Here is a 964,830-nt window from a genome sequence, read left to right as displayed (position 1 = left end):
CAGTTCACATTTCAAGATAATTATTTCACCATTTTTGGAGTCTATTCGCATTTTGGGGGCAGTTCATATTTCATGAGGATCAATTCAAATTTCAAAGTAGTCACTTTGTATGTTTACATTCGTATTTTTGTTGACTATTTCACATTTATAAGAGTCAGTTCGCATTTTAATAGACATCGTGTCCGTCCTTACCTTATTACGTTATTACTTGACAAGTATAAAGAATACTTTAGATTATACTGTTATACAAAGATAAAGTATATCAATATAGTAGTCCATATAACATGAAAATTGAAACACATCCACTTGAGACGTCTGATAACACTAATTGTACGATATTGAATTAATATAACTGGAGGATACAAATTTCAAAAATTTCAGAATTCCAAAAATTCAATACCTAGAAACTTTAAAATTCAAAAATTTTCTAAAATCTTAGAATTTGAAAAAGGTATCTAAATTTTAAAATTTAAAAAACATAAACTCTCTTATAATTTTAAAATTTCTAAAACTTTTAAAGACCCAAAATTCTTAACACATCAGAATTTCAAAATTGCAAAACCTGTAAATTCTAAAATTCCAAATTTCCAACATCTTAGTATTTCAAAATTCTAAAGCTCCAAAACTTGAAGCTCTCAAATTTCTTAAATTCAGAATCCCAACATTTCAAAACTTCTAAAACCGAAAATTTCAAACTTTCAAAATCCTAAATTTAAAAAATTCCAAAGTACCAAAATTCCAAAATCGCAAAGTCCTAGTTTCTCAAAATTCCAAAATTCGGAATTCTAAAATTTCGAATTCTCTAAATTTAAAAAATTCCTAAGTATCAATATAGTAGTCCACATAACATAAAAATTGAAATTGAGACAACTTGAGACACTTGAGACAACTGATAACACTAATTGTACGATATTGAATTGATACAATTGGTAGAGTATTCCTAAGTGATATTCAGGATTACTTAGCTAATTAGTATGCTCGATGGCATTATGGCCATTTCCTCCTGTTGTACCTGAAATATCTTCTTTCTTCGAACACGGTAGTGATGTCTAGATTTCCTTCAGGTTACATCTTTAAAATTTCAATCGTTATTCGATATCTTTCAATTTATAGGTTTTCTCCATTTCAATTTCTGTGACCTTAGAAGAAAGAATAATACATTTCGTAAAAGTAGAAAGTTTTACGAAATGTGTTATTGTTATTAACGAAGGAAACGGAATTCTATTGATACTACGATTAATAAGTTTATGGTTCCATTAGTAGTTTATCTTAGCAAAGTGTGCTAATCACCGAAACGTATTTTTAAAACCAGTTTACATCTAACTTACGTACAAAATTATAATTAATTTTGTAATTAAAATTAAATGTTATGTGGTATGAAAAATAAAGATTTTTGTAGTTATTTTGTTTAACATATTGTCTACAAATTTTTAATCGTTTTTTGTATTAATTATAATTATTAGATAGTATTGTAATGTTTTAATGATACAATATTATAAAAATGTTTTACAATTTTAAAAGATATAAAATTATAAAATTAGTGGTATTATATAAAATACTGATAAAATTGATTTACAATTAATTTTAGAACTAATGTTATAATATTGTTATAATGTTACAATATGCTATATTACAATGTTTTTAATTAAACAATTGAATGTTCTCTGACGTCAACGCATTGTTGTTTTTCGGATTTCGATAATTTTTCAGAAAAAGGTACATAAGTTATAAGCACTTCCTTTGTATCTACCGATCATATCTAATTAATCTACAGATTTTTAATTATATTTATGGAACGATTATCGTAGTAACAAAAAGTCGCTTAATTTTATCATCACCTTCACTGCTAATTGAAAAAGGTCATCAATGAAAAATGAACTGAATCCGTTATGCAGCTATCGTTATTTTTACACTGTACATTGTACATTGTACATTTTGAACATTGTATATTTACCGAGAGTCATTAAGTGCCTCTAAATTTAGTGAATAATAGGTGAACGATTAGTATCATTCCAGACGTATTATTCCATTTTCAGAATAAACACTACTATCTCTAAACTCCGTTATACCTGATAAATTGCCTATATTTGTCATTCTCACTATCATCCATATTTATCAAGAAAGCACTAACAAGGTTTTCTATTTATTTAAGTATCTGTCATAATTTCTGTCATACCACGATTATACATTTTCGAAGCGGTAAAATCGACAAGAGGATGAATCCGCAGGAAAAAATAAAGCAAAAATACGGAATCAAATTTTTGTAATATATTGCTTGATTTTTTGAAAAACTGAGTTTAAACAGTTTCGAAATGTTTATAAAAGAAATTGTTCATGACATAAAATGATTAATGCAAGTTTACAGTACTTTACATTATTATTACATAGTACTTTGACGATTAATGAATGTTATTAAACAAATAAATCTAAAATAATCTGTGATTCTTCATAACATTGAAGTAGACACTATTCAGTCAGTCATAAGAAATAATAAATCTAATAAACTAATAAACCTACTTTAGCGACATTAATAGTTACATCTGTTATTTTATAATATTCGTTTACTGTACAATTAAGAAACAATTTATTGATTTTATTATTTTACACTGTGAACAACGCAAAATAGTCCCTAAAAATGCTAACATAACCTCCAAAATGTAAACTGAACCCTAAAATTGCAGATTGGACCCAAAAAATAAAACTGACCCTCTAAAATGCAAACTAGTCTTCGAATGTGTGAACTAGATCCCAAGACGTGTTAAATTAACCCTCGGAATGCAAGATAGTCCCTAAAAATGCCAACTTAACATTGAAAATGCAAAATTGCACTCTAAAATGGCGAACTGGACCCCAAAAAAATTAAAACTAGCACTTTAAAATGCATATTGACTTCCAACAATGTAAACTGTCCCCCTAGAATTCGAATCAGTCCTCCAAAATGTATACTCCCTTCAGTTAAAGTGAAGTGGGGTAAGTTCGTAAACGGGGTAAGTGCGTATACAGGCTACTTTTATTACAATATGAGCAAAATTCTCCATTTAGTATGTTTGTTTCCTCGTTTTGTTTCACTATATCCCCTTTTATATTTCAGCTAGGAGTACTCGTTTGCAGTATAGAGTACTTGCGTAATGCAGTAAAAAGCATTTTGTAGCAGATTTGTTAATAATTCTGCTCTTGTCCCATTGCACTTGAAATAAAGTTTCAAAGTATTTAACTTCAAGTTACGCTCTTACCCCATTTTCGGGGAAAGTGCAAAGTAGTTGACATTTTAAACAATTTCCTATCAAAATCAAAATGTACAAGGAAAATCAAGGTCCTAGTTAATATTAATTAAACAGTAGAAATTGTGCAAAGTGTTCGATATCGACAGCTTTAAGTATTTACATAGTAGATTGGAAATACTTACGTTTAAATATCAACTTCACAAAAACCAGTCTGCACTTACCTCACTTCACCTTATATACAATTAAAATTTAATCACATATCTTTTATTTAGTCTTCCTTTTCTAAAAGATTTATGCTCATTTCATTGTATAAAGGGTAACAATATCTAAGTTTCTTCGCATAAATCAATTTTCAAATTTACTATGTAATTCTAGTCTACATATAATTTTAAACTTTCAACTTTTACAATTTTTCGTAAATAATAAGGAAATTAATGGGGTACTTTTATTCGTTCATTAAATAAATATTAAACCACACTTCAAAAATGTCCCTAATTCTCTCATTTCTATATTTCTACTAAAACTTTTAGTCTCCGTAAAATTTCATTTTGTCAACCATTACCATAAATAATAAGAAATCGAGGTGTTTTTGTATAAAAATTTATTATTACAATAAAAAAGAAATCTATATATTTTTTTACATTTCAAATATGTCTCCATTTCAGAAATATCTCTAATTCTTTCCCTTTTAAATAAAATAACGCTTTCGGCTACGGTCATTGATCGACAAAATGGCGGAGCAGCAATTTCCCGCCAAAAAGAAACATAAGATTACTGTCGAAAAAGTACGCAAAGTATTTGAGTTTTTCAAGTACCACCGAGTATATCATTGATTATTCATCTCCCCTCTTTCTGTGACCCCCACTAGTGTTTTCAAGCTCCCCACCATGATATTTGTCGATCACACTATAGATAAAGCTGAGATTTAAAGAGGTGGCCAGTTTATCAACCGACCAGAGAGACCATGAGGTACTACCTGTTCACCTCGAGCTCTACGCTCGCCGTTTTCTTCGTGTTCCACACCGCCTTGGTAAGTTCTTTTGTTTCTTTTTTTTGACACATTAAAGCCGGTTCTCCAATCATAGTTTTAGACAGAAATAAAAAAAGTGATGGAACCTGGAGTTCTAATTGACACACGAAAGGTGTAACTTTCCTACGAAGCTTCGACAATAACAAATAAAGAAATGTTTTAAATTAACGACAAAATAAAAATTTTCTGGAATTTTATATATATTTTGAATTAAGTATATTTGTAAAATAATTTACGATATATTTTTTAGGATATTTATAAAATATTTTGTAAGGTATGTGCAAAATGGTTTTCAATGAAGTAAGTGACAGATCTATGTATAAAGTGAGGTGACATTCGAAATGTAAAAGACGAGTATTGTGATAGTTTTCATAGATTTGAAATTTTTTATGGGTTTATTTATTTGCAAGAATCTGATCATTCTTAATTACTCACTTGTTTACTGTTTTAAAACAAAATTCTTATATTTCTAAACTTTAACATCTTACAGTTCAAACACTGTATTTAAAAATTGTAGATTCTAGAATTTTTAATTTTAGTATCCTAATGCTCCAAAATTTGAGGGCTACGATTTAAAATTTTAGTTTTTAAATTTTGAAACTTCAGCGTGCCAAAATCTCAAACTCCTATAATTCAAAATTTCTAAATTTTTCAAAATTGCAAAATTCTAAAACCCCAAAATGCCTGAGTATCAGAATTGCAGAAGCCAGAATTTCAAATTTCCAGAATTCTAAAATTCGAATCACTAAAATTTTAAAATCATAAATTCTCAAATTTCAAAAATTTCAGAATCCCAAAAATTCAATACCTCTAAATTATAAAATTCCAAATTTAACAAATTCTTTGAATTTGAAAATTCCAAAATACTTAAATTTTGAAACTCCAACAACATAAACTTTTAAAGTTTCAAAACTTCTAAAACTTGCAAAGTCCCAAAATTCGTAAATCAGAATTTCAAAATTGCAAAACCTGTAAATTCTAAAATTCAAAATTTGCAACGTCCTAGAATTTCAAAATTCTAAAGCTCCAAAACTTGAAGCTCTCAAATTTCTTAAATTCAGAATCCTAACATTTCAAAATTTCTAAAACTTAAAATTTTCAACTTCCAAAACCCTAAAGTTTAAAAATTCCAAAACCGTCAAATTTTAGATTCTGAAAAATTTTTAAGACTCGCAAAGTCCCAAACTTTCTAAAACACCAAAATTTCTCAAAATAGTTTTCCAATACGCAAAAAAGTGTTATTCATACAATTGTTATTCACGTAAAAACTGTAATAGTACACTACAATTAAAAAATTGGTCTTATCCTTATAAAAATAACACCTCAATAATTGCAACAAAAAAGTCACGTAGCAAGTTTCAGTGATCAAAACTGAACTACTTTGTTTTAAATGTTGTATACATGTGAATTTATAAAATTCTTATAAACCAAAGATTAATGTTTTTATTATTTTGCTACATCGATAAATTCCGTACATTTGACGATACTGTCCGAAAAGAAGCGAATCCGGTTTTCAAACATGTTTCTGACGGACGTATGTACATTTTAAACCTGTTCGTCGGTTATTCATATTATTTCTGTTGTTGCGAAAGTCGTGAAGGATATTAAAAAAAAACGTGAATTTCCTATCAAAACATTTGAAGTTTTAATATAAGTTTTAAAATTTAGTAAACAAGCGTGTTTGATTTTTATTTCATGGGATTTGATCAACCTTGAACGATTGAACTCTACAAATTACAATATTCTATGTTCGCACTGACTACTTTCACCATAAACTCTCATCGTCAGTGAAACTTGATAACATTTCAGTATTTCCTTTACAGTACATTATGTACTGTGTACTGAGTCAATTATAACCCACATACGCGAAACGCGTATTTCAGGATTAAAAAAACACTCTTTTTTATAAAAAGAAAGAAATTTCTGTTTATTTTTACTAAAATAAAATTCCTCAATTTTAGAATAATTAAAAATTCATAGAACATAAACGAAATAGTATTCTAAAATTAAATTGATTGTATTGTCCTTTTTATGAATAATAATTTCATTTTTCTGTTTATTTTTATTAAAATAAAGTTCGTCAAGTTTAGAGTATTTAAAAACTCATAGAACACAAACGAAATAGTATTTTAAAATTAAATTAATTATATTGCCTTTTTTATAAAAAATAATGTTATTCTTCTGTTTATTTTTATTAAAATAAAATTCGTCAATTTTGGAGTAATTAAAAATTCATAGAACATAAACGAAATAATATTCTAAAATTAAATGCTTTTTTATAAAAAAAATTTTATTTTTCTGCTCATTTTTATTAAAATAAAGTTCGTCAATTTTAAAATAATACAAAATTCATAGAACATAAATGAAATTATAATCTAAAATTAAATTAATTGCAATATATTTTTAATAAAAAAAATTTGATTTATCTGTTCATTTTTATTAACACAAAATTTTAGAATAATTCAAAATTCATAAAATATAAATGAAATAATATTCTCGAATTAAATTAATTATATTGCACTTGAATATTGCAATTCAAATTGTATAAAATATTGTAAAATTCTATTGAGTTGATCAAAGTACTCCTCGAATGTTAAACATACCAACAAAAATTTTTTTTAAATCTTCACTTGTAAAATATCATATGAAAAGAATGTCCAAAGAAATGGTAAAATATTTTCGTGTATTATCAATTAATAAAAATCCGTGAAATAATCAGAAATCCGTGTCACCGATTGTCAATACGATAAATGAAACGCGCAAATTGTGACACGTTCGTTTAAAAATTATCAAAGTTTTGAATACGCATGGTTGGATGAATCGCTCCAGGATGAAAGACGCGATAATGTGAAACGCAATTAGATAATGTTATTCTAGAACCGGCACATGGTCATGGTATTCTTGATAATTGTGCAGGTGGCTGGTGCTGGACTATCAAACAACGTGGTAAATGTAGGAGTATACTATGAATCACTATGTCCTGACAGCATACGATTCATCAAGAATGGATTGGTACCAACCTACAACGCCCTGGGCAGCAACTTGGATGTTACGTTGGTTCCTTATGGAAAAGCTTCGGTGAGTTCACTTCAGTTTGTATTTTTAGCTTGTTCTCCACTCGAATCAAACCTCTTCAGATAGTTTTTGTTATTGTGAAGACTCTTTAGAGTACTTGTGTCACAATCAAATTAATGATAAGTGTATTTCTAACTTATGTGTGTACACACAATATGATACAATAAAAATAGAAATAAATATAGCAAAGTGTATACGTACATACATACGAGCTGTTTATGAACAACATGGGGCAAGTCCATTTCTTGTTATTGCGAGATACTTGGAAGAGTTGGAATTTAAATGAATTTAAACATATTGGTACGCACTAATACGTATTTTTATGTATTTTCTTTTGTCAGACAAGTTTAAGTCAGATGAGATGTTATTAAGATTTTTAACTTTGAAAATTCTTAAATTTCTAAATTGCCAAGTTTCGAAGTTTTCAAATTTTAAATCTCCAAATTTCCAAATATCCAAATTTCCAAATTTCCAAATTTCCAAATTTCCAAATTTCCAAATTTCCAAATTTCCAAATTTCCAAATTTCCAAATTTCCAAATTTCCAAATATCCAAATTTCCAAATATCCAAATATCCAAATTTCCAAATTTCCAAATTTCCAAATATCCAAATTTCCAAATATCCAAATTTCCAAATATCCAAATATCCAAATTTCCAAATTTCCAAATTTCCAAATATCCAAATTTCCAAATATCCAAATTTCCAAATATCCAAATTTCCAAATTTCCAAATATCCAAATATCCAAATTTCCAAATATCCAAATTTCCAAATATCCAAATTTCCAAATATCCAAATTTCCAAATATCCAAATTTCCAAATATCCAAATTTCCAAATATCCAAATTTCCAAATATCCAAATTTCCAAATATCCAAATTTCCAAATATCCAAATTTCCAAATATCCAAATTTCCAAATTTCCAAATATCCAAATTTCCAAATATCCAAATATCCAAATTTCCAAATATCCAAATTTCCAAATTTTCAAATATCAAAATATCCAAATTTCCAAATTTCCAAATATCAAAATTTCTAAATTTCCAAAATCCCAAATTCCCAAATTCCCAAATTCCCAAATTCCCAAATTCCCAAATTCTCAAATTTCCAAATTCCTGAACTCTTGAATTTTCAAATTCCCAAACTTCTAAACTCCCGAATTCCCAAACTCTCAAATTTCCAATTACCTAAATTTCTAAACGCTGAAAATCAAAAATTCCCAAATTTCCAATTACCTAAATTACCAACGCTGAAATTAAAAAATTCTCAAATTTCCAATCAGCTAAATTACCAACGCTGAAATTTCCAATTACCTAAAGTACCAGCGCTGAAATTTCCAAATTCTCAAACTCTGATATAGCTAATCTACTTTTTTTATACAAAGAACATAATTTTATATTACCAAAATTACTTGGTCTTCTTCCTCATAATAATAAATCAAGAATTTTAAATTCAGCATGTCGTTTCATCTAAGTTCTGTAAAACATTTCGTATGCTGCATAATAAAAATAATAAAATTTCTTGGAAATGACAAATTGTATTGAAGTGGCGTTATTACACAGAAAAGTGTAAGACGATAACGAAAAATGAAAGAACAGAACTAAAAATAATATCGGGATTTAATAACCATCAGAATACAACCGTAATGAATAAATTATTTATTACAGTTGTTTTCGCAACCAATTCAAAACGATCACTATTCGCGCTCGCTTCAAAAATAACCGTACAACCGTATCGATGTCTAATCGATGTATATAATCGATATACTGTCATGCTCAGATTTTACATTCATTATACGGTGTCAAAAATGAAAAGTGCACAATCATATTAATATCTAAAGAAATGTTTACAAAAGTATTTTTATTTACTTATTATTGCCTGACAGTTTCGTTTTCAGATACATCGCAGTTATAAGTTTCTTTGAAATAATTCTCCACCACATTTCATTTAATAAAATAAACCACGGTTCGTAATTAATTTTCAAATAACTGTGAAATTGTTGTAGGGTTTTGTGCACCGATGCTGAAAGCGATGAAGGGTTTCATGTCGACTTTGTCGAGTATTTATTAGAAACTGAACTAGAAGTTGCAAGCTGATAATAGAGGCAATGATACCTAGACCTTGCTCATATTGAAGTTATGCCACCAATATTATACAATTTTCAGTATATTACAGTATTTTTCGTGTAACTACAATTTACAATAGCTAAATACCAGAATATATTCAGCTAAAAATAATTTCAATCTAAGAATTTACACTGCTTTCAAAATAATCTTTCCAATACCATTAATCACCCAAACAGATTATAGATTACAGATAAAAACGTCATATCTACTGTTATATTATTCTTTTAAAACATGGACATCCCCACTTTAAAATAAAGATCTCGGATACACATACATATACAAATTTCATTGTTTAATACAAGCAGTTTACTGACATCTACAAGTTTAGTTGCATCTACTCTAAATATAAACATGATCTATCTAATGTATAATGCAAAAGAAATTGTACTATATGTTTTCAATCTTAAAGCGACTTGAAAGGATTAAATAACAAGAGTTTTCCAAATGATAACAGTTGATTTTAATGAAATATAGCATGTAGTTTTCGAACACATTTTTGATCCACTTTTTTTTATTGGTCATCATTTATATTAAGGGGGGTGAAAACAGTCCTTGAATTTGGAGATGGAAGACGTATTTTTCTCAATATCTTGAAATCTTTTTATAATGTAAACAATTGTATATACAAACTTTCTGTCTTGTAGTGGAAAATTTAACTGCAAAAATGTTTTTCCTATTTATTTATAGGTTGTGATAAGAAGTAATTTTATTATTCTTTTTTCTTGATTTTCATGCATAAAGCATGATATTACTTTGGTCTAATTTTATTTATTTGAATTATAGGCTAATATAAAGTATATAGTTTTTTCAAACATAAGTTTGTAAATAAATTTTAATTTTAATTTTAAAGTTTGTAGATAAAATTATGCAGGGAAAGTTATTTTATATTTGAATCACATTGCAAATTACAGATTGCAAAATTTTATAGTAAATATTGATATTTGTGATGTATTCGATGTTTACAGTTTTTATTGACATTTGCAGCTTATCTCTTAATACTGTATTTAATAGTATAAATAGAATTAATAGTGTACTGTATGACATTATGTTATGCTAACTTAAATTTTATTAATATGCTGCGCTATAATATATAAATTAATAAATAAATAAATTGTGTATAAATTATACAAAAATAGCATCATATTTTACGCAGGAAAACAAAAAAATGTAATTTCTATTATAATCTTTAATTGAATAGATATTTCATTTTTGATATTTTGTTTTTTTAAAAATCAAAAAGATTTCATACATAATATTTTTGTTTACAAAAATTTTTCACGATATTAAGAAAAATGTTCTCCATCCCCAATTTGGAGAACTGTCCTCATTCTGTACATACAAATGATTGATGGTAACATTTGACATTTAAGTTTAATCCTTAGGTAATTGTCTACCAGTTCGATGTTTAACAGTTTAACTTAATAATATTCGAGATATTTTAATTAGTTTATCTAGACCTTTACAATCGTTGGTAATTTCTCATATTCACTAATGCCAATTTTGAGGTTAGGAAGTAAAAAAAAAATTAGGAATCGCACCGCAATATTTCACATACTGTTCTGAAGAGAACAAGAAAATTACAGAACTCAATGCAAAACCTTGTAGAAAAATAATTGTTATACTTCGTAATTAACGTCTTAACGAATATCTAAAAATTTATTTTTGCACCGTCAATAATTTTTTATTTCATTTTAAACGAAGAGACGTATCTCCATTGTGATTACCGTGTGGAAGATAATTTTCAAGGTTTACGTTTCAATATTTGTCGAGTTTCATACTTCATTACCTAATAGTTCGATGTTGATTTGTGCAGTTTATTTCATATTTTTAACAGATATCTACGAATCCTTTTAATTGAAAAATAGTTTCATCAACTTCAATTTTAAATTCAGGATATAACATAGAATATCCAAAAACTTCTACAATCCAGTAACAATACATGTATATTCCAAATATTTTTTTAAATACACAATATACATATAATACATATACATTCCATACATAATACATATATATGTAAATACAATATATGTATATTCCAAATATATTTTATACAATATATGTATATTTCAAATATTTTCATTGTCAAAGAAAATAAAAGACTTAACACGTAATCCTTGTTTCACAGCACAAGTTAAATGCCGGAGAGTGGCAATTCAATTGTCAGCACGGTCCAGAAGAATGCCAAGGGAACATGGCCCAAGCTTGTGGTCTGCACGCGATCCAAAACAAGGAACCAGCTGAAAAAGTTCAGCAGTTGAGTGTGGCTCTTGTCGGTTGTGTAATGTCATCAAGACATCCAGCGTCGTCCGTGCCGCAGGTACTTAATTATTTGTCTTTCTCTTTGAAATGTGGAACTAACCAGCTGAACATCCTGGACTCGGTCTAGTAATTATTGGTCACAGGAGCCGCGTTTCCCCTAGGCAGGGAAATGCATTTCTTGCGTAAACTCGAGGCTGAAAGATAGCTATCTGTTAATTGATATTTGTGGCTATATATGGTGTCACGTTACATCACTACGCGTTGTATAACGCGTTATAAGTATTATTATGCGTTATGTAGACTTGTATTGGGACGCGTTGTATAGCTTCATTAGGGTGGTTCAAAAAAATTGTTTTTCTTTTTCCTCTTCTTTTGACAAGTTGAAAAGATCTTTACAAATTTTAGAGTTCGCTCAAATAATTCAAATTATGATAGTTAATTATGTCATTAATACTATAATGTGTTGTATCAGTTTACATGATACGCACATATGTTGCACATATCACCTTGTATGATGCATATATGATGTATTACCTTATGTGGAACATATATGATATGTTGCACACATCACCTTGTACGATATCTATATGATGTATTTACTTTTTGTGGTACCTATATGATGTATTATCATATCTAATACATATGTGACATGTTATACGTATCACCTTGTACGATACTTACATGATGTATTTACTTATATGGTACCTGTATGATGTATTATCATATGTAATACATATGTGACATGTTGCACATATCACCTTGTACGATACATATATGATGTATTACCTTATGTGGTACATATATGATACTTTATACACATCACCATAATACGATATCTATATGATGTATTTACCTTATGTGGTATCTATATGATGTATTACCTTATGTGGTACATATGTTATATGTTATATCACCATATACGACACCTGTATAATATATTGTATTACCTTATGTAATACATATATGATATGTTGTATCATATCACATGTCGTATTTATACAATACCTATATTCTATAATGCATTTCCTTATATGGCGACTTATATTATATTTTGAAAAGAATCGCGTTATATCGTCATAATCTTACATCCCCTTCTATCAAAATGTTTATGTATTATTCTTTACAAATGTACCAATTGTTTTAGTGTGCCGAGAGTGTGGGACTGAACGAGCAGGCAAAGACCAGCATCGAGCAGTGCCTTAATAGCCCATTGTCCAAAGAGTTGTTGGCTGCAAACGGCGATAAAACTGATGCCTTGAACCCTCGTCTCTCTTTCGTTCCAACGATCACCATCAACGGAGTAAGTAAATTACCTTGAAACATCCTATCACATAAATCGCCAAGAATTTACTCATTCATCTTTTCTTTTCCTTCAGGTTACCTCGCAAGAAATCCAGAACAAAGCGTTGAGTAACTTCCAGAAATTAATTTGTGACACGTTACCAGCTAACTCCAATTCCAAATGCGCTTAAGAATTGAATCACGATATTTTGTTTAGATGTAAAATAAAAATTTCAAGAACACTGCCACGAGTGGATGTTAAAAGTGTTTCATATAACTTGTAATATACGAATTTTGATAAACAATAAAAAAAAATGGACATTGAGAATAAAGAGAATTTAGTTCGAAAAGTGGATTACAACCTGGGTAAACGAATATCAAATACCGTGCGTGTCTGATAAGTTGGCAATTGAAACGTGAATATTTGGTCAAGTTATTAGACACGTACGGTGTTCGTGATGATAATCAAAATCGTTGTATTTAATCGTTAATATATACAAGCGGCTATGTACAAAAATATATCTGATTCCATCTGTGTATAAAAATCAAGTATAAAACGATGGGAATAAGTCTTTGGCAGTAGTATAAACCTCTGTATAACACGATGAATATGGTTCATCTTATAAGAGTAGCGATAAAAATACATTTTCTGAAAACGTGTATCTATAACATTTGAATAAACATTGTGTTGTACAGGGGCCTATGATATAGCAGCGTGTAGCCACGAGATCCTTTAGAGTTTAGGGTTTTTGACTTTCTTCTTGAAATTCGTCTTAACCGTCGATGAACACGGTGTCGTTCAGGTTGCTCAATTCGAGAAACTGTTGCTCGATGTCGGAACCCAGCTCGTTGAAATCGGGAACCTCGTCTTCAACATGGTATACTGAAAAATAACATTTGTACGTCGTGAATATATTTGGATTCTAAATAATTTGGAGAATTTTACATTTAGAAAATTGAGGATCTGGAATTTTTTAAATATTTCGGTGTTTTGCGAATTTAGGAGTTTGAAAATTTCGAGATTTAAGGGTTTGGCAATTATGAAGTTGGAGAGACTTAGGCATTTAGGGATTTGGGAATTTGGGAATTTGGGGATTTGGGGGAATAGTGAATTTGAAGTTTTGGGAAATAAGAAGAATAGCGAATATGATGATTTGTGGTTTAGTAATTAAGAAATGTGGAATTGCGAGTTTATGGAGCTAGAAGTTTATGAAATTGGGAGTTTCGGCAATTTAAGAAGCTGAGAATTTACAGAACTGGAAATTTAGAGAATTATGAAATTGAGGAAGTGGCAATTTAGGGTATTAGGAATTTAGGGTATTGGGAATTTAGGGAATTAGGAATTTAGGGAATTGAGAATTTAGGGTATTGGGAATTTAGGGAATTGGCAGATTAGGGAATTGGGAATTTAGGGAATTGGGAATTTAGGGTATTGGAAATTTAGGGAATTGGAAACTTGCAGAATTGAAAATTTACGGAATTGGAAATTTGTGGAATTGAAAATTTAGGGAATTAGAAATTTGTGAAATTGGGAATTTATGGAATTGGAAATTTAGGGAATTAGGAATTTATGAAATTGAAAATTTACGGAATTGGAAATTTGTGGAATTGAAAATTTAGGGAATTAGAAATTTGTGAAATTGGGAATTTATGGAATTGGAAATTTAGGGAATTAGGAATTTATGAAATTGGAAATTTATGGAATTGAGAATTTAGGGAATTTGGAATTTAGGGAATTGGAAACTTGAAGAATTGAAAATTTACGGAATTGGAAATTTGTGAAATTGGGAATTTATGGAATTGGGAATTTGAGGAATTGGGAACTTATGGAACTGGGAATTTATGAAATTGGGGATTTAGGGATTTGGGAATTTATGGAATTGAAAATCTATGAAATTGGGAATTTAGAGAATTGGAAATTTATGAAATTGAGAATATAGGGAATTAGGAACTTATGGAACTGGGAATTTACGGAACTAGAAATTTAGGGAATTTGAAAATTGAGGAATTGGGAATTTATGGAATTAAAAATTTCAGGAATTAGAATTTTGCGGAATTGGAAATTTAGGGAATTAGAAACTTGAAGAATAGAAAATTAAGGAAGTTGTGAATTTAGAAAATTCGGGAAAAACTTTATAGAAATTGGAAATTTAAAGAACCAGAATGTAGAGATTTGTGAATTTAAGGAAGTAATAATATTATGATTAAAATTTAGTAATTTAAGAATTTAGAAAAATTCTTAATTAGAAAATTAAGAATGTAGGGAATTGGAAATTTCGAGGAATACGGAAATCTAAGAAATTGTAAATATCAAATTCCAAAGAACCAATTATTTATACCTACGTAAACTTGAACATTTAAAAATGTTGGAATTGAGAAACATATGAAGTTGCAAACCAAAATACTTCGAAATACAAAAAATGAAGAAACTTGATAATTCGAGAATTTTGATAATCATTCAAGTCCTGACATATGTATACAATCGTATAAATTTCAAATTCTCGAATGGAGAAATCCCCTAGGTAGTACTATCCTACAACTGCCTTGCATATCCACTCGCAACGCATTCTCCAAACGTTATCGTAGATAAGCTACCACACGCGGAAATAAAAAGAAGTGTACGCGCCATTATCTGATAAAACAGTAATTGATGACACGGTATTTCGGTCGAAATAAAAATCGCAGCCGCGATGGTTGGAATTTAAAAGGGCACGCGTGTGTCGCACGTGGCAAGTGTGTCGTCTGTTTTGGCGCGTGCGTACGTGCGTGTGCTCCAGCGAAAAAACCATGGAATATTATTTTAAGACTCGGTGTGGGGTAAACGCGTAAAGCGGTGAACCTCCTCTGAGATTAAGTATGGTGGACCTAGCGTACTGTCATCATCATCGGCTTCGTTACCATTCACCGGGACAGAAAAAGGCAGCGCACGCGCGGACCCTGTACAATAACCATTTCTACGGGGTGAACTTCTTTCTTTATTTTCTTTTTTAATTCTATTTAACACTATTTCTACCACTTTTGTGTATATCTATTTCGATCAAAAGGTGTCTTTTGACATTTTGTCAAAGTTTTGCATGTCACATTGAATACAAATAATTGCCGAAACTTGGGATTTCAAATTATCAAATGTAGATAATTATCAAATGTAGATGTTGAGGAATATATTTATTGATATATTGATGCGTTTTTATTAGAAATTATTTAATAAGGTTACAGAATTGGTAATGAATTGAATTTTAAATTTGAAAGTTTCAGAATTTAGAGAATATTGAACATATATGTATATTTAGAGAATTGGGTAATTTAATAATTATTAATTCAAAAATCAAGGAGTTGATTTAATTTCTTAGGTAATTGGTAATTTGTGAATAGAGTTATTAAAAATTTGAAACTCTAGAAGTTTGGAAAATTTAAGAATATGAAAAAATATACAACTTTCAAAAATGATAAAATTTATAAATATAAAGAATAGTAAATTCAAAAGTTAGATAAATTAGTTGTAACAAAATATAACAATTTTTTCCCTGGATATAAACAAAATCCAGTAGCCTATCCCCACTGCCTTATACCTCCATATCTACATCCTTAATATTACATTTAATAAATTTAACAAATATTTAATAGTATTAATAATGAATTTATCTGTATACTCCATATCTACCAACTTAACATTACATTTGATAAACTTAACAAATATTTGACAGTATTAACAATAAATGTATCGGTCTATTAAACAGTAAATTTAATAATAAATTTACATGTGACCGTCCATAACCAAAAACCGCTTCCATGCAATATGTTACTGAATACGTTAATTACATTTTACTGATCTGTTTTCTTACCTGTGCCGTCCACGTGCGTGCTGACATCATCGATGAGAAAACGCTTGACAGACTCGATAGGCACATACTCCTGAGTACTGTCAAGGTTCATGGAAATCCTATCGACCTGACACAGATTCGTTTGGAACAGGTCCGCGTCCTCGTCCGCGTAAGACTCCGAAGTCTTATACGTCCGGTAATTCGATTCCCCGTGATATGGCAGCGGCGTTTGAGCTTGCTGATGTTTCGTCGCCGTGGAAATCGGATCTTGTCTCGAATTATTGGATACGACGGTTACTTTGCTCTCGGACGTTAACGAGAGATTAGATAGAGTCGTCGTTGGCTCTGTGTGATTTTTCACGTGCTTTCGTAGGCTCGACGGATCCGTGTATCGTTTGCCGCAACCGCTTACTTGGCATGCGTATGGTTTCTAGAAATATGGATGAACATTTGGTTAGGTTGAAAAATGGGTATTGATACTTGGATAGAAGTGTGGATGCATGTTTGGATGAAAAGTGCATCTGGGAGAAAGTATGCATGGACATTAGAAGGAAATTGTGGATGTATATTTGAATAAAAATACATTGGTATTTCTCCAAGTACCTATTTGGAGAAAACTGTACTCTGACATTTAAATGAAAATGGACGGACGCTGGAATTAATATGTAGATATACATTTGGACAAAAATATGAGTAGAGACTTATTTGGATTAAGATGATCACAGATTGTGGATGTACATTAAGATGAAAATGTGGATGCACATTTGGATAAAAACGTGAATACCTATTTGGATTAAGATCATCACAGATTGTGGATGTAAATTAAGACGAAAATCTGGATACACATTTGGACAAAAAAAAGAGTACCTATTTAGTTCAAGATGTTCACAGACATAACAGTGAACACACGTGATGAACACACATGAACATGTGAACACACATTAGAATAAAATGTGCATAAATTTATATAAAATTATATACAGACGTTACAGTGAAAATATGGACAGACATTAGGATCAAAACATGGACGCTCCGACGCAATTGCATTTGAGTGAATTCTGTGTATAACGCGTGTCCGGTACATAGATAATCGAACATAATGGGTATCCTATTAGTTCTTTATTAAAATTGCATTAAAGGTGTACACACCGTATCGTAATGTGTCCTCTGATGTTTCGCACGATCGCTGCTGTTGCTAAACGCTTTCGTACAACCGCGATGCTGACAGGCGTAGGGTCGTTCTCCCGTATGCGATCTCTGATGGATTTTCAGGTTTTCCAATCGGGAGAATGCTTTCTTGCATCCCGTAAACTGTAATAAACCAAAATGATCTTTTGAGTTTATTTTGAAGTATTATTCAAAAATAAGCCACAAGATGAGCTCTGATACCGAAATATGTTCAATAAAATATAGCAGATGACGCAACAGATGCGTCCTAGAGGCACATAGGTGTATAGGGATAAAAGGATATAGAAATACACGGTATAGGTGTATAAGTGTATACGGATAGAGGGACATAGGTATATAGGTATTGAAAGATATAGGTGTATAGGTTTGCAGAGATAAAAGTAAGGTGAAGTGGGGCAAGTGCGTATACAGGCTATTTTTATTACAATACGAGCGAAATTTCTCCATTTCGTATGTTTTTTTCCTTGTTTTGTTTCACTATATCCCCTTTTATATTTCAGCTAAGAGTACTTGTTTGCAGTATAGAGTACTTGCATAATGCAGTAAAAAGCATTTTATAGCAGATTTGTTAATAATTCTGCTCTTGCCCCATTGCACATGAAATAAAGTTTCAAAGTATTTAACTTCAGGTTACGCTCTTACCCCATTTTCGGGGAGAGTACAGAGTAGTTGACATTTTAAACAATTTCTGATTAACATCAAAATGTACAAGGAAAATTAAGGTCCTAGTTAATATTAATTAAATAGTAGTAATTGTGCAAAGCGTTCGATATTGACAGCCTTAAGTATTTACATAGTAGACTGGAAATACTTATGTTTAAATACCAACTTTACAAAAGCCAGTCTTCACTTCACCTTATATAGGTATATAGGGATAGAGAGATATAAGTATTATACATATATGTAAATCAAGGGATGTAGAGATCTAGCTCTAAGTATAGGTATATGTGGGATATAGGCATATAAGGATCTAAATATTTAGGGATCCAGGAGCATAGAGATCTACATACTTGAAAATCTATAGATACAGAGATCTAAAAGCAGAAGTACCTAAGTATTTCAAAATCTAACACAAATTTAGAAACACAGGTACTAAATATTTGTGGATCTAAGTATCTACAAATACAAATACATACATTCTACTGCACTCACTTCTACAATATACTACTTCCATTTCATTAATTTATTCCACCCCGTATAAACACGAATTTTCATTTAAAAATTGATAGGCTAACGTCAATTTAAACTACACCACTATAATTGATGTAGTTACTGTAATTAACTATAATTGAACTACAGTAATTAAAAAAATTGATAGGTCCAGTTTCAAATGGACCCAAAATAAACTAGATCGGAGATATCTCATGTACATACCGGGCACTTGTTCGGTTTTTCGCCACTGTGCACCCTCATGTGGATCAACAGCTTGTATCTGGCATTGAACGGTCTGGCACGCGGACATCCTTGCCAAAGGCACGCGAACTCGTCCTGACCGCTTACAGGATTCGGGAATCCGTCGGTGTCCTTGTCCTTATCCTTGTCTCTGTCCCTCTGGATCCGTCTGCCGTGTCCGTGCGCGTTCGACGACGAGGACTCCACGTGTCGTCTCTCGATGTGCCGCACTAAACCCTCTTGCTCGGCGAAGGCGCAGCCGCAATCTATCCATCGGCACTGATACGTAGACGTTAAATTGTCGTCCGTCGTTGAACAGTCTGAAGAAACAGGAGTGACGACGAACGTTTCAGACGCGTGTACAGGTGCGAGCAGATCTGATTTCTTTAGAGAAAATATGGTAGCCGGGAAAGAGAAGCGATTGTGCTCGTTGATTTCTTGGGATTTTTGAGGACTTGAAAACTTTGAGATGAGATGAAAATTTGGGAGAATGGAAATTTGCAGATTTGGGGATTTAAGAATTCAGTGGTATGGGAATGGGATCTACGGATATGGGAATATAGGGATTTGGGAATCTCCGTATATGGGAATATAGGGATTTGAGAAACCACAAATATGGAGATACAGGGATTTGAGAAACCACGAATATGGGAATACAGGAATTTGAAAACGTATGGATATGGGAATACAGGGATTTGAGAATCTACGGATATGGGAATATAGGGATTTGAGAATCTACGGATATGAAGATACAGGGATTTGACGACCTAAGAATTTGGGGATACGGGAATTTGTGAAATTAAAAATACAGGAGATATAAGTATTTTGAAGTTCAGAGATTTGGGAACAAGGAATATATGGATTTAAGCACATGGTGGCATAGGAATTTAGGGATGTAAGTATTTTGGAATATAAGGATATTAGAATATATGGATTTGGGGGTTTAGAAATTTGGGGTCTTGGGAATTTGTGAATCAAGGAATTTGGAATATAAGTATTTCGAGACTTTGGAATTTGGGGGTCTTGAGATATAGCAGTTTAGGAATTTGGGGATCTAGGAATTAAGAAAGAATTGGGGAATCTGGAAATCTAAGAATAGGGGAATCCAGGAATCGAGAAATTTAAGAATCTAGGAATATGAGAATCTAGAAATATGGAAATCTAGAAACACAAGAATTCATGGATCTATATGAAATAGGAAATCAAAAATTTTTTTAATTATTACTGAAATAACGTCTGAGAATATAGAGGTTTGATGATTATGATATATGAAAATCTAGGGATATGAGAATTTAAAAATTCGGGAACCTAGAAATTTAAGTAAAATAATTTCAGATTTCACATATTTAGAAATTTACAAATTTAAGAATTTGTGTATTTGAAAATTACAAAATTTACAAATTTAAAAACGTAAACATTTTTAAATTAAAAAATTTAAGAATTTAATTTATTCCTGTGTTTTATATCAGTAAACGGAATCAATTATTCATTCCTAATATATTTTATTTATTTCTTTCCTAATATATTTTGAAAAATATTTTTAATTTTCTATGGGTGATAATCAAACAAACATTTATATAAACAATTTTATTCGCATAAAATGCTGCATCAAATGTCTCATAAACATTCAAAAATAGTCTATATTGATGTTTCGTAAAGTACATATTATTTCTTTTGAGACACCCTGTATAAATAGAGTCAGTCTTGTTAGGAGAGGTTTGGCAAGCGATACTTGAAGTCTACTCTAGTGTTTGGTCGTTTCATAAATATGGATGTTTGTTTAGAACACTTCTTAAACAACGTTGCTCCTTGTTTAGATACTTGTAACTAGTAGGTGTAACGGAAGTGGTGATTGAAGTGGCACGTTTGGGGATGCTGAGGAATTCTGTTGAATATGCTTTATGGTGCAAGGAGAGGTTATATATATTTTTGAATCTGAGACTGAACTTGGGAATTTGCGATTTTGGCGAGTTTGAAATTTGTAAATTTATCAATTTAGAAAGTCAGAAGTTTCGTAATTTAGGAATTTGAAAATTTAAAAATTTGGTAATTTAAGAATTCAAAAATTTAAGAATACAGAGATTTAGAAACTCGGATGTTTAGGAATTCGGAAATTCAGAAATTTAGAAATGTAGGAATACAGAAATTTAAGAATTCGAAAATTTAGGAATTTGATAATTTAAAAACTCAAAGATTTAGGAATTCAGAAATCTAGGAATTCAGAAATTCAGAAATTCGGAAATTTAGAAATTTAGAAATGTAGAAACTCGAGAATTTAGAAATTCGAAAATTCAGAAATTTGTAAACTTGAAAATTTAGAAACTTGAAGTTTTCAAAATTTTTAAATTTCGAAAATTGAAAATTAAGAAAATTTAAAAAAGTCTATACTAATTTTTTATCTCCATAAAAATCTTCACAGATTTAAAAAAACATTCCAACAAACCCCAATAAAAAACAAGAAACTTGAAATTGATCCGTTCAGTAGCTTTAGTATCGAATCAACATCATACAAGATAATCCTTCTACCATAAACTAAACTTCGAACTCACCATAAGCTTTCCCTTTCACGTCCTCAGCTTTTCCGAGGGGCACGCGCCTATCGGTCAGTAGGAGTCCCTCGTTCCTCGGTAGAACAATCTGATTCCCAAATCCCTCGTTCAAAACGTCATTAGCATAATTCATTCCCGAAACTGCGGATTGTTGCCCAGAAACCAGATGTCCAACCGCGTAGGGTCCATTTAAATTCGCGAAGGGATCCTGTAGCTCTTCAAGGTAGCTGGAGGACGGCGAAGAAGGTGAATCGTTGCACAACAACGACGTGGGATCGCCTCTGATCCAACTGAGATCAAATTCGTCCGTTGCTGCTTGCATGGTGCCTGTGAATCCTTGGTCCTCCGATTGGTTGTGCAGAACTAACGGTAATGACACGGACGCGTCATCCTGGTACTCCTGGTAGCCTTGGTATTCCGTGTAAACAGGATTGCTGAAGGTCCTCGAGAAGGAGAATGCTGAACCGACTGGAGGTAACCTTTGAGAATTGTCAGTGTCTTGGTTGTGAATGATCCATGTTGGAGTGGTTGCTTCGCTTCCGGTGCTTCCTGGAGACCTGTCTGTTGGCGGATACTGTTGACATGGGTACTGGAACTAAAGATGTGATCATTGGTTGATGTGTTATTGATAGTCCAAGTATCGGTAAAATTACGTGAAGGGGTGTTGATTTTGGCTGAAGTTAGGTGGAACGTATATTTTGCATTTTGAGTTTGTGTTACAAATTATATATTATAAAAATACGTTATTGAGATATTAATTGGATAATGGGAAAGGTGTTGAAATTTTTTGAGGCGTTGAAATGGAATGCAATATTTTTTAAAGTGAGCTTAAAATTATATATTAAAAAATAAATATTATTGATATTTAACAGTAAGGTGAAGTGGGGTAAGTTCGTAAGCGGGGCAAGTGCGTATACAGGCTATTTTTATTACAATATGAGCAAAATTTCTACATTTAATATGTTTGTTTCCTCGTTTTGTTTCACTATATCCCCTTTTATATTTCAGCTAGGAGTACTTGTTTGCAGTATAGAGTACTTGCGTAATGCAGTAAAAAGCATTTTGTAGCAGATTTGTTAATAATTCTACTCTTGCCCCATTGCACATGAAATAAAGTTTCAAAGTATTTAACTTCAGGTTACGCTCTTACCCCATTTTCGGGGAGAGTGCAGAGTAGTTGACATTTTAAACAATTTCTTATTAACATCAAAATGTACAAGGAAAATTAAGGTCCTAGTTAATATTAATTAAATAGTAGTAATTGTGCAAAGCGTTCGATATCGACAGCGTTAGGTATTTACATAGCAGACTGAAAATGCTTACGTTTAAATATCAACTTTACAAAAACCAGTCTGCACTTACCCCACTTTACCTTATGTGAATAATAAAGGAAGAGGTGTTAAGCTCGAGTGAGATAGAATGTAATACATATTAAACTTGTATGTTGCATATTAGATATTTAAAGGAATAAATGTTTTTTATAGATTATTGATCTGCATTATGCATTTGTATTATGCATTTATGTGTTGCAAATTATTTGTATATTATACATATTATATAACATACATTAGGAGAGTTTAAATTGGCTCGAGGAGCATTATGTCAATTCAAACTTTATTGATGCAATTTTATAATGAATATTAAATTATACTGTAACGATCATTATTTTTTTATTATAATTTATGATTTATGATTATTGCAGTACTTATAGTGGTAATTTGAAAATTTGAGAATTTTGAATTATTGAAATCTGAGTCTTTCGACATTTTTGAGTTTTATACTCTAGGAATATGGAAATTTGACAACATTATACGATTACATTTGTTATTAAATTATGAAATAATCATATATATGCAGTATAATTATAGATAGGAGTATGATTACAATCACAATATATCGTAATAATATTATTGGTGTATTAAAATATTGTTAAGAATTCGATATTGTCAACATTTAAATTCTACAATCATATATATATGTAATATAATTGTAATGAGTCAAAATCACGATTATAATTGTGCTACGACAATTTTATTGAATATTTGAATGATAATATTCGATAATATCGATAATATCATTAAAAAGAATGGAGACAGTGATTGAAGTATACACATATACACGGTGTCGTATTTTTACTACTAAATTTTATCAACATAAAAATGAAAAAAGAATGTTATATCAGTATAAGATTTCAAACGCTTCATTAAAAAGTTATTAGAAAAAATATGAAAGTCGACAATTACTCGTAGATAAAATGGTGTCGATGGAAAAAATTATCTATTATCATATATTTCTTAGAATCTTTCAATAAAACATTTAAGAACTTATATTTATATAACCTTTTTTTATCATTTTTATTAATAAAACATTCTAATTGAATTTTACGTTCAAACTAGGACACATTGTATGTGCCAACAAAAACAAAACAAAGTCATTTTGTTAAAACGTTTTAATAAAGTGTTTAAACCCTTATGTTAATATAACATCTTATTTTTTTATATGGAATATATAGGTAAAAACTGTGACACCCTATGAATGATAATAAATACCCCAAAGATAACATTATAATAAGATCTATCTATTACAATATAAGATCTATACGATCTTACATCAATATATCATCAATATACATAATATCATAAGCGTACCTCCAGCTGGAACACGGTGGTGAGTTGCTCCCAATCAGGACTGGAGTTATTCGCCAAAAAGGGAGAGGTGACATTATCCGGATGAGATGTGACCCAACAAGGTTGCTGACCGACACCATTTATCGGCGCCAAATGCAAACTGTTGAAATCCTCTTGTTTGATGACCTTGGAACAGGCTCGTTGCACGTCCTCCTCGTTTCTGTTCACATGGTAATCTTCGAGGTGCATCGCGACACCGTCTGCAAATCGACCAAAGACATTTACTAGAAATTTATGGACCTTCAGTTGTTGCAAGCATGGAAAATCACGATGTTTGTAAATCGAAGAAGATTGGATACGATGTTGTAACGATGGGTCACGAGACATTCGCACTGATAGTGCTAAAAGTGTCTTCGTATCTTGCGGAAGACATGTGAAAGTTGATGTACAATTTACAGGACACGCGATGTGTTAGAAATGCACGAAAAGAGGTTAGAATCTCTCGTCATATTTTGCACTGGAACAACATTAATGTGCCTAACACTGTTTAAGATTTCACGATGCAGAAGAAATACTTATACTTTAGCAGCAAGTTCTCCAGCTCGAAGAACACACTGATATCGACGTGTCGGGATTATGAAAGTAGTCTAAGGCAAAAGTCCAAAAGAATTGAACTTTCCACGTATGTTACACAGATTAATATTATGAGCCAATTTTTTAATTCATAATCTAAATTAATAATTAAAGGTAATTGATCAAAATCCAAAAATCGTTATAATAATAACCTTGATTAGTGGAAGGTTCAATTCTATAAAAATTTTGACCCCTTTCATGATCACCGGCAAACATCAATAGCCACAACCCAATTCACTATACCCGACTCTACCACCGCTTACAATTAACCATTCCGATAATCTATCGAGGATGCACAGTGTATCAGAAACACGATTGGACTTCATCACTGTACACTTACAAGAATAGTCGGCGTCACAGGTCTCTCAAACAAGAACACGTACGAAATCTTATCGTTATTCTTCAGACTCGGCAGGGTCCAAGGTCGTGTTAATCGCGAAGAGGAAGCAGGGACGTTTCGTGATGCAACGCGAGTGACCCCGAGGAGATAATCCACTGTCGAACCAGCCGCACACCCGTTCCCGTATCTATGAGACGACTATCAGCCAGGACAAGACATCGCACCGTTTTTCCATCAGACAACGCTAACTTGTAGAAATCCCCTCCACCCTCGAACCCTACGTCTTCGGGAGCAAGGGAAGAAGAGTTGAAGAAGGGTACGCGCCGCCCACTCGCGTGGCCCTGCCTCGAGGAACAGAGACACACGCTCTTCGTGGCACTTGTGCATCGCTGCACTTGCCACGATGTCGTTGTTCTTCAACATCGTTTCTTCCTCCTCAAGATCGTCTTCTTCTTCTTCGGGACAGAGTCAGGGTGGCACATCTGCGCGCGCGTCTGTCGTCCCCCTTTTTCGTGCTCCTCCTTTCGCGTTACTTTGCCCTCGCGTTTTTTCACGCGGGCATAGATTCCTGGAACGATTATGCGCTGGATTGTTGCGGGGCTGACGAACCGATAGATTGCGTCATTTGTTGTTTCACGCGAGGATGTTGCTGGAGTTCGTTGCTGAGCTGTGGATGATTATAAGGATTTGTTGGGGATACTTGTTAACTTGAAACAAGGATTAGAGTCTATGAGGAGGATCAGAAAGGTGGGTCTATTAAGGGGATGTGAAAAATTAGCACTCTTGAAAATAGGATTTTGGAACTTTGGGATTTTGGGGGTTTTGAGAGTAGGAAATTTCTGAACGACTTTGAGACGTTTGGAACCTTTGGAGTTTAGGGACTGTAAAATTTTAGCATTTTGAGACTTTAAGTCTCAAGGATTATGGAACTTTGATATTTTAAAAGTTTCGGACTTAAATATTATGGAGCTTTGGTATTTTAAGAATTTGAGACTGAGATGTTAGAATTTTTTAACTTTGGGATTTTGGGGGTTTTGAGAGTAGGAAGTTTCTGAATCTTGAGACTTTGAGACGTTTGGAACTTGGAACTTTTGAAGTTTAAGGACTGCAAAATTTGAGCATTTCAAGACTTTGGGTCTTAAAGATTATAAAATTTTGATATTTTAAAATTTTGAGATTTTAGTATTATGGAGCTTTAGTGTTTTAAGAATTTGAGACTGAGACGTTAGAATTTTTGAACTTTGGGATTCTGGGACTTAGGAAATTTGGAATTTTAAAATCTCAGGACTTCAAAAATTATACGATTTTGAGACTTTGAAATGTTGGAATTCTAGGATTATGAGACATAGGCTTGGAATTAACAAATTTTTTGATTTTGGGAATTATGTATTATGGAATTCTGCGATTTTAGGATACTGGATCTTTGGAACGTTGGAATTTTGAGTCTTAGAAACTTCAGAATTTTGGAACTTTGTGATCTTAGAGTTTTGATACTTTGTGATTTAAATTTTTTTATAACTTTTGAGTCTTTTGAACTTTAGAATTTCAGGAATTTAATATTCCAGAACTTTGTAAATTTTGGAACTTCGAAATTTCGAGAGTTTGCAGCATTTGAACATTTGCAACTTTAGAATTTAAAAATCTTGAAATATTTTAAATTTGGGACTTTAAAATTAAAAAATTTTGTAACCTTGTAACTTTGTGACTCTTGAATCTTGAAATGCTGGAACTTCGCAATTTTGGAACTTTTAGACTTCACAATTGCAAAACTTTGATATTTCGAACTTCATCACTTAGATATGTTAGAATTTGGGAATCATTTAAATTGTTCTAAGATTGATAAAGCGATAAACTGTACTTTTTATTATTTACTCCATTTTATGTCGCTAAAAAATTCTTGTATTAAATCTGATATAAAAATCAATCGAATATTTATCGATTCGGAAAAATATGAAGGATTTTTGTTTATGTCCTTTCGAAGTCATTAAGGTTAAGACAAAAGGTCACATCACTCACAGGATGTTTCTGTAGTACCGCGAAAAGTGTCCAACAATGGCGGACCAACCCTTAGTAATGGAGGTCGAAAATTCCACAAATAAGTCATAACACTTAATAATACTTATTTCTCATTAATTATTTAATTTAACATTTCATTAATTTGCAAATAAAGCACTTACAATAATGTACTCCATCAAACATGAATGAATAGAAGATTCAATTTCTTACACCTTTTCAAAATATTGCAAATTTATATTATTATCAAATTTGCGTATTACAAATATACAATTTTCAAATTAAAAAATATCTGTATACCATTGTCGCTTTACAAAAGTTACAAAATTTTTTTTATAGCTAAAAAACTTTGAAATGAAGAACCAATTCGTCTTGACAGATCCTACCACCCTACGCTAATTTAATAGAATAATGATATACACGTAACACGTACAAATCACAAGGGTTAAATTAAGCAATCAATTTGTAATTTGATGCCGATAGACGATAGGTGGTCATCGGCGAGTCTCTTTGAAAGTTGGTAGGAATATTCCAAGTCGAGGTGCAGCGATAGATAAAAACCGAGAAAGAGAGAAAGAGAGAGAGAGGTGGGGGTGCATAGGACGATCTTTCGTCGGTCGAACCCCGAGAATCGGGTGCAGGGACAAAAAACGTAAAACCAGCTGCCGCACACGCGTCACTTATTAACAACAGCTTCTTCGCAAGCACACATGAGGGCAAGTCGTTCACTCCTTCCTCCTATTACAGCCTACTATTATTTCACCGACCTCCAAGCTCTCCCTCCTTTCGCTGCCCCTCGAACTTTCACGCGAATATACTTGATATTGTGCCGGTAATCACGAAAGTGGTGTAAATCGACATTTAATTGCACTTTTCGTTTATTTTGCATTACATGGATTTTACTATCTTTAAGAATCTTTGGAAAAAGGAAACTGAGCGACACTACACTGTTTACTACTTGCCAATATTTTTAAATACATTGCGAATGGTTTTAAACAAATTAGTATTCGTTGTTCATTACTTATCTGATGTCTTTAATCTTATATTATATATTTATCTGATATTCTAATCTTATGTCATGTATTTAAATTTCAACCTCATAATTTTTATTTATCCAATTTAGGTATAAAAATAACTCTGAGTTCGAAAAATAAATTAAAATCGAACGAATATAAAGTCAATTAATAAAAATAAGAAAAATGAAGTTACCCTCGCAGGCTAATCCTCTCCTGTCGGTCGATTAAACGTTCCTTAAGATACCACTTTTTTTCGCTGCCCTTTCTCCTTCATTCTCTGTCTGTTATTGCATCCGTATGGGGTGTACGATCGAAATCCTTTTTCCAGTATATTTATTTTAATGGCAGTCGTACACATGCGGTGACTATGGTACGAACGGAGTTGACAGGTGCCCGGGCAAAAAAGCGTGGTCGAGAGCGGGCATAGTATGTATAATGTAAGCATAGAGGGCTGGCACGCCACATGTGCCACTCTATCACTTATCTACCCGTAATATGACGTATAACCCGACCATAAGATGCAACTGTGAACACGTGAGTGTGCTCGCGTGACTGCACCAGTTGAGATGCACACGCGCGTATATGTATGTAAATGCATCTAAGTATACGAGGTTTTAAGTAGATGGATACGGACATGCACTTTGTGTATGTACGCATGGAAGAAACGAACGGCCGACTTTCGAAGATAATACAAGAATCGTACTGAAATTATCGCAATGCGTTGCGCATTATTTGGTCGATAAACGGAACATATCGTTCATGGTAATTGCATTAGGATATAAAACAACACAACGGGTGGTATGTAACACATATCAAGCGGTAATATAAGGTGAGATGTGTATCACATATCAAGTGGTGACATAAGGTGTGATATGTAACACATATCAGTTGACAATATAAAAGAAGGTATGCATATCAGCAATATAGCAGATGATATGGAACAAGATGGCGATATAAAGCGTATTCTATACCGCAACGCGTGGTAATATAATGCGTGACAATGACAAATGATAATGTGTCACGTGGCAATATAACGCGTGAGAATACAGTGCGTGGCAACATAACGAATGGCAAGGCGCCACGAGACAACACAGCTTGTAATTTATAGTGTAGCAATACAATGTGAGGTAATATAATAAATGATAAAGCGCCGTGTGCAAATACAGCGCGTGGTAATGTAACGTGTGGCTACATAACATGTGATCATACAACGCATAACTACATGGCACGTGACATGCAACGCGTAGGAGTGCAATGTATGACAAGTGGTAATATGACATCAAGTAATATTGTTAAGTTTTTTATTTAAATTCCCATAATAATATATAACAAATTATTTAGTAATACATTATTTACAATACATTAATGATTCCTTGACAGCCAATGTAAATTACACTGTCGAATCGAAAATAAAGCGCTGGTCTGCGATGATAAACTGCGTTCGAGGAATGTATATTTTCGGATAAGGGGTGTTTAAAACGTCGAAACAGTGGCGGTTAATTTGTGTTTGGAGTTGTATAGCGGTACAAGTGGATAGAGAAGCGTATTGGAAATAGTGCGAGACACATCGCGTACGTACGTGTCGGCGTTCAGCATTCGGTCAAGCGACGTAAAAATAGAAAGACGTGCGCTCTGCATGTGACTTCGTATAATTAGGTACCGAACCCGAGAGCTGTGGCGTTGTATATCCCATACGTTAGTTAGGAAGCTAGCACATTAGAGCTTGACACGGGTCCCAACGATTTTTTTTTGTAACCACGTTGACGAATCGGTTATAAAATATTATATAATATCTGTCGGAATGCAGCGTGACGACCGAGAACATCGTGTCGGGTACAAATGATTTATTGCTCTTTCATGCTCGACTTAATAAAAAATATTTGTAACACTTGTACATTGATCAATATAGAAGTATTCAACGACGTATCACAACGGGAAGACAGATTTTTTGCTCAGAGGTTAGCGATTGACGCTAACCGTATGTAGCGGTTAAATTAAAATTATAGGTCTCGTTTCGTAATGAAAACGAGTTGGACGTTAACGAGTAATTCGTACTGATATTAACTGCACTTTCATTTTCTACTATGGGAAAATGCTGTATACGACCGCTGCTCCAAGCGATTGTTAAACAAATCACACTGGATTTATCATTACACTTTTGATAGAAATTCATGCAATTCGGAACTTCGCCTGGGAATCCTTTAATAAGGCAACCTGGTTTTAGTTCGATCACCCTTGACAGATTTCCCAACTTGGTTTTAACTAATGCAATCCAGGGGCTGTCCTATATAATTAGAAAATCGATGAGAATTTTAAATTCGACATGTTAGGTTATCGGATCGAAGCATGATGTAGATAAACTATACCTGAAACAATATAGCGAGATATTTTCCCGTAGGATCCCATTCCATCGCGACTATTCTGCCACCGACTGAAACGTAATCGTCGTCCGAAGAGAAATTGACTTTTGCTAAGTCTATCAAAGGCACGGCCATTTGTACTTCGTCGAAAGACGTTTTCTTAACGTCGAAAATGTTCTTTTGTAAAGGTAACGAGAAAATCGTAGTAGGATCTTCAGTTGAAGCGAATAAGAGGGTCAAATTAGGCCCGAAACATGCAACTGCTACACGACCACTAGGTACTGTCCATTTATCTACATGCCATGGTGTTGCAACTCCAGTATTCCAAATTCTATAAAGCAGCAAAGTTAGAAAAAAAAAGACATGAAAATATGCATAAAAGAAAACAAGATATACCTAAATATGTTTCTACACGTAGCAGAAAATAAATGGGATCCACAGGTTGACCAGCGTGTGAAGCATATACCACCACCTCCTACTCGCCTCAACGGAACACCTTCCTTCCTGGATGTATCCCAGACAATCATACTTGTGTCTGCGGGTGAGCATGATACCAGCAAATCACCCTGCGGATGCCATGTAACATTTGTTACAGGCGCATGATTGCGATGTTTTAGAAACACTGCATGACTAAGAGAATTACTGGCTGCTCCTAATTCTATTGTCCAAACTAAAACACCTCCATGACATGCTACTGCCAATTCCTTTCCAGCAAGTGGTCTCCAGCTTACACAACAAACTGACTTTTGAGCACTGTGCCTCAGTATTGGTACTACTGGTATTCCTTGAGAGAATATACGCATACGATCATCTCTCGTGACAACTGCTAGTCTTGGACAATGTGGGTGCCAAGAAATACATCTGATCTAAAAATTAATGTTAAAATGCAAATTTATAAGTAATATATATTTATATTATGTATATTATATTATTTACATTTATGTCTTACAAGAGATGCTTCCCAATCCCGTGTATGGACTACATCTACAACCGATCCAGATCCAGAAATAGGTAAAATTTCTCGTTGATATAACCCTTTATCTAATAAATCTAATCCCTGTTTAAGCCTGTAATTAAAAACACCTAATTATCTATCCAAAATTAAATGCAATTTGCATAACATGTTCTTAAACAAATGAGGGTATGGACCAATTAAAACACATAAAATGAAACATTTTATATAATGTGAATAATTAGGCTAAATTATCCACAGTTCTTCGAGTGCTATTAAAAAATGAAAGTAAATATATAAGTGTATAAAAATGACTGTGACAATTGAAACATGTTTTAACTTAAACATACCCATGTAAGATTAGAAACAATTCACATATGTTTCATTCAGGTTAGATATAAAAGGAAACTTATCAGATTAAATAAGACTCATTTTATGTCAATTAAAAACCTTGTAGCTATCCAATGTATGACCGTCGTAACTTCTTGAGGTTCTGCGGATGCAGCAACATAGATAGCTTCAATTAATCCTTTCTCTCTCCATATGCTGGCAAGTTTCTTAAAGATACTATCATGAACAGGTAAAAATAAATCATCGGCGCAAACTGTTCGTGCCGTTTCTCGCGTAGCAAGAATATCTGGGGCAATTGAAACTTCTGGATATTCTCGTATATATTTGGCAAATGGTTGCAACTCATCTTGTAGCTTCTCATAATTGCAATAGTGCAAAGTATTTCCTATGAATCCAACAGCAGCTGGCTCATCGAATGAAGGGGCATCGAAATCTTGCAGTGACAATATTTTCAACATGATTAACTGTTCTGCCTAACCTATAACAGCACACTATGAAACAATAAAAGATATCATACATCCGAACAAATATGACTTAACAAACATATAACAAATAATAATTTTTACAAAAACATTATTTCAATAATTATTAGTGTGAAAAAGTATTCAAAATTTTCCGCAATAGTAACTGCATACCTCGCACAACTGAAGCCGGATAAAATGGCTACTGACAGTTTACATCAGTTGCTATGGTAACAACCAATCTCTATGCAGTATTATCACGCTACTGCGCATGCGTCGTGTGTCTGCCATTCAAAATATTTTACTCTCAAAGAGACACTTTAAATTAATGTCATTAATACAAACTCGCATGACATTCGATATTTTTGCGTTTATATGTCGCAATAGAGTTTAAGGAATAAAAAGAAGTTTATTTTCAGAGATGGAGATTTTCCGAAGTTATGAAATATAGGACTAAGAAATTGAACCTACGGCGGGACACGTCGAATGTGACAGAGACAGAGGTAGGGGATCGGCTTGAGCAGGGTGGGGACCAAAATGGAGGGGTGAGGTGGGGACAGCAGCAGTATGCGGTCGCTATTCGTGCGGCGTGGATTACGTATTAGAGTTGTCTTCTGCTACGAGCAGGCCTCGTAACGTCGGTTCATTTCGTTCTGAAAGCTATTTATCTCGCGACGAACAGCAACACGGCGCACGGTTGATAAAATGCTACCGCGAAGATAGTGGCAACGATCTGTCACGATGAACATGATTTCGGTGGAGCTTTCGTTCTAGAAAGTCGGCCGAGATCGCTGGGCAGACGAGAGACAGAAGGGAGGAGGACCAGCTCGGTCTTCACGAGAGATGGGCAAGAAGGGTTCTAAGCGGAAAACTCGATGGAGAACTCTCAGCATCGGTGGTGAGCTTCATTAATAAATTAAAAATCCCCTAATGGTAGTTGCAGCTGCATTTACCCGCTCGCATGCTCGTGACTAGTCGTTGATCTATTACCAGAAATAAACGTCGTAGACGTAGATCAGGTATTGCCATTTTGCCGTCTACGAAGTATCGAACGTAGTCAGTTTACAACCCCGAATTGTCCCCGAACAATCACGATTCAAAGAAACACTTCACGCCGGGCCTCGACATTGTCGTTTTCGCCCGGTAACCGAGAAAAAAAGCACCGCGTACCCGTGTCACGGATAAACAAGGGCACGAGATGATTGTCGCATAGATGAACGAGGTTACTGTGAGCCGTTTCATCCGGTGACACCGCGAGGCGGAATTTCGTCGTTCTGTCTAGGACCGTTTTCCAGTCGAGCCATCGATCCGTGGCACCCTCCATGATTTTCCTTCCCTCGTCGAAATGTGTCTAGCTAAAGCAACCGCTCTACACGCGACCTTACCTATGTCTAGGCTGTTCCTCGCGGAAAGCCTGTCTCTCGGCCGGTGTATCTCGCTCGTCGATGACCCGTTTTACTATTACGCTTTCATCTATACCCGTCCTAGTGACATATCTAGTACAAACTCGGACGCGAAAATTGCACGATTTATTCCGTACTTCCGCATGCTTTCTTATAACCCTTGTCTCGATCGCTTTCTGTACAACGTTTCACGTTTGCCGTCGCGAAGCTTCCAAAGAGAAATGTATATTCTCTCTTCGTGTCATTTTCTATGCATGTACAAAGTTTATGTGCCGAGTTCTCGAAAGATACGTTACGAAGATAAAGAAATGTGAAGGGTTGGAAAATTCAGTTTGGTTAGTACATAGATTACCGACCGTGTGCTGTCGAAGAAGGGTGCAAGATGGTGGTATTTGGTACTGTAGTGTTAGCCACTGTAAGACAGCATTTCTTTTTGTTCCATTTTATTAAATTGATAAATGCAAAAGAACTCTAGAAAGATGTAATTCGTAATTTGCACGTCCATACTTATTTTTGTACCGTGTGTTGAAACACGTGCGCGTTTCCTGTCGTTGTTTCGTGAATGTGTTATATCGTCCATCAGGCTCGTAAACACAACTCTGTTTTGTTTATAACACGACTTGTAGAATTTATTTATCTGGATCTGAAGTGTCATACGCGGTCAACGTCATAATACACGCGTGACATTAGGTTAGTAGCAAGCTCGACACATTTAATTACTAAATCTAATGTAACTGTATATTTTTAGATTTGTACATGCACTTTATTTTGAGAGGTTCTAGCATTATTATGTGACGTATTGGTGTTTATCAGTCTAGTTCACGTTATCGTCGTCTGATAAGGTTAGGAGGGTTCACGCTTGCCAACTACATTAGATGCTATATGTTTAACTGAGAGTTTCTACCCTTAATTTTACTTTTCGAGAACATTCAATATTTTTCTCTGTATTGTTGCCGCTTTCAGTCACATTTTTTATAAACTTTTAAATTTGTAAATTAGATAATTTTCATTGGTTTACTCTACTAATAAATAATATAGTTGAGAGACAATTTTGATATTTCAGAATTATCGAAATAATTTTTATTATTGTTATGGAGTTAGAATATTTGAATGTTTGAATTTTGGGTCCTTAGAAGTTTCAGATTTTAGGAATATTAAAATTTTAGGATTTTATAATGAATTCAGATTTTGAGACATCCATTATCATGAAAATAATTTTAACCTCTAAAAATTAATAGGTTATTATATGTAAAAAAGAGTAGTTCATATAAAACGTATCGAAAATGTCATCGAAGTGATTTTGAAAACTCGTCTATACGTCATGTAAAAATACGATTGTTTCGCGCGTTTGTGATGCAGTAGTTTAATAAGAAAAGGTGGTTTGTGCTTTTTCCTATTTGTGGGGAACATAGCGGAACGGATTAAATATTCTCCTGGCAATGGCAATTTATTTCGAAAATTGGAAACATACCGGGTAGAATTGCGCAACGGTGTTTTCCACGCGTGAGGTAGGTAAAACGAAGGTTATGTACATGTGCACGTTCGCGATAAAAATTCTCGCACCTTGGACGTTTCAAAAAGATATCTCCATTTGCTACGTTATAATTAAGGTTTGAACGTCGTAACTCGTGGAATTAATGTTTTGTTTTACGGTTGAAACGCTGCCAATTATTCTACCCTTTACAATGATTACATTCGTATACAGTTTTACGCGTTGCGAGTGTAAGAAATTCGGCGCATGCGCAGTGCGTGAAAATATATCGAAACTGTTACATGATGAATGAGCAGGTTGGAAATAATTAACAATTTTTTATTATTCTGATATTGTTAGCGACATTACGCTGAAAGCTTATGTTAATACAAATTCACGTGGTTTCATTTACTTACATTTTTCGAAGCATTCGTAATAGCGAAATAGAAAATATAAGTTTGTTTTATTTTGAAAGTTACAGCGTTCGTTGCATCATAGAATAATTTTTCCGATACATCGATACTCATCAGTCACTGAATAATTAATTATACCATACTTTCATGGGATTAATATTTTGTAACAGCTGCCATCTAATTAGTGAATAGTAATTCGATTGGCAGCTATCGAAATAATAAATCGAAACTGTGTATTGAATAGCCGTCAAATAGTGCGCGCGAAATTCAAATTTGATCTTGCTCCAGATCGAGTAACTCGTAGTTTCGATCTTATAATTGTGACAACCGTTCGATATAAAAGTATGACATAAATATGAAATAAATATTAACCGTGCATATAATACAGTTACTTATAGATTGATCCATATGAACTAGTTTATCTAGTACAATTATGATGCAGAAATTGTGAATAATTGTTTAGTGAAGAGGTTGAATGCTTTCATAAATCCTCTCAAGTATTTAATTTTTAATCGAAGTAAATATGAATAATCATTCGTCCAATATATCTGTTGTATTTTCCATTACAGAAACAATAAAAATCTTCGTTTTACAAAAATATAGTGTATGGCAGATATGACGATTTAAGATAGATTTTTGAAATATTTTTTCTTGAAAACTGAGCTTTTGATAGCAAAAATTTTATCTACACTTGATTAACTTTTTCATGTGGAATTTTTCTGTGTTCAATTCGAGACATCCCGTATCGGTTAAATGGTTTGTTCAGACGATTCCGTTAGACGATGGAAAGGGGGGAGGGAAACCAAGTCGCTGTCCCCCACAAAAATGTACGTCGGCCAAGAATTCAGGATCTGCAACCCTTGACATTCACGGTCTTTCTCTCGTGGGGGTCAAAGATCTTCGGCGAAAACGAAAGAGAGCTATGGCGGAGTTGAAAGAGAGAGGGGTTGGAACCGAGCGAATCAATAGGAACAGCCGTTGCGCCTCGATCGCGATGCTGTTCGAACTTGGGAACGAATCCTATTATGTTGAAAAAAGATGAAAACGATGTTGTTACAAGGGTACTTTAGTTCCGGACGAATGTCTTCGAAAATAATACGATTATTCCGCGGTAAAATGCAAACACCCTAGTAATATATCTTGATGATAAAAGTGTTTTGACAAGTTGGGTTGAATCGATAACGGCAGGGTAACGTATGGAATTGTATTACGTGGCAATGTATTGTGTGTGGCGATGTAACGAGTGGAAATACAATGCATAATAATGCATTGCGTGGCAATATAGCGCGTGGGAATACAGTGTATAATTGCGTGGCACCACGTGGCAGTAGAATTCATGGTAATATAGCACGTGGTAATTTTATACGTGGCAATATAGCACGTGGTAATTTTATACGTGGCAATATAGCGCGTGGTAATTGTATATGTTAGCGTCAACGTATTTTGGAGGGTCGTTGAGGGCAATTAGCCTGTGCTATTTTGCCTTTGAACGATTTATGATAGGGATGGACTATGTGAGGTCTATGCGAGAGGTTGTTTATGAGAGTCTAAGTGAGGCGACAGATGATGGCTATTGACTTGGAGTCAAGTGGTCATCAGATGTCGCAGGACTGTGTTCTTTGTCAGTTTGTTATTGCTTTGCCTAAATGTATAGGAACGTTGTTCCTAAAGGATCTGGCCACGGAGTGGGGAAGGCATCCTTGCCTTTGGTAAGAGGACTGAGTTTGACCTCTCAGCACTTACCCCAGAACCTTGAGTTGAATCGGTCTTTGCCTTTGCCTTTTTGCCTAGCAGAATATTTTTATAGTGCTTTCGATTTCTAACATCAGAAGTGGGATTACGTGACGCCGCCCGGATACAGTGAATTGCGATTATTCAGTGTATCGTTGTTGTTGTGCGTGTGTATTTCTTTGTGACACTTAAAACATTAATTGTATTTTACAATGGAATCGGGTGCGCCGCTATCTTCCCTTGACGAGCTCGTTCGTCAGGTGTTGTTGAAGATCGGAGAGAGTGTTGCATCGTGTTCCGCGACCTCCGGGAATTCGACTGCTCCTACACAGACTGGAGTTATTCCTGAATTTAGTGGTAGTGACATTGGGGAGGATGCGAACAGTTGGTGCAAGGTAGTGGAGGAGATTACAAAGGCTTGTTCGACCCAAGTGCGTTTGAATTTGGCGACGCATGCGTTAAGGGGGCCCGCGAAATCGTGGTATCACGACTGGAAGGGTCAGCCACGCACGTGGGAGAAATTTAGTGAAGATTTGTGTTCGGTCTTTGTAACGAGAAAAAACTTACATGAAAGACTGTCTCGCGCCGTGGCGTATAACAGTGATTCCGCAAAGACGTACGCCGAATATGCGCGTACGAAACTGTTCTACCTGGAACAAACTCGTGTCGCGTTCCAGACGGGAGAATTGATTGAGCTCATTATAGGAGCCGTGACGGATCAGACCATTCGGCAATCATTGTTAAATGGTCAGTATAAAACCACAGCCGAGTTAATAGTGGGCTTAACACAGTTTGTGAAGCCTACCACGGAGAAGGAAGCATCAGAGGATCGTCGCAAGGAGCAAGCTGATAAGCAGCAACGGGGCAAGAAGCGCTGCTATTCATGTGATGAAGTGGGGCATATTCAAGTTAATTGCCCAAAAAAAGCGGAAGCTGGAACAGAAAGAGAAACCAGGGAAGCGCCTGACGTGCACCTTTTGCTCGAAGAAGGGGCACGAAGAATCAAATTGTTGGGCGAAACAGCGCGCACCATCTCAGCCAGGACGTAAGAGGGCTGAAGCAAATATTTGCAGTCTGGCAGATTGTAAGACTACGCCAGTGTTGATACAAGGAGTGTTGGTGCCTTCATTATTGGACACAGGAGCAGATTGCTCCCTAATTAAGGAGAGTGTGGCACGGAAGGCGAACTGTAAGGTTATGCCGAGTGCAACAATAGTGCGTGGTTTGGGTAACGTGAGTGTGACGACATTGGGGCGTACCACGGTTATCCTACAAGCGGAAGATGCATCCGTTGAATTGGACTTTCTGGTGGTGGCTGACGAAGATTTGGCCTATGACGCAATTGTGGGGAGGAACGTCCTGGAAGGCGGAAACCTGAGGTTGGTGACCAGCGCGGAGGGAACCAGATTGCAGCGCGTTGACGAAACATCTTCGCCGGAGAAAAGGACCGTGGGCCAATGCTACGTTGTTGGCAGTGGAAATTCTGATGAACGGAGCGTCCTGGAGTCGCTGATAGGAAAGTATCAGCACATGATAGCTCCTACGGATTCTTCTCGATGCGTAACGACCGGGGAGATGAAAATTAATACGAAGTCCGACCAGGTAATAAATTACCACCCGTACCGTCTGTCCCTCGCGGAGCGAGAAAAGGTATGTGCTATTGTTACTGATTTACTTAGTAAGAATATAATTCGTGAAAGCACTTCTTCGTTCGCGAGTCCGATTATTTTGGTTAAGAAGAAGAACGGTAGCGACCGCATGTGTGTCGACTATCGCGCTTTGAATAGGATAACGGTTAAGGATCGTTACCCCTTACCGTTGATTGAGGATCAACTTGATCGGTTGGGTAAAGGAAAATATTTTACTACTTTAGATATGGAATCTGGCTTTCATCAGATTCCGATAGCCAGTGATTCCATTGAGAAGACCGCGTTTGTGACTCCGGATGGTCATTATGAATATCTTAGGATGCCATTTGGGTTATCGAATGCACCGGCCGTGTTTCAAAGGGCTATAAATAGGGCATTAGGACCGTTAAGAAACTCAGTAGCTTTAGTTTACATGGATGATATTTTAATTCCTTCAGAGACAATTGAGGAAGGTTTGCAAAAATTAGATCTCGTTCTGAAGGCTTTGTCGGAAGCTGGTTTTACTTTGAATCTGGCGAAATGTAAATTTTTTGAGACTACGGTAGAGTATTTGGGTAGGGAAGTTTCTGCCGACGGAATTCGACCTGGCAAGGGGAAATTGAAAGCGCTGCTTGAGGCACCTGTCCCCACGAACGTGCGTCAGGTTCGACAGTTTATGGGCCTGGCGAGTTATTTTCGCAAATTCGTCCCGGAATTTGCTTCGCGTGCCTCGCCCATTACAAAACTGTTGCGAAGGGATCAATCGTGGCAGTGGGGTCAGGAGCAGGAGAGCGCTCGACAGTATATTTTATCGAATCTTAGCTCGCAACCTTTGTTAGTCGTTTTTGATCCGGTTCGCGAGACGGAACTCCACACTGACGCTAGTTCAATTGGTTACGGGGCCATATTGTTTCAGCGTGTGAATGGAGATTTACGGGTAGTCTCTTATTTTAGTCGTCGGACAACTCCGGAAGAGTCACGGTATCACTCTTATGAATTGGAAACGTTAGCCATAGTTAATGCCCTTAAATATTTTCGCGTGTATTTGTTGGGGATTAAGTTTAAAATCGTTACTGACTGTAACGCCATTAAAGCCACCAGTACAAAAAAGGATTTGTTGCCTCGTATTGCCCGGTGGTGGGTTTACCTTCAGGATTTTACTTTTGATTTAGAGTATCGTAAGGGAAAGTATGTTGAACACGTAGACTTTTTAAGTAGGAATCCGCCGGTAGACCGTCAGGTAAATGTCATTTGTGAAGGGTCGTGGTTAGAGTTAGCGCAGGCTAAAGATCCGGAGACCCAGGATATAATAAACCGAGTCCGCAATAAAGAATCGATTAGTAGTGATTATGTTATTAGGCAAAATATCCTATGTAGGAAAATATTAAAGGATAATGGGCGGACGATTTATAGGAATTATGTACCGAAGGGGAGTCGGTTTGGATTGTTGCGTTTGTACCATGACGAAAATTGTCATGTAGGGTTCGATAAAACGTATGACCGTATCGCACAAAGGTATTGGTTCCCGCGTGCACGGAGTTTTGTAAAGAAATATTTAGAACATTGTATAACGTGTGTTGTTGCGAAGAAACATAGTGGGCCGAAGCAGGGGTTATTGCATTCGATACCTAAATCGGCGATTCCGTTTGACACCATACATGGTGATTGTGTAGGACCATTTCCCGAATCGCGGGATGGTTATAAACATATATTGATAATTGTTGATAGTTTTACGAAGTACGTTCAACTGATCGCATTAAAGTCCTTGAGTGGCCCGGAAACATTGCAGGTTTTTCGTGATCGGCTAACTCTTTTCGGTACACCGCGACGGGTGGTCCTTGATCGTGCGACGAATTTTACTTATAAGCCGCTTCAACAGCTATTTTGTAGACATGGGGTAGAATTACATTTAATTGCTACCGGGGCACCGCGAGCGAATGGACAGGCGGAACGGTATGTGGCTACTGTGACGAATCTGCTTACGGTTGAAGCAGCAAATTCGACAGAATGGCCGAACAAAATTCCGAAAATTCAGTTGTCTTTAAATACGACTGTACAGAGTTCGACCGGGTTTTCACCTATGCGATTGTTATTGGGGATCGAGCGTAGTGCAGGTAGTGCAGCAGCGGCCGAAAGAGAACTTCCGGAAACGGGAGAGCGGATCGACATCGTCGCAGATAGAGCTCTCGCGGCGGAACGATTAGTTAAGAATGCTGAATTGCAGGATAGGCGCTTTAATAAACATCGTAGGGATACTGTTGATTATAAAGAGGGTGATACGGTATTTGTGCGCCCTGCGGATACTCGTCGGGCTAAGCTAGATGTAAAATTTATAGGACCTTTTAAAATAGTTCGGGTATTAGAAAAGGACAGATTTGAAATTGTCGGGAAAAGCGGTAAATCGCAGGTAGCGCCGAAAGACCGGTTGCGGTTGTGGAAAGGCGAATGGTCAGGTGATAATGATTTAGTTTCGGACGATGAACCGTGTTAGCGGTTTAATTTAAAAATAATATTTTAGAGTTAGGTTAGCTACATTCTGTATAAAATTTAAAAAAAAAGAAAAAACATAGTATTTTAGTATTAATTTATGTAATCTTTAGTTTATTTTTCTCATTATTTTCTTATGTTAATTGGTATTTATTAGTGTTTTAGAATTTTCGGTATAATAAATTATATTAAAGGAATAGATTTTTGTTAGTTTTGTATTTCCTTATTTGTTTAGTTGCCTAAACATTTAGATTATAGTTAGGCAAGAAGGCTAGGTATTTGATGAATGTTTATGAGAAAGATTAATTGGTTGTTGCAATTCTATGTGGTGCTAGTTGAGTGCCAGGTTGAGATGGAATGTTGACTGATTGGGTCAATAGTTTTATATGAGTGTACGGAGGAAAAGATTATGGTATGAATTGGGCTATGGGGACACGTGGTGTCTGCCAGCAAAAGTTGAATGTGGGATACGCATCTTGTGGACGGTATCGTTTGTTTGCGCGGTATTCGCCAGTTTGTGAATACCGTGGCTGCCGGATGATACTGTGAGTGTCATCTGGAGGTGACGCACTTGCGGGTGTAGTCATCGTGGAAATAACGTATGAAAGGCGACAATGTCGTGTACGGAATAGAGTAACGTTATGTATTCGAAGGAACCTCTATCATTGGGTGACATTAAGGTCATGGATTTGGTATGTTGCCTTGCGAAAGACGACGTTTGAAAGGTACACGAATTGCGCGGAATAGAGGACGTTATGTTGGTAAAGTGTGGCGGTAACTGCAGCAGGGTACAGGTAAAGTACGGAGCTGTGGAGGTTACGACGCCGGGAAACACTTGGTGTGGAAGCGTTTGGTCTTAGCAAGGGCAGGGCACGTGAGAGGTGCGGAGCCAAGGGCTATGTGACCTGGAGACGCTGATGTTGAGAGATTTGATAATCCATGATTGTTATTGCAGTATTGTGTTTGTATTCTTTGTGTGGATGCTTCCCGAGAGCGTGAAGCAGATCAGGTTGGCCGTGTTAGCGTCAACGTATTTTGGAGGGTCGTTGAGGGCAATTAGCCTGTGCTATTTTGCCTTTGAACGATTTATGATAGGGATGGACTATGTGAGGTCTATGCGAGAGGTTGTTTATGAGAGTCTAAGTGAGGCGACAGATGATGGCTATTGACTTGGAGTCAAGTGGTCATCAGATGTCGCAGGACTGTGTTCTTTGTCAGTTTGTTATTGCTTTGCCTAAATGTATAGGAACGTTGTTCCTAAAGGATCTGGCCACGGAGTGGGGAAGGCATCCTTGCCTTTGGTAAGAGGACTGAGTTTGACCTCTCAGCACTTACCCCAGAACCTTGAGTTGAATCGGTCTTTGCCTTTGCCTTTTTGCCTAGCAGAATATTTTTATAGTGCTTTCGATTTCTAACATATACATGGCAATATAGTACGTGGTAATTTTATACGTGGCAATATAGCGCGTGGTAATTTTATACGTGGCAATATAGCGCGTGGTAATTTTATACGTGGCAATATAGCGCGTGGTAATTTTATACGTGGCAATATAGCGTGTGGTAATTTTGTATGTGGCTATACAATGCATGGCAATATAGTGTGCGGTAATATATTACTTGGAAATGAAGTGCGTGACAATATGATATATGGCAATATAGCGAATAGTAATATAATTTGTAGTGATTCAGCTTGTGACAATATAATACATGACAATATACAGCGTAGCAATATAACGTATAGTAATGTAAGGCGTGGCAATACAACGCATGACAATATAAGGCGTGGCAATACAACACGTGGTTCAACTTCAACGCAATTAATTTTAAAATGCAATAAACTATGTGTGAATTCAATATTTTGAATATTTAAATATTATTTCGCGTTAAATGTATTTGATTTTTTAAATTCTTTTATAAATTGAATCGTATCAATATCGTTTTGCTCTCTAAGCCTTATAAATCAGTTTAGTATGTTATTGATACGATATGGATTTGATAAATGGTTTAAGCTTGAATGAGATTAATCAAGCATTGAAAAATCCTTGATAAAACATTGATAACGTAATGTTCAATTGGAAGCATGAATGAACCTGCAAGTATATAGGAATTCAGTAGTTCAATCAGAATTTTTATGGAAAGTACATTTTTATTTGATCATGGTGTTTCTTGCCGTTCCCCATAACTAGCGTCAATAATTGACTCGTACTACTGATTCGGGAAGAATACGCCCGTTTCTTCTACTTAATTTCAGAATATTATTCATCTGTATAATAATATCAATTTTTTAAACATTCTATTTTAAAATATCCACGATTCAATATTTAAATATTATATTTTTGTACTATTTTTTTTTCTTTTTGTTAAACAGAAACATCTGTTATTTCGCGTTTTTGACATCTTTTTTTTTACATAGAAATTTTAAAAATTGCGTTACGTGATCTCACGTGTATTGTAAGTCAATACATAAAATCAAGTTCACTGTCTACACAACCAAACAAAGAAATACCTAGACGTGACAAAAATTACACGTTTCAAAATTTGAACATGAATTTCGACCACCATTAATCAGTCATGAACTTTTGGTATGCGTAAGGATGGTTGTGCTAAGTATAACATTGACAAAGCAGCCGGAATGAGGATGAATATGCGTGAACACTGAACACACGTGCGTTTAAAGTTGGGCCACACTGTTGGTTACGTAACCGTCGAGTCTCGCTTTACACTTCGCTATCGATTCTCGAAAGCCAGACGAATAAGCGCGGATGTGCTGGAAACAGTAATAAGCCTTTTTTTTTTTAATTTGTACACGTCCAGTCGTAAAACTGATAATATAGCGGTAGCTGATTGTTAGTGTAAGTTTGCTCGTTAGTGGTTCGCGTTTTAAGAATAGCGATAGAGCGTTGAGTTACAGCGGTAATGTAAGAAAATTAGGATCTATAACGGACGAAGAATGTTCATGCTTTAGCATTAGTTTAGCATGTAGAGTTTTCAAATTTATTAATATATAGATTTCCAGATTATCGATTTTGTAGATTTAAAAATTTGTAGATGTTACAGATTTTTATGTTTATAAATTTTTTATTTTACAGATTTATAAATTTATACACTTATAATTTACAAATGTATACGTTGATTAATTTATAAATTTATATATTGACCAACTTGCAAATTTATAATATTGGTTAATTTACAAATGTATACATTGGTTAATTTGCAAATTTATGTATTGATTATTTTACAGATTTACATATTGATTAATTTTCAAATATACACATTAATTTGTAAATTTATATATTAATTAATTTGTAAATTTACATACTGAGTAATCAACAAATGTACACATTGATTAATTTGCAAATTTATGTATTGATTATATTACAAATTCGTTAATTTGAAAAGTTTCGAATTTTGAACATCAACTGTATCAAAGTAACTTCAACTGACACTTTGAGTACCGGTACTTTAGATTAAAGCGCACTCCAAATATCGATACTCAAAATAGGAAACGATGCTCAAGATCAAACACTCGTAATATCAATCATATATCGATTTTAGAGCATTAAATAACGGTACTCGACCATTATTCAATCTCAAGCATTAAACATCATATGTAATATTCCGCGTTAATAATTCTTTTCTGGAATCAACTTCCAGGTTCCTTTCCGTACACGTAATCACGCGAACGATGACCGTAATCGTGTTTTCACTGAAATCGACAAACATACAAGCAGTCATGGTATTCGATAAACATTTGAAGACATACGTCACGTGACGATAAAGATGTTATGTCACAAATGCATTCTTTGCAGCAAAGTTGATTTCAAGATTTTTAATTGACACTTTTATACGCATTCCATTATTAGAATTAACTAATGCTATGCAATTGTAAAATAGGATCATTGACCGTAATAAAAGGGAGATGTATTTTAACTGTATGAAATCAAATTTTCGTTTAAGTCGAAATAAATTATTGGCAGTATAAAGTGAATTTTTAGATGTTCTTACAATCTTTATAAAAAAAAAAAATGTTGAAATTTATTGCGGAACGGTGAGCATAATGTTATTACAACTTTAAAATAAAATTATCGGTAATACAGAAATACATTTTTTTTCATGCTAAGACGTTCATTACGAACATTAACAGTTATAATAATTATTTCAACATTACAACGTTTAATAATTATTTCAACATTACAAGGTTTAATAATTATTTTAACATTACAAATTATTAACTTATTTCAGTTAATAATAATTATTTCTCTATAAAGTTTTCTATGATTACTCCTCCACGAAATTCTATAATTTTTTTATTTTTTAAGAATGATAGTGAAAATGAAATTTTGCAATTCAGTTTCCAATTTTTTATATTATTTCTTAACCTTAAAATTAGTATCGAGATACCCTTTTGACAAATTACCCATACACAGATTTGGAGAACTAGATAAGTATACTCACTAAAAGGTCTCATATATTATAAAGTTAAACAACCCACTTAACATCAAACTGTTGGGTAATTACCTAAGTACAAAACAAATGTCTAGACGTAAACCTAGATATTTATTATCTCACATATGACGGCAAATTTCATTATTATGTCAGTCCAAAAAGAACAAAAAATTTCGACAATTTCCTGTCCAGGACTTCACTACCCTGGCATAGGCAATCTACCATTATAATATAATACTTCCATAAAAAACAAATGGTTTTTCTCAAAAAGATTTACGTTCTATTTTGTCAAGTTTCATACTCAATGATCCAACGCTTGTCTAAAGTAAAAACTGGAAACTAAGAACCATGACCAGTCTGTTCTACAAGCTTTCCGTACCGTCTACTTTGCTAAGAGTAGAACGTGATTGGACGATCCGATCACGTGGGTAACCCTTCGTTGCCGGCGCCACTGCACCTCTCCCTGACCAAGTTTCTCGCAAACTCACTTCTCGTAGTTTACAATTGTTCCGAAATTTCTTGATCAATTTAATTCGTTGTTCACTCCGTCACACAACGCAATTGTGCACATTCTTTAGTTTCCAGTCTTGCTCTCCTTTACTCTGGTGCGTCTATGGCAGCATAGACAAACTACCATTAAGATGGTAAAAGCGTACACATAATATAGATTCATATTTCTGTGCAAAATCAATAATCTTCATATGAGAGTTCAACTTAAGCTTAAATAAAAAAAAAAAATAATCTTCATCTGTCTTTGTTAAGTGTTATACATATTGTATTTACCAAATTTTGTACTTAATAACTCTTTTTGAAGATTCAGTCTGTTATAAAAGACTGTTAGCAACAATAAGGAGAAATAAAGGAATATAAATATATCAGAATTAGAAAATGCTTTACATGAAAATATGTTTATGTGAAAAAATTGATGTCTAAATGCTTTATGTGAAAAAATTTAAGTCCGATGTGTTTTTGAAAAATGCTACTTCCGTACGTACGAATATTATTCGCACAAATTTGCGATCTTATAAAAATATAGAAGCGTAATTTGGATTATGTTAGTCTGGGAGGCGTTGTTCCTGCGTTAGCGTCGCACGTGGTGCAGATCGTAGACCTTCTCGACGTTCCCGCGGATTACGTAACAAGCTTGGGGAGCCACGAGTAATAAAGCGTGGCTTTGCATGCGTTACGTGTGACTGCTCGAATAGAAGTGTCAGTGTAACGCGTGTGTTCGTAAATACGTTTACGGATGTTTCGTTGTGTGGAAAGATTTAATACGACGACTGGCTAGAGCGTCTCTTATCGTGACGACTCCATTTCATTTTGGCTAGGCAGGTGAATGGATAAGGTGTTCGTTCAAGAAATAGATTTCTTTCAGAATATAATGTAGTATAGTAAGAAAACGATGTAAGTGGAGAAAATTGATGGTACGGAATTAAATGTTCCAAATTGTAGCTCTTGAAATTTAGCGATGTGTATTAAAATATCAAACTATGAGATTTTCAGATTTACGAATTTTTATATTTTAGATTTCGTAAATTTAGATATTTCTCATTTTCTCGTGTACAAAATTCCAATTTTTCAATATTTAAATTTTCTTGAGATTCTTGGATGTATTTGTACCTAAATTCCTATATTTCTGAATTCTTATATTCCAAGGTCTCTATATGCATACTTTCCTACATCTCTAGTTCTTTATATCCCTAGTTTCCTAAATCCCTAATTCCCTGTATCCCCATTTCCGAATATCCCTCGTTCTCTATATCTCTAGTTCCCTATATTTCTAGATCCCTGTATCCCTAGTTTCTTACATCCCCAACACTTCGTATTACTACTTGTCTTCTAATGCTTAGTTTCCAAGTTATCCCTAGTTCCCTATTTCTCTAATTATCGCTAGTTCCTTAATAGCCATAGATACCTAGATATCCCTAGATTCTTAGATGTCCCTAGATCCCTAGATATCCCTGATCCCTAGTTCCCTAGATATCTTTAGCTTTCTAGATTCCCAAATATCCCTAGATCTGTAGATATGCTTAGTTCTTTAGATCCCTAAATATCCTTAGATTCCTAGATATCCCTAGATCCCTAAATATCTTTGATCTCTAGTTCCCTAATTAGCCATAAATACCTAGATATTCCTAGTTCCATAAATGTCTCTAGACCCTTAGTTCCCTACTTTGCCATAAATACATAGATATTCCTAGTTCCCTAGATATCCCTAGACCCTTAATTTTCTAATTATTCCTGGTTTCCCCGTTATCCCTAGTTCCTGATATCCCTAGATTCCAAAAGCCTTTGGTCATTCTTAGGTTTCTAGATTTCTATGTCCGTAAATCACTAGTGTTATAATCATCAATCGAGTAATTGCAGTTGTAATTAAACTTGATCGTTGAGCTCCACTGTCTTCTGCGACAGAAATATGTTTACGCGATAGAGAGTCGAATGACGAAACGAGCGTGCAATGTTTCCACGAGTATTGCGATAACTTGGCAAAAATGCGACGCGATGCGAAACAGAAAAATCGGTTCGTCCACCCCGCACGGGATTCCCTGTTCGCGTGTCGCTTGAAAAGTTAAGTATAAACGTCTCGTGACGGCCGAATCATTCGAAAGCGGAAAGGTCGAGCATGTGATGTGGGCCTCGTGGTCACTCACTTGCTATTCATAACTTGAACTCGAGGTGGCTCGTTCCGCGCGCAGTTTTCGAACGCATTGCGTCGCGACGCGTCGCGTTGCGTCGGTTCACACATGTCATTGCGCTCGGATACGCGGCGCATTCCCACGTGCAACCATTTTAACCTTTTCCAACGGTTCGCACCTTCCTTTCCTGTACGGTCGCAATCAAATTTGCGGTTTTGCAAGAACGTATTCGAACGCATTAAAAATTATGTCGTCCTTGTCAGTAGGTTTATTCAATTTATGGGCTGGCGCTTTAATTTTCTTCCGCGCGAAGAACATTACATTCTAGGGAATATTTTTTTAATATGAAGAAATAATTAGGGTATATTTTACGTATAATATAGATATATTTTCATTGCGAAAATGGAGGACATGAGAAAGTATATTTTTCTATTAAAAAAAGATAAAAAAGTTAGGGTGTATTTTTTTATTAAAACAGCTGATATAATTTTTTATTAAAAAGGATATTTTTTTATTAAAAAATAAAAAGAAGTTGAGGGTACATTTTTGTTACAAAAAATAGGGTATATCTTTTTATTGAAAGAAAAAGGTATATTTTTTTGTGAAAAGTGGTACATCTTTTTTAATAAAAATCAGTGTGAAGTAATATAGATGCCTGCTATAAATGGTTGAATATAATATGGCTTTGGCAATATTATATAACATCATTTTCAGGTAAGAATGTTGTTCAAGTTCGAAAAAGATATGTATAGTATACAGTGAGCTGCTCTAAATGTTTGCAAGTGTCAACTTAGTTTTGCGAAATCTTGCGTTGAAAATATTCCTATGAATAATGATTCATGCTCTAGAAGCGTGGTTATAGATGGTCAGTCACGATTAAACGAAGATGTCCGACAATAATTCTTACACATTGGGAAAACAATTTATATATTATATAACAAAATTTTAGTTATTTAATTAGTAACATGTTATTCAGAAACGATGAAACTTTTTGACCAATACGATTTTATTCGTAAAATTTTTATCAGTTTAATTTAATTTAATTTAGTTTAGTTTAGTTTAATTTTAATTGAATTATTTTTAAACAAAAATTAAAAATATTTCAAAACAAGTTTTGAACGAAGAATAAAAATTGTGTAAATAGGAACATTTGTGGGTGAAACTAAAAATACAGAAAAGAAAATTAAAAGAAATCTCGGCAAAGAGCAACTTCGAGAGAAGTAAAGTAAACTACGGACGATGTGATGGTCGACTATTATTTTGCAAAACCGAGTGTATTGTACTTGCGTTACGTGACTATAGACAGAGCGTACGCTACTTACATACGTGATTACTTTTTTCACTCTTGCACGCAACCGCAAATTACCGCACGAGTTACATACGCTTGTCTCGTTGATTTTCAACGGAGAACGTAAAATTGCTTTCGTAGAGTTAATGTGTGAGATAAAAGGAATCGTACATTTGCAAACATCAAGGGCGGTAATTACTTTTTATGAGTTTTATTGTTTACAGAATGTTATCTACATCTGATGATTTTATCAGAAATTTGTTTTATGGCTTTTTTCTCAATTTCAATCGTTGCTGAGTAGTTGGAGCTGTGTACATACCAAAACAAATTTACTGTATGAAACATAATTTACGAAAAAAAGGTTAATGAAATATGAGCTATTCATCTTTGTGATTATAATGTCCGTATAAATTTAAAAAATGATTTCAAAGCAAAACTGCGGATATAGGAACGATTTATTTTCGTGGCTATAATTATTGAATTTTAATTTAATTTTAGTTTATCGATTTTTAATTCAGTTTTAATTTATTGTGTTTTAAATAAATTTTACTTTATTGAACTTTAATTAAATGTTGGTTTATCGAATTTTAATTAAATGTTGGTTTATCGAATTTTAATTACATTTTGGTATATTGAATTTTAATTAAATTTCAATTTATACAATTTTAATGTACTTTTGACTTATTGAATTAGAAATTTAAAAATTAAAATTTCTACTTTTAAATTTATTTTTTATTTTAAGATTCAATTCTTGACTTTTCAGTTGAACTTTGTTATTTTTTAAAAAAGATGTGAACAGTTTATTTTTGTAATTACAACATTTATATAGAGTTATATCTGTGTAAAATGTTTCTAAGTGATTGTAAGATTCAATGTGTTATTTCAACAACTTCGCGTGGCTTGTCTAATTGCTGAATAATTAGCAGTTTTAAAGTGAACAGTGAATCCTGTATTATCAGCAAGTTAATATCTAAAAGTAGCGTAATTTCTGTCAAATGTATAATTTGTTTATAATGATAGTTTATTAAACATATTCATAAAGCAAATAAATAAGTAATAAAGCAATTATATATGTATCATAGAACAAAATTTTGTAATTTTTCGTACTTAAGTTCTTAACTTCGAAAATTTCCGAATTATTAAATTTCTAAACTTAAAAATCTGAAACTCGAATAATTTGGAAATACGAAAATCGAAAGTTCCTATACTTATCTCTAAAAATTTCTAAATTCCCAAATCGTACAGTTTGGAAACTTAAAAGTATTTTTGTTCTAAATCAAGTTAACTCACATACTAATTTAAGGTTTATACAAAAATTATCTCTTGAATGATTACATTTAATCCGACATAAACTAACCTAATTGGGTAACTTTACTCTTAACGATCACATTGGGGTATGGAACGACCGCAGTCAATTTAGTTTCAATTTTAGCCACTTCATATCCTGATAATTTGAACGAATACCTTTTTGGAAACACCGGTATTTTTACTATTATATTTCTAGCGTGTTCAGTTAAAATTATTGCTCTTTATAGCAAAATTGAAAAAAGTTTGGAATTTTTCTGTGAAAACCATCATTTTAAAATTTTTTCGCGTCTCTGAATTTTTTTTTCGTATTTGAAATTCTTGAATTTATATTTAAATCTAAATTTACTGAAATCAGCTATGAAATATGTTAAAACATCTTTCAATGATTATTTATAATTTCTTTCGAGTTAACATATTGAGTAGATTATTTGTAAGAAACATTTTTAGTGGCTAGGGTCTTAAACGTCCGCCAGGTGTGTTATTCTGACGAAGTGTGACTATTAAGAGTTGATCTAACCTAACCTACCACAATCTTAATGCAACTTAACCTAACCTAATCTGACTGTAACGTAATTCAAAGCTAGCCTAAAACAAAAACGTTCAAACAACGACAAAACTAGCCTAACCTAACCTACTCTAATCTTATTACAACTCAATCTAACCTAATCTGACTGTAACATAATTTAAAACTAACTTAAAATGCTCAAACAACAAAACATCTGAATTGAAATTATAATCTGACCTAATCTTAATTCAGTTCACTCCTAACCTAATTCTAACCCAACGTAACTGTGATCTAGCATAAAGCTCGAACGTCGAAGCGATAGAAGAGCAATATCTGAATTGAAATTAGACGTCGGAGCTATGCAAACAGAAAAGTACAAAAGGATAGCGTGGATAGAGCGCAAGCTCAGCGACGCTACATTTGGCAAATTGTCAAAGGTTCTTTAACCTTTCGGGGCAAGGTAGCGAAAATCGTGAAAATATCCCATCTGAGTTATAGAGCAGTGTAATATTCTTTGCAAATTTTAACAAAAAAAATGTAATGAGAGGTAAATGGATACGAATATAGCAGTATTTGAATCTGTGGAGGCATTAGGATTTGGACATATAGAGGTAAGGTGAAGCGGGGCAAGTGCGTATACAAGCTATTTTTATTACAATGCGTACGAAATTTCTCCATTTCGTATGTTTGTTTCCTTGTTTTGTTTCATTATATCCCTTTTTATATTTCAGCTAAGAGTACTTGTTTGCAGTATAGAGTACTTGCATAATGCAGTGAAAAGCATTTTATAGCAGATTTGTTAATAACTCTGCTCTTGCCCCATTGCATATGAAATAAAGTTTCAAAGTATTTAACTTCAAGTTACGCTCTTCCCTATTTTCGGGGAAAGTACAGAGTAGTTGACATTTTAAACAATTTCCTATTAAAATCAAAATGTACAAGGAAAATTAAGGTCCTAGTTAATATTAATTAAATAGTAGTAATTGTGCAAAGCGTTCGATATCGACAGCGTTAAGTATTTACATAGCAGACTGGAAATACTTACGTTCAAATACCAACTTTATAAAAACCAGTCTGCACTTACCCCACTTCACCTTAGTTGGATACTTTGATATGGGAGTATGAGGATACTTGCATATTTTGATATAGGAATTTAGTATAGGAATGTAGTATAGGAATCTAGTAGTATAGGTTTGTCGGAGTGTGGTAATATAGGGATTTAGGGATCTGGTGATCTAGGAATTTAGGAATATCGAGGTTTAAGTTAATAGGAATGTAGAAATGCAGAGATGTAGAGATCTATGAATATACAAATTTAGGAATATAATAATATTGAGATTTAGAGATCTAGAGATATAGGAATCTAGGGATGTCGCTATTTCGGAATCTAGAAATTTCGGGATGTAGGAATCCAGAAATATTGATGATGTGGAAATTAGTAATATCGAGGTTTAGGGTAATAGGGATGTGAAGATTTCGGAATTTTGAGATCTACGAATATATGAATTCAGGAATATAGTAATATTGAGAGTTAGAGATCTTCAGATGTAGGAATCTAGGGATATCGGTACTCCGGGATCTAGAGATTTCGGGATGTAGGAATCCAGGAATATCGGTGATGTGGAAATTAGTAATATCGAGGTTTAGGGTAATAGGGATGTGGAGATTTCGAAATTTTGAGATCTACGAATACACGAATTCAGGAATACTGACACTTAGAGATCTAGAGATGTAGGAATCTAGGGATATCTGTATTTCGGGATCTACAGATGTACGAACGTAGGAATCCCGAGATATCGATATTTTGGGATCCAGAAATACATGAATTTAGAAATGTAAGAATATTGAAAATTAGAGATCTAGAGATAGAGATTTAGGGACCTACAGATGAATCTAGAGATATAGAAATATAGGAACACACAAATATAGTGTTAGGGTTACAAAATTATAAATAAAAATATAACAACTCACGATGATTAGTTACTTGTTGATTAAAGTTATCAGTACTTATATTTTAAACATATTTGTGTAACGGTATTCAACGTGCTAAATGGTTTGGAATTCCATACCATGGATATTGAATGTGTTGAGTACCGATATCCTAAATGTTGTTATACTGATACTGTTACTATGTTACTATACTACCATGTTCCTGTAGTACCTATCATTAATGGCGCCTCGTAGCTAAAATTAGTAGGGAAGTCTACAATGTTTTTGCCTTTATTTTAAAATTGTGTGAAGTAGCATGTATGCAACATGCATACATTAATATATGTATAAAACATGTATTAAACAAAAATTTATTGAGAAACTTGATAAAATCCTAAGAGAACAAAATCACACATTTCTCAATTAATATATCGATAATATCAAGTGGAAATACAGGGTGCTGCGTACACGCGAGCTGCCACTGCTGGCTATTCTACGATTCTACTACACTGTTGCACCACTATTATACTGTTACATCAGTGTTGTATTATTCTACTGATTTTCTTATGCACTATTATCCTCTTGTCGCAATACAGAAATGCACTAGCATACGAGTAGCGTACTATTTTAACTAATCCACAGTACTATTATGGCATCATATTATGTTATTATACAGGGTGTCCCAGTTTTTCCGGCCATTTGCCGGCATGTTCTGCACGAAAAAGCAAGAAAAAAATGTTAAATGAACATTTGCTCTCAAGTGTTTTATTAGTGTTATAACTAATAATACAAAATTATAATGAACTGGCATTTCGCCGACACAGTGTACAAACGTATTATATCTCCATTTCTGTTTACATAAACTTGCCTACTTGCTCACGTAGTATCCACATTATTTATTAACGTTTCATTAACGAGTTAACATTTCAAAATAACGTCCGTTATTACAAATACGTTCGTTGTGTTGACAAAGTGTTACTTTTTATTATAATTTTGTATTATTTATTATAACTCCTTAATAAAACATTGAAGAGCATATGCTCATATAATATTTTTTCTTACTTTTACATATAGAACACGCTGGCAAAGTTTGGCCGGAAAAAACTGGGACACCCTGTATATTACTATCGTTTATTATTATATCACCACAGTAGAGTATCGCCAAATCGTACAACGCGCCAGAAATATTGCGACTATTGTTTTCATATAAGGCAATTCTTTATACAACGCGGCAACGGTGGATAAAATTGACAAATCTAAATTTTTGTAAATATTTTTAGTTATTGAAGTATTTTGTTGTATGTCATTTTATGTTATTCAATGTACGTTTGTTGTACATATACCGGCAATGGAGTATATGTTTACTATTGTAAAATTTTTGTTAATTTATTGACGTACAATTTCTAATTTTGTAAATCAGTTTCATTCACCTAATTCCCTATATCATTTGCTCTGTATTATCACTTGATCTCTATTATCTTAGTAACCTTCGTTCTAAACTTACGTTTATGTTTTTATGATACTTTGAAGTTTATCGAAATGCAGACCCTAATTTTGTAAATTAGTTTCATAGATATCTCATTCCTCAGACTCTCAAATCCCTAGATCGCTAGATCCCTTCATCACATACAGTCCGTGACCGTCGAAGGACCACGTACGAAAATTTTAATGGCTATAATATTATCTCATACATGGAAAACTGTCTTAAGCCATGCAAAATTATTACTGAATACGTTGATAACGATATATACACAGCAATTTGTTATTATCGTGATAATAAATTGTGTGGGTGACGAGCGATTGAGAGCCGTGCGAGCGTTTACGTTAGACTCGAGTATCGATAACGCGTGAGGTAAAATTTGGAAAGTGCCATAGAAAATGTCTGCAGCCTAAAAAACTAGTTTACAACTCTCCAGCTATATTATTTGAGTTGAAAAGAATTACAGATATTTGGAAAAATAATGAAGATATAAAGCATATGATCAGTGTATACAGAGCATATTTAATACAAGCTGTGACCAGCTTAACAATTAGATTTATTTGTTTAATTCTCAAAATAATGAAAAGATGTATTTATCATCTTACGTGCCGTGAACAAATTTTTGTTATAAATACTTCGAATCTGTCTGAATTCAATTTTTGTTTGAAAATGAAGTGACACATGAAAAAATTGCGTTCTATATTTTTGCCTTATTTTTTCATGTAAATTCACCCCTTTTCCGGTCGTATCATTTCGAAAATATTCTGTATGGATGTACAGAATAGGAATACATAGAATCTGTATCTACATATATAGAACATTGTTAGTAAGTTTAAATTCCGAGGAATGCTTAAATACTAATGTTAATACTAGAATGTTGTTAATAGAAATACACTAATATTATTTTATTGTGATATGGAGAAATATAAGTGGACGTGTTTATTTAATTTAAGAACTTCTTAAATTTATAAACTTAATATGCAGGACAGGATTTATTGGGAAATTATGAATTTAGGAATGCATACCATTAAATTTCTGAAAAATTAAAAATTTGCAAATTCTCAAATGTGAAATATTTAAATTTTCAAATTTCTGAATTTTCAAATTTTTTGATGCCTAAATTGTCAGATATGCAAATTTTCAAAGTGCTAAATTCATTAATTTCAAAAATCACAAATTCTGAAATTTCCAAATCTTAAAATTTCAAAAATTCTGTTAAGTTCACAAACTCCCAAATTCCCAAAATTCTAAAATTCTCAAATTCCTAAATTTCCAAATTCCAAATTCAGAACTTTCAAGTTCTAAATTTCTAACTTTCCAAATTTCCAAATTCCAAATTAAAAATTTTCAAACCTAAATTTTCAAATTTTCTAATTCCAAATTATCAAATTCCAATTTGCCAAATCTCCAAATTTCGAAATTCTTAAATTCTCAAGTTCCCAAAGTTCCAAATTCCCGGATTCTAGATTCCCACAAATCTCCAAATCTCGAATTTCTAAATTTCCAATTTACATATCTCCAGAATCGAAATTTCCAAATTCTAAATTATCACATCTCTAAATTACCAAATTTGTGAATTTCGAAAACTTCAAGTCCCCAAATCCCGAAATTTCTAAATTCCCTAAGTCCCAAAGTTCAAAATTCCTACATTCCCAAATCCCGAAATTCTCAAGTTTCAAAATTCTTAAATTCTTAAATTCTTAAATTCTTAAATTCTTAAATTCTTAAATTCTTAAATTCGTAAATTCGTAAATTCGAAAAATTCTCAAATTGGCAAATTCAAAAATTCAAAAATTCAAAAATTCTCAAATTCCCAATTTCCCTACATACTATAGTAATATACAATTATCGTACCACATAAACATACTACTATCATGCTATATATTAACGTGCCACTACCGTCTTATAGTAACATACTATCATACCACACTATTACATTACTAATCAAATCTTGAGTTCACACGTTATCTATAATAAAACAAGTAATTTATGACCCAAGACTTCATAATTGAACTCTATAGATACCGAGACCGTTTAAGTGCTATTATCCTAAATACCTCGATTATCCTAAATGTCGTAAAAATGTTAAACATTAAATTCTCCAGTATCTTAACCACATGAAAGATATGCAAAGTATGAAATACGTAGTTCGATTGCGAGCAACTTTAATTACCAGTGATATGCAGAGTGTAACATAGTCCGATCACGAGCCACTCTATTCACTCTGCATAAATTTGCAATATTTTATTCGATTACACCTTCGATTAATCTTTAATCGAGGATTTTCATTCCGGTATGCGATTTCTCGGAAGCGCGTTACATGAACGCGAAAGTGATTCACGGAAGAGTCGTCTATGAAATTAATAATGGTTGCATTTTTATCATCTTTTTTCTTTGCTGACGGTGTTACGTTCACCTGTCGTACATAACCTTTTTTCGTTTTACGCGTTTGCAATAATCTTCGCGAGATCTTTCCTTATTTGGGTTTGTAATACGTTTAAATTCGTGCACGAAGACTTCCTTTGAATTTCTAAAAAGAACGAGAAGTTGCCATCGAGAAACAGGATGGGCATAAATGTTTGAAAAATGAAAGGAAACGACAAAAATAGAACTAATGGTAAACCGGTTTCAAGCAATAGTTGTATCAGTAATTTAAATGAAATCGCGTTGAACATTTTTTATTAAAATTTTTTGTGAGAAAATACTGTATTAGCAAATTAAACGACTTTCTTATTATCAAATTTTCCAGTGGGAAATTAATAAGATTTTTTATTAGAAAAATAACAAATATTTTATTTGCAAATTGAACAAAAATTTAATTTAGAGATTAAGAGAAATTTTATTGAAGAATTGAAAACCAATTTTTATTAGAAAATCTAGGTTCTGTTAGAAAATTTTAAGAAATTTGTGACAAGATTTTTGTACTAGGAAATTATTTTATAAAACTTATTATCATGTAATTTGATTGCAATTGTAATTAATGTAATTGCAATTACTATAATTACACTTTTTGTTACAGTAATTAACGTAATTACACTTTCCGTAATTAATTATTAATCACACGTATAGCACCCGGTTCAAGAATCTATACAAATTTTTACTCGAATACATAGTACTTGTATTAAATAAAATTTCTTGATGCAAACTTGGTATTCTAATCGATTTGGAATACATTTATATGAATGAATCGAACCGTGTTCAGGGTGCATATTTTGATTTTTCGTGGTAGCTAAGTCGTTAATGGATCCATTCATACCTGGCTCTGATACATTAATCGTTCACGAGGAGAAATTCGAACAGGCCAGAAAATCATGCTGCTATTTTCGGTGGCAGGCATCGCCGAAATATTTCTAAACCGTGCTCAATGAACTCAATGGACCAACCCTTCCGTTGGCAGATGTACAGGACAACGACAGAACACTGCCAACTAATTTCGCGCAATCGTTCAGCTCTCGATTTCTCCAACAATGAATAACGCATTGGATAATAATTATCACCTGTCATTGTCTAGCTAAGTAACAAACCTCCTAACACGTTTAAACCTTGACGATCATACCGGGGTATGAAACAACCCTAGCCAAATTAGCTTCAGTTTTAGCTACTTTATATCTTGACAATCTGAATACCTTTTTTGAAACACCGGTATTTTTACTTTTGTATCTCAAGAGTTTTCAACTAAAATTTTAGTTCTTTATATTAAAATCAAAAAACCTTTTGAATTTTTCTATGAAAGCTTAAAATTTGTTCATGTTTCCTAATTTTTTGGTCATATTTAGCATTTAAATTTACTGAAGTCAGCTATGAAATATGTTAATACAATTTTAAAAGATTATTTATATTTTTCTTTAAGATAAAATAACGAGTAGCTTCTTTGTAAAAAACATTTTTAGTGATTGGAATCTTAAACGTCCCAGAATGCTGCTAGGAAGTATTTTGAATATTAGTAAAGTCTCCTGTATCTTCATAATTTCTTAAATTTAATAGATGTGTTCTGTAAATTCAACACATTGAATACCAGTATTCGATTCATAAATATTATCAATCATAAGTTATCAATTTTTATGTAATCTCTTATGACGGAAAAAACTCAAGATTGTGTAGGGCACCATTTATTGCACTGACACATAGTAAAGCTTGTCCCTTAAAATCAAAATTCTTGAAATTATCTGAGGGGCGAATCGTTGGCTCTCTCCCTCTTGTTTGACAACAGTGAATTGACTGCATCCATTACTTGTATAACCTAAAAATTATTTACTTTATCTTTAGAAAAATGAGAAGGTGACGGAAATGCTTCGGCAACAGTGAATAAAAGAAATCAGCCACTATATATGTACATACCTTGAGCTACTTAAACCTATCAAATACAACCGATTTCATATCGGGTTGAAACTACCGGAATGCCATCGAGAAAAGCGAGAAGAGCACGTCACATTTTAAATTCCTACAATTTAAAACAGAACAATTAAAATTAAAATTGAATAATTTAAAAAACAGAACTCTAAAAGTTCTGAATTTTTCTTTAGTAATATTACTCACCTTCCATATGAATACCGGTATTCTCTATTTTTAAATTTCCTTAAATTTTGAACAGTAGATTAACAAGTTTAATCGAATAATATAAAAATAGGAAATGTACTAAAAGAACATATTAATATTAATTTTGTAAACTACCAGTTAAAAAATTGGAAGTGCAAAGTGGAATATTCACACTCTGAATACCGGCATTTATTTTTATCACGCTTAATATCGTTCAACGTTGAAGAATGCTACAGTTCTCTCAGTGGCATTTTTCCCTAAAAATATATCTAACGCACAAGTTGAGTGATACAAAGGGTAACGGTACGTTTCATTTGACAATGTCCGTTCGCCATTTTGAACTTCAGATATATTACTCTTCCGTTTGAAGAATATGCGCCAACAGCTATAATGGTTAACCAGAAAATAGGTACATCAAGCTTACTTTATCTACCACGTAGAAAGACTTGATTTATATGACCAACTGTGAGATATTTAATCGTAACAAAGAGTCACAATGTTTGGCATCTATGATTAGAAGTCATACAAATTCTCGTATCTTCGCTGAATCAACAGTAGCTGTATTTCCCCACTTTTTATTGTAAATTTACAACTTTTTTGTTGCTTTAAATTTGTGATGAACTCAGATTTCGAAATTTGGTAATTCTAGTGAGATTTTGTGACATAGAATTGTTATAAGACGACACTTGTGGTATATCAAATTCAAGCTTAAAGTACAAGGAAAATGGCGGTACATACTAATCACTATTGTTTTTAATACAAAATGTCTGGTAGCTAGTTATAGCAAACAATGACTAATTTCAATATACGTAATGTTTACACGAGATTTTATGACATAAAACTTTTGTAAAATGACACCTATGATATATCAAATTAAAACTTAAAAATTAAGGAAAATTATTGCATAAGCGGCTTTCCAAATTTTCTACTTACAAAATAATCAATTCATTGAAGCAAACAATAATAAAAATAAAGAAAAACATCACTTTTAAATATAATAATCTCTACCTTTAAAAATATAATAAAATAATCTTAACTTTTATTTCTGCCTCATATAATCTTAAAACAGTTGATTTTCCTGTAAATATTTTATCACATAATTTACTAACAAACGCAAAGTGAAAATATCTTTTACTTAATTTAATAAATATAGAATATTTTCTGATTCAGTTTCATATATATGTTACCGTGAAAGACCGAAATCTGGAGAATGTCGACTTTCACCGGTGAATGTCAGTGTTGCATTTAGTTTTAGCAGAAACCACTTCAGAAAGTATTTTAGAGTACTTTTCTTGCGAAAAATAAAAACAATTGTCTTCTCGTTTACCCGCAATTAATGCATTTAACTTTTCAAGAAAAAGATCACGATTTACTGCAGTATCCATTCAGTATAAATTACGGTATTGGAAAAAAAAATTAAGAAAACGTTGCTCCCATCATCAAAGCTTGCATAAGATTGACAAAGCTGACTGACTCCCAGCAGAACACAGGATTTGGCGGGAGAGAGTCAGTCGCTTCTTCGTCGGCTCCTCTCTTTTGGACCTTCACCAGAGCATATCTGTGATTGTCGACATACACCGGTGAGGGTCCGAATGTACAAGAATATAATAAAATATTCGATCTTTCACCGACGTATTTGGTATGTGTTGACATTCACCGGTGAAAGTCGAAATTCTCCAATTTCGGTCGTTCACGGTAACATATATCTTCTATGTGTTCTTCAAAAAAAGAACACATTTTCACGTGTGATTTGTGACATCGTTAACGTTTCATAAGCTTAATGATCACTATTATTGGTCGCTAGATTTGAAATCCAAAACTGAGCACACTAGCCGACAAATAATGAGCCGCCACTTAATACGCCGATAGGAACGCCCGTCGCACGCATTATTCACGCACACGCCGTGCACTTCACACTCCTTGTCATAGAAACTAAAGATGCATTTGCACTAGGCAAGTACTGCAGACATGTTCAAATAAGTACAGTAACCATTCAATATAAACGAAGATGTTATTTACGATATACTCACAACATTTTGGACATAAAAAGTTATTTCCACCACTTGGGAGAAGAAGCATCGAAACATCCAGAAGCTTCCTCGTCGAGAAATGTAACGTGATCCAGGTTCTCATATATCCGTGGGACAATACATATGCAAATATAAAACCTGTTTACTTTTGATCTTTTCATTATCAAACTTTTACCAATAGATTTTGCTGATTCAATTGAGACCAAACACGATATAATTTAAACTATATTTACTGGTTTAATTGACGATAAGTTTTAAACGCAGAGAAGAATAGCAAGTGAAAAAGAGCCGCTGCGTGGCAGTCGGCGAAGGTCGAAAGCCTGTTCAATTGTTTACAGTGCTAATATGTTGCTAACTTTTTTATTTTGAGCCCTTCTTTCAACTAGTTTGTGATAGTTTCCCGATTAAAATGAGACCAAATATAACACAATTCAAAAGATATTTATTTGTAATAACTTCAAGTCCTCAACGTAAACAAAGCACCAATTATAAATTAATATGTTCAAAATTACGTTGTGTTTTGTCTCATTTTAATCAAGAAAATGTCGCAAATGTGTTGGCAAAAGTTTCGTAACGAAAAGTAAAAAAGAGAAAAGTTTTATTCTTGCAGTAGGATTGTCCTATCAATGTTACTCTTTATGTTCAATAGTTCGGCATTGTCTCTATTGGCTGTTTGTTTCTATGTTCAACAAACTTGAATCAATCGAACTACACAATACAAGCGAAACTTCAAACAGGAAATATTCCCTTATATCGAGACTTTATTGTAATCTCTATCATCCTTTTCGACCACATTTCGACATTTCATCCAGAGAACTACGATTTCGACTGTCAGACATATCACGTGATTACACGAATAGCGCCGAAGGGAAACGAAGTTACCCGATGTGTCATTACTCTTCCGTTTACCGCGAATTCTACTTCAGTGAAGCGTCAATGTAATCGAAACGCTTGAAATTACAAGTAAGTGTTCCAAATTACGTTATATGTGGTATCATTTTAATCAAGAAAATATTACAAATATGTTGGAAAGAATTTCATAACGAAAAAGTCAAAAATAAAAGTTTTATTCTTATATTAGAATTATTCCAACAGAGTTCTTGTTTGTTTACGTTCAGTTCGGACACTGTTCTTTTCTACGTTCCGCAAACTTCAATCAGAGGACCTGTACGACATAAGCAAGCAACGGACATGTTGTTTTACTAGCTGTCTTCTTATATTTAACAAAATATTAATCAATGTACTATAAACAGTACATTTATAGTAGATCTATAAATATCGATCGATAGATTTGTTTATATCGTATAATTACTGTAACACAAGAGTGTAGGAAATAGCTTGGCAGGTTATGTGTGAAAGCTTCTTAAATACGCGTTATTGCTGTTAGTCGGCAGATAATATGCCGATTCCTGGAAGAGTCGTCTCTCGCACCCCTACAGCGGCATATTATCTGTCGGCTAGTGTACTATGATCCTTTCATTACACGCACCGACCAGTAGTCGAACGATGTCAAAACATGTTTTTTCTCACCCATATGGAAGCATGTTAGATCAAATTACTTTCTGTGGCCACATCGTTTTCACGTTTCCCAAAACAGAGTGCTATCCACGGTGTCGAATGTCCTCAGGGTGTTTCATGGTTATTTGTTATTTCAGTCGAACTCCTTGAATATTTTCTGAGAAAATGGACCCCAGAAAAAGTTATCCTGATCGCAGGATCATAGACCTTTTGTTAGATCAACATAGGGAGACATTGAATGTTGTGAGAAACATAGCCTGGTGCGATTTACAAATTTCTACATTTATACAATTAGGAATTTGAACATTTTTTTTCAATTTTTTTTAGTAATTTGCACACATCTCAGGTATCACTATTCATTAATTTGATCAATTAGAAATATAGAAATTAAAGAATTTACAGTGATGAAACACAGAAATACTGAACTTTCAAATTTGTTACCGATTTCTAAATTTAAAAAAATTTGGTATTTTTGGAATTTTCAAAACTAATTTTCGATTTCCCGTGAACTTGAAAAGTGATTATTTTTTTATCAAAGAAGTAGTTGGCGTTGCATGTTTCAGTGAAACTAATAATCACAGGTCAGGAAGGGTTAATTAAAGCTGGTCTACCGTCGAGTTTCCGGGCTCCAAGAATAAATAACCAAATCGATAATGTATCTCGACGAGCGGCGCTCGGCTCAATCGATTCCTTTGCATGTGAAAAATTAAAGAAGATGGACGAGTTTCTCATACAGTTAATGCAAAGAAACATTCCACGGTTCTGATCGAAATAACACATATTTTTGAGGTCGCTGCAATTTCTGCCTATAACATACTTTTCTTACTTTTTTCCTTCTTTAAAAATAACATTCGTGTTGATGATATTTTAGATAAGTTGTTACTGTTTTGTTGGGTATGTTATAACTCATTGTGAGTCGTGGTATTTAAGAATTAATTTCAGGTATGATAGATTTATAACGGAAACAGCTAAACGTTTCAGAATTTGAAATATGGATAATAGTGGATTTTAATATTTTGAAATTTGTAAAGAGTATTTGAAAAATTGTTGTGCATTTTCTTTAAGAAATTTGAGAATTTTCTAAACTTGAGCATTTTCTCATATACAAGTCCCCAAATTCTAAAATTTGTTAATTATCAAAGCTTTTAAATTCTAGTATTCTCAAATTTTTATATTTCTATATTCGTAACTTGTAGTTCCTAAATCTCTTAATTTTCAAATTTCAAAATCGACCAGTTTTTAGATATTTAAATCCCTATATTTGTAAATTCTATAATCACCAAAGAATTCTAGAATTACTAAATTTTGTAATTTCTCAATGTGTAGAATCAAAAATTCCCTAGTCCTTAAATTGCCAAATTTCTTATTCTCAAAAATCCCAAATTCACTAATTTCCAAACCACCAAATTATAAAATTTTTAATACAAACCTCCTAATTTTCAAATTTCCTAGTTCTAGGATTTCAAAATTTTAATTTCTAAATTCGAAAATTACCAAATGTTCACATTATTAACTGTCTATATTTCCAAATTCCCTAGTATCCAAATTATTGAGACCCCAAATCACTAAATTTTGCAAATCCTATATTTCTAAATTTCTAAATCCTTTAGTCCCTAAATTTTTTATCTATTAAAATTCTAATATCAAAATTCCCTAAACTTCGAATTACAAAATTCCCTAGTTCCTATATTCCCAAATTTTCTGGTTGTAATATTCTCAGCTTGACTAGCCCCTACATTGAAATTCCCTAGTTTCTATATTTCCAAATTTCCTGGTTGTAATATTGTCTAATTCACTAGCCCCTACACTGAAATTCCCTAGTTTCTATATTCCGAAATTTCCTGGTTGTAATATTCTCAGCTTCACTAGTCTCTACATCGAAATTCCCTAGTTTCTATATTTCCAAATTTTCTGGTTGTAATATTCTTAAAGTCACTACGCCCTGCATTGTCACAAATCCTTAGTTCTGATATACCCAAATTCTCTGGTTTTAATATTCTCAAATTCACTAGTTCCTACATTATCACAATTCCCTAGTTCCCAAATTATCTAGTCACCATATTCTCAATCTTCTATATTTTTAAATTTCCGTATTCACCAGTTCCTAAATTTGCAAAGTTCTGAGAATCCCCTAGCCTCAAAATTCCCTAGTCGCCGATCCCCAAAATTCCCTAGTTTCTAAATTTTCAAATTGACTGGTCCCTAAATTTCCCATCACCAAATTTTTATATTTTCAAATTTCTTTATTGCCAAATTCCCCAGTCTCTAAATCACCAAACTTTCACGTTTCTAAATTACTAAATCAATCAATTTTTAAGTTTCCAAATTTCTACTAGCTTCAAAATTTCCCTTAGTCCTCGAATTCTAAAATCACCTAATGCCTAAATTCTGAAATTCGCCATTTCCTAAATGTCCACATAAATTTTGAAATTCTAAATTCTTATATCCTCCAATTCACTAGTTTCCAAATTTTGTAATTCTATATTTCTAAGAATCTGAGTCCACCAGTCCTCCATTTCCCAAATTCCCAGAGTCCTAAATTTCGTAATTATCTTCAAATTGTTCTGTTTTGCAAAAGCCAATTCAATGAACTGAAAACAAGAGCTGCGATACAATGTAGTACTTTGTTACGGCTAACACATATCAATCGTGTTGCACATTTGCAACAGAGTAGCCAGCGAAGAAGGTTGACTTGGCAAGGTGTTCGTGCGACAATCGTGCCGAAGGTGTCACGAATTCGAATCTAGTTACCTAGCCGACAAGCAAAGAGAGAGAAAGAGATACGCGAGGCGAATGTTTTCGTTAATGTTGCTAGGTGGTTCTATAATGGTCCTACGTTCCAAATCACTTATGTCTGCTCGTTCTATCTGCCAGCCACCCTTATAAGATCATCTAAAGCCGCGGGGACTACGACCGACTACGGAGTTCCGTGCTTCGTTTTCATCGATTTTGCCGACACGCGAGGATGCGGCCAAGTCTTCTTGGACCTTTACACTTACCACTTTCTTCGATATTCTGTTATGGAAAATATTGCTAGGGAAAGGGTTGAACTTTAATTTACAATGTATGAAGAAGAAAAAAATTTGATGCGGCTAATGTGATGTTTTTTAGGAGGATAAAATATTTTGTTAGTATAGTTAGTATAGTGTTTAGGCAGAGTTAGTATAGTGTACAGTCAGATATGCGTAATCAGAGGATATTTCAATATGTGCATATATATATCATTAGTAGGATTACGTATATTGCATAATTGGAGCAAGATTTTGTATGTGTATATCTAAATTTCGTATGTGTATTCGTCTAAGAATTCGTATGTGTATAATAAGATATGCATAGAAGATTTTCAGGCGTGATGTATATGTTATATATCGTCAGAAAGATTACATATGTATAATCAGGGTGAGGGTATGTATATATAGTTTTTATACTTTGGGGGTTCTTATAATCATATAAGTGCTGCTTGTGACGAGAGCGGAGCAACTGCGTTTTCTAATTTAGATTTTTGAATGTTACAAAGTTTCAAAGTTTTGGTGTTTTAGAAATCCAAAAATTTGATTTTTCAAAATTCTCGACGGTCCCAAAATCACAACTCACGATACCAGAATTTTGAGAAAGAAAAACTAAAAATTTCAAAATACGCAAGTCCCAAAATTACAGTGTTTTCTAATACAATATTATGAAAGTCCAAAAATCTAAAAATTTGAAAGTTTCTCGGTTTAAAAACTTTTAAGTCCCAAAATTCGAACACTTCATAATTCTTAAGTCATTTTTAAATTCCAAAACTTGTAAGTTCTAAAATTAAACAATTTCTAAAAATGTATAGGTTCCAAAATCCCAAACTCGGTAATTTGTATGGCCCAAATCTCAAACGCCTAAAATTCTAAAATTTCAAAATGCATAGGTCCCAAAATCTCTGGAACTCAAAATGTAGAATTCCAAAGTTTCAAAAGGCCATAATTCGTAAATTCTAAAATCCCAAATTTAAACAATTCGAAGGGCCCAAAATTTTATAATTCGTAAATCCCAAAGTTCTGTAATTTATAAGCCCCAAAATTCCACAATTCATGTTCCAAAGTTGTAAATTTCAAAATTAGAAAGTCTCAAAATTTCGTTATTCATTACACCTAAAATTCTATAATTCATAAGTCCCAAAATCTAAAAATTTCAAAATTCTATAATTCATAAGTCTTATATCCAAAATTCCCAAAGACAAAAATTTTGAAAGTTCAAAAATTTCATAATTTCCAAAATTCTAACATTCATAAGTCCCATAATTCTAGTATTCATAAAACCCAAAATCGCAAAATTTCATAATTTGTAAGTCATAAAATGCCAAACTTAACAAGTTTCAACCTTTTTAGATTCCAAAATGTATCTTCAAAATTCGAGAGGCCCAAAATTACAGAATTCATAAGTCCCAAAATCGCAAAGTTCACGATTAAAAAGTCACAAAATTCCGTGATTCATAAAACCTAAAACTCTATAATTCACAAGTCCCAAAACCCTAAAGATTCAAAAGTCCATAATTTGTAAGTCCCAAAATCCCCACCTTAAAGTTCATAATTTGTAAGTCCCAAAATCCCAGCCTTAAAGTTCATAACTTGTAAGTCCCAAAGTTCAAAAATTGAAAAGTCCCAAAATTCTATAAAATAAGGACCTATCTAATAAGTTTAATTATTCCTAATTTGATGAAGAATATTAACTACCCTTGAAATGAAAGATGTAGCACTTCACGTATCGCGAAATATAAATTATTTCTTGAAGTCTATTTGTGCAGTTACCAGTATAATTTTCACTGTGTGTATAGCAACGTCGTGATAACGATTCAGAAGCCTGGAGTGTGATTTACGTTTTGCTACAAAAAAGTTTCTAATCTGCGTATGAAACTCATTGACTTAGACTATTTGCTGATTACGAAAAGCAAAAAAACGAAAACGAATATCAAATATAGCTCAAGGTTCTGTCTTGACTACATGCGTGCGTTTTTCATTGGTTTTTTATCTGTTTTCATGGTTTGTTCGATTTTCAGTTGATCTCACTAGTTATTGAGAAAAGAGGGGTTCCTCGCGTGCTAATATTTTGAGAAATCTTTTAAGTTTTCGTTTTTGACATTTATGGAATTATCTGCTGTGAATTTTCTTCGTGTCTGGGAAATTTTTTATTTTCTGATATAACATATACAAAATAAATAATTTCAGTAAATTATTATGTTTTGAACATTTTAATAAATAGTTCATTATATATTATTATATTAGTTAATTATGATAGATGCTTATTTAACACATTAACACTACTAGTAATTATTAATAAATATTCAAATTGTCGAGTAAAATATAATTTTTATATGCAATCATTTTTTTAAATATTATATAATATTTTATCTTTATTTTATCTTGTTGATAAGGAAACTGGGGATCAATAATGTTTGGTTGTTGCAGATAAGAGTAAGGTGTGCCTATAAAAAAGTGTCTTAAAACATTGTATAGTATTTAATATATTATTAATATATTCAAGCTGTACGATTCACAGATCATTGGGTATCCATAAATAACTGATCTATAAAATTAGTGTTGAAAATTCCCTTTACAAAAGAAGGCATTAAATATTATAAAGTATTTTTATAATTACTGATAATTATTTTTTATTAATTTAAGTTTAGTTTAATTTAAGTTTAAGTTTAAGTTTAATTAATTCAATTAATTTATTTTTTAAATAAATTTTTAATTATATTTAATTATTATAATATATTAAATTATATTATTCTAATATCATATTAAATTATTTTAATAATTTTATTAAATTATTTGAATATCTCATAACATTCTACTTGTTGTTGCAGTTATACTTTAATAGAACATGTAGCCTTACATTTGTATATTTAGAACACGATTAGAATATAATTTCTATAGCTATATTTAGAGTACATTTTAATAGGACATGTACGCAAAAAATAATATTTTAACAGATCAATATTGTTCCCAAACTGTCATTATTCTTTAAAAAAACAAAATCACTAGATCCTACGCGGAAGTGACCATACAGAAAATATTCCGGCATTATGACCGTGATCAATTATTTCAAAATCAAATTCAGATCAAATTATTTCTCAAAAAAGAAATCGCAAAGAGTACAAAATCGTTAGATTTACTTTAGTCCAATTAATTTAAAAATAGCCATGAAATCACTAGATCACCGTACCTCTCTGACATAACGACCCTAACCTCAATCTTCCCGAAGAAAGCACGAAATGACTAGACGAAATTCATTCTAACGAAGACATGAAATACTTGGCTCACAAGATGCGTAACCTCTTCGGATAATTACTAACATTCTCATTGTTAGCAATAACGATTCACATGAGCACTCGCAGGTCGTCTGTCATGTCGTTTCTGGTGACAATCGTATTTAACAATGGCGTTAATCCCAGACGGAATATCGAGCTCTTCTGGTCCCGTACCGTTTTACGTAACGTGCCCACGCATCCAAATGTTCCGAATGGAACGCCATTTTATCTATATTTATCGAGCTTATCTTTCCAACGTGCAATATCGGGTAGCTGTCCATCGTTGAACGCATTCGGAACTACGCGGTTCTTATAATATAAGACGATCTTCGTAACATGAAACTAAACGCAGCTTCCCTTCATCTACACACACCGTATTTTAATTTTATTTGTCGTAGTGTATGGAATTTATTGTTTTCCTTTGATCCTTTCGATATTTCCGTCCCTAAGATTAACATTCGCTTATTATAGGCTTTAGTAAAGGGAGAGACTTGTTGAAATTTGTCATTTTAGGATTTTGGACTTTTGATCTTTTTGAAATTTTGGGATTTTGGACTTTTGACGTTTTCGAAATTTTGGGATTTTGGACTTTTGACGTTTTTGAAATTTTAGGATATGTTCTTAAATCTTAGGGGGTTGTGACCTTGCACTTTTTAGCTTTTGGGAAGCTTGGGGCTTTTAACTATTCAAGATGTTAGAATTTTGAAGTGTTAATGTTTTGATAACTGTGGCGAGGATTTGGGAATTTTGAAAATTTGGGAGTTTAGAATTTTTTGAGTTTGGGACTTAGGACATTTGGAGCTCTGGATTTTAGAATTTTGTCACGTTGGAACTTAGGGATTTTGGCACTTTGTGCCTTGTAGACTTAGGAGTTTTAGGATTTTATTTTGTGGACTCAGGAATTTTGGGATTTTAGAAGCTTCTAATTTTGGAACATGTAAGTTTTAAAGCTTTGTGATTTTAGGACTCATGAATTTTGGGACTTATGAAGTTGTAGCTTTGTGATTTTGGAACTTAATAACTTTCGAATTTTAGAATATTGTAATATTCAATATTTAGGATTTTGCAATATTAGTTGTCGGAATTAGGGAGTTTTAAACTTTGCTATTTTTGGATTTAGAAGTTATGGAAATTTGAAATTTTGATATCGTAATATTTAGGAACACTAATTTTATTTTTATGATATTGCAATATTCATGTCTTAAGATTTTATGTAAAGACCTTTGGATTTTGAAATTTGATATTATGAAAGTGTTGAATTTTTATGCACTGAAGCTTTGAATTTTTAAACCTTAAAATTTTTAAATATCTGATAATGTAAAAAATAAAATACTTCAAGTTTAAATTACCAACCAAAATTGACGAATAATATAAAAATCAAATATAACTCCAATTACTAAAATATTAACACTAATCCTCTCAGTATATAATGTGCACTTCATTTGAAATTAAAAATGAAGTTAAAAAATAAATAAACAAACGACGAAACATAAATTAGTACACACATTTATTCTGTATCTTAATGAAAATCAATGCTGATTTCAAGGAATGTACTTTAACAAAATGTGTATCTTATAATAAGAAAGCTATTTAGCGGTCATTTGACCGATTTGGTAGTTTTAGTGTTAATAATATGCAATTATAACTTGTTTACAAATGCATAACGTTTCAGAATCATATTGTGTTCTCACGAGAAGGTATAAGAAAGGGTGAAATAATTCTGTCATTATTACAAAGCGTGAAACCTTAATTCGCTAAATACTTGATCAAACAAAACCAAAATACCCAAGATTACAGTTGCGTAGTTTAAGCGATCAGAAACGATTCAATAGACAGTTTAATGGATCGTGTTGAAAAAATAACGTGGTCTCGTCTACTGAAACCGAAATCGTCGATTAAAATTTCATGGAGCTTAAGAGAAGGGACGTCGTTGGCCAATATAGTTGACGTAATGTGAAAGAGGGTGAAAGAGGGTGAAAGGGGATTGAATGCGTATACGAAAAGGAAAGTGCGACTGCGCGAACGAACGATCGGCCAGCGAGCAAACTCACCAACGCGTACAATGCACTTCCAATAATTTCCAATATTTTCAGACATATTATTACCGAAACGAGATTTTTATTCGAGAATAAACTGTTCGACACGAGCAAAATATTCTTAAATACTGTTATTTAATAGTCTTACTATTTAGTAAATATTTAATATTTAATATTAAAATAAATATCCAAAATATTAATATTAATTTAATTAAATATTAAGAATATTTAATATTAAATATTAAATATTAAACTTAACTTAAATATGGTAGTTGTATTAAATCTAAATTAAACCCTAATTATCAGTCGAATAGAAATACTTAATATTAAATATTAAAAATATTAAAAATATTAAAATATTAAATATTTCTTTTCGAATGATAATTAGGGATTAATTTAGATTTAATACAATTACCATATGTAAGTTAAATTTAATACAATTCACATATAGTGTAGTACAATCATCATGTTTAGTTTAATTTTAATACAGTTTACATTTAGTTTAATACAGTGACCATATTTAGTTTAACTCAATTGCCATGTTTCATTTACGTTTAATGCAACTATCACATTTATTTTAAGTTTAACACAATTACTATATTTAGATTAAGTTTAATACAGTTTGCTATATTTAATATAAGTCTATTGTAACCACCACATTTAGATTAAGTGTAATTCAATTTTTACATTTAGGTTATGCTTAATATAACCGCCATATTTAGTTTAGGTGACATACAACTAGCACATTTAGTTCAAATTTAATACATTTATATGTAATTTAAGTTTAATACAACTACCATATTTACTTTAAATTTAATACAATGTAAAGTAAATATTTTTCAACAAAATCTACAATGCTGTTAATGAGACGTTTAAACACAGTGAAACAAACAATGATCAATAATTATAGAAATACTTTCGATAATCGTTAAATAATTAATGATAAATAATAATGATAATTAAGTAAGAATTTTAACAAATTTCATGAATTTTTCACTGTACCGTCATTTTACTCTTTTAGTATACTATTATGTTTTCGTGGAACCTGTTAAATGTTACACCATTAATGATACTAGAAGATAGTGATACTAACACACCACTCACTGGTCAGATTTCAAATATTTAATTAGCTAATATTTAATCTACTTATCGACGTATGTCGATATAGTAGTTTGATAAAATTGTTTACAGATGGGAAAAGGGTGATTAAAGTGTTTGTGCAACAAATTATTTTTCCTCTCGAAGTTTTTAAATCTCTGCTGTGATTGGATGGAATATACGCGTTAATTAAGTTCGGATAATTAAAAATCCATAAACGACGCTGTTTGTTTTGCATTGAAATTTTTAGTCTGGTGTTTATGCATTGAAATTATGTTGTTTTATTGTTATTTATTATTAATCACTTGGTTTTAGTATTTTGTGGCTTGAGAGAGGAGATTAAATAATATATAGATTCACGGATGTTATACTATTAATTTACTATTTTATTATATTATAGTACTACTATTGCGTTAATTTTGATGTAGGATAGTATTATATATTATATTTTTGAAACTTTAATATTTTTTATTTTGCTACTTTTTTATTTTATTTTTATATTATAGTATCATTCTACTATTTGATTATACTATTATAGTAGTACTATAGTACTGCTTTTCCATTATTTTATTATACTGTTATGGTAGGCGCTACTCAACTATTTAAATAGGTCATTGCAAGTATAATATTATATCAATACATAATTATACTACTATTCTACTATTATACCATTGTAGTGTTTCACTATATTGTACTGCTACTTGAGTATTCTATTATTTTATTACAATTATATTTCAATTTATGTGTATCATTTTACTGCTATTCTACTATTCTGTTATTTTACTATATTATTATATTATTCTTTTACTATTTCACTCTACTATTATTTTACTATACTTTACTATTCTATTATGTCACAATTATATTGCTATTCCATTGTATCATTTTATTACTATAATATCATTCTATTATTTAATTATTTTATTTTTTAACTATACTATTGTCGTTTTACTGTTTCACTATACTATTACATACGTAATTATGCTGTACAGTTATGCTACTATTTCACTACATCCCTTGTGCTATTATTTCCGTACACGACTATTTTAGTATGTTAATATTTCACTACTATTTTATTGCACCACAACTATACTACTATACAATTAATTCTACTATGTAACTATGCTACTGTTTTCTTGTACTAGTTCACTACTATTGTACTATTCCGTTATACAACTATACGCGCGTTCTACTATTTTATTGTGCCACTATCCTACTATATTACTATATTATTAATACTATCATGTAACTATACTACTCTTCCACTGTATCATTATAATACTATTGTAGTGTTTCTCTATACTATTATTTTTCTGTTCTACTATTTTGCTGTGTCACTCTCCTACTATATTACTATATAATTGATTCTACTCTGCAACTATAGTGCTGTGGAACTATAGTACTACTTCATCATTTATACTGTTATTGCACTGTACCATTATACTACTATATTCCTTTTTTACTATTTTATTGTACCACTGTCGTACTATACTAGTATACAATTAATTCTACTATGTAACTATACTACTCTTCCACTGTATCATTATAATACTATTGTAGTGTTTCTCTATACTACTATATGTATTTCTATTCTACTATTTTGCTAATCACTCTCCTACTATATTACTATATAATTGATTCTACTCTACAACTATACTACTATGGAAGTATAGTACTTCTTCATCATTTATACTGTTGGTACACTGTACCATGATACTACTATTTTATTGTTCCGCTATACTATTATATTTTTGTTCTACTTTCTTACTGCGTCACAATGTTCTACTATATTACTATATAATTAATTCTACTCTGCAACTATACTACTACTTTATCACTTATACTCTTATTATATTGTTTTACTATACTACTATATTTCTGTTTCACTATCCTACTATATTATTATGTAATTAATACTAATCTGCATCTATACTACTACTTCATCATTTTATATTGTTATTTTACTGTTTCATTATACTATTACACTTCCACGCTACCGTTTTACTTTGTCCCTATGTTATCATATTACTATATAGTTAATTGTACTATATAATTATTCTACTGATGCTCTACAACATTGCACTACTATTGTAGTATTCTTCTATACTTCTGTCTTTCTGTTTATCTATTCCACTATTCAATTATACTACTTATATTTCTGTTCTATCTTACTGTACCACAATCTTACTATATTACTGTACAAATAAACAGTGGAACTATGCAACTATACTAGTTCCACTGTACCATTATACTACTATATAATAATTATACATTTATATAATAAGTATATATTGTAATAATTATCAAAAATACAGTGGTACAATTAACAATACACCAACAAAAATATAGTAATTCCTTACAAAACAATTGTCATTCCCAAGATGCTGCAACACCATTCAGTTTTAAAAACGAATTAACTAGCCATTTATCCACGCTATTTCTACAACTCAATTTCACTGATGGACTCATTAAAGCGAGAAATGGCTTGGCAATGGATACTGCTCCATAGCATTCATCGGAACAATTGAACATTCTTCCCTTCGAAAAAGGAAGAGTGAAAAAATACGATCAATTATCGGTCGATAAAACATGAAAAATAGAGTCGGTCGGAATCTGTTGCCGGGTGCAGCTTCGAATTTGTGTCTACGACCCAGTATCGTATCGTCGATAAAAATGGAAATGCGACTGCGCACGCGAATTTCTCTTTGTTACGTTGCGGTATTTTCATTTCCAATCGAATAAAATATCGTTGCAAGCAAACGATGAAAAATAAGTATCGCGTAAATTTTTTTATATTTTGTGTGGAAATGTGCTTTTATTGATGAAATCATGTTTTTTGTTTCTTTTTTCAGCGATGAATTCAGATTTTTGGGGATTTCGGGATATAGGAGTTGAAATTTTGGGAAGTTTGGGATATGGATTTTGGAATTTTGGGATATGGGATTGCACGTTCTAGGGAATTATGGCTATGGGATTAGAAATGTGGGGAACTTTAAGATATGGAATTTGGAATTTTGGGAATTTTAGTATACGAGATTTCAAATTCTGGGGAATTATGGTTATGGGATTAGAAATGTGGGGAACTTTAAGATATGGAATTTGGAATTTTGGGAATTTTGGAATACGGGATTTCAAATTTTGGGGAATTACAGTAATGGGATTAGAAATTTGGAGAACTTTAAAATATGGAATTTTGGGAATTTTGGGATATGGAATTTGGAATTTGGAATTTTGGGAATTTTGGGATATGGGATTTCAAATTCTAGGGAATTACGGTAATGGGATTAAAAATTTGAGGAACTTTAAGATATGGAATTTGGAATTTTGGGAATTTTAGTATACGGGATTTCAAATTCTGGAGAATTACGATTATGAGATTAGAAATTTGGGGAATTGTAGGAATTCTGGGATATGCGATTTCAAATTTTAGGATATGAGATTTCAAATGCTGGGAAATTCCGGATATGGTGTTTGAAATTTGTGGGATTTTTGAATATTGAATTTGAAATTTTGGGGATTTTGATAATTTTAGGTTTTGCAGTGTCTGGAATTTCTGGGATTACGGGACACGAACATTTGAACAAATTTGCAACTTTTTAATGTCTAAATTTTAAGATTTTAAAAATTCTGTAATATTGGAATTTTGAAATTTTGGTACTTTAGAATTTTGTGGCCGGTAATTGTAATTTGGGAATTTTAGAGTCTCGAAACTTTCAAATTTGAAGTGTATAATTAGTATTGGTTTTAGAATTTTTTTTTAATTTCACGTCTTCAAAATTTTTTAATTTCTGAGATTTTGAAATTTTAGAATTATGGAAATTTGGAATTTAAGACCTTTAATTCAGACTTAGGGATTTAAAAATTTATGGAACTTTTGGAAAACATGTTCGAAATTTGGAAATTTGCGGATTTTGTAATTTTAGAATTTTGAGACCTTGCAGCCTTGTGATTTTAGAATTTTTATAACTTTGGAATTATGAATTATTGTGATTCTAAAAGTTGGAGATATTGTAATTTTGTAATTTAAGAATTTCGAAATTTTTGAATTTTTGAATTTTTTGAATTGTAAAGTATGAGAATTAAACTATCTGATAATTTTGCAAATGTGCAAATTTGTAACTTGGAAGTTTGAAATTCTACTAAGAATTTATGAAGGGTTTAATTGTACAATTATACTGAATGTGCTTATTAAAGAACGATAATCGATACTCTGAGCTGCTTTCTTGTATTATAGCTCTTAATGAAATTGTCGTAATAAGCTACACTAAGTCTAATTAATTATCTACAATAGACCTACATGAGAATTCTCTATAGGCCGCGATGTAACCACTTTGCATGCAATAGTTGTACATCAATTATAGATATGTATATGTACATACATATGATGATTTATGAGATTACATACTGGTGAACATAATTAGCTTCTATAAAGAAAATGGTGACATAAATTTGAAAGAAAATTAGAAAATTTGTGTATCTGTGAATTTGGGAAATTAAAGAATTTGAAAATTGAAAAGTTGGGAATTTGGGGATTTGAAAATTTGGAAAATTAAGAACTTTTGATTTTTTGAAAATTGAGAAATTAAAAATTTGAAAATTTGATATTTCTAAAATTCTTAAAGTTTAGAAACTTAGAAATTTATAAAATCAAGAATTTCTGGATCTACTGATGGGGGAATTAAAGAATTTGAAAATTTAAAACGAAAAAGTTGAAATTAGAATACACCTGTGAGTCACCAACGATTTATCACATATGTATAAAACGAGGTATGGGAATAGAATAAGATGGAATTCCTTTATCGAACATTTAAGACAAACTGCTTTTCAGTCTCCCCAATTTTCTACCGCGAAAAAATCGTTTATTAAAGCTATTGAAATGGTGGTGTAAAACGAAGTGAGTACTCGTTGAATCGCAAGGGTAGAGACTCGTTGACATCGAAGTTTCACTGTAACATTATAATCGAATAACGTACCCGCAGGGATAACGTTAAACGGATTATTGTTCTTTTACCTCGTTAAATCTTGACCGAAGGCACGCGGCTTACCTTTATTTTATAGAGTACTGCAACACTAATTACACCTAACACCTTCTTTATATTTTTTCATAAATTAAACATATATCATTTATTTCTTTGCTATCATAATTTGCATAGACCATCTTAATTCTTATATATGATATATTGATAACTTGTTTCGTATTGTACGTAATATTTATAATTATTATTTGTGTTATTATTGTCCATATAAAAGTGGCAATATAACGAGAGTGTACTGGAATTACAGTTATATTAGATGGTAAATAGAGATTAAATTTTGTTCATTGAAATTTACTTAGGTTGCTATTGTACGTGAAGGTTTATGTGAAAATGGCAATATAGCAAGAGTCTACTATGATTACAGTTGTATTACACGATAAAGAGAGATTGAATTTTATTGATTGTGAAATTTACTTAAGTTTCTATTGTACATGAAGGTTTATGGAAATACGGCAATATAGCAAGAGTTTACTGTAATTACTCTTGTTTTAAGCGGTAGAGAAGAATCGAGTTATATTAGTTGACATTCATTTAGTTTTCTATTGCGTATGAAGGTTTATTTAAAAATGGCAATATAATGAGAGTCTCTTATAAATATTGTATTAGACGACAGAGAGCAATTAAATTATATTAGTGTTTAAAGTGTAACATAACTAAAGTTTGTTATATTTCTACTGTGCGCAAGTGACTATATGAAAATGGCAATATAGGAAGAGTCTACTCTAATTGCAGTTGTATTAAATGATAAAGAGAAACTAAATTTTATTAGTTGAAATTTACTTATTTTTATCGTTCATAAACATTTGTGAAAAAGTGGCAATATACCTAGAGTCTCTTGTGATTACAGTTATTTTAAATACTGAAGAGGAACTAAATTTCATTAGGTGAAATTTACTTACGTTTCGATCTTGTGTAAAGATTGTAGCACAAATTAATAACATAAATTGTAGTTACATTAAACAGTAGAAAAAAAATTGATTTTATTAATAGAATTATAGTTTACGTTCCTGTCGTTCATGAACGTCTTTATATAAACGGCGATATATCGAGAGTCTGATATAATTGCAGTTGTAATAAATGGTAAAGAGGAACTGAATTTTATTAATCAAAATTTACTTATGTTTCGTTTATGTAAAAATTTATATAAAAATCTAGAGTCAGAATAATGTCAATATGCCGAGATAAAATCGAGAGAAATTTGATTTTACTGCTTAAACAGTACCAACATCAATATTTCACGAACACGTGATTGCTATAGATATTTAATCGATTCCGAGACCATTTCACATGAATAAAACACACATATACGGTTAGTTACGGAATAAAACATCATACGTACGGCTTTTAAGGGATAAGCTGGTGTCTGGCACAATCATTAATTCTGCTAGCAACTGGCGAACAAGCACCTGCCATTAATTATCACGGAAAGTCGCACGTTCCTCTTCTGCTAGGAAAATAATTATACGGTTAAGGGGTTGAAGATGAACCGTGACACTTGAGCCACCCTGTACATTCAGCCTCGGTCATAGACACGGGCCGAGCAAACTTGCCTGGCGACAAGACTCACAGGCTTGCGCAGATCTGCAAACAGGAAATAGAAGCATCGGGTTGGAATCACGCATGCGACGGGGGTGTTGGCCGAGTTAGGGGGTGGTGGGGGTTAAGGAGACGGCCACGTGACCGGAGAAAGGGTTGAGACGTGCATAATAGTAAGAATTACTGGGTAGGATGATCTGAAGGATAAGGAACGTGAACCCGAGGGTAAATAGCGAGGCAAAATTAAAAGATGAATGATTTTCAAGAAATGGAGAATTATTTTATAGTCATTTTTAACCACGTGTTATTCATTTTTTTTATAATGATTATTATAAAATACTGTTGCGAATTATAAATAGGCTCATTAATAATTTTTAGTGTATACTTTTTGAAGAAATTTTTGAACTTGAACTGCATTTAATTGCAATGTTATTGATCACTGATTTGTGTATTGATTTTATATATTATTTATATGGTACAAGTTCAAGGTATTTACTTAAATAGAATAAGGAAAATGCGAATTTGTGGAGTAGTGAAATATTGAAAAGTGGATAGTACAGTAATAATGTAATAAATATTATTGCAGCGTAATGAAATAATCAAATAATGTAATAGTATTATAATGGAATAGTGCAACAGTTCAATAATAAAATGTTATAAATAGGAAAATTGATCAGAGTGCTACAAATATGGAAATGTACAAAAATTAAACATTTGTAAATTTAAAATTTCTATACTATTTTTAAATTTGTACGTTAAAAAAAAAACTTAAAAATGTGCAAAGTTAGAAATTTAGGAATTTACAAATTACCACATTATCAAGTTCCGAAATGTCTGAATTAAAAAATTGAATTGGAAAATTGAAAATCTGAATGTTTGAATATTTTGGAAGCATAAAAATGTGAAGATTGAACAATTAAAAATTTGATGGTTGGCTATTTTTTAAATTGCGAAGTCATCGCAGCACGAAGTTAAAATTTGACAACTCAAAACCTTCAATGTCTACAAATCTAAGATTTTCACAGAGCAGCACTGGTAGAAATAAACATGTATTTCTGTTGGAATAAAGTAAAGTCAAGAATTTATAAATGAAAATCCAAAATGCATAATATAATCCAAAAAATACGTGTGAACCTATATAAATTTAACAGGAATTAAACAAATCTGTAAAAATGAAAAATTAAAAAACTAGAAGTAGGAGTGTTTATAATACTGAGACTGTAAAATAAAATCATAGAGGCAACAGTATGATAGAATAAAGAATAAGATACGAGTATAAATAAATTAAAAAAGCAAAGGAAAAGGAAGTATACAACAAAATTATGAGAGTAAAATTGAGAAACAAGAAGAAAAAATGGGAAGAACACGAAGAGCATGAAGATAGATCAGAAAGATTAAAGTATGATAAAAAATGAATAAGACACGAAACAAGATAAAAGTGTGAGGAAGAAAGTGAAAAAAACTGTAAAAGTAGAACTTAAGAAACTAGAAATAAAACTGGAAAGAACACGAAGGGGAGGAAATAAAATCACAGAGGCAAAAGCATGATAGGAGAAGAACAAGATACGACTGTGAATGAGTTACGAATGCAGAGTAAAAGTAAAAATTAAGTACAACTGTAAAAGTAAAAATCAAGAAAATCGAAACAGAAACGGGAAGAACAAAGGAGATGAAATTAGTTTGAAAAGAAAAGAGTTCGGTAGAAAGAATAAGATATCGGTATAAATGAGTTAAAAGTGAGAAAGAAGGAAAAAGTAAACAAAACTGTAAAAGTAAAACTTGAGACACTGGAAACTAAACTGGAAAGAACACGAAGGGGGTGAAGTAAAATCAGAATTACAAAAATGTAATAGGAAAAAATAAGATACGAGTTATAAACGTAAAAGAAAACAAAAAATTGCATAAAATAGTGAAAGTAAAAATTAAGGAATAGAAACAGAAATGGGAAAAATACATAGGGGATGAAATAAAATCAAACAAGCAAAAGTATAAGGAAACATAGCAAGTTACGAGTTATGAATGAGTTGTAAATGTAAAAGAGGAGAAAAAATTGAATGAAACTGCGAAAGTAAAAGTTAAGAAACTACAAGTAAAAATGAAAAAACCACAAAGGGGATGAAATAAGATCAGAAAGAGTGGCAGAGAAAAAATAAGATACAAGTATAAATAAGTTATAAATGCAACGGAAAAGAAAAACTTGAATAAAATTGTAAAAGTAAAAATGAAGAAATAGAAACAGAAAGGCGAAAGCTACAGAGGAATGAAATAAGCTCAGAGTGGTAGGAAAAAAATAAGATACGAGTATAAATGAGTTATAAATGCAAAGGAAAATAAAACTGTGAAAGTAAAAATCAAGGAACAAAAGCAGAAAAGAGAAAGCCACAAAGGAATGAAATAAGATTAGAAAGAGTACAGTAAGAAAAAAATAAGAGCATAAATGAGTTACAGATATGAGGGAAAAGGAAGAACTGAAAAATGGAAAGAAAAATGAACAGGAAGTGGAGGTGTAAGTAGGAGGGGGTGGTAAGCGCGCGCAGGAGGGTGGACAGGGGTTCAAAATCGTTCGATACGCACAGTCGCAGGAAAATCGAAGGCAAACGCCAGTGTATCGTTCAGCAGCGCGGCATTCACTTCCGTTTCCTCCATTTTGCTTTGCTCTTCGTTCGAAGAACACGCGAAACCATGCTGCTGGACGTCGGTTGAACCACCTCTTTCGCGTAGTGTCATCATTTTAATCATCGTTCAAACTTTCGCTACAATGATTACAATTACGATTGATATTACGTGAATCATTTTTTTATGATTCTCCAATACTTGAATCCATTTGAACGTTCGAAGAAGGTAAGCGGGCAGTTGCTGTCAGTGTTTTTAAAGAAAGTTGTAAGATGTGGCGGCTGATTTCAACGCTCGATGATGCGCACACGACTTTCTCGCTCGTGGTCGACAGGGGTGCGATTCATATCGTTCCTGTTTATTCCAAAAACATCCCGCGTAAGGGTTTGTTAGGTTATCTTACTGAGGTTCTGGAAAACGCGTTCCTTTCGTTCATTCCATTTTTTGGCCTACACCAACATTTCAAATTCATGGGGGTAAGAAATTGACTAAAAATTAATTAATAAATTAGGAATTAATCCATAGTGTCACAATACCCTCCCACATGTGACGCATTCATGTTTCAAATTTTACTCGTATTTTTAATACATTTCAATTTGGAGTTTAAGTTTAATTATAATTTGCATAGGATTGTTGAGTATAAAATTGACATATTTCATGTTTCTTCTGTGTTTTAATATTGTAACTGTGAGTAGTTCCGTCTGACACACCTGACAAATACATCGTAAGGCAAGTGTTAAAATTAAATGATAAATTTAAACATTAAGGTTGTTATAATATGGTGTAGGGATTGTAATAGAACATTGCAACGTGTTAAGTTAAATAAATTAAGTAACTAATATTAATTAGTAAATTTGAGCGGAAAAAATGTTATGACACGAACGTAGGATTTATGTTAAAATGTTGCAACGTGTTAAGTTAAATAAATTAGGAAGTATAATAAATTAAGTACATAAAATTAATTAATAAATTTGAGCATCAAAAATGTTATGACACTAACATAGGATTTACGCTAAAAGCTTGCAACGTGTTACATTAAATAAATAAATTAAATATGTAAAATTGATTAATAAACTAAAAATTGATTACAGTGCAGGATTTATAATGAAAAACTCAATGTGTTCAATTTATTACATAAAATTAACTAATAACTTAACAATGAAAATTGTTGTAACATGGTTGTGTAAGGTCTATTATAAAAAAATACAAAATTTGAAAGTAACTGAATAAAATTAACTAATAAATTGAGCATCAAAATTGTGATAACATTAATGTAGAATTTATCCTAAAACATTGCTCCATTCAGTTAATCCGATTAAATAAATAAAATTATTTAATAAATTGAGTATAACAATTGTTATAACATTAACGTAAAGTTTACAGTAAAAACTTGCTACTGTTAAAACCTGTTAAATTATCAAAATAAAATTGACTAATAGATCAAGGATCGAAATCAAGTGTTAAATTAAAAAACAGAATACACTCATAAATTAACCCTTTGCGCTCTCAGTCACCATTTTATTTCAACTAATAAATAAAGAATAAAAATTTACTAATAAATTAAATTTGGATTTACAGATTACTAAATTAACAGTAAACTTCTGTGACTTTGTTAATTTTGTTTGTTCAAATTTTCTACGTTAAAACTATCCAAAGTCTCTCCAAATAAAAACTCGATGTAAAAAATATAAAAAGAAGTAACTTGACATTGTTTATACATGTCGAAATTATGTTTTAACCTAAATTATACAAGAAATAAGAAATCCGCTGTATAATTACTTAAAAAAGTTTGTAATACCTGCGATGCTTCAAATACCAGCATGGAAAAATTGCGCACGTACTTTAATTAAAAGATTGCGTTCAGAGTGTAATACATAATTCAAATAAAAGATATCTTCTCGTATTAAAATGTAAAAACACGTTTTCCTTTCAGAGTCACTCACAAGCCTTAAAGAATTTATTCTGCGAAATTGAACGAATTAATCGTAGAATCATAGGCAGGTTTAGTATAATTTGATTATGTTTGTAATTTAAAAACATACCCTCTTTGTAGAGCAGAATTCAAGGCAGGCTAGATTTCATAAAAACGTAAAGAAATTGACATTTTATGTTCAATTTGTATAGATAGCTATTTGCAAATCATCGTGCTTGTTAGATATTCATTATTCATTATTCTAGGCCGTTTCCGACAGACTTTGAATTCTTTTGCAAGGATATTATGGCAGGTCAAGTTATAATGGTAATTTTGCTTAAGGACACTCAAATAAATTCGCGGTAACATCAAATATTACGTAATTTAATATTTTCTTCCGCAATTGTCATTTTTTAACACGGAATTGCAAAGAAACGAGTAAATTAGAACACAAAGGGAATTAAGAATTTGTTAATCTGAAGAAAATGTGAAAAATTGGTTATGTTTTTCGAATATGTGCAAATATTGTAAAAATAGAAATTTAGTGTGCCTGAAAGATGAATTTTGGAACTAGGGAATTTTGGAGTTTGGACACTTAGACATTTTCAAACTAGGGAAATTGAGAAACTGGAGGTTCTAAAATTATGAAACTAGCAAATTTAAAAATTTGAAAGTTCAGAAATTTTTGGAAGTTTGAAAACTTGAAGAGTTGAAAATTTGGATTTGACAAAATGAAAAAATTTCAGAACTTGAAAATATGGAAATTTTTTAACTAGAGACTGTGAGAAGTTGTAGATTTTTGAACTAGGGATTTTGAGAAGTTGGAAATTTTTGAACTAGGGATTTTGACAAGATGGAAAATTTTGAACTAGGGATTTTGACAAGATGGAACTTTTTGATCTAGGGATTTTGACAAGTTGGAAATTTTTGATCTAGGGATTTTGAGAAGTTGGAAAATTTTAAACTAGGGATTTTGACAAGATGAAAAATTTTGAACTAAGGATTTTGACAAGATGGAAATTTTTGATCTAGGGATTTTGAGAAGTCAGAAATTTTTGATCTAGGGATTTTGAGAAGTTGGAAAATTTTGAACTAGGGATTTTGACAAGATGAAAAATTTTGAACTAAGGATTTTGACAAGATGGAAATTTTTGATCTAGGGATTTTGAGAAGTTGGAAAATTTTGAATTAGGAATTTTGACAAATTTGAATTTTTCAACTAGGGATTTTGACAAGTTTGAAACTTTTGAACTAGGAATTTTAAGAAGTCAGAAATTTTTTATCTAGGGATTTTGAGAATTTGGAAGATCGAAAGTTTCGAAACTAGGGAATGTAAGAATTTATAAATCTAAAAATGTGTAAAATAGAAATTTGGAGATTGACTATTCAAAAATTTTGAAATTCAGGACTTTCATGACTTAAAGATCTTCAAAGTGAAGAAGTTTAAAATTGAAGGGCCTCGAAATTGAGACTACCAAAAATTCCAAGGAAGATTTAGTATCTGTTTAAGAAAGAGGTTTGTCGTCGTCTCGAGACAAACAGTAGATGTTGAAATTAATCAGGAAACCGGAGGCATCGAGCACGTGAAGTGATGAGGTACCGGTGTCATTCATCATCCGTCTCGTGAGATGGAGGCGAAACGTGTTCAGCGCGCGATTGCATCATGTAACGCAAAGTCGGGAAACCTGACAAGAAATGTGTCAGGAAAGTCTGACGCTAAATGGAGCCTTGGTGGAAATGTAGAGCACCGCCTATGGTACAGAACGCTGACCCAGGTAACCCTCGAAACGTCATTATCTGAATCGATGTGTGGTCGAAACTAATTCGCGTTCTGCCGCGCGATATTCTTATCCCTCCAAGAGTTAGACTATCGTTCTAACTGTTAGAACGATAGCGTAACAGAACGATAACGGCCTGTTACGTAACTCAGAACGAGCACGTTCTCTTCCGTAACTCGTTATCTTCGCTATGAGCCATACACTTAACGTGTTCGTTACTGATGACGCACCTTGTACGTCTGTGAATATTTGTGGAACTCCCGATAGGGGTCGCACTTTGTGCGTCTTATAGATATTTCTGAAATTTAAAGAAAAACCTCCTGAGTCTTTTAGCAAATATTTAGGAACACACTGCATCTTACGTCTATTTACGAAATTTTAGTCAAGACGCAATCTGTGTCTTATGTACATTTATGAGATTTCAGTAGGAGACGCATGTCATGCGTGTTATGAATATTTATAGGAATTTATTAAGACACGCATCTAATGCGTCTTATGAGTATTTCTGATATTTCAGTAATAAGCGCATCTAGTGTCTTAGGAATATTTATGAGATTTCAGTAAGGAACTCACTTTCTGCGTCTTATGTATATTTATAAAAATTTAATAATATCATGCCTTGGTTATTTGCCTCATGGTTATTTGTGAAATTTCAGCAGGGACGCATTATTTGCATCTTATGATAGTCGTACGATTTCAATAGTAATTCGTATATGTTATTAATAGAATTTAATAGAATTACAAGTAGTTTATGGAATTATTTGCACACTTTAACAAGATATAAAATTATTTTCATTTTTCAACGCATCTTACGTTACTTTTGGTTATCTTCAGTACAGGCCTACTTTGTTTCTTGGATTTAATTAGAGGCACACTTAGTACGTATATGTAGAATGTAACTAAAAATACGCCTTATGCATCGTACAGAATTTAACTATAATCGTCATATAAAATTTAACTGAAAAAACATCTTGCACATCGCATATTTTAACTTGAGACGCACCGTGTGCGTCATGCAGAATATTGGAACCGCAACAGGTGCGTCATAAATTATTCGATACAATTGACAACACCATCTACCTCACCTTTTGTATGGTAATAGTAAACCCAATGGATGCATTTTATGCGATATTGTACTGTATTATAAACGACGCAGCTGGTGCGTCTTATATGATCCAGTATCGTTGACAGTGCACCAGATGCATTCTACTGTATTCATACAATACAGTTGTCAACACATCAGGTAATTGTATAATTCAATTGACAACTTAGCTGATACACACGTGATATACAGTCATAGCATTGAATACAATTGCTTGTGCACCGGATATGTTCTATTGTAACTACGATGCAATCGATGACGCACCATGTGCGTCCTGTATATGATAACTGTGGGTGGGTGATGCACTTTATGCGTTTCATAGGTAATGCTGTTTATGACGCACGATGTGCGTTTTGTGTTTATTATTCTCCTGAGCTACTCAGGTAATATTCTTATGGGGCATCTATTGCGTTCTGCACATAGTCAATGACATATCGTATGTGTTGTTTATATACGTTGTCAATGACACACTGTGTACGCTCTATATATGTACTGTTAATGACACACTGTGTGCGCTCTATATATGTACTGTTAATGACGCTCCTTGTGCGTTCTGTATATGTACTGTTAATGACGCACCGTATGCGTTATTTATATACATTATCAATGACACTGGGTGCGCTCTATATATGTGCTGTCAATGACGCACCGTGTGCGTTCTGTACACATATTGTCAATGACGCACCGTATGCGTTCTTCATATACATTGTCATTGACACACTGTGTGCAATCTGCATATGTGCTGATAATGACGCACCGTATGCGTTATTTATATATATTGTCAATGACGCACCGTGTGCGTCCTGTATATACATATATTGCCAACGACGCACCGTGTGCGTTCTGTATATATATTGCCGATGTATTGTATGTAATATTTATAATTATTATTTATATTATTATTGTCCATATAATAGTGGCAATATAGCGGGAGTGTACTGGAATTACAGTTATATTATATAGTAAAAAGAGATTAAATTTTATTCATTGAAATTTACTTAGGTTGCTATTGTATATGAAGGTTTATGTGAAAATGGCAATATAGCAAGAGTCTACTATAATTACAGTTGTATTACACGATAAAGAGAGATTGAATTTTATTGATTGTGAAATTTACTTAAGTTTCTATTGTACATGAAGGTTTATGGAAATACGGCAATATAGCAAGAGTTTACTGTAATTACGCTTGTTTTAGGCGGTAGAGAAGAATCGAGTTATATTAGTTGACATTCATTTAGTTTTCTATTGCATATGAAGGTTTATTTAAAAACGGCAATATAACGAGAGTCTCTTATAAATATTTTATTAGACGACAGAGAGCAATTAAATTATATTAGTGTTTAAAGTGTAACATAACTAAAGTTTGTTATATTTCTACTGTGCGCAAGTGACTATATGAAAATGGCAATATAGGAAGAGTCTACTCTAATTGCAGTTGTATTAAATGATAAAGAGAAACTAAATTTTATTAGTTGAAATTTAATTATTTCTATCGTTCATAGACATTTGTGAAAAAAATGGCAATATATCAAGAGTCTGTTGTAATTACAGTTATATTAAATACTAAAGAGGAACTAAATTTCATTTGGTGAAATTTACTTACGTTTCTATCATGCGTCAAAATCCATGTAAAAATCAATATCAAATCAAAAATAAAAATCAATACGTATGATGTGCGTTTTGTATTATATATTGCCAACGACACACCGCGTGCGTCTTGTACAATTCGAATCAAAAACACACCGTATGTATATTACAAACATTAAACTTTTGTATTGAACATTTCTTGCATGAATTTTTTTTATAAAATTTGAGATTAGCTTAAAAGATTTGTTACTTGTACTATTTCCTTTTTAACGGCCTCCCGAATAAAAACGTTAAATATTGGCAAAAAAATCTTGAAATGCATATTCCGTTATTTGATTCCTTTTGTAATAGTCAAATATCATTTCCGTCTGTAATCGATTAAAACTTAAAATTAGAACTTAAGGTTAGAATTTAAAGTGGAATTTTTGAATCGTAAAACTAAAGGAAAATAGTGTTTCTGTAGTATAGTAGGAACAAAGATATTAGAACGTAGGGGATCAATGAAACTCGCTGATATACCGGTATGTGCCAGATATAATCGCACATAAACTCTGCAAGCGACCATAACTCGCTGGTATACTAAATGAGAATCTAGAGCGAGCATACACTCGGTGTTGGTAGCGTGTTAAGCGTGCAAGAAGAGCGACCCGATGCGGTCGAGAAGGGACTAAGGGAAAATTGTTTAATATGCACGTACGGGGAGTCAACATCCAGGGGGATTTTATTCAATGACGATGGAGAATCGTCTGCGAAGAAATTGTTGTGTCACGATAGATTCTGGGTCAATGAGTAGATTGAGTAGTGCTTTGATAAACACGCTGGTGGAATCTGGACTGGAGACTAAGGTGAAGGTTGTGGAGAACAAGAAACGTGCAGGACATTTTTTGGTACATGTCGACATACATTCGGGATGCATACGATTATCGCATATGTAAATTATTCGATTATTATGGAAATTCTCACTTCTTGTGAAATTCGAGTATATGCGTGATTGTATGTTGTTTAAAAGGGTTATCATTTGTATGATTTATTTTTGGCTTCTTCGGATTGAAAATTAAAAAGAAAATGTGAAAATGGGAAAATTTTGAAATTTAGAATTTCTGTATTTCTAAACTTTCTAATTTTCTAGTTTTCCAAATTACACTAACAAGATTTAAAAATTTCAAATTTTTCAAATTTCGAATTTCAAGTTTAGGTATTTTGGATTTACGAGGTCACAGAGTTAAGGAATATAAAATTTCTAATTTTCTAGTTTTCTAAATTGTGTTGAAAATATAGGAATTAAAAATTTTTAGTTTTCCAAATTTATCAAATTTCAAATTTTCAAATTTAGATAATTTGGATTTACAATTTTATTGTTGGAAATTTAGACATTTTTAAATTTAGAATTTTTACATTTTTAAATTTTGTAATTCACTTAAAAACATAGGAGTTTCAAATTTTCTAAATTTCAAATTTTGAAGTTTAGATGTTTTGAATTTACAATTCTAAAAATTGAGATATTTTTAAATTTAGAATTATTAATTTCTAAACTTTCTGGTTTTCTAATTTTCTAAAGCCTGCTTTCAAAAATATAGGAATTTACAATTTTAAAAATTCTGAAATTCAAAATCTTTGAAATTTGAAAATTTGATAACTTAAATAGTGTATTTGATAACGTACAATAGTGAACCAGTCTCATAGAAATTTTGCTAAAATAAAATGGAAATAAGAATTTGACTAAAAATAAGTTCCGTGATATTATTGATCATGATTCACTTTGTCGGCGGTATAAAAGCGGTATAAAAAATTCTTTTGAAATACTGATATTAAGGTTCATAGATGGTTATCTTTCGTTTCATAATGTGTTTTCAACATATTAGAACCTAGAGAATTATTATCGCACAATGAATAGTAATACTTAACACGTAGAGGAGAAAAAAGTAACCTTTGAACCGGTTCTATACTCTATGGATCTATAGTTATGATAGCTAGAAAATATTTACTGTAATTTAATGAATAGAAAATTTTTCGTGTTACAAGCAAAGATACTATAAATTGCTACTTTGTTTTAGAAAATGAACTAATCATCATTTATTTACATCTTTATTGTCATAAAATCAATATAAATTATTTTCATTTGGTTCAATAATTAATTTTTGTATTTTAAAATATTTGTTGATATTGCATATCAAAATTATATTCTGGAGTACTTTTCATGTTTATTGTATTAAGTTCTGAATAATGATTTAATGTAATTCCCCTCTTCCTAATTTACTTACTAATAAAATTTAATTAATATAATATAAATATTTCTTCTAATTCCACTAAAACATCTTTTGCAATTACTAATCATTTAATTAACTTTTGCATTCATTGAACTAGTTTAAGTTAGTTACTAGTTATTTAAATTTACTAGTTATTTTACTAAATTTTACTAAATCACTAGACAATTACTAAATTACTAAAAAATAACTGAATTACTAGTAAATAACTTAAACTAAAATTACATTTCAAAATATTACATAATTTATTGAATTATTAACAAAACCCACCAAAGAAATGAGTAGTAACACAAAGTCATTTCAAAGCCGCAGTCAAATTAAAAATAGATCGTTTATAACAATGTATTTTTACGAACAAACAATAGAACACAATGCAAAATAACAACATCGTAGATGGCCAAACGACGGTTCATATTCGCAAAACAATTTTTGGCAGGCTCATAGACTTTCGACACTTGGCTGATCGATTCTAAACTCTCTTTTGCAACTTTATTTGCACGGATATCGGTTCGCTTGTCCGTTCGATAATTGACCTATTTGCTCGATTCTGGTGCGTGTACTTCGAACAATCGTGTTACTCTCAACAGCATTTTCTTCGTTGGTACTTTTAAACAGTGCCACACATCGATAACTCACGATATCGGCCATTTTATTGCTTCATATATCGCTGCTCGCTTCGATCGGACCCTTTTTTTCTCTTTCGTTTCTATCATTATTCTTGCTGCTTTGTTCACGTGATAATAGTCACTGTATCTATCCTTTTTTGCCACGTTACATATAAGATAACAAAGATATACATAGATGACGAATATTTTCATATAAATCTGTCACATATATTATTAAGGATTTATGCATGTAAGGTGAAGTTTGGTAAGTTCGTAAACGGGGCAAGTGCGTAAACAGGCTATTCTTATTACAATATGAGCGAAATTTCTCCATTTAGTATGTTTGTTTCCTTGTTTTGTTTCACTATATCCCCTTCTATATTTCAGCTAAGAGTACTTGTTTGCAGTATAGATTACTTGTATAAATATAAAAAGCATTTTATAGCAGATTTGTTAATAATTCTGTTCTTGCCCCATTGCACATGAAATAAAGTTTCAATGTATTTAACTTCAAGTTACGCTCTTACCCCATTTTCGGGGAAAGTGCAGAGTAGTTGACATTTTAAACAATTTCCTATCAAAATCAAAATGTATAAGGAAAATTAAGGTCCTAGTTAATATTAATTAAATAGTAGTAATTGTGCAAAGCGTTCGATATCGACAGCGTTAAGTACTTACATAGCAGACTGAAAATACTTACGTTTAAATACTAACTTTACAAAAATTAGTCGGCACTTACCCCACTTCACCTTATCCAGATGAAAATGCAATATTATCGTAATAACTTGTATTAACTGTTTGAAACAATGGCTAATAAATCAGGAGTTCAAAGTCACATATATTGTTATGAATTTGTCTAGTTGAAGATACTCGTAGCAACTGTTTGGAACGGTGGCAAATAAATCGTTTAGAGTCCAAAAACATAATTTTACAGGAGGAACATCTAGTTAGCTCTTTCACTTTCAAACTTTACAAAATCAAAATGGTATCTCCAGAAAGTTTTAAACTACACATTTCTTCATGATAACATGTTTGTAGTCGAAACGTACGACTTCTGTGATCGTAAATCTGTTAACATGAAAAGTGAATTTTTGGTGTTAACGTTGTCTGACTTCACCCTTGAAGTATAACAAAGTATTGTAAATATTGAAATATTCGGTGAGATTTGTTAGAAATAGAATGACTACGTGATCAACTTTTCAACCACTTCTATTTGGCAGTCAATTTATTGAACTGTGTAGAAAGCTTTCGCTTGTGGCAAATTTTGACTCTGTGGGATTTCGATGTTATGGGACTGAAATTATGTTCAATTGTTAGGTTTCATCATTTTAAATGTGTTCAAAAAAAATTTGCTACTCTCAATCTCTAAACAATATACAGTGTAAAAAAGTTTTATGAAAATTTGAACTCAAAAATTTTTATTTAAAAGATCCTACAAAGCAATTTAAAAGTTTACAAAATAAAATTAAAAATACAATTTTGTAACAATTTTTTGATTTATTTAATAGTATTTATTTATCAATAACTCTTTATATTAACCAGTTGTAGGTATTTTGTCGAATTTGTAATTTAAATGTATTTTCATGTATTTAATTTAAGTCCTACAGTTTTTTCAGCAAAATAACTTTTATTATATTATGGATATTCGTTTTAGTATTGCACTACTTGTAATAAATATTGCAGCTGTTACTTTTTAGTTAAAACATTTATTAAAATCTTCTATCAATGCTACTCTGCCCTATCAACAACTTGCAAACTTTTCAATATTTCTTCACAATTCTTCTAACTTTCGTTTAAAATCCATAAATCAGAAATCAAATCGAGGAAATCATGTAGGATTTCCAATTGTTCAAATAAAATTAATGACCTTTTTCTCACAAAGTCATTAAGATCTTTCGTAGACAATGAATGAAAATTTCGCAGCAAGTAATATCAAAACTTTGAAGAATCGTCGAATAAGTTCATAATTTTCAAACACTTTAATTAATTCACCTTACTATTTATCGATTTCTCAACCTTATAAATATGGTTAAATCAGCTGATTGACATTACTGTGAGACTTAATACCAACATCTAATTTTGTGCAATTTTATCGTAACATCTGTAATCGCTTAAATTACAGTTAAAAGTCGATACGATAAAAAATCAATATACCAATAGAAAATTGCTTTGAACCCTCTTAAATTTAAATTTTGCAGCTCAAACCTTAACAAGATTTTTTTATGCCATATACCAAATTTTTAGAAGGTGAGAGAGAAAAAGAAATTTTGAAGACACCCTAATCCTTATCTAAAATAAGGTTAGATTACAGTCGAATTACACGGTTACAATAGCCGTGTTTACATCGAACCAGGCAGTTGCATTCGCCGCTAAAGAGAAACGGAAACAGCTCGATCCCGCGTTTTCTCTCGTTGTGTGCGTCACTGATTATTAAAGATCGCGGTTAGCTCGAGCAGTGGGCAGAAATTAGTGTCATTTAGTGATGGTGCCATAATTGCGTCGCGTTCAGCCATTATTGTTACGTTCGTGACCTTTCTGTATTCCTAGATGCTTTAGATATCCGACTTCCGGTCATCGATTTTCGTTTCTTCTTCGCTCGATGTGAACACTGTCTTCTTTACAGTGTTACATTATCGAAAAGACCAACTGAAAATTTATTTTGCCTCGTTATGAAATCTAGTTTCTTTTATTATTAGGTTTCGGTTTAAAAATACTCTTTTGAATAGTCGATGGATGTTACGTAACCAGGGCCGTATTTACGCTTCTGGGGACCCTAGGTATAACAGTATTACAAGATTTCAGAATGTAGTTGATTTTTATTCATTTAATTTATAAAAATTTCACTTATAAATTATAACAGAAAATATATACATATTTAACTTGATAAATATTAATAGAAAACACTGTATCGTGATTTTGATAAAATAAAAATAACACGGTGGACATTAAAATTAAAGTTTTTATTTAAAATTGTATTAAAATTGAATTATTTTAAATTTAGGTTAATCGTTTTTTTCAGTAGTTTCATTCGTTATTACTATTGAGGCTCAGAAATGGAATATCCAGGAGGTAAAAAGTAGCACTTTCGACACCTGTTCTTCTTCGTTTTCCATCGCAGCCAAAAAACTACTGAAGCAGCCCGGGATATTTACAATGTATACGGAGAAGGTGTCATAGGTGAGTCGATAGCACGGAAATGGTTTGCAAAATTCAAAAATGGCGATTTTAACGTCGAAAGCCCGCCCCGCAGCGGAAGACCTTCTGAGTTCGACGAAGAGCGTCTCCGAGCACTTGTGAAGCAGAATGGTCCCCAAACTAGTCGTGAATTGGTCGAAAAAATGAACTGTGACCACAAAACTATTCCCAATCATCTCCATTCAATGGGATTTGTCGAAAAATTGAGAGCCTGCGTGCCTCACGATGTGAACGCTACGAACTTATCGTCCAACCTTAGGTTGAATTTTGCAAACCATTTCCGTGCTGTCGATTCACTTATGACACCTTCTCCGTATACATTGCAAATATCCCGGGCTGTTTCAGCAGCTTTTTGGCCGCGATGGAAAGCGAAGAAGAGCAGGTGTCGAAAATGCTGCTTTTTACCTCCTGGATATTCCATTTCTGAGCCTCAATAGTAATAACGAATGAATCTACTGAAAAAAACGATTAACACAGTTTTGTAGAGCAGAAAGAGCTCTATCGAATGAATATTATAACCTCTTGCAAATTGCAAAATGTCGCTGTAAAAAAAAGAAAATTTCAAAACGCTACGAACTTATTCCCCAACCTAATATCTACAATAATTAAATACATAAATGTATTTAACAATTATTTAACAGGTATATTAGTGACCTTGACAGTCACTTTGAAAACTGAACGCATGCGCAGTCGATAACAGAAACACGTGCGCTGTAAAGTTTATACAATATGCCCATTAAAATAAAGTATTATAACTTACCTGCGCATAAGTATTATGTATAGTTAATGATTATGCATATATTTTACATCCAAGGATATTACAAAAATTTTTCTTTAAAGAAATGTTATAATTTGTTTCCAAATTATTTCGCAACCTATATTCTTTACATTATAAAAGTAATACTTAAATTGTCTTAATTGTCTTAATTTAAATCGCAGAAGTATTTTATTTTTGCAACTGTAAATAAAATAGGATATTTTACTTTTGTAACTTTAAATAAAAATAAGCATTTTATTTAAAAAAAATAAATAAAAGTGAATATTTCATTATTTGCAACTGCAAATAAAATAAAATATTTTACTTTTGTAACTTTAAATAAAAATAGGTTTATTATTTCCAACTTTAATTAAAACTAAGTGTATTATTTCTAACTTTAAATAAAAATAAGCGTTTTGTTATTTGCAACTGTTAATAAAACTAAATATTTTATTTTTGCAGTTTTAAATAAAGATATGTATTTTATTTGCAACCATAAACGAAACGAAATATTTTATTTCTTGCAACTATAAATTTATTTTCATATCATCGTAAGAAAAAAGTACCCCGATGATCTGATCATAGATACGGTCCTGTGTGCGACTTCGAGAATGCGTTTACAATATTTGAAGAACTGTTCCATTCTATATGTAAGAAACTGTCAGTTATTCTAATTCAGTTTTTGTGCGTTAATGCAAAATAGGAGACACGACCTACTTTCACGGTGTAAGGATATTGCTATTTCATAATTTCTGACTACAGTTCAAAGTAAAGCCAGCTGCTTCGGTGCTAATCAAATTTGAAGGTTCAACGCACCAGAGCCAATAAGGGTATTTTAAGTTACAAATGGAAAGCACTTGAAACACATTACTGTGTTCAGTCACACACAGTGTTACAAATTGTTTCCATTGTTTATACAATAATATTTATTTTAAAACACAGAAATAATTATTATACTTTGTTTAGTTCTAGGTAAATTACATTATTAACTTTATTTTATTAATTTATATTATGCAATTTGTTATTAACTATTACAATTATTAAATTGTTTAATTATCTATAATAAACAGATCTTGATGAGTATATTGTATATAATAAATAATTTAATATATCGTGTACAATAAATAATTTAAAGTTCAATTATTATTTATAACAAATATATCCATAATAAATAAAAACCATAAACTGAATAGGTAACAGAATTATTCTGCACCAGTAACATTTCTTTAAATTTAATTTACCATTTAACATTTTCTAATCTACCTAAACTTTTTAAAAAAATGAGTTTCTTCATAAAATGGCCGATGATTCCCCAGTGATATTTAGTTTATCATTAAAGAACCAATAATAAATACTCTAAGAAATTATTACTATGAACAAAGTTGCAATAGCACACCGATCAGTTGGTCATCGTAAACAATTCGTTTTATGCGAATATAATACGTGGAACAAACAAACAGTTCATACTTTCGAACTCACTCAATTGCCAAGTAGGTTACAATAAAACCGGAGACTAGGGTTACATAAAACCTAGCATGTATGTTTATCCGTATTATTGAAAAAAAACATGGGATTATTGACCTCGGTGTACCAGTTGCATCTCCGTTAAAATTGTGTGCTATTGAATCACTTCTTATTTACAGTCGTTGGAGGGTTGAAATGTTGGTATAGTTATTTATAAAATATTTAAAAATTATTATTGATATAGATATGTATTTATTATTATCGGAGTTGACATTCAAAAATCATTAACGATTAATTAAATGTTGAGGATTAAGAGACATCAAGGACTTTCTTTTATTTCATTTTGCAGTATATTGTATTTGATTCTTAGTTTAACTATAAGATTGAAAAATTGGTACTTTTTATAGAAATAACAGATTATATTTTAAAATAATATTGTAATATTATGGTAAAAAATAATACACGATATTTAAAGAAGATATTATAATATCAATTATAGTAGAGTAACAATTACCATGTATTACTACATCTTGCATTTAACGTGCATTATAATTACCACGCGTTATATTACGATACATTGTAATTTCTACGCGTTGTATTTTCACACACTGTAATTACTATTTATTATATTTTCTGTACGTTTTATAATAACGTGTTGTCGTCACGCGTTACATTTAACACGCATTGCAATTACCAGGCGCTGCGTTTATGACACGTATTTACCACAAGTTACAACTACCACACATTGCAACTGTCATACGTTGCAATTACTACGCGTTGCAACTACCATGCGTTGTATTTACCATAAGCTGCAACTACCACGCGTTACAATTACCACGCGTTGCAAGTACCACGCGTTGCAAGTACCACGCGTTGCAAGTACCACGCGTTGCAAGTACCACGCATTGCAATTGTCATACATTGCAATTACCACGCGTTGCAACTACCACGCGTTACAACTACCATGCGTTGTATATACCGCAAGCTGCAACTACCATGCGTCGCAACTGTCATACGTTGCAATTACTACGCATTGCAACTACCATGCGTTGTATTTACCATAAGCTGCAACTACCACGCGTTACAATTACCACGCGTTGCAAGTACCACGCATTGTAATTGTCACACATTACAATTACCACGCGTTGCAACTACTACGCGTTACAACTACCATGCGTTGTATATACCGCAAGCTGCAACTATCATGCGTCGCAATTGTCATACATTGCAATTACCACGCGTTGCAACTACCACGCATTGTACTTACCACAAGCTGTAACTACCACGTGTTGTATTTACTTCGTGTTGGATTAACCACGCGTTGCATTTACCACGCATTATAATTACGCGCGTTGCATTTACCACGCGTTGTAATTTCCATACATTGTATTGCCACGTATTATGAAAACTATATTTTCACATTGTGCTACTCACTGTATTTGTTACACATTTTACGACAAAGCGTTATATACCGCGCTGCAGTTATTACGCGTTGTACTGCAGCTCATAATTATCAAACAATTGCATTACCACGTGCTATCGCCACGCGTTACATAGTCAGTTCTCAAATACCCACAGTTATGACTTTACGCGTTATAACCTCATAAATTTTACCACCATATTTTGCATTGTGTGACCAAATCATCTCAACGAATTATATCTCCACATATGACACGATCACATATACAAATTTTGATCATATATCAAAACACTTTAAGTATCTTCATATCCATGTCTTCTCCCAAACCTATGAACTTGCAAATGTGTATTATCTTTTCCCGTTCCTACCAAATTAAAATCAAATCGTATTTTGTCCTTGATCGCTAATCACGTTACACAATATATTACAAACTTCCACATTCGACATGCTTAATCGTACACACAAGTATCTATTTTGAAACATCTATCTTCCCGAACCTGTGAACTCACAAATGCTTATTATCGTTTCCTGTTCCAATTAAATCGTATTTATCCACGTTTCACGTTGCGAAACTTTAATTAGCTACACGATAAGAATCTTATGCATAGGTAGATAGGTTCATGTCATTGGTAGACATTCTTCAAAATAATGATATCTGGTATGTTCCTCAAAATGGTGTATTCACCTTAAAGCTGCGAAAGTTAGGTCCTTAGTCAGGTTTTCTTCCAGCTGAATCAAAATAAAATCGTATTTTGTCCATAATCACTAATAATGTTATGCAATCTAAATTGTCTATAAGATCTCGTTCAAAGATCTTCTGATTTATGTTTGTATATGTTTATATGGTTCATGACCTTCGTTGATATTCTTCAAAATATTGAACGAACCCAGTATGTCCTTCAAAATGGTGTTCATCTTAAAGCTGCGCAAGTTAGCTCATTAATCAGGTTCTGTTCCAACTAATATTTAGTATTTTGTCCATAATCACTAATTACGAAACCTTAATTGGGCTACAAGATAAGAATCTTCTTCAAAGATTTGGTACGTGTCATTGATAGATATCCGTCAAAATAATGAACGACAGTATGTCCCCCAAAACGGTGTATTCACCTCAAAAGCTGCGCAAGCTAGCTCATTAATCATGTCTCTGATTGAATGAACCAAAAGCCGCAGATTTTCGGCGACATGGTTCGTAACATCGATGGCCAACGTCGGTCGGTGGTCCTCGGCCGTTTTCTATTCTAATTCCGAAGCTATTCTAGTCCACGTACGCCGGCCAATGGGCTACGTCCGCCAGTAAAGCGTTCTCTTCTCCTCGCCGTACCCCTCTGCACCCCGTTCCTCGTGTCAACCGCAGTCGTTCTCGAGGCATCGCGTGCACCAGATTACTCAGCTAGCCTCATCCTCCTTTTATTTGGCGCGTTTATCAGCCGCGTTAAGTTTCAAACCTGAAACCGATAACACCGCTGGACACCTGGTTGTTACGCGAGGTGTGCGCATTGTCGTAAACAATCGGGGAGATCCCCGATCGCCGGAGAGCAAGCTTGGAAACGGAAGAGTGTGCACAGTTGCGTTGTGTAACAGGGTGAACGACGAATTAAATCGATCAACAAATTTCCGAACGATCGTGGACTACGAGGAGTGAGTTTGCGAGGAGCCTGGTCAGGGAGAGATGCAGTGGCGCCGACAGCGAAGGGTTACCCACGTGATCGGATCGTCCAATCACGTTCTACTATTAGCGAGGTACCAAGACGGTACGGAAAGCTTGTAGAACAGACTGGTCATGGTTCTTAGCTTCCGGTTCTTACTTTAGACAAACGTTGGATCATTAAGTATGAAACTTGACAAAATAGAATGTATATCTTTTTGAGAAAAACCATTTGTTTTTTATGGAAGTACAGCGGTAGTTTGCCCATGCCATAGATGTCCAGAGTAGTGAAGTCCTGGACAGGGAATCAAAGAATTTTCTCGTTAAAAAATTGTACAAAAGGGTACTATGGTTGTCAGTGGGTGCCGAGTCTGAATATGATGGACAATGAAAAGTTTCCAAATTCGACCCCTGTAGTTTTGCCATATTCGTACGTTACGACGTCGACCGTTGTCTAGCGTCACTTCACGTCAGGATTGTGTGTTGTTTTCAAATCATTTGCACATTGCGGTTTTGCGGATTCATCAGACATAGAATTGACCCTGTCTTTTCACTGCAGTATCCATGTTCATAAATAGCACGAATTTTCAAATTCTATCAAATGGATTAACCGTTAAAATCAATAAATTACAGGTATGGCAAAAATCTTTCAAACTGACCTAACGTGACAATATTTGGCGCCCAATGATACTTTTATGAAAGTTTGAGTTTTAACATTTGTCAAGTTTCATAGTTAATGATCAAATAGATTTTTTGTTTGGTTCTGTAGAACTGTATAGCAGCTTATAGAAGTTAGTGGTGCTTGGATCGTTTCATTAATTTCTGAGTAGCGTAATTATGGATTGACTGGAACATTTACACCGAGGTGTATGATTTTTTATTTTGTCAATTTACTTTTATAAGAATCAAGCTAGAACTAATAAAATGGTGATATGTATTCTATAATTAAAAAATTTATGGTACCAAAAAATTGATGACACTATTGGAAAACTGTCATTAAAAAAAAAAGAAGATATTAAAAGAATGAACAATACTATAAAAAAAATTCGTTCATAACAGTGGCTTTTATTAGCGATAAAATTAAAAGTTGATCGAAGAAATTGATGATATAAAAGAACCGATAACATTGTAAAAACCTAATGAAATTATAAAAAATTATAACCGTGTCTGTCGGTGATTAAACAAAATTGCTAAAATTGGCAATATTAAAAAAGGTAGGGAGATTGATGAAGTGATCCGATAGAATATAATAGAATGAGTCAATAGCGCACACGCTTACAGCTATGACCAGTCACGTTTTTTTCAATAGAGTATAGAGAATGAACATCGTAGAGATAGGCCGTATTCTAATGCATTTAAATATAGGAGAGGATTATGTTTTAAAAATCTGCACGTTAATCAGCCGCAGTGTGATCTAAATTGATGCGGTTTCAACTGGATTTACGCACATTAGGAAATAGTAGCGGCTTTAGTGCACTAGTATGTTTCTTTAGGGGAATAGAACCGGTAACGAGTAGATAGCTTATTTAACCCTTTGACGAACATCTGCTTATCATGCGAGAACCTTATTTTTTGAAGGTTTTTTACGGTTATCAAATAGTGATATGATATTAGTAAAATGATGCTGTTTGAATTTATTTTATGGTATACTTGAATATTCGAATGTGGAATATTGTAGACTCGTATATTGTTATGCAGCGTTGTGCATTTGTAGATTTAGTTGGATTACTGATTGTTGAAAGTGACATACGCTGCAATTATTATGCATTTTATTACTAGGTGTTGTGAATATCATGCATTGTGATGACCAAGTGTTTTAAAAACCACGTGATGTATTTGCCACACGCCTCAGGTATCACACGCTTCATTTAACACACGCACCATGTATCATACACTACGTTTATCACACGCATCATTTACCACGCTTTGATGTACCACACACTGCAATTTACCAAGCTTTGCACTTACACATACTGCAATTACCACGCGCTACAGTTACCACGCCTTGCAACTACCACGCGCTGCAATTACTACGTGATGTAATTACCACGCGCTGCAGTTACCACGCGCTGCAACTACCACGTGCTGTAATTACCACGCGCTGCAATTACCACGTGCTGTAATTACCACGCGCTGCAACTACTACGCGCTGCAACTACTACGCGCTGCAATTACCACGTGCTGCAATTACCACGTGCTGTAATTACCACGCGCTGCAATTACCACGCGCTGCAACTACCACGCGCTGCAATTACCACGTGCTGTAATTACCACGCACTGCAACTACCACGCGCTGTAATTACCACGTGCTGCGACTACCACGCGCTGCAATTACCACGCGCTACAGTTACCACGCCATGCAACTACCACGCCATGCAACTACCACGCGCTGCAATTACCACGTGCTGTAATTACCACGCGCTGCAGTTACCACGCTTTGCAACTACCACGCGCTGCAAGTACCACGTGCTGTAATTACCACGCGCTGCAATTACCACGTGCTGTAATTACCACGCGTTGCAACTACCACGCGCTGCAATTACCACGCGCTGACACTACCACGCGCTGCACTTACCACGCACTGCAACTACCACGCGCTGCACTTACCACGTGCTGTAATTACCACGCGCTGCAACTACCACGCTCTGTAATTATCACGTGTTAAGTTTTCTATGTGTTGTATTTACAGTATGCTACAACTACCACGCGTGGTATTTATTATACGCAGCAATTACCAAATGTTGCATTTACCGCACGCTGCATTTACTACGCGTTGCATTTATTACGCACTGAAATTGTAACGTATTGCATTTACCACGCATTGGCTTTACTATGTGTGGTTTTTGCTATGTATTACAATTACCACGTGTGGTATTTGTTACACGTTGCAAATACCGCACGTTGTAATTACCACGAACTACAAATACCACGCGCTGCAATTATTGCACGTTGCATTTACTGCAAGCTACAATCACCACGCGTTGCAATTACTACGCGTTGTGTTTACTACGTGTTGTTTTTACTATACGCTGCAATTACCAGGCATGGTATTTTACACGCTGCAATTACCGCACGTTGCATTCACCACGAGCTACAATTACAACGCGCTGTATTTACTACGCGTTATATTTACCGCACGTTGTATTTTACCACGCGTTATAATTGCAATGTTTACCACATACTGAAATTACCACACATTATACGTGCTACATATTACAGTAATCACGCGTCGTTATTGCTACTTGTTGGAATTAGTACGTTTTCATTTACCACGCAGTATATTTATACTATATTGTTCAGTTACCACTTGTATTTATCACGCACTTCAATTACTCTCAGATTCGTTTACTAAGGATCGTATTTACTACGTGCTGCAATTACCACGTTATGTTTATTATGTGCTACATTTGCAACGCGCAATTTCGTCACATTGTAATTGCTATGTCTTGTAACTTTCGCACGTTGTTATTACTAAGTGCTGCAATTACTATGCGTGGCATTTACTAGACACTGCACGTGTTACAGTTACCACGTGTTGTAATTCCTGTGCATTGTATCTACTTCGAGTTGCAATTACCACACGTTGCATTTACCACATGTTACAATTACCACGCGTTGTATTCCTGTGCATTGCATTTATTACACGCTGCAATTACCACTCGTTGCATTTACCACGTGTTTTATTCCTGTAAATTACATTTACCACGCGCAGCAATTACCACACGTTGCATTTACCACGCGCAGCAATTACCACGCGCTGCATTTACTACGCATTACAATTACCACGCGTTGCATTTACTACGTATTACAATTACCTCGCGCTGCATTTACTACATATTACAATTACCACGTGCTGCATTCAGTACGTATTACAATTTCCTCGCGCTGCATTTATTACGTATTACAATTACCACGCGTTGTATTCCTGTGCATTGCATTTACTACACGCTGCAATTACCACCCGTTGCATTTACCACGTGTTGTATTGCTGTACATTGCATTTACCCCTCGTTGCATTTACCACGCGCCGCAATTACACGTTGTATTTACTACGAGTTACAATTACCACGCGTTGTATTCCTGTGCATTGCATTTACCACACGTTGCATTTACCACGCGCCGTAAATACACGTTGCATTTACCACGAGTTACAATTACCACGCGTTGTATTTCTGTGCATTGCATTTAAAATACGTTGCATTTACCACGCGCCGCAATTACACGTTGCATTTACCACGCATTGTATTCCTGTGCATTGCATTTCCTACGCGCTGCAATTGCAACACGTCATAATCATCATCCACTGCATTCACTACGCGCTGTATTTACCTCGCATCGTAATGATCATCCGCTGCATTTACTACGCACAGCATTAACCAAGTATAGCTACTACTTAATCCTTAATTTTTCATCCATTGCAGTTACCGCGCTGTTTCTGTAACTTCATCTCTTATAACGATTGATTGATTGATTGATATTAATCATTGGCCCAATGTTACAAAGATAGTGTACCTCACATTTACTTGTAACTTCATTTATTATATCTATAAAAATTTCAAATTTCTTTAAAGCGTGCAATGAAACTTTTCCTATTATATGTGCTATGCACGTCAAGCAAATTGAAAGTTGTAAAGAATGTTGACCCTACCGTTTTGCATGCCAACTTTCCGGAAACTACTTACAATATTTACTTTCTTGAAAGTTCATGTTAACACTTACTTAACACATATCTTAGTAGTATTAACTGTGTACTTTATATACATAATATAATTATCGTATTATTTATGTCTTTACATGTTTGTTAACACTTCATCTTTATTTTAAATAATAATTAAAATTTTTTTGGAAGACGGATATTTATCTGTGATAATATTGAAGAAAAAGAATATTATGTTAATTTTTGTATAGTACAAATTTAACCCTTACCATCTTAGTAAAATAATAGTTAGCAATTTAGTTATTTAATTATTGTAGTTTTGTTTGATTCTTTTTATAAAATATCTTGTGTACATGTCCCGGAAAAATGTGAGTGTCACTTATGAAACAGTTATGTTATTCGATAATAAATTGAATTTTCATCGTTACTTTCGAGTCGTCAAAGGGTTAACAGCACGTAACAGCTGTTCGAGTATGTACACATTCATAATCATGGTGTTATCAAATGAACATATCAACTCTCTCGATGAATTTATCTGATCAGCGTCATTGATCATGTAATAATGGACATAAATAATGTACTTCCAATGACCGCATGCTTCCTCGTCGTTCAACACGTGACCAATGTAAACATCACGTTATATGACTAATGAACAAGTTTATGCAATTGAATCAGTATCGCCATTCGGGTATCTCAAAAATTTCTTTTTCACTCTCACCTTCTAAAAATTTGATATATAGCATAAAAAAATCTTTTTAAGGTTTGAGCTGCAAAATTTAAATTTAAGAGGGTTCAAAGCAATTTTCCGTCGGTATATTGATTTTTTATCGTATCGACTTTTAACTGTAATTTAAGCGATTTCAAATGTTACGATAAAATTGCACAAAATTAGATGTTGGTATTAAGTCTCACAGTAATGTCAATCAGCTGATTTAACCATATTTATATAGTTGAGAAATCGATAAATAGTAAAGTGAATTAATTAAAGTGTTTGAAAATTATGAACTTATTCGACGATTCTTCAAAGTTTTGATATTACTTGCTGCGAAATTTTCATTCATTGTCTACGAAAGATCTTAATGACTTTGTGAGAAAAAGGTCATTAATTTTATTTGAACAATTGGAAATCCTACATGATTTCCTCGATTTGCTTTCTGATTTATGGATTTTAAACGAAAGTTGGAAGAATTGTCAAGAAATATTGAAAAGTTTGCAAGTTGTTGATAGGGCAGAGTAGTATTGATAGAAGATTTTAATAAATGTTTTAACTAAAAAGTAACAACTGCAATATTTATTACAAGTAGTGCAATACTAAAACGAATATCCATAATATAATAAAAGTTGTTTTGCTGAAAAAACTGTAGAACTTAAATTAAGTACATGAAAATACTTTTAAATTATAAATTCGACAAAATACCTACAACTGGTTAATATAAAGAGTTATTGATAAATAAATAGTATTAAATAAATCAAAAAATTGTTACAAAATTGTATTTTTAATTTTATTTTGTAAACTTTTAAATTGCTTTAAGGGGCCTCCTAAATTTAAATTTTGTACGCTCAAGCTTTGTTAAAATTTCTTTACACAATTATCTTTTTAGAAACAGAATGAAAAAAAATTTTTTCTATCACCTAATCTTCATTCTAATCGAGGAATGTCGGAGGAGATTTTTTTCGACACCGTGTGAACCTTATCATCACACATAGTTCGTGACTTACGATAGTGATTCGAAGGGTTTAATTTATAGATAGCGGTGCACTCGGATGACAAAATTCCTGTGTAAGTTGATTCGTGTTGGTATTGTAATCAAACAGTGGTCTTCCATTCGTTGAATCCATTTTATTTTACGTGTTGATAAATTAAATTGAGTTTGTACAACAAATTGAAAACGTCCGGGAGCAATAAAAATATGAATGTACTAATCATTTAGATAGATGGTTATCTTTCTATTCTTCATCTTTTCTGGATTTGAAAATGCCTCGGGACAAAGGATTGCTTTCTTATTTACACGCTAAATATTTCCACTTCTACGTTAACGTTTTACTTCCTGGTCATGTTTAATTATACTCTTTATTTTGTCAAATGTTTAATGACCCTCGCACTCAATTTTTACTGTTGATAAATAACAACTCTACAACCCAGTTTACAATTTTAACTCTTTTGAAATTATTATTAATTCTCTAGTACTAATTTGTTTATTATTTCTCTATTACTAACGTCTTTTCCACTATGTTTATACATCATATAACACCATAGATTTAACTCAAAAATACCTAATAATAAACTAAACAATGAACTTGAATTTCGTGTGCAAAAAATTAAACTTCATAAAAATAAAATAATTGGCAATAAACCGACATTTATCTAGATTTGGTCAGTTGTCTTAATTGCTTGTCAAAAATGTGTTTAAACCTAAAAACAGGTCTTCAGAGTCTCACATGGATGTACTCTGTTCAATTATAAGAATGACCGATCAGCAATGTCTTATATCACAGAAACAACTCTTCAGAATTTTCTGAAGTCATAATGGCTGTCATAAAAATAGTTGATGAACAATGTGCTAAAGTCCAAAATCAGTTCCTGGGAATTTCCTTGTATCTCACAGAGATGTACCTCTGTTCAGTTATAAAAATGTCTGATCAACACTGTGTTATAAATCTTCAGAATTTCCTCGTGTATCACATAGACATACATTTATTCAATTCCGAAAATGATTGATCAGTATATTGAATTACAAACGCAAATCTTCAGAATTCCCTCCTGTCTTACATGGATGTACCTCTGTTCAATTATAAAAATGGCCAATCAATGCGTTAAATCATAGAAACAAATCCTCAGAATTTCCTCGTGTCTCACATAGATATACATCTCTTTAGTTCAGAAAATGATCGATCAGTATTAAATTACAAAAGCAAATCTTCAGAATTTCCTCCTGTCTCGCGTGTTATTAAAATAGCAGACGTAATACGTTAAAACCCAGAAGCATCTCTCTAGAATTTCCCCGTGCCCCACACAGATGCCTCCGTTCATTTATAAAAATAACCGATCATCCTCTCAAAACGCAGAAGCATCTCACATGGACGTAATTGTGTTTGCAGCTCCACCCGGCGAGGAGGATGAAGAAGAAGGATTGCGAAACGGGTTCGTGAAGGGTCAAGAAAATGACAGCGGGACACACAGTTTCAGTCGAAATGGACAGGGTGGTTACAAGGGTCATAGAAGCGGGCTCGACGATACCGGAACACGATCGCACAAGGACGACTCGTCCGGATCACCGTTGCAACCGAAGATCATCTTCAACGAGGACGAATATACGAGGATCACGACTCCTCGACAGGATATGCTATTCAAGAAGGGCTACCTGTCGAAGAAGAAACCATGGGCTGGTAACGCAAACACCAGCGCTACTTCGTCGACCACCGAGAGCCAATCCGCGTCTCATTCCACCGCAGGTAGAGGTATAGGTAGAAACGTGATGAAAATTTCATCGAATTTCTCACTATTTATCGTCCACGTGCCTTCGTCCGTCCGTGTGTGCCCCGATTGATGGCATCTCGTACCCTGGCAGCTTGGAGTTCCTCTCAACAATGTATGTGCGATAGTCGCTCTGTTTGCGTCGTTGACAGCAGACTTTAGATGTAACTTTGATGGGAACTGTATTTGGTAACGTTAAAGTAAACGTTGCTGTACTGTAGACAACCCAGGAGTTGGCGCATAGGAGGTTGGCCTAGTACTATGGAAGTCCATAGGAGGCTGGCTGTACTATGGAAGTCCACAGCCCTTATCGGTAGGAATAGAAAAATGGACACGTAGACTCGCACGTATTTTCGATGGTACAAACTCGATCGGTCAAAAACAAGAATTGAACCAAAGAACAAGGACAGTCGAATAAGAATTCGTAACATTACTAATGGTTATCTTGAACTTCATAGTGGGACTTGTTCTAGGGGGTAGGCGGTGCAAGTGGCTTCTTTTACTTTGGCTGTTCGGCTAGCTATGGTAGGGAGTCTAGGAAAAGTAAAGGAAAGGGAGAACATTTCGTCCGGGGGCCTGCTAGTGGACTCATCAGTAAGGCGTTCTAGCAGGCCCTTGCCTTAGACGCGGGGATGTAAGGAAGAGATGGACAGCAACTATATATATGAATAAGAAGGCTCTTGGAGTACTAGCGAGAAAGTCTAGGTCTCGATTCTATGTGCCGTCTAGTGGCGATGAGCTTGAGAGTAAAACCGCCACATTTACTTTGAGTTAACCTACGGGCTAATTCTGCGTTGTCTACCGTATGTGGATGTACTGTAGACAACCCAGGAGTTAGCGCATAGGAGGTTGGCCCAGTAGTGAGGCTGTACTATGAAAACCCTCATCGGTCAGAATAGACACCTAGACTCTCACGTACTTTCGATGATACAAACTCGATCAGTCAAAAACAAGAATTGAATCAAAGAACAAGGACAATCGGATAAGAATTCGTAACATTACTAGTGGTTATCTTGAACGTCATAGTGGTGAAGACGGTGCAAGTGGCTTCTTTTGCTTTGGGTCAACTTACGGGCTAATTCTGGTTTGTTTACTGTATGTGATTGTACTGTAGACAATCCAGAAGTTGGGGCGTAGGAGGCTGACCCACGTTTGGGAAGAGTCACAGCCCCAATTGGTCAGAGTAGATAAATAGAGACCTAAATTCATATATTGACTCGAGCTGTTGCGCACAGTTAGGTCAAAAACAGTCGACAAATGTATATAAATATCGAGAGTGAGTAAAATAGTGTGAATTGCATTATGTACTTGTCACTGTTATTATTCTTGTTTGCTGAAATGTCATATTGCAAGCGGTGGAGATAGGCGGACTGAGTGAGTTTTTTCTCTGTCTTCTATGCGCCAGCTTTTGGGATGCCTACAGTATATGTATTCATCTTAGGATGCAAGAATTACTTTAGATATTAGAAGATTTGCGAATTTTGGAATTTGCATCTGTTGAAGTTTTAGAAGATGGAAATTTGAGAATTTTGGAAATTCGAAAAGTTGGAAGTTTCGAGATTTGGGAAACTATTTAAGTTTGAGAAATTGAAATATATGAATTTGGGAATTTTTTTATTCAGAAGTTCTGAACTTAGAAAATTTGAAAGTTTAGACTCTTTGGATTTTAGAAATTACGAATTGAAGAATTTTTACATTTGAAAGCACTTTGAAAGTTACAAAATTTGGAGCTTAAATTTCTTAAAAATAGGGAATATTATAAGGGAAAAGCTTTAAGGAATTATAGGGAAAAATAGAGTATTTGGAAATTTGGAAGCTTTTACATTTAGGAACTTCAAATTCTGAGAATTTTTTAATTTTGAAGTTCGTAAATTAGTAAATTTAGGTATTTCGGAGAAATGGGTATTTTCAAATTTGAGAAATTTAAAAAATTTAAGAAATTAAAAAATTGTGAATTTAAAACATTCTAAAACTTGGATTATTTAAATTCATGAATTTTATAACTTATGTTTTAAAATTAAAAACACTTGAAACTTAAAATTTTTTAATTGAAAAATTTAAACACTTAGATAATTTAAAAATATGAAAATTTGGAATTTTATGTTTTTGAAAAGTAGGAAATCTGGAAATTTAGGACAGTGGAAAATTTGAAAATGTTAAACCTTCAGAAATTAGAAAATTGACAAAAGATACGAGGAAAACTTCAGTTTTTCAGGTTTAGCAATTTGTGTTCTTTAAAATATTGAAATTTGATAACTAAAAAATCTAAAAATTTGAAAACTTGAAAATATCCAAATTTTGTAATGTGAGAGTGTCAAAACTTAGTAACTTGAAAATATGAAAGTTTGAGTATTTAAAAATTGTTCACTTCAAAGTATAAAACTTAAGAATATCAGAATTTGTGAATTAAAAAATTCCAAAATTTCCAAACGAAAAAATTCAACAATTATCCATAACTGTTACAAAGTAACATCTGGCAAGGTATTCGATTATCTAATTGGTCCACGTAGTTACTCGGCAAAAGTAGCGGTTCCACTGTCACATCTAATCACCGACACTCCTAAATCTAAACTTACTTGGCTTCGATGCATTGTAAATGTCGTTGTACTCGAGCTGTGTATACTTGTGTTCTTGGCATAACTTAACCCAATTTGTCGTTTCAGATGGCAGCGAAACGACGGAGGATCAACAGCTGTTGGACAGAGACTACAGCACCGGTAAATACCCGCCGATGATGAAACCTGAGGCGCAGTTAGGCTATGGAACATTTTATGACCACGCTAGTGGTTACTATTACGAGTACCCTGTAATGTTGGTTGGTCCTGCGCCAGTTCCTGCACAGGTTGCACCCAGTGTCCTCACGGCTGTTCCCTGTGCACCAGTGCCACTGAGGCCGATCGAGTGGATCAATCCTATTTTTGTGCCTAAACTGAACGGGCAACCTTACTATATGATGGATTATGAGGTATCAATGCTTCAAATCACCTTTAGGTGTTTTCAAACTTTTGTGGCAAGTTTTGTGTTCACATTGTATTTCTTCAAAATGTGAAGTATCAGCTCCAAGATAGGTGTTTCAATTCTTTATGAGAAATTTTATGTTTAAACTTTACTTATTCATAATTTGAATAGGTTACATTATGTTCAATTTTGCTCATTCTCAGTGTAGGCGTTTTATCTGTTTTTCAAAGATTTTATAATCAATATTTATTCAAAATTTTGCTAACTTACAGTAGGACCAATATTCTTCAGTTTCAAGATAGGTGTTTCAACTCTTTATGAGAAATTTTATGTTTAAACTTTACTTATTCATAATTTGGTTGGGTTACATTAGGTTCAGTTTTGCTCATTTGCAATATAGGTGTTTTATCTGTTTGTCAAAGATTTTATAATCAATATTTATTCAAAATTTTTCTAACTTACAGTAGGACCAATATTCTTCAGTTTCAAGATAGGTGTTTCAACTCTTTATGAGAAATTTTATGTTTAAACTTTACTTATTCATAATTTGGTTGGGTTACATTAGGTTCAGTTTTGCTCATTTGCAATATAGGTGTTTTATCTCTTTGTCAAACATTTTATAATCAACTTTATTTATTCAAAATTTTGCTAACTTACAGTAGGACCAATATCAGTTTCAAGATAGGTGTTTTAACTGTTTGTCAAAAATTTTGTATTCAAGCTTTAATTATTTAAAATTTGGTTGACTTACATTTGGTTCAGCGTTGCTGATTTCATGAATTAATTATTATTAATCATTTTAGAACATTATCTATAAATTTGAAGTCCTAAAAATGAAATCTGCACATTTGATCCTACATACTTAAATCACTACTGCTATTTACTTCAACAATATCTTAACAATATTGTAGGTGCATTAAAGTATCGTTAACTCATACTGTCAAAATTTATCAACAAGATTGTCAGCAGTCACACCTCTAATAAGTGCTCTAAACGCCAAAGCGTCAGTCGAACTGTATTTGAAGTTCCAAATACCCATTAAAGTTGTCAGAACCAAATAGCTCAAAATTAAGAGCGTCCTAAATACCTATAGATCACAAAACTGTCACAATATAGTTTTCCAATCTATCAAAGTAGCGTGACATCATAATTGTCTGAAAATAAACGTGGGCATGTTGATTGTAGGCCAACCAATGCGCGGAGACAGCGGTGGTGTCAGAAGAGCAAGAGAGCACGATGCTACCAGTGGAGACCTCCAACGGAGTTTATAACGAGAGCTGTACCGGAAGTGTCAGTTGCAATGGCAGCGTCGTTGGTGAGACTGAAGAGCAGACAACGGATGCAAACGCATTGGAGGATGAACAACCGGTTGACGAGCAAAATGAGGAGCAGTTGGAGGAAACTCACGCGAACGAGCAACACGTGGAAGAACAACAACTGGAGAATGGATTGAACGATGGCCCATATATGGAGCCGTTGTTGATGCAACAACCGGTCTACGTTTCTCATATGACGCTTCCTCAACCGTACATGTATCCCGGCCACTACATGTTCGGCCCTCCTTTGATCAACGTGAATGGTTAGTTGATTAGATTAAAGGTGGCTCGACCTTTAATCTCTGTCCGATGCCAGTGGATTCTCGAAAGTTATATATCTTTGCTCCCTTGCTATCTCGCATGATTCTAGAGGCCTATCTCTCGTAGCTTGCGTTCTGTTCACGGACAGATGGACGGAACAACGGACGATCACAAGCGAAGGTTGTTTTCTTGTGGCTAAGAGAATCTACGCACTTCGGGGAGGGAACGATGCATCGATACCGTTGCGCTTTTGTTTATATGTAATACTTCTATACATGGTTCTTGTGACGTATTACCTGATAGAACATTTTTGTTTCTTAGAGGCTTGGAAGGTTTGGTGGTGGATGTTATGGGAATTTTCATGAGGGTTTGAGGAGGAATTTTGGTGGTGTTGCATGTAACATTTTAAATGTCCAAATTCTTAAATTCCAGACTAATCAAATTACGAAGTTTCTAAATTTTTAAATATGACAATGCTGCAAATTTTCAAATTTGAAATTTCTGCGTTTTCAAATCGCTGAAGTACCAGATTCCTAAATTTGAAAATTTGAAATGTCCGCGCATCTGTATGCGCAGTAAAGGATGCGCAGTACCAGCGCATGAATTCTTACGATTATATTGTACCGAAAGTTGAACTGTTTTTTGGAGTATTTTTCAAGCATAAAAACAACAAACGATGCATTGTATGCTGCATTCGAATACTCCTTCCCCGCACTGCGATAGTTAAAACGTTAGTACGTTTGATTGTACCTGTTTCTAATGTTAAAACGAGAACAGTGTCGGTTGGATGCGCGGCCAGGAGAAAGGGATATAGCCAGATTCATGACTGCTGTCCCGTCCATCGGCATCATTGCTGTTTTATTACCGCCGTGCCTCTACCACATTCAAGGTAAAAGGTAATAATTCGCAAAGAGAGTTGCTTCTCTTTAGATACGATCGCAGAAAAACCGGGAGGTTATTGTTGATACTGTCTTTTTAATTTGATAGTACTATAAGTAGGGCATTTTAGCGCTCTACTTTTGTGGATCATCACGGATTATTATGTTCTGGATTATATTAAATTGGTAGATACCTATATAGACTATATTAGGTTACTAGATTGTGAAACAATTTGATGAAACAATACCATGCAGTAATATTTGTGATATATTCACTTGAAGTTTGATTTGCTGAAAATACATATATCCTTCATCTGAACTGATTAGTTATCACAAAATGATCTCATAGAGTGTACAATACATAAATCAAATTGTTTCATACTTTTCTTCTTACCAGACCACAAATATTCAACATGCAACAACTGAATACAATAATCATTTAATGAGGCACAATTTCTGTTTCATATTCTTTAAAATGAATAAAAATTAAACTCTGTCATATAATGTTATAGATCAAGGGCTCATGTATAATATACAAGGAATATGCATGATCCAATGTTATATTATTTAACAAAATTAAGAAATGGCATGTGATAGACAAATTTAAGATAGTTATATTGACACTGTCAAAGTCAGAAATTGGAATATTAGTAAATATGACAAACAACTTAATGTCAGTAAAAGATTTTAATTGTAAGCAACATAATTTTTAATATTGTGTGATACAAAATAGGTAAAATAAGTACACTGAAAATAAGTACTTCTCATATTAATTATTAGGTACAATCTATTAATGAAGAATGCGCTTCTAATGGCAATGCTATACTTCTCAAGTTGTACCATGAATCATCTTCATTATTTCTGAAACTGGTCATATAATATGCTTCTATAATTAAAGAGTAGAAATAAAGTTATAAGTATCAGCAAAGAAAATAAATTTTTGTTTACTTATCAGCAGCAATATATCAAAACTAGTTAATTATAAAAACTGTGAATAACTACAGTATAAAAGTTCAAAATAACGTTTTCAAATTATAATAAAAAATGTATCTTTAACAAATACTTTTACTATGCTATGTTAAATGTATTTAATTTTAAATGCAAATTTTTTGCGACTTAAGTGCACTGAGTCATTCTAAAATTTCATAAATATTCATTAATGTTATTGTTATATGTTATTATTTTAATAGTATATACTATTTACATCCAGATAAAAACAAAGATTTTATAATAGTGTGTTTGTAATTTAACTATCTTAAATGTTGTTAGAGTCAAAATGTGCCTACAATGTATAACAGTGTTCAGTAAACGCGTTTCAACGTTAGAAAATGTCCATGAGGACATCAATCATTGGCCAAGGGACGTTTCGCCACCGAAAGCCATACAACAAATAAAAATAGACTGGGGAAAGCCTCCGTTGTGCTGAGCTTGGACAGCATTGCTTCGCTTTGCGTCACCCGCCACGAAAATAGTTGACTCGTACCACTGCGTGTTCCCGGGTTGATCCGGCGATCGTACCTGAAGTCAACAACACTCTACCCCACGCTCTGTGTATGTGTGTGACTTTCTCTGCATACGTTGTCTAATTCTCGAACGAAAAATCATTGTTCACCATTTTAATTGTTCATCGATCGACGGCACGTTGCACAGGAAACAGGTCGGTGTGTTCACCTGGTGGTCCATTGACTCATGAAACGTTTCACGAGGATATCGCTCTTGTGTGCCATCATCGACATTTGAACGCGTGACGGGCGTCGAAAGTGGCTTTGGCAAAGCTCTGTCTCGAATAGAAACTGGTTTTAAAATAGCTCCGTTGCGTGGAGCTCGTAGAACAAGAAAATAAAGAAAAGAGGAAGAGCCAAGTTCAGTATTCGCACCCGTCTTCGACCTGGCCTTACAGCCCGGTTGAATACGATGAATATACGTGTTTGTCGCGTCGACACGCTCGTATTAAATCGTAGTATACGTTGTTGAATAGATTACTAACGATCGATGTTTCTGTTGTCCAAGGTGTCACGATACAGGGTGGACCCATGATCAGAACCATGGACGTCGGACCTATGTCGACGGCCTCTGCAAAACGAAGGAAGAAAAAAAACAGAAGGAAGCAGAGAAGATTTGCTACGGTAATTATTAATTTAGTGTGGGTGGATTACGTAAGTTTCAGTTGATTGGAAATATAATAGTGTTAAAAAATTAGGTTAGGGTTTGAGTCTGAAGAATCTAAGACGCCCAATTTTTCATACGTTGAATTTTTATATAATATTTTTTAATTCAGAAGAAAATAGAGGTGGTCATGCAGTCTGATGGTAGAAATTTCGTAATTTGATATTTAGTAATGAAGTTTAATAATTTGGAAAGTTGTACTTCTAAATTTTTAATTGACAATCCTACATTTTCAAAAGACCAAAATTAAAAATTTTCAGATTCTTAAATTTTTAACTTTGTACCTGTTCTTCATGTAATTCTGAAATAATTTAAAAAATCTGAAACGCAGGGTAACACGGAGGGTAATACGGACGAGGAGGAAGGAGAATACAGCTCCGAATGTGATACCGGTCTATCGTCTTCCCGTCTATCTTGGACAGCGTGTTCAACCTCGACCACGACCACGACAACGACCAGCAGCGCCGGCATTAATCGGCCATTGAATCCCGAATGCCAGGAGTTCAAGTTGCGACAAGTTGACGAACCCGATACCTCGTTATCAGCTATTCCAACGTCCACGCCGACTTCCGACGAGAACTCGACCAATCAATCTAGCACGTTGTCGTCCAACGCGAATATTGCCGACAACGAGAATAACGAGGTATGTAACGGTGTCGTCTGCGACGATAACCAGAAGGACGACAAGCTAGCCGTGAACTTCGATGAAGCTGCGTCGTCGTCGTCGTCGTTGGAGAAGAGTCAATCGACGTCTCCTGATGCGACCAACCCGACTAACGAAGCGAATAGACTGACGAACCACCTCTTCGAGGAGGAAGAGGCAACGTGTTCAACGAACAAGGTTGGCCCAGAGGCGACCTTGGAGGTAGAGAAACTGCCAAACACTAATGATAACGAAGCAGCGAACGACGCATCGAGCGACAACGATGAACGACCGAGTAACGAGATGAACGGTGTTGAGGAACAGACCCTGGTGAATGGGAAGATAGACTCCGATTCGAACAACGAAGATACACCGAGTATGGCAACGGTACCGAAGCCGTCGTCGCCTTGTAATGATGAACGGGTACGCTCTAGGTCCATCACACCCAAGACAGCTCCGCTGGAGAACGGAGGAATCCATGAAGAGAACCGTGCATCCTTATCGAGCAGCAAATCCTTAACTACCAGCTTGCCAAAGCGAAAGTACAACGCGAAGGGTACAAAATTCGTTAGAGAGCCAACGCCTGGTCCAGATCTGGACAGTACAGAGCCAGAGACTGACACGAAGCTCGTGGTTAATGATCTGAACCAGAGTTTAGAGAATTTGGAGAATTTGTCGAAACCAGACTCCATGTTCGAGCGTTGCAATGACAAGTTGGAGGATGATCAAGCGTCGAAGGAGCTTGCCATGGAGAAGGTGTGCAATCACCTGAGCAAAGAGGATCCGATAGAAGCATCGAATGAGGACTCCGGCTTCGAAAGTCAGACCCGGTTGTCCGATTATCCAATTACGGATGCGGTGACGGAATGGCTTCGCAGAGCAAACTCGCCGGACATTTTCATCACGTCGAACGTATCGGGAGATAGCGAAACGGAGGACGAGGACGACGTTGACGAAGAGCCGCCAAAAAACTTGCAAGGCAACCCCATGCCTGCACTATCTGCTAATGGTGGCGTCGCGGACAATGCATCATTGTCGCGCACCACCAGCTGCAGTGAATTCGCAAGGATCAGCAACGTGAAAAGTCAGGAACAGCCGGAGGCGACCAACGCCGGTAGCTCAAGGAAGAAGAGGGACGCGAAGAAAAGGTCCGGGGAACGACGGCGGGTCAGACACATGGACGGCAGGTTGAACCACGAGGTGGTGTCATCGTCGGATTCGTGTGGACACCTGGATGACCCGGTAAGACGGAAGAACAATCCGAGACAGCAGGATACCGTTGGCGATGTTTGCGAATTTACTGACAAAGATAGCGTTGCGGGCATGAGGGTTGCTTCAAACTCTCGGATGGACTCGAAGAGGGTCAACGTAAGGCGAACGAAAAGACAAGGGAGATCCGGTCGGGATCTCACGAGCACTATCGACACGAAGACTCGTCGCGCGGACGAGAACGACGACGAAGGAATCGTCGAGGATACGATGAACGTGAGGACCTTTGAGAAAGGAGAGATCGTCGTCTCGGAGGAGGGCAAGTTGTTGACGACCTCCGCATATGAGCCCACCTTGCTTAACGGTAACGATGCGTGTAAGAGCGAAACGAGAAATGTGGAGGAACGGAAGAGGTTGAGCAGCGGCGAAGAAGAGAATTGTAGCGGGATAATGTCCTTAGACAGCATAGAGGAGCCTGATGTGTTAGAATGTTGGGAGACGGAGACGATTGAACCTGTGATAACCCCGAAAAAGATGTTGCAATGCGAGGGGGTACTGTGCGAGGGCGAAGCTGCGGAGGACGACAGCATCGAAGTGGAGCAGGTCAACATCGACTACGTGCAGAAATATTATAGATTAGCACGGGAGAGTGTCGCTAGCGTGGAGGAGGAAACTGATGGCTGTAAGGTGAACGTAGAATTATCAGCATCCTCGAAAACAGTGCCAAATATGTCTGAGCAGATGGTCGAAATTCCAACGCAAAATGGGAATCTCGTCGACGGAAACAAGAACGTACCCATCGACGAGGCTTTCGAGGTATATGAAAGCTGTTACACCGGAAAAACTCCGATCTTGCCGATGGATTCGAAAGTTTTCAAGCCGCGAACACTGTACGGTCAAGATGGCGAACATCCTATACCATGCAGAGCTGTCTGTTGTAACATTCAATGATTTATGGCCGTTATCGGGAGTCTCGCTATGCGTACTTCTCCACAGGGACTGTTTCCGAAACACAGTACTGATGTCAAGGCCGTCCTTTTCCTAAATACCATAAGCCTCTGACGTTGTACTCTACCTTGCTGATGATTGATCTGCTGATGGACGTACATTAACCATTCGTTATCGTCACGTTCTTTATTGCATTACACGAGAATATTCAATGGACGAGAGAGAACCCTGTGGATGATCGATGTATGGATGCAAGCTGTTGAAACTTAGGGGCATGCTCAAAGGGCAGCGAATAATATAGCAAAAGCCTACGTATTGCTATTCATTTTTGTAAATAGCTTTAAGAGGTCGCTCGCAAATCGTGTTTCATGGAAACTTCGTTGAAAATTTACATATGCATTCAAGCATATATATATACATATATGCGGATATTTTTGACATTATCGTCAATGTTACTTGGTGCACATATTCTTTCATTCAACTTCTTTTTCTTGGTTCTCCAAATACAGTGATGGGCTACACATTTACCCTCAAAGCAGAAGAACTGCTTTATAGGCTTTAATTAATAATTATTTTCACAATTTATATATTAAAAATATCCTAATTCTAAACTTCTATATTCCCAAACTTTTGAATTTCTAAATTTGTAAATTTGAGAATTTGTGATCTTGAAAATTTCTAAATTCTCAAATTTGAGAATTTATACTTCTGAAAACAAATTTTGCAAATTTTTAAAAATAAATATCTCTGTTTGAAAAGTTGAAATTTGTAATTTGAGAATTTGTAATATTGAAAGATTATGAATTTGAAAATTTGTACATTTTTGAAGTAATGAATTTGAGCGCCTGTGATTCTGAAAATATCTAATCCTGCAAATTTGAAAGTTAAAAGATATTTTAAATTAATGTTGTGTTCATTTAATAATTAAAATACATTGGCCCATGCGCAAGGATAATTCGTCGGGCACATGATATGCCCATCACTGTCGTAAACTGTAAAAGATGAAAGTTTCATCTGAGTGTATTTTTTAAAATGAATCGAGCTTATCAAGATTCATGAAATCAGTTTTTTGAATTCTTCTTATTGTACGTATTATATAAACATTAGATTGACAATTAAACTCGCGACCTTTTCGCCTCAAAATTACTGTAATCAAATTCCATCAGAAAAATTTAAAAATAACAGATCAGAGATTAAAGATTATTAATCCACATATTGTTTACAATCGCTAAAAATTTTGGTTAACAATTCTGTGAAAAAGAGGGTCACGAATTTATTTGTCAATGTAATAAATGGATCATAAAGTCTGAACTCTGCGAGACTCAGAGTACAAACAAAAGAGAAAAACACTTGAAGCATACACTGTCGTTTCCGTTGTTCTCGCACTAATATTTTATAAGTACTGAACACGAATTAACATCAAGTTGACTAAGACATATTTTTTACAAAACTTATCTAGAACGTAAATTTTAAAGTACGAAAACGAAAAAAAAAGAAGAATACTAGCGTCGTTCATCACGTACCACGTTAGATGGCCTTTCATTTTAGGGGACTTTCGATTGCTTTTACGCAAAATAAAACGTAAATGTTGCAAACCATAACGTGCACTCGTCGTTTTAAAATTTGTAAACGGAGAGAAACAGTTGAAGATTCAATAACCGAGCTACATTTTAGAGATGAGATAATACGTTTGGCTAGAATGCAGAAGAGTAGTTTGTTGAAGATGAAAACAGATTGGTAAGAAAGTGAACTATATAACTTGTAGCTGTTATGAGCTAACCTAAGATGTACATAGAAGAAAGTTACAAAAAGAAAAAGAAAAAAGTTGCTATGGGTTTTATTGAAATGAGCAGAAGAGGAGCATTGTTGTTTTGTAATAGATGTTTGAACTCGAAATAGGAGGACACATTTCACTCATACATATTAATGTGTACAACGTATTGAAGTTGCACTTGTTACAACATAGTTCACGCTTTAGTTCAGTTGTGTCAAGTAGATGGAATACCTAAGGTTGCATATAAGTTGATTGATAGATGTGGTTCATGAAAAAGTCATACATATAAATATATATATGTACCCCATATCATAAGATGCGAAACATACCTCAATGATACCTGTATATATATAATAAAAACTACCAATCATCAGTAACATCAATTATAATAATGATAATATTAATATTAATGATAATAATAATGTTAATAATAATAATAATAAAACTATTATCACAACAGCGATATAGGCACAATCGTTCCTCCGAAGCTTTAGATTCCCTAGGCATCATTTGACATAATACAATATACAAGGATGATATCCATATACGAAATAGAAATTCATTGACATCCAATTACATACATTAAAGATAAATATATTGCCATATTAAATACGTGTTGCATCAATTGTGTGCCTTATTCTGCGGCTGACATTTTTGTAACCATTTCAAAGCATTCTTCTCTCGATAAAAATGGAATGAAGTAAATGAGCTATCGGGTGATTCGCCAATAATTGACATTTGTTAAATTAAAAAAAGAGAACGACGACGACAATGTGGGAGCGATTGAGTTTTCATGAAGATGATGGTTTTATCAGGGCATGCATACCAAGACAAAAATACATTGATCTTTTTTTTCATACGTCAACTAACATGTTCATTAAGTGTTTACAAAACTGATGTGCATACATTCATACGCATATAAGCATTAACATTGCATCTTACACGAGTCATGTTATCATATAATTATATTTTAGTTGAATTAAAGTAAATGTGTAAGGAATAAGTGTATTTGAATTTTGTTGTGTTTTTGCTTAAAAAATATGAATAAAATGTTTCAATTAATTTCATGTGTTTCTAATTTGCCACCAGGTTATAGTTTAATCAAGAATTATGAAACTTCAGGATGTAAATAACATGAAAAATTTACGATATTTTGTATGACAGTTGATATTATAATAATAATAATTGGCTATAAGTTTCATTAATAATTGTATAATAATAATTAAAATAATTTTAATAATAATTATTAAAATAATTATAATAATTATAATTATTATTAATTATTAAAATAATTATTATTACCTTATTAAATATTCGTTGATAAATGTATTTTCTCCTATACATGTTTTTTTATCGATGTTCAATTTTTATCTCAAAAGTGTTATAATATTTGAATTAAAAACATTGTATGAAATATAAACCATCAATATGGAAATTTCATAAAAAACAATAAAAATACACTCCTAATGTATGGGTGTGTCTTTTTACAGATTTAAAAATAAAAATTTTAAATTTCAAAAGTTTTCCAGCAAAACTCACGCGCATGCGCTGTAGATTAACCGCCTAAAGGTTGATTAGCAGCAGCGCCACCAAGTTCACTGTTATATATCGAATACAAGATGGCCGTCAGACAGTGGTGCCATTGTTCGCCCACAAAAGGAAGTTTATTTAATTATTATCAGATGAGGACAGAGGTGCAAGAACCACTACAAAGAATTGGAAACTAAAGAAAGAAGAAACTAAGGTATACGTCGGTAATTAAATCAAGAAAGACACATTCATTTTTCATCATGTATGTCATTCTTACTTTATAGGGAGATTTCTATAGAAGTTTAACAATTTCAAAGTCTTAAATCTTACTAATTTTAAAATTGAGAAATTTAAATGTTTTAGAACTGCAAATATTTAAATTTAAAAGTCCTATACTTTCAATTTCGATTATATTAAACACTACCTAATTAAAATTAAACATTCGTTTATGTAAAACCTGTTTTAAAATCGATAAAAATATTTGTACGTTCCAAATGATAAATATAAAAAAGTGTACACATAAGTCTTTCACAAACAATTATTTAATAAAAAAATTTTCAATTTCAAAAGTTTCGCTCCAAAGCTTGTGCGCATGCGCGGATTGTGAGCCGCCCAAAAGTCGATCGACAGCGGCGCCGCCAGTTCACTTCGATATGTCGAACTCAAGATGGCCGCCGAACATAGAGTGGTGCCACCGTTCGCCTGTAAAATGAAGTTCAACCATTTAACCAGACGAGGACAGAGCTGGAGGAACCGCTAAAAAGAATGAAGGCTAGAGAAAGAGGGGAACAAGGCAGTTACCATTAAAACGACAAAGAGGGAAATATCGAGCTCGCGTCGTGGCTACGAGACAGTGTTACATAGATGGACACGCGCAGGTCACACGACGAAAAGTGAGGAGTGTGTGCGTTCGCAGCGAGTATCTCGCTCTCTCGTACCGTGACGGTAACGGAGGTGGTGCGAGAGTGAAAGACGAAGAAGCGAGCGAGCGAGTGAGGGCGAGCGCGAGTCGGGCCAGCGAGCGTGGAACGGTGTAGAACGAGCGACCGAGCGTGTGGTGGTGGTGGTGACGACTGGTGCCGTGGACGGACGGTCGGTCGGCGGTCGGGCCGTGGTGTGTGAAGAAGTGAAAAATTCGCAAGTGGTGTGCTGGGTTGGTGAGCTGGCTGGTTAGTGGTGATATATCGGCTCGCGCCACGGACAGTGTCGGGGATTTTTGCTCATCTTGGGGCCTGTTGCCGAGACGTCGAGGGACGACGCGTGGAACCGAGGAAAAGAGACCGCGTTTAGAGCAATGTCTGACCGGGAAAGCCTGGACGATCAGCCGCAAAGTAAGAACGAGCATCCTCCGTATACCAGTGTACCCCTGTTAAAATCGAATCTCCGGCTGCGCGTTCGCAAACGTGTGTCCGACCCGACATCTTTCCGTGTCCGTGGCAGCCGTGTGCTGCGCCTCCGATTACCAGGACCGTCTTTTTTGCGAGCAAAACGCGACGACCTCCGTCGCGGTTGATCCGCGCCGTTACTCCGCGCACGGTCCGTGGCCACCGCGGGCTCGCACACGTCCGATCGTTCCTTTCGAGCCTCGTGGCGTTCTGTCAACCGCCGAAAAGAATCGCTATTTTTCAACGATACCCAGGATCCAAGATGGCCGGCCGCGTATCGGCCGAGAGACAAGCCCTGTCCTCTTTCTTCCTTCGACTCGCTCGTTCGTTCTCTCTCTCTCTCCCATTGCTATCTGTCCTTCTGTCTCCTTCTTTCTTCCCCTTTCGGCTCCCTCTTTAACCCCCGTGCCTCCTTAGTTCTCTCTCTTTTTTTTTTCGAGCCCTCTCTTTCGCGATTTGAATTTTTCTCTGCACGCACACGGCGCGGTGCTAAATATCGCTAACCTCTCAACGCCGTGCATCGCGATGCCGGTTCTACCAGCTGTTCCCTTCGAAAGTCATGGCCCGTCGGGGATGCGTTGTCAGTTCCGTGTGACAGGCACCCTGACCGCGCTCGACCAGACAACCGGAATAGTCCCGGGTGAACACGCGTGATGTAACTCTCCTGTCCACCTATCTGGCACGCACGCATGCGACACGACGACGCGCGAAAACACACGAACGCTGTTCGACGGCCGCGCACACGCGAAACGAACAAGGAACCACGTCTGGCCACGATTCGCGTAAATTTCACACGTGCCATAGGCGATCCCCACCACAACTACGGACTGGCTCTTGGCCTCGAAACGGAACGGCCGCGACGTGTATCTACTGGCAATCGGAGTACATAATTCGATTATTGTTTAAAAGATACTGATGCCCATGGATCTGTTGGTCGACGATGAATTAGACGACATTCGTGCACAGGGTGTGTGCTACGGTACTAACGAGTCGCTAACGAATTTTTTCACTTAAAAATTTGGAAACACACTTTTCAAAATTGGAAACTATTTAAATATTTTGGTATTCAGGAATTGTTGAATTTGGGAATATGGAAAGTGGAAATACGAGAACTTGAGAATTTAAAATTTAGAAATGTAGAAATTTGAATATCTGGGGATATTCAAATCTAGGGATTTGTACATCTGGAGATTAAATTTAAGAATTCAAGGATGTATGGTTTTATAAATCTAGAGATTTCAGGATCTGTGATCTTATAACTTTAGGAATTGCAAAATCTAGGAATATGGGAATCTAGGGATTCGGTGAAATATTTAGGGGATTTGGTGAATATATAGGAATCCAGAAATTTGAATACATATGAATCTAGTGACTTAGAATTCTAGTGATATCAAAATATAGGGATTTAGGTCTTTAGGAAATTCAGAATTTAGAAATGTTTTATTCTGAAAATTTGCAAATATAGAAAATTTTGGGATTTCAAAATTTTTAAATTAAAGAGTTCGTACATTTTTTCATTACAAAAAATTATGAATTTATAAAACAGTGATTTAAAAAATTTTTTTAAATTTAACATTTTTTTTACACTTTTTAAATGTTAGTGATCTTGCAATTTTAAAAAATATTTAATTTCAATTTTATAAATTAAAAAATTTTTAAATTTATTGTTTTACAAGTTTGGAAGAATAAAAGTTTTAAAATTATTTAATTTCATATTTCGTGCACTGATTTAGAAAATGTGCTATGTCGATATCGATTCTGATAATCGCAAAATTATATCGGAACATAATCGTCACACGTCGTGTATTGCATTCGCCAAAGCCTGAATAAATATTGATTAGAGAATAAAAGTATTTTTTATGAGAACAGAGGATCGATCGGTACGTAATTGGAAATGCATACGATATTTCGTACAAGTGTTCTCATAAGTGGCAATTGAAATCGAAGATACGCTTCGAGGTTTCAACAGAAACGAATACTGTATATAAATTCAATCGATGTAATGTACTTGATAACGCGAGAAAATTATGTAATGCCTTTCAAGGACACATAAAAAATGGCGGTACAAAAGTTTGCCAATAGTTTAGAAGTATTAAAATAATTTAGATACGTCTAATTGTCAACTTTCTTTATTTCCACATTTTATATTCTTCTAATTTTCAACTTTCTAATTTTTATGCTTTCCAATTAATTTTTTAATTTTCAAATTAAACGAATTTTGAATTTTTCAAAATTTCGTTTGCTTATATACTACATTCCAATTTCAAATTTTTCGTATTCGGAAATTTTCATTATACATTAATGACTTTTGTCGTTACTTGGAAGAAAGAATATAACTTTCTAGTATTATTTCTTTCGTGGTTCAAGTGTGCAAAATTTCGACATAATCGGTTAGGTTAGAAATTCTGAAAGAATATTCGTCTGCTCTGCTTGCAAGTAATTACAGATAATCGAGCTACATATATCTACCGTTACCGTTCACCGACCAAAAATTAATTAATGAACATATGTTGGTAGAAAAAAATTATTGACTTTGGCAACACTATCCCGTCGGTATAATTCGTAAATCATGAATAACACGCGATTCTTCGAGGTCAACTTCATTACCATAATCTATAACTGCTTTTGGATCCCAAGGTATAGGATTTCAAAATGTTATATCCAACTGCTATAGTACTCTGTATTGCCTTGATGCTCTACAAATTTAGTTAGGTTATGTTCACTGTATCTTTCATTGTGATAGGTTAACGAAGACTCATGAATAATGCTCGTTCGACTTGCTTCTATAGAAATTTTAATATAAAGCTAGGTTACGATTAAAACGCTATCTAGTGTAAGTTTTCTGATTCTAAGAGCGGGAAATACTTGTAATACCTATGGTTGATAACTGGCACGAAAAGCCCCTGTATGATTATTTCTTTATTCAATCGATAATTAATATTCTAATATTTGATTATTTTTTTCAGGATATGGAAATACAGGCGGTATGGACGCTGGAGGACCCGATTTCGATCCCAGTGAGTATACTAAATGCAAAAGAGAAAATTCTAGAAATTATAAGTGCTTGTGGTATACTCGTCTGCTACCTGTTTCGAAAACAATCCGGTTAACATTGATGCTTTATATTTAGTTTACGTTTATGTAATTTTGGCACGAGCAGAACAATATTCCGCAAAAATTATGTAAAAAGGTTGTTCGATATTTCGCTTGACAATATTGACCTCGGTTTTATCGAGCGATACCAGAAGACCAGGGTCATAAATCGCAATGTGGATTTGAATGTAAAGATAAACATTAATCTAACCCGTCTTCTATTTTAACGTTTACTTAAAAAGGCTGCCTTGTTAAGTTTCTACAATATGGTACAGAAATACCGAATTCATGAATTTAAGCACAGGGATTATGTTGTTTTAATTATCAAATGCTAATCCATTAACATGCAATTGCGTGTGCCTTTATGACTTTAAAGTAATTAAAATAATTGGTACTATATTGCTACCATATACTACACTGTATTATTTATAAAACTATGTTTTATTATACTATTGTATTATAAAATAATTTCCTATTATAATTTAAATAATTTATCAAATTTCAATCTGACCTAATTCTGGCGTAGTCTTAACCTAACCTTGACCTTACCTAACCTTTACTTAACTTTAATCTGATTAAGTCTAGGAAATTAACCTTAAACTAGCTCTAATCCAGCCTAATCTTTGTTCAACCTTAGTTGATGTAACCTAACCTCAACTAAATTAACATTAATCCAACCCTAAATTATCTTAAGATTAGTGTTATAATATTAACCTTAAGCTAATCATAACCTAACTTTCCCTTATTAATCTTAATCTGACCTAATCTTAAGTTAATCATAATCTAACTTTCCCTTATTAATCTTAATCTGACCTAACCTTAAATAACTTACCTAACTTAATCTAAACTAACCTAACCCAATTTAATCTTGTTCTGACCTAACCCTGTTTAAGTAACCCTAAACTAACCATAATCTAATTTAACCTTAACCTAACTATAATCTAGTAAATTTTATTAATTGAAAAAGCGACGAGTAACTTCCATTCTCTACATTAAAATTCATCTTGGGGAATTTCACCATTTCGCCAGTGTATATACGTACGTGGTAGCAGTACGTTTATAACTAAGACATATAGTTAAATATAACAAATATTAATATAAGTTACCTAACCTAACATAGTTCATTGAACGATCTTGCTAATCCGTGTAAATCCACACTTTTTTATCCACGTTCACAAAGCTGGATGGTAGTTAATTACATTTAAAACAACCACTTCCATATTTTAATATACTGAAAGCAAAATCCTCTGTGGGTTGAATTGTGGGTGCTGACAGCGCAGATGTCTTTATGCAGTCTATAGTCACGGCAGGCACACAGGATAGCTGACAATAAAATATCATCCGGTTATCAATGTGTTAAGTTAAATATACTGCCAACCTCGCAACGGGACTTCCCAAAAGCTATGCACAATTCACAATTTTATGCTTGTTTCGTTACCAACAGAAACAGCTTGAACACGAATCAGGACACGAGTAAATGTATCTCGTAATAAAGAAGATTTTAGAAGGAATTAGTTGTAGGATAGTATATTGTATACTTTTTTGGTCATTGTAAGTGGTGGTACGACTGTAGCAGCAGGACGAGGAAGAAGAGTAGGGAACCGTACTAGCGCAGTCAGCTGGTCATGACGTCACGCGATCATGTCGTGGATGGGTGGTGGGGGGCTCGACAGTGTCACGTGGTCGAGCTGTGAAGTCACGTGGCGCGCGTGGTCCGTGAACGCAGAAGCCGGTGCTACGCGTGCGCTGATTGGTTCACACGATTTCACCACCATGATGTGCGCATTCCATCGGCATGACGGCGGGCTCCATGAATGACCGGCACGTCATTCGTGTACGATTTCGCGTTCGACGGCACATCGCGGTTCTTTCGTCCAGTTTTCTCGTTCGAGGAACAATGTTTTGCGTGGACCCGTGTTTTACTGTACGACATCGAGTGCGAGCGATCGCGATCACGGTGCTGTCGACCAATCGGAGAAACGCGATGTGTCATCGAGATATGACTGCACTACACTGACCGTCTTTTCTGTTGCAACGCGCTCGCCGTCGTGTCATCATAGCTGCACCGATTTTTCGACATGTTCTCATTTCGCGATCTTTGTGCGTGAAAGTTCCCAATGGTACTACAGCAGTGGTGGGTATTCGCGTATTTTATATGGTGTCGTGAAGGTTATGACACGTAATGTACACTCGTGGGCAATGTGACCACCTTTCGTTAGGACGAGATGGGGGAGGGTGGACCACCTACCACTTGTTTCCATTTTTGAGGGATTGGACATAAACTAGTGAATTTTCATATTTAGGATTTTCTAAGCTTGTAATTTTCAAAATTTCTATATTCTTTATGTTTATTATTGAATTTTACAAATTTACAAATGGTCAAACTTAGAAATTCCAGAAGTTGTTAAGTTTTTAGAAATTTAAAATTTTTAAATTGTCAAATTTAAAAATTATTTCTGAATCGCTCAATTCCTGGGTTCTCAAATTACTAGATTGTTCAAATTCCCAGACTTTATATTATCAAACTAAATTTTCTCTTGATAACTAAATTACCTAATTTTCAAATTTCCTAGGACCTCAGATTCTTCAAATTACCCAGACAATGAAATTAGCCCCTTTAAAAATTCCCTAGATTCCCAAATTACTTAATATTTTAAATTCTCTTGATATTCAAATTGCAAATTTTTATTTCTCAGGTTTCTTAACAACCAAAATTTTTTAAATTTGGTAATTCGTGCCAGAAATAAACAAGTGATGGTGATTTGATCCCCTACGTCATCATTATTCCTAGGAAATAGTACAATACTTGCGAGTGTACGTCATACTTTCAACAATGTCAAAAATGAAAATTTGATTTTATCAAAATAATTATTTCCAATGTTATAACAGTTGAAATAGTAAAACTATTTGCATATATATATTAAAATAATATAATATTAATATCAATATTTATTTTGCTATAATAATATAATATTTAATTTAATTGAATTCTGTTTCTTAATTAAATAATTATAAATTTTTTCCATTGTAATAATTGTTTATTATTATAATAATAATTAATACTGAATATGCAATGTTTGCATAAACTTATCGCTTGCTTTATCTACGTCCGTCCTTATTTTATGTAAAGTTTGAACTGATTTATATTTCAATATTTTTTCTAAAATTGTAAACATGTTGTTCAGTGACTTTTTTCAATTTTTATTATCTACAGTTTTACGAATCATCTAATTTCTAAAAAATAAATTTCCAAAATAAAGTTTTTAAATCTTCAATATTATTTTTGGATCTAATTTGACCCATTTGATTTTTTGTGATTTGAACTTTCCACTTTCTTTCATTTTCATTTTTGACACTCAGAACACTTGTAACGTTTGGGACACATATTGTGTAAAATAAAAGATACGTGTCTACCAACCGCTGACTGGTACGGTGAGATTTCGTTCGCGGTACCTTTCGACGCCGTTTGGAAATCCCGCTTTAATCTTTTAGCGGTAAAGCCAGCTTGAAGTCCATTGCACCGTGAAGATAGCGCGAGTCGGTGATCGGTCGAGCCACTAACGAGTCACTCGTGCGATCAATCGCACGAAATCTGTTGTTAATTTTTTTTCCTCCTCGCGAACGAAGTCGTGACAGTGCCTTATTTTATCGCCGAACGTGGATTAATCCTCGAGTGAACAGCTGTTACAAAATGAGTGGTACATATTACGAAAAGTGAACGAAATGAAAGTTTCTTTGAAGTTTGAACTGCGGTGATGGGCGCTGTTTGTCACTTGATCGAAGTGTTTCATGAGAACTGTGCTTTCAGTGATGTTTCATAGGTTTTGGACGGATTTTCAATCGGGCTCGAACAAAAGTTTAGATGTGTAAACGATTTCTGTGACAAGTATCGTGTACGAGTTAATTAACACAATGGGAGAAATCGTAAAAATTTCGCAAGGTGACGATCAACAAAATGCGGTGAACGGCTGGGGTGACACTATGGGCAAAATACAGTACTGGTGTCCTGAAGGTAGCTGTTATTCCGTATTCCTGGTAGTTACTTTATGAAATCCTAGACTATTAAAATGTTATTTCAAGCAAAATTTTTTTTTACGTCAATCTTATCAATATTCATCGTTCATTGTCTTTAGTTAAACTTTAGTGATAAACGCTCAAATTAGAATTATGAATTCACATCGGGATAATATATCACACACTTGTAAAAATAAAAAATTGAAAATGAAATTTAAATATTTATCTTATTGCATATAAGCAAGTATTTCAAAAAACGGTTAACATTGATTCATGTTAACACTGCTTGTCAATCATTACTATTTTAAGGCGCAATCTAAGCACGATTCAAATACTGCAAACTGATTTCCATTTCATCATAACAGAGTGTAAAAGCATCCCTAGGATGGTCTAGGTAGCTTGTATGATGCAAGACCTGAAAATAAGTTTCGTTGGCATTTTGTAAAATGGATGGAAAAGAAAAAAGTTTCTAGGGGCCATGCATCGAGTGATAGTTACGTTACTGAAATACTTGTGTGATGATTCAGTAACGGCGGTAAATGTAAGAACTTGGGATTAAAAATAGCAGATCTGGACGAAATGGAAAACCACCCTAGTCTTTCACCTTCTAAAAATATCGTATATAACACGTGGTACAAATTGATATAGAACAATTAGAAAATAATATATGCAACTTCTCGGTCTTGTTCTTTATCGGCCAGCATGTCTCTCACGGAGATAATTTACCGACCGTGAGAAACGGACGAACGCGAAATTCGCAGAAATCCATTGGCGCTTTCGTCACTGTTCTAACGAATAAATTAACGAAACCGAAGATTTGGAAATAACGTTTCACACTCCGAATATTTGCACTAGTTTTTCCTACCGTGTTGACGCAAAAAGAAACGCAATTTGAATTCCGAACGAATTAGAAGATCGAGTATAGAAATCAGGTCCGATCTAACCTCACATTCGCTTTGACTCGCGGTGCATTTGCAATCCGGCCCTAATTAACGTTCTCTACGTCAATGAGTTTGCTCCTCGATCCTGCTTGTATGTTATTACGACGTTTTACATCGAGAGTCGTTAGACTTTGAACAGTTAGAATGATCGGGCGAGCCGATAAACATGCAGTCCAGTACTGTCAAGGACTCAACACGGTTTTGTAGTTGCACGTGCTTTCTTTCCTAGGGAATTTTGCGAGAAACAGTAGTCAGTTGAATGGAAGTTTACTTTGATTAGCGAGGTTACGCTTAACATTTATGGAACCTGTCTAAATTAATTGATAGATTTCTTATTTTCAATTACGAAAATTATTAAGAAACTTTTGCCAAAATAAATATTTGTCGTATGAGCGTACTATCCATTTATTCATTTTTATACTTCAGTTTCAATTTATGTAAATGGTCATTAAACGTCCATAAATCTAGGCTTATTCACCTTATTTTTGCTGGTAAATAAAATCTTAATAGGAGGACAAATTTCTCACAATATACTTTCCATCGTATTTTCTTATTTTAATAGAAAATAATATAATTTTCTATTGATAATAAAAATAATAATGGAGAAATAGAAAAAGATATTAATAAAATATCTAGATAATATAGGACCTAGAAAATAATATTAATAAAAATACTAAAATTGATTATTATTAGATATAATTAGTAACATAATATTAGAAACAGATCATCTAAGAATATAGAAATATTTAGGGATTTCATATGCATCTAGAAATATTAGAGATTTTGGATATATGGAGAATATGAAAGGTTATAGGGTTTTATAGAAATACCTATAGAAATATTGGAGATAAAAATACCTAGAAATATAAAAATCTAGAAATATTAGATATGAAATATCGCATGAATTTAGATAAATAACTAGGAATTTAAGAATATATGTAAAGAGATACATAAAGATTTGAGGATCGAAAAATCTGAAAATACAAATTAATAAATAAATCTAAGAAATAAAAATTAAAAAATTATACAAATATACATATAATAAATATGTTATACCATTGTGTTTAATAACTGCATAACCATTTTTTATCACATAGATATTTTCCAAGAATTATAGAGAAATTAACGTTCCGTTTTTTGTACAATACTTAAGCATGTTTCGCGTTAGCGATAGCAAGTTTAGCGGCTTTAGTTACGTACTGACTCAGCGAGGAAAAAAATTCTTTTGAATGTGACTTTCCTCGATCGTAACGAAACTAATTAGTCATTCTTCCGTTTCGATGTCGATAACCATTTTGCGTAAATATTGTTTGAACTCGGACGAATATTTTTGATTTAGCAGTAACGTTGCATCATCAGACGATAGCTAAAGTTTTTTTAAATTTCCCGCTCTCTGATATTTCTTATCTCTATATATAAATTAATGTAGCTCATTATGAATGATGCAGAATTTTGTTAATTGAAGGGAAATCGTTTTGAAAATTGATTTAAAGATAGCTTGGTACATCTGCATATTTTTTATTGCTTCTTAACGTATTTCACAGTTTATTCATTTAACGTCGGTTTACGAGCACTTATGAGAAATTTCACCGTTTTATGACAGGAAACAGCTATGAAAGGTGACCTCCTGATCTCGTGATCTTAAATAAATTTTATAATGTTCCGGTATCAACTCAAATTTCATTTGACACATATTTTTTCTATATGCATGTTTTGCTTGGTCGTGATAAACGATATGCTCAGATAAGCATATCTTTCGATTCGAGGGTGAAATAACACGAGTTAATTTTATTATAATTAAATCTCATAATTTTACGTTTCGAAATTTTTTACAATAGTCAAGAAAAATATTTTTAACTTCAATACATTGGTATCAATCACGATAGATGAAAAATAAATAAAAGTTTATCGAAAGCCCTTTTTTATTTATTATTACATGTAGGCTATTTTTCTGTTACATTGGATTTAAGCAAATACTAATTTGTATAAGATTATGGACACTTTCTTCATACGACGCACATGGTGCGTCATCAAATATTGCATTCTAAAAAAATTAACTATAAAATAAAAAGTGAAAAGTATATCTGTCACTAATGTTAATATTATCTGTAATAATATTTTAATGTTTTCCAAATGAAAAAAAATAAGTTTAGAAGCATTAATAAATAAGTGCAGTGCACTTCAACTTACACTTAAAAGGTTATATAAGTTTCATAATGAGATATCGAACGAGTAATAAAAATTACATGAAGATATTCTTACCGTTTGGTTCACGTTCAAATGTAATTGCAACAATTTGTATAACAGAAACGTTAATAAATTTCTTTTATTACGAGCATTTTACACATGTTTGAGCAGGAGTTAAGTAGACCGCGAACACGAACAGAAATGCATTTAGTAGTAGGGACTCGAATCGGCGGTGCATCGTTGAAGAACCTTTACCTCGTTTCTAACGGTACAAAAATTCAACGAGCTCGTGTTCATCATGAATCATGCATGCTCGCGATGTATTCATAGCGTACGTCGGTCTATCTTCGACAATCGCTGATGCGTGATGTGTGAAACGAGTTTGAACAGCTGTAGGTAGATCAAAAGATGCAGCTATCGGCGTGTTTAACACATTTCATTCATTCTTAACCTTTAACCATGCAAAATTGCACTTTTTTTAATTACTACAAACAGTATTTCAAATGTTAAAAATATACTTCTCATATTAGATTTTCAATACTTATAGAAACCACCCTAAGGTTTCAAAATTGTTTGTAGAAATCAGCTAGCGGTTCTAACATTGTCATATTCAAGTAAAGTACTTTTTCAAAAGTGGCAAACAGTGAAAATATAGTTTTCAAGGAGATTGTCCACTCTCATGAAAACCGCCATAAGGTTCCAAAATTGGTTATAAAAACCACCCATAGGTTTCAACATTGTAATATACAAGTCAAGTATTTTTTCAAAAATGCCAAACAATGAAAATATAGATTTCAAGGAATATTATTCACTCTCATGAAAACCACCTTAAGGTTCAAAATCGTTCATGAGAATCGCACAGAGATTCCAAATTATAAGTCTGAAGTTCATCTGCTTCTTTCAACTGGCAAGTGATGAAAATTTAACTTTCTATTCAGAGTTTTTAAGGGAAATTGTCAACTCATAAAAATTGCCCTAAGGTTCAAAATGAAACCTAGATACTCTTCAGAGGTTCCAAATTTTAAAATTGAAGGAAAGATGCTTCTTTCATAGTGACGAGCGATGAAAATTTAATTTTCTATTCAGAACTTTCAAGAAAGATTGTCAACTCTCATGAAAATTACCTTGAAGTTTAAAATTACTTACAGAAATTGCCCAAAAACTTAAAGATTGTAACAATACAGAAATTACATTGTTTTATTCAATTTCCAAGTGGAAAAAATATAATTTTGTAGTTTGAGTATTCAAGGAAGAATGACATCGTTCATAGAAACCAACCAAAAGATTAAAAATCGTAAAATGAAAGTTAAATTGCTCGATCGTCTTTGTCAAAAGTTCATTTAAATCTACGGCCGACACAAATTAACTCTTTCGTTCCGTGTCTTCAAGAGGGACTTACGGCATTCATAGAAACCGCCCGCAGGTTTCAGACTCGTAGCAAGATTAAAGTAAAATATCTCAATCGCATCTTTCAAGAGGTCATTCGAATGTACAACCGGTGAAAACACACTCTACCCCGGACTTCCAAGAACCGCTCGCAGCATTCATGGAATCCGCCCAAAGGTTCCAAAAGGCCAGAGTTAAACTGTTCGACCCTAAAGCTGCTTTAAACGTGCGGGTGACAAAAATACACTCCTCCAACCCGAGTTTCCAACGCTCGCAGCGTTCAGAGAAACGCTCCTTAAGCCTCGAAGGTAGGGGGCCGAGATGAACGCGTTCGAAACCGAATTTAGGTAACCGATTCATGGTGCAACTGGCAAACGAGAAGATGAGGAACAATGGTGGACGTGTGCGTGTGCGGTTAGAGAGCGGTGTGGAGGGCTGGGGTTGACGCGTCGACGCGCACAGGCGTCGAAGGCAGAGCGGCCGTCGTCGGGCGGCCGTTCATGGAAACGAAGCAATCTGGTGGGGGATAACGGAAGTATGCAGTTCGTATTGAGGCAGGTCGGTGCAGCGCCACGAGTCGCGCTCCAGGCGCAGAGATCAATGCACCCACCCTCTTCGTGTCTCGTCTTCGACGTCCACGTTGAGTCCGCGAGCATCGGGATGCGAGCCACAGGATCGCGAGAGCCCTCCACCTGGGCCACGTAGATCAACAAAAATGGGAGAGTACTGTTTAATAAAACACGTGCAAAGAAATATATTCCAGTAAGAAGCCTGCAGGATGAACCTGAAGACGCTGTCGACCCCACGGTGAAGTGCTGAGCTCGGGGCATTAAGGGTGCTTTCACACCGTAAATCTTAGTTGTAGAAGACCTGAATCTGCTAATATGCGGGTTGGATATATTAGACGCGTGAGAAAACACATGCGAGGTCAGTGAGGCAAGTGATTAAGGAGTCTAGCAGGATGAACTTGAAGATACCTACCCCTGGGAGCCCAGCAACTGGCCATTGAGGATACCTCCACACTAGTTACGTACTTGGAGGCCTGGATTTAATAACATATTTTGAGGGGAGAGATAAGAATGTTAACCAAGAATCATTCGGGCCACAGCTCTGGGAATCTGGCGTCAGGGTTCCACCGATGAGTCCAGCGCCTGGAATGATAAATGGTGACCTAGTAGAGACTGGGAGTGGAGGGTGGAGTTGATCCGAAAGGTAGCCGAAGAATGGACGGTCAGGAGACGTAGGGACGCAGCTCGAAGAGGAGGAGGACCAACCTAACTGTAGCCGATGGACACGGTATGATGATCAGGTTGTACCCAGGTGCAAGACATCTGTATGGTCAGGGTAACCTGGAGAACGATGTCGAGGAGGTACCTAACCTGATCATGCAGAGTCCATCGAGGAAACGGAAGACGGTCTGCGCCGGTGCTGAGAGTTTAAAGAGACTGTTATGAGAGGAGCAAAGGGAGTGCGTAACGAGGACGTGTATCGACGGGAACAGAGGCCCTTTCTTCCCGGAGTGTTCTCGACCCTGTCCCAATTTCCAGCCAGCCTCCACAAAGCGGAGGACGAGATGTCACGGATTAATGGATCCGCAGCGATCGGAGAACATGAGCTTGTGAAGAGGATGAGATGTGGATGGGTCCAGAGATAGAGGAATGACGAGTAGAGCAATAGGTTCAACTGTATGAACTGTCGTTACGTGTAGGCAGAATGTTCAAGAGCAGGATCTTCCAGGGCGATCTCAGCCCTGTCCCCATTCCGGGCAGCCTGCAACAGTCCAGTACGTAACAATGAAGGATTCCCCTTACAATCGATACACGCACGTTTCGTACAGGCTATCGATCCCTCAGGTTCTTCCTGGGTTTATGAAGATGTGTTTGGTTATGTTTTTTTTTTTTTTCAAATTGCAATTTTTGTATTTCATTCATTTTGAATTGGAATACATCAAATTGAAATCGACTTGGGTTCTTTGATGTGGATTAAAGTAGAATTGATAGTTTGGCGGTTGTAGGTTTTAGAATCAAATTGGATTTCAATTGGAAATCAATTGATTTTGATTTCTGTTTGGTGTTTTTATTGATCATTGTTAGTCTTTGGAAAGATTGATATATTTTATTTAGGTATTTGGAAGTTTAAGAAGTTTGCAAACTTTTAAATAATATTTAATAATTAATAAATAATTTGATTTTAAATATTTAAATACTTAAATCATAAAATTTCCAATTTTCTAAATTTTCAAATACTTTCCGAAATTTACCAATTTCTAAATCGCTAAATTACCAAATATTTAAAATTTTCAAATTTTTCAATTTTTAGATCTTTGAATTTACAAATTCACAAATTATAAAATTGTGTAAAATCCGAATCCTTAAATTTTCTAATTTTCAAAATCCCTAAATTCTCAAACTTGTAAATGCTCAACTTTCCGTATATCCAAATCCCGGTATTCTCAAATCTGGAAATTCACCAATCAGAAAACCAACAAATTAAGGGGCTTTTCCTATATCGCCGTTTTCTCCATAAGACCGTGCTCCTACCGTGTTCACCAACGAACTACTCCTTTATAACGATATCAATTAAATTTGAATTAATCTATGATATCAATTTTCTCCTTATTGCAACACGATTCAATTATAATATATTAACTATCAAAGTCACAGTAATCAGATTTACAGGCAATATTGTACATTATATTAATAGACTTACAATTATTTTCAAGTATTAAAATTGTTTTAGAAAATTTGATTTTTCACTCAAACGCTATAAAATTTTTCATTATCAATTACCCACCTGATATTAACTATTTCCATACAGTAATTTTATTTTTACTTAAAATAAACTACTTTATTTTTAAATTGTGCTCAATATTTCCTCTTATTTTTTTTTCAATCATACTTAGTATTTTTTCTTCGCATTATTTTTCAATATTAGTCAAGTTTTTTTTTAAATTTATTTTTCAATCGTATATATATTACATAATATTGGATATATATTTTCAAGTAGGCCAAGATATGAAATTTTCAATGTTCAGATTATTTGTAAACCCTTTAAATTTCATCTTTTTGCCAGAAAGAACAGCTTTATGTAAAAAAAGCATCTATAGATGTGCCGAATATACCATGAATAATTACACTTTTATTCCACTAATTTCGTATACTTTTGTTGCCGTGATTTTACGACTCTCATAAATCACCGTTTTTTGCGGGGTGTTTTACAGCACAGTTGGGACTGAAGTTGTTCGCATACAAATACTATCATTTAATTGCTCCTCCTTTCTGTTTCTTAAATAACAATAAACAATATATAAAATAAAATTTCACATTGACGGGGTTAAATATGACCCCACAAAGTTTTGTCACTTAACCGTTTAACCCACAAAATACCATTAAAATAGCAGATAAATGATATTAAAATAGTAAAAAATATAAACGATAGTAAAATCTTGTAAACGATATCGAACGCGTTCGTTATATTGCATACTCTCTCTCATCCCTGATCCCGATAACTGTGCACAGTTGAATCTGTAATTTCAACTGCGGATGAAAAAAAAGAGGAAAATGAAGACGTTGTAGTGGATGGAAGGTTAAGACGAGGCTGATAACGCGAAAAACTAGGTGTATCCGGGTGGAGTGGGATACCAAAGAGGTCGTTGACCTGTTTGGTGCAGCTGTTATTGATCGGCGGACGAGGACTAGCAACATTGCTTCGCCGTTTCGTCGTTGAACGCTCGTTCTCGTCCTTTGCCCGCAGGATCCGTCTATATTTTCTGCCGGGGAATCGTCTTCGTCGAACAGACGGCCAGGTTTCACCCTCGTCCTCGTCGTATTTCACCACCTCGACCCAGAAACGTAGCTCGAGGAGGGAATCCGGCAAAGAGCGTGGCGCTAGCTGACCCAATAAACACTGGGTGACCTCTTTCCTGACTCCCCTCCTTCCCCACCGCCTCCCCTCACCGCTGTTCTTCCCCTTCGACGGCCGTAAAACTGCCATGGCCGTAGGAATATTTCCAGAAACTCGTTTTTCAACGGATACCACTTATACGCTTCGAAAAAGTTGGAAGTAGATGAACGAAACCGAGATGGATTTTCCTTCGAATAAATTTCTACCTCTCTTTTTTGCTAGGAAATTTTCTTCTGCCTGGCGAATTTCGGAATTATTTTGCTTAATTTACAAATTAGATTAATTTGCAAACAATTCCGTGAAGTTTACTTAAGAAAAAATGGTTGTTTCATAATATTTACACTTTCGGGTGTGTCATGTTACACGTTGCTTACTGTTTGGTGTATCACACATCGAAGGGAGAAATTTGTTTTTGAAATGTTTGATATGTAATACACAGTTATGACTGTGTTGTAGTTCTACTACACTGAAAAAATATTCCAAGCCACCTTATGAATTATTTATTATTATGAAATGTAGTAGGGTAAAATTGCATAATCAGATTGAAAGTTTGAATGTCATGAATATACTTTTTGATACTACGGGTTATAGCTGTCTTATTAACACGTTAAAATCCAGTCTTGTAATATTACTCTTCTCTGGGAATAATATTACCTATTTCAGAACCGTCTTGAAGTTGAATCTTTTCATAAAGCTGAACAAATAAATCGTTCGAAGCAACTTTATGGCTTACGTTTAAGAAAATTTGTTTCATCATTCACACTTTCAAACCCAACTGTGTAATATTACCCATCATCGCTTCTATAAAATGTGTAATATCGCACAGTTAAATTACAATGGCAGTGTTAAATTACAGTCTTTCGTTTAAAAGAGAATCATTAGAAACAGTTTTACAATGTTGTACTTAAGGCAATGCACTTTTTTATGTTGATTAACGCTTTCAAACTCAGCTATGTAGTATCAAACATTTCGTTTGCCTGGAGTATGTAATGTTATATAGCTGAGTCTGAATTAGGTTATCTTCCGATTGAATTGATAATATAGACCTTTCAAAGTAATTATGTAAAAGATTGTATCATTAACGCGATATAATTAATTTTTTTTCAGGCCAGCAGAGTCAGCAGGGTGAACAGGAGTTGGCGACGAAGATGTTGCAGATTCAGAGCAAAAGATTCTATCTGGATGTAAAACAGAACAGACGTGGAAGGTTTATCAAAGTAGCCGAGGTATTTTATTCGAATTTTCATCGACTTCCGATTCGTGACGCGAATCAGGAATTGCGTTCAACAAGAGAAAGAAAAAGGAAAAGAAGAATCTTCTTTTTTGATTGTGTAGATTGGTGCGGACGGGAGGAGAAGTCAAATTTACCTGGCGCTCAGTACAGCATCCGAGTTCCGGAACTACCTTTCGACGTTTAGTGACTTTTACGCATCCCTAGGTAAACCACAATCTTCACATATGAAACCGGATTTTATCGAGATTCGATAGTTGCCGCTAGGGAGAATTCATAAGTTATTCAAATTCATGGACCAGAAGTTTCCTAACTAAGCTATGAATTATAACTAGTCCATGAAACGCTAACTGGTGAACATTTCGCATCGTCACGTGTCATATAGTCAGTTTTATTGTCAAGCATTGTGCAAGTGCATTATATCGTCATGCGTTGCTCTAAATCCACGCGTTATATTGCCATATGTTATATTACGCATAATATTGCGACGCGTTATATCGCCACACAATATATTGCAACGCATTGTATTTCCGCACGTTGAATTTTCTCGTATTATACTACCATTATATTGCCATATGTTATATTACCACGCATAGCATTGTGATGGGGTATATCGCCACACGATATATTGCAACGCATTGTATTTCCACGTACATATTGAATTTTCTCGCATTATACGACCACGCGTTATATTGTCATATGTTATATTACCACGCATAATATTGCGTCGCGTTATATCGCCACACGATATATTGCAACGCATTGTATTTCCACGTATTGAATTTTCTCGCATTATACTACCACCCGTTATATTGCCATATGTTATATTACCACGCATAATATTGCGTCGCGTTATATCGCCACACGATATATTGCAACGTATTGTATTTCGACGTGTTGAATTTTCTCACATACCACACGTTATATTGCATCATGTTGTGTTGCTATGTATACTATTACTACACATATTTCCATGTGTGATAATGTACTATATTTCACGCGTTTTGCTTCCACATGTTATATTGCTATGCATTTTATTTCCACGTGTTTTATCACCTCACATTATTTTACTGCACGTTTCATTTTCACTCGCTATATTGCCACGTGTTATATTTTACAGGTTTCGTTTCCACATATTATATTGCCATGCATTGTGCTTTCACGTGTTTTATCACTTCGCGTTATTTTACTACATATTTCATTTCCACTCGTTATATTGCCACGTGTTATATTTTATAGGTTTCGCTTCCATATATTATATTGCCATGCATTGCATTCCCATGCGTTTTATCGCCTCGTGTTATTTTACTACACATTGTATTTCCACTCATTATATTGCCACGCGTTAAATTGCAAAGTGTGGTATAATGAAGCGTTATATTTCCACGCGTGGTATTATAATTATTATAATTGTCACCACACACTGTCAAACTAAATGTGATACAGGCATGCATATTATCACTTGTATAGTCCTCGCATTGTATAGCCACGAGTTATATAGCTCTCACATTACATACCTCTTGTGTTCTGTAGCAACAAATTAAATAGTTTTCACATTATAATTATATAACTTTCGTTATATTGCAACAAATTATATTCCCCTTGCATTCCATAGCAACAAATTATATAGTCCTCGCATTATATAACCACTACTTAAATGGCTCGTGTATTATATTACAACAAATTATATACCTCTTGCGTTTTATAGTAACGAGTTATTGTAGTCCTTGCGGTATATAAGCACGCTTAAACAATTTTCTTATTATATAGCAGTGCTTTGTATTATCCTATTCGTATTTATTAACCTACTTATAAACATGTACATAATGTTTAATTTACCATAAAACCTAATGAGAAATATTTAAAATATCCATTCCTATTCGACCCACTGATCCTACAGGTCCACCAAGCTCGGAGAACGTACCAGACGATGGGAAACTGAAATCAGAAGTGATGACCAAGGATAACAGGCGGTATTATTTGGACCTGAAGGAAAATACTCGCGGCCGTTTCCTGCGGGTGAGTCGCCCCTGTATGTACCAGCCAATGCATATGCTTTCTACGTTAATTGATCAAATGAATCAATCTCGGATATCTCCCTTGAAATGAAAGGATTACGAAGGGTAAACAGTTCTTAGAACAGTTTGCAAAAGCAAGATATCGCCCAAACAGTTGTCTCTATATTTAAACTGCTTTAATAACGTTTTACAACGGGAGAGGTAGTTGTGATAATAATTAATACTTGTTCCGTAGGTGTCGCAGACGATCACAAGAGGAGGACCCAGGTCGCAGATCGCGATACCGGCACAGGGTATGATAGAATTTCGTGACGCGTTGACAGACCTCCTTGAAGAGTACGGTACGGACGATGGCGGTTTCAAGGGTGACTTACCAGAGGGACGATACATGCGCGTGGATAGCAAGAATTTCTATTTTGATATCGGCCAGAATAACCGTGGTATCTACATGAGAATTTCCGAGGTGCGTACAGTCGCAGGCTAAAAATACGGGGTGTCTCTTAACCCTTTTAGCTTAGGCACGGTTCAACTGAAAGCTGTGTATGGGACTCTAATCGCTAACTGAACATATCTCAAATTTTATGCCGTCTATTATTTATTATTATTGTACTTTTGAAAAATATTCATCCTTGCATTTTTGAATTATATAAGTTTGCATATCACTCTCAAAACAATTTACATCCAATCACAACCTCTTTAACCCTTAACGAACGAGCGCATTTTTCTAAAACTATGACCAGTAGGTCGACGGATTTTTAAGAAATTAAGTGCTTCATTTCCAGAACAGATATGTCCATACAAAAGATCACTAAAGTGAAAATTTCAGAAAAATAATAGGAATTGAAATAAACAAATAGATGCGTGTATGTAATGTATAGATTTGTATACATTTCCTAAAATATCACGTCATGCCGCGTGTATGGCGGCATTCGATTTGTTTAGAATATTTACAATGTCGCGAGTATGGCGGCATTCGTTCGTTAAGGGTTAAGAATATTAATCCGTATGTTTATATTTAAGCATAAGCTTTTCAGGAATATTGCTATATACAGGGTGTTACTTGTAACGCTACTCACGATTTTTCTCCCACTTGCAGCCACCTTACGAACAAATGTTTACGACAATATTTGCAGGGTGTGAAGTGCACAATAGATATTAGTAAAGCAAATTTTTAAAACAGTTTGTTCTCTTGGCAAAGTTAAGGTCACCTTGGGTTTTTTAAATAGGAACATACATTTTTTTTTATTCGTAGCTTTAAAGGACATCGAGACGAATTCAAAACATATATTACATGATATTTTTATTAACATATTACTCGATTTACAGAATGTAAAGCCAAGGAGACCTTGACTTTGCCAAGAAAACAAACTGTTTTAAAAATTTGCTTTACTAATATCTATTGTGCACTTCATGCCCTGCTAATATTGTCTTAAACATTTTTCGTAAGGTGGCTACAAGTGGGAGAAAAATCGTGAGTAGCTTTACAGGTAACATCCTGTATACACTTTTTAAGTCATCAATTTGTCTTAACCTCGTCAAAGACATATGTGTGAACATCTAGCTCAACCTCAATTAGGAATACTGATGCATATACGTACATTCAGTTTCTTTTTTAATTCAATATTTTGTATCAACATTCTTTAAGTACACTGATACGTTTGTGTACATTTACTGTCTTTTTTAATTCAATATTTAGCCTCGATTTCTTTAAGAGTACGAGTACATGTACATACGTGTAATTTGTTTAAATTTAACAACTGATAACTTCTTGTGTAGATACTATCTTATATTCTTGAATATTTATTAATGCTATCAGTTTAAAATAAGTAAAATATAATAACATGAAGTAGTATGTTATGGTGACCTTGAAAAAGAAAGAGTAGCATAACATAACATTCAAAACAGTTAAAAACTTATAGCAGAATTAAAATTGAGTCAGCTTACAATTTGCTTACAATTTTACAATTTAAACATAATATAATATATGTAGTGTATAATTGTTCACACCTATAAATTAAATTACTATAACCATATCATATTCCCTTATTTAATTGTACCTATAATTTAAATTAGGTATCCTTAATTAAAATTATGTTAAATTGAAAAAAATTTTAATGTAGTTTTGATGAGAGAGTCCTGATAAAAGAGTGCAAGAAGTTTTTAATATATCACAGTTTTGTCAAGTGTTAAAGCATAGTACAAACAAGAGGATGTTTTTGCAGGTGAAGACGCACTTCAGAACAGCTATCACCGTACCCGAGAAATCCTGGGCGCGTTTCCGTGACATATTCGCGGACTACTGTGAAAGAATGCGAGAAAGAGGTGCCGGTAGCAGCGTGGGGATGAACAGCGGTGGCGGTGGAAATGTCTTACCGGAGGGAAGGGGCTCGGTGGTGGCACAGGTACCATCACCATCGACCTCACAACAGCCTAACCCCAATCCAAATTTAGACTCTCCCTTAATGAAGTGAAAAAGGCTTTAACTTAACTCGAACATTGGAATTATAACCGTAACTCGTTTTCAAGTCATTAAGCGAAACTAAACAAAACAAAAAAAAGATAAGGAACTTGTCAGAGTCTATGCCATCGTCATCGCCATTTTCATCGACATCGACATCGACATCGACATCGACATCGTCATCGTCATTGTCACCGTCACACCGTCACCGTCATCGTTATCGCCACCGTCACTATCACCGTCACTCGTCGTCGTTAACTGAAAATGAAACAAATCTAAGAGATACACACACACCAACAACTCGCCTGGAACGAGGTTCTATGTTATCGCGGAGAGATCGCAACCGAATGTTGAGCGTTGATTCGTGATCGCGGAAAGATTCGTTTAGGAAAAATCAGCCGGTGACACACGCGATATCCATCATCCGTCGCGGTTCGCTCTGATCATGTCGACCACACGACGATAGAAAAATATAGGGGTTAAACGATGATGAACAGCGGGAAGGAGGATAGATGATGTGTGTGTGTGTGCGCGCGAAAAAGAAACGAGTCTGTCGCTCGCACGGCTAAACAGAGAAAAGACGCGGCGACGGAATCGTGAATTATATAGAATTATTGCGCGATGTCTATTTAGGTGGATACGAGTTGCCATCGATTAACGTTATAAGTACTACCGTTCATTTCCCTCAACCTGTTCCCGTGTCTGTCGCATGGACACGATTCTGTTCGTTTGTTTTGTCGCTTTCGAAATTCTTGTAAGACCGTCTCTCGAGCCGCTTCGTTATTTCTCTAATCAACGCATTTGGGGGGGTAGGTGGGAAGGAGGAGGAAACGTGGAAGAAAAAGAAATATATGATCGTCGATAGGAAATGAACTGTAGTGGAAATCACGTTACAATTGAATTTGATCGTTCAGAATTTATGAATAAATGAATAGTTGTTATATTAACGATTATATCGCCTGGGTGGTCGCGTCATTTAGAGAACAGAAATCCCGCTATCCACTTGTTGCCGACTTTGAACCAAAAGGTAAACGAGAGCGCGCGACGTGAAACAGTGAGTTTTAGAGATTTTCTGAATGACGCCGACGAAACGAATCTCGTTTTTTAATCACCTGTGGTACGCGAGAAATTATCAAGGTCGCGTGGACCATTCTCCGCGCGACGTCCATCGCGTTATCTCTTTTCGTCGACGGTTGAGTCGTCGGTCGTTTAGCGAACGACGAATCGCAGTCTAGATCGCGACACCGTACACACTCGTTTACAAAACTGAACGACGTCTCTATTAAATGAAAAAAAAGTAATTATGAAAATAATATATAACATATAGACAAGAGAGTATGAGAGAGTATGAGAGAGAGAGTGCGTGTGCGTGCGTGCGTGCGTGTGCGTATGAATGTAAGATAAAAAAAATTCTAGCCGAATACGAATCCCTATAATATGTATATTGTACGAAGTTAATTATGTTACGTTTTGTTTCATCGATTCGTACGAAAAATGCGCATTCAGACGCAACATACGCGTGGATGTCCAGATTATAGAGACGCAAGTACAGAGGATATAAGTACAGAGATCATGTACATACACACACATTACATCACAAATTATTGTACACACATACACATAGATACCGGTTGCATTGAACACATATACATAGACACGTTACAAGATACATACAAAGATATTCCATCACGAAAGACGAACGGTACAAGAGACGGTGTGCACGCGTACGTGGATTACGTTACGTTTGAGTGACGGCCGAGTTCTAACACAATTGCATATTAGGTATGTATTATACGAATGCATATTAGATATTTATATAGAATCTATATAACTGTATAATTGTAACAAAATGCCAATGTCCATGGACCCAGGCAACTGTGCATCGCCCGGCAACGCTGTGATCAATCGAATTGAAGGTGTTGCGGGCCTGCAGTCGCTTAGGTCCGGTCTCTTTGGACGCGGGAAGGGAGATTGAAAGATAAAAAAAGAGGTAACCACGAGACAAACAAAGAAAACAAGGAAAAAAATGAAAAGTTAAAAATGAAATGAAAAAAAAGATATATATATATATATAAATCGAATGGAAGTGAAAAGGCAAATAATAAATAATTTCAATGACGAACGACCGGATGAGTCGGAGGAGAATATAACGCGAGTCAAGTTATTTCTCAGTGGAAATGGAAAATCTTAATACGCTTTGATTCTGCAACGCTGTGCTAATATCAACAAATGATAAATGAAAATGAAAAACGATAAAAAACCAAAAAAAAAAGAGAGAAGAAAGAAGATAATAAAAAATGATATTCTATCCGTTTTCTTGCGTTTCTTCGAATCGAAACGACGATTAAACCGTGAAAAAAAGAAAAAAATAATAATAAATCTAACTGTTTCGCGCTGGTGCGAAACAATCGTGTGAAGGCAGAGGGCGGAGGCGGCATAGATGCATTAAATAAAACGCATAAAGTGCTATTTAATTAAAATAAAAGAATAATAAATAAAGAAATAAAAATGGGGAACGCGTATCAACCGATTTCGTGCGCGATCGGCGACGCGTTTATGTTCGAAGAGATGAGTAAAATTTTATTTATTTTTTAGCAATGAACCTATTATCTATTTCGAATAAGAATATTTCTTTGATTGCATTTCCTTCGAGAGAAAAGAGAAAAAAATGATAAATCGACAATTTCGGCTGGTCTGAATTTACTTAGCACGTAGGTTTTTGATGATATAAATGGAAATATAAATCACAATTAACAAAATCGAGTACGCACGAAACAAGCGGGTCAATTCACCACACGAAGAATCCCGATCCTCTTCAATTTCAAATTCTCGGTAGCGTAACTAGGATCTTTGTCTGGGCGTGGATTAAGTTTATACTATTTTGGGATCTTTAATAATGACAAAAGTGACTTTTGAAAATTTCAAAATTGGATATTTAGAAATTTAGGAATATTCGGATTGGAGAATTTGAAAATTTGGACAATTTAGTAATTCAACAAATTAGAAATTTGGATTTTACAATTCGGGGTTATTGCGATTTGAAAATTGTCTAACTTTGCAAATTTATTCGAAAATTCTGTGGTGTTGAGATTTAGAAATTTGGGATTTGAAAATTTAGAAATTTGGAAATGCTAATTGCAGATTTGGGAATTTAAGAATTAGAAAATTTAGAAATATAGTAACATAAAAATTAAAAAGTTTGTAAGTTTGATAACTCTCGAACTTGAAGATATACAGTCTCTAACCTAGTCACGTCTGAAATTAAAATTTTATCAATGACCCAACAAATTGTTTTTAATGATTGTACTCTCGTGTTCCAACACGTAGCAAATTATTATTACGAAAAAAAAGATATCTAAGATAAGTAGCTAAAAAAGAAAACGGCAACAGCATTGTTTCTTTAAATACATTTGTTTTTAAACACTTGTTCTAAATATTTGGCTGAGTTGAAGGAGGGTCGGTGAACCTGCAATCTGTGCACAAGTGTATAAAAGAAAAATAAAGAAATGAAATATTTGTCCAAACTGAGCGTTCTGATGAAAACGTCGAAGAAAAAGGCATAGAGAAAAATCGTTCTACTGGTGGGAGATGGTATGACATTGTGATCTATACAAAATTACAAATTACAAAGCATCAACAAGTAGTAGATATTTAGGATATTAAACAAAAAACAAAATACACACACGTACACCTACGGTTGAGACCCTAGACACATCGATGTCTAAACTGCAACACACATATATCCAAATACACATTATTAAAAAAATGAGGACGACGACTACAGCGTACCTAACTAGTAAAGAAAGAAGAAGAAAAATGGTGAAGAAACGGAGAGGAACAAGATGGGACAAGAATCGAAACTGAAGGAAACAGAAGAAATCGTCTGACGAGTATTTAAGAAAAAAAAAAGAATAAGGAGAAGAAAGAAGCCAGGAGGGAATCGAAGGGAGAATGCGATGAAAGATGAAGAAAACACGAGATATGCTCCTGCCACGCAGCGAGTCCTTAGACAGCTTTAAGATAATAATTATAAATGAATAAATAATAATTATTATTATTAAATAATTAACGATAAACTTTCTATATGTTGAATCGTGTCTAGTGAGAGAATTACTATTGAAGTAAAAATGCAAAACGACAAAAACAAAAAAAGAAGTAACGTCTACTATCGCCACACACACGGATTATAACAACAAATACACACACACATACACACACATACAGACACACACAGTTTATAACGACCATATTAGTTGTCTATCGAATGTTCTTATTTTTTTTTTAATTTTTTCAATATAGCGAAGAAGAAAAGCGATGGTGATTGTTAGAGAATAGCTTGGTGTTTCGTTTGCTGTTTTAAACAAAACATTTAAAAAAAAAACATTTTTGAGCGGGTCGGTGATATCGGCGAACCTTTTTTTCTTTTTTCGTCAAGGTCGGAGTACGATGGAGGGAGAACGAGAGAGAGAAAAAAAGAAAAGGTAGCTGAAAATCTACACCTACGTTTTACATTTGGTGGGGCTTTTTGACCACTACTGTTATCATTATCACTGCTATTATCACGTAGGGTTTCCATACCAGAGCCGTGTTTCGCAAGCTGTTAAATAACGCGTGTAGAACCAATGATGATATGTCCTGTTAACTAAATATACAATAATCAATCTCCCGTAGGAGAAAGAGAGAGAGAGAGCGCGTATATGTGCGTGTGTGCAAGTGCGCGCGTGTGTGTGTAATGCGTGCGTTCGTGTATGTTGTGTGCATATGACGTTTCGATTAATTAACTACACTTCCCGCTAGTGTAGCTCTGTTCGTCTATGGCGAGACGTTTAGATAATTTAACCATTTTTATCGTGCCGACGTTTTTCTCGCATTAAAATAAGATGTTTTTTTCTCCGCCGCTTGCGACAGGAGAAATTAAACGACGCCACGGTATGAAAACCCTGCGCACGCTGCGATTATTCTTATTATTATTATTATTAATATTATTATTATGATTATATTGTCATTATACTTATTATTACGATTATCCTCTTTATTATTATTATTATATTAATACTATTAGTACCATTTATTGCGAGAGAATACTATCAGTTGTGTCCTAACTGAGCGATCATACAGGACCGGCCTCGAGCGGGCTGATTTTTATTTTGTTTTATTATTTTTTAATTTTAAATATATATTGGCAGTGATGGGCAAATTGAACGTTGGAGACTGGGGTGTATTCAAGGCTTATGTGACAAAGAAAGTAGGAAGTCTAAACGTGTAATTTTATAATTGTTTGGAAATTTGGTAATCGACATCAAACTTTGGTTAGAAATTTGAATATCGGCAAATATCATGTTCTGAAAACTTTTTAATTAAAAATTTCCACGTTTATAAATTGAAGGGTATTTCCATTTTATAAATTTGAAAATTTAAAAATTTATAAGCTAAGATAACAAACTTTTTAATTTGCAAAGTTTGGAAATATAGAAATTTCCATATTTTTAAATTCACTAACTTTTCAACTCTCGAATTTACAAATAATTCCCAAATCTGAGTTCAATAATTTTTAAGTCCCTAATTTACAAACACTTAAGCTACCAGATACTGAAATTTCCAAATCTCTAAATGATCAAATCCCTAAATTTCTGAATCTCCAATTTAACAAATTTTCTCCAACTTCAAATTAAAAAATTTCCAAATTTTCAGATCTCAAAGTTCTGAAATTCCTCGCACCTACACTTTCTAAATCGATTGCCAATGCCCACAAATGCTTCCCACGTGCACGTCCACGCGCCCTCGCAGGCACATTTGCCCATCACCGTCTTCTATCGTCGACCGAACTTTTTCTTTCTTAACACGTTCGCTACCAGATTTTCAATTTCTCCCTTTATCGAAATAAAAATCAAACTCTGCCACTTACAATGTTGCATATATTTACAAAGACATTGGTCTATGATGGACAAATTTCCAAAATGGACGCTGGTAGCGAGCGCGTTAATCACGTTTCAGCTTCCTAAAGCCAACCATTTCATCCTCCTTCGCGCGTTACTTTTTCTTTCTGTTGCTTTCTCGATTGGCCCCCTCAGGTCTGGCGTGTGAACAAAATGTACGTGAAAAAGCGAACGAAATGGCCGACGTGAGGAACACGAAAGGGATGACCCGAACGGCGCCAATTTTAAAATTCCGATCGACGACGTTAGATACATTTTTTCCTTAGTTTCTCACGATACCGTTCTCTGTTTTTCTTTCTTCTTCCTTTAGATCGAGGGAAAAAGAAAGAAACACGGGGAAAAAATATCAAGTTTTTAGCATGACGTTTTCTTTTCTTCCTCTTAGCGCGCTCTCGCGTGTGTGCATGCGTGCGTGTATGTGTTCATGTGCGTGTATACTCGAGATAACCGACGATGCGAGCTATCTCTTCGCAGAAGAGAAAGATTAAAACAAAAGTAACAGCGTTTATATCGATTGAGGGGATGATGCACCCCTGAAATTATGTCGCAGACCAATTTTTAACGACCACGAGGCTACGTGTCATTGTTTAACGTTGTACTTGGCGTTCAAGCGCTACCTACCACCGGACGATCGCATCCCTTTGGGATACTAAATTTTTGAAGATTCTGTGAATCATCAAATGTTCTGTTGAATCTTTCGCAATCGATGTGTTATTGCACGCGGTTTAGGCTTCCCTTGCTTAAATGGAGGGTAAAAGAGGAAACGGTCCTTGACCCTTGTTTGTTGCTTTTCTTGATAATATTCTTTATTTCCCAAATTTGGAAGTTTGAAAATTAAGTGTTAGTTACGTCATTTCGATGTTTGCAAATGACATTATCAACTTTCTATCTTTGAAAGAACGGTGATTTCTCTGTTTGGAGATCCATTTTAAAATTCGATAACTTCTAAACATGAAAGTCACTGAACAGTTTCTAAATTATTAAATTTGAAAACTTAGGGTCCTCTTATACCACCATTTTAGGGAAGCTTAAAATGCTCGCCGCTGTACACTGATCAAAAATATTTTCTCCTTCAATACATTATTGTTATTTAAATATGTAAAATGCCAGCTAGCAATATTTATTTGCTAACCTTCCATTGTTTTCAATTCGAAATTGATGTTCAAAACCGAAACACAATTATATCAATTTTTTTTATTATAAATCTCATCGAAAATTACAAGATTTATTTATTTTGTTAAATACACCATCAGAGTGGTAAAATAATAATTAATCGTAAAATGCAGATAGTCTTATCTCCCAGAGGGCCCACAATATTATGTTATAATATTATATAAAATATAATATTATCTAATGTGATATAATGTCATACTAGATAATATAATATTGTACAACATAAATTTATATTTTATAATAAATAAGAACAACATCAAATTATATAACTAATTTAATTTAAAATCTTGTATACAATCTGTATTTGCATATTTTCGACTATAACTCGTACAATGTACATAATTTACTTCAAATTCATATCGAAGCACAAAAATATGTAACACATAAGGTCCCTAGAAAATCCTTTATAATCGAACATTTTCAAAAATGAGTTAATATTTTTGAACAGTGATGCACATATTTCTAAGGTTAGTCTGCATCCTTTTAGAAATTTTATTGAAAATTGTCAGTCTTGAATCGTTTGTAAAGTTGCTGGCCAACTGACGCAGAAAAAGTTTCATTGTTCAAACGAACACCTCTAGAATATTTAATATAGGTTTGAAATTTTATTCACGCGATGTTTAAAATATAATCACTGCCTGAAATGTCACGGCCTTCGTCCGCAGAGAGTTAAATATTTCGGCACAAACGAGCCAAACATTTCTTGTTGGACTCGGTTATAAATATGTTTACGAGTACCGCGATTTGTGCCTTTTAATCGTCTTTATATTTCATTGTCTTCTATAAGCTTTCGTTTAGTCAACTTTGTAAATAGTCGTAAGAAATAATAGGTAGACTATATTCTGGGTTGGATGGAATTCGTCCTGAGTGATAGCACAGTGATGGGCAGATCATCTGCCCGCGGAGCTGATCGCGAGCTGCACGGTGCGTACAGCAAACCATTGGCGATTTCAAACTTTTAGATTTACAGATTTGGTCATTTGATAATTTATAAATTTTAAGTTTTCCAGATATTCTCGAATTTAAAAATATGGAAACCAAATTTTCAAATTTAGAGATTTAGTTATTTGAAGAATTGGAAATTTAGAAATATAAAGAGGTTAACTCAAAAGTATCAAATCTGTGAATTTGCAAATTTTTTAATAAAAAGTGCACCTGCCTATAGTTCCCCATCACTGGGATCATGTTGCATTCTAGAATGCTATAGCACTCTGCGACCAGTCAAAAAAAGAAATTGAACGAACAATATTTGTTTCTTTTACTTTTTCCTAAATAGGAAGTGTTTATTTTCACGGTGCATCATCTCCGGTATTGGTAAAACGTGAGAAACGTAACTCTAGGAACGTTAAACAGCTCTTGAACGTTATTTATTTCGAGGATCGATATCAGCATAATATTATTGTTATACATATATATATGAAAAAAAAGAAGCTAATCGAGTCAAGTTTTCGAAATGTTACGAGCACGAGGATAATCCGCCGGATATATGGTTCATACTAATTATTTCTTCGAATCAACGTTTTTTCGCCATAGTTTGTAATATTTTAATATATTAACTATTAAAAGGGAAAAGCGAGGAATGTAGGGCGAAAGATCGTGTACCGTGGTTGCAGTAACGTGTATTACGTATACACGATCGATAAATGATCATGAGCGATCACTGGTAATGATCTTCCGCCTCCGTTGTGAAACACGATGCAATGTTGCTAGGAAACAAACGACAAAGGAGAGGAATAAAAATGAAAACGAACCACTGAGGTACACGTATGAACACGCGTGCTGTAAACGCGCGTGGTCGTGTACATGTCGTTGATTGTATAATTAGAAGACAAGAAAATCGTAAAAAAAAAATAATAATTACAAAAGTATAAGGGGAAAGAGCGCGAGAGTGTGAGAAAGAGAGAGAGTGAGAGCGAGAGAGAAAGAAAAATAATGATAAAAGAAATCGACATTCATTTTAAGCATGACACAACTGTCCGTCTATTTGACTTGTGTGTTCGATGAAAGAAAATGAAAAAACGATAAAAAAAGAAACGAAAGCAAAGAAAAAAGTGAAAACACGACAGAGAGAAATAGAAACAGTACTACTACGGCTCACAACATGTTTGAAAACGAAATCATTGAACAACAAGAAAGAAGGAAAGAAAGAAAGAAAAAAAAAAGAAAAAAATGATTCATCGCCTCGATGTTAAATGTAACACGTTTTACAAGGTAACAGAGCATTTCATTTTATAACATTTCTACTGTCTATACTTTTACCCGGACAATGTTATCACCAAAAGTGGACGAAAGAAGTTAATCGATCCAGAAAACTCATCACCCAACCACCCCCCTACCCTCACACTTCTCCCCTTTCCGTTTGATAGCAAGTATTTAGCGCACCCGAAATGCATACGTGTTCGGGACACGTAATTTACGTACATACTGCGAAACGCTTGTTTCGACGAGAATTCTCGGCTACGTTTGCGAAACACGAAAATTATTGTGCAGCATTTAAATTTTAGTTAGAATGTTCTGTAACTGAAGTGAAACGAGAATCTTCTTATAACAAAATACACTTTATTCTGGTATTAAAATGAGATGAGCGAGAAGAAAGAAACTATAGGATAATACCCCCTATAGAGTCATCACTTTCGATTTTATTTCCACGATAGAACCGTAGAGTTTTTGTTTTCAGGGCTTCCCAAAATTTCATCACCTTTCGAAATAATAGCTTTTCGACTGTGAAGGAAAATTGTACCTTAACCGTGATTTAAATTTATTTTATATGCAAGAAATAATACAATTGTACTTTGAGGGATGCAGAATCTAGTGTTCCGCTAGGTACTCCTTTTTCTATCCTGGATCCCTCTAGTTAAATGAAAAAATATTGCCTCAATATTTGTTGAGCCTTAATTTGTTATTGCCTCAAAATATTGCCTCAGTAGTTAACACTTTTAGTTGTCGACTCATACTTTGGGAATCCCTGGCTTAAATAGTTTAGCGTAGACCATTTTGTTTGAAATTTAACCTGTGAAATTTCCATTTACCTTTAGTACACGAAAGTAGTCCTATTTGTCGTACATAACAGCGAATTTGCATAATCATTGTTTTACCTGGAAACAATTTCATCTGGTTCTCAAACAACTGAATTTTAAATCCTTGAAAATATTATTTCTTAAGCAGGAAGATGAACGTTGACGCTAACGTGTCCCACAAGATAAGTTCTTTTTCGTTTTTCACCAGCGGTGCAATACATGGAGCAGCGTTTATTCGACGTTTACCTTCGATATTCTAAAAGAGAATTATTTTGATGATCTTGCCGATACATAGAGATCGTTTTTAAACGTCCGCGCGAGTTGGGTTAGGAAAAATAAACGTTTTATATCTTTAAAATGTACCACGACAAAAATGTGTGTGCATACTATCTGCATAAACATATAAGAATTAAATGTTGGTCTTAAACAATTTTAATTTTGTTTTGTTAAAGAAAAAAGGTGAAAGACTTTGTCAATAATATTTAATACCTACTTTCTGATCGTATCGTTTGTGTACAGGGTGTTCCATATAAGGGGATACGATTATAGCTATTTTCAAAAATATTCCAAATATTTTCGTTTATTTTATTTTTATGGGAAGCTATAGCCAATCCTGATTACACGGATCACCCTATAAAGCGACTATAGAGTTCCTGGAAGAGAAAAGAATATCATCTTAAGTAAGATTGTATCAATTTTGAATATTTCCCGCCATAAAATTACACTTCAAATCTGTACTTCTTCCCGGTACTCTGTTGCTTCTTTTTTTTTAAGTGATCTTTAAGGTATAGCATTCATCTGCGCGCGAGAAAATCCTACACTTACATTATGACTTCGACAGGTAACGCAGAAAGTCGGTGGCATAAAAAACAAAACGGAAAAGCGGCAGGCCGACCAACGACAACGCGAATCCTTGAAACGACGCAAATCCTTGCCACGCCAAACGGAACCTTCCTCGATTAATCCTGACAAATCCATGCCCGCTCCTGCTATACAAGTCCCGACGACCACCACTACCGATATTCCGATGTCTTCTGGCTCTGCTGTAACGTCAAGTGCAAGCAAAAGCGCGATGTCTGAGGAGAATATTTCTAGCGGTTCAACAACATCGCAAGAAATTCAAGGAATCCCGCGTTTAGAAACGGTGCAGGTGTAATACTGCGCTGGTGTTCTGCACACCCGCGCATGCGCAGTTACGAAGCGCGGGTAATTCGCGCAAAATTATGCGATTTATTTCAGTTCACCGCGCAGTCATCGGGGTGTATAGTTTAATTTGTTCCTTTGTGTACCGAATCGTTTAGTGAATAATTTAGTTTCCTTCTTGAGACGGATAACATTCAACTCTTACGGGAATAGTTTGCTTGTTGATTATTGAAAAGTTTAGTTTCAAACGGACGCGAGTTTCGTGTTGACGAATGGTGCGTGCGCGCGTGTTTTCTTCATCCTTTTCACATGAAGGTATTCTAATCTTTCCTTTCACGATAAAATTATTGCTTCATAAATATCCTTTTACGGAAATTTTGACGGAATAAAAGTAACTGTGCAATTTCGATTATGTTTTTTGAAATGTTATCACGTATATGAATGAATTTGAATTTAGACGCCATTTTAAAATTCTGAATTGTAATTCAATAGGGTAAATATTTAAATAACAGAAAAAGCTCATAAGTAAATAATTTAAAATTTGAATAGCAATATAGTTTAATTGGTAAATCGGATAACGCACCATTTTTTACACAATTTGAAAATGAAGAAACGTTATGTCAATCTTGTTAAGTAGAGAAAGAAATATTAAATAACTTGAATTTCTGTTCTTTTTTTCTCGTTTGTTTTAGTAGAGATGGATTGGTATCGTTAAATAGTTTGCTTGTTTTTGAACGAAATAATAGTGATAAGTTTTGCAAAAAATAGTGTCTGGTTATTGATTGGATTTCACCTTAACTTTGCGTACTAAAAGAGAAAGATAAACAGGGAATAAAAACACCCATTGTATGCGAATAATAAGTTAATTATTACATTCTGTTCAAAACCATTAAATTTATATTATGCACTTAAATAATAATTTAATAAAGATCTTTTCTTTTGATACTATAATTTTCATATCTTAATTTCAATACATTACTTTTTATTACCATTTTTCAGATATATAAATACATTTTTCAGTTATTTATCATAAATTATACTTAAAAACATGAAACTAACATGTTGATACAATTATTTCTGATATACATTAACTTATCACATGTACAAAGTTTTATCAATTATTATGTAAGTTTAAAAGTTGCTCTCCAAATAATTTTAACCATTGGGGAAAATGTAAAAGTAAAATTATTGCGCTATGTTTATCCTCAAAATAAATATTTCCCAATATTCTTAAAGTTGAACTTTTCGAATCAGTCGTATGATATTCAGGTTGTATCTGCAGTAACATTATAGTGGACTGTAAATTTCTTGGATATAGATCTAGAATGTCTTGGCTTTTACAGCGATCTTTGATACGGCTCAAAACTGATTGTATAAAAGTTATAACTGTAGGAGCATTATCTAATTGTATAAATAATTCTTTTAAGAAAGCACATACCAACAAAAAAATACATGAAGATTTGCTGACCCATTCATACAGTTGATCCAACAAAGTGACACTCTCTGAATGATTCACATCATCTTTATTTATATCTATACATGATGACATGAAATCATTTAATAATGGTTGTTCTATTAATTTACATCTTTGAGAATTAAATATACTTTCTATTGTTGAGAGATCAAGATTCAAGTTAGAATCTTTTCGCACTGCATAACATAACAAATAATCACTTTGATCACAGGGTTCCAATTCTACGAGTTTTAGAAGTAATTTTTCCAAATGACACTTATAATACGAATTTGTGGATGTTAAGCACATTAAAGCACTAGTGAGTGATACTAAATCATTCCTTGAATCACATGTATCTAAGACATCATCTGTTATATATTTTTCTAACAAATTTTGGAGGAATGTTATTGTTTGTTTTTGATCTGTGAATAGTCTAAAATTTTGGAGAGCTTCATTAATTCTGCACCAGTCTCTTAAAGCACTCTGAAATAAAATTAAATAATCAAGTACAGTAAATTTTATGTAGGCTATTAATTATAAAAGTACATACAATTACATGAAGACGGACAGTATAACGTTGATATGCTTCCTTTGAAACTTTGTAAGAGAGTAATTTTGTTAATGATACACACACTGCATCAAATATATCATTACATGTTGGTAAAAACTTCTGATCTTGTACTAATTTTTGAAAATCCTTTGACTTTTCAAAATCTTTTGTGACACTCTCACAACTGCACAATATTGCTTTTAAAATCCTTACATCCATCCCCTAATATCATAAAATAATTATTATAATAATAAAAACCATTAAAAGTATAAAGGTCGATTATCAAATAATATTAACTTTATTAAAATGTTAAAAATTTTGGATCATATTTACTTAGGTTATAATGTTAATTGATGAAAATACAATTTGTTGTGCTTATCTCTATTAATTGTATATATACATATCATAGTTCTGATATTAAAAAATATAAAAATTATAATAACAGCTAAGTATATTATGAGTTACTTTCATCTTAATAAACAAACACATGTGGTCAAAATCATGACATGAATTATAAAATCAGACTTTATTACCAAAGATCTCATGTGTATATTCAATAAATGATTAATTTACTATAACATCAGTTTATAACAGCTGCTATATAAAAACATTGGAGACATTAATTTATGAACATTGAAATATGTATTTACATATGATACTGTGTATAAAACATAATAGGATATATTTCAGAGAGATTACTGAAAATAAATAATTCAGGAATATTAAAAAACAGTTGTAACATATAATAATACAGTAATGGAACGAATAGTAAACAAAAATTACATGTACAATATAGAATTACAATCACTACATTATTGGTTTAAAAATGCACCATCACAAAATTCTTCAAACAAATACAGTAATGTGTTGAAAATCATGCAAAATACAATTTATAAAAATGATGTATCAGATGTTATAAGAAATAACATTCAAGACTATACAAAGTAAGAAAAGTAAAGTCAAATTTTGCCATTATTAAAATAATACAAAATTAATTTTTTCTCACTATGTAGCATTTCTCGGAGATCACAATTTAATTTTTATAACAGAGAGATTTTAAGAAACGTTTTTGAACATTGGAAAATGTATGTTATTCACAAATTACATGCAAGGAGAGCCATGTTTAAAGCAAGTTATTTTTACAATAAAAAATTACGAAAAATGATTTTAAATACATTATCAAAAAATGTATTGCTAAAATGGCAACATATTGTTTTTCCTACCAATAAATACTCTAATGAAGTTGTTTCTCCTACAAATTATATAAAGCTAGAAACATATTATAATAATGCTTTATTAAAACGATATTTTATATTCTGGGTTAATTATACTTCAATCAGAAATAAAAAGAAACTACTATTAGAGAAAGCTGTTACATTTTATAATTCACGCTGTTTGAAGAAGTGTATTTTCATTTGGAAAATTTATGTAATGCAACAAAGGCAAAAAAAGACAATGCAAAATAAAGTATGTATGATACTTAGTATTAAACATGTATTTCATATTTGGATAATAATTATTTGCTTCTTAATTTATAAAATTTTAATGTAGGTACTTAAATTTTATGCAAAAGGTATTTTACAAAAATATATGACAGCTTGGATCAGCATCTGTGAATTCACATTACTAAAAAATAAAATAGAAAATGTAGTCACATTTTATAATAACAAATTAGTATTAAAATATTTTTATACTTGGAAAAAATATTACAAAGTTAAATTACAAAAGTTGTATGTAGAAAAATATGTTCAAACATATTACAGAAAAAAATTATTGGGACAGTATCTAAAACAATTTATTATGGTATGATTTTTATAAAATGAATTTATATATGATATTTATATTTAATTCTGTTATATTTTATTTCTTTTTTAATAGTATGTAAATGAATCTATTACTGATAAAATGGCACAAGAAAGGGCCACAATATTTTATAATTCTAAACTAATGAAAAAAGCATTTGCAGCATGGCAATATTGGTACAATAAAAAAGTGGATAATGCTACAAAAATATATCAAATTAGAAGTATATTTGAAGATAAACAAAAACTTCAAATATTGACTAATTGGCGTTTATATATTTTTAACAAAAAATGCAAAAGAAGAAAAATGTTTATGTCACAAAACTTCTATAACAAAAATTTGACAATTAAAGTAGTAAGAAAACTTCATAGCTATACTGTTTATAAAAAAGAGAAACGAATTAAATTATTTTATGTAAATGATAAGAGTAGACATATTATTCAAAAACTGCAATACTTGTACATAGATAAATGGAAGAAAGCACTGTATGGTGCTGTGCAAGAAAAACAAAAATTAAATCAAGCTATTAACTTTTGGGAATTAATCGTAACCCGTAAATACTTATTTTATTGGAAAGAATTTTCTCAACAGTATAAAATGAAAACACTTCGTAAACAGAACTTATATGCAATAGCTGCAGATTTTTTGGTAAAAAGATTTATGCTACATTGGTACTCTAAACTGAAAGATGCTCTAGTTGTACATAAAAAAGAGACTCTAGTAATTGCCATGATAGAACATAAAATTATGGGGAAGTGTTTGCTATCATGGAAAGAATATGTTGCAAAGAAAATAAAAATGAAAAATTGTATTGAAGAGGCGAAAGAAATTCATAAAGAATTCCTACTCCGTGAAGGGCTGAAAAAAATTTTGAGAAATTCCCTTCATAACATCGATGATCAATATGATATGCAATTAGAAAATGCAATAATAAGATCATATACAAATTTTGAAATTCTAAAAGAATACTTTAACAAATGGTATTCTTTAATATATCCAAAGAATAAATCAAAATTCTTATACAAAATTATAGAGAACAATTCTTCTCAGCTTATAGAACTCCCAATTTCGACTGATCTTGAAAATACCAGTTTAATTTTACCGGACTATATGAAGAAAAGCGTTAGAATTATGTATACAAAATAGCAGTATATTTACTTATACAAATTATTTATTGTACCTATATTCTTTATATACAAGTTATTATTTAAAGATAATCTCAGTTTGTATAGTACAATTATATTAAAAATATCAGCTGCATTATAGTAACAAATGAATAATGTAAGGAAGCTTGTTATTGATTAGAAATATTGAAATTGAAATGTATTTAATCAAATTTTCAAATTATAATTTTGTAAAACGCTAATATAGCGATTATGAGTTTATTACAAATTATTTAAATATAATTTTGACTACGAAAAATGAATATTAAAATTCGCGTAGGAGAGCTTATTCCATAAGTTATTTCTTTCTTTTTAACTTTTTTAATTCATTTTGCTGTGTAGCAGCTTCGCCAAAAATTTCTCTCACTTTACGTTTACGTTCATCGTCACTCTTAATCTGTTCCTTTATTTTAAGTTTTGCTAAGAAAGCTCTGTCTCTTCGTATTTCGCGCATAGCACCTTTCATTTCTTTCTTGTATTTATGTAATAATTTTTCTCGTTCTGCTTTCTCTTTGGACATAGTTCTTGGTTTCTTGCCATCGTATCTGTAAATATATATACTAATTAATATGCAACATATCAATAAAAATGAAACATTATCTAAAATGATTACATACACTGTTTCAATTCGGGGTTCATATAATCTTAATGGTTTTGGTTTTTTCTTTTCAATCACAATATATTCTAATTTCTTATTTTTCAATGCATTCAAGTCTTCCTGTAAGTTTTCAACAGATTTTCTCACAGTTTGTGGATACTTGTCAAAGGTGTTCGGTTTAAGTAACTTAATGACTGGTTCAAATATTGAATACACAGCTTCAAGTTCTTCAAGCTGATTTTTAAATTCGTGCAATAAATTTACAGCCGTTAAAAGAGCTCGTATCTTGAACTCATTGTCTAATTCTCCAGCTATTAAATCACTTGCTTTCATGGACGTGATATTCAGGTCAATATCTAAATCATTTTGATCATCATAAAGTATTAACAAGTTACTAAAATCTCCAACGGTTTTAAATGGTGGTATCATTTTTATCCCTTGAATTAAGTGCTTTGGCGTAGATACATATATTATTCCACGCAAGAAATTGATCACAGATGGTGCAAATCTTTTGCTTAGTACAGTATACTGCAAATATAATTGATATATTATACTGTAACTTCATATATCACATTGCATAAGAATACTATTATATTATTACCTCTAAAATAAGAGTACATATAAAAAGACCTTTCGAGATATCCACTTTGTTTTTAACACGACATCTGAACAGTATTTGAGACATAAATATTAAACAAGGAGTAGTTACACCATGTCTAAAGTCAGATGTTGGAAACATCAAAGAAACTAATTTGAAAAAAATAAGCTGAAATAAAAAAATGTTTATTTTATAGTTATTATATGAATTATATTGTGTAACTATAAATAAAATTACCGTATCTAAATCAGGATATCTCTTTTTGTTTTTTTCGAATTCTTCATGCTTCTCTTTAATTATTGCCTGTATAATATTTTTAGTATTTTGTGGATTTACATGTGCAAGATCATACAAAAATGGGGACAATCTGGAAGAAATAGAGATCATTATCTTTATCTTATGAAAGAGTAATAATAAAGATTGTAGTCTATGTATTACCTATCAATAATTTGAAAACACTTGATCACACTTTCAACATTATCCTCAATAGCAATGTCATTTAAATGTTGTAATAAAAATAAAAATAAATTTGATAACTTTTCTTTGTTCTTATTGTCTAAAGACCAATGATTGCATTTAATAATACGTTCTACAATAAGTGACTGATACTCAGCATTATGATTCTGTAATAATTTTTGTAATTCTTCAAAGGTTTCAGGCATTTTGTAAGTATAAGGTAATTCTTTCCTTGCATTTTCCATAATTTCTTTCCTCTTAAGAAGATCATTTCTAATTTCTTGATCTCTAGTTTTGGTATCCAGTTTGAGAACTCCTGTATCATTTTTTGACTTTGGACTTAATTTTTCTTTTGGAATAGCAATAGTATCTTTCATTTGTAATTCATTTTCATCTTCACTAGAAGATTCTGATTCTTTTAAATCTGATAAATTGTCTTCATCAGAGCTTTGAAATTTTTCTACATTTGAATTTTCATCTAATTCACTTTCAGCAGAATTATTAGTCCTTGCTTCTTTCTGAGTAGTGCCATTTATTTCAACAGCATGTGACTGTTCATTTTCATCATCATTTATTACTTCTTCTGTGTTATTATTTGACAGTGAATCATCAGTATTGTCACTATCATTATTATCATTATCATCATTATTGTCATCATTATCATCTTCAGTATCACTAATATCACTACCATCTTCATTACTTAATTTTTTTTCTGTATTCTTGATTGAATTGGCTTCATTATCCATTATTTCATCATCTACAGTTTCTAGTACAAAGCCATCATCAAGATCATCTGCAGACTTGTGTTTAATTTCATTATTTGAGTTGTTTACAAATCCTTTCATTCTTGCTAAACGATCTAATTCTAGAGCTTCCAACCTCTCTTTTTCCTCTTTTATTATTTCTTCTTCAGACTTTAATTTATCAGATGGCATACCTTTGGCCTCAAATTTCAATTGACGTACAGCTATGTCATAATCATCAGCTTTGGTTTTCTCAGCTGGTTCTTCAATAGCTTTGTTAGCTGTCGATATAATTGGAAGAAGATCTCTCCATTCAGAATCAAGTTTGTCTGTTAAGTCAACAGTTTGTTCACGTATTTTCTGTTTTTCAGCTTTTCTTTTCTTCGATTCAGCTATAAGTTCATCTATGATATCTTTTCTAGATTTCTGAGAGCCTGATTTTGATAAAACACCACCACCAAAATGAGCTTCTTCAACAAATTTATCATGTAATTTCCCAGTTCTGTTTTCATCCTCACTAAACTCATCATCACTTTTTGGATCATCAAATTTTTCAATTTCCTCTAAGGTTTGTCCTCTGTGCGTTAATATTTCTTCATCATTTAAATTATAGATACTCTTTTTTTTATGAGCTCTCATGCGTTCTGCTGCAAATCTGGCAATGGCCTTATCTTCTTCATTCATGTTAACATTTTTTTCACCTATACGCTTATCTAAAAACAGATTAGCTTTGTTCTTTAATTTATATTCTTGAAGAAGTGTCCCTTTACGCTTATTTATTGCTTTTGCACGTGAAATTCCTGGAAGTCCTTTATCCGCTTTACTCTTTTTTCCCAAAACATTTTGTTTGTCTTTGTTTATGTGAACTTCAAATGGATTTAAACTTTTTTTATTTTGTTGATTACGCTTTTGCTGAGAAATCTCTGATAACTTCTTCTTTGCTTTAACCATTTTGAATTTCAATTTTTATAACACTAAACGTTATGATACATGGATCAAATTTTAATATTAAAAATTATTACTTGTTCTGATAATTTATGTTATTGTGGAATAAATTGTCATCATAATTATATTAATAGTAATTCTTAATGTACGTCTTCTATTAATGTTTTTATTTTATAGTAAAAATTGATTTGGCTTAATCCATAACCTACTCTTAAAGAAAATGGATACCAAACATAAATCTTAAAAAACAAATATACTCTTATATCATGTTAAGTTACATTAAATCGTCTCATATAGTAGAATTAATGAATACTATTTTTTTTGTTTGAAAAATTTTTCTTATTTATTCGATCTTTTACCGCTGCCCACGTGTATTTATGTATTTTGTTTATTGTTATCAATACTGACGGTAACTGCATTTATACAACTGATCAGAATTACTCACAGAGAAGGTACAGAATAGATCAGTCATGTTATGGGATTTCTTGTTTCATAGTTAACTTACGGGGATAGCATACGACTCATTGGTTGTTTGATAAGTAGCCAATACCTAAAAAGTTTTACCTCTGCCGCTCCAAATTCGAGTGCACTCGAAAGCAAATCTGGTTTCCCTAGGGAAAATGGCGTCCTAAGCGTAAATACATTTTCGAAATTGAAATTTTCATAACTAAATGTTCATTTTTAAAAGTAATCTGTTTTATTACACATATTACACTTGAAAAAGATGATTCTAAAAATTATATCAGCATGTTAATTACTTTATTTGTATATAAAAATTATGTAAGCTAACATTCCTTCATAATTGTATTTTACGTGCAAATTCATTTAGTCTTATTTGCTTCATTTACTAATAGAACAATAATTTATTGCAAAGTAATTAATTATCTTACTTACTCTTACATCAACTTTAAAATTTTTAATTTACGCGAGCACTGTCTGAAACATAGCGCTAGTGTCATTTATAAATAAGATAAAATTCTATAATTTTAAAAATTGCATTTTACTGACCAATGCTTAATCATTTGGCGGTAAAAAGAGGGAACTAAATTTGAAACAATTTATCTAAAAAAATATTGACTTTTTTCACTTACTGTGCTATAATACCTTCCAAATCGTAATGTAAAATAACTTGGGAATGTTTTATAAATGTTGACAAGTCAAAAAGATAATTAATTACGAAAATTGAGTTCACGATTTAGTTTTATTAATTCCTGCTTTGCAGGTAATTCTTTCAGGTGTAACAATGTCTCATCTAAATCATTTAAGGCCCAAACCAAATCTAACGGGATATTTTCCCGTTTATCAAATTGTTACAACCAGATAAAGTTTTTACATTATTTAGTCCATGGATACACACATCTCTCCGTATGTAATTTACCATGATATAGCAAAGAACTTGCATCGCATATGCGCTTTATAAGAATTTTCGTGAAGAAACAAAGTACATGTCAGAGTAATTCGCTAAAAAAAAGTAATTGTCGGTATAATCTAATAAAATTAAAGTAGACCTCGGGATAATCCGATAAAAATAAAATGAAAGTTAAGATAACGCGATAAAAATAAAATAAAAGTCGGGATAACTTGATAAAGTTAAAGTCGAGATAATCCGATAAAAATATACAGATAAAATAGTAATTTGTTAAATGCAATATAAATACTCAGCAATCAGAAAACACAATTATAATCGTGCATTTAAATAAAATATACAATCAAATATAAAATAATACAATAAAATGACGCAATACAATAAAATAAAATATAAAATACTAGGTCTGTTTGATTACGCGCTCCGCTCCAATGTTGAGCGAGCGAGTAAATTTCACGCTAAAGCAAAAATAGTCAACCGTGTCATCCGGTTGAATTGGTTGAGTGGTGCAAGAGAAAAGCGTGGACAAAAAAGTTGAAAGGTCAAGTACATAAGCGCGAGCAAATTCAATTTTGCACTAAAGTCTACGAGGATATGGTTTTTCGGTAATAATTCTTCCGTGGCATGCGCTGTCGGCGCGTAGGTGGAATATACACGACAATGAGTATGCAAAATCGTTACTCACTTTCTGAGCACAGTTTATGAACTTTTATGATTAAAAAGTGGCCAGCAATGCATTATTTACATGGTTCGATCATAAAAGTTCATAAATAATGTTCGGGTAACGAGTAATTAATTATTTTGTGTCAGTATTGCGATACGTACATGAGCCGCCTATGTCAATTCTACTGCACATGCAAAGTGCAATATTTCGGCACTTTCTCGACGTAGTATGGTTCCTGAGGCATTTAGAAACAAATTTCTATTAGGGTTTGATGCATATAGATGCCTAATAAAGCCAGGAAATCAATTTTTGTCGAATTAGGTCCAAAACGGTACATGTGGCGCCATCTAGCGGCGAGCGGCGGAACCACGAAAAAACTAAAATTTCGATTTTCTCCGAAACTAGGCAATTTTACATATTTCTGAGGGTCAGAAATTGTTTTGTGACCTCTCTACAACCTGTATATTGCCACAAGAACCTCCTCAGAGCGCTAGAAAAGAAAATTAGAAAAAAGGTCAAAACATGGACTAAAAAATTAGCGTCCATCTAGCGGTGAAAGTTGGAACTACAAAAATTTAAAAATGCGATTTCCTCGAATATTAGCGAACTTTGAGTACTTATGAGGCTCAGAAGGTGTTATGTGACCGCATTAGAAGCAAAATAAAGCAATAAAGGTTTCCTGAAAGCTTTAATAAAGAAAATAAGAAAAATGTCATTTTATGGTGGACATTTGTGGCGCCATCTAGCGGCGAAACTGCGAACTAAACTGAAAAACCGTATATCCGAACACGCGTTTAGGGGCCAAATAAAAATTGATTTTCTGAACCTAATAGGCAAAAGAATGCATAACTAATTAAACAAAACTTGCTTTAAAATGTCTAAGGTATCATACTACGTCGTCAAAGTTCCGAAATATTAAATTTTATATTTTTCCTTAACGCGTGTTCGTATATACGGTTTTTCAGTTTAGTTCGCACTTTCGCCGCTAGATGGCGTCACAAATTTTCTCCATAAAATGACATTTTTTTTATTTTCTTTATTAGAGCTTTCAGGAAACCTTTATTGCTTTATTTTGCTTCTAATGCGGTCACATAACACCTTCTGAGCCTCACAAGTACTCAAAGTTCGCTAATATTCGAGGAAATCGCATTTTTAAATTTTTGTAGTTCCAACTTTCACCGCTAGATGGACGCCAATTTTTTAGTCCATGTTTTGACCTTTTTTCTAATTTTCTTTCCTAGCGCTCTGAGGAGGTTGTTGTGGCAATATACAGGTTGTAGAGAGGTCACAAAACAATTTCTGACCCTCAGAAATATGTAAAATTGTCTAGTTTCGGAGAAAATCGAAATTTTAGTTTTTCGTAGTTCCACCGCCCGCCGCTAGATGACGCTACCTATACCGTTTTTATGGCGTACTTGCTCAGTGGGAGAGAATAAATTAGACTGTTTTACGATTATCCGAAGACTTTTTATTCGACACCTCTGTACACGACGCGTGTTCGTTTTATTCTATTGTTTTTTCCCGACTTTCGAGAAGGTTGGGGGCGCACCGTCTTTTACCAAGTTTACCAACTACTATATACAAAACTTACAAACTAATGACTATAAGGAAAACTTAACCTAACTAAAACTAGATGGAGCGACTGTACATTTCTGGGCGACTCTGGTCGCTACATTTTGGACCGAATTCGACAAAAATTGATTTTCTGGCTTTATTAGGCATCAAAACGTATCAAACCCTAATAGAAATTTGTTTCTAAATGCCTCAGGAACTATACTACGTCGAGAAAGTGCCGAAATATTCATTTTTTCATTTTCCTTATATGCGTGTTCGGACCCTCACTTTTTAGGATCAGTTTTTTCGGTGATTCTTCGTTCGTGGCAAGTCCGATTAAAATTTTGTTTTTCTATGTCCATCTGGATGTACATACGCATGTGCATGCAAAATTTGACGAGAATTGGTTGAGTGGTGCAAAAGAAAAACGCGGACAAAGAAGTTGCAAAGTCAAGTATAAGAGCTTCGCTCGCTCGCTCAAAAATTCCAAAAGTAAAAAATAATTATCGTAATATTTTGAGAAAAAATAAAAAAATGAACTATTTGTTTAAAATAAAAGTCACGCAGAATTGAAATTAACTTTTATTTAATTATTATATTATTAAAAGTATAAGAAGAATAAAGATAATAATAACAATTATAAACATATATTAATATAATAAAAACAGATAAAAGTATAAACCTCTGCAAGTTAGATAACAAAAATAATTTGTATATATGTTATGGCCAATGGGATTTAATAAGCTGTGCAAGATTTTCTACCATAAAATTTCTATCATAAGACCAATACCAGATAATGCGATTTTCAAATGACTGAATGAAGTTTTCTTTTGTTGCAATTAATCTATGCGGGGCAGACTTATTTTCTTCTACTTTAGAATTACAAAAATTATTTTTCAAGAAAATTACACTACGTAATACAAAATAGGGTTTATTGTTGTCAAAGCTGTTGCAATCTAAAGATGCTGTTTGAAATTCATATACCATCTCCATTCGATTGTTAATTCTACATGGTTTAACTTGCAATGTTTCACGAATGTTTGGACCTATTGGAAGTAATTCCTTAATACGCACACGAGCATATCTACTTCCATCTGGTTTCCATAAAGCTTCACAAAATTGTTTTATGAGTTCATACCTATTAAAAGTTGTATATCGTATAAAAAGGAATTAATTTTAAGATTAAATTTATAATATTCATTTAATTACCTGTCTTTCAAACATTTATGACCAATATTTTCACCTCCCAAAATGACAGCATCTATAATATGTAATGCTAGTACTTGCTGCTGATCTTGATATTCCTTTGTTATTTCTTGTACTATTTCAGCATATACAAGTGTATCTGGTGGTAATTCTACATTGATATCATCAACTTCTGTCCAAATGCCATCTACTAAATAATATACATTATTTCTTCCCATGCCCATGTAAAATGTGGGACCTGCCATTGCTTCAGTGGAAATCCCAGTACTACAGGGCACACAGAACCAATCACATGGTTCATTTAATATTGTATCTTGAATATTTTCTGTTGTTAATCTTTTTGCTGGAACTGATGTAAGTTTAGTATCATATCCAAGAAGGGACAATTTATTTGTAGGCTTTATAAACGTTCTTATATATGTTCTTCTATTGTGATCAGGTAGTTCCCAATATTTCAAACACTCCTTACGTACAAAATCTTGTTTTGGTTCAACAAAAGAAGGGTTTCTATAAAATGCAGCTAGTTTACGTAAAGCTATTATTTGTTTTCTTCCTATTAAATTATTAGATGCACAAAGGTACTCTACAAAATGTTTGTCATTCTCTAATTCTTCAGGCGATACCAACTGTAAAACATCAACATCATTGTTATTTTTCTCTTGCAAAAGCAAATTATTAACATGTTCAAGATATTTTATAACATCATGTACTCTAGGCCGTTTACTTTTACATATCAAAAATCGCTCTGAATTTGCTGGTCGAGAAGAATTTGGTTTTAAAATACAAATTTCTTCAAAGCAAAGATACATTAGATATATTAAGCCTGCACTAAAAGGTGTAAAAAGGTCAAATATGTTTGTGACAAAATGTCCTCCCTCTCTTACAACCATCAAAGCTACTAGACACTGACAAAGATATATTTGTTTCAGAAAAATCTCTTGTAAACTTTCTTGACCCTCTTCAATTTCAAATGCACCATCAGACATCATGAAATGTACTCCCTTACCATGGGTATGAGTCATTATAAGATTTCTGAAAGCTTTTTGATTACTGGGATCAAAAATATCACCATCACCTTTTGGTCCATAATATGGATGAAATGTTTCGCAAGGACCAGCTTGAAATTTATTTAATTCAAAGTCATCTATATTTTTTAAAGTAAGACCAAATCCTTTTGCATGCCATTTCTTTCTCCACAGAACGTATTCACTGAAACCACCTGGGCCAGCACATACATCTGCAAAATATAGCAACTCATTGTTCTTCAAACCTGCAGGTTTGGTAAACATAAAGTTACATGCTTTATCCATATTTGCCATTTTAACAGCAGAACGATTTAAAAAGAATGCATTGCGGATTGTTTCAAAGGTATTACAGCGTGTCCGTACATGACGTATGTCATCATGTATTTTGTACAATGTTGATTTTATATGTAAAATATTTCTAAGCATATTCTCATCACAAAATTGAGTTTCGTCTTCTATAACAAGCTTTTTAGGTCCCTTCTGCAGCCAAAGCATCATACTGTTTAATGATGGCAAAGAATTATTTGGGCTTTTGATCCATTTCATATCTTGTTCAATTTTTATTTCTTCTTCTATAGAATCCCATTTCCTTGCTACAGCTTCAAGTTCTGGAATTTGTAGTGGCACATATTGCACTGGTGCATGTCTTGATGGATTCCCTTGTCCATCTCTTGGTCCTGGTGCATGGCTTGAAAAACGATGTCCAGACCTTCTCCAACTTTGTGAATTTTTATTCTATACATCAGAAGTATATTTAGTTTTTTGTATTCCAATTATTATCTTTAAAATCTCTACTTACTCTCCAATTTATCATTTCTAATACTCTAAATACACCTTAATCTGCTGCGTAGTACGTAATATAAACGATTTAAATATGCTTTTTTAAAAGTTTTTTCAAGTTGAATTGATCCAGCACTACAGAAAAACTAAATAATATTTAATTTAATTAGTTCTTTCTACAATTCAGACAACTGGCAATTATATTAAATCGTTATCGAAAATGATAAAGTTTTTTGCGTCTTGAATGTATGGGCGGGGAATCCTTCAAACGTCCTCCATTGTTTCATTATCCCCGATAAGTGTATAAGTACTTAATGTATAACGCTTAGCGCTTAACAACTACAAAAATGAAGGTTTCACAGACTTTTAAAATAATAATAATTACTTAAGAGAGTGAATATAATGTTCCAATTTATTAATAAGACACTTATAACGAAAAGTAGATGAAACGACATGAAACAAGAGCCTAACAAGATATAAGAATTTCAAATTTTCCGATCATTGTTTTTTTAATTATGGCGCCAGAAAAGAGGACGCGTACTCCCTCTCGTAGTAGATGGCGCTAGAATCGAAAGAATTGTGATGTGTATTTTAAATAAACAATTTAATTTTTATACTTTTTATCTTCTTTTAATTATTTACAATAGTTTCATTAACTTTCAAATACAAATTTTAAACATTACATTCAAATTTCAAATGGTGTAATTAATGGAAAAGTTTAAAGTCTAATTTTCAGACGCGCACTGATAAGCAGGGCAGCCAGCATTCCAGGGGCACCAATTCACATCACACCTCCTAAAAATCGCAAATGGACGCAACAAAATTTGTATTTGTAGTGGTATTATGTATGATAAATTACAGATTATGCATACATAGACTAAGTTTCCATCGAGGGTTCAAATCGGGTCAGAGTCGGGTTAGAGTCGGGTTTGAGTCGCGGGTTGGAGTTGCGGCAGGGTTGAACATTACCAACTGCACAAAGTCAACTACCATATTCTGACATGTAAAGCTGAGCAATATTAATTTTACAATATCAAAATAACATACAAAAATTATTTCTCAGATTACAAGATCACCGATAAAAAGTAATAATAACCTCTTCTACACCGATTAATACAGCACGTGATACACAATGCAATTTGGATTTGTTATGTTGGCAACACGAACTCGACTCTTGTCGTTTCCACCGAACCCAATTGAACGCTACCCTAAAATTTTGTAGGGTAGAATTCAACTAAACCTTTGGTGTTTCCCCCGTAAAAGCGCTCACCCCAACCCGACTCTAACTCGACTCTGACCCGATTTGAACCCTCGATGGAAACATAGTCATAGATGCAATCAAAATTTAAAGATGGGAGAAACAAAAAAGTAGTCATACTTTCCCAAAATTTTTTATGTTAGTTTCAGTAAGATATATATTTGTGACGTCCTCGAATCTGCAGACATAAAGTCAACGCCTGTTTCATATTTGCAGAGAAAGTCAATTTGCAATTAATTGTTATAAATTCATAGCAAAATTCTTTTATTGTAAAATATGATATATTTTTAATAAATAATCAGAGACAAAAATTTATAGCGAAAACATTTAAAAATATTTATTGTCAAACTTTTCCATTAATTACACCATTTGAAATTTGAATGTAATGTTTAAAATTTGTATTTGAAAGTTAATGAAACTATTGTAAATAATTAAAAGAAGATAAAAAGTATAAAAATTAAATTGTTTATTTGAAATACACATCACAATTCTTTCGATTCTAGCGCCATCTACTACGAGAAGGAGTAGGAGCTGATACCGCGTCCTCTTTTCTCGCGCCATAATTCAAAAAACAATGATCGGAAAATTTGAAATTCTTATATCTTGTTAGACTCTTGTTTCATGTCATTTCATCTACTTTTCGTTATAAGTGTCTTATTAATAAATTGGAACATTATATTCACTCTCTTAAGTAATTATTATTATTTTAAAAGTCTGTGAAACCTTCATTTTTGTAGTTGTTAAGCGCTAAGCGTTATACATTAAGTACTTATACACTTATCGGGGATAATGAAACAATGGAGGACGTTTGAAGGATTCCCCGCCCATACATTCAAGACGCAAAAAACTTTATCATTTTCGATAACGATTTAATATAATTGCCAGTTGTCTGAATTGTAGAAAGGACTAATTAAATTAAATATTATTTAGTTTTTCTGTAGTGCTGGATCAATTCAACTTGAAAAAACTTTTAAAAAAGCATATTTAAATCGTTTATATTACGTACTACGCAGCAGATTAAGGTGTATTTAGAGTATTAGAAATGATAAATTGGAGAGTAAGTAGAGATTTTAAAGATAATAATTGTAATACAAAAAACTAAATATACTTCTGATGTATAGAATAAAAATTCACAAAGTTGGAGAAGGTCTGGACATCGTTTTCCAAGCCATGCACCAGGACCAAGAGATGGACAAGGGAATCCATCAAGACATGCACCAGTGCAATATGTGCCACTACAAATTCCAGAACTTGAAGCTGTAGCAAGGAAATGGGATTCTATAGAAGAAGAAATAAAAATTGAACAAGATATGAAATGGATCAAAAGCCCAAATAATTCTTTGCCATCATTAAACAGTATGATGCTTTGGCTGCAGAAGGGACCTAAAAAGCTTGTTATAGAAGACGAAACTCAATTTTGTGATGAGAATATGCTTAGAAATATTTTACATTTAAAATCAACATTGTACAAAATACATGATGACATATGTCATGTATGGACACGCTGTAATACTTTTGAAACAATCCGCAATGCATTCTTTTTAAATCGTTCTGCTGTTAAAATGGCAAATATGGATAAAGCATGTAACTTTATGTTTACCAAACCTGCAGGTTTGAAGAACAATGAGTTGCTATATTTTGCAGATGTATGTGCTGGCCCAGGTGGTTTCAGTGAATACGTTCTGTGGAGAAAGAAATGGCATGCAAAAGGATTTGGTCTTACTTTAAAAAATATAGATGACTTTGAATTAAATAAATTTCAAGCTGGTCCTTGCGAAACATTTCATCCATATTATGGACCAAAAGGTGATGGTGATATTTTTGATCCCAGTAATCAAAAAGCTTTCAGAAATCTTATAATGACTCATACCCATGGTAAGGGAGTACATTTCATGATGTCTGATGGTGCATTTGAAATTGAAGAGGGTCAAAAAAGTTTACAAGAGATTTTTCTAAAACAAATATATCTCTGTCAGTGTCTAGTAGCTTTGATGGTTGTAAGAGAGGGAGGACATTTTGTCACAAACATATTTGACCTTTTTACACCTTTTAGTGCAGGCTTAACATATCTAATGTATCTTTGCTTTGAAGAAATTTGTATTTTAAAACCAAATTCTTCTCGACCAGCAAATTCAGAGCGATTTTTGATATGTAAAAGTAAACGGCCTAGAGTACATGATGTTATAAAATATCTTGAACATGTTAATAATTTGCTTTTGCAAGAGAAAAATAACAATGATGTTGATGTTTTACAGTTGGTATCGCCTGAAGAATTAGAGAATGACAAACATTTTGTAGAGTACCTTTGTGCATCTAATAATTTAATAGGAAGAAAACAAATAATAGCTTTACGTAAACTAGCTGCATTTTATAGAAACCCTTCTTTTGTTGAACCAAAACAAGATTTTGTACGTAAGGAGTGTTTGAAATATTGGGAACTACCTGATCACAATAGAAGAACATATATAAGAACGTTTATAAAGCCTACAAATAAATTGTCCCTTCTTGGATATGATACTAAACTTACATCAGTTCCAGCAAAAAGATTAACAACAGAAAATATTCAAGATACAATATTAAATGAACCATGTGATTGGTTCTGTGTGCCCTGTAGTACTGGGATTTCCACTAAAGCAATGGCAGTGCCCACATTTTACATGGGCATGGGAAGAAATAATGTATATTATTTAGTAGATGGCATTTGGATAGAAGTTGATCATATCAATGTAGAATTACCACCAGATACACTTGTATATGCTGAAATAGTACAAGAAATAACAAAGGAATATCAGCAGCAAGTACTAGCATTACATATTATAGATGCTGTCATTTTGGGAGGTGAAAATATTGGTCATAAATGTTTGAAAGACAGGTAATTAAATGAATATTATAAATTTAATCTTAAAATTAATTCCTTTTTATACGATATACAACTTTTAATAGGTATGAACTCATAAAACAATTTTGTGAAGCTTTATGGAAACCAAATGGAAGTAGATATGCTCGTGTGCGTATTAAGGAATTACTTCCAATAGGTCCAAACATTCGTGAAACATTGCAAGTTAAACCATGTAGAATTAACAATCGAATGGAGATGGTATATGAATTTCAAACAGCATCTTTAGATTGCAACAGCTTTGACAACAATAAACTCTATTTTGTATTACGTAGTGTAATTTTCTTGAAAAATAATTTTTGTAATTCTAAAGTAGAAGAAAATAAGTCTGCCCCACATAGATTAATTGCAATAAAAGAAAACTTCATTCAGTCATTTGAAAATCGCATTATCTGGTATTGGTCTTATGATAGAAATTTGATGGTAGAAAATCTTGCACAGCTTATTAAATCCCATTGGCCTGTGTCTGCATAAAATGATTTTGAAATATTGAAATGCCAAATTAAATATAACATTTTTTATTTAATAATTTTTAATCAGGATATTAATTCCTACAATACATGAATTATTTTTGTTATCTAACTTGCAGAGGTTTATACTTTTATCTGTTTTTATTATATTAATATATGTTTATAATTGTTATTATTATCTTTATTCTTCTTATACTTTTAATAATATAATAATTAAATAAAAGTTAATTTCAATTCTGCGTGACTTTTATTTTAAACAAATAGTTCATTTTTTTATTTTTTCTCAATATATTACGATAATTATTTTTTACTTTTGGAATTTTTGAGCGAGCGAGCGAAGCTCTTATACTTGACTTTGCAACTTCTTTGTCCGCGTTTTTCTTTTGCACCACTCAACCAATTCTCGTCAAATTTTGCATGCACATGCGTATGTACATCCAGATGGACATAGAAAAACAAAATTTTAATCGGACTTGCCACGAACGAATAATCACCGAAAAAACTGATCCTAAAAAGTGAGGGTCCGAACACGCATATAAGGAAAATGAAAAAATGAATATTTCGGCACTTTCTCGACGTACTATGGTTCCTGAGGCATTTAGAAACAAATTTCTATTAGGGTTTGATGCGTTTTGATGCCTAATAAAGCCAGAAAATCAATTTTTGTCGAATTCGGTCCAAAATGTAGCGACCAGTCGCCCAGATGTGGTGATCATCAGAGTCATCGTCGATCAAGAAGAATTTCATTTTCAAGCCATCGATAAAGAAGATTTCTATTTATATTTGACATTCAATTTTATTGTTCAATTGTATATTTTAAAAAGAAAAACGCTCGTTATTCATTCCTTGACCATATCTGAATTCAAAAGCACATATTTAAATTCAATCCAAAATTAATTTCAGTAAATCAGTTATTTCTGAAAAGTTATTGCTTATTGACTATTTTAAATATAGAAAAACAAATTCTATATTTTCGTAACCGAAATCAAACATCAACCTGGGGTCTGTTTCGTTCGGGTTCCGGCGTACGATACATTTTGAAAATTTCTGATATTGATTATAACTTCTCATGTTACATTTGATCACGTCGGGGTATCTGTAACGAACGTTTTTCATTTTAAAATACAACCAAACATAAATAAAATTGAATATCAAGTACAAAGAAAATTAATTTTATCAACGGCTTGAAAATAGTACTCCTCTTGACCGACGACAACTCTGATGATCACCACAGTTCAATTCAATTAATATAGTTGATATGGTTAGCTCAACTGACCATAATATGAATCGAATTACATTGGAGTGCAAGACCAATTCGAATTGTTTTGACTTTACTAAAGTATTATCAATTTTTAACCATTCTTAGGCTAATCCTAATTAGCCTATAGATTTTGTAGCGACCAGAGTCGCCACATAAATTGTATAGATGCGCCATCTAGTTTTAGTTAGGTTAAGTTTTCCTTTTAATCGCTAGTTTGTAAGTTTCATATACAGGGTGTTCGGCTACTGGTGGGCATAATTTTAGTGGGTGGTAGCTGGAGTGATTCTGAACAACTTTTTCCTTTACCAAAATGCTGATTAAAGCTTAGTTTTTGAATTATTAATGAAAAACACTGACCAATGAGAACGCGTATAGACCAGTCGCGCGACAGCGTGAGCGACAGCTTCGAATATGACGGCCGATCGTCGTCGTGAACAAATGTATCGATACTGTCGGTATAACGTCGAAATAACGTCGGTATAATAGAAAGCTGTTAGATGAAAGTTACATTGAATAATGAATAGTTTGTCATTTTCTTATGAGTTATTTATAATAATTATTTCTGTAATATATATTTTTCAAACATATTTTGTAGAGTAATCATTTTAGTATACATATAGTTTGTAATCGACACAAGGTCCACGACCTAACCACACACACACACACACACGTGTAACTTGTGTCGATAATTCACTGCCTATTTGTCGATCGCCAAACATCTTAAAAGTAAACCGTGTCCACCTACCATAACCCATGCGAGTAGCATCTAAGCACACGTATAAGTTTAGAGCATAAAAATGAACACGGCCAACAATATTTTGACCTACCAGTTTTCTTCATGTGTGCTGAAAATCCTGAGCTAAGAAACGTGATTAGTAACATGCTAATAAAGTGTCTTTCAATAAAAATTGACTCTAAATTCTAAATTTTCAGAATGGAAAATGGAAGAACACTTTGCAAAAATCTAAGTATCGATTGTTTCATTTTTAACAGATTTGTGATATCAAAGTAAATATACTAAATGATTAAAAACATTCATAATTAACTTTCATATCAAAATCTGTTTTTCGCGAAACTTTCTTGTACATATGTGTATTTAAAAAGAATTCGCGACACGTAAAAATTGAAAGTGACTTATAATTGAACTAGCACGAAATCGGAGGGTCATCCGACTTTAATGTACTAATTTTAATTTGATTCGTAAAGAAGTTAAGTTAACACAAGAAAATGTACAAGAAGATGTACAAGAAGCCCTGACCTGATCTAATAAATAAAGTAAACAGTTTGTACGAATTTTACACGATCGTACAGTCGTGGTCACTATGCTCGCTCAAAAATAAAAATACAACCAGTTCCCGTGCTGTTTCGGACCATTCGTCCTACGACATGATGGGAACCGGAGGAATCGTAAAGCATGCGACTCACCGATCGCTGACTTGCATCACTGCGATCGTTTTACCGGTGAAGCATCAGAGATCTACGATTGATTGGCTGCATTTGTGCTGCTTTGAACAGGTTTGGACCAATTTGGATTGGTTTGGTAACGTCTGGATATGCCAGTTTGTCCGTTGGGTTGGCAGCGTGACCTTCTGTAATCATAACAGGACAACAATTTAGTAACTGTCTATCAATTTGCATTTTGAGTAACGTAATTTTTTAAACTCATACAGTTAATAAATAAGTTTTTGTAACTTTGAAGAGCATGCATGTAACTACGTACAACTACATTACAAAAACCGGTAATAAATTTGCAAACGTGTATCAGAACGTATAGTCATTCAGTAAAACATAAAATATTCGAAAAAGTATGTGAAAGCACTTGCAAAATTACTGTATGGCACATGTTAAAACGTTTGCGAATTTATACCAAAATATGTAGATAACTACACACCAAAACACCAGTACAAGCATGCCAAAACATTTAAATAACCATTCCATAATAAACACTAAAACACCAGTAACAGTTTGTTAAAACATTTAAATAACCACTCTACATAATATACTAAAACGCCAGTAATAATATGTCAAAACACTTAAATAACCACTCCATAAAATATACTAAAACACTAGTAACAATATGTCAAAACACTAAAATAACCGCTCTACATAATACACTAAAACACCAATAACAGTTTGTCGAAACACTAAAATGACCAGTCCACAAAACACAATAAAACACCACTAAAAATATGGCAAAACACTTAAATAATCGCACCATAAAACACACTAATATATCCGTATACACATGCACAATCACTTGAGGGAAGGCACTGTTAAAGTCTATGACACTTGTAGGGTTGGGTTCTAGAAAATGGGGTACCCTCCGATTTAACTGATTTATATATCAAAAGAAAGCCCTTGACTTGGCGATTTTAACGGTGGTCATCCCACCCCTTAACTCCCACCCCTCTGCCCCCTAGAAGCCAAAAACTGAAACGGTTCAAAAAGTGATTTTTCCCCATATCTCAGCGAGTTTATTATTTCCATCCCTTTTTTTTTTATAATCAGATTTGGTTAGGTTATATCGTTTGGGTCGGGGGTGCAGGGGGAGGGGTGTAGACCCTCCCCCGCCAATACGTTTAGATTTTGAACTGTATTTATATTTCTTGCCTGGTGAGTGTGAATGCTTGGTCTGCGCCCCACCGCAGCCGAACCTGCCAATCGAGCCAAAGCGTCGAAAACGTGCAATATACACTTTCAATTATATTAGGTTAGGTTAGGTTAGGCAGGTTAGGTAGGTTAGGTAGGTTAGGTTAGGTAAGGTAAGGTAAGGTTAGGTTAGGTTAGGTTAGGTTAGGTCGGTTAGGTAGGTTAGGTTAGGTTCGGTTTTTTACGGTTAGATTCACCTAACGTATAAAAAAAAGGGATAGAAATGATAAACTCGCTGAGATATGTGGAAAAATCACTTTTTGGAACGTTTCAGTTTTTGGCTTCTAGGGGGCAGAGGGGTGGGAGTTAAGGGGTGGGATGACCACCGTTGAAATCGCCAAGTCAAGGGCTTTCTTTTGATATATAAATCAGTTAAATCGGAGGGTACCCCATTTTCTTGAACTTAACCATTCGATGTATTGAAATTCATGTTTCTTTTTTAACTCTCGCCAGTTTTTTTTAAATATATGTAAACACGTTCTGTTTATTGTTTCAGATAACAAATATCTACCAGTACTTTGAATTTTAATTTCAAACATTAAGAGTGGTGCAAAATCGGTTCCAATTGAAATGATAAATCTGGAATTCTTCTTTACCTAAAGATGTAATTTCGGTACAAAGTGGACTGCGTCGGTAAGTGTTAATTTTGACTGTTCTTCGAAAAACCGTAATGCTCTAAATAACGTTAAATTTTGTAAATAAAATTTTCTTTTTAAGGAAGGAAATATCTGTGAAAACGATCTTTGGCGACTCGAAATAATTTTTTGCCATTTCGTATCTTATCGACGATCGATTATTCTCAAAATGATGCTGCGAATTAAACACGTAAGTATGTAGGTAACAGTGTATCTCTAACGTAACCTAGACGATGAATAAACAATTACTATCGATTTAATAAACTCCTGCCAAACTTCACCTTCTGAAAGCGAATTCAATCAAGAGTATTCTTATTCAAATTTAAAAAACATATCGTTCTACACCATGACCGACCTAGCAAAGAATTTATTAAGCCAGTATTACGGTTTAGGTGCGGAATCGGATAAAAGATTCCTGTCAATTCACCAGAGTGTCGATAATATAAAACGCGATGAAGAGAAACAGGTTTCCGATCAGATTTCTTCAACAACGAACGAGGAAAATGTCTCTGACGAAGAATCTGAGGTAAAATGAATTTTCCTTGCTTTTGTACCTTTTATAAAATATAAAATCATTAACTAATTTCTTTAAATTTATAGAAAGACATCGATGAGTATCGAAAGTTCAGTATTGTAGACGAACTGCATAATTCCGAAATTTTCGACGATTTAGAGGACACGTACGAGCTCAATGAAGAGCTTGATAACTTTGATATCGATTTTGGACCGAACATCATGTGCGATTTTACTGAAAATACACGATCCTCTACTGCGCATGAGCAATCATCAAACGCTATTAAGGAAACGGTTGAATATTCGGGTGAATGATAATAGAATTGCAATACTAATTTTCAATGATCGATAAACGAGTCGTTTACTTTGAAAGTGGAGCAAATGAATTTTTCGTTATTGCTAGATATTTAAGGGTTTCGATATATTTGAAAATGCTGATAAGCACTAATAGACGTTGTTGTAATTTATGTTGTTAACGTAGGTTTACTTTCCAATAGTATTTAAAGTGCCGGTCAAAAAATAAAAGTTTTATTATATACAAATTGCCTCACTTTCAAAATTAATGAATTAACGTAATCATTTATTGAACAGATAAAGTATTGTATAATTTTATATAAATATTAACTTACTTGATAAAAGGTAAAAGTAAAGAAAACAGAAAATATAATATAATAAAAAAGATTCGCTTTATTAACAATTTCAGTGAAATGACATTTTGTTAATAATTGTTCATTACTTTATATGCATTTTTTGAATTTTATTTAGGGTTTAACATTTTAAAATAATCATTTTATAAAATATATTAAATTTTACTTACTGTTATCTTCACTTTTAAAGTGGTCTTGTCACGTTTTTTAAATAAGTAGCTTATTAATAGACTGTTTGTATTACAGAGATAAACGATTCAAAGAATACAAACGAAAATGATATGAGTCTGACATTTGTCGAGGACGGTTTTCCGGACAGCGCGTCGGATGCTTCTTCCACAGCATTGAAAAAGTCTCAGAAATCTTCGAAAATTAATACAAATATACCAGCAGTATCTAAAAAAGAACCAACTTGTAATGAAACATTCGCAGATTACTCCAGCACCGAGTTAAAACAATTTCCAACCGAAATATTCAATAAATTTCCATACATTCGGGTATTTTACCTTTCCAAGTAATCTTGTTAAAATATTAAAATTCGTGAGACCTATTTATCTGAATCGAATAATTACTCTTTCCATTTTTGTTCATAGATGTTGTACCTTGCGGATAATGAATTAATCGAACTTCCGGATGATATTTTCACGTCTTTGAGATATCTTGAATGGCTCGACGTGAGAAACAATAAGCTTTCTTCTTTATCAGCTACGATCAAGTTCCATGCATGTTTGGAAACCATTTTACTTCAAAAAAATGAAATACAGAGTCTGCCATTGGAACTCTGTAAGTTTCAATTTAAGACCAAGTATTCATATTAGGGTTAAAAAGTATGACAGAAGACATATTGCTAGGGACGAGACAATTTTTTAAATTAACTAAAAAATTACCTTTTTTATGTTACCAAATTATGCTGGTAATATAACAAGAATTTACTGCGATTAAATATAGCTATATAAATTCTTGAAAATAAAATATACTTCCACATATATGTATGGTGATAACTCAAGGATATTTGTTTATGTGGAAATAGGAATTAAGGTGATAATAAATTGATATGTTTTTTTTTTAATTAGTGATCTATCACTTCTTACTGTTAATACTTGTGATAACTCCATATAATAAATTGATTGATTTTATTTTCTCAAATCAGTGATCGAAGAATCACTTCTTATCGTTAATTCTTTTGATAATTGTACATAATAATCGTGATATAATTCTTTCAGCTACAGGCTGCAATTTTGATTCATGTTCTGTTATAAAATAAATTAAGTCTCTAAAACGAGTCTGGTGACCAGCCAAAAACTGTTAATCTCGTAATGTTTCAGGCACTTTGCCAAAGCTGAAAACCCTTCAGGTAGCACAGAATCCACTTATCACGCCTCCGCAAGATATCGTGGCTTCAGGTTGTTCGGCTATTTTGGAGTTTTTACGAATCGAATGGAACGACGCCCACCCTGAAAAGCGAGTGGAGTTCAAGGAAAGTGAGTGGCTGCTTTTTTGTGTCCACGATAATGTATCTGGGAACACTTAATTATGTCTTATTAATTTTCAAGCAACGTTATATACTTTATTTTTTAACACTTTACATATTTACATCATTTAACATTGTAATTTAAAGAGTTTGGTAATATTGAATTTTGATTATAATGTATATTTTAGTGTTACAAACGTGTCTGAATAATTTATCACACTCTTCAAAAAATAACTGAAATTAAGTAATTTGCAACAAATATAAAATTATATATAATTTAATAATTTAGTATTAGTACTTCAACATTTCAGTACTTTTTAAAATAATTAAATTTAAATGAACTGAAACAAGTATAATAGTAGTTATAATAATTTAATATTAATACTTCAATATTTCAGTATTTTCTAAAATAACTAAAATTAAATAAACTGAAAAATAATACTGGTTATAATAATTTAATCTTAGTACTTTTTAAAATAATGAAAATTAAATGAACCGATATAAATATAACATTAATTACAATAAGTACATAATTTAATATTAGAACGTCATTTCAATGCTTCTATTTAATTGTTACAATGTTCTATAACACAGAGTACTATATTTTATAATACAGAGATGACTAAAATTGTTTTCTATTATTTTTCAGATAAAATCGAGCCAAAGCTGTCGACGATCCTTTGCTATCAGTCTCCTCGAAGGGGTAAAAAGAAAACTTTGCCACTAAAAAGTGCAGTACGTAACAGAAACCCTTCCACCACAGAGAGACGTAAATCTTACAAGCCTAGTAGCAGGTACTACAACGAAAAAACATTTTCAACCGATGATTCAACGTTAGGTGATTTGTGTGCCTCAAAATTGAATGACACATCGATTAATAAAAATCTGAAATATATACACGAACGAACGAAACGTTCTTTACCGTATTTAAAAAATTTAAAAAGTAAAATTGATATTCCAATGAACAATGAAATCGAAGAAGTTAGCACTAAAGTTTTGCGTTTGATGGGTCCCTCCCCGAGATCTCTTTATGTACGAAAAAATATAAAAATTTTGAAAACCTATCAAAAACCGACAAAAAAAGAATGTAGGAACATTTGTAAGTTTGATCAAATCGACTCTATGAAAACAGAAAATAAATTTTTGTCTAGAGAGAATAAAAAATATACGAAATGTCAGAATAATGTAGGGAGCATTGATTATGTATTTGATATTATTACGAGAGATGGAAAAAGATTTAAATTGAATTCAATGAAATTAAACGACTCAAACTGGATATTATCTTGTTTGGAGAATTATGTAGGCATAAAGAAGTAGTGAAATTATTTGTGAACTTAAGTAGTTTAATTTTTTGTAATAGAGATTGTTAGGATATCTAACCTCACATTTCTAAAGGATTTTCCGAAAGTTGTATTTAGCAATCCCATACTTTTAAGCATGCCTCCCAAAAACTATACATTATCAGAATCTATAAAAGCTGTACAGCAAAAGATTCTATAAATTAGAATTATTATAAATTGCAAAAACATTTTATAATTAATTAAATTTCTTTCACCCTGTAATTTAGATGCGAAAATAAAGGTGCAAATATTCCATTGGAGTATCGTTTGCTTTGGTTTTCCAAGCTGAAAGAATTATTCGCTAAACAAACGTCAATATTACAAAAAGTAAAGTAAGAAATTTTTACTTTTTTTTTTACAAATTATATAAAATACATTCATATAAATAATAATATAAATAACATAAATAATTAGGGATGAAAATGCTTTAAAACAATGGAGACGAGATAAAAGAAGTTTCAGTAGATCCATGGAAAAAGCTATGAAAAGAAATGAAGGTATATTAGCAAAATTTTTAATTATTACGTTTGACTGTTACATCATTAAATAAATTTTAAATAAACAGATGATATTCCTTTTGGATTTGATATGGAAGATTATGCATCTATATTCAAATATAATTTAAAACCGGTGAGTCATTATTTCCGACTTTATGTATTCTTGTATTTTTAATTTAATCGAATTAATTAAAATTGTAGGATAATCATGGATCAAAAATAAAAAAGAAACAGAAATTTGTTCCATCAACGTGAGTAAAGAAATTGTAACAATTTGTATTAAAAAAAATTGTATGATATTCAATTCAATTGAAAAATTAATACTTTGCAGGGATATTAACAGAAAAGTGAATGAAATATTAAAATCATTAAATGAACTTCAAGTTAAAGACACAGACACAACGCCAAGAACTAGACAAAATTTGTTCAAAAAAGAAATAGAAAAGGTATACAGCACTTTGTTTTTGTATAAAAAAGGATATAGTACGTTTTGTATATCGCCTTTTCTTCGAAATTCCAGATATTACAATTTCAAAATGAAATCCAGAACTTGCAGAAATATAACGACGTCGCAACAGTATCGTTAAAAAATTAAATCAATTGTAAGGATATTACAAATATCATGTTCCATTACAATCGTTTCAAGTTCAATTACACCAGATGTATCAGTCTTGGCATATTTATTTAAATAAATCAGTAGTAATCACATATCGCTTCACAGTGCTAATTACACATATATTACTTACAAATGCACGACGAGACAACTGGAAATATTGTTATACTTTTAATCATTTAAAAAAGATCAAAAAGAGAAATTACGTATTAAAAAGTTACATTTTTTAAATTATTTCATGGGAACTTCTATAAATATGTATTGATATATTTCGGGCGATAAAAATAAATAAATATATAATAATGAAATGACTTTGTAAAAAAGAAGAATTAAAAGCGATGATTACAAAACATGTTTTTTTTCCAGCTTTCCCGTCAGACGCAATTTCGTCACATCAATTCAGTCGTCGTGAAAATCAACAGCGAGTATAAAAATTCTACAAAGTGCCGATCCGAATTAAAATAGATCTCGATTACAGATACAGACGATTTTCACGACGCTCGAATTTCCTTTTTGTACATGAAATCACATCGAATCCTAGCACGACACTCTGGCTCCTGATTAAGATTAAAAATCACACCTCACTTCGTGATACAACTGTTTTGTGGTAGTACTAATTAATAGCAATTATAAGGCAGATATCTAAGATCTTCATATTTATTTTCTTTCCTTTCGTATATGCGTGTATGTTCAGGTGTATGTATGTGTACGTTTTTATCTTATCATTATTTACTTTCTATCTCAGCTCTGTACATTTGATACATCGACGTGCAAAAGACGGTACGAACAACTAACGATAGTAACGACCTAATTGTTGCTACATGTTACACATTTCTTTTCTTACAATCTGTCCTTTCAGAACATAATTTTGCACGCTGACACGCTTGATAAAAATAAACAATCGTATAAAACGCAATTTAATGCCTGTCATCGCAACAAATCATTAGAAATATTTATCTCTGTTGAATAGTACGTAATAATGTTAACGAAATAAGCAAATGCTCCATAAGCATATTACATTTCACTGCATTACATACACGCTTCTATTTGGGTGTATCGTAGGCTTCTCTTGGTTAACACATTAACAGCTGTCGAACATTCAAACTGAATATAAAAAAAGATATAAAATTTAAAGTACATATTACATATGTCTTCCTTTTAAATAAGGGAAACCTACTTTGCACGTGATCGTACATACGACGGAAGAGCCAATTAAGCATTGTTAATAATACCGATATTTGTGTTAAGAACAATATTAGTTGGGGACGATACATTAAACATAAAAAGGCCTTATAATAGGCGTATTAAATATCAGTTATATACATATTCAAAGTGAAAATTTTGCTACTGGGCAGTAAAGTACCTATGGAATAGGTAATTATCATAAAAAGCGAACCTGGAGTTAAAACTATAACTTGCTCGTTTGTTTTTCCTTTCCATAAATTCAGAAAACATTTTGGACGAACAGATTTTTCATTGTTCGCACGTGTTTCGATAAGAAAATATCATTCAGTGGTTTAAAAAGCTTCAATAATTAATTGAACACACATACTGGTATTTTTTCCTCGTACATCATTCAACGTGTTTATGTACATACATTTTCATGTTAAGAAAACTTCCTATTTAAGATACAAGCATACCGGATATACTAAAATCCCATAGCGTTGAACACACAAACATAAATATTCATAAAATTAACAGATTCTTTTTTTCTCTGTTTCGTTTTTGTTTTAGCTCTGTTAAACCTTACTATTGCACATTGTACATTATTTTTTCACACTCTCTCCGCTTAACGATGTAGATATCACTGTAACTTAACTCGTACCGTATATACACTGTATGCACGCATATATCGTTAAACACATTTGGGTGATACTATATGATATAAGAAGGCAGATATCTTATAGGTCAGCTTCTCAGAACGGAAGTTAGTCTTAAAGATAGTATAATGTAAAGTCTGCCTATACATTTTTTCTCTCCTTCCCACTGAAAGGTCGAGAATCTACCTTGAGTCCATTGTACGAGAATGTACAATGGACGGAAAGCTTTCTGATCTTTCTTTTTTAAGAAATAATCGTACTCCTATGCCATTTGAACTTGATTCTTAGGCCACAGAAGCCTTCTTCGAAGATGGTCCGAGTAAATACACTTTGTTCACAAATATCACTGGCGTACTCACTCTTTGTTAGAAACTTCTGCACATAGTTTTGATACCAGGATACTCCTCGTGCGCTGGATTCAAATCGACAAAACCTAATTTACTATAAAACTCGTGGGACTCTTTATCAATACTTGGCATCGTAGTATGTACACCGAAGGAACCTGAGAAAATGATTAAAAATTTAAATCATTTACTTTCCGGAATAACAATTTGAAAATCATGCAAAAAGATATATACCATTTGCTCTTAAAGCCGCAAGAATACAAGTAATTAATCTTTTAGGGACCGACTGGTCTGTAACACTTGGCAACACTGCACAGAAAAGCTTTGATGGATGTTGCCTGCACAATTGTTCAGACACATCCGGAACGAATGAATGGAAATATCGTATGGCATCCTGCAAATGAGTTTCAGAAGTTAGCACATTATAAATGTAAAATTAAATAATTCAAAATACCTGAACATTCTGTGGTAGATCATTTATATTGTCATCTAGCGGATATTTCATCCGCAACTCGGGTATCCAAGAAACCGCTAATTTCTGATTATAAGATTTGATATTTAAGGCAGCTAATGCGTAACCTACTACACCACTCTCATCTTCAACAACCATACACAGTTCTGGACTCAACGTTAGAAAACCTCCAACTAACCTGTAATTAAATATTTAAGGTTGACAATTGATTAGTTGAATAAAATATTTATATTTTATATGAATATTCTTCTTTTACCTATCTGCTACTGCAGATGACCCCATACAGCCACAAATTTTATTACAAACAGTGTACACTGCATGTTCATCGCTTGTTAAGTAAGGCCTAATCGTATAGATTTTACTGGTGGGCACTTCTGGTGCTTTGTAAACAAATAAATCATTACCACTGTCCACTGGAATTAACCTCTGTAAAATATAATTTCATATTGATTTCAATTCAGCAAGAAAAGAAGATATTGCATGTAAACGCACCTGTAGATCAGCTGTAAGACCTCCACGGAATACCCACGGCTCTTGTTCTCCACTCATAAAAGTTTCTTTCCAACCATTCGAGAACCCTATCCCAAAACATATTATATGACCTTAATAAAAAATGAAATACGAAATGTGTACGCGCGATTATGCAATTTATAATTTATGAAATGGCCCCCACTGCTTTGAACACTAGTTCAGCTTAAATTTGTAACATGCATAAGTACACTTCGACCGATGGTGCTTTAATTATCTTTATCTCGCTCGATTACTAGATTTCATGTATTGTTCACTAAGTTGAAAAATCGTATTACGAGATAAAGAAATCCATCGATCGAAACAACTACGGTGCATCATTTTATCAACGAATAAAACCATATCTGAACTGATCACTTGTACGTGTATTGAACAATTTCTAAATAAAAGAAAATCAAAATACTGGAAAAAGTGTTTTGTTAAGTAGAGTGATGAATTTGTAAAGACAGAGCAATAATACTGAACCAATTACGGTAAAAATAAAGTAATAACCAAAATTAATTTAAAAAAAATGTTGCACCAAAGTTCGCGCATTGAATTCTAAGATAGTGGAAAGGATGATGGGATTGATGGAATGGTAATCCAGTTTGCCAAAATGCGCCTGAAATAAAACTGCTATTACTCCTGCAAAGAATACAGTTTCTGGAACTAAAAGAAATTAGTACAGGCAAGTTGGCAAAAGGAGGATGTATTACTGGTCATTCACACTTTGCAAAAGATGCTTTTAATAAACAAATTCCAGCAAACTTCCTTTGTGCCACTAATTAATTGTAGAATGTAATGAAACATGGAAGATACAACTTTTGTTAGTTGTGCTTGACCAGCATAATATTTAGGATAAGCGCTTCACATTTTAGAAGATTGTCCTAACTTTGCCAATTTTGTAAAAACTATTGATGGACTTACTTTGTGTGCAAAAATTGTTCTGGAAAAGGTTCATCCAATTCACTTACATTTTCAAACAAGGAGTAAAGCATTCATACATGAATACTTAAATGAAACATACAAATAAATTTCATGGAATAAAATCAAAATGAGAACATATTTAGAAATATTGTATAACAGTGTAATATCTAAACATGTGTTTTGTTAGAATTTTTGCAAAATGAAAAAGTATGTCCATCGCATATCAAATTGTATTAAACACTAAAAATATCTGTGTTGAATACACATTGATCCGTCAAGACATCAGAACGCTGCTTCTACGCGCAAATCTCTTGCTTATATTCATTATAATAGTTCTACGCAAAGCTTCAAACTCAAAATTATACAATCATTATCACTAGTTTGAAGCTTTGTTAGTCGCGCGCTTTTTGTTGGATTACTCAGACTGGTGAATCGCATACATGTGTAGCTTCCCTGGGTAAACGTTGTCATCGTCGACGGGAATCTGCCAAACGCTATCAACAAGACAGAAAACACAGAAATGCACGTTAGTCAGTGAATATTGAAGCTGTATTGTTCCTCATACACTTATATTGCTGGCAAAAATTATTCGCTGCAACATTTATCTTCTCACTTTCCAATGTTACATTTGCCTGTATCATCATAATAATCATACAATAATTGTAAACTTTGGATGCAACGAATAGATTTCTGCCAAACATTGTCTGTGAAAGAAAGTCAACCAATATGTTAATAGCTGGCACAAGGTTATTCAAAACATGATATTTGTTCAGGTCCACATAGATGCTGTTAAATACTTTCCCAGAAAGTGTCTGCTATGAAAAATTCGTTCGCCAACTATTTGCGCCGGAACGCCACGTCAATTCTCTTTATTCACATTGTGTAAATTACTTAAATTTAGCACATGTATATAAATATATCAACATTATGTGCCAGAAAAAAACAGTCTATTGTTTGAAAACAAAAGATGAGAAATGCTGTGACGTTCTTTATTCACTACTAGAATTATAAATAGGAAGCCGTTAGTCGACAAATAAGAAAATCATTTTCTAAAAAACGGTACATGTTAAAAAATAAAGTTACACTGATTAATTCAATCAGCGGATTGACTGATTGTGTTTTAATTCTGTGCAATTGTATAAAGCAATTGTGATTTGTACTTTCAAGAATAATGTATTTGTAATTGCATTTGTCAAAGAGTAGATTTAACTCATTCTAATTCAGACTCACGGCGACCCTACTTGTTTGTTTTCGCGCGCCATATAGTACATTTGGTTCTAAAGCGCAGAAACAAATGTACATATTTCATAGATATGCGATTTATGAAATATCTTAATTCCATTTATTACTGATGCATGTTCATATATTAGTAATTAAACAATGATTGCAGCATTTAAACTAACAATATTAATTGTTGCTAGTTACTTTAAACTGACAATTTTGTTTTACTTAGAGCTTTACATGTTTTTAAAGTACTTATAAAATATTTATTAGTGATTTATAATAAAATACATGTTTGATTTGTATATATATAATTGCATATATAATGAATATACAATTAAGTTAATGAATTTAATTGATTTAACAAAACATCAGTAAATTTTGGAATCAGCACTTTGTTTTTTAAATGTTGTATAATTATATGTCATTTTACAAGGAAGTGTATGTAGTGTAATATATAATATTCACTACAAGATTTTAAAAAAATGCTGTCCGAGTTTATTTCAGTGTATTGACACTTGTTCAAATTTTGAAGATTATAAATTTTCGTTAGTTGCGGACATTATATTTTAATTTGTAAAACATTTTAAATTAAAAAACACATCTTTCTTGTAAAAAGACAGAATCAGTGGATTAAAAAAACATATAGAATATTACACTTACCAATACTCGAGACACTTTTGTTCTGAAATATAATTATATGCAATAAATTATAGAACTTTTGAGAAAAATCGATAACAGCACTCATCTGTAGCACAACAAATACAACTTTCTACTGATCATGATAACAGAGAAATTAAATAAAAAATAAAAATCAGTAATATTTTTGAATGTTCTATGTAGTACAGTAACATGAATCATTGTAACGCGATCATTGTACCAGCATACTAGCATCTTGAATGAACTTTCTTTATATATTTTACATTACTATTTTTACTTTTACTTTAATACTGTGATTGATGTGATGACCCAAATGTTTTTGATACTATTCTCTATTTCATTTACAGCCATCTTTTTCAATAAACATATTTGATTTATGTAAGCAAAATGTAACTTACCCAACCATTTCACATAACTGTTTAAGAGAGACACGACTCCTCTCATGTCCCATACATATGAATACAGATCATATAACAACTCACGATTGTTACAATATGTAAGTCGCTGAAATAGTCTATTTACAGCGTTACACATTTCGTTTAACTTAGCCGCTCGCGCATGCCATTCCTCAATCTGAAGTTTTGAACAAGTTAAGATTTGTATGGGCAATTTATTTGTAATACAGTAGAATCTCGCTATATGATATTGAAAGGAATTATAGAAATGAAAAATACAAATTTTTGTATTCTAACATCGTTTATCTGGGCATATAGCGAGATTCCATTGCACGCGAGAAAAAATGTGACATACGTCCGATTGAGACGTAGTTTCATCCTCTTTCGCTTTCCTCATAACAACATGGGCGTTGCTTTTTAACCAGTTAAACTCTTGCAATAGTTGAATACCTTGACCGCCATGTTCGAACGGTAAATAAAAAAGATCACATAACAAAGATAAGTCTTCTTGCGTCAACCGCTTATCAACATCGGGCGATTCTTGATCACCATTATCGCCACTATCGTGATTTTCACTGTCGTTTTCAACGATCATTTGAGTACCATTTATTGCAGGGGAAGTACCATCCACTTCCACTTGCATGCTACCAGATGCGTCGCTACATGTCTGGAAAAATCAAGGATTATGCATATTTCACAAATCCTATTGATATAGGTAAAAGAACTTACAGAATTATTCTCTACCATAGCGTCATCTTCTGTTTGAATTTTCACTGCATGGGCTGGAGAGTTGTTGGGAGTCGTGTTACAATCCATAGGTTCCATAGACGATAAAGCATTGGAACTTGCCACATTCTCCTCGGTAGATGAAATTGATGGAATAATGGGTTCGCTAACAACAGTCGTATCGGATACCAAAGAATTCATGACAGGACCAGAAGGAGGCTGTACATAATTGTCAGCAGTGGTTACAGTTGAGCAAACTTCAGCCAATGCTTGTAGGTGATTAGAATTAGTTACTGGTGCAGGAGTCGCAGGAACAGTAGTCGTCGTTGTCGCCGTAAGACTCATGCATGTATTCACAGAAGGAATTATCGGAATTGGTACCGTTGGTGCCACACATGGTTGTGGTTTCGCTATAACGCCCCATACATTCCGCTTTTTGCTGAATTCCAGTAACCAATCGTTGATGGCATTTTTTAAAGCGTGCCGCGGATGATATATGTTTGGAGACATCGTTAAAGGTATATCTTCACCAAGCACTCCATCTTCTGTTTCAGTTTCTAGTTTTATGTCAGCAGATACAGTATCATCTGTAAATCATATGATAATGAGGTTAAGTAATATAATTAATACAAATGGAATGAAAAATAAATACTAACTCAAACTTAAATCTCTTTTTCCATCAATATTACATCTGCTCCACTGAGCTAAAGTGTGAATTGCTATAAAATTTGCTCCATATTCACAGTTGGGATTTGTTAAAACTCCTCTCAATTTGGGAATCAAGTCAGGAGATCGACCAGAATATGGGCCTAAAAATACTCTTTTTTGATCATAATCATTAGCATGCAAATTATCCCATATAACTGGTGGCCTCCTTAGAACCTCCGTAATCTCTTCAATGGATTCAACAGTCAAAAGTCTTGATATTACTTTGGGACCAGTCCACATTATATCAATTTCTTGAGCTAATTTACTTCCGAGTGTATTAAGATATTCTGAAGATGCTACATTTGGCATTGCCCGAGTTGCACAATATTGCGTCGGGCATAAAAGGAATCGTGGTTGACCAAGGTGTTGAAAGATATCATTTGTTACAGAAACCTATTAACATATTATTTAAATTAATTATGCATAAAATATTTAATAGCTGTAACAATATTTCACAGTTACGTACTTGTGCATGAGCAAAAGATTGAAATACTTCTTTATCAGCTTCGCTCATTTCTGGTTCAATATCATCAAACAATAATGCAAATGCGGTGCAACCAAATTGGCTAACTTGTTCCAGTTTCCTTTTTAATATGGTAACTTCTTTTGAACTTGAGTAAGTAATATCCAAGCCAGGAGATAACGCATAATAGAATGTAATACCACAGTCCCTAGCAGCTGTTATCAATCCAGTTAAATGTTCTGCTTCTTCTACTGTGTACAAATCTCTCCAATACGCACGATGCTTATAATCATCTTTCGGTGCATATAAATACGAATCCATTCCCCATTTTTTTAATCTGAAAATTATTTAACAGAACAATTTGAAATAACATTTTCAATATTGCATCTGCATTTACTTAGAAATACTTACTTTTGAAACAAATCCTTCCTTTGTTCGGTGGTCCAAGGCCGTCCATAAAAACCTGCAATAACAAAATACCAGCTATTAAAATGAATAATGCGCGTGAACTATTATGCATTTCAATCGTTCCCCCTCCTACGCAAAGTGATTGTTAACGATGACCAAATACGTATATTTCGTATCGCAAGACAACCGTTTATGTACCTTCGACGACGCCACAGATGAAATTCCCATTTTTCGTATTCAAATTTGCGGCCCCATTCGTCTCCGCCATTGCGGATCACAGGAGGCACGTTTGTTTAGTATGGAAGTACAAAAATGGCTAAAGGAGTTGCCAAGTGCAAAATGCTGCCGTTTCTTGAAAGAATGTAGAAAGAGACGCGCAACTGCTGTCTTTCTAGCAGCACAATTCAATTGCGTAGCCGTCACGACAGCATTACTTATTTTCTGGAGAGAAAAAAATTTACTCGGAACCCGTGTACCTCCGAAGGAACAAAAACCCTGTCTCCTATGTATCTGACAACTGCACCCGCTGTCCTGATCGATACTGAACGATTTTTCGATCCATCGACTGTAGGCAGAACGATTAACGGAACTCCGACTGGATAGTGGCGACATCTGAAACTTGAATTCATAGGGACTTAGAAACATAGGGGCTACTGTATCCTTGTGGAGGAGAAGTTATCGCTAGACGGGATGACAAAATAAGTCGATATCCAGTTGGTGCAATCCAAATTAGAAATTTGTGAGTTTTTTATTTTTATATTCCTAAATTTAAAGATTACAAATTTGGGATTATAATGGTTTGAAATTTTTTTTGTGATTTTTCATGGTTTGCTGTTTTACATTAATCAATTAAACATAATGTAATTATTTTATACTGTAGGTTTCTAGAACACCTCCGAGGGATAAGAAAATAAATTTACGATTATTTAGTAAAGTTAGTCTTGAAATGTGCCATGGATTTTCAAAATTCGCGGGAATTCTGATATTCTTAAATTTCGAGATATTTTCGAGAATTCAACTCGATTCGATTGGACCCGACTCGTCCCGAGTGTCAGCTTCTATCGCATCTTCTGTGATCATTTAAATAGTAATTGAATTTATTAAGTGTTTAAGCTCATTCTAGTATTTAAATGTAAGTAGATAATATATAATGAGTTTATGTAACAAATAATTTAACTGATCCTTTATTTGATAGCTTCATCATTTTATATTCGAATTCAAAATATCTACTTCTGTACTCTTGTGTCAGAATTCGACTGCTGCGTTTGAAATTCAAAGAGTAAATTGTAGGTACATAAAATTAAGCTATTTATGTAACATATTTATCAGATAGTAGAAAATGAAAATCAAGTTATGTACATGCATTGAATAATTCGTTACTGTTAATTATAGGCGGAAAATTTGAACGAGAATGAGTCATAATTTGTCAACGAAAGTCCCAGCATGCACTGCAAGATGTCGTAACGTATACTTTACCTGATAGCAATCGACTATTACGAAGATCTTGTAATTTCAAAATTAGCAATCATGTAAATTTTTGACTAAGGTATATAAATTATTTAAAATATTACATTTTACTTATAACCTCATTATTGTTTGCGAGTTATATTTTTTTCACATAAAAGTAGAAGCAACGACTTTATTTGAATTTTTATTTTCATTAAAATAGTTTCGAAAGTAGCTTACGTTTCTAATAATGTATATAACTGCTATTAAGCAAAATTTCTGCTTATTCTAATTAATGGATATAAGCCTAATGGTACCAACGTAGCAATATATAAGTATTGAAACTAAAGTTAAGAGGCTACGAGTAAAATTCGTTCTATATATTCACCGTGCTATTATCAGCGGCATCGATTAAACGTATTCAATGTATACATGATTTCGGTATCATATAACCTCAGTGTTAGTCCGTGCCGCAGGAAACGCCACATAAAGCATAGTCTTGTTATACTCGTTTGCACACGCAACTAACTTTTAACCATACGTTTCATTCTGTTGCAAACTACAGAAATTATGTTTATTTTTTAATCATACACGATTACGTATTTCATTACAAAAAACAATAAATGTTCAAACATTAGAAATAAAAGATATTTATTGTTTTTTGCAATTAAAATTTTGTGTTCTTCTTTACCAAATGTTGCAAATTAGCTACATTATATAAATTTTATAATATAGTAAATAATTTCACATATGTATTATATATTAGATTCAGTTAAAATAATAATTAAAACATGTTAAATATTTATTTTATTTATTATAAAATGAAAAGGGAAGGATTAGATCAAGTAAATAAATGATTAAATTTTTCAGTGCAATTATTTCCTTTTATATATTTTTATAAGTATAATACTTTTGAAATCAAAATTCTGATTTGAATATTACCTGCATTGTATACTATATTTTAATTTAAAGCACAGTATAAAAGTATAAAATATTTACTTCATTCATTTATTTAACATATAACTTAAAAATTATTAATAAGTAACAAAAACTAAGATTACAGTTACATATTTTGTAAGTCTCTATTTATTTATTCCACCTATACAATTACGTATTCAGAACGTACAAAACTTTTGCATGTAAAATACGGCTTTATGTACAAAGAAAGTGAAAAGATAATTTTTTTAGGTATCCGATAAACTCGAATCATGGAGGGATCGCAAGTGCGGTATTGGGCATTCGGAGAATTCCACTCCCGAAAAATTGTCAGGCAGGAGAGAACGATACAATTTCGTCGAAAAAACGCAAGTTTGGTTCACACATGCGCATTCCATTGGAATCGAAGGGTCGACGGATTTGCCGCGAGCGACCGTAGACGGCGCGGCGATCGAGTCAGGAAAGAGGGGTGCGAATTTTTTTATTTATCCGTAATGGTGGGGGTGTCGAAGGGGCGGGTATGGCCCGTGGTTGTAACGACGGAGCCGTATCAGTGTGAGGCCGGCTATCAGCCGCCTAACATCGAGGTCGGGGTTACGCTTGCACACGTAACACGGCTGCCGCAGGCACCCACACACACACATTTGCGTCACCCGTGCACGGATCCTCGCGATTCTCTTCGTCGTAGCTTAGACGAGCACAGAGATCTGCGAACTGTTCACGTGGGGAATCCTTTCTGGCCGTCGACGGGTGGGCAGCCTTTCTCCATGCAGTATGCGTCGTAATCGATAAGGACGGGAGCGGGGCGCGTGTATGGGATCGTCTTAAAGGAAACGTCGCGCCCTTCGAGTATGTCGAAATGAATGAAATCCGAGAGGGAGAGAGAGCGAGAGAGAGAGAAAGTAAAAAAAAGAGGGAGCAAAACGATGCGTGAGGTGAGGTTGTGCGTGAGAGGGAGAGAAAGAGGAACGTGCGTGTCGAGGTTAAGGGAGAACGAAAAGGGCGGCTGGGGGTGTTGAAGGGTGGCGACGAAAACGCGCGTGTGATTAACGGAAAGAAACGAAGAAAGGATATCTTTCGTAACGAGTCTCTTTTCGTTTGACAGTCGCAGGATCGGCGGTGCCACGTCAAACCGGTCCCTGAAGAGTGGAGTGCCGACACAGAGTGAACCGTAGACGAGACGGCGAAGGAGCTGGTGGTGTCGTCGGGTAAGGAGACTGCAAAACGTAAACGGGTCACGCGAGCCGTGTTATCAGTGTCCCGTGCACCGTGGGAAATATCGGGATACATTGGCGGTGAGTGCAGCATCGAGAGTAATTAAGCAGCCGCGGGATCAGCTCGGTAATAATGGCTGGTCGCGATTGACTGAGAGGGAAATTGTGTCCGCGCGACCACTGGTGTACACTGGCTACATCTATCCAAGGAGGACGTCGAGGGAAGAAGGGAGAAAGGCAGGGCCGTGGGTGAAAAGCGGCAGGATCGCAATCGAAGGGAATCAGATGTCGTTAGCGGCCGTTGGAACCCAGAACGGAGTATACCGTTGACGACGGAGTGGCGGTCGCGTGAGACACGGCAGCAACGTAGCCGACAAGTCGTCATTCGAACGTCGATGGGATTGCGGGGAATACGAGTGGACCGAGTCGAAGAGCGTCAGCGACGAGCAAACGGATACAACTCGAGGCAGTCAGATGATTTTCGATCGATTAATGGTCGCACGGTATCGAGACCATCGCGCCATCGAGCTTCGTTACGTGCGTAGACTGCCATGCCGTCGAACAGCAGTCGGAGATGCTCACCAAGGTCCAGCGATGACGATACTTAGCTGAGACGTGTCAACTTCTGACAGGATCAGGAGAGAACAACGGTCGCCACGACATCTGGATCTTTCAAACGATGCTTCTCTATTTCGTCGAGCGAAGGAGACAGAGTACACGGTGATCAGCAGTGGCTAGACAGAGAGAAAAAGAGAGAGAGAGAGAAGGTGACGAGGACGTAAGACACGGAAAGAGAGGATGGCTCGTCGATGCTCGTGTGTGACTCGACTGAACGCGAACAATCCTTTCGTCTCGACGAAACGAAGGACCCAGCAAGTACACGAGACGAAACACGAGAATGCGACTCGTTTCCCGCGACCGTTAATCGTATCTCGGTTCTGAGAGACTTGCTGGACGTTTTTATGTGCCCTCGACCGAGCGGCGACGAGGGAGAGGATTCGGCACATTGCTCGTCGGCCGCACGTGCGCATTGATGGTCGATAGTGAAACTCCTTTCACATCCACCTAGACGCGGATATAAATCCTGTGCTTTCTCGGCGTGAATTTTTTCCGTCGAACAGGCGGGAAATAGACAGCACGCGAGAACACGCGCAATCCGTCCCAGAACGAGTGTAACGAGAGCGGTGCGTGGAGTCGTTCGAGTCGAACAGCCAACCGTGGTGTTCAAAGAAGAGCAATCGGGGTGACTAGTTGTACCAATCCTGTGCAACGTGTCGAGAGAAAGAGAGGGAGAGAGAGAACCAGAAGAAGAGGAGAGGAGAGCATGCCTGGTATACGAGGCGGTGTGATCGTTTCGAGTCGAGCAACAGCAGCAGCACATGCTACGGAGATCCGTATCAATTCGCGACTGTGATTTATAAGCTTAAGGTTTAAACAAATATTAAGAGAAGCAGCTCTGAAGAAGAAGGACTCAGAAACAAAAAGGCAGGAAGTTCGGAAGAGAATATATAAATAAATAATTAACACGCAAGATAGAAAACTAAATCGTCCATTGTGATACTAAGATATATTAACCAGGATTAAGGTGAACACGTGCGCTCAAGGAGATGGGTGTGAATGAAAGGGGGCGCGACACAGAGTGTACCAGATTGAAATGCGAGTGTAATTAATGGAAACGATGGTCGATCGCGGGGCATGCGTCGCATCTACAAACTGTGATACACCGATAACCACAACGGGAAGAGTCTGATGTTTGATCACTCACGTCGAATCGCGTGTACCAACCTGCTGACCAATTCAGTGACATGAATCACCGGTTTGAAAACGCATTACCGGCCAGATCGTGATTCTGCTTCAGCAGGTACGTGTCTTGCTCTTCTTCAGCTATTCTTTGGCGTAACTAGGTAGGCAGACTTGATTACCCTTGGTGGATGTAACGTGTCTGAGGATATCAGGAGTGGCGATCTAACGTATAGCTGTAGAACGCGTCGCGATATTACGGCTGGTAACATATGATAAACTCACGGGTACCCATACAACGCGTGGCGAACTAACATGAGGCGGTCTAACAAGTAATTATGTAACGTGTGGTAGTCTAACGCGTGGGTGCACAACATGTAATGCTCTAATGCGGCTATATTATAAGTCGTGGCAATCTAACGAGTGATTTAACGCGTAGCGAGATAATATGTTTGATGAATTAACGGGGGTGAAATAATGTATAACTTTACAACACGTGGTGATTTAGTGCGTGACAAATAACACAGCTATATAACGTGTTGTGCTTTAATACGAGACCTAACTTGTGGCAATATAATGCATAACCACAAATCCTAGTTACGCCAATATTTGAGTTGTAGCATTAAACAGGGATTCAAATATTTAATTAAGTTTCTAATGTAATTTATCACCAATTAACAATTAAAGTTTAATTCGAATTTCCTCGAATTTGGAATTAAATTGCAACTGTTATTTGTATGGTTTTCTAATTGAAAGTAAAGTTGAAGATTGACAAATGATCAATAGTTACTTTTAATCGGATTTTTTAAATTAACAATTAACTTTCAACCATTATTAGAAACTTCTAATTAGGTATTTAAAATTGAGTTTTCCAAGTGGGTTAAAGCGAAGATGCGAATTAATGAAACATTAATAGCATTCTATAAAAATTTCAGTTTAATTTATAATTAATATCCTACTGATAATTACGAAATGAAATGATAATCAATAGCAGCAAAAGATTAAAATAAACTTTTATCTATAAACAAAAAGTTCTATGTAACGATTGGAATTTAATTATTAATTAAGGAGATCCTTGATTAAAATTACCTTCTAATCTCTAATAATAAAATTTCAATTCCTAATTATAAAGATTTCTAATTATCAATTACAGTTTAATTCATGATTGAACAATCTTCAATTATCGACTATAGAATCCTCTAGATAACAATTATATTTAAACCGATCATCGATAAAAGTTCAAGTACAGATTATAACTTCATTGTGTAATAGTTAAATTAAAAATATCGAAGGCTCGTTATTAAATATCGTGTTTGAAAGTTGCTCCATGTACAATATTTGCACGTCCTTGACTTTGTTTCCCTGTTATCATTGCAAACAAGGCACGCAGCTAGGAAAATGTCCCCACGACATTCGTATCGTGATACGTTCTGATGAACACGATAAAAAACACGTGTACACACTAAGTGTCGCTTGGAAATCACGCGAAACTCGCGCAGCACGAGATTCACTGAACGGCTGTACACTCGGGTGCAACCTAGGCTCCCTTTATATGACATATACGTAAACTTGACATTTTCAATTTTTGTACTTCCGAAATTTCCAAATTCACAACTTCTCAAAATTTTTCAATTATACCATTTCTCAATATTTCCCAAATTTTAATTTCTTGAATTTCTAGATGTTTAAATAGTTAGAGTTACAAATATAGAAGTCTAGGAGATTTCAGAATACAGAATTTTGCGAACTTAAAGATTTGGGGACATCGAAGTTTGTGGATCTAGGGATTCGAAGCATAGGAATTTGTCGACGTAGAAATTTAAAGAATTTCAGGTGTTTGCGTAACATAAAACTAGAACCCCATATTCACAAGACTCAAAATTAGGTCTTCGAATTCCTACTTCCAAAATTTCTAGATTTTCCAATTTTTTCGTTCTCGATTTCCTATATGTACAAATTTGTAGACGGTAAAGTCTCTAGATTTCTAAGGTCGAAAATTCTGCAAATACATGTGATTCGAATTATTACTTCTTCAAATTTGTACGTCTTCGAATTTCTATGTTTTTGAATTCCTAGATTCATAAATTCCTGTGTCTTGAAATTCCTAGATCGTTAAGACCCTAGAGTTTCAAATTCGAAATTTTCCAAAACTCAAGTTCCCGATATACCTATGACACCAAATTCCTCTGTTCTGAAAGTTCTAGCACCTTCGAATTTCTAATTTTGCAAATTCCTATGTTTCCAAATTCGTAGATTCTGAAATTCCTAGATCTCTAAATCTGAAAGTCTCTAAATCTAAATTTCTTCAAACAATAACCTATGACTTCGAATTCCCCTGCTTTCAAATTCCTACATTTCCAAATTTCAACACCCCTGAATTTCAAAATCCATAAATTCCTATGTCTTTAAACTTTTAGATCTTCAAGTTCCTGGATTCCCAAATCTGAAAGTTTCCAGATATTATGCTCCAGAAATACTTCAAATTCTGTAAATTTCTACGTCCACAAATTTCTACGTTCCCGAATCCCTAGATTTACAAACTTCTATGTCCCCACATCTTCAAGTTCGGAAAATTATGTACTCTACAATCTTCTAGACTGTCAAATTCCTAGGTCTCCAAATCTGAAAATCCCTAAATGTCATGTTCCACAAATACCTGAAATTCTCTAAATTTCTACGTCGACAAATTCCTATGTCTTCAAATCCCTAGATCCACAAACTTCCATGTCCCCAAATCTTTAAATTCACAAAATTGTGTATTCTGAAATCTTCTAGATTGTCAAATCCCTAGATCCCTAACTCTTCCTATTCCTACAAAATCCCTAAATTCCTATAGCCATAAATTTCTATATCTTTAAATTTCTGCGTCCTTGAATGTTTAGATCTACAAACGTCTATGTCCCTAACTCTTCAGGTCCACAAAATTGTGTAATAAAAAATTCTTACTCTGCCAAATCCCTAGATTCGTCTATCCTCAGATTGTCTTAGACCTAGATTCAGTAATACTGAAAATTTCAAAGTATCAAATGTGTGTACACCCAAATGCACCCCCAAATTTAAAAATTTCCAAAAATGACTAAATGTCGAGTGATTTTCGGTGACTGCATTATCCTCGTGGCAGCCGGATTTGCTCTTGACTGTACTTCTTTCGAAATATCGATTCAACCGATTCTCAGCAATTGCATACATGCGACGTTAAACGGTCGTTTAAATTCTTTACAGTCTCGAGTTTGCACGTTTTATAATTCCGCAATTACAGTCTGCTTCGTATCGAATTAAATTCAATATTCTTCTTGTTTAATTCATTTGTTTCTTCTTCGTAATCTTACGACCATTTATTCACTCCACATTTCTTATTAGTTACTATCATGAAAGCACACCTTCACAACGTGACGCATGTTACTATTTCAAATGTGACAAATCTAAATCGTATTTGCATGAAGATCGAGTTTTGCGATCGATGTCAATTGTAATTTGTATAACTGAAGATACCTAGTTTGTATAACTAAAATATGAATAACATTTCAATGTTCTTTATTTCTTTTAATATTGCAGTAATTATTATGTAGCTTTGATTGACGGAGCTATTTGTAGGTTAACCTTGCTCTATGACTTGTCAGGTGCGTCAGTCAGAACTAACTAATCACAGCTACAATATTAACCCTTTCAAATAAAAATTTTTGAGTCCTTTAAATATTCTTGCATTCAATATTATTGAATTCAAATTCAAATTAAGAATCTTGGTTCAAAAGATATCTAGTTCTTAAATAATCTAGGTAAAGAAATAGATAAATATCTGAAATAAAAAAAATATCTAGATTCATTCTTCAGTTAGAATAATCTTGCAAAACAGAGGAAGAATCTAGCCATAGACTTAGATATCTTTGGTAGACTAAATTGTTTGAACTACTTACTCTGCTCGTGACTGTTATGGGTTACACTTTCAATGAATTAAAATAGACAAAGAAAGTTGAAATGTTATGTCCATTTGCTATTAGTCAAATTATTTATCAATATAAAGGGTGTCCCACAATCAGTGTAGGTCCCTGAAATGGGGGGTAGCTGACGTGATTCTGAATAAGATTTCCCTTTGCAAAAATGGGGTTCAAAGCTTCGTTTTTGAATTATTATGGAAAAACACGGACCAATCAGAGCGGGAGGACTACGCATGCGAAGACGCGAGAGCGACAGCTCCGAGCCTAGCGTTTGATTACTACGCGTTAGATTACCACACGTTGCATTAGTACGCGCAGAATTACCATGCGTTGGTTAACTACGCGTTAGATTTCCACGCGTTAGATTCCTACACGCAGAATTACTATGCGTTGTATTACTACGCATTGGATTACTACGCGTTGATTATCCACGCGCTGGATTACTACGCGTTGGATATTCACACGCAGAGTTACTACGCGTTGGATCACTACGCATTGGATTACCACACGTTGCATTACTAAGCGTAGAATTATCACGCATTGCATTACTGCGCGTTGGTTTACCACGCGTTAGATTCTTACGCGTAGAATTACCACGCGTTGTATTACAACGCATTGAATATCCACGTGCTGGATTACTACGCGTTGGATATTCACACGCAGGGTTACTACGCGTTGGATCACTACGCATTGGATTACCACACGTTGCATTACTAAGCGTAGAATTACCACGCATTGCACTACTACGCGTTGGATTACCACGCGTTGGATAACTACGCGTTAGCCGAAGCTGTCGCCCTCGTGTCTGCGCATGCGTAATCCTCGCGCTCTGATTGGTCCGTGTTTTTCCTTAATAATTCAAAAACGAAGCTTCAAACCCTATTTTCGCATAGGGAAATCTTATTCAGAATCGCGTCAGCTACCCCCCATTTCAGGGACTTACATTAATTGTGAGACACCCTGTATATTATAGTCAATATAATCATTGGCTATGCAAATTAAAATTAGACTTAAACTACAAATTGAGACGTATTAAAAATTGGAGTAAAATCATAGCTGAAGTGCGTCACAAGTGAAACTTATCAAAATAGTACAAGAGGTTGAGGGATTAATTTACGTTATATGACACAATTTTATGTTATATTTATATTATAAATTTTATTATGTTTTATTATATTTTATATTATAACAGTTATCCGCATAAAAATTTCTAAGCTGTCGCGTGCGCGCGGAAGAAATAAATATTGGATACACGGTGAAATAAAAATTCATCTAAATCCGTTAATTTTCTACAGCCAGATTTCAATTTGCAGATTGTTTTAATATTGAACGGAATGGTTTAAAAAATATTCGAACAATTCTTTAACGTGTATTAAACATATTAAACGTATGTATTAAACGCTGATGGTTTTTGCGAGAAAAACAAGCGATTTTTCGCGATACACCCCTGGCAGGTGGTAACCATTCATGTAATGAAGTTTGAGGAGAAAGAATTCGTAGAGACAACTTAATTTGTAGAGTCGACTTCCGGCAAGGGAAACATCCGGGTTGGAAACTGTTTCAGTAATTCGATTGATCGATTCTTTCCTTGTGTGGTAGAATTTTTACGTAATAAGGGAATACTATTGTGGTTTAACATGGTTTATTTGTTGCATTCCGTTTTCAACGTTTGTTAGGATCAATTCTTTGGGTTTTATTCAATTTTCATTGGTACATTTCACAATTCTACTGGTCAATTATTTAATTATCCTACTAGATTTTTATGTTATATTTTTGTACGGATATCTTACTATTTTGTTGATTTTGTAGAAATGAATTACTATTTTATTATTTTACTGTTCTACTATTTTAATATGATATTAGACTACTAATTTACTGTTTCACGGTTTCGTTATACTGTTATAGTATTATTTTACTAGTTTTCTACTTTGCTATTTTGGTATTTTGCTATTTTACTAGTTTGTTATTTCACTGTTCCACTATATATACTACTTCACTATTTCACTGTTTTACTATTTTACTGTTTACTTGTTTCACTATTGTAGTATTTTAGTATCTTAGTAGTTTAATATTTTACTAGCTTACTGCTTTGTTACTTAACTATTTTACTAGTTTGCTATTCTAATATTTGACTAGTTTGTCATTTTACTATTTCACTATATTACTGTTTCATTATTTCACTATTTTCCTGTTTCACTATTGTAGTATTTCAGTATGTTAGTAGTTTAGTATTATACTATATTACTATTGTCTTACTATTTTACTGCTTTACTATTTTATGATTTTACTACTTAACTATTTTACTATTCTACTATCTTATTATCTTACTATCTTACTATTTTACTATTTTACTATTTTACTATTTTACTATCTTACTATCTTACTATTTTACTATTCTACTATTTTACTATTTTACGATTTTACGATTTTACGATTTTACGATTTTACTATTATACTATTGTACTATTTTAGTATTTGACTACTTAACTATTATTTCAATATTACAATATTATCCTTATTGTATTACTATTTCAATTTTCTACTATGCTACTCTACTATTATATAACTTTCCATTACATACTTATATTAACATTTCATTATATTACTATTTTACTAGGCCATTCTATTACTATACTACAATTTCTCCATACTTCTGCCATTTTATTATTCGCCGACTTCACTATCTAACTATACTATTACTTGCCTATTCTATTATTTCATTATTCCGACATTTCATTACATTACTTTACTATTACATTATTATCCTACTATTGCACTGTGCTATATTATTTTCATACAACTGTTCCACTATTCTACTGATCTTATAATACAACTATACAACAATTCTATTATTATATTGTAGGATTTGAGAATTTGGATATTGAGAAATTTAGAATTTTGGAAATGTAGGAATTTGAAAATTTGAGAACTTACAATTAGAACATATCGAAATTTGCAAAACAAAAAATATAAAATAAGAAAATATCATTATCTATAACCAAAAAATGATATACATATACGATTCCAAAGTTACCAAATTTCATTTATCAATATTCAAATTTTTCATTTCAAAAACGCGGGTACCATAATTTATGGTTAATATCTGGATGGGTTTCACGACACATGAAATCTCGAAATCCCTTGAAAGACGGGAATGTTTGGAGTTTCGGGAATTCAAAAGTTTGTACATTCGTCTTGATTTGAAACTTTCGGAACCCAGATAAGAAATCTTACAAAATCAATAAAGAATCATTCGCAGCGTTCTCCAAAACTCCAAAAATCTAAAACTCCAAAATTCCTAATATCCCAAATTCCAAAAATTCCAAATTTCCAATGTCCCAAATTTCCAATATCCCAAATTTCCAAATTTCCAAATTCCCAATATTCCAAATTTCCAAAATTCCAAAGTTCCAAAGTTCCAAAGTTCCAAAATTCTAAAATTCTAAAATTCAAAAATTCCCAATATTCCAAAATTCCAAATTTCCAAATTATCAAATTTCCAAATTTCCAAATTTCCAAATTTCCAAATTTCCAAATTATCAAATTACCAAATTTCTAAATTTCCAAAATTCCAAATTTCTAAATACTGAAGTACTCAAATATTCACTACCTCTTGTTCACCGTAAGGGTAACCTCGTTCCACGCAGAGAAAATAAGATTTCTCGAAGATCGATCTCCCACTTAATTATTTACATCTCTCACTATCTTATCACTTGCTACATTCTCTGGTTTCCTTACGTTGTCATATGTGACACCATGATCTCGACCTATCCTAATAACCCTTTGACTGTGAAAGGCATATGCGCCTTCACTTGTCTATCATACACGAAAGGGTATACATATATACCCTCACGTGTTTATCAACGTGTACGAAATGTGTACACATACAATTATAAATTTCTCTTGGTATAATAAGTTCGCTGTTTTATGAAGCTAATATACCACAGAATTTATCGTCTATGAACAACTGAATATCGGTAAGTGTTTCAGTATCTTGCAATCTCGATAAATATACCGATGTATGACTGACATGCGAATATCGAGTTACATATTGAGAGTTTCATACGAAAGTGCAGTCAAAGGGTTAATTGTTTGGAAACTAGTAAATATAACTATAACAAGCATGCGCAATTGGTAACAATAGCAATTTGCGATAGGACCCGGGCTGGTCCTTGTGCGAGGTCACTCAGAATACATAATTTGACAAGTTAATAAGCTTTCAAAATTAATAAATAGTATAACTTTGCAAATTAGCAACATAACTTTCTAAATTAATGTATAATACAACTTGATAAATTGAATAAACTTTGTTGCGAAAAATGCCCAGAAATCCACTAAAGAGTAACAATGATTAATAAGTAACATAACTTGATAAACGAAATGATTTTTCTTGCGAAAAATGTCGAAAAATCCATTGCAGAGCAACTGCAAGTAATAAGTAATATAACTTGATAAATTAAATAATTTTCATTATGAAAAATTACTAGAAATTCACTAAAGAGTAGCTACGACTAACAAGTAACATAACCCGCTAAATAAACTAAATTTCATAGTAAAAAATTATCAGAAATCCACTAAAAAGTACTAATGATTTCAGTGAACCAGAAGCCACCAACGCAGCCGAATCCACAGCGATCCAGAAGTAGGATCCAGAACACAGTTGTCAGCACCCATGCAGAAGGTATCCTACAGACGAGATTAGGCGATCATAAAGCCAGCAGAGAAAAGCTGGTGAAGGTGAAGCGTTCGCGAGGCCAGGAGAGAGAGAGAGAGAGCGAGAGAGAGAGCGTAGAGAAGCGTTGTAAGAGCAGTCACCAGGCAGCGTGTACCACCCCCTGGGCACGGGGGGTGGGACAGAAAGACCGTCAGCGTGGGTGCCGGTGCTACAGGGGCGCGCCTGGCCCGTCGGCTCGCCCGCAGATTAGCCCGCCGATTAGCGGCTAGCTCGGGCCCGTTTCGTCGTAGCGGCCTGGCGACCTCCGGGGGCCTCACGTCGGCGGCGGTGGCCGTGGCGGCCACGGGGGAGCAATCCGCTCCCCCAACAGCTACGCCACGCCATACCACGCCGAACGGAAGTGCGAACGGATCTACATCGAGCTCGAATCGAAAGAACAGAGCCATGTCCATGAGGAGCCTTCATCGACGCGTCTCGCACCCGTGAGTCGCTTTTTCTTTCCTTTGTATTTTTGCTTCGCTATATTTTGCTTATGCGGTTCATGCTTGCGTAGAGGAGGTCTAAATATGGGCGACCACCCGAGAGTTGGCGAGTGATTGAGATGTAGAAGGTTCCAATTGGCAGAGGTGGCGCGATGGGTGTGCATTTCTCCCTGCACGTTCGGAGAGTTGATACGTCTACGTTTCTGGGACACCTGTTTGCACAGGGCCCAGCTGGAGTAAGCATGGCAGGACCTCGCAGTATGTAGCCTACCATGTAGGCTATTACTATTAATATGCTACCATGACTATTTTGCGAGGTACTGCCATACCTACTCTAGCTGACAGCCGGCTATATTCTACGAGGTCCACTAGAATTAACATGGTAGGCTATATTTTGTGGGGTCCTGTAATTTGTCAGAACAGAAGCGCACGCCTAGACTGACATATTGTCGATAGGAATAATTGTCCTGAGCTATCATGCAATTAGGTCAAAGATAAGGTCGGTAAATGTCTCAATGTGTGAGATATGGTAAATTGTGTAATGTAGTTGTCAGTGTTATTATTTATACGCCAGTACGTCACAGTGGAAGTGTTCAAGGGTGGACCGAGTGGATCTCCGTGCCAGTGGAACCTTCTTATCAGCCGATTCTCGGGTTGTCGCCTGCTTTTTGTATACGTTGTACTGTTGACAATCTGAGAGTATGCGAGTGATTACGATGTAGAAGGGATATTGTACAATTACCATAGTTACAATAGAAAACGCTTAGCCTCACATGTATTTTTGACGGTAGACACCAATTAGGCCAAATAAGTTAGTAAATGTCTCGAGAATTAAATAGTGCGAATGATTATTGTTATTATTCTTATTTGCTTATACGGCACATTGAAACGCTGAAATGTTCTGAGTGCACCCAATGGATCTTCTTACCTCTGGGACCATTGCGCCAGCAACTCTCGGGTTGTCGACAGTCTTATACGTTGTAGTTACATTTGTTTTTATTAATTTGAGCTTTCGGCTGTAAGTTATGGCCCATATTCGTAGTATGTATTATGAATTTATAAATTGTCTAAATGACAAGGGATACATTCCCAATGACTTTGATCTTAACATGCACTGTTAAGTTTCTGAATAACTTCTCCCTATAATAATCGTCTCATTTATTAAAAGATTTGTACATAATTTAACAACAAAAAACTTGACAATTCTTTAAGTAGTTTAGCAATTGGAGCGGTGGTACATGTGAATTTATAAAGCTGAATTTCAATTATTTTGAATTTTAGGTGTAATCCATTTGCATGTCGAAAACAAAAGTATTAGTATTACACAAAAATATAATGAAAAATAACATGTGAACATGCGGCGCAAACTATATAAACATGCGATGAAAGTACCGCATAAATACGAAATAAAAAGTTGTATAAACACGGAATAAAAAGTGTTATATAACATCTGATGAAAAGTACCATATAAATATACAATGAAAAATGCTACGTAAAAATGAAAAATAATATTTCAAAAAAATATAACGAACAAATATATTTTCATGTCGTTATAAAATGAATTATGTCGTAGATTATCCTCGACTTTAATTTTGCGAAAGAGTAAATTTATTCGAACGGGAAACTCGTTTCTTGCAAATAGAATTCAACGAAAAGATAATATTATCTTTCTTCTATTTTTCTATATACGCGATGTGTACGTTGCATGTATCACATAGATTGTCGGCAGATAGAAGGTGAGAGGTGCAAAGGGATGGTGAAATTCGGTTGCTGGAGACATTTGTCAACGGCAACGCAGGGGGTCGATTTCAGGGGTGGAGACGACTCTGTAAATATTGTAACTAGTGTGCCACCGTTGCTAACGTTGATGTGCTTAGTTTATCGATTGACCGAATAGAAATTTTCTTTTTAATCGCCGGATGACATTTTTCATTTCTAATTGAAGTGCTCTAAAATATAAGCTATCATTTTTGTACTACGACATATTGCAAAGCCTGTTGAATATTTTCAAGGTGTAACGCTTTGATATTGGAGTTATAATGTGAAATTATAATAAGTTGAGAAGCAATTGAGGAGGTCAACATTGAAATAGTTTACCACAAACTATGTATTTAAAATTCAAGTAAAAATTGCTATTCATTCATTTTTAATAATGTTCATGGGGGTTGCTCTGAAGATAATCTGAGGGGAAAGTAGAAATGCAAATTTTCAGATAAAAAAATTCATATGTTATATATTCATCTGTTAAAAGGTTCATATGTTACATGTTCATATATGACATGTTCATATGTTACATGTTCATATGTAACATGTTCGTATGTTACATACACATATGTTATATGTTCATATATGTTCATAATGTATTACATGCTGATATGTTGCATGTTCATATGTTACATGTTCATACATTACAAAATAAAATTAAATGCTGATAGTTAATTTGCAATAATAGTAACAAGTGTATGTCTTTTGCAAAATCTACAAAAGTACAAATACTGTATACCTAGATATAAAATCATTTCGACCATAACTTCCTTTATTCCAATACTTTCATTTTGTTGAATTATAGTATTACTGAATATACGGTATTTTAACGAATATAGTATTATTGAATGCAGTATTTTGTTGAATGTAAAATGTGTGAATATAAAGCAGAATGTATCCAGAATTCAGAGTACTGATATCCTGATATCTTAACCAAAAAGCGGTCTAAATGCTAGATAATCCACGGAATTAGGTGCGAAGCCCATATTTAGACCATTTTCTCAGAGATGCTTAAAGCAATTTTGTCGGCGTACAGTCAAAATCTACTGTTCGGCGATTCTATAATTTGAAACTTTGCAAGCGTAGACAAAATAGAAAATTAAAAACTTGTACTATTTACAGACTGAAAATTACAAATTTAGAAATTTAGAAAATTTAATAATATTAATATTTACATATACAGCATTCTTATAATGAACAAATTGTTAGCAACGATAAACAACGTACCACAATCCCCTCAAAAAATAAAAAATATAAAATTGCACAAGAATTCTAGTTCACGTTTAAACCAGAGAGACTACGATCTCTAACTAGCATTTTTAGGGATGAAAACCACAAATCATCTCGTTCGAGGTCGAACATTTGTTGACGTTTTGAATTGATCGATTCGACAGAGCAATTGTCTGGTAAAAATCCGGATTCGAATAGCAGTCCCGGCAATCCGATCGGTGGTTTCTTTTTTTTCTATAGATTGAAGACAGGGAAATGGTAGAGGAGAGATTTGAATGGTTTAACGCCGTCTAATTTCCTGTATTCGAACTTTTCCTGCAAGCAAAACCCCGGAGGCTTTTGTAAACGAGATTTCTGGAGTTAAGGTTGTTAAGCGCTCCCGTCTGCAAATTATTCCGTTATGAAACTGTTTTGTCATTGTGTTTGCAACGAAATGTATTTCTGCAGTTTTATAGACGTAGATGCGTATTTTGCAGAACTAAACCCAGAACAATTAATTGTGTCACAAATTATTATGGCTGAAGTTGAGAAAAATTTTACTGAAGTTTGTTGAAGTGGAAGTCAATTATTAGATTTTTAAGAAATTTTTTTTAGGAAGCATTTAACAGTTATTAAATGTAGTAGTTGTAAAGCTGTAATTAGAACAATTAAAAATAATACATTTCAGTAATTAAAAATAATAATTTTTAGTTGTTAATGATAAAGATAATTTTCTATTACTTATGATAATTTTTAATGATCAAACCAATCAGAAATATTAACGTTTAATTGTCGGTAATAATAATAGAGATGTCGTTTATAATAGTAATTAATAATTGAAATAATTAAAAATTTGCAATGTTAATTTACAGTTGTCTTTAATGATGAGAGATTAAATTATTTTTAATAGTTAGTCATTAATAATCAGTATATAAAATGTTAATTTTTAATTTTTAATGGTAAGAAAATTAAATTACTTAGAATACTTATCAATAAAATTAAATATACTAACAATGTAACAATTAAATATATTAATTTTTAAGTGTCACTAATTATAATAAAAGTACCAATTATATCAAGTATCACATCAAGTCAATAATAAGTAATAATTAGTCTAATTAAAAAATTAAAGAAGTTAATTTTGTCTCTGCAATAAAGAACTAAATTATTCATAATGGTTATTGATAATCAGAACTATAAAAAATGTTAATACTTAAATGTCAATAATGATAATAAAAAGTCAATGATTTATAATAGTTTTGATAATCAGAACAATTACAAATATTAATATTTAATTATTGTGATTATTAATAACTATTATAAATAATTACAATATTTCTGTCATTAGTGGCAATTAGAAATGAATATTTTTAATTGTTCTGTTAATTAACATCAATTACAAACGAGAATAAAGTTGTTATTATTAGTAATGATTAATTTTACTATTATCTATAGGAAAATGAGCTATAGCTGTTTTTAATCAATATAAACTATTGAAATTTAATTATCAATGATTACCAATGATTATCAATGATTTAACAAAAAATCAAGATATTATAATTAATAAAATTTCTTTTGTAACACTAATGCCGCCCGACATAAATTACATTTACGATTTAACGAATAATTGAAAACGTCGCAGTGTTATCAGTAAACGTATGGGTGTATTAAAGTTTTACTCGAATTAAACAATTTGCAGCTTAGAAGGAGTTTTAAAATGATGTACGCATCGGAAGTTATAGGGTTATACAGTTTCCGGTGCGTTGCAGTCTGGCATGTTTGACTATACGCTTACTAGTTTCCCTTACTACTCCTCGCTCTAGTAGTATAGGTCAGCCATATCTGGTTATATTCCATCGTAACTTTTGATACGCGCGTTAATTTTCATACAGCCATCGGATAAAGTTATCTGAGTTAACAGGAATGTTACACAACATGGTAAATCGATTTGTAACTGTTATTTACTGCGTTAGGTATTCTTTTTACGTTTTTGTTTCACAGTTTGATTGCTACCATTTTTGTACGCAAATATGTCAGTACTTTCTTTTTAATGTTCGACGTTCAGAACGTTGCAGCGATTTTATTGCCTCGTGACTTTACTAAATTTATATTTCTAAATTCCTAAATGCCAAAATTGAGAAAGGGAGTAATAAAATTATCTCAAAATTGATGTAAATACAGGGTAGCTCACCACATTTTGCCATCTAGATTGGTGTCATTATTATTAATCATAGCAAACAATGTTTTAGATGAAGTTGAGTGGTTTTGAGGAGGGCATATGCTGGTGATTTTTTATGATTTTAATGATTTTTTCACATAAATAGATTAATACCTTTTTGTAAAGAATATGGAGGAGTATCAGCTGCTGCAATAAAAAATATATGATTCCATTTAAGAAAACATTAATGACCTTCATATGTCCTTTACACGTCCACCTCCAAAAGAAATATATACCACCAGGATATGCCCCCCCCCCCCCCCCCAAAACCATTTAACTTCATCTAAAACATTGTTTGCTATGAGTACTAATAATGACGCAAATCTAGGTGGCAAAATGTGGTGAGCCACCTCGTATATTTGATTTTCGACAAACTCGAATTAAAAATTGTACTTAAATTTTTTATTGTGTCATTCAACTAATAACTATTTCATTTTTAATTGCAACATCAGTGACATAAGCAATTACAATTATATGATTACAAATCGGAGAACTCAATAATTTCAACTTCATTTTGAAGCGGAACGTCAATAAATTATTGAACACAATTTAATTTTCAATTATAACATCATTCAATAAATAGTCGCAATCAAACAATTAAATTAAATTAAAACATCAACCAATTGATAATTCCAGTTTAATTCCCAATTAAAATATTATTTAGCAAATAACCCACTCCAAAAATGTAACCTCAATTAAATAATCATTATAATTACAATCAATTATCATTTAAGTGATATAAAAAAATATCAATAAAAAACATCGAGTAATAATTAAAAATTTCGTAATCTTTTCACCGAAGTCCTTTCAAGGAATTTATTTAGAAAAATTCCGCTCGAAGCCTTTTAGGAACGATTCTCTGAATGCCGGTTTCTCTCCGTATTGTGTATTATGCCTGTTAGAGACGAGTCGAGTTCTCCATTCATGGAAATTTCGTTTTATTCAAGGGACGGCGTTATCGCACATCTTTCAAGGCACTTCTAATGCCGTTTGCCATTATACGTTCTCGATCCCATCCGTAGATGCTAGCTAGCACGTAGTTGTGACGTTCAACCCTTTGACGCCCGAGAAACTGACGATTATTCGAATTGGGAGCCGGTAACGAAAGCGGAACTTGAATTCGAAGTTTAATTTTGGCTCGAAAGGAGCTTCGTACAGGATCGATCTACTGTTTCTTTCATCTGTCCTACGTAAATGCTCCGCCCAAAAATAATGGAGATACCATTCATGAATCTGCAGAGCTGCATAGTTTGCTTTTGGATTTACTGGTTCTATTCTTCCGTGTTTGCAATTTGGGATGTTATAGTTTAGAATTTTAGGTGGTAAGTTGATTTTAAATGATTAGGATTTTCAATTCGAGGGTTAAGTTTTTTACTGTATTATTATTGTAAAGTGATGTTTTTTAGAGATGAGGTATCAGGGTTCCAGATTCAAGGATTGACTTTTCTGATTAGATGACGCAAAAGCCACATTAACACTTCAAGGGACATATGTATAACTGTGATCGATTCAAACAAATTTTATACAATTTGATGCATTTTTGGAGATGATAGAATTTGGATCGTTTTTCAAAAACGATCACTGAGGGTCGGTTTTAGAAATTTCTGTGCCACGTGCAAATTAACCTACTAACTACAAAATTTTTATTTTAATTTTATAAAATTCTCAGATTTCTAAATTTTTAAGACTTGCGAATTTACAATCTTGAACTTTCTAAATTTAAAAATTTTTAATTTTTGTAAATTTCTAACCTTCTAAATTCCTAAATATCCAAATTTTTAAATCTCTAAATTGTCGAACAATTAAATCTCTAAATCTCTAAGTCTATAAATCTATAAATAAATCTGAAAGTCTGAAAGCCTAAAAGCTGGAAGCCAGAAAGCCTAAAAATTTGAGTCTGAAAATCTGAAAGTCTGAAAGCCTGAAAGTCTGAAAGTCTGAATGTCTGAATGTCTGAAAATCTGAAAATCTGAAAGTCTGAAAGTCTCAACGTTTCAAAACCTCTATATCTCTAAAGTTTTACATTTCTAAATCTAAAAATCTAAAAATCTAAAAATCTAAAAATCTAAAAATCTAAAAATCTAAAAATCTAAAAATCTAAAAATCTAAAAGTCTTGAAATCTCTAAGTCTCGAAATGTATAAATAAATCTTTAAATTCCTAAGTCTATAAATGTCTAAATTCCGCAAATGTATCGAAACCTTTCACCACCTGCAGAGTCAGCCCTGTAAAAAGACGACGCAAGGGATGTGATTAAGCATTGAACGTTTCTTTATATAGAAAAACTTCCGTTTATGTCGAGAACAATCGATTTGACGAAGAAAGAACTTCGAATAACAGAATCGCCCTCAAGTTTTTATCAGCATGAATGAGGTCCGTTTTACCACGCACTAGTGATTGTAATCATTTATTTTCATAGATCATCAATTTTTACTATTTCTATCACGCGGTTTGGAATTGATAAAATTCCTTCCACATTATAACGAGTCAAAATCATAGTTGATGTACGTCTTGAATACTTTTTAGATGCATTTACTATTGCAAATTCTTATTAAGTTATAAACGGTAGGGACAAAGTGTGGCACAATTGTGAATAATAGCGTTTTATGAACAAACACATTTTAAAATGTGTCAAATAATATTTTTCCTATTTAAAATGGTCGAAAATAGTATTTTGGTCGTGATTTGATATTATGAAAATTTCTTTGTTTTCGAAGGTACTTTCTTTGATAAATTTAATTTGTGAAATAAATCAATTCACTGAATTAACATAAACTGTATCAGCTGGACATTTTATGTAACATGTTGTAGGTATTTATTTCGGTATCATCCAAAATTCCGATATCCATAATCACCCGACAACTAAAGTTTTGCCAGGTAAAATTCTGACAGCTAAAGTCTTAGCAGGTAAAATCCCGACAGCTTAAAATCCAGGCAACCTAAAATCCCGACAATTTAAAACCCGGACAACCTAGAATTTCGACACCTATAATCGAGTTAGCTAAAATCCTGTTAGATAAAACCCAGGCAACCTAAAATCCCGACAATTTAAAAGCCCGGCAAAATAAAATTCCGGCAACCTAAAATCTCGATAGCTGAAATTCCGACACCTCGATAGCTGAGTTTTGACAGTTAAAATCCCAACAGCTCAAATTCCCGACAACCTAAAATTTTGACACTTATCATCCCGTTAGCTGAAATCCCGTCAGATAAAATCCCGACAACCTAAAAGCCCGGTAAAATAAAATTCCGGCAACCTAAAATCTCGACAGGTGAAATTCCAACACCCTATAGTTTCGACAATTAAAATCCCAAAAGTTCGAATTCCCAACAACCCAAAATTTCGACACCTATCATCCCTTTAGCTAAAATCTCGACAGCTATAATCCTGAATATACTGTTTTAACTGAGTATAGACTATTTTAATAGAAAATTCGGTCTTTATGTAAAATTTAGGTTTGTCACATTTGAACTGAAACGCGTGTTACGAATCTGATTCGATGTCATAAGCCAAATTAAGTTATCAAAATATTATAACACTGATCTAAGTAAAATAAGTTTGCAGAAAAGAATAAATACGTCTCCAAATATTGAAGCGAGTAGAATAGTAAAGTGTGTGAGCAGATAAAGTAGGATAAATCTGTGTTTATTCGAGCCAGTAGAACAGGAGTTTATATAGACAGACGAGGAACACGTTACGATACATCGGTTTACATTGAAACGAGTAGAACAGACACGTACGTACATGACCAACCAATGGCCAAACATAACATCATGATTACAATGTAAATTTACGTGAACATGTGCGAGTAGAACAAGATCGTGTATGGTCAGGCAAGGAACAAATGGGTTCGATACCCATTGAAACAAGTAGAATGAGGATATACCCTCACACATTCAACGAATAAGAATCTTGCAATGTGAATCGAGATGAAATATCTTGTGGTAGAATCGGGATGAAAAATAAGTCCGTGTATTTTTGTGTTAGTATTGTGTTCAAACGAGAAACAGATAAGAAACATAAATCGTATTGAACGGAGTAGAATAGGAATGTGTATTGCAAGCGATCAAACATGTTTCGATTGCAACACATATGTGTTCATGTAGAATCGTAGACAAGGATAGACAGTTTAAATCAATACATTGTGAAACAAGTAGAATCATCGGATGATGAACAAACATAATCCAGTATTGTAATGTGAATACATTGTTTGATGGAGCAAGGCCGTATGTGATAAGAAATAAATAAGCTGTGTGAGTTACCGAGTATTGAAGCGACACAATAGTAACATGGTTAGGTGATGAATGATAACAACTTGGGTATAACATAAACCCGGTAATATCTGTGTAAGTAGAATACTGCTGTATGAAGTCAGACGGGGAACAAATAGTAGATATCAATATTATGTATGTTGTTAGGAGTAGAACAGGAATATGAATGGACAATGACCAGTATTCACACACGTGTTTGTGTAAGTAAAATAATATAGTACATGACTGGAATATGGTATATGATTAGAGAAGTAAAGTATGGCTAGTTTAAATTAATATTTGAATGGGGAACGTAGGTTGATGGTTAAACATGCTGTTTTTACTGTAATATAAATGAAAAAATCCTGATGCAAGTAGAGTAACATTGTATATGATCAGACAAGGAAGAAACGACTAGTGTAAATCATATGTTAGGATAAGTAGAATAGGAACGTATGTGATCAGACAATGACTAAACGTGCTATTACGACAATAAACTGATGGAAGTAGAATAACATCGTATATGATCAAACAAGGAAGAAATGGCTACTGTATATCAATATATGTTCAGACAAGTAGATAAGGAACGTATGTAATCAGACAATGACTAAACATACTATTACAGTAAATAAAAGTAAATTAAATGTAACAATTCTGATGCAAAAATAACATTGTACATGCTTCGAGAATCGTTAAGCACATTGATTTGACTATAACATAAATTTGAAAATTTGTATACAAGTAGAATAATATACACGATCAGACAAGAAACAAGTAGTTAATTTAAATCATTATGTTGAAGTAAGTAGAATATAAACGTGTATAATAACATACAGTGTTTCAAAACTTTTAATTACTCCATGAAGAATTAATTAATTAAACTGTGATCGATAGCGAAGTATCGTTAATTAAGAAATGAATAGTAATTATTATTTGAATAATTTTCTAATTGAAAGTTTAATTCTTAAATCTTGTCTCACAAATCAAATTAATACAAACAAATTTTAATATTAATACTACGAGTTAATTTTAATAAATGACCTTTTCAATTAACGATTTTAAGTTGTTAATTAGGACTTCATCACATTATAAATGAAAATTTAATTTGTAATTAAATCGCATCTAATTAAAGGTTTTTAGTTGTACGATATTTAATTAGAAAACAATTTCCATTCTTAATTAGACGCGATTGAATTAAAAATTAAATATTTATTCTTATTCAGAGTTTTCAATTAACGTTCGAAATTGTTTATTGAAAATGTCACAAATTAAAATTAACTGTCTTGAATTTGATAGGTGAGGATAAAAAATTAATTTTTAATTTTCGATTTGAAAATGATTAAATTAACAATTACAGTTCCATTCTCCATTAAGAAGTATTTAATGACAGATTACATTTCTATCGATTGATACTAAATGGTGTAATTAGCGATTGACCACTAATCGTTAATTGAAAGGACTCCGACTAAAATTCGGTTTTAATTTTTAATTCATCAAATTTAAATAAGGTACTAAACAATATTTAACTCAAAAAGTGCCACTCAATTAAAAATTATTGTTCACTTTTTATTAAGAGATAACTATCGATTACAATTTAATCGATTATCAATGAACTAATTATCAAATTAATTTATGAAACTGTATTAAAAAAGTATACACCAATTTCCAATAAAGAAATTATTTAATCAAGAATTACACTTTAATTCTGAATTAGGAAGTGTTTAATTATCGATTACAATTTAATCTCATCTAAATATACAATTTTAGATTTGAGTAATTAAATAATATTAATCGTAAATTGATCTTCGACTAAAATTTTTAATTTGAAATTCGTCAAATTCGAATAAAAAATTAAACTTCATTTAATGTAAAAAATCACGTAATTAACATTAATTTAAATTACTGTTCAATTCTGAATCAAGAAGTACTTAATTATTGTTCACAATCGAATCGATTAATAGAGTAATAAACGAAAATTAATCATAACAGAGTAATAAACATTCAAACATTAATCATCAATTCTTCGTCAATCATTCTCTAAATTTCACGAACTTAATCTTCAATTTTCAACCAAAAAGAAATCATCCACCCATTCAATACCAAAAACGTTCAATCACAAAATCATGCAATAAAAACAAGTCATTCAATGAAATTACAATTGAATTTTTAATTAAAGAACATTCTCTAAAAAATGACTGTTAATTAGTCGTCAATCAAACGAAGGCTTTAATTAATTCTTTGAAAGCCCGTTCAAAAAAGGTTCTCCAACAATGAGCCGGCTGTTCCGCAGAAAATATCAGATGACCGCGATAGATTTCGAGAAAACTGGCTGTCACCCAGATTCAATGCGGGGGTGAGGGGTTCCGGGGGTGGTATAAGGGCGCATCAATTAATTCTGCTGGTACGGGAAAGAGCAATTGTGCCCGGTATTGACTTCTTTCACGGCTGACACGTCGCAGTTAGATCCCCTAATTGTTTCGACCGGGTCGCTCGCTTCATCGGTTTGTTTCGCGTCGTACAAAGGCGGCGACGGTAACGTGCGAGCAACTTTGTTGACGCAAGAGGGACACGTTTGTTTTCCAGCGGCTGATAAACGCGCGGAGCCTATTTTGCGCGCGGCGTGCTTTTTTTAGAGCAGCCCTGAGAAACGCGTGCAGCCAACAATGCGCACGGACCCCGGAAAAAAGGGGGTGACACGAGCGAACGGGACGTGTAAAGGGAAGCAGTGAACGACCGCGGAGGGAAAAGAAGAAAAATGAAGCGAATATTTAATCTCGCGTTGCCGGTTCTATTCAAGAGAATCACGGCAATTCAACGGCCATGCGGACGCGTTAACCGACGCCGGGCTTTTACGACGTCATTTTTTTTCAACGACGAACGCGTGACAATCGCGCAGAAGCAACGACGGGAATAATCGAGTTATGTAACGCGACAATCGAGTCATTTCGATCGGGGGACAGCGAGAATAAGTTGACTCGTGTTCGAACGATTTTGGAGTCGTTTCGAGAGATTTGATATTTGTTTCTTTGATTTGGAGAGGTTTGCATAATTTTTTATACTGGGAGTGAATGGGTAGAAATTTGAGTTTGATTATTCGAGAATTTGGAAAGATGAGAGTTTAGAGTTTTAAATTTTGAAATTAAATGTTGTGCATTTTTGGGAATTTTTACATTTGAGATTACGGTCTGTTGAATAATTGAGAATATAGAAATTTGAGATTTTTAGCTTTTGCAAATTTGAACATTTAGAAATGAGAGGTTTTGATTTTTTTCAAATTTAGAGTTTTGATATTTCGGTCTTCTGCAAAGAGAACTTGGAACTCTGCGATTTTGATCTTTTTCAAGAATTTGTAAATTTGAGATTTTTATATAGTACAAATTTTATAATTAGGAAATTTGAAACATTGATCTTTTGCAAATTTGAGATCTTGATACTAATTAGTTACTTCGCTGATTGGCAAATGTTTTTCATGTCACGGTTCAGTCCCATATTTTCATCAAGGGTTACTGGAACTTGTATAGTAATCGCTCAATAAATATACGCTTTGTAAATACTTGAGAACATTATTTGATCTTCTGCAAACTAGAAAATTGAAATTTCTGTATATCTGCAAAGTTGGTGTATCAAAAATATGAAATTCAAAAATGTGTGCATTTGGATTTCATTTACGGTAAGAAGACATATTCGCTTAACAATTGCTATTATTTTAATAGGAATAGTAAATGTAACTTTCTTAGATACACTTCAGCTACATTGATATTTTTAATTTCATTGAAACGCAACTCTTAAATATCTCGATATAAACATAAATGAACTTAGGTCACTTTGAAAATAGATACCTGAAATATTTGGTCAGGAAATACACCAAAAAGCATGTTTCGAACAAATAGCGGTATAACTTCGACGATTTGAGCGAATTTCGCGTGCAATTTCCGCGAATCGATTCCCGTCGAGTTGTATTGAAAAACTAGGAGAAAAATTATATATAAAACATCGGTGACGGGCGTCGCAATTTCGTGGCGTAATTCATTCGAATAATTTTCCGCCTGTTCTGCAGAGCACGACGGATTAATAACAACGCGGCCGTTAAGCAAGGGCTGAATGAAAAGCAGAGATTACAATGAAACGTCTCCCTGGAATCAAAAGGCGTCCAGAACAAACGCGATCTTGCAGCTATTAATTCTGCGTTTATCGTCGAGCACTGTAATCCACGCAGTTCGTTCGTTAAACGTAATGTTAGTTAATTAGCGCGTTCCGTTTCCTCGCGCCGACGACGTATTGTATTAAGAAGAAATAGCAGAAATTCGTGTGTACATTCTCTCGTATACAATGCTTTTAAGAATTTTAGATTACTGTTTTTAATATACAATGTCACGAACTCACTTGTTTATTTCAAACAATACGAAATGTTATTTACAAAAGTAGGGCTTAAGAAACTGCACAATGCGATATAAGTGTTCTTGTAAGTAGAGAAGATCGTGGAACAAAAGTGAATTTTTACAAAAATTAATTTTTATTTAATGTTTGCAAAGAATAACAAGAAACAAAGTGTATAGTATTAAGTACATTTTAAGTTTGCAAGAAAATTTAAACAATTATGATATTATTTTGATACAGACATTTCCGTGTATATTTGGTTTTGCCGTACAATTTATTTTCAAAGAAACATTTCATACTTTTATGTGTTTAATATTTTGTCCCTGAAATGGGAGGTAGCTGACGCGATTTTGAATAAGATTTCCCTTTGCAAAAATGAGTTTTGAAGCTTCGTTTTTGAATTATTAAGGAAAAACATGGACGAATCAGAGCGCGAGGACTACGCATGCGCAGACGCGAGAGCGACAGCTTCGAGCCTAGTGGCTGAGCGCACGTAATCTCGCGCTCTGCTTGCTACGCGTTACATTGCCGTATGTTGCATTAGTACGCGTAGAATTACCACGTGTTGTATTACTCCGCGTTGGTTAACTACGCGTTAGATTTCCACGCGTTAGATTCCGGAGCGTAGAATTACCACGCGTTGTATTACTACGCATTGAATATCCACGCGCTGGATTACTACGCGTTGGATATTCACACGCAGGATTTCTACACGTTGGATTACTACGCGTTGGATATTCACACGCAGGGTTTCTACACGTTGGATTACTACGCGTTGGATTACTACGCGTTGGATTACTACGCGTTGGATTACTACGCGTTGGATATTCACACGCAGGGTTTCTACACGTTGGATTACTACGCGTTGGATTACAATGCATTGGATTACCACACGTTGCATTACTAAGCGTGGAATTACCACGCATTGCATTACTACGCGTTGGATTACCACGCGTTGGATAACTACGCGTTATCCGAAGCTGTCGTTCTCGTGTCTGCGCATGCGTAATCCTCGCGCTCTGATTGGTCCGTTTTTTCCTTAATAATTCAAAAACCAAGCTTCAAACCCCATTTTTGCAAAGGGAAATCTTATTCAGAATCACGTCAGCAACATTTCAGGGCCTACACTAACTGTGAGACACCCTGTATTATCAACATGCAATGAATTTTGTTCTAAAATCTGTTCATAAGTACACCAGTTCATCGTACTCTCCATTCGGTATAATAGACCTACATACTTCGTAATGCAACCCCATATCATTTCTTGTTACTCTATATGCAAACATTAACCCCTTACACTACTAGTGTCACACACGTGACGCACACCACACTTGGAATGTGATAAATGAGATTCGTATTTTCATTCCAATTGAATTTTGTGTACCAAGTATTGTTAAAGGCAAAACCTTCCTAACATTTTAATATTCTTTAGTTAACGTCGTAGCAATAAGTAGCTGTGAATGATGTAACTGTCTAGAAAATTAAGGGGTTAAATAAAAATGTTTTTTCAAAAATATCGTATGCGTTTGCTCCTCACTATACGTAGTCTTCGTAAAGTACCTAGATTCGCACGTGCAATTTTATCGCGAGGTATACGCGGTTCAGAAGTTTGGCAGCGTTAATGGAGCAGCTCGACGCGGATTTGACGCGTCATTTAACGCAAGGATATTTGCATAGTTGCGATAAAGCGTTTCAAACGACGAACAAAGAGTCCGCGATGACACTCGCAAGTGTGAATCCAGCCTGGGGCTACAATTTCGTTCCACGATTGGGAAACGGCGGTGTTTTCAAGCTGCTACGAAAATCGGAGCGTCGATAAAAAGGGAGCTGCCGAGGAGAAGCGTCGCCGCCTTTTTCGACGATTACGTAACCGTGTCGTTCGCCAAAACGCGTGCTCGATCGATTTCCACGAAGGAAGAACGATTCCGTGGATTTCCTGGTACTTCGATCGGTCCCGTTCGACAGAGACGTTCACCGTATTTTATCGCGAGAATTAATCGACGTCGTTAAAACACCGCGCGAATTGCACGTTCGACCAGGCACTCGCAACCTGTTAATCATTATTCCCCGGTTGTTACACCGAGTCACGTCCTTTTAGCTGCTGGTAATTGACTTTGGTTAACGGTTAATGGCGATTAAAGTTTACTGCGGACCTGATCGCTGAATTTTCTCGCGGTTTCGCTCGCGTCATGCGACGTTCGAACCTCATTTGTTACTTCATTAAAACGGGAAAGTTGCTTTCGCATCTGGCAAGCAGCGAGTTCGATGAGGTTTAGAGGTTTCCTTGCTGTTGAAGGATCGATTTTGCTGGAAATTATTGATTAATGTGTCAGGATACGAGAATTGCGTGGATTACTGAAACTTGGGCGGTGATCGCTCGATAAGTAGGCGCTTGATAAATATTTGAGAACATTTTTTTTCACCTGCACTTATTCTAATTAGTTACTTCACAAATGTTTTTGATGTCATTGTTCAGTCCCATATTTTTCGTCAACGGTTATTGGAACTTGTATGATAATTGCTCGATAAATACACGCTTTGTAAATACTTGAGGACATTTTCTTTCGTACACCTGCACTCATTCTACTCAATTATTTTACTGACTAGCAAATAGAATGCATTTGATGTCACTGCTAAGTCCCATATGTTTCATCATGGGTTATTAAAACTTGTATGGGGATCACTTGATAAATAGGCGCTCGATAAATATTTGAGAACGTTATTTTCTTTCATACACTTGCACTTATTCTAATTAGTTACTTCACTGATTAGCAAATGTTTTTCATGTCACGGTTCAATCCCATATTTTTCGTCAAGTGTTACTGGTACTTGTATGGTAATCGCTCGATAAATACACGCTTAGTAAATACTTGAGGACATTTTCTTTCATATACCTGCACTTACTATAATCAGTTACTTCAACGATTGGCAAATAGAAGGTATTGGATGTAACGGTTAAGTCCCATATTTTTCGTCTTCCGTTACTGAAACTTGTGTGGGAATTACTCGATAAATGCACGCTTGATAAATACTTGACATCATCCTTCCTTCTCAGACATTTAGTGGATTCATTCTAATCAGTTGCTTCACTAATTTAATGAACGAAATATGTTTAGTCTCAATAAACATATTTTTTATCACGGATTGCTGAAATTTATACGGGGATCGTTCGATAAATACACGTTTAGTAAATAATTTGAGAATGTTAGTTCCTTTCATATATAGCACTTATTCTAATCAGTTGCTTTATTAATTTGTGAACAAAATATATTTAATGCCACGGTTAAATCTCACATTTCTCATTACGAGTATATGAAAGTTATACTGTGATCATTTGATAAATACATGCTTGGTAAATATTTAAGAACATTTCTCCCTCTCTCACACCATGTGCTGGTTCTAGTTAATCGTTTCATTGATTAACGAATAGAATATGTTTAGTGTCACAGTTAAATTCTATATTTCTCATCATAGACTACTAAAACTTCAGTGATCGCTCAATAAATACATGCTTGATAATTAAGTGAGAATGTCTCTTTTTCTTTTTCACACGAACACTTATTGTAACCAGTTGCTTCACTGATTAATGAACAAAATTCACGTAGTGTCACCATGAAGTCATATATTTTTCATCACGAATTATTAAAACCTGATGGTGATAGCTTAATAAATATCTGCTTGATAAATATCTACTTGATAAATACCGGAAAATATTTTTCTCTTTCGCACACGTGCACTCATTTTAATCAATTGCCTGAATGATCAGTGAGTAGAATACATTTGGTGTCACAGTTAAATTTTATATATTTAATTATGCGTTTCTGAAACTTATACGGTGACCGTTTGATAAATGCACACTTGATAAATACTCGAGATCATTCCTCACAGAGATATACACTCATTCTCCAAAATACACGTGAAATTAAAGTTTTGTAGTACTTCTCCAATTTTTATTCCCACAAAATCTGTCCTAAAACCACCTACAGTGTCAGATCCACTACTTCTGTGCAACATTTCGTGAAAAAATTCAGTAGTTCACACGCAACGACACAACATAAATAAAATTTGTCAGATTTATATTTATAAGATTATACAAACGATGTCAGCCTCAGGGAGTTTTCTGGCTGCGTACACATTTATTGGCGAGATTCAAGTATCTTTTAGTAATCTTTCTCCCATTTTCGGGCTGGCGATTTCGCGCAATAACTCGCAGAAATGATTACACAGCTAGTGTATACTCGACGAATTTGCATAATCCGCTCGTAATTTACATAATGTCAATATATATATACATCGGTGATTAATTTACGTAGGTTGAAATGGATGGACGAACGGAGAGCTTGTAAAATTCGTGTTTCTGCTCTTGGCGTTGACAAATCACGTTTAGCTTTTGTCATATCCTTCGTTTTGCGAATTGTATAATTACGTTGTACCTTGTCAAACTAGTTGGAAGTTACATCTAACACGGTGCAATTTTTACTTCGCATCTTGTTTGAACAAATTTGGGTAAACTGTTATAACTTGATTTTCACGGAACTGCACATGGTGGTGTGCGGTATTGAAAATATTTGCAGTTTTATTTCATTCATGCGAACAGTCGAAGACGTGAAGTTCTTATGTTTGCGGAATTGTAACTTTGTGGATTTTTGAAATTTTGGATTTGTAATTTTTTGAATTTTTAAACTTGTAAATTTTTAAATTTGTAATATTTTAAATTTATAAATTGATAAGGTTCCATTCCTTTATATTCAAATTCTTAACGTTCTGAATTTCTGAATTTCTACAATACAAAACTTGTAAAATTCTAAAAACTTCAAATTCCAAAAATTAAAAATTCTCAAATTCCAAAATTTTGAAATTCTAAAATTCTTGAATTCTCAAATCCACATATTTTCAAATGCTCAAACTCTAAAACTCTAAAACTCGAGAAGTCCAAAGCTCCAAAGCTCCAAAGCTCCAAAACTTTAAAACTTGAAAATTCCAAAACTCCAAAACTCGAGAAGCCGAAAGCATCAAAGCTCCAAAGCTTCATAGCTCCAAAGTTCTAAATCTTCAAAGCTCCAAAACTCTAAAACTTGGAAATTCGAAAACTCCAAAATTCAAAAATTCCAAAACTCCAAAACTCGAGAAGTCCAAAGCTCCAAAGCTCTAAAGCTCTAAAGCTCCAAAACTTTAAAATTTAAAAATTCCAAAACTCCAAAACTCGAGAAGCCCAAAGCATCAAAGCTCCGAAGCTCCGAAGCTCCAAAGCTCCATAGCTCCAAAGCTCCAAAACTTCAAAGCTCCAAAACTCTAAACCTTGGAAATTCCAAAACTTGAAAACTCAAGTAGTCCAAAGCTCCAAAGCTCCAAAGCTCCACAGCTCTAAAACTCTAAAACACTAAAACTCTAAATCTCTAAATCTCTAAATCTCTAAATCTCTAAATCTCTAAATCTCTAAATCTCTAAATCTCTAAATCTCTAAAACTCTAAAACTCTAAAACTCTAAAACTCTAAAATTCCAAAACTCCAAAATTCTATCATCAAAAAATTCCAAAACTAAACTTCTTAATTTCTAAATTTCTAAGCTCCTGCTTTCCACAATTTATAAATTCGAGTTTGAGGACCACCATTAACACGAGTCTGAGTAGCAGTACCCCATTTCGCTAACGTTAACAACACTACTGGTCTACTTTCCGCAATTTTCATAAAAGGAGTATACCTATGTACATTTATTTTCCCTTCTTACCCAGGCGCAAAAGAAAATAAGAAAGAAAGAAAAAGTAAACGAACCACGACTGCTTCCTTTGTTTCGAAACCTTCTGATTGCGCCACGGTAAGCTATGCAATTTTTCGACGATAACTCGTTCTTATTTAATGAAACTCGACGAAAAAATAGAACTGAATTTTCTGCCGCAGAATTTTAAAGCATTTACCTGTGAACGAACACTCATCCTCTACTGAGCTCGATAATTGCAAAATATGCCCGCGTGTGTTTGCAAATATCAGCTTACCGTGTATCAACGAAGTTTTTTCAGGGAATAAAATGTTTTAATATCAACAAATATTCGTGGAAAAATTTGTTATAATAATTCGATTGGAGTTCGGGAATAAATATAAGCAAATGTTGTTTGGGATATGATATTACTGACTATTTAATTTGAGATATCGATATTTTTTCTTTAGTGGAAATAATTATTTTTGATTCTTGAACGTATGTGTATTATTATATTATAATTGTGAATATTTCAAATTTTCAAGCTTAAAATTTTGTAATTCTCCCATATTCAAATATTTAAGTTTAAAAATTCAAAAATTATCGAGTTTTTGTAATTTGCAAATTTAAAATCTTGAAAATTTGGTAATTAGAGGTTTCAAAATTTTGAAGCTTAGAAATTTAAAAATTGGAAAATGTATACATTTAGAATTTGAAAATTTTTAAATTAACAAAATGTAAAATTTTTATTATTCAATTTCACATTCCAAAAAATTCAAAAAGTTCAAGTACCAAATTCGAGAAAGTTCTAAAATCTCAAATTTCAAAAAACTCAAATTTCAAAAATCTTAAATTTCAAAAAACTCAAATTTCAGAAATCTTAAATTTCAAAAAACTCAGATTTCAAAAAACTAATTTCAAAAATCTCAAATTTCAAAAAACTCAAATTTCAAAAATCTCAAATTTCAAAAATCTCAAATTTCAAAAATCTTAAATTTCAAAAATCTCAAATTTCAAAAATCTCAAATTTCAAAAATCTTAAATTTCAAAAAACTCAAATTTCAAAAACTCAAATTTCAAATATTTCAAATTTTAGATTTCAAAAATTTTAAACTACAAAAGCTTCGAATTTCGCATTCCAAATTTCAAATTTCTAAAATTTACAAAATTTTTAAAATTGAATTCAAAAATATGAAATTTTCAAAACTTAAAAATGTGTGTTGAATAAAATTACAGTAACGTCAAGTTTTCTAAGATATATCCTTATCTTAATTCATTCAACATTCTGTCTGCAAGTAAACGTTAACAGTATATTTGTAAAAAGTTATGCATAAGCTTGTGATGGTATTTCAAAGCCATCAGAATTTTCCCATTACGAGATCGTTCTCTCATTAACCGGTGTTCCATCAAAGTGGGTGGGATCTTGAAAAATAAATCGTACCCCGGCGTAGAAGCGAAACGATGTTTAATTGCTCGTCAGTCGAGCTCGCGGTAAATAAACCAACGTTTAAAACACTTCGTAACGTTGGATTCTCAATTTCATTTGCAGTATATTCCTACCTTTCATGCGTGTGTATTTCAACATTCGTACAATCGTTCACCGATTCGATCTACAATTAGAGCGTGACATTTATTTCTTCTGAAATCGGTTTTACTATATTATCAAACTGGAACCTTTTATCTGTGGGTCCAATATTCTATATTCGTGAACTTTCAAGCATTCAAATTTATAGATTTTATGTTCGGTTGGTTAGTGAGTAAATGAGAAATAAGTATTTTTTGTAACTGAATGTTAAATAATTTAGTAATTTTTATTTAGTCAACATTTCTTTAATAACAACAATTACAGCTTGAGGTTGGTTACAAATATTAAAGTACAAAATATCGACGTAGTATAAATTTAAATTTTTGCAAGGTTTAAAAATTCAAGAATTTTGAAAATTAGAATCTGTCGATAAAAAAGGGTGGTTTTACAACTCATTGCAACACCAAACGCTGAGCTAACTAAATAATATCTAATAAAAATGTAACTATTGTATATGCATTAAGCTATTAAAACACACTCGTACCTTATATACTTCATACACAAACTTCTATAGTTATTACCTTAATTGTTATACGTATACACTACTAGTATGTACTACTAGTCACTACTAGCCACATATGCACTACTACGTGTACTACTAATCCCTGTACTACCTTTAGTACTTTTAACTTTTTGTTCATATACTACTTTGAGTACCTTCACCTTTCATTTTATATGTTACTAGTTTATATACTACCTTTAGCACACTTATTTAGTTTATATACTAGTTTATATACTACCTTCAGTATCTTAACATTTAGCTCATATACTACCTTCAGTACCTTTACCATTTAGTTCATATTCTACCTTGAGTACCTTCACCTTTCATTTTATATGCTACTATATACTAGTTTATATACTACCTTTAGTACCCTTATTTAGTTTACATACTAGTTTATATACTACCTTCAGTACCTTAACATTTAGCTCATATACTATCTTCAGTACCTTTACCATTTAGTTCATATTCTACCTTGAGTACCTTCACCTTTCATTTTATATGCTACTATATACTAGTTTATATACTACCTTTAGTACCCTTATTTAGTTTACATACTAGTTCATATACTACCTTCAGTACCTTTACCATTTAGCTCATATACTACCTTCAGTAACTTTACCATTTAGTTCATATTCTACCTTGAGTACCTTCACCTTTCATTTTATATGCTACTATATACTAGTTTATATACTACCTTTAGTACCCTTATTTAGTTTACATACTAGTTCAAATACTACCTTCAGTACCTTTACCATTTAGCTCATATACTACCTTCAGTACCTTTACCATTTAGTTCATATTCTACCTTGAGTACCTTCACCTTTCATTTTATATGCTACTAGTTTATATACTACCTTTAGTACCCTTATTTAGTTTACATACTAGTTCATATACTACCTTCAGTACCTTTACCATTTAGTTCATATACTACTTTCAGTACCTTCACCTTTCAGTCTACAACCCACGCAATTACAACCCCAACTGCAATTTCCACAATCATCAAACGTCAGAACCTGTTCCGTTTACGATCCAAGAAAAGTCACTAGATTCCATGTCGCATACATTAAAATCAGTGTTTACGATTTCGTAGAAACGCAGTTGGAGCGTTAATCGGTCGTACAGGTTCATGGCGAACCCCATAAACACGGAAGGTCGACTAGAAACTAGGGAAACGTTATTGCGGCGGTTTGTACTCTCTTCTAATACGTGCATATAACGTTTGCATGCATGTCAATAAAGGAGAGAGGTCCGTCCAGGACGTTCGAGGGTGGCGTAAGTGGCGGTTGCGTTTCGGAATCTAAGATAACAAGATAGAAACGGCGGAGGTGTATGGTAGGCGTTACACAGACTCGACCAGGGAGCAATCAATAACTGACCCATATTGTAGTCCTCGTTCTAACTCGCTCTTCTTCTATCTTCCATCCGTCCTTCTCCTCTCTTCCTTCCTTCTTTGCAAACCCTGCTCCCTCTCTCTCTCGCCCACCCCCTCCTACCCCTCTCTTTAGCCTGTTTTCTCGTCAGGGTCGACGGAGCAAATTTTTATCGAGTGTGGACTTCATTTGTGAACTTGAGAATTTGGACGTTTGGGAATCTCGAGATTTTCGGATTTTTGTACTTGTAATCTGGAGATGTTTTGTTTTGTTAATCTGGAGATTTAGGGATTTGAGAATGTGGAGGGGTTGTTAGGGAGTTTGGAAATTTAGGAAGTTTACAGTTTGGGGTTTCCGAGTTTAGGGATGTAGTTTGGTGATTTGACAGGTTGGAGATCTGAGAATTAGAGATTTGGGGATTTGATGGTTTGGTGGTTTGAAGATTTGGGAATTTGGGAGTTTTAGAACTTGGAGATTTAATATTTGGTAAATTGATAGTTTGGACACTTGGAATGGTTTGGTGATTTGACAGGTTGGAGATCTGAGAATTAGAGATTTAGGGATTTGATGATTTGGTGGTTTGAAGATTTGGGATTTTAGGAATTTGGGACTTTTAGAATTTGGAAATTTAATATTTGTTAAATTGATAGTTTGGATATTTGGAAATCTAGAAATTTAGAAATTTAGAAATTTAGAAATTTTAGAATTTTGAGGTTTCTGGGTTTGAGGATGTAGTTTGGCAATTTGACTGTTTGGAGATCTGGAGAATTAGAAATTTAGAGATTTGACAGAGAATTTTAGGAATTTTTGAGTATGGGAGATTGGTGCCTTGATAATTTGAAAATTGGAAAATTTTAGGTTTTGGAAATCTAAAAATATATTGGTGGCTTAGATATTTGAGAATTTAGAAATCTACGACTTTTTGGAGGCATGAACATTTTTAATCTGAAAATTTGAATATAGAAATCCAGGAATCTTTGGTAATTTGGAGATTTAGAAATTTAAGAATATTGAAACTTGTGAGTTGCAAAAATTGAGGATTCAATAAATTGCTAACTTGATAATTTGGAGATTTGGAAATCCAGGAATTTGTTATCTTAGTAGTTTGAACAAAATATTTGGTAATTTAAGAATTTTTAAATTTGAGAGTTTCAGAATTTGAAGATTCAATGTTTGGAAAATTGACAGGTTAGAGATTCAGATATATGGAGATTGTGAAATCTAAAAGTTTGATTTAAAATTATAACATTTCGCAATGTTTAAATTTCAGAATTACACAATTTGAGAATTTGAGGATTTAGTAATTTAGTAACTTCACGGCCTAGAGATTATAAGATAAAAAAATTTAAGAATTCTAAGAATTTGAGAATTTGAACAATTTAGTAACTTAAAAGTTTGACAAAAAGTCATTAATTTCGTTTAAACAGTTCAAATTACCACGTTATTTCCTGGATTTACATCCTGCTTTATGGATTCCAAACGAGAGTTATAAGAATTGTCAAATTGACAAGTTAGCAAGTTAGTTTGAGAAGTTAGCAAGTTGTTAATAAATAGTAATTAATTTCTTATCTTACATAATAAACAATACTAGTTGCACCGCTAAAAACATGTAATATTATAAATACAATAGTTACAACGTACTCCTATTTTCGGTTACTTCACTACACCACGTTCTTAGCGCATTTTCGCGAACGATTTTTCTCGGTTGTTAAGCACCGTGTCGTCCTTGAAAGGAGTTCCACGAATTAAGAACACACCCTGTATGGATCGCGAAATCCGTGTACCACATATAACAATCCAATACCATCAGCGGCAAGATGGGGTGGTTCCACCCCTCCATTACGAAATCCTTCCTTTTTGTTTCCTCACGAGCAGCCTAAAACTCGTGTTTCCCTTCGCTCGTCGATACCGTACTCATATATTATTCTTCTGATAGTATATTTTCACGTATAATCGTTATTCTCGTCCAGCAGATTCCCGAGAAAACTGTCTGCACGTTCAGAAAGTCGTCGGATCAAAGGCTTCCTGCCCATATTTCCTCGAGGTCCGATCAGAATTTCCGGCTGGTAACCAGAGTGAGATGATCGTTATAACATTTCGGGTTTCCACTGTCTTTACTTTTTTATTATACTCGCACGGATTTTATATGCTGTTCAGAAATCTTGATTTATGACGTTTCGCCAAAAAATTGTAAATTGTTTGTTATATCGAGGGACTTGAAGTTTTGGGCATTAGTAGTTTAATATTTTTTATTTTTAACCACAGAATAAGTCACTTTTTAACTCTCTTAAAATGAGTCATCCTATATGTCAAATGAATATTTGAAATTTTATGTTAATTATTATTGACAGGATTTAGTATTCAAAAAATGAATAGTTTAATAATAAGATAAATGTACTGCAATAAAACAATTTGTACGCGATTTCAAGAAACAGCTGCAACGAACTAGGTTGGTTCATTTATCAAGCGGACGTTTAGCAAGCGTTCATCATTGAATCATCACAATTTTTCTTATTTTTAACCATAAAGCACGTCGTAATCTTTTAACTTCATAAAACTGAACTATTATGCACAACTCAAATATTTGAAATTCTGTATTAATCATATGTTATTAATCGGCAGGTTTAGTATTCAAAAAATGAATAGTTTAATAATAAGATAAATGTACTGCAATCAAATAATTTCTGCGCGATTTCAAGAAGCAGCTGCAACGAATTAGCATGATTCATTTATCAAGCGGTCATTTGGCAAGCGTTCAGTATTGAATCATCGCAAGTTTCCTTATTTTTAACCATAGAATACGCTGTGACCCTTTTGCTACATAAAAGTGAATCATTCTGCACAACGCGATTATTTCATAATAATTTTATAATATTGTATATTACCAACTAGTAAATGTGTGAAAAATATTGGTAGTCTAATAACAGTATAATTATAGCCAATAAAATAATTTCTACGCGATTTCAAGGAGCAGCTGCAACGAATTAGCAAGGTTCATTTATCAAGCGGTCGTTTGGCAAGCGTTCAACATTGAATTATCGTAGCTTTTTTATTTTTAACCGAACCATACATCATGACCTTTTGACTCACTAAAAATGAATCACCCTGTAATCAAATAGTTGGAACTTTATATTAATTATATATTATTAACCGGTGAATTTAGTGTTGAAAATACGAATAGTTTAATAATAAGATAAATATATTGCTATAAAATAATTTCTGCGCGATTTCAAGGAACAGCTGCAACAAACTAGCAAGGTTCATCTACCAAGCAGTCGTTTGGCAAGCATTCAACATTGAATCATCGCAATGTTTTTTATTTTTAACCATAGAATACGTGACCTTTTAACTTCATAAAAATGAACCATTCCGTACAAATCAAATATTTGAAATTTTGTATTAATTATATATTATTGACTGTAAGTGTGAAAAGTATAGTCTGTCTGATAGTAACATAAATATATCAATGAAATATAGTCACTGGCCATAGAATTAGGACCACGTACAAAAATTTCACTTTTATGGCTATAACGTGTCATATATGGAAAATTGTCTTCGGCCTTGCAAAATTATTATTAAATACGTTGATAATACGTTGATTATTATTAAATACGTTGATTTACACCCAGCAATTTATTACTATTGTGATAAATTGTATGGGTGATGAGTGATTAAGGGTCGTTCGAGCGTTTACATTAGGCTCGAGTATCGATAGCTCGTCAGGTAAAATTTAGTGATTCCATAGAAAATGTTTGGCGCCTACAAGACTAGTTTACAACTCTCCATCCACATTATCCGAGTTGGAAAGAATTGCAGATATTTGGGAAAATAATTAAGATGTAAAGCATATGATCAATTGTATACAGAGCAGGGTACAAACTGTATCCAGAGCAAAGGGTGGAAATACAAGATGTCAACATCTGTTAATAATGTTATGTACACTAGTATTGTACCATGTTAGTAGCTATTAAATTATATAATTACAATTTGAACAGATCTTTTAATTTTATAAAAAATATAAGAAATGATGAAATAGTCATTATTCGATGGCCAGGTACTGTAATATCTACACGATTCCAAGAAGCACCTGCAACGAATTAGCAAGGTTCATCTATCAAGCATTTGGCATGCGTTCAATGTTGAATTATTCGCGTCAGGTAACTGTAGGGATAGGAACACGGTTGGTAGAGCAATAGCGGGATCAGCTTTATTAAACAAGCTACGATTTTGCTAATTGTACAAGCTCGATCCCGATCAGAATCATCGACCCAGATCTGATCGGTTTTGGCAGTGTCGCCTAAATAGAGGCAGCCAAAGGCGTTTTTCGAGTATGCCTGAAAGCCAAGCAGTCCGAACGGTGGCGAAAGGGTGGTCGAAGAAGTGCTAGAATGGTTCATATCTCAGCAATCTCTGTCGAGGTTCGCTGTCTAGCAGCCCTCGAGGACTCTACAATCTCTAATATTGCGTTTTAACCCATATGCAGAGGCCGACTGGTGAACAACGTCCAATTTCCGCTCAGATGAAACGCGTGGTCGTCGGATATTTGCCTGTTGTTTATTAATTAGTTTGTCGAAGACTCTACACGTGGTGTCCGATTAGAAACAATCGGGGGAAACTGAGTAGTCGTAAAAACAATTCAGGGTAGGTGTCATAAAAGCAATTCAGGGTTGGGGTCGTAAAAACAAGTCAGGGGAGGTGTCGTAAAAACAATTCGAGGTAGGTGTCGTAAAAACAGTTCAGGGTAGGTGTCACAACGTTACGTTTCGGGTAACTCGTTAATTATTCAGGAAAAGATTTTTCAAAGAGGGGTGATGCAATTTTTAGCGAGTCCTAAGTTTTCTTGAATGTGTTCTTCTATTTTTACTTGGATTTGGATGAAGTTAATTTTATGTTAAGAAAGTAATTAAAGAAGAACCATACTCTTTCTGAGTATACTGTACTTACACGCCCTGTACTTTTGAATTAATATTTTATTTCATATCAATTATTTTCAAATTAATATTTTTTATGATAACCTTATACAAAATAAATTTCATCAACTATTCACAACGCTGTATCAGATAATATTTCTAAATAGCTTCTGTAAAATTGTGCTAAATTTTAAACAATATTTTCTCAATATTAGACACCTTAGTATTTTATTCTCAGCTCAGTTCAAACAGTGAAACTAACAAGATTCGTTGATAGTAATAAACAACCACCGCTTGAACAAAGACTAGCAATCTCACACTACCTCCCCTAATATTTTTTATTACAAAATTTCATACTTCATCCAAATTCGAAAAGCAATATTGGGCATTCCGTTTAAAAAATTGAAGGTGACTTTTATATCTCGGTAAAAAGGCAAACTAACAACAAAGCAATTACATCGCTGTGTGCACCCCTGGAAACCGTGCAACTTTTGTTTGAAAACTTTTTTTCTACAGTGAACGATTTTCGAGTTATTTGATGTCCTCGTGTTACGAGGCTCACCCTGTATTTGGTAAAAAAAAATACATGACTCGATTCTGTATGGTACTGTATGGTACACGATAAATTCTATATAACTAACCTGACGACGTTGCTAACTAATTTTCATCGCTTCTACAATATTCGTGCAATGACGAAAATTTAAAAAAAAATTCGTGAAAAATTTCGTAAGCAACTTTAACATAGTCAATTTTGAAAATTACTGAGATAAGGTAATAAATTGACAGATTCCAGTATTCATATTGCTAAGTCAAGAAAAATGTTCAAATTCGTATTTTAGTGATTTGTCAGTGTTACTTTAAACGTATGAACATGTATGATAAGGTCGCTTGTCATAAAAATATTACGGAGGAAAGAAACCGGAGCCAGAATAATTTATTAAAAGCTGTGGAGGTAGATAAGAAAAACTGTGCATTCGTAAGATATCCAATTGTTTGGGATATTCTACTCCACGAAAAGAAATTAAAACGAGGGTATACATTTACTGTAGCAAATGAAAAGATAGTGGATGTTAGTTCTCTTACAATAACTTGAAAGGAAGGTTTTTGCAGTTTTTTCGTCCCTATAGTAACACGTTACTTACGATCCAACCACGTTTCCCGAAACAGAAGTCTAACCTACAATATAATGATAATGTATAACGATTTATTGAAATTAACTGTAAGAACTTATAAGTTATCTAGGAATGGCGAGTAACTTAATACGAATAGTTTAACTATGAATATTAACAAGAAAGTCGAAATGGTAGAAATTAACTGCGTGACCTGAATTACAAATTCAGTTCAACCATCGTATGGCTCAGCGTCAAATGAAACAAACCAGATATGCAACTTGTCTAAAAACGTTTGTGGAAGCGTTGAAAGGGTATTACTTTTATCATGTTACCACTTTTTTGCTCTCTACATAAAGTATTTAAGATATAATTCTATAATTTGTAATCAATTTTAAAAAGTAATAAAATTTGTTCTTAATTAAAGTTTGCATAACTATTTTATGAAGACAGGTGGAATTAGCTAAAATAATTTTAGTCATATGACTTTTTTTCAACAGTAAAATTTTTTTAAGAATGTAAAATTTTAATACTAACTATACTTAAAGCTATTAAATGCATATTTTATGCAGCTCACAGGTTTGGTATTTTGAAAGGATGTAATGCGTTTCGGCTTAATGCGTAGTAATTTCGCGCGTTATAATCTAACACACGGCAATATAACGCGAGGAAGTTTAACATGCTGAAATCTTAACTTAAAGTAGTCTAACACGTGATTATTCGATCTGTGGTAATTTCACTGTAGTAATTTAACTCGCGGCGATATAACGCGAGGAAGTTTAACATGCTGAAATCATAACTTAAAGTAATCTAACATACGATTATTCGATCCGTGGTAATTTCAACATAATAATTTAACTTGCGGCGATATAACGCGAGGAAATTTAACACGCTGAAATCATAACTTAAAGTAATCTAACATATGGTCATTCGATCCATGGTAATTTCGCTATAGTAATTTAACTCGCGGCGATATAACGCGAGGAAATTTAACACGCTGAAATCTCATCTTAAGAAAGCATGTACTACTTGAAAATATTACATCATATTGTAATGGATAATCACTTGTCGTTTATTTTCAGTTCATCAGTCATTTCTCATTCTTTTTGATACTTTTTGAGAAAATTTTGTTTGCCTTGTCCAAATATCTAAATTACTTCGGTAATTAATACTTTATCTATCTTCAGCTAATAATTGATGAACTAGAAATTTGATCATTCTTGCAGAAGATTGAATTTGAAAAACTGACTCTCAAATATCTAGAAATTTGAGAATAAAGGAATTCTGGGATTTGGTAGTTTTGACAATTTGGAAATTTAAAATTTGAAAATTAACAATGTAAAAATGAAAAAATTAACGATGTAAAAATTAGAAAATTAACAATATAGTAATTTAAAATTGAACAATTTGAAAACATGAAAAGTGAAATTTTCATAAACGCAAAAGTTGCAAATTAGGAAATTAAGTACTCGTAAATAAAAGATAATGTGTGTGAATTTATAAATGTAGAATCGTATTCAAAATTTTTGTAGCTGGATCTAATGAATACAGTTTCTTCTAATCGTACTGCGGCCATGAAATATAACCAAAAAGTCACTGATCATTGTTGTTGTTGTGTTGGTAGGAGTCGGAGTATTGTCGGGGCTTCCGGGCGATCAGACTATGAGCATCGCAGACTATGAGCAATAGGGTACATTCACTCTTTTTTCTGCAATTTCTTTTTCCCTTCTATTATTCTTTATATGCCTGGACTTTTTCTTCTTACTGTTACTGACTGATAATCTTCTTGTACGGTCTTGTTTAGCGAACAGATTACGTTTACTCTACATGTTATTTCACCATGTTTTGTTCTATCTTTTAGTTAATAATATACAAGTTGTTTTGTAAGAATACCAACTAACTTTGCTAATACGTTTATAATTTTGCGATTATATAAGTGGCGATAGAATTAAGGGCGATTTAACGTGTGGTAATCTAACAGATGAAGATTTTTTACGGGAGGTGACTTAATGCATGGCGATTTAACGCGTGGTGATTTAATGCGTAATTTTAACGCAATAGAAATTCAACGCATGTTAATTTAATGCGCGACGATATAACGAATGGTAATATAACGGGTGATGATATAACACAATATAATTTAACACGTAATGTAATTCTCACCCAACGGTGACGATTTAATGGCGATTTAAATTGTGACTACGAAACGGGAAGTAACTTAACGCGTTAAAATTTTATTAATGGTAATCTAACGCGTCTCGGCTTAATATGTAGTAATTTCGCGCGTTATAATCTAACACGCGGCGATATAACGCGAGGAAATTTAACATGCTGAAATCTTAACTTCGGGTAATTTAACGCATGACTATTCAATCCGTGGTAATTTCAACATAATAATTTAACTTGCGGCGATATAACGCGAGGAAATTTAACACGCTGAAATATTAATTTAAGGTAATCTAACGCGTGACTATTCAATCCGTGGTAATTTCAACATAATAATTTAACTCGCGGCGATATAACGCGAGGAAATTTAACACGCTGAAATCTCAACTTAAGGTAATCTATCACGTGACTTTTCGATCCGTGGTAATTTTGCTGTAATAATTTAGCTCGCGGTGATATAACGCGAGGAAATGTAACGCGCTAAAATTTTAACTTAAGATAATTTAACGTATGACCGTTCAATGCGTGGTAATTTCGGACTTGATAATTTAATTTGCAGCAATATAACACGAGGGAAATTAATGCGTCGAAATTTAATGTGTGATAATGTAACGTGTGGCTATTTAACGCGTGGTAATTTTGCACATGGTATTCTGATATTCGGTCATATAACGTGAAGTAATTTAACACTTGCAGTTTAACGCGTGGCAATATAACGAGAAGGAAGTCCACGCGTTAAAATATAACAGATAACAATTTTGCATTTGGTAATCTAATTCTTGGCGATATAACGCGAGATAAATTGACACCCATTCAACATATAGTAATCTAATGCGTGTCTATTTAATACGAGGTCATTTCGCGCTTGGCAATTTAACATGTGGTGTTTTAATGCGAGGTAATTTAATGCGCTGAATTCGACACATAATTTAACGTGCTACGATTCAATGCTGTGTAACTTCACGGCGATATAACACGAGATAGTACGAAATAACGGAATATAACGCGTGGCAATGTAATACGTGGTAATTTTACGTACGGATATCTAAAGCGTGGCGATTTAATTTGCATTAATTTATGCGTAGCAATTCAACGCGTAATAAAGTATAAAAGTGAATTTTTTGTTCAACACCGAGAAATATGTTAGCAAAGTTTGTCGGCTTCGTCACGGAACACCTTATATATTTTCATATTATTATTTCCGTTGAAAAAGCAAACATTCGAGTTTTCATTTCCGTCACTTTCCACTTACCTATTTCGCATGCATCAACTTTCTCTCGTCTCGTGTTCATCGATCTTATCATTGTTCACTATTTTCAATTAATAATTATGTCTAACGTTCACACCGTCTTATCTCATAGTGGCTAGAATGATGATTATCTTGTAAAAGGCACATTATTCATTTATTATTTCTCTATTTATACTTGCATGTGTCAGAGGAAGCAATATATTGTACTACGATGGTTCATTGTATTTCTTGTTCATTCGATTTCTTATTATCATTCAAACCTTGAATCATGATCACCTAGGGAAGGTAAGTTTCAATGATATTCTCGTTATCGTTTCCGTTAGCAGCACTTCTAAATAAGCATTTTTCATTTCTTTATCTATGTTATTGGCTTGTTCATTTCCACTATATTACCATCATTTTCTTCAAAAATTCCACGGCATTTTTCTTGTATTACGATTTTTATCTCGTAATTTTCTTCGTTTATAACATTTTCAAAGTACATATTCGCATATATCTACTATTTGCCATCATAAGAATGTTTTTTGATTGCTTTAGAAAGTTTATTGAACTTTCTGCTGCCGGAGCAATGATTACATAAATGATATATAGTAAATATTTCAGTAGTATTACAGTAGCTTTAATAATCAAATATTTTATTTAACAGGATGTTTTAATTAATTATGCAGGATATGCGCATTTTAATTAATAATTATATGGGGAAGTATTTATGTCATACAGCATTGTAATAGTGTAATGCTATTATGTATATGAGTATAATGCTATGTAATGCAGTATAATGAGTATGATACCGTATGATACATGTATTCAGTAATTAATGATCTTAAAATGTATGGGAAAATTGATACGTTCCTCTTATAGCGCCTTGGAATTTAGAAATTTCAACGTAAGGATTTGTGGTTGTCGAGGTGGGGAAACTTGAAAATTTGGGGATTCAAAGATACTAAAATTTGTGAAGTTAAAAATAAGAAAATTTAGAATTTTATACTTTAGGCAATTTGAGACTGAAAATTTCACAATTTGTATTTTGGGAATTTCAATATATGGGAATTTTCAATATGAGAATTTGAAAATTTTACAATTTGTATTTTGGAAATTTCAATATATGGGAATTTTCAATTTGAGAATTTGAAAATTTTGCAATTTGTATTTTGGGAGTTTCAATATATGGGAATTTGCAATATGAGAATTTGAAAATTTTGCAATTTGTATTTTGGGAGTTTCAATATATGGGAATTTTCAATTTGAGACTTTGAAAATTTTACAATTTGTATTTTGGGAGTTTCAATATATGGGAGTTTGCAATTTGAGAATTTGAAAATTTTACAAATTGTATTTTGGAATTTCAATATATGGGAATTTTCAATTTGAGAATTTGAAAATTTTACAAATTGTATTTTGGGAATTTCAATATATGGGAATTTTCAATATGAGAATTTGAAAATTTTGCAATTTGTATTTTGGGAGTTTCAATATATGGGAATTTGCAATATGAGAATTTGAAAATTTTGCAATTTGTATTTTGGGAGTTTCAATATATGGGAGTTTGCAATTTGAGAATTTGAAAATTTTTCAATTTGTATTTTTGGAATTTCAATATATGGGAGTTTGCAATTTGAGAATTTGAAAATTTTACAAATTGTATTTTAGGAATTTCAACATATAGGAATTTACAATTTAAAAATTCAAAAATTTTGAAATTAGAGAACTTGAAAATATGTAGAATTTACAAATTTGAAATTTGAGAATTTAAAAATTTGGAAACTTAAGGTTTGAAATTTGAAAATTTAAAAATTCAATAATTTTTAATTTAAGGATTTGAATAAATAAACATTTGAAACGTGAATTTAAAAATTTGAGAACTTAAAAAAATTGTGTACGCGGCACCCTAATACTCTCAAACACGTCGTTTACACGAAAACTTTCACTCCTCTTAATTCCACGAATTTTAACTCTCCAACTCCTAACTTCAAAAAAAACTAAAGTCTCCATTCTCAAAGAGTAACATTGCTTTGAACATCCTCAATTGCCTGTACTTCCACGTTCACCCCTCCGTAGAGAGAAAAAAAATCAGCCAATAACTTCTGAAATAAGCCCGAAGGTCCATTGTTCTCGCGATTTGCTCTGTCGCGCGGACGCGATTCGGCGAAATCGTTCACAAAGCGCCTCGCATCGATGCTATCTGCAACAACAAAAAAAAAAAAGAAAAAAAGAGAAGAGCAGAAAGAGGTTGGAGGAAAGAGGCGTCAAACAGTCGAGTACAGAGCGAAACAATAGGCTCGTTCGTTTTGCAGTTTCGTGCACTCTAAAGCGCCCGTTGAGCCTTCGTTTATGCGGAAACGTTCTCTTTATTCATCGCGTCGAGCAGGAGAAAGACAGAGGGATGGTCTCAGGCCAACACGTGCATCTTGTATTTCTTCGCGACGATGAACACCAAGACGCATTCTATCGCGGTCTGATGATGATTAACCCCTTTGTGACGATACACAAAACACCGAGGACAAAGTGTCTCGACCGAAGCGAACTGTTTCGCCGAGCGAAATTCGCACCATTTTCGGGCCTCGGGATTGCAGTTGAACCAAGAACACCCTCGGGGCTGTGGAGTATTTTTGGAAGCGTCCGTTTTCTGACGGACGGATTGACGGCCAGAAATGTAGGGTGGCTTTAACGGAGGATATCTGTTGTAACGGTGGAAATTGGACAGGAATCTGGGGATAGAAGCGCCGATTGAATATTACCATCCGCGTGGACAGCGTGGGATTGTTTTCCCTTCGATTTTCGGGATAATTGTTGCTTTGATAATTGGGAATACGATTGATTGTGAACTTGTCGGAGTATCTTTTCCTTGTGAATTTTAGTGGGACGTTTTTTAATCGCTTTTGCAGGATATAATAGGAAAAATATATCTGATCTTAAAAATAGTGTGATCGTTCGATGAACGCTCGATTAGACAGGATGTTTGTTGCATGTTGAGTTCTTCAAGTTTTATTAAAGTTTGATTACCATACTATAATATCCAACTAAAGTGTTATCTTGCTATACTATTATTTTAATATGTAGCTATTAAATATGCAGTTACAATTGAGAATACGATTGATTTCTGTTAAAAAGAAACGTTAATAAAAAGAATAATTACGTATCAACGATAGGTGTCTGAACCAATCGGAACGATTCGGCAATCTTCGATAATTTACGGCGCCCGTGTCGGTTCGCAACGGTTGTCACGTGGTGAGAAGAATAGATATGGAAGGCGACGCTAAAGACGTGTAGTGTAAATAGTTAATAAATTATTATATTAGAAAAAAAAGTGGTAGTGTTTATTTAGAAATTACAATAGTTGTGAACTGGTTGGTATTACTTTGTGACGAATTTTAAAAGGACCTTCTTTAATCGTTTCTTCATGATTTCATATTATTATGTCTAATAGGAATATGTATATCTGATCTTGAAAATGAAATGTCGTTCGATGGAAGCCCGATTATGGACACGGTATTTGATATTTGTCGAGGTATTTAAATTGAAGTAGTATTCAATTTTTATTATTAAATTATAATACTAAATTATTATACTATATTATTATGCTGCTTCATAGATATCTTACTATCTCACTAATTCTATAATATATACTATTTTATTATTTTAATACTTTACATTACTACACTACTATTCTATTATTTTAGAATTTTGTCAAACTTCTATGCTGTTAATTTGACATTTTACTATTCTACAACATACCTATGCTATATTGTATTCTATGACAATACTGTTATCCCATATGAAACTGGAACATTCTATACATATTTACATACTATACAAGGTGACTCAACAGTTCAAAGTCATTTTCCACTTTTATTACAACTTTTTAATGAAGTGTTTAATACTCTATACATATTAATAACACATCTTTCTCTTATTTTTGTACATACATAGAATATAGTAAAGTTTGACAATAAAATACTGAGACATCCTACAGATTTCACTGCAAAGGTTACCTTGATGCAAATACGGTGTACTTACATGGTATACGCATATTTATTACGGAGTATTACATAGGTACGTACTTATATTGGTATATACAGATTTATTTGTATCTATGTATATATTGGTATAAACATATTTATACTAATATAAGTATACAGTATGTATTAGCAGATACATAGTAATTTGTATTTATTATTTGTATGCATATTCTAGGTATTCACATTTATTTGTATGTATATGCAGGATGTTTGGTAATGTCAAAAACCATGAGGTTTGCATAAAGGTATATACAGTAAAATATGTATCCCATGACCTTCTTTGCAAATTTTCAATCGACCTACCAAACACCCTGCATAATATACGTACACATATTATAAAGTATATATGAAAGACTAACAATGTGTGACTGATCCGACATTTTTTGCTAATATTAGGCTTATGTCAAGAAAGAAATAGGTTAACGCAATCGATACACGTGTTAGGTGATCGATCCCGCAAGAATCGCGTTCCGTATCGATTCCACGACGGCCACGGCGCCCGTTCGTCTCGTCTCGAATCGAATCGAATCGAATCGAATCACGAGGCTCCTTCGCGCAACTAATGAAATCCCGGTGATTAAACGCGGCACCGATTCCGCTTGCTTACTCCTGAACTTCCTGAACCGAAAGTTCCCGATGGAAACGATATCCTTGGTCGGAACGAGCCGTGTACGTTCCCTCGACGTTCTCGTAATTACGCTTAAACAAAATTGTTGGCCGTCTTCCTTTTTTTTCCCACCGGGGACGGAATAAATTGAAAAACTTTCACGAACGATCTTCCTTCTGGATAATTTGCCGATTTTCGGTGATCGATTTCGTTTGCTGCCGATTTTCGAAGATCGATTTAAGAGATACAAACTTTTTGAAAAGTATTTTTGAATTCTATAAACTGATTGTATCATTTAGTTTATTGTATCGATATACAATTGTGATTCAATTTATATTACATAAATATAAAAATATAAAATGAAATATCGATGTGAAAATTTGATTTATTGGATTTATATAAAAATACAAGTTAATTCGTTATATCAATATAAAAGTTTAATTTAACGATTTGTATCAATATAAAAATATAATTTAATAAATTAATTTTCTATCTCAATTGCATAATACAATTTACTTAAAAATGACAAAATACTTGTATCTTATGAAGGTACTTAATTTATATTATTTCAATGCTTAAAATATTAAATTTAAATATTACAAAATATGTTTAATAGAAATGCTATAAAAAGTATTAAATAAAAATATAAGAAACATTAAATAGAAATATAAGAAATATTAAACAGAAGTATTGTAAAGAATATTAAATAAAAATATTATAAAAAAATTAAGTAAAAGTATATTAAAAAATATTAAATATTAAATTAAAATAAAGTAAGACTCGAAACCTTCGTACACTTTATTGTAATTTTCATTTTTAAATGACCAGTTACAAATGTTGGATTAAGACAAATACAACAGTCAAGTTTGGGAAAACTCGAAACAAAATTCTATACATTTAGAAAAATATTGACGTGTCATTTTGTGTCCGAGTGAAATAAATGTTGCCCTTGAACGAAAGCCAAATACTTGAAAATTTTCTAAGCAGAAGAAAAAAGAAATCTGAAGGTTTCGAGTAAATGTTTCTTGAAGATCAAGGACTGCTCTGAAATTCGTGGAATTTAAGAAATAATAGCACGATAGGGGTTTCTCAGAACAAATTGTTTACTGTTATCCTTGACCTCATTGATTTTCCAAATAGATGGCTTTAAATTCCGCGATGAAGAATTTCGTTCTACGGGTTAATGTGCAGTGTCTGGTCTGGCGAAATGAAAGCATCTGCATGTAATTTTGTTTCTTTAAGCTTCGTAATTTCACAAAAACTCTGATTCTGATATAATTAAGTTTGTTCAAAAAGTTCTATAAAAAAATGTACGAAAATACTTGTTAGAAAATAGCCGGAAAATGTTTACATTATATTTTTACTTTTAATATACAGGGTGGCTCACCACATTTTGCCATCTAGATTTGCGTCATTATTATTACTCATAGCAAACAATGTTTCAGATGAAGTTGAATGGTTTTGAGAGGGGCATATGCTGGTGGTATATTTTTTTTGTAGGTGGACGTGTAAAGAACATATGAAGGTCATCAATGTTTTTTTAAATGGAATTATATATTTTTTATTGCATCAGCTGATACTCCTTCATATTCTTTACAAAAAAGTATTAATCTCTTTATGTGAAAAAATCATTAAAATCATAAAAAATCACCAGCATATGCCCTCCTCAAAACCACTCAACTTCATCTAAAACATTGTTTGCTATGAGTAATAATAATGACGCAAATCTAGATGGCAAAATGTGGTGAGTGACCCTGTATAATAATACCTAGGATCTAGGAATATATGAATGTGCCAATCTCCTGATTTACAAGTTCATTAATCAGCAACTGATTTTACAAAGTATTTCATCACTATATCGAAGGGAATAAAGAAACAGAAACGTATCAAAGCTTTGTCCTTAATGATCGCTAATAAATACAATCTGACTATATTTCAATCCGCATACGGTAATTAAATCTCCGGCGATGATAATTAATATCTGATTTTGAGGAGAGCTTCTGTCATTCGACGTGATAGGCGTTAAATAATAATGTAGCTGTTTAATTGATAATCCGTGTTGATTAATTGAACGTTTTTAAATAATCGTGGTTTGTTATTTAAACGTATTACGTTTCACAAAACATTTGTACTTTCACTTGCTTTTATTGACAAAATGGTATATATTATCCTTCGAATAAAATTATAAAACAAAATAAAAATATTAACGTGTGGTCTCGTTATATTGCCAAAAATATAACTCCAAAAAATATCGTGTTAAATATGTTGAGACAGAAATTTTTCTGTCGATCAAAGTTCTTTAAATTTGTACTAATTTTTCTTTTATAAGTAATCGATCATCCTCAATTTATCATCGTGGAGAATATACGATGAATTTTTATAGGAACACATAGCACATATTTGAAATTCTTTTTATAGGAAGCTCATAGATTTAACAATCGACGGTCGTTCTTTTCAGAGACGCGAGCAAACTTCTCGACAATATGGCAAATGTTTCCTGATCGTGTGTAGCCAGCTTTATGGAGAACCGTATAACAAAAGTGACGTGTATCGATTGATCATCCATTAACCTTTGCCACTCCTCAATAATTTATCTGAGTCTTTAGTTTACTTCTTATCTTTCCTTTACATTGACAGATTGAGCCGAGTCAAAGCGACGCTTGTGTCATTATATGATAATGACAGAGTGTCTTGACAAAAAAATAATGATATATCTGTTTTTCTTTGCGAAAGAGTAGTACCTAACTGTACTCGGGAAATTAGATCGGAGTGCTGATTAAACTTGACGATTATTAAATTATACGGTGCTGCACAAAATTAAAAAAAATTGTAGTAAAGATTTTGCTAATTCAAACTTTAATAAAATTTTGCTGAACATTTGATGAATGATCGACATTTTATATAATAAAATATAATACAATATATTAAATACGATACATTACAATATATAATAAAATATAATAAAATATATTAAATGTAATATAACATATACTAAAAATCCGAATAAAATAATTAACTAGCAAAATTTTGTATAACATATAGTTTTGAACAGTTTAGAAAAAAACTATGTTAAACGAAATATAATATGTAATAAAATATTGAAATAAAATAATTAACTACTAAAATTTTGTATAACACATAATTTTGGACAGATTATTGTACGAATCGAGTTTCAAAAATGGCGCCATTGCACAATACATCGGTGCGCATGCGCAGAACGCAGTCAGAGAAAAGTCTGCACAAACTACTAGTTTCATCGATATTTAAATAATACATAATTAATATAGTGCAAATCTAACGTTGAATACTATTCCTAAATTAAAAATACATTTTCTGATTCATATCAAAAGTAATTAATTTCAAAAAATGATAATTTCTGTATTATTTAACAGAATTATCATTGACGCAAAATTACTTCGTGCCATTTTAGATGTATTTTTCCGCGTAACAGATACGTCAAATTGAAACGACGACTTCTTTTTCGTCCATAACTTGAAGGAGCCAAAAAGTTGGACGAATTATCTTTGAAAACACTCGTACAGTGTTGGCAATTGGAAGCAGCCAAAGCGGCGAGCAACAAAGGCCCAGCGACAATGGAGGCCTCTCGTTAAGCGTCGTTTAAGTGGCTCGTAATGCGAGTGTCGGAGCACCCTCGCGAACAGAAAAAGAAAAACACCCTCTTCCGCTTTATTCCAAGCGGTTATCGCGAGCTTCGAGCTTCGCGAATCCGTCTGCCAACCCTTTCAATTCCTCCACGCTAACTTTCTATCGCTTTCGATGCAGATTATTTCCTGTAACGTATTTTAAAACGTAGCTTGAATAAAACATCGAAGAAAATTCATGTATTACTATCCGTGAAAATTGAAAACTTCCCCTATATTGATTTCCAGTTACTTGTTTCTGATTTTCAACCGAAAAGACGGACGGGAAATTTTCGATAAACTTTCGGTTACAGGCTGTTTCATTTTTGTGTCCAACAGACTATAAAAAAATGTTACATGAATTTTTAATTTCATAAACAAATATATGTATAATATGGTAATTGTCGCGAGTATAGGTGAAGTAAATGAATAAGTGCTCGCAACAGAATGTTTACAAGAGAAGAGGTTTTAATAAGTACTATTGAAACTATGTGAAATATGCGATGTTACAGAAACGGAGGCTCGACTGATAATCTTTCTTTTTGGCGCCTTTCCGCAGTATATGTATATTAACTTTTTGGAGAAGGCATAACTTCTTACACAGTAGAGGGTGGAGTTATTTTCCTCGCTGAGACCTCCCATTTTCGGCGGGGGAAAAAGTATTATAAATAATAATTTGTTAACCGAAAGTGTCCTTCCGGCCCGTGCTGACCATGTGGCCTAATGAACTATTCAGCTATGCATGTCCAAAAAACATAAAATAATTTCGCCGACTTACAGATTTTAGGGTAGGCTTAACTGCCTACACCTAAACATCTGTAAACGGTCAATGCTAATTTCTACCAACGCAACGCTGCGAACCATGTGCCGCTACAGAAATGTTCTATAACTATTTTCTTAATAGATTTTCAAACATGAATAGTGACAAGTTTTATAATTTTGTACTGAAACATTGATGACTCCCTATTTATGTAAAGTTTTTCTGTAATATTTGAAGAAATAGTAAAATAGTAAAATAGTGAAATGGTAAAATGGTAAAATGGTAAAATGGTAAAATAATAAAATAGTGAAATGGTAAAATGGTAAAATAGTGAAATGGTAAAATGGTAAAATAGTGAAATAGTAAAATAGTAAAATAGTACAGTAGTAAAATAGTAAAATAGTGAAATGGTAAAAAGGTAAAATAATAAAATAATAAAATAATAAATTAGTAAAATATTAAAATACTGAAATAGTAAAATAGTGACATAGTAGAATAGTAAAATAATGAAATGGTAAAATGATAAAATAGTAAAATAGTGAAATGGTAAAATGGTGAAATAGTGAAATAAGTAAAATAGTAAAATAGTACAGTAGTACAGTAGTAAAATAGTAAAGTGGTAAAATGGTCAAATGGTCAAATGGTAAAATATTAAAACATTAAAACAGTAAATTAATAAAATACTTAAATAGTAAAATAATAAAATTATAAAATATTAAAACAGTAAAATAATAGAATACAAAATTAATAAAATAGTAAAATAATAAACCAATAAAAAAGCTAATATCTAGTCCACTAAATCTGAAACACCCCGTAGATCTATTTACTTACAGTGTGACAGAAATGGCCGCAAAGGAAGTAGAGTTTGAATATATTTAAATGGAGCGGGCAAGAAAATGTGCTACAATGAAGTCTCTAAATCTGGCAATAAGTTTTGTGGAACTTACAACCACCTAGTTTGCGCTTTGCTTTAAAAGAGTTGGAACCTGCTACTATTTATTGTACGTTTCAGGAGAAAAAATATGGTTGGACATTTCTGTACTGTTTATCTTCTTTCGCGAACAGATAAGAGATTTATACATTTAAATGCAACGTTTCTGAAGTTTTTTTCTAGCGAGAGTAAGTGTAGATGGATTGTTGGACACTTTATTTAAATGTCAGTAAAAGGCAAGGTGAATTAGTTAACATCTATTGAGGATTTAGAAATTTTCATTGATATTTAGGTATTTTGATATTATTTGTATATTCGTGAATTTAAAAATTTGGGAAGTTCAGAAGATTAATAGTTTGAAACTTGGGGAGTTAGTATTTCAAGGATTTGGATTGCAAGGATTTAGAAATTTGGTAACGCGATAATTTGGAAATTTAGATGATTGGTGATTTAAAAATTTTGAGATTTGACAATTTGATAATTTAGAAATTCGGTGATTTCGAATATGAAAATTTGGAGTTTGTAATTTTGAGATAGTTACCCATCTGAAAAGTTGAATATTTGGAAATTTTTGAATGTGAGAATTTGTATATCTAGAAACTTTTTAAATTTAGGAATTCGGGAACTTTTTATATTTTTTAATTTGAAAATTTGGTATCTTAAGAATTTATGAAAAACTTTTGTATTTCTGAACTTTCAAAGTATGCAAATTTTTGTACTTGAAGATTCGAAAATTTAAGAATATGGCTATTAAATACCCAAGAACACTATCAAATACCCTTTCTAATTTCTCGTGTTTGGAAACATTTAAATCTCTCATATAAGATATATCTTCTATCTCATAGACAAAGTACACTATGTCACATTTTGTTCCTTATTTCCACATAAATAATTAAAATGAGGTAATATATTTGCAAATTTCTTCTCCAGCCATGAAACTTCATTGAAATCAATGCATATTCGGTACAGTTCCCTCGAGAAATAATATTAAGTAAACATTATCCCTGTTCTCAATTTCTACACAGTTTGCCAAAATGAAAAGATTTAATGTCACTCTATACTTTATTAAAAGAATTTCATGAAAGTGGGTATACAATATTTATATCCACTACAATTATATTTGTTTATGTGTCAAATGATTATTTTCCGTTACTTTCACTTCGCTAAAAAACTTACATTGCAAATTTCAAAATTTATTTAATAAAAATCTTTGCAATTTCTTAATTTATTTATTTTATATTAATTACATTTTTCGCCTAATTTAATAAATTAGATAAAGTTAAGAATAGGAATGTTTATGACTTATTTAATACTAAACCAATGTGTAATGCATACATAAATTAAAAATTAACATAGAAAAATAAATAAACATTATGATACAAATTAATCCAGATTTGAAGAAAAGCATTTTAAGTTTTTAAATTCTAAAGCATCTTTAAAATAGTAATTTAAGTAGGAATCTTGTTAACCAATCACTTTTCTGATTTGATGGTTTTAATGATAAAGTAGAAAAGAATAATTCTGACAGCGAAAATTAAAAATTTCTAATTGCATACCAAAAGGATAAATATGACTGAGTAATTCTAAAATCCATTCAAAATCAAAGAAAAACTAGAGTTAATTGTTCACATTTCATTGTATTAAAATAATATTTTATAATTATACAATACCCATGTGAGATTATTAAATATAAAAGTCGATTAAGCCATTAAGTTAATTTAAAAAGTTTTTAGTGAGGTATACTTTCAAACAATCAGCTACCTCTCACAAAAATTATTTGTCATAAATGCCTTATTTAATGACTGGTTTAAAAAATTACATTGATGATTAAATAAAGTATATCATACAATTAAAAAAGTTTAATAAAACTGGTGTGTTAAAATAAAAATCTACAATTAGGAATAAAAATATTCCACTAAATTTTAAGAGTAAAATTAATTTTTTAAGTACATTATTTTAAAAGTATTCTTATGTTCTTTGTTTAAGAATTATATTGAAATATAAACCTTTACATTTGCAATACGTATGTTACATCAGGGGCAGTGTAGTACTCACCAATAATGGAAATATTAAACCCAATATAATTTTCATTAGTAATTTTCTCGTGAACATGCACATTACAATCGAGAATTATTTATACACTCAGAAAAGTGGAGCAACCAATATTCGGTAATCAAAATTTCATTCAGATATGCTGATATATGAACCCTTCATCGTATTCTGTTCCAAACATAATTATAAAATAATATACTGAAATTATTGTATTTTGTTAAATATAAATAAATATCAAATTTATTAAAATAATTATTAAGAACATCTTTTATGTTTTACAATTACAATTTTTATTATGCCTGTCAAAAATGTTACAAATTCGGTGTTATTCTTTGTTCTTTAAATAAATTTATTATAACTATTTATAGTAAAACATTTTTTGCTATAAAAATATTGAAGAAAATAGTAGAATATTTTTTGCTATGAAAGTATTAAAATAGACAGTATACTATTTTTGCCATAAATTATTAAAATAACCAATAGAACTAACAGAATATATTTTGCAATATTGTTCACGCGAATAGTAAAATCTTCACCATACAAATTTTTCAATTTTTACCATTACAACCTCTATTATTTTCTCAGTAGTGTTCCTCATAAAAGTTTAAAAACTCCCTTTCAAAATAAAGAAAATCACAAATAATAAATAAGTACTATATTCATATAACATTCCTAATAAATTTTGTAATTTACAAAAGAAAGCTTGCGACTCGTTATAGTGTTAATGAAAATGGACTTGTTGCGAGGTCTCATGACTTTGCGTCAAGGGCCTTAGAAAGTATGAAAATAGCCCTGTCAATCCCTGTATCATCTGCAATGGTTATTAGTCTTGTTCGGTAAAATAACAAAAGCCAAATGAAACAGCCTGAGTTCCGGAAGTATGAGGCCGATTGTTGACAGTGGTCGTGGCGACAATGGAAATTACCAGCACGAAACGAGTGTCTTTCGCGTCTTTCGCCTTTAAATTGCTTGCGGTGTGCTCGACCGGCCGTGCATGACTAGGCGGGATGCTCTTTTTTTCAGGCTGGTACAAAAGCTCTCCACTCTCGAGTCTTCTATGCTTGCTTCTTGTCTTTGTTTCTTTTTCTCTTCAAGTACGCGAACAATACAGACGCGTGCACACTCGAGACGGCTGCGGTTTCGTTTGATAAGCTTCAATTTCTCCTCCAAACTCGAGCTTCCTGTCTGGCAATCGGTCTTGCAACCGCAGAAATACGACATAAGCGAATCTCTCGGGTCTGAACTTTAGTTTACGTCGCGTAGTCACTACGTTGGTTGAAATTCGTCAGAGTGTAGAAAATGTCCGAACTGAACGTAAACAAACAATAACATATCGGCGGGATGATCTTAATGCAGGAATAAAACGTTTCTATTTCTGACTTTTTGTTATCGAACTTTTACCACACATTTGTGACATTTTCCTCATTAAAATGAGACCACATATGATGTAATTTGACACATATGTATTTGTAATTTGAAGATTGAAAGTTTCGATTGAAACTTTAGTGTAATAAGATTTACCGTAAACGGGCGAATAATGACAAGTCGGGTATCTTCGTTTGTCTTCGGTGCGGTTCGGGTAACCACGTGACACGTCTGACAGTCGAAAACATAGTCTTTATGGTTTTATGACTTCGAGAACTTTAATAAGTTATTACAAGTAAATATATCCTGAATTACGTCGTATTCGGTTTCATTTTAACTAGGAAAATGTTACAGATATGTCGAGTAAGGTTGTATAAGAAAAGAACTGAAAATAAAACAGTTAACAACACATTAACAGTGTAAACAAAACAATATGATTTTCATCTTCGCCGACTGACACAATCCGTGCCTGTTTTCACGTATTATCTTCCTCTGCCTTAAAAACTCATCAATTAAACCAAGTAAGTGTAGTCTAAATTATATCGTGTTTGGACTCGTTTTAATCAGAAAAATATAAAAAATGTATCTATAAAAGTTTGGCTACAGAAAGATCAAAAATAAAAAAGTTTTATACTTGCATTGGTATTGTTTCACGGATATACCGGAGCCCGTATTATGTTACTCATCTCGGCGAGCTAATTTCATGGCGTCTCAACTTTACTGTAGCCATACCTGTCAAATTTATTTGTATCGTTTAAAAAAATGTTGCCATATCTTGTCAAATTTACCTTACCGTTTAAAAATGTATACTTAAAAAAACATGTACTAATAACGATCAAATACATCGATCATACACGCCTTCCCGAAATATTTTTAACGACTTTTCCGGACGTTGAAAAATTCCTTGGAACGTGCATTCCGTTTTTGCGTTTCTCGGGACAAAAAGAGCAAAAAAGTGCCGGTCCTCGGTCAACCAGAAAGAAAAGCAGGAGCATCGAAGCGTGCTGGAGCGTCGGACGATTAATGTGGAAAGAATCGCGGGTAAATTGTTGCTCGAGAACAAGATCAGGGTGAATAGAAACGAAACGAGACGGTACGTCGCTTTTTCTCACTGTTTTACCCGGCATTCTCTTTTCCATCGTGGCTCTCGTTAGCGATGCAAGATGCATTTTCATTCACCCTTCAGACGCTGCGAACTTTTGTCGCCCCTTTTGTCGAGCCTTGCAAGTGCTATTGTACTTGAATTCAAGAAATTCCTCGACACAGACGCGAGTCAACAGCAAAATAGGCTCATTAATCACGGACGTGTTCGTGTATCTTTTATGACACGTGGATGGTTTAGGTTGGACACGTGGAAGTTCTTTCGTGTTTGCTGAAATCGAACTATTAGGTCATTATCAAACGTAAACATCATTTCTTTTTGAGAAATACATTTAGGTATATTTTTATATTACCCGCTTTTGATGTTCCAATGGGAGTTTATGAGGAATATGAAATGTAAGGAATGTATCGTAATTCGTAAAGTAATATACAATGTATTGTAGGTAATGTAACATAATTCATGAGGTAATATACAATGTAATATGCGAGGTTCAACGGAATTTTTTGACGAAGCGATAGTCTTTTGTTTTATTTAACGTGTGCAATACTGGGCGCGTACCCGAGGTAGAAGTTGTTTGTAAGACGCCGCGACGAAAAGACGTTCGAATATCATCCAGCATTATATTAAACCATATTTATATTAAACTTGTACTAAATTTACATTAAACTTATATTAAAACCTATAGAAATATAATGAAACTACCAGCTAATCACATTTATTGGTTTTTGGTTTTGTTTTTTGTTATTACAAAAAAAAAATGATTACAAAATTTTGTTTTTGTACTCTTGTATCTGACATATTTTGTTGGGATAAAGAAGTTGTATATGTCAGTTGGTGCTTCAGTATTTACTTGTTTAATAAATAATAATAAATTTACTTTTTTACTTTTTCCATTTTATTTTTAATTTGAAAGTACTATTCTCATATATTAAAGATATAATTTAAATTAAATTAAGTATTAACCAAGCAACAAAAAGAAAGCTAATAAAACTGATGATAGAAGAAATAAATTATGTCTAAAATTTGTAGACCGTATTGACTGCTAGATAAATACCCGTTTAACAGAAAAGCCTGCCACCACAGCCCCTACATCAGGCATTTATCAAGCGACTATTATACAATTTCAGGCATAGACAATGATTAAAAAGATATTGAACGCTAAATTTTCCACAACTAATTTACTGTAACTATTACATGTAAAAATATTATACTAAATTGTTAAAATCTCCATGGATCAATTTCAATTTCTGTTTTTAATAAAACAATTATGTTCGTAGATTGAAGATAGTGCACTGTGGTTGGTTTCATATTCGATACTGTTAATAAAAGGCATTTTCAACGCATGTTCATCAGGAACCAGCAAAATTGAAAAGCATTACTCAACGCGTACAAACTCAGAAATTTTGTCACATTTTTTAGTAAAACACGGTTGTAGAATATTTATCTTTTAAAAAGCAATATAAGCAATATAAGCAATATAAGCAATTTACAATATAAAGTTAACATTTATGAAAGTAAAATTTATAGATATTTTAAATTTTTGGGACATTTTTCAAATATAATATTTCTTTAAATGTAATAGTTGTATTAAGAATCAGAATGTGTTAAGAGAATTTAATTATACACACATGAAATGTATATTTTGAAGTTGTAAAGAAAATCCTGGACACCTGACACGTGTGTTCAAGTGGACGAACAAAAGGACTCAAGATTTTCAGCTTCCTCCTATTTTAAGTAACGAAGAAAGTTTTAAAAAGAAAGTTTGGCCATTCTGCAGTCCACCAACGTTTTAAGTAACGAGGGCGCTTTAAACTATTCCACTTTAATTCGTCAGAACTTCAAATAAAGCACACATTTCTGGACCAGTCGCTTCTGTTTCCAATTGTGAATCTAAGAATCGTCAATTTAAGATCGCGTTTTAAAGGACTTTTAAATAATTTTAAGTTAGAGGCCAATAATTATAACAGGAGTTGACGATTTACTGATTGGGTGGGTCTTCGAATTTTCAAGATAAATTATGTTAAAATTAAGAAATGGGAGGAAAGAAGTGAAGTTGCAGAATTGGGGATTTGGGAATTTGGGAATGTGGTAGTTTAGGGACTTAAGGATTCGTGAATTTTGTAGATTGAGAATTTTTGTATTTAGAAATTTGGATATTTAGAGATGCAATGGTTTGCAAATTTGAGGATTTGGGAATTTGGGAATTTGGGAATTTGGGAATTTGGGGATTTAGGGATTTAGGGATTTAAAAATTTAGAAATTAGAGAACTTAAGGATTCGTAAATTTTGTCATTTGAAAATTTTAATAACTATAAATTTGCAAATTTGGAGATTTATTGGTGTGAAAATTTGGAAATTTAGAGACCTAAAAATTAAAAAATATAGAGATTTGGAAATTTGACAATTTAGGGATTTAAGGATGCCTACATTTTGCAATTCTAGATTTCTTAATTTGAAAATTAAAAATGTTCAAACCTTCAAATTTCCATATCCTTATTTTCAATTTTAAATTTCCAAATTGTCAAATTCTGAAATTCTGAAATTCTAAAATTCTAGAACTCAAAAATCCTCAAATTCTCGAATTTTCAAATTCCAAAATATTGAAGGTCACAAATTCTAAAATTCTCAATTATTCGAGTACTCAAATTCTCAGATTCTTTAATAAATCATAAATTCTGAAATTTCCCAAATTTTGACCTTTTCAAACGTCCAAAACGGTCATGTTACAAAATTATTTAATCCTCAAATTCCAAAATTAAAAAAATTCCAATTTATCAAATTTCTAAATCTCTAAATGTTCATTCTGTCTATTTAATATTGTAAATAAAAAATAATTGTAGATCAACGACACATAAAATAATTGGTTTTTCTTTTATAATATCGCTATACTTGCATTAAAGTCTTGAATGTTTATTATTAATTACAGGTATTGTTATTAAAAACTAATATATTATAACAAAATTCACTATACCTCATATTATAAGAATGATACACATAAAGTATTATATTTCAAAAATAATATATACAATGTTTTTTATTTCGCAAATAATGTAATACAATTAATAATGTGTGCAATACATTATATTCCAAAAATGATATACGTAATTAATAACACAATACATATTAATAATTAATATATAAATAATTGTATACAAAGTACCATACTTAAAAACAATATCTGCAATTATTACTATATACAATTCTGAACACCGTAAAAATAACATGTACAACAGTTTGCAATGTAAGAACAATCTACCCAATACTTCACATCGTAAAAATAATACGTACACATACAACACGTTCCAACATAAGAACAATATCCACAACACATAACGTCATAAAACTACATTACCTCGTAAAAACAATATACCATAAAATTCCAACAAAAATCCCTGTTCTATCCCGTCGTTGAACGTTATAAAATATCGAACATTTTATTCGAGTATAATAATTTGCCTAGCCACTGTACGTTTTCATCCGAGTAGAAATAATTGGCTGGCAGAAAGCAGCCGCCAAAATCATGAATAAACCGTTGGCTGAAAACAAGAAGCTTGTACAGAACCCCGTATATTACAGGCTGAACTCTCGTTCTCTGTTTGTGCAATGGAGCTTCGCCCTGTTACAGGTTACACACAGAGTATGGTGGCTCAGAGTATGGTTCAATGGGCAATAAGTTCACTCGATGCTTCTACCATGCTTGTTTGTGTACGTCCGTGTGCAGCCGGTACACGTGTATGGATAATGATGATCTGATTAACGTGCACGCTCCTTTTATTTCAAATAAACCGTCGGAAAACAAAACGAACAACCGAATCGACGGATTCGAGTGGCTAATCGTCGAGAGACCGTTCAGATACGACAGCTGAAAGAATGGCCAGCTAACGCGTTCGGGTTGACGATGCGTGCGATCATTTCTATTGTACTTCCATCACTTTTATTTCGACGTTTAATATGCTGCTGGATTTTTCGATTATCGAACGATGGGTTTGATGGATTGATGAGGGGCTATGTTAATGCATGTAATATAGGTATTTTGGAGGGTAGGGGTTTTTTAGTTGGGGGCAATGCACGATTTATTTTGATAAAAGAAATGTAGAGGGAGGGAAGGAGGACTATTTTTTAATTTCCACAGAATTTGGGGATTTTATATCTGATTTTTTTATTTGTTTGTGAAATTTAGAAATTTGGGGATTTGTAAATATGAACATTTAGAAATTTAAGAATTTGTGAATGTAGGATTGTAATTTATATGTATGGAAATTTTATAATTTCTTGATTTATGAACAGTGAAATTTAGAAATTTGGGGATTTGTAAATATGAACATTTAGAAATTTAAGAATTTGTGAATGTAAGATTGTCATTTATAAGTATGGAAATTTTATAATTTTTCATTTTATGAATATTGAAATTTAGGAATTTAATAATTTACTAGTATAATTTTATAATTTACAAACACAAACATTTAGAAATTTAGTGGTTTGTATATTTGATGTTATGATTTATTTATATAGAAAATTTTAATTTTTTAATTTATGAATACTGAAATTTGGAAATGTAATAATTTACAAATATAATTCTGTAATTTACTAGTTTATAAATATAGAAATATGCAGGTTTGGATATTTGCAAAAGTAATAGACTGATTTACAAGTTTTAGAAATTTTCAGATTTTCTAATTTTCAAATACAGAATTGTAGAAATTTGGTGATTAGTAAATTTAATTTTCTGATTTATTAATATTGAAGTTTTTAATTTTTTGATTTATGAACATTGAAATTTAGAAATTTGGTCATTTGTAAACATGAGAATTTAAAAATTTGATCATTTCAAAATATGGTTGTTTAATTAAGAAATAAAAATTTGATAATTTTTCAATATATAAACATTAAAATGCAGAAGTTTAATAACTTTCAAATGTAATTTTATAAGTTACAAATATTGGAATTTTCTAATTTTCAAATTTACGAATATAGAACCTTAATGAATTTAATAATTCACAATTGAAATATTCTAATATACAAGCACAGAAATCTATGAATTCGATATTTTGCAAATCTTATTTTCTAATTTACAAATACTGAAATTTTTTAATTTTATAATTTACAAATACAGAAAGAAGATAGTGAAATTTGGAAATTAGAAAAATAGTGAACTTGCAAATTTGGGGATTTGGAAATGAAGAAATTAAAAAATCTAAGAATTTGAAAATTTTGAAAACGTGGAGGCTTAAGAATTTGGAATTTATGGATTTAGGAATTTAGAAATTAGGGAGTTTACGAATTTGAGGATTTAATGATTTAAGGAATTTAGGAATTTGGGGATTTGGTGATTTAGGAATTCAAGGATTTGGGGATTCGGGAGATTAAAAGTTAAACAATTTGGTATTCCATTGATAAATTTACAGAATTACAAAGTTGAAAATTTGAGAAATTGGGAATCTGGGAATTTGAGAATTTGAGAATGTGAGAATTTGACAATTTGACAATTTGACAACTTGTCAATTTGGCAATTCGACAATTTAGCAACCTGGAATTTGACAATTTGAAAATTTGAGGGTTTAAAATTTGACAATATGACAATCTGACTATTTGATAATTTGGTAATGTAAATATATAATAATTTAAAACCTTAAAAAATCGACACTACACAAATAAAAAATGAGTAATTTACAAACTAAAACATTCAAAAATTCAAAGATTTCCATTTTCGAAAGTTCAGAAATGAAACTTATAAGTTCAAAAAATGCAAGTATTGAAAAGTTAAGAACCATTTAATTTCCAAATTTACACCCTGTAAATCCAAACAATTCCAAATCCAACAAACAGTTCTAAATTGACAATTCCAAAACCTTAAATTTTTCCAACCCCAAAATATTCGAACTGCTAAATCGATAACCCATAATTGGCCCCTAGCTTCCCACCTCCGCTCCGCACGTCGTCCCCATCTTAAACACGTATCACAAACTCACGTTCCAATAATCCATCACACACCATCACCCCCAGGAACCACTTCCAAAAAACATCCCTCCCTAAACGCCGATTGGCCTCCACCCTCCGATGCAGTCCTCAAACGTTTCCCTGTATCCACAATCGTGGCAGCATCCCACAACTTAACTGGGTAGCATATCGCGATATATAGAGAGGGTTGGTTCTCGATTGTGCTCGAAGCCGAAGGCGGTCGGCATATTTATATTTCAGAATTTTCATTGTGAATCGGTTTCTGGGCCACGAGATACGAAACGTGTTGCGGGGTGGTTGTCGAGGGGGGTGCATGTTCAGTCCGTTCTATTGAAAACCGGCCGTGGACGGCCGTGAGTAGTACTGTCGTTCGATAAACGGCGTCTTTCGGTTCAAAGATAAGAATCTCGGATTCGAGGTCAGCCAAGCAGTCCTCGAGGCCTCCTTTGGCCATCGGCAAATTTCGAAAGGGCGCTCGACCTCGTACGAGGTGGCAACCGGGGGCTAAAAGAGGGGCTGGCTGATTCGCGAGGGTGGACGAGCCTCTAAACGCGCCCCTCTTTCTGCTGTACGTTCCTGTCTCACCGATCGAGATGAATCGGTACGAGAGGCCTGCGATCACAAAGGACAATATCTAATATCGAGGGGTTGTGTCGTGTATTGTAAGATATTTTTTTTAATATGGACAAGACGGTTGTTCGCGGACGGTCAACTGTGAAAGGGATGCTCGATACGTTGCGGAAGGTCAAGCGCCCTCCGGGACAGACAATGAACACCCTCCTGGACATACGGGACCCGAAGTATTCGGTTACAGTTGAGCGAGAGGTGTCAAATCGGTATTCCTCTTGAAAAAATACAGCGGAGAGTGTATAGATCGATCGCCCTGTTTTAGGGACTAAATTTTACAGTTTAGGGATTTGGGGATACAGCGATTTGGAAATACTGGGATTTGGGAATATTGGGATTTGGGAATATTGGGATTTGGGAATATTGGGATTTGGGAATATTGGGATTTGGGAATATTGGGATTTGGGAATATTGGGATTTGGGAATATTGGGATTTGGGAATATTGGGATTTGGGAATATTGGGATTTGGGAATATTGGGATTTGGGAATATTGGGATTTGGGAATATTGGGATTTGGGAATATTGGGATTTGGGAATATTGGGATTTGGGAATATTGGGATTTGGGAATATTGGGATTTGGGAATATTGGGATTTGGGAATATTGGGATTTGGGAATATTGGGATTTGGGAATATTGGGATTTGGGAATACTGGGATTTGGGAATACTGGGATTTGGGAATACTGGGATTTGGGAATATTGGGATTTGGGAATATTGGGATTTGGGAATATTGGGATTTGGGAGTATGAGGATTTGGGAATATGGGGATATGGGAATATTGGGATTTGAAGATATAGGGATTTTGGAATGTAGAGACTTAGAAATATGGGAATTTTGGGATCTCGGGATTTTGGAATTTAGAAACTTAGAAATATGTGGATTTTGGTGGTTGTAGAGATTTACAGATCTTAGAATTCGAGGATCTAGGTATTTACTGGTTTAGGAATTTGTGAACGTAGGAAATTTGGAATATAGGGATTTCATAATCTAAGTATTTCAGGATCTATGAATTTGTAAATAGAGTGAATTCGGGGTATGGGGATTTTGAGACATAGAGATGTTGGAATATAAGTAATTTTGAATGTAGAAATTTTGAGATATAGAAACTTAAAAATTTTGGAATTTTGGAATTTTAGAATTTTGAAATTTGTAAATTCGTAATTTTAAAAATATGAAATTTTACTTTTTCATGTATTTAAATATTAAAAAGCTTAGAAATGTAGAAAGTTATTTACTTAGAAATGTAGAAATTTGAAACTGTGAATTACCAATTATAAAAATTCTTAAATATAGAAATTAAATATTCGTATTATTGTATGTAACAATTAAAAGCTTCTTTATTTGTCGAATAAAAAATTCCAAAGTTTGAATATTTAAAAACTAGCATATCAAGAAATATGAAAATATAAAAATGTGAAGTTAGCTATCCGCGAATGACCGCAACCTTATGGTACTTGCACATCCGCGCACCACACCCTTACGAGCAAAGTTGCCCACCACCCTCCAACCAATTAAAATTCTCACAAACCGCAACCACGTAAAATTCTATCATTATTCTTCCACCATCCTTACCACGTTCTTACTTTCATTTAAATTTCTAACATTTCCATTTTTATTGCCAATCAGATTATCGATAACTGTTTTTTATTCATTATTGCTGTGTTATAAATCTTTTATAAAACAAATATCATATTTGATGTATTACATATCATATATGATATTAATATTTGTATATCATATATCATTAGGGTGACTCGACTACAATTTTTTTTTCGTTCTCACCCTCCAAAAAAATTGGTGTAGTGTAAATCCTCTCACAGTTAAAAAATTTAAAATGGTCTTTCACAGCAATTTAAAAATTTACGAAATAAAATTAAAAATAACATCTTTTAACTGTTTTTTTATTTTTTTAAAGCTATTTGTTTATCAATAGTTATTCTTCATATTAAGTCATTATAGGTATTCTATCAAGTTTTCAATTTAAATATATGTTTTTCTGTATTTAATTTAAGTCTAATTTTGCTAGAATGAGGGTAAGAAAATTATTTTTAATCCACCCTAATATATTGTATAATGTACATTATATTATACGTAACTGTAGGTATTCTATTAGTTTATAATTTAAATATATTTTCATAAATTTAATTTAAGTCGTACAGTTTTGCTACAGGACAAAAGAAAAATTATTTTTAATCCACCCCTAATAATGTATGTTATAAATGTTTTTTCGTGTGAATAAAAGAGCATCGTCATCTTACAAAATACACGCCAAAACTCTCGAACCGTTCTGTTATTCGAGGACAACATATTTACCGCAGAATTCACCCCCTTAAAGTCCATCACGACAAATAAATCACCCGAATTCCATATCAAAGCCCAGTTTCGAATGCACTGGCTCGGCGAACTCTATTTTCGTGGTGGTAAGGGGTGGTCAACATCGTGGTTCAGAAACGGGGATGAAAACATTTCGTTGGCAAGATGCAACCCCATCTGGGGCCTATGGTGCCACGACACGGTCGATACGGAGCCAACAGGGGGTGGACACCCCTCAAATGTATGCGTTTGTTCATCGAAACACGTGGACAATGCATGGAATCTCTAGTTTAAATGGAAATGAGAAGTACACGGGAAACTTTTGTTGTTAAGAATTTTGTTGTTGATTCAAGCTTGAATTAATTTTGCTGGGGGATGAACTACCCCTTTTTTGTCGGAGTTTCAAAACAACTTCGATTCGGTATACATTTTTTCAAGTGCATAAATTAATATGACGATACGTAATCTTTCAATTAAATTCAAATTTAATTTCAATTCTAAACTCCACAATTTAATTGTTTTAATCTTATAATAATTTACAAAATCTTTAAATATTATTTTTCTAATAACAGAAACTAATACAGAACATTTAAATATTGTTTTAAATAATATTTTTCCATTATTTAATTTTTTCACTACCCATTTTAAAATTGTTACTATACATATCATCAATTCAAACTTCCTTTTAAAATATTTAATAGAACAGAATTGATTTGAATATTTAATAAAACTTAATAGACTGTAAATATTTAATAGGATTTCATAGAATTTCATAGATTAGGAGTATTTAATAGAATTTAACACATCATTAGTAGAATTTAATAGCTAATGTGTATTTAATAGAATTTAATAGATTATCAATATTTGATCCGATCAATAGATGATAAATACGCGATAGAATTCGATAGACCGTGAATGTTTAATAGAATTTAATAGATTTCGAATTTATACATCAGTGATCAATAATCAAGCGTGCCAACGTGAAACTTTGCTTTCAAAAAAATTTGTCCGAGTCGTTGAAGTGCAGCCTTGAATTCAGAGCAGAATAATGACGAAAGATTGTCGAAAAAATGTAGGACAGAAGAAAGGTAAGCTATAAACTTGTTCGGCGATGTTTGTTGGCAAGAAATTTTCACAAATCACCGTTTCCGGCGATAAGCGCCTTAAAAAAGAAAAGGAAAGGCTGGCGTAGTCGGAAAAAGCTTTACACGGTAGAGAAACGTTTTGGAACATCCCGTTATAATTTTCAGTTCGCTGATAAGCTTTAAAACGGTGGCGAACTTTGCTCCAAATAAACTTTATTTCATCTACCGGACGGGTTATTTTTAATCTGGCAGCGAACTGTAGTTTCGTAGGAAAAATTCGGAGTGGCACGTGATATTTCGGAAATTTCAAGGGAAAATTCAGTGGCTCGTGTCACGTCTTGAAGAAATTTGGCTTGTCTGATCTGTCCCGGGAGGAAACGTTACAAAATCCATGGGAAGAAATTCAATTGTATCGCGTTATGAAATGTCAGCGAAAAATGCGAATTTCGAGTAACAAATATCGAATTTATTCCTGTAATTTCAGATAAATTTCAAATACTTGGCTTTCGTCCAAGATGATAACGCGAGGACGTATTGCTACAATTTTTCGAATGAAATTCAGACTCGAGTGAAAACGATGTGCGATTCGAGTATTTGAGCGAAATTCGAATTAAATTTAGTTGAATTCAAATTAAGTTGAATTTAGTTTAAATAAAATTTGAACGATGTTTGAATTTAGCTGCAATTTAAGTTGAATGCAATTTAAGTAAAAAAATGTCTGTCAAGTATAATCCAAACAAGCTTTTGAGTGCATTGCGAATGCATTTTGAGTATAAGTCGAACATGACACAAGTGAGAATTGATTCTAATAATAGTGTCATTCGAATACAATTATGAATACAGATATGTATGTAATTATGAACGCAGTTTAAACATAATTTAGGTTGTAGTTCCGATTGAATTCAATATCCGTGCAAATCGAGACAAATTAAAATGTAATTAAATGCAATTCAAATAAGATTGTAACACATTTTGAATGCAAGAGTAATCAAAATTTGAGTACACTACTAATTCGACTGCGATTAAAAATGTATTTCAAGAATAATTTAAAGACAATTGTCATCGAATTCAATTCAAGTGCAATTAAAATGGAATTAAATAGCAATTCTGAAACAATTTAAGTGTTATCCAATCGAAACTTGGATGTCAGTCGATTTCGCAATCTAAAGATTGAAGATTTAACAATATTGAAATCTAGGAAATTTGGTCATCTAGGGATTTCGGGTATCTGGTAATTTGGTGATCTAGGGATTTCGGGTTCTGGCAATTTCGGGATCTAGGGATTTCTGGATATAAGGATTTCTGGATCTAGGGGGTTTGAAATCTAGGGATTTCTGGATCTAGGGTCTTCCGAATCTAGGGATCTATGAATCTAGAGATTTCTGGATCTAAGGATTTATGAATCTAGGGATTTTTGGAACTAGGGATTTGTGGGTCCAGGAATTTTTGGAACTAGGGAATTCTGGATCTAGGGATTTTTGGAACTAGGAATTTCTGGATTTAGGGATTTCTGGATCTAGGAATTTCTGTATCTAGAGATTTTTTAATCGAGGGATTTCGAGATCTAGGGATTTTTGGATCCACGGATATTTGGAACTAGATATTTGAAGATCTAGGAATTTCTGGATATAGGAATTTCCGAATCTAGGGATATTGGAATATAGGGGTTTTATAATCTATCGGTTTCAGGAAGTAGGAATTTTCGAATTTACGTACATCTAGATCTAGTGATTTCAGGATCTAGGAATTTGGAGATGGGGTGATTTTGTGATGTAGAGATTTCGAAATATAACCCTGTTGAGAATGTTTGTATTTCCAAAATAAAGATATTTCGAGATTTAGGTATTAAAAAATTTTAGCAGTTCCGATTATTTTCGAATAAAGTCGTTCGACTTTATTTGGCAAATTTGATGTCGAGATACCCACGTATGTATGTCTCACGTCCAACATTCTTTCTCTTCAACTCGGTCTCGAGTGCTTAATTCATTTGCCCGCTCAACGTCCAACGTTTCTGCGGCGTAACAACTTCTTTGGCTGAATGCAAATCTTAGCTCGACGGCTAATGAATTATTTAAGCGATCTTTCTCGCGTTTCTTGCAACGCATCGTCCTGTATCTGGACGCGTCCCTTAACGAATAACCCGGCAAATTTACACTTCGCTCGTCGGCCAACTTCTTTTCACGATGAATGTCGCAAGAAAACGCTTGAATCGAGATTCTAACCGCTAAACGAAGGAATTCCATTTAATCTTGCGCTTTTCAGACCGTCAATTCATTACGTTTCACAAAAAAATTAGCCTTGGATCATAGTGTACCTTACGAGGAAAACCTTTTTGTTGTTAAGGGACGTTCACGAAAATTGTGCCTTTTCATTCGACTGTAATTGAGGAATTAAGTTGAATTATAATACTATTACGCAGAAAAATGCCGGGTAAATTTATGATTTGAAAACTTTTTATTTTTGAGAAATTTTAATTTTTAATTTTCGGATTTTTAGATTTCTAGATTTCTAGATTTTCAAGCTTTTAAATTATTAAATTATCAAATTATCAAAATATCAAATTACCAAGTTATGAAGTCAAAAAATTTCCAAATTACTAAATTATCAAATTACCAGTTTAACAAATTATCAATTTACTAAATGTCAAAGTTCTGAATTATCGACTTATTTTTCGAAATGATCAACTTTCTATATTCTCAAATTCCCAAATTATCAATTCATCAATTTACCAAATCACCAATTTATCAGAACCCCAGTTCACCAGTTCATCAATTCATCAATTCATCAGTTCATCAATTTACCAATTCATGAATCCATCAATTCATCGATTCGTCAAATCACCAATTCACCAATTCGCCAATTCATCAATTCGTCAATTCGTCAATTCATCAATTCACCAATTCACCAATTCATCAATCCATCAATTCGTCAATGCGCCAATTCATCAATTCGTCAAATCACCAATTCATCAATTTACCAAATCATCAATTCATCAGTTCATCAATTTACCAATTCATGAATCCATCAGTTCATCAATTCGTTAAATCACCAATTCGTCAATTCATCAATTCGTCAATTCGTCAATTCGTCAATTCGTCAAATCATCAATTCATCAATTCACCAATTCATCAATCCATCAATTCGTCAATGCGCCAATTCATCAATTCGTCAAATCACCAATTCATCAATTTACCAAATCATCAATTCATCAATTCACCAATTCACCAATTCACCAAGTCACCAATTCATCAATTCGTCGAATCACCAATTCACCAATTCGCCATTTCACCAAGTCCCCAATTCACCTATTCACCAATTCATCAATTTCTAAAATTCCTAAATTACCAAATTATTATATGACCAAGCGTCTAAATTTCTAAATCTTCAAATTCAAATTCCAAAATTTCAAATTCTCAAATTTACGGTTTACTATTCGTTCATAAATTGTTCAAGTTTCCAATTTCTTGACCTCCAAAATTTCCAAGTTCTTACATTCTCAAACTCATGAAATTTCAAACTTTTAAAACTCTCGTACTCCCAGATTTCAACATTTCCACATTCCCATATACACAAATCAAAAAGCAAAAATTTTCCATATTTTCTGAACAAAATTTTTCCATTATATACACAATCAATCAATCGAAACTGTAATTTATTCAACAATTTCCTAAAACTGATTTTAAGAAGTAGCTCACTTTCATTCTCGTCGAATCTCAGGCAAATTTACGTGCACGATACTCGCGAGAACAGAAATCTTTTCGAACCTCCTGCGGTCTGATCGAGCCGCGACAAATTTGTTATAAAAATGTTTGACGTCGAAGTAAAGCTCTTTGAAAACGTCTCGATTGCGTTGCTTTTCACTCTGGCGAACGTTTCTCTAAGGTTTCTTTCGGCTCGCCTTTGAGACGGTCACAATAAGCACCATGTGCACCAAACGAATCAATAACTCGACTCGGATCCACGCTGGCGTGTTTTCAAGAAACGGTGTTCCTCGTCAAAATCAAATTCCCCGTTTCAAAATCTCCCGTCCTTCAAATTTTTATTCCTCTTTTGTCAAAGGAGACACGCGTGCAATTAATATTTTCATGGCTATCTTAACACGCCATAGGATCACATCTATGGCGTGTTTTCAAGAATATTACAGTTTTGGAGACTGTTAAACGACGCAGGGAGTTTCATATCGCTTGAGGTCCTTATGCTCATAAGTGGATTGTAGAATAATAGTATAACTGATGTCTTCACTTACTTTTAACGATGTTCCAAACTGAACTATGTATACATAGATGTACATGTATGTATGTTCCGAACAACGCGTATTCGATGCTCCGAACCCCATGTCTACTTCGTGTCTGTCCGATTGCTTATTGCAAGATTGCTGTGTTTCTTTACTTTCTCACCTGTTTCTAGGTGAATTTTGTCACGAGATAACAGAGTTCTCAAACATAATTGCGTACTCATTCAGCTAATTGATAATTATGCTTATGTCCTCACTTTCTTAATGTATTCAACATTCTACAAGATTTAATGTATTCATTATTCTACAAGATTTAATGCATTCAATATTCTACAAGATTTAATGTATTTAATATTTTACAAGATTTAATGTATTCAATATCCTACTTGATATTACTGATCAACATTCCACAAGTTATTAATGAACGATTCAATTTCGTTTTTATTACGTATGTTACAGGATGAGTAGTTGTGAATTTAAGACATTGTGGACTTCGTATTGCTTGAAGTCCTTATATTTATGGAGTGTAGATTAATTGTATAACTGATATGTTTCTACTTATTTTTAACAATAATTAAGAAATCTGATGTTCTGAAGCAACGTGTCTATGTATCCAATGTTTCTCGTATCCATTTCGTGTCTGTTCAATTACTTATTGCAATATTGCTGTGTTTCTTTACTTTCTCACCTTTTTCTAACCTGGTACAGGCAAAGAAACGCAAAAATTCGACTAAATACTGGCAAGACTAGCACCAGTTACTGGCATAATGTAGACGTGCCCTAAGAGGTAGTCTGGAACTGCTGACAATTTTATGGATACGAACCACTTTGACCTGGGCCACGTAGGTCCTCAGAGGAGCAATATTCAGCGACGATTAAACGTAGGACGCTTCATATAGTTTGAAGTCGATATTCATAAGTGGATAATTGTATAACCGATATGTTTCTACTTATTTTTAACGATGTTCAAACTGAACGACTGTTTATCCGATGTTCCGGAGCGAATGTTATGTGTAGAATGTTCCGAAGTGAACCGTCCATTTCGTGACTATCTGTTCAATTGCTTATTTCACAAGATGGAGGTGTGTGTAATTTTTACGAGCAAGGCTGAGTTCCTGATTTCTATTGGGTACACAAATTGGGGAAATGGAAATCCGAGTGACTGCGGTGATATTCTCCGAAAACCACGTAATAGCAAGCTTAGAAGGAAACTGTAGTTAACTCTATTAACAAGGAAAGGCACGCAAGTGTCCCCCTCCGATTTTGATGAAACTTCGTACGTTTGTTAAGCAGGCAAAAATAAGGGACACGTATTTTTTTTATCGGCTGAGACGCGGATTTAAGGGGTGAAACGACCCCTTTTGGCTATCTCGAAAACCACACGAGATACATTAAAACTTCTAATAGAAAAGTTGTATGGCTTTTTGCGTATAATAAGAGGATGTTAACGAATTTTGTAAAATGTAATTTATTTATAACAAAAAAATTTTTCATAATCTTATTTTACAATTTATTCAAATTTGTATAATGACAAAAAGTATAGAGAATTTTATTACAAATCCATTGGTATATATATACGATATTGCCTCCTACAATGCCTCAGATTTTTATTATAAACATTACGCGCTCGCGCTCGCCGACGCCCCGCACGATGCTAAACCGGAACAAGTCGGACGATATTACACTATCAGTCAACGCTATTTATAAGCATAAATGAGAAACAATTATATTTGCGTTATAAATAACATTTATTGTTAAAATACATAGGTATTCTATATGTAATTTTATTAGGTAACGAATAGTTTGAAAAAGTTAGGGAACATAATCACGGCAATGGTGGTATTGCTCGAAGATATGATTGGAATGGCTTTCGACGCCATGCACATGAAATAATTGCTACGTCACTACATATGTGGCATAATGATTCATTATGTAATGCATAGCAAAATTCTACGGGATTTTCAAAAAAATATACGTGTCCCTTATTTTTGCCTGCTTAACAAACGTACGAAGTTTCGTCAAAATCGGAGGGGGACACTTGCGTGCCTTTCCTTGTAAGATCAAGAGTTCGGCCAGATGAGAATAATAGTAAACTAACTCGATAGAATGTAATGAGTCCTGAGGTGTTATTGATGCTACGGAATCTATCGATTTGAAGCTAGTGTACCGCAGAAACTGAAAACGGTATATTATTGCATCGATAGAAAGCAGGATCGAGGTCTGATCTTCTCGGCGTGGTACTTTATTCTGACAATAAAACCTAACAGGTGTTTCTCGTAAAAATCAAGTTCTCCGATCTGTCTGATACGATCTTTCACACCATTTCTACAAATTTTAATTGCTATTATTTCATAACAATTTTAGATCAAGATTTCGTTCCTAAAATTTGAGAATTAATTTATCGTGATTTTAATGACGAAAATAATTTTTTATGTGGAATAAGTATGTTTCTTTCTTATTAATATTATTTTTAAGTGTTTAAAATGGAAGGATTAATTTATTGCAATAATGAGGAAAAGTAATTTTTTATTGTAATCAAATTTTGCATTACAATTTATTTATGTACATAGACTATTTATTTATTTACACAGAACTCGTATGTTTCTTTTCTAATTTTTTGTTATTATTATTTTTGAGTGTTTCAAACTGAATCTGTTTGTAAAATTGAAGAACTAACTTTTTTTTAATAATAATAAAGAAGTATATTATGTTATACAGTATTTTATTATGGATAAAGTTTCGAAAAGCGCAAAACAACGATCGCACTGAAATTTTAACCAAGCATCACTCGTAATTAGGGAAGAAAGTCCCGGCCAGAATTTTTAGCAACAAAGCCTAGTTTGTTCCTACTCCTACCCCGCTCAAAGCCCTCCGTCCCCACAGTTTTTATTAAATATCTCCGAAAATATTGATTTTAGAGAAAAAATTTTTTAACAAAAAATGAAGCTCTTAAAAAGTTCTACAAGAAACGTCCTATACACTTTTTACATAAACCTATTATTTTGGCTATGATGAAGAGAAAAGGTATTTTTTTCAAAAAAATGTTCAAAGTTTCTGTTAGGTATCTTGGAAAAAATTAACGTAAAAAAGGTGTAGACAAGGTATAGACAATACGTAGAATAGAACATATACACAGACACGGGATAGTGCAAGGTGGTCTTTACAATTCCCTTTCACACCCACGCTAATAGAAGTGTTCTGAGTAGAAGTCAATTTGACCCCCGCCGAGTTATTTTAGCTCATAACAGCCACAATAATAGGTTTACGTCAAAAGTGTATATAATATTTTCTATAGAGCTTTTTACAAGCCTCATTTTTTGTTTGAAACTTTTTTCTCTAAAATCAATATTTTCGGATATATTTAGTAAGAATGTAAAAAACTTTGAAAGGGGCTGATAAGAAAACGTTGCTTTGTCGCCAAAAATCCTTTCAAGGACTTTCTTTTCTGATCAAGAGTGAGCTTTGGTTATTATTTCAGCGTGATCAATGATTTGCGTTTCTCGGATTTGTACCCGAATATATGACTTGTTACTTTTCTTACTATTATATTATTAATATTTCTTGCTAACTATTTTTAATATTATTTATAAATTTTCAAAACAGAATTCGTTTTTAAAATTAAAGAAATACGACATAAAGTTAAAATTAGACCCGACGTTCAAATAAGAGCTGTTATAAGTTGAATGTAAGAATAAATTCTTTTATTTCGAACTACAAAAGGGAAATACAGAAAAATCAGTCAAGAAAAACGTTACACGTACTTTCGCTGTATTTTTATATATTTTGCAACGCTTTCTCGCAATGCGTTAAGCGATATTCAGCTTCCGTTGCTCTTTTAAATCCACTCAATTTATTTTCATGAATAATCTTTAACCCTCGAGGCAATAAAATTGATATCTGCTTTAAACGCTTGATCGAGGCGAAAAACAAAATGTAAACAGGCCACATTACAGGCTTGGAAAAGAAGATATCAATTTCCGCTGCTTGCGAAGTCGCTTCTGAATGTGTATCTCTTCGAAATGAGTGAGAAATTCACGTGAGATGGTCGAAAATTGTTGAAACAATAATAATTAGGACAGATTAGAAAAAACGTAGACGGAAAATTACAGATAGAAGAGTAATAATAAACTGAAGGAATTTATATTTTGGATATTTGCGAATAAGGAAATTTTTGTGGAAGTGGAAATTTTCAAAATGAATATTTGAAGAGTTTGAATATTGCAAAATATACATTAATATTTTATATTTGATATTTTTAATATTTTACTAAAAATTAGTATTTACAAAATTTGCAATATTTGCAAAATTTGCAACACTTACAAAATTTGCAACATTTACAATATTTGCAACACTTAGAATCTTTGCAACATGTACAATATTTGCAACATTTGCAACGTTTGCAACATTTGCAATATTAACAGTTGTTTAAATATTTACAATTATTACAATATTTAGAATGTTTAAAACATTAGTTTTGATAATATACTACTTTGAATATAAAAAAAATTTTTTAATTTCATAATAATATGAAAGATTGCTTAACAAGAAGATTTGTAATTTGAAAATTTAATTTATCTTGAGAATTGTATATCTAATACATCTAAATTTATAGTACCTCAAGAAGCTTAAAACCTTAAAAACTCCTAAATTCAGAAATTCGATACTTACAAAATTCGTAAAGCTTAATATCGAAAAACCCAGAACTCAAGAAAACCAATAACATAGCACATTAAAAGTATACATCTTGAAATCCTACCATTAATCCCGTAACACTTCATCGAGATCGCAACATCGAATAAAGAACGTGAATTTCTCGTTCATTTTGAAATTCTACAACTTTAAAGAATCACTATCCGGTTCTCTCGAAGTTGTACTAAATTTCGTCTCTCGTCGTAAGCTGCAGAATCTATGTTTACGTAGACGGTGGGGAATTAATCGTGATTTTTTCTTTCCCTTTTGTACAGTTGCCATGGAATTGAGAACCAACATGCCGCGAAACACGAAAAGCGCCCGTCACAGAAGCTCGAAACCTCCTGGCCATTTTCCTTGTAAGTCCAACAAAATTACTTTGAAAGTTGCTTGCTCGACGGTTTCTTGAGCCAAGTAGTAGTTCGCCATCGTTTTGCTGCGAGACTTAATTGTTGAATCAAGTTATTGAGCGACCGCTAGCTAAGGCGAAATCTTCCGTGGGTCATCGGTGACCCACGAGACCAAAATGCTGAATACGTCTGTAATGTTCTTACAGAAATTTGTAAGAAATCCACTCTTATTAAAATTAATACTAGATTTACGGTATACATCAAAATTGATCTGAGATTTATTTTTAATTATTAGTTTATAGACCAGGTGCCTTGGATGTTAATTTGAAAAATTGACAAATTGTCAAGATTTTAAATTTAGTTTAGGTGGAAGACGTAGACATTTTAAAGTCGACCAAACGATTCAACGTGTCGGACACTATCAAAAACGATTATTGTTGATTTCACGATGACTTAATGGCGACCAAGTATTGTCAACGATGAGTTATAGAGTTTTTAACGTGCCTTCAGTCGATTCTATGTGTTAAAAATTACCGAAAACGATACCAAAACACGGTTTATATTGATTCGACGACGATTGACGTCGATAACAACATATTCCTGTCAGATCGCCGCCAAAATCTGTACAGTAAACTTAGGGTGTGAGTCTGCCTTTAAAATTTCAAGTGAAAGAACCAAAATGGCGGCCCGCGGTACAGAGAAACATATGAACAAATGCAGATCGAGTCCCAGGAACCTCGCTGCATTTAACAAATATTATAAATTCGAGGTTTACGGTGCTACAATTATTTTGACGTTGAGATATCCTATCAAGGACTACATTCTGAACAATTTTTCTTTATACATACATTAGTCGTTTATTCTTAGTTTTCGAGATATTTGCAAAAATATATTTGGTACATGTGGAGTTTAGGATCCCTCCAGTGGCCTTGACCTTAGAGTATGTTGTCAAGGTTAGATCGAGTCATCTCCAGAGCTTCATTACGTTTGGTAAAAATTATTGAGAAGCTTTCATCAAGATGTTAACCTTCATCGAGATGAAGGAACATTGTGTTAGTTGGTTTACGTATTATTAATTATTTAGTTATTTTTATGATTTATGATAGTTTGATATATATGACATAATATTTATGACATAATTTATAATTTAATTTGTAATTTAATTTATAATTTAATTTATAATTTAATTCATAATTTAATTTATAATTTAATTTATAATTTAATTTATAATTTAATTTATATGTATATTATAATTTACACAATTTCATAAGGTGATTTTCTTGAAATCTTCTTGAAATAATATTGATTGCAATGACTAATTACCATGTACATTAATTTTGTCGTTTGTTTATTTATTTTTCAATATCGTTATTATTTTAACACTAAAACTACCAAACCAAATGACCAGTTCACAAGTAATTTATTTTAAATTATAAAGTTTGTTAAAATATTTTTCTTGAAATCTACGTTAAGTAACATTGAGATGAGGCATTGATGTGTGTATCCAATTAAATTTAATCATTTCTTTATTTATTTTCCTGTTTTATTTTCAATTTTAAATTATATGTATGTACATTGTAAGTTGTTATGATTAGTTCTAAAATTAAATGTAAACTATATGTTGGTGATGTTTATTTATTTCAATTTTCAGTTTCATTATTAGTTTCATATTAAATGTAAATTATAAGCTACTAGTGTTTCCTTATTTTTCAATTTCATTACTAGCTTCAAATTAAATGTAAATTATAAGCTAGTAACGTTTCTTTATTTTTCAATTTCATTACTAGTTTCAAAATAAATGTAAATTATAAGGTAATAGAGTTTCTTTATTTTTCAGTTTCATTACTAGTTTCAAATTAAATTTAAATCACACATTGATACTACGTATTTATTTTTCAATTTCACTAGTTTTAAATCAAGAGTAAACCATACACTAACATGTTTAATGCTAACAAAACAAATTTTCAATAAACTTTACAATACTAAAAAATTCGTTTCAACAGATCCGCAACATTACTACCCTCATTCAAATAAACAGATCGCATGTCGAACATGTTAATCGAATTTCAAGGGAACCGAAAATCGCTCGGTATGCAGGGAATTCATTCTTTTTCGTTTAGAAACGATAAAATTTCGAATAACACGCATCAGCGATCATCTAATAGAGTATTTCCGTTGCATATCGTTCGGCAGACGCCATTTTTACGGTCAATATTTCCCCGCGACTAGATGTCACCCGTTACTTGGCCACCCTCTTGCACCCCTTGCAGCTTGTGCCACCCTCCGCATGATAGCGCCACTGGCATGTTTCCAATTTCCACATAGGCTCTTTGTTCGTTGCATTCTATCGTCGCTTTCTTGCTCCCGTTCCCGGCCAGGGCTGAATTTATTCATCGCCGACATTTTCACTGGCACAGAAACGTTCCGGGTTTGATGCACGGAATACCACGGAGATTGATGGAAAGTAAAAGTACCAGTAATGGGGTCACTAAGCGACAGAACGACCCGTTACCATGAGAAACGTTGAATCGGTAACGCGTGCTTTGTTACGTAACTTTCGCCAACAATTTTTACATCCTGGAATTTCGCGTTTGGAAGTTTTACCATCTTCGTTCTTAACACTGGATTTATGTTTGATGATTTTTAAATTGAAATTAAAGGGGGGTAAATAAATAATGAATGAGCTATGCAACTTTTATCTTCATGAAAGTTGACATATCTGACAAAATCTTGTTAATAATTTTTGGAACTGAAAATGTGGAATGTAATATTAGTCATTTTTACGAGTTTTATGAATCTAGTGTTAATTAACCGTGAAAAATCACAATTTATCGAATTCGTTAGTAATAATTTATGGATACTTTAATTATCCTTTTATGAGTTTTATAAGTTTCTAATGTGAACTATCAGATTTCTTATTTTTCAAGTGTTTACGTAGGTGACTTTTTGAAATTTTCGAATATGAATATGGATAAATATTTTTAAACTTTCGAGATTTTACGTTTTCCAATTTTTATGATTTTAAGTTGTGAAATATTGAAGATTTTTAATCATAGAGTTTCTACGTTCTTAAATACACCTGTAAATTCTCAAACTTTTGAATGAATTGTAAATTTCAATACATTATGATTAATCATTATTTTTAATTAAAAATTTCTATTCTTTACGATTAATTAGTGATTTTAAATGAAAACTTCAATTGCAGATGATTAATTATTATTTTTAATTGATAAGTTTGGTTTGTTATGATTAATTACTGCTTTTAATTGAAAATTTGAGTTCGATTTTATTTTGTACTATTTTGAACTAGTAATTTTAATTCGTTATGATTAATTGCTAGTTTTATTTACAAATTTTCATTGCTTGTTATTAATTATTAATCTTAACTGAAAATTTCAATTCGAAATTATTAATTACTAATTATAATTGATAAGTTTTGTTCATTATGATTAATTACTGCTTTCAATTGAAATGATTAGTTCAATATGTTTAATTATTAACGTTAATTCGAAAATTTCGATTCATTGTGTTTATTGATGAATGTTAATTGGTAATTTTAATTCTTTATAATTTATTGCTACTTTTAATTAATAATTTCAATTTCTTATATTTAGTTGATAGTTTTATTTGCAAATTTTAGTTAGATATGATTAATTGCTATTTTTAACTGATTTTTTCAATTCGTCATGGTTAATAGCTAATTTCAATTCAAAATTTGAACTCATTATAACTGATCAACCGATAACTTGAATTAATTATTAATGAAAAAATATATCGTTAATAGTCTCTTAAATTTCCAGAGTTTTAAGTTCTAAAAACAGTTGAATAACTTTTCAGAGAAAACTTCAATTTATTACGATTTATTTGAATCTTTTAGTATTTTGAATTTAAATATGGTATACAAACAAATCTTTCCGCCACTTTCTTCAACTTTCTCCCGGTATCATAAATCACGAATTAAATGGAATGTTGTGAATGAACTTTTCGAGATTCTTCGTTACGAAAGCGTAGCTTGAATGTGCTTTTGATGAGGTGGGCGTAGACGATCTTTTATGGAATTTTTTTTTACCATCCAACGTAACTGCTTCCGGTGTATTTGCTCCTGGCAGTCTTATTTCAACGACGTCGTACTATTTTTATGGAAAATTTTACGACAGAAATCGCCTCACTCATATTTAACGGCGATTTCTGCTTTTTAAAGAATAGAAATCATTATACTTTTCATGACCACGGCCTTAAATATGAATTAATGCCTTCAGGTGTACTTAATCTCTCTCTTTATTCTTAAAAATCTACATAAGCTTCTAGTTACCCTTAACTATTCTACATTATTTATTTCTTTAATTAAATCTTGACTGGGAGTCATTTTGTTATAGTGAATGCATGATAGCATCCACGGTTATTTAAAAAAATTTTTTAAAAACTAAAAATGTTTTATAAGAAATATGTAGATTGAAAATGTTTCGTAAAAAATTTTGTAGATTAAAAATATTTAATAAGAAACGTATTAAAAATATTAATTAATAAACTTATACTAACTTTACTTAAATTAAATTATTTATACTAAAAATGTTTTACAATAAATTTATATACATTGAAAACGTTTAACAAGAAATTTATTAATTAAAAGAAAAAATAAAAGGGTATATTGTGAATTAAATTTTTGATTTTATAATCTGTAATAATTGAACGATATTTATTTATGTAACAAAATTGTAGAGATCTAATAAACCTTGCTACATTAATTGAAAATTAATGTAACAATACTTTCGATTAAAAGGAACTGCTTGAAGGAACTATTAATAAAAATAAAACAAGTTCTTACTTGTTGTTGTATATGAGATTGATTTATTTATATAAACAAATAAAATACTGAATTTTATTGAATAAATTTATTAATATCGTTGAGTGACCAGGTCTTAATACTTCATCGTTGTGTCACCACGATGACACGTCGGCCATTGCATCCAATTCATATAGATGCATAAATGTTACGCAAAGAAAGAAGAAACTCTTACGAAATTGATGATGCAACAGATATTATTGGGGAAATTCTGCATTTAGGAAATTAAAACCAATACTGAGCATTCTAACAAATATTTACAAGTCAAATTCTTTCACAGAAAATTGCGTGTTGTACTGTATTGCGAGCATATCACAAAAAGAATGTATTTTGTCACTTATGTATGCATCACTAAAAGCATCTATAAATTATTTCTAGAAGTATTCGAAGAGTTACGAATTATTGAAACAATTGTTTGAGTTTTTAAAAATTGTTCAAGCAATTATTTATGCAGTTAGAAATTGTTCAAACAATTATTTACTCAGTTACAAACTATTCAGTCAATTACTCAGACAGTTAGAAATTATTCAATTAATTACTTAGACAGTTAAAAACTATTCAAACAATTATTCAAACAGTTAAAAATTATTCAGACAATTATTTGAACGGTTAAAAATTATTCAAATAAGTATTTAAACAACTGATGTTTAGACAATCAGATACTGATCGACTTAAAATTATTTAAACAACTATTTAGGCAATTAAAAATTACTCAAACAATTAATTAGACAATTAAGAATTACCCAAACAATTACTCAGATCTTTACAAAGTATTCAAATGACTATTTAGACATTTAATATTTATACAAATAACTATTATTATGAATAAATATTATTTAAATAGGTATACAGAGAATTTAGAACTGCATATACAATTGTTTAAACAACTAAAATGTACTAGACAATTATTAAGATCACAAAAAGTTACTCAGACAATAATGTTATTAAAAATGTTATTAAATATTATTACAATAATAAATAAATATTACAGTGACTATTAATATTATGACTATTAATTATTTGGGAAATCAATAGTTATACAAATAGCTATTATTATGATTAAGAATTATTCAAACAGATATTTAGACAATTTAGAATTACTTAAATAGTTATTTAGACAATTAAAAATTACTCAAATAATTATTTGGACCATTAAAAATGACTCAATTAAATATTTAGACGACTAAAAGTTATTTAACTATTTAGAAAAATGAAAATTACTCAATTATTTATTTACATCATTAACAACTTACCTAAAACAATTTATTGTACAATTTGCATTAAGTTAATTATTCCATAAATTAAATTAATCAATTTGCATTTGCAACTATTAATTATTCAAACAATTTAATTTACAATTATCTTATCATCTCACCAATTACATATTATTTTAAACACATTTAACCAATCATAATTGCAATTTTTTACTATATCTTCTCAAAAATCAAACTTAATAAAATTGATCAACTTTAACAAAATTGATAAGAATGACCAATTCTTTCAAAATTGATAGAATCATCCAACATCGCTCGAAGCATCTGTAAAACTTCACCGATATTTCATTTTCTGTTCCGATTAAAAAATACGAAAGCAATTTTCTGCATTCTAGAGCTTTGCTCTCGATTTTGATCGACGCTCAAATTTTCCGATACGCCATTTTTCAAACGTCAACTCTTCGAATTCCAACGATTTCAAAGTGCTCGTCAATATGAAATTTCCACCAAGTGTTTCTGTCCTGTTTCCAATTGCAAGTGATCTCTCTGAATTCAAAAACTGAAACTTTTTGCGTTAACAATTTGTAAAAATAGTCTCCAGCGATCGAAAGTGCTCGTCAATGTGAAATTTTCACCAAGAGATTTTGTCCCCTTTCCAGTCTCAAGTGTTCGCCTCTCTGAAAACAAAAATTCAAACTTTTCACGTTAGCAGTTTGTAAAAATCGGGAGTATCGTTCCAAAAAAGCGCACATCACACTAAAATGATAACCAAAGTTTATCCTTGATTGAAAAAAAAAAGTTTCTGAAAGAATTTTTGGCTACAAAGTCTCGTTTGCTTCTTCAGCCACTCCTAAAGACTTCTTTTGACAGTTTCTATTAAATCTTATTAAATTGGATTATTAAATCCAAAAGAAAGATAATAAAAAATAAGTTACACTTTAAAACTATAAGTACATAGGTTAGTTTTGAGGATTCGTTGTAAAAGAATTTTATGAACATTCCAGAAACAAGGTTTAAGGAAATTAAAAATTAAACTTACAATTTATTTATGATTTCATTTTCTCCCGTTAAGAATATTAACGTTTCTTTTAAACAATATTATAATAAATACTTTTAGACAATATTATGCACTGTTAGAAATACATCTTAAGGCGCACATAAATTAATTAATTGGATTGGTACTAGGAGGCGTTGTAGTGTCTTCCTTTAGCTTACGATTCCCTTTCTCAGTTAGTACGTTTATTTGTAATCCATCTCTCGTGCGTGACACGTGAACTTTCAAGCTTTATTTATTTCTCTATACCTCTGCACATCCAATAAAAATATTGTGTTTGTTAATATTATTAAGATTAAGGTGAAAATAATCCGACAAGAAGAAATATGATAACAAGAAGTTAGTTCGAATAACGCTAGTGTAAAAGACGCGTGACTTCTCGAAAGCGCGGGAACATGACGCAATGAACAAAACGAAGTTTGTCACTATAGGAGTGCGGTGGTGGTACAACCGTGGATAAACGAATAAATAAAGGCTCTTTCACAGACAATAATAATATAGACTAACTGAAAATCATTGTTTGTATTGAGGCATAAAAGAGTCTATGGCTCTTGATACATTTTCTGTATTGGAAGAAAAATAAAAACCTGTCAATTACATATATGCGTAGTTTAACACGTCGACTGCAACGCTTAAGCAGTTGACAATTTTATTAGGTAATATTTTTTTTTCTAACAAATCTCACGAAGTATTTTTGCAATACTTTATTATTTATTATTCATACTTTCAAATAGTTAATACGAATATTTCCATTTAGGTTAATGGACAAATTCTTAATAACACAGATGATAGATTCCTATTGAAATTTAAGCGTCACTCATGTGGATATGACGTAGCAGTATAAACGTTATTCGTGAAAAGTATGCTTTCTACCGACTAGAATCGAATTCCTGAAACAGTGCGAAAAATCAGCGTGACAGAAAACGTGATTTACGAGTGATTCAAAAGTAGCATCTCTGCTCGAAAGTGCTTGAGGCACGACGCTTTTGAATCCCGAAGAAGCAGGTGTCCTTTTTCGCTCCCGTATTCAAACCCGAATAATAATCGCTGCTTCTCGATACATTGTTCCATAGGTTGGTCTAAAATGCCACCAGCATTGTTCCCTAAATACACACTCGCGCTGGGGTTTTAATCGAGCGAGCAAGAAGTCAAGGATCCAGCTCGCCGGATAAATTTTGATAGTCCTTGAATTATCGTGGGCGTGCTTGACCTTAACATTGATTGGTCGATATCTTAAAATAGCGACGCCGGGTATCTGATAACGGGGTTTATTTATAAATCTGACTCAACACTTTCGTGGTGTTGCACTTACTTCGCGCCGAAACCGCGATCGAAAATATCTTTTGATTCGCGCGATTTCGTAAATTGAAAGAACGTAAGCTTCGATAAATTTTGAGTACTTTTAACACTAGATTTCCGGATTAAAGTTTTACGTTAGATTTACGGACGGGACCAGGTGTTTTTCGATAGAAATTGAAGCAGAAAAATAAATAAGCGGTTACATAAACTAGCTTATATATTGATTTTTTCTGTAATTCTGACTGGTTTTGCAAATCTTGTGTTTGAACCTAACTTAATCTGACACAAAAACGAATGGCGATTAAGAATTATATTTGAGTTGCAAATTGAAAGAATTTGATAGAAAATTTAGATTTAAATATTTTTTTATTTTATTAACTTTATTATAATTTTATAACTTATAATTTTACTACACTATTGTAATTTGACAATATTAATTTACAAATTATCATTTAAGACTATGTCAATTGAATATTTAATTAAATACACTATAGTATGTATTAAATACATTATAGTATATATTTAATTACTTAAATATATGTCACAACGTATAATTAAATGTTATAATATTACAATACTATGATGTTATGGTTTTTACAAAACAATTAACAGTATAGTCATTTTATTATATTTGTGTATATTGCATTCTTTACAATAGAATATAATGTATAAACTGCAATATTATTACAGTGTTATAATATTAGTAATTGCGATAATATATTAATTTAATATAATTTAACTTTGATTTAAATTTAAAATTTAAATTAATTAGCTTTACTACAATTTTATAATTTATAATTTCATTCCAATATTGTTAACATTATTTTACAATGTACCATTTAAGTCTACATTAATTAATTAAATGTGTAATTAAATATACTGTAATATTTACTTAATTAATTAGAATTAATAATTTTTATCAATTAGTTACAAAATTCAGTTAACTGCTTTAATATTACAATATTATAACATTGTATCTTTATTAAACTATAATATTGTATCTTTTACAATACAATATTGTATTTCTGTTATATTATAATATCACATATTTTACAGTACAATATGAAACTTTCATCATATCATAATATTGTATTTTTCACAATGCAATATTGTCTCTTTATTACCTTTATGTCTACTGTATTTTATAACATGCCTTCTGAAATTCAATACTACGTACAAATGACAATATCGTTACAATATCACATTGCAATATTAGTACCACTTAACACAATTACAGAACAATATCACTCATCCGTAAACTCGTGAATAAAATACCCAAACAAGTTACACAACTATATCGAGTTTCCTGTATCAACCCTCTCATCTACAATTACACAATATCCCTTGAAATCGAGAGTGACCACTAAAGAAAGCGATATTTACCGGCAAATATTCAGAATGTCGATTGCGTCTGGTCGAGCAGAATCTTCTTCGCCTACTGTCAAGTAGCCCCTCGTCTCCATTGACTCGAATAACAAAGGGGACAAAGAAAAGACAACAACCATCGACTTTCTTGTTCCAATTATACGAGCCTACACGTTTCTCCGTCGAGCCATTCATCGTGAATGCAGTAATTTTCCAAGGACAAGTATTTGCATGGAAAATGCACGATTGATCCGGGAACGAACAAATTATCTGATACAAATATCCGTTTGTTTGTTCTCCCCCTCCTCCTTTCCCTTTCTTTATTGTTTTTTCTATCCCCTTTTTTTCTGCTACGCTCGTAGACAAATCGATAAATCAATAGAAATGTACTGCACCCAGCTGGCCGACTCGATTACGCGAACAACGAGGAAATAGTGAACGAAATTGGGGTGAATTTTGATCGACGGTTCAAGTATGTTGTGTGGGTGTAATAATTAGATTTACATCGGAGCGAGCGAATGGAAAAATATTGTAAAGGGATTAGTTCCATGGTCGGGAAATTTTTAGCGGCGGATTTAAGGAGGGTGGAAAGGGATATTTATTTTGGGATAGGGAATTCGATATTTTGGGATCTAGGAAGTTTAATTTTTTTAGAGTTTTTAGTTCTCAGATATTTGAGTTGTGAACCTTTCGGAAGGTAGGTTTGGGGAGTTTGTGGTTTTCAAATTACTGAATTTTGAGGTCTAGGGACTTTTGATTTTTTGGGGTTGAGACTATCGGGATATTTAGAAATGTAATAGTTTAGGGACTTTTGAATTTCGGACATTTTATTTTAGTTATTTTAGAATCCTGGTCTGTTTGAATCTAGGGAAATTTAAGACTTATAAATTCTTGACTTGGTCATTTTACAATTTTGAATCTTGGAATTTATAAATTGTAGAGTTTAAGGATTTTAGAATTTTTGGAGACTTGAACACCTGCACGTTATAATTTTTGAAATTCGAGATATAGCTTTTTAAATTTATAATTTTTAAATATTTAAATCTACGGGCCTCTGAATTTTGGAGATTTGGGGTATTTGAACCTAGAGAAATTTGAATTTTATGAACTCCTGACTTGCTCATTTTAAAATTTCCAATTTTGGAATTTTCAAAATGTAGAATCTAAGGATTTTAGAATTTTATAAACTTAGTCCTTTCAGAATTATAGGATTTAGGAATCTAGGAACATTTGAACTCTTAAAATGTTAGGTTTGGCCACCTCAGTGAATTTATGACTTCAGAAACTTAAAATTTGAGAATCTAGGGATATTAGAATTTCAAGGGTTAGTCACTATGGTTAGCACATTGGACTTTTTGAAATTTGACAATTTATAATTTTGATATCTAGGGACCTTTTCATAAATATTTTTATGTCTAGGGACCTTTCCATTTAAAATATTTAAACCTAGGATCTTTTGTGTTCTAGGAATTTCCAATTTTGTTATTTCAGAGTTTGGAGACTTTGGAATTTTGGGATTTTAGAATCTGGGGGTATTAGAATTTTGGGTTTGGTGACTTTCAAATATTGTCGTATTGGAATTTTTTACAAATTAGAAATTTTTAAATCTAAATACTTTAGAATCTTTTTAATTTGAAATTTTTTTAATCCTTTAATTTTTAATCTTCTTAATCTTTTATTTTAAGATTTGGTAATTTCAGAACTTCAGAACCTACAGATTTTGACATTTTGAAATTTTAGAATCAGCCTCTAGGGATTTTAGAATGTTAAAACTTCAACTCTAGGGACTACAAGAATAAGATTACACTGTTCCAATATTTTAAAATCCTAAATTCCCTAGATTCGTACTACCAAAATTCTGAAAACCCTAGTTTCCCAAAATTCAAAATCTCAAATATACAAAGTTTCCTAAATTCCTAAAATTCTATTATCCAGAAGTCTAAGACCTCCAAAACTAAAGTCTCTAAATTCCATAGTACAAATATCCTAAAATCCCTAGCATATCCCTAGCAAGTCAAAGTACCAGTAGCATATAAACAAACCACATTAAAACAATCATACAAAATATATGACAATACTCTTCATATACAAAGTGATCCAGATTTTTACTGATAAATTTCATCAACATATTTGTCGATATAAAAAAAGAATTTTATATTAAAATAGAACTTCAAATTCTTTATTAAAAAGTTATAACAAAAGTACGAAACAACGGACTGTTTTGTTCGATATCGCATACAGTGTTCCAATTTTATCTGCATAACTTCACACATTCTATAAATAAAAATAAGAAAAAAGTTTGTACGTACACAAGCTTCTGAATGTATCATTAAAAGTTATCAAAAAAAATATGAAACTCGACAATTCTTCATATATAACATCAAAGAAGAAAATCGTCCATTACTTCGTATATTCGTCACGATCTTTTGATAAAACATTTAAGAGCCCATATTCATAGAACATTCTTTATCGTTTTTATTTATAGCTGGTAAACTTTAACAAAATTGTGAAACAGTGAAATACAAGGCAGAAGTCATTGTGTACTTTTGTATTGTGTTATATCTTTGTAATAAAATGTTTAAAACATTAATATAACATCTTAGAATACATCGGTAAAAAAGTAGGACACTCTGAGGCAATTTTTGTGTAGAAAAATATCAAATCATTCTTTAACGCTAAAATTAACAAAATATTAAAATTAAAGTTAAATGGCCGTTTCTCAAGTTTCAAACTACAAGTTACACACTTAAGCTTTTTTTGAAATCTGCGTTGATCAAGGCTAATTAATGATTTTATGTTCAGTCGTTTATTTACTTCTCATCTTCGATTTTAAATCAAGTGCGTCGGAAGGTCGATTTACGTCGGTAGGTTTAGTTAATGTGTGTCGAAACGTAGTGTCATTAAATTTGTGATCAAGGACCTCGACCTTCCGCCATCGTCGCTCCCTCTGCCATCTTTACCGAGCCCGCGTCGGGAAAGAAGGGCACTAGGGTAAAATCGAGGGTCGAACAGGGACAGAGTGTGCGCAGTCGCGCAACCCGCTCGATGTCGAAGCGCACAACAGTCACCTAGAAGAGCGACGAGTTTTCGCCGCGTGTACACGTACACACAATCATCATCAACCGTGTTCACGTCAACCAGTGACAACTAGCAATAGTGCTGAACAAACGGTGGTCAATTAAGCAAGCATTCATATCGCGTCGTATCCTTGCTCTTCATGGCCGTCAGATCGCCGACAGATACCGGGAGACTGTGCGGGGACGAAACTGCGAGCGTGCAGATTTCCGAGACATGAAGCGGAAACCGCGCGAGTACCGGTCGCCTTTCGATTTTCCGCGAGGAATCCTCGCCAACTTCCGCGAACGGCCGCCTCCTCGAAGCTTCCGATCGATCCCTCGAATATGACCTTCGGGTCACGTGTGACCCGAACCGACACGCAAGTCTCCGACACGACCAGCTCCGACTCGCAACGCCGACTGGATGGACATCGATCACGGGCCAACTTTTCGACGCTGTGATGCGGGATTTCATCTTCCGGTTCCCGAGCTGAACGACACTGCCACGGGATCGAAACAGGGAACGCATTTTATCAACGAACTGTGAACCGTTCATTCATTCCGAAACACTTAATACAAAGAGCTCCGGTGTCATTTGGCTGTAATCCTCTTGCTACATTCTTAATTAGCTGCTAATTCCCGGTCACGTAAACAGTGATCTGTGATTGCAAGAAGTCTGATCGCAAAGGACGTTATCAGTGTTCAGACAGTTAGAAAGTGTTAGTCGGACAGTGATCTGTGATGCATACGCGACACAAAGGTGTTCCATCATCCTCGCTCAATTATTCGCAGATGTCTCAAGCAGAGCTTACCAGCTGGTTTCCAACCAGAGGGCTTTTGTATTTACTTAGTAGCGATTAGTCCGCGCGTTTTTCGAGGCCAGGGCAGGAGATCGATATCGGACAGCTTCGTTTGGAAAACATCCTTGAACGGGTCCGACGTTCAAGGACCTCCCGTCGAATCCAGGTCGATTCGTGGTCCTCGCGTCGGTAAACTCCGTCCATGGACGAAGGAGGAAAATTGGCCATGCTGATCGTTGGCTACGACAGGGTTCATCGGGAATGTCAGCGGCTCGTTTCAGCGCGCATGTCCAGTGCCTTGACTACCAACCGGACTGCACCTTGGCCGACCCCTCGGAAAGCCAGGGCGCGAAAGGGGTGCGCGTATCAGCGTGTCGTCGTGTGTTCGCAATAAGGTAGCCTTGGCTCGCTGTCACTCGCGGTCGAGTCGTGGACAGTTGAAGTGAAGTGACCGGGTAACATAATCGGAGATGAAGAACACGTAAACACAGACAGATATTTTTGCTACGTCCTTTCTAGCGTTCGACACGTGCTCGTCCATGATAACAATCCATCCAGACAGAGACTGACCCCGATCATTTAGGTGTCCAGATATTCACGAAGATTCGCCGTCCACCACGTTTAAACATGTCGTTCCGTCATATATTGAGGAAGTGCATCGACAAAACCCGTCAAATAATAGGGCACGCGTTGAAGAGGTGAACCCCTGTGAGTTTCGGGGTAGCATGTCAGGTAGCAGCAGGTGATCGTTCGCGATTTGGAGAACAGAGCCGAGGATAGTCGAGGATGACCAAGTACGGATTGGCGAGGCTGGCCCTGTGGAGGCCACGACGATCGGTCACCTCGCAGCCCGTTAATCATCAGGAGAACAACCCTCTGATGTACGCCGATAACAGCTTGTTGTTGTATGTTGTTTGAGAACGAACACTGTTGCGCAAATGTATATCGCTGCTGGCTTCTAATGGTGAAACGTGACCGGCCGCCGCGTGCTTTTGGTGTTCACCGATCTTTTCACACACGGATCCAGTTGTATATCAGTTGTTGGTTCTTTAATAAAGCAGCCCTCCGATATTTCGGTTTTCCGTTGTCGCTTGATTCTGCTTGCACACACCCGCACCAGAGCTGGACGAAATTTACAAATGTTTCGTTTTATAGGGGATGTTATTGTTGCGCAAATCGTTTTTTTGAGAAATTGAGAAATTTCAGGAAGCTTTACGAGCTGGAATTTGTATTTGTAATGTTGCTTTTGAACGTTGGCAAATTGGAAAAATTATTATGAATGCTAGGGAAGAACTTGGTAGCTTTCGCTTTATACAAGGCTGATTATAAATTTGTAATAAATTAATTATTGTACATTATTTATTCTTAGAGAAAATTGATAAATTTTAATAATTGTAAATATGATTATTAGTGGAAATGACAATCTGATAAGGTTCTGGTTTATTACTATAAGATAAAGTTTGTATACAGTTTTGAGGTAATTAACGTTATTTTTTTAATTGATAAAGTACAATTATTGTTATTATTATGAAAATTAGTGAAATGGATTATTTGGATAGTTTGACGGATATTGTATAATACATTATTTTTTTAAGGTGAATTTTAGATATAGACATTATTATTAAGAAAATTAGGGAAATTCTAGGGACAATCTGCTGAAGTTTCTGATTTGTTAATGAATAAAGTATGTACAATTTTAGGGCAACTAATATTATATATTATTTATTTTTTAATTGGTAATTTGAAATAGTTAGATATTATTATTATTAAGAGAATTAAAATAGTTATACGAACAATTTGAGAGGAATTATTTAAATGATAATACATGGCAAGGTTTTTAATAAGTGAGGTAATCGATACATACTATTTTATTAAGGAAAATTGATAAATTTACACAATAATCGTTATTGAGTAATTGCCACATAGTAATTGTTACTGAGAAAATTAGAGAAATGTATTTTGAAGACAATCTGTTCAGGTTTCTTGTTTTTGATAATTTATTCTGGTTTTTAAGATAAAGTTTCTGTACAAGTCTGAGGTAGATAATATTACGAACTAGTAAGTTAAAATAATTATTGATATTATTATTTAGATAATTGTAATTATAAATTATGCCACAATGTATGACAAGGTTTGTATTAAATATTGGGGTGATGTATGTCATATTTTAGGAAAATGACGAATTAAAATAATTATTGAGAAAATTATGGATATAAATTTTGGATATAATTTGAGATTTGTAGGTTAATACTTGACAAAATCAAGTTTGTATTCAATTTTAGGGTAGTTAACGTTGTATATTATTATTCTTTAAACTGGCAAATTTGAGTAATTATGAATATTATTATTAATCAAAGAATTAAAAGGACGAATATCAAGAACAATTTTAAAAGGTTGTGTGTTAATAACTAGATAAAATTTCTATCAAATTTAAAAATAATTAATGTTGCATACTTTTTAAGAAAATTAGAAAACAAAATGGAAAATAGTTTCCGAAATAATTTGGCGAATTTCATTAAATAAATTTGTTATTAAATAAGCATCGTTATAGAAATATACTAATATAAAGTTTGGTGCCTTCTTCTTCGGTAAAAATATAATCCGAAAACTTTTACTAAATTATTTGTAAATTGATGCTCGTATAATTTTAAATCAAAACATACTTACTGAAACGAGAATTAACTATTATTAACTTTACTAATTACTATTTTTATTATATGAAATAAAATTCTTATAAAAGTCAATAAATCAAAAATATCTTTTATACATTTAATATCTATTTTAAGTTACAGATATTTATACATTTATAATTATAATTATAGATAATTATAAAACTGACTTAAATTAATAATAATTTATAATTTAATAATTATAGATAATTACAGAAATTCAGAAGCACTAAATTAATCAATCAAAAACACTATTTTTAATTATCTGTTTTACTAAAACCTAACCTGAACAACTGACCTAACACGTAACACACATTGAACACTTAACCTGAACAACTAACCTAACCTAACCAAAATGTTACACATACTACATTCATGCCAATCACAATACAACAATATAAACATCACAAATCTTCCGAAAATCGCAATAATTTAATTTCAAGTGTAATAAAAATGATGTAACTAGCTACATTGTTTCGTTCAGCTCTGTTACCCCTGGAACATCCCTCTCCCCATTATGTACATACGTACACGTACCTAAATTGCGCTTTGTTTGTCGCTTTGTCTGTGTGCAGGGAAATCTGGGGGAAAACGATGGGCACATAAAAGATCACGCATGTAGCGATATAAAATATTATGCAAATTTTGAAAATTTTCAATTTTATGTCCCCGAAAACATGAACTTTGATATTTTACTGGAAAAGATTTTATCGATACAAAACCTGCTCGATATGTACATAAAAATGAAATATATTTTGCACAGTCCCCTTCAATTAACACCTCAGGTAATGAACTTGAAATGTAGGATTTTTTGACTCACTGTATATACAATTTTTGAAATGGTATTGAAAATTTGTAAAAATATAATGAAAATTGAAATGTGAAAATATATGGTTTCTTTTTGTAGAAATATAGAAGCTATTGTAGAATATTTTTTATTATTTTTGTATAATATATTATTTTGTTTTTGTACAATATTTTTGTAGAAATTTATGGAACATCAGAAATTATGATAAATAGGAAAAAATGAACTTTTTGAAAAAATGAGGATACAATTTTTTGTTGTTTGCAAGAATGTTCGGTTAAATGTCTGAAATATGATAAGGAATTCTACTTGTTTTAGACTAATTACAGAAAAACTGCGAGTTTATGGAATTTATGTCGCAGTTTCCCTTTGATCCACGTGAACTTAGAAGGAATATTCATGAAGCATAAAACCCACAGACAATAAGTAAATGATCAAGGAGAAATAAATCATCAATGATTTATGCGAAAACAATATCAAGCAAAAATGATTCTTAAGTTCTACAGAAACTCAAATGAAACGGATTAATAAATTGAAAATGAAAGTTATTAAATATTCGTAAAACTGCACATCAATGAACAAACAGATGGATTCATTATTAACACTAGAATTGACAGTTAAGAGGAAACTATTTTTACCAAAACTAGACAAAATGTCTTGAAGATGTACATGATAATAAAATATTTTTTGATTCATTACTATTTAAAAAACAATTTTATGTTATGGAATTACAATTAATAACTATAATATAATTAGACCTGTTTATCAATGAGTAAACTGATGGATTTATTACTAATACTAGAATTAACAGTTAGGAGGAAGCTGTTTCTACCAAAACCAGTCAAAATGTATTTATAACAAAATACGTAATAAATATAATAATTGCACCCTTTTTATATTTTTTTCCACTGCTTTGCAGCAGATTCATTTTAATGCTTTCACTTTCATCTTCAGAACCTGAAACACAACCACTTTCACACAAAATTCTAAATATTTTCTAATTCATTTTCCCAGGACTTCTGAATATCTTATAATCTCATTATCACTATAAAGTTCAATTTCATTTTCTTCTAATTCACTTCGTGCTGATATTCGCCATCTTTGATATCAGACCATTCCTTCATATTCCTTCCTTTTTACGATTCAGGTATTTTCAATCGTTTTGGCATCATATTGTTCACTCTTTGCAACAATTCACAGATTTTCCATTGTTTCGCCAATATATTGTTCACTCTTTGCAACAATTCAGAGATTTTCAATTATTCTGCCATTATATTATTCATTTTTTATAACAGTACAACGATTTCCAATCATTTTGCCATTATATTATTCATTTTTTATAAGAGTACAACGATTTTCAATCGTTCCGCAATTTTTAAAGCATTTTATCGTTTTATAAAAGGTTCAGATCCTATTCGAATGACTGTATTATACAAAATGGCCTGGTGGAACAACATCGATATTACATTACATCGCGGCCATGTTCTGGCGCCAAATAAGGACGTTGTAATAAAATTTCATAAGAAAACATCGATAAATCTGTCTGAATATCTAATAAACGATTTCGGGTTGGGTAAACAGTTTATAGTTACTTTTCCACTTTGAAAAATAAAATAAAAATAGTGAATTAACCCCTTAACCTACAATTTTGTAGCTATTTACAGTTTACTAATTATTACTACAGCAATTATATTTCTACATTTTAATACAATTTTCATACACAGAAATCTATGAATTATTATTTTTATATAAATTTTCATATTTACACATTTAATCTTCCTAAATCGAAGATAAAATTCTCCTTGCGATTATACCATAGTTAGTAACACGTCCCGTTGCCAAAACGAATAAACTTGTTTTTGACGTACACTTTACAATGTTTCGGTAGTAACAAAATCATAATAAGCAAGAAAAAAAATATAATAAACACAGTATAGATACCATTAACCACTTAACCTACGAGTTTTTCGGCAGTTGTGTCAGTCAGAGCTACCTAATTATTACTACAGTGTCAAGATAAATAAAGAACGTTGAAACGTTAGGTATATTTTGTATTTAACGATCTTCAATTATACAAATTATAAATGATATCGAACTCACAACTCGATCGTCATGCAAATACGATTTAGGTTTGTCACGTTTGAATTGTAACGTGTGTCACGTGTCTAACTCAACATTGCAAGCCAAAGTTAACCCATTCACTGCCAAAGAAATTTAAGGCGCTTTCCCTGGTCGCTATGATTTTAATTTAAGGAACATAGATTTTCACAGAATATAATATTTAGTTGCAAATATAGTACTAAAGTAGATTTACAAGAATAAAAAAAGAACATTAGAAATATCTCGTAATTGGCAGTGAATGGGTTAAGGTTCCATATTTAACTCTACGATAAATTTTTAAACAATTCTTTGTTTCTCAGTGAAGATACCAAGCGACTCTTAAACAGAATGTTCCAGAACAGAGAAGTCCCAATTAAACAGAATGTTTAGCGTTGGCCGCATGCACCCTACGCGGCACAAAACGTAAAAGGAAACATTTCGTAACAATTCACTGTTCACTGTTATTATTATTTATTAAGAAAAAGACGTTGAGGTTTGAAACCTATAGGCCTGTTATGTAGGAATAATGTTTACATTATATCGAGTAACATACGCGTACACATTTGACTGGTTAAAACATTACACATATTAAATGCAAGCTTAGGTTAACACTTTGATCGTCATGTCATCCATATGCGGGTAGCACTTCCATTACTATGCACCTACCACCTTATTAAAAATTCTTTTTTAATTTCTCTTGCCTAATTGAAAATACTCATATTATCTGCTCGTAACTATGAAAAATAAATGTAACAAGGCATTATACAAATATTTGGTAAGAATTGTTAAAAGTGAAAATACTAACCTAACGCAATATTCAGTTGCTTCACTGTGGTAGTCCATGTGTTAATGTGGTTCAAAAATGACTGATATGACAAGTAGCCGGGATACAAAATTGTTTCGATTCCGAGTAAATGCAACGAGAGAATTTATTATATTACATCTTCAATTATTCCTGCAAAAGTCATTGGATCATTGCAGTGATTACATCGCAATCACTAGAATTGTGATTGTAATAAATTAAGAATTTTAGAGAAGAATTTTGAAATTGTAAAACGCCATTTTGGTGTGATGATTCTAATATTCAAAATTTGTGTAGTAAAAAGTTTCTGTAGGATTATACCCCAGTTTGGACTTTTGTCGCATCGAGAATTGTTACTGACGCATCTGACCGTGAACTTGAAGAAAATGGAAACTGCCACCATTTTGTAACGCGTCGAAGAAATCACGCGCTCGATCGATTCGGTGAATAATCTATAAAATCGAGAGACACTGTAAAGTGGATGTACGCGATATGCCATAATTATGTTATAGTCGAAGACCTCGGCTATCGAAGGACGTTTTCATGAGTCACTTTTTTCATTTATACGTCTTTTGCGGATGACGGGCGTATATTATTTTTAGGATAATCGTGGAAAGCTTCCTTCTGTCCTTTGCTACCTGTCTTTCGCGTCTTTGCGGACGTCACTTGCTTGTACCATTTCGATTAGGTTTAAAATGAGAAGGAAAGAAATTGAGAACTACAAAAATATCGCAAAGTAACAGGTTCTACCAATAACTTTACTCGGAGAGAAAGTTTTATACTGTTATCGATTCATATTTTGCAAGATGAAATGATATTTGATGGAATGAAATTATATTTACAAAAAATAGATTGTATACTTCATTAAATTAAGTTCAAAAATTCTTAAAATTCTTTCATATAAAGTTACATTTTTTTTTACATAAAATTATATGTTTTATTAAATATACTAAATTAACCAAACAAAAAAATTAATGTAAAATTTACTGCTGAATGAAAAATTTACAAACTCAAAAATGATAAAATAAAAAAAGTATGCTGAATATTGTTTCAAGTATAATAATTAAGTATATATGAAGTTTATTTGAATAATTATTTATTAATGCAGAATTAATAGTAATTAAATTCAATTATTAAAATGGTAACATTTACTATTATTATATTTTTGGCTAAATTGTTATATTATATATTTAATGATAAATATATACATACATATACATGTACATACACATACACATACACATATGTATACATATACATACACATACACATATGTATACACATACATACACATATTACAATAAAATATTTTTACCAATTTTATTTAAGTGTGTGTTGAATATGAACAAGAAATTCAAAAACATGAAAAAAATGATGGTTTTCATAGAAAAATACAAAACTTTTTTCAATTTTAATGTAAAGAGCTAAAATTTTAGCTAAATACTCTTGAGATACAACAGTAAAAATACCGGTATATCAAAAAAATATTTATTCAGATTTTCAGAATGTAAAGCAACTAAAATTGAAAATAAAATGCCTGAGCTTCCATCACATCCCATGTCACCATTAAGGATTAATAATAATTACTTTCAACATCAATTATTTCACTTTCAATACTCATATAATTACCCAATTTATCCATAAACCAAACGAGAAAATTGTAGGAATAAAGAAAAAAAAAGAAGAGAAAGAAAAGAAATCAGAAACATCGATCAGGGAACAATAGTAGTAGGCTAAGTGAGCAGCTGATACGAATCACTATTTATACGCTTCACGCCATACTATAGACGGTGTTCGCGAAGTTCCATGGAGAGTGCATGATTAATCGAGTAACTGACCTTTGCGGTTATATTAACACTGCGTACAGTTGTTGCGTATCCATCGGGTTTTCAAAGTTACGTAAACGGAAATAGAAACGCTTGCTGGACCGATGTATCCGCCACCATTTTCACTCGCGACATTTTCTTTTTATCGAGGTCATTTTATTTACTAGGGGAAATTGAAAAATTCTGATAGAAATAGGTTGAACAGTATATTTGCTACCTTTAATTTCTTTTTTCGGTATTTTTTATGTGTAAACATTTTAAAATTACACATTTCTTAGAAATGAAATCTTTTTAATTTTCTATTTTGAATTTTTTGATTTTAGTTGTTCTTTGTAATATGGAAATTAGGTTGGGTAGTTGGAAATTTAGACATTTTTAATATTGGTTTTATAAATATTCGACATTGAGTTATTTTAATTTTGAAATTTTCAGTTTTTTAAATTTTTAGATTTTTAGATTTTCAAGTCTTTAAATTAAAAAATTTCTAAATTGCGAATTTTCGATTTTCCAAATATCTAAATTTCTAAATTGCGAATTTTCGATTTTCCAAATATCTAAATTTCTAAATTTTCAAATTAAAAAATTTTCAAACTCTCACACTTCCAAAATTTTAATTTTCCAAAATTCCAATTTCAAGATTTTCAAACTTTCAAATTTGCACATATCCAAATTTCCAAATTTTCAGTGTTTTTAAATACCAATTTTTAGATTTTCAAATCTTCAAATTTGTAAATTTCCAAATTTTTAATTTTCCAAATTCCAATTTTTTTAGATTTTCAAACTTTCAAATTTGCACATATCCAAATTTCCAAATTTTCAGTTTTTTTAAATCCCAATTTTTAGATTTTCAAATCTTCAAATTTGTAAATTTCCAAATTTTTAATTTTTCAAAATTCCAATTTTTAGATTTTCAAACTTTCAAATTTGCAAATATCCAAATTTCTACATTTTGAATTTTCTAAAATTCCAATTTTTAGACTTTCAAATCTCCAAATTTGTAAATTTCCAAATTTTAAATTTTCTAAAATTCCAATTTTTTAGATTTTTAAACTTTCTAATTTGCAAATATCCAAATTTCCAAATTTTCAATTTTTTTAAATCCCAATTTTTAGATTTTCAAATCTTCAAATTTGTAAATTTCCAAATTTACAATTACAATTTTTAATTTTCTAAAATTCCAGTTTTCAGATTTTCAAATTTTCAAATTTGCAAATTTGCAATATAATAATCTTGACAATATGAACATCAGAAAATGTACAGTTGTCACTCGAAAACACAAGAAAACTTTCCGTTTTCTATTTAAGGAACTCAGAACTTCCTTACTCATCAATATCCCCTATTTTAAACTAAGAAAACGCAGTTAACTGCAGTATTTTCTATTATTAATAACGGAAAATATAGAGACGTAGAGATTTCGAGATTTGTGGGTATAGGTACTTAAATATTTTGGTATAATAACCAAGGTATAATGTTAACATACACCTACGTAAAAAAGCACACATGGTTCGATTTTATGTATAGAAACACTATAGGTAAAAGGAAATATGCTTCGTAATGAGAATTGATTCGGTGAAAGATTTAGAAACTTTTCCTCGAACTGTCGTACATAAGACAATTTTGTTTATATCGTTCAGCACACATGGGAAGGCATATGTACTTTGCTTTTCCCACTGTTATATCAGTCCAAGTTCTTATGTCACGCGATTCGTTATTAGCTTCTTTCCCCTAGCTTTGTATATGTGTTAGCGCTTTCAACAGGAAGAAGTTGAGCGAAAGAATTTTTCAATTGTGCTCGTTCGATACTTTCACTGTACGTATTTTATTTTTGCTTTCGTTACTTTTATCGCTTTCGGAACTTTAATTACACGATGTAATACGGTATAATTGATGCTCCCAAAGGTGTCCGTGTTCTATTAATACCACGATTCAATATTAATTCTAATACTTCAGTCTCCGTATTTAAAAACTTACGGAAGCAACAATTATTGTCTTCTGACGTATATGTACGTCGTCGTTAATAAAGTATTATATTGATATATTATGCTCTTTGTGAAACTATTTTAATGCGTAATGCATATTTTATTGTAATTAGTAGTCGATTACGGTTGACGTATATATACGTCATTTACAGTTGATGGCTTGGATCAGTATATGTTCTTAATTCGATATTAATTCAATGTCCTAATCATTAGCCTCATTAAGGAATCTACGATACAGAATCGATTATACCCGACGTATATATACGTCATTTGCAGTTGATGGGTTGAATCAGTATATATGCTCTTAATTCAATATTAATTCAATGTTCTAATCATTAGGATCATTAAGGATTCTATGATTGAGAATCAATTATACCCGACGTATATATACGACGTTGATTACTATAGCGTGCAATCAGTCTGTACGTGCTCTACAATGACTCATTACCAATTAAACCTTGAATGAGCAAATAAATGATACATTAAAATTAATTATTTCTATAATTAACGATTAATTGACGACGTATATGTACGACACGTTCAAATGAAAGTCTTGAACAGTCTGTATAAACTGCATTATGATTCAAGATCAATTTAACATTGTAGTAAGTTAAATGTACAACAATTTCTACGATCAATGATTATTTCTCGTTGACGTATATATACGACGACAAAAATGGAAGCTTCTTATCGGTCTGTATAGATCGTATTATAAACAGTATCAATTGAACAATGGAGTTTATTAATTATATAATAATTTCTGCAGTCAACGACTAATTTTCGGCGACGTATATATACGGTATTTAAAATAGAAACTACTTATCGATCCGTATACACTTTAGTATGATCCAATGTCAATTTAGCAGTATACTGAATTAAGTACACCAGAATTTTTAGTATCAACGTTTAATTTTCATCGACGTATATATACGACTAATAAAATTATAGTACTCGTAGTCATGACTCAACATTGGTTAAAAATTTCAGCAAATAAACAATATAATTTTTGTGTTTGACGATTGATTTTTGCCGACGTATATATACGACGAACAAAATTATAGTTTCTTAATTATGAATTAATAATAGTTAAAAATTTCTACAAGTAAACTATATAATTTCTGCAATTGACGATTGATTTCCGCCGACGTATATATACGACGAACAAAATTATAGTCTTTTAATTATGAATTAGTATTAATTTAACATTTCAACAAGTAAACTATATAATTTATGCAATTTACGATACATTTTCACCGACGTATATATACGTCACCAACAATTAATTCTGCTTTCCATCACATTAATATTAATACAACACTAAGTACACAATGATTACCACTTATGCACCGTATATACACGTTGCGAACAGCGAAGTGGTTCTTATACGCTAGTTCCGTCCAGTTCTTTAAAACGGAAGTAATATTTTCTCCCTCCCTGCCAAATATCCCTAGCGACTCGTGTGTCAGGGTTTTCGTGTCTATTTGTTCGACTTTGCCCTTTTTCCTGGTTTGTGTGTCGCGGGTTCGCGACCGTGCTATGCTTTCGTCCGTATTGATCTGGTTTTACCCCGCATTCCACGACCCCCACGCCACCCTCTGCACCCTTCAACCCTCCTCGAATACGTGTATGCATACCTGTGCAACCACCCGTCCCTTCCATTTTAATAATTTCCACGAGTTCCGAAAAATGCTGATCAAAAAACAGTTTGACCGAAATGACTGTGATTGATGGCACCGGACGTTCGGAACTGATGCTCTCAAGATTAATGATCTGATTACTTTTTTTTTGTACACTGGGTAAATCGGGTCAAAGTTGTTGGCAAAATATATTGTTATCGAATTATTTAAAAATATACTGTTATTGTAGAACGATGTACATAACTGCACCCTTGAGGACGCAGAACGTGACGTGTTAGGCACACGCGGTTATTGATGGGTCATTTCCTCGTTCTGAACATTTCTTTATTTACTGATCTTACAATTAGGTTTGAAAATAACTTTTGTGTCTCTTTTTAGAGCGTCGAATTTTGTGGATTTTGAAATTGGATGTTTAAATTATAGAACGAGTTTATTCGGAGCTTTGACTTTTTAAATGTGACGTTTTTGATGTTTCAAAATTTGTAATTTGGATGATTTGAAATTTTGGAATTTATAAATTTTATATTCTCAGTTTGGAAATTAGTAACTTTAACAACTTGAAATTTTTAGTATTCAAATTTGAAAATTTGTAACTTTAAGGATTTGAAATTTCTAAATTTCTAAATTAAAAAAATTATGAATTTGATATTTTCAAATTTGAAATTTTTGGTATTCAAATTTTCAAACTCATAAATTTGTAACTTTGACGATTTGAAATTTTGAAATTTCTAAATTTAAAAAATTATAAATTTGATATTTTCAAATTTGAAATTTTATAATTTTGACAATTGGAAATTTTTGGTATTAAAATTTTCAAAATTATAAATTTGATATTTTCAAATTTGAAAATTTGTAATTTTTTGTCAGGTTTAATTTCAGTGGAATAAAAGAGCACATAACCATGTTTAAAGTTTATAATATAAAGAGATAATACAAAAGATAACGAATACAAACTAATGTAATGATATAAAAGAAAAACTATTTATGCTACTACCGCACATCTTCGTTCTCTAACGATCGCAACGGAAGTGGAAGGAACTGTAGAAAAGTGTAGCCAAAAATCGACATGCATCGAACTTACGAAACTAAAGGTCCCTACATTTACTCTGTTGCCAATCTGATAACTAAATGGACGAACAACTTTCTTCATTTTTACAATTTGAAATTTTTTAATTTTTATTCAAAATTAATTGAGTTGAGACTTAACTATTGACTAGAATTTAATATTTTGATTGTTTATAACATTTAAAAATGGCAAAACTTATAAATTCTCAATATTTCAAATTTTGAAATTTCCAAATTCAAAAATGCTATAGAAGCACTTAATTATCAGTCATAAATTGATCATTCAATTATACATTGGATAATTACAAATTGCGAAATCCTGCCGCAAGAATAATTTAATTTCAATTAAATTTAATTTAATTCAATTAAAATTACAATTTAATTTAATTCAGTTTAAATTACAATTTAAATAAAATAAACAACACAGAAAATCATTATTTTGAATAGTAAAATCCCTTTATTTTTCAATGTAAACAATGACCACAATTACAATAATCTCTTTAAAATATCAATTACAAATTTCCGAATCGTAATCGTTCGTAATCGTTCAAAACAAAAGAATGAGAATGTTCAATCTTCTTCTTCTTCTTCTTCTTCATAACTGCGTGGTCATTGGCGACGGCTGTTACACGACACGATGCAAGAATAATCCTCGACAAATCGTCCACTTCAATTAATTAATATCAGCAAATAAATATTGAATTAGGTCTCCCGGCTGTTGATGTCACTGTCTTTCACTAAAATTAACAAAGCAATCCTCTCGTGTAGACAATCAAAATTTCAATTTACTGTACCTCAATAATTAAACCTGTAATTAAAAAGACAATTACGCTTAACGGCACAGTTTTATCGAGCACGATTTCAACGCAACCCGATACAAGAATTATTTCTGCGAAGCACAACAACGTTGCTTGCGAATGAAACAGTGGCAACGATCGTGTTTATTTTATTTCCTAATGAACGACAAAATTGATCTGCGAATCGTGTCAAGGGGGAATTGGTGCGTGTTAAGATACGATGAACGAGCTTTCGTGGCAGTGACTGGAAATTCGAAAATTGTTATCTAGTTCGAGAACTCCTGACAAACAGGGAAGGAGAAAGAATAAGTAGTATCAATGTCAACCCATAAGTTGGCGCGTGAAGAGGCCTAGGTGTTCAGAAGAGCATTAATTGGTCAAAATTCTGTTTAAATTTTCAAATTTCTAATAGGCAAATTTGTATGTTTTTGAATATCTACATTTTTCAATTTCTAAAAGATACATTTCTAAACTTCTGAATATCTGAATTCGTCACTTCAAAAAGGTAAATTTCTGGTTTTTCTAAATATCGAAATTTTCAAATTTCCATAAAGAGAAGTTTCTGCTTTTCTAAATATCCATCTTCTCAAATTTCTATTTTCTAAATATCCAACTTCTCAAGTTTCCATGAGCTCAAATTTCTGTTTTCTAAATATCCAGCTTCTCAAGTTTCCCTCAGCTCAAATTTCTATTTTCTAAATATTGAACTTCTCAAGTTTCCATCAGATCAAATTTCTATATTCTAAATATGCAACTTCTTAAGTTTCCATCAGCTTAAATTTCTACCTTTCTAAATATCTAATTTCTCAAATTTCCCTCAGCTGAAATTTCTACTTTTCTAAATATCCAACTTTTCAAGTTTCCATCAGCTCAAATTTTTATTTTCTAAATATACAAATTATTAAATTTCCATAAATCCAAATTTCTGTTTTTTTAAATATCTAAATTTTCAGTTTTCCAACAGTTTAAACTTCTATTTTCTAAATATCCAACTTCTCAAGTTTCCATGAGCTCAAATTTCTGTTTTCTAAATATCCAGCTTCTCAAGTTTCCCTCAGCTCAAATTTCTATTTTCTAAATATTGAACTTCTCAAGTTTCCATCAGATCAAATTTCTATATTCTAAATATGCAACTTCTTAAGTTTCCATCAGCTTAAATTTCTACTTTTCTAAATATCTAATTTCTCAAGTTTCCCTCAGCTGAAATTTCTACTTTTCTAAATATCCAACTTTTCAAGTTTCCATCAGCTCAAATTTTTATTTTCTAAATATACAAATTATTAAATTTCCATAAATCCAAATTTCTGTTTTTTTAAATATCTAAATTTTCAGTTTTCCAACAGTTTAAACTTCTATTTTCTAAATATCCAACTTCTCAAATTTTCAACATTTCTAATTATGCAAACATCTAAATTTCAACTTCAACATTTCTAAACCCCCAAATGCCACATTCCCACGTATTGATGCCATCCCACAAATTAGCGCCTGAAAAGGTCCAGGTGTTTAGAAGAGCTACGATTGGTCAGAAAAGAAAAATGTGTGCCTAGACTTACACGCAGTTTAGTACTATTGGTTCTCTTTCGCTATTCGGTAGTAATATTACTGGCGAACCACTTGTTACTATGTTTGTAACAGCGTGTTTTAATTAGTTTAGAAACTCTTCGTAAACAATAAAATTTGCAAAATTGAGAAATTTAGTAATTTAGAAAATTATAAATTGAGACTTTGGTAGTCACATTGAGAAATTTGATAGAAACTATTTGCTACAATGTGAATTAATGATCTTAGAGATTTGAGAAATTAATCATTTGAAAATTTAACAGAAGCGGAATTTTATAAAACTAGAAACTTGTAAATCTACAAAATTAAGAATTATAGAGCTCTATAATTTTTACTCTTCTTACAACCTCAGGAACTTATATCATAAGTTAAGCAAGATCATTTGATTAACAATACAATTAGCAATTTTATTTCCAATATTGAAATTTAAGAATACAAATATTTGCGAAACTCAAATCTTGACAATTTAATAACTTAAAGATTCTAAACTTTTAGAACCTAAAACCTTAGTGTATTTTAACCCAATTTACTGCTTGCTCATACAAATTGTAAGATCATGAAAACCCTTATTTGATATATAAACAACTTGATATCACATGAACTTAAACCTCCAAAACTCGAAACCTCGAGTAATTAAAACTATGCTTATCTCAAAGCGTCACATAAATCTCTTAAGCCCCAGAACTTCTTTTATCCAAGTTATCTCCACAGGTAAAATTATTTTCGTGATTCGATATCGTAAAGAAACAATTCCCTGATACCATAAATTCGTGCGCCGGTCACGGTAGTCTCGTTCTATAGAAACTACCCACTTTCCCCCTTTTGTTTTAACTTTTTCTTTCCGGAGGAAAGGCACTCGGGATACGTCATGGTTCGTGTAACTTTCACCCTTTCGTGATCTCTACTTAAGTCTTACGTGACCCGCGATATTAATCACTGGTCTCAGGGCTAAGGTCACGTATTGAGCTCACCGGAAGTTGTAGACCGGAAAACGGTTTCGTGCCGATGGCGCGTATCACGCGTGCGTTTACGTGATTGCGTGTCCCCTCGCGTGAATTCCCGAGGTCAACTTCGCCAACTATGTTGCTTCGACTAAACTTCGTTTGGGAGAACCATTTATTCGAACTTCCTTTGTATAATTAGGTAGTTTTCGATGAATGTAGTACATGAATACTAGTATACTGTAAATGTACATGTAAGTATAGTGTAACGAAGTACAACAATGTTGAGAATCAGGATTAGGAGTCAGATTGGCAAGTAAAATTTACTTTGAATTTTGAGTAGATTTCTGCCAAATTTAGATGAAACTTCAACTAAATGATTTAACAAATGTTAGCTAGCGATGGTACTCAAAAAATGTAATCATGGCGTCCTGTAAAAGACTGCATGACAGGAAGAGGACATTTTGCAATGAATTTGCATTTCGACTGTGCGAATATTTGTGGCGACAATTTCGTCGCCGAAATAATATTGATCTAATGGCATTTCTAATGGACACACAATATGTATTTTACTAAATAATAAAATTCACCTAGTTACGTTAAAATAGCTATACAGTACTCAAAGTTACTTTAACAACATATAAATTTTGAACTAATGGATTTCGATATTTAAAATCCGTATATTTTATTTATATTTATTGAATACTAGTTTGTGCAAAATAAGTTGAAAAAATAATATCCAAAGATGAAGTTTAACGTATTTTTATTTTTGTCGATGGTTTGGTCCTTGAAATCAATCACCGTTCACCGTAACTGATCGCGTAGAGTGTAGAGGACGGAAGAGCGATCAGTTAACGCGACTCTACTATGTATAGGTAACTTTAAAATTTCCAACATTGTAGTTTACTATATATAGTTAATTCATTGTAAAATCTCGGAAATTCTTCTATCTTGAAGTCTTTAAAATTCCAGATTTCTATAACCCTATATCTTCAAATATAATATATTTATACATATATGAGGTCTGTCCCAAAAGTATCGGACCTTCCTTCATATTTCGCTGCTGGTGTTATCCTGCGTCATCAGGCTGGTGGCATCCTTCGAAGTAGTCCCCATTTGATTGTAGAATACTCTGCCAACGACCTTTCACTTATGGAAATAGTCCTGGAACTCGTTTTTCGGAATAGCCTTTAGAGCGTTTGTCGTATTAGTTTCGACCGTTTCTTTATCGTCGAATCGGTGTTCTTTCAGTAGCATTTTCAATCTTGGAAACAACCAAAAATCGCAGGAAGCTACATCAGGACTGTACGGAGGCTGACGGAGCTGTGTGACTTTGTGCTTCGTCAAATATTGCTGCACAAGATTCGATCCATGCGCTGGCGTGTTATCGTAATGAAGAAGCCAATCACCGCTTGACCAAAACTGAGGCCAAAACTAGTTTTCGGTATTCCAAGATCACATTCTAGTTCTCGCACAGTCAATCGACGATCTTCGTTGATCGCAAGTCGCACACGTTCGATATTATTAGGTGTTGTTGTCGTGAAAGGCCGCCCAGAGCGTGGGTTACTATCAACAGATGTGTGGCCATCTTTGAACCGCTTATACCACTCTTTGATTTGTTTGTTGCTCATACACTCGTCCCCAAATGCCTTCTTCATCATATCGATGGTTTCCGCACAACTCTTTTCGAGTTTTAAGCAAAATTTGATGCAAATTCGTTGCTCCGATCTTTCCCTCATTTTCCACAATAGCAAAATGCGGCGAACGTAAAAAACGTTTCGTAAACAAATGCACGTTGCATGTGAACTAAGGCATCTCGACGAAAACTGCGATATCGTGGGAGTTCGTAAAGCTTTGCAGTTGATACTCATACCCGGCAAATGACGCTAAAATTGCCAGGAGCGAAGAAATTAAAGAAGGTTGGATACTTTTGGGAGAGACCTCGTATGTGTAGATAGTATATGTATGTAGACAAAGTTGGATGACTCTCTTCCAAAACTATTTCAGTATTTTCGAACATCACTTCTTTAAGCTAATTTAAGATGATTGGAAATTTTGATACTATTTCTCAGGTGAAAATTTTCACAAAATTTCAAATTTCAAGATGCAAAGTTAATTCTACTGTGACTAATTGCGTGACTCAAGTACAAAAAGACCGACGTCTGCTTGATATATTAGCGCATGTAGCAAATGAAAAAATCCATTATACTTCGTAATTCCTTTTGATAAGAAAATGAAATGTGTCCTAACGCATGAAATGTGCGTTTCAAGGCCTGAAATGTAAATTTCAAGGTCATGTGTGTATTTTCGTAGTTGAAGAAAGTGTAGATACATAAATGAGTACGTGCCATCTACTGGCAGAAACGACATAACTTTTTAATTAATTCAAAGCATAAGTTTTTAACTAACCCACTGCGTTATTTGATCGATATATCGATACGTTTAATTAGAAATTGTATACGTCAGTTACCAAATTATTTAGTCATTTGATTAATATACTAATATATATTTACCTGTATATGGCAATCAATTACTTCATGTTACATGAACAACATACTAATACACGTTCTATAACGGTTGTATCAAATTATTTCCAGATATTAGATAAACATTCCAACGCATATGTTAACTAGAATAGTATACCAACGTGAATTATCAAATTACTTCAACTTGCATAACATGCTATTATAGCATCATAGTACAATTTAGATAACTTTGGTAAAAATATTCGAGCATACAAACCCCTCATAAATCATCGGTCAGAAAAGAAGAAATTAAAGTTTGGAAATCCACAAAACTCTATTTGGTTTAAATAGTTTATTGCGTGACTAACAGAAAACTTAATTTAGGAAATTATTTTTAGAATCCAGTTTTGTCACAGCTTACAACTAGTAAGCATTAGAAATGATCACCGTTTATTACGCTAGCTCTGCCTTTATTTGTGTATGGTTCTTCATGCGGACTTGAGAAGTCAATACCAATCTTTGACAAACAATCAAGTATTTGTAAATTGACCGCCCATGATATCATCATCGATAAATGGAAAGGAGAGTTAGAAAAATAACGCAAGATAGTAATGAATTTATAAATTTGCAAGGATGCCTGGACTTCACATAGAATTCACAAATATTTTTATCGTCCGACTTCTCTCTTCGTTACTCTCAAAATTCACTAAATTCACAAACTAATGTATCGTCCTTATGTTTTTTCAATGGTTTTATGGGGAACAAATACCCGTTTGTTAGAAAAACTTAACGACCGTTGTCGGCTAGCGTCAGCTCTATTTGGCCCTGTTACCTTCCTGGCCGCGACACTTCAATTTTCGTTTTCACCTATATTTATAATGGGGCTATCAAAGGTGACTACGGACATCGTCACGTTGACCTTAAATTTCATCATTCTCTCTTGACCAGAACAAATTAAAAAAGATCTGAATTTAACAAGCGTTCAGTAAGCACATTCAACACCACATGCCGCTATTCAAACACATTCAAAGTTGAACATTGTTCCGATTATTACATTGTTATTGTATTGTTCTTACTATTAAAATAAATAAGATTAACAGTTTTTCGTGCAGTAATTTTAGTATTCATCTACTTGCGTGTAATATTCACTGCACATTAATTAAATGACTGCAGCGTGGCATATGTGAAAGTTTCCTTCAAATATCAAATAAAATTTTTCTCATGTCAAATACATGTTAATACATATGTTTAACAAGAATGGTATACCAATGTTATTTACAAAATTGTTTTCAGTTATTTGATCAGTATACCAATACGTATTTATTTAGAGTCATATACCAACATAAGTTATCAAACTACTTCCACTTCTTTAACACTTTGTCATGTCGACCATATATGTATACATATACAGGGTGTTCAAGAAAAACCATTTTATATTTATATGGTATATAGCACATACCGAGTAAAAAAGTGTTAGTAAACATAGGTTAAAATGTCAACTGTTTTTGAGATAGACACATTTTTGTCCGCAAGTATCTTAATTGATTTACTTGCTCCCATGCGATGTTTATTTTAGTGTTTATACACTGCGTTCTGAATCTTCTTATTCAAGTGTCAGTAGATTTCATTGAGAATCAATCAGTTGTGTACCGGCAATTGTAGATAAAAAAATAATCTTTTGTAAACATGGAAAATTCAGTAATAAGTAAATCTTGATACAAAATAGACAGCTTACAAAAATGTTTATTCTTTGGTTGACCTCTTAAGCTATGTTTACTAAAGCTGTTTTAATCAGTACAGTGTGTCCTATACATATATCATATAGACATTGAATGATTTTTTTAACACCCTGTATATGTATATTAAAAACTTATATTTCTATACAAATCTAGCATCTATATTTTTAAAAATTTTTACCAACTTGTTTCCTAACTAAAAATGCTCTAATTAATTACATGTTATATAAATATAACACGATATTATGTAAATATTTAATAAGATTTATTAGACTTTAAAATACTGTCTATGGCAATTTTCAACTGCTTCAGATTGGTAGTCAAAGTATTAATCGATGTACCAATATTTAGCTAAAATCGTGTATCAATATAGGTTACAAAGTTCTTTTTCTGAAACGAAACATTGAAAAGGAACAGCTGTTCAAAGCCAGCTCTGTCTCCATGGATGCGTTCCAAGTTATCAGTCATCAATTAGGGGTCGGATGAAACCGGATTAAAATATTGCATGATAACGTCTGGCATACGGTGTTCAGAAAATGGGTAAAGTATGTACAAGGTAGTAGATGCAAATTTATTATTTTGAGAATTGGGAAGGTTGGGAATTCTGGAATTTGGGAATTTGGGAATTTGGGAATTTGAGAATTTTTAAATTTGCGAATTTGGGAATTCTGGAATTTGAGAATTTTTAAATTTGGGAATTTAGGAATTTGGGAATTTGGGGAATTTGGGAATTTGGGAATTTGGGAACTTGAGAATTTTTAAATTTGAGAATTTGGGAATTCTGGAATTTGAGAATTTTGAAATTTGGGAATTCTGGAATTTGGGAATTTGGGAATCTGGGAATCTGGGAATTTGAGAATTTGAGAATTTGGGAAGTTGGGAATTATTCTGGAATTTGGGAATTTGGGAATTCTGAAATTTGGGAAGTTGGGAATTCTGGAATTTGTGAATTCTGGAATTTGAGAATTTTGAAATTTGGGAATTCTGGAATTTGGGAATTTGGGAATCTAGGAATTTGGGAATTTGAGAATTTGGGAATTCTGGAATTTGAGAATTTTGAAATTTAGGAATTCTGGAATCTGGGAATCTGGGAATTCTGGAATTTAGGAATTTGGGAAGTTGGGAATTATTCTGGAATTTGGGAATTTGAGAATTTTGAAATTTGGGAATTCTGGAATTTAGGAATTTGGGAATTCTGGAATTTAGGAATTTGGGAATTTGGGAAGTTGGGAATTCTGGAATTTGGGAATTTGGGAATTTGGGAATTTGGGAACTTGGGAATTTGGGAATTTGGGAATTTGAGAATTTTTAAATTTGAGAATTTGGGAATTCTGGAATTTGAGAATTTTGAAATTTGGGAATTCTGGAATTTGGGAATTTGGCAATCTGGGAATCTGGGAATTTGAGAATTTGAGAATTTGGGAAGTTGGGAATTATTCTGGAATTTGGGAATTTGGGAATTCTGAAATTTGGGAAGTTGGGAATTCTGGAATTTGTGAATTCTGGAATTTGAGAATTTTGAAATTTGGGAATTCTGGAATTTGGGAATTTGGGAATCTAGGAATTTGGGAATTTGAGAATTTGGGAATTCTGGAATTTGAGAATTTTGAAATTTAGGAATTCTGGAATCTGGGAATCTGGGAATTCTGGAATTTAGGAATTTGGGAAGTTGGGAATTATTCTGGAATTTGGGAATTTGAGAATTTTGAAATTTGGGAATTCTGGAATTTAGGAATTTGGGAATTCTGGAATTTAGGAATTTGGGAATTTGGGAAGTTGGGAATTCTGGAATTTGGGAATTTGGGAATTTGGGAATTTGGGAACTTGGGAATTTGGGAATTTGGGAATTTGAGAATTTTTAAATTTGAGAATTTGGGAATTCTGGAATTTGAGAATTTTGAAATTTGGGAATTCTGGAATTTGGGAATTTGGCAATCTGGGAATCTGGGAATCTGGGAATTTGAGAATTTGAGAATTTGAGAATTTGAGAATTTGGGAAGTTGGGAATTATTCTGGAATTTGGGAATTTGGGAATTCTGGAATTTGAGAATTTTGAAATTTGGGAATTCTGGAATTTAGGAATTTGGGAATTTGGGAAGTTGGGAATTCTGGAATTTGGGAATTTGGGAATTCTGGAATTTGGGAATTTGGGAATTTGGGAATTTGGGAACTTGGGAATTTGGGAATTTGGGAATTTGAGAATTTTTAAATTTGAGAATTTGGGAATTCTGGAATTTGAGAATTTTGAAATTTGGGAATTCTGGAATTTGGGAATTTGGCAATCTGGGAATCTGGGAATCTGGGAATTTGAGAATTTGAGAATTTGAGAATTTGGGAAGTTGGGAATTATTCTGGAATTTGGGAATTTGGGAATTCTGGAATTTGAGAATTTTGAAATTTGGGAATTCTGGAATTTAGGAATTTGGGAATTTGGGAAGTTGGGAATTCTGGAATTTGGGAATTTGGGAATTCTGGAATTTAAGAATTTTGAAATTTGGGAATTCGGGAATCCGGGAATCTAGGAATTTGGGAATTTGAAAATTTGGAAATTTGGAAATTTAGGAATTCTGGAATTTGGGAATTTAAGACTTTGAGACTTTAATACTTTGATATTTCTGAAACTTTAAAACTTTGAAACTTAGTATCTTTGATTCCTTGAAACTTTGAAACTCAGAAACATTGATTCTTTGAAACTTTGAGACTTTGAGCTTTGGGAATATGAGAATTCATATCCATAATACGTTACACATCTGGTACCTCAAAAATTTTAAACGTAAAGAATCTAAAAGTATGGAAATTCGAAACCTTCCCCGTCTCCATGAATGCGTTCCAAGTAATCAGTCATCACTTAGATATCGAATGAAACCGGATTAAAATATTACATGATAACGTCTAGCATTCTGTGTACCGAAAATGGGTAAAGTATGTCCAAGGTAGGAACCGCAGCGACCGCTTAATTGAAAAATTGAGTCGCCAAGGGTGGAAAAAGCGCGGTGGTTATGCGATCCACTGACCCAAATCGCATGCCACCAGATATATCCAGGTGAATAGAACACATATCCAGATTTGCAGTAGGCAGAAGTCCAATCGATAACCTGCTGGATTTTATAGGCTCGTGTGTCGTTGTATAAACCCGCCACGGTCCCCCCTACCCTAACTTGTCGCTGATATAAATCCTATTCTTACGTAATGGCCGCCCATCATTTCCATCAGCGAGGAACTGTTCACGGAGGAATACGTTAATATGACTGGGATGGAAGGGATTCAAAAAATATCGGGAAACTTTCTCGGTGAACTCTGTTCGGCTAGGGACTTTCGACTAACTGCTTTGCGAATCGCTTGCAAGCGGTTTGAATCAACGATTAGGTTGGCCATTTTTATATTGAGCGTTAGTACACATTTTTGTCGAAGTATTTTCGTTCCAATAATAATTAATATCAATTAATAACAAATTTATTAATTTATTTAATATTTAATACAAGTTTATCAATTTATTTAACATTTAATACAAATTTATCAATTTATTTAACATTTAATACAAATTTATAAATTTATTTAACATTTAATACAGATTTATAAATTGTTATTTATTATTAATGGTTAAGTAAGATGATATGAAAAATTTTTCATGAATATATGTAATTAACGAATTTTATGTAGTTAACATATTTCAAGTAATTTTTCAAATTTAAGCTTCATAATAAAATTAATAACACATGATTGTAATTAATTATAGATATTAAATGAAAAAAATTTTAAACTTAATTGCAGGTTTAAAGTAAAAATTAATATGAATATAATTATAGATTATATAAATAAAATAATTATATACAAATAAAAATAATTATAACGTTTGAATAAAAATTATCATAAACATAATTAAAAATTTCGAATGAAAACAATTGTAGATATGATTATACATTTAAAATAAAAATGATAACAGAATGATAGACTTAATTATCGATTTCAAGTAAAAATTATAAATATTTAATAAAAATGATTGCAAACATGAGTTTATAAATAAAAAGGATTGCAAACATAATAGATCTCAAATAAAAACAATTAATCATTTTTGTTTTAACGAATATACACTTTATATTTATTTGATTGGACATATTTCCTTATTTAACGTCCTCTATTTTCGATATCTGTCCGCTTGCGGTCGATACATTCACACCCGGACAGATATCACACCTCATATCCTTCAGGAAAAGTTTTTCCAATAAGATATACATTACGAAAGTTATTGGAGCGACAGAAAAGCAATCGCGAAGTATAATTGGAAACTTTTCGCCTAATTTGTTTTGTGCTTCGCTATTGCTTATGCATACATACATGTATAGTCTTTTACCCCTTGGAGAATCCAACTCGCAATGTCGTTTTTGTTTCATTGAACAAAACTGCGCATACGTAACTTTTCTACTAAAGAAACAACAATGATGGCTTTTTCGAAATTATACCCAGGTGCTTACGGGCTATATGGGACAAGGCGCATCTTTAGAATGATTAGAAAAGAATCATAATGGATTTATAATGAATTTTCAGAATTTTTACGAACTTTTAGAATTTTTGGAATTTTTGGAATTTTTAGAATTTTTGGAATTTTCGGAATTTTGAGAATTTTAAGAATTTTAAGAATTTTAAGAATTTTAAGAATTTCACGAATTTTAGAAACTACAAATTTTAAGAATTTTAGGAATTTTAAAAATTGAAGAATTTCCAGTAATTTTGTAAATTATAGAGCTTTTAGAAATTTTAAGAATGTATAAGGATATTGAGAATTTTGAGAATTCTAAAAATTTTATGAATCTTGTGATTTTTCGTGATTCTAGGGATTTTAGGAATTATAAGATTTTAAAATTTCTAGGAACTTTAGGACTTTTGAGAAGTTTGAGAATTTTGAAAATTTTGAGAATTTTGAGAATTTTGAACATTTAGAAAATTGGTAAATTTTGAAAGTTTTAGTAATAATAATATAAAGATAATATATCTTAATAATATAAAGATACAATTATATAGCTACATTTTAATACAATTTTCATACACAGAAATCTATGAATTTCATATTTACACATTTAATCTTCCTAAATCGAAGATAAAATTCTCCTTGCGACCATACCACAATTAGTAACACTTTCCATTGCAAAAATGGATAAACTTGTTTTTGACGTACACTTTACAATGTTTCGGTAGTAACAAAATCATAATAAGCAAGAAAAAAAATATAATAAACGCAGTATAGATACCATTAACCACTTAACCTACGAGTTTTTTTGACAGTTGTGTCAGTCAGAGCTACCTAATTATTACTACAGTGCCAAAATAAATAAAGAATGTTGAAACGTTAAGTATATTTTGTATTTAACGATCTTCAATTATACAAATTATAAATGATATCGAACTCACAACTCGATCGTCATGCAAATACGATTTAGGTTTGTCACGTTTGAATTGTAACGTGTGTCACGTGTCTAACTCAACATTGCAAGCCAAAGTTAACCCATTCACTGCCAAAGAAATTTAAGGCGCTTTCCCTGGTCGCTATGATTTTAATTTAAGGAACATAGATTTTCACAGAATATAATATTTAGTTGCAAATATAGTATTAAAGTAGATTTACAAGAATAAAAAAAGAACATTAGAAATATCTCGTAATTGGCAGTGAATGGGTTAAGGTTCCATATTTAACTCTACGATAAATTTTTAAACAATTCTTTGTTCCTCAGTGAAGATACCAAGCGACTCTTAAACAGTATGTTCCAGAACAGAGGAGTCCCAATTAAACAGAATGTTTAGCGTGGGCCGCATGCACCCTACGCGGCACAAAACGTAAAAGGAAACATTTCGTAACAATTCACTGTTCACTGTTATTATTATTTATTAAGAAAAAGACGTTGAGTTTTGAAACCCATAGGCCTGTTGTGTAGGAATAATGTTTACATTATATCGAGTAACATACGCATACACATTTGATTGGTTAAAACATTACATATATTAAATGCAAGTTTAGGTTAACACTTTGATCGTCATGTCATCCATATGCGGGTAGCACTTCAATTACTATGCACCTACCACCTTATTACAAATTCTTTTTTAATTTCTCTTGCCTAATTGAAAATACTCATATTATCTGCTCGTAACTATGAAAAATAAATGTAACAAGGCATTATACAAATATTTGGTAAGAATTGTTAAAAGTGAAAATACTAACCTAACGCAATATTCAGTTGCTTCACTGTGGTAGTCCATGTGTTAATGTGGTTTAATTATAAAATAATTATATTTAATTATAAAATAATATGGTTAATTATAAAACGTAGTGAAAACGCACAAAACAATAAAAACAAGTGTCTTGAGCTATGTTCGACTTATGAACACAGTAAGTAATCAGATGGTAAAACAGGAAGCTTCTTCTGCTGCCCTCTGCGGAGCAATTCTCGTTTTCGTTTCAGCTGCTTTCCTTCGTCGATACTGGTTTATTAACGGAGCAGCATTTAAAACGAAGAATCGATTTCCGGGATCAGAAACCCGTTCGTACAAATCGTTTCCCGGAAGACATTTATCTTCGTCACTGAACCAAACAATATTTGCGATTTTTTTTTATTTATTTTTTTCGTCGAGTGCGAATTATGCACACGATTATGTATCTTCCTGCAATTACAGGAACGTACCGTATGCGTAGACGATAAAACAGGATTTCCGTATCGAATAAACGAGTTTTTCTTTTCCGTCAATCAACATGTTCTTCGTAGCCATTTTTTTTAATTCTTTATTAAATTATTCCATTCCGGAAGAAAATCAATTGAGATATCTCATTATGTAACGAAATTTATAATTCCTTCGTATGATAAATGAGCAATATTCAACAACTTTTAATAAATGAATTTTAAAATTGTTTTGTGACTGATTAAATTTTTGATTCGTGACTATTAATGATTTTTATATTGTATATCAATTTTTGGGTGTATGTTTTGTGACACTACGTATATTTATTTTTCAATGTTTTATAATTGTTATAGTTTTAAATATTTTAAAATTCCTATTAAACTAATAATTTTAAGTTACTAATAATTTTTAATGTCGAATTACTACTATGGTACTAATTTTAAATTACTACAAAACCACTAATTTCAAAATACTAATAGTAGTAAATAATATTGAATTATTACTATGTTACTAATTCCAAATTTCTAATAGTGGCAAATAATTTTAAATTACTACTGAACTATTCTATATAAATTTATACTAAACTTATCAGTGAGTTCTTCGTGCATGACTTAATGTCCATTTTCTAGCTAGTTCGAGACGTTAATTATCCGATGACGAATCAGTGAAATGAAGATATCCGTTTCTCGCTAAAAAGAATGAAAAAGAAGGAGAATTAGTTCATTTGCGTACGCGTGCATTCTTCTTGAAAAAGTCAATTAGTGACATTCGACCAGACGAAACGATATATCCCGGTTGAAACATAAGATGTTCACGGGATCATTTAATCCTAATTAACCATTGAATAAGATGCTATTTAAGCAAATTGAGCTTCGCTTAGTGTTACTGGGAATTTTCGCGAGAATTGCTTCTTTTAATTGACCACCAGCGGATAAATAGAGACTGCAGATTGAAAACTCGCCATTTCTTTATGCGTCACGTGACATGTTGAGTAACGCGTGGGTCAACGAGGGTTGCTACTTTAAATAAGTGATCGTAGAATTGGGGGATTATGGGAATTTTGGTATTTGTGATTTAGGGAAAATGAAAAGTTGGAGATGTTAGTGTTTGAAAGTGCAAGAATTTAGGGAGGTGAGAGGTTGGGGATTTGAGGTTTTAAAAATATGGGGAATTGAGTATTTGGAATGTTAGTTTGGTGCTTTGGACATTGGGAAGGTTGGGAATTGGAAAATTTGAGAATTTGAGAGTTTGAGAACTTGAAAACTTTAGTATTTGTGAATTTGAGAATTTGTGATTTAATGATTTTGGGAGTTTGAGAATTTGCGAATTTGTAAACTCGAGAAAATTTTAATTTTATGAGGATAGGAATTTGAGAACTTGAGGATTTATGAATTCGAGAATTTTTAAATTTATAAATTTGTGAATTTGAGTAATTATGAATTTGTGAATTTTAATGTCTAACCTTTATTATTTTTTACTTGATACTAATTTTAAGTAGATATCTAGGTACCAAACGCCAATTTATTATCATAACCTTAAGGTAATTTATTATCATAACCTTAAAAATAGAAAAGTGATTTACTATTATAACCTTAAAAACAGTAAGGTACTTTTGTATCATTACCTGCATGAAAAGAATATTAATTTACTACCAGTATCAAAACAATTCTGTTTCCTTCGCATCCCTAAATCTTCCGCATGTCCTCCCACGACAATCATAAAGTGTCTCAATTAAATTCTTATTTTAACACCAACAGTATTAAATTATTATTGTGTCATTCTTTTCCGCGGTGTAGATAAAATGTAATCGAGAAAATTTCTAATGAAATTCCATTTAATGTTAGCCCATTTCCCGTTAAATTGTTCGGTGACGGCAAAATGTTCAATCAAGAACCGTCTTGTAGTCAATTTTGTGGTGCGCCGTTTAATAAAATTCTATAATAAACCAGTCGTTAATTCAATGTCATTTTACGATATAAATAGCCATCAAAGTGCTAGTAATCGTTTGAGCGCGAACATTATTCATACTTTTTGTTCTGTCGAGAAAAACAAATTGGAGACATTTCAGCCGCTTATTTCGAAAGCGCGGCAAATTCAGTTTTTGTTAGCGCGAGATATTTAAGTTTGCATTTCAATCAGTTTTAAAATATACTAATAGACTATTTTAGTCTATTGTAATAATAGTTCTTTTTTATGGTGTTAAAAGAGTAGGAAGTTAAGGGAGTTTTATAAGAGTAAGATATTAGGGAAGCGAGAATTTTGAAAATGGCGTCAATTTATATTTAAGGAATGTATTGTGGAGTTGGCTTATACAGGATGACTCACCACATTTTGCCATCTAAATTTGCGTCATTATTATTACTTATAGCAAACAATGTTTTAGATGAAGTTGAATGGGTTTGAGGGGAGCATATGCTGGTGATATATTATTTTTTGTAGGTGGACATGTAAAGGACATATGAAGGTCATTAATGTTTTTTTAAATGGAATCATATTTTTTATTGCATCAGCTGATACTCCCTCATATTCTTTACAAAAAAGTATTAATCTATTTATGTGAAAAAATCACTAGTTTAGGAGATATTTTAATTTTAATGTCTATTTACAGAAAAGGTTCAATGTAGCGACTATTTACATCAGAACACTTTCTGAATCGAGAAATTAATGACTTACTAACATTCCGTAGTGTATAATCTTTCTGCATGTGTAGCACTTTTCCCAGCTTCAAAATAAACTGGTAGCATGTCTACTTTTTCTTCTTTAGAATACTTCATTATGAAGTGATAATTCACCGTATCGTCGTATTCATCGTATTAGAGACGTAATAGAGACTAAACACTGTTACTGTGTAACAAAAAAATAACAAAAACTCACAATTCGTTTGGTGACACGTGACCTCTCAAAGCATGTAGAAAAACATTTGCTGTTAGGGCAATTCATAATATTGACCAGAAAGTCACGATTTCCTAACAAGTTAGAATTAAAATATCTCCTAAACTAATGATTTTTTCACATAAATAGATTAATACTTTTTTGCAAAGAATATGAAGGCATATCAGCTGATGCAATAAAAAATATATGATTCCATTTAAAAAAGCATTAATGACCTTCATATGTCCTTTACACGTCCACCTACAAAAAAATATACCACTAGCATATGCCCCTCTTAAAATCATCCAACTTCATCTGAAATATTGTTTGCTATGAGTAATAATAATGGCGCAAATCTAGATGGCAAAATGTGGTGAGCCACCCTGTATATGTTTTGTATGGCCTAAACGCCATCTTGTGATAAAAAGGAGTAAATAAAGTGAAGTAATCCTTCAACAATGAATTTGCTCTATTTTCAAAATACCATATTAAGTTTTATCTGTTGTTATCATTATTTAAACTCTTTTCAAAAATGCACTTTCTCCGCTTTCAAAACGAACGACTCATTTGATGGATATAGATTGATATGTTTTTTTTTTGTTTATCAATACATTTTGCATTAATTCGCTGTTATGGTAATTAGAGAAGTAATTAACGCGCGTGATATTCAGCGGCTTAAGTCGGTACGGAAACCGAACGATCTGGTTAGAAGATAATGGAAGTGATAAAAAACTAAATTATGTCGGCGTAAATGTTTACGTACTCAAATAGAAAGAACGAATTATGGGGGTCGCGTTTGTTGAGATTGCGTACACGTGTTTTGCGTTCAAAACGTTTGTAGTATTATTATGCGTACTCGAAAGTTACAGTTGTTTTAATGAATGTTGACAGTGTGATTATTTGAGTATTAAAATTATCGTGTTTTGGAATTTTTTATTGGGGTAATTGAGAAGTTAGGTATTTTAGAATTCGAGGATTTAGGAATATAAGAGTTTTGGAATGTAGGGATATAGGAGGTTATGGATTTTGGAAATTGAAGATGTACGAATGTAGGAGTTTAAGGATTTTGAAATTTGGGGATCTGGGAATTTGAGAATTTAAGGTTTTACTGTTTGAGGATTTATAAATTCGAGAGTTTTAGTATTCAAGGATTTAGGGATTCAAGAATTTGGACATGTGGGATATGTAAAATATGCAAGGTATTTTGGATATTTAGGACTTATCAATTTTGGGATTTAAAAATATAGAAATTGAAGAATTAAAAATATGGGAATTTAGGAATTTAGTAATTCAGGAATTCAAGAATTTAGAAATTTAGAAATTCAGGAATTTAGTAATTTAGGAATTTGGGAATTTAGAAATTTAGAAATTCAGGAACTTAAAAATTTAGAAATCCAAGAATTTGAGAATTATGGAATTTGGAAACTTGTAAATTTTAAAACTCCCAATTATAAAACTATTACATCTGACAAACTCAAAAACTAAAAAATGTAAAATTTCTAAAAATAAAAAATTGCACTATTTCTCATTCCTAAATCTCAAATTCCCAAATGCTCCGTTTCTATACCCCTAAATCCCCCATCCTTCTATACTAAAATTTTCCAAATTTCGGATCACGTGGAACACGGACATACAGTTCCGATCCCCAGCATACTATATCCCGCAAAAAAAAACCGCAGTGTGATGGATGAACGAAGCAACGCGTTGAAAGAGATAGCCATGTATCTGTATTCGTGTGGAAGAATAAAGACATTCGATGGTCGATTCAGCGATGTAAATCGAGGGGAATCGTCCTTCGAAAGTTTCTGTAAGCTTGGTCCATTCGTTATCATCGCGATCGGAAATATGTCACTGGCAACATGATGTGTCATCAATTTATTATTTACCAAACGTCGTTAACTACGTGGTAGGCATATCGATTCCATTCTATCGCGTCATGAAAATTAATCATTGCCACCTACGATCGATTCTTTCGGTACATTGCCTCCGATTTCGTCTCACTTTCCGTTTCCGCGATTATTAACCTATTAATTACTTGCTATTTTGATTCACAATTATTCACGATATGTGTAGATTTTAGGAAAAAGTTATTGATACATGGAAATTGTGATTTTTAGAGGTTCTGATATTTGTTAGACACTGATGTTTTAGCTTTTCATTTTCAAGTTTTTTTCAGAATTTAATCTTAGTTTTTAGATTTTAGTTTTGTAAATTTTCAAACTTATGTTTTGTTAATTTTCAAATTTAAATTTTGGAAATTCTCTAATTTAAGTTTCGATAATTTTCAAGCTTAAGTTTTGTAAATTTTCAAACATAAATTTTGTGAATTTTCAAACTTAAGTTTTGTTCATTTATAAACTTTGTGAATTTTCAAACTTAAGTTTTGTTAATAATCAAATTTAAGTTTTGCAAATTTTCAAATGTAAATTTTGTGAATTTTCAATCTTAAGTTCCATAAATTTTTAGACTTTTGCATTTTCAATTCTCAGAAATTGTTAACTCCTACGTTTCTTAATTCTTAAATTGATCTGTTTCCCAATTTACAAACTAATTCATAAATTTTTATTTTCCATTTATAAATTATCAAATTATACCACATCCAAACTTTCAAATACCAACATTTCTAAACATTCTAATTTAAAAATCTCAAATTCCTAAATTTAAATGTCTACATTCTCAAATTATCTAATTTCTATGTCTTTTACTTTTTACATTACAAATTTCCAAATTGTTCTATTCTTAAACTTTTAAATTCCAAAATTCTCACATTCCTACATCCTCAAATTCTTAAATCTTTATAGTTGCAAATTTCTGAAATGCGAAATTCGAAAATTTGAAATGTCAACAATCGCAAACTTGAAAGTTTTAAATACTTCCCAAATTCAATTTTTCTGAATGTGACTATCTCTTAATCAAAACCAATAAATGGCGAGCCTTTCGCTTACTCATCATTTTCCCTATGACAGTCAATAGTGCTTCAAGTCTACCTTAAAATACAGTTAACCAGTTAACTGTGGCGATCTTTTTGCTAAGCGCACACCAGTAACACGTCACTCAATAAGTCCACGGTCTGACATATATATGGCGACACTGGTAACAGACCCACGTTATTTTCGAATAATACTAACCTTCAAACAGTACGTGTCAAAATTTCAGGGTATTCTGACCAATAGTTTAGAAGTTACAGTTATTTTAGTACCCCCAGTTTCGTAATTTTGAAGACAATGGATAGAAAGGAATTTCGTGTGTTGATTAAACACTGTTTTTTAATCGGAAAAAATACTGTTGAAGCCAAAAAGTGACTTCATAAGCATTATAGGGACTCTGCACCAGGGAAATCAACTATCATTGACTGGTATGCTCAATTTAAACGCGGTCATACAAGCGCCGATGATGCTGAACGCGCTGGTTGCCCAAAATCAGCAGTTGTTCCGGAAAACATAAAAAATGTCCACAAAATAATTTTAAAAGACCGTAAACTTAAGTTGCGTGAGATAGTTGATGCCTTGAAGATATCAGAAGGTAGTGTCTTCACAATTTTGCATGAAAATTTGGGCATGTGCAAATTGCTTTCAAAGTGAGTGCCGCGTTTGCTGTTTCACGAAGGCAATGCGCCGTCACAAGTCAATGAACACGATGGTTCAATTGAATGAATTACGTTTTGAATTGTTTCCCCACACACCGTACTCCCCAGATTTGGACCCCAGCGACTACTGGCTCTTTGCAAATATGAAAAAAATGCTCTAGGAAAAGAAATTTGGCTCAAATGAAGAAGTGATTGCGGAAACTGAAGCTTATTTTGGGGGCAAAGACAAATCGTTTAATATAAAGGGAATTGAAAAGTTAAAGGAGCGTTGGAATCAATGTATCACACTGGAAGGAATGTATATTGATGATTAAAGTGGAATTTCTAAAAAAAAATTTGTTTTTCTCAGTTAGACTGGAGACTTATTGAGTGACGTGTTATGTGTCGCGATAATCAAGCGATGACGAGTTAGCTCTCAAGAATTTATGAATCCATCTCAAATCATTTACATTTTATATTTGTTTATTTCATTTCGTGTTGACCTCTAAACATTTTTAACATATTACAATTTACGAATATAATTTAGTTTTCGCCAAAATTATAATTTAAATATCAAATTGTAACAAAATTTTACACATGACGGGTATAGTCGTCATGACACAAAATTCTGCCACATCTCCGTGACGAATATAGTCGTCAAACACACTTAACTAGTTAATTAGGTAACTAGTTTAGCTATGTATAATAACATCAAAGAAAGTTATATATATGTAAATGTAGATTTACTCGGCAGTAATGTGACATATGTCAAATTCACAGGATTCCGCAGACTTAGCGTAAAGTTACCTAACGCGAATTCCCAGCTTATCGTTATGGCTTTTAAAAGTCGCGTGTTGTTTTATTTCATAATCTAAAGTACTCTCGGAAAACTGTTGAAGCAAAATTTACTGGTTCAATAATTTCTAATTTTGCAATAACTCTATTTTTTTCATGAACGCAAAGATGTATACAAAAAAGCAAATGCTCTTTTCTTTAACCAGTTAAGTGTGTTTGACGACTATATCCGTCATGGAGATGTGGCAGAATTTTGTGTCATGACGACTATACCCGTCATGCGTAAAATTTTGTTACAATTTTATATTTAAATTGTAATTTTGGCGAAAAATAAATTACATACGTAAATTGTAGTATGTTTCAAATGTTTAGAGGTCAACACGAAATGAAATAAACAAATAAAAAGTGTAAATGATTTGAGATAGATTCATGAATTCTTGAGCGCTAACTCGTCATCGCTTGATTATCGCGACACACACGGGTGCACGTTTTGCAAAAAGATCGCCACAGTTAACTGATTAAATAAAATTACATATTTTTTTTCCTCATATCAACTCTGCGAATATTCTACGTAAAAAAGTATTGAGGTACAATGATTGAAAACAATATTTCATGCGATATCTCCGATTTTGCGATATAACAAGAGTCTATTATTATAACTAAACAAATATATGTACATATGTAAAATTATTATGTATGTTTTATTCATGTGTGTTTATTATAATGATAGGATTTCGTAATATTGCTACAGTCGATACAGATTTATTCTATGTACGTAATACGATATAATGTATAGATTTAATGTATGTAATGTGCTATACATAATATTACAACATTAGAGAGGATATATTCATAGTATCCTAAAATTATTTCTAACCGATCCATCTTTCTTGGAAGATACACACTTGCACGTGATGTATGCATTGTAACCAATTACTTATGACAAACTTTCTGATGGATGGTAAGATAAGGTGAAAATTTTGGGAACTGAACATTTATTAGATTAGGGGCTTGAAAATTTGGGGTTTAGAAGTTTGGATATTTAAAAATTTGAGAATTTGAGAATTTGAGAGCTTGAGAGCTTGAGAAATTGAGAATTTAGGAATTTGAGAATTTAGGAATTTGAGAATTTAGGAATTTGAGAATTTAGGAATTTGAGAATTTAGGAATTTGAGAATTTAGGAATTTGAGAATTTAGAAATTTGAGAATTTAGAAATTTGAGAATTTAGGAATTTGAGAATTTAGGAATTTGAGAATTTAGGAATTTGAGAATTTAGGAATTTGAGAATTTGAGAATTTGAATATTTGAAAATTTGAGAATTTGAGAATTTGAGAATTTGAGAATTTGAGAATTTGAAAATTTGAGAATTTGAGAATTTGAGAATTTGAAAATTTGAGAATCTGTGAATTTGAGAATTTGAGCATCTGAGAATCTGAGAATTTGAGAATTTAAGAATTTGATAATGATTTTGGAATTTGAAAATTTAAAAATTTGTACATTTAGGTATTCTGAAGTTTTGAAATTAGAACATATGGAAATGTTGGCTATTACAATAATAATTTAGGAATTTAGATTCTATTTTAGCTTTTTATTAAGATTTTTGAGACTTGGAAATTGTGGAATTTACTGATTTAAGCACATAATAATTTAAGGATTTAAGAATTTTAGAATTTTGGAGTTTTGGAAGTTTTCAGTTTTGGAATTTTGGAATTTGAAAATTTAGAAATTCTCAAATTGTCAAATTTAAATATTTGAGAATTCTCAGATGCTCCAATTTATATATTTAATCCCTAAAATCAAATACAGATGGAAAATGCTTCCTCCTTCACAGTATAATTCATATTCAAAGTAGGCCTATGTGACACTTGATAATCCATATAAATGGAGGGTGTTCCTGTTTCCTACCGCCGTACTTTACTAATATATTTCATATGCAGAAATAAGAAAAAAGTGTTATATAAATATGGAGTTTTAAATGCTTTATTAAAAAGTTATAACAAATGTATAAAATGACAACAAGGATTGTTCTGTTTTTCGATATCACACACAAAGTGTCCCAGTAGAAGTTAATACTGTGATAAAATATTAGAATTGCAAGATAGAAGTATAATTGTATTGTTGGATTAGGACAATTGTGAGGTTTTAGGAGATGGTAGAATTCCTTTTTTTATAGTTGTATTGTCGATTTAGTGGAATAGGGGAATAATTCAGTAAAAGTAACAGTATACTGCAATATTGATATAGTGGTACAGTAGTATAGTAGTATAGCGGCATAGTAGTATAGTAGTATAGTAGCATAGTGGTATAGTAGTATAGTGATATACCAGTATAGTAGAATAATTGTATAGTGATATAGCAGTATAGTAGAATAATTGTATAGTGCTATAATGGCATAGTAGTATAGTAGTCTAATAGTATGACAATATAATAGTACAACAGTATATGAATATAGTAGTAGTAGTACTAGAATAGTAGTATAGTGGTATCATAATATAATGAAACAACGTAGTAATCAAATATTATAATAAAATGATCGAATAATTTTATGGTTGCATAGTAAAATTAGAGAAACAGAAGAATAGTAGAATAATTGCATAATAGTATAAGGAAGAAGTGAACTATTTAAAAAATGGAGTGTTAAAATGAATATAGTAAAATTATTGAAATATTAGGACAGTACATAACAACTGTATATTATAACAGTAGTATTGTGAATATAATGAAATAGAGTAATTAGGGTAATAAAGTGGCGGAATTGTTAGATAGTATTATCTATTATTAATAGTAACAATTATTATACTAATATACTACACTAATTTGTTAACAGAAACAATATTATAGTAAAATAGTGATGTATCAGGATAGCATTATACATGTAGAGCTATAATGAAATGTAACACTACACAGAACTAGTAAAAACCTCGGATATTCTATATTAATACAGAAATTTTTTAATTTAGGTGATTGAGGAGTAAGGAATTCAAGAATTCAAAAATTGGAACATTCAGAAATGCAAGAATTTGAAATTTAAGAAAATTGAAGAAAAAAGAATTAAAGAATTTGAGACTCCAAGAATTTAAGAATTTAGAGTTAGGATTTGGAATTTTAGAATTAAAAAATTTAAAAAGTTTGAAATTTTAGAATTTGAGAATGTAGTATATTTAGGATATCTAGAAGTACCACAATAACAGTATACCCAAACACCACACGAGAGAGATAAAGTAACAATACAGCACTAAGTAAACAGCGGTAAAAATCTCGCGCACTCTGTACATACATAAACCCACTATTTATATCTGTTTCATTACAAGAATACAGTGTCATTCACGCGAACACACTATTTCGAACACTACTTGTACACTATTTTGAACCTGATTCCACGATTTTGCCCCACTGTGCGTCCACCCTTTGCCCCCTCCCTGTTCTGCCAGCAGGCGCAATTCGAACCGTTCTGCTCCCGCAGCCTCTGTCGGAGAAACTGTTCGTTCGGCCGTGCAGTTTAGTCAGTCAGCACAAGCCACACAGTCAGCAGTGGCAGTAGTCACTCCTGCACGATCAGCTGGTGGCGGTGGGTGCCCGAGCACAGCCCACATCGCAACACGTGTGCGTTTTCATTCGAACCGATCTGATTTCATTTTGTCGCGTCGCGAGTCTTCACACCTTCAAGTGTCTTCGAGTGGTGCACGACTTCCGGTTACGGTCTTCCTGGGTGTTTGGTGTCGCTGACCGGCTCGCGTGTGAACGTGCTGTGAACGGGTGCAACTCAGTGCGTCCTTTCGAAACGGGACGTTTTTGGCCGCGAACGGAAACTATGAAGCTGAACTGACCCTACGAACCTGTGGATAGAAATTTGCCGACAGAGTGAAACCGACACCGCGAGAACGATCTTAGGGCTCGTACACGATCGACGGAGTAAGTTTACATTGACGTTCGAGAAACTTTCACGCGTTTTTGCCGACGGAACGACGCGTTTAGATTGACGAATGTTCAGGATTCCATCGTTCGGTGATTATGGAGTAGGTTGCATCCTTGAGCGGCGGTTTTCGTGCTCTTGTGGGTTTCGAGATTTTCTAGGTTGATTGTAGGGAAATTCGTTGATTGGGGATTTGAAGGTTTGATCTTTGGACTGTTACAGATTTGTATTGCTGAACATTTGTAGTGAAATGTTACAAGTTCAAGGTTTGATGTTTGGAATGTTACAAGGTTTTAATGTTTGGCATAACTGATATTAAATGGTGAAAATTTATGGTTTGGACTATTATATTTTGAATGTAAAAAATTTACTGTTTGGAATATTGCAATATTTTAATCTTGAAGATTTAATATATTACTGACATTAAATGGTGAAAATTTAAGGTTTGGGCTATTCTATATTTTGAATGTCAAAAATTTATTGTTAGGAATATTGCAAATTTTTGATGTTGTAGATTTAATGTTTCAACTATTATATATTTTGAATGTCAAAAATTTATTGTTAGGAATATTGCAAATTTTTGATGTTAAAGATTTAATGTTTGGAATATTGCTGACATTGAATGGTGAAAATTTAATGTTTAAACTATTATATATTTTGAATGTAAAAAATTTATTATTTGGAATATTGCAAATTTTTGATGTTGAAGATTTAATGTTCTATTTGGTATTTGAAAGTTTGGAATTTGGAAATTTGAAAATCATGTACTATTAAATTTTTATAATTATGTATTTTTGAATTTATAGGTTGTTAAGTTCCTAAATTTGTACATTTGAAAACTGTTCAAATATTCTGAAGTGCCTTATGTGGAGATTGGAAAGTTTAAAAAATCACACATATGAAAATTTCAAATTTTCTGATGTTTATGTTTCTAAATCCTTAAATTTCTAAGTTAGGAAATCTGATATTCATAAATTTCTAAGTTTGGAAATATGATATTATTAAATTTCTAAATTTGAAAATGTAATATTCAAGGATTTTTAAATATCTAAATACTAAGATTTGTATATTATTAAATGTATAAATGTGAAATAGCAAACCTACAAATTTCTAAATTACCATAGTTCAAAATTTGAAAATTCATAGTGTGAAAACTTGGAAACTTAAAATCTCTAGATTTCAAAATTTCAAATTTGACAGTTTGAAAACCTGATAATCTAAAATTTCTATATTTCTAAATTAAGAAACTTTCTAATATAAAAATTTCATAACATAATATTTTTACATTTTTCAATTTTTAAATTTTTCCATTCTGATTTGTCCAAACTGACCAAATATGTGAATTTGTGAATTTATGAATTTATAAATTTGTGAATTTGTATATTTATGAATTTAAAAATTTATGAATCAGCCGACTCATAAATCTAAGTTTGTAATTTGGTAAATTTATGAATTCATAAGTAGTAAATTTGTCAATTCATGAATTTGTCAATTCATGAATTTACAAATTTGCAAATTCGCAAACATGTAAACTTTGTTTCAAAATGTCAAAATATCTAAATTTCCAAATTTCCTGTTTTGCAAAGAGCAAGAATTTTAAAATAATTCTAATCTTTCAAGATTAATTCTAATCTTGAAATTCATACACTGAATATTAGAAAATATTATTTGACAGTTTAATCCACAAACACAAAAACTATTGTTTCTGTACAATGACCTCAATGATAATTTATATACTTTCTCTCCATACGATCATTCATGAAAATATTTGTACATTTCACGAAAAGGCAATTTTAATTAAACCGAATAAGAACTTCGTGTAATATTTATTTAACATATTCATTTATAAACGTACGAAGCAATGTTACGGGGCATATTAATATTTTATTCTCTTTGCCTCTGAAACAGCTTTTAATCTTCCTCGCACTGAATACATTAATTCCGTGCTGGAATTTAATGGAATTTTTTGTTATTTCTCTTTCAAAGCACTTTTGAAGTTTTCATGGTTTATTATGGTTACATTTTTTTGAATTGTCCCATGTATGCTTTATAGCAAGTGCTGTGCATTTGTAGACACTGAAGTACATTCTTCAGTGTAAAAATTTAAAAATTGCAATTTTTTTATATTTTTACTTACATAAATTTTTGCACTTTTGAATTTCTGAATTATTTAATTTACATAGCTTTTCTAATTGTCAAATTTAAATAGTTTTTCTAATTGTATGGTTTAGATAGTTTTCCTAATTGTCTAATTTAGAAAATTGGTAAATCTGATTTTTTATCCTAATTTTACAAATTTTTAGAATTTTTGAATTTGAACTTTTCTGGATTTAAAATTTGTTCCTTTCTGAGTTCAAAAACTCCAAATTTGGGAATTTGATATTACTTGATTTTTCATTGTTGCATTTTAAGCAGTCAAATTTGGGAAATTGGAAATTTAAATATTTAAAACTGAGTATTTTTTAATTTTTGAGTATATAAATTCTAAAATTACTAAGTTTTCATATTTCTAAATTTTCATATTTAAAAATTTGAATTTCCTTGATTTTTGGATTGCTAAATTTTTGTTGTCCAAATTCTTCATTTCATAAATTTATGAATTTGGTATTTCTAGATTTCCATATTTCTATCATCCTCATTGTCGAATATATAAATTTGTAAACTTAAGAATTTATAAATTTGAAAATTAAAAATTTGCAGATTCCTAAATTTCTATTATCAAAATTTTCAAATATGTAAATTTGTAAATTCACAAATATGAAAATGAAGTATTTTTTGATTTCTAAACTTCCAAATACATGTCTCAATTTATAAACTTGTCGATTGTTAAATTTGACATCTTCATAGATCCTCAAAATATCTTTTTTATGACCATTTATAAAGTCTTGTATTGATAACATTGACACCTGTATGACACATACAAGATGTGAGTCACGTTTCAAAACAAAAAATAAATACCGTAAACGTACAAAATATGTATACCATAAATATTCCTTACCTAACAAAAGAAATTAATTTTAACTATATAGAAAAAACACACACAATAAATATAAAAATAAAAATTTTGTTTTTCACTGAAAAAAATTGCCTACCTAAATTAATTTTAAATTAAAAACCATTAATTTCAAATTTTGCATTGCCAAATCAACTACTCATTTCGTTTAATGCTTTAATTACATCTCATTGTTTCCAATATAATAAACAGCGCCGTGCTGAATAAAAATACTCCGCAAAGCTTGTTTTATTCCTTGAAAACCTCGTCCAAAAAAATATTTTTGTGTGAGTTCTATCATGTTATCGGTTGTGACACTCTGTATACATTCGACAAATATAAACCGGAGGAAAATATTGATTTTATCGCAATATCGAAAGAAACAGCTCGCAATAGATGCAAACACGATGTACGTTTTACCATAATATATGTAAATAAACCGATATAAATAGTTACATGACTGAGGCAATAAAATTAGAAACTGTAGAGCATTAAAATTAGTGCTGTTTCCTGAATTTTGATTAGTAGAATCTTCATTAATATTATCACAGGTCTTATCGTTATAAATTATTCATAGTCCTGTCTTCGGAATTCGTGATACCTCCAATGACCCCTGTTTCCATCGATTTTCTTCGACTCGTTTGCCTACTTTCTAATCACGTCTGTCGAAAGCAAAAAACGCGGAGAAAAAGTCATTAATATAATATGTGTACCGGGTGTCTCGAAACAATCTGTCGAAAGAGTTGTTCAAAGTTTAATTAGTGACCCACGAATATGTCAGAGATAAATGAGACAAAATATTTTCTTTTCAACGATTCGTGAAAAGGAAGGTATTAATGACACGGAAGAACCGTGGGTCATTTGTGATAAGCGCGTTACGTCATAATAAGTTAACACATAATTACAACAGAATCTGCAGTATCTGATAATAGTAATTTCAGTAAAAGCGACAAATTTTCTGTAGGTCGTTAGTAACCCAAGATACGAGTGACTATCGCGTGCAGGCGTGTAATTAACAGCTACTTTCAATCATTAACGGCTAATGACATGTAGAGAGTATTAATGATAAGCTGTGACATTGTGCTATTAAAATTAGAACTGTTATCGAATTTCTTTGGTGGTCACTTTCTCGGAAGTTGTGTGCGATCTTAATTAACGCTTAAATGGAATAGTTAATGATCGGGATAATGTAGTTAGCTGATAATGAGTGTAAACTGGAGATCATGGTGGGATGTTACCAGAATTACTCCGTGGGTTGTTCTCTTCAAGTAAGGTGCTTTTAATTAACAGAAATTAAATTGTTAATTGTTCAGATAATGTACATAAGAGTCAATATGTATATATACACACAACTAATGTAAATTCATGATTTAAATTGTTATAACATTGCTCTGTGGGTCATTCTTCTTAAATGTGCATATCATTTTAATTAACACAAAAATTACATTATTAATGGTTAAAATAATGTGCATAGGGGATAGTAACTATAAGTACTACGTCACTGTAAATTCATGTTTACAATTGTCATGAAATTACTCCGTGGGTCATTCTTCTTAAATGTGCATATAATTTTAATTTATACGAAAATTACATTATTAATGGTTAAAATAATGTGCATAGGGGATAGTAACTATAAGTACTACGTCACTGTAAATTCATGTTTACAATTGTCATGAAATTACTCCGTGGGTCATTCTTCTTAAATGTGCATATCATTTTAATTAACACAAAAATTACATTATTAATGGTTAAAATAATGTGCATTGGGGATAGTAACTATAAGTACTACGTCACTGTAAATTCATGTTTACAATTGTCATGAAATTACTCCGTGGGTCATTCTTCTTAAATGTGCATATCATTTTAATTAACACAAAAATTACATTAGTAATGGTTAAAATAATGTGCATAGAGGAGAGTAACTATGAATACTATGTCGGTGTAATAACATGATTATAACTGTTATCAAATTACTCCGTGGGTCATTCTTCTTATATGTGCATATCATTTTAATTAACACAGAAATAACATTATTAATGGTTAACATAATGTGCATAGAAGAGAGTAACTATAAATACTATATCACTGTAATAGCATGATTACGATTGTCATCAAATTACGTGGGTCATTTTTCTAAAATGTGCATGTCATTTTGATTAACACAGAAATAACATTATTAATGGTTAAAATAATGTGCTTAGGTGATAGTAACTATAAATACTATGTTATTGTAAAATCACGATCTAAGTTTCCAGCAATTAACTCCGTGGGTCACTCTTCTGAAATGTTTATATTAATGTATATCTGTTTTGTATTGAAAAAGGTGTATAAAATATACAGGATGTTAATAATAAATGACAGCGCATAATGAAAACAAGTTTTCGCCAAAATCCTTCGTGAGTCACTTTACTAAAACGTATGTAATTTATAATACACACACTCATAATTAATATCTAGTTTATATAACTAATGATCAAATAAATATATAGAACTATACAAAATATAGAACACAGTAATACCAATTATAAGTATTAGAAGAGTTATCAGATTTCTCCGTGGGTCATTTTGTCAAATTGTGAATATCAAAATTAATACTCAACTAAAATGTTCAGTGACCAAATAAACATGTGTTATGTCGATAACTATAAATAGCATACAAATACAAATTGAAATTATTACGAAATTCCTCCGAGGGTCACTAGATCAAACAATGAATACTACAAGTAACACTTTTTATTGAAGTGTTCAATGAGCAAATAATGATACGATAGTTTAACAACAATAACTAACATACTAGTAAAAATTTGTATTGTCATAAAATTCCTCTGTGGGTCACTCTACTAATCTGAATATACTTCAGTTAATCACGAACTGAAGTAGTCAATGGCCAAATAATAACAACATAGTTTAGGATAGTTTAACAACAACAATAACTATCATAGTCGCAAAAAATTGAATTGTTATAAAATTCCTCTGTGGCTCACTCTATTAACTGCATGTATTCACAATGAATAACTAACTGAAGTGGTCAACGACCAATTAATCATACAATACGCTAACAATAACTGCAAGCAGCAAACCAATTAAAATTTGAATTATTATCAAATACCTCCGTGGGTCACCGAAATCGATAACGCGTGAAAATTGTTATAAAATTCCTGCGTAGGTCACTCTATTAATTTGAATGCATTCACAATTAATCCCGAACTGAAGTAGTCAATGCCCAAATAATCATATGATAATTTAACAACAAGAATAACTATCATACTAATAAAAATTTGAATTATTATGAACTTCCTTCGTGGATCAATCTGCTAATCTGAATGCATTTACAACTAATCACAAACTGAAGTAGTTAATGACCAAATAATCATATGATAATTTCAAAACAACAATAACTGTCATACTTGTGAAGATTTGAACAGTTACCTAATTCCACCGTGGGTCACTCTATTACTCTGAATACATTCACAGTTAATAACTAACTACAGCGGTCAAAGACCAAATAACCACACGTTAACAATAATGGCAAGCAGCAAGCCATTTAAAATTTGAATTATTATCAAATACCTCCGTGGGTCACTGAAGTCGATAACGCGTGAAAATTGTTATAAAATTCCTGCGTAAGTCACTCTATTACTCTGAATACATTCACAGTTAATAACTAACTACAGTGGTCAAAGACCAAATAACCACACGTTAACAATAATAGCAAGCAACAAGCCAATTAAAATTTGAATTATTATCAAATACCTCCGTGGGTCACCAAAGTCGATAACGCGTGAAAATTGTCAAATAGCTACTTCAGATAACCAGGAATACACAAAGCAACAGTAATTGCAAACAGACGTTTGCAGAGGATCCAATATCATTTCCAGTGATTTCGCGTAATTTGAAAATGGCTGACTGGTGACTGGACGCGTTAATGGCGTCCCATTTCGCGCCAATTAAAACCGACACCACCGCTTTGAACGCACAAAGGAAACTACGGAGAAACAGATCGAAACGATCGATCCATACATTTTCCTCGTTCAATGAAGTTTACTTTCAATTAAAAATAATCACGCTCGTTTTCGTCCGTGAAACTAAATGCATGCCCATTCGACCGGTTGACGAATAAATTCGATGAATGTCATCCGCCGACTCAATTGCCGGGCAAATTGGTCATAGTCGGACCACGATGAATTTATTCTCCGTTCAAAAAAGAAAGAAAAAAGAGATCGAACCATGAAACGCTGACTTGCTCGCGTTTCCCTTGTCGCTTTTTCTGTAACGTTGCTAGACAAGATACATGCTGCGGATGTACACCCACCCGTACCATTCGTGAGGATTTACGGGAAATTAAAATGGCTGGATAGTCCTGATTTATAATTTAGGCTCTTAATTCAAAGCGAGACAAATTGAACTTTAACTATCGATCGGTGGCGCCCAGGTTTTTCTAATCGAATGTATCGATTGGTCAGAGGTTCTCTTTTATGTGTGATGTCAATGTTATTTTAAAACGATGAGATATGGTACTTGGTTCTTTTAAATTTTAGGATGAAATGTCAATTATTAATTTAGTCGATTTTCGAATTATTAAGTTCATTGATTTATAGATCATTAATTTGTTTCTAGATTTAGAGAGGTTCAGCGAGGTCCGTGCACTCTGCAATTACTAAAATTCTCAGTCTCAAAATGTTTAAAATTAAAAGATTCAAGACTTTACAATATTTTATATTCTCAAGTTTTTTAATCTTCAAATTTGTAAGTAGTTAAGTACTTAAGTTTCCAAGAATCCAGATCTTCAAAATCATAAATCTTTTAATTTTCAAAACCCTATATATCCAAATTCTAAATTTTTTAATTCATAAATTCATAAATCTTCAAATCTTAAAATCCTCAAATTCCCTAATTCCTAAATCCAAGAACCCCTGAATTTCTAAATCTCTAAATCCCAAAATTTCCAAGTCACTAAATCTCTAAATCTCAGAACTTAAAAATCCCAGAATCCCCAAGTCCTAAAAACCTCAAATACCACAATCTTCAAATTCCACAACCCTAAATCCAAGAATCTCTAAATTCCAAAACTCCTAAATTCCTAAATTTTCAAGTCCCTAATTTTATAAATCCCTAAATCTCCAAATTTCTAATTTTCCAAATCCCTAGCTCTCCAAATTCCACAACCCCAAATCCAACAATCCCCAAATTCCAAAACCCCTAAATCTTTAAGGTTTCAAATCCCTAATTTTAGAAATCCTTAAATCTCCAACTCCCAAATTGTCCATATCTCTAAATCTGCAAATTTCTAAATATCCAAATCTCCAAGTCTTCTAATTCTCCAAATTCCTAAATCTCCAAATCCCAAAATGTCCAAACCTCTAAATCTGCAAAATTTTAAATAAACAAATTCCTAAGTATCCAGATCCCCAAATCTCCGAATCTCAAAAACCTCAAATTCCAAAACCCTAAATCTCCCCATCCGTAAATCTCCAAATCTTGTACCCTAAAATTTCGAACCTTCCCAAACATCATTTCAAAAATGAAAACTACCAAAATCAATTCCCTAAATGTCCTAAACATCCCTAATCCTTAAATTTCCTAAATATCCCCTATTCCCAGAATATCAAGGCCTCGCACTAGGTCTAGGTCACAATCTGCCCGACTACCCTCGTTCCATCATTAAGTTATTGCGATTTTGGTTGGGTAAACAGTAAATCAAGTTTTGTGTGGAGGTTCCTTTTTCGTTTGCGATGTTTGCAGTTCGATGTTGGACACCCTGAAAGGATATATCGAGGGGTTCTTGGAAGTTGAAGAAGATTGAATGCCTCTGAAATAGAGTGCAGCGTCGACGGAGTAAATGAAACTGCCTGTTCACGAGTGATGGGGAAAGTTTTGTCCCATATAACACGATAACGCGGAGTGGATAGTATGAATGAATTTACGATTATGGTAGCGGAGAGTTCGTTGTTTAGCCGATGACATCATCCAATGACAGTTGGTGACAGACTTTCGTTGAATCCGTTATTTGTTCAAATGTAGAAAAATCGGACCGTGAAATTGAATTTGTTCGGCTTATCAATTTCTGTTATCTTCTGCATTTATCTGCTGTCGTTAGGTATCGATTTAAAGAATGTTAAAATTAGAACATTAGGTTTTTTAATTATTTTAGTGGAATGAATTTTATCATTTTTAAAATGTGGTTAAAATAAATTCTGTTAATTTTATTAAAATTAAGAGATATAATTTTGATTCTGTTGTTGTTGATTTTCAGAACGGTGTGAATAAGTATAATGCTGTGGTTTATGTTTGTAAAAATATTTGTCACAGATGCATTTGAATGAAATGACAATAAAGATACCTTATGTAACTTTGTGTTAAAATTTTGCAAGTATCTCAAATCACTGATTTTCTGCTTAAAAACAAAGAAAAAGTACTGTATAGTATTATATTTATTGCATAAATAGCTAAATATGACGTCTTGCATAATTCACAATTTGAATTTCCCGCCAAAACGGTGTTTTCATAACTGACGTCCCTGTTTACTGTAATAATTAATTTATTATATGTTAAAATAATCGTTCACAGCTCTGAAACCATCAAGTTCTTTCTTATTACGTCATAGAGCAGTAAAGATGAATATTTATTTTACAATTTAGATTAAAAAGAATTTTTCAATAAAATATAGATAAAGATATTCTACGACATTTTATATTAAGAAGTTAAATTGGATACTTTAAATTATGATATTTTTAGTTTAAAGACAAGAAACGATACTACTATATTTTTCATATAATTTTCCACTATATTTTTCATATAAACAGTGAAATATGACATTTTACACAATTCTCAATTCAAATTTGCCGCCAAAACAGTAGCCAAAGCTTACCTATAAGCTTACCCCTATAACAATTCATTTGTTACACATTAAAACAATCGTATACAGTTCCATCTCTTAATACTCAGCATTGTTTGACTAAATTATCAAAAATCTCATTTCAAACATTATCCAAAAGGAATTTATCATTGAACGGATTAAGCGTGGGAGAAACTTGAAATCGAGGCATTTAACTCTTTATAATTTATAATGATCTAGTTAGTGGACGAGGAACTTACCAATTCAAATATTAACCAAGCTTACGATTCCAATCACAAATATTGGCGATGACACGACAAAGTTTGCGACAGTGTAACGATAAGATTAAAATCGAGGCAATTTGAATCGATCGAAATGGCGCCAAGCGTGCGCGCGCACGCGCCTCGTCCGCTCGCGCGACACGCGTTTCGTTTCATCAAGTTCAATCCGGATTTAATTGGAACACCGCTTGCAATTTATCCCCGCGAGCTGCTCGCCAATCTCGCCGTGTTACCTTTTGCTTCTTGCGGGCAATGTTCATTATTCGTTTCAATTAAAACGTCTCAACGTAATTGCGCGGTTGACGAGAATTTTCCGCAAGTAGAAAATCATTTAGATCGTGGGGATTCACCGCATCGACAGGGGAAACCCTCAAGGCGGGAATTTTAAAAGCACCTATCGGTTTTTGTTGCGCTGCAGCGTATTCTCTTCCTTCGATGTCAATTTAACTGATTGTAGCGTTACCCTGGAGTGATTTTTATGCTGTTTTCGATATGTATAGATTCTTTAACAGTTAAAGTTGATATAAACTTCATCTAATATAAAATGTTTAGAAATAGAAAAAATGTGTAAAATGTAAATATAGGGACATAGTAAATTGGGAAACGAGAAAATGAGAAATTTTGTGAGAAAAAAGTTAGAAGTTGGGAATATTTGAAATTAAGAAACAGAAAATTCAAGAATATGAAAATAAGAGAATAGCAAAATAGTAAAATAAAAACATGAATAGGGCAATGGAAAATTAAAAATTGAAATATATTGCGGTAGAAAATCAGTGAAGTGGACAATGTAGAAAGAAGAATAAAAATGTGGAAAATATGAAGAAATGAATATAGTACAGTGGAAAGCATGGAAATAGGAAAATTGAAAATAAAAAATTGAAATCATGGTAGGAAATTAATGGACCGGGAAATAAAGAAACAGGAAAATAAGAAGTTGGGAAATATGAAAATATTAAAATAGTAAAGTGGAAAACGTGAAAACAAGAAAATTTAAAATTAAATTTTGAAATATATCACGATACGAAATTAACGAACCGGGAAATATAGAAATTGCCAAATAAGCAGTGTGCAAATATGAAAATAAAAAGATGGAAAATATAGAAATATGAAAGTAATAAAATGAAAAACATGGAAATAGGAAAGTGGAACATTTAAAATTGAAATACAACATAGTAAGAAATTAACTAACCGAGAAATATAGAAACTGGAAAATAAAGAGCGTCGAAATATGAAAATGAAAAGATGGAAAAGTGAGAAATGCAGAATTATAAAAACCGGAAACAGAAAAAATTGATGAATGCAATAAAGATACGATATCGTACAAATCGGAAGTGAGAGTGGAGAAATATATTCCGCTCCATTAAATTTGTTATTTTACATTCGAATCGATAATTGCGGTTGACAACAGCGTTTATCCTCCAGTATATTGCTTAATTTTCAAGAGTAACGAATTCAACAATTAAATAGCGAATTAACTTGCGTAATTTGTATTATAATCAGCTAACTTTGACGTCAAACGCAAAAAACATTCACTAACCTGCAATTAAGCTGCGCGCAAATGGAAATGGAAATTTTATTCGAATTCGTTGCATGAAGAATTTAATTAATTTTTTCCTTTCCATCTCTCTCTTTCTCAAAATTTATGGACCTGGATATGGACAAAAAATTGAGGATCGGTAATTGACTGATTATCTACGTAAAAATAATAATAAATGGGATGGATAAAAACTAATATGTTAATATAACTAGTTAATTATCCGCTATACCATAAAATTTCCTTAAGAAATTATACATACATATACAGGGTGGCTCACCACATTTTGCCATCTAGATTTGCGTCATAATTATTACTCATAGCAAACAATGTTTCAGATGAAGTTGAATGATTTTGAGAGGCGCATATGCTGATGGTATATTTTTTTTTTTAAGTGGACATGTAAAGGACATATGAAGGTCATTGATGTTTTTTTTAAATGAAATCATATATTTTTTATCAGCTGATACTCTTTCATATTCTTCACAAAAAAGTATTAATCTATTTATTGTGTGCTGTGAGTAATAATAATGACGTAAATCTATATGGCAAAATGTGGTGAGCCACCCTGCACAGAGCTTTTTAAGGAATTTATTGAATGAATACAACTTGCATTTTTCACATTTCACTTTCATTAAAAAAACTTTAAGTTTAAATATTTTCATTCGGTTTTAGGTTTGAAGGTGAATTCAAGGTAAAAAATCCTTGAATTCATCTTTTTATACATTATACTGTGATTTAAAATGAAAAGATACATTTATCGTCGAAAAAGCCAAGACCACCCTTTTATTTTAACGAATTTTAAAATGTATTTTTATTTTTGTTTTATATCATAAAAGATCGAATTGTATCCAACCGCATCCGTCGAGCTTCAAAATACACGGATTATTTTAGAATCTGGTTTTTGTTAATTCTGTATACACATGGCGTTTTTGAATGGTACAAAAAAAGGGAGAATTTGCATGAAACAATAAGGCAGAAATACAATTTTTCATATGTCACATTTTCGGCAAAACTGAGTTTGAACAGTTTCGAAGTACTTATAAATAAATTTGTTCACGACAAATAAAATGATAGATGCAACTTTTCATTACTCTGAGAATTAATGAATATTATCAAACAAATAAGTCTAATCATGAATACTACTAAAGTTCGTTATCATTCTTCGTAGCATTATTGATGTATATACTAATGTTCAAGGTGATAAGGTGACACATAAATAACAAACCTAATTAAGTAGCATAAAGTAATAAACCTATTTTAGCAATATTAATAATTATATCTACTGATTTATATTTCTTTTGTGTTTGTCGTAGAATTAAGAAATTTGTTGATTTTATCATTTCATACTGTAAGAAAAAAATTTTAAAAATACTTCAAAAATGTTCAAATTCAATTTTTTTGAAAATAAAGCCATATACGACAAAATTTTGCTTCATATTTTTTACTTATATTCCTGCGCTGGCTTGTCCATTGTTCGATCGTTCCATTTCGAAAACGACCTGTATATTTAATTAAAGTTGTTCAATTACGCCCCTAAAAACAGAAACGAAATGATATTCATAAAACTCAGTGTTTAATTTGCTCGGAAACGAACAAAACGTGTATTTAGCGAAATGTTGGCCGTCAAACGAATAAATAGAAATTAATTTTAATACCAGACGTTTAATGCACGTTGAATAAAATCAATAACGTTTGTTTCGATTCTTTTCTGTTGACCTGTATGATGTAATTGGGAAATGGAAATTTGGGAATTTGATAATATAGGGATTTGAAAATTTGAAAATGCAGAAAGTTGAATCCTTCCCGTGCCATTTATTTATCAGATGCGTCAGTCAAGACTTACTATTCAGGACTGCAACATTAAAACGAACAAAGAAAATTAAAATGTTCTAAGTATTTTATATTCAGGAATCCTTGATAACGCAACTTATTGTTGGACCTAAACTTCAAGTTGAAGAGTATTCAAAATTTGAGTAAGGTTTGTCACATTCGAGCTGTAAGTGCGTCGCGAGTGAGACTCGTCAAAGCACGGGAAGAGGTTAAGGAGACTTCTGAAAAATTGAGAACTTTAGAGTTTAGATATACAAATTTTGGAAATTTTTAAATGGAAAAGTTGAAAAATTGAAGAACTGGGAAATCGAAGAATTGAGAAATTGAAGAATTGAGAAATTGACGAATTGAGAAATCGAAGAATTGAAGAATTGAGAAATTGAAGAATTGAGAAATTGACGGATTAAGAAATTGAAGAACTGGGAAATCGAAGAATTGAAGAATTGAAGAATTGAGAAATTGAACAATTGAGAAATTGAAGAACTGAGAAATTGAAGAATTGAAAAATTGATCCACAGAGAAATTGAAAAATTGAAGTATTAAAAAATTTTGAAAATGAAATATTTAGAAATTTGGAGATTTTAATAGAACATGCAGGTGTCGTATATTCTATAGAATGGTGATTTAAAAATTTTGAAATTTCTGAATTTTGAAATGCAGCAATTTAGTAATTTACTGATTTATTAATTTAAGAATTTAGGAATGTAAAAATTTGGAAATTTGGGAAATTAAAAATTAGAATAATTGATAATTGGGTAAACTGGCAAATGGAACAATTAGATAATTGGAAATTTGGGAAATTAAATAATTAAAAATTGCAACATTTAGAACAATGGAAAATTATACGATTGAAAAATGAAAGAATTGAAAATAACAACATTTAGGACAATGGAAAATTGTGCAATTGAAAAATTAATCAGTTGATAAATGGAAAAATGATAAAAATAGAAAAATTGGAAAAGTGAGAAATAAGAAAATTGAAAATGGACAAATCAGAAAATGGAAAAATTGAAAATTAAAAAAATTAAGAAGTAGGAAGAACAGAAAATTGTAAAATTGGAATGGAAAATTAAAAGTTTGAAACTGGAGGTTGGAAAATGTAGTAATTCACAATTAATACAACTAAGGAAATGTATAATTCATAGAATTAAAATTAGTCAGTTTAGGCATCTACAAAATTCAAAAGTAAAATTCACAGCAGATCAGCTGATAATCTGGCTACCGATGGTACCATTAATCATATTAAAAATTGATATCAACTGCGAAAGCATCGAATAGCATCCCTCATTATAGATCGAGTCGAGTGTAAAGAATTTCAGATAGCACTGATATCATTAAACATCCAGTTATAATATCCGAACTCCGTAAGAAATTTTTCTTTCATTTCACAGAAATACGCCGCGTTAACTCTCGACCTTTTATCTCGCTCGATAATTCAATCTGCTAACCATGATCTCCTTTGCGATTTTCGAGGATCGTTCAAAGAACGAATCTTGTGACGCTTTTAGTTACTTGCTTTTAATAATCTCTGATGAATTTCTGCGAATGCAAATACAATTAAATATTCCGTCTCAGAGAGAACAAATACATGCATAAGCTTCCTCCTTTAATGTCCATTTTTAATGGAAAAATTTTATGAATTATTATTATTTTTATGTACTATTTTTAATTTAATAGCAATTATTATTAAATAATATTTAATAATTAATATTATATATTTAATATTAAATTATATTATTAAATTAAATATATTTGATATTAAATGATATTTAATAATAATTAAATATGTATTATTTAATTATAATATATTTATTATTTTTATTATTAATCTCCACAACAATAATTTACAAGTTAAATTAAAACACACCAAAATTGGAATTAAATGACATCAAGATATATACAAACTAAAATTAAATTAAATCAGAACTAAAGTGTATGAAAACTAAATTTAACTTAATGAGAATCGGAACACATTAAAATAAAAATTAAATTAAACTACAATTAAAGTGCAAATGAACTGAAATTAATTGAACAAAAATTAAATTAAATGAAATGAAAATTAATTGAACAAGAATTAAATTATATGAAATGAAAATTAAAACACAAAAATTATAATGAAATTAAATCAACATAAAAGTATGTGAAAATATTTGTATACACAGAATTAATAAAGCACCCCCTTTTTCTTGTTTTGTACCAGGAATAGATGTGTTTACTGTGTCAGTAAATGTATGCTAATTAAACGTAGCCGCATACTTCAATTATCATTAATTTAAATGTCAATGATTCGATCGAGTAGATATTCATCTTCAAACAGATATCATTCATCGTCAATAGTAGTTCGTGTTATTTGTTGACAGAGATGAGATACTCGCTAGTAATTTAACAAATTAATTGAAGTAAACTGTACATGATGTGTTCAATAGTGTGACAGTATATTTTTGTGATTAATAAATCATACGTGACGACGCAATGAATAAAGAAACAAAAAAACGCCGGTATGTCAGTATATGTTGACAGCAAAAACTCTCACAGTGGCGGAAAAAGTAAATTTGTTGCCTGTTGGGAAAGTGCGCATGTTTCAAAGTGCACATGCGCAGAAGGAATATTCCAGTGGGCCCTTTTCGACCTGCGCGCGCAGTCTCGCTACGTGACAGTCCATCCACGAGACAAGCTGTAAAGCACTCACGTATTTAGTTTTATGTTATTAGTAATACATTATACACTTAGTATTGGAAATGGGTGAAAAATAACAGTACCTCTTTAGTTTCTCTTAAACTACTTAATTTATGATTCGGAAGGATGTCTTGACTCTTTTAAAACTACACAAGAAGTAAAGCGTCGCATAAATCCCCGAAAATCTCCACTTGTAAAGAGAAACCTTACGCCGTAACCTTAAACCTTACACATTTATTACTATGACGTTCGATGATATTCTCAGGCCCTCAGAGCTGATGGTGCCAGTACAGTGTTCTTATCCAGACAACAGACAGTGTTTCTCATCGTCCAATTCAACTTTGCTAACAATAATTTATTAATAATCGAACAGTTAGTACAAATACCTTGCATCGTTTATTACTCGTGCCCCTAACATTCACCGAATTCAATTATGCCTACCTTCGGCGGTAATAAACGTCCGAAAGGGTGAAAATAGTGAGTGGTATGAAGATAGAAAAGAAGATGGGTCTTAATAAGGTAGTCTGTTAAGCAAGCGTTCATTTTTAATTGGAGCGCTGACATTGGAACTAACACATGTGCGATGCATTCAGCTGCCATCAGCACGTATCCGTGTCGCGTACAGGTTGTTTCATTAACTATGTTCATTTTAGACAAAAGATTCTACCATTTATGTCACGCCCCTCTAAGCATTTGTGTCACCAGGGATTATGATATCTTGCGGGTAGAAAGGCATTTTCAAAATGCAATGTGTTGCATTCAAAATGCAATGTGTACTCTGCGAGAGAAAACAAAATTTTTAGGTTACGATGTACTTTATTTTTTGGATGGAGGGATTGTAGATTTGGTTTTGTGTTTGGGAAATTTAGAGATTTAGGGAGTGGAGGAATTTTAGGGATTTTGGGACTTTGGAAACTTGGAAATTGAGGGATTTGAGGATCTGGGGATTTGGGGATTTGGGGATTTGGGAATTGGGAAATTTGGAAATTGGAGAATTTAGGAATTTGGGAATTGGGGATTTGGGGATTTGGGGATTTGGGGATTTGGGAATTGGGAAATTTGGAAATTGGAGAATTTAGGAATTTGGGAATTGGGGAATTGGGGAATTGGAGAATTGGGGAATTGGGGAATTAGGGAATAGGGGAATTAAGCAATTTGGGAATTGTCGAATTTGGGAATTTGCGAATTTAGGTAATTAGAAGTTTAGGAATTTAGAAAATGCGAAATTACAGAATTGGGGAATTAGGAAATTTGGAAATTGGAGAATTTAGGAATTTGGGAATTGGGGAATTGGGGAATTGGAGAATTGGGGAATTGGGGAATTGGGAAATTGGGGAATTAGGGAATTAAGGAATTAAGGAATTTGAGAATTGTCGAAATTGGGAATTTAGAAATTTGGAAATTTGGGAATTTAGGTAATTGATAGTTTGGGAATTTGGAAATTGGGGAATTGGGGAATTGGGGAATTGGGGAATTGGGGAATTGGGAAATTGGGGAATTTGTGGATTTGGAGATTTCAAAGTTTGGAGGTTTGGGAATTTAGGAATTTGAAAATGTCGAAATTTAGAAATTTCGGGATTTAGGGTTTTAAAATGTACAAGTTCAGAAATTTGAAAACTTGGAGATTTAACATTTTTTGAGAGATTTACAAATTTTGAAATTTGGAAATGTGGAATTTTAGGGATTTAGGGATTCAGGAATGTAGAAATTTAGAAATCAGATAATTTAGAGATTTGAAAATTTGGAGATTTAGAAAGGTGGAAATTTTTTAATTTGGAAACTTTATAATTTGAAAATCTGAAAGTTTTGAAATTTAACAATTTAAAAATTTGGAAATTTGGGGATATAATGTAGAGATTTAGTAACTTGACGGAAATTTGAAAATTTCCAAATATAAATATAAAAAGTTAAGAATTTACAAATTTGCAAATTTAATAATTTAGAAGTTTGAAAATTTATCAATTTTGCTATATGAAAATGTAAAAATTTAATATTCATTAAAATGTATATCCTAAATTTTAAGAGTATGAATCAAAATTTTGAAAAGATTAATTTGCAATCACAAAAAGCTTATCTCAATGAATTGATTATAACACCACAAATAGATAATATAATAAATAATAATATTTGAAGTAGAACAAAATACGTTCATCCATATTTTCTTGTAATAAATAGTTCCTCCTTTTATTAGAAGTTACTTGTAACACTCGTTTCTGTATATTTTTCAATTATATTTTGTAGAGTAGTTTTAGTAAACATATACCCATTTTCACCTTCTTAATATTGTAAAACTGTTGCATACACTTCAAAAGGCAATATTAATAACATACAGAAAATTGACGGCAAATAGATTTCTAATAACTAGAAATTTACACGAAATTAAATTTATTCGATTTAAATTTCCCGCGCGTCCATAGCTATACCTAACCTAACCTATATAAAGGGACATTTTGCGCATATTAAAGAACGCACTGTCGCTCTGTACTCTTTCACGAAAGTCTTAAGTTCCACGCGTCGTGCGAAATGTTTATTTTATTTTCTAAATTAAACTCTGTTTCATTTCGCTTAACCGCGTCAGTGTTTTATAATACTCCCCACCGACTCTAACAAAAACATAAAATACTAAGAAAAATAGTAAAAAACTTGTAGAGAGATCATTTGACCGTTTTAGTATTCAATCATATCGATTTCGTGTTCCGAAAAACAGGAACTTATTACGTATTCGTTCGGGTGTTTATGACAGCCATATATCCAGCGGCAAGGAATTTTATCTACGGAACTATTCAAAATTATGTGTGTCTCGTTCGAATTCTTCGTACACGTTGCTTTCATCGACTATCCTTGACCCGAACACAACGCAGTCAAGCATATAGGCTGTTTCATCTTTGTTACGTGTTTCTTACAAACGTATTCATAATTCAAGTACACGTTTCTTTTCTTCTTTTGCGGATATTTTTCATACTGTACCGAAGAAACTCTGTATATGTATTTAAACAGATTTTATATTCCGGAGATCTTAATTTAAATTTACGTTTCTCGGTTTCAGAAATTCTGGTTAAAATCTTTGTTTGTTTTAAAAGATATGATCGTATTTTTAGGTGAAAAATTGTTAATAAAATAAATGTGTTATTAATAAAATATTGTGTATAATTGCAAAGTTTTATATTTTATGTAAAGCAAAATGAAAGATTAATTTTGAAGTCTTCTTTTGGGGACTAAGAAGTTATTTATATTTATATTTTTACAAAAATCTTATTTATTAGGCGCGATATGTTTTCTAACCTCAAAATGTTGATTTTCTATGATAGATTCAAAACATCTCTAAAAGTATTACTTCGGTATACAGTATTGTGAAGTATTATACTGAAATGTTCTAACCTCAAAATCTGAAAATAATCATGTTTTAAAAATTCAATAACCAGTGAATTACAAAGTTACTGAATTTTTACAAAAATTACTGAATTTGTAAGTTTCTTAATTCTTAAATTACTTAATTTTGATAATTCTTAAATTTTCAAAGTTCTGAATTCCTATTTCCTAATTTCCCACGTTTTCTGATCCTCAAATTCTTAAATTCCCAAATTTTTTAATTTTGCAACTGCAATTTTCTATTTTTTTAAACTGCTAATTTTCCAAATTCCTAAATTCTCAAATTGTCAATTTCATAATCATAAAATTCATACAATCAATAAACATAATTTATAAAGTTACAAAATTTTTCGCGTCATTTTGAATCACGTGACGCAACCTATAGTTCGTAAAATAATTAAAGACCCTGAAAAAAAATTAAATTTCATAAAAAAAAGTTGCAAGTCCTTGTGTGAATCATTGCAGTAAAAGCGAAATCACATAAAAGAAATTACATTACAAATTTTTCTCCTCAAATTCCTAAATTTCCAAATGTTCCTATTTTCCTAAGTCACCAAAATCTCTTTTCAAATTTTCAAATTCTCAATTTCTAAACTCCCAAACTTCCAAATTCCCCAAAATCACTCTATCGTATCCTACGCAACAATATCAGTCAGTAAAGTTATACCAGCCGGGTCCATCGCAGATAAAACTACTTAGTCAACCGGTTTCATCTTACTATCGCCCGAAAATTTTTCAAGTTCCTCACGTTCCAAGCTCCGATCGTTATTTCCGATCAATCCTACACACTTTTCCCATTTCCCTAAAACTTTCAACCTTAATACCACGCAAGGAATCCGCTTGACGAAAGTGTTTTCTAACTTTGTCCTCTTCGCGGCTTTGGTTCGCGTTCCAGACTCGAGGAAACTGTTATTCCGATGTTCGCAGGCTATCATTATCGACATTTATTTAAAGTTTTCGCGTTTAAACGGCTTGACGATACGTTAACTACCGTTACCATAGGTGTTAAGTGCGATACTGTCTTCTCATATTCGGAAAACTGACCGTCTAAATTGGGGCTATGGGCTGGCGAGAAATTTAAATTGAACGAATTTGATTTCGTGTTAACTTATGATAAGTACAAGTTTGTTTCTCATAAATTTTTGGTATGGTACTGATATTGCTTTTTGTAGTATTTACGTTGATTTTACAATACTAAAAAGTTGAAATAGAAGGGTATATATTAAGATAATTACTCTTTAGGAATTTGGGAATTGGGGAATTTGGAAGTTTAGAAAAATGAAAATTGGGGAATTTGGAAATTTGAGAATTTAGGTAATTGAAAATTTGGAAATTTGGGAATTAAGGAGTGGAGAATTAGGGAATCGGGGCATTTGGGATTTGGGGAATTTGGGAATTGGGGAATTAGGAAAGCGGGGATTTAGGGAATCGGGGAATTGGTGAATTAGGGAATTGGGGAAATTGGAGAATTAAGGAATCGGGGAATTTGGGAATTGGCGAATTGGAGAATTAGGGAATCGGGGAATTTGGGATTTGGGGAATTTGGGATTTGGGGAATTTGGGATTTGGGGAATTTGGGATTTGGGGAATTTGGGACTTGGGGAATTTGGGATTTGGGGAATTTGGGAATCGGGGAATTTGGGATTGGGGGAATTTGGGATTGGGGGAATTTGGGATTGGGGGAATTTGGGATTGGGGGAATTTGGGATTGGGGGAATTTGGGATTGGGGGAATTTGGGATTTGGGGAATTTGGGATTTGGGGAATTTGGGATTTGGGGAATTTGGGATTTGGGGAATTTGGGATTTGGGGAATTTGGGATTTGGGGAATTTGGGATTTGGGGAATTTGGGATTTGGGGAATTTGGGATTTGGGGAATTTGGGATTTGGAGAATTTGGGATTTGGGGAATTTGGCAATTGGGGAATTAGGGAATCGGAGAATTTGGGATTTGGGGAATTTGGGATTTGGGGAATTTGGGATTTGGGGAATTTGGGATTTGGGGAATTTGGGATTTGGGGAATTTGGGAATTAGGGAATTGGGGAATTAAGAAATCGGGGATTTGCTGAATTGGGGAATCGGGGGACTTGGGGAATTTGGGAATTGGGGAATTAGGGAATCGGAGAATTGGTAAATTGGGGAATCGGGGGATTTGAGGAATTTGTGGAATTTTGGAAATTTAGGTAATTAGAAATCTGCGAATTCGGGAATTTCGGAATAGGAGAATTTGGGTACTTAGAAATTTAGGAATTTAGAAAGTTAGAAATTGTTGAATATAACAATTTATGAATTTAGATTTTCATGAATTTAGCAACATGAAAATTTTATTATTAACAAACTTGCACACTATGTATATTTTTCAGTATACCATGTCGAAATCCTATACCCTTTCATTTTACACTGCTATATAAGTTCGTTTTGTTACTCCGTCCCTCTCTAAAAGTACATGTCTTTGACGTAGTGTCACCCCTAGTTATAGCTACTCTGTGCCATTACGTGACGTAATAATTTCAGCTCTAATACGGAATATTTGTCGCCCACGCGAAGCTACGTGTAAACAGAATGCCAGCAACGGGTTCATTTGTTACCCGATTGTAGGTTGCAGGGATGGTAACATGTTTAACCCTTTGAATACTCGGCACAGTTCAGTACATATACGGACCACTATTATACGGAGAATAATTCATGTTACTTGCCCGATGTTGTACGAGATCATTTTACGTTTTTTATATTTTTATTGGAATTATGGTAATGTGGCAAGATTCGTGTAGCTGTTTTTTGTTTTTTGGGATTTGTACTTTTAGTGGTACGTTAGGGTTAGTTTAGTGTTAATTTCAAAATCTGACATTTTAAATACCGAAATTAATAAATTGATAAATTCCTCAATTTCTAAATTTTTTATTAAAAAATTTAATTTCTAAATTCCCAATTTCCAAATTCCCCAATTCACAAATTCCCAATTCCCTAATTCTTAAATTCCCCAAATACCAAATCCCAAATTCCCCAATTCTCAAATTCACAAATTTCCAAAGTTCCAAATTCCCCAATTCACAAATTCCCCAATTCCTAAATTCTCCAAATACCAAATACCAAATCCCAAATTCCCAAATTCCCAAATTCCCAAATTCTCCAATTCCCAAATTTTCAAATTCTCAAATTCCCAAACTTCCAAATTTTCAAATTCCTAAATTCTCCAATTTCCAAATTCCCAAATTCCCAAATTCCTCAATTCTCAAATTCCCAAATTCCCAAATTCCCCAATTCCCAAATTCCCCAATTCCCAAATTTCCAAATCCCAGATTCCCAAATTCCCAAATTCCTAAATTTCTAAATTCTCCAATTCCCAAATTTTCAAATTCTCAAATTTCTAAATTCTCCAATTCCCAAATTTTCAAATTCTCAAATTCCTAAATTCTCCAATTTCCAAATTCCCAAATTCCTCAATTCTTTAATTCCCAAATTCCCCAATTCCCAAATTTCCAAATCCCTAAATTCCCAAATTTCACAAATTTTTCAATTTCGGAATTCTTCAATTCCAAAATTCCTAAATTCCTAAAATACGAAATTTCTAAATTTCTGAATTCTTGGATTTTAACATTCCCAAATTCGAAAATTTCTAAATTCACATATTCCTAAATTCCAACATTCCTAAATCCCCAACTACCTAAGTTCTTATATCCCTCAACTTCTAAATTTCCATATTTCTAAATATTTATTTTTAGACTTCAGTTACTTCTGAATAATATTTACAAACTTTGAAACATATCAAATTCGTGAACACATGCAATGGGTCTTTGGGATTAAAAATATTTACACAGCAAGCAAATATTTGTAAAAGAGAATTTCGAAACTGAAAACTGTATTTGCCCTCTGAAGAAAATATTTTCCCTCACTAAAAGTTATATCTTGGAAAATTCTTTTTTATTCCTTTGCCATTGCTATGATTATTGATTTTAAGTATTAATTGAAAAATCTGGTAAAATTACTTCTTTCAATCTGGTAGAATATTTTTCTTATTTGAAATAAATTTTACTTTAAGCAACAAAAATTTTGAAATAGTTATTAAAATTATAATAATAAATTTGTTATTTAAATTTTAACATATTAATGTGTAAAATAAATGTTGTTTATAATTATACATTATATCAATATATTATTTAGTACAAACTGGACAAATTTTATTTTAATAGATATCAATAACTGTAATTACAGATGGTTGTTAAAATTGTTACAAAAATTATCAATATTTATTTTTGATTTTGCAATGATTATTGATACCTCTAATATATTCCATTGAAAAAAGTTTTATTCTTTCAAAATAAGTATGTGTTACTACTTCTTAAAGTATAATGATAAATGATAACCTGAAATACAGTACCTGTATATGTACAAAAAATAATCTCGCAATATATATTTTATTACTAATTACTGGTAATACAAGCACATATTGAATATACATATACATATTACTAACATAATTACAATATTTTGATGATTTGATTAGCTAGTGGAAGGGCTAGGAAACATAAAGGAGAGGGAAAAAGGTGCGTTTCCGGCTAGGATCTGGCTAGTAAACCCGTCGGTAGGGCAGTTTAGCAGGCCCTTGACTTAAACGCGGGGACGTATGGAAAGGACGTATGCAGGAGATGGACAGAAACTATTTGTATGAATAGGAAAGCTCATTGAGTACTAGCGAGAAAGTTAAGTCTCGGTCTTACGCGCCGCCTAGTGGCGATGAGCGTAGACGTGAAACCGCCACAATATTTATGCAACACAATAAAAAATAATATAAATAATTTGTTACATTTGTATAACAAAATATATAACATATCTATCTATTGTTATAACACATCAAAAATTAATTTACATAAAATTTCTAAATATACTATTATTAGATTTCAAGGAAAATTTGCTTCTCTCACAGTATTATCATAATATGTATTATCCAATAAATGACCCGTCAATACAGTTTCGTAATTATTAATAAATAAAAATACTTAAATAAAAAAGAAATATATATCAACACAATAGTATAGTATACTAATAATATACCCTGTATAATATATAAATGTTGTACTTTCTTAATTGATACAATTTTTAATTAATAATTAACTACGAATATGTTGATTAAAAGAAACTAGATATTATTCAATTATAAAAGGGATTTCAAGACCAACTCTGACGATAATGTACAAGAATCTCTCATTTTCTACGTCTTTCATTTGATTTGATTTTTTTATATTCGCAACCATAATCGCATACGATAGAAATTAGGTATGAGGATTAGCCATGAAGGAATTCCGATTAATAGAGGTAATCCGACCACAGGATATTTCCCGCGGGAATTTCCCGAGATATTTCTCTATCGTTTAATTTACTCTTAGAGGAAATGTGAAACTGATGTGATAGTATTAGAACGTTACTATAATTTCAGAGATTTTACACATTTACTGTTGCAGTGAAAAGCGTACGTATATAGTCAGACATACATTATAATACAAATTATTAAGAATGTGAAAATGAATTTTTTATTGACTCAGTATCAAATTCGATAATTGTTAACTATTAACTTGATATCAAATTTGTTAATTGTTTACTTTTAAGTTCATATCAAAATTTTGTAATTATTTGTTACGAGTAGAGCATCGCATATGTATGTTAATTATGTGTTATCAGCTCAGTATCAAATTCGTTAATTATTTACTATTTATTCAGTATCAAATTTATTAATTTTTTGCTATCAACTAAATATCGAATTTGTTAATTACTTGTTACTAATACAGTATCAAATTTTATAGTTGTTCTTATCATCTCAATATCAAATTTATTAATTATTTGTTACAAACTTAATATCCCACTTTGTTGATTAATAGTTACCAAATCAATGTCCAACTTTATTGATTACTTGTTACTAATTTACTCTCCAATTTTATTAATTATTTGTTACCAACTCAACATCAAATTTTGTTGACTAATTGTTCCCAATTTAATATCCATTTTTGTTAATCATTTGTTGAAAATATATTCAAGATTGTTGATTACTCATTACCAACTTAATATTCAATTTTGTTAAATAATTGTTGCCAGTTTAATATCTAATTTCATTGATTAATTCTTATTACCTCAATGTCCAATTTTTGTTATTATTTCTTATCAATTCGATATTCAATTTTTTAATTATTTCTCACCAAGTATTAAATTAATACAAAATTTGTTAATTACTCTCTTTTAACTCAATATGTAATTTCTTAATTATAATCTTCTGATTCAGTACTGAATTATTTAATGCCTTATCTAATATCAAAGTTATTTGTTATCGACGTAATAAGAATGTTTCCTCCAGTAATTATATAACATTAGATAATTCATTTGATGGAATCTCTTCATTACACATAGCAAGAGTTAAATATAACTCAAATGGCGCAGCATTATGTTAATTCTACAATTATAACTATCATCACGTAGAAAATGATTGCATTTCGTGACTTCGCAATTAATTCCACTTGATTTACAAACATTCTTTCATTCCTGTTCTACATTTATCATTCAACAATTTTTCCGGTTCTTTACAACCTTATGATTGGGATTATGGATAATTGCTGTAATTATGATACTCAGTTATAAGTGATTGTTTTATCAGTTGTAATTATAAATAATAGATTATTGTTTTTCCATCGATTATTATGAATATAGATGATCCTTTTTCTATTGATCATTATAAATATAGATGATCGTTTTTCTGTCGATCATTATAAGTATAAATAACTGCATTTTTAATTAGGATTATGAACATGAATTATTGCTTTTTGAGTCATGATTTATGTGGATGATTGTTTTTTTGTCAGTGATATTACAAATATGGACGGTTAGTGTCTCATTTATTGTTACAATTATAATTGAACTTTTCTGCAATTCTGATTGCGAATATGGATAATTATTTTTGCAACAATATTTTTCACATAAAATTCTTAAATTCTTAATGTATTAGCATGTTATTATAGGCTCAATAATAAATCAATAATAGACTTAATTATGACTATAAACATGGGTGATTGTCCTCCCAATTATACATAGAGTCCTTGACTATAGAATTAGAACTACGTATAAAAATTTACTTTAAGCATGATTATAAACATCAATGATTGTTTCTCCAATTGAAATTATAAATATGAATAATTCTTCTCGCAATGATAATTAGAATTATAGTTGATGCTTTAATCATGACTGAAAATATAGCTCATTGTTTTTTCAATTTCACTATGCATGTGATTCGATGGTTCTACCAATTATGATAATAAACATGGATTATTATTCTTCCAATTATGATTGTAACAATGAAAACACTTTTCTAAAAATTCAATGTATTTGTTATATTTATATTGTCTTTCATCGAATTGGATTTTACTAGCATTTAATGCACGTAAATACAAAAAATTAGAAAGTTGAAATAAAATTAAATTTTATGAAATTGTTACGCGCCGGAGGGGTCACATCCGCGTGGCTGGGGGCTGTATTTTGGTAAAGGAAGTGTTACTAACAAGGGACATTACCCAATCGCCAATCGCCGATTTTGATGCGCTTTGAGTATGATATAGAACGCAAAAAAATATTTGACACGTATTTTTTTTTATCGGCCATCGTTCATGCTGAAGGGGTGAAAATGGCCCCCAAAGTTGGGGTTGCAAAACATATTTTCTCGAATATCTCTGGAACTATTAGGCCTAGACAAAAAATTAAAAGTGCAAATTTTTCTGTTTTAGGAGGCCAATAATATGGCCTAAGTGGATTTTTGAAAAATTTATTTGTTTAAAAAATATGTTAAAAATTAACATTATTTTGCAAATTTTTTAAATAAAACTTTGTACTATTTTGATCAAATTTTACACATGTAAACTATAGGTCAAAAGACAAAATACGGATAAATTGGAATTTTTAATTTCCCTTGTGGAAAAAATATTATTGTCGTTGAAGTTATACGTACATTTTATACCTTCCGTTCGGTGCACAATTGATTTTTATACGTAATATTCTGGAAATTGTATTATATTACATTTTTTACACTAACTTATTTAAAAAAAAGAATTTGAAGGTCCAAAGGTGCCTGTAAAATAATATGCCGTTTAAGTCAGATATCGCATTTGATCCGCGTTATGGGCGCGTACTGGTGGCAGTATTCGACGCACGGAGGATCTTAACGCGTAAATTGTACTTGTGCGAAGTGTAATATCTTCACAATGATGTAGAATACGTGCAATTAAAGGAATTACACCTGTTGATTAAGAATTTTTTCACGATTGTAAAATATATATTATTAGGTTGGGTAACTTTGAAAATACCACTTTTTTAATAATTTTTTAATTTTTTTAAATTTTTATAAGAAATATCATATCCAAATAAAACTTTGACAGTTTTAAGTATTAAAAAATCGATACTGGATTAATACAACCTTCTGATGTATGTGGTTATAGAACATGGAAAAATTTCGCGCATTAAATATTAAATCTTTTGCCTGCGCTAGATTTACAAATTAACGTACGGGCATGAGACATAATTATCAAAATGTGTCCTTTAATTCATAATCAATTGTCCGCACCTAGGTATAAAAAACTGTTTAAGTACGCATGGTTACAGTATGGTTGCATCAGTAGTAGATTGGAACATTTTGATAATCCCGTTACGTTTACTATCGTTTATAATACATTAGAAATTCATTTCAAAATAAAACACATAATTTTGAAAATTATAAAAAGACTATAATTTCAGTGTTACTATATATCTTACAATCATAAAGCAATTCTTGATCAACAGATGTAATTCCTTTAATTGCACGTATTCTACATCATTATGAAGATATTACACTTCGCACAAGTACAATTTACGCGTTAAGATCCTCCGTGCGTCGAATACTGCCACCAGTACGCGCCCATAACGCGGATCAAATGCGATATCTGACTCAAACGGCATATTTTTTTACAGGCACCTTCGGACCTTCAAATTCTTTTTTTTAAATAAGTTAGTGTAAAAAATGTAATATAATACAATTTCCAGAATATTACGTATAAAAATCAATTGTGCACCGAACGGAAGGTATAAAATGTACGTATAACTTCAACGACAATAATATTTTTTCCACAAGGGAAATTAAAAATTCCAATTTATCCGTATTTTGTCTTTTGACCTATAGTTTACATGTGTAAAATTTGATCAAAATAGTACAAAGTTTTATTTAAAAAATTTGCAAAATAATGTTAATTTTTAACATATTTTTTAAACAAATAAATTTTTCAAAAATCCACTTAGGCCATATTATTGGCCTCCTAAAACAGAAAAATTTGCACTTTTAATTTTTTGTCTAGGCCTAATAGTTCCAGAGATATTCGAGAAAATATGTTTTGCAACCCCAACTTTGGGGGCCATTTTCACCCCTTCAGCATGAACGATGGCCGATAAAAAAAAATACGTGTCAAATATTTTTTTGCGTTCTATATCATACTCAAAGCGCATCAAAATCGGCGATTGGCGATTGGGTAATGTCCCTTGTAAGCTAACTCAGGTTTGTTAGTCAACATGAGTGCCAAAGGAAAGTAGACGCAGGGACGAACCGACGTATGGCTAACGCTGGGAGCCCCAGGAGGTTGGTTATGGTGAACGAACCGACGTATGGCTAACGCCGGGTGTCACAGGAAAGGTCAAGACGCGAGGACGAACCGACGTATGGCTAACGCCGCGCCGGGAGCCTCAGGAAATGATATGTGAACGAACCGACGTATGGCTAACGCCGGGTGTCACAGGAAATGTTAGTATTTGTCCTCGTAACAAAGATATGCCAGTATACCTCGAGCGGCTAAGATATATCGACTAGTGGGTTGTTGAGATTTTGGTTATAATTAACAAAAGGCAAAATTACGTTTGACATAAATGATTAAAAATATATTCTCCCAACACCGGTATTACAAATGTTCTAGTGTATTTGTCGGTTAAAGTGATATTATAAGAATTGATCTTGATTTGACTTTAAATTGAGTTTGAATAGTTTCGACTCCGACAAAGCGAGAATCTAATCCTGCCTAGTTTTAACGAAAAACAAGTGAAACGGGAACCCAAAAGTACTTTGCTCAAAATCTTGCTCAAAATGACTTTGTTTTAATTCGACGTGAATGACTCTAACTAAACTCCGACAGAGGTTCCTCGTTAGTCCACGTTCGAGAATTAACTGGGTCCACGGACAGAGGTTCCACGTTAGACGACGTTCACGAATTAAATGGGTCCGATGCGTCTTCTTCACAACCCTTTTTATATTCCAAAAATGGGTAGAAAACGAGTAGAGGTGGGAACGAATCAACGCGACGTTTTCGTCTAACGAATTTTCATCGCGTTGGTCTGAAGACGTTAGATATTCCCGAGCGAAGCCTAATAAGGAAACCCTGGTAACTGGGAAAGCTAGGCAAGACTAAACTCCCTCTTTGCGGTGATCTTCGACTGTGCTCGAATATCCAACTCCAAAGAATAAAAATCATCGGCGTACGTAACAAAATAATATTGTTCTTCTTTTTTGCATTTTCATTCAATGAATTACATTGAAAATTTCCATGACCATGTAGCGATTAAATTATTTTGGAAATTTTTAGTGACAAATTGAAGAAAGTTTGCTAATTTTCAGTGGCAAATTCAAAGTAAATTGTTTTCTAAATTTTTATTGATCAAATGTAAGTTGAATTATTTCAAAGATTCTCATTGTCAAATACAAGTTAAATTATTTAAAAAATTACCATTAGGACATACAAGTTAAATTATTTAAAAAATTACCATTAGTACATACAACTTAAATTATTTCAAAAATTCCCATTAGTACATGCAAGTTAAATTATTTAAAAAATTACCATTAGAACATACAAGTTAAATTATTTAAAAAATCCCTTATTTAAAAATACCAAATTAAATGAAATTATTTGAAAATTTCTAGTATCAAATTCAACTAAAATTATTCTGCATAAAAATAAAGAAAAAAGTAACGTTTTTCCTGCGAATTAGAAACATTAGTCTTACACAACAATGTAACAGATATGTGATCTTGATTGATTATGTGTAAATTATGCAACATTACATAATCTTTTCTAGTTCTCGATTAGTGTTCTATAAATAGCGTTGATAATATAACGACTAGTATATTATTCATCTTTATCTACACGATATAATGCTTAAACACATGACTCATATTTATGTTTATAGTTCATGCAGAAATTATAGAAACTGACGAAATGTGTTTCATAACTTTAATTTTTTGTTGTGATTTAAAGTAAAAAGATACGATAATAACATAATCATTATTTTGAAGAAAATCTTACTTTTTTTTATAAATGTTTTATTTTTGACATATTGTATGTAACTAATAATGACATAATAGTTTAAATAATACCTATTGTATTAGTAGCTTAATAATTATTAGAATATAAAATAATAGTTAAAGTAATAGCTATTATTATTTTCTTTTAGTTACTATTTTAATTATTATTTTAAGTGATCATTTTGTACTATCACATTTTGTCAAATAAATCAATCACATATTTAAACGGCAAACATAAATCTGTATGTACAAAAACTATAAAATGTAAGGATAGCTATACTTCACACAGAGGTTGGTTTAACAAATAATACCATCAAATAATCATAACAAGATAGTTTAACAAATAATATTATCGTCAGATTTCTCTCTTCGCGTTCTCTAAAAAGGTTTTTCACATAATCTTAGTCCTCAGGCTTTCCCGAAGGTTTTATGGGGAACGCATTTTCGGGATAAACAAACTCGTCGGTATTGCGGGCTTGGAAACTATCAACTAATTGTAAGTGTCCTAGTTTCGAAATACTTTGAGGGACTCCTCAATTTATGTGGCCCTAAATCAATTCAGGCCATTGTCCGCTAGCTTTTACAAAAAGCAACCTATTATTTATCAAAATGTAATTTATGAACAAAACGCACAAAAATCTATGAAATCTAAAATTTAAAAAAAGGTATGAATATTTATAAAACAGCGTTATTGTCATTGACTTCCAATATAATTCTTTTTCACAAAAAATAATTACAATTTTTTAAAAAATTACACTTATGCTCTTTATCATAATCACACAATGTTTGGTATCATTTTCAGTTGCAATCATTTATTTTACATTCCCATAAAAATTTCACAAGTTAGCAATGTTATGGTGGTACAATATTCATTAGTAATATTGTTATCAATATTTATTAATGTATTTACTAATATATTCATTAACTAGTAATATTGATTTGGAATATTATGTAGTGTCTAATTAATATTTATATAACGATGTTAATAATTATTAACATTATCATAATATGATACAGAATATGTCATATAATATACGTAATATAACGTAATGTATACATTGATATATGTATAATGTAATATGGAATATTTCTTTTTAAAGCATTATTGTATAAAAATATTATTTATATTTTTAATTGTATAAAAATATAAACAGTATTGTATAAAATTATATAAAAATATAAATAATGTTTTTGCACAAACTTATATAATAATACTTTAAAAAGAAATATTCTATATTACATTATACAAAAAATGATTATATAATACAAGTTTTTAATTTGATTTAGTTTAATTTAATTCTTAATTTCTTTTTAAAGAAATGCAATATAATATTATTACATAATATCACATATAATTATATTTTTTAGAAATTCTTCTAAACACAATTTTTTCTAAACACTCTAATTTTCCTCTTTCCTAAACGAAATTCGATCGCATTTATTTCGCTATCGCCAATTCACTACAAATTTTAATTTAGAAACGCGTAATTAAAATCAAGCAAGGACGAGTATATGTCAAACACAGGTCAAATACTCGTACGAAAAATTTTGTCAAAAAAAAGTAGACAAAAAATGCTCACATTTTTATTTAACAACAAATTACTAAATCGTCAACCGCACCGAAATTTTTGGTGCGGTTCTATTTCACTATTTCATTCTTACCCCTTTGCACTCCTTAATTTCTATTACCTATCAACTCCTTCATTTACAAAATAGATCAAAAAAGGGGTTCTCAGTAAAATGTATTGTAACAGTGTGGAGCATATATGACAAATATATTTTTCATTTATTATAAATCTATAAATTTATATAAATAAAAAGGAATCTTTAATTGTGTTGCTAAGCGCAAAACTCGAGAACGGCTGGACTAATTCGACTCATTTTTTTTCACATATTCGTTCAAGTCCGAAGAATGTTTTTACGGAGAGAAAAGTTGGAAAAATCACTTGGAAAACATGAAAATCTAACTTTCCTTTTTTCATACAAAGTATTATTAGGCTATATAGTAGAAAAAAGGTTTGAGTCCAAAAGCTTTGACAGAACGACGTCTGTCGGGTCAGCTAGTAGTAAATAAATGAAAAAATACAATTCAATCAATCTATTTATCTGAATTATTCATAAGATCCAAGAGAAATATGATGTCGAGCTACACTCGATATAAGAGTGCAAGGGGTTAATTACAAAAAAATTGTCAAGAAGAGAAGAAAGGGAAAGGTACTCTAAGATAACGCAGCTTCCGGTCTCATTAAAATATTAATGACTTTATCAATGAGTTTAATTAAACCTGTCAAATTATAAATGGTTTCCTATAGCATTCTCTGTGTGAATCTAATTATCGGACCCAGCTGGTAATTAATTCGATCAATAATTCCGTTCGTGATTCGTGAAGCGCGACGGAATGCTCGCGAATTATGCTCGTCGTTTCGGTCGGATTCAATAAAATCAGCGTCGCGAAATCGATCTGATTTTACGCTCGCTTACGAACTTGCTTGAACTGGTGGAATATTGGAAAATATAGGGGAAAAAATAGATAAAAAGAGGGGGAAGTGAGGAGAGGAAAGTAGAAGAGGGAGTAGGAGAGAGAAGAGAAATTGAGAGATAAAGAGAAAGACGAGAAAGAGAGGGAGTGAAACTTAACACTAAAACTACCAAATCGGTCAAATAACTGCTTCACAAGTTTCTTACTATAAAATACACATTTTGTCAAAGTACATTCCTTGAAATCAACATTGATTTTCATCAAGATAAAGAATATATGTGTGTACTAATTTATGTTTCATCGTTTGTTTATTTATTTTTTAACTTCAAATTAAGTACACATTATATGTCGGTAAGTTTAGTGTTAAGAGAGTGAGAATTAAGAGAGAGAAGCGAAATACAGAGAGTGAGAAGAGTTAATGAGGAAAGACAGATAACGAGAAAGAGACAGGAAAAAGGGATAACGAGAAAGAAGAGAAAGAGAGAGTGTGAGAAGAGAGAGGGAGAAAGTGTAAGAAGATAGAAAGTGGGGAGACAAATAAAGGAAGAGAGACAGGAAGAAAAGATAAAGTGAGAGTATGAGAAGAGAGAATGAGGAGAGACAGATAAAAGAAGAGAGAGAGAGGAAGAAAAGTTAAAGAGAGAGAAAAGAAAGAGAGAGTATGAGAAGAGAGAAAAAGGGAAGACAGATAAAGGGAGAAAGAGAGGAAGACGAAATAAAGAGAGAACGGGAGAGAAAGGAGAGACTGTGTGAGAAGAGTGAGAGATAGACAGAGAAGAAAGAGAGAAGGAGTGAAAAGAGAGAAAAAAGAGAGAGTGTCTGAGAAGAGAGGGAGAGAGTAAGAAAAGAGAGAGACGAAGAGAGACAGAGAGAGAAAAGAGAGTGTGTGAGAAGAGAGGGAGAGAGTAGAAAAAAGAAGAGACGAAGAGAGACAGGGAGAGAGAGAGGTAAAGATAGAATGAGAAAGAAAAAAAGAGAAAAGATAAAGATAAAAATAAATGCAAAGAGAAAGATTAAGAGAAAGAGAGAAAAGACAGAGAGAAATTAAGAGAGAGAGAGAGAGAGAGAAAAGAGAGAGAAAAAACTTAAGAGAAAGAGAGAATAGAGAGAGAGCGAAATTAAGAGAAAGAGAAAAAAGGAAGAGAGAGAAGAAAAAGAGAGAACTTAAGAGAATGAGAGAAAAGAAAGAGAGGGAGATAAAGATGAAGAGATAGAAGACAGATAAAAAGAAAAAGAAAAAACTAGAAAAAAGAGAAAGGAGAGAGAGAGACGGTTTAATCCATGGCTTGTCGATGCGTCGAACAATCTCTTAAAAGAGCGTCAGATTTAATCCGAAAAGAGGCACGAGCAAGAAAAGCCGACAATCTGGCTGTGGATCGATGGGAATTAATTAAAGTCGATTTTTCTGGCACGGATTGGGCCATAAAGTAACGTGCAAACCTTATTTTTCTCTGATATTTGTCGATAAAATCGATCGGAGTAAGATAAATGTATCCATTAGCCACCGCTATGAGAGTGAGCATTGTTACCTTCGTTTTGATGAAAATGATACACACACACACACATTCATCGAATTATGTAAAATATCTTCTTGCGTTCGCTATATTAGAAAATGCGTCAATAAAGAAATTAGAAAATGAGCAAAATGGAAAATTAGCAAAATGGATAATGTTAAATTAGAAATTAGAAGAAAAATTATCATATTATGATAATTATGATATTACAATATCACAAAATCATAAAATAGGAAAGTAAGATATTAGGAAACGTTGAGATTAGGAAATTGAGATATTGAAATATTAGGAAATTAAGAAATTATGCGATTATGAGATTAGGAATTTATGAAATTAAAAAAGTGGGAAATTAGGGAGTCAGGCAATTAGAAACTTAAAATATTGAAAAATTAGTATATTAGAAAAATTGATAATGAGAAAATTAGAACACTACAAAATTAAGAAATTACGAAGTTAGAAAATTAAGATATTCCGAAAATAGGAAATTAGAAATTTAGGGATTTACGTTATTAAAACAATGAAAAGTTCAGAAATTAGGAATTGAGAAATTTGGAAATTAAACAATTAGAATATTAGAAAATTCAACAATTAAGAAATTATAATATTAGGAAATTAGGGAAATACTAAATTACGAAATTAGCAAATGAGGTAATAAGGAAATTATGAAGTTTAGGAAATTAGAAAATTTGGTAATTAAGAAGTAGGCAATTAGGAAGATAGGGAATTGGAAAATGATATAAATATGAAATTAAAAAATTAGGAAATTAGGGAATCAGGAAATTGGGAAATTAGGTAATTAGGAAATTAGGAAATCAGGAAATTAGGAAATTAGGAAATTAGGACGATACAGAAATTAGAAATATAGAAAATTAGGAAATTAGGAAATTGGAGAATTAGGAAATTAGGAAATTGTGAAATCAGGAAATTAGAAAGTTGTTGAAGCGAGGAATTAAAAAATTAGGAAATTAAGAAATTGGAAAATTGGAAAGTGAAAATTACAAAATTGAGGCATTACTTAAAATACATAAATGTTTAAAAATGAAAAAATCTGAAAATATGGTAATTCGATAATGTGAAAGAAAAGAAGCAGTCACAAAGTATCTCTCAGAGATTAGTACATGATCCCCAAGAACGTCCGTAGGTGTCATAACACAAATGCCTTCCACTCGAAAGTTTGAAACTTCTTAAAAATCATCTTCTCTGCTAAAAGCACTTGAAACTCGGGTCACACGCGATTCAAGTTAATTCCAGTCTTCGCTGGGCCATCATCCTCTCCATTCGAGCTCGTTTCGAAGGAAGCTCGCAGAATCCCGAGCAATTGGTCGTTGACACATTTTCTGGATAAATTTTAAAGCCGGCCAACCGGACGATTGACCTCGGTATTTATCGTGTCGCGTATTTTTGCATCGAACTTATTCGCAAAAATTTTACGTAATTCCGCTCCTGTTCAATGGCGAAACAGCGTTACGCAAGACAGATCGCGAATTTCGTCACGTACCGAGGAAGAATCTCGTTTTTTTGTCCTCGATGATCAATTCCTCGTTCGACTCGTTTATGCAAAATAATCGATTAACGGCGGTTCCTCGAGCGAGACCTTGGCACATGTACGTGCACCTGTAGAATCCACTTCGACCTGCATAATAATTCGCGACCTATTTCCAGTCTGTTTTGTTCCCGAATGTGATTCGATTTTTAGGTGAAATCGGGCTTGGGTGAAAGAAGCACATTTTATTATTTAAGACTCTTATTTCTCTTTGCTTCTGTTCCTTTTTTGAAATTGTTGAAAATGATTTATTTTCTAAATAAATGCAGTTATCGTAATTAAACAAATATAAAACATAATTTTGTTGTCTATTTACCAAAAATTAATTTTAATTTTTAATTTGAGAAACTTGAGTTTCAAGTGAAACTTTAATTTTTAGTTGAAGTACCATTCGACTAATTACAATTGATATTCGATAACAGAGAAAAGCTTTTAATTATCGATTATAATGTGGACTAATTGAAAATTTCGAAACCTTGATACATATATGCTTCTGAGTATACTTGGAATAATTTCAAAAAGCATGTCGATGTCTATATTAATCCTCATAATTCTTGATACTCATTTGCCAGTGGCGATCATACCAGACGTCAATCATTTCCTCGCGATTAACTGGTAAAAAGCGCAACTATTCGCTTGAATCAACATCTGCGAACATATACAGATGCTTGATTCACGTGGAATTCTTTTGTCCTCGTATCACGTGCAAAATACGCGAGAACGAGCAGTTTTCCAGGAACATCAAGCAAGGAATGTCAAATGATATACGCATATTTCAACAAAAAACAAAAGAGAAAAGAAAGAAAAATGAAGTAGTAAAACAATTATATTCTCAGTAATTATTGTATGACATATTAACACGTTGCGATAAGAATTCAATTATCTTGAGGTTGTTATAGTAAAGTAGCCTTTCGTTTTATTGGTACGCGTTGGAATCACTATGTATTATATTACCAACCATTGATACAAATACGTGTTTTATCGCCGTGCGTTAAATTACCACGCTTTAAGTCAGCATAAGATAAAATTAATGCGTGTCAAATTACCACACGTTGTATAATCACGAGTTGTACATTCTCGCGTTATATTGCCACATGTAAAATCACCACGCGTTAAATTATCACACGGTGTATATCCACACGTTAAATCACCACGCTTTATATATCCATGTGTTAAATTACCGCACATTGTGTACCCTCGCGTTATATTGCCATTTGTAAAATCACTACGCGTTAAATTAGCACATATTTTATATCCACGCGTTATATTACCACACGCTGTATATCTATACGTTAACACTCGTTAAATTACGAGGCGTTGTATATCCTTGCATTAATTTACCACATGTTGTACCACTACACGTTATATCGCCATGTGTTAATGTCACTATGCATTCTGTTATTACACATTAATACTTTTTCGTGTCATATAATTTAGTATTACGTATACTCTACGAATAACTTACTTTAACAAGTTAAAATGTAAATTCTTCGCGAACACGTTAAGATATAATTAAATCGTAATTAACCTCTTCAAGGTTACACATGCATACATTGATTTCCTTTTTAAACTCAACAATACACGAATACAATTTCTTGGTAAAGAATAAAATATAATTATCCAAAATACGTTTCTAAACCTTAATTTAAAATTTCACCCAACGTTAAGAAGATTATTTCCGAGGTTAGGATAAGCATCGTCACACAACTCGCACGTTTACTACAAATGGAAATTCCATGAGGAAAAAGTTGTGCATTCGTTGAATACCGAACAACGATTGTTTAGTGAACTTCTACGAGACGCATAATCGGAACGTGGTATTGTTTAACATTAATTAACTTGCGGCAAAATCGAGATTAGTCGCGCGATGACAGTGAAAGCTGGTTAGTTCGATAATTGATTCGGTAACCTCGTCAAAGTTGATTCAAAGCCACCTGCATAGAGTTAAACCTGCATCGAGTCGCATTGTGTGAGATCATACTAAATGATTACTAAACTCTCTATGTACTGCATTTTAGTTTCAGTTCGACAACAGATCACGAACTGTTCGACGACTTTTTTGACGAGTTTTGACTCAGATTGTTTCTAGATACAATGACTAAATTTACGTTTAAAGTTCGCGAATGATCGCAGCGTTATGAAAAACCGTGTCCATAAACCTAGTGTTAAGACCTCTATAACGGAAATAAGCTGTGTCTTAGTAGTCTGACAGTTATGACACTCGGTTCATTGGAAACCGAGGCAGTTCGTCTAGTCGTAAAAATGTCGAAGTGGAAGAAGAAGAGGAAAGTTGACGAACGTTGTCGGGTAAAATCGCCCGCGTAAAATCGTCGTCGCGGAAACGAGTGCTACGATGGTGTCGTATTCGAGTTGCCCTCTCGAGCTTTTGATCTGGAGCTCGTGCTGGAACGTCACCTGGAACAGCCCCGGTGTGCTCTCTCTTCGGGCAAATTGGAAACGTAGCAATCGAAAGCGAACCTTGACACCTTTCCACCGCCTATCTCTATCTTTCTCTGTCACGCCCCTGCCACTGTCACTGTGGTCGTTTTTCGAGAGGCAGCGCACTCGACACCGGGAATATATGTTCCTATACCTATACGTACGTATATGTACGCGGTGGGACCGAAAAGTTTAACTTTTTGGTGAAATTTATTCGGTGATGTTTTTGTATACAGTATGTTTCACTCTTCTAGGGAATATATGGGGATATATATTAAGGGATAATATAGGGAATACATATCAAGTAGGAAGAGATGACTCTCTTAAAGATTTTTGAAATTTGGAAATCTAGGAATTTGCGCATAGGAATAGAAATTTAGTGCACAGGAACATGTGATATGGAAGTATGGGGGTTTGAAGGTCTAAAGAGTTTGAGAGATGGAAATTTGGACATTGAAAAATTTGAAGTCTTAGGAATTTGATGATATTGAAATTTGAGGAGCCAGGAATTTTGGGTCTTGAGATTTGTCGATTTAGGAATATGGAAATATAGAAATTTGATGGTTTAAAAATGTGATGTAGGAATTCAGAAATATAGATATTTTGAATCTAGAGATTTGGTAACTTAGAAATTTGGAGACATAGGTACTTGCAAATTTTAGAATTTGTGGACCTAGGGAAATGGAAATTTAGGAATTTGGAAATCTAGTGTTTTCGGAACCTAGGGGTATGGAAACTTAGGAATTTTGGAATCTAGTGTTTTGGGAACTTAGGGGTATGGAAATTTAGGAATTTAGGGATCTAGTGTTTTGGAAACGTAAAAAATAGAAATTTATGATTCTAAGAGTTTAGAGGTCTAGAAATATGAAAATCTAGGGATTCAGATATATAGAAATGTAGAAATCTAGGGATACAGAAATAGTCCATTTTCAGGACATAGATACTTGGGAATTTTAGAATTTATGAATCTAACAATATTAAAATCTAGAGATTTTACAGTTTATTTTAAGAATCTAGAAATTTGGAGATCTAAGAACTCAGAAATAGAGAAATTGTTAAATTTAGGAATTTCAGAAATTGAAACTGTTAATATTTGAAAACTCAAAAATTTACAATTATCAAGTATAATAGTATTCGAGTGTACATAAAATATATATCCCTATAGCTGCCATTTTCTTTAATTAACTTAATTGGAAGAAGTAGCTTGAAAAATGATGAATATTAAATTTTATTTCGTATAAAATCTTGATACATATGTAGTTACATTTAGTACTTGAAAGTAATTGCTAAAATATAAAAGTTTATTTTAAACGCCGTAAATGTGAAAGCAAAACTTGATACTGAAGTTACGCTTAAGCAAGAGTTTTAATTTACTTATTTTAATTAGAACTATTGCCTGAAATGTATTTTTAAGATCAGTACAATTTTTAATAATATTATATTTGTAATAACAACATTCATTCTTAAATTATAGTTATTATTGATAACAATACCACAGAATAAGTTGATTTGTCCATAATATTGCTGTGAATTCTTGGGTCAAGAAAATCGCATGTGCGTTAAATCACGGCTTAATTGACAATTTTCTTTCTTTTCTTCGCCGTCACGCGATATCATACAATATTGTCTATTGTATAGGTTCTTAAACCATGGTCAGCGAAACAATTTTTACATTAACATTACATACCCCAGCTTTTCGCCTTCATTCAAATAACTCGTTTAACACAAGAACTACCGATATTAAATACTCGTTTACCGAAGAATAAGAAATAAAATGAAAAGGGAAATAAATAAATACTGAAGCATCAAGTAACATATAGAACTAGTTTTTACCTCGACAAAATATGGCAGACATTTCCCTAAAGTCACGACAATAAAATTTTGTAATATAAAATGAGAAATCTGGAACCTTTTGACTGGTTGGTAGTTCTAGTATTAATAAAAATCCTACATGGTCAAGACTTTTTATATTGGTTGTTACTTAACTAATTATTAACATAACTAAATAATAATCGGAAACAATTTAATTATGGGGTGGGATCCGTAAGAAAATTTTATTTAATAGGGTGTTCACGGATAACATAAGTTTAAGAACCCCTTATCTATCGTATAGAAGTGCATAAAAGCTATTACATATTGAAATTTATTAATCAATTTTAAATTCATAATAATGAACCAGCAGTTACACGATCACAATCGAAAGCATTTAGTCGCAATTAAATGAACTGACAGTTATCGAGCGGTAATTAATAGGACTGGCGTTTATATGGTTACAGTTAAAGGGTTGGTAATTATCGGGCGGTAATCAATGGAACTCAAGTTTGAAGATAACACTATTATAGACATTGCAGAGTTTTTCAATATTATTATAATTATTAATTAATCATTTACTTTCGAAGTGTGAAACTTCTTTATTTTATAAAATAATTATAACTTTATATAATATACAGCAAAAAGGACTTTCTACGTTAAGAAAATAATTTTCTAGATTTTAAAAACTTGAAGTGTCTAAATAAAGACGCCATTAAGAAATTGGGAAATTTGAAAATATATAAATTTGCAAATTTGGGAAATTAGAGGTTTTTAAGTTTGAGTTTCCAAATTAAGAATTTGATAAATGAGAAATTTGAAGTTATAAATATAATTTTGTGTTTGAAAATTCAAAACTTGCAAAATGAAAAATCTTGATAATTTAACAGTTACAAAACGGTAGCTAGTGGTAGCATTTATATGACTGTCATTAAAGAGGCGGTTATCGAACAGCAGTAATAGGGACATTGAAAACTTGTCTAATAATTTGATTTATATTTCTAATAATTTGAATTTCCATATTTTACAAAACAAATTTAATTTTGTATAATATATGTAAAAAAACAATTTTATACATTAAAAAAACTTTAAATTATTTCATAAAGTTATTAAATTATTATATGAAGTCACCCGTCAAGAAACTAGAAAAACTCTGAAAGATACAAGAAATATAATCCAGAAATTAATGAATCTGTAGAAATAAAAATTCTGAAATCCAAATTTGAAAAATAGAAATGTTAACATTTGTGTATTTTATAAACCAGGAATTTTGAAATTTAACATCAGAAGTATCAACGTTAAATGAATATTCATATTTAAGTAGAAAATAAAGTGAAAATAAAGTGAAATAAAGTAACAGTAAGATTTGAGAGACATTTTATTATTTTATTTTTATTATACCATTCTTAATTTAAATAAAATATGACATACATTTTATATTGTGGAAAAATAAAATTTTATAATTTTATATTTTCCATAAAGTGGAAAAATAAATAAGTAAACAGTAAAATGTTAAATTCTTAGTTAACATGTTAATTCAAATATTGGTTACACATATATGTAATACAACCAATCTCTACAAAATTTGAGAGACATTATTTTATTCTTAATATACCATTCTTAATTTAAATAAAATATGACATATATTTTATTATCCTTAATCTCAACAAAACATGGCCGACATTCATCAAAAGCACATAAACAAAATTTTCTGATACAAAAAAAGGAAACCTGAAACCAGCCATGTTGGTGTACAGTTCGTGTTAAAAATTCTCGAGTTTACGACGGAAGCCTGCGCAGCATCCGTGAGTTGATGAAAATAAATAAAAATTTGTGTATTTTTTATAGCCACCGTGTATGTAGAATACCGTGTATGTTGTTCTCCTCGGTCGACCGCATCAGCCAGTAGGGAAGTTTCTTAAAATAGATTCTAGTGCCGACCGGAGGTTGCATCCGCGTGCATGTACACCCTCGGATTGTACACAAGAAGAAGAGGCTGCCACTCGAGAGAGAGAAAGAGTGGGCGAATGTAGATGAATGTGTTCGTTGTGTTCCCGAGGCACGCGAGTCCCCGTTCAACTCCGGGGTACTCGTCTCCCGTTTAAGTGTAACAATCGTTTTTCTCTGTCCCAGGGTCGAGCAAGTTTTCTTTTCATCGGCTCTTTGATGTTCTTCTCTCGTTTCGCAATGCGAATGCACCGACTGCATTCACGACTGGACCGACTGCAATTTTTCTACAGCTGAATACAGTAAAGATTCGATACAAGCGAAAATGATTTATACGACGTAAGCGAAAATAATTATCCCCGCCGAGGAAAGACTCAAACGCTCGTTCACTGAGAAATATAACGTGATTCTACGTAGAGTATATTTGAGATAGTACTAATGTCAATATAAAACTTTGTTATTTTTCTGTTTTTTGTTATCAAACTATTACCAATAGATTTCTCACATTTTTCTTGTTAAAATGACACCAAATTTTCACTAATTTGCACTGTTTTCGATTACGACTAACAGATGTATCACGTGGTTAGTCGATTACCGCTGAAGAAAAACGAAGTTAACCGACGTGTAACTCGTCCGTTTACCGCGAATCTTCTTACTGTAAAATCTCGATATAAACGAAACGTTTGAAATTACAAATAAATATGTTCAAAATTACGTTGTGTTTGGTCTCATTTTAATCAGGAAAATTGCACCAACAATATGTTACTGTTTACGTTCGGCTTAATTACTTTTTTATGTTCAGCAAATATCAATGTACAACTACACAGTATAAGCGAAAATTTCGAACCGAGTGATTCTGCTTATATCGAATATTTACTGTATTATTCAAATTCGAATATCGTATCACTTGAATATTATTTTTAATTACAAATTGAATTGTTAGAGTAATGTATGATTAATTAATATATCTACATTTTCAATTTTCCAAATTATATTACATTTATAAATTTTCAAATTTTTCAATTTCTCAAATAGTTTTTAAATGTCTAAACATAGACATTTCTAAATAATTCAGTTTCTTAAATTCTAAATTTCTTAATTCTCAATTCCTCAAATCCTCAATCTCCTCAATCTTCCAACTTCCAAATTTCCAAACTGCCAATCTCCTCAACTTTTAAACACCCTATTTCTAAATTTTTCCCTGCAAAACCCAAGAAAGCCTTAGGCTCGAATGAAAATTGAAAAGTGTCGAGCAAAATCTCCATCCACGTATAATGAAGAATATCGGTGTGAAGTACGTCGTAGGTGTTCGCCCAGGTTATTTACCATACCCTCGACTCCCTCTGATCGCTTTCAAGTAATCCAGTTTGGCAAACTCCAAATTTTTTTAATAATCTCAATTCTGAATGTATAAATTTTCAAACTGTCATTGTCCAAATATATAAATTTCCAACATTTTAAATTGCCAACCTCCTCAACCTTTAAACTTCCAAATCATAAAGTTGTCAGTAACTTCAACTTCTAAACTTCCAAATCTCTAACTTGTCAATCTGCAAATAGATAAATTTCCGAATTGCCAATCTCTTCAGTTCCTAAACTTCTAAGTTCCTTAAATTCTCAATCACCAAATGTATAAGTTTCCAAATTGTCAATCTCTTCAACCCCTAAACTTCTAAATCTCCAAATTCCAGATCTCCTCAATCTCTAAACTTCCAAATCCCTAAATTGCTAATCTCAACCCCTAACCTTCCAAATTTCTCAAATTCTCAACCTCTCATCTCCAACCACCCTATTCCCAAATACCTGAATTCTGCAAAACAAGCCTAAGGCAGACGTGAAAATTGAAAAGTGTCGAGCGACGTCTCGTATAATAAAGAGTGCCGGTGTGTGTCGTAGGTGTTCAGGTTATTTACCGTCCCCTCGACCCCCTCCGGCCCCTTTCACGTGTCCCAGTCCTCTTGTGTCCGTGGTGTTTCGTCTCCCTGACCCGTCCACGTCGCTTTTTCTCGAGGCAGTCGAGAGAACGTGCGAACGCAGCCTCGCAGACAAGGTGAGACAGCCACTCGTCGCTATTTTTTCCAACCCACTCCCTGCACTTCTCCCTTCGGGTTGCATTGTTCCCGACCCGGTATCGGCGCTTGTTAATTGGCAGAAGGATAATTAGCGTTCGATTAGGCCGGGTCGCGTGGCTCGCTTCAATAGAGTAAGGATCATCACAATGGCTCGCGAGTGTTCTCTCGTTCTCGATAGGGCGGTTGTAACGTGCTTCCGATTCGATGGAAACTGGGTCGACGGTTTTTTCCCCGAACAAATCGTACGCTTCTTTCTTTAATAACGCGTTGCTCTTTTATGGGATTTTGGGACGCGTTGGTTATTCAAAGGCAAATGATCGCGATGGACGATGCGTTAATCATCAACTCTGGTGACTGGATACTCCGAGTATTATTTCTGGGAGTATTTAAAGCTTCTGGTAAAAAATTGATAATGATCAATTATTTATCTTATCTCCAACTACTTATCTTATAGTATACAGGGTGGCTCACCACATTTTGCCATCTAGATTTGCGTCATTATTATCACTCATAGCAAACAATGTTTTAGATGAAGTTGAGTGGTTTTGAGAAGGGCATATGCTGGTGATTTTTTATGATTTTAATGATTTTTTCACATAAATAGATTAATCTTTTTTTGTAAAGAATATGGAGTATCAGCTGATGCAATAAAAAATATATGATTCCATTTAAAAAAGCATTAATGACCTTCATATGTCCTTTACACGTCTACCTACAAAAAATAATATACCACCAGCATATGCTTCTCTCAAACCCATTCAACTTCATCTAAAACATTGTTTGCTATGAGTAATAATAATTACGCAAATTTAGATGGCAAAATGTAATGAGCCACCCTGTATAGGCGATTAGAACTTGAGAAAGTTTCAAATCTAGGGATTTAGAAATTTCTACAATATAAAATAATCCTACAAAATAGTAGAATATAGAGGTATCTAGAGATTTCATAAACTAAAAATTTAGTAGAGGTGTAAAGTCCTATAATAATATGTGAATCATGAAAAATCGTAACAGTGAATATTTTCAACAAATTATACACAGTACACCAACAAAATGATTAAAAATTACATAGAAGAGAAGTTCGATTTCAATTCATTATGCATAAATAAAGTATATCGAAGTTGCGATTATTTCACTTTCGTGTTAGATTACGAAATAATAGCCGGTAACATTCTGCGTAAAATCGCCGGTCAACAATGTGTTAAGTAATGTGGGGTCACGGATGACCCACGCGACACAGAATCCACCTAACCTTCCTTGTTCACGAAGGGAAAAGAATCTTGTTTCCACGCATGCGACGAGTCGTTTAGCAAGCATCGCGGGCAACTCGATGAACCGGACTTAATTTCACTTTCATTGAATGCGAGGAAACCTCGCGTTGCGGATAAATTTGCAAATTAATTCTATTGGCTGTGCGCGCCGCGGGATGAATATGGCCTCGCGCATTTATTGAACCGCGGGCACGATCGTTCCGTCGCGGAATATCCGCGAAAATAGTCGCGTTTCTATCGAGCTCCACCTGGATTAATTATTACGCAGCTTGTCCTCTATGCAAATTTCCGACTTATTGCCGGAATTGTTCCTCTCCTTTTCTTCCACGAACAACAAACTGGAAATAACTTTTGGCATATATACTCTAGGAAGGAAAATGTCAACGAATACGAACTCGAATTGCAGTCGATACAACACTGTAACACATGTTACATTCGGTAACATACGAAATGTAGAAGCGGATTCGTTATGCGATATACGAGTCTGTGTATCATAGAAACTGTAAATTACTAGGTATCAAGGTACCAAGATCTTGACATTGATAGACTTCCGGAAGTCCAGAATTTTTCTAGAACCCAGTCCAGAACACAGATTTTTAGACTGTTAGATTCTTACTTCGCAAAATCACTTCGTAGTAGAATTCCTATATTGAAAAATATTTACTTATCTAGAATCTTAGGAATATGTATTCCTAAATCCCTCTATTATATCTAGTGATATTATATCACTAGAGTCTCATATCGATATAACCATATGTTCCTAGATCCATAAATCTCTATATTCTTAGATTCCAATACATGTGAACCAACATATCCCTTATTCTCAATTTCCTATACCTCTATAGTCTCGAAATATCCTTGCCCCGATATCCCTAGACATCGATATTTAGAACACCGAGATCCCTAAATCGAAAAATTGCTAAATTCAAAAATTGCTTTCACCGAAAATATCTACATCAAAAATCCCTGGACAAAAAGCTTTAAATTAAGAAGTCCATAGAAGAAATTAATAACTAGAAAGATCACTACATCGAAAATGCCTAGAAGAAGAACCTGGGTATCAAAATTCAGACACGAAAATCCCTAGATTCCAAAATTCCTGGATTCCAAAATCCCTTGATCCCTAAATCCCAAAATCCCTAGATTGCAAAATCCCCAGATCCCAAAATCCCTAGATCGCAAAATCCCCAAATCCCAAAATCCCTAGATTTAAAAATCCCTAGATCTCAACATCCCTAGATCTCAACATCCCTAGATCTCAACATCCCTAGATCCCAATATTTCTAGATCTCAAAATCCCTAGATCCGAAAATCCCTAGAGTTAAAGTCTAGAACTCAAATTTGCTCGATCCTAAACTAGCTGAATGTAAAAATTCCTAAATGTAAAAATCCCCTAATCTCGTATTTGAATATCCCTAGATCCGAATAATTTAGATACTAATATCCCTAGATTTCAATAAACTCAGAATAGATTTAATCACAAGAATCTTGGAACAATACTTAGTATTCGTAATAATTTGAAAAATCGTACTAATTACATTTCATAATTTACTATCTGAATTTATTATTAAAATCTAATATTTGATTGAACGCGATCGAATCAAGATTAATTTTTAAAATGTTAATCGAAGTTCATATCAATAGAGTTTCAATTTGTAATCGATCCGAGTTCGAACTAATAATCAAGTTTTAAATCGTTAATCGAGTAAAATTACAATTAACGATGCAAAGTGAATTATTCATTCATCACCGCTCGCAATTAAAATTACCTATTAATTCTTAACTCAACAAGTCCAAACAAAAAGTTAAACTGCAACTTTAAATTGTAAATTATGCGCCGATTCTTAATTAAGAAATATTAAGTCATCGATTGCCGCATAACCACGTAACCGTCACGGAAGTGATTAAAATTTTTGAGCGCCTGTTTCGTACTCCAGTCACGAATCGCGAAGTATTTCTTCCCAGAACCTCTTCAATGTTCTCTCATAAATTTCTTAACATATCGAGAGGATTGTGTAAGAAGATAAACATGTGACGAAGCAACAACAAGTAGCGTTCAGCTTTCAATAATAATTGAAACCGTGTCCTTGTTCATCTCGAAACGTTCGCCACAAGACAGTAATGGTCGCGTTCGCAAGAGGTAAACGAGATTTGTATTCCGAAAGCTTCGCACCAGTCCCTTGATTTAGTACTAATAAATATTCATTGGCGTACTTGAAACTGACCTCAGAAAATTGAACGGCATTATTGTGTGTATACTCTTTGAAGATTAACCGCGATTATTCGTTGGCAGCTGTGTACAAACCGCTTTATTAAACCTCTTAAACACCATCCCAGTCAACAGACAGTTTACTGAAGCGCGATACAGTAGACTCTCGTTATATTACCACCGTCGCGGCTGTACCAACGTTTTTCAACTATCAGATTTCTTATTTTTCAAGTCGGTACTTAGATAACTTCTGAAAGTGTCCAAATATAATTGGCAAATATTTTACAAATTCTGAATTTAATCACTTTTTTATTTTTGTGGTTTGTAATTATACTATTTCATGATCTTTTAATCATAAGGTTTTTAGGTTTGTCCATTTTTAATTACACTTGCAAATTTTTGGAATTTTTTAGTTCATTAGTAAAGATTTAAAAGTTTCTAAATTTTCAAGTATCTAGGTACTTAAATTTACTATTTAAATTTGAGTTTGCAAGTTTTATTATTTGAAGGTGGTTTATCAAAAATTGGTTTCTAAAAATTATTAAATTCTACAGTTTATACATTTTTAAATATAATTTTATAATTTTGGAATTTTTAAAATAAATTTTAATAATGCTACATTCTAAATTCTCAAATTTAGAACTTGACATTTTAAAATCTTAATGTCTCATATTTTGTGAATTTACAAATTTTTTAATTCTAAAATTTTTAAATTAAAAATTTTTGATACTAAGATATTTAAACATATTTTTTAGCAATACAAATATACATGGAACAAAACATAACTCAACTGTTACTATACTTTTATTTATATTTAATAACAAAAGTAGTTAAATTAGGTTAGGTTAAATGATTCTTCAAAAAAGTAAACTCATAGTATATCTATAATATTTGTAGTTAAAAAATGTTTTAATTATTCATAATACTTATTAGTAAGAAAAACTATTTCATTATGTAATGACGCCAATTTTACCATAACCTTGAAAGTGTTATGCCAGATGTGTGATCCACGCATATTTTGAAAAAAATTGCAATAAAATTCCGGTAGCCAAACGATGAAGGAAGCTGTTAAAATATTTACAATTTCTTCTATATTTAGACAGTATGAAATTATAATTAAATACGTTCCGAAAGAGTGAAATATTTTACTTTCAAATCAAATAATATAAATCTACATTTATGATAGAAAAAGTATTAAATTAATTCAAGAATTAATTTATTCAAAACTTAATATGAAGCTATTCAAATGGTTCATTTAATTAAACAGTATTCATGGCATGTCTAAGTCACTAATACTGTCCAAATATTAAATGTTTATTAAGTCACTTATTTTAAAGTTTCATAAAAAAAATTGAGACAGAAATATTTTGTGGAATGAAAATATTTTCTTTACGTATGGAACTTTTCATTGGCAACTTATAATGCAATGTGGGTTTTAACGGCTTTTACTGCTGCACAAACATCTTTCTGTATGTTATCTTTTTCTTTTCCTACGATACTCTGAAGAATTTATAATGCAAGGAAATTTTAGGTTATGTTGATATTTTGACAAGTTTAAGAATAAACGGAATTACATTTTTGTATAGTTATTATTAACATAAATGCATTGAATACAAAACATACTTTAATACAATAAATATTAACAATGTAATAAATTCAGTGAGACTGATTCATTTAATAATGCAGTGTCACATAAAATCGCGTCAGTGTCGATAACGTTTAATGAGTGGCACATGTCACGCTATTACGTACTAGCAAAAAACAAGATACTTAATTTCAATATTTAAACAAAATTAAGAAGAAATAAGTGTAGTAACTGTACTAAAGTTTCTACGATTACTACAATCACATATATTAGCTTCGGAAGTCTTTATTTATAACTCTTAAAAAGGAATGTTAAACAAGTACCTGCATGTATACCATAGAATGTGTACGGTCGTTCTGAACGATTCGGCAACGTTCGGTAATTTACGGCACGCGAACTGTCTCCCGCGATTTACATTTACTGTTTATATAAATATGAAGTGTATATGGTTGTATAAAGTATATTAGGTGTGTATTAGAAACGTTTTACAAATAAAGAGTTTATTATAAAGAACGACAAAGCGATCTTTCGTCTACAATAATTAAAAATTACAATAACTGCCGACTTTTACGATCGCGTTTTGATACGTCATGTTAACATATCGCGCCCTCTCGATGGCATCCTTTGACATGTACTAACTAATATATTTCGGTTACCGACTTCCAGTACTATATTATGATAATATTAAATTCTCTATTGCTTAATAAATTTAAAACAACTTATTTAAAAAAAACTGATATGCCGTGTAACAATATAATAATTACGACTGTAAAGGTTAAGTTGAGTGACAACTCAAGAGTTTAACAAAAGTATTTGATTCATTATGAAACGACGGTAAAAATGTTGAACTTCAGAGTATCATAAATAATATTTTCACGTGATATAATTTATTATTCTATAATTCAATATTTATACCTATGTAACGTTACATTGTGCTATTACATTTTGATTAGCTTACTTCATTTCGAAATAAGTAGAAACATTATTAACAAAATTTCGACTTAATTGTTAATTACCAGAACTCATTCAACCATTACATTTATCTTATTATCCGAGAAGAGGAACTGTAAAGCACATTTGCACTTCGATATTACTTTCCCCGGAGACAGAGAGTGAAGGAGAAAAATTGGAAACAGAAGGTTACAGTATCGTGGATGGCAGATATTTATCTGTTATTGCGATCAGAGGAGAGGGTAACTGTAAGAAGAAATCGTTCTCTGTAAAACGAGCTGTCGATAGCAGAGACCCGAGGTCGTTATGCCACGTTTCTTGTACTTGGATCTCCCTCTTGTGATATGCTTCCTTATCGATAAGATCCTCTTCTTGTTCATTACTTTCCGACGACTGTGTCTGAAACGTTCGGGGAAAAAACCTCGAGGAAGCTTCAACCTTTCCAACAATCAAAGAGTAATGTGAAGCCCTTCCAATGCATCTAAGCTTGCTCGGTACTTGTGAAATTGGATATTCAACATTTCATTACATTGTGATCTTCATGTTCTTTTTTTTAGTGAAGAACTAATGATACATTTTGAGAATTTTATTGTATACACATGTTTATTATGTTTGAACATTTAATGAATTTTTGGGAACAAATTTTCATGTCTGCAAACTTCGGAATTTGCAAATAATGTAATTCTTCATTTTTTTAATTTTCTAATACACTGCAAATTTCTAAGTGTTTAAAACCTTGAATTCTTAAATTTCCAAATTGCAACTTTCTACATTTTTAAATAGCGAAATTTTCAAATTTTTATATTTGTGAAATTTAGGAATTTCCAAATTTTCAAATCTCTGAGTTTTTGAAATTTATAAGCCCTACCCTCTAAATATTTAAATTACTAATTATTTAAATTTGATAAATTCTGAAATTTTTAAATTACCAAAACTACAAATTCCAAAATTCTCAAATCCCTAAATTTTCAAATATCTAAGCTCCCAATTTCCAAATTAATAAATTCTAAAATTCCAAATTCTCAAAATCATAAAATGTCCAAATCCTTATATCCCAAAATCTACAAAATCAACAATCATGAAATCCAAAAATTCAAGAATCCCAAAATCCAAAAAGTCGAAAATTTCAAAATCCAGAAAACTCAAAAACTAAAAATTCCAAAAACCCAAAATTCAAAAAGTAAAAAATTTCAAAATCCAGAAAACTCAAAAACCAAAACACCTAAAATTCAAAAAGTCAAAAATTTCAAAACACAGAAAACTCAAGAACTAAAAATTCCAAAGTTAAAAACCTCAAAATCCAGGAACTCAAAAACTAAAAATTCCAAAATCCAAAAAGTCAAAAATTTTTAAATCCAGAAAACTCAAAAAACAAAAATCCAAAAAACCTAAAATTCAAAAAGCCCAAAATCGCAAAATCCAAAAACCAAAATACCAAAAATTCAAGAAACCAAAAATTTCTAAAATCATAAAAATTCAGTCTTCAAATTTCTATCTTTAAAAAGTGTAAAAATTCCACTACCACTACACGTATTAACCGCACATAAAATTTTTTACTACATACTTCACATAGTTTTTAATATCTATATTCAGGTTTAAAACACAAAATATGGCAACCGCAGTGTACATTCTAAAAATTCAATTCACTGATTGACAATAGTACTTCCTTACATCGGCAAAGTTTATATTTAATTTTAGATAATATTGGTTTTATTTGACAGCATGAAGAATTGATTCGCTGTTAAAATTACCTTGCTAGATCTCATTTAATCGATCCAGTAGATACAAAAATACGCTTCTAAACTTGAATCGCTTAGGCTATTTGTGTAAATTATATCCCGGTCGTTGTCAGTTTTCATTTGCAGTGAAATATCAGTAACCATGGGTAGAAATAACTTTGGTATACTGTAAATAAATCTTAACGCTCGTTGTAACATTATATGTACACTGCACCTCATATAGTACACTGTATTTATATATTACATTGCATTAGATACATATATTAAAACTGTATCTACTGTGGCAATATGGCGAAAGTCTATCAGTATAACAAAATACCTGCATATAAAATATGAATAATAATTTTACATATGTGCGTACCTTTGTTTGGTTATAAATAAATCCATATTCTTATTTAAAACTTAGCAATAGGACTGCAAGTTGCTAATACACAAGAAAAACTTTATTGTAAAAGAGAATTTATTCAAACACGCGTTAAAAGAATAGACGCTATTACAAAAAGGAGTGAAAGATTCGGAGACGTTCGGCAGAAGCCGAAGAAGCCCGAATGCTGCCGATTTGCACCGAACTAGCGCGATCTACATACATACGGCTCGTCGTTACATTTAACTACATCTCCAATAATCTAAATATCACGAAATTGTTCTGTGAGATTTGTTGAAAACAAAACTAACTACGTAACGAAATGTCCCAGTACCTCAGTGTGGCAACGTTAGAAAAGTCGTCGACAAAGGAACAATGTTATATCTTAATTGTAATCAGTATACATATCGCGGTTTGAACGTTCGAATAGCCACCCTTGAAAACTGGCTAACGCGACTCGTTTGCAAAATCGTCCTCGAGGCGCGTTCCACTTCTTAATCTTTCCATCTCGAATGAAATCGTCCTTGCGATTCTGGACACCCGTTTATCGCCTCGTTTTATCGCCCTCGACAAATTGTTCCCTCTTACCAGATTCATCCTTTAACTGTATCGCCGTCGCTCGAATTAATCGGAAGATTCCGTTCCCTGATGTCTTTGCTTAATTACTTATTAAACGCTGACGAGATGGCCCGCGTTCAGCGCCGGATTAAGACCTTCAGGGACCCCACACGCTTAAAATATTTAAAGCTCATTTTATACAAGATGTTCCTTTTAATGGGATACTCGTGTACTTAGAGTAATTTGATAAAAAGTGTTTTTTAACAGAAATTAAATTATTGATAGTAATTGTTGGTAACAATAAATAGCACGATAGTAGTATTTTTTTTTAAGGCTATGGTTATATGAATTATTATTTGCTATTAAAAATTATATTATTATTTATTGCTATAAACAATATTTACTATTAATTATTATTGATCATATTATTTGTTATTATTTATCATTTCTGCCAATTATTAATTTATTTTCATAAAATTAATATTAATATACATAATACATAAAACAATATGTATAGTAACAATGTTAGTATTTATTAATAATAATTTTTTGATATAAACATTTTGATATTAAAAAATTTCAGAATCTTAGAATTTAAAAGTACAAGAATCTGAAATTTCTAAAATTCCAAAGTTGCAAAATTCCAAATTTGAAAATCTAATCAAAACTTTCGTATCTGTCAATCTATGACATAATCCTACCGTTGTTTACAAACAACGTCGGTTCTAAATCTTCCGATAATCCCCGATATCTGAAAAACAAGTCAATCACGCGTTGTTCTTCGAATAGTGTACATAAAGTTGTCACGTTTACCGATTATCTATACACTTACTATTTACATATTCATTTATTCCGGCACTTTAAGTTAAATAAATTACAATAAATTATCATTCATAATTTTTTCTTAATAAATATCCGTTTAAATCCGTTGCTGTACAAAAGAATTTTGAATAAGTTATAAAAAATAATAAGTCGAAATATGTGTAAATACATTTTTTTTAGTTTGCATAAATATGTGAGGTAATAATTATTACAAGTTAAATTAAAAAGCTTCGAATTCTAAAAATACTTAATTGATTTAAGTAAAGCGTTTAGTAACTGAAAATAGCGAAGATCTTATCAATAAATAATTGATACTAATTTACAACCATATATCAAGCACATCAATTTAATTATTTAATGATTTTTAAACATATTTCCATAAAATGTTAATTAGTTTCTCCTCTAAAATTTATATTCTTTTAGTTACGTCAGTATCGACGTAAACCAGAGATTTTTTAAATGTTCGCAAGAAAAAATAAAAAAGAAATATATTCGGTATTATAACCAGGAAGGATAATTTAATCAAATTTGAGCTATCTGCGTCCGTAAGAGGACACAGAATGTTATCTAAAAATATCGTTAATAAACACCAACTCACCAACACCCGCATTGGAAATGCACCCTAATACCATCACAGAACGTCCTCCGTGTTTTGAAGTAGGTTTCAGATTACAATATTTTAGTACAATATTTTTTCCAAACCCAAAAATACAATACTTATAGCGAAAATAACATCCTTTTACCAATCTTGAGACTTTGCAACAAATTCTCCGGCGAAAATTAGTCTTTTTTCCGATTTATGTTATTAAGGTACAATTTTCTTGCTCTTCAACCATTATACCCATTCTTTTGCATTATTCTCATTATTCTAAGTTTCAGATTTTCTTTCCACTCTCAGGATAAACCATTAAAGCTAATTGCACAGCACTACAATGCGCACACTACATACTGCGCATGCGCATGATATAAACATATAACTCTTAATATTGTTTGCTACTGTACTTTTCTTCCTTACTAACTATGCTATTTTTCAACAAGTTTTGCCTTCCTCTCAATAACAAATTACAAGTCTCTCATCAAACCTGGTATTTTTTCTTTTCCGTCGCATATTTTTTTAGTTACGTTTCGAAACACAACCTTCTATTGAAGCAGAATTATACTCTACACGTTTGTATATCTTATCGCATAGTTCAAATGGCTTCTAAGTATTACTAGCTTGTAGAAAATGTACTAGTGTTCGAACATAAATGAAACATGAAAATACATTTTGTTTACTTAAATATGATAACAAAAGAAAGTTGTATTTTCAGTCTACAATGATGGTGTATTTTTCTGTAAAATAAGTAACATAATATCCCACTTAACTTCTCTTATGCAAAATAATAAATGCAAAAATAGTATTATATCTCGAAATTAATGTAACTTTTTATAGAACATTTTTTTCTTATTTCAGCACATAAACTAACATGTGGCCATTAACCCTTAACGGTCACCACGCTTCATCAGAATAACATCCCTAGCACATTGGAACCTTTAAGACCCCAGTCACTAAAAATGTTTCTTACAAAGAAGCTACTCATTATTTTAACCAGAAAAAAATTATAAATAACTTTTGCAAGTTGTTTTAACATATTTGACAGGCGATTTCAATAAATATAAACGCTGAATATAACAAAAAATTTGAAACAATGACAATTTTCACAGAAAAATTCAAAACTTCTTTCCATTTCAAGAGCTAAAATTTTAGTTGAACCCTCTCGAAATATAATGATAAAAATGTAATTTAAATGATAATGAAATTTATTCAGATTTTCGGATTATAAAGTGACTACAATTAAAGCTAAATTCTCTGCGGTCGTTTCATACCCCAGTGTGACTATTAAAGTTTAAATCCTAATGCACCTTACAGTGACCCTCTATAAATCGATGTAACTGTTGAATTGTTATTGCAAATAATAATTAAGCAATTTGTTAATAAAAATTCTAAGGAAATAATCGATTGTGATTGCAGGGAGGGCGAGGGTGGCGGAGGTGGCGGCCGTTCTGTGACGAACGCTGGGGGGGGTGGAGGAGGAGGAGGTGGCGGTCGAAGGGCACCAAGTTTACGTTTGGTGAACGGAAGGGCAACTACAGGGGTCAGTTTGCACACCAGCAGCACAGAATCCGTTCGTTCACCCCATCACCACCTCGGCCAGCAGCAGGCCGGCAACAACAATAACAATAACAACAACAACAACAACAGCAACCATAATAATAATAATAACAACAATAATAACTGCCACGCCGGTAATAACCCCGCCGCGAACAATCATCCACGGCTTAACAAAGATGACAGCATCAAGATCAGCATCGAGAACACGAACACTTGCACGGACAGCCTCGTCACTGCTCTAGACGACGAGACATTGCTCATCACCGATTTCGTAGCCGATCAAGGTAAGTTCTTTTCTTATTACTCTTATGTACTATGTACTATGTACTATGTACTATGTACTGTGTACTGTGTATTGTGTACTATGTACTATGCACTGTGTACTGTGTACTATGAACTATGTACTATGTACTATGTACTATGTACTAGGTACTATGTACTATGTACTAGATACTAGGTACTATATATTAGTATTCTTATATTCTACTAATTTCTTATTACTATTATATACTCAAATCAACTGCTACTTCTAAGTGAATCTCCAGTTTTGATTAACCCTTGCCTAGGGTGACTCAGGTTTACCATTCAGCTTAATACAACAATTTGATATAAATATTTTTAACTAAATCTATAGTATATATATGATGTATAAATATATCAAAACATAGTGGAAAAGACAATTAATAATATATGGAAGTAGTAATCTTTCAGAAATTCAGCAAAAGTTTTGACTAACAAGTTTTAAAGTTGATTTTTGGCAACAGGAAAAATACCTCCGAGTACAGGGGGTTAAATCTATGTCGGGACTTTTGAACGTTGATAAATTATAGCAAAAGAGCAATTATAGGAATTAATATCAAAAGAGTTTTTCTATGAAAAATGTAGGAACTGGGAGGAAAGGAAGTATCTGTTTGTAGAACTATCAGTTTTGGGGACTTATGGAGGTCTATGAATTTTGGGCCTTGGAGAAATGAGTATTTAGAGATCTGCTACAGATTTAGAGACATGATATTTATGAACCAAGAAATTTGGAGTATAGGAATTTGGAAATATAGGTACTTCAAGGATTTAAAAATTTGTGAATTTAGGGATTTGGGAGTTTAGAAATTTAGGAATCTCGGAAAATTGAAATATATGAATCTAGAAATTTTGGGATTTACAAATTTGAAGATTTAGGGCTTTGATGACATAGGACTTTGGGGCATAGGAATTTGAAAATTTAGTAATATGGAAATTTAAGAATTTGAGGATCTACAATTTGGAAGATATATTTTGAGTATATCTCTACATTTGGAGACTTTGAAAATTTGAGAATTAGAGAATTTGAAAATTTGGAAATTTGGCAAATTAAGAACTTTAAGATTTGGAGATTCGAAAATCGGTAAATCTAGAAATTTGGAAATTTGAAAAATTGGAAGCTTAAAAAATTGAAAAATTGAAAAATTGAAAAATTGAAAAATTGGAAACTTGGAAATTAGAAATTTGAAAATTTGAAAATTTGAAAATTTGAAAATTTGAAAATTTGAAAATTTGAAAATTTGAAAAATTGAAAAATTGGAAACTTGGAAATTAGAAATTTGAAAATTTGAAAATTTGAAAATTTGAAAAATTGAAAAATTGGAAACTTGGAAATTAGAAATTTGCAAATTTGAAAATTTTAAACAAGTAGAAGATTTTACTTGACAACAATTTCATCCACAAAAAGTATCATCCATAAAAATAAGAAACATAACCGCTATTCCACATATCTGATTTTGATACCATACTCAGAACATTACCCAAATCGGTCAGTGCGTTGATCATATTTCGCAGAAGACAGCTTCAATATTTTGATGAGAAGTTTAGAGTGGTTCCAGTGAAACATACTCCTCCAGTTTCGTCGGCGGGCATTGAGTTACAATTTGAATCTTCCCCGGAAATTTAATTGCACAGCTTGCGACAGATACCGTTCACATTTTCACGCGAGATTTGCGACGTGTCCGCTCGGAAAAGCTGGAAACATTTGTCAGACTGTTGCGCCATTCACAAAAAGTGATTTAATAGCGGTATGAGCAAGCTTCGCGTCAATTAGCTTAATGCTCGTTCCGTTACTGCTTTTAATCTCTTTCTGTCCTCTTTTTAAACTGCGAATAAAAGTTGAGCAAAACGTGTGTAGCCCGTGTTTGACCAGAACCGGTTATTCGCTCGAATTTCCATACGTTTTTATTTATACTGTTACATCCTAGTTTCCCAATTTTGAATATAAATCGGGAAGAATAGCACACTCTGCTGGCAATAAATATTTGCTCTTCGGCCAAGCTTTTTTCCGCCCAGAATTTGTTATATTTATGTTTCTGTACCGTCGATTTTAATCTGTTTTTATGCAAATATCCGGGAGATATAAAATCTGTAATATCGACGGGCATAAAATCTGTGTGTACACATTTTATTTATTTTTTGAATTATTCTTGAAACTGTTTCGGACATGAGATCTATTAATGGATAGGAGGTGTGAAGAATTCACAAGAAATGTAGACAAGCAAAAGGTAAAGGTAATTGCATTAATGGCCCGTATTATTACACCCACGTTTCGTCCACTTACGTATCAAGCTCGTTTAGTGTAACACAGAATTACACCCACACGTGTGGATCCAAACACGCCACGAATTATTGCCAAGTATCTTTTGTGATGTGTCATCGATGTAGTTTAACCTTTTCCTTTTTTTGCCACGTCTGTTCCGCTGTGTTCTCTAGGTGATTACATCAGTGAAATTAAAAGAATTAAGGTAGAGAATAGTTCAATTATATGCTGTTGGTAGATGTTGGACGATGAGGTAATAAGGCGAACATAACATTGAACTTGAACGGTCTTCCAGTTTCAACTTCTATCTTTGTTTCCATAGAGTTTTAATCAATAGTTGCTATATAGTTAGCTTTTATTAGTTGTGAATGGTGATATAAGGAGAGTTTATGGTATTAGCGATTTGGGGATGTTGTAAAAAATAATTTTGGTGGTAGGATTTGAGGTATTAGGTTGCATTGTCGTTAAATTATTATTACTATTACTAGTGTTACTGCTACTATTGCTACTATTATTACTACTACTATCGCTACTACTACTATTACTGCAACTGCTGCTGTTACTGTTACTGTTACTACTACTTGTCACTATTATTACTATTACTACTACTATTACTGCTATTACTGCTATCATTACTACTATTATTGCTACTACTATTACTACTATTACTATTGCTGCAACTCCTGCTACTACTGTTACTATTACTGCTACTATTACTACTATTACTATTATTTGTCACTATTGTTACTATTACTACTATTAATACTACCATTACTACTATTATTGCTATTATTATTACTACTATTACTATTGTTCTATTATTTCTATTACTGCCACTATTACTATTTTTATTGCAACTCCTGCTACTACTGTTACTATTACTGCTACTATTACTACTATTACTATTATTTGTCACTATTGTTACTATTACTACTATCAATACTACCATTATTACTATTATTGCTACTATTATTACTACTGTTACTATTGTTCTATTATTTCTGCCGCTATTACTATTTTTATTGCAATTGCTGCTGCTACTGTTACTATTACCACTATAACGGCTATTATTACTATTTTCCTTATTACTGGTACTACTACTATTACTACTACTAGTAACAACAACATTGTTATTATTTAGTGTTCTAGGTTTTGTATATTGGATATTACGTTGCAGTACTGTTATGTTGTTAGTGCTGTTACTATTGCTATTGCTATTGCTGTTGCTATTATTATTACTATTACTATTAGTATTATTACTCTTAGTATTGCTTTTACTATTACTATTGCTATCGTTATTGTTTACATTATTGCTATTGTTATTGTTATTGCCATTATTATTTTTATTGCCTTTACTACTGCTACTATAGTTATTATTATTACTATTGCTTATTGCTATTGCTATTGCTATTGCTATTGCTACATTTGTTACTATAGCTGTTGCTGCAACTGTTGCTATTATTATTAGTATTAGTGTTACTACTTTTAGACTTCAGAGTTTCTTCTACTATTACTGTTGCTGTCGTTACTGCTTATGTTATTGCCATGGTTATTGTTATTGTAATTGCTATCATTATTATTAGTATTGTTGTCACTGTTTTTATTGCTATAGTTGTTGCTATAGCTGTTGCTATTATTATTACTTATTACTAGTAGTATTATTACTCTTAGTATTGCTTTTACAATTACTACTGCTAACGTTATTGTATTTAATTGCTTATGTCATTGTTATCGTCATTGATATTACTTGTTATTGCTATTGTTATTGTTATCATTAATAGTATTGCTTCTGTTGTTATTGCTATTACTATTACTGTTATTATTGCTCCAGCTATTACTATTACTAATGTGACTATTATTGCTGTTATTGTTTTTATAGCTATTGCTATTATTATTACTATTACAACTACTATTACTACTCCTGCTACTATTATTATTACTGTTACTATTACTGTTGCTGATATTGCTACTATTGCTACTGCCACTACTATCATTGGTATGTTGCATATAGGCACTGTCGAACTGCACCCGATTTCTTCGTTAATATTAACTAGCTTTTGAAGGAACATAGTATAAAATATTTTCCCCTGTTCTTTTAAGATTTTCTCAAGTTCCTGAATGAATTTTCTTTTTATACATAATTATTTTCTTTTATACAATTTTGCAATAAAAGCTGAACATTTTTTGGACAGCACCCTACAATAATTTTAGCTACAAGCTGTCTTTGACAGTTACTATTATCAATAATTATTGATCTCTAACGTAAGAAATGATTAGAAACGTTGATCATTCCAATTAAATAAATAATTAGAAACATTGTTTACTACAATTTAATAAATACTTTTTATACAAACTATAATTTGAGTATTTCGGCGTGAAAATGCAAACAAAGGGATTTGAATGTAGCGCACGCGTTCGCGTGAAAATATAGAGCAACGCGATGGAGCTCGTTTATCCGCCGACAAATACTCGTAACGAGCCCATTATCGGTCGTCGCAATATTGAAAAGTAATCAGACGTGGCTTGCCATTCAGTCCACGTGTTTACGAGCACGTGACAGCTAGTTACAGCGCAAAGAAGTAAAGTTCTTTCGATGATAATCAACACCTAACATTGTACTCCATCATTTCCTGTTTTGGAGTGTAATCATTGTATATATTTATTCAACAGTTTTTTTTGCATTCTTGGTAGATACCTGCATTAATTTATTCTCTAATTATGTATTTTTGGAATATATTTTCTCTGAGAGATTTCCGTATGTCGACTGCGGTAGTTTAATAACATAATTTACTGTATATGGAATTGTGAAATACGTGTCCTTATGGTAGCAGGAAATTTAGTAACAATAAATAATTTAGTAACAATAAAAATTTAATAGCAGTAATCATAATTACTTCAGTAACTGAATGACATTATTTATCATGCTTAGATTTTGATAATAAATATGCTGGTGGTAATAGGAAATATTGTAACGTTACTAATAATATTATTAATAATAATTATTGACGTTTGTGAATGATAAATTAATATTAATATTATTAATTGTTGTTAGTACTAGAAAACAGTACAATAGCAGTATAGTAATAGCATTAATTTTAATAATATAGAAACTATTAATTATTAACAATAAACTAATCCTAAATACTATTATTACATAGTACTAATACTAAACCGTTAGTATTATAAATGTTAATAATCCTAAATATTTAGAATCACTATACAACAAGGTGTTCGGCTACTGGTGGGCATAATTTCAAGGGGTGGTAGCTGAGATGATACTGAACAACTTTTTCCTTTACCGAAATGTTGACTGAAGCTTAGTTTTTGAGTTATTAACGAAAAACACTGACCAATCAGAGCGCGAGAATAGCGCGCGCCCGGACACGATAGTGACAGCTTCGAGCCTGACGGCTGAGCGTGATCGTGAACAAGCATGAAATGGGCTATTATTAATTTCCATTTCCGCTAATATTATTACTAGTAATATCAAGTACTGGTACAGTAACAACATAGAAATATTACTGTTAACTGTGGTAATATAAATAATTAATTGCTTTTAATAATAATATCAATTACTAACACACTGTAGTAATTTTAACTATTGATTACATTATTATTATTAATAATAATAATGATTACATTACCATTATTAATAATACTAAATATCTAATAATAATAGCAATATCATAATCTGATAGTTATAATATTTTTAATAGCTGTAGTAATATCAAATTTCTATTATTATTATTATTATTAATTGTACTATATCATTACTTATCAGCAATAGCAAATATCACTATTAATACTGTTACTAGTAATAGTATTCACAAAGTTAAATAATTTAATTTTTAAGCAGTGAAATTCAGTAATAAGTGTTATTACTATTGTTCACATCAGTAGTAAACACTACCAGAGTTGTGGTATAGTAATATTATAACTTTATAATAGTATATTATCATAACATACTATCATTAAGTATAATATTATTAATACAGCATAATGCACTATCATTAAATAATAATAATACAAAAATTACTATTATTCCTATTCATAAGATACTATTACTATTTACTAATAAAATACCATCACTATTTATAGTAACAAAGTAATATTACCAATACCATCATACTATGGAAAACTTAACCTTCCGCATTTTACAACTGATTAGCAGCAAAACAAACTTTTAAACCGATTATACATTGAAATGAACATTTGACGCGATTAGTGTTATTAGAGGCTGCATAATGTGCGAACCAATGATTTTCCTTGGTTACATACGCAAATCAGTGGAACGATCACGGCAGTCAATTAAATCATTAAAACGTGTATCTGTGAACAGCTATGATAATGTTCCATTGAATATGACAATTTTTAAACGCGAAAACGTCAGCGAATAAAAATCACGTGAATCATCGAATTTTTTTTTCGCGGACATTTGTTTCATAAGAGACGATTAACATTACTCGTTTGCACGGTTGAATTTACTGCCATTAAAAAATGATTTGTTTTACTCACGATTTCGATAAATGTTCCATCAACGGAGATTATGAACCTGTCCGCAACATTTTCCTGTTATTCAAACGAGACACGATTAAACGAAATCTGACATAACCAGGAGGTGCAATAAAAGGCGACAGTCCGTGCATTTTTAATATTCCGCAAACTGTTCCTTTCACTGGTTAGGTTAGGTATGGCTACGGACACGCAGGAAATTTAAATCGAACAAATTTAATTTCGTGGCAACTTCTAGTTATTAGAAATCTATTTATCGTCAATTTTCTGTATGTTATTAATATTGCCTTTCGAAGTATATGCAACAATTGTACAATATTAAGAAGGTGAAAATAGGTATATGCATACTAAAATTACTCTACAAAATATATTTGAAGAATATACAGAAACAAGTGTTACAAGTAACTTATAATAAAAGGAGGAACTATTTATTACAAGAAAATATGGATGAACGTATTTTGTTCTACTTCAAATATTATTATTTATTATATTATCTACTTGTGGTGTTATAATCAATTCATTGAGATAAGCTTTTTGTGATTGCAAATTAATCTTTTCAAAATTTTGATTCATACTCTTAAAATTTAGGATATACAACTTAATGAATATTAAATTTTTACATTTTCCAATAGCAAAATTGATAAATTTTCAAACTTCTAAATTATTAAATTTACAAATTTACAAATTTTCTGTCAATTTGGCGCGCGGAAAATTTAAATTATGCGAATATAATTTCCTGTCAATCTCTAATCATTAGAAATCTATTTCTCGTAAATTTTTTGTATATTATTAATAGTGTCTTTTCAAGTATTTACATCAATTTTACGACATTGAAAAATTAGAGAAAGAAGGTATTAAAATGATTACTCTGTAAAATATATTTGAAGATTATACAGAAACGAGTATTACAATTAACTTATAAAGAAATGAGGGACTATTTATTATAAGAAAATATGAATGAATGTGTTATAGAAAGGAATAAAATATTTACCAATATTTATTACAAATTATAAATAAATAACAAAGTATTTCTTGTAAATAAGTTACAGATAAATTACAGATGAATGGCAGGTATAAAACATTGCTTCTTTCTCAGTATTATCTTTTATACCTATTCTTTGATTAAATATTGTAAATACTATTTCAAGAAAAGACCTTCAAATTTTTTATTTTAAATTATAGAAAATATTTTGAAAATTATTTTTTTAAATATTTGATCTTTTGTTTTATTCCAAATATGCATCTAGGATAATTATATTTGTATTATCTACTCTAACTTATTTTTAGTATTTTACATGCGTATTTTCCTCGTTAATAAAATGAATTACTCATTTTTGCTGAATGTAAAGAAAAAACTCGAAAGAGGAAAATGTGTATTTAACGCGAAGAAATATTTAACATTTTTCCGAGAAAATCGTGGGAAATTGTTTATTTATCGACGTAAACAGATTTCTGTAATCAATTCTTAGATATACGTAGCACGGTCCTGTTTTAACTAACAAACGTTCTCAGCATTTTTCGCCGTCAAAGAGGAACGTAAATCTCGAATAAAGAACGTGAATCATTCGGTTATCGTCTGTGTATCAAACGCAACAATGAATATACGTAACTAGAGATTATTAAAGCTTGGGTTAATTAAATGTTACGCAGGAAAAGAATAGTGTTCGAGCGTAGTAAACGAGACGTATCTTTGTCGATTCCTTCTTGCACATGATACTTTGTTTATCGACGAATTAATTGTACCAATATTCGATTTTTAAAACAGTAGCCGAGAGTTTGTAATATTAGAGACCTGGGTGTGAATACTTTGACTATGTTCAACTTGATTTATTACAAAACACATTTCTGAATTTTTTAATTTCTTAACTTTTAAAATTTTTAAGTTTTTAATTATTTACAGAGGAAATTTTCAGTCGTCCAAATTTTCAAATGTTTCCTAATTTTTCTAATTTTCTAATTATCTAAATTTTCTCATTTTTCTGATTTTATCAATTTTTCTAATTTTTCTAATTTCTTCAATCTTTCTAATTTTCTAATTTGTAAAACTTCTAATTTTCAAATCTCCAAAATTTCAAGTTTACCAGTTCTCTAATTTTCAAATTTCCAAATTTCTAAATTTCCAAATACTCAAATGTGGAAATTCTCAGTCACAAATTCTCAAATTTCCAAATTCTTAGCTTTCCAGATTCTCAAATTTCCATATTCTCAATGTCCCCAAATCTCAAATTTCCAAATTCTCAGTTTTCCAAATTCTTAAAGTCCCAAATTCTCAAGTTTCCACATTTCCAAATTCTCAAATTTCCAAATGCTCAAATTTGTAAATTCGCAAATTGCCAAATTATCAAAATTCAAAATACTCAAATTTCCAAATTCTCGAATCTCCAAATTTTCAAATCCCCAAATTCTCAAATTTACAAAATCTCAAGTACACAATTTTCCAAATCTTTCAAATTTTCTAATCAATATTAATGTATATTAACGTCAAAATATAAGAAAATAATACTATATAAATATGCTGTCATATATACTTTATTTAAAAATTATAAAAAAAATAATACCAAACACAATACATATACAGTACACAGTGGTTCCTTATAACGATCTAAATATCTGCATCAAGGGTGATAATAAGACATATATTTAATACGCAATTTAAATGAGATGAAAGGAAGAGAATGTTATAAAGAACATTTTTGTGCCAAGGTCATTTTTTTGGGGCGTTCAAGATCTTCGATGTATTTATACATAAAAGTTTTTTGCACTATGACATAAACTATACATTTGATTTTAAGTTTGAGAGTCAGAGGTGACTTCAAGGTAATAGCATTGTTCGTTTCTGAATATATTTGAATATCATCAATCGATGATAAATTGCAATTGATTTTGTATATATTCGAATATATTGAGTGTGATTCAACGGCTATGAATAATAGCTATATTATGCTAGGGGAAAAAATATAAAGATGTGCATACAATAAAATTAGTCACATAGAAAACCCTGATGAAATGAGCTAAATAGAAAATTTCATTTGCAACATATTCGTACTTTGATATCGTTTAAATTTTTTACAAATATAAATTGTTATTATAATATATAATATTACAATTTTTATTATACTTCATTAACGTTAAAACGTACATTATAATAGCAATATTTCACTTTATTATAACTTCCTTTTTTAAGTTTTACATTATTAGCTTATTATTATATTAAAATATTACTATTACTAATTACAATTGAAAAAGTACTTAGCAGGCTATTTTTAGGCACACCACACTTCATATTTTCAAACCCAAAGAAATAAAAATGATAAATTACTAAAATTATAAAAATTATAAATTACTGTCTTCCTGCATTAAATACCGCATTCAGCAACATAATTATTTTCACCACAGATTTCTTACAGATAAAAATATCACACTAAATTTTATCTATTGTCAGTATCTTCATTTTTCTCAAAGATGGACTCGTCCTACTTTCAAAATAAACGACTCATAACAATCTTAACAATCAATATAGTTTTTTTTTTAAATAAATTCATACTTATCAATATTCACGATAAAAATAGTTTTAAACACTTGGTAAGCTATAAATTTCACTCAATGCACGTGTCAATAAATATTCTCACTTGTCTCTTACACAGTTCACGCATAAATAGCCCGTACTGGCGCTCCTGACGCTGATTTAGCCGATAAGAACCGAACGCATCCGAAGATAGCCGATACGCTACTTTCCAATCTTAGGGGTTTCTTCGCCTAAAATAGCACGCTATGACAATTTACATATCTTGTACTTTTCACTCTCGTCGGAAAAGTTGACTTAATCCGAATACCTAACACTACTTCTAATTACTTCCGGAAATATTAACTGTCAACGCTGTAAACGCGGCGCAAATCGGTGGTATTGCGAAGTATAATCGAAGCAGTGCACGCCGATATCGGTGGTGGTCGCCATGCGAAATATCGCGCGCGATAATTCGGTCGTACTGGAGGGAAGGTCAAGGTTGACAGTGGTAGATTGTCGCGGTTATTTGCATGTATCCGCGGCCGGTAAATAATCGAAAGCAAAAGAGAAACACGGGAGGGAGGGCCGTCGGCGTGGCCGGTGCTGTCGGCTCCACAATAAAACCGGTCACTGTTTCTCTCTCTTCTCTTCGTGTTCCTCTTCCGTTGGGGCTGGCTTTCGCCTGCCTTCTTTTTACCCGGTGTGTTCACCTCGTCATTAGTCAACCTCTACACCGGGGACTAGTTACAAGGCATCGGTTCCTGCAGGCTGATTCTATGCGTTCTTTCTCGCGGGCGATGACCGACAATCCGACGCGTGCCACCAAACTGAATGAGCTGACGACGCCGTTGTTGAGAAAACTGAGACAACCGACGGACGCGAAGCCGAAAGGTTGTCAAAAGTTTATCTCGAGCTGGCCGGAATTGTCGCACGCTTGTAGAACATTCAAGCACGGTGAGTCCTACAGTTGATCGCTGGTGACGGATTTGATGAGGTGCTGTGAAAGTGTTTGGAGATCAGTACTCCTGATACGGTGGTTTAGTGCTTGGTGTTCGTGTTTTGGTTAATTTATGTGATTAACGTGAGTGAATTTTTTTTTTTTTGTTACCGTGAAGGATTTTTAAAAATTTGGAAGTGTGGTGAACTAGATGTTTGGTGGTGTAGAAATTTGGGGATTTTGAAATTTGTTAAGGTAATTTAGGGATTTGGAAATTTGGTAATGTACTAATTTGTGAAATAGGAAATTTGTTAATATACTAATTTGTGGAATAGGAAATTTGTTAATATACTAATTTGTGGAATAGGAAATTTGTTAATATACTAATTTGTGGAATAGGAAATTTGTTAAAATACTAATTTGTGGAATAGGAAATTTATTAATATAACAATTTTGAAATTTGGTGATATAGAAGTGTGTAAAATTAAAAATTTGAAATTTGGAACTCTGCAATTCTTGAAACTTAAAAAATTAGTAATTTGAATATTTGAACATTTTTGAATTTATTAAAACGACTGTCGATTTTCAAATTTTGGTATTTGAAGAAAAATTTATTTTGGACATTTAAAGGATTAAACTACATTTTGTAAAGTACAATAAATAATAGTAGTAAGTTCATTTGTTTAACGAAAGTTTTGTTATAATAAAAGAACAGAATAATATTTGATACAAGAACGTTGTAGTTTTTTGATAATACTTCATAGTTATGTGATATTTTACACGGTAGGTTTTTGGGAAATTTAATCCGTATGCGCTATTGGATTCCTATGATGTTTGTTTGAGTTTGGAAGCTTCTGTAAGTATTGTATCAGTTTTGAGAAACCTGATAACCTTGATGTTACACATCTGTTGAATCACTACGGACAAGAATCCTATGTTGTAGATTCTGGGAGGAAACAAAAAACTGTGATTGTATTTATTTCTCTAGAAAATATATTTTTTACCACATTTCCGCTGTGGTTTAGTGTTTCCAATTTGGCGCCAAAATTCAGCATTGAGTTAGGTTATATTATATTACTATTAACTTTGTTGATTTACTTTCTGAGTGAGGTTAGATTAAAGTCAGAATTAAATTACATTTTCAATATTATTAATATTAATATTAATTTTATACTGAAATATAAATTTGGCATTAAATGTGGGATAATGAATACAAATGTTCTGATATTTGATTAGCTAAAAAATTTAATATAAGAATTGTAAAGTATTCATATTTTTATTATACAGATCGAATATTTTGTTGTTATGAAGATATTAATACTTTGCAATACTTAATATTGGATTTTTAAACTTGTGTTTCAAAATATAAACTTTGTATTCATTATCACCATTTGGCGCCATATTTGAGTATTAATATTAAATTAATTTTAATCAATAATATATTAATATTAAGTTAATATCTTTACTATAATGTTCTAATATTTTATAAAGACATTAATAGTTTACAATGCTCATATGGTATTTTTAAACTAGATAAATGTAGAGCATATACTTTGTGTTGATTATACTCCATTTGGCGCCAAATTTGAATATGCTGTAATCAAGTTCATTCATCTGTTTAAATATACTTTAAAATAATAAATGTAATAATCTTCTGAAATATAAAAATGCAAAAATGATATATTTACAAAAGTCAACAAGATTTATTATATCAGTATTTATTATTATATCAGATTTATTCATTGTTTTATGTAAACAATTAAAAACTGTGGATTCATGTAAATAATTTAAAACTGCAGTAAGCAATTTAAAACTATGCATTCATGTAAATAATTAAAAATTATAGATCATGTACATAATTAAAAACTGTACAATCACATAAATAATTAAAAACTGTAGATATATGTAAATAATTAAAAAGTATAAATTATGTAAATAATTAAAAACTACAAATTCATGTAAATAATTAAAAACTACAAATTCATGTAAATAATTAAGAACTACAAATTCATGTAAATAATTAAGAACTACAAAATTCATGTAAATAATTAAAAACTACAAACTCGTGTAAATAACTTAAAATTATAGATGCATGTAAATAACACCTACCAGCAAGAGCTATTTGTGTTCAAATATTAAAAACAATTTTCCCGTAAATCGAAGGCTCATAATTCATCGTTAACTCTGTTTTCGAAGTTTACGAACTTCTACTTACTTGGTTCCGCAATAATTAATATGCGTTAGAAGCTCGCTGCAAAGCTCTCAACGCGCAGATTAAAACAAATGTACTAGGAAGTAGTATATCGTTCGGCATAAAAGTAATTCGCTCCACATGATCGTCCCACATGAAAACTGTTCCCGTAAGAAGTTATCCTTCTCTCGAATAACTGTATTTAATCGAGTCGAACGGTTGTTCGAGGTTTTTACGTTTCTCGTATGTGCATGTTGCGTTTGGGAAGCTGTAAAGAGAAATCAGAATAAATTCGCGTGCCGGAACCACCATGAAAGTAATTTAGCTGCGCAAATGTTGAGTGCGGCACGTTTCTGCGAGTAAAGGATGCAAAGTGTCGATTAACCCACGATCGTTTTGTTTTAATAGAGAAAACGGGATCTTGGCAACCTCATTTCAAAATTAACCTAGATTTATGGCCGTTATCGTAATACAAATTGAAGATTAATTAACGACCTGTTTATTAAACTGTTTGCAAAGCGCGGCCACTTGAATCGCGTTTGATGAATTGAATGGACGAAAATGTTCGAAGGTTGAATTCGCGAACAGGATGGTCACTTTTGGTTTATTCAACGAAGATGGATGGACGTGTCATGCTGTGCAAACTTGCCTTTATCAGTTTGACGCAACGGTTAATGACGTCTGGGTAAACATTGCGTGGGGTAAGCTTTCTCTTAAGGATTCATCCTTGCACGAGAGAATTAGGGACATTTTGTATATTGTTCTTTGTGTAACGGTGAACGAAAGGATCGTAAAGTGATTAAGTCTTTTTGGAGTATGGTACGTTAGGCGGTTAGGATTGAGGAATTTAAGATATTTGTCTGGTAAATTAGATGAAGTTTGTGTAGTAGTTTGGATTTATGTATTTAGGATTTCGAAATTTTAGGTCTTTGGAAATTTGGATTGCGAGATTTTTTTAGAACTTTATTTTTGGGTGCTGGAATTTTGATTCAAACTTTTGATTATTGAAGCTTTGGGTGGTTGTTTGGAACTGATAGCTATTTGGATTTTTGGGAATTTGAAGATTTAGAAGCTTGACGTTATAGGATTTTGGAACTTTGAGACGGTAGAAATTTGAAATTTTTGAAAATTGAGAGCTTGGAATTTTTGGATTTTGGATTTTTGGTGGCTTTGAGTATTTTGATTTGGGATTTTGAGACTTCAGAATTTTTCAAATTTGATACTTTAAGAGTACAGAGTTAGGTTTGTGATGGGAGTTTATAATTTTGGAAATTCAGGACTTTCAAATATTTAGAAAATGGAAGAGGAAAATTTGAGAATTTGAAAATTAAAAAATTTAGATATGTCAACCTTTGCAAATTTGAACATTTCAAACTTTAAATATTTCAAAAGTACAAAATTTTTCATTTTGCACATTAAAAATTTGGGTATTTAACAGCATGATAATTTGTTAACTTGAAATTTAAGAAATCAGGTAATATAAATGATATTATATACAAAATTTAAAAACAATAATTAATTACAATTTTAACAAAAGCGCTCCCTTCTTACTTGAATCATTATGAAACAAGTTTAACACTAAGTTTACAGAAAGTGTTAAAATGATCTATCTTAGATTCCTTATTTTAAATCACAGAAATTACTAAAATATTTTACCGACATGTATGTTAAATTTTATTGAGATGGCGTATAAATGTATAAATTATTTTATATTTCATCCTTGTATATTTATCATTATACCTTAGTTATCTAAAAGGAACTTATAATTATATCTATAAAGCTAATACGTGTTGCTACTATCAAAACAATACTAATGCAAATATAAAACTTTGTCATTTTCGAGTCTTTCGTTATCAAATTTTTACTAATAGATTGTTCACATTTTTCTGATTAAAATGAGACTAAACATGTTATAATTTGAACTGTATTTTCTAGTTTAATTGACGATAATAAGCTTCGAATGCGGGAGAAGATAAGTGAAATAAAAAGTCAGCGAATATCAAATCATTCTATATTGTTTACAATGGTAATGCGTTACTAACTTTATTTTTAATTTCTTTAATATAACCTTTCCTAATATATTTCTAACGTTTTCCTAATTAATATAACACAAATGTGACTTAATTTCGAAAATATTTGTAACAACTTGTCGAAGAAAACTTCTCGAAGCCATAAAGCCATTGAGGTTTACGTTTTCGACAGTTAGACGTACCACGTGATTATCTGAATAGCACCGAAGAAAAACGAAGTTACCCGACATGTCGTTACTCGTCCGTTTACCGCGCATCTTATTACAGTAAAACCTTGATATAAACAAAACACTTGAAATTACAAGTAAATATTTTCGGAATTACGTCGCGTTTGGTCTCATTTTAATCAGGAAAATGTCACACATATATTAGTAAGTGTTTCATAATCAAAAATAAAGATGAAAGAGTTTTATTCTTGCATTAAATGTAATTCACTGATGTGTTACTGTCTGTTTTTGTTCGGACGTTGTCTTCACTTTTTACGTTCAGCCAGCTTGAATCACTGTAGGACTTACACGATATTAGTGAAAGTTCAGACATAAAAGATTCGTGTATATTGAATATTCATTTAATCGGAACATAGCGCTTTATAAAATGATTTATCTGCTAAGATTGTTAATATAGATTTAATATAAGTTTAGTATAAGTATTAGGACGATTTAACAATGGTGTTCGGTATAACACGTCGTATTTTACAATTGATTTGCAAACGTCTATTCGTCTTCACGTCTCGTAAGCTTCTCCCGAGGGTACGTGTGCAGGATCGCACGCGTCCAAAATAAAAAACGCTAACATTCGACATCTCGAATGTTCGATGCCTCGAATCATTGAAACATTCCGTCGCACATCACAAAATACATTGTATATTAACGTCGTCACGAAATACATTCCCTGCATTAACGAGTGTTATCATTTTTCTGTTTCAGGCAACGAGATGAATTACAAGGGCAGCGGGAAGGTCCACTTCGGAGTGGACGATGTGTCCCTTTATGGGACGCCGAAGGAGGAGCCGGGCCCGGGTCTCCCGGGCCAGGAGGTTAAGCAGAGCTTCTTGAAGAACCAGCTTCAGGCCCTGTTCCAACCAACGGACAACAAGCTGGCCATGAAGCTGTTCGGCAGCAAGAAGGCTCTGATGAAGGAACGGATCAGACAGAAGGCTGCAGGTCACTGGGTCATCCATCCTTGCTCCAGTTTTCGGTGAGTCCTTTCGCAGATATCAAACTATTTCGCCTTGACAGGCGATATCGATCGCTTTAATTCTCTAAGTCGATAGATTCCAGCTATGTTAGACCCTTTGAACCCCTTTATGGTCTTAGGAGACCATCCGTTTATTACTCTTTTTTAAACGGGTTTTGTCCTGATAACGAAGAGCTCGTGGTCTTGATAGGTTATGGTCTTTTATCGTGGAATCTTCAAAGGATTCGATATAAATTCCTTCCTTACTCGACCTTTTAATTATTTCAGCAAGTATGACGCTGCAAGTATTAGGAGCGGAGTTATTAGATCGGGATTATTAGACTAGGACTGTTCATTTTAGGAGGATTCAGATATTTCTTTAAACATGAAACTTGAATAGAATATTTTGAACAAAATATTTTTTTAGTAAACGGAGATCCCTGACATCAAATTTACTAAGTTTATTGTTTGAAATTTTATTTAGTGAGATGAAAGTCGTTAGAGCGCGTTCAAATTTCGCGCCAAACGGGGTATCAGGAATGTCAAATAATGTCAAAGCTTATTTCTATATTTTTCAAGCTTAATCATCTATTATAAGTATTGTAAAGTATTAATATACTGTTATGATAATCTAACTTCAATTGATAAGGAATAAATAAAAAAAACTGAAGAAGATTACAAATATACAGAATATTTTTCCAAACTATCAGCGATACGTTTTACCAAAAAGGAAATCACGAAAAAATTTCCGACGAAATTATGCTCGTGTGGGTTCAGCTTTTCAACGGAGACCAAAATCGAAGTACATCTCGAGAAGAGGATTAATTTGCGTGAAGAACTAGTTGCTGATGTTAATTGAAAGCAATGCCTCGAACGAGACGATCGCTAACGAACAGCAAGATTTTCGAGGATCGTCGTACACGTAGACCACTCCTGTCTGTCCTAATTACCAATTAAAACGTCTAATTAAAGTACCTTACGCGGTAGAACAGAGCCGAATCGAACGAAATGTTGCATCGAAAGGTTTCTTCTTCATTATCCCGACTGCGCGGTGATCGGCTTTGACCCAGTTCGCAATCTTGCCCCCAGTAAAACAATCGATGATAAAATCTGGCTAGATTGAATATCTTACTGCTCCATAAACACGATCGTCAGCAGAAATGTATTGGATGTTTTCAGATTCCTGCTGTGTAGGTGTTATTCGAAAAGGAAAACAGATCTCGTGTATGCAAATATGACACCGTAGTACCGCATGTTTTATAAAACGTAATGTATCTCTATGTTTTTTAAAACGTACGTTACTTTGGAATTTGCGGATTTGGTTAATTGAAATTTGCGAATTTCAGCATATGGACATTGCGACATTTTTGACGGTATTTAAGAATTTGGGGAATTTAAGAAATTACGAATTTTGGAAGTTTAGTAATTTGGGAATCTCAGAACTGGAGAATTCAGGAATTTGAAGAATACTGATGTTGAAATTTGAAATCTAGGGAATTTCATAATTTTAAATGTAAAGAAATTTATAATGTGAAATCTAAGAAATTTTAGAATGTGCAATCTAGAGAATTTTAGAATTTAAAATCTAGAGAGTTTTATAATATGAAATCTAGGGAATATTAGAGTTTGATATCTAAAAAGTTTTATAATTTGAAATGTAGGGGAATTAATAATTTTAAATCTAGGGAATTTTAGAACTTGAAATCTACAGAATTTTAGAACTCTAAATATAGGGAATTTGAAGGCCTGAAATCTAGAGAATTATAGAACTTGAAATCTAGGGAATTTTAAGACTTGAAATCTAGGGAATGTTAGAACTTGAAATCTAGGGAATTTTAGAACTTGAAATCTAGGGAATTTTAGAATTTGAAATTTAAGGAATTTTAGAACTTGAAATCTAGGGTATTTTAGAATTTGAAATCTAGGGATATTTATTTCTTATGAGTTTTTAATTTCATATCTAAAAAAATTCTAGCATATTATACCTAGGATATTTCAGAATATGGAATCTAGGGAACTTTGAAAGCTTGTAAAATTTGATATCTAGGGAATTTGAGAATCATTCGCAGAAGTTTGGCATTAAAATTCTGACGAATTTATGGTATTTGTAATCTAGGGAATTTATAACATCGAGTTCTAGGGAGTTTGGAAATTCTAATGTTTCTATACTTAAACATTTATAAATATATAACGTTGTAGATTTTAAAATTTGTTTTTCTGAAAATTGGAATATCTGGGAATATAGGGATGTGGAAATTTGTAATTTTGGGAATTTATAGTTTTGAAAATTTAAATGTTTAGAAATTCAATAATTTAATTATTTGATAATTCAGAAATTCATCAATTTAAAATCTTGGACACTGAAATTTTGAAATATAGCAAGCTAAAAATTTATTAATCGAAAAAATTCAAACTTCATAACTTCGTATACACAAAAATGTGAAAAGTTATTATCCATTTTTTGATTCGCCAATACCTAACCACAAAAACGACATTTCCCCTCGTTCCGAGGTTTGATTAAAAACTGTCCAATCAATCTCTCTATTTTATTATGCAGCTTCATTCGAATTTTATGCAAACGCATTGTTGATCGAAAATTTGAAGTCGAGAGGTCCATCGAGCGTTGCTCGTAGCTTGAAATTGCTGATATTACCATCGCTCCATAACCATTCGCGAAACAAGCGATCCATGCGTTTGTCGTGCCAATTGCCCGAAGTTGTACGAGACCCTGACATTCAGAATCTTGCTTAATTACTGATAATATTGCCCACTGTATCCCAACTTCCGCTGAAATTTTCATCCGGTCGACTCTTAACGATCCTCGTTCGTTATCTTTCGGGGGCCAGCGAATGCCAAAACGTTGGAAATCTTTCAATTATGCAGCCTCTCAACAGAATTACTTCAAGATCCCTTTAGAAGAGCAAATATAAAATAATACTTGTGGTCCTTTTGGACATGGTAATTTTTTATGGCAATTTTAATTTAGGTATTGTCAGTTACGATATTTAACCGAATAAATCTCTGTCGTCGATCAGAGTAATGATAAAAATCTATCGTTATAAATATAACAGTCCTCGCATGTGAAGTTTAGCTATTTTTAGCGAAACCTTTAAACGAGCATCCAGCATCTGATTCTTGAGGGATCAGAGGTCATTTTCATAGTTGGAATCGGCGTCCCGTAAATACGATTCGTTTCCTGGATGCAATCAGAATAGATCAGATAGCCTCGTTGATCACTAGGGGGGAATCCGATAATTGGGTTGAATTTAGAGACGTTCAGATTCGACGAAGATTCCGTGAAGTAGGAAATACAGTAGACCCTCGTTATATTGCCAGCGACTAGACAGTAATGTAACGTCTAACATTCGTTAAACAATGGATATACAAGAAGGAAACTACTTACATATTTAAACTTTCGAAAATTTAATTTCAAAATGTAAGAATTTGGAAAATTAGGAATTTTGAAATTTAAAAATTCCAGAATTTTGAATTTGATAATTCCAGAATTTTGAATTTGATAATTTTTGGCAATTTCGAAATTTTTAATTTTCAGAATTTGGAAATTTTAAAATGTGAGAATTTACCAGTTTGAGAAATTATTAATTTAGGAATTTAGAAATTTGGAATTTCATGAATTTTTAAATTCAGTAATTTTAAGAACCTTATGACTTTTAGAATTTGGAAATTTGTGAATTTAGATTGTAAAATTTGTATCTTCATTCTACTATTTTCTTACGTGAATTCTTCTATAAACATTAAATTTGAATTTTCCCGCCACCTGACGTAACCCTTTACAAATCAATATAGCGGAACATTACGTTAACTTGAGTATCACTGGTATAAACTATGAACTATAGCGTGGAAATGTTTCTTGTACACTATCCAATCGAACAAATCAATGAAATCGTAAGAATGTCTATAATTAATGAACTTAATCGATAAACCTAATTGCAGCTGAACTACTCACGTTTATGATTGTCTTAGCTCGACCTTTTCCAGCGAGAAGAGCACACGAGAAACGGAAACAGAGTCTTCTTTAATGAGTCGTGGCTCGAATTGTAGATCCCGACGAGTTGTTTGCGAAACGTCTTAAAGCTGCCACTTTTTAAGAATAGCTAGGTACTGCTTTTCAAGAAATGAGGTTGAAACGCTAGTATGACGAGGTAGGTAAAACTTCGGCATGCTAACGTTTAGAACGTTGTATATTATTTCTAAATACAGTTACTCGCATTAATATTCGGATACGGTACTACGTTTGTTTTGCATAAGGGTTAATTTGCATATCATATTACTTATTTTACAGGGAAATGAATTATTCATTGTAAATTAAAAATACATCAGTATTTTGGCATAATATTTAGTTCAGCAAGTCGTTTTTACCAGTGTTGTGCTTTCACGTATGTCAATTATCCTTTACCGCACATGATAACAAATATAAAAATACTGTCCGAATATTATAATAGTCTTAATATAAGCGAATCTTTAGGGTCGGAACTTTCATTCGTATCGTATAGTTCTTATACTGATTGAAGTTAGTCAAATGTAGAAGATCGAGTGAAGAAAACGTGCGAATTGAACGTAAATAAATAGTAACATATCGATGAGACAATTCTAATATTAGAATAACTTTTTTGCTATGAAACTTTTACTAACATATTTGTGACATTTTCTCAATTAAAATGAGACCAAACATGACATAATTTTGACATATTTAACTGTAATTTTAAGCGAATCGTTTACATCGAAACTACTAAAACAATATTTGCGATAAACGAACGAGTAATGACGCATCGGTTAACTTCGTTTTTCTTCGGTGCTATTCGGATAATCACGTGATACGTCTAACTGTCGAAATCGTGGGCTTCTATGGCTAAACTGTCAAAATGTGGTCTAAAAATGGTAGAGGTTATAGTAAGATCCCTGTGAACAATTAATTATTTAATTATATGTGTATTTCACACATACAATATAGTATTTTTTATTTAACGGCTGAACTATATTGGTAGCTTAAAAAGTGTTTTCTTATTGCTCTACAAGAAATCGTGCAAGGTATTCTGTAATAATTTATTTAACCTAAATTATCACAATTTTTCTTATCGGTTTTTTATTATAAATGCTATATTATATATAAAATTAATGTATTTATAAATCGACGGTCGGAATAATTATAATTTAAATTAACAAAATAATAAAGTAAAGTTATTACTAACACGGATTTCTTCTACTTTAAATAATTACGAAGGTTTTTATTAAGAAACGAAACAGGTACTTTTAATACAACTTTCTTCATTACAGATTCATAAAAAAATTAAATGAATTTCAGGAGTAGGAAAAAAGTTTGAGAAACTTTGAATAAGTTCGATATCTCATTAACGTTCGATCGTCCTTCACATTTTTATAATCTGGCGACGAATAAAATGAACTACACTTAAGTTCCGCGTGGAAGTTTCATTCGAAACGTTCGGTGATATTCGTCGAATCAAAACTAATTACCAGTTAATGTCGTCGTAAAAATATTTTAATCCAAATTCAATCGGAATCAGAATAATTGAATTTTATTTATCAATCTCTTAAATATCGGACAAGTTTTAATTTCGAGGTTTTTTAATTTTCCTAATGGCTGGTAAAATGGAACGAAATAAATTCACGGGTCCGTCGAAAGCATCTTTGCCGGAAGTCTTTATCCGTTTTTTTTTTCGAGCTTCCTCGACTACTTTGTAAGCTCGTATTCTCATCTCGATTGACTGCAAAAGAAAAGGGAAGATTATACAAGGAAGAAAAACATTTGCTTCTTCTTTTCGAGAGTACTGTAATACTTTTAACAGTTACAGTTAATGTTTCACGACGTCGACCAAAAGTTTTTTTGCCTTATCTGCTCACTTACTGAAATTGTGTCCATCATCTTCGTTTCTTAATTCAATCGTTTTCACGCGTCGGGTAAACGTTCTCATAAAATCCTTTGAAGCTTCATATTTGACCCATATAGGTATATTGCAAATTTTATACTTACATGTTTTTACTTCTAGAATAAATTGAAAAATAAATTTGTTTACAACAGAAAATTGCATAAACGTTAAAACCCATTGTTGGATCTGAAATTTACAAATTTTTTAAATCTGAAAATTTTCAAATTTTTAAAACTCAATTTTCATTTAGTGATTTTTATGAACAGTTATATTTGATAACTTAGGTTATGAAAATAGTAAAAAATACTTGCAAGGTTTTAAGGTTTTAACCAAGACGTTTTAATAAAATAAACAATGCTCTAATGAGGTCACTAATACTTGATCGATGTCAAAAATTGTGACGATCAAGAAATCTTTTTACCGCGCAGCAACGAGCTTTCCAGCAAAGATAAAGTCGACGAAGCAATTAAGCTCGAATGGGAGAATTTGCGAGTATTCGATGCGTCGACTGAAGTAGATGAACGGAGGCATGTGTGCACGCGTTCAACGGAATTGCACAACCGAGCCAGGGTCGGGAATGATAGAATAGCCACGAGACGTCTTAATTGACCCGAGGGAATGCGTGAATATGAGCTTAGAGAGATACGATGTACACTGTCTTGCGCGAAACATCGGCAGACTAATGACGCCTGTCGTCGAGACGTCTAATCATTGAATGCAAACTCTCCAGATGTTTGCTTCCTTCCCTTATCGGGCTCGCGACACGAACTTGGATGCTGCAATTATTATCCTAATGTGACAATGAAACAACGTTATTTTTAACCGACTTTCTATATCAGTTGCAAGGAGAGTGCAAGGACTTGGAATTGTTGATACTGGTAAATTTAAATGCGACGTTTGTGAAAATAACACTGTAGGGACTAATTATCGGAAGTCCTTTTTTTAAACATTTATATTTGTAGGCTGCTTGTTATGATGATTATACCGCAGTTTTAATAGGAGAAAATATCAAATATCAACTAAGTTGTTATCTCGAGTACTGAAATAATATGCTGTTAATGAGGGTACGATTCTTCGCAGATGAAACGTATTCGCTTTCCGCAATTTTACTACGTTTACGTTTCTCTATATAATCTCATATTTCTCTTCGTTTAGCAATTTGCTGAATCTTAAAAAGATAGAGTACCAAAAAAAATTTTAGCATATAAAATCACGTGAATTTGAAAATGTGAAATCTAGGAAATTTGAGAATTCGTAATTTGGAAAGTTTGATTACTTTCCATCTAGGGAATTTGAGAATTTAAAATCTAAGAAATGTGAGAATTTGAGCATTTAATATATAGGGAATATGAGAACCCAAAAGATATGCAATCTGAAAATTCGAAATCTGGGGAATTTGAGATCTAGGAAATTTAGGAATTGGGAATCTAAGGAATTTGAGATCTAGGAAATTTAGGAATTCGGAATCTAGGGAATTTGAGATCTAGGAAATTTAGGAATGGGAAATCTAGGGAATTTGAGATCTAGGAAATTTAGGAATTGGGAATCTAGGGACTTTCAGGTCTAAGGAATTTAGGAATTCGCAATCTAGGGAATTTGAGATCTAGGAAATTTAGGAATTCGGAATCTAGGGAATTTGAAATCTAGGAAATTTGGGAATTCGCAATCTAGGGAATTTCAGAATTTGAAGACTAGGAGAATATAAAAAATTGAAATTTATGCAATTTCAGAATTCAAACTCTAGGGATTTTGAGAATTCGAAATCTCGACAACTCGCAATCTAGGGAATTTATAATTTTTCATCTAGGGAATTTGTAAATTTAAAATTAATGAATTTAAAAAGTGTAAATATAGGACATCTGATTATTCAAAATCTAGGGAATTTAAGTATCTCACATCTGGGGAATTTGAGAATTCTAAATCTTGGGAATTTTACTTATAATAAATTTGGGAATTACGCATGTAGAAAATTTGAAATCTAGGAAATTTCAGAATTCAAGACCTAGGAGAATCTAGGGAATTTGAGAACTTGACATCTAGGGAATTTGAAAATTCGACTTTTGAGGCATTTGAGAATTCGGAACATTGAAAATTAAAAAAGTAGAATTTTAAGGAATTTAAAAATTGTAAACCTAGAAAACGTGAGAATTCGCAATCTAGGGAATTTAATAATTCGAAATTTAATAAATTTTGTATCCGGAGAATTTGAAAGTTCTGAATGTAATAATTTATTTGAAGAAGCGGAGTATTAAGACGGATTTCGAGCAAGATATTTAGTTTCATATAATATTTCAGCTCTCACGGTATTTTCATGGCTCGCACCATAAACGAGTATCGTATCGCATTTTTTACTGTTACTGAACGTAGTAATAAAAGTAGCGCACAATATCTTTCACAATAACTTCTGCGATGTTGCTTTCGGTATTACCGAGCTTCGGTACTGACAGTGAGATAGCGGCCAATATTTAAAGTTTAACAACAATTTTAGAAACATGTTCCGCCATAAACAAAACCACGTTGACCACTATTTTCTAATACAAGATTACTCGTTTGAGAGTATCTCGATAACTATTAATTAAATACCCTATCTCTTCAGTTACTTTTTTCTAAAGCAAAATTTCATGCTTTATGCAAATCCAAGAAAAATCGTGCATTCCATTTAAAAACATGGAGATGACCTTCGTCTTTCGATAAAAAGCACGGTAACAAGAAATCGATTACAACACTGTAAATACATGCAAATGCCCATGAAAAGCGTGCTTTTGTTTTGCGATGAATGATTTATGAGTTACTCGAAATTCTAGATTTACGAGACACCCTGTATTACTTTAAATCTATAGTGCGGCTAAAAATAGTAGCTGTAATTATTGTTATCACTAGTAATAATTGTTATTGTTGGGAATAATATTTATAATATTGTATAATATTATACAATAGTAATACTGTTGTTGGTAGTAATAAATATTAATAATAGTAATAAAAATATACCATAAAATTTATTATTAGTAGAATAGTACATTTATTAATACATTAGTGATAAATTTATTAAAATTTACAATTATTAACAAGTTGAAAAAATATGTTATACTAACATTATATTACTAGAATAACAATAATGAATATAATTAATAAATTTTTTATAAATATAGTAAAATAATAATTTCATTAGACGTAACCTACAAACAAATAGATAGTATAGCATTAATTCTGACAACACATTGAAACAGAAATGCGAATGATGGTTGCAAGCATTCTCTGCAAAGAGAGAAAGAAGAGCATACACGAGACACGTGCGATCCGCTGAACAACGTGCCCACAGTGACACAGTAGCCTCTCTAGCTTAATCGGATGATTATTCTGAGATCATTCTTACAGCTGATGCTAGCACGGCACGATTTTAACTGCCATTATACCGTACACACCATTCAATCTGCCTTCTCTGCATCGTTCTCCCTACAGTCCTTCTTAAATGTTTCTCGAATCCTAAACAAGCCTTGAATCATCTCAATTATGATTATTTTAATTTGGTACATTTTGAAATTTGAAAATGTTTAAGTGCATGTAGTTTTGTTTTTCAATTTTACTGGAGCTTGTACTTTTATATTTTCAAATATTTTTATTTTCAGATTCTTAGATTCTCAAATTATCAAATGTTGAAATTGTCAAATGTTTAGAGTGTTAAACGTTTAAATTGTCAAATTTTTAGATTCTCAAACTGACAAATCCTCAATTTTTCAATTTTTCATACTCTTAACTTTGCATCTTCTCAAGTTCTCAGTTTTTCAATTTCTCAATTTTATAATTTTACACTTTGCTAATTTCTTAAATCTTCAAATTCCCTAATAGTCAAATTTTCAAGTTCCTAAATGTTTAATTTTTTAATTTTTTAATTTCTTATATTTTCAAATTTTTCAATTTATGTATTGATAAATTTCCATATATCCAAATCACATAATTTCCAAACTCTTAATTTCTCAATTTCTTAATTTCATAATATCACGATTTCCAAACTGCCACATCCATCATTATCACTGTCACCTTTATTAACACTAAATCATATAATGCATACTTTAAAACTGAAGTTGTAAAATAAGCAGACAAAGAAACATGAATATCTTAGCTTAAAATCGACACAGATTTCAAGGAAACGTAACAAATTTTGTAGCTTCAAGCAGCTTGTAAAATGGCTACTTGACCGGTTTGGTAGTTTAACCGAACATAAATTGACTATATTCGTACATAAACCCAGTATCGATCTACACCTCACAGTACAACAATGAATACAAAATTATCGTTTCAAGCCTCGAGTTGCTACTTCTCGAGAACAAAAAAAAAGTCTTGGAGTACAAAGGGTTAACCCAGTGCACCCTCTCCAGGGGGTTAACTGCAAATTGTTATTATCGAGGCGCGTGCAATGAAGCTGGAAAGCGGAGTGTTGCTTGTTCCTAACTGCACGGCCATTTTACTCGCGGCCTATCGAGTTTTATTCGGCGATCAATTAAGAAAAAACGCTTAAAGGGAACGGTGCCGTTCCGTTAATGCCTTCGTCTGTTTCGGCTATCGTTGTTGTTCGCGTTCGGAATTATAATTACCGCGAAATTGTTTTCTGCCTCCTGGGGCTACATTAGAACGCTGAAAATGCCAGCCTCGAATTTCAGCTCCTTTCAAGCCATTAAGTTACCTCTTGTTATAAATTCTTTCCATCATGACAATTAACCGATGGCTGCAATCATGAAATTTATAATTGATTGCTAGTCCACTTTTTGTTTTGCAAGATACATAAGGATTTGCATTTTAATGAATTTAAAAATATTGCATCAATTTTTTATATTTTGTACTGTGAGATAATGTTTGTAGATAATTTTGTACTGTTAGATTGTATGTTTATTATCCAATAGTGTTTAAAGTGTTGGTTAAAAAAAATAAACATTTTATTATACACTAGTGAACTTATATCATTGTCAAAATAAACATCTTTTAAAATATTAGGAAATTTCAGTTATGTCCATTAAAATTGTTTACGAATAAAAATGTATATTCTATTCCTAGCATTATCTTCACTTTCTTCATTTCTAAAATAAATGACTCGGTGAATGGCTAAACTCTAGTTTAAAAACTGTAATAATCTAATTCATGTTAAATCTAAACTATGATAGTTTATTTCTTTGGTCCAATTAATATTAAACCTACTAACGCATAAAACATATGTTACTTAAAATTAAAATAAAATAGAAAAATGAATAAACAAATGATAAAAAATAATATACACATTAATTCATATCGATATTAATATAGATTTCAACAAAAGCACCTTAATAAATTTTGTAAATTAAAAAGATAATTTGTGATCAGGTAAAATAACTAGTTTTGTTGTTTTAGCGTTAAATGTTATTTTCATGTAACTCCCTGTATTAAGGTGATCTTCATTTATTCTTTGTAATCAACTATATTCTACATTTATTCTTTGTAATCAACTACATTCTTTATTTATTCTTTGTAGTAAACTATATTCCACTGTTATAGAATTTGTGAAATGCCTGAATAAACAATTCCTATACAAAATTTTATGTAAAATATCTATGCACAATATGGCTATTTTTATATATCATTACTCATCACATCAGGATAAACACTGGAAAAAACCTATCAATAGGTTAGGTTAATTAGAGCATATATACAAAAACATATTCCTAAATCCTTGGATGATAATTATCCACAATTATCCTCAGCTATGTTCAATTGTCATAAGAAAGATATAAATCATCCATTTATAACGTTAATATGAATTTAACAATCGCACAATGATTTAACATGCAACTGTAAGTTAGCATGTAACCTAACAAATATAACAAACATACTCTCGGCGTTGTAAACATAATTTTCTCTATAATAATAAGAGAAGGAAATAGAAAATACTAGTCTTGTATATTTGCTAGATATTAACAGTGACACTTTACTCAGTAATATGTCATAAATCATAAAAGTTTTTTGCACGTGATTTTTACACTTTCTCCACTGCACCTTTTTCTCTTCATGCGTACCAACCTAAACATTTGTACCAACGTAATAGTAGCCATCATAAGAAAGTCATTATTCCTATAACGGAAATATTGAGAATACAAGATAGATAGATGATCATACGAAAGAAGTTTGTTAAACCTTGAGGATAACTATGGAGTCCAGCAGTGACACCAAGTGCGATGACACTCAGCTGCCAGTCTAAACTTAGTAGACGTGATCGGAAACCAGCTGGCAGTTGAAAATTGCAGAGGCCTTGTTCGGTTCTGTCCTATCATTAGGTAGTTTGCAAATTTAAACAATGGTTTCCTACCGCTAACACGAACCGCCGGTATGTGGCACGGTCAGACCGGGTTATGCAATGGCTGGCCACGTGACGGCGCTGATTGAAGCCGATGCTGCTCGACGAGAAATCGTTGAACGTCATAAAATTCATCGAAAGAGCTGTAGATATTTCACTTTTTACTCCAGAACAATTTGTTGAATAGGCACAGGTAAAATATGTCCGTAAACGAGTATTTATATAGTGATCCTGTTAACTGTTAAACGGGGAATCACTGAGATGACAGCTTCAGTTTATTTAATTCTTTTTAATTCTAATTTTCTTTCGGGTACATTTTGTTATAATTTGTTTTGTGGAAATTGGATATGTTTTTTAGGCGTCATGCGATGCAGTCTTCTTGCGTCAACATTTTACATAGGGAAAATTGTCATAATTTTTGAAAGTTGCTAATTTGCTGGACATTGTAGTTCAGAAACAGTCATGGCCGCCCTCGGTTTTTGGTCACAGATTTATAAAAATATAAAAACGTGGAAGTTTTCAAGGAATTTAATGCTGACCTTGAATATTGTATATTCAAAATGAAGATTTAAGACTACCTTTAGAACCAATTACTTTTGGTAATTAATATAGTGTTTAATTTTTTACCAAAAATTAATATTTATTTCCTTTTTTCAACTACTCAGTGCACTTATTAGTGCACTTTTGTGTATCTTGGGTTACTACAAAAGAATTTAAGTATTGGGTTACAAAAATGAATTTAAAGCATCTGCTAAATTAAAAAAAGTACAAATAATAAAATAAGATCAAATAAGATCTTTAAAATATTTGTTTAATTAAATTAAACTTAAAAGAATAAAGTGAAATAAAATAAAATATTTGTTCAAATGAAATAAATGAGGAAAAAAGTGAGGAGGATAAAGTATTTACTAAAGTATTTATTAAACTAAATAGAATAAGGTAAAATTAAATATAGCATTGGTTAAATTGAATAAAGTATTTGTTTATTTAAATTATATAGGTTGATTTCGCGAAAGTTTGATTAAATAAATTCGTACGATTAAGTTAATTGGATCTAGCCACCAGAAATGGGAAAAATAAACGAAGTATATCAATGAACTCAGCCAGGGAAAGACGATCGATCGCGTAAACTTTGCTGATCCGACTTTAATGGCCACGCAAACTTGAAACGTTTCTGGATTACTTCCTGGCCGAGTCAGCGACTCTGGTTGCAGAATAATTCGACGAAATGTTTGCTGATCTTATTAAGTGACTACAAATGAAAGGTGATCGAACCGATTTCTGCCAAATGTGCAAAATATTTAGTTATTTTTAAATTACATACCTTTTACGAAACACATATTACAATTATAGTTACAGTTACAGTTACAATTATAATTACAGCTACAATTACAATTATAATTACAGACACAGTTACAATTAACGTTATAATTAAAATTATAGTTACAATTACAATTACAATTATATTCACAATTTTTTTAACAATTATAATTACAATCAAAATTGCAGAGTGTAAATCAGTGAACACTCAAGATTTCATTTTGGATGATACCAAGATTTAATTTTGCGTTACATATTTTTGGCGCAAATTCAGTTAACCTTCTCAGGAAATTATAAAAATTTATTTAACAAATAAAATACGCTTTCTTGTTTTCATAAATTTAGAATTTTTGTGTAAACAATGGATCTATAATTATAATTTTTATAGGTAGTAATAGGTGATTTACAAATATTAAAATAACTATATATTTACTTATTTATTCAAAAAGTAAGTTACAGAAATATTTCTAATTACGTGAAGATTTTTGGAGAACTTTTTATTGTTTTTTTTTTTTTATTATTTTCTGAGAAGTTACCGGTGTAAATTTAATGTTTTAAAAAAATACTTTGAAGGGATAATTTTTTCATAAATCATTCTATATCCTAATGATCTTTATCATACTAATTATGTAATTATAAGTTTTACAATATTTGTAAAAAAAGTGAGAAAATATTGGAAAACAAATAGTTCTAGAAAAGAAATAAAATGCACGGTTCTTTTGAAGTATTCTCATAATGGTACATGTACCGTGCACGTTGCATGGAAAGGGTATAGTAATCATAAATTTGGCCCAACATCAAACGGAAACAATTTTCAAGTGTCTATTGAAGAAGGGTTCAAAGCTCTATAATATACGATTCTAAAATTTATTTTTAACGATGGTGCTCAGATATCTCTTTTAGCATTCCATTTTTTGTTTCGCCTTTTTTTTTGTAATATTCTCATTTGTATTAATATCTTGTATGTAATATTCTCTTTTTTTATTTAGATAAGTATTTCTGTTTCATATTATACATATTTATTATATTGAATCATAGTCATATGTGTTGACGAATAAATATAATTAATATATTAGTATATTATGTTAAATATATGTTACATATATTGATGAATAATTAAAGTACAAAATATGTAATCATATCTAAATTTATTAATTACATGTATATATGTGATTAATCATATTTAATCACATTTATTCATACGTATTTTATATTCTGTACTTTTTTAACACACTTAAATATTTTTATTTAAAATTTATGCAATTATATTATTTGTATACTGGCCAAAAAACATAATGTCCATTTGCACATTTTTAATATTAATATCAAATATAAAAATTACATCAAGAATATTAGACGTTGACAATGGCCATTTTGAATATTTACAATCTTAAGATGTGCACTATAATATCTACATAACCTCTATTCATTTTGTATATTAAACTGTATAGCAATGAAACATGTATACATTTTATTGAGTTTATATGTTTAAAGTATAAAACTTTATTTTATAAAATTAACTTCTTTTTAAAAGAACGTAGAATTGAAAAGAACTGTAATTAAAAGCGTAGAATTGAAAACGTAACTTCGTTTTTAAAAGAAGAAGCTTCTATTTAAACCATTTTAGGAGTTAAAGTGGTACCTAAATCTTCAACACGATTCATTCTGGCCCTCTCAGAAATTTAATCGTCAACTGCTCTGAGATTTAGGGTGTCCCTGTGTTTTATACTGTCTCTTAATAGACCTAATAAATAGGATTATCTTTTTGCTCTCATAAAATGCAGTGGCGATCATCCTATTTTCTTTCCTCACAGACCATTTTCGACCACAGATATTACAAAATAATATTACGAGATTATTAATAATAAACATGAAATTATTACTTACAAATATTATGAAATGACTAATTATAAATATGAAGTTATATCATGAAATTATTATTAGGTTGGAGAATAAGTTCGTAACATTTTGACATTTTCTTTTTTTTGCGGCGACATTTTGCAATTTGCAAGAGGTTATAATATTCACTCGATAGAGCTCTTTCTGCTCTACAAAACTGTGTTAATCGTTTTTTTCAGTAGATTTATTCGTCATTACTATTGAGGCTCAGAAATGGAATATCAAGAAAGTAAAAAGCAGCATTTTCGAAACCTGCTCTTCTTCGCTTTCCATCGCGGCCAAAAAGTTGTGAAAAGTTGCTGAAACAGGCCGAGATATTTGCAATGTATACGGAGAAGGTGTCATAGGTGAGTCGACAGCACGGAAATGGTTTGCAAAATTCAACCTAAGGTTGGGCAAGAAGTTCGTAGCATTCACTTCGTGAGGCACCCAGGCTCCCAATTTTTCGACAACTCTCATTGAATGAAGATGATTGAGAATAGTTTTGTGGTCACAGTTCATTTTTTCGACCAATTCACGACTAGTTTGAAGACCATCTTGCTTCACAAGTGCTCGGAAACGCTTTTCGTCGAACTCAGAAGGTCTTCCGCTGCGGGGCGGGTTTTCGACGTTAAAATCGCCATTTTTAAATTTTGCAAACCATTTCCGTGCTGTCGACTCACCTATGACACCTTCTCCGTATACATTGCAAATATCTCGGGCTGCTTCAGCAGCTTTTTGGCCGCGATGGACAGCGAAGAAGAAGAGGTGTCGAAAGTGCTAATTTTCACCTCCTGGATATTCCATTTCTGAGCCTCAATAGTAATAACGAATGAAACTACTGAAAAAAACAATTAACACAGTTTTGTAGAGCAGAAAGAGCTCTATCGAATGAATATTATAACCCCTTGCAAATTACAAAATGTCGCTGTAAAAAAAAGAAAATGTCAAAACGCTACGAACTTATTTCCCAACCTAATATTTATAAAAATGATGAGATTATATTACTACAAGATTTAAATATAAATATGAAGAAATTATATCATGAAATTATTAATTATAAATATTACAAAATTATATATATCATTTGTTTTTAATAAAAATCAATGGATGCACGAATATTTATTATGTCATATTGTAATAGCCTGCGTATAAGTTATCTGATGGAACAAATTATATATAGAGTATCCAATAAAGTGTATACGCACTTTATTATCATAATGAACTTAAATTGAGTTCGGTTAAATTGATATTATGTTGGCTGCCTTGAAGCTGCAATCGTTTAAAATAATCTCCACGTTATATCACAAAGGATTGTATCCATTAACAAATTAAATTATATTGCTAATTATATCTCTGTTATTATTTTTAACTTTCTGTTGAAAATAAATGAATATTAATATTTTTAATATTAAAGGTTACGTGTTTTGTTTATTTAATAAGTAAATGTTAATAGTGTCAGTAAAATAAATAAATTTCATTGATGTTAATAATTATATTAAATAAATTATGATAATAAATAAATAATTAAATATCAATAATGTTGATAAACGAATGTTTACATGTTAATAATATCAGTAAATGAATGAACGTCCATAATGTCAATAAGTAAATAAATTTATAAATGTCACCGTCAATAAATAATTGAATAAACGTCAATACTGTCAATATATAAATAAATATTGACACTGAACATACCTGTGTATAATGCACATATAATTTAAAATAAAAAATTAACATAGAAAAAAAGCGAGAAACAATATTCCAACAGCTTGTACAACAAATATTACCTACGAATCAGAAGTATTAAGCAAATCAAATTTTGCGCGAAATTCAAAAATTTGAAAGCTTGAAATTAAGAAAACGAATTTATAAAGGGAATTTATATATTTACAAATTTGAGAATTTGATAATTTATGAGATCAAGGGATTGAAAATTTAAGAATTTGCAGATTTCGAAATTTTACAAATCAAATTTCGCGCGGAATTCCAAAATTTGAAAGCTCGAAAACTTTGAAATTTAGAAAACGTAGGAACTTATAAACATAAAAATTTGAGGATTTAATAATTTAAGAATTTATAAATTTATGAGTTCAAGGGCTTGAAAATTCAAGAATTCAAAAATTTCAAAATTTTACAAATCAAATTTCGCGTGAAATTCAAAAATGCAGAAGTTTGAAAACTTAGAAATTTATAAATTTACAAATATAAGTATTTGATAATTTAAGAATTTATAAATTTATGAGATCAAGGGCTTGAAAATTTAAGAATTTGAAGATTTCAAAATTTTACAAATCAAATTTCGCGCGGAATTTAAAAACGTGGAAGTTTGAAAACTTCCAAGTTTAACAGATTCAGATATTCAGAAATTTATAAATTTATGAGCTTGAAAATTTACGAAATTTACAAATTCAAGTGTTTAACTATTTGGAAATATTACAAATCAAATTCTGCAATATAAATTGCGCGGGAAATTTTAAAGCGACCAATCTTAAAACCCCGAAATTTAAAAAAATTTGCAATTGTATAAATTCAATAATTCAAAAATTTTTTAATTTAAGGATCTGCAAACGTCATAAATCAAATTTCGCGGTAGGAGTCCATTGAAGAATGGCGAGATTGACCTAACCTCGTTGTCTATTTCGGAGCCCGTTACGGACGAAAAAGCGTAGCGCCGAAGCCATAAATTGAAAGGAAGGTACTGTAACTGTAACCAATGGTGTCGTGTTTAACGAGCACCCAGAGTGTCTCGCGGATCTATCGCTTGAAAGTAATGAATAATGAATTCAAAGAAGCGTCGGGCAACGAGGACGTGAGAGTCCATGGTACAACAGCCACAGAACCGCCTCGAACTGGCTCGTTCTCGAACGATTATGCGCGCTGATCTCGATCCTCTCGACAAGATTGTAACTCTTTTTTCTTTTTTCTCGCGTATTGTTTTGCCTACGTCCAGTGGCCACTCGATGTATCTCGAGTACATCCGATTTTATTTCGAGACCTCGTGCATCAATCATGACGGAAAAGATCCTTGGAATTGTAAGTTACCGGCTGAATTCAGTCGTAACTGGATAATCTTTGATACATTGATGTTTTTCAAGATACAATCGTGACAGCTCCCTTGTAGTGCATAATTAACGTTGAGTTTAATGGAGAATTATTTTCATGTGAGTTGGTAGTGATATTATTAACACTGTTATACATTTATATAAAAATTTTTGAAGAATTTAGATATTTTGTTCTGTTGAGGTTACTTTGTACTATGGCACATCATGAATGTTCATATTTTTATTTCTGTTATTACTTTGTAGTGCATAATTAGCGTTGAGTTTAATGGAGAGTTATTTTTATGTGGATTGATAGTGATATTAATATTTATATTGGGTTGCTCGGAAAATAATTTCGTTTTTTTTTTCTTAAAGTGAATAAATATTTTATTCTATTATATATTGTTAATTCTGGTCCAATAAACTTTACCATCTTTCTGACAGTAGCATAATTCCACGTTCATAAAATTTTTGTTCCTTGTTGGTAAAAAATTGATGCAAGTGAATTTTCACCTCCTCGTTTGAAGTGAAGGTTTTACCGTTTAAAAAATTTTGTAGTGATCAGAATAAATAATAATAACCAGTTTTGGCACTGTCGTTCTGTTAATACGTCTTCTCTATACATATCTGACAATTTTTTTCTTGCTTGAACAGCATTTTTACCTTTACGATAGTAAGAAAGTAAAATATGCCGAAAATGCTGCTTTTCTCTTTCCATATTTGATGGGGCACCAACCAAAGACTACTGCGTAGAATCAATGGAAATTGTTCACAAAAAAGCCCTGCTATATCAGTTGTTAAAATGTATAATGATTTGCGGTTTAAGTGTGAAGATAGCTGTAAAAAGATACAATTAAATCCTCTGTCGAGAAAAAACGAAATTACTTACCGAACAACCTAATACATTTATATAAAAATTTTTAAAGAATTTATGTACTTTATTCGTATTTTTATTTCTGTTATTACTTTTGTTAATGAAAGTCCGGTACTAGAGGGATTTCTGTCCAAGTAATAAAACACAGGTTTTGGTCAATTTTCAGTACAGTAAATGAATTGTACTGAAAGCAGCTTTTTCATGTCGTCATTTGGTGCAACAACAGCTGCTGTGCACTTCTGACTGGGTTGCAGAATCCAGTAAATTTTTCTTTAATTATGTTTTGTTGACATTTTTTTATAGCTTCTTGATATACATACAAATAATTAATTGTTTTTTAAGTTATAGTTTCTTAAAGCTATGCAAGATAAAAAAATTTTTTAAACTGAATTAATAAAATTTTATTCAAATCATTTGTAACTTTTCTTCCATGAGCAATATTGCAAATTTGAACTTTAATATATTATATAATAGACATATATGGATCTAATTATTTACAGTGGATATGAGAATCTAGGAATTTAGAAAACTATAAATTTAGTAACTTGAAGATCTAGAGATGTGATGGACCAGAAAATTGGAAACACTGAAATCTGTGGATCTAGGGAATTCGAGATGTGGCAATTTATGGATCCGTGGAACTGAGGACGTAGAAATTTATGAATCTAGGGAATTAGAGATATAGAAATATAAGGATTTGGGGAATTGTAGAGGCAAACATTTGGGAATCTGGGGATTTCTAGTGAGTATGGGACTCTAGGGATTTAAGGATCTAGAAATACGGGACCATTTCATTTGGTAAATGTAGGGATTGGTGGCTTAGAAAATTAGGAATATAGGAAATTATCAATTCAGAAAAGTTGCAAGATCGAAATTCAGGAATTTAGGGAATTTGAGACAAGGAAACTGGAGACCTAGGAAATTCCAAGCATGGAAATTTGAGGATCTAAGGGACTTTTATATGTAGGTATTCTTGAATCTAGAACTTTGGAAATCTAGAAAATTGAGATTTGTGAAATTTAGGAATACCTAGGTATTTGAGTATTTAGTAAATTAGGAATTTAGGGATTTAACTATTTCAACATTTGAGAATCTGGGGATTTTTTAATGTAAGTATTTAGGGATCTAGTAATTTAAAAGTCTAGCAATTTGGAAAGCTGAAGACAGGTTTGGAAAGTTGATAATTTTAAAATTTAGAAAATATAGGGAATTAGAAACAAATTTGTGTATTTGAAAATTCAGGAATTTGAGAATTTACAAGCAATAAAATTCAAAGTCCAAAAATTTGAGGAACTCAGAAATTGGAAATTGAAGAATTGAAGATTGAACAATTAAAAAATTTAAAAATTGGAGATTGAACAATTTAAGAATTGAAGATTGAAGAAGTAAAAATTTAAGAACTGAGGATTGCAGAATTGGAAAATTAAAATATTGTATTTAGAAATTGAAAGATTGCAAAATTAAAAAGTTGAAAAACCGAATAATTGGAAAATTAAAGAATGCAAAATTTAAAAATCGAAAAATTCCAAAATTGCAACGTGGCATAAAAATTAGAAGATTGCAGAATAAAAAGATTGCAAAATTGGAAAACTGAATAATTGGAAGCCTGAAAAATTGAAGAATTAAAAAATGATAAAATTACAAAATTAAAAAATGGAAAGTCCGAGGACCAAAACAATTTTCCAGTTTGCAATTAAAAAAATAGTCCAGTTCATATATATAATCGAAAGTAATCTTCCGTACACAATATCACATCCGCGTGCCAAGCAGAAAATCGTAATCAGCGGGCAGCCATCGAGAAAAACAGAGTGGCGAAGCAATCGGGCGACATCCGGTACACCATTAACTCCGATCCACGTCCAGCAGAATCCGGCGCAGCCGTGAGATGGCTGTTAATCTTGAACTAATAAAATATTTGAACCCACTCCTGTTCCGTGTAGCCGTCACACGGCCATGGCCCACTAACACAAAATTGTGCCGCACCAACACTTACCCGCCATCTCGCCGTTTACACGTGTGACACGTGCGCTCGCGTGAGACACTCCCTGGAGATTACCTGGTGAAGGTGATTCCAGAAGGCGGTAGATCGACTTGGAAATGTCGATCGCAGAGTGACCTTGCCTGCAGAGGTTCCTGCCTCTGTTGCTACTCGACCAATCGATTCTTTTTTTATATTTCACGTACCTTTTTCGATAACATCCAGAACCAATTCTCTCATACACTTTATGGGTTTCGAAATTGGATATTCTGAGATATGTAACTTGTAGACTTCCGGTATTGCCGTCGGGGAACATTATTGCAATTGATGTATAACGTACTGGGTTGCATGGATGGATATTCTGTTTTATATCGCGATGAAAGTGTGGATAAAGTAGAACATGAAGTGTTACAACACGTGGCAATATAAGGCATGAATATGCAACATGTTGCGGAGGTGTGACGATAATGCAAAGATGTATAATATGTTGAAAAAGAGAACGTAAAAATTTTACACAGTGGAATTCAACGTGTTTTAATTCAGAGCGCAATTCTACCCAGTGGAAATCAACGTGTTATTTATCGCGTTGAAATTCTTATGTGTTGCAATATAACGTATGGTAATACAACGCTAACGATTACAACGCGTAGGAGGATAATGTATTGGAATTCAGTGTGTAGTGATTCAATGCGTTGAAATGCAATACACGCCAGTAGAACGCATAGGAATTTAATGAGTTGGGATGAAACGTGTAGGAATTCAGAGCGCTGGAATGCAACGCGTAGGAATTCAAAACGCTGCAATGAAACACGTGGAAATGCAGCATATAGGAATTCAAACCGCTGGAATGCAACGCGTAGGAATTCAAAACGCTGCAATGAAACACATGGGAATGCAGTATATAGGAATTCAAAGTGCTGGAATGCAACGCGTAGGAATTCAATTTGGAGGAACACAGTGCGTAAGAATTTAACGCATAGGAATTCAATGTACAGGAATACAGTGCGTACGAATTTAACGCATAGGAATCCAATTCGTGGCAATTTAACGCGTAGGAATTCAACGCTTAGGAATACAACGCGAAGAAATTCGACGTGTAGGAATTCAACACGTTGGAATTCCTAGCGCAGGAATTCAACGTATTAGAATTCGACGCATAAAAAGTCGAAAGGTAGGGCTGCGACGTATTGGAATTCAGCATGTACGAATTCGATGTTTAGGAATTCAACGTGTAGGAATCCGATGTTTAGGAATTCAACGCATATGAATTCGTCGCATAAGACTTCGGCTTATAAGAATGCAATACACGGAAATGCAACGCAAAGGAATTCAATGCACAGGAACTCTATTTGTAGGAATTCAACATATTGGAATTCGCTCTGTAGGAATTTAACTTGTTACAATACAACGCATAGTAATTCGACTCATTACAATACAACGTGTAAGAATTCAGCTTATTGTAATTCAATGCGTTGATATTCCACGCAAAGGAACACAACACGAAGAAACTCGATGCGTAGCTATTTAACATAATGGAATTCCCTATGTTAGCATTCAACTTATTACAACACAACGCGTAGGAATTCGCCGCGTAGGAATTCAACTTGTTGAAACACAACGCGTTGGAATTCGCCGCGCAGGAATTCAATTTGTTGGAACACAACGTATTGAATTCCGATGGATAGAAACTCATTGCGTTGAAATGCATCGTGTAGGAATTCAGTGCGTTGAAATGCTACGCAAAGAAACTCAACGCACAAGTATTTTCCATATAGGAATTCGCTTTGTAGGAATACAACGTGTTAGAATTCATGGCATAGGAATTCAACTTGTTGGAACACAATGCAATGTATTTCGATGCATAGAAACTCAACACGTAGGAATTCAATATGTACAAATTCAATGCATTGAAACGCTACGTAAGGGAATTCAGTGTGAAGAAACTCAACGCGTAAGTATTTAACGTACTGGAATTCGCTACGTTGGGATTCAACTTGCTGGAATTCACCGCGTAGGTATTCGACTTGTTAGAATACAACGCGTGGAAATTCGACTTGTTGGAACACAACGCGTTGAAATTCGACTTGTTAGACTACCACGCGTAGAAATTCAATTTTTTGGAACGCAATGCGTTGAAATTCAATTTCTCAGAATATAACACATCATTCAATAAGTCCCCGGTCTGACACATATATGGCGACACTGGTGACAGACCCACGTTATTTTCGAAGAATACTAACGTTCAAACAGTACGTGTCAAAATTTAATGCTATTCTGACCGATAGTTTAGAAGTTACAATCATTTTAGTACTCCCAATTTCGTAATTTTGAAGGCAATGGATAGAAAGGAATTTCGTGTGTTGATTAAACACTGCTTTTTAATCGGAAAAAATACTGTTGAGGCCAAAAAGTGACATGATAAGCATTGTAGGGACTCTGTACCAGGGAAACCGACTATCATTGACTAGTATGCTGAATTTAAACGCGGTCGTACAAGCATCGATGATGCTGAACGCTTTGGTTGCCCAAAATCAACAGTTGTTCCGGAAAACATAAAAAATGTCCAGAAAATAATTTTAAAAGACCGTAAACTTAAGTTGCGTGAGATAGCTGATGCCTTGAAGATATCAGAAGGTAGTGTCTTCACAATTTTGCATGAAAATTTGGGCATGTGCAAATTGCTTTCAAAGTGGGTGCCGCGTTTGCTGTTTCACGAAGACAATGCGCCGTGTCACAAGTCGATAAACACGATTGTTCAATTGAATGAATTGCGTTTTGAATTGTTTCCCCACACACCGTACTCCTCAGATTTGGACCCCAGCGATTACTGGCTCTTTGTAGATATGAAAAAAATGCTCCAGGGAAAGAAATTTGGCTCAAATGACGAAGTGATTGCGGAAACTAAGGCTTATTTTGGGGGCAAAGACAAATCGTTTAATATAAAGGGACTTGAAAAGTTAGAGGAGCGTTTGAATCAATGTATCACACTGGAAGGAACGTATATTGATGATTAAAGTGGAATTTCTAAAAAAAAATTTGTTTTCCTTAGTTAGACCGGAGACTTATTGAGTGATGTGTTAATGCGTGGGAATTCAATTTGTTGGAACACAACACGTTGAAATACGACTTGTTAGAATACAAGGCGTGGAAATTCAACTACTTGTTAGAATACAAAACGTAAGAATTCAATTTGTTGGAACGCAATGCGTTGAAATTCGACTTCTTAGAATATAATGCGTGGGAATTCAACTTGTTGGAACACAACGCGTTGAAATACGACTTCTTAGAATACAACGCGTAGAAATTCAACTTGTTGAAACACAATGCGTTGCAATTCGACTTGTTAGACTACAACGCGTAAGAATTCAACTTGTTGGAACACAACGCGTTGGAATTCGACTTGTTAGACTACAACATGTAAGAATTCGGTTTATTGGAACATAACGCGTTCGAATTCGACTTGTTAGAATGCAACATGTAAGAATTCAGCTTATTGGAATTCAGTGCGGTTAAATTCAACATAGAAGTCAACACGTAAGAACTCAATGCAAAGGAATTGAACGTTTAAGAAAATATGTAAGAATTTATCGCAAGAAACGCAATACCCACAAATACAACACTCTGCAATACGAAGTATGATAATATATGTAGTACACGAGAATGTAGCCACTAATGTGCATAGAGGTTCACACAAGCGTGGCAATATATCCAGAGACTTGTCTCAGAAGATTATAAAGCTATTCTGTCGTACAAGAATAGAGAATCCTCTTAAGTTTAAACAAACATCTCGTATAATCTCTTCGCAACATGCTCAGCTACAAGATTAAATATGTCAGACCATCTCTCGATTTAACTGCTATGCAGTTGTAAATGATTAATTATATTGTTAAATTAACCGATCATTAATTATGATGGAAATTATAATTGATTATTAAATGTTTTTGTAATTAAAAATTAAAGTTCAATTTTAAATTTTAAATTATAGAATATTAAAAATTAATTTTAATTGTTAACTTATCAATTGACGATTAATGTTCGATAAGAAATTGAAATTTTAGAGATAAACTGACAACCTATTTAGAAATTATAATTAAACGTTAAAAGTAATTTTTATTTGAGCAAAATTGATTTCGAAAATAATTTTCTATCAGACGTGATTGAGTTGAAAATTAAATTTTTATTCTTTGCGAAAAGGAAGCGCAATTAACAACTGAAAAATTGAATTTTTAATTCAATCGTGTTTGATAGAAGATTGAAATTTATTTCAGAATTCATTTTCGCACAAGGTAGTAATTCATTTTAGTATTCAATTAAATATGTCCAATTAGATGCTAATTAATTAGTTAAAATTAACTAGCAATTTCATTTGACGAATGAAAATTAAAAATTCATTTTAATATTTAAGTACAATTTTTCAACAAGTTGCCAGTCAATTTAGATAATTAAGTAATTAGTCAACGTTAACAGTCTTTAATTTAACGAGAAGTAAAAATTAATCTTAATATTTAATAATACTCAAAAGTTAATTTAGTTAATTAGTAAAGTAATAAAAATTAACTTTGAATGTTTAATTCAACGGCTACGAATAGAAACCCGAACTACACTCTCCAATAAAAATAATTGACAATTACACATCAATTCTTAATTACGGATAATTGAATAATCGATTACAATATAATTAATTCTGACTGGATAACCAGAAATTTTTGAACCATTGCGACACAGATTGCTGACGCTGGAAACCGACTGTGTAGTAAGATCGATAACGACTCCGGGGCTGCTGGTCTGCTTGATTAGACTAAATTAAGCGCAACGTGTCAACATTACACATAAATAGCGACGTGTAACCGGCGAAGGTATCACGGGACAGGGCTACATGTCGATTGCAATTTCAAATTTATGCTAAGAGAGCCTCGAAGCCCCCGTGAAACACCATGCATGCCCAATGCTCTCCAACGGGGTACGTTGCTTTTGTGATGCAACGTATCCCTTGAGGCATTTCATATTCCCTCGTTTCTTTTCCGTTTTGTGTTTTAGGGTCAGGTCGATCCGCGTACACTTTGTTCGATCAAAGAGAAGGTATAACAAGAGGCGATAGTTTAACAAACTACTTTTAGAGACAATAATACACACAGGGTGGCTCACCACATTTTGCCATCTAGATTGGCGTCATTATTATTAGTCACAGCAAACAATATTTTAGATGAAGATGAGTGAAAATGATTTTTTCACATAAATAGATTAATACTTTTTTGTAAAGAATATGAAGGAGTATCAGCTAATGCAGTAAAAAATATATGATTCCGTGCAAAAAAACATTAATGACCTTCATATGTCCTTTACATGTCCACCTACAAAAAAAAATATACCACCAGCATATGCGCCTCTCAAAATCATTCAACTTCATCTGAAACATTGTTCGCTATGAGTGATAATAATGACGCAAATCTAGATGGCAAAATGTGGTGAGCCACCCTGTGTACACTTCTTGTATGTTCTTCAAATATATTTTGTAGAGTAATTTTAGTATATGCCTGTTTTTCAACTTTGCGATGTTGTAAAATCAGTATAAACACTCCGAAAGGCAATATTAGTAATATATAGAAAATTTACGACAAATAGATTTCAAATTATTAAAAGTTGACTTAAAGTCGATTTAAATTTCCCGCGCTTCTATAGAAGCAATACGAAGGGATTTTGCTGTCCAATGGCCTGTCACCTCTTGTATCTACTTTTTGGTTCGACCTTAAATACTTTATTTCTGCGTTTTTGTATGTTACGTTTTTGTTTCGTGCCCGGTAAGCTTATCGAGATAACGTATTTTTGTGCGCGTTAAACTTAATGCTGTTGCAGTTTGTTTTTATCACCGGGAACAAGTAAATCTAGAACGGCAAAGCTGTGGATGCGATTTATGAGGTAACGCGGATAAAAATGTAGGTTTTTCTGCGGAGATTTGCCGGGATTTATGCGAACTGGGGATTTAAAGGGACCATTCTACGCGGCAAATGTAATCGAAGCGGGAAATGAAATTTCTGCCGTTATTTTATTAAAAATGATAATATTTACAGTGGAATTTTTTTTAAATCAACGACACGTTTATAAGTCGTGCATATACCTTGATTTTATATTTTTTATATGTGTTTTTAATTCAGTTCATTTTCTGTTCATTTTAATTTTTATTTTAAATTAAAATGAAAGTTAAATTAGAAATTAAGTATTGTTTGTCAATTGAAGAAAATTGAATTATAGTTAAACATTACTTATTAATTAGTTTTTAATTAAGTTACAAAACCGTAAATAATTGTAACTCATACAATACATGTGATTGAATTAAATTGTGTATGGTTATACAATAGTTTTTAAATTATTTACACAATATAATATTAATTTATTATTAATTATTAATTTAATATTAATTACTAATTATGTATGTGTTACTGCAGAATATGATCTGCAATATATCCAAATGGCGAGCAAATAAGATGTCGAATTTTGTATGAATACTAACCAGTTAAAAAAAAAAGATAAGATTTCTCGTTAGTCATAGTTAGTCGATCACTTAAAAAATAAGGTAGAACAGTAAAATCAAAATTTTCCAGGTTTGCCTGTAACTTTCAACAAGATGATTTATTGCGCTGAATTTATTATCTCTGCCATTGACAGATTCATATTTCTCAAGCCATATTGATTAATGAGTGTTCGTTTTTTGTATTCCGTAAAATTTCTATGCTATTAAATATTGAACCATCAGTTTACTTCCCTTACAACTGCAACAAAGCAGAATTTAATTAACTGAAATGGTAAATGCTTCTTCAATTGATTATTCAGCGAGCTGAAAATTTATTAGAGGTTTAATTAGGTGTACACAACTTTGTTATGTTAACGACATTATGGTAAAGATACAGAGTTTATTAACATGTTAACAAATTATATTAAAACAATAACAAATTTATATTGATCTTTAAATTATATTGATTTTTGACATAATAAAATTGCATTAAATTATGATATAATAAAGATTTATTAATTATCAATTTATATTAATATTTATATTAAAGTGATAATAAAATTAATATTAATCTTTAAAATTCATTCCTTCATATTCTTTACAAAAGAGTATTAATCTATTTATGTGAAAAAATCATTAGTTTAGGAGATATTTTAATTCTAACTTGTTAGGAAATCGTGACTTTCTGATCAATATTATGAATTGCCCTAACTGAACAGCAAATGTTTTTCTACACGCTTTGAGAGGACACGTGTCACCAAACGAATTGTGAGTTTTTGTTTTTTTTGTTACGCAGTAACAGTGAAATTTAGTCCCTGTTACGTTTCTAATACGGTGAATACGACGATACGGTGAATTATCACTTCATAATGAAGTATTCTAAAGAAGAAAAGATAGGCATGTTATCAGTTTATTTTGAAGCTGGGAAAAGTGCTACACACGCAGAAAGATTATGCACTACGAAATGTTAGTAAGTCATTAATTTCTCGATTCAGAAAGTGTTCTGATGCAAGTGGTCGCCACATTGCACCTTTTCTGTAAATAGACATTAAAATTAAGATATCTCCTAAACTAATGATTTTTTCACATAAATAGATTAATACTTTTTTGTAAAGAATACGAAGGAGTATCAGCTGATGCAATAAAAAATATATGATTCCATTTAAAAAAACATTAATGACCTTCATATGTCATTTACACGTCCACTTACAAAAAGAATATACCACCAGCATATGCCCTTCTCAAAACCATTCAACTTCATCTGAAACATTGTTTGCTATGAGTGATAATAATGACGCAATTCTAGACGGCAAAATGTGGTGAGCCACACTGTATATTATACATTAATACAAGTGTGTATGTGAGTGCGTGTAAAATATAATAATGTTATTAATATTATATATACATGTACATATATGAATGTTACTATAACATAAACTAACATTAACAATATTATCATATTTTTCACACACTTATAAAATTGCATGCTGCTTAATGAGTAGTGTGCATAAACACGTGTTTTGTGTAACAGTATTTTCAATACATGTTTGCCTGCCGTGGCACGAACAGCTTTCGAAATATGGTATATTGCTATCGAACAATGAAGTTATTTGAGTAGGTGGTTCTTTCGTCGTGTTTTCACCAGTGTATTTGATGTTTGCGAAATAAATTTCAGGTATCTGACAGGTCGATGTTCCGGGAAATTCGAAGGGAATAAACATGTATAATAGATGTCGTTGCGTAATTATTTTCTATCACCGCCTCGAATTTTCTCTTTTTATTCGCTTCATAACTGTTGCATTAAAAATTCAGAACTAATTTTTCAGTTTCACATCTACGTTTTCCGTTGTGGGACATTACTTTAATAAGTGATGATAGAATTTTATTAATGAAATTAAAAATTTTTTAATTTAGAAAGTTAGGTACGTATAAATTTTTAAACTTAGAAATTTAGAAATTTTTAAAATTACAAATTTTTATGTTTATGAATTCTTTAGTTTTAAAATAAAAAAATTTTCAAATTTGATAATATAAAAATTTACATATGAAAATTTTTTTTATAAATTTTTTATTTCAAATTATGATCGTAGTTTTTTAAGTAGTATTAAAAATTTATTAATTTAGGAGTTTACAAGTTTTCAAATTAAAAAATTTTTGAGCCATCAAAACCTGGAGTTCTTAAAAATTTGAATGCTTAAAAATGTGCAAATTTACTAATTTAATAATTTGGTACTTTTTAATTTAGTAGTTTCTTAATTTTTTAATTCTCTAATTTGCTAATTTATTAAGTTAGTAATCCAGCCATTCAGTAATTTACTAATTTAGTAATTTAGTAATTCAGCAATTTAGTAACTTAGTAATTTACTACTTAATAAATTTATTAATTTATTAATTTGGTAATTTACTAAATTATAGATTTTCAAATTTAAAAATTGACAAAATCACAAATCTATAAATACAAACATTTGCAAATTAACAACTTCCCAAATTGACATTTAAAAACTTCATAAAATCACAAATTTTAAAATAATTTAACAACTTCACATTTATTCAAACTTACAAAATTTACAAAATCCCAATTTTGCAAATTCTCAAATACCTTTCCTATCAACTTATGAAATTCTCAAAAATTGAAAAAGTAAATAACAGAAATGTGCATTCAAATCTATCACAGTTTAACACAAGCGATTCGCAGTACCAAACACATTTAATTAAATGCCTGAATTCTCGAGCCAATCACCGTCCCTCCAAATTCCGTCGACAGAAAATTTCCTCCTTCCTTGTTCTCAATAATAATTCTAGTGAATTAAATTCGTAGCCAGCAGTGACCGCCACGGCAATCAGCCCATTAATTATCGTCGTCTAAATTGTCCACGATTGCAGGTTTCATTCACAAACGGCGACAAACGAACGCGTCGTGCGTGGTGGCGGACAACAATCGTTCCGCCTGTTTTTTTCCTTCCTTTTTTAAACGTCAGTGTAATTAAACGTGGCCCACGCCGTGTACCACAGGACGAACAGGTCCAGCAATTAAGACGAGCTTAATTAATTAATTCGTCTCTGTTCTTGCGTTAATTCCCGAGGCGCGAAACCGCGATGACCCTGACCTACCGCCTACTCTGTTCGTCTTCTTCTGATGCTTTTTTTCCCGCGGTTTCACCACGAATGCTTTGTGAATCCTTCTTCAGGATTCCAGAGTGCGGTTTCGCTGTCTGCGGTTCATGTGTGGCAGTGAGAACAAGTGGATAGGGGGTTTGAGGTCGAGGGATACGTGCAGCTTCAAATGAAATTATGGAAACCAAAACACGACCGTACCGCTCTGGAGAAACGTGATTTAAGAGGATTTAGAGAGATACGAGTCGTGGGCGCTTCTTTGGGACCGTTTTATACTCGGAGGAGAATTAGGTGATGACGGTCTTACGTGGACGTTCAAGAGGTCTGGTGACTGTGACGTACTCTAGGGTGCAACGTAGGATTTGGTTAGGTAGATTATATAAGGGGATTTGACTATTTCTCGTTTGAGGAATTTGTAGATTTTTTATATGGTTTTTGAATTTTTGTATTTATTAATTTTATCATTTTTCAAGGTTTATGTATTACAAATCTCACAATTTCTCCCTTTTATATTTTTCCATTTTAATATTTTACAATTCTCGCATTTATTAATCTTCACATTTTTTTTAAGGATTTAGAAATTTAGGAATTTTAGAACTTGAGGATTTGTGAATTTGAGAATTTAAACTTTTGAAAATTTAAGAATTTGAGAATTTGAGAAATTGCAAATTTGAGGATTTGTGAATTTAAGAATCTGAAAATTTGAAAATTTGAGTATTTGAGAATTTGAGGAATTATGAATTTGAGAATTTAAAAATTTAAAAATCTGAGAATTTGAGAAATTGGGAAATTGTGAATTTGAGAAACTGAGAATTTAAGGATTTGTGAATTTTAGAATTTAAAAATTTAAAAATTTGAGAATTTGAGAAATTAAGAAATTGAGAAATTGGGAAATTGAGAATTTAAGAACTTAAAAATTTTTAAATTTGAGAATTTGAGGAATTGTGAATTTGAGCATTTAAAAATTTAAAAATTTGAGAATTTGAGGATTTGTGAATTTAAGAATCTGAAAATTTGAGTATTTGAGGAATTGTGAATTTCAGAAATTAAAACTGAAAATTTGAGAATTTGAGGAATTGTGAATTTAAGAATTTGAGAAATTGAGAAATTGTGAATTTGAGGATTTGTGAATTTGAGGATTTGTGAATTTGAGAAACTGAGAATTTAAGGATTTGTGAATTTTAGAATTTAAAAATTTAAAAATTTTAAAATTTGAGAATTTGAGAAATTGAGAAATTGAGAAATTGGGAAATTGTGAATTTGGCATTTTGAGGATTTGTGAATTTGAGAATTTGAGGAATTGTGAATTTGAGAATGAAAAAATTTGAGAATTTGAAAAGTTGAGAAATTGAGAATTTGAGAATTGAGATATTGAGAAATTGAGAAACTAAGATTTTATGACTTTGAGAATTTGAGAACTGAGAAATCAAGAATTTGAAAATTGGGATATTGCGAAATTGAGGAATCGAGAAATTGAAAATTTATGATTTTGAAAATTTTTAAATTTGAGAATTTAAAAATTTGACAAATCCCGATATCTGAAAATCTGAAACTGAAATTTAAATTCGAAAATTCATGAATCTGAAAAAACTGAAGTTCAGAAAACTATACTAAAGCATTTCACGTAATTTGAAATTATAGAATAGGTGCGAACAACAGTGACAAGATTTAAAATCAGATACGTTTACAATTATACCACATTCAATATCAAACAATTATTATCATTGCTTATATACTTTGTAGCATGCGATTTTTTCAGACTTGATATACATTTTTCTCACAATTAGTTGCTTATCTCGAACGAAAATTACAGATACGTTTACTTCGCATATACGGGATTATTATCGCGCTATATTTCGTGGAAATCCATGAGAACCAGATCAGAATCTTCCCTTGTTAGTTTGTCCACGTTTCTATATAATTATACTCAATTTTAATATATTTATACTTCATCCATCAATGCAAATTCAATGTATAACTTTTTTCTTTTGAAAATTTGTTAGATATTTTATTTTAAGTTGTAATTAAAAATAAATCAAATAAATATTTTTTATTATGTTAAGTACTAGGGTGGCTCTTTTTTTTCTATGAACTTTTGATAAAAATAGTTATTAATATATTAGAATTAACATATTAGTTATTAATATATTACAATTTGCATAAATTATAATTAAGAATCAAAATAAATTTTTACTTAATAAAATTTGATCGAAAAATAAACTTAACACTTTAACTAAGGTGGAGTGGGGTAAGTGCAAGACTGGTTTTTGTAAAGTTGGTATTTAAATGTAAGTATTTTCAATCTGCTATGTAAATACTTAACGCAGTCGATATCGAACGCTTTGCACAATTACTACTATTTAATTAATATTAATTAGGACCTTAATTTTCCTTGTACATTTTGATTTTGATAGAAAATTGTTTAAAATGTCAACGACTCTGCACTTTCCCCGAAAATAGGGTAAGAGCGTAACTTGAAGTTAAATACTTTGAAACTTTATTTCATGTGCAATGGGGCAAAAGCAGAATTATTAACAAATCTGCTACAAAATGCTTTTTACTGCATTATGCAAGTACTCTAAACTGCAAACAAGTACTCTTAGCTGAAATATAGAAAGGGATATAGTGAAACCAAACAAGGAAACAAACATACTAAATGGAGAAATTTCGCTCATATTGTAATAAAAGTAGCCTGTATACGCACTTGCCCCGTTTACGAACTTACCCCACTTCACCTTATACTTAATACTAATATCTAATTTTGTGCAATTTTATCGTAACATCTGCAATCGTTTAAATTGTAGTTAAAAGTCGATATGATAAGAAATCAATACGTCGATAGAAATTTACTTTGAGCGACCGCTTTTTAAATTTTTGAGCTCGAACTTTGCAAAGATTTGCAAATAAACTTTGTAAATTATTGTACACCGTCTACTAAGTTTGTAGAGGGTGAGAGTGAAGAAGAATAGTTAAAAGTCGATATGATGAAAAATCAATACGTCGATAGAAATTTACTTTGAGCGACCTCTTTTTAAATTTTTGAGCTCGAACTTTGCAAATATTTGCAAATGAACTTTGCAAATTATTTTTCATCGTATACTAAATTTTTAGAAAGTGAGAGTTAAAAAGAAATAATTTTGAGCCACTCTAATATATTACTACCCTCATATTTTTAAGTACACATTTCAAAAGCAGCGCAATATCAAAGATTCAATGCGAAGAAATTCTGAAAGGAGTAAAAGATTGGTCGAATTAGATTGCCTTTGATCTTTTAATTCTTAGCTCTCGGAATGTTCTCTTTCGGAATATTCTTGGACAAAAAGTGTCCGATGTAAAATAGAGCTTCTACCGAGACAATGGACGTTTTTGAATAGGAAAAAATTCGACGTAATATAAAAACTTGCAAGCACTGTGAATCTCCAGTCCTTTTTTTAAAGAGGAACTGAAGCACGAGTTCTGATGAAAATTTGTTTAGTCCTTTGCCAGATATGGAACATTCTAACTTCTTTTTCTGCGATTACTTTGAAGATTTCAAAATTTCTTTGTCGGATTTTAATTTTAATAAAATACCAAATTTTAATTCTTTTGAAAAGACAATTTCTGCGTAAAATGTTCGATGGTTGTAGACCAATGGAGAGTTTTAATTAGAATTTGAAGGTAAGACAGTTTTTGAGACGGTGACGTATTTAGTGAAAATGGAGGTCACTCGGAAAAGTTTTCATAAATCCTTTTTTTACTAGACATTTATTTTAGTTCTGTTAAGTAGCTTTTAAGTAATTAATAAGCAATTATTAAGTAATAATAAGGTAACAATTTTTAAGTAATTATTATTAAGTTTTAAGTATTTATTAATGTATTAATATATACAAACATATTTGGACTTCATGAAAATTTTCATATTTTAATTAATTTCAAACTTTTTCATTCACAAATGTAGGTTCTTATTTTATCTGAAAGTAGAGATATTATTCTTTCGGATAACTTATTTATTTTATAATAGTATATGTTATTTATTTAGTTATAATGTAGTTACAATGTACATATTCAATTACAATAACTCCACATACATATACTCTATCATATGTGTGCGTATATGAGAGAGTATATTTACACGCTCCATATGTTATATGGACATACAATATGGATTTGGGGCTATAGTGATTTGGGGATATAGGGATTTGGGGGTATAGAGATTTGGGGATATAGGGATTTGGGGGTATAGAGATTTGGGGATATAGGGATTTGGGGGTATAGAGATTTGGGGATATAGTGATTTGGAGTGTGACGTCGTGCGACGACGTTTGATCTAGTTGCTTAAGGACTATTTGTCTAAGGATTATTATTATTATTAAGTACATATATATATATATATTGCGTTTCTGACATAATTAGTTGTAAGACACAGTCCCGTGTGCGTTATAAATAAGATAGCATAAGTTTCACATTCCTTTACTCCTAGGTCCTCAAGTTCATCCTTTATCTTAACCTAAACATCCTGCTATGTACATTCCTATCTAATTCCGCGAACCTTTATTTACATTACGCAATCTCCAGACAATAACAGATCATAACTAATCTCTCTTTATCTCCTCTTCTGACACCACCGAGCAATATAAAAAGCCCAGTTCGAGTAGCCTCGCGAGCAGTAGCAGTCCGACTAGTCACAGGGTTCGATCCCCTCGTGCTGGACTCTGCTAGTTCCCATCCTAATTCCACCCATTTCCTACCAACTCCAAACGACGCGTTTCATTTATATTATAATTCTAAGTTCATTTGTATCAGTTTATATTCCGACATCATCTTTAGTATTGAATATATTTTATATTTAGTTATATTCGCCTTTAATCATTTCCTATAAACCCGAGATGTCTTTAAGAGCTTTTGATTATTTAAAATACGTATACTCGATTACGCTGGATCTGGTACATGCAAATACACACAAAAAAAGGTTCTTGTCAGAGCCATATGATGTGCAAAATCTGTCCAGCAACCTCTCCGAGATACATATCGGGTAATGCTAATGCCGGCGGTATATGCCATAAATGCAAGGGTTTATTTAAAGTTCTGTATCTTTGTGGAAAAAAATGGTAGAGGTTATTTACATACTGGTAATTAAAGATGAAGGTTTGGACTTTATGCTGCTGTAAACAGTATCACAAAAAAAAAAAATATGGCAAGTCCATGCATTTCGTCAAACTTTGTAATTTTCAATATTGCAAACATGACCTCACATTTACGGTGTTATTGTGGTAGGGATGCATCAAATCTAAAATCAGACTACAGGGTCTTAAAGTAGAGATCTCAAGCTTTAATTTAAAAAGAAGAGCATAAATTTGCAATGATTTTTCGCGGAGTTATCATCAATCAAATTTGGTCAATTTTTGCCTAAAATTTTTCTGTGCCATATTTCTTCTGACCAGTGTATAAGGATTTGGGAATGTAGGGATTTGGGGATGTAGGGATTTAGAAGTATAGGAATTTGGGCATACTAGGATTTCAGTATATAGAAATTTGGAGATACAGGGATTTGGACAGTTTAGAACTTGGAAATCTAGGAATTTGATAACTTTAGAATTTGGCAGGTAGGACGATGGCAATATAGGTAAAATCTAAAAATTCAAACATTCAGGAATTTTGGAACGAGATTGGAGGAATTAAAAATTCGAAAATTTGAACATTTGTAAACACCAAAGCTTGAGAACTTGAAAATTAAAAAATTTAAAAATATGAAATTTCTTCATTTAAAAAATTGCCAATCTGTCACGTGCATCTTCATTAACCAATCAGCCATTTCATTTCACCACCTGCCATTTCTTCATAAGGAGTTTATCACATTAAAACCAGATAACTGGTTAAAAAGAAGTGTACGTTCCACCAAAGTTTTAACGACACTCGAATCTGATCTGAAAGTCTACACACTATTTCACTTAAACGTCTGAAATTAACAGATTAAATCTGAGGATTAATTAAGTGTATCCACCGTTGATAATTGGAACTTTATTACGTCTTTAATGTTAGATAACAGCAACGATATATCCGTTCAACATGCTTCGTTTCCTCAGGAACTCTCAGAGGAACGTTTGAAAATTGGAGAGATCTCTTCGTGTCTTCTGCTCTCTAAGAACATTCGTAAAGTGTCTAGCTAATGAGCACGACGTGATACGTTTGATCGTCCGCTACGCGCTATAACGACTCAATTAATTATTCTCAAGTAGCGCTGATCGTCGGTTCTGCGTATTCAAGCGTTTCATGGGCACTTCGCACGTATTTTAACTCTTATCAATATACTCTATCTACGCAGGGTGTTTTTGGAGTGGTACAAAAAGGGGTGAATTTACATGAAAAATTCAGGCAAAATTTATGGAAAATATTCTAGTTTTTTCATAATTGAATGTGTAGAGTTATTTCTGTATTCATAAATCTTCATGTTCTTTAATTCGTGTATTTGTAAATTTCAAGGTCATTAAATTCTAATTTTTCAAGTTTGAAATTCTTTAAATTCTTATGGTCCTAAATACTGAGATCCACAAATGTCTATATTACTAAACCGCTACATCTCCAAATTCCTATACTTCCAAATCCCTATATTTCCAAATCTCTATATCCCCAAGTCCCTATATCCCAAATTTCTATATCCCCAAATTCCTACGTCCCAAATTTCTACATCCCCAAATTCCTGCGTCCGCAATTTCTACATTCCCAAATCCCTACAACCCACATTTCTACATCCCTAAATCCCTGTGTCCCCAAATCCCTACGTCCCAAATTTCTACATTCCCAAATTCCCATGTCCCAAATTTCTACATCCCCAAATTCCTATATCCCCAAATCCCTACGTCCCAAATTTCTACATCCCCAAATTCCTACGTCTCCAAATTTCTACATTCCCAAATTCCTATGTCCTTAAATCCCTGTAGCCCCAATTTGCTATATCTCCAAATCCCTATATGCTCAAATTCTCTATACCTCCAAATTCCTTTACTTCAAAATCCCTATATCCCAAATTCCAAAGTCATCAATTCTTATTCCCTAAATTTCAAAGTTCCCCAATTCCAATACCACCAAGCTTCGAAATCTCGAATCCCTAGAATTTAGAATCCCTCAAAATTCCAAATTCCGCAAATCCCTGTATCCGTAAATCTCCAATTCCCGAATTCTCAGATTTTCATAGCCCTAAGTCTCCCACTGGCTCTCCCAGATTATCCATGCTTGTATGCGTCTATATGCGTCTCTCCCTCTCATTTCGCGCATACCCAAGCGTCGATCACGCCGCGGCGATTGTTATGACCCGTTTGACCACGTGATTCACCTCAGACTTAACAGCGAATAAGGTTTCTATGTCGTCTCACTGGACACAGACGCTAACTCAACGTTTGCTTAAATTTTCCTTCGAGGTTATATACACAATGTACCCTTCTTTTATTTTTTCTTGAAAACTTTTAAAGAATTGCGTTCTGCTCGACTTCAATGTTGACACAACTAAAAAATATGTATTTTGTAGAAGAAACCTTTTTAAGAAACATCTTAAGTTTAAGAAAGTTTCAAAATCTAGGTGGAATTCCATAAATATTAACTGGTAATTTGATATGTTTGATATATGACCGTACAGAAATTGTTTCAATTATTTATTAATGAGATCTTTGTTTTACATCAGTTACCAAATGCTCTAGATCAGTTTTGTATAGTTTACTTTATTTATGTACAAAGTTTGTTATGAATCTACATATAATATAGTAATAATACAATATGTTACCTTATATGAAGTATGTGCAATACGAATATCAAGTTTGAAAGCTTTCATAAATATCAAGTTTTGTTTATAAAGTAGGGTTAGAATTGTTGCATTCCATAGATATGTTTGAAGATTATGACTTATCTCGATATATGACCCACACTCTTTTACAACGGTATCCGGATATATGACCATAGAGTATAGAGGACTGTGTATGGCCATATATCCGCAGAGATTTCGGACAATTGACCAATGTTTGAACTGTTAGCTTAGTTATTAAAAAGTTGCCCAAAAAACCAAACTGCATAAATATTCCTAATATTAAATGGAAACTTATTAAAATAGTACCTAATTAATTAAATGGAAATCTTGATCGATAATAATCCTCACACCTTGTAAGAACAATAAGTAATCGAATATCTCCTCAAAAAACAAAACTTATTAAAATAGTACCTAATTAATTAAATGGAAATCTTGATCGATAATAATCCTCACACCTTGTAAGAACAATAAGTAATCGAATATCTCCTCAAAAAACAAAATTTATTACCTAATACTCAATTTAGCTTAGATTTGTAAATCTACGAGTCCTTAAAAGTTGTTAATAGTTCGTGCAACATAGTTGCCGAGATTTGGACTATTTTCTATCATCTTCTTTTGCATCGTGCTATAAAACTGCACGCACGCGGCCGTGCTTCTGGTTATGTCAGCATCCTCTGCCAGACAATGGACGACCCCGCGGTATTGTTCGGCAAGCCTGTGTACACCGGTCGTGTGTACGGCTACTATTTCATGCTGATTCTTACTAATCGATGTAATCGCATGTATGTACATACGTGTATGCGCCACGGTCACTTCCACGTGCACCAACTGTACACTGTCGTTCATAAGTTTCGGTTCGACGCGTACGCAGCGTTATCGTGAACCTTTTAATTTCATTTTCAAGCAACACGAAAGATAGGGGGTTCTTAACCTGATGCATATGCATACAGCATTGTTCACATAGATTAGAATTCTATATAAATCGATGTAGTTACGTGTCTATTCGTATTAGTCGTTCCTGTTGAAGTAGATTTACGCAGAACTTTCTTTTTGGGCACGAAAATTATCTTTGACGCTTGATTACGTCTGCGGAATCCGCCATGTTGAATAGAGATAGTGCGCATGCGCGTGACGTGTATGGCGCATGCGCGTTAGGATATACGCCATATTTCTTTCGAGTAAATGTTCTTTGAGTAGATATTCTAATTTTAATAGTATTTGAAATTGAAACAATTAATTGCAGTTTCTATCTATTGCATCTATTACAGTTTTTTAATATTTCAAACAATTTAACGTAATTATATTAAGAAATATTGTGAACCATTTATAATTTATAAGAACAATATGATTGATTGATTGATTGATTGATTTTATATAGGCCTCGATTGCTATGATCATTGGCCCAAAGAACAATATGAATGAACTTGTGAATCAGAAATTTTTTAAGTCAATTTCCAATTTCTAAAATCTGACTCGTCATTATAATATAAGCTTCAGAAATTTGAATTTCTCAAAAGTATTAATAATTCCAGTTATTCGAAGTCCAATTATAAAACCTTGATTATCAAAAAAATATTTTCACTGCTGCACGAACGACTTCGTTAAAAATTCCACCAGGTGTTTTTCTACAGTGTTGCTTTTTCACATAACAGAAATAATTCACGTGACTGCGTCACCGCTCGAAGAATCCTATCAATTATCTTCATTAAAAATAAATCATTTCAATCGACGGCTCACTGAAACCATCAAAGTATCATACCAGAATACCTGTAAGAAACGTCGGATCAACGAATAATTCCAGAAACCTTATCTGACAAGATGATCAACGAGCTAAGGGAAATTAATCAAAGAAGAATGTGAATTGTTTCAAAGATCTGTTTAACGAGTTGGTAACTTATGCATGAAAGTGTCGGTATTCTATTTTCGGATTTACATACTATTCCACGAAGCTTAAATTCTTCTTTTAATACGTGCACTTATACAGATTAAATTGCTCTCTTAACGCGCGTACAGTATCGTGCAAAAATTGCAGTGTACTTCTTTTTTTCTACGTTTACTCTGCTTCACGATTCTGAACTTCATATACTCATGTTTATTATGTACATTATATGTTATATTGCACAGATTTTTCATTTATACATCTATTAAATATTAAAATCACAAAATAGAAATCTAGGAATATGGTAATCTGTAGATGCAGAAATACATGTATGAATCTAGGGAAATTTCTCTTTTCTAACTCTCGAATGATAAAGTTGGGTCAACAGTCACTTATATACATTAAATACATGTCGCTTGAACAATTTTACTTACGTACATTTTTTTATGCAAAATCTCCATACACAAAAATACTATAATTAAAACAATTATATCAGTATTTTTAAAATATTTTAAGGAATAATCTAAAGCAAAAATTAAATTGGAAAGAAGTCAAAATTATACTGAAATTATTATAACGACGTCAAATTTGAAGTTATTATTCTTACATTCAGAAAATTGGTATTCCGTTCATCAGTTGAACAATTATTTTGCAAGGTGTTCACGGTTTCACGCTCGCGAAATTTCGTAACTTGTGTTTCATCAAAAACCGATTACCCACCAGATTCAGGCCACTTTATTTTTCAACGACGTCGCTGAAATCAATTCAGCTTAAGTAGGTATCTATGTACAAGAAGCTGGCGAAGCATCGAGCATCCTGAAATATTGAGCAACCAGTCCCTGTTAATCCCGAAGACGTTGATTAATCCTAGCAGAATCCTGGAACAAGTTAAATTGCAGTCAAAGGTCAGGATCTAAGTGATTGACATAATTCGAAATCGAATGTACAAAAAGACATAACGAACTACGGAAACTTCAATTGTGTACAGTTCACGCTCGTTATATTGCCACATGGACTTCGAAAGGCAAGGAAAATTTTTTAAATTAACGCGTATCCATAGACTCTCGTTATATTGCCGCCGACAATTCGAAAGGCAAGGAAAATTTTTTAAATTGACGCGTATACAGTAGACTCTCATTATATTGCCACAGACAATTCGAAAGGCAAGGAAAATTTTTTAAATTAACGCGTATGCAGTAGACTTTCATTATATTGCCACAGACAATTCGAAAGGCAAAGAAAATTTTTTAAATTGATGCGTATGCAATGGACTCTCATTACATTGTCATGAATATGATGAAAACGAAAGGAAATTATTGAAATTCTCAACATATAGTATACTCGTCTTATATTGCCATAAACAAACCGTAATGATCAATTTTTTAAATCTGTATGCACTAGATTTTCGTTACATTGCCACAAATATAACGTGAAGAAAGGAGAATTCCTGAAATTCTGATCATATGGTGCACTCTTATTATATTACCACAAACAAGGTGAAATGCGTGGAAAATTTTTGAAATCTCTATTTATATAATAGATTTTTATTATAAGGCCACAAATATGACAGAAGGAAGGAGAAACTTATGAAATTCTTAACACATAGTAAAGTTTTATTATATTGCCACAGATAAGACAGGAAGAGTAGAAAATTCTTAAAATTTGCAATATGTAGTAAGTTCTCATTATATTGGCACCATCAGGACTATGGGAAATTCTTGAAACTTGCGATATACATGTAGAAAACTCTTGTTATATTGCCACTAATAGGACTTTACATGCAAACAGCTCTTATAGTTTTCAATATACAGTAAACTTTCGTTATATTGCCACTAACAGGACTGAGAATAAAATTTTTGAATTTTGTAATCTAGAGAAAACTCTCATTATATTGCCACTAACGAGACATCATATGCCAACAGTTCTTTCAGTTTTCACCATACAGTAAACATTTGTTATATGGTCACCAATAGGACTGTGGGAGTCAAATGTTTAAAATTCGCGACATTATAGAAAACTCTCGTTATATTGCCACTGCCGGAACTGAAAAGGCTAAAAATTCTTTAAATTTGCAATATATAACAAACACTCGTTATACTGTTATATAACGAGTACAGGAGTAGACAATTTTTAGAATTCATGCTGTAAAATATTCTCTCGCTATATTGCCAGAAGACTATAAAGGCTATATGACCTCTTGCGATACAGTGGTTGGTCAAATTATACTTAAATAAAGTTCCAGATTTTACAACTTTAACCAATGGAGCAGAACAGTTATTTTTGTTATAACCTTGCAGTATATTGTTACAATATAATATATTGTATATTTTGTTACAACGCGTTATTTTTTAATAAGAATACACGCAATTAAAAGTAAAAATAAAACACCTGAACATAAGTCGAACATTATACTATACAAGAAAGTACAATTATTTAACATTTCGTCACCCCACCCTTTTACAATCCTAAACACAAAGAATCCGGCACCTACCGCGTACCGCGTCGTTTAAATCGAAGTCAAGATTTTCGCCCAACCACCAACACAGGCCCGAAACATAGAATACTTACACTTATATTCACACTCGCATGTTATTCCAGAATACATATATCAAGTACCAATAACATTGTTAACCTAATTAAACTCGCGTCTATCTCATATTCTTAAAAAGAAATCTTTCGAGTATATTAATTTGGCCATCCATCCTACTTGAAGAAATAGATGCTCCAGAATTCTCCAAGTTTCGAATGTATTATACGTTTTTTCGAGGAGGAGCATCATTTCCGTGAATTATTATACGTAAGGGAAACCAGAGGGACAGTATGCCATTTCATCGGTCGATTTCTCGATTCCTGTTGCATAATGGGACCTGAAGAAGTGGTCAATTAGACGGCAAGAGGATTCTGTACATACCAATCAGTGTCGGGAGGATTAGCTGATAGCTCTGAATACATTGCCTACCGGTCTCTAATGACTGCTCTCGTTCAATGGACTTGAACGAGGCTTCAAAGTGCGAGTTTTCTTCCACGAAGTGGACATAATGGAGATAAACAGGTGTCAAATTAATCGAAACTTTTGTTCAACGAAATTCGAAACTGATTAACAAAAACACCCTGATCTAAAATAATTCACTTTTCTACAAAGACACGTTCGCAAATTGCATTCGCATCAATTTACTGTTCTAAAATACTAAATTGAGTGAAATATCACAGGACAAATAATCCTCAAACTTTTGATTTAATATTGACTTGTACTGAGTTTTTTATTATTAATTTTTTAATGAAAGTAATAGTAAAAATACAATTTTAGCCAACATAAATTATTACATAAATTGTTATAAGAATTGTAAATTTATAATATAAATAATAACATAAATTGTAAATTGTGTATATTTTTTATTTAAAGTATTAAGTGTTAATACAATATTTAATTGCCTGTCACTAATTTTTGAAATAAGGATTGAAATGAAATTTCGCTTGAAGTACGACTAACGGTCAAAACAGAATAAATGATTTTCATGTTAATGTAGTGGTTGCATATTCAAACGGTCCAAAAATAAAAGAAGCGGATTTTTACGGCGAACTGTTGTACAGTATTCCATGAAACTGGGAAAGGTTTTACTCCGCTGATTGAGAATGCATAATACAACAGCAGTCACGAAATCGCGCGAAACTCTGGCCCCGAATTGCACTTTCTTAAATATACATAAACGGATGCTGCCACGGTTGGAACGGAGAATAATTGCCTGCATCGTGAATCTATACTGCAACTGCATTATTTTCCTGTTCGTTGTTTTCAGTTTTCAATTATACTACGGTAAATTGGAAATGTACGTTTCGTACACAATTCTGTTACGATATCAATTTTCGAACCTGTATCACTAAATTCTTTTTCATTTTTCATGTTCAAAACTGACTATAAAATGGATATTTTTATTTTACTTTCATTATAGTATTTTTTTTTTATTTATATTATGTAATTTGTATTTATTATTTTACATTGTTATTTTACATATTTATTTTACATTATTATTTTACATTATTATTTTGCACTATTATTTTACATTATTATTTTATACTATTATTTTACATTATTATTTTACATTACTATTTTACATTATTATTTTAAAATACTATTGCACGATTATTTTCATATAAGAACATGTCGGTTGCATTGATCGTGTCCTAACACGCAAGGTGGTATGTATTTTGTTTACTTGTTCTTTCTCGAACACGAACAGCGTCTTTTTTCAGCGAAGAGTGTAAAACGTGACCTGAGAGTCTGAGAACATTCGGTGAGCTATGTCGGACTTGTACCATTGTGTATTACAGTAAAGATTCGACATAACGTGATTTGGGTTGGAGTATATTCGCGAGACAATACTACTGCAAATATAAAACTTTCTTATTTTTAATTTTTTGGTTATCAAACTTTTACCAGTAGATGGTTCCCATTTTTCTGATTAAAATGACACCAAACACGATATAATTCGGACTATATTTACTAGTTTAATTGATGATAATAAGTTTCAAATGCGGAGGAAGCTAATAAGTGAGAAAAGAGACTGCAACTATGGAAAACAAAGATCGAAATCATTTTGTATTGTTTACGTTGGTAAATGCGCTACTAACTTGTTTATTTTTAATCCTTTAATATAAATTTACCCAACAGATTTGAGATATTTTTCTATTTAAAATGATATAAAACACGATATAACTTGGACTGTATTTATTTGTAATAACTTGTTAAAGAAAAGTTTTCGGAGTCGTAAAGCCATACATTACGATTTCAACTGTTAGACGTATCACGTGGTCATCCGAATAGCACCGAAGAGAAACGAAGTTACCCGAAGTGTCATTCCCATCCGTTTACAGCGAATCTTATTACAGTAAAACCTCGATATAAACAAAATGCTTAAAATTACAAGTAAATATGTTGCGAATTATGTGGTGTTTGGCCTCATTTTAATTAGGAAAATGTCACAGATATGTAGGTACAAGTATTATATCAAAACAAGTTATTCTTGCATTAGGATTGTCCCATGGATATATTACTGTTCGTTTATGTTCGATTTGGACGTTTTTTTCGCTCGTTTTTCTTCTTTGCTCAGAAATGCATTAACCAATATAGGACCTGTACGATATAAGTGAAAGTTCAGACCCGAGAGATTTGCTTATATCGAATGTTTACTGTGTTAAAAAACTGGAAATGACTGTGTCAATTTTGTGTTACTTCAAGTGTGTTAACAGAATCTCTTTAATAACTTTAATAACTAAATAAACTATTTAATAACTCACTTTTCCTTTCATATAACAAATCCTTTTCTTTTACATTAAATACGTTGTTTTCCCTACAAATTCTACACTATTTTTATTATATTATTTCACTCATATTTATTATTTTATATTATAGAATATGATTAGTTTATATTACCAGAATGATAAATGCATAAATCAGTATCATTCTGAAACGTGTAACAATTCACACTCAAGTCTGAAACTGTATATTAATTTAAACTTTGTAAACCATAGGAAGTTCTCCTTGACACAAACGTTATATTATATTTTTGTATTCTTTCCAGACTCTCTAAAAATCTTGAATCCTCTTCCAAACTTCCAAAATTAAATAACCCACGAAAGCATAAATACCATTTAAATCTTCAACTCTATCAGCACCAGCTCTATACTTTACTTCTTGAACTTTTCAAACTTCAAGTCTCAAGACCTCTAACAAATTCGATCCCGGGATAACAGACGCATAGATCACCGCCACGCTGAAATGTGTAATATTACACACCCGGGTCTGAAAGTGTTATATTTGAATTCAAACCTGCAAACTCACAGTAGAGCTTCCGCAAGGAATCCTAAATCTTGTTCCGAATCTTCAAGATCGAATAACTCACAGGAGAGTATAAAACATGTTCAAATCTGGGTCAAACATTTGTCCACCCTCTATCTGTATTTCACATGCCGTAGAACGTTCTCGTTATACTTCAATCGTAAACAATGTGTCCCAAATCGAGCATCGTCTCGATGGACAATCGAATAGACGAGTTTGCAACTTGATCGCAACTGTATCGAAGAAGTTTCTACAATAGATTTATTCGTGTTCGAACGCGTGGAAATTAATTCTCTATGTTCTTGCATTCGTGGAAAAACTTCGTTCTGATAAAATTGCGTGATTTAATAACAACGCCGACGCGTATGGTTAAACGAATTTAAAAGAAGGTGGGAAAATGTTGCGGGGAAAGTTTTGATGTACGACCTCCTTACCTGCTGAATTGTCCGTGGCAAATGAAGATGAATGAGGTGACCCGAGAAAACATGATACTGAAAATGCTTATCTCTAGCGGGGACATCGTTATGAACCTCTTCTAAAGTTGCGAAAATTTTATCAAGATATTCCGGAAGATTTTGGTGAAAAGAACAGTGTTTACTAATTACGTGTGACGTAAAAACGTAAACTTGTAGGTATTGATGAGTAGCGTAGTCTTGGTTTATTACCATAGACGGTAATATGCTTTTGAAATTGGCAATATAGCAAGAGGACAATGCATATAATATTAAGTGTTGAAAATTTAAAAAATTTTAATTAAATTTAAATTAAGATAAATTTTATAATTTATAGTAATTTTATAACAAATTTAATAATATACACTATGTTCAAATTTATAAAATTTAAAATAATTTGAATGATATATACTGCATTTAAATTTACTATAAATTAAAAAATTTAGTATAATTTATTATAAATTTATTATAAACTATATTTAAATTTGAACAAATTTTATAAAACACTACAGCATAATTTATAATAAATTAATATTTACTGTGTTTAAAGTTTTATTAATTTTAATATGTAGCATGTTGCAATTTAAATAAATTTAATAGTATATACTATGTTTAAATTTATAATAAAATTAATATCTATTGTATTTAAAATTTTGCTGATTTTAATGATATATCACAAGTTTAAATGTTATGCCATAATTTCCATAAAAAATAATGAGTCAATGAATTTCTCAATAAAATATCAAAAATCTCATCTTGATCCAACTTCGTATAAAGCAACAATTTCGCAGAACCGCAATAAATTCATTCTCAGGTTAACTGAGATATAAACAGCAAATGATAACACAGCTATCGAGAAACACTTGAGAAATCGAAGAAATTAACTCAACACTGAACAGACATACAAGAATAGCAGTGTTAAAGCTGTGCAAGCTCGAAATTAAGTTGGAAAACGCTTTTAAATGGTCTCAAATTCACGGAGAGTTACCCAGGAGGCCTGCTCGTTAAAACAGATCCTCGTGCAAAAATCCAAGCATAAATCTCGACTCTGAGGGATATGGTTATCACCAGGGTATAATCTCTCGTTGCTTCTAGGTCACTGTCTAGTGGGACGTATAGGGTTTTTCAAAAAAGAGGAAATTTAACCACGCTGTTCTTGACGGTTATCTTAACGAACATTTTCATTCAAGGTTTCAAATAAATAATTACCTCCTTAATTTAATGGAGTATCAAAGAACAATTAACGTGGAACTTGCAATCAAATTTCTTTTAATTAACGATTAAATTAAATTGCTATTAAGTTATAGTGTTTAATAAGGATTAGATTATAATTATGAATTTATTAAATGACAATTATGAATAACGATTAAGTTATAATCATGAATGACAATTAAATTACAGATGTTAATCGAATGATGTTCTAATCAAAAATTGAATGTACAAATTGAAAATTAAAGTTCAATTTTTAATTAAAAGTTGTCAAATTGAAAGTTCAATCAATTCAATCAGTTCAATCAATTCAATCAATTCAATCAATTCAATCAATTCAATCAATTCAATCAATTCAATCAATTCAATCAATTCAATCAATTCAATCAATTCAATCAATTCAATCAATTCAATCAATTCAATCAATTCAATCAATTCAATCAATTCAATCAATTCAATCAATTCAATCAATTCAATCAATTCAATCAATTCAATCAATTCAATCAATTCAATCAATTCAATCAATTCAATCAATTCAATCAATTCAATCAATTCAATCAATTCAATCAATTCAATCAATTCAATCAATTCAATCAATTCAATCAATTCAATCAATTCAATCAATCAATTCATTAACCCATTACATCTCATAAAAACAGTTAATTGAAATTACTTAATTAATTCAATTATTAATACTTAATCGAAAATAATTGAAAGAATTGACAATGAAAAAAATGAATGAAGCGCATGAAATGATGACATTTGAAATATGATTGTTAACTTTTCCGCTTTTGTCATAATTGAATAGTAATAGCAATGCATTTAATATTTCAGATTTATACTAAAAATATAAAACCGAATGGGGAACAGTAAATGCGGTGGCGTTCGGTTTTCTGGTTCGATAGGTGAATCATTTTTAGCTCTTTATTTATGGTCCAGAAGCACCGGCTTAATTTTAGGCTCAGTAAATATTTAAAGTGCCGTTGCTGTGGTTTTATGCTCGATTTAATTCAAACGTTTTCATTCGTCCATTTCCTGTACATCTGAATGACGGATGAACACGTTGCGATATCTCTTTAAACTTTCTTTATCAGTCAATAAATTTCTCTTCAACAATCTGGCAATGATTTTAATGATCATTATATTGATCTGCTATTTTTGAACACTGTGGGGGTTTTGGAGATCTAACTTATTACGTTTCAATCGTTTAAAACTACAACATTTCAGAATTTTTACGTTTTATAAGTGTAAAATTTTCAAATATTAAAATTTCAAAATTCCAATGTTCTAAAATTTCTCAAAATCCAAAATTCTGAAATTCCGAAACTCTCAAACTTCAAATTTCTCAAATTTCAAAACTTTCAAATTCCAAAATTCTGAAATTCCAAAACTCTCAAATTCCAAAATTCTGAAATTGCAAAACTCTCAAATTTCAAATTTCTCAAATTCCAAAATTCTGAAATTCCAAAACTCTCAAATTCCAAAATTCAAAAATTAAAATATTCTCAATAACTCAAATGAAACCACTGAAGCTCCAAATTCTCCAAAATCCTAAAATTCCCAAATTTCCAAAAATACCAAAAATACCTAAAGTTATAAAATTCTAAAAATTTTTAATTTCTATTAGATTTAATAATTTTATTATATTTTCGAAAGTCGCGAGATCACGTTCCAAATTCGAAATTTGATTAAACGAAAACGTCGCGATAAAATCGAGCATAAAAATGCGGCAAGTTCCCGAAAACTTCCGCTCTCGTATCCTAAAGCATCCGCAAAAATCTCAACTCAATTTTCTGCGCAAACACGCTGGAACTCGAGCGATTCCGCTCGGCAAGTACAACGGTTTCCGCTCTCTTAGCGGCGAAAGTGTATCCTCAGGAAAAAAAGAGAAAAGAGGAAAAAGGAAACGGAAGGAGTTCGCTGAAAGCGAGCCAAGAAGATGAAGAAGGAAGAAGAGGAAAATCGATGACAGAACGAAGAGCAATTTCTGGAAGGTCTGCTTTAATCGGTTCGATTCGAAGCGGAGCGGGTAACATTGGCCCACTTCGGCGAGTAATAAACGTTGCTACATCACGGCAATAAATGCGCTCATAGCTTGAAGCTGCTACCAGCTTCGAAGTTGCTCGAAAACCGTGACAGAGAGCTTCTCTGACGACTACGCACCGATGAACTCGAGCTTTTGCGGCAGCACCTTCAAAACGGAAGTCTCAAGTAGATTTACCCTCGTTTATGTCTCTCCCCTTTTGACTTTCCCTTCGTGAAATTTCAAGCTGTAAGATTTTTCGGTTCGGGAGGGTATTGCGTGAACATAACCCTCTTTGTTTTTATATTAAGCTAAATTTTCAATTTAAGATTCTTTAAATAATTAATTCGTAGGGTGTGAACAATACTGTTGAGATTTTGACATAAATTTTTTCTTCTTTAATATAATAATTTATTTACACGACACAACTTTACTGATCCTTTCGAATTTAACCTAATTGCTACATGTCGACCGTTACGGACCGCCAACCGACTCACATACCGTAAATTGTCGAAGATTGCCGAATTGTTCCGATTGGCTTGTCACGTCCATTGGAGACATGTAATTGCCCTTTTTTAATGTTCCTTTTAACAATTCATCGTACTTCTAATTATCAAAGGAGTATAATAAGATAGTATAATACTTGAATATTACAGTATAATATTTAATTTGAAGAACTCTAATATTTAATAAAACTTGAAGAACTCAAACATACCTCAACGTATGTCAAATACCGTATCTCTTGATTAAGGAATGTTCCATTAAAATTCACAAGGAAATAATTCACAAGTTTTTGATTGTTGGGATCTCAAAATGAACTTCATGCTTCTAATATAACAATTTATTAGCTATTTACACGACACGTTTGTATTCTTCGTCTTATAAAATTCTAACCACCACGTGCCATCGTCGCGGACCGGCAACCGGCTCGTACGTCGTAAATTATCGAAGGTTGCCGAATTGTTCCGATTGATTGGACGCGTTCTACTGGAAACGTGCGGTTGTCTTTTTTAACATACCTTTTTAACAAATTATATAAAACAAATTTGACATATTGATATAAATCAGCTCAAAGAATATAAAACTAATTTTCAGGCGTTTTTTTAATATATCTTTCATCTTAAAGAAATTGTTTTATTATGGAAAAATGTGAACGTTAATAATTCAAAAATGTGAAACTAATTTATCATGTTCGCAGATAGGAAATTCGATTTGGTATACTGCCAATAAAATGTGCTATATTGTTCCATATGTCAGTTACTGCAAGCTTTTATTCGCCCACATTTGAATATGTACGATTATTTGAAAAAATCGGTCGTATCAATATTACCCATAAATTTTCTAAGAGATTAATGTCAGTGGAACATGCACACCAGTCTAATATTGAAATGTTATTTTCGGCACATCAGATTGAATGCGCAGATTTATGAACGAAAATTAAATTTTCAGGAAAACTAAGTTTAAATTTAATTTAGAAAATTACAAACTTAGCTAATTCAACGTAAAAGTAAATTTTCTTTGCTTTTTTTTAATATTCAAATTAAATATTTTTTAAATATTTTTTAAATATCTAAATATTTAAATATTTTTATTATTTTTTGTACAAAAGAGCTTTACAGTTTGAAATTAAAAATTAGTAAATCAAATCAAGTTCTCAATTAAAAATCAAATTTCCAATTATTAATTAAAAATAGCTACTCAAAATTAGAATACAGTAGAGGTCAGTTAGTCTTTAATTGTTTAAATTAAATTTAAACTTAATTTTTGACTAAAAATAAGTCATTGAAATTATATTTTAAGAAATTATAATTTACTAATTAACTAAATCTCGTGCGAACAAAAATTAATTTTAATTTTTAGCAATAATGTTTACAATATTATTTCTTGTTAATGAGAATTTAATTGTGTATTTAGATTTGTGTGACTTGTAACTTGATTTCTTGCTATGGAAGTGAAGATTAATTTGTCTGGGTTTATTTTCTGTTACAGATTCTACTGGGACCTCTGTATGCTCCTCCTGCTGGTAGCAAATCTGATAATTCTGCCAGTCGCCATTAGTTTTTTCAATGACGACCTAAGCACTAGGTGGATAGCCTTCAACTGCCTTTCCGACACGATATTCCTCATAGACATTGTCGTCAACTTCAGGACAGGTGAGTTTGTAGCAATGTTTTTAAGGTTTAAATGAAATATGGTTCGTTGAAAAAACCATTGTAATTTTGTAATCATTGTTTCATATTTTGTACAGGTTGTCTCAAAGTATACTTATTCTTTAACTGATTACTAAATATATAGAGATGTTTATTAACACATTTACAGGTCTAATAGTATAAATTAATAGAAGGTAATTATTAAATAGATTAATCTTTTCAGTATGTTGTTTACATATTTTTGGCATACTTTTTTACTATAGTATGAAACAATGATTGTAGGATTTTAGAAATTAATTTTAAGGAAGTTTTTGGCAAATTTTTGGATTAGAAATTTTAGGATAGAAATTCATTATATTATAAATAGGGGTTTATCAAATTGAAAAGACAAGGGTTGATTAAATTTCATATAGAAATTCATCACATTTTAAAGTTAGAAATTTGTCAAATTTGAAATAGGGTTTTGTTAAATTGTTGGGGTAAAAATTTGTTAAATTTAAAATAGGGATTAGTTAAAACTAAAACAAAAATTTGATAAATTTCTAAAAATAAAAGGTTGTTGAATTTATTATACAATAAGTTCATCAAATTTTAACAATTGTGTTAAATATATGATAGAGATTTACCAAATTTTAAGACTAAAAATCTGATAAGTTAGAAATAGCAATTTCCTAAATTTTTAGAATATAAATTTGTTAAAATTGAAATAAATATTTAATAAATTCTAAGTATAGAATTTTATTAAAAATACACAACAAAAAAAATGAAAAATTAGAACTTCCTAAATAGAACTTGTAATACTTATAAGGATAAAAAGTAAAGACTGAAATAATTTACAAAGTGTTAAAACATAAAAATATCGAGTTAACAATTTGTTTACAGTAATTTATAGTAATTTAAAGCAGTTTGCAGTAATTTATTCAAAACAAAAAGCAGCAATAAACTTAAATGCATTAAAAGTAAATTGAATAAAAAATTAGACATTTATATGCGACGATAAAAACTTCTGCATCGTTTCTGATTCCATTTCCCCAAACATAAGTTTATATTATTAATCCGAATCGTCAACGAAACGGAGAAAACATCTTTTTATACCCCGGAATCGAATATCTGGTTGAATGGCTCATCTCAACTTCGATAAAGCTTTAAACGAGAGTAAGTATACAAACTTGAATGGAAATGGGAAAGTTTGCTGGGTTAAATCGAGTCGTTCTTATTATATGATTCTTCTACTTTGCCGCCATTGGATTACTATCTTTTCCCGTCGTCACGATACTTCTTAAACGACGAAAAGTTCGACAATCGTGCAAAAGTACACTCTGAACGCAGAAATTAAATTCGTAGCCACTTATAAAAGTATAAATTAGTTAGTGAAACATTTTGCAAATGTATCTCGGATTAAAACTGTTGACTAAATCGAGATGAAAGAAGAATATGGATAACATTACTATAATTATTAAAAATATGTTCAAATGGTTAATTTTATATATAGAAAAAAGATTGTATTTTAAAAAAATAATTTTATATTTGTAAAAATACATAAAATATGAAACAAAATATTTAATATTTTTATAATTTTATAATAAGGAAAGCATGTTCACATAAAAACATAAGTTAATCATTAATATTAACATAATTATTAATATTAAATAAGAAGCACATTGAATAATATACATATTAATACAAAAATTAAACAGAATTTTGAAATAAATACATATAATAAACTTTAAATTAATAAAAGATAATATTGAAACTATTATTACACACGCAGTATTATTATTAGACAATATTAGAAAGTTAAATTTAAAGAACAACGAAAATTTTCATAGAATAATAAGATATCAGTTTTAGGGGACATTGAAAAGTGGGCAAATTGGGTATAAATTACCGACCGTAATTAGCAGAATATATAGTCAAAGTTTTATGTAAACCCCTGTAACAGATAACAGTATCCCCTTTAATGTCAATCATTAGAACTTCTTTCTTTTGAAACTCTACCCAAGTCTTCTCGTGTGAACGACGTTGACGGTATCTCAAAGGCGGTTGCAGCTCAAAGCCTTTTGCAACAACGTTATCTAATCGGAGCGAGTAGAAGACGATGAAAAGTGGAAAATTTCGAAACTGAAACACGTTTTAGGAACAACATTGATTTTGCGATCAAAAATCACTTTATTATTGAAAATCATTCTTTTGATCTTACACGATTAATTTTAAATATTTTTTAATTTAGAGACACTTCTAGTTCAGACTTTGGTATAATCTGAAACAGTTTGTTACGTTTGAGATATTTACGGTTGTTAATTTTGAGATATGGAAATTTTTTAAACATTGAACTAAAAAATTTTATTTTCAAGAACCATCGTCTGTGTAAAAATTATTTCCACAATTATACAGGGAAATGCCTGCATATGCCTCCCTCAAAACCATTCAACTTCATCTAAAACAGTGTTTGCTATGAGTAATAATAATGACGCAAATTTAGATGGCAAAATGTGGTGAGCCACCCTGTATATTAGATTATTAGAAATCTACATTTTGAGACCCAGAAATTTGTTGAATGCAAAAATTTCATTTTCGCGAAGATACCATCGCTCCAGAACCTCCAAGTTTCTCACCCTTTTTTACGGAACAGTTTTCTCAAATATTCGAAGATGGCTGCCGGAATCGAGATCCGTCGTTAGCATACAAATATTTCTTCGTGGATCGACTTCTGTCGCAGCCGGACATGTTCGGGTGTTAGTATTCAGCCGATGGAACGCAATATTGGTCGACGGCCGATAATCTGGATCGAGAATTCGCAACAATCGCGAATTCGACACGGACCACGTACACGGTTTAACGCGTACAATGGCTTTCATCGCGACACGGCACGTGACCCAAATTTCGACAAGAACGCGTTTCAAATTAATCCCACAGGCAATAACGAAACGTCTAAGCTGCCACTTCATACTGCCTATTGAATTGTTATTGCTACATTTGTACCGTTTCGTCGTCAACCCGATTCACCGGCTGCGAAATAATTTACGGTGAATAATTAACACGTTCGTAACGATGTGCCGAAACTAGGGCCGCGCGTTACAGTAAAACGAGACAATACGGAAGCATAACTGTTTCCTCTTTGTAGCTCGGTAAATATTGGTTCGCGTACAGTGGCGGGCTGAATTGTTGTACTCGAGAGATTCCTTTTTAAGAATATGAGACAGACGCGAGTTTAATTAGGTTAACAATGTTATTGGTACTTGATATATTCTGGAATAACATGCGAGTATGGATATAAGTGTAAGTTGAGCATTCTATGTTTCGGCCCTGTGTTAGTGGTTGGGCGAAAATCTTGACTTCGATTTAAGCGACGTTGTATGCGGTAGGTGCTAGATTCTTTGTAATTAGGATTGTAAAAGGGCGGAGTGACGAAATATTAAATAATTGTACTTCCTTGTGGAATATAGTGTTCGAGTGTTTTATTTTTACTTTTAATTACGTGTATTCTTATTAAAAAATAACGCGTTGTAACAAATTATACAATATATTATATTGTAACGATATACTGCAACGTTATAACAAAAATATGTTTCATCGGTTAAAGTTGTGAAATCTGGAACTTTATTTGAGTATAATTTGACCAACCACCGTATCGCATGCGGTCATACAGCCTTTACAATCTTCTGGCAATATAGCAAGAGAATATTATATATCATATATTCCAAAAATTGTTTACTCCTGTACTCGTTATATAGCAGTATAACGAGTGTTTGTTATATATTGCAAATTTAAAGAATTTTTAGCCTTTTTAGTTCCGGCAGTGGCGATATAACGGGAGTTTTCTATAGTGTCCCGAATTTCTAAAATTTGACTCTCACAGTTTCAGTGGTGACCATATAACAAATATTTACTGTATGTTGAAAACTGAAAGAACTGTTGGCATATAAAGTCATATTAGTGGCAATATAATTAGAGTTTTCTGTACATGTCGAATTTCAAAAATTATAGTCCCACAGGCCTGTTAGCAGCAATATAACGGAAGTTTACTGTTTGCTAAAAACTTAAAACTTAAAGAAAGTTTCATTAGTGGCAATATAACGAGAGTTTTCTATACAGCATCGATTTAAAAAATTTTACTCCTACAGTCTTGTTAGTGGGAACTTTTTTTATAAAGTTTACTGCATGTTAACAATTTTAAGAACAATTTGCATATAAAGGCAATATAAAGAGAGTTTTCTATATATCGCAAAATTCAAAAATTTTATTGCCACAGTTCCGTTGTTGGTAATATAACAAAAATTTACTGTATACTGAAAACTTTAAGATCTGTTCACTCATATAGTCCCATTAGTGGCAATATAACGAAAGTTACTGTATGCGGAGAACATCAAGAACTGCATGCTCCTACAGTTCTGTTAGTGGCAATATAACGAGAGTATAGCGTCTGCCTGCAAGTTACAATAATTTCCCATTGGTATTATGTCGTCGATAGCAATATAACAAGAGTTTAGTGCATACTACGAATTCCATGAATTTCTGACTGCTTATAGGTGGAAATGTAATAAAAGTCCATTATATATGATAAATTTCACGAATTGTTTGCTCATACAGGTATTACAGCAATATAACGAGAGTTTACTATATATCGTAAACTCTAAGAATTGTTTGCTCTAACATTCTCTTCAGCAGCAATATAGCGAGTATATTGTATTTGCAAATTTCAAAAATTTTCTGATGTTATAACTTCGTTGGTGGCAATATAAGAAGGGTCTAATATAACAAACCTTAAGAATTGTCCGTTTCTACAATACCGTTGGTACCGATATAACGAAAGTCGATTGTGCTCTAGGAATTTTGAGAACTGTCCTACCGTTTTGACGTTGATAATATAATAACAATTTACTGAATACTGTGAATTCCAAAAATCGTTCCTATTGTGCACTTAATTATTCATTTCTTAAAATCTGTTATTAAAATTGAAATTAAGATTTATTAATAAAATTTCGAATTTTAATAATATAAAGTAATACTATCATAAAAATTTCTTAGCTTTATTATCATTAACACTAGTTAATGAATAGACGATATAGTAAAATTAAGTCAAGAAATTTAATGAAAGAGAAATTATAATTTGTTTTTTCTGTACTTCTTCAGGTATAATGCAGCAGGATAACGCCGAGCAAGTGATCCTGGACCCGAAGTTAATCGCGAAACACTACCTCAGGACTTGGTTCTTTCTCGACCTCATTTCCTCCATACCACTAGACTACATTTTCCTCATATTTAATCAAGTAAGTGTACTGTTTAATCAATTGTCTTATACAGGCATCTCTCAGATAACACGGTTAATTGGTTCCGTGTTATTCGAAACCAGGTTTTTCCTGTAACGTGGTTCTTTTCTTCAATAAACTTAATTATATCGGACATTGTTTACTCAGTAATCCTGCAGTAATATTCGCGACATCGTGCAATTTGCATTCCGTGTTATTCGAGAGTTGTCACAAGTTTTAATCATGCTATTCGAGACTTCGTGCAATTCAACTGCCATGTTATTCAAGGGATGCCTGAATAAGATACTTGCCTTTTATTTTCGTTCTTTAATTATACTCGTGACACAATAATTTAGAGTATTATAATAAAATAAATTTCTACATTTTATAGTGAAATCTAGGAGTGAAAGATCCAGGAGTATAGAACTCTGGAATTTTAGACTTGAGATAGAATTAAAACTTTCCGAAATCTTACAATGAATTAACTATATATAGTAAACTAAAAATTTTGAGATCTTAAAATTACTTATACATAGTAGAGTCGCGTTAACTGATCGCTGTTCCGTTCTCTACGCGATCAGTTACGGTGAACGGTGATTGATTTCGAGGAGCAAACCATCGACAAAAGTAAATATACGTTAAACTTCATCTTTGGATACTATTTTTTCAACTTATTTTGCACAGTCTAGTATTCAATAAATACAAATAAAATATAAGAATTTTAAATTCAATTTTAAATTCAAATTTAAATTCGAAATTCATTAGTTCAAAAGTTATATGTTGTTAAAATAACTTTGAGTACTGTATAGCCATTTTAATGTAGTAACTACGTGAATTTTATTATTTAGTAAAATACATATTGTGCGTCCATTAGAAATGCCATTAGATCAATATTATTTCGGCACAAATATCGACTGTCGCACAGTCGAAGTGCAAATTCATTGCAAAACGTCCTCTTCCTGTCATCCAGTCCTTTGCAGGACGCCATGATTACATTTTTTGAGTACGTCGTTAGCTAACATTTGTTAAATCATTTAGTTAAAGTTTCATGTAAATTTGGCAGTAATCTAATCGAAATTCAAAGTAAATTATGCTTGCCTATACTTTACTGTGTATAACGCTCAGTATTTAGCCTTCTGCATTGAGTTCTGTGTAACTTTCGACATAGCCCGTATGAATTTCACTAGCAATATTAATGTGTTTCATTATAACTGGTATAATAGACGTCACACGGTTCTCAATTACAATCATACGACAGTTGCTCACGTTAATGTCGATCATTCCCAACAATGTCTACTTTTCTGACACCGCATCTACCTTTCGCTTTGTCAATCTTTACTCGTGTAAAAATATGAACTGATTTGTGAAACATTTTCAATACTATTTAGCCTAATCAATACTATTATTTTTCTATACTTAAATTGTGTATCTGAACAGCTGATAGAAACTGGTTGACGGAATAGGTGATTGGAGAACCAGTCTGAGACTCCTAATCCCGATACTTAGAATTGTTGTATGTCTACATTTATTGAATACTATTTAATTATAAAGAAGTTTGAGAAAATGGTGTTCTAAGATAGAGTTAACTTCTGTAGACTGAGTTACAATGTTTCTTCAAACAACGTGTAGCACATGTGATCAGTGTAGCTCAAGAGTATAATTGTACTGCGTTACACCATAAACATATACATATTCCAAACTGTGAATACAATATTCATTGATTATTACACGATGTTTTTTCGTTTTAGTCAGTGATTCGCTCTTCGAAATCATTTTCACAAACTAAAGAACGTACGCTCGCTTACCGAGGGATTTCATCGATCATTTAACGCGGCGCACTTTCGCAAACAGTTGGTGAACGAAAATTTCTTTCTTCTCAACTAATAATGCAAAATTTATCAGTTTCAGGACTTTAGCGAGTCCTTCCAGATCCTGCATGCTGGCCGTGCTCTAAGGATCCTCAGGCTTGCGAAACTGTTGTCGCTCGTTAGGTTACTACGGTTGTCAAGACTGGTGCGGTATGTCTCGCAATGGGAAGAGGTCTATGTGAGTGTTTACAACAATTTCTTATACAAGCACCCCTTTTTTTCATTTATTTCGGTATACGTGTGTATATATATACATTATATATTTCTCTTTATATATATATATACACACATACATATATATATATCTTTTTTTTTCATTATAATATACCCACAGTTCGTGTGATCCTTGTACAAAGAGAAAGAAAACCAAGCGTCTCGTCGTCGTTTTGTTTGTCAGTTTCAAAAACTGACCGACTTTGTTTTTCTTTTGTCCTTGACGCCTCTTTTTTTGGCAGCCGCTGTCTGGTCCGTACAGCTTTGCGTTGCCGTTCAGTTTTTCGCAATGTTCCCACGGGAAACGGTTCTGTTCTGTCAATTTTTGGAACTGTCTGCAATTTACAGGACTCCTTCGAGTTAGTCGTGTGCTCGCCGGGACGCTTTAACACGTTCAGCCCGGCGGACAAACTTTGGGCCGCAATTTAAACTTCCAGGCTTCCGTTAGGGTCCTTATCTTCTTGTCTTACCGATCGGACTTCATGTTCGATAGATCTCGTCGACCGATCCGTGCTGAACGTGTTAAGGGAGAGAATCGAAGGGGACATCCATGCAAATCCTGACGAGTTTTTTTGACTCGACCGATTCAAACTAGGTACATAGGTTCGGGAAAGGACCAGCTGACCCATAATGACAGCCTGTTCGCGTCGATGGTGCATCCCATCACGGACAAGTCCCCCATAGAGCTTCCACAAGTCAGTATCGTCGAGAGAACACCGGTGAATCTCGATCGTAGTATAATTTTCTCGAATTCATGACGTTTCTCAACCAACAACAGTCTCTCCCCGTGTGAAGATCGAATCCCCTTTTTTCTCTATCGCTGCGGTGAATCCCATGGATGGCGAATTTGTTAGACCACACACAGATATATAAATATATATTATATATATATATATTATACACACATGTACACAGACGTACGTCCTCGCTTATGCTCAATTATTGTACATTTTTATTAACGGATACAGCGTCCTCGTGGCTCTACTCAATCCTGACTGTTCCAGCTTTTCTTTACAGAGATACTACTCCAAACCTTCTATTCGTGCGTGTGTGTGTGTGTTTTTTCTCTATCTATCTGTTTCTTTCTCTAACGCGATTACCCACTCGTGCTACACCTAAACGATCCCTCGAAGGTGGCGATGGGTGATTTTTGGACTTAGGTACTGTCGGAACCCACGGGTGTTTTACGTTCAGGTAAATCCTGATCAATTTAAGGAAGCTGTAGTTATTGTGTATTGAAGGTTTTGATAGTTGAGTTTTGGACATAACGAAAGTTTGTGCCGAGTTTTTTCACGTAGTTGTAGTGCAGTTTTTTTAATTAGTTATTCATAGGATTTTTGCACTAGATTATCGAGGGTTAATCTTACGCAAGGGGTTAAGGTGACTTTTTAGACAAATAAGAAGGTGTTTTGAATGATTAGTATTGCTCGAATTTTAGATACTTTTTGTAGATTTTTTTGTGAAATATTTGAGACATTTTGACCCCTTCGGTAGGTGTAGTATTAAAGTAGTTTATGCCTGAAAGGTAATGAATTTAGAGTAGACTAAAATACTTAGAGACATTCGTATTAGTGAATTAACACAATTTGAATTGACGAAGAAGGTTATTAAACAGTTACAGTCGATTTGATATATGTATAATACACTCTTACGTTATGTAAATTCTGCCGTATAAAATTGGAAATTGTAATAAATATATTAAATTCACATAAGAACGCATTTGAACGCAAATATTCGGTGTGATATAATGATAGGATTAAAACAGTAATTTTATTGGAGATAAAATATAGTAATTCATGTGGATTAGTAAGGATTAAGTTTTCAGTGATTTAATTTCATATTTTATATTACCAATATAATTTAGAATTTTCTTATTTCAATCTAATTTGCATTGCATAAACTTCTTATAAAATTAAAAATTATAGTAATACATGTAACAAAATTTTGTGTTGATTTCTTAATATAAATTTCTATTTTAATATCTTTAATTAATTTCTTAATTTTTTAATTACAATTTAGAGTTTTTTATTTTAGCTTGATTAGAGAAATAAAATCTGAAAATTATTGTATAATAAAACACATGTAATGTAATAAATTATTTTAAATAAACTTTTTAGTATGTTTCACTTTGAAATTTTTAATTATTAATAATTGTAATAGGGGGTTAATTTTTTTTATTTGTCAAAAGAAAAATAGTTAAAACTTAACAAATTTTCTTATACTTTAAAAATGGAGATTATTCAATTTTATTTGAATAATTTATAAAAGAATTTTATGATTAATTATAACAATAAATATAAATATATTAATTATTATATTCATAACAAATATAATTTATTATAGATTAATTTTTTAGTTTAATACTTCAATCCAATACTTTGAATTATTTGTATAATTTGAACAATTAACAATTTTTTTTTAGTGCAATTTAGAAAATTCTGTATTTTATAAAAATGAAAATTATTTAATAATTTATAAGAGAATTCTATGATTCATTATTAGAGTAATAATAATTGTAAAAATTTGATAAATCATTATAGATTAATTCTTAATTTAATATTATAATTTTATAATTTTAATTAATCATGTAATTTGAACAATTAACAATTTCTTTTAACTCAATTTACCAAATTTTGTATATTACTTGTACTTTATTTTATAAAAATGATAATTATTCAATTTGTCAGAGTAATTTATAACTAACAAAATTTTATGAGTTTTTGAAGATTAATATTTTAATATTTCAGTATTTCTGGATTTCAGTGTTTTTGCATTTTAATATTTTAATACCTTTGTATTTGAGTATTTTAGTATTTAAATATTTAAATATTTCAGTATTTTATTATTTTTGTATTTTAATATTTTAATATGTTAATATTTTATTATTCCAACATTTCAGTATTTTATTATTTTTGTATTTTAATATTTTAAAATGTTAGTATGTTAATATTCCAATATTTCAGTATTTTAACACTTATTATTTCAATATTTCAAAATATTAATATTTCAATATTTAATCATCTTAATATTCAATACTTACCATTCAAACTTAAATTTTTTAACTATCATCACATTTTACCAGCACTTCAAAATTTATTTTAACTCACCTTAAATTCTTGCATTCTCAAAAAATTACAACGTAACCAAATTCGATAATTCTAAAATTAATTTTCTAACGCAATATTCCAATTTAACAACGGTATAATTTCAATAACGTTCAAAATTCCAACTCTCCAAAAAATCGTTTACATATGCCTTACAAAATCATATCGATTTCCATCTATAAATTAACACATCATTTCACCTTCGACCAAAAATTTTGCAGAAATTAAGAAATTCTCCCAATATCTCAAAGAACGATCAAAACCTTCTCTCACGATACCAAAACTAGGAAGAAGCACCTCTCATCGCCACCTGTTCGGTCGTTTGATCGTCCCGAGGCAACCATCTGATCGAATCCTCTTTCTATTTCTTTCCGTTTTGTTTTCTTTCATTTCGAACACAAGTGGCATGAAGTCGAGCCTTAACACGTGCACGAAACGATGAATTTTCGAGCCGTGCATCGTCGACTACGTTCCGCAGAATTTTCTCGAGTTCCCCACCGGTCGATAGGTGTTCTCGTGAATGAGGGTACACCGGTCTCGTTAGCGATAGGTAAGTAGATCTACTCAAGCGGAAGTCCTCTTGGCTCGATCTTCCGTCTACTATGTCATTTTCAATCGATTGTCTCGAGCATGTAGGACATTTTCGAATTTCGACGAAAATTTTCCGAAAATCTTTCTTATAGGGCAGACCTTATTCCGCATTTTCATCGAAATCGTACATTGATTAGAGAAAGTTAATGCATTACGTATAAAATTTGATATTAATTTTTAGAACGACAAAATTTATAGTATAGTTAAGTAATTCAAATTATTAATGCAATTTAAAATTTACTAAGTGTTATTAATTTTTAGAACGACAAAATTTATAGTATAGTTAAATAATTGAAATTATTAATGAAGTTTAAAATTGTTAAAAATTATTTGAGCAATTAATAGAATATTTGAAAAATAGTAGAAAAGTTATTGGAGTAATTAAGAATGATTGAATAGTTACTAGATAATTAATAGAGTGAAAATAATTGGTAGGTGATTGAGATAATTGATAGAATTCCTGAAAATAATTTATAGGTGATTAAAATAATAATAGAGTAACTACAAATAATTAGAATTAACAGTATAATTAAATTGAAAATTGAAAACAAATTAAAAAATAATTAAAAATAATTGAAGAATTATTATGATGATAATTAAGAGAATAATATTGAAAATAATTGAAAAACTTTGATGTATAATTAATAGAATGAAAAACAATGATTATGTATTTATTTGTAGTAATGTACAATATTTTTCACAGCTAATTAAATAAAGAAGTGTAATTTTTTTTTTGGAGTTTTTTTTCATTAAATCATGCTATTAGGTTGTTGCAACTAAAATGGCCGACTTGTTCACTAAACTTCCGACATCAAAATATTATTTATTAAAATTACTAAAAAAATAATTATAAAGTTATTCAAATATTAGTTATTAATAATATTATAATTACTACGTTATTAAAGTATTATTAGTCAATAATATTGCAATTAAAACAATATTTATTAATAATAATACAATCACTAAATTGCTGAAGTATTATTAGGTAGTAACATGACAATTAAATTATTAATTGTCATTAAACTTGAATTAAATTATTAAAGTATTATTAATTAATAACATGACAATTACTAAATTATTACTAATTATTACTAATTATTACAATTACTAAGTATTATTTATTAATAACATTACAATAACCAAGTCATTAAAATTTATTTAAATTTAAAATTTATTAGTTTAATTTAGTTCTACCTTAACAGCATTTTCATTAGAAATCACCTTAATATTTGCTCAAACTCTGTTATCGCACAAACTGATTGAATTTCGAATCACTTTACTTTCATTTTGATTCATTGTTTATAGTAATTAACAACTACTTTCGCATTCAGAATATTAACGAAACGTTTACACAGTTACTTTCATTGAACTGCATTTCGCAATGCATTTCTGCCATGAAATTATAATTTATTTCGTATATTATGCGATAATTATCGTTTCAACTGCAGGGCGAGTTTCGCTTTGACACACTGTTTATTTCCATGAACAGTCAGACAATTTGTATTAAGAATATTCAATGCAGAGTTAGTACAGTCATTTTCAACTGCTTTTGAGTCATGAAGCTGTAATTGACCTTTCATGTATAAACACAACATGAATTTCTCTCTGGTATTGTTTGTTACGAACAATAATCAGCCATTTTGTGTTAAGAGTATTAACGATACGTTTACATAACTATTTTTAGTGTATTTCAAGCTTTAAATTGATGTATCATAAGTGGTATTTTATGATACTTTTATGTCATGAAATTATAATTGATGTTACTCATGTCGAAATTAATATTTGAAAATTATGTAGATTTCATTGTGATGCATTGTTTCAAATAATAGTCACTTTATATAATAAATACAAATGAAAGCTTTAGGTAGTTATTTTTAGTATATTTCAAGCTTTAAATTAACGTAGCATTAGTACAATTTCGCAATATTTTTATGTCATGAAATTTACTTTGTAAATATAGAAATTAATATTTGACAAATATACAATTTACAATAATACATTGTTTACCGCAATCAACCAATAGTCACTTTTATAAAAAAATACAAACAGAACCTTTAGATAGTTCGTAGTACGTCAAGCTTTAAATTGATTTAGTATAAGTGCTACTTTGGAACACTTATGTCATGAAATCGTGATAGATTTTAATGGTCACGAATTTCACTGCGATGCATTAGTTATCAATTGCACAATTTCTGTCAAATATATTACTAAAACGTTATACATTTTCATAAAACTATTATTAAATTACTGTCACAGAAAACATGGCGGACCACAAATATTTCTAATTCAAATTCACCCTGAAAATTCGCCAAAGAAACTTGTAGGAAACAATAAAAATATTGTATGAGTGTTAAAAATACTGCTACTACTCTCATTATTATTATTAATAGACATTTTTTATTTTCAATAAGTGATTTCTCGTTTGTTACTTAAAATAAACTTTGAGGCGATAAAGTACGCGCATGTCGGCCATTTGTGTTAGTTCACACATTGGCCGCTAGTGTCGCATCAAATTCCGAATCAATGAAAGACTGATTGCTAAACGATTATTAATCTTTAAATTTAATCAATAAATAATGATTAATCATATTCCATTATTATTAAAAAATAAAATTAAATATTTTAATTTAAGCCACTTGACAGCAACAACCTAATAGAAAATGAAACGAATGTAAAATTGATTTACAAAGTACATCGTACTGGTGTGTTAAGGACGCAAAGAAAAATAGCGAAGGATCTAGCCGAGAAACTTCTGAGAATACCTGGTGTCATACTATAAATAAGAATCTTCCCATTTTTTTAATTTTCTGTCAGTTTGATCGTGTCTTGCCTCTAGTGTGGCGCAGCGAACAGACCAACGAATCAATCAAGCTTTTCGTCCGATCGAGATATGAATTTTAGTTGTTTAAACGTTGAGAGAACGCCTTGTTGCCTCCCTCTGCTTTATTTTCTCCTCTATTTTCTGTTCTGTTCGGCGAGCCAGATTCGCCAAGGCGAGCGATCGAGCGGTCTCTTCTTTTTATTTTCGCCTGCGGAAAGGGTCCACGTTCGTTGCGAAATTAATCGATACGATCTCATCGCATTTTCTTTATTTTTGACAAGGTTCAAGGGTCTCCGTTTTTAACTTTTTGCGGTCAAATTTGCAAAGTATATTAGAAATAGGTCAATGAATAGGGGTTACTTGCATTTTGTTACTGTGTAATTGAATACTATAATTGGATATTAATTTGACGGAAAAAAAGCAAATTTAAATAATAAGTGAAATGAATTTTTTTTTTAATTAAAAATTAAATGTGAAATAATGGAGAAAGAAAATGGAATGACTTTAAATAATTTTATCAGTAATGTGACAATTTAATGTAATTGAATAATTAAAACAAAATGTGAAATAATTTTAAACATTATGATTTTATGAATAATACGATAATTAAACGTAATCAACAAAGCATAATTATATAATTAATATAAATATGTAGAACAATGTCAAATGCTGCAATTCTATTAATAATATGATAATTAAATATAATTAAATTATACAAATATTATGTACTAAAAAATTAACATTATTATTAATAATTATATTAAATATTAAACTTAATGGAGGTTTCTAGCACTTCAATTGTAAAAAAAGAAGAAATTAAAAATCCCAGATTTCGGTGTGAGTGTAATAATGATTAACAGAAACAAATATTATAATTTATAAATTAATAAGGGACTATCCCTTATATATTAATAATTATATTATATATTGATTATAATTATATTATATTACATATAATAATATATATTAATAATTATAACTATATCATTCATAAGTGCAATATTTGTTGACAAAAAAAATTTGCAAACTAACGGAGAGTGTTCTTACAAATTATAATTGCAATGTTATTTATTGACAAAAAGTTTTAATTTGCAAAATTATAGAGAGCACCCTTAAAAATTATAACTATAATATTATTCGTTGTATGCATATAACATTAATAATAATATTGAAATATTATTTGCTTATCAAAAATTGTAATTTCCAAACAGAGCATATATTTAAAAATTATAGCTACAATATTATTTACTGTCAGAAAGTTTTAATTCACAATTTGAACATTAAGCAGGAGATTATTATTTTATAGAAATTATCAATTTGAAAATTAGCAGATATCCACAATAATTATAGTTATAATACCTTTCGTTATATTATTTGTTGATAAAAAATTTAAATTTACAAATTAACAAAGTATCTCTATAATTATAATATCCTTCGTTATATAATTAAAATATTATTTCTTGATAAAAAATAAAAATTTGCAAATTAACAAAGTGTCCCACTAATCATAACATCCTTCATTATATAATTCTAATATTATTCATTGATGAAAAATTAAAATTTGCAAATTAACAAAGTATCCCACCAATTTTAATATCCTTCGTCATATAATTATAATATTATTCATTGATAAAAAATTTTTATTTGCCAAATTATCCCACCAATATAACCATAATATAACAGACAGAAAATTAAAAATTGCAATTTAACCAAAAGTATTCCAATGATCATAAACCTAATAATAATTAACCTAGTATAATTAATTTAAAAAAAAAACAATTAATACACTTACAATAAAACCAATAGCTCGTGAAATCGAATTGATAACAATCGCCATCTAACAGATTAAAATCAGTTGGGTTTGAAGATGCAGTTGATACTAAAGGAGATCCTTGAACGTCACCATCGATTTGTCAGAAAATCGAGGAGATAAGCGAGCAATAATTAGTTCAATTAACGCCGTTCATACTGTCAGCGTATTGAGACCATGACCGTGGAATGTCTTCAGTCGACTCGGCTGAATCGATTCACTTTAACGAACACGATTGCAGGGTTAACGACAGCCATAATGATCCTAACTGTTATACCGAGTTCTTGAGTACGGACGCTTATGATCAGGTTCTAAGCGAAGGAGACGTTCATAATTGCTCAAGTGTATGATTAAACAACGCAGGACTGTTGTATTGCGGATAGATCGGAAAACTTCAAAAGTAACTAGAATATAATTAGTACTTGAACGAATAGACCCTTTGCAATCCATATAACGCTGTTATTAATCGAACTTCGTCGAATTTCTTAACCTGTGATTTACTGACAATTTACTAGAAGTTACTAGATCGTAAACGAAAAAGAAACTAAAAAGTTCGTTTCGAGAACGAAAAATTGTGGACTGCAAAGGAGTGAAATTAGTTTTGTTTAATACGTTTGCTGCTGTCGTTGAAACATTGTCGACGGGTGATCACTTTCCTAGGGAAAATAATAATATGGGAAAAGTACCTGACGATCACATTTCACTGTTCGCTGTTCGAGTGTAAAAACATTGAGAATTGTGTAAATAATGCACGATGAGTGCATATAATGGTGGGGTCTTCCCTAGGAAAAAATTATGGGTCGTGTTCTAGGGAAAATGGCAACGTGGGAAAAGTACCTGACAATCACGTTTCATTATTCGCTGTTCGAGTATAAAAACATTGAGAATTGCGTAAGTAATGTGCGATAAGTATAGATGATGGTGGGGTCTTCCCTAGGGAAAAATTACTAAAAATTACTTCCGTAGGGTCCTTTCATAGGGAAAATGGCAATATGGGAAAAGTATCCGATGATCACATTTCACTGTTCGCTGTTCGAGTATAAAAACATTGAGAATTGTACAAATAATTTACGATAAGTGTAAATGGTGGTGGGGTCTTCCCTAGGAGAAAATTGCAGATTGTTTCCTAGGAAAAATGACAAATCTTTCATGTAAAAAATATAGAGTAATAAGTAGGTTTCTAAAAAAATTTCATTCTAAGAAAATTGGTGAATCGCTTGGAGTTTCCTGGGGAAATTATAAAGTGGAGTTCTTATCTAGCGAGAATGAATGGTAGATCTTTCTTAAATGGAATAAGAAATGTAAAACCTTCTAGAGGGGAATAGTAACTAGTATAATCAACTTTAGGGGAAATAAGTGATTATGCTCTTCCTAAGGAAAATAAAAAATAGGAATCCTTTCATAGGGAGAATGGTGGACGACAGAATTTTCACTAAGGAAATTGACAAATGAGGGAATCTTCTCTAGGGGAAATAAGTAATTTGATAATCCCTAGAAAAAATTGAAAGCAGCAAGGCGTCTATAGGAAAATGAAGAAATAGTAGCTTCCTTAGGAAATATGTTAATGGAATCTTCTCTAAGGATAATATAAACTATTAGAGTCTTTATTAGGAGAAGTAGTAAGTGATCAGGCATTTCTCGGGAAAAATGAATCGTAAAAGGTTCATTCTCAAGGAAAGTAGAAGTAGTTTTCCTTCTCTAAGGAAAAGAACTAGTAGGCCGTTCAGGGAAAACAACTAGCAGGTCCTTTCCTAGAAAAAATAAGAAGTTATCGATCTCCATAAAAGAATGAAATAAAACTAATGTTTTTGCTGCAGAAGACATAAAATCGTGTTTGTTTCCCTAGAACAGCTAAAATTATTCGTCACAAATTAAGCATAGTACGTGGTATTTCTCGAATGTTGTAGCTTCTGTTGGCACCTTCTTTCCCTCTATCGTCATTTTCCTCAGGAACGAAATTTTCCCTAGGGATTTTACCATCATACCTCCATATTACATTATCTATCTATAAAACGTGATCTTCTTTAGAGAATTGAACGATGTAAGAAGAGAACCTTGTATTTGACCTCACCATTAAAATGAACAATACTTACACTTAGCAGCAATATAGCCACTATATTTCGAGGGTTTAGAGTCCATGTTAATTCCAAAAACTGCTTGCGTTAATGATAGCTGTACGAGCACAAAAGTCGTATTTTTCAGCAACAAAAATATTATTATAACAAAATAGTTTAAAAGTTTTTGGAAATAACTGTGAAATAATCTAGTCTGTGAAATTTATTACTAACAATAAGAACGCTAACTGGACATAGCGTCATCCAAACTTATTGTTTTTGGAGTAAACGCTGTTCTAAAACGTCCATACTCAACTTGTGACTCGCACAGTCTTTGTTATAACATTACAAACATTTTTTTTTTCTTTAATAAATCAACACTTAACATTTTTGTTTTAATAATCCCCTGACCCATGCAAAATAGATGTTATATGAGCCGTTTATTTTGAAAGTGGTCTAAATCCATTTATGTTTCAATTGAGATATTTAAGAATTTGGTTTCAATATAATTAAAAATTGGAAGTTAATATATCACGTTCCTGAAATGTCGCTAAGAGAGTTACATTTACAAATTCTATGAAAGTAGTAACAATTATTAATTGAATATGTTCCTTCTTACCGAGAATAGACGTAAACCACTTTTAAAATTAACAACTAGATTTGTCATCAAAGAAATAACCCAAGTCCATTCAATATAATTTAAAATGCTTCAAATTGAAAAAACAATATTCAGTTCCTTTTATATTTCATTACAATACTTGAAAAACATTTATGCGATTCAGGAAATCTAACTATAGAAATTACATGACAATTTATTGCTGGTCTACATTTCGTGTATTTGGAAGAGATTTGAAGTCATGGAGCTTTCATGGTATATCGTATTAATACTAATTAATTATTACATTAACTAAATAATTGTAATTACCATCATCACTGCGGACATTTGAAAATCCGTAGTTTCTAACATCATCAATAGATTGAACTTCAGCTACATTCAGAATCAATTTTTCAACTATCAAAATAACTGCAAAAATTGATATGTCCAAAATTAACGTATATTCTAAATGTACTTAATCGCAAAATATTTTTCATGACAGTTCACATCAAACTACCACAGTTAACCCCTTGCAGTATTTTGACGAGCCAGACTCGCACTTACGGTTCATATGTGACATATCTTGTTTGAATATTTAATACATTTCAATTTGAAGTACAAATCTAATTAAAATTTGTAGAGTCAAAGACTGTTGGATACAAAATAGTCACAACATTTTGACTTTCTTTAATGATTTTATTACTATTGTAGTTAATAGTTACTTCTGACTAACGCACCTGACAAATTAATCATACGGTAAGGGGTTCATACGGACGTTTGATGGTCACTTATATTTAAATTTGAAGTAAAGTAGAAAAATAAATAAATTGGGGATATGTGAACTGTCTGATACATTCTTTAGTTTGACAAAAGTTGACATTTTTTCATAAAAAATTTTGTCATTTAAAATAAGAGATCTGTGATCCGTCATTTCAACGGGTTTTGTAAATCTACTGTTAACCAGTTAAGTGTGTTTGACGACTATATCCGTCATGGAGATGTGGCAAAATTTTGTCTCATGACGTATACCCGTCATGCGTAAAATTTTGTTACAATTTGATATTTAAATTATAATTTTTGCGAAAAATAAATTACATTCGTAAATTGTAATATGTTTAAAATGTTTAGAGGTCAACACGAAAGGAAATAAACAAATAAAAAGTGTAAATGATTTGAGATGGATTCATAAATTCTTGAGAGCTAACTCGTTATCGCTTGATTATCGCGACACACACTAATGCGCGCTTTGCAAAAAGATCGCCAAAGTTAACTGGTTAATAACAAACAAATGGACTTAGGTTACGTTCAAAATAAACGACTAATATGACCTAAGGAAAAAAGGTTGAGTATGTACACTCTAAATCCACGATCTGGCGTCGGCAATGTGACAATCGATGTCACCTAGAAGTTTGAATGACGAGAGACGGCGTGTATGTGCGTGTCTGATCAACAAAAGAGTCGAAATTGGTTGGTAACGATAGGTCTCTCGGGCTTTTCGATTGGCAGCGAACGTTTTAAACAAGGTTATTCAGCAGGAGTCCACAATCAAACGGTTCGATGTCATCTCGCTGTTCAGGACTCGCGAAAGCGTGTTCCAAATAGTCGATACATTCGTTCCCGGTTGAACGAGAAAGGCAATCGATATTTAATTCTATGAACCCGTCCTGTGATATATTTATATGAGAATCGCCCGAACCGGTCAACGTTCCAGGATGGCAAAAGGCGTTTCCGCGAAAACGACGTGGGCGTTTGATAATACACGAAAACACTCGGGGGTTTATTTGGATTTATAGTTGGTCCAGTTTGATACACTCGGGAGAATAACTAGAGATTTAGGATTTAGGAGCTGATTTACGGTGGTCCAATCACGAAGGAATATTCGTGGATCGTTCAAATGCTGTTCGATGAAGTTTAACTTTTTTAGATTTTGACGATTAATTTATATTTTTGTTTAACTTGGTCTCGTCAATAATTAGACGTGCGGATGTAGTTGTTTCATGGAGACGTTATTTGGTATTTGATGATGCTCTTTATTTTATGTATGTGATCTATTCTTAATTTACAATTGCAAAATTTACAATATTTGTACAATTTATAATAAGTATAGAATTTACAATAATTGTAGAATGTATAACAACTGCAAAATTTACAGTAATTATGGAATTTATAATAATTGTAAAATTCTTAAGAATTGCAAATTTTATAAGAACTACAAAACTTACAAAAATTGTAAAATTTTCAGCAATTGTAGAATTCACAATTGTAGGATTTACAGTAATTGTAGAATTCACAACAATTTTAAAATTTGCAACACTTGTAAAATTTACGTCAATCACATAGAATTTTTGAACGTCTATATGTGAACATAATTTTGTAGACGAAAATCAATATATATATATATATATATTTAATGAATAAATATTAATGTAATTTAATAAATCAATAATTACTGTTTAACATTAATATCAAACCATTTGATATTGTCAAATTATTTGAGTTTGCTTTAATATGACATTTGATATTTGATATCGATCGGTTTAATGTTCTTTCACACATATGGGTGATTTTGAGTGTTATTTTAAATAAATATTGATTTTTATACAGAAGTCAGCATTCGAACAATACACGAATTTTACTCTGACCCATTTGTTAGACGTAACAATTAATCATTTTTTATTAGGAACGAAGGGTTTCTGTACTCATTCTCCCATTGTGCTTCAGATTTAAGTGATATTTTCTGAATTTATGTAAACGCCATTTTGTATATTTATAAAGGCGCCATTTTGTGTATCTATATAGGCGCCATTTTATGAATTCATACAAATGCCATTTTATAAATTTATTAGTGGTACTTTTAAAAAGTATGTAAATACCATTTTGCTAATTATAAATTTATATAAATGTCATGTTCTGAATTTATATAAATTTCATTCTATAAATTTAGAAAGTGTCATTTTACAAATGTACGCCATTTCGTTAATTTATTAGATGCCATTTTGTGAATTTGTAAAGTGCCATTTTGTAAATTTATAAGATGCTATTTTGTGAATTTGTGAAGTGTCATTTTATGAATTTATAAAGTGTCATTCTCTAAATTTATATAAATTTATCACTTTCCAAATTTAACTGCCATTTTAATTGATAGGCTAATTATATCAGACTTGGTATTTCTAATCAACAATCACCTAAGGTTAATCAATCACTAATCATCTAGTGTCCTTGGACCAACATTTGATCCATAAAACATCTTCATATTTAATACCCGCAAATCTAACAATGTCGCTATACACATTCATCTAATACATTTCAAGTGCTGAACATTTCGTGACTGGACCCCTAGAACGATTTATTGAGGGAACATCGCGACCCCTTATTTACTGATCTGACGTCACGAGTTTATTTAATCCATGACAAAAATAATGGCACACCACATTTTGGTGCAGCCTCAGTCACTCTTTCAAAACATGAAAAACTGTTAGTGTTTAATACTATTCTTTTATTCTAATCAATCTGCGGTAACGAAGAAAGTATTTTTAAAAAGAGTACGTTAAAAATATTTTCAAAATTCTGTCCGGATTTCTAGTATTTTCGATACTAAACTTTTATTCGAAACATATATTACTCGTATTTTACGACTGTTAGGCTCTTGAGGTTAGGTGTCTAAAATGGCTGCAATCGAACGTTATTCTTGTCTCGTGGCTGTTTAACCTTTTCGCTGTGATGGATATCGCTAAGAAAATTTCGAATTTGACTCGAGTCCAAACGATAATCAAACCTAGAAACGCGTGTCCACAGCGAAAAGATAAAGGCTATGTAGTTCGGATGACTAAGGATTCGCGATGTTTCCGTGTAGGTTAAGCAGTTAGGTCCTCCGACACAAAGACACAAAGAACAACAATAAAACAAGGAAGTAGCAGGCGTATTGCGAGAACACGTTTCCGAATGGGTTTGCAGATCCCCCTTTATCAACAGCCGGAGAGACACTACGAGCGTCGGGCGACACCGCCCCAACCAGACCGAACCAGCAAGGTGTGCCTGCCTAGTAACCCCGAAACCAAGGCCAAATGCCCTTTCTTGATTCAAGCGTTCGTTAATTTAAAACTTAATGTTTCTACGTATAAATATAATTACATATATATACGCTAGATCATTATACATATACATATATATTATATATAATGTTTTTTGTTACGGTTACTGATTATCGTTACATACCTGTTTATTATGATCGATTGATTATCGTTGTCGTTTGGTTTGGAAGTTTCCTCTAGAGAACGTGCATAGTGTTGCCGTGTACCCTTTTTGTTCTGTTAAATCTTCAATAAAAAAAGATAAAACGGGACACTTTTGACACGCCATACCAAGACCCCACTTCTGGACCTGTCTCAGAGAGCCAGGTTAGGATCAAGAGCTTCGATTGATTTTCGTGTACAGTTGGGTGCAACGTAGGTTTCTTTTTGGTTAATAGTGTAGGAAATGTATTGTAGGAACATTTGATATGACGGAGGAACATAGGGAGGATCTAGGACAGGCATGGGCATTCAATCACTCAAAGACACACGCGTTGTATTATTACGTGATATAATCGTCATGTGTTCTAATCGCTGTGCGTTAGATCTTCACTATCCGTAATTAACGGACGTTAAAATCGTCGTGTAACATTGACTGATACTAGATCACAATGCGTTCAAATTACCGTGCGTTAGGATCACCGTTTCATAGAATCGTCACGTATTACCATAGTACATATTACCACATGTCGGAATCAACGCGCGTTAGGATTGTAGCGCGCGAAGTAACGCATTAAAGTCGACCCGTCATAATCACCACGTAATAGTATCATGCGTCAATATTATCACACGTCAGAATATCGTACGATAGAATCGTACGTCACGTGCGTTCGGCACGTTGGAATCACCGTGTGTTAGAATCGTCATATGTTAAATTTTACATTCGATTCATCGAGTATTAATATCACCACACATCAGAATCGTGCGTTAGAATCACCGGACGTTGGAATTTCCATGCGTCGTTATAGTTATAGATTCACCGTGCGTTATAGTTATCACGTGTACGAATCACCATACGCGTCGAAGTTACTGCACGTTAGAATCACAGGTGTTGGAATCATCGCGCGTTAAAACTGTGCGTTAAAATCAGTACTCGTTGTAATTATCACACTCTCACAATTATTATACGCTATAATTATCGCAGGTTTATCAGGTACTTATCGTACGTTGTAATTGTCGCGTGATATACTTGCGCTGCGTTGTAATCGTCTCATTCCCTACGTACGTTATATCTGACGCACATTGTATTCGACGTACGTTACATTTGACGCACGTTGTACGCGACGTGCGTTACATTTGACGCACATCATATTCGCCGTGCGTTATATTTGACGCACGTTATATTCGACGTACGTTGCATTTGACGCACGTTATATTCGACGTGCGTTTCGTTTGACACACGTTATATTCGACGTGTGTTACATTTGACGCACGTTATATTCGACGTGCGTTATATTTGACGCACGTTATATTCGACGTGCGTTATATTTGACGCACGTTATATTCGACGTGCGTTCCATTTGACGCACGTTATATTCGACGCGCCTTATAATCGTCAAACATTATAATCGCTACATGTTATTTTTTTCGTAACTTATAGTTGTCATCCGCTGTTATGATCACCCATTATAATCACCGCACGTCACGTTCACCGCACGTTATATTCTTTGAACGTATCTATCATCACCCTTTCATTTCATGGTTACAAATATCGCAACCACACATTCTATCGTTTACGTTGATTCAGAAAGCTTTTCGACGAAGTAAATACATTTATTACCACCTGCAAAACTTTTCCGTTTCTATAACCTTATTAATGCAATAGGAGTCATAAAACAAAATTGTACTATAACAAGTTATCTGCTGCCCATGCCTGGCCCAGAGATAGCCGAATATGCAACTCCTTATCCTGGCACATGAAAACGCGAATAAATAAATAAATCCTAGTGTTGTCCGTACACGTGCTCATAACATATGAACAATCTTTTATGGAATCAGTCATAATTTTACGTCCACAGTACCCAGTAGACGAATAACACTCGAATGCTTGACTCCACATACCCTACAAGATTATTAATTTTCAAAGTGTCATTAAAGAATGGCTGAGGGAAGCCTAAGCTGCTCGCGACTGTACACTCGGTTTCGTTTGATCCTTTTCCTTTGTCTCTGGTTTCTTAACACGTTCGCTACCAGCATCAATACAGACCACGTATCAGAAGCACATAAAACAGTCCCACGGTACCGAACCTGTTAGAGATCGATGTTGTTGCACGACATGGTATAGAGTTGTGACTGAACGAATGACATAGAGGTTAGACTCTTTTGTTCTGTGTGTGTCTTGCATCGTGCGAGTTACGTGACATGCTCGATATTCATAGCATAGATCTCTATTGGTAACGATGTTGGAGAGTCATGTTAGCAGAGGTCCTCGGACTCTAGTCAAAAAGACGTTGTCTCACGAAACGAAGCTCTTGATCCAGCTTACCGTCCTGGCTACACATGGATCATTAATGTCCGTGTCACGCCGCATCTCGATCCATGTGAAGGTTCTTGGGAACGATTTGGTATGATACGCTGTCATGTGTTTTGTCGAGAGTCCTCGTTCAGCTGTTAGGTATTACACGAGTTCTGTTTAGCGTGTAGCCATGGGGTCGTGTCGAATACCGCGGTGTCCTTCGTTCCCGATGGTCACCGTTTTAGGTTCACCTGGCTGGACACGGTGCGCATGTATATCGACCATGTGGATCAATAACCGACCTTGTTTCATCCCGATACCAGTTCTACATTCAAGGCAGATATGACCCATCGACGTTGACGATGGCGATCACCATGGGTTCAGTCGCGGTGGCCAGTCGAGAACGGGGAAGCTGAAATTTCATGAAGCGAAATGTTAATGGAAGAAGGTATTCGACACGACTGGTTGCTCCGCAGACGAGAAAGTTGGTTGAACTGACTGCGTAGGTCTGCCTGTGAGTGTTAGGTGTATATATTAACCCTATTTGCCCGAAGTATTATCTTGTTTTGTTGGCGATGTGCCCGTGTTCGGTGTGTGTTCCCTTGTGTTTACTTTTTCGTTTGTATCTGACCCAGCTCCCAGTCTAACCCCTGGTCAACCGGACAGACATTAATCTCATAGTCCAGAGTTGCGTTTTTTTGCTTGCTGTTCTGTGTTGTTTAGATATATGCCTGGTTCAAGGTTCGAACTAAGATGTAATAATCCTTCTTGTTCACCCCCCGTCGTCTGTTTTCGTTGACCACCTTGTTTTTTCTTGCGTTGCTTCCGTGTTCCGTTCACCATGTTCCCCCTCGTTTCTTTGGACCGGAAGACAACTCGTAGACAGAGACATGTAGCGTTTCTGATAGGTCGATTTCTAGATCTCGAACTGCATCCGACACAACAGTTTTTGCTCGTTGTTTTTTATTTTGTTGTGATATCGTTGGGAATGCCGGGTTTCTTCGTGTAGCGCCACCCTTGAGAACCTGAAGACGAACAACGCTGAAGAGTTTTCCAGCGAAGTTCATGAAACTTCCAACGCGTTTATCAACGGTGATAGTTCTAATTGAAATTCTGAGGATAAAGGGAAGGTGCAACTGGTGCTTTGGTAATTTCAACTGGATGCGGAGTTTTTGCAAGGTTCTTATTAACGCGTTGAATGCCATATGGGTTTTTGGTAACTGACTCCGCATATTCAATATAATTGAATAATTATATTAAGACAAATAACTGAATAATTATATCGAACTAGAACTTTAACATTTTAAGATTTTGACAGTTTGCAACTATGGAACTTAGGTCCTTAGGAAACTTTTGAATTTGAACAGTAGAATTTAAGGAACCTTGACAGTTTGAAATTTTTTAATCTAATACAAAACTTTGGATCTTAGGAATGGGTTCGAACGAAACTTAGGAACTTTGGAACTGTGGATCTAGGGAATTTTGAGAATTTAGAACTGAGACACCTAGGGGGCTTCAACAAGTTGTATTTGTAGCGTAAAAACCTAGGGATTTATAGGACTTTGAAACTTATTTAGACCTATGGAACTTCGAGAATTTAGAATTTATAGATCTAGGGGATTTCGAAAAATTATAATTTATAAAACTCTAACAGTTTGGAACTTTGAAATCTAGGGATTAATGAAACTTTGGAACATAAGAACCTAGAGACTTGTGAATTTTCAAAACTTAGAACTTAAAAAATCTCAAGTATTTAGAGTACAGACCTCGGGGATTTTGGACATTGCAATTTGAAACATTGAGCAAACTTCAATATTTAATATTTTAAAATCTAGGGAATTATAGAACTTCAGTTTAGGAATCTAGGGAGTTGTCTTTGAAATGTAGGACCTAAAAATCTTTAAAAATTTAAAAATTAAAGATCTAGGACCTTGAAAATTAAAACTTAGTGATGTAGGGAATTTTGGAACTATAATAAGTAGAACCTAGAGAATTGTCAAAGGAAACTTAGGAATATAGGGAATTATGGCACATTAAAACTTGAAACTTAGAATTTAGGAAAACTTGAGAATTTAAAAATACAGGGAATCTAAGGAATTTTTTAACGTTTAAACTTAGCACATAGGAGACTAAGAGTTTAAAATTTATCTAGGGAATTATGGGACTTTGAATCTTGATAATTACACAGTTGTGGAATTTTGCAGTTTAGGAACCAGACAATTGTGAAATCTTACAAATTAATTTAGGAACTTAGAGATTCTACATTATAGAGATTTAGAAAACCTAAAGATTTTAAATTTTTGAGACCTAGAGGACCGGGAGATTTAAAAATTTATAGACCTAGGGAACTTAAAGATTTTAAAACTTTAAGAAGACACATCAAAACTTAAAAATCTAGGGAATTATAAAATTTCAGAACTTACATCTCCAAATTATTAAATTTTCTAAAATATATCAAAAAACGTACTCATTTAATTTTACAATTTGGAGCTTTAAAACCTTGCAACTTAAAATCATAGAAAATTCTAGTAATTTTCTAATAAGACGTGCTAGTAATTTTTTAATATATTACTACTAGTATACATCCCTCTTCAACCTGGCATTCAACGCGTTAAAAAAGTTGCCATTAATATTATAAACGCAAAAGTTTATAAGCGTTAAAGTACTTAGGTATTCAGTTCTTACATACTAGATACTATCATTTGCCGGTCTTCTCGATCGACATCGATTCTTCAAGGATGTTTTTGGTTTTCTTCGACGTCGAACGATGATGTGTCGTTCTGCAACGTCCACTTGAACCGCAACCTCGAGAAACCACGCTGGATCTTAGAAAACGATTAATCATAGCTGTCGTGAAAAAGTGATAAATTACAGGGGATTCTTCTTCGTTCGTTGATCGTCGAGACACACCCCCTTGAAGAGAACTACCGTTTCTCTAATTTTAAACACCCCTTATTCACGAAGATTTGTAGAAATCTGTTTTATGTTTCTTAAGTTTTACAGGGTTTATTTGAGTAATCGAGTCGGTCTTTTTATTGCTTTTCTTTTGAATATTTTATCATTTTTTACCTTTTGCGCGACGCGTTTTCCACGTAAATCATTTGACTTTAAAATTAGGAAATCATTTTCTCATTTTGAAGGGGCAATTTTCATGAATTTACCATTTTTAAGTTCTACACTTTTCGTGGCCATAAATTATGGAATCTATGACCACCATATTGGGTTGGCAATTAAATTCGCGAGCAAAATTTTGATAAATCAACGTCTTGTTCAGAGTAAGTATGTACAACAATCTTTTATCCTTTTTCTGACAATCTTTTTCTTGCTTAGCAAATCGAAGCGTTTTCGCAGAAGATCGCGAATTTACTTACCGACCTAACGAAAGAACATCATTCGTTATCTAAAATGAAGAAAGTCCAGAATTCTAAAATCGGTAAAAAAGCGAATTTTTTCTGTAATTCATACAAGCGACTAAAGAAACTTTCCGATTGTGTCCACCGTCGCTATTGACTGGCTAAATCGATCTATCGAGCCTTTAATTAACGAGCTTTGACAAGAAACTGCGGCTTCACGCTTGGCGCGACTGCTGCAACCGAAAGCTTTTGATACTAACGAATGGCTTTTCTTGACTTTTACTTCTTTACTCACTAACCCATCAATTTATTCTTCTCCTAATTATTATTATCATCATGATGCAACATGTATTTTTCACGTCCACCGATCATAGCACACCCCTCAAATAAAGAAACCGAAAAGTGAAAGTACACGTGAACGGAACACGAAACACCGGTTCAATATTTTCATTTTTTTTTACCCCACGATGTGTGATCACACGAGAAAGGATGACCGAAACACGGTCATCCATTTTGGTAACCGGATCACCATCAGCAAAGAAACTCCTAGGATGGTGTTTTTAGGAACAGCGTCGTATCTACATAGAGCCCCATGCGTCCCCCACGAAATAAACAGAGAGCGTATTTTTGTCACGCACACGGGTTATCTACCCGGCGAGAGAACGAAACAAAAAGAAAGAGAAACGAAAAGAAAGGGATAAGAAAAAAGAAAAGAATATGAAAAATCCTGTCGCCGATCCTCTTTTTCCCACGCCTTCTCTCTCTTTCTCTATCTATCTATTTCTCACTCTCTCTATCTCTGTCTCTCTGTTTCTGTTTCTCTGAGAAGAAAGAAAAAACACTGTGACGACAACGTGTGACGATAGAAACAACGTATTATTTTGTTCATTATCCACTACCATAACCATCACCACCACCACATTTGCGACGACGTTTCTTTTAACTTCCTTTCTCTGTGTTCTTCCGTTTTGTCGATCTTTTTCTGTCCTCATCTTCTCCCGTTCACTGTCTGTCTCTCTCTCTTTCTGTCTGTTCTTTATACGAATCTCTTGATAACCTGACCCTTTTCTTACTACGTCTTGCTATGTCCCGCTTTCTTTTGTTTCTAGATATTGCAGAACCTACAAAAAAAACGCACTGAGCGGAGGGGGCGCCTAAGTTCTGACAATATGAGTAAAAAGAAGTCCGGTTTCAGCAAAAGCGACCTTATTTTTAAGGTAACCCGCCCTAAAGAGTTGCGCGAGCTCGCGTCCGCTCGCGGGGTTCGCGATCGTCGCGCCGATCACGACGAACCCGCCTCGAGACCACGTTTCGTCCCGTTTTCATGAGACGCGAGCGAAGGCCGAATCCTCTCTGAACCCGAGACGCGATATTCCGAAACGTAGAAAACGGTGAGGAGATTCGAATTTAAAAGGGGAGGAATAAAACGATGGAGTCAGCGAGGATCGTTGAACGTCTCAGAAAACAGGAAGGACGATCACGAGGAGGCCGGACGCAGGAGCTGTACGCTGATTGGCTCGTTGGTTTATTACAAACATTCGCTTCTACTTTCCGCCGCATTATACATTACATATTACCCGCAGCAATAGGCTATGCTTCTATACATTCACCATCGGCACCCGCCTAGCGATGAGAAAGTACCAAAAGTGTATTTTTAATTATACGTATACGTGTACCCGTACAGTACGCGTATACGTATAGATCTATATATACACACGCATACATACCATACGTTTATATGTGTTGCGTGTATTGATCATTAGAGAAAAGTTCATCGATCAAGCCCGACTCGTGACAGAAAAATAACTAAGAGAAAGGACGAGCCGTTCTCGAAGAAAGCCGGAGCTGATTCTCTCTGACTTTTCGTTGTCTAGTGAAGGTGTATTCGTCCACGTGTGTCGTGAAAAGTATACAATTAAAAGAAGATTTAACGAGATATCATAGCAGACTTCACGTAGAAATATATCGTCTTATTCGTGGATCCCTCCTCTCTGTCTCTCTATCTCTTTTTTCTCTTAATCTTTTTTCTGTCTGTCTTTTTTCTCCGTTACTATGCCTGATTTGCCATTGTATTTTTCTATTCTTTCATTCCGACTTCCACCTGTCTGTTCCGTTTCCGGGATACGAGACTTTCTCTTTCCAAAACTCGACGGAGATCCTCCGGCCCGAAAGTCCCTAGGACTCTTCCAGTGATCCTCCGATGCAGGGATGGCTAACCTGTTCGCGAACTCTTCCTATTTTTCATCGTGTTTGAACGAGGTGTATTACAGTCCTCCCTAGAGAAAATGGTAGCCATTAAGGCTCCATTACGTGAGTATTTATTTTAGTACTCCATTTGAAGCTGGATTATTTACGAGTTAAGTGGAGAGCGAGCTTGTTTATCAACCATCTTGCACCTAGGAATAATGCATAAATCTCGACCTTTTACTCTAGGAAAGATTAGCAGGCGCTTGGATGTGGCATAGGCTTCTTTTAGTAAAATATTAACTTAACTCGGCTATCGTTTTAGAAGAACGTAGGTGAAATTCTAGGTGAACAACTAGATGTATAATATCTCTGTAATTACTTTCATAAGAAGGGTTAATTGCTGTATAATATTGCAATCTGAGGGACATTACTCTAGGGAGATCTTAGAACATAAGATATAATTCCCTATGGACAATATTTCCTTTGAACTAGAAGGAGCCTAAGTTGCACTCAATGCTTTCTGTACTGTGCAGAGAAGATCCTTTGAATCCTTTGAAAAATGACAGACGTTGACATAATAAAACCATATGTATCATCCACAAGAAAAGTATGATCCAGAAATTATTGTAAAAAGATTACATTTTTAAAGCTGTATCTTATCCTAAACTAAATTACCTTGAGTGTCAAAGTTGTTTTCGTATCGACATATATTGATATAAAATCCCCATACACATGAATGATACCTTGCACTCATTAATTAACGTTCTGAGATGAATTTAACATTCTTTGTTTACTTTCTGTACAACTATGGAGCTACATGACCTAATTGATGTGAGCAGAATCATTATATGAATGTGTTCTGTTTATATGATCAATATATGTGACATGTGTTCATGTGATCAGTAGATGCGACATATTCATATGATCAACATACATGATGTATTCATCTGATCAATATATGTTACATGTTCATATGATCAACATACATGTGTTGTTCATATAATCAACATACGTGATATGTTCATGTAGTCAACATATAATATGTTCATATGATCATCATATATGATATATTCATATGATCCATAAATGTGTTCATATGGTCAACATATATGTTGTTTATGTGATTAACATATGTGATTTCCTATGGTCAGCATATGCTATTCATATGATCAATACATGTGACATATTCATATAATCAACATATGTAACATATTTATACCATTAATATGTACGTCATGTTCGTGTGATCAACATATATGTCCTGTTCATATGATCAACGTATGCGTCCAATTCACATGATCAGTATATGCATTGCGTTCATATGATCAAAATATTTGTTTTGCTTATATGATTAAAATATTTATCTTGTTCATATGATGTTATGTATGCTCTTAAACATATGTGTTTAGTTCATATGATCAACCTACGTATTCTATCCTTATGATCAGAATGTCCTACTTGTATGATTAATATACCTGACCTGCTCATATGGTCATTATACGCGTCCTGTTCACATAATCAATATATGTGCCCTATTCGTATCATATCAAAGTGACTCCACATTATCTCTGCACGGTAAATGAAGTTACGGTTAGTTATGATTAACTGAGCGAGGAGTAAAGGACCGCTGAAAGGAGTTAGCCATCCCTGCTCATGGCGTTCCCCATGGAACATAGTTGATCCGACGAGCCGGGAACAGCCGGCCACACTTTGTAAACCAGCCCACTTGTCCAAGCACTGTCTCTCTTGATACGCTTTTTTGATCGCTAGACGGTGTGCACGATCCTTTGGAAACGAGCGCACGTTGATTGGGCGTCCCTTCTCTGTCGCTTTGTTGCAAATCGCACATTATGCCACTGTTAGCGATGGGCTAACTTGTGTTCCTCCGGTGATTCTCGAATTTTGGACGTTGAAGATCTACGGGGATCTATGGGGTTTTAGGTCCTTGATAAAAACCTTGCTGTTTTGATCTTGGTCGTTGTTTCTGTAATCATCACCGATCTTATCGTTCTCGAAGAAGTAAGTAACGATACGCAGTGGAAGATGGAAGAACGGTGCCGTAAAAACCTTAGCGGTTTCAAGATTAACCCTTAGAGTATAGGGCTAAATTCTAAAATTAGGAAAATTCGGTGCTAATTCGCTGATGCGTTTTTAGGCCACAACGATCATGAATGATCATCGCATATAATTGCCTTCGGTACTTTAAGGGTTAAATGCACGCAATTGCTTCTTTCTCGAAAGAGATATGTTAACCTACTGTTTGAGAGAAACTCACCCTTCTTTCTCATTCCTCCACTTCTTTCGACAGTCTGTTTGACTTGCATTAAAGGTACGTTCTCGCGTAACGATTCTTACCATGACACTATGATTTAGCTGCATTTGGTGACAAATGATTCTAAATACTGCAGCTTGATCATGATCCTTCCTGCTTAGACATAGACAACAGTTTTTGCTAAAATTACCTCAAAATGATTTTGCGACATTGAACTTGCTATGTTATAAATTACTACAGTTATTGCGTGAGGACCTGCCTTAATGTTGTCTATTAAATGGTGGCTTGCTTAGAGACCATAGAAACCTTTGCTAACCAAAGAACCATTGCAACCCGCGAATGCTTATACATAAAAAATGTGATGTAGCTTTCGAAGATCTTCAACGATTCCAAATTTCTGTAACGAGATTCGAAGAAATTCCGAGCGATTCGCGTTGGAGCCCATCGTTAGCTATCATCATGAAAACCAATCCCATCTCGAAGGACCCGGTCCTGACTCTCCGCCCTTTTGTCACCCCTGTACGAGGCGCATCGCTGTTCTTTTCCAACTAGAGGAGAAACGGAAATGAAACGAACCAGAAAGGAAACGGAATAACAATTAGGACGCATTGTATGAGAGTAGAGAGCTCGCTATACGATATTCACCCTGTCTCGCCTACCCCTTGTCCCATCTTGTCTCGCCTTCTGTTGCTTCTCGGCCAAGAAAATGCACCCCTTTGTGATTACTGGCTGGCTATCTGTTGTGTGTGCGTGGCTGCAAGCAGGCGCAAAGAAACGGAAAAGACTATGAAAGAACGTGAAGAAAAAAAAGATACGATAGCGAGAGGAAGGAGGTGGCTTGCTTTCGTTGCTTAGAAGCCTGGCTTTTTCGCCGCTTGATGATCATTTGACTTGGCAGCTGGCGTTTCTTTTACGTTCTCTCTCTCTCTATCTCTCTCTGTCTTTTTCACCATCTCTGTCCTTGTCTTTGTTTTGTCTGTGGACCTCATTTTCCCCTTTTTTGGTTTATAGTGATTATGTAGAGTTGGGTGTTACGCAGCGATTTCAATGATCTTGACATACGCAGTGGTAAACGACACTGTAATGGGTAATTTTGTATTAACGTTGTTGAGAAATGACCTTTTCGTTATTGGAGGTGACTATAATCATGTAGGGTCAAATAATTGCTGCATTATAGCGGTGACTATAGTTACATAGCGTAGAGAATTCATTATAATATCGGTGACTATAGTCATACAAGTACAATGTTCACTTGGGTGATAACTGGTTATTCAACGTACAAATGTTCGTTGCATTATAGCAGTGACTATAGTTACACAGCTTAGAGAATTCATTATAATATTAGTGACTATAGTCATACAAGTGCAACGTTCACTTGAGTGATAACTAATTATTTAACGTTCAAATGTTCGTTGCACTATAGCAGTGACTATAATCACCCAGCATACAGAGTTGACTATATTCTAGAGGAAACTATAGTCCTTTAGTGTGCAGCATTCACATGGATATTGATTATACTCATCTAACGTGAAATGTTCAGTGCACTCTGGTGGTGAGTATAGTCACCTAACGTACAATGTTTACCGTACTCTATTGGTAACTATAGTCACCTAACGTACAATGCTCACTGTACTTTATGATAGCTATAGTCACTTAATGTACAGTGTTCCCTGCACACTAATGTCTATAGTCCGTCTACATACAGTGTTCGCTGCAGTCTGGTGTTATTTATAGTCATCCAATGTATTCACTTCTGTAATAACTGTTACTGCATTGAGTGTGCAATGCACCATAATAATGATTATAGCTACTTAAATATGCAACGCACTTTAATGGTGACTATAACCACCTAACGTCAAATGTTCAGTTCAAAGCCGTCTAACGTTAAATGTCCAGTTCAATGTTCACTCTGGTGGTGACTTTACTAATGCAACGTATAATATTCACTGCACTGTAATGGTGCCTATAGTCACTTAATATATAGCGCTCAGTGCACTCTCGTGGTGACTATAGTCACTTAACATGCTCACTGCAGTTTAATAGTGACAGTCATCCACAAAAGGGCATTAAATTAGATATGTTAATTATGACTATAGGCATCATGAAAAATCTAAACATTCATTGTCACACATTTCAAAATTTAATAAAGGTTATTTTAAAGCATCTCCATGACAAAAATCTTCATGAGCAAAATATAATTTATGGAGTGACCAGATTTTAAAATAACTTCAATTAGTTTTTGGGAAATAAATGACAATGATTGTTCAGGTTTTGGAAAACATAGAATTATTAAAAGTAAAGATTTGAGTTCTAGTGGTGACTATAATCATTTAACATAAAGCATTCAAAGTATACCAAAGACTATAATTACTTATGTTGTAGTGCTTATGACTATTATTATAGGTAATTATAGTCACACATTATAAAACGTTTTCTGTGTTGAGAGGTAACTATAGTCACGTACCATATAGTGTTTTTTGTATCTGGAGGTAATTATAGTCAATCGTATATAGAAATATATATATCTTGGTACAAAACTTCAAATTTGTTAAATCATCAAATTTGAAAATTTTCATATTTCTCAATTTTTTAATCAGGAAACATTTAAATATAGAAATTCAGAAATTTAGATATATGAAAATTTACAATAAATTTTTGAAAATTTGGAAGGCTGTAATATTGTGACTGGAAATTTAAATATTTGAAAATTTTCACTTCTCAGCATTTTTAAACATGTAAACGTAAAAATTTCTAAATACCGAAATTTCAAAAATTTCAAAATTTGCAACTTAGAAAATTTCTAAATTAAAAATCTTTAAAATTTATATCTTAAAAAACGTAAATATTTATGAACATGCAAATTATTAAATTTTGTAAATTTGCAAATTTTCAAATATAGTTCAAGCAAGTGTTCATAATCCACGTGATCAAATAGCTTCCCCAGCGAAATTACAAATGATGGGTCTCTGATATCGCGATTTCCCCATACAAACCTCTCCCACTGTTTGCTTCTAAACAAAGAACCCATCGATCAAAATTCTAAGTTATATATCAGCAATATTGACTTCGATAATGTATGTCAAGATCGTCAAAATCAAAGACACGTATCCCATTCCACATAGTCACGAAATTCATCATCCCCGTCCATAGAATCATCTAGAATCTAGCTCCTCCAAAGTCACCACCTTATTTTGCTTTTCATTTTGTTGCGTTGTTGTATGATTTGTTTGTCCTTATTTTCTTGTGTTATTATAGAAGACGTCGAAACGTGTTACTTTGTTAGCCAGTGGATCATTTAGATGTTCGTTTGTGTTTGACCGTGGAGACCTAACCGATGGACCCCCGTGACTATTTCTGGTAGAACGGTTGGATGTTTCAGTTTGTTCGATGTCTTTGTTTTGTCGCTCTAGTTACCCGTTTTTTGTTATTGTTTCTCGATTTATTTCCTCGCCCGATATTGCCGTCCCCGTTCCGAATGATCCCATGTATCATGCGTATGCATATCCACCATGCGCGCGCTCTCATGCGTGAACGAGTCTTTAGCCACGTGCATACGATCACGTTGTGCAACAGAAACATTAAAAAAAAAAACAACTAAGTAATGTGATCATCGTCGTCGTCATCGTGTTTGTTGTTGTTGTCGTGTCCTTGTCTCTTTGCGTAGCGCGCGTCCGTGTATGTGTACCGCATGACGATGTTTGTTAGATCTGTTCCTGTTATAATTTCTTTCGTTCGTTGTTTCAGTTTCTTCTACTTCTACTTCTCCTTTCGTTTTGTTTGTTATGTTGTTATTGTTGTTGTTGTTGTTGTTGTTTTGTTGTTTAATGAACGCCAGGTAATGTATTGATACTATAGTTGTGGTCTAGCAGTAAGTTTTAATCATCGCCCTTGTTTCTTTATCCGTAAATTTGTCCAAGTAGGCGCAGATAACAAATCAACACACCGTTGACCTATCATCATGGAATCATCATGATTTAATTAGTTGAACACCAGCGACCCGTTTCATTCTGCAGCCGTTAGCTAGTTGGCCCGGGTTCTGTGCGCTTTGTGTTTTAAATCGAACGACGATATGGATGATCATAGTCATTGGATCGAACGACTCCATCGCCGTTCGATTTTTAAGGTCAATGATACACGCACCGTGAACGCCTGATGTATTCGGATTTCATGCTCCGATTCGAACTGAGCCTTTCCCTGTCGCTCGTCTTTCAATTTTATTCAATCGCGAAGAAAATTTGGATTTTATTATAGAAAGAATTTGGTTCACTTGTGTAATTTTATTTTAAAGAAAGTTTTTTGTATTCTCCACGCATCGACACGCTGTCTGTGAACCGATATGTTCATTGTTAAACTTTTAAAACTTGGGGATTTAAGTAATTAAACGCCAGGAAGTAGTAAGTGTCCCTTGGAACCGCCCATCGATCGTTCGATTGGTGGTCAGTTAGTTCCGATGGCGGGGGGCGGGGATTAACTGCCGACGCAAGCCGAACTCTGCCGAGTCAGCGGAGTGGGAGGAGTCGAAAGACTGCTCTATGCGCAAGCGTTGTACAGATGCTGGAAACAAGAGAATGTCATATAGAGCTGTATAATATACCATAACACTATTTGTGTATACCACGCGATAGATTATGATACTAATGACGTATAAAGTCTAATTATATTTTTAAAATGTACCTTTACGATTTCTTTCGCACTTGATCAGATTACATTTCATTTGATCGGTATTGTATTTAAGTTCATTTTATTAAATTTTTAAATTTGTAAAACGCAGTTTAATTTTATATATCACCACTGTGGCTTAGTACCGCAATTCGCCGCATGGTATACAGAAAATTATTAATGTAAAAAATGTATCATGCAATTTGTGGGAGTTATACCCAAATTTTATACGGTATAGAAAAAAAACTGTTGAGAAAAAATGAGAAAGTATGATAATCTCTATTTTTCTACTACTTTATTTTCTGTCCCAATTTTGTCTCTAGCTCTATGTGACGACACCTTGTCTCTACATTTGGTAACTGATTATACGACTAAGCGTCAGATCGCCATACATTAAATCGCCACATGTCAAACTGCAACGAAGCAGATCACGTGTTAGGTCACCAAGTGTATCCCTGTGCATCAAATCATCACGCGTCAGACCATTTCATATAGCATTATCAATCGTCAGCCATTGAATCATTATGCATCAAATAGTTAACAACCGTGAAATCATCAAGCGTTATATCGCCAAAACGTTAAGTAAACCTTCCGATCGATGTATGTAATCACATACGTCAAATCGTTGAGTTAAATCATCAAACGTAACATCGTCTCATGCTAAATCGTTATATATCAAACAGCTACGGTCAAATCCAAATATTAACTTGCTCATTGTGTATTTTATCGTCACGTTAGGTATTAAATCGCCGTATGGTTCATATTTGAAAGGGACAAACCGTTATTGGTCACAGCTCTATTCAAATCATCATGGATCCAATCACCACATCACGTCGCCATACTCACATCTTCATTCGAAAAATCGTTACGGATCAAATCTTCACGCACGCCATGAATTATGAATCATACAATTATGGTTATGAATCATACAAGCTACAAATTGCCATAGGTCACATTATACATGTATGTAGCTAATCGTCACAGGTGTCCCCATGTGACAAATTGTCATACACATTACACAGCCATGCAGTAAATTATTGATCACATCTGCACATAATAATAGGTTACATCCTGGTATTACCAGGTACATAGATCACATCTTCGCACCACCACATAGATCTCCAAGCGACAAATTACTATAGGTTCATGTTTCCATGATTCGACATAAGTAACATTCCAACGTGTTAAATCATCACTGATCATCTACAGGTAACAAATCTCCACATAGATCACATATAGATCACATCCTACGTGACAGATTACTCCATAAATCATATCTTGTGTCAAATCACTTCATGGATATATTCATACGTTAAATTGTCATGAGTTACATTCCTATGTGACAAATTACCACATACGTCTTCGTACGTCAAGTTACGATAGGTCATATCCTTATGCGTCAAATAGATCACATCTCTGTATGTCAGATTACCATGTGTCATATTCCTCTGTGACAAGACGCCGCAAATCACATGCCTACACGACAAAGCACCACATAGACCACATCTCCATGTGTTAAGTTGCCATAGGTTACGTCGCTGTATCAAGTTGTCATTGATCACATCCCTATGTGACAAGTCGCAGGAGATCACATTCCTGTATGACAAAGCACCACATAGACCACATCTCCATGCGTCAAATCGTCATAAATCACATCGTCGTTCATCAAATCGCCATAGGTCACATTGCCGTGCAGCAAATCGCCATCAGTCACATCTCCACATGAGAATTCGCCACGGATCACATTCCTATATGACAAAACACCAAATAGACCACATCTCCATGTGTCAAGTCACCATAGTTCACATCTTAGTATCAAATCCCAATTGGTTACATTCCTACATGAGAATTTATGGACCACATTCCCATGCGACAAATCGCCATATCTCCATGCGTCATCTTACCACAAATCCCCATATAAATTACCATATCTCCATGCATCATCTCACCATAAATCCACAAGTTCTCATTTATCTGATAAAAAAGTCAGTTGAAACACTTAGAACAGTTGTACCATATCATGCTACCCCAAGCATTGGGCCAATAATTCCAGCCGGTCCAAATAGCAATAAGGCGTACAAACTAGTTTTCCTGGTTAATAGATCGTTGGCGCCAACAGATAGCGTGGTCGCGATGCGATCCCGAGAACGATGCAAGATCGAGCGAATTTGGGAAGGCCTGGTTCCGTGGACGGAAATTAGAGCACAATAAGAACGAGATAAGGCCGTTGGCTGGCCTAAGTATATCGGCCGGTTAAATTGGAAAAGTTAGCGAGATTTGGTCGCGGATTACGGGGTCAACAGATCGTTCGCCGCGATCGGCCGCTTCCTTTTGGCGCGCGTTTTCGAACAAGGAAACGGAAACGCGCGTGTGAACGTGTGCTGTACATACACACGATACGCACATATCATCGAACCCTTGATACCGATCCTTAGACTTTAGCCCTTGGATCGATTGGAGAGCGCAGAAGGCACTTTCGATGGGATTCGAGGCGAATATAATGAGGACTAGCTTTTTAAGGTCACCAAGTTTCGAGGGAAAATTGAATAATACGTGGCAACGATTACCCGACGTACAACACTGATTCGTTTGGGTGTTTGCCTTTAGAATTTGCAATACTGTACGGAGGTTTTTATTGTTGCCTCGCAGAGCAATATTGATTGGTCTTTTTTTTATTGAAGCTGCCAGCTTTTCGGAACAATTCAACGAACGAGTTATGGATGGTAATTTGTTCCTCTTTTTCTGGAAGTGTGAAATTTTTTTGTTAGCATATAATTTGCTTTTCTTGGATTTAATTACCGATTTGATGTATGTATTTTGTGCGAATATAATTAAAAGTAAGTGAATGTTGTCCAAGTTGATTTTCGATTCTGAATTAATGCAGTATGAGATTAGAGTAATGTAAAATATAATGGAATTGTTGATATTTAGTGTTAGTGGAAGTTTATTATAATTTGAGTAAATATTTGTTTATATAATAATATTTAATGACAACAAAAGTTGAAGATGATTATTTAATTTTTGAAAACAGGAAACGTTCAAAAATTGTTCTGCATTTGTTACAACATGAAAAATTATTTAAATTATTTGTATTCCTTTTGTCTCAACAAAATTTTTGTAATATCATTAAAACTTGATTCTTAAATATTATTTCAGTTGCAGAATGAAATATTTAATAAAAAGAAAAATTGTGGACATGCAATTAATTTTTGAAAGGACATAATAACTTAATAATCATTTCAAATTTTACAAAATTAAGAAAAATATATTAATTACTTTCATTCACTTTGTTTTAAGGAAATTCTGTTGCAATTTCAATACAGTGCAATTCAGAGTTAAAAAATTAGTAATGAGCTCATGAAAAAATAAATGATTAAATTATAATCGTTAATTATTGAGTATTTTTGAAGTTGTAATTTAATTTAAAAAAAAAATGAGCAAATTTAATTTTTAATACATCTTAAATGTATTTTTTAATTGAACAAATTTGAATTTTGTATTCAAATATAGTAAATTAATTTTAATTAGTAAGCTTTTCAATTAATGACAAATTTTCAATTGTTAATTAATTTTCTCCTCATTAAGGACAAAAATTTGACTTTTACTCCAATTAGGTTTGAAGAAAAATCAAAATTTTAATTGTCTAGAAATGAAAATTTACTTCAATTTATAATCATAATTTTCTCAAATTAGGAATTAGATATTTCATATCCTAATTAACCTTTTAACTAAAATTATCCTCCAATTTCTAATTTGACAAATTTCAATGAAAATTAAACTTTATTTTACAATTAAAAAATCAATCAATTAATAATTGTAATTTAATTACAATTTAATTACAATTATTAATGGCGCAAAAGAAAAAAATTATTGTTTGCGTTTGTATTGAAAGGTAGTAAATAATTTCCAACCTGTTTTACTTGGCCTTACAAAAAGAATGCAATTGAATACTTCGTTCGTGTTTCTGAAATTCAAATCGCATTCGGAGATCGAAAGCAAATTGCATGAATAATTTGATGAACGAATATAAATTTTGACGTCACGACCGTGTTATAATTTTTCAATTTTCTGATTTTCCAATTTTCTACTTTCCTAATTTCCCAATTTCCTTATTTTCTTATTTCCCCCTTTCCCAATTTTCCAATTTTCGGCTTTCTTAATTACCTCATTTTCCCCTTTCCCAATTTCCCAATTTTCCAATTTGCGACTTTCTTAATTTCCTCATTTCCCCGTTTCCCAATTTACCAAGTTTTCCACTTTCCTAATTTCCTTATTTCCTTATTTCCTTATTTGTTTATGTCCAAATTTCCATATTTCCATATTTCCTTATTTCTTCACTTCCCTCTTTCCCAATTTTCCAATTTTCTACTTACCTAACTTCATCATTTCCCCGTTTCCCAATTTACCAACTTTTCCATTTCCTAATTTCCCAGTTGAATAACTTTTAATTGCATAATTTTCCAATTTCCTTATGTCCAATTTCCCCAATTCCCTACATCCCCAAATCCCTACATCCCCAAATCCCTACATCCCCAAATCCCTACATCCCCAAATCCCTACATCCCCAAATCCCTACATCCCCAAATCCCTACATCCCCAAATTCCTACATCCCCAAATCCCTACATCCCCAAATCCCTACATACCGAAATCCCTACATCCCCAAATCCCTACATCCTCAAATCCCTACATCCCCAAATCCCTACATCCGCAAATCCCTACATCCGCAAATCCCTACATCCCCAAATCCCTACATCCCCTAATCCCTACATACCGAAATCCCTACATCCCCAAATCCCTACATCCCCAAATCCCTACATCCCTAAATCCCTACATCCGCAAATCCCTACATCCCCAAATCCCTACATCCCCAAAGCCCTACATCCCCAAATCCCTACATCCCCAAATCCCTACATACCGAAATCCCTACATCTCCAAATTATTACATTTCCAAATTACCATATCCCCAAATCCCTAAATCCCCAAATCTCTACAACTGCGAATCACTACATCCCCAAATTTTTACATTTCCAAATTGCTAAATCCTCAAATTCCCAGGTTCCCAAATTCTAAAATACTGAAATCCCTCTATTCCCAAATCTGTACATTTCCGAATTCCTACATTCCCAAATCTCTATATCCTCAAACCCCTACATCCCCAAATCCCTACATTCGCAACAAGAGATTAAAGCTGCTTCAAAAATATGAGGAGGTGTTCGGACTTTAGAGATACCTTGCACTGTAACATAGGAACCGATGACACGGTGAGACTATTTAAGCCTCACCCTATAACAACAATTTAAATTGAATTATTAGTTTCTTATATTTTTATATGCTTTCGTTCTTAAGAAAAATTTCTTTAATATACCAATTTGGTTTAATGTGAAATGCAATAAAATTTCTTGTGCAGCGGTCTATTTTACTTTCTGAGACTATTTGAGTCTCACCCTATAATACTAATTTCAATTGAATTATTAACTTTTTATATTTTTATATGATTTCGTTGTTAACAAAAATTTCTCTAATATACCAATTTTGTTTAATTTAAAACGGAGTAAAATTTCAGCGCAAGACTCGATTTTACTTTCTGAAATCCTGAAAGAGTTAAAAACCGCCTGCGTTTTATTCCATTTTCTAGATAACGATCCTCTAATCGGTCTATTGATCGCGAATCGACTCGATTAATTACCTCGAGCGTCGTTTAATTTACGATCGACTGACGAGTAATCTTTGCCGAGCTCGATCATTATGTCGAGAATTAATCATGCTCCTGATTTTTCATAGTCAAAGATTTCCCGGAATTTTCTCGCTCGTTCCATCGAAGCGTGTGCGTTTGATACACAGCAAACACTTTTTGAATTCGTGTTTGCCGAAGCGGAAAGATTACTTTGTCGCACGCGTGTAAATGAGGTCGCGCCGGAAGAAAAAAGAGAGGAAAATTGTTCATCAGCTCTGAATATCGTTGTCTACATTTTTTACTGAAATGTACGAGATTTATTTGTCTTAAATATTTGAAGATACGGCGTGACGGAGTGAAGTTAGAAACTCGTTTAACCTGTTAACATTTACATTTTTTTTATTTTTTTGGTGTATTGGGGTTGAAAATGGAATTAAGTTACTTTACGGGTTTATTGAAAAATCAGATACTTCTCAGCAGTTTAAATAAAAAATGAAAAAGAGAAATATGTTATTTTATATTTAACTTTTATGTTATTTTCATTTTTACTTTTCAGTGTATTGGGGTTGAAAATTAGTTAATGAAATTTGGGTTACTTTACTAATACGTTAAAAAATAGTCATTATAAACATTTTAGTTTAAAAATGTAAGAAATAAATATGTTATTTTTTAACTGATATTTTGGAGTATTAGGGTTGAAAATGAAATTAGGTTATTTTACTGTTATGTTTAAAAAAAATAGTTATTATGGAAAATTAAGAAAATTAGGAAATTAAGAAACTGTAAATTGAAAATTATGAAATATCAAAACTAGAAAATTGTGAAGTTGGAAAGTCAGGAAATGTGAAAATTGCGAAATTAGCAAATTGGAAAAATATGAGGATTAGGAAAATAAGAAAAACGTGGAAAATTGGAAAAATTTGGAAATTGAAAAATCAGAAGGTTGAGAATGTGATGCAGTTGAAAATTATTAAACATGGAAATTATGAAATCAGGACATTGCCAAATTGAAAAACTAAGAAATCAGAAATTTGAGAAATTAAAAAGTTAAATACAATTTGGAAAATTTGAAAATTAAGAAACTAGGAAATTAGGAAATTTTAACGAAAATTAGAAATTAGAAAATTAGAAAATATATAAATTTGAAAAATGCAATTGAAAAATGAAGAAAGTTGGAAATTAGAAAATTAGGCAGTTAAGAAATTGAAAAATTAGAAAATTTGAAAGTGAAGAAATTGGACAATTCTTAAATAGGGAAATTACAAATTTGGAAAATTAGAAAACTAGGAAATTAGGAAATTGGAAAATTATATAATTGGAAATTTGAAAAATTAGGAAATCATGCAAATCGAAACATTAGAAAGTTATTAAATTGAGAAATCAGGAAATTGGAAAATTAAATAATTGAAAAATCGGAAAACTGGGAAATTAGGAAAATTTGAAAATGGAGAAATTAGGAAAATGGAAAAATAGAATGTCAGGAAAGATGTAAATTGAAAGAAAATGCAATTGAAAAATTAAGAAAGTAGAAAATTGAAAATTAGGCAATTAGAAAATTAAGGAATTGGAAAATTGTTAAATTAGAAAATAATAAATTTGAAAAAACTTAAAAACTTTAAAAAAATAAGGAAATTATGTAATTCGAGAATTACAAAGTTATAAAATTGAGAAATTAGAAAATTAGAAAAATTAGGAAAATTAGGTAAATTAGGAAAATTAGGAAAACTTAGGAAAATTAGAAAAGTTTGGAAAATTTTGAAAATTAGGGAAATTTTTGAAAATTAGAAAAATTAGGAAAATCAGAAATCAAGAAATCGAAAAATAAAAAAATTCTTGTTCTCAACAATTTAAAAATTTCCAAATTTACAAATGTAAAATCTTTCCATTAAAAAATTACAAATTTCCTAAATTCAGAAAGCTTAAACTACCGTCTGAAACCATGCATCAAAATACATATATTTCACTTTATTATAATCCCATACCATTCATAACCCACGATAATCTCTATAATCTAAGGACATTTATAATCTTTCAACCGTATTTATAATCTAGGGATAATCCCTATTATCCCACAATCAACCTGAAAATAACCGAACAATAAAAATTCAGCTCGTAAAATGTTGTACAGTATTGCACATTCTAAAACCTGCAAAAAAATTCCCCCCAAAAAAAAGGAAGCAATCTAATACAGTGATTCTCTCTTCGGAATGGTTTCTGCGTTCTCCAGCTTCTTTTCTTAGCAAGGACTTAGATTCCCATATCGTGCTTATGGCGCACTGTTCGGTCGAACAGTTTGCAATTCAGATTGCAATTAGTTGGAATTGCAAGGTGACCATTCTGACAAAAACATGAGAAGTTCTGAACAGGTGGGCCCCATAAGCGGGTCTGAGAATCTTGGCCTAATCAATGCAGATGACTGATACATATATATATATATACATATATATTGTATACATTGTTTTTCGTTTTTATTTTTTTTTTCTTTGGTTTCTTCTGTTAGAGCATTCGTAGAGTAATATACTACTATAAACGTTCTTTAGGTTACATTGACTTGTTCTTTTGTGTGCCACGTGATGCGTATTTTCTAATGTAGCATGCTTTTATTGAACTGAAAACTGAAACCCGGAAGTATGAACAGCGGAGACTACTTTAGGAGAGAAAAGACACTGATAACGTTCGCGTTCAGACCCGAAATGTTTAATTTGGTGGAGGAAGTAGTGGAATTTACAAATAATTGATGTGTTGATTGTCACGAGGGATAGTATCGTGGATGATGTGATTAGACAGAGAATATTAAATAACTGAGGTGAAACTTAGATGGGGAATGTTCCCATATTGCATGGTGTAGTTTTATTATGTCGTATACAAATTTTACTGAAACATAAGTGAAAAATAACAGAATTAATATTGTTGAATTTGTAAATTAGTGATAATGCTGAACCAAGTCCAACACAAACGTAAGTCAATCATAGTAATTTAAGGCAAATTTAAATGTGACTGATAAATTGTATGAATCTTGAAAAAGGTAATGTAAAAACTAACATTCTAAAAGAACTTACAGATGTTTTGTGTGAGGGCACATTTAATCTGAATTGTAACCTAAATTCAAATTATTTCAAATTTAACTAAACTTGTACATATTTTGATTGCGATGATTCAGTTGATATAAACGTAACTTAATATGTAACTCAAAAGTAATTCAGACGTTTTGCAAAATTACAAAAATTATAGTCACAAAAATACAAGTCAACCATAAAGGCAGTCCAAAATTAACGCAAACTTGAAAGAAATGTTCTTCAAAGTTAAAACAAATATAACTAAGACATTAGTCCAACATAACTCAATGTAGTTCAAGATTAACTCAAAGTCATTTCAATCAAACTTGTATAAATTTTGAAAACTGAGTCAATCAGACTAAATCTAAATCAAAATTAAATTAATCTTCGCTCAAAATTAATCCAAAATGAATACGGACATCACTCAAACGTAGTTCGAAACTAATTCAAACAGAATTCAAACGTAAACAAGCTTTTAATTAAAATGACTGGATCTATTGGACTATGTTTGACTTCAAATTTAATACAAAAATTTAAAGTAAATTAACCTAACCTAACCAAACCTAATCAAACTTGTACAAGTTTTGACGTGAATAACGTATTAAACGAAATGTAACACAAATCTTATCAAAAAATTATAGAAACCTACTCTAACAGTAACATGAACATAACCTAACCTCACCTAATCAAACTTGTATAAATTTTTATGTGAATAACGTATGAAACAAAATGTAACACAAATCTTATCAAAAAATTATAGAAAGTTACCCTAACAGTGACATGAATCTAACCTAGATTAGATCACACTGTCATTGACCTAACCTAACCTAACACATAGATCGACAAAATATAAAATCGATCAAATTTAATTCGAAAATAATCCAAAACTCACACAAATCTGACTAAAAACTAATTTAAATCGATCTCAAAATTAGCTGAAGTCTAACCCAAACCTAACCAAACTTAAATGATTCTATATTACCCAACAGGATATTCGTACCTTCAGGCAACCAATATCTCAAGGATGCGCTAATTGACATTCACCCTAATGACTTTTCACGCCTGTATGGGCAATTTCACAAGCATCAAATAATAAATACTTAACTAATAATAATGTAATTAAATTAGAAATAAACATCAGTAGTGTAAACTAATAATTACTGATAGCATAATGACATGAGAATTGCAACACAAAATGAACTAGAATACAAAATACGGTAGAAAATGAATTAACACTTCAACTACCATGTCAGCAAACATATATGTGACTCCTAAGTTGTCACACGAATTTATCATCTATATTATTAACCCCTTCTCGTGCCATTTATTTAACAGATGCGTCAGTCAAGACTAACTATTCAGAGCTATAACATTAAAACGAACATAGAAAATTAAAATATTGTAACTATTTTGTATTCAAGGATCCTTGATAATATGACTTTTAGCTGGACATAAATTTCAAGTTGAAGAGTATTTAAAATTTATGTAAGGTTTGTCACATTTAACCTGTAAGTGCGTCACGAGTGAGACTCGTCAAAGTACGGAAGGGGATTAATAATTTCGCTAACCTAACTTGAAAAATTCGTGTTAACTACCTAGAACTAGTAATATACAAAATATTCAGTAAAATTTGTTGAGAATAAAAATATTAAATTTTCAATTGCTTCAAAATCAACGTGTTAAAAAATGTCTATATTGCGTCCATTTTGACGCTCATCCTCGTGACACTCAACGTGCCATTACATTATTTCTTAACCTTCCCAAACGCGAAAGACAAGACAATTTAATATTGAAATGTTGTAACGATATCTATAAATAATAAAAATTGTAATGATGTTAATAGTAAATAGTGAATATTGAAATTTGTGCAATAAAAGAAGATTCGGGTCTGAACGTCAGGTAGTTTACTTGATCCTTGACTCAGATGTTGAATAACAATTACTACGATAGTTTTGACAATGTATTCAGTGAATTAATATTTTGACGCGTTTTTGTGCAACACTCGCTTATTTGCTGTACACTACGCAACCGGAGCTTTGGATAACGAGAGAAGTTTTTAACCGAAGTGTGAACAAGACACCGGCAACCGGAACCGGCACGAGAATAAACCTTTGTCGTTGTTGTTGGCAGTTCCTGAATATGGCGTCGGTGTTCATGCGGATTTTTAACCTGATCTGCATGATGCTCCTAATCGGCCACTGGAGTGGTTGCCTGCAATTCCTGGTCCCTATGCTCCAAGGATTTCCTAGTAACTCCTGGGTCGCCATCAATGAATTACAAGTAAGTATTATGCACTCTTACGAATTTATTCGTGTTTAGAAACTTTCGGATTTTTGGACATTGAAATTTAGGGATTTAGGAATTTGGGGATTAGAGGCTCATGTATCTTTGGAATTATAGGGTTTTCGGATTTGGGAATTTTAGAAGTTTGTGTTTTTGAATTTTTAAGGCTTTTTTTCTTGGGGTCTTGAGTTTTCACGTTTTGAGATTCTTGCAATTCTGAGACACTGAGTTTTCAGGGCTTTGGGATTCTGGGTCTTTGGATTTTTGGAATTCTGGCATTTTGGATTTTTGGGTTCTGGCGTTTTTGGATTCTTAAGATTTTGAGTTTTTGGGCTTTCGAGTTTCCGGATTTTTAGATTTTTGGGTTCTTTGGATTTTGGGTGTTTGGGTTTTCGGGTTCTTCGGATTTTCGGGTTTTCGGGTTCTTGAGATCTTCGGATATTCGGGTTCTTGAGATCTTCGGGTTTTCGGATTCTTCAGATCTTCGGTTCTTCGGATTTTGGGTTTTTGGATTTTCGGGTTTTCGGGTTTTCGGGTTCTTATGTTCTTGAGTTCTTGGGTTTTCGAGTTCTTGGGTTCTTGGAATTTTAGAATTTCAAGTTTTTGAACCTTTCGGACATTGAAATTTCGAAATATTGGAAGTTTGGGTTTTTTGAGTTTGACAATTTTGAGATTTTTGATCTTAGAGCTTTTAGTTTTTTGGTTCTTCAATTCTTGAAATTCCGAAACTCTTGTAACTTTGTATTTTAGAATTTTTTAACTTTCTGGCTCTTAGATTTTTGGGGTTTGTGTTATTGGGTTTTGGGTATTTTGAGATTATAAGTTTTTAGGTTTTTGTGTTTTAGGGGTCTTGAGTTTTATGGGACATTAAAATTTTGATATTTTTAACACCTTGCACTGTTTTTACTAGTCTGACTCGTGACACACTCATACTTCAAGTGTGATCAATTTTACTTACATTTTTAATATGATTCAATTTGAAGCTCAAGTTCATTTATAATTCACATAGTCGACGATTGCATAATACCTAACATTTCAAATTGCTTTGCCTATTTTAATATTGTAGCTGTGATTAGTTATTTCGGACTGACGCACTTGGCAAATAAATCATATTGCAAAGGGTTAAGTTTTCAAATATTGCGATTTTGGGATTTTGGAATGTAGGATTTTAGAGTTCTATAGTTAAAAATTTTGGAGTAATGAAATCTTTAAACTTCAAAATGATTAAGATTTGAATTTTGTGATTTGGAGACTTTAGATTTTTAGAACTTGGTTTACAGATTTTAGCACTTTTGAATTATTCAATTTTGATCATTTAAAGCCTTGGTACAATGAAATTGTTTAGATTTGAAACTTTTACACGTAGAATCTGTAACATCAATATTTTCAATCTTTCAAAATTTGAAATTTTGTGTCCTCAGAAGTTTAGAAACACTGTACTTCAAAACTTCCTAATTATGAACATGAATAGTTCACCTGAAGTTATCAGTTTCAAACATGAATCCATAAAGCTTTATATAACTTAATCTGCATGTAGTTCAGTCTATACTAAAACTACCTACATACAATCTTCAATATATTAAAATATTTAAAAACCATATTTGTATGACTTACTATATTCACAGTCATTTAAATATTTAAATAATTGATTGGTTCAATATTATAAATTGATATCATCATCAATACTCGACATTTTCTTTTCTTGTACCATATACACATAACAGCTATTTCAAACGAGCCACAAAATTATAATAAAAAAATATTAAGTATGTATTTATTTATTAAAGAAAATGTTTTCAATATTAAGTCAGGTGGGGTGCAGGTTGAGAACGACATAAATCATCATCTGTAACGATGTCACAAAAAAATCTGTTGACATGGAAAAAGAATCTCATAAAATAGGTACAAGTACACGTAATCATAAAACAGTTTTTAAAATTCTATTACCATACTTTCAGGACTCATTTTGGCTGGAACAATACTCATGGGCTCTTTTCAAAGCCATGTCGCACATGCTCTGCATAGGATACGGAAGGTTTCCACCGCAGTCCTTGACCGACATGTGGCTAACTATGTTAAGCATGATCAGCGGTGCTACCTGTTATGCACTTTTCCTTGGACACGCCACGAATCTCATTCAATCTCTCGATTCCTCGAGAAGACAATACCGCGAGAAGGTAATTAGCATTCAAGAAGCAAACAACTGCGTTTAAGAAGCCTTATTTTTCTTCCTTACCTTTGTCTGCCTCGTTAAATCCTTTGGAATTAAAATGTGGATTTTCAACGAAATCCCTCTGCACGCGTATAAAATTTGCCCTGAATTCAACTCTACCAAAGAAATTATTCATTTAGGTTTATTTGTCTTAAAAAATTTATATATTCATTCGATTTATGAAAGTAGAGCTTCAATGCTTTTCGTGATTTGATAAGTGCAGGTCAGTATAGTGCTCGCTCGATAAGTAACTGTACTATTGTAAGTATTAACTAAATTTTTAAAAGTATTTTGAATTAATTCTTTAAAATAAGTTTATATTTTTTAAATTGTCGAAAGTTTGTCGAAACTCATGTCCAACAATGTACATCAGTATAATTTTATCATTGGCTGCTCGATAAATAACTGCTAGTACACCCCTCTTTCACAAACAAAGTGATACTGAACATTTTTGTTTCGATGCAAATTTTCAACTTATTTAGACTTAAATGTTTATAATACACTTCTTATATTTTTACAATTAACGGCAGTTTGTCAAAATTCATGGCCCGCATGCATAGGTACAGTTGTATGACTGGCTGCTCGATAAATAACTGTTAGTACACCTCTCGTTCACAAACGAAATGATACCAAAAATATTTGTTTCAAAGCAAATTTTCAAATTATTCAGACTTAACTGTTTATATTGTACTTCTTATATTTTTAAAATTAACGAAAGTTTTTCAAAATTCATGGCCCACATACATAGATACAATAGTATAACTGACTGCTTAATAAATAACCGTTAAAATACTGCTCCTTCACACGTGAAATATTAAAAATACTTATTTCAACGAAAATTTTCAAGCTATTCTGAATTAATTCTTTAAAATAAGCTTATACTTTTAAAATTAACAAAAGTTTGTCAAAATACACAGTCCAGTATACTACAGTTCAGTATGCTCCAGTATGCTACTGGCTGCTCGATAAATAACCGCTTCAGGAATAAGCCAACCTCCAAAGCCCATAATCCGGGTGTTTATCGAGCGATCACTGTATTTGAAACGTTAAAGGAACCATCATGACCCTAATCAAGATTAAAGTCCCATAAAAGTTGAGAAGGGCAGAAATAAATAATTGTCGCTGAAACTAGGTGAAACAAGTGGAGGAATACATGGCCTACCGGAAATTACCGCGAGAGATGAGACAGAGGATCACGGAGTACTTCGAGCACCGTTACCAAGGCAAATTCTTCGACGAAGAACTGATTCTTGGAGAGCTCTCGGAGAAACTAAGAGAGGTACGAAACTAATACCCTCGCTAGATACATAATTAAATCCAAAGCACCATAATAGAAGCTTCACATCTCTAATCGTTTGATTCGATTTCAGGACGTGATCAACTACAACTGCAGATCGTTAGTCGCGTCCGTACCCTTCTTTGCTAACGCCGACTCGAACTTTGTCTCTGATGTTGTTACCAAACTGAGATACGAAGTCTTCCAGCCAGGTGCGTGACGTTTTGATCAGTAAATGAATGTCGATAGAGGACTGTCGTTGTAGTGGTGCGTGACGAGTGTGATTTTTGCAGGTGACATCATCATCAAGGAAGGTACGATCGGTTCGAAAATGTACTTCATACAAGAAGGCATAGTCGATATCGTGATGGCGAACGGAGAGGTGGCAACCTCGCTGTCGGACGGCTCCTATTTCGGCGAGATTTGCTTGCTGACGAACGCCAGGAGGGTGGCGTCCGTTCGTGCCGAAACCTACTGCAATCTCTTCAGCCTCTCGGTGGATCACTTCAACGCCGTGTTGGACCAGTATCCACTAATGCGCAGAACGATGGAAAGCGTTGCCGCCGAGAGGTATAAGCTTTGGTTAGGTTTGTTCTATCGAGTTGGTGTGCTAATAGATGTCAATCATCACTCCCACTTCCATGTTGATTTTGTTGAAACATTGTGTACTGTCCGACGAGGCTTCTCGGGTTCTCGGTCATCCGTGTTGTTGTCGAAACATATCTCATTGTCGCTTCTCTTCAACATTGTATCTTCGATTGTTCAGTTTTCTCTCTATGTATTTATTATGCGCTGATTTGGACTCGATGTGCTTGTTTTACATACACTCTTACATATTACACACAAAGAGAAGACTTGTGACACCGATTGCGACGCGAGAATACTCTTTAACCGATCGGACAAATGATTGTTTGGGGAGATCATTGGATTTACGAAAAGCGCACTGACTTGCGATCAAAACCCTGTCAAAGTTTACACCCGATTGACAGGGTTTTGACGAATTGATGTTTCTCGCGACACGCGTGACGCATCCGCTTACGGATGCCACGCGTCGAACGAAGTTCTGAAGGAAAGTTAGAGGAAAGTGGAAGGAATTACACCGCGACAAGATATTTCTACACTCTCGACACATTCACTTACATAGTAATGTTGTATTGATAAGTTTGCATAACATACTTTATAAATCAGTTGGATTCTCGGTTTTTGCCAGCATCTACGCAGAGTCACATTCATTCGCACTTGGAAAGTTTAATCAAACATTGTATCAGGTACATCGGCAAAAGTTTCTTCAATTTCATTTTGAAATTGAAATCAATCCTCGGTAATATATTTAATTAACTTTCTCCTAAACCTGATATTTGCAAAAGTTAAAATTACCAGTTTGTAAAGCTTAAAATATGTTACTTTTCTTTAAGAATAATAGTTGAATTATGTTATAATTTATTGAAAATAATATAGTATTGCTTTGAGATATGGTAAAAATTCTTTTAAGGTGACAAGGTAAATTCTGTGAAAGATGAGTATTCTAAGATTTAATGGCCAAATGTGGGATATTCTATGACCTAAGAAGAAAATGTTATGAACATTTTTAAAGTGTTATGAAATATTATGAAGAATATGTTATAGGTTTTTTAAAACTGTACTAAAAGATTATGAGAATAATACAATCCGTAACATAAATACACCAATCACCTTTTATTCTTATTAATCTCAGCTTTTACTTGAAAATTGTGGTCAACATTCTTTAAATAATTTGTAGTGCGTAAAATGCTATTAACAAAAGACATTTATATAACATTTTTCTTACATCTGCCCATAAAATATATCAACACTTAGTCGCTAAAACCTAGTACACCCTGTATACTTTTTCTAAATTCTAGCACAATATAATTCTAAATTGTCAGGAATTCCAACATGATGCATAATTTAAGATTAATTGATAATTTCGAGTAGAAAGTTTATTGTCCAAGAAATGAAATGTGAAGGAGTAAAATCTAAAAGATGCTAGAATGTGATTCTGCGAATCGCATTTCAAAGCTACCGACTTTCCTTTACCCAGTCTTTTGCCTCACATTGTGAAACCTTTAGCGGTGCAAGTGGTATTAGAACGAATAATTACAAGTCTGTTACAAGTGAACGGCGGGATAATGATTTTATTTAGGGAATACCTGTACTGCTAAACGGTTTGTAAGTCGATCGATGTGAATAATCGTTGGTTGTGTTCCATGCAACATTCCCTACGCTTAATTGTGCTCTCGTCTGTAGGTTGAACAAAATCGGGAAGAATCCAAATCTGGTGGCTCACCGTGAAGAGGATCTTGGCAGCGAGTCGAAAACGATAAATGCCGTAGTGAATGCGCTCGCCGAGCAAGCTGCACATGCTAGTGCTAGTGAAGAATCGGTAAATATAACTTTAGACATACTAATAGGCCACCTCCATACATTTTTTCCTGTTTTTCATTCTTTCTCGCTCTTGAAAAATTTAGGCATAAAAAAAACTCAAAATTTGAGCATAAAAATTTTAAATTGGGATTTTTTTTATACCATAAATTTTATGGTAACCTAATTATGTATTAATTATGGTAATTATCCAATTATGGTAATAATTATGTCAACCTAACCATAAATAAATTTATGCTATAAAATTAATTTTGTAAAATAAACTTAACCACAAATTTTTAGAACAAAAAATATATTTTGTTGAACCACTCTATTAAGAACTATTTTTATAAATTCATTTTTCGACAAACGCGTATGATATCGATCGTTTTATCAAACTATAGACACTCGTTATATTGCCGGATAAACGAGTCAAAATTTACGAAGAAACAAGCCTATCAAAAGATTGATTGTCGCACAGTAATTGCAGTGTGTTGTTATCATACGAGTTGCAATTAAATACGTGATAATTGTTGCAGGTTATAGCAGCTATGAGGCGTAATCACTATGTCTTGTAATTGCGACCTGTTACAATTGTCACGCATTGTAATTACGACCGCTGTTGTCACTTGCTGTATTTGCAACGTGCTACAATTGTCGCGTCGTAATTGCAATGCATTGTAATTGCTAGGCATTGTAATCGCGATGCGATTATCACGTTAGTAATTGATTTATTCTGAAATTAGCATGCGCTGCATTTGATATACGATGCAGTTACTAAGTATTGCATTTGTTGCATGTTGTCTGTCACGCGATACAATTATAAGATGCTACATTTGTCACGCACTACAATTGTAACGCGGTACATTTGATACGCGTTACAATTGCCATATACAGTGATTATCATGCGTTGCAATTGTCATATACTGGAATTTTCATATGCTGCAGTTGTAGTACGCTGCATTTGTCGTGTGCAGCAATTGCTTTACGCTGTAATTGTTATATGCTGCAGTTACACGCGCTACAATTTTCGTATACTATGATTAGAGTTCGTTGCAACATTCATACACTGCAGTTGATACACGCAGCAATTGTTGGCTGCAGCTTTGCTACGCCCTGCAATTGTCACACGTTGTAATTGCTATGTACTATAATTACCACGCATTGCAAATATCGTATACTGTAACTTTCACACACTGCAATTGTAATCACTGCATTTGCTATATGTTACAATTATAATACGCTACAATTGCCACGTACTGCAATTGCTATACAGGGTGTTACCTGTAACGCTACTCACGATTTTTCTCCCACTTGCAGCCACCTTACGAAAAAAAGTTTACAATAAAATTTGCAGGGTATGAAGTGCACAATAGATATTAGTAAAGCAAATTTTGAAAACAGTTTGTTCTCTTGGCAAAGTCAAGGTCACCTTGGGTTTCTTAAATAGGAACATACATTTTTTTTTATTCATAACTTTAGAGGATATCGAGACGAATTCGAAACATATATTACATTATATTTTTATTAACATATTACTCGATTTACAGAAGTGGAAAAATGTAAAGTACTTAGCTTTTGACTTTGGTAGGGTAACCATTATTTGGTTCCAAAGAGATCACTGAATGTAAACACGCGACTAGAATATAAGAAAAATACACTTTATTTAATTACATGTTAAAAATGTAACATATGTCGCCTTCCATCACATAATATTCCAGTCTTTTACTTCACTTTTCCACTTCTGTAAATCGAGTAATATGTTAATAAAAATATAATGTAATACATGTTTCGAATTCGTCTCGACGTCCTCTAAAGCTATGAATAAAAAAAAATGTATGTTCCTATTTAAGAAACCCAAGGTGACCTTGACTTTGCCAAGAGAACAAACTGTTTTCAAAATTTGCTTTACTAATATCTATTGTGCACTTCATACCCTGCAAATTTTATTCTAAACTTTTTTTCGTAAGGTGGCTGCAAGTGGGAGAAAAATCGTGAGTAGCGTTACAGGTAACACCCTGTATATTGCATTTACCATGTGCTGCAATTGCTATGCGCTACAATTACCATGTACTGTAATTACCACACACTGTGCTTACCACGCGTTGCAATTATCACACACTGTAATTGCAATTACCACACGCTGTATTTGTCACGCAGTGCAAATGTCACTCGCTGCATTTTCAACGCACTGCAATTGCCACGCACTGCAATTGTCACACTGCATTTGTCACGCGTTACAATTACCATGTACTGCAATTATCATGCACTGTAAATACTGTGCGCTGCAATTACCGCACGCTGTATTTGTCACGCACAGCAGTTGTCAGTTGTTGTATTTGCCACGCGCATGTAATTGTTACTCATCGCATTACCGTGCACTGTAATTACTTCGCGCTACAATTACCATACGTCACAATTACTACACTTTACAATTGTCATAGGCTACATTTAGCGTGCGCTACGATTGCTATGTCTGTAATTTTTGTATGTTGATAATCACACGCTTCAATTATTAAGAGTTGCAGTTATCACTCACTACAATTACTACATACTGCATTTCTCATGCGTTGCAATTGTCACACGCTGCATTTGAAGTGTATTGCGATTAATATGCGTTACACTTCAATCACTATATACTGCAATTACAACGTGTTATAATTACCGCAAACTGCAATTACCACACTCTACAACTGTCGCACATTATAAATGCCACATGTACTATTATACATCATATAATCAAATTTTAAATTACATCATGTGATCAAAATCATAAATGTAAGCGTTTGGTCGCCACAAATTATATCCTATCTACGGCAATATAACGAGTGTCTACTAATAAAAAAGAAGTCAAATACAAAAAAGCGTTTGTTCACCACAAATTATGTCCCATCTACGGCAATATAACAAGTGTATATTCATAAAAAAAGAAGTCAAATACAAAATTATATTGAGAAGTTACAACTTGTGTGAAAGGTGTATTCAAGATTAATATAGCCTGCTATTATACGATAATTCGTCTTGTATCAAAATCTTCTGAAGCGAAACTTATAGGAAAGTTATTCAGATTTATATTGAGATAATACGGAACCCTTGTTCTAAGAATACCATATTATAAGAGGATTGTCACCTTTGTTCCCGTATTATTCATCCCGTTATATCGTGTTATTTATATTGAAATAACGAAGGGCAGCTGTATAATACAGAAATAATCCTACCGACTTTCAGAAAACAATTTTCATTGAAAAATAATTGAATTCAAGAAAACTATAAAGTAATGCGAACGTGTTTACAGGTGCACAGCATGGAGCTAAGGACCTTGCCAGCTTGCCTGTTACCCAGACCAAAGTCTGAGAACAACTTCGCGAGCCAGGAGCTGTCGAGAGAGGGACGAAGGATCTTCCACAAGAGCGACACTTTCCACAAGGACTCGTATCAATGACGACACTCGTTATACTAGCATACAGAGAGATACTAACGGCTCCAATGGACGACAGTGTCAGCAGCTGTCGAAGAAGGATCACCGGTGGCCGTTTTAAGCCTAGATCCTGGACGCTATACTAGAAGCAGTCTATACATAGATATACGCCATGCCAGTAGTCTTCTAGCGATCGGTTTTTAGCGCCTTCTTATATTAACCTGACGGCACCTGTTCGCTCCAGGATCTAAGCGTAAAACCGTGCGGACCAACAAATATCCAGCGTTCTCCAACGTTGACACAGATCGGAAGTCTCTCATTGATTTTTCCCTTCTTGAGATTTTTATTTTCTCAACGTCAACAGCAATAAACGAGAAGGAACTGTAGGGCTCAGGATCGGTATCTTCAGGGTCCGCGATCAGGGACCGAACACGGGTTTGAATTCGAAAAGAAGAACAGGAAGAACTGTGTCATCGGTTGGAGAACATGGAGCCGTTTCCTGCCCGCGAGCTTCTTCATCTTCACGAAGCGGAAATGCAACGCGATGAACGATGAAGACCTCAACGACGACGAAGAGCAGGCCTAGAAATTTATAGAACATACGTAGCCCATCGTGGACTAGGTAGAGATCCTAAAACGACAGTGTTTAAACGATGCGTAATTTCTCTGTGATTTTGCAAAGCCGACGTTTCGCACTTTAGGGAGACAATGAAGAATATTAAGGGAGGGGGATGTTATGATCTGTACGAACGACTAGGATTCTATTTTGTTTTTCTAAGGACAATTAACGATATAGAAGAGAACGTACTCGAGAGGTTATAAGTATGTTTGTTAACGTGTTTTAACTGTAGCTTCGAGTGAACGAAGAGGAACAAAAATGGCGATTGGACGGAAGAAGATGCCAACGAAATGGCGGAAGGAAATTGTAGAACCTTGAAGAATTTATCTCCGTTATCTTAATTTCGAGATCAAAATGAATCCGGTTCGAAACGGCTGAAACACGAGTTCTATTAAACATTTCATAATTGGAATTTAGGAAGACCGTCCTGAAAATAATAACGAAGAAAAAGATTTGACGCGAGAGGAGAGCTGGATGAGGGTGTGAAGGATACGGGGTTTAGGTCGTTCTACAAACGGGAATTAATAATTATTAAAGAAATAATAATAATCGAACCGCCCAAAGACCGTGTTAACTTGTTGAGTGATCTTTGGGCTGTCGTAACTAAGAAAGAAAGGGAGAAGAGATGGATAAATAATTAATTAAACACGTCAATGAAGAGATGTATCTTTTTATTCCGATGGTGAAAAGACGCGATGTACTATAAGAAAAGCAGTGAAAAGGAAATGAGGCGGATTAAAGAGGAAGCTATAAATATTATGTAATAAATTATTATTATTATTATTGTTACCGATTATCATTGCAATGATTATTACATCCATTACCGCATAAACTAGGCAGATTAAAGGAAGTAAGACGTAAAATGAGAACAGATAACACATATTATATATACATACATATATATATATATGTATACATATATACATATACATATAAAAGTATGCATAGTGGTCAATACCGTGTTGCAAAGATATTATTAAATATAACGTTTTAACTGTACGCGAGAGAAGGGTTAAACACCGACAAAAATGAAACACCGATACTTACGGACATTCTGACCCGAATTTTACCTCTCCAAAATGATATTGATTTCGTAAATCAATTTCAGTACGACGTATATTTTCACCGTAGATAGAATAAGACATGTTCTATTATTTCCTGTAATTGTTGATACGTTTTAATGGTGTTATTCTTTGAAAGTTTAACGCGACTGTTGAATTTATCTGATATTATTATTATGAGTACCGAGAGGGGAGAAACTCGGTTCTGAGGAAAGATTTTCTGGATCAAGGGCTTTCGAATTTAAATACAAAACCAAACTCTTTTTTAGAATCATCAGAATATTTAATAGTCTGTGTTTTGTACAAGTTTTACTTTGAGGAATTTTTTAACTTCATAAATATACGTATTGGAGATTTAAGAATTTGACCATTAAAAAATTAAAAAATTTTGAACTTTAAAAATTTTTAAACACAGATATTTGTAAATTTGATAGGAACTTGCAGATTTGAGAAAATTTAAACATTTTCAAGTGTGAAAGAGAATTTAACAACTTTAGAAATCAAAGAATTCCAGAACTTTAGAATTTCATTCTTTGAATTCTTTTATGTTATGAAAGAAGTAATATAGCAATAAATATACGAATCAAATTTGACTATTTTTCATTATTATCTAATCCTTTTAATCTTAAATAAATTAAAGAAAAAAGTTACATATATTTTATTTTCTAAGTATGAATACATTAATAATAAATAATTGTAATTATATTAATTAACATTTCGTGTCTAAAGACAAATGAAGGATTAATTTAAAATAGTACAATAACATTTACCTCAAGGTAGATGTTATCTTCGTCTCTGCCTTTGCAATGACTTGATTATGTCCATAATTGATTCCCTAGAATTTAATTAATTTAAGCTTCAAATAAAAATTGATGATAATTAAAGAATAATTATCTTATAATTATCAAAAAGATTAATATAAAATATGAATTATTCGTCAAAAAATATCAGTAAAAAATATCAATTATTCATTCAAAAATTCCCAAATTCAGTTCATCAATTCAGTTCCACAAACATGAAATAAATAAGCAATAAACAAAATTCGAAAGCCCATGTTGCAGACGCAACTCGATCGAGCCTAGATCGCATCCGTTAACGATAATACTCTTCTTTAATCAATGAAACTTTCTAAGAGTCTAATTTATAATAACGGCAACGTTGCTCTGTTACTTTTGACACGTTACGTTAAACGCATCATCGACGTACACGATTCACAATGACGACACACGCACACACAATAAGCACATATGCGTACACACACAGTAAGCGACACATATACATACACATTACAAAAGACACACATATGTACACACACAAAAGACACATACATACACACACAAAAAGAGACACATATGTATACAAGGAAGAAGACATACATAAACACACACGCAGAAAGGGATACACATACGTACACAAAGGGGAAAGGGACACACATACGTACATAAAGGATAAAACACATATACACGCGCATGCTGCGGGTGAAAGAAACGTGCCATTCGTTTCCTAGTTGAACGTTGTACACTTTCGTTGCATATGTGACTATATGCATACATGTACATATATACATATATATATAAATAAATAAGAATCTAGGAATATTATACATGCGTTTCATACATATACATATGTAAACATATACACCTACACACGTGCGAGGAAAACAGAAGTACCTATTTTTCATGTAAGAGAGAGATAGTTTTCTGTCATTATTTTACAACCCCTCACGGTCATCCTGGATATATTATATATACATATACATAATATAAATAATATAAATATACATATACGATAATACTAATTAATAATAATGAATTATACTGTAATAGAAGACGAAGAAAGGATGATTTGCGTACCGTGGGGTCGAAGCATCCTACAAAAATGGTAGAATACTCGTAGACCGCATGACACCGACGTTTTTATAGATTAATCTATACACGAGAAATATATAATGATAAAAGTAAAATAAAAGTAAAGTAAATAAAATCGGTCTAGGACTAATCTGCCAGCGAGGTTCGGGCCTAAGGCGTACGCGTAACTAATTATACAAAATGAAAAGACGAGGAGGTTCAAACGGAATTGGGATTATATTGTTACTAAGAATATGGACGAAAGAACGAGCGTGAACGTGGCGAGAGTTTAAAGGCGAAATACAGAAAATAAAAAATAATGGAAGAGAGAGAGAGTGAGAGAGAGAGAGAGAAAGAGAGAGAGAGAGGATGTTGTGTACTCTTTGCTATCACTGCTAACCGATAGACAACTATGTTTAACCACTGTCTGCTATAATGTTCATGAGCGCGACAAAACGAGAGATGCTACTACCGTGTTAAACAAACGAGCAAAAATGATAAAACAAATATTGCACAGTAATAATAATCGTATGTGTGCATACGACGGCTGCAAAAATGGAGAGTGTAGCATTGGTGGTATAGAAAAAGGAAAAAAGAAAACGAGAACAAAAATAAACATTAGGATTATTGTTATCGACGAGCACCGGCGGCAGGGATCGTGTTTAAAAGAAAAAAGAGAAAAACGTAAAAAAAAATAAGAGAAAACGAACAAATCGTGCGACCGTTCCAGATGCACGTTATTATTGCTACCGAAGCAAAAAGAGTGAGACGTAATTAAGAAAACAAACAAAAAAAAAATAAATAAATAAAACAAATTACATACAAAGAGGTGAAGTTAGTTTTTGTATCGACGAAAAGATAGGTTTCGCGAGTTATAGCAGAAACGGAAGGGGTCCGGAAATCGGAAATGGTACAGTAAATTGTGACCTGTAATAGCGGGAATAATGACGATGATGATGTTCAATTAAACGGGGGGATAGAAATAAAACGACGAATACGTTCACAGATCATTCAGTTCTCGATACGAAATGATGATGAATTGCGAGATGATCGATTGCAGTTTGAGGATGGACGAAATACGATAATGAAGACGTTCTAGTGGCAGAATATTAAAAATGAAGTATATTACACTGAGAAAAGACTGTAGCGCCATGAAATGTGTATCTCGGATCTTACATATCAGACGTTTCGTTTCGAGCGACTAAGAATTCGTTCACGGCGAAATTTTTCGCTAGACGGTAAAATAATTTTCCCGTGTTTATGGAAGCACGTTATGGACACGTCTGGTGATGGACAATTTATCAAATGATTATACTGTTGCTTGAAGTCATGGGGAAATGATACAATTCACAGGAAAACTGATTTTGAAAATTGATTATGTCATTTTATTAACAAATTGTAATAAGTAAGTTACTTATTTTGTTTTATTCATATAGACTTCCCAAACTTTTGGAGGACAAGATACAGTTTCTAAAATGGTAATTTTGCTTGTAATTTGTTACTGTTCATAATTGTTCATAAGTCACAAAGTTACAAGACCTCAAAGTTGCTGTGAATCAAAGTTCAAGAACAACAAAGTACTAACATTTTAAAATACCAAAGCTCTGATATCTCAAGGGTGAAAAGTTTTAAAACTAAAATTTTTTAATTTCAAAGTACCACAATTCTAAGTTCCTATAAGCATTAATATAAAAATTACAGTGAGTATTATTTGGTAATTGTACTAACTAAATCAAAATCAGTTTTCTTAAAAATATCATACGCATATTATTCAAACATTTTGTTACTACTACATCTGCTAATCAGAGTTAATTACTTTCTGTAGTATTGAAATCAAAAGCAAGTACTACCAGAGGAAATATTCTAGTGTTATATATTTGTCACTTACAATGCTCTTTCAAGGTTCTAAAGTTTAAAGATATCAAGAACCGAGTGCATTTCTTAAAAGATTTATATTTTTGTCCTGTTTTAAGTGAAGTATGAGTCTTACTGTTACCTAATATTAACTAAAATAATCAACAATATGAAAAGTTAATGAACATTAAATACTATAATTTCAAGAATAAACTTTATTTATTTATCAAAGTTTAACTAACTTTTCAATGGATTTGCCAATTATTTTAAAGAACATGAAAATGTAAGAAAAACTGAAAATAGAGGATTTGTTATTTTCTTGAATGAAATGGATATCCAATCCAATATTAGCATATTTTTCTATCATCTAATGAAAAAATTCTCTACATTTCAAGTATCAAATTTTTATAATTTGATGTAATGTTACATATATATTCAGATACATGCAAAGATATATAAAGTTGAGCCATAGATAACTCTTACGATATTGCACATGTGTGAAGTTTGGTAGCAAATTTTAATTTGTCGTTGGATTGTAGATGTTGTTCTTACTAGGATTTCTAAATCTGCATAAGAATATTGAAAATGCAAGAAAAACTGAAAGTAAATAAGGAGAAATCATCATTTTGTTAACTGAAATGATAATCGAATTCAATATTCTGTTTATTATTAGAATATTACACATAGATGTCATTGCGTCTTCAAATTTCAACAATACACCTACATTCAAATTATTGAAACACACTACTGACTATAAAACAAGTGTTCTAATTTTACTCCATAAATAAGAAGACACTGTTCTAAAACCAAATAACCAGACATACCAAAATGCATCTGAAACATGCATTCCTCACATGAAAATCAAGATTTTCAGAGTACGTAAAAGTTTTCCTGCATTGAATCAAAGATCCATCACCAGACAAGGATCCAAAGTTTCTCGAAGACACTACCCCACCCAAAGATAAATAAAAAGAGTCTCGCAATTCACCTCGATGATTCCTAAATGAAAATTCCTGTCGAGATCCGTCAAGTATTGAGAGCAGCGTAGTCGAGCTGAACAAGTAGCGGTGACACAGTGTAGAGCACACACCTAACTAAACACTTCCGTTTCCGGTTTCAAGGATCGAACGCGTAATTAAAAAAAAAAGACGATCGATAATGAAACATGCGACTGTCCAATGCCAAGTAGAATGCTAAGCTTCGTTAGACAGTAAACACTGACAAAGCGTTTCTCGGTGATCTCTACAGGGTGACGCAAGACTGGCGTTGTAAAAAAAAATCGGTGTCTCTCCTAGAACCTAAGTCGATGATAGATCCAATCGCTCGTTAATTCCAGAGCGAGATCGAATTTGATTTTTCTACCTGTTCTAAGCCACGCACGTGATCGAAACAACGAACTCGAAGATATTAAAAAATTAAAAAAAAAATAAAGAAACAGATCGTCACCGCTGAAACCGACACGTCGATTGCCTTGTAGATCACGTAGAGGATGAGTCTGTTAGCTTAGCGACTGAATCTCAACGTTTTCTCCCTTTTTCGCGATCTCGAAGACGCACCTCGTGCGTCCCTACTTGCGCTGGCAACGGACGACGCAACGTATGCGTCTTATAGAGAAATATAAGAACGTTACGCAAGCAAAAATGGAAGTGACTCGGTGTTATAGCACAGTGGAGTCTCGATATATGGGCATAAATGCAGTAACAGGAAAATAAATACAATTGGCAAAATATAGAAGAATTGTAAATGTATTTAAATTTGTAAATCTACAAATTCGAAAATTTATATTTGAAATTTTTAAACAATTCGTAAGGCTTTGTAGTTTTATATTTATGTATTTTCAAGTTTCGAAATTATTTTTTATATATTAATATTCAGAAAATACAAAAGTTATTAATTTCTCAAATTGTAAATTTTATAACTAGATGACTATATTTCTTAATTTGAAAATCACTAAATTTGACTTAGGAGTACTAATTTAATTTAAAATTTTGTGATTTTTTAATATTTTAGAATATCTGATTTTCCAAGTTTAATTTAAAAATTTATAAATTTCACAGTTTATAAACTTCAGTATTTGAAAATTTTTGTATTTGAAACTTCAGTACTTGAAAATTTCTAAATTTTTTAATTTGAAAAGATTCTAAATTAAAGATGTGTAAGGTGTTTACTTTTTTAATTTCTAAAATTGAAAATTTTTAAATTAAAAATATATAAATTTTTGAATTTCTGAATTTTGATCATTTTTTAATTTAATATAGGTAAATTGTTAAATTTCTGAACTTTCAAATTTTAATGTTTGTAAATTGAAAATATGTAACATTTTAAATGTCTAAACTTGTTAATTTGAAAATTTCCAAATTTTTTAATTAGAATTAAAAATGTGTAAATCTCCAAATTTCTGTAAGCTCATGAATTTGATTATTTCTAAACTTATAAACTTCTGAATTCGACAATTTCTAAATTTGTAAACTTCTGAACTTGACAATTTCTAAATTTCCAAGCTCCTGATTTTCAAAATTGCAAATCCCAAAATTTCCAAACTTCTGAACGAAAAAATTTGTAAATTAAAACTACGTGAATTTCCAAGTTTCCAAAATTTGAAAATCCGTAGATTCTAAAGTCGAATAATGCCATATAGCAAGAGGTCATTGTGCACCAACGAGTAAAACGCCCTCGAAAAATCGTTCGATTGTATAAAAAATCGACGGAACTGTTGGTTGATCCGCATAGTTTAGTTGATTCCGTGATCCATTAGCCGTTTTCATGGGAGGAGATCCCAGTAGTGTGACACCATGTAGAGGGTCATCCTCGTCGCGCGAGAAACCTGCGTAGTAGCGCCTTGTAAAGAAACAAAAAATAAAAAAGAAAACTGATGAGAGAAACTGTGTGTGCGTGTGAGTGACAGAGAGCGGGAGAGAATGCGAGAATACGATTTGAGAGAAACTAACATTACCCTAGCGTCAATTTTCTACGAAAGAGTTTTCTACAAAATTCACACCATAAGCGTGCATCGTGAGCGAGCGTCGCGTCGCGCTTATCGTATGAATCTGTATGTATGCTATTTGCAAAAGCGCTGGTACGAATCTCTTGACGTTTTTTCTATTAGACATCGTTCGTTCGTTCGCTAAGTTTGTTACCAAGTGTTTCGAAACGGTGTGCACCGAATTAAACTAAAAAAAAAAAAAAAACGAGACAGAGAGAGAGAGAGCGAACGCAGCCCAAGAGAAGAAACACAGCAAGCGTAGTAGCGGATTTAAACAAAAACAAAAGAACAAAAAAATTATACAGCTCATAGGTGCTTGTTCGAGGCGCACTATAATCATTGTAACCGCGAAATTAACATGGAACCAGAAGATAAAAGGTGACGATAGAAAAAAATGTAATGGAACTGATTGTTCAATTATTGAGTTTCGTATCGGTGTTTAACTTTTCGCGCTCGACCAACGAGTCAATTCCTTTCTCCTCGATATTTCTTTTTCCGTTCTTCTTTTTCTTTCTCCTTTCCCGGCACGTTCGATATAGTCTGAATAACGAAATCGTGAGGACGATCGAGTGCGCGAAAGGATTAAAAATCGATCAAGCTATTCCTCTATAGTTCCGGGTAGAATTATCTCGTTCAAGAGAGCATGAAAATACAATGAAAACCGATGTTTAATCATTTTGAGCATGTACTTTCGTTCCATTGTAAATCCGTCGTCCGATGAAGGCCCAATGGTGTAGTACATTAAAGACAAAGATTTTAGTTCGTCAACACGACTAATCGATATCTCCCGATATTCACTGACGTTCTGTTATCGCCTCTCTAGTCACCATTTCAACACGATTATTTCGGTTTTTTTGCTATTTAGACTCACTGCTGAACGAGCGGTTGATAGAAGTGATTATTAATAGGGACGATCGCTAATGAATAGTGACTACAGAGTTTTTTCAAGTTTTAGGTTGTTGCATGTCGAATGGCCAGTTTTTAATTTCAACGTCTATTTTTCAGTTTTTAATTTTAAAATCTATTTTATGGTAAATTCATAAAATGCTCAAACAGATAATGTTGAAACGTAATAGTTCTATTATAAATTCATGGCATAAAAGTATCACAAAATATCATTTATGTTATATAGATTTGAAGCTCGAAATTCGATAAAAATAACTACGTAAGCGTTTCGTTGATATTTTTAACTAAAAACAGTTAATTATTGATTGTATCAAACAGTTCATCAGAATCGAATTCACAAACTACTCAAACAGATAATGTTGTAACGTAATAGTTCTATTATAAATTCATGACATAAAAGTATTTCTGAATAGCACTTATGTTATATCAATTTGAAGCTTGAAGTTCGACAAAAATAACTACGTAAGCGTTTCGTTAATAATTTTTACCAAGAATGGTTAATTGTTGATTATATCAGACAGTTCATCAGAATCGAATTCACAAACTGCTCAAACAGATAAATTTGAAACGTAATTCATGACATAAAAGTATTACAAGATAGAACTTGCGATACACGAATTTCAAGCCTAGAGCTTAATAACAGTGGCTACATAAAGATTTCATTAATATATTTAATGCAAAATGGTCAGGTATCGATCATAAGAAACAATGTACCAAAGTAAAACTCATATATGATTTAAACAGCTAATCTCGACACAATAATGGTTATTAAAATTTCATGACATAAAAGTATCACGAGCACTTACATCGATTTGGAGCTTATAGTTTGCCAAAAATATCTGCATAAGTGTATCATCGATATTTTTATTACAATATGGCTTACTGAGGATAGGAAACAAAACAAATAGCGGAAGAAACAAAATTTATTGATTATTTCGCAAATTTCAATCGGAATATTCCACAGTCAAGGCTGCTAATAATTTAAAGATATGCAAGATATAAAGATAAATGAAACCTAATCAGAATACATGTATCCAAGAGAGGAAGGTTACCCTCTACATAATAATCCTAAAAAAAAAGAAAATTGCATTACCTGATATTTTGCATGTAAAAATAAATCTAAAATTCATTTAATGTAATTATGGTGAAATTTTATCCTCCTATCACCTCCCCTCCTCTTTAAAGTAATCACGTCATATAATTAAACGCAATAATATTTTATTACATTTAATGTAACATAATAAATTTGAAAATGGAGACAATATAATCGTCTCAAGTAATAATTATCCACAGAATAATCATCAAAGTATAATTAAATACTCCAAAGAATTCGACAAAAATTATTGTTCAAAATTTGTTTAACAAACGGGCCATTTCGTGTGCAACAATCTAATACCTAATCAGATCGTTAATCACTACACCATTGCAAAGAGACCTAGCCACCCAACACGTTAGAAAATTCTGCTACACGTATGTTCGCCTAACACGTGTCAACACATGTACATACAGTGTATACGATGCGTGTGCGTGTGTAGAAAATGCAGTTCGAGGCTAGCTCTCAAGCAAGTATACAGATCGCTGGATACGCGTGTTATTTGAATAGAGGGGTTTAATCGAAACCATTCTGCAGCTTGGTATACACCAACACTTCACATTCATACACGTACACACGCAGATGCTAATGAAAAGTTTGCATGAGGGAAAATTTGATTATGGTTATTTAACACGTTTCTTATCCATTCATGAATCATTAGAGGGATGTAAACATGCAAATATTTGATCTGAATACCTTTCCACACGAATTTGAAATTCAAATTAATGAGTATTCAAATTTACTCTACTTATGTTTATGATCCCTCATAATTGAGTTTTAATTATCCCTTCGTCTGATATGACGTACTATAATCTTTGCACTTCGCCTAATTTCTTAATTAAAATTATTTCAAAATTATTTCAATTTCTTAATTAAAATTATTTCAAACATTTATTACTTTTTGTTGTCCCTTTCGTGAAACGTGTTAAAGCAAGAAAAAAAGATGGCGGATTGTCTGCATATTGATGAAAGATGCATGCAATATAAAGGATGGAAAGAATAAAAAGAAACGCTGCAATTTAATGCGAAGAGAGGAATGAGAGCGATGTATGAGACACAAATAACAGCAACAAATGAAAATAAACGATGCAGATTAGTTCTTTTTCTAACGAGCGAATTAATTTTTTAAGTGATTCGACACGTAGCCGGCTAATTAGAAGTTACGTAACTGGCCAATATACTTTTATAAACTGTACGAAAATGGTAAAAAAACAAAGTATTCACGCGCGTTTAGACATCAGCACCTTTAAAAATATACTTGCCATAACGAATGCCTTAGCAAACAAAAAAAAAAGATAAATAAATAAAATAAAATAAAATAAAACGTTACGTATTGTACATTGAAGTTCGAAGGAAGGATCTATATATATAAATAAGTATATATAATTATGTTATATGCGAAACAAGACAGACAGCAGGAGGAAAACGAACAGAGCCAAACAATCGATGCACACATCAAATATAAATAAATTAGATAGCGAGAACGTTTAATTATACAACGGATAATTGTATAAAATGTACCTGTGAACTTTGCTCCTTGTATATTTTATACACTTAATATGTTGAAAAAAGATGCAAGCCAAACGATTTAATTAAAAAAAAAAAAATACCAACCGAATACACACACACACACACATGTACACCACAGCGAACAGAAAAAGTGAACAACAGCAACAACAGTGTACATGAAACCTCTCAGAAGCGCACTAAATTAAAAAGGATTTAAAAAAGCTGAAAAAAAATAAAACGTATAAGAGATCGATGATGCAAAGTGAGAATATATAATTAAATGTATCTAGATATTAAGAATTAAATTATTAGGGGACGAGAGAAAACGATTATCATTATCGTGTACATAAACATCGTTGGCAATATTCGACTTCGCCCGTCCATTTAGTTTCTAGACCACACACGTCTCTACGAATTGTTCCTTTCGAGCCAGCATCGAATAGGTCAGAAACGATCGATGAATAATTTTGCGCCTGTAATTTCTTGTTAATCTATCGTTAACACGTTGACATAATTTAGTCGAAGTGTTTTTTCTTCTCGAACAGAGAATAATTATAATATTTTAAAATATATCATTGTTTATGTTTAAGACACTTCCAAGTAATCCAAAGTTTGTTTATTCTCGTCATGGTCTTCTTTTCTTTGTCATCTCATGCACCTTCGACGATTTATACACGATTATCGTTTCGAGGGATACGATTTTTCTACGTGTGGCGTTAGTGAATTTTGCAACAATCGATCGAAAGAAAAAATAATGGTAATCCACGAACGATGCAATGGTTTGCATACTTTCATCTGTACTCTGCTCATACCAAAGATTTCCTTTCTCTCTTAACCTTTTTTTATTATACATACAGTTTGAAAATACGAATTTTTCTTTCTCATTTATTTTCCTTCCTTTTCGTTCGAAATTCGAGTAATTTATGTTAGCTTTAAATTTGTATTAAAAATGTGTGATAGTTAATTGACTGTTATACGTTTCGTGGAAAAACGAAGCGAGCTTCTGGGCATCACAAATGCGTTTAAGAATTGTGTTTTCAATTGCTATCAAAGGGTATCATTTCTACCGAGTAATTGTACAATATACGTAACATCTTTACACGCATTTTAAGTACTCACATTCTGTACAAAAATTTATAACTACTAACTAATAAACAAATTTCGGCAATGAGTTAATTAAATTCAGATTGATTTCACACTGTCATTTATAAATTACAAAACTATGAACAAAACTGCGAATGTTTCGATTCGATTATCGATCGTTGTCGCGTCACTGGGCGGTGAAACGCTCAACTATGATTAAAATGGCGGGAAATACTCTACCGATGAAGATGGAATTTATCGGCAGATATGTACATACAAAAATTGTATGTAGCTTTAATACTCCCACGCAAGATTGCACTATCTAGGAAATAATTTTTTTTGTAAGCATCTGTACACTTAATAATCTATGACAGCACGCATGCGTTCTTTTGACTATACACAATCAAATTTAAAAAATGACAATATTAAACGCAAGCGATAGCGACTCAAGCAGTTCTGAAGATGAAACGTTGCAAAATGCATTAAAAGAAGCGGTGGATAATCAATTTTTTGAAAATGTAAACGAATCCCCGACAAAGTCTGAAAGCGACCAAGGTAGTAAATATCATAACCCCACTTTTAATTATTTGTGAAACTCTGTTCTTTATCGCGTACAGCATAATTGATTTAACTAATCTTTCGTTTTTAAATAATACAGAACAGAATAAAACTTCCTCTAAAAGTCTAAGGGAAAATTTATCACAGAAAAATGAATTTTCAAATTTTGGTGTCACTCCAACATTTCAGAATTATGTGGCAAAGAAACTAAATGAAATATTAGAGAAGTATACAGATTTTTAATAATATTTTGTCTATTTTGAATATGTCTATTATCATTTTGTAAAATAACAATTTTGTTCTTTTAGGTCTGTTGAAATCAATGACGAAGTAGAAGATGATACAATAAATGAAAAAGAGAGCGAGGGTAATGACTGTGGTATTAAATTACTCAATTCCTCTGGGAAATTTGTAGTAACTAAAGAAAAAGAAGAAATACATCAGAAAAGGAGAATTGTGGACATAGATGATGAAGCAAATTATTTAAAATGTAAGGAAGTTGCTGTAGATTCTGAATGGATATTGTCAAAAATAGAAACGAAATTTTGGACAAGCAAACGAAAAGAACCTGAATTCAAATATAAAAGATTAAAGACTGGTGTTCTAGTCGAAAAATCTTAATTTTAAGTTAGGTTTTACATGTGTTTATTTTTGTAAATTATAACAATAAAATTTTATAGTACACTAATTTTTTTCTGTATAAGAATCCCTGATTTAATTAAAAATTATTTTTATTCTCATTATACGTTGTACACTCGCGGACCATAATTACAACGTTAGAAACGTATTCTGTGTTTAAAGTCAATTAAATTGTTTTGAAGACAAGTATTAATAAGTTTAATGTTCAAAATTTTAAATATATTTACAGAAAAATAATGGACAATCCAGGAACAAGTGCAACGAATTCAGATAACGTTTGTAAATTGTATGTATTATGTGCCTAACCTAAAAATTTGTTTGTAAATAATATTCAATTACATAAATTTATTGTGTCATTAAATAGTTATTCATTTTTTGTTTCTAATAAATTGCCTTGATTTTAGATGCAACGTTCGACCTCGTTTATATACTTGTCCAAGATGTGATATAGGATATTGCAGTACCAATTGTTATAAGTCAGAAGCTCATTTAGAATGTTCAGAAAGTTTTTATAAACAGTGTGTAGAAGACGAATTAAAATCTCAAGAAAAAGATCCAGAAACTAGAAACAAAATGATAGAAATTCTTAGAAGGGTGCATGAACAAGATTTAAAAAGTACTGATTTCTTAGGAAGCGATGAAGATGAAGAAGAAGAAGACGAGTTAAATGAGCAGCTCGATTCAGATGATGAAGATGTAAACAAATCCTATATTCATATTAATTAATTTTTATATGAATTATTTTTAATATTCCATTGGATGTTTTCAGGTACTAGATTTAGAGATTCGACTACGTGAAGTAAATTTAGATAATGCAGATGAGGTATGGTCTGCATTAACTGATGCTGAAAGACAGGAATTTGAAGCATTAATAAAAAATGGTGAAATAGAGAAATTATTACCTCAGTGGGTTCCATGGTGGACATACCACATCAAAAAGAAACTTGTGGAAGACATAGATGAACAAGACAATGAACAAACAAAGCAACTTCCTCCTTTAGTTGATGTTCCAATATTTAATGAATTACAGGTAATTTGAAAAGTAAGGTTTTTAAGTAAAATGATTTCATTATAAACAATGAAAAGATTATTTCATCTATTACAGAAAGCTTCTCCAACAATTAATTTTAACATAACGAATGTAATATATGCATATGCATACATAACTAATTACTATAATGGGGATTATTTAAGTTGTCCAATAGAAACTACAATTGTCTTTCTTGATCTTTGTGACAACATAAAAATGAATAAAATTTATGAAACTTCGGAGTCAGCAATAGCTTCTGTTGTTCAAAATATTATCAATGTAAGTAATGTCACTGTTACATTTTTATATGTGTTCATTAAAGATTAAAAACATTATTATTGTTTTAGTGTACTTGGTTACCACATGATGATCAAATCTTATCAGCTTTTCAAGAAGCTGGAAATTTGATAATGCAAGGACCAGACAGTAGAAACAAATATCTTTATATTGCTGTAGCCCTTTCTGAATTACATAGATTATTAATGGCAACTAAAGAAGCAATATCCAAAAACACAAATAAAGCTGAGAATAAAGAATTTTCAAAAAAATTTGCACAGAGATATAATATAGATAATGTAAATTTGTCAAAGAAAGCTCTACTTTTACACTGTAAAAAATTAGAATATTATTTATCATGGACTAAAAATTGCCATATAAACATGTGTACATAAATAGTTTGTAATTGTGATAAATAAAAATTTTTATTTAAATTTAAACGATTGTGTAATATAACGCGTGATGTAACCCGCAGCGATATAATATAAAATATTAAAATAAGATTTACGTACCTAGTCATTTTCTGTAAAAGATATATTTCTTCTACAAATAATCATTTATATACAAAAATTTTATCAGCAGTCATTCTTCCACCTGAGTGTTTAAGATTGTTTATTTTTTAATTAGTTTGTACACAATTATAAATAAATAATAAAGTTTCAATTTTTAATAATTATGCACTCGGTATAAACACTGTATCGAAGTTTTCGTATAACTGCGAGAATTTAAATTTCGAGTTTGAAGAATCGATATCTCGAAACGATCTGTCAACGATCCAGCAGACGATATTTACAGGAAGCGTACAGCAAGTAGTCAGTGGGCAAAATGGTGGCGGACGAAAGGTTGTTTTTCTCGAAAGCCGTCCAACATTTAGCTAGATGTCTGGCGGCAATTAAACCTACGCCATGGGAAAAGGTGTGTAAATTAATGAATTGTAAATTAATATAACGTTTTTATGTTATTCACACGTTGCTAAAAGTTTGACATTTACTTAATCAGGATTAGGTTAATCATAAGGACGTGTCAGCTGATCCTGATATGTCATCTTATGATATAATTCGAAGGACAATCTGCTAATTAGTTTGTACATTAATGAAACGTTTGTAGTTAATAATTAATGTCACTACACTTGTAAATAAAAGCATTTTGTCATATGTCACATACATAACTCAATGTTTATCAAGTTATTTTTGCAGATAATTTAAAAATCATAAAACATACATATTTCTATGGGTCAATAAATTTTCTTCGTATATTTGTTAATTTATAATATTTTATTTTAAATTTGCACCCAATGTTAACATGACATGTGTGCATGAAAATTGGGAAAAATAACTCTTTAGTCATTTTATTTAAGTAACTAACATATTACCTTACTTTTAATTTAAATAATGTATTATTTTATATTAGTGTTGTTATGTAATTATTTTTAATGTATCTTTATTTTAAATAAAGTAACATTTCTTGTTACAAAATATATTATGTGAGTGTTTAATGTACCTTCCTGATATGATATAAAGATATTTACAAGAATTATTCAACTGAACTTAAACATGTAACAATTCAGTAGTTACAAACACTTTCTTTTAATCACTGTTGTTATTATTATTATATCATTATTGACAAACAAAATTATTTCAGTTTAATAAAATTATATGTAATTTTGATTAATACAGGTGATGCAACTATTCAAGTTATGCCCACAAGAATCTGCTCAAGGCATATACCGGTTAGATCAAAGAGGTCAAGATGCAACCATTGCACTGGGAATATATTTTTTGGAATCTGGTTTACAACATCGAGACCGGATATTGCCTTACTTTCTAAGGTTACTGCGCGGCCTTCCGAAAGCTGTTTGGTTGGATGAGGTCAAATGTTCACCTAGTGAACGTATTCCTGTGGCAGAACGCTTTAGTTTTTGTTTAAACACATTGCTTAGTGATGTTGCAGCTAGATGTGAACCTGTACGCGAAGAAATAATTTCTACTCAAGTAGAGATATTAGCAGTTTTAACGAATCTTATAAGAGGGTACAGAGATCAAAATGGAAGCAGAGGAATGCAAGCAAAATGTAAGTTTTTTCTTTTCATTATTGCCCAATTTAATTATATACCATAATAATTTAATTTTTACTTTTTTCAGTGTCATTATGCAAGTGCATAGTTCCAGTTTTGATTGGTCTAGCTCGATCAATGGGTCGTTTCGCGTGCACGGATCCACCTCTTCTTTGCCGCATATTTCCAAAACCAGTACCACCATTGTCAATACCGAACACAGAAACACGTGTAATGTCGGATAGAAAGCAATATAGTTTTTCAAACTTTCGACCTATCATTCCACGGTCTTTAAGTGGCAATTTAAATCCTCATCCAGCTATTGACAATGCACCAAGCCTATTATTTGGGGATCACGATAATCCCTGTGATAAACGACCGTCACTAAATTCATATTCATCGATACCTTATGATCCAGTTACATATTTTTTTAGTAGATACGGATCAAGTTTCAATCAATTTCCTCAAATGAGGTGCAATGAAAGTCCTGAGAGGAGAGCTGGGCTGCAGTTTAGCGTAGTTCATTTGCAAAGTGTACTAGCTTTGGCAAAAAAGTTGCTTACCAAAGAAATTTTAATGTTTCTCGATGAAGAAGCTCAGCAAGTTAGTTTTACTGTTTTGTAATAAATTCTCTATATTTTGTGACTAATCTTATCTAACTATTTACAATCTGTTTAGGTTTATAATTCGGGACAGGTGCTGATATTTCCTTATCGAACATTTAACGAGACCATGAATTTAGTAATGGTTGCTCTTTTAAGGGAATTATTGCAAAATCAACGAGATTTGCCAGCTCCTTTCACAAAAGATGTGCAAGAATTTGTAAAGGGCCTCTTTTTGTCCGGTCAGACGGAATTACAATCTCGTCAACACGACGCGAGCGAACGCGAAGACATGGACACTAATTTTCGAACTGTAAATAGGTTTAAAGTAAACGTTATGGCTAATTCCGCCTGCGTCGATCTCCTTGTTTGGGCGATTGGCGATGAAACTGGTAAGCAAAAGACAAAACTATAGAGTAGTAACTTTATACTTCAGAGAACCATAGGAACATGTTTTAATTTTGTTTTCCACATACTAGTAAAATTATAAAGTAAATGAAAATCTGTATTGGTTAAATTATCTATAGATCGTTGCGTTATTTTTACAGTGAGAAACCAGTATGATTTATCTGCGCTATTTGCAGATATCAGTTCCATGCTGATTGGCGATGGTATTCGAACTTAGCTTATATTGCATTTCGATTGATTATCCTCATCTATGATAACTTTCAATAGTTTTAACTAACGAGTATACCTTACGACTCAATAATGCGTTAACGCGGATCTCCCGTTAACTTTGTTGGCCTAATTGCTATTCCACTAAACATACATAATTTCTGTACCTCATTCTAACTGTCTGCTGAAACAATCAATGAACGTTGTACAGCCAAAATCGTTTTTACATTATTACGTTTATACTTTTCAAAGTCATTGGTGCAATTAGGATTTTTGATCAAGATGAGTCAGGTCCCCTAGCTTTACTAATAGTGCAACACCACATACCAGGCATAACTGTAACTTCTGAAAATTTGTAATTATGAAAATTTCTAACATGAGGTATATGAGGTATTCTACATCCTATGTACCCCATGCTACATGGAGAGGTCCAATCCATACTTTGAATTGATCAGGTTCTAGCTAGTCATGCCAATGTTAAACATGCCAATGTTAAACATGCCAATGTTAACATTACTTTTTATACGGATTTCTCCATTCCTTGACAGGGTTTATAATTAACAACAGTTGCTCAATCGACATATGATTTTTAATCCATACTTGTGAACTGTATTTATGTAACTGGAATTACTTACAGGTGCAGATAGTTTATGCGGTCGTCTAGTTGAAAAAATCAATTCTAATCATGGACCAAAATTGGTGCTGGCACATATGCCTTTATTAATGGTTTGCCTTGAAGGATTAGGAAAATTAGCACAGAAATTTCCTAACATAGCAAGTACTTCTATATACTATCTCAGAGATTTTCTCGTTGTTCCATCACCTATACTTCTTAAACTACACCGTCAACGGAGTGAGAAAGGTAATATCAAATAATTAGTTAATCCTTTGCGCTCGAGAGGTGGCTCTCAGTCACCATTTTATTTAATACAATTTGAAATGAGCATTTTTTAACTGATTCTATAATATGACACGTGTGACGTATAAACATAGTAAAACAAACAACAGTGGAAATTATTAGTAGAGAAATAATAAAACCTCAAAAGAATTCATTTAACTTTTTAATTAAGTTTTAAAGTTGTTGTTTGCAAACAGTCAAATTACCTTCGAGTGCAAAGGGTTAATATAACATCTTGTGTTATTTGTAATTAATTGAAGAAAATATTCTTTATAGGAAAAGATATGCATGATCCAAAACAAACGACATCATCGATACATACAGCCTTTGAAAAATTACGAGACGCAGCTATTGGAAATCTTTGTATTGCTTTAGAAGCTGCTCATTCTGTTAATCCTGATTGTGTACCGGCACTGGTTGCCAGTGTCTCGAATAGGTTATTCGCTGCTGATATATGCGACGGGTATTGTCATATAATTCTATAAGTTTCATCTTAATCAGTTTCTTTAATTTATACTTTGGCTTCTACCATAGCTGAATTATTCGTTTCAATAATTTTAGTGAATCTGATGACAGATCAAATAGTGAATTAATTTCAAAAAACATAGTAATAATGTTGGGACACGTTGCCGTTGCATTGAAAGACACCCCAAAGACTATGCGCACAATATTCCCATTTTTTCAGCAATTATTTTGCCGCACTCCGAGTGATCTTGATTTTCTAATCGTCGATCAGTTAGGATGCATGATCATCGCAAAATGCGAATCAAAGGTTGAGTTTTAAAATTGATTAGCAATTATTGAATCAGTTGCTAAATTTTTAAATATTATGTGGTCGAGTGGGCTATAGAAATTAATACTGTACCTTTTCAGATTTATGAAGGCATAATGCAAATGTTTTCTATGTCTTTGGGTTCGAGTACAGCGACATACGCCTCGAACGATGATCGTAAACAGTATTGTCATGTAGCTAAAGCAGTTACGAATGCCCTCGCTAACATAGCAGCAAATTTATATGGTGAAACAGATTTGAACGATTTATTACTTCATTTGCTTGAATTATTCGTTCAACTTGGATTAGAGGGTAAACGCGCCAGTGATAAAGCATCCACCATTGTCACTGTTACGGTAACTAAAATTAATAATTTAAAAAATTGTTAGATCCTATGGCACAGTGATGAGCAACTCCTGGGCATTAATAGACTAACATTGAACATTTGATAATATCTTTATATTTATTTCTTTAGTTTCCGTGGATTTCTAAGACCTCACAGCTGCTATAGAATTTGATTTTAATTGTTTCCTTATATTCTAGAAGGCCGCAACCAGCGCAGGAAACTTGGGTGTACTCATTCCCGTAATTGCTATACTAGTACGACGACTTCCACCAATCAGACATCCGCAAAAAAGGCTTTTGAAGCTATTCAAAGACTTTTGGCTTTATTGTGTCGTGATAGGTTTTGCTGGAGATCAAGCATCAAGATTATGGCCCGCGGAGTGGTACGAAGGTGTCAAGGAAATCGCCGTTAAATCACCGTATTTGATATCTCAAACAAGCGCACGGCTTGAGATGAGGGAATTACAGTACACTTCAGCTGTACGTAACGACAGTGTTTCTCTAAACGAACTACAAGAATTAAGGAGTCAAATATTAAAATTAAGTACTCGGTAAATACCTCTATTTTGACTTTATGAATTTGCACTGGAGAACCACAGTCAAAGCACTATGTTTTTCATAGGACCAACGATATATCGCAGTACGTGACAAAATTACAATTTGCACAATGTACATATCTACTATCAGTCTACTGGTTAGAAACGTTGAGGGTGGCAAACAGTCCTGAGCCTAGTTTACAGCCGATAATGGAATACTTGTGCGATACTGATTTACAAAAGGAGAAAAGTGGTATGTGGCAGTGTATATGCTGCGTCGCTGATTCCGTGTTTGTGAAATTCAAAGACGTCATGCAGCGCAAACCGAAAGATGAGAGGCGCGAGAAGGAGCTTGAAAATCATGCTCAATTTCTTTTGGTGCATTTTAATCATGTACATAAGCAGATTAGGCGAATAGCAGATAAGTACCTTAGTGCATTGGTAGATGCCTTTCCCCATCTTTTGTGGAACTGTAAAGTTCTCTGGAGTATGTTGGACATATTACAGGTATGAATTTCATTTAATCCTATCTCCATGTATCAATGTATTTCATGAAATAACTTTTATAGATTTTATCATTCTCCTTACAAATTGATCCAAACGAAGAAACACCAATTTTACGAATACCTGGCACGTTATATAGTATTGAACTTATGGACACACTTGAGGCACGAGAGGTACAGACATATATATACATATATTGCGTATACAAGTTCTTCAGAAACTAATACCAAATTTTGTAACACAGATTATCGTAAAAGATTTCACCGCAAGGTGTAAGGGCATAGTACAGGAAGCTATGAAGTGGGCACCGCAAGCTACCAGGTCACACTTACAGGAATACGTAAATCAGATTCTCTCTTCCGGATTAAAGCAACACTCTGGTTTATGTCTGTCTACGGACTCGGTTCTTGAATTTGTGGATCTCGCTGTTCCAGCATCAGTTATTCCAAATGTAATTTGATTGCTTCTAAAGTTGTTGTGAACCATGCCTTGATTCGAATTAGCAAAACATTTATTTTATAGACTAACTCGTTAGACAAAAGACCACGAGGTCCAAAAGGAGTCAGCTCGTGGCTTCTATCAATGATGTCCACGCGGGCACGATATGCCGGTGAAATAGCTGGAATGTTGTCACTAGCTCAGACTGAATCTTCGACATCTGAAATATCTTTTGAAGAAAGTAGGAATAAAGTTGTTGATTTATTAATCGATGCTGTATGGATGGCTTGTCGTTCTCGGAACGATGTTAAGCATCGCAGTGCTCTTTGGCGTGCTACTGCATTATTAATTTCTATGCCTGGTAATTAACCGTATTACTTAGAATATTCTCAATATAACATACACATTTTATAATATAAATTCGTGTTTTCAGGAATCCACAGGCGTCTGTTGCACACAGTAGCTTCTTCGCAAATTGAATTATTTACTCCAGCAGCTATGACCACAACTGTCGAATGTTGGCAGTGGATACTCACTGTTAGACCAGATCTCAAATTACGTTTCTTGCAAGAAATGCTCGTTGCTTGGCAGTACACCGTTGATAAAAGAATGGGTCTGTTTGCTCCAGACGAAGAAGAAGTTAGTCCATTGGCGGTATATGAAGGCTGCAAGCTTGGTCCAAATCCTCCGCAAGTGAAACCTCATGATATCTGGGTTACCTTTATCGTGGAACTGATTGAAACTGCTAAATACTGCTGCCAGCAGACAGTCGAGATGATTGTCACTATGCTACATCGGTCGCTACCTATGACTGTCGGTGCTTCTGGTGAAGAACCAGGAATGAGTCGTCACGTTGCTGCTGTTGGTGTACGCTTTAAATTACTTTCTTGCGGGCTACTTCTTCTTCAAGGGGATATTTTACCAAGGTTTCGTATAGGATGAAGCAACCGATATACCTTAGTGAATAAACGGATAGACAATGAATTTGATTTTCAGGACGTTGAGCAAAAATGTGCTACGAGAGCGTGTGTATTGCAATTGTTTGGACTATTTCTGTAGAGATCGCCAGGTACCAACTCAGGAATTGGAACAATTGCGTGAAGATTTAATTACTCTCATACGTTTCTGGCAGGTGAATATAAATATAACGAAGAATACTTTCTGATCGAATATTTTTCCTTAACTCTTATAATTTTTAATTATATCCTAGGTGATGCATAGCGATAAGAAATATCTAGTGATGACTGGTAACGAAAGTGAATTTGAAATGCCAACACCACAATCTGGAACCGGTGGTTTTGGACCTAGCGAAACAATTGGTTCTTTAAGTACAGCCTTAAGCACGACAAACAGTGATTACTCAAAAACAGCTTCCAGTGTATGGATAAATACAGTCCCCATGTCCACTAGTAGTAATACACTGGGTAAACGTAGTAATCGCAGTAAGCGTGTCATGAACGCAAATGTCTTCGTAAAAGATTACATAAAGAAGAGAAATTTAATTCTTGAACTACTAGCAGTCGAGATAGAAATGTTATTGGTAAGTTCTGTTCTGTATTTTGTATTTCTGGTATCAGGCTTTAGATAATCATGATTAAATTACAGGTATGGAGGAATCCTAGTGGTAGGCAAGAGCTCACACTTGCGGGAGAGACAAGCATCGCAGAATGGCGTGCTAAGGGTATGAATGATCGATGGCGCGAATATACACGTCTTGCGTGGGAGATTAGTCCCGCTTTTGCTGTATTTTTACCAGCACGATTAAAAAATTCGGACGTGATTATTAAGGAAATATGTGGGCTTGTTCGTCTCAAACCTGTGCCAGTCATGCATATCCCTGAAGCTTTGCAATACCTGGTTACAACTGATACGTTACTTAATGATGTACCTGAAGTAAGATACAATTTGAGTAACATTAATGTTAACAATTTTGTAAAAGGAACTAATTCATTAACTCAATGTATTTTAGTTGGTGTATATGCTTACATGGGAGAGGGTATCTCCTATTCAAGCGTTAGCATACTTCTCTCGTCAGTTCCCTCATCATCCAATTTCTGCTCAATACGCAGTAGAGGTGCTAAGTAGTTATCCAGCGGATGCTGTGCTTTTCTATATACCACAACTCGTACAGGCTGTACGCCATGACACAATGGGTTACGTTATAGAATTTATAAAAAAAATTGCTAAACGTTCCCAAGTGAGTACTTTATGAATGATAAGCTATCATTTAGAAACTTCTTGCAAAATATTATTATTATTAATTTTATACAGGTAGTAGCACATCAATTAATTTGGAATATGCATACAAATATGTATATGGATGAAGATAAACAGATAAAGGATCAAGTTCTATTTGATGTATTGGACTCGTTAGTGAAAAGTATCTTAGGATCACTATCTGGCCCAGCAAAACAATTCTATGAAAGAGAATTCGAATTCTTTGAAAAGATTACGAATATTTCTGGTACAATAAGGCCATATCCTAAGGGTCCTGAACGTAAAGCAGCGTGCTTGAAAGCTTTGTCGAAAATTCAGGTACAACCTGGTTGTTATTTACCGTCTAATCCTGAGGCTATGGTTGTCGATATCGATTATGATAGCGGAACTCCTATGCAGAGGTACTATTATTTACTTATGATATTTCACATGTGATTTTTGTATACTAATACATAATCATTATTTACAGTGCTGCGAAAGCGCCATTTTTGGCGCGTTTTAAAGTACAAAAATATGGAATTAATGAATTAGAGAATATTGCGTTAGCGGTATCGACTAATGGAAAAGTAGATGTCAAAAGAGAAGTAGAGAAAGAAACGTGGCAGGCCGCTATTTTCAAAGTTGGCGACGATGTTAGGCAAGACATGTTGGCACTACAAGTGATCAGTATTTTCAAGAATATATTCGAAAAAGCTGGATTAAACTTATTCTTGTTCCCCTATAGAGTAGTAGCCACAGCACCTGGGGTAACTTCACTTTTACAATACAATTTTTTGATAAACAGCACGAACTGAATTTTAAACTATGTCCGTCCTTTTAGTGTGGTGTTATAGAATGTGTACCGAATGCAACATCACGTGACCAGCTTGGTCGAACCACTGACATTGATATGCATCAATATTTCATTACACGTTATGGAGATGAAACGACAAAGGAATTTCAGAATGTTCGTCGCAATTTCGTTAAATCAATGGCTGCCTACAGCGTGATCACGTATCTCTTACAAATTAAGGATCGTCATAATGGTAACATTATGTTGGATACTGAAGGTCACATCATACATATCGATTTTGGATTCATGTTCGAAAGTTCGCCAGGCGGTAACTTAGGCTTTGAACCTGATATTAAGCTGACTGATGAGATGGTGCTCGTAATGGGAGGTAAAATGGAAGCTGCACCTTTCCGTTGGTTCATGGAGCTATGTGTGCAGGCTTTCCTAGCAGTAAGGTAAATTATGATCATTACAAAAATGATATTTCAGTAACCTGATAGTTTACATTTGATGATTTGAAAATTTGGAGATTCAAAAATTTCGAAATTTCTAATTCTTACAATTGAGAAACTGTCTACATATCCATACTTATTATTACTTTATACTATACAGAAGTTGTAATTAGATCATAACATTTTTTGCAGACCCTACCAAGAGGCAATTATCTCACTGGTTTCTCTTATGCTGGATACTGGATTGCCTTGTTTCCGTGGGCAAACAATAAAGCTTCTACGCGGTAGATTTGTGCCGACAGCTACCGACCGTGAAGCAGCGGCCTATATGCTCAATGTAATACGTAACAGCTACCTCAATTTCCGTACGAAAACTTATGACATGATACAGTATTATCAGAATCAAATTCCATATTAAATTAACTGTTTCCGCGAGACCTCTGTTTATAATTGTTAGTTTATGACAGAGAAATTCATTATTTCTGCAGAGATTGTTAAAAGAGTACATTGTGTACCATATTGTTAGATATAGCAGTGTAATAACTGCTGTCTGTACAAATTCCTCAGTGTCAATGTTATCCTTACACTCACATAAATTTTATGAAAGCATTAATGCTTTGTATGTATGTAATAATGTATTATAAACTCAAAAAATAATTATATATATCTGCTATTGAGCAGAAAACATGTACATGAAAAACATTCCTCTGTTTATTATCTATGTACTGTTATCAGTTAAATATTAAATGGGAAAGTAATTAAATGACTTTTAATTTATTATATATCCTCACATGTATCTTAGAAGTATTATTATCCACACAATGCTTACCTAACACTTATGCTATTTGTTACATACTACAATCAAGAGTATAATTCGTAACAGTTTTATCACATTTCACTTTTCTGGTATAAAAACTTTACCTGGAGTACAGCTTTTAATTTCACTAGGAGCATCTTTCCTGAAATAAATATAATGAGTATTAGATATCAGATTACAATAAATGAAAATTTTTCTTTTAATTTAAGTTATATAAGATTTATAAAGTTATATTAGAATTATAAATAAAAACAATTAATAAAAACAAAGCAATGGAAAATTATGTTCACTGCAATAATACTAGTTCTACAGCATTAATAAAGAATATTCACTTGATAATTTATAAGTGCAAACACTATAGTTTTTAAGGTCAGCATAGCCTTTGGTTTGCACAAAAAAAAAAAGAATAAATCTGTAACAATATTTAAATAAAATATAAAATATAATTACCCTGCTGTTACTTGTTTACGTGAAACTACTTCAATTGGAGGTTCAACAAGACGTCTAGCATCACGTGTAAAGTAATATACTTTTGATGTTTTATGATATGGTCCACCAGGTACATTTGGGTCTGGCTGTGTACGTGAAGCTAATTCGTCTGTAAATCTCAATCCCTCTTTAATAGGTTTCTATAATATTCAATAAATTTCTTAAATAAATATATATTATATATTTCCTTAGATAATATGATATTATACATGTAAGTGTATAATTAACAATATTCAACACTTAACCAATAACACAATATTCTTAACGAATAAAAAATTAAACTTATCAAATGATCATTATTAACAACGCATACAATAAATATTTCTACTAAAATTCGATAAAAAGCAGAAGGTTATGTAATTTCAATAAAATGAACAACATGAAATGATTAAATAAACTATTGAAATATTACTTACACCTCGTATCAACTCTCGAAATATTTGTAACAGTGGAGTTACTTGACGATGCTCGATTTTTCTCGACATTTTTAATATTTAATTAACTATATAAATCACCTCCAGTACAAATCAGTGATTTAAAATCACAAACAAAATTTCACTTCGTAACTTGAACAACTTGACTATCCTACTATCGATATATCGAAAATTATCGATTGTACAAGTCGAACTGTATTCAAATTTGTGAGAATGGATTTTTGAAGCTATAATCATTCAAATTTTAATTAAAATAAAATGTATAGTGTTTCAAATCTATTTGATAAATACAAAATTTATTCTTTATAATTTTGCACGTATCAATTAATTTAACTAGTTCGAATGATTCGTAATTTCTGCATTTTAAATTCTTTTGTTTCTGAAATTAAATTTTCAAAATTTTAAATTTGATCATGGCTGGTCTATAGCACTTTATACTATTCGTATATTTAAAACACCAAGTATATAACCGGCGAAATGAAAAGTGTATGCTAAGTAATGAAGAACCTATTGAAGTTAGTTGCGTTGCTAACTATTGTAAATAATTTGAAATATTATTATTAATGATACTAAGTTTATTGAAAATTATTAAACAAACAATTGAAACTGTAACAACGTATGAAACATAAAAATTCAAATAAAAAAATTATTTATTGTTTCTCTTTTTCATGAAATTCTAGGTGAGTTTTCCATTCATCGTTTACAATCTTCAATGGTCATTGAATGCAATTTTTTGTGATACGCCATTATTTCATTTGAACGGTAAGGTCATCATTTTATCGTCTGAAGTACTGGAGGTACGATACGTCAGCTTATTTGCGTTCGTGATTCAGCAAAACGATAATTACAAGTTGTAATTTAACTGTATAGTTATTGCCGAAGAGCTTCACTTCAGTAGCGATTGTCGTTCCGAATATCTAACAAATTTTCGAAAATGGTTAAAGCTGTGTGCGTTCTTCAAGGAGATGCCCAGGGCACTTTATACTTCGAACAACCGGTATCTATTTTTTACTGTCGTTTTTGTCGCGTAATATTCAATAACAGCATTTAATTTATGTTATTTTTTTTGTTAAATAGGAGAACAGCCCTACTGTAAAGGTTACAGGCCAAGTATCTGGTTTGAAAAAGGGACTGCATGGTTTTCACATTCACGAGTTCGGTGATAACACTAACGGTACGTACGATGATTAAAATCAAGTAATTTTCTATCAAAAATCTTTAACTAGTTAACGAGTATAATTTAAATTTTGAAAGTGTTAAATAAGCATTTGGATGACAGTTGGAAAATTTAGAGGTCAACTAATTAATATGTAAATATTTTTGTTTAATCAGAAGTTAATCTGTCACATTTCTCTTTGCAGTAATAGGCAATAAATATTACAAAATTTTATTAAGACTATTGAACAAAAAGCTTTATGTATCATTAACATTTGACCTCAAAAATTCCAGCATTTTATCAAAAATTGATAAACTCCTTCAGTCATGTTGCATCGATAAACATTATTTTTATTTTTGAATACAAATCTTATCTCTCTCATTGCATGAATAATATTCACTATAAATATTATAAACATATTATTGCATTATAATTTTCATAAATTTAATAGGTTGTACAAGTGCTGGTCCACACTTCAATCCATTAGGAAAAGACCATGGTGCTCCTGATGCAGATGTGCGTCATGTTGGAGATTTAGGAAATATTGAAGCAGGTGCTAACGGTGTTGCCAATGTTAATATAACTGATAAACTTATTCAGCTTCAAGGTCCCAACAACATAATTGGCAGAACTCTTGTGGTAAACTATATATCTAAGATAATTTGTTCTCTGTAGATATATGTATGTATAAATATAAACTGTTTCTTTTTCATGTAATAATAGGTTCATGCTGATCCGGATGATCTAGGTAAAGGTGGTCATGAATTATCAAAAACCACAGGAAATGCTGGTGCTCGTCAAGCTTGTGGAGTTGTTGGCATTGCAAAACTCTAAACATATGTTCTAAATGTATATTCTGAAATTATATAAAAAATAATATACATTATTACTATTAATGTAATATTAGAATACGAGTTTAAATATCATTCCTAATTTCTTATAGAGCAAATATTTTACTTATGTAATCTATGGTATTGAGTCTTCAATAAACTAAATACTATAAAGTGTCTATAAATGAATCACACAAAATAAACTGATATAGTGCTATAAAGAACTCGTAATTCAACAAAAGTTACTTTCTGCTTGAAAAAGATATCATATGGAGGTATCGGTTTTTTTTTTATATGCGATAATTTATGAAAGTTGATTTTTCCTTCATGTTTCATGTTTCAATAATAAGTATTGTGTACATGCTTATTAAAGATATTTTTTACGCAATTACGCATATCTACGTATTACATAACTGTATGCAATCAAATCTGTTTCTGTTTATGAATGTAGATAAATTTAGTACAATGTATGTCATATGCATATACTATAGCTTTCACTAAATCACGTTGACTCAAGTGCAAATCTAGTTTCCCTAGAAAAAATGGTGGCTAAGGGAAGTAGACTTCTACTACCGGCAATTCGCGAATTGACAGATATTATGTCCAATTTACAAAAGCTAAAATTTTGGGGAATACAATTTTACTTTTAAAAGTTGTTATATCGCGTAGTATGTGTTAGACAGGTAATTCTAGAAACTACAATAAAACGGGAGTTAACGTTCGTTTATAATTGAGTTTTTAATACAAATTACATTTGCAATGGAAATTTTCTGATGATATAATATATAAACAAGTTATAAAAGCGAATAATTTATTCTAAATTAATTCAAAAAGTTGAACTGTGTTTGAAAGTTTATCCGTATATGTATTTTAACATATATATATTCACGCGCGCTTTCGAGAATAGTACCTCTCGCGCCATCCAGCTGTGAGCGGCGTTGTTAGTAAAATAGAACTACACGATTTTGAAACCGTAGTTTCATTAGTTTCCATAGATTGCCATTAGATGACGTCTCATGTATCGTTTTCGGTTTAATTCAATTAATATTAATTTTATTGGCTTACTTGACTTCAATATGCATCAAATTATATCAAAGAGCAAAAATAATTGACTTCAGAATTTGTTAACTTTACCAAACCGTTATCAATTTTTAGCGAAACTTCGGAATACCGTCATGTTTCGATTCTGGCTATATTTTTCAAATAAATTCCTTATTTCAAATGAAAACAATTGTGAGAACGCTCTTTGGCGAAAATTACGTAAAAATTTTAAAGAAAAAATGAATTTTCTATTTTAATAGTACCACCTCTCACTGCTAGATACCGCGAGCGGTACTGTTTTCTCACAGCGCGCGCGAAATATAAATTTTAAAATACTTTTAAGAATGAAGTTTCTAAAACGTCTTCAACTTTCTAAATGAATTATTTTATAATAAACTATTGTCATTTATACCTCTTTATATATTAGAAGCACTTGTCTGAGTATACTGCCTAGTATAAAGCTTGTTTCTAAAAACAAACATGTACTTGCGAGAATATTATTATTTATCACTGTAGAAAATGAGATATGTAAATTAGGCATAATACGTGTAAATACATGGACGTATTGTGGGTCCATTGTATTATTGGGACTTTTCCCCTTGGCTACCATCTTTCTTAGGGAAGACAGGAATGTACTACTTTAGTATTTTTATAGGTTGGCAGTACTTTCTTTCTAATTCCATGTGACATTAGTCAATGTTTCTTCACATGTTTGATTGATTTGTAATGGATGTGTAACAAACTTTGATATCAATTTAATATGTAAAATGATGAACAATGTCATTATTCACTTGTGAAATTTATACATTATTCTCATAAAATGTCACTAAATAAATGCAGAAATATTGAGATTGTTAAAATCAATTTTCTTCTCAGAAATAATAATGGTATTAAAGACAATTGTTTATTGAATTGATTTGACTTTTCTAAAGCTGAAATAAAATGAAATATTTACAGACTTAATTAGTTTCAGTGACGAATGCAACATAAATGAATACAGACAAATTGGGTATACTACTTTTGTTAAATATATTCAGAAGAATTTCGAAGTGATGTTGAAGTAATTTTATAATTATCCATGTAATATAAATCAATTAAAATGTTTAAACGGACAGAAGGTAATAGTGGGAATGAGTATTCCCTGCCTGCCAAGCGACCAAAATATGACACAAACAAAGAAACAGTGGCAGGTGCTTTTAAAACAAATAAAGAGTCAACTAAAAAGTCTGCAAGATCTGATGATATATGGGGCGATGATTTCGCAGAAGAAGATATAGAAGAGATGGATTTTGTGGCAACTCAAGCTTGCTTACAGGTTTTATTCTTATTAATTAATTGTATAAATTTATATATGTTGTGATTATGTATCATGTTTCATATTTATTTTAGGAACAAAATGTTTTCAGTCAGCCAAATAGAGAGCAAAATGTGCCTACAGTACAAAGATACTACAGTATGCCATCTACTAGTAAAGTTATTTCTAATTCGAATCGTAATGAAAGTAAAGTAAAGCCTTGTATACCTGTACCTTCTATGTCACAAAGTAATACGGTAAAAAAAGAGATGTTACATTTGAAAGATACAAGTACTGTTCTTTCTGTTGATTACAAGGACTTTGAAGATAAATTACTAAATAGAAAAGTACATAATTCAACATTTAAAATGGACAATAATATTATTTCAGGTAATATTAAAGTCATTCTTTACATTTTATACATATTAATTAATTTACAACTTATACTTGCAGAAGCAGAATATATAAAGGAATTGGAAAAATTGAAACTTGAAAATAAAAAGTTGTTAGACGAGTTTATGACTAAAGAAGGGGAAGCAGTATTTTTAAGAAACCAATTGCAGCAGACACAATTACGCGCAGAAAATGAAAAATTAGAAAAAACACGTTTTATTGAAGAACAAGAAAATCGACATAGAGTAGAAATAAATGCTATTTGCAAAGAAAAAGAACATTTGAAAACTCAACTTGAATTGCAAGTAGGTGTTTTTCTCACTAATACAATAATTGACTTTAAATATTTCCACTTCATGTAGCAAATTCTAATAATTTCTTTCCTTTTGTTTTTGCAGACATTTGAAGTAAGAAATTTAATGGAACGTTTTAAATTATTAGAGAGTGGAAATGTTCGGTTGACAGAGCCGCACAGTATGAATTTCAATGTCTCTACAAATAAAAATAGATTCAGTTCACCAAGGAGTCGGTAAATTTATGAAATATTTTTGTAGAACTGAACATATGTTTATACCATTATTTTCAGGTCACCAGTTCCTAGTGTGAAACCAGCCAAAGTAAAAGAAACTTGTATTCAAACTAATATACATAATAAAAATCTATTTTTGCTTAAGGTTTGGAATTCGTGTACGTATATTATAATAACAATTATTCATTTCTTTAAAATGATCTAATAAAGATATGTTTCTCTTGCAGATTATCCTCTGTCTGAAATTCCCAAATTAATCTACGATACACCACAACCAGAGAAATCTGTAGTTGATATTCAAATCATAGAGAAAACTGGAAAACGAAATTTACCTATTTTACAAGAGGAAAATACGTGTCGAATATTCGGTAAAATTTCTGCTTTACACATTTCTGACATTTTATAACATAACTATATTTGAAAATATTCTCTTTCAGAAAACCCAGAATTAGTAAAACCAGTAACAACTATGATAGACGACAAAATGCTTACTGTCGAGTTTATTTTCCCAGAAATATCTGTTCTTCAACAAAAAACGAATATGGAGCTTGAATCAGAAAATGTTATACCCATTATAAATAAGGTAAATTGCATTATTTTGTGCAAATTCAGTAACTAAATAATTTAATAATTAATGAATCGTATTTCAGATAATTGCTACTGCAAGGGAACTGCTTTTGAACGTAATAACTGTTCTTCAAACAATCTTTCAAGCTATGAACAACGACGATATTCGAGACATGAACGATATTTATTTCTCCGATTTATATTCAAATCCTAATTTCAATGGAAAATCTGCGTGTGCAGCAAATACGTGGCACGAATGTGAACGTGGTGTTGAAACCAGACGAGTGTTTGGTGTACTATCCTATATAAGTCTAGAATCGACTTATCTTAGCAAATATATTGCAGGAAAAGCACGACTGCTTACAGAAAGAGATGAATCTTATAAGTGTTATTCGCAACACATGATACGCTACAATATGTGGTCGGAAAAGAATCAGGATTTTGAAATACTCAGGATGCTATTGCAATTCGTTACTTTAGTCGGATCTACGGTAAGATATTAAAATTTCGAAATTTTTAAAACACAGAGTTGGTAAAAATTTTTTCAATATCCTGACAATTTTACTCCTTTCAGAGGCGAGCACACCAGTTCAGTGGCCTTATATGTGCCATTATGATGCTTGTATATAATGTTCATAAAAAGGTTGAATACTGTTCTCAGGGGTATGTGAATGATTTTTGTTAGTCATACATTTTAGAAATAAAACATTGTAACCTTTGTTTCTTGTTTCAGAATGGACTATGTTTATCGGATATTTAAAGAAATAGTGTTTTCTAGACCATTACCTTATTGTTACGCGCTGCTTAGTAATATGATAATGATCTTTGTTAAATCTGCCACGTATTTACCAAAACTTTGTATTAATTCACGTACGTTAATTTATTATATCTGCGAATTTCTTTTTTACCATCTTTATCTCATTTTTATTCTTATTTTTATTCTTGCAGAATCAATGGCAGTGAATAATTGGAAAGGTTCTTTACATTTTATACCAGGTAAAAAGACCCCTGTTTCAATATTCGAATCAGATTTTAATTCTTATCTTATTGAATATTCCCATTTCAGATGCTTGCCCATTACAGATTTTTCTGGCACAAGTGGAAAATCATCATTTTGATCTGATCGCAGCTATAGACATCACAGACACACTGTTGAAATTTGTGCAATACGTATTGCAAACGAATGTTATCCCTCTAAGATCTGATACCTTGGATTCCTGTAACTGTTGCATGAAACTATTAAGGTTTACAATTAAAACTCTGAGCAAATGTTCCGAAGTAAATTTGAGCGCCCTTGGAGATTTCAACTTAAAGAGGTTCCCTTTGAAACAAGAAGAATCCTGCAGCTTGAAAAATATTTGTAGTAAACATTCGCCCTTTTTGCCGGAAAGTGATAAGAAGTGTATACGTGAAATCTATCAGGATAAATTTTCGGACGAAAATGCTTGGACGACCATGAAGAGAAAACAATCAAAAATGTTAAGAGACGGAATAAGATTCCTGTCTCACTTGGCAATATGCGATCCCGATTTTGTCATTCGATTATCTGATGTTGAAGATGCGTTTCATTTGTTTATAAGGAACATAAACTCTTTTGAAGATTTCGTTCTGCATGAGAACGAACGTAAGTATGAATGCATTCCGCTGTTGATTGCAATATGACACTGGTAATTCTGAAAGTTCTTTTTCATTGATATGCTTGTTCTATCATGAACGATGCGTCGTATTTCAGTGCTGTTTTTTTTTAGTCGCACTTCATGATACGAGGCATTTTAATTTTGGCTCTATTTATCGGGCCACGAGAATTTTTATATTTCCGCCTAAGTGGTTACTCATTTTCATCGTTGCTTACACACGTAAATAGGAACATTCTGTTTTCACGACTGAAACGATATTAGTATAGTTGGATTTGCATCTAATCGAAATTTTGTAGAACGAAAAGCCATTTAATTTAAATAATTTATCCAATACTATTTGTAACACATAGAATGATATAATAATATATAAATTATTTTCAAAATTGTAGTCAGTATTCAAAGAATACATAACATTTATCGTATCATGTTATATAAAGATATATCTAAAATTTATAAATAAATATTCGTTTCAGTTAAATCTGCAAAAACTTGTTCCTATTTATATGTTAATATAAATTATTATTTATAATCCCTATTGTAATTGTAGTTCCATGCGTTAATTGTTTATGAGAATTATTTAACTTTTTAACTATATTTAATAAGAGAAAATATAAATGTTGAATATAGTTTTATTGTTGTACAAAATCTTTTTTTTACAGAGGAGGCCATGAGTCGAATAAAACAAACGTTCATTTTCGATAAAGTGTCGCAATCCGAAATCGAACAGGCTGAGAAAAACACCGTTACAAAACAGTTGGATATATTATCGAATTTCGACGAAACATCCGTGCAACCAGCAACCTCAAATTCCAAGAAAAATGAAAATCTCTACAAAATTTTAACTGTATTCAAATCGCTGTACAAATAGAAATCACAGCGAAAATATTTGTACATCACAAGAAGAAACGAATCTACTTTATGTAGAAACAACCGTGGATTTGAATTATGATGCCATTATTTAGTCACTGTAATTCCTTGTAAATATTAATTTATAGCGTAGATCGCTACACATGTACTGTAATATAAATAAACCTCGTAACATTTTATTATGAACCTGTGACATTTTAAAAAAGTTTTATGTGCCAATTATTTACGAGGTAATGTTCATTGTATATATTAATCTCTAATTTAATAAAAATTCTTACTGTTTTGTAATGCGAATAAAATATATACAAATATTTTTCAGTTTTTAACACCTGAAAGTTTTGTACTATCCCTGAATCTTTTCCCAAGGAATTAAAGTGTTGTTTAATAAAGTATCTCAATTTGTATGGAGCTTTGTAGTGTATTGTAGTGTTGTAATGTAGTGATCATTTTAGGACTTTATACAGGAGAATTAAAGTACTACTTAGCAATATAAGATTTTACCATTACATACATTTTTATACAAAATTTTATATAATTATGTAGTGTTGTAATGTAGTGACCATTTTAGGACTTTATACAGGAGAATTAAAGTACTATTTAACAATAGAAGATTTTACCATTACATACATTTTTATACAAAATTTTATATAATTACATATTTTTATTATTTTAACCTCAGAAGTTATATGTTTGGAAAGGATCCTTGTGATATCAACCATCTTGTTTCAGATCCAAAAAATATATGTTGCATTGCAAATGACGTCAGTTGTTAATTCAAAGGTGTCTCCAAGGATTCTTTTGAGATTAAAAATCTTCCTTGAGGATCGACAGTACTCATCCAGTAGCATAAGATTCGCATACATTAATTGTATTTATGAATATGTGTTAAAATATACATAACGATGAGGATCCATGATGGCGTTAGAAGGAAGAAGAATCCTTGGCGCCAGAACGTTGAAGTAATCAGAGGCGGTCAGTGTTCCTCATCTGGAATTCATTTTATCACCGACGCAAAATGCAATTTGTAGGAATTCTCCTCAAGGCCTGGCAATGTTCGACGTCGATAAACCAAGCCAGGCCGGAAGCAGATAGACTATCGCGGCAGCGAGTGACGACGGAAGTGATGTTCCCGCCTTCCATTAGGAGCGGAATAACCCCGAAACCCGGCATCCCTGTTCCATTCATAGATACAGAACGATCTGACCAGTTGAAATTTTACTTTTTCGCCGTTTGTTCGAGTCCTGTCTTTTCTGGATCCGCAGGTTCATTTTTTCCTGAAGGATCGACCGTGTTCATCCGCTCCGTGTTGACCCCTGCTAACATGTGCATCAGATTTTAATTTTCTAAACTCGCGAAGGAGTCGAACAAGCCTTCTGGTTATCGAATTATGAGTTGTGCGAATTATTTTCTTGGGAGGTAAACGTTCTTAGGATGAAGATATCTCTGACGCCTCTTCTTTTGTGGACACTCTTCTTGGCACAGTGCGTTGTTTCCTATGTTTCAGTGCAGAGTAAGTGACAATTAGTTGATCTGTTAACGGTGACCAGAGTTTCAAATTAAGCTTCTAATTTAACCGGTCATTGATTTTCAATTCATTGAAATTCATTGACTTTCAATTTCGAACTGAATTTTCCTTAATTGAGAGTTGAATTGTATGTGGCTGTTAATTGGATGATTTTACTTTGCAATAAAATAAAATATGATTATACTAATAGTATGATCGTAATAATTATCATATTGTTAATTATAATGTTACTATAATATATTATAATATTGCAACTGAAAGGATTCAAATTTTCTATCAACAATTTTAATTTGATTGATAAAGTAAATTGGTTTACATGTATCGAATATTTATTAGTAGCAAGAACAATTTCAATACAAATATATATAAACACATTTATCGAAATAATATTTTATGGAAGAGGCAGATATTTTGAAGTGGCGCAAATTTCAAGAGTGCAATTCATATTTTGATCAATCGGAGTAAACAAAGAATTCAAAGTTTTTGAAACGTTTCGTTTGTTTGTAAAAGAAAACAATTCATTAATTTTAATTTAAAAAATTATCATTGAATTTTTGTATCATTGAATTATTGAATTTTTAAAACATCTCAGAGAATTTACTCAGAGAATTTATTTCACTTGGTAAAATAACGATGACATTGAATACTGCTTAAATGACCTTGAATTCTCGAGGAAACCTTATTGAAATATTGCACGTGTCTTGCAATAAAGTTCAACTTTGTTCTCCGAAGTTTTTGCATCATAGTAATCGCGTGATAATTAATATTGATATTTAAATACATATATTAATATACAATAAATTTTTTATTGTTATGAATACACAAGAGTCTGTCAAATGCATTATAATTTTTGTCGCAAATATGTAAAAGTTTATTCAACTAAATTTTTTACTTTTTTAATACTGATTAATATTGATTGAGAGGGCTTCATGATAAATTAAAAGGGGCGGGTGGTTAAGATAGGCTATTAAAGAGTGAAGATAGAAACCAGCTTATAGAATTTACGTTTGCACTTTGGACCGAAAATAGAGTAAATCTTCCTGTTTAATTCAAGGACTTCGTGTCATTTCCACTGGTCTACTCCGCGAATAAGAAATAATGAGGTTTCGCTCTTTAATTCAATTAAATTTTCAAGCGGACCGTTGTTTACATATATATGTTTTCGTTATGAATTGGTAGCATGCTTTATTTTATTTATGAAGATTCGTACGATAACTGTGATACTATGTTACTGTATGGAATTACTATATTATATTATTGTATATATTATGTGCAGTATATTGCAGTATATTATTATATTGTGTATATTATTTTCAGTATAATATACATATAAATATAGTAATTATTATCATTATATTATATTATACTATTACACTATATTACAATATAATGTGTAATTGTAAGCACATATGAAACATTGTTGAAGCATAAAACATCATCAAAATTAATCATTTCTTTTTTTCTTCAACTGTTTGCAAGTTTGACAATGATGATGATATATATTTATTTTATATGTATCTTTCTATTATTGTTATTAAGTTCTAGTTATTATTATACATTGTTATAAGGTTATCCTATTTAAGTTTCATGAAGTGAAAGTGAATGGAACAGCAGAATTAAGTATTTACCCTTAGCATACAGCATAGAAGGTGAAACGGTCAATATTCACCCAAAGGACTTCATCTTTTTATGGTTATCTAACAAGTTTCATATTATTTCTTCTTATTCTAAGATTCAAAAGTTCATGAATTTCTGAAGTGCCAACTGTGTAAATTTTTAAACTTCCAAATCTTCGAATATTGTAATGTTTACATTTTTAAATCTGCAAATTCCTAAATTTTAAAAGTCTCAAAGCTTCTTCATTTTTAAATTCATGAAATGGAAAATATTTTATAATTGATTTTGTCTTATTACTAATTTAGTTATTATTTGCTAGAAATCTGATCACAAATGTAATTATTGCTCTTTGTATAATCTAATTACAAATTTAATTACTAATCTTTAATTACTAATTTAATTATGAATTTAAATACAATTGTTCACAAAATTTAATTACAAACTTAATTACTAATTTTTAAAAAAGATAGTTACAGAGTTAATTATTAAATTCTGAGGTACCTAATTACAAATTTAGCTACTAATTTCTAAAAAGCTAATTACAAATTTAATTACTTTTTTCTAAAAACTCTAGTCACAAATTTAATTACAATTTTCTAAAAAATCTAGTCACAACTTTAATTACAATTTTGAAAAAATCTAATTAAGAACTCAATTACCAATTTATATAAATAATTGCAATTTATCAACTTCTAAAAATCTAATCCCAAATTTAATTATAATTTAAAAAAATCGAATTACAAACTCAATTTACAATTTCTATAAGTAATTACAGTTTTAATTACCGATTTCTAAAAGCTAATCACAAATTCAATAACAATTTTTTAAAGAAACCAAATACATATGTAATAACTAATTTCTAAAAAAATCTGATTACATATTCAGTAAAAATCTAGTTATCGATATAATCACAGCGATGAAACGTTGTCTGATATTTATTAACACTAGGACTATTTGCAAACTTACTTCTGAAGTGGAAAATTAATAAATATAGAGGCATTAATCAACATGTATAACTATTCTTGAACTCAACAATATATTACAAACTTTTTAGATTAGAAATTTTTCAAATAATTTGATGTGTAAATATAACAGACTTTGTAATGCAAAAATTATGCAAGTAATTTCATATGTGGATATGATAGACTTTTTAAATTAAAAATTTTGCAAATAATTTGATGTGTGAATATAACAGACTTTGTAATGTAAACATTTTGCAAATAATTTGATAGGTGAATATGACAAACTTTGTAGTGTAAACATTTTTCAAATAATTTCATGTGCCAATATAACAGACTTTGTAATGCAAATTTTGTACTATAAAATATAAAACTTGAAATCAGTCATTTCGACAGTTTGGTAGCGTTACTCAAGTTATTTGAATAAAATCGAAAAGTTAAGGTCAAAATCGTTTCGCCTACGACAGCTTAACAACATATGTCCTAGAATAAATCCCTGAGATCCACCGTAGTATGCTAAGGGTTAATTGCACGGTAGGAGTACTACGTATAATTTGAGTTAGTCCTTCGAATTACTTAACTTCACGGAGGTATTCGATTAATTGAACTAATCTGTGTGCGTGTTCCGTTGAAAAGACAGGTGTCCCGTGGTGAGGCTGGCAAATGGCAAAGTCCGAGGAAGGGCCAGGGGAAGAATCATCAGATTCAGTTGTTACGAGGGTTTCATTCTTGTTGGTAACAAGTACTCCACTTGTATTCGAGGCCAATGGGATACACCTACGCCTGTATGCGTCAGTAAGCACGGCTTTCTAATCACACTTGATAAAACTCTGTAACAGCGGATTTTAATTAAAACGTTCGCCCTCTGTGACTACGCTGACTCTCCCCTTTACATTTCGTGGTTATCATTCGACTTTGAAAACGAAACGTACCATTTCTATTAATTAACCTTTAACTACCATAGTTGGTCAGCACTTGATTTTCATGAGAACGGGGCGAATTTCGAGAATGGTTATTGCGAAATGTAACGTATGGGGTGAGTTTCGCAATGTGGCGATTTTAAGTAATCGGTAAAACGGTTAAAATGCAAATTAAATGGCTTTGATGGACATTTAGAGTATTGGAACTTTTTTGATTAGTTTTTATATTTCAGTGTGGAAATTGCGAAATTTCTTAATTAGCGAACTTTAAAATTTTGATATCTCAGAGATTTAAAATTTGAAAGCTTGAAATTCCAAAATTCTAGAATTTGAAATATTAAAAAATCCAAAAATTCGGCAAATTTCCAAAATTTCGAAATTCCTAAATTTCAGAATTCAAAAATACCAGAATTCCAAAATTCCAAAATTGTAGAACTCCAGAATTCCAGAATTACAAAATTCAAAAACCCCAAAACTCCAAAATCCCAAAATTTCAGGATTTCAGAATTACAAAATTCCAAAATCTTAAAACCCAAAAGTTCCAGAATTCCACAATTCCACAATTCCAAATTCCAAATTCCAAAATCCAAAAGTTCCAGAATTCCACAATTCCACAATTCCACAGCTCAACAATTCCATAATTCCACAATTCCACAGCTCAACAATTCCATAATTCCACAATTCCACAATTCCACAATTCCACAATTCCAAATTCCAAAATCCAAAAGTTCCACAATTCCACAGCTCAACAATTCCATAATTCCACAATTCCACAATTCCAAATTTCCAAAATTCTAAAATTTCAAAATTCCAAAATTCCAAACTTCTAAAATTCCAAAATTTCAAAATTCCAAAATTCTAAAATGCCAAAATTCCAAAAGTCCAAAATTCAAAAATTCCAAAATTTCAAAATTCTGAAATTCCAATATTCCATAATTCCAAAATTCTGAAGCTCCCAAAACTCCGAAACTTCAAAACTCCAAAACTCTAAAATACCAGAACATCAAAACTCCAAAATCTCAAAATTCGGAAACTGTAAAATTCCCAAATTTCAAAATACCAAAATTAATATTTTCCAAAATGCAACAATTTTAATGAGACATAATTCAAGGATTCTAAAACTGAACAATTCCAAAGTGACGTTAATTGTTTGAACAGATGCAGCATGCGCCCCGCCACCAGTACCGGAGCACGCTATGATTGGAACAAAATACAACGGCGCAATATTATTATTTTTCTGCCAACCTGGTTACGCGCTGATTGGTTCTCCTGAAATTTATTGCAACGGAATGCAATGGAACGGGACAACACCGCATTGTCGAGGTGATCCGTCATTTTACTTTCTTTTTAATCGATACCGGCAAATAATTACTTCTATCTTCTTTAATTAATTATACCTGCTTTCCTTTATTCGTGTCAGGAAAACCCTTCAAAATAAATTCAAGCTTTTCTTAGAACGAAGGAAACTAATAAATTAGTAACGTAATGGCGTTTAATTACATTACAGATCAATATTTCATTTTCTGTAGCGAACTTCATCTTTTATGCTTTAACCCTTTATCTACTGAATTTTTTAAGAGTTTGAAGAATGTCTGCGAACTTTTTATTTACAATAAGCGTTATATCTCGAAAACTGTTAAAAAATGGGTAAATACATTAAATCTTAATAAATTCGTCTTGAAAAGCACTATCGCGTGATTAAAAAAAAAATGTAGTTCTATTTAAAAAACGAAACTTCACTATCATATCTTTTACATTAATAACATTAACAAATTTCGTTTACGCCAAAACATAAAGCCCCTTTTATCCTTCCATATACAGGGTGTCCCGTAACTAGTGTTACTCCCTGAAAGGGATGATAGAGGACGTCATTCTGAACAAGATTTTCCTTTGCAAAAATGGGGTTTGAAGCTTAGTTTTTGAATTATTAAGGAAATACACGTACCAATCAAAGCGCAAGCATTACGCGCGCCCAGAAGTAATAGCGATAGTTTCGAGCTGAGCGCGATCATGAACAAGTAGCTATGCGCCGGGACAGGGTAAACGTTTAATTACAATCAAGCAGGATTAGTCTATACATCAGAAGAAACGTACCTAATAAAAAACATCAAAAATTAAGCAAAATATGGATTTCTTAAAAAAAATATTGAACTTTTGTCAACAAATTTCAGTATTAATTATGCAGCAGCAGTAGTTTAAATACTTTAGTGCATCTGATTGATCAGTGTTTTTCGTTAATAACTCAAAAACTAAGCTTCAGTCAACATTTTGGTAAAGGAAAAAATTGTTCAGTAGCATCTTAGCTACCACCCTCTGAAAGTATGCCCACCAGTAGCCGAACACCCTATATGTAAAATCAAGCAGGATTAGTCTTTTATGTCATCAATAATTCATGAAATATTGTGCTGTCATACTTATTCGTAGACACCCTGTATACATTATCTTGTATTCTGACAGCAGATCACTTCCATCGCTATTTTTTATGGTATTAAAAGAAACCAATTTTTTGGTAAAAAATGTAGTTCATTTATACAGGGTTGTATTTCGAACATTTCGAGATATAGTCAACTTTCCTAAAAACACACATTTCTTCCTTGTGACGTCACAAATGGCCAGTGACACTCAGTGTAGTGTAAATAAATGTCCTTAAAGACATTTCCTTTTTCAAATTTCCTAAAGTGCAAAGCAAATAAGTATTTCATATATGCGACCACGTGGACGATTTTCAATCTTCTAGGCAGCCATCTTGGTCTTACATCATTGCATACTTGTCTCTAGTTTCCGAAGAGAAACTTGTGTTGCCATTCAATAATTGAAGAACAAAGTTCATAATGGACTTCGAATCCCATTGGGTCTCAAGCATTTAAATTAATAAATTACTGCAAGACTAACCGTCAGTAAATAAAGGTTGATTGATTGATTTTATAAGGGCCTCAACTGCTATGATCATTGGCCCAGTAAATGAAGGGTTAATAATGTAATTTACTGATAGTACTTTTCTGGTTTGAGGCTTTTCTTAGTACTGTAGTCCGATTTTGACCTTTTCGATTAAAAGTCCCCGTAATTCGACCATCGCTATTAAATTCCAAACCTTCGATAACTACAGACTTTTAGGTCTCCTTTAATCTGGCATTTCCGAATAAGTAGAAATTTTAAAAATTTAGATTTCAATGAATACTATTATTAAAGAGATTTTAATCGGATCTTCTGCAGACTGTTATTTTTCATTTTCGTTGTTTTTCGATTACTTACAATAATAAAAATTGGAAATGTTAAAGAACAACAAAAATTGAATTCTATAGTTGGCAACGTGGAGTCTAGAAGACCCCAGAAATTTTTATTTCTTGTTTAAACATAAGTAGATTCATTTTTAATGTAGCAACGAGTATACCCTACAATATACCTTCAATTTTGAAATGTTCTTTATTATACGTATGCACGTATTCTTAAATATCTTGTGGGGTCAGCTGGACCCCAACATATTTTTTGTGCGATAGAAATGGGGTCTTCCGGATCATATAGAATTAGGATGTTTAACTATTAATTTAACGAGTTAAATTGTACTCTGCGAGTTGTACTTTGCGAGTCTCGCTCGTGACGCACTCACAGCTCGTACATAATAAATCTTATTCAAATTTTTAATACTCTTCAACTTAAAATTTAAGTCCAACTATAATTTGCATTATCAAGGATCGCTGAATATAAAATATTCACAACATTTTAATTTTTATTGTTTGTTTAAACATTATAGCTATGAATAGTTTGTTTTGACTGACGCACCTGACAAGTAAATCGTACTGCAAAGGTTAATAAGCAATCTTCTTTTTTATTTTTTTAGATTTTTATATGTTTCTGTAAAAATATAATTAAATAATTTTAGATAATAAATTTATTAATGAATAATAAATATTTAATGTTTACGACCAGACACAACTGCGGCAGCTCCGACGGAGTGCAATTTCGAGAAACCGGATTTATGTTGGTGGGAACAAGATCCTCAACACGATTTCGATTGGCGACGACATAATTTTCAAACACCAAGTTCTCATATAGGGACTGGTCCAACGCATGATCACACCTTGGGACCTGGAAATGATGGTATTTCATTATTTTATGTAACAAAAATATGATTATTGTATATAATTAGTACTGTAACCTGCATAGTGCAGTGGAGTCTCGCTATATGGCCCTGAATCGGGTTGTAGGAGTGGAGGCAATTGAAGGAGCTATATAAGTGAAATTTATTTTATTATGTCTTTAATTGAATTGTTATAGGAAATTTTAGGTTTCGTGGTTTTCAGATTTGATGTTTTCATTTGTTTATATTCTTACATTTTTAAATTTTCAAATAATTTCAGAAAATTTGAGGTTCTAAATTAGGAAATTTAAGTGTGTCTACATTTGAAATTTATGTATCTTTAACTTATCGACTTTTTTAATTTTTTATTTTAAAATTATTAATTCTGAATTTTGTAAGTTAACAGTTTTCAAAATTTTTAATTTTCAAATTTCTAAATTACCAATTGTCAAAATTTTTAATTTTCAATTTCTTGAATTAACAGATTTCAAAATTCCAATTTTCCACTTTCTAAATTACCAGTTGTCAAAACTTATAATTTTTAGTTTTATAAATTATCAATTTTAAAAATTTCTAATTTCCAGTCATACAAATTTACGTATTTTCAACATTTCAAATTTTAGATTCCTTCAAATTTCTATATGGAAACATTTTGATATTAAAAAATGACCACATTTACAGGTTTTCAAATTCAAAAATTACCATGTTTATAAATTTTCAAATTTTCAAATAATGTAATTACTAGATTATTAAGTTTCTAGATTCATACGTTTAAAAATTTATAAATTTGCGAACTTGGGAACTGAAAGATTTCAAAATTTGAAAACTTGAGATTCGTAAATCTCAAAAGTTAAAAATTTGAAATTAAAAGTTAAAAATTTCTAAATTTCTAAATTCCTAAATTCCTAAATCCCCAAATTTCTTAATGATCATATGACCAAATTTTTGAACTCCTGAATTACAAAATTTATATTATAAATTTACAGTTCCTGAATTTCCAAATTACAAAATGTTGTGTTACAAATTATAATTTCTAAATTCCTCAATTTTTATACTCACAAACGACTGTATAATTAAATTTCTACAACCCTAAATTACAAAATTTGTGTTATAAATTATAAGTCAATTATAAAAGGTCATAATTTCCCAACAACTAATCAGAATACACATAAATGTGAAACTCCTAAATTCTAAGTTTGAATTTGTGAATGAGTCCTACATGAAATTTCACGGGCCATATAAAAGAGAGCCATATATCGAACCTACAGTATCATCAAACAAATTCCTACGAACATAAAATCTAACACAACCTTCACGTCACAATTTCGACAAATCTCCATTTAACTCAAATCAAGTTTTAAAAAATTTCTCTATTTTAGGTTATTATTTATACATCGAAGCATCTGGAAGACTAGAAAACGACACGGCAAGGATCATTTCTCCGATTTACAACGCTTCGTACACGGACGACGGTTGTTTTTCGTTCTGGTAATTTAATTTTCTAATTTATCACAGCCATCGATCGCCCGGCCGTGTTTCCAATTACTATTCAATAAAAGCGCTACAACGTCCGTAATTAATTAATTTGTTGCTGTCCGTTCTACAGCGTCGATGAAAATAAATTCTACGGAGAGAACGGTACAAAAGAAATTTCTGAATAACGGACCAGCGGTTAATGAAACTTCGACACGGTCTATCGCGTAAAAACAGGTCTCCCGATAATTTCTGGTTACTAGTTGGTAGTATTATGGCTGACATAATTACGGGCTGATCGGTGAGGGTTCATTAAGGGAACGAGGTGTCCTCGATCGTCATCTGAATATAATTTCAGCCCGTGTCGCGGGATATTAAAAAGGCATTCGTTTGGAGGGCATACTCGAATGAATAATTTTCATGCCGATATCACTGGTGTTATTACATCTCGTAACATTATTACACGGATAACTCGAATGTGGTATTGCGGAATGTAGCTTTGAGAAAAGATTTCAATTATTTTATAAATTATACCTTTGCACTCAGAGGTATTTCTGTTGATAAATAACAACTTTCTAATTTAATATAGTTTAATTAATTTCTTTGATTCAGAACAGTTTGATGAATTTTTCTAATTGAGAATAGTTTGATGAATTTTTCTAGTTTAGAATAGTTTGATGAATTTTTCTAGTTTAGAACAGTTTGATGAATTTTTTTAGTTTAGAACAGTTTGATGGATTTTTCTAGTTTAGAATAGTTTAATGAATTTCTCTAATTCAAAACATTTTGATGAATTTTTCTAGTTCAAAACAGTTTGATAAATTTATTAAAATTATTATTAATTTTAACTACGTTTACAAATCACTATAAATTCAGATAAAAAATATTTACGTAAAATTGTATTAAAATAAATATAGTCACTGTCCCTTGCAAAGTGTTAATATAAAGTATAATGAGGGTTAAACCTTGAAAAAGTATGTTTTCATCAAAATTTCAAAAATTTTTATTATGTATGTCGGAAAAAATTAGCATACAAAAATAGGTGTAGATGTGTGATGTAGAAAGCACACAGGGAGTGTAGGGGGGCCTTTGTCCTCCACTTCCGCAATTGCCCCGCTAGTAGAAGTACCCTGAGCCTATTTGACCCTCGCCGAGTTATTTTAGGGCATAACAGCCAAAATAATAGGTTCACGTCAAAAATGTATAGAACCTTCTTTTTAGAACTTTTTACGAGCTATATTTTTTGTTTAAAACTTTTTCCTCTAAAATCAATATTTTCGGATATATTTAGTAAGAAGTGTTAAAAACTTTGAAGGGTGCTGGGGAATGAGTTGGGAAATGACATTTAATAATATTTGTCATAACAGTTAAAATAATAGATTTATGTCAAAAATGTATATAACCTTCTTAGTAGAGCTTTTCATGAATTACATTTTTTATCTTAAACTTTTTTCTCTAAAATCAATATTTTCGGAGATATTTAGTAAGAACTGTAGAAAACTTTGAAGGGGGTTTGAGAGCAAACGAGATTTCATCGTCAGAAATCTTTTTAGGAACTTTCCTCTCTAATCAAACTCCGAGTTTGATTATAATTTCAGCGCGATTGGTTTGCACTTATTCAAATTGTATCGAAATTAAATAACTGTAAGGCGTTGCGTACGGTTTTCAATTTCTCCTGAATTGTAAAAATTGTATGAAATTGCAGGTATCATATGTTCGGAGGCACGATAGGCGTTCTAAACGTGTATTTCAAAGCAGAGAAGGATCCTTGGCCACGATTAATGTTCAGCAAAGAAGGTGACCAAGGGAATCAATGGTTCCACGGTATTTTCAATCTTCCCAAAGCTGAGAAAGGTTTCCAGGTATAAATAAACGATAGACAATATATATCATTGAACTTCAAATAGAATCTAAGCACAACGTACGTTTGAAGAAAGATTTAGAACACGGTCTATAACTACCTAAAATACCTGCAAGATTAATTTAGCGAATGAGATACGCTTCCGTGCAAGATGGGTCTCTTTTGGTTAAAACTGATTTGCTTTCGATCGTACGAGAATCCTGGACTCAAGGGAAATCTAGGGATAGTCTAGGGATTTCTCGATCTTTTATAGGTCGGGATCAAACGTATGTAAAAAAGAATGGATATATGGTTCTTGTATAGATCAATGCAATGGATAATAATATTTTAATCTCTTTTGATGTCGATTTAAAATATTGACAGTTGGAAATTAAAGACGTATTAATTTATTTTTAATATTCAATAATAATGTTTCAATTTTATTATTTCGTTATTGTTAACGTTTTGGTTTGTTACTTTTTCGAAGTCGATTTTATTTCTTCGCAGAAAGTTTCTCAAGTTTTTACATTTTAATGATTCAAAATTTTAAATCGTCAAAGTTTTGAAATTAAACAAATTTAGGAATCCATAGTTCTGAAATTTTATAATTCTGTAGTGCGAGAATTAAAAAAATCCAAAATGAAATTAAAAAGAAACATTGACAGTTTTAAAGTTCCAAAACCCTTGAGTTCTAGAGTTCAACAGTTGTTTTCTATTATTTTGAAATCCCAATATTCGAGACATTCCAAAGTTTTAGAAAATAAGAACTTATTTTCTAAACAATTATTAAAATAACTCCCAAAATTATTTACAATGGATTAATTCCACAATCCGAAAGTTCAAAAATTTCACAATTCAAAAAATCTGAAAGTAATAACTGTAGAGTTCGAGAATTCTTAAACTTCAAAATGCAAAGTTCAAAAATTCCAGCAGTGCATAAGCATTTCTATGGTGACAATCAACATATCAAAGCATTGTTAACCGAATTTTCGCAAATTTTATCTCACTTGCAGATCATAATTGAGGGTGTGCGTGGCAAAAATTACGTGAGCGACATCGCTATCGACGACGTCGCCATTTTGCAGGGCGACAAGTGTCGCGAGGCAAGCAAAACGGAATCCGACGGTGTCACAGAAGGCGACGAAGGTAACGATACATGGATCTCACTAAAATGATTCTTAATTAACCTCTTGTGTCACATTTTAGTTGCACTATTTTGGGAACATTGCAAAATACATTTTTCATACATTTTCAATGATCAAATACAAATGAAAATGCAAACGGGTAGAAAGAATGGATATAAGACCCAGTTTATCTCTGAAACTTACTTTTTCTATATTCTGTCATAAATTGAACATACGAGATCTGTTTCTTCATTGTAGTTTGCGTGAGCCTATCGATAATACTTAATACACTTCACCGTTGAGTGTATAAAATTAATTTAACCATTCAGTGTACGAAGCGTTATCGATGGACCCATGAAGACTACGATGCCGAAGAAATAGATTTCACGTGCTCAATTTGTGAAAAACAGGGAAAATAAGTTTCAGATCAACTCTGTTCACCAAAACCAGACTCGTAATAACAATTTCTAGGGGTGTCATATTTTGAAACAATAACGTTATAACTATCTAGTAGGTTCAACGTTGAATCTTCGTTATTTAACGATGTAGTAAGTCAAACTCCGTTGTATGCACTATAGTATCTATGAAAATGATAATACACTCATCGTTGAGGTATCTGTAATTTAATCGAACCGCTTCAAAAACTTCCTACAACGTTTTTCATAAATATGTGATTCTTCAAAATGTTCAATCGATTTGAAAGCCAGTTATAAAATACGCGTACACGGTTAGTTACGAAATAGAACATCATTTCTGAGACATTTATGACTTTTAAAGCTCGGCAACGAAGATTAGCTGGGTCTCATATTCGAACAGTAAAGTTTCATTTTGGAATCTTCAAGTTGGGCAATGTTTTACTTTTATATTCAAGTTTTATGTTAAAAATACAAGTACCCTAATTTGTTTTTATATTATACAGCAAGTTTTATGTTAAAATTATAAATATCCCATTTTGTTTTTATATTATACATCAAGTTTTATGTTAAAATTATAAATATCTTGTTTTGCTTTTGTATTATACATCAAGTTTTTTATTATAATTATAAATATTCTGTTTAACTTTTGTATTATTCATGAAAGTTTTTACTAAAAAAAAACACCCTGTTTTGTTTTTATATGACAAACTAATTTTTACATTAAAATTACAAAATACAAATATTTTATAATACCCTTTTTCATTTTATTTTTTTACTAAAAATAAAAATACCCTAATTTATTCTTATCTTACACATTATTTTCTATATTGAAAATACACAGAAAAAATATTTTTCAAAACTCAATGTTGAAAAAAATATTACTTGGTTAAGAAATTAAATTTTGATCTCCCAATCTCTGTAGCAATTCCTACTCGCAATTATTCATATGAAAATATTTCAACAATGTTTACATCACTAATACTAGAACTATCATTAATAACTACATATTTTTAAATTGAAAATAAAGTGTAAATACCGAAGCATCAACTATTATACATAATTATTCCTTACCTCAGTAAAGCATGTTACATTTCGACAAACGCAACAAAATTTTGTAAAATAACACTTTAATACTTGAAATAATTTTAAAGGGTGGTTCCAGTGTTAATACAAATTTATTTATTGCAATATTTTATCGGCAATTCAGGTGAATAATGTCTGCGACGAATTGCACGGGGGTTAAAAATTGAGTTTGCAACTCGGTTTAGCTCGTTGCTAGATAGGTACCTTTACATTTTAACAGATGCAATGGTTTCTAGATCAAATCGAACAAGTGAACGCACAGCAGAGCTGCCGTGGAAGATGTAAAAATAGTGTGACATACAGTTTTACGACCGCGATGCCGCCCACGTTATCCGATGCTTGTCTTTGTACCCTCGACTGTGCTGAACATTCGATTTGTTGTCCGGATTACGCGGAATACTGTGTTCTAGGTGAATATATTTCGATATCACGTTATTCAAATAATCTCTATGATACTTGTAATTAATAGTTAATCATTCTTCATCGCTATGTTTTTATTTTCTCGTTTTGATTTTTTTTAGAGGGTGCAGTTATCCCTTGGTTTTATTTGTATATTTAATATTTATTTTATTATTTATTTGTTATTTATATTTTATTTGCATATTTAACTTTGTTCTTATTTAATGATTTATCTTATAATTATGTACTTGTCTTGAATTGTAATTATTATACTTTAAATATTTATTAAAGTTAATTACGAAGGGTGTACGGATTGTTAGCTCTCTTTAATAATTTATACGTTTACCGTTTTATTAAATGTTTCGTTGTGGATCGACTGATATTTACTTTTTATTCTCAGGATACACAGAAGAAGGTACTAATGCAGAACCAACTACAGGCACGCACATAACCCAAGGACCTTCTATTATTTACAAGGAAAAAATCACTACGCTATCCGACATGGCCGTGTGGACTGGGTTTTACGATCATAAGGGTATAGTATTTTTACAACAGAATCAACAATATGGCTAAAAGACTATCTTGAAAACTTTGGTGGTACAGAATCATAAGGGATGTTAAAAATTGATAGTGTAGTAGAACCTTATTCTTCAATTTTTTATTTAATTTATTTTTCACCCATTTATATTTGTACAGATTCGTTATATTTCATGCTCTTGTGCATTCTTCTTTACGTTATGTTATTTAGCTATTTATAGTGATACAAAAATGTGAATTTGAAGCAGATATATTTTGATTTTTTAAAACTTAAAAATTTTCTCAAAATATATGCTACATCAGAGTCTTATTAACTATTATAATTAATTATAAATACTAACATAACTTGGACTTATATTAAAAATTAAAATTTTTTTATTTCTGTTAGTATTAATGCAGTGATTTTTTTATATTTAATAATATTTTGTATTTAATATCATTATTGAAGTATTGAAATATCCGTTGATATTTATTGATAAATATTCATTGATAGTCATTGATTCATGTTATTGAAATATTCATTAGTAACACATTATCATTTAATAATAATAAAATAATTTTAAGAAAAAAAATACACCGACTTCGAAATGCTCTAAAAAGTATAAAATAATTTCTATTTCCTAATGAAGTAATTTCCATTTCATTGAATCATACAATTATGTAACAGATATGAATGAAACCTATTTACTCGTTAGATAGTATATTAAATACATTTCAACCTTTTCGGAGGCGGCGCAAAATTAAAAGATTTTCTTGAACATGTCAACCTTTGGACAGCCGAACATAGGCAAAGCTTGTATAGCTATTTTTTTTTCGATACATATAACTCGACAGCACGCCGCGAAGTAGGTGTTAGTGCGTATAGAATGTAACTATGGTCTATCTAGATTCATAGAGTATGCGACGGAAAGACTCGATCGCCGCATATACTATAAAGATAGAGCCCATCTGCCGCAAATTTGGTAATTCCCGCGTCGTGGACTCCGTTTATAGGTTCTTAGATCCATGGCTTCCACATGCGAACGAAGTCGATTCAATTTCATTTATATCAGAAACGTTGCGAAATGAAGATGCAGTCGTTACATTTACGTATATTACCAGATATATCTATAATGGTACGTATTCTTTCTCAGGATTTATTAATTTCCAATACGCCATGCCACAATCAACTGGTTATTGGCGGCAACGTTTACTGAGGTATTTTTAATTTTGCGCCGCCTCCGAAAAAGTTGAAATGTATTTAATATACTACCTAACGAGTAAATAGGTTTCATTCATATCTGTTACGTAATTGTATGATTGAATGAAATAGAAATTACTTCATTAGGAAATAGAAATTATTTTATACTTTTTAGTGCATTTCGAAGTCGGTGTATTTTTTTTCTTAAAATTATTTTATTTCACGCTTTTTAGTGGAATGGGGAGAATTGTATAGGATACTGTGAGACAGTTCTTCCGGGCTTTTTTTTGTCTGCGTAAATGCTATGAACATAATTAAGTAAAAGACAATATGGATATTCGTTTTTCAATTTTTTTTGCAACAATAATCCTTTGCAACTAAAAAATGAAAAAATTTTTGATAATGGTACCAATGGGGAGTCAGACTCTACAAGATGCGAAAGGCTTTGTTCCGATCGCACCACCCACCTAGGAAAAACCGGCGAACATGCATAGAAAAAAAAATAAGGGACACTCTTTCAGGGACAAGTACAAACTAATTACATCATGATTGAGGGTGCTTCATCCATTTGTTCTTTGTTAATTTTCTTTGCAAAAATTAACTGCGCATGTATATCTCTTACGGTTTAGGACTGCGCAAGGGTCAAAATATCCGTAAAATAATAGTAGATCCTGCGCAACAAATTTTCTAACAAATCAAATTGATGCATTTTTAGAACGATACGGAGACTGTACCAAGCAATGGGAATAATACACCAACGTCAACGTGAACTCATCTTGCTGCATAAGTCGCGTGTCAAAGCGGCAAAGCTTAGTTAGTGTTTTGGTACAGTGCATTGTAATTGCCCTTTCTTATCTTTCCCGTGCATAGCACGCGGCATTCCACTAATATTAATAACAATAGTTTTTCGCTAATATCACGAAAACTAAAGTTTTCCGTCAATTATGCATAAGGAAAAACTCGTTCAGAATCATGCCACTAATAACGTATTAGAAGGACATAAAAATCGTCCGAAGTTGGTTTCAAAAGTTAACAACAATTTTCGCTAATATCTCGAAAACAAAAGCTTTCCGTCAATTATGCAAGAGAAAAAAGTTGTCCAGAACCACGCCCCTAACAACATATTCGAAGGACATTAAAATCGTTCGAAGTTGATTTCAAAAGTTAACAACAATTTTTCGCTAATATCTCGAAAACTAAAGCTTTCCGCGAAATTTGTTTATGAACAAAATTGTTCAGAATTATGTCCGTGATAAGATATTAAAAGCGCACTAAAATCGAGAAAAGTTTATTTCAAAAGTTGCCGGTTGTTTTGCAATAACAATACTTTGCAATTAAAAAATGAAAAATTTTTTGATAATGGTACCAATGGGGAGTCAGAACCTACCAGATGCAAAAGGTTTCGTTCCGATCGGTCCACCCAGCTAGGCGTAATCGGCGAACATACATAGAAAAAAAAATATACTAATCGAATTGAGTAACCTCCTCCTTTTTCGAAGTCGGTTAATAAATGTCTAAATTATTAAACATTCAATAATACAGTATTTAGTAACAGAAACATCACTTATATTTAATAAAATATTTTTAATAATAAACTACATTATTATTGTACATTCAACACCACAAGTATACTGCAAACGTTCACACATTTATAATTTACCAAAGTTTGTAAAGAGTACATAAACCTAACCTAACCTATAAGCAGTGTACATTTGTACAGCAGTATAAATTTATACGATAAAAGCATAAACATTTCTAATCTAACAACAAACGATTCTAAAATAAATTAAAATCTGCCAAGGTATCTCCATAAATCCGAAAGACGACATCGATCCTGTCACTCTAAGGTCGTGGACGATCAGCCCAATCGACGTAACCACACGAAAAATTACGAAGCCGGTGAAAACAACGAGACGAACCACCCCTGTTTCTTTCACAACGTTGAAAACAGTTCAGATAAAGGAAACGCCATTTGTACAACCGACCACTGTCACTAGAAGATACGTGAGAGTGGACGAACAAGCCGGTAAAACGAATTCTTGTTCACACGATTGATCGGGAAACTTTCTCGCCAGTTCGATCCTTTTATGTCCATCCTCTGACGGATCTTTTGAATAGGAATGCAGAAAGTGCTTTAGGGACGTGGGTATTATTTTGAGGTAAAAGGTTTGAAAGTGGGTCGAAAAGTTCCTTCTATGGTGGAAAATAAGGATACTGTATTGTTTCATGGATTGAGGAACTGGTAGGAAATTGGGAAGATAGAAAGTGGCGGTATGGGGAAATATGAAGCGTGGAGGTATCAGGTGCAAAGGTGTAGGATGTGAGACAGATTGTTATTAAACATTTTTGAATTTTTGAATTACTGAATTTATAAATTTTCTAATAATTCGTGTTTTTAAATATTTAAGTTGCCGATTTTGGAAATTCAAATTTGTGAATTACTGAATTATCATATTATCGAGTTTGTAAGTTACTACATTTGATGGTTTGAAAATTTAAAAAGAAAATATTTTTGGAAATATAGATATTCTAAATATCAAATTATTAAGATATAAAGCTAAAATTAATATCTAAAAATTTAAAAGTGAATGAATTTGAATACCTAAAATTACAAAAATGAATAAATCTGAATATATAAAAATATGAAAGTGAATAAATCCTGTCAGAAAATTAAAAAATCGTATCCATAGAATTAATTCCACGAGCCACCTAAAACATGTACATACATATATCAAGCGAAATAATATTTCCATTTCTGTCACAGATTCAAATTCAAGGCTGCAGGACGCAGAAAAATTGCATCGAGCGAGCAGAAAATTTAGTTTATCCGGGATTATAGGTATAATCGTGGGCATAATAACAGGAATAGCAGTGTCGTCTATGGTGGTGATCATCATTCTAAGAAGAAGGAAGACATGCAAACGTGGTGCGAACGGATCAGCCTTATCAGAGGACAGCGACGTTCGTTTTCTAACATCCGATGAGATTTTAGACTTCACTTTAGCCAGACCCAGCGATAACGACGAAACATAAATGAAACTTTCCAATAATAATATCAAAACTCGTTCAGATACGAGTTACCGAAAGTTTTCGTGATGATGTCTGGGTCGTGGTTATTGCAGCAGAGTTTAGCTTCTATATGTAAATGTAATTATGTATTTAACAATCGAAGCGGGATTAACATATTGAGTGCCATATTATACAAATCTGACGTAGTGCGCGTGACTTGCAAGTTGACATGCGATCCAATGCGATCGACACTGTATTCGAGTGCCAACTTTCAAGAATTATAACACTTAGAATTCTCATACAGATTAGTATGGTAGAAATCATTTTGCAAATTGTATATAATTTTGTTAATTTGATTAGATTCGAATTAACTCGGCCATTAACAAGCTTTTATACATAATTGCCAAATTTTTTTATAATGGATATTGATAGTCGAAATAATTAAAAATTAATATTTTTTAATTTCTTTGAGATTTTATGACAACTGGTTTCTGTTTAACATGTTTTTATTTAATTGTTTTTCATTTAACTGGTTTATATTTAACAAGCTTTTAAATGGTTTTCATGTAACTAGTTTCTATTTAACATGTTTTTATTTATCTGGTTTTCATTTAACTAGTTTCGGATTACCAAGTTTTTATTTAACTGGCTTTGATTTAACTTGTTTATATTTAACAAGCTTTTATTTAAGTGGTTTTCATTTAACTAGTTTCCATTTCAGATGTTTTTATTTATCTGGTTTTCATTTAACTAGTTTCTGGTTACCAAATTTTTATTTGACTGCTTTTAATTTAACTAGTTTCTATTTAACAAGTTTGTATTTAACTGGTTTTCATTTGATTGGATTTCATTAAACTGATTTCCATTTAAACTAGTTTCTATTTAACTGATTTCCATTTAATTAGTTTTTATTTAAGTTTTTATTTGACCAATTTCACTTTGACTGGATTGTATTTAACATGTTCTTATTTATCTGGTTTCCATTTAACTAGTTTCTGGTTACCAAGCTTTTATTTAACTGGTTTCTACTTGACAAGTTTCTATTTAACAAGCTTTTATTTAAGTGGTTTTCATTTAACCAGTTTCTATTTAATATGTTCTTATTTATCTGGTTTTCATTTAACTAGTTTCTGGTTATCAAACTTTTATTTTAGTTGTTTTATATTTAACAAGTTTCTATTTAACCGGTTTTTATTTGATTGGATTCCATTAAAGTGATTTCCATTTAAACTAATTTCTATTTAACTGATTTCCATTTAATAAGTTTTTATTTACTAGTTTCCATTTGACTATATGCTATTTAACTGCTTTCGACCTAACTGGCTTCCATTTAAGTGATATCCACTTAACTGATTTTCGTTTAAATAGAAATAATTTCTAACTCAACATTTTTGTATAAAAATTTGAAGAACAATTGTAACTTTGAATCTATGATTAAGAGTTAAAGGTATTATATTTTCACTCGTTGCAATACACTTAATTAATTTTTAATTGTAAGAGGAAACGATGAATGCCTGTCCACAACAAAATCGCTGCGTACAGTGATACATGAAAGCTAGAGTATACTTGAATGTACACGATATATAATTAACTAAAAAAACACAATGGCGCTCAAAGTGTTAATAGTTTGACAAGTAGGTAGATAGTCGATAAGTAATTGTAAGTTGTATTCCGTTGGTGTAAATGCAACAAAAACGAACAAACTTTTTAACGGAGATTCAAATAAAGTATTACGTTGTTTAGGGTAATTTGTTCCCCATACCGTTGGCGAAACACGAATTCAGATTTCACGTGAAAAGGGGTCGGAACAAACATTATGGTTCACTGGGCCGTAATTAAACGTCAGATAGCGTAACGCCTGTAAGGGGTAGTTTTACCTCTGCCAATGTAACCCTCGAATTTCTACGGATGGTGTTTATCTGGTCACCGTATCGATTTCTGCGAACACGGGAAGGATTGCATCGGATACCAGCATGTTTTTACCGAGGCTATACCTACGGCCGGAAATCGTAAACGGCGATAAAGTAGGGTGGGAGGAGTAACCTTGTTTTAGTTGTCCTTTTCTCGGTGACCGTTTTAGATCAGGGTTCGCGATAAGGGAAAAACCCTGGAAAACTTGAGAAGGTGAACGGATATCGATGGGGGATCGTTTCCTCTTCTTTTTCTTTCTCTTTACTTACTATTACCGCCAGAGATTCGTTCCTATTTTAGGATTTCTGAGATTGCTCTCCTTGTTTATTTCGTTAATTGAATGTCGTACTTTTGTCTCAGTTTTTACCGTTATATTTCTTTTCTCTCATAAAATATGCACTTTCATATTTTTGTGAGCAATATAAGAAAGAAACAGTAATAAATTATCTGTTATTAAACTTTGTTAAATATTGTAAAGCAATATAAGATAAAAAGAAATATTTTCGATTATTCCGTTAATTGTAACGCTTAATGTTTGACAAAAAATATATCATTCATAACACTTTAATTTTAAATTTCTCTTACATTAACGATACAATTATACATATTATGTAATGTTGCAAATATTTCGATATAAAATTGTACATATTTTATCAAACACGTATTCGATAAAATTATCAGAAACAATATTGCATTTCAATATTATACCTTACATAATTTTTATAAATATTTACATATTTTTTAACAAATTTTTAAAACAGAAAATATCGTTCGTAATAATTGAGAAATGTATTTTCTACAAAAATTGAAAAAATAACGCAAAATTCCTTATAAAAAATAAGGAGGATGTTTAACAGAATTTTTTAATTTAATATATTCGCAGTTTTCAGCAAGATTACCGAAACGATTAAATTCGTGGAAAATTTAAAATAAAATCTCGCGAAGAATCGACCGAAGTAGGATAAACGAAGCTTACTGCTTGAAGTTCAGCCAGGTAATCCGTCAGGCTAATCGATAATCAGCTTAAAATAGCGGCATGATATTAAAATTAAAATTTGCACCGGTTCAAATCCTAAATTTAGGGGTTGCGTTTTCATACTGGTAAACTTTTCGACTACCGAAGTAACGTACGCCGATAAACAGTGTTTATATCGCGTGTTTCTGTCCATTTTAATCTTGATCGAGAGGCCGGATTTATTTCGAACATTTATTCCTTGAAATGAACGGAAAATGTGGTTAATTGGTAATCGGTTTACCATCCTTCGAAAAAGATCGAAAACACATTAATAGCAATTGTCAGGTACGGATCGTTTTATTAGCTTGAAATTAACTGAAATTTTTGAGGATGTTCTTCAATTTCTGTGTTATGAACTTCATTTTAATTATGTTGCATGGGTCAATATTTTATAACATTAGGTGGTTTTTATGGAGAGAGTTTAATTTATTAGGAATGATGCAGAATTAAGATTTGAGAAATTTTGTGAATTGGTTTTCCTGATTATAATGTAATTTTTTAGAGAAATTAGAAAATTATCAAATTTTAAAATACTCAAGTTCTCAAGTTTTTAGATTTCTGAATTTTTGAATTGCCAAATTTTGAAGTCTCTAAATTGTCAAATTTTGACTACCAGATTACTACATTTTCAAATTTTCAAATTTTCATATTTTCATATTTTTAAATTTTCAAATTTTTAAATTTTCGAATTTTCGAAGTTACAAATTTTTTAATTTCTAAATTTACAAATTTCTAAATTTACAAATTTACAAATTTACAAATTTACAAATTTACAAATTTACAAATTTACAAATTTACAAATTAACAAATTTCTAAATTTCTGAATTTCTGGCTTTCCAAATTTCTTAACTCCTAAATTTCCAAATCTTCATCTTTTCAAGTTTCCAAATTCCCAAATTTTCATACTACTAAATTTCAAAATTTTCGAACATCCAAATCTTAAAATCTCTAAATTATCCAAGCTCCAAATTTCTTAATTTTCTAATTCTAAATTACCCACATCATTTTCCAATATTCTCTCTATTTTGTACGTAAAATGTCCACTGATTAGTCCTATTTTATAGTACGGAACTATAATCTGGTTTCTGTAGTATAACTTTCACATTAGCGATATTGAATGCGTTCAGGACAAGTTTTGAAGGCTTGCCACCAAACATAGTGGTTCTCCCATGTCGCTTAATTATCACAGCTACGGTATAATATTTAACAAACTAAACCTCCAAACATTATATGATAGACGAAAAATGCTTGACGTTATATTCTTTTGTAAAATAATAAAAGGTATGATATCTTGCCCGATGACAATTCAGCTTTTTTCTTTGAATGCACCCTCAACTTGCATGAGAAGTTACATTTTAATCGTACTAATTATAGCTATCTTAGTTACACAAATCGAATCGGAAATTTTTAATACGGTTTGTCATAATATGGTAAATAAGTTTTATACAAAAAACTTGTGATCTTTTTTAATTCTTAATTATGTTATATTTAATTCCTGATATGGGACACGTAAGTTTTATATTTTATATTTTATATTATGTCACATTATATTTCTTCTTTTCGTTGCGTTCTTGTAATTTACGGATTGTCACACGAATATCGATTATCGACCCACGTGATCGATGGAACATAACCTCAAAAACAAGGTCCGTCATACGGTGGAAGCTCAAAACCTAAAACTGCATCATTTTATTTCCTATTTCCCACTTATTAAATATGTGTGTTCTGTTTATATTCAACAAATGTGCTATTAATGTCGTTTACAGACAATTTAAACTTTAATTTGTGTTATTTGCTCTAAGTGATCGTAAAACTGTGAAATGTTAAATCTTTCCTATTATTTCTTTCATATAAAGTACACCTTAAATAAATAAAATCTTGTAAATGAAATTGGTTAAAGTCATAAAAGCATTTGTGGTGGTCGCAAACGGTGCATCAACTCTACACGTCGATTTTGTCCACGAACTATCTTTTTATCGGAAAGTGTAGCGAACAGCTTCGACACAGCAATTTCGAGGTACAAGCAGTTTCCGGCGTCATTTTGACACCTGCTACGTGGAATTTTTGATAAGTTTTCAGACTGCCGCAATTTTTCTGTCAATTCTATCTAACTTTTCAACAAACGGCAGCTTGCAGTTTTCCAATTCGATGACGGAAAAAGGGAAAGATTTTTCCTCGGCGAGAAACGAAATTCTTGCTTTCCAGTTAATTCTGATTGTGATTCGAGAATAAGGAAAGTTTGCAACGCCGCGAGTTTCAATTTGCTGCGAGGATTTAATCGTAAAGAATAGCGTTGATATTATCTGGTTATATGAAAGGCGATTCAACACGAACAACCGTTTAATACTAACCAATGAAGTTTATGGGATTCTGTACATTTTTGCTAACGATGAAAGAAACAGCAGAAAGAAGTGTAACTTCTGATGTTAAACTACCACTATTATTAAGATTAAAAGGTTAGTTTTTTGATAGTAGTTTAAAGTTTAAATTTTAAACTTTACCTAGTCAGGATTTTTAGAATTTACGTTATAGTTAAATTTTCGCTATTTACTTTGCTATGTGTAACAGTGAACTTTAAAAATGTATCTAAAATTCATAAACAAGATACAAAAAATATTGTAGTAAAATTAATGTTTATTTTATAGAATCATTATCAATAGTCCAAACTTTTTCAGTAACAGTTTAAACTTGTTCTAGACAGAGGTAATAATTTAAGTTAAAATTTAAACATTTTCTTTTGTTTTACTATTTTATTACCTAACAGTGAACAAATCTCAAAAATATATACAAAATTCTTAAAAAAAAAAACAAAACATACTGGAATAAAATTAAAGTTTATATTATATGAAATCATTTTTGCCAGTTTAAAATTTTTTAATAGAAGTTTTAACGTTGTTTAAATAGAGCTTTCATAATTAAAAGTTCAAACAGTGGTTGTTCTTTATTTTCCTTTATTTTCATCTCATTGAGAGCAAACTTTTAAAGTATATCCAGAACAATTAAGGGGAAGAAGAAAGAACATCAAACTGAAATTAAACTTTATATTTTATATAACTATCGATAGTCCTAGATCAATGTATATCATAAATAATTATAATATTTAAACATTTTTAATAATGTAAAACTAAAAATACAGCACTTAAAAATTTCTAATAATCTAAAACTAAAAACACAGCACCTAAGAAATTCTAATAATGCAAAACTAAAAAAAAGTTAATAACATATAATTAAAAATACAAGATTTAAAATTGTTTGATAATCTTCTGAATAATTTTGTGCAATGTAACAAAAATACATTGATAAGAGAGTCAATATGTTTTATTTATAGAAGTACAAGCGTAAACATTAATTTATTCCGACATTGATAAGAGCGTGTATTTAAAGAACATCCATCAGTATTCACGGCATACAACCATAGCACGAAGAATAATCCAATTAACAAGTACAACTATAAATACACACTATAAACCTCGAATTTACATTGACCTAGTTGGTTCCATCGCGTCTAACCTAACTCTGTAGACACTCGATTTAACTCGATACAACAGTTTTTCCTTCTCTTAATATCCCCTAAAACAACCTTCTTTAACCCAGCAATAAAGCCTGAGAATTCCAGAGAAACACCCTTGTGTTGTTCAAACCTGTCCACTAGAGACTTTAAACGGCAATAGAGACAATTTATTTTCACCCGGAGGGAAGAGATAGAAGAACGTAAAAAAATATTGTTTAACCTTCGACTATTAAGGTCCTTGTTTATGTTATTTCCGTATTTATGTTGTTATTATGGTATTTATCTTACTTATGTTATTTCTGCAATTTGTAAGGCGTACAATTTTTATACCACAAATTAATAATGGTAGCAATATATATAGATTTATATATTATATATTATGCAATAGATTTATAGACATTATTAAGAAGGATATGACAAAATTTATTTTAACTTTTGGTAAGATGAAGTGTATAAGTCAGTTTGTGTTGTGTCTCTTGTTTATTTATATTTCTGGTTTATTTGCAATCTAAAAGTCAACAGTCATTAAACCACTTATTTTATAATTAATGTTAATAGTAATTAACTAATATTTTATTAACATTTAAATGAAATATTAATTTAATTTTTAATTAACATTTGCAGGCAGATAATAGCACATATGTTAAAAAATAAAAACAATTTGTGGATACTTCTTTATAATTTCTGTGAGTGAAAGTGAAAATTATATTTACCATCTTTTTTACTGTACTAGGATGCAGAGGATACAAATGAATTATTATTTAGTCTGTAACAAATATGTGTAAGAGTTATTATAACTGTTTGAAGTACATATTTGTCATCTTTTAAATAGGGACTGTGTAGTTTTCTGGATATAAATACTGAAATATATGCATTTATAATGTTTTAATTTTTAAACGCCTATTTCTGAAGTTCAAATTTGTAAATTATTACATTATCAGATTTGTAAATTCCTACATTTGGTGGTTTGAAAATTTTTAATGTCTAAATTTCTAAATTTCTAAATTATAAACATTTCAGATACCAAAAATTAAAATTTTTATATTTTTAAATTATATAAAATTTCAGTTAGTATTAGATCAAATTATTACAAGATTTTTTAATTTCTGAACTTGAATGTTCGGAAATTAAATAATTTTTAATTCTAAAATTCCTAAATCTAAAAATTTGTTGATAACAAAATTTGTATGTTTAAAGTTTCCAAATCCCTACATTTTTTATTAACAAGTTTATCTAATTTCAAATTTGTAAATTTAAATTTCTCTTACTAAATTACCAAATTGTCAAAATATCGAATTTGGAATTACTAAATTACTATATATCAATTTTCAAATTACCACGTTATCCTACATTCAGAAATTTCTGAATTTGAAATTCCTATATTCTTAAATTTGTAAATTTGAAATTCCTGTATTCCTAAATTTGCAAATTTGCAATTCTTATATTTCTCTTATATTTCTCAACAAATGGTATTTTACAATTTTTGTATATCAAAATAAAAATTCTATCTTTTTATCCTAATCGTAATCCTTATTTTTTTAGTATATTGCAATGTGCAAGATACAAAATGATTATTACTCTGCTCGTGACAATATACATATGATTTATTATACCCGTTTCGAAGTAAATATCTATTATCTATTAATTAAGAATCGAGTAATCTTCTGGATATAATTATTGCCGTATAAAATATTAAATTTCATGTAGATGGTGATTGTTTGTGGACTCGAAAGGGTAGCGTGGGTCAAGCATTAGTAATCTTAACCGCAAGCTCGACGAACATTAATTATTAATAAAAGCATGTTCGTGTTTGCTTAACTTGAGGTTGGTACCAGCAACCTTAATTAGCTGTTCAGTGGTTCATTTTACGGGAAAAATATGAAAAGTTACGATAACACTTAATTCGCTCTTGCGATGACGATGGATTTTAATCACCTGTTGAATACATTCACTGGTGAATTAGTCTCTTATTTTTATCTGTAATATATATTCATTAAATAAATAATGTGACATTGTAAATTGAATTAATTTTGTTTAAAAAATTCATTGAGATTATCCTTCATTTTTTAGTTACTTAATATATATTTATTTTTTACTTTGTAATTTGATTTATTGTTATTTTGTACATTGGTTTACAGCTTTTATTTTCTACTTGGATGGTTATTTTTTATTTTACTTTTCGGTTTATAATTTGATTTACAATTTTTATGCTATAGTTTCGTTTACAGACTTCATTTTATGTTTTAGTACATAATGTTCATTTTGTACTTAGCTTTATACTTTCCATTTTATATTTTGGTTGCTACTTTTTATTTTATATTATGGTTTGCAGTTTTTAATTTATATTTTGCTTTCGTAGCTGTTAGGGATATAAATAACAAAAAACAAATAACGAAGGTAAGGAATTAATTAATATTTATTGCGAAACAAAAATCGAATTATTTATAACAAATAAAGAACGAAATTGCAAAACAAATTTCAATGTAACATTTAATTCAACTCAAAAGGAATGGCTTTGTATTATTAACGAAATTTATAATAGCTAAATTCTAAGTGACAATTTGTAACGAGGAGCGCAATGAACAACCGATCGAAAGGACGGTCAACGAAAGAGTGCTCGCAATTGATAAGCCGTAGCGGCCCGAGTCACGCGCTATCACGTGGCTCTTCCCCCACTCCGGTCCATACAATTGCGAATACCTGGCGGCTTTACTCTTAGGACCAGCCTGAACGTCTCGGAAAATTACATGGGTCTGCGGACCCTCACCAGATGCAAGCATCGTCCAAATCGGGATCGATGGAGGCCTCAGGGGTCTGTCATGAACGTCCCCCCTAGCCACGGCCTGAACGGCCCCCAGGTTTGCAAAAGCGTCCCTGTGCACGCAAAGAGATCACTGTCTAGGTTGCCAATTAAACGCGAATTTTCCAATATTCTACCTTTCTCTCAGGTCTTCATTTGCTCTCTTACATGTCTTTTTGAACTTAACAATATGCAGAGTGATAAACTGTAATTGCTTTCCTTATTATAAAAAATAATTAAAACAACACAAAACTACGAAAATAATGCCAACGATTAAACTAAATTTAGGATTTTTGCATTTCTACACTCAACAGTAGCTTAATTTTTTACTTTTGTTTTCCAGTTCTTATTTTATACATTGATTTGTAACTTTATTTATACTTTGATTTCTAGTTTTTATTTTATTTTGTGGTTTGCAATTTTTATTTTATATTTTGGTTTGTAGCTTTTACGTTACATTTCAGTTTTTAATAAACACTTATGAAGAAGAAGAAGAAGAATGTCCATATTATATTTTAAGGTTATAATTTGCTTATAATTTAAGGTTATAATTTGATCTACAGCTTTTATTTTTTGTCTTGGTTTATATTTTTTCCATCATATTGACAGATTTTATTTTACATTTTGGTTTACAATTTTTATTTTATACTTTGCTTTGCAACCTTTATTTTATGCCAAGGTCTATAATTTTTATTGTATTTAAAAAAATAGTTTTCCTTACGTGGTATAAAAAAATATCTTCCTTTAATCTTTTCTTCAGCTATTTAACATTATTCATCAGTTGTCTATTTTTCATATACCTTTTTGTACACAAGGTTACGTGAAGGTTATAGTATTTCAGACCATTAGACTTTTTCTGACTTCAGCTACCATACAATTTTGATGACAATATGTATACCATTTAAAAACCTTGATGACCTTGAAACTCACAAATAAAAAAAATGATCCTGATAAAAAGAACTTAACCACTTTGCTTCTTCAAACAAAATAATATTTCCCCTAACATTTTTCTCTATCATAAATAAAGCAAAATATTCAATAAGCTCAAATTATGCTCAGGGTGGAACACCCTGAAAAATAACACAAATATCATATATCACCCTGCATAAATAACAGAAATATAATTTCCGAATGTATTTCACAAGTGATGCAATACTTACCTGAGAACAATTTTTGAACAGGATTGTAATCGATCTTTTTGTCACCTTAACCTAGATGTTCGCGTTGTCCTTTAACCAGATCCCATAATTTCTACCAGACTCCGCTGTTATTCTTCACTCCCACACATTTCTGCGCCATCAGTGAAAAATTCAAGGTCCATCGCCGTTGATGTAATTTTTCTACCGTTTTTAAATCGCAATATTAGAAGGTGACATTTAACCAGGATTTATTAACTTGTTCACGATCCCGTGGGGATGAATATGGAAATACGAAGCTTTTACATTTCACATTTTCATTTCATCGAATTTTTAAATTGAACTTTCGAAATGAACTTTTTGATTTGTACAGATGTCAATTTGTAAATTTTATATTTTTGGATTCGTTCAGTTGTAAATATACAAATTTGAAACTTTTGAATTTCAAATTTTTGTATTTTTAAATTCTTCTGTTACTGAATTTTCAAATTGAACTTTTTGATCTGTGGAATTGTAAATTTGTTAATTTGATATATTTATATTTGTAAATTTGTAAATATATAAATCTGAAAATTTAGAGGGCTTCAAAATTTATAAATATACAATTTTAAAAAGTGATAAGTTTAAAAATTTGTAAATTTAAAAATTGATAAGTTTGAAAATTTGATGAATTTAAACATTTGTAAATTTAAAAATTGATAAGTTTAAAAATTTGTAAATATAAAGCTTTGATGAATTTAAAAATGTGTAAATTTGAGAAATTTAATGAGTTTAAATCTCTGTAAATTGCTTTCATTTAACTTCTCAAATTCAATATTTAAAACGCAGCAAACTTCTGAAAATAAATATTTCAAAATCTAAAAATCTGAAATTTATCTGTTTCCAAAATTTCCAAACTACTGATTCCAGGCAAATATCAAAAGAACCGATATCTGAAAATTTCCCAAGAGGACGTAGAAAGGTAAAGAAGCATCATCCGAATGAAACAAGCATCGCACATTTATTTGAGAAGCATGAAAAAACAAAAGTAAAAAGAACGAAAGAACAGCCGAGTTTCTGTCGAGATTCGACACCGCGAACGAAAATGCTGAAAAATTGAAATTGACGCAGTTATGTGTGTACGTGTCGTCTATGTACGTGTACATGTGTCCTTGTGTGTGTATATACACAAGATATATCTAAAAATATATCTTCGAAGCTTGGCGACGATTAAAAACGCAATTAGTTAAACGCTTTGACCCGAGAATCTCTCGTGGATTGCGTCTCGTGTCTACAATTTTTTCATTTAATTTCTTTTCTTTTTTCTTCTTTGTACCACATGACAGTGACAGGAGAGTTTCTCTTTTATTTTTCTGCGCTCTTCGAAATTAAAAACTAGTGGTCGTATCAAAAAAGGAAGCTGCGTTGAACGTGTGGCGAGCATTTTTTGCGCGTGTCGCTTGAAATTTAGTCCGTTTTGAATCAATGGGCGTTTAAGACTGGTTTTGACGAATTACCGTCTATTTTTGGTATTTTTCAGCATACAATTTGGTTTAATTTATTGGCGATTTGGAAATTTAGGAATATGTGAATATTTACTAAAATTTTGATGAACGTAATATAATATATAAGTATAATATTATATTTATCATTATTGATTATTCATTAAATTATTAATAAATTGCTTATTTATGAGTACTCATTAATATTTTAACCGTACTTCAGATTCATTCTCAGATGTAACATAAAACTGTAATTTTTTCTCTATAAATTAGCAAATACTTTTTATTTCAAAACTTTATCTAAATACTGATCACAATTATTCGACAATAAAATACAATATTTTTTGCAATACTTTTATATCTTATATTTGCAATATTATCATATTTCATATTTAATATCTTTTCTACTCTTGATGTATCATTAAAATGGAGTTTTCATCAGCACTTCGTATTTTACATATAATAGTGCCTGTAAAAATTCAACCAATCAATTAAATAAAAATTACAGTTTTTCTCTTTAAAATTCATTAACAATTTTGATTACAATTATATCCTTGAACGTACCATTGATTCCAAATAGACCATAACCTTATACTGTTTGCTTGATGCTTTATTTTTTTTTTCTACACAATTACTCACTTCCGGTATCTTCTAACGTGATTGTTCTCCGCGCTCTATCACTCTGCTACATCGATTTCACTTCAACACGCTTAACTGGCCACGAATTATTAATCACAACATCTATTAATCTTGAGATTGAACGTTTCGCGATCGTGACTAGGCGCAACGAGTAAAACGAATAAAAAGCAAGAAAAAAGTGTGACTTACTTCGTTTATCCGTTTATTTCGTTCCAAGAGGACATATCGTTTCAGACAACATTTTAGGATGATAGTTCATCGAATGTATTAATTTATTTCCACTGTGTACAGATCGTTTATTTTCTTTCGTCGCAGAAAAATACAACAGCCAAGAATATCTCGTCGACTAATTTACTTAGAGGCTACTTTAGAAAATTTAATTAATATACAATATATATATCTATACGCATATATATTCAAGCACTCGATTTATCTTGTCAACGAATACAGTCAAGCTTTGATATAAGCGAATTTTTCGGGTCTGAACTTTCGTAGAAAAGCGAAAAACAACATCCGAATCGAACGTAAACAGTAACATATCGGTGGGACACTTTTAATGCAACAATTAAACTGTTTTATTTTGTACATTGTTTTACGAATCTTTTGCCAACGCTTTTGTGACATTTTTCTGACTAAAACGAGGTTAAACACGATGTAATCCAGAACATATTTATTTGTTATTTCAAACGTTTTGTTTACATCGAGGTTCTACTGCAGTTCGTGGTAAACAGACGACTAATGACACATCGGATAACTTCGTTTCTCTTCGGCGCTACTCGGATAATGACGTGATACGTAAGTCGAAATCGTAGACTTTAATCGTAGATTTTAATTTTATAACTTCGAGGATTTCTCTATAATAAGTTATTACAAGTATATATGCTCCGAATTATATCGTGTTTGATCTCATTCTAATCAGGAAAATATCACAAATATGTTGGTGAAAGTTGTATAAAAAAAGGGTTAAAAATAAAGAAATTAGCAACGCATTAGCAGTATAAACAAATTTTTATCTTCGACGACTGCTACAATCACAGTGTCTTTTTTCACTTATCTTCCTTTACGTTTGGAACTTATCATCAATAAAACTAAGTATAGTCCAAATTATATCGTGTTTGGTCTTATTTTAATCAAAAAATATAAAAAATTTCTTTGTAAAAGTTTAATAACGAAAAAGTTAATAATGAAAAATATACATGTATTGGCATTCTAGGTGAGCGAATTTCTTTATATTTTCACTTATATCGAGACTTTACTGTATATATACGTATACATATATACATTTATATACATATATAATCCATGCACGTTTCGATAATAATTGAGAATTTCAGTGAAACGTTGAATCCCATGTTTTTCAGCGAATTAACGACAGACAACGCGGCCGGTTAAGCGTTGACAATAAACAGAGTACGCTTTCAAATAGTCGCACATCGAACAATAATAATCGCGCGTTGTGTCGTCGAATTTTCACAGAGACAACACAACCGCTGAGCAACAGGAAGTCGTCCGGTGAATATTAAAAATATTCTGTTCTGATGAAAAATACGTAGAGTAGTAGATTCTGATATGTTCTGTTCGCTCAGTCCTCCGTGACCCAAAGTTGACAGAAAACAAATCATAAGTCAACACTCGTCCGAACTATCTTCTCTAAATAATCAACATTTTAGGTTAGGTTAACGCGTTGACTGACATCGGGAAAGTGTTTAAATTGTAATTAACCCTTCTTCGATTAAATCGGGTTCAAGTACCATTTTGCGACATTCTGAAATGCGACACGATTGTGTATCATAATTATAGCAACCTTAGGAGCAGATTTGCCACCTCCATTATTCGGAAAAGGGTTAAATGAGTACCCTTCGTTGTTACGAGGGTTTATAATTATTTTCAGGTTTTAAGACATTGAAATTATGTATAGGTAAGCATTGATAATATATAGGATGGTTTTATAAATTTTTATTTGCATGAATGCATTTCCTTGGAACATGTTAATTGAAACTCGTGAATGTTATAGGTGTGTAATTTTGAAAGTATCAATATGGTTGAAGGTTTAATTATCTGAGTGATTTAAGCACGTGGCAGTCAACGTGTTAATTAATAAATATTAAATGTCGAGATCGCACAGTGGGTCACAGAGGGTTAAGGGTTCAACCCTGTATTCAGATGACTCGATCGAATAAACTCGTGCTCCTCTTCTTTGCATTATGCTGGGTTCACATTGTTCACTGTTCACAAATAGTACTAACTTCAGTGTAAACTGAAATGATGGAGTAACAAATTATTTTATGAGGAATATTTTTACTTTGTTAATTATAACCAAAGATTATGTTGATATTTTTTACCAAAATAATAGTATATTAACAAATCTAGTAAAATATAATTATTAATTAATTCACTAACATGAAAATTAAAATTTCAAAATTGAAAAATAAAATTTTGTAGAGTGTTTTAATAAAATGCATACACATTTTGTTATTATATATACATATAAGATAATACTTTCAATATTATTCTAAAATTGTAATTATATTTTTAATAAACTTAATAATTTCACTTTTGATAAATCTATTTTCGATAAACAGATAATTAATAATCTTAGTCATTTTATTTTCGATTTTATACTTCTTAAATAGATAATATAATTTTATTTCCATAATATAATTTTCATAAAATATGTAATTAGTAATTTTAATCTTAATTTCTATAAATAGATAATTAGTAATTTTAGTAATTTTATTTTCAATAACGGTAATCGTAATGAACAGGTAATCAGTAATTTCAATAATCTTATTTTTAATAAATTCATTTTCAATAAATTTAAGTAATTTTATTATCAATAAATGTAATCGTAACAAATAGATAGTTATTAATTTCCGTAATATAATTTTCAATAAACGAATAATTAACGGTAATTTCATCAACGTCATTTAACATTCTTGTCATAATTTATATAGTCAAACAATTTACACAACAAATTCAAATTTATTTAAATTAAAATTAAAATTGACTTCAATGTATTAAATTCATTACTATATTTCAATATATTAAATCTGTTTGTTAAATTTATTCATTTGATTTAATAACGTTCAACATGTGCGATTAATTCATTTGATTTAATATCATTCAGATACATTTTATATCTGATATTAACATTCAAAATATGTATATATTTTATTGGGACACCACACATATTCTCTATGTACATTTTTCAGTGCAGTACAAAGAAAATTGACAAAATATTTTAACTGAGAATACTCTGTTAGCTATAAAATATTAAAACAGATATTGTTTGCAGAGCCAAGTAAGTTACATCCAATGTAAACCCAGCATTACGTTAAACTACGAACGGAAAAAGCGTCTACGAACGAATCTGGCACTTGACGTGTTGATAGAAACGGGCAGAATGTGATGATTCACGAATCCTCAAAGATCTCTCAACGACTCAGCTTTTAACATCTTCACCCTTTCAAAGCAACGCGAGATCTCTCATTGTGTACCTCGTCAATATTAGGTTATGTTAGATTTTAGGTTAAGTTACTCGGATCTTGAAAATATTAATAATACCAAACAAAACCAACATTATCACTTTATTACACAATTTATAATTAAAACGTTTCAAATTTTTCATAAAAAAATTGAAAGAGTTCAAATCTGGTTTATCTCAGAAATATCTTTTGCTTACTTTAAATGTATATTATAAAATGTCACGAATAAAATAGTTATTTATTTTTAAACGAATTTAAATTTTTAAATAAATGAATAGTAATTTATTTATTTTTAAACAAATTAAAATTTTTCAATAAATGAATAGTAATTTATTTCTTTATTTTTAAGAGGTTAAAAGTCTTCTGGTCGTTTGGGAGAGCAGGGAGAGCCGAGCTGTTCACTTCAACTTGCCTCGTTTTTCAAATAAAAGACTACAATTTATAACACATAAAATCTAGAATCCAGATCCACTCACGATTCATTTATGGTCCATCTGCAATCCATTTACTGTCCACTATTGACGCAAATACTATTTCATCCGTGGTTCCCATTCAACACTTATAATTATAATTTAATTTCCTATTTGGAGGAGAAGGACTGCTCTAGAATTCCCAAGGGATTTCCTTAGAGTCCTGGATTTTAACAAGTTTTCTTTACGGATCATTTGAAACTCTATGATTCCTCAAGAATAATTAATTTTCGTAGATTTCTGGGATTCCCCAACTTTTCTAGGATTTTCTCAACTTCTCTATGATTATCCTAGAATTGATCTAATATTTAGAATTTATATTTCCCTAGAATTTCCTTATTACTTTCTACAACCAAGTATGTTCTGAGATATTGGAGTGTTCAACGTCAATTAAACAAAATTATATACAAATGGATCGCGAGTGGATCGTGAATGCACCGCTCGTGGATTACGAATGGATAATGAGTGGACTGAATCTAAAATTGATTAATAAAAATAAAATATAAAAAAACGAAAAAGATATTTTCGCTCGACGCATTTGCAAGTCTCGTTCCTCGCGCTCGTCCTCTTCCTCTTCGTCTTCGTGACATACACACACGCACGCACGCACACATACACACACACGTGCATACATACACACCACACCACACACACAAATAGGTATATTGCGTATTTGAGCCTCGTCGGTGTCTGCCAAAATTAACCTCGAGATCTTATGTACTTTATCGTATAGTTTTATAACCATATTAATCCTAGGAGCTTTTTTATTCTTTTCTCGTTAAATCGTAAATTTTACAAGACTACTCGACGAAACGAGCGATCGAACGAATCGAAAAGGCTGCGCATCTCCTTTGACACACCACGTGCGTGTTTTGTATCATTCTTTGCTTTATTTTTTTTCTTAAACGAGCAAAACACACGGCAGTACAGCGGAACGTAGGTCTCCTTTGACCGAGACGCTTCGATCGGCAGCCTGATCGTTATTTTCCTTTTTTTTATCTTTGTTTTTTTTTTTCTTTTTTTTATGAGGGTCATTTTTTTGATGGAAAAGCTCGTCGTGGGGCTTGAGAGTTTGATCATCGACGAGGATTTTTTGTAGGTAATTTTTCATTTCTTGGAACGAGGATTTAAGCAATTCTTTTATGCTTAATAGTGGAGTTATATATAAATAGTTTCTTCTGGAACTTTTTCGCTTTTCAAAGTAGAAAATATCTTCTGTGTATATCTCACTAATAGATTATATTTCAATGGGGTAGTTTTCGACCATTTTGCTATTTCAAGAATTTGCCTTAAAATATACAACAAAATTACTAATTTTTCCAATTGAATTTTTTAATTTTTACATGATTTTAAATTTAATTTTAAATTTAGTCTTAAATAATTGAAATTTTAAATTTGTCCGAAATTGTAGAATCTTTTAAATATTTTTTTAAAATAATTTGTCTTCATTTTTATTTTATCGCAATATTTCCTATTTTCATAAAAATACTCTATTTATCCGAATTTATCGCAAAGTGCATTTCAAAATCCCATTCCAAGCTGTAGATAGCGACAATTTCGCAGAAAATGTTTCAGTAGCAAGCTCGCACGAGTCACTTTTCCACGTCGTTCAGAACAATTTGCAGGAAAGGTAGATATCGCCTGAGATACAGTCAAACATTTACCGCTAAGCTAATACGTATTTGAACGCGAATGAGAAACAAGAAAAAGGAGAGAAGAAGAAGGATCAAGAACGCAACAGAAGTTCAGCTTCAGGAGAAAATAGTTCGGATTTAAGAATCAAAAAAGGGGATCGTTCAGCACATTTATGATCATTCAATCACCACAGAATCACTCTCATGATACCTCGAATCGGTCGGATATCGAAAACGTTCCCTTTTCATTGATGGTTTCGGTTAAGGTACTTCAGTCAACCACGTGACTCGAGCATAAATGGCTGAAAATCGATACGGAAACCGAGCTGGTCCGTTAACTTTTCTGTAAGAAAGTTTGAATAAAGAAAAATTTCGAGCCGCTATACAATGCGGTTGCACTTGTACGAATTTAAATTTAACTCATTTATTCCAACCAGCTGTTTCGTGCATGAAAGTTGACCTTTCATAAATTTCTTACTTTTCATCAAATTTATATGAAACTATTTAAAAAATTATTTTACTGTACATTTTCATAAAAAGTTTAAATATTTTTCAAGTCAGTTGAAAAGTCACTCTGAAAGTGTCGAGAATCACCGAAGAAAAATAACGATTCAATTTACTTTTGACATATCTGCAGAATACAATACTTTTGTCGATGAATTCTCAAAACTTTCAGCGCGGGCGTTGTATGAGGCAGTCGCGCAACTCGGTTTCCGGTTAACTAAAACGGGTGGTTCGTTTTCAGTCTTCGAACTCTGATAGCAACGTTCGTTATCGTACGAAAATAAAGATTCGTCGAAGGTGAGTTCACACGGAAATCGCTCGATTGTATTGAGAAATCGGAACCGGATCGAGTTTTCCTCGCCCTTCGTTACTGCTAAACGCCCTTTTGAAACCTCGGACACCCTTAATTTGTACTTTAACATGAGGATATACCTGGTTGCCATGAGTAACGGGCTCGTACGACGCGTTCTGTGCTTGGCGAGTTTTGATATGTTCTCTATTTTTTATCGGTTTTCACGTATACAGCTTCGTACAATACGTATTCATTCACCTTGAGCCTCTCCGTTTAGGAGTTCTTGTGTTCGATTAAAATGATAACGTTAACTTTAATTAAATGATATAGTTAAGAAAACGGTGTAGAGATTTCACAATGTTAATTGTTAAGTGTGAGATCTTCTAATGGTGGGATGTTCCAATTGAGAGGCGTTAACGTTGTGGGCGTGTCCATCAAGGGGCGTTTCAATGGTAGGGCGTTACCGTAATGGGAGGTTCCAATAGTAAGGCGTTCCAATAGTGGGGCGTTTCCATAATGAGGTGTTCCAATACTGGGCCAACCCATTGGCAAGATATTGTACTAGGATTTTTCATTGAAGGGACGCTCCAATAGTAAGATGTTTCCATGATGGAACGTTTCAATAGTGGAGCATTTTCATAATTAGGCGTTCCAACAGTAGGATGTTCCATAATAGGGCGTGCCAATAGTAAAACGTTTTCACAACGGGCGTTCCAGCAGTAGAACTTGTCCATAATGGGTCGTTATAATAGTGAGACGTTTCACTAATAGAACTTCCTACTGATGTGACATTCCAGTGATGAAATATTCCTACAGTGAGACGTTCCAATTATACAGTTCTCTAATAGTGAGACGTTTCAATAGTGGTGCAATCAACTGGTGGGAGGTCCTGCTAACAGGATCTTTCATTAATAGCACGTTCCAATGGTGTGTCGTTTCTATAATGAGGTGTTCCATTGGTGAGGTATTCCACTGATAGAACATCCTACCTCTTTTACTGACGTGATATCCCAGAGGTGGCACTCACGCAAGACATTCTAATAGTGGATCATTTTAATTGTACTATATTTTAATAGTGAGACGTTACAATAGTGATACAATCAGTTGCAATAGTGATACAGTCCACTCATAAAGGATCTTTAATCTGAATAGTTTAATTTCAATAGTGGAACGCTTCCATAATACAGCATTCCAACAGTGAGAATAGTGGGGCATTTCATTAATTGAACGTCCCACTAACAGAATCTTTCACTGCAGTGTTTTATTAATAAGGCGTTCCCGGATATTCTAGTGCACTGTCTGTTTGATAAGGATCATTCAGTAGTAAGAAATCCTACTGATAAGGTGTTCTAATAGTGTAATGTTCTGTTGGTAGGGCGTTTTCACTAAGAAAGTTTTTACGAATAATCTATGGTGATACATTCCACAGAGATTTTCAGCTGATAAACATTTCAACGACAGAATATTTCAATCGTGAAGTGGCCCACCAGAAGAATTATCAGCCGATGTGCTTATAACAGAATCATCTCTGCAGTGAAGTGATTTAACATTGCAGTACTCCGATAGAGAGACGGAAGGAACATCTCATCAGTAGAAAGTTTTATCAGTAAATAACTTTACTAATGGATGGACCCAGCAATGGAACAGCTCACTAGTGTAAGGCCTAGTCAGAGGAAGCCCGCCAGTAAAATAGCTAGTGACACCAGTGAAACGCTCTATACTTGGAACGCCCCATCAGTAGGATGTCCTAATACTGTAACGCCCAGCCCATTATTGGAGCGCCTCACGATTGAAACGCAAGCTAATGACATCAGTGGAACATCGACAGAAAGTTCTGTCAGTAAACAATCTCACCAGCAGATGAACATCAATGAAATCTTCCACCAGTAAAAATCCAGTTAGAACGACCAAGTAGTGAAACGCCACATAATTGAAACGCCCCGTCAGTGGGATGTCCTATTATTGGAACGCCCCGCCAGCGGAACATTCCTTCAGTAGAAGGTCCTACTTGTAGGTAATCTTACCAACAGATAATCCTGTCGATGGAACATTCCAACAATAAAAGTCCCAGTTCCGCTAAATGACCCAACAGTAAAATGCTCTATAATTGGAACGCCCGTTGGTGGGACATCCTATTATTGGAACGCCTTAAAATAGTAACAACCCATCAAAGGATAATTTTATCGGCAGAACGTCAGACCTTGAGAGATTTAATCGTCTTAAGGTTTTGCATGGTCTTAAACCTTGAAATGCACAAATGTTCAATTAATAACCGATATAAACGATTTCCATTTCTATTGAAAGTGTTCACTATTGGCTCACCATTAAAACGCCTCGTTCGAGGACGCACTGAATGGCTGAAATCATAGAAAGCTGACGTCAAGGATTTGAAATGGTGACGGACAATTTGAATGTAACCGAAAATTGGCACATATCACAGAACTATCTGTACAGATCGGGTCGCACGTGTAGCAATTCTGTCGGCTGAATCGACACATGTAGCCGTAGAACGTGACGGTTCATTCAACCGGAAGTTCTTCGTTCGAGTCACGTGTCTCGCCATCAGCACGGAACGCGTTCTTCAGACAAGCTCGTTTCAGAATCAATCCGCAGCCCTTGGTGTGGTATTCGAACACGGATCTGCCACGTTCGGGGCTGAATGCTGCTCCGAGAGACGATTCATCATTTACGTTCCCCTGAGTTTGATTTCAACGTGAACATATCACTCTCACTCCCTCGTTCTCACGTCACGCACTTGCGTCCATACATTCATCCGCACGTGTACCGGCACTCTTTCTGGCTTCTTTATTTTCTTCTCTCTCTCTGCGCGTGTTTACGAATTACGCGGGAAAAAGGGAGGAGAACTGTCTGCAAAATAGATGATGCGGGAGAACGGGGAGAATGCGAGCTGGGCGTTTCGAATCTTTTATCAGCCGGCGTTCGTCTGGCGAGCGGATTTTCTCTCGAGCGAGAGAGAACCTTTTCCCGGGACCTCTTTCATTCGGTTAAATGCGATCCCACGCGAAAAGGGGATGAAGGCTCAACGGGATCTTCCGTATTCGTGGACTACAATTCCGGAGAGTCCAGATCTGTATTATTAAGTACTAATCTGCTAGCCGGTCTCTGTTCGGGTCAGAATCGATGTTGCAGCTAGGTGATATTAATCGACATAATTTTGAATCCCGGGATACAAGTTTGAATTTATAGCATCGTTGAGCGAAAGGGAACAGAAATTTAAATGGATCACGTTTGAAATGGAGTTTTTGCGAGGTTACGTTTTTTCCCCGGAGAAAAGAGGGAAATTATCGAAGGAAACCTTCATCCCATTCTACCTGTCGCTCGCAAGATGAAATACTCGCTGGCAACGAAACGAAAACCCTCGGTATGTGTCCGTGCACACGGAGAGCGTGTGTACCCGTACACATACATAAGAATATATCATATACATATCATATATATATTATATTTATATTTATATATATATATAGGTGAATGTATAAAGAAGTAAACTCGTCAGACTTATGATTTTATGCATAGGTCAGAGGTTCGTCGTCAACAAAGGAATTAGCGTCCTCTTGCCCATCGCAAAATGGCATCTGCCAATACGTCAAGGTGAGCTTTCGTCTGTAACAAAGAAACAGAAACGTTTGCTTGTGATGTTTCGATTTAACATGAAATTGTATAAAAGGTCACAAATCAGCCTGAGGCGGCCTAAAATGTGCGTAATTATAGAGCAAAGTTTATATTTCATTTTATCATACGGAGTGTTCCAGTTTTTTTTACTTTAACTTTTAGATGTATTAAAATTAGAAATGATTATTCAAGAATTTTTAAATCTTCTTTAATTTATATTAAAAGAGGAAAGTTGATATTATACTGAATTACAGCACTGTCGAAGTAGGTGAAGTAAATCTTGAGCGAGAGGTGAGTCGAGGATTTTGAAATTTAAAAAATTGGAAATTTCACTATTTGGTAAAATGAAAATTTCAAAATTTGGTGATTTGGAACTGTGGAAATTTGAAGAAGTATGAATTTGGTGATTTGGGAATTTTCGAATTTGATAATGTTGTAACTAGGTAATTTGGAAATTTCATCATTTAGAAATTTAGTAGTTAGTGAATTACGAAATGTATATATTTGATCATTTAAAACTTTGGGAATTGGAAAATTTGGAAATGTGGTGTCTGGAAAATTTTTCATTGGGACACAGAAATTTGAAAAATTGGAAAATTGGTAATTTGGAAATTTGATAATTTAGAAATTGGAGTTTGGTAACTTAATTATTAGGCGATTTGGTTAGTTAATAATTTAGGAATTTTTGAAGTTTCATAATTTCATAATCTGGAATTTAATAATCTGAAATTTTTGAAATTTCATTTCATAATTTGGTAATTTGGTAATTTGGTAATTTGGTAATATGGCAATTAGGAAATTATGAAGCCTAGAAATTAAAAAATTTAAATTTGGTAGATTTCGGTAAAATATTAAATAAATAATAGCTTTTTTTATCTGGATTCGTCAAAATCACACAATTTGAAAAAAAAAATAATAGCTACACCCTCTAGTCCTCAAGATATTCAAAAAACATTTTCAGCCCCAAACTTTACGGCCGATTACCATCCCTTTAAACCACACGGTCGTCGATGAAAGAAAATACGTGAGAAATATTTCTTTGAAAACTATATCTCAGATAAGTTTCATCGAAAACGTGACCAGGTTGGATATATTCCCTTGTCAGACATTCTTCATGCAATTCGCGAATAGAACGAAGATTCTGTGAGAAAGAAGAAAAATACAGATGTTAACCCAGCGCGTGAGGAAGTTGACCCAAAGTAAAAGATGTTATCTATCCATCCGTGAACATTTCTAGTGTTACATTTCGGCAAATAAGAATAATGACAATAATAACAGTAACAACTGCATTAATTCGTACTATCTCACGCTCGAGATATGACTATTATTGTTTTTGGCCTAATTGGTCTGCGGTAGCTCGAGGCAATACTACCGCCGAAATTACATGTGAGTCCAAGCGTCCATTTTTCTGTTCTGACCAATTTGTAGAACTGTAATTCTTCTCAACACCTAGATCAACTTCATGTGCCAACGTGGCTTGATATCGGTATATTTTTATGACTCTGTAAATTCTGTTTTTCTAATATGTTTATTCTAGATTACGTGTGCGAATATGAGTTCGAATGCGCGGTGCTGACTTCGTTAACCTCTTAGGCATAACTGAAGTTTACACGGCGCTACTTCTGTACGGCAGAGTTCGGTCGTTTATGACATATTTTATTTTAAAATGTTTATAATTATAAGTTAGCAGTGGCAGCTGAACTTAGGGGGGTGCTCCAGAAAATTTCCCCCTATTTTAAAATTGTGTGAAAGTAAACAAATATGTATGAAAAGAAAATTTATTCAGAAACTTGATAAAATCCTAAAAGAACCAATTAATACATTTTACTTACTATGTTATCGATAACTTCAAGTGTAAATAGGGTGCTGCAGTTCTATAGTGCATATATGCGAGCCGCCATTGTAATTGACGAATTAAAATAATTTTTATATCAAATTTATAATATAAGATACTCAAAGTTTCTACTATACTATGCAGGACAATCATTTGTTATGTTGCATATTCAAAACACTTTTCGGTCAAAATAAAAATTCGTATAGTATCGTTACTATTAATCTTTTAGGCACGGCTGAAATTTACGCGCCCCTTCTCTGTACGGCAGACTTCGACGCGAATTACGCGTAAACAGCACTACAATGTGTGACAATGCTATTCTCTACGCGAGTACATTGGAATGAAGTTTTTGATGATTAAATTATAATTTTTCCCAAAGATATAATATGCTTTAACTTTGATAATTTACTTTTTTAGAAAATTCACAAAATATGTAATTTCCAAATATTTCCAATGTCGTATTAGTGCAAAGAGGTGCTTCCATAGTTCTTAAACTTGGCGTTACCTTTTATTTATATGTAACGTACTTTTGTGGGATTTGTTAATACTCTTATGCAATGTGGTGAAGGCAAATAAGTGCGAATCAAAACATATGAAAGGATCATTCAATTGGAACGGTGAGCGAGTGAGCTAGTAGAGTGAGCCACTATGGCGGTATGTAATCTACGATGCATTCGCGAAAGCCAATGGGCCGTTATACAAAGAGAATAGCCGCGAAAGCCATAGTGGTGCGTAAGAGGTTAACGCTGCTATCAAATCTCTACATTCCCAAATACCTACAATTCTGAATTCCTATTGTCTCAAATTATTACATTCTCAAATTGCTAAATCCCCAAATTCCCAGGTTCCCAAATACTAAAGTATTGAAACTCCTACATTCCAAAATCTGTATATGTATGAATTCCTATATTCCCAAATCTCTGAATTCCCAATTACCTAGATTTACAAATCTCTACATTCCAAATCTCTACGGTCCAAATCCCAACTTTCCCAAATTTTTACAATTCCGAATTCCTATATCCCTAAATCCCTACATTCCAAAATCCTTTCATTCCGAAATTTGTACATTCTCAAATCTTTAACATCATCAAAAGCCAAGAGTCGCGAATTACTAAATCCTGAAATCCTCAAATTCTTAGATTCCGAAATAGCTAGAATTCCAAATTTCTGAATCCCTAAATCGCTACACTTTCACAACATCAAATTGTGAAATTCTCAACAATCTGTAATAGAAAACAGTTTCTTTCCTTTCTTGCCTCCTTCCAACGATAGACCTGATACGTCAGCAAGAAACCCAAAAATTCGACTACCTACGGACAAGAATACTGGCCCCAGTACTTCGTATCAGTAATAAACACAATGTAGACGTTCTCTAAGAGCTACTTAGTGTTCGAAGAACACTAACTAGGCTCCGAAGACTCTGCAGAAATCGCGAAAAATTGGGGAACTTAAAACTAGATAAGATAAAAACCACAAAAAAAGAAGCTTAGAAAACATAAAAGATATAGACAAGAGGGTAGCAAATATCAGATCCAAAGTATCAAGGCTGATTAGGTGAGCCGGTTTCGGCAACCACTGAACGAGATATCTCGACAGGGTGGTTCGAGTGGCTGTGCTCGCCCAACCGGAAGGAAAAGAAGCGAATATCGATTTCAAAGAGGTGGCAGGCCGGGTCTGGAATCAGCCGGAGAGAAAGGTCAACAGTTCGCCGGATGTGAAGAATGATAAATCCGCGAGAGGGCGAGACGGGGCTCAGATTTCCCTCTGGTCGTAGGTGTTTCTTTTCTCTCGTCTTTTTTTTTTATTACCATCCTTCTTTCATACTTTTCCTTCTTGTTCGGCGGCTTTTTCCTACCGACGTTAAAGCGCGTACAAGGTATTTCTGGGAAATGGTCCCTTTAAGGGAGGCGATAAAATCGTGCGGAAAGGGCGTTATAACATGAACGAGGGGAAAATGCGTATTGCTCGACGTTCAAATGTAGAGTGGAGTTATTTAAAATGCTGAACGCGGCTGTCGTGTTTTATTTCCCTCGGCTTATTTCAACGGGGAAGCCGATGACTGCGGCTGGGCTTTCGTTCTTTTACAGTGACGGAACTTTCGTTCGGTGAAATAGGACTGGCATTTGCGGCTTTGGATTATGATTTGTTGGAAAGTTTAATAGTTGCGGATTTCGAGGAAATTAATTGGCTGAATCGGGAGATTTGGAGATACGGCGATTTATGAATGTGGGTATTATGGAAATACGTTGCAAATTCTGGGATTTGAGGATTTTTGGATTCACATGTTGAATAATATGTGAGATTGAAAATTTGAAAATTTGGGAGATTTGGAGGTACGGTGATTTATGAATGTGGGTATTATGGAAATACGTTGCAAATTCTGGGATTTGAGGATTTTTGGATTCATATATTGAACAATATGTGAGATTGAAAATTTGACAATTTGGATATTTGGAGATTCGGTGATTTGAAAATTTGGGGATTTAAGGATTTTTGGACTTACAAATTGACAATGTGAGATTGAAAATTACAAAATTTGAGAATTGGGTGATTTGGTAATTTGAGAATTTGGGAATTATGGAATTGTGGATGCTGGAAATTTGGAAATTATGGAATTGTGAATGCTAAAAATGTGGAGATATCAGGATATTTGGATTTATAAATATTTGACAATAGAAAAAGCCGAAAATAAAGAATTTGGGAATATGGAGATTTGCAGATTTTAGAATAAATGTGAGGATGTAGGAATTTTGTGATTTATAGAATTGGAGAATTAGGGATATGAATATTTAAAAATTTACCAATTCCCAGGTTTAGAAATTTAGTAGATTTGAATTTGAAGTTTTGAAAATTTTAGAAGCTGAAAGTTAGAAAAATTTGAATTTAGAGATTTGCTACTTTGCATAACACAAACTTGGTAATTTGAAATATGAGAATTTGAAAATTTGGCAATTTAGAAATTTGTAATTTTGTAATTTTGTAATTTTGTAATTTTGTAATTTTGCAATTTTGCAATTTTGCAATTTTGCAATTTTGTAATTCCATAACTTTGTAATTTTCTTAGTTTGCAAAGTGTAATTTTGTAACTTTGTAAGTTTGTAATTTTACAACCCCGGAAAGTAAAAGGTTTGAAATATAAAAATTTGAAATGTTCACATTAAGAAACCAGGATACTTAAAAATTATGATATTATTATATCTAAATCCAATTTCATACATCACAAGATTTGCAAATCTGGTAATTCGAAGTACTAAACATTTTGAATTTTGACAATTTATATACCTACTAAAGTATACCAAAAATGATCATAATCATCGATTTCCACTGTGATAGCCAACATACAAAAATAATATAATCATCCAATCTTCAATAAAGAAACGTTCCTTTTGAAATTTACAAATAGCTGGGTAAAAATTCCCAAAAAAGAAATAAAGATAGTTGTAAAGTACCTCATAAATTGTAACAAGTATTCGAAAACCCTTATCACAATATTTTATCGTTTGAATCAGTTTTTTCCTTCGGGAGAAGAGGTTCCAGTTGTAAAACCAAAAAGAAATTGTTTCTTTATCTTCTTTTTCACTTCAGAAAAAGTTTCTCAACTTGTATCTTTGCTTCGTTGTTTTTCACGCTTAGTAGCAAAGGGAAAAGGGAAGAATTAAAGAGACACTTAGCTTTTTTTAGAGATTTACACTCTCGTCAGTGTGTAAATTGAGATTCCCAACCCGGGAGATTAGTTCTCCCTGTGGCTTTCGAGTATTTGCGAGCTTGAGGGGATGGTGAATGTCGCAGAACAGAGGGAATTGAGCGTGAAATTAGTCTAACATTACGGTGAATACTTTCTTGCTGTATATTCATCCACCATGAATTGTATTATCTCGTAGGATTCATGGGATGACGCGAATTTATAGAGCACGAAAGATTAGGGTACCTCAAAAAATTTTGTTTTCGATCTTACCCTCTAAGTTAGTATATGGTGTAAATCCCCTCAAAATTTCAGCTAAATAATTTTAATTTAACAAATCGCTCAATGCAATTTAGTATACACAATAAAATTAAAAATAAAATTTCTTGACCATTTTTTTATTTATTTAAAACTATTTATTTGTCAATAGTTATTTTTTGTATTGACCAATTATAGGTATTCCATCTAATTTATAATATAAATATACTTTTATGTATTTAAGTTCTAGAATTTTTTTTCTGGTCTATAATCATTTTTATTATATGATGGATATTCTTTAGGATGTTATTGCGCTACTTGTAATAAATATTACAACTTACCCTCCTTTTTAGTTAAATATTTATTAAATTCTTCTGTCAATGCTCCTCACTCTGCCTCATCATTAACAATTTGCTAACTTCTCAATATTTCTTGACAATTCTTATAATTTTCGTTTAAAATCCTTAAATCAGGAAGTAAATTAAGGAAATCATGGTAATTCGAACTGTTCAAATAAAATTAATGATTTCTTTATCATAAAGCAATTAAGATCTTTTGTAGATAATGAATGAATATTGTTTAACAGCAAGTTACATCAAAACTTTGAATAATAATCGGATAAGTTCACTTTTTTCAAACACTATTCTTAATTAACATTACTTATTATTTATTGATTTCTCAACTATGCAAATTCGGTTAAGTTAAGCGATTGACATTGCTGAGATTTAATACTAACATCTGATTTTGTGCAATTTTATCATAAAAACACCTGTAATCGCTTAAATTGTAGATAAAAGTCGGTATAATTAAAAATCAATATAAGGATAGAAAATTTTTAGAAAGTGAGATCGAAAAAAAAATACTCTTTGAATCACCCTCCTGAAAGATATTCTTGCACGTAAGCGAAGAAAAGAATTTTCGGCTTAGAAATTCTTGCAAGAATTGTTCTCCTAAAGAAATGTTAGAGCAGCTGCTTTTTTACGATTTATTGCTTATCTTGATAATTTGAGGAATGAAAATCTCTGTATCTTTTCTTTAAAAAATTCTGTTACAGCAACAACGTTGTAACTAGATTGTGTTTACATTTAATATGGCGTTGTTATACCGAGTAATAATCTTGTTCATATCGGGACATGTATGAGAAATGATTAAAAAGACTGATACGAAAATATTTTACATAAATATCTAATATAACAAAAGTTTTAAGAATGTAAAATATGTGTAGGTTATAAAATAGAAAATAGTCCCTAAAGAACCAAACAGTTATCCTATAAATTACCATAAGACAGATAACGATAGCTTATCCTATAAACTGTTAGTTATCAATTTGCATAAGTTATAATTAAGAATCAAAATAAATGTTTTCTTAACTAAAATTACTTAAAAAATAAATTTTGATCTTTAGCTACACGCGATTTAATCGAATTAAAATTTAAAGTTCAGTTTAATTTAGATTAAATTAAAATGTAATTAAATTTGAATTCAATTGAATTGAATTTAACCCAAAGTGAATTGAACTTTGAACTTACCTAAACTAAAGTAAGCTTAATGAAATTCAACTATACTTAATTAAATTAAAATTTGAATTAAAATTAAAATTAAAAATAAAATTAATCTTAATTTATTTTAATTTTTATTCGTAACAAGAAGTCTCAAATAACGACTGAAAATTAATCGTTCATTGATAAAGTCCTCCATTAAGATTAACTTTTGTCTTCAACCCCTGTTGTATCATTTAATTGTCAGATGCATTAATCAGAACTAATCTATCACTGCTACAATACCAGAACAAATAAAAAGAATGTAAATGTTATGCCTATTTTATATTCAGTAATTCTTGACTACGCAAATTATAGTCAGACATAAACTTGAATCTAAAACGTAATTAAAATTCGAGCAAGATTTATCATATTTTAATTGAGTACCTCGCGGACAGCTTCATTAAACTATGAAAACGGGGTTAAATTCGATAGCTGGGAGTTAAAAATTAATATCTTTTATAAGAAGGTTGTTCAGGTAAAATTGATCAATTAGAATAATTAAAAGAAATGGAACATTCATAGACTTTTTTATGCGAACAAATATGTAAAAATAATTGAAGTATAAATATATAAGTAATACAAGTATATGTACAAGAATAACTGATGTATAAGTCTATGTAAAACTATGGAAGATTAACTAAAATATAAAGAATATATATAAAAATATAAATAAATAAATAAATAAAAATATGTGCATATATAATACATATACAATAAATAAATAAATATATATGGTATGATTAGATTAAGCATATTATATATATATACCTAACCTAACCATATGTATATTGTATATATGTATATATGTATATAAACATTTTATAAGTATATAAATAATACAAGAATAATTAAAGTACAAAAGTATAAGTATATAAAAGTAAACAAAATATAAGTATATGAGAATACCTTTACCGAAATAAATAACTGCATCAAAAATAAAATTCTTCAGCTAAATAAAACGTGTGGAATGTACTCCCGTCAGAGCTAAGAAAGGATAAGGAAGCGAAAGCTCCGTGTAAAAATGGTAGTAGATTGTAGGTTACTGATTGAGTTATTTAGGGACTACTTTATCAAACCAGAGGATTGATTAGAGACTTACAGTTTTGTAAAACATGCAGGCTTGCCTGTCCTCGTCTTCGCCCGTAGGGCAGTCTATAAAACCGTCGCACAAGGCGTGATCGTCGATGCAGTGATATCTACCCATTCTGTCTGCAGTGGGACACGCAAACCTTTCCATCCCGTCTTCTGAGATTGGACATTCTGTAAAAAAAAAGGAGTACAAGATTTTAATCATTGTTTTCCATTGTCAAGAATAATATTTTTGTTCGGAAGAAATAATAAACGAATCCGATTTTCACAAAATCGATTTCGTTTATTGTATTTTCGGACGATTTGAGACGATATCTTGAGAAGATATCTTCGAAAGAGCCGTTTATTTTAAATGTAGAACAAGTTCATTATCATCGCGAGATTAAAAGTTTGCATTTCAATAAATTTAAAAATATTCGTTAACACTAATAGACAAATTTTGGTTTGTGGTACTAGAGAATGTATGTTTATTATGCATTAATATTTAATAGTGTTTAATAGCGTTCAATAGTTCCTAGCTAAAAAAAATAATGGTTTTATTATACCCAAGTGCAGTTGCATTACTTTCAAAATTAATGAATTATTGTAATTATTAATTGTTAATTAATAGTTATGTAAATTAATCAATAATGATTGTTCTATTATTTTTTTTCTTAATTTCTTCAAATCATTTTGATCAGAGTTGTCTTCATATCCAAATCCAGATTTCAGGATTTTTATTTTATTACCAATTCTTGTAAATCTCATTGCTAAAAACATAATAAAAATATTAAAATTCCTCGGAATAGGGGATTTTATTGTACCGGCGTAATTATCCAGAAAAGGAATTTGTTTTTCTTATTATTACCTGCCAGCGTCACTTTTAGATCACAGTTATAATTCTTGTTGAAATCGCTGAGTATTTCTTTTTAATAAAATAAACCACTGTACGTAATTAATTTACAAATAACAGAGAAGTTGTTAAGGGGTTTTGTGCACCGATACTGAAACAAGAACCGTGCGAACTTTGTCGAGTATTAATTAGAAACTGAACTAGAACCTGCAAGCTGATAATAGAATGATACCTAGACAGACTAGGAGATCCTCGCTCATGTTGAGGTTATGCCAATATTCTACAATTTGTAGTTTTTGACAGTATTGTTCGTATTACCAAAGTTTACCGGAGCTAAATCATACCGTAACATTTGAATTTCAATTATTTTCTTCAAATTGTTTACAGATGAAAATATCACATTAAATTTTATAAATTATCTTCATTTGTTTCAAAAATGGACTTGCACTTTCAAAATAAACGGTTCATTTCATGCTCAACGTGAGAAGATGTTATCCGAATCTGTCGCAAGAGTGCGCATCTTTTACTTTCTTTTGTTTCGGACGATCTTGTAACGCAATTTACGCAATGTTCGACTGCAATAAACACGTGCACGTTAGGAACGTAAAGTGTTGACATGAAAGCGTTAGAAACATCTGATGTTACGTTGGACATGTACATAACGTTTTTCTGTTCGATTATAGTGATTTAAACCGTCATACTCGACTTCGAAACAACGAAAAAGTTATAACGATTATAAAAGAGCGATACGTGGGAGAATGGTGCATCGTTACGCGATACTGTGAACAAGCTTTTCTCGGAACCATGTTTCTCAAATAACGAGTTGACCGACTTTCAAATTTTTTACTGGCATATAAAGTACACGTCACTTGATTTTGTGAAATAGGATTATGTGAATATCGTCGATATGTTTTCCTTTCTTTTCGTCGAAGAAGTTTCAAGTTTTATGTATACTGAATTTTATGACCGTGACTTCCGTAAAAATAACATTTCTGTCATATTATTCTTGTTCAAAAAATAAAAATGATTTATTATATTATGTTAGTTTATAAAATAGCCACTTTCATATACATTAAATTAATGTATGTGTTTTTTTTCTTTAAGTGAAAAATAGGTGAAATTTATTTTAAAATATAATCAAATATGTCTGTAAAGTTTAAAATTTTTAAATAATAATAATATAGTTTATAGGACAGCTTTGAATGGGGACATTTTGAATATTTTTTATCACGATGTGTGTTTATTTATTATTTCATACTGTTAAAATTCCGTATTTTAATATTTTTAAATTATACAGTCTCATTAATTCTTTATTTTGTGATTTCAAGGGTTTGAGAATGTTATACTTTGTTTTATTATTTTGATAACTTTTTATTTCAAAATTTCATTATTTCACTATTTCACTATTTTACATTTTTGACAATGTCTTTCTCACTACTTCAGTAGTTTATTATTTTTGTAATTTTCTGTTTGTTTATTTAACAATTTTAATAGGTGTATGTCAGTAAGAGTGTGATAAATACTCATTACAGTATAATATATTTTTAATACATTTCTACAATTTCAATATGACATGTGATTAATTTTCTGTGTTAATAATTCGCAATTCTGGTAAACGTTCTTTTTAATATTCTTCCTCGAATATCCCCACCCCATTATCTCTTTGCTACATCTCCGTTCCATTATTTTCTACTGGCAACATTTCAAAACACTCCATCGTTATTTCACTACACCTTTATTTTTCTTATATACCTATATGTTTAGAAGCTCGTAACTCGTTTATTTTTCTTCTTTCCTATTATTTTATACTATCGCGTTCCACCATTTCCTTACATCTTATTTCCGCCATATTTGTTTTCGTTTCAGTGATACAGTTTCCCTTAATTGACCATTATTCCCATGGCGGTTCGTGTAATTTATCTATTACACTGTTCACGGTATCGATCGTTACTATTTTTACGCAACAATCGACACGACCCTCCAATAATTACTGACATTTTTTTAAGCGAAATTTCTTACAAGGTTGCAGTTTAAAGGATGCATATTGTATGAAATTTGAAGCCATCGATAAATATCAAGGTTCTTGTTAGCATTACTGTTTTATCGATTTACGGTACATCTATACCCTATTGTCTTTAAAAAAAGACACAGGGAAGTGCTGTTAAACGTCAAATTTTTAATCTTCCAATTCCTTCGATTTTTCTGGAAACTTTTGCACTTCGGTGAGGATATTTTTCATTTTATTCGCTGTTGCATAATTTTAGTAATTTCGCGGGGGCACTTTTTGAATTTTTTTGCAATCATAAATATATTTTAAGGTAAAACAAATAATCATTTGTTCATTTTAATTTTTTTGAATTCAATTCATTTTAATTTCTTTTAATTTTTGAATTTTTATATTTTGACAGTTTTCAGTGTTAACGTTGGAATTTTGTTAATTTAAAAATTTTACAATTTTAGGTGCTTGAAGCTCTTGATCTTTGTATTCAGAAACTGGAATTTTTTTTGAGATTTCTTACATAAAATGTTTTATTCTGAGGGTGAAATTCTTCAAACTGGTAGCTGTGAAATTTTTTAATTTTTTGAAGTTTGTGCTTGCAGAATTTTGGGGTTTTTACATTTGTTAATTTTGGTATTTAGAGACTAGAATTTTGGAATTTTTAAACTTTTGGATTTTGAGATTGAAATTTTTTCAATTTAGAACTGTTGAAGCTATTAAATTTTTGACTTTTAGAATTCTGCACTTTTTGAAGCTCTTAGTTTTGGATTTTTGAATTTTTAATATTTAGAATTCTGAAATTGTGGAAATTTTTAGTTTTGGGATTTAGGAAGCCGAATTTTGGAATTTTCAAACTTCTGGATTTTGAGGCTGAAATTTTTTCAATTTATACCTTTAAAACTTTGGAAGCTTTTGAATTTTGGAATTTTTTATATTTAGAATTCTGGAATTATGGAAACACTTAGTTTTAGGATTAGGGAGTCGAATTTTGGAATTTTTTAAATTTAATTTTTAAATTTTTCATTTTGTTTTTCAAAATTTCGCAATTTTTCAAATGTCGCAGCTTTAATTTTAAATAAAGGAGTAGATAATACATCACCTCCACTCTAAAACAAAAACAGTGTCCTCTACTCTTACTGAAATTCCCGGAGTTCCATTAACTACTCGTGTCACGATCTCTAAAAAAAAACAACCCTCTCCGGAAATCCCCCTCACCCTTTCTTCATCAGAATGCTAATTGACCGCGTGCATACGAGATTTCCATTAATTCTTGTCTCGTACCCAATCGATTACTAATGAAGCTTTTGTTGGCCCTGGGACAATGGTCGAATGAAAAGGGGATAGGGACGTCTTTTCCCTGCCTTGTTCAACGATATTCCCACCTAGTAATTTACCAGGGTTCTAGACTACTTACAATGCACGACTATTTCCGACAGCAGCTACTGGTTGCAACGGAATGCCACACCCTTATTCGTGTACGTGTGTTCTCGTGTATATGTGTGTGTGTATATGTATGTGTGTACACTCGAAACGAATCGACAGAAATATCGTCGGTTACTTCGAGACAAGGTCGTCTTTCGTTCTTTGTTTGGTTCTTCTTGTTTGTTTTTTCTTTCTTCGATCTACTGAATTTTGTTAATTCTTTACATTCTTTAATTTCTTTAAGTTGCTAGATAATAGCAACTTAACCTACAATTTTCAGTACAGTTGCGTCATTTATAGGTAGCTAATTATTCGTACAATGTGAAGACAGATGAAGAAAGTTAAAATGTTAGACACATTATCAGTGATGCCCGAATACGCAGATCATAATTAAAATTGAACCAAAAATTCAATTGCAGTGGAAATATGAATCTAGTTTATCACGTTCGAACTGTAGTGTGCGTCACGAGTGTGACACGTTATTGTAGGACAAGAGGTTAATTTACAAAATAGATCAAGTTCTCAATAAAATCGCAAAAGTACGTAGTACGTTAAAAATATACAGGGTGACTCACCACATTTTACCATCTAGACTTGCGTCATTATTATTATTCATAGCAAACAATGTTTTAGATGAAGTTGAATGGTTTTGAGAGAATTATAATGAAAACTACTGATTTTTTCACATAAAGAGATTAATACTTTTTTATAAAGAATATGAAGGAGTATCAGCGGATGCAATAAAAAATATATGATTCCATTCAAAAAAACATTAATGACCTTCATATGTCCTTTACACGTCCATCTACAAAAAAAATATACCACCAGCATATGTCTCTCTCAAAACCATTCAACTTCATCTAAAACGTTGTTTGCTATGAGTAATAATAATGACGCAAAACTAGATGGCAAATAGTTGTGAGCCATCCTGTATATTTTTGGTTTATTATAAACAGTAAGTAAATAGAAATATAACTATTTATCTGAATTATTTATGATGGAAGAGAAATGTTATGTTGAACCACACTTGGTATGGAGGTTAGAGGGTTAAACCTTGAACATTGGTCTACAACGATCTCCTTGCATTGATTTTTAAGGTGAACACATACAATAAAAGGTAGTAAATAAAATAGATTTAGGTAATTTAGAAGAGTGATAAAAAATATCTAAAATTGCATGATATAAAAAAATAGAATCAATGTCTAAGAGGTTAGGATTCTACATGCAAAAGGAATGCATACAAAATATTAATATAAAATAATATTATTTTATAAATGTCAATCTAAAATTTAATTAGAAATTGTCTCATGAGACTGTAAGTGTACAAATACTCTTTTGACCCTAAAATTTGGATATTTCTTGTATTATTCTTTTATAACACATTATTAAAAATTCTTAATGTGCATATTATTTTTGTTTACAGGAGGCTATTAATGGAAGCAATTTTTTATGTATTACTTATGTAAATAAAGTTGTTACAAAGAAACTATTGTAATAATTGTAATCACTGCAGTCATTTGAAAATCCATAATTTCTGTCATCATCAATGTATTGAACTCAGACCACATTCAAAATCAATTTTTCAACTATCGAAATGACAGCAAAAATTTATACATCCAAAATTATCGTATATTCTAAATAATCTTTATCGTAATTTTACTTAACCGTAAAATGTTTTCTTATTATGGTTAACATCAAGTATATGTTACTATAGTTAACAAACAAGTGACTTAGGTAATTTTCAAAATGAACGACTCACAAGAAACCCAAATGAAACAGTGACCTTTGGGTTTCAACAGGTGCCTCAAACAAGTGACTATCAATCTCGTTCAATTCTCAGTTGAACGGAAAGGGGTGGTTCGAAAGGGTAGTGTTTCGATCGGGCCAATTTCACGCGTACTCCACAATCAAACTCGATCCGAACCGGTGACTTTATTACGAAACGATAAAAGCTGACGATAAAATCGAGACGAGGAAATAAAAGGAAAAACTGCGAAAGATCTTCAAACTTTTTTTACTCGTTCCGGCAGAATAACGCACACTTGAACACGGTGTATAAAATTATTTGCACAGGTCGAGGGTGTGACAAAAGCGTGCGAAATAAAAAGATCGTAAAGAACTCTTTCAAGGTTCTCTTTATTTAGAAATAAGTGTGTTATATCAGAAAAGTGGTAGGTTTTTCTAGCTCCGGTTTCCGACATGTTGCCCCATATTCGCGTGTAATGCCGCAACAGGTGCGAATAACATCTATCGATAATAATAACCCGATAATCGTCATTATTTCCACGTCCGCCTGTAATTTCCGGTTTGATGTATCTCGATCTTCAAATACTATCACCTTAGTACCTGATGGAATGCTAATTCATAAAAATTATGTATGTTATTCAACATAATCTTTTATCTAAATTTTTGTCATGTTTTCAGAATTTCAGAAAAATTGTGTTTAAAGAGTACTTAAGTATCATGTAATTAGTTGAAAATTTATACTTTGAAGTTACAAATATATTGCAAGGTATAACCTATAATAAAAGTAACAGAACGAAAAGATAGTAATAAACGAATAGAAATGGAAAGTAACGCATTTATTGTAAACTACCCCCTTAAAAAAATCTAACTTGATAAAATATAACCTTAAATTATTGTTTACAGAAGATCATAATAGAAGTTAATTTCTTATCAAACAACACGTTTTTCAAATCAAGAAATTTTTTAATAAAAATATCGAGTTACATTAATATTGTTAAAGTCTATTTTAAAAAGAAACAATCTTAAAAAATTATATTTTTGAATGTTGGATAAAATTACTTATTTGCAAATATAATAGTTATATAAAGAATTATTGAAAAATATATAAATCGTATTAAATTATAAGAAAATATAAGGGTTGTGCTCTGTAACATAGTTAATAAAATTCTCCCTTCAAAAAAGAAATTTATTAGAAAGATCTTCTAAAAAAAATTATATTTTTTAACCAACTCGTTACGTTTAACAGAAATGAATTTTCTTATTGAAAATCAATTTCCCATAATTAATAAAATGTTTAAATAAAAATATCGTATTACAATAACATTGTGAAATACGTAAAAGGAGATATTTATAAAAGCCTTGAAAAAGACATACGTCCATAAAAAGTTATATTTCCATAATAAAATTATTCTTTCAAAAATATTAGAATTGTACAAAAAATTATGAAAAAATGTATAAATTATTTATTAAAATGTATAAAAAATGTATAAATTATGTTATACATTTTTGTATAAAATATGTTATAATACAACATATTTTGTATTATAACATATGTTAAAGATAATATGTTATAAAATATTGTAAATAAACAATTGTATTTATAAATAAATGGATATTTTGCAAAGCAGTCTGCACAGTAAAATGTACCTCAATAAAACAAATTTTCAGACACGCTTTTCTGTGTCGTAAAATGTTTTTCCATTACCGAGAAAAATACGTTTTCATCTCCTAAATGTGTTTTCACAAAAACGAAAATGTCAATTTTTTTTTTTAAAACCGTACTGTATACGTTTAGTCGTTAGCAATTAAAATTATTAAATTAGTTAATTGTTATTTCACACTATTAATTAACACTATATTGAAATAGTTAGCACTATCAATTAACAAAATACTAAAATTAGTTAACACAATATTAACCCTTAACGGTGACACTCGAGTATGAAACAACCCCAATAAATTTAGCTTTAATTTCAGCCATTGAAAATCTGAAAAAACCTATTCTGAAACACCAGCATTTTTACTATTATCTCAAGAACGTTCATCAATTAACAAAATTCTAAAATTGGTTAACACTATTAGTTAACACAATATTAACCCTTAACGGTGACACTGGAGTATGAAACAACCTCAACAAATTTAGCTTTAATTTCAGTCATTGAAAGTCTGAAAAAACCCTGTTCTGAAACACCAGCATTTTTACTATTATCTCAAGAACGTTCATCAATTAATAAAATACTAAAATTAGTTAACACTATTAGTTAACACAATATTAACCCTTAACGGTGACACTCGAGTATGAAACAATCTCAACAAATTTAGCTTTAATTTCAGCCATTAAAACCCCTGTTCTGAAACACCAGTATTTTTACTATTATCTCAACAACGTTCATCTAAAATTTTAGCTCTTTATATTAACACCGAAAACAGTTTCGAATTTTTCTATGGCAACCGTCATTTTTTCAATTTTTTTTCACACTCAACTAAAAACAGTTGAAAATGTCAGTCGAAAACTGAAGTGAGTTGTGAAATATTTTGAAATAACTGTTAAAGATTATTTATGATTTTTTTCAAGTAAAAATAATGAATGGCTTCTTCGTATTTTTAGTGACTTGGGTCTTGAACGTCACAGTGTGCCAGATGTATTCTTTTAATAAAGTGTAATCGTTAAGGGTTGAATTAGCTAACTATCAGTTAACACACTATTAAAATTAACCCTCTCAAGTAATACGATATTAAAATTACCGCAATATTGAAATTAGTCAACAGTGGTTGCAGGCCCATTTAGAGCCCATTAAAACTTTGGTTAAAAGTGATTACGGGCCCATTTCCAATAAAACCTAAGTTGCAACCCAATAAAAATCGCACGAGGGCAAACCGTTAAGGGTTGAATTAACTATCAGTTAACACGCTATTAAAATTAACCCTCTCAGGTAACACGATATTACAATTACCACAATATTAAAATTAATTAACAGTGGTTACAGGCCCATTTGAAGCCCAATAAAACTTTGGTTAATAGTGGTTACAGGCCCAATAAAACCTAAGTTGCAAGCCCCAATAAAAATCGCACGAGGGCAAACATGTAACGAAACAAACTCGTCCAGCGTCGCATTAATTACTATAATTAATCGCGCGACCTTTCGCGTTTCATATATATTTACGTTCTCGTTAGGCGTGTTAATTAGCCCAGAACGAAAAATACGTTGAGAATAAAAGAGAGTGGGGAGCTCGCAGGTGATCATTTAATCACCTCATTTGTCGTACGGTTGGTCAAGTGACAACTAAAACGGAACTCGATCGAAACGAACCCTCTTAAAGGTCACACCACGAGGAAATTAATCTCGTAACCCGTTGCGAGCGTTTATCATTTCCTGATTGTTTTTCGTGGAAAAAGTATTGCAAGCTTACAATGCTCGCAGGGCAGGATCAGAGTTGTTACTTCTTCGTAATCCGTCCCGGTGATCAACGGGGCGTGCCATGGTGATCAGCGGGCATGATAAAAGTCATTAAACAGCGAGCTACCCTGTGCCGCAGTTTTAAGAATCGATACACATTAATGAGCAAAAAATTTTCACGGTAATTACGCGACACGGCTGTTAATTAACGTTAATGAAGAACAACTGTCACACACTGGGAACACGATTTTCGGGAGAACAAGCGGATCGTCCCACACTAATCGGGATATCTGTTATCGATAATCCGGTTAACAGTTTTTGATTAAGGTCTTTGAACAATTTCAAATTATTGCGGTATTGTAGTATAGTTGTGATTAAAATTTTGATGTTAGTGGTGAAATTATTGAGTGAGGGAAAATTATTTGGTATTGTTCTAATACGTATTTTGATGTTTATGTAGTGTGGAAGTGGAACATGTTAGATTTTTATGTTCCTAAACTTTTAGAGAAGTGTATTTCTGGGTTTACAGTCTTCTGGATTACTGGATCCCTGTATTTTCAAATTCCTAGATTATTAAATTTCTGGATCTTTAGGTGTTTAAATTCAAAAATTTGGGGATTTCTAGAATTCTGTATTCCTAGACTTTTTTTACATTTCTAAATTTCTAGATTTCTAAATTCTTAAATTCCTAGGCCCCTAGATTCCTAAATTCCTAGATTCAAAGATTCCTAGATTCCTGGATTTCTAGATTCCTAAATTCCTAGATTCCTAAATTTCTAGGTGCCTAAGTCCAGAAATTTTTAGATTTCTAGAATTCTGTGTTCCTAGATTTCTTTTCACATTTATAGATTTCTAGATTTCTAAATTCTTAAATTCCTAAGTTACTAGATTCCTAAATTTTTAAATCCCTAAACCCAAAAAATGTTATATTTCTAGAATTCTGTAATCCTAGATTTCTTTTTACATTTCCAGATTTCTAGATTTCTAAATTTCTAGATTTCTAGATTTCTAAATACTAGATTCCTATATTACTAAATTCCTGAGAGTTTCTAAATTGCTAAATCCCGAAATTCCTAAACCATATATTACTAGATTCATATTCTCAAAGATTTCTAGATTTCTAAATTCCTATATTCCTGAATTTCTAGAACTTCACATTCCTATAATCCTAGTTTCGTAAATCCCTAGATATCCAAATTCCTAGACCCCTAAATTAGGTAGGTCCTAGATTCCTAAATTCATAGATTAGAAAATTCCTAAATGTCCAAATATCTAAATTAGAGAATTCCTAGATTTAAAAATTTTTAAATACTCAGATTTTTACATTCCTATATTTCCAAATTCCTAAATACCAAAATTCCTAGATTTTTAAATTTTCATATTTCTATATTGCTAGATTCTCAAATTTCTAGAGTCATTTTTAGACTTAAAAATTCTTACATTAGTAGGTTCCTAAGTTTCTAAATTTTTTGATTTTTAGATTCTTAAATTTCTAGATTTTTAAGTGTAGGTTCTTTGATTTTCGCATTTCTACTCATACAAAATCCCTAGAATGTCTCCACTATGTCTTCACATTTCTATATCCCAAAATCCCTATATCAAACTTCACACTAATCATACCAATATTAAATATAATAAGTAATAAAAATTACATGTTTGTCCCCAAATCTAGAAACATTTTTTTACCACAAGAAAGACTATGATTTTTATAATTAATAAATGCTGTAAATCAATAAATTTGTACTGCTAAAATGTATTATTAATCACTAAGCTAATTATTTAGATAATAATTTACAATATTAAATATTTATTTTTTTAATAAAAATTGATAAATATTTAGTACTATACATGGCTGATATATTGGCAGTCAGAGTAATGTAAATCTTATAGGTTCATCTGGCCTTTTGGCCGATACGCACCCGACAAATTTACGTACACAGGAACATCGCAAATATTAACTGATAATAATTAATTACAAATCATCGATAATAATTAATAGTTACTAACTACTACAAACATAAATCCATAACATTCTCATATATAGAATTACTCATTTATAATACGAACAATTGCATTTATAGTTAATTAAATAATTAATCAGTGAGAAAATCTAACTGATTCTTTTTTCAGTGAGAAAATGATCAAAATCATCTTTGACAAAATTTTGAACATTTTTATAAATCAATTTTCTCGAAAACAAGTTTGAAAACAAAAATGTCATTTCATGTTCCCAACTTATTTTTCAGTAAATCATACTCCACTGTTCCCATACCAAAACACCCCAAATAAAATCAATTCACGTATTTTTAACAAACAGTTGCACAATATTGCGATCAACGTTTTCCAATTTAAAAAATTGTAGTGAATGCCAAACATTGCAACAGATAATTTAATTCACTAAATCATCCATTTGATTGAATAAACGTTCACGTCAGTTGCATAAAGTTCAGAGGGTAAAAATTCTGCAAGTATTCGATTCGGGGTCAGCGAATGATTGAGAACACTCTATATCGCAATTCAAAAGCATTCGCGGAGTTTCGGCAATGATAAGGTACATCGGAAAATTGCATTGTAGGGGACGACATCTAAAGGACACTCGTGGGCACCATGACAAGAAATTGCCCTCCATTTTTCCCCGAGCATCCTCTCTTTTTCAACCCCTCGATTTTTCACGCCGATGAAAAATTGCTCGTTTTAGGTTCAAGGCGAGATGTCCATTCAATTAGTTGCCCCTATCGAATTCGAGAGTTCGTCAAACATAACAGCATCTATCGACCCCCCAAAGTATACCTATCGATCGACTCTCTTCAATTTCAAATCAAATTTCCACCCCGTTCAAATTAATATTCAAAATGGAACTTCAGGACACAAAACTCAGAAGAAACTTTGCATTCCCACATTTTTTTTTGTGCTCGCATCAAAATGATCAAGACATTTTTATCGAAACGTAACTTTCATAGAGTTTGAAAACTTAATTCTCATGTAATATTCTGTAAATGAATCAATATAACAATCCTATTTATACCTAACTTTTGATTCGTACATGAACCTATGTCTCTATGTCCCTCAGGAAAGTCTTCGTGTGGAATTTGATAAAAAAGATTCACAAGATCGAAGCTTAAAAATTGATCCACTTACCAATCTGCGGCACGTCGTACTGTATGCTACCCCTGGTTGATCTGAGCATAAGTTGAGAAGCAACGCTGACGCTGTTCCCAGGGGATGACGGAGGTTGAGCTTGATGCTGGGCAGCTTCACCGGGTAGGTCGATGGAGCGTCGTCCGACAGGCATTTGGCTTCTCTTTCCAGGAAGCTTGGCAGCATCCAACGGGAACGGTGGCCTGGCTACGAAACCGGGTCCCTGATAATCCCTGGACTTGTCAGCCCTCGCTATCGGATCAGTCTTCAGGTTCGCAGCAGCGTTGAATTTCTTCTGCTCGAATAGATCGTCGTAGTTGGATTGTCTGGTTTCCGGGAGCGTTTTACGGCCGGCCTCGTCGTCGCACACCCTGATAGGTAGACTAACGGTGTTCCTGGAGTGTTTGCAGTCTATCCGCAGCTTCTTCATACGTTGCTGGCCTATATGACCGTTCGGTTGATCCTCCACAGGGTGCAGGAACTGTTCTCCGGGTTGGGTGGCGGTGTTCATGTACTCCGAGTAGAGTACGTTCAGCATCGCCGGCGAGAGGGCGAAGAACACCGTCTGCAGCTCCCTGGGCTCCCTGATCATGTCGTCGATCAATATGCCGGCCGGAGTCCACGAAGAGATCCGCGGCTCGTCGTTCAACAGCAACCAGTTGGACAAGTCGTCCCGGTGAGACGCCTCGGGAGGATATATCCTGAAGTGCAACAGGTTATTGCCAACCGAGGAGCCGAGCTCGCTCTTCTTTCTGATGCCGCCGTGCCGGTAGTCCTGTTCCTGCTGTGCGCCCTGCATGATGATCACCGGCCGATTGCCCACGGCCAGATCTAGCCCTTGTCCCACGTACGTGAGAAGCCAGAACATGCACACCGCCATCATATATGTGTCCTTTTGATGCGTCGTCCTGGTAGACGACGACTGACGAGGCCTGCTCAGTGTCACCCGGCTACGTTCGCGGATCTGCGCTCGCCTCGCTGCCCGATCGAAAGGCACAACACTTGTTTAGGGGGTTTAGGCCGACTTTTTGTTCGTTTAGAGGCTGGACGGGGATAGGGGAAGTCCGCGGGGGAAGAAAACGCGGATGAGCGATGACCGGCGATCAATCGATAACCGTGTCGGCTACCACCGTCACATGGGAGATGACGTTTCTTAAAACGCGCTCGAACCACTACTGATCATTCTCGTCGGTTCCTTTCCCGCGTGTCAAGCTTCGTATCCCGTTAACGACGCGTTCCTCGTCCTGAAATCAGGTCGTTAGGTAAAGAACAAGGCTCCCTCCGATTCGGGATCAAATGCAGTGCCGTGATCAGAGGTGCTGGTGCTGATGCTTTTCAGGGTGCTCGACAGTACATGGGCAACAATGAAACCCGATCGATCGGCCACAGTTACGTACTCATAATCGAACTATCTTTCTCCTGGGTCTCCCGTTCGATCGCTTACCGCTGCTTCCTTCTATCCAGCTCGCTCCCATAACCATAGCTTCCGGCGGGATTCAACGATCCGGCCCAGCTCTCCGTGTAAGCCTTCTCGCGGACAGCCGCGTTCGGTCCCTACGGATCGTACGCCCTCGGAGGGACCCGCCGGTGGGTCCGTTGCCCCGGCGATCGACTTCCGGTGCACGGGAGCTGGTGCAGTACCGGCAAGACGTTCTACGAGCGGTGACACGGCGTGCAGCGACCACATCGAACTCACCGAACGACTTTAGAGTGCGGTAAAAGTGGCTATGTAGGACGAGTGAGAGATCAACAGGTGCCCGAAAAATGTGCAAAACTGTGCTCCCGATATAACGAGAGGGCCGGGGAGGGGGAGGGGTGTATGCGGGGTGGGTGCGAAAGGAATTAATTAGACACCGGACGGGCGAGTGCGTGTCGAAAGGTCGCAAGGCGGTGAACAAGTAAAGTGATACACAGCGGTACACATCGAATCATAACAGAGAGAAGAAGAAGAGTGTATGAGACACAACACAGGCGACGCGTGAACAGAGAGATAAATTAGTCGGGCAAGAAAGGGTGCAGTTTGCGATTACGGATACACTTGCGTGTTGTTTCGTGCGGAATACTTGCTTCTGTGACTGGGGTGCTGCGAAACCTTCGCGAGTTCTCCTCCTTTATATCCAAACCGGGCTCTTTCTCATGCGTTACGATCAACGAGAGGGTTAACCTTCCCTGTCTGTTCAGATCAATCGTGTCCAGTCGCACATGCTAAATTGCTCCTCGCCCAAGGGCAGACCTCGACGGCCGCGAGCGTTCGGTAATCGTCTCCTCGTGCCCGCTCGGTTCCGACCGGAAGCTTGTGTCCCGCTCGATCACGCGAACACAAAATGGTGCGAACAGTCGGCTAGCATGTTGCTGCTGGTCTGCGAGTGTGCGGCTGCGACGACGGTCGGGCGAAAACAACGCCAACGGTTGGGTCGATCGACGTCGTCCACCAGGCTCGTTCTCCTCGAGTGTCCGAGCGTGTGTGCTTGCTTACGTAGACGGCCAGCCACTTACGTCGTGCTCCGTGTTGCTCTCGCGTGCTTCTCGCCAGCGAGTACGGGCGCGTTGTTGTCCCCGAGGACGAAAACTGACAGTACACGAGTCGGCTGCCGGGTCTCGTACGTTGCCTCTGGGCGGGCCGGCTGCCTGGCCGGGAAGTCGCGGTTTTAGTAAAGAAAAGGTTTCGACAACAGGCTAACGCGGAGTCGGTTAAAGGAGGTTGCGGCCGTGGATGTTGCTTTGCTGGCCGAAGGTCGAGGGATGGAGGATCGAAGGGTTGGGACGGGTTAGTTTAGCGAGTGAGCTGGCTGGCGCCCTCACCAGAACTAACTCCCACGCTGCGCGGCAATAGTCACCGGGTTTAATACAACGCGCATCGTCTCCCACCAGAACCGACGTCGACGCCGCCGCCGCCGCCGACGACGACGACGGCGACGTTTCCCTTTTCTCACCCCCTCCCGAACCTACCCCTGCTAACCCAGGGGTAGCCCCGGCCACTACGTGCATCGTTCACGCTTCCGTTCCGCATTGAACACGCACACCGACTCGACCCAAACCACTGTGCCTTTTTTTTTCATAGTTTTTGAACGCGAAACAAACCCCTGACGCATGGGGTGAACCGCGCAACGACTGATCCATCGTTTCATGCTGGGTAAACGACGTTTCGATGGTGCCTCGAATGAAATTTTTTCACAAAGCCGTAGTTGATTCAAGATTATTTTTATCTTCGATATTCCTGTGTTAATTTCAACTGTTTTTAGTTTGTAACAATTTACTGGTTTGCTACATGTTTTACTGTGTTAATGAAATAAATTTACGGATAATTTTTAGTGTGAGAAATTATCACTACGAGGGGCTTAATAATTCAATATTTTTTAAATCTTTAAACATTTATAAAAAGAAATTATACTTTAAAATAATATACAAATATACATTTTACAAATTTGTTGCATCCTGAAAATTAACATTTGACATTCAACTGTTATAATAAAATAATTTATGCTAGGTTATAGAGAATATATTTTTGCAAAAATTGCTGTAACTATAATTGAAAAATTACAGCGATAATAAAATTAATTTTTTAATAAATTGTTATTTAATAAATAAATGTTTGAGAGATCTTAATGTTGACACGACGTTAATAGCATCCATTTCGAACTGTTATTCCTCTGTTTACTTTTCGTTAATTATTTAATGTAATTAAATTTCTCGCGCTGACATCGATGACATGATAATGAATACGTTAACGGGAGTCTTAACGAGCTTTGATAAGCCTTCTTGGCTCATGCTACCGTGTGTTATTGCAATTAGTTACTAATTAAAATAATTATATACAAAAACTTCTTGTGCTTATTGCTTATATTTATTAATTTTTTTACACTATTGAAAATGTTTAAAAAATATCCCATCTATTTTCAATATAAAATATGATCAGTTTATACACAATTTAGAAAATATTTAATTTACTTTCAATATGAAAAATATTTGCTTTAGGTTCAATTTTAAAAAATGGCCGATTTATGTTCAGTTCGAAGAATTCTTCATTTATTTTCGATGTACAAAAAGGTCAAGTTATATTGCTTTGAAAAAATATTGAATTTACTTTCAATTTGGAAAGTGAATTTATATTCCATTGCGAAAATGTCAACTTTGAGAAATGATTGCTTTATATTCACTCTGAAAAGTTCACAATTTATTAAGAAATGTTGAACGTAATTTTATTTTTGATAAATTATGTGCAATTTGTAAAATGTTCAATTTATATTAAGAAATAGGTAAACATCGATTGTTCTACTTTCTGAATTGTTTCTTCATAGTTTTCGACTCTAAAGCTTCAGAAAAATTTGCTAAACTACCGTAGTGTTTCATAAGCGACAATTTATGAGTAGATTTTCCGGTTTCCTTAGTTCATAGGAACTTCTGTACTTTACGGCAAAACAGGTGTCAACGTGCTACGAAGTACTTTCAGAGTTCAATAATAATTAAAACAGTCTGACAAAGTTTTCTTATCGGTACACCTCCATGCTTTTCTGCTTTGATAGTGCTGTTAGACTACTCGAGCATATTAATGATTCTAAAGGTTAACGAGCTGCAGTGCTTCAGTTTATAATGATTAGACTGCTGGTATTTATACAAATGTACGCTTTTATGATATACAGGGTGTCTGATGTAAAAGTATATACTGACTCAACAAATATTTTTTCCATCCTTGAATTTAGTATATTCTGTAAAAAAGTCCTTTCAAAGTTTCAGTAAGATTTCAATTTTAGAGATTTCTTGAAGCAATTTAAGAGTTTACGAGGTAAAATTAAAAACAACACTTCTTAACGACTTTTTTGTTTATTTAAAATGATTTATTTATTAAAGACAGAAAATTTTTACGTTTGGTATTAATATTTTATTATTTGCTATTATTATTTCTTTGTCAAGTATTGATACTTTATTTTTATTTTTCATAGTATGTATGCATAATACATTTATTATGCATTGTTATTGGAATTATTTTGCAACATACACTTGCATAATAATGTCTTATTATTTTATTAATTTTATATTTATTTCTATTCCACTATTTTGAGAGTTTTATACTTTCCTACTTTATTGTTTCATTGTTATACTGTTTTACTGTTTCCTCATTTTATTATTTCACCACTATTATTATTGTCATTATATATTATTATTATTTTACCATTTTTAATATTTTCAATGTTTCATTATTTTACTATTTTACTACTCTACTGTTTCAATGTACTATTAATATTATTAGATTATTTTACAATATTATTGTTATTAAAATTTTACTAGTTTATTATATTATTAAAACTGTTGTATTATTATTAATATTTTATACTGTGATGTTATTCTGTCATTTTATACTGCTACAGTCATATTATTATTTAAAATTTTATATTGTTATCGTCATAATTTTATAATTGTAATTTTTATTATTATAATTTTATTTTGTAATTGTTATATTGTTATTAAAATAGTATACCATTATTGCCATATTGTTATATTCTTAATAAAATTTTATACTGTCATATTATTCTTAAATCTCATCTTACTTTTTTATTACATCTTGCATAAGGCATTTTATATAATACCGCGCATTTGATTACATCTTGCAACGTTTAAAAGTATAAATATTAACTGAATGCAAGACCTCCGCTTATCTTTTCTATTTTCGTTAAAGACTAAAATAAAACAACCAAAATATTTCTTTCGTAAACCACACGGAAACTGAGACATCTTTTCATGACTTTTTTATACTTTATACGTAGTTCTACGGTTGAAAGCTTATGCTAAGAGTTTCCTCGAAAGCAATCACTTTACCTACTTTTCTTCGTTTATTATGCTTTTGAGGTAGTTTTACTTTGACACTCGAGTTCTTATCATTTTTCTTTTTATCCTGAACTGCGCAGATGGTTTCATTAACACTATCGCATTTCGTTCTTTTTACATTAAACTTATCGTTTAATCGATCGGAGATCAAACACGTTTACTATATTTTTTATCTTTCACGCTTGTTCCGTATTAAGCTACATTAAACAGGGTTTCAAATTTTCAATAAAATTTAAATTTTAAATAAATTAAATTGTACTCAGTTATAATGTAAATTGTAAATTAAATAAATTAATTTATATTTCAATAAAAATTTAATAAATTATTTTACTGCACTTTTACTGTTCAAATTACTAGAATTAGAATATTTACAAATTTGAATTAACATCAGTAGAATTTTAAATAATTTGCGAAATACTTCATTAGTGTATGTTTTAAATTTACAGTAAATTATGTAATAAAGTTGAGTGCAGTTCTTTCTTTCGACTTACGAACCGTGTCCGACCACAGACGATTCTTTTCCCTTTAATTTCACCTTTACCTTTCTTTTTTATTACCATTTTGTTCATTTAGTACATAAATTCAAACAATGACTTTTGTAACACAAGTCTTGCTTATTAATGTAATATTTTAATTCTACTAAACTTTTCAATTTGAAATATCTCACTTTATACTTTAATATTATTAATCTTTTTTTAATTTTAACCTCGCTTTATATTTTAGTATTTTCAGTCTAATTTTAATTATAACCTCACTTTATATTTTAATATTTTTAGTACTTTTTTAATTGTAACTTCACTTTACATTTTAGTATTATTAATACTTTTTAAATCGTAACCTCATTTTATGTTTTAATATTTTCAATATAATTTTAAGTATAACCTCACTTTATATTTTAATATTTCTAGTTCTTTTTTAATTGTAACCTCACTTTGTACTTTAGTATTATTTATTTTTTTTTTGCTGTCACTTCACTTCATATTTTCATATTATTTATCTTTTTTAGCTGTCATCTCACTTCATATTTTAATATTATTTATCTTTTTTAGCTGTCACCTCACTTCATATTTTAATATAATTTATCCTTTTTAGCTGTGACGTCACTTTACACTTTAGTATTATTTATCTTTTTTAGCCGTAACCTCACTTCGCATTTTAGTATTATTCATTCTTTTTAAATCGTAACCTCACTTCATATTTTAATATTTGCAGTTTTTTTTTAACCTTATTCTCACTCTATATTTTAATATTACTAATTCTTTTCAAATCGCAACGTCACTTTATATTTTAGTATTTTCTAAATCCTAACCTAATACTATTTTACTCAGAATACCACGAAGCGATTTGCACACAAACCGTGATTTCATTCAAAAAATCAAAAATTATTACGATTTGCCTTTAACATATAACAACATCATAAATACATAAATAATAACCGAACACAATGAAAACTAATAGTTAAGTAACGAAATGAACACGTAATTTCGCGAATAGAATAAAAAGCGATACCAACGTGTTGATGGTTTTCAAGGTAAATTCGGATCAAACACGTGTCTGATTGAATGCAAACTTGAACAGAAAATTGTTGCGCGGATATCTCATTACAGATTCAACGACATTTCAAAATTCAATCCACAGTCATTATTTATTTATCCGCGAATCGCACGGCGAGCATATTTTATACAAATATCCTCTATTTACCGACGATCCACGCAAATTGTTGTTGCATGTACGCGTAGCATACGAAATTTTGTTTGGTTTAACGAATTTATCAGATTTTGAGAAAACAGAGTTCGGAAAATTTTATTCGTGAATTTACTGATTTGTGTTATCCTCTGCACAGGAAACATGTATTTAATCTGATGAAAAGGAAATTGTTAAAAGATTCGAAATTTGGAATTTGGGAATTTGTATAGGTATGAATTTGTAAATTAGGGAAATTTGTTGTTTATGAATTTAAGAGTCTGAAAATTTTTCAATTTGCAAGTTAGGAAATTTAGAAAGGGAAATTTAGGAAATTGATAATTTTAGAATTTGTGAATATGGAAATTTGGAAAATTTGTAATTTCTGAATCTGTGGATTTGGAAACAAAAATCTGGAAATTTCTGAATAACAGTATTTACAAATTTTTTAATTTTAGAAGAAAGAAATTTAGAAACTGGGTAATTAAAAAATTTTTAAATTTATAAATTCATCAAACTTTTGTAAAGTTTGTAATTGAAAAATGTGAACAATTTAAAATACTAATTGTAAATTTAAAAATCAGCTGTAAATTTTTTATTCTCCTGCTTGTAGACATGAAAATACTCACCTTTAACAATTTTAAGCATTTATAAATTCAAAAATCTGACCTTTCCCAAACTTTCAAATTTAAATATCGAAAAATTTGGAAGTTTGCTTTTATTCTCCATAATAAAACGTCTGTTCAAAAATCTCTTAACTGAAAAAATAAATTTAATAAAATAAGACTATCAGACAACCACACAGTATCTATGAAATAAGTAATACCCATATAAGAAAAAGTTAAAATAAAGGTAGCATTACTTATTTTTAGACCTGCCAGTATATTAAGAAGTTCATAATTTAGACACTTAACAACAGTCCTGTCGTTTCGAGCGCCGTTTATGTAAGATCCAAGATAAAATAACCGGCAGCTTCTCAGATCATAAAACGGGGAAATAAAAAAGAGTATATACAACACATGTGCAGAGATACCGTATCGGAATACAGTGCTCCGTCGTCTCACCTATCGATTCTACTAAGACACCCACCCTGAAAGTGGCCTCCATAACCATAAAGATGGTGTCCAGAAAAAAAATGGAACCGCATCGACAACGTCATTAATGTAGTTTATAGCGTGGCAGGTTGTTGAATGTCACTTCCCGTTGGCACCACAGGAAACAAATTTTGAGATTAACAGAAACAACCTTCGTCGTCCGAGCACGATCGTCATCGATCGCGTCATCAGGAGATGGTGGGCGTTTTATGGCGTTCAACGTCATCGTTAAACACCGCCCTTTCACCATAACCGGGGAACTGGAACAAAGTTACATACAAGTATGACTCTCATGTCCACGGTTTAGCGTTGAATCGGGTATTAGTTATGACATGGACTTACGAATCGTATGGTAAATGGTAACCGGATTCCATGGCAGCTTATATCGAATCGCGGCTGTATTCTATGGTATATTATGTTGAATCGTATCGTACTGGATTCGATGGTACGGAATGTCGTATCGTAACTGAAAACTATAACAGGTTATGTTGAATCATATTCTAACCGATTTCTGTGGAAAGTATATTGAATCGTAACCTATTTCTTTGATAAATTATGCAGAATTGTATTGTAATCGATTTCTATGGTAGATGAAGTGCAGCGAATACTTCAGGTATGTTCGTAAACATTCGGTGACTGTCGGAAGATCGAGGGAAATGATTGATTGGGATCGCACGGTGAAACTGTCGTTTGCGTTTGGTATGGATATTCATATTAATGTTATTTCTATTAAAATATTCTTATATATTAAAAGCGCTTATCTGAACTCAATATTATTAATACACAACGGTATCATAACCGTACAGTATCGTAACGTAAGTCGTACCGTAACAAAATATTATGAGAGGTTATGAAATATCGTATCGATTTCTGTGGTAGGTGTGTCGAATTATATCGTAAGCTAATTTTAAGATAAATTGTGTCGAATAATGTCGTAATCGAATTTTGTGACAGATTATATCAAATCATGAATTTGATTTCTATGGTAAGTATATAAGCTATCGCAGTATATATTATACTTCGGATACGTTCGGAAACATTCGGTGACGTCGGAAGATCGAAGGAAATGACGATCAATTAGCGCGGTAGAATCTGTCGTTCGCGTTTGTTGTGTATATTTAAATCAAAATATTAATTCGTATTAATTTTATTCTTATTAAAATATTCATTTTTACGTATTAAAAGTATTTATCTCAACTCATCATTAATTCACAGCAGTAGGTTATGTAAATTTGTGTAATAACCGAATTTTATGGTCCATGTCGAGTCGCAACAGATTTCTGTGACAAGGTATGTGGAATCATAGCTAAATTCTCTGGTAGGTTATGTCGAATGGGTTGAATTAGTTATCTAATGAAATTTGAGGTTAGTAAACTCTGTACATCATATAATTCAGTTTGAATGTGAGTTAGGTAAAATTCTACGTAACTCAAAAGCTATCAACTGTTAAAAATAAATTCTATTGTACGAGAGATTAGGAATCCGAAATTTTGTTACGTGAATTAGTAACGTTTAACCTATCTTGGACATAACTGAAGCCATGTTAAGGGAGAATAGAAAATTTCAACTTGGGTTAAATAATATAGCCTGATCTATCTTAAATTACCTAACTTTAAATTAAATAGTCTAACAAAACCTATCTTGAGGGTAATCTGACCAATCTAATTTAAGCTAGGTTAGAGATAAGTGAAATAATACTAATTACTAAATCTGGTGGAGCTTGAAGGCATAATTTAGCATAACTTGAGGGTAGTTACCTCAACTTGCGATAATTCTACCTAATCTAATTTGAGATTGGTTAACAAATCCTAACGTAATTTAAGATTAGCTATTCTAGCCTAACTTAGCTTGAACTAAGTTTCAGATAGCTAATTCAATAACGCTAATTACTAAACCTAATTTTATTTGAGATAAACTAATCTAACTTGTTATATAATACGTTTTTAAAAAATCAAGATGATGAACCTAAAATGACGTTTGGAAATTACTTACATGTTCCTGGAGTCGCTGATAGTAAATTTGAGATAAACATATAAAAATTCAAAATGGTGGATTCAAAATGGCGTCTTGAAATTATAAGAAATTAAATAACTTGAGTATTTCCGCATTAAATAATGCATTCACGTGTTTCTGGAATCGCTGATCTTGAATTTGAGATCAAAATACAAAATTCAAAATGGCGGATTCAAAATGGCGTCTTCAAATTATAAGAAATTAAAAGATTTGCGTATTTTCGCATCAAATAATGCATTTATATGTTTCTGGAGTTGCTGATCATAAATTTGAGATCGAAATATAAAAATTCAAAATGGTGGATCCAAAATGGCGTCTCGAAATTATAAGAAATTAAAAGATCTGCGTATTTCCGCATCAGATAATACATTAACGTGTTTCTGGAGTTGCAGATCTTGAATCTGAGATCGAAATACAAAAATTCAAAATAGTAGATTCAAAATGGCGTATCGAAATTGGAGAAAATTAAAAGACTTGCGCAAATGCATATTAAATTATTTATTTACACTTTTCCGGCATGTTCGATTACAAACTTGATATTGAAATGTAAAAATTCAAGATGGTGGATCAAAAATGGCGAATTAAATTTGCGAAATTAAACAAATTTACGCGTATCTGAGTCAAATTATGTGCTCATAGATTCATTAAGTACTACCTAACGATTTCCATAGTTCAGTAAAAGGTCATCAAAGGAAAAAACGTGTTTCCTGAATTTAACGCACGAAGAGATGTCACGTGGCGATATAGCAGGTGGCAATGGACCAAATAATTACACTGATTGACACAATTCGCGCCACGCAAGGTGTCTAAACCCATAGAATTAAATGACCATTAGAATCTGCCGTTATTAATTAAACTCAACAGCGGCGTAGAACACAATTATCTAATCAATCGGCTTCACGGACACCATAAACGTTCGGGTGTATTGATCGATCCTTTGACACGGATAATTGATCGATTAAGGAGTAGCGCGAGCTAACACAATCGTTTCGCATTAGCTTTGTCCGATTTCCTGATCCAGTTCTACAATGCGACCCAATTAATATCCTCTCATTGTCTTCTCTTGCTTCAATTACTTGCACCGCGAGAACTTTCGAAAAATAGATCCTCTCTGATTAAAACATAGTTCTCAATTTTTCTTTCCCTCCGAAGATATTGCAACTGATACTTTGCGTGCAACGTTACAGACTACTTGTTGCTCGCAACAAACGGCTTCAATCTTTCCAACGATAAAACCAACCGGATTAGGAAGCGTCTGAACATCCTTTACGCAACATAGCTTTTATCGACGAATTTATCAATTCATTGTTATATCCTTTTAAATGGCGAGGAGTGTTCAGTAGCTTCCGTGTACCTCGATTTACTACAAGCATTCCAAATGCGGATACATCGAAATTGAAAGCTTCGCCAACAAGTGGAAATTCTATAAGAACAGGTTGAGTGAAGATTGATTATTATATCAGCTGGATGTGCAAGATTGGCTGTGATCAAGGATTTTAATGCATTTTGCTTAAAATCGCCCGAATTCTGCTGGACCAAGATGTACAGGTTGCCAGGAATGCTAATGAAGGATCGGTTCTAATTATTTTGAGCAAATTTGCTTAATTTTAAGGTTAGGTAAAGATGGCGGGAATTGTGTGCATTGGGAGGATTTAATGTTTGAAATTTTGGAGCGAATGGAATTTTGTTCTTAGAAAGGAAGATATTTCTCCAGTGTTTATTGTAACATTTATTTTATAAATTTATAAAGTTTCAAGGTTTGAAGATGTACAACTATTTTGAAATTCGAAATTTTTTATTGGTATACTTAAATCTAAATTTAAATTAATAATCAATTTTTGTAAAATAAATAAATAATTATAACCTAATTAATATTAGATTACTATAGATATGTATTATTTAGCTACTGCTGAGTTAGTTTGTTTATGATAATTTGCAATATAGTATTACTTATAACAATACGGATAACATAATAATATAAGGTAGTATTATTTATAGTATTTTCTGCAGTTAGTCAAGACAGTAATAATTTTATAATAATGAAGGTAGGTACATTCTAACATTAAAACTAGATTATTATACAGTTATTGTTTATTTATGAATTTACAGTATATTATTTACAATAACATAGGCAATACAATAATATGATGTATTGTTTATGATCCTTTTTAGAATTAATAACGGTTACATATTTTACAAGAATAACAGCAAGTGAAACTCGTAAATTTAAATCAGCCGTCTGTCTGACACATGACGGGCACATTCTACTGCGTGTGGCAGACCCGTTTATTTTCGCCATTTCTTTCACGATACTTTGTCATGAACACCTTTTATTACAAAATTTCTACAAAATTTGTCCACATATACATAACGATAATATCTAAGCACCTCTGATATTTCGATAAGATTAAACGTACAGAAATAGAAATAACACAATTTAAAATCTACGTTTAAAGTTGCAATTAACTGCATTTAAAATAGAATTTGACGCGTATAATACGGATAAAGAAGTTGTTAGAAGTAATTACTACGAGAGAATTTTTCCTAGAAGAGGGTATTTTTTACTTACTAGGAGTAACTAGTAAGAGGTAATGACTAGGAGGTTACTACTAGAAGATAATTACTAGGAGGTATTTAGTAGGAGGTAATTACTCCTAGAAGTTACTAGGAGTAATTAAGTTGGTAGTGGGATAGGAGGAATATTGTAAATAATAATACTTGTAATTATTAAGAATAAATTGTTACTGGAAGTAATTCCTAGGAGGGATTTTTTCCTAGAAGTTACTCAAAGTAATTACTCCTAGAAGTTACTAGGAGTAATTAAATTGGCAGTGAGGAACAATGTGAATAATATTACATGTAATTATTAAGAGGGAACATTTTGTAAATGTTACTAGAAGTGGTATTTTCTGCTAGATGTTACTAGAAGTAATTACTAGGAAGAATTTTTTTATAGAAGTCACTAGAAACAATTTCTACGTATAACAAATAATAAAAAAATATAAAAATAATAAGAGAACTTACTAGAAATAATTTCCCTTAGAAGTCACTAGAAATAATTCAGTTGGCAATGTGGAACAATGTCAATAATATGTATGGTTTGTAATTACTAAGAAGGAACTTTTTCTAAATGTTACTAGAAGTAATTTCTCTATATAAAAACTAAGTAAAACACATAAAAAATATACAAATAAGAAAAGAAATTACTAGAAGGAATTAAGTTGGTAGTGGGATAGGAGGAATATTGTAAATAATAATACTTGTAATTACTAAGAAGGAATTGTTACTGGAAGTAACTGGATGTTACTGGAAGTAATTACCTAAAGGGATTTTTTCCTAGAAGTTACTAAAAGTAACTGCTACACGTAATTTCTACTTATAAACAATAATAAAAAAATATAAAGTAAGAAGAGAAGTAACTTCTAGTTACTAGAAGTAATTTCTCCTAGAAGTTACTATAAATAATTCAGTTGGCACTAAGGAAAATTGCAAATAATATTGTGTCGCATGTCAACTTACCAGACACGCAAATTATATTTTTAATTACAAACAATAAATTGTAACATTAGAATTTAGAGATAAAGACACGCAAGGTACTATTTTAACAGAAAAACATACATAAAGAATAAAGATGAAAATACAAAATTAAACGAAGGTGAAAAACATAAATTACATAAATAAAATATTGCAAAATTGACAAATTATCTTAAAAAATTGATATTCAACGATTAATAGATATTATTTTTAGGTGTTCAATTTTACATCGATATTATACACAAACTTAATTACACATTATGAAATCGAAATTGTTATGACAATCTCATTTATAAAATTAATTAGTCCCAAACTTTTGAGCTTGACTGTTGCGATATAACCATGCTAAGTCTATGTTCAGACCACTATACCGGACTACATGAAAAAACGTTCTTACCTCCCTCTCATCGGCGCAGGAGGAATTTTAATTTGTAATTCCTGCACGCTATGATGGCTTATCGTTCTTTTCAACGCTTCCTTTGTGTATTTTCAGAGACCATTTAATTACCAGTAATAACAACCGATTCTCATGTAAAATGTTCAGTTCTCATATATGAATTAATTCAAATTTCGTTATTTAATCACTTGATGCAATATTCATGGTTCATCGATTTTTTAAATTGTAATGTGATCAAATAACTGAACAGAGACTGTAGAGGAACAATTTTAAGAATTACTGGTATTGTCTGGTAGTAAAAGTAAGGATATAGGGATATACAGGGTGTCTCACAATCAGTGTAGGTCTCTGAAATGGGAGGTAGCTGACGTGATTCCGAATAAGATTTCCCTTGTTAAAAATGGGATTTGAAGTTTCGTTTTTGAATTATTAAAGAAAAACGCGGACCAATCAGAGCGCGAGGATTACGCATGCGCAGACGCGAGAGCGACAGCTTCGAGCCTAGTGGCTGAGCGCGCGTAATCCTCGCGCTCTGATTGCTACGCGTTAGATTACTACACGTTGCATTAGTACGCGTAGAATTATCACGCGTTGCATTACCACGCGTTGGTTAACTACGCGTTGCATTACTACGCGTTGTATTACTACGCGTTGGATATTCACACGCTGGGTTACTACGCGTTGGATTACTACGCGTTGGATTACTACACGTTGCATTACTAAGCGTAGAATTACCACGCATTGCATCACTACGCGTTGGATTACCACACCTTGGATAACTACGCGTTATCCGAAGCTGTCGCTCTCGCGTCTGCGCATGTGTAATCCTCGCACTCTGATAGGTCCGTGTTGTTCCTTAATAATTCAAAAACGAAGCTTCAAACCCCATTTTTGCAAAGGGAAATCTTATTCGGAATCACGTCAACTACCCTCCATTTCAGGGACCTACACTAATTGTAAGACACCCTGTATAGAAATATAGGGATATACTAATATAGGGATACAAGGATATATAGAGATGTGAAAATTAAAAAATGTAAAACTCTGTAAATTGAAAATTTGAGTATATAAAAATTTACAAATTGGGAACCTTACAAAATTTGAGAAATTTAAAAATTCTAGAATACCAAAAAGAAATTCAGTATTTGGCTATTTATAAACTTAAAAATGTAGAAACTTAGAATTTTACGAATTTCGCAATATGAGAATCTAAACACATTCAAATTCAGTAATTCATTTAAAATAAAAAAATATCTCAATTACCAAGTTTAATAACACGATAATAAAAAAATGAAAAAACTAAGAACCACGCAATGTCAGAAATTTATGAATTAGAATACTCCTCGAATTCTCCCCAATGGAATACAACCTACATCCACCTTCGCGTATAAAAAATTTTACAAATTCCCTCGTTTGTACCATCCCTGTTTATTCACAATAATCTACACGCGGTATCCCAACTACTATACTCAAGAGATTTCTTTCAAAAATATACGACACACACGAGTTTAATTAATTTAACAATGTTATTGATACTTGATATATTCTAGAACAAAAGGTGGGTGTGGACATAAATGTACTTTAAGTATTCCATGTTTTTGTGTTAATTGCTGAACAAAAACCTTGACTTCATTTTATGTTAAATAGCTATCTTAATTTCTCAAACTTTATAAAATTATTTTAGAGACGGAGACACAGAGAAATTTTTTCAAATTTCACAAACATCTAAATTTAAAAAATTTCGATCTTAAAGATTTTTAAATTTCCAAATTTTTAATTTCTAAATTTCATTGTTAAAAAATTCTTAAATTTCTAAATTTTAAAATTCCCAAATTTTTAATCTTGCAAGTTTCTAAATCAGATTCTTATGTATTTAATGTGGTAAAAAAGAGTGACAAAATATTAAACGATTTTCTTCGACTTATATTTAATTCTTTGTACTCGAAAAGTGACTCTCATTCGGTTTAACGCAATAACTTAAAATAAATATTTTTTAACTGAATATACAATGTTATAATAATGTATAAGCAAAGAAAAACATAGTGACATCAAAAGAGGAATAAATAACTTCAATTCATTAAATGTTTCAACTAAAACGTTTTAAAATAGCTGTCTAATAAAAATACCTCCAAATGCAAAGAAGTTAGGTTTTCAATTTTTACTTTTAATTACTTATTAAAAAATAATCTATAAAATATACAATGCACTATAAAAGTATGCTGTAATTATAAGAAAAATCTGAGGATCTTTTAAATTGATAAAATACGTAATTTTGTCATTTACAGTACATCCGCAAAATGGCTTTGAAAACCGTAGCGTAGAGCCACGCCCTGAAGAGCAACCGTCTGTTTTGATCTCTGTCGAAAGAACCGAGCACAATTCTCGAAACACGATGTATACACACGTCAAATGTGATCATAAAGAGGCGAAGCATGTGCTGATGCTTTTGAATAGAACTTTTTGAAGGTAAATTCTTTAGGAACTGCATGCGATTCGGCGACGATGGTCGTCAAGCGAGAACTTTCGGTCGTCTCGACCGGTGTATGTTGGAGTGTAATCTGTTGCACCGGAAGTGGCGGGTTCGTGTGCGGTTTCCGTGCATAATGACGCTCTCGTGGATTATATGCTCGTGACGCCGCTTCTCCGCGAAATATTCTGGAAGCTGAATCGATCGCAGACGCGGCCATACTGTAGCCTGGCCTCGCGTTGCACGCCGTTGGATCTGACATCACGGTTTTCTTAAATCTACTTTCTTTTTAATTTTTATTACGTAAATTTAACTATCGAACGAGCAATTAATCTAGTCGAAATTTAATTACTAATATTTTAGTTTATTTTTAGTGTTGAAAGTAATGAAAACTGAGTTCACATGGAGTTCGTGAATTTACTTCACGTAAAAATATTATTCTGTACTCTGAGATTGAACGTTTTTAAACGCTCTTTGTGACCAAGCAAGTGTTAAGGTTGTAATTATTGTTATATCAATTTTTCTAGATAAGTTTAAATTACCTGGTTACTTCAAGTTAAAGGATCGTTAGATTTCCGAATTTTTAACACTAAAACTATCAAGCCGATCAAAAGATCGCTCCACAAGCTTCTTACTATAAGGAACACATTTTGGTAAAATACATTTCTTGAAATCAGAATTGATTTTCATCATGATAAAGAATAAGTGTGTGTACTAATTTATGTTTTGTCGTTTGTTTATTTATTTTTTAATTTCAAATTAAGTACACATTAGATTTCGGTAGGTTCAGTGTTACTGTACATGATCTGATACTTTTCGAATATTTAAACTTGCAAATGATTTGCACATTTTCAGACTATGAAACCTTGAAGTTAGCGAATTCTTGTTTTCAAGTTAACTTAACGAAATTAGTGAATTTCCAGATTATCTTTCAACATTCTAAATTTCCCAAATTTAGGCAAGTTTGAAAAAGATCTTTCCTTTGTGAGTTACTGAACTACTGAATTCACAAATTTTCAAACTTTTAAGCTGAGAATTGTTGCTAACACCGCTATCTGCGTTCTTGTAAATGCAAAAGCTCTGATAAGAAAGTACACCAATTATTACATATTTTCGTATTATACACGTTAATTGTGTCCACAGTTAAATATTTAATACAATTGGTTACTTTATTGAATATTTGTATTCCTTTCCCTATTGCTAAACTCTCATAAAATCAGTCGCAAGTATTAAATGTCCTATTGCTGAAACGAATCCCTGTAATTAACAATCGAGTGAATTTTTTTAATAATATTTCCGCTTACTTTGAACGTATAAATTAATTGAAATGTGGTAGCAAAATGTATCGATTTCACACAGCTATAATTGTACGTTTCTATAATTCATTACGTATAACACGGAAAAATATTATCGTGCAATATTCAAACATTCAATATTTTTAAATTTGTCTCATAACTCAAGCAAACGCAGCAGTTTATTAAGGTCGTAACTAATATTATATAATTTGTTAATTAGTAAAGTTGTTTTAGACTAAATAAATAGTAGAGAATTCAAATTAATTTTGTTTGAATATTGAAATTATGTATTGTGTTTTTTCCTTCGTACGTGATAACATGACTGACCACTCATTAAATGTCAGTGACATAATTTTTCAAGTACTTGTTTTGTAATTGTTTTGTAAGAAAGTTTACAATCAAGAAATTGTTTATTAATTTTACAGTTAGAAAATGTAAGTCAGTAAATGTAATAAGTAATATTATTAAAATTGGTTTACTATTTTATATTACTCTACCAGATGTAACAATCCTGGAACCTAAGTTTAGTTAGTTACAAGCGCTAAAAGGTAAAGAGCGGCTTTTACCCCTAAACGACTCGATTTTACGAATAAAGATTGTGGGATTCGTGTGGTGTGCGGTTAAGGAGTGAAATCCACAGGTCAATATCTTTCAACAATCAGATTTATTCAATAAAACGATAAGAAATAGAACTAACAAATAACGATAACAACAAATAAAGAAAAATATATAGATTATAATTGATTAATTAGAATAGAGAAACTAAATAGATCTTGAAATAATAATAATAATAATATTTGATGAATTAAGTAAAATGTAATTGACAATTGTGAATTTAACGATTTGAAACTCGCTATTCAATACTTTGTATTGGACCGTATCTGAGTCGGGTCTCTGATAAAGCAAACTTCGTATTCGCAATATTAACTAAATTTGATATTTGATTTTTGTGTTCGACGCTATCGCAATGACAAGATTTTACTTGATTAACACGCTTGTAATTTATAATGAATCCTACCTAAGTGTGATTCGGTTTCTAACTTAATATAAATGAAATTTTACAAAATTAGTAATGTTAGCGCTTTTATAGTCTACCGCCGCGAGGAATTCGACCTAAATGAAATTCTCTAAACGTATTAGGATACGCTTTCGCAAAATTAGACAGATTTATCTACTATCTAACGCGGTGTAGTCGACTACGGAAATGTACGCTAGAGACAGAAGAATATTCCTTTACTAGTTCAACTTCCAAAATTTATCTAAAGTTAATAAGTTTCCTCGGAACAATTATTCTTGTTTAATTTGACTCGACAACTAATTGTCCATAGCCCTTTTTGCCAGAGCGCATACTGACACCCAAAACCAGATCGCTTGAACGGGGAGCCTGTTGTTCACCAGCTGCTGAAACAACCCAGCGATCAAGTAACCGAATGGCAAATACCCGCTTGACCAGTCAAGTATTAAGAATCTTTTTGGCTCTTTGACAGCGAAAATTGTTCCGGTTAATACTAATCAGAGAGACTTCTATCGCGTTCGACTTCGAAAATTGTTCTGCTGCTTAGATGGGTTTCGCTCGCCCTTTTATACTCGCAGGTTCGCCGAATTCCTAGAATTTCTGTGACGTCAGAATATCTAAATTTTCATATAACTTCTTTATTATATATTAATTATAAAATCGAACGGTTTAATTATAATTTAAATGTCGCTCTTTAATTTCTGGCTATCGTTTCGATACTAACATGGTACTCTAATGGTGTTTTAACGAAAAATACATTTTCTGTCCTTTTCTATCAGAGGCGAGTCTATTTCGATTTACAGCTTTCTAGTTTAAGGAAATAATTTTGGTTCCGGCCATGAGTAGTTTAACACTGGTTGATTTTACGTATATAAATTGATTTAATTAATTAATTAATTTAATGTCCAAAATGCCGAAAATAGAAATAGTATCGCTATCCTTTTCTAGGATTAGCGCTGATCTCAAGGATTTCAGGCGAGTATCGCGGCACGTAGGCACATCATAGCGTAACGGAAATTTCTCGTACAAACTATTTATTAGAAAATAAAATAAAATAATACATAATTTTGTTTTAATGATTCAAACTTAATGTTCAATCATTTTCGCGGAAAATATTACCTACTCTAAATCAAAATTATAAGATAATTAATGTAAATGATAATATATATATATTATGATTACCGACTGTCGAATTTGATAGATCGATAATCGATATCTGACATACTGTCGGTAATTGGCAACTACAGTCGATAATTGATTATTCTAGTCAGTGGGTTCAAGATTGTCGTGATGTTGAACCAAAAAAAAATTCTTCCCGGGGACGTTACACAGATTTGTTATTTATGTGTGTAAACTAAATGCATCGCAATTTACATTAGTATAATAATATTACTCAAAATAATTAATAACATACTTTAGTATTATTAATAACTAGATTACATTCAATAACATTAATTAATTCTTAAATTAGTGAAAAAATGCATTTGTCGCTCTTGCGTTATAAACAAATATTTTATAAATACTATAAAATTTTGCAAATTCGGTATTCTCAAAAAATATAACTACATATGAATAAGTTTTATTATATGTATTTAGCTTATTTTTTCATATTCACCTTTCTATTGAGTTGCACTATTTCAGAAACATCTTATAGCAAAATACACTTTTCATGCATTTTCAATGATCAAATACAAATGAAAATTATGCAAACGGTTAGAAAGAATGGATATAAGACCCAGTTTATCTCTGAAACTTACTTTTTCTATATTCTGTCAAAAATTTAACATACGAAATCTGTTTCTTCATTGTAGTATAAAATTAATTTAACCGTTCAGTGTACGAAGCGTTATCGATGGACCTATAAAGACTACGATACCGAAGAAATAGATTTCACGTGCTCAATTTGTGAAAAACAGGGAAAATAAGTTTCAGATCAACTCTGTTCACCAAAACCCGACTCGTAATAACAATTTCTAGGGGTGCCATATTTTGAAACAATAATGTTATAACTATCTAGTAGGTTCAAGGTTGAATCTTCGTTATTTAACGATGTAGTAAGTCAAACTCTGTTGTATGCCCTATAGTATCTATGAAAATGATAATACACTCATCGTTGAGGTATCTGTAATTTAATCGAACCGCTTCAAAAACTTCCTACAACGTTTTTCACAAATATGCGATTCTTCAAAATGTTCAATCGATTTGAAAGCCAATTATGAAAAACGCGTGCACGGTTAGTTACGAAATAAAATATCATTTCTGAGACGTTTAAAGCTCGGCAACGGAGATTAGCTGGGTCTCATATTAGGACAGTAAAGTTGCATTTTGGAATCTTCAAGTTAGGCAATGTTTTACTTTTATATTGTACATCAAGTTTTATGTTGAAAATACAAGTACCGTGATTTGTTTTTATATTATACAGCAAGTTTTAATTTTAACATTAAAAAATTCGAAGTCCAACTCTTCATTATTCGTATTACATTTATATCCAACGTTGCAACACGTTTAATAATATTACAGTCGTCGACAAACCTCAATCCATACAAATGGTGGCAATATACCAAGAATACATTACCATTCACAAATGGTTTCATAGAGAAACATCTACAGTCCCTGGCCACCGAATTAGGACCACTACAAATTTACAGCATTTTTCACGTTTTCCGTAAAATTAAAAAGTCTGTGCAAATTGTAATGATATAATTTATCAGCTACTAACATGATACTACTTCTGTACATAACATTATTAACACATGTTAATATCTTGTATTTCCACCCTTTGCTTTGGTGACAGCTTGTATCGGACATGCTCTGTATACATTAATCATATGCTTTACATCTTCATTATTTTCTTAAATATCTGTAATTCTTTTCAACTCTGATAATGTGGTTGGAGAGTTGTAAACTAGTCTTTTAGGCTTCAGACATTTTCTATGGCATTCACCAAATTTCACATGACACGCTATCGATATTCGAGCCTAACGTAAACGCTCGCACGGCCCTCAACCGTTCATCACCCACACAATTTATTATCACGATAGTAACAAATTGCTATGTATATGTCGTCATCAACGTATTTAGTAATAATTTTGCATGACCTAAGACAATTTTTTGTATGTGACATAATGTTGTAGCCATAAAATGACATTTTCGTACGAGCTGCCAATTTCATATCCAGGGATTGTACCATTCGTTCGCAAGACGAATTTTCAAAACTCACTTTGACAAACAAAATAAAAAATTGTACACAGCGTGCAGAAGGTTGTAAGAAAATTACAAAAATGGAGAAACTCTGTTGGAAAATATAAACTTGTACAAGGTAAAAGGGTCGATGAAAATGTTCTTTCTCTCGATTCCGATTTGTACACCGTAATTTCGTCGTCGTTGCAAGGAACGTTATTTACTAACCGCAACTGCGTATATTTCTTTTCATTTAACTTAAACGGCCTTCATTTTCGCCACGGCTTTATCGGTGTTGGTGAACCGGTGTTACTAAGACCGGCGTGATAACGAAGCTGGGGTCTTTTCAGGGACTACGGAGATTGTTGTGTTTGCATTTTTATGAACGTCGAGTAGATAGGGTAGCTGGGTAATCGGACTCGGTGATCGTCGTTGCTAATACTCCAAATCGAGTTACACGTGGGTGAACTTCTCCTTTTTGTCGAAAGGGAACCCCTTTTTTCTGAAGAAGAAAACACTTTTTTTGGGATTTCTGGAAACGGAATTAAGATTAGCTTTATCTGGTAGCTACAGCTCTGAATATTTGAACGTCGAAATACTTGATGTTCAATATTTGACGTTGAAATTGCAAAATTAAAAAATTTGTAAAATTAATAACTGAAGCATGAAGAATGAAGTAGAAATTGAGAGCAATTTTTTAGCAGAATTCTGTCTGGTTATGAAAAGGGTGTTTATACGAAATTTTATGCGTGTAAAAATTTCTAATATAAACTTTATGCTGTTTCATGTAAAAATTTGTAATTTGATATGTTAACTTCTAAGTCTGTATAAAAGCTTTATAATTTTATATGTTAATTGTTTATTTGATATAAATGTTTATAATTTTATGCGTTAATTTTTAATTACATATGAAAGTTTATAATTTTATATGTTAATTTTCAATTTGGTATGAAAGTTTATAATTTTATATATTAATTTTTAATTTGACATGAAAGTTTATAATTTTCTATGTTAATTGTTAGTTTGGTATGAAAATTTAAAATTTTATATGTTAATTGTTAGTTTGGTACGAAAGTTTATAATTTTGTATATTAATTTTTAATTTGGTATGAAAGTTTATTATTTTATACATTAATTTTTAATTCTGAATAAAAATCTATAATTGTATATAATAATTTATGATTTTAAGTAATGATTTATAATTTGATATAATAATTGATGATTTTACATAAGACTGTTGCAAATATGTACTACGTAACTATATTTGAATTTACCGCGCATTTTACATACTCGTTATTGTCTTCGTTGTGATCGATGTTAAAGTTCATGATAGCGATGTTGATGTTATTGCTAATAATATTATTGGTGTTGTTGAGTTTCAAACATTATAATTAATCTTATCAATAACATTATTGCTCTTATTTCTATTAATGTTGACATTGTTAATATGACTATTGTCAAAATTGTTTTCGTTGCTGTTAATGTTACTGAGAATACTGATGTTGGTTATAAAGCGCCAACCCATTTATACAACATACACGCAAATGCAATTTAATTAAACAGAGAAGAAAAAGCACGAATCTCAAAAGTTTTATTTAAAAATCACCGTAATACCGTTCTGTGCGAGGATAATACACGCAAATATTTGTAACGGCGTAAAAATAATGCTAGAAAGGTTGAACGTTTCGTTTGCTCTCTTGTTAGAACGCTTCTTTGTGAATGTTTCCTCTTACACGGTCGTTTTTCGAGAAAGATAAATAAAAGAGAGCAGAGCACGGCTTTGAGAGAACTCGATCATAATTGCTTCTCGCCGGAAATTCTTCATTCCTGAGGAAGAATTTTAACACGAAAATTAACAACCCTTCTTCTCACAAAATTCTATTATTACGGTGTCGCACGGACTAAACGTAACACTTGTACCGCGATAAAAGATGTTATAGTAACCTTATGTTATTTCGCAACATGAACCAACCTATTTAGTTTATTAATAACAGTCGTAATTATTTATTATTACAATTACAATAATAATAATTATAAATAAATAAATAAATTATGAACTATTATAATAATTATTATTATTAATTGCCTTATAATAATAATTTCGATATAGTTGTTTCTGCTTTTGTTGCATTTGTTGTTAATGTCGCCGAGTTTGTAGTCATTGTTGTATTTGTTTTATTAGAAATGTCGTTGCTGTTTCTATTGTTGTTGTTGTTGTCTATAACACAGTCATTGTTGTATTTGCAATTGTCGTTTATAATGTCATTGTTATTGTTAATGATTGTGGTGTTAATGTTGATTTTGTGATTAATATTTTTGTTATTGACTATGTTGTTGTAATTGTTGTCGTTGTTGTTAACCTTGTTGTCAATATTGTGGTTGTTGGTAATGTTGTAATTCTTGTTGTTGTTAACAGTGTTGTTAATATTGTTCTCGTGGGTAATGTTTTTATAGTTGTTGTTGTTCTTGTTGTTAACCTTGTTGTATATATTATTGTTGCTGTTGTAAACCTTGTTGTATATATTATTGTTGTTAGTAATATTGTTGTTATCCTTGTTTATATTATTATTGCTGGTAATGTTATTATAATTGCTGTTGTTGTTGTTAGCCTTGTTGTTTATATTATTATTGCTGGTAATGTTGTTATAATTGCTGTTGTTGTTGTTGTTAGCCTTGTTGTTTATATTATTATTGTTGGTAATGTTGTTATAATTGCTATTGTTGTTGTTAGCCTTGTTGTTTATATTATTATTGCTGGTAATGTTGTTATAATTGTTGTTGTTATCATTGTAGTTTATACTATTATTGTTGGTAATGTTGTAATAATTGCTGTTGTTGTTGTTGTTAACCTTGTTGTTTATATTGTTATTGTTGGTAATGTTGTAATAATTGTTGTTGTTGTTAATCTTGTTGTTAGTGTGGTTGTTGTCGTTGTCGTTGTTAATTCTGCTGTTAATGTGTTGTTTTTGTCGTTGTTTTAAATAACATTGTTGTTGTTGTTATTATTATAATATATGTATACATGTTATACAATGCATGCAATTACATGTCATTTCTAAGAAATTGTATAAAATACACTATAATATTTATAATTTATAACCATTATTTGGAATTTCAATTAAATCGTTGGAAACTAAATTATTTACAAAATATAAATCATATATAATTCATATTGAGCAGCAAGTAGTTAATGTGTTCAGAATATTGCATAGCTTACATGCAATTTCTGTTGAATTATATTAACCATATTTAGTAACATGCATTAATACAGCAGCAATTGTAAATAATATTTGCAATTCACGTAGATCATGTATAATTTATATCAGACTGCAAGCTGTGACGTCATTATTTCACTGTAATTTGTATAAATTATATTGACTTATTTACACATATTAATATAGGATCGAAATAATCGAGGTTGACGGATGAATGTTTTTTGGGAATAACGATAACAAACAATTTTAATAATTCAAACAAAAATACAGAAATTAACTACAGAAATTTATGCGACAACTTTTCGGACAACGTACTACTTCAACCGTTACGACGAGACTGACCCGCGACGCCACGGCGTTGTCCTCATTCTCTCCCAATTCCCGAGTAAAAAGGAAACAAATGCCATCCGCGCCTTTGTCCTCCCGCTAATGTTTCGCGCCCAATCATAGTAACGCCAAATTCTCTTGGCGCCAATTGTCCGAACCGCCCGCTCACGCGATCGCGCCCGGTCGTACCCGACGACCCCCGAACAAACCGATCCCTCATTAATATATTATATTAATTATGTACTTTATATCAAACTCTATATAATAGTTTGACTAATAGTTTGTGTAAGTTGCAGTTTGTGTACAGTTTGTGTACAGTTTGTGTAAGTTACATGTAAATATTACAGTTTATTGGGTCAATATCGAGGAACTAATGCACTTCGAAAATAAGAAAGAATAAAAAATTAGAAACCAATCAATAACAATATCCTCTTCTTTTTCGAAGATTATACTTTCGATTTTTTTAATCTTTATTTTTACCTCCCTTCCTCCGCATGTTATTGAGATAATAATGAATAATAGTCTCGCTGAAACTCCCACGGGGGAAATATCATCGAAAGTTTACAGAGACCCCTCTCGTTTCAGAGCGCGGTATTACGGAGATAATTTTTGCCTGGAAAATGAATAGCATGGACGGATCTTAAATCAACGCATAACCCGGCAACCTTTCCTCCCTTGATAATAGACCGCACGCGTTATCGAGAACGGTGTACTCGCAATCGGAACGAAAATTATCGACGAAGTGATACACCTGGTTCAGCCACCACCCAATGTGATTTAAAATACTTGTTTACTTGAAACTTCGCCCCAATGCGAATCACCACCACGGATTTCGAAAAGTTTTCTCATGAAACTCCTGAGTTTAAATAAGTTTCCGCTACGAATCTCTTGTTTCGTCAACTTTCAGTTTTATAATTTCATCGCCAATGTTTGTACGTCCCAGGTGTATGTAAAATTCTGGGATATCCCAATAAAGTGTGCGGGGATTCTAAAATTTTTACATTTGCAAGATTTTCATTTGGGAGGTTGGAAAGTTTCAGATTCACAAATTTTCAATTACTGAAATTCAGAAATTTATAATATAGGAAATATACAAATTTTGAACCTCCGTTATTTAAATGTTTAGAAATGTAGGAATATGGTAACGTAAAAATGCAGATATATAGAAATATAGGAGTGTAAAAATGTAGAAATGTAGACATCAAGAAATACAGAAATGAAGAAACGTACAAAGCTGAAGTACAAACGTAAAAATGTACAAATGTAGACATTAAGAAATGCATAAATGAAGAAACGTACAAATGTGAAGTACAAATGAACAAATGTACGACATAGATATGTAGAAATATAGAGATGTTGAAGGACAAGTCAAAAAGTAAAGAGATTTAACTGATTGCAAACGCAACCGAAAAACTGTTTTCCAACAGAATCAAAAAACTTGTGAAACGTTGGGAAAAGTGCAATGAAATCCATGGAGGTTGTGTAGAAAAATGAGATACGCTCCACATTTCGATGTTCCTCTACTTTCCGACTTCCCTTCCTGGAAAAATGGACATGCAGTAAAGTACACATATTGAAACGTCTACATGTGGAAATATAGAAGGCATACAAATGCAGAATTGTAGAATTGTGGAATTGTGGATTTGTGGAATTGTGGAATTGTGGAATTGTAGAATTGTAGAATTGTAGAATTGTAGAATTGTGGAATTGTAGAATTGTGGAATTGTGCCATTGTGGAGTTGTAGAATTGCAAAATTACGGAATTGCAGAATCGTGGAATTGCAAAACCGAAGAATTGCTGAATTATGGAATTGAGAAATTATGAAATTCCACAATTTTGGAATTGCAGAATAGTGGAGTTGCAGGATCGTGGAATTAAAAGACGGCGGAATTGGGGAATCGTGAAATTGTCGAATTATGGAATGTCAGAATGGCGGAATTGCAAACCCACGGAATTGCAGAATGTTGGAATTGGAGAATGTTGGAATTGTTGAATTATGGAATTTCAGAATCGCGGAATTGCAAAACCGAGGAATTGCTGAATTATGGAATTAAAAAATTATGATATTCCACAATTTTAGAGTTGCAGAATAGTGGAGTTGCAGGATCGTGGAATTAAAAGACGGCGGAATTGGGGAATCGTGAAATCGCTGAATTATGGAATGTCAGAATGGCGGAATTGCAAACCCACAGAATTGCAGAATTTTGGAATTGCTGAAGTATGGAATTTCAGAATCGCGGAATTGCAAACCCGCGGAATCGTGGAATTGCTGAATTATGGAATTACAGAATCATGGAATTGCAAAATTATGAAATTGCAGAATTGTGGAATTGTAGAAACGTAATGACGTAGAAACATAGAATGTTAGAAGCGTAGAACCGTTGTAACGTAGAAACGTAGAAATGTAGATACGTATAGCGTAAAACGTAGAAAGGTAGACGTATAATCGTATAAACGTAGATTTCAGGACAATTACCTTTGTATTAAATAGACGCAATAATACAAGCACCCAGAGTACCCAAAAAGTACCCAGTAAAAATATTCCTTGCCTCATATAGTAACAAAAATTTAATCGATAATCTATGAGCTTGCAGAAAAGGAATTTCCTGTGTTCAATCTTCGTACAAAGTTTTTCGTTTAAAAGAATTTCGATATGCGACAGTGTAGGCGTTTTAATACTCTGTATATATTTGTTTTCTTTCGATTCTCTTTTTCTTTGTTGGTGCATCAAGCGTTCAAGAGCTTTTTGCATAATGCGAAGTCAGTGAAAAAAGAGAAACACTATCGATGTCCTCACGCCCTCGCATCGCCTTTTAACCTTCTAGAATTTTCTCAAAGTATAAAAGAATATGTATATGTACAAAAGAGTATGTGTACGTTAGATTACTTTCAATCTAACTTTACTACATATATCATCATTTTCAATTATTAACGTTCTTGACCTTTATCGGCTATTTCTAGATTACTTCGTCCACTATTTTCTTTTCAAATTCCCTCGACTCGGACGTGCATTGTATTAAAAGCTGCATTTTCCATGTTCTTTTGAATAAAGTGTTCGCTATTTAATTGCTTCTAATAGAATTACAAAAATGATATATAAGTGATGCATTATTATATTATTATACTAGATATACATAATAATTTGAAATTCGATTATTTAGATGTACAAAAAATTCCATTTCGATGCTTTTCAGTTTCACACGTTTGGATTTCAATTATTTGCAAATAATTAAGAAACAATCAACGAAAAACTATTCGTACGTTTTTCAATTGATAAGTTGCATTTTTTTCGACGATAAATTAGAATGGAAATTTCACTAATTGTGTACACTGTTGTTTATCTCTATATCCAGATTTATCGCCTAAATTTTCATTTATCGTTGCGAAAGCAACAGGTTTATCCCGGTCGACGGTTTTAGATGAAAAAATGTTAGCGAAATATTATGGGTCAGTCGTTTTTACGGACAAGCGAAATTTCGTCGAACGAAATTGGAAGCTTGTAAATATTTACGTTTATTTACTTTTCAAGCTTGGAAAAAGCGCAAGCTTGTTCAATATTTCATAATTAGTGTTATTGATAGGAAACCTGGGTCGTTTATAACATATTTTATTTTAAAATATCATTATAATTTACCAGTGGCAGCTTGTAACTAAAATTAGGGGGTGCTCCAGAAAATTTCTAGCCCTTATTTTAAAATTGTATGAAAGTAAACAAATATGTACGAAAACAAAATTTATTCGGAAACTTGATAAAATCCTAAAAGCACCAATCAATACATTTTACTTACTATGTTATCGATAACTTCCAGTATAAATAGAATGCTGCAGTCCCATAGTGTACATATGCGAACCGCCATTGTAATTGACGAATTAAAATAATTTTTATATCAAATTTATAATATAAGATACTCAAAGTTTCTACTATACTATGCAGGACAATCATTTGTTATGTTGCATATTCAAAACACTTTTCGGTCAAAATAAAAATTCGTATAGTATCGTTACTATTAATCTTTTAGGCACGGCTGAAATTTACGCGCCCCTTCTCTGTACGGCAGACTTCGACGCGAATTACGCGTAAACAGCACTACAATGTGTGACAATGCTATTCTCTACGCACGTACATTGGAATGAAGTTTTTGATGATTAAATTAAAATTTTTCCCAAAGATATAATATGCTTTAACTTTGATAATTTACTTTTTTAGAAAATTCACAAAATATGTAATTTCCAAATGTTTCCAATGTCGTATTAGTGCAAAGAGGTGCTCCCATAGTGCTTAAACTTGGCGTTACCTTTTATTTACGTGTAATGTACTTTTGTAGGATTTGTTAATACTCTTATGCAACGTGGTGAAGGCAAATAAGTGCGAATCAAAACATATGAAAAGGATCATTCAATTGGAACGGTGAGCGAGCTAGTAGAGTGCGCCAATGTGGTGCTATGTGATCTACGATGCATTCGCGAAAGCCACTATAGTGAATCGTCGTACAGAGAGATGGTATCCGCGAAAGCCACTATAGTAGTAGTATATAGTATAGTTGTGTCTAAGAGATTAATTAATAAAGTAAGTAATATAAATAAATAGTAATAGTAAATGAAAATGGATAATTCATGTGGAATAGAATAATTGTAGACCTTGTTTTGAATGGAAGCATAGATATGCTAAGGTTAGGTTGATCTCATTTAACTGAATCTAACCTTCCTCAATTGATTATCGTTTTTAGATACAATATAAGTTATTGACCAAAAATTTTACGAAAAAGTATGAAAATTCGTAAAAATACTTGTTTTACATAATTAGCCAAACAGTAATAGATAAGTAATAGATTATAGTAACAGTTTATGGTAATAGTAAATAATGAAGTAAATAGAAATAGTGAACAGTATTGGCAAATAATAATAGTGAATTGTAATAGTAAATAATAATGATAAATATTAAAAATAAATAGTACTAATAAATATAAGTATTAAATACTAAAACGTACTAATAAATAATACTAAACAGTAATTGCAAATTATAACAGTAACTGGCACCATCAAATTAAAATAGCAAAATAGAAATAATAAAACTATAAATTAAAAACTATAAAACTATAATAAATTATAAAATTTAATAAAATTTAGTAAATTATGAAACTTAACATTGAATAGCAAATTAGGTGTAAGCATAACAAAATATTTTGAATGTTTCCTGATAAAAAACAGAAAGTCGAATTACATTCTGCAAGTACCATCAGATCAAAATTGTTTGCGAACAGTTAATTCGTTTTATTTCCTGGAATATTTGATGTTATTCGATGGTTTCTGTTTAACGAGAGCTTGAAAACGTTGCACGCGTATATTTTGTCCTACGAATCGTTGAGCTTTACGTAATATGTCGCGACATTTCCCGTCAGCAATTTATATTGATCGAGTAAAACAGTCCTGGAACATGAGAATTTTTATCGTCTATTGAATGCCATCACTTCCGGCATGTTGCAAGCAACGGTCTTTGAGAATTCAAAGATTCGGAAATTTTTAGAAACTTGTAAATGTGGGAATTTAAATACAATATTGAAAATATGAAATTTTTGAAATTATGGTACTTGAAAATTTGGAAAATCGAACAATTATAAATTATGCAAATTTCGTACTTCAGCAATTCGTACTGCAGCTTTTGGTAACTTGGAAAATGAAGAAATTAAAAATTTGGAAATTTGAAAGTTTGGGAAGTTTGAAAAATGCAAATTTCGGAATTTGAAAATTTGAGAAGTTGAAAAAGTAGAAAATTTCAAAACCTAAAGGTTTAGATGTTGGAAAACTAACTTGGAGCTTGAAAATTTGATAGCATTAGAATTTAGATTTTTGAAAATTTCTAAAAGCGGAGATTTCAAAATTTGGTAATTGCAAAATTTTGTAAGTGGAATATTGAGTAATTGGAAAATTTGAAAATTAGAAATTGTGATAATTGAAAAATTTAGAAATTTGCAAATTTGGTAATTGAAAAATTGAGAAATTGGAAAATTTGTTAATTGACAAACTTGTTAATTGAAAATTAAGTAACTGAAGAACTTGGAAGTTAGAAAATATGGTAATTGAAAAATTTAGAAACTGACAAATTTGGAAATTGTAAGATTTAGTTGTTGAAAAATTGAGAAATTGGAAAATTTGACAACCCCAAATTCTTTAACTAAAAAATTTGGTAATAGGAGACTTGAGAAATTGAAAAATTTATTAATTAGAAAATTGAGAAATTAAAAAATTTAATAATCTAAAAATAGAGAATTGGTTATTAAAAAATGATGGATGTTTGTAGCATATTTGAAACACGCGCGCGACAGTTTCACGCGAAATCGCACGCACGCCGCTTTTCTTTTCTCTACTCTTGTGTGTTACCGGTCGACGACGGATCGTAGCGTGTAAGATAATGTATCATTTAACTAGTATTAATAAATAGATTTAGTTTATACAACAACAAAAAATCCTGAAATTGAGAAATTTAGAAAATGAGTAACTGAAAGTTTAGAAATTTTATAATTTAAAAGTTTTCAAACTTACTAATTACTAAATTTACAAATCTAAAATTCTGAAAATATAAGAATTATGATATTAAAAAATTTAAGCATTTAGAAATTTAAGAACTTATGTGTTTGAACATTTACGTTTTTAATTTACGTTTAAAATGAATTGAAATTAGAGTATCGAAACAAAATTGAAATTGGAGTTATAACTGGTTGATTAATTATTACTGACTACAATTTACTTTATCAAAAAGAATATGCACTTGCATCGATTTGTCACGTGCAGCGATTGATAATTTCTACCAATTATGTAATGCTTCGATCCATTACCCCACTTGATTTATTACTTCTGTAAAGCAGATGACTTCATCGACTAAAATTTCTCGAATTATCAGCTGCTGAATGTTAATTATTATCGATCTATATAAATTTATATTTAGTCTTAATTTCCTCAAAAAGGAATAATTTTATTGTGTACCTTTTTATCTTACAAATTACATTACGGTTACATAACATCCCGCATATTAAGCTATAAAATCCACAGTGATTGATTAGGGTAGCTCACAACAAATTTTCTTTTCATTTTCACCCTTTGAAAAGTTAGTATATGGTGCAAAAAACTCTCTCTATTCTTAATTAATCTTACTTATTATTTATTGATTTCTCAACTATGCAAATACAGTTAAGTCAGCTGATTAACATTGCTGAGACTTAATACTAACATCTAATTTTGCGCAATTTTATCATAAAAACACCTGTAATCATTTAAATTGTAGTTAAAAGTCGGTATAATTAAAAATCAATATAAGGATAGAAAATTTTTAGAAAGTGAGATAAAAAAAAAATACTCTTTGAGTCACCCTACTGAAAGATATTCTTGCACGTAAGCGAAGAGAAGAATTTTCAGCTTAGAAATTCTTGCAAGAATTGTTCTCCTACAGAAATGTTAGAACAGCTGCTTTTTTATGATCTATTGCTTATCTAGATAATTTGAGGAATTAAAATCTCTGTGTCTTTTCTTTAAAAAATGCTATTACAGCAACAACGTTGTAACTAAATTATGTTTACATTTAGTATGACGTTATACCAAGTAATAATTTTGTTCAGATCGAGACATATATGAGAAATGATTAAAAAATGCGATACGAAAATATTTTGCATAAATATCTAATGTAACAAAAGTTTAAAGAACGTGAAATATGTGCGAGTTATAAAATAGAAAATAGTCCCTAAAAGACCAAACAGTTACCCTATAAATTACCATAAGACAGATAGATAGTTTATCCAATAAACTGTTAGTTATCAATTTGCATAAATTATAATTAAGAATCAAAATTTTTACTTACCGAAATTTAATTAAAAAGAAATTTTAAACTTTATCTATACTTAATACTAAGTAACGTAATCGCTTAAATTTTAGTGAGAAATCGAAATGATAAAAAATCAATATACCCATAGAAAATAGCTTGTGCCTAAATTGTTGTGTCCTACCTTTTTGCAACATACTAAAATTTGAGAGGGTGTGATTTTTTAGCCACCCTAGTGGCGATATAACGCAAAGCTCAAATAATATTTTCTTTCCAGAATTAAATACAGTGCTTGATAAATGAAAATATGTAAAAAGATACAGATATGTTATTGCTTCGATCTTGTTATTCGTTCGAGGATAAATACTCCAAATATTGAATACGACCATCCTGGAGTGCCCCGAAAATTTGAATCATTTCGTTTTCGAACGTATTCCAGTCACGATGTGTGAACTGACGTCATTGCTCGCATAAATCTATATGAACGATATCGAAATGTGACGTAATCGAACATGCGTGACACGAATATGTGGAATATGTGTTCGAACATACCTACAGTAACGTAATATGTAGTAACGAACAAACATTCGCGAATAAATATTTTCAATTTTACCACTAATTTGCAAAATTGAAACTTTCATGATTGTAAAATTTGTGAAAATTTTGAAACATCACATTAATCTCTTTAATTCAGATGTTCGAGTGGGGTCAAAGGTGACCCAGATCTAACTAAACAGCATCAGATATTTCGACGAATGTTAGATGTATTAATATTTAAACGAAAACGTTTGAAACGGTGAAAATTTAGTGATGCAATATGCAGAGACTAAAGTTCATGAAAATTTAATAACGTATAAATTTTATCTATTAATATTTAATGATACTTCGAATAATATTATTAGTATCTTTAATATTATAGATTTAATAATATATAGTAACGTTAAACATTTTTAAACCTAAATATTTATTAATATTTAGCAAAAAATTGTGTAGGATTAATATTATTTATTTTATTAAATTCAACAATATTTTTAATATTATTAACTTTGTTATATTTAAGTGTCTGATAACATTAAATAATATTTGTATCACAACAAATTTAATTTTATGACGGCGAAAAACACAAATGTATTTCAATTAAATATAACGAATGTATTACAATCAAGTAGACGAAAAAGTTTGTTCAAGTAACGAAAGTGTCTGCGCAATGACAAATGGGTCATTCCATGCCAAATCGATCACTTTTGGAAGTCACCATCTCCGATTTTGCTCTCATCGAAATATGTTGTAGTCCATGTGAAATTAGGGGGGGTTTAAGTCATCATTTTGCCGGTTTCGAATTTGTTAATGAATGACAGGTCGTCAAAGTTTGCAATTTTTGCCCGTTTTGGCGAAAATGGGGTCCACTTGGGAATTTTTTTCTCAGAAACTACTGAACCGATTTAGCTAACTTTTTTTTTGTTTTATTCGTGAAGGTTTGGGCTATTTTAAAATATTTTTTTTAACTTTGTCAATTTGTTATAAAATGTTGAAAAATTTAAACAAATTCTTTTTTTGCGTTTTTCTCAATGAGGGGCGTAAAGGGTTAAAATTAAAAAAAAATATGGTCATATTCTTTGAAGCTTCCCCTTTAAAATGAGCCCTTCAGAACGATGGAGCCTCGAAAATTGACGTCTCTACAAGCTGGAAACGGACGCGGGGTACCCCCATTTCACATAGGCGAGTCGCGCGTTCAGCTATTATGATCGGTTGTTTTATATCACTGGCCTCAAAACTATACAACAAGTCTTCGTACGCGATTAAATGACTCTGTTGGTACCTTGAAAAGTGTATTAGTAACCACTCTTGGTCAATGACACATTTTTTAATCGTAATTTGATTTATAGATATTAGTTCCTACATTTATTATTTATGTTCTACAAAAAGGCATTAATACTCGATGGAAACCGCAAAATAAGATTGTTTTCTTCAATCGGGATGGAATAAGAGGAATTATGATCAAAAGTATGGAGTGCACCATCGGGGTAGTCTTAGGAATGGTAGAGGAAAATGTAATGACAACTATTTTATTACAATAAACACTGGGCTATCATTATCGTACGGACAAGTTTTACGTAGCATTTGTTTATTTGATAATGGCACAAAGCTTTGCAAACTTCCATTGTCTGTTATTAATAAAGCCGTTAAAAAGTGCGTTTGTAAGCAATCAGCCTGTTTAATATATTCACTTTGTATTACATAATTAAATGCTATGTTTGATAAAGATGATTGTGCCCATTCAAATAAAACTGAAGGATTGAGAATTTGATTTTTTAACGGTCTTTGTAGGCTAGTGTGCATTGCAAGTCTTTGAATGCTATCCTCCAATACTATCCTTTACCATGACTTGTTGCAAAAGATTGCCATTCTGCAGAAACATCGAAATTATTAAAATGATAAGTTGAATTAATATAATTTCTTTTGCTTTTACATGTCGTAGCTGTTCTGTTAGTCATGTTATTTAGAACCTAACAACTTTTACGATTTTAACATTTTCAAACTGATGACCGAACAAACAGATCACAATGATATTACTTCAGAATTAAGTTTAACATATTACCAATAGACTTTTCAAAGTACCAACAGAGTCATTTAATCGCGTACGAAGACTTCTTGTATAGTTTTGAGGCCAGTGATATGAAACAACCGATCATAATAGCTGAACGCGCGACTCGCCTATGTGAAATGGGGGTACCCCGCGTCCGTTTCCAGCTTGTAGAGACGTCAATTTTCTAGGCTCCATCGTTCTGAAGGGCTCATTTTAAAGGGGAAGCTTCAAAGAATATGACCATATTTTTTTTTAATTTTAACCCTTTACGCCCCTCATTGAGAAAAACGCAAAAAAAGAATTTGTTTAAATTTTTCAACATTTTATAACAAATTGACAAAGTTAAAAAAAATATTTTAAAATAGCCCAAACCTTCACGAATAAAACAAAAAAAAAGTTAGCTAAATCGGTTCAGTAGTTTCTGAGAAAAAAATTCCCAAGTGGACCCCATTTTCGCCAAAACGGGCAAAAATTGCAAACTTTGACGACCTGTCATTCATTAACAAATTCGAAACCGGCAAAATGATGACTTAAACCCCCCCTAATTTCACATGGACTACAACATATTTCGATGAGAGCAAAATCGGAGATGGTGACTTCCAAAAGTGATCGATTTGGCGTGGAATGACTCAAATATGAAGTGAAGTCCGGGCCCCGGTGCCCTCTCTCATTTTATATGTTTCATTCCCCTACGACGTCTCCTGGCAACCACGCCGATTTCTTCGAAATCTGCCACGTGCCCTCCGTCGCTCTTTGTTTCGCGGCCATCCCTCTACGACGGAACCGCCGAACCTCGCGATGCTGCTCGCCCTTTGCAGCCGAGCCTTCGCGCCGGCATTTGCCGTTATCCGCCATCAAACGGAACAGTCCGCACCTTTGTACGCGTTTCTGGAAATTACGCGTCAGGAGACGTCGCCGAGGAATGTCTTTCTTTTCTGCCGAAGTGCGCACTAGGGTTCGCCAACATTCCGCGGTAGATCAAATACTTATTAATTTGCGTTTTACTTGGAATTTCAGAGCATGTGCCACGTGCCACTTGCCACGTGCCATTTGCCACGTGCACCACGCACATGTACATTTTCTTAAAATTATTTATCGTCTTCGAGTGCGACCAATCCCGCAGACAGCCAGCCGGAGCACGGGGCAAGCTAGCTTGCCCCCGCCCGGGTTCTCACCTCTCCCGGGCGGTGTGACCCTCGATGTTTTGGTGAGCACCACCACTCCCGAGCAGATTGATTACCCCCGGTGCTACGGTGATGTTTTTCATGCCGAAACACTCGAAACACGGCCACAGGTTTCCCCGTGCACGTAGAGCTTCGAGGCATGGGACTCCCCATGCCTGCTGCTCCTGGCCAGTCGCCCCCGAAAACCCTGCTAATTTTGTTGAATCGTCTGTATACTTTTAAATTCTCGCTTTATGCTCTGAGATTCCTCGTTCGACTAGTTCTATCCGTAAGAATTGATATTTCAAAATTTATATGTTTAACAAAATGTATTGAATTTAGATTATATGTAAAAATTCCAGCATGCGTGAGTTGATATTTTTTAGAAAAAATATTCGCATAAATAAATGATGCTCGATTTATCGTATTTGATAGATTTTATCGTCAGCTTTCTTTAAAAAGTCTCATGTTTCCTGAGTAAAAGCAGCTTTCTGACTATACGTAGAAATAAGCGATGTCTGAAAAGAAATGTCCTGCTTCCACCTGTTGAGTACCTCCGCTGTTAAAGGGACATTTTAATAAAAAGTATCGGCTTGTTTCCGTTTCCATAGAATTCCTTTATAACGGTAAAATGTAAGGAAACGAGAATATTGCTTTTTTTTTAGACCGTAGCACAAAGCAATTCCCCGAACATTTTCATTACTTGTATATAATTAAATGCTGTACAAAAACAGTTCCCTGCAAGAACATAAAAATTTAAATAAAAATATTATTTAATTTTTTTATAATTTTGTACGTTAGATAGTGTATACAAGCTAGTAGAAAAAATATAACATATTTTGATACACACAATTTCATTTTTTTATTTCACTCAATTAAAATTATTTAATAATTTAATTTATTTATTTTATCTAATATAATTTATATAATTTAGTTAATTTAGTATAATTTCTTTAGTTTTTAAAATTTAATTATTATTATGTATTTAGTCAATTAAATTTATTTAGTTTATTTAGTTTAATTTTCATAATATATTTAATTTAATTATTATCCTGTATTTAGTCAATTAAATTTATTTAGTTTATTTAGTTTAATTTTCATAATATATTTAATTTAATTATTATCCTGTATTTAGTCAATTAAATTTATTTAGTTTATTTAGTTTAATTTTCATAATATATTTAGTTAATTTAATATTATTGTTTAGTCTGTCTAATTTAATTATTATCATGTATTTTATTTAATTGAATTTAATCCATGTCGTTAATTAATTTATATAAATTGTTTAGTTAGTTGAATTTAATTTATTTAGTTTATCTAATTTAAATAAATATAATTAATTTAGTACATGTGTTTAATGTATTTTATACAATCTGCTCTATATAAATTATTTCATTAATTTATCGCTTCATCTAATTTAATTTATGCAATTTATTTAGTTAATTTAATTCATATAATTCTAGTAATTTATTTAATTTAAATATACAATTAATTTCGCTCAACTTAATTAGCTTTCAAATGATCATTTAATATATTTAGCCCTAGTAATACTGTTGGAGTTCCCGAATCAGGAGTAACTCGAATTGAATACAATAACTAATTTATTGAATAATAATATTGTAAGTTAGACCTAGTAATCTAGTTCTCTAGTTTAAAAGTTGTACTTTGGTCGGTGAAGTTCGGATAAAATCTAATGAGAAACGGTGTTGAGAAGAAAAATGTAAACTATTGGAAAGAAACTATTGGTTGATATCTTGGATAAGGGTGTGGGAACAGGAAAAGTCATTGGCTAGGTTATTTGCGAAGGAGGTGGCCTAAAAAAAGGAGTGATTTATTAGGAAACGTGGAATTGCTTTAGCGGGACCTTGGAAAAATCTTGAAGCTACAGGAAATTCTAAAGAGGCATGTTTTGGTGATATAAGACAGACAGGAAAGCGCAGAAAGTGGACAATAGGGTAAAGAAAATAAAGGCAGAGCCAGATGTAGAAGAGAAAGTCGGACGCTTTGTTAGGATTTCCAACAATATTTTCCGTAAAACAAGTTTTATTTAGAACTAAAATAAATCCATTGTATAATTCTACTTGAAACATAAATTTTCGTTTTTTTCTTTTGTAGGACAGTTACCGATAAAAATGATTAAGTCACAGAATGACTAATATCGAATGACTAACAGCAAAACCGAACGCAGTAAATAGCCTTGTATTTCATCGAACTATACTAATTGCGAATATCTTACCGTGGCATAGTTCAATTGCATAAACGTAATTGTCAACACAAAGGTTAATTGTATCGTACGCAGCAATACAGTAACGACAAAGAACAGAAAGAAAACATTCGATAAGATCTAACGAGAGAAACACGTGCGAGGGTGATCTCAAAGCAAGCGTGCCATTTATCAATAATTATTGCAATAATTTTTGTTTATCAGAAGCCCTGACAATTATTGTCGCGATGAAAAGTGATGCGGTCGTGTGGAAAATTTCTTCCTGACGTACACAGTATGTCCGGTTCAAGTGCACGAAGTTATTCAATTTGATATCTATTTCTTAATTCACCTATTTTAATTCTACGCGATTTTCACAATTACGAATGTCTATTAATTTTGTTATGCTTCAACAATTTGTATTTTCCACAGAGATTTAACCACGATAAATATTTAACACACAATAAACTACTAACGCACAATTTGAATTTAACCTTTAACATTCGAATCTGTTTTTGCGGTTATCAAAACTTTGAATCTTTTAATTAAAAAGTTTACTGAATTCATTTGAGATTACTATTTCTCTGTTATTAATTACTACTATGGCTTCATTATTATACACCTCAGATTCAATCAAAAGGTATTTACCTCAACTTGTATTAAACTATATGGCGAATCACCTTTCGCGTGCAAAGGTTAAGAATGAACGATGAAATATAAATTATTGCATACACGAAATCTGTGTCACTATGAAAACCAGCACGTTTAAAATAAACGTTTGAACATGTTTAAAACGTTAAAATCAACACTGTTAATGATGGACGCGACTTTTCTTGACGTGTATAACACTATATTATTTCGATTCTTTTCCACTTTTGCAAAGGACGTACACAAAACAATAGAAAGGCGGGATAACGGTTAAACACATTTCCGCGCGAAATTCAAAACTCTGTAAACAGCATTAGTTATTCTTTACAACTACACACGTCAAACTTCAATAAAAATATGTGAATAGATTATGTAATTGAATCCTGAATTGAAGAGTGATGAAAGAAAGCTAGCTAAAAAAGAAAATTCAAAAAGTAATTTGTTTCTTAGTTTTGATATTAAAATGTCTTATTCGAAGAACTAAGAAAGAAAATTCAGAAATTAATGGATCAAATAAATTATTTATTAGTTTCGATATTAAAATCGGGAGTTTCCTGACGGATGAAAAAGAATAATTTTTCTTATATTATTTTATCGACACGAGAAGCGTTGAAAAAGAACCTCAATACGAAAGTCGTCCAAGCTCGTTAAATATTAACCGTTCAATTATACCTGATGACCGCGTTCCACGGACTCGTCAAACATTTGCTAAAATAGAATCATTTCGCAGCTCTGGGTGTTGCTAACAATTAATTTTCGACGTTGATCCAAATGTCGTGCGGCTGACACCACCTATCGTAATTAGAACACGCAAACGTGATGGTCGTTTAACACGAATTTCCTGTCGGTTTGATCTTCGGGATTTATCGGTGCAGTGAAATTTACCTAGTAGAATATTGTCGAATATCCAATCTATTTAATAAATAACACCTAGAATAAAACTTTTGGAAATACAAACATGTATAGTAACTGTACTAACGGATTTAGGATTATCGTGAGAGAATAACACGTGTTGACTTCGCGAAGTCTTTATTGTAACTGCCGATTTATCGCGCCCTCTCGATACTCGTCCTTTGATAGGTACTAATTAATAGGATATACTTTTTCGGTTATCGACTTCTGGTACATCTTTAAGTAGGGTTAGTAGAACAGTTAGAGGTTATTACACCTGCATGTATTTGTAATTGAATTTACATTTTGAGGTTATACAATATGTACATGTACACATTAAATGATACAAATTATCAAATTATTGCATTTCTAACGTTCCAAGCTCCTAAAATTTTCTATTTCTAAGATTAATGAATTTTTATACTTTGAAAAATCTTGAAATATTCAAGTTTCTCAATACTAAAATTTCTAAATTACTAAACTACTGAATTTTCTTAATTTATAACTTTTCATTCTTAAAATTCCAGATTAACAAATTCTCTATTTTTTAATTTTTTAATTTTCAAGATTCTAAATGTTAAGATTTCTAAATTACTAAATTACTAGATTTTCAAATGATCATATTACAACATTTTATTTTGAAAGAAATACAAGTCCACCTTAGATTGAAATTCCATTTTATTAAATATATTATAAATATATTCAATATATTAAAAATGTATTCAATAACAATTTTACCTTGAAAATTATTAATATTATTAATATTGAATGTAAATTTATTTAATAATAATTATACCTTATTGGTTAATTTATAAAATTAATTTTAAAAATGAATGTATAACAACATAAACAAAAATAAAACAAAAAAAACTAGTAAAATTAGTTTCATATTTCAGTTTAAGTTTTCCTCTTGATATATTGTATAAATATTGTAACAAAATATTATCATAACTGAATTTTCCTTCTTTCTAATGTATAACTATATTTGAATTATTGGTGTGAGTCACGATATAGAACAAGTTAATTAAAAATATCAGATTTTTAACGTTTACGCTGTAACAGTTTGTTTTTCAATAAATAACGATTGTGGACTTCGTTCACTTTAATTTCATAGTCATTTGTTTGTTTGCCGATAGTGAAAGGACTCCGGTTAAGTTCAATTAACGATCGTTTTGTTCCATTTAATGGCCGCTTATCGAATCTAGTCGATTTATTTGCGTTCTAAGTTCAGAAGGAAATTTTTATTTTCTAAGAATTTTTAATCTTGCGACTCGATTCAAAAATATAAGTACACAGCTATTTAGAAAATCTCGGATAAATTATTCAGATTATGTCACGAAATAGAGTCAATTTGAAAATTATTTTATTTTAGAAAATTGTTTTAAAAATCTTATTGTATGTCCAATTTTTAATTTTTCAAACACATTATCTTTTATGGACTCAAACTTTCAAGGCTTCAATGTACAAGAGTTTGGCAAATCCAAATTCCTAAATTCCAAAATCAATAAATTACTAAATTAATAAATTACTAAAATAATAAATTACTAAATTACTAAATTACTAAATTCCTAAATTCCTAAATTCCTAAATTCCTAAATTCCTAAATTCCTAAATTCCTAAATTCCTAAATTCCTAAATTCTTAAATTACTAAATTACTAAATTATTAAATCACTTCATTATTATATTCATAAATTTAAAAATTCCAAAATTCCAAAATTTGAAAAATTTCAAAACTGTATAATTCTAAATTTCAAAAGTTCCAAAACTCCAAAACTCAAAACTCCAAACCCCAAAAATTCAAAAATTTCCAAATTCTAGAATTCCGAAATTCCATAATTTCAAAACTAGAACTCCAAAATTCCGAAGTTCCAAAATTCGAAAGTTCTGAAATTCCAAAATTACCGATTTCCAAATTCCAAAATTCCAAAATTACCAATTTCTAAATTCCAAAATTCCAAAGTTCCAAAATTCCAAAATTCCAAAATTCCAAAATTCCAAAATTCCAAAATTACTAATTTCCAAATTTGCAAAACAACAAAACTCCAAAATTTTAAATTTCCTAAATTATTAAATTACGAAATTCTCAGATTACTAAATTCTAAAAAGCCAAATTACCAATTTTTCAAATTCCAAATTTCTAAAATCCCTAAATATCCAAAGTTACTTCAATACATTTTGCACGATCCATAAAATTCCAAAAATCTAACCTAACCTATAAAAAGTCATTGCATAATCCATGAGTATATCATAGCCACATTGCAAATAAAAATTTTTATTTTTAACCATAAGGAAAGTCAAATAATAAATTCAACTTCAAACAAAATTTTTCACTCATCTCTATTTATAAACCGTCTTCCACTAAAAAAAAAAAAGGAACAGAATATAAAAATTAGAAAATGATCATATTGTGCATAAACTGAAATAAAATACAATGTTCTTACACTAAGCAAGAAGCTATAATTTCTGCAGATTGCATACTAAAAAAAAATCGGTGATACTGCATTAGCAAAAAGAAAAAGGAAAAAATAGCTGATAAGATTTCTCCAGAATAGTTACTGCAACGATGCGACATTTTCTCGAAGTCCACACAGAGTTGTTTGTTATTCGTTAATATATCGGCGGAAGAAACGACAATCAATCGGAAACGAACATAATATTGAAATGAACACAATAAAAATCGTATTGGTATTTTCCTTTTACGATAAGTCTGACACAACGCGATGATTGTTTAGCGTTCGTTATGTTAAGCTTTATTAAAACGAACTTCTCATCGATCAAACTGTACAAGTTTAATTTTACAATTTGATCGTGATGATTGAATTCGTTTTTTGATTAAGAAAAATTAACCGTTTGCAGAAATATTTTGTAAATTTTTTGTAGTTAAAATTTGTCCATTTTTTATACTTGCATAGATAGCGTTCGATAAATATAAACGAAATACAATTTTTGAAATACAAATGTCGGGTTAGGAGTCTTAGAGTCTGGTTTTACAATCTTTGTTTGGGTACAGTTACTCGATTTAATATTCGGACACTATGGTATTTGCGAAAATAAAGCTTCCTGTACTAATAAAGTTTCTGGTCCGTAATGTGTTAAAGCGCATATTCTAGTTTACAAATATGTAAAATTTAATACTTCATTTTTTATTGTTTTCCACATTATAAATTATAAACGAAGATATTGGCGTCGAAAAAATATTGGGACACTTAATATTACATAAAGTTTTTTCTTATTTAGAATGTATGTAATAACAAATTTATAATTTTAATATTAATTTAATATTTTGTGGAATATCCCTTTTGTCTGATGACGTGTTGCAGATGTGTTGGCATGTTTGAAATTATTTTATTTAAATAATTTTGTATATAATTTAAGCACAGAAAAATACAAGCATTGGTTAGGTTACATATTCAGTTATACTATGTAAAATATTATAAATATTATATGACGTAAATGTTATTTTATATTCTATATTATTAAATGATATCGGAGTGCCAATTTGACACAGGCGTAACAAATATGATGATAGCATTGAAATGCTGTCGATAACTCGTACATCGATAAGCTTAACCTGTAATGTGCAGTCGAATGTAATTACTCCATTTTGAAGTAGGGATAGATTATATTTGATGATTAGGTAAGTACAAATACTGGGTGTCAATAATATTCCATGGACTAATGTGTTAATATAATATTCATATTAATATATCAATATACCAATATATCAATAAACAGCATTAAAATTAAATATACGTTTAACAGCCAAAGTGTAAGTAGATTTTTTTGAGACATTGTGTAGATTAAAGTCATGAAAAGTTATTGAAAAAACCAACTTTAATAATTTTAAAATAAAACTTAATTTGATAATAAATAATTTTAAAACTTAATTTGATGTATCGAAGATTTAATTATATTATTATATACATATATATACACATATGCATTGACTGTCTTTAAATTTAATAATTTTAAGTTAAAATTTTTTATTTAATTTCATAAATATGTATGTGTACATATGTATAAGATTTGTTTACATGTCAGAATGCATTATGTATAAGTATGTATAAGTACATATGTAACTATGTATAAGTACATTATACATACATATGTATAAGTATGTAGACAAAGTTATAATTATAATTATTATTTATAATTATATTTATTATATATACAATTAAGTAGTTAGTATATATGTGAAAATAAATAAGAGTTTATTTATTTAGTTAGTTACTTTTCTGTTTACTTATTTAATTATTAATTTACTTACATATATATTTACTTATTTATTTATCTAGTTATTTGCAGAGTTATTTATCTATACACTTGTTAAACCAAACATTGCCATCTCATATTTTTAAAACAGTATTATTAAGTTGTTTTTTGTAAAATGATTCAACTCGCAAAATAAACAAGTCTTCTTCAAAATTAAAATTAAATATAACACCTCAAATCTAGAGTTAATAAAATTAGAGAAAGTTGCAAAGAATACGAATGAAAGCCTCACATAGTTTTTTAGCTCACGAATTAATCTCTGAATGGAAACCGTATTCATTATCGCGCGTTACCTAACACCTTCGTAACATTGCTGCAATGTTTACAAGAATTCATAACTTTTGAACGATAACGCGTAACAAGGTTAAGAGGTAAAAGCTAAATACGAATTTATGCAAAAATGATACCAATCGTCATAATTCATAAACAAGAACTCACGATGAATTGAAAAATTACAGTTTTCGTTTTTAAAAATAAATTACTTGTTTCTATAACTGAGCTAATAAATTAGACAATTTCCAAAGTAAATTAATCAACAAAATATGATAGAAGCATTTATAGTTATATTAATATTCGAAAACAGTATTTTTGCATGAGAGGAGCAAATTTAGATATTATACATAATATCTAATTTATTATACATAATGTATAATTTGTTTTACAGAAAGACGAATTTATTGTAGATTAAAAATATAACAATGTTTTTACTATAATATTTAGTTAAACAGATCATTGTAAACAAAATGTTCGCATTTCAAATTCATTGCTATGTTTTCTAAAAGCTAGCGATATTTAGAAGACATTTGAACTGCGGGATAAGCTTTATATAAACGCCTACAGTATAACTCTACTTCAGTATAAGGTTATGTTTCGAAACATAAATAACTAAAAAATAGGTAAAGAAAAAGAAAGAATATCAGTGTTGATAAGAAACTTGTAATTTATCACAGAAAGGTAAAATTCATCAAGAAATATCAGCTAGTAATGAAAAAAATACAGTAACAGCAGCATGAAGAGTTATAAGGAACATGTATGCGTTATACGCATGCGCAGTATAGATGTACTACGCACATGCGCAGTATAGAAGTACTACGCACATGCGCCGTGAGTAAACCTTGAATCTTTGATAGGAAAGAAAATTAATCGAAGAGTTAAAAAAATCTGCATTGTAGTGCTGTACAATTAGCTTCAGGGCTTTATCATGAAACTAGAAAGAATATCACTGCTGAAACTGTTCATAGAATAATAAGAAACAACGTGTATAAAGATTGAATAGCAAGAAGAGAACAGTACATTAATGACATAAATGAAAAAGATTGATTTTGTATTTCTTTGAATAGGAAAAGCATACTGTACCAAAGAATAAAAGACTGTTTATATATTTTCAATTCACAATAAATATTTCATGTCTTTATAAAACAAACAGTACAACATATAAATCCTTTCACAAATACAGTGTCCTAATATTAGAGTAACTATTTGTAGACTATAGAAATAACTACGGTCAATATTGTTGTTTACAGTGTGCTGGAAACACCAGAGTGGCCATTTTCTTTCGTCCTTTTAAACTTGACACAAGGATAACCGAGTTACTATGCGGCCGTATAAAGTAATCAAAGGAACAAAGGACGAGGCTTGTGTTTGTCGTCCTCTCGAAAACATGAACACACAGGATCGTAACAGGATTTTCAACGATACATCCCCAGACAATCCTTTGATCTCCAAAACAAGCTGCACGCCATGAACATCCAGGAAGGTGACAGCACGTGATCCCCTGTGGAAGGATCATCAGACCTGAGATCCTTCATCGAAATTTGTATAATCCATACAATGTCTGTCGTAATCATTTTCGTTGCAAGTGGAGTCTTGACCAATTGCCATTTTGTAGGAAAAAGTTTGGCAATTTCACGGAAATGTAGTTTTAAATCGAAAGCATCGTTAAAGTTTAGTTCTCCCATACGAATTTCAGTAATCCTCTATTAATGTTACATGCATTACACTTATTTTTGTTGTAAATCATGTTTGATAACCTATACCATCGATCAACTGCAATTTTGTAGAAAAAAGGCAGGCTTTTTGATGGAAATTTAATTTTAAACCGAAGGCATCGTCAAAGTTTAGGTCTTCCATGTAAATATATATAAATTAGAATTTACATTTTTATTGTGATAGTTTTCATTATAAATCACGTCTCATAACCTAACCTCGATAATGTGCTCTTAATCAGAATGTCTAATCAAGGACTTACACATTTTTGTGTGTAAGGAATGCAACTTTCTGAAAACTTCGAAGTTTGGTAAAATGAAAATTTGCAAATACAGGAATATAGGAATATAAAAATTTAGTAATTTGAAAATTTGAAAATATGGAAACTTGAAAATTTAGAGATTTGGAAATATGGAAAATTAGCAATTTGGAAATTTTCAAATGTAGAATTATAGAAATTAAGAAATTTAGAAATGTGGCAATGTGGAAGTTTGAAAATTTGGAAGTGCAGGAATTTGGAAAATTGAAAATCTACATATTTTTATATTTGAAAATTTTTTAATCTAACAAATTGAGAATTTCATCACTTATTAATTTTTTATAACAAGAAACATCCTCTGAAAATTTCTAAATCTAAAAATTTGTAAGTTCGAGATTCTAAAAATACGGAAATTAAGAATTTCTAAAAATAATACGGAAATAGTATTTTTTTAAAAATACTTCCTCACAAAAACCCCAAATTTCCAAATGTAAAAACTTTAAAGTTTATTAATTTAACAATTTAAAAACGAATACATTCCACAGTTGCGAATTTTAATAATTATATGATTTACAAAATTATGGAATAAACTGCAAATATAGATATAATATAAATTTCCTGAAGGTCGATGCGACGTAAAACCTGAATTAAAAAAAAAAATTTTCAAATAGAAAAATTGACTATCCATCAATGTCTTCGAATACACATCACTCGCACTGCCGTTCACCTTATCAAGGGCAGTTATCCATGGCTCTTACAAATGCCCTTAACCCCTTAACCTATAATGTCCTGGACAGTTGTGATATCCACAGCTAGCTAATTACTGTTACAACATTAATCAACTAAAGAAAGTTAAAATTTTAGGTGCACTATGCATTCAACGATCTTTGATTATGCAGATTATGATCAGAACTGGACCCAAAATTCAGTTACAATGAAAATACGATGTTACCACATTCAAACTGTGACGCTGTGCGTCACAGTGACATTGCAGGACAAGGGGTTAAATCCAACATTCTTCTGAATTCCGTCATACCTGTCATACCAAACAAAAACCAAATATAATTCGAACAGAAAAGAAAAATAAAGCTTCACATTATTTATCTAAAGCATATTTCGCTTTCAGCTATCCTTGATTATACAGCTTAGAATTAGAATTGCACCCTGATAGAGTTACACGTATTAACCCTTATACGTAACCCTTAGGTCGTATGTTTACTCACTCCGCCAAAGCTTTTTTACCGTTTCGATCGTATGTCTGCTCTCAGCCACCACAGTAAGGAACCATATTAATCTTATACCTTATTCAACCACAACCAAAAACTAATTTTTCGATAGGATCTAAGACCTAATGTACCTAATGTACCTGTTCATTGCGAAGAAACCTATCGACTTTTTCAGACTCCTTTTCACAGATACACTACTTGAAACAATTGTACTAGAAACAAATAAATATGCCAAAAATAAAATAGAACAGAGCTTATCTGATCGATCAACATGGAATAACTGAATCGATGTGACGAAAGAAGAGTTAACAACTTTTTTAATCTTTAACATGGTTATTATACCAGATCCTAATATGAAATATTATTGGACTAAGTAACATATTGGAAATATACCATTTTTTAGAAATGTATTTCGAAAGGAAAGATTTTTCCAAATAATAACACTAAAAATTCGTATTTACCTAATTTTCAAATTTTCAAATTTTGAACTTCTATACAACTGATCTATATAAACGTGAATATTTAAAAATCTAGCAAAACAAAAGTTCAAAATTTTTGCATTTGAAAATCTCAAAATTATTAAAACACGAATTTCAAACATTAATAAACAATGTCTATATCAACTCGCACAACAAAAATAATTATTTGTCATTAAACTATAATTAAAGAAGTCATAGATTAACTCAGTAGTCAGTCATTAATAACCTATAATGTTGATGCCTATAACAATATTTAAAAAAAAATAATTATTGCGTCTAATCGCGTGTGTATCAGAAGACAACAACCGTTTTAATTTAAACAAAATTAAACATGTTCCAAAACATGTATGAAGGCCTGAAGAAATGAAAATTAATGGACGTTTAACCAGAAACCGAACGTCATCGACGATTCTTGTAGCTCGCTCGCGATAACACCGTGACCGTTGCTCCGTGGAAAAAGTAAAAAATATTCGAGTCGAGAGTCCAGGTCTAGATGAGAGACATAAATAGTAGGCTCTTCGTTGAATTTCTTCGGAAAAAGCAATTTTCTTCGCGAAAAATGTCGTTTAATTAACGGTACGTTTTTGTCTAGCTAACCCCATGCCCTATAATATCGTGACGTTACCCTTGAAATGTGGTAAACCACACTTATATTTTTACTGCTATTGTATTTTGGGTGTGTTGGTATTGGAATCTCTCTAGGATACAATAAGTTGGTGGCGATATTGCAATGTGCATTCTTTTATTTAGCGTTCGTTGTATTAAAGTAACTTTGGATATTTACAGATTTTAGAAATTTGGAATTTGAAAATTGGTAATTTGGCATTTTAGAATTTGGTAACCTGAGAATTTGGTAATTTAGTAATTTAATAATTTAGGAATTTTGTTATTTTGCAAATTTAGAAATTAGTAATTTTTGAATTTTGGAATGTTGGAGTTTTGAAGTTTTGAAGTTTTGGAGTTTTGGAATTTTGGAAATTTGGCATTTTAGAAATTTGGTAACCTCAGAATTTGGTAATTTAGTAATTTAATATTTTAGGAATTTTGTTATTTTGCAAATTTAGAAATTAGTAATTTTTGAATTTTGGAATGTTGGAGTTTTGAAGTTTTAAAGTTTCGGAGTTTTGGAATTTTGGAAATTTGGGATTTTAGAAATTTTTGGAATTTTGGAAATTTGGCATTTTAGAAATTTGGTAACCTGAGAATTTGGTAATTTAGTAATTTTGTCATTTTGCAAATTTGGAAATTGGTAATTTTGGAATTTGGGAACGTTGGAGTTTTGGAGTTTTGGAGTTTTGAAGTTTTGGAATTTTGGAATTGTGAAATATTGGAATTGTGGAATATTGGAATTTTGGAATTTTTGAAATTTTGGAGTTTTAAGTTTTGGAATTTTTGAAATTTGGAATTATAGAGTTTTGAAATTTGGGAATTTTGGAATTTGGAAATTTGAATTTCAATTTCTTCAGAAAAAGCAATTTTCTTCGTGAAAAATGTCGTTTAATTAACACGGTACACGTTTTTGTCTAGCTAACCCTATGCCCTATAATATCGTGACGCACGTTACCCATGAAATGTGGTAAACCACGCTCATATTTTGACTGCAGTATTTTGAGTGTGTTGGTATTGGAATCTCTCTAGACTACAATAAATTCGTGGCGAAATTGCAATATACATTTTTTTATTTAATGTTCATTATACCGGCGATGCACGTTGCCACGTGTATTTACGCGTCTTCTTTATATTAACCTTAATCTTTTGTTAAGTATCTTTTCATTAATAAACTATTCTTATTTACTTTAACCCTTCGCGGTCGTATTAAATTTGGGTGTCGTGCTGATCGGAATTAATTACCATTGAAAGAACAGTGATACATAACATGTAAGATTATGAAGGATAAACAAGATTTATTAATTCTATTATGAATTTACCATCAATACAATCGATAATATTGCTCACTTTTTGGATTCTCCAAAAAACCCTAGATTTTCGAATTCCTGCACTTTAAATATCTAAATCTTCAACCCTTTAAATTTTCAGAAATCCCCAAAGTTTCAAATTCCTACATTTCAAATATTTAGATTCTCAAATCTTTAGATTTTCAGAAATCACTAGATTTCCAAATTCCTACATTTCAAATATTTAGATTCTCAAAGCTTTCAATTTTCAGAAATCCCTAGATTTTCAAATTCCAACATTACAAATATGTAGCTTCTCAACTTTTTAAATATTCAAACAATTCCTAGATTTCCAAATTCCTATCTTTTAAATATTTAGATTCCCAAAGGTTGAAATTTTCAGAAATCCCCAGATTCTCAAATTTCTACATTCCAAATATTTAGATTCTCAACTCTGAATTTTCAAAGATACCTAGATTTCCAAATTCCTACATTTCAAATATTTAGTTCCCATCTCTTTAAATTTTCAGAAATTCTTAAATTCGTAAATTTCCTAATTCCTAAATCTCCAAATTCCCAAATCCCTAGGTTCGCAAATCCCGAAATCCAGAAAACTCTGAATCTTTAAATCCCTAAATCCCCAAATCCCTAAATCCCCAAATCCCCAAATCCCTAAATCCCTAAATCCCTTAACCCCTAAATCCCTTAACCCCTAAATCCCTAAATCCCTAAACCCCCAAAATCCCTAAACCTCTAAATCCCTAAACCCCTAAAATCCCTAAACTCCTAAATCCCTAAACCCCCAAAATCCCTAAACCCCTAAACCCCTAAATCCCTACATCGCTACATCCTTAAATCCCTAAATCCCTAAATCCCTAAATCCCTAAATCCCTAAATCCCCAAATCCCCAAATTCCTAAATCCCCAAATCCCCAAATCCACAAATCTCTAAATCCCTAAATTCCCAGATCCCTAAATCCCTAAGTCCCTAAATTAAAAAAATTTCAAAATTCTGCGATCACAAATTGTCAAAATCCAAAATCCCTAAATATTCCTTGATCAACATACAATTGCACTCAATTAATTCAACATCAAATGTTGTATGAGTTGATAAACAATTGCTTCGTTTACATAATTAACTTATCTTAGTTGTTTTCGAGAGATCTGGTAAACTTTACTGAATATCAGCGTTATCAAAACAATATTCTAAATAAGAGCGATGGCAGAACATTGGACGAGAAGCGACACACAAGCCGTTTCCGGTAGGGAGCCTCATCCGGCTGCCGGAATATGTTAATAACGCGATGACCGGCAAAGGAATGCTCAGACTATGTTCGCCATCACTTTCTTCTTTCTGTTTATCAAAAAGGACTGAAATATCAGAAAATTGCAAATCGCAGTTCTAATTTTTCATTAATGCAATTAAAAAATTTCAAAGTTCTGAAGTCGCAATTTATCGAATTCCAAAATTCCTAAATTTAAAAAACTTAAAAATTCTGCAAATGTAAACTTGAAATTCCAAAATCTCAATTCCTATAACTCGGTCATTTATTTTGAAAGTGGAACAACTTTCAAAAAAAGTGAAGATAATGAGAACAAAAGATAAAACGTGAATTAATGAATGAAACATTAATATTTGGGTGATGAACACTAGAACTACCGACATTAAATGATCGTTTATCGAAGAATGAAAACTAAAATGAAAAAGGAAATAAATAAATACTAAAGCATCAAGTAACATATAGAACTAATTTTTACTTCAACAAAATATGACATTTCCATAAAATCACGACAATAAAATTTTGTAACATAAAACGAGAAATCTGAAACCAGTCATTTTGACTGGTTGGTAATTCTAGTGTTAATATTATTTAAAAGATTACTTTGAAAGTGGTAAGTCGAAATTATTTTTAGCTGAATATATTATTTTGGTGAATTTTGGTAATGTAAATAGTAATGTGAAAAAGTACAAATTGTATAATATTCGTGGCATAACCTCAACAGGAGCTAGGTTCTATCTATGTATCATTGCTTCTATTAGCTTACAAGTTCTAGTTCAGTTTGTAATTAATACTCCACCAAGTTGACGCGGTACTTCAATATTGGTGCACAAAATCCCTTAACAATTTGCCTGTTATTTCAAAATTAATTAATTATTGAACGAAATATGGCTCAGAATTGTTTCGACGAAAATTGTGACTGTGATCTGAAAATGAAGGTAATAAGAAAATGAAAATAATTTTCTTGGTAATAATGACTCTCCAAAAGTCCTCATTTGCAAGGACTTTTATTATTTTGATAAAAGAAGAATACTGGAGTCAAGATTCGAAAACGAGGACTATTCGGATCAAAATAATTCAAAGAAATTAAGAAAAAGAATTCTCCACCGTTTTCTGAATTAAACGAATTAAAATGAATGCAAACAAAGCAAAATATTGACCAAAATTGAAAAATTTGAATCTCTGTATATTTTCAAATTTAAAATTCGTTAAATCAAAATTCAAATCTTCTCCCATAATTTCACGATTATTTCATGATTCCGCATCAATATTTTGTTTGAAACCTGAAACAATATTCTTGACATCGATTACAAAGAACCCTAATTTTCATACGTTCAGCAAAATTAATTAAAATTTATAATTTCGGACGATTTTAATATTTGTTAGATCTATGTAAAAATTCGAATGTCACTGGAATATGCGATAGCACTGGAAGCATTAAATTAATAACATATCATTTCACGAGGTTACATCATCTTTATTCCAATTCCAAGAACATAACCTTAAACTTAATCTTTCGAAAAAATTGATGACCTTGAAGTAAATTGATAAAAGAAAGAAAAGAGATAACTAGCACTAACAACAGACATAATACTAATATTTCCTGGTCATGATCCGGACATGAAAATCTATTAAACGTAATTGTATAGAGGGTGTACAATTGTATGCGATCTGTTAGAACATTTTCGGAATTGTACCAGAAATCATTTGAAATAAAATTGAAATCATTTGGAATAAAATTGAAATGTTTTCAAGAAGGGAATAATTTGATGTTCATTTTTTTAGGCAAGGTAGATGATTTGGATAAAGTTTGAAAACTTTCTTTTAAAGTTCCGAAAAACGCAAACGATCGCGCTGAAATTTTAACCAAAGCTCACGCTTGATTAGAGAAGAAAGTCTCTAAAAGAATTTTTAGCAACAAAGCTTCGTTTGTTTCTCAACCTTCAAAGTTTTTTTACAGTTCTTACTAAGTATATTCAAAAATATTGATTTTAGAGGAAAAAGTTTGAAATAAGAAATGAAGCCCATAATAAGCACTATAAATAAGGTTACGTACATTTTTGACATAAATCTATTATTTTAATTGTTATGACAAATATTATTAAATGTCATTTCCCAACTCATTCCCCAGCACCCTTTAAAGTTTTTAGCAGTTCTTACTAAATATATCCGAAAATATTGATTTTAGCGGAAAAAGTTTGAAACAAAAAATGAGGCTCATAATAAGCTCTATAAAGAAGGTTATATACATTTTTGACGTAAACCTATTATTTTGGCTGTTATGAACTAAAATAACATTGCGAGAAGTAAATTGACAATAGTGGCAATTAGTAACAGAGACAAAATCTCAAAAGAATTCAGTAAACTTTTTATTTAAATGTTTTTAAACTTGATGTTTGGCAACTCCAAAAATACCTTCGATTGCAAAGAGTTGGCGTTAAATTATTATATTATGCATTAACATTAAATTATGTATTATATTATTCATTAACATTGAATTATGTATTATATTATTCATTAACATTGAATTATGTATTACATTATGCATTAACATTGAATTACGTCGACTCTAAAATAATTTAACTTTTACTCGGAATATTTTCTGGTGGTAAAATCAATTTCTAAGATATTCTAAGGGTCAGACTCGATTGAAGCACACTGTATAGAATGGCAACTAAATAGAATCGTTAAATGTTTGTCTACGAGCACGTTGCAGTAAGGGAACGTCGTGATATCACGATGTGTTTGCCAGTTAAAGTCCGTGTTACTTTCCACACTACACTCGCCATTGTAAACAGATGATTAATCCGTTTGCGTACAATTTTCCATTCAAATCCGTCCCTATCAGACTTGTCAAATTATCTGACGAATACTCGTGACTGTTACGATCAATTGCATCAACAGATGTTTAGTTGTTTCGATAGATATCGTACTTTTGAATAATATTAACTCTAAAACATACCAAAACGATCGAACTATAATTTCGAACTATAATTTCGAACTATAATATACAATTTGTTAAGATTTATTTGTTAACATCATTTTAAATTTCAAATTAAGTCAACATTATGTCGGTAGGTTAAATAGATGGAATATTGGATTCGATAAAATAATCTCACTGGTACTCTGACTTATATTTGTTCAATTTTATCATTTAACCTATTGATTTTTACTGTAACTTCTAACCTAACCTAACTTAAATTGACACACAATATTATCATTCAAACAATTCATTTTTCTTTTATTTTCAAACATAACCTCCCTTAATTTGACCTAGAATATTATCATTCAACTTATTCATTTTTCTTTTAATTTCAAACCTGACCTAACTTAAATTGACGCACAATATTATCATTCAACCTATTCATTTTAATTTTAATTTCAAACATAACCTCACTTAATTTGACGTAAAACATTATCATTCACTCTACTTATTTTTCCCCAAACTTCAAAGCAAACATAACTTAATCTAGCATCTAATGTTACCCCACAATATACATATTCATATTTACCTACAAACAACCTAATTTATTTTCAAGCAAGAATAATTAAATTTGAATATACATTCATGAACTAGGTTAGATCAAAATAGGTTAAAGGTTTAAACGAGAACAAGTAGGTGGAAATGGAGGAAAGGCAATTCTTACTATTATCAGAAAATAAAATATTTAAAATAAGCAAATATTAATTATGTCTTACAACGTTGTATACTGGCTGATCGTAATTTAACTTAATTTATCTTTAAACAAGACTAAATAAATTTGAATGATAAATTCATGGACCGGGTTTAGATCAAAATAGGTTAAAAGTTTAAATAAGAAAAAGTGGAACAATGGCTATCATTATTATGATAAAACGTGAAATTATTATTTATGTCTTACAACGTTTTATCCAGAATCTTAATTTAACCAAATTTATCCTTAAACAGGAATAAATAAAAATGATTTTATGAACCAGAGATCAAAGTAGGTTAAAAAGCAATGCAATCCTTATTATTAGAAAATAGAATATTTAAAACAATTGTGATTTATAATTGCAACGTTTTAAACTGGGTGATCTTTTTTAAACACTATTTCTATTAAGAGTTGTCAAAAGATACCTTTCAAATTTCAGCTTAAAATTGTTCCCCAAGTTGAATCATTTCTCCACAATTTATTTTCTGACTTTTCACGCAATAGTTATTAAACTAATTCAGCGATTAATTCTTTCTTTCAATGACAATGGTTCTCATATTTTTCTTTTCTGATAAAAATGGCCTTTGTATACTTCGTTTTTAATATTCTTCTTTTTTTAAGTGGCCCTCCTATTGTTTTCTTTTGATCATAGTAATCCTACTATACTTCTTCTATACTTCTATTATACTTCTATTGAACTTCTTCCTTTTAATGACACTGGCTCTATTATTCTTCTTTTTTTTCAATGACAGTGGTTCACATATTCTTCTTTTTCTTACGACAATGGTCCTCCTATACTTCTCCTTTTAATATTCTTCTTTTTTGAGCGACTCTCCTATTTTTTATTTAATAACAATGATTCTATTATTTCTTCTTTCATGATACTTTTTCTTCTTTAAACGTTTATCCTATTCTTCTTTGTTAGTGACAGTAGTCGTATCATTCTTCGTTTTTTTAATGACACATTTCCATATTTTTCTTCTTTAATGACAATTATATTCTTTTTTTTTTAATATTCTTCTTTCTCAAATAGTCATTCTATTCATCTTTTTTAACGATAGTGATCCTACTATCATTATATTCTTCGTCCTTTTAATGCTAGCAGCTCTTACATTCTTCTCTTTTAATGTCAATAGTCCTCTTATTGCTTTTTCTTTAATATTCTCCTTTTCTAAGTGGTCCTAACATTCTTCTTTTTTAATGACGGTCCTCCTATTGTTCTTTGTTTAATATTCTTCTTTCTCAAGTGGTTCTCCTATTCTTCTTTTCTAATAACAGCAATCCTTCTATTCTTCCTACTTCTAACGACACTAGTTTACCATATTTTCTATTTTAATGTCAGTCCTTCTAATCTTCTTCGTAATATTCTTCTTCTTTTAAGTAATCCTACTCTTCATTTTTTATGTCAATGATCTAACTATTCTCCTGCCTTTGTAATGACAGTTCTCCTCTTTCTTCTTTTAATGTTCTTCCTTTTTAACTAGCCCTTATTCTTTATTAATAACAACCTCCTATTCTTCTATTTCAACGACAATAGTTTTTCTCTTTCTAAAATATAAATGGTTCTAATATTAATTCACCTGCAACCAATATTTGCATCTATAAAAAAATCAAATACAAACGCTTTAAATTCGAAAAGAAATGAAATCTCTTACACCTTATTAACACTATTTCTACCAAGAGTTGTCAAAAGACGCTTTTCAAATTTTAACTTAAAATTATTCTCCAAGTTGAATTATTTCTCCCCAATTAATTTTCTGACTTTTCATACAATAGTTGTTACATTAATTCAGCGATATCATTTTCTTCCAGCTCATTCTAGATCTAAAAATGTGCTTACGTTATACTTATTTTTACCATGAGGTTTTTTGACTTTTTAAGGATGTCATGTCAGTGCCTAGTTTTAAACCATTTTACATATAAATATCAACATCATTTTGCAGCATAATATCAATTACAATCAGATTAAAAAATTCTGATTTTAGTTGTATCGAAAATATAGGAGTTGCGGCATAACGTTGATATTCGCTTCTTGCCCGCCATCTTGCTTTTTAGTGTACAGCGCTATACGAGGTAGCTTGAAAAAACAATGGAATTGGCAACAATTGTTTTTGTGGCATCATCCCACATATCTTCTCTATCCATGTTGCCAATTTCGATTGAATCGGTCATACCATTTGGAAGTATTGCGTTATTTAGTGAACATGTGCAACTGCATTCTGCTGGAAAAATGTCTAACGTAAAAACCGAACAGCGAATAAACATCAAGTTTCTTGTAAAATTTGTTGAAATCTGTTGTAACATGTGATGAGACGTGAATTTTTACCTATGACCCAGAAAGTAAGCGCCAGTCGATGCAGTGGAAGTCTTCAGTATCCCCAAAACCCAAAAAAGCACGCATGTCAAAATCAAAATTCGACATTAATGGAATTGTAATGATTGAGTGGTTTCCCAGTGGTCAGACTGTTAACCAACACTATTACATTGAAGTACTAAAAAGACTTCGTGAAAAAATGAGGGAAAAAAGGCCACAGTTGTAGAGCGATGGATGGCTGTTGCACCAGGACAATGCATCCGCTCACACGGCACTCTCTGTCAAGCAGTTTCTGACCAGCAAAAATATTTCTGTGATGGGGCATCCTCCTTATTCACCTGATTTGACTCCATGCGATTTTTTTTTATTTCCTAAAATTAAATTTTGCTTAAAGGGAACCCATTTCACCTCAGTTGGAGAGGTTCAGGCAGAAACGGAGAATCTCCCGAAGGGACTTCCAAAAACCTCGTTCCAGAATTGTTACCAGCAATGGCAGCGCCGAATGCATAAGCGTGTGAATGCTGAAGGGGTCTACTTTGAAGGTGATAATGTCACGGAAAACTAATTCTGAAGATACAATGATTTATTGGACTAGTCCCGTTTCTTTTGGGTCACACCTTGTATATTTTGTAGATTGATGAAGTAAGCTAGAATGTACCACCTGATTAAATGGTCTCTAATCAAAACACATCAGTATAAATAAATATATTTCTCAAGTTATCTACATTTAACTGCTAATTTGAAATCCCAACAATTTTCGCAATTATTTGCATTGAAACAAACAGGTGCCAGAAGACATCTTTGAAATAGGTATACAAAAAATCGTGGTAGAAATAGTGTTAAGAATGCATGAATAAGTGTAGAAAAGAAAGAGATTATAACCACGATTATTCGACAACCCAGGCGAGTTGAATGGCGTTACAGTTTTCTGCGGACAATCAATTTATTTCAAGCCGCGTGATTAATTGTAGCACCGATAATGCGCTTATCTTTTTTCTTTCTTGAAACGGCTCGTTTTCCGTGCGTTCACCGTACAACGAATATCTAACGGTCTTAAATAAAATTCAATCTCTTCCTTCACTTCTTCTCGATACTCGTTTCAATTACAATTTCTTACATCCTCTTTTCCAAAGTGGTTGCACAGTTGATTTCGTATAGAAGAAATCTAATTTCGTTCTTTCGTCATCGTTCTCGAAGATTAAAACAACCACACAGGCGTGTTCGAGACGAGAGGGTCCCCGGAAGCTCCAGCTTCGAAATTCGAGGTCGATTTAATTCAGGGTCGTTCCTCGAAGGGACGCAGTATCCTGAATTTAGCAGTTTTTTCGCCGGCTCGGAGATAAATCGATTTATGGTGCTCCTGTGTCGCGTGCAATCATGATTTTTTCCTTTTTATTTTCCTACGCGCTTATCGGGCCAAGCGATTCTTTTTTTTCTCCCCCGTCTATGCCGTTTCGCTTCGTCTTTTTTCCCTTCGTGACTCGCTCGAACCGTGACGCTTTAATTACTGCATACCGGAAAAAAATAGATTAGTCGGAAGCTTGAAAGGCTAGGTTCGCGTTTTAAAATTTTCTGATAATTTCGGAGTGACCTTTCTTTAATAGCTACCCGGATAAGTAAATATTTAACGCCGTGCAAATGTGCAACGTCGTGCAAAACACCTTACACTTTCTTATTACGAAACCGATTATAAAACTTTGTATCGGGGGAACAAATTAAACGTCGAGGGTGCTTTTAAAAAGACGTTGAAGTTTCCAGGAATTTTTGTACACGTATAGTTAGGGTCATTCTGCGAAGTGGGGCAGGTTACTGTGCTTTTTTAAAAATACAAAATGTGATAGAAGAAATCGTATCGTATTATGTGCACTAACTTTTTATTATCTTATTTTTTATGTGGATGCACTCGCGGACTGCAATTGCACTTTCCATAATGCAAATCAATGAGAAGTAATCTACCATTTTCTTGTATTTTTATTTAATGCTATTTCTACCACGATTTTGTGTGTACCTATTTCAGAGATGTCTTTTGACACCTTTGAATTTGAACGCAAATAGTTGCAGAAACTATTAGGATTTCAAATTAGCAGTTAAATGTAGATAATTTGAGGAATATATTTATTCATACTGATGTGTTTTGGTCAGAGATTATTTAATCAGGTTGTACATTCTAGCTTAATTTATCAATCTACAAAGTATATAGCGGCGTACACCAAAATGCAACATAGCGGAAAACAAGCGAATATCAACGTTATGCCGCAACTCCTATATTTTCGATGCAACTAAAATCAGAATTTTTTAATCTGATTGTAATTGATATGATGCTGCAAAATGATGTTGATATTTATATGTAAAATGGTTTAAAATTAGGCACTGACATGACATCCTTAAAGAGTCAAAAAACCTCATGGTAAAAATAAGTATAACGTAAGCACATTTTTAGATCTAGAATGAGCTGGAAGAAAATGATATCGCTGAATTAATGTAACAACTATTGTATGAAAAGTCAGAAAATTAATTGAGGAGAAATAATTCAACTTGGAGAATAATTTTAAGTTAAAATTTGAAAGGTGCCTTTTGACAACTCCTGGTAGAAATAGTGTTAATAAGGTGTAAGAGATTTAATTTCTTTTCGAATTTAAAGCGTTTGTATTTGATTTTTTTATAGATGCAAATATTGGTTGCAGGTGAATTAATATTAGAACCATTTATATTTTAGAAAGCGAAAATCTGTTGTCGTTGAAATAGAAGAATAGGAGGTTGTTATTAATAAAGAATAAGGGCTAGTTAAAAAGGAAGAACATTAAAAGAAGAAAGAGGAGAACTGTCATTACAAAGGCAGGAGAATAGTTAGATCATTGACATAAAAAATGAAGAGTAGGATTACTTAAAAGAAGAAGAATATTACGAAGAAGATTAGAAGGACTGACATTAAAATAGAAAATATGGTAAACTAGTGTCGTTAGAAATAGGAAGAATAGAAGGATTGCTGTTATTAGAAAAAAAGAATAGGAGAACCACTTGAGAGAGAAGAATATTAAACAAAGAACAATAGGAGGATCGTTATTAAAAAAGAAGAATGGTAAGATCACTTAAAAAAGAAGAATATTAAAGAAAAAGCAATAGGAGGACTATTGACATTAGAAAAGAAGAATATGAGAGCTGCTATCATTCAAAGAACGAAGAATAGTAGGATCGCTATCATTAAGAAAGATGAATAGAATGACTACTTGAGAAAGAAAGTTATTACAAAAGGAAGAATATAATTGTCATTAAAGAAGAAAAATATGGAAACAGTGTCTTTAAAAAAATAAAGAATGATACGATTACTGTCACTAACAAAGAAGCATAGGAGAACCGCTTAAAGAAGAAAAAATATCATGAAAGAAGAAATAATAGGATCATTGTTATTAAAAAAGAAGAATAGGAGAGTCGTTCAAAAAAGAAGAATGTTAAAAAAAGAAGTAGAGGACCATTGTCATAAATAAAGAAGAATATGTGAACCATTGTTATTGCAAAAAAGAAGAACAATAAAGTCTCTGTCATTAAGAAAAAGAAGTATAGTAGGATTACTATGATAAAAAGAGAAGAATAGGAGGGTCATTCAAAAAAGAAGAATATGTGAACCACTGCCATTAAAAAAAAGTAGAATAACAGAGTCACTGCCATTAAAAGGATGAAGTACAGTAGAAGTATAGAAGAAGTATAGTAGAAGTACAGTAGAAATATAGTAAGATTGCTATGATTAAAAGAAAACAATAGTAAGACCACTTTAAAAAAACAAGAATATTAAAAAAGAAGTATACAAAAACCACTTTTATCAGAAAAGAAAAACATGAGAACCACTGTCATTGAAAGGAAGAAGAATATAAAGATTACTGTTATCAAAAGAAAGAAGAAGAAAGAAAGAAGGATATCAAAAAAGAAGAATAGAACGATTGTCATAAAAAAGAGGAATATAAGAACTACCATTAAAAGAACGGAGCATGAGAACCTCTTTACTACGACTGGTACATAAAAGCGAGCATTTCTCGAAAAGAATTTTAGAAAATTTATCAAAGAACCGGGAAAATCACAAAGCATGTGGATTATCAACTTACTATGTATAAAGTGATACCTCAAAGGTTAACTAAACAACGTTAAACCGAAGAAAAACATTGCTAGCCAAGGATAGGATAAATTTTACTTCTTTCTCTCAGTATTTTCCTTCCATTTCGTCCTGTGATCCTCGATTTGCATAAATTTCAGAAGCAATTTCAATTCTTCAAATATTTTTCGTTTATTGGACTAATACATAATAAAAGTAATTAAGAATCAGCGTTGCGAAAAAACGGATCACCTTTTTTGTAATCATAGATTTTAGCGAATTTAGAGATTTTACAGATTTTGTAAATTTTACTCATTTTTTAGGTCTACGAATCAAAAAAATTAATTTTGAATTTTTATTGAATTATAATTTAAATTTATAAATTAATAAATAAATTAGTAAACTAACAAATTTAAATTTATTCAATTTTATTAAATTAATTTTTAATAATAAACATTTATAATATTTATTAATATTATTAAATATTTTAAATTAATATTTATAATACATATTTTGTCATTTCCCTGTAACACGTTGATCTGTATCTTCTTGTAATAAATAATTCGCCATTTGCTTATAAATTACGTGTATTTCAAAATAGTCATTTCCGTAATGCATATTCTGTAAATATATTTTGTAAAGTAATCATTGTAGTATGTCCTTTTCTTTTTCAACTTTCAATATTGTAAAATTGGTATAAACACTTGAAAAGCCAATATTAATAATACACAGAAAATTGGCGAAAAATATATTTGTAATTATTAAAGGTTAACACGAAAATAAATTCGCTTGATTTAAATTTCCCGCCCGATTGTAGACCCAATTTAAAAGGACAGACTTTGCCGGACATCAAAGGACGCCGGAGTGCCGCCTCTTGTTGTACCTACTCTTTGTTGCAACTATGTAGAGAAGATGTGAAAAGAGTGCCTAGAGTGTCGCCTCTTTTGTACCTACTCTTTGTTATAACTATGTAGAAAGATGTGAAAAGAACGTGAAGGTAGAAAGTCCAGTATGAGTAATGAAGGTTAGTCGCAGATGAAAATTTGAATGGTGCAATTTAATCTAAAGTAAATATTTGGACATATAACAGTTTGATTTGCAGCAGAACATGAAGATCTTCCGGAAAAGAGAATGGAAACAGTTAAACGGACTCGCTGGTAAATTAATTTAATTAAAGTCGAATTGTGCGACAAGGTTCGTTTGCTGGACGAAGGTTAACGAGGTTCCTTCGACAATTCTGTGTCTTTTCCAGTCCATTGCGATGCAATTACACGTGGAAAGTTGAACGGGGCTCACCAGAGAATTGTCACGTTACAACGTTTCAGTTACCTTCGTAAAAAAGGAAAGAAGTCTCGTACACGAAAGCAGCATTACGGGAAAACGTGGTTATGTCAAAGGAAAAGGTCAAAGGAAATTTCTCTTCATCCTTTACGAGTGACTATCGTGTCGGTGAACTGTGAAAGTAAACAATTACGTGTTCTGGTTAATTGTAACACTAAGGGATGGTTTCTCAATCGTGGTTTAAACAGACAATTAAACTTCGGTCAAATTGAGATAAATTGCTTTTGTTTTAGGCATTCAAACGCGGCTTAAATGAAATGTCAGTAACTTGACTAATTTAGTAGATAGTCTAATTTGTAACTTGTAACTTGTAAAATAATTTAGTGATTAAATTAATTTGTATGCATTATGTGTTAATTTGTAATTTGTAATTCATTTAGTAATCACATTAACTTGTAAATTATCTAATTTGATAATTAGGTTAATTCAGTAATTACATTAACTTGCAATTTGTAACTAATTTTGTACTTAAATTAATTAAAAATTTGCAGCTAATTTAGTAACTAGATTAACTTGTAACTTATTACTCATTTAGTAATTAAATTAATTTATAACTTGTTACTAAATTAGAAACTGAATTAACATGTAACTTACAACTAATATAGTAATTAAATTAATTTACAATTTGTAACTAATTTAGTAACTAGATTAACTTATAACCTATAATTAATTTATTCATTAAATTAACTTGCAAATAATTTATTAACTAGATTGACTTGTAATTTATTAGTAACTTAATAAATAAGATAACTTGTAAATTCTAACTAACTTGGTAGTTAGATTAATTCGTAACTTGTAAATAATTTAGTAATTACGTTAATTTCTAACTTGTAACTAATTTAATAATTAAATTATATTTACCCTGTAAGTTGTTATTGTTAAAAAATGAAAATGTATTATTAATTTTCAAAATAATAATGAATAAATTATTATAACTAGTTTTGTACATTTATTTAATGATAATTAGACCGTCGTTTTTTATTCTTCACTGCATTTCAAATTGAATTTTCTATTGAGATATGATAAAACAAACAGGGAGCAGTGTTTAAGCTTTAATATAGGAATTTTAATAAATAAATTCTACAAATTAAAGTTAAATGAAGTTTTAAATGTTTTTGAAAAATCTGTCCTAAATTTTGTAGAAAAAAGTTAAATTTGAGGTTATGTAAAGACATTCAATTATTTGATTGTATAATTAAGTAAATACAATAAAAATATTTACAAATATTCAAATTAAATTTGATTAAATATAATTTATTCTAAATTGTAATTTATTATGAAAGATATCAAAAACTAAATGATAATTGAACATAATAGAGCTGTTCCACCTCGTAATTTATACGAGATCATTCTGGCTTAATATGATTAGATTTGTTAAAATTAAATTATCAGGGTTAATTAAAATCTTGAAATTTCAAGAATACTACATCAAAATAAGGATTAAATAGAATTTTAATTAAATTACTATTTCTAAAGGATTCATAGTTTCATGAACGTGGAGGAATATATGGGGGACAATTTGGAAACAAAATGGCTGACTCGCCACTTCACCTGTTTTAACAAAATGGCGATATTAAGACAATCAACTGTAATGTTCAATTCGATATTATTCTACTATTTCATTACTTCATTGTACTATTATTATAGTGTTTGATTATTTTATTCTGCTGTTATAATGTTATATTATTATTTTTTATATATTATTCTTTATTCCACTATTCTAGCTATTCTATTTTTATTCAATGTTACTATTTTACTATTCCATTTAGACAAATAACCTTTTTTACACTTAAAATAGAGAAATAACTAATGCAATTAATAATTGTTAATGCAAATGTGTATTAACACACATAATAGTTTACGTGTTAACTAAAAATATAAAAAATGCTGAAAACTGTGAGTTGCCCCAATTTTTAAATCAAAATTTGCAACGCAAAATTCAAACTTGGTTAAAATTAAATTTCAACCCGTTTAATCTTACATTTGAACGCGTATAATATTAAATTCGAACATTCAATATTAAAATCCAATATTTTATATTAAAATTGAACATTTAACATTAAATTGGTGCGTTAATATTAAATTCATACATTTAATGTGATATTTGACTATTTAATATTAAGTTCAAACATTTAATATTAATTTCATGCATTTAATTACTGATTTAAGCACATGACAAAAATTGAATTCTTTAAGAAAATTTTATTTTGAAATATGAAATTTTTTAATTACCACTTAATATAAAATTAAGAATTCCATATTAAAATCGACCATTCAAGTTTACATGAAACAATTACTACTACAAATTATAACTACTACTTCAAACAAATACTGCTATATAAATATAACCAATACTACTATAAACCATTTATATTACTACTACAAACAAATACAATTTAACATGGAATGTGAATGTGTCAACACCAAATTCCAACAAAACTCCCACGAAAATAAGTCATTCCAACCGATACCGTTCGAACCGGAACAAAAGCGTGCAACGATCGTAATCGAAATCACGAAGAAAACCGATGACGAATGAATGACGAACAAAATGTCCAAGTATCGTTCCTCCAAACAGATCACAAAAGGTACATATCTAATCGTTTAGGTAAACGTTCAAGGAGAGTTCCTGATGGTCCGCATGAGTACGTGTGTGTCTAATATCCCAGTGATTCTCTCGTTGTTTCCCTCGGTTCTTTCAGTGGCTCGAGATCTGTCTCGTTATCTCAGTGTCAGCGTGATGAATAGAGTACACAAGAACCGCGTATGCCAATGTCCAGCAGCCATGGGGACAAACTGATGACGGTACCGAAAGTGGGGGCCCACGAGAGCATAAAAGCAGCCACGAAGAAAAGCATCGGTGCTTTTGTGGTGTTTCGCTCGTGGCCGCATCGTGTCCCAGCTGATATATTTATTGTGCGACAAGTGTTTCAAGAAAAACCCAAGACTTCTACGAGGTCGTCATGGGGCATCCACCTCGACTGTCGGGGACCACCCTCGCATGTCTTCTACTACTTCTTGCCACGGCTCATGCCGCCAGTAAGTACCTTATTTTATTTTCGTTCATTTAGGCTCCTTTTGGCTCAGACTCTTTCTCCATTTGGGATCCTTCTGATTTGTTTAGGATAGTAGGATACTTTTATTCTCTTTTGGACCTCTTTGCTTCATTTAGACTTCTGGACCATCTAGACTCTGATCCATTTGGGATCCTTTTGATTTAGAGTAGTTCAGCTTCATGTAGGATACTTTTGCTCTGTGTAGGACTTCTTTGGTTCGTTTAGGAACACTTTGGTTCATTACAGCTCTGGTCTATCTAGACTCTTTCTGATCCCTTTGAGATCCTTTTGCTATTCATTAAGGGTAGTTTTGCTTCACGTAGATATTTTTTAGTCTGCTTAGGATCTCTTTGGTTTATTTAGGAACATTTTGGTTCATTTAGAGCTCAGGTCCATCTAGACTGTTTCTGATTTATTTGGGATCTTTTTGCTATTCATTCAGAGTAGTTTTGCTTCGCGTAGATGATTTTAGTCTACTTAGGACCTCTTTGGTTCGTTTGGGAACATTTTGGTTCATTTAGAGCTCTGGTCCATCTAGGCTATTTCTGACCTATTTGCGATCCTTTTGAGATTCATTTAGGGTAATTCTGCTTCATGTAGGATACTTCTTATCCATTTACGATCTATTTGGTTCGTATAAAATCCTACTAACTTAGAGTTCTTTTGGATCATCTCTTTCTGGTTCATTTAATGTCCTTTTGATACAAGGTGGCTCTGCTTCATATAGTAAACTTTCATCCGTTTAGGATACTTTTGATTCATTTAAAATGCCTTTGCTTTATAATCTGTTTACGATCATTTTGCGACATTTCCTCCATTTAGAATCTATTTTGAATCCGTTTGATCCGTTTCCATTTTTTTTAATTTACTTAGGACCTTTTTAGTCCACCGAGTATGCATTCAAGCTCCTTTCGGCACACTTCAAGTCATTTTGATACATCAAGGATTTTTTCAACCACTTAGCATCCATTGAGAGTTCTTTCTGTCCATTTCTAGTCGTTTTGGTTCATCATTCTTCTGGTCCATTTAGAATTTACTCTAGGATGTTTTGATACATTTCAAGTCGTTTTGATTCATCAAGGACCTCTTCGAATCCAGTTAGGATAAGTTTAGAGTCCTTCTGGGGTATTTCCAGACGTTTCGGTTTATTTAAGTCCTTATTGGTTCACTTAGAATCCGTTCAAGTTTATTTAGGATCTTCTTGGTCCGTTTAGAATTCATTTAGGATCCCAGTCCCATTTCCAAGTGACCGGTGCATTTAAGATACCTTTCATCCGATTTGAACCCTTTTAGTTCATTTAGGATCTTTTTGGTTCACTTAGGATCTCTTTGAACCATTTAAAATTCGTTTAGGGTTTGCTTTCTACACTTAGAGTCCATTTAAAATTCTACTTAGAATCTTTTTGTTCTACTTTGATTCCACTTGGCCAACATAATCTTCTGTGGTCCTTTCAGGACATTTTAACTTCATTTAGTGTTGTCTTACGCCATTTAAAGTCTGTTTGGTACATTTAGGGATATTTTGGTTCACATAGAGTCTGGATTTAACATCCTTATGATCCACTTACCTTCAGGATCAGTTAGAATTCATTTAAGATCCGTTTACTTAAATTACAATGTATTTATGGTCCTTTTGATTCAATTATGCATTTAGGGTTCATGTTTCATTTTTATTAGTCTCCTTTTTATTCATTTAGAGTCCTTTGCATTTAAAGTCCGATGCATTTAAAATTTCAATTCTTTTAAATTGTTTAGGTTCTTTTTAGTCCGTTTGGAATCCATTTAGGATCGATTTATAGTGCTTTTGATCTTATGGCTCAGTTAAAATATTTTGAAACAATATAGAGTCCTTACGATCCGTTTAAAGTTTGTTTAATTTGTTTACGATCTTTTTGATTCAGTTAGCTCTTCACATTTAAGGTTATTTTAGAAGTGAAATTTAACCATTTAGTAAACGTAATCTCCATATCGCAATACTACACGGAATATTTAATATTCTAGATCTAAATCATAACCTTGTAAGGATTCAACGTATTAATATTTCATTTTTATTTAAATATTAACTGTAGAATGTTCATTTTTGAATCATACTTTCTAATGTGTTAATAAAACGCTGAATGCTAATATTAATATATTCATTTGTAAATTATATACATTTATTTGTCAATTTCATAATCATTCATCAAAATAATATAAATAACATAGTTTAAATTAATTATATAACGCAATATTATACTAACTTACATATGTATCACTAAATAACTCGCTAAACATTTAATAATCGTGCTTTGGAAGGAAATGTGGATAAATGAAGTACAGCATTAATTTATTTATATATTTATTTATACGCATGTTATACATATGTTAAAACTATATTTTTAATAAATGCGTACTTAAATAACGGTTAAGTTATTTAGCAAACCTATAAATAACGGTAATAAATAACGAAATATTATGTTAAGTCACTTGCAGATAATATGATCTCCGCTGAATTTATAATCGCATCACTCAACTTTCATTTTAAACACAAAATAATTAATTAGTTTCCATCATGTAAATGTAACAGAATAAATGAATATTCATCGAGCGATTTTATAATCATACTCTTCAACAATCGTTGTGAATATAAAATAACCAGTTTCCATCACGGAATTATAACTAGTTACGTAAAATTAGTTTCAAAGTTGCAAATACCAAATTTAGAAATTTCCGTATATTTCTGCGACAAGTTGAACAACAATCCTTTGTTTACGACATATATTACAAATGTCCTTAACAGCATTTCTGCAAAGGCACTCTGTTTTTAATATTAAAAATCTGTCAATTTATTTCAACAAAACTCGCGAAGTTGATAAATAAGAAATATAATACATCTTTGAAGAAAGTTTTATGAATTATTTCTGTGGGCGACCTTTTCTCATTTCTGCGAACCTTCCAGAGTGTGACCTTCTTATTCGGGAAAATATTTTTTCGTGGGGAGAAAAAAGAGCTGAAGGATAGAATATTCTTATTCTCCGGAGACACTTGCGGGTGTTCGCATGTATTAGGGTAATAGCATAATAAAATTTCGCGGAATTTAGAGATATCTCAAAAACATTCGAGTCTCCATTTTCTTTTTCTCTTTCGCGCAGAATTAAAAGCGCGTGTTATTTTTTCGTTGAAAAAAATAAACGAACCAATTCGTTGAAAAAACAAAATGGACTGATTCGTCGAAAAAACGAACCGTTGGAAAAAAATAAACCTTCGATAAGAAATCGAAGACAAGAAAATTGTTCGATTCTCCAATTACATGACTTGCGAAATAATTTGCGAGAAGTTTCGTAACTCTTATCTCGTTTAAAGATTAACGACATTCGCTAACTTCTTCTCTTTAACAAAAGCGCTGACAGCGAAAGAAGAGTAATGGAATTTTAAAAGAGTCCGAGATTCTTAACTTTCATCGACTTCTGCGAACGTAGTTATGACATCAAACGAATCTGAATAAAAGTGATTCCCTGTTTCCCTCGTTTGACAATTGAATCTGCTTTAATGAGTTGTTCACAAATATTCGAGGTCTATTCAAATGAGGAAATTAGCGAAACGTTGGAAAGTATTTAGATTATTTTTGTAAATTTACGAACATATTTTGTTCTTTCAAAAAAAACGTTTACGAAATTCACGAAAACTTTCATGTTAACAAAATTTGTTATGAATTATGGGAAAGACTATATATGAAATATAAAATATAAAGTACATAATATAAAATATAAAATATAAAGTACATAATATAAAATATAAAATGTAAAATATAAAATATTAAATATAAATTGTAAAAAAGTTGGGAAAAATATGATGCACAGCACATTGTAATAATTTAAGAACGATTGCAAAATATATTTAAATTGTACACGATATCACAATAGTCCACACTAATGACTTATATCTTATTGTTAGATCGCTCGATTAGCTCGCCTATTTATACCATTGACTCTCTCACGCGCATGCGCACTCATAAAAAAAATGGACTCCTCAAACCTTGTACCGAAATTATATTTGTACAAGAGAATTATGACCAAAAATTTGGAGAAAATTCAGTTATTTCCCTGACATTCAGTAAGAAACTTGTTAAAGCCAATTGTTCAAAAATTGAAGGAAATTTCAATAAATTAATTTCGACAATTATTCAAATTTATTCGAGAAAATAATTGCTAAAGAATAGAAAATAATTTAATCGATTTGATAAATATAAAAATTTAATTTAGACAAGAAAAGTTCTAACAAATTGAAAAATTGAACTGTAAGAAATTACAAATAACCAAATTTTGTTTGTCAGACTGTTCAAAAATAAATTGAAAGCTAATTAATTAGAAGAAATCAATAATACTTACTTTCACATACTATAGTAATTGTGACACTAGCGCAGAAAATCAGAATTTGTTTGGAAAAATGAAGTTGCCATTCAAAATTGTCCTTACACAATATTAATCATATAATAATTTTTAATTTTTTGTTTTAATCACTTTAACCACTATAAAATTGTTTTTTCACAGCAATCTCGTTAAAAGTGCTATTTTTTATTTTCAATCGCTTTAAAATTATTACTTCATACCAATTATTTTAAAATCGCTATTTTTCACATTCAATCGCTTTAACTCTTAACGCTGAGTATAAAACGACCTCAGCCAATTTAGCTTCAATTTTTGTAAATTAACGAATATATTTTGTTCTTTCAAAAAAAATGTTTGCGAAATTCACGAAAACTTTCATGTTAACAAAATTTGTTATGAATTGTGGGAAAGACTATATATGAAATATAAAATATAAAGTACATCATATAAAATATAAAATGTACATAATTTTAGCCACTTTAATACCTTTTTTGAAACAAAAAATAATAAACAATAAATAGTAAAAAATAGTGTCTTTACTGTCAAAATATTAAAATAAAAAAAAGTTTTGAATTTTTCTGTGAAAATCATTTTTTCAATTCTTTGACGTTTACGTAAATTTTTTTTTCATATTCAACGTTTAAATTTATTGAAATCAGCTGAGAAATATGTTGAAACTACTTTCAGAGATTATTAATAATTTTTTTTAATTTAAAATAATGGTTTGCTTCTTAGGGCAGCTCATTAAGGGTTAAAAATAATTTTCCACATCACTGTAAAATTCAATCACTCCAATTATTGCGCAATACCAAAATCAACACAGAATTTTAAACAATTTCTAGACCATGATTTCTAGACAATTAAAGGTCCACGGCAAAATTCATTCTACAAAATAAACTTCCTTCTATCAAACTCAATTCTACCGAATTCTGCGAAATCAAAAATGTTTCAGAAAAGTATTCATATATGGACCAACCACATCCTACAAATATTTATTTTACCTTGCACTATAAAATCAATAAATCTCTCAACTGGTACATGACCTGTGTACAAACATCGAAATGTCAAACCGAGTCACCTTGACCCCCAACATAATGAAACAAAGCATGATACTGAGGTAGTCCTAAATGAAACTGGATTTTCGTCGAACAACCTTTCTTCCTTTTTAATGAAAAAAAACGACGGTGACGACACCATCGAGAAAACTTCACACTCGATCTGGAAAGTTTGCCAGAGCGGGCAAGAACGCAGGCTATATATTTTTAACGGGGCTGATAAATTGAATTTTACAGGAGAAAAGCATCGAGCGTAGCTGAACGGGATGAGAAATAACCCCACGCAACAACAAATTTTCCTTCAAGTTTGTTCAGGCTGTGTAAAATGCATGGAACTACCCCTTTCGCAGTCTCCCAGGGATTCTGTGTGTGGACCAAGTAAATAACTTCCACCCCCGCGGATACGTATGCCGCATAAAAGTTTTCGTTATATCGCCTTCTCTGTCAAGAGGTCAACGAGATACTCGTTGTCGATCGATGGAGAAATAAATAACAAGTGTTTATTAAACGGTTTGATGACCGGTATCGCGTTGTCGTGATTTTGATACGTTCTCATATTTAACTCTGTTTACCGTGTTATATAATAGCTTCAGGCGAAAAAATTGATTATTTTCTGACGTACTTACGTTAATTCGGTAATCTGCTTTTCGATACGAAATGTAAAGGAGTTATTGAATGATTTCTTATTTAACGAATTACGAAACCCGTGGAGATGTATATTTTTAATCGGGGTTTGTTTATTCGTGTTTTTGCTGTGGAAGAAATTTGATAATTTTGAGTAAATTTTGAGGTTAGCAATTTAGAGTTTTATAGGGTGATGTGTTTTTTATACAAAGTTTAATTGGAATGAAATTTAAATGGTTTAATAGAATTTATATAATTAATATTATATACAATGTAATGTTATAATATTAATTAGTAAATAATGTATAATTAGTGTGGGCAAAACCATTTTAGCTACTTGATTTCACAATGTATATAATCATTGAAATACTTTTTAGAAGAAATATTGTCTGTATAAATATTTTGGGAGAAAATATATCTCTATAAAAATTGCTTAATAGGACAATTTTCCTTGTAATATGTTCGAAGAGTAATACTTTCCTTACAATTGTTCTTAAAAAGCTATATTTTAAACATTTTTTTTGAAAGGTATATCTTCCCTACAATAACTTTTCATAAGGTATATTCTTCTTATACTTATGTACTTTCAAAAAGAAAAGCTATATTCTTAATTAAAAAAAAAATATTTTGCTATATTTATGCACCAGAATAATATTTCACATTTATTAAAAAGTATTTTCATTACATTTACTAAAAGAAATATTGTTCCTATGAATGTTGTATAAATACCACCATTTTCCCTATAAATACTTACTGAAGTGAATATTTCTCTGTAATATTTTTCAAAGGATGAATTTACACTATATTTCTCCTATAAATATTTTTCAAATGAAATGTTCTTCCTATATTTTTCTCAGGAGTATTTTCCCTATAATATTTTACAAGAAAAATATTTACCTCTTAAATATTTTCCAAATGGAATATTATGCCTTTGAATATTTCCCACATAGAATTTTATCATTCTAAATATTTTACAAGAAAAATATTTACCTCTCAAATATTTTCGAAATGGAATATTATGCCTCTGAATATTTCCCACATGGAATATTATCCTTGTAAATATTTTACAAGCGAAATATTGTCCTTCTACATATTTTCCAAAGGGAATATTATCCTTCTAAATATTTTTCCAACAAAATATTATTCTTTCAAATATTTTTCAAATAGAATATTATTTCTGTGAGTACAACCCAATAGAAATATACCCCCATAAATATTTCTCAGAAGGAACATTTTTCATATAACTATATACCAAAATAAATACTTTCCCCATAAATATCTCCCAAAAGGATCAATTTCCTTATAATATTTCTAAAAATAAAAATAATTTCTAACAATATTTTCTGTAAAAAAAATTCCCCAAATTAAATATATATTTCTCAAGGGAATATGTTTTCTTACAGTCAAAAAAAAAATTCTTTAAAGCTAACATTTAATAGAAAAATTTTCTCTGCAAATGTTCCTCAAAAAGATTATTTCCCTGTCTACATCAGAAAATTTAAAATTGTTTAAACATAAAATCAAACACTATTTACAACAAGTATAAAATCACAGATTACATAAATTATAAATCCTTAACAAAATTTGTATTCCGCATTTACATGCAATCACTTATACAGAATGTTGCATTAAAATAAATACGAATATTGAACATTAATACACCACAAATAAAAGTGATTTTATTTTCGTATTTTTATAGTTATGTATCGTGCTTGCGCAGCAATATTCCATAAAAATATGTTAAGGGATCATCTTTCATACGCGGAATTTGATGACACAATACAGTATCGATTTAACCTTCATTTCACTTACCGCATTAAATGATAAAATGTAGATATGCATCATACGTATGCAACGAAATTTCTTCTAATCGGCATTTTAATACTTCTATTTTCTTCTTCAATGAACATTCGCGATATTAGTAATTATTTGATTAAAATCTGCAAGATAAAATATCTTCTGTTCACCGAGTGTGCACCTTGCGACGAACAGTATAAAACGAATTCGACGGATTATTATCGTTCATTTAACGCGAATTTCTCGCTCAACGGCAGTGTGCATGATAGAAAGGGTCAACGAGCCCGGTCTGGACGGTTCTTCATGTCAAAAGGTTATTCTTCGTGTCAAGGATGAAGAGATTAGACCACAGACAGATGTTGAAATCAAAAATTAACTCTTCGCGATAGGATTTACATAGATTGTTATTGGTTAACGAGAAATTTTCATCGATCCTTCCTCTCATCTTCTTCGGAAAGGATCTACGAAATTTTTAGGTTAGGAATATTCGAAATTCACGAAACAATTGACATACATTATTATATATAACATTAATTGTGCATATGAATGTTAAGTACAATTATTGTAGATAAATTCAATATTATGTATATTATTATTACACATCAGTTCAAAGTCATGTGGAATTATTGTATATAAATTCAATGCTATATGTTATTACACATAATTTGAATTCTACACATAATTATTATTCACAGTTTAAATGTTGTATATAATTATCATACATAAATTGAACGCAACATATAATTATTGTATATAAATTAAAAGCAACATATAATTATTACATATAATTTGAATACTGTACATAATTATTACACATAAATTGAATGTTGTATGAAATTATTAAACACAATTTTAATTATAAATATTATACATAAATTGAACATAACATGTAATTTTTACATATAATTTGAATGCTATACATAATTATTACACATAATTTGAATGTTGTACATAATTGTTACACATAAATTGAATGTTGTCGAACACATAATTATTACATAATTTGAATGTTATATATAATTATTATACATAATTTCAATTGTAAATGTTATACACAAATTCAACGCAACATGTAATGATTACACATAACTGAAATATCATTCATAATTATTATACATTAATTTGATCAAAAGAGTTATGTACTTTCTAAAATGCATGAACCGCAGAACATTTAAACAAGATTTCTCACACTATAAGCTCTGATAATAACAGATGAAGAAATATTCTTAATAATAAAGGTTTTTGTTTAAATATATTTTGTCCAACAATCTCACTCATTTATAGTTACATAAATAGCATACATATTTAATTTCTTTTTATTTAATATGTATTTATATTAATATTCATTTAATTTACATTTATACTTCTAATCATTTAATATGCATTTATATTTACATATATAGCATACACATTTATATTTCTATTTATTTAATACGTATTTACATTTATATACATGCAGTATACATTTATAGTTTTATTCATTTAATAAGCATTTTTATTCATATATATTATACATTTATATTTACATACTTATTCCATGAAATTATATTTATACATTTATACTAAATATTTACACTTATAAACATATATATTTATGCGACAGATTTTGTGTGCATTCATTTCATAAAAACTTGTTTCATAAAATATTAAAAAATTTTTTAAAAAATAGTTGTAATAGTTGAGATGCTAAAATAGAAGAATTGTTCAACCACAATTTTTTAATTATATAACGATGTATATACAATATTGAAGACGATTCTAAAAGCAACAGAAGATAGCAGCTTGATTTATTCAAGATTATCTTTGACCCTTGTTAACTCGCAATTTTTTCCTTTATTGCATACACAGTTTGAATCGTTGAGATCGCATGTGAACTTTGTAACTGATCATCGCCAATTCGTTATTTAAAAGAAAATCTAGAAACACTAGTAAATATCTAATTATATTTCCTTTGACGAGAACTGATAAACAGAAACCACACGATAAATCTTTCAACAATGCTCGTGTTCTTCGTGCACAAGTTTAATCTTTACGCTTTAAAAAGTGGTATAATGACTTAAAGATGCGATATACAATGCGTTACTGAAAAATGCAATATACGGCAAAATGGCGCTTTTTTGAGAATTTTGAAATTTTGAGGTTAGACTCTTGGAAAATTGTAAATTTGGAAATTTAGAAATTTGAAAATTAGAGGATTTGGATTTTTGGAAAATTACAAATCTGGAAATTTAAAAATTTTAATTTGAAAATTTTGGGTTTTGGGAATTAAAAACTATAATTTGAAAATTTGGGGTTTTGGAAATTAAAAATTTAGGAATTTGAAAATGTGTAAATTTGGACATTTGAAAATTGGAAGATTCAGAAATTTTTTAATTTAAAATTAGAAATTTAGAAATTAACAAATTCACAAATTTAGAAATTTAGTAATTTAAAAACAGAAATATAGAAATTCAAAGATTTGGAAACTTAGTGATTTAGAAATTAAAAAATATAACAAATTAGAAATTAAAAAATATAGAAATTAAGAAATATAGCAATTCAGGAATTTAGAAATTTAAAAATTAGAAAATTTTTTAATTTAGAAATTTGATCACTTGAGGTAATGAAAAAATTTAAAAGTTTAAAATATTGGTAAATCACTTCATTGGTAAATATTTCACAAACTTCTAAATAAAAAAGTGTTCAAATATAAAAATTTGCAAGGTTCCTAAATTCGTAAATGTAACTTAGAAATTGAACAATACAAAACTCGGATTTCGAATTCTGTAATTTTCTCAGCGTCGAGTAAATTCTAAAATGCAAATTAACTTGTTCGTGTGACATTTAATCCACGATCGTTTGTCTTGCAAACATTAAGAGATCATTAAGGAACATCGAGGGTGAAAAAATAAACTGTTCCAGTGTGTTTTTGCTCAGTCATGAATCATCAACATTGCGTGTTCGTTATCTTCAACCCCCCGTTGGTTGGCAAACGGTGCATAGACTAATTTATCAGATGGCAGTATCGGAAATGAAGTCAATAATTCGCAGTCGTGGCTCTAAAATAACGGCTAACTTGTGTTTAATTAACCCTTCGTGGATAATTGCTCGGTATAACGAGCATGTTGCATTTCATTATTATTCGCGAACGAATTATAATACCGAAAATTGCTGTTTAATCGAATGAACGATTAGAGAGGATCTGCAATATGGATGGTAATTGTACTTAATATGGATAATTTGAATTTCAGATACTGACACAAGGTTTTTTAAATAATAAACTTACTGATAAGACATTACAAGGTTAATTAATAAAAGATGTTCCTGTATTAATTATTGAGTGTGCATTTTAACTATTTTGATGATAAACATTTATTAGTTATTAACTTTGATAAAAAAGTAGTAATTAAATATAAAAATGTGTTCTTATAAATATAATTTGATAATACTAGGTAATATTGTTAGGTAATACAAAATAATAATTTGTTGTGTTTATTATTAACTGTGCATAAATTTATGTGTCTTGGTGATACGGTAAAAATTTATTAGTTATTAAATTTGATAAAAAAGTATCAAGTGAATATAAAAATGTATACCGTTCCTGGTAAATGTTAACAACAGCATAATTCTTTAAAGTACAGTTACATGTAAAGAACGTTTAAAAATAAATTACACATAAAAATTGTAATTAATTGAACTATAAATTGTTATTTATTATGTTTGAATAAATGCTGAGTTATTGTTCCACACACTTTAACATTTAAAAAGATCCTTGAATTATCTCGAATGTTGAATTTCAACGTTCAACTTTTTAAATAAAACAATTACCAAATTTCTGAAACGATCCTTTCTCGTTAATAAATTCTTTTATACTTGCAAATTTAATCAACGTTGAACTAAAATATCTCTAAAAAAGGAAATAAGAGACGAATTTCTATGTAGAACAGTAATTTCCAAGTGCGTCGATATTTTCTCGGATGAAAAGGAATAAAAAGAGAAACGTATTCTAAATTTTTAATGAATTTTTCAAAAGTTGATTTGAAAAACGCAGGGTTGTGAGGTGGGTCGAGGACTCTGCGGACTCGTGTAACTAAATTCAGGTTCGATAAAAATTGAAAGCCATCAATCACGCAAAAAGTGAACGATTTTCTCTGAAATTGCATTGACAACAAGTTTATCCACCATCGACAACAATTTTATCCACCATCGGCAACAATTTTATACATCACCAGTGTACAGTGTCGAGTCTTGTAGATTTTCGTGGGAAAAATGGCGGCATAGCGAGGGTGGACTCTGCAGTTTTCTTTTATATACATTTATTTGAGAAAATTTTATTATATTTAGAGTCCATACTTTTTATTAATGCAGAATTATTATATCTTTATCAATTTTCATTAATATTTAAATATTACTTATATTTATTTCCTTTTTTGTTTATATGTAATGTTCTCATGTTTAATTACTATTACATTTAATAACTTTTCTTACTTTTAATATATTCATATTTAGTTTTTATTATATTTATTATATCTATAGTTAATAATTGCTGTACTCAATACATCTATATTTTTAATTATTGTTATATTTAATAATCTAATACTTCATTATTATTACGTTTAATATATATGTCTGTATATACACATATTCAATTATTTATTTATGTAGTTATTAATATTTTTTTAAAAATTGTACATCTAATTTTACAAAATTTAATATACCACAATTCACATCAAATTTTATTCAGTTAACCACAAAATATTTCATGTAAATGTATGTTATATAACCTTCATTTGTTATAGAGAATCTTATATTATAAGAATCTTTCTTTTTCTGCATCGCCATTTTCTCTAACGAAACTTATCATAATACACACTGTACATTTTTTATGAAAAATTCAGTCTTCTATACGTAATCGTATAAAAAATAAGTGTTTAGAAAAGTGTTAGAACGGAACAACAAGATCAATGATCCACGGAGATTTCCTCCAATTTGCAAGGCCCATTGTCGATAAGGTTAGGGTTAGATGAACGATGATGGACAATGATTAGTTCACGGGATCTTTGAATCATTATAAATGATCAGACCGTGTTATTGTTATCCTACTTCCGTTAGCTAGACGCTCTGCTTAAAACCTGTTAATTATGAACTTAATTTATTTCACGACAATCTGATGTTGTGATGGTTTGATAATTTGATAATTCGACAATTCGATAATTCGATAATTCGATAATTCGATAATTCGATAATTCGATAATTCGATAATTCGATAATTCGATAACCCGATAATTCTATAACTCGATAACTCAATAATTTGATCATTTGATCATTTGATCATTTGATCATTTGATAATATGATAACTCGATAATTGGAAAATTGGTGAATTATTAAGTTAAGAAGATTCAAAACTGAGAAATAATTTAAAAATGTGTAATTTTGTGAATAAATTTGTTTCTAAACTAAGAATTTAATAAATTAGAATATATAAATATTTGAAAATTTGTTAATTTATGAATTTGTAAATTAGAAACTTGATATCTTCAACATTTGGTAATTTGGAAACTTATGAATAAATTTGTCAACATCTAAATTAGGTAAGATGACAATTTGACAATTTTTAAATTTGCCACTAAAAAACCGGATAATTTAAAATTAAAAGGTCTAAGAATTTCTACGTTTTTAAATTTTTAACTGAGAAATCTGATAATTTATAAATTACAAAATTTGTGATTTTCCAAAGTCCTAAATTTGCAACAGAAAGACTAGACAACTAGAAAATTTTATAACTTTTTGCAAACTTGTAATTTCATAAATTTATAAATTAGGAAATTTAATAAATTAATCAATAGATTTATTTGATAATGTGAAAATTGCAAAATTTGTACATTTGAAAATTTGAAAATTTGTAAATTGGAAATGAGTAAAAACGAAACTGTAATAATTAAGTAACTTGATAAAGAAACCCACATTTCCAAATTTAAAATCTCAAAATTTTTCATTTTGAGAAAATCCATATTTAGAAAATTCCAAATTTATAAATTTGTAGGAGTCATAATTTATATACTTGAAAAATTCCAAATTTATAAATTTGTAGGAGTCATAATTTATATACTTGAAAAATTCCAAATTTATAAATTTGGAAGTCGAAATTTCCAAATTTGAAAAAATAAAAATTTCTAAGTTTAAAAATGTAAATATTTTCATACATGAAAAAGTCCAAATTTCTGAATTGAAAAGAGCCCAAAATTCCTAGCATAAAAAACTAAAAATCTCCAATTCTTATAAGTCGAAACTTTCATACTTAAAGCTCTAAAAATTTCAAACTTTAAAAATTCGAAAAAATCAATATTCTCAAATGTAAAAAATTATACATATTTAACCACGTAAAGTTCAAAATTTCTAATCCAAAAGCAGTCCAAATATTCTGGATATATGCCATATTATGATGACAATATGATGATAATGTGTCACACTAACATATTACCAAATACTTTATATAAACCTAAAAAAATAAAAATTCCGAAATTTAAAATGCTCAAAGTTCCATAAACTTTCCCAAACATGCTCCCAATGAAGCTTGAACTCATCTTAGCTGTCACGATAACAAAAGCCCGTCGCGACTGTTCCATTAGAAAAATCAATTTCGCTAAATAATTACAGCGCCGCTAATGAAAAGTTGGAAACGAATTTCACCGAGCAGCTCCCACATTTCTTGTTCTTCGCTCTACAAAGCTCCATTGCGTTGTGTACAGAGCAATTTCGATTTAATCAGAATTTCATTTCCTCTTTAAAGAAGCAGTCATGGAAAATTAGAATGGTCAGTTTCGGACTGCGTACATTAAAAAAATACGGACGCTGTTGTTAAATGCCGGTTGCGATTACGCTTTCCCCGTATTGGTCCTACGTTTATCTTTCGACGAAGAAAATACTCTTTTTATCTGTCGTTAAGGGGCAGATAGTCGAAATAGCTTGGTAAACAAGGTTTGTAGTGAACTTCGTTGCAAAAATACAAAGTGGTTTTTATGGTTAACCCTTAATGGCGACACTGGGGCATGAAATGACAATTTAGCTTCAATTTTGGTCATTAGAATTTTTATTGTTGTATCTGATGGAATATTATTATATTTAAAATAACACAAATAACACAATAATTTTTAAAAGACTAAATGAATTTATTATTTAAGAAAAACGACTTGGTAGGACCTCTTTAAAATTTGTTAATTAGATTTGATTTATGAATATTGAAAATGCAATTCGAAATAACCCATTATATTTTATACGCACACGGGTTCACACACGCGCATGCACATAAATGCGCACACTCGCGCGCATGCGCACAAGGATGCGCACGCAGATTTACTCACGCGCATGCGCACTCGGACTGTGAAAACTTATATCAGAAAAACACTAGCGAAGAAATATATAGATTTTGTTTTACTAACATACGAAGATCCGATCAAAATCGTGCGGTATCTTACAAGTAATCGATAAATACACGAACTTGCTTACCGAATTCTCAATACATTTATTTTTGCTAATTTCACTGAAATGAAAATTCAACAGTATCTCAAGAGTGTTCATATAAAATTTTAGTTCTTTATATTAAAATTGAATTTTTATAAAACTGAATTTTTCCGTGAAATCCGCCATTTTTTCATTTTTTCACGGTTGGGAATTTTGTTTTTATATTTGACGTTTGAATTTATTGAAATAAGCTGTGAAATATGTTAGAACAACTTTTGAAGATTGTTTATAATTTTCATTGAGTTAAAGATGAGTAGATTCTTTGTAAGACACATTTCTAGTTACTGGCGTTTTTAACGTCCCAGTGTATCAGGTTATTCTGATTAAGTGTCATTGTTCAAGGTTATTGGTTAAAAATAAGCTAAAAATGCTGAAGATTTCCACATTCTGAGATTTAAAAGTTATTAGATCTCCAAGTCCCTTCATTACATCTCTGAATTCCTAAATTCTCAAATATCCAGATCCCTAGATCAAGTTTCCAAAGTTTCTAAACTACTAAATCCCTAGATTCTCACAACAATAGATGACCAAATCTTGAAGTCTTCAAATTTCTAAACTGCTCAATCCCTAGATACCCATATTAATATATCATTAAACTCTAAAGTCCCCATATTTCTAGATCACCAAATACTAAATTCCCCACATTCTTAGATACCCAAATCCCTATATCCCCAAATATTAAGATTTCCAAATTCTAAAATTCAAGAATTACTAGATCTAGATTATCTAAGTAGATTGCGATATCTCTGAAGTCCTAAATCACTAGATCCCTAGATCTATAACGGACCGTCTTCCTAAATTTCTCAACCTCTAAATCACTAGATTTCCATATCAATGATGACCAGACATTAAAGCCTCCAAATTTTTAAATTCCCAAGTTCCTAAACCAGTTCCTAACTTCCCAAGACCCTACACAAATTTTTATCTCTTCAAGTTTCTAAATCGATAAATTCCTAGATTCCCATACTCATAGATCCCCAAAGCACAAAATCCCCAAAATCCCTATGCTTACAATATAATATTTAGATACGCGGTTTGAATCTTTAATCCAGCACTGTAATTTTCGGATTCCTAAAAATCGCTAAAAACTTAATGGCCTGTTCTGGTGACCGAATATTCCGAGTATTATTCTTGGGGATTTTTGAGGCCTTTGGCGGAAAATTGATGAGCTCTGGCGGTCCTTGTTTATCTTGTAATGTACTGTTCAGGAAAGACAAGGAGAGTAGATATATGGTTTCCAAAACTGTACAAAAATGCGACTTCATTTTGCCAAGATTTTGAAGCCAGCAATATTTTGTCATGATTTTTTTCAGAATATTCTTTGTACAATTCTTCGGTGCTGTAAGGAGCGCTATTTGGGAAATGGGACGTGAAAAAATTTCTTCTATAAAAACTTGCATGTTTCCTTCTCGTGAAGGTTTAAGGATGAAATTGCGAAATTGAGCTTTTTATCGCATCGAAGAATTATATAAAGAATATTTTGAAAAAGAAATCATGACAAAATTCTCGGCTCAAAATCCAGGTAAAACGAAGCAGTATTCTTGTACATTTGTGGAACTGCAATCACTAGTGTCCTTGTTTCTCCTGATCAATACACCATAAGATAAACAAGGATAAATTTTCCACCAGAGTCGCTTAAAATCATGCGGAGTATACGGTGCTTATTCTTGAGCCTTAATCGATAACGCGAATATGCGAAAATTAATCATCTCTTTTTTTGCTCTGGTTAACTAACTGTGTCGGATATACGTTCGATAAAGTCGTGGAAAAAAGGCACAACATCGTTTATTCGTGAAATCCTCTCACCTGACATTTCACGAGATTTCATACGGAATTTTATGATGCACGTGTTACAGTAAAAATTCGAAATTTAATAAACGTGATATTTTAGAGGAAGTATCGAGCAAATATAAAAATCCTGAAAAAAGTTATTCGTTTACTAAATAATGTACTTTTTATTGTACGTAAAAGCGTAATTATTATTCATCGTGTAAGCTTGATAGGAAAGTATCGATCGAATATAAAAGTGTACACTGTTTCTAATAAATAATACTAGGTAGTAATGTTAGATAATACAAACTAATAATTTTATTTGAAAAATAACAAGGTTAATTAATAAAAGATATTCCTGCATTAATTATTGAGTGTGTATTTTAACTGTTTTGATGATAAACATTTATTAGTTATTAACTTTGATAAAAAAGTAGTAATTGAATATAATAATGTGTTCTTATAAATATAATTTGATAATACTAAGTAATATTGTTAGGTAACACAAAATAATAATTTGTTGTGTTTATTATTAACTGTGCATAAATTTATGTGTTTTGGTGATACGGTAAAAATTTATTAGTTATTAAATTTGATAAAAAAGTATCAAGTGAATATAAAAATGTATACCGTTCCTGGTAAATGTTAACAACAGCATAATTCTTTAAAGTACAGTTACATGTAAAGAACGTTTAAAAATAAATTACACATAAAAATTGTAATTAATTGAACTATAAATTGTTATTTATTATGTTTGAATAAATGCTGAGTTATTGTTCCACACACTTTAACATTTAAAAAGATCCTTGAATTATCTCGAATGTTGAATTTCAACGTTCAACTTTTTAAATAAAACAATTACCAAATTTCTGAAACGATCCTTTCTCGTTAATAAATTCTTTTATACTTGCAAATTTAATCAACGTTGAACTAAAATATCTCTAAAAAAGGAAATAAGAGACGAATTTCTATGTGGAACAGTAATTTCCAAGTGCGTCAAATTTTTCTCGGATAAAAAGGAATAAAAAGAGAAACGTATTTTAAATTTTTAATGAATTTTTCAAAAGTTGATTTGAGAAACGCAGAGTTATGAGATGGGGTGGGCCTTTATGGATTCGTGTAACTAAATTCAGGTTCCATAAAAATTGAAAGCCATCAATAGCGCGACAAATGAACGATTTTCTCTGAAATTGGATTGACAATATTTTCACCTATCGACGTGCAGTGCTGAGCATCATGAATTTTTTGGGGGATATGGCGACATATTGAGAGTAGACTACAATTTCCTTTGTAAATGTTCGTTTCAAAAAATTTTATTGTATTTAGGTTTTTTTAAATATTTTTTATTTATAAACGATTTTCTAATATCTTTATTCAGTTTTGATTAATATTTGAATACTATTCGTGTTTAATACGGTTGTGTTTAATTATTACTTATAATAATTTATAATAAACTAATTATTAATAATAACTGAATAACTCTTTCAGTCTTGTATTACGTATACAGATATAAATCTTTTGAATAAATCTTTGTGTTTAAATTTTATAAAAAAAAATTAATATGTAACAATAATGATTACTTAATTAATTATTATTGTTATCAAATTTTATAAGGAAGCGAAATTTATTATAATTAAAAATTATAGTTTTATTATTACTAAATAGAATTTTCTTTAAAAAATAATCGTACAAAATTGTTTAATACACACTGTTATAACGATGAATATTTATTGCTAGAAAAATAATGTCACCTTTTTTTATTCTAAACTATTCTCACCTATATCTTCATATTCAAACATAAATAAAATACAGCGTTATGAACGTACAAGTTGAAGATGCACAGTCCCTGGTCATCGAATTAGGATCACACACAAAAATTTCACTTTATGGCTACAACCTTATGTCACATATAGAAAATTGTCTTAGCTCATGCAAATTATTACTAAATACGTTGATAACGATATATACATATCAATTTGTTACTATCTTAATAACAAATTGTGTGGGTGATGAACGATTAGGGACCGTGTGAGCGTTTACGTTAGGCTCGAGTACCGATAGCACGTTAGGTGAAATTTGGTGAATGCCCAAGAAAATGTCTGGAGCCTAAAAGATTAGTTTACAACTCTCCAACCACATTATCCGAGTTGAAAAGAATTACAGATATTTGGGAAAATAATGAAGATATAAAGCATATGATCAATGTATACAGAGCATGTCCGATACAAGCTATCACCAAAGCAAAGGGTGGAAATACAAGATATTAACATGTGTTAATAATGTTATGTACAGTAGCAGTATCATGTTAGTAGCTAATAAATTATATCATTACAATTCGAACAGACTTTTTAATTTTACAGAAAACGTGAAAAATGCTGAAAATTTATAGTGTTCCTAATTTGATGACCAGGGACTGTATACGATATCAAAGCCTTTTGATCAAACCATAGCATAGAATTGAAACAAATAAGGATTTATGTAATGTCCTCTACTTCTTCATTTAGCGGTGGTCCGAAACTTTTCAACCCCCAGCGTACTATTCCATTTTCCCTAGAAATCTTTAGTACTGTATTTAGCACATTGAAACTACATCTTTTATAAGAAAATACATTGCCTGGGAGGGTCATCGATGACCTTCAAAGGTATTAAGATATAAGGAGACCTTTCTCTAGAGTTCTCTACACCTTTTTTCCTTTTTACGTGCTATATATGGATGTAACAGGGAGAACGTTGATTATGTAACGGGGGTCTCGTAACTAGTGTCACTCCCTGAAAGGGGTGGTGGAGGATGTCCTTCTGAAGAAGATTTTCCTTTGCAAAAAGGGTTAATAATAACTCGTGGTCAATGGAATAATTTACTCTTTTTAGTTTGGTTATTAAATGTATTTCAACAATTTGAAATCTTAGAATTTAAAAATTTCATACTGCAAGATTTCAAAACACTAAAATATTCATATTCTAAAGATCCACGATCGCAATATTAAAAAATTTCTAAAATTTTAAATATTCAAACATTCGTGACTCAGAATACCAAAATCCAAATATCTAAGGTAGAAAATTTTTAAAATTCTAAAATTGCAAAAAAACCAATCCCAGAATCTTAAAATTAGAAAATTGTAAAAAGCCAATCCCAGAATCTTAAAATTCGAAAAGTTTATCTCAGAACTTCAAATTTCTGAAATTCTAAAAATCCGACCTAAAAATTCAAAAAACATTCTAAAAATGCAATTTCAGAAACCTAAAATTATAAAATTTTAAAAATCCCATCTCAGAGTCCCAAAATTCCAAGGTTCTAGAATTCTGAATTTCTAAAACTCCAGAATCCCAACATCTCAAATCTGCAAATCCTAACGTTTGAAAATTGTAGAATTCGAAAATATAAAGTTCCAAAGCTCAAAAATTGTAAAATTCCCCAAATCTGAAAGTGTTTAATATGTATATAAATAATTTATATATATATATATATAACTCCAAAATCCCAAATCCCTATATTCTGAATTCTAAAGCTTTAAAATTCCAAAATTTTCATATACCAAAATTCAAAATTCCAAAGCACAAAAATTGTAAAATTCTCAAAATCTAAAAATCCCAAAATTCCAAAGTTCCAAGACTGTAAAATTACCCAAATCTAAAAGTATTTAAAATTTCAATATTCCAAAATCTCTATTTTCTGAATCCTAAAGGTTTAAAATTCTAATGTTCCAAAATCCCAAAATCCCAAAATCCCAAAGTTCCAAGATTCCAAAATCCCAGTATTCCAAAATCCCAATATCCCAATATTCTAAAAACCCAAAATTTCAAAATCCCAACAACGTCTTTCTTTTTCCTACATCACCATATGCAAATAAATCGTCAACGCACTACGAGAGAATCAACCGGAACGTTGAGCGATCGGTCAAGTGTAACACGAACAACGTGGTAAAATGAATTTTCAATGAAGCTCCAGACACGTAACAGATCCAAGATAATTAGAGCCGCGATAAACGGATATGCAGCCGTGTAGTTTTCCACGCGATGAGCGCACAAAAAGCTCGCTCATTTCGAACAATGTTTCACCCTGAATTGTAAGCCTCGCTTTCGAACCGCCATAATTCCGGTAATGAAGACGTATCACACGGAATAGTGAATCGATAAAGCGACCAACCTCGAAAATGATTCAGTGAAGCATATATTTAGCACCATTGATTTTCCATTAACGCTTCGTTGATTTTTCTTTTTATGAAAACTAATCTTCAGACACCGATTCGTATCTTATTGTTTTTACAATTTGTATGTAAATGTGGATAATGTATGGCTTTTATTTAATTATATTATTGTAGAAATATTTTGATGCAAATAATATTTTTGTTTATGTTAATTGAAGAGGAACATTTATTAACATTTACATAATATAAAATTATGTTAATATAATTTTTATGTTGTCATATAATGTAAAACTGTCAACAGTGTTAATAAATATTAAATATTAGTAAATATTAATAAATATTAATTAATTAGTAAATATTATTAATATTTCGTTAATTAGCAATAACAAAGTGCTAATAAAATATTATCAATTAAATCTTAATAAAATATTATTAATTAAGTCTTAATAAAATATTAATACTTTATTAATTAACAATAACAAAATGTGTTATTAAAATACTATCAATTAAGTGTTAGTGAAATATTATAAATAATTTCTATAATCCATAATTAATTAATTAATTAATTATTTTGCTTCGAATTGTCTTCATGTTCAAATCCTGATTCCAAGATTCTTCTTTTATTACCAATTCCCATGAATCTCATTTCTATAAACCTACAAATAATAAAAGTCCTTGCAAATAAATTTTGTTGGAATGTCATTATTACCCAAAAAGGTATTTTTATTTTTTTATTATTACCTACCTTCATCTTCAGATCACAGTTACAATTTTTGTTGAAAACATTGAATCAAACGCTTTTAAATAAAATAAACCACTATTCGTAATTAATTTTTGAATAACGCAGAAATTGTTAAGGGGTTTGTGCACCAATACTGAAACAAGAACTGTGTCAACTTTGTTGAGTATTAATTAGAAACTGAATTAGAACTTGCAAGCTAACAATAAAAGCAATGATACCTAGATAGATTTACAGGTCCCCGCTCATGTTAAGGTTATGCCAATATTATACAATTAATAGTTTTTGACAGCATTGTTCGTATTACCATTTACCGGAGCTAAATCATACCGTAATATTAGAATTTCAATCATTTTGGCTACAGATTGTTTACAGATGCAAATATCACACGAAATTTTATATATTTTCATTTGTTTCAAAAATGGACTTGCTTCACTTTCAAAATAAACGACTCATTTCATGCTTGACGTGAAAACACGTGTTATCCGAATCGGACGCAAGAGTGCGCATCTTTTACTTTATTTTGTTTCGGGCGATCTTGTAACGCAGTTTACGCAACGTTTGTCTGCAATAAGCACGTGCTCGTAAAGTGTCAAAAATATCTGAATGTTACGTTGCACATATACATAATAAACTAATAAACTAGTAAATATTTAATAAACTATAAATGTTTCTCTTTTCGACTTTAGTGATTTGAACCCTGACAACAATGAAAAAGTTATAACGATTAAAACGATACGTGGGAAAATGCATCGCGATTCAGCGTACTTCGAACGCGTACCTTCTAACACCGTCAGTCACCTAACCATCAAATATTAGGAAACTCTTAGTTTGACCACAGACTACAGGAAAAAATATCATATTGTTTCATCTGTTATCTTCATTTTCTTCAGAAATGCCCCGCATTCAAACGACTCATTTTCCGGGACAAAAGTAAATATCTAAAATTCTTCGTCCAGTTAATACACGTATCTTGCGGTACATAACCAGCTGGAACGAGGTCTATATCATTGAAATGATTACAGGTCCCCCATGTTAAACCGGACATTTGGTAAATTGATCTAACGTCCCCACTTCCCAATAAAATGGATCAGATACAATACACCGGTTGCGTACTTCCACGTATCTTTTCATCTCGCGATTTTCTCATTTCCAAGAGGAAATTTTCACGGCGGCGCACGAAGACGCTTCTCCGGAACACTAAGCCCGTGGATCTTGTTCTTGGATTTCTCGTGACATTTCGGTATTTATTCATGCAAACTCGTCGCGACATTTTCAACGATGGCAAGTAATCGCTCCAAGAATCGTCGAGAAGTTCGTGGAACGAGTATAATTTCAAACGGACGTTGCGATTTTCACGGGGTAACCTTGCGCCGATTTACGCTGTACTGCGGCAAATCTCTCATAATCGGATAATGGAAGGTCGGAGATGCTACAATTGCGGCCGACCGATTAATTTGTCGCTTCATCGCGAAATCCCGAGAATCTGTGGTATCTACTGCATTGTTAACGAGACACCTCGGAGAATTCGACGGATTACGCGGATTAAGTTCTCGAATGTTCTAGAATGTTATCGATACAATCAATTCTCAGGTTATCTTGACAATTTTTAGGTTAGAAATATTGACAAAACTGATTCAAATTATTTCAGACCGATTAGATGAAAATTTAGTTGAGATTATTATTTATATGTACATCATTGTACTACATCGCTAAATTTATTTTATTAACCCCTTGACTCGCAATAAGGAGTCTGACCCGTAACGCACGTTGCAGGTCAAATGTGACAAACCCTAATTCGTAGTCGCATGAAAAATGTATTTTGATTTCAAAATACACATAACATTTCTTTTATTTATCTCGACACTACAATAATTAGCACTAATGTAACTACCAACAAATTTGTAAATTAAATTATAATTTATTTGAATAATTTGTAAATTAAAATTTCAAGTTATTATAATAATCAGGAAAGCTAACAAAATTGTACAATACTATAAAAATGATTAGATAAACACTTAATTTACAGATTATTAGTTACCGGTTATTTAGCATTCTTATCATTGAAATGTTAGAGTTATAAACGCTACTTTATTTCATAAAATTTTTTGGTTAGAAAAGTTAACAAAACCATGGTACAAATAATTTCAAATTAATCGGATAAAAATTTGTTTCAGACATTGCTGTTTTTTTACTAATTTCTGTCATTATTGATATATTCCTATATTATAAACATATTTCTTAGAATTTTCCAGTTATGTTAATAATTTTTAATTTATGTAATCTATGAAACAATGTTGCAAATGTTAATAAGATTAATTAGGCAAAAATTAATTGGTCGAAATCGGTATTAATTTCAATATCAAATTATAATAATCCGTGAAACGATTTTGCAAATATTAGTGAGATTAATTAGATAAAAATTGTCGTTCGATCAAAATCAGTATTAGTTTCAATTTTTTCCGAGCCTCGAACTGTATCCTGGGTAAATCCAATCTGGATTCAGTAAAACGGAAAAATGGCGCGACCGTACGTGACAGGAAATACACCGAACTCTCAGCCTTTTATTATAATTTATCATGACCTTTCTTACAAAAGAGTGCAGACATTGCGGTATTTCGCCTGATGGCTATTCTTGCCGCATTCTGCTTTAAAGTGATCTTCTAAAATCGCTGCCATTGCGACAAAAAGGTTTAAGTTACGTACAGTGCGCTTATTTCTAAATTACTCTTTCTATTATTCTAAAGAAAAAGGAAAAGGTGTAGAACTTTAAATTGTATCTATTCATCTTAATTGCTGTAATTGAACTCTTCGTATGGAATGTAAATATATTGAGTATCTGTTCATATACATATATTGAGTATGTATACTCTGATGTGACGTATAGGTATGTATATGCTCGAACGTGACGTAGAGATATGTGCTGTAATATGACATATAGATATGCGCTTTAATGTGATATTTAAATAGTGTACAATAACGTGACGTAATTCTGGTCCGCTAAATCTTGATGTTTTTAAATAAAAACTGTAATGTCAACAGGCACTAATATTGACGTATTGTATTTAATTGCAATTTAAGATGTATTTAATTGCTGACACAACCTAATGTGAATGTGCTCTAATCTGGATACGCTATAAACGGTGACGTACTCAAATGTTAATGTAATCTAACGTTGACGTGCTTTAATGTCAAGGTGCTAATACCGACATGTTCTACCGACTTGTTCTAATATGTGCACTATTTTGATGTATTCAAGTGTTAACGCACTCTAATGTCAACGTGCTGTGATAGCAATTTACTCTAATATCGACGTACTCTATTTCGATAAACTGAACTGTCAATGCACTCTAATGTCAACCTAATTTGATATCGACACGCTCTCATGTCAAAGTACTGTATTTTCGATGCGCTGTAATATCGAAATACTTTATAATATTAACATATTCTTTTTTGACGCATTCGAACGTTATTATACTTTAATGTCAAAACGCTGTAATGTTATGGTGCTCTAATGTCTGCTTGCTCTAATATCGACTTGCTCTAATGTCGACGCTCTTTGACATTAACGAGTTCCAATATCGACGTGCTCTAAAGTCAACGTGCTCTACTTTAAAGCATCAAAGTGTTAACGCATTTTAATGTCATGCTCTACTTTGACGCAGTCTTGCATGTCATCACATATCAGATCTCTATATTGATAAACTATGTATTAATGCGCTCTATTTGCAATTACACTGTAACTTGATGCATTACGTGTCAATACACTGAATATCAACGCGCTGCATATCACCTACTGTATATCAATATACTGTATAATAATACTGCCGTATATAAATATATCTTATATCAACGCTTTATATATCAATACACTGTATATTAACGCGTTGCATATCAGTGCACTGTATATCAACGCGTTGCATATCAATGAACTGTTCATCAACGCGTTGTACGTCAGTGCACTGCTCATCAACGCATTGCATATCAGTGCACTGTATATTAGTACGGAGCATATTAATGCATTTTACATCAACGCGTTGTAAATCGATACATTGTATCTCAACGCATTGCATGTCAATGCACTGTATATCAACATTACATTAACTGTACATTAATGCGTTGCATATCACAGTCTTGTACATTCATGCTTCGCATACTAATACAGTGTACGAGGTGTGACCCAAAAGAAACGAGACTAGTCCAATAAATCATTGTATCTTCAGATTCAGTTCTCCGTGACATTATCACTTTCAAAGTAGTCGCCTTCAGCATTCACACGCTTATGCATTCGGCGCTGCCTTTGCTGGTAACAATTCTGGAATGAGGTTTCTGGAAGTCCTTTCGGGAGATTCTCCGTTTCTGCCTGAACCTCTTTAACTAAGGTGAAATGGGTTCCTTTTAAGCAAAATTTAACTTTGGGAAATAAAAAAAAGTCGCATAGAGCCAAATCAGGTGAATAAGGAGGATACCCTATCACAGTAATATTTTTGCTGGTCAAAAACTGTTTGACAGACAGTGCCGTGTGAGCGGTTGCATTGTCCTGGTGCAACAGCCATCCATCGCTCCACAACTGTGGCCATTTTTTCCTAATTTTTTCACGAAGTCTTTTTAGTACTTCAATGTAATAGTGTTGGTTAACAGTCTGACCACTGGGAAAACACTCAATCATTACAATTCCATTAATGTCAAATTTTGATTTTAACATGCGTGCGTTTTTGGGTTTTGGGGATCCTGGAGACTTCCACTACATTGACTGGCGCTTACTTTCTGGGTCATAGGTAAAAATCCACGTCTCATCACATGTTACAACAGATTTCAACAAATTTTACAAGAAACTTGATGTTTATTCGCTGTTCGGTTTTTACGTTAGACATTTTTCCGGCAGAATGCAGTTGCAAATGGTATGACCGATTCAATCGAAATTGGCAACATGGATAGAGGAGGTACGTGGGATGATGCCACAAAAACAATTGCTGCCAACTCCATTGTTTTTTCAAGCTATACACCTAGTCTCGTTTCTTTTGGGTCACACCTCGTACATCAACGCGTTTTATATTGACACACCGCACATTAACAGGAAATGTATCAGCACACTGCATATCAGCTCTTTATATGTTCACACGTTGCATATCACTACATTCTCTATCAATATGCTATATAAGAACGTGTTACATAATCAATGCACTGTACATTAACTCTCTGTACATCACAGCATTGCATATCATCGCGTTGTATACTGACGCATACGTATGTATATCTCCACGCTGTATATTGTGCTGCATTCACTATATTGCTGCGGCCTATACCGCGCGTTATATTGCCGTGCTAAATACATTACCGTGCAACAATGCAAATACTCAAGTCTTGAAGAGCCCATTTTTTAACCATCCTCCATTACTTCGCTATTAAAAAATGCAATAACCGGTGAAACAATTGCAGAGCCCAACAAAGTATTCTTATGATCAAGACGTTCTCTCGCTTAATCGCCCGCCGGAATATTAAACAACGATCGAACAGTTGTCGCTTGTTCCCGAGCACTCAAGCCGCGATAACAACGTTCAGATTAATCATTTATTCCAGCAGTGGTGCACGATATGCAGTACTCGGGCAAAGCGACCAAACAGAAAAACGATAAAAAATCTTATTGACTCGCTTTTATAATCGATTACATTTTTATCCGCGGAGTTGATTACTCCACGGCATATTTGTGCAAGGGAGGCTGAACCTCATCAAGTAAGGTCGCATCGATAACGCGATAATCGCTGACTCGGTTGACCCTCGATCTTGAAACGCTTATTTTTAGTCGATCAATTCTTTAAGCGTGCTCGAACGCGAAATTCGGCTTTTTAGAAATTTCCGAGCGACTTTCGTTGATTACTGATTATTTCTTACGATTCATTAATAATAAATATAGCAACAGAAGACATAATCGTTGGGTCACTGATGTTGGTAACAATTTTTTTGGTAAATCTTGAACAAAAATAAACCGCAATGTCACACAATTACAATTAATTAAAAAATATATGAATAAAAGAAGATGAAGAAAAATGAACAAAAAAAGGAAAAAAATTATCGAACCCAAGAGGTTTTTTAACTCGTGACGCAGTAATTGAAGGATCTACCATCTTTGCTATTATATCCCTCGCCATTTCATCAAGCAATTTATTATTTATAATGTTACTAAACTGAATACTTCTTGAAATAACGATTGTTAGCAAAAACAGTGAAATAGGTTGCGATAGTTTCTCGAAAAAAAGTTTGATCAAAATCGATGACTCAACAATCGTGTTCATATGTGACTAGGTATTAGAGAAAGATTTTGTCTGGGACGGATATTCCGTGGACAGTGCAAAATTATTCAGGAGTCGGGCAAACAGTGAATTTCGAGCGCACGTGATTGCCCTCCGGGTCGAAGCGAGGACCGTTCCTTTCGTTTCTTTTTTTTTACGCGGTCAATTTATCAAAGGCCATTCGAAAAGGGGAATCGGCGTTTCCAGTCACGTCGAGAAATCCTTCAACGACGGGAAACTTCCATTCTGTGTGGGGTCAGAAAGGAACGAAGGCATCTCGAGGGAGTCTCGTGGCGATTAAATACGAACGGAACGGATTAACACCCACACTGTCGCGCATTGAGCAGAATCCCAAGAAATAGAGAAAAAGTGGCATTTTTTTCTCCGTTCGTAATACCGAATCTTGTTAAACCACTCTGTAAAGCTTGCCTTCTATCGTCCCTTTTGCAAAATTATCGAATTCAATAAAATACTATACAATACAAATTTTTGAAGAATATAAAGATTGTTTATGCGAGGGGTAAATTTTGGCCGGGTGTATGACGATGAACCAGCATTCATAAGATGCCGTGTCTACAGTTTTGTTGTCTTCGTTATTATATTGTCGTCGATTACGATACGATTAGCGTGGTTATTATGTTGTTACAACGTCATTGACAATGATTCTCTCGGTTATTATGCTGTTACACATTATCATGCGACCGTCGAAACAAATCTCGGTGGGGACCTGCTATCGAACCCCTTAATGACGAATTCAAGTGGCTGATTTAAGAACCCGGTCCCCGACCCCACGACTCTATTCACCGTAAATTGTTACCAAAATTGATGGACGGCCAAGCAATCAAACAAGTTAGGATAATTAAAATTAATAAAAAGCTGCATTCGGTACTTAAATCGAACGAATTTTTACTTATTAATTCGATTGTGGTTAATATTTCGAATTAATATAGGGAGTTAATTCGAAATTAATATTTCGAATTGGTTAATGAGAGATTTAATGTGTTTAAAATGAATAACGCATAGGGTGCGTACCTTGTTGAAGTAATAAATGACGCACCAGGTGCGTCTCATACTAAAGTAATAAATGACGCACCAGGTGCGTCTCATACTAAAGTGATAAATGACGCACCAGGTGCGTCTCATATTAAAGTAATAAATGACGCACCAGGTGCGTCTCATACTAAAGTAATAAATAACGCACATAGTCTTATGCTAAAGTAAGTGACGCAATGGTTGCGTCCTTTGCTAAGATACAGGGTGCGTCTTGCTAAGAAGTTTGTGGAAGTAATATGATACAAAACAAAATATGTAGGAACTATAAAAGCTTTTAACAGAAAGATCAATGCGTTTAACAGTAACGACGCACCAGGTACGTCCCATACTAAAATAATATGCGACGCACCTAATGCGTCTTAACAAAAAGAAGCTCGCAAAAGTAAAATAAAATAAATAAAATATAACGAAATTGTAGAAATAGTTAACAAAAGGTTTAACGCGTTTTGTAATACCGAAGCACTAAGTGCATCTTGTGGCAAAATAACAGGTGACGCAATAGGTGCGTTCTGTGCTAAAATAACAAGCAACCCTCTGCGTCCTACCAAAAGTAAGCACGCAGAAGTAAAATAATAGAAATAAAATGTATAGAAATTATAAAATTAATGATGGATTTAATTCGTTTTAGTATAACGACGCACCGGGTGAGTCTTACGCTAAAACAGAAGACGACGCACCGGGTGTGTCCTGAGCTAAGATAACGAACGACACACCAGGTGCGTCGTATCTTAAAATTTGGAAGACATACCTGATGCGTCCTAAGCTAAAATAGTAGACGATGCACCGGGTGCGTTCTAAGCTAAAGTAACAAACAACACACCAGGTGCGTCGTATGTTAAAGTAATGGAAGACGCACTTAGTGCGTCTCATGCTAGAATAGTAGACCACGCACCGGGTGCGTCTTAAGCTAACGTAAGGAACGACACACCAGGTGCGTCGTATGTTAAAGTACTGACAACGTAACATATGCGTCCTATCAAGAATTAAACAGAATAAAATCCTAAAGAATTAAAATGATAAAAATGTAAATATTCAGGTATCAAAATTGAAGTACAAATGAGGTAGTTAAATCATATAAAAAGCAATTGTGGTTCATAAATGGATCTTATTAGGAGCTTGAATTATAAAATTCGTTAGACAAAATTGATGTATAATCTGATTTTTAATATTGTATAATAATAAGTCTCGTTTCTGTTGTTTCAGGCAAATGCACGGTCGGCTGTCGTGGAAGTAAGTATCCAATCTTTTTGTTTTACTCAGGACCATGTTTACAGTTTTTTGGGCCCCGCACAACTGAAAATTGGGGCCCCTTTATGCAAAAAAGAATAAGTGTAATATTTGTTAAAAACGAACGCAATTTTTTTGGGATATGTTAACTTATATTACATCACATAATATATTGTATTGAGATTATAATTATAATTTCATTGTTACATATAATTTATGTTAATATATTTAATTTACACACTATTAAATATTTATGATATACATGTTTATATAATTTTACACGTAAAATATACGTTTATAATATACTATAATTTTAGACATAAAATAAGCATTTATAGTATATTATAATTTTATACATAATATATAATACAATAATATATTATTACAGTTTAAAATTACAAAACCAAAATCAAATGAAAACAGAAAAATTAATAAATATTGAATTATACTGGAAAATAAAAATTCCTATTTTTAACGTTTAATGACTGTAGACTTAATAATACTGTCGTAATAACTTTTAAAACAACGTGAGATATTATGAGGCCCCAATTCTTCAGTGGGTCCTAGGTGAACGCCTAATTAGCGTAAAAATATACGCGGTCCAAGTTCCAATTACCTCTGCATATTTGATAGATCGATGTATAACGTTTCTCCCATCTTTTGCGTGACAGTGCATCCGAGCAAAGCGTATCAGGAAGGGCACACGTACGTATATAATCTTGATGGCACGTCAGAGACATCTGTTACCGATGCACAAGGGACTGCTAACCTCCGATTGTCCGCTACTGTGGAAATGTCTGTCAAACCGAACTGCGTCCATCAGTTGCGACTGAAGAACGTCAAGTTAAATGGAGCGGTAAACCAATTCTTTGATCTACCCACTGAATTTCAGATATCCTGAAAATATATTGAGCTCTATCGTCAAACAGTGTTATCGCCTGAATAGAATCTCTAAATCCATAAATCCCAAGGTCACCAAATGCATGTCTTCTAATTTATAAAATTTTCATCTTAAAACTTTCAAATCAATAAGTACTGATCACCCTTTCTAGCCACATTTTCTTTAGGAAAGCCAGATTTGCTCTCTCTAATATATGCAACATATTCTTTTAGCCCGCGTCCTTGCCAGACCTCGAAAAGTACGCGGTACAGTTCAATTACCATGACGGACACATTGACACGGAGCTGTGCACCGAGCCAGGCGACTCCCAAGCGTCTCTGAACATCAAAAGAGCAGTTGTCTCCTTGTTCCAATCAGCTGTCATGGAAGAGAGCGGTTCAACGACTCACCACGAGGTATTCTCGAAACAAAGCGATTATCTTATCAGTTTATTCTAAGCAACACAAACTACCTTGACATTGTCCTAGCCTCAGTTTACTACTAATCACTTCGTTGGAGAATAACGTGACAACAATTTCAGACCGACGTGATGGGAGCCTGTCTAACGGAGTTCAACTTCCGCAAAGATGGCGACACGGTGACTGTCAGGAAGGACAGGAACTTAGCGCAATGTTCTTATCGCGAGAACCTCAATCAGGGTCTGATATCAGCTAGCGTAGACACTTCAGCGGGCATGAAATCCTCCCCTCTGCTCGGGTCGCAGCAAGCAATCGTGCAACGCTTCAAACAGGGTATACTGACCGAGGCTTCATCTAAAGAGTTGTACGAGTTGAGGCCCTTCAGCAACGGCAACGCAGGAGCTAAGACCACAGTGGACACCAAACTGGTCCTGAAGAAGGAGAAAGCTGACAGTCCAACGGCCGCAGTGTCGCTGCCTAAATCCCTGATCTTCGAAAGACCTCACCCGGTACCGAAATCATCTGTGGAAGCCATCACCAATGCACTGAAGGCCACCAAAGACGAAGTAGCTTCAGGAGTGAAACCGGAAGCAGCCACTAAATTCGCCGAGCTGGTGAAAGTTCTCAGACGAAGTAGCAAGGACGACATCATGTCCGTTTACCAGAAGATCAAACAAGGCGCAGGTTTCGACAAGGACGACCAGAAACTGTTCCTGGACACCCTGTTCAGAACGGGCAGCGGCGAGGCGGTAGAAGTTGGAGTCGATCTAGTCAAGAACAAGGAACTCTCCGGTCTCCAGGAGCTTCTGTTCTACGCCAGTCTGGCCTTAGTACGTCACATGAATCTGCCTGCGGTGACGGCCGCCACTAGTCTGCTGGACCAACCTAATTTACCTCGACTTGGCTACCTGGGTGTCGGACAAGTGATCGGCAAGTACTGCCAGGAGCACTCCTGCGAGAACGTAGCCGAGGTGAAGGAGGCTGTGCACAAGATTCGCGAAAAGGTTGGCAATGGCAAGGCTAAGACCAGGGAACAAGAGAATCTTGTCGTTTCTGCCCTGAAAGCCCTGGGCAACACGCAATTCCTCGATGATGCGACCCTGCAGAAGCTTGCAAACATCGCCGCCGACAAGAACGTGCGGAATCGCGTCCGAGTAGCTGCTCTCGGGGCTTTGCCCAACAGGTGTTCGATGAAGTGGAAGAACATTGCGTTTAAGGTGTTGGCCGACCGTGAGGAAGATAGCGAGGTCAGGATTAAAACCTATCTCGCCTTGGTCGCTTGTCCTTGCCCTCATGTTGCTAACCAACTGAAAGAAGTGCTGGACAAGGAGACCGTGAACCAAGTCGGATCGTTCATCCAGACTCATTTGAGAAATCTTAGAGCTTCTACTGATCCTAACAAACTGGCGGCTAAGAATCAATTAGGTTTAATCAAACCACGAACCAAGTTCCCTGAAGATTTCCGGAAATTCTCCTACAATGATGAACTTTCGTACAAGCTTGGTGCTTTTGGTGCTGGCTCCAGCGCCGAGAGCAACGTAATCTACAGTCAGAACAGCTTCGTGCCACGATCGACAAGCCTGAACATGACAATGGACTTGTTCGGACGCAGTTTCAACTTCCTGGAACTGGAAACTCGCGTGGAGAACCTGGACCGAGTGATCGAACGCTACCTTGGACCCAAAGGACAACTCTGGGAGAAGAACATCGAGGAGTTGAAGAAATCCGGTGTCAGCTCAGTTAAAAACCTCAATGAATACATCAAGGAACGATATGACAAGGCTGTTCGCGGAAAACGCGAGGTAAAACAAGGAGAGTTGGACAGATTCGCGAAGAACGTTCACTTGAGGAACAACGAGGTTGACCAGGACCTGGATGTTGACCTTTCCGTCAAACTATTCGGCGTCGAGCTCGCTTATCTCAGTTATCAAGGTGACAGTAGTAAGTTAACTCCAGAAGCCATCGTCGATAAGGTATTCGAAAACTTGGAGAAAGGTTTCGACCTTGTCAAAAACCTGAACTTCGACCTTCAGAACTACCTGCAGTTCCTCGACGCCGAGCTGGTGTACCCAACCAACTTGGGAAGCTCGTTGAACCTCGGTGTGACAGGAACTAGCGTGCTGCGCATGAAAACCAACGGCAAACTCGACATACCGGCTATCTTGAAAGACCCGAAAAACGCCAACTTCAGAATCGCCCTCGATCCCAGTGTATCCGTCACGATCATCGGAAGCATGGTCGTCCAAGGTCTGGACGCTGAATCCGGAATGAAACTCATCAGTACTCTTCACACGGCCAGCAGCACGGACATGACTGTCTCTGTATTGAACGGCAACGGCATCGACGTCAATTTCGGTATACCCAAGAAGAAGCAAGAGCTGATCAGCGCGAGCAGCGAACTGTTGCTGAGTTCCGGCCCGAAAGGTGAAAAATACGTTGCTCCCAAGTTTGGAAAGGGTAAGACGCACTCGGACTGTTTCGACCAATTCTCAACCCTCCTTGGTCTAACCGTTTGCGGACAACTCACCTACCCGTACGAGGACCTCGCTACGATTTCACAGAAACCAATGTTCCCCTTGAGCGGCCCGGCCAAGTTCGCGATCACAGTCGAGAACAACGATGTGAGCAGCTACCACTTCAGGGTTAACCTGAACACTGAAAGTGCTGCTAAACGTTCCTTCGAGATTCTGGTAGAGACGCCTAACAGCAAAACCAACAGACGTGTGGCCCTGAATCTGGAGGCAGGCCTCGAGCCCAACAAGTACGCCAAAGTCTCTCTCGACTCACCCATCAAGAAGGCTTCCTTGGAAGTGATACTCAAGAACAATCCTAAAGAACGCACCCTCTCCCTCATTGCGTTCCACGATCAGATAGAATATTACGGTCGTATTGGAGTGCTGGCCAGCGGAGGCAAGTACAAACCTGTGCTGGAGTACAGGGTACCTGAACATATCGAAAAACTCGCTACAGCGAAGACTGGTCTGAAGTCTGGACAACAGTATACCGTGCAGGGTACCGTAGACGTTGCCGATCACCAAGGTGGTCAGAAGTTCATGCTCGATAAGGTCGCCCTGATGGTCGGTGGGCAGAAATTGGTCGTCGTGGACGGTGACGTAACCATCACACCTACTGCAGTCACCGTGGATTCGTCTCTCAGCTACTCCGATAAGAGTCTAATCTTCAAGTTGGACGGAAAGCAGATATCCAGCAACAACTACGTCCTGATTGTGACCGCCATACCATCTACCGACCCCAACATTGGATTCAATCTGAAGTGGGAATACAAGAGGGAACCGGACAACCTACAGAACAAGTTGATCTTCGTACATGGTTCTGATCCAAACTCCGAGACCAACCGACTGACCTTGAACCAAGAAGCCGTTTATAAGATCGGGCCTAAGACTCCTCTGGTCCTGTCCATGTCTAACGAGCTAACCTACCCAGCACTCAACATGAAACTGAAGGTGGAAGGCAAACTTACTCGCAAGTCGGTCAGCGGTGACATCGAGGTAAAATACGAGAAATTCAAGTTCGGTACCGAACTATCCGCTAAGAAGGACATGGAGAAACCTGGCGACTACGACATCGAGCTGGAGGCTGAACTGATGGAGAACGGCGTGGAGCTGAAGTCGAAGCGTACCATCGTCGACGCGCACAAGAGCAAATTCAGTAACTCCCTTGTTCTGAAACCGGGTGGTAAATACGAAGCTGACGCTACGGTGACCCACGACGTGAGCAAGAATAACATAAACGTGCAACTTGACGGTGACTTGAACCTGAACGGAAAGAAAGTGAAGATGGACACCGGTTTGGAAGCTAATCCACAGGCGCTTAACTCACGCGTCTTCGTGAAGGTGGACGGAGTCAAGTACATTGAATTCCTGTTGAAGACCACGCGAACACCGAACCCCAGTGGCAGCTTGACCCTCAATCTGAAGAACTACGTGACTGCGAGTGGTCAGTACATCTACCAAAACCGCAAAGGAAACGCTAACCTGAACGTTGACTTCCCGAAGATCAATCGCAAGGTTAAAGCCAACGCTGACCTGGCCATATCTGGATCTGAGCACGTGGGTAACTTGGAGATTCTCTACGACGCCGAGAAAGATCCCTCTAAACGCCTGAAACTGTCCACCGTCTCCGACATCACGAAGAACTCCGTGGACACGAAGAACGTCCTGGAGGTTCTCACCTACAAAATGGAGCTGAACGGGAAGGGCAAGCTGCAAGGATCCTTACAGGATGGTCAACTGCAGCTGGATGTGGACACCACCCTGCCAAACGGTCGCTACCTGGTCTGGAAAATGAAACGCAATTCCGCGAAAAAGGACAACAAGTACGACATCTTGGTGGACACTGAGCTGGTAGACAACACGGTCAAAGGTGGACCATCAAGGAAACTCGCTTACAAGGCTGACGTGAAGGATTTGGACCTGGAGCAGTTGACGTACCAGAAGAACTCGGCTCAGTTGAAATTCGTGGACGCGGACGGAAAGGACTTGCAGGTCTCTTGGAACGGTAAGAACACCCTGCAGCCTGAAAACAAGAAGTCGAGAGAATTGAACGTCGAAGTTACTGGTGCTAGCATTCCCAGGAAATTCCAGCTTCAAATAAGCTCAGACTGCGGTAACAGCGAAGCAGCGCTCAAAACGAAAGCTTCGCTGGGTGACGACATCTCAATGATGGTAAGTGCTTGAACTGATTCTTTAGTCTTCTTCGACTTACATGTCTGATTCAATTACAGTGCAGCGGAACAATCAGCGAGGGCAACCAGGTTGACAAGCCTTCCAAGTTGGACGGTGTCTTCGAGATGAAACTGCCTAGCGACAAGCTTAGCAACCTGAAGTTGGAGGTCTCCTCGAGTTTGCTAGACGCCACCGAGAAGAACTTGATAGACTACGCTGAGAACATAAAGTTGACGTACAACAATGACAAAAAGATGCAAGGAGAGCTATCCTACAAACTACAGTTGCCGGATAAGGACTCCAACTTGCCCAGTTCGGGCACAGGAAAGCTGATCTTGAACATCCTGCAGAATCCACCTCTGAAAGTAGACGGTAAATACGAGTACGTGCCTAATTCCGAGAAGCAGACAGCAATGGTCGATCTGAATGCCAGCTACGGAGACAAAAAGCTGTCCCTTCGATCTGACAACGAGTACCTTCCCGATGTCGCGACGGTCAACCTGAAAGCTAAAGGCAATATGCTTGCGGAGAAACTACGTAATCTTAACTTGGATTTGAAATACCAGGTAATGGATTGAGATACATCTGTTTTCATGAATGTAGTTTACTTAATTTCCTATTCCGGTTTACAGAGATTCAAGGAACAGAATAGATTGTTAGTCGACAGCGTTCTTACTGCCGATGACAACAAGTACACTTTGAACTCTGAGATTCAGCAACAGAGCACAAACAATATATTCCACCTGACAGCCAGCTCTCCGTTAGGAAAGACAGAAGTGCTCTCCAAATTCCAGAAGCTGGGTGACAAGGAATACAAAGGTAATAAAGGAAACTGATTCTTTGATATGGTTACTTATAGCAACTACTAGATAATTCCCTATGTTTCGGCTTGTACGCGGGAACGGGCAATATTGGATACCAATGATGTATACATTATTGACAGATTTCTTAGTTTTAGAATTTGCGAATTTCTTTATTTGGGATTGTAGATTTGTACGATCTTACGTTTCTAAGTTTCTAGATTCCTAGGTTTCCAGGTTTTTAGGTCGCTAGGTTTCTAGGTTTTTAGATTTTTCAATTCCTAGGTTTTTAGATTTTTCAATTCCTAGGTTTCTAAGTCCCTAGGTTCTTATATTTCTAGATTTTTAAGTTTCTAGGTTCCTAGGATCCTAGCTCCCTAAATTTCTAGATTCTTACATTTCTAGACTCCTAGATTCCTAGATTTATAGATTTCTAATTCACTAAATATTTAAATTCCCTTTCTAACCTACTCCTCCAGATTTAAGTAGCTAAGTATTGCGGTATAATAGCATGTAACGGCGGATTACGTAGCGGTCACATAACGAGCGGCCACTGTATTATTCAACACTTGCGTTCCAGGTGAATGGAAAGTGGATACTCCCAAAGGATTCGCGGTTGCCGACGCACACGTAGACTTAGAAAGCGTAGACAACTTCGTAATCAACGCCAATTTTGATAGTGACAAACTAAAACACCGTAAAATCCATGCTGAAATTGCCAACAAACCAACAGCAAAGTCTGGAAAGAGGATTGTCATCACTGTCACCAGTGACGGTCAGAACATCGTAGCTGGAAGGTATATATACATGAAATCAAACATAGATTTAACCTACTCGCTTCCATAAATGAATCTGACCAGATCATCACACGTTAGAGCTACTATTGACAGTAGTTCAACTCTTCATGAATTCAACCTTAATTTACACCACACCTCAGATTTGATAATTCTCAGTCTTCAACTGGCCCGAATCTAGCATAGTCCATATCATAAGCAGTCCCGAATCAAAGCATTAGATTTAAATTTATATCACAAATCATTCCTGTTAATAGATTTATCGCTTCTTGGTTCAATTTCGATATTCAAAACAATTCCAAGTTCGCTATTCAATTAAAACCAGTTTGCTTCGATTATTTACACTATGATCATTTGTGGGACTAAGCGTGCACTGTCTACTCTTCAGCACAAGTTACAAGAAGCGCGACGAAGATGGAAAGATCGTGGTGGAAGGTAACGGAAGTCTGAAAGTTGGCGACGACACGAAGAGCTCGTCCTTTAAGTACACTCGTCAGCAATTAACACGCGAGAAGGACGGTGAAGTAGGAGTCGCGATGGTATTGAACGCTAATTTCGGACCGTCAGCTATCGTTGGCGAACTGAAACTGTCAAACAAGGAGGTGCACGTATTCAACAGTTACTGCGAACAGAACAAGGACTGTGCTCACTTCAAGCTTCAATCGACCCTTGATGTGGAACGTAAGCGATCTTCTTACTTTCGTCTAATCTTCTTTCAAGACTGAGAAATACTTCATACAGAGTAATCTTTCACAGCTTAATTTGTTACATTTTCAGAGAAAGCTCTGCTGAAGCACCAGATAACGGTGGAGGTCGACCTGAAGAAGTTCAACGTACCTGCCGAGTTCGGGTTAAAAACCAGCACGGAGTTGAAGAAGCCCATCTTCGACCACACCACTAATCTCTATCTCCACTCTACCAAAGACAAGTCCGAATACACCTACCAAGTTTACATCCATCCTAAAGAAGCAGGTAATCTCGTTTGAGCTCTGGTTAGACATTTTGAGCGCGAAAATGACACCATGGCTATCGCCAGGTGACACTACCGGTGACAACTGTGACACTATTGCTTTCTGATTATAGCCAGCATCCTGACGCTGCCATCTCGTGAGATAGCCGCCGTTGCGACGTATGATTTGCCGAAGACCAAGCACACTGGCGCGTACAAGGTGGACCTGTCGATTTACCTTGACAGAAAGAACAAGCCGGCCGATAAGACTAGCCTGTCAAGCAGCGGAGACGTCCTTATCGACGAGAACAACTTGTCGCTCAGCGGAGAAACCAAATTCACTTATCCTACCCAACCTAAGGTATAATACACGTTAATCACTTAATTAGATGTTACTGTGAACTTTAAGATTATAAGTGAAATTTAAATTAGGTCAGATATAAAAGAGGATTTTTGTTTGAGGCTGTCACGTCTGTTAAATTTAATAGAATCTTTAAATTTGATGTGGATTTTAGGGACAGTCTAACAAAGAGTCTGAATAAAAGATTTTATTACCACTGTGCAGTTTAAAGGGGAACCCTAGTCTTCATTTTAGAGGGGTGGATTCAATTTGTATTTTAGAGATATCCAAGTTTTATTCTAAAGGGATAGACCTAATTTTCATTTTGAAGTAGTGGACATGGTTTTCATTTTAAAGTAGTGGTCCCAGTTCTCACTTCAAACGGGTGGAAATAATTTTCATTTTAAAGTGGTGGAACCAATTTTCACTTTGAAGGGGTGAATCCAGTTTTCAGTTTAAACGAGTGGGTCCACTTTTCATTTTAAAGAAGTGGACCCAGTTTTTATTTTAAATAGGTGGACCTAGTTTTAATTTTAAAGGAGTGAATTAAATTTTCATTTTAGAGGTAGACCTAATTTTCTCTATAAAGTGGTAAATCCAGTTTATATTTTAAAGAGGTAGACTCAGTTTACATTTTAAAGAGGTGATTTCAATGTTCATGATAAAGGGGTAAATCCAGTTTTTATGTTAAAGGGATGGAACCAATTTTCATTCTAAAGGGGTGGGTCCAGTGTAATTATCGACAGAGCAATGACTGCAAATTATGCGAAGGATTTCAATAATCACAGTGCTCGTTCGGTAAAAGCCTGGTTTAGGTTAGGTTAGGTCATTTATCGAGCAGTCACTAAAATGTACATTCATGTCTTCACTTTTTTGTTGTAATGACATGTATAACGAATCACGAATTTTGCTCACATTAATTGCTTACATTGATTGCAGTGATATTGCTAAAAATCTTTATTTTGTTACATTACATAAAAATTTATTTATATACTAAAATTACTATGAAATTAAAACTAATTCTGTAGCAGATTATTATAATTTAATGAAAATATGTAATTTTGTAACAGAATACTTGCCTTGTAATTTAATGATGAAAATTCGTTTTAAACAGATTTAAATTTTACCGCTTCTTATCATATCCAATTTAAATCACGATGGCGGTCACTAAATCACTTTTACCGCTCTCGTGAGTATCACTTGACCGCATAAAGCTAGAAGGATCTGCTCACTATTAATATGCAATATGAATGAACTATATATGTACATAATTTAATTGATTATTTCAAACTACACAAAATCTAAAAATATTTTAATAATATAATGGTTTAAAATATTTTAAACTACTGCACATATTTTCCGTGATAAAAAATATGTATTCAAACATTAAACTCAAACGTTAAAAGTTAAACACCATACATATTCGACAAAACGGCGAATTAAGATGACTGTCAACAACGGGTATTCATGGAGCGGTTATTTATCAAGCGTGCACTGTATTTTCACAGAAAATTGCATTCCAAAAATGCACTTTACATTAACAGTAAAAATCTGGTTGAAATCAGATTGCTTCACATTGTACAACATAAATAAAACAAAATAAAATTTTTGTCGATCAATTAAAGGGTATGGTAGTGAAAGGATCGCTTCATCATAGCCGCGACCGTCTGTTGACTGCCAATCTGGACATCGACGTCTTCGCCAAGAAATCTCAGATGATCTCGCTGGTGGCTAACGTGCAACGACAACCGATCACAGATGGGTCAAATGTGACCGGTTCCGTCGAAGTGAACAGCCGTGGACAGCACTTGAAACTCGATCTCAAATCTCATCTCACTTTGTCCAAACAACAAGCAGGATTTGGTAGCTTCTTCTCTTACAGCGATGTGAATCAGAAAATGAAGACCATGGGTGTTCTATTTTCCGCGGATGTCAATCACATTTCGTTGCTGGCTACTTTGCCCGACAAAGAATTGATCAGGGACGACTGGAAGTTGCAATTCGCGAAAAATCGACAGAAAATCGACAGAGAATTGTCTGTGTTGGGAGAAACACCCAATGTGATCACCTTTGAAGCCAACGATTTTAACCGTTTTAATTTGCAAATTCATCCGAAAGGTAAGTTTTTTAAATTAGTTAATTTTTTGTTTTGAGATATTTTTCTGAATTTATGAAAAAGAGTTTGCATCTTTTCTAAATTTTAAATTGCTATATTCATAAATTTCCACTTTTATAAATAATATAATTTTAAAACTTGCAATTTTTTAAATTTTTATATTCATAAATTTATTAATTCTTGAACTTGAAAATTTTCTAATTTTTTAAATTTCTATGTTCACTTTCTAAATTATCAAACTTTCAGACATCAAAATTTTTACTTCTGAATTTTTAAAATACTATATTTCTAAATTTATCATATTTTAAAATCTTTCAATTATTAAATTTCTAAATTTAACAAAATTTCAAATCTTTTAATAAATATTTACAAATTTTTCAAATTTACAAATCACTTATTTTGTAAATTCTTAAATTTCCTAATTTCCACTTTCTAGAACATTCTAACACTAATCTTACCGTCGCGTAATACACACTTAATTCGAAATTAATAATAAAAGTAAACAAACAGTACAACATAAGTTCACTTACACGTTACTTCTTTATTTCAATAAAAAAAGAAACACAGATTCATGAAAAGTCTCAACAAATTCTTTAATTCAAGAGAAGCAACTTGTAATTTCATAAATTTCACGAAAAGTCCCTCAACAAATTTTTCAACGCAAACCAAGCAACTTGTAATTTCACAGATTTCACGAAAAGTCCCTCAACAAATTTTTTAACGCAAACCAAGCAATTTGTAATTTCACAGATTTCACGAAAAGTCTCTCGACAAATTCTTTGATCCGAAACAAAAAACTTGTAAACCTTATTTATTTGACTTTACACTTTCAGTATTAATATCATTATATAAAATTCCCAAAAAGGCAAAAGGAACTGAATTACATTCAAACGAAATCGACTTACTATTTGAGACAAAGAAATATTATTTATTTCATTCCGAGGGGGCTTGTAATAATAGACACATATATATTTATTTATACACTTAATACATTATTTAACTACTTTGAAACATTAGTTACTTTAAAAAGAACGATTACTAAAAAAGACAACCGCGTGGTGAAGCCTAATGCGTGACGATTTAGAATTTAGAGGTTAGCGTCAATTGACTAGTGTAGTCACTGTATTTACCGTTAACTAAAGTAGTCACTTTAGTGACTAGTCAAGGAAACAAAAAACGGAAGCGCTAACCATTCACTTACAAGAGCGGGAAACAGAAAACTTATCACAGACATATTTATTTCATAAACACATTTATTTTACAAAAATATTTATTTCAGACAAACCAAACGACAAACTAAGCGTGAACGGACAAGCAGTGATCGGCCAATTAGCCCAAGTCCACGCAGATTTGTACAAAAATGGCGCCAAGAAGGAACTGTTCCACGTTTTGGTTCATCTTGACGAGAAACAATTCTTGAAGCCTGATTTTGGTTACAACAAGGAAAACGTAGCCGAACTTTTGGTAAGTGTACAGGTTTTATCGATCGTTGAGAGAACAAGGTGCCAAGGACACGTTCTACCCCTCGTTGAAATATTCCAGGAAATATATAAAAATAGAAATATCCAACTGGCTATGAAGATGAAAGACGTACATGAATACGTGGTTGAGAAGGTAAAAGCAGAGACTACAGACCTTGTGGAACATCTGAAAAAGGCCGAACCGAACCTAAAGCCCCTCATGGACTATTATCAAGGAGAGTTAAATAAGATGAAGGATGATTTCTATGCTGACGAAACTGTCAAAGAAATTCAAGCTACCTTGTAAGTATTCTTATGCGCTACTTGATATTCTTGATGGAAATTTTAGAAATCGATCAAATTTTTACGAGAAAATTTTCTTTTTCTGAGTTTTTAGATTTTTTAATTTATAATTGATTTTTTTAGAGAATTTTTAATTTTTTTAATAGGTTTTAAATAAATATGTTTGTATGGTTCAAATTTCTATATTTCTAAATTTTTAGCTTGTAGATTTTGAAATGTCTAAATTTGTGATTTTCATATTTCTAATTTGAAGAGCTTTAAATTCTTATAGTTAAAAATATCCAAATTTCCAACTTTTTGTGCTTTCATGTTTTGATATCTACATTTCCAAATTTCTACATTTTTAAAATTTTTAATTCTTAAATTCCTAGATTTCTAAATTCTTACATTTCCAAATTTTCAAATTCCTAAATTCTTAAATTTGTAAATTCCCAAATTCCCAAATTCCCAAATTCCCAAAATTCCAAATTCTCAAATTCAGAAAATTTTCAAATTCTAAAATTCTAAAATTCTAAAATTCCTAAATTCCTAAATTCCCAAATTCCAAAATTTCCAAAATTTCCAAATTTTCAAATTCTTAAATTCCTAAATTTCTAATTTCCTAAATTTTCGAATTCCAAAATTCTTAAATTCGTAAATTCCCAAATTTTCAAATTTCTAAGTTCCCAAATTCCTAAATTCCTAAATTTTCAAATTCCGAAATTCTTAAATTTGTAATTTCCCAAATTTCCAAATTTCTAAATTCCCAAATTCCTAAATCCCTAAATCCCCAAAATCCCTAAATTCCAAAATTTTTACCAAAATTTGTTAATTTCTAATCTTTTAAATCTCTAATTTGAACATTTGTTTTCTTGACTTTTAAATTTCTTTATTCTTTTATTTCTCAATTTTAAAATGCTTAATTTTTTTTGTTCTTAATCTTTTAAGTTCCTAATTAATTTTTGAATGTTACAATTTCCCATAAATGCCTTTATTATTATTTATTTTCTCAATTTTAAAATACTTAAATTTTTTAATTTATAAGTTTTTGAATTTATAAATATTTTGTTTTAAAATTTCTTAATATTTATTTTTCATTTTTAAACTTTTGAATTTCTTGGTTCTTCATGAACCATCGCTTCACCGCAAATCTAACAATAAATACCTCTTTTTCAGAAATAAATATTTCGGCGCATTAGTCGCAACCGTGGCAGAAACCATGAAACAGATCGCTCAAGGTTTAGAAAAATTGCGGGAGCAGTTAAACACAATTATAGTGGATGTGGAGAAAGCCATCGCGCGAACTTATCCCGAGCTGAAAGCATCTTACAACAAGATTTTCCATCAAGTTATGGAAATCCTCGACGCCGTCGCCAAACTCGCAAACACTTATCTGAATGCTATCTTGAATATCATCAACGAGCATCAAAAGGAGATACAAGACGTTATGAGCGTGGTATCAGGAATGACCCAGGACTTTGCGAAGATAATAACAAAAGGATTGGAACAGATTAAAGCGAATCTTGAGGAATTCGCCGCCATGTTGGTCAACCAGCTGAAAGCTCTACCGATTTACGAGGTAGCCAAAGAGAAATACCAGGAGTTGCTGAACTTCCAGATACCGGAAATGGTCATCAGTCCTGTTGAAGAATTTTGTAGGGTTTTGAACACAGCTCTGCCCACGGAAGAACTGCGTCAACTCACTGATGCTTCATGCCAGTATCTTCTTAAACACGTCAAACGCGAAAAGGTACAAACTGTGAAACGTACAAAACGTATAAATTGTGGAAGTATTTGATTTCTCTGGTTAAGTCCGACGTGTACACACGCTAATTTGATGTTTTAATAGTTTAGCTACTGTTAGTTAGTTTATTTTGGTTCATTTTACAAATTTAGATTTAGGGATTTGGAGGTTTAGGTAGTTGGGGGGATGGTAACTTAGGAGGTTAGGGTTTCAGCAATTTGCAGTACCTGGAAATAAGGAAACTCGAGTATTTAAAATTTGTAAACTTGAAAATTTGTAAGCTTACAAATTTACAAACTTGATAATTTGTAAATTTGAAAGTTTGCATAGTGAAAAGGTTGAAAATTATAAAATTAATTTTCCTACGTTTATTTTAAGAAATCTGTGGCTTTAAGAATTTGGAGGTTTAGATATGTAAAAATCTTTAGATTTGGAAATCCAGAGATGTATCTACATGACCTAAGAGTTTATGATTCCAGCAATTTGCAGTACTTGCAGTTTTTTCTAATAGTCGAATATTTTTATGTTTTCCAGGTTGACGAGATAGCGGAGCTGAAGAGGCTGTACTCGTACGCAGTGACTGCGATCCAATCCCTGCTGACCCTTTTACAGAAGCAGGCAACCTTCGATAACGCATTAAACTTTGTTCAAATCCAGTCACCCATTGATTTCAGCCTTTTGTCAAAGCTTCCAGGCATTTCTACCCTCAGGCTATCCGTCCTGAATCTGTTGCGCAACCAGGAGCTACCGTCGCCATTGGATCTGTACTACACTTATAGGTAGCCCATTTCGATAAATGAGTTTTCTGTAACCTACGTCCAACTTTTCCTTTGTCTTATCGCCCTCGTCTTGGTCGTAACGAAGAGAGATTCTGCAGACAACCTCTGTCGAGGCATCGATTATTATATTCCTCACAAAGCCAGCTAAATTAAAGCGACAGATGGAAATTACAATGTATTGACTATTTAAACTTTGTGCTACCTTCAAAGCGATGGTATTAAATTGATTTTATTGGGCATTTAGTATTAAAATGTTGAATGCTGAAGAAACGGCTGACACGAATGTTATTCTAGTTAAATAGTTTGGTATGGAAACGGGAGGGTCGATCTGCACGTTAGAAGGATAATTCTAGGTACCAAATTGGAAAATTGATCGATTTCGCTGTTATAAGCGATAATTTAAATTGTAAAATTTCATTCTTAGTAATTTGTATATTCATTGTTAGTATTGGTAAATAGGAATGAATCAATTTGATGCACAATTTGATTTGTTAACCATTAGTAATATAAATTGAAAAATCAATCAATTTAAGTGTTGACGATTGGTAATTTTAATTCAAAAATTAATCTATTTGATTAATAATAATTGGTAATTTAGATTGAAAGTATATGATATTAATGTTATAATTAATAATTAAATTTTTAAATACTGAGAAGCTTTTAGAAGCTGAAGGTCGTTTTATAAGATTTTAAAGTAGAAGAGTCCTAAAATCTCAAAGCTTAAAAATGCAAAAATTTTTAAATTTCAAAAATCCAAGCCCTAAAGATTTAAAGATTAAATAATTCTAAAATTCATGAGTCCCAAAGTTACAAAGTCATCTTCAAATATTTCCAAATCCATAGGTCTCAAAGTCACTTACTACAAAGATTTACAAAATTTAAAAATTCATAAGTCCCAAAATATTAAAATTCCAAAGTAAATAAATAAGTACTAAATAAGTACTAAGATAACAAATCCTAAGGGCTGCTTTTAAATAGATTAAAATGATATTATAGGCCAACCCTTTACCCAAGCGACATACTGCCACCATTCAGCAAATCAGCAGTCGTTACTGATGGAGGACACATTTTCACATTCGATGGACGCCATTTGACGATGCCTGGAACGTGCAACTATATCCTGGCACAGGACATGGAAGACGGAAACTTCTCGGTAGTGGCGAACTTACAAGGAGGAAATCTTATCAGTGTCACTATTACAGAACCTAAAGAAAGCATCACGCTCAAGAACAATGGAAACGTAAGCAAATATAATGTTACCCTTCGAATTTGAAAATGATGCACTTGACAAATTTAGGAAAAGTCACATTTTTGAAATTTGAAAATTTTATAATATTTCCGAAATTTAAAATTTGAAAATTTAAAAATTCAAAAAATAAAAAATGTGAAAATATCATACTGCAAAAGTTGAAAATTAAAAATTTGAAAAACTTAAAATTTGAAAAATTGAAAATCTTGAAAATTCAAAAATGTGATGCTGCACGAATTAAAAATCTTAAAAATGAAAATATTAAAAACATGATAGTTTAAAAATTAAGAGATTCCATATTTGAAAGCTTGAAACGAAAAAAAGTAGAAAATTCAGAGATTAAAAGCTGAAAACTTGAAGAAATCAATTCGGTAAATTTCTAACATCGGCATAATTGTTGCTTTCAGATCCTGGTGAATAACAAACCGGCCGATTTCCCAGCGAGCACGAAGAACTTGCACGCATACCTCGTCCAACCATTCGCCAATGTCAAATCCGATTACGGCGTACGTCTCACGTGTTCAAACAAGGTGCCAATGATTTGCGCCGTCCACGTTTCCGGTTTCTACTTGGGCAAACTACGCGGGCTCTTTGGTGATGGCAACAATGAACCGTACGATGATTATACTTTGCCCTCCGGAAAGGTATGTGTCACGTGTCACGAACTTTCTAAAGCGTTCAAACTCACGGAAGTACAGTCACCAGCAAATATCTCTTCCCTAGGGAAAATGTGACAGTCACGTCAGATACATTTAAATTTCATTCAGACCGCTTAAGGGCCAACACTGGTGACCGAATGCTGTGAGTATAACTTTCAGCGACTCTGATGGAAACTTATCCTTGTTTATCTTATGGTGTATTGATCAGGAGAAACAAGGTCACAAGAGATTGCATTTCCACAAATGTACAAGAATACTGCTTCGTTTTACCTGGATTTTGAGCCGAGAATTTTGTCATGATTTCTTTTTCAAAATATTCCTTATATAATTCTTCGATGCGATAAAAAGCTCAATTTCGCAATTTCATCCTTAAACCTTCACGAGAAGGAAACATGCAAGTTTTTATAGAAGAAATTTTTTCACGTCCCATTTCTCAAATAGCACTCCTTACAGCACCGAAGAATTGTACAAAGAATATTCTGAAAAAAATCATGACAAAATATTGCTGGCTTCAAAATCTTGGCAAAATGAAGTCGCATTTTTGTACACTTTTGGAAACCATATATCTACTCTCCTTGTCTTTCCTGAACAGTACATTACAAGATAAACAAGGACCGCCAGAGCTCATCAATTTTCCGCCAAAGGCCTCAAAAATCCCCAAGAATAATACTCGGAATATTCGGTCACCAGAACAGGCCATTAAGTTTTTAGCGATTTTTAGGAATCCGAAAATTACAGTGCTGGATTAAAGATTCAAACCGCGTATCTAAATATTATATTGTAAGCATAGGGATTTTGGGGATTTTGTGCTTTGGGGATCTATGAGTATGGGAATCTAGGGATTTATCGATTTAGAAACTTGAGGAGATAAAAATTTGTGTAGGATCTTGGGAAGTTAGGAACTGGTTTAGGAATTCGGGAATCTAAAAATTTGGAGACTTTAATGTCTGGTCATCATTGATATGGGAATCTAGTGATTTAGAAGTTGAGAAATTTGGGAAGAGGGTCCGTTATAGATCTAGGGATCTAGTGATTTAGGACTTCAGAGATACCGCAATCTACTTAGATCATCTTAGAATTTGGAAATCTTAATATTTGGGGATATAAGGATTTGGGTATCTAAGAATGTGGGGAATTTAGTATTTGGTGATCTAGAAATATGGGGACTTTAGAGATTAATGATATATTAATATGGGAATCTAGGGATTGAGCAGTTTAGCAATTTGAAGACTTCATGATTTGGTCATCTATTGTTGTGAGAATCTGGGGATTTAGTAGTTTAGAAACTTTGGAAACTAGATCTAGGGATCTGGATATTTGAGAATTTAGGAATTCAGAGATGTAATGAAGGGACTTGGAGATCTAATAACTTTTAAATCTCAGAATGTGGAAATCTTCAGTATTTTTAGCTTATTTTTAACCAATAATTAGAAATGTCTCTTACAAAGAAGACATTCATTATTTTAACTTGAAAAAATTATAAATAATTTAAAATAAAAAATGTTTAAATTAAAAAATTACAAATTAAAAATTTATTAGAGATTAGAAAATATAAATAAATTAGAAATACATAGAAATAAAATTAGAAATGAGAAAAATTGAACACCTCCATTAGAAATTTGTAAATTTGAAAATTGTAAAGTTAGAATATACTTGTATCCTTATCCAAGTAGAGCTTATATTACACCCGAGTGTATATAAACGTTTTCGTGGAAATGTTGTGGTAAAGGAGGTGGTTGGCTCTCGTGCGTCGCCGAATATCGTTCGATCTTTAAAGGGCAACGATCCTTTGACCCTTGTGCTTGATCTTCTAGGGCACTACGCTATTTTTATACCTGTGGAATCTGTACGTTTATCGAGATTTTGGCTAATTTATGTGTCTTTAGATTTTTAAGGCATCTTGTTGCTACCACAATTCGTTTTCGAGTTTTTAAATAACGCTAATTCTTTTAATCTTGATAATATTAGTCAGACGACTTATATAAAGAATCCTAAATATAGAAACTTTCTTTGAATTTTTTTGAATGTCTGATTTTGATGCTTCGTATCTTTGGTATTTTAGATATAGAAAATTTGAAAGTTTTTGAATTTGGTGGTTTGGTTTTTGAGAAATTAGAAATTTAGGAATTTGAAAATTAGCAGGGTGTAAGTATTGAAACTTTGAGAATTTGAATACTTATAAATTTTAGAATTCAGGAATTTACAGATTTGTACATTTTACAATTTGGGAATTCGAAGATTTAAAAATTTAAGAATTTGATAGTACAGACTTCTCTAAATTTGATAACATATGCCTCCCAAAATGGTTGAGCTTTATAACTTTGTGACTTTGCAATTAAATATAGTAAAAGTTTACAAATTTAATAATTCAAATACTTTTAAACTTTGGGACTAGAATATATCAGAACTTCAATACACTGCGCTTTGAACTAAAAAAAAAAACATATTAAATAATATTTCATGTATCGTTGCTCTAAAGACTGCATTATTTAATCTTGCAATCTTGCATTCATGTATCAATCAAACTCATTCCATTAAATTAATTCAAACTTAATATTTCTCTTCAGATCACCGAAAGCTCAACTGAGTTTGGAAATGCCTATAAATTGAAGAATGAGTGTCCAGATACAACTGCAGTTCATCACAAAGAGAGAGCTCCAATTTGTACAGAATATTTCACCAGCCAAAGTTCCTCATTAAAGTAAGTCCATTTTCCTTCTTTTTGTTCTTTTGATTAAATTTCTTATTTCCTAACTTCTTTTTTGTATAAGCTGATAGTATTCAACAAATATAGACAGAATATAATGATTTTGAATGTCGAAATCTGTTACTCCAATAGTTCTACATTGTTAAAGTTTGGCACTTCTAGAATTTTGTTTAGTTTACTTTAATGTGGTAATTAGGTGAATTTTATTATAAAATTCATTCAAAATTCATTTTATTATAAAAATAAAAATCATAAAATTTTAAAGCAATTTGTATTTCCATATTATTTGCACTATTTAGTAAATTTATTTTAAAACGTCCTAATATTTATTCTTATCTAAAATATCATCAATGAACACCAACTCACTCACTAGAAATACAAACTTATAACAGAATCTCCTTTGTGTTTTAAAGTAAGTTTTAGATTGCTTGGCATTAAACCTTCATTTACTCTTTGCCACATTATACTTTCTCTATCCGAACCAAAAGCACAATATTTCAATAAAATAATATCCTTGCACCAATCTTAAGGCTATTCAATAAATTCCCCCGGAAAAATCAGTCTTTATCCCAATGTATATCATTAACGTACAATTTTCTTCTTGGTATTCGACCATTATACCCATAGTTTCTCATTATTATACGTACAATTTCAGCAGCGATTTTCTTTCCATTTTCATGATAATTCTCTGAAGCTAATTGGACAGCATTGCAATACGGATTTATTTTAACTCTTCATATTAATTTTCTTTCTTCTCTTCCATTAAAGATTTGAGGTTGTCCCTTTTCTTTATATATTCTCACTGCGCATGCGCGTATTACATATAGCGCATGCGCATGGTACATATATCTTTCTTGTAACTTTTAATGCTGTTTGCTACTGTACTTTTCTTCATTACTAATAACTGTGCTATTTCTCGATAAATTTTATCTTTCTCTTGATGATAAATTACAAGTCTCATGAAAATTAGTATTTTTTTTTTTGCTGCACATTTTTTAGTTATTGATATAAAAACATGTATTCTATTTACTTTAGTATATGTACAATATCGTAATTTTCTAACTTTTAAAATCTTTACCTTTCTTTTTTAATTGCGGAAGGTTTACAAACAAAGGAGATGAGCGAAGAATTCTTTTTGAGTGATTTATTATTTTTTTACTTCGTCTATATTTAAAACGGTTCCTCAAAACGAGATGCAGTCTGTTTTCTTTTAAAATAATTTTAAACATTTGTTTACAGGTCATGCTTCAACTACGTAAATCCGGCTAATTATCGCGAGGCCTGCGATCACGCAGTTGGCATGGGTACACCTGAAAATGCTTGCATAATTGCCACGGCTTATCACTATGCTTGTTACGCACAACGTGTGATGACTACTCGTGTTCCTTCAACATGCAGTAAGTTACCTTTTGACTTTTTTATTTTAATTAAAATCAACGTAGATTTTAAAAAATCGCCGAAATTGAATTTCTAATAAGAAACTTGTCAATCGGTCAGTTGATCTGTACCCACAATTGTTTCATTATAATCTGTTCTAATATCAAGAAGATGTAAAAGAAAACCTTGGTTTCTCATACCTTCTCATATGCTAAATCGGAAACAGGTTAATGTGTTTTCTCGCGGTATTTCAGCAAGCTGCAAAGTGGGTGCGAACAAGATAAACATCGGCGACACATTCAGCGTGAAAGTACCAAAGAAAGAGGCTGATATCGTATTCGTTGTGGAACAACAAACTCCAAATGACAAAATTTACAAGGAACTGGTTACGCCATTGATGGGTGAACTCAGAGAGGAATTGAAACAACATGGTATCACGTGAGTGACTCCTATTGATCAAGAAATACATTATACTTATTGATCAACTAAATAATTTCAAATGCTTATTATACAGACTTAAACAATTGACTTGAATATTTATGTCTTCACAAAAAAGAAAATTAAACATATTTCTTTCAAAAGAAACAAATATTTCTGTATAGTTATGAAACAGGTTCTAACAGAAATCATAAACCAGGTCTTGAGAGTAATCATTAAAAAAGTCTATAGTCGAGTTCGCGGCAATATAACAAGAGTTTATTATACTTTACAAATTATCGTTTTCTTGATTATAAACTATTTTTTATTTCATATTAAAGTTACCAAAATTAATATACTGATATTAATTAATATTAACAGGGACGTGCATATTGGTCTAATCGGATTCAGCGAAAGCATGAAATGGCCGCAACACTACACCTTAAACGGCAACACAAACATCGAAGATGATGTGAAGAACATGAAATTCAGCGAGAAGAAACCGAGTGTCAGTATGGAGGTAATTATTTTCTTGAATGATGAACGTTAATTGAAAGCTCGGTTCTACGTTCAATCATTTTCTGCGACATTCTTTTTCTCCCCGTTTTTATACGTGTCATTCTCTCTAGCGCCAATGTAACACTTGTTTGCGTTAATTATCTATCATTAATGAATCATTCCAGTGATTCACTATGTATGGTAGAGTTTTTCTACTTTCTGACGCGATTCGGGATATAATTGATTTAGTTTTTCTTTCTGGAGACGTTAACATCGTTCTTATGAATATTCATAGGTATCAATGACTAATCTTTACCATTAGAAGCAAATGTCATAATTGAATACATGATTAATTGCACGAGCAATTTTATCTTGAAGCAAGTCCTATTGAGATTGTATAAATCTGATAGTAAAATAATCAAGTTTATTAGCAATTATATTTTGTACCATAAATTAATTTATTTCTTAAATTACATAAATCTTGTGATAATCAAAATAATAAATTTTGTTAGCAATTACATTTTTCAATATAAACCAATTTTTGTTAGAAACTGTATAATTACTATTAATTAAAATAATCAAGTTTATTAGCCATTTTATTTTTCAATATAAACAAATTTTTATTGGAAATTGTATAATTAATAGTAATCAAAGTAATCACCAATTTTATTTTGCACCATAAATTAATTTATTTCTAAAATTGCATAAATAGTAATCAAAACAATCAAAGTCATTAATATTATCTCGCGATATAAATTAGTGTTTTCAAGATTGTATAACTCTGCACGTAACTAATAGCGAACGCATAAATCATCAATCTTCATGCTAGTCTTCCACGTAAGGTATCAAATTTCACCGTACCGTCCATTAAAGATGGCGTCCAGTTTTTGCCGTGGCGTTTGCGTGCGTTAAACGAGAAAATAACAAATTGTTTCCAGGAAGCGAAGGAAGGCAACACGGAAAAGAAGATAACCTACTTGCACCAGAAGCTGGACATTGAACTAGGAACATTTAGACTGACCGACGCTTATGAGGAAGCAATCCGATATCCGTTTAAACCAGGCGCAGCCAAAGCGGTTGTTGGCGTGATTGCTAATCCATGCGAGAAGAGTCCATTCCCTATTTCTGTAAGCATCATTTTCTACCAATTAATTACTCAACGAATTACTACGAATTAATTACTCAACAGACGATACAGTTGCACATATTAATACTAATAAAGAAATTTTATAATGTAGAGATATTAAATTATGCATTTAACGGATAATAGAGACACGTAACGGACGTTCATACTTCACCGGACACGATACACACAGGACATAGGATTTTGAACGAAGTAACCATTGCTACCAACTTATTGTACCCTAGAGTGATCCAATACCAACAAGACAACAAAAGCTCTTAAGATTGCGCCAATTTGCACTATAGTGAAACACTGAAACTAACGATAAATGTCGTTCTGATTTAAAAAGAAATTACAAGATATTTATACAGAGTTAACCGTTATAGAACCTAACCTATGTTAATAATATTATTAGTCGATTTCTATTAAAATCTACTAAATTTCAAATTCAATTGAAATTTGAACGGTTATATCAATATTGACTCTTTCATCAATTTGATTTTCATTTAATTAATTAATTTGTTTTCATGAATATTGCTTCTTAAATTAAAACTTTTTAACTCAAACTTAGAATAGATTTTCTGTATACTATATTTTTAGAAGATGAAAGTGAAAGGAAATTTCTTTGTAAATATGTACTGTATAATGAATTATAGAGAATTATTATAGTATGTGTACATAGAATCGACAAATTTATACTGTGAAGATTATAAAAAATCAAATATGTTGATCTGATAAATCTGATAAAAAGTTGGTCCTATAAAATGATATATACTAATATAATAAAAAAGTTAGGTATATTAACCTAATAAAAAAGGACATTATCCTGGTAAATAAACTACACATATAGACCTGATAAAAGATGGAGATTTACATAATTAATCAATGTTAGATGATACAAAATAAATAATGTAATTTTGTTGTCTTTTCAGCTGCAACAAATAAGGCTTCTGTTGGGTCAGAAAATGTACCGCGATCTCGGACTTACATATCATCACGTGTCATACCCGAACGAACTGCTTGTATCGGGTAAACCACAGAAGAATATCGTCGGCTATGACCAAGATTACGCGTACACGTTTGCTGACAGCAAGAAGAAGCCTCTCAGCGGAAGCAGCGACATGAAGAACAACCTCGTCGCGACGACCAACGACGTCTGCGCTGACTTCGCAGTTTCCGTGAGTGTTCAATAACCGATCCTTCTTCCGCCTTTTGTAGAATCAGTTTTTTTTACAAATAATTAACACTCGTCGGTTACATTTCATAAAAATAACATGGCAGACTGAGACGTTCAAGACTCCTGCCACTCAAAATGTTCCTTACAAAGAAGCTACTTACTGTTTAAACTTGAAAAAAATTACAAATTATCTTTGAAAGTTGTTGTAATATTAAAGGATACTTCATATCCTTTGGTAAATTTAAACGTTAAATGTTAAAAAAAATTTAGAAACTTGAAATATGATTTTGACAGAAAAATTCATAACTTTTTTTATTTTAATATAAAGGATTATTTTAGTAGAACTCTCTTAAGATATAATTGTAAATATATCGGTGTTTCAAAAGAGGTATTTAGATTATTAAAAAAATTTGAAATTTACAAATTATTCAACTCTCAAATTTGAAGATTCAGAATATCAAAATTAAAAATTTTAAGTTTCTAAATAATTGAACACCCAAATGTGAAAAGTCTAAATCCTCAAATAGAAATATTTTAAATTTCTAACCCTGCATTTGAAAACTGAAATTTCTTGAATCAATAAGTCTAGAATATCCTCATCACTAAAGTCGTTACTCGAACTTGTTACAGTCTGGAGGAGCAGCGTTCAGTTCAGACAACTTCTTAGACGCTAAACCAAACCAGAAGAAGCAATTCATTCAAGTAGCTGCAAGGAGGATCGTCGATGGACTCGTTAACGTAGAATTCGAGAAAGATTGCTCGTGCGATTACCAATACGGTTTAATCGGACGTACTCAATGCAAAATCGTTGGTCGCAAAGAAGCACCTGCGGTAGGTCCTATAAGAAATTTTCAAAACACTCCATAATAAAAAAATATAAGAAGAATCACCAAAACCATATTTCTATTAACTCCTCTTTTACATTTAAAACATTAACATTAAAATTAATTATTTAACAGCAATCCTTAAAAATTTATTTATACATATTTCTAGTAAATAAAAAATCATAATAAAAAGTTTGTTTAAAAATTTTCAAATTTATGGCAAGGTATAAAAATGTATAATTCAGAATTAAAAAAAAATGTGAAGTTGAAACTGAATTTATTTTACAAATATTTTTTAGTGTAAAAAAATAATAGAAGCTTTAGTATTGCAAATAGAATGTTCTATTTAAAAATAAGTATATCTGAAAGCAAAAAGGTGTTTAAGAAATTGAATATAATACAAATAAACGAAAACAATATTTATTTATTTAAATGCAATTTAAAATTTAAAAATGCTTAAGAAATTGAGTGTAATGGAAATAAATTTCAGTTTTCTTAATTTTCTGAACAGAAGTATTGTTTACATAGAAGTTCTTACAATTTTATAATAAAAGAGTTAAATACAATAAGATGGAATAATAATATCTCTTTGTATATTGCAGAGATCCACCAAGGGAGTGAAAGGTTAAAAGAGGAGCTCACCGCGCAGACTAATCGATTACCAATTAATTTAGCTGTAATTGTATTTGTTACTTTGTTATAATACAACAGGCGCCTTTTTTATACTAGTAAGCGAATTAAAACATTCACCGGATCTGTCTGCCAACGGAGAGATCAAACGATCACGTGTAATTAATAAACGAGGACTGAGTGTTTCTTCATCGCGCGACGAGATTCGTCTTCGAACGTAAACAAGATAATTAAACGGTCACCATTTTATCTTTTCTTCCGTCGTGAATGATTTAGCTGCGAATTTTGTACATCAAGCGAACGCGTAGGTATTAAAAATTGCGTGACGATTAAACTAATAATAGAACAGGAGGAGAATGAAATGAAAAAAAAGGAAGACGACGAGTAAACAGGGGATGGATATCGATTCGATTTTACGGTACGATTTGTACGGCTTACCTTTATTAAGTTAAGATTCCGATGCTGTACGACTCGAGCCTGTTAATCTGAATTCAATACCTAACCAACGTATCGTTTATCCTCGATACTAGATGCTATGTGTGACTTGTGAAGAAATATACCTTATATTGTTCTTATATGTACCTTTGATGGTCTTTTATTACTTCGACAACCTAACCTATATCCTTCGATCACTAGAATTTAACATTGTAAAAATACATGTATATTAATCATTTAGGAAGGTTTGGTGGCACTTTAAAGCCTGGTTGAAAAGTTCAATGAATCTTTTTGGAATTATTATTTTTCCATTATTAATTGCCACTGTTGATTATGTTTGTGTGTCACGTGTATAAGATTACAGATTTAGATGAAAAATATTTATTTAAACTTGTATTCAACCGAATGGTGTATGTGAGTCAGCTTTCGAGTGCAAACGTTTAATACTGAACTTACCGGCGTGCTCACTTAATTTGCAATTAAAAGTGAAGATGAAAGATAAATTAAACATCAGTAATATACGCACTAATTCTTCGCGTCGCGTCGATAGAAATCATGACAGATTTCAAGAAAGCCTTTCAAGTCTTGTAATTTGAAAGAAGAAACTTGTGAATTGGTCATTTGTACTGGTTTGGTAGATTCAGTGTAATGGCTGATTGTTAGGACTAATTCCTGTGGTGTAGAACTTCGAAAATTCCTAAATTTCCATGTTCTATTTATCTGTTAACGAATATTCATATATATTCGGAAATTGAAGGTGCTGTAATAGATACAGTGGGCTCTCGTTATATTGCCGTCTTTGTACCGACTCGAATGTGTACAGGTAACGAAATACTGGAATGAGATAGCAAATTCTAAGCTGAATATTTAGCGAAATATCGTCACGCGTTATATTGCCATAATTTGCATTTGTCACGTATTACATACGTTAGATTGATACAGGTTACATTTAGGAATTTTTACAAGTTCCGAAATAGACAAATTTTCGAATTCACAAACTCAGATTGATGAACTTTTGTAATTTTCAAATTTTCGAGTTAGCATGTTTCCAAATTTTGAAGCATTCAGATTTATAAAACCACAAATTAAAAAATTTCTCAAATTTCAAAATTATAAAATTCTCAAGTTCTAAAATTTTAATATTCTCAAATTCCAAGTTCCAAAATTCTCAATTTTGCAGATTCTAAAATCCTGAGTTCCAAAATTCAAAAATTCTCAAATATCAAAATTATTAAATTTTAAAATTCCAAGAGCCACAATTTCAAGTGCTGAAATTTCAAAATTCCTAAATTCTCTAGTTCCAAATTCCAAAATCCCCTAATTTGTAAATTCCAAAATTCTAAAATATCGAGTTCTAAAGTTGAAAAATTTTCAAGTACCAAAACTCTTAAATTCCATAATTCCAAGTTCTAAAACTACAAAATTCCAAGTTTCCAAATTTCCAAGTTTCCAAGTTTCCAAATTTCCAAATTTTCAATTTCACAAATTCCCAAATTTCTAAATTTCCAAACTTCTAAAGTCCCCAACTCCCAAATTCTCAAATTCTCAAATTCTCAAATTCTCAAATTCTCAAATTCACAAATTCTCAAATTCACAAATTCACAAATTCACAAATTCACAAATTCTCAATATCCCAAATTCATAAATTCTCAAATTTCCAAATTCCCAGATTCTCAAAATCCCAAATTCATAAATTCTCAAATTTCCAAATTCCCAGATTCTCAAAATCCCAAATTCATAAATTCTCAAATTTCCAAATTTTCAAATTCACAAATTCACAAATTCACAAATTCACAATTTCTCAAACTTCCAAATTCTCAAATTTCTAAATTTTCCACATTTTCAAATTCTTAAACTTCCAAATTCTCATATTTTCAAATTCTCATATTCCCAAATTCTCAACTTTCCAAATTCACTAATTCTCAAAATCTTACTAAATTTTCCATATTTTCAAATCGTCTAATTCTCAACTCCTCAAATCTTATATTTCAAAAATAATAAATTTCTACGTGCTTAAATTTTCAAATTTTTAAATTTTCAAATAATTGAGTTTCAAATTCCAAAATCCCCAAATTCCATCTGTATTATTACCAAATCATTTAACTACAAACAAATTCCAAAATATAAAATAACTTCCAAACAATTCTAAAATAGTAAAATAGTTCCTCTACATTCCCCCCCCCCAAAAAAATAAAACCCTAAATTTTCCTGAAGGAAGTAAAATTCCTAAATCTTCCTCAACAAGGTAAAAAAAAAGCCAAAAATTCAAAGATACAATAAAATTAGTAATATTTGCTTTGATAAATAACTTGCTTAAAATAAAATAAATAACTACCTGAATCAATTAACTAATACTAAATAAAAAAAGCTGATTCATCGCATAAAAGGAGAACAAGTTTTAATAATTAAAATAAATAGTGGTTAACTACATAATAGTTTGATGATAGAACTCCTTATAGACGTTATCAGAATCAGCCTTTATAAATTCTGAAAATCTTCGCCGTAAAAGGAGCAATTTATAGATAATTAAGGGAAATATGTTAAAAATAAGCGCGTCGTTCGTTGGACGTGTTATCTGATGTATCTCCCTTATTAACCTGGCAAGGAATTTTGATTTTAAACGGAGATACGAAACATGGTAGACGTTGTGCATGCACACCTCGCTAACGTGACCGAATTAACGTTACTGTAACGTTCACGTCATCGCAAAATGGGGAATGGAAAAACCTACAAAAACTTCTCGAACACGTACGTTGCGATGGCTTAAAAAAAAATTCTTTTTTCCTCTCACCCTCTAAAAAGTTAGATGGTGTCAAAAATTCTTTTAAAGTTTAAGCTCAAAAATCTTAATTTAAGATTTTCTCAATGTAACGCACGGTGAACTTGAGTACAACTTGAGAAGTTTGGAATTTTGGGACTTGTAATTGTGGATTTTGGTTTTTGGTATTTGAACATTTTTTTATTTTGTAACTCGATATTTTTGAATGTTGAATTTTGGAAATTTGAGAATTTGAAAATGTGGAAAATTTGGAAATTTGGGAATTTGAGAATTTGGCAATTAGAGAATTTGAAAGTATGGAAAATTTGGAAATTTGAGAATTTGAAAATGTGAAGTATTTGGAAGTTTAAGACTTTGAAAATTTGGAAAATTTGCAGATTTAAGAATTTGGAAGTTTGAGAATTTGGACATTTAAGATTTTGAAAACTTGGGAATTTGGGAATTTGAGAATTTGGCAATTAGAGAATTTGAAAGTATGGAAAATTTGGAAATTTGAGAATTTGAAAATGTGAAGTATTTGGAAGTTTAAGACTTTGAAAATTTGGAAAATTTGCAGATTTAAGAATTTGGAAGTTTGAGAATTTGGACATTTAAGATTTTGAAAACTTGGGAATTTGGGAATTTGAGAATTTGGCAATTAGAGAATTTGAAAGTATGGAAAATTTGGAAATTTGAGAATTTGAAAATGTGAAGTATTTGGAAGTTTAAGACTTTGAAAATTTGGAAAATTTGCAGATTTAAGAATTTGGAAGTTTGAGAATTTGGACATTTAAGATTTTGAAAACTTGGGAATTTGGGAATTTGAGAATTTGGCAATTAGAGAATTTGAAAGTATGGAAAATTTGGAAATTTGAGAATTTGAAAATGTGAAGTATTTGGAAGTTTAAGACTTTGAAAATTTGGAAAATTTGCAGATTTAAGAATTTGGAAGTTTGAGAATTTGGACATTTAAGATTTTGAAAACTTGGGAATTTGGGAATTTGAGAATTTGGCAATTAGAGAATTTGAAAGTATGGAAAATTTGGAAATTTGAGAATTTGAAAATGTGAAGTATTTGGAAGTTTAAGACTTTGAAAATTTGGAAAATTTGCAGATTTAAGAATTTGGAAGTTTGAGAATTTGGACATTTAAGATTTTGAAAACTTGGGAATTGGGAAATTTGAGAATTTGGCAATTAGAGAATTTGAAAGTATGGAAAATTTGGAAATTTGAGAATTTGAAAATGTGGAGTATTTGGAAGTTTAAGATGAAAATTTGGAAAATTTGCAAATTTAGGAATTTGGAAGTTTGAGAATTTGGACATTTAAAATTTGGAAAATTTGGGAATTTGGACATTTAAAAATTTGTGAATTTGGGATTTTGAGAATTTGAGAATTTGAGAATTTGAAAATGTGGAAAATTGGGAAAATTTGCAAATTTAAGAATTTGGAAATTTGAGAATTTGGACATTTGGAATTATGATAATTTGTGATTTTAGAAATTTTAGAATTTTTGAATTTGAAAATATGGGAATTTGGAAATTTGAGAATTTGTGAATTTGGGATTTTGAGAATGTGGGAATTTGGAAATTTTAGAATTTGTGAATTTGGGATTTTGAGAATGTGGGAATTCGAGAATTTGGGATTTTGAGAATTTGGGAATTCGAGAATTTGGGATTTTGAGAATTTGAGAACATCATAATTGGACAATTTTGAATTTTTGAAATTTGAATATTAAAGAATTCAGAAATGTAAAAACTCTGAAATTTGAAAATTCAGAAAATCAATTTTGAGTAACCAATGTGATACCAATTTTCAATCACTAATTATTTACTCACTACACAATTAAACAGACCTATTATTTAATTATCTTCTGCAATAAAGGTATAAAATTGCTTATTAAATCATTTATATTTTATTATACTAAAATTTTTTTGTAGACCATCGTAAATTTTTAAATAAATTGTACTTTTTATACGAATGCATATTTCTAAATAAATTATACACTGCGGTGCATAACTATAGCACCATCTACTTTTTTAATTGTTCTGTAATTCAGAATTAAAATGCAAAAAATCAATTACAGGAGATGAAATGGTATGGGTCGCAATAAATTTTATATTAAGTCTCATTGCAGATGTTCTTCTATTAGAAACGATATAATCGAAAATGCGATTTTGGCTTGTTGCGTAACTATAGCACCAATATTATTAAATTAACTTCTCTCCATCCAGTTCAACTACAAACTCACTGAAGCTAAATAATTACATTCTTTATTAAAATACAAATTAAAATTTGACAATACTCTTTATTGAACAATACCACGTGGTAGATATTTGACCGAAGAGGAGAAGGGTAAAATTTTGACGTTTAAGGACGATAAAATTAGTATACGGGAAATTGCCCATAGGCTAGGGCGCTTATCATTTTGATTTTTTTAAATAATTCCGTTAATTATGGCAATAATAAAAAGGATGGCTCAAAGAAAAAATTGAGTCCCCGTACCGAACGAGCAATTGTAAAAGCAGCCAGTAACAGCCAAAACAGCTGTAACCAAATTAAGAAGGAACTCAACTTAAATATTTCACGGTGGACAGTACGTCGAGTTTTGAAAAGTAATCCTAACATGGTGAGGCAGAAATTAAAATCTGCACCAAAACTTCTACCACGGCATAATGTTGCGACGCTTGAATACGCTCGAGCGAACATGCATCGCAACTGGAAAAGCGTAAGTTAACCTTAGATGTCAAAATCTTTTTATACCAATTTACTTAAACTTCTATCATTGATAATAAGGTTATATTTTCGGATGAAAAAAAGTTTAATCTTGATGGTCTGGATGGCTATAATTCATATTGGCGAGATCTCCGAAAAGAACCACAATACTTTTCAAAGAGAAATTTTGGCGGACGAAGTGTTATGGTTTGCGGTGCCTTTTGCATTGATGGCATGTTGTAATTGGCTTTTCCATCGAAAAAGAGAGATAGTGATGAGTACACCACAATTTTATCGGACAATTTGTTACCTTTTATAAGACTTTTATAGGACAACGCTGTTGTACATACCAGTCGGAAAACAGCATCATGGTTGAAAAGAAACAAAATTAATGTTATTAAATGGCCACCATGTTCACCAGACCAGAACCCGATGGAAAATATTTGAGCCATTATTGTCCGAAAAGTTTATGTCGAAAATCGACAGTATGAAAATATTTTAGAACCAAAAAACGCAATACTAAAAGCATGTAATGAAATTAGCCAACGAATTTTTCAGAAACACATCGAGAGTATACCAGATAGAATTTTCCAACTTAGAACAAAACAAGGAGGCCCTACAAGATATTAAAATCATATTTATGTGTATATATTTGACATTTATTCACACGGTGCTATAGTTATGCAACGATGAAAAATCAATTTTCATGTTATATTTTCTTATATAGTAAAATAATATCAAGAAATTTTTACTGAAGTTCATCGTTCACTATACCCTTCAATTTCATATGGATGATTTTTATGTATTGTTATTCCAAAGTCAGAATCTACTAAAAATGTAAGTGGTGCTATAGTTCTGCACCGCACTGTATATTATATATCAACATATATTTCTAAATGCTGAATTTTTATATAAATGAAAATGGCAAAAATAAATGCAGAGAGAAGTCGGTATGTTCTAAAAAGTCGATAATTAAGTATGTTCATTTATCGATTATTTACATGATACCGCTCGTTTTTAATTAGATCCTCACATGTTAATAAAATAATATCCATATACTTCTTCTTTATTGTTTCTCTGCAATTACGATATTTCTCACGCGCATAAAAGATCTTGTGTTATTTAACAGGTCCTTCTTAGTTATTTTTCCTTACATAATAAATTCATTTAGTGTTTAAAAGTCATTGTGTTTATTGTGTTGTCTTAAATTTAATAATCTCCAATAATTCGTCATTAAACCATACCGTATTTCCATCACGAAATAAATGATATACACAAATATATACATTTATAAACAATTAAATGAACGAATCTTTCTACAAACAAAATTAGTCGAAAAAATATTCCTACAAATAAATTCTCGTGGCCACTAAAATTCGATACTACTTCGTAAAGGTTAATAACAAAAGAAGCCAATTATAAGATTAACAGAAGTTCTACATTGTTAAACGACTGAAGGAAGATAGTCTGATGCGATAAGACTTATCAATGAATTACAAATCGAGAATTGGAGCGTAACTTCAACTGTACAATTCAATTCGTGAAACCTTACGTACGGTCTACGGTAAATTAAATTATTTGCAAATCTTTATTGCATTTTCCTTCCTGTACATTTGCCTTTTATATGGAGAAGCCTACAATAGTGAGTCACTCTACTGAATTGTTATTAACTTCATGCTAATCTATGGACTGAGTTCTTTACTTCGAGAAGTTGGCAAGTGCACTTTTTTACATTGCGAGGTATGTAAGGTTTCGTGTTTCAATAAATTTAAAGATATTAGTAAGAATTAGTAAATCAATTTTTTTTATTATGGGATGTTAAATGAAGTTTATTAGAAAACAGTGTTCAAGGTGCTGACTAAGAATGTTAGGGTTTTATTAAATATGAGAATTTGCAAAACTGACAATAGTGAAATTTGAGAATCTGCAAAACTGACAATAGTGAAATTTGAGAATTTGCAGAACTGACAATAGTGAAATTTGAGTAGTTGCAAATTTGAGAATTTGCAGAACTGACAATAGTGAAATTTGAGTATTTGCAAATTTGAGAATTTGCAGAACCGACAAAAGCGAAATTTGAGTATTTGGAAATTTGAAAATTTGGAAACTTGAGTATTTTGAAATTTGAGAATTTGGAAGTTTAAGAATTTGAAAATGTGGAAAATTTGGAAATTTGGAAATTTGAGAATTTGGAAATTTGAGAATTTGGAAATTTGAGAATCTGGAAATTTGAGAATTTGAAAATTTGAGAATTTGAGAATTTGAGAATTTGAAAATTTGGAAATTTGAGTAGTTGGAAATTTGAGAATTTGGAAATTTGAGAATTTGAAAATTTGAGAATTTGGAAATTTGGAAATTTGAGTAGTTGGAAATTTGAGAATTTGGAAATTTGAGAATTTGAAAATTTGAGAATTTGGAAATTTGAGAATTTGGAATTTTGAGAATTTGGAATTTTCAGAATTTGGAAATTTGAGAATTTGGAAATTTGAGTATTTGGAAATGTGAGAATTTGAAAATATGGAAAATTTAAAAATTTGAGAATTTAGAAGTTTGAGAATTTTGTGAATTTTGAAATTTGAAAATTTTTTAATTTGGAAGTTTGAGAATATGGTAATTCAGAATGTTCAGAAATATAAGAATTTACACGTCTAAAATTTAAAAATCTACCAACTTAATTCAAACTTAAATTTGAAGACGCAGCATATTGCCGCGCCTATGACGTATCAACCTATATCTACTTCGTTTTATAATACACAGTTACAATAACATGAAGAACAGTATTTTACATCAAAATAATTAATACATTGATGACAATGTATACATAGTAATTGATTCCTTACTATCGTGTTGATAATCAAATTGTGTGTGTGATGAGCGATTAAGGGTCGTATGAGCGTTTACGTTAAGCTCGAGCATCGATAGCGCGTCAGGTGAAATTTGGTAAATACCATAGAAAATGTCTGGAGCCTAAAAGACTAGTTTATAACTCTCCAACCACAGTATCCGAGTTGAAAAGAATTACAGATATTTGGGAAAATAATGAAGATATAAAGCATATGATCAATGTATGCAGAGCATGTCCGATACAAGCTGTTACCAAAGCAAAGGGTGGAAATACAAGATATTAACATGTGTTAATAATGTTATGTACAGTAGCAGTATCATGTTAGTAGCTAATAAATTATATCATTACAATTCGAACAGACTTTTTAATTTTACACAAAACGTGAAAAATGCTGAAAATTTAGAGTGGTCCTAATTCGATGACCAGGGATTGTATACAATATCAAAGCTTTTTGATCAAACCATAGCATAGAATTGAAACAAATAAGGATTTATGAAATGTCCTCTACTTCTTCGTTTAGCAGTGGTCCAAAATTTTTCAACCCACAGCGTGCCATCCCTTAACATTTAAGGCTTAAATGTTCATTTTCCCCAGAAACCTTTAGTCCTGTATTTAACAGTCCTTTTAGTCCTGTGTTTCCTGTGTATGTTTTGTGAGTATCATAGAAAGTCCCTTGCTAATCATTATCAGTGAACACAGTTATTTGTTAAAATCAAATAGATACCCCAAGAAAATGACTGAAAAAAGTACGAAGAGTAAGATCAAACAACAACAAATACCAATAAGTCAAGATGTTAAGTAGTTAAAGAAGTCAGTATAAATTTTAAAAACTTTTAAGAAGGATAAATAAAAGATTAAAAATAAAACCATTTTATATCCGTTGTATTAAATAAATTATAATCGCGCGATTAATTCTTCCGTCTCGTTTCTGGTTTACTACAATAAACTGCAGCAGACATATCTACTTCAGTGACCTACTTGGCTGATGGTAGACTACTTAACCCTTTGACGACCGGCTCTGTATAAAAACACTCGTTCCACAAGTGTCGTCGACATCATGGAGCTATACAACTATTTCTGTGTCAATTTTCATTTCATAAGACCGTTGGCAACGCGATCGATTCTGACATATATAATACTCTGATCGTTTAGATTAAATATTCGAGATCATTCTTCGGTTTGCTGAGACATTGGCGGTCAACGTGTATTAGCAATATTTCAAGTTTTACTGACAATAGATGTGGTTTGATATATTGGTGCATAGATTTTGGAGTAAAAATTTAGGGAGATTTAAGATTTTGTGAATTTGGAAATTTGGGATTTGAGAAATTGGAAATTTGGGAGTGCAGGAATTCGGAATTTGTAAATATGTATGTTTGTACATTTTTAGATTAATGAATATGGAGTTTGCAAATTTGTAAACTTGGGAATTTGAATTTCTAATATTGGAATGTGTAAATTTGTAAATTTGGGAATTTGGAATTTGCAAGCTTGTAAATTAAAAAATTTGTGAGTATGGAGTGTGCAAATTTGTAAATTTGGGAATTTGAATTTCTAATATTGCAAATTTGGGAATGTGAAATTTTCAAGCTTGTAAATTTAAAAATTTGCAAACATGGAATTGGTAAATTTTTAAATATGTAAATTTGTGTATTTATGAGTATGAAGTTTGCAAATTTGTAAATTTGGGAATTTGAATTTCTAATATTGCAAATTTGAGAAATTGACATTTGCAAGCTTGTAAATTTAAAAACGTGCAAACATGGAATTGGTAAATATTTAAATATATAAATTTGTAAATTTGAGAATATGGAATTTCTAAATTTTTAAATTTAGGAATTTGAATTTCTAAAACTGGGAATTTGTATTTGGAAATTTGGAAATTTGGGGATTTAACAAATTTACATTTGCAAATTTAAGAACTTAGAAATTTAGAAATTTGAAAATTTAAGAATTTAGAGACTTAGAAATCTGCAAATTAAGGGTTTGGTAATATAAAAATTGGAAAATTTAAGAGTTTAAGAATTAAAACAATTTGAGAATTGAAAAATCGGGGAATTTGTAAATTTGCAAATTTATAAAATTGCCGCCATAAAAGTTCGGGACTTTAATAATTAAAAAGCGTAAAAATCTGCAAACTTGAAAACTTAGAGATTCAAAACCACAGAATTCAAGTTTAGAGTCCGAAAAATTCATAATCATTAGAAAAAAAGCAAGATATGATATTTATACAGCATAGTACCTTCTTTCCTCCTCCGCCATTTTGAAATCGCTCCTCTCACAAAATGAAAACAGGAAAAACTGGACAGAACTCCTTCCATAAATCTGCAAGTAATTGATAAATAATTACAGAGATACTCGTGAAGATATTTTTCCTTACTGAACGTTGTTTTTATTTCACGGGTGTTTGTGACAAAAAACTATGAATATCTCGTTGTACGAAAGCAACAAACGATTTTTGTTCGCCGCGGAATCGGCAACGTCTGACCACTACACCTGAACACGATATTTATTCATCCAAATAAAAAAAAACACAATTTGTACAACAGGGAATAATATAAACACGTAATATTACAAGTTCCTGGCTTTTTGTTCTTTGCTATATAGTGGACTACCATACAAGGCAATGGATACAAAAATATAAATATGGATTACATATTAAATTGGAAAAATGTTTCATTGTTCTTAAATAGGAGAACAAATTACTATTAAACTTGTAAAGAATATTTGAATGTTAACAAATATCCTAATTTTGAAATTTAGAAATGTGAAGATTTAAGAGTTTAGAGACGTGCAAATTTGAGTATTTGGAAGATTGAAAATTAAAAATCTTGATTTGGTCATAGGCAATTTTTGAGATTTTGAAAATTTGGGAATTATATTTGGTGATTTGGAAATTTGAGATTTGGGAATTTGCGAATTTAGAAGGTTGAAAATTTAGGGATTTAAGACTTTAGAAATTTAAAAATTGGGAAAAGGAAGTTGGACATTTGACAATTTAGGAATTTAGAAACTTGGGAATTTAGAAATTTCAAGATACGAGAATTTGAGAATTCCAGAATTCAAGAATTCAAGATCTGAAGAATTCAAGAACACAAGAACTCAAGAATTGAAGAATTGAAGAATTGAAAAATTCAAGAATTTAGGAATATAAGAATTGAAACATTCAGGAACACAAGAACTCAAGAACTCAAGAACTGAAAAATTCAAAAATTCAAGAATTTAGGAATATAAGAATTGAAGAATTGAAAAATTCAAGAATTTAAGCATTGAAGAATTCGAGAATTCAAGAATTCAAGAATTTAAGAATTTAAGAATTTAAGAATTTAAGAATTTAAGAATTTAAGAATTTAAGAATTTAAGAATTTAAGAATTTAAGAATTTAAGAATTTAAGAATTTAAGAATTTAAGAATTTAAGAATTCAAGAATTTAAGAATTAAGAAGTCTACAAGTTTCTGGAATTTGTAAACTTGGGAATTTAGGAGTTTGGTGCTTTGAGAATTAAAGAATTTGGAGATTTATTAATTTGGGAATATAGGAATTTGAAGAATAGGAAATTTAGGAATTAACAAATTTTGAAATTTGGGAGTTTAAAAGTTGGAAAGTATAACAGTTTGAAAATTTGATTATTGAAAGATTTATAACTTTATAAATTTGAAATTTGTTGTGTGGTTATTGAATAATATAGAAATTTATGTTTACTAGGTATGGATTTGAAAAATGTATAGACTTAATTTCAAAATACACAAATCAGAAATTTATTTGATATCTACATATTTGGAAATTCGACCTTCAGAATTTAGAAATTTGCAAATTTGAAGGTTTGAGAATTTAAGAATTTAAAATCTTCAGATTTGCAAACTTAGATTTTATAAATTTTAAAACTGAGCAACGTCCTAAAACCAAATTAAATATAAATAACTTCCTCGCATTATATGACAGTCCACTATATTTAATACACCTCTAAGTGGACCGAAAAAAAAATATCGTGGACGTAGAAACGAATAATTTAACAGTACGCTACTCGAAGACAAAGGTGCGTCTACTAATAATATTTAAATAATTATTTATTGAATATCATAGGTAATATGAATTAGCAAAGATCATACCCACAGCGGTGTTTCGTTTAAATAAAGAACAATAACTGTTCGTAAACACTGATCATATATACCTGCACATATTCTGTGTGTTTGTATATCTTTTCTTCTCATAAGCTTCACACATTCTCTCTCTCTTACGTCTCTCGTTTCTGTTCCTGTTTAATTTTCTTCAACGAATTCATTCTCTCTCAATCGTTCTGTCGTTTACATTCTCTCTGACTCACTCTTAACATCGGCTTAATTAATTGTCTTAATTAACACTTTATACGGTATTTAGAGAGCTCGCGCATTCGTGTACGTACACTCACACGCACTTTGTATCACGCATATACATTATGTGCTACAAGATGTTGCAAAGTTAACATCATGAAAATTTCATCGTTCTACGGGCAGAGATAAGATGTTACATAAACGTAGCTCTGGGAATCGTTGATTAATAATATTACAGCAAAACCGTGTGAAAATATTGTGTCAGTCTGTACGATTTAGAGAACTATTTTAGATAAATTGAGTCACTAATTTAAACTAGAGTAAATTATATTATTTGGTAACTGAATATTGTCATTTAATTGAATTAAGATTTATTTTCAAAATAATTATATCCTGATTCAATTAAAAACTATATCTTTCAGTAGTAATTCATAATTTAATCTTTCAACTTTAGATTTCATCTTTCAAATTAAATTTCTCAAAAAGTTTAAAATTTATTGTTATATAAAATGAAATAGCTTTAATCTACTTTGTGCATAAATGCTTTATATGCTGTTACATAACCTCTTTTTATTTTTACTCATAGTATATATTCAGAAATGTTAATCATTTAACTTTGAAACATCCTGTATATACAGGATCTGTCAAAAATCATGATACAAAGAAAGATTTCTCGTGCAAAAGTGGATGAAGAGTATAGATTGTTCACAGAAAGGTTCGTTTTAGAGAAAACTGATTTTCAAATTTTTTGAAGCTTTAAAGGCTTTTAGACCCAACTATGTAATATTACACGTCTTAAATCACTTTGGGATATATATATAAAAGAACATGAACCAGAAACCCTAAGGGCAGTAAAAACAGATGTGTAACAATACACAGTTGGGTCTAAACGCGTTATTTTTTCTTTGAAATTGATATCAAATCATTCTGTGTTTTTTATATAAAATACAATTATAAATTGAAAGATTAATTTATAATTTAATTTACAATTAGCAAAGTTTTGAAGAGGATTTAGTTTTCTCAAAAAACGAATGTTCGCAAAGAAATATTTCATTGTTCATCGTCGATTTATTTCTGCACAAAGAGTCTTCTCTACGTTTGCATCACGATTCTCGGATAAATCCTGCACAATTCAATATGAACCACAGCTGCAGCTGCGTCTCACGCCCGTCTGCACCTAGAAATTACCATATTTATAATTACGTGATTGTATCTAACAAGCAATGAACTTTCCACGATTACCACGAGCCGTTGTCTCGGGGCTTTCACTTACGATTAGGAAGTATCCTGAAACCAAAGGGTCCTCTACGCGGTTCGTTAAGCTGCTTATTAAATTAAAACGTGCGTACAAATCGTGTCGGTGACATTTGTACCCTCTAGAATTCAAGTTTCATCGACGACGTTACACGTGGTCTAACGATTGAACCACCGACAGTGCACGTCTTCGCATATCGTTTAAAATTACAAATTCAACCCTTAACTACTCTTCATAAGATACTCCTCGAGTACTTTATACAATCAAATACCGCATATTCTAGGTAAAAAATTAAATATTGCATATCTTGCCAAATAACGAATATTCACAAAAACGATCAAACATTTGCCCTAAATTCATCGCAAAAAATTGTATCAAAATCGATAATCTAATCGTGACATCTCCTCGTAAGTTTCTCTCAAAATTAGCTAATTACAATAAAGAAATGGGGGTTTCTGGCAGTTATCATTTGCACAATATGTTTTTCGGTGTTCTTTTACAGACACGTACTGTAAGAACTATTTGACATCTGAAGCTTCTTCAAAGACAGAGCACTCGAAGAGGACTCGTCGATTCATTATTCTGCAATGTACAATGTATCACGTATAAAATGAATAATTTAAACTAGCATGCATACGAATATCATCAATAATTACAACAGTGAGTGACAATAATCAACCAAAAGGAAAAATGAGTTTCCCTGTTTTCTAAATTGTTTCATTTAATTCTGCTAAAGTACAAAATTTCTTTCTCCTCGTATTTAATTATTATCACTCGTCAATATAATTACCGATAACATTGATAGGCCCCATGAAAATATATAAAAAGAAACATTCATCACCCTAACGTACACTCCGTGTCAGTTGGCAACTGAAAGCAACTCACATCTTGTCCGTCTGCCAACTTAAGACACAATATGATAATACACTGTATATCTCAAAATAAATAACGTATCTAATTTCTAAATCTTGTAATATATTATTTTAAAAAACCCATCTTGAGATAATAAATATTAAGGATATACGAAGACTGCACCCGGGTGGTTCTCCTTTAATTCATAAAATAAACAAAAAAACCACCCTTTCAGGGTTTTAATAGTTGCCATACAGTCCTTATTTCATAGAAATCTTAAATAAATCTCGGTAAGGCAGTGCCAGCTCGGTGGTACATGTACGGTGGAGGAGGCGGACCAGAATAGTGCCTCTGATGTGGATGAGGAAGCGATGACCTATGGGAACCCATGGTCCCGCTTGATGGTGAAACGTGCTGTAGAAGATGAGATGTTCCATCACCCAGATCTAGCTCTAACTCTTGTTCCTCTATCAGCTGAAGAGCTCCGAAAGAGGCTGTCGCCATAGCCACGTCTGGCATCACACCTGACAGTTGTCCATCGCTACAGGAGTTGTTCTCTTGTTGCTGAAACAAAGAAAATCATTTGGATATTGTAAGATATGCAGTGTTACTGATTTTTATGAACTGATATAACGCCAGGGAAGTGGGAGGACTCAGGATTATTAAGTTTTGGGACTTTAGTAAATTTGGAATTTTAGAACTTAAGAGGTTTGAAACATTCGAAGATTGAGACATTAATTGTGTTCAAATTTTGATAGCTTGTTTGGACATCAAATTTTGATGTAGAGTTTGGGCTTGCGAGATTATGAGAGATTAGGACTTTAGGGGATTTGGATCTTGGAAGATTGGGAATTTGCAAGGTTGGAAATTCGGGCGTTTGGGACTTTAGGAGTTGGGACTTTCCGATATTGGGACTTTGAGAGATTGGGAACTGGAAAGATTGGGACTTTGAGAGATTGGGAACTGGATAGATTGGGACTTTGAGAGATTGGAAACTTGAAAGATTGGGACTTTGAGAGATTGAGAACTTGAAAGATTGGGACTTTGAGAGATTGGGAACTGGAAAGATTGGGACTTTGAGAGATTGGGAACTGGATAGATTGGGACTTTGAGAGATTGGGAACTTGAAAGATTGGGACTTTGAGAGGTTGGGTCTTTGAAAAGTTACAAATTTGAGAGATTAGGACCTTGAAAGTATTGGAACTTGAAAGATTAACACCTAGGAAGTGTTGGACCTAAGAAAATTGGTACTTCGGTATCTTCCGTCTTTTGGAGAATGTAGCCATAACATTTTGAAACATCGATTTCTTTGAACTTTGACATTGTAAGACACTGAGAGATTGGACTTCTGAGAACTTAGGATTTGATATGCTAAATTTTGGAACATTGGAACATTGCAAGATTCAAACCTTGTAAGGGTAGGATTTTAAGAGCTTAGAACTTTAGAAGTTTGGGTGAAACCTCGAAGATGTGAGACCTTGAAAGGACCTTCATATTTTGCTGCTTCGGTAACGTGAGACTTTTAGAATTTGTGACTTCAATACTTTGAATCTTTGGGTTCTTTGAACTCAGCCGTTCTGAGACTTTAGTGGATTAGAACCTAGCGAGGTTGAAACCTTGAGGATTTGGTAGATTTGTACCATGATATCTTAAGATGTTCGTAACCTGCAATTTTAAAACTGTGCATTGTTGGTAACTTGAAGTCTTAAAACCTTGCAATATTAACTTGCAGCCTGTGAACCTTGCAATGTTGGTAACTTCAGACCTTCAAACCTTGCCATATAACTGCCACTTTGGGAGTGGAAGGACTTAGGATTATTAAGTTTTGGAACTTTTATAAATTTGGAATTTTAGAACTTAAAAGCTTCGAGACATTGGAAGATTGAGTCATTTGAAGATGTTACAAGATAGAAATTTCTGCAGATTGAAAAGTTTGATATCTTAAGAATTTTAAAATGTTAAAAGTTGCAGACTTTGGGAGTCTACCTTGAGATCTTAGGACTCTAGGACCTTGTTCAGTCAGTATACCTTGAAACCCTAAGATCTTAACATACTTACATCTTGCAATCTTCGAAGTTACAGACCTTGAAAAATTGGGAGTTTGATATTTTAGAAATTTCGAAATTCTAAAATTGCCTTTCAAAATGTGAAATTATTGTATTTAATATCTCTGAAACTTATTCAAATTTTGACACTGTTAAACCTTGAAATCTTAAGACTCTGAAACTTCAAGAAATTATCTTGCGACTTCGAAATGTTGTGAACTTGAGACCCCAAGATTTAAGTTAAGATCTGGAAATCTAGGGATCTCAATAATTGTGAAACAGGAATTTTAAAACTTCAACACCTCAAGGTATAAAACAATGGATTCAAAGAATACTTGAAAGAATATTAGGGGAGGAATTTCTATTTAACTTTCATATTTGTACTTACTCTAAATATACGATATGCTGATACAATAATTTGCATCAAATCGTCGATCAATTTTATCTGATTACAAAGTGGGTCAATAGGATTGAAGCTGATTGACTGGAGGGTGAATCAAGAGTTCTCCACGCTCTTGTTTAGGACATCATTCACATGAATATGTGCTATGAATATGTCGAACAATCAATATGTATTTTCGATATTATAAAATTCATAACGATCATATTATATATTACCAACATTTCCGTATTATCACATTTAATGTGAAGTAAATATTGATCATAAACATTCAAATTTTCACGAAATTGATATAAATATACTGGATGTCCCATTTGAGTTGACATTATAAAAAATCTCGAAGACATGAGATTTAAGAAAAGCAAACTGACACGTGTCTTTTAATATTTCGAGTAGGGAGTCAGATGGCATTGTATGGGTTCCAGGTTATTTCAAGGTCATCTTGTCTTTTTTTATCGTAAACCCATATGTTTTTATTCCGAAATCATATTCTATGTGAATAAATGCATGACTTTTGTTTCATACATTTTGTTTTAAGTTCAATGTTACATGTGGTAGGCTTACATATTCAAGTATCAGTACCTTAATTTATTGATGGCACGTTAGATGGAAACAAGTATCAAGATTTCTTGAATCGCGAATTACTTGTATTACTTGAAGATCTAAACCTAAACAGGCAAACATGTGGTTTCAACGAGATGGTTGCCCAGCTCATTCACGTATCGCAAATAATTTTACTGATCGTTGGATAGGTCGAAGTGGTTCAGCTTTCTGACTAGCTAGTTTCCGCTTTCCTGAGATCACCTGATCTAACATCACCCGATTACTTCTTATGGGGTTATCTTAAGGGAAAGGTATACTTCGATCCACCTACTACACCAGAAAACATGACAGAGCGAATTATAACTTCGTGTTGTATCAAGAAGAACTTTATTAAATGAATTAATAAGTGTCTAGAGGGTAACAATTTCGAGCAATGTTCTTAAATGAAATAAAAAGCTTTACAGAATAAAGTAACGTTACTTTAATAGAAAAAATATTTTTGACATAAACATGGAAAACTAGATAGTTTAAGAAACTTCAAGTTTCTTAAGGTAAGTTCAATATCGAACGTCTTTACACCTAATAGTACAAGAACTACTTTCGTCTAGGGTACTACCATTTATCGCAGTCAGAATTTTCTTCGAATAAAACATACTGCATTAAAATGTTATAGAATATCTTTAAAGAAATGCAGTATAAAGACACAAATGAGATAATAAAGCAAACTCTTTGAATTGTTCGTTTCAAATCGATTTCAAGCGATTAAGGTGAAGTGGGGTAAGTGCAGACTGGTTTTTGTAAAGTTGGTATTTAAACGTAAGTATTTTCAGTCTACTATGTAAATATTTAACGCTGTCGATATCGAACGCTTTGCGCAATTACCACTATTTAATTAATATTAACTAGGATCTTAATTTTCCTTGTACATTTTGATTTTGATAGGAAATTGTTTAAAATGTTAACTACTCTGCACTTTCCCCGAAAATGGGGTAAGAGCGTAACTTGAAGTTAAATACATTGAAACTTTATTTCATGTGCAATGGGGCAAGAGCAGAATTATTAACAAATCTGCTATAAAATGCTTTTTACTGCATTATGCAAGTACTCTATACTGCAAGCAAGTACTCTTAGCTGAAATATAAAAGGGGATATAGTGAAACAAAACAAGGAAACAAACATACTAAATGGAGAAATTTCGCTCGTATTGTAATAAAAATAGCCCGTTTACGCACTTGCCCCGTTTACGAACTTACCCCACTTCACTTTACTAATAGGGTTCAGAATTTCAAATCTATTAGGAGTGATCAATTACTAAGAGGGTTATTCCCTTACCTCCGCAAGAAGCCTACAGCTTTCACCCTCGGTGACTATGGCCGGAAGCTCGTGTCTGTGGGCGCAAGACGAGGCTGGCCGCGGGAATGTCATGTTTCTTCCGTAACACAATGGAGGAACTGTTCTTGTGGTGATCCCGATTCCTGGTGAATCCATGTCTTCGATATCGGTCAACCTCTCGTTCTGTTCCTTTATGGTGTACGCGGCCGTGTTCTGAAGAAATACACGGAAAATCTTGTGATGCATAAATCAATACAGGATATGTTACACGTGTCTGATAATATTTTATGACAGGAAAGTATCACATAATGTCGTTTATGATACATCAATTTAAAGCTTATAGTCTGATGAAAATAATTGAAGCTTCTATTAATTACTCTAGAGCAAAATGGCTGACTATTGTTTACAACGCAGAACTCACAGTAAAATTTATATTGTCCAAATGTATAGTATTGGTAGATATAGATTCTAAGACGATTTCATGACGTAAAAGCATCACGAAATGTCGCTTATGACTGCATAAAGGCTTTACCAATTACTTTAATACAAAATGGCTGACTCTTGTCTAAAACAAGATCCATGCCACAGTGAAATTGCTGCATTATGAAAATGAGTCTAGATTCAGATTCTCACATCATTTCATGACATAAAAGCATCACAAAATATCACTTGTGTTCCATCAATTTATAGTTTAAAGTCTCACGAAAATAACTGTATAACGCGATCATTAATTATTTTAATATCATATGTCAAATCCTGGCTGATAGTAAACAAAACAGAGTAAAATCATGTGTTGTTTCAATACACAACTTCGACATGTTGCAATCCGACCCAATTTCGTGACATAAAAGTATCACAAAATATCACTTATGTTACATCAATTTAAAGCTTCACGTCTGACAAATATGACCCTGTAAAGACTTCACTAATTATTTCATTTCGAAATGGGTAATCGTTAATTGAAACAAACAAAATTCATGTATTGCTCATATAAGCAAGTTCGCCACATATTAATTCGGAGTCAATTTCATAACATAATGGTACAAGAAATTGTCACTTGTACCACGTCAATTTGTTCGACGAAAATAACAACATTAAGAAGTATGCAACAGACAGAGCGATTAATAATAGCGTTTCCATACAGTGATCTCTCCTCAAACTCCCATTCAACTGTTCTAATACTAGAAGTTACCAAACACTTGCACAATACCAAGACGTCCCGAAATACTCATCCCTCTCCCAGAATGGAACACTATTGTGTAACAAGCCTCCCGTTGCTTCTAAATCGACTAACTTTTCTTGCAACTATTTCGCACTCGCTTTCTATCTTGTTTGAATATGCAACTTTATCGAGGTAATCGAAATAACCTAGTGCAATAACTGCATAGATAAAATCGTTCAACTTTCACAAATGGCACGTATCGATTATTGCACTCATAAATCATTTAACCGTCAGAAATGTTCGCGGCTGACTAAACAAAAACCGTACAAAAATATTTTAAAAGAAACTTCTACTGAAAACAAAGTGTATAAACGATTTATATCGCGTTAATTCAGTTTCTCATCACTCTCACGTTATGAAACATCGGTAATTAGATGCAATTACCTGAACCGTGGTATCTGACGATCTTAAATGAAATGCAAGATACACGAGCATTAGACCCCAGAAATCTGTTGAATCAACTTTCAATTGTAACCAGAATCTATCGCATAATTGAAACCCGACTTTCACGTCTGTTACTCGAATACCTAACCGCATGATTGCAGCTAAATCGACGGAACTGAGACAACAGTGGTGAATTAAAGCATGAACTTCGATAGAAAGGAAGCTTAACAAAGTTCGCGAGCGAAAGCTTCGAAGACCTGTCGGGATTTACCCAGGAGATATTAACGCTTCAACACCTGAATATTTTAAGGAATCAATGGCTTCTATTATAATTGGTAATTTCGCAACTGTAACAACTTTCGAATATGATACTTCATGAATAATATTATTTCAGATGAGGTAAGTACTTCGTGGTGGTAATGTTAAGAGTGTTTTATGTAATTTTTAATGAGGGATAATATCTTGATGATACACCGATAATATATGAATAATATACAGGGTGGCTCACCACATTTTGCCATCTATATTTGCGTCATTATTATTACACATAGCAAACAATGTTTTAGATGAAGTTGAATGGTTTTGAGAGGGGCATATGCTGATGGTATATTTTTTTTGTAGGTGGACGTGTAAAGGACATATGAAGGTCATTAATGTTTTTTTAAATGGAATCATATATTTTTTATTGCATCAGCTGATACTCCTTCATATTTTTTGCAAAAAAGTATTGATCTATTTATGTGAAAAAATCATTAGTTTAGGAGATAGTTTAATTCTAACTTGTTAAGAAATCGTGACTTTCTGGTCAATATTATGAATTGCCCTAACTGAACAGCAAATGTTTTTCTACATGCTTTGAGAGGTCACGTGACACCAATTGAATTGTGAGTTTCTGTTATTTCTTTGTTACGCAGTAAATATACTACCTAACGAGTAAATAGGTTTCATTCATATCTGTTACGCAATTGTATGATTGAATGAAATAGAAATTACTTCATTAGGAAATAGAAATAATTTTATACTTTTTAGTGCATTTGGAAGTCGGTGTATTTTTTTTCTTAAAATTATTTTATGCTGCGCACGCGTCTCCATTGAAGTACATGGGAAAAAGATGGTCACACGTAAGGTACCTTTTCTGGAGAACCAGAGCACCTACATGTACGCCCCAGTTACCAAATTAAAGCTAAGGAGATGGCCGACAATCTGAGTGAAGTGGATTTTTTTTGTAAACACTTCAAACCTGACAACTTACTTCAACGGCCACACTTATGACCAGTTTTAAACAAATTGAAGAAAAAATGAGAATGTCGCTCCCCTTAAACAACCACAGCTATTGTACTTTCAAAAACAAAGTAGCGAACAAAAGTCGGTAACAAAGTACCCATTCAAATGACTAATTCCACGCCAAGTTTAAAATCAAAAAAACACAAAAACTGAAGTTCATTCTGAAACAAATTTATGAGAATTTTATAACATTACACGCATATTACAAATTCAACATGTTATCATATAAAAGACAATATCCACACTCACTTCTTTTCCTTGATATTAATAACTTTGCAACAAGATATCGATATTTTTAGTTCACAGCTGTTACATATTACACTTTGCAACTGTTTATCAAGAATCACGGATATCAGGAATGTATAGGATGATGAAATACTTTGCTTCACAAGGTAGCAAATGAAAAAACTTAAGGCTACGTTTAAGGATATCCGGTGTACATTTTTAGATAAAAAATAAAAGATAATTTTTTAAATAAAAAATGAGAGATGAAACATAAATTAATTTGTACAATTATTCTTCGTCTCGGCAAAAGTTCACATTCCGACAAAGTCCTTTTACTTTGTATAATTTGAAATAAGGAAAGCGGTACATCAATATCGTCAATATAATAAATATTGAAAAAGTGGGACTCGGCCCAATGACTTTGACGTCGACATTGTTTTTTCGTTGTCCTGAGTAACTTTTCCTTATTTTAGAGTTATGTTGATTTAAAACATCCTAACACAATCTAACATGCTTTATAATTCATGGTATTCACTTTCTGACATTCATTTTTAATTATATTATAAAACCTGTTAAATTGGATCAGATTGTAGTACTCTTCAGGTCACACGACCTGAAATTCAAAATGGTTGAAATCTGTTCAACTTGATTGATAAATTCATGCGTTGAATAGCCGATGATAGGCGCGTTCCCAAATACTAAACGCTGCCAAAATCATTAAGTATTTCGTTGCCAGATTACGTACAAATTTTGGTTTTTATAAATATTTTATGGTCAATAACTTTTTAATGAACAATGAGACAGTTACAGAAAAAAGTTACTCAGGAACATGTTCTTAATAATATATGCCAATGACAAGATCATTGGGGCATTTTATATTTGCCATACATAGTGCGAGACTCCTAAGACTGAACTTGCATTTGTTCGTTTGTATATACGCCACAGGATGCAATTTTGAGTTTTTTGACTTGAAATTTTGAGAGAAGTCTCGTGAGATATCCTAAATGATTTTGGCGGTGGTCTGACGATAGGAACTCGTCGTTACCAACGTCAATCGTCTACTCGATAAACAACCGTGTTTTGCTATCCTTTCCGATAATTTTTGACATACACAATCGACTGGAAGCATGTTGAAAGCTCTATAACTCATCGTTGACGACAATGCTTGGCCGTTGACGTCGGACATCGTGAAATCAACAGTAATCATGTATGGTATCGTTTCCGATAGTTTCAAACACGAATAACCGTTTGGAACAACTTTGAAATCTCTACATTTCATTCTTGTTCTACCTACATGTTTACAACAGGTACTCTAAATTTGAAATACACATTCGAATTCGTGAGACACCTGGTCTAACCCACTAGTACATTGCACAATCGGGATTATAACGTGTCATACAACACATATAGCGTAACATAACAGCATGTGTCTAACACACGAACGACGCGGTGTCAGGCAACGTGTGAAGGGGCTTATCCGGAGCTTTGCGTTAACATAATCGGAAGATTCGATTGTAGTGGATCTACCGGTAAATCGCTTCCTCTAACGCATATTATTTGACTGCTGGTTAAAAGATGGGGATACTATGAATGAGCGACGAAAAGAGGGAGAAATAGGGGTCAAAGTCAAACGGTAACGAAGCTCGGCTCAGTTGTCATTTCTTCGCTGTGCCAGCTGCATTCGTCGTCGATCGACTGCTGTGCTGTCTGCGATTAATCGAACTCTACGCAGCAACAGGTATCGATAGTGATTCTAACGTCTTAACGTTTCAACTCCAATTACGGTTTCCACGATCGCGTAAATCGGGTCATTTTTCGTGTTATATTTCACTGGTTTTTGACCACCTTTTTGGGATTTGCAAATTTAAATCCTACACTCTTTTTGCCTAATTAAATTGATGGAAAGTTTCAAATATCGCCAGTAATTTGAAACAAATCAACAAATAGTAATAATGAATTTTAACCAATGCTGTAGTGGCTAATTTCTACAATTCACAAGCTGACCAAAGTCTATTCTTGAATTCACTGACGTGTATTCTGTCACAAAAATAAATTTTATTTTGTGGTATATGGCTTGTATCTTGTATGTCATACGTTTCAATGTTTTCATATTTTATATGTGATATGTTTCATATATTTTATATGCTTTGATTTATATTAGACACGTGATGTGTTTGTGTTAGAATAAAATGAAGCCTGTACATTGCAATGTGTATTCTGAAACAGTTAAGCTGTACGCACGAAATGCCAGCATGGACAGCCATTCAAGATTGAAGTTTTAGTCTCGAAGAAGGAAACTTTCGAGGAAAAATTTGAAGCAAATTTTGAAAGAAAAATTTGAAATAAAATTTGAACTAAAATTTGAAGGAAAAATTTGAAGCAAAATTTGAATTAAAAATTTAAAGAAAATTTGAAGGAAAAATTTGAAGCAAAATTTGAATAAAAAATTTGAACTAAAATTTGAAGGAAAAATTTGGAAGCGAAATTTGAAGGAAAATTTGTTACATTATTTGTTGAATTACCCTCTTTCAGATAGAGTAGGCCATCTTTCAAATATAAATTCACTATTTTTCGAATGTAAGTACACTGTTTCCAAAATGAATTCACTCTTTCTAAAATAAATCCACAATCCTCCAAACTGAAATACACTGTCTCTACACTCTTCCAAATCGAATTGGATTTTCCATCGTATCTTGAAATGTTCCGCAAAGAATTGCACCGAATGGCCTGAATTTGAATTGAAATAGTTGACGAAGTTTATAGACCCTGAAATAAATGCGATCACAGCGTGATTCGCATTAGCCAGTTGTGTGACCGGGATTGAGTAATTGCGAAATTGACTGGCAACAGGAATAGGTAGCCAATCGATTGGAAAACTACCGGGCAATAGTGCTGAAAAGCATTTTCAAAGCAAGCGCAGCTTCCTGTCGACAAAAGCGACATCTCGATAGAATCTTTCAGATCTTGCGGCACCTGTTGTTTAACATGTAAATGTTAATTCAACGAAGTTGTAATGCGTTACTGTTTACCGAGATACGACTTAAGGCGATAAAGAGATTATCTATTGTTAGATTACGATTTAACGATAAGATCGCGATGGAAATAATTGTCTGATGTTGGAAGAGCAATTTAGCTGCGCGAAGAGTGGGTTTATGAAACGAAAAGCGAAGTTGAAGGTGTTAAAGAAATTATATTTAAGTTTCATGATTTTTTACTTTAATGTTAGACAATTTTTTAATAAACCTCGATGCTATCATTGGTAGTTAGATTTTTAATAAACCTTGATGCTATTATTGTGAGTTAGATTTTTAACAATTTTTTCTTTTTTACTATTTGATAGATATTTAACAGATCTTGATGCTGTTAATGCTACTTAGATTTTTAATAATTTTTTCCTTTTTACTATTTGATAGATATTTAACAGGTCTTAATATTATTATTGCTAGTGACATTCTTAATAACTTTTTCTTTTTTTATTCTTCGACAAATTTTTAGTAATTCGTGATACTATTATTAGTAATGAGATTTTGAATCATTTTTGTTATTATTGTTATACAGATATTTAATTATTTTTGGTATTATTATTACTGCATACATTTTTAATTACGCTCGTTATTATTATTACATAAATTCTAATCATTTCTATTATTAATACTGTAATACAAATTTTTAATCATTTGTCTGGATATTATTGCTACACTCATTTTCAACAAATTTTGTTATTATTATTCTTATTATTATTACAGAGATTTCTCATGATTTCTGGTATTATTATTACTGCACAGTCTTTCAATAATCCTTGTTATTATAATTATTATTACACAAATTTTTTATTATTATTGCTACACAGGTCTTTATTATTTTCCATTTACTATTCTTAATAATGTTTAGAACTATTACTATCATATAGATATTTAATAATTAATTTTAATATTATTATTACAATGGTTTCTAATCAATTTTATTATAATTTTCATTACGTAGATTTTTAATGACTTTTTGACATTAGTATTATATAGATTTTTAATAGTTTATTATTTTATTGTTTTAAAAATCATTTAACCATTTAACCAAAATGTAATTTTCACTCAATATAATAATAAAAAGTATCATAGAACATAATATAATCAATTTAATAATTTAATCATGTTTTGTACCATCATTATTATCAACATTATTAATGACCCTTAGAATAATTATTACACAAATATTTAGAAAACATTCTTACTATTACATAAATTTTGTTATCCTTTTGTTATACAATTCTTCAATTACACAGTTGAAGATTACACAATTCTTCAATAATGTTTTGCATCAATGACAATAAAGTCATTTTGTTAAATAAGAAATTGTTTATGATAAATCCTTACTATAAATTTTTACTTACAATAACTCCTTCGTATATACATTGTATGTTCGCATATAATGAATCCTTGTTATAAGTTTTTGCTTATAATAAATTTTACTCGAACATACAAGCTTGCTTCAATGCATTCTTATAAAAATCTGAGAAACCAAAGAGTACAACGTCCTCATGTTGGTGTTTCACTGCCGAGAGCGAAAAAAAGTGCTGATTCGTAACAGGAAAACGACGAGCCTTATTAGACAGTATAATGCATTTGCAATTTACGTACTATGCCGCAATAAATAACGTATCTACATTGAAATGACTATCGCGAAAAAAAAGTCAAGATTCCAGATAAACACTATGTAAGGGAACATAATTTGGTGTAATTACTTTTTTCCTAAAAGAATGAATATATAGTCGCATATAGACAATATACGAAGGCCAGCCATAGTTCTTTTTTTTCAGTGAAACCGTTTATCTTTGTTTTGACATTTGCAAATTTGGACATTTCTAAATTTAAACTTGATTAAGAACTTGGAAATTTGAACATTTAAAAATCTGAGAGATTTGAGGAATTCGCAAATTTAAAAATTAGGGCATTGAGGTGTTCACAATTGTGAGAATTGGAATATTAGAGAATTTGAAAATATGTAAATTTGAGTTGGATAGTTTGGAAATTTTCACATTTCTTAATTTAGGAATTTCTCAGCATTTCAAATATACGAATTGCAAAATTCCATAGATCTTTACATTTCGTGGCCTTAAAATTCCCTAGATCTTCAAATTTCCGAATTCCTAAGCAAAATTCTCTAGATTTTCAAATTTCCAAATTCTTAAGTTCCTGAATTAGAAAAATCCATGGATTTCCAAATTTATACATTTTCAAAATTCTGAAATGTCCACACTGTAACATTCCCTAGACTTTCTCTTCACAAATTTGAAAATTATATATAGTAATATGTACATTTAATAATTCAGGGAATTTAACAAGTTAAAAACTTAGAGTTTCAAGTTTCCCAATTCTTAAGTACCTGAATTAGAAAAATCCCTAGATTTCCAAATTTATACATTTACAAAACTCCGAAATATTCACATTTCAAAATTTCCTAGACTTTCCCTTCACAAATTAAAAAATTATATATAGTAATATGTAAATTTAATAATCTAGGGAATTTAACAAGTTAGAAACTTAGGAGTTTGCAGTCTAGGTAATTTCACAATGTAGACGTTTAAAAATCTAAGGAATTTCACCGTTCAAATATTTAAGAATTTTTTAATCTTTAAATCTAAGCAACTTTGCAATTAAAAAATTTTAGGAGTGTTCAAATGTAATAGTTTGAAAATCCAGGAAATATAGTAAATTAGAAACGTAGAAAATAACAAGTCGAGAAAATTTCATAATTTAACAATTTGAAAATCTAAAAACTTTCTAAAAATCTAAAAAGGAATTTGGAAAATTGAGAATCTAGAAAATTGCACAATTTAAAAATTAAGGAATGTAGAAAATTTCAGAATTTTTATAATTCAAAATCTAGTGACTCACAATTTAGAATTTAGGAGTATATGAACTTGAAAATTTAGGGAATTTCAACATTTTTAAATTTGAATACATAGAATATTTTATAATAGGGAAGTTTATGAATTCCAGGGAAAAATCTAGAATATTTCACAATTGAAATTTTTAGAATTGTGGAAATTTGAAAGTCAAAGTAACCCTGACATTTAGAAACTTAAAAAACTTGGAAATCTAGGTAATTTCACAATTTAGAAATTTGCAAATTTGTGAATTTAGAAAATTTCACGGTATACAAAGTTAGGTATTTGAGAATTTAAAAATTAATTTGAAAATATAGAAATTTTTGAATTTAGAAAATTTGAGGAACTTTGGTAACTCGGTCATTTAGATGACCGAGCAAATGTGCAAATTTCAGAAATCAAAAAATGTAAGATTCTAAAAATTAGAGAAAATTTACAAATTTAAAAATTGGTGGACTTGGATATTTAATTTCTCACCTTAAAAATGTGGTAATTTAAAAACTATATCTATTCCCTAGATATAGATACTGAAAAATTTAATATTTCAGAACACTAGGAAAAATGAAAATGAAAATTCTGAAAATACAGTAATTCAAAAATCAGGAAACTTAAAAATTTTTTATAATTTCTATATATTTTTAATTTGTAAGTTTTTAATTAAGTAACATTAAACATTGAATCATACCTACTTTAAAACGATCATTTTTCTAATAAAAACTGAAGCAATCATAAATGTAATAGTGGAACGTTCAAATAAACTCTATCACCCTAATCCAATTAAGACTCGGAAAAGTCGAAATCGAGTTTCATTTTCAGCGGATACATCGTTCCAATATCATCTCCATCGATCTCGACGAGCTCGATAGAAACTTGGAATACTACCGTAACCTTTTTTCTTCGAATCTTTTTAAATTTATGATCAAAGTTTCAAGCTTCCAACTGGAGAAAACGAAGTTGTTCGAAATCAACTTGGTTCAAAGGATTTCGCGTTCAATCGACGATCAGCGAATATCTCAGAAATTAACAAGAAAACAAGGTCGAAAATGAAAAAGAATAGATTCAGCGTCGTGCGAATACTGAGCGTGATATCGTTACGCGCCTATATTGCCATAAGTTACATTTGCCACACGTTAGATCACTGAGCGACACATTCGCAGAGATTGCTTTTCAAAACTTCGAATATTCCTAAATTTACAAATTGACACATTTCGAGATGAAAAATTCCTAAATTTTTAAATATCAGAAGTTTTCTTTCAACAGATTTTCATATTTTGAGGATTTTTAAAGCTCTAAATTATAAAATTCTGTAAATTTAAAATTTCACAAATACCAAAATTTATAAATTGCGAAATTCCCTAGACTTCCATATTTCTTAATTACGAAAATTCATATAATTTCAAATTTACGAATTTGAAAAACTCACAAAAAACTAAACGGTGAAATCCCCAAATGTATAAATTTCTACACTACTTAATTTCGAAATTGTAAAATTCCCTACATTCTTAAATTTCGAAATTGTGGCATTTCCTAGATTTTTTAATTGCGAAATTCCCTAGATTTCGAAATTGTGAATTTCCCTAGATTTATAAATTTCGAAATTGAGAAATTCCCTAGACTTATAAATTTCGACGCTGTGAATTTCCCTAGATTTCGAAATTGCGAAATTCCCTAGATTTCGAAATTATGGAATTCCCTAGATTTTAGAATTTCAAAATTGAGAAATTCCCTGGACTTATAAATTTCGATGTTGTTAAACTCCCTAGATTTCTAGATCGTGAAATTTCCTAGATTTCGAAATTGTGGAATTCCCTAGATTTCGAAATTATGAAACTCTACATTTATAAATTTCGACATTTTGAAATTCCCTAAATTTGAAGATTGCGAAATTCCCTAGATTTCGAAATTGTAAAATTCACTAGATTTCAAAATTGTGAATTTTCCTAGATTTATAAATTTCGAAATTGTGGAATTCCCTAGATTTAGAAATTATAAAATGCCCTAGATTTCTAAATTCCGGAATTTCCTATATTTCTAAATTGTAGAATTCCCCAGATTGCTACATTGTGAAATTCTTTAGATTACCAAATTTCAAAATCGTGAAATTCTTTAGATTGCTAAACTATGGAATTTCCTAAATTTCTAAATTACAGAATTCCCTGGATGTCTAAATTTTGGAATTTCATGGATTTCTCAGTTTCCCAATTGTGAAATTTCTTAGCGCTTTAAACGTAAAATTTGTGAAAGTCCTTAGATACAATTGTTCGCCGTGAAATTCCTTAAATTTTGAACTTTCCAACTTCCTGAATTTCGAAATCATACAATTCTCTAAATCTGCAAATTTCTTCAGTTCTAAATTTAGAAATTCTTTAAATCTTTGTATTTCATATCCTTAAAATTTTATAGTTTTTCACATTTCCAAATGCCTAATTATCAAATTCCGGAAATCTTTAATTCTCATATTTTGCATATTTTCTAATTTTCAAATTTACCAACTTCTATATCCTTAAACTTCCACATTATTAAATTTCTGAATTTTCAAATTCGTAAACTTTTTTACCTTGCATTTGTCAGACGTTACACCGTCGTGCATTATGTAAACATATCTTACATTTATAAATTTTGAGAAGTTTCTACATTTCTAAACGTTCAAGCATCCAAATTCACAAACTAATAATTCTCCACGTTCCAGATTTCGTTACTAACACTAGAACTACCGGCATTAAATGATTGTGTATCAAAGAATGAGAAATAAAATGAAAGGGGAAGTAAATAATTACTAAAGCCGCAAGCAACATATAGAACTAGTTTTTACCTCAACAAAATATGACAGACATTTCCATAAAATCACGACAATAAAATTTTGTAATATAAAATGAGAAATCTAAAACCTGTCATTTTGACTGGTTGGTAGTTCTAGTGCTAATGAACGAACTTGTTCGAAATGAACTCCGTCCAAAGTACACTTCGCGTTCGATCGACGATTAGAAAACATCGAAGAAATGAACGAGAAAAGGGGAATGAAAATAAAAAGGAACTTATACCGCGTCATGGACTCGTAAGTTCCCGACACTTTCTCTCAAATGTTCGTCGTAACAGGCGAATTGCATAGGAAAGGAAGTCAGTGAGTCACTTTTTTCTACGTTTGAGCAACGGGTTGCAAAGAAACTTGGTTTTTATCTATTATTCTCTTAAACTGTCATTTCGTCACGAACATTTGTGAGCTATTGTAAACTCGACGCGAATTGTGTGCCACAGTGAAAATATCCGTGTGTGGTACGACACGCTCGTAATTGCAATTACGCTGAACAGAATAGTTTTAATTTTCAATTTAACTCGGTAACTTTTCCAGTGGCCATCGGTGACTTTGAGTGTAACGTAATTGGTTAATTATTGTTATTCGACGTGGCTGAAATTGGTTATGAGGTATGTGCACCTTTATGATTCAGATTTATTTTTGAAAAGAGTGCTCTTTAGAGTACTCGATTATCTAGACTTATTTTTGAAAAGAATACTTTATCTTGAGTGTATTATATTACATTTATTTCCTGATTTACTGATACTATAATTTAGATAAAACATCTGTACATGGTTTTTAAAATAACAGATTTAGGAGAAAACTTGGTACAAATGAATATTTTAATGATATCAATGCAAGGATAGATTTTTTATATCTTCGATGTTTGATTACGAAATTTTTTGGTAGAAGACTTTGACGATAATTTCGATTTACACTATTTTTAAAGTAATAATTAAAAAAAACAATAAAAGAAAACATTTTGATAATATCAATATAAAAATAGAATTTGTATATTTTTAATGAGTTTAATAAAAAATTGTTGACATTGTTCTGATTAAAATGAGACCAAATACGATTTAAACCGAACTATATAATTTACTGATTTAACTGACAATTTTTATTTATACGATTTTCCGAGGAATTTATTTTTGGTGCAAATTGGGTAACAGATATATTTATAAAATTTGTAAATGTCTAAATATCCAGAATTTTAAATTCTGTTTCGAAATACTAAAAAGAACTTCTACATTTCTAAATTGCTTAAGCTCAGAAAATTCTTATGTTCCCCTATTTCTAGACTTAAAAATTTCACGATTTTTAAATACTTATAACTCCGGATTCTGATGTTGCTGAAATTCTAGAGCTTTAAATCCCTAAATTCCAAAATTCCAAAATTCTAAAAATCCCTGTATTACTATATTCCAAGACTCTTAAGTTTCAAGACTTCCAAATACGTTTATCTGAAAAATTTCCAAGTACCTAAATTTCAAAACGTCCAAATCTTTTAATTTCTAAACCATACAAATTCTTATATTCCCATATTTGTAGATCCCCAAGTCTCGAGATTTTAAAATATCTATATCCTCTAATGTGTATGTTCCCAGACTTCCAAGTCTTCAAATCCCCAAATTTCTAAATTTTTAAATTTCTAAGTTTCCAAGTTTCCAAGTTTCCAAATTTCCAAATTTCCAAATTTCTAAATTTCTAAATTTCTAAATTTCTAAATTTCTAAATTTCTAAATTTCTAAATTTCTAAATTTCTAAATTTCTAAATTTCTAAATTTCTAAATTTCTAAATTTCTAAATTTCTAAATTTCTAAATTTCTAAATTCCTAAATTCCTAAATTTCCCAATTTCTAAATTTCCAAATTTCTAAATTTCTAAATTTCTAAATTTCTAAATTCCTAAATTCCTAAATTCGCAAATTCCTAAATCTCAAATATCTCAATATACTAATACCACTATCCCTAAATTTCTATGTCCCCAAATTCCTAAATCTCTAAATCCCTAAACTTCAAAAATTCATATACCTCCACATCTCCATATCCTAAAATCCCTATATTTCCGCATCTTCAAATCCCAAAATCCCAAGATTTCCAAATATCTATATCGACAAGTTCGTCCCAAATTCATAGAATCATAGAAAAAAAGATCATACCAAAACAAACAATAATGTCGATGTCATTTCTTAACGTATCGTTAATTGAGTGATTCACCTTATTAATCATCGAATGACCTTTTTAAGTAACAGCAAGTTGAATCAACAAACTAGAGATCCTACATGACTGATTGCAACCTATAGTCTCTCTGTGTTTATACATAAACACTGTTTCACAAATATAACAATTGTTTTACAAATAAAAACGTGCGAAGATTTTGCACGCTAAAATTACCAAAATCGATGAAACAATCGTTTCACACGTTTCATACACAGAAATTGCACAGTTTGTTACGTGTTATTATTATCGTCATTTGTTACATGTTAGTGTTTGTTAACAATAAAAATACCAACGTATAATGCACACATAATATGAAATTAAAAATAAGTAAGCAAACGATAAAACAAAATTTAATGTATACACCAATTCTTTATTTTAATACAAGTCAACAGAGATTTGGAGAAAGGTACATCGACAAATTTTGTAATTTAGAATAAGAAATACAAATTTGATCCATAACTGCTATTTTATTGTTAGGTGTTCTTGAAATCAAGATAAAGAATCAATTTGTAGTCAAGTATTGACTTATATTTCTTCTTTTATATTTAATGCAAAACTACAAGTTCATCCGAAAGTATAAATAATAAAAACGATAAAAAACAATAAAAATCTATATTTATAAAAGAATAAGTTTTAAATTAAATAAAATCTGAAAATGCTCATATGTTATATTAATTAAATAATCATGGCATGTCCAAATCATTAATTATTACTGTCCCAAATAGTAAATATGTATGAATTTAATTATTTTCATCATTTAACAAAAAAATTAAAATAGTATTATTTTATGGAATGAAAATATTTTGTTTGTAATAAATTCATTACATCAATTACAAATATTATTCTCCTAAATTAATTCTGGCACACGAAACTTTTAATTGGCAATTTGTAATGAAATGTCTGTTTTAAAGACTTTTACTACTACGCAAACGCCTTTTTATTTGTAATCCTCTTTCTTTTTCTATTCCTCCGTCATTCTGAAGAATTAACATGACTTTATTTTACTATTTTATTATTATTACTTGTGAAACTACGTGAATATGAAAATACTTTATAAAATTGACTTTGAAAATAATTAAGAGTATATTATAAAATTTTAGGTTATGTTCGGATTATGACGAATTTAAGAATAAACAGGATTTAGTACAATTATTATCATCGAAAATGTATGTAGAATGCAAAACATACGTTAATACAACAAATATTAACATTGTAATAAAATCAATAGAGTTGATTCGTTGAATAATTCGTTCTGACGTGAAATTGCATCTGTGTCAATGACGTTTAATGACTGGTCAGTGTCACGTTATCACGTACCAGTGGAGAAACACAATACTTAATTTCAATATCCAAACAAAATTAATCTGAATTCTCTATTATTTATTTAGTTTAAAACAACTTTACTATTTAACAAATTATATAACATTAATTCGACCTTAACAAACTGTCGCGTTTGAGTCATGAAACAAATTTAAAAACATTGAACGTTTGCATATTGCACAATAATATTTTTCCGTGTTATACGTAATGAATTATAGAAACGTACAATCATATCTGTGTGAAGTCGATACATTTTGCTACCACATTTTAATTAGTTTAAACGTTCAAAATAAGCGAAAATATTATTAAAAAAATTCACTCGATTGTTAATTACAGGGACTCGCTTCAGCAATAGGACATTTACCTTAATACTTACGACTGATTTTATGAGAGTTTAGCAATAAGAAAAGGAATCAAAATATTCAATCAAGTAACCAATTGTATTAAATATTTAACTGTGAACACATTTAACGTGTATAATACGAAAATATATAATAATTGGTGCACTTTCTTATCAGAGCTTTTGCATTTACAAGAACGCTGATAGCGGTATTACGCAGCAACAATTCTCGATATAGAAGTTTGAAAATTTGTGAATTCAGTAGTTTGGTAACTCACAAAGGAAAGATCGTTTTCAAACTTGCCTAAATTTCGGAAATTTAGAATGTTGAAAAATAATCTGGAAATTCACTAATATCGTTAAGTTAACTTGAAAACAAGAATTCACCAACTTCAAGATTTCATAGCCTGAAAATATGCAAATCATTTGTAAGTTTAAATAATCGAAAAGTACGAGATCATATTGTACATTAAAAATTTGAAAATCTAACAATCCTTCAACTTGAAGTAACCTTGTTTGGGTCACAAAGCGAGTAAAAAAATTAAACCTTGTAGTACAAAATAATATTTTTGCGTGAAATATTAAATTCTGCGTGAACTCATTTTAACTGAAAATAAGCAGAAGTGTTATCAACTAAATTCACTGGACTAACAATAGAGCTCGTTCGAATACCAGGACACATTACCAAATTTTCGTTTTTTGCACCACCGATAGAAACGAATTACGCGCGATTAGAGTTTCCGGCCTGTGTGCGACAGTTATCGCATTACGTTAGATTTCTTGATGTGCCTCGCAAACTATAAATAGAGTCCGCCTCTAGCAGCCTTAGAGTGCCGTCCAAACGACGGCTTGTTTAACAGTGTTTTTGCAACGCTTCTGGTGACTGCATTTCGCTCCTCGATCACTGTGGAATCGTGCAAAGAATCCAGGACACGAGAATCCTGAAGAGGATCCTGAACAGGGATTTAACGCAAATTCGAATTTCAAGGTACACACATTTCAGACGGCTCGAATTTTCTTTAACCCGGCCTATATCACGCGTTTAATTCGATTATAAAAGTAGACCAGATAAATAAACAAACGAAAAAAAAATAGAACATTAATCCTTTATTAAGATAAAAATTGTGAGGTTACATTATTCTTATGTGTATTGATGGTCTGTTATTTGGAGAACCTAACCTCCTTCGATCACTAGCATTTGACATTGTAAGAATTCATGTACATTAATCATTTAGGAAGGTTTGTTGGCACTCTAAAGCTTCCAGGTTGAAAAATTTGATGAATTTTTTTGAAATTATTATTTTTCCATTATTAATTGCCACTGTTCACACTGTTCGTGCATCACGTGTATAAGATTACAGATTTAGATGAAAAATATTTATTTCAACTTATATTAAACCGAATGGTGTGTGTGAGTCAGCTTTCGAGTGCAAAGGTTTAATACTGAACTTACCGGCGTGCTCACTTAATTTGCAATTAAAAGTGAAGATGAAAGATAAATTAAACATCAGTAATATACGCACTAATTCTTCGCGTCGATAGAAATCATGACAGATTTCAAGAAAGCCTTTCAAGTCTTGTAATTTGAAAGAAGAAACTTGTGAATCGGTCATTTTCACTGGTTTGGTAGATTCAGTGTAATGGCTGATTGTTAGAACTAATTCCTGTGGTGTGGAACTTGGAAAATTCCTAAATTTCCATGTTCTATTTATTTGTTAACTAATGTTCATATATATTCCGAAACTGAAGGTGCTGTAATAGATACAGTGGGCTCTCGTTATATTGCCGTCTTTGTACCGACTAGAATGTGTACTAGTAACGTATTGGAATGCGACAGCAAATTCTAAGCTGAATATTTAGCGTAATATCGTCACACGTTATATTGCCGTAATTTGCATTTGTCAGGTATTACATACGTTAGATTGATACAGTTTACATTTAGGAATTTTTACAAGTTCCGAGATAGACAAATTTTCGAATTCACAAACTCAGATTGATGAACTTTTGTAATTCTCAAATTTTCGAGTTAGCATGTTTCCAAATTTTGAAGCATTCAGATTTATAAAACCACAAATTAAAAAATTTCTCAAATTTCAAAATTATAAAGTTCTCAAGTTCTAAAATTTTAATATTCCCAAACTTCCAAATTCCAAAATTCTAAAATGTCGAGTTCCAAAATTAAAAAATTTTCGAATACCAAAATTCTTAAGTTCCACAATTTCAAGTTCCAAAACTCCAAAAGTCCAAAATTGTCAAGTTCCAAAATTTCAAAATTCCAAAATCCTCAAATTCTAAATTTCTCAAATTCCAAACTCTCAAATTCCAAATTTGTCAAAATCCAAGATTCTCAAATTCCAAATTTGTCAAAATCCAAAATTCTCAAATTCCAAAACCCTCAAATCCCAAGTTCCAAAATTTCAAAATTCTCACTTCTAAATTTCCAAATTTTTTAAATTTTTATCTCCCAAATTAATAAACTTCCTAGTCCGTTAATAAGACCTTCAAACGATAAATGGAAACTTGAATATGAATTCCACAAATTTCAAAATTCTTAAATTTGCAAAAAGTTTAGCAATTCTAAACTCTTCTTGATTTTTTCAAGTGAAAAACTTGCCCAAGTGACAACCTATAATTTGAGGACAGTGATAAAAAAGTTTCTACTATAATAACAGTGTTATTTTCTCATTTTGTAATTAATTAATTTCTGTAATTGCTGAACTGACATCTGTTAGAGTCCGACAGTAATTAACTATATAATTGATAGGTGTCGAAATATTAATCTTACTCTGGAATTAAATAAATAATTGCCTGGAACGATTGTTTTAATTAATAAGGAAAGTGTATAGCCTTCAAAATACAGGTTCGGGGCAAATGTAACATAGTAATCTTTAATTACTCGTATCTTTACAAGTGTATAACGTTGATGTCACAAATTTATTACTTGAAATGAAGTTAATTTAAATGTTAGTTTTAAGTGTTATACTATAATAGTACTGTCGATTAGTAATATAAATTTGAATTAATTTCAGTAATCTAGTGATAATCCTTGCGTGATTATAAAGTTATAATGAAGTATTTAGAGATACTGGTAATCGAATGACGAAGCAGTATACGTTTTCTTTATCGGAATAAAAACCTTGCAAAATGTTAATGTAAAATTTCTATTCATAGATATTACTATCTTTCGAAAACATGAAGTTCTAATGATTCAAGAAAATAAAGGTACCAGAAGGAATTAAATATTAAAATATTCCAAATTACGAAATTTTTGAAGAACTGAAATTCAAAAATTCGAAAAATTTCAAGCAACAAATTCCAAAATTCAAAGGTGTAAAAGTTGCAGAGATCCAAAATCTTGAAATCAATAAAATTTTTAATTCTAAAATTTAAAAGTTCCTAAAGCAAAAAGTTTTAAACTTAAAAAATACTGAATATTAAAATTCAAAAGTTTCAAAGCGTCAAATCTTGAAGATTCTAAAATATTTGAATCCCAATATTCCAAAGTGCCAAAGTCCCAAAATTCTGAACTTAAAAAATTGCTTAATAACAAAATTGTAAAATTTTATAATTACAAAGTAGCAGAAACCAAAACTTCTAAAATAGTTCAATTCCAAAATACAAATATTTCAGAGTGTCTAAGTCCCAGAATTCCAAACTTCAAAAATTACTAAATACCAAAATAACAGTATTACAAAATTCTGAAATTTCAAAATTCCCAACTTCCCAAAATTTAAAAGTTTTCAAAATCAAATTCCAAAATTCTCACCTTCAAATATCTTCAAATTCCGAAAATCTCAAATTCCAAAACTCTGAAATTCCAATACTTTCAAATTCCAAAACTCTCAAATTTCAAAACTTCCAAATTCCAAAACTCTGAAATTCCAAAATTCTCAAATTCCAAAACTCTCAAATTCCAAAACTCTCAAATTCCAAAACTCTCAAATACCAAAATTCTCAAATTCCAAAATTCTCAAATTCCAATACTCTCAAATTCCAATAGTTTCAAATTCAAATACTCTCAAATTCCAAAACTCTCAAATTCCAAATTTCTCAAATTCCGAAACTCTCAAATTCCAAAACTCTCAAATTCCAATACTTTCAAATTCCAATACTCTCAAATTTCAAAACTTCCAAATTCCAAAACTCTGAAATTCCAAAATTCTCAAATCCCAAAACTCTCAAATTCCAAAACTCTCAAATTCCAAAATTCTCAAATTCCAATACTCTCAAATTCCAATAGTTTCAAATTCAAATACTCTCAAATTCCAAATTTCTCAAATTCCGAAACTCTCAAATTCCAAAACTCTCAAATTCCAAAACTCTCAAATTCCAATACTTTCAAATTCTAATACTCTTAAATTTCAAAACTTCCAAATTCCAAAACTCTGTAATTCCAAAATTCTGAAATTCCAAAACTCTCAAATTCCAAAATTTTCAAATTCCAAAACTCAAATTCCAAAACTTTCAAATTCCAAAATTCTCAAATTCCAAAATTTTCAAATTCCAATACTTCAAATTCAAATACTTCAAATTCAAATACACTCAAATTCCAAATTTCTCAAATTTCAAAACTCAAATTCCAAAATTTTCAATTTCAAATATCCTCAAATTCCGAAATTCTCAAATTCAAATATCCTCCGATATAAAAATTCTCAAAATCCCAAAATCCAAGAACCCGATGTCCCGAAATTCCCAAATTCCCAAAGCTCAGAACTGAAAACATGAAAAATAAAAATATTAAATTGCCAACGTCCTAAAGCTCCAGAACTCTACTCCCCAAAATCCCAAACTGAAAAAATTCTGAAATCCCAAAATCGCATTTCCTGAATCAATCTTGCATGAACGCAGTCCGCTGAATCTAATCGAAAACAATTAACAGTAAGATAATAATCATCGAATCTAGATTTCTCCTTTATTTTCCCTTCGACCGACTTCCTCGTATATCAAACAATAGGTTATCTCGATCGAAGACAAATTGATCATTGCACGTGACAAACGTGTAATTGAAATGCCAATTGGCAAATAAATATTTATGAAGGAAATGCAATTAAATCAATATCAAGCAATGATATCTGATTTCTGTGAACAGAAACGATTATAAACTGTCATAAACAATGAGATAAAAGTCAAGGCTGAAAATCCATGTATCTGATAATTTTCCGTCTTTTAAACAATTGTTTACATTTTTTTAACCGTTCTAACAAACTTTTTAAATTTCTTTTAACCAATTAACTGTGACGATCTTTTTGCAAAGCGCGCACCAGTATGTGTCGCGATAACCAAGCAATGACAAGTTAGCTCTCAAGAATTTATGAATCCATCTCAAATCATTTACACTTTTTGTTTGTTTATTTCATTTCGTGTTTACCTCTAAACATTTTAAACATATTAAAATTTACGAATATAATTTAGTTTTCGCCAAAATTACAATTTAAATATCAAAATTGTAACGAAATTTTACGCATGACGGATATAGTCGTCATGACACAAAATTCTGCCACATCTCCATGACGGATATAGTCGTCAAACACAATTGATAAATAATTCATTAAAATTTTCTTCTTTTAAACAGTCGTCTGACTGCGAATCGCGTTACAAAAGATATATGCAAAGGATGATGATATCAATGAATTTATACTCGTCATACAATTTTTGCTCTATCACGTTCGTCTTGACTCGTCATCGAGATTAAAGATTCTATCTGAAACTGTTTCCTGGCATTATAAACTATTTTCTGATTTATGTTCGATCCGTATCTGACAGGTTGCGTCAAAATTTCATGCATCCTCTTACGAAACGAGATTTTCAATACTTTTCTTCTACAGCTTTTTACAGTTTTTATTAAGAGGACTGTAATCGATATTTTGAATGCAGTAATTTAATTTAATTGTGTTTTGTATCAATAACCTATTTTTCTGTGTTATTTTATTATATTGTATATTATATACAAATTTTCCTATATTGCTTGCTATAGTAGTATTTCTATACCTTCTTTGCTATATTAACATTTTTCTATATTGCATGTTATATAAATATTTTTCTATATTGTTTGCGATATTACTGTTTTCCTATACTGCGTGTCATGCTAATATTCTTCTATATTTGTTTATTGTAGTAATATGTTTCTATATTGCTTGAAATTTTAATATTTTTATACATTATTTGCAACATTAACATATCACTGTAATATTTGCTACATCAATATTTTCCTACATTTGTCTGTTTATGTAGTAATATTTTGCTTGCTATATTAACATTCTTTCTGCAGCATATTGTTCTAATGATTTTCTATATTGCTTACTATATTAACGTTTTTCTATATTACATACTACATTAATATATTTCAATGTACCTTCCCATATTAATAATTTTTTACATTGCTCCCTCAATTAATATTATATAAAACCGTTAACAAGATCATACATCACACTCTATAATTAATTAAATTAACTAAAATTCAATTCTAAGAAATGAAAATTACAAACCTTCCAACAAATTCAAATTCTTTTTTAAACTAAAGAATTTTTAGAATTAAAGATTATATAAATTATCGAAGAATTCACTTACAATGAATACTTCTTTAAATAAAAAAATTGATAGACAGAAGTGTTCTGTGTTATGAACTGTAACGAAGAGGCATATACATTCAGAATGAAAAATAATATAATAGTAAGCTGAAATTGTATTTTTTTGGTTAGAATGTTGTAACGCCATACGAGCGTTTATTTTTTAAGTGGAGCAATTTAAAAAAAATGAAGACAAAATTTAGTACGATATTTTGATCTGTAACTTATAGCGAAAATAATTGAATTCCCTAATAATTGGGTGATGTCTGGGTCATTAACAGTATTGGAAAGATTATTTTAAAAATGATGTAAATTCTCAGGTTGAAATTATTGTTACTATAGAATAATAATATGAATAATGTGTTACTATAGAATAATATGTTAGCCACATATATTATGGTACTTAACTCTATTAAATAATTTAATTTTAATAATGAGGACAGTACTGTAAAAAACTACAAACTGTATAATATTAATAACTGTATAATATAACCTCGATATAAAAGAGGATCTGTAGGTCTGTCTAAGTATCAGTGCTTCTTTATCAGCTTGCAAATTCTAGTTCAATCTCTAATAAATACTCGACAAAGTCGTCACAGTTCTTGCTCTCATATCGGTGTACTCCCTTAACAATTTCATCGTTATTCAAAAATCAATTACCAATCATAGTTCATTTTATTAAAAAAAATATGTCTCAGGTTTTAACGAAAATAACCGTAATCTGAAAGTAAAGTTGGTACGCAATAATAAAAAAATAAAAATACTCCGGATAATAACATCGTCCAATAAAATCCTCATTTCCAAGGAATTTTATTATTTTTACGGTTATAGAAATAAGACCCATGAGAATTGATAATAAAGAAAAAACTTGAGGGCAGAATCTGAATACTAAGTAAAATGATGCAAAGAAACTAAGAAAAACAATAATGAACAACTGAAATATTACCCGTTTAATTAATGACACTAATAATTCACTGATTTTTAAAGTAAGGCAATTTAAGTTATAATGCAACATTTGTTTCTTTAGTCAGCTCTTTAAACATACATTATCTAACACTACAAAAAAAAATTGTATCATTATTTACTAATATTTCTTGAAATGTAAACCATTAAATATATAGCAATAACAAAAAACTTGCCCTACTTTCAAAGTAAACTGCTCACTTAATAGATCGAGATTTACAACAGCTCCATGTATAATCAAAACTTTCGAAATGGTAATGTTCGTTAGAAGGGAATATAATAGTTCATCAACGATCACAATTATGTCGGTTATGCAAGAAACATTTCACGGTACAATAGAGTCGTCTTCACGTGACGAATAAGCCGACAGAAATCAGAGGTTTCATAGTAATTTATTCGGATGCGCTGAGGTCTCCTCCTACTCGCGTGCAAAAACATCGTTCAAAGAAGCGGCACCACGGAAGTCATTCAAAGAGATAATATCGCCGTCTTAAATAATTTGTCGCGAACAGGTTGCATTTAAAAACAGCACTCGAGTCGGTTGCTGGCTACGGTTTTTAAAATTCGAATACTTGAATGACTCGAACAACTTCCCACATGATTGTGAAATTCGGATATTCGAATGTCAATGAAATTCGGTTTTAAAATTTGAATATTTCGGTGAAATCAAATATTCGAATATTAGCAAAATTTGGTTTTGAAATTTGAGTAATTCAATAAATTCGATAAATTCAATAAATTCAATAAATTCGATCAATTCAATAAATTCAATAAATACGATAAATTTGAATAACACTATTTAATTCGATAAATTCGAATAATTCTATAAATTCGAATAATTCTATAAATTTGAATAATTCTATTTAATTCGATAAATTCGAATAATTCGATATATTCGATAAATTTGAATAATTCTATTGTATTCGATAAATTCTATAAATTTGATAAATTCGAATAATACAATAAATTTGAATAATTCGATAAATTCGAATAACTCCATAGATTCGAATATCTGAATATCAGTGAAATTCGGTTTTAAATTCAAATAATCTGATAAAATCAAATACTCGAATCATTTAAACCTCGCATACAATTTTAAAACGTAAATATTCCAATATTCATCCGATTCTGAAATTCGAATATTCAAAACAGAAAACAAGTAGAAACATTTTTCGTCCAAGCTCATAGTTCGAAGCAGTTTATTTTAAGAAACGAACTACAATTTCCGCAACACGTGAGCTTCAAACACACGTTGGCTTCCGCTTCGGTAAACTGTTTAGTTAAAAGCTTAACCAATATACGCGATAGCGTCGGATTTATTTGCTTGCTTCAGATTACGAACAAATATTGAACTTATTAACATTCTTGCGACTAACGATCCATTTAGTTCGTTTATTAACACTAGAACTCTAAGTTAAGATAACTAGATTTACAATGTCATTTAAAAATTCCTACTTCATATTCTTTTGTTTACATAAAATAATATAATGAAATATAATGAATTATAATGAAAAATATAATGAAATTTTTCTTTTTTATTTATTCAAAATCGAATCATGCTACAGACAAAACTGATATTTGAGCCGTTTATTTTGAAAGTGGCCGAAGTCCATTTATGTTTAAACTGAAATATTTAAGAATTTGCGTTTCAATGAAATTAAAAATAGAATACGACTGTATCACGTTCGTGAAGTGTATGTACACTTCATAATAAGATAGTTGAATAGAGTTGTATAAGAGAGTTGAATTTACAATTCCAATTAAAGTAATTCTTATCTAGAATGAACGTGAGCCACTTTCAAAATTAATAACCAGATTTGTCATGAAATTTGAGACAGCACAATCCGATATAGTTTAAAATGGCTCGAATTGAAAAAATAATATTCAATTTCTTTTATATTTCATTACAATACGTGAAAAACATTTATAAACAGGAAATCTAACTATTAGAGACATCAGACAATTTACTGCTCGTCTACATTTTGTGTATGCGAAGGGGATGTGAAGTCATGATCTTTCGTATATCATATTAATACTGATTATTATATTAACTAAGTTATATAAGGTGAAATGGGGTAAGTGCAGACTGGTTTTTGTAAAGTTGGTATTTAAACGTAAGTATTTTCAGTCTGCTATGTAAATACTTAACGCTGTCGATATCGAACGCTTTGCGCAATTACTACTATTTAATTAATATTAACTAGAACCTTAATTTTCCTGGTTCATTTTGATTTTGATCGGAAATTATTTAAAATGTCAACTACTCTGCACTTTCCCCGAAAATGGGGTAAGAGCGTAACTTGAAGTTAAATACATTGAAACTTTATTTCATGTGCAATGGGGCGAGAACAGAATTATTAACAAATCTGCTATAAAATGTTTTTTACTGCATTATGCAAGTACTCTATATTGAAAACAAGTACTCTTAGCTGAAATATAAAAGGGGATACAGTGAAACAAAACAAGGAAACAAACATACTAAATGGAGAAATTTCGCTCGTATTGTAATAAAAATAGCCTGTATACGCACTTGCCGCGTTTACGAACTTACCCCACTTCACCTTATTGTAATTACCATCATCACTGCGGACATTTGAAAATTCGCAGTTTCTGACATTATCAATATTAAATTGGACTTACCACTTTCAAATTAAATTTTTCAATCAAAATAATTGCGAAAGATCTCCAAAATGATCGTATACCGCAAATATACTCAACCGTCAATTTTTTATGACATATAACATTAAGCGGCACATATTACTACAGTTAACAACAAACAACTGATGGAGTTAAACCACTTTCGAAATAAACAACGCATCTGTTATATTGTGAAGAGCTCCTATAATCTTTTTATGACCCCGTAATAACCAGTTTCCTGTATTGTACAACTTTTCACGCGTACTTAGAATTTTTACTGCGTATCATTCAGTACGATGGTGATAATTATCAGGAAAATTCCGGATCATGATGCTAATGCAAATATAATGCATTCGTTCGAAAATATCAGTCGTTCATTCAGATCTGAAGTAGAATACAAATTAAGTTTCCGTTATGAATTCTGTTAGAAATATTTTATTATGAATTTTATTAGGAATGCTTTATTATGAATTTTACTAGGAAGGTTTATTATCAATTTTGCTACAAACATTTTATTATCAATTTTGTTACAAATGTTTCGTTATGTTTCTTTTTATGAATTTTATTAATGTTTGTCATAAATTAATCTTCGCTCATTATTTATTAACAAAAAATATCTGGTAAAATATTAAGTTAAAATATTAAAACAAATTAATCTAACCCCTAGAATGTTTTATAATGGTACTCATTTTCTGATATTCATTTTTAATTATATTATAAAACCTGTTAAGTCGGATCAAATTATAGTATTCCCCAGGTTACACGACCTGAAATTCAAAATGGTTGAATCTGTTCAATTTGATTAATAAATTCATCCGTTGAATAGCCGCTGGCAGGTGCGTTCCCAAATACTAAACGCTGCCAAAATCATTAAGTTTTTCATTGCCAGATTACATACAAATTTTGGTTTTTATAAATATTATATGGTCAATAACTTTTTAATGAACAATGAGACAGTTACAGGAAAAAATTACTCAGGAACATGTCCTTAATAATATATGCCAAGGACAAAATCATTAGAGCTTTTTATATTTGCCATACATAGTGCGAGACTCCTAAGACTCAACTTGCATTTGTTCGTTTGTATGTACGCCACAGGGTGCAATTTTGAGTTTTTTTACTTGAAATTTTGAGAGCAGTCTCGTGAAACATCCTAAATTTGCTGTATAGATTTTGGCGGTGATCTGACGATAGGAACTCCTCGTCACCAACGTCAATCGTCTACTCGATAAACAACCGTGTTTTGCTATCCTTTTCGATAATTTTTGACATACACAATCGACTGGAAGCATGTTAAAAGCTCTATAACTCATCGTTGACGACAATGTTTGGTCGTTGACGTCGGTCATCGTGAAATCAACAGTAATCATGTATGGTATCCTTTCCGATAGTTTCAAACACGAATAATCGTTTGGAACAACTTTGAAATCTCTACATTTCATTCTTGTTCTACCTACATGTTTACAGCAAGTACTCTATATTTGAAATACACGTTCGAATTCGTGAGGCACTTGGTCTGATCCACTAGTATATTCTATAATCGAGATTATAGCGTGTCATACAACACACATAGTGTAATATAACAGCATCTGTCTAATACACGAACGTTGCAGTGTCAGGCTACGTGTGAAGAGGTTCATCCGAAGCTTTATGTTGACATAATCAGGAGATTCGATTGTAGTGGATTTACCATCTGGTAAATGGATGTTTGTTTTTGATATGCTATCAAACGGTATTACAACTTTCATCTGGCTCAAGGACACATTTGACCATATTCGGCTGTAACCTTCATGTTAAAATCATCGAGAATTTCGATATGCTTGAAATTTTACATGGCATTTCGTTTACAATGGAGAACCTTTACAACTCGGACATAAAATGAATAACTTGTTTCACCTCATGAGACCTCTCTATGACATACGATCGACAGTTGTATGGATAATTAAATGCATCGCACACTATTAAAATCGTCCTCGACGCATTAATTTCTTATCAAGTTTGCATCGATACCTTTCGAACGCGCCGATTAAAAAAAATATCGTATTATTTCCTGTTGGAAATAAGTGCAAATAGCCTGTTACGTTACGAATAACTCATTAGATAATTCCTCGAAAAAATTTTTAATTATTCTTGCATTTATTGTGTACTAAAAAATGATGTTTTGGTACAAAACACAAACATTTTTAATTCTCTGTGCAATAATGAAATGAATAATAATTATTTAGAATAGCTTCACTAAATTATATGAGTAATACAATTTTATTAGAAACAAATTTTTATATAAAATATTGTCATACATAGCGTGTCGATAAATTTAGAGATTTAAAAATTTATATAAATATTTAGAAATACAAATTTCAATATCCAAATCAATTGAAAAAAATAATTTAATTACACATTACCATATCGTTAAACAAATTCAAATAAAGGACGCTCATCTTAGTAAATTTATTAAAAAAAATAAAAACATTAATAAAAATTAATTAAAAGCAAAATAAATAAAAATTATTCGAGAATGTACAATTGCAAATAATCGTATAGGACAACAGAGAGCAACGAATAATAATTATGTTAAAATATCGTATTACTTGATATAAAATTATAATATCGTATCACTCAATATAAAATTATAATAAAGTATCACTCGATAAAAATTGTACTCGTATCAATCAAAAATTGCAATCGTACCAGCTGGCATAAAACTGTATTAAAACATCGTATCGTTCTCTAAAAAATTTTACTAAAATGTCACTAAAAAAAAATCAGATGAAACAAATAAAATTCAACTTTTTTATTTAACAAAATATATAAAATTTCCAAATCATCCCACAAAAAAATGAATGACAATAAAATAGAATAGCCGAAAAATATTACCCGTGTCGCAAATAAAATGCATAATCAGGAAAAACACCATAAGGGGTACAAAAACTTCTTACCTAATAAAGTGCAGTGATACGAACAAATGGTAATGATTATTTAAATTACTGATAATAATAACGTGGGAAGTATTATCTAATCCAATCACGTAAACGGCAAAAATATGCGTGCACATGTAATTTTGCGTATACATATTTACTATGATGAGGTCAAATAACGAATTACCGCAAACTGTGAACGCATCTTCACGATAATAGTTAATGTATCCGTTGGCCATTTATTGTGCAATATATTCAGATATTATATGCAAGGTGTCTCAATTTTTTTCAGGTATTATATGCAAGGTGTCTCAAACTTTATCTCGTACAAAAATTAGAAAATTATATTAATGTAGAGTTTAACGCTCACCGACCTATAGTGTATAGTTAATTTGAAATTGAAGACGAAGTTCAAAATTAAATAAACATCCGAGTAAATATAAAATCACGTACATATTAATTCTTTAACTTGATGAAATTCAAGATTCACAGATTTCAAGAAGAATATTTTAATAAAGTGTGAGACATAGTTTAAAACTTGTGGAGAAGTCATGTGACGTTTTGGTAGTCTTAGTATTAAAAAATAATTGTTTGATATTTTTCTATACGCAAATTGCATTAGGGTAATTTTTCTGATTATCGACTTTTTATTCACTTTTTTACTGACATATTCCAAGATGATTAATACAGTATCTTAAACATTTTATTAAAAAGTTATAGCTACATATAGGGTGTTTCAATTTCGTACGTAAATCTTTACCAGCATATTCTACGAATAAAAACGATACAAAATTCTATATGAACAGCTCTTAGATATTTTATCGAAAGATTGTAAGAAATATAAAAAATAATGGATTTTCTTCAACGAATAATTATCGACTTTCGTATTTTCTTAATAACTTTTAATAACGCATTCGAAAAGTGTTCTTATAAAAAAATTTCATGGTACTTTTATTTGTATATGTTAGTAAAGTTACGTGGACAAGAACACCCTATAAATCGAACGACAGAATCCATTTTTTATTTTGTATTTATGTTACGTTATAATTTTTTAAGAAATAATTAATAATCTTTTAATACATTTATTAAAATTTTTAGTAAAATTAATTTGTTACAATTTTTTAAACTCCATGTAGGTATAATACTATTTATTTTATTAACACTAAAACTACCAAACCGGTTAAATGACCACTCCACAAGTTTCTTATTATAAGGTACACGTTTTGTTAAAATACATTCCTTGATATCAGAATTGATTTTCATCAAGATAAAGAATAAATGTGTGTATTAATTTATGTTTGTCGTTTGTTTAATTATTTTTTAACTTCATTTTTAATTTCAAATTAAATACATATTATATGCCGGTAGGTTTAGTTCTTCTCTTTAAAGAAGGATGTTGTCTGGCGGAAAAAAAGTGGAACACCCTGCATATGTCATTGAAAATATGAACGATTTGCTTAAATAAACGTGCCGACGAAGCACGTGTATATTATGATAATTCGATGATGCAACTTTTTTGAAAATTACTATCACGCAGAGAGCTCACGCAGTACAATTTTATCCGGAACGATCGCGATACTCGAACTACGAAGTTACCGATTTGCATTCGTGAGACAATGCGGAAATATCGAGTGGATTTTAATCAGATTCGACGTGGAAAATGAAACATTTATATTTTTTTAATGCTGAGACTTTGGAATTTTGGCATTTTTCATTTTTGAATGGGACTCTGGAATTTTTTCATTTTTTAATAGTGGAACTTTGGAATTTTTGGGGTTTTTAATAGTAGAACTGTGGAACCGCGACATTTTTAATATTTAATCATTGGATCCTGAAACTTGGACATTTTTAAGTTTTTCAATATTCAGACTTTGGAAGTTAAAAATTTACGACTTTCAAAATAAAGAAATTTGACCATTAGATAACTTAAAAATTTGAAAATTTATGAATTTAGAGGTAAAAAATGTGGAAATTAGAAAACGTGATAAGTTAAAGATGGAAATAAAAATGAAGCCAAACTTTAAAAATTTTAGAATTTGACAATTAGAGCACTGAAAAATTTAGAAATTTGTAAAGTTAAGAATCTAAGAAATTAAAAAATTGAGAAACCTCAAAAATTCACTGAAGACTATTAATAATAGAACAATCAAAACAACCGAGTGAAAAAGATTCTTTTCAAAACTTACTACCATTACCTCCGGAAATTTGATAATAAATTCGAAACGAAAACACTGAACTAGAGTATAGTATACTAACAATGCAGCACGTAATCAGCAAACTGCAAATGATAGCAAAGACAGAAAAAAATCAATGATAAGCATTATCACTGTTGACCGGCTGACTTTATCCATCTGTAGAGTCAGTTTATGACCGTATCTTCGAGAGTAATACTATATTGACCATCAGCCTCTATATAAACTGCATATGTGAATTAGAACGTTAGTTAAAACGACTCATAAACCATAACTTAAACTCCGCTGCGCTTATATCATCGAAACAAGACTCTCGTAAGTTGTTAAATTCAAACTCTTTGTACTATAATTCTGTCACAAAGTTCAAAATAAATATTCAGTTTTTTTAAACTGACAGGAACATACCTCACATTTTCACAATATTCTGTTACATAATTTGAAGAGGGTAATATGAGACAGCTTTATGACGCAGTTTTTAAAACTAGGAATGTTTTTCACAATTAACCGTGCATTTTACCATTGGCTTTCAAATCGATTAAACATCTCAATCACATATTTGTGAAATACGTTGCAGGAAGTTTTTAAAGTGGTTTAATTAAATTACAGATACCTTAAAGATGAGTGTATAATCATTTCCATAGATGCTATAGTGCATGCAACGGAGTTTGACTTACTAATACATCATTAAATAACGAAGATTCAACCTTGAAGCTACTAGATAGTTATAACGTTATTGTTCAAAATATGGCACCCTGGAAATTGCTATTACGAAACGGGTCTTGGTGAACAGAGTTAATCTGAAACTTATTTTCCCTGTTTTTCACAAATTGAGAACGTGAAATCTATTTCTTCGGCATCGCACTCTTCGTGAATCCATCGACCTTTATACACTTAACGGTTAAATTAATTTTATACACTCAAGGGTGAAATGTATTAAGTATTATCGGTGGGCTCACGCAAGCTACGATGCAGAAACAGATCTCGTATGTTCAATTTATGACAGAATATAGAAAAAGTAAGTTTCAGATGTAAACTGGGTCTTATATCCATTCTTTCTACGTTTGCATAATTTTCATTTGTATTTGATCATTGAAAATGTATGAAAAGTGTATTTTGCTATGTTTCCAAAGTAGCGTAACTAAAAAATTAAATATGAAAAAATAAGGTATATAATAAAATTTCATATGCATCGTTATTTTCTAAAAAACTGTCAAATATTTTAAAGTATTTACGAAAACGTTTGTTCATGAGAAACACAAGTTAAATGTACCAAATCTCAATCGAGAATTATGTGTTTCATAGAAATGAAGGCTGTTAGACTTCAGCTTATCTGTGATCGCAAGTATTTAACACTCGAGTATTTTTAATTAGATAAGTAGGAGAATTCAAGCGTCGTTCACATATGATTGACGTGGTATTCGACGCGTTAAGACATCGGGGACAACGGTGTCACATAAGAATTGAAATTATGCAATTCCTGAACGCAATTACGTCGTAAACAATAAGCAGAAGAGATGACTAATAGAACGTGTGGCATTGTTTATAAATAGTTTCCGAACACCTATGGTTTTGTGTGATCGCGAGCGATATGAGGAAGATTACTCGACGTTCGCAAACATGATGCTAATTTCTCGTTAAAATTTATTGCAAGTTCGAAGAGAAAACAGTAGAAATTTATGTTTAATTTGATTGTCTTTGCGCGAGATTTACAGTGATTTCACGGGAACGTTTCAAAGTTGTCTTACGAAATTTTACAGCGTTTGTTTTTTCTTTTCTAAATGGAATTGTGTATTTTTTCTTCTTGCGCGCGTAGATTCTTTGAAATATTCTGCGAGAAAATGTGTCTGTATTGTGAAAAGTGTTTCTTTTGTAATAATATTAATGTAGATTCAAAGTGTTTTTAAATAATTGTTAAACATTTCTGTAAAAATGGTAGAAAGTAATAATAATATATTTATTTAGATATCAATCAATTGAAACATTTTAAATCCTGACGTAAAATATTTAAAACGGAAGTCTAAACTATCTGTACATAGTCCCACTCTTTCACAGAATATTTAAAACTCTATCTATGCAAGAAATATATATTCAACAATTCCATAAAAGAAAAGAAAAAAAAATTGTAAACTTCCACCTAGACGAAAAAGGTGAAATTCAATAATCCCAATATTAAATCATTATTTCATAGAAAAAGAATAAAAATCCTGGATCTCACCAAAAAATAAAAAGCAAAGACCGCAAAATAACGTAAAAAATATTGTTGCAGATAAATCATAATGTCACCGTCGGTCGAGCCGTTTCCAGTTCAAAACTTAAACGAGCTTCTAGCTGAAAGTCTGGGCAAAGATATACAAGTGAAGCAGTTAGAATGGAGGCCGCTAACTGCTCCAGGGGAGAACTTTGGAAGCGTAATGTTGGCCATCAACGTCACAGTGACTCGTCTGAACAGGACGGACACTTTGCATCTAGTTGGCAAACTACCGCCCACATCGGCCTATCTGTTGGACCTATTTAACAGTCCTGTAACATTTAAGAAGGAGCTACTATTCTACAGTTCAATGGCGAAAGAGTTCACGAAACTTCAACTAGAAAGCGGCATAAACGAGAAGGATGTAAGCGACCTGGCTCCCAAATACTTTGGCGGAAGATTAGGTCTGAAAGACCCGGAGGTATTCGATCATCAAGCGGTTATCGTCCTGGAAAATCTCAAATACAACGGCTACAACACGGAGGACCGTATCTGGGGGTTGGACAAAATCCACACGGAGTTTGCTCTGGACGGTCTGGCCAGGTTACACGCGCTCACCATAGCCCTGAAGCTCAAGAAGCCTCAGTTATTCCAGCGAATGGTATCCGAGGTGTTGACCGAGGTGCTGAACGACACCACTGAGAAATGTGTGATCGACATGATCAGAAAAGCTCAGGCTGACATCAACAACATCGCGGAAATGAAACCGTACATGGACCGTGTGAACAAAACCATAGAGCATGGCATCCAAGCGAACAAGAACGCTGGACAAGCCGAAGAGCCGTGGGCAACCTTGGTCCACAATGACTTCTGGGTGAACAACATGATGTTCCGACACGATCAACGCGGACAGTTGATCGATATGAAGATCGTGGACTTCCAGTTGTGCGTGTACGATTATGGGGTCAATGACCTGATCTTCTTCTTGGTGTCCAGCGCGAACAAAGACATACTGGATAATAAACTGGACGATATGATCGATATGTATTACTTCCGTTTCGTAGAGTTCTTGAAGACTCTAAAAGTGGACACAGACAGATTCACCAAACAGAAATTCGACCAGATCGTGAATCATTGTGCGACGCTCAAGTTCAATCAGTGCATGATGATGGCACAAGTCATCCAAGCTCCTCGGGCGTCCACGCCGGAGATCAAAGAAGTCAAAGGGGATGATATATTCCTGAATCGGGTAGGGGATGATGTGTACAAACAGAAGTTGGCGCACATCGTGCAGCTGTTTGATAAAAGGGGATGGTTAGTTAAATAGTTACCTGACGCTGTTAGAGAAATTTTTTATAGATCCACACGCTTGTTTCTTGATTTATGATCTTTTCTAAATGATCAATAATTCATTTACATTATTTATATTCAACTTTACACCATATTAATTGAACATAAGTTTTCCCTTTTTTATTATACAGGCACGCAAAGCTTTATGTGATTTTAATCTTGTTCTGATTTTGGTAATTTTTTTTAGAAAGCTCTATTTGCCAGAAAAGTGGAAATTTTTATACTGAATATTAATTTAAATTGAAGATAAGTAGATTTAGCAAAATCGTTGCAGTAAATATAAAGTTAAAATTATGTAATTATAAGAACCCGAGACAGATTTCCTTAGAAAAATAAATAAAGGTCAAATACAATAATGAATCTGAAACAAAAGTACAAAATATTTTAAGCAACGTGACGATAAATAAAATTTAAATTTTGTACTTTTTTATATTTTTTAAGTGAATATTAATAATTATTATTATAAATATTATAATTATGCAATATATTATGTACAATAATTTATTATTAATATTCACGTTTATAATATAATAATATATTGTTTATAATTTAATATGTAAAACAAAAATACAAAAAACATATGTAGCATTTCTCCCATAAATCAAGAAATAGGTCATATTTTTATACACGACAAAAAGTACAAAAAAGTTGCAAGAATGTCGAAAATTTATAAGGCAAGTTGAGACAAAATGGTGATTTAGAATAAATTGTTTAGCTGATAGATTTGTAGCCAATTAAAGATTTGTACAGGCCATCTACTTTGAAAATTACATCTACTTTTCCATACTTTCATATACCAAAAGATATGTTAATTTTTGTAAAAATATTGATAAGCGTTAACAGATATTAGGATATCATACTATCGACGGTGATAAATAATCGGATCTTGTTCTGATAAGTGATCAGAATCTAATGAATAAATTTGTTTGTCCTAAACAAACCTACATTTTCAAAATAAATGGCTGATGTAGTGTCAAGGAACCACCAAATATGTACATTCGTAATGTTTAGAATCGAAGCTTTAATAATAATTTTTTGTAAAAGACAAATTTGGTAGTTTTAAATATGCCTGTAACGTATTGTACATTGCACAAAACTATTCTCTTTTTTAAATAAAAGGTTTGTTTTATTTACCGAAAAGAATTGATTCGCGGAATAAAGATACAGGAAGATAAACTGTTTAAAGACCGCAAGAATTACATGCAGATATTTCAGTAATCGTTTGGATTCTTCCACTTGTGGTCAAACGAAATGGAGATGTTAGAATCTTGTTTTGTGTTGCTTTGACGCATATCATGCAACCTGATAATGACACGTATTTTATGTAACGTGACATTGAAACACACTTTAAAGTACTTTTTCACTCTTGATTAATCGAGTGAGCTCTATCGAGACAATAAGTAGTCAATTAACACAACAGTCAGACTTTTAAGACGAAGACTATACAGTCTATGCTCATCGCAACGAGGAAACCTTGAATTATATTTCAACTATTTTGTATGTTAAACGCTTCATTTATGTAACGGTGGAATTTTAACATTCCATTTGAGTAAAAACGCTTAGACGTCAATGAAAGCAATTGAACGGATTAAGTTATTTGTCCACAAAAAGAATTTAAAGAAAAACGCCTGAAAAATGTAGTACATTATTTAATATATTAATTGTAAAATTAATATTAATATTGCGTAAGTTGTAGTATGGGGTTAATAATGAGCGTATACGGAAACACCGAAAGATGAGCGAAACATAATAAATGTTTTGGAGGGCCTCTTAAAAATATGAGATGGGTATTTAACCTAACCCCAAAAGTTAAGTGATATGTAAAACTAAGGAGGAAGTACTTACCTCCAGGAGATCTGCAACCGTGTCCGGTAGATTGAACTCCCTAACAACACGTAATCGCACCTGCCTGTTGATTTCATGACGAGAGGAGAGTGGTAAACTAATAGCCCTCTGACAACTGGGTGACTGCCTTAATTTCTGTTCTCGTTTCAACATAGCTGCCAAAGTCGCTGAATCTGGAACTTAAATAGAACACATGCTAAATAACCCCTTAAAAAACCCCCTTAAATAACTCCTTAGAAAACTTCCTGTATCTCGTTAAAATGTGATAACATGATATAGCAGTCTGACAATAACAATCAAGGTACCTGGAAACGCTGCAGCAAGAACGTCTACGCCTGCTGTACCCATTGGTCTTGGTTTCTCGTCAACCATGTACAAGGCATCGGGAATATCTGCCACATATCGCGGCCTTCGTAATCTTACTAAATCTGCTTCTTGGACCATTTGTTCCTCGACTAAAGACTGCAAAGCAAGCAACGATCGTACATGTTTAATGGTATTTTAAAACAAAGTTCTCAAGGGGAAAGGTCTATTTATTCATATTCATATTTAATCCCCGACTTAGAAATCTCAATTTAAAAGAATAACTAAATAATAATATATTTGTTAATATATACCTTAATTTCTTCGTAATAAGGCATGAATAGGCGCGGCCTCACAAAAAATCCATTTTTCTTTCCTCCCCTTATCCAAGCATTCATGCGTAAATTCTCCCTTTCATCCCCTATCATATGACTCGGTGGAGTTGAAACTAATCCTCTTCTAATAGCCTAAATATTTACAAAACCTTCATGTAAGAACAATTTTTCTTTCGTGTAAGAATAATTTTATATAATCGATCGACAATTTCGTACCTGAGCCAAGGCTTCACTATTAGGCGGTAATATGTGATCCATTCTGACAAGCGGTAAAAGTTCACTAAGTATCTCTCGCAGCTCTATGTCACTTAAATCTCTTTTCTTCAGCCCTTTTCTGGTCACAGAATGTACTGTATGACTGAGCAAATTTGGTTCCCGATCCTCCATTCGGCGCACCAATTCTTGTTCCCCCCACTTGAGTACTGCCTGCAGTATTTCAAGTTCGCTCGCTTGCAAAAAATGGCTTTGCAAAACGTTCGCTAAATGTGCGTGATCCAATTGATGAAGAATAGAAGAAGAGGCGACCGGTTGGAATTCCTCCCTCAAATAATGCAATGCTTGTCTGTGTACCCATGCAGAACCATGAGGCTGACTGCCCCACCTATAGCAAAAATAATCACATATTAACGAAACAAGGAATTACAATATTAACGAGTATGGTAGGTGGTGGAAACCTTACTTTAAAACAGCCGGAAGCGATTCCAATGTAAGGTATTCCAAAATAAGATCTTCACAACCCTGTGACAATATATCTAACTCCAAAAACCGGCCAATTTGGTACAATTCCATTGCTTCTTCTAAGGGACTTGGTCGAACCCGTCCAGTGTGTGTAAGAGCTTGAACCTGAAGACACATGTATCACTTTGAAACAAAAATTTACTTTTTCATTTCTATCAGTTAAACAAGTCCTCACAGCAAATGGATGGATAAAGAAGTTATGTGAATTGTACTTAAATGGAAGTAATTACCTCTCCAAGACTACCAGCGCTGTTCCCGCAACCATTACCTCTCATTATTAACGATAAATCAACGGTATCTAAATACACTGCATGTAATAATACTCTGGCGTATCGTTTGGGTATTACACTCTCGTCCAAAACTATTCTAGTAGGTATATGAAGCGCTCTTTCTGTGTGATCTTCCCCTGATCTAGTCCGTCTTTGTATTAAGTTCCTGAAGAACGGGGATCTCGCAGAAAGTATCGCTTTATGACATGGCAGTTCTAACTTTGGCCGGAATCCGTATTCTGAACTTCCACTATCTGGTCTCTGGTAATCACTGTCCGACGTGAACACTAACGCGGCGTCCGCGTAATCACCGGTATCGAGCAAGTATCTGAGATCGTGTTCCAGCGGATTCGGTGTGCCGAATTCCTCTCCCAGTCGTCGCAAGAGATTCGCCTCCAAAGCTGCATCGTGTGGACAAATATCACCAGTGTAGAGATAACGCAGCAATGCCGAAAACATTTGTACTTCGAGATTCGGTGTTCTCAGTTCCAGACATATCCTAGCACCATACCCTACGATCAAACACACCCTTCAGTCTCTAATGTTTTCTGATTAACAGCGACTCGCGTGTACTTGTCCCAAACAAAGTGAACATTAACCTCATATAAGTAAACCTACGTGGGTCACTGTACACATACGTTTATTTCTTAAATTAAAAGCTATCTTAAATCAAGTTTACATTGGTATAGTTACTGGAATTAATTACTGTTGTATCCAGTCATGTGATTATTCAGTATTTGTACAAGTAATTCATTATAACAGCACCATTTAATCTTATGTAATCAAGTACGTTGACATGATTGAACTATTTAGTATACTAATGTAAATCTGACTGTAGACGATTAATAGAAAACAAAAGTGTACCCGGACAACCAGCTAGTAAGTCCCTGAAGTATGGACAACGCGCAGACAACAGAGCCCTGTGAACGGGAAAGCAGGCTCCACGATAAACGAGGTCCACGTCAGAACAATGTTTGTAATCATACAACTTTGACAAATCTTGTTTGTACGTGGCAGCTGGTGGTCTAGCTAATTCGGCTTGCACATGAAGATCCTTTAACGCAGCCAGCGCCTCGTATTCCTCCAAGAGCGCGGTTGCTTCTAAGTGGCTCCACGTTGAGACCAAATCGCGGATTATCCTGCCGTGGTCGCAGGCCTTCGAAGAACGACGTCTTCGAGTGAATTTCTTCCGTAACGTCGCGAACCCCGTCATTTTCTTCTTCTTTTCCCTGAAAAAGTTCGATAAACGATTTACCATCGATTCAGGTTCTTCGAAACTTTGATAACTTAAATTTCTAGAACATTGAAGTTTTAAAATCTTGAGTCCTTAGAATTTTAGGAACTTTTGAAACTTTGAGTTTGTAAGACTTGAAACTATAAGATTTTGAAATTTGGACACTTTGGAAAATAATGTATGCAAGCAAATAGATGACAAAACATGGTCCTTTTCAAAAATAGGTCTCGGAAACAGGAAAGTTTGGGAACTACTAATCTAGGCTATGTAACAGACGGCGAGTACACAAGATAAGGTGAGATGGTAAATATTGAGATACCTGATAGCAATGCCATGTTGATCAGGAGGATTACCGGAGGATGAGAGTCTAGCAGTTTGGACCGAATCTCCACCTACATTGGTGATGCTTGACGATGCAGAAGCACCCATTCTATGTATCATGTAGGAAGCATCTCCACGCCGTCTTTTCACGAACCAGCAATCCCTTTTATCGGAATTATCTGCCTCCTTTGGTCGTCTACGTTGCAATACACACGGTGTCAAAATTCGGAATACATTCATTGCTCACCCAGACAACACAGCCTGCAATCATTGTGCATCCTTTATACCATCAATACATATATCTAATAAAATTGGTATGTATAACGCGTTTAACGACGCTCAAACTTATTTCAATGATTAAGTAGAATTCAATTATACAATTTCATCGAAATATTATTTTACACAGAAATACAGAAAAACTGGACGTCCAAATTGGGGACCGATAAAAGCCAAAACACACAGTTTTCGTGTTTCAACAAAAAATTAAAGAATTTACATGCATCGATTCTATAGTTGCTTGCATGGACAATATTTATTTTACAAAAATAAATTGACCACGTGAATAAACCGGTCAATTTATTTCGCGCCTTTAAGTTTCATTGTTTAAAGATCTGTTATGATTTTTTTTCGTAAATATGTTCCACGCGTCGAAAACGATTTACGTAAAAATAAATGAAAGTTACCGATCACATCTTAAACTTTCACTTTATCCAACGTACGATATTTACCTAGAAAGTGTACTGCATTGATTCGGAAGCGCCTTTTAAATGGATACGTTTCAATGCTTGAAACTTTTTTCACCCATTTCCGACGATATTATCGAGGCTTGAAAGGAACAAATTGTTTCAAAGTAATCACATGTTCAATAAAATGTTTATCAGGTTGTTCCAAAATTTCTTTTAGCGCTTTTCAATTGTCTAATCTAAGTAGAAGCTTTTAAGAAGCGCAAATGTTGTGTAAAAAAAATCAAAATTTCTTGCAGACAAGCACATCTAAATGAACACTTTTGCAAAGCTCAAGAACAGAAAAATGATAACAATAATTTATGCCTGATCTCTTTTGAAAGACTTCTTTATCACTGAAGAATTGCAAGAGCAATAGGGTATATTTAATTGTATCGTAAATACTGTTTTTTGATACAACTTGCTATTAAAAAGAATTAATTCTGGACAGCATAGTATTTTTAGCGACAAAAACAGTAAATTGCTATATTGAAATTGCTGTGTACTAAAGTTCAATTAAAAATAAATGTTGATCTGGAATGGAAATAAATGTAAAATAGGTACAAAGAAAATAAAGGCTAGAAATTTTGTTGTAAAAACACATTAATATTTGCTTAATATTTGTTTCAATTTTTCTGGTTAAATATACAATAACGTGTATATATATATATATATATATATATATTGGTACATGTAACAATGTAAAATAAAAATATGAACTTAAAACTGTTTTTATAGAATACCTATAGAATGTTATAACACTTCAAAACATTTAAACTCATATTTTTCGAACTGTGTCATGATTGTAGCGCATAAGCAATATATAAGAAAAAATGATTGTATTCTGGTTAAGCTTGAACATATTTAACAGGTTAAAAAATTTATTAATAATCTAGTTTAATATTTCTCATGGTGTATTTCTATTACAAATAATATTCAAATATAATTGTACAAATAATAAAATCATAATAAATAGACATAAATTTAAGGGTTTATGTAATTCATAATAAAAATGATTTAGAATAAACATAATCAATGAATAACGGATACATTCTAAGCTCTAGCCGCATAAATATACATCTAGTTTCATAATTGTTCGTAGTTACAGAATAACCGTATGCAGATAATCTGATTTTGTGAAAACTTCAAAAAATCATCTTTCATCCTCTCTCTCTGATTTGAAAGCTGTATAAGTCTGATTTTGATAAAATCGATAATATGATTAATGTAGTTACAAATTCCAATAATAATTTTGTTTATAGAAGATTTATCATTGTTAAGAGAAAAACAATTGCAGTTATTAAAAGGAATTGAGAATATTTATTATGTATATTTGCATGATGAATTTGAATATCTTAGGTAGCAATGCAATAAATACGATATTATAACAATATATATATTTCATTTTATTAAGTAAAGGTATTATTTGTTGATACTTATACATTAACATGTTTGCGAACGAGGCAGAATTTACTACCCTTGAATGTACCATCACTGATTTCATCCATTTTGAACATGTTGAAATTTTATTACCCGTGTTCGATAATATCATGTGAAAGTGTATGCCTGACACATTTGACTCTTTAAATGTGAAATCATAATGTCTATAATTATTTTAATATTTCCAAATAAACCGAAATGCAAATCATTTAATATCTTGAAATAGATAAAAGTGTACTTATACAACTTTCAAAACAAATGATTTAAACATATATACACTGTATCAAATTTAGAGACTTTTTAAACATCACCATAAATATAAATTTTATTACACTTATAGTTAACAAAAATGTCATCTATATATGATAAACAAATTGCACACCTGTACACAGTGACTCTGTTCAATTACAATATAACATATAAGGCCTTCAAAATAAATAAAATGAAAGACAATCATAAATCAATAAAAATTGAACAAATATAAATATACTGTACACATGATGCATAGATACACACAATATTTTTCAGATACATTACTTGCACTGTAAAATGAAACACTTATAAAAAGCACAATCCATTATAATTGCACTACACATTACATCAAAATGCACTAGAAAGCACTAATTCTGCAAAAAACGAAATATCAAAAGAACAGAAATGAGATACAGCATCCAACAAACTCCATTACAAAACAGCTCAGGCAACTACTGACAGCAACACATCAATAGGTCAATAGTAGTCAGCTGAGCTATGATTGCGATCGCGTTACGTGGTTAGCACTGCGTATGACGTAGTCTGGCAAGTTCAGTCACCTTCGCGGTTACGCGAAGAAAGAATAGACGAGAATAAAAGAGAAAAAAACGAAACATGTATCTAATAACGAACGTGCAGGTAGGTGCACGATAAAACCAAGATACATGAACGATGGGTAAACGAGCAAGTTGTAATTAGACGAGGCAGGCGTTGAGGAGATCCAGGATGCACCAAGAGTTTCGTTACCTGGATATCTCAGCTATACGCGTTCCATCCATTATTTTCATTCTCTCCGTGCTTTCTCGAATTCAAACTGGCACGAGTAATCATCACAAAGCGCGACGGCCATGTTTATACTCGTCAACTTTAGTCTGCATGTAAATAAAACTTGGTCACGGCACTATGCGTACGATTCGTAACCCGCGTATCCCCATGTCGTCGAAATTTGTGAGAAAAATCTCTACGACGAACCACCGTTTGGACACGTTAAGTAAATAGAACCGTGTATACGAGGACACATAATTACAGTTACAGCAAACCGTCTGGTCGCACGAAAACAAACCCCGACGGTGGTAGACATGCTAACTACTACGGATTGAAGATAAATGAAACGAAAATAACGCAGAACGTTGAAAATAGCGCGTGAAACAGTTTGTTTATGTTCGCGGCACGTTCACTGATAACAGTATCAATTTAATGCATATAAACAGCGTCGAAATTTTTCTAACGCGACAAAACTTGTATATACACTCGTTCCACCAAAGATCATACTCTTTGAACAACAAGTTTTTATTCGGTTTGCGCATGTCACTTCTGATTGGTTCAGATACCCTTGGTAACTAAGGATTACGCGCTTGCGCATGTATGATTTCATGGCGCGAAACAAATATACCCTGTGGTTTTCGAAAACTTGATTATAGAAATTTGGAAATGTAGGGACTTGAGAATATGGAAATTTGAATCTTTAGATACCAAAAAAGTCAGAAATTTGAAACCGGAGATTTGAGAGTTTAAAAATTTAAATATTTGACAATTTGGGCAGTTGTAAATTTGGGAAATAGAAAATTTGAGAACTTGAAAATGTGGAAATTCAAAAATTATTAAACTTTACAAAAAGACTATGATTACCAAATACGGTTCATGAGCAATATCACTTAATCAATCCGGATGTACGTCTATTTCGTATATTTTTATCCACCGTGTACATGATCAACTGAGTAAAAGGCGTATAATAGTGGGGAAGCTATTGAAGTTAGCCAAATTGCGCGAATTGAGTATGATCTCCCGTGGAACGAATAATATACATATATTCCCCTCTGATCATGCGCGAATACACACAATTCAAGAGTTCTGTAAACGATCTCATGTTATATAGTCTCAAATGAGGTTAGGTCTACTGATTACTGGTGACAATGACAAAAATTTCTTCGATATCGCTGAACAATGACAAATTGTCTTTCGTTTAAACAAATTCCATGACCAAAACGATTATTATGACCTGTTATCCTGCGTTTCCAAGGAACTAATAATTTCTTTACCCTAAAGGTGGAGCCACAATATGGCGCTCGAAGCGTCATCTGTTTACGGATGCGTCGAGTTGGAACTAAATCTGTTTGGAACTTAAGAATGGATTGGTAAAGCTGGTAGTAGACAGGTCGCGATTCAATCGTGTTTGATCGTGTATTAAAAAACGGGAGGGAAAGTGAGAGGTGTTCATGTAATGTAATTTAACTTCGTCGTGAGTATCGAACAGAATTTCGATTTTGGATTGTACTGTGGAGAAAGAAATACTGATCTATAAAATGCAGTAAGTTTGAAATATTTCTTGTTGAATCATCACAAATTCGCGTCTAATAAACGATGTTTTTCTCTATCACGTAGCTGTCAGATTTAGTCTTGCAATAATCATTTGTTAGAAAGTAGATATGTTTTTTTTTCCGATGCTTGTATTTATCGATTTAACGAACGTAATCGTGATCCACAAATACACGCTCATCCACGAATCGAATACATTTTGTTTGCACACAGTTTTGTTTTCGTTTTCAGTGTGTCGTGTGATATTACGTATACGTACAACTGTTAAAGCGTATTGTGGCGGATTTGGCGCGCTTGATTATTTTACAACTTGTAGTCTTTCTAAATATAATTTAACTTTGTCGAACCTTGAAATCTGTATAAACATGAATTGATCTGGGAAAAGGTGAAAATTATTTACTCTAAAATTGACATAATCTGAAAATATTGAATCATTCCTGACGCAATATCGCTATACGTGCTTCAATCGAACAGTTTATGTCTTATCAACCCATTTGTTATTGCCAAATGTTATTGCAAAATTTAAAATTTTTATATAAAATTATTATTTTTTTAAAATATTTTTGTAATAATTTGAAATTAATATTCATAAATATTATAATTAAAAACTTTTTTATAATATTAATTAGTTGTTTTTTTGAAATACTAATTTTTCTTGTTCAAAATAAATAAAATTTTACAATGTGCACAATACATGTAATAGGCAATATTTCAGTGTGATGAAATGTGGTGTCGCAACTCACAATTAATGAACTAGATTTCATTCAGAATTGTTGGCTACAATAGCAGAAAAATATTGTTACTTTTAATAGTCTAAGCTTACAAAATAGGTTTTATTCATATACAATACAATTAATTTATTATTAGGTTGTTACTTTCAATGCTTGAAACAACTATTGAGGTATATATATTTTTTTACAGATATGGAGTCATTCCTAGAATTGTTTGATCCAGACAATGGAAAAAACATGAGAAAGGAAAGTTGGAATGACTCGGAAAATGAAGGGAATGGAATGTCGGATTGTGAAAATTCCAGCATTGAAGATGATCAAGAAGAAAGATTACCACCAGAACCTGAACAGGGTAATATTGAATATAAGTTAAAGTTGATAAACCCATCCAGTCAGCGATTTGAACATCTTGTAACTCAAATGAAATGGAGACTTAGGGAAGGACATGGTGAAGCAATCTATCAGATTGGTAAGAAAAATTGTAAATTTATACTATAAAAGCAAAACGTGAATGTTATTTACAATCATATATTTCTGAATCCCTACATTCATGTATACCTAAATCTCTATACCCCTAGATCATTAGGCCCTTACATACTTATATTTCTAGATTTCTGGATGTTTGTATCTCCAGATCCCTACTTTAAGTCATATTAATAAAAATTTGGTTTTTAGGTGTGGAGGACAATGGAAAGTTAACAGGCTTAACAAGAGAAGATATGAAAGCATCTCTAAAAACCTTAAATGATATGGCAGCTAGATTAGGTGCTACAACAAGTATATTACGTGAAAGGCTTGCCAATTCTAAAAATAAAGGTATGCCCACACACAGTAACAACAAAGAGGAAATGCGGGTAGCAGAGGTGCTGGTGAGAAAGTTAAGGAAAGGAGACAGGGAAGATCAGGATAGTATAGTCGATTTAAGACTTGCTGTCACTGGTGCACAGGATGCTGGAAAGTCAACTCTCTTAGGTGAGAGGATTAGCAGAGGACATTTAAGGTAGAGAAATATACTTAGAGTTTACTCTGCTACATTCATTATTTGTCCGGTTCACCTAGTTACAAATAAAATATGAATTTTAATGCGTTCATAATGTACACAGGTGTATTAACCCAAGGTGAATTAGACAATGGTAGAGGAAGAGCGAGACTGAACATGTTGCGTCATCTTCACGAGATAAAAACGGGTAGAACGTCATCGATATCGCACGAAATTATAGGCTTCGACAATGATGGGCACGTCTTGAATTATGCGGAAATGGCAACTGCAGAAGAGATATGTGAACACGCTTCAAAAGTAGTCACATTTATAGACCTAGCCGGGCATCGGAAGTATTTGAGGACAACGGTATTGGGTCTTACAGGTACAAAAATTAGAATTATCTGAACAGATTTGAGAATTAGTCGACATGGTGTTTATGGATCCATCCCTTAGGATATTCACCTCATCACGTGATGCTAGTCGTGGCACCGCCTGTGAATGAAGCTTCGCAGGAACATATGACATTGTGCCTCACTCTAGGTCTCCCGTTCTTCGTAGTTGTAAACAAAATCGACCTGGGTTTTTATAGTATTCCAGAAACAATAAATCAGCTAGAGAATGCTATTAACGCGCAAGGGTATTCTAAACAATTAGTCATGTACAATAACAGTCAAATGACGTGGGATTACGAGTCAAACATAGTGCCAGTTTTTAATGTAAGTTGTGTTACCGGAGAGGGCTTGGAAAATTTGACCAATTTCATCAAGAACTTACCAACGTACGATGTTAATTCTACGGAATCAGATTCCGAATCGTGTCTGTTTCAAATTGATGAAACATTTAGGTATGTTTCTGTACAGATGTACGATCGACTGCTCATACATTTCACACATCCAATGTATTTTGTTTTACAGAGTAGCGGGTTTGAACGAACCTGTTTTAGGAGGATTACTTGTGAAAGGAGCGATTGCTCCAGGTACTCGATTGTTAGTTGGTCCTCTACCAGACGGTGAATTTAGTCCGGTTAAAGTGGTTAGTTTACATCGCAATAAAGCTCCATGTTGCTTAGTGAGAGCCTCACAGAGTGCTAGTCTAACATTAGCACCTCCAACAAACCGAAGTCCCCCATTACCCCATTTACGACCTGGAATGGTTCTAGTATCAGTGTGGGACCAGCCACATGCAACGCTTTTCTTTCAAGTATGTACTCATATTTCAATATTTCGTATTAAATACATTAACACTCAATTTTTATTAATTTTTTTAGGCAACTGTGTTAATAGTGTATCATGCAACTGCGATATTCTCTGGTTTTCAAACAACCGTGCACATAGGAAATGTAAGACAAACGTGTATTATTAAAGGAATAATGGACGCTAAAGACAGAGGTCTGCAAACGAACGACACAGCCTCTGTTTTGTTTAGGTTTGTTAATCATCCGGAATACTTGCACGTTGGTATGCGTTTATTGTTACGGGAGGGACGCACTAAAGGGATCGGTAAAATTACGCAAATATTTCCTTTGATAGGGCAACAGAATAATATGCAATAAACCGAATAAACTTTTGTGTGTGAAAAGTATTAAACGTTGCAAATTGTTTACAATAATTGTAACAAAATTCAATTATTTGTCACGTGCCTAGTATAAGCACCTTTTGAAGACTTTCTCTGTATAGTATACAAGAAGACAGTCCTTTCTTTTTGTTTAGCAGGTCTTCAGTGGTATAGGTTTTATAGCTATTTGAATGAAAAACAAAGTCGATCTTTTTGTTGGACTCGTGTATATGTGTATATATACCATAATAGATGTTTAATTTGGTTTTCTATACTTTTGCCATAAAGATTTTTTACCTGAGGAAGTCAGAGGTTAGGTGACCTTGATAGCTTGATGTCTTTCTTTAGTATTAGAAGATATATTGCGGGTTGTTAAGAATTGTAACCCAGTGAACAATATAAAATGAATATAATGTGTGATTGATAATTTTGTTTACGTAAATGATAAAGAGATTTTAAAAAGAACACCTAACCATCCGCTATTGTATCTTCGATTATAACGGTTATGACCACTTTATTTCGTGACACGAAATAAATTATCGTTATAAGAGTTCGACGTTATCGTTTTGCGTATGACGCTGTATGTTAGAAATTCTTCGTGAGAACAATCATTATAATAATGCAATGCTTCTCTATCGCATCGAAATAAATTTATTCTTGAGTTTCTGCTAATGTTGTTTGAAAAAGAGAAAAAAAATACGAAAAAGTAAAGAGTATATTTCAAATTAATGAACGCAAAGTAAATATTTTCGTAGTTATTATTATCATATAATGATAATTATCAAATGCAATATTGTTTAGTTTGTAAGATTTTTCAAAAAGGAAAGATAAATCTATCCGTAAGACGGTTGTATTCGTGAATAACGTAGAATTGTAAACTTTCAACATTATCCAAAGATACATATCGTGTAAAACGTTTGTTAACATTTTGTTAGTGTAAATTATTATACAACCGTCCTCGACGAAAAAAAATATTTCGTTTTATTTATGTCAAATTCAGATTGTAATGCATTATAAACTGTAAAGTACCTTAAATAAAACAAAAGGAAAGAAAAACATTTACATATATTTATTTGTACTGTAACTTTGTCAGTTACCAAGCAAAGCGACTAAGAAAATAATTTACCGTAGTTAACATTTTAATGTTAAGACAGACGCAATGTTTATAATTTAAAAAATAAAATATTTATTTATCACGATTATATAAAATAATTATTCTTATAATAACTTAAATACAGTACTATATACGTATAACTAGATGCAATTAAACGCAATCTTTAAGCACTTAGAGTACTATACAGCATTTAATTCTGTAAAAATACTGTTTTGTCAGGAATACAGATTGGTCGTGAGAATCAATACTGCACGATTATGTTCACACTTCACACGCATCATTCAAAACGATAGGTTGTACCAGGAACATACCTGTGGCATCAATCTCTCATCCATTGTAAAAGAAAGACTGCGTCATTCAACTCTTAGCAAATAGATCTTATTTAGCTCATTTTTATTTGATTACCAGTGGCGTAACTAGGGTCTCGGTTAGGCTTGGTTCCTTTAAAGTATCTACCGAATTAAAGTGTAATGTGTAGAGAACATTTGATGAAGCTAGGGAACCTGACTCACATCATATAAAAGTTCTAGTTACACTAATGCTAATCATTCAGACTGATGAACTTTAATGGAAATAAATGCAAGTGTGACGAGAAGCAACGATAAATATTATCAATTAAAAACTGCCTCATTAGCCTCTGGGCCCATTACTAGTCGGGAAATTTGGAGTAGGAGTATTTAGGGTACCCCAGAAAAGTATGAGTCTTGTTGGGTCATGTCTAATGAAGAATATAAACGGTCTGTTCGCTACGAACTTTTTCTGGTTTCCAGCCCGTTCCAGAACCACTGCGGTCGCGGCTGCAGCCTCGGTGCCCTTTTCAGTGATTTCGATCTCCACCTTGTGCAATACGTTAGAGGCATACAGATGAGGATTCACCAGATTGGCGCTATTCCTCAGTTCATCTAACCCGAACGAGCGGTACCCATTTTCGTTCAAATACTCCAAGAAATTCGGGTCAATCGGTCTCTCTCTTCTACTTCTAGACTTTGCTGCTCCCTCCTGAAAACGATACTTGTTCGATTCAAGATTCACGATTTTCGCGTCATTGTTGGGCTTGTTCCCCTCCACAGAGTAAGAGTTCCTGGATTCTAATGGCAGTGTTTTGGAGTGACGAAGATTACGTGTCCTGGTAATGTTAAACCCGTTGTACCATTGCTGCACGGTTAGTCCACGCACTTTATCCTCATATGAAAAGAAACCTCGTTTAACCATATGACCCCTTTTTTCATTGTCTTGCTCGCCCGAACGAGAGAAAACCATCACGTCGTTGTTGTTTCGTTGTTGTATTTCCATCGGAGTTCCTCTTCCTGCGGATACCAGACTCAAATCTGCCATGGAAGGATCGAACAAGGATCTCAGACCCAAAGCGGCGAGGGTTGATTTCAATTGTAGGCTGCTGGTCAACTTCATTTTCGGTAATCCTATTATGCAAGTCTGGAGCGTCATGCTATTAATCAGCTTCTCGATTATGTCTGCTGTTAATTGATTTTTGAAGTCTCGTAAAGCTCTTGCGCCTTCGGCCGTTGGAAGAAGAATGTACATAGAGGTCTATGAGACATCGAAAGGAAAATTTTGTTGGAACATATTGGAAGAATTTTTTCTTTGTTTTGTTATTCAGTCAACTTTACAATTATAATACTAGTATTTAATGGGAAATTAATTCAGTTACTCACTTCGTTTCCTTTGTAGGGAAGAGCCAGAATCTTCACACCCAACTGTTTATCTTCATAGAAAGGAAAATCTCCGCCATTCAACATTAAGTCGACGTCGACCGGTTTATCGGGTTCGATGAAGAACTGTTTCCTAAATAGACAAAAAGTGTAAGTGAAATACCTACGAATACTTTGGCGATATTATTTGTTTCTTTTTTAAGAAATACATTTTTTTCTTCAAGGATAAAGAACGAACCTTCTGGTGGACCTCTCCAAGAAATGTTGGTTCCATTCTCCACTGAAATAAAGCGCTGACAGAAGGATAACACTGGTTTCGGGTCCAGGTACGTCATTCAGAATTGTAGAGATTTTTCCCCGCGTTTTCGCATTTACCCACTGATTTATCGCAATTTGGGCAGCTCTTCCGTTTCTAGCAAAGTCTACATTTATTACTGCGTTCTTGTAAATAGCCTCGCTAAGCAGTTCGAACTGTCGTCGTATAGGATAGCCATCCTAATGATAACATCATTAAAATACGATTTATTATTTGTCCGTTTTATGTGAAACTATGTTAATTTATATGTATGCTAAAGGGAGATTTTACCTGCACGTACGAGGCGGTGGCGAAATCTATGCGAGGCCCAGGACTTCCTTCTATCCTAGTGAGAAGTTGGTTCAACAATTGGCCAAACATCAGATGAACAATTTCAGACTTCTGCGAAATGTCGACTCCAGATTCCAGTCCAAGTACCTTGGACACTTCGTCGAAGGTTCTGCCAGCAGAACCTGCGAGGACTATCGCCATTGTCACTGCCAGACTGATCGGCGAAAAAATAATATTGTCTTGTTGGCCGGTTATGGTCACACTTTGAGTTTTGTAGATATTAGTTTCCATATCCAGGGTAAACTTGACTAGCCCATTCACGATGATATTGTTCACCTGAAATTATTCAAAACATTCTAATTTTTCTTTCAAAGAAGTCTTCATAACACTAGTTCTCACTAGGCTGAGAAAGCGAAAGTAATTTGCTTATTGAATAAAATAGTGACGGTAATTATTTGAAACAGAAGATTCCTCACCGATTGTAATAATACTAAAATATATTGGCAACACTTTAAATAACCTTTTCCTACATAGGTAATCATTGCTCAATCTTAGCTTTGTAGGTATAGATAAAAACATTTTTTGTACTATACTTATGCTATACAGCAGTAATTATTATAGAAGAAAATTACTGCATGATGAAAATCGATAAGGGACCCTCTATCCTAGATAATCACCAAACGAAGTTAGTCATTATTGTGCAAGAAAGTACATAATCGTTGAATTGTTACTTTAAAATGAACTTCTTTCATTTCTTGATTATTGCACAATACAAGGAAAGGTCAAATGTTTTATTGGACTCAAACTTTTATTTCTAAACAGTGTATGAACTGAACGTTGCAACATACGTGATAAAATAATCTTTTTTCTGCTAGATGCTGTCATTAATGAGTCTGTAAACTTTAAACTTTAAAAGGAAGAATATTATTGCGAATTATATTTGCCATTTTATGTAAAAATCTGTAATATAGTTCCTAATATTATTTATTACAAATTAAATATTTCTTTTGACTAATATTTAAATATTATTTTTGAGTATTCGGTTGTATCAAATTTGTAGTGTCATAGATAAATTCTACCGTGGTCAACGTGTTAATGAACGAAGCAATTATTGACCAACTTTCACTGGATATTCCAACATTTTGGTACTCACATGATCCTTCCATTGTTGTGGCGAGTATTCACGGAGTACTGGAGTTGGTGGAGGTGGTGCAGCTGATGGTGGTGCAGCTGCTGGTAGTGCTGTTGCTGCTCCAAAGGTGAAACCGTGTTGTCTAGGATATTGTCCTTCAGAACTATATGGAAAGACAGTAGGTATATCCTTTTCAAACGCAATGGTGCTCTCTGAAGGATAATATATTCTATCTACATCGTTGATTCTATCTGTAGGACTATTCCTTGCAATAGGATTCGGAGGAGGTGTCGATCTTCTTGTTAGGTTGACATTATCAGGAGTTATCCATCGGCCATAACTGCAAGCCACCAAGCTCAGCAACGTTAGTGCAGCTATCATTTCTAAAACAATAACAGTAACATTGTTAGTGTATGACATAATTGTTAATTTTATAATATAGTATGTATAATATGTGTAATATGTATATTATGATTATTTGCTACAATACAGTTATGAAATGTATTGCTTCAATTTCGGGAATTTTTGTACTTTCATAAACTCGCTAAAGTAAATAATCTCGACAATTAAATCACGATAATCGTTTTTCCAAACCGGAGAGTCTTTGAACAGAGTTATGATTGACTGTTTGCACATTACGTTTACTTTCGGAAATATTTGTTCACTGTCAGTTTTATCGGTCTGTGTCGTTACACGTCTCATTTAACTTATTAAAAAGGAAGGAAACTCAAGCTATTGATAAAAAATAACCGCTGACGCCACTTTCAGTATTGTTTGTAATTAATCTTTTTCCGGTAAAGATAACCATTATCTGTATTCTATATTATCGTTTCATTGAAACACGTGACCTCATGGAACCTACGATATTTTGCATATGTTACTGCGTTATCACTATACGGGCTACTATCTCTAAACAATGCAATGCCAAACGATTCTTTGAAACAAAATAGTCGGAAATGGATTATGGAAATTGAATGAATCAGGTGATTATTTTTCGAAAGTGGTTTTGTCCGATCACTAGAGTGATTCAACATTGCATTTCTTTGTCGTATACTGACAATGAATATCAATTAATGACAATATACATTTGACCTTCAGAGTTCACCTCCGCTTCCGAGGACATTTGTGCACATGCCTTTTGTAAACTATTTCCTCTTGTAACAGCAGCGCAAATTTTACCTCTGGTTATTACGAGAACAGAGATGTAACATAGCTAAATGTAAACGTGTCTATTATTTACAGTAAATATTTCTCATATAATGTGATACGTCAATTATATTGGTAAAAGTTTAAACTTCGTTCCTTGTGAATTTACTTATGGAAGCAACGGATATGTATTTTGAGAAGCAAGTGTTAATTGATGATACATACTTGTTGAATTAATCATGCAGTGAGGTAACTAGATAGGGAGCAACGCAGGACCACATAATTAAAAATTCTTAACTATAATATAAAACTAATTTAAATGAAATATATAAATCTTTACATGTATAAATTGTTCGTCAAATATATAAATATCTGAACTTCTCTTTTAACTACTATAAACATATATATAAATATTGATCAGTGGCTTTTTACAGCCACTCTTTATTTCCATATTGAATTCTTCGTAAAAAAGTGCTGACCCTATTTTCAGTGTAAAGAAAGTTTCTGGGGATCCCGACTCAGAGTTGCTGCTAATTTTGGTCAAAAAATGCTGACCTAGACCTCCACATTTATCATATTTATCACTTTCTATGCTATGTTACGTCGTTTTATACGAACTCATTATCATATCTTATGACGTATTCGTCTATGTTTAAACGTTTGGTGCACCTTAAACAGACATGTGCAGGGACGTATTTATGTCTTAATAAACCCCGTTTTAAAATTCGTAATAGAATAGATAATCTACGCGAAGAAGAGTAACATTTTTTTATACTGGACTTGTTTTCTGAGAAAAGTGAATTTGAAAAGTTTTCAGTATATTTGTAGGAAAATTTACGACAGTAAAACTGATACTACATTTACTTAGTTTAACAAATGGAGAGAGGATGTTATAAATTAATGAACATAAAATCCTTATTGTTAATTCGTGTTTATCATATTTTCAATTAGATTCATTATGCTATACGTTAATTTATCAATAAAATCTTAATTGATAATGTACTTCAACAATATTAATGTTAAAATTTATAGAACTATATCTATTAATTATTGAGCAAATTATTCAAATTCATTTTTAAACAAATAATTACACAATTATAATTTTTCTGGTTGCAAATAAATTTTCTTACAAATATATTGCAGAATTTTTAAATTCTTCTGAAAAAGCCACATATTAGAGAATGTTATTTCTTTTACCTTAATTTTTGCATATATAATTACCATGTAGCTTGTACGATTTTTGAACGCATTGTATAGCAATGGAGCTCATAACAAAAATTTCAGCTAGGTATTTTTAAAATGAATTTACAATATTATTAGTTAAAATGAACAATTGTTCAAAGGTCCCAGAATTTATAAATTTATAAAAAGTCTAAATTGATTGATTTAAAATGATTAAAAATTTTTTGCACTTGTTAATCTATATTTATAAAAGACCTCAAATTTGCTAATTTAAAGTTACTAAACAGCCTCAAAACTTTATTAATTTAAAATGACTAACAAATTACTAAATTTGTTAATTTAAAACTACTAAAAGAATTCTTACTTTTTATAATTTAAAATTAATAAAAAGTTCAAAACTTTACTAATTTAAATTTACTAACAAATTCAAGAATTGGCTAATTTAAATTTTCTAGGAAGTTAAAAATTTGCTAATTTAAAATTACTAAAAGATTCCTAAATTCGATCATTCAAAACTATTCGAATCCCTAAAACTATTGAAATGTATTTTATATTTGCAGATATGTATCATTTCTATTATCTCTTTAATTTGGCCCTAGGTGTCAGCCTTCTCGACAAATCCAGTTCTGATCACGTATACATATATTCACATACCATCGTCGAGTTGATCCTGAACGACATTCGCCAACGTGGGTTTTCCCGCTGATACAAAATTGTCGACTATGATGATTTGATGAAGCGAACAAAACATTTCACGATAACGTAACATCGTTAGCTACTAACAATTTACGTTCGTTGTACATAAATAAGAAGAATACATTAGTGTACACGATTATCCACACTTCTATTGATAATTAACGTTGTTACTTTCACAGATGTTGGTGATTACAATTGATTAGGCATGTTATTACTGTTTTCTCTCATAGTGGAATGTTTAAGAGAGTATTATAAACGAAGATGCCTTTAGTATATTGCTTGAACCATAAAAATATTTAGAATTTTTATATGTAATTAATTAAAATTTGTTAGAATCATTTGTCGAATATATAATTCGATTGTAAGTAATTCATTAAGTATTCGGTTGTAATTTATTCACTTATGAAATACAACTTTCTGGTTTTTAAATTTCAGTCTCATAGTTCATTTTATGATTTTTAGGATATAAAATATGTTTTGTAAATGTTTAAATTTCTAAATTCTCAAATTATGATACTTACGAAAGTAATACAATTTTTAAATTTCTAAATTATTAAATTTCCAAATTAACTTCCCAAATTCCTAATTCTCAAATTTTCAAATTTTCAAATTCACAATTCCGTAAACAAATCCCGAAATTTGCAAGCTTTTACCCAATTTCCGAATCATCATCCCTAAAGTATAAAATCATCAAATCTTTAAATCATCAGTCCCACAATTCCTAAAGTCAAAAATTCTAAGATTTCTAAATCTCTGGTTTCCTCAATTTACTAAATTTTCAAATTCCTACATTTTTAATTCTCAAATCTCTAAATCCCCAAATTTTCAAATGCACAATTTCCATAGTCAAAGTGCAAAATTTCTATATCCCCCAAATCTAAATCCTCAACTATCCAAGTCGAGTTCCTCATCAGTTCCCACATTTTCAAATTCGCGAATAACAAAATTCTCAATTTCCTTATACTGAAATTTTCGACCAAATGTTAACTTATTTTAAAAGCAAGTTTGCAACAAGTCGAAAGGAATTTCTCTTAGACAAGCTCGACGACCCTATAATCTATGCGATTAATCATCAATGCTGTCTACCGATCAATCCTCGAACAGGATTCTCCCGCTCTTCGAGATAGTAAAAAATAAAGACGATTTAGTAAATCCTCGAGGTAAAATTAAACTTATGTATGTAATGACCTTATCTCGTACTGTCATCTTAAGGATGTTAGATCAAAGAATCCTTTAATCGATAAGCTTAAGCAGGACTTTCAATTATTACTCACTGAAAAGTAATCTTGCGGAAAATGAGGTTGCACAAGAAATCGTGTAGGCATTTTACGCTCTGGAATAATCATCGATGAACAATGTATATACAAATGGCTCCAAATTATGCTATTAGGTGCGTCACCCTTGAAACGACTTACAATCGTTATTACGTGGTTTCTAGCTGCGAATTATTATGGTCGTTGAGCGAGAACTGGTTACAAGTTTTTGCAAAATTTACGATCGAAATTTACATTCGTGCCGGAGAAATTGGATCTGGTCAGGGAAGTTCATGTGCGAGAATTTATCGGGGAAGTTGGAAAATATTGGAAGAAATTTTAATCAATTTTAATTCTGAAAGTTTTAGTGTTGATGGATAAGATAACTTATTCGCATTACTTTTAATCTTTTCAGATTTGTACGTGAGAGTTGGAAAAAGGAAGTTTCGGTAAAAACGTGATTGGAACTTTTAATTTTTGCATTTTCTTTGTAAAATGTATTGCGATTTTTAATATTTAACTATTTAAACATTTATAAAATATATTTTATATCCTAAGAATTATAAAATGAACTATGGGACTGAAAGTACGAATGAGTAATTAAATTCTGTTAATTACAAATGTATATTTACTTTAGTGTGCAAAATATGAAATGGTTACTTAATGTTATTAATTGTTTTATATTAACCTTATTGTATAAAATATTTAATTAATGTATAAAACTGACTGTTGTATAAAATATTTGACTACTGTATAAAATTAACTGTTATGTAATAGTAACTGTCGTATAAAATGTTTAAATACTGTATAAAGCTAATTACTGTACAAAATATTTAACTATTGTGTAAAACTAACTGTCGAGTCAAATATTTAACTATTGTATAAAACTAACTGTCGAGTCAAATATTTAACTATTGTATAAAACTAACTGTCGTATTAAATATTTAACTATTGTATACAACTAACTATCGTATTAAATATTTAACTACTGTATAAAACAAACTATCGTATCAAATATTTAACTACTAAATAAAATAGTTAACATTGTCAACTAATTATTTAATAAACGTTAACTCTTGTACACAATGTTTAACTAACAGTGTTAACTAATTATTAAACTAAATATTTAGTTAACGTTATTAGTGTAGTGTACCTTAACGTTAAGGTATTTTTCTATTGAACCGCTGCACACTTCTTTTATCACGGAATTGCGCCCACAAAAAAATTCCCATTGTCTTTTTTAATTACATCAATTATATTAATTTCTTCCCAACTCATAAAAAAATACTATACACTGTAACGAGGCATATGCCTCGTTACAACACTAACTATACAAAACAGACGCGGATACTTGTAATCACAGATTACGTTTTTATCTGAAATACTTCAAATTTGAAATACAATCTTTTTTTAATTTTGAAAATATTTTACGAAAAAAAGTTCTTTTCAACGATATACGAACAAATAAAAAATAATGTTTAACTGAATAATTAAACTAACAAGTAGCTTAACTACTATAAAAATAAAAATCATGTCAGTATAAAGTTTCAACATAAAGTCTGCATTTAATTTTACATTTTTTTTTCAGTTTCACGTTTCTTGTACTCAAAATTTGCAGCAAAAAAAAAATACACAGAAAATCTGTAATATTAATATTCCTATAGAATTTTTTATCTTAAATAAAGAAATTAAAGACAAAATAATTAAAAAATACCCTTCTATCACCCTTCACTTTTAAACAGTTAAAAAGTGATCAACATAAACATACTTAAAAATTCAGAGCACGTTTAACTCTTATTTATACATTTCAAAAAAAATTGTAGGTTATAGGTTTCGCATTTTTATAAACTTTAACGCTTTCAACTGAAGAATAATTATTGGCAATTAAATCGACAAGTGGTAGATTACAAACGGACAGAAAATGTTAAAAGATTTGAAATATGTTCAATCACCAGGATTGCAACTATCTCCTGTCAAAGTCAAGCTGCAATCGACTACGTTTAAAAAACTTGTATAATTATAATTAACTGTAGTCATGACTTCAAAAGACTTGTTAATTATAACCGTCCACGATTGAAATAATTGGTTAAATCTGCCACAATTCGCGTAGCAACTTGTTTACCTGTTTCGGTGTTCTCGAATCGGCAAATGACGAGCAGGTATTTTCTTTAACTGCGAAGTCCAAGGATCCTTCGTTGCAGCCTGCGCACGAAGATTATAGTTCACGTTGGTTGTTCACAGCATCGTCGAGTAAAAATAGCGAGACACCACGACGATATTCACGGACTGAAACGTTATGAAGCCGGCAAGATCGTGAGTTAGGTTCGAACCGATCAACAGCCACGGCACGACTGACTCGCTATGGCCTCGGTTGTGCTCTGTTGTATTTACCAGATTTCTCTCCTCCACTTCCCCGTGCGACTATAATCCGGGTCGTGGATGAAAGCGATGATACTTATACGGGACGTCTCGAAGAATCTTCTGATCCACTATACTTAGATAAATAAACGATTAATCATTTTGAATCATTCTGGGTAATTCGTGTGTACATTGATACGCGCGTTGACGCAATTACCGGAAGGGGCTACCGGGTAGGGTAGGTCTGACGTAGCAAGATTTCGTAGAATGCGGAAATTAATTTATTTATTAGGGAAGTTGGAAAATTGGAAATTTGATTTCATTGGAAAATGATTTCAATATTTGTTTCAGGTTTATTTGACAACTTATTTTTTTATTTAATGCTTAGGATCACTTCTTAGGTTATTAATGATATTTGATTGTGTCATAAATCTGTAGGATAATTTTATTACTTGCAAATTTAGTCATTTTGAAAGATGGAAAATTAGCAATTTGACGATTTCAATATTTAAGTATTTCAGGTTTATTTGACAATTTATTTTTTTTAATTGAATGCTTAGGATCACGTGCATCTTCTTAGGTTATTAATGATATTTGACTGTGTCATAAATCTGTGGGTATTAAATAGATAATTTTATTATTTGTAAAGTTAGTCATTTTGAAAGATGGAAAATTAACAATTTGACGATTTCAGTATTTACTTCAGGATTATTTAACAATTTATTTTTTTTTTTATTGAATGTTTAGGGTCACGTGCGTCTTCTTCGATTGTTAGTGATATTTGATTGGGACTGTGTTGAAAAACTGTAGGTATTAAATTTGATAAACAATTGCAATATTTGCCAATTTAGTAATTTTGGGAAATTCGGAAATTTGAAGAATGATTGTTTTTAAATGTAGAAGTTTTGGACTGTAAATATGGTAAATTTTCTTTTTTTAGATATGGTTCATTTTGTAAGTTGTATATTTGACAATTTTGTAATATAGAAGTTTGTAAACATAAAAATTTTGAAAGTTAGAAATTTTTAAATTTTGTTATTTGGAACTTTGAAAATCTAATATTGACTTTAATTAAAAAATTTCAGATTTTATTCATTTTGCCATTTTTAAGCATAGAAATAAGGTAAGTGAAAAATTTTAGAATTTAGTAATTTTGAAAAATGAACATCTGAAAGTTTCAGAATTTATAAAATTAATAATTCTGTAACAATTTGAAAATTAAAAATTTTGGAGTTTAGTGACTTGAAAATTTGTGCATTTGTTAATTGAATAATTTTTAAGTTAGGAAACCAGAAAGTTTAATAATTTATGAATTCAGAGGTTTGGGTACTTGGAATTTTTTTAACGTGGAAGATAATTAAATAAAGTATTTGATTATCTTCGAAATTTGTACATTCAAAAAGTTGTACTTTTAACAATTTGAAAATTTTTAAATATAGAAGTTTGGAAATCTGAAAATTTACAAAACTGATATATCTAAAATTAAACAATAATGATTTAAAAATTTGGGCATTTGGTAATTTCGTAATTAGGTCTGGAAATCTAATAATTTGAAGATTTGGTAGCTTTTTAACCTGGAAGTTCGGAAACTTATACATTTTTAATATAAACATACAAAAATTTGAGGATTTAATAATTTCAGTAATTGTGAATTTAGCAATATTGAAAAATTTTTAAATTACCCAAATTGTTAGATTTAATAATTTTTCAATTTGTTTGTTTTCAAACCCACAGCCTTGCAAAACTGATAATTTTAAAAATCATTCGAATATCATCAACACTTTAAACTACTTATATTAAAAAATCCATAAATATGTTATAACAATACTTCTATAACAACTTTTCTAAGTTATATTATTTTTCACCTAAATGTGTTATAACAACTACACTAAATAATATTATTATAAAATAAAAAAAAATATTAATATTAATTAAAAAAAATATTATTTTTCACCACAACTTACATTGAATAATATTTAATCCTGTCACAGTAATTGAATTATTCGAATATTTACAACAAAGGCTTCAAAACTTCCAATTATTATTAAACTTGATTAACAACGAAACAACAGAACATACACATTTAAGTTTTTGTCCAAATATGGTATGACTTTGAAAGAAAATTCTCGATAAATGTTGATGAATGGGTTTTTCAACTTGAAGGGTTTTCGGAATCGTAGATCATTGTTTGACTTTGACAGATGTCGGTTCTTCCGGCGAAGGAACAGCGTTTATTACTTCAAACATTGATTAGACTTTATACTGCGTTGGCAAAAATGCAATTTTTGTCATTTTTTAGATGTTTTAACTATAATATATGTGTCACTAATATATTTAAATATAATAATGTTCGTTTACTCCGTTTTATAATTTTATTTCTTTCTACATATAAGGTTGGCCAAGAAGAAATATTTCATTACAGATTTTATAAAGATTTCTAAAAGTTATATAATATAACAAAATTTAGTATTTTTCACGAAAAAATAGTTAAAAAACAAATGATATGTGTATGTCTCTAAAACTATAACATATTAATTGTTTTTTTAATGTATATGTTACCGGCCAAACCCGATTTTAGGCCAAACTAGTTTTGCCTAGACTAAGCTAGTTCATCCTATATGCGATAGTATAGGATGAACTGGTTTGACCTAGGAAAAACTAGTTTATCTTAAAATATGAACTGGTTTGGCCTAGGAAAAACTAGCTTATCCTAAAATATGAACTGGTTTAGCTTAGGAAAAACTAGTTTATCCTAAAATCGGGTTTTGCCGGTAACATATACAAAAAATTATTATATATCTATGCTTGTTCGCATACAGTCTAGAACATGATCATTCATTAATATTTTCAACAAAAAATTTCGCAAACCGAAACTGAAACTTGCAATTAGTGCATCCTTGCTGTACACATGTCTTCGACTTTGAACAATGTTTTTACTTTCACGAAAATAATGTAGTATATTACCAAACTCAGTCTTTGATTTACAATCTTATGATTAGTAATAAATTAATTACTATTGTAAAATATGAAAGTTTCATAAGGGAAGAGTAAAATTTAAAATAAAATTATAAATCGAAGTTATTATAAAAGTGAGAGAGCTTTGATTAAATTAAACTTTATAAATAGAATATGATTTTATCAACCCTATTAATTTATTGTATATTATGATTATAAATGAATTAATGTTACTACAAAAGTGATGTATTAATTTCATTTCATTACAATTTTGCGAGGTCAAAATAATATTTTAAATGTGTAAAAAAAATAATAATTCTACAGCTAAAGTATGAGTCTAACAATTCTATTAATTTACTGCATATTATTATTAGTAAAAAATTATTATAAAAGCAGTATATTAATTTTGTTTCATTAAAAGAGGAGAGTAAAATAAAATTTTAAATATCTAAAAGAATAATAATTCCATGTATAAGGTATGATTTTAACAACTTTGTTACTTCATTTATAGTCTTTTCCTGCACTAAAATGTAAATGTCAAGATCAAGTAAGAATTCGTTGATGAAAAAAATATGCTGACACATAAATTGAATAAACGTCATCAACTAATAAAAGCGACATAACTTTCTAGCAAATTCTAGCAAATGACGTTCGACGCCATTTTGAACGCATGAAAAACTCCATTATACACTGTTCTAATTTTAGTAAAATTTCTCACAATTTTTCTATAAATACTCTCATCTACATTTAAAACAAAATTTCTTTTCTAGAAAAGCAGTTTCCCCAAGGGTTGAAAAATTGATTTAGATAAGATCTCCATGATCCTAACGATGAAAGGCATATGAACTAAAATGATTTATAAAAGCGTATAACATTGTATACAATTACAACCTGTATCTCAACAGATTATATTTCGAAGATTAATCGCCGATCTGATAAGCAATGAAATATTCAACATCTTGTGGGAGCTAATAATAAACGTTCAAACCCTTAGGCGAACGAATTGAAATAGCATTAATTTTTGTCTTTATTTTTATTAACGGTGATTCGTATTCTTTAAATGATTAAAAGAGGAAATGCAACAAGGAAAGTGACGGGTTTTTCCGAAGGGGTACTTTATAAGGGAAGGGTCAGCGATATAATTACGTATGGGAGTAACGAATTGACGCGATTTTAATTCGTATTATTTTAGAATTTGTTAAATACGAAGTTTGAATGCAGAGCTGTTAATTGCTTGATTAAAGGCTTTATCGAAACAAACATATGTTATGTACACATGATCTTTTGACCGTGGAAAATGATTCATCAGACACGTGTTAGGTTAACAATCATTCACTCTTTTAATTGGTTATCAATTGATTTATTTGTACTTTGCATTATTGTGATTGCTCTTAATTAAATTAATTATTAATTAATTAACCAAATAAAGAATGATTCTTTGATTAGGGTGGGCCAGACGGATTTTGGGTTTTTATTTAGCAGTTTCGCGATTTGGAAATGTGGGAAATTGTAAAATTGATCAAGTTGGAAATTCGAGAATTTGGAAATTGCTCAGTTTGGACATTTAGAGGACTTTAGAATATGGGAATTTGGAGATTTGAAAAATTGGAAAGACGGGAAATTTGAAAGTTTAATGATTTAAAAATTTGGATATTTAGGAATTTAGGACTTTGGGAATATGGTCTTAAAGATTCGAGACTTTGAGAACTTTAAAATTTAAAAATTTCGACATTTAAGTATTTAGGGATTTGGGAATGTGGAAATTTGGAAATTTAAAAATTTAGTGAGTTGTAAACTTGGATATTTAGAGGTTTAGGACCTTGCAGATTTGGGGATATGGTAATTTGGCAATTTGGTAATTTCGTAATTTGGTAATTTGGTAGTTTGGTGATTTGGTGATTTGGTAATTTGATCATTTTAAAATTTAAGGAATTAGGGGGATGGAAATTTATAGATTTAAAATTTTGGATAATTAGGAATTTGGAAATTTGAGAATTTGGTAATTTGAAAACTTGAAAATTTGGAAATTTGGAAATTTGAAAATTTAAGAATTTCTTCTTAAGTAATTTATTACAAAGAATTTATTCTTACCCTGATTTGAATATTTCTGAGTTCAGAAATGACATGATTGGGAAATTTTGAGTATTAACGGATTTAAGTACGTAGGATTTCGGGAATTTGAAATTTTAAGGTCTTGGAAGCTTGCGAATTTAATTGCCACCCTAAGAACATAAATCTTTAGTCACATAATTGGTATCTTAAGATCTTTTGGAAAAACCCGCCATCCCCAACCAGATGTTCCATCCGCTGTATTTCTTGTTTACCCCTCATATAGTTGAACATATTGTACAGATTCGAGATACTTAAGATATTCTGTTTTTCTTGTACCTGATACTAGCAATTCATACATTTTTAAGATTATAAATTTCCATATTTTATATATTGTACATTAATTAAAATATTAAATAAAAATTCTGAAGTTTTTATATGTTACAAATATATATTTATTTATTTCTTATTTTATTTACTTGCTACTGCTAAGTTTATTAATTACTTTACTTACTGAATATTACTAAATTTATTTACTACTTTATTTATTCGCTATTACTAAATTTGTTTGTTACTTTACTTGATTATTGCTACTACAGTTTATTTACTACTTTACTTACTTACTACCACTAAATTAATTTACTATTTTATTTACTCATCGCTACTAAATTTATTTACTTCTTTATTTACTGACTACTACTAAATTTATTTATTACTTTGCCTACTTACTGATGTTAAATTAATTACTTTAAAATCCTTTAATTTGTATGTCTTTAAATTTCCAAATTCAAATTCCAAATTTTCAAACTTCCAAATCCCTAAATCCCTTATTCTATAAATTTACTAATCTTCAAATCCCTAAGTCCCTTATTCTGTGCTAATATTTAAATCTTCAAGTCTGCAAATTCGCTAACATTCAAATCTCCTCATCTCCAAATATTCAAATCCCCAAATCCCCAGAACTATAAGTTTGCCAATCTCCAAATCACCAAATCTACAAATTAATCTTCAAATCGGGCAAAATGGGAGGAACCCTCCTAAGCGCCCTCTCGAAAAAGAAAACAAATACAATACAAATAACCTTCAAATCTCCAAGTCTACAAATCTTTAAATATAACTCCGTACTTCCCAAATCTCCAGCTAGTCTAAACATCCATATGTCATATCTGCAAACCAATAAGTAAAAGTTCAGATTCCACCCCGCGCAAGAAATCCCCATTACGCCACAGACGCAATCTTGCGTCAAACTAAAAATAAACTTACTACCATATTTAAGATTACTACGTAAAATTTTATCTATAGAATACGACGAATTGATTTCTTGATTCATAACATGTTTGTTGGCTGAATTTTTGTTAAAAAATTCTGCAGAACAACCTTTTATTCAGTTTGATAAACGCAATATCAGCTGCCTATACATAGATACAATGCATACTGTATCTACTTCCGACATGTGCAAGATATCAGCCATTCTCGATAGTTGACGCATTCGAGTATATCAGCAAAAACGCAGGATTGCCCATGGGTGAGCCATGGTGGAACGGTTACAGGTGGAATCGCACCATCATCCATTAACGATGAATAAATTCCTTACACGCGTACTCATGTCACTTTTTGATCAGATATCTGTTTCATTGAATAACGACTGGGAATTTAGAAAGTTGGAAACTCCAAAATTTACTAATTTGAAAATTTCAGTTTTTTTTTCATTTGATATATAATTTAAGGTTTTAGATGTAGAAGTTTGAAAATTTTTTAATTTAGAATTTTGGGAATTTAAAAATTACAAAATTTTAAATTTAAAAATTTCAAAGTTGTTTATTTACTAATTTAATAATTTTTAAACATAGAAATTTGGAAATTTGAGAATTTTGTGATTTGGTCACTTTTTAATGTGAATATTTAGAAATTTAGAAATTTTTATATATACAAGTTTGAAAATATTAAAATTAAAAAAACTTTAAATTCAGAAATTTGGGATTTTTAATTCTGAAATTTCAAATTTGAAAATTCCAAGGCGTACAAATTTCAAAATTTTGTATTTACTAATTTAGTAATTTTTAATCACAGAAATTTGAAAATCTGAATAATTTGTGATTTGGTCTTTTTTAGACGTGAATATTTAGAAATTTAAAAACTTATATACATACAAGTTTGAAAATACAAAAATTGGAGAAACTTTAAATTTAGAAATTTGTGAATTTTAATACTAGAATTCCAAAGTTAAAAATTCTGAAGCTTACAAATTTCAAAATATTTTCTTTACTAATTTAGTAATTTTTAAACACAGAAATTTGGAAATTTGAGAATTGTGAGATTTGGTCATTTTTTAATGTGAGTATTTAGAAATTTAGAAATTTTTATATATACAAGTTTGAAAATATTAAAATTTAAAGAACTTTAAATTAAGAAATTTGGGAACTTTAATTCTAGAATTCCAAATTTGAAAATTCCAAAGCGTACAAATTTCAAAATTGTTTATTTACTAATTTAGTAATTTTTAAATACAGATATTTGAAAATTTAAAAAATTTGTGATTTAGTCATTTTTTAATGTGAGTATTTAGAAATTTGGAAATTATTGAACGCAAGAATTTGCAAACGTGAGAAAACGCAGCATCATCCAGTAACAATGAATAAATTCCTTAGAAGCGTACGCATGTTACCATAAATTTATCAGATAATATCTGTTTCACTGTACAACCATATCGATTGTATGAACAGTGACATGTCTAACATGCCACTTAACTTCACCCATGATTGGATTTCTTAGAGAATGCATTTGTAGAATTTAGACTGTGTAATCATGACGAATCTATAATACCTTTTGTTCAATTTTATCTTACGAGGTATTTTTAACATGAGGAAAAAATATTTCGTGTTCCTTCAATTGTACGTGAAATAAACGAAATGCAAGATTCATTTAAGAAACTCAGAAATGTCGAAATTATTCTCTTGTAGGTTTTAAGAAATTGGGTGTCTTCAAGATTCATAAAGAAAGGTTTTGGAACTCAAGTTTACAATATTTTTTAATTTTCAAACTTCTCAAACTTCTCAATTCTCAAATTTCCAAATTCTCAAATTTCCAAGTTCTCAAATTCCCAAATTCTCAAATTTCCAAATTCTCAAATTCTCAAATTCTCAAATTCTCAATTTCTCAAATTCTCAAATTTTCAAGTTCTCAAATTTCAAAATTTTCAAATTCCCAAATTCCCAAATTCCCAAATTCCCAAATTCCCAAATTCCCAAATTCTCAAATTCTAAAATTCCCAAATTCTCAAATTTACAAATTCTCAAATTTCCAAATTCTCAAATTTCCAAGTTCTCAAATTCCCAAATTCTCAAATTTCCAAATTCTCAAATTCTCAAATTCTCAAATTCTCAAATTCTCAATTTCTCAAATTCTCAAATTTTCAAGTTCTCAAATTTCAAAATTTTCAAATTCCCAAATTCCCAAATTCCCAAATTCCCAAATTCCCAAATTCTCAAATTCTAAAATTCCCAAATTCTCAAATTTACAAATTCTCAAATTCCCAAATTCTCAAATTTACAAATTCCCAAGTTCTCAAATTCCCAAATTCTCAAATTTCCAAATTCTCAAATTCTCAAATTCTCAATTTCTCAAATTCTCAAATTTTCAAGTTCTCAAATTTCAAAATTTTCAAATTCCCAAATTCCCAAATTCTCAAATTCTCAAATTCTCAATTTCTCAAATTCTCAAATTTTCAAGTTCTCAAATTTACAAATTCTCAAATTCCCAAATTCTCAAATTTACAAATTCCCAAATTCCCAAATTCCCAAATTCTCAAATTCTCAAATTCTCAATTTCTCAAATTCTCAAATTTTCAAGTTCTCAAATTTCAAAATTTTCAAATTCCCAAATTCCCAAATTCCCAAATTCTCAAATTCTAAAATTCATAAGTCCCTAAATCCCTTATTCCCAAAATCTCTAAATTTCCGAACGTTTTAAATTCCTAAAACCCTAAATCTTTAAATCCCTAAATCCCTAAATTTCAAAAAGTCTTAATCCCTAAATCCCTCATTCCTAAAATTCCTAAATTCCCAACTAGTTTAAATTTCTACATTTTCCAAATCCCCACATTCCTAATTTTTAAATTTAGTACTCAAAATCATCAAATACCTAAATTCCCTATTTTTAAATTTAATACTTAAAATTCTTACACCCCTAAATCCGCAAATTTTCCCAATTTTCCAACACTGAATTTCGCAATTATAAAATTCCCTAACTCCTGCCGCTTGCTACGGCCCTATCCACAGCAACATAATAAAAATCAATTGTACTGCTCGTTTTTTTATACAAGGTACAGTAGCATCCAACAAGCACATTAATTTTTGTTCCAAAATCTGTCGATGACTTAAACAGTTAGAATGACGAAATATTATACAATTAATGCATAAGATTGCGGTAAAATTTAAAATATTATCGAATGAAACTTCCAACAGCCGCGTGGCAGTCAACACATCGTCATAATGAAAAGAAAACCAAAAAAGAAGTAGAAATTCAACATGTGAATGTATTAGCCCATGCAAAAAAAAAGAATTGCGATTGATTGCAGGAAGATGAACATTATAGCGTTTAAATCAATTAGCCTCGGAATACTTCACTATCTCCAGCAAACAGAAACATGCCATCCAGGGGCGGTCCACCATATGCGCGGGGCCCGGTGCAAGATATATTTTATGGCTTTAACAATCTCTCAACGATAATAGAACACAACTATACACAGAAAAATGGATAGCAGCATTGCTTTGGCTAAAAGGAAACGTCATTTTTGTCAATAGTTTATTTTATTTATGTGTCAATACTATTTTTTTCAACAAATGCTTATTTTTGAAGCTTACATCTTAAGGCATCTTATTAAACTAATAATTAAATAAACTGACAAAGTTATTAAACTTACACTCTATCTATAGACTTATTATTTTATACATTTTAATTTTATATTTAATTTTTACATTAAAATTTTATTTTTATAAATATCTCCTCACAATATTTTAATAAAACAAAATTTCTATACTGCTTTCATAATAATCTCAATTTATAATTTTGTTTAAAATTTTTCCCTTCTCTTATAAAACTTTTATGTTTTAAAATAAAAATTAATTTATTACCAATCATAATATTGTAAATCAAAGACTGAGTTTGTTAATATTATTTTACATTATTTTCGTGAATTATTATTTTATACATTTAAAATTTTATTTTTATAAATACTCCGTTATAATATTTTAATAAAACAAAATTTCTATACTGCTTTCATAATAACCTCAATCTCTAATTTTATTTTAAGTTTTACCCTTCCCTTATAAAACTTTTATATTTAAAAATAAAAACTAATTTATTACATAATGTTGTAAATCAAAGACTGAGTTTGTTAATATTATATTACATTATTTTTATGAAGCTAAAAACATTGTTTAAATTCGAAAGCATGTATACAGTAAGGTTTCACTAAATGCAAGTTTCAGTTTTGCTTTGCAAAATTTTTTGTTGAAAATATTCCTATGAATGATCCTTGTTCTATACGAGCAAGGATACATACATAATAATTCTCTTTATTGAAAAAACAATTAAAATGTACAATCACATATTACATACATAAGATTTGTAAGGGAATATTTCATTAAGAAATAGTAAAACCGCTAGCCTCATAAAGAGTAAATAAACGAAAATTAATATATGAAGTACATATTAATAAATAATTAATATATAAAGTGTAAATAAACGAATATTAATATATGAAGCATATATTAATAAATAATTAATATATAAAGAGTAAATAAACGAAAATTAATATATGAATTATCCATATACTATTTAAGACCGGGGTCCAGCCTCCTTATGTCTAGCCCTGATTCCACCATTACCTGACTTATCCCGAACAATTGAGACATACGATAAAGTTGCAATGTTAATTCATTATGAATACAATGATCAAATCATCCATAAACACACCGTTCCATCGATTCAGCGTACAATAAAAGAGATAAGCATCAAGAAAGATCCTGCTGACACGTGTATATAAATGGACGATCGATTAATCGCGTGCTTTCCATGAAATTCTGTTAATATGGTGGTCTAGTAGTAAATATGCAAATGCATTTTTTCCCCGACACGATTTCCTTGAATTTCAAGAATTTTAGATCACGATTCTCACTTTGGCTCGCTGGAATTTCAGTGACTGTGGGTGTGTATATTGGAAAACGAGCAGCAGAAATCGATGACTGCACCATTGGGTTTTGTTGCTCAGGGACCCTAGGGATTCCTACGGTATTACCATTAAGTGTCCAAAATAGAATTTTCGAAATTTAGGACCTTGAAATTTCTTAACTTTGCGTCTGTCGAATCCTTTATTTTGGAAATCAACAAAATTTGAATTTTGGAATATAAGGACTTTTTTAATTTTAGAACTTCAATATTTTTGAACTTTGAACATTCATGACTAAACAAATTTTTAAACTTTGGATCTCCCAGATTTTAGAATTGTTAAATAGTTTCAGTAATACACTTTTCAAAAATTTTGGATTCTCAGGCACTTTTTCTGTTTTTGCAAAAGTACTTTGTAAAATCAATGATTTCACGTTGAAAAAGAAAGTTCTGGAACATTTATATTTGAAAATTAATACGATATTTTCTGTAAAACTTCATATTACAGTTAGAACATTCTACAATAACTGACAATCGCACTAAGCCCCAAACTGTTACTGTTTCTTAACATTTTCTAACCTTCAATTCCTAACAAACTTGTTTCTTGTTTTCGCTGTCAAATTGAACATAAAATGATCACTCAACTAGAGTTGCTTTCAACTGTAAAATTTTAGAATAAATATTTGTGCTTGCGAAAACGTACGATTATTTTTCCAAACAGAAACAAAATGTTACTATGAAACAACAATCGCTGACGTAATAGAAAAACCATGTCGAATATCGATGTGATAAAAGGCTTTCAACTTATGCAAAACAGATTTAGAGTATTGACTAATGTTTATAACTACTGCGATTGTGTTAACTTAAACAAACGCTTGGAAATACCAGATTACTATATTGTTACAGAATCCATACTCGATGATTAGTCATTGTCATGGTCGATACGAAAACACTTAATTTTTCATTGAGATTCTTATCGATCAAAGGGGAATAATTTAAAATAATTATTTGTTGAAGTATTGCGATGGAAATTTTAACGGGATATTTATTCATAATGCGTAGGCAAATGAACTTAAACCATTATCGAATGTTGGAAGATATTTAGGTCCTTGAAAAATTTCGGCATCGATATTTTAATTGAAATAGTATTCTCAATTCATTATATATTATCAAATAATGTTAAAAAACTTAAGTTTATTGAAAAATTTGAACTTTCATGTAACAATGTTTGTTGTGTTACAATAGCAGATATTAGGTCTTTTGTATTTTAATGGTAAAAAGTACAACGAATGTATAGCAAATTTTTGTTAAATTTGCAATAAATCCCCCTCCCTTCAGAGCCTAGCAAAAACATACGAGCAGCATCGATCCGTCTACTGATTGACGTTTCCCGGAGAGGTACCTTTATAACCTCGCATAGATCTACCCCTTCTACCAGCTATTCCATGGTGGGGGTACAATTCAATGCTATTAATCTGCAATGTGAAGTAATCTGCGAATTGAGAGAAAAGAAGAATAGTTTGCTCATGTAAATGAAACGTTATTAAATAATACTTTATAAATTTCATCATTAAATGCCCAATATATTAATCATTATTCCTATTTTATTATTACTTTAATATTTAACGATGCTTCCACAATTTTAATTTCATTATTTTTACTACGACAGTAAAAAAATAATGATTGTTAAAGAAATTGATGGTGATGCAAGACTCCTAAGAATTATTGAGATTTTTTGGCACGTGTATAATGTTATATCGAATTACATTAAAAAAATTGTTATCAACTTTTGATAACGTATTATCAATAATAATTACAGTTTAAAATAAAAACTATGTTATCGATAAAGTAAAAAATGTAACATTGTAAGTCATGATACTTTTCGAACTAAATATCAACTAAAATTGTTATATTTAAACAAAATAAAATATAATTTTTAATATTTGCAAGAGACTTTTGGCCTATTTTCAAGTATATTTTCATCGTTTGTTACTGTATTCACGATTCTTCTTTCCACTCTTCTGTGAATACCTGCCTTTCAGTTAGATGAATATATCACACTCTTGAATTTATTGATTTCTGCCGCCGCGCTCGGATTGGTCGACGCGTTGTGCGTAATGTTCCACAAAAGAATCGACCAATCAGCGATCACTGTTTGCATGTATTGGCTGCGACGTGTATATTTAGAAGCGGAAACAGAGCCCAGTCTCCCATTTCCGTCTTCCCAGTGCCTGCCTGCCATTGCCGCTCTGCTTGCCGGGTCTTGCAGGGTAAGTTCATCTGAATATTTTCTCCTCTCAAATATAAGAATCTTTTTATCATTTTGTACTTAATTATTGTGCAAAAGGTACATTTGCTCACACACTGATTATAGAATTATTTCTAAAATGAGATATTATTGATCACAGGTGTAACTGGTACAACTGACATAGTTTCTGAAAAAAATTGAAGATCGTTTCTACAGACGGGTAGTGTGTCAGCAGATTATTCCGAACATTCATCAAGATGTATAACAACAGTTATTCCAATCATACCAGGTAGGTCTCGTTAAATTGTACCATTTCAATTTTCGCTGATACGAAAAGCTGTTAGCTGTTGAAGTGGAAGTAACTATTTTTTATCTATCATGCTGTCCGCCATTTTGTTCGCGAATCTTCTTGATCGCTGATTATATTGAACCGTTTTAAACTTTCTAAAGATTTGCTATTCAATAAGGAATAACGATTTTGTGGTAATTAAATCATTTTTAATGTAACAGAGAATTATCTGTTTGCAATTTAAATAAATGTCTTTGAACAGAATTAGACGCATCGTAAAAAAAGTAAAATGGCGCAGTAGCGATTATTCAATGGAAAGTTACTGACAAGCGTGAAATTGAAGCCTTTAAAGATTTATGTTATTATGCAAATGGTATTGATTTTCTTGATATTTGATTAAAATATGTCGTGAAATATTTTTATTGTATATGTATTATTGATAAAAAGAAATAAAATAAATTTATATATGACGTATGGAAGTGTGGGTGCGTGCGAGTGTATATGCATATGTGAATAGAGGGTGTGTATATGTATATACATGTATATATTACCGTTAATCTAAAGAATTCCATTATTGTGCAGATTAAGTAAGCAATATGAGCAGTAATATGAATGGCTTAATTAAAGTAGAGAAATTAAGATCAGTTGCATACTTTAATTAGGTCAGGTACACATTAATTATTTACTACGTATATTAATTAAACATTATCAAATAACATTGAAATTTCAATTTAAATCCATAAAAATTGTTTCATGAATATGTACACACCCTACTGTATGCAGTATATATTGTATTATTGAAATTATATTGAATGTTCAAAAATATTTAGTGGAGCAAAAAACCAATTGTCTAATTACAAAAGATCAATGCAATGTGGTTGTTGAAAAATTTGACAGTACATTATAATTGTTACTTTTTATGGTCATAATGGGATGTGAGACAAGTTCATTACTAAAAATTTTCTTTTTAATAAATATTTTACATTTGGTGGGATATCGGAATACTATTTTTTATTATGCCATATTTTACTATTATATATCTAATATATTCTTATTTTTATTTTCCTTTAATGTGATATTCCTAATATACCTGACTGTATTATATGTATTTCAATATGTCACTGCCATTAGATGATATTGGAATATGTCATATTGATATACATTATAGCATTTTTGTCACAGTAATTTAAAAGTACTAAATACTTTAAGGACATATTTCTCATCAGTAACAGATTAATGTTATTGTTAAGTTAGCAGGTTTATATTTATAATTTTATTCTTAACATTATTTCTGCTCATAATAAACTTGTTCTATAAAATAATTTATTTGTTGTTTATTTTGTTTTTGAACAAAACAGAGGTTTGTCACCTGCAGTTGTAGTTGACATTGCAATCATGAAAGTGCAAATATCATTTAACAATTACAAAGTATAACTGTAAATATCATTCTAATCATTTCTGTAAAACTAAATTAAAAAAAAAAGAAATTAAATATATTTACAAAAACAAGAGAATGTAAAGATCGTTTTTTTATAATTGGTTTCTTTTTTACATGTTCATTTGATTAATAAACAAACAAGCTTGTAAATTGTTTATTTATCATTACCTTCCTTTAAAAAATAATGAAACCTTGTCTTGCATCTTGTTATGATCACAAAAAGTAATAGTACAAACGTCTTTTCTAACATAAACCACATTTTGTTTGTAATGTGAACATTAACTAACTACATTCATTTCAATCAAGAATTGAATTTTTTCACAAGTTAATGGCATCATTTAGTTAAAATTGATAATAACTAGGTTAAATTAAGATTTATGGTTTTCCAATATTAGTGATAACATATACATGTACATGTTTATAGGTAAGTATATGTAATCTCTATCTTCTTCAGTTTATTTATGTATATAGAATATACATTTCATTAATTGTAAATGATTATAATAATAACATTAAGTATTTATATTTAAACTCAGAATATTATATCTAAGATTGCTTAGAAACTTTTATTGTTATTATTATACTACTCATTTTTGTCCTACTTACACTATTTAAATGCTTTATTAATTATTCTAGTAGATCAGAAGAATTGGTATATAAAAATTGTAATGATTATTATTATGCACAAATAAATATATACCACGAAATTGATTTGAATTTAAATTTAATGCTTTTCTGAGAAATGTAAATATATATATGTTAGTAGTTTGTCAATAGTATTTTATGAATATGATTAGTTACAGACCTAGGGGGAACAGGGACTCTAGCAGTCGTAATGGGAGTGGAACGTTTTGGAACAGCCAACAACACACACAGAAGGAAAAGACACTTAAGAAGCAGGCTCAAAGGAGGACACCTGGAGATTCATTGAAGAAACCTAGTTGGGATTTAACAAAGTTACCAGTGATCGCAAAGAATTTGTATATTCCACATATCAATGTCCTAAAGCGGTCAATAGATGATGTCACTAAATATCACATTGGCAAAGAGATCACGGTAAAAGGAAACAACACACCATCTCCAATTCAAGCATTCGAAGAAAGTAACTTCCCAGATTATGTGATGGAAGAAATAAGGAAACAGGGATTTGCTGAACCAACTGCGATTCAAGCACAAGGGTGGCCAATTGCGCTCAGTGGCCGTGACTTGGTTGGAATTGCTCAAACAGGATCTGGAAAAACATTAGCCGTATGTATATCAAGTTTGTTCTTAGGTATCAATTGAAATAAAATGCATGTCATGTATCAAAATCCTAGGATTCAAAAGTTTTACTTTTATATAAATTGTATATTTTAATAATTCTGAAACATTATTATAAGAATATTCTTGTTAATAGAAAGTTTCATTAATCATTCTTTATAGCATATGTTTTTCAAACAAAACAATAAATATGCTTTTTCATGGATACTTTTCAGTACATTTTACCGGCGACCGTACACATTAATAATCAACCACGTTTGAGTCGAGGAGACGGTCCGATCGTTTTAATTCTTGCTCCTACAAGGGAGTTGGCTCAGCAAATTCAGTCCGTCGCCAGAGATTTTGGATCATCCTCTTGTATTCGTAACACCTGTATCTTCGGTGGATCTCCAAAAGGGCCTCAGGCTCGTGACTTGGAACGTGGCGTTGAAATATGCATTGCAACCCCCGGTAGATTGATCGATTTTCTTGAGAAGGGAACTACGAATCTGCGTAGATGCACGTATCTTGTACTTGACGAGGCGGACAGAATGTTGGACATGGGATTCGAACCGCAGATTCGAAAAATCATCGAGCAAATAAGACCCGACAGGCAGGTGCTAATGTGGTCCGCGACATGGCCAAAAGAAGTGCAGGCTCTGGCTGAAGACTTTCTGTCAGACTATATTCAGATTAATATCGGTTCTCTGACGTTGGCCGCTAATCACAATATCCGTCAGATCATCGAGATATGCCAGGAACACGAGAAGGAGACGAAACTTTCAGGTTTACTTCGAGAAATCGGCAAAGACAGAGGAGGCAAAATGATCATTTTCGTTGAAACAAAGAAGAAAGTGGACGACATAACGAAGGCTATCAAACGAGAGGGTTGGCCAGCTATATCTATCCACGGTGACAAGTCTCAACCCGAAAGAGATTACGTTCTTTCAGAATTCAGAAATGGAAAGACAATGATACTCGTAGCCACCGACGTCGCTGCTCGCGGTTTAGATGTGGAGGACGTAAAGTACGTTATCAACTTCGATTACCCTAACAGCTCTGAAGATTATATTCACAGAATAGGAAGAACTGGACGTTGTCAAAGCGCTGGCACCGCATACGCGTACTTCACACCCAACAACGCAAGACAAGCAAAAGAGCTGATCTCCGTTCTAGAAGAAGCTGGCCAAGTGATAAACCCTCAATTAGCTGATCTGGCAAACTCGATAAAGAATTCTTACGGCAAAGGCCGTCAGCGATGGAGCCATTCTCGCTCCAACAAGGAGACCAACCCTGGAAGTCCACGAAATAACAGCAGCCCAACGAATAATTGGCAATCTCAGCATTCTCAAAGCATTCAGCACCAAAGCATTAACGGCCAAGAGAGAACCGTTGTACGCCAACAGAATGGATATCAAAACAGTCGTCAGAACAGTTTCCAGCCTAACTATCAGCAGCAACAGCAACAACAACAACAGCAGCAGCAGCAACAACAACAGCAACAGCAGCAACAACACCAGAGACAGCCTAACGCCTACACTACCAGCTGTCCAACTACCAGCAGCTACCAAACCGGTTATCAGAATGCAAATATACCTAGATACCACGGGAGGACGGGAGGTTTTCAAGGAAACAGATACCATAATAGGCAAAATACATACAGTACTAACCAAGCAGCTGGAGGACAGAACGTGTACTCTATACCGCCTCCGTACATGATGCCATCCAATGGTCACACCGATTCTGGGATGCAGAGCCTCGTTAATAACAAATTCTTCCAGACAAATCGTCCACCACCAAACACTGGAGCCTGTGCTTATCAGTCGATGGGATACGGTCAGTTCCAAGCTGTGTCACCGTATAGTTACGCTTACCCACCACCGACTCCAGTGCAGCAGTGACGCTTTTCAAAGAACAAAGTCGGTAAGAGTGCAGGTTAAATAAGAGATCGATTTTTTCCTGTCTATATCGGGCCCACTTAATATTTACGGTTTGTGTAGAGGATAATTGGGTCTCCTTTGAATATATACGTAACGTAATGTTTCTTCTTTTCCTTGTCGTTTATTATTTTCTGGAATGGTGCCGGTTATTCGACGGTTGGTATACAGCAAAATCGTTTCAGTTAATCGTTGTTGAACACAAACAGAAACGGAAATGTGTGTAAATCGGTCAAACAACTATATTATTATTATTCGTTGAACATACAACAAAAAATGAAACAAAAGGATAAAAAAAAAATTTATTGCGCATTATTGAATCTTCGAGGCACATTCCAGTCATGTTTTTTGAAGTAGTGGTAGTTGTTTAGCAATGATATAATCGTTATTGGATGTAGAGTATGACCAGAAATATGTAGGCTTTCAATAACCATATTGGTCATATCCTTAAGGAACACACACAACACGCATATACACACACCAGAAAAGAAAAACGAATACAAGCAAACTAATTAATCTTTTTGCGATAACTATGTAAACGTCATTTAATGCTTTTCGAAATGCACGAAACGTATAGAAGGGGGGTGGGTTAAACGTTTTCATATTTGATAATTTATTTATATTTTGCATATATATATATATATACACACACACATAACGTATGTACAGGCAACGCTCTTCAAAATGTAAGGCCTTTTGCATAAAAATTAAGCCGTACCGCCCGTTTTTTACAAAGCACACGACGTTACGCCAATCGTGTCGCCATTTGTTTCGACAAACGAGACAAATAATTAAAAGGGTGAAAAAGGTGTAATCTCATCAAAATTAGAGAACTTTGATGGAGGACATCCAGCATAATAATTATAGCGTACAAAAATAATAAAAAAGAGGAACAAAGCGAGTTACTTCGAGACTATCCCGGGACTAAACCGGAATCGTTTCGAACGATTCTCTCTTGAAGCGACCTGGAAATCCCTGGGAAGACGATGGGGAGAAATGGGGAGACACTTGGGCTCTAGGGGACAACTTAAAATTAAGCATGTAGTCACAATGGCTGTGTACCTCGGCGCAAAGTTTGATACCTTATTTTTATAATATATATCGAAAGTAATTTGTTGTTAAACCAACGAATGATTATACGAAGAGAGAAAGAGGATAGAGCGAGAGAGAGACACAAGATTTAAGAGAAAAAAATGAGAGTAATAAGAGAAACATTGTTGTTTGATGTTTATGCAATTGGCCACTGAGTGGTCTTGTCTTTGCGCGTCCGTGTCAAATGTATTTTTGGTGAAAACGCGCAATGCTGGCCGCGATCGAACGAATTTCAGTTGTGTATGTACCTGCTTTTTAGTTTCGCGCTCATATCGAAAATTCTTGCTGACTTTTGCGTTCTTTCTTTTTCTTTTTGTTTTCTTTTTTTATTTTTAGGATAAACGAACGTCAAGATTTATCCGTGTAACAATTTTCTGACGGAAAAACGTTCGAATGCGCTGCCGTGAACGTTGTGTACGAAACGCGTGAGAGGGAACACACGAGCCAATAATTGTCAAATGGCGATGACTAATCCACGTGTTATATGTATATATACACGCTCACACACAAACACATACACTCACACAAACATACACCATTGCGGCCATTCTAAAAAGAAAGCGACTCTCGAGGGAACTTTTTCATGCGATGGAGATATTCGAATACGAAACATATATGTATATTATATATATGTATTATACCGTTTAACGACAGCGCATAGCGATTATTTGCGGGCCTCCAAGGTTTACTCTGTACACGTCACTTACTCGAGATGTAAAACGTATCGGCAAAAAAAACGAGAAAGGGAGAAGTAAGGAACCAACAGAGAGGAATCGAGAACTCGAATATATATATCTGTTATTCGAGCAAAGGTTCTTCATTTTGCGAACGACATTATTGTGATAATTAATACGTAACGCTTTTCGTGAAACGGTCTCACAGTTCGTTACTTAATTACGCACAGTAGAAAATGTTGTGAAGCAGTACGTGTGCACACTAATCCATTCTCGGTCGGTTTCGAACCGCGTGTCACACGCGTTTACATACGGATGTTGCTCGATAAAAAGAAAAAGGAAAAATGAAAATTTGTCTGGAAACTTTGTCGATTCGTTTCTAGGTTCACGCGTGTGTCTATAGTCCTTTTTGTATTTTCTTCTTTCCGCGCCCTTACAAAGTCGAACTTCGAAACGCGTGGTGGAAAGTGTCAGACATTCGCGGTTGTCGTTGTCTTTTGCCACTTCGAGAAAAAACATGGTAAAATGCTCTTTAAACGCTCCTACTGTGTTGTAAATCAGACCGCGCGTTGCCGTAGCGGAGTGAATAGTTTATATAAAATAATAGGAAGCGTATGCTACCAGAGTATCGAACGATTCTGAATACTCATACATTGCGTACGCCCTCTATTGAATCATCTTGTATCGTTTCAGATCTGCATTCCCGTTTGTTTCAAATCTTCATGGTAACTTCTTATGGCCTTGCCCTTAGCGCACACAATCTTACGGAATATTTTTCTCGTAACGTCGTTTGGTATTCTTCTTGCTAAATTAGCTCAACTGTCGTTCTACAATTTATACTTTCTTCGTTCAATTTCCTTTGCAGATAGAGGATATTTCACCGCTCTTGCTGATTACTGAGGCTTCTGAACACGCGAAACGTTCCTATGGAAGTTTAATGGTTGATCAACTGGAAGTTACGTTCTACAGTTTCTTATTTCTAAAGGCCTCGGAATAGTAACCCTTTGGGCTCTCCGGTTTCTCGTCTCAAACAATGATGATGACATATCGGTCCTCAAGAGTATGAATCTCAACGTGGTCATATAATTTTTAGAAGTCTTTACATATACACATCGTATTTGGCTGCAAATATACTTGACTGCAATGTAGGATACTTTGGGTAAGAATAAGTCTAGGGGAGGGACCTTTTAAATACTTACCTTCCATTTTAGGGAAATTGAAAATTTTCAAAATTACCAAAAACATTCTTAAATTTCTGGATTTACACCGTTTCAAATTTTCAAGTATCTAACAAAATAATTTTCAAATTCTCAAGTGTCCAAATTTCTAAATTCTCATTGTGTACATTTTTCAAATCTCTGGAAACCTAACTTTGTACATTTCCAAATTCCTAAATTTCATCTGAGTCAAACTTTCAAAAGTCTAAACATTCAAATTTCCAAAATCTGAAGTAAATATTGAAATAGCTATTTCCTCCTCCCTTATCTGAAGAACACCCTACGTTGCGTCCAAGTGTATATAACGGATGAATGGTGGTGAAACCCCAAACGTGTAGGGCGACAAAGGGTTAACAGGTTGTATCGTTTTCGCAAAATGCTTGAGTTGTCAGCAAAAAACGTGATCGTTCAGCGAAGTGCATCCGCCTTTTGCATTTGTTGAATGCCGTTGATAGTGGGTGTACGCGTAGCTCTGTGATATGTAAGACGTAGCATATTTATAGATCTACCAATCGTGCATCATGATTAAAAAATAAGGGAACGTATCTTATCAGTTTTTTATACACGTGGTATACAAATCATGTGATCCTAAATGACGTGTACTGCGGGAGGAGCTCGCTGTCTACTTTAAGGGGATAGGGGAGGGAGAGAGAAACGAGAATTGTTAAAGCGAAAGATCAGTATTCCGTTGTATTTTTGTTCTTGTTTGTTTTTTTTATTTCTGTTCGCCGCGCGAATTCGTCTGTGTTGGTCGTCAGGGAGTTAAAGAACAAAGAGAGGAGGATAGGGAAGAATCGGGTGATGAAAAACTTGTATTATTTTTCTGCTCTTTGCGTTGTTCTTTTCTTCTGTTGCTGAACGCGACCGAATTGTTCAATCATCCGTATTATATTTAGCGTGACAAATTCATTTACCGAACGAATAATAAATCCGTTCTTTTTGTACGTTTGTCTGTTTGTTAGGGTGGTGTATAGTCTTCTAATAGTTGCGTGTTTGTTCGCTAACGAAGGAGTGTTTCGATACTGCAATGATAAACGAAATTGTTTTTGTTCTTTATTTTTTCTTTGCGCTTGTGTTAACGAACACTCGTAAATCCTACGTTCATTTACAATGGTATTTAGGTACAATCTCGTGGAGAACTGTTAATAGTAGATGTATTATTTTTCATGTAACGAGACTCACGGTGGTAGTGCCACACTATCGCAATGATATTCACAAGAATCCTAGGTTTACGCGCCTGGTTACGTTTTCCTTTGATCGTTCAACGATCTTCTCTGAGGCATATTAAATACTCGCTTTAAAGATTCTGGACTAGTGCGTGCACATTATGGTGTAGCCAGGTGGCTTGGTATTTTGTGTCGTTTGTATTTATGCTAGCTTTTGGTTCCTAGAAAATTTGATCACCGCATTAACACTTTTGTGTGAACGAAGACTATATAGCTGTTTATTTTAATAACTAAACAACATACTATGTATATTTTTTTATCTATCGAGGTGCGTTGCAAATATCGAAATTAATTTTATTTAGTTTTCGAATTTGGATGGGAGAGAACGTACACTTCTGAGAATTAACGAAGGTGCATGAAAGGGTAGACTGGTATCAGAATGATATCTTCTGAGTCCTATTGCAAACTGTACCTGTTAAATTTTCTAATTCGTTCGTACTCTTTCACCTGTTGGCATTTCGTAACAGCAGAGTACTAGGGTATCAATGTCTTCGCCATCAGAAAACTAATATTTGTCCCTTCCATTCATTCTGCAAATTTGCATATCTCAATACCAAAATTGCATTTCTTTTCTAGAACAGTTTCCAACTTGTCCCTATTGTAATATAACGTTTCACCCTGTACATTGTTAAAGTAATTTTACAAATTTCCAACGTCTCATTCCTTTTTATTTATTGGATCGAATGAACGGTATTGTTTCAACGAGTGATCCTTGTTTCCCACCTTGATCGCTAATTTTCAATCAGTTTCCACAATGGTGAACATCTTAGCGAATAGAGCAGGGATAATTTTTCATGATATTCGTGACACGCCTTCCACATATATTTTATCGAATGATCCAAACAGAAAGAAATCAATCTTTTCACGCTTGTATCAAGCACTGTCCATTGTACATTTATTCTTTTTTGCGTCCTATCCGTTGTTTTGCCTCTGAAGAAGCGTAACATAACAATGAAATAAGAAATTACGGGAAACAAACGATAATTGGCACAGTTCTCCGCGCTTCAGCCGAGTCAATGATAAACGAAAAAAAAAAAGGAGAAAGAAACGAAATCTTCCGGTGCGTGTCGATTGTTCGCGTGCTGAACAAAAAATAATCGTTGACTAAAGTAATATTTATATAGCCTCCGGGAACCACGAGTACCTTTTTAATCATTAATGCTGAACGCTGTGATATCGCGTACATTAAACAATTTTTATTAATATTGTAAACGTAAAAAGTGTGCATATTGTAATGTTAACAAGAAAAAAAAGAAAAGAGCGAAAAAAACGAAACGAGATAGAGAGAGATAAAACAAAAAAAAGAGTACATATTTCTCCTTTATATGTGAAGACTGAAAAAATCTCGCCAACTTATATACACAGGTTTATAGAGCAGCCGACAGAATACGTTCGTATACTGTAGACCTACAGATAGACTATTTGTACATTATTAATTGTAAAACAATATGTTTTTTACGTGGATAGTGCCGTGTCACAGGAAGAGAGACCACGGTACTATTTATGTTTTCTAGTTCGATAACAACGGGTGCGTGTTCGTATTGTGCATTTTATTGTGAAGAAACGAGAGAATGCGAATAAGAGAGAAAGCTTTTTCGATATCCGGTCGTGAGCCACGAGGAGAGAAAATTTACCAGAGTACGCGTTCTTTTTTCTTCTTTTTCCTTTTTTTTTTTAAATTACTTTTTCTTCATTTTCCTATTGCGGTTGGAATAGTCTCGTGAATCCCGTTTCCAGTTTTCTTCAGCAACCTTAAATAGATTTTCGTAGCAGTTCTTCGGCTTCGTTTATTTCGTCATCATACTGGTTCTTGATCTTTCGTGAAATTAGGGTAGTACAACCATTTGTTTCACGGTAGTTTCTGGGTTTGCAATTTTTCTTCGTGTGAGTGCGGCTGATATTTTCATGAATTAGTATACAGGTTTCTTTAGGTATTTCCTCGTTTGTCGATACAAATTTCGTAATCAACCCTTTTTCGGATGGAATTTTGTTTAATGATTCAAGAATTTCGTTGTGTTGTCATAATACAATATAACGAATTACTGTGATTCCAAGTAGAAAATTTAAATTATAGAATGGAATTACAGGACGCTACATAAGTATCACGTTTCCAAGATTTTAAAATGTGCTTCATATAAGTTTGCAGCCAAATCCGAAGAAGGGTTCCTACGGAATCACCTAGAGATTCTTCATGGTTTCTTCGGCAAATTACGAAGAAGGTTTTCTCTCGTTGCGTGAAATTTTTAAGGGAAACTTCGATATTGGGACGGAGAAGCGAATACGACATTTTGAGATTAATCATATAGGAAAGATTTAGTTTCCAACACTTTTTGTTGTTGACTGTTGATAACGTTGTACCTATATTTTTTGTTTTCTGCAATCCTCGCGATAAAAGGTTTTTTCCTTTTCCGTTTTAAAGGAACCATACGAATCTGTTAGTGTTCCGTTTGTAAAGTAAAATAAAATACACGGTGTTGTTAGACGATTTCGTTCTTTCGTAAATTATCGAACGTAGACTCGTTAGTGTATGCACGAATGTCGAACACTGCACACTGTACGACAACAAAATTTACTGTGCAAACTTTCACGGAACTGTGCGAATTCAAGAACTGTACCATGCAGTTTTACGCGATTCAGATAATTTCTTATTTTTACGCGACGATGCGTCCGTTGAAATGGTACATGCGTAAGCCTGGGCTATATTTAAAGTAAGAAATGAAAGAAAGATACGGCGGATAACTTTTTTATTAATCGAACTTAACGTGCGCTGAGACCTTCGAATCCACGAAGAACTGTTGTAACGAAAATGATAAAAGTGTCTCGTTCGAGATCGTTCAATCGATGAAACTCGACGCGTGTTCAGATCGAGTCGGTAAAACACGGAATAACGTTTTGAGTATTTTCTAGAACGTCGTGTGCGAATTGATTTCATCGTTTGTGCGTCATGTATCGAGCCAATTGCGTGCGAACGATTGTAAAACTGTTTCTTCTTCACTGAGTATACGTTATTCACATTCAGTTGGCACGAAAGCCATTCTGTTTTTATTTTCTTCATCTTCTGTATGACTTTAACCCTTTCGCTAAAGACTGTCGCAATTGCTCCGCGAACGATCGCAATTAATATTTTGACGTCCACGCGTTTCATGAAATCTCTTATGTTCCTTTTAATATCTAAAATATGAAAGATCGTTCGAATTAATATTTAAGAACTTCCAAAATTACCGATCAAGCATTAACACGCGATTACAATAGTTAGAAATAAGATAAAAAAACAGCGAAAGAAAAAATGTCGGACTATGTGATACCGGACGTCGAATTGTTAATGAAATTACCCGATCGTTAAAAAAGAACGATAAGCAGTCGTATCAGAGATCATTTATTAATTTCGTACGTTCTTATCGATTAGCGTTGTAATTGTACTCTCATTAACGCACGTACTTTTAAACAACCTCGTGCAATAATCGTGAATTGTGCCTTAAAATGGCACGCTAAAAGAAAGAAACCAAGAACACGTTTGATCGTGTTCGTTTAAGAGAAAAATGATTTAGCGTCGAACGAAAGGGTTGAAGATAACGAAACTATACCGAGTATATATAAAATAGAAGAAACACGATGTTGTTCCACGGGTTTTTTCCTTTCCACGATTGTTCTCAGAATAATATGTAGAACACACGAATCCGTCGTACTTCGTCCTTCTGAGAGCGCGTTAAATATTTATATCCGAGGAATATCTTCGAACGTATTTTTCGAGTCATCGGTTGTATTCTAACGACAATTCGATCTGTAAAACGGAGGATGGTCGTATGAAACCATCCCCGTAATATTACTTGTCGACGTCGTTTCTGGTATGCTGGATAGCATACGAAGCGAAAATGCTTGACTCCTTCAAGCGTCGAGGCGAAGTAACAATCGTATAGAAGCGGAGAGTTTCCTAAGAAAAGGATGCTCTTAAAGGAAGCAACAGCGGCGGTAAAAAAGAGAAAAATGTTCTATCAACATGGCGTCGAAAAACTCCTACTCAACCAGTGATTTACCTATGTCAAATCTACAGTAACAATATTCCTGTAAACACAATCCGAAGTGGACAGCAATCAGGTGATGAGAATAAGGCCATTTTAACTGGAGCATCGTTTTCAGCGTTGGATAAACGAGTACCAAGAGTGTATTGATCCTGCTGGAATGCTTGGAATGAGGAATACCATTGGAACCACAGTTTTCCGGCGGAGTATCTTCCAAATGTCATTGACAGGTGATTTGTTAAAGACGGAAGGTATAATTGAATATAATACCACGTTGATAGAATACTTTTTCTTTTACTTCGCCTGTGTGTTCGAGTACACCTTCCTTAACGAGACCATCTTTTTCAGAACCTCACATCCTGTATAGGAGAAATTGCGTAGGAATTACATGATCGCCACGGGGGAAACACAGTTTACAGCACGGTAGACTTCCTGTTGTTGTAATAGTTCACGTTCGTTGTCGCGTTTGTTCCGAGAACGCTCGTTAGGAAGCGGAAACACGAGAGAAGGATGAAGAGAAGAGTAGTTCGAGAAACGCTATAAAAGATGTGTATGATAGTCCGATGCTAAATTGCGAGAGACTCGGGGGTGAATTTAGAAAATCGAGAGATCATACCGCCGCTAAAGTGTCGGGGGAGAAAAAAGGTGTATAATTATACAAAGAACACAAATAGGTATTCTGTTGTTAAATACGGCTTCATTGATTCATCACGCCTTACAATATGAAAGAGCTCGGCCAGTTTCTCAAGACGTGTACGCAAGCTCGCGAAACAACGCTCTTAGACTCTAAACAACCACTCTTTGGTCGTCTTCGAATGAAAATTTTGTACAAGCGTTTGCAAAATACGGCGTATGCGATCACGTTCGATTCTTACTAAACGAAGAAACAAAATGTATGTGCAAAGACATGCAGAGACATGCGTTCGCGTTAAATGTGCCGCGTAATAATACTAATTTATCGGTTCTTTACATGTATTGTATACGTAAAACATGTCTATGTATTATAATCTGTATGTGCGAACATAATTCCGGGTAAAAGAAGAATATTCTGTTGGAAACGGTGCTGTTCGCCCGAGTAGAGGCTCTTTTAATTATTCGTTATTCTATATGCCATCATTGCAATGATGAAAGTCAGCAAATTCTTACAAAGAACAACTGTGTGTATGTTAAAACAGACTTTGTACAATGTACTGTCAGTTTTGAAATAATAATTAATAGTAGTGTTGATATACAAGCTTGAGTTTAAACAACGGCACTGTTTTAATCCTCGATGTTGGGTCAGTTGTATACGAATCGTGTGCAAGAATACTCGGATTAAAATTACCCATTCAAATTTTTTAACGAAAGACTTTTGTACATTGGAAAATTAATTTAAAGCTTAGAAAATGAAAATAAATAGAGCTAACATTAAATACGAGGGTTAAATAGTACGAATCACACGGGATATTCATCGCGAAATAACAACTGGTTGTTCATCGCATTACAGATTCACTACTGCCTAACGTTTCATCGTTTGTTTTAGTATTAAAAAAAAGAAAGCACCATTGCCACGATAAACATGGCAGTGAGTATGTTAAGGATGAAATGTAATCTAGTCGAAATTGTTCTACCGTTGATCGTCACCCTTGATGGGTTGTATGTTGCAAGGAATATCTGTTTTATAGTACAACAATATTCGATACATTTTAAGCATCATTGTTGTATTCAATGCTTCGATGAAGAAACATTTTCAATTAGTGAGGCACTTTAAGGATTTTGACGCGAAAAAAGAGAAAGATCTCTGGTATTTTGCATTGAACAATGTTCGAACTGAACACGACCATGTTATTTACAAATACGGAAGAGCAGTATTAGCATGTGTAACCGGAAGAACGATTGCGTGAATACTTCTTCGTTGTCAGTCCTTCGTATTCCCCGTTGTTTCGGATAATGCGTTAACGCGAAAAAATTTATCGTATCGAGCCGTTTTACTGCAGTATATTGTCAGTTTTTTACGACCAATGAGAGGTAACGCGAAAATGGCTTGTTTTGTCTTCTTTGACCATGACATGATTTCTTCGAAAAATAAATGTAAATCGATGTTATACGCGATGTGAATATCTTACAGCAACCTTTTTTGGTGAGAGATAGTAGAAACGAAGTGACATGTGTTTATTAAAAAGTACCTTAGAATTAATTAATTTAACGACTCGCTCTTGTTTAATCGCGTTTATGGTTTGTTCAACGATGTAGAAGAAAAACGAGCATACACAAATTATTTATATAAGGCAGCGTACAAGATGAACGATTTAAGAGAGACGAAGAAAAGTGGCGTAAACGATGTTATAATATTTCTGTATTTCAAATTCTCTTCTGTAGGTTTCATTAAAGTGCATTTCTTGTATGTTACACAGTATTATGGTAGAATATAAGAGAATAAATACTGCAATAGCAGCCTGGTCCTACTTTAATTACTTTCCAAAATTTATTCCAATTCTTCGTGACGCGAAAATTTATTTTAGTGTGACTTTTACTGATTCAAAATGTTTTTCCGTTACATAAACGTCTTTATATTCTTCGCGAATCTATCTTAATTGTTTAAATGTCGAAATCAAATTAAAATGTTTGTTAAATGGAATGATTTACAAAAAATATGAAATAAATTATTTAAATTAAACGTTCTATAATTTTATTCACTGTAAAAATAATGTTTAATAAATGATTATTTTAAAGTAGTGTTATGTTCAGTTTTATAGTTTAATTTTTTCCAATAACAAATTATATAGAGAGTTTATTTATATAGTTTATTATGTAAGTTCGGATAAACTTATGCTTCATGAAAAATATGAATAATATTATTTTACAACTTTTCAGTTTGAATTCTAGTAATAATTCGAGAAAGTAACTAGTCATGTATTTGTTCAGTTGGCAATTCTTAATTCTACTATTAAACAGTGATGGTTTGTGTATATTTTTCATCAATCGGCATTCTTTTTTTCTTGTCAGTTTAATTATGTGCGTCTTCGAATAGTTTTTCTGTTTATTGTGAAGCTGATTGTTCAGTTATTACAGAATAATATATTAATTATTATTGCATAAGATTATATTTTCATAATGGCGACTACCAAAAACATAACCTGTAATGATAACATTATGTTTCTTAATACGTACAAAAGTTTTATAATATAGAATTGATCGTATAAATGAAACAAATAAATTCCTTTCTGTATACTTTAGTAACAGTTTGTCAGAAGTAACTGAACATCATTGATTGGAAGTGTTAAATACATTTGTTTCAAACATGAAGAGCAGTAAGTAAATATTTCCTCTTGTTGTTTCTTAACTCAAAATATTGTTAATAGTACTTAATTCAAGTCAGCAAAAAGAGTTGCTACAAATATAGATAATTGTTCCTATATAAATATATTTAGACCCTAGAATCAGAGTGTATTAAATCCATTTTTTTTTAAAATAATGCTTTATATATTTCATGTATAAAATTTGACCATCTTTTCAACGCTGAAACTTATTTCAATGTAGACATTTTAATTTTTAATGCAATTATGTAAAAATTATAATTTTGTATCTTAAGCTAAATCTTTTACATTTTTAACATGCACTTCTTTAAAACTTAAAAAATATGATTTAATACATAATAATGTTGGGGTTTAGATATTGAATTCTTGCTATAATTGTATTAAAAGCTTATATCTAAGTAATACTAATATTTTAGATTCAGATGAAAGTGATTATGATGAAAATTGCAGTAATCAGGATAATGATCATAGTATTGGAGACGATGCATATTGTATTGCACACCAATCTTATAATGAAAGACATACTAGAAAGAGAAGCAATACTACTTTGACAGATGATACTTCAGATTTAAATGATAGTGATTGTAATGATGATTATTCTGATAAAAATTTTGATGAAAAAGATGATATAAAATTTAGTCCTCATAAAATGTATCAAGATTTATCTTGTGAACAAGACTCTGGTGAAGAGTGTCAGAGTATACAAAACACATGTTTAGATGAATCATTAAACTGTGATGATGATACAAAGGAAAGTAAAATGTGGAAAAGGACATACGATGATTCTTATCATCATTACAGTAAACGACAAAAAAAGGTTCATAAAACAGAAGTCAAAAGCGATGAAGATACAAACGAAGAAGAAAGGGATTATGAGAAAGAAGAATCCAAAAATTATTTTCAAGGAAAAAATAAAGCTGAACATATGATGCGTATGATGGGATATAAAGAAGGTCATGGTCTTGGTAAACATAAACAGGGTCGTTTAGAACCAGTACAAGCTCCTAAACAACATGGTCGTAGAGGACTTGGGCATCATGTACCAGGACTTGAAGCTTCGAGTCTAAAATGGGATCCGAAAGAAGAAATAATAAAAGCTAAAGAAGATATATTATGGATAAGAAATCCAAATGATTGTTTACCAACGTTAGAAGAAATGGAGCTTTGGTTACTGAAAGGACCAAAGAAGACCGTTATAGAAGACGAAACTCAGTTCTGTGATGAAACTATAGTTACAAATGTTATTAATGCTAAATCAATATTTGATCATTTGGATGATGTAGAAATACGTCGTGCAAGAACACGCTGTAATCCTTATGAAACAATTCGTGGTGCATTTTTTTTAAATCGTGCTGCTGTTAAAATGGCAAATATAGACAGAGCATGTGACTTTATGTTCACCAAACCTGAAGGTTTGCAGGACAATGAGTTGTTGTATTTTGCAGATGTATGTGCTGGTCCAGGTGGTTTCAGTGAATATGTTTTATGGAGAAGAAAATGGCATGCAAAAGGTTTTGGTCTTACTTTGAAAAATGAGAATGATTTTAAATTAGCTGATTTTTATGCAGGACCTTGCGAAACATTTCATCCCTATTATGGACCAAAAGATAATGGTGATGTTTATGATCCTTGTAACCAAGATGCTTTCAGAGATCTCATAATGACACATACACATGGCAAAGGAGTACATTTCATGATGTCGGATGGAGGATTTTCAGTAGAAGGTCAAGAAAATATACAAGAGATTCTCTCGAAACAGTTGTATCTCTGTCAATGTTTAATTGCCTTAATGATTATACGAGTAAAAGGTCATTTTGTTACAAAGTTATTTGACCTTTTTACGCCCTTTAGCGCAGGTTTAGTTTACTTAATGTATCGTTGTTTCGAAGAAATTTGTATTTTCAAGCCGAATTCTTCTAGGCCAGCAAATTCAGAACGTTATTTAATATGTAAAACTAAACGGCCTGGTACAGAAAACGTTATAAAATATCTTCAACACGTTAATAACTTACTTTTGAGGGGTGATGATAATAACGATGTGTTACAGTTAGTATCGTTAGATGAATTAGAAAAAGAAAAACAATTTGTGCAATATTTACGCGAATCTAATTATGACTTAGGAAGGAAACAAATAATAGGTTTACGCAAAATCGCAGCATTTTGTGAAGATACTACTCTTGTTGAAACAAAACAAGCTGATATGCGCAAAGAGTGTCTTAAATATTGGGAGATTCCTGATGAAAGTAGAACAATTCCAAGACACATGAAACCTGAAGAAAAATTAAAACATCTTCTTGAAAATAATACTAAATTTATATGGACTTCAGCAAAGAAATTGAAAGAAGATAATATTAAAACTACAATATTGAGTGAACCATATGATTGGTTCTGTATGCCCTGTGGTACTGGAAATGCAAATGAAGCAAAGAAAAATGCCACATTCTACATGGGCATGGGAAGGAGTAATGTATATCGTTTAGTAGATGGTAGTTGGATAAGGGTTGAAGATATCAACGTAGAATTACCACCAGATACACTTGTATATGCCGAAATAGTATATGAAATGACAAAGGATTTTAGGCAACTGCAGAAAGTACTGGCATTACATATTATAGACGCTTTTATTTTGGGAGCAGAGAACATTAGTCGAAAATACTTGAGAGACAGGTAATGAACTAAACATCATAAATGTAATGTTAAAACTTTTCTCTTGGACAAATATTTTTATCAATATACAATTTTTAATAGGCATAACCTTACAAAGAAATTTTGTGAAGCTTTGTGGAAACCAGTCGGCAATACATATGCTCGTGTGCGTGTCAAAGAATTACTCCCAGTAGATCCAAACATAAGCGAAATATTGCGAGTAAAGAACCGTATATCAAAGAATGGTCGACCAATTAAAGTATATGAATTTCCGACCTCAGCTTTAGGTTGCAACGATTCTAATAATGATAAACCATACTTCGCACTAAATAGTGTAATTTTTTTAAAAAGTATTGCTCCCCCTTGGGCTCGACATTTTAGTAAAACACATTCTTTGACATATGTTTTCAATGTTAAAACTGGAGAAACTATATTTGACAAACATAGACCAGTTTCAGCAGAAGCAAGTTTCATTCAAACGTTTGAAAATCGCGTTATTTGGTATTGGCCTATCGAGGAAGAGCTTTCCATGGAGGAAGTCGCACAATATATTAAGGACAAATGTCCTACACATACCGCGGCTTTAGAATATTAAAGTAGAAGGTTAAACATTAAGGTAAATATAAAACTTCTTAATGATTTTTAATTAAAACATTAATTTGTATACATGTAAATTTACATGTATAGTTTTATAAATATACAAACACCGGAATGATGAGTTCTTATTTAAGTTACAAAAGTGTGTACATGTATTTTATAAGAAGTTAACAGATGTACATTTATGTAAACAGATAGATAAAATCATTGGCTATATTTATAAAGTCTCTGCATGTAGTTATAATAAGTTAATACAATTAAGTTCAAAAACAAATCTGTAATCGATATAATTTTTTTTTAGTAAGAACAATTAAATATTTATTTGTGGCAACAGCTCCCATGATGGGGCAAGTTTCAGTACCTAAATCCACAATCCATTGTTTTCCAACTTGAATATTAGTTTCAGGCTTTTTATAAATAAATATGTATCTTGTATGTTCCAATATAGCGACATAAGAACCATCTAGAAAGTATAACAGATTAAAATGTATCTAAATTTATATTTGTACAGTAATTAAATATTTACCATTAGGGGAAACACAAAACTTTTTATTGCATTTGCTTGCCTCGACATAACCGAAACCGGGAAAGGTATAATAATGTTCCATGTTCCACTTGATATTATCTACTTCACCAGTTATCCATAAACAACCATCATTATCATGTCTCAAACAAATTGCTTGTCCAGATTTTGTTTTATATGTAAATAATACATGGTTACTTGTTCCAAGCATAGCTAAGTGTGTATTTTCCTGTGTTGTGAGGTCTATCCTTTGTAACAAATTATCCTTTCCCTCTAAATCACATTCTTCAAGCTGTTCAGCATTAAATCCTAAACAAGGTTGACCTTGTTTATTGTCTGTTTGGTCTGTACATAAATGTGCTAACCTAAACATAATAGAATAAAATATTAACACGAGGTTGGTTTTAATGATTACATCAAATGATATACCTTGAATGAATTTCAGCAGCTAATGTTTCATTAGGTAAATATTCTCCACCAGTGTCACCTTTAATCAGTTCGCTCCACATTAAACCAGTTTCAAATTTATACAATTCAAGTTTGAATGTGTCTTCTTCGTATTTCCATGTTGTCAAATTTTCATCCAGTCTGTGCTGACATTGTCCTTGTATCAATGCATTATCATTCACTGTTACAGATAATTCTGAAGGCGTTACGTGCACTTTGACTTTATCTTTATGCTGCTTATCTATTTTAAGCCAAACTGTGATAGAATCTTCATCCTGAGACCAGCAGTATTTTGGAATTTTTATTTCACTGGCTTTTTCTGAAACGTTTTTCTTATCATGGGTAGCTTGTTCTTTTGGGCATTCAAATGTAATGTAGTCTTGACAAATAGAGTGTAAGTATTTTCCACAATTTTCTATATACACATACTCAACAGCACCATTTACTTTTAATGCTTCTTTATTAACAAGCTCAAATGATTCACATGGATCTCCTACATTCTTCCAAAGATAAGTTAATAACAACAATCTTGTAAATTTCTTTTCTCCTGTACTTCTGATATCGCATATTGCAATAATAATAGAAGATGTAGCATTTACATAACAAATATCTAATATAACTCCAGGTTCTGCACCACTTAATGTGAAAGTTTTAACATGATCTTGAGTATCTATTATTAACAATTTCAGATATTCTCCCCCATCCAATATTGCAACAATATTGTTATTGGTAAATCCAATTGATGGATTATATAAAACATTCTGCACAGTTGCATTTGAATCATGTATTAAATACATCTGCTCCAAATTTCCATTTTTTTTAAACCTCCATACAAACCAATTTTGATCAATAAACCAACATGAAGTATCGTATGGATTTTTAAATAAGTGATTATGAAATGCAAATAATCGTGTTTCTAAAAGAGAATCTCTGTTTGTTGTTAATTCTAACCTATACACATCTATAAATTTAAAAAACATTATCATTTAATTTCACTAAATAATTCAATATGTAAAATAGTACGCATTGTTTTGTTTAAACTTACCTGCTTTCAAATTTATATCAGTATCTACTGGTATTTCTTCAGTTGAAAACTGATACTTTTCAAATTTTGCATTTATCAAATCTTTATTAGGCCGCAGCTCAACAATTTTTGTCATTTTTTATCCCTTTTGTTATTTACATTACTATTAAAAGATAAATTGAAAATAAACAAATCGCTGTTTGTTCTATTACCACAGAGTAAACCAGAGGCGACACTCTTTGTCGGCACCTTTGATTTCTTGAAAACGCTGTCCCTTTAAATTGGTTGTACAAACGAGAGGGAAATTTAAATCAAGCAAATCTACTTTCATGTTAACCTCTAATAATTTGTAATATATTTGCAATACATTTTTTGTATATTACTAATATTATCTTTTGAGTTATTTGCATCAATTTTACGATGTTGAAAAGTTTAAGAAGAAAAGAATTAACGAAAATGATTACTCTACGAAATATGTTTGAAGAATATGTATTACGTAAATGACTAGCAGAAATAACTTATAAGAAAATGAAAAACTATATATTACAAGAAATTACAGATGAATGCGTTATAGAGAAATGACAAAATATTTATTACAAATCAATTACTGGTGAATGTGCAGTTTAAACTATTATTTTTTGACCGCCATACTAGTACACTGTGCACATGCGCGCCACCGATTTATTTGACTTGGGCATTTAAATTGAGCGTGTTCTCTGTGTCTCTTTAGAAGATGGGTTTCCTTATTTAGTGTCGCCTCTTGTGTATCCCTACAATTCCATTTATTTCCTTTTCTTTTATGTTATCAATTTTATTTATTAAATACAAAGCCTGGGTTATTACATATTTTTCATTTTAATTTGAGCATTAAATACAATGTTAGTATACTGGGTCGTATTTACATTTTTTAAAACCCCAGACGTAATATATGTCATTATGACAATTCGAGAGAATAAATTCAATTCAGGTTATTATTAATTAATAAATTTGGAGGCGCGAAGCAAATCATCCCAAATGGTTTTTTCATTTATAAGCAGGTTAATTTTTATATCGTAAAAATTCGGAATAAGATTTCACAACACGGCCAAAGAGTAGGGATACATCAAGAGGCGACACTTAAAATTGACTTCGTAGAGAGAGACTGAGAACATAACCAATTTTAAATGCACAAGCCAACTAGTGGGGTACGATTGCGACTCAGTATTTCGAAATGCGCATGTACATAATGTGCAAGAATGACTACGTTTCCATCGAGGGTCCAAATCGGGTCAGAGTCGGGTTAGAGTCGGGTTAGAGTTAAGTTGCCTTGCCTGTTTCCATGGGATCAGAGTTACGTTGGGGTTGGAGTTGGGTTGAACATTACCAACTGCACAAAGTCAACTACCATATTCTGACATGTAAAGCTGAGCAATATTAATTTTACAATATCAAAATAACATACAAACATTATTTCTCAGATTACAAGATCACCGACAAAAAGTAATAATAACCTCTTCTACACCGATTAATACAGCACGTGATACACAATGCAATTTGGATTTGTTATGTTGGCAACATGAACTCGACTCTTGTCGTTTCCACCGAACCTCAACTGAACGCTACCCAAAAATTTTGTAGGGTAGAGTTCAACTAAACCTTTGGCGTTTCCACCGTACAAGCGCTGACCCCAACCCGACTCTAACCCGACTCTGACCCGATTTGGACCCTCGATGGAAACGTAGTCTATGACGGCCGATGACGGCAATACGCGTTCTCATTGGTCAGTGTTTTTCATTAATAATTCAAAAACTAAGCTATAATCAGTATTTTGGTAAAGGAAAAAGTTGTTCAGAATCACTCCAGCTACCACCCAGTAGCCGAACACCCTGTAGATAGGTTCACCAGATGGCCAGAAGCAGTATCAATTACCGACTGTTCACCCGATAAAGTAGCAACGGCTTTGTACTCGGCGTGGATAGCAAGATTCGGAGCCCCAGCCACCGTTACGTCCGATCGGGGACGCAATTCGAGTCCCAGCTGTTCCAGTCTCTGGCCAACCTGATCGGATGTAATAAGACAAGGACCACCGCGTACCATCCCCAATCAAACGGTATGATTGAGAGGTGGCATAGGTCACTTAAGGCAGCGATAATGTGTCACGAGACACGAAATTGGGTCGAGATACTTCCCACGGTCCTACTGGGTCTCCGAACTAGCTTTAAAGACGATATTGGAGCATCTGCGGCGGAAATGGTATACGGCGCTCCCATAAAATTGCCGGGAGAGTTTTTCATGGCTCAAGACGAAACTACAGATCCGCAAATATTTTTAGAGAAATTTAGGCAACATATCAGACAAATTAAACCAAGTCCAATATCGCACCATAGCGCTCAAAAGACATTTACTCATAAAAATTTATATACATGTTCGCACGTATTTTTGCGAGTAGACGCGGTTCGAAAACCTTTAGAACCGCCTTACGAAGGTCTATTTAGAGTAGTGCAGAGGGTTACCGATCGAATATTTAAAATTGATTATAAAGAAAGCGAAATCAATGTATCGGTCAATAGATTAAAACCTGCGTTTTGTGAAACTACCGAGACTGAAAGAAATAGCGTACCAAAGAATTATGTACAAAAAAGAGTTACGTTCGCGCGTTAACTCACTCGGAGGGGAGTGATGTGGCGATTGTAGCGACAGCGACACATGCGCCCTCTGGAACAGTTCCTATTTTTAGTTACTTTTTATTTCTTAGGTTAAGCTGTAAATAGTAGTTGGTAAGACTAGTTTATAAGGAACGCGGCGCGAAAAAGAAGAACGTCGCTCCTCCACTCGGTGCATGAAAGCGAAAGAGTCAGCACATGCGCGAAGTAATAAAAAGTGCAATACTTGCTAATAGCAAGAAAAATTCGTTGTACATCATTTATTACACCGGACTCTCCTTCACGAACCTCAGTCCCCACAGGTTTTTGGCGACACCTACTTCCGCTCAACCGTTCCGCCGAAGGGTACATTTTTCCCCCATTTTTCCTGGAAGGGGTTTTCGCTCAGAAAGATAAAGTCACTTCCCTGAAAAGCGTGCTTGTGGATAGACGCGTCGAATCACACAGTTTATATTTTAATCGCGAACTATTTGTGTAATTATTCATATGTATAGTGAATTATAAAGTATACTATATTATTCACGTTATAAACAATTCAAACATTTTAAATAAACTTTTTGAACTTTTCCATTTTAAATCGAGTGAACATTACTATTCAATTACCTACACTCGATAAAGTGGGAGTCCTACGTTATTCAAGATCCCCACAGGTTTGTGGTGATCATCAGAGTCATCGTCGATCAAGAAGAATTTCATTTTCAAGCCATCGATAAAGAAGATTTCTATTTATATTTGACATTCTATTTTATTGTTCAATTGTATATTTTAAAAAGAAAAACGTTCGCTATTCATTCCTTAATCAAATTTAAATTCAGCAACACGCATTTCAAAATCAATATCAATAAATCAGTTATTTTTGAAGTTATAATCTATTAACTAATTTTAAATATAGAAATACATTCTCTATAGGTTCTGTCTATGTGCTGCCATCTAACGGTAGAAGATGAAAACTAATTAAACTACAGTTTCAAAAGTGTGTAGTTCACCTTGTTCGTTGAAGAGATGGCGCCACTTATTTCGTTTTTGTAAAAATTCAGTTAATACTGATTTTATCGATTAATGTGCTTTATTTTTATGACATATTTATTAATATTGATTTTGTACTATTTTCAATATATTCCGTAACTCCGAAAATGCGGATTATGTGCTGAGAGCAATTCGCACACTATACTGTATCTCGTCGATGATATAGGCAATGACATGAATGTGACAAAAAATTTTTTTCAAGTTGCTAAAAACCATTCTCACAGATATCTTCCTTTGCAAAGAAGAGCTTAGTTGTAAAATTTGGTCGATATCAGCGCATGATGGTTTTCCAAATTTTTACTGAATTTTGGTATAAAGTTATAAAATGAATTACAAATTGACTTTACATACAGAAATCAAAAAGAGATTGACTTTTCCTACAAGTTAGCTTGTAAAAGTGCGAAACGCACTTTTTAGAATTTTTATTTCTCTTACTAGCACAATATAATGACTACAATTCGGTTCTATTGAGATGATAAAATTTTGTATTAGTCTCAGAAAATTATAAAAATTATTAATTTTATAGATAACACGATTTTCTATTTTATTACTACACCTACCTGCCACTAGATGGTCCTGATGTTACTATCATTTTGAATTAACAAATAAAAAATGATTGCATAATTTCAGTTCATTGAATTAATCACTGTGCAATAAAACAGTAGTCTCTTTTTGTAAATACATGAATCATACATGTTAAAAAAAATAATCAATACACATCAGTACATTAATCACTTATATGTTTCTAACCAGGTGTAGAGAGGTAAATAATATAACACTTTAAAAAGCATAACGATTCATTTAATCGTTATATTAACAGTAACAATTTCATGCTGGTCAAACTCATCGTTCTGTATCGTGAACGAAAGTAAATATAAATAGGAGATATCTATTGTACTTTTAACAAAAAAGTGACAAAAAAAACTTTAAACAAACTACAATTACAGTTTCAACACTTCAATGTATCTGCTGTACAGTATAATTTAAATGCAAAAAATTCAGTTACGGGTCAATACCCTGTTGAAACTGTAACTGCGGTTTATTCTTTCTTAATTCTTCCAGTAATCGGTTGGCTTTACTCTTAAAAAGTTTTGCCATCTCTTCACTTTTTTTTACACCATCTCCGATTCTATGCATCTTAGATAGATTGGAACATGCATAAGGGTTTCCTGCTTCGCAAGACTTCAAAGAATATGTGTATGCATCTTTCATACTTTTCTCGACAAATCCTTCTATTCCCCTCATATAAATACCAGATAAATAAAAACAAGCTGAATCAAGATTAGCATCACAAGCTTTCTTTAACACGTCCATTCCAAGAGAAATTTGGGATTCTTTTGAATTTTCTAGATTCTCCTCTGAGATTGCAAAAATACCTGTATCGAGACAACCCTTTGCATCATTGGCCTCACATCCTTTTTTCATGTATTTGTATGCCTCCATAGTATTTCTCTTACACCCTCTACCTATAGTTTTAAATAATGTAGATTTTAATTCAACTCATCACTACTTTATAATAATTAAATTTAGCAGTAAATTAAATGGTAATTGTTAATTGAAAAGTTTTTAAATCAGAAATTAAACTTTACATAATCTGTAATCGAATCTTTTCAAGATGTGATCATATAATAGAACGTTGCAGTTTGAATTGCGTGCCATAACTAACGCGCCATCTGCAATAAACATACCCACATAGACATATTCGCCGTATTTTGTACAACTTCTACCAAAATTGTAGTCGTCACAATTCTTTTTATATATTTTCCCCGCCTCACTGTGATTTACTTTAATTGCTTCGTTATAATCTCCCAGTAGATGACAAACTGTTTAACAACGAAATATCATTTCAGAAAAAGAATCATTAGAAAGGTTAGAATCGCTAGGGCTTCTGGTACCTACCTTCGGGCTTTTTCTCACTGTAACAACCGAATTGATACTCAATATGAAGGTTTTTCAGATATTCTTTAACTTCTTCTTCATCTTTAAAATTGATTCCTGCCATTTCAATTAATAATTATTATGTTTTAATCGAATATTCGTAACGGCGAGTACAATTTAGTTAGGTAAGCACATGTTTTCGATTCTGAACGGCCAATCAAAATGACGAAAAGATATGCGCGCGCAGCCATGATTTTTCGAATGAGCGCAAGTCGACGACGAAGATGTTAGTAATTCACAACTTGCGTGTCAGTTCAGGTGTGCTTGTCATACGGTGCACTCTACGTATCAAATTATTCTCGCACAGTACATGAGGACAATTAATCTTTGTCGTTTAAGAATAACTCGCATGCCAAAAAAGAAACTGGATATTTCATCGCAGTAAGTAGTACTAAAAGATTCGATTGCATCTGTATATCTTATATTAAAATTTTTCTTCAACCTTTCAATTTGTGATTTAAAAAGCTAGTGTATTTAAGCTTTCTCAATATTTTAGCAAATTTTGTTTGAATCGCGTGCTTTGATGTATTTTATCAGTTAAAGAAGCGAGGAACGAGTTTTTCTTTCAAATTCGCCTGACGCACGCCATTTGTTATCGAGCACCAGTTCGATTTTTGGCGCCAAAATTTAATACCGCGCGAATGAAAAAATTAACTGAAATAACTGTGTAATTTTTATCACACGAAACAAATTGAATTTGAGCAAGAAATATTTGTTTTGTGTATATTATAGATGTAATAATTTAATGATTATATATTAGATGTAGTAATAATTCAGAAAAATCTCACGTATTGCGAAATACTATTTTTATAATTCTTAATTTCTGAATTGTAGAATTTGAATCTTTGCAAGTTCTAAAATTTGAGAGTGTATTATTCAGTTTAAAAATTATTTTTCGATTTAAAAAAATTGAATATTTTTGAATACTCACATTTGAAAATTTGAAAAATTTACTTACCATATAAAGAACCAAAGTTATGTTACACCTGCGACTGTAAACAAGATTACAGGTAGCCTAAGCGTTCTTTCTATTAGGTCAAATTGCAGAATTACTCGGTTAGGGGGCCGTCTTCTTATCTACCCTTCGTGATCAGAATTCATCTACATATCAAGCATGAACGCGTCGTTAAGTACGCGAAATGAATGTTACGTGCATTTAACTTTTACCTAGCCACTTTGTCCTTAACATTCATCGTCAGTGACATATCACCATACAAATTGTTACTCCCACACCTACTATGTATACTTTTTTCATCACTGTCATGTCAGCGACATCTGTACACAATGATATATCACACTCCCATTTAACCTCTTACACTTGACCCACATTTGCCCAATGTCCATTCGAGCATGCGTGGGCATTCACAATATTTGGTATATGGTATGAATATGTTTTACTTGAATCTATAATGTAAACACTTGTTATTTAAATATAAATTATCTGCAGAAAAGCTTGTACATACTACATGTTGAGACATGAAATATATTAGAATTACAGGCCATTTGTTATTCTTTGTACATCAGTTATGGCTTCTGACATTTATGAATGCACATTTATGAATATGTACCTAGACAATAGAAGTTATTTATATATTTTTAACCTTTACTTTACTGATACCTGAAAGTACACATTTATTTTAAATTCAATAAACAATGTCATTATGTACAAGTCACAGTTAAATTACAAGTATAACTATTATTGTAATATTAATTATTTATAATTTAATATATAAATATATTTGATACATTTAATATATAATTTAAGAAAAAAATCATTATTATAATTCAAAAGAAATGAAAAGTAAGAATATAAGGTATTCTGATGCAAAAATCGCAGACTTGTCATGGCAGTAAATTAATTTATCCTTGAGAAGTCTATTCTTGTTTTTTATCGTAAAATCGATTGATTTATTCGTTTAGTTTTTTCCATGAACAATTTGTCCAGTTTTCGACATTTGACGCCTTTAAATAGACATCGTGTTTTGCCGGAGCACATTACTTTTTTTCGCTCGTTCAGTATTCCGTTCGTGTGTCAGTGGAATGTGTAGGTTGCCCTTGAACCCACTTATTTGTTGAATCACCCTAAATTGTGGCGTGTCTGACCACGTACACGTTTCTCTGTAGTAACTACAGTTAAGAAAATCGTATGTCCAGTTATGTTATTCGGAATTACGTAATTCAACAAGAACATCTAATTACATAGGTTTGTAATTTACAAAGAACGTGCATCTTAATAATGAAATAAAAATAACATTACTAAGTTATGAAAAACAAACAGTAATTAGAATTACTGTGTCAAGTTTATAATAAATATTTTAATCTTTGCTCTAGTTTCTATATTTCTGAATTTTTGTATTCTCCAAATTTCAATAATTCTAAATCTTTATAATTCCAAATGTTTATATTTCCAAATTTCTTTATTTGCAGATCTTTATATTTCTCGATTTCTATATTTTCAAATTTCTATCTAACTATAAATTTGAACATTTCTGTATCTTTAATTATTATATCCCCAAAATGTGTATATGTATTTCCAAATTTCTGTAATTCTAAATTTCTATATTTCTAATATCCATATTTTTAATTTTTACATATCTATATTTTCAAATTTCTATATTCACAGATCTCAATATTCCTCACTTCTTATATTATCAAATCCTTATATTCCCAAATTTCTATATTCCCAGATTTCTATATTTCTCAATTTTTATCTGAATCTCCATATCCCCAAACCTTTACGGTCCAAATGTCTATATCCCAAAACTTTTGCATTCCATAATCTCTATATTCTTAAACTCTTACAAGACCAAATTTCTATATTTGCACATTTTTACACTCTCCAACTTTTACTAAATACTATTTTCAATGAAAAATTCTAATAGTGACCATTTGCAAGATTCCAAATTCCTAAATTCCCAAATTATGAAATTTCTAAAATCCCAAAAGCAACTTTGTTGCAGATCTCTTTTTAATTTTGAATGATGCTTGCAAGTGTCTCTCCCTGCCCCCTCCTCATCCACCCATGATAAAAAGTAGGTATAACAAGAAAGCGAATGGTACCTCAGATGTTCTGTAAAGCCTATTGCTTCTATAGACTAACTAGAAATTTAAATTAAATAAATTTGTCACCCTCTAATAATTAGAAATCTATGTAAATTTTCTGCATATTACTAACATTGAGTTTTGAAGTATATACATCAATTTTACTAAATTGAAGAGTCAATAAGGGCATATACTAAAATGATTGCCCTACAAAACATATTTGAAAAATATTGCAGAAACCATTATTACAAATAGCTTATAAAGAAATGATGAATATATTTATTGCAATAAAATAACAAAATACTTATTATAAATAAATTACTGATAAATGTGTTAGAAAGGACTTAATTACAAATTACAAATAAATAAAGTATTTCTTATAAACAAGTTACAAATTACAGATGAATGTGCAGATAAAGCATTGTTTGCAGAAAGTACTTGCATACTATGTACATTTTTCAGAATACGCGAATCTCGTAGACCATTTAACCTGGTATTATTCATCTCCCTAAAAATAGTTTCTTTGTCAGAATGTCGCGTCTTGTACCTACTGTCATGGTGCGCTATAAGTAACGCGAATCGAAGAAAGTTTAAAACTGGTTTTCTTTCATTTCCAGATGTCGGAGTCCGTGAAAGTGGCCGTGAGATGTCGGCCGATGAACGCTCGGGAATTGCAACAGGGATGCAGGGTACGTCAGCAATGGCGAAGGACAATGAACGAGAGCCACTCGCATGATCTTGCACGCGAGCACACAGCACTTCCGCTTGTTTCTTCTTTTGTTTATCCACCTGAATGCACGGAAAACTCGTCATATCGAGCGCGTTGTAGCCTAGCGACCATATCAAAACATTCCACTGGCATGCATCGACGTTGCAATTTTCCTGCAAGATGATTCTTCGTGTACAGATATTTAGATGTTTGAATTGTGATGTTGGCACAAAAATGCGTAATAGAATTATGATTCATAGAAGCGGAGAGAGTGACGCGGACAATGTGGGGCAGTTGTATAAAAGTACAGAGATTGAGTGGTACTTTTGAGATGTACTATTTGGAGGAGAATATATTAGTGACATTGTAGTAAATTATGTTGCTAATAACTTATAATACTATATATTACTAATATATATTGTAATATATAATGCTATTAATAAATGATATCAATGAATAATATTAGTAATTATTAATAATATTGATATTGGATAAATATGTATGTATATAGAGATAGGATGTATGATTAGGTTTGAGGAGTTGAAAAGGATTTGTACTGTTGAAGTGAATTGGGGATTAGAAAATTTGAGAAATTGAAAGAGTAGAAATTTTAAGATTTCAGGGTTTGGGAAGTTAGAAATTTAAAGATTTGAGAATTTGGGAATTAAGAAATTGGAAATTTAGAAATTGGGAATTTGAGAATTTGAGACTTTAGAAATTTGAAGATTTGAGAATTTGAAAGTTTAAAAATTTGGAGACTTAAGTATCTGATAATTTAGAAACTTGGAGATTTGAGAATTTTGAAGTTTATGAATTTTCAAATTCCCGAACCAAGGAAATGCCAAATTGCTAAATTACGAAATTTCCAAATCCCCAATATCCAGCATTTTTAATTTCCCAAATTCCAATGTTCCGATTTCTTAAATCCCAATTTCTCAAATCCCCAATATCTAGTATTTTCAATTTCCCAAATCCCAATATTCCCAAATCCCAATTTTCCAAATCCCAACTTCTCAAATCCCAATTTCCTAAATCCTATTTTTCCAAATCCCAATTTTCCAATTCCCAATCTCCTAAATCCCAATTTTCCAAATCCCAACTTCCCAAATCCCTATTTCCCAAATCCCAATTTTCTAAATCCCAATTTTCCAAATCCCAATTTCCCACATCCCAATTTTCCAAATCCCAATTTTCCAAATCCCAATTTTCCAATTCCCAATTTCCCAAATCCCATCTTCTCAAATCCCAATTTCGTAAATCCCAATTTCCCACATCCCAATTTTCCAAATCCCAATTTCCCAGATCCCAATTTCCCAGATCCCAATTTCCCAAATCCCAATTTCCCAAATCCCAATTTCCCAAATCCCAATTTCCCAAATTCCAATTTCCCAAATCCCCGATTTCTCAAATCCTGACTTCTTCCTTAAATTTCCAAGTTTTTAGTTACACTAATTTCCCAATATCCAAACCTTTAATTTCCAAATTCTCAAATTTCGAACCTCCTAAATTCTTAAATTTTTAAATATACCAAATTTCTAATTCCCAAATTTCCACATTCAGAATATTGTGTGAACTGGAAAAATAAATAATTTCGAATAATCCTACCTTTCATTTCATACTTTTGTCACAATTTTCTATAAATGCAGGTACGTATATTTGTTTTTAGAACAAAATTATACGTTTTATATATTTTATTGCTGGTACAGATTTAGAACGCCCTTGACGGTTTGAATAACTGTCAATGTTACTCGAGATAGCGTGTGAGGTTGAATTTTTTATCAGATTGGAACTGTCTGTCTTCAATTTGATGTATATAATTTTACATGTAGGCATTAGATATGATGGGCTGACTCCTATTACACTAGTTTACTCACATTTCCAAGTATTCACAAGGTTTCATTCGACATTCTTAAATTTGAATTATTTTGTTGCATTTGTAACAACTAACTTAACAAACTATTAATTATATAACTTATTTTATAATAAAATTTCAAACTCAATTTTTTGCATTATTTTGAATGACATAAGTAATAATTTATTGTATTTATATTTATATTTTATAATAAAATTTTAAACTCAATTTTTTGCGACATTTTAAATGCCATAAGGTTTAATTAATTACATAATACATTTTGTAATAAATTTTCAAACTCAATATTCTGCAACATTATAAATAATATCAGAAATAATTAATTCTATAATACATCTTCCAATATCACTCAAAATTCAATCTCTTGTAATGTTATGAATAACGTAAAAAATAATTATACAATATATTTCATAACAAAACTTCAAACTTAATGTCCTGTAAAGTTACAAATCTTCTTATATTTTTATACAACAAATTTTATTTATAGAATATTCTGTCTTATACAAAAATCATTTGCACCCCTTTTATTTCTAAATAAATAATTTCCTACAGTGTTTTACAATATTTTACTTTATTCAGATTATTATCAAATGTTCTAAATAACCATCTAGAATTTAATGTTATAAATAACGTCAGAAATAATTATACACGGTGGCTCGCTACATTCTGCCATCTAGATTTGCGTCATTATTATTACTCATAGCAAACAATGTTTTAGATGAAGTTGAATGGTTTTGAGGGTGGTATATGCTGGTGGTATATTTTTTTGCAGGTGGACCTGTAAAAGACATATGATGGTTATTAATGCGTTTTTAAATGGAATCATATATTTTTTATTGCATCAGCTGATACTCCTTCATATTCTTTGCAAAAGAGTACTAATCTATTTATGTGAAAAAAATCATTAGTTTAGAAGATATTTTAATTCTAACTTGTTAGGAAATCTTAACTTTCTCGTCAATATTATGAATTGCCCTAACTGAACAGCAAATGTTTTTCTACATGCTTTGAGAGGTCACGTGTCACCAAACGAATTGTGAGTTTTTGGTTTTTTTTTGTTACACAGTAACAGTGAAATTTTGTCTCTGTTACGGCTCTATACGATGAATACGACGACACGGTAAATTATCACTTCATAATGAAGTATTCTAAAGAAGAAAAGATAGACATGTTACACATACAGTGTTTAATGTCCTGTAAAGTTACAAATCTTCTTATAATTTTATACAACAAATTTTATTTACAGAATATTTTATCTCATACAAAAATCAGTTGCACCCTTTTTATTTCTAAACAAAGAATCGCTTACAATATTTTACAACACCCAGATTATTATCGAATATTATAAATGACCATGTTGAATATTCACGTATACATTAATTTAATTATGAAATCTGTAATAAATCAGCGGAAAAATATGCCTTACAGTCCAACCCACCCCTGGACGTTTCCCCTTTCATTTACCCCAACGCACAATTTCTCCCTCGATAAGAATGCAAAATAAATCCCAAGGAACACCGCAATAATTCCATCGTTTCTATATCAACTGTGTTTCGCTGCTTTTTTGCACGCGTATTTGTTCGTGAATCATGCGATTGTAAAACGATTGTGAATCACGTAAAGTCACACTTGTAACGAACGTACGTGTACTTACGTGTGTGTAAGTGTGACTGCGTGGGACTGTGTCACTAGCTGTGTCGTCATGTATGAACGGTGAAAAAAAGAAGAAAAACGATATAGTGCTGTATGTACCTTCATCGATTTGGCATATATTCCGTTTCATCGATAAGCATGTGAACGTACGTAGATACACAGTCACGTTTAAAAGTTGTAGAACACGGTGTTTCGATTTACACTATGTGTAATTTACACCGTCTGTAAGTTTTCGGAATACATTTATTTTAACTATGGATTTATGTTACTGCGACGGTACACAGTACACTATGTGTACTAATAAAATATGAATTTTCATATGGATTTTTGATTATTCGAGTCTTGGGGTCTTCGGATTTTGAGATTTTTAAATTTTGGGACTGAGATTTTGAAATTTTAGAATTTTTGAGAGACTCGGGATTGTAGGAGTTTGAGGTTTTGGGACCATGAAGGGTATCGAGGTGATTAAATTGAAAAAATTAGAAATTCCAATTCTGGAATTGGTATAAACCAGTGTTGCAATATTCTGCAATTTCAAAATTTGTAGATCTTAAAATTACAAGGTTTCTAAATTTTAAAAAATTTGAAAATAGCCAAATTCCCAAAATTGCAAAATCTCATGGCACTAAAATTTTTCATTCCTAAAATTTAGTATTCCCAATATTCTAAAATTTTCAAGTTCTGAAAAAATTCAAAAATTCTAAAACTTCAATATCCCATAATTTTTAAATCATAAAATTCAAAAATTCAAAAAATTTAAAAATCTCAAAATTCCAACATCCTAAAATGTCTAAAATTTTTAACGACCAAAAAATCTCAGAATTTCAAAATCCCAAAATTAATAAATTCTAAAATCTTAAAATTTAAAAGTCCCCAAATCCAAAAAGTCTTAAAATCTCAAAATCCCCAAAAATCCAAAGTTTCCCAGTTCAAACGTCTAAAAATACCAATCTTCAGATTCTAAAATCCAAAATACCCAAAATTCCAAATTTCCAGAAATGTTTAATAATTTTTTAATGAGACTGTATACACATAGAGGTAAAACGATGTGGTTCGATACCGCTATCTATGCACCGTGTATGCACCGTTCAGTTAGCGTGCTTACGTTTCTCGTTGCCTGCTGAATATATTATGGAATAGTAAATTTGATGACGACTCATGGTACACGTTGTATGGTAGTTCATGAAGCAACATTGAAGGAAAAATCTGGTTATGAGAACACGGTATTTTTTTCTCTAAAAAGTCAAACATGTTACGGTGGCTTCTGTTTGTTAAGTCTGAAGCTTAATGATCAGATATCAAATGTAGTATTAACGTTTTTTTGACTGAATAAAATTGATTAATCTTATGATAATTTATTAATTTGAAAGGTTTGAGATCCGTTGGAAATTTGAAGATCACTTCTATGAAGCTTGTTCTTTAATTGTTAAATGGCACAAGCTTATTTGTTTATAGAAGCTTGCTAGAGACAAGTACAGCTCTTGGCCATCGAATTAGGACCACGTACGAAAATTTCACTTTTATGGCTATAACATTATGTCATATATGGAAAATTGTCTTAGGTCATGCAAAATTATTACAGAATACGTTGATAATGATATACACATAGCAATTTGTTACTATCGTGATAATAAATTGTGTGGGTGATGAGCGATTATGAGATGCGCAAGCATTTACGTTAGGTTCGAGTATCGATAGCACATGAAGTGAAATTTGAATGCCATAGAAAATGTCTACCTACTCTAAAGACTAGTTTACAACTCTCCAACCACATTATCTTAGTTGAAAAGAATTAAAGATATTTGGGAAAATAATGAAGATATAAAGCATATAATCAAAAGCAAAGGGCGGAAATACAAGATTTTAACATGCGTTAATAATGTTATGAACAGTAGCAGTGTATCATGTTAGTAGCTAATAAATTATATCATTACAATTTGAATAGACCTTTCAATTTTACGGAAAACGTGAAAAATGCTGAAAATTTATAGTGGTCCTAATTCGATGGCCGGGTACCATCAAAATATTATTGTGCAACACACCGAGATTCAACAATTTTAGACTCCCTTCAGAATAACTTGAGCAAGTGAAGTATTTTTGTTAAAGTTACAATAATTAACCCCTTCCCGTGCTTTGACGAGTCTCACTCGCGACGCACTCACAACTCAAATGTGATTAATGTTACTCATATTTTGAATACTCTTTAACTTGAAGTTTAGATCCAACTATAATTTGCATTGTCAAGGATCCCTGAATATAGAATACTTAGAACATTTTAATTTTCTTTGTTCGTTTTAATGTTATAGTCCTGAATGGTTAGTCTTGACTGACGCATCTCATAAATAAATGGCAGGGGTTAATGTTGTATCATTTTTAAATAGTAACGTTCTTTTAGATTTGTTAAATGCTGAAGACTTCAAATTAATACTTCTTATTAGTTTTATTTGAATATTGAAATTAAGTATTGTGTGTTTCCAAACAATGTACGGTAGTAATGTATCATGTTACTAGCTAATAAATTATATCATTACAATTTGAAGATGCCTTTTAATTTTGTGGAAAGTCTGTAAAATGCTAAAAAAGCGCTAATTCAATGGTCAGGAACTGTATAAGATGATGTGAGGCCAAGATGGATGTCTAAATTGAAAATCGTCCATGTGTTTGCATATATAAAATAATTATTTGTTTTACATTATAGTAAGCTTGAAAAAGGAGACTTGAAAAGCAACTGTGTCGAAGAACATTCGTTTCCAGAAATTTGAAAATTTGAGAATTTGGAAATATAAGAACTTGAAAATTTGATAACTTGACAATTTGGAAATGTGAGAATTTGAAAATTTAAGAATTTAAAAATTTGTGAATTTGAGAATTTGAGAATTTGGAAATTTGCAAATTTAGGAATTTAAGAATTTGGAAATGTAAGAATTTGAAAATTTAAGAATTTAAAAATTTGAGAATTTGGAAATTTGCAAATTTAGGAATTTAAGAATTTGGAAATGTAAAAATTTGAAAATTTGGAAACTTGAGAATTTGAAACCTTGAGAATTTTAATATTTGAAGAAGTAGACTAAATATAATACCATAAAAAATAGCGATAGCAGTGATCTACTTTCAAAATATAAGACAATCTAAAAAATAGATATTGATTATTTTTTCTCCACTTTATATTTTTATATATCATGCACAGAATTATTTGACAAAATTGAGCTTTTTGTATCTTTCAAATTACCATTAAAATTTCAAGTATTATCAAATAATTTAATATTATTATTACAAAAATGTCGCTTCCGTAAGGTCCTGTCGAGACTTTGAAATTCCTAATTATTTTCCATGTAATTAATGTCTTTGGTGATGACTGTTAATGAAAATTGTGATATAGCGTGTTTACTTGCACCCAAATTAGCTCCTTGATTTATAACAACTCGTGACGCACCGTACAATTCAAATGTGTCAAACTTAAATCATTCTTGCGTAAACATCGAGTTTTGAATTCGATACTAAGGTGAAGTGGGGTAAGTTCGTAAACGGGGCAGTGTATATACAAGCTATTTTTATTACAGTATGAGCGAAATTTCTCCATTTAGTATGTTTGTTTCCTTGTTTTGTTTCACGATGTCCCCTTTTATATTTCAGCTACGAGTACTTGCTTGCAGTACAGAGTACTTGCATAATGCAGTAAAAAGCATTTTATAGCAGATTTGTTAATAATTCTGCTCTTGCCCCATTGCACATGAAATAAAGTTTCAAAGTATTTAACTTCAAGTTACGCTCTTACTCCATTTTCGGGGAAAGTGCAGAGTAGTTGACATTTTAAACAATTTCCTATCAAAATCAAAATGTATAAGGAATATTATGGTCCTAGTTAATGTTAATTAAATCGTAGTAATTGTGCAAAGCGTTCGATATCGACAGCGTTAAGTATTTACATAGCAGATTGAAAAGACTTACGTTTAAATATCAACTTTACAAAAACCAGTCTGTACTTACCCCACTTCACCTTAATTGAAGATCGCTAAATTCGAAAAATACTTAACATTTCAACGTTCTTTATTTCCCTTAACACTGCAGTGTTAGGTAGCTCTTACTGACACAACTGCCGAAAAACTCGTAGGATCAAAGGTTAAGTATTTCAAAAAATTCACACAAATTAAGAGAATTTTTAAGGAATTCAGTAAAAGAATGGTTAATAAACACACGTAAAATTACGTTATATGCAGGTTATATGAAATGTGCACTTCGCCACGAGTTAAAAGGCAATAAAGTTTCAAATTACCGGAAGTCTACTGTTTCCGCGAAGTCGAATCGATAAGAAGTATAAAGTGATCAGCAAACCGATGCTACGAATGATGAACACGTTCTCATTGCAATATTACACAGCATTTCACGGAATGCAAATCAATTATTGATATTGCGATCATTTCGGAAATAACAATTTAAATTAAACTAGTTTTGAGATAATATTAATGAGATGTATTTGAATTTCTTTCTAAATTTGAAAAGTTTTAAAATTCCTGAGTTTCAACACAAAATTTCAAATTTATAAAATGACAAAATTACAAATTTATGAAATCCAAAATCGTACTTAAAAAATTTTTTAATTTAAAACTTAAAAAAACAATATTCCAAACTTCTCATATGCAAAGATATACTTTCAAAATTTCAAAACTTCAAACTTAAAAAACTGTAAAATTCCAAACTTCTAAATTCTACAAACATATTTTCAAATTTCCAAAATTTCAAACTTAAAAACCATAACATGTCAAATTTCCCATATGAAAAAACATACTTTAAAAATTCCAGAATTCCAAACTTAAAAAACTGCAAAATTCCGAACTTCTAAATTCTGCAAACATATTTTCAAAATTAAAAAATTTCAAACTTAAAAAACCATAAAATTCCAAACTTCTAAATTCTACAAACATACTTTCAATATTCAAAAATTTCAAACTTAAAAAACTACAAAATTCCAAACTTCTAAATTCTACAAACATACTTTAAAAATTGAAAAATTTCAAACTTAAAAAAACCATAAAATTCCAAACTTCAAAATTCTACAAACATACTTTAAAAATTAAAAAATTACAAACTTAGAACACCACACAATTATCACTTTTTAAAATTTCAAGATTCCTTTTCGAACTGAAAATCTACAAAATTCGAAAGTCTCAAAACTCCAAACTTTGAAACTCTTAAATTTTCAAAACTGAATCTCCCAAAACTTTCAAAATTCCAATACCCCAAAGTCCCAAAACTGCAAACCTTGTCACAAAAGTTCCCATGCCTCAATATATCAACCTTCCCCCCACCCCTCACGTTTTCAAAAAGAGTCCCATGCATTAACCTCGCATATAAAAGCGTGCATTAACCAAGCCTATACTACCCCAACCGTCCCTCTACCTAACCTAATCTAACCTAACCTAACCGTTGAATCAACCTACCCTTAACCCTTTCGCTTCGGCTGTCTAGTCCGAAGTACTGTAACTGAACAGAAGCGCGTACCCACAAGTGATATTATGCACGCCGCTTATAAGTGGCGCTCGTACCCACAGGTCATATTGTGCGCGCCGCTTGTAAGCGGCGCTCGAAGCGAAAGGGTTAAATCTTCATCTTCAAATTCCACTCATCTTTATTTACCTCTCCAGAACGTGATAACGATCGACTCACCATCGAAATGCTGCACCCTGGAGAGTCCCTCTGGCTTGACCGGTGGCGGGAAGGTGTACCAGTTCGACGCAACGTTCGGTCCGGACGCAAGCACGGAAACAGTCTACGAGAACGTCGGTTCTGTGATCGTGGAAGCAGTGCTGGACGGCTACAACGGGACAGTGTTCGCCTACGGGCAAACGGGCTGCGGGAAATCGCATACGATGCGCGGGTTCATCGAGCGAACCTTAGACCACATCTTCGAGGCTACGTCGACAGCCAGCTCGGAGATGAGGTACCTGGCGCTGCTGAGCTACCTTGAGATCTACAACGAGCGTCTGAGAGACCTCCTTCAAGACGGCATCAGCGACCTCCTGACGCTGAAGGAGGATCCCAACCGGGGCACTTACGTGGCGGGCGGTTTGAAAGAGGTCACCGTTAAGGACGCCGCGGAGTGCGCACGTCTGGTGGAGCAGGGCGATAAAAGGAGAGCCGCGGCGGCTACCAAGATGAACGCTGCGAGCTCCAGGAGCCACGCGGTGCTGACACTGTCCCTGGAGACATTGGCCATCAACGATGATAGTAAAACGGAAAATACTGTGAAGAGGGGAAGACTGCACCTGGTGGACCTGGCTGGGTCCGAGAGACAGGCGAGGACGGGGGCCACAGGTGACCGATTGAAGGAGGCAGCTAGTATTAATTTGAGTCTATCGGCTCTGGGGAATGTCATCAGCGCGCTGGCGGCAGGGCAGGGCAGACATGTGCCGTACAGGTATCTTCATTGAGTATACGGGGTTCCTTTGACCCTCATGCAGGAAACCGATGTAGGAGATAACGTATGTTGGGGATATTTTTATTGTGAGACGGTAAATCGGTGGCTAATCTTTTGAACAATAGGACTATTTATATTATAAACGGAAATATGGGAATCAAGAATGAGGATACTTCGTACTTACTGGTTCTGAGGGGTTTTTGAAAACATAGGATCTTGGGTACTTTAAGATTTGAAGACTTTATAATTTAGGGAGCTGGGAATATGGGAATATTGAAAATTGACAGAGATATTAGAGAGTAGGAGTTTAAAGGCATTCGAATTTGGAGATGTAGTTTATGGATCTACATAGGGACATGGGAATCTACAAATTTAGAAGTCTAGTAATTTAAGGATCTAGAAATTTGGAAATTATGAATTTGAAAATGTTGGAATTCGAGATGTAGGTACAATAAAATTGAGGAATTTGACGATCTAGAGCGCTAAAAAACTGGAAATCTAGAAATTTGAAGGTGCAGACATTTGGGGACATTAGGATTTGAGGATTTTTGAATTTAGGAAATCTGGAGATATGGGAATCCAAGGAATTAGAGAATCCCTTGATTCTAGAAACTTGAGAATTTAACAATTTAGGAAGATTGGGAGTAGAACAATTTGGAAATGTAGAAATGTGAAGGTTCCTATATTTGGTATCTTCGGAATATATGGATCTCTGGACTTGGGTATAGTGAAATTTGATAATTTGAACATTTATAAAACTTAGCATTTTGAAAATTTCGAAATTTGCAAAGTCGAAAATGTAAAGAATTAGGAAATATGATGATTTAGGGATTTGTGGACCTGAGAAGGTGGAAATCTAGGAATTTTTGTATTATGGAATATCAAAATAAAAAGATTACATGATTCAGAAATTTGAAAATCTAGTAATTTAAGAATTAAGGAATATGAGAACGTTATTATTTGGGGATTTTTATATTTGGATAATCTCAAAGGGGCATTTTGAAATTTTCAAATTTTAGAATTTGCAAATTCAAAAGTTTAAAAATTTGAAAATTTACAATACTATGTAAGTCCCAGTATTTATAAATTCCCAAATTTGCATATGTGTCCCGATCCAAAGAGAGTCCACACCACACCTCAGAATTCGTCAAAAACATTGTATAAGAATTAACGACTACATTTTACTCATGAATTTCTAGAGACAGCAAGCTGACAAGGCTCCTGCGAGACAGTTTGGGCGGCAACGCGAGAACGTTAATGATTGCTTGCGTGAGCCCCAGCGACATCGACGCCGAAGAGACGCTAAGCACCCTGCGTTACGCTGCCAGAGCTCGCTGCATCAAGAACAAACCTGTGATCAATGAGGACCCTAAGGACGCTCTCCTAAGACAATACCAATTAGAGTTACAACGTTTGAAGAAGCTACTGGAGTCCGGGGACCAAACGATCCTGAAGGAGATCACCGGCAAGGACGACAACGACGAGGATGAAACAGCTAGACAAAAGCAATACGCAGAAGAGGTCGAGAGATTGAAGAAAGAGTGCGAACACTCGAATTTATCCGCTCAGAAGTTGCGAGAGGAGTTGGAGGCTCTGAAGATTCACTATGAATCTGGATTAAACAGGGTTGCGAGTCCCAAGCCCGTTGTTCAGCCCTTGATGGACGAACAGGATCGGGAGAGGGAGGAGAGACGCAGGAAGAAGAGGGAGGCGGCCATGCAAGAGGTGCTCAAGAGGCTGGAGAAACTGACTATTGGCGGAGAGGAACAAGGGAATACGGAACTGAGAAGGAGAAGGGAGAAGAGGCGGAAGAAGCTGGAAGCTCTGGCTTCGGCTTTGGAGTCCAGCGCCCAGGAGGGCAACGGAAGCGTCTTCCAAGTGTACGGGCAACTCAGGTTCGTTGAGTTATGATGTAAATTATTAGGTGTAATATGCATTATTTTCAAAGTGGTGTAATATTCTTTAGTTTTGAGAAAATTAAAGGTTGACATATTGGACAATTAAAAAATACCTCACCATCGAATTAGGACCACGTACGAAAATTTCAATTTTATGGCTATAACATTATTTCATTTATGAAAAATTGTTTTAGTACGTTGATAATGATATATAAATAGCAATTTTCAAAATGGACAGTCCATATGATCTATTGACCCTCTACCGTACATTATCGTCTTCCACGCGCATATCATTCACCCTTCAACTGTTACAAAACTTACTCGAATTTTTAATACGCTTTAATTTGCAGGGTAATTATAATTTGCATTGTCAAGGGTTGCTGAATACAAAATTGGCATAATATTTTATTATGTTATTAACAGTTTTATTAACTGTTTTTATTTTTTTTTAATATTGTAACTGTAATTACTCAATTCCGACTGATGCACCTGACAAATAAATCGTAAAACAAAGGGTTGAGTGCCGAGATCAGGGGAGAAGTATTTTATTGGTAAGGATTTGAGGAATTCAAACCGAAACGTTGATGTGGATCAATATTGAATCTAATGTGGCCTATTGATTGTGGGAATTGAGACCAGGGAAGGAGGACCTCATTGGGAAGGGTGGAATTCGAGAAATTGGGGATTCCGAAGTCTAGGGTGTTTGGGAATTTGAGGCTTTGAGAGAGCTGAGATTTGAAGATTTGGAAATTTGAAGAAATTTTGGAATTTTGGAGTTTGGAAATTTGAGAATTTGAGAATATAGGAATATGGAATATGGGAATTTGAAAATTTAGGAATTTGCGAATTAGAAATTTGGGATTTGGGAATTCGGGAATTTGAGAATTTGAGAATTTGAGAATTTGAGAATTTGAAATTTGGGAATTTGGGGATTTGAGGTTTGGGAATTTGGGAACTTAGAAATTTGGGTTTTGGGAATTTGGGAATTGGGAATTTCGGATTTGGGAATTTCGAATTTGGGAATTTGGGGTTTGAGAATTTGGGAACTTGGGAGTTTGGGAATTCGGAAATTCGGGAATTTGGGAATTCAGGAATTCGAAAATTTGGAAATTTTGGATTTGGGATTTGGAATATGGGATATAGGATTTGGGATTTGAGATATGAGAATTTCAATATTTGAGAATTTTCAAATGTAAGAGGTCAGAAATTTAAAAATTTAAAAATTTAGGAATTTGAGAATTCGAAAATATGGGAATATGAGAATTTTGGAATTTCGGAATTTGAAAATTCGAGAAACTGAAAATTTGAGAATTTGAGAACTAAAGAAATTGGGAATTTCAAAATTTGATGATTTAGGAATTTAATAATTTGAGTGTTTGGAGAATTAGGAATTTGGGAACTTGAAAAAAATGGAAATTTGGAAACTCGTGGATTTACGAATTTCGAAATCCAGAAATTTATAAATTTATTGATACTATTGATACTTATTTGATCTACTATATTTACCACGTTGCTCAAACAATTACATTAAGTATATAAAAACAGTAGTCGCAATATTTTTTGCACGTTACAGAACATTCGCATTATTGAAACTCACGTTATATGGAACTCTCCTGTACAAGTATAATAATATACGACAGCATAATAGCAATACACTAGTTTCATTATCCCTGGTCCTGCAAGGGTACTCAAAGCCCTCAGATAAAAATCCAGTGTTACGCTCTTTATCAAAATGAATTTGCCATTTAATAAAACTCGCAAAATGGTCACGAAACGAGTACCGTACATGACCTTACAGATTTCGTGACACAAACAGCGCTGCAGTAAATGCAGCTAATAGCATGTTACAATATCATAATAATATAGTAGACTAGATAAAATAACACACCAGTCGTCCATTAGTCTAACACCGTCGTATAATAACATGCTAATACTACAGTTGTATAACATAATCGACATTTCTTCATCTCCGTAGGTCAACGGAAGACGCGTTGAAGCGGATGGCGAAGCGTGTCAAGCAACTAGAAGCGGAAGCTGCCGACCTCCAAGCTTCCTGGGACGCGGAACGACGGGACCTTCTGCGCAGGGAATTGCTCACGACGCAAATATGCGACTCGATGGTTCCACATCTTCGCCCAGGATGTCCACTGCGCGATGTGGCCGCCGTTAGGGCAGCTGCCACATGGTGCGACGAGTTGGGCCGTTGGAGGTTACCGGATGTGTCGCCGCACATACCGCTTCCGCCGCCGTCGCTGATGCCCAAAGACAATACACAGTACTCAATAATGCCTTCCAAACCTGATCTCAACAACAATAGCAAGGATAACGAGGACGAGATTGGAAACGAGGCTGATAACGAGGAGAGCAGCGAACAGGAAGATGCCAAAAAAGTGGACATCGTTGATACGTATTTCAAGAGGAACAGAATCGATAAACTGCTTGCTCATGTTAGGCTAGCGAAAAGTTTTGGTAAGTTTAGATTTGGTTGGTATTTTGAAGGGTTTGAAAGATTTAGGGTAGCGGGGGATTTTTATGGAAAATTTTTAGTGGAGTTTAATTTGAGTTTATTTTGGGGTTTTTTGAAGATTTTGAAATTTGGGAATTAGGGATTTGGAGGATTCGGAATTTTTAGGGATTTAGCAAATTTAGAGTTTTTAGTTTAGAAATTAGGGGATCTGAGAATTCTGAAATTTCAGAACTTATGAATTTTAGGGATTTGAGGATGTAGATATTTAAAATTTGTAGATTTGAGAATTCCAAAATTTAGGAATTAGAGAACTTGCAAATTTGGAAATTTAAAAACTGGAAAATTTACGAATAAGGGAATTTGCAAATTTGTGATTTTGGGAATTTTAAAATTTAGGAATTCAGGATTAGGATTTTGAGAATTCAGAAATTTAGGAATTTGAGAATTTGAGAATTCCAGAATTTGAAGATTCGGGAATTCAAAAATTTAGGAATTTAAGAACTTGCAAATTTGGGTATATGAGAATTTGAAAATTTATGTATCTGAGAATGTCATGATTTAGAATTTTGGAAATTAGAGAATTTAAGAATTTGAAAAATTGCAGATCTAATTGTTTGGCAATTTAAAAATTAATTAGAGGCTTTGAAAGTTTGAAAATTTCGCAATTTGAAATTTAAATTACAAAAATTTTAAAAACTTCATCTTCAAAGTTTCAAAATTGAAAAATTGAGGATTTGAAACTATAAAAATCTAAATTTGCAATTTCAAATTTGGGAATTTGATAAATTGAATCTACAAGCACGGAAATTAGAAACTCTACTGAGAGTTAATAATTTGTTATTCTAAATATTTCATTTTCGAACTTAAAACTAACACTGGATGGAATAAAATGACACAAAACATCGCTGTGAACACTACATTTCATAAAAGTTTTCAACACATTTCAAAAAGGGGTCCACAAAATATTACGAAAATAAACTACACTTCATAAAACATGTAAACACATTCCAAAAAGCAGTCTACAAAATATTGCGAAAATAAACGCTACACTTCATAAAACATTTAAACACATTCCGAAAAGGAATCTAATCTAACATACCCATGTACGCAATATAACGTACTTTATGAACATAATAAATCAATAAATAATCACTTCCTCTTATCACAGGACACCTGTTCGACTGTAACTCCTCCAATATTATATCATTCATGACGACACATAAAAGTCACGTAACACCATAATCACTTTACAGGACCAAGTAACCGCATCAGCAAATCGGGTGGTTCGGAAGATTGTATACCAATGGGGGGCGGCCATCTTCAATTGAACGCTTTAAATCTGCAAACTAGTGCACCGGTGATCGGTGACATAGACAGTTACAAACCCACCCAAAATATACCAACTGGTAGAATTAGTCGTCCTGGTTGGATGTCGGATGACAACTCGCTGAACAAAGGTTCCTTCGTAAAGAAACATCCTCCTCGTATTTTGGAAGCGTTGCCTTCGTACCCGCAAAGTGCCTTCAAATTTAATAACAAATCCATCTCGGATAAAATGTCGTCAAGTTTTATCCACAATGGCGTGACGGATAATCCAATGGTTGGACACACTGATTCCACTATGTATTGAAATTGACATCAAGGATGATGATGATTGGGAACAGCGGATTAGACGAATTTTTGGAAGGTGTTTGTGAGGTGATTTGATTGAACAAAATAAGTAAAAAAGTGCACGAAAATGTTTGAACATTTTCGTGATATGTCATATTTTTGTCATGTGATAATGAAATATGTGAATAATTAGAAGCCAATTTGTGTGTTTTGACTGTCCGGAGAGTCGGCGATGCAATGTAGACCGTAGAGTATAGAACGTAGGTTATTTTTATGAAGATTTTTAACTTTTGTAAAATTGCAATACAATTGAGTGCAGAGATATAGTATTACAATGGAAGGTCAGGAATTTTTATACTTGGAAATTTATGAATTTTAGCGTTTGAAAATTTGATTACTCGAAAATTCAAATACAACGTTTTATTAGTCGAAAATTCAAATATTTTACAATACTCTAATGCTTGAAAATTTTAATTTAGTTATTATTTTAATATTCGAAAATGGGAGCTGAAATTGCAAAATGGGAGATAAAACAAATATTCATTTCGTCTGCAGGAATATATCATTCCACGAATTTTTTCCAATTTTCCGCATTGCCACGTGTAATATTTTTAAATAATCGCATATTTTTATTATCAACGTTTCAACAAACAAATGTTCGAATACTTTCGTAAATAATTTTATCTCGGTTTAAACGACGGATGTTGTTTGGACGATGATTCACATAGTCGATAACTAATTTTAAACATCTCCGCACCATTCCATGAATCATTCTAATTATTCGTTCTGATAAAACCAGATTGCACAGCATAACAGGTAGATACACCAACTTCTTGTTATTTACGAACACTGAAATATTTCGAAAGACGTTAACGATACGGAGAAATGTTGCAGACATAACTTATGCGATATTAAAGAAGACTTACTACGCGACAGACGATTTGACATTGCGATGACCCTGAAACATCTTGTGAAGTTGTTAAAATTCTTAAATGCAATGTATTTCTTTTTTCTCAAAATCTTTGGTGTCTTATAAAAAGTACTGAAATATTTTTAATCGAAAAATTACTTCATTTAAAAAATTTAAAATATTGGCATTGCACTTCAATACCTTTCTTACGCAAAATATTTCAAAGAATGCATCCACGTAAAAAAGATATGCCATTCCGATAACTAATGTTAATATAATCTTCACAAAACATTTAAAGGTCATCCCAAGATCAGATATGTAAGACTATTGATGTACTGTGTTATAAAAACATATTTCTGCTATTCATATTTTTTGTAAATATTTGCATGAATTCAACTGAACGAGACATATTATGTACTTTTATAGAAACAATATGAAAAGTTAAAAATAACTAAATATCATTTATAAACTTTTTATAAACACTTACTTGTTAACATAAATTATAATATTTATTATGTGTCATTTACTTTACAGGATCACGACATTGTAGCTCACTAAATAACCAAAAAAAAATTAGTTACATAATATTTCTACTGGATAGCCTTTAGAACAGACGCAAAAGATAACCTGTCAGACACGATAATGAATTACCTTTTATCTATCTCACAACAGTTAAATTTACAAGAAACTGATTTTTTATTTGTGATATTTGCAGGAATACAGAAAGATGGTTGACAAGAATTTTCAACAAGGATTATCAGATGATGTATTTATCGTCGTGTCATCGTCGTTGACCAACGTCCCACTGTTTTCTCGTCGTGAGAAGATCGTTATCTGATAAACTACTGTCTTCTCAGGAAACTAACTTTTTTTTTATTTAATTTATTCGAGAATGTGTGATCTCTATTTTGCCTTTATTTATATTTATATATTCTTCATATAGGATTATTTAGTAATCCTTTAACTAAATTCTGGATATTTTTGCATTTTATAAATGTAGTATCATTTTATTTGTTGACGACAACTTTGCAATGTTATGTTATTTTTATAAATGATTTTTATATTTGTTAATACGATTTGTGAGAATTAATAAAATATCTTGTGCAGCAACTTGTTACAAAGAAATCTGTATTTTTATTAACCTCTGAGAGGTTGCTACAATATAAAAAATTACAAAATTTTTAAATCCAAGAATCCAAACGCATCCCGTCTCGAAATGGTGGTCCCAAAATTCAATAGTCTAAAAATTTAAAGATCCTAAAATCCCGAAATTGACACTGGAGAATCAAAAAATTACAAAAAGTATATAACACAGCTGCAACTATAGTATATTACTAACTTTTCCTACCTGGAAACAAACAAATTGCTCAACTACTTAATAATTTCCTATTTCAACGTGTAATCATATTAAAACGTTTGCTTTTTTGCGAAACCTAACTCGTTAGAATTCGTTGCATAAAAATACTCAAGTTCTTTTGCAACTGGTCATACATGAAAAGAAACGACGCTATTCATTAAAAATTTCCAAAGAGTCTATGAAAAGAGAAAATCATCGCGATAAAAAAAGTAACCATTGCGCTACGATTACTCCACGTTGAATGTTTTTTCCATGTTTCGGTGATTACAGTATCTAGTTAATTCGGTAGTAAAAATTTGTTGAATTATTGTAGAATAGATTTATCGTTCTACACATAGTTGCGAAATTTTAATCTGGAGAGATTTAAAGTGTATGGACTGATGGATTTCACTTGACACACGCGTCATTAGCGGGGAATAAAAAAAAAGTGGTAGAGAAAGGACCAAAGTCGTAAAAGAATGTTCACAATGTGAAATGCTAGTAGAGACACATTTTTATTTTCTAAAATTGAATTCTGGATATCTGCCATTTTGACAACTTCAGGTTTTAATATTTGTGAACTTGTAACTTCTGAAATTTTTAATTTATCAGAATACCAAATATCCAAATTTAAAATTGTGCACATTAAGAAATGAAAACATCGGTACATCTTTGTTTAATTAAACCTGGGATTACTGAGCTACTTAACTGATAACAAAAACACAGTAGCTTGTTAATGATCTTAAAACAAACATAAATATCTTTACTTTGTAATAATTCCAATTTGCATGATAAACAAAAAAATGTTTACAATGTGAAATAATAATAGAGATATATTTTTATTTTCTAAAATTGAATACTGGATATCTGAGATCTTGACAACTTCATTTTTCAATATTTGTAAACTAGTAACTTTTGAAAATTCTAATTTATCAAAATACCAAATATCCAAATTTAAAAATATGCACATTGAGAAATGAAAACATCAATACATCTTTGTTTAATTAAACCTGGGATTACTGAAGTACTTAACTGATAAGAAGAAGACAGTAGAATACAAACATAAATATCTTTACTTTGCAATAATTCGAATTCGCATAATAAATAAAAGTATGTTCACAATGTGAAATAGTAGTAGAAACACATTTTTATTTTCTAAAATTGAATACTGGATATCTGCCATTTTGACAACTTCAATTTTCAACATTTGTAAACTTGTGACTTTGAAAATTTTAATTTAGCAAAATGTCAAATCTATAAATTTAAAAATATGAAAATCTGAAAATTAAGACATCAATAAATCCTTGCTTAATTGAACATATTACTAAGCACATAATTAAGTGATAATAGAATACAGCAGCTTGTTAATGACCTTACGATAAGCATATTTTATGTAATTGTATTATCCAATACACATGTACAATTGTCGAACATTAATAATTCATCTTGATTAATTATAGCTAATTGCATACTGCGTGAAGCTATTATGTCATAAGCATAGCATTTACCTATTTTATAGAATAATTTACAAGTGACGTAAATGGTAATTCAAAATCATTATAAGCTGGGCTATTGTAATAATGCTAGACAAGCATTTCAAATTATTCGAACATAGTTACAAATATAGCATTCTAACATTCCTAGATAATTGCTTGATGAATTCAAGACACACAACACAGTTTATATAACAAAAGAATATGCTTTCATTTGTGAGGCCTTGGAAGTCTCCATACCTAATGATCTAGAAAAAAAAGAAGTCAATTTCTCCAACTTTCTTCTTTAATAACGAACTTCCTTTTTGTATCTTTCTGGAAAGACAAAGTAACGTGAATAAGTGGATATCGTTGATTGAAAACAAGTGTACTTTCAAATAATTCGATGGTTAATGTGAACAAAGTAACTAGGTTATGTTTACGTTATGAGTTAAACTTGATAATAAATACATCAAAATTGCATATTCCCACTGTGAAAAGTTAACCAACCGATAATAAATGATATATCACATTTTGAATTAATCAAAGCAATCAAAAAGAGTGTAGTAAATGATATTTAAATTCAGAAGTTATTGCACCGTGTAAGTTTTTTTCTCGAAGTAAACACACAAAATGGACCATTCGAGTGAAACTATCGTAAAACGTTTCGTTGGAGAAGATTTTTGTGCGGGAGCTCATTAAATCCACGAACATTCAGAGAGAACGAAAGCGAATGATGGAAGAAACCAGCCTCCAACGATGGGTTACTTTTACTTTCTCTGTTCTGCACGAAACGCAAAACAGCACCGACAGTGAAGTATAAACATCTCAAAAGGCCCTACACAATTCATATATTTTGAAGTCTCGTTATTCTAACATATTTCTAAAATACTTTTAATAGCGCGCAAAATACATGTTCTTAATAACAATTACTTATCTTCCAATCAAATACAAATTGCAATATATGCGGATGTCTTCTACGATAAGAAATTAAGGTCTATTACTTCTTCAAATCAAATGATATATTTTTGATTTCATAGTATTATACAGCTGATGTCTGAATGAGTTCAAGAAATTGTATCAGAAATATAAATTGTAAAATAAGATGTTTAAAAAATTTTAAAAAAGAAAAAATATGGGGTCTCTTTATTTTTTGATATTCTTAGTAGATGTTTGTTTTGCTCATTGATTAATCCAGCACTGAACTTCGTGAAGTAAAAGCCGAAAGGAGTACGCTTTCCCTCTCGTCCTGTCTGATCTCGTGTTGCATACTCTCAGAATCCTTTTGTAACTATGTTATATGATTATACTAGATGTATGATGGACGAAGTCACAAATTTGCAAAATGCCAAAATTCTAAAATGAAAAAATTTGAAAACTCAAAAATGAAAAAATTTAAAACTTTAAAACTCAAGAATTCTAACATTTCAAAACAAAAATACAAAAATAGAAAATTTAATAATTGTAAAACTTGAAAATTAAAAAACTAAAAATTTGAAAACTCAAAAACTAAAAAATTTAAACATTTAGTTTTAGTTGTAATAATAATAATATGTATTTGTTAATAATATACTAATAATTACTAGTAAAAATAAAATTATAAAAAACAAAAATATGAAGGTTTAGAATTTATTTTAATAATTTTTTATTTTACTGCCTTAGAAATTTTAATAAGCGCACTACTGATAGTTAATAATATTTCATTTAAAAATTATTGTAATTATTACATATGAATATTAATTATCACAACAAAAATGACCAATTACTCGTAATAATTGTTAATAAAAATTACTAATAATTATTATTTTACAACACCAACCAAAATTTACGAACCAAATAATTCTTCAAAACTGAACAAAAGTAGAAAGCTTGAATATTTAATAAAACATTCAGACTACGAGAACATCAATTTTTCAATTCTCAAAATAAATACGCTAAACTGATTAGCAATTCATCGTCATGAAATAACTTTCATTTTCTGTCAAATTTGGTCATCTTCATCCATGTTCACATAAGATAATTTCTTCATTTTTGAGGAATGTTACTTTTATGCAATTCACTTGCTTAAATTCGGCTGCGTTGCAAAATAGAATGGAACGAAATTAATTAAATGACTTAATAACCCATTTTATATTCTTGTAATACACCACAAGAAAATGGATAACAATTAAGCAATTTTAATCTTTACATCAAACATGAGATTGCGAAATATGTAAATAGTATGCTTGCATTACATCCGCTTTTCCTAAAATATATTTCACGGAAGTTTCAGCAAATTCTAATCACTCGATATAAGCAAAAAAGTTATCTCTTCCACTGAGGGAAAGACCTCTCGAAACGCCGACAAGCTCGCTCGCTGAGAAATGTAACGTGATCCAGGCTCGGGTATATCCGTGAGACAATACATATGTAAATATAAAACTTTTTTATTTTTTGTTTTTTTGCTATTAAACTTTTACCAATCGATTTTTCACATTTTTCTGATTAAAATGAGACCAAACACGATATATTTTGAACTACTATATTTACTAGTTATTTGACGATAATAAATTCCGAACACAGAGGAGGATAGCGAGTGAAAAAGAAAGAGATGCTACGATTGTAACAGCCCGCAAATATCAAAAGTCTATTCTATTGTTTTTAATATCAACATTAAACGTTCTTTATATTCTGTACTTTTTATACAATTTTTACCAACATATTAGTGACGCTTTTTTGATTAAAATGAAACCTAACACAACATAATTTGGGACATATTTATTTGCAATAACTTATTGGAATAAAGTTCTCGATACAACGTTTGGAATTAAATATAAATATATGCATAATTACGTCGTGCATGGTCTCATTTTAATTAAGAAAATGTATCAAATACGTGGTAAAAGTTTCATAAAAATATGAAAAATAAAAAAGTTTAATTCTTGTATTACGATTCTCCTACCGATATGTTCCTGTTTGTTAACGTTCGGTCGAACGACTTCTTCGCTCGCTATTCTACGTTCGATAAAACATCGATATAAGATCTGTACCGATATACGCAAAAATTCAGACCCGAAAGATTTGCTTATATCGAATGTTTACTGCAATATTATCTCTGCGAAAATTATTTATTCTATTTAATTGGATATTACGCATAGTTATTAAACCGACTGTTTCGTATATTTTTGAAATTGGATGTCACATGATTTTTAGTTCAAGAGGTTATTTAAAAAAAAAAATAGATTTACAAAGGCTATCATTTCTATAATAGATGATTACATTTTAAATAAAGAATTTACATTTACTATTCTAATTTAATTATGTATCAATTGTAAATTATATAAACTTACAATTTTTATAATTCCGACGTTTTAGTTCTAGTTCCAGTCTAAAATGGAGGCCACAAGTCGGTGTTTTAGCAAACGCGGTTTCGACACTAATGAATAGTTCTGCCATTTGAAATATTTTTATGTACTAGAAACACAGTATAGCTTTCTTATACTGTGCTAGAAATTCAAATATAAAGCTGAATGTTACATTTGCATAACTACCATAAATTCACACTGAAAACTTTTTATCTCTTTATTATTCATAAAACAAATTCTGTATTTCAAAAGTTTTAAATGTCTAAACTGACAAATATCCAATTTCGTAATTTTTCAAATACAAAGATTCTAAACCTCTCAAATTTCCCAAACATGTTAATAAATACCAAAATTTCCCTTGCACCACACTTGTGAACTCCGGGCACATAATTTTTTCACAATAATAACAATTTTGTTAACAACGCAAACACTAACCTCAAAATTGGAATGAAATTAAAAAATCTATCAATTTCATAAAATATACATTTTTATATAAAAAAAAAATTATTTTTAAGCAGAATGAATTAAGAAAATTAAACAATTTAAAGAAATTATTCTCAAGCAGAGAAAGAGGAAAAAACAACATCCGAACCACAAAACTACGAACTGTGTTATGTACATACTATGAGAATATTACGTCACGTTAGATACGTTTCAGCATGAACTCTTGATAACACGAATTGAATGTCAATGTAGAATTTCCTTGTCTATCGCCGGGTGTTGTACTGTTGTGCTCTTCTACGGAACGTAGATTCACAGAAGAGTATGGTTCACGAAGCAGGAAGAAACAGAAGCACGTAACACGAATCAGAGCAGATCACTGACCTTGCTACTCTCCATATTTTATGAGACGGTTGCTACGCGAGCCTCTTCCACGCCGACGACATTTAAATTTGATATCACCATCGTTGGAAGTCGTATTAAGCACTTTTTCTTTCGTTTAAGTGCTTCCCGGATAAATCGTGACAACGTGCTCGTAAAAAACACCGAATAAAGGAATGCAAACAAACGAAACTCGTATAAATCATTATTAACACTTTTCAAGACAAATTGTATCATTATATTATATCATTATACAGAAATCATTTTTTGTCAAAATAAATGCACTAATTTTTTCTTGCATGATTTTTTCAATTTTGATATAGAATGCGTTTTTGAAATCTCACAATACTAACAAAAAATAACAAACCAATTTTATTAAATAAATTTAGATAAAGAAAAATAATATAATATTGCAACATTTCAGAAATAGCAAACATTCGTAATTGCAAAAAATAATAAACATTATTAATAATTTAACTATGAAATTTATTATATTTAATATGTTTAAGAAAATATAAGACCATCACAATATATTTTTTTCAAAAGCACTAAGAATAGAGGATTTTTGTTTGGTTAGGTTCCTCAATTTTTGTAAAAATATCAAGTGTCACCTATTGTTTAATTTAAATACAATTTTTAATTATAATTTTATGGAATAGAGAGTAATTTTGAATCTTAATTACTTACGTTACTTATTGAATATACAATTGTTTCTTCTACAGTTTTACAAACCAATTTTCGTGCATCAAAACGATTCACAAAGCACTATGGGGTCACTGCACGCTACAGTGAGGGTCCATGTGAACTGTAAAAAGCAAAAATAGAATTAGATAGTGCTTTGTCTACGACAGCGATGGACAACTGAGTCTGTTTATAGAGAATCTTCGTTGAATCACCATACATTTTTTATAAACTCTGTATATATATATATATATATATATATAGAATTTCTATATCAAGGTTTCGCAAACTTTTATAGAACATACGAAGAAGGTTATTTTCTACAATACACTCGTTTGCAATGCATTATTTTTCAACGTCCCGATAATTTTTATTATAGAATTCGGAAATTACACAGTACCAAAATTTAAAAATTGCTAACTACCGCATAGTTTCTAATTCTTAAATAAAAAAATTTCGAAGTGATATAATTTCAATATGCCATAATTGCATAATGTCATAATCCTAAAATTCTAAGATCACTCAATTCTACAATTCCGAAATTCTGAAGTGTCAAAATTGCAAAATCTCAAAGTCTAATCTCTAAGCCCCCAAAATGCAAAAATTTAAATATTACCAAAATCTAAAATTGCCAGTTTTAAATTTAAAAAATTGCAAAATATATAAGTCCCGCATTTCTCTAACCTCCTCCATACGTTCATCCGATCTCCCCAAACGTAATCGGTGCTCATAATCTCTTCAGAATGCACGTGATCTTCCCTCACTTCAACATAACCAACTACATATCATTACGCTTTATTGCAATGATAAATCGCAATCATTTTCTCGTTTCACGTTTTTCGCGCATTCCTCTGTCTACATTACAGATACAACACACATCTACAATAACAACGCGGAACACAGACGACACGAGCCGTGTGCAACGGTTCATACCTAAAATAAGAATTAATCACTAGCCAACAATCGCATGCTTTCTGCAAAGTCAGCCAAAAACTTGAAAGCACTGTACATATCACTATAATCTACGAAATTACTTATACTGACACTGTCGCCTCGCCCTTAATTGTACAGAATTGATTGCGAGAAGAGCGGAAACGGCGAGGTGGGCGAAGAGAAGCGTGCACGATACTAAAAGAGACAAAGAAAACGTAAAGCATGTGTATATGTATGGCAGCCGCGTCATGGCACTACCAATACAACACACGTTTAATCTCCGTACGTGCGTAACGTTATCTCAGAAGGAGAGGACGGGAAGGTTATGGATACAGTTAAATAGCGGCACTTTGATCCACAATCGCGCCACGTGTTTTGACCTGCCCGATCGGATCCAAAACATTCTGCAACTCAATCAGAGATATACGTCGGAATAATTCATTTTTTAGCGATGTGGTTAATCATAATTTCATTGTTTTCGTAAAAGCGTCTAACAGAACAGGTCACCGCTACGGGAAGGTCCTCGCAGACGAGTTCGTTGACAATCAGAGGAGACGAACATGTGCGTTTTGAACGGATGCTCGAGAGAACGAGCAACATAAAACTCGGGTCCAAGTCCAACGATAGACGAGCTAACCAGTCACGACTGCTCGTTGCCGCGGAGAGGGTTCAAAAGAGAACGGAGCGGTGGTCTGCGAGAAACGCAACGAGCAGTCGCCAGCTGGTTGCCGGTCTACGTGGATCGTTGTGGAGCGGAACTTCTTCTTCTTAATTTTTTTTTACTTTTGGTTCGTGCGTTTGCCGTACGATAAGCGTAGCTGATTGGAACGAGAGGAGAGATCCAGTCACAACACGATGAGCAGTTGTCGTTGACGAGTTCACGCGGTTGTTTTGATTAAACGGTTTAGGGAGCTGTCCCGACGTTGCGCTATATCGGTATACTTCGATGAGAGCGTACCTCTGGCAGCATGTCGTCGGTGTTCTCGAAACTAGTCGTCAAGACGTCCTCCAAATACGGCATCAAGCAAGAACAGCTGATCCGCGGCGTGCTCGGGGTTTCAACGGTGCTCTACCTGCTCAAGATCGGTTACCCGTTGGTCACTCATAGTATACACCAGTATCGGAAAAGGAAAAAGCAGACGCAGGATGCTTCCGATGTTGACAAGCAATGTAACAACAATGTTGTTAGCAAGAAATCGGCTACCACTAGCAGAAAGTCTGGTGTCGGGTTAGATCTAGTGTTCCTTAAACAGCTGATCACGCTGTTGAAGATCATGGTGCCCGGTTGGAGAACACAGGAAGCCGGATTGTTAACGTGCGCCGCAGCAGCGCTCATTACTAGGACGCTTCTCTCCGTTTACGTTGCAACCTTAGAGGGTCAAATCGTAAAAAGGATCGTTCTGAAGGACTTACCTGGATTCGTCTCAATGATGACAAGATGGTTTGCCATCGCTCTGCCCGCGACCTTCGTCAATTCGGCTATCAGATATCTGGAAGGTCGATTGGCTCTTAGTTTTAGGTATTTGCGCAAACGTTGACTTTGCAGTGTGTTTTAACTGTTTGCAGTTGTATTTATTCCAACCCTGAATCATTCAATTTAATTTACATTAAACATAATCAAATTATGACTCTACCAATCAACATTACCTCACATTAAATATAATTAAATTTTGACTTCACCAGTCACAATTGTTTCAAAATAATTTATGCTAGACACAACTGATTATAAAAAGTTTCAATCAAGAAATTGATCATATTTCATTTAAAATAACATGAAATATCCACTGTGTTTCTAAACAACACTGACTCAGAATAATAAACATCCAGACCGATATGCAGTGACTAAAAACAAACATATATCATACAAACATGCAAAGATTAAACTCTTGACTCATAGTGCACCTTGTGATTTTAAACAAGTTCTAAGTTTCTCCTTTATTTTTTAAAGAGGACGCCTGGTGGAGCATGCCTACAAAATGTATCTTAGTCAACAAACGTACTATAGAGTATCAGCATTGGACACTAGATTAGGAGGTGCAGAACAAAGACTGACAGATGATTTGTCTGAACTGGCAAGTTCTGTGGCGCACCTTTATTCTAGCTTAACCAAACCGTTATTAGATTGTACCTTAGTGGGTATCACACTCATTTCATTTTCATCTAAAATGGGAGCAAGACAAATACAAGGTAACGTTATTTGCATGTTCATGAATTATACAAATGATGCTAATATTATTTTCAACATAAATTATATGATAATTACTATTATTTGCATTGTCTTGCAGGACCAATGCTGTCAACCATAGTAATTGCTATGACTGGGCAAATTTTGCGTCTTACATCTCCTAAATTTGGTCAGTTGGTGGCTGAAGAGGCAGCTAAGCGTGGAAGATTAAGAGAGGCCCATGCTCGTATCAGTGCTCATGCGGAAGAGATTGCATTTTATGGAGGACACTATACAGAGCATCGATATTTGATTACAGCATACAAATCTCTTGTGTCCCATTTAAGAAAAGTGTTAGCACTGAAATTGTGGTATGTGATGTTAGAACAGTTTCTCATGAAATACGTATGGTCTGGCACTGGACTTTTAGTTATCGCAATGCCTCTTCTTTACACGACAGTCACTGGAAATACAAATGCAGATGACCGTGATGGTGTGTAAATAAATATATCTAATGACTTTATAAAAATCAAATATTGATACAAATTTTTGTTTGTAATCAGGTGGTGTCAGCGAAAGAACCAGATACTTGACAACATCCAAAAATCTTTTAAGTTCTGCGGCAGATGCAGTAGAAAGGCTTATGTCATCTTATAAAGTAAGCGATTCACTGAAAGTTCCAATAATGATATAATATTTGTAAATAATTTTACTTGTTATAGGAACTGGTGGAATTAGCAGGGTATACGGCTAGAGTTAGTGAAATGTTAGATGTGTTTAAAGATTCTGCGCTTTGTAAATACAAAAGAAATATTATTAGTAGTCCACTGAGAATAGCAAATGGCACAGCAAACAATGGTTTAGATAAAATTGAATTGAAAGATGGTGCACCAGTGATAAAAGGTAACCTATATAGCATTATACAAATACTGTACTAACCACTAATGTACAAAATACTTTTTCTAGGGATTGTGCGTGAAAGTACAGATGGCAGTATAAGTTTAATAGACGTGCCAATAGTTACACCCAACTGTGAAATTATCGTGCCTAGTTTAACTATTCATGTAAGTATTTTTAATTAAAAGTAAAAGATAATTAAAATATTAACCATTTATGTAAGTATCCTTAACAAGTAATTATGTTAAATTTTCTTTTATTTTCAGATACAACCGGGTGATCATATACTAATTACTGGCCCCAACGGCTGTGGAAAAAGTTCATTGTTTCGTATAATCTCCGGTTTATGGCCAGTGTATGGTGGTACATTGGTCAGGCCCTCCGAAAAGTTCTCTGCTCAGAAAGGAAGGCCCGCGTTGTTCTATATTCCTCAAAAACCTTATATGACCGTTGGTTGTTTGCGGGATCAAATCTTATATCCTTCAGCATCGCAAACTGAAAACTGTTCCGACGAGGAGCTTTTGAAGCTCTTGGAGGAAGTTGATCTACAGTGTTTAGCTGAGCGAGAACCTGAAGGACTCGATGCTTTTGCTGACTGGGACTCTACTTTATCTGGTGGTGAAAAACAAAGGCTCGCTATGACCCGTTTGTTTTATCATGCACCACAATATGCGCTTTTGGATGAATGCACCAGCGCAGTGAGCCTCGAGGCTGAAAGCGTGATATATGAAACTGCCAAAAGGAGAGGAATTACATTGTTGACGATCACCCATCGGCTGTCATCACTCGCCAAGTATCATAAATTATTGTTGCGATTCGATGGAGAAGGTGGCTGGACCTTTGGACCTTTGGATACGGAAAATTTAACGCTTCTAACAAATCAAAATGGCGAACACACGGAGCACCCAGTGAAAGGAGGTCATTATCAGATATTACAGGTACGTCTTTTTCTTTCTATCGTTGTTATTGTTGCTTAACAATCGTAGCTTGATATATGCGTAATCTTTCTTTTTAATTTCGTTGTTTCTTATTGCAGGAACTGCGTGACATCCATTCGGAAGAATCGAAAGTTGGAATCAGTTGAAGAAACTTCGAGAAAATACCTCGTGTTGACTTAACTGAATTCCCTGTAGGAATTGTAAATATATTTTCACGGATGTGTTTTGTACAGAGGGTTTACAAACGTTTCTAAATATTTTATTTTTATACGAGCAAACGTTATTTAATGACGTAAGTTATAAATAAATGGTGATAAACATATATGCGTTGATGCCTTTTCGACAAATGTATCAATTATTTAAATGAAATAGATATGTTTAATTATGCAAATAGAATATGGTATTATACTTTCATTTCCTGGTTGTGACGAATTGCAATTCCTCTTTGAGACATTTACATTTTATAATTCCTTGAATGCGTTGATGCGGTAATTTGTGCAAAGTTATGTCTATGAATTATAAAATCATATAATATAATTCACAACAGTAGTATTAAATATCTGATTAAGTACGACACGATCTGTTTTACTTCGCAATTATAAATGAATTTCCTGGTTATAATTAATGAAGCACAAATTCGAATATAACGCAAGATTTTTTTTTAATAATCTGCCATTATTTCCCGAGATATGTTGCTTCGAAAGATTGCTATCGTGAATAATTTAACAAATAAAATGCGCTGAATCTGATACGTCACGATACGATAGCAGATATTAATCAGTATAAAAGTATCGATCGGTGGAAAACAACTTCAGATTTTCAGCGTCTATTTAAAACTCAATCTTTGCTCTTTGCCCTGACCAGTCGTTAAGAATGTTTAATTCAGACGATTTGGTCACAAAAAAGAAAAATCTTGAAGTGCATTACTTTCAAAGATAGAAAAAAATTTGTGAATATGAAAATGAATTATGAATACTGATCAAGCAATATTTGGTGGAAAATATTAAAGACATAGCGCAATGAGCAATAAAAAAGGAGTTTAAAGCATACAGGTAAAATGTTCAATACTAATAAAAAAATAAATGGATTTAACTCAACAATGAATACTAAAACTAATGAAGAATTTAAAGAGAAAAAAACTTAGCTGGAGAATAAACACTGTCATAAATAATATTCAATAATTTAGTATTTAATAAAACAAATAACAAAAAGCTACTGAAGGGAAAGAAACAGAAAGCTTATCTAAACAATAAATACATGAGAATCATTTATTATTTAGAAAGGTATCTAAAATTATTTTAGAAAAACATTTTAGTAATGCAAATGGGGACAATAAGTGATAGAAGACCATAAAAAAAATCAAGGAGAAATATATCCAATGAAATGTGCATATCATTAAAACAACATATAATAATAACTAAAAGAAAAAGAAGGAAATTATCGAACTAAAAAAGCTAAATGAAAATTGGTAACCAAAGAAGAAAATTAAAAAAGGAGGAATGTGAAAATGAAAACTTATCTATGACACAAAAGAATATTTGATATTAATAAATAAAAATAGGAACACAACTGTCGAATGAAATAGAGACAAGTGAAGGGTGAAACAACGAGAGAGTTGAAAAATAGAAAGAAAGGATAGGAGAGCGAAAGAGGAAGAGAAAGAGAGGGAGAGTTTCGATTAAAAGCCGGATCGCGGATTAAACTTCCTTTTGCCCGTTGGTGTAGCTGCGAGCAACGGCGTTCCATGGCGGGCACATTAATTTGTGGCGGACAAAAATTTAATTACGTGTGTTTCTTTGTTTTGAAGGGCCAGAGCAAAGGCGGGGGCGATGCCAGGGGAGGGAAGACCCACAATTTCCGATGAGCTTACCTCTGGGAAACCCTGCAAACGCCAAACGTCGATACGCCCGGGAGTCAGCCATCTTGGGGGGTTGTATATCTCTCTGCGACGTTCCAGCTAATGCTTTAAAGCAATTCCAGAATACTGCTGCAATTAGACGTGTCTCTTTTTTGCTCTCCTGATGTTACACAGACACATCACAGTATGGATCACCTTTCTCGCTTGATTTGATACGTCATTTGATGATGATGACCTCTGCTATGATAATCACCCTGAAATATTGTCGAATATTGGAATCGAAGAAGCTGAAAATAAATTGACGTTCAAAAAATTGAGGTTTAGTACATTTCATTTTGTTTTTCGATAAATTTTCAATAAATTATTGTGTATAATATATTGATGTTTAATAAATTATTTTTCAATCAACTGATGAAAATCGTTCTCCAGTAAACCTATGTTCGCGAAATTGTTTTTTATAAATTGGTGTTCAGGTAATTCTTTAAAAATTGTATTGCAATCAATTATTTTTTAGTGAAGTGTTTTCTAATTAATTGTCGTTATATAAATTATTCTTCAGTAAACTGTTTATTGTTCCTCAATAAATTGATCAGATAATTATTTTTCAATAAATTATTCTTCAATGTGTTATTCTCCAACGAATTATTTCACAATCAATTATTTTTCGAATTCATCAATAAATTCGTGTTTAATAATATATTTATCAATATATCGATGCTGTGTATATTGTTAAATTGTATAACATACATATAAATTATACGTATAAATTGTTTTTATAAATCAATGTTCATTAAATTGTTTCCCAATTATTTTCAAAAAATCGTTCAATAAATCCTTCTTCAACAAATGTTCTCCAACAAACACAAAACACAAGTAATGAACAAAAAAACTTATTGTATGATCAACGGGTAACAACAGTAAACACACGTATAATAAAAAACAAAAATTAAAATACTTCTCTCCAAACAATGTAATTTGAATGTTATAAAATTGCTTTTACCCTTTTTTTCCCCTAACCGGTGAATGTGAAACTCAACCGGTTATTTGGTGGCACGAAGATATTGTCAAACGGTAAACCAACTCTTTGTCGCTGGAAATCCCATCGGATGACAAGATAGCGATCGGATAGTGGCTTATTACGTTCTTTATTCGAAGAGACGATCTTTCGGCGTATGCGGTGACGATGGCGGCCGGCTGGCACGCGCCGCCTGTAATTCAATCGGCTATTTCAACGAGCAGGAGTTACCATCCAGGGTGGACACGCTTTTAATCCTTCGAGAAACTGTTGTAAACCGGCCCGTGTATATTCCTTCGCTAATCATCCCGATTCTTATTTTCTTAGCCGGCTAGTCGACAGATGCAACCGGACGTCTTCTCTTCCGTAGCAACCCTTTTTCAAAATACGAAACTCGATACGGTCTGAACATATTCCGCGGCTCAATTGTACTGTTACGAACAGCTTGCTCGATGCTTTTTAAACAAACAACGAGAAAAAGAATTTTGAATAGGCGAGAAGAGTCTTCGTTACTTTCAGCAAGTTTAAGGAGAAATTTAAGAGAGAACTTGTAACATTTATTTTTTTAATGGACGTATGACAATTTTTCTATATTATTTGCTGTATTAATATTTTTCTATATTGCTTGCTAAATTAATATTTTTTTTGTGTTGCATATTATATTAATATTTTTGTATATTGTTTGCCATGTTAATATTTTTCAATGTTGCCTGCTATGTTAATATTACCTACATAAAGCTATTAAGTAAAACTCAGTTGCAAATTAAACTATTAATTTAGTTGCAAGAAGTTAAGATTCCAAATTAATAATTCAAATACTACTTTAAGCTAAGGCATTTTTAGAATTACAAATTATATTAATTTTTTATTGAGTAAAACTCAGTTGCAACTTCAGTTGCTAATTCAGTTGCAAGAAGTTAAGATCACAAATTAACAATTCAAATACTACTTAGGTTAAAGAATTTTTAGAATTACAGATTGCATTAATTTCTGCAGAACTTAAGCACATTGGAGGCTAATGTAGATTAAAGAATTTGTAGATAGAAGAATTCTGTGTATTTTTGTAGCCCAATGAATTACAATAGAGAGAATTATACGTTCAGAATAAAAAATAATATAGTATGAAATTGTGATCGCAAATTTTGTATGAAATTCTGTAATAGCAGCTGTTTGGTTTAAAAGTGGGATAACTCCATTTTTTAAATAAAATGGAAAAGAGAATAATAGATGAAATATAACATGATACTTTCATCTGTAATTTTTAGTCAAAGTAATAGAAATTTCTGAATATTTGGATGATTAAAGTTTGATTGATTGACGGTATTGGAAAGATAATTTTGAAAATGGTGTAAGTTCTCAGGTTGATATTATTTTTATCCGAATATATTATGGTATTTAGCTCCGTTAATTTTAGTAAAACGAACAATACTATGATAAACTGAAAATTGTATAATATTAGTGGCATGACTTCAGTATTAGCGAGGTTCCGTAGGTCTGTTTAGGTATTGTTGTTTCTATTATTATCAGCTTGCAAGTTCTAGTTCAGTTTCCAATTAATACTCGACAAAGTCGATACAAAACCCTTCATCGATTTCAGCATCGGTGCACAAAACACTTTAACAATTTCACAATTATTTGAAAATTAATTACGAACCGTGGTTTATTTTATTAAATGAAATGTGGTGCAGAATGATTTCAAAGAAACTTATAACTGTGATGCATCTGAAAACGAAACTGGCAGGCAATAATACGTAAATAAAAATACTTTTCTGAGGAATAACGCCACTTCTATACAATTTGTCATTTCCAAGAAATTTTATTATTTTCATTATGTACCATACGAAATGTTCTATAAAACTTGGATGAAACGACATGCTGAATTAAAAATTCGTGATTTATTATTATAAGGAGGAGGACTAAGTAATTTTGGTAATATAAAATTATGTTCTTTGCATAAAAAAAGTAGATCAACTACATCAGAGTTAGGGAATTCGGGAATGTGGAAATTTGAGAACTTGAGAGTTCAAGAATTTACAAATTTGGGAATTTCAGTGTTAGGAAATTTGGGAATTTGAGAGTTTGAGAGTTTGAGAGTTTGGAATTTGGGAATTTGGGAGTTTAGGAATTTGGAAATTTAGGTAATAGGAAATTTGGGAATTTGAAAACTTGGAAATTTGGAAATTTGGAAATTAGAGAATTAGGGAATTAGGGAATTTGGGAATTTGGGGGTTTGACAATTTGAGAATTTGGAAATTTAGATAATTTGTAATTTAGAAATTCAAGTATTTGAGAATTTTTGAATTTGGAGATTTAGATTCTGGAAATTTAGAAATTTGCCAATATAGAAGTTTAAAAATTTACAAACTTAAAAAACTTAATGTCCCCTTATCGTTTAACTTCTTCCACAACCCCTTACTAATATCTGCAAAGATAAATCAAAATGGAACACCCTGTATAACAAATATATTTATAAATATAACAATTACTCGTCTAAATACAAAATCCCGCAAAGCTACACAGCAGCTTTGTCCTGCAATTACACGGTGGCCACACAGTCGAACTACTTAGTTTCACCCGCAAGAGGTGGTTCACCGCCACCGCAAATGTAATTAAGTAGCCGTGACGTATTTGGTAACATCTTGATCGTTCAAAGCGAGGTTTATGGTAGATTATCCGGTACGCAATCACTTGGTAGGGAGATGGGACCGGTGGGAGGAAACGTTTGATCGCGAACAATGAGGTTACTGTCATCTCATCACGGGGGTTAATCACTCAACTTTGAATCATCGCGATCAATGTTCATGACCTGTAACGTTGCTTCAAAATGTTATTCGAGAAGAGAAAAGGGAATAGATATTGATCCACACGCGACGGTATGGCTTAGACGAATTGTATACAAATTTTCATTAATTTCGTTGAGATTCGATGAAGTGGGGTAAGTTCATAAACGGAGCAAGTGCGTATACAGGCTATTTTTATTACAATATGAGCGAAATTTCTTCATTTAGTATATTTGTTTCCTTGTTTTGTTTCACTATATTCCCTTTTATATTTCAGCTAAGAGTACTTGTTTGCAGTATAGAGTACTTGTATAAATATAAAAAAGCATTTTATAGCAGATTTGTTAATAATTCTGTTCTTGCCCCATTGCACATGAAATAAAGTTTCAAAGTATTTAACTTCAAGTTACGCTCTTAGCCCATTTTCGAGGAAAGTGCAGAGTAGTTGACGTTTTAAACAATTTCCTATCAAAATCAAAATGTACAAGGGAAATTAAGGTCCTAGTTAATATTAATTAAATAGTAGTAATTGTGCAAAGCATTAGATATCGACAGTGCTAGGTATGTACATAGCAGACTGAAAATAGTTACGTTTAAATACCAACTTTACAAAAACCAGTCTGCACTTACCCCACTTCGCCTTAATATAATAGTACTACACGCATTTTTACTTAGATATAATAATTATTGAGTATAGCAGAAAACCATTTAGTGTTGTAAATTTGACTCCGATTGAGACTATTGTGTCTTCTAAATTGGACGTAACTAAAAATAATTTACTACTGAAAATACACGCTTGTCTAAATTAGACAACCTATTTTTCTAAATGCATTTTGTTCTAATTGCACAGATGAAACTTGATTAATATTAAGTTAAAAATGATCGACACAACTTTCTCAGATTATCATATACAGTAAATTTGAAACGTGTAAATTCGAAAATTTGTAAATTTCCAATTTTTATAATACCTAATATCCAAATTCACGAATTCATTAATTAGCTCTAAATTCTAAGTTCTCTAATTTCTAAATCGACAAATTATTAAACTTCTAAATTTTCAAATTCCTACATTCCCAAATGCTCAAATATCTAAATTACTATACTTAGAAATTTCCAAATTTTAAAATTCCCAAACCTCCAAATTCCTAAATTCCTAAATTCCTAAATTCCTAAATTCCTAAATTCCTAAATTCCTAAATTCCTAAATTCCTAAATTCCTAAATTCCTAAATTCCTAAATTCCTAAATTCCTAAATTCCTAAATTCCTAAATTCCTAAATTCCTAAATTCCCAAATTCCCAAATTCCCAAATTCCCAAATTCCCAAATTCTCAACTTCCCAAATTTCCATATTCCCAAATTCCCAAATTCCCAAGCGCCCACATTTCCGAATTCCTACGCTTCAAAATTTCCAAATTCCCAAATTCCCAAATTCTCAACAAATTCCAAACTTGAAACTCCCATTAATACAAAAAAAACGCATACAATTTAATCCCTAATTTCCCACCCATTCAATGAATAGATCAAAATTATCATATAATGACACACAACATTCTTATCACATAGATGCATACATTCTTAAATAATTAACATCGCACCAATTTTCTTCCAAAATAATTGCCACGAGTTCAAAGCAAAAAAATTGCACAAAACATTTTACGGTCGGTTTGCTAATCTCAGATCGTCGATGCAAAAAAGCATAGATAACGTCTGCGGTACCCAGAATTGATTTGTTCACCCTCTTTGGCCACACCTGTGTTTGCTCGCACCTGAAATCAAAGAGGCGATTACATTCGCGTCATCGTTGCACCAGCGTTTCGAAAGAAGTAAATACCCATCACCGAACGCGTGTATTGCATATCCGCCTTGATTACGTGTACACGTTAGGTGATCGTGTAAACCGGGTTGCATCAAACACGCAAGTTTACATCTTCGTTAAATACTTTGAGCAAACAACGTACTTCGTTTAATCGATATTGCGGTTTAGTCCCTAGCCATTGAATTAGAATACTATAAATTTTCAGCATTTTACACGTTTTCTTAAAATTACAAAGTCCGTTCGAATTGCAATGATTTCACATTTCCAAATTCTCCAATTTTCAAATACTCACATTTCCAAATTCTCATATTTCTGGAAACGAATGTCCTTCGACACAGTTGCTTTTCAAGCCTTCTTTTTCAAGTTTACCAAAATGCAAAACAAATAATTAATTTATGTATGTAAACACATGGACGATTTTCAATTTATACAGTTCCTGATGATTGAATTAGCATTTTTTTTAGCATTTTACAGATTTTTCTTAAAATTAAAAGGCCTGTTCAGATTGTAATGATATAATTTATTAGCTTTTAACATGATACAATGTTACTGTTCATAACACTATTAACACATGTTAATATCTTGTATTTCCAACCCTTGCTTTGGTGACAGCTTGTATTCGGCATGCTCCGTATACATTGATCTTATGCTTTATATCTTCATTATTTTCCCAAATATCTGGAATTCTTTTCAACTCAGATAATGTGGTTGGAGGGTTGTAAACTAGTCTTTTAGGCTCCAGACATTTTCTATGGCATTCTTCAAATTTTACCTTACGCGATATCAATATTCGAGCTTAACGTAAACGTTCATCCGGCCTTTAATCGCTCATCACCCACACAATTTATTATCACGATAGAAACAAATTGCTATGTATATATCGTTATCAACGTATTTATTAGTAATTTTGCATGACCTAAGGCAATTTTCTATATGTGATATAATTATAGGTATAAAAGTGACATTTTCGTACGTGGTCCTAATTCGATGGCTAGGGACTGTATAGGTTAATTATGTCAAATCTGGCATTTTCCTGGACTAAGGTGAAGTGGAGTAAGCGCAGACTGGTTTTTGTAAAGTTGGTATTTAAACGTAAGTATTTCCAGTCTGCTATGTAAATACTTAACGCTGTTGATATCGAACGTTTTGCACAATTACTATTATTTAATTAATATTAACTAGGACCTTAATTTTCCTTGTACATTTTGATTTTGATAGACAATTGTTTAAAATGTCAACTACTCTGCACTTGAAGTGCAGAGTAAGTAACTAATGTTAGAAAATTAAAAAATTGTCCATTTCTATAATTGCATAGTCCTAAAGTAAAAAGTTCTAAATTTTTTAAATACTAACGACTAAAAATTCAAAAATTGTTAAGTTTTTGAAAATTGCTACTCTAAAAATGAAAAAATACAAAAATTCCTGATTACTTAGTTCCAACATTCCAACATTCCAAAATTTTTAAATTCAGAAATTCTAAAACTTCTAAATTTCAATGATCCTAGGCTCCAAAATCAAAAAATTGTCTAATTTAAAAATTCACAAATTTCTAAACTTCAATGTTGCAAACCCCAATATTCCCACTCCCAAAATTAAAAAATATAAAAAGTTAAAAATTCTAAAATTGCTATCCTCCACATTTCTCAAACCGTGAAATTCCTTCTAAAATTCTACTATTCCCAAGATCAAAAACTCCACTGCATCGAACTGCAAAAATAGTAATAGTACTAAAATCCTCTACATTACAATAGTAATGTAACGTACTAAAATCCTCTATTCTAATCCTATAGTTAGAAAACCATAAACATTAACCAAAAAATCAAGGTTGACCGCCATTCGGTAAAAGATCAATCAGAATACTATCGGATCCCTCGGTCCATCCATCGTTCGAAGAATATGACGGTGCAAGGAACTTGGCCTAGCTGAAAACGTTGCAGTTCCGTGGAATTGCAGGTTCGGTTCAAAAGGGAGAGGGCGGGGTCCGGTTTTCTACGGGGTCCTGCGTAAATACCATGGGCCCAATCGGCTGGAAGTGTAAGCCAATACCCAGGGTGTACACTCGGCGTGCTGCGAGGTCTGCTCTCCTCCACGTGACCCCTTCCTCACCGTCCTTACACCCTTCTCACCACCTTCTTCTCGTTGATTTTTCTGTCCTTTCCCGTCGCTTCCCTTCGAAAAACGCCACGAATACAGAGAGAAAGAACGGTGAACACGATCCCGGCCATTCGGCGGTTCTGCGCCACTGTTGCTGACACACGGTCAACGACGGAGCTGCTGTGCGGTCGACTTCCTCTTCCTGTATCCACGTCGGAACTACGTAGTCAGGTGTCCGGCCTGACCGTCGCGATTATGCCGACATCCGATAGTCGGATGCGCCCCGCACTCGTGAGAGATTGCACAATCGTCAGAAATTTTCGCCCATTTAGGAAGTACGCCACTCCATCTTCCGTTGCGGAAATTATGGATTTACAAGCTCTCAAATTTCCACGTTTTCTAAATACTTGAATCCTGTAGACCTAACTGCATCAAGCATGTCTCAGAGTTAAAAATACTTATTCGATCCTAGGTCATCAGATTCTACTATTCACACGACTTTATCTCAGAAACTGTTACTCCTATGAGAGTGACCTATATAACCTTTCTTCAAGAGAATCTTCTAAGCTACAACTGTGATAATGGCTATTTACATCATAGAATTGATGGATAACGAGATATTTGCGAAAAACTGTTCTATCCTTTTCGGCACTAGTGTCAAAAGGTCGAATAAAGGTCTGTATAAAAATATAGGTTGCCGGTGGTTATTATGCAGAAAAATCTGAATTGCAGCGGAGCTGTGGAGTATAATGTGCCCAGAAGAGGATGTGAGGAACATTTTAAACGATATCCATGTCCAGGAACGTGTAAGACGCAAGACGTTGAAGACGGGTTGGCGGTCGTCGATGCCGACGACACGGGATACTAATCGTTCATTCGGCGATCGTTGATCGGTGATCGGGGGCCTCCTTCGAGCCTGGTCTCTGCTATAGCGATATCCTTGCTCGCGAGAGGGTCGGGGAAGTAGGATATTATTTTCTTCAGATACCATTACCACGCCGATCACGGTGGTCCTGCCTTGCAGACGAGTGGCCCCGATACCCTCGAGATCACTGGCTTGTAATGCCTTCCCTTTCGTGGATTATTGACCAGTGAACGGTGAGCCCGGCTGCGAAACACTCCGAACGCTACCTATTCCACTTGCCAGCCACCCTCTTTCTTCGACTGTCGCCATCTTGTGACTGTGTGTATCACGGTGCTGATCAAAATTCGACCTAAAGTATTCTGTACTTTAATATTTCATTCTCTATAAAAATATGAACTCAAATCTTATTACATTTTGTAACATTTTGGAAAGTGCGTTTTCTTCTGCCATCTTGTGACAGTGTCAGGGTGGTTAAAATTTAACTTTTAAAATATTGAGAACGTTAAATCTAAAACTGAAGAAATGAACACAGAAATGTATTAGAAATGAAGAAAATAAGTGTTCTTTGCTATCAGTCTAGTAATTTCGAAATATACTCGCGTTTAGATATTAAAATCGTTATTTTTAACTATTGGTTCATAAATTTAATTTGTAATAACAGTATTATGTTAAATACACGTATTTTAAAATTATACGTCGAAAAAAATTCCTTTCTCTCTTGAAAATTATAAAATAGTTGGTAATGAGTTGTAAGGTTTTATTGAATAATATTTTAAAAATTTCATATTGCTGATAAGAGTCGCTGACAAGATGTCTCATGAAGTTTTATGTTTCAAATCAAAAGTTAAGACAAGTAGAATTAATTTAAGATACAGTTCTTTAAGTAAAGTTAAATTTGCTAATTGTAAATTCAGTCAAGTTAAACTAAATTCTGTGAGGCAAATCGAGTTAAGTTTATTACGTCAAGTTAAGTTAAATTAAATTCAAATTAAGTTACATTAAATCAAATTAAATTCACCTAAACTATTTTTAGGTAATTATCTTAAGTAAACGTTAAGCTCCTTAAGCAAAGCAAAGTTAAGTTAGTTAAGTTAAGTCAAATCAAGCCAATTTAAGTTCATTAAATCGTCTCATTAAATTAATTTAGTAAAGTTTCTTGATTCGTCTTAAGGTTTCATAAGTTAAGTTATGCCATTCAGAAAATATCTTTCGTCAGACGAAGAAAGACGAAAGTATCCTAAATCTCAACAATCCCCGTCAAACCATAACATTAAAACACACAAATGTAAAGAACTAAAGTAATATTAACATCGACAAAAATCATTTTAAATTCAAGACGAAATGAATATGCATAAGAATTAATAATATAATACAACAAAATGTTACATAAGGGATTAATGAAGGATTCACACTAAATCTACTGCCCCATAATGTATACATATTTTAAAAAATATACATACAAATGAACTTGCAAATAAATAAACAAATGCTAAATTAATTCTTCACCTTGAAAATCAACATATGTTTCAAGCAAACCGCGTCACCAAAATAAGAAATTTCTAAAACAGTTTAACGTTAATAAAAATAGAGATTATCTAAATTCGTAAAAACTTGTAATCTTGAAATATGATGCAAGTTTTCCAGCGATAATAACCGAATAATTGTTTATCCCGTAAATCGACGGCGCCGAGTGGGAATAGCCCTCGAAAACACTTCGGACGAAAGGTTAACGCGTTAGGGTAGGGGTACACACGTGGAGGAGGAGGATGGTACACACGTGGAAGGCAGCCGAGGGAGTAGGAAAAAAAAGGTGTACGAAAGAAAAGGCCGGCCCATGGTAGAGTGGGGTTAGGATGGCACGTAGTCAGTGAGTTAGGGGTGAGAGTGGGTGATAGTAGGTGGTAGATGTCTAGTTAGCCAAGACACGTTGACAAGTCGTCGTGCCAGCATGCCAGCAGCACTCTCCCTTAGGACTTATCACTCGAAGATCGACAGCTAATAACCAAGTGGACCACAGTCAAATTTTCTCCAGCCGTTCCAATTTCTTTTCGAACTCTTCAAGTGTGTTTCGTGAAATATTCGTGGTGCCATGTCTTCTCGTTGCTTCAAAGTCAGACTGAAACCGGCATCGTTGTGAAGTGTCAGTGAGAAGATGAAAAATCTGTACAAGAATAGGAAGAAATAGAACTTGTGATTGAACTCCGAAGATGAGTTGTGGATGTTAAGGTGATAACCGTTGTTCCAAGTGACAGTAGTTTGTTCGCGATTTGTGCAACGTGTTTCCGGATAATGGGACTAAGGATCATCTTCAAAGACGGAGAACGGAATCACGTGGGAAGATGCACATGGTTTTGAGGCTATGAATGAAAGTATCTGGCAGATTTTCTGCAGAAGCCTTTAGAGGAAACCGGCAGGTCTTCCAAGCCATAAAGGTACTTCTATACGCGCCGGTCCATATGTACGTGCATTTTCCTTTCACCCATTCATAAAAACTCATTCATGAAATTCGCAGAATTTTTGTTTGTCATATTTTTATAGCACGAGATGGAGATGCAGGTTCGTTGTTTATTATTCCATAGGAATTTTAGTGACGATACCGTTATGATGTACATTTTTTCATTGTGAACGAAGCTTATTGGTTTTAGTTTGTTAGGTTGATACATCATTCACTTTTAATATATTCGAATTTTAGTGACGATAACGTTATTGTAATGTACATTTTTTCATTGTGAACGGAGCTTATTGGTTTTAGTTTGTTAGGTTGACACATCATTCATTTTTAAAATATTCGAGATATTTTTGATACATTAAAATTATTTAGATTTAGATATGTACTTTATAATTTACATAAGAGCTAATTTTACTGGAGGATATTCATAATCAGTAAATTAATTTCGGAGTTTAATATTTGGAAGTCGGGTATTTTGTTAGCGTGTTACGATTTAATTAAAAAAGAATATTTGTACGTTGGTTGCTGAAAACTGCCAAAGATAGTACTTATTTTATTACTCAATTGTAGTATTCTACTTTTATCTTATATTAGTGATATGATACTAATGAAAAAGTCTAGTATCGACTCAATTTAATATTAATTAATATTACTTAATATTACTCAAGTTTAATATTATATTTCATATTTATATTAATATTATAATACTGATGACCAAGTATGATATTCCTTTAATTATTCTATTTCAATATTTTGTTTTACCATATGTTATCTTTATAATACATTTTTCATCGTGCGATTACTAGAAACATTGATTAATAATTAATTATTTCAAATAATTAGTTTAATCTAAAAATTATGTATCTAGTAATTTCTTCTAGTAACTCATTTTGAAACTGATAATGCTGAGAGTGTGATAGTCCCCTAAACCGTTAATGTGTTATTTACAGCATTATTTTATATGGGAAATATAAATATTTGTTAATGTCAGGATATATTTTTTAACTGATTTGACATTAAGTTGCATAAATTGAATCAAGTTGACATAATCAAGTTGCAAAAATTGAATTCGTTTTGCACCAATATTACTCTGTTGTTGCATTGTACTGCAATATACTATACATATAAAACAGTATATGTAATTGAAATCTTTGTACTTTGTTAAACAATAAGTTGCAAATTGTATAATCAACAAAATTATTTAAAGTATCTCTTATTTTTCATAGTTACAATTCATAATTTATAGTTTATAATTTTCAATTTATAATTTGCAACTTACAATTTACAATTTACAATTTATATTTTATATTATAGAAATCATAATTCACAATTCACAACTCACAACTCACAACTCACAACTCACAATTCACAATCCACAATCCACAATCCACAATTCACAATTCACCATTCACAATTCACAATTCACAATTCACAATTCACAATTCACAATTCACAATTCACAATTCACAGTTTACAGTTTACAGTTTACAGTTTACAGTTCACAGTTCACAGTTCACAGTTCACAATTGACAATTCACAATTCGCAATTTTCAATTTTCAATTTACAATTTACAATTTACAATTTACAATCTACAATCTACAATCTACAATCTACAATTTACAATTTACAATTTACAATTTACAATTTACAGTTTACAATTTACAATTTACAATTTACAATTTACAATTTACAATTTACAATTTACAATTTACAATTTACAATTTACAATTTACAATTTACAATTTATAATTTATAATTTACAATTTACAAATTATAATTCATAATTCATTTCAGTGTGTTTTCAAATCATTATAAATTTTCAATATTACATAATTTTTCTTTAAACAAATTTCATTAATAGAGAATAATGTTATTTCCCTACCATTTTTTCAAACTTGAAGACATCATGCAACGAGGGGTCAACATAAACCTTTAAATGATAGAACCTACCTCACAGTCTTAATTTAATTTCAAATTCTCTACATTTTATATTATTTCTTTATATATCATTGTTGCAATACAATGAAAATCTTCCATTTACAGAATCTGATAATAGATATAAATTTAAAAACTCACATTGCAAGATAACATTTAAAGAAACAAATAAATGTAACAAAATAAAAGTAACGTAAGATACAAAATTAAACCTAAATTTATCAAATGAAATTTGAACATTGGAAACAAATAAAATTGTAAGTGCCGAAACTATCAACTTTCTGTTTATCAAAATATTTATTATCAAACAATACCAAACGTTATTACGAAAAATATGAATAACTAAAACAACTCTTTCATCTACATCTACAGCTTCCATTTTACTGTTCATAGAAACATCCCTGTAAAAATAATAATCTTCCACAGAATGGCACTTACAGCTATTCATTTTCTATTCCCACTCTTCAATTATCTATCAATGATTCACCATTTTCCTTCTTCTTTTCTATACCTATTCCTTCAGTCACTCTATCTAAATAAAAACAACTTCTCCAAAAATCCTTAATTACAATAAAACACTTAATTACAACCCCAAAATAAACTCTATGAATCCCAAATCACTTTTCCAAATATCTTTCACTATTTCCAATTTTTCACTAAAACACCTCAAAACTAAAAAATACATGCATTAAAAAATATCCAATATCAAAGTAAAATTAAAAAATTACTTACTCGATTTTCCATAATCTCGCTCCCACGATGTATAAAAGAATGCGGCAGCATCGTAAAGCAAGTTTCTATGAACAAGATGCACCGATAATTAAGTTGAATGGAAAAAATATGACACAAGATATTGATAAAGATGTCGGATGGCATACTCACGAAGCAATGTGCGGTTGCCAGGGCAACCGGAGGGGCTGGACCGCGTCTCTACAGAGAAGAGGCAATCCATCCCTGTATTTCGCCGGGAGGCGGGGGTAGGGGGTGTCTCTAAGGGCGGCTGCGACCAGAAAATTCGCAGAGATGGAGTTTCTGCAGAATCATCACACGGTGAACACCTCCGAACCACCGTACACCCTCGGTACAGGTGAGTCATAGTGTTCTCCTTCGCCGAAAACATGAAGAGTCCAGGTGAAAATCATAGTCTATTCTATATAATCTAATTTCTGCTTCGCGTGTTTGAAACAGATAGAAAACGGTGATATATTAAGAGGAAAAATCTGAGATAATCTTATAAATTTTGAATATAAAGTTAAAAACAATCAAGGTCTGTTTTAGAGCAATCAAAATTTTATTTTGTGTATTTGAAACGGGTAGAAAACGGTGATATAACGAGAGGAAAATCTGAGATTTGAATCTACAAATTTTTACTATAAGATTGAAAACAATCAGGGTTCATTTTAAAGAAATCAAAATTATGCTTCGCGTGTTTGAAACAAGTAGAAAACGGTGATATATTAAGAGGAAAATCTGAGATAAGAATCTACAAATTTTTACTATAAGATTGAAAACAATCAGGATTCATTTAAAAAAAATCAAAATTATGCTTCGCGTGTTTGAAACAAGTAGAAAGCGGCGATATATTAAGAGGAAAATCTGAGATAATCTACAAATTTTTAATATAAGATTGAAAACAATCGAGGTCGGTTTTAAAGAAACAATACGTGCGATACATAGTAAAAGAAACTAACAGTAATGATAAGAGAAAAAGTCGGAATTAAGATTTAATAAATTGAATAAATAGCTCTTTAGTATTGCATGCAAAAGATTAAAAAGAAATCAAACGGTGGTATGTTGAGAAAAAAATGGGAGCTAGTGCAAGAAAGTTAAGGTTCAACGTTTTCTACGTATAAAATAATCTCGGTCCATTTTAAGTAAATAATAAAATAATAAATTGTAATAATTATTTTAAATAAATAATAAATAATAAAAATGCCTTAACTTAGAAATTAAAAGAAGCTAGCAAACTAATTAAAATATAAACAAAATTGTATGATTGAACAAATTCTATCAATAGATAATATCAAAGAAAATTAACATTCAAAAATGTTATAAGCTCGGAAGTTTGACAATTTTGTAATTTACCTGCTCCAAATATACATTCATCACAAAACATCGAAAGACACCCATAATGATTTTTCTTTAAAAGAAAAATTTCCTTCAAAAGAAAAACTTTTTCTTTTTCGCATTTCTCTTTTACTGAAGTGTTTTTAAATCCCTAGGTTCGGTAGGAAGCATCGAGGCCACCATACCTTCCGGCCTCTGTGCTGGACCTCTTGGAGTATTATCCAACGAGGACACCCTAACAGATACCCAGAACGAGGAGACTCTGGGTGCTCTGCAGGGCACCCTTCGTCTGCAGGATCTGCAGAATTCGCCGGAAGATATCGGGGCCGATCAGACACAACAGATCCAAAATTCTGGACAAAATCAGGTGGTCAGCGAGTTTGGGGCCAGTTTCTGGGTGGACGACATGGCTGGATTTCCATTGCCACCCTTGGATTTGGATCCCTTACCGCCTGGCCTTTTTAGTCCTTGTTCTGGAACCTATAAGTGAGTTGCAAATTATGTTTCCTTGTGTTTTTCATTTCAATTTTTGTAAACAAAAGGATGTATTATACCAAAAGTTATTAAGGGTGAATAAATTTGATTGCAATTTTTATTTTGAATTTTATATTGGATTTATTGTTTGTGGTGCATAGTTGCAAATTCGGTTGAAAGATTTGGATTATTGTCGATTTTTATTGATTTACTATTTTACTACTTCATTATTTTATTATTTTACTAGTTTACTAGTTTATTATTTTATTGTTTCATTATTTTATATTATATTTTTACCATTTTGTGACCAATTGAACAGAAAATTTGTATTTGTTAAGTAAAAGATTTACAAATTTAAAAATTTTTGAACCAAAAAATGTAGAAATAAAAAGTTAAAAAACTTGATACTTGCAACTTTTAGAATTTGAGAAGCGGAAAATTATACTGTATTCCATAAAGCGTACATGTGTCTGACCAATGTTTGGCTTCGCTACTTGCTAGCACTAGTAACAGCCCAATCCAGTTTCATATTTATCAGTTTAGTTTTAAAATGAAATTTTAACGATCATCTACACGCGTTACCTGTAACATTACACCTATTATTCATTAAAATATTACTGCTGTTAACAATAAAAATATATTTTCTAGCATGGAAGAAGAATATTTAGTAAAACTACTTTTATATTAACTGAATTTTTGCAACTGTACATTTTTTGTCTATAAAATTAAATTCGAATTGTTTTCCATATTTAAGGACTAATATTAAAACTAATTTTAACTAAGAACACAAAGAAAATTTGATTTGATTGTTAAAGAAAAATCACCTAACATGCACCTAACTAAAAAAATAAAAATCTCAATTAAGAACGTTATTATTGGATAATATATCACTGTGTATACAATATAATTATTATATTATTGTACACTAAAATTTCAATATACCTCCAAAAAATAAGATATTCTTCGGTATACTAGAAGGTAGTATCACATTAAAATCTTCATATAAACGTCAACCTATAGATAATCTGAGACGCGAAGAGGCGCGTAGTATAAAAAGAAAGTATTAATTTTAACGCTGTATTCGATGTACCTTGTAATTTTTAAGTGTCCTTGCAGTTGGGGTTGCACCAGAGGCGAATGTGCTCCAAGGACGAGCAACGCCAACGGAGAAGGCGTCGCGGATGTGTTATTATCCTTGAAACATGCGGTGGTTCATCCCGGAAGTCCTACGGGAGGATATTACTCCACGGGAGGTTCAAGTCATCATTATTCCCAGGATTACACGCAAAATCTTGGACCTCCTGTGCCACCCACTCATTATACTTCCACTCCAGCCATGTCCGTCAATGTTTCCATGAACATGACGATGAATATGAACATGCACTCCGGGTAAATAACTTTTGAGTACCATTTTTTGACCATCGTTTATTTTCAATACGTTGTATATTTTATATGACTTATCCTTTGTACATTCTTCCTTTGAGAACTTTTCAGTGTAACAATTATTATTAATGGAAATTTGCAAAATAAATTTTATGTTGTCAGACAAAGGAAATATACTTGTTACAGTTTTAGACATAATTTATTTTTGAATAAATAAGAATGTGATCAGTTAAAGACTACTTAAAATATGATCCAGGGTTACTTCATTTTCAAAATCTAATTTTTGAAGACTACAAATTTCCAAGAATCTTGTACAAAAGTTAATTATATTGTACTTAATGTAATATTATAATATTACATATTGTAATATTATGTTATACATATAACAAATTGAAATATATTGTATAATCTTATAATATATTTCAAACAGGACCCCTTACAAGACAAAGTGCAAAATTTCAGTCCAATAGGAAAACAACCCCCCGCCATTTTACTAGCGGAAGAGAGTGCGCATGTCAAAGGGATATGAAAGGGGTATTATTGAGAAAATTCGTCGACGTGTATGTGTAGGTACGAGCAGAGCTATTCGTCGGCCTGGGGCGTGGAACCCCTTTTAAGTCCCGCCCAACAGTATAATCCCGTGGAGCAGCAGACGAGGGTGAATCAACCCCCGGCCAATAGCCTGATTGGCACCAGCACCCATCCCCATTCTCATCCCCCGACACACGGCCATTCCAGGCTACAGCTGTCGAGTGAGCATGCGCTGTGCATTACCGCCTCCGGAAACCCGGTCACACCCGATGACAATGGCAGACCTAACCTCTGCAGAATCTGCGGTAAATCGTATGCGAGACCCAGCACTCTCAAGACGCATCTCAGAACGCACTCTGGGGAGAAACCGTTTAGGTTAGTTATGGTACTCGATTATATGTTACATGGGACAAAAAAATTCACAAATTCTACAATTCCTAAATTTTCATATTCACAAAATTAAATTCTCAAACGTTCAAATCCTAAAATGCCCCAATCTCTAAATCCCCCAATCTTAAAATTCTGAATGACTCAAATATTAAAAGGGCCAATGATCATGGCAGTCGAGGACCTTATAAAATCAATCAAATATTAAAAGGGTTACCTTTCGTCACTTCCAACAATACCGCTGCTGTATCTTCACATATGGCAATGTAGCGAAAATCTACTTACTTATATCACTCTATTAAGCAATAAAAATTTATCGCTTACAACTTCACGAAATCACCGTGTATGCCCAATATCTTACGTGCCACTCTTACGTGTTGCATTGACTGTAATTTGAAGTAGTTACCAATATTTCAGAATCTAAAATATAATAAATATGTTATTGCATAAAGTATAGACTTCTAAAGTGTTACCTTGCTAGTGGCACGTATTTAAAATTTCGATCTAAAATCTTCTCTGTTTACATAATACATACAAGCATTTACAAAAATTGGGTAATTATCACTCTAAAACTTGTATCTACTTCATTCGACTTTAAAATATGTTAATAAGAAAAATACGTTATTTCATATTTCGTAATTGTGACCTTAGGTTAGGTCCAAGATTTATTTATACATATTACAATTTCTTCTCAATTCCCAAATTATTTAATTATAACACGTCTATGTACACTATGTAAAAAAATCAGTATATACGTATATTATATACATGTCCTTTTTGATTGCACAATATTTCTTTAATTGAAAACTACTCGTTCAGGCGCGGTAAATTTCGAACGTCAAAGTAACGTCGCAAATTTTGAACTGCAAATTACCGTTTCATGTATCGATATATCGATAGACTGCAAGATGGTACTTATAATGCTTTTACAAGCGACAAATTCAAATTACGTTTATTATCAACGAAAATTTAATAACAATAATTTTATGAATAAGTCGTTAATAAGTTTATTTGTCCTTTTTAAGGTGCCATGCGTGTTCGAAAGCATTTAGTCAAGCCGCAAATTTAACCGCCCATGCGAGGACTCATTCCGGAGAGAAACCGTTTCGATGTCCTGTTTGTGATCGAAGATTTTCACAAAGCAGTTCGGTAACCACACACATGAGAACGCATTCAGGAGAACGCCCATACAGGTGAGCTTTATATATCTCTTTACATATTTTATAAATTAATAAAATTACTTTCTATATATTTCTGTTCTTAGTCTATTTTAATCAATCCAATATGTTGAGACTTGCAAAATTTCCTAGTACTTCAGAATTTAATAAAATTTCATATACTTCTAGTTTATATATAATACATAATGTAGATAATTGATAGTTAAGAAATATTGCATATTGGAATTATAAAAACATTTATCACTTATTGCGAAACAGTTTTATTTAAAGGAACGTACAGTAAACATAAAGGTTCGATGCTCGATTTGCAAAAGTTGCGCGCGCAAATTCAAATTTACGAGGGAAAGATGAATTTTCTTATAATATTCTATGTAATTGTACAATTATAGTATATATTGGTATATGTTACATGAAATGAGAATGCAATAAGAATTTATAAAAATTACTACAATTATTCTTAACCAAAGGAAGCACGTCGAATAAAATTGTATTCCATAAAACTTGTAATATTGGTTTACCTTTTAACTGGCAATCTTCTTTCTTCCAGGTGTCGATTCTGCAAAAAAGCATTCTCGGACAGTTCTACTTTAACGAAACATCTTCGTATTCACTCCGGCGAGAAACCATACCAGTGTAAGCTGTGTTTATTGAGGTTCAGCCAAAGCGGTAACCTCAACAGGCATATGAGAGTCCACGGTGGCTCTTTAACGTGACACAGCTCAATATCGATTATCGATAACAATCGTGTCTTACCACGATGCTGTCGAATACCTGTGATTCAACTTGGTTCGAGCTTACCTGAGAAAATGTAAAAAATAAACTAATTGCGACGGTCGATACTCTTAGAATTAGGGTGTGTTCTGTCTCCTGACTGATTTTCGAAAAATTCGCGAAACGAAACACACGCTTGTTATTTAAGGTCTTCACGTTTGGATATTTTTTTAAAACGACACACAAAGACAAGTAATTATCACAATATGCGTTATATTTGGCATTAGGAACTCATCTTCCGATAGAAAATTTAAAAACGAATTGTCGAACGCTAATATCTTAACAAAATGAATTTTGCGCTCGTGAAAAAGAGTTTCCTGATCGTTCGTGCGTGTGTGTTACCCGGAAATTGTTATAGATAGGTCAGGACAGGTTAAACAGGGTATCGCAAGATGTATACCTAACAGCATCCACCACAGCACCGTTGATTATTGTACAAATATTGTATTTATTATAATTATTATTAATTATAATATTAATGTTGCTGTTTTCACCACCTTCAAGTTTTTCATTATGTGGCTTTTTCTTTGTCGAGTTTGCTTCTTTTGTAATTAATTGTAAAACGAAGGTATTTTGGCGCCATTTAAAAAAAAAAACGATCTCTCTCTTTCTATATATATATATATAATATATATAATATTCATATGAGAACTGATTAAAAACGGATGAATGAATACGTGAGTTTCTGGTGTTTTTTTTTTTTCATTTTTGTTTTCTTGTAATCCCACAGCATCAGGACCCACATATTTTTCATTTCTCGTAGGAAGAAGGGAGGAAAAAGGAGGTTTCATGTTTTACTGGCTAGTTGGTAATCGAAGTGGGGTAGTAGATACTAGTTCATGAATCCTCATATTAATTTGCCTCTCTTCACAATTACAACTATATATATAAGAACAACTCTCTTGTCCTCTTCGTAGAATAGTGTCTCCTCTTCATTCGTCAAAATTCTCTCGCTCGCTCTCGTTCTCTCTTTATAATATAATAATCGTATTTATAAGTAATAATATTTCTTGACAGAAGGAAAAAAAAAGAAAACGTATGTATAATGTTTCTACGTTATGTACCCGGGTGTACAGCCGCGAGCGAAGACGAGTTGGCCCTCTTCAAGGTACCTCTCTCTATATCGGAGTTTTCTAAATAAAAGCATGCAGCTTTGTAGACCATCTCGTCCCGCTTCAGACATACCCTCGTCGTGTAGGTTGTGTGCAACTCTGGCTTCCTTTTGTTAAGGGAATGTACAGGAGAAAGCATCCCTTTCCACCCCTTTTGCTTTTGTTCTTCAGCATCTTCTGACGAACGAGTGAAATAAACAAATTATGTGAACGGTTACTTTCACTACTGTTCTGAATAACGCTACAGATTTATTTGTTGGAATCTGAGTTCGTCAAAAAATGCTTAACCAGTAATAGCTACAGGTTCTCCCCTTTACATTCGCTCTTAATCGAAAAAAGCCTACGTTACACTCGAGTGTACGGTATCGTATTTCCATTTAAAAATGTATAATGTCATCTCTGTCACGCTGTGTACGTGTTTTGTGATGCTTTATGTATCATTTCTTCTTCTAAATCTCGCTCTCTCTCGCTCTCAATCGGTCTCGCTCGCTCCTACACAACGTGTCTCGTATTATTTATCGATCAAGTGTTGCTTAGTAAATCTGATCTCTACATCAGTTGGAATGGTTTTTTCATTCGCTTGAAAGCTTCGAAGCAAAAGCTCGTATGTGTGTGGGTGTGTGTAAGTGTCGTGTGTGTACGTATGTGTATGTCCCAGAGGCATCGATGAATACCAAACGATTCAGTCTATTTTTTTCTTTCGAACGTGTTTTTTTTTTTTAAATATAACAAAAAAAAAAGAAAAGGAAAAGAAAACACTTTATCTGGCATATATCGATCGCTGAGAACAAAAAGAATTAATTATCTATACATATCACTTTTTCTTTTCTTTACCGCAATTTGCGTGTCTCTCGAAAAACACGGACCACAATATAACACGCGTTCGTGTCACGACGCTTCGCGATTCGCACATCAGCTTCAAAATTGTATTTTAAAATCAGTGACCAACACCATTACCACCAGTCGTCGTCATTTAATCGACGATAGCTCAACAGCCCTCGTTTATTATTTTCTTTTTCTAAATTTGATAGATTCTCTCGAAAAGCGAAATCATACAAAAAACCGAATAGATATGTGTGTCTCTAAAATAGATTTCTTCATACTCTTAATTTCTTTTTTTTTTCGTTTTATTTACTTATTATCATCGCTTTCAATAATTTTTCTCAAAAAATTGTCCATTTTTCCTTCTCTCTCAATCTTCTTCACCTTCTTCTTCTTCTTCTTTTTTTTTCTTTAAATGATTTTATCTTTCGATAATATATTCCAGTGTTCGTAACATCGCATTACTTTACTTAATACAATAATTAATCATATTATAATTATCAATTAATAAAACTTGTTTCTGTTCGTACTACCTTTCGCTCATCTATTCGCTCTCTCTTTCTCTCTCTCTCTCTCTCACTCTCTCGCTCTCTCGCTTACTTCCGTACACGATCTCGCACACGTTCAAAGACTGCTAATCGATAAGTATATTTTTCTTCTCTGAAACAATAAGTGGTTTTTTGTCTCCTTGGAAACACAAAAATACTCTGTATCAAAACGCCACTTATCGATGTTACCTAGTTTATATATCGTTACGGATTTAAACCTCTAATGAAGATGCTGCATCAGTATTTTCTTCAATTTTCAATTTTCTTTACGGAACGTTAAGGCATTCGTTAGTGTAACTCCAAAGAAGTACAAAAATAGATGCCAACAAATCAAAGATGACACGTTTTTCTTTCTGTTTATTGAAGCAATTTGTTTTTTTTTTTTCTTTTTTTTCTTTTCACTATACACCCGCGCACAACGATAAACGTTCCGGATGAATATGACGTTCTCGAAAAGAAGAGGGAGGAAACGTATCGTGGCCAACAATCAATCGCCTACGAGTCATTCCATTCGAAAATATATATCTTTCATCCACTATCATTCTTTAATACACATAAAAATAAAAAAAAAGTTCCCTAACATTCAATACAAAAGATCATATATATATATATAGTTCCCTGTAACTCAAACAATCGCTTCTATATACACGCTTTATTTTCATTACACAAAATAGAAGAAAAATTTACAACCGGCAACTCGGTACCATCAATTCGATCGTAACTGAGATTTATATAAAATTACGTTCACCAAGAGTCTTCCTCCCTTCTTTTCGGAAATAGTGTCATTTTTCTTTTTTTTTGTCGGTACAATTTTACTTATCGAACCGATACATATTAGACTGGTGCACATGAAATGTTAAAAAATATACAATATTTTTCGTAATCAAAATAACTTTCATATAATTTGCTGATTACATTGTTACATCATGGTACGCTTTCTAATACCTTACGTCCCGACTATGTTTTAAAACGCATTTCAACCTTCATCCAGATAAAGGTTTCTGAATAGGCGTAAAATCGCGCAGACATAAAAATACAAAAAATTAAAAGATACGGAAGAGTAATAAAGACCTAATATTGATTCAAGGTCGTACAAAGTCCATCATTTTTTTTCAGTAATTTTCTCGTTTATAATTTCAAGAAAATATATTTTTGGATAATTAATGACAAATATTGAGTGCTAATGCACACATTACAAGAAACTTCGTAACTCGCCAAATTTAAAAGAAGCAGCTACATTTCATGTGTACCAACCCAACACCTGAATTGAAAACAAACCTTACTTTTTAATTATACACGAATATCGTAAGGCAATTGAAATGCGTCTACTTCTGCATCGACGACGACGTTCGAAAATACAATAAACCAGGCATTCGGTCGACGAAGTTCTACTCAGTACTACCAACAGTTGCGGGGAATTACCCGGCGACGACGCTTATTTGAGAATGCCCCAACGGTTACATACTTCTTCAATTTTCCTTTTTACCTTCGTCCGCATATTTTTTTCCTTTACCACAGATACGACAATATTATGTTAACTTCTGGTTTGTTTTTTCGCTTCGTTTGAGACCAGGGTTTCGTCGGAGTTTACGCAGCATTTTCATGATCTCAGAGTAAAAACATAAAAATGTATATCAGTGAGCAACTACATTTTCATTTTAATAATAAACATACTAACACTGAGAGAATTACAACGTCCACGAAAGAAACAAAGTTTGTAAAAATTACTGAAGTTGCCAAATTATAATATCTATATAATATATGCTCTTGGGAGTATGGTTCTTTTAGAAATAAAAACTAAAGAGCATGCGCGAACCCAAATACAGTGTGGCAAAATAATGTATGACCTTGCGGGAAAAACTATCATTTTCTTTCATACTTTCAAAAGAAACATATAGACGAGTATATGTATAATATCCGTATCGAACAGGGAGGTTCATCGTTTATTTATATCAGGGAGATATTACTAAATGAAAGATTATCGTATCGTAACGAAATTACAGAAATGGAATTCTACGTGGAAAATATAAAATAAAAAATAATCTGGAATTAATCATATTCCCTACGGTTTGTTAATCCTATCGGTTGGAAGAGAAACATCGTCAATGAAACTTATACAGACATTTAGGCTAAATCCGCTTTTAAACATACTTTTCAACTATATCTGCCAGATGTTGTAATGTCACCCATGTTTGATTTGTACTCTATGACTAGCCAATGTACTTCTTGATGCTGTAGGTTTAATTACAAAAGGAAGAACTGATCATGGGCTCGAGGAACTAATTACCAATATTCGTTAATAAAAGCTTAATCGACCTTTAACAAAAAAAGAGAAAGTAAAAACAAAAATTAATCAACATCGTCCTTTGTTACAAGTTTGCGTCCTCTAAAGTCACGTGCGGTTAATTATGAAGTGATTCCGTTTCCTGTTATTTTTTTTTTTTATACAAAATTACGACACACAGAATTCTTACCCACCGTTTGTTATTTCCTCCGTTAGCCACGACATTTCATAAGCCGTCATCATTACTGCCCAACTGTATTTGGTTTGGTCACAATGTTTACATCAAATGCACTATTCAAGGAGTCCACCAAACGCGGACTCAAAAGCTCAGCATACATGCGCACACCCATTCATACGAGGCATGCTCACGATGCCGATACGCGTATAAAACGCGTGTACAATTAAGAAAAAGAAAAGAAAAGAAACACGCGTTTTACACGCACACGCAGCAAACAGACAAATTCTTATTTTCTCGCGCATTCGTTCCATTCAGCTCTCCTTCAGTTTTCTTCTTCCTCTTACTCTCTCTCTCTCTCTCTCTCTCACTCTCTCTCTCTCTCGCGCTCTTTCTCTTTCTCTCTCTCTCACTCTCTCTCTCTCTCTCGCGCGCTCTCTCTCTTTCTCTCGTTCTTTCTCTTCCCGCCTACCCCCCGTTCTCTCTTTCACTCTTTCTCAAGGATGGATTCCCTCGAGTTCCTCGGAAGCAGCGGACAGATTTTTGGGGCACATCGTGCACGACACACGTTAGTCAATCGGCCATTTGTCGTCGGAGGTCGTGTGTAAATGGCTAAGGGAAATTAGATCGGAGGGTGGTGCTGGAGTGGACATCGGGGGTTCAAGGTCAACGAGGGCTCGGTGCAGGTGGGCTTGGCCGGGGGTCAGGCTCGCTCACTATGCTGTGTGGTATACCGGTTAATCCAGCAGTAGGAGGAGCTGAAGTAGGGCCTCCAGCCCCACCGCCGCCTACCGTTGGACCCGTAGGGCCTGTAGGACCCCCGGCGCCTGCACCGCCTGCAGAGGAGTTCGGTCCGCCACCACCCCCACCACCACCGCCGCCGACGACGGAATGCCCACCAGGAGGTGGGGGTGCAGAATCGTGAGGAGTCGTTGAATGCGCCTGTTGAACGGGCAGCCCCCCGGAATAGTATCCGCCGTTGATCCCCTCAGGGTAGCTGCTGGAGAAAGCGAAAAGAAATTGGCCACTTCGATAAATGCCTTTTACAAAGTGCCCAATCGATCTTAGGAAATCCAAAGGTTCGAACGCTTCTAACCACGTTACTTTACACACTCGATTCTCTTTCCATTGTAATACGAGTTAACATCTGCTTGAAAATCTGTTTCTGTAAAAATTACGATATCTTTTTCCCCCGGTGTAAGAGAAACAAATGCAACGATACTCAAGTAGTATTAACCCTATGCTTTTTTTTTCTAAATTTTTTTTTTAAACTTTTAATGTAAACAAGCTGAATAAATCTTTGTTAATGTACGAACGAGGCTTACCCGGTCGAGGAAAGGAAGTATTCCTTGTTCACACAGTTTCGTAAGCAGTCGGGTATACGACCAACGATAGCTCTTCGTATTTCACTGGCTGCCATCTCGCGAAGCTCGGTGCAGCTCGCGTCGCTGTAGAATGCTGCGTGTGGTGTACATAACAGATTGGGTGCGTCTTTTAAAGGACCTATGAAAACAAACATGTATCTATTATATTACCATTTTAATATTCACACATTTCGTAAGCGGTCTTCTTCAGCACTGATTATTGAAAGCAAACTGTTACTGCAAGCAAACATTCGCACTGTAATGATATAGATAATTTCATGAAATCCTCAAGTACTTAATGAAACGTTATTAAATATAGTCGAATTCTCACTTCCAGATACTCAAATGTGTAATCACAGAAAATACAATACAACCAATTCTCTAATATCACAAAACTTTATTCTTTATCACTATGTATATCGTTATATCACTATACTCAATATACTATTCAACAATATGTAATAGTATTAGTTAATATTAAAAATTCAAAAAAATTGAAGTTAATAATTAATGACTTAATTTATCTTTTTTTGTACTGTGCAAAATTGATCTTAGGTATGTATCTTGATATCTATGATATTTGGATCCAAAACTATCCCAGGATGAGAAAGGGCTTGGATGACGGAAGGAAATGTTAGTTACGTGATGAGAGGTTAGGGGTGGGCAGATAAACTCACACTGCGAGGACTGACCCTGAAAGACGTTGTACGGCTCGTTCTCATGCACATCAAGTGCTGCTGCACGAATTCTGCCTTGTTTCAACGCTGCGGCTAATGCGTCATCATCTACCAATCCACCTCTTGCTGTATTGACTAAAAAGGCGCCAGGTCGCATCTATAACGTGAAATTACCATATCAATAAAATATAGCTATTAAGAAAGAATGTTTGATGATGAAAAAATGTAGTACCTGTTTGATGGTGAATTCATTAATTAGGTGATGATTGTGCTCGTTCAATGTACAATGCAAGGATACACAGTCTGACTGGAATAGTAAATCCTGCAATAAACCACAATAACAAAAATTAATCATAGTGTCCATACAAGTTATGATTGAAATGTTTCACTTCAATAGCAAGTGTAGATTAATAGCTAACCTGTAGTGTGTAGACCCTGTTAAGACCTAGAGACTTCTCAATTCCATCTGGTAGATAGGGATCATAGAAGATGACAGTGAAGCCAAAAGCTTTGGCTCGCAGTGCAACCGCAGAACCAATCCTACCTAATCCAACAATGCCAAGTGTGTCACCCCGTATCCTTGCGCATCCTGTCGCAGCTTCCCTGACCTGAACATAACAAACAATAAAATATATTAGATTAATTCTTAAATGACAAAGACTGAATATTACATGCATACTGTAAAACAAAAGGTTATACGAATATCAAAATTCTTACCTGTTCTGGGCCTGTGAATTTTTTTCCTTCACGTACCATATTTGCCAACCAATACGTACGTCGATATAAATTTAGAATGAGGCAAAGAGTAGTGTCAGCTACTTCTTCAACGCCATAGCCAGGCACATTGCACACAGCGATGCCAAGTTCTCCTGCTGCTTTGACATCTATATTATCCACTCCCGATCCAATTCTTACAATGATTCGTAATGTTTTGAATTTTTCAAGATCTTCTTTCGTCAAAATTATAGTGTGCCACATTAACGCTCCTACTGCTTCATTTAGTACCTATAAGAAACATACAATGACATTGTTAATTACTGCACTTTAAAAGCATAAAAATATATGCTTCTGTGTTTATTAAATTAACACTTTCATTACTATGTCATCCACATGTTGTTGAGGCTTATACTTTCATAAAATGTATCACTCATATTATTAACCCATTCACAATAGTACCAATTTTCTATGCATCAGCCTAATAGGTAGACATTAAAACAACCTACCAATTATTTCATATTATAATTATATTTATCTTAAAATGTAATAAAATATTGCAACAAAGGTATTATTTAAGTATTGTTATGAATGGGTCAACAACTTTATTTATGTAATTAAAAATACCTGTATCGAGTACTTCAAAGTTACGGATAACAAGAATAAAGAATTATTATAAAAATATTAGATAAGATCTATTCAGAATATAAATAGAGCTTAATGAAACTTTCAGTAGAGGCAGTCAGTATTATAAATTATAATTTGGTATTAGAAAATATACAATAAATAGTTTACCTTTTCATGAATTTCCGATGTAGACTGTGCATCACAGAAGGCTACTGTTGCGATATCTTTAAGAATAGGCATTTCGATAGAGCAGTCTCGGCCATCTAACAAAGCCACTAACGGTCTTGACTGAATGGGTCCATTTGCAATAGGACCCCTCAGGTTCTCCATTCGAGGGCGTTTGGACATCATCTTCCGTTTGTCCATCGGTCAAACAGCCCCCCCAATTTTTATATTTTTCACTTGTACTTTCAATGTCACTAAGAATGCCTGCTTTCTTCCAAGGAAGTCCTACAGTTCACTGATAAGGAAGCCTCTTTGTACGTCTTAAAATATAACTTTGCACTTTTATGCTTTGTCACACAAATTGCTTCTGTAACACTGATTTCTGGTCGGTTTTTGGACAAGGACCGCCGAACCTCCAACACATCACGACTCGTTGAACACCGTCTCCTGTAAACAACAAATAATAATTCTTTATTATACAAATAATTTAAGCATGTCTACGCTGCCACTCGAAAGTTTGAAACACGTGTTTTAATAATAAATACAGAACTATTCAATTTATTTTACTTTAGTTGATTCAACATTTTTCAGTGGTATTTTATTACAAACTAAAAATATTAATATAAACTACTAATTATCAAACAAAACACATCTGCTCATACAATAATACAGCAGCCAAAATAATCGATTCGTTAATCATAAATTACAGATTCAAATTACAAAACATAATATTCCTTTGCAATCACTTTTGTAAGAATTCTGTTCAGTGTATTAGCTGTATTTAAAGAAAAATGGAACATATAAGTACAATATTATTAACAAAGCTACAATATACAAATGAAAAAGTTGATTTCAACCGAAAAAACAGAGTGCACCAAACTCTTGAGCAGCAATGTACAAAAGTGATACAAAAAATCTGTTAACATCTAAATTAATAAATTTAAAACATTAATAGTTAAACAAATGATGTAAACAAGCTTAAATAAAATACAAGTAATAAATAAATTATGAACAAAAGGAATACAATTCATAAACAATAAAGGACATGCAAACCGTTCTTGTACCTTTATTAATCACAAAATTTGATAAAAGAAAAACGCAATGTGCATAAAGTACGGACTTCGGTCAATAAACATACATTTCGACGCCTTCATGAATTTCTTCGTGGAAAAGAAATCCATGTGACGCGTGCAATCGAAAATGCTTCACTTGCGAACGTAGAATCGTGAAAGGGAAAAAATCGAGCGTAACACTGTTTCCGATCAAATATCGAGATATCAGGGTTTCTTTATGTTACGGAAATCAGAAACACTTAGCAGCGTGTGCGAAACTGAATGTTTTAGGTTACCTTGAAACGCGCCGGCTTAACCTGCGCACTACGTGCGTTCGGCGGAGTGATAGGAGCGCTCGGAAAACGCAAGAAACTTCAACGATATTATGTCCGCGTTACGTCCAAGAAAGATCTGTACAAACTTTCGACATTTCAATTCTAAACCGATCAAAAGAGTCGCACGGAACACACCGTGCATCGAGAAACGTAATTACTAGCTGGGGCAAATGTTTTTGGAACTGTTAATAGAGCGCTTGCCTTTGGTTAGTGGGTCGACATTTTCAGCCCATTTTCGGCACCAATTGTAAACCAATCATGGTGCGTTCGCGCGCTTCGAATTTCGATCGATTTCCCTCATAATCAAGAAATTTCTATACTTTTTCCAAAACGTTGATCTGTGGAAAAAATTATCGATACGCAAAAGATACGAAAAGAGAAAATGTTCGATCGAAGTCGATTTAGTACCCCGGCGCTTTTATATGGCGGAACGGAAAAATGCTGAACCAGCGAAGTTCCATAAGAAAGTAGAGAAACTGACACGTGGCGCCCTCGTCAGACGCCGTAAACGCACAACGCGTTTAACCAAAGATCATCAAAAATAAATCAAACTTTCAAGAAAGTACAGTAGCTAGTATAGCACGCTTCTCAAGGGAAAATAGCGATGTGGAGGAATAACTAAGTTGCACAAGCAATAGACCTTACTTTTCTCGTAGTTTGCAATTTCGATTACTTGGGAATTCGAGAATTTAGCAACTTGCAAATCTGCATAACTTTTAGACTGAAAATACACAATTTTAAAGTAAAGTTCTTAAATTTAAAAATTTAGTAAATTCAAAATATGTAATTCTAAAATATTTCTAATTTCTAATATGCACTAGAAAACTGTTATTTTTCCTAAGTGGTCATTGTAGGGAAATTTAGAATGCCCTGAACCGTATAGTGACATAAGATCTTTGCGGTGATAAATACTATAAATTGCTATCGTTTGTAGACAACGAGATAAAACGTTCATTGAACAAAACCTATTCTGTATCGAAAAGAAGAATTCTATCAGTCCGTACGAAAGATAATTCGAGAAATAACACTTGTTAAATCGCATTAAAAATTCGTTAATCGGAAACCCATGACTCATGACCTTCGCTTTTTAATTTGTTTAAAATCTTTTAAACAGTTTCGTCAGCGCGAGAAGAGTTAGTTATCGGAGATACATAAATGATACACATTAAAATTGGTTCATCTACGCAGCCATGTCAAAAAAGATGGACAGATAGGGGCGTTTGATCTGTCGGTCAATACACACAAGTAATCGGAAACATAACCCGCCGAGAAGGCTACAAAATGAGATCGCTGCTAGCGTCAGCGGAAACAAGGATGCGATACTAACGCAGAGTGCAAACCCAAGCACTTTGACTTGGGCACATGTTGTGCCAACTCAGCGAAAATGCAAGCTAATATCATCAAAAGGAGGAGAAGCAAGGAGGCGAGATTAAGCCCTTGTTCGACAGCTGGAAACGTATATCATACATAATACTCGTACGGTTAGTAGTAGCATGGAAATCAACGTGTCAGAGCGCGTTCAGAAATAGACAATTTTCAAAGTACTTTACACCCATTAACGAAATTTCACGGAGAAACAGATCCTTACAGTACGATCTATTCTAAAGAAATTTCAAAATGCCAAAGTTTCAAATTTCCAAACTACTAAAGAAGAAATGTTTGAGTTGACGCATTAAAATGTTACATACATAACCTCTCAAACTTACGACCGTTGATAGCGATATTTCTTAAACCACCGAAGATACTCTAGAACTTAGCAACAAGCATTTTCGAGTAAGTTAAAAATTTATCGTGCTTTTAAAACGAACGTTTCGGCTAAGTGGTCGAATTCAACCCCTTCAGCTTAATCTCGGTGTGCAACAGAGTTTTTCGAGTTATAGATACAGCGATGAAGGGTGGTAGAGGGGAAAAGCATGGCGAGGGTGGGACGTCGAATCTGCTGGTGGGATGGGGAGCTATGAGGGCGAAGTTATCCAATTATTGTCTAACCTGGGAGCAACTTTACTTGGTGGAGAACCGTTGGTGGGAGGAGAAAAGGGGGGAGGGAAGCTCGTCCTGCCAACTCTCTCCCTTCCCTACAATCGAGCCACGATAAAGTAAAGTTTGTTTCAAAACTTACCGCGCGGAGAGGTGACTAGGTTTTTGTTAGTGACACGTGAAATTCAAACGGCTTCGTTGCGATAATAATCGCAGCAAGTTTTTTATATCACGCGATAAAGGAATTTACACTTGAGAAAGCCCTCGAAAATTAAGTTACAAGTTCACTGATAGTGACCCCTATAAAACTTTCATGGCGTGAACGTCGAAGAATACTTCGTATATAGAGTGTTCCAACAATTACGGTACATTATGTAAATCTGGATACATTATTTATTTAAATTTCTCTTTTTTTTTTAAATGAACAATATACGTCCTGTCGTAAAATACGTACACGTTATTTAACCTGTAACTGCCACAGCACTAATACTATTGAATTATTAATTCAATATATCGATAATCGTTTACACATGGATAATTGATTGAAGTAGAATGTAACACGTAATATTATTATTCATATCTATTATAAAATGTAACATGCATTTTTGTTATTAAAAGTTACTTATTTTCATTAAAAATTTTAATCTGATACATCATTTTACCACTTAAATATAGTTATTCTGGTTTAATGCTATGTTAGGTTGAGTACAAAGTTTCAACACGAACAAATAGATTTGGATAATAAAATTGCATAGGAGATTAGGTTAGGTTAAATTTGAAGATTAAATAAAAGTGAATAGGTTAGAATAATGAAATCTCGTATTCTACTTCAGTCAGTTCGATTATTTTTATCGTTACTACCGACATATTACGATATCGATAAGAACACACGTAGTATAGAAAGGGCAAGGTATGCGTAATATTTCCTAAAAACAAAAATCTGTCTCATCAGTTACAATTAAATCAGAAACAATAAATGTGATTTACATGTGTCAAGTAATTACAGTAATTCCTAAAATGAAAGCATTTTAAAGTAACGCGATATCCATTGCTTAGAAATCCTCGCTGATAATGGTCCAGAAATAAACAAGCCAATTAGAAGAGCGCACTAGCGATAACGCTCGTCGTAATGACGCACATGCCATTGTATAAACCATTTTTCGCTACGGATTCGCGTTTCGCATATTCGAACAGTGATACACAAAAACAAAATTTTTTGCTCACGCGATAAATCTATTAATAAAAATTCAAAATGCGTGCATTTAAAAATCGTCTGGAGAAGATAAATTGTGTGGAGAGACTTGAACCGATAAAACAACTGTAAAACAGGCGAGGAAAGAAAAGCGGAAAGAAATTTGCCTAAGCCGCGAAAGAATTCGAAGCAAAGGAAACAGGAAGTCGGCCAATTACGAGGATAAATATCGGCGAGGGAGGGGGTGTCGCGGCGCTATTGTCAGGACGCTATCAGAGACATCAAAGAGAGGGCAACAGACTCCTGAAGGGGGGAAAGGGGAAAAAAAGATCCGCCAAACACCCAGAACAAACAACATGCGCTTAAACAAATGCCCGTCTGAAAACAGAGAGCGAGAGTTTGCTCTAAGTTGCAAACAAAAAAAAAACCAAAAGAACTAGAATGGAAAGGGAGAAGAAACTCGTCCAATTATGATGACGAGTATCGGTGTCGGCGTTCGGGCATTCTCATCCTTGGGCACGACGGAATGGTCGGGTAAAAGGGGTAAAGAGAGGGGCTGCTGTTGCTCTGCTCCGTACCTTCCGTCTCCCGCGTTCGTCTCACCAACGGGCAACGAGCGAACGGCCATGAGCACGGGAAGAGCGAGAGGGGCAAGAGGGAGTTAGGCGAGGGAGAGGAGAGGCGACTACTTAAAGTTGGCGGAAAGTTTGGTTCGGCAGCAAAGTTAACTCAGTTAAGTTCTCCGCTCCTAAAGCGAAACTTCGGTTCTCCAACGCCTGCCTGCTCTGCTTGCCCTCCATCCTCTTCTTCTCTTCCTTTCCCTACTACGTCATCCCTTTCTCTTTCTCCTTTCGTCCAACGCGCGCTTCCTACTGTCTTTGGCCGGCTTTGCTATCCGTTCTTACGGTGCATGTTACGGAATAACCAATGTGTTTTAGAATTATCACTTTTCAAGCACCTTTCGTTACGATGTTTTAGAGCCGTGAACACATACGATCGATCGTCATCGATCCGGAGTTACGGTCGGTATCAATCTCGTTCGGTTACTGCCACGGCACGCTCGCGCCTCAATTTGTGGCTTGATACGGGGGTCGGGCAAAATGGTTTGCGGCTGGAACAACATTTTCGAATGCGCGCGTTGAGGGCCAACCACGATCTTTAGATTCCTAAAGTGTGAGTGTTTGGATATAACTTTGGAACGTTCTGCTTCGCGTCGATATTTTCTGTGATACTGTAATTGTAGAAGGTACTCGTATCGATTATATTTAAATGTTATCGATACTTCCATATATCGATATCAAGACATCGTTAAAAAAACAAATATAAAATAATGTGACATGTCATTTAATCGTTCAAATCGATTTATTTTCATTCAACTCATTTTAACTTAATACATAATTTTGTTATATACATTTAATTAGCTTCATATTGAATATGAAGTTTAAATATAAATAAACAGATCTGAATAATAAAATTACACGCTATATTGTATTTTAAACATTCTCGTCCTTATCGATAAATCGATAATGTATGGATAATTAGTAACAGTATTTTTAATATTGCTTATAGCTGCTGTTTTCAATAATTATCGAAATATTATCGATAATTTGATACGACTGCAACAGAATAGCGCGTAATTTTATCAGACAAATTTATTTTCAATTAACCCCTTAACCTACGATTTACGCTCGAGAATTTTGGGCCGGAAACGTAATGTTTATGTTTGACTCGTTCATTTTATACGGGCTATGCCCGTAATATTTACTTCTGGCCCAACCATCGTACGCGAGCTATGCCCGTCATTGTAGGTTAAGGGGTTAAGTTAAATGTTGGGAGTTTAAACGACTGAAAATTGATCAGAATGATAAATAAGTTTACCGAATCTGACATCGGATTTGAAGAATATAAACATGACCAAATAATCTGATCTAACCTAATTTAGTGTAGTCTAATCTAGTCTAGACTAATGTAATCTAAGTTAATTTATTTTGAACTATTAGCTTTAACGATATCGTAACAATATTATCGATATCCCAAATTACCGATAACATTTGAATATGGATAACATTATCAGTATTAGAACTTCGAATCTTAATTTAACCTAACTTCAAACCGGAATAATTAAATTTGAATAATGATGTATCAAGTTAGGTTAGATTTAAAATGTAAATGAGAATAAATAAGGCTGAAAGATAATATTACGTGTTACATTCTACTTCGATACGCCCATTCACCTCGTAACGATATCTTAATGATTCGATGTATGCACCGAACTATCGATAACATTTCAATATTATCAACACCTCTACGCGGAGAATTTCATTCAAAGTTCGAAAATAGAACACTATATCGCGCGAAGCAGAAAAGTAAAAGTGACTCAGGCACGGTTAGGTGAAATCCTTTTTCGCGAAGAAAGATGTTTCTCCAGTGTTCTCGAACTCCGTTGCGACCCAAGTCCCTGGTAGCGATCGAAATTCCAAGACTAAAGTTTGCGAGATTCTGTGCTTGTGTTCATCGTTGCCCTTCTTTGAGCATACGTGTGTAGAAGCTTGTAAGCATCGTTTTGTAACAGATACCAGTCAGCATGGCCGAGTACTGTCCCTCCTTTGATGGTACGCCAGAGCAAAAAAAGAAACCGGTCGAGTCGGTACTTACGAGGAGGTTTAGCTTTCAGGGTTCGTGTATGTAGTTCGGAAAAGAAGTTACCAACGTTCTCCCGCGAAGAAAAAAAAGTTCGTCGCATCGACATTTTTCTATAGAAAGATCCAGCCAGGAGCCATGGGAAACGGGTACCGCGCCATTTTTGACCGTTTAAAATAAACGGACGTTCAAAAACGTTTTTATACGTTACCATACATGGATATCTACTCTTACTAGTCAATTTACCGACTGAACGAACTTTCGACTAAAATACATTTACCGAACAAACACTTTTTCAATAATATCAACTTTTGCCTGGGCTCCGCAAACTTCGGGGGCAACTCTGTTCAAACAGCTGCTACTTTTATATCGTTACGAAATAAAACGAATCTCTCAAGTAATTTACAAACTTTCGATAAAGATTAAAGGAAGAAAGTCGAAGATGGAAACAAGAACGAAGGAGGGGCAAGGATTTGTTGAACTCCGTGAATTCGCAGTTGACGTCGGCCTTGAGATTACACACCCGCGTCTACAAATGTCGATGCACATGCAAAGCGCGCTCGCAACACGGATTCCGTTCTCCCTTCTCTCTTACATACTGATCGATATAGGTGCACGCATTTAATAGGCTCGACGCTTTTGCACGGTGACAGTCGAATTGACTCGCCCAATGACTCATTCCGCCATGGGAAATTAACTAGCTTTTAGATTTTTAACTTTTACCCTTCTAGTCAATTGGAAACTCTCAATATAACTACACTAGTCAAGCATGCTTAAGTTACTGTCTCCGCTTATTTCACCGATTTAGGGAGTTTCTACTAATTTCTACGTAGTAACGCTCCCTCACTATTTTATTAATTTATAAACTTTCAAACCATTTCATTAATTTATAAATTTGCATTTTTATTAATTTAAAAATTTTCAAATTTATTTTTGAATGTATACAATTACAAACTTCTAAAATCACAAATTTATAAACTGACAAATTTTCAAGTAGCATAAAAAAGTATCTACTCCTATATTACCAAATGTTAAGAACCTAACACTCATCTACGGTAATATACCGCGATTCAACTAAACTCACTGCTGCCCACCCTGATTGGTACCGTTTATCTTTGGTAAACTATACTTCGCAAAAGTTACAAACCCGTTCAAAACGCCCTCACCGACCGATTCATGCGAGTATAACCGAAGGAAAAAAAATTCAGGAAAACTTAAAAGATTTTCAAGTTGCTTGAAAAGTTTTAATTAGCGACTGACAAAAGCGTCGTCAGTTACATTGTTGAACAAAAGAGATAATAGGAACAACGATGATAAACTGACGTACAATCGTTGCCGCTTCAAACTTTCAGCAAGTAATAACGTGAGTAAGTGTACGCGGGAGAAAGTACATCAACTAACCGTTAGTCGAGTCTCAGTACAGTAGCGAGTAGAGCAGGCGCGTGTCAGGAAAATGGCGATATAGGGAAAAGATACACCATTTATTTATATTTGATTAGTACATTCTTGAGTTTAGGAACTTTTTCGTTTTAACATGTGCAAATTTAGAGATTTGAAGATTTAGGGAATTTGGATTTGGAGATTTGTAGATTTAGAAATTTAAGAATTTCGGTATTTGGAAAATTTAGGGATTTTTGAATTTGAGAATTTGGAAATATAGAAATTTAGAGAATTGATCATTAATACATTCTTAAGATTAGAAATTTTTTAATACCAGTATGTGCAAGTTTAAAGATTTGAAGATTTAGGGAATTTGGGTTTGGAGATTTAGGAATTTTAGTATTTGGAAAATTTAAGGATCTTTGGATCTTGGAAATAGAAAATATAGACATTTAGAAAATAGTCATTAATACATTTCTAAGTTTAGGAACTTTTTAGTTCCTAAAATGTACTGATTTAAAAAATTTAGGGATTTGTAATTTAGGTATTTTAGATTTGGACATTACTGAATTTATAGGTAAGAATTTCGGTATTTGGCAAAGAAATCTTTGGATTTAAGAATTTGTGGATTTGGAAATATGGAGATTTAGGAAATTGGTCATTTTATAATTTAGGATTTCAATATTTAGAAATTAATTTGATTAAATGCGGAAATTTTTAATTGATCATTTAATTGATCAGATTTTTAATTTATCAATTGATAATTTGATAATTAATAATTCCAATTTGATAATTCTAATCAAATTTTGCAAATGTTAAGATTTGGAAATTAAAAAATGATCCTACCCAAAGTCTATGTCACTGTGCTTGAAACCTTGAGTAGACAAAGCCTAGAATATAGAATATAGTCTGACAGGTGGGCAAATGAACATAAGCCATGGAACGCGGTTCTCAGTGTCCCGAGCTTCTCAGAACTGTTTAACATCCCTTTAAGTATCTCTGTAACCGCTGATTGACGTCCAATCGAATTTAACCGAGTGAGTATCATTGCGTTGGTTTCGTTTGAGGCATCACGATGCGAAGAATTGTTACGGCATCTCTCGTACGAGACGTCTCATCAATCTACATGTGGCTTCACTGTCGTTGGGTTAACTCTTTCAAGCATGATAACACCATCTTAATTATTAAACACGACTTTTAATATCCTCATCAGATTTTTCTTAATTAAGAAATTTAAGAATTTGGATTTTTGAATATTTAGAAATTTGGTCTGGGGACTTTTATTTTGGATATTTGAAAATTTTAGAGTTGGGAATTTAGAATTTGAGAATTTGGAAATTTAAGAATTTAGAATTTGAGAATTTAGATTTCAGAGTTTAGAAATTAAAAATTTGAGAATTTGAAAATTTTAAATTAGGAATTTTGAACTTGAAAGTTTGGTAACTTTGAAATTAGTAAATTCACCAATAGCATCAAAAAATTATACTGATGCATTAGAACAACCCTCTCAAATCAGTACTAATTTGCTCTCCATACATAAACAATCCTGTTCCTTTAATTGCAGGAAAAAAATCGGGGCTGAAAAGGTTAAGAAGAGCGAGTCGATCGAGAAGCATACATAAAAAGAACAATGCCAGTACTGCGTTCAAGACATGTGCTAGCTCGTGTCCCCTTCTATTCATGGTAGGGAACGCGATGAATATACCCTTGTTGAGTTTCAAAGTTACATACACTCCGTCGACTTCGCCAACCCCCCACCCACCTCTTTACGGTTTCTCTTCTATATCCTCTTCCGCTCTGAATCAGAATTTTCCACATAAACCGCGACAACTTTTCTTATTGTTTCCGCGCCCCCTATGGACGTGCTTCCCGGAATAAATTACTTCCAGAAAAAAAAACAAATTCGATCTTGTAGAATCTTCGATGTACACGATCACTGGATTACAGTACAAGTGCGTTAACCTTTCTCCTACTTTCACTATAGTAGCTTGAAAATCGGTACAAGCGACTTTTTTCAAATCTGCATAAACAATCTGATATCTTTTATATTAATGCAAGTTTAACGTTGTTTAAATTTGTATAATTAATTTGAAATTTTTTAATTCAGTACAAATAATTTTAACCATTTTGTGTCAGTACAATTTTGAAATTTTTCAAATCAGAACAAATAATTTGAAATATTTTATATCAGTACAAATTTAAAATTTTTTAATTCAGCACAAATAGTTTTAAACATATTAAGTTAGTACAATTTTGAAAATATTTAAACTAGTACAAATAATTTAAAACATTTTAAGTCAGTAACAATTTTGAAATTTTTCAAATCAGAATAAATAATTTTAGATATTTTATATCAGTACAAATAATTTAAAACATTTTAAGTCAACACAAATTTAAAATTTTATAATTCAGAATAAATAATTTGAGACATTTTATATCAGTACAACTAATTTGATACATTTAGTCAGTACAAATTTGAAATTTTTAAATTTAGAACAAATAATTTGAAATTTTTAAATTTAGAACAAATAATTTGAAACATTTTAAATCATTACAAATTTGAAATTTTTTAAATCAGTACAAATTAAAAAAAAAAAGCAATATAAGACAATTGTAAAAGCTCCGTTCGGCAAATTTTATAATTACGAATGAAAACCCTGAGGAAACATAACCAACGTTGCAAGTTCTAAAAGTGCCGAATAAAATTCTCCGGCAAGCGCCATTCTCCAGGAAAGCCAAAAAATCAATCAATCACTGAGAACACGTACATATCAAATCCGGTAGAACGAGTGAAACGAGTAAAAAATCTGGAGGAATGATAATCCATTAGCAACGCCTAATAAGTTACGATCCATTAACTACAACTGTTACAAACGTGTTCCCGTTTGTCCGCTGCATATTAGAGGGCCAATTTATAACTTACTTCATGCCGGCCACCATCGTCCACTACGAGCAGCCAATGTGAGGAGCGCGTGTATAAAAGCGACCTCACGGGACCGCTAGTGTATACAAACGATTTTCTCTCTTTGTTCTGTTCTCTCTCTCTCTCTCTCTCTCTCTCTCTCTCTCTCTCTCTCTCTCTCTCTCTCTCTCTCTCTCTCTCTCTCTTGTACGTACGACTTCTCATCGCGAAAACAGCGACGTGTGATAGTCCTCCGTACACTTGTTTTCTTGTGCTTTTTATACACACGTGTATACTACGCATATGGTACGTAAATACACCGAACAGCATGTGTAGATTTCATTAAATAGGAAAAATAGTAATGTAGGGGGAAGCGTTACTTTTAGCGCATTCTGTTGGTAAATTTTGTAGATTTATGTCAATGTTTATCTTGGGGGTTTTTAACTTTGCAACGTGGGTATTTGGGAACTTGGAGATTTGGGGATTTGAACATTTGAGAATCTGGAAAATTTAAAAAGTTTTCTAGTGTAGATATTTGAAGTTTTTTTGAGTTTTGGAATTTATGGATTTTCAGGTAACTTTGAAATTTGAGAATTTGGTGACTTCAAAGCTTGAAAATTTTATATCAAGTGATGAAGATTTAAGGAATTTATAAACTTGCAGGATCTGATAATTTAGAAAATTTTTAGAATTTGGGATTCTGAAATTTGAGTGTGAAGCATGAAATTTGGAAATGTCTAAATTTAGAAGTTGATTTGATCTAAAAATCAGCAAAATTCAAATTTCAAAGAAATATGAAAATTTCCAAGTGTCAAAAAATTCAGCCCGCAACAAACCACGGCGCATAACAGTTCGAAGCTGCCACCCCTGTTAACAAGCCCCATAGAAAATGTGTGGCGTGCCATCTCGTAAGGCGCGCGCAGTACACCACGAATACAAAACTCGCTTCTGGGATCTTCTCTCCATCGTTCTTCTCTGTTTCTCTGTCAGTCTGTCTCGTTCGGTGTGATCGTCCCCAACGGTCGGTGCAGGTTCGTGTTCGTCGGCTCGACGTATGCGCGCGCGTCGCGGCACACCTATACAGAGTTACATCGGGTTAGGACAAGTGCGTAGAGAACGGCAGAGAGTAGTTTCATGGAGTTTAGTTCCTCGTAGTGGATATGGCATCTTGACTCCTAGTAGTGGAGTGTGGCAAGCAATGGCCGGCCCGATCGATGTCTCGGCAACTTCCCACCCTCGACAGTCTGCCCCTCTCTTTACGACACGTACCCCTTCCCTCCTCGCCCCTCCCCTGATATCCCCCTACCAAACGCCGTACGCCGGTTTTCCTCATCCCAACCGTCAGATTCTCCGTCTCACCCAACCACCACCCCTCTCTCTCCTGCTGTCCCATCCTCCGACACATCGAACTAAATCCCGGAGCTGCTTACTGCTTCCAAGTCTGTTTACAATGGCGATGCGCTACCCCCATTATCCCGGGGTCGTACTTCATGTTCGGACTACAGTCGTTGTACCCCACTTTGACTTACGTTTTTATTCCTGACTTGCGTTTTCTTCGCGCTTACGTTGTTCCTACTTAATCACTTATTACGTGTTTGATTACGTTCTTTTTTTAACCATGTATGTTGAGCACGTTTTATAAAGTAATTAAGAAAAGGATTAAACAGTAGAACGTGTACGAACGCATTAAACACGTGATAGCGTGAGAACGATATATAAGTTGTATGTATATTACTCAGTATTCTAATCAGTATTATTCATCGGTCGGCTTCTCGATAGGCTTCCCTTGTGATTATGGAAATGTGGGGGAAAGAGGAACCCATCCTATTTTTGATGAGTGAAGGTTAGAATATAGAACTGGAAATGTAGGGTCTCGATTTGGGGATTTTTAAATTTTGGAACTTGAAGAATTGGAAAACTAATAAGTTCAACCTAACCTAATCCAATCCCGTTTAGATTTGAATAATCTAACCTAACAACCTAACCTTAAACCAATCTAAAAATGAATCATATAAACTAAACTAAACTAACCTATTTAACATAATGAAACAACCTAACTCTAACCTGACTGAATCTAATTATCACCAAAATAGTTGTTCCCATAAAAATTAACCAGCAAAAAGTTATTCCACATATCGATCACATTGTCCGATTTCCCTTGACTATCACCTCTCCCGCTTACGGTATCTCTGTTTATGTCCGCAATTCCTGTAATCTGAAGTATTTCAACGTTTCCAGGTATATTTAGCTCATTCAATTTGCAGAAAGATATTCTGACGAGTAGAGTCGTGCGTACAGTTCAGTCGAAGCGTTTTATAATCGAGCAATAAATTCTGGGATCTATGATACGTTCGGGTTACTATTTATACGGTCATATTTCAATTCATCTAACGCTGTGATACCAGCTGTTACGTATTCCTGACGTTCTAATGCTTACTCCTACTGCAATTTACATATTTGCTGCAGAATTTCCCAGGCATGCGATGTAATTTTTCTTAATTTCTAAATCAGTGAATAACTTAGATAATTGCTTAAATATGCGATTGTTAATCAATAGTAACATTTCATAAATTTACATCCAATGCTAACTCTAATCTCTAAGATTCAAAACATATGAATCACAAAATTCTGAAAGAAATGTCTCAAAGTTCCAAAGTTAATTTATCTAATTGACAATTTATTAATAACGGTAAATTTTTGCAATAAAACATTATTAGAAACACGTATACGTAATTATAGAGACGTTTAATTTACAAAGTGTAATAATGAATAGCGTCGTTCTTTTCATACGTTCCATAACGTATTGTCTCACATTATTTACGTAATGGACGCTCATTTAATCTGTTATTATAGTCAATCCATGTTCGTTTTCCGCAAGACCGACAGAGACGAATACCGGTGATATCTATATTTTCATTCTATTGTTACGGACATTGTAGAAATCGATTGGTTGTAGCCTGAATACCATGGCGGTAATTACGCTTTTCCCTGCTCTCGATTATTTGTACAAGAAGAAGCGGCCCATGACGAAAAAGAAATCAGGGTGCATGCGAAACAATTTCAACGTTATGCTGGCCTGCCTTGCATAGAAAGTACGCATATAGGGTAGATCTGCTATTTGTGGCCATTTTAGAGATTTCCGTACCATTTACTGACCATATGCAAGGTAGACCTACGGTCAAGAGCAAATCTGACTCCCTTGAGATAATGTGACAAGCAAAAAGAGCTCACTTTAAAATTTCCAGTTAGTAAGTTTAGAAAGTTAGAAATTTAGAAATAAAATTTGTAAATATGAAAAGTTTGATTTCAAGGTTTGATAACCTACATATTAACAAATGTACAATTAACAAAATGATACATCAGGCTTCATATCTGTCTAAATATCTAGACTCTACTTAAATATCTATCGAATATTTGAAACGATATCATCCGTATCGATGCCAGAAAAAAAATTGATTAAATACAACCTTGAATTTGTAAGGCTCTCCTTCTCGCTCTAACGTGTGCGTACATTGATAACCGAGTAAACAGCGGTGCTAGTTCATTTCAAGTATTTTATAGAGCTCACAATTTTACACGCTTCTTTTTATGACACATAAATTACATAAACACATTTGTCTGTTTACCTTCTTTTTTTCTCCTAATGACATAACGATAGGATTATTTATGAATCATCGAGATTCAAGAACGTAAAAACCGTAGCGACATACTGAGAACGAAAAAGTCTTGTGCGTAACATCACAGCCAGAATTAAAATTAATTATGAATCAACAAGTATATCTAGAGATTTCAAAAATTCATTTTCCAATTAACTGCGCAATAATTCGCTGTGTTTCGTAGATTACAATTTTCCTTAATAAAATTTTCCGATGCTGTACCTCACAGCTTTTCCACGCATGCGCAGTATCATGACTTCGATTCTCGATGATCGATTTGTGTCGTCGATAAAGTCTAACCTAATACTGCATTTATTTAAAACGTAATACCACCTATGTTCTACATTTTTCATCGTGTAACTTCTAAACGGAAATCCGTGTCATCGATAAAGCTCTAATAATAAAATAAAACGATAAAGAAGAGTCTTCTGCACACCGAAAAGCACGGTATTACCGATTGTTGAGATAGGTCAGTTTGCTAGTCTTATATAAAAGGAACTACAGAGTAACGACGAAGGGAAAGAACACAGGAAACGTTATAAGATATACATACACGGGACAAACGAAGCGAACCTGAAGAGAACAGAATGCGGGAAGGCATCGAAGCAGAGTGAAAGAGGGGGGCAACAAGAGAGAGGGTGGGGGCACCTGTTACAACCATCCAAACCGTTCGTTCTTTCGCTCTCCCTTTCCTTCTTTGTCGTGCACTCATCCACATCCACATGCTACTTAAGCTGTTACACTGAAATGTCTACGGAACGATCTGGTACACCGTATACAGGGTGGACATTCTAACTTTCAGCGTCTTAATTATTTATGTAATCCTTTATCACTTGAAAATTTGATATCGACTATGGCGCCAATTTTAAAATTCTAAATTTTCTAATTTTAAAACTGGTACATCTGAATATTTAAAAGTTGGTCTTTTTAGAAAATAAAATATTGATAGACGTGGAAATTTAAAGTTTTACCTTTTTACATAAAGGTAAATTTAGAAATTCGTAAAATTAGATATCTGAGCGTTTGTAATTTATTAGTTATATTACTGGGAAATTTTTGTACCTGACAGTCGGTAAATTTTAAAATATGGAAGTGTAAATTGGAACACAAGAATTAGTGGCCAAGTAACTACAGTGTCCCATGTAACTGAATGAAGCTATAACGATGTCGAATGAAACATCAGTTCGATTAAACTCGTACACTGTACTCTTTGCCATCGTTAAACCCAACTTAAATATTCTTACATAAGTATCGTCTATATATGAAACAAGTTAGAAGGAAGTTTTAATGACAGCGTGTATTCTTAAGTTTTCCGTGAATGTACTCTCAGCCGATGAGCAGTCGCATTCCTCATTCGAGTTAACTAGTGTTCCCAACAATACTTCACCTTTATAATGGAAAAAGGTCCCGTGAACAGAGGTATGAAAAAAAAAGTTCCCCTCCGAGTTATGGTTACCTTTTGTTTGCGACAGAGGTTTTACAAGAATGCCTGGCAAGCTTGCGAGGTCTTAATATTGAAATAAGTATTCCTCGTAAATGGTTAGAAATGGCTGTTTTTCCCTAACGGAACGTCTCTCACACATTCTCGAGGTACTTTAAATTTTGTCACGCGAATCGAGGATGTAATCCTGGCTGATTTAAATATTGACGATAGCGGTTGCAGTGTAAATGAGCTTTAAGTATTCTTGTTAGATACGGAATACTGAGAAGGATGTACAATTTGTATGACTTCGGCTGTCATAAAAAGTCTATTCTAACTTATAAACGGTGACTACATTGCGAAAAGTTTTTTAACGTCAGTTTATTATCATAACCAAATCTGACACGAGTTTTACTGACATAAATTCAGCAGATTGTACCTTTTTCATAAATGTTTATTAAAATGAACTTATATGTACTGTTTCGCCACAACGATTTAAATGGAATGTGACTTCGAGTGTTCAAAGAATTTTCATAAAATAAAACACACTTTTATCAAATAAATCTGGAAAACTCAACTTACCAGTACTAATTCTGTGACAGAAATTTAAAACTTTTTTAACAAGTCAATTCATATTTTTATCAAGTTTCAAATAAAACTATAATAACTTTATTATATATTATATGAATAAACATATAACAGACTTTATTTAAGTACGTATTAAATTTATAAGACCGTTTCTTTCGTTATTTTATGAAAATTTCAAAATATCTTCGCGTAGATAAATTTGAATTTCACCGCCAATATGGCAGTGACCAATCAGAAACGCGGACACAGTTTCCGGTCACTTCTGAGCGATCGCTAACCTAAAGTATTTCAGAGGCAAACAAAGAGTGTTTAAAAGTAAGGATAAGTGTCATAAAAGTTAATAAAAAGTGTTCACAGGTAAAAAAGGTAGATCGTGGGAGATTTTTGTATCGAGAGGATAAAGACAAAATGCTTTAAGATGGTTCATTTGTGGAGCAGCCTGTAGAGTGACGCTTCTCTGCAGCCCATGGACAATCGACGTAACCACTCTCTCGTGCCTTTTACCGCACTTGTACGGATCCCGGACGAAGTGTAACGATGCCGAGAGATCGATAATAACCGCCGCGGTTTGGTTCCACCCGAGCCTCGTACGAGACAGGGACACTTTTTTCCCCCCTTCCTACCGATCTACCATCACCCTCTTTGTCTAGTAGCTTCCGCCATCTCTTCTTTCCCTCTCGTGGCGATTTCATGCTTTAATTATGCGACAGAAAAAAAACAACAACGAGGAAGAAAACTTGACTCCTGCGATCCCGGCTTTACAGCTGTCTTCATTCACCCACGCGTTCGGTCACTTTTCTTAAAACTACGGTTTTTCGTATCTTTTTCGATCCATCACGATTTTATACCATTAAAAGCTTTTGCTGTTGTCGAGAAATATAATACAATTATTCTACTTGTTCTAGTTTCTGCGGCAACACGTATTTGTAAAGGTACCAAAATACTGTTGAAGTAAGGTTAGCTTAATAAGATAAGAAATTAAAAATATTTACTTGCAATTTGGTAGTAACTTGTAATGTGTACCTTATGTAAATATGCCTTAGTAATAGTATTATTTCATAATATATTATAAACAAAAATTATAACAATTTTATTAAAAAAATTATTAATTTAATGGATTGAGAAATATAAAGCTGTAATACATGACACACATTTTTCGCATTATCGTTTCATTATCAGTGCAAGAGATAACATTTTTAAACAGGCAGTTACATGTGTCGACAAATCGTATGTATGTTATCGAAGATTATGCAAGTGGTATACTGAACGAATTTCGCTGAGTATATGACACGAGAAAATTTAATAAGTTTTATAAAATTTAAAAGGTTATTGCATTATCGAGTAATATCTATCACAGTTAAAAACTAAAATTCCAAAGTCTCAAAAGTTCAATTGAAATTTCCAAAATTCGAAACCATTTCCCAAAAATCCAATATTCTAAAGTTTTATGATTTAAAAAATCCAGTTTCATAACTTCAAAAATTAAAAGTTCCAGAAACAAAAAGTCGAAAATTGCAGTCTTAAAGTTTCTAAATTCGAAGGTCAAAATTCCAAAACCCTAAAAGTCCAAAATCCAATATCCGAGAATTTAAACATTAAAACTCCTCCATTGCTGCAATGACCTGACACAAATTAATAACTATGAATCATTTTCTCACATTACTTGCGTCAACAGCAGTAACCCATCTTTGAATGAACCGTACCCAATTTGCCTTAACCTCCGATCTCCTCAAACCTACGCTAATATCAAAAAATCATATGAAAATCAAGATGCATAATAACAAAGTGGCATTATGCGACCTTGAACGCCACTCAAACTCCCGAACTTCAGAAAACTAAAGTCAGAAGTGGCACATATTTATGTATACCGAAAGAACGATAGTACCGCAATCTATTCATCTTTTTATTCGTTATTCGAGAATAAGTTTATCCCAAGACCGCGAGTTCGACCTGCTTCGTCAAAGCGAGAACGACTTAACAACTTTCTCGAAGGATAACGCCTTCCCGTTTCCTTTCTCCGGACGACTACTACGGGAGATGGATTTACGCGGCGCCAACGAGGAAAACGTAAATGTACGGCGACGGTGCGCATACACACGCGATCTGGCTACCTCAGTCGTGAGTGGGTTTCTAGTAAAAAGAAACAGAGAAGTGTCGCGACGTGAATACAGGTCACAACATCGCTGAATAAGCAACCGAGCGTTATACCGCCTGGCTCTCCGCGTTCAGCAAATTACGTAAGGCCAGAACAGGAGCTCGTTTAAATACTGACACACAATCAACGATGAATAAGTTAACATGACGATGTGGCGCGCGTATAGACCAGCCGAACGAAATAAGGGAAACACCGTATATCTGCTTCGCAGCGACATTCGTTCCATGTTCGCGTTAAATTCGGCGAAAGTTACGCAATACGGCATTCTGCTTGGCGCCGATGTTCTTTAACCCTTCGCAGCTTCCGTGCGATGCAAAAATAATTTGCGAAAAACTTACGGTACTGCATGAAAATGTGCACACGGAGAAAGCAGTATGCGACAATAAATCGACATTGGGCGACAGTAAAATTACTCGAAATTTTCGTTGTCATTGGTCGATGACGTGGCAGATTTTTCTAAATAACTGTCTCCCTGTTGGAAATCGTTGTAAAACTTCTAGCGTGTTCCTAGTATCTCGCAACCGTTCGAACCCTACATTTCAGATTAGTAGGTCGTTAGCATGCTTTATCGCTTTGAACGGAAGCTTGTTAATCAAGTGCAGTAAGAACATCGAACTCGTCGAAAAATGAAACCGGTGCGTGCACGAAACTTGACGTGTTATTTTCGTTCTTGCACTTTATCGTCTCTTGTTTAATATTTACAAGTCAGTACACCAGGGTGCAATGTACGTTTTTCACAGTTAAGAAGTTCTTAAGCTCCCCTAGGATTTCCCTAGATTCACTTTAGAATTTTTTATAGATTTACCATGGGATTCCCCTAGATTCTATAATCTTTTCAAGCTTATTCAAAGATTCTCCTAAGTTCCTCGAAACTTTCCATGAATTCTCTAGAGTTCTATTCGAATTCAGACTCTAAAATTCCCTAGGGAGCCAGGAAGTTTCTAAGAAATTTCCCTAGGTTTTCTATGGCATTGTAGAAGCAATTTGAGATTCCTCACAAAATCCCTAAGATTTCCCTTGATTCGTTCTCGAATTCTATATTCGCCCTGGTATTCCCCTAGATTTTATAAACCCTTCAAGCTTACTGGAAAATTCTGTAAAATTCCCCAAGACTTTTTATAAATTCCTTAGAGTCCTATTAAAATTCTCGGTCTCTAAAATTCCCTAGAGAGCTACTAAGTTTCTAAGAAATTCCCCTAGGTTTACTATAGCATTACAGATTCAATTTGAGATTTCTCACAAACTCCCTAGGATTTCCCTAGATTCATTCTAGAATTCTATGTTTGCCCTGTTATTCCCCTAGATTTTATAATTCCCTCAAGATTACCTGAAAATTCTCTCAAATTCCCTAGAGACGTAAAATTCGCATTCAGTCTCGAAAATTCACTACAAAGCCACAAAATTGCTAAGAAATTTCCCTAGATTTCCTATGACATTATAAATTCAATTTGAGATTTCTCACAAACTCCCTAGATTTTCCCTAGATTCGTTCTAAAATTCCATGTTTGCCCTAGTATTCCCCTAGATTCTATAATCCCATCAAATTTATCCGAAGAGTCCCCAAAATTTGTCAAAACTTCCTACAAATTCCCTAGAGTCCAATTAAAATTCTCATTCAGTTTCCCAAATTCCCTATAGAGCTACAGTTACTAAGAAATTCCCCTAGATTGCATATGATGCCATGGATGCTCTCCGAAATTCTCCACAGACTCCCTAGACCCTGCCTGAAATTAGACGTATAGGATTGGCTACGATTCACCTAGATTTCCAAAGATTCCCCTAAAACAGAATTTTTTTCGAAATTACTTTCGTTCACGTTTACCCTCGACCAAAGAACATACGTCATACCTACGTATACACGTTATCAAAAGTATAGTAATTTCAATTTAATTTAATGGTACTTTAACATGTGACTGCCACGTCACCCGCATATAGGTGACGTTTGAATTTCTGTAGAAATCCATCATTTTCTATTTTATCAAGAATAACTTTCATTTACGTAATTGAAACTGTTCGTGATAGATACTTGAAATTACGTATATTCAGGAATAAACACCATAAAAAAAACGAATATAGTTAATTCACACTTGAAATAACGCCTAATGAAAACTTCAATAGTGAGTGTGAAAGTAAACAATGCAGGGTCATTGCATCAGTAACTGACACTTTCAGTCACAAGGAATTGCTTTCGACTAACAGGGATGGCTTTAACAATTTGTCATTTAAAAGATTGTGGACTCTATGCAATTTTCTGTGTTAACTATCTATGCGCGTTGAAAATTAGATTCTTTATCAATACTAACGAGTTCAATTTGTTTAAGAGCTGACTACTAAATTACTAAAATACGGATATTTTGAAGTATTTAAAACAGGCAATAAATCTTATTAACACTGTTATTTTTTCAATTTTAAGAAATATTTTGTTTTCAAAAAATCATTTAAAAAAAGTCATGAAATACTACAAACTTGTATCATTACATGAAAGCACGACAAAAAAGATTTATATGATTTACATTTAACAAAACATGAATTTTATGGTACATTACTTTATGCAAGTTATTTATAACGCAAATAGGAAGAGTTAATATCCAGCATTAGAACATGTACAATAACAAAATTTTTTCTTTCGATAATAAAAAAAACTTTAACCCCACAAGAAACGTTATACAAGAAACATACAGGCGATATATCAAATTAAAGGATGCGGGCAGTATAAAAACGTATACAACACCTGGAAGACCGACGAGAAAAAAAGTTGAGAACCGCTATGCGTTTGTTGTATCATCAAGCACAAACGGTACATAATCGTTTTCGTCCAAGATCGTTCGAACTCTCTGACTGCGTTAATTTATAGTATGTACGTGGTGTGATAATTTAAGACGAGTGTAAAAGCGTTTCTGAATTAACGTTGTCGGTCAAAGAAAATTCTTTAGTAGTAGCGTGTGTAGGAGTCCTCGCGTGAGAAAGGAATTGTACGTTAATACTGTGTGCGTATCGTGAGATAAAAAGAGAAAGAGAGAGAGGGAGATACAAATGAATGATATTCTAGAAGCGTCTATCCAAATGGCGGTCAGCCGCGTGACACGTACACTTTAGCAGAATAAATGATTTACATCAGACTATACTGTACCAGGGGTACTTTGATCCATTGACATGCCGTTCGTATGGCAAATCAAACGTTTCCACCAACATGATTCTTTCCCAAACGCGAGAGGTACGCGGGGAACTCGAACAGTCGCGAACCGTACACACTGAACGGTACAACTGAAAATTCCGCAAGCATCTCTTTTTATAAACAAAAATTTCAAATCGCAGCCGTCGGTGCTGCCATCTACCAATATTTCATAACAATTTTCATACTCTCGCGATACGTCAGAAAATTCATTTGCTTTCGCACGTGTATTTCATAAATACAAAAACTGCAGATCCATTTCACACAGACAATTCGCCCCACCAGAATCGTCTTTCGAATGCACACAGTTGTTATGATCTTTCAAAACCGTCATACTACTTAAAAATTAGCATACTGTAATTAACTGGTGAATTATATTTAAGAACTCCACACTGATTCACACATGTGTACACGGTGAGAAATACGAGAAGCACGAAGCATGTAATGTTTCATCGGAAAGGTTGGAGACGTTGCCGAAGGTCAACGTCAAGATACGTTTACACAGTTTTTCACTGGAAAAAGAAACCAACTATAACACCGACCGATTCAAGATTTTCGTACGGAGGATGAATGAAAATTTCATCGAAATTGAAAGATGCATAGGGAGAAGAAAACGAGTAATCAGGCCACTGGCGAGCGGAGGACCGAATAAAAAGAAAGGCGCGTGGTTCGGTGCTAGCGCGGCGTCTCCCGCCATATCACACTAAGTGTCACACACTAGTACACGCATAGAGACGTAGAACGGTTAAACGAACACAACTACGTGCGTATGCGTGGTATTGGTCGCGCGCACGTACGATGGAAACGCATACGGGTACACATACACGCACGCACGCACGAACCCGCGGAATTTTCTCCGATGCGTGTGTGCACGCATGCACCGTGCACACCAGGGGCCGCGCGAGCGACGCACACGGCGTACACTGAGCTCTCTCGGCGGCGCGATCTACGTGAGAAAAACACTCACTAACCTGTCGGAGGCGATTCTCCCTCTGTATTCCTCGGTTCACGGTACTTCTGAGTACCCGTGTATTTTCACCGGCCACACTGCGATCACCAAACTATTCACTCTCTCACACGGCGTTCGAACGATGTGTCTTCGTTTCAGGGGTATACGCGCGGCGCCTTGACTCTGTATTCCGATTCACACGGTTTTCGCGGCGTCCACGGGTGACTTCGAGCCTCCCGTGGAACGATACTCGCTCGGATACGGGCACTGGAGTCACGCGCGCCCGCCCGACGCCCCAGTTATTCACGGAAATCCCTCGATTCGACGAAAAAATTGGTCGACAATGCGCGGAACTACGTTCGCGACTGTCTCCCTCGCTGGAGGAAAATGGCGGCCCCCGGCCATCCGAGTGACTCGCGCGCGCCACCGATACTCTCCGTCACCGGCCGAACATACACGAAGGTAACCGATCATCGACGATTCTCTTTTGCCGAACGGTTAAACATCGGTCGAATTTTTGCAACAATTTTGAAAAAGTATTTATTACAAATTTTTTAGTGAAAATTTGCAGCGTTATTACATGTAATAGTTAATTTTAATATATTATTTTTATATTTGTAACTAATTACATATTTTTTTGTAAAACTAACAACTTCCTGACCGCACGTTTGAACTGTATAATATTTTTAAATATATTGTAACTTTATACATTTTTATAGTGGAATGACTACGTAACAATTTTATATTTAAATACAATTCGAAATCGAAAAGCACGGGAGTAACATATGAACATTAACAAATTATCGAAATGAAACTTTTTTTTATCAAGAATGTATGTATAATTGTTTAAGGATTTACGATGACTAAAATGCACAAATTATCACGAAAATTTGTTCATAAATTTACTTTCATGAAAGTTTTTACTTATATATTATTAGACATTTACACATGTTATATTTTCAAAACGTTAAACCACGTTGACACTGTTGATATTGCTATTCAGTCGCGTTATACTCGTGTTAGGTACTCGATTGTGATTGGCCGAAACTAAAAATTAACCTGCCTAGTGACCAATCAGAAACGTTAATGATCATTGGCAAAAATAAGATGCAGTACATATGTGAAATACTGTTATTAGTATTAAAATGGAAGTACGTTGGTGTTATATATATTTAATTTTTTGGCTGTTTTCAGACCGTGTAAAATAAATTTTATTTCATTATAGCCGATACTTAACTATTTTAGTATACGAATATAGTGACGAATAACCCAGTCACATGATTTGGATTTAGGCATGAATTTAGAAGTGTAGGGATGAAATGTAAACTTCGGTTACAAGCGATGAGAGTGATGCTGACATGAAGGGAGGCCCTAATAGTCGATGCCCAAATTTGACTGGTTATCTTTTTGCGCATGTTCCGTACCACTAATTATAAGAGCTAGAAACCACCAATTAATATAGACTTTTAAGTTAACACCAAACAAACAACTATTTTTTTACGTAGACACAATATTTAAAAAATGTATACATTAAGAAATTTTAAATTTATATATTTTCAAATTTATTCATTTCAAATTTCCAATTTAGAGTTCTACCAAACAGTAGCTCTCTTTTCCCGCCCTCAAGAATATGCTATCTTGTTTTATCCCGTTCTGTTCCTATTCTTATGCCCATGATTTGAGGATCATCCTCTGTTTCTATAGTTAATGGAGCCATCTACAGTTTTACTATTACACTAACATTTTCATCATGCGTAAACAAAATGATAATTATCTTTGTTAAAATAGTACAAGAGTTTTCATGATTCTTGAAGACAGTCGTGTGTCAAAGTTGTTCTGTTTACTGTCAATGTATATACATATACTGATATCTGGATGAAAAGAGATGGATGACTACGATACATAATTGCAAAGAATATCAGCTACGAAACAATAAACACAATTTTCCTCAAATTTTTAAATATACTTTTATGCGTAGTTTGAGCATAACCAATATGTCAGACGTTAAAAGTCTTGAATACCCCACGTTAAAAGTACGTACTATTTATTTTGCGCATTTAACTTTCTTTTTAATTTTATATGAAATGATTGGCTATCATTAATTTGTATCTTTACAATTTTGTTCAAATTTACAACCTTGCGTACGTTATATTATAATTTCGAAATGTTTCGTTAACATAATTTAAAAAATAACGAATAAAAGTGAATTTGTAAAATATTTAATTTTTAGGTTCCTTATGAACTTTTGAATAAGAAGTTTCGTTTAGCTCAAAAAGTCATAGATCGAGAAGCTTCATATGTTCAAGCAGCAGCAAATGAATTAATGAAAGATAATAAAACTTCTGTCCCTGCTGGAGAAATGAGTATATTATTGGGAGGAGTTGTAGAGAAACTTCAAAATTTAAAAAGAAAGGCACAAGAATCTATTGCAGAAGAATTGCAAGCAGGAATGGTTTGCAAAAGACGGTTAGAACATTTAAAAGAACATGCTAATACTGCTCCAAGTGTTGTAAATCAGTGGCGGCGACAGAGACTTGATAGAATGTTAATAGAATATTTCCTTCGTAAGGGCTATTATAAAACTGCAACTAAATTAGCTGACAGCAGTGAACTTAGAGATTTAACAAATATAGGTATGTTAGTTATTAATTGATATTGATATTTTGCATAAATTTCATATATTTTTTTACATTTTTAGATGTTTTTATGGTATCCAGAGAAGTTGAAACATCTTTAGCAAATCATGAAACTGCAAGATGTGTTGGATGGTGCTATGACAATCGATCTAAGTTAAGAAAATTAGGAAGTACTATGGAATTTAATTTACGTGTACAAGAGTTTGTAGAGTTAGTAAGACAAGATAGGAGGCTAGATGCTGTTAAGCATGCCAGAAGGTGTTTTACAAATTATGATGATTACCAGTTACAAGAAATTCAGTGCTGTATGGGACAGTTAGCATTTCCAGCCAATACATCTCTCAGTCCATATAAGGATTTATTAGATGAAAAGAGGTACATATACTTTTTGTTAAATTATTCTTATATACATTTTTTTCAAACATAACGATTCTTATATTTATGTTTCTCAACTATCATAGGTGGGATAGATTAATCGAACAATTTAGACATGAAAATTATAGACTTTTCCAGTTGGCAAGTCAAAGTGTTTTTACAGTAGCACTACAAGCAGGTTTATCTGCATTAAAAACACCTCAGTGTTATAGTGCAAACAAAGAAGGCAGAAATCCAAACTGTCCAGTGTGTAATGAAGCTCTTAATGAATTGGCAGTTCCATTGCCTTTTGCTCATTGTTCACAGTCTAGACTTGTTTGCAGTATTAGTGGTAAACCATTAAATGAGTATAATCAACCAATGATGATGCCAAATGGATATGTATATGGAGAACAAGTGAGCAAAAACATTTGCATTTATAAGATACAAAAATATTTAAATCGGTATATATTAAATTAACGTTCTGTATGTTATTCTAGGCACTAGAAAAAATGGCTCAGGAAAACAATGGTACTGTAGTTTGTCCAAAAACCAAAGAAGTATTTCCATATAAAAAAATAGAAAAAGTGTATGTTATGTAAAATTTGCTGACTCAGGCACAACTTGTACTATGTATAGTGCATCTTTCTCGTACTCTAACTCGGAATATTTACTGTTTAATATTGTATACCGATATTAACAAAAGAAATAACATCTATTTTTAAGGAAGTATTTTTTGCAAATTTTATTTGTGATCACTTGCTAGAATAAAATGTGATACAAACAAATTTATGTGTATGTTGTGGAAAACGTTCTAGTTTTTCGACATAAAATTATATAAAATATTATACTAATGCAATTTAGTTATTAAATATGAAATCAGACTTGTCCTTACTCATTTATTTAACATCATTTTCTACAATAAATTGAACGATCAAAACAATTCCATAAATCTACGTCTTAAAACGTATTTGTAACCATGAACTTTGTAAGTATATTACAGTCATTTTATATTTATATTTTGCATGCCTAAACATTTCAACGTGGTAGTGGTCAAATTTGTAACATTAATGTAATATAATTGCTGTAGTAGTTGTATTGTGTGATACTATTCTTATGTAAAAACAGATGTACCACCATTTCCATTTGTTCAAGTCAATAATTTCAGTGTATGAATTTTACTGAAATAATCCTAATCTATGTAATGATATGCATCAAGCAATTTTTTAGATGAAACATGTCCACGAGTGAATCAATATAAAAATATTCTTTCTATGCTCTATCAGCTTTAAGTTCAATGACTTCATTATTCATTGGTTTCATTGAATTTCATTTATAATTTATTGTCTGGATTACTTTATGCGGAGGATTGTCCTTCTAGGAATTCGGATTCTATGTTTTAGAATAAAATTTATGGTCAACTTGGGGTACAACATTTGAGGTAATTTAAGGTATTTTTTATCAGCAAAAATTTCTTTAAATTTATCAATATATCACTATACGATAATCAATTTAGCTGAGCATAATTCGAAAGTGTGTAATAGTTTCTTCAGTTATAGTTAGATGCAAATCGATGAAAAATGACAAACAGTATTATAAATAGTAGAGATTACAAGTTAATGTATAATGTATATAATAAAACTGCAAATTTTTAATCATCACATGTTAAAAACATGTGGAAGCACTTAGACGGTATTTACAAATTTTATCGAAACAACAAAATTCCATACTTAATGATGCATACTTTTCCCTGCTTGTTTTTATACTGAAAAAATGTCATACATGTTTATATATATGTATATATGGTAGTACATAGCAAAATTTATTAAAAGTATGTATGTTCAAATTGATCTTTAGATTAATTATTATCTAAATAGAAATTCGTAATAACTGTTAATATACAAATAAAATAGTATACATCATTTACAACCTATTTAAAAATTAAATTTTTGTTGTTCACTGAACGTAAAATACATCGTATTTTACAGATTCCAGACGAAGTTTTAGAATATATATATATGCAAACGTATACAATATTCTTCATAAATATACAGAAAATATTTAGAGAGATTCTTATTGAGCTTGTTATTTTATACAGTGTAATACTATTATAGTACTTTGTTATTACACTGCTTTAGTTTCTTTTAATGCATAGTGCAATAAGTAAAATAAAAATACGTAGTAAACATATAATACTAAATGTTATAAAAGTGCTTTTAAATGCAAAAAAGTGTAACAATTACAAAAGTGTGTAAGGTAATACTTCTCATTACTGAAATAAAGATGTTATTGTCTTGATCTATATTGAGCCTAGTGCTGATCAGATCAATTTGAAATGTCTCACAAAATTATATGTTACTTAATAAAATAATTATCTAATATTTTTTATAATAGTGAGCGTTAGTTGTAAATAGTACAAAGAAAAATTATATAAAACACGTAAAACACAAAAATTTGTATTGAATAATAACATTTGTAAAAATAACATAATACTTAATAAAAGAAGGCAACCGTATAAATTATAAGAAAACAATATACATTGTCAACCATTAAATGATCGCCGTAAAACCTGCATGTAGTTGTAGTATAACGTGATCCAATGTACTTTTCAACTGCATATGTCTTTTGACAATAATTAAAACAGTTATTTGTTACAAGTTATCCACTATAGTTACTAAGCTCTTAACAAAAAAGTAATTTAAAACGTTCATCATTCAAAAACTGTGTACAATTCAGCTTTGAATTTGTTAAGTTGTTAGTTTGAAGTGTTAACGAACCACAGTCTTATTTATAAATTTGGTCTATGTAAGTAACAATTATTAAACGTATAAATCTTGTCATGTGCTTATTTTAGCGGCTTTTGAACTAAGTTATATGCATGTGAAAAACCTAGCAATAGGTGATTATTAAGGCTTATTGGTCCAATTTAATAGCAATAGTTTGGGGCAGTGATTAAATATCAGTATTATTAATATGAATTTGAAATAATAATAAATTTCTATTTTTGTTTCAAACTTTGAACAGCTCATTATGAGATATTAAATTGTTTTCGATAATACCAACTTGAATATTTTTACAGATGTTTTTCAATCTTTATATTATTTTTTTTAAATAGAATTAAATATTGTATATTTCAATTCGAAAATAATAAATTACATATTTAAATTTGACTAAATGAAATTACGTTGTAATTAAATAAAATTTATTTGCTTTTTGTCTATTTACGTGTTAAAAGTCTATTCAGATTCGTTTGTTACGTTAAAAAGAATAATTTAAAAAATTATAATATACTTTTCATTAATGACTTCCAATTTCATTCTTTTTGTATACTCCTCCTTTTCATTCTTTTAGTTAGTGAACGTTGTTAAATATGCATTAGTACCTTATCATTCAACATTATATATATTAAGCTAATCCAAACGATAAATTTTGTACCAAGCTGGGCATAATCATAGAAAACAATATTCCAGCACAAATTCCTGTAATCAATGATGCTGCTCCAAACATACCAGCTGTTGCTGTGTATTGAGAATCAACCATTCTGAAATTACAAAATGCAGCATCCAATATTTTTTAGTTTCACGAAATAGAGATATACAATTTTCTTTACCATTAATAGAATCTTACCTAGGACCATACATCATAGATAACGATGAAAAATAACCGCTGCTTAGACCCATAGTAACAGCTATCACGAAGTAAACCCAGTCATTATTAATGTACACTGGTAACACTCTTTCAATATCAGAACTTGGTTGATAATTACATAATAAAAATAATGGTATGTACAAAACGCGTAAAACAACTGGGATCATCAAGTACTTTTCACTAGGCTGTGCGAAGAATAGAAAATTAATTTTTATGTCTAATATTTCATGCATCTATAAATGAAGCAATACTCACCCACTGAATTAACGGTGCTAAAGAACTGCCAATTAGAGCAGTAATATTAAATGTGAGGAAACACATAACATTAACGTAATAATCTAGTGGAACTATGAAGTTGGGATCCGAGCGCCGTATATCAGATTGAACAGCAGGAAACAAAGAAAGGGTCACGAAAAATACAAAAAATGTGTTAAAACACTGGGGAAAACATTGTTTAAATATTTTCCAATACGGTGGCCTGTCAGTGTTGCCTCTTGCATTATTTTCCAATTGTCTCTTATTTACTCCCTTCTGATATAACAATTCACTGTACCGATAAAATCTCTATAAATCATAATAAAAATTAATAATAGATAATACCCATTAATACTAAAACTAAATATTAAAGAAGCAATAAAGCTTACATTTATCGGTAGAGCGAAATAAGTGTCAAAACATGCAAGAAGAACAAACAGAGCTGTTATGAAATAATATATCGCTGCAGTCCGAGTATTTGGTGCCATATATTGAGCAAGAAAATTAATTATGGCTGTAAATGTTCCGCTTATATTCTGAAAATATCATGAAAATAAATATCTGTACATGTGCATGTTATGTAATATTTTTATTACAAGAGTGTAGGAGTTGGTGTTTACCGTGCCTAAGATAACAGCTCCTGTGTACCTTCCAGGTAACTTTGCGACCATACCAAACACAGAATTTTGGTAAATTCCATTAGCAACTGAAATATTTCCATAATTTAAAACAAGTATTATTTATGTATCTAATCATATAAAAATGTATTTAAAGAATATGTAATTCTTTCAAATTAGTAAAATTGTTAGTTATTTATTTTTTATAAAAAGTATTATATAACTGATAGCCTGAACAAATTTTCAAGATATATAATTTTATCTTACTGTTTAATATAATAACAGACAATATGGTGATCCAGAAAAAAACACCCGGCCAACCAGAACTATTAGTCATTGCCAAAATAACTGTACATACAAATATTAAAACCTGTATGAAGATACCCCATACTATACGTGTTGTCAAGTTGCCACTAAAAGATTATCATAAAATGATTAATATAACATGATTAAGTTTTTTAGAGATATCAGTAGATAAAAAGTATCCTATGAAACATAAAATAAAAAATATTGGAAATATACATACCCAAGTTGTATAAATACATTTAACCAATTGAAGAGTAAATTTGGTGTTTGTGCTGCAAATTCTAAGTATGGGAGAAAATTTGTAGCATAATCTGTTTTCATCCCTGTATATTCCTTTGATAATTTATAATTAACAAAATACTAAAAAAGAAGAAAAGGACAATTACTTTAATTACAATAATACAGTATACATAGAATTTAATAGCATGTAATAAAAACATCATTTGAAGATTCATACATGTTTTGCAGTTATGAACATATTCCATGGCATCAACATACCAATTCCATGAAGTACCATTATACAGAATACTATGTTTAATCTGAAATAAATGTATATTTTATTACAGAAGTTAATTTCTTTACAGCAAATAACATCAAAATGAGGAAAATTTTTTACCTATCTTTAGCCGGATTTAATTCAAGATCCGCTTGATCCATTGTAACTCCTTTAAAATTCAATTCATCATCAGGTCTACCTGTTCCTTCCCAACCAGGGGAAAGACGTACAGGTTCAGTACCTACAATGAAAAATTTAGTTCTTCAGTGTAAGTTGTATGATGCACGTATAAATTTAATGCTATAGTAATAACAGTCATCTCGACAACACTTTAATAATGCCTGAATTTAAACCAATTTATTAATTTAGTGAATAAAGTACAAGCACTATATATGTATATATATATATATATATATGGTTTTATACTCGTATCTTAAATTTATGCAAGACAACCAAGAAATAATAATAGTTATAATGACATAAATATTATGTCTAATGTTAAAAACAAAAATCATTAATTACCGGTTTGAACGTGAATTTTAAAAGTATCATAAGAAGTACTAATGCAATCTGTGGAAAAGATATTCATACAAGATATTTATATTCCATTTTGGCCTGAATTATATTCCACTATATAGACAGAATATTATGCTGCAAGCATGTAATAGAATAACATGACACTGAACATTATTATATTATACAATTAAATATATTATATTATAAACAATATACACATTTAACTATAATGACAATTTTAATTAATAGAATATGGTGAAAGTGGAAAATACCAATCTTTTTTAATATACATTTTTACTTTAAACCTTCTTATGTATTTATGTAATTGCACATATACTAAATGTCTCCATACACATGGAAAATAACTAAAATTACATGTTTTGTTCATTTTTTTACCTTTATCTGCTACATACATTTTAATTAATTTTTCTTACATGTAAATCAAAAAGATAAGCACATGCATGAATAGATACTGTTATCTAAATAAGGGACGTTACAGACATTCATAAAATTATAATGTTGTGCACTTACAAATTGAAATTTTAAATTATGAAACATTAAAATACAAATAACATGCTATATTTGAGAAACATATTTTAAAACATTTTAATTTTTTAAAACTTGTGAAAGTAATACTTAACATTTCATAATACACGCTAAATCAAAACTAGTCTTCACAGAAATATATTTAAACAAAACACAAATGAATGTTATAACTTAAGTGCTTGGAAACTAATACTCAAAGTGCATTGTGCGACTCTTCAATAGTTAAAGGACCGGTTTGGTTGGCTATTCGTTAAAAAAAAAATAAAAAAAGTTTACTTCCAAGAAAGGTGGAACTGTTGGTATTTAAATTATACAAGTGAAGCTGAAGATACTGAGACTTGAGAATGTTAAGAAAGAAAGTAATTGTGAAAAGAAACGTTATACCTTTTGCGGGAACAATGCGTGTTCCATTTGAATCTTTTAGTAAAGTCTGTTCCTCGGGACCCACACCAAATTCCTTCTTTGTGTAACTGCCCGCCATTTTTCTACAGAGTTTTAAACTTAAATCAAATTAAGAGCTACGCAGTATAGAGGTTAATACATTTCACGTGTTATTCAAACGAAAGCGAACCGATGGCTGTTTTATCCGAATACCGTTTTTGTTTTATCAGTTGGACGGACGATGTTCGAAATTTGAATTATCAAGAGATTCGAGCGTGAGAGTTATTTAATTGGCATGTGGAGAATCTTTCCAGTTATTCGTCGATTTCCTCTTAGAAAGAAAACCTTTGTGAGATCTTTGGTATCACTGCATGATATGGTAGTTAAGGTGCTCCAGTTACGAACAGAACTGTTCCCCGACATGCATAACGTACCATGTTTTCAGCTTTATTTTTGTGTCTTGAGATAAGCAGGGTTAGAGTTCGACAAGTTAACTCCACGCTGTGCGGAAATTGACGAACTAGCCCGAACGGTTACGACACGCGCGTATACTTATCATATTTAAATTGAATTGCAGAAAAAATTTTGCATAATGAATATAACATACATTATGTATAATGAAACAATTATTACATAATCTTTTATCGATATATTTAATGCGTATCTTGCTGATGGTTTATATATTCAATTTAAGTTCTAATTTTGTAATATTCATATACTAAGGTCTAGATTAAAAGCTTTAGATGATCCAAACATTTAAGAGATTGCGGTGCTTACATATACGTATATATGTCTAATCCGAAATATAAATTTTAAAATAAAAATTTTATTTTCGAAATGCGATTTTAGAATTTCAGAAATTTAAGATTTTCAGATTTTGAAAATTCATAACTTTCCAACTTTACATGTGCTTATTTTGTTTAATTAAATTATCTCTTTATCAACCTAAGTAGAGAAAAATATACAGGTTAAATTTTATATAAAATTATTTGTATTTGTAAGTACAAGTTTACAATATTATAACTTCTTTAATATTTCTGACACATACTTTATAGTATGGCAGTCAAAGTATTTAAATTTTGTATTAACCCCATGTTTCAACTTGATAACGATTCTTATTTTCCAACTGTGTAACAAAATTTTCTGCTTCTTCTTCATTTAAACTGGCATGTTCTTTTATTAAGTTTACAAATTCTTTGCGAACACAATTTGGCATATCTTTAGAATTACCTGCTAAATAAATATTACCATCTTTGGTAAGAAATTCCCAGCATAACTGTTTTTGTTCATGTATGAGATGCTGTACGTATCTGAAATATATATTCGATGGTAAATTATAGAGAAGCATATATAATGATGAAATATAAATTTTATGATTTTATTCTTTATATCAACCTACATTTTATGGTCCTGGTCTCTAGAAAATGCACAAAATAATTTTAAATGGTTTTCTTGTGACAAATGTTCAAAATCGTTTTTACAATGGTAATCTTTCTCTTTGTTTCTGCAACCAAAAAATAGAATGCAATTACTTAAATCCTCGTCCAGTGTACATTTATCTAGTAAAACTGAACGAAATGGTGCAACTCCTGTTCCAGGTCCAATAAATATCATAGGTTTGCTGTATTCAAACTTAAATGTTCCTTTTCGTATCCAAAAAATTATTTTATCTTCTGCTACTAAATTTGCTAACCAATTGGAACACAATCCGTATCTTGGTTCTAACAATTTTGTCTTATATTTTACTACAGCTACTAAAAGATGGATCTCATTTTCAGTGACCTTTAAACTTGAAGCTATGCTAAAGGCACGAGGTTTGATAGGAGACATAATCTCAAATAGTAGTCTTGTATTTAATTGACTAGTTGTATGAGGAAAATCTGCTAATAATTCTAAAATATTTCTTCTTGGCCTATTAATGTAATTATATAGCTCTTCTTGGCCACCTGCAGTTGTAAATTCATGCAGCTTCTCCTTCTCTAATTCATTTTTGCTAATTTGAGACAATACTTGCATTGTAGATCTTCTTGGTTTAAAATTTAAATCCCAATATTGTTCTACAATTTGACGCAATGTTAGAGTTTGTTTTAGAACAGTAGGTACTTTTATTTCTTTTTCAGATACTTGAATTATCATATCTGGATCCATTTGTACATTATTATCATTTAATATACTGAAGAACCTTTCAACTTGCTTCTTAGAATTCTTGGGTCGAACATACACTATATCCCCTGGATTGTAATCAATATTATCATCTGATTTAATTTTGATGAATCTGACATCTTGAAAATGATCTTTTGCAGTAGTTCTCATATTTTCAATTACTGTACCTATCCTCATTTCATTATTTGTAAGTGCCTCTTTCATATAAATATCAGTCTCTGAACAATATTCATTATTCATTGAATTCAAACCTATCTCAGAAACATTAAATCTTTCAATTAGTATATTTTGATCATCTATATGGTCTGTTACAGAAATATTAAATGTTTCTGCAATCTTTAGCCATAATTCCTGCTGCCAAGGTTCAACAATAGCATCCATCCCTAAATCATGCTGATCATCTGCTAATCCTATAGATAACAATTCTTTTGCACCTAATTGCATTAATCTTTTATTCAACTTTTTTGCTGCGAAATTAAATTTTTTGTATGAACTGTCCCCTAAACCTAGCACTCCATATTTCAAATTAGCAAGTAATGTTTTTGGCAAATTTTTTCGTAGTAAGAATCTCCAAAATGCCCTCATATTATCAGGTGGATCTCCTTGGCCTGTTGTAGAAACTACAAAAATCATTATTTTTTCTAAAATGAGATTATCAATGTCATAGTCATTCATTGCATGAACAGTGCTTTTCAACTCTTTCCTGAAATAAAAAACAGAAAAGGTTAAATAATGTGTAAATAATATTAAAAAATTTCATAATAGCACTCAGTCATTTAGAATTTCTTAACTATGGCATATTTTATAAACAATAACAACCTCTTGACACTTTTCCAAATTTGTTCAGCTACATCTTGTGCATTCCCAGTTTCGCTACCATATAATATTGTGATATTCATTTTAATGTATTCGATTGTGCAAGAATATAAAGTGGATATCTTATGAAAAAATTATATGGTATTTTAAAGTGCTTTTATTAATAGTAACTTTCAGCTGATACACTGTGATGTCACTGGCTACATAGTAGAGAATATCTGGAAAAATCATAATTTTTATGTGCAGGATAGGTAAAAGTTTTTAAAAGTAAAAACGCTTTTATACAAATATATTGAACAGAGTAAGTCTTACTCAATCAAATGTCAAGGATAGATGTCTAGGCTAGGTCCCATCTGGCACTTGGCCCAAGATATTTTTAAATAAAAAACAGTTTTCCATATACGTTGTTTGAAAAAACAATGCGATCGCGAACATTCTATACATCTTGATTATTCAAATAAAGCTTCATTTTCAATAAGATTCAAACTTTGACCAGTGTATTTCGGTCCCAAATATCAAAAGCAGTTGAACACTTTGCAATTGGTATTAAAGTGTCAAGGGCAAAAGAAAGAGAAGTTCACGGTGCATCTTAAAAACCGGAAGCGGACATGATACAATCAGGGTAACCATAACATGAAACGTTCATGATTATTCCAAACTTTCATGATAAGACTATTAGTGTCAGAATTCTAATTGTTATCAAGAACGAGTTAATTTAATGGAAATAAACAAGCCGTAGTTGTGCTGTTTATCAGAGCATCATATTATATATATAACTATTATTTATTTCATGAAAGATCATATTTATTAAACGACCAGTTCTTTAGCATTCTGCGCATGTCAGCTCTGATTGGTTAAAATGGACTTAGTAACCAGGAGCAACGTGCATGCGTATTTGGTGTTTTTGGACAACGAACGTATATACCTAGTGGTTTCTTCTTTACATGTCTTCTACTTTAAACATTTGCAAGCTGTTGTTTCCTAAGATTCTTCATATACTTTAAAATTTGATAAATCTTCAAAGTTATAAATTTCCAAAAATTTAAACGTAGACATTTTCGAATTATTAAACTAATTTCTCAAGTTACCAGATTCCCGTTTTCATTACTTGTATATTTTTCGTCCTCCGTGTATATAGCCAACGGAGTGGGAAGTATGGTAGTGGGGCAATGTTAATAGGTGGGGAAATTACCGAAGTTAGCTGATTTGCGCGAATCGAGTACGATCTCCTGTGAATGAATGACACAGAAAATGGCGACATTTTACAGATGAGAGGATGTTGGTAACACTGACGCCTGTTTGCGGATGATTGTCAAAACCTATTTTCTCAGCGAAGTCCGCAGCTTTGCGTGCAAGTTCGAGGGAAAACATCATGACTCCGTTTGATTCGTAAGAAAGGCAGAAGGCGCAAAGTGCAGCCACAAAGAAGATAGCGTGTTTGTTTTTAAGGAGTGAGTGAGTGTGCAGAGAAAGGTTTCTTGTTTCGTTTCGCTCGTTGCGTTTCACCCGTTCGACGAGTGACGTGCCTCGGGTCTTCCTCGGTGGGGAAGAAGATTACTTCGATTCCAAACGCGAGGAGAGAAGGCGCGGGCTTTCATCTTCGCGAAAAATCTATTATGCGATTGTGTTTTAACCTTTTCTCTTGTTGAATGCGATTAAAGTGGGCTGCCGTAGTGCCGTAGTGTGTGATACCTCTGATCCACGTCTGTCTTCGAGTCACTTTCGCAGCGGTCGACCGATACACATAGTACTTCGATGGAGTTTATTCGCGCGTGACACCAACTTTCGGGACACCAGGCTCGACTTTTGCCAGGTAGCCCCAATTTCGATTTACCACGTGTATAAGCTTTCTACTCCGTAAATAATATCTACGTTTCTTCTTGACGCGACGCTTATACGACATAAAAGCACCAGAGGTCAGTCACATTTTAAACTTCCAATTAGAGTTTACCGCGTTTTGCTTTTGAAACGCGTAATCTTGTCAAGGAGCTCGATATCGGGCTTCTTCGAAAAGTTCGTCCTCAGTGTCATTATTTTCTCATCCATGTAATCAGAATTTATTTACATTAAATTCAACGAGCTTCTTCTACTTCTGTAAATATAAATCTTTTGTTACAAGTGAATTAGTAAAGTTGATACTTATTTTTGGTTAAGAATATATATATATGTATTTATTTATGTTATGTGTTAGTTACATCTTTTCTTTTTTTCTTTACAGATTTTGGTAGCTGTCTACATTCACATTATTGTGACAGCTTTTATTTTCTTATATTCGATTAACATGTTTAATACGTGACATGTACACCTCATTCTGTGACAAGTATATAGTACTATCTATATCTATGGAAATTACTTTTGCACCATACGGTACGATAGAAACTATGCAAAATTTTGCTATTACTCACAATTTCAATCTATTGAATATTTAATATAATTTAAAGGCCAAGTCTATGCATTATAAATACATTTAAATACAATATCAACCTTACATTGTCTATGCATTAGAGACAATAGAACTTACGAGATAAAGGGCCATACAAAGAAAATGAGTAACAGGCTTGAAGAACAAGAATCAAAATGGACTTGTGAATATTGTACATATGAAAATTGGCCTTCATCTTTGAAATGCACAATGTGCAAAGGTGCCAAACCTTTACTAGGGGAAGATATTTACCGTCTAAGGGATCCAAGTCCACAAAGATCTGGATCAAATGTTGCATCTGGTCCAGTAACTCATTTAAGTCCAACGGATTCTTATAATCTTAGTTCTCAGAACTATAGTCAAAATGTACCATTGGGAAAGTGGTCTTGTGCAATGTGTACCTATCTCAATTATCAAAATGCCACACGTTGTGTTCAGTGTGGAAACAAAAAACCTAGTGGTCTTAATCAATCGATAAACTCTATAGCCTCAAATTTACATGAACATCTAGCACCCCTTAGGTTAGGGGATCCACCACCAAATTCAGGATCAAATCCTACTCCGATAAACTTGCATCCAGAAAAATATTACAATTTACAAGCTAATTTACATCCTGAAAAGTGGTCTTGTCTCGTGTGTACTTATGAAAATTGGCCAAAAGCTACAAAGTGTGTGATGTGCGGTAATCCCAAGGAAAAAGATAGGAGAGATAAAACTTCAACTAATGTGGGTGTTATTTTGCCAAGTCCTGAGAGGGATCATAGTCAACGCAATTTACCTTCCCCGCCTCATGCACCTTATATTCATCAAACTCAGAGAGAGGATAATGTGGCAGTAGGACGAAGGTAAATATTTTGTTTATTTCATCTACTGTAATTTTTATGACTACATCCTTATTTAGATATATTCTAAGTTTTCTTATATTGTAGGAGTTCAAATAGATATCCAGATAGCAGAAATGACAGTTTATCAACTCCTCAATCTCCTAATAATTGTGACTATGAACGTAGACTAAAACAGTTAAGGCGTCATACTGATTGGTGCTGGTTAAATGCGTGTCTTGGCATTGTGGAAGGTGATAATGCTCCTGTCGAAGCTTATTTGGCAAGTGGTGGTGATCCTGCTCGTCAATTGACACATTCAGAAGTTCTGCTTCTAAATAGAAGTAGTGCTTTTGATGTTGGACATACATTAGTACATTTAGCTATTAGGTTAGTGAGAAGTAATTTTTAACAAAGGATTTCTTTCAATCTATTTTAGCTGATTTTATATAATTGTATAAATGTATATATTTTTTGGCAATGTTTCAACTTGTGCGATACATATCTACAATAATAAATGAACTATCAACGAGTGAGATAATATCTTTGAACTGTTCCTTATTCAATTTGTCATGCTTTTGACAGATTTCAAAGGGAGGATATACTAGCAACATTATTATCACAAATTGAAGGCTCTGGCTCTGGAGTAAAAAGAGTACCAAGTTATGTTGCACCTGATTTGGCTGCTCAAATTCGCAGACATGTTACTAATAGTATCCGGTTGCGCAAGGGTTCTTTCCCATGTTATTTTGTCACTGATATAGCCACATTTGCTTTACCTGCTGAGGTTACTATAACATTACATTCTTTTTTTGGGGTTCTATGGGATGTTAGGGTTTATTAAAATTACTCATTCATAGATATATAATTTAAGTTACTTAAATATATTTATGTATAAAATACAAAATGAATTGTTAGGTTGAAGATTTACCGAGCATAGTACAAGAACAAATGTTGGAAGAATTATTAGATAAAGAAGCTCAACAGCAGTTAGAAGGTGGTGGTGGAGAGCCACCAGCATTAAATTGGTCTTTAGAAATTACTGAACGTTTAGGAAGTCGTTTACATGCACTTTGGAATAGATCTGCTGGAGATTGTTTATTAGATTCTGCAATGCAAGCTACTTGGGGTGTTTTCGATCGAGATAATGCTTTAAGAAGAGCTCTTGCTGATTCTTTGCAACAAGCTGGTCAATTGTAAGTAATTTTTTAATTCAATTACTGTTTATTTATTCAAAAACAAAACAATACGTTTCATATCAGACCATTATATTAATATTAATCAATTTTTAATATTACAGTTTTTATTCTCGATGGAGAGAATACGAAGCATCACAAGCATCTAGAATGTTAGATTTTACATTAGAAGAAACTCAGTGGCAAGAAGATTGGGAGAGCTTATTAGCGACAGCTGCTCAACCAGGAAGTGCTTTGGAACAATTACATGTATTTGCTCTTGCCCACATTTTGAGACGACCTATTATTGTTTATGGAGTAAAATATGTTAAAAGTTTTCGTGGTGAAGATATAGGTATGTGTTATTTATACAGAAAATAAGTTTTAGCATTATATTAAAATATGTATGCATAACTAAATATTCTCATATAGGTTACGCAAGATTTGAGGGTGTTTACCTTCCACTTCTATGGGAACCTTCATTTTGTATTCGATCGCCTATTGCTTTGGGATATACTCGTGGCCACTTTACAGCTTTAGTTCCCATTGAACCTTATGCATCGTCCAGAATACCACCTCTTTCATCCCATGGTGGTGTGGGCATAGGTGGTGGTAATAGTCCACTTCAACAGTTACAAATACAAATGCAGACCACGTTTATGCCGCTAATGGACCGAGAACACAAGCTTTTGCCAATACATTTTTTGAGCCCGGAAGAAGTAGGCCGGGAAGAATCTATTTTGAAGGAATGGCTCGACGTGTGTAGGACGGAAGGTGGTATTCTCGTTGCGCAACAAAAATTACATAAAAGACCTTTATTAGTAGCACAAATGTTGGAAGAATGGTTAAATCATTATCGAAGACTCGCGTAAGTGATACGACATTATTTTTGGACTATAGTTTCTTACTGGCAAGTACTTGAATTCAATCTTCTATGGTCATTACAGTCAAACCAACAATGCACCCTTTTTGAGACCAGCTATTTTACAAGATTACAGTAGTGACGGCGACACGGAAGACGAATAACGAGGTGCAATTGATTAAATTACTAAATTCATCCGAGAAGACTTTTCTCCATAATTTTCTTACAACCGTTCGGAACACGATATCTCAAAGATTCGCAATTTTTGGAAAATAGTCAGGAAAAAGAAGCGTGCGGATGTTACACACATCTATTGGCAATGCATTATTTCTGGACGATTTTTGTGCATCTAATATTGAAACTACTTCTTTCGGTTTAAAAGAAGTAAATTTAAAATCTTTGTTCGATTCGTACTATTAATTATAGCGAATGTTTATTTTTATAAATATTTTCTACATTCATTTATTATCATTTATTGGTATAATCATGGGGCTATGAAATTATTAAAGTTAACGAATATAGAATTTCGTTACGGTAAATAGCGCACTATTTTCAATTAATTTCTTTTTTAAATCATTTTCGCTGTAAAAACATTATATTGCAGAGAATATGTAATTAATTTTTTAATTCGTTTATAATGGAAAAGTTATTAAATATTGTTGAAAATATGGTATGAATCATTGTTACTGTTGGACTTGAAATCTACAACGCTGAAGAAAAATTCAGACTTAACGAAACAAAGTCCGTGTAAGGAATCATTGGCAATTGAATTTGTTTCATTGAATCGCAATACGAAGATTTAAACAAATTACATCATTATAAGAAGAAGAAATTAAGGACAAAAGGATTCTCGTTTATTAGTTGTGAAAAAAGATATTTGCTCGACAAGAGTATAAATTCTAAGAAGATTTCTAGGACGGTCAGTCGTACTCTTTGTCTGGTACAGATAATGTGATTTTTAAAGTTAAGTAATTAAGGGTCAGGAAAGATTCCGTTAATCGTTTTTTGGAACACTTGTTAATCTGCTATCAATTAGCGTAAAGTGAGACCCGGACGAAGCTGAATTACAACGATACTTTTCTCTGACACAACAGGTGAAGCGTGTTTTTGTTCTTTCTGTGACCGCTTCCGATGTGCGTTAATGTTAACAAAGTACTGAATGTACTTTACTCCGCGTGACGAGAAAGTGAATGCATCTATAATGGAGTCTCGCTATATGGCCCTGGATTGGGGTTGTAGGAATATTGTGAAATGGGCCATATTAGTGAAACTACTATAGTCCTGTGCTTCATTGCTAAAGTTCTGCCACTAGTGATTCAAGCTATACTAAATTTTTAAATTCGAAAATTTCTATATTCTTAAATTCTCAAATTTCTAAATTTCCAAATTTCTCACCTCTAAATTCCCAAATTTCTAAATTTCTAACTTCTAAATCTTTAAATTTGAAAATTTGAGAATTTCTAAATTTGAATTTGAAAATTAAAAGTATATAGGAGTAACACTAATGTGCATGAAAGTTCACGTAAACGGAACGGCTATATAAATAAGTGCCATATAACGAGCCTCCACTGTATATGCATATATATACATATATATATAAAGAAAAGCAAAACTGTGCGAATGGATGAATCGTACACACGTTGTGTGTAATCATTGCTGCGAACGTATATAGGAGGTAAAATAGAACTTTTATAAAAAGAAAGCGAATACGAGAGAACAAAGAAACAAGAAGTATGTAGTAGTACAGTTTTAAGCACCAACAAAGAGAGATACGCCTATTATAGTGAAAGAACGTATTCGCGAATGGACAAAGATTTAATGGTAACTAGCTCGGCCAAATAATGAACCCTAATCAAAAAAGTACAAAAAATCGTAAGAGGGAAATATAACGTTTCTTTTTAACGAGAACGCGTTATTACTATACATGGGTATCGCTTAACGTTTAGTCTTCGTTTTGACTAACTCTAACATAGTTCTCTAGTCCTTTTTAGCACCATCGTTTTTTCTTTTCGTTTTTTTCTTTGTTTTTTCTTTTTTTCTAACCAGCAACGCATATGTGATTCAAAGGCTCGACAATGTTTAAAGTCAATTCCAAAATATTTCACGATACAACGCCGTGTCGTAAAAATGTCACAGCATCCGGGCTCTTTTGCTGGATTTTATGCATTGGCGTAACTAGATTCAAGGGTAGACTAAATTATAGAATTCCTGGATTTTTAAGTACAATTGCCAGATATTCAGGTTTTTAAATTCCTAAATTTTTCATTTATTACAGTTTCAAATTAAAAAAGTTTCAAACTTCCAAATTTTTTCAAAGATCTCCAAACTTCTTGATTTAAAAATCCTACAATTTCTGAAAACCGAATATAACTTTCCAAATTTTGAAATTCTTAAATCTCAAGCTTCAAAAGTCTATATATAGAATTCACACATTTTTAATAACTTAGAGATTTTATCTCATCTTAGGAAATTCTAGTTATGCCAATGAGTGTATGTACATACCTTCTCTTGTTTTTTCTTCTTTCTTTTATACTTGTGTTACCGTTGTTACAGAGAATTGTAGTTTTAATGTATAGCTGTTTTTTTTTTGTTCCCCCTGAAAAATTTCTCTCGATACTTTAGCGTTCTCGGGACACGGCGAAATAATCTGTAAAAAAGAAAAAAGAAAAAAAAGTGTAACGACGCTCTGTGGTGGTGTATTTTCTTTTTTCCCCTTGTTAATGTAAGTGTTTCTCGCTCGTGTTGCCAGGATTTTACTCGGCAGGTGATAAAACAAATGAAAAATAAAAAAGATATAAAGATTTAAGAATTTAAATTGAATCAGATAGAAATCTATATTAATATAGAATATATGAAATAGATTATATTAAATAATATATCGATGTACAATAATTCTAAATGACGGTTTATTATTATTATTATAATTACTATGATTATTATTATATTATATTATATTGTATATTATATTATTATTATCATCAACATTATTAAATCCATAATAAGAAGTATCGTGGTAAATTAATTAGATTTTAATTTTTAATCCTCACGAATCGCTCGTGAAAATGCAAATTATTAAATTATTAAATTATTTCTTTCGAGATTGACCCTTTGACGCAGGAGCGCGAAATTTAATTTAGAGAAACTTAAATATTATTTAAACCAGTGTTGAAATCGATATTATTTTTCAGTATTATTGAACGCCATGTTGTATCTGATTCTTATATCGCACTGATGATTGAGGCAATTGGCAATATAGTCAGAGGTTCGTTTATGGAGCATCAATTTGACAATTCTTGAATTTGCAAATTTAAAAATTTCTACACTTGAGATTTTTTTATTAAAAAATTTAAAAGTTAAATTTTAAGCGATTTTTCTAAATCTGCGTTCGGGGATCAATCCACGTATCGACACGAAATCGAATAATTTCTAATTTTGTATCTCGACATTTTGTTTCCAAAAATACAGTACATTGTATGAAATTCGTTTTTCAATATTACCAATCGATATCACCGTTGCGTGTGTGTCAATTGAACAGTAAAGTCTTTTCTTGGTGCTTCACGTCAAATCACAATCGTTCTATCCATGATACGTAATTCGATGTAATCTAATCCCTGACACTTACGTAAGTCAATCAAAGGCTTACGTATGCATACCAGGGCCGGTGTTAATTGTGCGAAATGTGTAGACTATTCTACATGTAACACTTGACTGTGCATAAAATTTCTCGCTTAGAATTTTGAACATTTCTTGATCTGAAAATTTGTGAATTTTAGAAACTTGTAATTACGGTGTTAAATTTGTACATTTGAAATTTAATTTTCCTGCAAATAATTTGATCTTATGAATTTGACTGTGTGTGAGATTTCTCACTTAGAATTTTGAAATTTTCTTAATTTAAAACTTTGTAAATCCGAATTTTAGAAATTTGTAATTACGGTGTTAAATTTATACATTTGAAATTGAGTTTCCCTGCAAATAATTTAGTCTTATAAACCTGACTGTGTGTTTATAATTTCGCGTTTTGAAAATTTGAAAATTTAAAACTGAATTTTGTCCCAAATTATATGGTTCCTTAAATTTATAACAATATACATTAAAAGCGCTGTTTCTGCAGCAAGTGTAGAAAGCTCATTAGTATCTCCCTGAACCCGCAGCAAGAATTCTAGCGCGAACTCGATAGACTTTCGCGGTCGGTGTGAAATTAATGGGTGAACTTTTGCAACGAAAATTTCGTCGTTGAGTCTGTTATCAGCGATGCAGGAAAGTGGGCCGAGGGCAAGGGGTTAATTATCGTGCTAATTGAACAATCTCGAACGCCTTCGATCGACAGCCTCGTGGAGGAAACAGCATCGCCGCCAAATGTTAAAGAATTCTCGCGCGAATCGAGAAAACAGTTTGAATTATTCTATCAGGGGTGAACCGGAGGACCACTCGGAGAATTGGGTCGCACGGTGGTGAACGATGGGCCATCATTAAAAGCGACAGTAATTGCAAGAGTCTCCTCGAGAGACACTCGGGATTAGAGAACAGCGATCGAGAAGTGGACCTGGTGAAAGATCAACTTGCTCAAGTATTCGTAATTGTAGTCTTTGTTCGGGTGGTTATATCAAAACTGCGTGACTTGAATCCATAAAGACCGTTTCTCTAATTCATATGTGAAAGTATTTAACATAAAATAAATATTTAACAGGCAACAAACGATGTAAAATATAAACGAACCTCACAGAGTACGTGTACAGTCGTGGGATTTGAATATGTACATATAATCAGGTGGAGCAAGTTTTTTCGATTGAGGAAATCACACACATGACTCACGCGTCCAAGTCGTATGAGTGACCCATAAATACTGGTTTTAACAAATAATCTATGGTTCCATATTAAATTTCATTAAACCGAGTACGAATGACCCTTAGTTTTAAATATTATAGTTAACCTACACCTCAATTTTAAAATCTAGGAGTGATCTACGTTTTTATTTTAAAACCTATGAGGATCCATATATCGATTATAAATTGTACGCGTGTTCTTCGTTTCAGCTTTAAAGTGACAGAGTGACCCACGTATGAATGTTTATGCCTCAATTGTAATTCTCCTTGAGTAACCCACGCATTATTTCCAAAATTTTGGGTGTGACTCATGTTCAAATATTGCCTTATTTAAATGACCCACGGTTCAGTACCAAATTTTCTGGTTGTTCACCTCATAATTCCAAATTAAAATAATGATCTAGCTCCAATATTAGACAACAATGATGACCCACGCGCCGATTTTAAATTTTTAGTGAAATTGCATAGATGACCTACGTTTCCATTCTAAATTACATGAGTGGTATCTTGTTTCAGTTTTAAATTGTACGTGTGGCCCACAAGTGAATAACATACGTCTCGATTTTAAATTATAAGAATGGTTCTCATTCCAGTTTTAAATTGTATGAGTGATCCATGTATCGATTCAAATCATATTAGTTACGACTAAGTTGAAAATTTTTAGTGACCCACGTTTAAATTTTAAATCTAGCAGGTAATACAAGATTCAATTTTAAATCATATAAATAACCCTGGTTTCAATGTTAAAGTGAATGAGTGACCCATGCCACAAATTTAAGTTCCACGTTTCCATTTTAAATCTCACGAATGATTTACGCATCAATTTCAATCTCTACCAGTAGCCCACGTTCTAATTCCAAATCTCGAGGGTGACCCATGCCCAAATTATTTAAGTGACCCACGTTTCAACGCTAAATTTCCTAATAGAATCATCTCACAATTCTAAATTGAAATAACACTTTAGATTCCAGTATTAAGTAATAAAGATGACCCACGCTTAGATTTTAAATTGTGAATGACGCGCACACTAATTTCACATCTCACACGTGACCCACGTCCCAACAATATCGCATCGATAATTTACTTCAAAGTTAAATCGCGTAAATGACACAATTTTACGTTAAATTGTTTGCACGATCCGCGCTCCAATGCAAAATTTTCTGAGCGATTTACGCCTTAATGTCAAATTACTTACATGACCCATGTCACAAAACTGCACCACGTTTCTTCGTAGGAAGTTATCTGTGAAACATTATAATAATGTTTGATCGAAATGAAAATGCAAATTAATATTATGTGAATAGATAGTGTAGATCAGCCTTAATGGTGATCTACTCGCCATTTTTTTATGCGAAATCAATAAATAGTTCTACTATACTTACCAAATTTTCCTCGCTTACCTGCGTTTTAGTTCGAAATTAAATCAGAAATAATCTTTTCTTGTTTGAAACATTATGGTCCTTTGGTGATCTACGCGGTATACATTTTAATCCTCAACTCTTTCAGATATCATTCAAGTAGATGGATAATAATGCATTTGTATAATGTAGATATTATTACGGTACACTTTTGCAGTATAATTACTAAAAAGTTTGTGTCCGCGTAGTAAACGAACTGTTATTAAGTTCATCAACAACACCGTAAATGCATCACCATGTGTAATACATTGCAGATATAACTTTTGTCCTATATTTTCAAATTTAAAACAAAGTAAATGTCATATACATGGTGGCCCATAATTTTACCGCCAAACCTTATTAATATATTCTATTCGTAAAAATAAGAAAATAATGTTATATCAACATAGAGTTTTAAACATTTTATTAAAATGTTATAATTAAAATGACAGCGAACTGCTTTATTGTTCCAGATTTGATTGCAGAGCTTTATTCTTGAATTAAAGTTCAACATTATTTTAAGAATATTCAATTATTTATTTTGTTTTTCAATTATTCAATTTATTGAATATTATGAAGGTCCATTGTGCATTAATTGTAGAATGTTTTAATCGATTTCTTTTTTAATAACTGGATTGTATTGCCTATTTTAACTATTGGAATTTTTATTTAACTTCACATTCAATTTAATTAATTTCATTTCATTTTTCATCAATTGATCGTTTCAATTTTGAAATGTTTTGATATTGACATTTTGTAAAGGTTATTTAATTATTTATTTCAGTTTAGTTAAAAAGGAACGTTAAAAAAAGGACAACTGCATGTCATCGATAGAACGTGTCCGAGCCAATCGTAACGATTCGGGAATCTTCGTTAATTTATGGCGCGCGATCCAATTGCCGGTCCGCGATGTTTGGCATATAGTAAAGAAAATAGATTTGGAAGGCGAATAGTGATTGTGTAGTGTAAATAGCTAATAAATTGTTAAATTCAAGAAGAAAATTATGGAGTTTATTTTAAAATCCCAACTTATAGATGAAATTATTAATCATATACACAAGGACATGCTGTACGTAGTGCAAAGTCAATGCTCTCGTTATAACTTTTTAATAAAGCGTTTATTTTCCTATGTTAACATAATATTTTTTGATTTGTACGTACGGTTAGGTTAGGTTAAGTTTAGCGGAAAAAACTGGGGCACAGTGCATACGTTATAATCGACACATGGCTCGAAAGGGTTAACTATGATGACTCAGAGATGTAACATAGATGATACATAGTACTTTATATTGATTTTTGACGTTGTAACATTTAAGACACAACGTTTCAACGTAAAATAAGTTGCGTCGTTTAATCATTCTTATTTTCATATTCCTGTCAGAGTATTTTTTAATAAAATATAGTATTATCTGCCTTCGAATACAGAAAATATAGATTAAATTTTAACAAGGTCTTTCATTTCAACTTTGATTTGTACCTCGAGATCAAAATTTCCTTCTTTCACCATGCAAGCGTTTTCCCCGATTTTCACCTCGCATTGGAATCCAGCAGAAGGTTTAATGGCGCGGACGGTGAAGTTGATGAAATAAATAGCCGAACAGGGATCGGATCTTCGATAAAATTTCGAGAACACAGTCGGTGGAAACTATCCCAGGAAATAGAAGAAAAGAAGCTCTCAAATCGACGTCAACGACGTCCCTATCGAAGCCTTTAAGCCACGTTTTCAAGAGTTGAAACGAGTACCGATAATTGGACGAACGAATCGCTTCGTCGAGTAATTCTTTTTATTTTTTTTTTCAAAAGATGGAAACCTTTTAACTCCCTTTCTAAGGAATTGCAAGCCTGAAACGACTACTTACCATAGAAACCTTTATACCCGCGAGAGTTTGTGCGATATTAGTTAAAATGGCTTTCATTAACCACCGAGGATATTGTTGGTTTCAATTCGATCATTATAATTATAATTCATTATATTCGATCGGTTTTTGCTATTTGTGTCAATGCTTTAAGAAATGGGTAGCCTGGTTATTTGTTTGCTTTCATTTATTATGATGAATTTATGTCATGTGAAATTGCGAATTAAATTAAAAACGGAGAAGTTTAATGTAATACGTGGGTCATCGGGGTAGCTCTTGGTGTTAAAGTGGGATTGCAGAATTTCCAAAATTTCAAATTTGGGACATTCAAAATTAGAAATATAGAAATATAGTGGAACAACAAGTACAGAAAATTCCAATTGTCATTTTTAAATTTCAAAATTCAAAAATTTTCAAGTATCATATGTTTGAGATCTAAAATTTATTTAACATTAGAAACAAAATATTAATATATTTCAATCAATATTTAGTTCGAGGATAAAATTAAATTGATGTTTATTTTAGTAATACATTTCAATTAATATTTGTGCCAATAATACAGTTTCATTAATATTTATCTTAACATTACATTTTAATTATTATTAAGTATCATGATGACTGCAAATTAATATTTATACGAATAATACAATTTAATAAATATTTCAATAATACATTTCAGTTAATATTTATTGTAATAATACGTTTTATTTAATATTTATTGTAATAATACATTTTATCTAATATTTAATTTAATAATACATTTTACAAAATATTTCTTTCATAATACAACTTTGTCGAATAATATTTAAAATCTAAAAGATAAATTTATAACTAAAGACATGTTTTATTTAATATTCATGGTAATAATTCATTTTATCTAATACTTAATTCAATAATATATTTTACAAAATATTTATTTCATAACACAACTTCGTCGAATAATATTTAAAATCTAAAAAATAAATTTGCAACTAAAGACATTGAATGGAGTAAAACTTTAAGCTTCATTTTTATTTTAATATTAAGTGTACCGATTTAAAATTGCAAAATGATGGAATAACAAGTTGACAAATTTTACTATCCCCAAACGAAATGTCTTATGTAATACGCGTAATATTGATTTATCATTAGCCTATTTATTTAATTTACTGATGACTTGCGAGTATTACGTTGATGTTTTTCATCCCCGTACTGTACAGAAATCCTGGATGCGTCGGTGCAAACAATAAAACCGATAATTGCGAATAAAGGGTAGATATCCTCGCAGCTGGTGAAGAAAGGAAGAGAAGCACGGCATTGGAAGGTAAACCGCAACCACTATTCCCTCGTTTTGGGGTGAAACTGGCGGGAAAGTGCTTTTCCATGATCCAATTTATTTA

At 32.3% G+C, this 964,830-nt stretch overlaps 38 protein-coding genes and 12 long non-coding RNA genes across 151 annotated transcripts; 27 read left to right on the top strand and 23 right to left on the bottom strand.

The window, feature by feature from the left end:
* Positions 1–4,118: 4,118 nt before the first annotated feature.
* Positions 4,119–13,344, top strand: GILT1 (Gamma-interferon-inducible lysosomal thiol reductase 1). The gene is made up of 5 exons (XM_003707430.3): positions 4,119–4,254; positions 7,171–7,332; positions 11,580–11,771; positions 12,858–13,013; positions 13,090–13,344. Exons 1-5 carry the CDS (start codon positions 4,189–4,191, stop codon positions 13,183–13,185), a joined length of 672 nt encoding a protein of 223 aa, XP_003707478.2. The 5' UTR covers positions 4,119–4,188; the 3' UTR covers positions 13,186–13,344.
* Positions 13,202–29,740, bottom strand: LOC100883863 (uncharacterized). 9 transcript variants are annotated; one of them, XM_076540359.1, is made up of 8 exons: positions 25,357–25,474; positions 25,153–25,218; positions 24,593–24,831; positions 21,945–22,539; positions 19,378–19,715; positions 17,965–18,126; positions 16,837–17,245; positions 13,202–13,877 (listed from the first exon to the last, which is right to left on the bottom strand). In XM_076540359.1, the coding sequence occupies exons 3-8, from the start codon at positions 24,818–24,820 to the stop codon at positions 13,768–13,770; spliced, it is 1,842 nt and encodes a 613-aa protein (XP_076396474.1). In that variant the 5' UTR covers positions 24,821–24,831; positions 25,153–25,218; positions 25,357–25,474; the 3' UTR covers positions 13,202–13,767. The 9 variants fall into 9 exon arrangements, with proteins under 9 accessions (XP_076396474.1, XP_076396475.1, XP_012150363.2 ...); XM_076540360.1 differs by having other exon boundaries at positions 25,153–25,245; positions 25,357–25,456; XM_012294973.2 differs by lacking the exons at positions 25,153–25,218; positions 25,357–25,474 and adding an exon at positions 28,767–29,740.
* Positions 29,741–30,402: 662 nt separating this feature from the next.
* On the bottom strand, positions 30,403–32,983 carry LOC100876063 (aladin). 2 transcript variants are annotated; one of them, XM_076540362.1, is made up of 6 exons: positions 32,872–32,983; positions 32,336–32,714; positions 31,883–32,000; positions 31,330–31,799; positions 30,940–31,264; positions 30,403–30,857 (listed from the first exon to the last, which is right to left on the bottom strand). In XM_076540362.1, exons 2-6 carry the CDS (start codon positions 32,692–32,694, stop codon positions 30,546–30,548), a joined length of 1,584 nt encoding a protein of 527 aa, XP_076396477.1. In that variant the 5' UTR covers positions 32,695–32,714; positions 32,872–32,983; the 3' UTR covers positions 30,403–30,545. The 2 variants fall into 2 exon arrangements, with proteins under 2 accessions (XP_076396477.1, XP_003707492.2); XM_003707444.3 differs by having other exon boundaries at positions 32,336–32,727; positions 32,872–32,961.
* A 273-nt stretch (positions 32,984–33,256) lies between these two features.
* On the top strand, positions 33,257–121,187 carry LOC100883750 (uncharacterized). 10 transcript variants are annotated; one of them, XM_012294980.2, is made up of 7 exons: positions 99,565–99,946; positions 107,597–107,950; positions 110,636–110,689; positions 110,804–110,937; positions 112,116–112,509; positions 115,396–115,511; positions 115,883–121,187. In XM_012294980.2, exons 1-7 carry the CDS (start codon positions 99,865–99,867, stop codon positions 118,352–118,354), a joined length of 3,606 nt encoding a protein of 1,201 aa, XP_012150370.2. In that variant the 5' UTR covers positions 99,565–99,864; the 3' UTR covers positions 118,355–121,187. The 10 variants fall into 10 exon arrangements, with proteins under 10 accessions (XP_012150367.2, XP_012150364.2, XP_012150370.2 ...); XM_012294979.2 differs by having other exon boundaries at positions 107,597–107,956; XM_012294978.2 differs by having other exon boundaries at positions 107,597–107,962.
* LOC105663759 (uncharacterized) lies at positions 59,291–60,914 on the bottom strand. Its single transcript, XR_001097167.2, has 3 exons — positions 59,959–60,914; positions 59,761–59,863; positions 59,291–59,662 (listed from the first exon to the last, which is right to left on the bottom strand). It is a non-coding gene; the product is annotated as an uncharacterized LOC105663759 (long non-coding RNA).
* Positions 121,188–122,179: 992 nt separating the features above from the next.
* On the bottom strand, positions 122,180–125,640 carry LOC143265894 (uncharacterized). The gene is made up of 2 exons (XR_013040683.1): positions 123,545–125,640; positions 122,180–122,357 (listed from the first exon to the last, which is right to left on the bottom strand). It is a non-coding gene; the product is annotated as an uncharacterized LOC143265894 (long non-coding RNA).
* Pur-alpha (Purine-rich binding protein-alpha) lies at positions 122,352–156,906 on the top strand. Of its 7 annotated transcripts, none has more exons than XM_076540407.1 (8): positions 122,352–122,986; positions 126,007–126,057; positions 139,672–139,790; positions 139,900–140,002; positions 141,696–141,814; positions 142,049–142,276; positions 144,036–144,215; positions 155,239–156,906. In XM_076540407.1, exons 1-8 carry the CDS (start codon positions 122,950–122,952, stop codon positions 155,551–155,553), a joined length of 1,152 nt encoding a protein of 383 aa, XP_076396522.1. In that variant the 5' UTR covers positions 122,352–122,949; the 3' UTR covers positions 155,554–156,906. The 7 variants fall into 7 exon arrangements, with proteins under 7 accessions (XP_076396522.1, XP_076396521.1, XP_012150377.1 ...); XM_076540406.1 differs by having other exon boundaries at positions 141,687–141,814; XM_012294987.2 differs by lacking the exons at positions 122,352–122,986; positions 126,007–126,057 and adding exons at positions 127,802–128,267; positions 129,626–130,145 and having other exon boundaries at positions 141,687–141,814.
* On the bottom strand, positions 155,093–158,665 carry LOC100875841 (uncharacterized). 6 transcript variants are annotated; one of them, XM_012294964.2, is made up of 4 exons: positions 158,077–158,212; positions 157,544–157,765; positions 156,979–157,476; positions 155,093–156,816 (listed from the first exon to the last, which is right to left on the bottom strand). In XM_012294964.2, exons 1-4 carry the CDS (start codon positions 158,086–158,088, stop codon positions 156,655–156,657), a joined length of 894 nt encoding a protein of 297 aa, XP_012150354.1. In that variant the 5' UTR covers positions 158,089–158,212; the 3' UTR covers positions 155,093–156,654. The 6 variants fall into 6 exon arrangements, with proteins under 6 accessions (XP_012150354.1, XP_076396523.1, XP_012150350.1 ...); XM_012294965.2 differs by having other exon boundaries at positions 156,768–156,905; XM_076540408.1 differs by lacking the exon at positions 158,077–158,212 and adding an exon at positions 158,550–158,665 and having other exon boundaries at positions 155,093–157,476.
* Positions 158,300–161,958, top strand: LOC143265893 (uncharacterized). The gene is made up of 4 exons (XM_076540405.1): positions 158,300–158,487; positions 158,557–159,010; positions 159,095–159,346; positions 159,422–161,958. Exons 1-4 carry the CDS (start codon positions 158,300–158,302, stop codon positions 160,490–160,492), a joined length of 1,965 nt encoding a protein of 654 aa, XP_076396520.1. The 3' UTR covers positions 160,493–161,958.
* l(3)07882 (Nucleolar protein 14 homolog l(3)07882) lies at positions 160,500–164,454 on the bottom strand. Its single transcript, XM_003707427.3, has 5 exons — positions 162,144–164,454; positions 161,943–162,072; positions 161,709–161,873; positions 161,127–161,635; positions 160,500–161,054 (listed from the first exon to the last, which is right to left on the bottom strand). The coding sequence occupies exons 1-5, from the start codon at positions 163,853–163,855 to the stop codon at positions 160,808–160,810; spliced, it is 2,763 nt and encodes a 920-aa protein (XP_003707475.1). The 5' UTR covers positions 163,856–164,454; the 3' UTR covers positions 160,500–160,807.
* A 3,545-nt stretch (positions 164,455–167,999) lies between these two features.
* LOC143265942 (cap-specific mRNA (nucleoside-2'-O-)-methyltransferase 1-like) lies at positions 168,000–170,973 on the bottom strand. Its single transcript, XM_076540644.1, has 3 exons — positions 170,464–170,973; positions 168,643–170,399; positions 168,000–168,571 (listed from the first exon to the last, which is right to left on the bottom strand). Exons 1-3 carry the CDS (start codon positions 170,476–170,478, stop codon positions 168,154–168,156), a joined length of 2,190 nt encoding a protein of 729 aa, XP_076396759.1. The 5' UTR covers positions 170,479–170,973; the 3' UTR covers positions 168,000–168,153.
* A 1,514-nt stretch (positions 170,974–172,487) lies between these two features.
* On the top strand, positions 172,488–175,305 carry LOC100878122 (cap-specific mRNA (nucleoside-2'-O-)-methyltransferase 1-like). Its single transcript, XM_003706481.3, has 3 exons — positions 172,488–172,759; positions 172,824–174,574; positions 174,646–175,305. Exons 1-3 carry the CDS (start codon positions 172,745–172,747, stop codon positions 175,070–175,072), a joined length of 2,193 nt encoding a protein of 730 aa, XP_003706529.1. The 5' UTR covers positions 172,488–172,744; the 3' UTR covers positions 175,073–175,305.
* Positions 175,306–179,817: 4,512 nt separating this feature from the next.
* LOC100878237 (uncharacterized) lies at positions 179,818–184,791 on the top strand. 4 transcript variants are annotated; one of them, XM_003706482.3, is made up of 12 exons: positions 179,818–180,139; positions 180,214–180,433; positions 181,020–181,270; positions 181,367–181,556; positions 182,099–182,254; positions 182,894–183,038; positions 183,812–183,916; positions 183,999–184,081; positions 184,150–184,214; positions 184,283–184,332; positions 184,413–184,527; positions 184,602–184,791. In XM_003706482.3, exons 1-12 carry the CDS (start codon positions 179,960–179,962, stop codon positions 184,674–184,676), a joined length of 1,635 nt encoding a protein of 544 aa, XP_003706530.1. In that variant the 5' UTR covers positions 179,818–179,959; the 3' UTR covers positions 184,677–184,791. The 4 variants fall into 4 exon arrangements, 2 of the variants coding, with proteins under 2 accessions (XP_003706530.1, XP_012148126.2); XM_012292736.2 differs by having other exon boundaries at positions 184,413–184,791; XR_013040715.1 differs by lacking the exons at positions 184,283–184,332; positions 184,413–184,527; positions 184,602–184,791 and having other exon boundaries at positions 182,894–183,343; positions 184,150–184,205.
* A 544-nt stretch (positions 184,792–185,335) lies between these two features.
* Positions 185,336–193,900, bottom strand: Oga (O-GlcNAcase). 3 transcript variants are annotated; one of them, XM_076540643.1, is made up of 13 exons: positions 193,544–193,900; positions 193,349–193,400; positions 192,941–193,274; positions 192,423–192,867; positions 191,770–192,353; positions 191,396–191,707; positions 191,044–191,218; positions 189,184–189,258; positions 187,823–187,908; positions 187,587–187,756; positions 187,313–187,508; positions 187,093–187,252; positions 185,336–187,016 (listed from the first exon to the last, which is right to left on the bottom strand). In XM_076540643.1, exons 1-13 carry the CDS (start codon positions 193,611–193,613, stop codon positions 186,880–186,882), a joined length of 2,796 nt encoding a protein of 931 aa, XP_076396758.1. In that variant the 5' UTR covers positions 193,614–193,900; the 3' UTR covers positions 185,336–186,879. The 3 variants fall into 3 exon arrangements, with proteins under 3 accessions (XP_076396758.1, XP_003706567.1, XP_012148132.1); XM_003706519.3 differs by having other exon boundaries at positions 189,205–189,258; positions 193,544–193,899; XM_012292742.2 differs by lacking the exon at positions 189,184–189,258 and having other exon boundaries at positions 193,544–193,899.
* Positions 193,901–196,690: 2,790 nt separating this feature from the next.
* On the top strand, positions 196,691–521,270 carry Ih (hyperpolarization activated cyclic nucleotide gated potassium channel Ih). 13 transcript variants are annotated; one of them, XM_076540383.1, is made up of 17 exons: positions 196,747–198,802; positions 207,214–207,773; positions 273,837–273,920; positions 381,913–382,337; positions 398,715–398,985; positions 451,068–451,231; positions 456,362–456,498; positions 458,380–458,523; positions 473,488–473,562; positions 480,521–480,628; positions 499,391–499,540; positions 501,502–501,720; positions 502,888–503,034; positions 503,126–503,243; positions 503,325–503,613; positions 505,297–505,432; positions 508,706–521,270. In XM_076540383.1, the coding sequence occupies exons 2-17, from the start codon at positions 207,736–207,738 to the stop codon at positions 508,850–508,852; spliced, it is 2,652 nt and encodes an 883-aa protein (XP_076396498.1). In that variant the 5' UTR covers positions 196,747–198,802; positions 207,214–207,735; the 3' UTR covers positions 508,853–521,270. The 13 variants fall into 13 exon arrangements, with proteins under 13 accessions (XP_076396497.1, XP_076396498.1, XP_076396487.1 ...); XM_076540372.1 differs by lacking the exon at positions 473,488–473,562 and having other exon boundaries at positions 196,751–198,802; XM_076540374.1 differs by lacking the exon at positions 480,521–480,628 and having other exon boundaries at positions 196,751–198,802.
* Positions 242,012–245,091, top strand: LOC143265887 (uncharacterized). 2 transcript variants are annotated; one of them, XR_013040672.1, is made up of 5 exons: positions 242,012–243,524; positions 243,605–243,685; positions 243,858–243,994; positions 244,108–244,230; positions 244,593–245,091. It is a non-coding gene; the product is annotated as an uncharacterized LOC143265887 (long non-coding RNA). The 2 variants fall into 2 exon arrangements; XR_013040673.1 differs by lacking the exons at positions 243,858–243,994; positions 244,108–244,230.
* On the bottom strand, positions 280,101–281,148 carry LOC143265843 (uncharacterized). Its single transcript, XR_013040598.1, has 2 exons — positions 281,008–281,148; positions 280,101–280,645 (listed from the first exon to the last, which is right to left on the bottom strand). It is a non-coding gene; the product is annotated as an uncharacterized LOC143265843 (long non-coding RNA).
* Positions 393,538–450,043, bottom strand: LOC143265886 (uncharacterized). 2 transcript variants are annotated; one of them, XR_013040669.1, is made up of 5 exons: positions 449,794–450,043; positions 449,580–449,684; positions 440,279–440,436; positions 395,783–396,026; positions 393,538–393,627 (listed from the first exon to the last, which is right to left on the bottom strand). It is a non-coding gene; the product is annotated as an uncharacterized LOC143265886 (long non-coding RNA). The 2 variants fall into 2 exon arrangements; XR_013040670.1 differs by lacking the exon at positions 395,783–396,026.
* Positions 401,326–403,561, bottom strand: LOC143265888 (uncharacterized). The gene is made up of 3 exons (XR_013040674.1): positions 402,932–403,561; positions 402,072–402,303; positions 401,326–401,874 (listed from the first exon to the last, which is right to left on the bottom strand). It is a non-coding gene; the product is annotated as an uncharacterized LOC143265888 (long non-coding RNA).
* On the bottom strand, positions 404,501–405,808 carry LOC105663496 (uncharacterized). The gene is made up of 3 exons (XR_013040671.1): positions 405,292–405,808; positions 404,849–405,056; positions 404,501–404,708 (listed from the first exon to the last, which is right to left on the bottom strand). It is a non-coding gene; the product is annotated as an uncharacterized LOC105663496 (long non-coding RNA).
* Positions 521,271–522,027: 757 nt separating the features above from the next.
* Positions 522,028–523,029, top strand: LOC100878352 (uncharacterized). Its single transcript, XM_003706483.3, has 3 exons — positions 522,028–522,338; positions 522,442–522,568; positions 522,650–523,029. The coding sequence occupies exons 1-3, from the start codon at positions 522,200–522,202 to the stop codon at positions 522,960–522,962; spliced, it is 579 nt and encodes a 192-aa protein (XP_003706531.2). The 5' UTR covers positions 522,028–522,199; the 3' UTR covers positions 522,963–523,029.
* Positions 522,692–524,726, top strand: LOC100878465 (zinc finger HIT domain-containing protein 2). The gene is made up of 6 exons (XM_012292748.2): positions 522,692–522,831; positions 523,210–523,266; positions 523,385–523,676; positions 523,750–524,010; positions 524,086–524,289; positions 524,358–524,726. Exons 2-6 carry the CDS (start codon positions 523,217–523,219, stop codon positions 524,679–524,681), a joined length of 1,131 nt encoding a protein of 376 aa, XP_012148138.2. The 5' UTR covers positions 522,692–522,831; positions 523,210–523,216; the 3' UTR covers positions 524,682–524,726.
* Positions 524,727–524,879: 153 nt separating this feature from the next.
* Positions 524,880–535,256, top strand: Pi4KIIIalpha (phosphatidylinositol 4-kinase III alpha). Of its 2 annotated transcripts, none has more exons than XM_076540371.1 (22): positions 524,880–525,201; positions 525,963–526,356; positions 526,428–526,942; positions 527,018–527,333; positions 528,194–528,418; positions 528,731–528,917; positions 529,016–529,226; positions 529,328–529,582; positions 529,773–530,122; positions 530,194–530,614; positions 530,677–530,784; positions 530,856–531,062; positions 531,134–531,410; positions 531,483–531,975; positions 532,046–532,181; positions 532,260–532,589; positions 532,655–532,942; positions 533,019–533,246; positions 533,321–533,667; positions 533,736–534,012; positions 534,087–534,493; positions 534,683–535,256. In XM_076540371.1, the coding sequence occupies exons 1-22, from the start codon at positions 525,112–525,114 to the stop codon at positions 534,906–534,908; spliced, it is 6,288 nt and encodes a 2,095-aa protein (XP_076396486.1). In that variant the 5' UTR covers positions 524,880–525,111; the 3' UTR covers positions 534,909–535,256. The 2 variants fall into 2 exon arrangements, with proteins under 2 accessions (XP_076396486.1, XP_012148137.1); XM_012292747.2 differs by having other exon boundaries at positions 529,770–530,122.
* Positions 535,249–536,388, bottom strand: LOC100879466 (NADH dehydrogenase [ubiquinone] 1 alpha subcomplex subunit 7). The gene is made up of 3 exons (XM_003706493.3): positions 536,213–536,388; positions 535,758–535,936; positions 535,249–535,449 (listed from the first exon to the last, which is right to left on the bottom strand). Exons 1-3 carry the CDS (start codon positions 536,279–536,281, stop codon positions 535,386–535,388), a joined length of 312 nt encoding a protein of 103 aa, XP_003706541.1. The 5' UTR covers positions 536,282–536,388; the 3' UTR covers positions 535,249–535,385.
* A 518-nt stretch (positions 536,389–536,906) lies between these two features.
* Sod1 (superoxide dismutase 1) lies at positions 536,907–538,287 on the top strand. The gene is made up of 5 exons (XM_012292758.2): positions 536,907–537,027; positions 537,101–537,227; positions 537,308–537,404; positions 537,838–538,025; positions 538,110–538,287. The coding sequence occupies exons 2-5, from the start codon at positions 537,165–537,167 to the stop codon at positions 538,218–538,220; spliced, it is 459 nt and encodes a 152-aa protein (XP_012148148.1). The 5' UTR covers positions 536,907–537,027; positions 537,101–537,164; the 3' UTR covers positions 538,221–538,287.
* A 1,651-nt stretch (positions 538,288–539,938) lies between these two features.
* On the top strand, positions 539,939–544,870 carry mus304 (mutagen-sensitive 304). The gene is made up of 15 exons (XM_012292759.2): positions 539,939–540,144; positions 540,225–540,266; positions 540,373–540,572; positions 540,647–540,941; positions 541,005–541,249; positions 541,343–541,473; positions 541,531–541,631; positions 541,701–541,841; positions 541,911–542,056; positions 542,124–542,531; positions 542,615–542,703; positions 542,774–542,910; positions 542,989–543,036; positions 543,107–543,664; positions 544,337–544,870. The coding sequence occupies exons 2-15, from the start codon at positions 540,248–540,250 to the stop codon at positions 544,543–544,545; spliced, it is 2,727 nt and encodes a 908-aa protein (XP_012148149.2). The 5' UTR covers positions 539,939–540,144; positions 540,225–540,247; the 3' UTR covers positions 544,546–544,870.
* Positions 544,871–545,223: 353 nt separating this feature from the next.
* LOC100878685 (uncharacterized) lies at positions 545,224–568,935 on the top strand. Of its 3 annotated transcripts, none has more exons than XM_012292762.2 (11): positions 545,225–546,054; positions 549,282–549,436; positions 550,724–550,888; positions 553,493–553,663; positions 555,023–555,131; positions 556,822–556,978; positions 557,970–558,102; positions 559,816–559,989; positions 560,379–560,513; positions 563,497–563,721; positions 564,460–568,935. In XM_012292762.2, exons 2-11 carry the CDS (start codon positions 549,412–549,414, stop codon positions 564,726–564,728), a joined length of 1,563 nt encoding a protein of 520 aa, XP_012148152.2. In that variant the 5' UTR covers positions 545,225–546,054; positions 549,282–549,411; the 3' UTR covers positions 564,729–568,935. The 3 variants fall into 3 exon arrangements, with proteins under 3 accessions (XP_012148153.2, XP_012148152.2, XP_012148151.2); XM_012292761.2 differs by having other exon boundaries at positions 545,226–546,054; positions 549,282–549,440; XM_012292763.2 differs by lacking the exon at positions 563,497–563,721 and having other exon boundaries at positions 545,224–546,054; positions 549,282–549,440.
* Positions 568,936–573,508: 4,573 nt separating this feature from the next.
* On the bottom strand, positions 573,509–579,675 carry LOC143265848 (uncharacterized). Its single transcript, XR_013040607.1, has 3 exons — positions 577,387–579,675; positions 575,102–575,281; positions 573,509–575,011 (listed from the first exon to the last, which is right to left on the bottom strand). It is a non-coding gene; the product is annotated as an uncharacterized LOC143265848 (long non-coding RNA).
* A 7,361-nt stretch (positions 579,676–587,036) lies between these two features.
* jeb (low-density lipoprotein receptor domain-containing jelly belly protein) lies at positions 587,037–610,970 on the bottom strand. 2 transcript variants are annotated; one of them, XM_012292764.2, is made up of 4 exons: positions 609,596–610,970; positions 608,152–609,395; positions 595,630–595,790; positions 587,037–587,206 (listed from the first exon to the last, which is right to left on the bottom strand). In XM_012292764.2, exons 2-4 carry the CDS (start codon positions 609,032–609,034, stop codon positions 587,147–587,149), a joined length of 1,104 nt encoding a protein of 367 aa, XP_012148154.1. In that variant the 5' UTR covers positions 609,035–609,395; positions 609,596–610,970; the 3' UTR covers positions 587,037–587,146. The 2 variants fall into 2 exon arrangements, with proteins under 2 accessions (XP_012148154.1, XP_003706560.2); XM_003706512.3 differs by having other exon boundaries at positions 610,219–610,970.
* A 5,307-nt stretch (positions 610,971–616,277) lies between these two features.
* Positions 616,278–649,721, bottom strand: LOC143265844 (uncharacterized). 6 transcript variants are annotated; one of them, XR_013040600.1, is made up of 4 exons: positions 649,492–649,721; positions 648,607–649,398; positions 617,094–617,224; positions 616,278–617,011 (listed from the first exon to the last, which is right to left on the bottom strand). It is a non-coding gene; the product is annotated as an uncharacterized LOC143265844 (long non-coding RNA). The 6 variants fall into 6 exon arrangements; XR_013040603.1 differs by having other exon boundaries at positions 649,279–649,398; positions 649,492–649,709; XR_013040599.1 differs by lacking the exons at positions 616,278–617,011; positions 617,094–617,224 and adding an exon at positions 629,806–631,184 and having other exon boundaries at positions 649,492–649,719.
* A 5,009-nt stretch (positions 649,722–654,730) lies between these two features.
* On the top strand, positions 654,731–655,933 carry LOC143265846 (uncharacterized). Its single transcript, XR_013040605.1, has 2 exons — positions 654,731–654,874; positions 655,294–655,933. It is a non-coding gene; the product is annotated as an uncharacterized LOC143265846 (long non-coding RNA).
* A 15,613-nt stretch (positions 655,934–671,546) lies between these two features.
* LOC105663497 (uncharacterized) lies at positions 671,547–672,676 on the top strand. 3 transcript variants are annotated; one of them, XM_076540226.1, is made up of 3 exons: positions 671,547–671,990; positions 672,057–672,123; positions 672,219–672,676. In XM_076540226.1, the coding sequence occupies exons 1-3, from the start codon at positions 671,985–671,987 to the stop codon at positions 672,557–672,559; spliced, it is 414 nt and encodes a 137-aa protein (XP_076396341.1). In that variant the 5' UTR covers positions 671,547–671,984; the 3' UTR covers positions 672,560–672,676. The 3 variants fall into 3 exon arrangements, with proteins under 3 accessions (XP_076396341.1, XP_076396342.1, XP_012148155.1); XM_076540227.1 differs by having other exon boundaries at positions 671,548–671,990; positions 672,072–672,123; XM_012292765.2 differs by having other exon boundaries at positions 671,550–671,990; positions 672,069–672,123.
* A 2,483-nt stretch (positions 672,677–675,159) lies between these two features.
* On the top strand, positions 675,160–732,421 carry apolpp (retinoid- and fatty-acid binding glycoprotein apolipophorin). The gene is made up of 26 exons (XM_012292766.2): positions 675,160–675,346; positions 705,908–705,934; positions 706,603–706,787; positions 707,045–707,227; positions 707,353–711,915; positions 711,975–712,481; positions 712,548–712,734; positions 713,296–713,512; positions 713,898–714,190; positions 714,287–714,481; positions 714,593–714,819; positions 716,424–716,916; positions 718,194–718,378; positions 718,457–718,677; positions 719,833–720,406; positions 720,935–721,179; positions 722,176–722,419; positions 722,836–723,072; positions 725,655–725,788; positions 727,034–727,191; positions 727,426–727,609; positions 727,970–728,108; positions 729,025–729,213; positions 730,142–730,387; positions 731,017–731,217; positions 731,813–732,421. The coding sequence occupies exons 1-26, from the start codon at positions 675,271–675,273 to the stop codon at positions 731,837–731,839; spliced, it is 10,137 nt and encodes a 3,378-aa protein (XP_012148156.2). The 5' UTR covers positions 675,160–675,270; the 3' UTR covers positions 731,840–732,421.
* LOC105663498 (uncharacterized) lies at positions 697,066–698,157 on the bottom strand. The gene is made up of 4 exons (XR_001096966.2): positions 698,143–698,157; positions 697,583–697,926; positions 697,368–697,509; positions 697,066–697,278 (listed from the first exon to the last, which is right to left on the bottom strand). It is a non-coding gene; the product is annotated as an uncharacterized LOC105663498 (long non-coding RNA).
* Positions 732,422–742,959: 10,538 nt separating the features above from the next.
* On the bottom strand, positions 742,960–795,289 carry LOC100881689 (BTB/POZ domain-containing protein 7). Of its 5 annotated transcripts, none has more exons than XR_013040705.1 (12): positions 794,023–795,288; positions 790,860–791,122; positions 790,171–790,535; positions 789,268–789,818; positions 788,979–789,142; positions 788,516–788,900; positions 788,279–788,431; positions 787,967–788,123; positions 787,662–787,840; positions 751,331–751,543; positions 746,177–747,574; positions 742,960–746,080 (listed from the first exon to the last, which is right to left on the bottom strand). XR_013040705.1 is itself a non-coding variant. In XM_012292772.2 (12 exons), exons 3-12 carry the CDS (start codon positions 791,099–791,101, stop codon positions 747,287–747,289), a joined length of 2,697 nt encoding a protein of 898 aa, XP_012148162.2. In that variant the 5' UTR covers positions 791,102–791,122; positions 791,590–791,686; positions 794,023–795,288; the 3' UTR covers positions 742,960–747,286. The 5 variants fall into 5 exon arrangements, 4 of the variants coding, with proteins under 4 accessions (XP_012148162.2, XP_076396683.1, XP_012148164.2 ...); XM_012292772.2 differs by adding an exon at positions 791,590–791,686 and having other exon boundaries at positions 742,960–747,574; XM_076540568.1 differs by having other exon boundaries at positions 742,960–747,574; positions 787,662–787,834; positions 794,023–795,289.
* LOC143265912 (uncharacterized) lies at positions 751,539–754,700 on the top strand. The gene is made up of 3 exons (XR_013040706.1): positions 751,539–753,335; positions 753,558–753,820; positions 753,966–754,700. It is a non-coding gene; the product is annotated as an uncharacterized LOC143265912 (long non-coding RNA).
* LOC100881796 (uncharacterized) lies at positions 756,035–786,949 on the top strand. Of its 5 annotated transcripts, none has more exons than XM_012292769.2 (2): positions 756,035–756,183; positions 784,545–786,949. In XM_012292769.2, exon 2 carries the CDS (start codon positions 784,555–784,557, stop codon positions 785,791–785,793), a length of 1,239 nt encoding a protein of 412 aa, XP_012148159.1. In that variant the 5' UTR covers positions 756,035–756,183; positions 784,545–784,554; the 3' UTR covers positions 785,794–786,949. The 5 variants fall into 5 exon arrangements, with proteins under 5 accessions (XP_012148159.1, XP_076396686.1, XP_012148158.1 ...); XM_076540571.1 differs by lacking the exon at positions 756,035–756,183 and adding an exon at positions 763,732–763,752; XM_012292768.2 differs by lacking the exon at positions 756,035–756,183 and adding an exon at positions 767,829–767,993.
* Positions 795,290–795,377: 88 nt separating the features above from the next.
* On the top strand, positions 795,378–799,916 carry LOC100881904 (GTP-binding protein 2). 2 transcript variants are annotated; one of them, XM_012292778.2, is made up of 7 exons: positions 795,378–795,583; positions 796,513–796,791; positions 796,998–797,294; positions 797,426–797,686; positions 797,758–798,148; positions 798,219–798,504; positions 798,572–799,916. In XM_012292778.2, exons 2-7 carry the CDS (start codon positions 796,515–796,517, stop codon positions 798,854–798,856), a joined length of 1,797 nt encoding a protein of 598 aa, XP_012148168.1. In that variant the 5' UTR covers positions 795,378–795,583; positions 796,513–796,514; the 3' UTR covers positions 798,857–799,916. The 2 variants fall into 2 exon arrangements, with proteins under 2 accessions (XP_012148168.1, XP_076396684.1); XM_076540569.1 differs by lacking the exon at positions 795,378–795,583 and adding an exon at positions 795,817–795,976.
* Positions 799,917–800,020: 104 nt separating this feature from the next.
* On the bottom strand, positions 800,021–810,057 carry LOC100879019 (leukocyte elastase inhibitor). Its single transcript, XM_003706489.3, has 6 exons — positions 809,760–810,057; positions 803,382–803,743; positions 802,229–802,564; positions 801,881–802,137; positions 801,646–801,775; positions 800,021–801,520 (listed from the first exon to the last, which is right to left on the bottom strand). The coding sequence occupies exons 2-6, from the start codon at positions 803,739–803,741 to the stop codon at positions 800,603–800,605; spliced, it is 2,001 nt and encodes a 666-aa protein (XP_003706537.2). The 5' UTR covers positions 803,742–803,743; positions 809,760–810,057; the 3' UTR covers positions 800,021–800,602.
* A 13,275-nt stretch (positions 810,058–823,332) lies between these two features.
* Positions 823,333–838,996, top strand: LOC100882013 (ATP-dependent RNA helicase Rm62). 2 transcript variants are annotated; one of them, XM_012292780.2, is made up of 4 exons: positions 823,333–823,437; positions 823,576–823,704; positions 825,940–826,390; positions 826,618–838,996. In XM_012292780.2, the coding sequence occupies exons 2-4, from the start codon at positions 823,673–823,675 to the stop codon at positions 828,280–828,282; spliced, it is 2,148 nt and encodes a 715-aa protein (XP_012148170.1). In that variant the 5' UTR covers positions 823,333–823,437; positions 823,576–823,672; the 3' UTR covers positions 828,283–838,996. The 2 variants fall into 2 exon arrangements, with proteins under 2 accessions (XP_012148170.1, XP_076396065.1); XM_076539950.1 differs by having other exon boundaries at positions 823,432–823,514.
* A 462-nt stretch (positions 838,997–839,458) lies between these two features.
* On the top strand, positions 839,459–844,789 carry Cmtr1 (Cap methyltransferase 1). 3 transcript variants are annotated; one of them, XM_012292784.2, is made up of 4 exons: positions 839,459–839,836; positions 840,259–842,509; positions 842,591–843,104; positions 844,246–844,789. In XM_012292784.2, exons 1-3 carry the CDS (start codon positions 839,827–839,829, stop codon positions 843,081–843,083), a joined length of 2,754 nt encoding a protein of 917 aa, XP_012148174.1. In that variant the 5' UTR covers positions 839,459–839,826; the 3' UTR covers positions 843,084–843,104; positions 844,246–844,789. The 3 variants fall into 3 exon arrangements, with proteins under 3 accessions (XP_012148174.1, XP_003706538.1, XP_076396058.1); XM_003706490.3 differs by lacking the exon at positions 844,246–844,789 and adding an exon at positions 843,387–843,630; XM_076539943.1 differs by lacking the exon at positions 844,246–844,789 and having other exon boundaries at positions 842,591–843,630.
* LOC100882123 (nudC domain-containing protein 1) lies at positions 843,112–845,239 on the bottom strand. 2 transcript variants are annotated; one of them, XM_003706517.3, is made up of 4 exons: positions 845,101–845,239; positions 844,038–845,016; positions 843,612–843,973; positions 843,112–843,548 (listed from the first exon to the last, which is right to left on the bottom strand). In XM_003706517.3, exons 1-4 carry the CDS (start codon positions 845,213–845,215, stop codon positions 843,349–843,351), a joined length of 1,656 nt encoding a protein of 551 aa, XP_003706565.2. In that variant the 5' UTR covers positions 845,216–845,239; the 3' UTR covers positions 843,112–843,348. The 2 variants fall into 2 exon arrangements, with proteins under 2 accessions (XP_003706565.2, XP_012148173.2); XM_012292783.2 differs by having other exon boundaries at positions 843,652–843,973.
* Positions 845,240–849,526: 4,287 nt separating this feature from the next.
* Positions 849,527–850,859, bottom strand: Coa7 (Cytochrome c oxidase assembly factor 7). Its single transcript, XM_003706491.3, has 3 exons — positions 850,647–850,859; positions 850,436–850,570; positions 849,527–850,213 (listed from the first exon to the last, which is right to left on the bottom strand). Exons 1-3 carry the CDS (start codon positions 850,747–850,749, stop codon positions 849,750–849,752), a joined length of 702 nt encoding a protein of 233 aa, XP_003706539.1. The 5' UTR covers positions 850,750–850,859; the 3' UTR covers positions 849,527–849,749.
* Positions 850,860–850,926: 67 nt separating this feature from the next.
* On the top strand, positions 850,927–872,086 carry LOC100879353 (osmotic avoidance abnormal protein 3). 6 transcript variants are annotated; one of them, XM_076539946.1, is made up of 6 exons: positions 850,927–851,066; positions 854,345–854,416; positions 863,602–864,374; positions 865,574–866,269; positions 868,248–868,741; positions 869,993–870,369. In XM_076539946.1, the coding sequence occupies exons 2-6, from the start codon at positions 854,345–854,347 to the stop codon at positions 870,367–870,369; spliced, it is 2,412 nt and encodes an 803-aa protein (XP_076396061.1). In that variant the 5' UTR covers positions 850,927–851,066. The 6 variants fall into 6 exon arrangements, with proteins under 6 accessions (XP_076396061.1, XP_076396063.1, XP_012148179.2 ...); XM_076539948.1 differs by lacking the exon at positions 850,927–851,066 and adding an exon at positions 851,104–851,815; XM_012292789.2 differs by lacking the exons at positions 850,927–851,066; positions 869,993–870,369 and adding exons at positions 851,822–852,066; positions 871,976–872,086.
* Positions 867,756–937,776, bottom strand: CtBP (C-terminal binding protein). Of its 16 annotated transcripts, none has more exons than XR_013040546.1 (17): positions 937,381–937,774; positions 913,944–914,387; positions 913,152–913,439; positions 912,854–913,042; positions 912,667–912,756; positions 912,435–912,591; positions 911,719–911,896; positions 903,977–905,479; positions 903,721–903,889; positions 902,293–903,472; positions 900,747–901,208; positions 899,544–899,766; positions 899,394–899,458; positions 879,600–885,992; positions 878,238–879,039; positions 878,036–878,150; positions 867,756–871,199 (listed from the first exon to the last, which is right to left on the bottom strand). XR_013040546.1 is itself a non-coding variant. In XM_076539967.1 (8 exons), the coding sequence occupies exons 2-8, from the start codon at positions 914,139–914,141 to the stop codon at positions 911,060–911,062; spliced, it is 1,431 nt and encodes a 476-aa protein (XP_076396082.1). In that variant the 5' UTR covers positions 914,142–914,387; positions 937,381–937,776; the 3' UTR covers positions 906,283–911,059. The 16 variants fall into 16 exon arrangements, 8 of the variants coding, with proteins under 8 accessions (XP_076396082.1, XP_076396076.1, XP_076396083.1 ...); XR_013040542.1 differs by lacking the exon at positions 878,036–878,150 and adding an exon at positions 871,748–874,404 and having other exon boundaries at positions 878,922–879,039; XR_013040547.1 differs by lacking the exon at positions 878,036–878,150 and adding an exon at positions 871,748–871,814 and having other exon boundaries at positions 878,922–879,039.
* On the top strand, positions 880,817–884,243 carry ABCD (ATP binding cassette subfamily D). Its single transcript, XM_003706518.3, has 8 exons — positions 880,817–881,367; positions 881,797–882,035; positions 882,134–882,505; positions 882,576–882,670; positions 882,735–882,915; positions 882,979–883,076; positions 883,176–883,847; positions 883,946–884,243. Exons 1-8 carry the CDS (start codon positions 880,817–880,819, stop codon positions 883,991–883,993), a joined length of 2,256 nt encoding a protein of 751 aa, XP_003706566.2. The 3' UTR covers positions 883,994–884,243.
* On the top strand, positions 899,611–910,390 carry LOC100882450 (uncharacterized). Its single transcript, XM_003706520.3, has 6 exons — positions 899,611–899,748; positions 900,884–901,214; positions 902,319–902,591; positions 903,156–903,491; positions 904,529–904,696; positions 905,229–910,390. Exons 1-6 carry the CDS (start codon positions 899,685–899,687, stop codon positions 905,392–905,394), a joined length of 1,338 nt encoding a protein of 445 aa, XP_003706568.1. The 5' UTR covers positions 899,611–899,684; the 3' UTR covers positions 905,395–910,390.
* A 1,243-nt stretch (positions 937,777–939,019) lies between the features above and the next one.
* Kaz (E3 ubiquitin-protein transferase Katazuke) lies at positions 939,020–941,077 on the top strand. Its single transcript, XM_003706522.3, has 5 exons — positions 939,020–939,391; positions 939,589–939,991; positions 940,057–940,369; positions 940,456–940,765; positions 940,849–941,077. The coding sequence occupies exons 1-5, from the start codon at positions 939,248–939,250 to the stop codon at positions 940,948–940,950; spliced, it is 1,272 nt and encodes a 423-aa protein (XP_003706570.2). The 5' UTR covers positions 939,020–939,247; the 3' UTR covers positions 940,951–941,077.
* A 1,711-nt stretch (positions 941,078–942,788) lies between these two features.
* LOC100879574 (NADPH-dependent diflavin oxidoreductase 1) lies at positions 942,789–950,719 on the bottom strand. Of its 8 annotated transcripts, XM_076539960.1 has the most exons (13): positions 950,405–950,719; positions 950,096–950,310; positions 948,513–949,979; positions 948,344–948,423; positions 945,791–945,911; positions 945,632–945,713; positions 945,395–945,534; positions 945,136–945,281; positions 944,872–944,957; positions 944,641–944,787; positions 944,252–944,560; positions 943,976–944,181; positions 942,789–943,889 (listed from the first exon to the last, which is right to left on the bottom strand). In XM_076539960.1, exons 2-13 carry the CDS (start codon positions 950,173–950,175, stop codon positions 943,754–943,756), a joined length of 3,000 nt encoding a protein of 999 aa, XP_076396075.1. In that variant the 5' UTR covers positions 950,176–950,310; positions 950,405–950,719; the 3' UTR covers positions 942,789–943,753. The 8 variants fall into 8 exon arrangements, with proteins under 8 accessions (XP_076396075.1, XP_076396069.1, XP_076396067.1 ...); XM_076539954.1 differs by lacking the exons at positions 948,344–948,423; positions 948,513–949,979; positions 950,096–950,310; positions 950,405–950,719 and adding exons at positions 946,193–946,240; positions 947,117–947,217; positions 947,548–947,656; XM_076539952.1 differs by lacking the exons at positions 948,344–948,423; positions 948,513–949,979; positions 950,096–950,310; positions 950,405–950,719 and adding exons at positions 946,193–946,240; positions 947,117–947,217; positions 947,304–947,645.
* A 68-nt stretch (positions 950,720–950,787) lies between these two features.
* trbd (ubiquitin thioesterase trabid) lies at positions 950,788–958,851 on the top strand. Of its 3 annotated transcripts, XM_012292792.2 has the most exons (9): positions 950,788–952,008; positions 952,311–952,459; positions 952,534–953,359; positions 953,444–953,725; positions 953,921–954,122; positions 954,254–954,531; positions 954,636–954,865; positions 954,943–955,378; positions 955,458–958,851. In XM_012292792.2, the coding sequence occupies exons 3-9, from the start codon at positions 952,638–952,640 to the stop codon at positions 955,534–955,536; spliced, it is 2,229 nt and encodes a 742-aa protein (XP_012148182.1). In that variant the 5' UTR covers positions 950,788–952,008; positions 952,311–952,459; positions 952,534–952,637; the 3' UTR covers positions 955,537–958,851. The 3 variants fall into 3 exon arrangements, with proteins under 3 accessions (XP_012148182.1, XP_012148181.1, XP_003706573.2); XM_012292791.2 differs by having other exon boundaries at positions 950,788–951,905; positions 952,311–953,359; XM_003706525.3 differs by having other exon boundaries at positions 952,311–953,359.
* Positions 958,852–964,830: the final 5,979 nt, after the last annotated feature.

This window comes from Megachile rotundata, chromosome 15 (assembly GCF_050947335.1).
Source record: "Megachile rotundata isolate GNS110a chromosome 15, iyMegRotu1, whole genome shotgun sequence".
Classification (NCBI taxonomy): Eukaryota; Metazoa; Arthropoda; class Insecta; order Hymenoptera; family Megachilidae; genus Megachile; species Megachile rotundata.
This window is presented reverse-complemented; position numbering and strand designations above follow the sequence as displayed.

What these genes read in the sequence shown, in the direction of transcription:
- GILT1 (XM_003707430.3), top strand. Translation starts at nt 4,189, where the DNA reads ATGAGGTACTACCTGTTCACCTCGAGCTCTACGCTCGCCGTTTTCTTC. An exon ending in CAGCGTCGTCCGTGCCGCAG is followed by an intron (nt 11,772 to 12,857) that starts GTACTTAATTAT and finishes CAATTGTTTTAG; the next exon opens with TGTGCCGAGAGTGTGGGACT. An exon ending in CAACGATCACCATCAACGGA is followed by an intron (nt 13,014 to 13,089) that starts GTAAGTAAATTA and finishes CTTTTCCTTCAG; the next exon opens with GTTACCTCGCAAGAAATCCA.
- LOC100883863 (XM_012294966.2), bottom strand. Translation starts at nt 24,958, where the DNA reads ATGTCTCGTGACCCATCGTTACAACATCGTATCCAATCTTCTTCGATT. An exon ending in AGAGGACACATTACGATACG is followed by an intron (nt 17,246 to 17,964) that starts GTGTGTACACCT and finishes CCATATTTCTAG; the next exon opens with AAACCATACGCATGCCAAGT. An exon ending in CACGCACGTGGACGGCACAG is followed by an intron (nt 13,878 to 16,836) that starts GTAAGAAAACAG and finishes GTTATTTTTCAG; the next exon opens with TATACCATGTTGAAGACGAG.
- LOC100876063 (XM_076540362.1), bottom strand. Translation starts at nt 32,694, where the DNA reads ATGTTGAAAATATTGTCACTGCAAGATTTCGATGCCCCTTCATTCGAT. An exon ending in ATACATTGGATAGCTACAAG is followed by an intron (nt 32,001 to 32,335) that starts GTTTTTAATTGA and finishes TTTTAATTACAG; the next exon opens with GCTTAAACAGGGATTAGATT. An exon ending in GGGATTGGGAAGCATCTCTT is followed by an intron (nt 31,800 to 31,882) that starts GTAAGACATAAA and finishes ATTAATTTTTAG; the next exon opens with ATCAGATGTATTTCTTGGCA.
- LOC100883750 (XM_012294974.2), top strand. Translation starts at nt 99,865, where the DNA reads ATGCAGTGGCGCCGACAGCGAAGGGTTACCCACGTGATCGGATCGTCC. An exon ending in CACCGCAGGTAGAGGTATAG is followed by an intron (nt 107,963 to 110,635) that starts GTAGAAACGTGA and finishes TTGTCGTTTCAG; the next exon opens with ATGGCAGCGAAACGACGGAG. An exon ending in ACTATATGATGGATTATGAG is followed by an intron (nt 110,938 to 112,115) that starts GTATCAATGCTT and finishes TGTTGATTGTAG; the next exon opens with GCCAACCAATGCGCGGAGAC.
- Pur-alpha (XM_012294987.2), top strand. Translation starts at nt 130,046, where the DNA reads ATGGGAGAAATCGTAAAAATTTCGCAAGGTGACGATCAACAAAATGCG. An exon ending in TGACTTTTACGCATCCCTAG is followed by an intron (nt 140,003 to 141,686) that starts GTAAACCACAAT and finishes TTCGACCCACTG; the next exon opens with ATCCTACAGGTCCACCAAGC. An exon ending in GGGGCTCGGTGGTGGCACAG is followed by an intron (nt 144,216 to 155,238) that starts GTACCATCACCA and finishes TGACTTCGACAG; the next exon opens with GTAACGCAGAAAGTCGGTGG.
- LOC100875841 (XM_012294960.2), bottom strand. An exon ending in CTGTCCGTCTTCATGTAATT is followed by an intron (nt 157,477 to 157,543) that starts GTATGTACTTTT and finishes ATTTTATTTCAG; the next exon opens with AGTGCTTTAAGAGACTGGTG.
- LOC143265893 (XM_076540405.1), top strand. Translation starts at nt 158,300, where the DNA reads ATGGAACGAATAGTAAACAAAAATTACATGTACAATATAGAATTACAA. An exon ending in AACATTCAAGACTATACAAA is followed by an intron (nt 158,488 to 158,556) that starts GTAAGAAAAGTA and finishes CTCACTATGTAG; the next exon opens with CATTTCTCGGAGATCACAAT. An exon ending in AAAAGACAATGCAAAATAAA is followed by an intron (nt 159,011 to 159,094) that starts GTATGTATGATA and finishes ATTTTAATGTAG; the next exon opens with GTACTTAAATTTTATGCAAA.
- LOC143265942 (XM_076540644.1), bottom strand. An exon ending in CATAAATGTTTGAAAGACAG is followed by an intron (nt 168,572 to 168,642) that starts GTAATTAAATGA and finishes AACTTTTAATAG; the next exon opens with GTATGAACTCATAAAACAAT.
- LOC100878122 (XM_003706481.3), top strand. An exon ending in CATAAATGTTTGAAAGACAG is followed by an intron (nt 174,575 to 174,645) that starts GTAATTAAATGA and finishes AACTTTTAATAG; the next exon opens with GTATGAACTCATAAAACAAT.
- LOC100878237 (XM_012292736.2), top strand. Translation starts at nt 179,960, where the DNA reads ATGACCGACCTAGCAAAGAATTTATTAAGCCAGTATTACGGTTTAGGT. An exon ending in TCTTACAAGCCTAGTAGCAG is followed by an intron (nt 183,039 to 183,811) that starts GTACTACAACGA and finishes CCTGTAATTTAG; the next exon opens with ATGCGAAAATAAAGGTGCAA. An exon ending in AGCTATGAAAAGAAATGAAG is followed by an intron (nt 184,082 to 184,149) that starts GTATATTAGCAA and finishes TTAAATAAACAG; the next exon opens with ATGATATTCCTTTTGGATTT.
- Oga (XM_076540643.1), bottom strand. Translation starts at nt 193,613, where the DNA reads ATGGCGGAGACGAATGGGGCCGCAAATTTGAATACGAAAAATGGGAAT. An exon ending in TCATCTGCAGTAGCAGATAG is followed by an intron (nt 187,509 to 187,586) that starts GTAAAAGAAGAA and finishes ATTTAATTACAG; the next exon opens with GTTAGTTGGAGGTTTTCTAA. An exon ending in TGCGGCTTTAAGAGCAAATG is followed by an intron (nt 187,017 to 187,092) that starts GTATATATCTTT and finishes TCATTTTCTCAG; the next exon opens with GTTCCTTCGGTGTACATACT.
- Ih (XM_076540383.1), top strand. Translation starts at nt 207,736, where the DNA reads ATGTCCATGAGGAGCCTTCATCGACGCGTCTCGCACCC. An exon ending in CATCCTTGCTCCAGTTTTCG is followed by an intron (nt 398,986 to 451,067) that starts GTGAGTCCTTTC and finishes TTTCTGTTACAG; the next exon opens with ATTCTACTGGGACCTCTGTA. An exon ending in ATACGAAGTCTTCCAGCCAG is followed by an intron (nt 503,244 to 503,324) that starts GTGCGTGACGTT and finishes TGATTTTTGCAG; the next exon opens with GTGACATCATCATCAAGGAA.
- LOC100878352 (XM_003706483.3), top strand. Translation starts at nt 522,200, where the DNA reads ATGACAATATTAAACGCAAGCGATAGCGACTCAAGCAGTTCTGAAGAT. An exon ending in AAAGTCTGAAAGCGACCAAG is followed by an intron (nt 522,339 to 522,441) that starts GTAGTAAATATC and finishes TAAATAATACAG; the next exon opens with AACAGAATAAAACTTCCTCT. An exon ending in CTAAATGAAATATTAGAGAA is followed by an intron (nt 522,569 to 522,649) that starts GTATACAGATTT and finishes TTGTTCTTTTAG; the next exon opens with GTCTGTTGAAATCAATGACG.
- LOC100878465 (XM_012292748.2), top strand. Translation starts at nt 523,217, where the DNA reads ATGGACAATCCAGGAACAAGTGCAACGAATTCAGATAACGTTTGTAAA. An exon ending in TCAGATAACGTTTGTAAATT is followed by an intron (nt 523,267 to 523,384) that starts GTATGTATTATG and finishes CCTTGATTTTAG; the next exon opens with ATGCAACGTTCGACCTCGTT. An exon ending in TTGTTCAAAATATTATCAAT is followed by an intron (nt 524,290 to 524,357) that starts GTAAGTAATGTC and finishes TTATTGTTTTAG; the next exon opens with TGTACTTGGTTACCACATGA.
- Pi4KIIIalpha (XM_012292747.2), top strand. Translation starts at nt 525,112, where the DNA reads ATGGTGGCGGACGAAAGGTTGTTTTTCTCGAAAGCCGTCCAACATTTA. An exon ending in AGCGGAACTCCTATGCAGAG is followed by an intron (nt 533,668 to 533,735) that starts GTACTATTATTT and finishes CATTATTTACAG; the next exon opens with TGCTGCGAAAGCGCCATTTT. An exon ending in TAGTAGCCACAGCACCTGGG is followed by an intron (nt 534,013 to 534,086) that starts GTAACTTCACTT and finishes CCGTCCTTTTAG; the next exon opens with TGTGGTGTTATAGAATGTGT.
- LOC100879466 (XM_003706493.3), bottom strand. Translation starts at nt 536,281, where the DNA reads ATGTCGAGAAAAATCGAGCATCGTCAAGTAACTCCACTGTTACAAATA. An exon ending in TTCGAGAGTTGATACGAGGT is followed by an intron (nt 535,937 to 536,212) that starts GTAAGTAATATT and finishes TGAATATTATAG; the next exon opens with AAACCTATTAAAGAGGGATT. An exon ending in CGTAAACAAGTAACAGCAGG is followed by an intron (nt 535,450 to 535,757) that starts GTAATTATATTT and finishes TATTTATTTCAG; the next exon opens with GAAAGATGCTCCTAGTGAAA.
- Sod1 (XM_012292758.2), top strand. Translation starts at nt 537,165, where the DNA reads ATGGTTAAAGCTGTGTGCGTTCTTCAAGGAGATGCCCAGGGCACTTTA. An exon ending in CTTTATACTTCGAACAACCG is followed by an intron (nt 537,228 to 537,307) that starts GTATCTATTTTT and finishes TTTGTTAAATAG; the next exon opens with GAGAACAGCCCTACTGTAAA. An exon ending in TAATTGGCAGAACTCTTGTG is followed by an intron (nt 538,026 to 538,109) that starts GTAAACTATATA and finishes ATGTAATAATAG; the next exon opens with GTTCATGCTGATCCGGATGA.
- mus304 (XM_012292759.2), top strand. An exon ending in AAACTCAACTTGAATTGCAA is followed by an intron (nt 541,250 to 541,342) that starts GTAGGTGTTTTT and finishes TTGTTTTTGCAG; the next exon opens with ACATTTGAAGTAAGAAATTT. An exon ending in TTCAGTTCACCAAGGAGTCG is followed by an intron (nt 541,474 to 541,530) that starts GTAAATTTATGA and finishes CATTATTTTCAG; the next exon opens with GTCACCAGTTCCTAGTGTGA.
- LOC100878685 (XM_012292761.2), top strand. Translation starts at nt 545,976, where the DNA reads ATGAAGATATCTCTGACGCCTCTTCTTTTGTGGACACTCTTCTTGGCA. An exon ending in GACAACACCGCATTGTCGAG is followed by an intron (nt 550,889 to 553,492) that starts GTGATCCGTCAT and finishes GTTTACGACCAG; the next exon opens with ACACAACTGCGGCAGCTCCG. An exon ending in AAGCTGAGAAAGGTTTCCAG is followed by an intron (nt 556,979 to 557,969) that starts GTATAAATAAAC and finishes TCTCACTTGCAG; the next exon opens with ATCATAATTGAGGGTGTGCG.
- jeb (XM_012292764.2), bottom strand. Translation starts at nt 609,034, where the DNA reads ATGATGGCGGTGTGCATGTTCTGGCTTCTCACGTACGTGGGACAAGGG. An exon ending in GTACGACGTGCCGCAGATTG is followed by an intron (nt 595,791 to 608,151) that starts GTAAGTGGATCA and finishes TTTTTTTTACAG; the next exon opens with AATGTCCAATCTCAGAAGAC. An exon ending in CCTGCATGTTTTACAAAACT is followed by an intron (nt 587,207 to 595,629) that starts GTAAGTCTCTAA and finishes TCTTTGTTACAG; the next exon opens with ACGAAAGCTCACCTTGACGT.
- LOC105663497 (XM_076540226.1), top strand. An exon ending in ACAGTTAAACGGACTCGCTG is followed by an intron (nt 672,124 to 672,218) that starts GTAAATTAATTT and finishes TGTCTTTTCCAG; the next exon opens with TCCATTGCGATGCAATTACA.
- apolpp (XM_012292766.2), top strand. Translation starts at nt 675,271, where the DNA reads ATGGGGCATCCACCTCGACTGTCGGGGACCACCCTCGCATGTCTTCTA. An exon ending in CATCCATCCTAAAGAAGCAG is followed by an intron (nt 714,482 to 714,592) that starts GTAATCTCGTTT and finishes TTCTGATTATAG; the next exon opens with CCAGCATCCTGACGCTGCCA. An exon ending in AGCCAAAGTTCCTCATTAAA is followed by an intron (nt 725,789 to 727,033) that starts GTAAGTCCATTT and finishes ATTTGTTTACAG; the next exon opens with GTCATGCTTCAACTACGTAA.
- LOC100881796 (XM_012292769.2), top strand. Translation starts at nt 784,555, where the DNA reads ATGTCACCGTCGGTCGAGCCGTTTCCAGTTCAAAACTTAAACGAGCTT.
- LOC100881689 (XM_012292772.2), bottom strand. Translation starts at nt 791,101, where the DNA reads ATGAATGTATTCCGAATTTTGACACCGTGTGTATTGCAACGTAGACGA. An exon ending in TCGCTTCCGGCTGTTTTAAA is followed by an intron (nt 788,901 to 788,978) that starts GTAAGGTTTCCA and finishes TTTTTGCTATAG; the next exon opens with GTGGGGCAGTCAGCCTCATG. An exon ending in ATAGTGAAGCCTTGGCTCAG is followed by an intron (nt 788,432 to 788,515) that starts GTACGAAATTGT and finishes GTAAATATTTAG; the next exon opens with GCTATTAGAAGAGGATTAGT.
- LOC100881904 (XM_012292778.2), top strand. Translation starts at nt 796,515, where the DNA reads ATGGAGTCATTCCTAGAATTGTTTGATCCAGACAATGGAAAAAACATG. An exon ending in TGGAAAGTCAACTCTCTTAG is followed by an intron (nt 797,295 to 797,425) that starts GTGAGAGGATTA and finishes TAATGTACACAG; the next exon opens with GTGTATTAACCCAAGGTGAA. An exon ending in ATGCAACGCTTTTCTTTCAA is followed by an intron (nt 798,505 to 798,571) that starts GTATGTACTCAT and finishes TAATTTTTTTAG; the next exon opens with GCAACTGTGTTAATAGTGTA.
- LOC100879019 (XM_003706489.3), bottom strand. Translation starts at nt 803,741, where the DNA reads ATGATAGCTGCACTAACGTTGCTGAGCTTGGTGGCTTGCAGTTATGGC. An exon ending in CCACCGCCTCGTACGTGCAG is followed by an intron (nt 802,138 to 802,228) that starts GTAAAATCTCCC and finishes TGTTATCATTAG; the next exon opens with GATGGCTATCCTATACGACG. An exon ending in TTCCCTACAAAGGAAACGAA is followed by an intron (nt 801,521 to 801,645) that starts GTGAGTAACTGA and finishes GATGTCTCATAG; the next exon opens with ACCTCTATGTACATTCTTCT.
- LOC100882013 (XM_012292780.2), top strand. Translation starts at nt 823,673, where the DNA reads ATGTATAACAACAGTTATTCCAATCATACCAG. An exon ending in AGTTATTCCAATCATACCAG is followed by an intron (nt 823,705 to 825,939) that starts GTAGGTCTCGTT and finishes GAATATGATTAG; the next exon opens with TTACAGACCTAGGGGGAACA. An exon ending in GATCTGGAAAAACATTAGCC is followed by an intron (nt 826,391 to 826,617) that starts GTATGTATATCA and finishes GATACTTTTCAG; the next exon opens with TACATTTTACCGGCGACCGT.
- Cmtr1 (XM_012292784.2), top strand. An exon ending in CGAAAATACTTGAGAGACAG is followed by an intron (nt 842,510 to 842,590) that starts GTAATGAACTAA and finishes AATTTTTAATAG; the next exon opens with GCATAACCTTACAAAGAAAT.
- LOC100882123 (XM_003706517.3), bottom strand. Translation starts at nt 845,215, where the DNA reads ATGACAAAAATTGTTGAGCTGCGGCCTAATAAAGATTTGATAAATGCA. An exon ending in TGATATAAATTTGAAAGCAG is followed by an intron (nt 845,017 to 845,100) that starts GTAAGTTTAAAC and finishes TTAAATTTATAG; the next exon opens with ATGTGTATAGGTTAGAATTA. An exon ending in GTTTTGTGTTTCCCCTAATG is followed by an intron (nt 843,549 to 843,611) that starts GTAAATATTTAA and finishes TATACTTTCTAG; the next exon opens with ATGGTTCTTATGTCGCTATA.
- Coa7 (XM_003706491.3), bottom strand. Translation starts at nt 850,749, where the DNA reads ATGGCAGGAATCAATTTTAAAGATGAAGAAGAAGTTAAAGAATATCTG. An exon ending in CAGTGAGAAAAAGCCCGAAG is followed by an intron (nt 850,571 to 850,646) that starts GTAGGTACCAGA and finishes GTTGTTAAACAG; the next exon opens with TTTGTCATCTACTGGGAGAT. An exon ending in CGGCGAATATGTCTATGTGG is followed by an intron (nt 850,214 to 850,435) that starts GTATGTTTATTG and finishes TTAAAACTATAG; the next exon opens with GTAGAGGGTGTAAGAGAAAT.
- LOC100879353 (XM_076539944.1), top strand. Translation starts at nt 852,022, where the DNA reads ATGTCCATTCGAGCATGCGTGGGCATTCACAATATTTGGTATATG. An exon ending in TTCACAATATTTGGTATATG is followed by an intron (nt 852,067 to 854,344) that starts GTATGAATATGT and finishes TTTCATTTCCAG; the next exon opens with ATGTCGGAGTCCGTGAAAGT. An exon ending in AATTGCAACAGGGATGCAGG is followed by an intron (nt 854,417 to 863,601) that starts GTACGTCAGCAA and finishes TTACCTCTCCAG; the next exon opens with AACGTGATAACGATCGACTC.
- ABCD (XM_003706518.3), top strand. Translation starts at nt 880,817, where the DNA reads ATGTCGTCGGTGTTCTCGAAACTAGTCGTCAAGACGTCCTCCAAATAC. An exon ending in AAATGCAGATGACCGTGATG is followed by an intron (nt 882,506 to 882,575) that starts GTGTGTAAATAA and finishes GTTTGTAATCAG; the next exon opens with GTGGTGTCAGCGAAAGAACC. An exon ending in GGCTTATGTCATCTTATAAA is followed by an intron (nt 882,671 to 882,734) that starts GTAAGCGATTCA and finishes TACTTGTTATAG; the next exon opens with GAACTGGTGGAATTAGCAGG.
- LOC100882450 (XM_003706520.3), top strand. Translation starts at nt 899,685, where the DNA reads ATGGAGTTTCTGCAGAATCATCACACGGTGAACACCTCCGAACCACCG. An exon ending in ACCGTACACCCTCGGTACAG is followed by an intron (nt 899,749 to 900,883) that starts GTGAGTCATAGT and finishes TTAAATCCCTAG; the next exon opens with GTTCGGTAGGAAGCATCGAG. An exon ending in CCTTGTTCTGGAACCTATAA is followed by an intron (nt 901,215 to 902,318) that starts GTGAGTTGCAAA and finishes GTGTCCTTGCAG; the next exon opens with TTGGGGTTGCACCAGAGGCG.
- CtBP (XM_076539961.1), bottom strand. Translation starts at nt 914,141, where the DNA reads ATGGACAAACGGAAGATGATGTCCAAACGCCCTCGAATGGAGAACCTG. An exon ending in AATTCACAGGCCCAGAACAG is followed by an intron (nt 913,043 to 913,151) that starts GTAAGAATTTTG and finishes TGTTATGTTCAG; the next exon opens with GTCAGGGAAGCTGCGACAGG. An exon ending in ATGAATTCACCATCAAACAG is followed by an intron (nt 912,592 to 912,666) that starts GTACTACATTTT and finishes TTCACGTTATAG; the next exon opens with ATGCGACCTGGCGCCTTTTT.
- Kaz (XM_003706522.3), top strand. Translation starts at nt 939,248, where the DNA reads ATGACTACGATACATAATTGCAAAGAATATCAGCTACGAAACAATAAA. An exon ending in TTGAATACCCCACGTTAAAA is followed by an intron (nt 939,392 to 939,588) that starts GTACGTACTATT and finishes TTTAATTTTTAG; the next exon opens with GTTCCTTATGAACTTTTGAA. An exon ending in TAGAGATTTAACAAATATAG is followed by an intron (nt 939,992 to 940,056) that starts GTATGTTAGTTA and finishes TTACATTTTTAG; the next exon opens with ATGTTTTTATGGTATCCAGA.
- LOC100879574 (XM_076539960.1), bottom strand. Translation starts at nt 950,175, where the DNA reads ATGAATATCACAATATTATATGGTAGCGAAACTGGGAATGCACAAGAT. An exon ending in AGAGACCAGGACCATAAAAT is followed by an intron (nt 948,424 to 948,512) that starts GTAGGTTGATAT and finishes TATATATTTCAG; the next exon opens with ATACGTACAGCATCTCATAC. An exon ending in TTAAATCCGGCTAAAGATAG is followed by an intron (nt 945,714 to 945,790) that starts GTAAAAAATTTT and finishes CATTTATTTCAG; the next exon opens with ATTAAACATAGTATTCTGTA.
- trbd (XM_012292791.2), top strand. Translation starts at nt 952,638, where the DNA reads ATGAGTAACAGGCTTGAAGAACAAGAATCAAAATGGACTTGTGAATAT. An exon ending in TTAGTACATTTAGCTATTAG is followed by an intron (nt 953,726 to 953,920) that starts GTTAGTGAGAAG and finishes TGCTTTTGACAG; the next exon opens with ATTTCAAAGGGAGGATATAC. An exon ending in TTGCAACAAGCTGGTCAATT is followed by an intron (nt 954,532 to 954,635) that starts GTAAGTAATTTT and finishes TTAATATTACAG; the next exon opens with TTTTTATTCTCGATGGAGAG.